This window comes from Lissotriton vulgaris, chromosome 5 (assembly GCF_964263255.1).
Source record: "Lissotriton vulgaris chromosome 5, aLisVul1.2, whole genome shotgun sequence".
Lineage (NCBI taxonomy): Eukaryota > Metazoa > Chordata > Amphibia > Caudata > Salamandridae > Lissotriton > Lissotriton vulgaris.
The window spans coordinates 434698474-435667527 of NC_141693.1; the positions used below are offsets into that span (position 1 = coordinate 434698474).

Genomic DNA, 969054 nt, shown 5'->3' on the forward strand with positions numbered 1-969054 from the left:
GAGTATATTTATTAAATTCCTGGTTACAAGGCCAGCACAGCATAGAGGGGATTCGAACTTACTCTGATCTTTTTGTACTTTTATACGATTTTGCTGGGATTGATCTACATCGATTTGTTTCTAAACTTATAATTAATCCTACTGAACTCAGATCAAGGAGTTGAGTGGATTAATGTTTAGCCACATTGGTTGCACTGTATCGGGAAGATAAAAGTGATTTGTAGCCTTTCACTGCTCACTCTACTAGAAAGACCTGTCCCCTCTAGAGAACATTTGTAAATGGGCCTAGACTTTAACAGGAGCTACAAAATAAAGAGGTACATAAAGATAGAAATGAAGTTCAGAAAAGAGTGACGGAGCAACTACTAGACTGGGACCCAGAAGGAAAAACAAGGGCAGTTCAATCCTCTCTTCAAGGGTGAAATAACAAAAGCTACACACCAATGAGGGGAACAGAGAAACAGACCTCACAACACAAGCATTAAAGCTCCACCGGTGACAGCACATGTTGAGGTCATACCTTATCTGACTTGGTCTCTCTAGTAGCATTTGATGCAATGTGTCAGCAGGATCCCATACAGCTTGCACAGCGTCCCATCTGCCTCCTGTGTGCCTGGTGCCTTGTGGTTGCACATAATATCCCCCTGAGCAAGACGATTCTACATCACCCTCCTCCAGTTAGCCATTTCCTTTTCCACCTCTTTTGATCTCTCCTTGCGTCCTCTAATGAGTCGATCTTTGACGATGGCCCGTGGGAAGAACAGGATAATTATTTGTACTTACCTGCGGATTTAACGGATGTGAATACCTACTGCGGAGCCCGAACAACCTTGGCGGATGCCCCATGGAGCTGTCCTATGCAGCTATAGAGGAGTCTGGCCCCTCGGCCGTCAATTACCAAGTCAGACATTTGACATTGTTTTCTGCGTCTCCCAGTTTGGTCTCCTTCCCTCCCCCTCCTCTCTGATGCTCTTGATGCTAACTGATGTATCTATGTATCCTGTAACTCCCTGTTTCAACTGATGTGGATACCTACAGCGGAGCCTGAACAACCTTGGACGATGCCCGGTGGAGCTGTCCTATGCAGCTATAGAGGAGTCTGGCCCCTTGGCCGTCACCTACCCAGCCTGACATCGGACATTGTTTTATTCGTCTCCACGTTCGGTACCCTTCCCCCCCTCCTCCCTCCTCTGCGATTGTTTGGATTCTAACTGATGTATCTATGTATCCTGTAACTCACTGATTCAACTGATGTAGATACCTACTGCGGAGCCTGAGCAACCTTGGCCGATGCCTGGTGGAGCTGTCCTATGCAGCTATAGAGGAGTCTGGCCCCTTGGCTGTCACCTACCCAGCCGGTCATATGGCATTGTCTTCCTCACCTCCCCGTTTGTGTCTCCTTCCCTCCCCCACCTCCTCCCTCTGTTTCTTTGATTAAAACTGTTGTAACTTTGTAACCAGTAACTCGCTGATTCAACTGATATAACTATGTAACCTGTAACTTCCTGATCTTCATGTAAAGCGCTCTGATACCTTCGGGTCTAGCCAGCGCTATATAAAACTTTGCAAATAAATAAATAAAATAAAGGTAAAGAGGGGCGAGGTAGAGAGAGACACAAGATAGACAAAAGGATGTTAGTTAGCCAGCAGGATGTCGGCAATGAGGTATAAAGAGGAACTAGTGAGGTAAGAGGGTCTAAGCCGGTGATGGATGCGATAGAGCAAGAGTTGTTTGACAGAGAAGTAGGTAGATAGAAAAGTAGAGAGTTGTGAGATATGGGTGGTTGGAAAGAGACAATCAGAGGTAGGGATAGAGATTAAAACAGAGAAATATGAGTAACAGGGAAAGAGAGAGAGAGATTTTTTACTGTCCCAAAATGCTTAAATTCGACTTACCAGTGTCTGATTAAGAATATTATTATTATTATTGTCATGGATTTTTATGAATTGTATTATTATGTGCTTTTATGAATTCTCAAGAATTCGAATAAAGATTTTTTAATTTGAATTTACTGTCCCAAGCACTGTGAGAGGAAGCACCTTGGAAGCTGGGGGTGGGGGTGAAGGGGTAACCAATTGCTCTCCTTACCAGTGCCTTTAAACGTCTTAGTTCTGCAAACTTTTACAGGTCTACATATGTTGTCAACTTTGTGTCAACCTATCCACAACTGTAATCATAAAATGTACTAAATAGCAGATGACACACGAAAAAGAACTGTTGCCCATAAGCCAAAAGAACCCTTCTATGTTTTTGCTTGTTTAAGAGAAGGATTTGTGTGTCTGAATGTCCGGGTTTGGGGAGAATTTAGTTCTCTGAATGTAGGATTTCCACAATTAGCAGTTAGCATCACACTTACCTTCAACAAAGGAGCACAAAAGATACCAGAGAGGAAAACTGAATTTGGGATTATACTCTGGTATGTGTTTGCATGAAAGTTGCTAAATTTCACAACAATAAAAGGTGCTGGAAAGGTTTATAGATTGGTTCATAGCATTTCATGGTAAAAACAGAGCTTGCTCAATAATCATATATAAATAAGAAGACGGACAGTCGAACAAAAAAAGCTCACCAAAGACTGTTTTTAGATACTCCACAGAGAACTTAGTCAAAGTGAGAGGAAAATAAAAGTGTATAAATGACTTCATTAAGAAGGATACACATTCAATAACCAGCTCCCCTTCTGGGTCCACTTCACCAGACCAAATAGTATATAAACTTTAAATTTACAATGCATCAAAAATACTTTATTAGTTTACATTTATTCGAAATGTTGACAGTATGAATGTTAATTCAAGAAAATATGCAAACCAAATAAGAAAGTAGAAATAAGCAACGAACATCAAACATTCTTACGGAACGAAAAACCTTTATTTGGATTTCAAAATGTAATTGCATTCAGAGAAAACGGTTTCTTCTTAACAGAAAATGTTAACAGCAAGAGCTGGCGATAGGTGGAGTCTGCATGGCCTATCACGCCTTGAGACATTTAATATTGAACAGGCACCTGAGGCATACATACGATTTCCCTACTTGGATGAAGCGAGCTGTACGCACGAGGCAATGAGTGTGCAGAGTAGCTGTGAACAAATATGCTCCTATGCCATTTTATGAAGCAGTTCAAAGAATTCCAACATGGCTGACAAATTTACCATCATTCCGATATTGCTGCTGATATTTGTGCACGCATGCTAGTCTGCAGATCATTATACTGACACATCATATTGTATCTCTGCTGGCTACTACAGCCCCTAACCAGAATTGCTATGCAAAATAGTCCACCTTTAGGAAATGTCACTCTCATTGGATACTAGGCTTCTATGCAGTGAGATCCCATAATTCCAGGGTGGGAAGGGCCCCGATTGGCCTTCATCCCGCCTGTCACTCACATACATATGGTTAATATTCAGACAGGCACCGGTCAGTAAGAGATTTGCATTTGGAGAGAAGGCAGCCTGACTCCTAGCCATGGTAAACACATGGCAGATAATGTTCTCTTTCTAACCAGGGAAGGACATTGTCTCTAACCTGAGAGTTCTTTTATGTTAGAAGAGCTTTATTAATATAATAAAAGGTTAGAACTGACAAAAGGAAGGGAGATACAAAATATATGGGAAAGTAAAAAAGCATAACATTCCTAATGTCAAAATTAGAGCACAAAAATAGCACTTTATGTATTTTTAAAGGGAAAGAGAGGGGGAAGAAAGAGAGAAAGAGGGAGAAAGCAAAGTGGAGAAGAAAGAAAATCATAAAGGCAATAAAGGAGGTAAAGGCAATAAAGGCAATCTGCAAAAACTGTATAACATCTCAATAAACATTGGGAGAAACCAAGAAAGATAATAAACATCTTCAAAAGATAAATACAATGAGATATAAATACAACAGAGAGTAAATCATTTAAGGGGGTTTAAAATTCTCAGAATTGATTAATAACGGTTTCAGTTTTGTAGTTAAACGATCTAAATAAACAGTGAGGGGAAGCCAATAAAGTTCAACATTACGGGGAGGTTTACAGGAGGAGGCAAAGGAAACATCTAGTCTATGAAAGTGACAAATAGAATTCCACCAATGTTGCATGGAGACATTAGCAAGGGATTTCCAATTGGAAGAGATATGTTGAAAACCTGAGAGTTCTAATCAAGTGAATTAATGGCCGTGGGTTGTTGCAGCCCAGCAAGGCAAACTCTACCTACATTTTCCAAGCGCTATGAAAAATAAGATTTGTTATTGTAGTCACTAGCATGTATTTAGGTGAATACGGGAAACAAGGATGGAAGGAGAGGCTGAACTGTTTATCCTGAACCTTCTCGTTTTCTGCTTTCTGGCCCATACACCTCCTGTATCGTGATCTGTTTAAGAGGCCCTGGATGGTTCACACAGAGATTACTTCACTATTTAGGATTTGGTTACAGTCCCCTGGCATGGACAGGTCAAACGCAGTGTGTTCTTGTGAACATATGGACGCCTCATATGTTGAGCCTGACTTTACTAAACTTAACCTTCATCAATGAAGTCCCGCAGGTAGATCCTTAACTAACACCGTATGCTGAGGGCGGGAGTTAAACCTTAGACTTTACATTAGGGGTTAAATATCATCTATGGTACGTTACTGGTGGATTAAAACCCGGTGTAATATAAATAATATACATAAATATAGCGGGATCGTAAAAGCTATCAGAGAATCGTCCAGCTCGGGCAGGGTGATAGTTGAGGTGCACCTTGTCTGATGGGCAGCGTTGCTCACATTATCAGCATACATTCACTACTTCCTGTTTGACCATTAAGAGTGAGGTCTTGTGGTTGAGCTTTTTGTTGCTTATTGCGGAGTACGCGGATAGAGAGTTTCTACTGCGGTTTCACTTTTTGCGATAACCGACTGTTTGTCTTTCGTAGTCATGACTGCCATGAAGTTCCTCCAAGCGCTGCAGCATCATGGACCGGAGAATTTGGAATCTGTAACCAGAGAAATAATGATAATCAATTATGTGATCCATGCTCTATAAGCACCTCTTCCATCCTAATTGCATGCCCAATTTGTGTGCTTCACTCCAGAAAATGCAAGATACTCATAAGGTGGAAGCTACTCAGAGCATCCCAATAAAGAAGGGAAGATCACAGTATAAAAATGGACATCCCCGGTAGTGCTGTGAAGCAGTGGCGGCTTCTACGCTACGATGGAGGAACATTGCCCTACTGCTACTGTGCAGCAGTAAAAGAAAGGAAACATAAAATGATATTAATGCAATGTATTATAATTTTATTCTTCCCTGCTGGGGCAGCATGAGTGCGGGGTTGCTGTGCTGACAGAGCAGGGGAGGAGTGGTGGGCACACTAAAGTGCGCATGATGCTTTGACCGGCCCTCTTGGCCGGGCCAAACAGTAATGCATTCTTTAGCATGTTCTCCATTCAGGCTGCATTACAGCCTGCATGGAGAACATGCCAAGGACCCAGTCCTCTTCTGAGCACCAAACCATGGCACTCAGACCAATCACAGTGCTGCATTGCAGCTTTGTGATTGATTTAGGCGAGCCAATCACAAGGCTGCATTGCAGGGTTGTGATTGGCTCAGAGGAGCCTGGCTGCTTCCTGTTTGGTGGAGGAGAGACAACATGGGAAAACATGGCGTGGAGGTAAGTGAATTTTACTTTCTTTAAGAATGATACCTCCTTACCTTCCCCCGACTCCAGATCCGTGCTGGCCACCAGTGCTATGGAGTACTCACAAGAAAAATGGTGGTTCTCAAGTAGGAGATTTAGTTGGTGTTCAGCTATAATGCTAATTTGGTCAGATAAGTCTAAATGTAAGTATGAGAAAGCGGCCAGAATGCAGAGCTTTAATGGGAAAGTGTTGAGCATTAAATATTGAATGGGTAACAAACTGGTTTCTATAAAGTGGTGGGAACGTTGTTTGTCAACTGCTCAGCCATGACGTCAAAACTGCTGAACCCACTTCTGTGCTTGCTTACTTTAGTGTCAATTTCGAGATTTCGCGCTCCTCTTCCTCCTTCAGTTTTTCCACAAAGCTGTCCAGGACAGGCATTGCCAACTTGATGTACTGTGCCACCTGCAAAATATATAAACGTATATTGACTTGGACTGAACGGCCAGAGCTTTAGTCCTTGCTTCATTGTAAGCTAGCTATGACGTTTGGCCTCTTTGAGTAGACCTGAGTATGCATTTCACACTTGTTAGCCTAAACCAGAAACTTTGTCATGTTCTTACAGAATGAAGAGATTTTCGATTACTTACCTTTAACTTTGAGTTCATGGATGGATTTGCACACAACTTGGAAATCAGTGGGGGCTCTCAGCTATGTTTGGACATGCCAAATTTTGGGAAGATTTGTCCAAGGGACAAAAAGTTATAGGCAAGTGAAAAGATAAATTGTGCATTTACCATTTTAGACCCCATGGAAAAATTTGCGCTCACCTACATCCCAAATGGCTGAAAGGATTCACTCTAAACTTGAATGAAGGCAGAACTTCACTCAGAATGCCACCAGCCGTGATGACCTTAATTAATGGTTTGACACATATGTTTACTCCCAAACCATTTGGGATGCCTCACTTGGGCCTTAACTATGGCATTCATTATGTATATACTCTGAGTATATGCACAGCTCCTCTTTAAGGCTCATGCTTTACTCTTCCTTAATGGCTTCAAGTTGGAGCACAGTGTGCGTGAGCTACAGGCATTGTAAGTAGAACCGGCAATACTATCTTCTTTCCAGACAAATTGTAATTGAGGACCCTATGATTGTGAAGTCCAACCATGTTGGCCAATTAATCACCGTCTGCATTGCTCACTCTGCCTCATCCCTTGAGAATGGAGGAGGAACTCCATCTTGTTGATCCAAAGCGGGGGTTACAGTGACTGGATGGAAAATCATTGGGTTGATGATAAACTCTTCATTGACTTCTCAATGCAAACGAGGGCAAGGCTGAGCAAAACAGGACCATGTCAAGGTGGCCAGCATTCTGCATTAAGAGATGCTATGTACTGCCCAAAAATCAGTACCCCGAAGCCCTGAGAGCCTATTCCACCAGGGGCAAGGCAGCTACAATTTTATTGGCACAAGGGTGCCTGATCTTGATATCTGCCAAGTTGCGACCTGGACATTGGTACATACGTTCACAAAGCACTACTACCTTGACTTTTTAGTCGGAATCTACTCCCCGTATCCTCAATCTCTTGTAGGTACTGCTTTGGTATCTATTCAATGGGTGAGGTAGTATAAGAACAAGTTACTTACCTTCGGTAAACCTCTGTCTGGTGGATACTCTATCTAACCACAGATTCCTCACTACTCTCCCAGCTCCCCGTTCTGTTGAGTGACCTCTTAAACATCTAAAAAGGTCCCAAATTAGAGGTCTGCACACTGTCACCAATAATTGTTCTACAGGCCTCTTCTGAGGGCTCAGAAAAGGGTGGCACTTATATGAGGCTCTGCTCTGTACCTTCCAGGGCGGTACAGAGCCAACGCAGAGCTGCATGACGCAACCTGCCGACAAGGGAACACAGCTGTTGATATTCTGGGTATCTGGGGATACTTTGAAGTTGAGGAATCTGTGGTTAGAGAGAATGCTACCAAAGGTAAGTAACTTGTACTTTTTGTTAACATTCAATCATATATTGTTGCCGTCTTGAAGAAGCACCTTCTTGAATTAGACCTCTATCAGCTCAGCCCCATTCAGCACAAAAGTACATTATGTAGAGAAGGCAGATGCAAGCAATTTTAATTTGAGTGCCCTCTTAGAAGAGGCATCAGGGAACACTTATTGGATTATGTGTCAAACTGCGGGAAGTGAGTTGCAGTAATTCTATTCTGGTCTGCCCATCGTTACTGCCCTATACTTTCACAACACGTGGAGGTGGTTTGGGTACTCCTAGGCTATTATAACAAATCAGCAGTCTAAAATTGTTTTAACATCTCCTGCTCTCCTTTGGATTTATTTTTCTTGAATGCCAACATCTACACATTTAATCCTGGTTAATTTTTGAGGTTTAGCCAGCTTCATACTGTTTCAAATTATACAGTGATTTTTTACGGATTATTTTGAAAAGCCTCTACTGCTCAAGATGTAGGCAGAGATTGGAACCTAGACAGCACACGATAAAGTAATTTGCTAGGAACACACAGCTGGGTCAAACAGGGGAGGCAGGATTAGAAGTCGGGTGTCTGGGATGCAACACTTCTTACATCATGCGTCACTTCCTCGCCCAAGTCAGTCTCCATGAGGAACATCTTAGCGATCTTTTCACACGGTCCATGCATGATCCGAGAGATGAGTGGATATTCTGATCCCTTTAACTTTGTCTTTTCTGTGAAGAAAAACACGAGACATAAGTAAGACATTCAACTTCTCAAATAGTAGTATCCTTTGCTCAAAAATCCTAGGTAAACAAACTCCAGTGCCAAATTCAATGAACGCTGGCTGAAGACTCAAAAGTTAAGTGTGGGCAAGGTAAGCATTTGTGTTTTAATTGTATTTTCAATAGCCAGACTTAGTTCAGGCTGTTAAATTCTGCAGCATCAATGTTCAATAAATTTGACTTGAAGATGGCGCTTAAAATCCTCTGCCCTCTGTTTTGCTTTGGCTTGCCACCCAAAGGTGCCGAACGCTTTAGTAAGGCAAAGAACTCTCAATACTCCAAATGGCACGTATCTTCAGCTTCCTACCTTTTATGTGGCTTTGTAGAGCATTGGCGATGGCAAACTAAGTGAGCCTGGAGGGGTGCATCTTCATATCAGTGCTAGTGTGGCACATTGATACCACCTGGGTTTTCATCAGCAGTGGCAATTCCCTGTTGTGATCCATGGCTCCTCCTCTCTCTAGACCCCCTCACACCATAAGTCACTCTGGGAACCTTCCACTTCTGCTTGCGCGTGCTCTGCCAGACATACCACGCCCCACATGCAAGCAATGTATCCGGAGAGCCCAGAGGTGGAAGTGTGGGTGGTGTACATTCTGAAGATCCAGGTCAGAAGCCCACAGGGACTATAACAAGTTCAGAACGAATGTCACAAGCTAACAATGTGTTCTGCTGCACGGCCCCCAATGTTCAGCGCAAAAATCCCAGGACGCTCACTACTGTCAAATATGTACAGCGCAAGAGATGTAAGATGCCCACAGTGGAGCATTGCTATAATGCTAATACCACCTCCACAGGCTGTAAACCTATTAGCGAAACCTGCGGTCACATTCATCCTTATGTCACATTTTTATTCCATAGACCCATTTTTCTCACTCTTACATCATATCTTTCTAATGATGTCTCAATGCTGTTCCATCCTGCCGGATTCATTTTTGCTTTTTCTCTCTCTCTCTCGATATTCCCTCCTTTGGTCAACCTCGACTTACCCATTGCCTGGTCATTACTGGCGAAACTCAGTCTCCTTGCTGGGCACCACTACCAAAAGTTGCCCAACCTTTAACATCTCTGTGAACTTCCAGCAATGCCTCCATGATTGCCATCATCTCCTTTCTACTCGCACCGCGCATTTCCAATATATTAAAAACAAACAACGCCTGTAAATTTACAAACGGGATTTTAATGCAAGTGAAGATGGGACAATCTCCCTGCTGAGACACAGCTCAGGGCTGCTGCTGACCACGTTCATCAGGCAAATGCACTGTACCAGAGACCCAGTGAGGACATCTTAATGCACACAATATCCCATTAATTACGAAGACAATACAACCGGTACTGTTTAAGCTATTTTGGTAATTACTCAGTTGCACCATGAGTAGTACTTTGATCTTCACTGTGGTCTGGATTGGCTACGGGTACAGACTTGGGGTTCCAGGGATTGGTGTTCCTATTTGGGGGTGGAAGTAAGAGCCAGGTTTTGAAATCTTTGTATGACCACGAGCTTCTGGATTTTGCGTCTGTGCCTAGTAGGAACGATTTACATTAATCAATTTTTCAATCAATGACTTCTCATATTGTCATTTTTTTAAATAAAGGGATGAATCCTCTCCAGCGTCTTGACGTAAAAGTTAGACATGGCTGCCTAAGCATTAAGTTGCTTTATCGTGGTCATTGCGGGTCAAATCTCACTTGAATAATTGGCTTACAAATCTCCACAGGGGTGACAACCGAGTCTTCGAAGTGAACCAGCTGGCTTCCTTTTTTCTCCTTTATGGACAAATCCCAGTAAATTAAGCCTTCTTCCTCTCGCTTAAGCTCAAACAATTCTACTCATCCATTTTGGATTTTTTTCCCAAAAAAGGAGTGGAGGGGCAACACGTTCTAATGTGGAGGTAGGGACTTTTCAATGTAGTTATGAAACATAACCCCAAGTTTTAAATATTAAATAGTTAAAAGGCTGCACATAAACAATTAAATGTCAATGTGAAAGGGGCCGGGTGTACGTCATCATCGCTGGGTGTGAGAACAACAGTACAACCTAGGAATACCCTAATGCAGCCACTGCTCAGGAAACAGCCAAAACAAACTTGAATATCACCTGTCTCGCCAACACCACCTCAATTCTAGCAAGGAGAAGAGAGAGGCGAAGAGAAATGAATGTCACAAAAAGGTTGAGTAGCACTGGAGTATCAACAGAATCTTATCATTAAGGTCCAATCAGGATGTTTGTACAAGTCAAGTGAAGTAGAGCAAATGGGCCAATCAAAATATAGGTTCATTCAAGAATCCCCGCAGATAAATTCTGGATGCTCCCTTCAGTATTTTGAAATGTAGTGACACCATGCACCAGATTGTTAATGTAACATATTGGCCCTGACCCCATTTGTGGTGATCTTCGTGAACTCAAACCTAGAACCTGCTGGCTAGCAGCTGAGGAGAAGAATAAAGGCTCGCCTACTCAGGAAAATAAAAACAGGGCTGCAATCTTTACACTCCATGGAGGGGATTAAATATGCTGATCCATTAGAAGCAGAGGGTTATTAACAATATGATAAGGTGAAATATAAACCCAATTACATTCACATGGGATATTTCTACTTGGAGTGTTGTCCTTTACCACTACTGTACAGCCCAAAACACATATCACCAAATGAACAGGCATGGAATAACTGAAGAGATCTGTCACACACTGCTGGACAATTTGGAGGACTTCACTCTTGTCTGCCACTGAAAGTCCCAAATGACTATAAAATATGGCTGCTTCTTTACATCTAACAAAGACACTCAGATATGGGTTGATAGTAATTATGCCCATCCCAACAGATCTCTCCACCTCTCTCTCCCTCCAACCATGCCAGACCAGGACCAGGAGCACAATTCTACACAAATTGTAGAATGGAACAAGCCAGTGCAATAACCAGCTAAGCAAAATATAATAATATGAAATACCAATAAGAGATCTCTAGATCAAAACTACACTTCTGTCTGTCACACTTCATCATCCACCACACTGCGATGCACTGCATCCCATGACATGATAACTGCACCTCAGTGGTCATCACGCATGTCATGGAAACATTCCAAACATAGGATCAAAACAAAGACAACATCCTTCTAACCATGCACCCTACTTGGAGAAGTATGCTCCCCATGTAGGCAAGTGCTTCAGCACCCCATATAGAGGTAACAAGTGCTATATAAATGCTGCAAACCAATACAATAATTTCCTGGCTGTTGCAAGGGATTAGGTGGGCAAGCACCACCCACCCTTGTAAGCATGTGTTGAACCACTAGATTGGGACAAGTTTCCGCTATCTAAATCACGTTCAGATGCTTCAACCACCATTGGCTTAAAACTTGAAACACCTTCCCTCCCTGATCAAAAGCATGTTCTCTCTTCCAGATTTCATAAGACACCTAAAGCTCACATTAGTTAACTTGAGAACCCTATTACAGGCCACCCTCAGCTGCTCTGTCTCCTGGCCACTCCTTCCTGTACCCTTCTTCAGAAAACAAGTGGCCTTGACTAAAGAAGCACTATAAATCTCTAAATCTCACAATGTTGTGTGCACTGTCCAAGTGTAACAATTCAAGCGCATCAACTTGTATATGTAATGACCTCACTTGTAATACTATGCATATGTTTTGTTTCTTTAGGCGGGTAATGCGCTTCTCTTTAAAGGACTACTTATATCAAAGCATAGAAATGCAATGATTCCCGGGGCGGTCTCAAAACCACAAAAATAAGATAACATGTATTTAAAGTCCACGTTCTTCCATAGGCATCTTGGTGCTGCATAACATATGTTTATTGTTAACCAACTCAATGGTACTCATTTTTTTAGCCTTAGGTGGATGAAAGACTTAGCGGACCCACCGGGGTTTGAACCTGTGACCATGAGGTTGAACAAAGGCCCATGAACCAAGTCTTTCTGTGAAATCCTACTAAATGTAGTAACCCTATATTGAGCATAAGACGAAAAACAGAACGTGTTCAAACTTGTTCAGATAGACTGTGTTGTGATTTGAATGTGTATGAGGTATGATTGAGTGGTTTGGTTGTGTTGGTTTTCTACCCAGGTTTGATTGAATTGTAGTGTGTATGATATTTTATATATCATAGATCTCTGGTGAAAAATATTTTTTGTACTATTTTGAAAAACATTTTCATATGGAAAATAATAATATGAAAAAAAGTATTTATGAAGAAAAAAAGGAATATAATAATAAAAAAAGAAACTGAGAAAGTAAAACATTTCTTTGGGTTTTTGATGTTGCCCATGTCGGAATTGATATCCTGTGATAAAATATAGAGGTCATGAGGGAGCTTTTATACAAATGTTGAACACAGGCCCCTGCAAGTGGACACATCAGTCCACTGAGCCACTAGACCAGACTGAAAGATCAGGGTGGGGCAGGTTAAGCAAGGTCTACAGTTTTGAGAAAGTTAACTTTCTCTGAGTAATTTGAAAGAGCATGTGGGGTTCACGAGTGCTCTGATTTCTTCTGCAGGGAAACAGTTTGCATTCATTCGCAGCACTCAAGTAGCAGCAGCACTTCTCTCTGCAATGCAATTACAATACTATACATTCTTAAATATTTATAAATAATGGTCATAGCTTGGGGGCTGTGAAAAGTCGCTACACCAAGAATTCAAGGAATGGGGAACTCAATAAAACTATGAAGGGATCGTTTACAGTCCAGTAATTAACTTGTAAATAAAATAAGTGCCAAGGTCTTCGTCAAGAGGCCATTTCCACTTGCACCATCCGCTGCCCTGGTCAGCATTGCCAATTACATCACAACTACTAACCATCACATTCCTGCAAGGTGACAGTTCTGACTAATCCAAACCCCCAAAGCTATATGATTGACTTTGTCAACAAGTATCAGTTATTTTTAATGTATATTGAATTAATAAACAACTGTAGTTGTACTCATCTCCTAATTAGACAAATAGCGCCACCATGTGGCAGACTGTCATAAGTGCAGGTGTTGATAATTAAGTACCGGTACCCTGCACTGGAAACCATTTGCTCAAATTAAGCACTGGTTCATGCTAAACAATTTACTTCCATATAGTGGGGAAGGCTGGTACTGCAGAGAGATCCAAATGTCAAATATGTTTGGATGTATTCACAGCCCAACAGGTATCTTCCTACAACAGTAATTCTCTTTTAGAAATAACATTTTAAAAGCACTGCAAGTCCTCAGCATTTTGCCATTTGAATGGTTGATCCGTCCCCAGCATCTCCTGTCTCCTCTTGTGGTTGGGGAACGGCAGGTTACATCACTCACCTCCAGATTCGTGAACCATATAAAGGGCAAATTCTGCAGGATCGTTCTCCACCTACGCAGAGAAGGAAACAAAGTTAGGATGTCACTGAGGTTGGTTGGTTGCATACAAGAGACACTCGCTCCTCAGGTGGCATCAGCATCTGACAGGAATACATACCCGGAACTTTTGCAGGAGCAGAGACAGAACCTGGGCTGTGGTCATGGTGCTGTTGACCCGAACATTTGTCACAGAACCATACGCTGGAGTAAACACGGATGTCTGAAAACAGAACGAGGGAGGGGGATTGCCGTAAAGGAAGAAGAGGGATAGAGTTAACAAGATGGGGCAGACCATTATCAACAAGCCAGACCAGATTTGCTGGACAGTCACCAATGCTTCATTGCAAGACTTCCATCAGACAGCTCTAAGACGAATGCAAGAGAACATGTTTTCTTTCACATTTTTTGTTGCATAATTATAAAGGGAAACATGCCACCTGTGGATTACCTTCAATCTGTCTGAGAGAAGCAATACGGCCTCAAATGCTAGGCACATTTTTTCGGGATGTTTACAAGGAAAGCCTTGGTGTAACGTTTAACCTCTACCCATAAGTTCTTAACCAGCAGACAATAGACCCAAAGGGCTCAGTGGCACCTAAACAGGGTGGTCCACAATGGTATAGAAAATGAAATAATTCTAGCAGACTAACAAAATGTGTTTACATAAAAGCAAAATATAAAACTGAACAGTTTAAAATGTTCTATACATGTGAAGGAATATGAAATTCAAGGATAAATATAATTTGATATCCTTAGCTTGATTCATGGGAGCAGAACAAGTACAGCACACAAAATCTAATACGGACATTTGGCGGCTTCGAATGAAGAACTGGTATGTGCCAACCAAAAAAACAGCACACATTAAGAGCAAAAAGGACATAGATATAGATATATGCTAGAGCATATTGTATTCTATTGTCTTTTAGAAAGAACACCCAACATTGGAAAGCTCTGATCTTCCCATTAAAATTAAAATTGAGATTTTGGATATAAATTGCTTAGATGTGGGTCCCCAGATCTCTAAAGGTTAAGAACCATGCATCAAAACGGTGCCTCAAAGCTTTCTTGAGGTAATGCCAAGTTTATTCCTTGTGAATTCATATATTGTGTCAGTCTGCACTGAAACTTTGGAGCAATGAATTATACATGTAGGACATTTATGGTTTGGCATTAGCCAAGATGTTTTGCTAGCTCTGCCGTCACCCAAGACCTTTTGATTTTAGTTGAATTATATCTATTGCAAGAATACTTAAAGGGGATTCCAGCCCACTCTTCACTCTCATCATCGATCAGTCAGTTTTTTCATTCACATTTTTGATCCACCAACTATAGCATTCAGCACACAGCTTGGGGTAATGGGTCAGCCTACTTCTGCCACTGGCAAGCTTGACTTAGAGTGTCTGCATTTTGCTCTTTCACAAGAAGCATATCCGCACACAACGTAGTTCCCTTCCGTCTCAGTGTTTTTGCTGTTTACTTTAGTTTTGCCGTGTGTTTAGAGCCTGATTTGATGACAGGATGCTTTCTTCCAGCTCTTAATGTTTTTGTTCTGAGGACAGGGTACATTCCAGCTGTATCAGATCCAGTCTCCCGCTAATGCAATTGTAAAAATCATTTTAGAGTGACCTTTGTTTATCAGACTGCTGCTATTTCATAGCATACCTGATTTTGCCCTTTTGAAACTGTTCTTTATAAAGTTATACACTTTTTAATATACTCTAAATGATGTGCATTCATAACTACTTTCCTGACTGTCTAGCTGGTATGTATTTTAATTGAGGCCCACAGTTATCCTTGTACACCAGTTTAGTCTGTATGTCCTGCTTGAATGGCTTTCTAATTTTCTTTCAGTGCACTTGTATGTTGTGCTTACATAGACATTTAACTAATAAATTACGAACAGAAGTTGTGTCATTTATTCCAATTTTCTGATTTATTTATCGATCTCTTTGCAACCCTATGTATCTATCTATCCATCTATTTACCAGTCTAACTACCTAATTGTTAGTCTGTCTGTGTACCTGTTTGTCTGACTATCTATTCATCTATCAACCTATAACTGCCTGTCTATCGGCCGGTCTCTCTCTCTCTATCTATCTATGCAACACTATCTTTTCAATACATTCTGGCTATACAACCTTGTCTATCGTCTTTGCAAGCCTTCCTACTCATTTATTTTCTCAACCCTCTATTTGTATTAAAGATATACAAAAACATTACAAAAAAACGTTAGCAAAGGCACGAGGCTGGCAGCCAATGCCAGACTGATTGCTTTTGTTAGGTTTTGTGTCATCCAACAGCTTTTGATTTTACTATCATTCTGTGTATCATAATTACTCACAGGGGTTTTCAGTCAGACTTTATCAATTAGTCTTTTGTTGTGTCATTCATATTTTTATTTCACCAATACCAGCACACATCATAGAGAAAAGGCTCAGCGCCTTTACCCAGTAGCTAACTTTACTGTTCGTCACAGTGTGCTGCCCTTTCACAAGAAGTTTCTTTCAGAGCCAGTTACTTTTATGGTAATGTGTTCTTTTTTTTAGATAAAAAAAATGGTTTGCCTTTGTCCATTGAGTGCCTTTGTCCATTGAGGGCCCAACATATTCGTCAACAATAACGTTTTACAAAAATCATGCCCAATTTTTTTTGTGCCAAAGTCAAAAGGTTGGTGGCCAACACCAGACGTATTGGTTTTGCCAATGCTTGTTATACCACTATGAGGCCGGCATATTGTAATGATGTTTGAATAAGGAGGGAGCGGAAGCATGCAAATGACAAGCTAAACCGCGCGTCTATTTCTTCCTGCCCACCTGCAAAAAAGCTTTGATCGCCGGCATTTCAATGCATCACACAGACGCATGTTATAGTGATATATTTTATTCAAATGTATGCACCTCCACGTTGAACAGGATGCGCTGCGCGGTTAAGGCAGAATGAGCTAATCAGGAATGCAGACTTTGAGTATCTTGAGACATAAGGAGGTCATCGGGGGACGGGGATCCAGTTCTTCTCCCCGAATGGTCATGTGTACTAGAACTGGTTGCCCTAGGATGAGAGGTTGTTGTCTTCAAAATCTTCTAGAGGCCCCAGACTCACACTGCCTCAATATGCAACTGGTCACATGTGACTAAATTACGTCTCCCAGCCTGCTCTCTCCTCACTTTCCTCCAGTCATCTGCTTTCCATTGCAGGTCCTCACCTGCTCCTCTTGCTACAAGAGCTGCTGAGAGAGCCTCGGTAGCCAGCCTAATAGCCAGCTTGTAGCCTGCTCTGCTTCCAGTGACAGCCCTTGGTTCCTGTGCCCTGGCTATTTGCTACTCACTCACTGTTTTCCTGCTAACGCTGCCCTCCTCCACAGTGCCCCTCTCCCTCCCAGTACCTACTAAATGGAGGCTGCAGTGCTACCCCATTGAGCAGGTCCTCACCAGCACCCCTTGCAGCTGGCAGTGCCTCTTCCTCCTATGTTGCTAGACTGATTCTGCCCTGCTGAGAGAGCCGATATAGCTAGCCTGACAGCCAATCCCTGCTTGATCACCATTTTCCCGGTTTCTGTCACCCGCTTCTCGCTACTTGTGTCCCACTGCTCTCCTCCTCAGGCCCCTGCCCTGGCTATTTCCCACTCACTCGCTGTTTTCCTGCTGCCGCTGCCCTTCTCCCCAGTGCCCCTCTCCCTCCCAGGACCTACTTAATGGAGTCCTCAGTGCAGTCGCGTTCCAGTCATGCCAAAGGCATGCCCGTCTGAGCCTGGACCCCATCCAGCTCCAGGAACCCTGGCCCTCCAGACACCCGCAGGCACTTCACCACAGATCTCCGAGTCTTGGACCCTGGATGCCACAACAACTGCTGCCTCACATCTCCTCACTCCACAGCCAGACCATTCTCCGGCAACTATTGTCTCTTCTCCTGCAACCTAGGACGATCCGCCCTCAGCGATACGCGCAAAACGCACACCCCACCGACCGACACCTTACCTCAACCACTCAATTGCCTCCTGATCAATGCCAGACCACTCTGAACAAGCCACCAAAGTCTGGGACACCAACACCACTCTCGCCCCTGACGCAATCATCACAGAAATTTTGATCAACACTTCCTCTGCCCCCGACATTGCCACTGCCACTCCCCACAGCTACAAGATGGCACACTGGGACCACGCCAACAAACACAGAGGTGGCCTCGCCATCATCCACAAAGAATGAAACCACTGCACCCCTACCGAGGACTACACCACTCCGATCATGAAGCGCCTGAATTTCCAACTCCATGCCGACGACAAAACTACTATAGAGGGCACCCTTGCCTACAGACGCCCTGGACCTCACACCAGCCTCTGCGAGATCATTACTCACTTCATCGCCCCACTCGCCATTGAAACCAAGCAAATAGATCTTCCTCAGAGACCTCAACTTCCACCAGGATGTCCCCACAGACATAAATGGCGCAAGCCTCTTGGAACAAATTGACAGTATTGGCCTCATCCAACTGCTCACAGACCCCACACACAGGACAGGACACACACTGGAACCTATCTTCACGTCCAAGAACAGAGTCAAATACAGCCATACCACAGAGCTCACCTGGACTGACCACTCCATCATTCACTTCACCATCAAAGGAGCACCTTGCACCAACCTGAGGGAGAATTTTAGATTACACGTGAGTGACAATCTCGGATATGTACATTAACCTCAATGTTCTTGTTTTAATATAGGTATATTGATTAAAACACATTTTATTATGTACCTTCCCACTTAGTATAGTACTCTATGTACAGACTCCATGGATAGGTGAGGAACTTTGTCTCATTTGCTCACATAATCTAGACCCTGAGGATTGGTCCAACTACCGCCCTATCTCCCTGTTGCCAGGGATGAGTAAATTTACGGAGAAGTATGTAAACCTAGCCGTATCGGCCTTCATTGAAAATGAGGCAGTGTTTCACCCTACTCAAACAGGTTTCAGAATCAAACAGGGCACTGAGACTGCCCTGGTTGCTGTAGTGGAGGAAGCTAGGAAGATTGTAGATGCAGGAGGCTGCGCGGCGGTGGTCCTTTTAGACCTCAGCGCAGCCTTCGATATGGTAAATCACTCTTTGTTGATCTGCCGTCTACGGGAGGCCGGTATCTCCGGGGTGGCCCTTAAATGGCTACAATCCTTCCTGGAAGAAAGAACATTTTCTGTTTTCGAAGGGGATGTTACATCGAGACAGCTCCCCCTACATTACGGCGTTCCCCAGGGATCATCACTAAGTCCTACCTTATTTAATATCTACATGAGGCCTTTGGCTGAGGTGGTGCTTCCCTGGGGAATTACATTGGTCACCTACGCCGATGATACTCAGTTAGTGGTATCTTTTACTAGATCTGAGGCTGGGACCTCTGGAACAAACAATCTGTCCCCCTGTCTCACAAGGGTTTGTGATTGGATGGAAGCCTTATTTCTAAAATTGAATGGAACAAAAACTGAGATCATGATCATGGGGTACAAGGCCCCCATGAACCTCGATCCATGGTGGCCAAGCTGTCTGGGTCCCCCTCCTGCCCCAAAATAACAAATCAAGAGTTTGGGAGTTTGGCTTGATCCCTCTCTTGGATTTCAGGTGCAGGCAAGGAAGGTTGCCGCAACATGTTTCGGCCTGATCAAGGTCCTAAGGAAGGTTTTGAACCTTCTCCCACCGGATGCCAGAAGGCTCCTGGTCCAGTCCTTGATTCTCTCTCGACTGGGCTACTCTAACACACTCTATCTTGGAGCCCTGATGGGCACGATTAAAACTCTGCAGTCAGTTCAGAACTGTGCTGCCCGACTATTAGTCAAGGTACCTAGATACAGCTCGGTGAAGCCTGCTCTGCGTGCCCTACACTGGCTCCGATGCAGGAGAGGATAAGATTCAAGGCCATGTGCATGACCCACAAGTCCATCACAAATAACGGTCCAGCTATTTTGTGCCCACTTTTTTGCCCCTATCGACCCTCTAGAGCCCTTAGGTCGAGTGAACTTAATCTCTTGACAGTCCCAAGGATCAAAAGATCCCGAATGGGGGCACGGTTGTTTTCCCTTCAAGCGGCCAAACTCTGGAACAATCTACCAGAGAACATCTAACTTGAACCAAACCACCTCGTGTTTCGGAAACAACTCAAGACCTTCCTTTTCCGATGAGTCGCGGTGATTTGCCCTGGGTCAAAAGCGCTGGGATGCCTTAGGGTAGCCATGCGCTATACCAAGTGTGTAATTCATTCATTCATTATTCACTCTTGGCGCTTTCTGGGGCATAGCACTGCAGATGTTAGTACTGGAGCAGGGTTCTATTATAGTTGTTGTAACACGTTTTTCACAGTTTCTTTCCTTTATGGAGTCTTGAGCTGACACCCATTTTATTTTAAACACTTGAATATTACTTTACACTCTTCTTACTCAAGTTTGATGTACTCACTTGCGGACCGGGGCAAATTCTTGGAAGACCTGTGGTTAAATTATTTCAGTTGATTATAAGATTGTTAACATTATAGCGACTGCTAGGATTCTAATTTAATGATATCATTTACAGTGTTCCCCTGACGAAGGGTCATCCTGAAATGCATTGGGACGGATAAACACGATATGAGAAACAAAACCTCATTGGGTATCTGAAATTGATGAATTTCATGACAGATGAAAATACTGCACATTAAAAGCAGCATAAGAATTTAAATAGTCTCATTTATGTTGTATACTTGAAATGTTTTGATAATACTTTGTTTAAAATAGGTTTGTAAAGACTAATTGTTGTAATGATTCTTGAACAAGGGGATCTCATAAATGCCTATACTATATATACGTAGTTGTTTAAAATTTAAGTTTTTGCCATGATGGGCTTGTGAAAAGTGCACTTTGTATAATTGCGACATTGCTGTGTCTCAATCTTCAGTGTTCTTTTAAAACTGGCAGGGACTGACCAGTAAACGAAGTGGCACCCTGATTAATATGTTATTTATGGATGTTAAAATTGTTTAAGAAACATTAGGAGTATTCAGGTGTACGGGTTATAAGCAAATCAGTTGTGTAGATGTCATGGCGACATCCGCCACTGAAACGGCGTCTGCCTGGGACCTAGCTCTAATCGCAGTTGGACGGAGGAATGGTCTGATAAACCCCTGAGTAATATATCTGCCCTGATCCGATGATTTGTGTGCTCCCTGGTGATGAAAATGAGATCAAGTCTAGAAAATGAGCCATGTACTGTTGAGAAGTACGTAAAGCCCGCTTCCATTGGGTAAAGCATACTCCCGGTGTCGCACCATCCGAACGTCTCTACGAGTGGCTCCAAGGAGGACTCTTTTCGTGCATGTTGTGTTGCTGCAGGACGGCACCTATTGAGGCCGGGGTGTATGACATCGTTCAAATCTCCCCAAATCATCGCCAGACCATCAGGTAAGGATCCCCAGGTGTCGATTATGCGTTCAGTGAATGTGTAACTGAGTGGCGGAGGGGCATATAGTCTAGTTACAGTTTTTACTCACCATAAACTAGTGTGGAAGTTTAATATGCCTGTTGCAAAGAAGGCGTACCGTGCAGATCACAGATCTGTATTTTATGTGGAAAGCTAAGTGTCACAGAGATCCTTTTGTTACCGCAGTTCATAAGATACAACTTTAATATAGAACAGGGACTGTTACGAACTGTCATCAAAGAGCTGCATACAAACTGCATAAAATAAGTGAGGACGTTCTGTTTTTACCCCCAGTCTTTCATTATCTATTCCTCATGTTACTGGTAAGGGGTTGTTTGGGTAAATATACCTTCTTATTAGTAAAGCCAGCCTTTACCTGCTCTTTATAACTAATTAAATGTATGCGAGAGAGGGGCTATGGAGAGATGAGGGGCACTTTTTCCCAGTGGTCACGGGGGAATCCAAGGAGGTGGTCATGGGGGTTGGGTGGGGAGTGCCAAAAATGATTGTCACACCATCACCAACACATCTGAAGTCGGTCCTGGGCAAGAACCAAGATTCGTTCCCCCTCATACACTATTCAGAGGACCAAGGACTGCTGGCAAAGGTCGACTGGTCATGTTTCAGTTGCTTATTGTGGTATTTGGGTGTTAACACTGTTTGGGCAATGGGTTCACCTCATGAGTACTAGTTTAAAATTGGTAAAAAAGACAAAACAATGAAGTAATACCATCACAAAAATGTACCTCACTAGGTCACATAATTTGCCTTTTCTAGCTACATAATTTAGTTAATCTTGCTTCATAATGTGTATCTGATGCAACCTGTCACTTCATTAACATAATAACAATAGTAGACAGGTAGGATTTATTCCTCCCAATTTTGGAGTTTGGTGGGTGTGCGGGGCGGGGGGCAAAAGTGAAAACAGAAGATTAAACAGTGGCAGATAGAACATGTCTCTTTGAAACCTTGCTGCTGGTCACCTAAGTTTCCTGTAAGTGCTGTATTCTGAGGAGCACAATCTATTGGTGGGGGAGTTGGGAGCTCGAAGACCTCTTAATTTTGATGATTTTTCAATTTGATCACTAAGGTGTTGAACCTCGACTAAAACCGTTGTGTTTGTCAAGCCAGCCAAGCCAGCAGAGTAAGGGAAGGGAGGAGATTCTATTTCATGGTAATGTTACTGTTGGCTCTGGCACCTTGAGAAAAAGAAAGATTTTAGGAGAAGTTCAACACAACAATTGCCACCATTATATAATTACGATTTACAAAAAGGGGGGTGGTGATGAACAGAGTGTCTAAGTTAAACAGACCACTCTTACCCAGTCCAAAGATCAGGGCTTGATCCATCACCGTTATTTATCTCACTGCCCCATCCCAGCTCAGAACCTGGCTATATGCAAATCAGTCTGTCCCTGGCCCAGTGCATCATGGGAACAGGGCAGACTAAACTACCAAGCCAATTCTTCACCAGAAAGGAGACAAGCTACCGGTTTCTGGCATTTCAGCCTTCTTCGGCCCGGCTTGCTTGAATCCTGATGGAGCAGTGAGAAAGGGACTCATGTCTGAGTATACCCTGCCACACCTATAGTGGCCAAAAACGATTTACAAAAAGGGGGGTGGTGATGAACAGAGTGTCTGAGTTAAACAGACCACTCTTACCCAGTCCAAAGATCAGGGCTTGATCCATCACCGTTATTTATCTCACTGCCCCATCCCAGCTCAGAACCTGGCTATATGCAAATCAGTCTGTCCCTGGCCCAGTGCATCATGGGAACAGGGCAGACTAAACTACCAAGCCAATTCTTCACCAGAAAGGAGACAAGCTACCGGGGACCGGTTTCTGGCATTTCAGCCTTCTTCGGCCCAGCTTGCTTGAATCCTGATGGAGCAGTGAGAAAGGGACTCATGTCTGAGTATACCCTGCCACACCTATAGTGGCCAAAAACGATTTACAAAAAGGGGGGTGGTGATGAACAGAGTGTCTGAGTTAAACAGACCACTCTTACCCAGTCCAAAGATCAGGGCTTGATCCATCACCGTTATTTATCTCACTGCCCCATCCCAGCTCAGAACCTGGCTATATGCAAATCAGTCTGTCCCTGGCCCAGTGCATCATGGGAACAGGGCAGACTAAACTACCAAGCCAATTCTTCACCAGAAAGGAGACAAGCTACCGGGGACCGGTTTCTGGCATTTCAGCCTTCTTCGGCCCGGCTTGCTTGAATCCTGATGGAGCAGTGAGAAAGGGACTCATGTCTGAGTATACCCTGCCACACCTATAGTGGCCAAAAACGATTGCACCATCAGGATTCAAGCAAACCGGGCCGAAGACGGCTGTAATGCCAGAAACCGGTCCCCGGGAGCTTGTTTCCTTCCCAGTGTAAGAATTGGCTTTTGTAGTTTGGTTTGCCCTGTTCCCATCATGCACTGGGACAGTAACAGACTAATTTGCATACAGCCAGGTTCTGAAACTGGGATGGTGCAGTGAGCTAAAAAACGGTGTTGGATCTAGCCCTGATCTCTTGACTGGGTGAGAGCTTTCTGCTTAATTCAGAGACTCTGTCCCTCACCACCCCTTGTTGTAAATATTTTTGTCCACCCTAAGCGTGGAAGGGTATTCTCAGATGTGAGACCCTTGCTCATTGCACCATCAGGATTCAAGCAAACCGGGCCGAAGACGGCTGTAATGCCAGAAACCGGTCCCCGGGAGCTTGTTTCCTTCCCAGTGTAAGAATTGGCTTTTGTAGTTTGGTTTGCCCTGTTTCCATCATGCACTGGGACAGGAACAGACTAATTTGCATACAGCCAGGTTCTGAAACTGGGATGGTGCAGTGACCTAAAAAACGGTGTTGGATCTAGCCCTGATCTCTTGACTGGGTGAGAGCTTTCTGCTTAATTCAGAGACTCTGTCCCTCACCACCCCTTGTTGTAAATATTTTTGTCCACCCTAAGCGTGGAAGGGTATTCTCAGATGTGAGACCCTTGCTCATTGCACCATCAGGATTCAAGCAAACCGGGCCGAAGACGGCTGTAATGCCAGAAACCGGTCCCCGGGAGCTTGTTTCCTTCCCAGTGTAAGAATTGGCTTTTGTAGTTTGGTTTGCCCTGTTCCCATCATGCACTGGGACAGGAACAGACTAATTTGCATACAGCCAGGTTCTGAAACTGGGATGGTGCAGTGAGCTAAAAAACGGTGTTGGATCTAGCCCTGATCTCTTGACTGGGTGAGAGCTTTCTGCTTAATTCAGAGACTCTGTCCCTCACCACCCCTTGTTGTAAATATTTTTGTCCACCCTAAGCGTGGAAGGGTATTCTCAGATGTGAGACCCTTGCTCATTGTACCATCAGGATTCAAGCAAACCGGGCCGAAGACGGCTGTAATGCCAGAAACCGGTCCCCGGGAGCTTGTTTCCTTCCCAGTGTAAGAATTGGCTTTTGTAGTTTGGTTTGCCCTGTTCCCATCATGCACTGGGACAGGAACAGACTAATTTGCATACAGCCAGGTTCTGAAACTGGGATGGTGCAGTGAGCTAAAAAACGGTGTTGGATCTAGCCCTGATCTCTTGACTGGGTGAGAGCTTTCTGCTTAATTCAGAGACTCTGTCCCTCACCACCCCTTGTTGTAAATATTTTTGTCCACCCTAAGCGTGGAAGGGTATTCTCAGATGTGAGACCCTTGCTCATTGCACCATCAGGATTCAAGCAAACCGGGCCGAAGACGGCTGTAATGCCAGAAACCGGTCCCCGGGAGCTTGTTTCCTTCCCAGTGTAAGAATTGGCTTTTGTAGTTTGGTTTGCCCTGTTTCCATCATGCACTGGGACAGGAACAGGAACAGACTAATTTGCATACAGCCAGGTTCTGAAACTGGGATGGTGCAGTGACCTAAAAAACGGTGTTGGATCTAGCCCTGATCTCTTGACTGGGTGAGAGCTTTCTGCTTAATTCAGAGACTCTGTCCCTCACCACCCCTTGTTGTAAATATTTTTGTCCACCCTAAGCGTGGAAGGGTATTCTCAGATGTGAGACCCTTGCTCATTGCACCATCAGGATTCAAGCAAACCGGGCCGAAGACGGCTGTAATGCCAGAAACCGGTCCCCGGGAGCTTGTTTCCTTCCCAGTGTAAGAATTGGCTTTTGTAGTTTGGTTTGCCCTGTTCCCATCATGCACTGGGACAGGAACAGACTAATTTGCATACAGCCAGGTTCTGAAACTGGGATGGTGCAGTGAGCTAAAAAACGGTGTTGGATCTAGCCCTGATCTCTTGACTGGGTGAGAGCTTTCTGCTTAATTCAGAGACTCTGTCCCTCACCACCCCTTGTTGTAAATATTTTTGTCCACCCTAAGCGTGGAAGGGTATTCTCAGATGTGAGACCCTTGCTCATTGTACCATCAGGATTCAAGCAAACCGGGCCGAAGACGGCTGTAATGCCAGAAACCGGTCCCCGGGAGCTTGTTTCCTTCCCAGTGTAAGAATTGGCTTTTGTAGTTTGGTTTGCCCTGTTCCCATCATGCACTGGGACAGGAACAGACTAATTTGCATACAGCCAGGTTCTGAAACTGGGATGGTGCAGTGAGCTAAAAAACGGTGTTGGATCTAGCCCTGATCTCTTGACTGGGTGAGAGCTTTCTGCTTAATTCAGAGACTCTGTCCCTCACCACCCCTTGTTGTAAATATTTTTGTCCACCCTAAGCGTGGAAGGGTATTCTCAGATGTGAGACCCTTGCTCATTGCACCATCAGGATTCAAGCAAACCGGGCCGAAGACGGCTGTAATGCCAGAAACCGGTCCCCGGGAGCTTGTTTCCTTCCCAGTGTAAGAATTGGCTTTTGTAGTTTGGTTTGCCCTGTTCCCATCATGCACTGGGACAGGAACAGACTAATTTGCATACAGCCAGGTTCTGAAACTGGGATGGTGCAGTGAGCTAAAAAACGGTGTTGGATCTAGCCCTGATCTCTTGACTGGGTGAGAGCTTTCTGCTTAATTCAGAGACTCTGTCCCTCACCACCCCTTGTTGTAAATATTTTTGTCCACCCTAAGCGTGGAAGGGTATTCTCAGATGTGAGACCCTTGCTCATTGCACCATCAGGATTCAAGCAAACCGGGCCGAAGACGGCTGTAATGCCAGAAACCGGTCCCCGGGAGCTTGTTTCCTTCCCAGTGTAAGAATTGGCTTTTGTAGTTTGGTTTGCCCTGTTCCCATCATGCACTGGGACAGGAACAGACTAATTTGCATACAGCCAGGTTCTGAAACTGGGTTGGTGCAGTGAGCTAAAAAACGGTGTTGGATCTAGCCCTGATCTCTTGACTGGGTGAGAGCTTTCTGCTTAATTCAGAGACTCTGTCCCTCACCACCCCTTGTTGTAAATACCATTATATAATTAGCACAAAATGAAAGGGTCTCAGAGCCCCCACAAAGTATGCTCCTGCAGCATGATTTCAGATGGGCACGCTCGGTCGCACTGTTTGATCTTCAGTGTTAGGGGCGGATCTTCGGTTGGAGCAGAAGATAGTCGCCCGACCTAAATGCCCCCAAAGCCCTCCCCGAGATGAAAAATAAAATGGTAATTCTTTACTATTTTATCTTTTCATTGTCCAGTCCTGAACTGAGTGACAGGATGGGGTGAGGCCTGCAGAGTGACAGCAGAAGAGAGGGGTAGGCAGATGGCTGCATAAGCACTTTTAAAACAGATTTTATTGAAGATTGTTTACAAGGTGCAGGCCTCTGTACCCCAGAGGTAACCGCAGGGCATTAGAGCCACATCAAATAAAGCACAATCTTGTTTTCAGCTGAAAGAATAAGTCAACCATTACAAAATACAAGGTTAAACATTGCCCCCTCAACCCCTCCCCCTCCCCCAAACCTCCTCCTCCCCCAGCCCCTGCCCCCCCAAGTCCCCTCCCCAGTCTGCATTTGCACTTTTTAAAGCGCACATGTCTCACTCTCTTTTTAGGTCGCGGACTGCATCGCACTGCGTAGCAGTGTGGGCAGAGCTCCGAGATTTAATGTTTCTTAGTAGGGGCTTGAACCCGCCCCTCTTCTCCATTGGCTGGCTTTCTAAACGGAGGCCAGCCATTGGAAGAGCGGGGCGTCACTCTGTTCAAGCCGCGTCTTTTTTGGATTGAGGGGTGTGTTTTTTCGTTTCTTTCTATTTACTTTCTCTCCTCTTCCCATTGGCTGGAATTTTACCTTCCAGCCATTGGGAAGAGGAGAGAACTAAAACACGCCCCTCAGTCCGAAAAATGACCCTGCTTTCTCCGAGGCATTTCTGTCTCGCTTCGAAGAAACGTGGTCGTGGTCCTGTGGGCTCGGCTCTGAGGGAATTCTGCTTTCATCGCACTCCGGATTCTCATGTTTCACTACTGTTCTTATTGTGAAGCGCTCTGACACCTTCGTATAAAGTGCGCGCTATATAAAAACGCATTAAATAAATAAATAAAAAAGTAAACAAAATAAGTGTTTATGTGAGATTCAGGTTATGGTTGTGCGCTTATTCCCCGGTATGATCGCATCTGTACACCCGGCCGCAGCCCTCTCCAGCCCACGCGATATCAATCTCATGACCGAGGCTCCTATAGGCACTGTCTGGCCTCAACGAGTTTACGGGCCGCTTCCGACCCAGCCTGGTCCAAAGATGCTCATTCGGCGGTCAGTCCCCGCCGGTGGACTTTGAGCACTTCGCTTGTTATTGTCCCCGCTCCTCGGACTCGCCCATCCTCAAGTCATGGTCTTGCAGCTGATTGGGTGTCCCAGATGCAGTCTCTGCCAATGCCAGCCTCCGTTACTGAGAAGGTGGGATAATCCACCCTACAGCCGCCGCCTTACCAACAACATCGGGCGGCTCTGTTGCGGGAACAACTGAGTTCCCGAGTCCGGCCACAGTCTGAACTCCGAGCTCCGCAGCCGCTGCCTGCCCATACCGTGCCCAGATATCCATTCCCTCTCGCCGGTAAAACCCTCAACACCATTGCCACTGGTCGGGGAACCCCTGGTGCACCCCCACGCCCGCACCCCGAGACTTCTCTGCACCTCTGGCACAGTGTACGGCAGGCACATTATGGGGCCTTCTGCAGCGCAAACACCCCTCTTCCAGCCTGAGCACCCTCATGTCCGCAGTCCACCCCGAAAGACCCCCCTCACCCCGTGTATCCTCTGCACCCCAATAGAGCCTTTGCCCCTTATCACATCCGAGTGGCCCTGAGACACCCAGAGTCTCTCGGCTGTGAGAGCCCCAGACGTAGGATAGACACGAGTCACAGTCGCTCATCCCCTCTCCATGAAAACACCACACTTTCGTTTGAGCACCCCCAATTCAGATCGAACTCTCTGGTATAGCACCTCAATTGAGCCCTATTGCATCCGAAGACCAACATTTCTCCCAGTTCCCTCCCACCTGCTGTCGCTTGATCACCACTCCTGTTCACTGAGCCACCCCTTAATCTCCCCCGCCCCCGCTGCTCTTACACCCACTCCCCCTTAAGGCTTCCCTCCCCCTGCTTGTGCCAGAGGAGAAGAGGTGCTTCTGCTGTTGAGCTATGATACATCTGCCTGGCTGAGACTGGAAGTGCCCCAGTACAGCAGGCCTATTAAAAGAGATGGCACTGTCTATTTAACAGCAGAGCAGCATGCCTGCTCAGTCCCGTTGAAAGAAAGGAAACTCCGCTGAGAGGGCAGCAAATGGTCAATTTAAAGGACATCAGTCGAGGTAAAGTCTGAAAAGTTCAGCTGCCTGCTCAGATGCGCTGGTCCTGTCCAACTGAAAGCACAGCGCCATTGAAGTACACCCACCCTGTGGAAAAGTGCTTGTACTGTCCACCTAAAAGTACAGCAGTCTTTCTGAGAAGTGCAGGCACAGTACAAATGAAAGAACAGCAGAAACATTCTGGTACTCTCCAACTGACGGCATAGACCCGCACATGAGAATTGCATGTGGTGTTCAGTTTAAGATACACGAGTCCTGCAGAGAAGGTCTATGCTGTAGAACATAAACTTTTCAAAGAGGACGAGTAAAGAAACCACAACGATGGTTCAATGCTCCAGGCGAACGCAAAACGAGGAACAATTTCTACCAGTGGTAGAGTATAGCGCAAGCATTGACTCTAATTTGCACGCCCCCGAAACCTCTCCACTAGAAATAATACCCATTTTCAACTTATCAAAGCACACATTACAGGACACAGGACACAGAACTAGAACTCCTGAAAAAAGGCTTATCTTTTGTACCTAATGTCCGTCCCAACTTCATGGAATTGCAGACAGAACTACTGAGATTCTTCAGATTGATCCGCTTGAAAGCCTTCTTTCAACTACACCCCTCACCTTCCATTAACTCAAATACACCCTTACGCCCACCGTCCACATTCCTCCCCACTGGTAGTATGATTCCATCTGAAATCATAACATTTGAAAAACTAGTTCAAAAAGACCTCTTTGATTTAGAGAAGAAAAAACTGTACATTCCATACAACATCTCCCGGCAGGAGAAGGATGCCATAAGCACGCTGAAGAGCAACTCATCACTCATAATAAAGAGTGTCGACAAAGGAGGTGGAATTGTACTCCAAGATATTGACTCTTACAAAGGCGAAGTCCTACGTCAACTTGGTAACACAGATCACCATCAAAGACTACCGGGTAATCCAACCAAAGATATCCAGGACATCATACTGAAACTCACATCGGACGCATGTGCCGAAGGCTATCTGAGTAAAAAGGAATATCTCTATCTTAATGTAAAAAGTCCCCGCCTACCGGTCATATATACTCTCCCCAAGGTTCATAAAAACATTGACAAACCCCCAGGCAGACCAATTGTCTCAGCCTGTGGTTCAATTTTGGAACCATTGGGTGCGTATCTATACTTCTTCATAAAAGATTTTGTGCCATCTATAGCCTGCTACGTAAGGGATAGTATCAGTATGGCGATGATCAATTTGGTGGAAAACTATCCCTTTGATCCAGCAGTTAACACACTTTGTACCATGGACGTAGAGCCGCTGTACACAAACATCCCCCAGACAGCGGCTCTTCTAGTCATCCAGAAAACCCTTGACTCTCGCCCCCTCCCACATAGGGTCCCTACCCTGTTTATCCTTCAGTTGCTTGAGCTATGCCTCTCCAGAAACTTTTTCACTTTTGATAATGCATATTATCAGCAAATAAAGGGCACTTCCATGGGGGCAATTTTTGCCCCCAATCTGGCTATTCTTTTTATGGATGCGCTAGAAACTGGATCAATTTTGGCGGATAGGAACCCATTTCTACCAGGAATAGTACTCTGGCGTCGTTATATAGACAACACTTTTTTGATCTGGAAGCTGGACATTGCCACACTGAACTTGTTCCTCCACTGGCTAAATAACAATTGTGCAGACTTTACCTTCACTCTTGCTCATGACAAAACACAAATTGCGTTCCTGGATTTAACTATCTTTCACAATGAAGGCGAGTTGTTAACACGCCTTTACAGAAAGCCTACAGAACGTAACACTCTCCTAAGCTAGAACAGCAACCATCCGAGGACTCTGAAAGATTCATTGCCCTATTCTCAATTTCTGAGGATAAGGCGCAATTGCTCTTCCAAAACAGACTATTTCAGGGAAGCCAATATCCTTGCAAACAAACTTAAAACTCGTGGCTACCCAAGACATCTGGTCAAAACCGCATCCAAAAGGGCTTGGTATTGCCCACGCGAGGTTCTACTAACACCAAAGACACGTGATAAGACTGAGAGGATAGCCTGTGTAACCAATTTTTCCCCTATCTCAAATAAAATCAGAAAATCTATTCTAAAGAACTGGCCAACAATAAATGCAGGTCCAATTAACCTAGAAAGACCTCTGTTCGCCTTCCGTAAGAATAGAAATATGAGATATAACTTGATTAGAGCAGCCCTACCAGCCCCCACACCTAAAACAACCATTGAATCCAATTGGGGACTACCACCACTGGTGGGCCATGTGAAATGTGGGTGTTGTAATGTTTTTGATTTCACAATTGAGGCACGCAATTTCTGTCATAATGGTGTAACAATTAGTGAAAGATTTCATTTCAACAGTAATGCCATTATGACAGAAATTGCAATGTTATTTATACAATACTCTGCCCTTGCCCGAAAAGGTATGTGGGCCAAACCACCCAAAAAGCAAAGACCCGCATCTGCCAACATAGGAGCCGCATCAGGTGTGGGACCCCCTAATGCCCCATTGGTAGAGCATTTCTCAGAACTAAACCACACTGCCGATCACATCAAGTGGACAATCCTAAAAGTTGTTAAGTTGCCACAAAGAGGCGGTAACCTGTCCCAACTCCTGAAGCAAGAGGAACTGAAGACTATAATCCAGTTCAACACCATCCAGACCAGATTAAATAGAAGTGAGGACTGGACAACCCTTCAATAGGACATGAACTGTGCACAATCACCGATAGACCTTGTTCACCATCAACTACTTTGACCAGCACGAGCCACACTATAGAATGCCTTTAACTGAGTGGCCTTGATTCCTGCTCTGCAATGCTTCAATGTATCATGTCACAATGTATCATGTCTCTTTTGTACCAAGTCACTGCGCCGTCCTTTGTATTCACTAATTTACACAAGACTGTGGCTCTCCCTTGCGCCAAGGCACATAATACCGAGCAGGTTCCTAAACGTGCCACACTCACTTGCGTCGTAATGGTTTTAATAGTCACCAATTCTAATTCCTTCTGATAGCAGATCAGCCGTTGCTCACTCGAGCCCAACCACCCATTCACGTGACGCGGGCTAAGCCGTGAAAGGCTTCACAATCAATACCCCCTGTTAATTTTGACTTCCTTCATCACTCCAAGATGGCCGCCACGGTGCCCTCAGTTTCTCAGGGCTCTGCATACACCTCTCTCACGTGCTACGGGACGCGATCACATGACCACGCAAGTTATAGCCAATATGGCTCCCGGTTAACCTCAGGCTTCCTATTCAGCGCGGAACTCACAGCGAACCCCCAACGTGGCTAGCCATCATCCAGACATTGGACTAATACCGGGTAAGTCTACTTTCCGCAGGCTTGCCGTTTTCCGCCGAACAAGCCACATACTTAACCCACGCTGTTTTTACCCCCAGCGGATCGGTTTGATCTATTTGACCGCTTTTAAAGCAAGAAGGCACCCCAGCCCGCGTAGCCAGCACGGCTGTCCATTCCGGACATACAGACAGTCCTTTTCCTCATTGAGCCCCTGGTATGTTTTGCGTAATTAGCTATACTACTCGCCAGGTCTCGACCACCGCAGTATCTGTAACCCCTTTTCCCTCCCCCTGCAGTGCAACCCGCCGCCTTTCTCCCCAGCGGATCGTTTTTATTCATTCGACCGCTTCAACGCGAGAAGGCACCTCAGCCCGCGTTGCCAGCACGGATGTCCATTCTGGACACACAGACAGCCCATTTCCTCATTGAGTACTTGGTATGTCTTGCTTAATTATCCATACTACTCGCCACGTCTCGACCACCGCAGCTTCTTTAACCTTTCCCTCCCCTTGCAGTGCCATTAGCGTTATCATACGACCTGCCTATCCAGGAGCCCTGCCACTTGAGCTCTCCCAGCCCTCCAGAACACACAGGGGCAGATTTATGAGGCTGTTGCACCTCTTTGCGCCGCAATTGCGTCACTTTATTTGACGCAACTGCGGCGCAAACAATGCGCCCTATTTACAACGTGACGCATCTAGGAGATGCGTCACGTTGTAAAGCACTGCGCCATAAGGAGGCGTTCCTGCGCAGGGGGGGTGTTCCAGCGCAGGAACGCCTCCTGAAAGTGGCTGAGTGAAATCTATGAGATTTCACTCAGTCACTTTCAGGGCAATGCTGCGTCAAAACTCTGCGCCTGCTTGAAGCAGGCGTAGGTCTTGACGCAGCATTGTGCACATGGTGTACCTCCGAGCCTTGCTGGAGCTGCGTCGCGCTTGCGACGCAACTCCAGCAATGCGCCACATTTCCGGCACAGATGCGTCACGCATCTGTGCCGTTTTTGCACCGTGGTGCGCCGCATTATAAATGCGGCGCACCATGGGTGGCGGAGCTGTGGCGCACTGTGGCGCATGTTAACTGGCGCATCCCTGGGGATGCGCCAGTTAACATAAATCTGCCCCACAGTGTTCGCGTACGCCTTGTGTCCTTACTCAAGCACTACAGAGGTAAACATTAGCTCGCTGATCACAAGCTCACTGCCAGGTTGCCGGTATTCACCACCTTCATTGTTCACAAGCTCACTGCCTTATCGCCGGGTCTTACCATCTGTGTCCGAATTGACATGCCACCATTAGCCACTCGGAAACCATTGGCACATGGTCACTGTATGGTTCCAGTATGCACCAGCCGTAGCAATCACGTGCTCGTTAATAACAAACTCACTGGCTTTTTTTCGGTATTCAGCACCTGGGGCCGACCTGATATGCCACGATGAGCTCCAATGCTTGCTGGTTGGATTTAACCATTACCATATCCAGCATATTGTCACGCTGGCTCCCTTCTCACAACCACGGAGGCCCTAGCTAGTTCTACTCAGTTCCAACCCACTCCCACACTTAACCTATTTAATCAAACAGCACGTCATGGTTGGCACCTAATCACCACTGCGAATCCGAATGTTGGAAAATGCGACATAGCTGACTTCTCGAAACTTAAATCGCATTGTATTTTTGTTCTTTTTCCCCTGTTTTCTTCCCCAACAGGCGTATATATTGTTTAACCAGGCAATTACACTGTTAAGTCCTGAAGATGATCCCTTTTTAACTTGAGCACTGGATCGAAACGTCGACTCCTTTTAGTAGACATACTGCTGACCATTGTACATTATTGTTTGTATGTGCTACTCTGGGTAACACTGATAATATTGATTCCAACAGTGGCCAGATTGCTTAATCTTTTTGCCTGAAGAACCTTTTCTTTCTATTTGCTTTCTTTTCCATTCTTACCTCTCCAGTACGGTGCAGGACTGTGCCTTTCTGCAAAAAATTGTTTGTTGCCAAATGTATTTAAACTCTTAAACACTTGAACTGATCCATAATAAAATCCTTGTCCTGCTGGGCAAAGAAAAATATATAGTAGCCTATTGTGGTCTATATAATACTAGTTTGTTATTTTTTTCAGCTTAGGATCTTTGTTTCTTTAAATAGTAGAACATAAACTTTTCTGAGGCATGCTTGTGCTCTCTATTGAAAACAGGCAATGGCAATGCCACTGTTTGACTAATAACTAAACGTGCATATTCAGTCTCTGATGAGTTTAGGCACTCATTCACTAACTCATCACACATGTGCCCTGTAGCTCTTTCTTCCACATATGCATCCTTCCATTTTCTGACTCATTATTGCATTCACCCACTCACCCGAATTCATTATTTCACTCATGATTAGTAAAACACACACTCAATGTAAGCAAACATATGCAAGATACATTTACACAAAAGCAGAAAAAAGTTTAAAAAAATGCTTTGCATTAAAGAATAAGGTAAACATAACTGTGGGTGGCCATCTTGGAATGGTATAGTGTATAGTTTATCATTGTTTGAAGATTCCAACATGGCGACTCATTTAGAAGCAATATCTCAGCCATCTTAGAATAGTGAACCAGTGATGCACCAAGGACAATACCATTGCACGAACACTGCAATAGGTCTCGCATTTGCGAGAGATTAAGCTATTGGCATTGTAAATGACAATGCCATTTATTTATCGGTTTTCAAAACCAACACATAAATAAAAAAATTGTCATTTACAATTCCAATAGCTTGGAACGTAATCGGAATAATCTCATGATGGGCAATGTCAAATGCTACTGATGAATCCAAAAATATCTTGAGCACTGACATCCAATGAGATATATGATATATGATATGTGTGGCTGTGTGTGTGTGTGTGGCCCTGTGTGGATAGCTTTTTTTGTTGGTGGCTCTATGTGTGGGTGGCTCTGTCTGTGTGAGGGTGGCTCTGTGTAGGTGGCTCTATGTGAATGACTGTGTGAGGGTGGCTCTGTGTAGGTGGCTCTATGTGAATGACTCTGTGTGGGTGGCTCTGTATGTGTGTGTGGGTGGCTTTGTGTGTGTGGATCTGTGTGGGTGTAAATGCAATAGGTCATGCATTTGCGAGCGATTAAGCTATTGGCATTGTAAATGACAATGCCATTTATTTAACGATTAAGCTATTGGCAATGTAAATGACAATGCCATTTATTTATGATTTAAAAAAATAAAATAAAAATGTCATGAGCAATGCCAATAGCTCTACCTTTAATAATGCCGAGACCATTGCATTGTAAATGCTTGTTTGTTTTTTTACAGAGTTTTATATAGCGTGAATTAGACCCGAATCGGGTATCAGAGCACTTTACATAGCACCAGTTGCATTACATGAGGACACATTCATTGTTTTCTTAGGCACGGGGAGATTAAGTGAATTGCCCAGAATCACAGGATGTTCAGCGTCATTGCCGAGACTCAAACCTGTTCCCCAGATTCGTGGTCGACCGCCCTAGCCGTTAAGCCAACTCCTTTCCCCTCCTCTCTTTGGCCATCCGTCTTGGGACGGCCAGCCAGACATGCACACTTTAAACCTCTCACTCAGCTGTCTTAAGACAGCTGGGTTTAGAGTAAGTGCAGACCTCCAGAGTGCTGTGGAGTGCCGAGTGAGGCTGCTCCCTTCAATCAGGGAGCTGCTCACATTCTGCATGTGAGCAACGCTAGAATTGGGCAAGGGAATTTTCTCGTTCCCGCAGCCCTGCACTGAAGAAAGAAGAGGTCCGGGGCGCCCACCCCTCCCCTCCTCCCCTTAGATGAAAGCTGCCACTGATGTCTGTGGAAACCTTTAAAATAAAAAAGCACACTTTTAAATCTTATGACTGCACAAATGCGTGACCTATGTCATTTTGATTTAGGGTGATTGTATTTTTTGTGCTCCATATAGCAATACTAATTGGACAACAAGAATTGAATAAAAGTACAAAGCACTGTGCTAAACAGAATAGTAAAGGAGAGAATAATGTAACACAGTCTTTTAACCCCTTCCATGCTCATGACGAGCTCAGCTCGTCATGAGGCACAGTTGAGCTGTGCTGATGACGAGCTGAGCTCGTCATGACACCAGCAAATTGGCAATTTTCAGCACAGGGGAAAAATAACCACAGCAGCGATGTTAGCATAGTGTGCAATCCCGGACTCAAATCCTGGTTTACCCACTTTACCAAACTGTGTGAACCACAGCTCATTACTCCAGTTCACTATTCATCATTTTCCTTAACCACCCAGTGTGAGAGCACATAAGTAATTCATTATTGGAACTTCACTCTACAAAAACCTAATTTATTTATGGTTGATTTAAAATTATTTTGCAATGCAGTGGTTGCCCACCCTTAAGGGTGGAGGGTCCACGCCCTGCCACGTTTTTCCGACTTAAAGAGTGTCAGTCAGACTGAGGGAAGGTCAGCCTGACAGGCTCTTTATTTTCAGTTTAAGCAGCCAGGAGCTTGACAAGTGCTGAATGAGCAGGTTCCTGGCTGCCTGAGCTGAACTTTGCCGGGCTGAAGTTGGCACAGCTTCTGTGGGCGTGACCTTTTCAGCCTGGCAAAGCACTTGGAAGACCTCGCCCTCATGATGAGGAGGGAGTGCTAGTGATTGCCTCGGACCTGGGTGTTTCAGTTTTAAGCCCTGAAGTTCCCAGGGACGAGTGTCCATCACCGACGCCTCATCCCAGAATGGGGTGGGGTCAGTAACTCTCACTGACCCAAATCCCAACCTGTGACGACGTTGGGACTGCCACCTCCTCTCATTGGATGACCTAACCTCAGGTCAGCCAATGAGAGGAGGTGGAAGGCCCACCCCTCCTGGAACCTCCAAGGCTTCCCTTCAGAAAAGCTGCGGAAGATAAGTGTTATGTGTTTATGCAAGGTTTGGTGGCATGTGTGTACGTATGAATGAATGCATATGTATATGAGAGTGTGTGTGTGTATGCATGGGCAGCGGCTGCCAGTAATTTTAAGAGGGAGGGTGTGGACGGGACACACACACACAAACTCACACATATGCATTCACACACACATCCATTCACAACACTCACTACCAAGTATTCATACATACACGCATGCACCAAACATTAATTTTAAAAAACAAAATCACACTTACCTACCTCGGAGGTCCCAGGATGGTTGGCACTGGTGCCATCTATCATTGCTGACCTAAGTCAGGCAATGAGGGGAGGCAGCAGTCTCCACTCGTAACAGAGTGGAATGGGGTCAGTGAGAGTTGGTGACTCCACCCTACTCTGTTACAAGGTGTCACTGATTGACACTCGGCCCTAGGCACTCAAGGGCTTAAATTTGAAGCACTAGGTCTGTGGCAATCAGTAATGCTCCCCCTCGAAATCAGGGGGAGGGACTCGAGAACCTTTGCTGAGCTGAGGATGTCATGCCAACAGGAGCTGCGACATCCTCAGCACAGCAAAGTTCAGCTGAGGCAGCCAGGAGCCTTCACACTTATAATTCATGTCTAGCTCCTGGTTGCCTGACCTGAAAATAAAGAACAGGCAGCAGCTGTGCATGGGTGTGTGTGTGGGGGGGGGGGGGCATGTGGGGCACTCTGCCCCTCTTTTTGCTCGAATTACTGGTTAATATTTAACAGCAATATATGCTGTATAAATAGAGAAAATGACAAACTGACACATTTTGGGTAACTTACAGCAACATCACAAGGTCATAGGGATATTCTTGAATGTTTCATGTTTAAAAAATCTTAATTTCAATAAATGTCACTTATCTCATCAGTATAAGTATACTTATTTAATTGAGACACTGAGAAATGTTGAAAAATAGATTTTTTTTTCCATTCAGTCTATCATATTTTTTCATGACATTTGTTGCCAGATTTATTCCAGCTTCCAACACCCCACCACACCAACATCCCTCTCCCACCTCTTACTGTAAATGTATTATATCCTTCGCCAATGTACTGAACAAGTATTTGCAATGCAATAGGTCTTGCATTTGCAAGAGTTTGAGATATTGGAATTGTAAATGACAAAGCCTTTTATTTATCTGTTTTGATAATTAACACATAAATAAAAGGTATTGTCATTTACAATGCCAATAGCTAAAACTCTTGTAAATGCGAGATCTATTTTGTTTCAAAGAGACGGCCGTCATTGACCCGGGCTGCTTGGAAAGTTAAAGCGCGCATTGGCCCGCTGAATGTTGCAGGAAAGCATTTTGTGCCTTCAGTAGGAGAAACTCATTAAAGAAAATAGTGCTTACAGACTAAATGAGACATACTGTGTACCAACAGAAGTAAAAGGGCCAGTCCTCATGGGAGGTTCCAAATGAAGACAAGGCGGAACTAAGGAGGTACTAACAGGACTATTAACGAATCAGAATCCAGCATTTATGAAGGACAATGACAGAAGCCAATGACAAATATGGGCAGAGAGTGGACGGGGCATCAAGCCCATATTCGAATTCTGCATGCCTCCTAAAAACATGAGACAGAAAGCGGGAAAAGGGAGCTGTAAATGACCCCACCCCCGCACATGGCAGAGGGACTAGCTGTGAAAATATCTGCACAGAGGCTGTCTATGTTGTACTGCTGCTATGCACTAGTGACCCTCATTAAAAATGAAAACTCTTGCAGCCAGACCAATTGAGATTACCACTGCATGTTTTCTTCAAAGTTCCAACAATGAACAAGCAAATTCATTCTTTTCTTCTAATTTGTGGTGCAGAGTCAGTGGAAAGGTTGTGGTCTGCAGTAAAGTAATGGTTGTGTTTGTATCCACTGAACATGTCCTATTTACCTTATGGTTATAGAAGTGGCCATTAATTGAAAATCGGTGGCGCTTCATCTTGCGGCTTTCCCCCGGGCTTCGGTATTTTGATCTCATCATCACTGTGAAACTTGCATCACTCCTCGTCCGCATCAGCCGGGGCACTCCGTCTCCACAAGAACCTGCAAGTAGATATAGTGAGGAGCTCTGCCTCTTTGCTAGGGTTTAGCTTCTTATTCATATACAGATGAGTGAGGTGACCGGTAGTGAGAACTTCATGAAATGATCAATACTATGGGCGGGGTCAATGTGACTTGCTCAGTTTTGGTAAAATGATTGGCCGACCTTGACCCTACGTGGCTCACCGAACTACTTCCTCCCAATAATAGCCCTAAACCATAATCTTAATCAAGAGCACTGCCTTATGTGTTACTTTACACAACCTCCTCTCCCACTTTGGATGTGAGGGCCCCTTCCTCCCCCCCAAACTCTCTTTTCTGCCAATGTGTCTGGATTATTCGCACAGGTTTACAGTGACAAAATTGTGTATGCGTTTCCTACAGATCTGAAAAACGATGACCACTTCTGTAAGTTAATTTAAAAACTTGGATCTGCATTACTCACATGAAGAGTGGTCCTCACACTCTGACATATTGAAGGAGTTATTGTTTGATTCATGAAATGGCTGTTTCTCTTCCTCAGAGGAGATCATGTTTCTGGAACACATAAAAACTGAATTGTTGGAAAACAAATGAATAATTTCTTGAGGCTGTAGAACACACCAAACCTTGTTTTGCCAAGATAATTTTTAACCACAGGATAAGCCCAGTGCCATCCACCGTGAGCTAGAAAACTGACAAAGACTAGTGCCATTTTTTAGCAACATTTTGAGCATAGTATTAGCAAGTGGCATCCTATTGAATGCTTAGAAATATGGATGACATGGAGCACTATGCTCAAAACTGTAATCAGTGGCGTAGCAAGGAGGGTGGACCGTCTCCCACCACCCCCTCACACATACCATTGGTGGTTGCTGGGCCTCACACCAGCACCCCCCCCCCCCCCCCCCCCCCCCCCCCAGCCATCGCGGGGATCCATCAGCAACCCCCTTGCTCTAAGGTGCTGACTAAAATGAAGGCAAGCATAACGGACGAATGAGTGGCCACGTTTGAGTCTGACTCGGTTTATAAAAGTTTTTTTTCCGTGAATATATATGTATAAATGCACACACACAAATATATATATCAATACAAAACCCTTTCAGGCATCGAGTGGGGCTTAAATTATGCAAAAAGAAGCAGAGAACTCGGGTAGTCTCAAGTTTAGATGGAAAGCAGCTCCAGTATAGAGTACTCTCAACAAAAGAGCGACTCCTAAACTTGAGAGCTACCCAGAGTTCTCTGCTTCTTTTTTTGCATAATTTATGCATCACTCTATGCCTGAAAGGGTTTTATTTTGACTTATACTGGGTGCTTCCTTGTGTCTGGACGGGGCTATGCCTCTCCGAAGAGCTCTGATGAGGGCGAGGCACGTGTCAGGGGTTGCTTTTATTAATTTCAGGTTGGTTGGGATGGTATTTTACCAATCCAAAGATGTAATACTGTGCCTGGAGTGGTGAAGGGCTTTTGCCATTTCACAGCTTGGCGTGGATAGCACTGTGCTAGTCCCATGCTTAAAGACTTTTCTGTAGTAATGGTAAAATACTTTTTCCCTTTCTATCTTGGTGCATACTGGAGGTACCTGGTGGGCTAGTTGGCCCCCAAGGACCTTCAGCATTGAGGAGGAATTAATTCTCCAACTTAAAACAAGCCACAGGGCGTGCTTGCAGACATGTCACCTCAGGCCACGCCCCCTTCCTTCACCATTGTGCGAGTTGTAAGTTGGGGAATTAATTCTCTTTCAATACTGAGGGTCCGTGAGGGCCAACTAGCCCAACAGGTATCTCCAGTATGCGCCAGGGAGCTGCATTGCAGACAGGTGTTCAAAGGCCACACCTCTTTTTGCAGCTCTCTGCAACGCAGCTCTGTGGCGCTTAATGGAGGTACCTAGTGGGCTAGTTTGATCATAGGGACCCTTAGGATTCAAGAGGACTTAATCTCTCAACTTAGAACGGCCACAGGGTGCGTTTACACAGAGGTGAAGGGAGGGGACAGGGCCTGAGGTGACGTGTGCAAACACGCCCTGTGGCACGTTTAAAGTTGTGGAAATAATTCCCCTTCAATCCTGAGGGCTCCGGGGGCCAACTAGCCCACCAGGTGCTTCCAGTAAGCACCACTGCACTGTGTTGCAGAGAGGTGGTCTAGGCCGTGCCCCTTTTTACACCTCTCTGCAACGCAGCTATGAGTGAGGTCACTGACCATGTCATGAGTGATGTAATATGTGACATCATCAGCAGTGCATTGCGGGCACGCGAGTTATAGTTAGCTGAACTAAGTATAACGGGGGAATTTCAATGGTTTTGTACGAGTGAAATGTCCAGCTAACTATAACGCCCCTGAAACCTATGTTTTTTTTAGTGAATTTCTAAGGTTTTTTAAATGCGAATTCCTAACTATAACGTGCCAGGAACCTAGGTTTTCTTCAGTGAATATATTATATATATATATATATATATATATATAATGCACACACACATTTTGAACAGTAGAGATTCAAGTAAGGAGATTCATATCCCCCCCCCCCCTCACCCCTTGCAAACGATTTATAAAACAGAAGAGGAACCAGACGGTTAAACATCAAATACAATATGTCTAATAATAGGGTGAGAAAACTAGAACAGAGTAGACAACTGGACCGGAGCTTGCCAAGTGGCAGGGCATCCAAGGGGGGGGGGTAAGGTTGTCAATCCAGTGAAAGCGAGTGCGATACTATGATTGCGTAAGGGGGCTGGAATTTTCCAAAAATGACAGCTACCTTTTTGCTGTAGTGGACAGCGAGTCCTTAAACACAACTTGGCTGCATGTTTGGTCTTGTGAGCACGTTATAGCACCTGTGCTTTGCTGTTCTTGTTATTCTTTGTCCAGGACAATGAACAGGATGTCCTACCAGTGATTAAAGGGAAGTGGGGTCGTGGGATGTTTATTTTCAAGCTTCCCACGTGTCACTTCAGATAGCTCCGCGTAGGACCTCCGTGGGTTCGTAGATTCCAGACTAGGGGAACAATGTGCCCTTGCAGTGCCACGAGCTGATACACTCGCCCCTGGAAGTTTCAGAACTTCCCTCCATCGTTAAGGTGAGGTGGGAAAGCCGCAACCAACGCTGCAGCAGCAGGACAGAGATCAAACTGTCTTTAAAGGTGACTTTGTAGATCTCACTGACTTTAGTGAGTATGATAATGCTGTTGGTTCTACTTTGCTGAATTCTTTTTAGTTCACGCATAGGTAATCTATTTTTGCTCTCTATATATATCGTCTGTGTTGCAGGAATTCGGAGTCTAAATCGTGATAAAAATTACAAGAAGTGTCATGAAGCAGCAGTGGTTGGCACAACCCTCTGAATTTAGGGGCAGATTTACAAGCCCCGTGCGCCGCCGGTGCATCACGTTGCGTGACACACCGGTGGCCCAGCCTGCTAAGGGATATTTACAAGCACAGGTAAAGTCACCCTGCGTGACTTAACCTGTGCTTGTAAATATTGCCCCTGTTTACGCAGCACTTTGTGTGTTAGGAGCGGGACATAGGCCATAGGGGTGGCGTAGCCAAGCAAAACCAGGAGAAATGTTTTCATTTCTCCTCGTTTTTTCCTCTTTCAATGCGTGCTGCATTCTACAGCACGCATTGAAAGAGGAAAATGCCTGCAGTGATTGCTTTTGTGCAGGAAGAGGCCCCTTCCTTCACAAAAGCAATGTCCCCATGGCGCAGGCATCCTTGCACCATGGTGCAAGGGTGCCGGGGCATGGCAGCTGTTTCTGCGCCAGCGCTGGGGAGAGCACAGGAATGCGACATATCCTTGTATATATGTCGCATTCCTGTGCTCTGAAAGTGCAGCAGCGTGGCGCAGCCAAAGGGCTTGCGGTGCCGCGCTGCGGCACTTTCTTGTAGATCTGCCCCTTGGAGTTGTGTATCTGGTCTCTCTCAATGGCGTCAAAGTGTTTGGAAAACAAACTTTCAGAGCTAGTTTAACGGACTTTGGGACAACCTAACAACTCCAAATTTCCCAAACATTAGGGAATTAAAGAAGAGCCAGCAACACGGCTACAAACTGGCTTTTAGAGTACATTGAAGGAGACATCTCTCGATTACTTGTGCAGCCAGGCCATTGGATTCAAGTCCATCTATTGTTTTTTCTGCCATTTCCTGGTTATCAGACCTCATTGAGGGGACTGGGGGAGCGCTGTGTAGGGATGTAGGACATCACAACGCATGCTTTTACCATGCATGCTTTTACATCACAACTTTTACAACACATGCCTTTACAAAAAAATAGTGTTGAGGGGTGCTGGATAGTGAATAGTTTAATTTACTATTCCAACTCCAGTCCCCGTGGATAGTAGGGAAGGTGTTGGATAGTAAATTAGATCTATTACCTATCCTAGAGCGCCCCCCAGAGCAATGCGTTGTAATGGTTTGCGTTGTAAAAGTTGCGATGTAAAAGCACTGTGTAGTAAAAGTTGCGTTGTAAAGGATGTTTCCCGCTGTGTAGATATGGGTTACTGGGGCTTGACCATGGTGAGTGAGGTAATTTACAACTGGCGTCCATCCTACTATACCTCTGCAAACTGGACTAAGGAAAAGCCTTTCCACGCTTGACTCTCAGGGTAGAGAGGGAAAGCAGGGCAAGGAGCTCAACAATGAACCAAAAGACGAATGTCCAGCCTAGTGCTTGTCTTTTAGTAAAAAGCAAGTGCTTTAGTTACACAACAAAAGTAAAGACTGCACAATTCAATGATTAACACAGGGTTTAATAACTAGTTCGGTTCTTCAAATATCGACATTCCCTCCTGACTAATGTCCTAACCCCATCCAGGTAACTACCAGGCGCTGTAATCCCCAATACTGGTGGCTGAGGCATGAATTAGGCATAGGTGCAGGTTATCACAGTCTCTCCCTGTCAGGGTCAGAGCGTAACCGAGTCACTCGATCTCACCCGTGATCTCTATCGGGGAGCAAGTATCAATTATAGGGTGCACCCTCGTTCAGCTGCTCCAGAGCTCTGTGCAAACCTTGAACACTCGCTTCTTCAGATTGGGTGGCAGGCCAGGCGCAGTCCTCAATTGCAGGGCTGCACTCAGGCCGCTAGTGCTTGCAGAAGACAGCAAAGGCCAGCAAAATATATGGTCTCGCTGACTGCACAGATTCTTTTTGGTGGTGTACCAGCATGACTTCCACTGCCAAGCAGACATTCAATCGTGAGCCTCTGTGGTGGTCCCCCATGTAGACCAGGCATTCAAGGGCAAGGTGCAGTTGTGGCCACGTAGGCTGATCAGACAGTCAGTGGCCCAATGCATTTGCAGATTCTCAAGCTGATCAGTTATTTAGTGGCGAAGTGCGGCTACACCATGTGAGCAAGGTCAAGGTGGACAGCGGGTAGAGCCTAGCCAGGTTGGTTACAGCCTTTGGTTCAGTTCTTGGTCAAAAACCGCATAGAGACAAAAAGGCCCCCCAGGATTTGGGTTGCTCCATGCTCTGTCAGTGTCTGCTTTCTCCTAGTGCTCCACACAGCAAGGACATGCTGCACTTCTCCTCATTCACAGTCTGTCCTCCTGCAAGGTCAGGCACACTCCTTCCCTCTCTCAGTAGGCCAGTTGATTTCTAAGCACCAGGGAGCTTCTCCAGCAGAAAGTACAGGCATCAGAGAGACTGGCTGTCAAGCAGACACCAGCCCAGCAACGCAGTAGCTCTTTGTGGACTCAGCAGAGCACTTCGTTCCTTAGTCACAAAGAGCTTGGAACTGAAACGAGAATTGGTTTGGATCTCACTTTTATACACAATTTCTAAACAGACTTTGGATCTATTGTCTCAAAATGAAGAATCAGTGTGGAGTCTATTTCAAGTGCCTTTCTCAGGCTGCTCCCCAGAAGCAGCCTTCGTATACAGTAATGCTTTTCACAGCAGGTGACACTGGGATTGTCTCTAAACTAGAGCACCCACAACACTCGCACAATGAAGAATGAGGTTTCTGCTGGCTGTCAGCATTTCTAATGCAGTTGTTTGGGACAAAGGGCAGGTTTGACCTAGACACTTCTTCGCCACGAGAAGAAACAACAGTCCCACCCTTCATCTCTACCATGTACCAAAGATCAGTGCTCAGGAAGAACTAGTTAGCAGCAATTTGGTTACAAAGTCTTAATGCAACTCCTAAAGGTAACCATGTCTCTGCCTTCCTTACTTCAGTGTCTGTATTGCCACCCTCCAGCCACAGGAGCGCAGGAAATACACTTCCACTGTCACTCAAACGCTAAATCCTACTATCACACATATATCGCTGCCTTACTATACGTGTACTTGACATATATATCATGTAAGGACAAGGTTCTGGATGACACAGTGGAGAAGTGTGGCTCACTGGTTAGAGGAGGCATACCCTGAAGCAGAGGTCAGACCCGGGACCAGGGTTCGATTCCCGACGTGGCAGGGTCTTGAGCCCAATTGTCCACGGACTCGATAATTCTCGCTTCGGTGCCCACTAAGCACGAGTTCACACTATGCAGCTCTGGGCAATAAGCTTGCTTAATCTCCACAATGGCCCCCCCGCGGCAGGATGCCTGGCTTTCACCTTGGGGATACCCAGTACGGGTTCTCACATGGAAAAGCCAGGACGGGTTCCCAATGCAAGCGCCGAGATGCCCTAGGGTAAGTCGAGCGCTATATAAGAACACACATACATACATACATACATAACATAGAATCTTTTACACGAGCGATCAGTACAGAAAGGTCACTCACTGACAGACAGAAAGGTCAGGTCAAGCTATAAATTCACAAACCATGGTATGCAGTCACCGCTGCTTTACGTGTAACACTCAAGACAAGGACAGTAGTTCTCTAGCCATTGTGGTGGCACACTTGGTGCACCCCTCCAGGTCACAAGACAGGTCTAGGCCCCTGCGTACACAGCTAGAGGAGTGCAACGCAAGGGCCAAAATGAAAGTCAGTATAACAGGAACATGCAGGCAAGCAACCAGAGAGAGGAACATGCCCATATACCCATTAAGGGGACATTCCCTTCCCAACACAGTATAGTCTGTTATTTTTTCTACCCCATTTTGGCTTTTAAGTTGACTCTGATGGCTCGAGTGTGACACCAGAAACAGCTCCAGTGTTTGGTCAACACATGAGATGATAAATGGATACCCCACTACATATCCTTGCCCATCTCTGCTCACCAACATGAGGTCAGCAGGAAGAGAGATTGTGTTTTAATAGGGTCTGAAGCATCCTCTAGTATGAAGGCAAACCGAGTTTTGAGGGAGAAGCATCAACAAGGAAGTTCACAAAGAGGAGTGGCGCTCCAAGAAATCATTTTCTCTTACCAGCTACCCACTTCCCAAACAGACTGATGTGTGTAAAGCAATAAACCTGTATCTCGCATATTATCCATTTCCTTCAATGCATACAGTCTTTCCCTGCGCATGCACTGCGCAAGGTGTCCCAACTGACACTCGGGGTTCCAGCAGACCCTGCATCTATATACTCTTTGCCCAATCTTGAAGATTCACCTGCTGCTGGCTGGAACAACGCAGTAATCACTGCCACAAACAAGACCGCCCGGATTTCACCTTGCATTCAATCAATCAATATATTCTTTATTCAGATTTAAAATGTATAAAAAACCATAAAAGCTATACCACAAATAAAAAACATAATTATACATAGTTTAGGCACCTTATCCATGAGTAACATTGGGGGTCCCTAACCATGCTAACTAATACAACATATTTCTTAGTTTCTAAAATTCATTTATTTTCACAGGGATAGGACTTTTCAAAGGTTTATTCTATGTTTAAAAATGCATTTCAAGAATTTAACAATATATTTGCAAGTCCATTCAGTCTCTAGAAACTGCAATCGCAGCATGGCTGGGCAACATCTTCTAAGACCCAATAATTTTAGCAGCGGTAACAACCAAAGCTTACGATGACTAACATAAAACTTACAAAACAGAACAGTGTGAATGGTTGTCTGCTCTGAAGTTTCATCACATGGACAAGGTGGGAGGGTTCGATCCCAACTGTTTTGCTCCGGAAAAACCACCAGTCAGTGAAAGATGTTTAACCTAAATCTTATCAGAAGGAATTGCTCAAATTGCGTCAGATCATATAATAGATATGGCTGAATAGAAAGGGTAGTCAGAACCGCTATTGAATGTTGAACGGAAGCTTTCATTAATTCCTTGGCGATTCGCAGCTCTTCTAAGTGGCCCAGGGCACTTACTTTCAGTTCCTTCCTAGATATTTCACAGATCGTATCAGGAGTGGTGTAATAATTCCTAAGTCCCAGATCTGTCAAAAGATTTTTCACATACAGGAGCCAACTGATTTTAAGTGAGCGGTCTAATGACATACAATCTGCCACTATTTGCTTAGTAAGTGAGTTTTTCCTTGATGTCCAGATTCGACGCCAAAGTAAAAGTGGTTGAATTTTTGCTAAATCCACCAAATACGTGATCCCCAATTCCGTATGACATGCAAACGTAGAGACGCATTTAGGTGCCGCTGACTGAAATCTTAAAGTGTTCTCTGCCACTTGTGGGGGACTAATGTTGGCATGCCCCCACACTCCGGCCCCGTACAGGGCTATCGCCTGGCATTGAGCTCTATAGATTTGTAACAATTCTACGGGTGGCCTTTTTCCCAGCCTCGGAGAGAAGTTTATAAGTGCAGCAATTGCTCGCATTAAATGATGCTTCCTGGCCTCAATTGCGGGTTTCCACTTCATTCTATCATCAACTATAATACCTAAATAGGGGTATTGGCCAGTAAGTTCGAGTTTTTCTTTGCTAAGAAACATGTCTTTACCCCCCCCCCTTTTCCCTGAACCTGCTGCCATGACATAAGTCTGTTTTATATTTATGCGTAGATCTGGGCTCCCCATGAGGTCAGCATACCTGTCCAGGGCCTTCTGTAGTTCGCGTGGGGTACAAGCCAGTATCACAGCGTCGTCTGCGTAGAGCAGAGCGGGGACTGGATGGTTTCTTACTTGCGGTAGGTCCTGCCCCCCCCTCAACATTGCCATCTCCAGACCATTTGTATAAAGTGAGAAAAGAAAGGGGGCCAAAACGCAACCCTGCCGGACTCCACGCTCTACTCTGAACGACGCGGACAACTCGCCTTTTACACCGAAACGTACCGTCGCAGAGGCATTCGCATATAATTCCCTCAGGAACTCAATCAGGGGAACATCAACACCCATTAATAACAGGACGGACCACAATTTTGCATGGGAGACACAATCAAAAGCAACGGACAGGTCAACATAACCCATGTATAACCTGGACTGCTTTGCACAGACGTAATTACCCAGCAACATTGAGAGATTTAGTGCTTGCTCGGTAGTCCCAAAGCCCTCCCAGAACCCGAATTGAAGGTCCAAGAGGATCCTGCCATCGTCAGCCCACTGCTGTAGACGCTCAAGCACTACTCTCCCCACCACCTTGCCTAGCGAATCCAGCAGTGAAATCGGGCGATAGCAGGATACCTCTTGCCGGTCTCCTTTTTTAAATATAGGGACCATGATGGATTTAGTCCAGGAGACCAACAGACCCTTCTCCGTTACTGCCCTAAACACCCTGGTCAATATTGGGGCCCATAGGTCCGTGTTATACTTAAATAGATCTACGGGAACCCCGTCTGGGTCCGGGGCTTTCCCATTTTTACTTGCATTTAACGCTTGAAGTACCTCACTTATCGCAAGTTCTAGCGGAATGGGATAAGACAACGCGGAGGGGCTACCACTGAAGGCTGCATCAGTCCCTGCTGGTACCGGACCTTTCTGGAATATTTTTGAGAAATGTTCCACCCAAACCGGTTCCTCAATAGCTACTTCTATGGCCGGGAGATTTTTACAATCTGCTAGAAAGGGAGATTTTACCACCCTCCAAAATGCTTCACTATTTTTGTCTATGGAGCTTTTATGCAGTTGGCCCCATAGGGCTTGTTTTAATTCGCCCTTCCTCTCCTTACGTGCGGTATTATAGTCCTTTCTTAAAATTCTTATTTCGTCTGGGTCTCTGTTTGTTTTATTCAGTGCTGTCTTCAGTTTTTTATGTGCTGCCGTACTTTTATGATTAAACCACCCAACTTTTCTAGGACAATCTCTTTGAGTCTTTACTGTTAGTAATTCATTTATTTTTTCTAGAATTACCATAAAGTTATATATGACTTCCTCCTCCGGGACTCTCAGATCTAAGCATTTAACTATAGATGGATAGGCTGCACATACCACTTTTATTTTTATTTTTAAAGACTTTATTGACATCCGTGCAAGTTACACCGCATTCGCCTACTACCCGGAGGCCGGCTGTTATTTGATCAACAGTTAGATTTATCATTACACATCATTCTTTCGGATAACTTGTAGTTCATCAGCAATATATTAACAGTTATCAGAAACATAGCAGCCTGCACCAAAAGCTTCAGTATACGTCTTATTTTTATGATTTTATAAACTCAACTCAACTTACAACTCGATAAATCAAATATGCAGTTCACATCACTGTACTTCACGTTCCTAGATTCATATGAGTAAGTCCTGTCCGATACTTCTATCCATCCCTGCGCCCAGGGTTCCCACTTTCAATCTATCCTCCCGCCACTCCCCCTGTTCCTGCCCCACCCAGACTACCACCCCCTGCTCAGGTCTCAAACTACATCTTACTCATCCTCTGAATCGTCCGTGTCCTCTTCTGACAATGGTTCACATACATCCCCACGATAGCTATTCCACGGAAGCCATATATTGTTCCATTTCCGAGGATTAGTCTTTTGTTTATACACTGTTCGCTCTATCACCATGAGCATATCTACATTTCTACACCATTGTGCTCGGGTTGGGACCTCTACCACCCCCCATTTCTGCGCTATATCACGCTTGGCCACCATCAGACCTATATAGCCCATTGTTGCCCCTGGCACGTCAGATCATTTGGCCCCCACACATTTAGCAGGCACATACGTGGATCAGGTGTAATTGAGACCTCTAGAGTTTGTGAAATCGTACGCAATACTTGCCTCCAGTATTCCGCAATTAGTGGACATTCCCAGAGTGTGTGAAATAGTGTCCCTTCCCCACCACATCCCCTGAGACAATATGGATGATCAGCCCTATTGATTTTGTGTAATGTAGTCCTCGTATAATACACCCTATGCAGTATTTTAAATTGCACAAGCCTAAATCGCGCTGAGATACCAGCTTCCCTTGGGGAGGCCACCACCTCATTCCATTCAGTCTCATCCATCTCTGCTATTTCACTCTCCCACTTTTCCTTCAGTTTTTGTAATGGGTCTGGCATATTATTCAATAATTTCCGATATGTGAGGGATGTGGCGCTCGTTTGCATGTAGTCCGTCAAGAGGCGATCTTCTAGCGGGGAGGATGCCGGGACATCCGTACCCACCTCAATCGCTGTCAGTAGTGCGTGTCGTATTTGGATGTAGCGGTATGTCTCGTTGACACCCAGTTCGTATTGCCGCTGCAGCTGGTCAAAGGGGATCATTCCATCTCTAGTCCACAAATCACCCACCATGGAAATTCCAATATTATCCCACTGTGTGAATCCTTTGCTATGCCTTAAGTTTCCCAAGGCCTTAGTGTCCCATAGAGGCGTAAGTTTAGTAATGACACCCCCCCCACTTCAGTTTTGTCTGGGCTTTGTGCCATATCGCCACCGTGTTTAGTGGGCCCCTTGAGCTGAGGCAACAGGCTCTTGTTGTATAACGGGGCCGACTTTGTGTACCTAGTTGCGCTCTGTCCGCAAGATAGGCCGGGTCGGCCTGCGATGCATGTAGCCACTGGTTAATAATCTTGAGGTGAGCCGCACAATAGTACAATTGTACATTTGGTAGGGCTATTCCACCACTATACCAGTCCCTGACCAATTTCCCGTGTGCCACTCGGGCCGGGCGGTCCCCCCACAACAGTCCAGTTATTACCGATGTCGCTCTACGAAAATACGAAGGCGGCACTAGTGCCGGTGTATTTTCTAACACATATAGAAAACGAGGAAGCGCCTTCATCTTAAATAGGGCCGCTCTTCCTAACATAACGTCAGCAGGAGCGTTTTCCAATGCCTCGTGTCTGCCTGAAGCCGCGTGAGCGGCGGCAGTAGGTTCAGGTCGTAGAAGGCTTTACTATCACGGGTGATAGCTATCCCCAGGTATTTAAATGTGTTGGTCGCCACCGTCAAGGGACAGTCGGCTGACAGTGTCGGGGCTGGGCCTCTAAGTATATAAATGACCAATTTAGTCCAGTTTATTTTATATCCGGAGGTGCGACCATGTTGTTCACACAGCGCCAGTAACATCGGGATCCCCCTCTCCGGATCCGACATGTAGATCAACATATCGTCTGCGTATAAAGAGACCGTGTCTTCCCAATTTTCCCCCCATTGTATCCCTCTCAGCAGCTGGGATGTTCTAAGGACCACTGCCAGTGGTTCTAAGGCCAGAGCAAACAGTAAGGGTGAGAGCGGGCATCCCTGCCTTGTCCCCCTAGCCAAGGCTATATCTAGGGAGATATGCCCATTCGCCGCCACATGCGCCACCGGGTCAGTATACAGCAATCGAATCCACAAGATATACCTGGGGCCGAAGCCCATATGGTTCAGGACCGCAAAAAGGGAGTGCCATTCCACCATGTCGAACGCCATCCTGGCATCCAAGGACAGAATAGCCGTTGGTTCCGTCAGAGACGGGGCCCTCACCAGTGCTCCGTGCAACCTACGGAGATTGTGCTCTGTACTCCTATGAGGCATGAATCCGACTGATCCGGATGGATCAGTTGTGTAAGGTGAGGCATCAGTCTGGTAGCCAACAGTTTGGCCAAAATTTTGGCTTCTGCGTTGAGGAGGGAGATAGGACGATAGGACGAGGTCTCATCTGGCGGTTTACCTGGTTTTGGGATTGCCACAATGGTTGCAACTCGCTGGTCAAGGGGCAGAATTCCCTTTTCTAGGCTTTCGTTATACATATCTAATAATGGTGTGCTTATCTCTTCAGACATAGTTTTATACCATTCCACTGGGATCCCATTGGGGCCCATGGCTTTACCCGCGTGCAATGCAGTAATGGCTAATTGAATTTCCTCCGTCGACAGATCTGCGTCAAGCTCTCCCCTTGCCTCCTGCGTCAGTGTCTGTGTTGGTATCCCGTGAAGCGCCACTACCGCCTCCTCCTGTGTTACTGTCACCTCGGGGGTGTATACGTTTTGTTTCCGCCTCCCCGTTAGAGCCTTTCAACTGCAGTATATGTTTGGCCCCTCCCTTTTTTGTATCTAACCAGGCCAGGAGTTTGCTGGCCTTATCCCCGATATCATAGATTCTGTGTGTCGTCGCTGTGATGTTCTCGACCGTCTTCCTACGAAGATGGTCTCCATGGAGTCGCTGTTGGGTCCGTCATGTGTGCCAAGTTCGCTTGCTCAAGTTCAAGTTCCAATTTCGTCAGTTCCTCCCTCTGAGCGCGTTTATGCCCTGTTATAGACGCTATTGCCCGTCCTCTCAGGACCGTCTTGTAGGCCTCCCACAGGACCGACGGTGATGTCACCGAGGTCGTATTTTCCGCAAAATAATATCGGGTAGCCTTTTTCAGGTCTTTACGTATGGTCGGTATCCTGAGGTAACCGGGGAAGATTGGGTATATTAGTCTTCTAGCTATTTCTGGACAGGAGAACGTTAGTGTCAGTGGCGAGTGATCCGAGATGCCCCTAGGTCTAATTTGCACGTCGCTCACGGTTAGGAGACCACCTCCCAGAGCAAGAAAGTAATCGATACGTGATAGACTGTCGTGAACAGCGGAATAATATGTGTACTGTCTGTCGTCGGGATGGAACTGTCTCCAGAGGTCCACCAGACCCTGCGCCACTAGGAAATCATTGAATCTAGAGGGACCCGGGTTCGGTGTGCGAAGTGGAAATCTGTCCTGCACGTTATGTACCACTGCATTAAAATCTCCTCCTATTATAAGGTCTCCTTCTGGGAGCTCCAGTAGGAATTTCCCTAATTCAGGAAGGGCGACCGTGTGAAGTGATGGCGGGATATATATTGACACTAGAGTCAGTGACTTCCCTTCCCATTGTTCATGTGCTGCTGCGAAGCGGCCCTGGTCATCTATTTTAGTGGATTGTAATATGAACCGGGACGACTTTTTCAGCAGTATGCCCGTACCCCGTGACCCTGAAGAAAATTCCGAGTGCGCAATCATATGGTCCCACGCCTATCCAGTGCCCGGCTAGCCGTACTCACCAAGTGTGTTTCTTGTAGTAAAACCACCGTGGGACCCAGCCTCCGGATGGCCTGCATAACTAGCCCACGCTTAACCTTGTCACCCAGTCCCCGCACATTCCAGGTCATCAGTTGTAAAGGTGGTAGTGGCCCCCGTTCAGATCCCCCTTCTACCGGACCCTCCTGAGTGTCAAGCGTCAGTGTCATCTTGTAGTGTTAAAGTCATGCGTATCCTGAACTTACTCTGCCCTATCATTCGTACAGCAGTCCATGTGTTATTGTGTATGTGCCACAGTGAACCTTCCAGTCAAACAGCGCGAACAGTTTGGTAACATTAATAACAACCCCCCCCCCAACTTCCCCCCTCCCTGCCCTCCAGCTACACGGACATGAAACCGCCCGCCTCCCCAACTAAGCGGAGTGCTCAACCCATTCCCCATACAAATTATACTTGCTCGATGGGGCGAAGGACTCTCCGGAGATGGCAGCCCCTCTCACTACCTCCAGGGGCCCTTAGCCCGGTGTCCAGTGGCAGTCCGTCAGGCACACCGCCGGGTTCGTAGAATGTTCATAAACACCGGCAGTTATTGTTCCTCGTTGGCTTCTTCGTCTGCGCTGTCTCTCATCTGCAAAAGTTCTTCCGATTCGTGCCTAGAGTCTTGGAAGCTCTGATGTCTTCCTGTTCTTTGAGTCCTGTTTGTTCTATTTTTGCGGCGTGGTTGGGTAGCCGGCCTCCATCCGTCCAGCCAATCTCGGGCAATTTCAGGATTATCAAAAAACCAGGTCCTGTTATCCGCCACTACACGCAGCCTGGCCGGGAAGAGCATCCAGTAAGGAATCTCACGCTTTCGGAGTTCTTTTTTCACATCCAGGAACGTCTTCCTACGGCGGGCCACCTCCGCCGTATAGTCTGGGAAAAAGGCTAATGTGGATTTCTGAATTTTTACTGGTGGTGACACTCGCGCCGCCTGTAGGATGGCATCCCGGTCCCGAAAGTTGAACAGTCTGGCTAGAATCGGGCGCGGGCCGCAACCGGCTTCGGTTGTCCCCCTGGGACCCGGTGCGCTCTTTCAACGGAGAAGAAAGCGGATAGGCCCTTAGGTTGGAGTTCCTTCTGAATTAGTTCCTCCACATAGAGGTCCATCGCTCTGGTGCCTTCCGACTCCGGAACCCCTAGGATCCGCACGTTATTCCTCCTAGAACGTCCCTCCTGATCGTCCAGCCTCTCACGCCAACATCTTCTCCATTGCTATTTGAAGCTCTGAGACATCCTCGACCAGCGACTTCGTAACCACCTCCATGGAGCTCACCTTCTCGGACATTTTATGGAAGTCCGCCCTTATGAGAGTGATTTCGGTGGATATCGTGCCTATCGTTGCTTGGACTTGCGTTAGGGCTTTCATGACATCATCCAGAGTTGCTTTCTTCCCGCTCATGCCATCTGCTGCCTTGCCCGCCGGCGTCTTTCCATCCGTTGGGGAAGATACGCTCTTATCACAGGCAAACTTATCAATTCTGGTCTGTGTAGTACCACCCTTTGCGCCTTTACCCGCCATGGTGGTCAGCTCTGCGCCCGCTCAGCGCCCAGGCTCTAAGCACGGTGTCGTTGATTTAGTTCAATAGGTGCGCCCGAGTGTCTTGACACAGGTCCGAAAGACAGTCCAATGCACTCCCACCGCTACACCGTCACTCACCACAGCAGGTATACCTGGCCAGGATATGTGCCACCCAGGCGTTGTGTCTCTAGTATTCCTCCATCCAAACAGAGGCGCCAGTCGATGGTGATCTCTTGTCCCCAAGACCTGAACGTCCAATTATATCCTGTTAGGTGTCTGCTGGAACTCCATATGTCTGTTGCTGGTGCGAGCTGACAGGCCACACTGTCTGGGGCTTATTACTGGACCAGCAGCGCCATCGAGAAGGGCGTCGGCGTCTCACGTCCTCGCGCTACACCCTGGTTCTCAGTGGTCCGGCCCGGTGGGGAGCTGCGTCACCCACATGGGCGTTAGTCCTGCCTTGTGTCTGGACCTGCCTCATAGTGTTCACTTTGTCGGTACCGGGCCGTCCTTCATTCGTTCATGGGGTGCCGGGCTTCTGGGCACTCATGTGCTCACTTCTGCAGAAGGATTATCGCCTAGTTCCAGCCCGGCACCTCTTGCCTCTGTGGCCTGCAGGTGCTCATCAGCAGTGGCTGCCGCCTCACCTGTGCCTTCCCCCGGGTCCAGCAGTGACTCCACTCCTTATTATCTTTGTGCAGCGTGCCTACCGCAATCGGATACCGCTGCTGTCCGTTACCAGCAGGTTGCGTCTTAGTGACTCAGGGCGAGTTGCGCTGCCCCAAGATGGCGGCCCACTGTTATCTGCCGTTGTTACCAGGTCATGAGGCAGCCCGCAGTCTGGCCCGTCACGCCGCCCGTGTCACCATTGCTTCTTCGCCGGGTCTGCCTCAGGTGCCCCGCAGCGCTCTTCTGCACAGTTTGGCCAATTTTCGCTCACCGCTGCTAGGCACGTCCAGGCCGGGCGCTACCGGTCTGCTGCGCCCAGGTCCACTGCATTTCCGGTTGGCTCCAACAACAGGAGAGGCCCCGGTCCGAAGTCCCTCCGCAGGCCAATATTGCCGCCGGTGATAACTTTACTTCACGGCGTCCGTTGCAGCCCAGCGGTAGTGCGTCAGGTACCGCCCGGTCCTGGGCGTCGGGTCCCCCCAGACCTTGTCGTGGCCGGATTAGTGTGCGGATGTTTGGAGAGGCTGCTCTATCCACGGAGCTCGCCTTTTAGGCAGCCGCCATGCTCAGCCGCTAGCCCACATACCACTTTTTTGGTTATTTCCCCGGGGTCTACCTTTTCCCATCTTAGGGAGTATCCATTTGCCTTAGCCAAGTGCAGGGTATTCTGACTTAAAGCACTGGCTATGATCTGTGAGGAAGACTGAGCGTGTTTTAGATAAAGTTCTATCTTAAGGGCACAATGATCACTTAGTGTATTAACCACTAAATCAAAGCTCATGACTATTAGCCAGAGCATTTGATACTAAAATATAATCTGTTGTTGTCTCATATCCCCTCCCCAAAAATGTTGGATCTAACCGAAGGGAGATCGCGTTTAATTTATTAACTATCGTAAGCCCCAGATCTGAGAGAACTTCATTTAGATATGACCCCGTACTAGTGTGGTTAAAATGCACAATTGGGTCTCATATTCGTCTACCAACCCACAGGTGTTGCTGTTGCTGCGTGGGCAAGGATGCTGGTTAAAATCACGCCCCCATACGATGCTTACACTAGCTCTCCCTCCTACCTCCTGTATCAACCGGGAGAATTTGTCACGTAGGGAACAGAGAGCCTTCAAAACCTGTCCTTCTGCTAAATTATTATAAAAATTGAGCAGAAGGATGATCTTTGTTATTAAACGATAGGCTAAGCAGCTGATAATTTGGATCCAGGTGTTCTACTGTTTTTAGTCCCCGTAATGTATTTGCTATGAAGATAGTCAAACCTCCCTTGGCCCGACCCGAGGCTACTGCTAATGCAGATGTAAAGTAGGTTTTGTATCCTACCAGGTGTAGTTCTGTAATTGCCCATGACTCCTGGAGACAAATTACACTATGATTCTGAAGGAAGTTCAAAAGCTTCCATCTTCAACCTTTGATCGAAGGCCCGCAATATTGCAGAAGATGACTTTAAATGATTGCTCGTTGTTTACTTGAATAGTGTCCTCCGGGGGTAGACTGAACTCCCGTCTGCACCTCAGCTATAGACGAGTCCATTGTATTTGTCCCGCCTATATTTGGGACGGCCCCTCCCATGGGATTTTCAGCTTCATTTTGGTCTGCAGTATTATCTGACTTTAGTATGGGTTGCCTTAAAGGGAGTTTGACCCTGGTAACCTCTTCCTGGATATCTGGACCTTCTACTACTGAGACTTCAGATGTTACAAGCTTGACAGGGATACATAGTTTCTCAATGACAGTAGGCTGGAGTCAATCCGCACCTTCTAGCCCGTACCGTGGTTAAAAGTTGGAATATTGAAACCGTGATGTTCTGTGTTGTGCCTATTAAGAGCCTGGTTTCCCAAAGAGAATCTTTGTGGATAATTAAAAGTTGGATGATTGTAACCATGGAATCCTGTACTATGCCTATCTATTTAAAGCCTGGTTTCCTAGAGGAAAACCTTGGGGTTGTGGGAACGACATCTGGGGGTAAAAGTGACTTAGATAATGCGTAGAGATTTCTTCACTACCTCTCACATCATACCAGTCACCGATGTGCCTCACTGCTCTATGGTCTTTAAAATTAATAATATTGGCATCCCCCTTTCTATCTTTGGGCCGAGTTCCGACCCAATTCACACGCCTTACATTTAGGATTTCTCCGTTGACATGGGCCGGCAAGGGTCTATTATTACACAGCCAGAATATTATTTATTATTTTTTAGGGCTCAATGATCCTCTTTCACTCCCTCAGACTGAGGTAATATGAATTTTTATGGCCAATTGTGTCCCCTATCGTAGACCCCAACGGCTCCATGTACCTGCTTCTAGTACATGTAAGTTCCCTCCACAACCAGCTATGAAGACGCAAATACATTTGCGTCCAACGTTAATATATCCTCTTTCAGATCCACCATGAATGGGTCCGATATTCGGTTCCTAAGTGTGCCTTGCCAACGTCTTTACATAGTGCACTTTCATGTTTTCCTGGCCCTGGCAAATTGGACCTTGTTTTCTGCCATTCAAGCTTTCTCCTGCCTTCTGCCTCTGGAAGCTGCAGCCTGAACCTGCATCTGTATCCATGACCTTTCACTCACTCCCTGCGCGGCTAGCGGTGCCTGGCTCAGCCTGCCGGCCTGCCAAGACTGTATTCAACCTTCGAGTTATCTGCTCCGCTCCTCGAAAAATACATTCCTGTCTAGTAGTTTAGGTAAACATCCTTCCCAGCTGCAGAGCAAAGGGCCTGGCCTTTCTGTCTCCATGCAAGTAATTCATAGCTTCCGTTACCATGGTAGGCCCATGGCCCCTTGCTTTACACGTAGACACGTAGTTGCATATACACGCATTAACAGTCAGTATAGAATAGCCTCTGCCCAAGAGACTTTTCCTTCTAGATAATACCGTTCCTCAAACACAAGATATCAGATATGATTTGGGATTAGGTTGTTCTGACACTCCAGACTTCTGTCTCCACATGTAGGGCTAAATGTCAAGTCCCCTTCACCCTCCAGTTACACGTCAATCATACGTCATGCTGCTGCGCGCGCATCCCTGCCACATGTTCTTGCTGACTCTGCAGGACCCTTCTAGGGATCCACCCACTTATGACACCTCTATGTGACGTTTCTAGCACACACCTCAGTGTACGCCCTAGTGCACGCCTCCTGTTACGTATTTCTGCTCTTATCTCGTTTCTCTCAGCTGTTACGCCTTCTGCATTCAATATTACTGTATGAAATGACTATATATACGATTACTTGTTAATAAATCATTGTACATGTCCATTGCAATTCCCACCCTGAACCCTCGTGGCGATGGGTCATGCTACCATTGGTTCGAACCAATTCCTTTTTAAGGAATAAAACCCCCTTTAAACCTCAGATACCACGGACTCTGCCTCTTCATTTTGACTGAGTTATTTTTATTGAACTTTACCGCATAAATTCCGTATAGGTAATTAAAATGTACCACATAATTTGGCGCCCGAATAGGAACCCCTCCCCCACCTCACGCGCCGGCGGTGCGTTGCAGGCCCGGTCCCCTGCCACAGCGCTGACGGACAACTACGCGTACCCGCAGGATTTCCTGTATCTCCCTCAGGCCAACGGAGGTGACTGAGGCTGCGATCGACACCCAGACGAGGCGGTGAGGAGTGCGGAGGATCCCGACCAGAGCCTAGCTGAGAGAGCAAAGTCCGAGGTATCCGGAGGCCCACCAGTTCCGAAGTGCTTACGTCACGAGTCGAGTCCAGTCGAGTCCAGTCCAGTGTCGAGTTTCCGAGGCCTTCTGTTCTGTGCTTCCCGGTGAGTACCGTTGCTGGGGACGCATCTAGACGAGCGCATTAATTTGTGCCGGTCAAGACGGGTTTGGGTACGCAGACCCGGTCTGCACTGTTTAGCGGTGTATCTGTACTGTTTAGCAGTATATCCAGTATGCAATTAACTCGTTTTATTCTAATCGCTATTGTTCGCTCTGAAATGTTTTAGTATGTTTTAATGTCGTGGTATGAGTGATTGTTCGATCTGCATTATTGTGTTTACTGTATTAGTTGTGTCCAAATTCGAGTAAGTATCAAGCCCAGAGTAGCACGACTTAAACATGCCGCTGTTCTCCAAACTAAGACAGATAGGAACTAAAAAAGGGATTCTAGAAGAAGCAGTGCCTGTTCCACCTAGGGACACTCCAGGGCACTTTATGTACCACAAGCACGGCCTAGACGCTGTATTATATCTCGATTTGTGGGTAGACTATACTAAAGATTTAGCAGAGAATCAAAGATGGCCCGCTGCAGGGACATGGGATGCAGAGTGCATCATGAGAGTAGAGGAAGCGTTATGGAAAAAGAAAGCCAGACAGTCACAGAAAGACGCCATTGAACTATGGCGTAAAGAATCGCACAGACGCACAGAGAAAGCACTCAGAAAAGCAGAGAAACATAAAGAGGATTCAGACAAAGCCCAAGAAAATGTATTAGTTGAGGAGGGGATACGAGTAAAAGCAGAACAAGTAGACCGACAACGAAACACTCTTATGAATGGTATGTATCCTTTACTGGCCGAGGGTTTACCTAAGGCCACTCCGGAAATACCGAAAGATCTGCCCCCTCCCTTGCTCCCGACTAAAGTACATCACAAGACCACAAAGGACATATTCCTTTCTTCCTATCTAGATGACGTAGCTCCCGCATATACAAATCCACATGCTCAACCACTACCCGCTGATGGTACTCCACCCCGAAATCATCTACTCCCACCTCCGCAACGAACTCCTTCTCCCGTTCCACCCCCTGCACCTGTTCCCCCAACCCTTCCTGCACCTATTCTTCCGATCACTAACCCATTCAATCCTTTTGGTCCTGGCACCTCGGGAGGTGCGATAGGTTTTCAAACACCGCCACCAGCACTCCGATTGACTTATAGGGATTTAGCGCAACAACGTACACCAAAATCAGCCGATTATGACATACTTAACGAACGTCTCTCGGACTGTAGATATGATCCGATACCCGGTAAAAATGACGACAGAATGATGTTGTCATCAGTACGACTAAGACGGGTTACAAACTTTTTACTGTTACTACCAGGAATGGTTAAACATCTAGACAGAATATATCATTTTGTTCAAACAGGGGAAGGCCCGAAAGTATTAGCGAGGCCATGGCTCACCAGAAAGTTGACACTCAAGCCAAGATATTACGGTTTTTCATAAACTGCCTAATAAGAGAACAAGATAGGCCGGGTGTAAACCCGGAAGAAATGAGAGCACTTAATAGATGGGGTCGGAATATAGCAGACGGGAACCATGATAAACAGAGTTGTATAAAAAACATGTATCAAAGAATCAGAAATGCAGTAATAAAAATACATGAAAGAAGACAGTCAGAACCAGACATAGAATCAGACAAGGTCGAATCCTCAGGGGAGGAGGATGCACCAGAAACGGCAACAGGACAATCACAATTACCAGTTAGAGAAATGATAGCATATGTAGGTAAAGGAAGACCCTATAATAATTCAATGCGTCCGGTACGTCCGGAAAGTAAAAGAATTTTTCAAGCTGCCATGTCAAATTCAAAGACCCCCGAACATCTATTCCAGGCTACTGATAGAATACTTCAAGAACGCATGGGGTACCATGTACTCAATTCCATGGATGAACAAGAACTGGCCAGGTCAGCCGTACAATGGACTGACGATCCTGATAAATATAGTGATGATGGTTTAGTGCAGACCTTTTTAAATCTTTCCCCTGATGAACAGAAATTAGCTGGTATATATATGGTTCAGCATCTCATTACGTTATTCAAAGGCCAACATTCTGATCCAGGTCCTTTACCTGATATATTAATAGAGCTACTCTCACCACAATGGAGAGGTCTAGGTACTGACTTGATTAAAGTAATTCTAGAACATCGACACAGGTATAATACTTTCCTGAATACACGGTTTGTTCCAGCTCCACCCATAGACAGAAAAACGTATTACATAGACAGACAGAACCCCTTGCGAGAAGTGCATCCAGTCCAGAATGCTGATAATTCCTTTAGATGCGTGTTTGTGTACACGCCCATAACGAAAATGGAACTGTTAGAAATGAAGAAATTAGTGCCCTGTCACGATAAAGACCCAGCAGGTTTCCATCGCGAAATCAAAGACATGTTACTCATGGGGGATTACACCTACCCCGACATTATGAAAATATTGAAAGTGTTAATGCCTTCCGGTATTTACGAGAAACTGAAAGAAAAGGATTGGGAGGTAGGAGACCAAAAGATAGATTGGGCTGCATTAGAAGACGAAGAAAAGACTCGAACCCCAGGAACAGGGCTTGGGGACAAATCTAAAAAATTACCAGGTTTTTTAGTGCAGGTATTGCCACGTTTATTAGCAACTAAAAAGGAGGACTGGGATGCTATCTCAGCCTGTAAACAGAAACCCGATGAAGACACTAGCGATTTTTATTCCCGATTTGAAAAATGTTTTGGTATTAATAGTGGCCTGAAAGCAAGTAGCGAGTCATATCCACATCTTTTCGTAACAAAGCTAGTCGAAAATTCCCTGCCCCAAGTTAAGAATCGTGTACAGAAAGTCGAGAGCACATGGCAAGCAAATACACCTTCACAAATGTTACAAATGTTACAGTATCACCAGAACAGAATTAGAGAGGAACATGAACACGAACAGAGACGCATGAAAGACACGAAAATGAAAATGTTAGTTGCCCAGTCAGTTCCAGCTGACGGTCAGAAAAAAGGCACGACACAGTCAAATAATTCAACAGCTCCTGTTACAGGGACATGCAACTATTGCAAACAGCCAGGTCACTATATAAACGATTGTGCAGTTTTGAAACATAATATACTTACTGGAAAAACTAAAGAGAGACCGCGTCCTCCTAGACAGGACCAGGTCCAACAACAAGTACCACAGAATATCCAGCCTATGCAAGCCTCACAACAGACAGTACATACAGTAGCTGTGCCACAACCGCAACCGATTGCTGCAACTCAACATGCATCACAGCAGATGTACCAGTATGCCCAGACTGATTATCCCGATTATCAGCGATACACATGAAACAGCCTAGAGAGGGAAGTTGGCTTGCCTCTTATTGAGGTTCCTGTAGATCAAGAGGGCCCTTATGTACATAGTCAAGTATTAGGGAAAGACAAAGTTTTTAATTGATACAGGGGCAAGCCGAACAACAATAAGTCATGACGAGGTCCCAGGGGCACCCCTCTCAGGCACCCAGAATGTTTCCCTTGGTTTTTCAGGCAAGCCTATTATTAATGAAGTATCGCAACCACTTCCCCTTGCAGTCGGTCCATTGACACGTACTACAGATTTACTGCTCACTAAGTCATGTCCAGAAAACTTGTTAGGTATCAAGACTCTGAAAGCTCTAGGAGCTGTTATTTGCTGTTCTCCGGAAGGAGTACGGTTGTTTCTACGTGACTTTAAAGGTCACTATGTGTTGAGAGATATTGATCCCCGATTACAGAATGTACCTGCACATTTATGGGCGCAAGGCCCCACTGATGTAGGTTGTATGCACATTACACCGTATCGAGTCACACTCAAGCCAGGTGTTGTTTTACCACGAATTCGACAATACAAGTTACCCCCCGATGCTGTAGTGGCTTTACTGAAAATCATTGAAGAGCTCATTGCACAAGGAGTGGTTGTAGAAACCAACTCGAATTTATGTAATTCTCCTATCATTCCAATTCTTAAACGTACAGATCCCAATGCACCACCAGTTTACCGATTAGTTATTGACTTGCGCGAATTGAATAAATGTATTGTACCGCAGTACCCTGTGGTCCCAGATATCTCATCTCTATTGACAGCAATTGATTCTGAAGCAACGTTCTTTACTGTTATTGATCTTAAGAACGCCTTCTTTAGTATCCCAATTGATCCGGAAAGCCAATACCTTTTCGGATTCTGTTTAAATGGACGAAGCTTCAAATTTGCACGCGCACCTCAAGGATTCACAGAAAGGCCCAGCATCTATAGCCAAGCACTGAAAAGACAACTCAACAGTATACACATGCCTGAAAACACTGCCCTACTACAGTATGTCGATGATCTGCTGATCACCGCCCGAAGCGAACCTGAATGTGAACTAGCGTCACTGACGGTTTTACATTTCCTGGCTGACAAGGGGCACAAGGTATCCCCTTCGAAGCTGCAATTCTGTGTTCAGCAAGTTGTTTACTTAGGCCACTTGCTGTCCAAATGGGGGAGGCAGCTAACGCCCGATCGCATCCAGTTAATTGCAGGTATGTTACCACCCAGGACACAAAAGGAGGTGTGGGCTTTTATAGGCCTCACTTCTTACTGCAGACAATGGATCCCTCAGTATGCATTTCTAGCAGAGCCACTCATTCAGTTAACAACTCAGGAGGCAGCGTCTTCGACTGTCCTCCCTTGGACTCAGGAACATACACAAGCTTTTGACGACTTAAAGAAAGCCTTATGTCAAGCACCAGTTTTAGCAACACCATGCTACAGTAAGCCTTTTACACTTTTTGTCACAGAACGTGAAGGTACTGCATTGTCGGTACTCACGCAGGATCAAGCAGGTTCACACAAACCGTGTGCTTACTTCTCTAGTACATTGGATCCAGTAGCCCAGGCTCTGCCTGCGTGCTTGAAATCAGTTGCAGCAACAGCTCTAGCAATCAGACAAAGTGATTCAATAGTGTTAGGACATCCATTGACAGTACAAGTTCCACACTCCGTGGAAGTTCTTTTAAATCGAACACAGACTCAACACTTGACTATAGCAAGATTGACAGGTTATGAATTGACATTATTTCAGCCACACATAGAAATTAGACGTTGTAATACATTGAATCCTGCTACACTTTTGCCATTAACTGAAACAGACCCATTGGCACATGATTGCATTGAAGTCATTACTATCACGACGAAACCCAGACAAGACTTGACAGACACTCCATTACCAGATCCAGACCTAACACTTTACGTGGATGGTTCATGCATGAGAACAAGTACAGGAGAATTAGTGGCCGCCTACGCAGTCACAACAGAAACTGAAGTCATAGAAACAAATTGTATTGACATCTTGTCAGCACAAGCAGCAGAGCTCATCGCTCTGACCCAAGCCTGTATTCAAGCCGAGAACAAGAGAGTTAACATATACACAGATTCCCGTTATGCATTCGGAGTTGTTCACGACTTCGGTGTCCTCTGGCGAGAGAGAGGTTTTTTGACTTCTCACGGTGCCAAAATTCAACACGGTCCCCTCATTCAAACTCTATTAGATGCAATACATCTGCCTACAGCGATATCCATCATGAAGTGTAAGGCACATACAAAAGTTACAGATACTATTTCCCAGGGTAATGACCTGGCAGATCGAACCGCAAAACATACAGCTCAGAATCAGATTCACACCACTGGCCTGACAAAGACAATAGTCGCGACACCGACACATTGCATGACAGTTAAGGATCCCGCCCTAGATGTAATTGACATACAGACACATGCTACACCAGATGAAATCAAGAAATGGATTGAACTAGGAGGGACCCAGACAGATCAAGGATGGATGACGAAGGGAAAATCCACATGGTTTCTCCCCGACTCTATGGTTCAAGTTATCATTAATACCGTACACAGTCCAGCACATTTAGGAGAAAAAGCTATGTTAGACAGTATTCAACATCTCTGGTTCAATAAACACTTACGAGCAGCAGCCAAACAGAAAGTGCGTACTTGCATGATTTGTTGTCAGTTCAACCCAGGTAAAGGCGTTCCCGTAGAGCAAGGTGGTTTTCATCCTCCCGATCACCCTTTTGAAGTCCTCCAGATGGATTATATTCAGATGGAACGTTGTCGAGGTTTTAAATATGTCCTCGTAGTTGTATGTGCACTTTCCCGTTGGACAGAAGCATATCCAGTCCCAGATTACACTGCTCCGACCACTGCCAAGCAGCTGGTTCGTGAATTCTTCCCTCGATATGGTTTGCCCCGTGTTGTATACTCAGACAACGGTCAGCCATTCTCGTCCGAGCTTATGAAGCAGGTATCTCTCCTGCTCGGCTACCAATGGAAATTCCACTGTGTCCGACATCCTGAAGCAGCAGGTCTCGTAGAGAGACACAATCAGACCCTGAAAACTTGTCTAGCAAAAATCTGTAAGGAGAAGGGTGTCGACTGGATCGTAGCTTTGCCAGTCGCCCTTTTTTATATGAGAATGGTTGCACATTCCAGAACAGGGCTATCCCCGTATGAGGTGGTCTTTGGTAGACCACCGAATATGTGGGGGACGCCTTTGCCAAGAAAAATTACTGATGTCGATTGTAATATGTTGACAGATTACCTTGCCTCCTTGATGTCTGCACTACAATCATGTCGTTCACAGGTCGCTGCAACCTTTCCCGACAACACCGAGGTGAAGCCGCATGACGTGGTTCCAGGTGATGTCGTCCTTGTAAAAAATGTTGACAGGAAAAGTCCGCTGGAGCCCAGGTGGCAGGCGCCGAAGTTGGTTCTTCTCACGACGAGGACTGCAATCAAGGTTGAGGGCCGCAAAGGGTGGCTGCACCCGAGTCACGTGAAGAAATTTCGTGCATTGCCAGAGACTGACTCACCCTCCCCCTCTAAGGACTGTCCAGATTCTAGTGACTCTAAACTTCCCCTGATAGAGAAAACTCCACAGCAGGAGTATAAAGAAAAATTGAGGTCTAGCAAGTCAGACAGTTTAATTGTTTAAGTCCTCCACTAGGTGAATCGGTTAGACGTGTTTTCTGACATGTATCCCCTAGACCCCAACAGAGAGAGAGATAGACAGAAACAGCTCAAGAAACGTGAATATTGCAAATCTCTTCGCAGCCACTGTATTGTGACTTTATTGATTATGTTTTTTCTGAGCCTCATGATTATTGCTGCAAGTGTGCTTCTCCACATATACTATCCTATATTCAAGCGTGAAAATTCTACCTTCAACGTCACTGCCGAGCATTCTTTTAGTGAACTGCCCCCACACGAACTTTCTTACAGACTTGCGCTGCGCAACAATACATTCATTAGTATGTTACATCATTCCCATCAGACCAGCAATGCTACTAATTGTTGGATATGTGGCCGACTCCCTCCCTATCAGAAATACAAAGGAGTTCTGCCTCTTTTTCCGTACCCGTTCACACATAATGGGTCCTGTGGCGCATGGTTTAGTTTAATAAATTCTCTAGATTCCGATTCCGTAGTCTACCAGGGAAACTGGGTATGGGGAAACCTGAACGTCGTTCTGCATAAAGTCTGTTTCCCTGACAAGGAGGGTCTCCCCAAAAGGACAGGAACTGATCTAGAAAATGAAGTATATGGATTAGGTAACTTTACACTTAACCTCATGATTCTCAGCGTTGAATCCGAAACCGAACCAGTCTTGCCCGCCATGTCCGTACTTCCAGTCAAAGGTGAATTGTGTGTCAGGAAAAATGGTTCAGTACACCTGGGTCATAGTAGATGTACTACTGTGATCGAATTCAGTGATAAGGGCAAGTCTACCTTTAAAGCTTCACGTCATTCCTACTTCATTTGTGGTCATACCGCATATATACGCTTACCTCTAGATTGGGATGGCACCTGTTACATTGCATTCCTTCTGCCACCTGTTTTCCTAGCTCCTCCTGATTATCATAGAAACACCCATCTAGTACATAATAGACCACAGAGAGATCTCCCGATTGTCGACTATACTGAAACGGCATGGGAACAATATACAGATTTCAATAAAGGTTTCTTTCCCTACCTAGGTGCTGTCTTTAATAGTAAACTGATACAAAAATTAACTAGAACCCTTGAAGCTGTAGTGAATGAAACTACTTCCGCCCTGGGCAACTTAACAGAGGAGCAGTCTGCTATGCGGGTTGTTGTTCTTCAAAATCGTCTCGTCCTTGACGTCATCCTGGCCGATAGGGGCGGAGCCTGTAAGGTCATCGGGTCGAGCTGCTGTGTTTTCATTCCAGAAAACGCGCCATCAGTATATAGAGCCATAACTCGTCTTCATAAGATTGCAAGTCTGATACACCAGAATCCAGGCACCTGGACTTGGTCCGGTTGGTTCTGGACAACGTTGTCAGCCTGGGGATGGAAAGTCCTATCCTTCCTAGGTATTGGCCTTCTTATAGTATTCAGTTGCTGCCTATGTCTGCAATGTGGGCCAGCGATTTGCGGCTTGTGCGCCACATCATGTATTCCTCATTCAAGTCCTCATTCAAAACGCCATAAGAAGAAAGAAGAGCAAATGATGTTACATGAACAGATTGATAGATTAATGAGGATTGATATATCATGAAGGGTCCGTAGGGGACAAGGAGGGAATGAGGTAATATGAATTTTTATGGCCAATTGTGTCCCCTATCGTAGACCCCAACGGCTCCATGTACCTGCTTCTAGTACATGTAAGTTCCCTCCACAACCAGCTATGAAGACGCAAATACATTTGCGTCCAACGTTAATATATCCTCTTTCAGATCCACCATGAATGGGTCCGATATTCGGTTCCTAAGTGTGCCTTGCCAACGTCTTTACATAGTGCACTTTCATGTTTTCCTGGCCCTGGCGAGTTGGACCTTGTTTTCTGCCATTCAAGCTTTCTCCTGCCTTCTGCCTCTGGAAGCTGCAGCCTGAACCTGCATCTGTATCCATGACCTTTCACTCACTCCCTGCACGGCTAGCGGTGCCTGGCTCAGCCTGCCGGCCTGCCAAGACTGTATTCCACCTTCGAGTTATCTGCTCCGCTCCTCGAAAAATACATTCCTGTCTAGTAGTTTAGGTAAACATCCTTCCCAGCTGCAGAGCTAAGGGCCTGGCCTTTCTGTCTCCATGCAAGTAATTCATAGCTTCCGTTACCATGGTAGGCCCATGGCCCCTTGCTTTACACGTAGACACGTAGTTGCATATACACGCATTAACAGTCAGTATAGAATAGCCTCTGCCCAAGAGACTTTTCCTTCTAGATAATACCGTTCCTCAAACACAAGATATCAGATATGATTTGGGATTAGGTTGTTCTGACACTCCAGACTTCTGTCTCCACATGTAGGGCTAAATGTCAAGTCCCCTTCACCCTCCAGTTACACGTCAATCATACGTCATGCTGCTGCGCGCGCATCCCTGCCACATGTTCTTGCTGACTCTGCAGGATCCTTCTAGGGATCCACCCACTTATGACACCTCTATGTGACGTTTCTAGCACACACCTCCGTGTACGCCCTAGTGCACGCCTCCTGTTACGTATTTCTGCTCTTATCTCGTTTCTCTCAGCTGTTACGCCTTCTGCATTCAATATTACTGTATGAAATGACTATATATACGATTACTTGTTAATAAATCATTGTACATGTCCATTGCAATTCCCACCCTGAACCCTCGTGGCGATGGGTCATGCTACCATTGGTTCGAACCAATTCCTTTTTAAGGAATAAAACCCCCTTTAAACCTCAGATACCACGGACTCTGCCTCTTCATTTTGACTGAGTTATTTTTAATGAACTTTACCGCATAAATTCCGTATAGGTAATTAAAATTTACCACAAGACAGAACCGGGACTCCTGCCATAATTACAACAAAAGGAGCAGATTCCGGTGGTAAATCTACTCTTCTGTGACTTGGTCTATTTTTATTTTGTGAGTCGATAGGCTCATTAACCGTTTTTTGGGAAAGTTCAGGTTTGTTCCCCGATTCCGTTTTATCCCCCTTTTTTTGATTGCTCGTACTTGGTTTTGGTGCCACTTTGGGGACTGATGTCTTCTGTGAAGGAGAAGGTTTTTGGCCCTTTATGGGGGATTTAAGTGGTGGCCTGTCACCTACATAATTATCTTTTATGGGGACTGTAGGACACAGAGAACATTGTTTACTTAGCAACAGCGAGTTCTTTACCACCTCCTTTTGAATAGAGCTTAGTTGTTCACCTATTCTCTTAACCCTTTCTATTAATGGGAGGATTAGTGATTTAACCATTTTTTCCATACTAGGCAATAACTCGTTTGTGAGTATTGATGGGAGCTGTTGTGCAGGGCTATTTTTAGAAGTAGTGGTTTGTGTGCTTCTCTGTTGGGCTCTGGTTACCGTCACCCGTTTCTTGTTCTTGTCGCCCTGATCATTTCTCACAAGCTTCCTCTTTTTTGACGGTGGTGCTGTGATGCTAATTATTTTGACCGGTACCTCACTTACAGTGAGTCCACTATTGGGTGACCTAATTACAGGGTCGGAAGACATGTTTAAGGAGGTATCTAATATTGAATCAGTTTCATTTGAATCATGCGTTGATAATTCCAAAAGCGGCGACTGAGATAGGTCATTTACAATTTGAGAGTCATGAATATGGGAAGGGGTGTCTTCTACATGCGGTCTATGGGGAGTAACCGCTTATTTAATTGCCCCCAGGGAAGAGCGTTTTTTATTCATAAGCTCTAGGAACAGACGTTTTTCCATTAGTACAATCTCTTTTTCCAATACGGAAGCAGCCCTGGTAATAAATGCATCTAGCGTCCCTCTCACACAGCCTCCCGCCAAAGAGGGCCTACCTAGACTACTGCGTCGGCTCATGGTTCCCTGATAAAATATCAACAGTCAAACACTGGGCAGTTAATCGTAGAATCTAACAGGTCGTTTTTCCCAAACATAAAAAGAAGAAACAGCAGACTCTACAAGCTATACCAATATAGTACTCAAGATAATGCTCCTTACTTCAAAATAATGTCCCGCTCGAGTCGTTAATGAGGTGGCCCAGCCCAGCCTTGTCCAGCCCCGGACGGCCACAGACAGCCAGCCCTTTGCCCGGGATTCGCCCGGTGCACATCCGCGCGCGTCCCACGTGCGAGGGATGGCTACCAGCTAATTAGGGGGTGATGAAGGAGGGGGCGGGAAGAGGACCAGCTGCGGCCGATCAACACCGCACTGCACGCTGGTCCTCGCAGTCCCACCGTCAGCCTGTGGGTGGGTGTCCAGGTGCAAGGTTCGGCGCTGCTACAGTTCCCAGTAGTAAACACAGCACTCCCTTAACGGTAAAGACACGAGCGGCCCCCGCGAAGCGGGGGCCGCGAGAGGTGGAAAGCGGTCAGGAAAGAAGCTCCGCCAAAAGTTCAAAATCCGGGGCTTTAACAGCACTCCCTCAGCTGCGTTCAGGCAAATGGCATCCCTTACATTCAAATTCTAGTATCTTTATTTCCTTTGAGTACTATAGATAAAAGATGAGGATGAGGGAATGCTGTATGGAGAAACCTCTGTGCTGAACAATACAATGACTGACAGAAAGGTATAGTTGCCTACATTGCCTGATTTTTCTTGGAAAAGAGAGGGATACAAGGAGGAAGGCCATTCACATTGCTGTAATGACCTCAAAATGTGTGTCACTAACGTATTGTCCTTACAGTAGGGTATGTGAGAAATGCCTCAAGGTCCCTCTTGTATATTATAGGTTATAGAGACTCTTAGTCTATCTTTGGGAGGGTACAGCTGGACAAGTCCAAAAGCAAGATTGAAAACACAACTTGCAACCGTATACAAGCGAGAAAGAGGGTCTGTCATGGGTATGGTGTTATATGCTGCATATTGTATCAGATCTGACTTTCCAATAAAGGCTTTTCCTTTTAACTCTGATCTTTAACAGCTGCTTCATTAGGCCGACTCTTCGAAGACACCAACATTGATTATGTCAGTATTTGTACTCACCCGCACCCCCTTAATTAAAGCTCAGCCATTATATATACTTACACTATGCTTAATTTAGCTGAACTCAATCCTTTTGTGCCTCTCAGGGTACCTGATCATTGTACGTTTTTACCATCCAGAGGCCTATGGCATACCTGTTTATTTTGTATGGGTTTGTATTCCAGATCCCTGGCGGGGGAAGCGTTATCCTCTCATTATCATCATGCATCTGCAATCTTATTGGCCGTCGTAGCCCCCAAGAGATGTTCAACAAGCCTTCGATGATCAGCTCTCCTTCCACCTGCCACAGAAGAGAGGAAGAGATAAGAGATCAGCCATCTTAACACACGAGAAATGTCCAGTGAGTTTACACATGCTGAAGATACATGTCCCTAAGCAGAGATAAGGGTAGCACTCCCTTGGCTCTGTGGACCAATTCCTAGGCCCAACACTGTCAGGAAGAGGACAATGTTCCCAAAGGTGAGCTGAGTAGGGACACATTCTTCAAATGCATCGTTTTTGTGAATGGTGTTCTCCATAAGAGTCTGTACACTGACCAACAGCATTCTCCATGCAACTGAAGGAAGAAAGCTTCTCTCCTAACTAACCAGGAAACCAGGCTGGCCCTGACTGAACAAAAACATCTTCTCCACGCTTTTCAAGGCCTAACTGAACATGCATGATCTGCTTAAGTTATACTATCGGTGGGTTGTTAACAAACAGCCACCTGTCATATATGTGTTGAAATTGAAAGAAAGGACATAAACAGAAGAAAATATCTAATTTGGTAAAAATCCCACGCATACACAAAACCAGATCAGATGGATGGTCGTTCTCTTACATCACTCCTAAAGTGTGGAACAGCTTCCGACTCAGCCTCTCTTCTTGAATTTCACAAGAAACTGAAGGCCAGGCTATTAGACCTGACAACCTTAGGGTGGTCTTCCCCCAATGTTTTGTCTACCTTCCTCCATTTGTCTGGCTTCCTCGATTTTGCTGTCTTTAGGACTCTGAGCACTTTACCACTGCTAACCAGAGCTAAAGTGCATGTAGGCTCTCTCTAAAACATGGTAACATTTGTTCATACACAACTGGCATATTTAATTTAGTTATAAATCCCTAGTAAAGTGCACTACCTGTGCCCAGGGCCTGTAAATTAAATGATACTAGGGGGCCTGCAGCACTGCTTGTGCCACCCACATAGGTATGCCCCCTAACATGGACTCAGCCCTGCCACAGCAGGGCCTGTGTGTGCTGTTTACTGCCACTTCGACTTGGCATTTAAAACTACTTGCCAAGCCTCAAGCTCCCCTTTTTTACTTTTACACATACGTCACCCATAAGATAGGCCCTAGGAAGCCCAAAGGGCAGGGTGCTGAGTAACTAAAAGGAAGGACATGTACATGTTTGTTTTACATATCCTAGTAGTGACAACTAGCTAAATTCAGTTTTTACTGCTGTGAGGCATACTCCTCTCATAGGCTGACATTGGGAATTCCTTAAAATACTTTCAAAGTGTAAATCCTGATTAGAAAGGAGTAGCTGCATCATGTTTCATATCTTTGGAATGGTAATGATACATCTTTACGGGTAAAGTCTGATTTAACATTATTATTTTAGAAATGCCACTTTTAGAAAGTGGAAATTGTTGCTGCTTTTACTGCTGTGTGTGCCTCACAGCCTGAATCCAATACAAGTCTGGGCTGGGTGACAGTTATACTTTGTGTATTCGCTCAAGACAGTCACAAACACTGGAAGGCGAGGTGCGGCTGAGTATCCATCTACATACAATCTGCATTTTGATGGACCTTCCCGGGCAGGAAGGGAGGGAGGGAGGGGCTCACATGTACACCTCAAGGGACAGTGGCCTGGCCCCACACAAAAGGACTGATAGCCTGGTATACAGGACTGGGTTGAAAGGGATACTGGTGCACTTCAAAGCCATTCTTTGAAGTCTCCCCAACTTCAAAGGCATATTTGGGTATAAGTACTGGGTCTCTGAACCAACCAAACCAGACATTTCTAGACCTACACCTGAACCACTGTCAGAAGAACTGCTGTGCTGCTCAAAAGATTCAACTGGACTTCAAACCTGGAAGACCTGCTTTTCTGTTTGTTGCACTGCTGCTCTGCTGAAGAAGAGCTGCACTCAGCCTTCATCCAAGTGACCAACGAAGGCGTGTTAGCTTGCTGATGTTGCCTCAGACTCAGGGATATCAAAGTCTCTACCCCCGCATCTGGCTCACTGGAAGTGGCCCAGGTACTTGCAACACAGAACCGTCACATCAACCAGGATTGCAGGAGTAAAATCTGCACATCCCTTCAGAACAAGCGTTTTGCCTCCAGAGATTGACGCATTAGACACTGTATCGCTGCCACAGCAGTTTGGTGAGATCGATGCCTCCCTTCAACTGCATGGCAGAAACCGGCGCATTGCTCGATGCCTCTCAACTCCGGCACCAGTCTTCGAATCTGTTACCTCACCCTCACTGTGTGAAGAAGATCGATGTCTCTCTCTGCTTGCAACTAGGAAAGGTACTTTGTTAACCGGGGCCTGCGCAGGTCCTGTAGCTGGCCGGTGCTCCATTTAGGTGGGCCCAAACTATGCCCCGGACCGGAACGACCTAAAGTAACCTTTTTAGCGCTACTTGCGCCTAAGCACCTTACTGCATTTATTTCTTTAAAATTCAATATCTCAACTTCTACACATTGGAAATTCGTCGTTTTGGTGTTGTTTTATTTATAAAGGTTATTTTTCTAAACTGTTGTGGAGTCTTTTTGTGGTGTTTTCACTGTGCTACTGCATGAATTATTGCACACATACTTTACACATTGTCTCCTAAGTTAAGCCTGCCTGCTATGTACCAAGCACCCAGAGGGTGAGCACAGGATAATTTAGGTTGTGTTGTGGCTTACCCTGACTTGGATTATAGTCTCTGCCTGGACAGGGTGCATACCTCTGCCAACTAGAGGCCCAATTTCTAATACTGGCTTTTCAATTAACTAACCTAACATAGGCAGGGCTAGACGCACACACCTGCTTGCCACCAGAATACCCTCACAGACGGAGTTTCACAATGTATATATAAACCATTTGGTTACATTGACACTTTACAGTGATTGGCTGCTGCATGAATCACCCAACCAGGAACTAAGACAGCTAGATTGCAGTCTCCGAACTGAAGCACTTTTTGATAGCTAACAAGGCAGAATGACCAGACAGAGAAGAATTGTTTAATTGGATATCTGTTGGGCTGTGATTTTATAAAAGTACAATAACAGTGAAATAGTTTGAAAAAAGCTTCGACCATATTGGGAACGGGTTATAACTGTGTCTGCTTGCCTATTCCCTCCATGCTGAATACCCTGTATACCTGTAAAAAATGGAAGTTAAACCAAAAGAAAAGAGGAAGGCTTACTTGAGAAGAGTACACTTGATGCGTATAAAAAAATTAACACAAATTCGTAATTTATCACAGGCAGTTTACACATCTCAGCGGTGCTTATTAGGCCTGGCCGGAGTTCGTGAAGTGACAAAAAAACTCAGCGGAGTTCTGCAAATGGCGGAGTACAGTGCGACTGCTGTTCGCGCTGATCTTGCTGCCACTTGAGTAGAAATCCTACCCGAGCTGCAGCTTGCGCTCGCCTACTTACTGTTGGTGAGTGTCATTCAGAAAAAAACTCTGCTGTACTTCGCGTACCGGAGTTTTCTGCACTCTGTAAGCTCAGTGGAGCGCAGAAAACTCTGCAAATGGAGCAGAGTTCACTGCCCAGGCCTAGTGCTTACCAAAAATATCTCCTGCCACGCCAAGTGCACTGTAATTGTGATGGGCTGGCGGCCTATGCTCATCTCACCATGCATACACAGTTTATATCCCTTTAGGGACGCAGGCGCAGTAACACGGTTACAAGCCTGGGGCATAAAATGATGTCCCTCAACCTGCAAGCAGAATGTGAATGGCAAATTGTGCATCATACTTAACGTATGAGTCACTGACCGCACAGGGCCTATAACACAGCCAATCAGCAAGGTCCTTAACTCACGGGGTTATTGACTGTGTTCCATGAAACCTGGTGGGAAGCATATTTATGATTCTTGAGGTCAACGTCTCTCTTTTTCACAACTTACAAAAACTATTTTCAAAGATCGGATAATTTTCTTTCTACATTTAACTGCATTTCATCATTTCAAAGCTGCATTCAGTACTATTTAAAACTGTGGCTCCTGCTGACCTATGAGACATTAAAACATTATACAGTGGATAACATCTTCCTCCTGAAATAAATTAATTTGGCAGCATATAATTTTAGGATGGATAAAACAAAAATCATATATTAGGACAGTTCTAGACCGCAAATCTCGACTGACTCTCCCTGAATAAGTTTGTTTACTGATCACTAGCAGTTTCAGTACAAAACAAGCATTTACAATACAATAGGTCTCGCAGCATTAAAGTTTGAGTTACTGGCATTGTAAATGAGAATGCTTTGCATGAATTTTTTTTTATTTGCAGTTGGTATATAAACATTGTTTGTGAATGGTTAGCTGTTGCTTATGATAAGCAAAGTAGGCAGTAATATAGAGTGCTAGTCTTGCTTGTTATAAGCATGCCGATTTAAAACGCTCTGATTACTGCAGGTAAAGTTTGCGCTATATAAAAGTGAAAACTAATAAATAAATAAAAAAAAGCCTACCTGTATCACGTCTGTTCTTATTCTTTGATGCCACATATCTTTGGGTCCTTGTATTTATTAACTGCACCCGGCTGTGGGACGCCTCCATGGCAGGAACAGCGTGTTGCGGGGCAGACACAGGCACTGTAGCCACTGTCCTGTGGCTGCACCGCGGGGTAACAGTGTAGGGACAGGAAGGCAGGCAGTTGGTAGTGCTGTGCCTTAGCAGTGTAGTTCTCTGTGTATGCTGGGCATGGTGGTTGCTATTGGCTGACAAGAAGTGGGTGAGGAGGTGCCTGTTCGGTATGCCTGCTTCTGGATCTTGGGCAGGCGACAGTTAAAAAACAAGACTTAGAGCTATTGGCATTGTAAATGACAATTTTCTTAATCTATGTGTTTTTGTTTGGAGTGGAGTGGACAAAGTGAGGAGGAAATACAGAGGAGAATGTTGAGAGTGCATCGCGAGATGCAGTGGCAGAGAGCTGGGAGAGTGGAACAAGCATTTGCAATGCAATAGGTCTCGCATTATGAAAGTTTGAGCTATTGGTCTTGTAAATGACAATTTTTTTATTTATGTGTTGGTTTTAAAAATAGCTAAATTAATAGCTTTGTCATTTACAATGCCAATAGTTATAACTTTCGCAAATGTGACACCTATAGCATTTGTAATGCAACATGTTTTGTATTTACGTGACTTAGATGAATTGATATTACAAATAAAAATGGCTTTTAATTGTTTTAAATAATTAATACTTGAATAAAAGTGATTGTAATTTATAATGGCAATAGCTTAAACTTTTGTAAATAACTTTTGTGAAGATTATGTTCAGTTGCATATCATGAGTGTCAATGGTAGGTGCTTTTGCCGATCACTAGTGTCAATGACGGGTGCTGTTGAACATCACGAGTGTCAGTGGCAGGTGCTGTTGCCTATCAAGAGTTTAAATGGGAGGTGCTGTTGCCTATCATGAGTGACAAGGGGAGGTACTGTTGCCTATCATGAGTGGCAATGGTAGGTGCTGTTGCCTATCACTAGTGTCAATGACGGGTGCTGTTGACCATCACGAGTGTCAATGGTAGGTGCTGTTGCCTATCATGATTTCCAATGGCAGGTGCTGTTGCACATCATGAGTTACAGCGGTGACCATGGATTGGTACCCAGTTGATGGATGGGATCTATCGCCACTGGGTTGTCAATCGTACCAAGTTCACTGTGTGGAGATGATATGGACATCAGCGCTGGCCTGTGTGAAAGTGATTTTCGTGATGGCATTGAAATGGTCGTTTTTTCAATGAAGATGAGACCACTGAAAACATTGCTCTTGTGGCATGAATAATTATGTCGTTACAACTAATTATGGTGGCACTGACATTTCTGCATAGGTCAGTGAAATTGTGCATGAGCCTAACAGAGGTGTGGTCAATGTCACCAGCAGAGCAGTTGATGGCGACCTGGCATGAATGATGGAAAAGGCCTCAGTTCTATCTAGATGCCAATGCTGCCAGTGCGGACGGTGGCAGTGACGTCGGTAGCCCTAGTCAATGATTGAAGTGTCCGTGGTGGCTGAGGCACTGGGTGAAGAAAGCACTGCTCCAGCTAGCATGATGGTGGCAACGAGGCTTGCTGCTTGAGGCATCAGCAGCACTGGCAGAGATGCTGTGACATTTTATGCAGCAGTAATGGCAGGGGGCACAGAACTGGCAGTGAGACCCTTTTCAGTGAGGTGTCTACTTGATGCTTTCGGTATCCAGGAAGGCAGTGCAGGTGTTAACACTGATGGTAAAGACACAGGAATTGATGCTGGAGGGAGCTGTGATAACACCTTAGGGTGGTGGCAGTTATGCCAGTGAGTGCTGGGAGCACTGGCTGTGATGCTGGTGGCAGCAATGCTGACGGCACCGGCGCTGCTGCTGGCGAAGCTACCACGGATGCTTGCTCCAACACTGTTGATCCTGGTAGCACTGTTTATGGTATAGCTAGTAGTGCTGGCAAAGATGCTAGGGTACTGGAGGTACGGATAGTGGCAGCACTGCTGGTGATATAGGCAGTAAGGCTGGCGGTAGGGGTGCTGGTGGCACTGACAACGATGCCGCTGATGGTAAATATGATAAGGGCAGTGATGCTGTGGAATACATAAGGATAATCCTAGAGGTATCTAAAGGGCAGATGTGCTGGCAGTGAGGCTTGCATGCTGGTGGCAGTGGTACCCATAATACTGCTGAGAGGTATCTGAAGGGCAGAGGTACTGGCAGTGAGGCTGTGGAATAAATACGGATAATACTGCTGAGTGGTATCTGAAGGGCAGATGTACTGGCAGTGAGGCTTGCATGCCGGTGGCAGTGATACCCATAATACTGCTGAGAGGTATCTGAAGGGCAGTGGTACTGGCAGTGAGGCTTGCATGCTGGTGGTCGTGGCACCGATAATACTGCTGAGAGGCGTCTGAAGAGCAGTGGTACTGGCAGCGAGGCTGTGGAATAAATACTGATAATGCTGCAGAGACATATCTGGAGGGCAGTGCTACCGGCAGTGAGGCTTTCGGCAGCGACAGTAACAGTGAGGATTGCACGCTGGAGTCAGCGGCACAGAAAATACTCCCGAGAGGCAGTGGTACTGGCCTGAATGCAAGCATGCTGACTCCTCTGATAGTAGTGGTACCGGTAATGCTCTCACGAAGGGCTCTGATGTTAATACGAGTGAGGCAAGCACAGTATTTGGTTCATATAAACCTATGCTGCAAGCCATGAATAAAAAAAGTGAAATTACGGCCGGCGCAAGCCATGAATAGCAAGGAGGGCTATATGCACAATTGGACACTTAAGATAAACCCTTATTTAATAGTCAATGGGCAAATCCCTCTGTAAAGGTAATGCCCAGATACTAAAGCTCTGTCTAATATAAAAAAGAACGATAAAAACGGCCTTTGAAAGAAAAAGTGTAACACTAGCTAGCATATTTTAATCATGAATCATATAGTCTGCCTTTAAGGGGGTAACAAAATAAACAAGGAGACACAGATGGCAGACAGAGACGGGGGGAAACAAGGCACTGGAGTAGGGGATAGATAGAGGTAGAGGGAAAGAAAGTGAGAGGCAGAGACAATGAAAGAAAGAAAGAGAGTGAGTAATCGAGAACGAGGAGGGAGAGGCCATGAGACAAGGCAGCGCTGGGAGGGGGGCTGGGCAGAAATGCGAGTCACGGCCTGGCGGCCGTGAAGTGTGAAGCAGTGGGTGGGGAGGCAGGAGAAAATGGTAAGGGGAGCCTTTGAAGAGCAAGGCAGGGGGATAGAAGCGCGTTCACGAACACGTGCACTTCTACAAATCTGCATTGTGAACTCAGCTTTCTGGTTTGACTGCAATAGGTCTCTCTGCGAGACCTAAAAAGGAGGGATATGGAAATAAATGTGAGGTGGGAGAGTGGTGGATGCAGATGGGGATTAATGTGGTAGGATTGTGTTTGGTTGTGTGAGAGATAGACCAAAGAGAGAGGGGGCCTGGGGAGAATCCTAATAGCTTTGCTGAATTAGCAGTATTTCACAAATCCGCCATTGGTGTCAATATGTATGCAGAATAAAGCTGTCTTTTGAACCTTTTTATTTCTCTCTGCGCAGAGCTTGCACGAGGTATTTGTAGTACCTCGTTACCCGTGGAAAACAATTTCGCTTAAAGGAAAGAGGAGAAAAGTCAAAGTAGCACCTAATTGTTAAACTCTGTGAAGTGGCACTAATGTGTGTGGTTGTGAGGAAAAGCAATCTGGCCCCTTTGCGATCACTGAGGAGGAGTGACAGAGTAAGAAGCAGAGGCGCAACTAGAGCCAAATTTCGGGGGGGGGCTAAGACATTTTTTTGGGGGGGCTGAACCTTTAATCAGTAGGCAGAGTGGAGCTGCAGGGGCTCTTAGAAGGAGTGAAACAACTGCAAGGCCTAAGTAACATTCAAATGAAATGGTCTTTTAAAGACCTGTGAAACGTTCAGGTGTGGCTCTGTGTGTGCCTGGGATCTGTCTCATCCCGGGCTGCCACACACGACGGGGGGGGGGGGCTGAAGACAGTGAGTTCAATGGGTGTTGCGCGCCTGGTCAGAAGGAGAGGCAATACGTTAAAGAAAGATAGAGGGGGAGGGGTAGCTGCTAGTGGCAAAGCACCAGAGAAGTGATCACTGTTGTTTAAAGAAACACAATAAAACGAATGAAGAGTTTCCCTGGAAAACTCTGTCAACGGCTAGGGCGCTCGACCTCGGAACTGGGTTAGAGTCTCGGAAATGACGCTAAACCCCTGTGATTCTGGGCAAATTACTTAATCTCCCCGTGCCTAACAAAAACAAGCTGAATTGTTTTTATATCTAATCTGATAGGGGAAAAAGTGAAGCTTTTTATTACATATTTTTGCCTCTAGAAACATTGTTATCGTATAGAATTGATTGTAGTTTTATTGAGTAAACCACACGGTTGGTTACTTTTTTGTTTTTATTTGCGCAGGTTAACTTCCTATATGTGTACTATTTACCTTTATCTTCTCATCGTTATCGGCTTCCTTGTACAGTGCTCGGATAACCCCTTACCGGTCATGTTTGCACTATATGAAAACTTTTCAAATACATGTTATTAACCAATTTCAATAAAGTTGTTAAAAAAAACTTCTCCTCTCTCCCCTATCTCCCAGCCTGTTCTCTCCTCTGCTCAGTTTTCAGTATGACTACTCTTTCGCTTCCTGTGACGACTTTGGTTTCACTCACATATTCTTTTTGGTTCCCTCTGTTTCACCGTCCTTGCTATTTTAAGTCTGACCTCTCCCTGGCCTAAGGCCTTTTCACTGCTACCACCTGTGTTCCCTCGCGGACCCGTCATTCTTCCGGTTTTCATGCGTCTACCCTTGATTTGTCCAGTCTCACTTTCGCTTCCTTTCACATCTTCGCTCAGCTGTCTCGTCTCACTAGCTGAACTTTGCAGCATGTTGTACATTGTATCTTCTTTATATGTGTTGTTCGTGTCCCCTTTAAGTCCCATTCAGAATGAGTTTAGTCTAGCATTCAGAAAACAATTTAAAACTTGGATATTCTACAAGTAATTCCCCACCCTTCCTCAAGCGCCTTGAGACCCTCTGGGTATGTAGCACGCTATATAAATCACCTGACTTGACTTGACTTGACTTGTCTGACTTTCCAGGCTGACTCGGCTGATGTGTTCCAGACGAGACAGTTGGTGTCTGGCTGGCTGGAGGTTAGGACGTTGTTCTGCTTTCTACCAAAATAAAGCCACGTTTCCTGCATAAGTAACCTGTGTCAGTCTACGATTCATCTACAACACAGCACTTTTCTACCCCCCCCTTCACAGTTTGTACCACTTTTATTTGCTTGCACGGCGGTTTAGTATTAGCAGTATAAAAATCTAATAAAAAGAAATGAAATGTCAGTTTTAGTGCAATGCTTCTATAAATGCACCCATGTCTTGCTTCCTGATACCACAAGAATATTACATTTTTCTTGCCCTTGCCTACATTAGCTGCCCCTGATCTGCTTAACCACCAGCGACCTAAGCCGTGTTAATTGCTTATGTCACTGTCGCCCCACTATGACGTCACTTTATCTTAATGACCTCTGGATCTGAGGGGGCTGTAATTAAGCCAACGTGACATCAGTGGCTTCTGGGATAAGGAAGAAGGGATGTGGGGTAAGCAGGTGCTGGAATACAACTGGGCAAGAATTGACAAATAAAGTAAGATGTAAAACCTGAAATAAAAAACAAGTGGTGAGTAAACTTGCACTTTGTACATGTAGTCCTTGCATCGCTGGCAATAAAAGAGGCGCAGTTACTGCCAGCCTTGCTTGTCGTAAGCAACGACGATAAGTACAAAGTGCGTATTTACGCACCTTGTAAAACACATAATGGGAGACCTATTGAATTGCAAATACTTGTCTAATGTGTTAGTTACTGGAAGGTTTGTTAACATGAAGAATAATGGGCTAGGTATTTGAAAACCATGCTTTTTTGGCAATATGGGTTAGAAGAACATTAGTAAAGGAATGACTAACGTTTATTTGTCAGAACTTGGAAGACAATAGTGTGTTTTGCCTCCAGGGTGAATAAACGTTATTTATTTCTGCACAAGTTCTGTGCTGCGTAAATTATCCTGCATTATGTGATTAATGGTGACCTTTGTTTATTATCCTTAGGAGACAGGATGTTTTCATTTCAACACACTTTCACTTATTTTTTAGAATGAGTGCATTACTACATAATTTAGAGACCGTATGATTATGCTGCTATTTTTATAAGTGTTGTTTATTAAGACATGAAGGGTTATTTGTAAAAACAAAAACAAAAAAGCAAAACCGGCATTAGTAAAAATACAATTGAAACCAACAAATACCAATCAAACAGACAGTGAATAATGCCTTGCAACTAACGTATCCTTGGCAAATTGAATGCGATCTAAAAGTTAGTTTTTTGTTTAAATACACACCTAAATACTCCCTGCTATTTATTTATTTTGTTTTACTTTTTGATAAGACGTACCCTTTGTGTTGCGACCAGAGGGAACTTTTCGTCATTTTGTTCAGGTACCTGCAGCACTTATTTGCTAACATAAAATAATGCGAATAACGCTCCTTTAAACAATGATTGGTAAAAAGGAAGCTTAGGGCAGGGAAAGGGCTGTCCTTATGAAGGAGACTAGTCTGGTCACTTTAAAAAGGTAGATAGAATCGAAATCCAGGGCCTGCTGAAGCTGTCGCATAACATTGGGCCATTTGCCAGTCACGCCAAATGGTACAATTTATAGGTTATTGATAAATCTGACAGCATGGGGGGATTCAACTGGCAAAACAGTCCCACCATTAGTGCAAATCAACAAAAGCAAATGGGCTACATTTCCAATTTCACCGATTGTGGAAATAAGATCTTCCCAAAGTTCCACCGGTGGAATCCAAATTCTCAAGTTGACATGCTCACTGCGTACACTTCAACATACAAAATGACCAATGTCTACGGTACTCACCCGCTCTGACCCTCTGTACTCTTATCTAAACTTATAAAATGGCTGTTGCACCAGAAGTGAAAGCAGGAAGGCCGTAGACACTCTAGGTAAAAGGAGAGAGATGCAAAAGGAGAGAGATGCAAAAGAAAAGATCTGCAGGGGTTTGTCTAAATATGTAGACAGAGACAAGAGACATAAAAATAAGCACCACGTCACGGTTCAAGCAGTGATGAGACAGGGGGTTGGTGGGACGTACAAGCCAAACCTGAAATCAAATAAAGGCGCCGCAGAAACAGAGGAGCATGGGAAACGATAAAAGCCTATTGGAAATAAATTCGAAAAGCGCATTTAAATATTTGTATTCTGGCGTTATATTTTTACAGCTCATTGACTGAGAAGTGAGTGCAATGCGCAGCTGCAGGTATGTTATAGAATCAAGAAAACAAGAGGAAGAATTCTTCAGCCCCTGCTCTACGTTATCTGATGCGCCCCTTCGCAATGTCCAGCCTGTCGACACCCACTCTGCAACACTACCATGGTACTAACCTGTGAGGGAACTGCGGTGCTACGGTTGCTTTCTTGCTTCCTCAGGGACATGCTGGGATTCCGATGTCCCCTTCTGGATCCCAACAACATCTCCTTTTACTGTGCACACGATCGCCAGGTTCAATGTAGCTCAAGCGAGAGGGCGGACTCCGGCCGTGACTATGTTGGGGCGGAGCATTGAATGAAGGAGCTGAATTCGCAGGACAATGAGGCTTTGCCTTTAACGGTAATAGGCAGGCTTGCTTTGACACTCACCGGGCTGTTGTGTGGGCAGGGGCTCCTCCTCCCGTGGTGTGGCAGTGCTTATCCTGCGGGGCTCCCCTGGGCTCCTGGGAGCCCCGCGCTGCAGTCGGCGGCCCTGGGTCCCTTCTGGGACCCAGGGCTTGCTCCCGGATGCCGGGGGTCCTCGGGGCTCTCTCCTCACTAGGAGAGCCCCCGTACACCGGCAGGGACACTTTCGGCACGGGGCTTCCCTCTCCTCACAGGAGCCCCGCACTGGCTTTGGCCGTCGTCCCCCTTCCCCGGGCCCCCTCCTGGGACCGGGGGCTTCTCTGGGTATCTCTGGTCTCCCTCCGCATTCGGGAGACCGGAAAAGCGGGCAATGGCTTCCCCCAGGCAGGGGGAAGCGGAAGTGAGTCACTCCAGGCCCTGCCCACAGTCAAGCGGGCGCGGGCCGGACTTCTGGTTTTGCCGCCGCGGCGGCGGCTTCTCGTGGCGGCAGCTTCTCATGTCGGCAAATGAGGGGTGGGCACCGTCGGTAGGTAATAAAAATGTAGAAGCGAGGTGGGCACTCGCTAAGGGTGTGTGTGCGGCGGCGGGGGGAGGGCGGTGGTGTCTTTGCGGCGGCGGGGGGAGGGGGTGGTGTGTGTGCGGCGGCGGGGGGAGGTGTGTGCACAACGGGGGGGGAGGTGTGTGCGGCGGAGGGGGTGGTGGTGGTGTGTGCCTCTCTGTATGTGTGCGTGTGTGTATGTGCGCTCGTGTGTGTGTGCGCGCAGGCGTGTGTGAAAGCAGGGGGAGGTGGTGTGGCTGTGTGTGTTGGAGCTTCCCAGGAGACAGGAGATGTGCACAAGCGCGCGTGGCCCGCTCCGATCCGATTATGCGCGTGGCCATCTCTTGTCTCCTGGGAAGCTGAGCCGGTGACAATAGGTCTCTGGCAAGACCGTGCTTTCGCGCGGTAATCGCCACAAGACCTAAAAAGGTAGTGAAAGCACAGAGCGCACGTTTAAAGAGGTTTAGTAAAGAAGCAAACACACGTTTATTTTCGTTAAAGACTGAAAGCCGTTGCATATTACGCTTTTGAATGATTTCTTGAAGCAATAAATTCTGCAGTACTTAAACGTTTTTTATGTTATGACAATTACAATTAGCTTTACCACTCTTCACACGTGCCCCAGTTCTAAACGGCTAGTTCAGACAGTCTTAATTTTGAGACTTTGAACAGTATGCTTTAAATGTATTTTATTTATTTTGTTCTCTTCAAGATGCTTTCTGCCAACTTTTCCTACTCAAAAATTAGCTTCTATTCATCATAATTCTAATGATTAGCACATACCCCCTTTCCAAACTAAAAATGTGCTTCTATTCAGTATTCTAAAGTTGAAATGTGTGCTGTTTAAGGAGAGTCGGTATGCATCAAATTTTGCATATTTAGTTCTTGCTAAAAAAAAACAACAAAAAACACACTCAGCAGACTTGATTTATTCTAAAATCTCTTTATTGGGTTTTAGAAGCGTAAAAGAAGAGAACGAGGATAGCAGCAGCAAAATAATACAACGAATTAACAAGGGGTTACAATTGAGTACCCGCCACAACATAACACATCATATTACCTTTGTGAGACTCTTGGTTAAAATAAAAAATAGATAAGTTCTCAGAATTCTGCATCTTTCAGCTGTATCTTTCGAACATACAGTGGCAAATGAGATGTTTTAACCAACATACATAACCTAACTTGAAAGCTCTTAGAAGCATTCCATTATACCATTTATCACTTGACTTCGCCATCAAAGAAAAAGATCAACCATGAAAATCAGTCCTAATTTCACTATATATGTGCAGTCCAGCCTCAACTGCTCGGCCATGTGCATACAAACTCAAACAAGTCCATGTGCATTTTACTATGCCCATTAGTGGGGTGAATTAAAACCTATAAGGACAACAAACTGGACATCTCTGAGAATATCCATCTCACTTTGGGAGACCTAGGCTGCTGCATTTAAAAGTGTCCTGGGAAAGATTTCTGCAGGTGCTAAGATATACCCAGGGAGAGGGAGCTCTAGGGGATGAGCTAGTTCCCAGGGAGAGAGAGAGAGATGTGAGATATCTGCAGGGCCGATGGGCAATCATGGAGAAACCTGCAGGCCATGAGAAGGCACCTCGGGAGAACATCTGTAGGAGTGATGTATTCTATAAAGTGTTGCAGGTAAAATTTCCTAAGGAAGAGATCTGTGGGAGACTTTATAATGGATGAAGATCGATGGGGGAAAATTTCAGTGAGAATAATGTGCCATGGTAGAGCTCAGTTGGCACTGATGTGCCATGCAGGCAATTCTCTCAGCCATGGCTCTTGTCCCCACCCCAAGCCATCCCAATGAATTCAGCAAGTCACAGGGAGGTAACACTAGTCTGCGTGAAATAGTACCACTGCAGGCACTCATTCTTTAATATGCGGGCACAACATAAAGCCTAGGAACAGACTTAAACTGTTAATGTATTATCTCGCCCCTGTTGACATACTGACAAAATAGGAAGAAATGAAATGCAACTAAACTACAACTCCTTGCGAGTGTTTGTTCACATATTTGGGAACAAAGTGGTCATATTTAAAATTACATACCTCTCGAGATAGCTTTCTAAACTAGGGGCGGGCAGAGAAGTCCGCTCAGCCAGCGGAGTGTGCGGAGATTTGCCCGCCGGATGGAGCACAAGCTATGGGCCCGGTCCCAGCTTCCGGACCCTAGGCAAGGCTGGGGAGAGCCTCCACAGGCCCCGATGGACCCCCTATCCCCAGCCACTCAGCCGGCTTGCAGGACAGGGGGGCTCCTGCATCCCAAGGCCCGCCGGACGGAGCTCAAGCTCTGGGCCCTGTCCCAGCTTCCGAACCCTAGCCAGGCCCGGGATAGCCTCCCCGGGCCCCCCGTCCCCAGTGCCCAGACCTTAAGCTGGCTTGCAGGACAGGGGGCTGCCACACCCCAGGGTATGGCGGACGGAGCTCAAGCATTGGGCCTGGTCTCAGCTTCCGAACCCTAGCCAGGCCGGAGAGAGCCTCCCCGGGCCACGGTGTGACCCCCGTCCCCAGCGCCCGGACCCTTGGCTGGCTTGCAGGATGGGGGGCTCTGGCACCCCTGGCCCACTGGACGGAGCTCAAGCCTCAGGCCTGGTCCCAGCTTCCGAACCCTAGCCAGGCTGGCGAGAGCCTCCCCGGGCCACGATGGACCCCCGTCCCCAGCACCCGGACCCTTGGCTGGCTTGCAGGACTGAGGGCTCTCATACCCCGAGGTCCGCCGGACAGAGTTCAAGCCCCGGACCCAGCTTCCAAACCCTAGCCAGGCTGGGGAGAGCCTCCCCAGGCCCTGATGGGACCCCCCCGTTCCCAGTGCCCAGACCCTCGGCTGGCTTGCAGGACGGGGGCTCCCACATACCAGGGCCTGCCGGATGGAGCTCAAGCCCTGGGCCCAGTCCCAGCTTCCAAACCCTAGCCAGGCTAGGGAGAGCATCCCCGAGCCCTGATGGAACACCCGTCCCCAGCGCCAGGACCCTCGGCTGGCTTGTAGGATGGGGGCTCCAGCATCCCACGGTCTGCCGGACAGAGCTCAAGCCCCGGGCCCGGTCCCTGTTGCCGAACCCAGCCAGGCCTGGGAGAGCCTCCCCTCATAGACCCAGGTCCCCAGCACTCGGACCCCGGCTGTCTTGCAGGAAGGGGGGCTCCCGCACCCCAGGGCCTGCCGGACGGAGCTCAAGCCCTGGGCCCGGTCCCTACTTCCGAACCCAGCCAGGCAGGGGAAGAGCCTCCTCGGGGCCTGATGGACCCCGTTACAAGCACCTGGACCCTTGGCGGGCTTGCAGGACCGGGTGGCTCCCGCACTCCAGGGCCCGCTGGAGGGAGCTCAAGCCCCGGGCCCGGTGCCTGCTACCAAACCCAGCCAGGCCGGGGAGAGCTTCCCCGGGCAACCCCCTTGGCGGCGTGGGACATCAGCAAGTCGCTGCCATCCCAGACAGGGCCCAGGCATCCCCTGCTCAGGGCTTCTCCAAGCTCTCCAGGGGTCTGGCTTGGCCCCCCTTTCACGCAGGGCTGGCCTCCTGCCGCTCCTTGCACCGGAGGCAGTGGGGAGCTAGGCAGTCCTCCCCGCTCTGTAGCTGCCCTGCCCTGGCTACTGACAGTCACCCCCCACACCCAGACCCCTGGGTGTCTGGGTGCTGACTCGGGCGGGTGTGCCTTCTACCTTCCCAGAGCCTGGGGGGGAGTGGAACCAAGAAGGGTTAACCCCAGGCCACGTCCTCTCCCGACTGTCTGCTTGGGGAGCTCATTTTCCTCGACTATTAAGCCCACATGGCCTTACAGAACCTTGGGGAAGGACAAAAGTCGGAGTCAGGCCGGCCATCTGGTCACCCAGCCTGCAGGGCCATCTGGTCGTCCGGCCCGCAGGGCCATCTGGTTGGGCAGCCAGGCAACCAGATGGCCTGGGACAACCCAGCACCCAGATTGCCTGAGACAGCCGGACCCAGTCGCCCTTGCAGTCAGACGACGGCAAGGGTGGCCAGTTGCTCCGAGGCCACTGCTCACCTCCCTGCTTGACCTGTGTGGGAACAGTGGGAAGGGGGGGGGCCCTGGCCGGCCCAGGCCATCTGGTCACCCTGCTGACCCACAAGGAATGGTGATCCCCGTCCCCGCACCCCAGTGGGGCAGAGACGGGAGGGGGAGGCACCCGTGCCGGAGGGCATGTGTTAGAGGCAGCCTCCCGGGTATGGTGGAGGAGGGCGTTCCCAGGTGCCCACACACGGAGAGACAAAAGCTTGGCTCAGAGGATGACTTTCGATAGATCGCAGTGAGGCAGCTGCTCTGCTACTTATGAAACCCAGACCCAGAATCAGGTCTACGAATGATTTAGCACCAGGTATCCCATGCACATGCGGTGCACTAAGGGCGATGGCGGTGGCCCCCTTCTGTTCACGCTCCAGTGCACAAGCGAGCGGCTCTATGCACCAGCCACCCCGAAAGAGGCAGGCTATCCCAGGCCCTCCGAGGCTCCATGGCACTGCGTTATAGTTAGGGTTTAGGGGGGAATTGTATTTGTATTTATATTGAGCAATTATCACCAACTGCTCTCTAAGTGCTGTGAGAAGAGAGAGACACGGACTAGCCTACGGGCACAGGGGAAGAGGTTAACCCGACCCCCAGGCCTCTTGGCAGAGAACCATTTTCAACTTCTTCCTGAAGGGAAGAAGGGCGTGCTCTTTATGAACTGTCTCTGGTAGTTTGTTCCACAAAGGGGTATTGCAATGGAAAAGGCTCTGCCCCCTTTGGTAACCAGCCTGAAATGCTGACACTTCAGTAGACAAGTCTCTGAGGACCGGATCACCCGATTCGGAGTGTAGAGTGCTAGGTGGTCTTTAACATACTGGGGAGCTTGACCATAGATGACCTTGTGCGCAATGCAGAGGCCCTTGAACTTGGCTCTCTGCTTTACTGGAAGCTAATGCAGGTGTTGGAGGAGAAGGGTGGCATGGGCTTCTCTGGGCAGTTTAAAAATCAACCTGGCCGCGTTGTTCATGGTAACCTGGAGTCTAGCAAGTAGCTTCTCTGGAAGTCCGATGTAAAGGGGGTTATCGTAGTCCAGGCGGGAAATTATCATCGCCGACACGATCAGTCTAAGAGTGGAGAAGCTCAGGAGGGGGGCGTGCTTGCTTAAATGTTTCATCAGGCCAGCACAGGCTCCCACTACTGCGGACACCTGCTGAGACATGGACAGGTCGACGTCTATTTTAATTCCAAGACTCTTCACGACCGAGGGTGGGACTGGGTCGGCGTCCAGTTCCTGAGGCCACAAGAGGTTACTCCACAGGTTAGAGACAGTGGTAATGGCCAAAACCTCTGTCTTATCCGGCCTAATTTTTAGAAAATTAGCCGTCATCCAGTTGGTGATAAATTTAAGGATATTCTGTGTCTTAGCATGGGCAGCTGGGGAATTATCGATCTGGATGATAAGTTGGGTATCATCCGCATAATTATAGATCTGGCAGTCCATGGAGTTTAATGCGCCTATCAAAGGTTGCAAGTAGGCATTAAAAAGAAGAGGGGACAAGGCAGATCCCTGCGGGACACCACAGGAGAGACTACCCGAGACCGACATGTGGGATGCCAACTGTACTCTCTGGGTCCGACCGCTAAGGAAAGATGTAAGCCATTTAAGTTCTGTGCCCTGGACTCCAAAATCATGTCTCCACGACAGTATAAGCTTGTGGTTAACCGTGTCGAATGCCACAGATAGATCCAGTAGAACCAGGGCACACGGCCTCTTTTTGTCAACTTGGAGCCTAAGATCATTCAGCACTGCCAGCATAACCATTTCAGTGCTGTGGTGGGCCCTGAAATCTGCCTGGTTGTGCTGTAAGAGATTATTTGTTTCAAGATGGCGAGAAAGAGATTTCAGCGCGTGTTGCTCCAACACCTTTGCCAAAAAAGGCAGTTGGGAGATAGGTCTGAGGATTCTGACTTATAGGTGTTTAGTCATAATCTCACAGATGGTACCCTCACCCCATTGGTTTCTCAGCAAAGCACATACGCCAAATGTCTGAAACTGCGGTTCCTCTCGTACTGAGCAGGATTACTATTGCAACAATACATCATCAGTAGGGTAATACTAACCTGTCTCACGACGGTCTAAACCCAGCTCCTGTTCCCTATTAGTGGGTGAACTATTCAACGCATGGTGAATTCTGCTTCACAATGACAGGAAGAGCCAACATCGAAGGATCAAAAAGCGACGTCACTATGAACGCTTGGCCGCCACAAGCCAGTTATCCCTTTGCGGCACGAGGGCCTCCTGCTTATCCCACACCTCTCATGTCTCTTCATAGTGCCAGATAGAGTCAGGCTCAACGGATATTTCTTTACCCGCTGATTCTGCCAAGCTCGTTCTCTTGGCTGTGGTTTCGCTAGATAGTAGGTGGGGACAGTGGGAATTTTGTTCATCCATTAATGCGCATCACTAATTAGATGACGAGGCATTTGGCTATTTCTGTAACATCATGTGGTGGCTCATTCTGGGTTATTATGCTGCCCATCAGCGTCAAATCGGTTTTGCTTCCAACAATACAACATTTGTTCTTTCCGGAGTACAGGCCCACTTAAAGCTATCCTCACTGGAACTGGGATCACGTATAGGCCAGAGATAGTACACCCTTCAGTACTATTACAATAATTTTTAATTGTCTACGAACAGTCCTGATGAATTAAAGTATGATTAGCAGGACATCAATAAGGTATGTAGTGATTATGTGTATGTAATTATTTGAGACCTATTCTTTATTCAAGACATTTCAATAATAATGATGTACACATTTGTATGTAAATTGTTATAAGCACACATCTATAAAAATACACATCTATAAATTGCACATCTAACTTGAAAATGCAGATCTATAAAGATTCTAGAAGGTTCACAACTATAAAATGCACATCTATACTAATTCTTATGTCAACTATAAACTATTATGTAACTGTTAAACCACATTTAAATATTAATGAATCAACATTTAAAAAAATATGTTTTATAAGAGTAACATGTGTGCTGCAAGAGAGTCCTTAAGAGAGTCATAGTTACTCCCGCTGTTTACCCACGCTTCATTGAATTGCTTCACTTTGACATTCAGAGCACTGGGCATTAATCACATTGCGTTAACTCCCACCTCGGGCCTTCGCGATCCTTTGTTTTAATTAAACAGTCGGATTCCCCTGGTCCACACCAGTTTTAAGTCAGCTGCTAGGCGCCGGCCGAGGCAGAACGCTGGCCCCGTGCCCCCAGGGAGGGGGCACGGGGAGATATGCGACCACCACAGCTGGGTCGTTCCACAGGAAGGGCCCGGCTCGCGTCCAGAGTCGCCACCCCCCTAGATGGCGGCACCTTGTCCAGCCGTGGCGCGCGCCCAGCCCCGCTTCGGGCCCCAGCCTGACCGACCCAGACCTGAGAGCCAATCCTTATCCCAAAGTTACTGATCTGACTTGCCAACTTCCCTTAACTAAATTGTTCCAACATGCCAGAGGCTTTTTACCTTGGAGACCTGCTGCGGATATGGGTATGGCCCGGCACAAGATTTACACCATCTCCCCCGGATTTTCAAGGACTAGCAAGAGCTCACAGGACGCCGACGGAACCACAATGCTTTCCAAGGCTTGGGCACCTCTCTCGGGGCGAACCCATTCCAAGGCGCCCTGCCCTTCACAAAGAAAAGAGAACTCTCCCCGAGGCTCCAGCCGGCTTCTTCGGTATCGTTTTGGTTACTGCACTGGAACACACGAGGGCGCCTGTCTCCGCCACTCTGTGTTCGGGGATCTGAACCAGACTCCCTTGCAATCGGCCGAGGGCAACGGAGGCCATCTCCCATCCCTTCCGAACAGCGCACACCCATCTATTAAGACCGACTGACCCATGTTCAACTGCTGTTCACATGGAACCCTTCTCCACTTAGATCTGCACTTGCGGCGGCTCCACCGGGCCCTCGCCCCAGGCTTCCGTGCGCATGACAGCGCCCTCCTACATCATTGTCCCCATGGCTCTCCGCGCCGGCGATGGCCGGGTGTGAGCCCGACGCTCCAGCGCCATCCATTTTCAGGGCTAGTTGATTCAGCAGGTGAGTTGTTACACACTCCTTAGCGGATTCCGACTTCCATGGCCACCACCCTGCTGTCTATATCAACCATTCAGAAAAGGGGGTGGTGATGAACAGAGTGTCTGAATTAAGCAGACCACTCTTACCCAGTCCAAAGACCACCCCTTGTTGTAAATATTTTTGTCCACCCTAAGCGTGGAAGGGTATTCTCAGATGTGAGACCCTTGCTCATTACACCATCAGGATTCAAGCAAACCGGGCCGAAGACGGCTGTAATGCCAGAAACCGGTCCCCGGGAGCTTGTTTCCTTCCCAGTGTAAGAATTGGCTTTTGTAGTTTGGTTTGCCCTGTTCCCATCATGCACTGGGACAGGAACAGACTAATTTGCATACAGCCAGGTTCTGAAACTGGGATGGTGCAGTGAGCTAAAAAACGGTGTTGGATCTAGCCCTGATCTCTTGACTGGGTGAGAGCTTTCTGCTTAATTCAGAGACTCTGTCCCTCACCACCCCTTGTTGTAAATATTTTTGTCCACCCTAAGCGTGGAAGGGTATTCTCAGATGTGAGACCCTTGCTCATTGCACCATCAGGATTCAAGCAAACCGGGCCGAAGACGGCTGTAATGCCAGAAACCGGTCCCCGGGAGCTTGTTTCCTTCCCAGTGTAAGAATTGGCTTTTGTAGTTTGGTTTGCCCTGTTCCCATCATGCACTGGGACAGGAACAGACTAATTTGCATACAGCCAGGTTCTGAAACTGGGATGGTGCAGTGAGCTAAAAAACGGTGTTGGATCTAGCCCTGATCTCTTGACTGGGTGAGAGCTTTCTGCTTAATTCAGAGACTCTGTCCCTCACCACCCCTTGTTGTAAATATTTTTGTCCACCCTAAGCGTGGAAGGGTATTCTCAGATGTGAGACCCTTGCTCATTGCACCATCAGGATTCAAGCAAACCGGGCCGAAGACGGCTGTAATGCCAGAAACCGGTCCCCGGGAGCTTGTTTCCTTCCCAGTGTAAGAATTGGCTTTTGTAGTTTGGTTTGCCCTGTTCCCATCATGCACTGGGACAGGAACAGACTAATTTGCATACAGCCAGGTTCTGAAACTGGGATGGTGCAGTGAGCTAAAAAACGGTGTTGGATCTAGCCCTGATCTCTTGACTGGGTGAGAGCTTTCTGCTTAATTCAGAGACTCTGTCCCTCACCACCCCTTGTTGTAAATATGTCTATATCAACCAACACCTTTTCTGTGGTCCGATGAGCGTCTGCATCGGGAGCCTTAACTTGGTGTTTGGTTCATCCCGCAGAGCCAGTTCTGCTTACCAATAGTGGCCCACTAGGCGCTCGCATTCCATGCCCGGCTTCTTACCCATTCAAAGTTTGAGAATAGGTTGAGATTGTTTCGGCCCCAAGACCTCTAAGTATTTGTTTTACCAGATACAACTGGGGGCTACGAGCGCCAGCTATCCTGAGGGATACATCGGAGGGAACCAGCTACTAGATGGTTCGATTAGTCTTTCGCCCCTATATCCAGGTTGGACGACCAATTTGCACGTCAGGACTGCTACGGACCTCCACCAGAGTTTCCTCGGGCTTCGCCCTGCCCAGGCATAGTTCACCATCTTTCGGGTCTTTTCACGCACGCTCATGCTCCATTTCCCTGACGGAGCGGTCAAGAAGGGCCAGTGGTGCGCCAGCCACTGGAAGTGCGGCGGGATCCCTCTTGAGCCCGGGCTCGCTGGCCCTCACCTTCATTTCGCCACAGGGTTTTGCTTGGCCCTCCGACTCGCGCACGTGTTAGACTCCTTGGTCCATGTTACAAGACGGGTCAGGTGGGTAACTGACATCGCCGCAGACCCCTGTCGCCCAGTGTGGGCCTCCTTGTCTGGCGGCGTGATGCAGCCAGGGCGCACTGAGCACAGTCCACCCAGTCGACAATTGCACTGGGAGCAGGGGGCCCCGTCCTCCCTTCGCTGTCCCGGCGCACCCCGAGGGGCGCCTGGGAGCGGATGCCCAGGGGAGGACAGGGAGGCAGTCGAATCTCCCTCGGCCCCACAGACACAGCAAATCTGCTGCCAGGGATCCTCCACCGGAAGTACTTGTTGGCTATCAGTCTCGCACCCGTATTTAGCCTTAGATGGAATTTACCACCTGCTTTGGGCTGCATTCCCAAGCAACCCAACAAAGAGAAGACCCCACCTGGCGCGCCGGGGGCTGCTACCGGTCTAAGACCGTCCACGGGATGAGCCTCGATCAGAAGGATTTGGGCCCCCTCAGCAATGCCGGGGAGTCGGTCTTCTGTATGCTACATTTCCTGCACCCACTGCCGGGTGGGGATTCGGTGCTAGGCTCTTCCCTTTTCACTCGCCGTTACTGGGGGAAATCCTGTTTTGTTTCTTTTCCTCCGCTTAGTAATATGCTTAAATTTAGCGGGACGCCAGGTCTGATCTGGGGTCGTAGTTGGAAAAACATGAAGCATTGGGGGGAGCCGGGGAACAGGGGTCTGGCATCCCAGCAGCGTGCGCCTTCTTTCCCAAAATCAGATCTGGAGGGGGTTTCCCCTCCCTGGAAGCCAGACGTGGAGGTGGGCGCCAATGCACGTGCGCGCGGACAGGTCGGTGGGACACCAAAGACAGCCACGCACGGCACGCAGCCAGGCATCCCAGGACAGGTCCAGGGGGGACGGTCACTGGCCCACCTCCCTGCCGAGGCGGGGCTAGGTGCGCTGGCGGTGTACCTCTGCGACAGGACCCGGTGAGGGACTCTGCCAATATTAATCAATCAGGGTGTCTGACCTTGTGGAGGACAAAGGGAGGCGGAGCTAACCCTGTGACGGCCCCAGCTGCATCCCGGAGAAGCCCCGGGGTGATTGACGATTGCGCGCCCCTCAGACAGGTGTAGCCCGGGGAGGAATCTGAAGTGGCAAGGTGCTTTCGAAGTGTCGATGATCAATGTGTCCTGCAATTACACTAATTCTCGCAGCTAGCTTTGTTCTTCATCGATGCGCGAGCCAAGTGATCCACCACCAGGAGTCACAGGCAACTTTTCAAAAGCGTTCGCCCACTTGCGAGCGCAGGAGAGGTGGAAGAAAGCCGATGCCATCCATCCACTGTCCGCATGGCGAGATGGCCCTGGCGACCCGGTTCAAGGCTTCCCCTCTGGGAGTCAGACTGCAACAATGGGAGAAAAAAAGCATTACCAGGCGCTCAGTCCAGGAGTTGAGCAGGCAGGGTCTCTCGTAGCAATTGGAGCAGGCAGCCCCACCACCGCAGGTCCCTTCCAGAGTAACCGGGAGGGACTGAGCGAGTCTTCAAACCACTAGGCCCGGGTGCATGGGACTGGGTCGAACAGGGTACCTGGCAACGAGGGAGGATCACCCACCTGCATGTCAGCCGTCCGTCACCGGGCAGGTCCGAGCCGTGCCAGGGGGCTGGCGAGTAGCCCACCCTTTCCCAGGTCGGTGGCTCCAGAAGGGAAGAGCTAGGCGGCTCCCCATCCTGCTTGCGTCCCACTGATAGGAGCCGGGTCCGCCCGCAGGTCCTCGGCTCCTCTTCCAGGGCCCAGGCGGCAACAGGGCCTTTCGAGGGGAGGGGTGGTACCAGCCCAGTGAGGCACTGTCATTTGGTTTCCCCCCCACCGCAGGTTTCGTGCCAGGTAAACATGGGTTCCATCTCAGGAGAGCCTACCGCTGTGCCCCTCCCAGAGAGGGACAGTGGATGGGGGCCACCCCGGTCCCTCATGCATAGGTCGGTCCTCTCCGGTGGAAGAGGCGCACTGAAGGCCCGGTCCTCACCCAAGTGCCCCCTGTGGCCACGGACTGCTCTGCCGGCCCGGGGCGCACCAGGGCAGGGCCAGGCACTGTGCCTACGGTGTGCTTGCAGAAAGCAGCAGAGGGCTTCAGGCTGGCACCGTCAGTTGCTCAGGCTGCTCCTCCATTAATGATCCTTCCACAGGTTCATCAACGGAAACCTTGTTAAGACTTTTACTTCCTCTAGATAGTCAAGTTAGATCGTCTTCTCTGCGCGCCACCAGGGCCATTGCCGACCCCGGCGGGGCCAAACCAAAGACCTCGCTAAACCATCCAATCTGTAGTAGCGATGGGCGGTGTGTACAAAGGGGAGGGACTTCATTTAATCAACGCAAGCTTATGACACACACTTACTGGGAATTCCTCATTCATGGGAAATAATTGCAAGCCCCAATCCCTATCACAAACGGGGTTCAGTGGGTTACTCGCACCTGTCGGCGAAGGGTAGACAACACGGATCCGTTCAGTGTAGCGCGCATGCAGCCCCGGACATCTAAGGGCATCACAGACCTGTTATTGCTTGATCTCGTGTGGCTGAACACCACTTGTTCCTCTAAGAAGTTGGACGCCGACCGCTGGGGGTCGCGTAACTTGCGTGTAACTAGTTAGCTTGGAGGATTCTCGTTCGTTATGAGAATTAACCAGACAAATCGCTCCACCAACTAAGAACGGCCATGCACAATCACCTACCGAATCAAGAAAGAGCTATCAATCTGTCAATCCTTTCCGTGTCCGGGCAGGGTGAGGTTTCCCGTGTTGAGTCAAATTAAGCTGCAGTCTCTACTTCTGGTGGTGCCCTTCGGTCAATTCTTTCAAGTTTCAGCTTTGCAACCATACTCCCCCGGAACCCAAAGACTTTGGTTACCCGGAAGCTGCTCAGCGGGTCATGGGAATAACGCCTCTGGATCGCTAGTCGGCATCGTTTATGGTCAGAACTATGACGTATCTGATCGTCTTTGAACCTCTGACTTTTGCTCTTGATTAATAAAAACATTCTTGGCAAATGCTTTCGCTTCGGTTTGTCTTGCGCCAGTCTAAGAATTTCACCTCTAGCAGCACAATAAGAAAGCCCCCGGCCGTCCCTCTTAATCATGGCCCCAGTTCCGAAAACCAACAAAATTGAACCAGAGTCCTATTGCATTATTCCTAGCTGAAGTATTCAGGTGACCGGCCTGCTTTGAACACTCTAATTTTTTCAAGGTAAATGCTTTGGACCCCCAAGAAGCTCAGTCAAGAGCATCAAGGGAGGCGCAGAGGTAGGGGCTGGGACAGGCGGTAGCTCGCCTCACAGTGGACCACCAGCTCGATCCCAATATCCAACTACGAGCTTTTTAACTGCAGCAACTTTAATATGTGCTATTGGAGCTGGAATTACTGCGACAGCTGACACTAGACTTGCCCTCCAATGGATCCTCGTTAAACGATTTAAAGTGTACTCATTCCAATTACAGGGTCTCAAAAGAGTCCTGTATTGGTATTTTTCGTCACTACCTCTCAGAGTCAGTAATTTGCACGCCTGTTGCCTTCCTTGTATGTGGTAGCCATTTCTAAGATTCCCTCTCCGGAATCAAACCCTGAATCACCATTACCTGTGGTCACCATGGTAGGCACAAAAAAAAACATTGAAAGTTGATAGGGCAGACATCCAAATGTATTGTAGCCTTCACATGGACGTGCGATCGGCCCAAGGTTATCTAGAGTTATCAAAGCAGCCGGGCGAGCCTGGATTGGTCTTGGTCTGATAAATGCATGCATCCCGGGAGGTCAGCACTTGTCGTCATGTATTTGCTCTAGAATTACCACAGTTATCCAAGTAACAGATGGAGCAATCAAAGGAACCATAACTGATTTAATGAGCCATTAGCAGTTTCACCTCACCGGCTGTGTGTACTTACATGTGCATGGCTTAATCTTTGAGACAAGCATATGCTACTGGAAGGATTAACCAGGTAGCCGCACCTGCTGACAGGGTGGGTTTTGGAAGCCACGTGCCCATCTCTCTGACCGACAACCTTCACACACTCCTCCCTCTCGGGAGCCTGCTAGGGGAAGGAGCCCGTCACCCTGGGCCAGAGGGCTCGTTGGAGGGGTGCGGTCGCAAGGGCACTGGCAGGCCCAGCCGTCTCCCAAAAGGAGGAGGCAATCCGAGGCGCAGCCTGAGCGAGACGCAGGGGTGCCAGAGCCTAGCGGCACCCCTCAGAATGGTCATTCCAAACTGCTACGGAAATGCGCTGGGCAGAGAGGGGTGACGATATGGCACGCGAGGCCTACGGACCTGCCGGGCGGCAGCGTCCGGGGCCTGGTGTGACCCGACCCTTTCCGCTTGGGTCGGACCACAGGGGGGGGGGGCGGCTGGAGGACGGGGCCCACGGTGGGGGCGCATCTTGGGCACCCTGCCATGCGGCAGGCCCAAGGATGGAGCCTGGGGTGGGGAGGCTGCCCTCCCCGGGGCCCTCAGGGGCCCTCAGGGGCCCCGGCCGGAGTGCCTGTATCCAGACAAGCAGGGGGAGGCTCCCAGGGCACTGTGGAACCCTGTCCCGGGCTCCTGGCAGAGCAGCAGACCGGGAGACAGAGCCCAGGGCGGGCGGAGAGGGGTAAGGGCATCACGCGCGGGCCTACGGACCTGCCGGGCTGCAGCGTCCGGGGCCTGGCATCACCCGACCCCTTCCGCTCGAGTAAGACAACAGCTGAGGCTGGCCAAGCAGTCCATCCCTAGACAGACCGAGCGTGCCCAATCGATCGAAGTATGGCAGGGGCCTCCCCCTGGCAGGACGCCCTGCAAGTGGGGATGTGGCTTCGAGTCCCTGCCCGCTCCCGGGGCAGGCAGGCTTGGAGGAAAGGTCTATCGATAAGGGCTGGGAAGCAGGTGCAGCACCGAGTCCGTGCGACTACATGGCCGAGGGGATAGGTGCGACCAGATGGCTGAGGGGAAGGGCGCGACCTGATGACCGGGCTCGAAGGGCAGCCATCTGGTCACTCTGTGCCCTAACAAAAGGGCGAGCGGGTGTCGGGCATGGCCCTCAGCCATGGGGCTGTGAGCGGGAGCAAACGGGCCGTCCGTCCCGGGGTCGGCGGTCACCTTGACAAGCAGGCGAAGCGGGGGAGGTCTGCACGGAACCGACCGACCCCCGTCCGGGGCCCTTGGAAGAGCATCAGGCCGGAGGACGGGGCCCACTGTGGAAGCGCCCAACCCGGGGCCCAGGGTGGTCCCTGGACCACATTGGGGCTTCTGGGCTCAGAGGCGCAGGAGAAGCCTCCCTGGGCCCCTAGGACCCCGTCCCAGGCACCCTGCCAAGTGGCAGGCCCGGGGACAGAGCCAGGTGTGGGGAGTCCGCCCTCCCGGGGCCCTCCAGGGCCCCAGCAGGAGCTCCTGAACCCAGCCAAGCAGGGGGGAGGCACCCCGGGCACTATGGAACCCGTCCCGGGCCCCTGGCAGAGCGGAAGACGGAGCTCAGGGCGGGAAAGCCCTCCCTAGGGCCTGGCAGGGCCCCTGGACCCCATTGGGGTTCCCGTGCCCAGAGGCACAGGGTGGGGTCATCCCGGGCCTGCAGGACTCCGTCTCGGGCGCCCTGCCATGCAGCTGGCCCAAGGACAGAGCCCAGGGTGGGGATGGCACCCTCCCCAGGGCCTTTGGGGGGCCCCTTCAGAGCTCTTGCACCCAGCCAAACAGGGGCAGGCTCACCAGGCCCTGCAGAACCCCGTCTCAGACCCAAGGAGACTGAGCCTGAGGCCCCTGGACCCCATCGGGGCTCCCGGGCACTGGTGAGGCCTCCCCGGGCCTGTGGGCCCCCATCCCGGGCACCACACCACACGTTGGGCCGGGGGACGGAGCCCTGGGCTGGGGGTGCGTCCTGGCCCATGCGGATGCAGGCTGAGGACCGCTAGGCCAAGAGGGGTTCCGGAGTACCCTATCCCTAGTAATCCGGAGGAAGAGTAACCCCTCTTTCTGCTAACCAGTGCGCACCGCAAGACTGAGTGGACGAAAGGCAATGACGCACCCGACCTCCCGTCAATCAATCAATCAGGAGTTTGTTAAAGCGCAACTACTCCCCCGTAGGGGTCTCAAGGTACTAGGGGTGGGGGGGGGTGCAGGTTCCATTCCATCAAGGAGGGGGTCTGTCAAAGAGCCAGGTTTTGAGGTTTCTTGCGAAGATGGGGAGCGATGTTGTCTGTCTGAGGTGGAGCGGAAGGGCGTTCCATGCTTTGGCCGCGAGGAAGGAGAAGGAGCGGCCTCCTGGTCTGGTCTTTCTGGTGCGGGGGACCTCGGCGTAGGAGAGCTGGGCTGATCGTAGGGTCCTTTGGGGTGCGTGGAATTTGAGCTGGCTGTTCAGGTATGCTGGTCCGGTGCCGTGGAGGGCCTTGTGTGCGTGGGTGAGCATCTTAAAGGTGATTCTCGCCTCAACAAGGAGCCAGTGGAGTGTGCGCAGGTGCTGGGAGATGTGGCAGTGTTTTGGCAGGTTGAGGACCAGTCTTGCGGCGGCGTTCTGGATGTTCAGTAGCTTGCGGATGAGGTTTTTGTTTATTCCGGCGTAGAGTGCGTTGCCGTAGTCGAGTCTGCTGGTGACCAGGGCGTGAGTGACTGTCTTTCGGTGTTCGAGGGGGATCCATTTGAAGGTCTTACGAAGGAGGCGGAGGGTGTGGAAGCAGGAAGAGGAGACAGAGTTGATTCCCAGGTTGCGTCCGTGGTCTGTGGGGGTTGGCGGGTTTCCGAGGGCGGTGGGCCACCAGGTGTCGATCCAGGCGTCGGGGTTTGGGCCCATGATGGGTACTTCTGTTTTGTTGGTGTTTAGTTGTAGGCAGCTGTTTTTCATCCATTTGGCGACGGCTTCCATGCCTTCTCTAAAGTTGCATCTGGCGGTGTTGGGCTCCTTGGATAGGGAGAGGATGAGCTGGGTGTCGTCTGCGTATGATACTATGTTGAGTCCGTAGGTTCTGACGATGGTGGTAAGTGGAGCCATGTAGACGTTGAAGAGCGTCTGGCTGAGGGAGGAGCCCTGGGGGACTCCGCAGGTGGTAGGTGTGGGGTCTGAGAGGAAAGGGGGGAGTCTGACCCGTTGCGTCCTGCCGGAGAGGAAGGAGCAGATCCAGTCGAGGGCCTTGTCCTGGATTCCTGCGTCGTAGAGTCTGCGTATTAGGGTGCGGTGGGAGACTGTGTCGAACGCCGCTGATAGATCTAGGAGGATGAGGGCTACTGTTTCTCCTTTGTCCAGTAGGGTGCGGATGTCGTCTGTTGTGGCGAGGAGGGCGGTTTCCGTACTGTGGTTTTTTCTGAAGCCGGATTGGGAGGAGTCGAGGATGTTGTGTTCTTCAATGAATGTGGCGAGTTGGCTGTTGATGGCTTTCTCGATGACTTTCGCTGGGAAAGGGAGCAGGGAGATGGGTCTGTAGTTTTTGAGGTCGGTGGGGTCCGCTGAAGGTTTCTTCAGGAGGGGGTTGACCTCTGCGTGTTTCCAGTCGGGGAACGAGGCGGTCGCCAGGGAGCGGTTGATGGTGTGGCAGAGCATGGGTGCGATGGTGTCAGCGGCTCTGTTGAAGATGTGGTGGGGGCAGGGGTCCGTGGGGGCCCGAGTGGATTGACTTCATTGTCCTCAGTGTGTCTTTGATGATGAGGGCTGTCCAGTCATCAATCGCTGGTTTCCGGGTGTTGGGGGTGGTTGGTGAGGGTTCAGTGTGTTGGTTGTCTTCGTCGAAGTTGTCGTAGATGCTCTTGATTTTGTGGTGGAAAAAGGTGCTGAGTTTGTCGCAGAGGTCTTGTGAGGGAGGGATGTCGGTAGATTTACTGGTAGGTTGGGCGAACTCCTTGATGATGCTGAAGAGTTCCTTGCTGTTGTGTGCGTGGGTGGAGATTCTGTCTTCAATCGCTTTTTTCCTTGTTTCTCTGATGAGTTGATGGTGAGCGTTGGTGGCGGCTCTGAAGTTATTGTGGGCTTCTGTGGATTTGGTGTTTCTCCAGGCCTTTTCGAGGCGGCGGCATGTACGCCTGGACTCTCGAAGTTCGGTGGTAAACCATCTGGCTTAGCGCTAGAACGTGCCTGCCTGCTTGTGATAAACCTTGCCTGCATTATTTGATTATTTAGAACTACCTTTGCTGTAACCTGCATTGGCTGACCATTTATCAGCGTTTTTCAGCTCATACCTCTGCTCCTTCCTCAAACCGGGTCAAAAATCGCACTATAGCCGCCATTTGCTTCTGTTGTTCTGCCCTCAGACCGCCCCCTCCACCACGCAACCGCCTCCCATCTTATCCTCCCTCGCCCCTCCCCCTCCACAACCTCTTATGACAGTTATTCCCGCGCGCAGCGTCCATGCGCAGCGACCGCGCCCAACCCGCGCCGAGGGTGCGCCAAAGGTAAGCCCGTCTACGCCCGTCTACGCCCGTCCGCGCCTGGACCGCGCCTAGCGCCAGACCCCCTGCCCCTCGCGCCGCCCAGCCCTCCCGCATTACCTACGATGCCACCACCCTCCTAGCCCTTAACCCCGGCCGCTCCCCCAACTGTGTCCAAGCCGCTCCTGGACACACCCATGGACCTTTCTCCTGCTACTCCTGCAAATTCAGCGGCACCTACAACTACTTCGCTACGACCACTCCACAGACTCCCGACCCCAACCACCTACAATGCATCCTTCTCAACACCCGCTCGGTCCACAGACACGCCATTGACCTATGGAATCTACTAGACACCATCTCTCCAGACGTCGCCTTCCTAACAGAAACATGGATGAACGCTTCCTCCGCCCCAGACATCACCATTGCCATCCCTGAAGACTATAAGATCACACGCAAGGACCGTACGGGCCACACAGGAGGAGGAATCGCTATCGTCCATAAGAAATCAATCCGCATCTCAACCAGCTCTGACGCCAACCTCGCCAACTCCGAACACCTTCACTTCCAAATCCACATCGACCCCAAGACCACACTCAGAGGCACCCTCCTCTACAGACCACCAGGACCCCGCGCAAAATTCAGTGAAGACATCACGGACTTCATCACTCCACACGCGCTCCCCTCCAAAGATTACATCCTTCTGGGAGACCTCAACTTTCACCTTGAAAAGATCAACGACCGCAACACCACCACCCTCTTAGACAACCTCGCCAACCTCGGACTTAAACAACTAGTCACTTCCCCCACCCACATCGCAGGTCACACACTCGACCCCATCTTCACCTCCAGCAATCATGTCTCCTTCAGCCACACTACGGATCTCCTCTGGACTGACCACAGCTGCGTTCACTTCACCTACAACAAGCCGAAACCCACCAACCACCTCCAACCTACTCTGCAAAGAAACTGGAACAAAATCACCACCGACCAGATCCCCGCATCGCTCCTTCTAACACCCCAGCCCACTCTTCTAATCCAAACCAAGCCGCCGCCAACCTCACCCTATGGTTATCCAACACCGCCGACACCTTAGCACCACTGAAAAAACGTCAAAGCAAACCTGGCAGCAAGAAGGCCTCATGGTTCAACTATGATCTTAAGAAGTCCAAGAAACTCTGCCGCTCCCTTGAAAAGGCCTGGAAAAAAGACCCAACCACTAGCACCAAGGACGCCTTCAAAAACGCCACCTGCACTCACCACCAACTAATCCGAAAGGCCAAGAAAACAGCATTCAAGGATCGACTCGACAACAACGCCCACAACAGCAAGGAACTTTTCAACATCGTCAAGGAATTTTCCAATCCCTCGGCCAACTCCAACGACGTCACCCCCTCTCAAGCCCTCTGCGACTCCCTAGCCTCATTCTTCCACAACAAGATTGCAGACATCCACAACAGCTTCAACAGCTTCGACAACCAACCCGGAGACCAACCCACCCAACCATTTGCTGAACATTCTCCCCCCGTGAACACCCTTAACGACTGGAATCCAATCTCCACTGAGGACACCATCCCTCTGATGAATTCCATCCACTCAGGATCCCCCACAGACCCATGTCCTCACCACATCTTCAACAAAGCAGACTCCGTCATAGCACCGCACCTCCGAGACGTCATCAACTGCTCCTTCAACTCCGCCACCTTCCCGGAAGACTGGAAACACGCTGAACTCACCGCCCTTCTGAAAAAACCAACAGCGGACCCCACCGAACTCAAAAATTACCGCCCCATTTCGCTCCTTCCATTCCCGGCCAAAGTCATCGAGAAAGCTGTCAACAACCAGCTCGCTGCTTTCCTCGAAGCCAACAAATCCCTCGACTCCTCACAATCTGGCTTCCGAGCAAAACACAGCACTGAGACCGCCCTCATCGCAGCAACAGACGACATTCGAACTCTACTGGACAATGGAGACACAGTCGCCCTCATCCTCCTCGACCTCTCTGCAGCATTCGACACAGTCTGCCACAGCACCCTTTTACAACGCCTCAATAACATCGGAATACAAGGAAAAGCACTTGAATGGATCACCTCGTTCCTCACCGGAAGAACCCAGAGAGTCCGCCTTCCACCATTCAAGTCCGAGGCCACTGAAGTCATCTGTGGCGTACCACAAGGATCCTCACTCAGCCCCACCCTCTTCAACGTATACATGAGCCCCCTCGCGGCCATCGCCCGCCAACACAACCTCAACATCATCTCTTACGCGGATGACACTCAACTAATCCTTTCTCTCACCAATGACCCCAGCACCGCCAAAACTAACCTACACAAAGGAATGAAAGAAGTTGCCGAATGGATGAAACAAAGCCGTCTGAAACTGAACTCAGACAAAACAGAAGTCCTCATCTTAGGTACATCCCCCTCTGCATGGGACGACTCTTGGTGGCCGGAATCCCTTGGAAAAGCACCCATCCCGACTGACCACGCACGGAACCTAGGCGTCATCCTGGATTCTTCACTCTCAATGAACAGACAAGTCAGCGCCGTATCCTCATCCTGCTTCAACATTCTTCGCATGCTCAAAAAAACATTTCGTTGGATCCCCACCGAAACCAGGAAAACAGTCACCCATGCTCTGGTCACGAGCCGACTGGACTACGGAAACACCCTCTACGCAGGTACTACCGCTAAACTCCAGAAGAAACTCCAACGAATCCAAAACGCCTCTGCCAGGATCATATTAGACATCCCGCACAACGAACACATCTCTGGTCACCTGAAAGACCTCCACTGGCTACCCGTCAATAAGAGAATCACTTTCCGACTGCTAACCCACGCACACAAATCACTCTACGACATCGGACCGGAATGCCTCAACTCACGACTGTCCTTCTACACCCCCTCCCGCCAACTACGTTCTTCCAACCAAGCCCTCGCCACTGTACCTCGCATCAACAAGACCACCATGGGAGGCAGATCCTTCTCATACCTGGCTGCTAAAACATGGAACTCACTCCCCGCTCACCTTCGCCTTACCCAGAACCACCTAGCATTCAGAAAGCAACTTAAAACGTGGATATTTGACAAGTAATCCTCCTCCCCTTCCTAAGCGCCTTGAGACCCTCTGGGTATGTAGTGCGCTATATAAATTCTCTGACTTGACTTGACTTGTATTGTTGTTTTTCTTGAGGGGGGCTATGGTGTTGGTGCTGTCCGATATCCATCTATGCAGGGTTCGGGCTGCGGTGTTGGGGTCGTCGTTTTCCGCGATGGTTGGGGTGGAGTTGTTGAGTGAGGAGGTGAGCTGGTCGTCGGTGATTTTGGTCCAGTTTCTTTGTGGAAGCAGGTGCTGGTGTCTGTGGATGGTGGGTGTTCTGAAGGTGAAGTGGACGCAACGATGGTCGGTCCATGGGAGTTCGGTGGTGTGGCTGAAGGTGATGAGGGGGTCGAGGGTGTGTCCTGCTGAGTGCGTGGGCTCGGTCACGATCTGGCAGAGTCCAATGTTGTAGAGGTTGTCCAGGAGGCATGTGGTTTTGGTGTCCAGTTGATTGTCGAGGTGGAAGTTGAGGTCTCCCAGCAGGGTGTAGATGGTGGATGCGATGGCCTGCGGGAAGATAATGTCCGTGATGGAGTTGGCGAAGGGTCCGCAGGGTCCAGGGGGTCGGTAGATGAGGGTTCCTCGGAGGGCGGCAGTGGGGCTGGCCAGTATCTTGAAGTGAAGGTGTTCCATCAGTTCTGTGGACTCGTCAGGGAGTGTGCTCAGGCGGAGGCTGGATTTGTGGACGATGGCGATTCCTCCTCCTGGGTGGGTGGGGGGGTCCTTCGTGTAGATCTTGTATCCTTGGGGGATGGCGATGGCGATGTCCGGTCCTGAGGTGGCGTTGGTCCAGGTTTCGGTGAAGAATGCTACGTACGGGGTGGTGCTGTCGTGGAGGTCCCAGATTTTTGTGGCGTGTTTGTGGAGGGATCGTACTTTGAGGAGGATGCATTGCAGGGTCTTCGGTTCGGTTGTGTTCTTGTGGGCGGGTTGTGCGGCGGCCCGGAGGATGGAACCTGGGACAAGGAGGTGGGGGGTTGCCTGGCCCTAGCACATCTGGTCACCTGCTGAGAGCCCCCAGCCCGCGAGGGGTTCCGGCGTACCCTGTCCCTAGTAACCCGTAGGATGGGCGCACCGTTTTCTGATAACCCATGCGCATTGAGTGACGGAGGGTCCCAAGATGGGGAAGCCCTTGACCTCCCGGAGCCCTGGCTGGGATCGGGGAGGCAAATGAGCCCTCATATGGACTTCCAGGGCAGCCCGGCCATCTGGCAACCTCATTGGAAAGCATTGCGAGTGACCAGATGGCTGAGGGGAAAAGCGCAACCAGATGGCCGGACCCGACGGATGCCCATCAGCCCTACCTGCGCCTTATAGGAAGGGCTCCCGCCTGGCCTTTGAGGGCTTGAGGACTCTGCTTACCAGGGGCTCATAAGAGCTCTTAGCTGGGTCTCTGGCACGGGGCTGTGAGGGGGCCCCCAATGGAACTCGACCTGGGGCCCGCAGGCACCTTGACATGCAGGCGAAGCTGGAGGCGTGCCCTGGTCCGATGGACCCCTGTGACGGGCAACCGGACCCTCGGCTGGCCGCAGGACATGGGCTCCCCCACCCCAGGGCCCGCTAGAGCCCAGGCCCGGGAACCAGCCCCAGCTTCTGAACCCAGCCAGGCCAGGGAGGGGACAAGAGCCTCCCTGGGCACCAGGGACCCCCGTCCCGGGCAGACAGACCCTCAGCAGGCCGCAGGACGGGGTTCTCACACCCCAGGCCCTGCCCAAAGCCCAGGCCCTGGGCCTGGTCCCTGCTTCTGAACCCAACCAGGCAGGGGGGATCAGAGGGCCTGCCCCGGCACGAGGGACCCCCGTCCCAGGAACACGGACCCTCAGCTGGCCGCAGGATGTGGGCTCCTACACCCCTGGCCCAACCGGAGCCCAGGCCCCGGGCCCTGCTTCTGAGGAGATGGGTGGAGTAGCGGATGTCCACTGAGTTTTTTCATAACTCCATGGAACTGTGCATGGTGGCACTACGCCAGCTCCGCCCAGGGTTATTCTAAACTCCTATGGTCAACAGACGGTGGCAACGCCCTTCCATTCCTTCCAAAATATTTTTTTTAACTTTTAAAATGTAGGTGGTAGAAAGTAAACAGCCTGAAGGCGCAATCATTGGAAGTGCATTTTGGACATTCGCTAGAAACATCCAATTAGCTAGTTTTAGCCGTTTAGTCTATTTGGTGAGCTCTCAGATAACACATGTTTTCCCTCCCATTGGTGAAATGGCATGTATAACACAGCTGGAATAAACTACCAGTTTTGCTTACTCCCAACAGCATGCTCCATCTGATATGCTGTGAATTGCCCAGCTGACACTCGAGAAGCATGGCGTCCCTACCTGCCTCACTTCTGATCAGTGATCCGTGATCAATGCTAACACTCTAGCCCCGTAGAAGCACGCTGTGCACGTAAAACGTACGCAGCGTCAGTGAGCGGCGACACGTACTGCATTCCCTGGATGGCCTGCTCGACACCAACACACACAGAGTGTTCCCTAGCAGCCACAGTGAACAATGGCATACACTGCAATCCCTTTAGGCTCTGGGAGGTGACACCTTTATTGTTCACAGGGCGCTCTGAGCCCAGACACGTACAGTGTTTCCCAAGCTGTTCAGGGTGGCCCGAATGTGGCGGTGATGAGAGGCACGTACACCGTTCGCCAGATGTGACGCTGACTAGTCACACGTACAGCACTCCCAGGTGCCGCCTTGAGCAGCAGCACACACAGCAACCCCTAAAAAGGAAGGCCTGGAAGTCTGAAGGCCTGAACTTTCACATCTAGTTCCACAATAACTCAGGAAACACCTCCAGGAAACACCTTCCGGAAGTCTCAAGGGCTGAAGTAGCGCTACTGTTCTGTTCTCACTCACGTGTCCGAAGGGAAGAAATAACCCAGATCGCCATGTGTTGGCTGAGGTCCGGATCAGCCGGAGTTCTTCCAGGGACTGAATTTTTCCAAGGCATAGGCAGCACAGAACCAAGAGGGGAGAATATTTCACCATTGGGATACAGAGGAGAGCACCCCAACACAGAACAAAGAGTGGAGAGCATACAGACAAGGATGTATGCCATTTCTGACTATAGGCAAGCCTACCATGAAACCGAGCATACATGGACACTTCCTATTCTCTCCTGTACAAAGGAGATGGTGGCAACCAGGACAAAATAGAGAGTACCCCATCATAGACTATGTAACCCTTACCCAACATCTGCTAGATAGGCAAGGCACTGAACATTAATTCAACAAAAAAAAGTTCCACCACAAAAAAAGCACTGTTAAAAAGTTATAGAAGTATATCACTTTCTGAATTAAAAGATGGATTATGAATGTGTAGAAAAACTCTCTCATTAACTGTTGCCAGTTTTTTTAAAGTTTATCCTGCAGTAAATAGCAAAAAACATACACTTCTCACATTGTAAGTATCCACTTTCATATATCAAAGAAAGCATTGGCAAAACCATTAGGTCTCACCTAAGCAAAACCTACTGGCTTTGTCAAGGTTTTTTTTTAGGTAAGTGGTGTGGCATTGTATGGCTTGCCATTGTATATTACGGTATGGTATGGCTTGTCTTTGTCTTAAGGTATATCTTTGAAAAAGGAGGCATTCCCCCTTCCTGACCAGAGGACTCTTCTCCCCCACCTTAACTGGGTCAGCAAGTCCCAGAGAAAGAACGACACAGATTCTTGACATTTTCGAAACAGTTTACAACATGGTGGGTGGAAGTGGCACTTCTGCATTGGGTTTTGTGATAAAGGCCACTATATTTTTCTGCAGGAGCAGTAGGAGCTTTACATAAAAATCGATTGCTATTTTTTATGGTTATAACAAAGAAGTATGAAAAAAGGTCATAATGGATTTTAGTCATAATTTAAATAGTTTAATACTGTTTCTACCTTGTCTTAATGTACTATGACGTACTTCAAGGCTTATGCACCACAGTAAAAAAAAATCCCCTTCTCGGATGTGGTGAATCGTCTTTAAGAGAACCCCGTTTTCTTTCATGATCGTTTTCATGAAAATTATGGCTGAAACTTGGGACCATTTTTTGTGCATTTGTAAATACCCACCTCACCAATGCATAGCAAATTCTAGAAGAACGCACCTCAAGATCTTCCCAAGGGCCCTTTATTGTGCTCCGGTGCAGTGGCCTGCTCAGTGAGATTTGTCAATCTTCTTATTTGCCTTTTAGCGTTTATCAGAAAAGAGCGTTAATAGCTTCTCGGATCAAAGCCACCTATAGGTTGTTCCTCATCAATCTCAGTAAAAACATCTAATATGCTGCGGGAAGCATATTTACCAACGCAGCAGTTTACCAGTTGATTGTATGGTATTCAATAGCAGTTTAAGATGAAATAAAGTAATAATATTCTTTACCGATAACACGTGTGGCACATGAGAGTGAGATGACGCTGGAAAGAGAGCTGTGGCATTAACAATAAGATGGCTCAGCAAGTTAAAAGCCTACCTCTGAGAAATGCAGTGATCTTTAAATCACAATTTTAAATCCTGGAAAGGCAGACTCAACCTTCCATCTTTTTGAGATTAGTAAATTGAGGACCATTAGATTGGTAAATATCAACACCTTTTATTAACAGTGCTTAGAAACAGAAGACACACTATGTAAAACACTTTATAATCAAATTTTATTAACCGCAATATTTCTAATGGAGACCTCTGCGGAAAAGGAACAAACTGTGAGGTTTAATCGTACGTTTCAGATCTCGCCTGAGACAGTGTGCATGGTTCCTTGACATCTTCTAGGTATTTGAGAGAGTTTCTATGTGCCTGCTGTATGCACCCTGACACGTTGTAGGACGCAGTGTGGCCCATAGCCTCAGCCCAGGTTCATGGCTTACAAATTCAAAAATAGAAATAGGCCTGCACCGAAGAACATACAGACTACCCAAGTTATGCAAAGTGTAAACTAAAGGTATGCATGTGATTTAGACCTTTCAGCATGTTCATGCTGATTTTCATCCAGGTGACTTGTGTACTGTATGCCCTGTGCCACTATTTAAACGCGTTCTACATAAACTGTTTTCCTACGCTAATTTTTCAAACTCTACATATGATGTAAACAATGCATCAAAAGCTAATGCAAAGGTGGGAGAATTCATCAGATCAAATTGTAACTTTCTAGTTTTCTTCCAAAGTCACTTTCATGCATCTTGTTGCTACTGTGGAGATTCATTAACTACAACTCACTGTCTGCACAATTAATGCATTGCTCTTTCTGATGGAACTCTAATTAATGTCTTAGGCAGAGCTGGAGTTCCAAAATGTTTGTGAATGCTATGAAATACAATACAATGGCAGGTCTAACCATACCATATCTTTATCATACAAACCAGTCCAATGACCAGCAATAGTATGCCATACAATACAATGACAAGCCATACCATACCATCTAACTAAAAAAAGAACTTGAAAAACCCAATAGGTCTTGCACAGGCGAGACCAACTGGCTTTGCCAATGCTTATTTTGATATTTGAACGATGATACTTAAAACGTGAGAAGTGTATGTTTTTTGCAATTTTTTGCATTATATAGCTTTTAAAGCTGACAACAGCTAATGAGATTTCATACACATTCATATTCAATCTTAATTCAGAAAGTGATATATTTCTAAAACTGTTTTGAAGAGTGCCTTTTAGTGGTGGCACTTTCGTGAGCTATGGTAGAACTCTTTGTCTTCATCTGAACTTCGGTCTTCACAAGTAGGACTTCTGGACAAAAGGCTTTGGCTGTAATTGTGCGTGTCCGGACCTGGAACTATTTGGGAACGCCAATACGAAGCCCGTTAATTCTGGGTTTGTAGACACGGGTAGTGGGCTTGAAAGAAGTAGGGGCTAAGGTGGAGGGCAGCTGGTGATCCAGGCCCCTGCCTGCAATCTTTCTGCCCCATCCAAATCTTCCTTCTAGGTCTGGCCTTTCCCCACAAGCCAAAACTTAGATCCAGCTATGAGACAGGCAAAATGCAGCATTTTAACTTTATGCACCATTCTAATTTACAATAGAGTATGTCTGCTCGCATTAGAAAGAAAAAAAGGGGTTTGCAAATCAAAGCTTGCATTAATTATGAGAACAAACCTCTTTCTGTTAATAGAATGTGAACAACTCGAATACAGTGCAAAGCTACGTATGGTGAAATGTCTTTAAGCAGAGTACATAGAATGTTCAGACACCTGAGAGCTGTGTACATGCTGTGCAGCAAACATCACTGTGGTGTGTTTCCAGAAATCACATGTGTGCATGGCGAGCAGACACCCACCTGGGCATACTGTACACAGTAAGCTCAGAGAGAAGACATATGCTATGTAGACAGTTAGGCTAGGGACACACTCAGTGGGGTCTGTTGCTTCACAGTAAACCATTATTTATTATCCTGCACTACATTTTTCTTACTACACTGATGGAAGCACATGGACTATTGTGAAGCCCAAATGATGGATCGCAGAGTCTAATGTCGCAGGTACACTATAGACAGTCCTGGATCACACAGGAAGCCTGCGGTGACTCTAGAGCCAACCCTGCCAGTTAATCCATGACTGGCACTGTCAAGGATATGCGAGGTGACGAGCGAGGCTCGAAGACTTCAGAGGGAGCGCCTCATAAGTCAGAGCTCAGGGTTGCTTCTATTTTCATGTCCAAGTTGGTTTAATCAAACTCCTATGGAGTGCAGATTACTTTTTTCCATTCTAGGCAATATTGTTTTTTCTTTCCTTTCTTAGAAGGAATGTGTCACAGCAGAGATTACACAGTACAATTAGCCTTATGTTGGTAGCACTTACTACCTTAAACAGTCAGTCCACTGTATGGATGAGCTCCATACTTACTTTGAACCAGCAGCTGAGCGAGCATTGGGCAAGAGTGGTTGCAGAGGACAGCAGCTACGACTCATGGTTCCAGGATGCAACTGGATTGCCCAACTGAGTTGCAGGACCCTAGGTGGGCTCCAGGTGAAGAAAACAAGTTACTTACCTGTAACTTTAGTTATCCAGTATTGGTATCTTTCAGATTCACATGCCATGCATGAATCATTCCCCGTTGCCGAGGCGGGGGTCCCACGGTATATGAAAAAGCAGTGCCAAAGGTAAATTATAGTAGTAGGCCTAGGAGAAAGACCTGAAGCCTAAACTGTAGTAGCCTATCTACCTCATTATGCCAAAAGGACCAAAGATTTTGTCCCAACCAATCAGCTTACAGCACCCTCTAGAACCCTTTCTGCAGAGCCAGTTCTCCTCAGATTTTCGTTAGCACAAGTGGGAAATGAGTATCCCAAAATTAGAGAACTGAATCTCCGGGTACGAGGGTGGGTGTATGTGAATCTATGAAAGATACCAATACTGGATAACTGAAGTTACAGGTAAGTAACTGGTTTTCTTATCCAGTATTGGGGTATCTTTCATAGATTCACATGCCTGAATCAGAGTAGCAAGCAGTATAACCATATACTGTTGTATGCGGATGGTGGGAGACACTGGTTCATATACTCCCAAATAGCACCCTCAGTGTTTGAAAAAACATCTTTCTCTCTTTTTTTTTTAAAAGGAGTAGACGTGAAGAAAGCAAAGCTATATCCAAGTATTATAGATATATATACATATATTTAAAATCTTGCAGACATACACATCTGTACATTTGCATGAATATTAGAGAATGGAATAATACATAAAAGGGGCAAAAACACTGGAGTCTGATCTTAATAAAAGAGATGGCGTAGAACAGCCTGTCCAACCGCTGCATCTTCTTGATGCGAAGATGGAAGACAGTAATGCTTAGTGAACGTGTGGACATTTTTTCCTGTCGCAGCACAACATATATTTTCCGGGGATACTACAGCAAACAAAGCTGTCGACGTTGGTACTGTTCTTGTCGAATGAGCTTGGACTTCCCTCTGCAAAGGGTTGTTAGCCTTGCCATGGCAGAAATGAATAATAGATGCCAGCTATCTGGCTATTGTTGCCTTTGCTAGAGCATTTCTGAGAGTTGCTTGACCATAAGCCACGAACAGCTGGTTGGATCTTCTGGTATCCTTAGTTTTCTGTAGGTAGAATTTTAAACAGCATTTAACATCCAGCACGTGTAATGCACTTTCAGCTGGAGTGGATGGATCTGGAAAGAATGTTTTTAATCTTACCGGTTCGTTCAAGTGAAATTGTGTTGGTACCCTTGGAAAGAACCTGGGATTTGTTCAAAGGGTTAGTAGACCCAGGCAAAATGTAAAAAGGGTTCTTTATAGTGAAAGCGTGGATCTCAGTAACCCTTTTTTCTGAGGTAAGAGCCAGTAAATGGGCAACCTTCAAAGTGAGGAATATGAGATCACTTTTATGTATCGGCTCAAATGGACGGTTCATTAAATGCGCTAGCACTGTGTTGAGTTCCCACTCTGGAGGGTGGGCTCGCACTGGAGGGAAGGCTCGGAAAAGTCCTTTCATAAATTGTTTGACAAGTGAAGAAGAGCAGAGAAAAGGAAATGTTGAGCATTTACTGAATCTGTAGTAAGATGTACTATGACCGATGAAAAAGTAAGCCCAGACTTGGCTAGAGAAAGCAGATAATGGAGAACTTTTTCTGCAGGAGCTTGAATTGAGTGAATAGTATTCGCCTCACACCAACAGCAAAATCGCTTCCATTTGCAGCGATAAGGCTTGATTGTGCTTTGGGCACGGGATTTGGCCAATATTTCATGACAGTCCTGTGAAATGTTGAGGTCTTTGAACTGTAAGAAATGAGGAGCCATGCGTGCAAGAGTAAAACTGTGGGTCCAGAGGAACCACTTGGCCTCGTTCCCTTGACAACATCGTAGGCATCGGCAGTAGGCGAATGGGCTTGTCTTGAGACAATAGTAGAAGTTCCTGGAACCAATATTGTCTTGGCCAACGGGGTGCAATCAGAATAAGATGGCAACCTTCCAGCTTCATCTTGCGGAGCACCTCAGAATCAATGGTATGGGGGGAAAACATACGCAAAAAACCCTGACACCAGCAGGTTCCCTCTTGAGGGAACCTGCTGGTGTATATTCCTTGTTCTCTCTCATTGCGAATAGACCCAAGCTTGAAAACTGGGTTAGCCTGTTCCTTTTCCAGCTTCCACTCATGACAGTCCGACTGAGGCGTGCTCAGCGAGCCCGCCACGGTATTGTGGAGACCCCTGACGTGTTTGGCTCTCAGGGCATCTTATGGAATGTGACCCCTTCCCAAAATTCCAGATCCTCTTGCGAGAGCGTAGCGGATTTCGTTCCTGCTTGTTTGTTGATATAATACATGCTGATGGTATTGTCGGTCCGGACTAGCACAGAGGAACCCACAATCCTTGGGAGGAATGCTTGGAGAGACAGAAAAAATGGTGCGGAGCTCCAGCCTGTTGATCTGCTGTTGTTTTGGTCTTCGAGACCATCTTCCTTGAAGCTGCAAAACCTGCAGATGACCTTCCCATCCTTCCATGGAGGCATCAGTTGTTAAAACGAAATCTGGAATGGTCTGTAGGAACGTGAGACCCTGTGTTAGATTCTCTGTCTGCGACCACTAATGCAGAGAATTTATCATGCGCAGCGTGACCTTGATGGTATCGTCCAACGAACCCATGGTTTGTTGCCATTGAAGTTGCAGTTCCTCCTGAAGAGGTCTCATTTTAAGCGGGGCCAAGGGTATGAGATGTATCGCTGAAGAGCACATCCTCAGGAACGGAGCAAACATTCGGACTGAGACTGACCTTTTTGAAATTAACCTTGACAATTTTTGAAGACGTAGCTGGCGGCCGTGTGACCAGAATGCGTTGCACTGGACCGTGTCTCACCATTGCTCCGAGAAAAAACATGACTTGGAGAGAACGTAACTGTGATTTTCTGTTGTTGAGAACCAGCCCCAGAGAAGAGAAGAGATTGGTACATTCTGCTGTGGTAATCTTGGCTTCGTGTTCTGAAGGACCTTTGTGCAGCCAATCGTCTAGATAAGGGAATACTTGTATTGCTCAAGATCTCAATGCTGCCGTCACTGGTGCCAAGCACTTCGTGAAGGTTCTTGGTGCCGATTTGAGCCCAAACTGGAGCACTTTAAACTTATAATGGGCGCCAGCCACTTGAAAGCGAAGATATTTACGCTTTTTGGGGTGGATAGGTATGTGGAAATACGCATCATCCATATCCAGAGAAGCCATAAAATCTCCTTTGTTGAAACAACTCAAAATCTTGTGAAGACGAGGGGGAAGGGGGAACCCTGGGCGGAGTAGGAGATGGCTGTTTGATGAATTCCAGGGTGTGGCCATTAGTTACTAGGACTAAAACCCATTTGTCTGATGTCATTTCCTGCCACTTGTGAACAAAAGCTGAAATCTTCGGGCCCACGGGTAAGGAAGGTAAAATGGTTGGCGACCTGCAGAGATCACTGCTTCCGGTTAGTGTCTCGGCCTTGATACTGCAATCTCTTTCGACCACCCTGATGGGAGATACTAGTCATAGACTATTGACGGGATGATGTCTGGCTCTAAGGCTGTACTGGGATTGATACTGCTTATTCTGTTGGTTTTGGTATCCTCCTCTTGATGAAAAACCACGTCCTTTCGCTCCTCTGAAAGATCCGCGCCCGTATTAAAGGGTGCCTAATGATCGTGCAGTATCCGTGTCAGTTTTTATAGCTCAGAGGGCTTCATCAATATGTTTACCAAACTAAAAGATCTCCATCATAGGCCATGTCTAGAACCTTGGTTTGTCTCTCAGGTCTGAAAGTAGTGGCTTTAAGCCATCCCTGACGTCTAAGCACTGCAGCTCCTGCTAGCTGGCGGAAGTTGGTGTTCACGATGTGCAAGGCGCAATCTATAGCTTCCGATGCGGCACGTTCCTTCCTGCCTTCGGTCCTCAGGAATGAGGTCAATGAAACTCGCCACGTCTGACCACATTTGACGGTCATAACAGCCGATTATGGCTAGAAGATTGGCAGCTCTAACAGAGGCCCCTGCCAACGTAGAGAATTTATTTATTTATTTATTTTATTTGTTTTTTGCCTATAAGGTCCAGACGACGTCCTTCCTTGTTAGACGGTGTGGTGATAGGCTTTGCAGGATTTTACGATTGTTGTTAGGGCGGCCTGTGAAATTACTAAATCTGGCTGAAGGGTGGCCTATCAGACAGGATGGGCTGTTAGCAGGTGCGCAGTATTTCTTTTCTATGTGCAAAAGCACTGCTGGAATAGACTTTACCTAATATAGGGACCACTCTTGTGATCTTCCTGGATTCTTCCTTGAAATCATGAAGGAAATATTCTGTCTGTTCGGCTGTAACTGGCAGTTGAAATCTAGCTGCTGCCTGCTTCATTAAATTATGTACAGGATGCTGCCATAGATGAGGGCATCGTAGACGATCTCATCGTAGACTTTGCTGTTGTAGACATGGTTATGTAGGCGAGGTTATTGCAGAAGGGAACGTCGTCATAGATAACCGTCATGAACAACCATCGTAGATGAGGCTGTCGTAGATGACAGTCATAGACAATGCCATCATAGATGAGGCAATCATAGGTGAGGCCATCCGTAGATGAGGGAATCATAGATGAGGCAGTCCTATGATGGCCATCCGTGGATGAGGCCATTCAGGGATGAGGCCATTCAGGGATGAGAATTGCATAAAACACAGTTGATGGACAGAATGCAGAACAATGTCTTACATTCACCCCAGTACAAAGATCTGGGCCTAAATCCATCATTTTTTTGCACTCCACACCACCCTAGGTCAGACACTGGCTATATGCATATAAGCCTTGACCCTGTGCCTCATGGGAACAGTCCAGCCCGAACTGCCAAGCCATGTCTTTCCTGGACCGGAATCAAGCATCCTAGGACTGGTTTCTGGCTATCAGATGTCTTCAGCCAGGATAGCTTGACTCCAGTGGAGTGGAGAGCATGGGACTCACGTCTGAGCATACCCATCCCACTCGAAGAAGGCTGATAGCCAGAAACCGGTCCTTGGATGCTTGATTCCGGTCTAGGAAAGACATGGCTTGGTAGTTCGGGCTGGACTGTTCCCATGAGGCACAGGGTCAAGGCTGATTTGCATATAGCCATTATCTGACCTAGGGTGGTGTGGAGTGCAAACAAACGATGGATTTAGGCCCAGATCTTTGTACTGGGGTGAATGTAAGACATTGTTCTGCATTCTGTCCATCAACTGTGTTTTTTGCAATTTTCACCCCGAGTGGGCTGGGTATGCTCAGACGTGAGTCCCAGGCTCTCCACATCATTGGAGTCAAGCTATCCAGGCTGAAGAAGGCTGATAGCCAGAAACCGGTCCTTGGATGCTTGATTCTGGTCTAGGAAAGACATGGCTTGGTAGTTCGGGCTGGACTGTTCCCATGAGACACAGGGTCAAGGCTGATTTGCATATAGCCATTATCTGACCTAGGGTGGTGTGGAGTGCAAACAAACGATGGATTTAGGCCCAGATCTTTGTACTGGGGTGAATGTAAGACATTGTTCTGCATTCTGTCCATCAACTGTGTTTTTTTCATTCTTGGATGAGGTCATTGTTGGATGAGGCCATTGGTAGATGAGGTCATACATAGATGATGAGGCTGTCATAGACGACAGTCATAGACAATACCATCATAGATGAGGCCATTCATAGATGGGGCCATATGTAGTTGAGGCCATACATAGATGAGGCCATTGTCATAGAAGACCGTTGTAGATCACCATAATAGATGAGGTTGTCGAGCTGAGGCTGTCCTAAGCAACGCCATTGTAAAAGAGAAACAAAAGGGGATGATGGTCGGAGTGTTTGAGCAAATCACTCACCCCCAGTCAACTGATCTGGGTTTAATCCATCACCATTCTTTAGCTCACTCAGCCACCCCAGTTCAGAAATGGCCATATGCAAATCAGTCTGACCCTGTGCCTCATGGGAACAATCCAGCCCGAACTGCCAAGCCATGTCTACCCTGGACCGGAAACAAGCATCCTGGGACCGGTTTCGGATTCATAATCCTCATCAGCCAGTCTATCTTGAATCCAGATCAGTTGACTGGGGGTGAGTGTTTGATTTGCTCAAACGCTCCGTCCATCACCCCCTTTTGTTTTGCTTTGTTCGCCCTAAGTTGGCAGGGTATGCTCAGACGTGAGTTCCTTGCTCACTTGGCCACGGGATTCATGATAGCCTGGCTGATGAGGATTATGAATCCGAAACCGGTCCCAGGATGCTTGTTTCCGGTCCAGGGAAGACATGGCTTTGCAGTTCAGGCTGGACTTTTCCCATGAGGCACAGGGTCAGACTGATTTGCATATGGCCATGTCTGAACTGGGGTGGCTGAGTGAGCTAAAGAATGGTGATGGATTAAACCCAGATCAGTTGACTGGGGGTGAGTGTTTGATTTGCTCAAACGCTCCGTCCATCATCCCCTTTTGTTTTGCTTTGTTCGCCCTAAGTTGGCAGGGTATGCTCAGACGTGCGTCCCTTGCTCACTTGGCCACTGGATTCAAGATAGCCTGGCTGATGAGGATTATGAATCCGAAGCCGGTCCCAGGATGCTTGTTTCCGGTCCAGGGAAGACATGGCTTTGCAGTTCGGGCTGGACTGTTCCCATGAGGCACAGGGTCAGACTGATTTGCATATGACCATGTCTGAACTGGGGGGGCTGAGTGAGCTAAAGAATGGTGATGGATTAAACCCAGATCAGTTGACTGGGGGTGAGTGTTTGATTTGCTCAAACGCTCCATCCATCATCCCCTTTTGTTTTGCTTTGTAAAAGAGACCATCATAGACAAAACCGTCATCGACTATTTTCGTAGATGGGGCCGTCGTAGATGAGGCCGTCGACGACGACCGTCGTAGATGAGGCCGTCGTCGATGTCCGTCGTAGATGAGGCCGTCGTCGTTGACGGTCGTAGATGAGGCCGTCGTCGACGACCGTCATAGATGAGGCTGTCGTATACTACCATCGTCTATGACCTCTCCTATGAGGTGAAGGAATCCTAGTTGTCCTCATCAGATTTGGCAGATAAAAGTCTCTGTAGTCCCAATATTAGCCTCATCTCTCAGATCGTGAGAGTTATTGAGGAAAAGGTTAGACATATTTTGTAGTCTATTACCTAGTTTTCTGCCAATCTGCCATATTACTGCCTTAAAAGGGTCAGAGATAGCTGAAGAAACTGAGCAGAGCTCAGGGAGACTCCCTTCACACACGACGTGTGGTGAAAATCTGAGGAGAACTGGCTCTGCAGAGGGATCTAGAGGGTGCTGTAAGCGGATTGGTTGGGACAATCTTTGGTCCTTTTGGCATAATGAGGTAGATAGGCTCCTACAGTTTAGGCCTCAGGCCTTTCTTTTAGGCCTACTACTTTAATTTACCTCTGGCACTGCTTTTTTATATACCCTGGGACTCCTGCCTCGGCGACGGGGAATGATTCAGGCATGTGAATCTATGAAAGATACTCCAATGCTGGATAACATAAAACACCTCACCTGAACCATAAGGGTGCCTTACAGGTCCTGCCGACAGTTAAGAGCGGGATCAGTCTGCTTAGTAACCAAAAGGGTTAGGCCAAGTAGCCTAGTCACGAGGCTTGTAGTACTCCGATTCACTCACTGGTACCTCGAATATAAAAAGAGCACAGAACAATACGATCAGCTCCCAGAGCAACCTTAGGGGCTTTCAGTGTGAGTAAACAAGCATTCAGGACAGATATACTGACTATCCTTCGGCAATAAGAGGTCTTGAGCTCATCGCTTCACTCAAAAACTCTGAGACAGTCATACTATTTAATGATTGGATAATGATTCAGCATTGAGCACATATACCCTGTCCTAAAATCTCTTAATTGGCTCCCCGATTTTTGGGATCGACAATCTTTGCCTCAGTACATTTTGAGTACATCCGGGACGTTCCTGATGAAGGCGCTCTTGTCGCCGAAACGCGCGTTATACTGTTCTACCACAAATTAGCAACATTTTAAACCTCTATGTTGATTTGCACTTTATTGTTTGCGATTGTAAAAACCTAATTGTTTTAATAAGTTGACAAGATGGGGATACATGATGACCCCATTTACACCTATAATAGTAGCTATCCCTATGAGTCATCATGACATGTTTTTTCGATCTGTGATTTTAAATGTATATATTGTTTGACAATAAAAAGGTAATGATGAAGATTACATATTTTGCTTGGTTTGTTGTATACTATGATACTTATTAGTTACTGCAGGCTGCCTACGATTTTTTTCTACAATACAAATACTGCACGTGAAAAGTAGGCAGAAATACTAAAAAGACGTTCACAGACATGGCTTTGTTTTTTCACAGGTGGTTTCTTGGGGGATTTTCTTTGCAAACTGGTCCCAAATGGAGTAGGAACATGTAAAGAGTGAGAGGGGCAGAGTGCAGTGGGATACAACACAAGACAGGTGATAGGATTTAAAGAGACTTCCCAAGGAGTCACAGTAAATCGAAAGCAACACAACATTTTTGGTGGGAAAGTCACTGACACGCTGGAAGTTGTGGAGTTGCTGGAGGCCTAGCAAGCTTGCATGTAATCTCCATATACCACTCGAATAAACAGATGAGGCTCCCTTGGCTCAACATTAAGTAGTGGGTGACGAACCGAAAACTAACTCCACATTAAGTGTTGGGTTGAAGAAACGTAAAGCAACGTTTGAAATAATAAGCAGGAGACCCTTAGGAACTGCACTCTGGTTCTGTAGGATCGAGTTCTCTGTCCTCTTCTGGTTTGTTTACGGATCAAATACTGAATGCACTTGATATAGTACTCAGAGGCTGAGATGCACTCGGGCGATTGTAGGAGGACACGTGCAGGCAGGGTACAGACTTCCAGAGAAGCCTGAATAACAAAGCACATAGGATATGCCATCTTGTACACTTAATTCAAACATCTGAGACTTTTAAGAGTCAGGACTCTTTATACCTAAACTTATTGAAAATGTGCAGTAATCTCATAAAAATAAAATCTACACAGACTTTTTGCACTTATTTTTTGCTTTTCAGTTTTAGAATTGGCCAAGCAAGCAAGTCAATTCATAAGTATTTCTGAGAAGCAGTAGAATACAAACGAAATTGCTAAAGGATGCACTTTTTTTATAGAAATGCATGAGGGAGGCCTCTGGATGCCAATATTTAAAAAACAAACTGATGTACACTCGTACAAGGTGTTTCAACGCAAAGGCCAGGATGGTGTGGACTAAAACAGAACATATTTTGCACTACAAATGTAGATTCACTGTAGCCTATTTAGAAGAGTTGTAGAGCAGGTGGGGTACCACTTCTTGTGTGGCATTCAAATTAAACTTCGAAGAAAGTTCTAAACAAAAGTGAGGGAAAATATTTATAACATTCAGGGTGCTTTGTTTGGTGCAACTATACCCATGAGAGAAAGCCTGCTGCTAACATAGTAAAATAATTAATAAGAAACTATTTTGGAGGTGCTGGTTTATTTGTGGATTTTGAAAATGTAAATTTTAGGCATAAGATTTAAGAAAAAAAGCAGAGCTATAGACAACATTTTTGACAGTATGTTATCTGTTTCTACTGTGATACTTATACTTCAGGGATGTACAAGAAAATTAAAGACAGTCTGTATATTCCCTTGATATAATGGTAGAGAAAATAGAAATGTAGTTTAGGGAGATTTTATAGGGCAAGATTTATAATGTTATTGCCGTGTCAGTATTAAGATAGATCTATTAGTTGGTGTTACACAGACTCTGTTTCTTGTCCATAGGACGGACCTGGCACTGTGGTGCTCTACTTTTTAATTGGCTTCTCAGCGTGTCTCTGGGACACTGGCACATGATGGGATCTGCAGAAAGGTACTCATATTTTGACTGATTAGATTTTGTCCATGGCTCCTAGAAGATTACCAGTATCAGCTCATCTTACCTATCGATATAGGAGTCCTATGGTTTTCTTATGGCTAAAAGTGAACGCCTCTTTCATGCTCCAGCTATTGCAACATAAACAGCGTATAAACTGTGCTCCTAGACACACCTCACTTTGCAATAAATAAACTGTACTCTATCAGACATCTCACACTATCTGGGATAATCGAGGCGTATTTGATCGCCAACTATACTGTACGCATACTCACCTCTCTGCAACACAAACTGGATTTGGATGGACATCTCCCCTCAGCGTGCACTGTATGCATAGGGCTGTAACATACATTCCCATTGCAGGGTATTATGGAGACACCAACAGACATATTAGCCTGCAGGATACCCAAGGGCAGGGCCACTGGATTAATGCCATTCTGCAGATGCAGTGGTTTCCGCATAAGTAACGATTTTTGACATAATCAACCATCTATTGCCTAATCTGCATATTTTAACAGAAAAAAAGGTTTTTACCTCAAACTGATAAAATATTACTGAAATCGCTGCAACACATGTTGCGGTCCAGTGGTTGTTCCTATAGAAAAGTTGACTGGTCAGCTTTCAATTTATTATTACTATATTTGGATGTTAAACTGGTACTAATGAGCTGAAACATTTGCCCTGGCAAAATTAACGTTTAAAAAATATAGAATTATGAGGTAATACTGCATAGAGTTGCACAATTTGCCTTTTCTTATAATCTAGTCCACTACACGCTTAATTTGATCTTCTGCCGTATAATTCCAGCGGCTCTTCCAAAAGGTAACATAAACTAGCCGGAAAGCATCTCAATTGTAGAGTGCAAACGAGGGCATCAACAGCCATCTCAGGCTGAATAAACTAAGCTGCTAACCATCTCACACCGCATGGAAAAATCGGACTCTGTTCGACACCGGACATTGCAGGCTGCAAAGATGAGGACACCGTTCTACATATCATCTCATGCATTTTTAAAAGTAGACATTGTACAAAATCTCGCACAAGGTATGATGTCCGTTGTCAGACATCTAGCGCCTCTTGGTGTAAGTGTGGCCCGCTAGCTCCCACAGACCGGCTGTCTCCTAGGCGACGGAGGCGGCCTCGCTTGTTGTTGTTCCATCTCCTGACAGAAGTGTCGCCGCCTCGGCTCGGTTGCCACTAGGGCCTGTGCCATGTGCAGGGACGTGTCTGGCCTCACATTGCATCGTCACGTGGCGCACGTGCTCGGGGGCTGCTCTCCGGCGCTCGCGCAGAGCTCGAGGCTGTGGAAACAGTGCCCCCTCCCTCCCGCTTCAGTTTCCCGCCGGGAGCCCGCCTCCCCTTCCTGAGGTGTGCGCGGTCCGTGGCGCAGCTATTTTTAGAAGGAGGCGGGCCTCGCGCGACGGGCGCGTGCTCTATAAGAGTCCTGGCAGCCTAGCCGAGCCAGACAGAGCCGATTCGGGCTTGCAAAGACGAAAGGGAGTTGCAAAGCGCTGCCTGAAGCCCCACACATCCCTCCTCGGAGCTACAAGCACCGGTTACCACAGCCAGGTCCACCAACAGCAGACCGCGGGCAGACACAGTGACATCAGGTATGGGACCAAGCACAGTCCAGGAGGGTGGAGGGGTGGAAACACACTGGGGTCGGTCGTCTGCAAGAAATGGGCAGACATTATCATTCCTTTCTTGCGTGGAGTTGGCATACTCTTTATTGTCTGCCTCTGTATTGAAGGAGTGGGTGAGTCTGGTGTCAGTGTGTGCGAGAAAACTGTTGACTGGTCCCTATAGTGTAATGTACACATTTATGCTGATCCAACATGTGATGGCAATTCTGTGGCAGTGATCCTGTCCAAAAGAAGTGTGTTACCTAAAAGTGAAACGTCATCAAAGTCAATGCCATTGAATGTATCGGTGTTGGAAGAATTAACGTTTCAGCCAGCCTTGCCAGAAGCTGAATGAGTGTTGTATGGATTTCGTACACGAGTGAGCCGTGTGACTGGCTCCTGTGAGTTTCTTGTGTTGTAAGATCTGCCATTGTGACCTAGTGCTCCTCACATACAACTTCATAGATGCAGGAGGCAGAGAGCGGCCGTTGTCAGCTGGATATCAGTTCTGTTCATGTTCTGTTTGTTATCTGTAGGGGGCGATTACTTAATGGTCCAGGCGGTGTCATTGTGGGCTGGCAAGCAGCCGGTGGCTGTTGCGGAATGGTTTCCAATAGTGACATGTTGTGCGCAGAAAATAAACTACAGTAGTCAGGGGCCGGGTTGTTAGGTGTACCAGACGTAACTGTGCAGTGGTAGTAAGTATCATTTCAGGTGCACAGAATGTAACCGTTACTGCTATAGACTAGTCCTATAGTGTACATCTACTACTGGTACGCACACTAGTGCTGTTCCCTTGTGTGGTCGCATCTAGGACAGATCATGCATGGAAAGTCCCTGGGTGGACGGTGATCTTTGTTAGCAGAGTTGGGTGGGGTGCACGTTGGCCAGAGAATTGCTCCAGTTGCAACTACGGCCACTATGCGTGTAGACATGGTTAGGATGTGCATTAAATGGTATAGGACATACCTCAGTGAGGCCTTTCTGTGCTCAGTGTCATGGTAAATACATTGCTGGTGGAGTGGCCGTGCACTGTGGCTATTTTGGCACCACGGAGGCAGGTAATGTTCCATACCGTGTTGGTGGATGGAGGGCAAGCACGCTTTCTAGTGCTACAGAACAGAAGGGAGATTCGCGAGAGGCAAATTGGTGGAATGTTCCACAGTTTGGGCTGAGCATCGGTAAACTCTGAAGTGCCATTTGTGATTTTGAGGCGATTCAATTCAGATCTGGGTGCTAGCAGCACAACTTCTATAGAAGGAAAATTGGTGACTGCTTGGAGAATGTACAGCGTAAGAGACCATCGAAATTTCCCTTAATTTCCCACGTGCAGGTGGTTGAGTCTCCCTTGTACGCAGCAAACAAGTGGGCTATCCAGCTATTGACTTGTTACATAGGAGCGGGGCTTGCGTACCTGCCTGATAGAACACAAGAGACGCATCTCAAGCTTGTCATAGGTTCAAAGGTTGTACCAGACACTTTTCATGATCTAGGACTGTTGTCAGTGACTGTACAATGGAGTAGAAGCGGCGAGTGATGCTTTAGGATACAAGAGATGTATTTGTTCCAAATGAACAGTCACTGTGTATGATTTAAGAGATATCCTGCACTGGTTACAGCTTTGAAGGAACTTCTGGGCTTGACTCTAATCTGTACAACAGAGACTGGTTAATAGGTGTTGATGTTTCTTTCATTGAAGAGGTTATCCGGTGTAACCATTCTCTAGAGGTTGCAAAGTGCTTCTGACTTGTTAGATGTTCTGTGCTCTGAGATATCCTCTCAGTGTAGAGCACAGGAGCAGCCCATGTGCAAAGGGCACGTGGGCAATCACAAGTATTGAGTACTTGAGATAACTTCTGGCAGGAAATGCCTTGTGATGGTGCGAAGGGACTAATACCCCGGATGGAGACTGTATAGAGATGCAACACCCTTTAAGTGCGCTCACGCAAAGCCCTGAATCAGTGTGTGTGCCAACAGGTGGGCCAAACAAACCGTGATGCCTACAGCAGCGGTTAAAAGCCACATGCGTGGGTAACTTCCATCAAAACTTGCTTTAAGAAAATATTTTTTAAAAACACATCTACAATTAGAAGTCTTGTCAGTGGTTCTCCCCATTCTCTAAAGCCCAGCTTTCTCTTGGCTGCCGCAAGGTTATAAACGCAGATTAAATGGCAAAGTAAGGTTTTAACAAGACATGCGTGCCCACTCCGGGACACGTACTATCAGCAAAGAAATGTTATAGCTTCTCTTTTCTAGTGCACTTTTCAAAAGCTGCTATGTGGCTAGGCAGAGAGGGGGTTTGTGGAGGAGGCATTTTATCAGTTCCTGACACTTTATCACTAATATTTTTCAAGAACAAGTACTGGCAGGTGAAAAGCCTACAGTGTATTGATAAGGGCACTGCAGCGGCTGCAATGTACTGGAGTTATTTGTGAGAAACAACGATTGACTAGAAAGTGCAGACAGTTGATATCTAAAAGGGGTACAAAACACAACACCTCCTATGATTTATAATCAGTGCAGTCTTACACTAGATATACACAGTAGGCCAAAGGCGTCCGATTGATACTCGATGTATGCCTCTGCATGGATAAACGGCAGAGCTGGTCTTCAAAGTTCATCACTGGATGGATGAAAAGCTGACGCATAGTTCTGGTAATGTGTTTCTGTGGGTGAAATGCTGTCGTTGTGAACAAGTATGTCTCAGGGGTGAATGAAAAGCCGCTTGGGCTTGGAAAGAGTTAGGCCATAACAGCAGTAGGTTGACTCGTGCATTGCTTGCGACAGCTCAGGCATCTTTACATCCTCTGCAGAAATTGATGGTACTCTCTTCCCTTCTCTTTACAGAGATGAGATCCAAGCTGCGCCTCTCCGTGAATCATCTGCCCACCATCCGCGAGAACATGGAGGCCACGTTCGTACCCAACGTTCGAGCAGACAGCAGCTCTGGAGTGGGTCCGTCCCACAGCATTGATGACTATGTGACTTCCATATGCCAGCTGGCACAGCCGACGTCCCTGGGGACCAGTGGCACGCGTGCCCACCACAGCAGCCTGCACAAATCACACAAGAGAGCCAAGCTGCAGCCGCCAAGCTCACTGCGCTGCCACAGCAGTCGAGCGACAGAGGTGTGCCCTGTGGACAAATCCTGCCCTCAGAGCCAAACGGCACAAGCAGGATCTAGAGACACATCCTTCCACCAGAGCAAAGTTGTGCATGAGCGTGCTGTGGGCACATGCTGCCCTCCCATCAAGGACAGTGCCAAGGACAGACTGTGTATGATTGTCTCATTACAACTGAGCATGGGCACTGACCCCTTGGACTGGCTCTATGGACAGCATGGCAAGGAGAACAGGGCAGAAAACAGCCTACTTCACAAAAGAGCTGCCAACCCAGCTGACCACAAGCAATCTGGAGTGGGTACAAGCCGCCTGAGGTGCCCACCAATAGCAGGGAACCAGCGGGGTGCCAGCAGCTCGGGGGGTGTAAGTCAACCGCAGGCCAGTGGCACTCTGAGACTGGCGAATGTCCCAGAAGCACCAGGGAAAAGAAGCCGGACACAGAGGCTTCAGCGGAGAGCAGGAAGAGTGCGCAGCACCCTCTCGCAGAGACCCCTCCTGCCTGTCATTTACGAACTCTGATTGAGAGGATCATTTGCCCTCTTGGACTTAGACTCAACTAGAGCCTCCATTATGCGCCTTTAAGACTGATTTTGCCTTCAAACTAATTGCATTGGGTTTCCAACACCAACTTCAGCCTGTTCCAGACCACCATGCAGCCTATGTTGGACACTTCTAAGCGCTCCCTAATGCGCGTACATAGTAATACCTCTCCGTGAGAGGAGGTCTTCAAAGGCTGATCGTCTGCATTTTACAGACATACGAAAAAATAAAAATCTATTATGTATGAGCAGCTTGTTGTGTTCCATTTGTATGGTATCGCCTACATTTCATGTTTAATGTTAATATGCACAGAGTGGTATGGTTCATGCACTCAGGTAGCGTTTGCTATCAGCCAGGCCTGTCGCTGCTCACACCTACTCTCCAGCCTCTGACATTTCAACACCCTGGAGTTACCAGGTGGCCCATTTCATGTGCCAGCACTTGTTTCCTGTATACAATATTACTGTGTGTGATTGGTTTAGCTAAAGGTAACCAATACGGTGTGCATTAGATTGTGACACAAAATCCCAGGACTGAAATATTCCATAGTCTGAACTTTTCCCTAGATGGGCGAGCTGCTCATCCATTCTTGGTTTATACTTGCACCCCGATACCTGTCCCTTTGTTTGGTCATTATAAATCAAGGACTGTAAATACTAGAATGAAAATAACAAACCTATGTTGTAAGTGGCATAACCTGAAAGCTCTTAATATGTAGTCCCTGGTGACAAAGAATCTGGTAGCACCACATGCCTTGACACTGTACATGGACACACAGCCCTGGGTCTGTCCTCACATTGTCCTCCATGTCACTGCCTACGGCAGTAGGTTCCTCCTCGACACTGGCCATGGTAACACTGCCCTGAATCAGTCGGTCCAGCCTGTCACCCGTCTACTTCCTACCCTGACACTGAACACCTGCGTGGCTCATGGTTCGCCCATTCCTTCTCAGTGCTGGCAGCTAACAGACCTCAAATGGTTTACTACTGGACTCCGTGAGCAAGCCTTATCCTCTTTGAGAGGCTGTATTAGCATTAATCTTTATTAAAGGGTTAATTTTTTAACTGAACAATTTTCTAAACGCATTGGTTATCGACCACTGGATTTACAGGCTGTTCTGCAAGGCTCCTGAAATACTCCAGTACTCGGGGTCTGGACCGTGCACATAAGTAATATTTCTTTTCAGGAGATATATTTATCGTGCATGCTTCAGGTTGGACATACTGAGGCACCCCCTCCCTGCCTGTCTCAACACTAAAAGCAGTCTGCTCTCCGAATCCTACTGCGAGATTTCCCTATGTTCTTAAGGCCGGTCCTGCACTGTCCGCAGGTGGGACTATGTGAATCAGTTTCCTTTGCAGTGACTGGGTTACATGGATATTTAGTTTTGTCAGTAGCTTTTTACTTAAGGCAGGGGTCATGTGGTCTTTAAATAGCATCACTTTTGCACCCCTTTCAGTTTATTGGATGCATTCTTAGGATTAGGAGACTGAAAGGGAGTTTCTTACAACCCTTGCGACCCTGTTACACACACATGATCTGCATCCCCTATTGTCAACCAAGGGATTGGTCTTACGACCAGGTACCTAGCGCTGTGGCTGCATGCATGACCATGATTTCTGGAGAGGGTCGGAGTAAAGCTTTCATAGGTTAGCCCAGTGCACAGAGGTGTTGCATACCTAGCAAATTAAAGTTATAAAAACCCGGGTCTCGGGCGCGGTCACTGGTAAGTAACAATAATAATAGGCGGCTGATGATATCCCCAGAGACTTGCTTGAAGATGGAGTGAAATATTTCATCTTTAAAGCTCATGTGGATAAATGTATTTTTTTCTGCCAATAAACTTGCGTTTAGTGCACAGTTGGTTATCAGTGGAGTTGGTACTCAAAATACATCTTCAGATACATTCCTATTCATAAAACTCGTCAAAAATAAATTTAATACATAATAATGGAGTACATTTTCCCATATACTTTTGTCTTTTTTACGAAAAGAAAATAAAAGAATTAACCCAATTATGTATTTTTAAACGGAAACATCACGGGTCTTTAAATAAAACAAACAGAAATTAGACTAACGATAGCGAAGTAAAGGGGGCATCCTCTTCTAAACAATGTTTCAATTAAATGTAAAGTAAAACAGAACTAGAGGCCCGGTGTTCTCAGCCCTGGTCGCAAGCCAACCTGCGCTAATGACACTCCGACTAGTTTCAAACGTGGGTTCATTTTGCAATGAACCTGGTGTACTGATTAGCTGCATCGCAATACGTACATTAGAGGTACGTTCAAAACTTCTCATGGATAATAATGAGCCAGGATGCATTTTGCAACCACTGTGAATTTTCGAGAGCTCCAGGGTGCAGGTTGGCAAGGGACAGCAGGCCTCAATCCCGGAGATAGCATTCCTTCCAAATGAACCTATATTAAAAAAAAGGCGCAATCCATGTCAATTACATTGATTTAAAAAAATGGAAAAAAAATGTTCATTTGGAAGTAATGGCATCGGGAGAGCATGCAGGGATCACCATGTGTGAACAGTTTGGATGTAAGGCGTGTTTACACAATGGTATTGTTCAGTACATGTGAGAGTGAATGTGTGCCCCAACTCTTGTTCCTCCCTATTGCACCCTGCACAGCGTCCAATACGACGAGCATTCTTCTGGTCACGGTATATCAGTACTTGCAGTGCTCAAACACTGTGGGTGTTCCAATGTAGTGCAATATGTTCCCGGAGCTTGATATTAGCGACAGCTCAAGTGTTCTCACAAGAGTGGTTGGTGCTTATCAGTAGTGAAAGACACCAAGGTCTTTGTGGTTTATTTCTCATCAGTGTGCTGTGAGGGCCCCAGCAGTGCAGCATGCGGATACATACAGACACAACCAAGTGTGCAGAGAAGAGAAGCTGGTAAGAGGACCCAAGCAATGCGTCTTGTCCAGATAAAAGCTTGCAAATCTCCGTTTTCTGAATTATTTGGTGTGCGGTGACACACAAACAAATGACAGCGTAGACAACATACTAATTTGGGATGAGCAAATACAAATTATAAACCTGATAGTCTAGTCTAGGGCAGTGGTCTACAAAAACTTGGTTCTCGTTCTATAGCAAAGGTTTAATCTAGTCTTTAAACAATTCCAAGCCCCATGATATTTCAAGGATTGCCACTAATGGATAGATGGAAATTAAATGCTTTATTACTCAATCACTACCATCATCTCGCCGTAGCACTACAAGGTCTGGAGGGTCACAATTCAAATACCAACTCTTTTTTTTCCATCGTTTTATGTATCCCATTCTAGAAAAGTTGTATTTCTGGGCTTACCCATACCATGTGCATCCAAGGTAAAGGAACTTGGGGGCTGATTTACAAGCCACTTGCGCCACTTTTGCGTCATTTGTAACATGGGAAAAATGACGCAAAAATGGCTCAAGGGGCTTGTAAATCTGCCCCTTGGTGCATACATTGCACTATTCTGCGGTTAGTATAAGTAGTTTTTCAGGGTACAATAGAAATTGCATAGAAAGAGCCCTGAATTTGGCATAGATTAGATTTTACTGCAAGAGTGTAGATCACTATATTCATCTCCTTCCAGGTATCAGGTAAAACAGGGGTTGCTAAATCTTCGGACTACCAGGCACGCGTTTTGGTATAATCTGGCATTATAATATTTAATAAATGTGGATGCACTCAGCTAATAAAGCCCCTCCCTGGAAGATAGCCAAAGACGGACTTTAACATCCTGTGACTTTGATTTATGATAAAGTATTACGAATTTGCGCATAATTAAGTTAGTTCCACAAATTGATAGAGAATTATTAGTGATTTTGGGAAAGACTGATCTAAAAGCGTACATGTCATGTACAACACTGGCTTTGTGTCAGCCAGCCTCTCTTGTCTTCTCATGTCCGAGTATGCACAGCATGCGATTCTCTTGGTCACCCAGCAGATGGCAGTGTAGGCCTACTCTTAACCAGAACTTCAAGTGATTTGGACAGAAACTTAAACTGTCTTTCTACCTGAGTGTATTAGTAAATAATGTTAAGGGGGTAGCTGAGATTTCGCAGCAAACTAAAACGGAAAAGGCGCGGGCTGGGGTAGCTGGCAGTAAAGAATATTGAGTGGCGTTATGGGCACTTGCTTAGAGCTGTTTGTAAAAGTTAGGGATTTTCCTGGTAGAATTAAGGGCCATAGAACCCTAAGCCACACCACAATTTACTCTGCCGAACTGAAAAATGTCTTCGAAACTACATTTAGAGCGTATCTCTGTAAAACGAACACAATTATCTCTGAATATGCAGGAACTGGTTTTAAGTGTTTAGGAATAAAGTAAGTTGCCTCTTTCTACTGAATCTGTCATCTACACAGATGCATAATGGTATGCTGTGCTTCTCCTGGAAAAACACTGCAGTAACTGGCGTCACGGGATATTTTTGGCAGGAGAAAAATTTGAAAAATGTTGCACTGGATTTAAGTATAACCTAGAGTTATGGTTAAATGTTATACATGCATATACCTAGACAACTGAACGTTTGGCAATGAACTGTAATTTATCTTCCAATCCAGAAAGCGCACAAAGGGTGGCTGGTTTGCAAAGTGGCGCTATACAAGTCTACTCTTTCTAACATATCTTCCATATCCATGAGACTGCCAAAATCATTATAAATAGTTGCCAGGCCACTGAAATTACATTTCTTCAAACATATAAGGCAGATATTGGTCCCAGCCCCATTTTAATTGACCAATTTCACAAGGTCACAGTCGCACTTCTACCCTGGTTTCCAGATTGACTCCTACTGTCACCACAGTACTTCAATCGCCACCCATAGATGATGAAAATCCGGACAGATCGCACTGCATCATTACACGAAGGCAGGGCTTTAAGTGGGATGAAAAAACCGGGAAGTCTTTCGAAGGGGCGTGTTGTATGAATTTAATGGCGTGGCTTAAAACACCTAAGCTTAAAATATGTGTTTAGCATAGTGTGCCGCCTGGCTGGTATTTTGCGGTTTCTGTCATTGCATCCAGTCCAGATATATAATACAGCAAGTAACATTACACCTAGAACAAGCCAGAATTATTAGCTTTGTCAATGGTTGGTTGCATAAAATAAATAAGCAACAACTACGGCTTCTTTGTATATAATATTGAAAATGCTTCAGTTCGGAAATGATGAGTCTATGAGAGTTCAACAACGAGTCTCTTTGAAGTTACATCAAAGGCAGTGAAGGGTGGCACTGCTACAGAGTTAAGATATTTTTTTCACCGTTAGGGTGAGGGCAAAAATGGAGAGCCCGATAGGGACCCGTCTCAGCGACTGCAGTTTAGAACTGCCGGTGCTGAGCACTGGCAGGACACGGCCCACTTAAAGCCCTTCACAAAGTGCTCAATTCAAACGCAAACATTCAAAATGTGAGTAATGTATGAATGGGCAGGGCACGCCGTGCTTCAGCGGGCATCGCTAGGAAAAGCAATTTACAAGTTAAAACTCGAAGTTAGTAGCAACACCAGCAGCGCCTGGGCGCTGTCGTCTATTATCCGCTTGTCCAATTGCAGAGTAACATTGGCATGCACACTAGGGACAAAGTGGGCAGCTTTTCAACATATGCTTAGAATGTCTGCCCTGTGAACTCGTGTGCCAGCTTCTTCTATAGCACCGGAGCTTCCTGCATAGCACCGCTACTGCTGAATGTCAAGGAGTGACCCCAGTGCAAGCATTGAAAGCGGGCCTCTTAACTGCTGGTTCGGTAATAAATTAACCAGAGGTTAATGGACCACTCAGGCCTCTAGCCCCTGATTTTACTGCGCCTCCAGCTCTACCAGTAGCTTCGTCCCTGGTCACCCATAGCGGACTCACTGCGCTGAATGTCCTCTTTTTTTGTTACAGATTCATGTAGCACAAACTCGACCCGAAGGTATTGGAGCGCTTTACATTAGCACCAGTTACGTTACATAAGGACACATTCATTTTTTGATAGGCATGGGGAGATTAAGTGATTTGCACAGAATCGGAGGATGCTGAGCCGACCGCGAGGTTCGAACCTGGTTCCCAAACCCAAAGTGGCAGCTCTGGCCGTAAAGCCACATCGTCTTCCTGCTCAAATACTATGGTGCTGTTTTTATATACCTCACCCAATAAACTCATAAGCATGAAAGCCTGAGATTCAAACCGGTCTAATAATAGAGGTTAAGCTCAGACCCGTGTAATGGGCAGATTAAGCGACAACCCATTGTCTATACTCAATTGATTGCGGAGTGTAGGCTGTAAATGAGGTCATTTTTTTGGCCAATAAAGCAACAGTGTGACTGAAGAGCCAATGTATTGATGTGCCCTTGGCTTGTTGATTCTGCAGGATCACATTTTGGCAGAATCAGCTCAGCATTTCATCCTTCGAAGGCTGCTAAAATTATAACGTTTGTTACCGGTAATAATGCCCTTCACTGCCCAAACATTGCAACCTTTGAAAGCCTGAGCTTCAAAGCTTTATGCCCTGTGGTTCTGTGCATAGAGACCATGCATGCAGAAATACAAACCATTATTTTAGTGAGTGAAACGCTTTCCAAATCATCAATGCAGAGAAAGCAGTGATGTCATTCAAGTAAGCTCACAGCCCCAGGTATATCCGGAAATGCTGTTTTACACAAAGTGTAATACAAATATAAAAATATCCCCATAGCTGTGTTTTTACAGGCAAGCTGGGAAGAGTGGGAGCAACACAGAGCAGGAGTGAAGGGTATTTGAAGCCGCAGGCAGCTCTTGAGGGAGAGAGCTAGAAAACACATGCACTCTCACGGAGTGCTGAATGAAAAAGAAACCAGCATTTGCAATGCAATGCAATAGGTCTCACGTTTATGAGATTATGAGCTGTTGGCATTGTAAATGATAATGCCTTTTATTTAGATTTTGTTTTTAAAACCGATAAAAAGCATGGTTATCTACAATACCAATAGATTGAACTCTTGCAAATGTGAGACCTATTGCATTGGTAATGCTTTCAGTGCCTGTGCTATACTAAATTTAAAAAAAGCATTAGGAGAGAGGTTGTCCTGCCTGCAACAGCAGGCAGGACAAAGCTATTTATGAAAATAGTGCTCCGAGACGTTTCCTAAAGCCTACAGAGTAACGATACACGTAACGGGGTGTCGCCATGGGAGGTTACAATATGAGACAAGGAGGTACTAAGGAGGGACTACTAAGCCTATTGAATCATGAACAGCCACAGTTACAGTGGACAGGGACACAAGCCAATGAGAAATATGGGCGGAGAGTGGGCGGAGCTTCAAGTCCCTACCTGAATACAGCATGCCTAGCAGAGCAGCACACTCGCTGCCCAGGCTCTACCTAAACAAGCATTTACAATGCAATGGTCTTGGCATCATTAAAGGCAGAGCTATTGGCATTGCTCATGACATTTCTTTTTTTTCTTTGAATCATAAATAAATGGCATTGTCATTTACATTGCCAATACACAGCACTCTGCACTCAACTGCACTCTGCACTCAACTGCACTCTGCACTCAACTGCACTCTGCACTCTGCACTCTGCACTCTGCACTCTGCACTCTGCACTCTGCACTCTGCACTCTGCACTCTGCACTCTGCACTCTGCACTCTGCACTCTGCACTCACTGTGATGGAATTGTTGGATGAGTAAAATGGTGGCTGGATGGACTGCATGAAAGGGTGGGAGGAAGAACGTAAGAATGGATGTGTTGAAGGATTGATGGATGAGTGAAGCGGCAGATGGACAGATAGATGGATTGATGGATAGAATGAATGAGTGGATGGATGGACTGAGTGAAAGGGTGGATGATTGAAAGTATCGAAGGATGGATGATTAAAAGGATTAGTGTAAAGATAGAGGAGTGAAATAATGGCTGTAAGAATGGATGTGAGAGAGTCGATGGATGAATGAAAGGGAGGATGTATGGATGAAAGGCGGGATTTATTGACAAGTGAAAGAAAGGATGGGTGAATGAAAGGATGGGTGAATGAAAGGATGGGTGAATGAAAGGATGGGTGAATGAGTGAAAGGGTGTTCGGAGGAATGGAAGAGTGAAAGGATGGAAGGCTGGGTGAAGGGTGGGTGGCTGGATGAATGAGTGAAACGGGTGATGTTTGGAGTCAAAGTTTGGATGGGTGGACTGATGGATGGATGAGTGAAAGGGTGGATAGAGGGATGAAAGTGAAAGGATGGATGGAGGGATGGAAGAAAAGATGGATGGGCTTATGGATAGGTTTGGAGATAGATGGATAGGTTTGGAGATGAATGGGCGTACAGACAGAATGGTGAGAGACTGACTGATAGATGAAAGAATGAATGGATGGCAGAATGTAAAGGTGAAATGATTGATATCAGTGGGTGAATGATGAAAGGATGAAAGGATAGATGCTTGGGTGGAAGAGACAATAGAGCTCCTATGGGGAGGATCACAGTGACCTGCTTCGTGCCTTAACCCCTTTGCTGTGGCGGCAATTCCGCCGCAGCGCTAGGGGGGTGAGGGGGGCCAAGCGGCGCTCGCATGCTCGTGACGGAGCCGCTCTGTCACGAGCCGCGGTTGAGCTGTGCTCGTGACGGAGCGGTTCCGTCATGGCCCCGCCCGCTCAATAGAACACGCCGCGCAGGCGCGGCGGCAGGGCCATGACGGAACCGCACCGTCATGAGCACAGCTCAGCCGATGCTCATGACGGAGTGGCTCCGTCATGAGCATGGGAGGGGTTAAGAGCTTTGGTTCAAAGTGAGGGATGTTTCAATTCTCTGGCTTCTCCCTTTCTCGCAAATCAATACACTTGTTAATGCAAGTTCAATTTAATTCTGAAACTATCTTCGTGAACCGTGCGGGCCCCACTGTGTTATTCCTTGCAAATCACGTGCATGCAGAGTGTCAGGCAATTATCATGAGCATGTTTAATTATCGTGCAGAAATCGCCTTTGTGTATGTGCACAGCATAGTTTTATCATTCAAAAAACTTTACTTGGCTTTACGCTTTTAAAAATATTTTCTCACACACATATTTTTGCGTGAATAAATCTTCCATAAGGCGTTCGTTGAGTGTCCTGTGGCTAGCATGTCCTGCTACGCTCATGTTTTGGGGTTTTCATAAGTGTTTTCTCAGCTCATTCTCCTTTTGGAGATTGTTACAGATTTACTTCTGGCGACAGCAGGAGTAAATCCATTTCCATAGTTTAAATGGTGAAGGAATACCTCCAAAATTGGTGAGGGTGTAGGTAATGTTAAAAAAAAAATCTACGATTGACTCATTCAAGACATTTTTGCATGCGTAGCTGTACAAGGTTTATAGATTTTCTTCCAAAACTCCCTTCGAGATTGAGGACGTTTGAATTCACAAGGCTTTTTTCAGGAGAACTCCTGGAATCATTTATGAGTTTCAAAAATGAGTAAATATAAGCCCAAACCTAGGAGTAAACCTACTACAGATGTACATTTATATATTTTTTAGAATCCATCCCATTGTTAGCTATTGTAACCGTTTAAGAACAGTATTAGGTAATATATATATGAAGCCCCGGGTGACAATGGACTGTTTCCATGACATTACGGCGTAATAATATCCGACCCATGGGGTGGCTTTGATTTTTTTGGTACCCTGCTGGCTTCTGTCCCCAATTAATAGCACACAGAGTCCTATCCTCCCTGAAACCAGAGAGGCATTCACAGCCCAAACCGGCAGGGTTGGCCCCAGAGCCCAACAGATCATATTCCCGCCCATATTTACACAACTTCGTCTGCAGGGCCTGGGATCGCACCAAAAATAGCCCCTAATTAGAAGTTAGCAATTTTCTCCCAAAGAGAGGGCGCTATTAACTCTTGCTAATGGGTATTTTAATATATTCTATAGATGCGGTACTACTCGCGTCATCTGTCATTTACAGCGCTTAGAAACTGTAGAAGTTGAAGCTGAAGCGCTATGCAGTAAAGTCACAGTCACACAGCAGCTCTGCTACCGGCACATGAACTCACTGAGCTATCTTGATGCTGTGTCCTACCTCCGTGAGCATCCGGATAAACATGATGGGAACACTGTGAATGATGCTGGAACACCGAGACAAAAACATTCAACCAAAACACTCAGGTTTTATAGGAACTTTGGTGGAAGTTCAGCCTATCGGGTTTCAAGGACCCAGGAGCAGATCAAAGGCCGCGGCTCCTCTGTTCTGTGTTTGACGAGTCTTTAAAGCGAGTGTGTCACAGGAGCCGGTGGGACAGGGGTGGGGGCGGGGGCAGATGGGGGTGGGGTGCCACCCAGGCTCTAGGCTGGTACAGTCATGGTCTGAAGACATCAGAGGGCGATGCTCTGAAAAAAGCCCCCCCACCTCAGGCAGGGTCATGAAAACAGGAGCCACCGTCGCTTCTGGAGGTAGAGGCCAGCCTTAAATTACAACCGAGGGGGACTGCCGCGGGCTGCAGTGTCCATGCAGCAAGATGATGGTAGGATAGCTCAGGGGGTTAACGTGCTTCCTGCATAGCTCTATGTGTCATCTGTAGGGCAGATTTCAAGCCCAGTAGGGACAACTTAGCTATTTGTTGTTGGAGAATTGACAATGTGACTACCATTGACTCGATAAATAAATATATGGGGCCTCATTAAACCTTTAAAGTAAATGATGTAAAAGGAAACACAGGACAATATATTCATGTCGTGGCTGACCTGAACAACGTGAAACAAGACAAGTCCACCCCGAGTCAGTCTGTTTTACCCCTTTTAGCAGGCGGGCGGAGGGAGGAGGGGGGAGCGGGACGGAGGAGAGCTGCGGGCGGAGGGAGGGGGGAGCGGGCCGGAGGAGAGCTGCGGAGGGAGGGGGGGGGAGCCGGACAGAGGAGAGCTGCGGGCGGAGGGGGCGGAGCGGGACAGAGTAGAGCTGCGGAGGGAGGGGGGACGAGCAGAGCAGCTCTGGAAACCACCACCGTCTTTCTCAGAGGCAAATCAGAAATGCCTCGGAGAAAGCATGATAATTTTCGCATTCGGGGGCGTGTGTTTTGTTGTTCTGAGTGACGGGTGACGTCACTGGCGAAAGAGCAGCAAAATGTACGCCCCCAAATCCGAAAAAGACGGAGCCTATTCGGAGGGACGGCTCTCTTCTCCAATGGCTGGCCTCCGTTTAGGAAGCCAGCCAATGGAGGGAGAGCCAAAAAGAGGGAGGGATAAAGCAGCCCTCTTACTGACAATAAATCTCGGACTTCCGCAGACCGGATATTACCTCGACCTAAAAAGGAGTTTCCTTTTATTTGAGCAGTGGAAGGATAGAAGTCAGCCAGTCAAAAGAATAGGATGGACACCCAAAAACCGGCTCCGTAGACGAAGCGGGCAAGATTCACTTTGGTGAGGCAAGTAGCCTTACCAGTCAAATCAAAATCAAATCAAATAGTCATTTATTCGGCTTTCATCTGTATGAAAAACCATAAAAGTACATTAAAAAATTTATACAAGTGGAAACATTTAAAATTTAGAATTTGTTCTTCTAGTAGAGCACATGTAAAAAATTCATTTACAACTATCGCAATTTTCACAATTTATAAAATGCGAGGATAGAGACAGTTAAAAACAGTCTAAAACATCTTAAGCTATACAGCGATTTGAAGTGAGTCTTACCAGTCACTGAAGTAAGACCAGAGGCAGTATACATAGATACATAGCAGTAGTATATTGTATATTATTTTTGTGCATTTTTTTTATTTATTGGAACAGCCAAGATCGGCATTTGCCCAGACCTAAAAAGTGAACTGTATGGTGGCTAAGAGGCAGACAAACTAAGTCACTCCCCTACAGATAAATTATTTTTTCCTGCGATTGGCCAGTGCACAATTCCGACTGCCCTCTGGCCACTGCGTTCGCAACCAGACTTGTATTGTTCTGAATCGACCATTCTATAAATATAAAGAAATTAATAAAAGCAACTACCTTTCCCTTTCAAGTAAAAAAATTTAAAACATCAAATGCAAAAAGTGAAATCACAGCAAAAGTCTAAAAAATCCTAAAATTAATATTAAGGCGAACAGAGACAGAATTGTCATGTTAAAAAGCAAACCTTTGTGTCCAAGAATCATCACTTGACCATTCCGGAACCCAGAAATATGAAACAATGGCGTCTTTTGTTTTCTGGATAGGAGGCAAGCCTTAAACCCGAGGCGCGCACAATTAAATATGGATGCCAGTGCAGACAGGTGTTGAAGATCTGCAAATTGCAGGCTTGAATCACACAGTACTCAACGCAGCATTTCATCCTTCCGAGGTGGAGCTCAATAAAATGTATCCCCCAGGCAGACTTGGGTAATAAAACCTGCTTTTCGAGCAGGCTGCGTAATGCGTGAATTAAATTACTATCATTAAAGACAACTTTGTTGCATTAGAGGAAAATTCTTCAAGTAAAGTCGGAAATTGCCTAAGAGTCCCATGTATACATTTCTTGATTAATATCATGATAAAATTGCACAGGAGGGTGCCTGAGGCCTTTCGGGGCTCCGCTTGGTACATCAGGTGTGGTTCCTCGGTTTAGGGGGTCGCTCCTAGTGTACTGAATGCAACTCCTCGTGTTTATTTGGGCTCATTTTCCTCAAGCTAGTCAACATGTGGTATTGTGGAAGCTTACACTAGGTAGATTGCAGATTCACATACTAAGCTTTGTGATGTGTGGTACCTCCTACCCGGTAGATTGTGGGTCCTCGTGCCATGCCAAGTGTCTCATGTTGGGCTTACGATGATTCCCCATGTCATGCTAGATGTTCTCCACATGAACTCACACTAGGCCACATATAGTTCCCTGTGGGGCATCTTGTGTTCCTTCACACACTAAGGCTCAGTATGACTTCACATACAGGCCTGGTGCATTTCTGCGTTTACTTCAATATAGCGGCTCCGAGGCCTAGAGGGAACTGAAAATATGGCACACATGCTCGCTGGCTTCGCAGCATGCTGGACCCTGCTCAGCAGACCCTGGAGCAAGGACCCATAGTGGACTTCTGAGTGGGATATTCAGCTACAGGTTAATAGCCTGGGAAGAAACTTAGGCTCATGGTCTGTGCTTGGCTCTGGGAGAGAAGACACCATTCGCACGTAACATAGTCAACAGTTTGTGCATAATTCTGAACGGTCCCAGTGGCATTAAGGAGGGCTCAAAGCTAGCAGTGGAAATTTATCTAACAGCACTAATTTACAATTTTTCTTTGACAAGTCTTAGCCTACAAATCCCAGCATGCCTATCACAGTTGGCTTAGGTAAGGGTTATCTGAAGGTCACGCTCATGACATGGGGCCCGATGTCCACTATCGGGCCATTTCTCTGGGCTTTGTGGTACTTAATGACAACTCGGTGATCCTTCTGCCATTGTCCCTGGACCCAGACACTACTGTTAGCTTACTCAATTGTCAAGTTCCTCCTTTTTAGGAATCCCTTTCAAACCAAATCAGATGCCTGAAAGAGCAAAGGCCAAGTGATCCCTAGGTTATCCTCTTGATAAATTTTGCGGGATTTACCAAAAGGTCTGTACCCCTGAAAGCTCCCAGGGCTTGGGCAGAGTAAGTGATAACAGTGGGAGACACTTCAAAAGTTCAGGATGATTTGGAAGCAGAAGAATCATGAAAGCAGAATTTGTCAGCCGCGGGTCAGGCCAACTTCTCATGGTGCACACAAATGTAGATCTGTTCTCTGAAAGGCCGGTAGGTGGAAAAGGACACGTCTCAGCTCAGAAATTCAGGGAGGGCTGGGAACTGAGTTAGTCACAAACCTGGAAGACTAGTGTACAGGAGTTTTAGTCACATTTGTGAAATGTATTTACTTATTTGTAAATGTCTATGTGGCCTGACATAGGCCCATAAAGAAGTTAGTGTAAAAGCACACATCCTATGACAGTCGCTACCAGAATTTATTGCATGTTCCATTTTAGAAGCAGCGGTGGTAGCAGGTCTTTCACACTGCCTTTCTTATTTAGGGTTTCACCGATAATGCAACACTGACTCAGAGGCAGCCCTCTTCAGAGCTAGGAGCAAACTATTTGTTTCACAAATCAGGATTATATCAGTACAAGGCCAATATCGAAATACAAATCAGGTCAGATCAATATGCCACTAGAATCAAGTATTGACTTTGGAAACTGGATGGTGACAACCACTCAAACTTTTGTGAGAGTTTAAGGCTGGGGACTGTTCAGTGGTTGATGAGAAGGAAAAAGTCCAACCAAGTTTGAAAAAAGTATTTTAAAATGCCACATTCCCAGAGCCCTGGAAACTTGCCTTCATCAAAGGTGGAACTGGTCAGCTTTGCGGCTACCAGCCACAACAGCCAAAATCATCTCTGATTCCCACAAGTGAAAAAGGAACGCTCCACAGGTTGTCAAATCAAATCAATAAAACATTATTTCGGTTTTGTTTGAAAACCATAAAAGTATAGGTACAGTAATACAAAATTCATTGTTCTTTAAAAATAGAACATATTAGGATACAGGAAGTACAAAATACAAAATGGACATCACAGCAAAAAGAATACATGATTTTACCTAAATATAATAAATACAAACTCAGAGAAATTTGATTGAAAAAATCATTGAAAGTCCAGGCATTTTCTATACTTAACAGTAGATTTTAAAAATTCAAGTACATGGAGAATACTGTCACTGTGTAATAGTTGTAAATACATCATAGCTGGTCTGATCTGACAATAATTGAGTTTTCTTAAAAGTGACACCAGATAGCATTTACGGGATATTCATAAAATCTACATAAAAACATAAAATGCAGCATGTCCTGCGGAGACTTTCCGTCGCAGCCGCAGGGAGCTGCTACTTTACTAAAGATAGCAGTTCTTGGCCTAACAAGTAAATGATAAAATAGATTCAGCCGAAATCTGGTAAGTAAACATTTTTCATGTGAGGTCAGAGCGCCCATTAAATAAGGCTCCATAGATGCAGATGTTTTTAACATGACATATTTTCTGACACTCGGTTTCTGAATCTCAGTGGCTTCCCTCTGAATCTTTCTTTCCATGAGGAAGGCCAGTTTTATTGCCTCTTGGTAATCCAATCAGGAGTTTCAAACAGCTCACTACGCCCTAATCTGAGGAAGCTTGTCTTTACATATTTCAACCATGGTATAGCGAGTGCATTATCCTGAGACAAACAGTCTTTTACAACTAAGTGCGTAAGAGGGATATCAGGATTTAGCCATATGTTTAACCAGCAGGTCAGTGGGCGTAAAGAGAAAATATCACTGACCTATTGTGTCCTCAGTTCTTCATGGACAGCTAAATTAGATGTGCCTGGGGGGACACACAGAAGACGTTTCAAAAACGAGTTCTCCACAATCTGGAGTTGCTCTCCCGCAATATACCCCCAAATTTCACTACCATATACTGCTGTACCCTCTGATTTGGCATTATATAATTTCAGCATAGCACCAGTAGGTTTTTTCCCCAGTTTGGATGCAAAGTTGAATATCGATGCATTCACCCCAGCAACGTCCCCTTTCTTTGTAAGAACATGCGGGCCTCAGTTTAGTTTGTTGTCGAAGAGGACGCCAAGATAGGAGAACGTGTTGGATATAGGAATTGTTGCATCACCCACTTTGAATAAAAAGTTCCTTCTGGGTTGCTGACCTACCTGCATGATAAATGATTTTGAGTTGTTAATCGTTAAATCGTATCTGTCATGAAGAACTTAAAAGCAGTTAAAAGAGCTTGGAGGCCTCTTTCAGTCCTAGATATGAGGACTGCATCATCCACCTATAATAGGACCGGAATACCCCGGCTTCCGACTCTAGGACAGTCATCCGCCACCTCCTGAAGAGCGCGGTCTAGGTCATTAATATAAAAATTGAACAGAAAAGGAGCCAAAATACATTCTTGTCGGACTCCTCTTCTAATATTAAAATTCTTTGTCACACTAAGATCTTGGGAAAATCTAACATTCGCTCTGGTATTGCTGTGTAGATCTACTAAGAAGTCTACGATACCACCATCAACCCCCTTCACCCTCATGAACTGCCACAACTTCCGTCTGTTCACACAGTCAAAGGCTGAGGACAAGTCCATGAAGGCGAGGTGGATGGTTCCCCTATGTGCCACAGTATATTTACTTAATATTAAAAAAAGATTGAGGCATTGGGTTGTCGTTGAACGACCACTGCAGAAGCCGTATTGGGAGATAGAAATAATGTTATTATCCTCAACCCAGGTTGTAAGTCTTTGCAACACTACCTTTCCTATTACTTTCACCATAGAGTTTATGAGCGAAATGGGTCTGTAACAATGTGCACCACGTGTATCCCCTTTTTTAAAAACAGGTACAATTGTGGAAACCCCCCAAGATTGAGGGCATCCACTATGTGAAAACGGACTCCAGAATTGGGGCCCAAAAAGAAGGCTCAGACTTAAATAAATCAGGGGGGATCCCGTCTGGACCAGGTGCTTTCCCGGCTGTTCGTCCTAAAATACCTTCAAGGATTTCGCCCCTTTCAATTATGATTTTGTTATCACTACAATCAGGTGCCAAGCTATCAGTTTCTTCCAGGGGGCAAGCATACAGATGCTCAAAGTGGACTTCCCAGTCCTCCTTAGGTATGTGGCATTCAAGACCGTCTCCGGTCTCCTGGACAAGAAATGGCTTTTTTATTGAACCCCAAAACTTAGAGCTATTCTTGAGGGTTTCAGGGTCCAGTAAATCATTCCATGCCTCATCCCTTCGGGACTCCTTGCGTTTGGCTAACAATGTCTTATAATCCTTCTGACATATTTTTACATTAGCCTGCACTCTTGGTTTGGAAGCTAAGGCTACCCTTAAATTCTTAGCTGCTTTTGAGCAGTGGTGATCAAACCACTTTGGGCCCTCGTTAGTCAGTTTTCTAATTGGCATAGACAACAGCTCCGTAACCTTATCTGAGATCATCTGAAATGCCACTAGCACCTTCATATGCTGATGCCCCCCCGTGTGCAGGTAACAATTTCATCTACACAAAGCGTTTTAATATCTTTATAAAATAATTCAAGAGTAACTTGGGTCCATTTAAGTCTGTGCTTTCCATCAGTTGTGCTTAATATTCCCTGTCTGGGATTTGACCCCACTTTTGCAGTCCAGGGTCCTGTTAAATACAGAGAGAGAGGATTATGATCGCTAAATTCACTCTCCTCAATTAAAAAATCTGCATAGGGGATGAGATCATCACATAATCAATGAAAGTCCCCTTCCCGTGGCCCTTAAAAATGGGCACCCCAAATCTAGTATAGGGGTCCATCAGAGCCATGGTGGGTGTCAAATCACAATCATTCAACATATCATTAACCCTTTCGATGCTGATGACTAGCTGAGCTCGTCATCACCCACGGGTGTCGTGTGCTGATGACGAGCTGAGCTCGTCATGGTGCCACTAAAATGGCATTTTCCAGCACAGGGGGGGGAAAACGCCCAGCAGCCATGTGGTTAAGCAACTTCAGATCGACCGAATGCTCCAAGTGCAAACCATGGATTCCAGGGCAACTTAGTTCAGAGATGCATGTGAGTAGGGGGTCACCACAAGGATGTATGTTAAAGTCACCCATGACCATGAGGTTGTGCAGTCTGTGACTCATAGATGTATTAATAAAAGCATTCAGAGCATATATATGACTATGATCCGAGCATGAAGACAATGAATTATAAAAATTTACCAGAGCAGCTATACAATTCTCTCCCTTTAAAATTAGAGCAAGAATACCTGGGTTAGAAGACAACACTGTGCGTACTATACAAGACAACACTACGGAAATATAAATAACCAGTCCCCCCTTTGGTCTTCCCCTATTGGAGGCAGTTGCCTGAACAAAATATGCCTTGTATCCTTCAAGGAGATGGTTACATTCAACCGACCATGTTTCTTGCAAACAAATTATCAGGTACTACTTAATATAGGTGATCCAGCTAGGATCGTGTATCTTAGCAGCTAATCCTGCAATATTCCAGGAGACAACATTATTAGAACTCCCCTTATGTGGTCTGTCCTCCATGGCTCCCAGGTCGTTCAGCTTCCCTCCTCCCTGATCATCAGGTACCTTGAGTCAATTGCAGGCTTCCAGGCCAGACAGAAGTTCAAATATGTTATGAACTGGAGGTCCGTGCCCATTCATAATTGGGTCGCTGAGGGTATTCTGTTGTAACCTGGGGAGAGAACAGTCAGCGTGAAATCTCACCCTCGACTGATCTCCCATATGCCAGTTTCCACCCTGGTTGGATCTTATTGTATCCCTCCCACTTGAAGGCCTATAAAAAAACCCTAGGGGTAATAGTTCAATTGCCGTACCCGTCATCCGCTGGTGGCATTGACCACTTGATAATAGGCGACCAGCGATGAAAGAGTTATCAAAGTTAACAATGATACAGTACCCGCTACCTGTCTTGTTTGATCTACCTATCCAGCTGACCCTGCGTACCATTATTATACTATCAATCAATCAATCATGGCATTTATATAGTGCGCTACTCACCCGGAAGGGTCTCAAGGCGCTGGGGGAGAGGGGTCCGTTACTGCTCGAAAAGCCAGGTCTTGAGTTGCTTCCTGAAGGAGAGATGGTCCTGGGTTAGCCGAAGGTGGATGCAGAGGGAGTTCCATGTCTTGGCTGCCAGGTAGGAGAAGGATCTTCCTCCGGCGGTGGCTCTGCGGATGCGTGGGACGGCAGCGAGGGCGAGGCTGGTCGATCGTAGCTGGCGGGTGGGCGTGTAGAAGGTCAGGCGGTTGTTGAGGTACTTGGGGCCCAGGTCGTGGAGGGCCTTGTGTGCGTGGGTGAGGAGTCTGAACGTGATCCTCTTGCTGACGGGGAGCCAGTGCAGGTCTCTCAGGTGGCCGGATATGTGGCTGTGTCGGGGGATGTCCAGGACGAGTCGTGCGGAGGCGTTCTGGATGCGTTGGAGTCTTTTGTGAAGTTTGGCTGTGGTTCTGGCGTAGAGGGTGTTTCCGTAGTCCAGTCGGCTGGTGACGAGTGCCTGGGTGACAGTCTTCCTAGTTTCGGTAGGGATCCATCTGAAGATTTTTCGGAGCATGCGCAGGGTGTTGAAAAGCACGATGATGAGACGGCGTTGACTTGTCTGGTCATCGAGAGGGAGGAGTCCAAGATGAAGCCCAGGTTGCTTGCGTGGTCCGTTGGCTTGGGAGTGGTGCCCAGGGCAGGGGGCCACCAGGAGTTGTCCCAGGCGGAGGGCGATGACCCCAGGATGAGGACTTCCGTCTTGTCTGAGTTCAGTTTCAGGTGGCTGTTCTTCATCCACTCGGCGACGTCTTTCATCCCTTCGTGTAGGCTGGTTCTGGCAGCGGCGGGGTCGTTGGTGAGGGAGAGGATCAGCTGGGTGTCGTCGGCGTAGGAGATGATGTTGAGGTTGTGTTGGCGTGCGATGGCTGCGAGGGGGCTCATGTAGACGTTGAAGAGGGTGGGGCTGAGCGATGACTTCGGTGGCCTCGGATCTGAACGGGGGGAGGCGGACTCTCTGGGTTCTTCCGGCGAGGAACGAGCTGATCCACTCCAGTGCCTTCTCTTGGATTCAGATGTTGCTGAGGCGCTGCACTAGGGTGCGGTGGCAGACAGTGTTGAACGCTGCGGAGAGGTCCAGGAGGATGAGGGCCTCTGTCTCCCCGTTGTCTAGCAGGGATCTGATGTCGTCGGTGGCTGCGATGAGGGCGGTCTCGGTGCTGTGGTTGGCTTGGAAACCGGACTGCGAGTGGTCGAGGGATCCGTTCGTCTCGAGGAAGGCGGAAGCTGTCTGTTGACGGTCTTCTCGATGACTTTGGCGGGAAAAGGGAGGAGCGAGATGGGGCTGAAGTTCTTGAGGTCGGTGGGGTCCGCTGTTGGTTTCTTCAGGAGGGCGCTGAGCTGGGCGTGCTTCCAGCTTTCCAGGAAGGTGGCGGTGTTGAAGGAGGCGTTGATGATGTCCCGGAGTTGGGGTGCGATGATGGAGTCGGCTTTGTTGAAGATGTGGTGGGGGCAGGGGTCGGTTGGGGATCCGGAGTGGATGGTGTTCATCGTGCGGGTGGTGTCTTCGGTGCTGACCGGGGTCCAGGTGCAGAGGGTGGTGGTGGGGGGCGTTGGTTCGGTGGTTGGGTGCGTGGTTGGTGCGCCGAAGATGTTGTGTATTTCGGCGATCTTGCGGTGGAAGAACGAGGCGAGTGAGTCGCAGAGGTCTTGCGAGGGAGTGATGTCGTTGTTTCCGGCGCTGGGGTTGGAGAGCTCTTTGACGATGCTGAAGAGTTCCTTGCTGTTGTAGGCGTTGTTGTTCAGTCGTTCTTTGAATGCGGTCTTCTTGGTGGTGCAGATCAGCTGGTGGTGTTTGCGGGTGGCGTGCTTGAGGGCAGTCATGTTGTCTGTGGTCTGGTCGTTGCGCCAGGCTTTCTCAAGGGTGCGGCAGTTCTTCTTGGAGTTCTTAAGTTCGTCAGTGAACCAAGAGGCTTTCTTGCTGCCGTGTCTGCTGGGGGGGTCTGCAGTGGTGCAAGGTCGTCTGCGCAGTTGGTGATCCACTGTGTGAGGTTGCTGGCTGCTTTGTTGGGGTCCGTTGTGCTGGTGGGAGGGTTCTGGCTGAGGGAGGTGGTGAGCTGGTCGGCGGTGATCTTGTTCCAGTTCCTGCGAGGAACCTGTTGCGGGTGGTGGTGGGTCGTGGTTCTTCTGAAGCTGAAGTGGACACAGCTGTGGTCATCCAATGAAGTCCAGTGGAGTGGCTGAAGGTGATGTACTGTCGTGGAGAAGTGTGGCTCAATGATTAGAGCGGCAGACCCTGATGCAGAGGTCTAGCCTGGGACCAGGGTTCAATTCCCGCCTCGGCTGGTCTTGGGCTCAAAATTCCATGGACCTGATAATTCTCGCCTCGGTGCCTATTCCAATCATGGAGTCCCACTCTGCAACTCTGGTCAATAGCTTGCTTAATCTCCACAACAGCCCCCACAACGCTAAGGATGCCTGGCCTCCACCTTGGGGGTGCCCAGGAGTGGACGCCTCACAGGGAAAGCCAGGATGGGTTCCACAGCGGTATTCGTACATGCGCCTTGAGACCCTTGCGGGTGAGTAGTGCGCTATACAAGTATCAATTTACATTTACTTGCTGGAGGAGAAGACTGGGTCAAGCGTGTGGCTGGCGTAGTGGGTGGGGGTGTTCACCAGTTGCTTGAGTCCGAGGTTGGCGAGGTTGTCCAGTAGGGTGATGGTGTTGCTGTCCTTGTTGTTCTCCAGGTGGAAGTTGAGGTCCCCTAGCAGGATGTAGTCAGCGGAGGGGAGGGCATGCGGGCTGATGAAGTCTGTGATGTCTTCGCTGAATTGTGTGCGTGGTCCCGGTGGGTCTGTAGATGAGCATGCCTCTGAGTGTGGTCTTGGGGTCGGTGTGTATCTGGAAGTGGAGGTGTTCGGCGGCGGTGAAGGTGTCGTCGGCGCTGGTCGTGATGCGGATGGTGTTCTTGTGTACGATGGCGATGCCTCCTCCAGTCTGGTTGACACGGTCCCTCCGGGTGATCTTGTATCCGTCCGGGATGGCGATGGCGATGTCGGGCGCTGAGGAGGCGTTCATCCAGGTTTCCGTGAGGAAGACGACGTCTGGTGATGTTGTGTCGAGCAGGTTTCAGAGTTTGACGGCGTGTTTGTGGACGGAGCGGGTGTTGAGCAGGATGCACTTGAGGTGGTTGCTGCTGGTGCTCGTCTTGGCGGGTACGGAGCAGGTCCGGAGACAAGTGAATTTGCAGGCTTGGCAGGTGAAGGGCCCGTGGGTGCGTTTCAGGGTGGCTCGGTAACAGGCGGGGGTTCAGCCGGCGTGGAGTGTGTTGAGGGTGGCGGCGTCGTAAGTCCGTCGTGTGGTCTGGCGTCGAAGAGAGCCAGGGGTCCTGGAGCTGGGCGCGGTCCAGGCGCGGATGGGCGCAGACGGGCTTGCCTTTGGCGCGCCTTCGTCGCACAATCGGCGCGCCCGCTGGGCCCGTCCGCTGCGCTCCCGTGCGGCGACCTCCATAAATAGAGATATTCATCCCACCTGAGGTATTTTGACTGAGCCAAAACGTAGTTTTATTCTGTAATTGTTTATAGCTCTCGGTCTCTCCTGGAGGGAGAGCAGGAGCATGGTCCAGTATGACCACATATGGGGTAACTTCTGGAGAGAGATTGATAACTACGGGTCTTTGTGCCACACTAGGTCCCTCTCCAGTCCTTTGTTGAGAATCAGGTATAGGTGTTTTCCTCCCTGTGCTTGGTGGATGTAATGTGGGGGCATTCCCTCTCATGCTTCACTGGAATTACTGGCACCATCTATATCCATGGGGCTTAGGCTACTTGGTGCTGGATCAGTCACCTTAGTACTATTACCGTCTGTCCTATTCTTCCTGCTTGGAGGGGGTGTGTTTTTTGCATTTATATTTGCTGTGTCTGTCACTTTAATGCAGTTCACCATTGAAGACTCCAAGAACAAAAACCTCGACTCTACCCCACTTAGTTTTAACATGATAGGTTCCAACAGGGTTTGCATCATGCCTTCTAATTTCCCCCAGAAATCTCCCCCACCATAATTGCAGTTCAATTATCCTCCATCGCACTGGACATTGGCAGTTGTGCTTCTATCATCTTTTTTTCTTGTGTCATGTATTCCCGCCATGGTTACCACCTTACAGCCTGCATCTGTGTGGTTCTGTTTAGTTACTCTACCTTTTTTGAAATAATGGTGTTTTTTTTTGAAGAGTTAGAAGCTAGCTTTTGTTTCAGTCCTCTAGCCCGTAGTCTAGACTTTACTGGGCTAGGTGCAAGCTCTGGCGACCCAGAAATCATACTGTCGCTTACTGAGGAGATGTCGTCCTCTATCTGGGCAACCGTTATTTGGCCCGGAGGGGGAGTAGTTTGTGTCTGGTTATTAATTGGGCCAGGAGTACCTGATAATCTACCAAATGTGGGGTCCATAGAGAGCCTACGTTCTGTCAAAATGATTTCCTTGTTAACGGCTGACTCAGCCCTAGTCAAATAAGCATGTAAGGTCCCAACCATCCCTGAAACACCTGCATCTTTCCGTCGTGCCATTGCGGGATGCTAGTTAGTCAGGGTATCCTAGGTAGAACAGAGGGCTAACCTAAAGTAAAGGAGTGAGCCTAAAGGATGGTATCGGTATTGTTGACACCACCTATTTAGCTCAATGCAACTTACGACCAGTAAAAATAAAGATTTATCTTTTTATACATTCAAACAGTGTAAAATTATACACTTAAAGCTGAGTAGCTACAGTTATCACTTTCCACGCAATGTCTTCAAGTCAGTACCTTACAAATGTATAAACTGTCCTAGGTACTATACAGTTACTCACAAAGTTTGTGGCAAATTTTAGGGGGGTGACCCGGCTCGGCCTCTTCTGGCCCCTGACGGCCACAGACGGCCCACCCTTTGCCCGGGCTTAGCCCGGCGCCGCCCGCGCGCATCCTGCGATGCGTGGGGGCGGGCGCGCTTTGAGGGCTGGCGCTGAGCTCACGTGGCTCCCCTGGTGGCTGCTGGGGGATGTAGGCAGCAATGCCCAAGCCGCGAAGCCATTCCTTCACGGCGCTGATCTCCTGCGAGAAGCCGTTCCCCTCACAGCACGAGGAGAAGACCCCAAGAACAGCCGTTCCCCTCACGACATTTGTTGGAAGTCGGTAAGCGCGTCCCTCCATGCGTGGGGGCGGGCGTGCTTTGAGGGCTGGCGCTGGGCTCACGTGGCTCCCCTGGTGGCTGCTGGGGGATGTAGGCGGCAATGCCCAAGCCGCGAAGCCGTTCCCCTCATGGCGCTGATCTCCTGCGAGAAGCCGTTCCCCTCACGGCACGAGGAGAAGACCCCAAGGACAGCCGTTCCACTCATGGCGTTTGTTGGAAGTCAGTAAGCGCGTCCCGCGATGCGTGGAGGCGGGCGCGCTTTGAGGGCTGGTGCTGGGCTCACGTGGCTCCCCTGGTGGCTGCTGGGCGATGTAGGCGGCAATGCCCAAGCCGCGAAGCCGTTCCCCTCATGGCGCTGATCTCCTGCGAGAAGCCTTCCCCTCACGGCACAAGGAGAAGACCCCAAGGACAGCCGTTCCCCTCACGGCGTTTGTTGAAAGTCGGTAACTGCGTCCCGCGAAGCGTGGGAGCGGGCCCACTTTGAGCGCTGGCTCTGGGCTCACGTGGCTCCCCTGGTGGCTGCTGGGGGATGTAGGCAGGAATGCCCAAGCCGCAAAGCCATTCCCCTCACAGCGCTGATGTCCTGCGAAAAGCCGTTCCCCTCACGGCACGGGGAGAAGACCCCAAGTACAGCCGTTCCCCTCACGGCATTTGTTGGAAGTCGGTAAGACACATCACCAGTCATATGATAAAACCGAACATGAGCATTTCGATTGGATAGTTCATGAGCGCCTTAAGACCCTCACGGGTGAGTAGCGTGCTCTACAAACCCACTTACTGATTGATTGATTGATGAGCCACAGCAATCACTTGGCATGGAACCACCTCAATAGTGAGACAGCCTGATGCAGTAGGATTCCTCCTATTCAAAAGAGTAGTGTGGATGGCTGTGGCTCTTTTATATGAAAATTACACTTTCAAACCTTCTAATAAAGCCAGTCTGCACACAGAAACCCTTAGCAAGAACATTTCCACACAAGCATCATCACCATCCCCAAACTAGATGGCCAGAAACGTCATTGACATTCACCTCTTCCTCTATCTCAAACAGACTTACTCCCTCCAAACAGTCAACGCAGCCCCCAGTTACTCCAAGGGAACTCGCCCATCTCCCCAACTCTTTATCCAACACACTTGCAAGCAACCAGCTTGACCCACTCTGTTCTTGATATCACACAACCAAAGCTGCTTGCATTCTCACTACAAGGTAAATCCCTCGAAAAATATTTCTAGAGGTGTAAAACCACTCCAAACAACTATCTCAGGAAGGCTTCACTTAACTTGGACACTACTTCCCGCTCAATATAGATAATCAATTTTAAGCTCAACAATTTCATTCAAGCACTCACAACATTCATAGATCTTTGTGCCCCAGCCACCATTGCAATAGTTTCCTTAACACGCAGAAGGTATGGAAAAAACAAAGAGAAATTTAGAGACTTCTGTAGATTTGAAGTAAAATCAACAAGGTACTGCAGTTTCACTACTGAAATAATTCAGGCATAACATCAAAGGACAAATCAAGACACAAGAAAATGGTATTAGAAAAGGTACAGTACTACATTTTCAAAGCAAAGTCCTCCTTATACAAGTCCCTCAGTGTAACAGTTCTATACCCCAAAATGTTTACTTGACACTTGAAAGTCAACAGCCAACTCCTTCCATGCTAATGAAGAGCTCAGCTCGTCATGAGTCACAGTAGAGCTCTGCACATGACGATCTGAGCTCGTCATAACGGCCGTGGCCCGCCCACGCGCAGTTAATCCCCCCCCTGTGCGTGAGAATTAATCAGTGGGCGGGTCTGTGACGAGCCCACCTCGTCATAAGCACAGCTCCACTGAGTCATGACGAGCTGGGCTCGTCACGAGCACAGCGGCGCCGCGGACCCCCCCCCCCACACCGTGGGGGGAATTACCCCCGCAGCGAAGGGGTTGAAGATCTGTACAAAGATAATCAAAAAAATCAAATAATCTCAATGCCAACTCAAGAGTACCCCACCCTTTCCTCTACCCACATGGAACTCATTAAATCTCCTGTCACTGGATGACATCAACACCTTAAATCCACTCAACAGCACATCCCACAGATAGGCTATTCTCCCTTCTTCAATCAATCAATCACGGCATTTGTATAGCGCACTACTCACCCGGGAGGGTCTCAAGGCACTGGGGGAGGGGTAGGTTACTGCTCGAACAGCCAGGTCTTGAGTTGCTTCCTGAAGGAGAGATGGTCTTGGGTTCGCCGAAGGTGGGTGGGGAAGGAGTTCCAAGTCTTGGCTGCCAGGTAGGAGAAGGATCTTCCTCCGGCGGTGGCTCTGCGGATGTGTGGTACGGTGGCGAGTGCGTGGCTGGTCGATCGTAGCTGGCGGGTGGGCGTGTAGAAGGACATGCGGTCTGTTATAATTTGATGTCTGCTTGCTTTAAGGAATTATCTGATGTCATTTTGTGTGAGGTCATTTTAGAATGTAAGCCTCAGGCAGAGCAGTTTGTCTTAGCCCTTGTACTGACTGGACGTTGATGCTGTTCCTGATTAAAGACAACAAGCCTACAACTTTGGAGTAATTGTCTTTTTAACAATGGCGACGAGGGAAACTATCTAACTTGATTGGGGACAAGTGAACTACAGCATCAATTCCCCTGCTGAATTTTGGAATCGGATTTTACTTGGACTATCACTCGTTTTACTTGGAAGGAATTACTGACGAGTTCTGAATCTCAGACTGACTTTCTTCTTCAGCTTTCATTCAACTTTCCTGCTCTAACGTCGTGATCAACATTTTAAGGTAATATTTTACCTTTTTCTGATTCTCCTCCGTGTTATGCCTGCAAACTGTCTGTGCATCTTTTGACTCCGGCGAAGGTTCCACTCTCGAGAGCCCTGAAGCCCCGTGAGTCAGGCATTGTTTCTGCACGTTCGTTCACTGGAACGTTTCCTGAATGCCGTGAGGAGAATGCAGAGGCTGTAAGCTGCAAGCGTCATCTCGCCCTGATTGACCCTGATGCGACGTGACCCCGCGCTTCAGCGTAAGCGCCATCTTGTGTTTACCAAAACCTTATTGAAGGTTATACAACGCAGGTTTCGGCAGTTCCTAACCGGCATCGTTTTTTCACATCATCGGCAGTCAACGCAGATCGTACCACTGCCATCGCAGATCTGCTATTGTTAACTGTTTACCGGTATTTAAAGACCTTTATTTCCATTTATGACTATATATTTTTTTTGGGGTTGTTTTACTCGTTTTTCCAGAATAACAAACTTATGATTTGATTTGATTTGATTGATTTGATTTGTGCATTTCTAAAGCGCACGAATGCCCGAAGGTGTCTTGGCGCTATGGATTGTCCAGATTCTGGGGCAGGTCTGGAGTTAGTGAATTTTATGCGGTGAATAGCCAGGTCTTGATTCTCTTTCTGAAAATCTCCAGGGTTGGGCTGTTTTTTATGTCGAGTGGTAGTGCGTTCCATGTCCGTGCTGCATGCACGAGGAAGCTTCTTCCTCCCCAATTTGATCGCTTGAACTTGGGTATCGCTATCAGTTTTTTTCCACCTGATCTGAGAGGCCTTGATGGTTCGTAGTGCTTTAGGTGGGTTTTCAGGAAAAGAGGGCCTTTGCCCTGCAGTGCCTTGTAGGTCATGCACAGTGACTTAAACTTCACTCTCTTGGCCACAGGTAGCCAGTGGAGTGTCTCTAGTTTATGACTGATAGGCTGAAACTTTGGGATTTCCAGTATCAGTCGTGCTGCTGCATTCTGGAGTCGCTGCATTTTTTCCATGATTTTTATTCTGGCTCCGGCATACAGTGCGTTACCGTAGTCCAGTCGAGACAGTGCTAGGGCTGTCACTACAGTTCTGCGTGTGTCTTGAGGCAGGTATGGGAGTATTTTTCTGATCATCTTTAGTATCAGCCAGAAAGACGACGCCAGTTTGTTTACTTGGGCTTCGTATGTTAGTTTGGTGTCTATCATGACTCCCAAGTTTTTAGCTTTCTCTGAGGGTTCTGGTCTTATTCCCAGTTCAGGGGACCACCAGTCTGGGGACCAGATATCGGCATTACCTCCTAGAAACATTACCTCACTCTTTTCTCCGTTGAGTTTGAGGCAATTTTGTTGCATCCATTGGCTAACTTTTAGCATGCATAGTTTGAAATTCTTGGCTGTTACTTTACTGTCTTTGCCTATAGAAATGACGATTTGGGTATCGTCAGCGTAGGATATTGGTGTGAATCCATTTTCTCTTATTAATTCGGCAAGGGGGGCCACATATAAATTAAAAAGTGTTGGGCTTAATGACGAGCCCTGTGGAACGCCGCATGGTACTTTAAATGAGTCTGATTTTGCTTCTCCTATTTCAACTGTGAAATTTCTTTCATGGAGGTAGGATGCGATGAGGTTGCACACGTTGTCACTGGCTCCTGTTTCCCTAATGCGTTTTATTAGTATCTCGTGGCTGACCGTATCAAAGGCCGCCGAGAGATCCAATAGCACCAAGGCGGCCTTTTCTCCTCTGTCCAGTATACTTCTAAGTTCCTCGGTGGTCGTGAGGAGGGCTGATTCCGTTCCGTGTCCTTCCCGGAATCCAAATTGAGAGTGATCAAGCCAATCGTTGTCCAGTAGGTATCGTGAGAACTGTTTGTTTAGTAGTTTTTCCAGTACTTTTGCAGCAAAAGGAATCCTGGCTATAGGCCTGTAATTACTGGGGACCTCGTTGTCTAGATGGGGTTTTTTCAGTAGTGGCCTAATTGAAATGGTTTTCCAGTCGTTTGGAAATATGCTGGTGTTTAAAATTACTTCAAACAGTTTTTGAAGTATCTGTCCTATTTGTTCAGGACATATTTGAAATATTTTCGGTGGACATGGGTCTAAAGGACTGCCTGAGTTGGTTGTCATGACTTCCTTAGTAATTTGTTCCACTGTGGGTAGTGACCAGTTAAAGGATAGGGTGCCGCTGGATTGATTGTCTAGTTTTATATTGTTTATGGGGTTTTGATTTGAATGGTCATTCTGATTGTTTTTAAAGAGTTCATACACTGATGATACTTTATTTACGAAGAAGTGGCCTAGGATGTTACAGAAGTCCGATGATATATCTACTGGATTGTTGTTTTCAATTTTAGCAAGTTTTTTGACTACTGTGAACAGGTCTTTGCTCGAGTTCTTGGAATCATTTATTTTGTTTACAAAGAATTTGCTTTTTTCTGCGACTATCATATTTTTATATGTGGCCAGTTCGTTTTTATAGTCTGCCTTTAATTTGGGGTCATAATGCGATCTCCATTTTTTCTCAGCTCTTCTGCAGGTCTGTTTTTGTGCTCTTAAGGCTTCCGAGTACCAGGGTTGTGAGGGTGACTTCCTTTTAAAGGTAGCTCTTTTTTGTGGTACGGAACTCTGAGTAGCTGTTTTTAGCCAGTCATTGAATTGCTTGCAGGCTATATTGCTGTCGCTTTCTAGCATTGGAGATGAGGAATTCATTACCTCTACTAACATTTGAGTGTCTATTTTCGACCAATCCGGATAGGTGACTCCCTTGGAAGTTTCAGTTGGTTTTCCCAGGTCCTCTATATTCTCCAATTGGAATGATACTAGTTTATGATCTGTCCATGCGATTGGATGGACTTCTACCTTTGTTAGTTTTTGGCAGGATGTAAAGATACCATCAAGTGTATGTCCTGCTACATGTGTTTCTGAATGGACTTTCTGGTCTAGATCAAAATTACCCATTGTCTCTATGAAAGTGTTGATTCGGGGGTCTGTGGTTTTCTCCAAGTGTAGATTGAAGTCTCCCAGTATTGTGTAGTCCTGGTTCATTACACATGATTCAAGGAAGGGGCTTAGTATATCAATGAGTGTTTTTTTTGCATTTGGAGGTCTATAAATGAGTATCCCATTGAATGTATACTTGTTTGTAACCATGATTTGAAATGTCATGGTTTCACAGTCAGGGTGGCTACCTTTCAAGGGACTTATCAAGCCCATGACTGCATCAAGCCCTATAAACTTACAGATATAACCTGGATTACAGATATAACAGACTTATTTGGACTTACCTGGATTACAGATATAACAGACTTACCTGGATTACAGACACCATACACCAAGTCTACAAACTGTGTTTTTCAAAGTTTAGCAATACAAGGAATTATTACTTGGAGTCCTAACTACACGCTATTTATTATTATCATTATGGCTACTTCCACCTCTATGTCTCAACCCCCCCCTTTCCTCTCAGAAAAAGGTGATCCAATACTACCTTGGAAAAGATGGAGAAATCTTTTTGATTCTTATATTTTAGCTATTGGGGGTGAAAAGTTTTCTGCTGTCAGAAAACAAGCTATACTTTTACACAATTTGGGTGTTGAGGGACGCAACATATATGACAGTATGGATTTACTTACAATTGGTAATGGGGAAGGTGAACCTTGTGACGTGTATGAAATGTCAATGATGATGTTACAAACATATTTTGGTCCTCGTATAAATATTGTTTTAGAGCGACATAGGTTTTTCACGAGAACGCAAGGTTCAACTGAACGCGTCAAAGGTTATGTAGCCTCTTTGAAGACCTTAGCACGTACATGTGAATTTGAGGAATTATCCGATTCTCTGGTCAGAGATCAATTAGTGCGTTGCACTAATAGCTCTCGTGTGCAGGAGAAACTTTTATCCAAAAACCCTTCTCTTGACCAAGCTATTAAGATTGTTGAGGGAATGGAAAACACTTCATCCTGGGTGAAAGAGATAAAAAGAGGACATGAAGAAAAGAAAGAGTTGGAAAGTGAGATACATGTTGTTCATGATGAACATTCTCCTGAACAACGTATGAGTGTGAGTAAAGTGGTAGCTAATGAAAAATTCAAAAAGTATGATAAGGACACGACGCGCAGTTTTGTCAAACCTCAAGCAAATAGTGATGAAAAAGGTAGTAAAGTTTCACTCAAACCTAAGTGCATGAGATGTGGGAGTTTGACACATTTTTCAAGTTATCCACAATGTTAGGCAAGGGATGCTGTATGCATGAAATGTGGCATCAAGGGACATTATGCTCGAGTCTGCAAGTCAACAAAAACTTCAGATAAGAAGAATACTGATGCAGTACGTATTGTTGTATCTAGCATCAGGGAAGAGGATGGTATGATTGATGCTGACAAAATTACGATGCCAGAATGTGACATCTTGGTCAACAATGTCAAGTTTGTTGTCTTGGCTGACTCAGGGTCTCCATATATCATGATAGGTAACAAAGAATGGGATGAGGTTATTGGCTTGGATGAAACTTTAATTCCACCTGACATAAATCCAGTCGGTTATGCCAAGGGCAGAATTAATGTTCTTGGTTACATAGAAACTTGTATTAAATTCAAGGACAGGAAGACATTTGGCAAAGTTTATGTAGCTATGAGGGGTGACAACTTATTGGGGTGGAGACATCAGCGTGATTTAGGGATCACACTTAATCCTTCTGCAAAGGATCCAAAAGATCAAGTTATGCTAGTTGAATGTGATAGTGATGGCAATATTGCTGACAATCTGAATGGTGTGTATTTCAGAAAATTTCCTGAGGTTTTTTCTGAAAATTTAGGATGTCTCAAAGAATTTGAGCACAAGATCATTCTGAAAAACAAAGCCATACCTTGTGTTTACAAAGTAAGGAAGGTTCCAAACATGATGATGGACCCATTGAAACAGGAGTTAGAGAGATTACTAAAATTGGATGTGATTGAGGAGATAGAAGCTTCAGAATGGTTGGCCCCCATTTTTTTGGCCCCTAAGGATGGGGGGGCCAAAATTAGGATGTGTGTGGATTTGAGGGGGTTAAATCAGTGGATTTGGGTTGACAGACAACCGTTACCTAATATTTCAGAGTCACTTAGCACTCTTAAAGGTGCACGGGTATTTAGTGTTTTGGACTTATCGTCCGCTTATCATCAAATTGTTTTGCACAAGGAATCGAGACATCTCACGTCATTTGTGACGCCTTTGGGTGCATACTGTTTCAAAAGAATGCCTTTTGGGTTAGCTTCGGCTGCGGCATGTTTTCAGAGGGTCATGAAGAAGGTCTTAGAGGGAATTGGTAACATCATGTTTTTTCAAGATGACATTCTAATTTATGGGAAAGGGGAGATTGAACATAACAGGACATTGTGTGAAGTTTTAGGAAGGTTGAAGGAGAAGGGACTAACTGTAAAGAGAGAGAAATGTCGAATTGGAGTGGAGACTGTCACGTATCTTGGTCATGTAATTTCCGGTGCAGGGATACAACCAAAGCTAGAACTTGCAGAATCTGTTAAGAAAGCCCCGGTACCGAGTGATAAGGACCAGGTGAGGTCATTTCTAGGATTAGCAGAATTTTATGCTAAGTTTGTTCAGGGTTTTGCTAGTGTGTCTCAACCTATTAGGTTATTGCTTAAAAAAGGTGTACATTTTGTGTGGACAGAAGATTGCCAAGAAGCTTTTGACAAAATCAAGGAAGAGATTGGGAAAATGCCCACTCTGGGACATTTTGATGTGAATAAAAAAACTATTTTAACAACTGATGCTAGTCTCAGAGGTTTGGGAGCGGTGCTCTCTCAAGCTGTAAATGGCGAACAGAGTACTGTTGCTTTCGCTTCAAGGGCACTCAAACAAGCAGAAGCAAACTATTCCTGCATTGAGAGAGAAGCACTTAGTGTGTTTTGGGCGGTTCAGCATTTTAAGTTTTATCTGTGGGGAATCCCATTCTTAGTAAGGACTGACCATAGACCCCTTGTTCAAATTTTTTCTTGTAGACACAGTGAACACCTAACACCTAGGATTAAGCGTTGGAGCGAGGGATTGCAGGAGTATAACTTTATTGTACAATATATTCCTGGGTCAAATAACAAATCTGCCGACTGTTTGTCGCGGTTGCCACTGGAGGAGAACATTGATGCTGATAAAGAGGATTGTGTATTTTGGGTGGCTGAAAATGCGCTGACACAAGATGAGTGGAGGGAAGGTGTAGCTAAAGATAAAGTTTTGTCTGAACTCAAAATCTGGATAAGCCAAGGTTGGCCTGATTACAAATCCTTGGATCAAGAGATGAGAACTTATTGGTCTGTCAAGGATGAAATTTCTTTTGTGGGAGACAATTTACTGAGGGGCTTAAGAGTTATTCCCCCAGTTGAATTTAGAGACAAAATTATAAACACTGCTCACGAGGGTCATCTTGGGAGGAGTCTCACCAAAGCTAGAGTGAGAGAGAGATACTGGTGGCCTACCATGGACCATATGATTGAAAATTTTGTCAAAGATTGTATGCTGTGTGCATCTAATGACAAATCTTATGCAACTAATCGTGCGCCTTTGTCACCAGTAAAAATCCCTGAAATGGTCTGGACTAAGTTAGGACTGGATATTATGGGACCATTTGATCTTTTACCACCAAGTGAGCGTTTTGTTATTTTGTTGGTGGATTACACGTCCAAATGGGTGGTGACTAAGTGCACTTCTTCCGTGAGTGCTAAAGTTGTCATTGAATTTCTCAAAGGTGTGTTCACTTTTGAGGGCCTACCTAAATGTCTTGTGACAGACAATGGGGTGCAATTTGTTTCAACTGAAATGAGAGATTTTCTGATGAATTGTGGTGTGACTCATCAGAAGACTGCATTATATTCTCCTCAGGCCAATGGCCTAGCGGAGAGAATGAATCGTTTAGTAAAATCTTGCCTTCAGCGTGCCTTACTTACGAAGGTTTCTCTTAAAGAAATCTTGAGAGATACTTTGTGGGCACATAGGACAACACCCAATGCAGTTACCTTGACATCTCCTTTTGAGGCTTTGAGAGGTAGGAAGGCTATCTCAAAGTTGAATCCTGTTTGGATGCCAATAATGGATGGAGAGGCTTTATCAGCTGATACTAAAAGAGAGAAAATTTTAAGATATCAGCGTTTGTACAAGACGAGATATGATTCCAAAATGTGTGTGAAGGGGAGGAAGTGGAATGTTGGAGATAAAGTTCTCATAAAAAATCCCAGATATATGCTTAAAGGGAGAAGTACCTTCATGGGTCCTTTCACTATTGTTTCCATCAGGAAAAATGTTGTAAAAGTTAGCAATGGCGGTGTATGGAGTATGTCTAGATTAGTCAAATGTTTGGAGAAAAATTCTAGTTTTCAAAACTCTTCTTACGATGATGTTGATGATGTTGAGTCGTTTTCTAATGGCCAACATGCTGGAACTTCTGGTACTGATTTAACTTCTTCAGATCTTAGTTCTTACCAACCTTCTGGTAGGCAACGTCGTTTACCTTCCAAATTTAAAGATTATATTATGTCTTGATCTGGTTCTCCCTAACCTCCTGTTATACTGTCTTTACTGTATTTATCCTCACCTTCTTCTTCTCTTTCTCAGTCTTTCCTTCTTCTAAGTTTCTTTGCTGTGTCCCCTTTATTGGGAAGGGGATGTGTTATAATTTGATGTCTGCTTGCTTTAAGGAATTATCTGATGTCATTTTGTGTGAGGTCATTTTAGAATGTAAGCCTCAGGCAGAGCAGTTTGTCTTAGCCCTTGTACTGACTGGACGTTGATGCTGTTCCTGATTAAAGACAACAAGCCTACAACTTTGGAGTAATTGTCTTTTTAACACGGTCGTTGAGGTACTTGGGGCCCAGGTTGTGGAGAGCCTTGTGTGCGTGGGTGAGGAGTCTGAACGTGATTCTCTTGCTGACGGGGAGTCAGAAATCCATAATTACACCCCTTATCGCACACCACTCCTCCCTGACATTGTCAACAAATTGTCCCCCTGGGAAACATGGCTCTCAAATCCAGCCGCATTCTTGCATTCCTTACCAGAACGTTTGCATCAAAGACTTCCTTTAACATTACCATGCTACTCAAAGATCTCTTTAACTAGAGATTTCCACACATGCCCACTTACTTACAAAATGTTTCTTCTCACTAGGCTCTTGAATCAGAGCATTATACTTACTGACAGCCTTCGTTACCTGACCCCTCTGAAATGAGTATTCTGCGGTTGGCCATGCCCTTCTAGGAGCCTTATCTTGAAAATGTCCCTCGATATGTTTATGTTTAGGGGTTTTATAGAGCATAGCTGCCCAGGGGCTTCCCAGCGCTGAGGAGCGGACGATGACAGGTGAAGTGAGGAGTTATCCAGGGAACAACCATGTCTTAATTTTTTTCCTGAAACTTACTTCATCCATGAGCATTCTCAGTTCTTTGGACACGGATTTCCAAAGCTTTAGCACTAGGAGCGAAAAAGATCTTCCTCCCCATCTGGATCTCTTCATCCTTGTGGTCTTGATGAGATGATCTGAGGAGGATCTTAGGGATCATTCGGGCGCATAGGGGAGATGAGTGCTCTGAGAGCGGCTAGACCCTTGCAGTTCATGGCTTTATGCACTATACATAATGATTTAAATTTGACCTTGGCCTAGATCGGCAGCCAGTGAAGTAGCCTCAGTGCCCCTTTCGCTGGTTCATGCCTGGGTATACTTCTAAGTAACCTGGCTGCTGCATTTTGTACCACTTGTAGTATGTTCACAGTGTATTTGGGGGATTCCAAAAAACTGAATTCCCGTAATCCAGTCGTGAGACCACCAGGGACTGTGTAGCTATTCTCCAGGTCTGCTCGGGAATAAGACCTAGAATTTTACGAAGCATACGTAGAATTCCAAAACAAGTGGCAGCCAATATCCTAGCTTGTGTTTCCATGGAGAGATTGTGATCCAGCCACATTCCCAGATTCTTTATGGAGTTTTTGTGGATGGGAGGACATCCCAGTTCTTTTGGCCAGCTAATGGTGACTCGTGGTAGGGAATTATTTCCTAGGAACATGAGTTCCGTTTTGTCGCCATTCAGTTTTAACCTATAACCAGTCATCCATTTTGCTACTTTTTCCATAGAAGTAACAGCTTGGTTATAGTTTGATTTAGGTCCCCAAAGTCTGTTGAGTGTAGGTGTGTTTTTTTTAGTAGAGGTCGGACTACAGCATGCTTCCATGCTTTTGGAACTGTTCTTGGAGTAAGAGATAGTGTTAACAACTCTGTGGAGATGGTTCAGAGTGGCATCCCCACCCTGTAGTAGGATGTGTGGAGGTGCTGGATCTTGAGGGGAGCCTGATTTAATGTTTTGTAGAATCATGCTTGTAGTTTCCTTGCTTAGCGCTGGAAAGTGTGTTAGTGCGGGTCTTGCGCCCTGAACCAAGGGATCAATGATACCCAGGGCTAGGTCTGGGTGGTGTGTGTTTCTTTGCATAGAGTTGTGGATGTTTTCTATTTTATTTTTGAAGAAGACTGACAGTTCATTACATCTCTCCTTTGATGAAGATTGCAGAAAGACTTCTTGCTCTATGGACGTGAGGGATCTGACCACCTTGAAGAGTTCTCTTGAAGAGTGGAAGGCAGAATTTATTTTTTCCTGGAAATGCCTGGCTTGGGCTAGTTTAATTTCATCATGGTAGAGTCGGATTGCTTTCTTATATTGGCCCTTGATGGTTGGGTCATATGATTCCCGACAGTTCCATTCAATTTTTCTGCATGCTTTTTTTAGAGAGGCGAGATGGTTGTTAAACCATGCTGCTCTTCTCTGTATGCAGTTAGTCACTATCCTCTCTTTCTGACGCCAGTTTTCTGCCGCTTCATTGAGCCATTCAGCCCAAAGCATATCTGCGTCCTCTACATCCTCTGTCAAGACCAGGATTTGCCCTTCTAGGGACTTGATCATGCTATCCGGTTTAATTCTAGGCCACCTCCTACATGGCTTTGCCCCCTATAGGTTGTATTTGTGTTTTGGCCCAAGTAAAAGGAATAAAGAAATGGTCTGACCCGGGGACTGGTATTGGTGTGGCTGTCTTTAATTTAGAATCGTTAGAAAAGATTGCATCTGTTAGGTGCCCTTTTTCATGTGTGGCCAATTGAACATGCTGTCTGAGTTGCATGGCTTCCATGTCTTTGGGTTAGTCTGTCAGTGGCTGAATTATTGTGTTAGTCTAGGTGAATATTAAGGGCGCCTAGTATAGTCACTGCATCTTTACTGGTGGTTATATCTGCTATAAGATCGGGGAAGGACACCTGGAAAGCATTACAGGGTCCTGGTGGCCGGTAGATAAGCATTCCTGAGAAGGTCTGAGTAGGGGATAACCCAATACTGAATTGTATTGTATCACAGTTGAATAGGGACTTTGGTGAAACGCTTCAGCTATAAATTTCTTTTTAAATGATGGTCACTCTCTCCTGCCCCCCCCCCCCCCAACTTTTTCCACCCTATCCTATCTTCTAGCGGCAGATCCTGGAGGGAGGGCCATGACTAAGTCAGGTGTGGAGCAGTCTTTGAGCCAGGTCTCGGTCACAAATAAAACGTCCAAGTGTTCCTCCTCAATTAATAGCCTGATCTCGGTTTTGTGTATCGGGGTGGATCTACTATTTATTATCACCATTTTTCACGTTATTTTCCCGTCTGCCCCTAAATGGAGCCAGGTTATGTGAGTAGCCACCTTATTCATCGTGACTTTACAATATGTGCAAATGGTCTTTCTTCCTGCCAGGTTTTCAGCTATGAATGTGCGTGCACACTGAGGGGTGCCGACCAGCCTCATTAGTGTCCGTTCAATTGCACTATAGCTTAGACCTCTTGAGCTTTTAGAATCATTACAAGCAGGGTTTGTGGCCACTGGCCCTGGCCGGACGCAGACAAGCGCAGACGGGCTTGCCTTTATGCAATATATGAAGCTTCTACTCACAGACTCCGTCACTGTCCTACTTTAGAAGAACATTCTATTCGAACTCCATTTAACAGAAGTATTCTGCTCACAGATTCTATTTGGTAAGAACATTTTGCTCACGGACCCACCCCTTCGATGCTCATGACGGAACGGTTCCGTCATGAGGCACAGTGGAGCTGTGCTGATGACGGAACCGTTCCGTCATGAAACAATAATGATAATGATTTTTCAGCACAGGAGGGGAATATGTGTAGCAGCGATGAGTTTAATAAGGACATATACCCCTGTATCACCAGCATCATCCTAACCAATGGTCACCCATAAGCATTAACATCCTAATCCCAGACCCACATGCTGAAGAATAATACCAATGTAATAACAGCTAACAAGTAAATAGTAAAGCCAGGGAGAAACAACATGTAGGAAGCACAGACCCCAATAAAAAGTACAAAATTGAATTTATTTGTAAATATACACATGTAGAGTAAAAACATTAAAAATTTCAAAAAAATACAAAAACATTACAACAAATTAAAAAACCAATAAATTCAATATAAAGAAATTCTTTTTGTAGCACAATTGTACAGAATTTCATAAAAGAGTGCCACTCTTTTATGAAATTCTGTACAATTGTGTTACAAAAATAATTTCTTTATATTGAATTTATTGGTTTTTTAATTTGTTGTAATGTTTTTGTATTTTTTTGAAAATTTTTAATGTTTTTACTCTACATGTGTATATTTACAAATAAATTCAATTTTGTACTTTTTATTGGGGTCTGTGCTTCCTACATGTTGTTTCTCCCTGGCTTTACTATTTACTTGTTAGCTGTTATTACATTGTTTACTTTCCCTGTATAACAAATCCAGTTGTCTAGCAGGGGGTCCTTGTTATTTACGCCGAAGAATAATACAGAGACAGACCTTTTAAACCGTTTGCTGCGGCGGCTATTCCGCCGCAGCGCTAAGGGGGAGGCGGGGCCGCGCGGCGCTCCCGTGCTCGTGACGGAACCGCTCCGTCACGGCCCGCGGGTGAGCTGTGCTTGTGACGGAAAGGTTCCATCACGGCCCGCCCGCTCCTCAGAACGTCAGCGCAGGCGCGGAATTCGCGCAGCGCAGGCAAGGCGAGCGGGCCGTGACGGAACCGTTCCGTCACCAGCACAGCCCACCCGAGGCTCGTGACGGAACGGTTCCGTCACGAGCATAGGAGGGGTTAATAAGGGGTTAATAAGCAAATTGTACCTACTAATAGAATCTTACATAATTGCATTTTCTTAAAAAACTCCAAACAAGAATTGTTTTTAAGACTCCTTCATCACTGAGACATGTAATGATAACATTTATTGTTATAGTGCTTGAAAGCGTGCGTTTAAATGCTGTGGAAAATCAAATCACGTTTTCATTACTGTAGGTATTGCGGAAACCCCTCTCATGCTTCCCATCTGCTTCTCACCTCTCGCTGCCGCAGCTGAAAACTTGTTCCCTCCTGGTAACAATTGTATGTTCTTAAAAGGCTCATCAGCTCCGACCTTGAAGAAAGAATGACGGATACTTTATTACAGGTGAAGAACATACCACAACCGATGACGCAAACAAGTACTTCATCTCACCATTAACTCAATCCATATATTCCATTTAGGGCCGGACAGGGATAGCAACCCAGCCCTGGCAATTACGTCTGACTGGCCGGGAGGGTAGGGGGTAAAACCGGCCCCCAGTAACACAAGCATTGGCATAGCCAATAGGTCTCGCCTTTGGGGTCTTATAAGTGTTTAGCCAGAGCTATTGACTTTGCCAACGTCTTCAAGCTGTGTTGTAGAGAAGTGTGACTGCTGTGCAGCATGCTGAAAAGTTATAATAAAAAAGTGTCAGAAGCATTTTTGTTACCTTATATATGACCAAGAAGGCATTATGTACAACTGAACGACCATATTAAAACAAGCATTGAAAATGCAATAGGCCTCGCCCTTGTTTAAGTTAAAGCAATTTATTTTGTAATTAGGTGGCTTTTTAGCTTTGCTTTTATTAGTGTGTTTTACACTTTCATGTACATAACATGCATTTATATAGATATGCAGATGTGTGTATATATATATATAATGAGTCAGCATGATGGGCGGAGCGCTCTACGAACATTAACAACAGCTGAACTTTCAGATCCAAGAAAGATGCTGGACCTTTCCTCACTTACCACGCTGGGCGCTGAGGAGGCTACACGCAGCCGAAATGCATACGCCCATTCTGATACCTACCTGGAAATAAAGCAGCTTTCAATTTTGATCCCCGTTGTGGCTTCTGTTCTTCTTTGGAGGATGTTGGTGATTTTATTCATGCCTGCCACTGGCATGATTCAGAGGCCCCTGCACGCAAGTGGTTTGATCAGTACTGGCAACCTGCTTCTTGTCTCGGCGAGTAGCCCTTCGTTTTTTTCATGTGAATGAAAATGATCGGACCCACCCTGGCAATTATGGACAATATGTACCGGTGTCGGAGTCCACAACTCCGCGTTGGGAGAGGCGCAGCGCGCACTTACCCCCGGCATGAAGAGTCCGGAACGTCAAGGTTGTGCAGTTGGGGACTTGAGAAAGCCTTTGCTCCGGGTGGCACGACGGAAATGAGAGACCGGGTCCAAAGTCTTGTTCGTGGAGAGAGAACTTTCAGCAGCCAATTCCCGGCAACCTGTTGTATGCTGGGACATGTAGTGTACATTGCCTTCAGGACGTTGCACTTGGAGGTAATGAGTCAGCATGAGGGGCGGAGCGCTCTACGAACATTAACAACAGCTGAACTTTCAGATCCAAGAGAGATGCTGGACCTTTCCTCACTTACCACGCTGGGCGCTGAGGAGGCTACACGCAGCCGAAATGCATACGCCCATTCTGATACCTACCTGGAAATAAAGCAGCTTTCAATTTTGATCCCCGTTGTGGCTTCTGTTCTTCTTTGGAGGATGTTGGTGAATATATATATATATATATATATATATATATATATATATATATATATATATATATATATATATATATATATGATCCTTGCAGGTACGCACAATTGAAGGAAGCAACCAGAAGTTTAAATAACACCCTTGGTTTATTACTTGTCTTGCCAGCAAGCAGATAAAAGGCTCAGTCCTCCGAAAGTCTTTCTGTGGCCATACGCGTTTCAGGACAAACCAATTCCCTTCCTCAGTGGCCGATGTGGTGGAGTCTCAGAAAGCACAATGTTTGGCGCACTAAATACAATTCAAAAACCTGCCCCAGTGGGCGTGGCCTCGCAGAGACACTTGGTTATTGTAGTGCGGTAAAAAAGGTTATTTCCCAAGTGGGCCGGCTATCAATCCCTCCAATGTCCATCTAATCCTATCCAAGTGGAATCAAGGCACTGTTCCATTCCCTGCGTGCCCCGCTTTTTAGACAAGAACTGGTGTTCGCAGGCAGCACCCACCTGCATGGCGCCGTAACTGCACTTCTCCCCGTAACTGCAAACAACGGGATGTTGCTTGCACGGGTTCGCCTACACGGCGATGGGCTTCACTTCTCGACCGTGGCCAGCCGAAAACATAAGATCCTTGCAGGTACGCACAATTGAAGGAAGCAACCAGAAGTTTAAATAACACCCTTGGTTTATTACTTGTCTTGCCAGCAAGCAGATAAAAGGCTCAGTCCTCCGAAAGTCTTTCTGTGGCCATACGCGTTTCAGGACAAACCAATTCCCTTCCTCAGTGGCCGATGTGGTGGAGTCTCAGAAAGCACAATGTTTGGCGCACTAAATACAATTCAAAAACCTGCCCCAGTGGGCGTGGCCTCGCAGAGACACTTGGTTATTGTAGTGCGGTAAAAAAGGTTATTTCCCAAGTGGGCCGGCTATCAATCCCTCCAATGTCCATCTAATCCTATCCAAGTGGAATCAAGGCACTGTTCCATTCCCTGCGTGCCCCGCTTTTTAGACAAGAACTGGTGTTCGCAGGCAGCACCCACCTGCATGGCGCCGTAACTGCACTTCTCCCCGTAACTGCAAACAACGGGATGTTGCTTGCACGGGTTCGCCTACACGGCGATGGGCTTCACTTCTCGACCGTGGCCAGCCGAAAACATAAGATCCTTGCAGGTACGCACAATTGAAGGAAGCAACCAGAAGTTTAAATAACACCCTTGGTTTATTACTTGTCTTGCCAGCAAGCAGATAAAAGGCTCAGTCCTCCGAAAGTCTTTCTGTGGCCATACGCGTTTCAGGACAAACCAATTCCCTTCCTCAGTGGCCGATGTGGTGGAGTCTCAGAAAGCTGCCTGCGAACACCAGTTCTTTTCTAAAAAGCGGGGCACGCAGGGAATGGAACAGTGCCTTGATTCCACTTGGATAGGATTAGATGGACATTGGAGGGATTGATAGCCGGCCCACTTGGGAAATAACCCTTTTTTACCGCACTACAATAACCAAGTGTCTCTGCGAGGCCACGCCCACTGGGGCAGGTTTTTGAATTGTATTTAGTGCGCCAAACATTGTGCTTTCTGAGACTCCACCACATCGGCCACTGAGGAAGGGAATTGGTTTGTCCTGAAACGCGTATGGCCACAGAAAGACTTTCGGAGGACTGAGCCTTTTATCTGCTTGCTGGCAAGACAAGTAATAAACCAAGGGTGTTATTTAAACTTCTGGTTGCTTCCTTCAATTGTGCGTACCTGCAAGGATTATATGTTTTCGGCTGGCCACGGTCGAGAAGTGAAGCCCATCGCCGTGTAGGCGAACCCGTGCAAGCAACATCCCGTTGTTTGCAGTTACGGGGAGAAGTGCAGTTACGGCGCCATGCAGGTGGGTGCTGCCTGCGAACACCAGTTCTTGTCTAAAAAGCGGGGCACGCAGGGAATGGAACAGTGCCTTGATTCCACTTGGATAGGATTAGATGGACATTGGAGGGATTGATAGCCGGCCCACTTGGGAAATAACCCTTTTTTACCGCACTACAATAACCAAGTGTCTCTGCGAGGCCACGCCCACTGGGGCAGGTTTTTGAATTGTATTTAGTGCGCCAAACATTGTGCTTTCTGAGACTCCACCACATCGGCCACTGAGGAAGGGAATTGGTTTGTCCTGAAACGCGTATGGCCACAGAAAGACTTTCGGAGGACTGAGCCTTTTATCTGCTTGCTGGCAAGACAAGTAATAAACCAAGGGTGTTATTTAAACTTCTGGTTGCTTCCTTCAATTGTGCGTACCTGCAAGGATTATATGTTTTCGGCTGGCCACGGTCGAGAAGTGAAGCCCATCGCCGTGTAGGCGAACCCGTGCAAGCAACATCCCGTTGTTTGCAGTTACGGGGAGAAGTGCAGTTACGGCGCCATGCAGGTGGGTGCTGCCTGCGAACACCAGTTCTTGTCTAAAAAGCGGGGCACGCAGGGAATGGAACAGTGCCTTGATTCCACTTGGATAGGATTAGATGGACATTGGAGGGATTGATAGCCGGCCCACTTGGGAAATAACCCTTTTTTACCGCACTACAATAACCAAGGGTCTCTGCGAGGCCACGCCCACTGGGGCAGGTTTTTGAATTGTATTTAGTGCGCCAAACATTGTGCTTTCTGAGACTCCACCACATCGGCCACTGAGGAAGGGAATTGGTTTGTCCTGAAACGCGTATGGCCACAGAAAGACTTTCGGAGGACTGAGCCTTTTATCTGCTTGCTGGCAAGACAAGTAATAAACCAAGGGTGTTATTTAAACTTCTGGTTGCTTCCTTCAATTGTGCGTACCTGCAAGGATTATATGTTTTCGGCTGGCCACGGTCGAGAAGTGAAGCCCATCGCCGTGTAGGCGAACCCGTGCAAGCAACATCCCGTTGTTTGCAGTTACGGGGAGAAGTGCAGTTACGGCGCCATGCAGGTGGGTGCTGCCTGCGAACACCAGTTCTTGTCTAAAAAGCGGGGCACGCAGGGAATGGAACAGTGCCTTGATTCCACTTGGATAGGATTAGATGGACATTGGAGGGATTGATAGCCGGCCCACTTGGGAAATAACCCTTTTTTACCGCACTACAATAACCAAGTGTCTCTGCGAGGCCACGCCCACTGGGGCAGGTTTTTGAATTGTATTTAGTGCGCCAAACATTGTGCTTTCTGAGACTCCACCACATCGGCCACTGAGGAAGGGAATTGGTTTGTCCTGAAACGCGTATGGCCACAGAAAGACTTTCGGAGGACTGAGCCTTTTATCTGCTTGCTGGCAAGACAAGTAATAAACCAAGGGTGTTATTTAAACTTCTGGTTGCTTCCTTCAATTGTGCGTACCTGCAAGGATTATATGTTTTCGGCTGGCCACGGTCGAGAAGTGAAGCCCATCGCCGTGTAGGCGAACCCGTGCAAGCAACATCCCGTTGTTTGCAGTTACGGGGAGAAGTGCAGTTACGGCGCCATGCAGGTGGGTGCTGCCTGCGAACACCAGTTCTTGTCTAAAAAGCGGGGCACGCAGGGAATGGAACAGTGCCTTGATTCCACTTGGATAGGATTAGATGGACATTGGAGGGATTGATAGCCGGCCCACTTGGGAAATAACCCTTTTTTACCGCACTACAATAACCAAGTGTCTCTGCGAGGCCACGCCCACTGGGGCAGGTTTTTGAATTGTATTTAGTGCGCCAAACATTGTGCTTTCTGAGACTCCACCACATCGGCCACTGAGGAAGGGAATTGGTTTGTCCTGAAACGCGTATGGCCACAGAAAGACTTTCGGAGGACTGAGCCTTTTATCTGCTTGCTGGCAAGACAAGTAATAAACCAAGGGTGTTATTTAAACTTCTGGTTGCTTCCTTCAATTGTGCGTACCTGCAAGGATTATATATATATATATATATATATATATATAGTTATATATGTATGTATGTCTATGTTAGACCTGGCCACGTGGCGTGGCCCTCTCTGACTTATAGCACCCAAACTTGACCCGTGCACCGCCCAAGACCTCTGGCCGTCACTTCCCCTGTCCGACCAACTTCCTCCATGACCCCACCGAAAGGACGACACTCCCCCGTACCCGCCATCTATCCTCCCGGCGCAGGACGCCCTCACACACCATCACACACGATGGCCTCCGGTAACCATTCCCCTGTACCTAAAATGGCCGACCCCGGCCCCAGCGAGACCTAGGCCCTAGACGCGCCCTGCCCTGCTGGGGGGTAGAGGGCTCCCCGTGAGCAAAATAGTGAGGAGTAGTTTCATTCACACCTCTGACCTACTCTCGGGAGATGGGTTTCGATCGCCCCTCCGGCCTCCCTGAGGGCTGGCTCCATGCATGCTGGGTGTCTGGCATCCCTCCCGATCCAACTTCAAAGGATCAAAGGGCCAGGTGGCAGGAAACCCCGACAAGCAGCCCCCAGGCTCCAAGACCCCTGCCTGCGAGGGCTCCGGACTTCAAAGAGGAACAGAACTATAACAAAGGGTGCTCTGGAACTATCAAGCAGTTGAATCCTGGACGAAGAGAACCCTGCTGACGTGATCGCAGCTCGACAACATCGAAGAAGAACGCTACCTGAACTTTGGAATCTTGGCGAGCCCTGCTGACATCGTGCCGGCTAAAGCTTGGCAGAGACGAACATCTGCCCGAACCATCCGAGCCCTGCTGACGTGGTCGCGGCTCCCTTGAACCCTGAGAACACCTGAGCCCTGCTGATTGGATTGCGGCTCCCCAAAGATCGAAAGACCTCCTGTCCATTCCTGCTCGAGCCCTGCTGACTTGGTCGCGGCTCGGAGAATATTCTGGTCCGGCTGGACCCAAGACCTTACCGTATCGAGGATTGAGAGCTGTGCGCCGGATACGCTTCGCATTGACCCTGAACATTGAGACTGTCCCGCTAACCCTACCCTTACCAAGACTTTTATGAACCCTTGTTCAGATTGTAAATTCTTGACCCTGCGGATCATAAAGATCCAGATACTTCTGCTAGATAAAAGAACCTATTCTTCAGAACTCTACGGTGTGGTGTCCCTTTGTCGAGTGGTGAGGCCTCAGCGCGTGCGATCCTAGATATGAGACTCTTCTCCTGAGGAGTCTCCCGCCAGTGCTCGGTAGTGTTCCTAGGAGAGGTGGGTCATGGGCTGGTCGGAAGCGTATTCAGTACCCCATGGGATCGCCCCTTCTAACATTGGTGGCAAGCGACGGGATCCAAGCCCACATCTAGAGATTGTACAGTGAGCAGCTGACACACTACAGAACAAAGACGGAGGGAAGAACCACCATGAGTCCCACGGGAACCAACGCGAGTCCTACGTTCCAAAAGGACCAGTTGGAAGAATACACGCACACAGACTTAAAGCAGTTTTGTAAAAACTTTAAAATCACTACCACTGGGTTAAGCACCAAAGAAGATTTTCAGAAAGCCTTGAAGGCCTGGGTGGAGTCCGGAGCCCCCCTTCCCCAAACAGAAGGAGACGGCGGAGAGGTGGAGCAGCCGTACGAAACCACAATCTTCCAGGGGAAGAGCTGCGGCACCCCGGTACGAAGTAACGCATCAGAGGGGGGCCTGTCCCCAGAAGTACTAGCGAACCAAGAAAGAAGCTGAAGCCACGAGCAAGAGCTGGCCAAACTAAAGATAGAAGGAGAACTGAAATTGGCAGAGAAAAAGTTAGCCATGGAACAGTTACGGGTGCAAGGAGAATTGGAAGAAAAGAAACTCCAACGAGAGCACGAAGGGAAGAAACTACAACTGGAGCATGAACGCAGCCTAAAGGAGATCGAGCTCAAGACGAGGAGTGAGGAAACCAGGTCCCGGGGAACCGAAAGACCCCTTCCCCGGTGGAACCAAAAGTTCACATCCCCAAGGATGTGGTGAAAGAGTACTACAAGAACGACGACATCCAGCAATGGTTTGAGGCCTATGATGTAGCTATGACCTCTCACCGGGTCCCACAAAAGGATTGGGGGGCTGGGTTGTGGGGTCGGTTCCTGAGTGAGGGGAGAGACATCCTCCTCGACCTGCCTTCCACAGTACTCAACTCCTACAGCCACATGAAAGAGGCCATACTAACTAGATATGGACTCACCCCCGAAATGTACCGGCAACGATTCCGAGACTGCAAAAAGATTCCTGGCACCACGTGGGTCAAGTACCTGAACTTTTACAGCAGGGCCTTGGAATTGTGGATCAAGGGCAGCAAAGTCACCACCTTCGAAGAACCCTTCGACCTAATCACTTGGGAGCACCTGTCCACGAATTGTTTCATGGAGTTACGCCAGCATCTCCTCGACAGCAAGCTCACGGATCCCATGAAGCTAGCCATTGAAGCTGATCGCTGGGTGAACGCTCGGGTCCCCGGGGCCCCGTAGGAGACTACCCCTGAAATGGTCAGGGACCTCCCCGCCAGAGAGGGGGGGGGAAACCAAGGAAGACAGAGGGAATTCCGGTCAGGTCCGCAGCGTGGCCCCCCAAGAAACTAACCCACACACTTTCCATCTCCTCCTCCAGCCAGCACCGCCCCACCCGGTAGGCAAGGGGCCGAGTGAACATCACCTGTTACAGATGCCAACAGTCCAGCCATTACACCAGTGACCCCCAGTGTCCCATGTACCAACGGCCCGCAACAACAGCTCCCCCGGCCCTAAAAATGGCCACAGTGGCTCTAGGAGAGGAAATAGAGGATACAGAAGAATGGAAACCTGCAACCATGCCCCTGGTTTCTCTAGGCGAACGAGAAATGATCCCTGGAGCCCCCCTGCCTACCAACACAAAGAAATACTGACAGTGGGTGACGGTCAATGGGCACAGAGTAGGGGCCCTTCGCGACACCGGGGCGAGCGTCACAGATGTCACTGTCCACTGGTCACAGAGGACCAGATCCTACCCAACGTCTTTTGTCCCGTTATTTCCTCTGACAACTCAGAGAGCCTCTGCAAAATGGCCCAAATACCCTTCGAGTGGGGGGGGAGTGACCGGCACGTTGCGAGTGGCCGTCCAAACCTCACAGCCTGTGGACTGTCTACTGGGCAACGATCTAGAAAGCTCCCTGTGGGCGCAGGTAGAACGAAAGGCCCACCTAGGAATGATGGGCCTACCCGAATGGGTGTGCGCCACCACTCGATCCATGTCTGCCCGACATTCCCCCTTGGGGGAGTCGAGCAAGAACACCCAAGCCAAACCCCGGTCGGGGAGGACAGGGGCTGGCTGCCCGAGCCCGACGATCTCCCCACGGGAGGAGAACACGTCCCCGACGACGGACCCTCATACCCTGATTCCGAACAGATCACTGAGTTAGGTGACCTGCCTGAGTTGGCCCAGGGACACCACGAGGGGGGCCCCTTCCCGGGAGGAGTTCTGCCTGGAGCAAACTACCTGCCCTTCTCTTGTCTGACTCCGGCAACAGGCCACCGCCCAAGCTACGGGCGACCAGTCCGGATCCCATTGGGTCTACTGGGTGAACGACCTCCTGTACAGTGAGCAGAAGTCTGCCGAACTAGGGTCATCCCGGGTGCTGGTGGTACCCCTACGATTCCGAGACTTTCTTCTGGGCCTGGCCCATGACGTACCCCTGGCGGGACACTTGGGCCAGGATAAAACCTATCACCGCTTGGTCACTCACTTCTATTGGCCAAAGATGCGAGCCAACGTAGAGGCCCACTGTAAGTCTTGCCCAACGTGCCAGGCTAGCTGTAGGAGTGGAGGTAAGCGCAAGGCCCCACTCCGACCCTTGCCCGTCCTCAGTACCCCCTTTGAACGAGTGGGGATCGACATTGTGGGACCTCTCGATCCCAGGACCACTCAGGGTGACAGATTCATCCTAGTCTTGGTGGACCATGACACCAGATACCCAGAGGCCATTCCCCTCCGAACGGCGACGGCCCCCATGATGGGGCGGGCCTTGATGGGGATATTTTCCCGCGTAGGTTTTCCCCGAGAGGTCGTGAGCGACCGCGGCACTAACTTCATCTCAAAGTACATGAGGTCCTTATGGAAACAATGTGGGGTGACGTACAAATTCACCACCCCGTACCACCCCCAAGGAAATGGCCTAGTTGAGCGGTTTAACCGGACTCTCAAGGGGATGATCATGGGCCTCGAAGAGCCCCTCCAACGCAAGTGGGACATCCTCCTACCCTGCCTCCTGTTCGCCTACAGGGTAGTCCATCAGAAATCCTTGGGGTTTAGCCCGTTCGAATTGCTCTACGGACACCCCATCCGGGGACCCCTTAGCCTGGTCAAGGAGGGCTGGGAGGCGGCGCCCCGAAACCCGCCCCCAGATGTGTTTCGATACATCTTGACACTCGGAAACCAGACTCAGAAGTTCCGGGAGCTTGCAGAGGCAAACCTCCAGGCGAGCCAGGAGGAGATGAGACGCTGGTATGACCAGAATGCTACTCTGGTCAAGTTCCAACCGGGACAGCAGGTCTGGGTGATGGCCCCGGTGAAACCTTGCGCTCTCCAAGACAAATGGACTGGGTCCTTCCAAGTCGTCGAGCGGAAGAGTCAAGTCACCTATTTGGTTGACGTCCAGTCCCCTCGGAACCCCCTCCGGGTCCTCCACGTGAACCGCCTCAAGCCTCACTTCGTGCGGACGGAGTTGAGTTTGCTCCTAGCCACAGACGATGGGGTGAAGAGGACACAGAGCCTCTCCCTGACCTCCTGTGCGCTAAAGAGAAAGATGGCTCCGTAGAGGGAGTGAGCCTCTCCTCCTCCCTCACTCCACAGCAACGTGAAGACTGCCGCCAACTGTTGGGGCAATTTTCAGACCTCTTCTCCCTTGTCCCCAAGGACACCGCCTGGTGTGTCCATGACGTGGACACGGGGGACAGCCTTCCGGTACGACACAGAGCCTAGCGTGTCCCTGACAGAGTCCGGACCTGCATCCAGGCCGAGGTCTCGAAAATGCTCTGTGGTCGAACCCTCCGACAGCCCTTGGGCCAGCCCGGTGGTACTGGTTCCAAAAGCAACCGCCCCGGGGTCGCCCCCGAACTAAGGTTCTGTGTGGACTACCGGGGTGCTCAATGCAGTCACCCGAGCCGACGCTTACCCTATTCCCCGCGCAGATGAGCTCATTGACCGCCTCGGGTCTGCTCACTACCTCAGCACCTTCGACTTGACCTGCGGATACTGGCAAATTGCGCTCACAGAGGAAGCCAAGGAGCGGTCCGCCTTTTCCACCCCGGATGGGCACTATCTTTTCCGGGTGATGCCCTTTGGAATGAAAAATGCCCCGGCCACCTTCCAGAGACTGGTTAACCAGGTCCTGGCTGGGCTAAAAGACTTCAGCGCCGCGTACCTGGACGATATTGCGGTGTTCTGCTCCCTATGGACCGAGCACCTCCGTAAGGTACTAATGGCCCTGCGCCAGGCAGGCCTAACCATCAAAGCCAGCAAGTGTCAAATTGGACAAGGCTCGGTGGTCTACCTGGGACACCAGGTTGGAAGCGGGCAGGTAGCCCCCCTCCAACCCAAAATCAACGCCATTCTGGCATGGGAACCCCCCACGACTCAAACCGAAGTCAGGGCCTTCTTGGGACTCACCGGTTACTACTGGAGGTTCATCAAAAGTCATGGCAGCCTAGTGGGCCCCCTTACAGAACTAACATCTAAAAAGCAGCCGAAGAAAGTACAATGGACCCCCTCCTGCCAAGAGGCGTTTGACGCCCTAAAGACTGCTATGTGCACCGCCCCAGTGCTCCAGGCCCCGACTACTCACGAGAATTTGTAGTACAAACCGACGCTTCCGAGCATGGCATTGGGGCAGTCCGATCCCAGCTCAATGAGAAAGGCCTGGATCAGCCCGTAGCCTTCATTAGCCGTAGGTTACTACCCCGAGAACAACATTGGAGCACCATTGAACGAGAAGCATTCGCAGTAGTCTGGGCTCTAAAGAAGCTGCGGCCACTTCCGAGTCCAAACCGATCATCGACCCTTACGGTGGCTGATGCAGATGAGAGGAGAGATTCCCAAACTGCTGCGGTAGTCAATTTCCCTCCAGGGGATGGACTTCACCGTAGAACATCGCCCTGGTACTGACCACGCCAACGCTGACGGCTTGTCCAGATTCTTCCGCCTCAGCGAAGAGAACCCCCAAGGGGATGGGTAGTTCTCTCTGACTTTCAGCTGGGGGGGACGCTTGTTAGACCTGGCCACGTGGCGTGGCCCTCCCTGACCTATAGCGCCCAAACTTGACCCAAGCACCGCCCAAGACCTCTGGCCGTCACAGCCCCTGTCCGACCAACTCCCTCCATGACCCCACCGAAAGGACGAAACTCCCCCGTACCCGCCATCTATCCTCCTGGTGCGGGACGCCCTCACACCCCATCACACACGTAGGCCTCCGGTAACCATTCCCCTGTACCTAAAATGCCCGGCCCCAGCGAGACCTAGGCCCTAGACGCGCCATGCCCGGCTGGGGGGGGTAGAGGGCTCCCCGTGAGCAAGATAGGGAGTAGTGGTTCCATTCACACCTCTGACCTCCTCTCGGGAGATGGGTTTCGATCGCTCCTCCAGCCTCCCTGAGGGCTGGCGCCACGCATGCTGGGTGTCTGGCATCCCTCCCGACCCAACTTAAAAGGATCAAAGGGCCGGGTGGCAGGAAACCCCGACAAGCAGCCCCCAGGCTCTATGACCCCTGCCTGCGAGGGCTCCGGACTTCAAAGAGGAACAGAACTTTAACAAAGGGTGCTCTGGAACTATAAAGCAGTTGAATCCTGGACGAAGAAAACCCTGCTGACTTGATCGCGGCTTGACGACATCGAAGAAGAACGCTACCTGAACTTTGGAATCTTGGCGAGCCCTGCTGACATAGAGAGACGAACATCTGCCTGAACCATCCGAGCCCTGCTGACGTGTTTGCGGCTCCCTTGAATCCTGAGAACACCTGAGCCCTGCTGATTGGATCGCTGCTCCCCAAAGACCGAAAGACCTCCTGTCCATTCCTGCTCGAGCCCTGCTGACTTGGTCGTGGCTCCGAGAATATTCTGGTCCGGCTGGACCCAAGACCTAACCGTATCCCCCGGCTCGAGGATTGAGAGCCGTGCGCCGGATACGCTTCGCATTGACTCTGAACATTGAGACTGTCCCGCTACCCCTACCCTTACCGAGACTTTTATGAACCCTTGTTCTGATTGTAAATTCTTGACCCTGCGGATCATAAAGATCCAGATACTTCTGCTAGATAAAAGAACCTATTCTTCAGAACTCTACGGTGTGGTGTCCCTTTGTCGAGTGGTGAGGCCTCAGCACGTGCGATCCTAGATACAAGACTCTTCTCCTGAGGAGTCTCCCGCCAGTGCCGCTAGTGTTCCTAGGAGAGGTGGGTCAGGGGGTGGTTGGAAGCGTATTCTATACCCCCTGGGATCGCCCCTTCTAACAGTATACATATATATATATATATATATATATATATATATATATATATACACATACATAAATACATATACATATATATATTTCAAACACCCAGTCCTACTCCAACGAGGAACGAAGAAGTGGCACGTACACATGGCAGGTAGGTATCAGGCTTAATTTATTGTGTTCAGGTCTCCCACGACCCCACAGCAAAGGAGAGACATGTTTCGCCTGCGCAGCAGGCTTTCTCAATCATATATATATATATATACACACACACACACATATATATATATATATATGTGTGCATATGTGTGCACGTAGAGAGGTAGAGAGAGGTAGAGAGGTAGAGTGGTAGAGAGAGAGGTAGCGCGAGAGGTAGAGAGTGAGTGGTAAAGTAGAGAGTGAGTAGTAGAGAGTGAGAGTAGAGAGTGAGTACTAGAGAGTGAGTAGTAGAGTGAGTATTTGAGAGTGAGTAGTAGAGAGTGAGTAGTAGAGAGGAGTAGAGTGAGTAGTATAGAGTGAGTAATAGAGTAGTAGTGAGTAGTAGAGAGTGAGTAGTAGTGAGTAGTAGAGAGGAGTATAGTGAGTAGTATAGTGAGTAGTAGAGAGTGAGTAGCAGAGAGTGAGTACTAGAGAGTGAGTAGAGTAGTAGAGGTTGAGTACTACAGAGTGAGTACTAGAGAGTGAGTACTAGAGAGTGAGTAGTATAGAGTGAGTAGTAGAGGGTGAGTAGTAGAGGACGAGTAGTAGAGGGCGAGTAGTATAGATTGAGTAGTAGAGTGAGTAATAGAGAGTGAGTAGTAGAGAGTAGTAGGAAGTGAGTAGTAGAGTGAGAAGTAGTGAGTAGTAGAGAGTGAGTAGCATAGAGTAGTAGAGTGATTAGTAGAGAGTGAGTAGTAGAGAGTGAGTAGTAGGGAGTAGTATAGAGTGAGTAGTATAGAGTGAGTAGTATAGAGTAGTAGAGAGTTAGTAGATAGAGTAGTAGAGAGAGTAGTAGTGTGAGTAGTAGAGAGTGAGTAGTAGAGAGTAGTGGAGAGTGAGTAGTAGAGAGTGCATAGTAGAGAGTCGTAGAGAGAGTGTAATAGAGAGTGAGTAGTAGAGAGTGAGTAGTAGAGAGTGAGTAGAGGTTGAGTAGTAGAGAGTGAGTAGTAGAGAGTGAGTAGTAGAGAGTGAGTAGTAGAGAGTGAGTAATGAGTAGAGTGAGTAGTAGAGAGTAGTAGAGAGTGAGTAGTAGAGAGTAGTGGAGAGTGAGTAGTAGAGAGTGCATAGTAGAGAGTGGTAGAGAGTGAGTAGTAGAGAGTGAGTAGAGGTTGAGTAGTAGAAAGTGAGTAGTAGAGAGTGAGTAGTAGAGAGTGAGTAATGAGTAGAGTGAGTAGTAGAGAGTGAGTAGTAGAGAGTGAGTAGTAGGGAGTAGTATAGAGTTAGTATAGAGTGAGTAGTATAGAGTAGTAGAGAGTTAGTAGATAGATTAGTAGAGAGAGTAGTAGAGCGAGTAGTAGAGAGTAGTGGAGAGTGAGTAGTAGAGAGTAGTGGAGAGTGAGTAGTAGAGAGTGCATAGTAGAGAGTCGTAGAGAGAGTGTAATAGAGAGTGAGTAGTAGAGAGTGAGTAATGAGTAGAGTGAGTGATGAGTAGAGTGAGTAGTAGAGAGTGAGTAGTAGAGAGTGAGTAGAGGGGGGGGTCAGATATTAGGGAGCAAGTTTGACCCCCACACTGGTAGGACTGCAGTAGGGAGAACTTAACTACCTTGTGATGAGAAATCAAAGCAGAAATCAGAGTATGGCGTAACTACGCAATATCTGGGGTGGGGAGCACTGCAGCCTGCAAGATGTTACATAAGGTTTTGTACAATTCACAGGCCTTCCACCTACAACACGGGCTGTGGGGCCACTGCCAGTTACACAGTATGACGCCACTTCATGTGGGCTAATGGGAAACCGGGACTTCAATGACATCAGCATTGGATACCCAGAGTGGGTGACTGGAGTCCCTCACTTCTTCCAATGTTCGCCAGCATCACCGCCGAAGTACACGGTGGCGCAACTAAAAGGAGAGACAAATGGTGGTGCCTTGTAGATCAACACCTGGAGAAACAACCTGTAGAATAGACCCTCTGGATCCCCGCACAATAGCGAGAGACCAGCTTATATGACCACAAATGACACGCTTAACCCTGCAGGAGTGGGGCAAGCTGTCTCAGCGAAGGTTTGATCGTCCCCCCCTCACCACTGCCCCCTCTCTGGTAACGAGGACTTCGCCCCAAGCCTAGATTGGTCATACTTCCTGCACTGGAAAGATGAGGGGCGCTACCAGCCCTTTATGTGAAGAATGAGAATGCAACATTTCGAAGCTACAAATGGACTTAGGGGCCCCCGGCTATTGAGCATTTCCAGAACATCCAACTTGGATATTGACAACTCAGCAAAAACAGACCTCTGTTCATCATCCGGTTTCAAAAATGTCCACCTTCTGAACACGCCCTGCACTCACACGACCACAATATGAAAGACAACAGGGACGGATTTTCACCAAATGATAAGCAATGGCATGAGGTGGTTATTAGATCAAATATTGTTGCCATAAACACTCTGCTGGGACGCAAGAGCCCGAATACTCCTCTTTGGCGCTGTATGGCAGCAGAACCAGGGCTACGGACCCCACAAGGAGTGGGGTTTACGGACGAGGTTGCCTTTTGAGGGGTTGTAAACCGATGCCCTGGAGAACCTCTGGGCCGATGATCTGATGGGGTGCAACGGTCAGTGGATTCGAACTTGATCAATATTCTCCAATAATACTTCCTGGTCAACAGTCTGTGGGCTTTACCCAGTGAACCCGTTCAGGGGAGCGGATTTCCCATATGCTGTTGCCACCAAACAAGTGACCTTATCTTATTTTCATTAACCATCTAGTTTGAGATCACGTAGAAGTAATTCAGCACATGATATACACTCAAAAACCTCCTGTATTTAGCTGATAAAATAAAGCTTCAAATGTAACAAGTCCTGCTATCTAAATGGGGTACTGACATTCTCGGTCACTTGTGGCAGTGTATGGGGGTTTTTGATAGACATATCTTTTGTTTTATATTGTTTGCATTCCATTTGTTGCCCGCTTTACAACTTTGCTCTACCCTTGAAGCCAGACGAGGGCCTGCCTGGGCCCTCAGAGGCTGTCCGTGACCCCAGAAATGCAGTTTCCATGGTCCGTGCCCAGTCCCGCGCGTGGGTTGAATACAGGAGGCTCACGGCAGGGGTTAAAGGGCCGAATGGCCATGAGGGGCGTGCACGGATAGGTTTGCATCAGCAGATCAGCATGCCCCAGGTTCCGCCGGGCCAGCTTCGCTTCACGTCCTTCGTGCAGCGAGGACGCGGTTGATTTAATAAACACCAGTTCTCGGCCTAGCACGAAACCTTAAATGACTCTCTTGCACGTCTCTCCTTTCTTTGGTCACTGTATATCCCCTTGTGCTCTCCCTGCTTGCCCACGCCATTCTGACTCGGACAGCGGCCGTCAAAGCTGGTCCCTTGCCTTCCATTTTTAGCTTCCTGTATGTCTTTCTAGATCTCGTTATTCCGATGACGTCATTTCGGGCAGGCCTGTTTTGCCACGCTCCTTATTACAAGACTAGGGTGCTCATGACTGATCGAAGCTACTCTGTGCATGATGGCTTGAAATGAATTGTGTATTTCTATAGCTGTAGAACAGTCGACTCCATGATATTTACGAGTTGGACGTGTTTTTGTATAAAATACATAGATTGAGAACAGTTTATGCTGAGCGTATTTTACATTCATGTTGTGGGATACATATGTTCCTAAGGGATTGATAAAGCCTGAAAAGGAACAGTGCAGAGCTACGGTTCAAATTAGTCAAAGAACAAGCACTCAACGTTTCTCTTTGTCTGCCATCCCACTTGGACGGGCTCGACCGGACTTCCTGCTGACGTAAAAGGTTTAAGATGATAACAAACTTTTTTACGCCAGCAGTAAGTCAGGGAAGTCCGTCTAAATGGGACGGACTACAAAGAGAAAAGTGTACGTCAGAGGATGCTCTTTTCCAATGGCTGGCAACCGTTTACTCTAAACGGTGACGCCAGCCAATGGAAAAGTGGGACGGGGCTTAAAGCCCGCCAGTGAATCTCCCTCATCTCATCAGACCTCGCAAGTAACACTGCGCATGCGCAGCCATCGCAGGCTTCAACCTAAAAAGTACTTACAATAACAAATGTCCTCAGTTTTCTTATGTTCTTACAATGCTGGCAACTTGTTTCTGCCTATTCCAATGGTTGTTTGTTAAAGCTTTTCTTTGAGGGGGCATAAACAATCCAAGGGTGAAGATTGGGAACTGGTACCTGTATTATAACACTAGCAGCGGCCAGACGCTAAGGGAGAATCAATAGATGCAAGATTCCAAGAGCAGGCTGAGGTGGTGCTGAGTGGTGAAGAGTGGTGCTGTGGTGGTGTGGTGGTGCTGAGTGGTGGTGCTGAGTGGTGGTGCTGAGTGGTGGCGCTGAGTGATGCTGTGGTCTCGCTGAGTGATATTGCTGTGGTCTCGCTGAGTGATATTGCTGTGGTGGCACTGAGGGATGCTGAGGTGGCACTGCGGGATGCTGTGGTGGCACTGAGGGATGCTGTGGTGGCACTGAGGGATGCTGTGGTGGCACTGAGGGATGCTGTGGTGGCACTGAGGGATGCTGTGGTGGCACTGAGGGATGCTGTGGTGGCACTGAGGGATGCTGTGGTGGCACTGAGGGATGCTGTGGTGGCACTGAGGGATGCTGTGGTGGCACTGAGGGATGCTGTGGTAGCACTGAGGGATGCTGTGGTAGCACTGAGGGATGCTGTGGTAGCACTGAGGGATGCTGTGGTGGCACTGAGGGATGCTGTGGTGGCGCTGAGGGATGCTGTGGTGGCGCTGAGGGATGCTGTGGTGGCGCTGAGTGATGCTGTGGTGGCGCTGAGAGATTCTGTGATGGTTCTAAGTGATGCTATGGTGATGTTGAATGATATTGTTGTGGCACTGAGTGATGCTGTGGTGGCGCAGAGTGATGCTATGGTGGCGCAGAGTGATGCTGTGGTGGCGCAGAGTGATGCTGTGGTGGCGCAGAGTGATGCTGTGGTGGCGCAGAGTGATGCTGTGGTGGCGCAGAGTGATGCTGTGGTGGCGCAGAGTGATGCTGTGGTGGCGCAGAGTGATGCTGTGGTGACGCAGAGTGATGCTGTGGTGGCGCAGAGTGATGCTGTGGTGGCGCAGAGTGATGCTGTGGTGGCGCAGAGTGATGCTGTGGTGGCGCAGAGTGATGCTGTGGTGGCGCAGAGTGATGCTGTGGTGGCGCAGAGTGATGCTGTGGTGACGCAGAGTGATGCTGTGGTGGCACAGAGAGATTCTGTGGTGGTTCTAAGTGATGCTATGGTGATGTTGAATGATATTGTTGTGGCACTGAGTGATGCTGTGGTGGTGGAGTGATGCTGTGGTGGTGCAGAGTGATGCTGTGGTGGCGCAGAGTGATGCTGTGGTGGCGCAGAGTGATGCTGTGGTGGCGCAGAGTGATGCTGTGGTGGCGCAGAGTGATGCTGTGGTGGCGCAGAGTGATGCTGTGGTGGCGCAGAGTGATGCTGTGGTGGCGCAGAGTGATGCTGTGGTGGCGCAGAGTGATGCTGTGGTGGCGCAGAGTGATGCTGTGGTGGCGCAGAGTGATGCTGTGGTGGCGCAGAGTGATGCTGTGGTGACGCAGAGTGATGCTGTGGTGGCACAGAGAGATTCTGTGGTGGTTCTAAGTGATGCTATGGTGATGTTGAATGATATTGTTGTGGCACTGAGTGATGCTGTGGTGGCGCAGAGTGATGCTGTGGTGGTGCAGAGTGATGCTGTGGTGGCGCAGAGTGATGCTGTGGTGGCGCAGAGTGATGCTGTGGTGGCGCAGAGTGATGCTGTGGTGGTGCAGAGTGATGCTGTGGTGGCGCAGAGTGATGCTGTGGTGACGCAGAGTGATGCTGTGGTGGCGCACAGTGATGCTGTGGTGACGCAGAGTGATGCTGTGGTGGTGCAGAGTGATGCCGTGGTGGTGCAGGTGCTGCAGAGTGATGCCGTGGTGGTGCAGGTGCTGCAGAGTGATGCCGTGGTGGTGCAGGTGCTGCAGAGTGATGCTGTGGTGGTGCAGGTGCTGCAGAGTGATGCTGTGGTGGTGCAGGTGCTGCAGAGTGATGCTGTGGTGGTGGAGTGATGCTGTGGTGGTGCAGAGTGATGCTGTGGTGGCGCAGAGTGATGCTGTGGTGGCGCAGAGTGATGCTGTGGTGGCGCAGAGTGATGCTGTGGTGACGCAGAGTGATGCTGTGGTGACGCAGAGTGATGCTGTGGTGGTGCAGAGTGATGCCGTGGTGGTGCAGGTGCTGCAGAGTGATGCTGTGGTGGTGCAGGTGCTGCAGAGTGATGCTGTGGTGGTGCAGGTGCTGCAGAGTGATGATGTGGTGGTGGAGTGATGCTGTGGTGGTGCAGAGTGATGCTGTGGTGGTGCAGAGTGATGCTGTGGTGGTGCAGAGTGATGATGTGGTGGTGCAGAGTGATGCTGTGGTGGCGCAGAGTGATGCTGTGGTGGCGCAGAGTGATGCTGTGGTGGCGCAGAGTGATGCTGTGGTGGCGCAGAGTGATGCTGTGGTGGCGCAGAGTGATGCTGTGGTGGCGCAGAGTGATGCTGTGGTGGCGCAGAGTGATGCTGTGGTGGCGCAGAGTGATGCTGTGGTGGCGCAGAGTGATGCTGTGGTGGCGCAGAGTGATGCTGTGGTGGCGCAGAGTGATGCTGTGGTGGCGCAGAGTGATGCTGTGGTGGCGCAGAGTGATGATGTGGTGGCACAGAGTGATGCTGTGGTGGCGCAGAGTGATGCCGTGGTGGTGCAGAGTGATGCCGTGGTGGTGCAGGTGCTGCAGAGTGATGCCGTGGTGGTGCAGGTGCTGCAGAGTGATGCTGTGGTGGTGCAGGGGCTGCAGAGTGATGCTGTGGTGGTGCAGGTGCTGCAGAGTGATGCTGTGGTGGTGGAGTGATGCTGTGGTGGTGCAGAGTGATGCTGTGGTGGTGCAGAGTGATGATGTGGTGGCGCAGAGTGATGCTGTGGTGGCGCAGAGTGATGCTGTGGTGGCGCAGAGTGATGCTGTGGTGGCGCAGAGTGATGCTGTGGTGGCGCAGAGTGATGCTGTGGTGGCGCAGAGTGATGCTGTGGTGGCGCAGAGTGATGCTGTGGTGGCGCAGAGTGATGCTGTGGTGGCGCAGAGTGATGCTGTGGTGGAGCAGAGTGATGCTGTGGTGGCGCAGAGTGATGCTGTGGTGGCGCAGAGTGATGCTGTGGTGGCGCAGTGATGCTGTGGTGGCGCAGAGTGATGCTGTGGTGGCGCAGAGTGATGATGTGGTGGCGCAGAGTGATGCTGTGGAGGCGCAGAGTGATGCTGTGGAGGCGCAGAGTGATGCTGTGGAGGCGCAGAGTGATGCTGTGGAGGCGCAGAGTGATGCTGTGGAGGCACAGAGTGATGCTGTGGTGGCGCAGAGTGATGCTGTGGTGGCGCAGAGTGATGCTGTGGTGGCGCAGAGTGATGCTGTGGTGGCGCAGAGTGATGCTGTGGTGGCGCAGAGTGATGCTGTGGTGATGCTGTGGTGGTGCAGAGGGATGCTGTGGGGGTGCAGAGGGATGCTGTGGTGGTGCAGAGGGATGCTGTGGTGGTGCAGAGGGATGCTGTGGTGGTGCAGAGGGATGCTGTGGTGGTGTAGAGGGATGCTGTGGTGGTGCAGAGGGATGCTGTGGTGGTGCAGAGGGATGCTGTGGGGTGCAGAGTGATGCTATGGTGGTGCAGAGGGATGCTGTGGTGGCGCAGAGTGATGCTGTGGTGACGCAGAGTGATGCTGTGGTGGTGCAGAGTGATGCCGTGGTGGTGCAGGTGCTGCAGAGTGATGCTGTGGTGGTGCAGGTGCTGCAGAGTGATGCTGTGGTGGTGCAGGTGCTGCAGAGTGATGCTGTGGTGGTGGAGTGATGCTGTGGTGGTGCAGAGTGATGCTGTGGTGGTGCAGAGTGATGATGTGGTGGTGCAGAGTGATGCTGTGGTGGCGCAGAGTGATGCTGTGGTGGCGCAGAGTGATGCTGTGGTGGCGCAGAGTGATGCTGTGGTGGCGCAGAGTGATGCTGTGGTGGCGCAGAGTGATGCTGTGGTGGCGCAGAGTGATGCTGTGGTGGCGCAGAGTGATGCTGTGGTGGCGCAGAGTGATGCTGTGGTGGCGCAGAGTGATGCTGTGGTGGCGCAGAGTGATGCTGTGGTGGCGCAGAGTGATGCTGTGGTGGCGCAGAGTGATGCTGTGGTGGCGCAGAGTGATGCTGTGGTGGCGCAGAGTGATGCTGTGGTGGCGCAGAGTGATGCTGTGGTGGCGCAGAGTGATGCTGTGGTGGCGCAGAGTGATGATGTGGTGGCACAGAGTGATGCTGTGGTGGCGCAGAGTGATGCCGTGGTGGTGCAGAGTGATGCCGTGGTGGTGCAGGTGCTGCAGAGTGATGCTGTGGTGGTGCAGGGGCTGCAGAGTGATGCTGTGGTGGTGCAGGTGCTGCAGAGTGATGCTGTGGTGGTGGAGTGATGCTGTGGTGGTGCAGAGTGATGCTGTGGTGGTGCAGAGTGATGATGTGGTGGCGCAGAGTGATGCTGTGGTGGCGCAGAGTGATGCTGTGGTGGCGCAGAGTGATGCTGTGGTGGCGCAGAGTGATGCTGTGGTGGCGCAGAGTGATGCTGTGGTGGCGCAGAGTGATGCTGTGGTGGCGCAGAGTGATGCTGTGGTGGCGCAGAGTGATGCTGTGGTGGCGCAGAGTGATGCTGTGGTGGCGCAGAGTGATGCTGTGGTGGCGCAGAGTGATGCTGTGGTGGCGCAGAGTGATGCTGTGGTGGCGCAGAGTGATGCTGTGGTGGCGCAGAGTGATGCTGTGGTGGCGCAGAGTGATGCTGTGGTGGCGCAGAGTGATGCTGTGGTGGCGCAGAGTGATGCTGTGGTGGCGCAGAGTGATGCTGTGGAGGCGCAGAGTGATGCTGTGGAGGCGCAGAGTGATGCTGTGGAGGCGCAGAGTGATGCTGTGGTGGCGCAGAGTGATGCTGTGGTGGCGCAGAGTGATGCTGTGGTGGCGCAGAGTGATGCTGTGGAGGCGCAGAGTGATGCTGTGGAGGCGCAGAGTGATGCTGTGGAGGCGCAGAGTGATGCTGTGGTGGCGCAGAGTGATGCTGTGGTGGCGCAGAGTGATGCTGTGGTGGCGCAGAGTGATGCTGTGGTGGCGCAGAGTGATGCTGTGGTGGCGCAGAGTGATGCTGTGGTGGCGCAGAGTGATGCTGTGGTGATGCTGTGGTGGTGCAGAGGGATGCTGTGGGGGTGCAGAGGGATGCTGTGGTGGTGCAGAGGGATGCTGTGGTGGTGCAGAGGGATGCTGTGGTGGTGCAGAGGGATGCTGTGGTGGTGCAGAGGGATGCTGTGGTGGTGCAGAGGGATGCTGTGGTGGTGCAGAGGGATGCTGTGGTGGTGCAGAGGGATGCTGTGGGGGTGCAGAGGGATGCTGTGGTGGTGCAGAGTGATGCCGTGGTGGTGCAGAGTGATGCCGTGGTGGTGCAGAGTGATGCTGTGGTGGTGCAGGTGCTGCAGAGTGATGCTGTGGTGGTGCAGGTGCTGCAGAGTGATGCTGTGGTGGTGCAGGTGCTGCAGAGTGATGCTGTGGTGGTGGAGTGATGCTGTGGTGGTGCAGAGTGATGCTGTGGTGGTGCAGAGTGATGCTGTGGTGGTGCAGAGTGATGCTATGGTGATGTTGAATGATATTGTTGTGGCACTGTGTGATGCTGTGGTGGCACTGAGTAATGCTGTGGTGGCACTGAGTAATGCTGTGGTGGTGCAGAGTAATGCTGTGGTGGTGCAGAGTAATGCTGTGGTGGCACTGAGTGATGTTATGGTGGTGCAGAGTAATGCTGTGGTGGCACTGAGTGATGCTGTGGTGGTGCAGTGTGATGCTGTGGTGGTGCAGAGTGATGCTGTGGTGGCGCAGAGTGATGCTGTGGTGGCGCAGAGTGATGCTGTGGTGGCGCAGAGTAATGCTGTGGTGGTGCAGAGTAATGCTGTGGTGGCACTGAGTGATGTTATGGTGGTGCAGAGTAATGCTGTGGTGGCACTGAGTGATGCTGTGGTGGTGCAGTGTGATGCTGTGGTGGTGCAGAGTGATGCTGTGGTGGCGCAGAGTGATGCTGTGGTGGCGCAGAGTGATGCTGTGGTGGTGCAGAGTGATGCTGTGGTGGTGCAGAGTGATGCTGTGGTGGTGCAGAGTGATGCTGTGGTGGTGCAGAGTGATGCTGTGGTAGTGCAGGTGCTGCAGAGTGATGCTGTGTTGGTGCAGAGTGATGCAGTGGTGGTGCAGAGTGATGCTGTGGTGGCGCTGAGTGATGCTGTGGTGGCGCTGAGTGATGCTGTGGTGGCGCTGAGTGATGCTGTGGTGGCGCTGAGTGATGCTGTGGTGGCGCTGAGTGATGCTGTGGTGGCGCTGAGTGATGCTGTGGTGACGCTGAGTGATGCTGTGGTGGTGCTGAGTGATGCTGTGGTGGTGCTGAGTGATGCTGTGGTAGCTCTGAGTGATGCTGTGGTGGCGCTGAGTGATGCAACAAAAGTGTAATTTTTTTAAAACTGAAGTGCACTTCCTGTTGATTACACTTCCCGAATAAATCTCCAAGGCTGTTGTTTTGAGTAAATCTCTCAACAATAGCTCGTGTTTAGTAACCTGACTTCCCCAAAACAGTTGTAAAATTAAAAGAACACGGACAACGCACGTCGTAAGTCTTTCTACAGGTTATGTGAGTGGTAAGGAAAACACTGAAAATAATAAGCTAAGCCAGCATTGTCCGGGACATCCCAGGAGCAATGATTGGAATGTGGTAGCACCCCGCCCTCTTCCCCTCCCCCGCATCCTGCCCAATGAACATAACACATCCCCTCAAAATCTACATTCGTTTACTGCGATGAAGTCCTTGGGTCAGCGAGAAGGCGCTGCTTGGCCCAAGCCGCTCTGCATTTGATGAGAGGTAGCTAAGCGAATTTTATTTTAAGGTTCCCTCGACAAATTGTGAACAGATGACTTCCATTTTACCGTGCACTACTGCTTCAGAAGCACCTCACCTCAGTGTCCGTGCACACCAGGAACCATCGTTGATCTGCAGAACACCAATTGATCAATGGGTATAAATGTTACTTTTATCAACGTTTTCCTACCAAATAAGAGGCCCTCCTCACTCTGCTTCATTTCACCTGCGCTTCAGTTAATTATATAAGGATAAGATAGAAGGCCACCTACCTCGCAAAGTAACAATTCTACTCAAAGAACAAAGCATTGGATTTGAGAGCGTTACACATCTGCAGCCACTCACAATGCCGCACCTCGAACATTATTACATTTAATCAATACATTGAACTTCTACAAGATGGCAGCCGTGGTCCTTTTTTCTTTTCCCTGCATATTTATTTTAGTGTTCCGGCAATCTAGGAGACCCACTCTGTTCTAGTTATGGAATTTAGTTTTACATGGAAATAAAACCTTATAATTTGGTTACTAGTTTAAATTAAAATGCTGTATGTTGCTAAGTGGTTAAAGCGAGCTTCCTTTTATGTTCCAGTGTTAAGGATGTTAAGCAAAGTCTCGAAAGGTGAATAATTAAATAGGGGGTGGGGGAGTGCGGCAGAGAGCAGGGACACGCAGTGTTTACCTTGCAGGAGCAAGCGCGATAAGTGCTACCATATGGCGCTGCGCGCTCCCGCAAGGGAATCGCAAAAGGTGCACGCGTCGCCATTGAAAGCAAAGCAGTGCACGTTTTTGGCCTCAAAAGCAAATCAATTACAAAAGGTCTTTTTCCTATGCAGCTCATGAGTGATGCATAGGCGAGACCTAAAAACTTCCTCCACTGATCAAAAACCGGCCCCCACCCTTCCAGCCCACTGGGGAAACGCCTGCTACGGCCAGTCCGGCCCTGATTCCACGGGTGGAGATCAAGTTAGCACTAGACCTGTAAAAGTGGGTGTGCTGATCCTAACAGCATTCCGTCAGTATGGCGAAATTCCAAAATGAAAAATACCAGCCTGGCGAAATTAGGCTGATGAAACTTAATTTGGGGAAAGCCCAGAACGCCAAAATGCCCTTCACACATAAATAGAATGATTTCATAGAATAGATAACAGCCCTGGATTTCAGTCTCCATAACCGGGATCGAATCCTGGTTTTGGTCAATTGGTTAAAAAAATAAAATACATTATTCGTTTTACATAAGGAATTGTAAGAATACATGTTAATTAGGAAAAAAGGGAAATAGGGTCGCTGTATTCTTTATCTCTATCGTGACCTGCTAGTGAAGAAAAGTAAAATGACACAGTGAACAAAGAAGAAGAGAACAACACAACAGTAGGAAGGGAAAGGTGGGTGGGAATAGAGCATTTGTGGAAGGGCCCTTGGGCACGGTCGGGGTTGCTTAAAGGGCTACAAATAATGTAGCAGTAATTTTGTGGGGGGGGGGGGTAATGGAGGGGCTTGAGAGTGTTAATAGGCCGGCGGTAGTGGAGGTAAAGAGGTATCACTATTCTCTTCCCCAGTCCTTATATTTCCAGGTATAGCATGATTTGATTTAATTTGTATTCCCTTGCTTAGTTCTCATTTTATGGTTGTTGAGTATTTCTTTCTGTCCTGGATTTTTATCTTCTATGTTTTCATAAAGAAGGGAGGTGTGTGGTATCCTCATTCCTATTCCATGCATTCTCTCCTCTGTATACGTCCCCTGCTGCTCAGCCAGTGTGAGGTAACAGAATGTTGATGTGTGCATGGTTTGAGAGAGGGTCAGTCCGAATGCATGGGCCGCGCAGCAAGGATGCTGCTCCCGGTTGGGCTTCCCTACTACCCTCTTTACCTGTATCCTGAGATCTCATCTTTAAAAATAAACCTTGTCCTGTTTCATGTTACTGCTGGCTGGCTACAATCCGTCTTCAGTTAACACACCTCATCTAGAATGAGCCTAAGAAAGGTGAGGGCGGAAATGGATAGAGGAAGAACCCTGCTCCTTATAAACCGAATCAAAAATACAACCAGAAGAACAATACCAGCAAGAAAGACATTCACTGGGTTGGATTTTTTAGTCTGGTGAAATCCATTCAATGTGTACTTCATGTAATCCACTACTCTACAGAGGTAGTGACCGCTATATAAATGCAATTACAATGTAACAATACAACCGTTCCTAAAATAGGGTTAGGAGCCAGGGGTAGAAAGTCAATGGGATTGCTTACCAAACGCCAATATCAGCGGATGGGGTCATTTGCCATGTCAAGCATTGATTAAAAATAAATTTCAAGAATTCAGATTCCATAATGATTTTTGTCAGAAAGTCTTGAACTACACTTCATAATACACAGGACTTCTGTTGTGCTAAAAGCCATTCAGCTAAGAAACATGCCCCAAAACTTCACAGGGCTATAACAGGATGGTGGAAGCTAGGCAGCTAGAAGAAGCAAATTTCAAATTTTCAGGAGGGAGGCAGAAGTAGGATCTAAATCAGTGCTATGAATCAAGGCGGGACATCCTTCGATTAGGCTGGGGACTCCTAAGATTGCAATCTGACTTCGTAAAGGGGTGTGCTCAAGGGTGCTCCTTAGATGCAAAGTGGAAATACCTATGGATTTCACGTGCTGAACTGAATACCTTGCATGCATCCTGCAAGAGTTTGATGGTCACCTTTCCTTCTTGCCGGAATGTGTAGCCATAGCTTTAGCTAACCCTATAGGTATATCTGTGATTTCCAAGGACCTCCAAAAAGCAATAATCCTACTCATACTTTGTTTTTGCGATCAAAAAGCAGGTTTTCTGTTTTGCAGAAGTAGTCGTCTTGGACATTTCTTAGCTGGGGCGGCTATTCTCTTTGTATTCAGCAGTCCGTTCTCAATTTCAGAACCTTTTTGCAAATTTCTGTATCCCCAGTTAGTTTCCTTTCTAAAATATTTTTCTATCTCATTTGTGGCTTGCGGGCTAGTTTGCATTTTCTCCCAAAACTAACTTTACTGCTTGGGGCAAGATTTCCAACCTGCTCCTGAATGACTGGGATGGAAGAGGCACCGCGACGGCTGGTCTGCCCCATTTAAACTTTGCAGCCCGGCTGCTGGAAGGGGACAATCATTTGGCCTTACAAAAATCGAATAAAATAAAACAATCACAGTGACACCATGTCTTCCATGACACATTGGTAAGGCAGACTTGTCAGCACTTTAGGTTTTTCTGAAGATGCTTCCAAAGGTGGGTTCTGGAATGGTATAAACAAAACCGATTTCATATGTATGCTGAAGGAGTTTACTCTTTGTTCATGGGAATCACTTGTGGACTGCTTTCCACTTTCATAGTTTCCCAGTGCTTAATTTGAACTGGCACTCATTTCTGGGGACCAGCACTTATTTTTCTGAATAAGACATTTACCAAAAGGAAGAGAGAGAAAAAACAAACAAATCAGAAACACAGCGGAAGAGAGAGGTGGAAAAATCATCACGAAGGGAGAAAGCAGGAACCTGCATAAGTGAGATAAAGGGACAGTGTGGGAAACTGGGTTCTTGTTGCAATATCCCCTACTTTTTGCCTGGTTTTTGATGCAATGTTGACTGAGGTGTACTGGGTCCCTGCTAGCTAGGTCCCAAGTACCAGTGTTGTTTCCCTAAAAATTGTTCCCCAATTGGCACCACTTCAGCCCCCTTGTAAGTCCACAGTAAATGGTACTCCTGGTACCTAGGGCATTGGACGAGACTAGGGTCCACTTGTGTTGCGGCATGTATTGTGCCACCCTAAGCACCCCTCACCAAGACCATGTAAACTGCCATTGCAGGCTGTGTGTCTTGGTGCAGAGGAAATTGAAGAGTCAACATGGCACACATGTGTGCCATGCCCTCACTCACTGCATGAGTTTTAGGTCGGTAACCACTACTGCAGGCCTTACAGCCCTAAGGCAGGGTGCACTATATCATGTGTGGTCCTATCTGCCGAAGCATATCTGACCCTACAACATCTAAGTCCATTCTTGGATTTTGTAAGTGCACAGGGAAGCCATAGAGAGTACATAGGCTGGACACCAGTCGTTATGAGTTCCCCAGCACCATTGTGACTTCACTGTACCCAGGCATGTTTGGTTCTCCTATTAATACATTGACTCTGACGTTGGGGTTGGATTTATTATTAAATGTACACAGAGGGCAGGCACCTTAGAGACCTCCTGAAAACCTACTAAGCACTGGTATGGTATCCGACTAGTCTTAGCCAGCCTTCCACCACCAGACATTTTTCTGACCTCATGGAGTGAGAGCCTGTGCTCTCAGAGGCCAGGAACTTCACCTGCTCTGGGCGGAGGTGCTTCACACCTCCTCCAGGCTGAAATGGCATGCCAAGGAGGGAAGATTCAAAGGTGATCCCGCCTTTGAAATGCAACTTAGGCATCTCCAGATAGTGGACGATGCCAATTCTCCTGTCCTGCTCCATATTTAGCAGGAGACAGGGGGTAAATGTGTTAGGCTAGGGGGTGTGCCGACATTCAGCCAGCACCATGCCTAAGAAGGGGCAGGTGATGTGGACCCCACTTTTCATTTCCTCCAGCTTGTCTATTTTTCCAAATTTCTAAAATTAACTGTTAGGGCCTAGGTTAATTCCCTGAAACCAGTTGTTAGAATTTAAAATCTTACTTTAGTTAGGACAAAAGAAAAGTGTTTATTACCTTTACAAAGAGGTCCTAATTCTAGTGAAATAGAAAACCCACAGGGGCAAGCCCAGGAGCTCAACCAAACAGCTTACATGGAACTGTCATACTCCCTGTTATGGGCCCTTTGGAAAGCACGCTACCAAAGATAAACTTGGAAGGCTTGTGGCAGAATATGAGTGAGATCATCCAATGGATGAGGATGATTCCCAGGAAGATTGTCAAACCGGAGTGGAGGATGCTGATGAGGTGGTGGATACTCCTGCCGCTGAAGAAGAAGCTCCAAGGACAAGCTGAGCTTGTCCTTGAAAGATTAGCCAGCTGGTTGGCTTTAGAAGCTCAACTTCTGGACACAGAGAAAAGAGATGGGCCTAGGACACATCTCTGGTGGTGTCATATGGTGACTGCGTTTCTATATATTGTGTTAAGTTAGCATGTGTTTATTAAATGTTTAAACGACATATTTTCCTTCGGCTTCAGTTTGCACACGACACATAATTGTTATTGTATCTTTCAACCTAGACGAAAGACGTGATTTATTTGAGAATAATATGTTATTGCTCTGATATCAGTTATGCTTGGTACACTTGGTACAACTGTCTGCACACTGAGAACTGCACCCTCTAAGAATAACCTAACACAAGGTTGCTAGAGGCCTGATCCTCGCACAACGTTAGACATAACACAGATAATGTTGCTGCCAACATTGGGCTCTACGCGGGTTTAAGATAGAGTTACAGGGAATGAATCAACACACTTGATGCTTCGTATGCAGAGAGCTGGTAGCTGTTGATGTGATCTGCTCCTACTGACCATTAGAGGTATGGGCCCGCCCTGCTAGAACCCAAATGAGACCTTCTTAGATATAATATAATATGCTAAATAGGGTGCGCGAAATATAGGTGATACAAACTTTATATAGATTTTGCATTATAATATGCTATCACCATTCGCTTACTATGGATTAGTGACTATGCTGATAACTCTGATTTTTATAATATGTATGTTGGTATTATATAAGATACTGCGTTTGAGAACTTTGCATTGAAAAATAAACATTTCAAACTTGCACGTGTGTTCTTTGCCTCCCAGTTTCGGTTTGTAATGATTATATAACGAAAGAGTGTTCATGTGTTCCACGATACCTGAGGTACCCTAAGTTCATGTTCTGGATTGTCTAAGTCATTGGTAAGTTATTACTACCGATGAGACACTGTAGCTAGCTTGGTAAGGGGATTTCTGATACTAAGGTGAGTTTTGGGTCACCCTAACTCACCCAGGTTCTAGATCTCTGTGCACAGTTCTGTGGGAGAACAGAAACCCTGCTACATGGCGCCCATACGTTGATTGGCCTTATATCATGACACTCGAGTAGTATATCATTCAAGCCTTAACGCCTTCATTCCCGTTTCCGGAAAACGGCAGTGTCGGAAAAACCTACCTATTTTTGAAATAGGTCTTTTCAAGCTTGAATCTATCTAAAAACGGTTTCCTTGAATTACTACCCAGTTGTGCTACAAAGTAATCTTTGTTTTTTCTCTTTCCGGTGCTGACATGGCACAATCCGTGGACATCCCGCAACATAGTCGAGTTGCGGTGCGTGACCACTTGCGGGCTTATAATGCCCCTGTAGACGGCTTGGCTGTGGTTCTGGTGGTGAGTGTGGAACATGCTTACCCGTACGAATTGTTTTATTCCTGGGTGACATTTCCGGCGGTGGACGCTAATTCTGGAGTGTTCCATTCATACACTGCTTCAGCTGTACCGGTATGCACTGGAAGTTCCTATTGATGCTTGGCAGCATGGAGTTTGGTTTGGTGGCGCCCTACCACACGCTTTAACCGCTCCGAGGTTAGGTCCTTTGTCCATTCCGGGCACACCTTGGCCCGCTTTGGCTGGATTCACTCCTCACCCTAATCGCGCCACTTGTAACGTGGCTGATCTGCGGCGGCTTCATGAAGTCGCAGTGGCAGTGATTAGAGCGCTTGTTCATTACACTAGCCGTAATGTTCAAGACGTAGCCCCTAGGGGTGCACAGCTTCGTGTATAACAGGCTGGTTTGAAAATCAATCCTGTCATGGTGAATTCTGTCATGGGCAAAAAGCCCCAGGACAAGGATGATTTTCCGTTCTGGCTTGCTGAGAAATTCGGCCAGCTGGAAGCTGTGTTTCCCAACACGAGTCCTGGTGATAAACACAGGATTCTTACACTAAGTTTACCGAAAGATTTGGCACCTGAACTTGTTGACTGTGAGACCTGGGGTAAGACTTTTGCAGCGGTCTATTCGAGGTGCTATGGCACCCCGTCTGTGACCAATCTGGGTGCGGTCCTTAAACGTGTTCAAGATGAACACGGACCGGAGTCGGCGGTTGAGTTGGGTATGCGCCTGTGTGGCACCTTTGATGTAGTTTGCGATCTGATCCTTGCGAATGTCAAGGGTGATGCAGTGAACTTTCAGGTTGCTAACGCATTGGCGTTAGTTCCCGAGGCCGAGAGACCCCGTCGGTTGGCAAGGATTATTGTGGCTGCTTATAAAACGGTTGGCCACAATGCGAAGGGGCTTAAGGCTTTTGCTGTTAAAGAGAAAAAGCAGCCCGAGGGCCAGTCTACGGATACTAGTGGTCAACCTAAGTCCAAGAAACAGAATTGGCCTAAAAAGCAGAATCAGGGAAAGCAACAACAACAACAAACACAGGTTTCTGCTCCTGCGTCTCCGTTGCCTGCGCAGTCGGATCGAGTTTATGATTTGCGCGATTGCGCGATGATTAAATCACCTGAAAGGTTTCAGGCTTCTGACCAACGCTCTCCTCGTTCCTTTCAGGACTCATCGGCTCCGTCAACCGGTAGTGGAGGGGGCGGCAGGGGCCGGGGTGGCCAGCAAGGACGTGGTCAGCCCCGCCCTCGTAACGGAGGAGAGCAGCAGGAAGGCACTACGCCCAAGAGACCACAGTTTGCCACGAAGAAAGTCGCCGCACTGACAGCGCATCGATATGCCCCAGATAGTGAGAACGCGGCTTCGGAATCTGACGTGGGCTCTGACCTTGCTGGACAGCGCAGCAGAGATTACCATAGTGAGAGAGGCCCTCCGTCCACTGTTGAAGGTGACAGCGACTGACACTTATGTTGTGATCGAAACTGCTGATACGCATGTTGCTCCCCCTGAACGTCTTTTTGAAATTGTCCTGTTAATCGAAGGTGACATGCAGCGAACTGTAGAAGGGGTATTTTGGGAAAATCTCTCGTCTACGTATGACATTTTGCTTTCGGAGGCTGACTGGCCCCCACCTTTTGTTCTCGCAGCTCCGCGAGGGGAGGAGGTGATCCTCCCCAGTTTCGCGCACACTGTATCGAGAGTGGAAGCGCTGCATTTTGCAGAAGAGTGGGCTCTGGCGCTTGCGCCGGCTGTGGACCGCAATCAGTGTGGCTGGGATAAATTGTCTCCGAGCCACGAGATTCCTTTACGGTCTCAGCCGCATCCTCAACCTCAATATCCCCTACGGCGTGAAGCCAAAGCTTCAGTCGCAGCTATCCTTGAACAATTGGAATATCAAGGTGTAATTGAAATGTGTGTGTCACCGATGAATAACCCCCTTTTTACTGTAAACAAGCCGGACGGCTCATATAGTTTGGTTTTGGATTATAGGCATTTGAACTCGCATTGCCGTAACTGCGCAGTACAGAATACTCATGGCTCTGCGTTAGTGAATAGTCTTGAGCGTAAACGGTTCAAAACCACGCTTGACATTTCCAATGGTTTTTATGCCCATAGATTAGACGGTCTAAGTTCCCAGTGGACCAGCTTTACATGCGGTGGTGTGCAAAAAATGTTTCGGCGTCTCCCAATGGGCTATAAGAATAGTCCAGGAGTATTCTCCGCCCGCATTGTCTCTCTTTTGGAGGGCATCGACCCAGTTGCTTGTTCGTATGTGGATGACATTTATCTCACAGACGACGATCTTTGGGAGCATCTGTGTCGAGTAAATAGCATAATTTGTAACTTTACGGACATTGGTTACAAGTTTAACTTTGCAAAGTCGCACATTGCAGAGTACACAGTGTTGTTTCTCGGCTACGAGCTAAACAACGAGGGAAAAGGCTTGGCCCCTCACTTTCTGGAGAAATGCGCACAGTTGCGCTCTCCGACAACACTGGAAAAGTTACAATCTTTGCTGGGTTTTTTTGAATTTCGGGAGGACTTACATTCCGGAATATGCCCAGCGTATCAAGCCTTTGTATGCTTTGATACAACCATCTTTTTCCAAATCATGCTGGCTGCCTGAGCATTCAGCTATTCTGCAGTCTTTGCAGGCTGATTTGCTCGCTTCTGAATACTTACAGACTCGTGATAACCAGACCAACCTGGTGATAAGAATTATCCCTAGGGCGGTGGGTTTCACGTACCTGACTTTTAATGAAGGAGATACAGTACCTATTGCTTACAAGTCACACCTGTACACTTCAGCTGAACTGCGTTTTTCCACTGTGGAGAAAGTTTTAACGGCTGTGCAGATGGCGATTCTTAAAGAACGTGCCCTGTCACAAGGAAAACGCATGTTGGTGGTCACCCAGTGTCCTGCCTTGGAGGCAGTTACGAAAGCCAGTGTACCAAATTCCAAAGCTTTGCACCCTCGGTGGATTCAGTGGGCTGCATCCTTGACATCCCAGGATGCCACGTTTATTTTTGACGCCACTTTACGGTCACAGGAGTTTTTACAGTATGAATTTGTTCATCCTGCTCCTTTAGCAATGCGGCCGTTGGAGGATTTCCATTGCATCATTTACACTGATGGTTCGGCGCAGGTTGCGCATGGCTCTAAACATGCCTACGTTTCCGCATGCGCCATTGCGGTCGGTGCCATGGTGAACGATGAGTTCAAGTCCAGTGTCGTGCACACGCAGACGCTTGGGGACTGCACCGCACAATTAGCAGAGCTTCGTGCTCTGATGCTTGCATTGGAGTACGCAGATCCTAGTGTGACGACTTTGATCGTAAGTGACTCTTACTACTGTGTCCAGTCTTACAATGAAAACTTGTTCTTTTGGATTCAGAATGAGTTCCGTGATTCCAAAGGTAGCACAATAAAACATAAAATGATCTGGGTCCGAGTGGCGGAACTTAAAGAGAAGTTGCCATTCGTGTTTGTGATTCATACTCTCGGCCATCAGCGCGTGGGGGTCCACGCTGTTGGTAACTCGCTTGCTGATGAAGCAGCGAAGTCAGCAGTATCAAAATACTTAGTTGCAGCAGTCACGAGATCCAAAAGCAAAATAGATGATGACATCTTGTCAGCTGTAGCTGCAACAGAGAAGGGAGGTAAATATCCTGCGGGGTTCCCTTCTAAATACACATACCACTTAAGTCCCGATAAGGTTCCTTATGTGAAAATTCCTGATGTTGGCGAACGTCTAGTTCCCAACTCGGATCGCAGGGCTGCTTTGATTACAGCGGCTCATGAAGGTGTGGCGTCTGCGAATGCGGGCGTCTCAGCCACTGTAACTCAGCTACAACAGAGGTTCTGGTGGCGGGGACTGTACAAACAGACGCGCGATTATGTCCTTCAATGTGACATTTGCCAGCAGATTAAACCTTCAACTGCTGCGCGTCCGCCTCAGACACAGTTGTACATCTCTAATAAACCGCTTGGATGCATTTATTTGGATCACTGCGGTCCTTTTTCTTCTGATACTGCATACAAATACATCTTAGTAGCAGTTGATTCATGCACACGCTTTGTGTGGGTATGGCCACATCGGAGCGCTGATTCACGGACTGTCATTAAGGATTTGCGAGTCTTTGTGGGAATTTTTGCCTGTGGTACCTTCCATTGGGATCAGGGTCTGGCTTTTGCCTCTAAGGCGTGTAAGGATGCTATGGTTTCGTTGGGGGTCCAAGTCAAGTTTTCGAGTCCCTACAGGCCCGAGGGCAATAGTGTAGTTGAACGAATGAACCGTGACTTAAAGCAATCTTTGACAGCTCGAGTTATAGGCACTGGCAGAAACTGGCTGGCCCATCTCAATGGCGTGCAACGTGCGCTTAATAATCTCCCTAGAAGGTCTCTGGGTGGGCGGACCCCGTACGAAATGCTCTTTGGTATCAAGATGTATGTCCCTGACCTCGATGGGCTAGACTGCAAGGCCCAGGCCGCGGCCTTTGACGTAGATGAACATTGCAATGTTTTACAGAATCTACAAAAGACCAGAGACAGTCTTGCAAAGAAACATTTGCCCTCCATATCGGATGATGCGCTGCAGATCCCGGTAGTTGGCTGGCTACCCCAAGTTGGAGAACTGGTTCGAGAGAAGATCGATAGCAAGAAAGAGTTTGGTCTCTCATATCGTGCACCGGTTTGAGTTCTTGGAGTGAAGGGCACAAGAACAGTCATTTTACCGCCACTTCCAGGTCGTAAGGAAAACAGATTTATTTCTATTGACAATGTCAAGACACACAGGGTGGCCGATTCTTCATGGCATGACACCGGCTGTATCCTGTCCTTCCATGGTGAGGCACTCTGTGCTAGCAATAACTTCTGGTGCAGAACAGGAGGTGTCCCTCGAGATGCCTGCCATATCCAGTCCTTTATTAAATACTGTTCCTGTTACTAACATTGATGAACTGAACTACACCTATCCTACTGATTTATCGATGCCTGATTTACAGACTCGTTTGGCCAACCAGTCCAGATTCTCTTTTGACTCTGTTTCGGAACTTTCAAAGAAACCCTCAACTATTGCGAAATAAGCCACGTTGTTTAAAAAACATTTTTTAATTCCCCCTTGGACATACATTTGATTGATCCTATTTTCATTTTACCTTTTTATGTCAATTGGTTTTGTGTTTTATTTTTTCCGCCTGATTGATGGTCTCTACGTCAAAGAAAGAACAGGAATCCGGTACCTTAATGGAACATTGGCCCCTCTTTCCTCTTCACATTCAGCACACAGACTGAAACGAAACTTGAATACAGTCAACATTACTGCTTGGCCTGTCCTTGATGGGATTGTGTGGGATGCGGTTAGATTTCAAATACATGGGCCCACTGAAGTGATTAATGTTCCGAATGTGCTTAGAGTAAACATGGGAGATGTGATTAAACAAAATATACGTTCTGATGATTGGGATATTCAGGCCGTAGAAGCATTATGCTCTGATTTAAAGTACTATGCGGCTTTTGATGCTGAAGACTTATATTTAGATTCTATTAATTATGGTGATTTGTTTTGTTTCCAACATTATGGTAATCATTTCCTCCATAAGACGAATTCCAGAAGGGTTGCTGTGAATTACACGCAGTGGGAGCACTGCCCAGCTCCTTTAATTGGAAGCTCCAATACATTTCTGAAAAAATATAGTTATTTTACAGATTTCAATCAATCAAATCATGAGTCATTTTATTTCAGGATGACGGAAAAGTCCATGTCCAAAGTTAGACTTACCGATACAAAGTTGCTGTATTCGAAGTCCTTTCTAGACAAATTGGCTGTAGATGGCTACGAGTTCTGGAAGGGAATAATTGACCTTAAATCGGTTTGGGGTACCAGAGATTGGCAGGTACAAGGCACTGAGGCTTTGCACCGTGCATGTCTCATCCCAAATCACATGTTGTTTCTAAATTCTACTATTTCCCAAACAACATGCTTTGGATTGGCTACTTCTAAAAAATTAAATACACCAACTATCCCCGAATTGGAGGAATATTCAGGTTGGGGTAATTTTTCTGAATTATCTATACGAGAGATACAGTCTCTACTATACACTTCGTCCTTTAATATATCCAGTTTGGATCCAAAGGGTTGGCTAGTGTGGCAAAAGAGTTCTGATTCTTGCCAACGTCGTTTTCTGGGGTTGGCTGAAGGGTTCACACAAGTACGACCAGATCCCCGTTTTGAAACTGATTATTCTGTCACCACTTACTCTGTGGGGAAACTGTGTCAGAATTGGTTACAACATTCCACTTTAGCTGCAGTTAAACTACATCTGTCTCAATTAACTGAAAATGTGGATTTGAACGATTTTATAAAAGGCCAAGCTAAAGGTAGATCTAAACGGTGGATTTATGCTGTTTATAATGAAATTTGGAAAGTGTCTCAAATTGAGGCTGCTAAACGCCTAAGGGCAATAGACCAGGCAAATTTGGAAAAAGTACTTGCAGTGGTCGATAACAGTATTAACACGCTTTCTTCACGAATTTACATATTGAACAATATTTTTTCTTCTGTTGTTGACATTGTACATGATGAAGTATCAGTATTGTATCATGGTCAAAATCAATTGCGTTCTGTAATGCAGTTTGCTTGGACACTACAGACTCTGAAGGCTGGTCGAGTGCCTTGGAGTTACATGAACGTCTCATCATTATTTGCCCCGTTTAATTTGACTGACAAGCAACGCATGCTTTCCATGCGAGATGCATCATTTTCTATGTTACACATTGAAAAATTAGAATCCTTGCCCTTTTCTGTGGCCGAGGCAGCTGCTGCTACATGGCTTATCCATGGTATTATTACTTTACCATTTGCTCTGTATAAATTTACAAACTGTATGCGATATATAGCTATAGGGAGATATGAACCACTAGGCAATGCTTTCCTACATGAGACCTGGTCTTTACCATACACATACAGATGTCTGAAAGAAGGAAAGGAAGTGAATCGGAATGGTGAAGAATGCACACAGTCGCCTGACCGTTCACTGATATGCAGGCACATCCAATTGCATGGTTCTTGTAACCAGGACAGGCCAAATTTGGCCTGTGTTTTAAAAGGCACACCGGTTCCTGCAATAGTTCCCACGTTCACTTTATTGTCAAACGGTAGTTATTTACTTTTGAATAACGAGATGTGTTGTGGGTTAATGGTCGGTATCGCCTATGTGGTTACTGTATCAGAACGTGTGGTGTGTTGCAAGAACGTGTTATATCCACCCACGCATGGGAATTCAGATGTCTCCGTCTGGCCACGAATACCAACTTGAGAGCAGAATTCAACGGTTTGAGCCGAATAAGAGCTCTTTTGTCTCAAAAACAAGTGGCCCTGAGCTCGGCCCGTGAAACTTATGTCCTTCACAAAGCTAACACACGCACAGAGGTGCAGGCACTTTTAAATACTGACTTGCCGTTTCATTTCTGCGAGCTGGTACATCAAATCTTTAATGCCTCCTCCACGTCCGGACTGGCACATTTTTTTTAATTGGTTAGCAGTGGTCTCGTGACTACGTTTAAAAAAGTATTTGGTATCATCCCTTCGTTTTTTCATTCTATTTTCGCAAGCTTGTTTGGCGGATTCCCTGTTTTGCTGGCTTTAGCTGCAGGCGTTTTGTTGATATTTTGCTTTATAAAACATGGATGCCCATCCTGCGCAAGGAGCCGCTCGGCCCCTTCTAACACTGTTTCGCAACCGGATGCTTGATTGCTATGGAACATTGCCGCTTGCGACTTTAAGCACGGCATTTGGATTATCATTTCGGTTTTCCTATTTCACATGTGTCCAGCCTGTGTTTCATTGCCTGAGCTGTGATTTCAACTGGGCCATTGATTTGTGTCTCTGCTTGACGACTTCTCCTGACGTCAATTTTGATCAGCTGATGAGCCCTGTAGTTGCTCACGAGTTGGTTTGTTCTGGCGAAAGGGTTATGGCTGTGGCAGCGATGCATGGACTAATGGGTCAGTGGGACGTATCCGCAGCGGCGCATGACTTTCTGGCACATAGCGTTCTCGAAGAACCCACTGAGCTGTCCTCTGATGTTGCTAGAGGATTCGGTGCTGGAGGAGCACGTATGTTCTTTCCCATTGCTTAATTGGATGGCTGAACTGTTTTCGGATGATGACAGTGATTTCATGTTGGAAGCTGTGGCTACCTATTTTGCATATTCTATCCACCCATGAGTGACTTTGGAGACTTTCAATATGCTGGCACGTGACTTTTTAGTAATTCTGAATGGTGCCTTTTCTTTTACGAACATTCGAGTTTTATATGCTCTGGGCCTATGATTTTACAATTGGCCTCAAGTTCAAGTTTTATATTTTTGTGTGGCCACTATAGGCGTTCATACATATTTTGTATTATTAATTTTTATATAGATTTACATACATTTAGCTTGGCTCAAAATCGTTGAACTCTGCTTTCATGTTTTGCCTTTCTTATAGTATTGGCTTGTTTTTTATTTCTTGACCGTCCTCGGATCATTGGGGGGGTGTCATATGGTGACTGCGTTTCTATATATTGTGTTAAGTTAGCATGTGTTTATTAAATGTTTAAACGACATATTTTCCTTCGGCTTCAGTTTGCACACGACACATAATTGTTATTGTAGCTTTCAACCTAGACGAAAGACGTGATTTATTTGAGAATAATATGTTATTGCTCTGATATCAGTTATGCTTGGTACACTTGGTACAACTGTCTGCACACTGAGAACTGCACCCTCTAAGAATAACCTAACACAAGGTTGCTGGAGGCCTGATCCTCGCACAACGTTAGACATAACACAGATAATGTTGCTGCCAACATTGGGCTCTACGCGGGTTTAAGATAGAGTTACAGGGAATGAATCAACACACTTGATGCTTCGTATGCAGAGAGCTGGTAGCTGTTGATGTGATCTGCTCCTACTGACCATTAGAGGTATGGGCCCGCCCTGCTAGAACCCAAATGAGACCTTCTTAGATATAATATAATATGCTAAATAGGGTGCGCGAAATATAGGTGATACAAACTTTATATAGATTTTGCATTATAATATGCTATCACCATTCGCTTACTATGGATTAGTGACTATGCTGATAACTCTGATTTTTATAATATGTATGTTGGTATTATAAGATACTGCGTTTGAGAACTTTGCATTGAAAAATAAACATTTCAAACTTGCACGTGTGTTCTTTGCCTCCCAGTTTCGGTTTGTAATGATTATATAACGAAAGAGTGTTCATGTGTTCCACGATACCTGAGGTACCCTAAGTTCATGTTCTGGATTGTCTAAGTCATTGGTAAGTTATTACTACCGATGAGACACTGTAGCTAGCTTGGTAAGGGGATTTCTGATACTAAGGTGAGTTTTGGGTCACCCTAACTCACCCAGGTTCTAGATCTCTGTGCACAGTTCTGTGGGAGAACGGAAACCCTGCTACAGTGGCAGCAATATAATAACTAGGGAGGGAGAGGAATCTTTTGACCCTAAAATCCCCAAAGGGATTGTCCTCAAATATACAGATGGTGACGACATCATCAAGTGGTTTACTGCTCTTCAGAGAGCAGGCATCAGTAGAAAGCCAAGAAGCACTGGGGCTTCTCTCTTTTTTGTTTAAACAGATTTTATTGGCATTTATCATTCAGCAAAATACAGGTACATCTTCATCCAGCCAGGAAATATCCACAAATCCCAACATAGCGCACTGGGGCTCTCTCTTGTGGGAACTGTGCTCAGGTGAATGCAGGGATAGACTCCTGACACTGAATGAGACAAATCCTGAGTGTTATGACCTCATGAGGGTACCCTGACTAAGGGGTTTGGACTCACCACTGAGGAATATAGAATCAAATTCAGGGAGACTTAAAAAAACCCAGTCAGTCCTAGGTTGTTTTTGTGGATTTTTCAGTAAAAACACTAGGTGGTTGATTTACAATTGACAATGGAATGTGCAGGACTATGATGGGCTTCATAATTTAATTATGAAAGAACATATTTTAAGTAATTGTGGGCATGAAAAGTTGCATCAATACCTAGCGGACCTGAGGTCAGTCTCTCCCCAATAGTTTGGGAGGAAGGCTGATCATTGGCTAAGAACCAGAGTGTCCAAAACTAGATATGGAGAGGGTGACTAAAAGAAAGAGCCCAAAAAACCCCCCAAAGAAAAAAGGGATCACTCTGAAAAAGATAAAAGTAAGAAGTCCCTCGTATTCCCCCGAAAACCTGTCTAGGAGGATGGGCCCAGAGAAACCTCACAAAACAAAGGTGGACACCAGGGTACGAACTGGGACACCAAGAAGACTTGGTGCCTTAAATATAACAAGGCAGGGCACCTAGCCAAAGACGGCAGCTATCCTAAAAACAAAAACCCTAGTGTAACTCCAAGGGTTGCCAATGTAGCCTTTTTGGGCGATTCCTCAGATGAGGATGTCCTCTTAGCCTTTTACGGGAAGTGGGCCCAAAAGGTGAGTTGAAGATTCCAGAAGGGAGTAAACGCTTCCACCACCTACTGGTGAATGGAATCCCAGCCACTGCCCTGAGAGATACCTGTGCCAGTCACTCTGTTGTGCATGACAGGCTGGTTCTTTCCAACAGTATATCCCAGGTGATACAAAAAGAGTAAGGGTTATCCCAGGGGAGGTCACTCTTTGGCCTGTGGCTACAGTGCCCCTAGAAATAGCTGGGTCCCTTAGTTTGAGAAGGATAGTAGTCAGTAAAGACCTCCCCCTTGACTATCGCCTTGGAAATGACCACCCAAAGGTTGGTCTGAGCCAAAAGGAGTACTGATCCAGTACCAGTCTTCAACTAAGGATTCTGTTGAGGGGCTGACCCTGCAGCTAGTGCAATTAAGCTCAAAAGAAAAAGAACAAGAGAAAGGATAGGAAAGGTGGGCAACTTCACCAGTAGGGGAGAACTCCAAGGTTGGCACTGGTGCAACCCCACCTGTCCCCCCAAAAGTCCTGACTAGTCAGGCAGCTGTTCAGCTTGAGATGGGGGTTCCTCTGCTGACGGAAAAGAGGGTGGAAGAAGAGTGTTTAATACAGGAGGAAGTAACCTCCCACTTAGCATTCAGGTAACCTGAACCCCAAGAAAACAGTAAGTTAGCTCATTCAGCGATCAGTGAAGAGCTCAAGGTGTGGTTCTGGGCATCAACAGCTGTCAGTGGCTTCTGCTGGGGGTTAGCCTTTATGGCTACACTGTTCTTGGCATAGTGGTCTGACCCCATGTCAAATAGCAAGATAGGTCCTCTGACCCCATTGGTCATGGTGGTGTTACTCAAGATGTGGGTAAACTCTTTGTGTAAGCTGGTGGTAGCCCTGGCTAAATTAGAATTAGCAGAGGTGGATACCTCTGAGCCTAAACAAAAAAGATTGGGTGAGGACACTAAAGAAATAGACAAAGGGCATTTTAAATTGGGTATTGAAACTGTTGAGGTAGGCCAGTTCCCCAAAGGGACTGACCTGGACAGGAGGATGAAAGACAGAGTATGACCTGCAACAATCCAGCATGTTTCCCTACTCTTCCTCGCTTGACAGATTAGGAAGACTCTCCTGGGTTTGGCTATGTATCTTGGCCTGTGGGATGGTAGGGGGCTTGTGTAGGAAACTGGATTTTTCTTGCAGTAACCCCTCACCACTAATTGCCTGGCTTTTGATGCAACTTTGACTGAGGTGCTCTAGGTCCCTGCCAAGCAGGTCCCCCAGTGCTCTTTCCCTAAAAATTGTTCCACAATTGACACCACTTCAGCCCCCTTGTAAGTCCCTAGTAAATGGTTCCCCTGGTACCTTGGGCATTGAAACTGAAAAGGGTCCACTAGGGCTGTATGTATTGTGCCACCCTAAGGAACCCCTCACAAAGATCATGCAAACTACCATCACAGGCTGCGTATCGTGGATTAAGAGAAAATTGAAGAGTCGACATGTCACACTAAGTGCCATGCCCGCAGACACTGCCTGAGATATAGATAAGTCACCCCTACCGCAGGGCTTACAGCCCTAAGGCAGGGTGCACTATATCACATGTGTGGTACTATCTACCTGAGTGTAATGCTACATATATTATTACATTGTGAGACTGAGGTGACCTTTGACTATTTGTTTTAACTGACTCCATTTTGAATACACCGCATCATGTTTGTGCTTCTTGCAGCTTCAGAGTGGGAGCACAGATTAAAACAGTCTTGCTGGAACAGAACGTGTGGGATGTGTGTTTGAAAGCATGAGGGGGGGAATGTACTTTTGTGTCTAGGAGTCAAAACATGGAGATTTGACCAACTTCTGTCTTGACCTTGGAACAGATGGGTATGGTCAGCCTTGGTTTTGCAGTAGGTGAAGGGAGAGGGAATTTCTAGAAGTCTCTCTACGTGTTAGTAAAAGGTATTAAAGACATTACATTTTGGCGCTCATACAGAAGCTCATTTGTGAGTTTTTCTGTCCCATTGAGACTTCTGGATGACTGAAAAGGGCTTCCCAGTCAAGCTGACCAGAACATTGTGTGCAACTCAAATGGTGAAGTATTGGCTATAGGTTTCATTGCTCTGTGATGTTTTCATGTTGTGTATACATGCCCTTTTTATGTGAGTCTTTCATTTGACAGTGTTCATTCTTAGCATTTGACAGTGCTCGTTTCTTGCCGTCCATTATTATTATTTGCTAATGTTTTGCTCCCTTGTATTTGACTTTTGAGTGTTCTATTATTATGTGTGTTTTACTATGATCTGCTTGTATTTTATCTCATGCATTTGATCACTTGTGAGTGTTTCATTATTACTTGCATGTGCACACACACACACGCTGTCAATTTTCAAGAACGCTGTAGTGCTGTCAACTGACCCGACTTGGTTCGAGTCCCGGCAGATCCAGCATTAATTTCGATGGCGGTGCAATTTCCTGCGGCTTGGACGTGCCGCATACATGCCTGGAGCCCACTGGAGGGCTAAAAACAGAAAAATAAAGCTGCAGAGAAATTGGAATCCCACCAATGGGGAAGTCATGCCGTGAAAAGAAACCACAAGTCCCAACATGCTTAGCGACTCACCTGGGAGAAGAAAACGCCCATTGAAGGACCACACCCACTGAGAGTTGAAATAGGAGAAGCATGCTGCCTTTGGGTTTCACAGACGGAGATGGCCGATGATGCTGCGGACAACCCTATGAGTACGCCGTTTCCTCCAATAAAATGTCTTGAACAGACTCGCTGAGTGGAGTGCGTTTCTAAGCAGTTGGACACCTTTGGTGAAATATGTATATATATGCACCACGAAGGGCAAGCTGGATTTCCGGACGAGTCCCCGCCATTTTCCTACATTGACTTCGGAGGTTTTGCGGTCCAGGGGACTTGAGGGAGCATTTTAAAGGAGCTACACGCAGGACACTTGTGTTAGCAGAGATGACAAGCCCTAGCCGCCGCAAGCATCTGATCCCCCCCGCATCACTCACCTCATTGTAGAACTGCATTCTGGGACCTGCAGTCTTCGCTGTAGCCTCAAAATCTTCAGGTGTAGTAGATCGACTATTTAGGAGGCGGGGTCAGAGGCGAACCTATCGGTGTGCGGCAGTACATTGCTTTAACTCCATCTTGTGCCCACACCCTGTTCAAAGACTCTAGGCGCTGAGGAAGGCTACAAATGCCGAAATGCATACGCCGTTGTATGAGTCAAGCTGCAATTAAAGTGTTTCCGGTCATCCCCTACGTGGCCTCTGCTTCTTTCTTGGAAGGAGTGTACTGCATATACTGCATCTATATATATATATATATATATTTACTGAAAAAAACATAGGTTTCACCGTGATGTCATTTGAGATGTCATCAGGGATGTCATGAGTGATGTGACTGGCCATGTCATGAGTGATGTAATATGTGACGTCATCAGCAGTGCATTGCACGTGCAAGTTATAGTGAGTCCAACTAACTAGAACGTGGGAATTTCAATGGTTTTATGCGAGTAAAATTTCCACCTAACTATAACTGGTGTGAAACCTATGTTTTTTTCAGTGAATTTAATAGGTTTTTTAAATGCTAATTCCTAACTATAACTGGTGTAAAACCTATGGTTTTTTCAGTGAATATATATATATATATCTAAGGTGTGGCGCCCCTCAACCAATGGGACAGTGGCAGTAATTATTTAAATGAGCAGCAAAGTCGCCAGAATATTTCTGAAGGCATCTGAGGAAGGCCTATGTCAGGCCGAAATGCATTATGCCCTAATTCAGCTCTAATAAAGTGTTTCCTCCGGTTTCCCCGCTGTGGCCTCTGCTTCTTCACAGGTGGAAGGAGTTGTTTGGATATTTTGCGCGTTCCCAGATAACGCGCTTCAGAGGCCACCGTTCCACCAAGAGGCTCTGGGTTCATCTGGATCCTGTTTCGGCAGTCTTTTTTTGGGAGCAAGGTATTGCTACAGCCTGGAGTTCGCCTCTCAATACTGATGAATCCCTGGGCGGCTGCAGCAGCGGACCGTGACTTCACGGAGGACGGGAAACAGCACTGGCTTTTCTGTCCCTGTCTGTTTGATATCGGTACCAGGGGGCTGGAACGTTCGGGGTCCGGAGGGGGCACTCTGAAAAAATTATTCACTGGACATTGACTGTTTGCTCCTCGCAACACCCTGCCACACAATGCGCATTTCCACTCGGAGACACCGACAGCAGTACTAACCTGGCTGATGCATTGTGGGGCCTGCAGTTCCAACGAACAGCAGGCAGTGTGACTTCACTCCACTTCAAGGTGTGGCGCCCCTCAACCAATGGGACAGTGGCAGTAATTATTTAAATGAGCAGCAAAGTCGCCAGAATATTTCTGAAGGCATCTGAGGATGGCCTATGTCAGGCCGAAATGCATTATGCCCTAATTCAGCTCTAATAAAGTGTTTCCTCCGGTTTCCCCGCTGTGGCCTCTGCTTCTTCACAGGTGGAAGGAGTTGTTTGGATATATATATATATATATATATATATATATTAATACCACACCAAACTTCACCATCCAAGAAGGCGCTGACTCCGTGTATCTTAGTTCAAGGGTTTTATTTCATATCAACTTCTGCTCAGACGCGTTTCGGCGGCAACCTCCGCCTTGCTCACTAACATCTGACTAAACAAAATGACGCTTTTATACATGTTTAAGCTCTCACATGAGTCATAATGGTCATTCCTAATTGGCATTCATTAGTTACCATAGTAATCATATGTTACACCCCATCAATTGTTCATGTTCATTCGTTTCTGTGGCATTTTAAAATACATTTCTTTGTTCCTTACTTTGTTTTCAGTAGGCACACATTAAATATATAATTATATTCATGAATGGTATATTTTAAACATTCTGTCTTTTAAACATCACATTAATTGGTATTTAATAGTACTGGCGGGAGAGAGCCTCTGTGTTACGTGATTTCTTGCATGTTAGCGGTGTCATGGTAACTCTGGCCTATCAATGAGGAGGTGTGTTCCCCTAAGGCCCCTGATTGGTTACCTGGACCATGTCTTGTCTCAAATGGGCTCTGCCGTTTTAGACATCGGTTTGTTTGTCTGTGTGGCAGGGGCAGAACAAGTTTGCAGGTGACAGAAGGCGCTCGTGTGCTGAGTGAGTAGCATCCTGTTTGTTGCGTGTAAGTCTGTCAGGGTTTTTATAAACCGCTACGGTGAAAACCTGTGTTTGCGCTAGTGAGCCTTTATTCTCCGTGTTTGTGACTGCTGTCTCTCGCGTGTAGAGATCACAGCGTCCCGAATATCATGCAAGACAGTGTTTTATTTTCCCGCTTCGGAAAACATGCCGTTTTGCGCTAGTGCGCGTTTGTGCTCCCACTCAAAGGTAATTTCTCTTTGGAATGGAGATGCCTGCGTGCCATATGTGCCATTTGGGAGTGTTTTCTGCCAACTAATAAAGGGTTTTAGTATGACTATGTGATGAGATAAGTGATTGGTTTCACATTATCGCGTGTGTTGTTTTCCAATGTCAAAGGGTACTTGGGAAAGAGGAATCGGACGCTGCTCTAGATATGTACATTTAAGGCTTCATCTGCATTAAGCCCTATAGGGATTTTGGAATTGAGTAAGATTATGTATCGTGATTCCAAACGACGCAATGCAAGTTTGCGATTGCCTCCCCTCAGATTTTTTGGGACATTATCCAGTACGCAGTAAGTTAAGCCTTTTGCATCTCCACCATGTACTTCGTGGATATGTCTCGCTACAGGGTATGCTGGGTCCTTATTGGTTATTGCCCTGAGATGTTGCAACACTCTGACATGTACTGGGTGAATAGTTGATCCTACGTACATTTTGCCACATATACATGTTAAAAGATATACAGCATGGTCTGTTTTGCATGTATAATGATCCCTCAGAGTGTAGGGTTGTTTACGGAAGGGTACTGTGATGCTGACAGTATTTTTGCCATGGATGCAGGCTTTGCATTTCATGCACTTCTTAAAACCTTTTTGGGATTGAAACCAGGCTTTTTGTTTAGGTATTTCTGGGGCATTGCAAACCAGTTGTTGCCGCATGGATTTTGCCTTCCTGAAGGACACTATATATATATAAAATTTCTATGGCAAAATGAAACCCCTCATTTTGTTCCTTTTCAAATTAAATGTATTAAGTGTTACCACTTTATTCCAATCAAGATGACTTCAGGTGTGCCATACTTTTGTCATAAGTAAGACTGTTAGCGTTCTAGTTGTTCTTTAGAACACTCTGGGACATTCTGTCATTGGGCTATAGTTGGGCTACATCTGGCTGATATTTGGGCTACATTTGGGCTCTTTTGGCTCTGGTGGCCATCTTGGGAGACTGCATATCAGAATTTTTTTAATGAAATGGGAGAGGATTTGAGAAGTCACTCAAAATGTGCCCTAATTTTTTTTTCTTCAGCACTAATCATAATTTCTATGGCAAAATGAACCCCCTCATTTTGTTCCTTTGCAAATTAAATGTTGTAAGTGTTATCACTTTATTCCAATCAAGATGACTTCAGGTGTGCCATACTTTTGTCATAAGTAAGACTGTTAGCGCTCTAGTTGTTCTTTAGAACACTCTGGGACATTCTGTCATTGGGCTATAGTTGGGCTACATCTGGCTGATATTTGGGCTACATTGGGCTACATTTGGGCTCTAACATATATATAGCCTAATGTAGCCCAATATATATTTTTTCAAAGTTAATTTTCGTAAAAACCACTGGAGCATATATCTTGAGACATAGCAAAGGCACATCGGGGTACCAGTCCCTACAATTTTGCCAAGTTTGGTGGAAATCCATTCAGCCGTTCGGGCTAAAAGTGAGTTCGACCGCCCTATGGAAATTAACATAGAGAAAACACGTTTTGGGATCCCCCTTTTATCTCGGCCCCTGCTTGACGAATCCCCCCCACATTTTCAGGGAAGGAGCGGAGCGGGCCACGAACTTTGAGAAATTTGCGAAGATTCGTCCACCGGCGCCAAAGTTATTCCCAATAGAATGTTGCGGATTTCCTATGGAAAGTAGATCATAACTATAACTACCTACTGGCGACCGCCAGTAGGTAATATAAATATATATATATATATATATATATATATATATATATATATATATATATATATATATATATATATATATATATATATATATATATATATTACCTACTGGCGATAGCCAGTAGGTATATATAGTTAGAATTTTTTCTCTATGGGACTTCTGAAAATTCTATGTCTAATAACTTTGGCGTTTGTGGACGGAATCGGCTGAAATTTTCAGGAAAATGGCACATTTTGATTCTGAGCAGCCCCTGAAAATTTGGTGGAGTTTCGTCAAGGGGGGGCTGAGAAAAAAGGGGGGTCCCAAAACGCGTTTTTCCCATTCATTTTTCCATAGGGCGGTTGGACTCACTTTTAGCTCGAACGGCTGAATGGATTTGCACGAAACTTGGCAAAATTGTAGGGACTGTTAGCCCGATGTGCCTTTGCTAGGTCTCAATGTATGTGCTCCAGTAGTTTTTGAGAAATTAACGTTCAAACCAAGATATATATCTGTAACAGCGCTCTGGGCAGCGATCCGGTCCGCTTACTTTTCGCTTATCGGAACTTTGCGCGCAGAAAGCTGATTGGCTCTCCGGTGTCTGTCAACATTCTAAACAGTCCGGAGCGGACGCCATCTTGTCTCTCGGTAGGATCGAGAGAGAAGAAGAGGTGGAAAACGAAAGGGGAATTTAATGAAAGGGGGCAAGGTATCCCCCTCTTGACCCCCTAGGAATGTTGTTGGGGTTATTAAAGGGTCCCGTGGGGAAAATAAATAAAAAAATGATTTTTCACGGTAGAAGCGCGGCCGCGAACTGGTAGCGAAACGGGAATTCGCCATTTTGTGCTTCGTTAATTAAATTACTAGTTATAAGGGGGTGCGGGAGACGTATCCTAATCCCCTATGTTTCCTGAGGGTGGCTGAGGAGGCTGATATATGTTGATACATCTCTTCCAGCGGCTGCGCTATCTTGCCTTTTTTCGAATGCCACAATTTTGTCGTGCACGGCAGCCATTTTAGATGCCAGGCTGGTCCCAGGCTATCACCTAACCCTGCGGATGTAGTTTATGGCCCCAGCTGTAGAGAATTCAGACATGCCAATCCTCCTGATTCAGGCGTGTGACTACTGATTTCAGTGCTAGTCTCCCGCCTCCCGATTTCTGCAAGCAAAAACCCGGGGGCATATTACGAACAACTAGCGATAATTTTTGTCTCTAACTTGTTTAGAGACAAAAATTATCGCCGCACATCGGCGATTTTTATCGCAGATAAACCTTGCTATTATCGCAGAAAAGTCAGCGATATTCATGTATTATCGACCTAATGCTCTTAGCCATGTTATCCACCTCCCATTGGATAACATGGCTAAGAACTGCTCAGGGCAGGTGTTAGATTTTGGAGATATTCGCGCTTAGCGCGAATATCTCCAAAAGTTGGTAATAGAAGGTAGCGATGTTAGGGACTGTTTCCAGTCGCTAACATCTTGGCACGCCACTTTGCATGTCATTAGTGATAAGTATCACTGACATGCAAAGCGGGGCCCAAGATGGTCGCTATCTCCTTTTAGCTGTCACTAACTGGTGTTAGCGACAGCTTGGTAATAGGGAGATAATTTTATCTCCGCTTTCATGGCTTTTAAAGCCAAAAAAGCGGAGATAAACCCCCTTGATAATATGCCCCACGATTCCTTGGGGGTTTCAGCTGACAGGGCTTGGTATTGTGTTACATGGTAATTTTTCCATGAAACGTCAGAGGGTCGATGCAGGGGTTCTAGAAGAGGTGATAAACCATTTAAGCCTCATGAACAAGCGCATGGTCTTTTAAAGATTTGTGAAGTACTCGGGGCGGCGGTGTGTGTGTGCCCTCTTTCAGGAGCGGGCGGGGGGGCACTGCCAGCAACTTGCCAGGTCAGGTAGTGTTCAACACGTGCATCACCCTTTCTCTGCCTGCTATTGCGCTCCATGCTTCGGAAAGGTAAGAAAAAGAACGTGCATTTGAGTTTGAAATGTCCGATCCTGCAGCAGCACACTTCCAAAGCCCACACATGACAATAACCCGATTCAAGGCCCCATTTACCCGTTTTTAAAAAAATAGATAACACTCCAACAAAGTAAGTTTATAAAACTTTATTAACTACTAACTTTAACGAACGGAACAAAAACTAAAAACATTTAAACATTTCTCAACACTAAAAGCAACAATGGTTAGAAGCTGTCTTTTGTGCGAATAGTCCCAAGGCAGCACAACGTGCAGAGTTCTGGACGGCACCCAGGTGATGTCGCCTGGGTGCCGCACTGGTTTAGGGATCCTACAATGCTGCTCCGAAAATTGGCGTGGGGCGTCCCGGGTGGGGCGGGGGGAGGCCTCGTCAGTAGCGGTCTGTTGTGCGAATAGTCCCAAGGCAGCACAGCGTGCAGAGTTCTGGACGGCACCCAGGTGATGTCGCCTGGGTGCCGCACTGGTTTAGGGATCCTACAATGCAGTACAGAAAAACAGCGTGGGGCGTCCCGGGTGGTGCGGGGGGAGGCCTCGTCAGTAGCGGTCTGTGTCCAGTGTCACATGGCTGACACAACATGTACGTCAGGCACCCAGGTGATGTCCAGTAAACTGCCGCACTGGTTTTGGTATCCTACAATGCTGCTCCGAAAATTGGCGTGCGGCGGCCCGGGGGGGGGGGGGGCGTGGGGGAGCCGGCGTGAACGGGCCTCCCCAGGTGGCGGCCATCTAGCTGAGTTGCGCTCGCTCTTGCGGCCACAGCGTCTCGCTCACCATGTTGTTGAGTTGCTCCCACTCTTGCAGTGCAGCGATAGGCGGCTGCCACATGGCTCTTAAAATGGCGGACAGCTCCTCGGTTTTGGGCCTGGTCCACTGAAATGGTCCTGGGACACTTTGGAACTCGGACGCTTGCCTGCTAGGGCTTGGGTTCCATTCTCGAAAAGCGTCCCCTCAGCCGTGAAGATTGTATAAAAGTCTTGGGGGCCCCCGACTCCCGCAGGCTTCCGGTGGGGAGCGGCTGCCATGATTGCTCGCGGAATGACCACGACGGAGCCACGAGATGGTGGTGCTCTCATGCTGACGCCAGCTTCAGTCTGAATGATCCAGAAACAAGGTGGGGCTTTCATCGTTTGGGAAAAAAAAATGTTCTAAACCAATGAAAAGTGTTATTTTTAGGTCATATGACCAAGCCTTCCATCTTTAGGAAACCAAAAGTAAAATGAACCAATGAAAAGTTTTATAAACAAGTCACATGACCTGTTATGCGCCATAGGGCTACAAAAAGCGTAGAAAATCCGTTGGCACGTGAGGCGGCGTCAGTAGCGGACCGATGTGCGAATAGGCCGAAGGCAGCACAACGGGCCGAGATCCGGATGGTACCGAGGTGGTGTCCAGCAAATTGCCGCACTGGTGTGGCCATCCTACAATGCTGCGCCGAAAGACGGCGTGTCCAGCTGAGTTGCGGTCACTGTTGCGGTACAGTGACTCGAACGCGCCGAGATGCGGATGGCACCGAGGTGGTGTCCAGCAAATTGCCGCACTGGTGTGGCCATCCTACAATGCTGCGCCGAAAGACGGCGTGTCCAGCTGAGTTGCGGTCACTGTTGCGGTACAGTGAGTCGAACGCGCCGAGATCTGGATGGCACCGAGGTGGTGTCCAGCAAATTGCCGCACTGGTGTGGCCATCCTACAATGCTGCGCCGAAAGTCGGCGTGGGGTGCCCCGTTGGTTTATGAGGTGATGTCAGTAGTGGACCGATGTGTGAATAGGTCGGAACCAGCACAAGGCGCCCTGCACTGTTGAGCCTTTTTCAATGCCTGTTTTTTGTTGTTTCCCCTCCATCAAAAACAAAACAAAAATACAAGGCGCCAAGATCCGAATGGCAAGTCCTGGATGTTGAGTGCCTCAGTTGAGAGTTCTGAGCAGTGCTTGTAAGACTGTCTGAAGCTTATTTGCACCTGCTGCAGCTTCACTAGGTCCGGCGGAACTTTTTGCCTTTTCCTTTCTGCTTCTTTTCCTACAATGCGTTTCATCTGAAGACACGACCAGGTCCCTGAATGTGTGCAGGGGGACGCTATTGATTGAATGAAAATGGCGGCTTGACACAAAGCTGACTCAAGCGTTACTGTTGGTGCTATACAGACAAAAATTGGTTTTCAGTTTGTACATTCTTCAGGTTTTTTTTTTCCATCCAAGTCTGATTGAGAGTTTGTAGAAAAATGGCTTCAGATTTTCCACATACTACTCTTCAACATTCTTCCTAAATGTAACAATGTGAAACTCGAGAACGGCTGTTTCTGTTTCCTTTCAAAATGCTGCCACCAATATTTTCTGAATGGAAGACACCATCTTGTAGCATAAAGGGCCGAAAGGGGTTCTGGTCTGGCCGATGGTTGGTGGAGACATTTTGACTTTATCTTGGACCTGCCCGGCCTCGCCCAAAATGGCGCCGGTATAAATGGGACTCGTAACTCCTTGCCCGCAAATGTATATCTAGAAAATGTTATTGTAAGTGGCCCTGTCGTATTTTAATTACAGAATGTACGTCCACCGATTCCGCAACTGTTAGACACCTTTGTTCTTGTCACGTAATGGCCCGCTCGTTACGTTCTTCTACAGTGTAAATGTCTCCTCATCATATACGATTTCAGTTTGCTCCGTGGCCGGCCCACGTGGTTATAGGCCCGTATTTGTATACTGACATTTTCACAATAAAGGTTTTTAAAACAAAACACGGTAGTAGTATTTACATTTGTAAAGTTTTTACTTTTAGTGACTGTTTTCGAATCAGTAAAAGGCAAGTGAAATAAAGCAATCCAATTACATGACGGATAAAAGGTATAATATGTAGGAACGCAGTAAAGATAAATGGTCAAGGGCAGTTGTGTTTTTCATGTCTGCAACATAAAGTGATCGATAAGAATCTGATAATCAGGCGTATCGGCGACTAAGACAGCAGGCCGAATCTCTTTTACTCAACGGCTCCGTCATGGAAGGAAGAAACGCCCTTTTTCTCGAAAAAGGAATATATTTTACTTGCAAGACAGTTGTAAATTTTCCGGGAAAGTACATTAGCCTGGAATATTATAACATATGTTTGAAAAAAAAATATTGTTCGAAAATAATAAAAAGCGTAATTTTTAGGTCATATGACCAAGCTTTTCATCATTAAATTAACAAAAGTAAAATGAACCAATGAAAAGTTTTATTAACAAGTCACATGACCTGTTATGCTTACGTTACGCGCTGCGCGCCGCGCCTCGGATCACTTCCGGGTGCACTAACGCGGCGTGTCATAAAACGCATTACGCGACAACGTAGGTCAAGAATATAGTCTAAATGTCTCCACCAACCAGCGTTCAGAACACAACCCCTTTCAGCAGTCCAAAAAGTTCTGTTAAATGACAACAGAGGGGACAGGCAACAAGAACCATCAGTCAAAGAGGGGAGGGCAAGTTCTTCTCTTCCGGGTCATGTTGGGGCGCTACCGGAACTGATCGAATTGGTAGTCTATAGTGTTTCTGGATGTTTCAGACTAAAGCTGGCGTCAGCATGAGACCACTACCATCTCGTAGCTCCGTCGTGGCCATTCCACGAGCAATCATGGCAGCCGCTCCCCACCAGAAGCCTGCGGGAGTCGGAGGCCCCCAAGACTTTTGTAGAATCTTCACGGCTGAGGGGACGCTTTTCGAGAATGGGACCCAAGCCCTAGCAGACAAGCGTCCGAGTTCCAAGGTGTCCCAGGGCCATTTTAGTGGACCAGGCCCAAAACCGAAGAGCCGGCCGCCATTTTGAGAGTCCTGTGGCAGCCGCCTATCGCTGCACCGCAAGAGCGGGCGCATCTCAACTACATGGTGAGCGAGACGCTGTAGTCGCAAGAGCGGGCGGTAAACAGCTGAATGGCGGAAGAGGCACAGTGTAGCAAAAGCGGGCGGAATGGTAACTAAAATGATAAAGGGGCGCCCCACTACAGCTTGTCTTCAGGTCAAACGGATTGTGGGACAAGGTCCAGAATTGAAGAGTCATCAAAAGGCAAAAAGTTCCGCCGGACCCCGGGAGCCGGCCGCCTATGTCGGGGGCGATCTCAGGCTACACCAGTGCTATAAGACTTGGGGAGGGTGTCGGAGCCAAGCGTCTTCTCCGAGTCCATGGCCATCACACCGCCCCTCAGGGGCCTCCGTCAAGCTGTTTAGGAAGGTAACATATCACATTGTTTTCTAATGCAGTCAGGTCCACAAACGACACTCACTTACTTTGAGAATAGTGAAGCTGCAGTAGGTGGAAATAAGCTTCAGACAGTGTTACAAGCACTGCTCAGAACTCTTAACTATGGCACCCAACATCCAGAACTTATGCTATTTGAGAATGGTAGTGACATCGAAGCATCTCAGGGACCAAAACCATTAACGTACTTTCACGTATGAAAATCTTACTTGGGGAGGGGGCAGGAGCGAAGCGCCCCCTCCCAGTCAGCGCCACCACACCGTATGTTGAAAATCTGAAGCCATCGTTCTACAAAGTCAACCAAACTTGGATTGAAAAATCTAGAAAAATGTACAAACTGAAAACCAGTTTTGGTCTGCATAGCATCAGTAGCAACGCTTGAGTCAGCTTTGTGTCAAGCCGCCATTTTGATTCAACAAAGCACAGGCATTGAAAAAGGCTGAAATTCAGAACTCTAAACTATGGCACCCAACATCCAGGAGCTTGTCATCCGGATCTTGGAGCCTTGTGCTGTTTTCGATCTATTCACACATCGGTCCACTACTGACATCATCTTATAAACCAACGTTATGTAAATAGTTTTTTAATAAAATGTTTTACCCTGTTTCTTTGCTGGTGTGTTGTCTATATTTTTAATATTTGCATAGGGTTTGTCGTTATTTTGTGCGGGATGGGTGATGGAGCCGAGCTGTCTTGCAGCCCTCATGGTGTGAAGCTCAGTTCATCTCACTATTTTCGTATTTCTCATGAAGGGTTGTTCCTAATATTTCTATTTTAGCGAGGTCAAAAAGAGATCCAATTAGTGGCCTACTGATTTTGCTCGATTACTTTTATTTTTTTACACGATTTTTCACTATCTGCAAAGACTAAACAGAGTATTGCGACTTTGTGCTTGTTTGTAAATAGAGAATGATCCAAAGAGAACCAATTCTAAAACAGTAAATGCTTGGACAACAATCAATCAAATGGAGAGACAAGGAGGCACGACGGATTACAACGGGGGTAAAGGCCTGCGTTAACTACCCTTCAGTATCTGCAAAGAGAGAGTACTACTAAGACAAAAGAGGGGAGGGGGGGGGGGGTGCAGCGTTCAAAGCACATCAGCGTGCATAAATACGAAAATGTTTTTATCTATCACGTACTTGACATTTTAAAGCTTTTCATATTTGCTATCAAAAAACCAATGAAATTCACAGAAAAAACCATAGGTTATAGTGGATATATAGTTAGGAATTTGCATTTAGAAAACCTTGAAAATTCAATGAAAAAACCATTGGTTTTAGGCCATATATAGTTAGGGATTTGCATTTACAAAACCTTATTTTACTCGCATAAAACCATTGAAATTCCATATATAGTTAGAAGCGCTAACTATATATCGCGCACCCGCAATCCACTGCTGATGATGTCACATATTACATCATTCATGACATGGTCAGTGACATCACTGATGACATCACTGATGACATCTGAAATGACATCACTGATGACAACTCAAATGACATCACTGATGACATCTCAAATGACATCACTGATGACATCACTGATGACAACTCAAATGACATCACTGATGACATCTCATTTGTCATCACTGATCACATCACTTATGTGATAATACAATGAACCTCTTCAGACTCTAATATAACCTTACATACACTCAGTATAAACAGACACTCACAGACTGTCACTCATCCATGGAGTTACTCACACACCTAGTCAGTCATGCAAAGAATCAATCACACCTCCATTTCCTCAACTATAAAGTTATGCACATCTTACTTATTCAAACATATAATAACACATATTTATTCTCTTATATAATCCCTGATACAAGCTCACAGTGATCGATACAGCCACTCACACATTCACTAGCTCTTATGTTCAGTTATTTATATATCTCAACTCTCACATGTATTGTGTTTTACATACGTACTTACTTGCACATGTAGCAATGAGAAATCCATTCACTCACCAACACACCCATGCATAGTCAACCGCCCATATAGCTGTTTCCACATGCACTCTTGAACTCATACTCCTAGTGAATCAACTGCTTACACATCTATGCACAGAGTCACGCACCTCCCAGCCACCCACACACACACTCAGCATCCCATTCAAATACTTGGGCAACCAATCAATAACCCATATGGCCACTCTTATAGCTACTGATCAACACATGCAGCAGCTTACACAACAACAAACATACTGATGCACAAATTAAGACAGTTTAGTCACTAACCCATGCACTCAGTGAGACACATTTATTCACTCACTCATACAGTCAGTCATGCACCTACTAAATTCTTCATCCAGACACTTATACATCCACTCATTCTTCAATATGTGAAACATATTTAAACTTTACAGACACATACAATCACTGGATGTTGTGATCAGTGATGTCATCAGTGATGTCATTTCAGATGTCATCAGTGATGTCATCAGTGATGTCACTGACCATGTCATGAATGATGTAATATGTGACATCATCAGCAGTGGATTGCGGGTGCGCGATATATAGTTAGCGCTTCTAACTATATATGGAATTTCAATGGTTTTATGCGAGTAAAATAAGGTTTTGTAAATGCAAATCCCTAACTATATATGGCCTAAAACCAATGGTTTTTTCATTGAATTTTCAAGGTTTTCTAAATGCAAATTCCTAACTATATATCCACTATAACCTATGGTTTTTTCTGTGAATATATATATATATATGACTTCACTTCGTCTCCCAAGTTTGACACGCTCTCAGAGTTCCCAAAAAACGCGTTTTTTGGGAACTCTGAGAGCGTGTCAAACTTGGGAGACGAAGTGAAGTCATTGAGATTACCGGTGCGCTCTGCCGGCATTCACGCCACTTTCCACGGGGCCTCCCGCAACCCTTTGGAGCAACTTGGAAACTTGATAGATAGATATATATATATATATATGTTAATTAGAAGCCCGCCCGACGTTGTACGGGTATGAATTGCTGCCGTCCAGTAGTATATTGTTTTGTAGGATTTCGTTTTGATAGCATTTCTTATCTGTGACAGGCTTGTGAAACGCTCCGATTTACAGTGCACTGCTGATGCTGATGCTGACTCAACCCTCTTCTCTGGGTGAAAATCTACTGGAATCCTGGCCTGCTCTTTCAATAGATAAATTGAAAGGAATTCTAAAAACTGTTAAATCCGGCTCCCCCAGGGACCCCATCCCTATTAAAATCATTAAAAAATTGGATGACCATTCTTTGGAAATCATTGCTAACCTCCTAAACTCATCCCTCGACCTCGCCACTGTCCCAGCCTTATGGAAGCATGCCATGGTGACACCCCTTCTGAAAAAGCCAAATGCTAACCCAGAAATACTGGCCAATTATAGACCCATATCTCTGCTCCCAGCTTTTTCTAAATGTCTAGAGAGACACGTACACTCTACTTTAGCCATTTTTGCAGAAGAAAATTCCCTACTCCATTCTTCGCTATCTGGTTTCAGGGCTGGTTTCTCGACTGAAACCGCCCTGTTAGGTGTCACTGAACACATTAGAAAACTTCTTGACCATGGCCAGACGGTCGCACTCGTGTTATTGGACCTAAGTGTGGCGTTCGACACCATCTCCCACGAAACGCTTATCAAAGAGCTATATACAAATGGTGTAAGAGGAAAGGCTCTGGATTGGATCAAATCTTTCCTGGCAAATAGAACCTTTCAGATCGCATCTGCACAAGCCGTGTCAGACACCCTACCCGCATCGCATGGAGTGCCTCAGGGGTCCATCCTGAGCCCTCTATTTTTCAATACCTATCTCAAACCTCTGGCCGATCTTGTTGAAAAGTTAGGTCTAACACTTATGAACTACGCCGATGACACCCAAATCATCTTTTCCCTATCTGAATCTTGTCCCCACTCCCCTTCGTTACTTAAGGAAGGACTATTAAAAATTTTGAACTGGATGACAACAAACCAGTTAAAACTTAACGGCGACAAGACGAAAATACTGATTTTGGGAAAAGATCAAGATCTCTGGAATCCCGTACATTGGCCGGATCAGATGGGCGCTTTTCCCACCCCGGTGTCCCACGCTCGTAATCTGGGCTTTATACTGGACAACGCCTTATCCATGAACAAACAAGCCAGTAAAGTAACCGGCCTTTGTCTCACCATAGCTAAATGGCTGAGAAAGATCCTGTGGATGTTGCCAGTGTCAACGCAAAAGACCGTAGTCAATGCCCTTATTACATCAAGGCTTGACTACGGCAACATTCTCTATTTGGGCGCTAACAAATCTGTGATCGGACGATTACAGGTAGCGCAAAACGCTGCGGTCAGACTCCTCTGCAATATCCCGAAGAATGCCGGAGTCTCGAACCATCGTCGGAGTCTTCATTGGCTCAGGATCGAGAGCAGAATCCGTTTCAAGGCCCTGAATTACATGTTCAGAATAAAAGCAGGAACAGCACCAAAATACCTCCAATCTCTTGCCTGCCTCTATCCGCTCAAGAGAAACCTGCGGTCACAGACAGCAGCCTGTTTCTGCATACCAAGGTTTAAACGAGCAAGAACAGGTGGCAGATCTTTTGCCTATCTGGGACCCTCCCTTTGGAACACGCTCCCCCCCTGTATCCGGAAGGAAGAAAACTACTGTAGGTTCAGAAAGCTTGTAAAGACCTGGCTGTATGAACAATAACCACTTAACAGTCACCTCCGTTTCTCTGCCCTCAATCTAGCTGTGTCTAGGCGCCGGGAAACCCTTTTTGGGTAGCTGTTGCGCCCTATAAATTGATAAAATAAATAAATAAATAAAATGCACTTAAGAGTGCGCGTTCAGTAGTGTGTGAACTTGAGTTTCCCTACTTTATTTTTCCTTGCAATATTATATAGCGCGAACTCAACAAAAATTTACATTACAGAAGAACACATTCATTTGTGGTAGGCACGGGGAGACAAAGCGATTTGCCTGGAATCACAGGATATTGAGCTGATGCCGAGATTCGAACGTAGCTCCCTAGCTCTAAAGTTCGCAATTCTAGAACTTGTGGCGGGAGGTGTGTCTAAAAGTGTATGTCGGTGCTGGCCATCAATGAGAGAGACCTGTGCATTTTTCAAATTGGTGGTGAAAAAATATGAGTATGTTGCTGAAGATGTGGGCCGCCGTGCCACCAATGTACTTACCGGGGGAGGGTAAACACCCATTATTCCGCAACTTTCTTTCCGCATACCATCACTCTGCATACTTTCATTACAAAAGTACCATGACTACGCAATGCCATTATAACGCATGGCATTACATTTTGTATGCTTTTCCACGCATACATTTACAACGAAATTCGTTGTAAATGCAAGAATGGTAAAAGCATGTTTATTTTTTAATGTTTGGATAAGGTAAGTATGGGTATAGGGGTATATGTTTTGGGGTACTGAGGTATATGTTTTGGGATGTTTGGGTATTTTAAGGGTTCAGATATAGTTTGGGTTATGGGGTACAGGGGTAGTTTTAGGGTTAGGTATGGGTTTTGGGGGACAGGGGTATTTTTAGGGTTCAGGGCTAGGTTTGGGTTTTGGGGTACAGCGATATTAAGGGTTATGGGGTAGGTTTGGGTTTTGGGGTACAGGGGTATTTTAGGGTTCAGGGGTAGGTTTGGGTTTTGGGGTATAGGGGTATTTTTAGGGTTCAGGGTTAGGTTTGGGTTTTGGGGTACAGGGGTATTTTTAGGGTTCAGGGGTAGGTTTGGGTTTTGAGTACAGGGGTATTTATAGAGTTCAGGGCTAGGTTTGGGTTTTGGGGTACAGGGTTATTTTTAGGGTTTAGGGATAGGTTTGGATTTTGGGGTACAGGGTATATTTATAGGGTTAAGATGGGTTAGTGTTTAAGGGTGTTGGGGTATTTTAAGGAGTAAGGATGGGACATGATTATGGGGTGCAGGGGTATTTAAAGGGAGCAGGGTGGACACCCGGAGCTGGAATGTACAGAACCTGGGAAGAAAAAGACAATTAAAGATTGAGCACAACGCTCGCTTTTTTTTCCTCCGTAATCCCGCGCCCGCACACGCCCACGCCCACGCCCCCAGCACACGATATGAGACATGGCAGAACGTACCACACTCCCCCAGCGTTTGTCACGCCCCCAGCACACGCCCACAGCACAACGCAGACACGCCCACAAGGGACTACTTTGCTGGCACGGTTCTTTTACCTTAAGGTGGGCGTCTGCATAGCCTATGTCCTTCTGCTGCAATTGCACTTTCCAACGCTGTATTGGGTGTTGTGATTTTATAGCACGAGCTGGACCCGAGGGCATCAGAGCGCTGTACAGCAAGTGTCATAAATGCAAATAAGCAAAGCAGAGATCATAGTAGGACATAGTGATTTGTGACGTGTGGAGTTCAAACATAAGGAGTAGCAAATAAAACGAAAAGACACATGATGAGTGCAGGTCACACAAAAGGAGTAGCTAGTAGGTTTTCTGTTTGGGGAGGAGGGAGCGCGGTGTGGGTTTGAGCGGTATATATATATATTTATATGGCGAAACTTGTCACTCTGAGCACAGCATGCCCGGATACTCAGTAACAAAGAGCCGACCCAAAAGTGCTGGTGAACGGTGATTTATTTCGTAAAAGCCAGCGCTGCCGCCATGACGCGTTTCGCCTCCGGGGAGGCTTGATCACATGACAGACAGCAAGAATCGAGCAAGACTTTTAAAGTGACAGTGCATTAGATTTTGTCATGGAAATGAAGAAAATACTTCATAATGTATTAGCTGCATATATACAAATCGGCAAAACAATAATGCTCAAGTGGGCCATCACGATATTAGTATAAGCAATTTACACATTTCGATAAAATCACATTCCAAGATTTTAAAGAGAAATAAAGCATGTAAAAATTGCAAAAAATCGATCAATGAGAAAAACACTCATGAATATGTACATAAGTAAATTCATCTATGTACATAACAGTGTGTTAAAAACCGATATTTTCTGTTGTATATAAAAAAATTATGGACAATAGTGCAAGTATTAAGTATCCAATAGCAGCAAATACATGACACAATAGATTTGTTTGACCAGAATGGAGCCCAAGTGGGCTAGTCACAATATCTGTCACAGGCATATAAAGTGCAAAGTTAGCAAAGTGCAAAACAGTAACAATCAATAATTCCAAGGTTAAAATCAGAATCAGTTATGTACTGAGGATAAAAAAGAGAAATTCATCATATTTACAACAGGAAACTATGTTACAAGGAACAAGAAATTACTGACGTATCCGGACAGGTCTTAATTGGCATAGGGAATAATCCTAAAGACAGGTATAGAGATCTTCCCTGTCATTGAGGCCATTAGGATTTTTGGTGTTCAGTTCCAGGATGTATCGGGTCTCAAGGAGACGGAGCTTGGCCTCACGGTCACCTCCCCTCCTTGAAGCCTCGACACAATCGATCAGAAAGAATAGAAGCTGATCAGGAACACCCAAATGTTTATCCTGGAAGTGCCTGGCAACCGGATAGTTCTGATCATGCCCAGAAATTGCCCTTATGTGTTGGAGTATCCGTTTGTGGGCGGGAAGCTTAGTGCTGCCCACATATTGGAGCCCACAGGGACACTCCAGCACATATATGGCATATTCTGTTTTGCATGTAAGCCACTTCGAGATGGCAGTAGGAAACTCTTGAAAAGGACTTTTAAAATGAGTCCTGTTACTGCCAAATCGGCAGGCTTTGCATTGGGGGCAAGTCCTAAAACCCTTCTTTAAAGCTGACCAGGTGTTAGAAATCTTAGGTTCCAAAGTATTGCTAACTAGAGCTTTTGACATTGAAGGAGATCTTCTGAAAGTGAGAATTGGTTTGCTATCCACTATGTGACCAATCACAGGGTCACTGCGAATCAAATTCCAATTTTTATTGATAATTTTTCGAAGTGCTCCATGTTGTCGATTAAATGTCAAAATAGCTCTAGGGGAACTAGTTTGAGCATCCTTGGTCAAAGTATTGTTCAATAACATGTTTCTTGTTTTGGGTATTAGTGCCTCCTGCCTGCTTACTGAATTGGAACGTTTGATAGCCTTAGTCAAAATTTCTGTGGAGTAGCCCCTGGCCAGGAAGCGTAACCTGCATGCCTCCTGCGCAGCCGCGCATTCGGCATCTGTGCTGCAGATTCTTCTTATTCGGAGCATTTCCCCGAAGGGAATGCTTCGAATTAAGTGTGCTGGATGTTGGCTATTGCAGTGTAGGATGGTATTGCCTGCACTAGGCTTCCTGTACAGTCTGGTATTAAGAACAGTGCCCTCCACAAATACCTCGACATCTAAGAAACAGATTGACTCAGAGCTAAAGTTTGCAGTAAAATTAAGATTAACAGTGTTCAAATTAATTCAATCAACAAACTTCCTGGCATCTTCCTCGTTACCCCTCCAAATCAAAAATATGTCATCAATGTAACGCAAATATAAAACAATGTTTGAAATAAAATCATGGTGCTGACCGACTAGGACCTGCTCCTCCCATAGCCCAACGTGAAGACACGCGTAGCTAGGTGAGAAGCAGGCCCCCATCGCCACACCTCTAAACTGATGGTAAATTGCGCCATTCAAAATGAAGAAATTCTGTTCTAGGCACATTCTGGTCATATCTACCAGCATTCTGTTATGCGCCGTTGGAAGAGGTAAATCTTTGTTCAAGTAGTAGTTCAGAGCCCTGAGTCCGTCCTCATGTCTGATCGAGGTATAAAGGGATGAAACATCCAAAGTCCTGAGTACCATGTTGTCCTCCCAGATGAAATGTTCAATCTTACTAAGAAAATCAAAGGAATCCTTAACATAAGAATGGAGATTTTTAACATGGTTTTGCAGAAAGAAGTCTATGTACTTTGAAACATGTTCCAAAGAACTGTCTATGGCCGAAATGATGGGACGGCCAGGGGGTGCATGAATGTCTTTGTGAATCTTGGGGAGTAAATAAAATGAGGGGATAACTGGATGGTCTTTCTTGAGGTATTTAAATTCCTCATGTGATAGTAGCCCCGCACTCCTCCACACCTGAAGTTTTCGGTGTTGTTCAATCCACGTGTTTTTAACAATCTGTATGTTACTCCTACGATAACATGATGAGTCGGTCAGCTGTAAGTCCGCCTGTTGCAGATACATATCTCTGGGCCACAGGACCACGTTACCGCCCTTATCGGCCTGTTTAACGATGACATTATGGTCCTTCTTTAGTTTCACTATTAGTTGTTTGTAACATTGATTCTGTTTGGAAATGTGAAACTTCTTTTTGTTGATTGTGGTGTATAGGTGTTTAATATCACGGACCACGTTCTCCTGAAATGTATCCAGATTGTCATGCACCATAATTGGTTGGAAAGTGGATTTAGGCTTAAAAGGTGTGATTCGCTGTTCAGTTGGTTCCAAAGGAACATCCCTCATGTTCCCCGAAGAGGACTGATTTTGTAGATCCCAAATTGTGTCAAAGGTAGCCTGGCTTTGACTGCTGGAGAAAGTGGGACCGGATAAAGTTTCAGGTTCAATATTCTTTTTTGGATGTTGCTCAAAGAATTTTTTGAGTTTGAGTTTCCTAGTGAACCTGTATATATCCATGCGGGTGTCAGCATAGTTCATATTGCAAGGAGGGCAGTATGAAAGTCCCAGGTTAAGTACAGCAGTCTCAGCAGAAGTAAGTTTTATGTTCGAGAGATTGACTACTGATTTTGTTGTGGCTTCCGCGTTTTCCTTTGTTTGCGTTTCCAATGCCCCGGTTTGCCTGGATTGTTGTCGTTTGAGCTTCCGGGCACGGCATTTTCGACGTTGCCAGCGTTTGTTGTTTGCCCGCTGTTTTTTGGTATGCGGGGTTTGTGTGATCTTAGGGTTTCGCGACGATCTTGACACAGACAATCGACCTCCTGTGCCAAGGTGAGCTTGGTAAACCCCAACGGTGTATCGCGGTTTGGATCAAGTTCCGGATCACTCTCCACAGCTGAGCTTAGGCTGGAAAAGGAGGTAGCGGGTAATAAGGTATCTTCCTTTGATTGTCGTGATACCATATTGGAGCGTGCTTTTGCCTTGACTGCATCATACCTCTTCGCAAAGGTAAAGACTTGTCCATTTAGGTAGTCAATACGGTCTCTCTCGAATTTTAACGCTTTTCTTTTTTTTTATTATTTCTTCTTCTTTGGCCAAACGGGTCATCATAACAGTTCTCATTTTGTTAATCGCATCAGAGACTTCTAGTTTGGATATTTCATCCTCCAAGGCATCAATTTCAGTCTGCAACTTGATGCGGTCACTTTCAGCATATTTAACTAATATGCGTAAGTAAACGCTGGAGCAATTGAGGTTCGCTTCTGCCCACTCCGCTAACATTGCCGGGTCTGGATTTTCGTAGCTGGGAGCAATTGTACTTCTAAGCCACCTGGGCACACGACCTACTTCCAAGTAGCGGGTAAGAGACCAGTGCTCCCACCACTTGGATTGCTCTGCTCTCATTGCACGTTCCAATTTTTTAAACAAATCCCTCGTAGTGGAGGTTTCCGTTTCCTGTGCAATAGATGTAGCATTCGAGGATCCCCCAGCCGGGGAATCCAAAAACATGGAATCAGCTGCCTGAGCTCGATTTCGCAGTCCGTCGGCGGCCATAGTTATGAGCGCTAAAGATGTGGCTGCTGTTGAAAACACACAAACGACAAGCTGGTAATTGGAAATGAATGTCCTACCAGTTGTCGCGCACACTTCTCCCTGCTGTTTCCAAAGTGTTCTCCGGGGTTCAAGCTCAGATCCAATCTCCGTAGCAATGAAGACAATGGAACTCCGGCTGCTGTCCCACCGGAACACATTCACGGTTAAGCAGGGGCGTTGCGGCGTTCTCCTCGCCGGAGAAAGTAGACGATCCCAGAAAAACCGGAAACAGCTTCCTGCCGCGTTGCCCTTTTGAGAAGGGGTCTTGCTCGTACCTGGAAAGCGTAGGTACCATATGTGGCGAAACTTGTCACTCTGAGCACAGCATGCCCGGATACTCAGTAACAAAGAGCCGACCCAAAAGTGCTGGTGAACGGTGATTTATTTCGTAAAAGCCAGCGCTGCCGCCATGACGCGTTTCGCCTCCGGGGAGGCTTGATCACATGACAGACAGCAAGAATCGAGCAAGACTTTTAAAGTGACAGTGCATTAGATTATGTCATGGAAATGAAGAAAATACTTCATAATGTATTAGCTGCATATATACAAATCGGCAAAACAATAATGCCCAAGTGGGCCATCACGATATTAGTATAAGCAATTTGCACATTTCGATAAAATCACATTCCAAAATTTTAAAGAGAAATAAAGCATGTAAAAATTGCAAAAAATCGATCAATGAGAAAAACACTCATGAATATGTACATGATAAGTAAATTCATCTATGTACATAACAGTGTGTTAAAAACCAATATTTTCTGTTGTATATAAAAAAATTATGGACAATAGTGCAAGTATTAAGTATCCAATAGCAGCAAATACATGACACAATAGATTTGTTTGACCAGATTTTATAGCACGAGCTGGACCCGAGGGCATCAGAGCGCTGTACAGCAAGTGTCATAAATGCAAATAAGCAAAGTAGAGATCATAATAGGACATAGCGATTTGTGACGTGTGGAGTTCAAACATAAGGAGTAGCAAATAAAACGAAAAGACACATGATGAGTGCAGGTCACACAAAAGGAGTAGCTGGTAGGTTTTCTGTTTGGGGAGGAGGGAGCGCGGTGTGGGTTTGAGCGGTATATATATATATTTATATATACATACATTTGCATGCTGTATTACCGGTTTCATTTGAGAAAGTCTTTCTGTTAAACAGTGTTGTATTAATAAAACTCCACTCTTTATTTTGAACTGCCTTTTGATTTACCTCATTTTGTAACTGGTGAGACTCCTTTCCATGTGTTTCTTCCTGTTTTCCTGAGTGACTCCACTTGGGAGTGCTGAATTTCTTTTATATGGGAGTGTAAAACAAAACACTGAGCAGATCTGATTTTACAACATGTAAGTCCATTGTTGAATATTGTAAGTGCACAGGGAGGCCATAGAGAGTACATGGGCTGTTCAACCGTCATTACAAGTTCCCAAGCACCATGATGGCTTCACTAAACCCAGGCATGTTTGGTACTAAACTTCTCCTTTTCATAAATCCACACTGATGCCAGTGTTGGATGGATTTATTAATCATTGTACACAGAGGACACCTTAGAGGGCCCTGAAAATCTATTTAGCACTGGTGTGGTCATGGAATAGCCTTAGCCAGCCATCCACCACCAGACATGTTTCTGACCTCATGGATGAGAGCCTGCACTCTCTCAGGCCTGGAACAATGCCTGCTCTGGGTGGAGGTGCTTCACACTTCCTCTAGCCGAATTGCCATTTCAAGGCGGGAAGCATCAAAGCCGGAGCCGCCTTTGATATGCAACCAGGCACATCTAGATAGTGGAGCATGCCAACCCCCTCTCCTGCTCCACATTTGGTGGGAGGAAAGGCAGGAACATTTGTTAGATTAGGAGATGGGCTCACATTCAGCCAGCCCCACCCCCAAGGTGGGGCAGGTGATGTGCAGCCCACTTTTTAGTTTCATCCATCTTGTGTGAGAGGGAATTAGCCAATTATGGTCAGGAGTACGCCCACTCCCCAAAGGAAGTGGTCACATAGAGGGTGCAGACACCCTAAAGGTAGGTAGTCTATTGGCTACTACCAGTCTCCCCTTGTAATGCCCCTCAATTTAGTATTTATGTGGCTCCCTTGGACCCTGAACTTTAGATTTGATAGCATAAGAAGTAAACGGACAAAGAAGAGCTGCTGACCCGAGAACAGAGTACCTGCTGCAGAATTTAGGAGCGAATCCCTGCCTGCTGTCCACAAGGTCTCGACCATTGTGGTGTGCTGTCTCATCCTGCTGCTGTAGGCTTTCAAGAACCCTGGAGCACCCCCAGCCCTTCACAAATCATCATAGAACTCCCTTGGAGTAGAGGAATTACTCCCCTGCAGCCTGCAGGCACCGGTCCCACAGTCTGGTTTACCGACCTCCTGCTCCTTGGCAACTCCAAAGTAGAAACAAGCAGGAAGAGGTAGACCATCTCCGAAGGGTCAGATCTGTCCCCCCATCAAGTAAGAGGACACCAGGACCTACCAGAGCCATGCAGTAGCAATACCCGAGGTACTAGACCACCTCCAACCGACACCGAGACAAAGAGTCCAATCCGGACTCCAACTGCCCAGGAAGCAAGCACTTGTCAAGGGATGTAGAGACCCTTGAGACCCCATTTATGAGAGGCCCAGCTGTCTAGAAATCATCCCTGTAAGCTGCTTGCCCCTGACCACGGAGACCATCTTGACGCACAGAGCCTGACTGATATGTCTGCTCTGCACCCAGCCCACTGGGCATGGGTACCAATGAACCAACTGTGCTCCCGTGGTCCTAAGTTCCTTTCAACTTGATCCCTCATTTGGGGTCTCTCTCTGACATCTTTGTAGTGCACTAGCTGCCAATGATCTCAACACACTGCTCCCAGCCGAATCCGGGGCGCTTCCAACGATCCGCTGGTGGAACTTTGGACCTTGGCCTGCTGCCACTCTAAATCTCAAAGGTGAACCCCTAGAACGGACTGTGCAAATTAATATACATTTATGGGTTTTTCTCCATAGAAATAATTGCATAATTGTGCACAACAGTGAGTTATTTTCTGAACTTTGAATAATCATAACTAAAAAAGTACTTACCTGTGAACGATGTTCTTGGTCTTAAAAATTATATAAAATCAATGTAATTTTTTTTTATTGGTCTCAGATTTATTCTGGAGTGTGTGTCTCATTTGTTGCCTCTGCTCTGATAAGCCTAACTGCTCGATACCATATAACACACAGAGACAGAAAGAGACAGAAAGAGGCACTGCCGGGTTAATGCCAGCCTTACAGAAACCATCTAAACTCAAAAACCGGTGTGACACCCTTTACTGATGTATCAAACAATTTTCCTAGGACCTATAGCTAATTTCAGTCTCACCGCCGACTGCTACACTCTCTCCAGGTAAAACAAGGCAATTTCAAAAATTGGACGAGGTAGGCACACTCACGTAATGGGACGTTTTTCATCATTTGCCACCTTGTCCAACCCTGGTAAGGTGGTACTACCAGGAAGGACTCAGCCTCAGGGTGGGGCTGGTGAGAGGGAGTTCTTAGAAATCACTTTTTTTCTCTGAATAAAACTTGGATCCAGTTCAAAGTGTAAAAAAAGCCGTAGGATAATCCACAAAGTATCCTTTATTTAGGTGGTATACCAGGCTTATTTAAAAACTGTAAGGTGTTGTCAGAGGACATATATGGTTATTATGACCATTAAGTGCTACTTATTTAACTTGCCAACTTGTTTCTCGGAAACTTCCCATCCTGGCAGTGTAGTTTTTTTCTTCACAATGACAGTTTCAGACATAAAAATTTAAAAGCAACAACAAACATGATACAGTGCCAGAAATGCAATTATTCAAGCAGGGAACGCATGCAATTATGAAAATACACGTGACTGCAGGGGCACCATATGTCATCCCTAAACACATTTTATTCATTACGTAATGTATAAAGCCTAATCGCCTCATGGTCTGTTCAGGGTGGATGCCTCCCAAAGTCACACTTTATGGGTGTGATCCCATTACAGAGTAAAAATAGAAATGGGGGGGGGGGGGAGGGAGAAAGATGATAACAGTCAAATGAGTAAACACATAGTTATGCCTTTTGTTAGCTCATAACAGAGGGTGAGGTGTGGTGCAGCGGTCCGATGGCTGACTCTTGAGTACGGGCCCCGCGGTTTGATCCCGGCACCAGCTCGGAATCATGTGACTTTGGGCAATAGCTCACTTAATTTCCCCGACGGGCCCAAGCGCTTTTAAACCCTTGAGGGGTGATATGTTTGTGCTTTACAAATACAAATGATCATTATTATGAATTATTATTATTATTATAATGCTATCGGATAGTATAGTATGCGTTAAAAACAGTTACGCACCTTCTCTAAATTACCTTGATTCAAAAAGTTATTTGGAATACAAGCAGAGCGTCCCCGTTGGTCCTACCATGCCCCCGTAGAACAACCAACTAGTACCAACCGAATGGACCAAACTGTTACTGCTATTTGAAGGCAAAAGTGTGACTCCCTTTTCTGTTGATTGACCATTATTTAACAGTCACCACCTGTTTATCACCAGGAGATGTGGTAAACAATTACAAGGTTCTCACAACAGACCCAACCAAAAACCGACTGCAGAAATTTAAATGTTAGTCACCAGGGCACCAACAGGAGTGGAGTTCGACGAATGAGGCAGAGTTCCTTGTAGCTGAAAATCCACGGAAGCCAAATTTATAAGTGCTGCCAAAAATTCATAAACAGCAGGACCCAGTTCCCAGACGCCCCATTGTTTCAGGAATTGGCTCAATCTTGGAACCTTTATTAACATTTGTTGATTGGTATTTAAGTTCACTAGTAGTTGAAATGCCCGCATACATAAAGGACACTAAACATCTACTGAACAAACTTCAAGGAATACAATTTTGATCCTGCGATACTGTACATGATAGGATTAGATGTGGAAGCTCTGTACATGAGTATTCCACAGGATGAAAGCTTAAAAGCTACTGACGAACTCTTACTTTAGAGCCCATAGCATTGGAAATCCCCAATTGAATTTATTATGACGCTTGCGACTCTTCCACTAAAAAGAAACTACTTTGAGGGGACAATTTATGAACAACAGCACAGCACTTCTATGGGCACTACATTTGCCCCTAGCTTGGCATGTCTTTATGTGTACCAGTTCAAGCAGGAATACATATGGACTAACAAACCGTATAATGAGCACATGATGTTATGGCACAGATACCTCAATGACATGGTTATCATATGGCGTGGATCGCAAAAAAACGCAGTGGAGTTTGTCGATTTGATTAGCAAATAAAATACCTTCTTGGGGTTTACTTTGACAATGAGTAATCAGCAATTACCTTTTCTAGACCTCAGGATTAGGAAATGGGAGAACATTGACAACAGTCGTATATACTAAACCCACAGATAAGAACAGTTTGCTTCACTTTCATAGCAGCCACCCTTGTGCACTCAGGAAATACCTACCTGTAGGTCAATTCCTGTGAATCAGGCGTAACTGTTCCAAGTTGGCTGGTTACAAAGTTGAAGCTAATCTGTTGAGCAAGAGAGGGATGGACCGGTGCAACCCCAGATGTCCAGTAATGAAAACAGAAAAGAGAACCTGGCATAGCAACAGAGATAACTTGCTAGCAGATAACAGAGGGGAATCACACCAATAATTTGTGTAAGCATGCACACCAACACTTCCAATGCAGTGAAATGACCATAACTATGAAGTGGCAGATTCTAAACAGCAACTGACTCAATTTTTAGAGCACTACGTTTTGTTTTCAGTCAAAACACTAGCATTAGAATTAGGGGCATCCGGGCAAGACCTAGACCTAAGGACAGACATGAGCGGAATGCATTATGGGGTCTACCACCAGTCGCGGTCCGTGTAGGTAACAGCAGTGGGGCGGTGGGTTCGGGTTGAGGGGTATTCCGATTGGCGATGCGGATGAAAAATTAAATAAATAATTTTCCCTCATTATTGTCCGTCGGAATCCCCCTCTACCTGGTCCCACTGCTCTTACCTGCACGGACCGCGGCTGTCTACCACAGATAAAGGGCCATTTTCTGTTTGGACAGTGCTTCGATTGTACACTTGACACACATACCACAAGCATTGATCTAGGCCTAGAGTACCCATGGTAACAAAGGGAGCCACAAAAATTGCAATTCTATCATTGTAATTTTCATGATTGTGTGCCTCGGTGGGCTAAATATGTAGGTATGACTACTAGAGAGAACAAATAGAGGATTGCTGGACATCGCAGCACTGTTAGGTATCAATGTATGGCAACTAAAATGACCTCTCACTTTGTACAGGCTGGGCGTTTTGAAAATTATTTGAGATGTTCAGTATTTTAGCGCTTAATACAAAACGGGAATATGACCAAAACCCTACTGGAACAGGAACAAAGGTGGGTCTATAGATTAGGAACCGATCAAAATGGTCTTAATGCTGAGATCCCTCGGACTTTACTAAATTCATCATGAAGAATAAAATAAGGGCCCAGTTTTGTCTCCAAGGATCTGCACTGTGTAATCATTTTATTAAATTGGCTAATTTACTACCTCATGAGGGCTGTGCTGCTGATAGCATGATTATGGATGTCATTGAAGAAAAGTGATAAAGGTGGCACTATCAGGCATGCCCTGAATCTAGTATAATATAAAAGGATTGGAGGTGGTATTAAAGATCCCTGAGGAAAAGAAAACAATGAAGTATGTTAAACATAAAAAAACAAATCAACAGAAACAGGCATTTGTCAGTATGCCACGTATATTAGCAAGTAAGAGATGGTAACCTCAGTTACTTCTACCCCAGCGGAGGAATATGTATGTGTGAAACCTATGGGGCCAGACCACAGATGCTGCTGGGGAGAGGAAGGAGAAATACATTTCCCATAATTCTAAGAGGCGCGCATGCAATCCCATGGACGCATACGGGATGACATAGCAGCATGCACAGGACCGGATATCGCGCGGAATCCTTGGAAAACATGGGTAGCTTCTCAGTGAACTATCAAAAGCGGGGAAGAGCAGAGCGAGACTAGGTGTAACGGAGGAAGTGCACCCTTGGAGTAGTAAGTGGACTACGAGATTCTTTATCGCTAACAAGCAAGATAAAGAGGAGGATCTCTTACTAGTATGTGACCCCTAACAAGTATTATTGATCTATCTGTTATAGAGTGACTACAGGGACGTGCACTCAGGCCTGTCCTTTGAAGGGGTGACATTGGATGCCCTTTTGGGCAAGCATAGCTATAAGATTGGTTCACAGCATGCTCCTCGAGTGATTTTTGTGTGTAATAATTCAATAGAGACGTTCACAATGTCTTACCAAATAACGGCATGTTATTTTGAATGTTAAGAAGCAGTGTGTCTGTCCATCAGCCATTACAAAAGTGTGAAAGAGGCTTGCGTTTTATGTTTGTAATTTTGCATGTATAAAGTATGATCCATTTGTTGATCTCTCTTCTCTCTTTGAAAAACAGGTATTCATAGAAGCTCCCATGACAAGCAAGTACGCCCGTGTGTTTTTATGTTGTTTGTCTTAAAGATCACTGACTAGTTGGACTAGGGATATGGGACATAGTGATGAATAGAGAGTGGAGCACTAGTATTAGTCCTGATGAAAGCCCCGGACCCCGAGTGGCCTGCAGATCGAGGGCTGAAACATGCCGACAGTAATTATAGAGTAGAGATATAATACCCAAGTTATAACATCCATGCAGTTTTTTACCCATTCCATGGGCACCTTAAAATATAGGGATACAGGGATGCATGCTAGATATTTTTATCTTAAAATATCTGGACCCCATCGTAGAGAAGTGCTCCCTAAAATACAGTCAAGCCCATCCTTCTTTATGGGGACCAGGATGAGACCGGTTGATGAAGCATGACACATAGGGTGTGTGAGGGTCACAAATAAAACCCACTAGGGATGCGCCACATCCAGAGCCTGGGAGCCAGGTAGGCAAAGGAGCGCCCTCCGCTTCGGACTCTTTTTATTCTTGCTATAGCCAGAAGAGATGGATTGTTTGATCGTAAGTCCCATGCGTTTTGGTAAGGAACAATGAGTTGCTTCAGAATATGTGGCCTCTGAACATGCCTTACTTTGTGGACTATACAAAAAGACTTAACCTCAATTCTCTTCCTTACAGGCAGCCAGTGAAGGCTGGCCAGTGCCGGTTGTGCTGAATGGAATTTAGGGATATTAAGCAAGACTCTGTCTGCGACATTTTGTATCACGTGTAGTTTTTTACTGACATACATAGGGCTCACAAGATAAAGAGAATTGCGATTGTCCAGAAGTGACATAATACGTTCTTGGATGACAATTCTACGGATGTCGATGGGAAATCATCTGATAGTCTTCCTGAAGGCTCTTATAAGTCCAAAGCATGAGCGGCCAATTTCTTTTTTTTTTTTTTTTTTTTAAGTTTTTGAAAACCTTTATTGTGCATAGTAAGCATACAAATACGGGCCCACAACCATACAGGCCGGCCTCGAAAGCAGTCTGTAGCACAAAAAGTAAGAATAGACCATCTCAGCGGTCCCCAAGAAAACCCAAACGATAAGTGTCCAAGACGTGAGACAAATAGAGCAGGACCGCTAGGCAGAGGAGAAGTGAGGTTAATTTTTAAAAGTTTTGTAGATAAGAAGGATCAGATGCATTCAATCCACCGAGAGCAATTGGCAGGCAACGAACCTGCGATTTAGCAGTAAAACGAGGGAAAGACATGAAAAGCGACAAAGGATAATAATCATCAGAATAGCTGCACAATAAACAGTACATATTGGCCATCGCCCGCCCACGGACTCAGTACACCCAAATCCATTAGAATGACAATATCAACAGCAGATAGAATAGGTATCGCTACCCCAAGGCACCTGAAAACCCAAAGGAAGAGAAAGAAAAAGGAAGAAAGAGGAGACGAGAAAAATAAGGCCCATAGAAACTGAAACTGAAACAAAATCCCTACCCCCAACCCCCCACCCTGCACGTATGCGGAGGCTACGGCCAACCCCCCCCCTAGCAACGTGCCTGTCGCCCACAAACCGAACCCGAAATTTAGAATAGAAAAGGGAAGAAAAGAAAAGCAAGAAAGAAGAAAAAAGAAAAACGTATTACACATAAGACCGGAGGAGGGCCAGCGGATATTCCCAAGACTACCATCACATATCACTCCGGCTGCCCGATCCCAGACCCCGCGACCAATACAATACCCATATACACTATCCCCGGCAGTCCATCAGCATCCCAGCAGTGCAAGCAAAAACAGTTCGAGCATACGAGGAGACAACCTCATCCCTGCCCCCTGCGATGCGAAGCAGCGACATAGTCCAGCCTCATGGTAGACATCTTGGAGGAGGCGAGCAAGCAAAGTGACCACATCCGAGCGGGGGGGTGTCCATCAAAGTCCATCCAACACACAGCCACGTTGATAACAATAGTACAGGAGGATGTAGCGCCCTTTAGTGAACTACCAGGTTTGGCAAGCCCAGTCAGTAGGAACCACTCCAGGATAGAAGAGCAAGTCGTGCCAGTGCCCCCGCGAGGAGTTGCCAAACATGGCGCCCAGGCATTTTTCCCCAGCCACATCGCATCTCCAGAGACTTCAAGCCTCCTCGAGGAAGTAACAGCTGGCACCCCAGCAGCAGTAGGGTCTCGAACCCCCAATGTGTCAGTAGCAACCGGAGAGGAGGGAAAGAGGGTAGAAGCTGGGTGTGGCATAGTGTCCTGCTCCCAAAGGCATCCGCGTTCAGGCAAGGGTGTCGTCGATAGAATCCCATCCAGCCGATCTCCCAATTCGCGGCCAGCGACACCAAAAGCCGCTCTTAAAGTACATAGGGCTCCCAGGATGTCGCCAAGCAGTACCGGTTTAACAGGGAGAAGGGACACAGTATTTCCACTGGGCAAACGGTCGCAGTACCGTCCCGGGATACGGCCGCCATCACCCTCCACAGGCAGCTGGTCACTACGCCGATATACACCATGGCACTGCCCAGCCGAGGGGACAGGGGAGACACACTCCATGATCACTCAGTGCCAATGCAGCGTGGGCAGACGTCCGCGTATGCAAAAGCAGCCCGGGAGCCGCCGTCACGGGAGAGAAAGGCAAGCTGTAAAATGGCGCCCGGCACTACTCGCCAAGAAACAAAGTAGCAGGTCAGCCGTCCCCGGGCTGAGGATTGGATACAATGTTGCCTCCGCAGCGGCGGCGCCCAAAGCCTGCGAAGCGGTAAGGCAAGATGCAGGGGGCAAGACGCGCTTGCCACGCGTAGTCAGTCTATTCCGATCTGCCTGGAATGGCGGCCGTCGTTGTGGACAGGGCCGGTCAGCGGGAGAACAAAGAACCAGCACAGCCGCGCAGCGCCAGGAGGAGGCGGAGGCGTCTCGGCACTCTCGCCACTCTCGCAGCCGGGATCGAGCAGAGAAGCACATCGGCAGGATCGGGTTCGCCTCCCGTTTCCGCTACCGCCACTCGTGTGCAGGATGAAGTACAGGATGAGGCGGAAAACGGGAGAAAGGCAAGAGGGTCGGCGGAGCCGAGAGATCAGGCGGCCATCATGGTTTCGAGCCAGGCTCCTCCCCCGAGCGGCCAATTTCTTGGCTTGTGCTGCCATGGTAAGGTTCTTATCAAATAATAATCTCAGGCTTTTGATCTCATCTTTTGGGGTGGGACGATGGCCCAGACAAAGGCCAAGAGAAATTATTCCAATGAGAGGGATTATTTTCCACCAGCATAACCTCGCCATTGAGTTTGAGATGGCTGTTATGGATCCGCATTTGTACCTGCTCCATACATTCCATCAACATGGTCTCGTTTTGTTGAGTATTGCAGGTGAGGGAGACTATCTGTTTTGTCCGCATATGAGACCACTGCAAATCCTGCTGGACAGAGGATGTCAGCTAGAGGACGCATTTATACATTAAAAAGAGTAGGGCTCAGGAAAGAGCCCTGGGGAACTCTGCATTTGAGCTGATGTACTTCTGACAGACAGTGTCCCTCTCGAAATTGAAAGCTTCTGTTTTCCAAGAAGGAAACCAGCCAGCTCAGTGCTTTATCCTTGTGTGGGCACATCCTCTACTTTGTATGGTTAGAGTTGTCTATGTGGAAATAACAAAAATCATCAATTGGGATAAAAATCACTTTCCCCATTACTCTGAGTGCACTGCTCACAGCACCTGATACCACTAGTTATCATTTTTGCCAATACTTCCTCCTTGGAGAACACCTAAACCCCACTTTTAAAATTGATGTAAAATCAAAATAATTTCTGACCAACGTTACAGCCCAGTTTGCTTTATAATTGACCGTTTGTCAAAACATTCCCAAAATTCCCTTAATCTAGGAGATCTCCCAGCCATGAAGTAATATTTAAATCACAGCACATTATCAATAATGTAACTGGACATATGTGCTTTAGAAACCACTATTTACCATAATAGATTCCCAAAATGATTTTGGGGCAGGACCCTGGAAGTTGACTAATGCTGCTGACCCAAAGAGTTCATCAAGCGCTATCTATGGTTAAATTCCTTGCGAAACATTATCCTCAACTCATGCAAAATGTGCTTTAAATCGTAATCCACTCTGACCAAAGGTACTTTCCTGATGATGTCCTTTAAAATGATTTCTCACAAAATGACCAATATTTTTCTCCAGGATGAACCAGTCATTTAAAAGCACAGACATTTCTAATGGGAGAGTAACAGTATTTTCCCATGATCACCTAAGCATGACTTGCTTTATAGTTGCAAAAAAATATACAAATTTAACAAGAAACGTCTGTTCATTTGCAGTACTGGGCCTTTTAAATACCTGGTCTAACCAGTGATGATGGCTCACCATAGACGGTTCTGACATACCAAAAGTAACACGAGGAAGACCCACCCAACTGCTCAGAAATTATGTTGTCATTTCCTAATCGTTTTTTGGCCAATCTTACTGGCCCTAGGTACCTTAAAATGATCAACCTATTTAAAAACCAAACGTCCAAAATAATTTGCTGGTGGTCCCCATATCCACTTTGGACCGATCTTACTGATCTGGTGTGCTCTAAACGGCTAATTGCATCCTAGAATGTGCCAATCCTTCCTAGTGAATGAACACCAACCTCCCCCAAACCCTTGTACATCAGTGTTCACAGGATAGCCACTGGTAACCAAAACTATTGGCCCAAATGACTTAGTGCAACATTTACCAGCCCCTCTCGCACCAATAAAGTGATCTCCTTATCATACCGGCTTCAACATTTTTAATTATCAATTGTGCTTTAAAGTCCGCACCGCTGTTCCAAAACGATTTCCAAGGGAGTTCCGCCTCACCCTATCCCACCCTACCCTCTAAAGGAGCTTGCAGCTTTTTACAAATAGCGCCCCCATTTTGAAAATTGACCGGTATGAGAATGCACTGTTGCACAACAAGCACCACCTTTCACTTTCATGTCCACCAAAATTTGGAATTCACATCATGCTAGACGCTTTTCACCATACAAAATGTAATTTTCCTTATGACACGCTGAGTAGGACAAACCAGACATGGACTTATGATCCGCAGATTACACCCTAATATCTGCAGTGAGCATATTTACCCCCTGAGCTATCAGACTAGAGCAGACTCATGGTTGTTTATATATCTTCATTTTCATGCTCACTTCTCTGGTTGGTGAACCTACAGGAGATATTCAATGCACCACCTCGATTACCGCCGCTTGTGCAGCTGCATTAGAGACGTGCCACACATAATGAGTGCTGTGTGGAAGTGACCCCTGAGCAGTCACAGACCCTCTTTATTTAACCCATCACCAGCGGGATCCCCGGTGCATATAACCAAAGAGACGTACAAGCCTGGTGGTTCCCTACACTTACCTCAAGATGCTTCTGGTGTTGCTGACCCTCACTGAAGGCGGGTTGGTGGGAACGTTCATCTTGAGTCAGCCCTCCTCAAACCACGATCTGTCAGGTCAAGCAGTGGATGTGACCTGTGGAAACAAGAAAGAGGTTGACTGATGAATATAGCTCTGTGTGCCGGAGACAGCATCCACTGTCATATTTTCTGACTGCACACTATGTTAACACATTGGTCATGAAATCTGCATGCAGCCACAAACATGATTGTACATTTACCTCTTGAGATGCACACACCAACAAGTGTGCCATAATTACAGTAAATGGTCAACGCACATACTGTCTGCACATGCCTACTGTTGTAGGTGATGTGATTTTGAAACGTGGCTAGGTCAGACCTTGCGCAATAGTATTATTATAGTCAGGATACCAATAGTTTCTAAAGGGTGCTCGAGGGAACAGCCAGGAGACGGCAACCCAAGTTTAAAAAAATCCTCTGTTACCAAAGGTACACAAAGAACAAATATAAAACAAAATCCCGTTCCCGAGCAAAAGGCAAATGAGTAATCAAAGGTATATCATCTGGAAATCAAGCCAAGAAAGTATCAGTCCAAATCTTGTGTGTGAATATTCTTCTTTATTTTCTCATCCTGTTCACAACCGTAGATGTATTACACATGGTTCATGACCGCAGATCAGCATAGTTGGTGTAGCCAAAATATAGCCAACACATGTTTCGTCTTGGGTATATCACCCAACGACTTCCTCAGGGCTACAATAACAATAATAAGAAGCATACACTCAGATGGTGTTAAGTGTTGCTTGTACACAGATAGTTATTGCTTAAATGACAATCAGCTAGACGTTGAAATTGTCTAGCACAAGCAGAGTCCATAGGAAGATATAGGGAAATCAGAGGAGAAGACCACCGGAAGATCCACCCAGTGAAGAAATAGGGGGATTTAGGGGAGTGAAAGAGACAAAGAGGTCACAGAGGAATTATAGGGTTGAGGGTTAAAGATAACATGCCGTTAAGTGTCAAATAATATTGTCAAGTAAACAAAATAGTGTTCGTCCATCCAAATCATTGTGCACAAACTCATACAACACAGAGTAATTATAAGTGAGCAAACAGACACCCAACATGTGCAGTATTCTGAATACACAGGATGGAGGACATCCCATCACGAAGAAAATGCTTTTAAACAAGACCCAGCCTCATCAGTGATGATGGCTCACCATAAATGCTACTGACATGCCAAAAATACCCACAGGGAGATCCACCCACCCACTCTGTAATCATGTTGAAATTTCCTGCTCCTTTTCTTTACCAATGTAACCGGCCTAGGTACCTTTTTTAGGTCTTGACTATTATATTTGAGGTTTCGTAAGATTCTCAGGTTACATTTTGACCTCGGACTCCATTTTAGATTACGGGTTCCATTTTATATGGCCGCCATTTTATGTTGCCTTCACGTAGGCTCGAGCAAGGAGCCCGGCGAACGAAGTAGTTTGACCGTGTTGGTCCACATACATATTAACTTGCCCTTTTCCTGACATGAGAAGTGAACTTTAGGAGCCTGGCCTTTCACCTGAAACTGACCTCGCAGAGCCAATTTCCCTAGCAGATCGTTGTCTTACTTTTCCAATCATCATTCAAGACATTTGTTAACTCTTAGTTCTCTTACATTTACGTTATCTTACACATCAGCTATAACTACTTTTCTTTATTGTTTCGCACCACCACAGCACCACTCAGCACAACCGCAGCATCACTCAGCGCAACCGCAGCATCACTCAGCGCAACCGCAGCATCACTCAGCGCAACCGCAGCATCACTCAGCGCAACCGCAGCATCACTCAGCGCAACCGCAGCATCACTCAGCGCAACAGCAGCATCACTCAGCGCAACAGCAGCATCACTCAGCGCAACAGCAGCATCACTCAGCGCAACAGCAGCATCACTCAGCGCAACAGCAGCATCACTCAGCGCAACCGCAGCATTACTAAGCGCAACCGCAGCATCACTAAGCGCAACCGCAGCATCACTAAGTGCAACCGCAGCATCACTAAGTGCAACTGCAGCATCACTAAGTGCAACCACAGCATCACTCAGTGTAACCACAGCATCACTCAGCGTAACCACAGCATCACTCAGCACCACCACAGCATCACTGGTTCAAATATGTTCTCTCAATGTTTCAAGCTGTATTACAAAGGTCACAAAAAGATGTTAATATTTCACTTATGGGGGGAGGAGCTTCGCGGGCGACCAAGATGGCCGCGTAAGCTCGGAGCTCCGTGAACCGTCCGACCCACCACAACTCTCCTGCCTGAAATCCTGATCCACGTTGGTGGAATTGTAATGCTGGTGGCCTGCTGAGGTGGGGGCTGCAATCGGCTTCCGAATCGGTGGATCCTGAGCAGAGTTACATCGAGCTGAACTTCGCTCCGTGACGGTGCCATTGTCCCTCTGGACTTCGTCACTTCGCATGATCGGACTGCGTAGTGCCCGCCTGCCGCCCTCGTTGGTGAAGTAACTGTGCTCCTGCTTGAGCCTTCCACACCCTGGTCTTGCCTCCTTGATCCGTCCGCCTTACGGCTGTGGACCCATACCTGTTGCCACCTCGCCTTTGTTCTCACGTACCCATCATGGCGGGCAGAGGTGATCCGGATAGGGCATCGAATAAAGGTGGTCGGGGCAAATCGCAAACGCAGAATAATCGCATGGAGCGTTATGTGAATCTCAAGTCGCCACCTACATCTGGAGCTGTCTCTAAAGGGACCCCATCGACGAGCCCACCGGATGGATCGGACCCCACCCTTGTGGACATCATGGGTGTCATCACTGGCCTCCGGGCCGACATGCAGCAGCAGCATGAGACCCTGACTCATAAAGTGGACTCCATGGCTGTTGATATCACCCTCATAAGGGCCGATTTGGGCAAGACCAACGAGCGTGTGAAGACTCTCGACATCAAGACCGCCAGCCTAACCTCGGACGTTTCCGAGTTACAGACTGAGGTCCGCAATCTGCGGATGTCCGCTGATCAATTCTCAAGGCGGCTGGAGGACTTTGAGGGGCGAGCCAGGCGGCAGAACGTCCGCATAGTAGGGGTACCGGAGGGATCCGAGAATGACGCTGCTGACCTATTCGTGGAGGACTTGGTTAAGACTCATTTGGCGCCCTCTGGACTGAGTAACTTTTTCTCTGTGGAGCGTGCCCACCGTGTACCGGGGGGCCCGCCGAAAACGGGAGCGTCGCCGCGACCGATTGTGGCGCGCCTCCTCAACTTCAGAGATCGGGACGCGATCCTCCAAGCTTCCAGATCGCATGGCCCACTTCATTATCAAAATGCGGAGGTGCACTTCTATCCGGACTTCACCAGGCTGGTGCAGCGTCAGCGCTTGAGTTACGCGGGGGTAAAGAGACGCCTTAGGGACTTGGGTCTCAAGTACTCAATGATGTTCCCTGCGAAACTCCGTATTGAACACAAGGGACGTGCCCTCTTTTTTGACTATCCTGAAAATGTCAGTGAATGGTTGGACACCGTCTCGCCTGCTCGTGACGAACAGGAGGATGAAGCTGGAGGCGCCTCGGGCGGAGCGGCAAGAATGAACTAGGAGCTGAGGCCACCCCCGCCTCGAATGACCGCCGGACTGGTTTCTTTGCTGTTTAATGTCTCTCCTTCATTTACAGGGTGGGTGGCGGGACGTTTTCACGGGGATTCCTTACTCCTCTGGGTCTTTCGTAGAGTAGTTAATGGGGCGACAGGCACACTGCTGGTTGGGGGGGCTTTTTAGTCTACTGCAGGGGTGCAGGGTGGGGGGTTTGTTGGGGACAGTTATTTTGTGTGTTGTTTTCTCCTTACTTTCTTTAGTGTGGCAATGGGACATTGGTGCTCCTGAACTGTTTTTGATGCGGGTGTCTTTGGGCATTGGGTTGGGCGAGCAGTGGGGGGATGGGGGGTAGGATGTTAAGAATTCTCAGTTGGAATGTCAACGGGTTGGGTGACCGGATTAAGAGAGGGGTGGTGATACAACTGATTAAACGGCACATGCCAGATATTGTCCTTCTTCAGGAGACGCACTTGGTGGGCACCGCTTGTAAAGCTTTGAATCTTAAAGGTTACAAAATGGTGGCGCACTCGGGGTTCTCTTCCGGCTCCCGGGGGGCGGGCATCCTCGTGCGCGCGTCCCTTCCCCTAGAGATAGAGGTCACCTTGATTGATGACAGGGGGCGGTACGCTGCCGTGGCTGGTAGATGAGAAGGGCGTTCCCAGACGTTGCTTTCTGTGTACGTCCCTCCGGGGCTCCAATCTAGCACTTTTCAGGACCTTGGTGGTGCCATCTTGTCTTTGCCGGCTGGCCGGTTGATAGTGGGGGGTGACTTTAATTCAGTTTGCTCTGGTCTGCTTGATCGCCAACCGCCCCGCGACCTACGTAACCCACAGATGTGGCTGCCCTCCTTTCTCGAGTCCATGGGTCTGATAGACGGGTGGCGACTTTTACATCCCACGCTCCGTCAATTTTCCTTTCTATCGGGTGCACACAGGAGTCTCTCTCGCATTGATTATGTCCTCACATTGGCTTCGGACGCACTGGCCGTCTCCGAAGCCCGCTTTCTGGCGCGGGGCATCTCTGATCACTCCCCGCTATGGGTCTCTTTCGACTTTGGAGTGGTCCTGTTGGAACGACCGGTCGCGGTCAACCCGTGGTATTTTCGTAACTTCAAGACCCGCTCCCTCCTGGCCAAAGCCATTGATCTTTATTTCTCCGAGAACGTGGGCTCGGTGAGGTCGGCCGTTACGCTTTGGGAGGCCTTCAAGACGGTGCTCCGTGGTGAAGCCCAGGCGCTTATCGCTGAGGCCCGCCGGACTAGGGATTCTGACATGTTGGTTGTTGAACGGGAGGTCTTGCGTCTCGAGGCCCAGCTGGGGCCCGAACCGGAACCCTCTGTCCTGCATACCCTCTCGCTGAAACAAGCGGAGTACCAGGCCTTGGCTACGAATGCCGCGCTCGCCCTAGCCAAGGAACAGCGAGGCCGCATCTATGATGTGGGCGATAAGGCCGGGAAGTTGCTGGCTTGGTTGGACAGAAGGGAGATGGCCAGCCGTGTGGTGCCCGAACTCCTCGGTGAGGGCGGTGTGGTCCTTACGGACCCCAGTGCTATCGTCGACTCATTCGCAGGCTACTTTCGGGGGGTCTATGAGTCTGCCTCGGACTTTTCGGAGGCGGACTCGTCGGCCTTCCTTTCTAATATTGACCTACCCTGCCTTTCCGAGGAAGAGAGAGCGGACTTGGATAGAGACATCACCGCTGACGAGATTGACCTTGCGATCCGCTCCCTGCGGACCGGAAAGGCCTCCGGGCCTAACGGCATACCGGTGGAACTGTACAAAATTCGCTCGGACGCGGTCTCCCCGCACCTCCGTAAAATGTTCTTGGAATCCTTTGAGAGGGGCTGTCTCCCTCTGGATCAACGCCTGGCTACCATCGTGGTCATCCACAAGGAGGGTAAGCCACGGGACGTCTGTCGATCGTACCGTCCTATCTCTCTCCTTAACGTGGAACCCAAGGTCCTCGCCAAGCTGCTTGCCAACCGACTGATTGGCGTCATTAGCGACCTCGTGCACCCCGACCAGTCGGGATTTATCCCCCACCGAAACACTGCACTCAATTTGCGACGCCTCCATGGTGTCATAGCCAGGGCCCACACTCTCGAAGAGCCGGCTGTCCTTGCGTCCCTCGACGCCACTATGGCCTTCGACTCGCTCGAATGGCCATACCTCTGGGCAGTGCTGACCAAACTCGGGTTCGGACCGGTCTTTGTGAGCTGGGTGAAGCTACTGTACGCTGACCCTATGGCTAATGTTACTGTCAACGGTCGCCTGTCGGCGCCATTCCCCCTACGTCGGGGTACTAGACAGGGTTGCCCCCTTTCACCCCTTCTGTTTGCCTTGGCCCTTGAACCGCTTGCAGCTTTACTGCGTGTGCATCCTGACTTGTGAGGCATTACATGGGCCCCTGGCTTCGAAGACAGGGTCTCCCTGTATGCTGATGATATCCTGCTCTACCTGACTTCCCCCTGCAGGTCCCTTATTGTGGCCTGCGATGTGATCAGACTTTTCGGGCGGTACTCTGGCCTGATTATCAACTGGGCCAAGTCCTCCCTATATGTCCTCAAGGGAGATACTCCACGTCTCCCCAGAGGCTGCAAGATTCAGATTGCCACGCGCGGCTTCAAGTACCTGGGCATCTATATCTCTGGTAACCCCAAGTTGAGGCATGACAACAATTTGCTCCCCCCCCTTCAGCGGTTACGGCGTGATGTGGACAGCTGGCGTAAATTGCCGCTCTCCCTGCTTGGCCGTGCCGCCCTGTTCAAGATGATGGCCCTGCCCAGGTTCCTATACGCACTCCAAAACGCCCAGGACCCGGTCCCGGCGCGCTATTTTCGTGATCTTGAAGGCCTCCTCCGGACCCTCCTCTGGGATGGCCGGCCCCGCGTTGCCATCCACAAACTCACACTCCCCTGGTACGACGGTGGCATCGCCCTCCCAGACGTGCGCCGCTACTATTGGTCTTCGCAACTAGCTGCCCTCAACCACGGCTTTTATGGTCCTGTGGGTAGCCCCGGCTATGCCATGGACAGATGGCTGATGGGCGATGGTAATTACTATCGGGCCCTATACTCGAAGTCTTTTGACCGGCGGTTGACGGGCCCCACCCGTACGGCGGTCCGCACTTGGCGAGCGGTTACTAAGGCACAGGGGTGGCAGGGCAGACTCACAAGGTTCACTCCCCTCTTTGATTCGGACATCCTGGGTAGACTATGGCACACCAAGGGATTTGATAAGTGGGACCTTATCGGCATCAGCAGGGTTGATGATATGCTCTCTAGGGGCTCAATTAAGACCTTCCCCCAGTTACAAACCGAATACCAGTTGGGCGCGACAGAGTTTTTTCGCTACGCTCAACTGAGACATGCGCTGCTTTCGGCCTCTCCGCCGGACGGCGTCATTCCTGAGAGTTCACCTTTGGAGGACAGGATACTAGATGGGCACATGCCGGACAGCGCAATCTCCCTCTCCTATAAAAAATTGATCTATGTGCGCACGGACCTCCTCCTTAGCTTGAGAGACCAGTGGGTGGCGGACGTTCTTGAATTGGACGATGAGGATTGGCAGAGCGCAGTTGCCTCCCCTAAGGAGGTTGCCATTTCCTCCCGTCTTCGCCTTGTGCAATTTAAGATCCTGCACCGGGTGTATATGACGGGACCCCGATTGATGCGCATGGGTTTCTCACCTGACGGTCTCTGTCGTAGGGGCTGCGGAGCCCTTGCCACCTTTTTACACATCCTTTGGGAATGCCCGGTGATTGCCTCCTACTGGAGGAGAGTGCATCGAGTCATGGAAGAGGTGACTGGCGTGGCTGCTCACGCGGAGGCCCGTAGATGCCTTCTGAACGTATGGGAGCCTTCTGATCACAACGTTGCGCAGACTAGATGGGTTACCCTTGAGAACATGGTGGCTAAGAGGGACATAGCTCAAAAATGGGGTGCACCTGCGGCCCCCTTGCTGGTACAGTGGAAGGCCAACATGGACTGGTGCATGTTCAGGGAGAAGACGGTTTATGTGGCCAGAGGGAGACCTCGAACTTGGACCAAAATCTGGGGAGCATGGAATAAATACAGGGGAGATGTGTGTTTACCGCCTGAATCAGACAGTCTGCATGATAATGTGTCTCCCTAGCCTGTAACGCCAACTGAGCTCTATTGTACTATACTCTCCTGTTACCTTCCCCCCCCCTCCTCCTTCCCGTTCTGGTAACTTATCCTTGGTGAACATATCCCTGCCTTCTTCCCCTACCCATCCCCGACACCCAGCGTCACACTGTCCCCACTGCCACTTTCGCGCCTGCGGGCGCCCTTTTGTTGAACTTCATCTTAATATAAAATCAACCTTCGACGATTATGTTTCAATTGTTTGACACTATTTCTCGCCTGTGAGCACTGCTGCCTTGCCTCCGGGATGTCAGGCTGAATAGCTGTGTGTTCTGTCTTCAATAAAGGTTTTCAAAAATTTTAAAAAAAAAAATTTCACTTCTGTACTTGGATTTTCTTCACAATAAAATACACTGAACATAATCTTCACAAAAGCTATTTACAAAAGTTTAAGCTATTGCCATTATAAATTACAATCACTTTTATTTAAGTATTAATTATTTAAAAAACTAAAAGCCATTGTTATTTGTAATATCAATACATCTAAGTCACGTAAATACAAAACATGTTGCATTACAAATGCTATAGGTGTCACATTTGTGAAAGTTATAACTATTGGCATTGTAAATGACAAAGCTATTAATTTAGTTATTTTCAAAAACAACACATAAATAAAAAAATTGTCATTTACAAGACCAGTAGCTCAAACTTTCCTAATGCGAGACCTATTGCAATGCAAATGCTTGTTGTCTTTTGAGAGCTTTATATAGCTTGCACTTGGTCCAAAGGTATCACGTATCAGAGTACTTTACATGCGCACCAGTTGCGTTACACAAGGACACATTCATTTTTTGTTAGGCACGGGGAGATTAAGTGATTTGCCCAGAATCACAGGAGGTTGAGCGTTGTTGCGGAGACTCAAACCCCGTTCCCCAGATTTGAGGTGAACCGCCCTAGCCGTTAGGCCACATCCTCTCCCCAAAATGATTTACCTTAAAATTATCAACTTATTAAAAAAGAAAAAACTTCCCAAGTACTTTGCTAGTGATCCCCATATCGACTTGGGACTGATCTTACCGAGCTGGTGTGCTCTAATGGGCTAAATGCATTTCAGAACGTGCAAATCCTTCCTTGTGAATGAACACCAATCTCCTCCAAACCCTTGTAAATCATTGTTCAAACGAATTCACTGGTAACCAAAACTACTGGTCCAAATGACTTGCTTTGCTTGCCGTGAGGGGAACGGCTCTTGCTGTACCTGTACCGGGTCCCGCACTCCAGCGCCAGCATCAACGCCGTGAGGGGAACAGCTTTCTGTCTCACTAGGTCCTGCACTCCAGCGCCAGCACCATCGCCGCCGCGAGGGCAGGGACTTCAATCCCCAGGTGCCCCGGCGGCTGTGGCGCACGCGTGACGACACTAGAGCGCCCGGAGGCGTGTAAAAGGAGAGGAGCGCCGAGCGCTCATTGGGAGCCTTGCTTTGCTTGCCGTGAGGGGAACGGCTCTTGCTGTACCTGTACCGGGTCCCGCACTCCAGCTCCAGCATCAACGCCGTGAGGGGAACGGCTTTCTGTCTCACTAGGTCCCGCACTCCAGTGCCAGCACCATCGCCGCCGCGAGGGCAGGGACTTCAATCCCCAGGTGCCCCGGCGGCTGTGGCGCACGAGTGACGACACCAGAGCGCCCGGAGGTGCGTAAAGGGAGAGGAGCGCAGAGCGCTCATTGGGAGCCTTGCTTTGCTTGCCGTGAGGGGAACGGCTCTTGCTGTACCTGTACGGGGTCCCGCACTCCAGCGCCAGCATCAACGCCGTGAGGGGAATGGCTTTCTGTCTCACTAGGTCCCGCACTCCAGCGCCATCGCCGCCGCGAGGGCAGGGACTTCATTCCCCAGGTGCTCCGGCTGCTGTGGCGCACGAGTGACGACACCAGAGCTCCCGGAGGCGCGTAAAGGGAGAGGAGCGCCGAGCACTCATTGGGAGCCTTGATTTTCTTGCCGTGAGGGGAACGGCTCTTGCTGTACCTGTACCGGTCCAGCACTCCAGCGCCAGCATCAACGCCATGAGGGGAACGGCTTTCTGTCTCACTAGGTCCCGCACTCCAGCGCCAGCACCATCGCCGCCGCGAGGGCAGGGACTTCAATCCCCAGGTGCCCCGGCGGCTGTGGCGCATGAGTGACAACACCAGAGCGCCCGGAGGCGTGTAAAGGGAGAGGAACGCCTCTCGCCCCGCGAGTTGCGCGTGGGAGCGCACGGGCTAAGCCCGGGCAAAGGGCGGGCCCTCTGTGGCCCTCAGAGGCCAGAAGAGGCAGGGCTGGGCCACCCCCCTTGGCAGGCCTCTTCCACCTGGACCATTTGCATTGTTATCAGGTCAGTGATAAGAGTATATTAAACTGCCTAAATATTTGTTACATAGTAAATCCCGATTAAACGTGTATTATGGGGAAAAGAACACCGGCAGTGTCTAGGCCAAAAGACGTGCATAAAATAGCAGTAACAACTTCCACCACCCCGCGGCCAAGTTTGACCGCCATTGATAAAATGCTCCAGAAGACCATTGACGTTGTTGCAACAGCCATCCAGAATACCAAAAGGCGCTTTTCGCTTCCACCAAGCCTGCCCCCTCTCTTGAATCAAGAAAACTCACTGGATTCTCTACTTGCCGCATCCTATGCAGGGCTTCCAGGCACAGACTCTAATGAGAACTGCATAATTGCGGACACGGCCCCCCTCGAACATTTTACCACGGGTAGTAGGCTATCATCAACTCCTACTATGCTCAGGTCTGATATGAACATAAGTCAAAACTCTTGTGTACCACTGGCTAATGACCCGGCACATCTAGATGGCACTGACCTATGTCCGGACCTTGATATATCAAACACTGAGAGGGACAAAAGTGACAGTATTCCTGTGCGAACCAGGGGGCAAAAAGCTAAGAGAAAATTTAAACACTTAGACACTGAGCTATCGCAAAAAAAACAGAGAAACAAGGGTGGGCGCAAGCAACGTCGGAGGATTCCTGCTTCTGTAGAGCAGAAAAGCGATAAGGGGGAAGATCAATCTAACGAAATAGATACCCACACTACAGAAGCCAGTGCAGCGATGGGGAACGAAGGATTCTAGGGGAGGATGGAGACCTTACGGACTACCCTTTTAGGGCCAATCAACCAACAAATCCTAATTATGGATAAGAGGCTGAGAGTGTTAGATGATCATGTAACAAAACTAGGCATAGGGCAAACTGTAACAAATAAATCCAATGTGAGGATATTAAGTGGAACTAGGTCCAAAAACAATGGGGTTAATACGAACACAGATGGTCACAATAAACTCATTCCCCCGATGCCAACACCAAGCACAAGCAAAAATCTACCTCCAGCCAAACATGCCCCTAATTCTAATATAACTAAGGTAGTTAGTTTGGAAGGCATGGAACAAAATGTTGATAAAAGTAAAAGGGCCCCAACTATACAAACTAAGAAGGACGCCCAAACCCGCCCAACAGTCCAACCTGAACAAAACATGGCAACCAACACGAGGAAGATACCTACCCGCATCAGCCTGCCGCCTGAATGCGGAGCGTATGTGTTGGTTTTAGTCATGTGCCCAAACTAAGGAATGACCAAGAGGAAAACCCCATCACCCTCAAAAATAGGATCCTCCATTGGCTATCCATAAATTGCAATTTCCCAATGGAAGGAGCTAGGGAGATTATCCAAACACAAAGAGTCGGGTGGGTGGGCCCGTTGAGAAAAAAGTTTGAGGGGGATTGCATAATTATAAATTTCAGGTCCCGTCAATGGGCTCAAAAAACCCTTGCTAATGCCCCACTGCCCTCACCTTGGGAATTTAACACAACTTTGCTCCCTCTGGGCTACTTTTACAGACACCTAATAGACCCAAACTTTAACCCCGGGAATAACCCGGCTGTGTGCTATCAGGATCCAAATCTTGGTACCAGGAATAAACTCCCATTGCACCAATTGAATCAAGATTATAGCTTTATGAACGGCCCTGCCCAGTGTCATCAGGCCACATTCCCAGCACACCCGATGCCACACCCATACTTTCCCATCATTCCCCTATACAACCACAATGAGAGGCCATACCTAAGGACAAATTTAAACCGGAACTTGCCTCAGAATGAGTTGAGGTCCATATATAACATCCCAACCTACAACCGGTTTGAACATGCCTTCTCAAAATTAGAAGATCAGGACTGACTGGGGAATAGGAGAGGTAACATTGGATGTCCAGAAGAAAGTAATGACAATGAGGAATATTTATTACCAACACTAGGCAACATAACCCAGGAAATAGTAGCGCACCACCACACTGCCACATCCATAGCCATACAAGAGGATGTAACTCCTACACTAACTCTAAGCGGAGCACAGTTATGAGTGTTAGGAGCAAGTCAGCTAGCCGCTCTAATCACTGTGACTTGTCAATCCTTAGCTGGAACGTGGCGGGTTAGAATCAAGATTGTCAGACCCACAATGGGTCCAGCTATTGGATGGTAAAGACATTATTATGTTTCAGGAGACATGGGCTGTTGGGAATCTACACATAGAGGGCTAACATTGTTTTAGTGTGACAGCACCTAAGCCTGATTTTGGCCGCGCAGTGGGAGGCTTGTTTATTGGGATTAAGATATTGGCCGGTGGCACAATCAGAGACTTATCAAGAGGGAACCCGAACATACAGATCTTGGAGTTCAAGCGAAAGACCCGGATTTATTTAATTAACTTTTATAATAACGATTTTTATTCTGTACCTAATAAGAACTTTGAAGCACTCTCTAAGACCTTACGAAATCTTGAACCCAATTTAGAAACTGAGGAGGAGATAGGGATCTTAATTGGGGGGGACTTTAATGCGAAAATCCCAAAGAACTGCTGGACTCAGGATAGAAATCACTTAGATCAAGCCGAACGAAGGGGTATCGAATTAGTCAACATATTAACTGAACACACCCTCAGTAATGCTATGGATACAGGTTACACTCCTAGCACATATCATGCTCCTACGTTCAGAGGCAGGGATTGCTTTTCTACTATTGACTTTATCTTTATGTCCCCCCATTTATTAGACTGCGTAACAAAATCCACAGTGACGGAAACATCGTTTGGCGATCATAACCCCCTCATAGTGACTCTGCACCTAGGCCCTAGCCAGGTATATGCAAATTTAAATGGCGCAATAGACATTACTCCCTCGGGCGATAGTCTGCAATTAAAATGGAGGGGAGTTGACAGTGGGGAAATATTGGAATGTGTAAAAGGGGAATATCCCCAGTTAATCAACTCTTGTTTATCCATGGACGGGAACTGTCACAGGATAATCGCAGACTGTGGTAAACTGTGTCTAGCCATAAAAACTTCTTTGTCAGTTCCATTGCCAAAGGAAGGGAAAGAGCCAAGGTGGTTTGATTCCGCCTGTTCACTAGCAAATAGGGAACTGCGCAGGGCATTATCCACCAAACCAAGGTGCATAACAGAGGTACAGGTAGCCAGGAAATTTTATAAACTTAAAATAGCTGAAAGAAAGGCTGCATTATTGACAGAACAGTGGGAGTCGCTGGTTGGAAGTGCAAACTTGAAAAGCAGTGGCCCCTTCTGGTCAGCTGTCAGAAAAATTTGAGAAATGGGCAAACAATTAACCCCAATTAGTTGCAACATAACCAGCAGTTCCTGGGAGGCCCATTTTTCCAAAATCTATGCCGCACCACTTGAGGAATCGACTAGCTTTGCCCCTGGACAGCTCCGTGGCTTAGAGAACGATCTCCATGAGGTGGAAATAGCTATTAAAGAGAGCCTTGGGAACAAGGCCCCAGGTATTGATGGACTGCCCATAGACATCATCAAGCATAGTCCGGATCTATAGGCACCAATCCTCCTTAATGTTTTTAATAGTCTGCCAACAGTGCCCATGCCCACTACCTGGGCAACTAGCACTATAGTCCCAATTTTTAAAAAGGGCGAGAGGTCGGACCCAGCGAACTACCGTCCGATCTCCCTCTTGGACAATACCTTAAAAATCTTGGGGCGAGTAATTTATAATAGGGTGATAGAGTGGACTGAAGATACGGCTCTATTGGACCCGTGTCAGATGGGATTCAGGAGCAAGGTGGGGACGGTTGAGCAATGCTTGAACCTAAAACTGATAATTGATCAGTATAGCGTTGCTCGATCGTCTCCTATTTACCTTGCGTTTATGGATCTTTCATCCGCCTTTGATCTAGGGAACAGATCTAAACTATGGGAAACCCTCCTGAATTATGGACTGTATGAGGCTCTTGTTAACTTTTTGGCCTACCTCCACACTGATCTCAAAGCACAAGTTAGGATTGGGATGGGTGGAGAAGTATCTGGACCTATTAACATCGGCAGGGGGGTAAGACAGGGGTGCGTTTTAGCACCCCTGTTTATGATTTATATTAATGGTCTAGCCAAAACACTAAAACAAGTGACTAGTGATGTACCAATAATCCAGGGGCAACTATTACCAGTTTTATTAAACGCAGACTATGCGGTCCTCATGGGCCGAACACCAAATGCCCTCCGTTTACGTGTTAAAAGTTTCGTCCCATACATGGAGGGCCTAGATCTGCGTGTAAATTTAAAAAAATCCTTTATTATGCCATGTGGACCCGGGAAACGGAAGCTCACCACTATACATATAGGGACAGATAAATTAGAATCTGTAACTACATTCCCATATTTAGGGCTGGTTTTCGCTGCGAATGGCTCATGTAGTGGGCACTCGGCCTACGCCATGGGCAAGTTCTCGAAAGCTGCCAATTCCATTTTGAGCTTGTCCCGTCCAAAGAAAATAGGTGCCACCAGAGCTATTTTCATTTTTTTTAGACTACAGTGCTTACCTGTGGCTACATACGGGGCTGAGGTCTGGGGATTGGGAAAAAACACAAGCATTAAGCGAGAAGGTCGATTCTGTAGAAAAATACTGGGTGCTCCAATCTCATCTTCTGAATTTATTTGTCATGAGGAACTAAACGTCCCCTATGTATGTGATTTTATTAGAACTAGACCAGCTCTATTCTGGATCAGGATCTAGAGGAATAACTCAGCCACTCTAACGCAAAATATTATAAAAGACTGTCTCAAATGGCGATCCCCTGGCTTGCGGGAGTCCTAAAAACATTGAGTGCCGTGGACAGAGGAGAACTTTTCTCCGACCCAAGTAGGATTGAGCCCAAAGATAAAATTGAGGTCAAACAAGTACTGTATGCACTTTATGATTCTGAACGAATGGAAGGGGAAACCCTCAAATCAACTGTTGTGAGTTACATGGGGAATGAATTATGTAGGAGACCACTTCCACCCTACCTCACTTTACCCATGACCAACTGGGAGAGATCACTGCTGTTTCGCCTGAGGGCGGGTTCAGTGAAATCCCTACTGGGTTTTCCTTTGGGTCACCAACACACAACACAATACAATCCATTTCGTGTGATGGTATTAGTAAACAGAATGATTTGCACTTTCTATTCTTCTGTAAATTTTATTTAAAATATATTAATTGTTTTTTAACTCCCTATTTTAGAAAACAAAGACTCCTTTCGTTGAGGGAGTCTTATACAATGTTGCTCTCCCTGGACACAGATGAACTAATTTTTCGCACTAGCACTTTTCTGAGACTTATAACACGCGTACGTAAAATGATGGAAAATCCCTAAAAATAGTCTTATGAGAGTTGTATTTGATTTTTTAACAATTATGAATTCTGTAAATTTTGATCTGTTATGTAATCGAATTGTTTTAATGTGGTACTTTTATGAAATTCGAATAAAGGTCTTTTGAACTTGACTTCAATGTGCAACAGTGCAACATTTACCAGCCCCTCTCCCACCAATAAGGTTATTTACTTAGCATATCTGCTTCTCAACATTATTAATTGTCAATTGTGCTTCAAAGTATGCACCACTGTTCCAAAATTACACTCTCACACTCGTACCCTCTACCCTTCGAAAGTGTCTGCAGCCTGCAGCTTATTACAAATAGCACCCTCATTTTGAAAATTTGATCGGAATGAGACCGGGTTAGAAAGGGAAGGTGAGCAAAGTCAAACACTACACAGCTATACTTCTGGCAGTTGTGAGGGATTCACTCTCAGATTGGGGTGCTGAAATTGGGAGAGATAGAACCCATACTCCTACATTATCTGAACCGAGGGTTCTTTTTAAGCAGCATGAGAGGTAAGGAGATAAACTCCTTCAAATGATCTAGAATTTAAATGTCCCCGCTTCCAGGTAAGAATCCAGGTTGGCAACCAAATTCAAGTTCGTTTGTTTAATTCAAATTCTGCAGCAAATTAATATAAAAAAATCAAAGCATCATGGTGTAAAAATACAAAGTAAACAAAATGAAGCTGAATCTCCGAAACATATTAAGGTGATACAGCAAAAAGAAAATGATTAACTCGATCAGTGCAACATATGCTATCAAAGGACTAAAATGCACTTTGGATTGCATCAAGTTTCCAACAAAAGTCCTACAAATCCCTAACTATCCCTACACTACCTTAAAATGGGATTTCTATTCTAGAGTAAGTTTAAGAAAGGTGGGGAAGAAAGGTGTCAGCTGCTAGAGCCTCGCTAAGACGCAACTCCAACTAGGGTCATGTAGTATGAAGCCACAAGCTTAAGATGAGGGCTATATCTCAAGGAGCCCTAAAATAGAGTATCAGCTGTCCCCAACTACCTCACTAATGTTCAAGTTGGTGCGAGATTGCACACCAAATCCAGGGGCACTGCGGAATGTCAAGTCTTCAGTAACTTTTTCCATTTATTTACCATACTGTTTTATCCAAATTCAATCCATTTACTCCAAAACTTTTGATTCCAATCCATTTTATTTTGATCTTACAACACGTGATTTGCGTTACATTTATAAACAGTAGCTGTTTATAAACGTAACGCAAACTGCGTGTGGCAAGATCAAAATGTAAATGGATTGAATTTGGATAAAACAGTATGGTAAATAAATGGAAAAAGTTACTGAAGACGTGACATTCCGCAGTGCCCCTGGATTTGGTGTGCAATCTCGCACCAACTTCAACATTGTTGATTTTCACGTGACAAAAGGGCATATCACGTTATCCAGTGAGCACGCATACACATTTAAAATTGAAAGATGCAGTTATAAGGAGAAAAAGGTCAGAAGTGGTGTGCACGGCCTACTTTCACTGTTTCCTAACTACCTCACAACATGAGCAATTGCTGAATTAAGGCATCTCCCACCGCACCACTAGTAAATTTCCATTTCCAGCACCCTCTGGCTTCCTTTCTCCGCCTCCATGTTCACAAGCGGAGATATTTGCGTCCATGGTGCCATCTCCTTCTCCCACGAGAACTCGTCCTCCATCCGTTATAGCATTGCTCCTTCTCAGGCCTATCTATCTACTAGGAACAATAATACTTTCTCTCAACTAATGAAGCCTTGTCCACCTGCAGTGGGAACACAAGACACAGGCAAGATTCCACAATACAAGCACAATACTAATTCAAACGTTAGATGGAAAATACTTTAGAAATGCCATTCAGGCCCATAGGTAGGCTAATTTAACAACGCACAGGCTACATTATGTGTGCACTTGCTATCAACAAGTAAATACTTTCAGCACATTTAAAAAGTTATAAGTGGCGATTTTTAACATACTAAGGGTTATGAGTGGAATATTAAAGTAATCAATAAACACCTGTAGTTCATTATCCCTCAACACAATACAAATTCACCCCCTTGTCAGTACATTTCTCAAGTACACATAAAAGCCTATTTAATCATGAGGATACGTAATCATCTTGTATTCCTCTTTATTCTTCTTATACATTAGTCACACAGAACATAATATGTGAGTGCAAACTAACCATGATCATAACGCACTCCTAATATTACTTCAAAGGGGCCCAAACTACTCTCCTCCAAATTCATGTTCTCTAAAGCTTGATAAAAGAAGCAAACTCTGGCATCCATGCGAGTTGAAGGGGAACTAGATGGGAGGAAAAATTGCAAATAAGACTGTTTAAGGCTTTGATTTGTAAGACAGTTTTGTGGTAAATATAATTTACCGTTCTATTTTTCCGTATAATTACTGACAAGTAAAAGAATAGCTCAATCAAATGAGAGGCAGAGTCCGTGGTATCTGAGTCATACGGGCTTTAATCGGGATGGCTCGAGCCATGGAAATCAGTTCCATCAATACAAGGGTTCGGGGATATATGCAATGATGGCAAAAAGATGTCAACGATTTATTAACAGTACATGGCATATATAGTAAAACTGTACAATGGCAATGGATACAGTAGGCGTGACAAGTGAAAAGTATATGATAAGAACACATGTGCGTAGCAAAAAGGCGTGTACAAGGGTGTGCACGGAGGCGTGTGCTGGAAACGTCACAGAAAGTGTCATAAGTGGGTGGGTGCGTAGAGGATTCTGCAGAGTCAGCTGAAACCTATGACCTGGGTGCGCGCGCAATTAGTATGACGTGTGATTGACGTGTATCTGGGGAAAGCTGAGGGTCTGACTTTTAGTACTAGTAGAGGAGACAAAAAGTCGGGCATGTCAGATCGACCTGTTCCTATAACATATCTGATATCTTGTATTTGGGGAATGTTTAATCTGAAGTAAAAGGTCTCTCGGGCAGAGGCTATTCTATACTGAATGCATATGTGTCTAAGTACAATGCACGGGGCCATGGGCCTACCATGGTAACGGGAGCAATGAATTACATGAAGGAGACAGGAAGGCTTGGCCCTTTGCTCTGCAGCCGGGAATATGTTTACCTATATCACTAGACTGGAATGTGTTTTCGAGGAGGCTGGCTGATAACTTGAAGGCAAAATACTGTTTTGGCAGGCAGGCCAGGCCGAGCCAGGCACCGCTTCGCTTGGCAGGAAGTAAGGCAGAGGTCAGGGATGCATCTTCATGCTGCAACTTTCAGAGGCAGAGACAGAAGTGGTTCGAAGGCAGAAATCAGGGCCTAGCTCGGCAGAGCCAGGAAAAAGGTGAAAGTGCACCATGTAAAGACGTTGGCAAGGCATATTTAGGAACTGAATTATCGATCCATTCAGGGTGGATCTGATAGAGGACATGTTAACGTTGGACGGAAATGTATTTGCGTCTTCAGATTTGGTTGTGGAGGGAAGTTAAATGTACTTTGAACTCGTACATGGAGACGTTGGGGTACACGTTAGGGGACATACTTGACCATAAAAATTTCAATTACCTCATTCCCTCCTTGGCCCCTACGTGCCCATCAAGATATATCTATTTTCATGAGACCATCTATCTGTTCATATAACATCATCTGTTCTTCTTTCTTTATTCGGGAATGGGAACGTGAACTTGAGCGGGGAATACAAGCTGTGGCGCACAAGCCACAAATCGATGGCCCACATTGTAAACATAGACAACAACTGAATACTATGGCCAATATAATTCCTAGGAATGACAGTAGCTTCCATCCCCAGGCTGATATTACACTCCAGAGCCAACCGGACCAAGTCCAGGAGCCTGGATTCTGGTGTATCTGATGAGCTATTTCATGAAGCCTGGTGATAGCTTTGTATACTGATGGCGCGTTATTAGGAATAAACACGCAACAACTGGATCCGATGACTCTACAAGCTCCGCCCCTATCGGCCAGGATGACGTCAAGGACAAGGCGGTTCTGAAGAACAACAAGTCTCATAGCAGACTGCTCCTCTGTTAAGTTGCCCAAAGCAGAAGTAGTCTCATTCACTACTGCTTCGAGAATTCTTGTTAATTTGCGTATCAGTTTACTATTTGAGACAGTGCCTAGATAAGGAAAGAATCCTTTATTGAAATCTGTATATTGTTCCCATGTGGTTTCAGTCTGATCAACTATTGGGAGACCTCTCTTGTGTCTAACTAGATCGAGGCGGGAATTCCTGTGATAGTCAGATGGGGCTAGAAAAACTGGTGGCAATAGGAATGCAATGAAACAGGTACCATCCCAATCTGGAGGTAGACGTACATAAGCTGTCTGACCACAAATAAAATAGGAATGTCGGGAAGCTTTGAATGTAGACTTGCCTTTATCACTGAATTCGACCACAGTAGTACAGTCACTGTGACCTAGATGAACTGAACCATTCTTTCTGACGCACAATACACCTTTTGCTGGTAGAACTGATATAGATGGTAAGTCTGGACTAGTCTCGGACTGAACATTTAGAATCATGAGGTTAAGTGTAAAATTGCCTAATCCATACACTTCATTTTCTAGATCGGTCCCTGTCATTTGTGGAAGACCTTCCTCGTTTGGGAAACATGCTTTGTTCATAACTGAGTTCAGGTTTCCCCATATCCAATTGCCTTGGGAAACTCTAGATTCAGTGTCTAAAGAGGATATTAAACTAAACCATGCACCACAGGAACCATTATGTGTAAACGGGTAAGGAAAGAGGGGCAGAGCTCCCTTGTAGTTCTGATAGGGAGGGAGTCGGCCACATATCCAACAATTAGTAGCATTGTTGATCTGGTGTGAATGGTGTAACATACGGATGAAAGTATTGTTGCGCAGCGCAAGTCGATAAGACAATTCATGTGGAGGCAGAGCACTAAACGTGTGCTCTGCAGTGTCATTAGAAAAGGAATGTGCAATAGGAAAGTACATATGTAACATCCAACTTATGATAATAATCGTAAGACTCAGAAAAAACATAATAAGTAACGTGCAGATGCAACGACTTCGGAGATTTTTACAATATTTTCGTTTCTTGATCTCCTGTCTATCTCTCTGTCTATAGGGGTCTATCTTATACATGTCAGGAACCTGTCTAACCGCTTCACCCGAGGGGGACTTAAACAATTAAACTGTCTGACTTACTAGACCTCAATTTCAATTTGTACTCCTGCTGAGGAGTTTTCTTTAACAGGGGGAGTTTAGTATCAGTGTCTGGAATGCGGCAGTCCTGGGAAACAGTCTTTGGCGGAAGTCCATAAAATTTTTTGACGTGGCTCGAATGCAGCCAGCCTTTTCTTCCTTCTAGTTTCACCGCGGTCCTTGTGGTCAACAAAACGATCTTCGGCTCTTTCCAGCGGGGCTCCAGAGGGCTTCCTCGGTCAAAATTGCGGACTACGACGACATCTCCTGGGACCAGTTCATGCGGTTTCACCTCGGTGTTGTCTGGGAAGGCTGCCGCGACCTGTGAACGACATGATAGTAGTGCAGACATCAAGGAGGCAAGGTAATCTGTCAGCATAGTACTGTCAACATCCGTTATTTTACGTGGCATAGGCGTCCCCACATATTAGGAGGCCTACCAAAGACCACCTCATACGGGGATAGCCCTGTCCTAGAATGAGCTACCATTCGCATATAAAAGAGGGCAACCGGTAAAGCTACCATCCAATCTACACCTTTCTCTTTACACACTTTGGCAAGACGGGTTTTCAGAGTCTGGTTGTGTCTCTCTACAAGACCTGCTGCCTCGGGATGTCGGACACAGTGGAACTTCCATTGATAGCCTAACAGAAGTGAAACCTGCTTCATGAGTTCGGACGAGAATGGCTGACCGTTATCTGAATACACGACACGGGGCAAACCGTACCGAGGGAAGAATTCATGAACCAACTGCTTGGCAGTGGTCGGGGCAGTGTAATCTGGGACGGGATATGCTTCTGTCCATCTGGATAGGGCACATACAACTACGAGGACATACTTGAATCCTCGGCATCTGTCCATCTGGATATAATCCATCTGGAGGACTTCGAAAGGATGGTCGGGAGGATGAAATCCACCTCGTTCCACGGGAATACCTTTTCCTGGATTGAACTGACAACAGATCATGCAGGTACGCACTTTCTGTTTTGCTGCTGCTCGTAAATGTTTGTTGAACCAAAGGTTCTGTAGACTGTCTAACATGGCTTTCTCTCCTAAATGTGCTGGACTGTGTGCTGTATTGATGATAACTTGAACCATAGAGTCAGGGAGAAACCATGTGGTCTTTCCCTTCGTCATCCATCCCTGTTCTGTCTGGATCCCTCCTTGTTCAGTCCATTTCTTGATTTCGTCTGGAGTAGCATGTGTCTGTATGTCGATTACATCTTGTGTGGGATCCCTAACTGTCATGCAATGTGTCAGTGAGGTTACGTCAGTCTTTGTCATATCAGTTGCATGAGTATGAGTCTGAGCTGTATGTTTTGCTGTTCGATCTGCCAGGTCGTTACCCTGGGAAATAGTGTCTGTGACTTTGGTATGTGCTTTACACTTCATGATGGCTATTGCTGTAGGCAAATGTATTGCTTCCAACAGAGCTTGAATGAGGGGACCATGCTGGATCTTGGCTCCGTGAGAGATCAAGAAACCTCTTTCTTGCCAGAGGACACCGAAGTCGTGTACGACTCCAAATGCATAACGTGAATCTGTGTATATGTTTACTTTAAGGTCCTTGGCTCGTATACAGGCTTGGGTCAGAGCAATGAGCTCTGCTGCTTGAGCTTACAGGGTGTCAATGCGATGTGTTTCTATGACTTCAGTTTCAGTGGTCACTGCATATGCGGCCACTAACTCTCCTGTACTTGTTCTCATACATGAACCATCCACATAAAGTGTTAGGTCTGGATTGGGTAATGCAACATCTGTCAAGTCTTGTCTGGGCTTCGTGATTGTGTTAATGACATCCACGCAGTCATGTGGAGTAGGATCTGTTGTGCTTGATGGTAAAAGTGTAGCAGGATTTAGTGTATTGCAGCGTCTGATTTCTATGTGTGGTTGGAATAATGTCAATTCATAACCTGTCAGTCGTGCTATAGTCAAGTGCTGGGTCTGTGTTCTAATTAGTAGAACTTCCACAGAGTGTGGAACCTGTACTGTCAATTGATGTCCCAATACAATGGAATCACTTTGTCTGATTGCTAGAGCTGTTGCTGCAACTGATTTTAAGCACGCAGGCAAGGCCTGGGCTACTGGATCCAATGTACTCGAAAAATAAGCACACGGTCTGTGTTTGTCTGCTTGAACCTGAGTGAGGACCGATAACGCTGTGCCATCGCGTTCTGTGACAAAAAGTGTAAAAGGTTTGCTGTAACATGGTGTTGCTAGAACAGGTGCTTGACATAAGGCATTCTTTAATTCATCAAAAGCTTGTGTATGTTCCTGAGTCCAAGGGAGAACAGTCAAAGACGCTGCCTCTAGTGTTGACAACTGTATAAGTGGTTTAGCTAGAAATGCATATTGGGGAATCCATTGTCTGCAATAAGAAGTGAGTCCAATAAAGGCTCGTACTTCCTTCTGTGTCTTGGGTTGTGGTAGATGTGCAATTAACTGGATACGATCAGGTGTCAGCTGCCTACCCCACTTGGACAGCAAGTGCCCAAGGTACACCACTTGCTGGGCACAGAATTGTAGCTTCGAAGGAGACACCTTGTGTCCCTTGTCCGCCAGGAAATACAAGACTGTCAGTGATGCATGTTCACATTCTTGTTCACTTCGGGCGGTGATCAATAGATCATCGACGTACTGGAGTAGGCCAGTGTTAGTAGGCATGTGAATACTGTCAAGTTGTCGTTTCAATGCTTGGCTGTAGATGCTGGGGCTTTCTGTGAATCCTTGAGGAGCGCGTGCAAATTTGAAGCTACGGCCATTTAAACAGAATCCGAAAAGGTACTGGCTTTCCGGATCAATGGGGACACTAAAGAAGGCGTTCTTAAGATCGATTACAGTGAAGAACGTCGCTTCCGAATCAATAGCTGTCAATAGGGACGAAATGTCTGGAACCACTGGATACTGTGGTACAATACATTTATTCAATTCTCGCAAATCAATCACCAACCGATAGACCGGAGGTGCATTCGGATCAGTGCGTTTAAGAATCGGAATGATAGGGGAATTACAAACATTTGAGTCGGTTTCTACAACCACTCCTTGTGCAATGAGCTCGTCAATTATTTTCAGTAAAGCCACTACAGCATCAGGTGGTAACTTGTATTGCCGGATTCGTGGTAGTACAACTCCTGGCTTGAGCGTGACACGGTATGGTGTAATGTGCATACAACCTACATCAGTGGGGCCTTGTGCCCATAAATGTGCAGGGACATTCTGTAACCTGGGATCAAAATCTCTCAATACATAATGACCCTTAAAATCACGAAGGAACAGCCTTACTCCTTCCGGAGAACAACAAATTACAGCTCCTAGAGCTTTCAGTGTTTTAATACCAAGCAAGTTTTCTGGACATGATTTCGTGAGCAACAAATCTGTAGTACGGGATAATGGACCAACTGCAAGGGGAACTGGTTTCGATACTTCATTAACAATAGGCTTTCCTGAAAATCCAAGGGAAACATTCTGTGAGCCTGAGAGGGGTGCCCCTGGAACCTCGTCATGACTGATTGTAGTTCTGCTTGCCCCTGTGTCAATCAAAAATTTTCTATCCTCCCCTAATACCTGACTATGTACATAAGGACCCTCTTGTTCTACAGGAACCTCAATAAGAGGCAAGCCAATCTCCCTCTCTAGGCTGTTTCATGTGTACTGCTGATAATCGGGGTAGTCAGACTGTGCATACTGGTACATCTGCTGTGTGACATGTTGTGTTGCGGCAATGGGCTGGGGCTGTGGTACCGCTACGGTCTGTTGTGGAATCTGCATAGGCTGCACGTTCTGCGGAATATGTTGTTGGACCTGGTCCTGTCTAGGTGGACGCGGTCTCTCTTTCGTTTTACCTGTAGCTATATTGTGTTTCAGAACTGCACAATCGTTTTACATAGTGACCTGGCTGTTTACAATAGTTGCATGTCCCTTTAACAGGAGCTGCCGTATTATTGGACTGTGTCGTACCCCTTTTCTGACCATCTGCTGGAACTGACTGAGCAACTAGCACTTTCATTTTGGTATCTTTCATACGTCTTTGTTCGTGATCATGTTCCTGCCTAATTCTGTTCTGGTGGTACTGTAACATTTGTAACATTTGGGAAGGCGTATTTGCTTGCCATGTGCTCTCGACTTTCAATACACGGTTCTTAACCTGGGGCAAGGAATTCTCAACTAATTTGGTCACAAATAGATGTGGGTAAGACTCGCTACTTGTTTTCAGGCCACTAATAATAATAAAACATTTCTCGAATCTAGAATAAAAATCACTAGTGTCTTCGTCGTGTTTCTGTTTGCAGGCTGAGATTGCATCCCAGTCCTCCTTTTTAGTTGTCAATAATCTTGGCAGAACCTGTACTAATAATCCTGGTAATGCTTTAGTTTTATCCCCAAGACCTAAACCTGGGGTTCGTCCGGTTTCTTCGTTTTCTAATTCAGTCCAATTAATCTTTTTATCTCCCACCTCCCATTCTTTTTCTTTGAGTTTCTCGTAAATACCGGCAGGCAATAATACTTTCAATATTTTCATAATATCGGGATATGTGTAATCTCCCATGAGTAACATGTCTTTTATTTCACGGTGAAACCCTGCTGGATCTTTATCATGACTCGGCACTATTTTCTTCATTTCCAATAATTCCATTTTAGTTATGGGCGTGTATACAAATACGCGTTGAAGCTCACCTCCTGGAGATGACTGGACTTCTCGTAAAGGGTTCTGTCTGTCTAGGTGAAAAGGATAGCTTACTGGGGGTGGAACAGGAACAAAATGTGGAGTCAAAAATGTTCTGTATCTATGACGTTGTTCGAGAATAACATTAATCAAATCAGTACCTAGGCCTCTCCATCTGTTCAGGAGTAATTCATCTAGTACATTGTATAGGGGACCTGGATCAGAATGCTGGTTTTAATATAGCATAATGATATGCTGGATCATGTACATACCAACTAAACGTTGTTCAGTCGGGGTAAGATTCAAAAATGTTTGCGCTACTGAATCATCTTTATATACGCTGTCATTATCAGCCCACTGTACTGCGGACCGTGCTAGTTCTTGTTCACGCATTGTACTAAGTTCATTGTAACCTATTCTATCTTTCAGGATTTTATCAGTGGCTTGGAATAAGTGTTCAAGAGAACATTTTTCTGGTATGGGGGGAAGAAAACGTCTTTTATTTTCTAGACGTATCGGTCTGTCAAAAGGCCTATCAGAGGAATACTGTTTAGGGAGTTGCGCTCTACCTACGTACGCTATCATGTCTTGAGTCGCTGCTGGATTCTCTGGTTCTTCCTCCTCTGAGGAGTCTTTTTCGTCTGACTCGGGTGTCCTATCAGCCGCCCGTCGGGCATGTATTGCTACTATTTCTTTACGGATCTTTCTAGACATGGCATCTATACAATTCTGTTTATCATGTTTACAATCTGCAATATTCTGACTCCATTTTGTCAATCCCTCCATCTCTTTTTGAGAAAAACCTGGCCGATCTAGTTCCCTTATCAAACAATTAATCAGAAATCGCAATATTAACCCTTGAGTCTCAGCTTTCTGATATGCCATGGCCTCACGAACACTTTCTGGACCCTCCCCCATTCGAATAAAGTGATATATTTTATCTATATGGTCTGGCATTTCTGGTAATGTCATCAAATAATCTGTAACACGTCTTAGACGTAATGATGCTAACATCCTGTCCCCTTGCTTGCCAGGTACGGGATCATATCTACAATCTCCAATTGCTTGTTTAAGTTTTTCAGATGTGCTCGCTTTAGGTGTAGGATGCATTGCTAATTCTCTGATTGTCAATCGATGTAATTGTGGCGGAGTGTGGGGAAGGCCACCTATGGCACCTCCTGAAACGGAAGCGTGAGCATAGCCTGACTGTGTGGCAGGTATATGTACTGGGATGGAACCCTGGGTTGCATCTGTCGAAAAAAGATTAAGAGGACCAGTAGTAGGGGGAACAGTAGCATGAGGGCCGGTAGGGGAAGTGACAATAGGTGCGGGAAGTTGTTGGCATGGAGGGGTCGTGGCTTGAGCATTCGGAGCAGGCTGGTGTGCATTGTTAACGGGTGGTACGGGTACGGGTACAGTATAGGCTGGAGCTATGCCATCTAAATAGGAAGAAAGGAATATGTCTGCTGCAGTCTGTTTGTGACGGATTTTAGTCGGGACCAATGGTGGCGGCAGATCACTTGGCATTTCCGGGGTCGCCTTGGGCAGGCCCTCAGCCAGAACTGGATACAGTCCTGTAATAAGGGCATTTCTCTGTCGGTCTTGTTGTTCTATTCTGACTCGTTCTCCTTCCTCTAGTAGTTCTTTTTCTCTGGCTTTTTCGGATTCTTCTCTACTTCTTTCTGCTTTCCTGATTTCTTTCTCTGTCCGTCTATGCGATTCTTTACGCCACAATTCTATGGCATCTTTCTGTGATTGTCTGGCTTTCTTTTTCCATAATGCTTCTTCTACTCTCATGATGCACTCGGCATCCCATGTCCCTGTAACGGGCCATCTCTGTTTCTCTTCCAAATCCTTCGTATAGTCCACCCATAAATCTAGGTACAATATGGCATCTAAGCCATGCTTGTGGTACATAAAATGTCCTGGAGTGTCCCTAGGTGGGACGGGAACTGCTTCTTCAAGTATCCCTTTCCTAGTTCCTATCTGACGTAATTTTGAGAACAGAGGCATGATTACCTCGATCTGGACGCAAACACGTTGAACACAGCAATGAAATACAAACAATCAATTCATACCACGACATTAAACACATTGAAACATTTCGAACAGTTACTTTCTAATATATTCTAAAACAAAAATACTGAAACACTGAATCACTGAATTACTAGATGTACTGCTAAACAGTACTGATGCACTGCTAAAACAGTACAGACCGGATCTGTGTACCCAAACCCGTCTTGACCGGATACAAATTAATGCACCCGTCTTGATGCGTCCCCAGCAACGGTACTCACCGGGAAGCATGGAAACGGAAAGCCTCGGAAACTCGACTGGACTGGACTGCTACGATGTCACTGCTGCTGCGCACTACGCATGCGCCTCGACGCTTCGGACAGGTGGGCCTCTAGACACCTCGGACACTGCTCTCTCGGCTGGGCTCTGGTCGGGATCCTCCGCACTCCTCACCGCCTCGTCTGGATGCCGTCCCGCAGTCTCCGTCTCCACCGTAGGCCTGAGGGAGATACAGGAAAACCTGCAGATGCGCATAGGAGTCCGTCACGGCTGTGGTAGGGGGCAAGGCCTGCGACGAATCGCCGGCGCGTGGGGTGGGGGAGGGGTCCCTGTTCGGGCGCCAAATTATGTGGTAAATATAATTTACCGTTCTATTTTTCCGTATAATTACTGACAAGTAAAAGAATAGCTCAATCAAATATGAGGCAGAGTCCGTGGTATCTGAGTCATACGGGCTTTAATCAGGATGGCTCGAGCCATGGAAATCAGTTCCATCAATACAAGGGTTCGGGGATATATGCAATGATGGCAAAAAGATGTCAACGATTTATTAACAGTACATGGCATATATAGTAAAACTGTACAATGGCAATGGATACAGTAGGCGTGACAAGTGAAAAGTATATGATAAGAACACATGTGCGTAGCAAAAAGGCGTGTACAAGGGTGTGCACGGAGGCGTGTGCTGGAAACGTCACAGAAAGTGTAATAAGTGGGTGGGTGCGTAGAGGATTCTGCAGAGTCAGCTGAAACCTATGACCTGGGTGCGCGCGCAATTAGTATTACGTGTGATTTACGTGTATCTGGGGAAAGCTGAGGGTCTGACTTTTAGTACTAGTAGAGGAGACAAAAAGTCGGGCATGTCAGATCGACCTGTTCCTATAACATATCTGATATCTTGTATTTGGGGAATGTTTAATCTGAAGTAAAAGGTCTCTCGGGCAGAGGCTATTCTATACTGAATGCATATGTGTCTAAGTACAATGCACGGGGCCATGGGCCTTCCATGGTAACGGGAGCAATGAATTACATGAAGGAGACAGGAAGACTTGGCCCTTTGCTCTGCAGCCGGGAATATGTTTACCTATATCACTAGACTGGAATGTGTTTGAGGAGGCTGGCTGATAACTTGAAGGCAAAATACTGTTTTGGCAGGCAGGCCAGGCCGAGCCAGGCACCGCTTCGCTTGGCAGGAAGTAAGGCAGAGGTCAGGGATGCATCTTCATGCTGCAACTTTCAGAGGCAGAGACAGAAGTGGTTCGAAGGCAGAAATCAGGGCCTAGCTCGGCAGAGCCAGGAAAAACGTGAAAGTGCACCATGTAAAGACGTTGGCAAGGCATATTTAGGAACTGAATTATCGATCCATTCAGGGTGGATCTGATAGAGGACATGTTAACGTTGGACACAAATGTATTTGCGTCTTCAGATTTGGTTGTGGAGGGAAGTTACATGTACTTTGAACTCGTACATGGAGACGTTGGGGTACACGTTAGGGGACATACTGGACCATAAAAATTTCAATTACCTCAGTTTAGTTGTTAGACATCTTGCTGCAGCGGTGTTTGAGTTTACAGTTCCTACTCAAAGTTTTATCCTTCTGAACCTCATAAATGAGTTTAAGTGTGCCACAAAATAATCTTCTGCCATCTTCCTTTCCATTATACAAAACAACCTACATACAGTGGACGCACTATCAGTCAACAAGGCAACCTAGGATGAGTACCTGAGAAATGACAACAGTGACTAATTTGTAAACAGAAATATAAGTTCAATTGCCCTAGGATCCTGCAGCCAGTGCTTCCGAAAGCAGAGGTTCCCAAATACCAAGGCTGCCTAAACTTGATTCCACCGCCTACCTCTTTTCTCCATTACCCCACGCTCCATGCCTATATCTCACCCCTGAACCTCTGCTTTCTCTGTTGCTCACTGTTTTCCCATCTTCTCTACCTCAACCATTCTTTTTTTCACAGCATATTTTTATTGTTGACAGCCAACACAGTACAAGGATCGTAAAGAGTACCCAAGGTACGTAGATAGGGTGATACATACGAGAGTCAACATTTTCAGCAAGAATATTGGATTCATTGCACAGAAAATAAATACAAGAAAAATTATAAGTAAAGGAAAGGAAATGAAAAACAACTGTCACATTGCCTTTGGTAAATAAATATAACAATCCTGAATATAGAGAGATTTTTCCCCGCTCACAGTCACACTGAGTAAGAGCACTACACAAATGCCAAATGACTAGTGTCATAGCAACTGTTTGTCAGGGTGAGAACGGGGAGGGGAAGGAGGTTCCAGATAGAATCCCCTGTAGCCAGTCCACCTTTTCTAAAATTTGTAGTGTTTGCGGGGGCATCCCCTTGCTTCACAGTCCGGGAGTTCTGGGCCCATGCAGAAGTCCAGACCCCTTTTCCACATCCCAAGAGACGGTGGAGACTCGCCTTTCCAGACCCGGGCAATAGCTCGCTTTGCCAGTGTGAGACCCAGAAATAGGAGGGGACGCTTGTATCTATTCCCCACGATGTCTTTCGTAATATGCAGCATGGCTAACCGTGGTGAGGAGGTAATGTCCCACCCCAGAACCTCTGACAGACACGTGAACACCCCTCTCCAGACAGGACCAGACAATATGCAGGAAGGTACTGAGGAAATAGAAATTTTACGTGGCCAGTGTGTCCCCTACATGCACCCTATGTATGTACCTATGCCCCATGTATGTCCATGTCGTCATGCAATTCCCTTCTCCTGCCTGTAATGATAATGCCTCTGCATTTCCGTCCAATGTTAGCATGTCAGTTATTAGGCCCTCCATGAATGAAATGTTAATTCTGCACTGAGGCCTATGTTGCCAATGCATTTACATGGTACACGTTTAAAAGTCAAGATGCACACGTTTTTGTGCCACAGCCGAGCCAGGACCCGAATTCAGGCTCCGAGCCTCCTCTGACTCTGAAAGCTGCAGTTTAGTTTAGTTATGTACCCCTGACCTCTCACACACTCCCTGCTCGGCCGAGAGGTGCCCAGCCAGCATGGCCTGCCAAGACAGTATTTTGCCTACAGTTATCTGCTCAGCTCCACAGAAAACACATTCCTAACTAATGAAAGGGATAAACATATTCCGCCTGCAGAAGATAGAGCCCAGCCTCTCTGTCTCCATCCACGTGATTTACTGAACCCGTTTCCATAGAGGGCCCACGGCCCCACGCAATGCACGAAGAAATATATGCATACACTAGCATTCAGTGATGAGCATCCTTTGCTCAAGCAACCTTTACTTCAGACAATACATCCTCCAAACCCAAGATACCAGATAATGCCAAAGGTGCAGGTCGTTCTGACATCCCAGACTCTCCTACTAGTGCTAAAGTCAGCTCCCCCCAGCTCTCCCCAGTTACACGTCAAATTTCACGTCATGACTAGTTTTGCGCGCACAAGTAGGGTAAAGGTTCCTGCTGACCATGCAGACCCCCTCTATGCATCCACCCACCTATGACACACCTATGACTCATCAAGTGAACACCCATGTGTACACCTCCTTTCAAGCCTCTTTCACGCCTATGTGCTCTTCTCTCTCTCTTTCACGTGCTCCATCTGGAGTGCTCCGCCTTCTTTATTGAATTCAATGTATGTTTTAACTATATATATTGCACTCTGTGAATAAAGATTTAGATGACGACCCTTCCTGAACCTTAGTGGTGATGGAACCCGATTCTCCAGTAGCTCGAGCTATTGTATTAAAGCCCTTTTGAATCGGACACCACGGACTCTGCCTCTCATTTTATGAGCAGTCCTAATTAATGCATAGAAACTCCGACAGGGTAATTAATTATTTACCACAGTACTCTCCATGGATTTACAGCATAAGCAATGCGGGGACACGACGAGCCCAGCCCGCCACAGCCTGTGCCTTGCAAAATAAGCTCTGGGTAAATATCTGAACTGATTAAGACACAGACTGGCTGCGATTGCTGCGCTGTGTGGGGATTTTAGAGCCTCCACCCAGTCATCTTCCTCTAATGGACCTAGGTCCTGTTGCCATGTCTCTCTAGTTTTGCGCATGGAAGTAGGGATATTATTGATAAGGGTGCAATATATTTTAGTTATTTTATGGTCCCCCAAATTGCCCATGAAAACCTTAGCCTCAATGGGATTTAATTCGGAATCTCGGTTAGGTACTTCCGCCATTCTTCATTTTCTGCCTTTCTTTTGCCTGTCTCCAACCTTTTCTGTAACAAGAGATGCTTATGTTCAGTGTAAATCATCCTAAGCTATCATTATTATTATTGTTATAATAGTGGCCAAACCAGTCACTATTACATTAGTGGCTATCATATGCAAGATTATTAGCAGTGATCAACTCAGCTTATGAGGAAAGATTGCCAACAGTAACGTAAAAAAGGCGTTTATCAATTTTGAATGTCTCAGAATGAGTATTACATATCAGTGATAGTGGAAATGCCCCTGCCACCAAGATTTATGATCTTAGTAATAAGTCTTCTCACAGCCACATGATTTATCACTCAAATATAAGCTTTAAATATATTTTTTAAATTGAGCCATTTTTCTCGAAACATCAGCTAATTTGTTCTGAAAATACACACATTTTCATCTCAAATGCACACTCAATTTTAGTACACACACAGGCCCAGCCCGTGCAGGGTGTTATACCGGGGCGGTGACGTCAGGCGGGGAGGGGCAGGGTGGGGGGTTTTAAAATGCGGGATATGGACCATTACAGGTAAGTAACGAAAAAAATTAATAACACGAATTTCGTTGCCCGCGCTGCATCGCCAAATGTGATGCAGCGTAGGCAACGAAATTAGTTTTATTTATTTTTTTCGTTGCTTACCTGTAATGGTCCATATCCCGCATTTTAAAACCCCCCACCCTGCCCCTCCCCCCCCTGACGTCACCGCCCCGGTATAACGCCCTGCACGGGCCGGGCCTGTACACACATATTAATGCAATCAAGTAAAAGCGTCTAATTTAGTAGGCTGATCTGCACACAGAAGAGATACTCACATGTTGGCAGAGAGCTACCAGTAGCTCACGAGCTACTAGTTGGAGGAGCCTGCTCCATGTCAAATTCGGTTTATGAAAAAAAAGGACTTTTGCCCACCCCCTACAGCCATCAGCACAAATTAAATGCAAACTGAAAGCTCTGCCCAGGCTGCTCTACCCAGGAGACAACTGATGCCAAGCCCCAGCATTCTCTAGAGGACTTCTTCTTGAATCCTAAAGCTTCTGTCTTCCCTGGAGCTTGTGCCATTGGGTGTTGAGGAGAAATCCACTTTCATACCTTAACTTCCTTTTTAAAGATTGTAGGGTGGGAGGAGAAGGCAATCCTCTGCCTTGCACGGACTTTCCAAGTCGGTGTTTTTCCCTATACTACCTGTGCTCTTAATTCTGCCATTTCTATATGAGCTTCGAACACTCTTTTGTTGTTGAGATCATATACATCTATGGAAGTGGAAAGATAAAGATTCAGGTAATCCAGGCCAGCCTCTGCCCTTACGATCAAAACTTCACAAAGCTAATGGCATCCAAACATGATAAGTCTTCTCCCACAGTTCCTCTTTCTCACCAATGTCAGTCCCAGATGTTCCCTTTGCATCCACTCTAATCTCCCCAGCCCCATTGCAGTGATCCTTGCCCTTCCACCTTTTTATTCTCAATCGCGCCATCACAGTGGTAGCCCCAGGACTTCAGTGCTGACTTGCATTAAAATTATGGAGTTGTAGGTTCTGACTCTACCGAACTCTGAAAGATCGCCAGGGCAGCACCCCAGTCATCCACTACTGGGAGGGTATGCAGATTCCTGCTTTCTTCGTCCCAGAGAGCTGTCTGATCAACAGTTCAACTTCCCTGTGCCACCTGCAATGCGGGGGGACTCTTAGGCGATCTGCAGTACATAGCTATCACCCATTTGGCTGGGATCAGTGCTAGAGTCAGGAACTTTTTTGTAATTCTTGCTGAACATGGGATAAGGTATAAACCTAATAGGCAGATTGCCAGCTTTAGGAGATCGGTGCAATGGAAGGTTTGCTTCAGTTCACCCATCACCGCTTGCCAGAATTCTGTTATCTGAGGGCCAGCCCAGGTCATATGAAGGAAATCTGCATCCTGATTCTTACATCTGGGGCACACACCTTATCTGTCCCATGGATCTTGTTTAGTTTGTGTGGAGTGAGGTAAGTCATGCATAAGTAGTTGAACTGGGTGTAACAGAATCTAGTATTTTGGGACACCTTGTGTATGCTCCAGAATCCTATTCCATTCCTTGTCTCGCACTTCGTGACCCAACCCATCTTCCCACATGCGCTGGAGTTGTGACTAGTCAACCTTGGCCATTCGCAATGCCAATTTGTATAAATTGGGCCATGCCCGAAGATAAAGAAGACCTGCATACTTATACCCATTCTATACATAACCTCATTCTCGATAATGGCTTCCACATGCTGGCTGCTACAAAGACGCAACTCCATAATTTTTCAGTGCAAGATATAACCAGTTTCTTCCCCCAGGCTAGAGTAAAGCTTTTGAGTTAGCACTGTTCCATCTCAATTCGCTTTTGATTCAAGATAGATCTTACAAGTCATTTGGGTATCTCGTATGCAAGGGAGAAATTGGCCCTACCACCGCATTGGCATTGCTGTAATTTATAACCCTTACAAGAGAATCCTGATCTCCTTTTATTCTGATGTCCTGGATCTTCCGGTACACATGGAAGTCATCTCTGAATATGCTCTCATTCTAGGGAATCTGGGAAGTGACTCATCTGGTATTTACAGTCAAAACATTACGGATGACATGGAATATCTTGGCTTTACCCAGTCAGACAACAAAAATACTCCTAGGGAGACCATAGGGTTGATCTTCTGTTTTCCCCATACCAAAACTCCAGCTCCAAGGGTTCGAACAGCTCCCCTTTACCAATAGCCAGTCAAATTTTACAATGATTGGGAGCGCAACAGACAATTTAGGAATGCCAATTTTCATCTCATCCTCTGACGTATGACAGTGTGAACATTTAGCCGATTTGATAGAAAAAGCATGACCGAGAAAGAGAAACAACGAGCAAAGAAGGAAAGAAAGAAGGAAAGCAAGAAAGAAGGAAAGCAAGAAAGCAAGAAAGAAGGAAAGCAAGAAAGAAGGAAAGCAAGAAAGAAGGAAAGCAAGAAAGCAAGAAAGAAGGAAAGAAGGAAAGAAGGAAAGCAACATAGATAGATAGATCTTGGAAAAAGAAAAAGAGGTGGCTAATAAAATAATGTAGAAAGAGATCAAAAGAAAAAAGTATTGAATGTCCGCTACATATGGACTGATGCTTTTATAAACAGAAATTATTGCCGATTGCAATTCAAGTTATTATTGTATCAATTTCTTGTTCATGGGTGGGCTGATCAAATCAGACGCTTACCTTTATTGTTTAATGTTATTTCTATGTGCAAAAAACAGTATGCGATTGTTTCTTAAACTTCCCTTTATAAAGCTCAATAAAAAGTTCAAAACAAAAGAAGCACAGAGAAAAGGAGAGGACAAACAGTCTTACAAAAAGAAAAAAAAAAGTACACCCACAGAAAGAGGACCTTTTAGATGAAAATCCCCACAGTGAAGGAAATGTTACAACGATACAGTACAAAGGGAGTAAAACAGACTCCGACAAAGAGAATGTGTTAATAAGAGACTTACAGAAAAGGAAAGGATAAAATAGGGACCGGTTTTGATTGAAAATTTGAGATAGAGACTCGCGGAAATAGTCTATCCTGGTGGTAAAAAAAGAAAGAATTAAGTAAAGACCACTAAAATACATTTAGATATATAGTAAAGGAGAAAAAGAAAAACAGAGAAACAAAAGAGAAACAACAGAAAGTGTAATAGCAAGACTCACTAAAGGAGAAGCTGCATATGAAAGACTGGCAAAGAAGGGGTAAATGAGCCACCCATACAAATAGTAACATAAAGACTCCAAAGAAACAAGAAAAGAGAGACCCAAAGAACCAGTTAAAAAGAGATTGGCGGAAGAGTAAGGAGAACCACTCAAGCAGAAAGAGCAATAGAGAGGCAAAGAAAAAGTGATTTTACGAGTCAATTCCCTGGAACTGTGAATTATTCAGGTGATCTCACACTCTTCCTGCTCAGGCCTGGATGCCCCCAGGGCCTCTTCTTCCAACATCAACCAATAAATCCAACTTGCCAGACCGCACCTTGATAATCTGGCGTCATCACCCTCTCACATTTCTCGATAGTAGGTGAAACTTTACTGAGTAAGGAAGCTGTGGCACAATCTTGTTACACCCTAAGGTGGAACAACAATAAGCCCTAGCTGGGATGACGTCTGCACGCACCAGGCTGTGACAAGGGCTTATCACTGGCTTTGCACTACTGACAGTAAGTGAAACATCAAAGCGCTTTAAATCTTTGTTTACACATATGTGCACAGACCAATGCATAACCGTTTCGTCTTGATTTATTAAGTTGAATTGTTATGGTTTGCTGGGTTTGTCTTTGTTTTTGGAAATATGCATCCTGTTGGACTTGGCCCTTCCTGCTGGGTCATCCCTAAACTTTTTGCCTTTTTCCTCCTATATTTCCTCTGACCTGTTTTTGTTGGTTTAGGACTCTGGGCACTTTACCACTGCTGACCAGTGCTAAAGTGCATATGCTCTCCCAGTACAAAGTGTACCTGTAATTGATGTCCATGATTGGTTTATTGGATTCACTGTCAGTCCCCAGTAAAGCGCACCAGAAGTGCCAGGGCTTGTGAATGCCAATACTGCTAGTGGGCCTGCAGCGCTGGTTGCGCCACCCACAGAAGTAGCCTTGTAAAATGCGTCTAGGGTCTGCCATTGCAGAACCTGCGTGCAGTCTGGTACTGTCATGCTGGCTGGGCAAGTGCACACACTTGCCAGCCCCTCAACCTTCCCTTAACTTCATATTAGTCACCCCTATGGTAGGCCCTAGGGCAGGGTGCATTGTAAGTGTAAGGTAGGACATGCTCTGATGTGTGTGGCATGTCCTAATAGTGAATAACTGCCAAATTCGTTTTTCACTATTGTAAGGCTACCTGCTCCCTTTAGGCCAGAATGGGCTGCTGGGATTATTACACTCTATAATCCCAGCAGGCTCAGGGAACATGGTAGAAAATAATGTTTAGTATGCCTGAACTCAGAATAATAAAATACTTCTTTTAGTAAAGTTTATTTTAATATCCCGTGTTTGTAAATACTACTTTCAGAAAGATAGTATTTACTTGCTTGAGTATTTCAGACCGCCTCTGCTGGGATGTGTATCTGACTGTCTGGGCTGTGTGAGTGACAGGGCTGAGGGATGACAGGTAGTTAAGGCTAGAATGGCACCTTAGTGGGAGGTAGGAGTGGCCCTGGACTTTTAATCAGGCTGTGCCCTGCCACCACAATGCTGGCTCCGCCCCCCTGGGGGGCGACTGATGACTCAGCCTGCACCTGGCCCAGGAAGGGCAAAGCACTGTCATCAAGGTACTCCTGGCTGCCCCTGTCCACACAATGCTGGCTCCACCTCCTGCGGAGCGTCTGACGTGCCTGCCCCTCACACTATAAGAAGACACCAGAGTACACCCAACAAGAGCTTAGAGACTGAAAGAAATTATGCAAAGGCCCCCCTGGCCTGGGAGAACAAAGAAAACTCTGTATAAAAGTAGGAGGCCTGCTCCTTGTGAATTAGATCCTGTTTGTGCTACAGAAGAAACTCTGCCCGAAGAGAAGGACCACGAAGAAGACTACAAGGAGGAGTGCTGTCTCTGGCCTGTGTCTGGTGCCTTGCTGCAGAAGGAGAGGAGAGAAAAGACTACAATAGACTTTTGCTTTTATTGAACTTTGTGCCAAACTTCTACAAAAGATCTCCAAGGGCTTGCTGTGGAACTTGCCCCCTGAACTGCGCCCCAGGAACATTGGGCGCTACCCCCCCCTGAAGGAAGCTGCTGCTGGCGTGGGCTGTCTGTCCCTGCAGCGCCGAGTGAAGGAGAGCTGAGAGCGTCGTGCTTCTACGCCGTGCTCTCTACCAATTTGAGCATCTGTGTCCCCTGAGCACCGTGACTGTGGCCTGCTTGTGGGCCAGCTACAAAGTGAAGACCAGCCCCTCGCTGGTACGAGCACCGTGACTGTCACCGTCCTGAGCCGTAGCTCACACCTTGAGGGAGGACCTGTCCGGTCCGAGCATTGCCGCCTGCTGATCCCCGTGTCGCAGGCTGCCCAGCAAAGACGGACTCTGCCTGCAAGTTGTGCCCTCCGTGACCCATGCGCTGAGACCCGCTCCCCGCAGCTGTGAAGTGCTGCGGGCCGCGCCTGGCTGGTACGTCTGGTTCTTTTATTCGTACCCCCATCAGCCCGCCTGCAGCCGCACCCCATCCAGGGTCGAAGCGTACACTGCGGGTACGTCTGTTTGCCCCACAACGCACCGTTCTTGGAGAGCCTGCACCTACGCCTGACGAGCCGTAGCCCGCCTTGCCCCCAAGGAGCACCGCGACGTGACCAGACCTGACCCCCGCTGTTGGGCCCTTCGCATCACCCTCAAGAAGGTACTGTGACTGTGTGTAAAGTGCGCGGCGCTCAGGACCCGAAGTCCGTGAGGCGCGCACTCCCTCGAGCCCCCTGAGGCCCCTCCGCTGTGTGGCCGTACCTACGAGACGTCCCCATCCTGTCTCCTGGCTTCGGTACGGCTCAAACAGCTCCCGCGCCCAGCACGCCTCGCCCCCCTTCCTCAGCGCTGTACGCTTCTCACGCGAGATGCGTGAGGTTTAGCGGGGCAGCGCTGGATTTACCGAATGAGTCGCACTGAGGCTCTGCGAAGCGTACCAGAGGCAGCGAAAGGGGCCCCCACGCAGCACACGGTGCCTGGACCATTGTAAGCCTAAAGTTAATCTTGGAAAGGTCATTTTTCAGGAACATTGGTCCATGAGTAATAACGAGCACACTAAGACCTATTTTTTTAAGCTGAATAAGAACTACAATTGCTTTTGAAACGCTGAACAAAGATTGCTTATTGCTAATAAGATCTGTGGCATATTTAAAGAATCACTGGAACCACTTTTGAGTTGTACCAAGACTGTATTTACAAGCCTACTTGAAGTATATATATAAAGAGATATATTTTTACAAGAATACAGTCTGGTGTCATTGTGTGGTGGGTTGATGGTTGTTGTGTGTGATACTGCAAATGTTTAACCCTATGTACTCCAGAGTTTAGCCTAGACTGCTTGCGCCACACTACCTAGAGGGTGAGCAGGGGTTATTTCTGGGAGTAATCCTTTGCCCTGACTTAGAGGAGAGGGTCCCTGCTTGTCGCAAGTACATACCTGCGCCAACCAGAGACCACCAATTCTAACATTGGACGCAGCGGTGAGCATCACAAATTTACATTTGCAGTGTCCATGCAGTGATTGTTGACTCTGGCACATTGATTACCGTCCAGTAACCAAGCCACATACTCTTTTTGGATTTATGTTTTACTGAGAGAATCCCCATTTGTTGTGAAGTCATGTCTGGATCAGTCAGAATGGAAATTGAACCAGCAAGAAGCATCATGGATTTTGGTAGAGGCCTGTCGCCAGAGGAGTTAACGGACAGGAAGGAGGCCAGAATACATGAAATGAAGTTGGCGGAGCTGAAATTGAATTGCCAACTGGAGCTAGAATCTAGGAAGTTAGCCCTGGAAGAAAGGAAAATGGAGCTTGCTCATGACTTAAGAATGAGGAAACTTGACTTGGAGCTCGAGGGGCGTGAGGCCAGGAGGGCTTCAGCCCAGCAACAAGAAATATGTGTAGCTCAGAGATTGAGCTTTGCTGAGGTGGAGTCCAGCTCAGCTGGTGGCAGCAACATTCAGGTATCTAGTGCTGACAGCATAGTGCGCGCACCTAGAGATAAGGCACCTGACTTGGAGGGGGTTAACATACACCAGGAGGTTCAAGGGCATGAGGTAGCTCCAGTAGTGCGCAGCGTCCCTGAAGGGAATAGGGTAGCTGGCGTAGGAGTTCATGGTCCTAGTGGTGGGAGGGATTCCCCCATGGTTGAGGTCCTGGTGGGTGAGTGTAAGGACCGCCCAGAAGAGTGTGGGTTGTGTGACAGAGACAGTCCGCTACTGTCTGGCCAGTCTCAGAAGGATGGTGTGGAGTATGTGTGTGAGGCGCTGGATGGAGAGGTGGAGGATAGTTTCGTTAACCCTGCTAGGGGGCTGTGTAATCCAATTATGGTAGAGCATACTTTAAGTCTCAGTTTTCCAGAGCTATGCCAACACCTGTTTGAGAGTGAGTTCTCTGACCCCAGGGAGCTCACATTGGAGGGAGACCTTGTGGTGGATTCCAGAGGGTCTGGAGAGGCATTGGGGTGTGATCCTGTGGGGAGTGGCTCAGGTATCTTCCAGCCCAGAGTGGTGGAAGTGGCGCAGAGTAGCCCAGCTAGGTCGTGTGGTAGTGAGAGGGGTGTAGGGCCTCACGTCCTGTCCTTAAGGGGAAGGAGTGAGAATGGGTTTTGCCCCGGTAGTGCCCAACCTCAGTCTGAGAGCCTGGATGGTTCTTTAAGGGAACACCAGGAGGGGAGCCTAGGCTGTCCGGATGGGTCACCCTCTGAGGGGGATCCCCCAGTGGCTAGAGAACGTGGAGGCTCTGTAAACAGAGCTCCAGTAGTTCTGGTGTCTGGCAGTACCACTCCAGTTGGGAGGGTGCAGAAGTCCAGAAGGAGGGGCGAGAGGGGGAAAGAGTCCCCAGTGGAAGAACCAGTGGGTCAGGGGCCAGCCAGCAGGGCTGCGTCCCCAGTGAATGACCATGGGGACACCACTTCTGTCCTGGGGGATCTTCCCGCACTGTCAGATGGACAGGGGTTGGGAGATCTGCGCCAGGCAGACTGTCGCACGGCACATGAGCTATGTGCCACCCTCAGGGGGGGCATGCGTGCTCGCCGGAAAGTCCTGGTGCGCCAGGCAAGTGTTCAACTGCAGGGTTGGGTCCCTGAGTTGGAGAGCCAGGTTCAGGTGTTGTCTGACCTGGAGGGAAGGACTACTGTAATAAGTGTCCTGGCCCATGTCGCTCCTAGGGGTACCACTCCAGTTGGGAGTGGGCAGTACTCTGGAAGGGGGTGCAGAGGGAGAAAGTCCTCACCTCTGACCCCGGTTCAACTAGAGGGTCTAGACCCTAGGTTTAAGGGCCAGGTGCAGGGTGTCCCCCCTGACCTGGTGCCCCAGTTGCAGAATAGCACCCCTGAACTGGTGGGCGAATTGTATAGGTCACCTGCCACAGGTGCCCTGACAATTCTGGAAGGGGGTACCACTCCAGGTGGGAGGGTACAGAGCCCCAAAGAGGAGGACCGGGTGGGGGAGAGCCCACCCCAGTGTGTGGTCCAGCCACCAGGTACAGGCCTGGGGCTGGTGGGTCAGTGCCAGGATGTCATACCTGACCTGACAGGAGGGAGAGTGGACAAAGGGTACCAAGCACCTGGGGCTACTGCCCCCCGCTCTTTAAGGCCACAGAGGCTTGAGAGCCCTGAGAGGCATAAGGCCTGGGTCTCATTCCTGACTACTGTCAGTGGCCACTGTGACATTTTTCTGTCTGCCTGTTGGGACACACCTGTGAGCGAATTAAGGCTAGGTGCTGCCCAGGTGGTGTCCACGGGTAAAGAGAAGGGTTCCACATGGATTGGCTGTGTGGACCCTGAGAGCATACCCAGAGGAATTGAGAAAGGTTCAGTTTGGCGTAGAACTGGAGTCTGCCCCTGCAGTTGCGGGCCAGGTCCTTGTTCTATCGCCCAAAGCAGTGAAGACCATCAAGGTAGTGATTGGTCTACCCTGCGTTTTGGCTGGAAGGGGGTTGTGTTGAACTTGGCCCTTCCTGCTGGGTCATCCCTAAACTTTTTGCCTTTTTCCTCCTATATTTCCTCTGACCTGTTTTTGTTGGTTTAGGACTCTGGGCACTTTACCATTGCTGACCAGTGCTAAAGTGTGTATGCTCTCCCTGTACAAAGTGTACCTGTAATTGATGTCCATGATTGGTTTATTGGATTCACTGTCAGTCCCCAGTAAAGCGCACCAGAAGTGCCAGGGCTTGTGAATGCCAATACTGCTAGTGGGCCTGCAGCGCTGGTTGCGCCACCCACAGAAGCAGCCTTGTAAAATGTGTCTATGGTCTGCCATTGCAGAACCTGCATGCAGTCTGGTACTGTCATGCTGGCTGGGCAAGTGCACACACTTGCCAGCCCCTCAACCTTCCCTTAACTTCATATTAGTCACCCCTATGGTAGGCCCTAGGGCAGGGTGCATTGTAAGTGTAAGGTAGGACATGCTCTGATGTGTGTGGCATGTCCTAATAGTGAATTACTGCCAAATTCGTTTTTCACTATTGTAAGGCTACCTGCTCCCTTTAGGCCAGAATGGGCTGCTGGAATTATTACACTCTATAATCCCAGCAGGCTCAGGGAACATGGTAGAAAATAATGTTTAGTATGCCTGAACTCAGAATAATAAAATACTTCTTTTAGTAAAGTTTATTTTAATATCCTGTGTTTGTAAATACTACTTTTAGAAAGATAGTATTTACTTGCTTGACTATTTCAGACCGCCTCTGCTGGGATGTGTATCTGACTGTCTGGGCTGTGTGAGTGACAGGGCTGAAGGATGACAGGTAGTTAAGGCTAGGATGGCACCTTAGTGGGAGGTGGGAGTGGCCCTGGACTTTTAATCAGGCTGTGCTCTGCCACCACAATGCTGGCTCCGCCCCCCTGGGGGGCGACTGATGACTCAGCCTGCACCTGGCCCAGGAAGGGCGAAGCACTGTCATCAAGGTACTCCTGGCTGCCCCTGTCCACACAATGCTGGCTCCACCTCCTGCGGAGCGTCTGATGTGCCTGCCCCTCACACTGAAAGAAGACACCAGAGTACACCCAACAAGAGCTTAGAGACTGAAAGAAATTATGCAAAGGCCCCCCTGGCCTGGGAGAACAAAGAATACTCTGTATAAAAGTAGGAGCCCTGCTCCTTGTAAATTAGATCCTGTTTGTGCTACAGAAGAAACTCTGCCCGAAGAGAAGGACCTGGAAGAAGATTTCAAGGAGGAGTGTTGTCTCTGGCCTGTGTCTGGTGCCTTGCTGCAGAAGGAGAGGAGAGAAAAGACTACAAGAGTCTTTTGCTTTTATTGAACTTTGTGCCAAACTTCTACAAAAGATCTCCAAGGGCTTGCTGTGGAACTTGCCCCCTGAACTGCGCCCGAGGAACATTGGGCGCTACCTCCCCCTGAAGGAAGCTGCTGCTGGCGTGGGCTGTCTGTCCCTGCAGCGCCGAGTGAAGGAGAGCTGAGAGCGTCGTGCTTCTACGCCGTGCTCTCTACCAATTTGAGCATCTGTGTCCCCTGAGCACCGTGACTGTGGCCTGCTTGTGCGCCAGCTACAAAGTGAAGACCAGCCCCTCGCTGGTACGAGCACCGTGACTGTCACCGTCCTGAGCCGTAGCTCACACCGTGAGGGAGGACCTGTCCGGTCCGAGCATTGCCGCCTGCTGATCCCCGTGTCGCAGGCTGCCCAGCAAAGACGGACTCTGCCTGCAAGTTGTGCCCTCCGTGACCCGTGCGCTGAGACCCGCTCCCCGGAGCTGTGAAATGAAGTGCTGCGGGGCCGCGCCTGGCTGGTACGTCTGGTTCTTTGAATCGTACTCCCATCAGCCCACCTGCAGCCGCTCCCCCTCCAGGGTCGAAGCGTACACTGCGGGTACGTCTGTTTGCCCCACAACGCACCGTTCTTGGAGAGCCTGCACCTACGCCTGACGAGCCGTAGCCCGCCTTGCCCCCAAGGAGCACCGCGACGTGACCAGACCTGACCCCCGCTGTTGGGCCCTTCGCATCACCCCCAAGAAGGTACTGTGACTGTGTGTAAAGTGTGCGGCGCTCAGGACCCGAAGTCCGTGAGGCGCGCACTCCCTCGAGCCCCCTGAGGCCCCTCCGCTGTGTGGCTGTACCTGCGAGACGTCCCCGTCCTGTCTCCTGGCTTCGGTAAGGCTCGCACAGCTCCCGCGCCCAGCACGCCTCGCCCCCCTTCCTCGGCACCGTACGCTTCTCACGCGAGATGCGTGAGGTTAAGCGGGGCCGCGCTGGATTTACCGAACGAGTCGCACTGAGGCTCTGCGAAGCGTACCAGAGGCAGCGAAAGGGGGCCCCACGCAGCACACGGTGCCTGGACCATTGTAAGCCTAAAGTTAATCTGGGAAAGGTCATTTTTCAGGAACATTGGTCCATGAGTAATAACGAGCACACTAAGACCTATTTTTTTAAGCTGAATAAGAACTACAACTGCTTTTGAAACGCTGAACAAAGATTGCTTATTGCTAATAAGATCTGTGGCATATTTAAAGAATCACTGGAACCACTTTTGAGTTGTACCAAGACTGTATTTACAAGCCTACTTGAAGTATATATATATAAAGAGATATATTTTTACAAGAATACCGTCTGGTGTCATTGTGTGGTTGGTTGATGGTTGTTGTGTGTGATACTGCAAATGTTTAACCCTATGTACTCCAGAGTTTAGCCTAGACTGCTTGCGCCACAGGTGAGAGGGTGAGCAGGGGTTATTTCTGGGAGTAATCCTTTGCCCTGACTTAGAGGAGAGGGCCCCTGCTTGTCGCAAGTACATACCTGCGCCAACCAGAGACCCCCAATTCTAACATCCCCCAATTCTAACACATCCGAAGGAGGTCTGTGGAAAATCAGAGCCAGGAGAAGGGGTTATCCTTGCATGGGAGCGTCTGTTAATGTTAATGTTAATGTCTGTGCAGGAGGGGATGGGTCACAAGCTCTCGGGTACCCAGGAAAGCGGCTTCCTACTCCTGTTTGGCTTCTTTTGACTTGCAGCGCGATTATTCACATTAAACAAGTCTATTAGGCTCTGTTGGCCAGGGACTTCACACAGAATAGGACCAGATGCATGGAAGAGGGTGGCACTGCCAATCTATTCCAGGCTACAAGGAGGATGAGGTCTGGTGGTGGCTTATTAGTGAGGAAACATAGACCTATTTACTGATACCCTTGGGGTTAAGGCACCCTACTGATCCCAAGCGTGTATACCTATCTAGTCTCAAAAATGACATACATATTTCACCCAGTATGTATTGTGTGGTGTGTGTGTGGCATGCTTCTTGTGCGTTTTGTGAAAGGGAGACTATGTGCCAGGGGAAAAGTGTCCACTGTGGGCTCTGTGATGTTGAACAAAATGTTTTTTCTTGAGATTGTTGCCTTTCCTTGTTGCTGACGTGACAACCTACAGAAGGCTTCTGCCACTGGGACATTAGCACTGATCACTCAGATCTCTAGGGAAAGGGGAGTGGACATCTACAGGGCATTTGTCCTGCAACAGAGCGTGTGCTCCTTTCCCTCCTGTGTCGTGCTGTGCATTGCAAAGCAATGGAGAGGCCTGGTATGAGTGGTCTGATTGGTCCGTTCCTGAACTACGGATACAAACCACCTGATGCATGCCTCCTCTTTACCCTGAAAACACCTGGGAATAGAGCCCAGGAAGCTGTGAATTTTTTTGGACCCGACTTCCTATCGGCGCCCCCAAAGTAGGATGAACTCTGGCCCTCTTGATGAAATAACCTGACTTCCTCTGAACTTTGTGAATGAGCTCGTGCACGCCCCCATAGAGACTTTTCAATTGGAAACGGACTCTACCTGCTGCTTCTTCCTCTCCAGGTCAGGACCAGGCTGGGATCTACAGAAGCCCTGATGCTACCTGGCTGGTAGGAACAGAATGCTGCCCGGTCCGCTGTTGAGTAGGCCACTGACCCAGAGGGCAAGGAACCAGGCCCAATGGACTACAGCCTGTGTGGAGGTCTTCTCGGCATTCCCACGAAGGGAGAGGACCTACAGAGAGCATTCTGGGACTGCAGGTGGAGTGAACCAACATCACTCCTGCCCACCACAGACCACCTTTGATTTTATGAAAGCCCTTTCTGCTCTATGCTAGCCTGAGCGCGACACCGGCGTTTCAACTTTGTACTATAGGTTGAGCAGTACTATCTGATTGGCTTGGCCTTCTCCAATGACCCTAGAAGTGTTTAAACAACCTTTGTAGCATTTATCATTTAAAAGCGATCACAGTTTAAATCTTCAGAGGGACAATAACCCGAAGTACTACTCATCAGTTCAGGCTGGTGAACTAAAGACCTTTGCTGTCCAGTTTTGAAAATACAGATGCCCGAGAACATCCAGACCTTTCTTCATAATATATGATTATATTGGCCATAGGGCTCGTGTTATTTTTGCTGTGGTGCCTTATAACTCAAGCACTGTAACTATGGTTTGGATAACATTTCAGGCTAAAGAATAACCAGTTTTTAGTGTTCCTTCTTATTTTAACTGCCAAATATTTCCTCATTTAATTAGAATACCTACTCCTTTAAAAGGTAAAGTTTCTGATTGGGCATTTAGTGCTTTGTGCAATCAGCTGTCTCTTACTCTACCTGACTTACAAACCCTGTACTGCCTCCTGGAGTGAACATGGACTGAGCACATTCAATAAATTTGGAGAGTCAAGTGAATAATGGGAGTAACTTGGTTATTGAACTCGATTGCAAGAATAGACTAGATCGTGGAATGTGAGTGACAAACACAAGTACCTACTACAGGAACTGCACTGCGGCACGGACTCGCCCAGAACCCAGAGGGAAGGACTTCTAGGTAGGTGGTGGGTTGAGAGTGGGGATCAGTCACAGAAGAGATCAAAGGAGATCAGAGCCTGAGGGACAAGGAAACAACAAATCAGGTGGACAGAGGTACAGCAGAGCCTCAGGAGTAGAACATCACAACTTGAGAGACACACGAATGTTAATGTTATGTTAATGTTAAATTGGTCTTCTATAGCGCACGGCTACTCCGAACACCAGAGCCTGTTAGCCAGGAGTGATTATAGGCTGTGGGACAGAAGACAAGATGGCCTGAGGGAAAGAGGCATCAACGGCTGAGAGAGAGGAGGATTCAGAGCGAAGGCTAGTGGATGGAGAAATATCAGAACCTTTCAGACAGGAGAATTTCATACCAGGAGGAGGAGGAGGAGGAGGAGGATGATGATGGAGCCATGTTAAAATCTACAGGAGGGATCGGAACCAGGTTGCCGCAATGACGTCAGATCACGAGGGAGAGAATGCCATCTCAGACTGAGAAGCAAGTGGGCATCGGATCCTGGTAGAGAGGAGCGCATCAAAATTTAGGGGCAGGAGACCAGAATTTAGGATTACGTCGCCTCCTGTCCGATCTCTGTTTCAGGTCACTTGCCTTGGTTGCGCGCCTTTCTCAATGCCAACCAGATTCCTGTGTCACCTCAGAATGTCTCCTGCATCCTCGGCTTCTGGCCACAGGGTTTTCCCATGAAGTCTATGCCTAGAGACTAAGCAGTTTGCAGTGAACCAAATAAAAGCAAACATGACCATTACATGTCATCCTCTTGTGACTGAGCTGTTCTGCACAGTATTCAGGCAGAGTAATAATGCCGCAGGCTCTTGCAAAACATTGTTTTCAAAAGAAATCAGCTCCGTCAGGAGTTAGTCATGAAGAGACTCAGCCCACGTACCGAAAACACTACATCTCAAGCCACTTTTCAGGATGTGCTCCATGATTAGGCAATTATGAAAGTTCCAAGCAGTGCACTTGGAAAGTCATTTGCATGAACTTCCCGCCAGCTAAATTAGCACTCTCATGCTACTGTGGGCGGAATCACTTAATTGGAGTCCGAGCAAAGCGTCATTTCTTAAATTGATGTTCAGAACAGTCCAGGAGAAAGGAGCACGTTCCATGACAAAATCTGTCTTCCTCATCACTTCTGCTAGATGGAGCTATTCTAAACAGCAGAAGCTGAAGAATCAGATGGGTAGAGTCCCATTCTAAGATGGCTGAACCAGGTTGGGACAATTCCCAATGATTAAGAGTTTTTCTTTCCCATACATTGTATTTTTATTGTGCTTTATTTATATAGCGCTTCTTCCCCCTAGATCAGTGGCTCTCAACCTGTGGTCCGGGAACCGCTGAGGGTCTGCGACGCCTGCTCAGGTGGAGGCCCACCGTTGCTTAGAAAATAAAATACTAACAGGTTGATAAAGTGGATATAAAGAAAGAAGAAAAATGTCAAACTGAACATTTTAAAACGTTCTGTAAAAGTGAAGGAATATGAAACTGGAGGCTAAACATTACGTTGGTGTCCAGAGACTGACTTCTGAGTGCAGTGCAAGACCATCAAACAAAATATAGTGTGGGTGAGGGGTGGCCTCAATTGAATTTAGAAATGTTCTAACCCTCCCATTTTAATTAAAACAGTGTTTTTTAAATATATTTGTGAATTAAATAAAATATTTCTTTATTTGTGCATTTATTTGATGAATGTGCCTTTCTGTAATCTTGTGCGTTTGACCCCGTACTCCGATAACTCAGTGGCGTTCCCTGGATTCCAATATTAAGTCATAGAGGGGGGGTTGTCCATAGATTCCGCTAATGATTACATTGGGTCCACAGAAGTCAGTCGGTTAAGAACTACTGCCCTAGATGGTTAGCACGATACTCTGAGGCTGCATGCCTGTTAAATAGTCTATATGGGTAGAGTAGATACCTAGTGCAACGACCTTGTTTTTGACACTGAGCCCAAGCATGAATTTGAAGCAAGAAGGAGTTAGAGATGCTGCCATGCATATTTGATAGTGCAGTCTAGGATTAGTGGTAGAACTGATCAGTAGAGAACAATGGGCTGCTCAGTTAAGCCTGTTAAAATTAATTTCAATTCTAGTGTGACTTAGAAAACAAAACATAGCAAGAGGAGTCAAAAAAGTCAAACATTTTTCAATGATTCGAATAGTGCACATACTTTAATTACATGTTAGATTTAGTTGGCCTTAGAAGAAAAGGCGTTATAAGAGCAATGCACTATTCAATAACGTTTTCCCAGGGCCACATTCATGGAGAAACGGATAGTTTTCTTTTTTTTATTTCAAAGTATTTTATTGAAAATAAATTTACAGTATAATACAAAGCAATGTCAAAAGAAATTTCTTGGCAATATTACAGATGCTGCTTGACAGTGGAGAAAGAAAGAGAGAGAGAAAGAAAGAAGGAACAAGAGAAGAGAGGGGGGGGATTAGCGTTCCAGGTGGGCGTCTAGGGCTGCCCACATTCCTCCTCTGGCGGTGTGATTCGCTGGATGGTGATTTGCGGTGATGTTGTCGGCCCCCTCAGGAAGATTACCCAGTTGAACCATCGCTTGAACGTGGCTTTGCCATTGTTTTTCCAGTTTGCTAAGACAGTTTTGCCGGCTGCTGCTTGCAAGAGGTCAACTAGGTCTCGGTCTTCTTTGGAGTCGAGTTCTGTGGCCATGAAGGCCGCGGCTAGGCCGGGGAGCCCGCGTTGTGTATTGCACCCCAAGAGTGTGTCTATGAAGTCATATACTCTGCGCCAGAATGTCCTAACCTTGGGGCACTCGTATAGGCTGTTGGACAGATCCCCTTTTGCTTTTTGGCAGTTCCAGCATGTGCCTGTGTCCCTGGCTCCTACTGCTTCCAGTTTGGCTGGCGTCCAGTGTAGTTTGTGTAGTAGCCAGTATTTTGTTTGGGGTAGCTGCGGGGTTACTTTGTTTTTGGAGGCTGACACCCATAGCCTGGACCTTTCCTCTTAATTTAGGGGTCTTTGTAGCTTCCCTTCCCAGAATGACAGCATTTTGTTGTTGAGTGTTGTAGTGCGAGGGGTGATGAGTTTGTATATGTGTGCTGTTTGGTGGCCAATCTTATTTAGATTGTGTGCGTACTGTATGACAGAGGGTGTATGTTTCGAGAGGTTGGCTCTGGTGATGTCGCTTTTATCTTGAGGAAATCATAGAACTCCTGTTCCGGTAGATCGTGTATGCGCTGTAGTGCTTTGAATGTGAGCGGGTTGTTCCCTATCTCTAGTTGGGCTGGTGTGGTGATGTTCCTCCTATACCACTCTTTGTTCGCTAGTGTTGTCCTCTTGTAGGGTATTTTGGAGTTATACCATATTGATTCCCATCTAGACCCTTTGATGGTGAGTTCCAAGTCTCTATCTACCCTAAGCAGCGTCGCTTTGGTGTTTTTGATGATTGTATTGTTCGCTTTTGGGTGTTTGTTTGCAGTCAGTGCCATTAGTGGGTCGGCTCCCCCCCATGATATCTTTTTCCAGAACCATCCAGACTGGCATATATTCTGGTGTGGGGGAGATCCAGTGCAAGCCTTGTTTGGCTAGGCAGGCTGTCTGGAAAGCCTTGTAGTTGGTTAGGTTTAGCCCCCCAGGTCTTTTTTTAGTCTGAGTTTCGAGAGGCCTATTCTGGCTTTCTTACCACTCCAGAGAAATGAGTTGATTGCCTTGTCTAGTTTTTTATGAAAGTCTATGGTCAACGTTAGCGATAGCATACTTAGCAGGTAGTTCAGCATTGGTGTGACCATCATTTTTATAGTCTCGACGCGACCCCACCAGCTGATGAATTTGGGGCTCCAGGCCTCGAGTTTGCACCTGATCTTCTTCAGCATTGCCTCTTCGTTTGTGTTCCAGAGTTGACCGTAGGTCTCTCCCAAAGAGGAGACCAAGGTACTTCAGGGGCTTCGTTTGCCACGCTAGTCCAGACGTGCCTAGCACTGTTTTGGTTGTGTGGCAGTTCATTGGCTTGCATTAGAATTTGTCTCGGTTTAGCCTGTATCCTGAGACATGGGCATATTCCTCAATTGTTTGCATCAGAGCATCAATTGAGGTTTCTGGGTCGTACGTGGTGATTAGGATGTCGTCGGCGTATGCTGCTAGTTTGAATGCGTTCCCTCCTACGCGTATTCCTGTTATCAGTGGGTTGGTCCTAATCATGTGGAGGAGTGGTTCTAGTGCTAGTAGGAACAGCCCTGGTGAGAGCGGGCAGCCTTGCCTTGTTCCCCTTTCCAGCGTGAATCCTGCCGACGTTGTTGCATTGACCACTACCCGAGCCCAGGGGTTGTGGTAGAGTGACATTACCATCCCTCGATATTTGTCCCCTAGGCCAAATTTGCGCATGCATTGGTCGAGGAAGGGCCATGAGACTCTGTCGAAGGCTTTTTCTGCGTCTAGCGCAATCATTACTGCCTTCTCCATGCTATTGGCCGTACGGTTTATGAGGTGGCAGAGTAGTCTAGTGTTGTCTTGTGAGAGTCTATTTTTTAGGTAGCCTACTTGGGATTTGTGTATGAGATGAGGCAGGTAGGTGTTTAGCCTTGCTGCCATAACCTTGGCGTATATTTTACAATCCACGTTTATTAGTGAAATCGGGCGGTAGTTTTGTGGAAACTGTGGGTCTTTCCCCCTCTTTGGGGATGACGATAATGTTCGCCTCCGCCATCAAGTTCGTCATGCTGCCTCTGTTTGCGCATGTTTTGAAGACTTTGACCATGGTGTCCCTGAGTAGGTGCTGGAACTGTTTATAGAAGGCGGCCGTGAACCCGTCCGGCCCTGGCGCCTTGCTTGGCTTTAGAGATTCTATTGCCATCCCTACCTAGGCTCCCGTTATATCCTGCTCTAGTGAGTCCCTCTGTTCGATGGTGAGTTTGAGGAGTGCGAGTTTGTCTAGCAGTTTGGTGCCACCGTCTGTCGCTAGTGATTTGTCTGCTGTGTACAACTCCTTATAAAAATCCTTGAAGGTTTCCAGGATTTGTTTGTTGGCCGTGTGCATTTTGTTCCCTTTATCTGTTATCGCTGCCACCGTGTGCTGCCTCTGTTTGGCCTTCAGTTAGCCTGCTAGTGCTTTACCTGCCTTGTTTGCTGAGCATAAGTTTATGGATTTGTACTTGTTAATCCAGGTACCTGCCCTTTCGCTCAGGATCCTGTTGAGTTCATATTTCTTTTTTGTGAGCGCGGTGAGTGTTCCCATCTGCGGTGTTCACGCTGTGGTTCTTCCCTAGTTCCTTTATCTGGTTCTCTAATTCTGTTATTTTTTTGTTTCTGTTCCTGTTCATCCTGGCTTTAATGCACAGAAACTTCCCCCTAATCGTGGCCTTTAGTGCCTCCCAGAGGGTCATGGTGTCTGTGTCTGCCGTGTCGTTGAATGTTAGATATTCTTTAATCGCGTCTTCTACTTCAGTTATGTTTGTAGGATATTCTAGTATGTCGCTGTTGAGGCGCCAGCTGTGACACAGCTTCTCGTTGTGCTTCCCCCTGATTAGGAGGGTTATGTGTGCGTGGTCTGAGATTGTTATGGGCCCTATTTCTGTTGTTTCTATGAGGTGTGTGTGGGTGTTGGACATGAGTATGTAGTCAATTCTGCTGTATGAGTTGTGTGGGTTTGAGTAGAATGTGTATTCTCTGGCGCTGGGGTGTTGTAGTCTCCATGGGTCTGACAGCTCTAGTTTGGCGCAGAAGTTCTTGAGTGTGTACTGCTCTAGGGTCGTGTGGCTTGCTCTGTGCGGGTGTCTATCCGTGGCGTTATCGATGGTCTGATTCATGCCCCCTGCTACAATCAGCAGCTCTCCCTGGGGGATGTTACTGAGTTTGCTCTCTACCTCCCTCCAGAATTCCCTGGCCATTGAGTTCGGGCCATAGATATTGGCTACGTGTATAGTCTCCTCTCCTCTCTTAAGGCATGTGGTTAGTCTTCTCCCCTCTGTGTCTGCTTGGTGGCTGTGTGTACTGCGAGTTTGGCTTTTTTGCTTATGATGGTTATTACCCCCCCTTTCCTGTTCACCGCTGGTGAGCACACTATCTCGCTTATCCATCTCGCCTTAAGGCGATCCGCATCCTCTACTGAGACCCTCGTTTCTTGGAGGACATATATGTCGCCCTTGAGTTTATTAAGATATTCTAGTATTTTCCGGCGTTTTATGGGGTGGTTAAGACCCTTGACATTGAGGGATACTATTTTGATGTCTGAGGCTGTTTGTGTTGGGGGTGTTATGGTCATGGTAGTCTGTGATCCTCGCTTGCTCGCGCTAGAGTTTGGCCTTGTTCTTGGTCCACCCCCCTTGTCCGCTATCTGAACCCTTTTGTTGTCCGTTCTCCCCCCTAGGGATTGCTTAAGGGTATGGAAAGGTTTATAGATTGAGAAGAAAGAAAAGAGAAAGTGTCTCCACAGGGTTAAGATTGTCTTCGCTGCATGACTCCCCGCCCCTGCTCCCCCCCTCCCGCCTCTCCCCCCACCCCCCTGTTAACGTACTGTAAACGTGCGACAGCAACGGTCCATCCCCCCCGCTTCCCCGCAATTGCTGCACCCTGCCCTTCCGTGGATCACTGTCTCATGTAGTAAAAGGATATTTCACTCGTGGTTGTTCGGCCTCCCCCGAGGGATATAATACTTAAAGGAGTGTTCAGTCTTGGCCCGCCCCGCCTTGGTGGCCTTAGAGGTAGCAACGTTGTTTGAGGTAGTTGAGGTAGTCTGTGGTGGTTCAGGTTGTCAGAATTACTGCTTGCGGTGTTCCTCACAATAGTGTTCGTCCTGGAAGCCCTTGTTGCCGGGTAGTACCTGTCTTTCTGTTCCGTGCCTAGGCGGCACCTGAGGTAGAAACGTTGTCTGTGGTGTTTGAGGTTTTGTTGGTCCAAAACACGTTGGCCTGACTCGTCTTTATTAGTGACAGCCTGCCGCTTCCGTTTCCGAGCCTTCTGGTGATGCTCTTCTCTTAGATGTACCTGGGCTCTGTGCCCCCATTTCCTCTGGTTCTGCCCCTTGAAGGTATGTCCTTAGGTCGGCTGGGTCGTCGAAAGTTCGCGTGCCTCTCCTATCGCTTATTCGCATGTTCGCTGGGCCTGCAAAACTGAAGGTGGTGATGGCTTTTTTTAGTTTTTCTCTGAGTGCTAGGAAGCCTTTTCTGGTTTCCACTGCTGTTTGAGGAGTCCTGAGTTATTATTATCTTATGGCCGTTCCATTTCACAGTTTGTCCTTTCCTCGCAAAGGCGAGCAGGGCGTCAGTGTGGTGTGATCTCATTGGCTTGCATATAATAGCTCTCGGGCTTTTTCCTTGCGGTTGTTTCGTTGCTGGTATTCTGTAGGCCTTGTCTATTTCGAAGGCTCTATCAAACTTGAGGCCAGTCAGTTTGGGTAGTAGTGTTTCCAGCATTGCCGCGCAGGACCCTGCAGCTGCCTCTTCGTCATCTGGTATTCCCAACAACCTGATGTTCCCTTTTCTGTTCCTGTCTTCCTGTTCAGCAAGCATGCTCTGCAGGTCACTAGTAGCCTTGGCTACGTAGTGCATGTCACGGTCTGTTCTGGCTGTGTTGTCTTCTATGTCACTTATCCTCTTTTCCGCTACTTCGACTCTGCTAGCCATTTTGTTCTGGTCTGCTCGTATGGCTGTAAGTTCAAGTTGTACGTTGTCGATGGAATTTTTTGTTGCTTTCGCTAGGTCGTTGGCTTCTGTGATTTTCTTGAGGAGTATATCCATAGCAGCGTCGTTTGAGGAGTTGTTTTTAAGCTTAATTGGCGATTCTGACAACTCCTTCCTTAGTTTTTTATTGTCGCTGACTATCTTGTCTTTGCCTGCCATTTTGTCGAAGCCTCTTCTCGCTAGGTATATAGACAGCCTGTCTTTTTTTTGCCGGTGCGTTTGTTGGCCCCCCTGGTGTGGCCCGCTTTTCCCTGCTGGGACAGTTGTTTTATCTTTCGTGGTTTCACTGAAAGAGAATCTACTGGGCCACCTTATTGTCCTTGTTCTCATTTTGCTGGACGCCAGGACTTCTTCTGTGGCTACTACCTCCGCTGACTTGTGCGATTGCCGTTTGCACTGTTGTGGCAGCTGCTCACCTAACAGCGCTACAGGGAGGGCTGCGCTTATGTTGTTTGCTCCTCGCTTTTAATGTACTCCGCTTCCTGTGGCACAGCTTGGTGCCCTCTGCCTGGCCTCCTTCTCTTGTCTGGCTCTTTGGTGGAGGGTCGGCTTGCTGCTCTGGGTTCTCTTCTTTGGGTTTGTCTGAAGTGGCGGCGTTGCGCTTGTTCTGGTCTGTTGGCTGGCCCGTTTATTGGTGCTACTGTGTCGCAGGCATCGTCTACCTCCTTTGAGTCGCCTCTGACACCATTCCAAGATGGCCGCCTACAGTTGTGGGGGTGTTCCACTTTCGGTTTCTCTTGCCTCGGCTGAGTCGAGGGTCTTGCCTAGCCCTTAAGTCTTGCTTCTTTGCAGGTGCAACGCTAGGCATTTGTTGGCTCTGCCCTCTAGCTCACCTGGCACTTGTGTCTTGGACGTTGCGTATCCACCGCTCGGTCCGCCGCCTTGCCTTCTCAGAGTGATGCACTGCCGCTCGGCTGCAGCGTGCCCTGTGCGTGCTTCCTTTGCCGCGTTGCATTGCTGGTAGTTTGTCCCTCGTGGGCTGCCCTCGCTTAGTTGCGCTGCCCTTCCGGCCGCGATCTTGTTCACTTGCAGCCCGCGGGCGTCTTCTGTGCAACCGGGCTGTGGGCTTCTTCTGGGGGATAGGGCTACCCCGCCCCTCCCAAAATGGCTGCACTGCCTGGTTGACTGCAGCTATGGCACTTGGGCCTCTTTCTGGCTGGCACCTTAGCTTCCCTTGCGTTCCTGTGTCGTTACCGCCACACGGCTGTTTCGAGTGCCCAGAGTTCCCGCTGAGTTTTCCCGCAGTTGTTTGCCTTCATGCCCAAAACCTGCTGAGCGCTCCCTGGTTCAAGATGGCCGCCCCTGGGTGTGTTGGGACTCGGTTTCGGTTTCGTTTTGCTTGCACACGTCTACTGCTACGGACTGCAGTCGCCGCCTTAAGGCCTGCCTGTGTCTCCTTCTCGCTACAGTTCGCTCGCTTTTTTGTCCTTTTTCCTTCCTAGCTTGGCTCTCCGCGCTTTGCCTTGCCTTGCCTTGCGGACTGCTTGCGGCGTGTGGGGAGATGGTCTGTGTCCTTCTACGCTTATGCCGCCATCTTAGTTTTAGCCGTGCGTCTTGCTGCTTCCCTCACCTTTTGCCGCTTTACGGTTCGGTTTCTCTGTTGTGGCTGCTCTTCTGTTGCTTCCCTTGTGCCCCCGCTGTTCCTACGATCACCACTATCTTTGGTGTGGGTATTTCCGGGCAGTTTAGCTGTTTAGCTCGCCGTTGTTGTTACGGGGTCACGGATCTCCTGGACTTAGGCGTCCGCCTGCGTTGCCATCCAAGCCACGCCCCCCGTTTAGGATACTTTTCAAGCGGCCCGGTTAATGCACACACAGACAGTATATGTTCTGAGGGGTGCACCCAAGAGCGGCAATGAGAAACCCATGGGAATCAGAATTCTAAAGCTAGCCATGGTATGTGATCAGAGTTGGAATCCACCCAGGAGCGATAGGAGCAACCAATAGGAATGGGAGTTATATAACTTTCCATGGTATGTGATTTCTGGAGTCCGGCCAGGAGCAGCAGAGAGCAATCAATTGGAATGGGCAATACAACCAACATGACATCTGCTACAAGCTGTGGTCTCCATTTACACCCAACAATGGAGCATCCTACAGGAAGGTGCAATTTCGACAGCCACGGAGTCTAATGAATTAAGAGCCATCTGACAGGGATGGGGATGCAACCTCTGTTTGGATTTGAGCGTCCTGGCTCGGTCGCGAGGATTGCCCGCCGTAGAAAGCGGATCCAGTCGCCTGGAGGTCTAGGCATCAACATGGAGCTGACGAACTATACGGGTGGTGTTTGATGTTAGCAAGATTCAGTTGTCACAGCCTTTGCATCAACCCACTGTGGACATTTTATTAAGCATGGGCGGAAAATCCGTTTCGCTCGCGGATTTTGCGGATTTTCGGTAAATTCGCAATCCGCGAGATTCGCGAATCTCCCGCAAAATCCGCAAATCCGCGAGCAGCGGATTTTGCTCGCACTGCTCGCACTGTTCGCGTGAGTTCGCGGCTTCCCAGTACAACTTCGCGCCCCGCGAATAAGTGCAAAATTGCAGAAATACGATCTTAGCAAAACTGAAACTACTTACCAGGTTCAAAAGTTCAGGCTCATCATTAGTAGCCATTTCCTGTAGTGCTTCCTGAGGGGCCCCTCCAGAGTTCAGTTGCCAGTTGCAACTATTATGTGACCCTGCTCTGAACCTCAGAATAGTTACACATATGCCACAAAGGTCCACAAAGGGCCACAAAGGTCCTGAATTACAGCTGAATTACAGCTAAGGGACACAAGCAGGAGCCAGGCTGGAAGTTCAAATCCATTAATCAGCCCCTAATTCATTATTGTCAGTTGGGGCAGGGCAGGTGTTGTAACTAATTTTGCAACAATGAAAGCACTGATCAGGAAGCACTAAGGAAGCAGGTGCCAGCTAAAAAAATATTCTGTGACACATTAATCAGCCCCAAATTAATTCAGGTCACTTGAGGCAGGGAAGGTGTGCTTGCGTTGCCACAATAATGTACACTGACTGGACAACCAGAGGGTGCTGTGATGAAACAGAGGGTGGCATGGGTGGGCCAGAGGGTGGCATGAGTAGTCAGAGAGTGGCAGTGGTGACAGAGAGTGGCAGTGATGAAGAAGAGTGTCCCAAACAGGCTGGACACTTAGAAACAACAAGTTCGCGAAACTTGCGACCCGACAGGTAAGTTCGCAATTTGCGACATTGTACAAAACCCTCGCGAACTGGCAGAAACCCGCGCAAACACAAAAAAAAATCCGCAAATTCGCGAGAATTCGCGGATTTTGCGGATTGCGAGTTCGCAAATCCGCAAAATTCGCGAACGCGAGATTCGCAAAATTCGCCCATGCTTACATTTTATCAAACTATTACTGATCACGGCAACACCCACTGGGGTAAAAAGTATGTATGGTGACAGCAAATACCAGAATGCATCTAATGGCATACGCCGTTGTGGAGCAAGTACGCGCCCAGTGGGGCGGGACATTTCAAATAAAATGCAGGTGTTCTTAAGACTTTAGACACGGCTACAGCCCGAACTGCTGAACGGTATTACACCAAATTTGGCAAAAAGGTAGCCCTTGTTTCAGAAAGAACTCTTTTTGTTAAATGGTGTAAATTTATTAAGTAGTTCCTGAGAAATTAAAAAAAGAAAAGAGGTCGAAAAATGCATTTCCCATAGGAAACTTTAGACACGGCTACAGCTCGATCTGCTGAACGGAATTACATCAACTTTGGCATAAAGGTAACCCTGGTCTCAAAAAGAACTCTTTTTCTTAAATGGCGTAAATCCGTTCAGTAGTTGCTGAGAAAATCAAAAAATAAATGTTTCGATATTTAGAGGCACCGAGGATCCGAAGACCCTCCCGACCACAAGCTTTATACTAATTGGCTGTCAACCTTCCAAACCAGTAAGTGTTGGCAGCCATCTTTTGCCTCGGTAACCGAGGCACAAGAAAACAGGGAAACAAAGTTGTAAAACAAGAAGGGGGCAGGGTAGAAACACCCTGACCTCCTAGGCCTGCTCAGGGGTCCCACAAGGACCCCCAAGGCCCAAAAGAAATTAAAAATAAATTATGCAAAATTCACGGAGGATTGGCGGATCCCGCCGTGAAAATAAAAAAAACAAAGCACGGGCTCCTGCGCTTTGCTATCATTTAGCCCCCGGGTGGGCCATGTCCCGGGGGCAGAGAAAAAAAAAGTGTGAGTGGCCCCAATCCCCCCACACTGCCGCGGGGACTGCCACTTCCCCAGTGCTTGCTTAATTAGTTGCGGGGGCACGCAGCTCCCCCCTGAGCCCCAGGGACCGCCACCACCCGGGGCTTATTTTTAATGGGTGGGGAGTCCAAGGCCCCACCCAAGCCACAGGGACTGCCACCCCCTGGGTTTAAAAAAAAATATTACACCTCTGTGGGGGGAGGGGGGGGGGAGGTTGAGTATTTAAATTTGGGGGTCTGTAACGGACAACAATAACAACAAAAGAGTGACTGTATAAATAAAGCGCACCCAAATATGTACGGAAAAACCCAAGTCACAGAAAGGTGAAAGAAAAAAGAAAGAGAAAAAAGTTTTCTTCTAAAAGAACCCTCACTCACCACCTAGTGGTGTGCTACAACGCCTGCGTTACAGTGAAGTTGTTTTTTTTTTGTTTTTCTCAAGTGAAGTGATGTGGTGAATAGTGAGAATGTAAGTGGGTTAAAAGAAACAGGCTGTGCCCAGTATAAATTTTAATAAGGGGTCAGGCTGCTCTAGTTAAAAACAAAATTTAGAGGACAAAAAAAGAGTTCTAATTTTAAAACTCGTTTGTCCTATAATTCAACAAGGTCAACATGTTTCTGCTATCATCAGTCCATTAGACTCAGCATTCGTCAGGACCGAAAAAAACGTGATCCCCGGAGGTATGCGTGTGCTAAGACGCACCCTGCCGTGAGGAATGTGTTAAAAGTTGTGAAACTCACGGATTCTCCGTGGGGGCTCTACCGGATATTCACCGGGCCCACTATCATAACTGGTGATTGGAGATGCTACATGGGCGAGCGCGGCAGTGGTGTTCTTCACGTCACGCTCCGTTTGTGCGGCGACGACTCCACGTATAGAACCTATCTTGTTGGCACTTTTGCGGCCCGAAAACGTCAGTAACAGACCCCCTAGCCCAGGGGACCACCACCCCCCTGGCTCTGCAGATGTTGGGAGGGGGGCCGCGTGGCCCCCTCCTGGAGCCAGTGATGGCCCTGGGGACAACCACCCCCCAGGGCCAGCTCCTGCAGTGTCCCAGGGTGCCCATCCCCGGGAGCCCTGTCATAGCAAACTCTGGTTTGGGTTTTGGAAGCGAGAGCAGGAAACCTGCTCTCATTTTCAAAATCCAAACCAGATTGCTTTTTCACACGGGGAACTGCATGTTAGCAGCTCCCATGTGGAAAAGCAATGCCGGCTCCCGCAGGACGCGGGGAGCCGGCAGGGACCGTGGGGGCATTAGAGGTCCCCCCACGGTCCCCAAAGGAGAAGGCCGGCCCCGGGGGATGGGGTCCCCGGGGCCAGAAGTGGCCCGGGAGGGGGACCCTCCTCCCCTGTGTATTATAAAAAAAGCGAAAAATTTGAGAGGCCAGGCTGCAGGGAATTGGGGTACCTGGGGCCAGAAGTGGCCTAGGAGGGGGCCACGCGGTCCACCTCCATCAAAAAATGAATAAATAAAAGAGGCACAGCCTATTAGAGGTCTCAGGAGGGGGCCACGCAGACCCCCTCCTAGATCTAAAAAAAAAAAAAAATTATGGCCATGCCCCGGGGATTGGGTCTCCAGGGGCCGAAATTGGCCATGCAGCCCCCTTCCCATTTATATATATATATTTTTTAAAGGGGGCAAGGCCCTGAGAGATGGGGTCCCCAGGGCCCAAAAAAGGCGAGAGGGGTCACACAGCCTGTCATTCTTGAAAAAGAAAACAAAATTCTGCTATGCCTGCCCCCTCCCTGCAGCGCCTCCTGGCGCGTTGTAACTTGGGGAATTAATGCCCCTTGAATACGGAGGGTCCCTGAGGGCCAACTAGACCACCAGGTACATCCAGTATGCGCCAGGGGGCTGCGTTGCAGAGAGGTGTTGAGGGGTCACGCCCCTTTTTACACCTCTCTGCAACGCAGCTCTGTGATACTTACTGGAGATACCTGGTGGGCTAGTTGGCCCCCCGGGACCCTCAGGATTCAAGGGGACTTAATCCCCCAACTTAAAATGAGCCACGGGACGAATTTGCACAGTGGTGAAGGGAGGGGCGGGGCCTGAGGTGACATGTGTGCAAACACACCCTGTGGCACATGATGCTATGGTGATGCGATAGAGTGAGTGCAATAGATAGCTAGAGTGAGGGCAATCGATAGATAGAGTGAGGGCGATAGATAGAGTGAGTGCAATAGATAGATAGATAAAGTGTATCTATGTTGCATTGAGTAGAGTGTAAGTATGAGGTGTGTAATTATATGGCATTATATATGGGGAGTGTATGTTGTATTCAGTAGAGTGTAGTTTTGTGGCATGCAATTATGTGGTACTGAGTGGTATTTGGAGTGTATGCTGCATCGAGTGCAGTGTAATTATGTAGCATATAATTATATGGCACTGAGTGGTATTGTTTGGAGTGTATGTTGCATTGAGTGCAGTGTAATTATGTAGCATATAATTATTGGCACTGAGTGTATGTTGCATTGAGTGCTGAGTAATTAAGTGGTGTGTAATTATGTGGCACTGAGTGGGATGTGGAGTGTATGTTGCATTGAGTGCAGTGTAATTATGTGGCACTGAGTGGTATTTGGAGTGTATGTTGCATTGATTGCAGTGTAATTATGTGGGGTGCAATTATGTGGCACTGAGTGGTATTTGGAGTGTATGTTGCATTGAGTGCAGTGTAAATATGTGGCACTGAGTGGTATTTGGAGTGTATGTTCCAGTGCAGAGTGTGAGGGTGCAGAGTGTGCGGGTGTGCAGAGTGTGAGGGTGTGCAGAGTGTGAGGGTGTGCAGAGTGTGAGGGTGTGCAGAGTGTGAGGGTGCGCAGAATGTGAGGGTGCAGTGTGTGCAGTGTGTGTGTGAGGGTGCAGTGTGTGCAGTGTGTGTGAGGGTGCAGTGTGTGCAGTGTGTGTGAGGGTGCAGTGTGTGTGAGGGTGTGGTGTGTGCAGTGTGTGTGAGGGTGCAGTGTGTGTGAGGTTGCAGTGTGTGTGAGGTTGCAGTGTGCGTGAGGGTACAGTGTGTGCAGTGTGTGTGAGGGTGCAGTGTGTGTGAGGGTGCAGTGTGTGTGAGGGTGCAGTTTGTGTGGGTGCAGTGTGTGTGAGGGTGCAGTGTGTGTGAGGATGCAGTGTGTGTGAGGATGCAGTGTGTGTGAGGATGCAGTGTGTGTGAGGATGCAGTGTGTGTGAGTGCAGTGTGTGTGAGGGTGCATTGTGTGAGGGTGCATTGTGTGAGGGTGCATTGTGTGAGGGTGCATTGTGTGTGAGGGTGCAGTGTGTGAGGGGGCAGTGTGTGAGGGTGCAGTGTGTGAGGGTGCAGTGTGTGAGGGTGCAGTGTGTGAGGGTGCAGTGTGTGAGGGTGCAGTGTGTGAGGGTGCAGTGTGTGAGGGTGCAGTGTGTGTGAGGGTATGTTGCATTGAGTGCTGTGTAATTATGTGGTGTGTAATTATGTGGCACTGAGTGGGATGTGGAGTGTATGTTGCATTGAGTGCAGTGTAATTATGTGGCACTGAGTGATATTTGGAGTGTATGTTGCATTGATTGCAGTGTAATTATGTGGGGTGCAATTATGTGGCACTGAGTGGTATTTGGAGTGTATGTTGCATTGAGTGCAGTGTAAATATGTGGCACTGAGTGGTATTTGGAGTGTATGCTCCAGTGCAGAGTGTGAGGGTTCAGAGTGTGAGGGTGTGCAGAGTGTGAGGGTGTGCAGAGTGTGAGGGTGCGCAGAGTGTGAGGGTGCGCAGAGTGTGAGGGTGCGCAGAGTGTGAGGGTGCAGTGTGTGCAGTGTGTGTGTGTGAGGGTGCAGTGTGTGCAGTGTGTGTGTGTGAGGGTGCAGTGTGTGCAGTGTGTGTGTGTGAGGGTGCAGTGTGTGCAGTGTGTGTGAGGGTGCAGTGTGTGTGAGGGTGCAGTGTCTGCAGTGTGTGTGAGGGCACAGTGTGTGTGAGGGCGCAGTGTGTACAGTGTGTGTGAGGGCGCAGTGTGTACAGTGTGTGTGGGGTGCGTGTGTGTGGGGTGCGTGTGTGTGTGCGTGTGCGTGTGCGTGTGCGTGTGCGTGTGCGTGTGTGTGTGTGAAGTGCCCACTATGAACTGAATGTATGCAAGCACAGGTGTACAGGATCTGGAAGTCCACAAGGCATGGCTCTTTGTCACAGAGAGGTCACTAGCCTAGGTAGGGGTCAGGCCTGTTTGCCAACAATTAATCATGCTTGGGCCCTAGAGAGCACACACGCCTGAACTGAAGAGTCGCGATTCAGCACATGAAGGATGATTTTCAAGGGTGGATGACTGTTCTTGTGTGGGCTAGACCTCCTGAAGTGCAAAGTGCTTTTAGAAACTCAGAAGCCTCCTACCCTCTGAATACCTGCGAGTTCTAGGAAACACAAGACTAGATAGGGGGAAGGAGAGTGGGAGATGGCATGGGATCTAAAGTTGAGAGAAGATGGCGGAGGGGATGAAAACAATGAGATATGGATGAGAGGATGGGACGGAGGCTGGAGAAGTGAAGGGCATGGAGGGCGGGAGAAGGGTGAGGGAGCGAGCATAGGAAGGAGGAGGGAAAAAGCTTCTGAGGGAATAGTGGAGGGGAGAAGAGAAAGGAGAAGCAGAGGGAAGGGAGACAAGAATGAAATTTGGATGCATAAGAAGGGTAGGAAAGAAAGTGACGGGTGAAGACTCTAGGGTGGAATATTGTAAGAAATGTGAGGCAAAGAGAAGTGATGTGCAGAAAGTGGATGAGAGAACATTATAAAAGAGTGCTGCTCTATAGGGTACACGAGGAGAGGGAGGACAGGGCATGAAAAGAGTGTACCTGAAGATGCTTACAGGTGGTGAGAGGGAGCAAAGGGAGGGCTGGGGAAGTAATGATGTGAAAAAGTGAGGCGTTGCCAGAGATTGGGGACGGGGGGGGGGTAGAGGAGTAGGTGCAATGGAATGGTATAGTGAGGAGGAGAGGCATAGCGGAAGGAGAGAAGGAGCACGAGAGACTGCGCAGAGAGGTCAAGAGAGTGACGTGTGTGGTGGTGTGCATCAGGAGGCACTGGGACAAAGGCAGTCAGAGAACGAGTGAAAAGAGACAATGGAGTAAGAGACAGCGAAGTGGAGAGGGTGGTCACAGGATTAGAAGCGGCCCAGGTAGAAATGTGGGGAAAGAAGTGAGCCGCGGAAGGACTGCATGGTGCACGCGGGAAGGAGGGGAGGAACAATGTAGGGGAAGGACACCTTCGGGTAATGTTTGCGCTATATAAAAGCGCATTAAATAAATAAGTAAAAGAAGTCCGCTTTAGAAATTGTAAAATTCCTGAAGTCCAGTTTGTTTTGCTCTCTACCGTCAAGTATTTTCAGTAGAGCAAGGAGTACGATTACAAACATGAACATTACGAACCTCCTGGAAATTAAAGATACTTGCTATGGCTGCAATAAATGTGCTGGTTTGTAGAGAGGATTCGCTCTCAGCTCTCGAGCCGAGTGGTCGCTCCCCAGCGTGTGGCATCGTTGCCTGCAATCTGCCTTCTGCCCTCGCTTGCCGCTTTGTGCTCTGTATAATTTAAATAAGCAGCTTTAGCTCTGTTTTGCTTTGTACTCTATCTGCCATTGTATGTAATCTGTTTGCGCGTCTGTTTATCCCCCAGCGCTCCGCTGCCATTTTGATTGTTGTTGTGCTCACAGTGAACCCGCCCCACCTCCCAGCTGAGCCGCCCTCCCACAAACTACTTCCAGCGCTCGTTCTCCTCTAAGCGCTGTGACTCGCTCTCAGCTCTCGAGCCGAGTGGTCGCTCCCCAGCGTGTGGTATCGTTGCCTGCAATCTGCCTTCTGCCCTCGCTTGCCGCTTTGTGCTCTGTATAATTTAAATAAGCAGCTTTAGCTCTGTTTTGCTTTGTACTCTATCTGCCATTGTATGTAATCTGTTTGCGCGTCTGTTTATCCCCCAGCGCTCCGCTGCCATTTTGATTGTTGTTGTGCTCACAGTGAACCCGCCCCGCCTCCCAGCTGAGCCGCCCTCCCACAAACTACTTCCAGCGCTCGTTCTCCTCTAAGCGCTGTGACTCGCTCTCAGCTCTCGAGCCGAGTGGTCGCTCCCCAGCGTGTGGTATCATTGCCTGCAATCTGCCTTCTGCCCTCGCTTGCCGCTTTGTGCTCTGTATAATTTAAATAAGCAGCGTTAGCTCTGTTTTGCTTTGTACTCTATCTGCCATTGTATGTAATCTGTTTGCGCGTCTGTTTATCCCCCAGCGCTCCGCTGCCATTTTGATTGTTGTTGTGCTCACAGTGAACCCGCCCCGCCTCCCAGCTGAGCCGCCCTCGCCCCTCCCCTTCCACCATCCATATATGACAGGAGTTCCCGCGCGCAGCGTTCACGCGCAGCGTCCGCGCCCAACCCGCGCCGAAGGTGCGCCAAAGGTAAGCCCGTCTACGCCCGTCCGCGCCTGGACCGCGCCCAGCGCCATACCCCCTGGCCCCCGTCCCTCCCAGCCCCCCCGCATTACCTACGATGCCGCCACCCTCCTAGCCCTCAACTCCGGTCGCGCCCCCAACTGCGTCCAAGCCGCTCCTGGACACACCCATGGACCTTTCTCCTGCTACTCCTGCAAATTCAGCGGCACCGACAACTACTCCGCCACGACCACTCCACAGACTCCCGATCCCAACCACCTACAATGCATCCTTCTCAACACCCGCTCGGTCCACAGACACGCCATCGACCTCTGGAATCTACTAGACACCATCTCTCCAGACGTCGCCTTCCTAACAGAAACATGGATGAACGCTTCCTCCGCCCCAGACATCACCATTGCCATCCCTGAAGACTATAAGATCACACGCAAGGACCGTTCCGGCCACACAGGAGGAGGAATCGCTATCGTCCATAAGAAATCAATCCGCATCTCAACCAGCTCTGACGCCAACCTCGCCAACTCCGAACACCTTCACTTCCAAATCCACATCGACCCCAAGACCACACTCCGAGGCACCCTCCTCTACAGACCACCAGGTCCCCGCGCAAAATTCAGTGAAGACATCACGGACTTCATCACTCCACACGGGCTCCCCTCCAAAGACTACATCCTTCTGGGAGACCTCAACTTTCACCTTGAAAAGATCAACGACCGCAACACCACCACCCTCTTGGACAACCTCGCCAACCTCGGTCTTAAACAACTAGTCACTTCCCCCACCCACATCGCAGGTCACACACTCGACCCCATCTTCACCTCCAGCAATCATGTCTCCTTCAGCCACACTACGGATCTCCTCTGGACTGACCACAGCTGCGTTCACTTCACCTACAACAAGCCGAAACCCACCAGCCACCTCCAACCAACTCTGCTAAGAAACTGGAACAAAATCACCACCGACCAGATCTCCGCATCGCTCCTTCTCAACACCCCAGCTCAGTCTTCTAACCCAAACCAAGCCGCCGCCAACCTCACCCTATGGTTATCCAACACCGCCGACACTTTAGCGCCACTGAAAATTCATCAAAGCAAACCTGGCAGCAAGAAGGCCTCATGGTTCAACGATGATCTTAAGAAGTCCAAGAAACTCTGCCGCTCCCTTGAAAAGGCCTGGAAAAAAGACCCTACCACTAGCACCAAGGACGCCTTCAAAAACGCCTCCCGCACTCACCACCAACTAATCCGAAAGGCCAAGAGAGCAGCGTTCAAGGATCGACTTGACAACAACGCCCACAACAGCAAGGAACTTTTCAACATCGTCAAGGAATTTTCCAATCCCTCGGCCAACTCCAACGACATCACCCCCTCTCAAGCCCTCTGCGACTCCCTAGCCTCATTCTTCCACAACAAGATTGCAGACATCCACAACAGCTTCGAAAACCAACCTGGAGACCAACCCACCCAACCATTTGCTGAACATTCTCCCCCCGTGAACACCCTCAACGACTGGAACCCAATCTCCACTGAGGACACAATCCGCCTGATGAACTCCATCCACTCAGGATCCCCCACAGACCCATGTCCTCACCACATCTTCAACAAAGCAGACTCCGTCATAGCACCGCACCTCCGAGACGTCATCAACTGCTCCTTCAACTCCGCCACCTTCCCGGAAGACTGGAAACACGCCGAACTCACCGCCCTTCTGAAAAAACCCACAGCAGACCCCACCGAACTCAAAAATTACCGCCCCATCTCGCTCCTTCCATTCCCGGCCAAAGTCATCGAGAAAGCTGTCAACAACCAACTCGCCGCTTTCCTCGAAGCCAACAAATCCCTCGACTCCTCACAATCTGGCTTCCGAGCAAAACACAGCACTGAGACCGCCCTCATCGCAGCAACAGACGACATTCGAACTCTACTGGACAATGGAGACACAGTCGCCCTCATCCTCCTCGACCTCTCTGCAGCATTCGACACAGTCTGCCACAGCACCCTCTTACAACGCCTCAATAACATCGGAATACAAGGAAAAGCACTTGAATGGATCACCTCGTTCCTCACCGGAAGAACCCAGAAAGTCCGCCTTCCACCATTTAAGTCCGAGGCCACTGAAGTCATCTGTGGAGTACCACAAGGATCCTCACTCAGCCCCACCCTCTTCAACGTATACATGAGCCCCCTCGCGGCCATCGCCCGCCAACACAACCTCAACATCATCTCTTACGCGGATGACACTCAACTAATCCTTTCTCTCACCAATGACCCCAGCACCGCCAAAACTAACCTACACGAAGGAATAAAAGAAGTTGCCGAATGGATGAAACAAAGCCGTCTGAAACTGAACTCAGACAAAACAGAAGTCCTCATCTTAGGTACATCCCCCCTCTGCATGGGACGACTCTTGGTGGCCAGAAGCCCTTGGAAAAGCACCCATCCCGACAGACCACGCACGGAACCTAGGCGTCATCCTAGACTCCTCACTCTCAATGAACAGACAAGTCAACGCCGTCTCCTCATCCTGCTTCAACGTTCTTCGCATGCTCAAAAAAACATTCCGCTGGATCCCCACCAAAACAAGGAAAACAGTCACCCACGCTCTGGTCACGAGCCGACTGGACTACGGAAACACCCTCTACGCAGGCACTACCGCTAAACTCCAGAAGAAACTCCAACGAATCCAAAACGCCTCAGCCAGGATCATATTGGACATCCCGCGCAACGAACATATCTCTGGTCACCTCAAAGACCTCCACTGGCTACCCGTCAATAAGAGAATCACTTTCCGACTGCTAACCCACGCACACAAATCACTCTACGACATCGGACCAGAATGCCTCAACTCACGAATGTCCTTCTACACACCCCCCCCCCGCCAACTACGCTCTTCCAGCCAAGCCCTCGCCACTGTACCTCGCATCAATAAGACCACCATGGGTGGCAGATCCTTCTCATACCTGGCTGCCAAAACATGGAACTCACTCCCCTCTGACCTTCGCCTTACCCAGAACCACCTAGCATTCATAAAGCAACTTAAAACGTGGATATTCGACAAATAATTCTCCTCCCCTTCCTAAGCGCCTTGAAACCCTCTGGGTATGTAGTGCGCTATATACATTTTCTGACTTGACTTGACTTGACTTGTAAACAACAAGCTCCTAGCATTGCTGTGATTAGGGGGGGGATAAATGCGGCTCGGGAGCAAATGGTAACGAGCGCGTGAATGGGAAGAGCAACGTAGGAGGTCGGAGGGGAAGTCGGAGAGTGCGAAGTGCAGGCGGGGGGCGGGGAGCGGAGCCTTTAAAGTGTGTGTGGCTTTCATGTGGTGATGCGAGGCAGGCGGATAGAAGCGCGTTCACGAGACCACATGCACTTCTGGAAATCCGCTTTTTTCAGAGCTTAGTTTAGCTCTTATTTTAGCCCCTATAGGCTCGTCCTATCCATTCTTTGCAGAATGGAATAGGACGAGACCTAAAAAGTGGGTCGGAGTTATGTTGCTTCAATGTGCAAAGCCTCCTGTGTGGTCAACAGGTTTCTAAGTGTGCTGCTTCTTCTTCAGGACAGGTTTCAGTTCCCTTCTGTTCTCACATAACTATCTTGACAGTGTCAATTCGTTATAAAAGTGGTATATGTACAGGTAGTGAATACTACGTGAATAAAAGATCAACTTGTCTCAATCAATATACAATACCAAAAGGAATTTCCTAAAAAGGCAATCTGTAAGAGAAACACACATTTAAAAAACGTCAGGTATGCGAGGCATGTCTTTGGATACAATCAGGAGGTGTTTGCAAGATCTTTGGCATTTGGTTGAGACTGAAGTTTCTGTAAATGGCAGTGACTTTGTTGCTGAAAAATTGAGAAAGATTCTTGCAGAGGTCATGTGTGTGTGTGGGGAGGGGGTGATCAAGTGAAACCTTACACAATGGCCAAGATTTATTTGCTTTTATTGGTGCTGGCATTGATGCGGTCTGCCAGAGCAGGTGAGGGTGCACTGATGGTAGCAACAATAATCTTGCTGCATGTTGGTACTCTCTGATCTGGATACTCAGCAAAGTTTATTGTTTATTAGCTTTAGTTAGAGCAACCAAGCCAGCATGTTAATGATTGACTTAGGACAATTACAGTAAGTGAAAGAGACCTGGTCTAGCAGTCAGAGCTGACATCTTTGAAACTAGGCTTGAATCCCAGTGTTAGCTCAAAATCCTGTGATTCTGGGCAAATCATGTAACCTCCCCTTAACAAAGTGTAATGTCTGCTTTAAATGCAGTCTAGATGTTTCCAGTGCTGTTATGCTAGGAGAGCAGAACTCTGATCCAGAGGTATTATGAAACCCCCGTCTTAGCAGCGTGAGCAGGGGTTGGGTGTCAGAGGGTAGTTCTGTGTAACATGAAATGTTTACCATGGTGTTTATGGCTCCCTGGACTCTGATCAGAAGCTCAAAGACCAGTTTTGGCAGTTGAAGGAAGGGAGAGATGGTGGGAAGGAGGGAGCAATTGAAATGAGGACGGGGAGAAAGAAGTGTTGGAAAGGATGCAGAGCGGATGATCGGAGATACAGTGGGGCGCCCACCACCAGCGACTAGTATTAGAGCCCAGACCCACCTTCACGTTTGCCATCTATTCTTTATCATCTGAAGTTACCTCTAAAATACAAACTTGTTGTCTAGGGTAAGGTAAATATGGGAAAATCCTTGCTTCTGGGGCATCCTTTCTGGCACGCAGCTATGCACTATTTTTCATTTCAGTTTATGCTTTTTTCAGGGAGCATTCAGTATGACCCCATTGGAAATGTCTCTGTCCCCATGGTTTCTTCTTTCCATACTGTGGGAGCACTCTAGTACTTTTTGAAACATCGCTGCTGGTTTGTCTGTTGTTTACATAATGCCTAATGGTTTTGTGGCTGCTAAGGTCGGCTCCATTCTTCTCGATTCATTGCATGTCTGTGCTCCCGTTACCTTATCAGGGAACCTAGTGCATTGGGCTTGGGGCCTTGATTTTTCCTCAAAGTCAAGCTCCCCTAACCGCAGTGCCTTTAAAGGCTCCATCTTGCTTCCTCTAATATTCCTAGATTTTGTTACACCTCCTTACATCTTGGAGGTGGTCCTCTGCTCTCCCTTCAATTCCACCCCATCAGCTCCGAGAGTAGGTACCAAAAGGGATACCCACATTGCAACACCAATTTCTATATTCATTAGAATGAAATGTTTTTAGCCACATAAATTCCATACTTTCTGGTGAACTCCTCTTGTACAGTCTTGGGTTTCATTCACATTTTCCCTACAATATGATGGCAGGAGCTTCAAAAGAGTCATCATTTAAAGAATCAAGTTTTGGGGTAGCAGAGACAAGAGTTCTTGTTTTAGGCAGCTCATCCTATGCATTCTTAGGAGCCGCCTCTAAACTCTTAATTTAGTGCCTGCTGGCTTGCACACCCTTACTGAGGAAAACATGTCCTGCAATTCATTATCTAATGTTGACGACCTTCAGAATCCAGCTTTTTTCTACTGTAGGTAGTCACTGCAAGATGCCAATCTGACACTTAAGATAAGTGCACTCTTAGAACAAGCTCTCGAGATCTTTCAACATATTTTCCTTGGCTGATAGCATGCGGCCCAAACCCACCAAGGGCACTGCTTTAGCAGCACCACACCCGGACAATATATCTACTCTTGACTCCTTTCTGGGGCTAGCTTGCTAATGCTCCAGGTACCTACCTAACTTTGCCTCCATAAGTGAGCAATTGAGGCAACTCACAAAAAGTGGTCCTTTTTTTAAAATAGACTTTGCAGTGTCTTAGCGCTTTTGAAAACTAAGTGCAAAACAGCGGCAGCCGATAAGCTTGCATATTATGATGGCGCTTTACTAACTAAACTGACAGTTGATGTGAGCCTTGTGGGACTTGGAGCTATCTGGTCATTAACAGATGCTGATCCTGCAGCACCAAGGCATGTGATTGGTAATGCCGGTCACAGTCTCTCCAAACCGGAAATGGCCTGCTTGTAGGCCAAGAAAGAATTCCTTGCTGTAGTGTGGGCATGCGAGCATTTTCATCTTATCCTCTTTTGAAAATCCTTCCCTTTTGTGACTGACCATCAAGCTTTATTGTGAATATTTGACAATCTGAAGGCCAAAATGACCCCTCGTATTGAGAGGTGGGGGTTACGTCTGCAGGACTACTAATTTAAAATAATCCACAGACTTGGAAAGAACAGAAATCATGCAGACTTCATATCTAATTTTGTATGGGAAGCTCAGCAGCCAGAACTTCCATATAGGGATGGAGCAGATCAATTTTGGCTCCATCCTTACTGTTAGAAATGGGATCTCTGGTTGGCTAAGACTGGCGCCCAAGCCAGGCAGAGACCACCACTTTAGTTAGGGCAAGGGAGTTACCCTCCAAAGATAACCTCTGCTCACCCCCTTGGCAACGTGACACGAGCAGTAAGGCTGATCCCGGAGACATCGTAAGTTATGCATTTGCGCATGCACCCACCAGCCACAACCTCCAAGGCCCCCCCACAAAAGGAACTCCACACCAGGTTATATCACAAATAGCCTTTGTATTCTCAACACACCGTAGGGTAGTAAGCACATCATGTACACGGTGCCATCTGGCACGGGGCAATATTTACAAGGGATTATGTACACAGGACAGGGCCACCTGGACCACTGTCAGGTAAAAGCACTTGGTAAAGAAATAGTACATTAGATAGATTTGCAAAAGTAAGATGGGCCATAAAACATACAACCGGTAACCACTAGTAACTCACTGTACTTTGCAATAGCCTGCGCCATGAAATCCATCATACCCAATATCACCTCAGTCTAACTACCTCAGACCCTTACCACCTACCTAAAGCCTTACACTAGGGCGTCCCTCACACAGGAAAGTATAATCTTCCTCACCCCAACCTAAACCGGTAAAACAACCTCGTAGGCATAAACCACATCTAGAGGTAGCAAAACAGGGTGCGCTACACATACAACACAGTACACTTCTTAACCCCCCCCCCCCCCCCCCAAAGCATTAGCACCTAAATCACCTTTAGCCCATAAATCACATTAGAGCCCATAAATCACATTAGGCACATAAATCACATTAGGCACATAAATCACATTAGGCACATAAATCACATTAGGCACACAAGTCACATTAGGCACACAAGTCACATTAGGCACACAAGTCACATTAGGGTCCAGGTGGTGCCACTGTGCCAGAACCTAAACGTAGCGTCTGCCCACTACTTGCTGGGCAGCTGAGGGACAAGAACAGGGCCTAAAAAGCAGCAGCTGGCACTAAGTGCTGCGCAACTGTGGGAAGGCCAAAGTAGGGGTGAAGGAGTGCGACTCACTCCTGAGTCCAAAGTACATGTCCCTAGGGAGGAAAACCTAAACGTAGCAGCTGCCCACTACTTGCTGGGCAGCTGGGAACTTAAAAATGCAACAGGGGCCCTTACTGGCCCTTAGGAATAGGGACTGCGCCAACAGGTAGAGCCATCTAGGCTCTGAGATAGAACGGCGCCCCTTGAAGCCCTCTAGGCTCCATAAATACGTATTGCACCCACTGTGGAGCCCTCTGGGCTTTCAAAGTAATGTGTCCCCCGGAGCCATCTAGGCTCTGAAACTACTGGGGGCTTCGTTGGGGCCTCGGGGCTCGGCAGGACAAAATGGTGTAGGAGTCTCGGGGCTCGGCAGGACAAAATGGTGTAGGAGCCTCGGGGCTCGGCATACAACTGCCCCAAATCAGGTGGGGCCTCGTGGCTTTAAAGAAATGGGGCCGGATGTTGGAGCGGCCCACTGAGCACCCGGGGCCGCTCTGACACTATCTCTCCCCCCCCCAGCCGTCTAAGCTTACCGGCTCTCTCGGGGGGTCACAGGGCAGCTCCTCTCCTTGCCGGGCGCCATCGCGGGGCTCTCCCTTCCGCCTGGGAGCCCCGCAGTGCACCACACGGCCGCACCTTCACCCGGTCCCCCATCTTGGAACCGGGACTTCGCCAATGGAGCCCGCAAGGCTCCGGACTCCTCATGGCAACTCGGGGAGGCGGGGTAGGCTCCCTTCCTCCTCCCCGTATGCCGCACAGCTTCCTCTAGACTCAGCCGTACTTGCTGGCGCCGGCGGGGCTCTCCCTCAGCATGGGAGCCCGCACAGGCAGTCGCCATGTCTCTCCACCCTGCTTCCTCTCTCTCCCCGGGGAGACAGGCTAGCTCCCGCCATCCTCTCTCATGACCTCACTTCCGGCCAAACTCGGGACTTCCGTCCTGCGGCCCCGCAAACAGTCAGGCGGGCCGCGGCTATTTTCAGGGGCAGAATCAGAGGGGTCGGCTCCCTCGAATCCAGACAACAATGCAAGGTGGGCTCCTGCCATTTAAAAAGATAACACGGGCCTAATGCAGGGTGGGCACCTGCGATGAAGGATCCACAGAGATCAAATGAGGGGTTGGCTCACGCGCAAGGACCAGAAATCGCTCCAAGGAGGCAACACCAAAAGGCAAAAAGGTCAGGGGGGAACCTGCCAGGAGGGCCAAGTCCAACACTTACACTTCACAAATATGCAGCATAAACTTGCACTTGACATCACTATTAAGGTGCAGTCACTGTAGGGAAAAAGGCTGGGATCTCCCGAAACGCGCCTGTACAGACATCCATACCCATATACTAATATTATAAAGAGAGAGCCCAAACCTTTGAGGTAGGTAATCTCAGGAACCACAGCACCAATCACAACACCCAATACAGCGTTGGAAAGGGCAGTTGCAGCAGAAGGACATAGGCTATGCAGACGCCCACCATATACATTTAAAAGGTAAAAGAACCGTGCCAGCAAAGTAGTCCCTTGTGGGCGTGTCTGCGCTGTGCTGTGGGCGTGTCTGTGCTGTGGGCGTGTGCTGGGGGTGTGACAAACGCTGGGGGCGTGTGGTACGTTCCACCCTTCATGCCATGTTTCATATTGCGTGCTAATCCCACCCTGCTCCCTTTAAATACCCCTGCACCGCATAATCATAACCCACCCTTACTCCTTAAAATACTCCAACACCCTTAAACACTAACCCATCTTAACCCTAAAAATACCCCTGTACCCCAAAACCTAGCCCTGAACCCTTAAAATACCCTTGTACCCCAAAACCCAAACCTAGCCCTGAACCCTAAAAATAACCCTGTACCCCAAAATCCAAACCTACCCCTGAACCCTAAAATACCCCTGTACCCAAAACCCAAACCTAGCCCTGAACCCTAAAAAACCCCTGTACCCCAAAACCCAAACCTACCCCTGAACCCTAAAAATACCCCTATACCCCAAAACCCAAATTTAGCCCTGAACCCTAAAAATATCCCTGTACCCCAAAACCCATACCTATCCCTAAAACTACCCCTGTACCCCATAACCCAAAACTATATCTGAACCCTTAAATTACACAAGTACCCCAAAACATATACCTCAGTACCCCAAAACATATACCCCTATACCCATACTTACCTTATCCAAACATTAAAAAAAAACATGCTTTTACCATTCATGCATTTACAACGAATTTCGTTGTAAATGTATGCATGGTAAAAGCATATAAAATGTCATGCCATGCGTTATAATAGCATTGCGGAGTCATGGTACTTTCATAATGAAAGTATGCGGAGTGATGGTATACGGAAAGAAAGTTGCGGAATAATGGGTGTTTACCCTCCCCCGGTAAGTACATTGGTGGCACGGCGGCCCACATCTCCAGCAACATACTCATATTTTTTCACCACCCATTTGAAAAATGCACAGGTCTCGCTCATTGATGGCCAGCACCGACATACACTTTGACACACCTCCCGCCACATGTTCTAGAATTGCGAACTTTAGAGCTGGGAACATGCGTTCGAATCTCGGCATCAGCTCAACATCCTGTGATTCCAGGCAAATCGCTTTGTCTCCCCGTGCCTACCACAAATGAATGTGTTCTTCTGTAATGTAAATTGTGCTCATGCCATGTTGTCGAGTTTCGGCTATATAATATTGCAAGGAAAAATAAAGTAGGGAAACTCGACTTCACACACTACTGATCGCGCACTCTTAAGTGCATCAGCAGTGCACTGTGAATTGGAGAGTTTCACAGGCCTGTCACAGATAAGAAATGTTATAAAACGAAATCCTACAAAACAATATACTACTGGCCGGCAGCAATTCATACCCGGACAACGTCGAGACGGGCTGCTAGTTCTGCAATAAAGTAACTGAAATCCCTTGCCTTGTCCAGAGTGCCCACTTCTTCTTTCGGTTCGCAAAGCAAAAATTGGACGGACACACACTGACACACACACACACAGACCCCCCCCCCCCCCATTTCATTAAATGACTTGGTCACACTGAACTCTGATTGTTGCTGTATTTCACAGCTCAAACAGCGGCCAGTGGGCACACTTTCTTTCCCCCACCAGAGCCCATGATACAATGGCCACACTACTGCTTCATTGCAGAAGAATACCTAAAGTATGTAATTTGTCAGTCACGCCTCTTTGTCCTGAAAACAAGCTTCTAGACAAGAGGCCAGAATGCGTGTGGTGAAGACCCTTCTCGATTTCCAAAGATGGAGTGAACTTGAGAGAGCTCACAAAGCCCAACCACAGAGCACCCTGAAAGATCTCCGGGCTTTCAAAAATGTGAAGGTAGAACTAGCCAACCACCCAAAGGGACTACTTTTATGTGGCACTCGAGTGTTCATCCCCCAATCACTGCAAAGTCAAGTAAAACAATCTTAAACATGAAGCACAGAGTGGAGTGGTCCCACAAAGAGACTTCCGAGGCAAAAGGTATGGTTTCCACATCTAGACCAACACGTTAAAAGGAAAGCAAGTTCTTCCTGTGTATGTCAGGCGCTGGGCAAGGACGGAGCTCTCGAACTGCTTCAGATGTCAGAGAATCCCAAAACATGTATCAGAGAAGTTGCTTTTGATTTCTTTGTACCTCGAATCACTGGTCAGCACCTCATAGTGATCACTGATGAGTGTTCCATGTTTCCTGAAGTAATAGCAGTGCCCAGCACTTCATCAGATTTGATAATCCTAGCATTGACCAAAATATCCTTGCTGTCTGCCATCCCGTGTAATGTCTAGTCATACAATAGCCACCCTTTGCCGGCAAAGAATTCAAGTTGTTTTAAGGAAGTTAGAAATAAACATTGGAAGAATACACCTTTGAGGCCACAAGCCAATGGTCTGGTTGAGCTTTTCATGACCCCTTAGAGGAAAATGTTGCAAGCTTCTAAACTCAGACATCAATGTTTATTTGACGTTTTGTGCCAAACAATATGTGATTACTGGGACACCCCTCACAGCACTATGTATGCGTCTCCTGTTGAGCTGATGCTTGGGTGTAAAATAAGCATGACCATTCCACATCATTCAGTGAAATCCAATTCCTGCACATTGCAGAACATTCAATAAAGGGATACCCTTGCCAAAACAAGACAACACAACATTCAGGCAGACGTTGATCAGCCGAGGTCTCCCACACACAGCAAAGAGACTTAGTACATGCCTAGTCAAGAAGTCATCAGAAAGAAGACTCCAAATGTGATCTTCAGCCATACATAATTATTGACATTTATGGCTCTGATCACCACCCGGTGAGATGGACATACAATTAATCAAAACCCTTCATACCTACAAACCCTGCAGGAGAGGAATGTGAAGAAGCCATGACTGATGAGGACCAGGGAGGAGGCAGTGACTCAGTCGGGGGAAATACTGGATGAGAAATGCCTAATATTGACTTCAGGCCAACTGCTGAGAATCTGAATGCTAAACCTTCTTGCTCCTCTAACATGCCCCCTTGCATCTTCCCATCTCCTGTTCATGTTTCTCAATTTTTGGCAGATCACCAGGGCTTTGGTGGAAGTGAGCTTGGCCATCCGTAAACATCAGGGACCTGGAAGAGTCATTCGCCCATCCGAACGCCTCATCACTGCAATGGACTAATTGTGCGCTAAGTATTTGTGTTTTGGAGAGATGTAGAGTTGTGAGCGCTCTAGCTCTGAGGCGACTCGTCTCCCAGCAGGGCGAAGAGTTTACGCGCTCTGTGCTGGGACTGCCCTGCTCGCACATGGGTTCATGACATTATTGAGAATAGGAGACTTCAACATGAAATGGGTGGATTTACATTAATATATATTCTGTGGATTTTTCAGATTTTGGAGAAGCCTGATACCCTCAACTTATTCACAATAATATACTTTTTATAGATTTTTCTCTGGGTCTGTAAATAGTGCCAAAATTAATTTTGTCATTACATTTTGAGGAATTTAAAACGCCTTAGGAAGCTTAAACGTTAACAGGAGGATTCTCAAGTCAATAGTCGTATTTCCCGACTTTTTGAGTTGTTGTAGATGCAAGAGGGTAAACCTATTTTAGACTTATTTTTTTTATTTTTTTCATAAGTATTTTTAAAAAACAGCATGACCGAGTCTACTAAGAAGAATGATTGGGAAATACTTCTGACAAAATGACGCTGTATGAACATAACCATGTAATAAAAAATTCCCGTGCACTCAAATGCATGTGATTTTGAAGGCTGTGACCTGAGGAGTGGTGACTCATGTTTCCTGCCAAGGTACGTAAACATGCGTAGGAGTGAACCAGTGCTTTACACCCATGGCTGCCGTTTAATAGGGAAGAGCTATCATTGCAAGGCATGTCCGTGAAAATGAAAGGATGTTTGTCCAATTGCAACATTTCATGTAGTGATTTAATAGTTCATGTTGCGATGGATCTTCAAACATCATCCTGACTGGATCAGGCTACTTCAGATCAATAAATACAATGTTGATTTTAATAGAACGTTTTCTAGAGTTCGTTAGATTCTTGGGAATTCCGTCAAGAAAGACTTCCCGCTCGGCAGACAGAGGATACTGCTTGTATTCCCCAGATAAACACATTTTTCTTTGTGAAGGTGGATTCCAGCCAATGAGGAGCACAATGTGTGACACTAATTTCTAGGAAACTGTCTAAGAGCAAGACACAGTGTGGGCGAAAGAGCATTTTTGCACATTTTCATCCTCTGTAATGTTGATTTGCTATGATGCTGATGTATCAATGTAAAGGAATCTCTCCCCTATATGGGATTACTTTTTAGGGAAAAAAAAATCTTCAAAGACCCATTAAAGCCTTTGAAGGTTTAAGACTCTATGTACCGAGTATACCAGATGTGATGCTTATAACTAGGAGTACCAATGGAAGTAATGACAATTTTCTTACATAATAACACACACTAAAATTGTTCCACAAATAAGCAAAACCTCGAAGGAAATACTTTACTTTATGAGGGTTAGTGATGTTACTGCTTCGCAAGAATAGAAAACACAAAACAAACTCTGGGTAGGGAATGAAGTTCTGTTAACGTCCTGAAAATTAAATGACATTTGGGCCACAGCCATTCTGTCTTTAAAAAAGATCTGATGGGAAAGTTAGAACTTCAGTGACAAACATTTATAGATGTAAAACGGTGTCAATTCAATTCAATTCAAAGGATCTTTATTCGGATATAAAAACCATCCATAAAAGTACAGGTACATCACAACAATTCATCCTAATAAAAGCAATAAAAGAATCATTAAAAAGGCTGATAAAAAGTGACATCCTTACTAACTGTTAGCTTGGTAAACTTTGGTAACAGGAAGTAGTTCAACCCACCGGCCTAACACCAATGTTCCCTCTAGTAATCTTTCTCCTTGTGCTCTAATGGAATATCTGGGAGTCCACTTTTCTGATCATTGTGCAGAACCAAGAGTGGTGGTGAGTAAGTGAGGTATTGCTTCAGATGCAGCAGGAGTCAAAGGAGATCAAAAAGGGGAGCCACAAAAAAGGTTTTAAAGTTCCAGAAGTATAATTTGTTATTTCCCGTGTTGCCTCTAATAGACTGTACAATTTGAAACATTACTTAGGGTTAGGACATTTCACAGAAGGGTTTAGTGTTGATTTTCACCTCCAAAGTAGCTGACTTCTGTGGTGACATGCCAAAGTTTCTGGATAAAAAATATGTTTTCATCATCACAAAAAGAATGCTATCCAAATGTATGAGACCATTTGTTTAGCCTTAAGTCCATCACGAGTCGGCCAGACGATTTTTCAGTTGCTCATGGTGAAATTAAGAATGATGTATCCTGAGTTTTTGATCTTAACTAAGTTAAAGTAAATGGTAGACACTGAGCAGTTCAGTTCTATCATAAAAATTCCTTTTCCCTGTAAAACTTTTTTCGTGTATTATTAACGTATCGTTTTTCACTTCTGTGTATAATACACTCAGTCACCTTCTGTCACTTGGGCACTTGATTCACTGTGAATTCATTTCACTTGCGTTGTTCCATTTTATGAATTACTAGACAGCCTGGAGTGTTTGATTAAAAGAAAAGTAAAAAGTTTTTGATACCGCCTATAAATTCTTACTGTATATGTATTCCATCTTCTATCAAAGATTCATTGATATTTCATAAATGTTTTGAACTGTAAAGAAATGTTCTTACCCGACCGAACCAATTGTTACTTATGATATATATGCCCAGGTTCTGAGGGATAATAGGTTACCCCTTTGTTTTCAAAATAGAAAATGAGTTTAGCAGGGTCAGGATGTGGCTACAGCTGTAGCATCCTTATGTAGCGGAAACTTACTCAGTGCGCAACACAAATGCCCTCATAGCTCTGTTCTGTGATGCCGACACCAGTCCATGGAGGGACTGCTTATATTTACAAATGACGGTCACTGATACCATATTACACTGAAAGAATGCTAAAGTGTAAGAGATATGTACTGTGAGTAAAGCCAGGGCAAGAAAAAGTGCCAATCTGGGGTGATGGGGCTACATAAGTTTGACCCGCAAAGCAGACCACATCAATGATGCTTTACACAACCCGATAACATGATTCACAACAAAAGTCAGGCATTTGCTTCTGTGGTGGGCCTGACTGACCTTCTTGGAAAGTAGGAAGAATTCCAGGTGTCCTCCTGTAATGATACAACTGTTGTATCTTTCCAGAAGTACTTACAATCTCACCTGTTAAGTGCATTTAGTGCAGGCCGCTACAACTTCTAGCTCATAGTTACGACACCATGCTATTAAAGATGTCGACAATGCAATGGTTAATTTAGAAAAAAAATAAGTGCCGGCACTCTCGTCAGGTGGCAGCTTCGACCATCCCATTTCTCCTGTCAGCGCTACCTAACACAGAACCAACAAACTCTAAAAGTGGGGAGAGGATGTGGTGTAATGGCCAGAGCGGACTTCAGAGCAGGGGAGCCAGGTATGAGTCTCGGCCTGGATCGACATTCTGTGATTCTGGGCAAATCACTTAATCTTCCTGTGCCTACCAAAAATGAATGTGTCCTTAACTGGTGCTCAGGCGCCGCTGTTGATGATTAACTGCCGGTGCTAAGCACCGAAACCACTGGCTCAAATTAAGCACTACCACAAAGTAGTCTCTTGAACTAAATAGCATCCGTCGCTGGTGGCTCAAGTGAAACCAAATCCTAGCACTTTTTTTTATCTCCGTGATTTTCAACAGATCCTAACATTGCCTATTGAGGAGTAACTGCTGAGGTAACGGGTCTGATGGCTTAGTGGACTAATGCGTCCACTGTAGGGGCCAGTGTTCGGCCTCGTGGTCACAGGTTCAAATTACGGCGGACCCACTCAGCCTTTCATCCTTCTGAGGTCGATAAATTGAGTCGGGTAACAATAATCATCTGTTATTTAGTGCCAAGAGGCATGCGGCTGAACGTGCTCTTTACAAATACCCATGTTCTGTTATAGAAATTCAACACTTCTTTACATCTACGTCTACAAATATTCTTTTGGTTAAACTTCAGATTAAATGCCCCCCTTTTGAAAAGCACATTTTGGATGAAGTTACTTCTTTCATATGATCTTGAATGCAATGCCAGATTAGGCTTGGCACACTTTTTTTCATTCAGAGTTTGAGAAAAAACTTAAAACTCAGGGCGTCCGCTTCTATAATGGCGTCTGTCTTTATTATAGGCCAGGAAACTATCACTTTTCACAGTGAACTTTGGAAATAGCTATTTATTTATATATAACGTTTTATCTATTAATCATCCTTATCTTTTTGTCAAGTTTGTTCATTTATAGTCAGAGCCAAGAAGCTCAATATAAAAAGCACACGTTTTTACACGTTCAAGAGTCTTACATTTCATTTTTTTAGAAGTCTTGTGTCATCTCTGTAACACACAAACCTAAGAATGCAAAATACATAAATCATTAGCCTCTGCTCTTGCTAGAGGCTGTTGTGCCTGATTCTTATCTCTTCCCACCATCCTCCTCTGTTCACTAAATGTAGAAACTGCAAAAATTACAATGAGGAGAAACATAAAATGTAAATAAAGGAATAGTAACGACTGCGCCAACACCCTCGCCCCTCTCAAGACCCCCATAACCAACCACACCAACAAGAAAGCCGCCTGGTTCACCGAGGACCTCCGGATCTCCAAGCACACCTGTCGGAAGCTGGAGAAGAAATGGCTCCACGACCTAACACCAGACAACCACACAGCCCTCAAGAGCGTCACCCGCAGACACCACCAACTCATCAGGACCACCAAGAAGACTGCCTTCAAGGACCGCCTAGACAACAACGCACACAACACCAAAGAGCTCTTCAGCATTGTGAAAGAACTCTCCAACCCCAGCTCCAACACCAACAACATCCTGCCATCACAAGACCTGTGCGACTCCCTGGCCACCTTCTTTCACCGCAAAATCACCGACATCCACGACAGCTTCAACTCCGACCCCCTCCCGCACCCACCACTGAGTCCACCACCCCTGCGACTACCACCCGCACCAGTCGCCTGACCATCTGGTCCAGCGTCGGCAACGAAGACACCATCAAAACCATGAACTCCATCCACTCCGGATCCCCATCGGACCCCTGCCTCACCACGTCTTCAACAAAGCCAGCACAGCCATCGCGCCCCACCTCCGGAAAATAATCAACTGCTCCTTCAAGACAGCAACCTTCCCAGAAAGCGGGACGCACGCCGAGATCAACGCCCTTCTAAAGAAGCCCAAGGCGGACCCCAAGGATCTCAAGAACTTCCGGCCTATCTCCCTGCTCCCATTCCCGGCAAAAGTGACTGAGAAGATCGTCAACAAACAGCTGACCCGCTACCTCGAAGAAAACAACATCCTGGACCCTTCCCACCAGCCACAGCACCGAGACCGCCCTCATCGCCGCCACTGACGACATCAGGACCCTGATGGACAAAGGAGAAACAGCCACCCTCATCCTCCTGGACCTATCAGCAGCCTTTGACATGGTCTGCCACCGCACCCTATCAGCATGCCTCCACGACGCCGGTATCCAAGAGAAGGCCCTGGCCTGGACCCGGTGAAGCCCGGTGAGTTCAATGGGTGTTGCCCGCCTGGTGCAGATGAATCTCAAGGAGTTTTTATGCAACTCTGCAGAATTCCATGGAGTGAAACTACCAGATTTCCACTCACCACCCTGAGCGGTTGCACATCCTAGAGGCAGGGCACAAGTCCTAAAAAAAATAAGTGGGGGGACGCTGTCACCGGAAGTGACGTCACAACAGGAAGTGGCATCATGAAAGGTGCCGAGCTCCTCGTCCCAGAGAGGCCAAATAGCGAAGTCCAGCTGTTTGGCAGGGGGGACGGTGTCCCCCCGGTAAAATAAGTGGGGAGACGCCATCCACCCGCGTGGTACCCCGACTCGAGCCCTGCCTAGAGGTAACAGTGCCTGCAACTACAATGTTTGATTCACCCTTACTACAGATATAAATTAGAAGTTGCCAGGGACTGAAACTCTGAGTCATGTCATTCTACAGATGAGCTGCTACTATTCCCTCCAGACTGGGAAAGAGAGGGTGGGCTTAGGAAAGAGAGGGTGGGCTTAGGAAAGAGAGGGTGGGCTTAGGAAAGAGAAGGCGGGCTTAGGAAAGAGAGTGTGGAATAAGAAACAGAGCGCAGGCTTCGGAAAGCGAGGGCTGTCTAACTGTAGAGTGGCATATGGCAGGAAGAAATTCTCAGGCAGGGAACAACCAACAAGTGTAAAGTTCAGTCACCTGTAAGCGCCAATCGTCCCTCTAATCAAGCCCAAACTACACCTACTTGCAGTGCTTAATTTGTAAAAGAATGAGGGCCTGTACCAAAGCTCCGCTCAGAAGCCAGTGGGCAGGGCTATTAAATGTCAGTGCAGCAAATGCGAATGCCAAGGCTGCGTTCTCTTGAAACCACCTCAAGGCTCTTTAATTCACTACCAGGTACCCCCCTCCCCTTTATCTCGCTATAGCAAGTTCCTGCTTTCTCCCTTTATGACGCTTTTCCATTTGCTTCTTTCGCCTTCCTGTGTTTTTCTCACTCTTGCTTGTGGGAAATGACCGATCACCAAAAATAAGTGCTAGTCGCCCGCCGGCAACCACCGGCTGAAATTAACCACTGCCTTCTTGTAAGACTAAACTCTTTCCTTGTTTACCCAGGTGCTTGGTAAGGTTTCTTCCATCTCCAATCCATAGTAGCATTGGGGTGAAAGCTGGTCTAACAGCACCTCTTCACCTACTGTCTCATAAAGAGGCCTCCACAGAGGTTCCAGAGTCGGCCTCACGAAGCAGAAAATACGCCAGTTAAGTGGCATTGTTGACATTATTAACCAGACGCTGATAATCACCCTGTGGGATTGAGAGCGAGGCAATCTGTTATGTGGCAAGAAATGAAAGGATGGCAGACGCTGACTTCTCAACATAAAAAAGTGTGCTACCATACATAGCTCACCGAATACGTGTTTGGGCATGCACATGTGTTTTAGTGGCAGGGGTGGCTAGTGACATTTGAAAGTGGTGAGGCGTAAACTAATTTGCATATTGCACCGCAGCGAGCGAGCGCAGCAAGCGAGCCGGAACCACCTTGCATCCATCCATACATCATTCATGCATCCACCCATCCATCCACCCACCCACCCATCCTGCATCCATACATCATTCATTCATGCATGCATGCATCCACCCACCCATCCATCCATCCATCCATCCATCCATCCATCCATCATCCATCCTGCATCCATTCATGCATCCTCCCATCCATCCATCCTGCATCCATCATTCATTCATGCATCCACCCATCCTGCATCCATCATTCATTCATGCATCCACCCATCCATCCATCCATCCATCCATCCTGTATCCATCATTCATTCACGCATCCACCCATCCATCCACCCATCCATCCTGCATCCATCATTCATTCATGCATCCACCCATCCATCCATACATCCACCCACCCACCCATCCTGCATCCATCATTCATTCATACACCCACCCATCCATCCACCCATCCATCCTGCATCCATTCATTCATTCATCCACCCATCCATCCACCCATCCATCCTGCATCCATCATTCATTCATGCATCCACCCACCCATCCATCCTGCATCCATCCTGCATTCATCATTCATTCATGCATCCACCCATCCATCCATCATTCCACCCATCCATCCACCAATTCTGCATCCATTCTGCATCCGTCCATTCTGGCGCTATATAAGAAATATAATAATAATAATAATAATAATAATAATAATAATAATAATAATAATTCATGCATCCACCCATCCATCCAGCATCCATCCTGCATCCATCATTCATTCATGCATCCACCCATCCATCCATCCATCCATCCACCCATCCACCCATCCTGCATCCATCATTCATTCATGCATCCACCCATCCATCCACTCATCCATCCATCCATCCATCCATCCATCCATCCATCCATCCATCCATCCACTCATCCATCCATCCACTCATCCATCCACTCATCCATCCACTCATCCATCCTGCATCCATCATTCATAAAGGGGTGGGGATCGTGGGCAATAAACAATGCATGTAACACTGACAAACACAAATGTTGCAGAAGGGCAGCAAAACTAGTTGCAGAAGGGCAGCAAAACGAGTGTAAATGAGGGCAGAAGGGCAGCAAAACTGGTTGCAGAAGGGCAGCAAAACGAGTGTAAATGAGGGCAGAAGGGCAGCAAAACGAGTTACAGAAGGGCAGCAAAACGAGTGTAAATGAGGGCAGAAGGGCAGCAAAACGAGTTACAGAAGGGCAGCAAAACGAGTGTAAATGAGGGCAGAAGGGCAGCAAAACGAGTGTAAATGAGGGCAGAAGGGCAGCAAAACAAGTCTAAATAAGGGCAGCAAAACGAGTCATTAGCAGTTAGATTGCCGACAAAGCTACACTCATTTATAGCAGCGCGCCAAAAACCGCCATTCCAAGCGCGTGCATAACGACGTTACTTCCTATAGTGTTTCTTTAATGAGTTAATCAGGTATTTACTTTTCTATCACCACATTTCATAAGCAAACCTGTGCTGCCTAACTGGCGATTGCTACTGCGGCATAATTTAATAAATAAAAATCACTCGGCATCTATATTTCTCAAGGTCGGATTTCACTTTCCGTGTACACTACACTACTACAGTGAACCCGTTTAGTAAACAATGTTCCTACATAGCACTCTGATCATACCTGAGCTGGTGTGAACGCCCGGGTCTCCCTGGCCGAGCGGTTCCTTCGGGACTTGACTGTCGCAGTGTCGCCCTCTCAAGTATTCCTTCCTGGGTCCGGTCAGGTCAGGTCTGAGGTCAAGTCTTCCATCAAACGAACCCCATAAACAAACAGAGGCCGCAGTACGAGGGAGGAAGAGAGCTCTGGCCCCCCAGACAGGGGGTTATGTACACAGGCTAGGTATTGACCAGCCAATCCTGGCGCTGTATGGTGCCCCCCCAGCCAGGATTGGCTGGGGGGGCACCATAACTGCTCGCCCAGTCGCCCTGTACAACCCCGGGGGCTGCCGCCCGCCCCCATGTCCTCTCTCTAAAGGGAAAATCAGGGGGGAAACAATCTGCGCATGCGCGGGCATGTTTGTGCCCAAAAGTCGACATGCGCAGCTTTAGCAGGCCCATCAGGCCCCTACCCCCCCTGCGCACTCTGGGAAAGTCGGGCGTCTCCCGGATTCCCGGCCGGCAGGTAGCGCGATTTAAAAAAAAAATTGTATGTGGTTTAGTGGCGACGCGGTGGGTCCATGGGGCTTAGTGGGGCTACGCCCCTACGCCCCAATGGACGCACCGCGCCTGTTTAGTGGTATGTGTATGTGTACAAGGCAGACAGCCTGAAAACACACTTGAAAACAAAGGAAAAAATGTCTCCACAGACCAGGAGCGGTGTAATGAGACATGTACTTGGTCCATGTGCTATGGGAGGGAAAAAAAACATGAAGAGAGCATGGCGCCCATATGGCATGACGAATGGCATCAAAGAAAATTAGAGCGAGGCTGAAGTTTGTCGAAGGTAGGAGATGGGCTGCCTGTAAGCCCACAGATAGAACTCAACACACAGCTCTGCAAGACAATGCATGCGTTGTCTAGCCGAAACTTATACATGGTGGGCCCCCTGCAGAGTGTGAAGAGGGGCCCATGAGTTGCCCACATCTCACTAACCAATAGCCTTGGGCTGAATGGGACCTCCCTCAAGAGTTGACGGGCCCTGAAGGGTGGGGGGCAGCCATCCTACGCCACGTGACGTGGAAAGTGTGGCCTTTCACATTGATGCGGGGCCCCCTGTATTTGGCAGAGCGCGAGGCCCTGGGCAGCTGCCCACACTGCCCATGCCTAGCGCCGGCCCTGGCCTGGGTGATACCCCTGCTTGAAGCCTCCCTGTCCCTGCAGCAATTAGTCTCCTAAGGGGCGACTCCAGGCTTTCAAAGCAAGTCCTCCGAGGGCCAAGGCTACCGGGGAAACCCCGGTGCAATAAGAGGCCTGTGCAGCCCTGCCCTCTTGGGGCGAACTGAAAGACGGTAGCCTGTCTGGCCCTGTGCCGAATAACTTCCGATTTCTTGTGAATCATATGAGTAGGGGTGTGTGCGGCGCGGGGGAGGAACGAGGAAGTTCCCACAAGTGTTCCCGCGCCTCTATAAAAGAGTGGGCTTCCGTCCGCGCGCACTCCCGAGCTCGCCATGCAGTGCAAGAGCCTGGCTCTCTGTGCGGCCGTGCTGGCGTTCCCCTTCCTGGATCTGCTTACAGGTATGTACAGGCGTGCAGCACCGACAGCTGCATACTGATGCGCGGCTCATGCACCTGTGTGCAGACGGGCAGGGACCCGTGCACACACCTGGTGACTAGGAACAGACAGATAGAGGTACCTTTGCACAGAGCGAGGAACGTGAACAGAAGATAGAGCCCATAGCACTGACAGATGCATATGCACAAAACGTAGACTGTAAACGGATAGAAAGATCCCAGAGCACTGACACAGTTACCTATGCAGAAAATGGAGACCGTGAACGGGTAGAGGCTCCTGCACTTACAGATAGGTATCTATGCACAATAGGTACTTACTTGTGTGCACAAACTAGTGGCTATTAACGGATAGGCGGAGGCTCGCCTCGCACACGGACACATAGATACCTATGCACATAACGGAAACCATGAACGGATAGAGACTCGAGCACTGACACACAGGTATCTTTGCACAATTGGTAACTGTGCACAAACCAGTGGCTATGAACGGATGGAGGCTCGTGCACGGACACATGGATACCTATGCACATAACGCAGCCTGTGAACGGATAGAGGCTCGTGCACTGGCACATAGGAATCTATGCACGATAGCTAACTGTGCACAAACCTGTGGCTATGAACGGATAGAGGCTCGTGCACTGAGAGATGCATATACACTGCTCTGCCCACCAGTGCCCCAGCAAGTAGTGTAGACACGGTCACGTGCTTTGGTTTAGAGCGTCTGTTATGGACTCCAGCGACGGACGTCTCAGTGCCATTCCTGATTTGAATAGCGCTGCCTCGAGGCAGGGCTATTTTCATATATCTCAATAATTCACAGATCCCTACAGATGTTTTTATGCGTTGTTATTTATTAGAAGTGGGAGAGACACTTCAGTCTCGTCCAGCCACATGCCTGGCTCAGCTCTCGGTCCTCTCGAGCCCAAAACGAGCCGAGCTTTAATGTGGCTTCTTCTGCCACCCACGCTCCACCACCATGCACTTAGAACTAAAAAAAACAAAGCATAAACCTGGGGCAGATTTACAAGCCCCTTGCGCCACGTTTACGCCGCCTTGTGTGACGCAACAGTGGCGTAAACGTGGCGCATCCCTGCGAGGTATTTACAACGTGACACATCTAGGGAGATGCGTCACGTTATAAAGCCCAGCGCCACAATGGGGGCGTTCCCACGCAGGGTGGGCGTTCCGGCACCTGTGCGCCTTGCAAAAGTGCCTGCGTGAAATCTACAAGATTTCACGCAGGCACTTCCGCGACGCTGCTACGTCAATTCCTTACGCCTGCTTGAAGCAGGCGTAAGGACTGACGCAGCATGTTAAGTATTGGGCGGCACCGAGCATTGCTGGAGTTCCGTCGCGCTTGCGACACGACTCCAGCGATGCGCCGCCCTTACGTCACGAGATGTGTCACGCATCTGCCTACCCTTGCGCCACGGCGCACCGCATTGTAAATGCGGCGCATCTGTCGTGACGCAAGGGTAGTTTTGCGTGACGCATTTGTTCTGGCGCATCTCTGCTGATATGCAGAGATGCACCAGAACTCGTAAATATGCCCCAGGAGACAAGGAGGTGGCTATCTAGTGGGTGAATAGCATAATGTGAAACCAGAAAACCTGGGATCAATCCAGACTTCCAGCCTTGAATTGTGTGATCCTGGGCCAATGTTTTCTTTACCGAGCTTCCGTTTTCCTCGTTATCAGATAAGAGAGCAACTTCCAATGCAGTAGTTCTTTGTGTACCATGTAAACAAATGTATTAAGGTTAAACGCTTCTGCAGGTTAAAGAAATACCCTTTTCTAGTTTTACAGGCACTATCCTATTTTTACATTATGTTTGTTGCATGATTTAGACCCCTGCGTTTTTCGGGGCTCGGCTCGTGCACGGGCTCTTAGAGCCCAGCCAGACGCTTTGGTCGGCTCTAACTCGACTCTTCTGGTTAATTTGATGTCTCGTCCGCCTCTATTACGGGTGTGCGTTGCGCCAGGTGCAGACACCAATGGCTGTCCTTCATTTTAAGCCTTGGAAAGTTAAGCGCAGGCATTTCTGTTTGCTGTTACTAATTGATATTGCAATACTGGAGTCGAAGTACTGCTGCACTGTGTGATACGTTTTGGGGTAAAATGACTAAGCATGCCGGTCATCCGATACGATTTTGTAGCGCGCTAAGAAGCAACCAAGCGCTTTGCGATTGTAGATTTGAAATCCTGGAGATTGTATTACTGAAGGAATGACTGAGTCGTGGCTTGGTTTCTGAAGGTCGGTAAGATGTGCTGTATTTGAGTAACAAGCAGATGTTCAGCAATATTGGTTTATAGTGGGCGCAGTGCTTAATTTGAGCCGGTGGTTTCCGGTGCTGACACTTAATTATCAACACCAGCGCTGTCTGGCCAATTTAGAAATGAGCACAACAGTTAATTATTAAAATAGTTCTTACCTGCAACCCAAGTTATTATTTGGAGGCCTGGAATAGTCTGAATAGTCACACTTGTTGGAGTGTGATAGTTAGTAGTTGTGTCGTTATCATTGGCAGCATGGTGCAAGCTGCAGTGGGCTCCTGACGAGAGCCCTGACACTTTTTTCACTTTTTATTTTATTTTTTTACAAATTAAGCACTGAAAGGAAGCTTATCCAAAAGACTGGTTGAGTGTTTTTATCTCTTGGGAACAGGTAGGTTTTCAGTTGTTTTCGTAAGATGGTAGGTTTGTTTGTTGGGGGAGGCTAGTCTTGACTTCTTTTCGGCAGGTTGAGAGCAGGGAGCAATGGGTTTTAGTCTGAATCTTCAGAAAACCACCCCCTACTCATCTGTCCCTTCGGCACCCAGCTTGAAGGAAGTAATTAGGTTGTGTTTACAGAACTTGTGTGTTTTGGAGTGGTTTGCAATGGCCCAGTTGTCGTGGGATCAGGAGAGTTGGGTGTTGATTTCTGAAGATTGATTGGTTCTGAGCAGTGACACTTGTGCTGTATTTTGTGTTTGTCAAGCATGTTCCTTCTCCTCTGTGGTCGACAAGTGCTGTGCAAGCCTTGTTGCCGGCTTACTTGGTGTGCAGAGGGAATGCCAGTTGCGTAACCAGGGCTTTAAGTGGGCCGGGTCCTGCCGGTGCTGAAGCAGGTGCTGAGACGGGTCCCTATCGTGCTCTCCATTCTTGCCCTCACAAAAAATAAATCTCAACTCGGCAGCAGTACCACCCTTCACTGCCTTTGATGTAACTTCAAAGAGACTTGTTATATTTCTTTCACGGTCTCATCATTACAGACAAAGAAGCCATAGTTGTTGCTTATTTATCCTTTGCAAACAAAGCTAATAGCCCTGGCTTGTTATTACGTGTATTATATATCTGGAAGCGACTACAGAAGTCGAAAACTACCAGTCGAAGGGCACACCATGCCCAACACAGATTTTCAGCTTCGGTGTTTCTAAGCCATACCCTTAATTACAACAGCCACGTCCCTTTGAGAGACAGCCAGCCACCCCCCACCCCCCCCCCCCCCAGTATTATTTATCCCACTTCAAGCCCTGTGGGAAGACTTAGTGATGTGCATGAGGACACGAGTGGTCCTCTGATCTTGTCTGAGAGCTTGGAGCCTCAGATGGAAGTGCTCATTTATTAGAGGAGTGTACGGGTGCTAGGTTGGTGCCTTTTAGTACATATCCCCATTGGTCAGTCCATGGGGGCTCAATCTTTTTCATAAATACCCTTCATACTCATGGAATTGTTGCTCCAGGGGGCAGTGATCCACCTTACCATCTATTATTTTATTGGCCTGGCGCCTCGCTGTCAGCAGTAGCGTGATGTGGTGCGTATAGTGATTGTATTTATAAAGCGCTTACTACATTTGATAAGGCATTGAAGCACGCTCAGCAGAACCCAAGGTTAGTGGTCAGACAAGTGTTACAGGGCTTACAGCCTGATTCATGAAAGGTAATTGCGCTCGCAAAGGGCCAGATTCTCAGAATCTGGCCCTTTGCGAGTGCAATTTTTGCATTTGGGATTCATCATCCCAAATGCAAAAATCGCTATTTCAGAACTCGCAAATTTGCGAGGAATAGCATTTAAGGAATCTCCATTAGAGATTCCTTAAATGCTATTCTTGAAACATTCAAAAATTGCGAATTCGCAATTTTGGGCCGCTATTTACCGCGAGGTCAAACCTCGTGGTAAATAGCGAAAACTTAGGAAAATGCTTTTAAAAGCATTTTTCTAAGTTGCATGTTACACACACACATGTCTTTTGGACATGTGTGTGTGTAATATCTGTGTAATTTGACATTTCAGGGGTGTTACAGGGTGTCCTTTGGACACCCCTGCACCCTTGAAATCGCAATCTCATTTGCGATTAGTTAATTGCTAATCGCAAATAAGGAATGACTCTCCATGCATTCCTATGGGCCTTTAGGTCCATAGGAATGAATGGGGAGTTATTCCTTATTTGCGATTAGCAATTAGCTAATCGCAAATAAGGAATCTGCAGGAATCGCAAAAAATATTGCGATTCCTACATGAATCCCGTTTTGCGAGTCTGGAATAGCGATTCCTTATGAATCGCTATTTCAGACTCGCAAAACTTCACAATGATGAATCTGGCCGTTAGTCTTGTGCGCTGAAGGAATCCATTCCATGCATTCACTCCAGTTCCTTTTTGGAAAATAGGCGAGCGGATGTAGCCTTACGGCTAGAGTGGTCGACCTCGAAGCGGGGGTACCAGGTTCAAGTCTCGGCAGGGACGCTTAACATCCTGGGATTCTGGGCACATCACTTAATCTACCCGCGCCTGACAAAAATAAAATGAATGGGTCCATCTGTAACGTAACTGGTGATCATGTAAAGCGCTACGATACAGGATATCTTCGGGTCGGGTTCGCGCTATATAAAACTCTAAAAAATAAAATAAAAATAAGTTGAAAGTGGTAGGGTTAGGTGTGCTCATTAGTGGGGAAATGGGATATGCAACTTCATGTAGATGTTTGGTGGGGGTTTTAGAGGAGATTAGGCAATGCTGGTTCCAACAAAGGACAAGTTGTGATCTTTGAAATGAGACAATTTGCAGAAATACATTAATAGAGATCAAGGCCAACATGCATGTGAAGTTGAGAAGGTTGTTAGCAGAGTGAAGAGGCATGCAGAGGATACAAAATGAAACAGCCATTTGATAGGAAAAAGGAGAGGTGACCATCAAACATGCATGCTCAAGGCTGCAAAACTGTAGAAAGAAACAATATTTGCATGTGGAAATAGTGCCTTCATTAGGTATTTTGATAGGTGCTAGATTAAGGCGAAATGTTTAGGAACTATAATGTTCCTACTAGACCACCGCTTCAGCAAGTAGAGAGGGCAGCTCAGGGGGTGGAAGCATTAGTTGATGGCTGGATACTAATATTGATAAGAGAGTCTACGAATGCTGGTATGAATGTTACTTACGTTCACCCTCAAGTCTGCCTCACAGTATTAACTAGAACGCCCAATGGGATCCATTTACGACACCTCCGACATGGCACAAGATGGAGGGCAAGGAAAACTTCCCCAGATGGTGGAATTTTATTGCCTGTATCATTGTGGGTGGTAATCAGCGGCGGATTGGCAAGTGGGGGCATTCGGGCATCGGCCGAAGGGCCGGTGTCTCAGTGCCCTCTGTGGGCCGTTTTTTTCTCCCCTTTCCCAGTCTACAGAGAGTGGACTAGGAAAGGGTAGAAAATAAAACCGGCCCACAGAGGGCACGGAGACAGACAGAAATGAAAGCAGACTTGCTGTGCGCCGTAGAGCGATTGTCCGCTGTGGCCTCTCCTTCACCCCCTGCCCTGCCAAGCAATCACGCCGAAGCTGGGCTGGGGAGGGGTGATTGCTGGCAAGAATCGGCCTCCCTGGGGGCCAGGTGTTGCTCAGGCCTTTGAGCAGGGCCGGACTGGGAACCACGACCGGCCCTGGCCAAGCGCTCGGCCGCCACCCTCCCCACTGCGGGGGTGGGGGGGGGGGGGGGGGTGCATTGAAGGTGCCGCCGAGCTCTTTGGTTTTCGACTGATTTTGGTACAGGGCCGATTTTGCAGCTACGCTGCAAAAACGGCCCTGTTACTAAAAATAGGCCCCAGGGGCCCAAAACCGGCCCCCACCCATGCGGCTCACCGGGGGATTGCCCAGTGCCCGCTATGGGCAGTCCGGCCCGGCCTTTGAGCCATTTTCACCTCGGCCTCCCTGGGGCCCACGTAGCCCAAAAACAGTGTTACTCTTAACACCTCGACCACAGCCCTTCACATTCAGGGCATAGTGGGCGAGGAAGAATGGGTCTCGCTGTGTGGGCCAGGTGATGTTTGGAACTCAGGCACCATCTTCACCTCGGTCTCCCCCTGGCTACCTTGGATGACCCAGCAGCTGTGTTTTGTGCTCCCCTGCCAGGACATTGCCCTGAGGCCTGGAGGGCTGATTAATTTACTAATTGCACGGGGCTTACCTCTGTTCATGACATGTGCTCCTAAGCTGAAGGGCTGGGGAGGGCTAAGTAGGTTAGTAATAGCAGGGGCTTTGCTGCTTTCTCAGGTGCTCCTGCCCTGAAGGGCTCGAATAATTTTGTGACAGAAAGGAGCCTTAATGTTTTTTTTAGTTGCTCAGCATGTAGGCCATTGTCATCTTGGCCCTGTGTCCTACGCAAGAACAGTATTCTCCCACTTTCATTCCTTGTCTGTACAAATGGTGTTTCATGAAAGGGCACGCCCCTTGAATGTGGGCCACGCCCCTTAAATATGGGCCACGCCTCATGAATGTGGGCCACTTTTTTCGTCAGTGCCAGGGCCAAATTGTGATCCCAATCCGACCCTGGTGGTGATCCAGACTCTGAGGTAAGGGGTCTCCTTTTAAACATTTCATGAAGCCTTTGTGGGCAAGTGGGTGCGGTTAGACTTCCTCCAGCAACCCTTTGATGGATGGTAGGGGAGAGGCATGGAACTGCAGATTCTATGGTACATGGCGTTCCTATAGACTGGAATTAGGCAATAGTGCAGCGGTCGCGATTTTCGCATACTTGTAGATTTGCCGCATTTGCCACATAAACCATCTTTTGCTGCATAATCTGCAGAATTTAACAAAAAAATATTTTTTTTGTAGCTTAACCCGGTCAAAAATTATTAAAGGCACAGTGACGTGCTGCTGCACATTGGAGGGCCTTTTGCAGAGGTTGACTGGGCACCTTTCTGCTACTTAGTGGTATATTTGGGCGTTAAAATGGCACTAATGAGGTACACCCAATTACCATAACGTGGCTGCTTCGAGTGCCTTGGCATTAGTTCACCAAACTCCTTTCCAGCCCCGGGGATCCACGTTAGCAGCTAAGTATAAGAATTTAATAGGGGAGATTAGTACATTCTTTTCTAAAAAAAATAAGGGATGTCCACTGATTAAACATACCCAAAAGGAAGGGTAACCTTTGGTATACTGTCTCTTGTAGGGAAAAAAGAAAAGCCATCTCCTTGGCCATAAAAAATAAGGATATACTAGCTGCCAAAACAGCAAGACAAGATTATCGCATTAGCATTGCGAAAGCCAAAAAAGATTGGGAAGAGGAACATTGGCAGGCATTAAAGGAAGCGGCCCATGGGAAAAACGCCACTGTATTCTGGAAATTGATAAATTTTCTTGACAGACGTGGTGCTGAGCCCATTCCAAATCATATAACTGAGTGCCAATGGCACTCTCATTTTTCTAAATTATATGGTGAAGGCAGCCTGGAAGTTGTGCCAGCCCTTCCAGCACTAGATACTGGCTGTTTGGCTCAACAAAATGGTGACACCATAGATGTGTTGTTTACGCCCCGTGAAGTTCAGGAAGCTATTCATAAAATAACACCAGGCAAGGCACCCGGCCCGGATGGAATTCCGGGGGATCTACTGTTGCATAACCCCACGGTTTGGGCGGATTTAATTGTAAACATCATGAATCTTATCCAGTCTGGCCACCAAGTACCTGACTCGTGGAAAGGCGCCGAAGTTGTCACTATTTTTAAAAAGGGTGAGAGAGAGGACCCTGCCAACTACAGACCAATTAGTTTAATTGATGTCATTCAAAAAGTAGTTGGTAGGGTCATTATAAATCGGATTGAGTACTGGCTTATGGAAGATAATATCTTGTCCTGTTGCGTGTTTATCTAGGTTCCTGATCGATACTGTGACCTTATGCCCCTATTCGGCTATAAATCCATTTATTCCCTATATTGGCATAACCGTTCAAGTGCGATTTTCTGAAAAGTCATCTCTGGCCTCACACGAACAGAGCCACATTCCAGCATAGCTCTCTGCCACTTCCTTTGCGACCAATTAGTGCAATGACAGAGCAGTAGTCACTATCTGATATTCCTAGATAACACTCCGAGTTCTTCAACAAGATAAAAACTCAGCAAACCTGGAAATCCCCGCTTGCTATGTTTTGATTAGTAATGGAACTCTAATGAGCAACTGATAACTATCACTTCCTAGTGACATCTTTAATTGACGTCTTATGTCCAGCAAACTTGCGTCAAACCTGGCACCTGTCAGGTATAAATATTACCAACGTTGCCTTAAGCAATGTGAGCTGAGCTACAAGCTACTGTTGCTGATGCTGGCTGCCTGCAAGACTCCGTGTTGGTAAATCTAGCACTCTGTCGCTGCAGCCTGCTATCCTGTGGTGGTGAAGCTGCTGATACCATTATCGCCGCTAAAGCGCGAACTATGGTGCAGTACGCTTAAGGAGCTGAACAGCCGTCCCTCTGCGAAGACATCCAGCAGATTCCAGCTGCCCGCGGACGCTGTCCCCCCTCCTTCCTCGACGCGCTGAAGAGAAGCCGCTGCCTTTCTCGTGCAGAGAAATCCAGTCTCGGCGCTTCCGGTTTACCCTCGCGGGTGACTGGGATATCGAGAGAGACCCCTGAAGGAGATACCAATCCTCCATCATTCTATTCAGAGGTATGGTGTTGACTAAACCCTTGGACGAGAATTCTTGAAACAAACCTTGGCAAAACCAACTTAACTTAAAGCTACTTACTTACTCCCCTTCCACGTGTTAGGCTTAGGTCAGGCACACTGGGGTAGGCTTAGTTAGAAGCACCAGTTGAGTATGGTAGCCTAATGTATATATGACTGTATATATGTTTTATTACTTTTAAACCATTGTATGGCTAAGAAACCATATCAATGCTTTTACAGTTCTATTTCGCAATACTTATCTTACTGTACGTACTTTTTATAATAACAATCATTGCAATTGTGGCAATACATTTCTCTTGTACGAGAAGAAAGACTGTTCAATAAATGTTAACCCTTTATTGATAAACGCCCGTCTCTCTATTCTCTACATCTCGTGAAAGTAAACTGCACTAGACTGACTGAGTGAAATACATGTCTATTGTTTCACACGACCCTAGAGATTGACTCTTGATCTGAGGAGCAAAGTTGTCATGTTGCACGGTTGTTGGAAAGCTGAATCCCTTCTTGTCTGTGCCAAGGAAGCTGATCACTTCCTATGCAGAGAAGAAAGTTTCCAGTGACCTCTGAGCTAGTTGGTAACACAACCCAATTAAGTTTAGCATAGTCAGTGGAGGCCTGGAATATCCGCAGTTCCACGTCGATACTACTGTTTATGTTATTCCAATGCGCAGGGCCTAGTGGGAAACTAGGAACTACACTACAGTCCCACTTCCAGGCAGGATTCAGAGGTAATGTAGGAGCAATCGATCAAGTTTTTAGATTTTGTGCAGTTTTTTGGAAAACAGTGTCAATAGCCAGAGGGAGTCTTTACCTGGCTTTTATAGATTTAAAAACTGCATTTGATGTAATACCCCGTGCCAAATTATGGGACGTTTTATTGGACATGGGTTTCCCATCCTATTTGCTACAATTTATTATCAAACTCCACGAGGGTACCTATGCTAGGATACGATGGGGGACGCAGGGACAACTCACAAAGCGTATCCCTGTTAACAGAGGGGTGCGGCAGGGGTGCGTGATGGCCCCCACTTTGTTCTCCCTCTTCATAAATGGGGTGGTGAAACATCTGCAAGAGATACCGGCAGATGCCCCCATTATGGCTGGGGAGAAAACACCATCGCTCCTCTTTGCCGACGATACCCTTCTGTTATCAAAAACCCCCAAGGGCCTCCAAACACTCCTTGACCAGTTTAGTGTTTTTTGTCAGGAACGGGGACTTACAATAAACACTGCAAAAACCAAACTAATGGTCATGACCGCCAAGAGAAACCACAGGAATATACACCTGACTTTGAACGGATCTCTCCTTGAGGTGGTCGAAGAGTTTGATTACCTTGGTGTTAGAATTAATAATAATATGAAATGGGAACCCCATATAAGTAAAATGATTTTAAACCTTAAAAGAGTTTCCAGTACTATTCTAAAAAACCAGCGTCTCTCAGTGAGCAGGCCAATTACCCCTGCCTTGTCAATTTATGAGGGAAAAGCAATAGCCTCAGCGGTTTATGGTTCAGAAATATGGGGCATCGAGAACATCAATAATCATGTCCTAACTGAGAATAAGTTCATGAGGGACTTGGTTTCACTACCAACTTCTACCCCATTAAAACCATTATTTGCAGATCTAGGTAGGAGGTCCATTCGGGACATTGTTCAGCTTCGTCCCTTCCTATATTGGGTACGTTTGAGGAGGACTCCCGAATTAGCTAATTATGCTTTAGTGTTGGATGAAATGTTAAAATTAAACACTTCAGGTAAAATCAAGTGGCTAAATGTCTTAAAACAACTTGTAGCTAGCGTGGGTTTATGCGATGCATGGGCCTCCCAATCCCCTCCACCAAAACAAATGGTAAAAAAACTATACTGGGACTGGATTGAGGCCAAGGCTTTACAGAACTCAAATTGGGGACAACTAACTGAGAATTTTTTGACCCATAAGTGTAATATAAAGCTAGAATTGTTTTTGGATTTTATCCAGATTCCTCGGGATAGGACACTTTATCTGAAATTTAGACATGGAACATTGCCCCTTAAAAATTTCACGTCTAGATGGAGTGGAAGGAGGGAAGAGGATACAAAGTGCCCAGGCTGTACAAACCCTGAAGAATCATTAGGCCACTTCTTTTTTGCCTGTAAAGCATATACCCTACCTAGGAACAAATGGCTAAAACCTGTATTAAAGAATCTTGGAGTCAGGGATCACAAATCAGCATTACGTATCCTCATCTCCAACACCTCTTGTATGGCTACTATTTGTGGGGTTGCAAAGTTTCTATCATGTGCCTGGATCATTAGGTTAAAGTTGTTAAATAATGTTTCTTCAGTCAACATTCCTACATGATTTGTATATGTATTCTTTTAAATGATGAAATGGTTTTTATATTTACGTGTGTATTGTATGTTTGTACTTTTTATGATACATGTGTCGAATAAAAGTATAATGACTGACTGATAACGTGGTAAAAAGTGCAAAAACGACAAAATAATTAAGTAATACTATCATGTCGCATAATTTTCCTTTTCTTGCCGCATAATATACTCAACCTTGCCGCATAATTTGTCCCTCCCTTGCCGCATAAATCCAATGGGCCTGTCGATAGGTGAGGCCCAGCCCTTTGTCTTTCTTGATCACGCTTTTAGCTTGCCTGATGAGAGAGACCTGTTGAAACCGCACACACCTTTAGGGCCTCCGCTCTGATCGCTCCAGGCCCGAGACTACACTGCAGTGTTGCGCATCATTACACAGAGGATGTGTCTGGAGAGCAGCCAGACTCAACCTAAACCGGTTTTGCAGCATACAGCCTTTAGAAACATTTGTCACCAGGGACGTCAGGCCAAATCTGCTAATGCTCTCTTACAAAAGATGCAATAAAGCAGGTAAACACCTGCAGTAAAAAAACAAAAGCTCTTAAATATTTGTAGAGCAATTACAAATTCTGCCGAAAATCTTTTCTAACCTTTATAAACGTTTTAAATCAAAGTATATAAGCGTCATCAAATGAGGGTACAAGTCTACCGGGAGTCTGTATGCTTGTACACTCGAGAAGAAACACAAACTGTAACTAAGCCATGCTGTCTCGAGAAAATCTATAATAAACGGATCTAACCTGCATCCCTTCCCCGTTCACAGACAGAGAAGGGAGTGCCTTCCAGACGCGCGTCCCTGCTTGTTGTGCGTGTAAAGAAAACAGCTACCAAGAAACTCGTTTCTATTTCGAAGTATGAAACGCCCTCTGCTGTCACACCAAAAGACCCACTGTATGTGAAATACGTGATATGTTACTCTTAAATTCCTCCACAAATTCATATTCTCTTAATACTTGATTTTAGCTACTGCGGTTACTCCTACGGCTTCTAAGCACTGTCAACTTTTACATACTTGACAAGACTTTAAAATCCACAATATTTGTTTGCACTTTTTGCAGCTTTGGAAGGGCCCGAGGACTATCATGGGTAGCCCCTCCACACCCCAGCTGAACAGAAGCACAATAAGACACATTAGTTAATTTGTACTGGTGCTGGTGACAGGGGTTGCATGGAAGTACCGCACTTTAAAGGATTCAGATGTTTTTATATAATGGTAAAAGCCTAGTAAACTAGTTCATTAGTACCGTATTTTCCGGCGTATAAGACGACCCGGCGTATAAGACGACCCCCCACTTTGCTTGATCAAATTTAGGTTTTGTGCTATACTCGCCGTATAAGACTACCCCAAGACTACCCCCACTTCCAGCACAGTCCAACGCTCTACTTGTACCTTGTACGCTTTTATAACCTGCACACTTATCACTTTTTTCTCTTGTAATGTACCGATTGCTACCTCATGTATTTTGTTATACCGGGAAATGTTTCTTCCACCTTGCTTGTATGCTGGGAATATTGCAAGCCTACCGTAATCTCTCCACCCGCTAGTCCTCCGAGTACGCTCAGCTTACCGCAGTGAAGCAGCTCCAGTGCCCGGCGGCGTCCTCCGACTCCGTGGATGCTATTGCGGATCCTCAGCGTTGTCCACCGATGCAATGCTCCGGCGGGAATCCTCCGGCATTATGGCTGCCAATTTCTGCGGGAGGCCTCGGGGTTACCCACCAGGCAGTAGGGGCGAAGTTGGAGCGAAGTTGCGGCTTGAAAGCCAATTGTGCGCGGGAGCCCCCAGGATGCAATGCTCTTCAACTCTTCACCTCTGTGGCTGGCGGGCGGATTAGAGCCACCCTCCCCCACCTCCGGCTGGATTAGAGCCACCCTCCCCCACCTCCGGCTGGGCCGGAAGCGCGAGAACCTTCAGGAGCAGTCCGCGCTGTTGAAAAAAACCATGAAAACAAACAGTCTAATTTTGTATCCGGCGTATAAGACGACCCCCAACTTTCCAGAAAATTTTAAGGGGTTAAAAGGTCGTCTTATACGCCGGAAAATACGGTACTACGTAACACTGTTGGTTGTAATAAAACTTATAGAACAAGTTTGACAACACATCTAGGTGAACGTTCAGAATTCGTTTTTTATGGGATCTTTACCAGCCAGAGTATTTTTAGTTTTCGAAGTTGGTGCTGTGATACAATAGTGAGTGCCAGGCTCCATGTGGTATAGAAACTGGCAGCTTTGGAATACTGGGTTCAAGTGTGCACTGCTAAAGCGAGGCCGATGGATGTGGCAGCGGAAGGCCAATTTATACGCCAGGGTTGACTAAATTATGCGACAAGAAAAGGCAAAGTATGTGGCATAAAGCAGCACATTTTGTGCAAGCATTACCTCATTATCTTCTCAATTTTAACGCTTGTTAATACTGTGTGAGCATATAGGTTGCATCGGATTAGTACCAGTTTCACACCCATTTATAACAATAAGCAATAGAAAGGTGCCCAGTCAACATTTGCAAAGGGCCTTCTACTGTGCAGCAAGACATGTTGCTGCGTTTCTATTATCTTTTGAACCATATGAGATGGAAACAATTCTTTTGTTGAAATCTGCAGATTATGCAGCAGATGGTGAATTATGTGGCACATGCGGCAAATCCATAATTATGAGACAAAAGCTGCAGCCGCACAATCTCATACGTCCAGTGCCCTGGATAAAGTGTTTGACTGCCCTTGCAGAGTGTACCAAGATAAGAATTGTGTAACAGTATGTGCTCTTCTTGAACAGATCACATTTAAATTAATTTACTGCAAGGTGTGCAATACTTGCAGTACTGTCCTGGAGTTTTCTAAATATTTTCCTCTTAAATCTATTGGAATCCTTTCTGGTGAATAGGACCCAAATAGTGAGCCACGGGGACTTTAGGGATAAACCTTTCCCGCTTCTCTGTGGGGCCAGCAACGGTCCTCCCACAGTCACACATTATTTAATCTTTATGTGGCCCCTCTGGCAAAACTTGCTTTCTCCTCTGGCTTTCAGGTATTGCCCTATGCGGACGATACCCTAATCATTGTTTATATAGCTGGCAATTGGGCAGGAGTAGTGGACAAGTTTAGGGTCTGCATGGTATAAGTTAGCACCTAAATGAGAGACAATTGGCTCAAGATGAATGCCTAGAAGATGGAGATTGTGGTCTTCAGGCTGGAGAACTCAGTTTGGACTGACTTCTGATGGCCAGAGACATGCGGTCCACTACCTGCTCCAGGAACGTCCGCTAAAAACTTCGAAGTGATTTTAGATAACACTCTGGCATTCGACTCATGGTTCCATAGGACGGTCAACTCCTGTCTCTAGATCATCAAGCACCTTAAGAAGATCGTCCTCTTCCTTCCTGAGGACGTAAGAGTGTCACCAAGTGCCTTAAGATCTTTCTATTCCTTCCAGATGAGTTAAGAGTGTCAGTGGTCATTGCGCTCATAACATCACGCCTTGACTACTGTAACGCTCTGTATTTGAACACTATCCAATATTTGCTTAACAAAATTCAGGCTGGAGCTGGATTGTCCAAATCATCTCTCGGTGAGGGAGGGATTGTGGACACTGCACTGGCTTCCAGTGAGGAAGAGGGAGATCTTTAAAGCCGTGTGTCAGGTGTATAAGGCCCTCAACCAGCAGGGCTCTTATTACTTTAGAACCATTTTCAACTGGTATCTTCCCAGCAGACACTGGAGATCGGCTGGGCGGAGGAAGCGGATTTTACCCAGTTTCAAGAAGGCGAGATGGGGTGACCGTGCCTTCTCTGTGGCAGCGGCCAGGATATGGAACACTCTCCCTGTACATATTGTTAGCATTAATTCGTACACCACATTTCACAAGCATGTGAAAACCTGGCTTTTTCACAACCATAATGACCTTTGCTGGTCTCCCCCGTTTATTCTTGCCAGTTATAACACTTTGCTGCCTTTTGGTTATTTACGCTTTACAAATGATAAAATTACGATTACAAATTAGATGTGTTGGGTGCTGCCAGGCTGCACAGTTCTAAAAGTTGTCAAGTGCGAATGGGGGCAGTGGGATGGTCGAGGTGTTCTAGAATGTATTGGCTGAGTGTATCCTCTGCGAACTGTTGCCGAGTGTTGACGTATAGTATACCTTTCTAATCGTGCTCTATTGTGTTCCCTTCTCGCTTGGGGAGAGGATGTAGCTTTATGTCTAGGGTGGTCGACCTTGGAGCTGGGGAACCGGGTTCGTGTCTCGGCAACGACGCTCAACATCCTGTGATTCTGGGCAAACCACTTAATCTCCCTGTGCCTAACAAAAATGAATGTGTCCATCTGAAACTAAACTGGTGCTCATGTAAAGCACTCCAATACCCTATTTCTCGGGTCTAGTTCGCGCTATATAAAACTCTAAAAAATAGTGCAAGAATGTACTGAGAGCGTGTACTAGCCATCTATAATTCTAGAGTGTGCTGGCAAGTGTTCTATTCTAGCTGCATTCTAGTGTGTTCGCACTGGCAGCAGGCTGCCCTCTCCTCGGAACATTCCAGAGAATACTGGAAAGGTTTAACGTTCCTGCTGTGTTGTAGGTGTATAGGCAGAGCGTTCCGTTAACCTAGTGCTGTCATGTGGACTGGCAGCAGGTTCTGCCCTCCTCGGGGCATTGTCGATTGCGCTAGAAGGATGTTCCCTTTGAGGAGAGCTCTAATGCAGTACTAGGATGTGCACCATGTGAACTGACCTAGGTTAGGCTGGCAGGATTTTCGCTTCTTAAATTGTTATAGGGTGGTCTGGTAGAGAATGCGCTCCAGAGAGAGTTCTAGATTAAGCTACAAGCTTAATCTAGTTGGCCAGTGGCAACTTCTTCTCCAATGTGTAGCAGATCTTAATACAGAGGACTAGCATTCCTTATCTGTACCACCTTACCCTTCTTTGCCCCAGCAAACCACACAAAGAGATGGTCCTTGGTACGATCGATGTAAAAGTTGAGGGTTCTTTTGGGGTCCAAACAAGGAAGGCTCTCCTCCTCCTCCTCCTCTTTTGAGAGGTGGAATAGAGTTAAAAATGCAGGATGGGTGTTGCATTGTCTGACAGAAAAAGGCCTCTTAGGCCGGAATGCCGCACTAGTTCACAGCATCAATTTGTCTCAGAAAAGGTTGAGTACAGCGGTTGAATGGACTCATGCGACGAGCTGAAGTTATCGCTATGAGAAAGACAGTTTTGAGAGTCAGGACAGCTGTGTGTTGGTACTAAAGGGGTACACGTAAGAAAAAAGTGAGACCCAAATGAATGTCTCACTGTGGCATTTGAAAAGGTTCGAGTGAAAACTCATGGACCACACCTTTAAGGAAAAACATCACAACCGGTAATTTAAACAAGGCTGTTGGCACGGTAAATAACAAAAAACGAAAGATCAGACAAGTAAATCTTTAACTGTGCCCCTGGCAAGACCTTGCAGGGATAAAGACAACACAAAAGCAGAATGTTCCTTAACTTTGCTTGTAATGGGCCCATATGATGGGATTTACACCAGGGCATAAACTTTTACCAGCGTAAACCGATTCTATAGATGAATGCCCACCCGCTAGGATATCAATAAGAAGCTACCCTACTGCTGTTACAGAAAATCCTCCTAAAGTGGCAGCCTAATCATAGAACAGATGCTTGTGGCTAGAACCTCAGGATACCACACTCTACAGGCCCAATCCAGAGCCACTAAGATTAATTGGATCCTTTTGTTCCTGATCGTCGTCAAAACTGGGGGCAGTAGAGGACAGAAGGTGTACAGTAGTCCCATGCTCCAGGCTAGGCAGAACGGGTATCTGTGAGAGAGCTTTCTTGGGCACTCTGAGGTATAAAAGTGTGGTCACTGCCTGTTCTTTGTGGTGGCAAAGATAATGAGCCATGGAGCTCCCCATTGCTGAAGGACACCCAGCACCACCTCCAGCTGTAACAGCCATTTGTGAACATCTAGGCGTCATTGACTGCTTTAGTCCATCCTGTGGTTTAAAGATATCGTAAGGTGGTTCACAACCAGGGAGATGCCCTTTCAATTCCCCCAGTTCCAGAGGTGTAGGGCCTCCTGGCAAAGGGCACCTGTCAGCCTAGCTTGCTACAGAACCACATGGCGGTGGTGTTGTCAGTGAACATTTGGACTGGCCACTCTTATGTACAGTAGCCAAGCAAATGAGCTGCAACTTCAACAAATTAATTTGGAGATGGGTCTCTGCCAGAGACCAAAGTCTACTGTTTTCCACCTCTCCTGGTTAACCTACCCAAACCAATAGCGAATTGTCAGTCACGACTGTCGGCTTCGAGTGGGGGCAGGAAGATGGGTATGCCGTTAGTCCAATTTTGGTCAAGCACGCACCACTGCAGATCTTTTGCAGTATCCTCTGAAATCTGGGTGCAATTTGACAGGTTCATTAGGTGTTGAGCCCACTCAAACTTTAGACCTCATTGCAAAGTCCGCATGTGCCATCTAGCAGGATGCAAGAGGCCAAGAAGTCTCAGAGCCACTCATATTGAGGGGGAGCAATGGAGGGTGGGCTCTTAACCCCTTCGATGCTTATGACAAGCTCAGCTCGTCATAAGGTACACCTCTCGTGTGCTCATGACGAGCTGAGCTCGTCATGACCACACCCATTTACATTAGGGCCCAGCACAGCAGATGAAAGTCTCCAGCAGCCATGGTGTTAAAGAAAGCTAAGTGGGATGAGAAGTGGTGGAGATGCACTGGTGAGAGCTGGAATGGGAGTAACTCACTAGAGCAAGGGGTAGAGCGCCACAAACGGGCATTTCCATGAAGTGCTAAAAGCATAATGGAGTGCTAATTCTAAAGAAAAAAGTAGTTTCCTGAATATGAACAGTGAACAAAAGTCATCCGATCAAAACCATAGGTAAATAAACTATGTTGCAGAGGCAGGATAAACATATGATGTAGAACCAATAAGAAGCAAGCAAATGAGAATGACAGGAAAGCCAACCAATGATTTGCAATGGATTGACCCAAAGTACATTGTAAGACTTTGTATTGTCCACAACACTAGGTCTTTTGACAACGTAACATAAAATGTATATTTGTAAAGCGCACGTTCTCCCATGGGCATCATGGCGCTGAATAGGGGATGTTTATTTTTACCCAGCTAAATGGTACTCCTTTTCAACAGACAGATGGAGATGTTTGTAGGTTGCATCAATAACTTAAACGAAAGCCATTTGCTAATAGTGCAGAGGCTAACATCAGAATTACACAGATCTACCCTAATCACATGCAAAAGAAAAATACCTTCCATTAACATTTGAGATTGACCCTTTTTCTCATCAAAATAACAAAATGTTGTGGGTGGAATGCATAAGTCTAAATCCTGGCAATCGCTCGGGCCACATTCCAGTCCATTTTGTTTGCCCGCTACACCTCCCCAGACAAGGAGCAATCATTTTCCAGCTTTAATCGAGCAGTCCACCCTGAACTCAATGTGCCTTTTATTTCCCATGCACATGAAAGCATTTATACCTGAACTTGACAGGGAGTGGTGATTACAAAATAACTATTAAAAAAATAAAAGTTTTCTCGTTAAGAGGTTTATCATCTTTTTGGTTTCAGAACACACAGCAGAGGCCCTGCACATCCCAACTCGATGCAGGTGTCCGAAGACCATCAGCTTGGTTCGTCGACGACACATAAAAACCTTTTCAGTGAATGAGAAGGGATCCCACTGCCCAGTCCCGGAACTCGTGTGAGTACTGAAACAGAGACCGCCAACTACGAGGCACCTGGCTATGATGATAGAGTAGGTAGAGGCCACTCAGGACTCCTGCAACCAAATAGACTGTTTCCGACATAGAAGCATACAGTGGTCGAAGTGGGCGGGATTGGAGGGGCACAACGCACCCATACTTTTTTAATGTAAGGGAAACAGTTCCCCTACTTTCTGTAAAAAGATAACCGCCTTGGACGGTTAATTCCGAGAACTGAAATGCTTCAGCTGTAGTGTAAGGCAGGGAGTCTCCTGTGCTGTGAAACTGCAGCCGAACAGACAGGTAAACAGTCCTTCTTGCCAGGGTGCCTGTTTGCATGAAAGAAGTGTAAATGTGCATAACGGGTCAATCGGCAAATGTAAAGGGAGCCTGGAAGCCTGTATTAGCTTCAGTCAGTAGCGGCTGGTAGAGGGGCAGTGACGGGAGGGGGGGGGGGGGGGATTAGGGAATTAAAATAAATGTTTTTTTAAAAAAAAAAAAAGAACGTCCCTGTTTGCCTCTGCCGCAGGAACAAGGAACAGGAACCACCCAGGCTTCCAGATGCCCCCAGCCAATCACGATGCTGCTGATATCAGTGTCGTAATTCATCTGAGCAACGTGGTTCGGAGCTGAGACAGGGGCTGGGGACCTGGGCATGTTCTCCACCCAGGCTGTAATGTAGCCTGGGTGGAGAACATGCAAAGTGCATTTCCACTGCTTCAATCAGGATTGAATTCTTCTGTGGCTCTCTGGTTGCAGGCACAGACCCCTGCAGTGCATTAACTAATAGAGGTTTCATACTGTACGATAGGGGATTTCCCATGGATTAACTTAATTTGCATTTCTTTAAAAAACATTCTCATAAGCCACATCATAGTCACTCGGTATCTCAGATAAACCCATTTATGTATCCTCTCAAACATCATACTCAGTCTCAAACACTCACAAAAGGCCAAACACAATGCACTCACACTAACAATTTGCTATATCCTCGTGCATGCTCACAAACACTTCACTACACTGTAACATCCTTGCACATATAACTTCTCATGCTCTCATACAATTGTGCACACACACTGCTACACTCTCTATTGGAGTTATTTGTGCGCTATTGCCCTAGATTTTTACATTTACTACACTATTTTTGGTTGACCAGTTTTGTTAGTATTAGGACTCTGCACACTTTACTCCTGTTAAACAGTGGTAACAGGAGGGCTTGTGCTATACTTCTCTCCCTTTCAAACATAATAACATTGATATACACCCAATTGGAATTTTTTTTTCACAACAAATTTTATTGATTGGTCAGGTAAAGGCATATACACAGCTCTCCACAGTCAGGAGATCACTGCCAAATATCAACACATGTCTCAGTATCTTGTAGACCCAATCAATAAAAAGAACAACCCCCCCTATCTCCCCCCACCTCCCACAGCCACCCAAAAACCCCTCTACCCACCCTTATCACTCCCTAACCAAGTGCACGTTATCACAGTAAGCCTCGAGTAACTGTTTGTATCATGCCAGGCACCATGCGCCTCCCTAGGCCTGAAGTCCATCGTCTAGATCCGGACCATCGTCAGGTTCTGCTGGAGGCTCCAGAGTTAAACCCCTATAGTCGGCCCACCTTTTTCAAATTTTGTAATGTTTTCGGGGGCATCCTCTGGCCTCAAACACTGGGCGCTCTAGCCCCATAAAATAGTCTAGTCCAGCCTTCCATGCGCTCAGTGGGGGGGCTCGCTCATTCTTCCATGCTCGTGCCAAGTCCCGCTTGGCCACAACCAGACCCAATAACAAAGGTGACGTTTTTAGATATTCCCTCCCACGCCCTCCAGTACATGGAGAAGTCCCAAACGATAGGTGCGGGGGAGATCCCATCCCAGTGCCTTCGACAGACAGCTCCATACACCATTCCAGAACCTAGTCAGGCCAGCACAAGACTATACAGTATGCAACAGAGTACCCCTCTCAGCTCCACATCGCAGGCACTCCGGGGACACAATCAGGCCCGCCTTCCACAGCCGCTCCCGTGTATAGTAAGCCCTATGCAAATATTTAAATTGGATTAATTGGAGTCGTACCGCGATAGCGGTCCCACGCAGGGACTCCAAGGCCTCCCTCCAATCACCCTCATCCAGAGGTCCAACATCCTTTTCCCAGGTTTCCTTTAATGGAAGTAGGGAAGAGGAACAGTGAGTGACTAGTGTTTGGTAGATACGGGATACCTTCTTATCCCCGCGGTCTCCCATGAAAACTTTCGCTTCCACTGGGCTGAATTCCGGCAGTGACTCCAAACCAACTAGACTAGGCGCGAGCGCGTGACGAAACTGCAGGTACCTGAAAAATTGGGTCTTGGGCATATGAAATTCGTTCCTAAGGTCCTGGAATGACTTGAGTTACACCGGTCATAAAGTTTCCAAGCGAAGAGATCCCGATAGAATCCCATCTGCCAAACCCCGCTAGCGAGGCCAGTGCGGGGAGTCGCCCGTTATTCCACAACGGGGTCTCCGCTGTCAATCTACCCCACCAGCCCATGCGATGCAGTGCTTGTCGCCAAATCGCAAAGACCACCTGTGTGGCACAGGGCAGCTGCCTCCGCAGTCTGGCCGAGTATAGGATTGTGTGCAGCGTATTGTCCCCCATCAGCGAGCGCTCTAGAGCGTATGCCGGGACTCCTCCATCTCCGTACCACCATTCATTCAGTACTAACAAATGGGAGGCCTGATAATACGACAGTAAGTCCGAGGTAGCAAGACCACCACAATACGTGGATAGGAAGCATGTACGCAGCGCCACCCTGGCGGCACCCCCAGCCCACAAGAAGAGGCCTAGGACAGAATTGACCTGCCGGAACCACTGAGGTGCGATCTGGTGCGGATAGTTTTGCAGCGGATATAAAAAGCGCGGAAGTGCGACCATTTTAAAGATCGCAGACCTACCAAATATGGTAAGAGGCATCCGGGACCATGTTTCAATATCCGTCTGGACCTTCTCCCACACCGGTATCACGTTGCGCTCCCATGAGATCGCCGCGGACTCGGACAGGAACACTCCAAGATACATCATGCCCCCGGCCGCCACCTGCAATGCCGACGCCCAAGAGCCCGCACCTGCCCCGTCACCCAGCACCCATAGGGTGGACTTGCGCGGGTTAAGACAGAGGCCCGACACCTCGCCAAATATGCGCATGATTTCCAGTACTCGGGGGCCCGATCTATTTAAATCCGTGAGGAAGAAGAGGACGTCGTCCGCATAGAGTGCGATCCTGTCAGTGCACCCAATTGGAATTTTAACCTACTTATAAGTCCCTAGTAAATAGTACTACATGTACTTGGGGCCTGTAAAATAAATGCTACATGTGGGCTGCAGCACTCATTGTGCCACCCACTAAAGTAGCCCTGTAAAACATGTCTCAGGCATGTCCCTGCAGCCTGTAGTGCAGTTTTAAAAGAGCCAGTTCGACCTGGCAAAATAAACCTTTTAAATCATCAAAAAAGACTCTTAGGACATTGTTCAGGTAACTTTCAAGTTACGGTTGCAGAGGGGAAACGCCGTTTTTGACTAGGTGTAAGAGACGACATGGAGTAAAAACGATGTGATGATATCGTTTTTAACTTAAAGTATATTGTGCATGTTTTAAGGTTTGTGTGATGCAATTCACTGACATATGTTTTTCCATTTATAGTGAAACGCCTGAAGAAGAGCTTTTATAAGCTCGAAATGCATTGGGTAACATATGATTCACTGTTGAAGAAGAAGTTTGTCTTTTGAAATTTCATGCCCAGAAAAAAGCTTGGATTAGCATATCTGAGGCACAAGAAGCTGTTCAAAGACTTATTTTCACACGTGCGATGTATAGACTGAATAATATATTAAGTTATAAGAAGACTTTGGAGTACTATGATCAACTAAGCTATTGAATATTTGAAAATTAGCACCAACTATCAATTTGAAGCTGTGCGCCCATGAAAGGATCGTAAATACGTTCCGATTGTTCTAAAATAAACCTTTAGCCAGGCCTAAGTCTTCCTTTCAAAAACATATGTCACCTCTAAGGTCACCTCTATAAACCTCTAAGGTAGACCATAAAGGCTCAGGGTACATGATATTTGAAAAGTAGGACATGTGTACATGTTCAGATGTCAAAAACCTCCAAATTTATTTATCACTCTGTCAAGGTTACCTTCCCATAGATCTGATCTGTGTTTCTTTATGACATGTAAAGTGATAACTTCGGTTTGGGAAAGCTAGAGAAATACTTCTTTCACTCATGTGAATTGTCATTTAAAATAATCTTGAATGGTAAATTCAGATTGTAAATAACCATTTTGCAAATGCTACTTTTAGAAAGTCAGAATTTTTTAGCCTGAACCAAACATGGCTTTCTGCCAGTACCTAGGGTCATATTACTGTTAATGACTACTGTGGTGTGATGTGTGTTCCTTCCAGACAGGGGACAAAAAGGCCTTGGGTTCAGGGAAGGGTGTTCTTCTCCTGAACAGAATGACATTTGGGGGTTGTACCCAGCACTTGCCTACCTTCAAAGGGTAGCCTGGGAGTTGTATCTATCCCCTTCCTAACTTTAGAAGACCCCTTCTCTGTCACCGGCAAATGCAGCCCACGCCTGGGCATGCCTGCCAATATTTCCCTAGACAGACTGGAATCAAGCCCAGGGAAAATGGAAGAACTGACCACAACTAATTTAGGGTTAGACAAAGGGGATGTCTTCCACACACCGGCTGGTAGGCATTATAAAAGTGGCACTCTCAGAACCTGGAATGAGAACCACTCTGGACCTGTGGAGATTCAGAAGCAGGACTGCCTTGCTGTCTGAAGCCTGAAGAAAGACTGGACCTGCTTGCCTTGAACCTAGGACCACAGAAATGACTCCAAGGTCAGATGGCTGATCTCCTGTTTGAGCTACAGAGACTCAATAAGCTTCCGATGCCCAGCCGACAACTACCAACTGAACATGCCTGAACTCTGCTGGAGTGAGTCCTAATCCCCAAGAGGTGCCCTACACGTCCTGGACCTTTGGCTGGTGTTGGAATGTACTCTTCCAACCTCAAAACTGCTAGGCCTGGACTCCAGGTGAAAAACCAGAGGCTTTGATCTCTTTGCTTCAAAAAGGACCGGCTCCTGCTGCCTCGCACAGGCCAACACTGAAGCTGCCTCTGACTGCCGAAAAGACCTGCCTGGATACAGACCCCAGACCTCTTTGCCCATAGCTCCTCGTATTGACAACAACCGCCCGTGTTTCCTGCCAACGGGAAGTTCTGATCATCGAGCAGTACTTCGGCCCGGCAGCATGGTCACTGCGGTACCCCAATGATGTGAATTTATGACTGAAGCCTGGGATTTAAGCAACCCCCTGTTAACGAGCTGCTCCCCAGATTCAGCCTTTAGCCCGACTGTGCACTACCTCATCAACGAGAGCTTTGCATGTGAAAACTGGTCTAAGTTAGAAGGTAAACTTTCCATTGAGACAAACCTAGTCCCTGTATCCGACCTGCGCTCCATCGTATTCAGCCTTAACTTTTGAAGTTGAGCCTGACCTGGTTCAGCATAATCAGATAACCGTCACTGGTGCTTTGTGCTTTTGGGAGCTTTATGTGCTTTTTTGCTTGAAACTTTAAATATTCCCATCTCTGGTTTTACATATTAGATTCTTGCAGTTTTTATGTCTTTTTTTTATTAAAATGTACTGTCTTTTGCTACATTAGTTTGGTATTCTTCCTGCGTTGTGTTTTCACTTTATTACTGTTTAAGCTGTTCATAAATACTTTACATATTGCCTCCAAGTTAAGCCTGACTGTTTTTGCGATAGGCTACCAGAGATTATTCACAGGTTTAGTCACTTTTGTTGTTATGAAAAGGACTGTACTTCTTAATTTAGTGGGGCCCACATCCCTCTTATCTAATAACCCGATTTCTTGCACCCTCACATATATCACACCCGCTTACCACCGCAACATCGGGAGAAAGCCATTACAACGCGGTCATAATCACATGACCATTACCATGCATCATTTACAATGAACCTGCCTTTACCATGCATGTCGGATACAAATGTCCACTTGCTGATCATGCCTGTAATTCTCATTTCAACCATCTGAATGTGGCATCATCTCCACACACACGACGCCACATGCAACCACCTCAACACTAATATGCAACATGTTTCACTCCACGTACATACTCTGTTAGAAAGGTTACAAGCTACCTATATCAACACTACATCCAAAAGTCTAGATAGGCTCACATGGCTCACTCACCCAGGGATCCAGTCTCATGTGAACAGTAGCAATTGGTTGTCTTTAGACATTTTCAACATTTGGTATGTCAATGAACTACAACTCCTAGAATCCTTAGGGAGTTAACAGACTTTAAATGAGAGGCCTTGTGATCCGCTCACAGAGGTAAACAGACATTGTGAACAGATTTGCATCTACTGACGAAATACCGGGTCAGAGTCAGAGAAAGAGAACCAGAGAGAGACAGAATCGAAATTGGGACATAGAGAACCAAAACCGACCCAGAACTTGAACAGAGAGGGGTTCCAAGAGAGAGCCATAAAGATTCCATCAATCAATCAGGGAATTGTGAAGCACACTACTCACCTGTGCGGGTCTCAAGGCACATGGTGCAGCTCCGAGTCAGCCGACGAGCCAGGTCTTGAGGCGCTTTCTGAAAGTGTGCAGAGTAGGGGAGAGTCTTATGTTGATAGGGAGCTTGTTCCAGGTCTTTTCAGCGATCTAGGAGAAGGCTCTTCCACCCGCCCTGGCTCTGTGGATGCACAGGGTTTCGGCGAGGGCGGCGGAGCGGAGGTTTCTCTTGGCAAAGTGGAAGGAGACTTTCATTGAGGTATTTGGGTCTGGTGTTGCGGAGGGATTTATTGGCGTGGGTGAGTAGCTTGAAGTTTACTCTCTTTTTGACGGGAAGCCAGTGGCGGTCTTGCAGGTGATGGTTGATGTGTTTGTGTCCTTGGATGCCGAGGACGAGTCTGGCTGCGGTGTTCTGGATGGGCTGGAGTTTACGTAGCAGGGATTTGTTGATTCTGGCGTAGAGGGCATTTCCGTAGTCTAGTCTGCTTGTTATGAGTGTGTGGGTTACGCTTTTTCTGGATTCGGGGGGAAACCATTTGAAGGTCTTGCGAAGGATGCAGAGGGTGTGGAAGCAGGTGGAGGTGACGGCATTGATCTGTCGGGTCATGGTGAGGGAGGAGTCTAGTATGATGCCGAGGTTCCAAGTTTGGTCCATGGGGGTGGGAGGGTTGCCAAGGGTGGTGGGCTACCAGTGGTTGTCCCATGCTGAGGGGTGGGCCCAAGGACGAGGACTTCAGTCTTCTCAGAGTTGAGCTTCAGACAGCTGCTGCTCATCCAGGATGCAACGTCTTTCATTCCTTCCTGGAAGCTGAGTCTGGTTGTGTCAGGTTCCTTCGTGAGGGAGAGGATGAGCTTGGTGTAGTTGGCGTAGGATACTCTGCTGAATCAAAGCTGTCTGACGATGGTGGCAAGGGGGCCATGTAGATGTTGAAGAGCGTGGGACTGAGCGATGATCCTTGGGGTACTCAACAGCTGAATTCTGTGGGATCAGAGAAGGGCGGGAGCCTGATTTTTTGAGTCCTGCTGGTGAGGAAGGAGTGGATCCAGTCGAGGGTGGTTCCATGTATGCCGATGTCGAGGAGTCTGGCGGTGAGAGTGTGAAGGGAGATGGTGTCAAAGGCAGTGGAGAGATCTAGATGAGGGCCATGGTGTGGCCTTGTTCGAGGAGCTTGCGAACGTCATCTGTGGCGGCGAGGAGGGCTGTCTCACTGCTGTGATTGCTACGGAATCCGGAATTGGAAGCGTTGAGGATGGAGTTCTCTACCATAGGGCAGAGGTGTGTGGAACACTGTGTGTTGCCAAGCATATGCCTTTATCTGACTGAGCCTTAAAACTGCCGGCTGCCACAGCCCCTTTTTCTGGCCCTGAGCCATAAAACTACACCCTGCCACTGCCCCCTGTCCTGGACCTGAACCCTAAAGCCGTCCCTATCCCTGGCTCTGAGCCCTAAAATCGCCCCCTGCAGCACCTCCCTGTCCAGCCCTGAACCCATAAACTGCCCCTTTTCCTGGCCCTGAGCGTAAAATTACCCCCTGCCACACCTCCCTCCCCAGCCCTGAACCCTAAAACCGCCTGTATTCCTGGCCGTAAGCCCTAGCTCCCCGGCCCCACCACCACCACCACCAGGAAAGACGAACAAATCATTTATTTACATAACGGACCAAGTAGGACATGACTTGCTTAGGCAAAGGATGTGGTGCAACTGTTGGGGTTGCCAACTTTGGAACTAGGTACTCAGGTTCGAGACTGGCTTCGGCTCATCATTCTGTGATCTGGGCACATCACATACCCTCCCTCGCTTAATAAGTGAATGAGATCTTGTGTAAAGTAATTGGTGCTCACATAAAGCACTTCAATGCTCTTGGGCCGAGGTTGTACTATACATAAACACAGAAGCACACAGCAAGATAGTAGTGGAGGGGAAGTTGGGCAGAAGCACTCTGTGCCTGAGAATGATATGGGATGGTGTAGGGGGGGGGGGGTTCTAGAGAAACCTACAAGGAAGACAGCTGTATAAAACTTGCACTCTCACGGAGTACTTGAAGAAAAAGAAAAAAAAACTTCCTGGAAAGCAAGCACTTGTGGCAGAACTGTCCTAGAGCAGATCACCAATATGTCTTTTCAAGCAGCAGCTCTGCTGTCTGGTAGGCTTCGACCTGAAAAAGGACGGTATGTCTCCATGGGTCTTACATATGCGAAATGTAGAACTATTCACCAGTGCATGTGTTCAGATAGGGCTGCGAGGTTTGAGCCGGTGAAAAAAGTTCCCTAGCAACCAAATATTTTTATAAACCGAGAATGATCGCTTCATGTGATGGGGTTTCCATAAAGCTGGTTATGGTCTGAGTCACTACAGGGAAAGTCGAATCACAAAGAGCTGCACTGTGGCTTTCTTCTGTCAGCCTTTACTTTGTAGAGCTTCCGACCTTTTTCCGTGAACTCGCTTTTTGGTGTATCCATAGGCAGTCACCAGGGGAATCTTTAAAATGTATACATTTTTGGATTTGCAGCTTCATCAGATATATGACCTATGGGTATGTGTGTCACATGCTGGCAAATCCACGACGACAGATAAGGCATATGGGAGAAAATTAACATTCCTCTGTGGGTCTGTTTTTAGGTCAAGCCTGGGCAGCGCATCCGCTGCTCTGAGAGGCATGCTGTATTCGGGCAGGGACTTTAAGCTCCGCCCATATTTTTCATTGGCTTGTGTTCTTGTCCACTGTAAACTGTGGTTGTTCATTGGTCAATAGGCTTAGTAGCCCCCCTTAGTACTTCCTTGTTTCATTTTGTAACTCCCCAAAGCGACACCCCCTGTTACGAGTGTCGTTACTTGTAGGCTTTAATTACAGTTTCCGGGCACTATTTTTTAAAATAGCAATATGTCTCACATTTGCGAGATTTAAAGCTGTAAATCCCATATAGAAATAGCCAATGGAAAAGTAAGTAGGTCTGGGATTAATGTACTAACTGACAAATGTAAACAAGGGCACCCAGAAATGCTGTTTGCATGTATTGGAAGCATAAATGTTATCACACTAAAGCCTGTCCTACAGGCTTTGCCAAAGCAGGAAAAAAGTAGGAAAATTGCTTTCAGTAGAGAATGCATAAAAGAGAAAAAGAAGCAACTGCTGAGGACAGCATAGTTTTAGTTTTTTTTCCATAACACTCTTCATGCAGGCTGATGAAAGAACTTCCTGGCAGGCGGAATGATACACTGGCAGCTGACAGCATGAGGTGATAGAGTATTGCCCATGTGGGTGGAACCAAAGCCCACTCTGTGCATATTTTAAAGAACTGCTAAAAATATGTCGCCCACACAGTTGGACTATCAAGCCAGACCTAAAAAGGGATGTTTACCTTACCTAGAGAGGTTATTATTAGGAACAACGTAGAACCGTCATGCGCTAATATTTTGTCAATTATAATATACTGCTTTGGGGGTCATTTAGAATATGTGGGAAGCTGTAAAACAACCCAGTGAAATGTGCCAAGTGTATTTTGGTGCATTAAACACTATTTTTGTATTATGAGAAAAGTATTGCATTCCATGGTTTTTATTACCAGAGCATACGTGACAAGCGGGTGCTACTTCAACAACATTAATTGTGGGAAAAGACAGAAACCATGCTTGCACATTTATCTTTAAATGTAATTGTATGATAACTGATTGTCGTACCGCTGTTATGGACTTGTTGCTTAACAGAAAAACATCCAACATTCTGCAAATGACGCCATTAGTGGGGCGGTGCTCATTTCTCCCCCTTGGAAATAAAGCAACGCTTAACTGTACTCAAACAGCAGAATGTAGCCTGTAAAGTTCTACCACTGATTCCCTAAAAAGCGTTCTTGTAGCTCTTTAGACAGGTAAACTTTCCCATCTTGCTTGATGCCACTAAGGGCCTTAAAGGATGTTACTGAAATCACAGGTAACTCCTCCCAAAATTCCTGATATTGGGGCCCTTAAGTGCGGGGAGGCAGGTGGTGTTAGAAATAACAAGGATTGTAAGCGGGAGCCCGAGGCTCCCCTTAACAATTAGATAATTTCGAGGGAGTCAGTAATATGGTTGCCAATTCTTTCTAATTTCTTAATCCACATGCTTCCCCTGCTTTCAGCAGGCAGAGTCCCTGAGCCAGCGTTAAGGGATGGTAAGGAGTTTGTAGGGTTCAAGAAAGGGTAGCGAAAGGGTAACATTAAGGGATATTAGAACATTGGAATGTTGGGAGCTCCATTGCAGACAATGGAGTGCTCCCTGCTTCTACGGGCCAGTAATGGCCCGCAGAGCAACATTCCAATGTTTTACAAAGGCCTCTCGGAGCTCGAGCGGATTTAAATCCCCTCGAGCTTCGAGAACCCTTTGTTTTATTTGTTAGACCATTATGCCCTCTAGTGGCAGAATGTTGTAATAGCCTTATAGCCCTTCGTAACAGGGCTATACTGGCTATTAAAGTCCCACTCCCTTGTTAAAGGCCCGAGCCGCAGGAGCGAGCCTTTAATAGCCGGTATAGCCTGCTACGGCTGGCCTATAAGGCTATTGTAGCACATGTTTAGGGTTCAAGGAGTTAGGGGTTTTAGGGTACAGAAAAGGGAACCATTAAGAAGTAGAACTCGATTTTTAGGGTTCAAGGAAGGGTTGCATTACGTGATAGCTAGGGGTTTTAGGGTGCAGGGATGAGTAGCATTAAGGGAAAGTAAGGGGTTTAGGGAAGAATAACATTAAGGGATTTGTAGGGCTCAGGGAAGGGTACCATTAGGGGCTTGAAAAGGGTTTTAGGGCTCAGGGAAAGGTAGCATTAAATAATAGTAAAGAGGTCTGCAGTTTAGTAAAGGCTAATATTAAGGGGTAGTACAGAGATTTTTTTTATGTTCAGGGATAGTAATGGTATTTATGGTTTAGGGATGGGTAGTGTTAAAGGGTATAGGTTTGTACGATTCGGGGAAGGGTAGGGTTATGGACTAGTAAGGGGGTTTTAGGGTTTAGGTACAGGTAGCATTAAGGGGTACTGCATTTTTTCCAGTTTATGAAATGGTAGCATTATGGAGTAGTATGCGTTTTTAGGGTTTAGGGCAGTGTAGTATTTAAGGATAGTAAGTTTTTTTTTTGAAGAGTTCAGGGAAGGGTTGTGTGAAGGGATAGCAAAGAACTCATAGGGTTCAGAAAAGGGTAGTGTTAAGGAGTAATATGGAGTTGTTAAGGTTCAGGAAAAGGTAGCATTAAGTGGTTGCAATGAGTTTTTAGGGTTCAAGGAAGGGTAGTGTTAAGGGTTCGAGATTTTTAGGGGTCAGGAATGGTAATGTTACAAGGTTTTTAGGGATCAGGGAAGGGTAGCATTAAGGGAACAGCATTTAGGGTTCAGGGAAGAGTAGGTTGGTAAAGAGTTTTCAAAGTTCAGGCAAGGAATAGTTAAGGATTCGTAGGGTTGACGGAAGGATAGGGTTAAGGGGTAGTAAGGGACTTTCAGGGTTCAGAGATGGGTAGCATTAGGAGACAGTAAGAAGTTTCTAAGGATTTTATAGGCTTCAGGGAAAAGTAGCATTAACTGGTTTGTAGGCTGTAGGTAAGGGTAGCGTTAAAAGTTTTGTAGGATTCAGGTAAGAGTAGCTTGAAAGAGTAGTAAGGGTTTTTAATGTCAGGAAATTGTGTTAGGTGTGGTGAGGATTGTTTTAGGGTTCAGGGAAGAGTAGTTTTGAGAAGGAAGGTTTTTTTTAAGAGTTCAGGGATGGTAGCTCTAAGGGGTAGTGAGTTAAAAAAATGTTTTTTACAGTTTAGTGACAGGTAGCTTTCAGGGATAGTGATGGTTTTTAAGGTTCAGGGAACGGTACCATCAAGGGATAGTAAGGATTTTTACGGTTCTGAGAAGGGATGCGTTAAGCAGTATGAAGGGCTTTTAGGGTTCTGGGAAGGGTAGCCTTAAGAGATAGTAAGGACTTTTTAGGGCTCAGGGATGGGTATTGTTAGATAGTATGAGTTTTTAGGGTTCATGTAAGGTAGTGTTAAGGGGTAGTTAGGGTTTTTCAGGGTTTAAGGATTGGTAACATTAAGGGATGGTAAGAGTTTGTAGGATTCAGGGTAGGGTAATGTAAAAATACTGCATATTAAATAAGTACTTTAATTTAATACATACAAATGTTACGTTTTAAGTAAACTAAATATATTAGTAATGCAATTTTTAAAAAATTAAACAATAAATTAAAATTAAGAATTAAATTAGATTTCGGGAGCAGAGGAGTATAAAACCTGTCTCTCCAGACCATAAACCTTGAAATTTTGAATTAGAAAGAATGACACGCTATTTTCTCAAGGAGTGCCATGGTAAGGTATCTCTTAAGCTGATGGTGGAAAGGTGCTGCTTCCAGAGAAGAAAAAAACCCGTAATTATCTAGGAGACATATAGCATTGTGGGGACATTGACCTGAAGTTCCTACTCTGTGGTAAGACAATACTGGACTTGACAAAGCACTCTGGCTCATGCAATTTAATAAAGAAATGATTACAACTCCAGGAGGGCAAGTCTCTGGAAGAACACAATGTCTGCTCAATCGAAACCTGTACTCCTGTCCACCAGCATGTAGGCGGAGCCAAAGTCCCTCTCTGTAGAACTCCTTAAAGTTAATTTTTAAGCTTATCACATTAGGTCAGTTGACAGATGCGCTCATAAGCCAGACGCAAAAAGCAACATGCAGAAAATGCCAAATGTTTGTGCACTCACACACTGCCCTATTAAGAGTCTGGTGGCTCAGTGAGCTGATGAATCCCACGAAGGAAGTCTCAATGTAACCATATAAACATAGGTTTGAATGCCAGCATGCCGAATCAGTCATTCATACTTTCACGGTTGAAGCAAGGACCGCACTGAGCTGTACAACAAACATCTGCTACTAGCACCAAAAATGCTTAGTTTTGGTGGTGAACTGCTTAGTGTGCCAATCGTTCAACACACCTTTGCACATACACTGGATCGACAAACAGCCCCAAATACACACATACTTCCACCTCACACCTCACCTACACTCCCCAGGAATGGCCGGTGTTAAACAGTCTTTGTTTTCTCTTTTAGATTGCATTTAAAAGGCAGGAACAAGCCACTCGAGCATTGCCTGGACCCTTTCAAGAAGCAAGGGAAGCAGCTGCTCGCCTGCTGGAAAAGGCAAGTCTCATCTCGTATATGGGGACAGTGTCAGGGATGGGCGAGGGGATGCCTGCCTCCCACAGGGACTGCGCTACGAATGGCTGTGCCTCCTGTTGACTGCATGGAGCTCTGATGGGCTGGGTGGGGTGGGCCTACTTCTGGTTTCGAACCCAGGGTACTGCTGGGACAATCTTATGCACAAGACTCAGCCAAGCAGAATAACGTCCCTCTGATGGTGAAACACCCCTACATCCATTTACAGGATGACCACAGTTTGCAAGGACTGAGTGTCCATGGGTCATGAGCATGGCAGCTAAGTACTCTGATTGAGGATGAGGCAAAGTGATTGGTGTAAATGTCCAGAAGGCCACATACCAGCTGACCTTTTGTCAGGCATGCATGGTATGGTATCAACACTAAGTTGGCCATACTGATCTTTCAAAGTATGGTGGGGGAGGGGCAACATGTCGAAGAAGAATGGATCGATTCCACAATTTCATGATAACCACAGATTATGTCAATGAAATCCATTTTGATTAATTTCATGCAAATGTATCTTATATTTACTCCCTGAACATCTGACCCTCCTGGACATGCCGAGAACACCCCCGTTTTAGAAGCATCAGTTTCTTGGGTAATCTCCTGATCTGCCCTCATAGGAAGCAATGACAGATTGTCCTACCTCCATCAGACCCCACTCCAGATTACTGTCACATTTAGCACACCGTAAGCCATGACAAACTCCACACCATGGCACGACAGATTATTTCATTGGTCCTACCATTCCCCTAATGGCCCACTCCCAATAGGAGGTTTACTGCCTGCTGGTAATGAACACCTCCTAACATGAGCTAGCAACAGTGAAGCTCCTGGGACCAGTGCCTCTAAATTCTCCCCCCCCCCCCTTACCAAATCCTTCTGTCCTGGCCAAGGTTTCTACTCTCAGGGCCCAATTCACAAAGCTAAATTTAGGCCTGAAGTCTAAGCGTAGAACTGAAGTCTAGATTTCGACTTTAGGTCCAGACTTAAACTTCAGGTCTAACTTTACCTTTGTGAATCGGGACCTCAGTGGTTACAGCAGAAGGCAGGATGGCCAGTGTAGACCACCCTCCTCACCTGTCCCCCAGGATTGGGGGAAACCATCTGCCAATCAGGATTTGATCCGGAGGCAATCCTATTGAGATTTTTCATCATGGGGAATTTACAATTATAGTCTCAGACCCCAGCATACATCAGAGTATCAGCACATTTAAGGAGCTTGTTGCTCATCTTCAGAGAAGAGACCTTAAAATTCAGGAACCAGCTGTGTGAGATTTGAGGATTGGGACTTCAGTGTAGCACTTTGGGATGTTAAGATCTGCAGGGTTTGTAACCCAATGTAGTCTATGAGGGTGTTAGGAAAGGCAATGGAGGAGAATGCCCTCCATAGGCGAAACCAAACTTGAACTGGGAAGTAATCTGACTTCATTTCTCTACAGGATTAAAAAGAACGAAAGTAAGAAAAATGAATGCATAAAGAGGAAAAGGCAGAGGACGAAGGAAAGCAAGAACAAAACCCTGAACAAACAGACTAAGAAGAAGCGGAAGCAGAAGAAAAACAAATAATCCCGGGTTGGGTTTCAGGATACCTGTGGCCATACTGGCTCACCAGCACATGGAGAGACTGTGGTTCTGTGGACCTCTTGGAGCTCTTGAATCCAGTATTCTTTCCACAACAAAGATGGAGAGGGTAAAATACTCAAAGTGGAAAAGGGCAACGTGGGATGACTTCTCCTGGAGAAGTATCTCCGTCCCACACCATACTCTTTTGGGATAATGCCCTTGGCTTACAATGCTTTGAACATCTGGCCGAAAGAGAGGACAGATTGACTCCAGCGCCCCTGATCTCAGCCCTTACACATAGAGAAGAGCTCTACCCAACACAGACTTAAAGATACTACCTCTAGAATGGGTCTGGAGAAAGCTGGATCAACTCTGAGCTCGGCCATCCGAGGCATCGAGGTTGGGGCAGCAGGGAACCATTTGCTGAGACTATTGCAGCTGCCTTACAGCTGACAAGTAACATTTCATAGCTCTGTTTTCATAGCTCTGTTAACGCTGTCCTAAGCTCTTAAGTACCAGACCCGAGAGGCACACTTAAAGCTGTGTCAGGACCAGTTTGTACCATAAACCAGTAATTTCAGGACATTAAAGATTGTGATACAAGTATATTGTTAATAATTCATCCTGGACACTTACAATTCAAGCAGTCAAGTAACATCACAGGCCCCAGGCCTCCACGGCATGCGCTTGGACATCGAAGCACACCATGAAAGTCCCAACACATAGGTAACCACTTTCAAATCAACCCTTTTGCATACCAACAGACCCCTGTTGTCTGAACCCGCATGATCCATGAGCACTCTATGGTAGAGCACAGATTCTTCAAGCAGATTGGACATTTCCATAAGTTCAATGATTCCGTCTCAAGTTAAAGAAATGATGGATGACAGGTATGCTACTCACCTAAATAATAGCCTTTCATGAATAGCTGATCCATCGCCAGTTAAACCCCAAGCGAGAAAGATGGAGGCTTGGCAAGGGGGTGAAACCCAGCTCTACCCAGAATCTGGTCTGGGACACGAATAGTCAGGGCATGAGCTCCTCTAGCCTGAAGTGTTATTGTCCAAGTCAAATCAAATTAGTAGTGTCTATATTAAGAACCTTGAAGAACCTGATAAGACAAGATGGCTGCCATCTCAGCTAACCCTAAGCATACTATGGGAAGCTGGATGTGTGGAATGTTGGGGACTGTGTGCTGGGCCTAGGTGGGCAACTCATATTTGGAACGAGTATGAAGCCCTGGCAGGAGTTATGATTCTGTGGTTGTAGGACAGGGGAACTTTCCTGCTCTTCGCTGGCTCCATGGTAGGAGCATTGGTCAGTATACGGGGGACCCCTGCTATTTATTCCCTCGGAAATGGAGTCGCGAGGCACATTTCCAAACTTACAAGATAAACTTATGGCTGCACTACACAGCTCATCGTCTCCGGACACTCAGATACATGATAGAAAATACAGTGCATGGGTTTATACAGCACGTTCCAGTGCACTGGTGATCGTTTATTCACCAACATTGACCCTTTCCCCAACTTGATAGGATGAGAAAGAGCAACCTTTGAATAAACTTTCTAAAGTAATAGTATGTTTCCTGTGTTCAGCTATAATAATAAAATATTTGTTTTTCTGTCAAATAAAGACCTTTGAGAATAAAGTGACTATTGAAGGATTTTAAATGTCTGTGGTCTTTCTTAGTAAAGGTAAACACAACCGAAGAGAACACTTGGCTACCTAAATGAAGCCAGATGATTCACATTATACAGAATACTTTCCTTTGTTTCTTTAGAGCCGTTCTCCGAATACGCCCGCGTACAGACCTTTCTTTGTTAGCCCACTGACCTTGTAGTGGGTACTCAGTAAAGACATAAGAGGGGTAGTAAACACAAAAGAGGGCGGCTGGAGCATGTGCGATAGCAGCTTCACTTTGCACTCCCACCTGCCTTATTTGTGTTCACTGAGACCCTTGGTGACGTCATGCGCTTGGCACTGGTGTGAAGCAAAGGTCCTTTAAACATAAGCTGTTGCGCATTCACAGCTGACTTTTGAGAGGGAGGGGTGGGTGGAGGGAGCAGACCACAAACCCAGAGCTGTGTGAAAAAGGCCGCTTTATTGAAACAGGTGCACATCACATAAGAAATTCCTTGGCAAACGCCTTATAAAACTAAACCTCACTAATGAACCATATACCTGACCCCGCCCCTTAGATTATCTTGACCCCGCCCCCACCCGCACATTACAGCATTACACATCAATGCAACAAAACACAACCCCCAAATTCCAACCTTCCGGAAACAACTTCCCCTGCCTACTTTTTTACAAGTGTCAAACCCCGAACTTGCGTAACCTGGCTAGAACATAACTTGCCTACCCCATTCCCTGCCGAGAAATCCAATCCAACAATAACCAAAAACCTCTTTCAACCCTGGCAAAACTTCAGATCACCCCCGCACTGCACCTGTTCCAAGCAACAAACAAAGCCATGTCCCTGCACACCTCTCTCAACAAAAACCGCCTATGCCCTAGCACCCATGTGCTAAAAAACCCCAATGAAACACAAAATACGAAAACCAAACTAAGAAAAAAGGGGGAGGGAGAGTAAAATGCACAAACTACGCCTAAGCTCCCAGCCACCAGGGCACCAAGCCTACAATGGTGGCTGGGAGCAGGAGCCCAACCCTTTTAGGGTTGGGCTCCTTTCGGCTACATTTGGGCTGTACAGTTTACAAGCCCAAAAACAAAATGTCTGGTTTGGGTCTGACACCCCCTCCACACCACCCAAACCAGGATGTTGTTACATTATTTATTTATTTTTTTATCTTTTTTGGCTGCACATTGCTCTTGCATAGTGCATACTTCGATCTAAATAGCATCCAGATGGTTGTTACGAGACACAATTGAGAGCTATGGAGTTGAGGCTGGAGGCACTGCCTGTCACAAAGGTGCTCAGAATAGACTACATGTCTTACAGTCTGTAGTCCTGACTTGTATTAGGTGTATGACAGTTGTGTTACATCTGGATGAACACAAAGCTCAGAAAGGGACAAAATACCAGTTGGTTAGCATTTATGGGAAGCATAGAATTTTAGTTTACATGTTTAAGCCACAAACTAATTTACATAGCCTGCTCGACTTTAGGGGGCCGCCCCCCCCCAAATTTAACCCTGGCTAGATCGTTGACCCTTAGTGCCCAGCCAGACCCCTGACTCTGGTCTCTCCTTCAATGTGAGGGTTGCCCAACTCTACAAGTAACCATGGAGCTGGCTGGGAAGGTGAAACCTGACACTAAAGAGGTCAGCGAGGAACATCTCCCGAGGGCGGGGCCTTACGAGCCGCGGAAATGCCGGCAAAAAGAGCCTATTCAGAAAAGGGGGTGGTGATGGACAGAGTATGTGAATTAAGCAGAACACTCCTACCCAGTCCAAAGATCAGGGCTTGATCCATCACCGTTTTTTAGCTCACTGCACCATCCCAGCTCAGAACCTGGCTACATGCAAATTAGTCTGTCCCTGGCCCAGTGCATCATGGGAACAGGGCAGACCAGACTACCAAGCCAATTCTTATACTGGGAAGGAAACAAGGCAAAAAGAGCCTGGCACCGAGAAGGAGGGGGCAGGCGATTGTCCGGCAGGGTTTGAACCTACCAATCAGCTAGGAGTACTGGCGAGGGCAAAAGGGGATAAGAAGGGGGCAAGTCAAAGAAGCCATATTCCTGAGAATCCCAACCAGAAAGGGGGACAATTATTGGCAAAGGGGTTCCCAGCGGGGTTCCAAATTCCTTATCAGGGCCCACTGGTCAGCAGCCTGAGCCGCAATTTGAAGTCAATTAGTTAGAACCCAGAAGACGCTAGGCAATAAGTAAAGAAGGAGCTCACCTTAGGCAGGATAGCAGGTCCATTTACAGAACTGCCGTTTGAGAATTTTATGGTCCCCCCCCCCCCCCCCCCCCGAGTCTTGTATCTAAGAAAGAGGAAGGAAATATTGTGTGATCCATCACGTGTCATACCTAGGGGGGTAAGTCAGGCAATGACTGGCTGATTCAAGGGAGCTGTTCAGTATCCTATGCCACAGTGGAAGAGGCAGTGGATATGTTCAGAACAATAGGAAAGGAGGCGCTGCCGGCAAAAACAGACATTGAAACAGAGTTCCGACTCTTACCAGTTCACCCCGACAGCGATCACCTGCTACGGGTTCCAGTTGGATAACGCATACTACTTTGACAAATGCTTGCCCATACGTTGAGTCCTTCAGCATTTACCTCGAGCAGAAGGTAGGGTTGCATCACTAGGGAGGGGGGAGGGGGGAATGCACTATCTGGACAATGTTTTGTTTATGGGGAAGCCAGGCACACCGATTGTGCAGGCCTGCCAGAAAGCTTCATTGAGTTAGTACAAGATGTAGGGGTCCCACTAGCAGAGGAGAAGGCAGAAGGGATAAGCACAAAGCTGGCCTTTCTGGGAATTGAGCTGGATACTGAAGAAGGGGTGTGGAGGCTCCCTGCAGGCAAAGTAAGGGAGATGCACGAGATCGTACAGAGACTTAAATAAAAAGAAGGCTACACTGGGAGAGATCCAGCAGTTCCTAGTTTAACTCAACTTAGCCAACTGGGTTATCCCGGCAGGATGGCCTTTTGCACAGTGCCTTGCATGGTTAGCAACAGGTTTGGCAAAAAAGCACCACATGGCGCGTCTCCCACTGGGATTGAAGGAGGACCTGGGGCAGTGGGATGTCTTCCTAGCTGAATTCAATGGTCTGTTGATATGGCACGAGCCATGGGGGACAGCCAAGCAGCTTGAACTCTTCACAGACACTGCTGGGAGCAAAGGCTTTGGAGCGATACTGTGCACTGCCTGGACGTTTGGCATAAAGAGGGGGTCAGAAAAAACATCACCCTGCTAGAACTCTTCCCCAGCATTGTGTCATTCACGATTTGCAAAACAAAACTCACCAACAAGCAGATTATGCTGTGGGTGGACAACCAAGCAATGGTAACAGGCAGTTAATTTGGGGACCACAAAATGTCCGAGAGTAGTGAGGCTGCTAAGACACCTGCTCAGTTGCCAGTGGAGTAAGAATACAGCAATAAAAGCAAGGCACGTACCGGGTTGAGAGAATGCCATAGCTGATGCTGTATCCTGTTATCAATGACCGTGATTCCCAGAGTTAGCACCACAAGTTGAGCAGGACATGACGCCTAAGCCCAAACAGATGTGGAACCTGGTGGAGCGGAGCTAATGATGTTGGTGGAGAACGCACTAGCGCCCAAGATGGAGCAAAGATATCCAGGGCCATGCGGAGGGGGGCGCAGAGTGTAGATCCTGGGACATTCGTACATTGCAAGGGCACAGAGGTGGGCCGAGGTGCGCAAAGAATATAAGGGTATATGGCTGCGAAACACGGATGGGACGTGGCTTGGGCAATAAGCAGGGCCGGCTCTAGGCTCATGGTGGCCCTGTGCAGGGAGCGTAGGTGGGGGCCCCGGAAGAGGGGGTCCAGACGGGGCGGAGCTCAGGAAGGGGTTTTAATAATACGTCCAGAAAAGTTGTTAGATGATTGACCAGTACCTGAGGCTGCTCCTACCCTTCCGAATTCGTCTCAGAACAATACAATTTAGGAGGAGGAGGGCATTATGACACACGACATGAGGGACTGAGGGACTGGGCGCATCTGTGACCTGCATGGTGCATGCTTCACTTTGCAGCTGGGACATCACATTTAACTCTGTCTCTTTATACTTTGTATGAGTGACTGAGGCCGGCCTGCAACCAATCTGCACACAAATCTCGCCAGTCACCAGCAAGTGTATTCACCACCAAAGTTATCTTACAGCTACAATGCTTTGGAATTTGTTGGGTAAACCAAGATCTAGGTGTCTACAGTCTAATCCCCTGCAATAAACTATTTTAAAGTGAAGCCTGCTCGAGAGAAAACAAAGTATAATTAGAGGAGGTATAATACAGCAATATATGACAGACACTCGAGCACAAGAACAAACGTTACGCTCGTAGGCAAAGGCAATGGTGGCACTTGTGCAAGTATCAAAGCAAACAAAATGCCATTAACACGCAGTCCCCGGCAACACTCACTCGAAAGATCTCCCAAGGTGCCCTTTTTGTCAACTGGAGAGCATCATTATATTCCCACCGAGCCAGGTAGATTTGTCCACACACGCCCACTGCATTAATCAGAAGAGGATCAAGTGCACAAAATCTGATAGTCGTCAGAGCATCACCCCCATTGGGCACACCATGCCATGCAAGGCGTAGATGGCAAGGGGTCATCTCTGAGGGGGGGACTCTATGCAGGCAGTAGAAGGCAAGGCGTCTTCTTTTCTGGGAAGTGCTGTGCCGAGAGTAGAAGGCAGACAGAGGTCATCTCTGGATGGCTGGACAATAATAGACCATGGAAAGGGTAAATAACAGGGCAATACATAAGGAAATCATACTACTTCGAACAGGGCAATAATACTGCCTCAGAGGGGGCGTTAAGAGGGCATCAGGGGGCGTAACATGGCATCAGCAAAGACAATGATAGGGCCTCAGGTGTCAATAACAGAGCATCAGTGGCAGGAATAACAGCCAACTACATAAAACAATAACAGGCGCCCGAGAGAATAAAAGTGGTGCTTCAGATTGGGTAGTAATAGCGCATGGAGAGGGCAGAGGAGCGAATCAGAGGGGCTATAGTGTCATCACAGAGGCTAATAAGGCCTAAAAGAGAACAATGGCAAGGCGTCTGTGAGGGTAACCAGACACGACAATAATATGGCACCACCAGCTAGGGCAATAAACAGTTAATGGGCATAATAGTGGGCAATAATGGAGCATAAGGGAAATGGAGCACCAGGACCAGAAATATCGACATGATACCTACTTGGGCCACTGCCTGGTCGCAGATGAGTCCTAAGGTTTGTGTGTTCGGAGGCCGCAGATGGGTGGCACTTCTAGGCAGCACCCCACTCCGGCCTGCTAGGGCTGGCTGCAGCACTGCAGGCTGCGGCAGGCTGAGCTCAGGTGAGGCTGTGATTCCAGGACTAATTGTCGCCTGGCCCATGGCCCCCACACAGTGATTGGGCTGCCGCTGTCCTGAAGTTCAGTGAGGGGCCACCCAGTGATACTCTCCTGGCGGCCCCATGGCCCTGAAATTACCGGGTCACTTCTCCGAATAGGCTGCATTCAGTACTACGCAGGAATAAAATTAATAACAGCTGACGGGGATTCAGCAGAAGGTGTTTTTTTATTATTTGTGAAAACACATCACCTGTAAAACTAAAGTAATCGGTTCCAGCAATGGCTGCAACCACTTACAAATAGAAAGAAAGAACATTAAAGAAAACATGTTTCCTACCTTAGAACTCGAACCAGCTTAACACTTTCGGAAAAGGAGGCCCCTGCACTTCGAGGGAAACAAAGCTGAGAGTGTCACACCTCTGTGCTACACCATCCTGCTGCTGTGGCTGCCCTTAAGTGTCGAGGTCACTGGGAGGACACTCAAACTTCCGCAGATCGGCAGCAGCTCCTGGGGCCCAGGAGCTGTCAATTGGCAGGAAATTAGGGGGAAAAAAGCATGTGATTGATGCCTGACGAAATTAAGATGCGTGATACTTGGCAGTCCTGGTCGTGGTGGCCCCTGGGGTTTGGTGGCCCTGTGCAGGTGCACACTTTGCACATGCCTAGGGCCGGCCCTGCAATAAGGCATGCGATAGGCACAACTGCTGCCGCCCTTCAGGAGGAATTAGGGAGGGAAGAAAGGCCTGACGCGGTCATGGTACACCTCTGGGGGAGCTGTCTGTCAACACTAGGTAGAAAAGACTTACTAGGTGCGATAATATCTGGGTTAAGTAGCTAGGTTGGTACGCCTGGCGGACGTGGTCAGAGGTCATAGCATGCTTATGATTATGATCATGTTTATGGATTTGTAGAGTGCATGGCTGCCCGTGGGCTTCCCAGGTCTAGGAGAAATGTGGCAGTCCGGGAGCAAGGGTGTTAAGGGAAGAGCCAGGTTTTAAGTTTTTTCCTGAATGCCAGTTCGATGGTCACCAGGCGCAATTCCATAGCATGGCACGCATGGCGGGCGCACATGACCACGCAGCACTGGGAAGGTCCAGAAGGAAGCTGAATATCTCTATGGCAAAAGTCTGCAGGGGTAATGGGTGGTGGTTCGTGAGGCCCGGCCTCATCATTCTGAAGACAGCTTGGAATTACGAGGCAGACGGAGTTCACCTGTCAGGGGGGATGGCTAAGGTGCACGAAGGAGGCCGAGGGCGGAGCGGGGGTCACTCGCACGTCTGGGAGGAGTTCTCACTTGGCTGTCACTGGAGAGCAGTGTATTGAGCACAACGCTTGTGCAGCTGCATCAGCCTCCGTACAAGTGAAAGCATGCCCAATGTCTGCTGGTTACAGCACTAAGGAGGATTAGAATTAGTCTGGTAAATTGAGCTGCGTTCTTGGAACTTCGAAGGATTTTTCTGCCTCAAGCAAGGAATGGATCCCTGCCCCTTCACGCCTGGACAACTCGTTCTCTGAGAAACTTGAAGCAGGGACGTCCTCTTCTCAGGTATTCGCAGCTACCTGAAATCTCAGCGCCATAGACGGGAGGGCGCACGAGACAACGTGCGTCACGGGGTAAAACGTGAGGTGACGAGACGCGTTCTCAGGACCGCTGCATATCATTATAATCAGCATTGGCCCGGAGAGGCATCGCATCTGTCCTCGCGCCACGGGTGGTAGCCCCTGCTGTACTTCCTCTCTCGGCCTCGAATTCTATTCTGGCTACATTGGTGGCAATTTTGATATTTTGCTATGTGGCGTGAAAGTGCACTATATAATTATAGAGGGCTAAAACCTTTTTGATTTCTTAATAAAATATCCAATCAATCACTTCTGTATGGCTCTGGGTAAAAATTCGTGATATTCGAACAGTTTTTAGAGTGGGGGTGCAGGCCTTCAATATAACCAGAGTTCAGCGTTTAACATTTCATTTCACCTGTACCCAAACAAGAGGTTCACATCTAAAATTTACAAGATATCCTAAACGCACAGGCAGGGAAAGGAACCTTAAACATAGCTTTCCATGTTAAAACAATTAGCAACACTCTGTCAAACTAAGTTGCCTCAATAAAATAAAGGCCTCTTTACTGTTGATTCTCCATCCGAACTCCGTCAAGGATACATTGGGGTGTTGCACACTGTGCATCCCTTTTTCAGAGTCACGGTTTTGCACTGCTCGACTGTGCCACCCATGACTAGCATTTCTTAAATCTCCAAACAAAATCCCACAAAAAAAAGACCATGGTACACAAGAAGCGTCGTGATTGGCTGGGATAGTTATTGAGAGTGTTGCCCACAACTTTTAATTTCCAATTAAATCCTGTCCTTTCTCTATTGCGCCAATGTTTAAATCCAACATGGTTGCCAAATGGTCATTTGGATTGTACACGCAATTTACTACAACAATCTTTAACTCTCAATATTACGCTCACATTTGACCGGATTGTGTATGACACAAAATGATACAAATTTCGTTCCATCCGAATCTAATGCCTTTGTGAATATTTGTTTGGATTATATATGCACATACTATACCTCCCTGTATTTCTCTACTCTTGACATAATGGTACTTGAAACCATATGACATATATTGTTTTGTTCCAAATGTTGCCTGTCACTCTCACCTTCTTTCTCTTCTCTTCTTCTCTTCTACTCTTTGACTCCCTCTACTATCACAAACTAAACATGCATGTCTGTATTCCTTCACCGGGTTCATTTCAACCATGATTCTACTATCCCTTAACCTGTATACTCACTTATTCCAACCACTTTCTGGTGTATCACTACTCCCAACTGAATGAACAAATACCCTAACTCATTGTCCATACAACTTTACATTTCTATTGTTGTGCTCCTCTATCCCCCTTTCCCTTTTCTCTCCCTCTGGTCTTGCCCCACTTTTTCAAACTCCCTAAACATCCTTAAAAAACGAACACTTACTCAACAGATCTCTTAGCAGTGGCATCTTTCCTACTTCTTTCAAGGAGGCCATCTTAGTACCCCTCCTCAAAAAACCCGGCGCCGACCCTGCGGATCCGTCGAATTATCGCCCCATTTCCCTCCTCCCCTACTTCTCCAAACTCATGGAGGCCCATGTCACCCGGTGCCTGTCAAACTTTATTGAATCCTCCTGCCATCTTGAGCCTAATCAGGCCGGCTTCAGACCCGCCCACTCTACTGAGGCCATCATCCTGGCAGTCCTTGACACACTCAGGAGCAACGCGGACGCGGGGCTTCCCCAAGCCCTCGTCCTCCTGGACTTCTTCTCCACCGTGTCGAGCAGGCAGGCATCCAGGGCACCGCTCTTGAGTGGGTCAAGTCCTTCCTCACTGGAAGAACACAGGCGGTCCGCCTGGGTTCTTACACCGCCAAAAAATCCCCCACGTCCTGCAGAGTCCCCCCGGGCTCCTCCCTTTCCCCGCTTCTATTTAACTTATACCTCCGGCCACTGATTCAATCTCTTCTGAAATGGGACATCATAGTCTATAATTACGCTGACGACTTGCAACTCATCCTCTCACTCAATTCACCACATGCCATCAATACGTTCCACGCAGCCATAATTCACATCCAACTCTGGATGAACCAGAATCAATTGAAGCTGAACCCCGGTAAAACAGAGCTCCTCCTCCCTGGACTCAGTCACGCCCACTGGGGCCCGCAGTTCTGGCCTCCGGAGCTCGGCTCTCCCCCTATCCCTGCAAAAACAGTTAAGAGTTTGGGTGTAATAATTGACGCCGAACTCTCCCTCAAAGCCCAAGTTGGTGCAGTAGTTTCATCTTGCATGTACCAACTTCGGAGGATCCGCAAAGTCCGTCACCTTCTCCCCCCGCGGCACTTACTCAAACTATTATCTCACTGGTGCTCTCCCGCTTGGACTTCTCTAACTACATTTATCACTGTCTCCCACAATCTCTGCTACATCGCCTCCAAGTCGTGCAGAATCAAGCGGCCCACTTGATCCATGGAACCCCCAGATGGCAATCAGCCAAGCCTCTGCTCCATAGCCTCCACTGGCTTCCAATAGACCAAAGGGCTGCCTTCAAGGTGGCATGCCTCACCTTTAAAGCCCTTCATTGCTCTGGCCCTGCGTTCCTCAAATCCCTCATCCATCCTCACTGTCCTGCACGCAACCTCCGATCAGCTCACCGTGACTTGCTAGTCACTCCTAAAACAAAACTAAGAAATTCGGCAGTCGCCGTTTCTCCTACCTAGCTCCTGTGCTCTGGAATCTTCTTCCTCTTTCAATCAAATCCTCTTCTTCCCTTCTTAACTTCAGAAAATTGTTAAAAACCCACCTTTTCCCCCCCTTAGCTAGGTTTCGCTCCCTGCGCTCCCTCCTCACTCACTCTGTCTATCAGCACCAGGAAGCTTCGGCGTCAGTGCGCTTTACAAATTGCACCTAAGATAAGATAAGATAAGAAATCTCACCCTTGCTCTTTCTTTCTCTCCTCTTCTTACACCATATGGGTTACCATCCCTCCTTCTTTCTTCGCGGGGATTAACACCACTTTTCGACTCTTTTGTAACAATTTTTTGTAATCTTTTGAATGTCTGTACAGCCCTGAGGAAGCACCAGGCTGAATGGCCATGTAAGGGGTGAAACGCGTGTTGGCTGTTTTTCTACTCACTATCAAGAATATACTGACACCTATATAAAAACTACAAAATGAACCAATGTGTATTTGGAATTTTTCCATAAAAAAACTACAAGAAACAAATCTTGCCCTCACAAACCCTTCGCATTGGCTGGGATAGTCTGGGAGCCTGGGTGTTTCCATTCCGGCTTGCCAGTGTTGAGAGAAGAGGAGGTAGGAGAAGTGGCGCGTTCACAGGCAAGTTTATTTTCTTTTTTTTTCCCCACCCCCCTGCCTCACCACCCCTGTTCAGAGGCAACCACCACTGTACACAACAGCCACCTACAGACTTCACAAACCCCACAAATGTTACTGCAGCGTAAATTAATAAATAAGTACCTAATGTCCACAATTGCAGGATTATCCATTGTCTGTTTTCTCTCTTCAGAATCTATACTGGTTTTCAGACCAAAACATTCCTGGACTACAATCCCGTCATGCAGCTGCTCTTCCTTGTTACTCTACAGGATCATCACGCTAATGCCAAAGCGATCTGGACTGCCAATTCATCAATAGTACTCTTAACAACTATGATATACACTGTAGAACCATTCCAGAGTTAACCTAAACATTCAACACCGTCATGTGCACAACATCACATCATAGCCATGCACTTGGCAATCAAAGCTGTATAGACATCAATCTGCGGAGTCCAGGCCATGAACCACCAACCACCCAGCTCATCGAAAAATGTCAAATCCTGCTGCACACCCATCCATACACATAAGACTGGAAATATAACCTCTGTAAAAATGATACACAACCAGAAAAACATACATAAATGATGAATGAGAATTTCAAATCGGTACAAAAGGGGAGCTCATACTAGGAAAGTGCTGGTGCAGTTTTAGTGTAGAAGGATCTACACAAATACTGAGGACTTCAAATAACAGGCATTAGGCACACTCATTGTGCTGGCTGGTGATGGTTACTCACTCCATTTTTCTGTACCAGTACCACAAAAGAACCTTGAATTGGGTGATTCCTCTCATCAGGGAAGCAGTCGACAAAACATATGAGGTGGCTTCCCTGATGTCTTTGCTGCGCAAAATGTCCTTCTGATTCCTTTTGCAGGGCGTCAGCTAATCGAAGCACATTCAATGAGAGCGAGTAGCTCAGCTTAAACTATATTGGGGGAAAGCCATCCCCACCTAACAGTCTCCCTATGAGAACAATAGCTTGGCTACCCTATGTCCAGCCAACATCACCTAGACGGATTCCCTGGGAGGTCACAGAGACAGCCAAGGTCAGGTGGGGTTAGTGACGCTCACCTGTGAGTCTATGTGGAAACATGAATACCATACAGGAGTAAGTAAAGACTACAGAGGATATCTTTTTGTGAGATCAGAGCAGAGACTAAGACAACAAGCAGTAGCAAAGTCAAATGGTCTCGCCTTTGCGAGAGGCTCTATTTCTGTTTTCTCTATTCTACAGTAGTTGTGTGGATAGCAAGTATAGATTGTTCGTGTTTGTGTTAGTAAAATAGTTTTTAATGTTTTGCTGATTAAGTGATCCATGTTGGATGTTATGTCTGCCTTGGTAGACCTATTGGCTTTGCAAATGTTTTTTGTCGATGTTAGCCAGCGGAAGCCCTGCACTACCTTAATGGAATTGGAAAACATTACTGCAGATCACATAAGCTGCCTTTGGCATGTGTTCAGTGAGCTATAGTACATGCTTTTGTTAAGCGATTTTAGCGCAGCACAAAGAGGCTTGGTTCTTTCAGTAGGAGAGGAGAGTCTTGTTTTAGCCTCCACCCAGAACAGAAGTTGTGTGTGTAAGGTATTTATATATAAACCTAATTAAAAGGCAGCGGAGCTCTGTATATTGTCAAGGCAGAGCCATCACAACATATGATAGAAGTGGTATCTGGTCTGTGGAGTATTGCTGATGCGGTTTGATATAAAAGTGTGAATCAATGTCTGTAAATCAATCACCTCTTGCAGCATAGTCTCTGCGCAACTAGTCAGCGAACTTGAGTCACTTGACGTAGCCTAAAGATTAGACTGCTTGCACAACTACTTTCCCTGCTCCTGAACGCAAAACTGTGCACTAACTTCTTTTTCTACAATACATAGCTGTAAAGTTTTGGGTTTGCATATACGGTTGCGCTACATATTGTTAATGCATTGGGCCTTTGAGTGATGATTGGCGGTCTCGTGTGTGTGTGTAACTCAATTGGAAGCAGTTGAACCGAGGGTCTGGGAAGCTAGAACAGGACTCGGAAGGGAGGAGATGGAAAGAGCGTCTGACAACAGAGGGGGCAAGCAGTGAAGAGAGAGAAGGTGGGTGGACAGAACAGGCCTGCTCGGAAAACAGCAAATGTGACGAGATAAGGACAAGATTTACAGGACTGTTTACAGGAACAGTGCTAGGAGTATCTACTCTACAAAAACAAAAAGGAACCATCCCAAAACATGGGCTGAATGAAACCCCAAAACTAGTGCGCATACATGAACTGAAATAGACAAAAGTGAAAGGATACAAGTAATATGCCACTGCTTATGGGACAGAGCAAGACACAAGGAAGAGAGACAAAAACACAGATTACCCACATAGAAGCAAGCTTTTGGGAAGGACACATGAAGAAACAAATAAAAGCAGTGGGTGGGCTGTATGCCCACAAGGTGGATGCTGCATATTTCAAAAACACAGCGCATGTGCTGCTTAGGCGAGACCTAAAAAAGACAGTCCAAGCTAGCCTGGATGATTTATTGGTAAGGGCACTAATGCCAGGAAAAACTGTGCTAGGAAATGAAATAATTCACTGTAGTAGTCTTCCACTGAGTCGAGGCCTAACTAAACCACATTGGACAAGCGGAGGTCACAAATAGTATGTGGATAGGACGATGAAGCGCAGTGAGATGCACATACCCTTCTCTTTTTCTGTTGGTGTGCTACTAGCTGCTCAGGCGTAACCTAGGGATTAGTGAGCAGCCATTTTGTTCCAGCAAGAAATCCAGCTTCTTCTGTTAGTCATCATGGGCACCAATAGAAGCCTCCGCTTAGAAGACGCCCTCAGAGAGCTTTGTTCAAACATAGTAACAGCAGCTAGGGATCTCACTCTTCTTAGAGTCCCCTCACAGATCTACAGTACATGCCCATTCCATAGTTTCATCTTGGGTCCTGCCAGTGGAGAAGTGTGGCTCAATGGTTAGAGCGGCAGACCCTGATGCAGAGGTCTAGCCCGGGCCAGGGTTCAATTCCCCGTCTCGGAGGGTCTTGAGCTCAAAAATTCCACGGACCTGATAATTCTCGCCTCGGTGCCTATTCCAATCATGGAGTCCCACTCTGCAACTCTGGGCAATAGCTTGCTTAATGTCCACAACGGCCCCTACAACGCTAAGGATGCCTGGCCTCCACCTTGGGGGTGCCCAGGAGTGAACGCCTCACAGGGAAAGCCAGGATGGGTTCCACAGCGGTATTCGTACAAGCGCCTTGAGACCCTTGCGGGTGAGTAGTGCGCTATACAAGTATCAATTTACATTTACATCAATTTACATTACCTACCATTGCTCATAGGAATCTCAGCATGTAGTCTGAAGAGAGCTTCTTCGTCCTACCCTATAAGTTTCCACACATTTTAGCATATTTCCCCCTTGTAATGATCCATTTGACAATTCATCTTAACCCAGCACAGCCACATTTATGTGTAAAACGTGATGACCCGTTTGGTCGCTGCAATTATCAGCAATAGTCTAAGAGAGAGTGTGAGCGCGCCACAGCGGTTAATAGTATACTACAGTTTCTGCACACCATTTTATTTTCCTACTCTAAATCTACTTTCTGATATATTAATTAAGCAGAGTTCTGTGATATTTATTTTTTTACTTCTCAGTAACACCAACCCATATTTATAGACCCTCGGAAATGTAACGTCTGTGAGGGTTTTTATTCAAGGTGGGGAGTTGCAAGAGAGAATGTTATTTATCTGAGCTGTGTATAAAGGTGTCCCTTTAAAAATATGGATAAGCCGGTGTGCGAAGGCCACACATCCATTTCCAGCTTTGCATCGTGATATGCAGGCACTTGAGGCCCGCTGTTGGCATCTAAACTACACAATCTATGATACTTACACGGTGTAATTCGTTTGTAAGCACTTGCTTTCAATTGGAACCAGTATTTCACCCAACAAGGCAGAGTGAACCCGCAGCCATGTTTTCCCATTTTTTAAAAAACTAAGTAGCCCATTCGTTTTATTTCCAAATCCTCAGTTTACTTGTGGACTTTACTGAGTTTCTTGCCCCTTCAAACGAGGGCACCTGAGCTGCAACACATCCGCCTTGCCATCTGAATCATTACCACAGAGAACCCTCTACACCTCAGCAAAGAGCCCCAACTCGGATGAACCAATAACATAAAAACTCGAGGGGTCACGGGGGGCCCTACTGGAACAAATACCACGCCACAACGACTAAAATGAACACTGCTCAATGTTTGCCTCCTTGTTTGTCACTTATAGCCCCCACATCCCTACAGCCTCTTTCTCTTCAGGTCACGCCTACTTCATACATTCCATACCTGTGTGTGGAAATCTTTAACATAATCCCGTGGGAGCATCACTATCACCCCTCCCACATTTCTAAATGGCGCTCTCATAATGCCGATCCCTCACTTGTTCCTATATGTCGCCAGGGAACAGGGTGTGGTGTGCTTTGCCGGAGTTTTTGTTTACCCAGTGGCAATCCTCTTTACTGTCCCTGGTATGCCTGCATGCTGCGTCACAGGAGTGTCTAGGACGGAGGGAGGCCCACCAGCCACCACTGCTCCACAAGGCGGCAGTGCTGAATCAGTCCTTCGAGAGCGGGAAGGTTAGGACTGTCTTGTAACCTGCGGAGCTGGAGGCCGCTGAGGTAGTGCTTGGTGTCAAAGTGCGAGGGAGTGCTTTCCTTTGTCAAGTGGACGCGTTCAGTGACCAAAGTGGTCTCCAGCCCAAGAAAGAGATGTGGTCAGTTTAGAATTTGCAGCCGAGGAAAACAGAATCCCATATCCTCTCCCAAGAAATGTCAATCGCCAGGGGCCACGCAACATAAGCACTCTGGGTGCTTATGCCCCACTTTGGATGACAAAATGCAAAATAAACAATTCATGGACGAAATGCTGAACAATGTCAAACACTCACCCCTAGTCACAGATCTTGGCCTAAATCCAATGTTTTTTTTGCTCACCCACTTAGGGTAACCCCAAATAGGATGGTATGCCCAGACATGGGTCCCCTGCTCACCTTGCCACTGGATTCAAGCTATCCTGGCTGATAAGTGGTGATACCTCGACCCCTCCCCCCGACCCTCACCCCTACCCTCAGGGGCCGGTCCAACAAAATTCCCAGGGCTGCTCTGGGTTCCCAGTCAGGCCCTGATGTAGATGTGCTTTCTGGTCCACCACCATCCTGGGGCTTTTCTTTTTTTTACCTGCGCTGTATCTGATAATGACTCCTTGTATGGTGGCTTTGAGCGCCTCCTACAGTGTTCCTGGGGAAGGGGCTGTGTCTTTGTTGTACGAGAGATAAGTATCAGGGGCGGCCTTAGGCATGTGCAAGCTGTGCACCTGCACAGGGCCACCAAACTCCAGCGGCCACCACGCCAATATATATCCTTAATATAATAATCCTCTGAGGATGGATGCATATTTGCATGGTGGCCCCTGGCAGGGATTTGACGGCCTCCGGCTCTGTTCCACATCCAAATACCCTGACCCCCGCCCTCCTCTCTTCACTTGCCTCCTGCTCCGCCCCGCCCAGACCCTCTCTTTCGGGCCCCCTACCTACGCTCCCTGCCCAGGGCCGCCATGAGCCTAGAGCGGCCCCTGTAAGTATCAATTTCCACCCCAAAATGGTCTCTGGCAGCAGGCTCGTTATGTAGCCGTACGTTGAAGCGCCAGGCGGTTCGGGGTGTCTGAGCTCCATGCCATAAGGTTAGTTTGACTGGCGAATGGGCAGAGAGGCCTCTAGCCACGATGTGTATTTTTACTATCCTGGCGGCCTCCGTAGTGGGGATAAGAAAATAGTCGAGGCGAGAGAATACCAGAGAAGTAAGTAGAGCGCCACGTATGGCGATACCACACCTCATTCTTGTTCACCACCGCAACAGTTTGGCAAAGCAACACAAACCTTCACATTAGAGGGTTCAGCCAAGAGTGTGGATTCTGAGCCTCCCAGGTGTGGGGTGCGCCCGCTGTTTTGGCAGTGTTCCAAACAAGAACGTTCAAAACAGTCAACTCGTTGTTCATTACCGCTACCGAATCTGGAGCCAGCCTTATGTCCGTAATTATGGCCTGGCAGGAGTAGCTGTGGGCAAGTATCGCAGGACAAGGGTGAAGGGGCCACTCCCTTTTCTGCCAGTCTCCACAGGTGAATGAAGGGTAAGTTTCAACGTTTGAAGCCAGAGAGCAGTAAGTGACAAATGTGCTCAAGCAGTGTATAGGGTTGAGAGGAGTAGGGTGACCAACTGGCATAGGTGTAAATTCAGGACAGTGAGTGTAAAAATTCAGGACAAAGGGTCAAAATACAGGACAGAAATTGGGACAAAAGGTCCGTTTTCAGACACATCAGAGGAGGTCGTACAATAGTGTATAAGTAAGTAAATAGACAACCAAAAAAGGTACATGTCAAAATAAGTTTCTATAAGTTGAGACAATCGTGCACCTCACTGTTTTGGTATGTGCACAGCTTTGAGCAACTGTGCAGGTCTTTTGTGGTATTTCATATGATATTTTGTTTACAGTTTTGGGTTCCTTTGAAGTGTTGTTCCACCGGCACTGCATGGGAGGCAGAGGCCTTCATCATTCATGATACCCCTTCACCAAAGACCTCCCTCTGCACAGATTGCTTCACTATCAACCTCCCATGGTGCCCCTCAGCTCTAAATAGACCCTCGCTTATGTGTATGTCATTTATTTTACAGTGCTGCTCAGTCCAATGTAGGGTGTTGAGAGATTTAGCTCACACACTTATTGTACAGAGACAATGACTTATAAGTATGTAAATCAATATATAGAAAATGTTACTTAAGACAAGGAGGGCTACAAGGTGTAGGAGTCACATGGCATCCATACTGTTAGGTACTATATGCAGGGCCACTGGAATTATGCAGCAGGTAGGGACAAATTATGCTGCAGGGTTGGCTAAGTTATTTAGCAAGAAAAGGTAATTTATGCAGCGTATTGCTGCAAATTTTGGCATAGTATTACCATATTATTTTCTAATGTAGGCACATTTTAACACTTTCTGGTCATAGGTTGCATCTCATTATTACCCGTATAACACCCAAATATAGTAATATGCAAAGGAAGGTGACCAGTCAACTTTTACAAGGGCCTTTGCAACACATCACTGCCTTTTTAGTTATTTTTTAACCATTTGAGGTAGAAACTGTTTTTAAATTAGAATCTTCAGATATATTCAGGTAATGATGGATTATGTGGCACATGCAGCAAATTCATAATCATGCAAAAACTGTTGAAGCCGCACAATCCCATAATTCCAGTGAACCCGAAATACAAAATGAGGATATAACACAACATAGTGGTGGGGGTTGTCTTTACAATTATTATACAAATGAATACTTTGCTCTGAATGTTACACTTTGTGCTTTACAGGAAGCGCATTATGCCTCTATGCTTCTTTATGAAGAGTCAAAACCAGGAGTAGTGAAAACTCAGATCTCTCCCAGAGATACATTAATCACTAGAGTTAAATAGACACTTTTGTTATGGCCCGAAAATTGCAGGCACGCAAAGCACTCAGAAGTCTTTGCCTTTCATCCTGTCGGATATTTCAAAATGTAGCTTAGTCCACCAGCACAGCTCCTCCACATAAGCAGCATGCTGTGCCCTAAGCCTATGCAGAGGACGGCAGGCCACATGCTGCAACTACACAAGGGTCCGTTGCAAGGGATTAGCCAGAAAAATAAAATACCCCCCACTTTATATGGCACTAAATAAAGGAGCAGAGTGAGCTATCCTGGTCTTTCCTTTTGAACTCTGCAAAAATTGTTCCCCTGATGAAAATTTGCAAAAATAATGCAAAATTATGCTTTTTACAGCAGGAAAGAAACGTGGTCAAAAACTGCATTTACCTATATTGACGTTTGTCTTTTATTCTTTCCGTCCTTTCATTTTCTTTCTTTCCTTATGTCCTTCTTTCTATCCACATTTGTTCTCTACTTTCTTCTTTACATCCTCCATTTATTTTTCTTTCCATCTTTCTGTCTGTGCATCCTTTCATTTTGTCTCTTATTCTCTCTCTATTCTTTAAATTCATATTTCATGTTCTTTTCATATTTCCATATTCCACATTAACATTAATTTTGTATTCCTTATTCTCTCTCTATTCTTTAAATTCATATTTCATGTTCTTTTCATATTTCCATATTCCACATTAACATTCATTTTGTATTCCTTTTTTCCATTTGATCATCCTCTTGTCCTTCCTTCCATTGTTGAATCTAAATCTTTCTCTTTCTGTTATTGGAGTTCTATTTTTCCTTCGCTTTCTCACTCCATTTGCCTTGTGCTTCTTTTTGATTTGCCATTATCATAAGTTCTTTCTGTCGCCGCATTTGGCTACTTTGGGACCCTTTGCAACCCCCCCCCCCCACCACACACCCACATACATACACACACCTGCATCACAGTGAATATTCTTGCTTTATTTATTTGTTTTTTATTCTGTCTTGTGCTGATCTGCGAGTCACAGACCAAAGTTAGGAAGGGCCATGAAACACTTATATGACCCGGGTGCTTCCCTACACCTTTGGCCAGTGATAATCAGCCACATCAGATTGTCACAGGGGAACAGCACAGCTTGCTGCCATCCCCAAAATTAAGGACAAAAGGGGTCCGTGAAAGAAATGCTCACCGACAACGGTCAAGGGGCCCAAATCATGGGCAGTCCGTGAAATTTACAGAGGGTTGGTCTCCCTAGTGAGGAGAGGTGGGAGCCTGCTGCTTCATCCTTTCCTATAGTCTGTGTGTCTCCACCTTTTCATAATAGTTTCTGCCGACGTCATTGGGTGACATGCAACATTATTGATAGCCAAGGTTTATTAGTGACCAAATGAAGAGCTTGTTCTAAAAAGCCTCATAAATGTCACTCGATGCCCACCCCTGGTATGAGTAGTGTGTGTACAGAGCACTAACAAAAATGTACGTTTTACATTTTTTTCTAAAGGGAATGTAATTAGTCTTTAGTGCAAATGTCAGCTAGCCCGGGTGTAGGAAGCACAGCAAAATTCAGGGGATTGGTGGGAAAAGGACAGTCTTGTGGAGTTAGCACAACATATCTCATATTGTAGGTGACCTTACTACTGAAAAAAACCACAGTTGAAGGACAGAATGCAGAACAATATCATACATTCACCCCAGTACAGCGATCTGGGCCTAAATCCATCGTTTTTTGCACTCCACACCACCCCAGTTCAGACATGGCCATATGCACATCAGTCTGACCCTGTGCCTCATGGGAACAGTCCAGCCTGAACTGCAAGCCATGCCTTTCCTGGACCGAAACAAGCTTCAGAGGACCGGTTTCTGGCATTCCAGCAGTCTTCAGCCCGGCTTGCTTGAATCCAGTGGTGTGGCGAGCATGGGACTCACATCTGAGAAACCGGTACTCGGTAGCTTGTTTCCGGTCCAGGGAAGGCATGACTTGGCAGTTCGGGCTGGACTGTTCCCACGAGGCACAGGGTCAGACTGATTTTCATATGGCCATGTCTGAACTGGGGTGGCAGAGTGGGCTAAAGAACGGTGATGGATTAAACCCAGATCAGTTGACTGGGGGTGAGTGCTTGTATTGTCAACGCTCCGTCCATCATTTCCTTTGGTTTTTCTTTGTTCGCCCTAAGTTGGCAGGGTATGCTCAGACGTGAGTCCCTTGCTCACTTTGCCACTGGATTCAAGCAAGCCGGACTGAAGAAGGCTGAAATGCCAGAAACCGGTCCTCAGTAGCTTGTTTCCGGTCCAGGGAAGGCATGACTTGGCAGTTCGGGCTGGACTGTTCCCATGAGGCACAGGGTCAGACTGATTTTCATATGGCCATGTCTGAACTGGGGTGGCAGAGTGGGCTAAAGAACGGTGATGGATTAAACCCAGATCAGTTGACTGGGGGCGAGTGCTTGTATTGTCAACGATCTGTCCATCATTTCCTTTGGTTTGACCTTACTACTGAAACCTCTAATTCCTGTAAACATGAATACAAATGAAAACAAGGATTGGCATAGGCAATAGGTCTCACTTTTGGGACCTTATAAGTAATTAGTTTTGCAGCACAATATCTATGCAACAACATCAACTGTTGCATGGCTAAACACTTATAAGGTCCCAAAGACAAGACCTTTTAGCTACGCCAATGCTTGTTGAAAATGCCTCCTTTGCTCCACCCTAAAATATGTCACGGTTGCTCTTCCAAACCATATTCCAGCTCAAGAGCTTCTTCAGCTATCTGCATGCCTGCCTTAGAAATAGTACACAATTCTCACCCTAAAGACTACAACATAGTTGATGTACTGTTTGTTCTGTCTATTCATCTTTCCAACTATCAGTTTTTATTCGCAAGAACTAAAATTATTCAATATACAGTTTGATGCAGCATTGTACCTAAATTAACAAAATAGTATTATAGTTTAGGTTGTACTGCTACTTAAAATGAAGAAACCTATTTGCAGTTTATTTCCTGGCATTGAAATAAACTGCTTGAGGCCTTTAGCTTGTTCCATTCACTGTCTTGATACCATTCAAAGCCTGTGCGTACAAACACTTTACGAGAGATTGACAGTGCAGCCAAGTTCAAAGTACTGCATTTAGGGAGCAGAAAACCAGAGAAACAGTATGTTAGAACTGGCTATTTCTGGTAGGCTAAGGCTGACGCCAAAGCCAGGCAGAAACCACCATTCTAGTCAGGGCAAGGAAGTCACACGCCAAGATAACCCCTGCTCACCCCCTTGGTAGCTTGGCACAAGCAGTAAGGCTAAACTCGGAGGCAATGTGTAAAGCATTTGCGCCAGCACACAACAGCAACAACATACTAGGCACACTACAAAAGGAACTCCACACAAGGTTATTATAAAATAACTTTTGTATTGTCAAAACACATATCAGATAAAAATCACACATGTACATTGTGCCAACTGGCACAGGCAACATTCATAAGGGATTATTTACAAGACAGGGCCACATGGGCCACTGTCAGAATCAGATATAGCACTTTTAGAATAAGGAATAATAAACATAAAATGGTAATCAAAAAGATCACAACCAGTATCCACTGGTAACAAGAACCAGGACCTTACTAGGACCACCTGTACTAAAAAGAACAACCACCTAAGAATAAAATACATTTAAGGGTATACACAAGAAGACACATGATGCCTAAAAACATTCAGAGGTGCCAGAACAACACAATAGCGCAAAAACACACAGTAGGCGATTACTATTAAAAACATAGAAATCACATTGCGCAGAACTAACATAAGCCACCACCTGTGGCAGTCCCTAGGCCAACTGGCCTTGTTGGGGCTCAGACGCCCTGTGTCCAATGTCAGGGCGCGCTGCCATGCAGCGCCAGTCCAAGAACAAGCCTAAACGTAGCAGGTGCCCACTACTTGCTGGGCACCTGTGAATATCCCAAGACCTAAACGGTGCAGCTGCCCACTAATTGCTGGGCAGCTGGGGAACTTCAAAACTGCGCCAGGGCCCTCACTGACCCTTAGGCGCAAAGTGCGCCACTGCTGGAGCCACACAGGCTCTACCACCAACTACTGTGGCCAAACATTGGAGCCACACAGGCTCTTAAACTATCTATGGCCGTTGGAGCCCTCAGGCTCTGCAAACAATGGCCCCTCGAGCCTTCTCATGGCTCTGGACAACGTTGGGGCGACCCGCTGCCAACCGGGGCCGCCCTTAAACGCACCAAAGTTAAATATGCCCCTATGAGCCTCTCGGGGCTCGCGAAACAAGATGAGGCCCCTTGAGCCTCTCTGGGCTCGCAACACACGTTGGGGCGACCCACTGCCAACCGGGGCCGCCCTTGAAGCCCTCATGGCTTCATATTGCCAATTAGCGCGTGCCCGCGCTACTGGGGGGGGGGGGGGGCGGACACCGACAATGTGTCCCGGCGCCCCTCCCTTCTCTTCTGCCCGGCCCAGCCCAGCCCAGACTCACCGGCAGCCCATCGCGGGCGGGGCGACGGCAGGTCTCTGTTCACTCGAGCCTCGCGCCGGCCTTCTCTCTCTCTCGCCGGGGCTCCCTCAGCACACGGGAGCCCCAGCAGCAGGCCACGCGTCTTCTCCTCTTCCCGGGGCTCCCTCCTCCTGAGCACCAGCCGCCTTCCTCCCTCGCTCCTCGGGCTGGCAGCATCTTCTCCAGAGCCAGCCAATCCCGCCGCGGCTCCTGTGACAAGCCCCTCTGGACGCGAGGCCCCCAACCAATGGCAGCGCGGCCTCGCCGATGACGCTACGCTCCACGGGCCAATCCCGTCGCGGCTTCACAGGGCGAGCCTCCCAGGCCCGCCAATCGCAGCGCGGCATTCCTCGTGGCTTCGGCCAATCAGGTCGTGGCCTCTTCGTGTCTCGGCGATCTCAAGCCCCGGGCAGCGGCGGTGAATGGGAATCCAATGCCGGGTGGGCTCCGGCTCCAAATAATTAAATCAAAACGGGGTGGCACCCGTAAATTAATTAAATAGACTAAATTAAAAGCGCTACTAAGCGCTTTGGGGCAAAAATAAAGCGCACTCAGCGCTATAAACGAAATGCAGCGCTCTCAGGCGCTAGAAGCAGGAAAAAGGCCTCTTGAAGGAAAATGCAGCTTCTCCATGCTGCCAATGGTCCCAGAGCGTCCAAGGGGCAAAGCAAAGTCCCCCCATCAGCCCAGCAAGGCAGAGGGGTCCCCCAGGAGTCCAGGAAAGTCCATCAGAGGTCCAGGGGCTGGGCAGGGCCCAGGGATTCCCCTGAGCCCCAGCAGCAGCATGCCCCTGGCAGATTCAAGTTAGAAACAAGAATATTTTGGAAGGGGACACAGCCCCTTCTTATACACAGAAAAGTCTTTGAAGTCTTTGTGTAGGCAGTGTGAGAACCAGCTAGAACTGGTTATAGGGAAGTCCTGTCAGTATCAGGGACAGAGGTGACAGTCGCCCATCAGGAGGTGGAGCCAGCTTTGTAGTCAGGCAGGCACAGCCCTTCACCATCAGGTGCCATCTCCTCCCACTTCCCTGGCAGCAGATGCTGCCTTTCATCCACGGGCTGACTCAGACAGCCTCCTGGGCTCTCCAGCCCCTGTCACCCTCAAACCAGACAGTCAATCCACAAGCAGGCCCAGGCACTCCTGACCCAGGCTCACCAGCTAATCACACGCCGGACACAAATTACACAAATATGCCAACCTCTAAAAGTGGCACTTCTAGACTAGACACACTCATGCCGCATATACCATTTCGCAGCATTCAGTCTCACGAGTTATCTCATACCAAACTCGCCCCTGCACTCCCCACAAATCAGGAACTACCATGGGCATACATATTCCCCATTCATTCCTATGGGAGGGCAGGTCACTCACCACACATACACAGAGAGCTCAAGCACTTTACACTGTACCACAGTGAAAAAGTGCGCAGAGGCCTAAAATCACCACCACCAGGTTCCAGAAACAGGCTAGGAAAAAGGAAAAAGTCTCGGGGTGAACCTGCCTAAAGGGACGGGTCCAACACAGTACATGAAGAGGAAGCCAACATTTGAACTACACCGTACAGAAGAGGACCCCAGCGAGTGTCCATATCCAAAACTAAAATGCTAAACAGTATGACAAAGGTCATGCTCATAACAAAGGAAATAACAAAATCAGCGATAACCTTAACCATAAGCAGAAATAAAGGGTGTCCTGATTCTGCACGTCATTGAGACCTCAGCAGTGTAGCAACTATAGACAGATTAAAGAAGGCCCAGATATGGGCTATCAATTCAATTCAAAGAGGCTTTATTCGAGTATTTCTCATAAAAGCACTGTACATATATAAAAATTTAAAACATCATTAAATGGATGCCTCAATCAGGTAAACAACATACTTTACATAAAAAGCATTAGAAATACATATACTTTAAAATGACAAAATACATCAAATAGATTCAGTAAAAAAAAATCTCTGTGTAAACAGTTACTCGGCTAGCGCTTTAAGCCTGATAGTCCAGGCCCACCACAGAAATTTCGCTACTCCATTGGCCAGTGGCAAACAAGAACTAGTGCAAATGATTCTCATAGCTACGATGCAACTGTTGGTACCTAAGTTTTTACATACTGGTTTTAACCAAATTCGCCTGGGGACGGCATAAGCTTGACAAGAAAATAGAAAGTGCCCAATCGTCTCTTTTACGGAACCACAGACAGAGCAGGAAGTATTAGATGAGCCCCTCCACCTACCAGTTAGGGACCTAAGCGGAAGGGCACCAATCCTCAATTGGAATAGAAGCTTCCTATCCCATGGCTTAGTTATATTGTCCCAATAAAGTTCATAGTTAGGAGAGATTTTGGCTTCCAAATAGCGTCCTGACATGGATCTAGCATCATTATTTCTCCAGTCCCGCTCGGCCACATAATCCCAATACAGCTCCTTTAATGCTTTCTTACTCGGAAAAAGTGCGCCTGACGGGTTATCCCAGAGGGTTTGGAGACCCAACAAACATAACAAGGATCCAAGATCTTTTAGTGATTTGATCCTATGAAATACATCTGCTTTGATCAGCGCTAGAAAGCCCTCAGCATAATGCTTGAGTTCTAGAGTATTCCAGAGTCGTCTCCAATACAAGATCGGGCGGAGCTTTGCCAAATCGTCCACAGCCTTTCTGCCCAGCTCGTATCTAAGAGGTAGAAGGGGGGTACTTTTGGGAAGACCAGTAATTGTCCTAAAGAACTTATTTTCAGACTTCTGTAATGGGTGGAGCTTCCCAAAACCCCACAGCTCAGCCCCATATAGTGCTGAGCCAAGGGCTTTCGCTTCATAGACCTGTAGGGCTGGAGTGATTGGTTTAGATTTTGATTTTCTATGTTCTGCCCCAAGGGCTCCAGCTAATTGTCTGTGCCTTAGTGATGCAAGATCAATATGCTGGGACCAATTAAGATCGTTGGTTACGTAAATACCAAGATAGGTAGAAGCTTTAACTACCTCTAAGGGACGATGGTTCATAGACAGCCTGGATCTGAAACTACGGTGGGGGTTAAAAAGCATTACCTTGGTTTTGGCCACGTTAACTTCTAGACCATGCTTCCCACAAAATTCCTCAAAGATGTGGAGGGCACGCTGCAGGCCACTCGGGGTCTTTGATAGAATAAGAGTATCGTCGGCGAACATTAATATTGGGACCTTTATGTCCGCCAACGAGGGGGCATCTAGATTGACAGACAGCATTCTGGCTACTACTCCATTGATAAACAAGGAAAAGAGCAAGGGGGCCATCGCGCACCCCTGCCGGGCACCCCGCTCGACCGGGAAGTCCGCAGTGACCTCACCTTGACTGCCCCGCTGTATCTTGGCAAAATTCGCCTCGTGCAACCTCATAACCAAGGTCAATAGATCCTCCGGTAGACCCAGGTTCCACAACACTGACCACAGCTTAGACCTGGGAACCAGGTCGAAGGCAGCCCGCAAAGTGGCTTACAGGCTGCCCCCACCCAGCACCACAGTTCGCCACCGTAGCAAGGTAAAGCGGAACACCTGGTCCACCGTACTAGTGGCCTTCCGGAACCCAGCCTGGTAAGGGGATAAAGCATTGTTCTCATCAACTCAAACCATAAGCCTGTTCACCACCATCCTCCCCACCACCTTTTGGATGGTAGCTATCAAGCTTATAGGTCTATAGTTACCAGGCAAACCCAGATCGCCTTTCTTATATACGGGGATAATAATTGCACCCTTCCAGGATGACGGGACCATTGCTCCCTGGGCAACAGCGTTAACCAAAAGAAAAATATATTTGCCCCAGCGTTCCCTGTCATTAATAAAAAGATCCGCCGGGACCCCATCCAAACCAGGAGCTCTTCCTCTAGATACTGGCCAACAACACCTCACCATGAGTAAAGAAGCTATCTTTGGAATATATAGCCTTGAACCCATCCATCTCAGAGCCAGGGTGTCTATCTGCATATTGTGGCTTAAAATAATTGACCCAGTCCTCCTCACCAACGTTACTATCGGGGCAATTGGGTAAACTGCCACTACCCCATTTAACAATACCCCAGAAGAGCCTGGAATCTTTAGTTCTACTTGCCTCCCTTAGTTCATTCCAGTGCCGCTCATCCCAAGATTTTTTTTTTGCGCTAGCTATACTGTCCTTGTAGATCTTTCTTGCACTACGGATAGCCACTTGTTCCCTACTCTTAATAGCTGTTCCCAGAGCTAACCTGGCTTTCCTACACTGTGCGTTATCCCACCTCACAGGTCTGGAAGGTGCCTTATGGTTTTCCCACCCGGTTTCTGGAAATGGGATTTAATAACACAAAAGAGATTATCATGTATAGCAGTAATTTTGTGTGACCCTGGTACGTCTATGTTAGCCTGCTCTATGGCAGTTATCGCCCTGTACACCTCCATGTCTATACTAGCCATAGACTGTTGATTGGCCAAAACACTGGGCCATTTTAGCCGACGCATGTCATTGGTGGGGACAGGCAAGGGGACACCATCCCACACTGTGACGGGTTTCCCTATTGAGGATAGCCACCATTTGTGTACTACGCACAGAGGGTCATGGTCGCTTTCAAGCCTGTGCTTTACTTCCATATAACGGACTCCCTTCCATAGTTGGAGGCCTCACAAAACGTAGTCTATCCTACTCCGTCCGTTGTCAAAGGTACAAGCCCCCCACTTGTCACTCATTGTACGCCCGTTTAGTGCCCTAAGGCCCCTTTCCAGACAAATGGCGTTTATACAGATAATGTCCTCAGACCAACGTTTAATTGGGTCTAAATTTGATCTGGGCACTCCCCATTGCAAGTCCTCTTCCGCCCCTACTAGATCGTCACAGATGTCCAGGGGTTCAAACGTACGGTTAAAATCTCCAGCAATAATGATATTGTTAGTCAGAGAGTATGTTTCAAGAATGGAGACCAGTGCCGCAAGAACTGCTGATTTCCCCCCCATTGGAACCCCTGGCATGTACATTGTATATATCAAGACCCCCTGATAAACCCATGTCCACTTTTATAAGTTGGATATCCTTACTACCAGTTGCAACCACTTTAATAGAGAAGGGCAGGCATTGACGTACCCATATAATCAGGCCACCCTTTGGACGACCCATTTGGCCTTTCGTTGCCGGGATCGAATAGTTCAGGTACCCTTGGAGAAAACAGGGCTCACACATCCAGGTCTCTTGGAACATACACACGTCAAGGCAATTTACAAAATCTACCCATTCCTGTGACTCCAGTTTGGGGCGCATGCCAGCTATGTTCCTAGATACCAAACTTCCTGAACCCTCCTAGGAGTGCCTAGCGGGGTTGCGTCAGGAACAATAGCATCACCAATGGACTCCACTAGATTAGAATTACCCTTCGTTGAAGCCACCCCGTTAGAATGGTGATCATAAGGGGGATTGGCGGCATGGACCGAATTGCGGCCAACTTGAATGGGGACAAGTCAGTCGCAATCATTAAGCCCCGAAAGGTCGTTGAATCTATTTGCAATTTCTAATCCGCTTCTGTACCTTAAGTCACCTCCTTGCCAAGGACCAGATGGTATCAAATGAGTTTTAGATCGCAACCACTCTCCTCCCATAGGGCGGGTTTGGGTGATAAAGTTCCTCGATGTAGGAATCCTATGCGTGGGTTTTCCCTGGGTGCCTGGTCTGTAGAAGAACCCGAGAGGCAGGATTTCAATACCCTGCCCCCTCGCTAATGATTGCTGTTCTGTCTCCCATAGTATTCTGGCAACTGTATTCGTGTTATTAAAATTTATGACTATGCAGTCGCCCTCTCTGGTCTTCCTTGAACGACCCACCCATCCTACTCTACGAACCATGAGTATGTTGCGTCCTGCTTCGTGGCCCTCTTCTAGATTGTTTGAAAACCAGTGGGTGACCTTTGTCTTTAGTTGGTAAAACCCCTCAGTTAGACCAGCTCGGAGAGGGGGAACATTAGTCATAAACACTAATAGGGGTGCACTTTGGGGGGGTAGATCTAGTTTGAATTGATTTCCTGTAACTATATCAGAATTGTTACAAGCTGAGTACCCAGAATCAGGGCTTTCTGGTACAGGGCATGCTTCCTGGTGAGATTGCGATCCCCCATGTGGCCCTTGGAAGACTCTGGGCATGAATTTTTATCACCTAAGTTGACTAGTCTTACATCACTATGTTCCACTGTTTTATTTCCATTCAGCAAGAGGGGTTTACAAATAGTGGGTACCTGATCACTTCTACCGACCACCTGTTCGGGGATAACAGAGGGATCTTTTCCCTTACTCTTTTCATCAGCTAAGAAGTGTAACATTTGCGAATTATCCTTTACTGCAATTTCCAGTTTATCCAAACTAGCGGTGACTAGTCTCAGTCTCTCGATGATGGGGAGTGAGAATGATCTAATCAGGTGTTCGACCTGCCCCACCAGAGACCCGTCACCATATACATCAGGAGGAAGTTGTGGAGAGGGAATAGGATGTGCTGTGTTATCAGACTCTATAGGAATCCCCACTCCCAATGGCTTATTCCCCTTTTTAGTTGGTTTAGACCTTTTAGCTCTTTTACATTGTGGACCGCCCCCTCTTCTTTTCCTTTTGCCTGTCACTCTTTTGTTTGGGGTCGGTGAGTCAACTACCAAACAAACTGGAGAGTTATTGGGTGATGATATACAAGTAGGAATTTCGACTAGGTCAGCGCTAGCTGGCTGTGTGAAAGAATTGTTTTCCTCTAGAATATTTGCAAGGGAATCCAGTTCAATGCTGGACTCCGGCAGACCCAAATCACTTAGCCTTTGGCTGATGCGATTCTCAATGCTGAATCGCCCCCAGAGAGGAACGTTTCGAAAAGATTTCCGCTGATAGTCTTTTCCTAATAGCACTTATCTGATGTTCCAATGCAACAGAGACCCATGTAAAATAATTATCCAGGGTTCCCAAAATACTTCCAGTATTAGATTTCTCACCATCCTTGCCTCCCTTGGCTGGCTGAGCCGCCATTACACCTCAGACCTAGATTATCTAGTAAACACAGTGAATGCCTTGGAACAAAAACCAAAAGGGTCACAGTTGTAATACGCCAGGTAAGTAATAGAATAATAAACTAAGGGGGGTGACCCAGCCCAGCCTCAACCGGCCTCGGACGGCCACAGACAGACGGCCCGCCCTTTGCCCGGGCTTTGCCCGGCGCGTCCCGCGCGCGTCCTCGCGGGACGAGGGACCTGTCAGATCTTTATGCGCCGCCTGGCGCGTTCCTGCACACATCTTTGCGCCCCTGAGGATCCTGGGGCATGTAGTTACAAGCTCGACCGGTGGAGCCAAGCCCGGCTGGTCGCCACTGAGCGGGAGGGGCGGAGCCAAGCCCGACCTCGGAGAAGAGTCTTAGGATGCGCCAGTAACAGCAGCCCAAGCGAGAGGAAAACAAAGCAGCCAGCAGAACTCCCACTCACGGCAGGACACCAGGGGATTCGGCCCCTGTCGGATCTTTATGCGCCGCCTGGCGCGTTCCTGCACACGTCGTTGCGCCCCTGTGGATCCTGGGGCATGTAGTTACAAGCTCGACCGGCGGAGCAAAGCCCGGCCGGTCGTCCACTGAGCGGGAGGGGCGGAGCCAAGCCCGGCCTCGGATAAGAGTCTTAGGCTGCGCCGGTAACAGCAGCCCAAGCAAGAGGAAAACAAAGCAGCCAGCAGGACTCCCACTCACGGCAGGACACATATGGGCTATCAAATTAATGCACTTTAAACATGTCAATGAGATGTGGCGATAGAGCGAAAACAGTGAAGAAGAGGAGGAATAGGGAAATCTGATGGCGATGTTAAAAATCCTAAATCAAGTAATCACTAATGCAAGTGATAGTCTGCTACCTCGGGTAAAGGCCACTTTGTGGCTGGGTAGGCTCGAAGTACCTTTAGGAAAGCAACAATTGGCAAAGACCCACTAGTTCTCCGATGACACCTCTTGTCTTTGCCAGTGCTTGCATTTCCCCCCCAGCCTGCCACTGTGTGGCCATCTTTGAATGTTGTTTCCTAAATCACAACAAAAATATTTCGGAGATGGCTGCCATCTTGAAATGCCGCATTTCTTTTGTTATACCTTATTCTTAACTTAGGAAGGAGGTTGGATGTTCATTTTGGAGGGATGAATTAAAAAATAAGGTATATGCAGAATGTCAGGCACGTGGGAACTTGTGGGAAGCTCGGAAGCAGTGGACCTCTGCCTACCTCTTCCGAAAATATTTGTAAATGTAAAAGGGGGGGGGGGGGAGTGGGAGAAATTGACTGTGTTAAAGCAAATGGCCATTAGCCAGCAACCTGGTAGGAGGGTACAGCTTAATGCTCATCACATAAGCAGTTTAAGAAACAATAAAAAACAAAAGAAAAGACAATGAGAAACAGAAGGGGTATAAAACGTGAGACGGGTCACAGACATAAAGAAGGGCACAGTGACGAAGATGGGCGCTGAGTAAAAGAAGGGCCATAGTGAAACAAAAAGTAAAGTAAACAAGTGGAAGGGGTGGGGGAGTGCATGCGCGCACGCGCCTGCAAAAACGCGTGCGGTGCGCGCGCAGCAGCGTCAAAAGTTAGAGTAATCACGCTGAAAGCTAGCAGCTGTGCACGTTCATGCTCGCGTGAACGCAAGCTTTAGGCCAGCGGTGGGTAGCACTTTGAAATCCCACTTACTAAAAGTCAAGCATGGAGCGCATGCGCTGCTCAAGGCTCGACCTAAAAAACGAGTTTCTCAATAAAATGGTGAAAAATATTGGCTTGCAAAATAGTATTAATTTACAAATATGTTTTCTGGGACTGATTAGCGCTGTTTGGTAAAGTGGATACAACCTGGGATATCCTAAATCATCGAGAAGGCACTTCTGAAGAAAGGTCGCATTGAGGATGTCCTGGAACACTGACACGTCACTGAAGAAAAACTCATGATGCAAACGTCCTCTAGTGCAGAGACTGCAGGGGGACACTGACTGGGATCACAGAACCACTGAGAGCTTGCACAACTGGCATCCTACATCATGGAGAATGACCTCCTGGCAGGGCTTCAAGTGGGATAAAAAAAACTGGTGGGGATGGGGTTTCTCAAAGGGGCATGGTCAATGTTATTAAGGGTGGGTGTGGCTTAAAAATGCCTCAGCTAAAAATCTGTGCTTGGTATAGTGTGCCGCCCTTTGCTGCTTCTGTTAGTGCACCCAGATATATAATACAACAAGTAACATTACACTTACAACAAGCTAGCATAATTGGAGTTGTCAGTGGTTGTTAGTTGCATAAGATAAATAAGCAATAGCCATGATTTTGTAGTATAGCGTATTGAAAATGCTTCAGTTCTGAAATGATGAGACTGTGAAAGAACACCAACGGTTCTCTTTGAAGTTACATCAAAGGCAGTGAAGGGTGGCACTGCTGCAGAGTTAAGATTATTTCTCCACCCTGAGGATGAGGATAAAAATGGAGAGCTTGAGAGGGACCCGTCTCAGCACCTGCTTTTTAGAACTGACGGTGCTGAGCACCAGTAGGCCCCAGGTCACTTAAAGCCCTGCAACTGGAAAAAGTTCAAACTACTCAACTCCTCAAGCGCTGAGAAGGCACTGCTGGATGAATAGAAAGCTCACACTGATGGAGTCCTCCAGAAATAAGCTCATGCAGTAGTTCTCTAGAACAGGGGCAGTTTTGCTTTCACCCTCCAAGCTGCTGGGAAGGATTGCAAGATATGTTATTTTGCCCTTATTGCGGCTGCCACTTGGTTCTGCTAACTGGCAGTGCTTTCTGATGCTGCTGGGTCTGGAAGCATAAGAGTTCATACTCCTGTCTAGACCCAGCTGAGCCTTATGCTGTTAAGTACCTTGCTCGGTGGTGGGCCGCCTAAGTCGCTATAGCCCAAGGAAGAATACTGCTACTCTGGTCACAAGTCCTGAAATCCAGGTCATCTCACTTGACTTTGGCTTGCATGGCCTCTGCACCCAGTTAGCCTTAATTGGGTGGAAAAAGAACAATTGATGGACAGAATGCAGAATAAGGTCATACATTCACCCCAGTACAATTGGGTAGACCTCGGCGTCAAGCAGCAGACCTGAGCCTCAAGGATGCTGTTTGACTACAATGACATGTGCAGATTCTGGAAGTGGGCGACTCTCCACTTCTGTGACCCGGATACGCTTTTGGTGGCCTTTCTAACTGCATCACTCTAGGGATGGGTCATAGTGGGCGCTCAGTACTGGTAGAGATGCCACAGTGGTGGAGCATTGGAGCCAAAGAGGACAGAGGGTCATAGATGTGGCCTTAGGCAGTGCTGCCCATCTTTTTCCTGCACCCTGATGTGCTTTGGGCAATGGCTCCAACTCTAGACTTCACCTGATCACTAATAACCAATGGCACATAAAGGGCGGGAGATAGCGTTTGTGGGTACTCGTGACAAAATTAATCTGATGCGGCTTTTTGCCTATATTTGTTCCCATGCTCCACTCCCCCTAAAGCAGTATTAATGCACCCTCTCCTGCTCACAAATCAATTCCCCACAAACAAAACCAGATAGCAATGGGCTGCACAATTTCTAATAAACTATTCCATTTTACCCAAGCATTCGATATCAAATATGATCTCACTTTACATCTTTTTCTTAAGGGTGCAAATTAATTTTGCGAAACACTTATCCTATGGCATATGCCTATTTTTTCCCTTTTGGTTTATTCCTTCACATTGCTGCAAGGCCATATGAATGGGATAAAGCGCTATACAAATCCTCAACAAAGCATGGTGGTCTTTGAAAGCGCCGAGTTATGAATATCAGCCTGAATTTCACTAAGTTAGGTTACCAGACTTCCTCTACGGAAAATTCTGAAATTATGGGGCTAAATATGCCCTTTTATAACAGTATTGTCACATAAATTTCATAAAAAAACGTAAATGCTGAAAGGGCACTCATGAAATATCCTATCAAGTTGTGCCAGAAAACCCCAACATTACACTTCCCACATGTGTTGCAGGTTAACCGACACCCCATAAACCTTGCCTGTTTAATAGCCCATTTTCTAGCATGAATAACTTTTTTATAGGCAGTCAGATGGATCCTATCCCTAGGGGAAGACTTAATGGCTGCTCATAGACACCCGTTAATCGCCCTGCATTCCTTGTTAAACCAACCCGGATTAGGGTTGTTGCCCACAGATCCTGGACGAGATAAGGTAATTTTTATACTAGCATTCAGATAATAAAATACTAAAACTACAGAAATAACTGGGCTGATCTGGTGATGGGACGTACTCCATTAGTAGGGAAAATTGATTTAATCATAGTATTGCAGAATTTGGAGAAATCAGTATGCCGCCACCTGATTCTTAACTCACGATCCCTCCAAAAAGATACCAGTGGCACCAAATAATATCAGCGGTTTGAGCAGTCAATGGGAGGGCAAGGGAAAGCTCAAGGGAATTTATAGTCACTGAAAGCGCTAGAGGGGATGTCTATTGAGTGGACTAACCTGCCCATAGAGAGAGAAACAAAGACGTAGTCAGTGGTAGTGCCCCGGCTTCTAACGGTGGAGGTGGGAATAGCGAGGTCAGTGGGTCCCATGTGTTCCATTGAATTCACCAAGCCCAATTCAAGGATATGCTAATAAAGCCTTTACGTCTAGGATCAGTGACCCCTGCAACAGCGTCCTCCTGGTGGACCTGGAATGGTTGAAGCACTGTCTGATTGAACCCCAATTTAGCATTAAAATCTCCTACAATGATAACATTTAAGCAATAGAAAAGCCTTCTTCGGAGGCACTGCACGATACAGAACAGGTCATCAATGTTACAAGGGCTGCGAGAGAGACCTAGGGCATTATGAAAATTGTCAACACAAAGGGTAACCCCTTCGCTGCGGCTGCTATTCTGCCGCAGCGCTAAGGGGGTGGGGCGGCAGCGCGGCGGTTCCGTGCTTGTGACGGAACCGCTAAGTCACGGCTCGCGGGTGAGCTGTGCTTGTGACGGAACGGTTCCGTCACGGCCCCGCCCGCTCTTCAGAACGCTCAGCGCAGGCGTGGAATTCGCGCCGTGCAGGCGCGGTGAGCGGGCCGTGACGGAACCGTTCCGTCACCAGCACAGCCCACCCGTGGCTCGTGACGGAACAGTTCCGTCACGAGCTTGGAAGAGGTTAAATTTGTTGGAGTGTGCCTATCAAAGAATCTGAATCCCTGCATGCTTTACCGTCAAGCTGAAGATCTTAAGACCATATGCAAGCAGAGATAGTTAAACCCGCACTAACTCTTCAGACTATCGGCTTTAAGGGCAGGAATCCAAAAACTATGATAACCATCCCACATAAGTTGGATATCAACTTATGTGCTCTGTGCTTTTATGATTGTAAACTTGTAACAGTCGAATAAAGCTTTCTTGACGATTATGATATCAACTCAAAATAAAGTGATTTGCAGATCACAATTTCCAATTACAGCAACTCCAACTCAGCCTTCCATCGTTCCCAGGTCAGGGAACTATATACAATTAAATTGGGTAATAGAAACACTTCTTATTACAGTGCTTAGAAACAGCAGTTTGTGGAGTGACTTAACAACGCCTGGAATGAAACCTGTGGAGATATATGTGGACTTTTTACAATGTACCAATGTGAAATAATATATTTTTCTTGCACATTGACATTACATTCTTTCTAGGCAGTCTACATTTGTTGTCGACTAGTAAACAGAGAAAACGTCAGATGATCATTTGCCCACGAACACAACAATTATCCAAACGACAAAGTCAAGATTTCAACCGGTGTCTTCTGGTTTCCAAAGTTAAGGTAGCAGCCTCAAGCCAACTTTCAAAGAAATACTTAACGGCAACCCACAGCTTCCAACGCCACTTGCACAACTTCTGAACATTTTGGAAATTTATAAACGAGGACTAAATGAAGTGTAGCTTATTTTTGTGTCCCTTCTTCCTTTTAATTTTAAAGCTTTGTAAAGCACATCATTTCAATGTTAGCAAAGCGTCAGCACTTGTGCAACAATATCTGCATATTCTTGAGGCAAATGTTAGGAATTGTGTAGCTGGCGAAGCACAAAATAAGGCAGTGTATCAGCTCTGTCAAGTGCAGTTTGTGTTTACACTTTATGTAGTGGCCATGATCTCCCATCTACAACATGATATCCATTCACAATTCTTTGATAAGAAAACAAAGAGTCTTTATTCATACTAGACATGATGTGAAAAGAAATGCAGAAAAAACTCCTGTTGGATTCATCAAATGAATGTTGAATGCTTTGTTGTTTCTCACACAGTGAAAATAAATATTGTTATCCTTGTTATCATGCTCTAAACACTGCATGTGCTCCTATGACAATGGATGAACAAATAAGTTACCTTACATGGCTTTTGTGTGGCCTAGAACACCTGTGAGCTGCAAGAGGCCATGCAGAGGCAGGAGACTGGATTTTCTTTCTTTTACAAAGTGAAACCTGCTCAGTGTCCTGTATGTCACACAATTCCACCGAAATATCCCCCTCTGTCCCCTACCGGCTTTCATGCCCATATCAGCTACATTGTGTTTCAATACATCTGAGGTCCTAGGACTGCTTGCGTTCATTACGTTTTCAGCTGCAGAATGGTTATGGAAGAAGACGGAAATTGGCCATACAGATATGGGGCCCCATGATTGAGCACATGAAGTAACAACATTAATTTGTACTGTATCCCTGTGTTGGTCTTGTTTGCTCTTTCTCCCACATTTTCCTTTTTTGTTCTCTCTTTTTCTCCTTTCTCCTCTCGCAGTGTTATATTATTAACTGTTGGTCATTATTGTGTGTGTAAAATTATGTCTGTAAGAGGTATATACTGATACTTGTTATGGATTTACATTTTTTCAAATAAATAAAAAAAAAAGAATGGTTATGGAACTTTGAGTAGGCTTTGAATGGGGCAACAAAGGGTATTTGGGGTTTTTTGGTCAATGCACCATGAGTGAGGATTAAGGGCGGACAGTCACAGGCGGTGTAGATATAGGGAGACTTAGTTTCAATCCTACCTTGAGCAGCGGTCATTGTGTTTGGGAGCTCATTTGTCCACAGCGCTATCAGCACCTGAACTCACCGCTGGCTGCTGGTCCCCCCCGCCGCCGCGACAGGAACACCACGCGGCGGCCGAGTGGGGAGACTACAGCCCCCAGAATCCTCTGCTTCTTCACTCCGCCCTCCTCCGCCCACTTCCGTGCCCGGAAGGCACACAAAAGACCGGTGCTCCTTCCGCATCACGGGACACGCGTGGGCGGCGCCGGGCTAAGCCCGGGCAAAGGGCGGGCCATCTGTGGCCGTCCGGGGCTAGCCAAGGTTGGGCTGGGCCGCCCCTCTAACATTTGGCACATTCTAAGGTCCTCCGATAGGTATTTGGACGATTTCCTTTGCTTCTGTCTTAATCTACGAACTTGTTTGTGCAGCTTTACTCGAGGTAAAGTGTATTGCTCATGCCCATGACAACCCGATCAGGAAAGGGTAAGCAGGTGGGGGTGGTTCTGCGAGTGGCACACTGGACCAGTTTATCACCCGAGCATTCTCGGTGCTAGAGAAGGAAATTGCCATAACAGAGCGCCGCCTTTCACTCGAACCCTTAAACCATAAGCGTTCATTCCTAGGGCCTCTGGCATTGGCGGTTTCCCCTACAAATACCGTTGAGTATACTGATGGAGCCACTCCTGGCATAGTCCTTACAAGATCAAGCTCTATAAGGGCTAGCCTGGAGAGGCTTAATGCCTTAGAACCTCGTAGATAATCAGGCACTTCATCTGTATCGGGGCCTGCCATATCCTTATCCCCTGAGGATCAAGCCCTAACCAGCATCCCCTTGATCCCCGAGGGTTCTCCTGTGCAATTAGAGTCAGTGGCTGTCACAGGAGTGAGAGTAGCACCCACTAAAAGGAAAAGAGCTATAAGTGGGCTAAGGGGTGGTTGTCCCAAAATCTCTAAGAAGTTTAAGGCAAAAGGCTCTAAGGGAAGTGTGAAATCTCTGGGGCTTGGGGGGACTGAAAACTTTATGCCAACTAGAGAAGGAGGAAGTTCCTCGTCCAGCGGTCAGTCTATGCGCACTCTAAGAGAGCTGGAGAATGTAAGCTTAAAGCCAATCTCCAACATAGGCACTTTACCCCAGATTCCCCCAATTGCCCGTATAGAGAAATTGATGAAATCCCTAATACTCCCTGTACTTGAGAGGGTGAAGGTCTTGACGGAGAGATTGGATAGATTTGAGCAAGCCACTCTCGACAACTTCTTTTCCCTCAAGTCTTTAATCAAACTTCACTCCAAGAACAGGGAGGTCAGGAAGTTTCTCGGGTGGATTGCACACCTATAGAGACGAGGGCACTAATAGCATCAGAGGTAGACTATGGACCTAAGTCGGGAGTGAACGCTGTAGTAGCAGTGGTTTCAACCTATACTGGTAACCCAACTAGCTCACCCTCTATTTCGAACATGGCCAAAGGGCAAAAAAGTCCCTGCCAAAGTGCATCCACGCAGAGTCAGGTTACTAATACCATCATGGAAGTTAGAGGGGGGTCATAGACGTTCTCCTCCTGCACTTGTACAGAAGCCTGTCCCGGCCACGAATGATCATATTAACCTTCCTCATGTTAACTTACCGCCAGAATGCCTACCCTTTGTAGTTGTGCTTACAGGGGTCCCACAGCTGAAAAACGGCAAACAAGAATTGTACAATGAGCTCAAAAACAAAACTATGTTTTGGTTAAATGAGAACAGACCTCTCCCATGCCAACTTGATGGTCAGGTCCTTTATGTCAGAAGGGTCAGCTGAGTTGGCAATAGGACTAAAGACACTTTGGGAGATTGCATTTTGGTTAATTTTAGGGATGCCAGGGTCGCAAGGTATATCTGCAACTATCAATATGGCCATAGTAGATCAGGCATTGGCACATATGATCTAAGCTACTTCCAACTGCAATCAGCACACTCCCCGAATGCACGCAATCAGCCCCGGGGTGGGAGGGAAAGAGGTTTTTATCCTAACTTCCATTATAATCACATGGCCCCTACTTTCAACGTAGGCCTAGACGAACACGGGATGGGTCGTGGCTATTGACATGGTGCACACTCCCCTTACTTAAGGTCATTATTTGGAGTACATATCTCTGGGTGTAGTGAGCTGGGTGAGTATAGCGTGCCACTTGGGCCCGCGCATATTCTTGACAGTTTATCCCTGCCATACGCTCCAATTCCCACGAGTATGCAAGCTTCTGACACTTTTCCTTCAGTGAGCAGCCGGCGGCCTTCTAAGCCTGATGGCACACCACTGGAGACCCTAACCAGGACCAGCACGCTTGATATACAGCCCTCTGTCGGGTCAGCAGTGGTGGATTCCAATGTTCGGATTCTTAGCTGGAATATAGCGGGCATCTCCAGAAAGCTAGATCTCCCTGAATGGAATACGCTTATCGAATCTTTTGCGATATGTATATTTCAAGAGACCTGGAGCATGGAGCCCTGTCATAAGGTTGGTTATACTACTTTTTTCGTACCAGCAATTCCCCCCCTACAGGGAGAGGTCGCCCTTCAGGAGGCCTCCTCATATGGGTTTCTATTTCCCAGGGCTGTCACACTAGGCAAAAAGAAATCAATTCTCCAGACTTGCTAGGGATTTCAGTTAGGGGGCCCAGGAGAGGGCGTACTTTGGAAATATTTAATATTTACGCTAGGGGTACTAAAGGTGGCTCACCTTCTCCAATAATCGCTATGATGGAAGGCGAACTTAGACAGTGTAGCGATAGTATGTATGTCTTGATCGATGGGGACTTAAATTGTACATTCAAGCCCCTTGCGGCAGAGGTCATTTTGGACATCTCCGACCAGGATGCTGGGATGGGTATACCATCTTTAACTTTCTCGCCCTTAACCCCTTGGACGCTGATGATGGAACCGCTCCGTCATCAGCTGCGGGTGCGCTGTGCTGATGACGGAGCGGTTCCGTCATGGCCCGCTCGGCGCGCCTGCGCGGCGCGAATTTCACGCCTGCGCTGGACGTTCTATTGAGCGGGGCGGGCCATGACGGAACCGCTCCGTCACAAGCACAGCTCAACCGACGCTGGTGACGGAGCGGTTCCGTCACCAGCATGCGGCCGCCCGGCCCCCTTAGCACTGCGTCGGAATAGCCGCCGCAGTGAAGGGGTTAAAGAGCTGGTCCCAACGGGCCATTCAGCTTAACACCTTAACTTTGGAATTTGGACTAAGGGCAGTAAACGGCAGAACAATCTCGGACCCTTCTGGAGCCCACACGTTCAACAGGGTAGATCACTCTTCAAGAATAGACTACATCCTCCTGGATTTCAAGCTCTGGAGCTTCTTGTATGATATGGAAGTCTTGCCCACTGTGGTCAGTGACCATAACCCGCTCTCTCTGTTTTTGCACTCTTTGTGGTCGCATATTAACAGTCCGTTGAAACCCCCCAAAATACTGTCAAGTTCAGAAGTCTCTCTGTCAAATTGTGGGAGGTGCCTCAAATGGTGTAAAGTTGTCATGGATGAGGGGAAGGTCCAAAATATAGGGGCACTTATGGCAGTGGCCGTGACCAAGCTGGACACTCTTACCCTGGATCCACCAGAACTATCTGCACTTTTTTGCGATACTATTATTGCTTTGGACAAATAATTCCCAATACATAGTAAGGGTCCTCTTGGAAGGGAGTGCCAGAGACCTAAGGGTAACTCGGGTTGGTATTCCAAAAAAAGCCGGCAGACGAAAACTGCTCTCATGAAAGCAGTCAAACTTAAGTCCCCCGAGTTGATCCGGCTGGCCAGGAAAGAATATAAGTTGTCCACCAGCGAAGCTAGGAAAGACTAGGAGGACCAGTACGGGCAAGATCTAAAAAAAGCCAGTGTGGGGAGGGATTCTGGTGACTTCTGGAAGCTAGTAAGGGCTAGGAATAGGCCCAATAGCACCCTCATCACGTGTAACATCACCGGCCAAATGTGGTTTGATCACTTTTCGCTTTTATATACCACCGATTTGGATGTCAGGCAGGGGCCGTCTTTACCAGCTTTAATGGTCCCCTTTGGGGAGAGCGAAGCCCACTCCTTCACACCCAAGGAAGTGGAAAATGTGAGAAAATCCGGCACAGGGACTATAGAGCAGGCCTTTAGATTACTGCTCTTGTATTGGAAGGTGGTCGTACTAGGCAAAGGCAGGCTTTATGTCGCTTTTATTGACCTGAAGACTGCCTTTGACCTGGTGCCCTGGGATCGTCTGTGGGGGGTACTATCCGAAATGGGGATGCCCGCATATATCTTGTCATTATTGGTGAGGTTCCATATTGGAAATTTTGCCCAGGTGAGATGGGGTACCCAGAGTCAGAAGACCAAACGAATTCCAGTGAATAGGAGTGTCCGCCGGGGTTGCGTCCTTGCCCCCACTCTGTTTTCCCTTTATGTGAACGGAGTGGTGGGGCACTTGTTGAAAAATTCATCTGACGCTCCTTCCCTGGCGGGCAAGCGGATACCAACTCTCCTATTCGCTGACGACACCCTCCTCATCTCTAAGACCCCTGTGGGCCTCCAGAGCCTTTTGGATAGTTTCCAATCTTTCTGTACCTGTAGAGGGCTCATAATCCATACTGACAAGACGAAATATCTGGTGCTGAACCCCCCCACGAAACTTGGGCGTCCTCCGGCCCTGAACCTTGTGCCCCTGGAAAAGGTGGCGGAATTTGACTATCTAGGTATCTGCATATCAGACAAAATGCAGTGGAACCCACATCTCCAGAAGATGTTGTTAAGCCAGAAAAGGGTAGTGGGGGCACTCCTAAAGGAACAGCGCTCTTCCTCAGCTAAACCTATTGCCCCGGTTATAGCCATATACAAGGCGAGAGGAGTTAGCGCGGCCCTCTATGGGGCAGAACTCTGGGGTACTTACAACATAGACCAGTTATCCAGGTCTGAAAATAAATTTCTGAAGGATCTGATGGCCCTCCCTCAGAGTACCCAGACATTACCCCTGCTACTTGATATGGGGTGCCGCTCGATTAAAGACCAGGCACAAATCCATCTGCTACTACTATGGGCCCGTCTATGGCGAGTCCCAGAACTAGTCAACTATGCGGATGGGTTGTCGGAAGTAATGTCAACGCCAGGTTGGTCCAAAATCAAGTGGCTTAAAGATTTAAAACGTTTGCTTGTAGAGCTGGGGCTTGGGGATGCTTGGGCATCTAGATATGCTCCCCCCAAAGCTGTACTCAAGATTCTCTCCTGGAGATGGGTTTCCAGCAAAAGTTGTTCCGACCCAAAACAAGGCAGAGCTACTGTTGAGTTTCTCAGGATCAAAGACTTGGCATTTCGGGAACCCTACCTCGATATCATTCTAAAGCCTTCTGATCGGGCTTTGTATTTCAGATTTAGGGTAGTAACCCTCCCAGTTGGTGAACTGACTGCACGGTGGAAGATCCCTTTTCAAACCTAACCCTTTTGCTTATTTTGCACGTCCAGAGTGGAGTCTGTTGCTCATCTTTTATTCGAATGCCCGGCATACAAATCACCGAGAAATAGTTGGCTTAAACCAATATGCAGAGAATTAGGCACCAGACATTACATTGTTGCAATGCGAATTCTGATGTCAGAAACTCGGCCTTTGTTTGTGTGTGGTCTGTCCAAACTTTTAAGATGGGCTTGGTCCATCAGATCCAAAAGGCTTAATGAAATTGTTTAAGTATGGTCATTATAGCTAGACCCTTTTAAGTGTTTTTAATTTAATACGGATATTTTCACTTACATAATTGTTTTGATTGAATACTGTGCATGTTGTGGTTATTAAGCTGATGTACTAGGTTTTGCTTTTAAAGATATGTTTTATCGAAATAAAGCCTTTTACTACTACTACTACTACTACTGATAAAGGATTATGTTGGCAATAATATTTGCTCATATGTTCAAATTACAAAAATCTGATAGAATAAAGGACCTTCAAACATTACATGTGTGATTAACATTAGGCATTAAGCACAGTGCAAGTCAGTGTAGATACATTAAAGACTCAGAAGTTACCGTTTCACAAGCACCATTACAATTTAATTCTTTTTGAAGGACAGAAACAATATTCTTTTCATGCATATTTAAGGATTGCGAACACCATAGATAACGTAAAATGTATTTTCTAGATAAGGGCATGATGTAAAGGTTTAACTCTAATCTTCCCATATACTGACATTTTTGGGGGGTTTATATTTTGGGCCTCAATAATAATGTTTACTATGCACTTTTATTCAGGATTCTACATATATGGAGTGAATTAACATGATTACAATTCAAGCAAACTTTCTATGATGTATAGAACAGTGTTGCTTGGCATGCTTTACTTAGGCCATATTTCTGTGTAGAACTCCATTTTGAACAAAATGGAACCTGTCTCCGCCACTCACTTCTGCTTACCCCCCACCCATGCTTCCTACAAGGTCCTCAGAGCACAGATAAACTGATGTCATAATAGTTTATTTCCACTGCTGTTTTTGTCTTGCTGACTTCGAATCTTCCATGGTGCAGAAGTCAAATTGCAACATATATCGATGTTTTCTGTTCCTTTATTCATTCAAAGAAAGTGTTATTGATATACGTTTGATTTTTTCCGAACATCTCCAGATATTAGCATAGAGGTTGTTGAATAATTACTCAAGAAATTAGGATAGTGCTCATGCGCCTAGGCAATTCATTTTATTTTTCTTGTGTTCCGATTTACTAAAGAAATTATACTTTTGCTCACGCCACTATGAATTTGCAGCAGTTAATTTTCTATGCAAGAATTGTGTACAAGAACCCCTTGATTTTAAGGGTGACCCTGAAGACTTTCCTATAATGCTAGGGATGCTGTCTGTTTTCTTAATAATTTTGATGACTATTGGGACTTAAGATATTTTCTGTTTTTTGGCCATGCTGTATAACTCTGCACTTGAGAGCATTTATTGTATTTCATCTGTACTTCTCATCTTTAATTTTGCAATAAAACCCTTAAACTTTTCTTTGATCTAGAACTCCGCTACTTAGGGGTTCATTCAATACTCATTACTTTTTTATTTGTTTTACTCTGTTGGTTTGATTTTCAGGGAGGTGCCTTAATGTGGGGAAACGTTGCCTCATAAAATGAAGGTTAAACACGGTCTCCGATCAAGTAATCTGTGGGAGAACCTAATTAGGTAAAATTGCGGCGTCTACATTTTGGGGTAAGATGAGCTACCCAATTGAAGAAGTAGCTAGATGGGCAAATTAAGCATGCAATAAATTTGGGGAATTGGCTGATGATTGTTGGGTTTACATCAGCAAAATAGAAATGTAGTTATTAAACGGATTTGACTTCTGATGAAATGAAAGAATTGGGTTAACAACTATATGAGCTATGAGCACATATGAAGGATTTAATTGATATAAAACAAGGGAATGTAGTGATTTGAAGATGTATAAAGAAAGGTGAAAGAGGGAGCCAGCAAGTGAAAAAGAAAGCCAAAGAGTAAGAAAGGATGGTAAAAGATCAGCTAGTTATTCAGAAACAGGAGCAATTTTGGAGTTTCTAATGAGAAGTAAATGGAGAGAACTTGGTGTATATGCCTTGGATGAGAGCTGATCTTTATCCCTTTACTGCAAACTTTCCAAAATTGTGAGAGTAACCATAGAGGTGGTACAACGAAGTTCATAGATTAACTACGATTTCACAAATGCTGTAGAGGAATTTGAACTAATTATTAAAATTGTAATTTCTAGTGACTTGTAGTTTGAATGTAAGGTGGCTGTCAGATGGCAAACTGAAGGACCGGCTGGGGTTGCTCCTAATAATGCTCCTTTTGAGAAGGAATCTAACAAATACAGACAGGTAATTGAAGACTCAAAAGAAGTTACCTGAAAAGAATATTACATGGGAAAATATTATGAAAAATTCACAAGAGCTGAAAGACTCAGTGCATGCCTATTATAGGAGAGACTCATACAGATTTTTAAGGCAGCATAGCAGAGTTGATGATCCACAGGAAAAAAGGTGTTAGTGGTTTAATTTCAGCTTCTTTTTATGGGTTTATATCCAGAGCTTAGTAATCATATACAGCAAAGTGAAATGTACTAGCAGACGAAGAGTATAGATGAAATCTGAAGCTAGACAAATGCACAAATGTAGTAGTAACTGGCTTGATGTGAAGCAGAAAAAAAGAACAAGCATTTGCAATGCAATAGGTCTCGCATTAGGAAAGTTTGAGCTATTGGTATTGTAAATGACACATTTTTTATTTATGTGCTGGTTTTGAAAATAGCAAAAATATCGCAAAATTAATAGCTTTGTCATTTACAATGCCAATAGTTATAACTTTCGCAAATGTGACACCTATAGAATTTGTAATGCAATATGTGTTTTATTTACGTGACTTAGATGTATTGAGATTACAAATAACAATGGCTTTTCATTTTTTCTAATAATTAATACTTAAATAAAAGTTATTGTAATTTATAATGGCAATAGCTTAAAGTTTTGTAAATAACTTGTGAAGATTATGTTCAGTGTATTTTATTGTGACGAAAATCCAAGAACAGAAGTGAAATATTAACATCTTTTTGTGACATTCGTAATAAAGCTTGAAACATTGATAGAACATATTTGAACCAGTTGTTGTTGAATGGTTGCACAGACTGATGCTGTGGTGGCGCTGAGTGATGTTGTGGTGGCAACACGTAATGCTGTGGGGTTCAGTGATGCTGTGGTACCGTATAGTGATGTTGTGGTGCCCCTGAGTGATGCTCTGGTAGTGCTGAGTGATGCTGTGGTGATGTGATAGATAGATAGAGTGAGTGCGCTAGATAGATAGAGTGAGTGCACTCTATAGATAGAGTGAGTTTGATAGATAGAGTGAGTGGGCTAGATAGATTGAGTGAGGGAGATAGATAGATAGATAGATAGATAGATAGATAGATAGATAGATAGATAGATAGATAGATAGATAGAGTGAGTGTGCTAGATAGAGTGAGTGCACTAGATAGATAGAGTGAGGGAGATAGATAGATAGAGTGAGGGGCGATAGATAGATGGATAAATAGAGTGAGGGCGATAGAGTAATTATGTGGCGTGTACTTATGTGGCACTGAGTGGTATTTGCAGTGTATGTTGCATTAAGTGCAGCGTAATCATGTGGCATGCAATTATGTGGCACTGAGTTGTATTATAAGTGTATGTTGTACTCAGTAATTGTGTGGCATGTAATTATGTGGCACTGAGTGTTATTGTTTGGAGTGTATGTTGTATTGTAATTATGTAGCATATAATTATGAGGCACTGAGTGGTATTGTGTGGAGTGTATTGCATTCAGTAGAGTGTAATTACGAGGTGTGTAATTATGTGGCACTGAGTGGTATTTGGAGTGTATGTTGTGTTGAGTAGTGTAATTATGTGGCATGTAATTATGGGGCACTGAGTGGTATTTGGAGTGTATGTTGCGTTGAGCGCAGTGCAATTATGTAGCATATAATTATGTGGCACTGAGTGGTATTGTGTGGAGTGTGTGTTGCATTCATTAGAGTAATTATGCGGCATGTAATTATGTGGCACTGAATGGTATTTGGAGTGTATGTTGCATTGAGTGCAGTGTAATTATGTGGCATGTAATTATATGGCACTGAGTGGTATTTGGAATGTATGTTGCGTTGAGTGCTGTGTAATTATGTAGTGTGTAATTATGTGGCACCGAGTGGTATTTGGAGTGTATGTTGCATTGAGTGCAGTGTAATTATGTGGTGTGTAATAACATGGCACTGCGTGGTATTGTCTGGAGTGTATGTTGTATTCAGTAGTGTGTAATTATGTGGTGTGAATTATGTGGTACTGAGAGGTATTTGGAGTGTATGTTGCATTGAGTGCAGTGTAATTATGTGGCGTGTAATTATGTGACACTGAGTGGTATTTGGAGTGTATGTTACATTGAGTGCAGTGTAATTATGTGGCTTGTAATGTTGCACTGACTGGTATTTGGAGTGTATGTTGCATTGAGTGCAGTGTAATTATGTGGCTTATTAGCACTAGGGGTCCACGCAGAGCCCTGCCCCTGTTAATGACAGGAAGAAAGGAGCCTGCTGGCAGTGCAATTACATGAAGGGCACCCGGCTACAAACACTCCTTCTGGAATAGTCACAGACCACAACATGTAATTGGCAAAACTAAAGAGTCTCTTTTGAAAAGTATAACTTACACTTTCCTAATGGGAGTCCTATTGGCTATGTCAATGCTTGTTGGTAGCAAGCAAGGAGAGAGCTGTTGTGGTGCTGAGTGATGCTGTTGTGGTGATGTGGCGGTGCCCCCGCGCGACGTGGCGGTGCCCCCGCGCGACGTGGCGGTGCCCCCGCGCGACGTGGCGGTGCCCCCGCGCGACGTGGCGGTGCCCCCGCGCGACGTGGCGGTGCCCTCGCGCGACGTGGCGGTGCCCTCGCGCGACGTGGCGGTGCCCTCGCGCGACGTGGCGGTGCCCTCGCGCGACGTGGCGGTGCCCTCGCGCGACGTGGCGGTGTCCTCGCGTGACGTGGCGGTGTCCTCGCGTGACGTGGCGGTGTCCTCGCGTGACGTGGCGGTGTCCTCGCGTGATGTGGCGGTGTCCTCGCGTGATGTGGTGGTGGTGTCCTCGCGTGATGTGGTGGTGGTGTCCTCGCGTGATGTGGTGGTGGTGTCCTCGCGTGATGTGGTGGTGGTGTCCTCGCGTGATGTGGTGGTGGTGTCCTCGCGTGATGTGGTGGTGCCCCAGAGTGATGTGGTGGTGCCCCAGAGTGATGTGGTGGTGCCCCAGAGTGATGTGGTGGTGTCCCAGAGTGATGTGGTGGTGCCCCAGAGTGATGTGGTGGTGCCCCAGAGTGATGTGGTGGTGCCCCAGAGTGATGTGGTGGTGTCCCAGAGTGATGTGGTGGTGTCCCAGAGTGATGTGGTGGTGTCCCAGAGTGATGTGGTGGTGCCCCTGAGTGATGTGGTGTTCCTGAGTGATGTGGTGGTGCCCCGTGCCCCTGAGTTATGTGGTGGTGCCCCTGAGTGATGTGGTGGTGTCCCTGAGTGATGTGGTGGTGTCGTGAAGTCCATAACATAATTCCCTCGAAGTTAATACAATCTAAATACATGGGTATTATGCTATATGCGGACAGACCTTGAAGAAGATACATGATGGTAACATGACAGTTGTAGCTCCGATTCTGGAACTTATTGTTTCATTATTTTGAAAAGGTGGCAGCGCCTTTATATTTACTTGACTGAATACAATCAAAACAAAGTGTAGGTAAAATAGCCTCTCTCCACCCCGTTCCATGCCTCTAAATTATCCTGAAGATATTAGTTAATAGGTTGTAAGGCCTGCGCGACTGAATGACACATTTAGAACAACTGCTGCCTAAATAGAGAATGCTGTGCAAAATATTCTCTTTATAATAGCATCCAACTCCTTAAGACACAAGTATTTTTCTTTGCAGTGGGGAGTTTAACACCAGCAGCATTCAGAGTGTTATCAGCAAGCCATATTCTTATGTTGACTTCTGCCCTTGATTTTAGTGACAGTCAGATGGAGCAGCTGATAGCTTCACATTCCCTTCACCCCCACCCCAGAGATGAAGGCTGGCTACAGTTTTATGGCAGGCTGCCCTTCCTGTCAGAGTGGGGTGTGGAGGCCATAAACGCAGCTTGGAGGCACGCCTGCCTCCGGTGGAGTTGCGGTACATTGATGTGATGTTGAAGGGAATAAAAAGCATCTTGCTGCCAGGCTTTAAATGGATCCTAAAATGCAATCTTGTGGGTGTTTATGGTCACGTTTGAATATTTGCTCCAGCATTTTGTGTTGAAGGAGTAACATTTATTGCGAGTTCACAAAGGGGCCCAATCCAGCAAACTGGATCAGGGAGGTGGGAGAAAGGACAAGAAGGGTATATCGTTGATATGTGTGAAGCCTAGGCTCCTCTAAGAGATCCCCACGAGCTGCGCGTCAAAGAAGCTCTGTCAACGGCGCATAGATGAAACAGACTGTACTTCCTGACACATCTGCGTGATAAAAAGACATTGCCAGGGTATTTAAAACGAAATTTCTCCTCCTGGTTCCTACAACTCTAGCAGGACACTCTTTTGTTTCTGGTGGGAAAGGTATTTCATCCATGCAAGGTATCACTAAAAAGTACTGTATTTATTTTGACATAGGAAAATTACACCCGTCTGACATGATTACAAAGCCACAAAAAGAGTAAAAACACACAAAAGTAAACTCAAAGCAAATAAAATAAGCAACAAGCATTTGCCACGTGTCTCAGTTAAAACATCAAAGCGGCAGCAAAAGTGAAAGTGAAAGCGATTGCGATCAAGCACGGCAAGCGATGCGCTTAATGACAATAATGGAGGCCATGGGTTGCGCAGACACACACTGTGAGGAACAGGTAGGCACTGAGGGGCCACATGGACACGAGGAGCCGGATAGCGTGAGGCGCACAGGACATATTGAAAGGCAGTGTGAGGTGCTGGGAATATATTGGCACTGTGAGGAGCCTGGGAGACAAGCGTAGACAGTACATAGCCCCTCTATAACATAACGCAAGGGCCCAAAAACGCGCTACAACCTTTGGCACTATTCATAGCTGCTCAATGCATTTGACTTAATAGTAAGCCGCAGGTACAAATAACCAATGCTGCTGCCTCCAACACGCTTTAACACGTGTGCCAGGGCACCTTTTATCGCAGCTGCAAAATGAAACAGCTGCCTCACAATTAGGGGGGAAAAGTGATACAGATCAAGTACCCGCGAAATGCCCTGTATTGCTCCAGAACCTGCCAAGCTTTAAACTAAGGAAAAAGCAACAGTTAACGAATAACCTATGCTGGTGCATCAAACACGCATTAACACGTTGGCCAGGGAAAAATCCATCGCAACTGCAAAGGAAACAGCTGCCTTACAACTATTGTGCTAAGTCATAAACAATCCAGCTACAAAGCACATGGCCAGGAATATCACAATAACACAGGTAATATGCAAACAGATTACCAGTGACTACGGCCACTTTCAAAGCATTATTGTCCTGCTGCAGGGCACTGCAACCGTCAGAATCACAAAGGTGTTCACACCACAAGGTACAAAGGCGCGCAATATTGCAGCTTTACAGACGGGGCCTCTGCAACCTCTAACGTGGCAAGGCTATGTTAATCCCTGCTACAAGGGATCAAGAATGAATAGCATTAATATTGCACGCATAAATACAGGGGCTGGGGCTACATGTGGACAAGTACATACAGCCATGCACCTTTCACTTTATAAAGGTTAAACCAATGAAGGGCAGAGTAAAAGGAAATAATGCGGGGTTGCATTTTTATGCACCCAAGAGATATACAGTCAGCCCTTATCAGACAGGGAGGGGGTGGGCAGGCTGATTAGCTGCGGAGTGGATCTCTTTGAAGTAGCTCACGGCCTTGAGGCCGTGAAAATTAAAGCAATTGGGGGGAGGTGGGAGGGAGGCTGATAGGCAGAAGGCTCGGGCAGATGTCAGATTAGAGGGAGGGGGTGGGCTGCCTGCAACTCGAGCGACCATATGGAGAGGGAGGGCGGTGGGCTGCCTGCTGGTAGAAGCTTGTGTGAGGTAGGCTGGGCTGCCTTTGATGAGAGCTTGTGCACGAGGAGCTTGTGGATTCTCGTGAACTGTTGAAAATCCGCCGCTTGAGGAGCTTTTGAGAGCCTTGGGTTAGCTTTCTGGTTTGACGGCAATAGGTCTCTCTACGAGACCTAAAAAGGGAAAATCAAGGAGAAGCTGATGGTTCCCAGACAAAGCAATCTGTTGATGGGTACAGATTTGGGTTACATGCACTGTGGAAATGCTGGGATGAATAGGAGGACTCAAATGTAAGTTGGGAGAATGGGAAACGGATCGATGCAAGGTGGTGGAAAAGGGGTAGTGAACCATTCTGAAATTAATGTTGAAGAAGAAAACTGCTTGTCACAACTGTGTAAAATTTTGCACTGTAAGCGGGAATGTAGAAAAAAACAGAAATAATCCAGAATAAATCAGTTCTCCAGATGCAAAAAAATAAATGTAATGGTTCCAACCCAACTGATTCCTGTGCAGAGTATGCATTATCAGAAACGTTTCGCATGACAATGCCTTCAGCCCCAGCGTTGCAGCAAATCCTAAAAAATAAAATGGAATATAGTCCAGGGCACCAACAGAATCCATTGGTTCGGAGTAACAATTCTTTTCTGTTTTTGTCAGGAAGTAACTCCCAAGGACGGTGTCTGAGAGAGAGGAGGATTGCTTACTAGGAGCAGTCCCAGAGGTAGACCAAAGAGGCACATAGATTGACAGTGAATTGTCACCCGCCTCTACAGTTCATTCTGTGGAAGTCCTAAACCTACCCAACTAGGTCACTCGCATTGGTTTCTCATTCTTTTGAAAGATAGAGCATCCTTTTCCTATAATAGTCCCTAGTCTATCCATGCTAGATGTCACTCTAATTCTTGAGGGGTGATAGCTTCGTCCATTTCAAACTTAAGGCTGCAGAATCCATAATGCAATGTGGTGGATGGTGAGATTTAGCCGTTTGCAGCCTCAAAATTAAATAGTCCATAATACAATGGAACACATTGCATAGGTCTTCCCCTAATCTCATGTGGAATGTAGCCATGTTCAGCTCTAGGTTTCTTTTAGATGTCTTTTAAGAGTCTTTATGGATATAACGTTTTTGCTAAATAGCCTTCTCATGATGGTGACTTGGGGAGCACATTCATCTCACTCTGCTTAATCTATCACTTTTATAAAAATCATTCCTGAACGGGAATTGCTACATTTTTCTGTTCAAAACTCAACAAATTCTAAATGGGTACGTTGTAAAAACACACCAGTTTGTACTTTGAAATTAGTTTCACACTATTCTTATAGCAGCTAAATCGATACATGACATCCCCAGTCATGAGCCGGTCGCCATAGATTGGAAGGTCTACATTGGCTCCAAGTGGCCAAAAGGATTTTATATATATATATATATTTTTTTTTAATTTTTGGAAACCTTTATTGTGCAACATAAGCTTACAGGTACGGGCCCACAACCATTCAGGCCGGCCTCGAAATCAAATGGTAGCACAATAGGCAAAATCAAAACAGCTCAGCAGTCCCAGAGACGAGAAGCAGCAATTATCCGAAACATCACATACTGGAAAAGAGGGACCACTGAGTACAGGATAAATGAGGTTAATTTTTAAAGGTTTTAGGTAAGAAGGATCAGACGCATTCACTCCACCGAAAACACATGGCGGGCAATGATCCCAGCAGATTAGCAACAAACTAAGCGGTAATCAGAGGATCATCAGAAAAACACTTGAGGATAATAACAAACATTACAATACATACTGGTCAATACCCGCCCCATGATCGTGGAACACCTTGACTAATCTTAGTGGTGAGACTAACAACAGAAACAATAAGCAGCGCTACACCTAGCCACCAAACTGACCCAAAAGAAGAAGGAAAAAGTAAGAAGAATCAAGAAAGAAAAGAGAGAAATAAGGCCCATAGAACTAAAACGAAACAGAAAACCCACCCCCAAACCCCCCACCCCGCACGCATGCAGAGGCTACGGCCTACCCCACCCCAGCAGTGTGCCTGTCGCCCAAAAACCGAGTCCCGAAATATAGACTCAGAGAAGGGAAAAAGGAAAGGAAAAAAGAAGATATAAAGAGCAGTGGAGGAGGAAGACCATCAACAAATATAGTCCCGGCCGCCCACCCCCAGACCCCGCAACCGATATGACACCAACGGTCAATTCAAACAATGTCCCGCTTATCCCACCTAGTCCCAGCAATATAAGCAGTAGCGATCCAAGAAACGCCCTTAACCTTGCCCCCTGCGATCAAGTTGGTCGATGGAGTCCAACAGTCCGGCCGGCGCCACGGATGATAGAGGCGCCCGGGATGGCCAACACAGAATGGGGGGTCGTCCACAAAAGTCTACGAAAACCACTGCTGCGTGTCCGAGAATGATACAAAAAGGATCAAAGCAAAGCAACAATCCATCGGAAGCAGCAGGCCAGAGCGAGAACACCAGCTCCAGGAAGGGGTGAAGAGTCACGCCACCAGAACACAAAGGAGATGGCAAACATGGCGTCCGAGGACGATGCACCAACCATTGCATGAAACCACGAACACCAGACCTCTTCCGAGCCACTGCGGTCAGCACTTCAGCAGAATCAGAAGCGTGATCAGCCAACGCCTCCATATGCACCTGGGTAGGTAGTTCACTAAAAGGATTATTTTTAAATCTCAATGCCTGGCCTTTAAAGTGTTAAAAGTCATCAGCCCGCAGTTTTTGAAGACACATTTGAAATGGTATACAACAGGTAGGTGCCCAAGATCTGCTCACTCTAAAATGCTACAAACACCCAAGTTCAAGCAGGTCCGATGGTCAGGAAGAAGTTTCCTAGTGGGAACAATTAAAATCTAGAACCTCCTCCCGATCCCTATCAAGAGCAGTACGTCACTAATGTCATTTAGAAGAGCTTTGAAGACCTGGTTCTTCACAAGTAGACATGGCACATAACTGGCACTATAACGATACTGTCCCACTGTCCCTAGCGCCAAGACGCCCCCGGGCATTCGTGCGCTGTATAAATTCTAAAATCAAATCAATCAAATCTTATCAGCTCATTTTTACTCTGCACCATAGGTAAACAAATGCTGTACGTTTACTGGCCAGCAGGGGCGGCTACTCCATTGGGAATAGCTCCACTTAAGTTACCCACCCCCCCCCCCCCCCCCCCCCCAAAGAATGGGGGGAAAAAACTGGTAATACATTACCATTTTATTTTTCATCCTCACGCGAGCGTCCGGACGGGGGTAAAGCAGCTGCTGAATGACAGCAGCAGGTAGGAGGGTGGACAGTTTCTGCGTGTTTTTAAAGTGCGCAAGTCTTTTTGGCCAGCTGTCTTGCAACAGACAGCCACACATGAGCACTTTGAAACCTCTAATGGGTAAGAGTAAGTGCAGGGCTCCAGTGTCCTTGGAAGCGGCAAGCAAGGCCGCTCCCTCCAATCGGGGAGCTGCTCTCACAGTGTCAGAGCAGTGCCAGGATTGGTGCCCGCAGTACAGTATCCGGTTGCGGTTGAGAAAAGGTCCGGAGCTGAAGAAGTCAGAGGACATTGGTTAAGGTAAGTTTTTTTTAATTAAAATGCTTGCACGCGCTTGTCCGCCTCCCCCCCCCCCCCCCCCTGTAGATGCCAGCCACCACTTCTCACCTGAGAGAATAAGCAAATGTCACTATGCAGAGAAGAAGAATGTTGCTATTCAAGACTGTAGTGAGATGTTTTTTTTTTTTAATCTCAAATGACTACTGGTAGTAGTCACTATTTGCTTTCATTTTTTTCCAAATACAGTCTATGACTGATGCAGTGTGCAACATGCCTGAATAAGATCCTTGTTTACTTTTAAGCAACAGAAAGGGAAAGAATTGTACACTCTGGTGTGCCCTTCACTGATGTTCTTTAGCATTAAACATATCTGACAGTAGACCTGGTTTCAGATGAATATTGCTGATGGTTGCTGTGGTGATTGAGTGTATTTTACAGAACAATTTCTCTCCACATATTTCATTGTTAGCATTATTTTTAGTTAGGAAGGAGGGTTAAGGCTGAGGTGTGGGAGGATGGAAGGATGACAGATATGTTTTTTTATTGGGGTGGGCAGGGTGTTGCGTGGGGTCAATGGGGAGGGTGGCAGGATGCCAGGAAGGGTTTTTTTTGTATGGAGTGGGTGGGACAGATTGGCAGGAGTCCTTGTTCTATAGGGCTCCCCTGTACCTCCTCTATACTGATCATCTAAGCAGGGGAGGGGGACGTGGCGTGAGACTCACAAAACACAGAAGTATAAATGTGTAAAAGTGAAATATGGGGATGTTTTTCACTTCTGGGGTCTGCGTGACATCACACAGACACAAGGTTCGCTCTTAATGTCCATCTGAAATAACTCAGAACCTAGAGGTTAAAAGCAATCCCCGTTCTAAAGTATAATTCTATATATTTAACAATAATTGAGATGAGCATTGACCAACAAAACGGTCTGCAAAAAAAGCCCTATAAGTGTTTTCAATTTCACCATTCAGGATAGGGTCATTGGAGGTAAACAGATGGCGGCCATTGTGACTAGTTGCCTATAGACGCCGAGTGCATAGCTCTTGGTGTGCTAGTGAACTCTGGTGCGTGAAGTTTATTTAACCCCTGTAACAAAACCCACCGGATTAAATGAAGGCAAACAAACGTTTGTGAGCAAGGCCACGCCAGCAGGAAGTACACCATTCATTAGTTCCAACCGTGTTATGGGCTTATGAGAGATTGCAGTTCAGCAGTGAGTAAACGAACAGCAGTCTTGCCAAACCACAAGAAACACCAGCTCTCCCTTCATTAAACATGGTTACCCGATCCTGGGGAATAACATGGTGGGAGTCACTTTTTGTACACATTTTCTTTAATTTCTCAAAACGTGTACTTTAATTATACAATCAGGCCGTCTATTTCAGAGCATTTCCTCCTTAGCCCTCTCTGTTCCAGACAAGTACATGGTTCAACACGTTTTGGGAAGTGTAGTGTTTCTGCTGCAGTGTTTTTTCCTACGTTCACGTGTACCTGTAGTGTCATGTTATCCCACCAAAAACTCGGTCTCTTATGCGAGTTTGATCTCTTATTTATTTATAAATAAAGCTCCCAGTTTTCCATGTTCACTGATTTTTACAGATAAATACAGACAGAAAACAATGTGTTTCCTGTCTGTATTTATTTTAGAAAGCGAAAAAAAACAGAAAATTGTGCTTCTTGTGACAGACATTCCATGCTGTCTTTCATGAATCCCATGGCAACAGCTGAACAGACAGCCAGCTTTGGGATTTACAAAACAGGATGAGATTTCCTTAAATACAGGCATATGTTAACATATATTTGTAGTGTAAAGCTAATTTGTACTTGGGGTGTAGCGTTAGGTTATATGTGGCTTCTTTATTTACTAAAATCCAACAGGCATCGATGTAGGAGTGCACGTGTAAGAGTTAAATAAATATGGAAATATACCATTTTGCAACCTCATTTAGTCTCAAAACAAATAAATATGGATAAATACCACTTAGGCGGCCAACAAATAAATATGGATAAATATAGACTGAAATGTTACCAAAATAAATACCATAAAGCAGAGAGCCCTATTTATAACGCACACACATAGACAAAGGTCTCATGGAGTAAAAACTGAACATAGAAAGCAAAACAACAAACCGTCACGGGAACTCTGGGAAGGTACTTAGGGAAATTAGCAGGCCTTCTAATTATTACGAAAAGTTGGTGTCTGAGGTACAGAGGGAGAGAATGCAAGAGATCTAGAGCTTGTACCCCCAAGGACATGGCCACAGGTTTGAGCAGTACATAATAGTCTAAACTGAAGTTTAGAACCACTGGACTGCAAGTTCCACATGGGACAGTAAAACAGAATCATTTAGGCAGGAAATCGGGTTCTAGATGCCAGCATTTCTCGCAGACCCACCAATAGCGCATCCGTTTTTATTATTTTTTATTTTACAGAGTTTTATATAGCGCGAACTTGACCTGAATCGGGTATCAGAGCGCTTTGCATAGCACCAGTTGCGTTACATGAGGACACATTCATTATTGTTAGGCACGGGGAGATTTAAGTGATTTGCCCAGAATCACAGGATGTTCAGCGTGATTGCCGAGACTCAAACCCAGTTCCCCATATTCGAGGTCGACCGCCCTAGTGGAAAGAAGGGAATGGGCCCCCTAGTTGCATTTGAATTATAAAATACATCAATAATCAGGATCTAGTTAGCCCCTCAAGCGCTCTGGGTGTGGTGCCACGGTACCTGCTGCACCAATGGATGCTATGCCCCCAAAACCCGTGGAGAGTCTTGAATCTCATCCATTCCTCCACACTTTGCTAGAGGAGCCTGAGTAGGTGACAACTGCTGGCCCCAGTATAGCTATGTTTTGGTTTACGGATTAAGTTGATTGTCTTAATTGCATGTATACTTGAGCAAAACTCAGCTTGGAGACATAAGCCAAAGCAGAGGTTCTCATACTTGCACCCCATGAACTGCCTCTCTCGCCGTGCCACGCTTCGTCTTTCTTGCTACAATTCTTTGGTCTCCCATAGGCTAGCCCTACTGTGTCTCTCAGCCCACACCAGTAAGCAGCAGTGTCCATGCATCAGGGTGCAACTACACCGGAAATTGGGAGGGTTTAAAAGGCTAACCTTTTAAACACACTTTCAAACAATGGGGGAGTGAGGCAGCCAAAAAGCAGCTCCTACAGGCTTCAATCCAAAGGAAAAAGCCTTCTGTGAAATGATTCGCTCAGAAAATATTTTCAATTTCATCTTCAGAAAGACACCCCTTTCTGATTGTTGAGCAAAGGTACGTTTCAGTCTACTCACCCGGACAATGCGACATATGCTTGTTTGAGGCTGCACGCATGTATGGGTCTCAGAACATTGAGCTTGGTGGTGGGGGTGTAGCTTGGTCAGTAAGATTGAGTGGGGGGGGGGGGGGGGGGTGAGCTTCATATTTCCCAACAATCATACTGATTAAAATACATTATACACGAAGCAGGGTAGGAGGGGGGCCTTAAGGAGCTGTAGGAAGGGAGAGGAGTGCGGATTGTCAGGGGTACTTATACCTCAATATTTGCTCAAATAACAATTTATTAAGACCTTTAAAACCGAGACAAGAGTGTGTGTGTGTTTTTGTCTGCATATGTATGTAAAAATCCCAAGTGAAATCATATAAACACATCACCGTACCCAACTTAAAGCACTTGTACCCAACACTTTACTATGGAATACATTTATTATGGGGGGAGTAACTCCCCAAACACCTCCCCTTAAGCTATGCCCCTGATTGGTGGGTTAACTTGATGTGTGTTTGCCAAGTCTCTGGTTTGATTCCCAATTGCTCTAACATTCCTCCAGAAAATGAATAAGAGAGTGCCAATCACTTGGCAATATTACCATGTTAATTACTCTGCCAGAAATCAGCGCTATGCTAAATCAACACAAAATAGTTGTTGTCTCGCCACGCATCGAGCAGTTCTCGTGTGGGAGGATTGAGCCACATTATTGGGAGAAGCCACCAGGATGTAAGCGCAGACAAAAAAGTACTTACCTTGAAATAAGTTTGAAACATATGAAGTTCTATCATACAAAGGACTCCTGCATATTGTCAAGCTTCAGACCCCATAGAAAGTGTGGCTGTTAAGCAATGCCCTGCAAAGAGGTCACACCAAGAGAAACATAAATACTGTTACTTAATGGCATATGTTAAAATAACAGTAGCCACGCTTTTTTTGTTTGTTCTGAAGCCCCAGCACATGCAGTGTGAAATCCACTAAAATCCCAATATTGCTTTTAAATCCTGCAGGGACAATCTGCATTATATAATGAAACATTTGTTATGAATTTCTCTAAAATTCCTTTTAAGAGAATGACCATATTTTCCATAATGGTTGTCCCTAAACCTCTATAAACATGTATACTAATTATAACACTTAGCCTCGCCTGGGTAGAGAAAAGAACTACATTGAATATGTCGCCTGGCCAGATAGAAGCCAGGCAGGCAATAAGATTAGCAGTTTTTCATTTTTACATTGGGAAAAGTAGTGCACAAAGTAATGTTTTCATTCTGTAATGCTTTTGCAATGCAAACGTATTATATCCAATATCAGGGTTATGCTACTTTTAACCTCTTCACCGCAGCGCAAATTCGGCCGCAGAGCGGATGGGGCTAGAGGGGGAGCGTGGCGCTCCCTTACTCATGACGGCGTGTGCTCATGGCGGCTTGGAGGCGTCATGACCCTGCCAACTCACTCATTCGCCCGCATACGTGCGGAATTAGTGCCGCGCAGGCGTAGCGGTAGTTGAGGACGGCTCCACGCCGTCATGAGCACACGCCGCCCGTGGCTCATGACAGAGTGGAGCCGTCATGAGCATCGAAGTGGTTAACAGATCCAGGCTTAGTTTGGCAGCAGAATATAGTTTCACAAACATTCTGTTGCCAAACTAAATTAGTTTGAAGAGGCAGTACTCAGTGACGCCAAGCCAACACACGAGGAGTACTGGTTTACTACATCTGCATAGACATCACCCTAGAGGGAAAAAAACACAATTTGACATCGGTCTTACAATGTCTCCTGATAAACTGATCATGTTTGCTTTATTTGGGAGAGGTGTGCCTCTGGTTGGACATGAATTAGATCCTGAGGCTTCCTCATTGCTGAGCTATCTCGAAGCCAACTCATAGGTCTGGCCCCGGACAACCAAGCTATCTCTCAGGTGAGAAAGTTCCATTTCTAAAGGGCAAGAGCCACCACCCGTCAATTCTGCTCGATTGGTTCTACAATTAGCAACCAGCCCTATGTTTAGTGTCAGAGAGCACCTAGTAAATGTATTGAAAACCTAAACAAGCAAGATGTGATAGAATCTTACACTCATTGTTTTTTTCTTGAAGTGTGAATAATTACACTCCTGTGTAATTGTAGATGTGTTGGGATGTGATAACTAGACCTTTAATTTTTTTTCTTCCCTGTCATTCTTGAACGCTTTGCTTTTGTAGCTGTGTCTTATTATGCCATACACACGTCAAAGATGCTCTTTTCTCTTATAAAATGGATGTTTATTGTACCACCAGATGTTATCTGCCTCCAAAAGTATTGGCTTGTACTGAGGGCAGAGGGAGCACACAAAAAAAAGAACAAATGTATTCACTTACCTTGTAGTGTGACGTCCTCCTCTCTCGGCTGTCGTCCAGGAACCCCCGATGCAGGAAACTGCACTACCCAATCCTGGCACTGCTTTCACAGCATAAAATCAGAACCAGGATTGGATAGAGCAGGCTCTTGCAGCAGTCCTAGGAGCACTGGAGACCTGCGCTTTCCTAGCTGTCCAAGACAGCTAGGTTAGAGAACTTTAAAATATACATGTCTGCTGGCCGGCCCAAGTCGGCCAGCCAAATAGACATGCGCATTCTAAAGCGCATAGAATTCCTCTCTGCTGCTGCCACTCAGAGGAGCTGGCCCTGACCCAGCCTGAAACTTAGTTCAGAATGGGTTGGTGAAAAATAAAACGGTAATAAATAAACTTTATTATCGTTTTACTTTTCAGCTCTGGGGCTTTCGGTGCTGCGCTCCTCCTCTCGAATGGAGGAGCCACCCCTGATTGTTACATATGGGGGCACTTCCTTTCATTACATGATAGCATTTTTTGCCAAATTTCATATTTTTTTCTTTTTCACACATGGGCAGATTAACTGAACAGCTCAGAATCACAGGGGTGTTGTGGGGCGAGACCTAACAAGCATTGGCAATGCCAGTAGGTCCTGCTTTTGAAGACGTTGGCTCTGCTATTTACTTCTGTTAATAATAACGGTCAAAATAAAAGGACTACGAGGCATCCAGCATTAATACACTTTACAAAAAATGTGCAGTAGCCCTGGCTGCATCATGGATCGTTCTTTAATTCGTATTAGCCGCACTCCAACACATCCACTCTGCTGTACAGCACGGCTACAAAACATTGCCAAAGTCTATGGTTCTCATAGGAGAGGGCAATTGGATTTGCCTTCTTTAGCTAGTCTGAGCCCAGACGACATTGCACTCAGGATCAGAGTTCCCAATTTAAGGGGGTTTTCATTGAGGCTCCATCTCACAGCCTGGCACAAATCAGCTAAAGATCTGTATGTGTCCTGGAAGCAGCAGCAGCCCGGGCTGAGACGCACGACAGGGCGCCTTGAAGCCCTTTCAGCTCAATGGGTGTTGAGCCCCTGTCATGCATTCGTCTGCATACCAATGAAAACGCCTGCAGTTGTTCATCTCTCGACGTGGCCTAGCGCATGCTGTTGTGAGTCTTGCCTCAAACAAGTCCTGACCAGAGATGTCAGAGACTGTTACAGCAGAGAGGAGGGGCGTTCAGACACAAAGGCACAGCTTTGCACCTGGCTACATCCATCACTGCATCTGCAACATGGGTTTATCTAGCCAAACTCAACTGCGGGGACCGACTTCCTCCAAAACTTTCTAGACCCCATTCCATCGGATACGCGACATACTGTTTACCAACGTTGAGTCCACTTTCATGACATCACATGTTCTGTTTTAATAGCTATAACATTTTAAAATATGTTTAAAAAAAGGTACCATTGCAGGAGGGGCTCAAACATTGCCCTCAGCCGTGCCGGGCACCTACAATAAGGTAGGCGCACCTTCGGCATACAGAACCCCAGGCCACTTGCCCAACACTTGTCAACACAACCCTCTCAGTCTCATCACAAAGAAACAAAAGTCATACAAACTTAAAGTCCACAATCACAGTGAAAAGGGTTCCACATGCCTACCAAAAAAGCACAGGCCCCATGTATGACATCTCAGGGAATGTGTTCTAGGGCCACCTTTCCTCAGCAGAATTATAGCTTGCCCACACCAATGCCACGCACAGAGCACTGGTGGATCAGAAAATAACCACACCATGTCCCACAAGAGAAAACAAAAGAACTCAGATTGGATGATGCAAGCTGCCCGCATCTGCAACCTGTGAAGAGGAAACCGGGGCACCCAGATACAAGAGCCAGAGGCCTGCTGCATACGGCACATGTATTTGGCCCACCCAAGCCACATGCAGCACACAAAGCACAATTAAAGTGGCTCATTTGTAGTCTGTGAAAAAAATATCTGGCACCAGCATTCCAACGCCTGCACCTCCCACCAAAAACAGACCCTCCAGTCCTATAAACAAGCCCTGGCAAAGCCAAAAGGTCTTGCCTATGCAAGAGCTATTTATCGGCTTTGGTAATGCGTTTTGGCCATTAAGTTCACCCGTACTGCTGCTGTTCGGCACGGCTAAATGTTAGTGGCCTGGAGTGGGGTGGGGTAGATTGGAGTGGGGCAGAGTGCAGTAGAGTGGAATGGGTAGATTGGGGTAGAATGGGGTAGATTGGTGTAGAGTGGGGTAGAATGGGGTAAATTGGGGAAGATTTAGTGGAAAAATTGGGTAATTAGCACAGTAGAATGGAGTGAAGTAGAATGAATTTGGGTGGAGTAGATTTAGGTACATTAGAGTGGAGTACATTGGAATAGTGTAGATTGGAGTATAATAGATTGTAGTGGGATATATGGAGGTAGATTGGAGTGGGATAGACTAGAGAAGTTGGGTAGACTGGAATGTAGTAGGGTAGGTTGGAGCTGGATAGAATGGAATGGAATAGATTGGGATAGTTTGTAGTGGGGTAGATTGGAGTTGAGTGGGGTATATTGGAGTTGAGAAGAGTGGAGATGAGTGGATTGGGATATGGTAGATTGAAGTGGTTAAGATTGAATTGGGGTAGATTGGGATGACGTGGAGTAGACTGGAATGGAGTGGGGTCGATTGAAGGGGAGTAGGGTGCACTGGAGGGGTTAGATTGGTGTGAAGTGGGGTAGATCGGGGTACAGTGGAGTGGGATATAGTGGGGTAGATTGGAATGGGTTAGATAGGGGAAGAGTGGAGTGCAGTGGATTGGGGTAGATTGGAGTGGAGTGAGGTGGAGATCAGTGGAGAGGAGTAGATTGGAGTGGGGTAGATTAGGGTAGAGTGGGATAGAGTGGAGTGGGGTAGCTAGGTTTGAGATAGATAGGAGTGGGGTAGAGTTGGGTGGAGTGGGCTAGATTAGAGTGGAGTTGGATAGAGTGGTGTGCAGTAGATTGGTTAGGGTGGTGTAGAGGAAACAGGAGTGGGGCGGATGGAATGGGATAAATTGGCTTAGGGTAGTTTGGGGTGGGGTGGGGTGGGGAAGGGTAGATTGTAGTGTGATGGAGTGGGGTGGATTGGGGTGGAGAGGGTTAGATTGGACTGGAGTGGGGTAGATACGGGGGGCATGTAGTAAATTGGAGTGAAGTGGAGTGGGATAAATTGGGTACAGTGGAATGGGATGTGGTAGATAGGGGTACATTGGAGTGGGGTAGAGTGGAGTTGAATTTGGAATGGAATGAGAGATTGGGTGAGAGTGGAGTGGTGCAGATTATGGTAAAGTAAAGGCAGGTACATTGGGTGGGTTAGAGTAGGGTAGATTGAAATGAAGTGGGGTAGAGTGGAGTGGGGAGATTGAAGAGGGATGATTGGAGAGGGGTAGTTTGCAGTGGGGCAGAGTGGGGTGGGGTAGAGTGAAGTGGGGTAGATTGGGGTAGAGTGGGGAAGATTGAGGTGGGGTAGATTGGGATGGGGTAGATTAGAGTGGGGTAGATTGGGGTAGAGTAAATTAGAGTGGGGTGGGGTAGATTTGATTGGAGTGCAGTCGATTGGAGGGGTAGATTGTTGTGAAGTGAATGGTGTAGATTTGGGTAGAGTGGAGTTTGGTAGAGTGGAATGCAGTAGATTGTGGTGACTGGAGTGTGGAAGATTAGAGTGGCATGCAATAGATTATGGTAGACTGGAGTGGGGTAGATTATGGTAAAGTGAAGTCAGGTACATTGGGTGGGATAAAGTAGGGTAGATTGGAATGAAGAGGGGTAGAGTGGACTGGGGAGACTGAAGAGGGATGATGGGAGTGGGGTAATTTGCAGTGGGGCAGAGTGGGGTGGGGTAGAGTGAAGTGGGATAGATTGGGGTAGAGTGGGGCAGATTGAGGTGGGGTAGATTGGGCTAGAGTAAAGTGGAGTGGGGGTAGAGGTGATTGGAGTGCAGTATATTGGAGGGGTAGATTGCTGTGAAGTGAGTGGTGTAGATTTGGGTAGAGAGGAGTTAGTAGAGTGGAATGAGGTAGATTGTGGTGACTGGAGTGTGGCAGATTGGAGTGGCATGCAGTAGATTGTGGTAGACTGGAGTGGGGTAGAACAGAGTGGAGAGGAGTTGGATAGATTTCAGTTGAGTTTGGAGTGGAGTGGGGTTAATTAGAATGGAGTGGGGTAACTTGGACAGGGTAGATTGGAGCACAAGGGAGTCACAGGAGGCTTGAGGTTGCACAAGTAAAACACAAAAATTAAAAAGAAAAGTACACACTTACCTTGCTGCCAGGTCCCGCTGCTGCATCTCTACTACTTGCTCCTGCTCTTCTCGCGGAACAGGAAGCCAGGAAGAATTGCCAGGCTCTCCTGACCAATCAAAACTTTGCAATGCAGCGTTGCGATCGGTTTTGAGCGTCTTGGTTTGGCGCTCAGCCTGGGCTTGTTCTCCATGCAAGGTGTAATGCAGCCTGATTGGAGAACGGGGAAAGTGCGAATGATTGGTTTGGGTGACCCGAGAGAGCTGACCAAAGAATCATTGTGCACTTAGGAGTGGGCAAACCAATCCTCCCCTGTTCTGTGAGTACAGCAACCCCGCCCACCCACAAAGGAAACATAAAATCATAATACCTCAAAGTTATTATCATGTTACATTTCCCTTCCTTTACTCTGCTCAAAAGCAGTGAGGAGATGCTCCTCCGCTACAGCTTAGGAGCCGTCACTGAGCATATGTGTCTTGATAAGAACAAGATTTAAAGACCTATTTACAGAAGGTTAGTTTGTGGAACAATACAGTAAACAAAGTCTGGGCAATACAGAGTCTTCTACTGGTGATAATGACGCAACTTATGCACATTTTGTTAAATGTCATTTTGGCCGTTCCAATGTAAAATCTTCATTGAACTTATTGAATTCAACAAATGTATCAATGGTAAATTTAAATAATGTTTGGATGGGGGGGGGACAATTCATGGCAACAATTAGCTATTTCTGTATAAAACTCTTGAACTTTGGTTTTGCACCTTTCTTCCTATAGCTATTGTATGTCAAGGCCTGTGCACTGACAAAAGGGGTGGGGTGTGTGTATGTATTCCATTTTAAATTAAAAAGGATATGATTAAAGCAAGATGTATCGATCAGGGTTGCCTTTATGTCTGTTCTAACCATTTTGTTTTAGCCATTGAACTTTTTGTGGCTCTATTTAGGGATGATGCCTGGATTAGTGAAATGGCTTACTCTGTAAAGAATACTCCAGGTACGTACCAGTCATCTGCACTATACATAATTTTTACACAAACTTGCCAAAAAGCTAAAGGGTACTTCTAGTGTATCTGAAATCCAACGCTTACCATGAATCAAACTAACTTTTTTCGAACCTTGCCATGGGTCCCCTTCCCCATATATTAAGAAATTTCTCCAGTGAGAAATCACCAGCATTTTCTCATGGGAGCTGCAAATATGCCACAGGGATGCCCTAAGGCTCACAATTATGTTGAATGTGCCAGCACCAGAATGTTGCCTTTGATATTGCTTTATGCCCTGTGTGACCCATATGTAAAACATTACCTCTAGTATGTCAGTTATAATTTGTTTTCATGGTTCCTCCCCCACCCCCAATTTCTAATCCCCAACTCAGTGTGCCATGCTTACACTCCTTGAGGCCAAGAATTCCCTCAAATATGCCAGCAACAGCATCTTGTGATAGGTGCTCTCCATTATGCCAACCAAGCATTACCTCCAATATGCCAGTACCATAATGTTGCAAACACAAGGAGATGATGGACGGAGCGCTGAAACGTATCAGACACTCACCCCCAGTCACATGACTGTATCTGGGTTAAATCCATCATCATTCTTTAGCTCACTTCGCCACCTCAGTTCCGACCCAGCTATATGCAAATCAGTCTTGACCCTGTGCCTCATGGCAACAGTCCAGCCCAAACTGCCAAGCCAGGTCTTCCCTGAACCAGAAACAAGCATCCTGGGACTGGTTTCAGGGTAACACCCCATATCAGTCAGGCTAGCTTGATACTGGTGGCAAAGTGAGCAAGGGACCCACAGCTTGGGCCTACCCTGCCAACTTGGGGTGAACAAAGCAGACACAAGGAGATGATGGACGGAGCGCTGAAACTTATCAGACACTCAAACCCAATCACAGATCTGGGTTGAATACGTCATTGTTCTTTAGCTCACTTCACCACCTCAGTTCAGACCATGCTATATGCAAATCAGTCTCAACCCTGTGCCTCATGGGAACAGTCCAGCCTGAACTGCCCTCTTCCCTGAACCGGAAACAAGCATCCTGGGACTTTCCATCATCTCTTGGTGTTAGCTTTGTTCGCTCTAAGTGCGCTGGCTATGCCCAGACGTGGGTCCAAGGCTCACTGTGCCACTGGATTCAAGCTAGCCTGGCTGATAAGGGGTGATGCCGTGAACCCTGTCCCAGGATGTTAGTTTCCGGTCCAGGGAGGACTTGGCTTGGCAGTTTGGTCTGGACTGTTCCCATGAGGCACAGGGTCACAGCTGATTTGCATATGGCTGTGTCTAAACTGGGGTGGCCTGGTGAGCAAATGTACAATGGATTTAACCCAGATCTATTGACTGGGGGTGAATGTTTGATTTGCTCTGCATCCTGTCTATCATCTGTATGTCTTTTGCTTTCTCACCTTAAGTGCGCCGGGTATGCCCAGATGTGGGTCCCGGACTCACTGTGCAACTGAATTTAAGCCAGCCTGGCTGATGAGGGGTGATGCCCTTAAACCGGTTCCAGGGTGCTTGTTGACGGTTAAGGGAGGACTTGGCTTGGCAGTTCAGTCTGGACTGTTTCCATGAGGCACAGGGTCAAGGCTGATTTGCATATGACTGGGTCTAAACTGGGGTGGCATGATGAGCACAAGAAGATGGATTTAACCCAGATCTATTGACTTGGGTGAATGTTTAATTTGCTCTGCATTTTGTCTATCATCTGTGTGTCTTTTGAGTACCATAATGTTGCCTCATGTGCCTCTAATTATATACTAATATCAAGTATACATGGCCTGCAGCAGTTCCACAACCCTAAAAAACATTGATACACTCACTCTCACTCTTTCATTCATTCTCCTTCCCTCGAACTTTCTGATTCACTCCCACTCCTCAATCACATTTCCTCAATCACGCTCACTCATTTTCATTCACTCAATAATTCATTCTCATTCCCCTTGGCTGTTCAAACTCCCTAACACTCCCCTATTCAGTCTCAAATACACACACTCACTGTTTCGAACTTACTTACTTTTGTTCAATGCTCAATACTTAGACTGGCTTAGGGGCAGCACCCGATTTCTTTTTTATTTATGTTTTTAATTTTTACTTACCTTCCTTCCTTTGCTTGCAATTCCTTTATGGCAGCTGTAAGACAGGAATCCAGTGCTGGACATAGGAGCCAGCAGGACATGATTGCTGTGCTGGAAACAAAGAGCCAGACAGAGTAGCAGGAGCAGGACTACTGAGGGCAGGCTCACCTCAAGGCCTCTAGCAGCTTCTCTTAGGACTGGAAGCACAGCCCTAGCAGAAGCTGGGTAAGGGTTTGAGGTCCCACCCCTGCTGCTCTTTCTGGCCTTTCATTGGGAACAGGGATGCATCAATGTGCACCCTTTCAGCCCCATTGTAGCAGTTATTCTGCGCTGCAAAATAAAATGGATTGTGCCTGTGTGAGGGAGGGCGTAATTGAATTACAGCCCTCAGACATGCGCAGCAAGATATCCGCCTACAGCTGGATCGTACCCTGTCCGCCACCTCTTCTTCTGGTCATCTGGAGCCTGGAGAGGCCCAGAGGGCTGGTCTGCGCACTGACAGTGTTGATGAAAACACAAAAATGTAATTTACATGAACACTACTAAATTGAATAAATAAATAATGGTGTAGAGTCTAAGCCCATGAAGTAGTGGCTCAGAGGGAGGAATGCAATGCCCAAATACCCATGTTGGCCATCCTCCACTAGAGGACATTACATCGCATTTTCAGAAACTACCTTTACAACGCAGTACATTACATCGCTTTATACCTTCACAACGCATACCATTACATTGCATTTAAGGTAAGTGTTGGATAGTATAGGGGTAAAAATTATTATTCCAACTCCAGTGAGTGCAAAAGTAGGGTAAGTGTCAGATAGTGTAAGGGTACTATGCGTTGTAATGGTATGCGTTGTAAGGTGTTGCGATGTAATGACTGCGCTGTATAGGTTGTTTTCCCTTTGAGGGCCATTAATACCGGACTTCTCACTCAGAAGTCATATTTGAAATACCCATGCACATCCACAATGATCAAAAACCGCAGAGAAGGGAGAGGGTTATCAAGTCAGGACTCTGACCACGAAGAGTAGGATTCGGTGTAATGAAGATTGCCAGTAAGTACATGGAACATTACATCATGTCCTCCTTCCTCGTCGCAGTGCTTACATTTTGATGATGTAGCAGGAAGAAACCCATTATCAACGAACACTTTCATCAGTCATCCACCAGTCATGCACTGTGCATGACCACCATAAGAGTACTGATGCTAAGCACCTCTTGGGAAGGACTGCCAGACAAGATACTAGCACTGAAAACCTTTATTTAGAGATAAGAAAGCTCTCTACCAGAATGGTGGCAGTGTTACCAGTGGGTAAAAATGTATTAAAGAGCTAGACTTTGCACACTACTGTAAGGCACAACAGTACACCAGGACATCTATGCATGGTCAACCTTCAGAAGCGATGCTCCCTAAAATTTGCTCACAAACCAGGAGGTGGGTCTTTTAAGAAAGGACACATTTTCCCAGACTATCTGAGGCTGAAGAGCCAAAGACCCATGTCATTCTCACTATGAGCAACTCTCCTTGAACACCACTCCACAGGAACCAGAAACAAAGGTGGTAGTGGCACAGCATGACAAGGATGTGCTCTAAAACATAAACACCTACAGGTGTTCCACCTTTCTGTATTCGTAACCGAATGAGAGCAACATGGGTAAGGAAAGTCTCAACCAGATTTTATTGTCCAGCATTGTAGCCCTCGAGAAGGCAGGACCAACGCCACAGTCTGCGCATAAACTATGGGATTGTCCATTTGGGGAAATCGCCACATGACTATTGTCGCTATCTTTGACAATGTGATAAGATAAAGATAAAGCACCTTTGCAGGATCAGGGGCAGCGTTATCCCCAAGAACAAATGAAGAAATGTGCCCCATGTAAATTAGATTTAGGAGCAAAACAAATAATCAATAAAATAAGCTTTCTTGAGACAAGTATAAATTAGAAAACAAAGGTTTATTAAAGACAGAAGGCAAAATATGATTAGTCTCAGTCAGTCAAAATGCATATTACATCTTGTATGGGGAATTAGCAAGATATCTACCATTAACTAAAGTCTCAGAAATAATGTACAAAATCTTTAAAGTTCTAAGCATAAGTTAGACAAATGGATGTCTGCTCAAGCAGCTCTCACATAGCATGTCTAGCCCTCCAAGACAGGCTCCCTTAGTTTGGCTAACCTCCAGAATGAGCCCCTGTTTGTAAGAAAATACTCTGTATCCCACTCAGTCAGAATAATGTAACTTACATGGGCTCAGCGAATCACTGTACAGGATATAGTGAACATTACAATTGTAAACACTATCCCCTAATAAATAATAATTAGTCCCCTTTTGAGCTAATGTCATCCTATATGACAGTAAAAATCTAGATACACACAAAACAATGACATGGTACGAATAGTCTTACTCAGGGACGTACTGGCCATAGCGGGCACCGGGCGTTTCCCCAGTAGGCCGCTAGGGTGGGGGCAGTTTTGGGCCCCTGGGGGGGCGTTTTTGTTACCGGGGGTCGGCATTATAGGCCCCCTGTAACAAGATCGGCCGAAACCGGCCCTCGCAAACTGCTCAGCTCCACTCCACCCTCACCCCAGGAGGGGCAGCTGAGCAGTTTGCCAGGGCTGGATTCTGTTCCCAGTCCAGCCCTGGTCCTACTGAGAACAGGCAGAAAGGGCCTTGAAAAGTTACATTTTGACAAAAACGCTGCCTCTAGAGGTCAACAAGAACAGCACATATACTAGGGTGACTAGAATTGTAAAGACAAAAACCGGGACATTCCACGAAAATAGAAGGACTACCGGTTTACTTCACGCAAGTGCCCAGAATGACAGCGCTCCGCAGCAGAGAATTAAAGAACAGTCAGTTAGAACATACTTAAAATGGCATTTTTGAACCCAGAAGCCTGCCTGTTAATTAAATTACTTTCTTAAAACAACGGGTAACAATCCCCTGCTTTGTACAACGTAAAAAAAAGCACCTCCTGCCGTTTTCTGTCGACCCTCTCTAACAAGCATTGGCATAGCCAATAGGTCTCGCCTTTAGGACCTTATAAGTGTTTAGTTACCCAGCAAAATAACCTTGGTGCAACAACATTAACTGTTGCATGGCTAAACACTTAAAAGGTCCCAAAGGCGAGACCTATTGGCTATGCCTATGCTTGTTTTATATTGGCGAGAAGTGCCAGCTTTCCAAACGAAAATAATGTTTTTTTAAAACTATGACAAAACAAGCATTGACAACCAACTCCGGGCATATTGGCTTTGCCAATGTTTTTTATATTTTGTAGTCAGTAACAGAAGACGGTGAAAAACAATATTGGAAACAAAAAAGCTGTATGTTTCCAAGAATTATACGCAATTCTAAATTCAGGAAGGGGTTACCATTTTAAATAACCTAAATTTTCTATACTGATACCATCATAAAAATAAAGAAGAAATTGTTCAAAGCATAGGCTTGTGCTATTGCCTCTCATCAATGTATGGTATAAGTGTAAATGCACCTGCCTCCATTCGAGACAGTTTTCATTTTAATTTTCATTGCATACCCATCGTCCCTCATTTAGTATGATTATGCGATTGACATAATTTGGTCGCGGAGACATGCAAACTATTTTGAAATTATTGGAAAATATGATGTCATATCTAGTTGAGTTGCCAACAATTCCAAAACTGGAAATACCCATAATGCAGTGCAAAAGTAAGAAGATTTTATGGAAAATTATATTTGTCACATTTACTTACAATACCACCTGTACGATCATATTGACGTAAAGTGACAACAAATAGTTTCTACATATCCAGACAAATGGGCTGGGCTATAAATGTCTCCAGATTGAAATAGTAAAACCAACACATGGTCAAGGAGGTTATATAGTGTCTGTAAGAGCAACCGTTCAGTTGCATGCATAGGAGTGACAGTTTCTGCAGGAGTAAATTTGATACACAACTTGGTGTTTCTGCGTTATTTAGTCTCTGGAACACTTCGTTACACATCAGGAGTTGTATACCCCATGTTCTTTCTCTGTTCATTCCTTTCTGGCGGTATACGTGTAGTAATTGGAAGACTGTTATAGTGCCAGCCTGAGCTGATATCATCACTGGAATGTTGGGGTGTTGTTAAAGTAAAAGTGAGTGTAGGTGAGTTGGGAGAATGACTGAAAAATTGATAGAGAAGAAGAGGAGTGAGGAGGTGACAAGAGAAAGGTGGAGATCAAGAGCTACTGTTCATGCAGGTAACCTTAACAGGAGCCTTTGTATAAATGTAGTTCTTGGGGCAACTCCTGGCTTGAGAAGCTCCCTGGGCCTACCAGACAGTTTCTGAAGAAACAATTGTTACTCAGCGAGCCAACCTCCCTTCCTCTGTAAGATGGCTGCTGTGTGAGAGGTGGGCTCTAAGGCAGTAGTGTAACATAAGCCCCCGCAGCCCATGTGGTGTGGAGGGGGGCCCGAGCTCCAGGGGGGCCCTCAGCAAGAGTGGTAGGTGGTGGACTGGGGAGAGGAGGCACCATCGATGTACTTTGCAGGGGGGCCCCCCTCAAGTTTCATTATGCCACTGCTCTAAGGTAGATAGTATCTCAGCTGAACCCACTAGGTTCTATAGATTTAGCAGCACTGATGGAACAGGGTTTCTTTCCTAACCTATCAGAAAGGTGTGAATCAATTTCAGGTGGTACGAACAGAGAGTGATCTAATCTATGAACGTGTATTGCCATCTTAGATATGAGATACGTGTTTTACAAGAGGTAGCACTGTCTAAACTAAAGAAATGGAGAGCAGGGAAGCTTAGTAGAGTCTACCTGTACTCAGCGTGTGTTCTTTTAAGGATTATTAATGTCTCACCATTAGCATTGCCTCAAACTGAACTGGGTTACACTGAATTATGCAAAAAGCATGTAAATATATCTGTGACATGCTTGAGTTTCATTTGCTTGTTTATGTTCATTAAGAGCAGCTTTTCAACATCATAAAAAGATGGTTTGAGGCATATGTTATTGTACATATGTTACTGAGCACAATTTGTGCACTACCTTATGTAGAGCAATTATGTATTTCTCCAGCTTGCGTTCTAGTAAACACTTAGGATTATTCAATATCCTCCAAAATACATTACAAAGGGATAATAGCAGAGGACACTGCAATAATGAATTCAACATATAGAAATTACAGGATAAGTTATAAAAAGAAAGAGTGTTGCTCGTAGTCGCTTTGCATTTGGAAGTCCCGATTGCCGTCCACTGGAGGATTGGAGATGCCTTTGTCCTTGCTGGGTCACGAGTGCGCCTGCACTGAACTACGGGAGACCGGGACTGCGAGGCCCACCAGGCAGTGCGTTCTGACATCTCGCACACCTGCCGCCTCTTCCCGGGTCTCCTCCCCTTCAGCCCCCTGCTTCGTACTTCAGGTGAACCCAGCGCGCGTTAGCGGGACGCGTGTGCGGGACTCATCCCGGGACAAAGCCCGGACTAAGGGCGGACCCTCTGAGACCCTCCGAGAACCGAGGAGACCGGACTGGACTTGTAATCCTGGTATTTATCCCGTGCCATTTTGTTTCTGGATTGTTGTGTTTCTGTGTACCTAGATTTTACGTAGTGATTTATTTTTCGTGGCAGATATGTCTGAAAAACAGGGAACCCTGCTAAACAAAACTCTTGATGATTATTTCTCCAAAGCTTCCTCAGACCTGCCTCTGGATATAGTCCTGGCAGAGCGTCGTGCAGAGCGTCGCCGCTCTGTGGAAAGTTTAAAAAGTCGGCCATTGTCGCCAGTATCCACACCTCTCACGATTGTTAATGTAAATTCACAGCTAGCTGACGTTATAGTCCACACAATGGACAGCCAACATGTGGTACCAATAGTTAGTACCCCCTGTACAAATAACTTTCCCCAACCAGATATGATTGGCCCTGAGGGCATTACACACACGAGTACCCCTAATGTCCCAAAAACACCCACGCCCAAACCATCAAAAATAGTGCATAGTAGAGCCAAGAAACCGTCATTAACTTTAAGGGTACATGGGCCACCCCCATGTAAAAAACGACGGAAAGGCGGGGCTCAAGTTCCATCAAAATTAAGTCACTCTGACTTTGGGAAAAAGGCTAAAGGCCCTGCTGACAGAACCATCATTGCACCCGTTATTACACCTGCTGGCAACGAGGGGCCTACTGCAATTGTCCCTCCGCCTCCTACTGTTGTAGTCATAGATACGGAGGACGTTATGGAAGTCTCGACGCAATTTAAGGCGCCCATCATAGCCTGCGATTCTGCTACTTTAGACTCCATAGAAAATCTAATCAAAACCTACTCAGCATCTATCTTGGAGAGGTTGCTCGAAGTAGAATCTAGACTAAGCTTACTTGAACAGGCACTGAGAAATAAGGGCGAATTGGCTGTAAAAACACCACATATAATAGAACACAAAACTTCTAACGTGACCAAGCCCAGTGTAGTTGCCCCAGTTCCACCAGCTAGTCTCACACCGCTGATGAACCCCCCTAATTCGGTGCCCAAAGGGAAGACTACAACAACTGTTCAATTAATTCCACCGCCAAAAAATCCACAACATACATTTGCTCCTAAGGCAGCTACCGTTACAACCAACTCATCTAATGAAGTAGCTAGCACTTCAAATGAAAATTATCGGATGGAAGTAAGGGGACAAAAGCCAGGATGGGGAAGGCCTAAATCAATTCCAAACCCAGAACTACCGCCAGAGGCAGTGCCCTTTGTGGTAGTTCTAACGGGGGTTCCTGTGCTACCAAACAACAAAAGGGAGGGCTTCGCACAACTCAAAAATAAGATCATGCATTGGCTAGGTCTATATAGGCCAATAGCACCACATATAAATGGAGAAATTGTGCATGTCCGCCGTCTCCAATGGTTGGGAAGTCAACCAAAAAATATTGAGGGAGATGTGGTGGTTGTAAATTTCAGGGATCCCAATGCAGTACAATTTGTGCTAAACTGGCCCCCGGGAATTACAAATAATTGCATAATACCCAGGCCATTGACATACTTCTACCCTAGGTCTGTGGTTTTTCCCTCCCAGCATCAACTAGCCTCTCATGCAACACCCCAAACTACATCCTGCACTTATCCACCAGTTATGCAGAGGGCTGGTAATATCCAACAATTGATGCAACCACTTATTAGACCTAATCCCATGGAGCCCTTTTTTCCCCCAAATCCTCCACCCGCACCTGGAGCATTTGGCTGGAACTATGTCCCACAAAGACAAAATAATTCCAACAGAAGAATGGACCACTTAAAGCCCTTCACCCCCTTGGAAACCTTTAACAGATTTGACATTTTCAGCGGTCTAGATGACTGTGATTGATGCCAGCAGTCCAAGGGGTCGGATGGAAATGAATTGTTGATTACTGATCTGTTGGGGGGGGGGGGGGACAGGGAGTGAACCGTGTATTCAAAGAACTGATGTCACCACCATTGAAAATATTCTTCCCGATGATGCAATCGTACTACCGGTGTTGGTCCCCATATTTGGGGACAGCTTAACAAAAAGGGGAGGTGTTTTATCACAAAATGATTTGTTTTTAGAAGTTGATGTAACTAGCCATGAATGTCACATCACTATCCCTGAGGTGGTGGGAGATGTAGTGATGCAACCAATCCAGGAACCATGGCAAATCATCAAATTGGTTTCCTGGAACATAGCCGGGATTACAAAAAACCTAAGGGACCCGGAATGGTCAAGCTTCATTGATACCTTTGATTTTTGTATGATGCAAGAGACCTGGTCAGTTGAAATTACTCACAGGCTAGGCTACAAATCCTATGGTATCAGTGCGACCCCCTCCAGAAGTGGAAGACCCTCGGGAGGATTGTTGATTTGGGCAAAGGTTAATTTAAAAGTGAATATAGAAGTTGTGGACACCAATTCCCCTGATATACTGATCTTGAAAATTAACGCTTCCAGGGGGAAAAAACTTTTTTTGGTGAATGTCTACAATAGACCAAGTTCTAAATCAAAAGAATCTCCCTTATTAACCCATTTAGACCTCCTACTGGGTAATCTAGACACTAGAGAGAATTATGTGATCATGGCTGGGGATTTTAATTGTAATTTTGAGCCTGTTGTGGGGTATAGTGACATCTTTTTAGAAGAAGACGAGGCATATGGTATCCCTGCATTAGATAATATTAAAACAGTTAAATGCAGCCCCCAGGCACTCCAACTGAACAGGCTATGTGCAGAACATTGCACTAGAGCATGTAATGGGCGGTTACCTTCAGATGCCAGGAAAAAGTCTACCTTCTTTAGAGGGAACTATAAGAGCAACATAGATTTCATCATTGCCTCTGTGCCATCTTGGGAATTTCTCCATGACATGGAGGTAATAGAAAGACTAGAAAGCGACCATTTCCCTCTAGCTCTCCAGATCAAGGACTCCCTATTAGGGGATTCAGTTCTCCCTTTGAACAGCGAGGCAACTAATCGTGACCAAATTGAGATACATATTAGCAACAATAGACGTTCCCTCAAATGGTCACTAATATTGGATAATGGTGAAGTTATTGCTGAAATCTATAAGCTCTTTGCCAACATCTTCGAAGGATATTTAAATATCAGCCCAAGGGAGGGGAGTGGTGGTCTTTTTACGAAATTACACCAAACATTTTTTGATGCCTTAAAACCCCTAGTCACCAAGATGCCCAAGAAGGGGCAACAAAAATTACAAAATTTGCCCCATAGTAAACCGTGGTACAACAGGGATTGCAGGGAGTCCAAGAGGGCACTTTTAACCGCAATAAAATCAAAGGACCGTTTAGACATCCTTTCAGCCAGGAACAACTACAAACTGGTTCAAAGAATGTCTAAAATGGCATGGGAAGAAGCAAAATGGGCAGACCTCCTGCATGCAGCAAAAACTAGAGATAACATAGCTTTCTGGAGGCTGATAGCTAATGGAAATCATCAAGGCAGAGTGGTTAAAGACGCCTATCTAGACGAACAGACATGGGTAAATCACTTTACTAACCTGTATAAGGAATATGAGGCACCCGTTTTAGATAGAACTTTAAGCAAGGCTACCACGGGGAGTTCCCTGGATTTTACTTTAGGTGAGACAGAATTGGCAATAACCCAGATTAAGTCGGGTAAAGCCCCTGGGTTAGACAAGATTCCGGGAGATCTATATAAGCATGAAGTAGAAATTTGGGCTCCATATATTAACCATCTGTGTAACGAGCTATCCCGGAGTCTAGAATTCCCAGAGAGCTGGAAGGGGGCGGAAATAGTTTTAATATATAAGAAAGGTGATAGGATGGACCCCTCAAATTATCGACCAATAAGCCTTATGGATATTTTACAAAAAGTTTACTCCAAACATATCCTATTCCGAGTTAACGTTTGGCTGGAGGAAAAGGCAATCCTGTCTAGATACCAAGCGGGATTTAGAGCCAAAGTGAGTACTATCGATCAAATCTTTCGCTTTTGCTGCCTTTATTGGAAGTATATTAAGATCAAAAAGGGACAACTATATGTCGCGTTCGTCGACTTAAGGGCGGCGTTCGATTTAGTCCCACGGAATTTATTGTGGGAAACATTAAGTCTAGTAGGGATGCCACCCACTTTGATAACACAAATAAAAGAACTCCATAGAGGCAACTTTGCCAGAGTACGATGGGGCCCCAAAGGCGAACTAACTCCAAAAATTCCAATTGAACGTGGTGTGCGCCAGGGGTGTGTACTGGCCCCCACTTTGTTCTCGCTATTTGTAAACGACATCCCTACATACTTGGAGGGATGTAAAAATGACTCCCCCAAGCTGAATGGCGAAAAAGTTACCTCCCTATTGTTTGCGGACGATACTATCTTAATCTCCCAGACAAAAAAAGGTCTCCAAGCCCTCTTAAATTCGTTTAATGACTATTGTATCCAAAAAGGATTGGAGATAAATGGGAAGAAAACGAAATGTATGGTCCTAAATCCAACTAAAACTGATAAGGGTTGCTTAACTTTGAATGGATTAAAATTGGAATCAGTCCCACACTTTGGATATTTAGGCGTAACTCTGGATTCCAATTTTACTTGGAAAGCCCAATTGGAAAAATGCAAGGTGATGTTTAACCAGAACGTAAAACTCATTCTTAGGGAGCAGGGCAAAAGTACAAGTAAGGCCGTGTCCCCTGCAGTTGAACTTTTTAAATTTAAGGTCCCACCTGCAGTGTTATACGGCTCGGAAATTTGGGGCCCAGGGTCTAGAGATACCTTTAGGGTCATGGACAATAACTTCCTGCGAAGTTTGGTCAGAGTCCCTAGAAGTACTCCACTTGTCCCACTCCAGCTCGACCTAAACTTTCGTAGAACGGACCATCATATTATTCTACGTCCTTTACTGCTATGGGTTAGGTTGTGGTGTGTACCCGAGCTAAAAGCATACAAGGATGGGTTAGTAGAAATTATGGAGCTCGACATCTTTAACGTGATACCCTGGTTTAAACATATTAAATTCTGGCTTACCATAATAGGGTTGTCACATTACTGGGAACATCCTGATTCACTTTCTTCTCAATCAAAAACTATGGTTAAAAAGAGTTTCTGGTCGTACATTATAGAGATGATCAAAAACGCTTCTACAAATGGGTCTCTCGTAACAAGGTTTCTTACCTTTAAAGACGATCCATCTTTTGAGACCTTCTTCGATGAAATAGAACCACCTTTAGCAAAGACCCTATTCATGAAGTTTAGATATGGAAATCTTCAGATTGGTGCCACACTAGCCCGTTGGTCTGGTGGTGCAAACTCGGAGAATTATGTAGAAGATAAACTGTGCACCATATGTGGTTGTAACCAAAATGAAAATGAATCACATATCCTCTTTTTCTGCCCAGCATATGCCCAGGCCAGAAAAAGATGGATTAAACCTATATGCTTATCACTAGGTGTAAGATCGTGTTCCCAGGCATTAAGGATTCTTTTGTCTAATACCAGTCAACCTATTGTATTTAGTGTAAGCAGATTTTTGCACAGTATTTTCTTTTTAAGAAGGAAGATGGGCTATAAACTGTAAAATGTGGATATGTTTAAAGTGTTGTCCAGCATTAACTGAGGGCTAACTAATGGAATCCCATCTATGATGCCCATAAATGTTCTCACCAAGTAATAGGTATGCTTTGAACATCTTGATTCTATTGTATGTAATCTTAATATTGACATGAAAATTGATTGTTTTATATGGCACGTTGTGCATTTTTAAAAAAAAATGTTTTATTGTATTGATGCTCTGTCTTTTATGGTATTCATGCCGAAATAAAGATTGAAATGAAATGAAATGAAATGAAAGAGTGTTGCACCTATTATTAATAAACACTGCCTTCGGGAAATAGAGTAGTCATATGGGAAACGGTTGTTCCTGCAATGAATAAATACCAAATTTAAATGAGTGCGCTGCAGTATAAAGAATAAATCAGTTCCCTTTACCCAGTCTTAAATCTCATACCATCAGCAACAGCCGGCATTCCAGAATTCCTTGGTTTGATGATCCCGATATGGACTTTGAGACCTCTTGTTATATCATTCACCAGATGGCCCCTTTAAGGGGTCCTTTACCGAAAAGGAGCTTTGGGAAAATGAAAAAAGGTGTGGTCACCAGATGTAACGTGGAATGGGAAACTACCAAGTTTTAATACGCATTAGGCTTTTAATATAGCATGAGGTGTTCGGTAATCTTACTAACACGAATGGTATGTTGGAATAAACTAAAGTCGAAGAAAGATGTAAAAAATGCGCACTTGTGCTTCACGCGCCTGCTTTCTTTAGGGCAGTCTCTGTAAAGGGTGGTGGTTGGTCACTGTAGAAAAAGCGGAGATTAATTTGTGGCTGCTGGAAGGAAGTATCACAAGTACTTCTGTATGAAATAATTCTGAAACGGTGTCCAGCGAGAGCTTCATGTCAAAGATTAGCTAAAAGGCGGCAGTCCGTGCAGCGCATTTCCGACGGCCAAGCTTGTTTCTTAAACCTGTAGAAGGCTAAAATAACGAAAACCATGTGAAATGTGAGTATAATGAAATCAGTGGAGTGCATGCCCCAAGGATGCATCAGGAGAACTGTTGCAGTCAGCAGTGTTTCATTTTTGTGAAATGTTGAAAGGCTCTTTCCAGCAGGAGGTGGGTCATGGTTGTCAGAGCCAGTGGAATGGCACCTGACTTTCATCTGGTACGTCACGACAGCTTCTGCGAAGCAGGATGTCATGCACTCAAACAAGTAACCCGAGACGAAAATCCTGAGATGGGAATCCTGAGACGAGAATCCTGAGAAGAGAACGCTGCTACTGCTCGCTCAATTTATTTGTTAAAAACAAGCCGGTAATGTCCTTCTGCAGTATAGAGAGGCGGGGGGAGTGGAGGTGACGTGGTCTGTGGTGGGGGAGGGGGAGGGAATTGAAGCGCGGAGAGAGGCACCCAAGGCTTAATGAGCCTTGACAGAAACTCACATGGCGGCTGTGCGCATGCACGCGCACATGCACGCAAGCTTGAGGCCAGGAAAAGCCTCTAGTAGCATGTTTAAAAGCCTGTTTACTAAATTTCTCGCAGATCAGTGCATGCGCTGGCTCAGCGAGACCAAAAAACTGGGACAGGGCTACATTTCTTGAAATCTGCCGGGACAGCTGGTGAAAACCCGAAACCGTCCGGGCAAATCTGGGACGCCTGGTCACCCTAACATAAACAAAGTTTTTCTTTTGCACATATTTTGCTATGTGTGAGGGCAGTGAGAAATGAAAACATGCACAGAGAGAAATACAAGATGGAGTCGGGCCCAGTTTCGGCCTTATTTGGCCAATGTTTGGAAAAACAAGATTGTCAGTGCAAGGTTTTGTTCTTAGTGCACAACGTTTAGGTTACTAAGCAAACATTTTTATTAATCAGAAATATCTTTTACACGACTCTTGTTGCCCTGGACTTAAACCAAACCAATGGAACTAAGGGACGTTCTGGACTGGTAGCCAGCTTCCAACAGGCACAGCTAAGAGAGCACATTCAGAGCTTACAATGCATGTCAAACAGTATCCACTTTCGGGGATGCAAGTTCACCACAAAATTAGCCTGCATGGCCAGGCTCAGCATAATAAACAAAGGATATTGCTTTCATTTCTGAATGTAAACAAGTGAGGACATCATAAGGAGAACCTTTCCAAGTCACAAACTAAGAAAAGCAAACGGAAAAACCCCCTAAGGATTAATGAAAACTTATGCAAATAGAGAGCAGTATTGTCTGCCTCTGGTTCACACAAAAACACGATTTCCGGGTGAGCGGTAAGGTGTTCATGTGCTTGTGTCAACCTGAAGTGATTAAATTGTGTACTGGGTCATTACAATAGAAAGAGGAACTTTTACAATGCAGGCGATTAACTACAAGGAAGTCCTTTCTGAAATACAGGAGGATTGTGACATAGTGATATTTGTTTTCTAACCTAAGCTGATGTCAAACAAATACTAAGATGGCAGCATTGCAAAAGCGCTTGTATATTTTTCTTTTTTCAAACTTGCCTGCACATGCTGGGAAAAAAAGAAAAAAACGGTAGAAATATTACTTGGTGATTGACTTGGCTACATCTTCAAAGCCTGCTCTTAAACTGGCTGCTTGGAAAAGGGGTTTCGATTTTGGACACTTAATTGTATTTCAGAAGCTTTTAAAAATTGTACTACTTAAATATTTGGTTGAACTCTGATCAATCTACTATTCATCTCTGCAAGTATATTAGTGAAGAGATGTTGCCATCCCCTTCTCTAAATAAATCCCTTTTTACCTCGCCCAGTTCTCCTGCATTGATACTTAAAGCCTGTGTGCATTTTCCAAGACTTCTTAGACGGCCATGCAATTCTTCACAACAAAATCGCATTGTAGGTGGGTGCTCCCCTGAAGTTAACTTGAAGGTTTTTTTTCCCCTTGGAAGTTATTTCAGCGAGGAATCTTGGTTCTAGAAAGACTCGACAGAACTTTAGGCAGAGACTTGTTTTCAACCGGATCCTCGGTCCATTTTCAAGTGTTTTCCTTCAAAGCTCCTGAGTGCTTCCAAGAGCTACAACCATCTTGTAAAATCTAAAGATGTGAAAAAATAAAGTAGGGTTTAAGGTTGCTGGGAAAGGTTAACTGCGCCTTTTGAGGTGTGGTAGATCATAGACGGAATATAGTCTACAAAAAGATTGCCCCTTAATGGTTGATCTACATCCGGTGGGCAATATTTTTGGAAACCATGTTAGGACACAATACCTATGTCAGACGATATTTTTGAGTACGATAGTCTGCCATACAATCCTGCTTGAGGATGAGGAATTGACAAACATACTGCGGAATTGTGGTTACCTCCCATGATACCTGCACTCCAGGGCTGGTGCACTTGCATGGGCTCTTGGGGCCCGATTCACAGAACTAACTTAAGACAAAATCCTGAAATACTACCATTTTGGTATTCACAGAAGGCACTTACTCATTCTGGTATTCACAGAAGGCACTTACTAATTTCGGTATTCACAGAAGTTAGAAGTCCTAACTTTAGGACTCCTTAATAACTTCTGTGAATACCGAAAGTCTTAAAAGGTAGGATTTTTCTCAGTTTAGGAGTAGTAAATTTAGGACTCCTAACTTTAAGACTCCTAAACTGAGAAAAATCCTAACTTTAAGACTTTCGGTATTCACAGAAGGCATTTAGGAGTCCTAAAGTTAGGACTTCTAACTTCTGTGAATACCAAAATGGTAGTATTTCAGGATTTTGTCTTAAGTTAGTTCTGTGAATCGGGCCCTGAGAAAGTCATTGGTGTTGGAGAAGGTTACCTAGACTATTATGTCGTGGGCAAGTGGATGTTTGAGAGCGTATGGATAAAAGGCTTTTTACAGACTGAAACGATAAGGGAGCCCCACATAGAAAATTTGTATATGTTTGCTTTCTTGGTTGTTGGTAAATCTATTCAGATCCATTATGATGGGGCTTTACATGCACACTTCAACGGCGTCCAAAACTGGAGTCTTGAGAATGTTGGAAATCTGCAATAAAGCGGAGTGATGACTGGATTCAGAGCCTACGCGTGTTGGCTACGTTGTCAATGATGTTGCAAAGGGAGAAAATGGACAACTATGACCCTAGATGGAAAGACTTCATGCACAAATATGAATCCCTGTTTGTTGCTTTTCCCGGCTGTGCCCGCCTGATGACTTGTTGTATGGATTTCTATCGGAAATGCCATAATCAGAAATCATTCTTGGGTAAAATTCCACAAATGCTCTTTCTCATCTCAATTATTCACTCCGAGTTTACCACCAACCTCCCCATGGTAATAAATAATCTCTGGAGCTTTGAATCCTTTTACATTTGTGGGCCAGGTGTCTGTAATGCGTGCAAAGTGGGGTCACTACTTTTGCACCTCTGCCATGCAAACCTGGTGTTCAAATTTGCAAGTTTACAAAAAATCGTGCATCAGTTTTGTCAATCTACGCAGGCCTCAAGCTTTTTTAATATCAGCAGATTTTCCTTCAAATTCCTATTTTAGGCCTGTTGTACCTGTCGCAATACGTTTATTTGCTACCCGATAAACCTTTCTGTGTGGTAAAATCATTAGTTTCAGATATACCATATTATGGTCATAGCGCTCACAGACAGATGCGAATACTGAAGATGACAGTTATTTCTGTATTAATACTTCCAATGAACTTGTCATCAGTTGAAATTGATGTGTATGCTTTTTATTATGCACAGCAAGAATCTGCATCCAAGAGCACAACATGACGGTGGGGGCAAGATCAAGGATGTTACTCGCAAAGATTCCTCAAGGTCATGGGGGGGGGGGGGGGGGGTACTTCAATGGTGTGGTTAATTGGGAGAGAGATCGCTGCAGCCTTCGGGGAGAACGGTCAACATGACCAACTGTATTGTCCTGGTTTATGGCCGCTTTGGGCCTCACGCATCCCTAGAGGGCACTACATCCATGGGTGCTGGGCTACACCTTCTATTCGAGTGCTCATAGGTCCTTCAAAAGGCTGCATATTTTGTTTTGGTCCCAACTCTGAAATTGATATGGTGGCTGGGGTGCGAATCCTGGCAAGGTACCTGTCAGATCACTCACCAATAGGACTAGTGTAGGGGGGACAGGCTGGGCGATTGAAAGGCTGAGCTAGCGCTTAGATACCTGCCTGTCAACAAAGCCTAAATACAGGGTTTACACGGCCTACTCAATAGACTCCAACTTCCAGACTAACTAGATTTCGCGGCCTCCCCGGTAATCCTATGGGAGGCATTTAAGGCAACACTGAGAGGGGACATAATTAGCTATCATGCTGGGTTACCCGGGTATGGCGGGGAGGATAATAGATATAAACAGCCACAGTGCTGACTTGCAGGTGACCTGCTAGCCCAAGCCATCTGAAGCTGTATATGAAGTCTGACTTATACCCAAGAGATTCTTAAATGCGCCCAATTAGATTAGGCCAAACAGGTCTGGCGTGCCTCCCAAAGCCGCATAAACCAGGGAGGTAAAAAGGTGAGTAAGACCATACACTGGCTTTGTACTAATGCTGGGCACAGAGACCCTATAGATGATCTAATTTCTGACATGTGAGGGAAAATATAGGAGGGGAAGGGAAATTTGCAACATTTTATGAACATTTATATTCCTGTGATCCCCTAAAGCAGAGGTCTTCAAACCTTTGTAGGTTGAGCCCCCCCCAGCTGAATTTTTTTAGATGTTGGGTCCCCCCATCAGCTGACACAAATTTCTGGACTCTACCGCCACACGCACATTCCAGGCATATTCAACTAATAACATTCAATACAATAGGAGTGCTTAGTAAACTGCAGGCTTGTGAGTGGGTGGGTGTGGTGAAATGACAGAGGCTCATTACACAGCTCAAAACACCACTTTCCAAGATAAAATGTGTGCAAATTGTTTTTACTAGGATGCTTTGTTTTACATATGACATGGATTGATAATAACACCACCAACATAAATGTGACAGGTGGGTCTGTTTTTCAGAGATGGTCAATCTGTGGATGGATTTTTGCTACTGCCATCCTCAGGTTGTGCTCCACATCCAGTCTTGAACAAGCTTAGTCTTTAATACCGCAAGTGCTGAGAACCCAATCTCACATAAATAGGACGAGCTGAAAGGCAAAAGAGTTTTATAGCAGTTTCTCCCAAAGCTAAATATTCTACAGACATTTTCTGCCAAGACAGGGACTGTAAGGGGAGACAGTGTTGTCAGATGTTTCGAGATCTCCCTAGCTCAGAGCTGGTACATGAGAAACAAATCTTCTCTAGAAATCATTAACAAATGTTTTAAGCAGCATTATAATGGGATAATTGTCCACCAACCAGTTATGGATCCGAAGACATTTGAAAGTCCACAGAGAAGGAGCTGAACAAACCCCTCATTGAGAATTCCTTAGTGGTACGATAAGTTGCTTGCCTGAAGTAGTGGGGGTTTGGGACACATGAGGCTTATGTTGAAAAAAATAGAACTAATAATAAATTAATGATGTGGTCTAGTTTACTTCAGAGTAATGTTGTCTGACAGACTTTGTGATGGCAGGGACATGTTAGGGATTTTGGGTGCCCTGGGCCAAAACTATTTTGGGGGCCCCTGTTCAGTACAGGTTTGAGTTTAAATTATTTATTTTCAGCTCTGCCATACCCTATTTAGCCAGGCTACTAACGGTGCACAGGCACTGTAATCAAAATTCTAAAATCGTTTACAGCTAATATTCAGAGATAGTGAAGTGTTTTCACTGTTGTAACAAAGCAGCCGCCCACTTATTTTACAGTGAAAAATATCTGTGATATCCTCCAATTTCTCATATGTGAGGACCCGCTTGGATCTAACTTTTTTATGGTTGTTGCATAAAACAAACACATTTCTCTACAAATAGTAATAGACTCCCTCACATAAATTACATTAAAAAGAAATTAAACAAAACGGTATTTACAAGAATCGGTTTAGGAATTATTCCAGTCCATCAGGGCAAAAACAGAAGTGTCTCTATCAAGGGGCCCCTGGAAGGCTGGATTGTAGTGCATTTAGATGTCTCCTTTTGTAATTTAGGACGAAAACCTTAATGGGGGACGACATGCCCATACTTGCGTGCAGGGGTGAGTTAGGCGACCATATGAATTTGTGTGCGCATGCGAGCGCAGAGTGGGACGAATGCATGTATGGTTCGTGGTGGGCTTATTGGAGTGAGATTGCAGATTGAACAGGGAGGGGGACAGGTGAGTAAAGTGTCACAAGTGCAGGCTGAGTAGTGTGCTCGTGTGACTGCAGGGTGAGGTACAGGTTAAAAGCGCAAGTGCATTGTGAGTGCAGAGTGATCACTGTGAGTGGAGGGTGAGTGGGTGAATGGTGTGAGAACATGGTGATCAGTGTGAGTGCACAGTGAGCAGGTGAATGGTGTGAGTGCATGGTGATCAGGTTGAGCGCATTGTGATCGCTGTGAGTGCAGAGTGATCACTGTAAGTGGGTGAATGGTGTGAGTGCATCGGGGTCAGTGTGAGTGTTGGGTGAGAGTGAAAGTGAAGGGCGAGAAAGAGGAGTGAGTGGTCTGAATGCAGGGTGCATTCCCAGACACTTGAAGTAACTCAGCATGTTATTGACGGCAGCGTAGGGTTTCAAATGTGATAAACTATCGATATTATGGCAGTAACCAGGGTTCAGGGTGGAGGAAATAAATAATGTGCTGATCCCTCAACAAACTTCCAGTCTTACGATTAGGGTTGCCAGCTCATTATTTTGATGTCACAGATGGTATAAAAATAAGCAGTCACCTAAAGCTGTATTTTCAGCACTTTGCTGTTCAAAGTATGCACAGACAATACAAATAGATAGAACTTTTAATTGTTTTCTAGAGCTGCCTGAATGATCAATGACTGATAATAAAAGGGAACAAAGATAAAAAAAAGTCACATTACAAATGAATCAACAAAAAGAAGGGGGGACCGGGAGCTTGTTAACATTACAAATGAATACATACTTATTTATAACCATATTTAGCAATTTGCAAGCTGTTTAAACAACACATGGCTGGCTGGCATTTTGCGCACCTGCCTGTGTAATTTTAAAAGAAACTTTCAGGGACGTTTTAAGGATTTTGTGGCATGTGGGACAAATGTATTTTTAGGGCCCCTGTTCGGACCAGCTTTGATTTTATGATCTAGTCTCAGCTCTTTCCTGCCTTCTTTGGTCAAATACTAAATGTGTGTACATCGGATATTCAGGGATAGTGATGTGTGTTTTCAGTATGTAACACAACAGCAGTTCACAATATTACTGCAAATAATCTGTCACACCCTTCTATTTCTCATATGTAAGGTCATGTATTGATCTAAAAGAAACTTTTTATATGGATGTCGCATGACGCATAAACACATTTTGTTTGCAAAATGTCTGTAATAGACATTTACACATTTAAAATGAATGATTGAAAAACGCTATTTACAACATTGTGTTTTAAAATGATTCAAGGTCATGAGGGCAAGACTCTATAGAATAGAGCTGGCTCTTTCACCCCCCCCCCCCCCACACACTCCCACCCCCTTTGAAAGTCTGGGGTCCTGGGCCAGAGCCCACTTGTTTTTTTTATTTATTTTTTTATTTTACTGAGTTTTATATAGCGCAAACTTGACCTGAATCAGGTATCAGAGCGCTTTACATAGCACCGGTTGTATTACATGAGGACATATTCATTTTTTTTTGTTAGGCACGGGGAGATTGTGATGTGCCCAGAATCACAGGATATTCAGCTTCATTGCCGAGACTCGAACTCTGGAAACTTTGTCTCTGTTCTGGGAAGAGCTAACTCTCCCAGGAGGGGGTTAATTCATAGAGCTAAAATGCTTCAGCTGCAGTGGGAGGCAAGGGGTCTCCTCTGCTAAAACCAAAAGTGTGTCTGTTTGATTTTGGTTTAAGTAGAGGAGACTCCTTGCCTCCCACTGCAGCTGAAGCTGTCAGCTCTGTGAATTAACCTCCTCCTGGGAGAGTTAATATGACAAAAGAACGGGCACCTCCTGCCCCATCGATCTCCCCTCACTCCCCCTTCCACATACCAGAATCCACCAAGAAGACTTGGAGGACGGAGGGACGCAGGGAACAAAGGTCAGATTGAAGTGGAGTGCGCGCCTTCCCTGGGAAGGTGTCGCGCGCCCCCAGGAATGTGCGCCCCACAGATTGAAGAACACTGCCCTAAAGCTATAGAGATGTCCTGGCCGACTTTGTACAAGACTTCCTTATGCCTGACTGAGCCCTGTGGAGAGGAAAATTACTTGACCAGGAGCTCAAAGAGGGGAGCTCCGTGAAGTTCTTGGACAGCTTAAATTGGGGAAGGTCTCAGGGCCAAATGGGTTCCCAGTTGAGTTTAAGGCATTCTCATTCAAAACAATAGGTCCATGCATCAGATTTTTTTTTTTTTATCGGCGCCTGCCGACGGTAAGCTCCCACTGGATCTCCAGATGGCAAAGCTGGTGGTGATCAATAAGCTGGGATATCCCCCGAACCGCTGTTCATTAAACCATCTGATCTCCCTCCTAAACGTGGATATTCAAATATTCGCAAAGGTCCATGCAAACCGGCTACTCAAAGTCCTTGGTTAGTTGGTCTCCTCTCCAGGGATCATTAAGAGTTCATGCCTGGGCAAGCAACCAGACATCATATAATGAGAGTCTTCAATGTCCTGGCACTGGTGGGGATGCTCCATGGGCCCTTGGCGATTTTTCTAGTAGATTTTTTAAAAAAAGCCTTAAACTCTATTGTGTGAGACTACCTCTTGGTCCTTTTGGATAAGCAACATTTTGGCCCCAGGTTCAAGCAGTACATGCACTTGGCAAGGGTCAGGGTTGGACGGACGACCTCTGAGACATTGGAGGTGCAGAGGGCCACCAACAGGGTTGTTCACGCTACCCAGATTGTTGACAAAAGCCTTCGAACCGTTGGCCCAATGGATATGGGTTGATGCACAGCTCAGGAGGTTCGAGTAGATGCCAGGAATTGAGGATATACCACCCTCTATTTAGGCAAGCTTCTACTCTGAGTGATCTGTAGTGGTTGGAACCCTGCCCGATTCAGATACTGTGGATTTTGGGGGCTTTTTCAGGGCTTCACCTCAAGGCTACGAAATCTACTGTTTCCCAAAGGTACTTCGTCCCCAGTAATGGAATGGGTGTGTCACCTGCGCATAGCAGAAGGGGTTTTTTAATACTTGGGCATGTTCTTATTGCCAGACCCCTGGAGGACATTGAATGAGAATATTAGGTATCAGGGTGGAACGAATGGGAGCCTTTGATCGGCACTGCCCCTCTCAGTCCTGGGCAACTCTCGATCTTGAAGTTGATTGCTTTGGAGAGACTGTTGTACCAGTTCGATAATTTTCTCTGTACACTGCATCACATCTTTTTTCAGAAAATTAATTTTACGTTTGGGAGATTCCTCTGGCAGAATGGCACAGCTAGAATTGCGCTACAAAAATGTTTCAAATCTACTAATGCGGGAGGGAGTCCTCAACGAATGGTGGTTCGACTTGAATGGAGACCCAGGGAATGCATCTGTGCAATGGGCCATGTGGGACACACAGCTGTCACACCTTCTATATGGAGACCAGACGATTTAGATCTCCCACCTGCCACCAGGACAGTCTTGAAGGTCTGGCACGATCCGCTCAGACTGTAGGGCTGCTGGGTGGATCTACCAAGGTAACCACACAGTATGCCGACAACTATCTTCCACAGGTCACTCACTTGATGGGCTTCAGACAATGGCACCTGATTGGCACTCTAGGGGTTGTGATGAGCAGGATCCCCATAAAATACTTTGCTGTGCTCCTAAACTACTTCCTACTGTACTATAGCCAATTCTTTTGGTATCTTCAGCTTAGGCATGCATTGATACAGTATATCACATCACTCGCAGAGCTCCCAATGTTCAATACCGTGGAAGCAAAAGTATTCTCCAAAAACAGGCTGGGAATCTCTTACATTTACAAATCTCTTGTGATCCACAATCCCACATCCTTCCAGCAGGTAAAAAAAGGCCTGGGAGAACGACCTGGGCGCCCTTATGGATGGATGATGACAGGTGGGAAGCCCTCACCACCCAACTGCACCTTCGATGACATCCCAATTCGGACTTATCCACTTGCAGTATCTACATTACACATATTTCACAAGAACACGGCTTATCAAGAGGGGGTTAATTCCATCTCCACATTGCCTGCCCTGCGAGGATTCAGAGGGCAAACTGTTAGACATAGTATGGGCTGCATGACCCTGGCCCCCTTCTGGGCGGGAGTTCTGTCCTTTGTGGGTGCCCTTATTCATTATTGGCTGGCAGATTACGCAAGGGCATACATTGACCCTCCTACATATTCAAACAGACGTGGACAGTAACCGACACAAACGGACATTGACGTGGCTTGCCCTGGTGATGGCAAAGAGAGATATGGCCCAGAACTGAAAGAACCTAGCGCCCCAACTGCCTCCCCCCCCCCCCCTCCCTTAAGGATTAGATGGTTAGGGGTTATATCACTGCGTGGCAATGAAAAGGGCGACATTTGCCTCCGCTTTAGCGGAAGAGCTGCCCCTGAATTATTTACAAAGGATATTGTGAACCTGTTCCGTAGTACTAAAGTCCACAGATATGCTGCAAACGGTGTCATTTGTACCACGCGAAACACCGTTAATAAGTGAACCAGTCCCGCAACTTTGCCGATGTAGAAACAAAAATTTAGCGAATTCGCCGTGCTGTTTCACTTTGCATTTTTTTTTCGCGGAATGACACGCCCTGGAGACCACTATTAGAGACTATTTCCCCCCTCACTGGCGCACATCCCCAACACCTCCCATTTATAAGAAATAAGTAAACATTACTGAAATAATAATGACAAGTTTGTTGCCATTTTACAAAATAAGCAGCAGATTGGTATACGTTGTAGTCTGGCCAACTGTACAAAGCTAATGCTTTGGCGCCGCCAAGTGGTCAAAAAGTGAAATGTTCATTGCGAAACGACTGCAGCATTAAGTAAAGTGCAATATTAATCTCACTAAATTTGACCCCTCAGCTGATTGTGAATCATTCATATTTGCGGAATTCATTCTAAAAAGGGATTCCAAACGCAGCTGGGTATACAAAGGGCGCTTCAGAACACGAACACTCATGTATAAATACCCAGAGGGTTCATCAGTACAGCAGCAACTCAGAAACACTGATGTCAACGTTGGAAGTCAGCCATAGGCTGTGCGATGCCAAATGCATGACTCAAGCTGTTGTAATAGCATTACTCTTCACACAGAGCATTCATGGGCCGTACCACAATGATACCAGGCGGGGAGAGGCTCAGCGTTTCCACTGCTAGGAGATGAGAGCCCAGGACTGTGACCTCTCCACCTCTGTAGATTTTGCTGTGCACTTTTAAAGTCCCAATAATTCGTCCATATCTAAACTGTGGCCTGACATGTAATGCTATGAGGTTTAATCTGGGTATCTTGCCATTTCTGGATGTAATGGTGCAGGGCCCTATTTATTTATTTATTTATTTGTATAGCGCCTGAATCCACCCCCGAAGGGGTATCTCTGCGCTTGGACAGGCGGCAGGAGGACGAATGTCTTCTGAAAAAAAATCAAGGACAAACGAGGGTAGTCTTGAGCTGCTTCCTCAATTGAAGATGGACAGAGCATTGTCTCAGGTGTAGAGGAAGTTCCCTCCATTAGAAAGGACCCAGATAGGAAAGGGCCTTCCTGCCCAATCTGGCCTTTCTGATTCGGGGAACTACAAGAAGGGACTTGGATCCCGAGCGAAGGGACCTCGGAAGTACACCCCCTAACCCAATCAACGTGTGTTCCAAGTGTTTGAGAATAAGTCTTCACTCGGTCTAGGTATCTTTGTTGTAGTTTTAAGTCTGGCCGGTTGGGTCCGAATTGTTTTACAATTAGTTTCTCTTTACATCTCAGTCCAATGAATGGCCTTGCAAGAAGCTGCTCTGTTCATGGTGTCTCACCAATATTAAAGTTACCTGTTATATGGGCTCTTCATAGAAATATCTAATACTAGCAGCCCGTCCCGACGTTGTCTGGGTATGAATTGCTGCCGGCCAGTAGTATATTGTTTTGTAGGATTTAGTTTAGATAGCATTTCTTATCTGTGACAGGCCTGTGAAACGCACCGATTCACAGTGCACTGATGATGCACTTAAGAGTGCGCGTTCAGTAGTGTGTTTGTGAACTCTAGTTTCCCTACTTTATTTTTCCTGACAATATTATATAGCACAAACTCGACAACATGGCATGAGCACAATTTACATTACAGAAGAACACATTCATTTGTGGTAGGCACGGGGAGACAAAGCGATTTGCCAGGATGTTGAGCTGATGCTGAGATTTGAATGTAGCTCCCCAGCTCTAAAGTTCGAAATTCTAGAACTTGTGGCGGGAGGAGTGTCTAAAAGTGTATGTTGGTGCTGGCCTTCAATGAGAGAGACCTGTGCATTTTTCAAATGGGTGGTGAAAAAATATGAGTATGTTGCTGGAGATGTGGGCCGCTGTGCCACCAATGTACTTACCGGGGGAGGGTAAACACCCATTATTCCGCAACTTTCTTTCCGCATACCATCACTCCGCATACTTTCATTACGAAAGTACCATGACTCCGCAATGCCATTATAACGCATGACATTACATTTTATATGCTTTTACCACGCATACATTTACAACGAAATTCGTTGTAAATGCATTAATGGTAAAAGCATGTTTTTTTAATGTTTGGATAAGGTAAGTATGGGTATAGGGGTATACGTTTTGGGGTACTGAGGTATATGTTTTGGGGTGTTTGGGTATTTAAGGGTTCAGATATAGTTTTGGGTTATGGGGTACAGGGGTAGGTTTAGGGATAGGTATGGGTTTTGGGGTACAGGGGTATTTTTAGGGTTCAGGGCTAGGTTTGGGTTTTGGGGTACAGGGGTATTTTAAGGGTTCAGGGATATGTTTGGGTTTTGGGGTACAGGGTTATTTTTAGGGTTCAGGGCTAGGTTTGGGTTTTGGGGTACAAGGGTAATTTTAGGTTCAGGGGTAGGTTTGGGTTTTGGGGTACAGGGGTACAGGGGTATTTATAGGGTTCAGGGCTAGGTTTGGGTTTTGGGGTACAGGGGTATTTTTAGGGTTTAGCACCACACCACACGCCCCCAGTGTTTGTCATGCCCCCCAGCACACTCCCACAGCACAACCCAGACACGCCCACAAGGGACTACTTTGCTGGCACGGTTCTTTTACCTTTTAAATGTATATGGTGGGCGTCTGCATAGCCTATGTCCTTCTGCTGCAACTTCCCTTTCCAATGCTGTATTGGGTGTTGTGATTGGTGCTGTGGTTCCTGAGATTACCCGCCTCAAAGGTTTAGGCTCTCTCTTTAGTATCCATATCCATACTAATATAATATTCCCGTCTCGTCCTTTCCGAATATTCCATGTCCATAAGGTTTCTCTCTCTATCAAGGCAAACGTTCACCCGGATGTCCACGGTTTCCTAGGCCCCATGCACTATTAGTAAACACACGGACACTGTATTTTACTGGGTAGAACTGGCCCAGGGCACGTGCACCCGGTCCCTTTTATTGTCAGGATCACATGTCCTGTGACGCCTGTGTTGGATGGGTGTGAGATGGGGTAGAGTGTAAGCCAGCCCTCTGGGAGTGGCTGGTAGATAGAAACACTAGAACAGTGACCAGCAGATCACTACACTTGAGACTATGGACACCTGGTCTGGCCTCAGAGATGCTACCACAGGAACTGCAGAATCATTTCATGATGTCACCACGGTCTGCCCCATTGTCTTTGCCAAGAGGGGGGAAGTGGACGTCTCTGTGTGAAGGGAGATCTGAAAGTCTGTGGGACACGGCAGATTAGCCTTGATTTAGTGCACAATTTTAAATCACCCAGAGACCTCTCAAAATGATTAAGGTTATACCAATTGCTCTGCAAGAAGTTAGTCGTTCAAGTGAAAGTGTCTCATGTAGCTGATAGACTATAAGTATTAAAGGTGCCAGTGTCCAATTGTATTTTGCAATATTACAATGCCTTACTCTAATACTTTTTAAAGATTGTTGTTTTGTGCGTTTTTAACTGCATACATTTATAATATACTATTATTTATAAAATTGTTAGATTTTGAAAGACACCTATTAAAAACATTCATCTTTTCTTTAGAAGTGGATACAAGTGGGGATCATTTTCAAAATCTATTATGCACCTTTTCAGTAATGCAGACGTGAAATCAAACAAAGCATCGACCTGACTAACTTTTCACTAACACAAGACCAATGGATGTCTCTGACAATAATACAGACTCTTTTTCAAGGGAGCTCTTTGAAGTTGACGGTTAACAGGCAGAGGTCCAAGAAGGCAGTGTCAGCACAAGTCGTGCCAAAGGTTCAGCCGCAGTAGGCTCCCTGACCCCCTGGTACCCTTTGAAGCGTCAAAAAAGCACCATTGAGGTACTACAAGACCTTAACTCAGCAAGGGACTAATATGTCATTTTGCAACACCTCCCTACCAGAATAAGTAATCCTTATAGATGGTATTTTAATTCACTTCACATGGTCCTGAAGAAAGCCCACATGACCAAACTGGCAATTGAGGGCTGAAACATGTCGACCTTTTCCTATCACGAAAATTGAGTGCATATGACCCATTACAATTCAATTTATGCACATCTAAATATTTTTACATAAACTGCTCGAATCCAGAAAAAATAAAATGTAAGTCTGGCTGTCCGAGTATTTTATAATATTTCACTTACCACTTATCACTACTCACTACTGCTTTTAACCAAGGGTATATACCTCCAGGTGGAGGTTGCATAACAACTAACCCAATGATTATGCAGTTACGTGTATAAATAGCGGAGAATCAAGATATACCGATACTACGCTCCTTTTTACACGTGCATGAGGGTTTTTTACTTGGGACTAACACAAACGTCGCCTGTATACCCAGGTTATGCAGGACAAGTGATCCTTCCTCTAATGATTTATGAGAGTTCAAATAAAACAAAGCATCAACCTGACTAACTTTTTTTCGAAAACAAAAAGTAAGTAACACAAGATGAATGGATGTCTCCGACAATAATACAGACTCTTCTTCAAGGGAGCTCTTTGAAGTTGACGGTATTATAGCAGAGGTCTTGGAGATGAGATTACAAGCTCAGCCTAAGACACATTTCTGTATTTCATCCACAGTCCCCAAATGTCCCTATATTTTCTGGGGCAGCCCCGCTTTAAAAAGCATATTTTTAGCAGGCATGCACCATTGCATGTTTGAACACTATATGATAAAAGTCAGTTCTTGGGGGATGCCCTAGTGTCTGGATACATCTCGCGGGCGATCATTTATACAGTATTACACAGTGCTTGGACATATTGTGTTGGGGTGCATAGTGTAATCATTCCATATCCACAATATCATAAGGCTAGACCCTACAATTTCCCAGTATGGAATTTAGGCATGCGCCAGTCTCATCCCAAAGCCCTCAGATCTGGGGTTACAGCCTTAGAGTGGAAGAAATCACCCGATTACCCCGAGCTCTCTAACAAGGATATAGATTTATCATATCCTTCGTCCTAGTGCATTACATTCTTTAGACTATCTTGACCTGCACAAGTCTAAATCCCGCACATGGCTGTCGTAAGTGGGTGTCGTACTCCCACCTGAGATTTATTTTTAAAAACAAATTAGACAATCCGAGCATGTAAGAATCTCAGAAAGGAAAAATAAAATAATGAAGCTCTTTGGAGCATGAATGCATAGCAATTAATTAATCTTATTGAATCAAAATACATTTGCATTGCTGTTAATTGTAGAATGATAGGGACCCCCAAACACTCTTCATATATGTTAAGGTCACCTGTCTCCACCGACTTAAACAACACTATTTCAGGATAGGCCCTGCACAGCGAGTGAAGGCAATGGAAAAGACTAGCAAAACGAAGAGGTCACAGGTTCCATTAGAGTTCGCTTGCAAGTCCCAGGCATACATTGGGGCAGATCTACAAAGTGCACAATTGTTCTGCTCATCACTTAAACACATTAGATGTCCCTTAGATCCCTTTGTTGCCAAAATGGGCTTCCTGAAAATATCCATTGTCCATTATAGAGTAGCCTATCCCATGAATGGTTAGGAGACTCCAACAAACAAGAACAGCCAAGTAACAGTCATGATTTAATATTCTGGGCTCTACCCTGCTTCTAAACAGAAGCCAACTGACACAGAAGGTGACCACTGGATAAGGGGATCAACCATACCAACCAAAAGAATGGGAATGTATATATTTTTGGGAAAGTTAAAATATTGTAACTCATTACTTTAAAAATGTGAGGAATTACCTCTAAACTGTGCTCCACTATATTTGTGAGCCCGAGTGTCATTCAGCCGAACACATACAAATGTAATACTGGTAATGAAAACTTCACGCAGCAGTCATGCCGGACAGTCCTTACCTTTTCTGAAATTTTCAAATATCAATGATGAGCTGTTTGGGGTGGAGCTTCTTTTGGGGCATCTGGAGGAGCACAGAAATGATTATTAGTGCATCAAATTTTTATACTAAGCAAGTTACAAATTCAGAGTCAGCAGCAGACAGAGCAAGCACAGAGATGGCTTTTGGGATGTGGTGCACAATGCACTTTTGCATGAACTGGGATAGGCAGGCAAGGCAGCCAATGACTAAAGGCTCAAATGAATGGTATGTGCACACCAGCAATGTTGTTGAACCATCGTTCAAGAACAGGATAGAAAAGAAAACAAATCCACATACATCCAGTATTTACATCCTCCATATGGGTCAGGCCCAATTGCCCAGAAACTAGGGCATACTAAATTGGCAAGCAAGAACAGAACCTACATTTTAATACTGTATTGTATTCACAGAACCAATAACTAGGGAACCGTTTCCCACTCCGTCCATGGTCCTATGTCCCTTCATGAAGGGTTTGGTGTCGGATTAGTTGATATAGATAGGGTTCTGATTGTGTGTCAGTACTAAGGTTTCTATTTAACCTTGGGCTTACGGTTTGGTTTCAGATTAGCAGGGCTATTTAACCTTAGGACTCCGAGTGTCCAGCCTGGTTGTCACGTTAAGGGTGTTGCCTGTTAGGGCCTGGAAAAGGCCTAGGGCCAGACATTTTGCATTCCCACCATAAGAATTTCAGGTTAGCATCCACTACAACATCTTTAACAACTAATAGTCCCTAAAACACAACCTATTCTACAACACACCCTCATATATAACCTCTGAGTAACTTTAAATACTAACAAATCTCTCCATCTACCTTCTAACTTTTTGCAAACAAAAACAAATCGCCACACAACCCATCACAAACAATACAACAATTAATTAACCACATCCCAATTATCCAACAAACGCAAATCCACATGCGAGTAAAAAAAAAAAAAATCAAGGGTAGAAGCGAACGTATGATCACAAGGTTCCCTGACCGTATATTTTAACAACATCCCTCCCACCCCCCACACTATACAGAAATCACCAGACAACATCATGACCCGCCACAAAAATCCTACACACATACACATCTCAAAGTCCACTTCTCTCTGCTCAAACAACCTCCCTTCCACCTCCAACAACAGCCACAAGCACAGTTCACCCACAAATCAGTAACATCAAAATATCCTCTCGGCCCCCCCCCCCATCCACCATTAATACAGGACATAAAGAAGCAAGAAACACAAGAACTAGAACGCCTACTCTCAAACTAAGGATCCATGAAAACAAAAACAAAAACAAAATAGCTTGAACATCTTTGACCTACTCTAAGAAACTCAGGACCTTGTAGTGTAGTTCCTATTTTCCCAATAGGCCCTGCGCATTGGAATAACAAACAGTAGTATGGACGTAGAAGTGCGGATCTTTCAGGTCTCCACGGACTATGCTAAACTTAATTGGGTTTGTTACCAACTAGCTCAGAGGTCACTGGAAACTTTCTTGACTGAATAGGAAGTGATCAGATTCCCTGGTACAGACAAGAAGGGATTCCGTTTTCCAGGAACCGCATAAACATGACAACTTTGCTCCTTAGAATAAGAGTCAATCTCTAGAGTCGTGTGAAACAATAGACAGTTATTTTACTCAGTCAGTTGTGCAGTTTACTTTCACCAAGATGCAGAGAAATAGCGAGACGGGCGTTTTCAATAAAAAGGTATTATTTATTGAACAGTCTTTCTTCTCATTCAAGAGAAATGAATTGCCACAATTGCAAGACTAGTTATTATAAAAAGTGCGTACAGTAAAATGAGGATTGCGAAATAATACTGTAAAAGCATTGATATGGTTTCTTAGCCATACAATGGTTAAAATGAATAAAATATATACATTCATATATACATTTAGCTAATGTACTCAACTGGTGCTTCTAACTACGCCTACCCCAGTGTACCTGACCTAAGCCCAATACTTGGGAATGAGTCAGTAGCAGTTTAAGTTAAGTTGGTTTTGCCAAGGTTTGCTTCAAGAATTCTCTCTAAGGGTTTAGTCAACACCATACCTCTGGAAGAGAACGTTGGAGGTCTTGTATCTCCTTCCAGGACTCAATATCCCAGTCACTCGCAAGAGTACAGAAACTATACAGAAATCACCAGACAACATCATGACCCGCCACAAAAATCCTACACATACATACACATCTCAAAGTCCACTTCTCTCTGCTCAAACAACCTCCCTTCCACCTCCAACAACAGCCACAAGCACAGTTCACCCACAAACCAGTAACATCAAAATATCCTCTCCGCCCCCCATCCATCATTAATACAGGACATAAAGAAGCAAGAAACACAAGAACTAGAACGCCTACTCTCAAATTAAGGATCCATGAAAACGAAAACAAAATAGCTTGAACATCTTTGACCTACTCTAAGAAACTCAGGACCTCACCTTCATTACAGAAACATGTCTCAGTGAAGATTCTGCACCCGCATGCCATGAAGCCATCACTCCTTATTTTCACATCATTAACAAAAATCACATTGGCAAAATTGGAGGAGGCCTAGCTGCTATCCATTAATAAAAACCACTACAAATAATAATTGAAAATCTCACCATAGACGGCTGTGAATCATCGAGATAAGATCTCCAAAAACTCCAACTATCACCTATAACTTTTTCTTAATATATAGACCACCATGCAGCAATGCCAACTTTAAAAGATACCTACTTGGTACTGTAACCAGCACCCATCTGGGCCAACCAACTCTAAACATTCTAGGAAACCTCAACATATAGTTTGACAAGAAACAAATCTGACTACAACCACAGATATCAGTGCCAAACATGAACTCTTCAACTTACAGACATACATTTTCTGGCCCAACTCACTTCGCAGGGCACACACTACATGCAATATCTGCACCCATGGGGCAAGCCACAGTTACAGACAACTCCCCATGAGCTATAATGTCCACAACATCATCACCTTCAAGAACCACACACCTATCAATAACAACACTTTGAAGACAACAAAACCACCAACAAAAAACACTCATACAGACAACAGAAAAAAACTAGGTACCCAGCAACTCAACACCCATCTTGAAAAAAAACCAATAAACATGGCAAAACACACTATCTCCAACTGGATCTCCACTGCACTGGACAAACCAATACCAACAAAAACCACATCCAGAGTTGAGCACAAAACGAGCACAACATGGGTTAATGACAACATCAAAAAAACGAAAATACAACTCAACATACTACAATGCAAATGGAAAAAAAAAATCAGGAGGTGAAACGGGCAAAAGCATGCTACAGCAGTATAACAGAGCATACAAACGAGTCATCAGAACCACAAAAAGCCACCACTACTCAAATTTATTTCAAACAGACTTTATTGAACGTTTTATATACATTATGTACAACATCCATCCATGAGTTGCAATAGAAATGTAGTCAGGCCTTTTAGGTGGCTTTTATATGCATATTCAATTATCGACAATATGAGTACCTAAGGTCCTGGAAGGTGTTAACCAGCATGCAACTTCTTGAGGATGGTGACACCCCCCCTCTCCAGACAACATTCGACGAGTCATGGAGAAAAGTAACCCCCTTGATCTACCAATTCCACCTCCCCCAGTCATGTCCTGGTCTGCTCTGGAATCCTTAAAAAGCAGAAGTCCCCTCCGCTCTGAACAGGTGGTGCTATGAAGTTGTGTAGTGCCACCCAAACCTTCGGGTTGTAAAATGAACTCAGGCCACCCATAAGACATCCCTCCAGGGAATTCCAGTATCCATTACTTTTACAGTCATTAGGGGGTACCCGGCACCTCGTCAGGGGAATATGGGTCCGGGTGCTGAAGTTGTTATACCAATGACTCCCAAGCCCTGGCTACTTTCATCAACCCAAGCCCTCTTCTGGCCTCTTAGAGCAGCAGCTTATTCTCATAGGCCGCCCATCTCAGCAACTCCTTTTTCCAGACCTCCTAGTCCCGCTCAGTTCCTAGTGATTTCTCGCTTTGCTATGAGAAAAGCTACCTCCTGAAACCCGCTTGTGACTTTATTCTTGGTCGTGTGTGGGAACCAGCCTAAGAGACAATGACCAGGAGTGTACGCAACTTCTTTTTCAGTGATCTCGGCCATCACTTCAACGATCTCCACCCAATAATCTCGGAACTCCGGGCATTCCGAAAACTTATGGAGGAACTCAGCCCCCCACCTCCTTGCACCTCGGGCTTTTAGCCTCATCTATTGCAAAGTGTCTGTAGATCCTCCCAGGTGTGAGGTATGCCCTATGTAGTAAATACAAATGACTAGGCTTAAACTGTGCATTTTTGGAGACTATGTGTATATGTTCAAGAATGGATACCCAATCTTTCCCCGGTATTAGAACCAACCAGAGCCGCCTCCCAACGGGATCTAGGATTATCTTGGGTGATAGTACGTCTCTCCTTGGTATTTTATAGAGACTTGTGACTGCCTTAGAGGTCCCCGAACGAGGTGACCAAGTATTTTCAAATTTTTGAGTGTAGCGGTTATACCATTCCCGTCCCCTAGTGCCCGCGAGCTACTGCGGTCACTGCACCTTGAAACAGGAAATTAACCTGTGGCAAATAAAATTGTGATTGGAACTCCTCAAATGGAAGGAGCCTCTCTGCAGATAAGAGGGTCCCCACTGTTGTTGCACCTGCCTACATCCAGGCAAAGAAAGAGAGTTCTCCCAAATGATTTTAGGTCCAGAGGGGGGAGACAAAAACAAGCAACGTATTCAAAATACCTCCAATTATGACCTATATTGCTTTTTAACAAGGAATAAATCTAAACAATCTTTACACAGGGGAGAATGTCAAAGAGGAAAGCTAACGCTTGAAAGTATTATCAAAACAGATTTTGATTTATTTTTTATATAATTTATATCGATTTGAAAATTTTTATGCAACTGCACATTTCATTTTGTTAGTTGGCATATTAGACAGCGATTCACCATATTACAAGGAACAATTTGTATAATTAGGAAAAGTGCAAAATGAAACAATATGGCTTAAGAAAAAGTGCCCCTAACAATCTATTTGATCCTAACATTCTCGCATACACACTTGCATACCATACATACCATAACAGTTATTAAAAAACATTCCTAACAAACATAGGGAGACAAACTGAACACAATGAGACAAAGAGACCCAAAAGGTGTACTTGGTAGATTACATAAAGAACCTAGATGAAGTGGTTCTGCCAGTTAGAAACTGGTCTGTGTAGATTTGACCAAACTATATCCAGATTTGTGGATGCTGGGCCATATTGTTTCATTTTGCACTTTTCCTAATTATACAAGTTGTTAGCTTTCCTCTTTGACATTCTCCCCTGTGTAAAGATTGTTTAGATTTATTCCTTGTTAAAAAGCAATATAGGTCATAATTAGAGGTATTTCGCATATGTTGCCTGCCTCCATCCAGTCCATCAAGCCTTGCCACTCTCCACTGTGTGGGAGCACATCAAGAAATCCCATCAGCATATCCGGGGAGTACTGGAATTTCACTGGTGTTCTCCACAGATCATGCACCCAAAACATATACCGGACCTGGAATTCCATGGTGCTATCCAAACGAGGAGGGCGAAGCTCGAGCAGCTCCTGGATCAAGCTAGGAAGGTGGGGCACAAAAGGGCCCAGGGCCCTCCCAGGATAGAGTCTGCCCGTCATCCAATTAAGCTGTGCCACTATATAATAGGCTTTAAAATCGGGAACGGCTAAGCCACTGTCCACCCTTGGCCTTTGAAGTGTAGTTAGAGCCACCTTTCTGCGACCAGAGCCCCGTACGAAACCAGTGAGGAGTATCAGTCGCCCCAGAAGGTCACCCTGGGAATCCATACTGGCAGCACCACAAAAAAAGTTCAGCAGGCAGGGGAGAGCCACCATCTTTAATAGTGCAACACGGCCTGCTACTGATAAGGGAAGTGGTTTTTAATACTCAATGCTAGAACGTTGTGCCTGAAGTGCCTTCCCATATTACCCTCTTGCAGGTCCGTGGGGGTAATGATTAAGCATGGGCGAATTTTGCGGATCTCGCGTTCGCGAATTTTGCGGATTTGCGAATTTGCAATCCGCAAAATCCGCGAATTCCCGCGAATTTGCGGATTTTTTTTTTGTGTTCGCCCGTGTTTCTGCCAGTTCGCGAGGGTTTTTACAATTTCGCAATTTGCGAACTTACCTGTCGGGTCGCAAGTTTCGCGAACTTGTTGTTTCTACGTGTCCAGCCTGTTTGGGACACTCTTCTTCATCACTGCCACTCTCTGTCACCACTGCCACTCTCTGACTACTCATGCCACCCTCTGGCCCACCCATGCCACCCTCTGTTTCATCACCACACCCTCTGGTTGTCCAGTGTACATTATTTTCGGCAAAGCAAAGCACACCTTCCCTGCCTCAAGTGACCTGAATTAATTTGGGGCTGATTAATGTGTCACAGAATATTTTTTTAGCTGGCGCCTGCTTCCTTAGTGCGCCCTGATTAGTGATCTTTTGCACTTGCTAAGTGCTTTCATTGTTGCAAAATTAGTTACAACACCTGCCCTGCCCCAACTGACAATAATGAATTAGGGGCTGATTAATGGATTTTAACTTCCAGCCTGGCTCCTGATTGTCTCCCTTAGCTGTAATTCAGGACCTTTGTGGCATATGTGTAACTATTCTGAGGTTCAGAGCAGGGTCACATAATAGTTGCAACTGGCAACTGAACTCTGGAGGGGCCCCTCAGGAAGCACTACAGGAAATGGCTACTAATGATGAGCCTGAACTTTTGAACCTGGCAAGTAGTTTCAGTTTTGCTAAGATCGTATTTCTGCAATTTAGCACTTATTCGCGGGGCGCGAAGTTGTACTGGGAAGCCGCGAACTCACGCGAACAGTGCGAGCAGTGCGAGCAAAATCCGCTGCTCGCGGATTTTGCGGGAGATTCGCAAATCTCACGGATTGCGGATTTCCCGAAAATCAGCAAAATCCGCGAGCGGAACGGATTTTCCGCCCATGCTTAGTAATGATGCACCTGAACTCTAAGGTCGGGCAAACATCTGGATTCCCACTGTAACCTCTCCAGTGTCGCTAGTGTCTAGTCCCCAACGTTGGGAAAATGCAATACTTTTGCCAATTAATGCAGAGTCCTGACAGGGAACTAAAGCACTCCAGTAGCCACCAAGCTCCAATCAGTGCCCTCCCCTTTGTCATGCAGACGATCAAAAGGTCATCCGCGTACAACGAGATGTGATGCATCTGGGCGCCAACCGTTATGCCCCAGAAAGCAATATTGGCCCTGGCATAACTAACCAGATGCTCCGTTGCCAGGGCAAAAGGAAACAGAGGGCAGCCTTTTCGAGTCCCACGCTCCACTCTGTAGCCACTCAAGATAACCCGACCCGTTCAAACTTTGGCCGAGGGTTCAGTATACTGTAGTTTTGTCAAGGAGATAACACCTAGACTCAGGTGTTTCATTACACCATAGAGGAAGGCCCACTCCAGGCTGTCAAATGCCTTTTCAATAGTCACTGGAAAGACCGCTGCCCATCTCATGTATGTGCCAGCTTCCAGTAGCACAAGGGACCTGTGAATATTAAGGCCTGTATTGCAATCAGGGATGAATAATGTCTGGTCTTCATGTATGAGGGTATGCATACATTGCAGGAGACGACTGGCCAGAAACCTACTGAGGATTTTGTCATTGATGTTAATCATTGATAACGGACAGTAAGCCTTTTTGTCATGAGACAATTTCCCATGCATCAGTAGGGGCACTATTAGGGCTTGCCGTATGGAGGGCAGCAGCAGCCTGTATTACTAGCAGTGTTATAGAGATCGACTATTTGGGGGCTAGTGTCTCAACATTTGCTGAGCAAAACTCAACTGGTAGCCCGGTTGTGCCGGTAGTTTTATTCCGGGCCGTATACTTTATTGCTGCTCAGATTTCTGGGAGAGAAATGTCCCCATCCAGCATCTCTGAATCATCTGTAGTAACTGTAGCGAGGGTCAGGAGTTCCAAAAATGACTCTCTATCAGCGGTTAAACAAGTAGTAGAACTGTGCTGCAATATATCCATCTGGGATAGTCTAAAACACAGTAAACAAAAATGGTATAGCTGCCTCATTACTTCTGGATTTAATCCGTTGTATTTGACACTGTCCACCACCAACACACACACAGAATGATTTAAAATGGGTTGGTGTTTATTTAACAAAGTGTAGTCTACCTACACCCTTTCTCATCAGTCATTCACAGATAACACTGTGGAGTTCCTCAGGAGTCCATCATATCCACTCTATTATCCAATATCTACCTAACCTGCTTACCAAATCGGATTAAATAATACAAACTCACCTGTGACAAATATTCAGATGACACCCATATCATTATTAAAATAGATAGCCCTGAAGACCTCTACAACTGAAAACTCTGACTGCCTTTGTGAAAAGCACATGGATGATAAATCACCATCTAAAACTCAATATTGCAAAGAGAGGAATTATGACATGCGGACAATTGCAAAACTACCAGCCTACTGCCTTATGGCTTAAGGAACTTCAACCCCCTCCGACAACTCCAAGAGAAGCTAGAAACCTAGAAGTAACCATGGATTCAGAATAATCCTCCATGCCTCATGCTAACAACATCAAAAACAATGCCTTCTACACAATAAAACACCATGTTGCATCTTCCCATACCTTGCATACCAACATAAAGAGCAAACCATCCTCAAACTTGCAATCACCAAGCTTGACTATGCCAATGGAGAGGTGCACCTGCATTCATTATATGCAAAAATGCAATTTATCTAAAATGCTGCCACAAGGATTTCCCTCCCCCTTCACCAAAGAGAACATATGACTCCAATCCTGCAGTCGCTCCACTGGCTGCCAGTAGCTAGAAGGGCAATATTCAATGCTCCCTGCATTGCCCACAGTAACTACCAAGGAAAAAAAACTTTAATACCTACCAATTAACCCCCTTCAGTACGTTGGACGGCTGGGAGCCGTCCGACGCACCAGTGCTCATTTGCGTCGGACGGTTCTTCCGAATAGCCTCGGGAGCTGGGGAAGGGCTTCTCCAGCTCCCGAGGCTGTATGTCTGGTTTCTGTGAAATAACAATCAATTCAACACAATGTCGCACTGAAGTAATTTTAAAGCAACTAAACCTGAAATCGGCTCATTTCAGTTTCACTTTCTACGTGCTCAGGGGGCTATCTCGGCCCCCTGAGCACGTAGAAAGTCAGGAGAGGTATTGTTGGAAAGGGGAGCATGCTAATGCTCCCCACCCCCGCAATATTGCACAACCTTTCTGCCCCACCTGGAGGCAAATAGGGGCAACAGGGGGTGGGGGGTAGAAAGCCCACTAGATGCCTGAGATTTTTTTTTAAATTTGATTTAGGGGTGGGGGCTTCCCAAAATGGGTATGCTAATGGCCCCACCAACAAAAATACTTTCTGCACCCCCGAAAGGCAGATTGGGGCAATAGCCCCTAATCTGCCCCACAGGGGCAAAAAGCCCACTAGGCACCAGGGACTTTTTTATATGTAGGTTGGGGGCTGCCGAGAAGAGGCAAGCTAATGCCCCTCCACCAAAAAAGACTTTCTGCACCCCCGGAAGGCAGATCGGGGCAATAGCCCCTTATCTGCCCCCTGCGGGGGGCAGAAAGCCCACTAGGCACTAGGGATTTGTTTATGGGCAGGCCAGTGAGAAGCCCCATAGGCAAGGGTTGCTCCCCCCTTTTTTTTAGGCACATATTTTGGCTGTTTCAGTGATATTGTTATTCTCATCTGCACCCAAGCAGGAGCAGAAAACCACCAGAAGCTAGGGAGAGTTTGTGTGTAAACTGGGGTTTGGCTTGCAGTCTGCATGTACTGACCTTTGCCTACCATTTTGCTCCCTGCGTTTATGGCCCTGCACTTGGCTAACGGCGTGGGTGGACTCTCGCTTCCTGACAGTGTATGTAGATTGGCGCTTGCCTGGTGTTGTGCGTGGAGTGGCGCTTGGCTGGCAGTGTGCGTGGACGTGGACTGGTGCGTGGCTAGCTGTGTGCTTGGCTGCAGGTCTAGACTGGCCGTATCAGGCACTGGACGTTTCCCTGGTGGGCTTGAGGGGTGGGGGCTGGTTTTCTGGGCATGGGGAGCGGTTTTGTCACTGGGGGCCGGTTTTGCAGCAGTGCTGCAATATCGGGCACCAGTAACAAAAGCAGAAGCAGTGCTTTTTACTAACATGCCCCCCTCCCAGGGCCGGTCGAGCAGCAATCTGCAAGGCTGGTTGTTGTTCCCAGCCCTGCTTGGCTGGCGGTGTGCGTGGATGGTGCTTGGCTGGTCGTGTACATGGATGGCACTTGGCTAGCGGTGTGTGTGGATGGCGCTTGGCCGGTGGTGTGTGTAGATGTTGGTGTGTGTGTGTACTGACTCTTGGCTGGTGGTGTAGCTTGCATGGATCCCCAGCGTTTTCTTACCCAGAACCCCCTCAAACCTCAAGTTTACTTACAAAGTCACATTTTCCTCACATTTCTCTGTGGGTTAGTTGTAGGATCACCACACAGGCACAATTTCCCTACTACTTAGCATTCCCCTTGGTCTCCCTAGAAAAAGGATACCTTACTTGTGTGTGTGCCCAAAGTAGCGTCAGCCTAAAAACGTATAAACAAACTGCCCTTTTGGACCAGTGTTGGGCCCCCCTCAATCTCTACATGGTTTTGGCCCTTCCATGTCATAGGCACTTGGCCCATCAAAAGTAAGGTGTCTGGAGACTGAGGGAAATGCTAAGTGGTAGGATATTTGGGCTGTGCGCTGAGCCCAAACTTTCCCACACAGATATTAGAAGAAAATGTGATTTTTCAGCTAAATTTGAGGATTGCAGCAGATTCTTGAAAGGAAAATGTTGGGGGATCAATGCAAGCCACACCTCCCTGGACTCCCACGGGGGTCTAGTTTTCAGAAATGTCTGTTTTTTATGTTCCCCTAGATGTCTGCAAACCCAGGACCAAAAACACAGGTGCCCACCTATCTATTACAAAATGACCTGGTTTTTCAAGAGGTCACCTGCGTTTTTGTTCCAGGGCTCTGCGGCCATCTAAGGAAACCTACCAAACCCAGACATTTCTGAAAACTACACAGAGGTTGCACCGACACAGGATGTGTGGGTGTCTCCTAGGGCACAGATATGGGCACGGTCATTCCAACAGCCAATGTTTTTCAATAAAGTTTTACAATGTTTCTCGATATATTAGAGTATTTTATTCATACTTTTCTGCAAAATCCAAACTCATAAATTATTCATAGTTATGATGTTTTCATACTCCTTCATTTATTTGAACACTTTACATTCATCCATTAGTTATTCCCATGTGTCTATTTCCAATGCATTTCGGCGTGAGCCTTCGTCAGGGAAATCTGTAAATATAAATGAAGTAATGTTGGGGTTCACCACAAACTCGCAACATCACAGCCAAGAAGAAGAAGAACCGATAGTAAACAATTCGGTAATCAATATTTCTGATATCAAACTGAACGAAATACAGATAGCCACGTTACAGAAAGGATCGTCCTTTGTTCCAACAGCTAAGACTAATTATTTGGAACTCAACATAAGTTTTTTTAAATTAATGAGAAAACTTTGACTGCGTCATTTTTTTGAAAATATCATTACTGAACCTAAAGATCAAGATGTGGATCTTCTTAAAGGGCTCACTAATGAAAGCACATACATGGCGCCAGTCAGCCATAAGACTCACGATTTTTTCGAGCAGTTAGTGAAACAAGATTTAGCTAAAATCAACTATCGCAAACAAACGAAAGCTACAAATCTCACCCAGAAAGAACTTGGAATACTTAAATCCATGGCTCAAAATAAAACCATCACATGCCAAAAGGCGGATAAAGGAGGAGCTCTAGTCATCCTTAATACGTCGTAATACATTGATCAAGTGCAGGCACATCTGCAAGATGACCATATATACATGACATTGGAAGCTAACCCAACAAGGCTAAATTCAAACCACACTGCCAGAAATCATCCAAAGTTATGGATAAAGGTGTAGTGAATGAGAAAATGAAAAAATATCTTACCACTGACCACCCTAAACCTCCACGGTTTTACATTACACCTAAAATACATAGACTCTCTAAAACCGCCGTGCCGACCTATTGTGTCCACATGTGGAAGCTTACACGAACCAGTGGGGAAACTGTTGGATAGATACCTTCAGCCCTTTGTCATTACAATAGGTTCATTTGTTAAAGACACCACAGATTTCCTGAATAAACTGGCAGCCATTGATCTAGAACAGGGAGAACAAGCAATAATGTGCAGTATTGATGTCCAAGCGTTGTATACGTCTATACCACACCAACTGGGTATAGAGGCAGTAGAAATGGCCCTACTGGAAATGGACTACGAGGAGTCCATGAAAATATTTTTATTGGAACTGTTAAACTTTACGTTAATGCATAGTTACTTTAAATGGGAGAATCATTGGTATATGCAAAAACGTGGTACATCAATGGGAAATTTGGCAGCACCAGCAGATGCAGATATCTTTATGCACCAATATGAAAATCAGCATATATTACAAAACCACAAATGGAAAGAACATCTACGTCTATATCTCAGATATATAGATGACATATTCATCTTATGGAAAGGAACTAAAGAAAAACTGATAAACAACATCATGGAATTAAACGAAGTAGATGAAAGCATACAGTTTACCTTTGAAGTTCAAGATGAGTGCATACATTATTTGGATGTTACATTAAGGAAGAAGAACAATACATTTGAAACCACCCTATTCATTAAAAAAAACATATCGGAACAACTTGTTAGCATACCAGAGCTTCCACCCACAAGCCCTTAAACATTATCTACCATACTCGCAACTATTGCGGGTTAAAAGAATTGTCTCGGACCCCATGGAATTCATGGAACAGTCAAATAAAATGATCCCACGTTTCAGAGATAGAGGATACCCAGAGTCAGCCTTGAAACAATCTATGGAGCGAGTTACCGCCCGCGACAGAAAAACATTGTTATCATCACAAAAGGTCATAAAAGACCCTAAAATCACTTGTGTAAGCAAGTTTTCTACCTCTAGTCCACAATTCAAAAATATTATCAAGAAGCATTGGCCTCTTTTGCAAGTGGAATTGGATTTTAAAGACATTTTCATTGAAATGCCTGTCTTTGCATTTTCCCAAGGGAGGAACTTGAGGGAAATTATCAAACCCACTGAAGGACCAGCTAGAAAATTCAAGGGCACCGTCCCCTGTAGAAACTGTGGTAACTGCAACATTTTACACACCCAATGAGGGGCAACAAAATCAGACTACAAGTCAATGCCACATGTGACACAATGAACATTATCTACGTGATTAAATGCCCTTGTGGTAAGGCATACATAGGCCAGACGGAAAGGAAACTAAAGGTGAGGCTTAATGAACACAAGAGTAACATCAGGACTAGAGCTCTTAAATCAGTAGTGGCTTCCCACTACATTGATGCTAGCCATCAAATTAATCAAATTAAAGCATGTATTTTGGAGGTTGTGGAAAAACATGATAGAGACAATAAGAAAACCCTATTGAAACAAGAGAACTATTGGATATTTCATTTGCAGACCCTCAAACCGAGAGGGATGAATGAAAGTACTGAATTTGGCTGTTATCTATCTATGATTAAAGTAATAACCCTATGATTTTTGGGTAACATAGGAAGCAGAGCGTAACAGATGTTGTGGGTTACTGTTTAATTGTTTCTTATGCTTTTAGGTATCACCAGGTGGCTATAGTGCCCAAATGTCACTTTATGCACCCTATGCGAACATTGATGCAATACACGCTATTCAACACTAACTCTTTTTTTAGACCGATAGTGAACACAAGCACATAATCCAGCACTATCCCTTTAATTCGTTTCAAGCGTGTAGCGTCATTAGTTAGAACCACCCCCCTTTTTATACGTCACACGCCACATACAGCACGGAGAACCATGGCGGATGCCTTGAATCGAGTCTAAGCGCACTCTACATTTTACTAGAGGTAAGTTATTATTTGCCTGAGCGCGATGTTGTGTTAAAGCGCACACTGTGCACCGTTTGAATTTCACGGCCATTAGTTTTAGTCCAACACACTCGCAACCCTGTTTAAGTTAATTTAAGTTCAAGCACACTCCATCGTACACCATGAGACTAATGCTATAAATGCCACTTCGTTCTAGATTTTAACAACAAGCTCGTTTATTTTCTTTCACCCTTGCACGATGATATTTATGGTACACTAGCACATAATTGCACCTTAGCGGGTGTTTGAGCACACATTCAAAATGGGCTACCATAGAGGCACTTTATTAGCTATGAATACTTCGAGGTAGTCATTCGGTACAGAACCCCAACATTACTTCATTTATATTTACAGATTTTCCTGACGAAGGCTCACGCCGAAATGCATTGGAAATACATTGGCTGTTGGAATGACAGCGCCCATATCTGTGCCCTAGGAGACACCCACACATCCTGTGTCAGTGCAACCTCTGTGTATTTGATTTCTAGGAGTAATCCTAAGGAGCACGAACTACAGTGAACTATACATTGATAAAAACCAGCAGTGCACAGCTATATCATAGAATTTCTGAAAACTAGACACCCAGGGGAGTCCAGCGATGTGTGGCTTGCATGGGTCTCCCAACATTTTCCCACCCAGAATCCCCTGCAAATCTTAAATTTAGCTAAAAAAAACCCACACATTTTCCTCACTTTTCTGTGCGTAAAAGTTGTGGGATCACTGGGCCGCCACACTTTTCCTACCACTCAGAATTCCCCCAGGCCTCCTGATAAAAATGGTACCTCACTCGTGTGGGTGGGCCAAGTTCCCGCGACAGGCAAGGACCTAAAATCTATTGTGGAGACATCAAAATTACCTAACACAAAATGACCCGGTTTTGCAAGGGTGGGCATGTGGGTTTTTGGCCCAGGACTCTGCGGCCATCTAGGGAAACCTACCAAATCCACACATTTCTGAAAACTAGACACCCAGGGAAGTCCAAGGAGGTATGGCTAGCGTGGATCCCCAACGTTTTCCTAGCCAGAATCTCCTGAAAAACTCCGCTATTTCCGGAGCTGTGCAAATAGCTACTGCTTCTAATCTCCATATTTTGTTCCCATTTTGGAAATACATAGGCGTCTTTGATACCTATTTTTTACTCTTTATATTATACCAAATGAATTGCTATGTACCCGGTACACAGTGAAAAACCATCGCATGATGCAGCTCAGTTATTGGCTCTGGGTTCCTCGAGTTCTTGGTGAACCTACAAGTCATATATATCCCCACAACCAGAAGGTTCCAGTGGATGTAGTGGTATATTGATTTTAAACATATGTCATACTTAGAAGTTACAGGTGAAAACATTGGCTTATTTCAACTGTTAGTTTCTATAACAAAAACTTGAAGGATCTACACAAATGACCCCTTGCTGAATTCAGAATTTCGTCTACTTTTCAGAACAGTTTCCAGGATCCATTATTGCTTTCACATCGTTTTCTACCACTAACTGGAAGAAGGTTGAAAGAACAAATATAGCACAAATAGGCTATGTCCCAGTAAAATGCCAAAACTATGTAAAAAATGCTGGTTTTCTTACAAAAGTCTGACTTTCCCTGAAAGCTGGGAAGATGGTGAGTTCAGCACTGTAAACCCCATTTAAAAATAATAAAAATTGGGTACCTTTAGAATCCTCTGGGTGTTGGAACAAAAGGACGCACATTTGGCGCGGATACTTTGTGGACAAAACGTTAAAGGGCCATAAGCGCAAACTACCCCAAATAGCCAAAAAAAGGCTTAGCACGCAGGGGGAGGGGGGGGGGGGGGCAGGCCTAGCAGCGAAAGTCTTAAATTCAAGGAATACACAGCAAACAGAACACTGCTCTCCAGGCTTGTACCATTTATATCACCTTACTGTGGTTCCGTGGTTCCGAATTAGGTTCGATAGTTCCAAACCTGATTTGTGAAGATCGTCGGAAATGGACGATTTTGGTCTTAGCAGACCGCAAATGGCGAGTGTAACGTGTCAGAGTGTTTTCGTATGAATCGATATAGGAGAACACTCTATATTCAAGGGTTCCGTTTGAACCACCAGGTTCCATTTTTTATACGGCAGCCATTTTGTATGGTTGCCCTAACATAGGCCCGATGACTGTGGCCGAGAAATCCTTGAGACACGTACGCCTTAGCTGACTTCTGGTTGACCTTGCCGAACTGACTCCTTGCCTGGGGCGAACCTCGCTGAGCCAGTTCCTTGTTCAGCAGCTGGTCTGATAAAGATCAAAGGGCAGGACGTGCCCGAGTTTATGTTACACCGTTCCCACTTCTCTATCTCCTTTCCATCTGTTTCTGCCTTTCCTTTACGACTTGATCATCGATCTGGGTTGAAGGGTTTACGATGGGTTTGTCCGGCCTGATCAAACAGGAAACCGACCATGTGCGTGATCGCATCTGGTGGGCTGGACAACGGAAAATGGGATTGCTGCCTGAGGCATGATTTTCGGCATAAAAGACCGAGCTCCGTTTATCTAAAGTGTGCAGTCTCTGACGAACTACCCGTGTGTACTTCGTAGATCTCTGTCCCTGGTTGCAACCAATAAACTTTGGTCTTTGACGTCATCAAGAAGTATCCCGTGTCTCTGTTTGCTAAGACAGGGGAATCCGGGGTCTTTGGGTGTTGCCCTGACACCGCTGGGTTACCGGATTAGTACCGGTTCTGAAAAACCCAGTACCTCATTACGGCCAAACTCTGGAACTCACTACCAGCTAGTATTAGAAGCACTCAGTGGTATAGACACTCCTGAAACTGTTGAAAACATGGCTACTTCCTAGATAATAATGGCACTACCCATACCCTTTCAGAGTCCAGAAAACAGTTGCTTCGTGAAATACAATCCTCAGCGAACAGAACATTAATTCCAAATATGTCTACCTGCAAACAACTTTCATTGTGCAGGTAAGAAAAAAAGGCCTGACCTACGATTTGCAGTGGTGTTATATAGTTATGTACTTCCACATATGGCCTACAATACTAAAATCATAATATTCAGTAGGTAGCAAAACTTTGCAAACTATACCCATTAAATTCACATAATACATATATGCTATGAGGGTTGTCCTTCACCAGTACTGTACAGCCAAAGGACAAACATCACTAAATAAACAGACATGGAATAACTGAAGAGACACATTACTGGCTGGACAATTTGTGAGGACTTTAATATATTTCATTCACTGCAGGTCCAAAATATCCATACAATCTGACTGCTTCTTTACACTCAGACATGAGATAATATAAATGGGCAGACACTCAAATATAGGATGATAATAAAAATGCCCATCCCTACAAATCTCTACAGTTCTCTCTCCCTCCAATCATGCCACCTAAGGACCACAACTTGACACAAACTCAAGATTGGACAACCCAGTGCAGTAACCAGCTAAAAAGACTATAGCACACAAAATACCACAAAGAGATCTGCAGAGCTGTTCAAAGCTAACAGCAGACTGAAAACCACCAAAATACAGGTCTAACTCTGACACTTCAGCATCTAATAAACTGCTTTGCATTGCGTCCCATAACATGAGAACCGCACCTCAGTGGTCTTCATGTATGACACGGAAACATTTTCAACATAGGATCAAAACAAAAATATAATTCGAATCACATACCCTACATGGTGCAGCATGGTTCTCATTTAGGCAAGCGCTTCCGTGCCCCACATAGGAGTAATAAGCTCTATATAAATGCTGCAATACAATACAATACAACTAATGGCACAATCCGCAATTTGCAGTGGGCGCTTTCCAAGAAAACAGCATCATGATACCTTTATGAAAAGATTGTGATACAAGATAGTAAAATGATGGTTTGAGAAGTCTGAAGAGAAACTCCTTGGATAGACGAGTACCTTCTGAAGAATACTGGCTGGTGCTGATCAGACGCCAACTTTACCTTTCATACAACATTCAGACTCACACTTATTTTTAGTGTTCTGAAGTTGCTCTGACATGAGGCAGGTGCTATATAAATGTGTATATGAGGATACTCTAGGACAAACTGCACTCACTGAAGTCAGCTGATTCTTTTACAAGCTATTCACAATGGAAGCAAAGTACCACTGAGACAGACCAAATATTTACATCAGCACTGATAGCATGTCTAGGTCTGAGTGAATGAATAAATATCCCAATGTAGCACACTGTATCCCCTGGCTCTCAAGAAGCATACCTTAAAGACTACGGGTTAAATATTCTTATTCTAGCCGAAAGGCCGGGAGGAGCGTTCCTGGTGTGTAATATGTATAGAGCTGTGCCGCGGCGCACCCTTTAACTGGGTCTGCCAGGGGCAGACCTGGTCAGTGCACCCCATTACAGATAATGTTCAACAAACTTTTACTTGACTAGGGTGCAAACCATTAACAAAAGGCAGACAAGCTGCGTTAAGAAGTTGGCCCATCTTTCACTTTGCAGGTACAAATGAAGCTTGCCTTTCAAAGGGAGACAGAGATCCTCTTGCAGGCAGATGCAGTGAGTGACTACTTCTACCTGCAGAAGGATTCTATCCCTACTTTCAGGAGGCACGCTGACGGCACACTCACTGTGTGCCACATTTTTGTGGCGCACACTCTGCATGGCTCTGAAAACTCCTTAGCCTCTGGCAGAGTGTTCCCTTATTTTTATGGGCCACACCGCCATGAAAATGAGTGAACGCACCATGGAGGAAGCGAAGGTGCACATTTGGTGCCTGAATGAGTCTGCAGCCCCTTCTGTAATATCAAAATTACTTGGGATTGCAGAAAATGGGCCCACAGACCCATGGTGCTAACATTGGCACTTTGTGTAATACACTCCCTGTGCTGAGCACAATGTAATTCCAGAACATGGTTGATTTATTTCCCAGATAATTAATAGCGCAATGTTTTGTACATCTTAAGCATTTTACCAGGTTCTACACCTAAATTTGATATTTCAAGTAAGATGTGGTAAAGTAAGTGCTTAATTTGAGCCGCTGGTTTCCGGTGCATCAGCACAGGTTTAATTGTCAACAACGGCGCCTGTGACAACCAGCCACAAGATGGTGCTGTCTACCTAATCTAGAGATGACCACAACAAAATGTAATTATTATTCTATCTATTCTATTGTATATATATATAAAAAGGAAAGTATGTCTGTTTGTCCTTTATGCATTACTACACCATTCATCCGATCGCCATGAAACTTTGGGAAGTTGTTGAGTACACTCCTGCAAATGTTTCTGGCAAAAAAAAAAATGTTGTTAAATATCCGCCCCCCGGCCCCCCAGGGCCCTCATAATCTTTCCAATACTGAACGTTTACAGTTTACGGTGAGACTCACTTTTGCAATGCCCATCAACAAAGCACAAGGACAATCGCTGCAAGTGTGTGGACTAGATTTGGAGAATCCGTGCTTCTCACATGGACAACTGTATGTGGCCAGCTCACGCGCCGGAAAACCTTCTGATTTATTCGTGTACGGACCAGACGGAAAAACAAAAAATACTGTGTATCCACAAGCATTTGAATAAATAAACAGAATTAAAACACTTTAAAATGTTTTCCATATTAAAATGAATAAGTTTCAATAAAAATTACACAATGTAATTTGAATGCTATCATGAAAAGTTTCCTTAAATTTCCTTTCTTCTGAGATCGCAGCAACGCGCCACGGGTAAGCTAGTTCAATATACATTAACCCACTACCTGCTGCTCAAACCATCGCATAGCTTCGGGGGCCTGAAATACTTTGAATTGTCACACTTGTAGGAGTGTAATGGTTAATAGCTGTGTTGTTACTATCATTGGCAGCATAGCAGCGTTAATATATGAATGCTGCAAGCTGCATGGGCCTCCTTACTAGGGTCCGGACTCTTATTTTGTATATATTTTTTTTACTAATTAAGCACTGGCTAAAGACATGCCCTTGTATGCCAAACATGCTGTTCCGAAATGAAGTGCGTTAGGGCTTGCAACCACGGTACGACTTTGCTAGCTTTTCTGATGTGGTCATTTATTTCGGCCCAGGGTGGCTGCTTTTATGCCGGTACCCTTTGATGTTAGTCTCAAGTCCTGCAAAGGGTACCTCAGTATAACAAACCATTTGCAGTTCCTCTAAGGTCTTTTTTGTGTGTCATATCTATATACATGTTTCCTGAATTTGTTATTTATCTTTGGAGAGATCATAATCGATTCTCCAAAAAGCTTTTGACAGGCTGGTCCTGCGAAAGAGAAACTAGCCCCCCTAATTATTATTTTTTATTTTCTTTTTATTGAAAAACAAAGCAATGCAACAACAAAACACAAAAGTGCATAGACTGTACGAGGGCGGAGTGACACATCAGTAGCCATTACAATAAGCAATACACTGATGGGGGAAGGGGGGAGGAGAAGAGGGTGCAGCGATAACATTAAAGCAATCAAGAACTAATAAGGGGTCAGGGGGAAAGCGGGACATCAAGGACTGCAGTCGCTGGTGGTACACATATGTCCCCTCTATATTGATTCCAGGGACCCCAAACTTTATGCCACTTCCGAGGGCGAGCCCGAGCCAAGTATACAGTTTTTGCCTGAACATGCACCAATCCATGTTTTCCATCCACACCTCAAGAGTAGGAGGCCTCCGGGACCCCCACAACTGTGCAATATTCCGTTTGGCGATCATGGCCCCTAGAGTCACCCATTGGGTCTTTGCCACATTATGATCCGTGGGCTCCCAAATATTCTCTGGCAAGAGAGTCACTCCCGTGACCTCCTGCATCACCTTGTGGATCTTACTCCAATAGTAGCCCCCTAAATTGAGGATTATCACTGTGTTTTCTGCTTTACTATGAACGAAACTCTGTTACATTGCATGCCTATTTGAAGAAAAGTCAGCAATCCGGCATATAATAACTGGCATGCAGAGGGGAAGAAGGCGGAGGAGAATAGAGTCAGCCCTGCGAAGTACCAAGCATCAGGTGTTAGAGTAACGTATTTCAATGTGGTGTTCCGCATCACCACGCTGAAATGCAAAATTACGCATTACAGCACCTCTCAAATCAATAAACTTTATTCGTTTTTTCACAGTAAAAGTCAATAAATCAGAACAAACATCAGTAAAAATCTGAGCAGGATACAAGGAATGGAGCAGAATAATCAATAAAATCACATGATTACAAAGCTAAAAGGAAAAGCCACCCCAATAAGATTAATAACAGCTGGACCGGAGCCTGAACGCAGCTCTTAGTATTGAATGCGCTTAGTTTCTTGAGTCATAGGAAAGCAATTGTAAAAAAAAAAAAGCTGGTCTAACCTGCTGAAAACAAACTTTCTTGAGAATAGGAACGATAAAAGACCTTCTAGAAACCTCATAAAAGCTACAAAACATTAAAAAGTGCACCATATCCTACGTAGATTGTCTATCGCAGCCACAGGGTATGAGACACTTTCCTCTATGTGCGACACGAGGCTAGGGAAAAAGATATTGGAAGAGGTCAAGCGGAAATCTAGTCAATAAAAAATTATTGTGGTTGCTTATGATCCATAGGAAATATGGTCAGGGCTTTAAGTGGGCCGGGTCTCACCAGGTCTGAGCATCATCGGGCTCTGTTTTGTGCCCTGGCACAAGCGGTCCATTTTTTTCCGGACTGCAGTGACAGCAGGCACATCGCTGTGCGCTGCTCCCAACCTGCTTCTTCTAAAAGTTATTTAAGGATGGTCGTGTGTCGGCCTGTGGGGTATTGTGTGGGAGCATTGTTTGGGAGGAGTGAATGGCTGCTCTCAGACCCACCCCCGGAAAGGGGGCGGAGGGCGTAAATCTTTGTTTTTGACTTGACACTGAACATGCTGATAATGGCGCTCTCATCTGCCCACTTGCCTCGGCTGGAGGATGATGGTCGGTTGGGTCTAAACATCCTGCTCTCGGATTTAACTCAAGACATCACGTCTGGGGTGTGATTTTAAAGGGTCATCTCCCGGTGCCTGCAGCTCTTGACAGATTCAGGAATGCTGATCGGGAGGGGAAAGGGAACCTCTTCTACCAGAAAATTGTTTATTTCAGATTAGAGCGGACTGATTACACTGTTCAATTTATTAGTTAGGTGATAAAATGTTCTATTTATTTATTTATTTGTCCAATCGCTGCTGGTGTGAGAGGTCTAGACACAAACAAATGCAAAACGATGGAAACAGCAAGTAAACTTAAAACAAGTAAGAACGTGGCAAAAGACACACAGAACACAAGCACTAAATCGTGCTTCTGTAATGCAGGGGAAACTGCAGCGATTAACACCGGTGCCCTGCATTACATCTCTCCAAGGGTCCCATCAAAGGCAGGAACAAAATGAAAGGAATCGAATACATTCCTTTCCTGCTGTTTCTGCCTCTGCTACTGTGTTTCGCTCCAGTCCTCGCTGCTGGCCCGGCTCCTCTCTCCAAGAAGGGATCTTCAGGTGAGTTTGTTTGGGGTGACCCCCCCAACCCAATTGTACTTTGTATTTGGCATTTATTTAGGCCAGTTCGTTGCTACAATTACATGTATGGGCAGCAGCAACTGGTATCTGGGCTAGCAGGCAGCAGCAACTGGTATCTGGGCTAGCAGGCAGGCAGGCAGGCAGCAGCAACTGGTATCTGGGCTAGCAGGCAGCAGCAACTGGTATATGGGCTAGCAGGCAGCAGCAACTGGTATCTGGGCTAGCAGGCAGGCAGCAGCAACTGGTATCTGGGCTAGCAGGCCTTTAGAAAGTCACAGACGTAGAGTTTTCCTTTTTGATGGCCCCTGGAGTGCTATACACTGTTTTGGTCTTCAGTATATTGCCGTTTTTATGGCTGTTGTCCTTTATACAACTCTCCAATTTACACCAGAAGTGGTGTTTAGATTTGTACCTAACAAGTGGTTTAGTGAATATCATGGGTTCTCACCAACATTTTTGTTTGCACAGGATCACACAATTTGGTAAAGTGGGGAAGCCAGGATTAATCACAGGTTTTCTGGTGTCACATTGTGCAGTTGACGAGAAATCAGAAAATCTGGGCTTAATCCTGGCTTTCCCACTTTAACAAATTGTGTGATCCTTTGCAATTGTTTATACTGTCCCTTCTTTTACTTCATTATCACATATAGGAGAACCTTGCAATATTACTTCAGTATACACGCTTTACAAAATCCTCCCCTGTGTTTGATTGATAAATTATAGTGATCATGTACAATAGGAACCCAGGCTGCTCAAGAGGATAAACATAAGATCAATATTGGCATTGTTGTCCGGGTGGAGGGAAGAATTAATGTTTTTAAATTCACGTTTGAAAACTATCACTTTAAACAACAAAAAATGCTTATCGGTGCACTGGTATAATCTGATGTAATAAGGATAGTCAGTTCTGCATCTTGATAAAATAACACTTTTTTTAATTGGGGAGAGACTTTATATATTGTTTACACTCTTGCTGCAAGAAGTGTTTAAAAACAAGTGTTGGTAAAGTTAAGATGTGCAAGACACCCTAGTTACTTTCTTTCTTTAACTTCACGTAACCTTTAAATAAATGCTTGCATGATTGTTTAACATATTTTTGATGTCAGTTCTTAGTCGAGTAGGGTGCAGCCTAGTGCTGCTGTTGATCTGGGGCCGCACGCCAATGTCAGTGTTGTATACCATTCTGTTAGCCCATTACCAGAAAGATAAAGCATACTAAAGATGGTGATACTGGTGGCCCTAAACATGGAATGTTTAGCCTATAGCAAACTCTTTTGTGGGGCAGTCATGTGCTGTAGGCTCTTGCCTCTCCTCACACTGTTTGAGCTGTGCAGGTAGCTGACTCTTTTCACAATGGTGTTTCTCGTGTCGAGACTCAGGAAAAGACACTGATGCAGGCAGAGATAGTCAGGGTCAAGCCAGTTAGGTTAAATGTGCTTCATAGCTACACTGATTCTCCTCTCCTACCCGCCCCCACCACCCGAATGGGCAACTGTGGCTAATAGAGCAGCACTGTTAGAAGCAAGGCAGAGCAATTAAAGCAGGACTGTCCCAGGTTTAGCTGGTACTTGGTAGATGTTCAAGAAGTATGGTGGGGGTTGGTGTTATGGTTACTCAGTGGCCTAATGCATCCACTTAAAAAATGTGTGTTTGACCTCTTGGTCTCAGCTTTAAATCATAGGAGGTTCACTCAGCCTTTCATCCTTCTGAGGTCAATAAAATGAGTAATATTGACTTGGTTAATATACATCTTTCAGAAAGCACCAAAATACCTCGAGGAATAACCCCTTTCTTTAACTCAGACCTCCTCCATTTGCTATGCTACTACGTAAGGGTCCATTTACTATAGTGCAAGGAATGGGATTTCTTGGCTTAGGATTGGCATCTTCAACCATTTCTCCACGCCCCACCCCACCCCGGTTTCATCTGTATGCCCTTTAAATTAATACCTTTGTCCACCGCCTCTCCTTTTAAGTTGGATACTCAATGGTGATTGTCGATGAATCTCTGCATAATAAATGTGATTCGTTTGCCATTTGTGCACCGTCAATTTCATATTCAACATTTGAAAGAGAATGTTAAAAGTATCTTTATTACATGCAAGGGTATCAAAAATATATTACAGATTGAAGCAATTTGTCAATATTCATTCCCCCAAAAATTCTTGCGCCCTTTAAAGTGTCATTAGCCCCGCCCATTGTCCCGCCTCCTAGCCCCGCCTTCTTGCCACACCCCCAGTTCAATTTGATGAGTACCTGCACTTCTTTTTTCCCATTTAAAGCACTGCGTTCATCTAATATGGTTTATTTACTAGAAGCCTGCATCCGAACACGCAGTATTTTAATTTTCTGACCGCTTTTCATTTCGGACGTTCTTTTTTTTTTTTTTTTACTTTATACTCAAAACAAGTATTCTCTTCAAAATCGCACCTTGCCATGTCCTTTCATCCCACACCATGGGTTCCACTGCTGATGTTTTGAGCAGCTCGTCATCACTAATTGTAATAATTACCGCTCACACACTCTTCATAAGTTAAGCTTTTTATCACATGAAAAGTCCCGGAGTAACACGGTGAGCAGCAAACAAGCAACTCTCTCCAGTTATGTTGTTATGTTATGTTACAATGATTTATAGCGTGCATGACTACACGTGAGTGCCCTGGCGCAAAAATCCAAAGCAGAAGACAGTAAGATGTTGAGAGGATTACCAGTTAGACAAACAGCAGTGTTTTTAGTCTTTTCTTGAACAGGTAGAGGTCCTGAATGCTGCGCAGTTCGAGGGGAAGCGAATTCTAGTTTTTGGCTGTTTTGAAGGCTAAAGAACTACCTCCAATTCTGTCCAGCCGAAGCCGAGGGATGGATGCTAGGCACTGTGAAGCAGAGGGCAGATATCTTTGCAAGTTATTAAAACTAAACCGTTTCCTCAGATAGAGGGGCCCTGATCCATAAAGGGCTGAATGGGCCATCGTAAGAGCCTTAAATTTGACTCTTTGAACCACTGGGAGCCAGTGCAGATCACGCAAATGATGTTTTACGCTAGACCTGCCCGAAATGCCCATCATAGCTCTGGCCGCCGCATTCTGTATTACTTTAAGTTTCTTGAGCTGGTAACCTGGTAAGCCAATATAATGTGCATTGGCATAGTCAAGGCGGCTGAGAATCAAAGCATGCGTGACCATCTCCTTGGCAGTCCTAGGTAAAAGAGGCAGACACTTCCTAAGAGACTTCAGTGTGCCAAGCATTGGCCTGCCAGTTTCTTTACTTGCGTAGAGAACCTGAGATTTTCCTCAAACCAGACACCCAAGTTCTTAACTGCCTATCCTGTAGAACTAGGGAGAGGGTATTCAGGCGGCCATAGGGCTTCCCTAAACTGTGGGGGAAAGGATCCGTACAGGAGGATTTCGGACTTGTCCTCATTGCACTTTAACTGAGCAGCCGCAAGCCATTTGAATACAGCTATTAGACAGTTTTTTTCCTTTCGTTGGAGAGTTATCTGAGTCCTTCCATGTCAAGAGGAGCTGGGTATCATCAGCATAAGCGATGATCTAGGCTCCCAGCTCCTAAGCCATATATACCAAAGGGGTGACATATAAGTTGAAAAGGAGGGGACTCCAGTGCCGTTCACACGTACCATGTCCACATTCCAACTTGACATTTGGCAAGTACAACGCGGCATAGTTAAAGAAAAGCACAAGGGACAGTGCTTTAAATGGGCCGGTACTCACCAGTACTGAGTACCGGCACTTCTTAATTTTCTCTCCTTGAGTACCGGCACTTTTTTCTAGAAGAAAGAGAGTACCGGTACTCATGGGGATCTGACTTTAACTGAGGCAGTGCGCTCCCTTTATCCCTCAAGTTATACTACGGCAGCACCTTTCAAGAACTGCATGGAATCAATCAATGGAGCTCGTCACCAGGACCCAGCGTGAGCTGCTTTGTAAGTCATCAGAGCAGGGGTGTGTCTGCTGAGTCATTTGCCTATCAAAAGATCTTTCACAGTGGGCGCTAAGAGGGGGCTGTAAAATCTAATGGGTGGCGGTGGAAGGCACTATTCAGGACATAACAAAAGCACGTTTGGGAAGGCTTTTACAGTCGCCACGCATCTGAATTGAATTGCTTTCTTGCACACTTCCACTTCCACACTCGCTGATTCCTAGTTCATCGACCTTGGACAGACCTTAAGACCAATCAAAAATGTGGAGATTGGCACCTGGTTCCCAGTACAGACGTTGTCAGCTCTGGCCCTAACTCCGGTTTACAAATGTTCCAGGAGAGACTTGTTTATTTATTTTATGCGTCTTTATATAGCGCAGACTTTACCCGAAGGTGTCAGAGGCTTCACGATAGGAACAGTAATGATACATGAGGAGAAAATTACAAGTGAACAAATTACAAAAGCAAACGTTAAGTTACATGAGGCAAAAGTGACAATTGTGAGCAAACAAAATACAAGAGGTAGCAAACGATACATTACAGGAGGAAAAAGTGATATGTGTGCAGGTTACAAAAGCGTACAAAGTACAAGTAGAGGTACTGCAATATATGGCAGACACTCAAACACAAGAACAAACGTTACATGAGGCAATGGTGGCACTTGCGCAAGTATCCGAAGCAAACAAAATGTAAGAGGTAGAAAACAGTACGTTACAAGAGAAAAGTGACGTGTGCATGTTACAAAAGAGTACCAGTACTGGACAGATGGCTCAGTGGGCTGTAGGCCACCGGTTCGATTTAAGGCAGGCTGAAGCAGCATGTAATCCTTAGGCGGTTGCAAAACTGCATGCAGATTTTGTGCATACAACTTTGGCACGGTCAAAAAGCTAACCCCGCCCCTTGTTCCCCCTTAGCCCCACCCTAAACTCCACCCACTGCTCCTTTTGGTGAGTACCTGCACTTATTTTTTTCCATTTAAAGCACTGACAAGGGACAATAAGTAAATAATAACACGTTATAATTTACATCACAATACCACACTCCCCAGCACCATGCAGCACGTGCACCCCACGCCAATGTTTTTTGCGGTGCTAAATGCGCGCAGTTTTGAATCATTTGTGCTTCACCCCCATACAGAGCCCATGACAAACGCCATAAAATCACACGCCTAGCCTGTGCATCCCCCATTTCCTCTCCCACCAGCTGCTTAAACTAATTAGCATTTAAGGACAAGGAATTGGGAACATTCCTCCCCCTTCTAAACTCTTTAAGTAGCTTGTCCACACGCTAGCAAACACGCAGCATTACTTATCTCAGCACGTGCAGCTTTTGTCTGCAGCTTTTATTTTGTTAGCACGTTAATTTTACTTTATGCTGCAGTATTCCTGACTCCCATTCCTACGCTACATTTATACATTCACACGCTCTTACTTGCAGCCCTTCCCCCAAGCAATTTTTCTCCCTTCAGCCATTATCACCTTTGTCTCCCCTCCCTCAAAACCTACTTCCCATTTTTCGGTTCTCCAGCGTCACGAGGTCCTACAAATGGCAATAACACCATGCAAATGCCATCATTCCACTCCATACAAAAAAAGTTTAAAAAGTTGCCATTTTCAACACCAAAAGCTCTAACTTTTATAAATGCGAGACTTATTGCATTGCAAATGCTTGTTTGCTATATCGGGTAAGCTCTTAAACCCCGAACCATCGAGCCGGAGACAGGTGTCTGGCATTCATGCAATCAAACATATTTATTTCAGTCATTGCCAACCCCAATTTATGGGTTGCCAGAGGTTGTTTTTCAATTTCCAGCACTGCAGGAAAGGTATCAAAATATTCTGAAACGCCCCTTTGCAAACAGAACACAGAAGAGTTACATATCAGCAACTACAGCAGCAATACAGGCCTACCTGATACTGCAAGAGGTAAACAAAGACATCAAAAGCTGGTTGAGTTTAATATAAACCACCTTCCTCAAACCACCTTCCTCATGCAAATTGAGACACGGTGTGGGATGCTTTGCCTCTGACATCAGTCCTACCTTCTTCGCTCTAAATGTACCCCACACAGTGAGCTTTCTTTTTGTTAGATATATTTTTCACACATACACTACTGTCTAGAGGTGGGCGAGCTAAAGGTCTCGGCTCGACTCTTAGCGCTCGTGCACGAGCCGAGCCGAGCCTTGAAAATGTTAACTATGTAAATCATTACAAACATCAAGTAAAATATGATCAAGTCTCTTCAAAATGTTAAAAAAACATGTTACTAACATATGGAATATTTGACATTAATATTTCACAGTATAGCATTGGACTGAGTAGTATAGTGTTTAATCATGAACCATCAGTAAACGAAGGCGGCAAGAGAGTTGTCATATAAAACCTTTTATTACAGAGCAACATTAAAGTCTATTAAATCAAACACAATAGGTTTTTGTTTAACTGGTATTCTTAACGCTCATATTTGAAAGCGCCTTCATAGGCGATAATGAAGATAGAAAAAGGAGTTTGGTGAAATAAAGTAATTGCCAAAGAAGGGCCATAATCTATCCTGGTTTTCTAATTTCAGTTTGTACAAATCAGCCAGTAAATGAGTATCAATTTGTCTTTCCTCATTGTCGCGATTGCCCAATGAAATAAATACACTGAGTCGGAGGCAATGCAGTTACGTGTTGCTTTATTCCCTGCCAGCCTCGCACTGGCTTACAGACTAATCCCTTTCCGGTTGTCCGCTTCCTGTTCCCGTTTCCTGTTCGCCTGCCCTGTCCTGAAGCAGGGTCAGGCGAGACGACGTGACATCTCCCCCCTTTTTACAAAGTCTAATTTCCGCTACATTTCTTAGACAAGACGTCGAGGTTTCCTTATCAGACGTTGTGGACGTTTCTCTCGCCTTGATGCTTGACTGTGGTGATTTGTGGTGTCCACCATTCGTGTGGGACTGTGGTGGTTCTGGTCACTGCTGTCACTCTGGTTGAGGGAGTCACTTGAGAGTTGACTAGATGGAGTCTCATGCCGGTTGCGCCGATTGCATCTTTTGAAGTGCAATATGTTTCTCGTTATCTGTTTGTGGTCAGCCTTGGCCGTGATTATGGTTCCTTTCCTCTTGATGACTTGTAGGGGAATGTCAAGGTACCGACTGTCTGCCTTGGCTCGCCGATCGCCCCGAACTATCACCCAATCTCCTTCCTGAATATTAGATTCTTTGGCATGTCTACGCTGATCAGCGTACGTCTTCATCTTGCGTTTGTTTTCATGGTCTATCTCGACTAGGGTATTATGGTCAACGGTGATGTTTCGTTGTTGAGGAACGGTGTTTACCATGAGTAGTCTGGTTCGAGGTGTCCTTCCCAGCATCACGGTGGCTGGGCACTGGTTGGTGGTGCTGTGCGGCGTGTTTCGATATGCTCTTAGCACTTCGTTTAGTGTCTGTTGGACATCCCGGTGAGTTAACTGCTGAATTGCCTTTTTGAGTGTTCCCATGAATCGTTCCACCATGCCATTCGCCTGCGGCCATAGTGGAGTGATTTTTTGATGTCTGAAGTTAAGATGGGTCGCGAAGTTAAGATGGGTCGCGAAGTTTGTGAATTCATGGCCATTGAATGGAGGCCCATTGTCTGTTTTTACTCGCAGGGGAATTCCCCAAGCTGCAAAGATTTCATCGAGCACTGGGATTACAGTTGTTGCTCGGGTGGATGTTATTAGGTGTGCAAATGGGAACCGGGAGTACTCGTCCATGCAACAATGATGTATTGTCCTGACTGCAGCGGTCCAAAGAAGTCGACTGCAACTTGTTGCCATACTCCTTCCGGTAACTCTGACATCTGTAATGGTGCCGGTGGTTCTTCCCGACTGACTACTTGGCATGTCATGCAGTCTTTCAGAGTTGTTTCCACCATTTGGTCAAGTGTGCGGAACCAAACACGTTCTCTCAGGGCTTTCTTGGTTGCGTTGATGCCTCTGTGGCCTTCGTGTGCCAAGTTGATAACTCCTTGACGTAGTTTGTGTGGAATCACGATCCTCCCCCCTCTTAAGAGGAGGCCATTGTCACTGATAGAAAGTTTGTCACGCACGCGTTGGAAGGCGGCGAGGTCTTGACGAAGTTGATCAGAGTCTTGGGGTGGATGCTTCACGTCCCTCCAGGAGTTTGTGCGGATGCGAGTCATTACGGCCTGCACAAGTGGGTCGAGCGTGGACGCCTCTTGAATGGCTTCAACTGGAACCGTGGGTGGACATGCTGTGTCGACAACGAAATGAAGGTATTCATCAGCCACGGACAGTGCAGCTCGAGCACCGGCTAGCGGGTGGCGCGACATGAAATCAGCTGGATTCTCGGCTTTCCCTGGCTTGTGGACGATGGTGAAGATGTAGTCTTGCAGGCGTAGGCCCCACCGTTCAATGCGTGGCGGCATTTTTGCATTAGGGTTCCCAAAGATTGTGATGAATGCCTGATGATCCGTGATTATCGTGAAATGTTTGCCATAGACAAAGAGGTGGAAATGTTCGCACGCCCACACCACAGCCAAGCTTTCTTTCTCTGGTTGGGAGTATGCTTTTTCAGTGTCCGTGAGGCTACGGCTTGCGTATGCGATGATGTGGCGTTGGTCAGAGTTTTCACGATATTGGGCCAAGATGGCGCCCAGGCCCACCGGGCTGGCGCCAACTGTGATTTCCGTTTTCTTCTTTGTGTCGAAATATGCCAGATTTATGGCGGATCCAACAGCTTGTTTGATCACGGTGAATGCTTGTTGGCACGCCTCAGTCCATTCAAATGGCTGGCCCTGACGAGTGAGCTCTCGTAGGGGATAGCTGATCGTGGCGTAGTCGCGAATGTAGCGTGCGCAGTAGCTTGCCATCCCGAGGAAAGAACGGAGATCGCTCACGTCTCGAGGTGTTGGGGTGTCAGCGAGTGCAGCTACCTTTTCTGGGTCTGGTCTCATCCCTTCTTTGGAAAAGATGTGTCCATAAAACTTCAAGGTGTCCTTGTGGAACTCGCATTTGCTGGCGTTGAGTGTTAAATTGGCGGTCAACAACGCGTGACAGACCCTGTCCAAGGCGGTGTCATGTTCTGTTTGATCTTTACCAAAGACTAGCAGGTCATCACTATAGTTGAAGGCGTTGGGAATGCCTTGTATGACCCGTCTGATGGCTTCCTGGAAGATCTCGGCGGCCGAGGAAATGCCAAAGTTCAGGCATTTATAACGGAACAGGCCTTGATGTGTGGTAAAGGTCGTGATGTATCTCGATTTGTCATGAAGCTCCAACTGGTGGTAACTTTTGTTGAGGTAGAGTTTGGAGAACACGGTGGCGCCATTGAGTTTCGTGATCATGTCACTGATGTGTGTTCCCGGGTGGCGTTCCCGCTCGATGGTGGTGTTGGGCGCACGCATGTCGACACAGTCTGACCTTGTTGTCCTGTCCCTTTTTGGGGACTACCACGACTGGTGACACCCATGGAGTGGGTCCTGACGTGCGTTCAATGATGTCTGTTTGAAGGAGGTCTTGGAGCTCGTCATCGACGGCTTGTTGTAGGTGGAACGGCACCTTTCTGTGGTGTTGAGCGATAGGTGTCACGTTTTCATTAATGTGTAACTTCACCTTGAAATGATTTAACTTCCCAAGGCCTTTGAAAAGATTCGGGAACTTCGCCACAATGTCGGGGGCATCTTCAGTCATGTAAAGGAGTTCCACAAGTTTGAGTCTTTCTGCTGTGGGTAGACTGAGCAGACAATCTGCCACATCTGGTCCCTCTACCACATGGATGTAGGCATCAATTTCCGATCTTTGAACGTGAGAGTGGTGTGAAAGCGGCCCAAGCAAGGTAGAGGTTTGCGTGACATCCACGTGAATATGCGGACAGCTGCGGGTTCCAATTTGGGTCTTTGCTTCATGTTATAGTATTCTAGGGCGCAGATCTAGTTTAATGAGGCTCCTGAGTCCAGAACAAATTTCGCTGGATGGTCTCCTATCAGGATGTCAAGTTTCGGATAACGTTTCAGGCGGTCCGGGTATGATACCATGCAGATGTATTCATCGCTGTCCTGTGATGCTGGAGTGTGTGATGATGAGTCGCTGGACGTGGCTCTGCGTGACCGGTAAGATTCTGTTGTTGGACACCTGGTTCGGTGAGTGCTCACGGAGCGACCTCTTGATCGATAGGAGTATGCTGACTGGACGCTGGAGTTTGATGAGCTGGATGAGCGTCCTTCTCTCCCTTTTATGGCTCGTACGTGGTGGCGCGTGTCGTAGCCCTTGGTCGACGATCTGTGGGTTGACTGCTTGGCTTGACATGCTATTTCAAAGTGATTGTCTCTCCCACAGCGGTGGCACCGCTGGCCAATTGCTGGACATTGTCCTGAGTGTGGGTAATCTTGTCCACATCTGCAGCAGGTGGGTGCTGACTTTGCGGACTTAGTGTGCCGCGAGCTTCTTTTGGAAGATGTCTTTCGGGTGTTGTTGGACTTATGAGGTTTTGACGTGGGCTTGGCAGTCTTGGTAGATCTGTGTGCCTGGACTCGCAGAGTGTGGTCCTTCCGGTCTGATTTGTGAGTTCCCATCCGTTTGGCATAGTCTTCCGCTTGATCGTTGATTCTCGTTAGTTCTTCGATTTCCTCTAGAGTATATTGTTTCTTTAGGAGTCTCCGGCGGAGAGTTTCGGACTGGCATCCGTCAATAATGCGGAGTCTCAATGCGTCTTCTGTTTTGAAATTGTCGAATTCACAGTATCGTGCCATTCTTTTGATGCGCATGATGAAGTCGCTCATGCACTCCTCCTTTTCTTGTGTAGCTAGGTTGAACGTGTATCGTTCATAGTCCACGTTGCGCTTGTGAAGGAATCGCCTATCAAGGGCACCTTTTACTTCTTCGTAGGTGGCGGTTGCTGCATTAGGTAGTTCTTTGATGATTTGCGCAATTTCTGGGCCTATTAAATTTCTTAGTGCCACTAGTTTTTACTTGGGATCCTGCACCAGGGATCCTACCATGTAGTCCTCGAAGTCTTCACTCCAACTCTTCCATGTTGGGCCCATACTATTGCCTGGCGTCAGTGGCAGTGGCTGTGGCTGTCGCATGAACGAGGCTCCAATGGGAGCGTTGGCCATTATGGGTGCGTTGACCGGAGGGGCTAGCCCCCCTGTATTTGCTTGTGAGGCTGGGCCTGCTACGCCGTTCCCTCCAGATGAGCTGTCAGGAGTTGTGTTTGACATCTGCGACTGATGACTCGAGGTGGCTGGTTATGTTTATGTGAAACTCTCTTGATTTTGTATTGTTTCTGGCTTCTAGGAGGCTTTCCTCTATCTTTTATGTGTTTTCCGCTCTTTTCTTTGCTATTGAAGTCCTTCGTGGTGAATGGCGCCTGACCTTAAAATGGCCGCCATCAAGGATTCGTAGGTTAATTAGGTGGCTGGCGCCTGACTCTAAGATGGCCACCGCGCGGGACGTCGTGTCTCTCTTCACCAATGTGGTTGGCGCTTTGCTGCCGACTATGTTCAGGTCTCGCAGGGGAGGCTGCCGGGGTATGACTCACCCTCGCTTCTCGCTGCTCATCTGTCTCTGGAGGCGGGCGGCTCTCTCCCTCACGCCACACGGAGGCCTCGCGCCTCTTCCGGCTGCTCGCGTCTGGAGACACGTGGGGATAGCGCTCTGGCATATGCGCTCCTGTTCCCGGCAGACGGCTCAATGCTCAGTGACTCGGCAGGCGTCTGGCAGGTTCGTGGGACGGCACCTCCGAAGCCGGTCTTGGCTTTCGCGCTCTTTCCGCGCTGTCGGTATTTGGGCTGCAGGACTCGGTGATTGGCCACAATAGCTGGCTGGGCGATAGCGTTGTTTGTGGGCTTTATGCACATCCCATCCTCGTCGCCATTGTCGCGATCGCCCAATGAAATAAATACACTGAGTCGGAGGCAATGCAGTTACGTGTTGCTTTATTCCCTGCCAGCCTCGCACTGGCTTACAGACTAATCCCTTTCCGGTTGTCCGCTTCCTGTTCCTGTTTCCTGTTCGCCTGCCCTGTCCTGAAGCAGGGTCAGGCGAGACGACGTGACACTCATGTTAACCTCTTCGGTGCTCATGACGAGACCAGCTTGTCATGAGCACAGCTCCACCGTGACTCATGACGAGCTGGTCTCGTCACGAGCACTGCGCGAGCCTAGCTCGAACTTTCAGTGGTTCACCCATGCTACTACATTCTGAAGGAATCAAAGCAAGGCTTGTTTCCATTATCCAGAACCGCATATGGTTCCGAAGCAGCATGCTGCCTGGGCTAAAACGCTTCAACGCCTCATCAGGGGTAGTAAGTGCTATATCAGTGCAATTACAGTACAATAGTGGAGATGTCTGCCCAGCTGGCCATACTGTGCTCCAGTCTTCCCAAGAATCCCTCCAGTCTGATTGTATGGTCTCAGATGCATGCTTTTGTGGCCAGGAGATGTTCAATTTGCAGGATTTGATGATCACAGGTTATAGCTTTGGTTCTGGTCCCAGGTTTTGTTGAGAATAAAAGGTTAATAGGTCTGTTGGGAGTCAAAGGTTTTGACATGCATCTGACTTTAGCAGGACCCCCCTCATTCAGGCAGTGGCTTTGAAGGGGTGCCATGGGCCCCTAATGCCACTAAGGAAAATATCCCCACCCCACCGGTTGGATTGCAAAGCAAGCCCACAAATGGGCTACAGTGGGTCCCTCACATGTCTGCCCCCCAATATCAATGCACCAGTGATGGCTAAGTCCTTCTGTTGTGGTACCGTTCCGGGTAAGCAAGGCTCTAGTTTGAGTAGAGTTGCTCTCTGATAAGGCTCTTGGCAGTAAAACACCTAATACTGTGCTATGGATTCACGTTCGGTGGAAACCTCAGATTCTATTCGGTTCAAGCCTTCGAAACAGCGCATGCTTTGTAAGGCCACATTTTCTTTCCGCGCATCATGCGATGTTACATTATACAGTCCTATATTAAGAGAGCTGCTGCCAGCTTATTTCCTAGAGCGAACCATAAGGTCAGAGGCGTAGAAAGGGTGCCATGCAATATTTAATTTGAGCTGGTGGTTTCCGGTGCTCGGCACCGGAACTTAATTGTCAAAACCGGTGATTGTAACAGGCTGCCACAAAGTGGCGCTGTCTGGCTAATTTAGAGATGATCACAACAACAGTCCATTGTTAATTCAATATACATTAAAATGACTATTACCTGCTGCCAAAGCCATTCTTACAGCGTTGGGGCATGGAACAGTCTGAATTGTCACAGTTATAGGAGTGGAATGTTAGTAGTTGTGTTGTTACGATCATTGGCAGCACTGCAGGGGCAATATGTGGTGCAAGCTGTAGTGGCCTCCTGATAAGTGTCCCGGCACCAGGGCTCGAGTCGGGGTACCACGCAGGTGGACGGCGTCCCCTCACTTATTTTACCGAGTTTTTACCGGCTAGATGCCGTCCCCGCTGCCCAAAAGCTGGACTTCACTCTTTGGCCTCTATGGATCGAGATCGGAGCTCATTCAGAACATCTGTCTACCTGTATTCACTGCGGGGGGATTAAACACAGGCACTGGCAGCCCCCGCGAGGCAGGGTGCAGACCACCTTTCATCTAAAGACATATGAATACCCATGAGATTCCTGTTGTGACGTCACTTCCGGTGACAGTGTGCCTCCACTTCTTTTTTAGTACTTGTGCCCTGCCTGGCACTTATGATTTTATAAATGTAAGCACTGGTGCCATGGAACCCAATGCAATCAAGGAAAATAAGCCTCCTTGTTCGGCTAGTGAAATACTGCAATAATCAGGGTTCAGTGGCCCCCCCAGGCTTCTGGATCCTGATAGCACTACACCAGCTGCACCATGGTTTGCTGTGCCACTGCTTGAGAAACCAATTGTAGAAGGAAAATAGGAGTAAACAAGCTTTGAATCTCTTTTGTAAAGTAACTATATCAGATTCGGGGTGCGAGGAAAGGCTGCTCTTACAGTGCAAGGTCTGAAGAGAAAAACATCTAAACCAAAGTCCTTGGCGTCAGCATCTTGGGACCGCAAAAAAGTATGATTCAAGGGGAGAGGCCTTCTTGGAAGCTAGAACTCCTGTTTTGTAGGCCCGTGTGAAATGTTTGAATAATTTCCAGGATTTTTTGTTATGTTCGTTACGCAAACTTCGAAATTACACAATTATGGCTAGTCGCGTAATTAAAGTCTGTTCGGGTAAAAATCCAACTGCGGGAGGGGAGCTAGGGAACAACAGTGAAAGGCCAGAACGGGAGCCGCTGTGGTTTGCAGCGCTTGGGTTTTTTGTGCCTTTTTTTTTGTTTTTTAGCAAAATGTGTCCTTGGGTCAAATATGGACGCGAGAATGCAGGTCACTCTAAAGTATATCGCCAGATAACAGATTTCCATGTTGCCTAATTTTGTGTCTGTTTCCCAAAATTTCACGTAATTACGCAAAAGGAAATTATACAAGTTCCCTTCACCTACTGTTTTCCATCTGAAAATGAGGGCTGATGTCAGATATGGCAAAATGGGCAAAAGAAAAGAAAAAACCTTTGACTCTCACAGTGGCTGTCTCTGGCATCAGCTCCAAGCAGTCTTCCCAGCAGACACTGGAAGATCCAGGTTGAGCACATGTACAACCTGCAATGAAGGAACCACCTGTTTTATGGCTTTCCATGGTGAATCATGTATAACTTGATGAAGCCAAAAGGTGTCAGAGGAGACAAAAAAAATGAAAGGTCCTTGTATAGCAGGTTCTGCTATGATTCTATGCACCGTTCGAGTCCAGAGTTGTGGCTTTTTAATACTTTATACCAAACTAGGACTCAAAATTCCACTTGCCCATCCAAGGTCTGTGAGGGCCTGTGGTTCTGCTACAGCTACTAGGCACTGGTATTGACTTGGGCACCTTAGAGTCGCAGGATCAGTTCAGGCCCTTCGTACAGCTGTGGTGCAAGGATCTGTCGGGGCATCCGGGAATGCTATGTTACCATTACATTGGCTCACTCCAGATGTTATGTACGAATAGCATGCTATGCTGAAGATGTATTGGAGCCTTTGGAGAGGGAATGTGCAGGTAACTGAGAAGCACACCTGGGAGAGAGACTGCCTGGGAGGATTCATGCTGGTAACCATGGACCCACCCGGTATCTAGGATACAGGCTGGTCACCAGGGAGGATGCACTACCAGACGGAACCTTATCTGGAGAGAGGTTTCTGGCAACCAGTAGGGTTGCTGGGAAAAGAGTAGTAATGAATTAGTTATATGTTGGTGGTCAATTTTTGCATCATGCAAGAATGTGGTGGGCTCGTTTGCCATTCATATGCAAATGAGATGAAGAGGGACCCAAACGTGGCAACCAGTAATCTCATGAACTCCAGTCAACACTGCTGGTGCTCCCAAGGGCCACCAGCAACTTCTTCAGGTGAGCCAGGCTGGGGCGGTTGCCTATTCGTAATCAAGGAATGGAGACCATACCCAGAAGCTCAAACATCAATACTTGATTCCAATAAGGAAGAATGTGAAATATAAACCATTCTATGTGGCTCTCAGATATTAAAAGAGTCATCCAGTGTAGAGGTAAAAAAATAAAATAAAAAAAAAAGCAAAAAAAAAACCCCTCTCTATGATCAGTACTTTCATTTTGACAATCGCCAATAATAGGAATTTAGAATGTTGCTTCGTTTGAAGATGCCAGCTAGGGATTTGAGATGTATAATGACAGCATTCACTACATGGCCCCTTTAGGGGTTAGTCCGAGATAGTTTTCGAACTATTTCAGTACATTTCCAAATCTGGGCTTGAAATTCAGCAGACCTCTGTCAACTGGAAATCCCTGCATTTGCTTTGCTGATGAAATAGAAAATAGGCGTCTTAGTCAAGAGTGGTCTGGTCTGACAGCCTGCCACTGAGAATGTGGCAATCATGATCAGACCGGAAAAGAAAACGAGCCCTAGCAATACATGTCAAGCCAGCTCCCCCTCCAGATAGCCACAACTAGAAGAGAGCCTTGGGGCTCTAATGGTGGAGTCAAGGCAGCACATCCTGCTCCGGAAGTAGGCTCCTGGCTTGTAGCCCACTGGACAAATGCCGGACCTCCCTGTCCTCCACCTCCTGAGCAATGAGCTATGTTCTTACCCCCTCTTTGTTGCTCTAGGTGTACAAAGACCAGCACTCCAAACAGACTGCACTGACAGGCATAAAATACCAGCTGCCACCAGTGTGGCTGAGGCAATCCACAGAGCAGTCATCTTCACTGTTGGTTTCCTCTAGTTCCTCCCACAACAAAACATGTCAGTGGCACTGACATGGTCAGTTCAGCTGGAAGTGATTGGTCAAAAGTTATAGTGGATGAAAACATGTTGAGGATGGAGACGAGGGAGACACAGAGAAAGACAAAGCCAACCAATGGTAAACATGCTGCTTATGTGAAGCTCAATGTAAGATCTTGGCAAGCTGACAAAAGGTCTTTTGCAACCAAACATCTTGCGCTATTTGGTAGGGTTGACCGAAAAAAAGCCTAACCATCCAGCCAGTGGCCAGTATAGAAACCATAAAATGATTAACATGGATCGGTGTAGACTTGCTGCGTACAAGTGGAGGCCAACTGCAAATGGAAATGGTACGGGATTGCGATAGCGACGTCCAGAGCATCGCCAACCTTGCCAGGATATACTAACGTACTGGCAACACGTTCGATTTGAATGGCGCTTCATACCAGCAAGTCCAACCCTAATCCCCCTATTCCTTACCACTCTCCCTTGTTGCATCGCTCTTAGCAGCATTTTAAATTTGCAAAATGCCCAATTTCTTCCTGAATTGCTGGAATGAGGTCTCCTGGTTTTGGGGTACAGGAGTAAAGTAGACAATTATGTTAGATCTTGGGTTACTCAAATACAAGCCCCTCAAGCCTGAAGAATTAGGTCTTAATATTTTACTGTGGGTTTTGGTGACTATTGCTGCAATTGCCACATTCAATGGTGCTTCACTTATTAGAGCCGTGTGTGACCTTGAAATTATAAACATGGGAGAAAAGGATCAGGTCTCCATTTCCTTTCTTAGCCACTGGTCCAAGGATAGCTGCGTGCCGAGACCGGCCCCTCTTCCTTAGTGTATTTATTCCAAATGTGGACCCTGCAATCCCAACTCTAATTTCGGATTCCATTGCTGGACTTCCAAGTTACGACATTTGATTTTTAAGAGAATTCACTTGAACCACAAGGCCTGATGATTCTTATTGATTTATTTTGGGCGTATTTCTATAATCCAGGCCTGCCCCTGGGGGTCTATCAGAGCGTTTTACAGAGAGATGGGTTTTAATTGGTCATTTTTGCCTCCATGACACGACGGGAGCTTGGATGGACCTTTACAGACAGAAAAGGTTCCATCACGGTTGCAATTACACTCTGTTTATGTAGAGTCACAAAATACAAATATTACATAATGTACAATATTTACATAGGATAATTTGAAGGGGGGGTTGGATGGGGCGATGCAGTGAAAAGAGTGTATCCTCGAGTTCTTTCCTGAAGATTAGAAGTGGTGGAGCTAATCCTTGAGAGGGCATTCCGAGTGGGGTGGGGTGGGAGGAGGAGGAAAACAAATCTGTTTTTTGTGCTTGTTGCTTCCTGCTTCTGAATACTTGCGGGAGTCATTGATTGGTGCTGCTAAAGGTACGGGCATAGCCAGGGAACAGGCGTTTGTATGGTCTTGTCGATGTTGAACAAGGATTTACATTTGATGTGAGGAAATATAAATTTTATGGTCAAGTTGTGTTCTCTAGCGTGTACCCCACCGTCTCCATGTACCAGCTTAAAGTGCATGTAACTTTCCTCCTGTGCCAGCTATGAAGACGCAAATACATTTGCGTCCAACGTTAACATGTCCTCTTTCAGACCCACCCTGGATGGGTTGAATGGTCCGTTCCTAAGTATGCTATGCCAACGTCTTTTTGTAGTGTACTTTACACGTTTTTCAGCTCTGGCAAAGTAGGCCCTGAATTTCTGCCATCGAGCCTTTTTTCTGGCTTCTGACTCCGAAAGCCTCAGCCCAGGCTGCCTCTGTACCCGTGAACTCTGACTTACTTCCAGCGCGGCCCACCGCGTTTAGCTCAGCCTGCTGCCTGCCAAGACTGACTACAACCTTCGAATTATCTGTTCCGCTCCTCGAAAATACATTCCTGCCTACTAGTTTAAGTAAACATTCCCCAGCTGCAGAGCCAAAGGGCCGGCCTGTCTCCATGCAAGTAATTCATAACCTCTGTTACCATGCTCCCCTGGAAGGCCCATGCCCCCACGCTTCTCATGCAGACACTCAGGCGCTTATACACGCACTTACAGTCAGTATAGAATAGCTTCTGCCCCAGAGACCTTTCCGTTCAGATAATATGGTTCCCAAACATCAGATATCAGATATGATAGAAGTACGAGTTGATCTGACATGCCAGACTTCTGTCTCTTTCCGTCAGTGTAAATGTCAAGCCCCCTGCACCCTCCAGTTTCACGTCAATCACACGTCATGCAGCTGCGCGCGCATCCAAGCTTCCGATTTCTGCTGACATTGCAACATTTCTGTTTAGTGCCACCCCCTTGTGACACCTACCTGTGACGTTTCTAACACACACCTCTAGTTCACGCCTAGTCCACGCCTTCTGATTACGTACTAGTAACACGTGGATGCTGTTATCTTGTCTTCTCTCAGCTGTTACGCCTCTTATATTGGTTTCTATGGTGTAAATTAAGTATATAAGCTATGTATTGTCAATAAAACTTGGCTCTATCCCTTCCTGGACCCTGTGTGGTGCCAGGAACCTGATATCCAGTTCCGGAACGATTCCTTTTTAAGGAATAAAACCCCTAAGAACTCTAACACCACGGACTCGGTTTCTTTCTTTCCGATTGAGTTATTATTGATTAAGTACTTACCTGCATAGAAATTAAGACGGTAAATTATATATTTACAACATTTTGGCGCCCGAACAGGGACCCCTCCCCCACCTCACGCGCCGGTAGGTGCGTTGCAAGCTCTGTCCCCTGCCATCAGTTAGAAGGAAACTACGCGTACCGGCAGGATTTCCTGCATCTCCCTCTGGCCCACGGAGGTGACGAAGACTGCGATCAGTACCCGGACGAGGCGGTGAGGAGTGCGGAGGATCCCGACCAGAGCCTAGCCGAAAGAAGCAAGGTCCGAGGTGTCAAGAGGCCCACCAGTTTTCCGAAGTTTTCCGAAGTATCCACGGGTCGAGTCGAGTCCAGTCCAGTCGAGTTTTCCGAGGCCTTCTGTTTCCGTGCTTCCCGGTGAGTACCATTGCCGGGACGTATCTAGACGGGTTTGGGTACACAAGTCCGGTCTGCACTGTTTTTAGACAGTGTATCTGTACTGTTTAGCAGTACATCCGTTACTTCAAGTTTCTGCACTGTTTTAGCAGTGTATCTGTGCTGTTTTAGCAGTACATCCGGTATAGGGGGTAGTCATATATGTCTCTAATGTCATTTCATGTGATTAATGTCGTGGTATGAGTGTGACTGTTTTTAATGTGCATTATTGTGTTTTTGTATAAATAGCTGTATTCAGTATTAAGTAGCAAGGATTGAGCATTCAGTACTAAGTAAACAAGATGCCGTTTTTCAACAAGTTAAAGCAGATAGGAACTAGGAAAGGGATACTAGAGGAAGAAATTCCTATCCCCCCTAGGGACACTCCAGGAAATTTTATGTACCACAAACATGGCATAGATGCCATATTATATCTAGACTTATGGGCCGAGTATACTAAACATCTAGACGAAAGACACAGATGGCCTGTTACCGGAACATGGGATGCCGAGTGCATCATGAAGGTAGAGGAAGCACTATGGAAAAAGAAAGCCAGACAATCTCAGAAAGACGCCATAGAGTTTTGGCGTAAGGAATCACATAAGCGTGCTGAAAAAGAATTACGTAGAGAAGACAGACTTAGAGAATCAGATAAGGCCCAAGAAAATGAATTAGTTACTGAAGGGATCCGAGTAAAATCAGAGCAAGTAGACCGTGCACGAAACAATCTCGTAAACGGTATGTATCTCGCGGCCGAGGGCTCGCCTGAGGCCATTTCAGAAATACCGAAAAATCTGCCGTCACCATTGGTTCCAACTAAAGTAACTCATAAGACCACTAAAGACATATTCCTGAACTCCTATCTAGAGGATGTAGCACCCGCTTACACCAATCTGCCTGTCCGCGCCCTGCCTAACGACAGGGACGGGGGTGGTAACCCGCCCCAAGATCATATTCCACCAGTACCACAACAGATTCCTCCTGTTCCACCACCTCCACCACTTCCCGTACCTAAAATTGATCTACCGAAACCACGTCTACCTGACCCTACTAAAAGACAAATTCAAGTTCAGATACAGACTCCACAGAGGGATAATGTCCAGGCTACCGCCTCAGGAGGTGCGATGGGGGGTCTCAGGACTCCGCCATTAACACACAGAGTACAACTTAGGGATATGCAGAGTCCTTTCACGTTCAAATCACCCCGCCTCGACATACTTAAAGAAAACCTTTCAGTTTGCAGATATGATCCAGTACCCGGTAAAAACGATAGAATGATGATGGCATCACTACGGTTAAGATCTGCTACGGATTTCCTGCTGTACTTTGCAGGAATGAAGGAGCGCCTAGATAGAATATATCAGTTTGTTCAGACTGGGAAAGACCCTGACAGTATTAAGGATGCCATGGAGCATCAGAAAGTTGACGTTCAAGCACAGATACTACGTTTTTTCATAAATTGCCTAATAAGAGAACGAGACAGGCCTGGGACAGATCAGAGTGAATTAGATCCACTGAACAAGTGGGGTCAAAATATATCTGAAGGAAAACACGACAAGGGGACTTGCATAGCCAGTATGTACAGGAAAATAAGAAAGGAAGTGATAGAAATACACAAAGAAGAGAAAGAAAAGGCTTCCTCCGAGGAGGAAGAAGAACCTGAAGAACCAGAAAGGACTACAGACACTATAGCGTATGTAGGTAAGGGAACTTACCTTAGGAAGGGCACTCGTCCAGAAAGCAAGAGAGTTTTTCTCTCTGCCTTAACAAACCCGAATTCTTCTGAACATCAGTTCCAGGAGACTGATAAAAGGCTGCGAGAGAGAATGGGGTACCATGTACTCAATTCTATGGATGAACAAGAACTAGCCCGGTCAGTCATATTATGGACTGAAAATCCGGATATATATAATGATGACACCGTAGCGCAGACATTCCTGAACCTTTCCCCAGATGAGCAGAAATTAGCAGGTGTATACATGATTCAGCACCTCCTCACGAAATACAGAAACCAACATTCTGATCCAGGTCCCTTACACGAAACATTAGAAGCACTACTCATGGATAGATGGAGAGGTCTCAGTACCAAGTTAATACAAATAATTCTAGAACAACGACATAGATATAACACTTTCATAAGCTCTGAATATGTTCCCGCTCCGAGAAAGAAAAATGTATCATATGGAACGTCTGAGTGGCATTGAAAGTCAGAACCCCTTACGAGAAGTACACCCAGTTATGGGTGAGGATCATAACTTGAAACGTGTGTATGTACACACGCCACTGACTAAGTTAGAACTGTTAGAAATGAAGAAACTAGTCCCGTGCCATGATAAAGACCCCGCAGGTTTTCACAGAGAACTTAAAGACATGTTACTGATGGGGGATTACACATATGAAGATATCATGAAAATGTTAAAGGTACTGCTGCCCACGGGCATCTACGAGAAACTAAAGGAAAAAGAATGGGAGGTGGGAGAGAAAAAGATTGTATGGGCGGAAATAGAAGACTAAGAGAACAAACGTGTCCCAGGGGTAGGCCTTGGGGACAAAACTAAAGCATTACCAGGTTTAATAGTACAGGTTCTGCCAAGATTGCTGACAACAAGAAAGGAAGACTGGGATGCAATCTCAGCATGTAAACAGAAACCCGACGAAGATACTAGTGACTTCTATTCAAGATTCGAGAAATGTTTTATTATTAATAGTGGTCTTAAACCAAGTAGCGAGTCATACCCGCATCTTTTTGTATCCAAGTTAGTTGAGAATTCCCTGTTAGCAGTCAAAAATCGTGTATACAAGGTTGAGAGTACATGGCAAGCAAATACGCCATCACAGATGTTACAAATGTTACAATACCATCAGAACAGAATTAGAGAAGAACAGGACCAGGAACAGAAACGTATGAAAGACACGAAAATGAAAATGTTAGTAGCCCAGTCGGTCCCAACCGACGGCCACAGAAAGGGTATGACCCAGACAGGTCACGCCGCAGCTCCCGTTAAAGGGACATGCAATTATTGCAAGCAGCCAGGTCACTACGTACATGAATGTCCAGTTCTGAAACATAACATATCAACAGGTAAAACTAAAGAGAGACCGCATCCACCAAGACAAGATCAGGTCCAGCAACAGACCTCACAGAATGTACAGCCCATGCAGAACACGCAGCCTATGCATGCTTCACCTCATACAGCACAGACAGTAGCGGTATCACAGCCACAGCCCATTGCCGCGACTCAACAAGTTTCTCAACAGATGTACCAGTATGCCCAAGCTGCTTACCCCGATTACCAACGATACGCATGAAACAGCCTAGAGAGGGAGATGGGTTTGCCTCTTATTGAAATTCCTGTAGATCAAGAAGGTCCTTATGTACACAGTCAAGTATTGGGAAAAGACAGAAAGTTTTTAATTGACACAGGGGCAAGCCGCACCACAATAAGCCATGACGAAGTCCCAGGGGCACCCCTCTCAGGCTCACAGAATGTTTCCCTTGGTTTTTCAGGACAGCCCATTGTAAATGAAGTATCAGAACCAGTCCCCCTGGCCGTGGGTCCATTATCACGAGTTACAGACTTATTACTTACAAAATCATGTCCAGAAAATCTGTTAGGAATAAAAACGTTGAAGGCTCTAGGAGCCATAATTTGCTGTTCCCCGGAGGGAGTTAGACTCTTTCTGCGGGATTTCAAGGGTCATTATGTTTTACGGGAGTTTGATGTCAGATTGAAAAATGTACCAGATTACTTGTGGGCAAAAGGCCCAACTGATGTAGGCTGTATGCATATCACACCATACCGTGTTACACTCAAGACAGGAGTTGTTTTACCACGAATCAGACAATACAAGTTACCACCCGATGCTGTAGTGGCTTTACTGGAAATCATTGAAGAGCTCATTGCCCAAGGAGTGGTCGTAGAGACCGACTCCAATATCTGTAATTCACCTGTCATTCCTATTCTTAAACGTACTGACCCCAATGCACCGCCAGTATATCGGCTGGTGATTGATCTGCGAGAGCTGAATAAATGCATTGTACCACAGTACCCTGTGGTCCCGGATATCTCTTCCCTATTGACTGCTATTGATTCAGAAGCAACGTTCTTCACTGTAATTGACCTTAAGAACGCTTTCTTCAGTGTACCTATTGATCCAGAGAGCCAATATCTCTTCGGATTCAGTTTAAATGGACGAAGTTTCAAATTTTCCCGCGCACCTCAAGGATTCACAGAAAGCCCCAGCATCTATAGTCAAGCACTGAAAAGACAACTAGATTGTATTCAAATGCCAGTTAACACCGCTTTACTGCAATACGTCGATGATCTGCTGATCACCGCACGAAGTGAGCCCGAATGTGAACAAGCATCACTGACAGTTTTACATTTCCTGGCCGACAAGGGACACAAGGTGTCTCCTTCGAAGCTACAATTCTGTGTTCAGCAAGTTGTGTACTTGGGTCACTTGCTGTCCAAAGTGGGGAGACAGCTCACTCCCGATCGCATTCAGTTAATTGTAAATATGCCACAACCCCAGACACAAAAGGAAGTGCGGGCCTTTATAGGCCTCACCTCGTACTGCAGACAATGGATTCCTCAATATGCATTTCTAGCTAAACCGCTCATCCAGTTAACGACACAGGAGGCAGCAACTTCGACTGTCCTCCCTTGGACTCAGGAACACACACAAGCCTTTGAGGAATTAAAGAGCATTATGTCGAGCACCAGTTTTAGCGACACCATGTTACAGCAAACCGTTTACACTTTTTGTTACAGAACGTGATGGCACAGCATTGTCTGTCCTCACCCAAGATCAAGCAGGTTCACATAAGCCTTGTGCTTATTTTTCAAGTACATTGGATTCAGTAGCCCAGGCACTCCCTGCGTGCTTAGTCAGTAGCAGCAACAGCACTAGCAATCAGACAGAGCGATTCAATTGTTTTAGGCCATCAGTTAACAGTACAAGTTCCACATTCTGTAGAGGTTCTTTTAAACAGAACCCAGACTCAGCACTTGACTATAGCACGACTGACAGGTTACGAATTAACGCTATTCCAGCCACACATAGAAATCAGACGCTGCAGCATTCTGAACCCCGCAACGCTGTTACCTTCAAATATGACAGATCCAGCCCCGCATGATTGTATAGAGATCATTAATGCAGTAACAAAGCCCCGACGAGACTTAACAGATGTTCCACTGACAAATCCGGACCTGACACTTTATGTGGATGGTTCATGTATGAGAACAAGTACAGGAGAATTAGTGGCCGCGTATGCAGTGACCACTGAAACCGAAATAAAAGAAACACATCGTATTGACACACTGTCCGCTCAAGCGGCAGAGCTTATTGCTCTGACCCGAGCCTGTATTCTAGCCAAAAACAGAAATGTCAACATATACACTGATTCCCGTTATGCGTTCGGAGTTGTACACAACTTCGGAATGTTATGGCAAGAACGAGGTTTTCTGACCTCTCATGGTGCCAAAATCCAACATGGCCCCCTCATTCAAGCACTGTTAGAAGCAATACATCTGCCTTCAGGCATATCCGTCATGAAGTGTAAAGCACATACTAAAGTTACAGATTCTGTTTCCCAGGGTAACGACCTGGCAGACCAGACAGCAAAACATACAGCATTGACTCACACTCAGACAACTGACATGACAAAGACAATAGGACCGACAAATTGTATGACAGTCAGAGATCCCACACTAGATGTTATCGATATTCAGACACATGCTACCCCAGATGAAATAAAGAAATTGATTGAACTAGGAGGGATCCAGACAGATCAAGGGTGGATGACGAAGGGAAAATCTACATGGTTTCTCCCTGATTCTATGGTTCAAGTCATGATCAATACAGCACATAGTCCAGCAATGTTAGACAGTTTACAAAATCTTTGGAGCAATAAACACTTACGAGCAGCAGCAAAACAGAAAGTGCATACTTGCATGATCTGTTGTCAGTTCAATCCAGGTAAAAGCGTCCCTGTAGAGCAAGGTGGATTTCATCCTCCCGATCACCCTTTTGAAGTCCTCCAGATGGATTATATCCAGATGGACCGTTGTCGAGGATTCAAATATGTCCTCGTAATTGTTTGTGCACTGTCCCGTTGGACCGAAGCATATCCAGTCCCAGATTACACTGCTCCGACCACTGCCAGGCAGCTGGTTCGTGAATTCTTCCCACGGTACGGCATGTCTCGTGTCGTGTACTCAGATAACGGTCAGCCATTCTCATCCGAATTAATGAAGCAGGTTTCCTTGCTGCTAGGATATCAATGGAAATTCCATTGTGTCCGACATCCCGAAGCCGCAGGCCTTGTAGAGAGGCATAATCAGACATTAAAGACCCGCCTTGGAAAAATATGTCAAGAGAAAGGGGTCGACTGGATAGTCGCCCTGCCAGTGGCACTGTTCTATATGAGAATGGTTGCCCACTCGAGATCAGGACTATCCCCGTACGAAGTGGTTTTTGGTAGACCACCGAATATGTGGGGGACGCCCATTCCTAAGAAAATTACTGATGTTGATTGCAATATGTTGACAGATTACCTTGCCTCCTTGATGTCTGCACTCCAATCATGTCGTTCACAGGTTGCCGCAGCCTTCCCTGACAACACTGATGTAAAGCCGCATGATGTCCGTCCAGGCGACCTGATTTTAATAAGGAACTTTGACAGGAAAAGTCCGCTGGAGCCCCGCTGGAAAGCACCGAAGACCGTTCTACTTACTACGAGGACAGCGGTGAAAGTGGAGGGCAGAAAGGGGTGGATCCACACAAGCCATATCAAACTATGCAATGAACTGAAACCAGACCCAGGCTCGTCCACCCCTTCCAAAGACTGTATCGAGCCCAGTGACTTTAAAGTTTCCGACCGAGAGAAAACTCCCCAAGAAGAGTACAGATCAAAGCTCCGATCTAGCAAGTCAGACAGTTTAATTGTTTAAGTCCTCCCCTAGGTGAATCGGTTAAATAGTTTCTGACATGTATCCCCTAGATCGAGATAGAGAGAGAGAGAGACAATTCAAGAAACGTACATACTGCAAATCACTGCGTAGTCACTGTATAGTGACATTGTTAATAATGTTTTTTCTAAGTATTCTGATTATTGTTGCAAGCATATTACTTCCTATCTACTGTCCTATTTTCAAGCGTGAACAATCTGCTTACAATGTTTCTGCTGAACATTCTTTTAGCGAGTTACCTCCACATGAACTCTTACAGACTTGCGCTGCGCAACAACACATTCATTAGTATGCTACACCATTCCCATCAGACTAATAACGCTACCAACTGCTGGATATGTGGCCGACTCCCTCCCTACCAGAATTACAAGGGAGCTCTGCCCCTCTTTCCGTATCCGTTCACTCACAACGGCTCCTGTGGTGCATGGTTTAAAATAATTAATTCCTTAGATCCTGATATTGCTGTTTCCGACGGGAGCTGGGTTTGGGGAAACTTGAACTTAGTTCTGCTCAACGTCTGTTACCCTGATAAGGAGGGACTCCCCACTAGAATAGGAACTGATCTAGAAAATGAAGTATATGGTTTAAGTAATTACACAATTAACCTTATGATTCTTACAGTTGAATTCGAAGCTGCACCAGTTCTGCCCGCTATGTCAGTATTACCAGTCACTGGTGAATTATGTGTCAGGAAGAAAGGTTCAGTACACTTAGGTCATAGTAAATGTACTACTGTGGTCGAATTCAGTGATCATGGTAAATCGTCCTTTAAAGCTACCCGTCATTCTTATTTTGTTTGAGGTCATACCGCATACATACGTCTACCTCCAGATTGGGATGGTACCTGTTATATTGCATTCCTTCTGCCACCTGTTTTTCTAGCTCCTCCTGATTATCACAGAAATACAAATCTAGTAAAGAATAGACTCAGAAGAGATATTCCGCTTGTCGACTACACCGAAACGGCATGGGAACAGTACACCGATTTTAATAAAGGATTCTTTTTCTTTTTAGGCCCTGTCCAAAATAGTAAACTAATACGCAGATTAACTAGAACACTTGAAGCAGTAGTGAATGAAACTGCCTCCGCCCTAGGTAACTTAACCGAAGAACAGTCCGCCATGCGGGTTGTTGTCCTTCAGAATCGTCTTGTTATTGACGTCATCTTGGCAGATAGAGGTGGAGCCTGTAAGGTCATCGGGTCAAGTTGCTGTGTTTTCATTCCAGAAAACGCGCCATCTGTATACAAAGCTATTACACGTCTTCATAAAATTGCTAATCTGATACATCAGAATCCAGGCACCTGGACTTGGTCCGGTTGGTTCTGGACAACGTTAACAGCTTGGGGATGGAAGATCCTATCCTTCCTAGGCATTGGCCTAGTCCTAGTATTCAGTTGCTGCCTGTGCTTACAGTGTGGGCCAGCGATTTGTGGACTGTGCGCCACTTCATGCATTGAACATTCCAGTTTTCTTTCAAGACGTGAAAGAAAGAAAGAAGAGCAAATGATGTTACAAGAACAAACTGATCGATTCATGAGGATCGATATATCATGAAGGGTCCGTAGGGAACAAGGAGGGAATGAGGAAATATAAATGTTATGGTCAAGTTGTGTTCCCTAGCGTGTACCCCACCGTCTCCATGTACCAGCTTAAAGTGCATGTAACTTCCCTCCTGTGCCAGCTATGAAGACGCAAATACATTTGCGTCCAACGTTAACATGTCCTCTTTCAGACCCACCCTGGATGGGTTGAATGGTCCGTTCCTAAGTATGCTATGCCAACGTCTTTTTGTAGTGTACTTTACACGTTTTTCAGCTCTGGCAAAGTAGGCCCTGAATTTCTGCCATCGAGCCTTTTTTCTGGCTTCTGACTCCGAAAGCCTCAGCCCAGGCTGCCTCTGTACCCGTGAACTCTGACTTACTTCCAGCGCGGCCCACCGCGTTTAGCTCAGCCTGCTGCCTGCCAAGACTGACTACAACCTTCGAATTATCTGTTCCGCTCCTCGAAAATACATTCCTGCCTACTAGTTTAAGTAAACATTCCCCAGCTGCAGAGCCAAAGGGCCGGCCTGTCTCCATGCAAGTAATTCATAACCTCTGTTACCATGCTCCCCTGGAAGGCCCATGCCCCCACGCTTCTCATGCAGACACTCAGGCGCTTATACACGCACTTACAGTCAGTATAGAATAGCTTCTGCCCCAGAGACCTTTCCGTTCAGATAATATGGTTCCCAAACATCAGATATCAGATATGATAGAAGTACGAGTTGATCTGACATGCCAGACTTCTGTCTCTTTCCGTCAGTGTAAATGTCAAGCCCCCTGCACCCTCCAGTTTCACGTCAATCACACGTCATGCAGCTGCGCGCGCATCCAAGCTTCCGATTTCTGCTGACATTGCAACATTTCTGTTTAGTGCCACCCCCTTGTGACACCTACCTGTGACGTTTCTAACACACACCTCTAGTTCACGCCTAGTCCACGCCTTCTGATTACGTACTAGTAACACGTGGATGCTGTTATCTTGTCTTCTCTCAGCTGTTACGCCTCCTATATTGGTTTCTATGGTGTAAATTAAGTATATAAGCTATGTATTGTCAATAAAACTTGGCTCTATCCCTTCCTGGACCCTGTGTGGTGCCAGGAACCTGATATCCAGTTCCGGAACGATTCCTTTTTAAGGAATAAAACCCCTAAGAACTCTAACACCACGGACTCGGTTTCTTTCTTTCCGATTGAGTTATTATTGATTAAGTACTTACCTGCATAGAAATTAAGATGGTAAATTATATATTTACAACAGATGTACTCTAAAATTGAGACTCAATGGAGGTTTCGGAGTTTGGAGTGATATGGTGAGTTATTGCGCTCTATTGATTCCTCAAAGTGCCACAAGGAAGGCAGCTTTGAGTTGAGTGGGAAGAAGGCAGAGTCATGCAGACCAGCTAGCAGGGGTAGGTCTCCATCAAGTAGGGATAGGCAAGGATCTCTGAAAGTCATGCAGAGAAAGAGTGATCTTTCCTAGGAGGATGATCGGGTACTAGGATGGCAAAGCTTTCCTGTTGATATGTTTTAAAAAGAAAGGCCAGGAGTTAGTGTAGAAGCTAAGGGCGTCAAAGGCGGAAAGGAGAGACTGCAATGTCTAGTTGCATTTTGTTAAATCACCTCAACGCCTGCTGCAGTAGACTACCAGCATTGAACAGCAAAAAGGATATTTTTGCGGGATTTGGCTCTAGGTAAGTGATGGACAGCAGATAGTACACAATATGAAAGTTGATTGCCAAGTGCAAACTGTTGCCAACACTTATTTTGATTGCCTAAAGTACAGGAAGGATTTGCACGTCCAGACTGAACAGCACAAGGTCTAGGACATAACCTTTGCCAGAACCACGTTCAAAGGGCCACGGGGCCCAACCACTGGAGTGGAGGCGTTTTACTCCTGAAACACAGGGGCCCAGTCTACATTGGATTCTGAGGAGTTGGGCCAAGTACCCCCTCAGCAATTCACTTTTAGTGGTTGTGTGGGTCGAGGTGTCCAAGGCTTCTTGAGGGGACAAAGTAGAATATAACACTCACAAACCAGACACACAGTCCCCTGAGGACAGGTTTTTATAGTGTTTTATAGGCGTGTTCCTGAGTCCCTCTCCTATCTGAAGTGATTATTTCCCATTAACTCTAGGAGACATTCAGGTTAGGCCCCACCAGCAGTCTAAATCTCAGGAGTCCAATTAACCAGCTTTATTAAAGTAAAAAATGTTCCAGTGCCAAACGCTATCTGACAACATCATCAGCAATTTTTCAGAAAAAAAGACGTATCCATATCTAGACAAAGATTTTTTCAAGCAGCCTCAAAACACAGAAGTGTTACGCACATACGGAGGAAGAAGCAGACGACAATTCCTGACCTTCTCCGACGCATCATCTCTGTCAGACAACTCAAGTGATACGGATCCATCGACAAGTGCAGCTACGAACCAGCAGAGGCAACTCTACCAGCCAGCACCTTTTTTAGACAGAGAAAATCGCCGACCCAGGAGAAGAGCGCGAGCCTCAAGATGGTACAACCCACAATCCAATCATTTTCAGGGAGAAATAACCACGAGAAGGAATGTCTATCGGTGGTAAGAAGAGAAGAAAATCTCATATATAATCTATCCAACCATGAGCTGACGTCAGAAGAAATAAGTGTTACAGAAAGGGCTTTCATTCATTCCAACAGTTAAACCAGACCTAGGACTCACCAAACTAGAAATTATACAACTGTTCAGAAAAATGAGACTCAAAATTTTCTTTGAGGATAGACAAGACTATACGGAGAGAAACTACTCTGGACTAAAGAATCAGTCTACTTTCTTCCCAAACAACACTAATATGCCGATCGAACTTTTGACATTTGAGAAAAACGTACTGCGAGATCTGTCAAATTTAGAGAACAAGAAGATCTACACGAAATGGAATATGCCAAAACAAGAAAAGTTGGCACTAGACAATTTAAGAAAGAATGACCAAATTATCGTGAAGCCTGCCGACAAAGGCGGTGGAGTAGTGATACTCCAATGTGAACACTATGAAGCTGAAGTGATACGACAATTAAGTGATGAGCAATATTATCGGAAGACAGATGAAGACTGGAATAACAAAATCAAGTCCGAATTAGAGACATTAAAAAACAAAGGAGAAGAAGAAGGATGGTTATCTAAAAAGGAAGCTAAATTCCTGATCAATGAAAACCCAAGGACACCATTAATGTATATCTTACCCAAGATACATAATCCCAAAAGAATCCCCCAGGAAGACCCATAATATCAGGTGTGAACTCTATATTGGAGCGCCCAGCTAAATACGTTGATACATTCTTAAAACCCTTAGTTGCAGAGACAACAAGCTTTATTAAAGACACCATGCAGGCAATCGTACTCTTGGAAGACCATCCATTTGAACAAGAACAAGAAATTCTAGTCACACTAGACATTGTGAGTCTCTACTCAAATATCCCACAAGAAGCTGGACTAGAAGTAATGAACGTTTTTCTAGAAAAAAGAGAACGGCCCCATAATGTACCAACCGACTTTCTCCTACAACTGGCAGAGATATGCTTGAAAAACAATTTCTTTACATTTAATGGCATCCAGTATATCCAAGTGAAGGGCACCGCGATGGGGTGTCCTTTTGCTCTGGAAATGGCCATAATGTTTATGGCAATGTTCGAGAAAAGATGGATCTTCAACAACAATCCATATGACGGCCACATTAAAATGTAGTACCGTTATATAGACAACGTCTTTAAGCTCTGGCGTGGCAGTGAAGAACAACTACTAAGCTTCACAACATGGCTAAATGATAGAAATCGTGATATACAATTCACTGTAAATAAGAGCAAAACAGAGATTAATTTTTTGGACCTTCTAATCAAACATGAGGAAGGCCATATATACGCACGACACTTTACACCAAAGAAACGGATAGAAACACATTCCTCCATTTCTGAAGTTTTCATCAGAGAAATTAATAGAAAACTTGCCTTTGAGCCAATTCATGAGAATACGCCGCAATTGCAAGAAAAAGGAAGATTACTTTGCCAACGCTACATTGCTCCTTGAAAAATTGCTGGAAAGAAGTTATCCAAGAAAACTTCTAAAAAAAGCCATGAAGAGGGCGTAGTATACTCCAAGAGAGGCCCTTTTGTCTCAAAAAAGTAAGGATGAAAACATACTGCTGGTATGCGTTACCACTTTCTCCGGTGCGACCAATGAAATACAAAAAATAATAAGAAAAAATTGGAACACAGTAAAAAGTTTAAAACAGTTTAGAAATGTGCCCATTTTTGCTTTAAAAAGGAACTCAAGCATCAAAGATAAACTTGTGAGGGCAAATACAGCTGTTAAAAAACAAGAAATATCACTGAGGTCCATGTTGTCTCTACCCCCCGTCAAGGGACACAAGAAATGCAGTAATTGCGTCTCGTGCGCCAACACAATAGAGGGGACAAAATTCCAATATGGGAAAAAATGCATATATCACGAAGAATTCACAAATTGCAACACGCAAAATGTAATATACTGTGTAATATGCCCATGTTCTAAGGCATACATAGGAAAAACAAGTCAACAAGTGAAAAAAAGAATTACACAACACAGGTCGCGGATAAAATGTAAAACACCAAACGCACCAATGGTCGCTCACTGTATTGAGATAGGTCATTCAGAGAAAGATATAAAATGGACAGTCCTGAAACATATTGTGGGTAACAATGTGGAGAACATCATTGTAGAGAGCCACTCGGGCTCTCCACTACAATGTATCCTTTCCCCCACGCACGCACGCACAACCCCGGGGCGGGCTCGCGCCGGGGTATAAATAAACATGCGGAAGACCGCTCGGGGTCTTTCCGGCTAACCCTCAACTGGTGTCAGTGTCCCCTCATTGCCGGCATCCTAGTGCCACGTGGTAGGCCTCACCTGCCACTCTACACTGGCGACGAAGGCGGTCGTTTGCCACGCGTGCCCGCCGCCTCCTGCACGTCCTGCTGCGTGTGCTCCCGCAGCGGTGCTCAACCGCTCCTGTACGCTGTGCCTCCGTGGCCCGAGACCCGCCCACGCGTCACCCGTGAGGGTGCGCCTTCAGCTGGCGGGACTCGCGGTGCTGAAGAACGTCTTCCACCTCCTGCGGTTGAGTGTCCCTTCTGCCCCGCCTGCGCGCTCACCGCGCTCCCCTCGTCTCGCCGGCCGGCGAGAAGAAAGTGCACCCGCAGGACCACGTGACTGCAGCCCGGAGCAGGCCCGTCTCTCTCCAGTCAGCCTTCGAGCGACGCCTCTGCAGCGTGTGTGCGTGGGGCTCCGCGCTGCACTCTGCTCTCGTTCCTCTGGCCCGCGCCGCACGCTCGGCTCCAACAAGCATTGGCAAATGTAATTCGGGCCCCGCTCTTGCCTGTGAGAATTAACATTTAAGGGGCCAGGAAACCTGCAGTCAAGGCGAAACACTAAACAAGGGGGAAACACAGGAGACACACACAGCAGCACGGGGTACCAGCAGACAACAAACCCCCCTGGCGCCCTACTTTAAGCACAGCCGCGACCCCGGAAAGCGCCCATCCTCCTCACACAGAGCCTCACCATGAGTCTAGACGCAGGTGCGGCTCAAGACGGAGTTGCTCAGCCACCGCCACCTGCAATCCTCCCACAGGCCAACGCCCAGGCAGGTAACCAAGCCCCTGCTGAGCCTACTACTCCTGCACAGCCTGCCCACCTGCATGCCGGCGCAGCGCCCATCCCGCCGTTCAGCGAAACGTCGGACCCAGCAACGGCCGCGCTCCGATGGAGGGCGTGGGTCGGATGCCTCAATCTGTACTTCAAGGGAACCAGAGAAACTGATGGGACGGTAAAGAGATCACTGCTCATCCTCTATGGGGGACAAGAAATCTACGACCTGTTCGAATCGCTCCCTAATACCGGATCCGAAGACGACTACGATGCCGCTGTCGCGGCCCTAAACGCCCATTTCGATCCACAGCTGAACAATGACTTCGAAAAATTCAAGTTCAAGCGTGCCTGGCAAACTGAATCCGAATCCGTCGACATGTACTATGCTCGACTCCGTCGACTCACGAGCACGTGCCCGTTCACCGACCCCAGGGAAGAAATCAGGGATCAAATAATTGTCGGATGCAAGTCGAAGCTGCTAAGAAAATTAGTCCTCAGACAGCCAGGAATATCGCTCGATGAGATACTCGTCCTGGCCAGATCACATGAACTGTCCGATGCCAGAGCTGAAGAGATGGAGGTGGCGTTGCGCACTCCAGTCATTACTCCGACGACGGCGCGAACCCCGACCATCAAGGAAGAGCGGGTGGACGCCATTCACAGACGATTCCCGCCGGTGAGGCAGCGACAAGGCCCTCCACGGACCAACCGCTGTGGGTACTGCGGAGAAGATCACCCGGCCGCCGCCACGTGCAGCGCCAGAGGCAAGACATGCCTCAAGTGCGGGCGCCTCAACCATTTTGCCGCCGTTTGCCGGGGAGGCAAATTCAAATCAGCAGGCCCACGTGCCCGTGCGGTGACGCAGCGGATCCACCAGCTATCACTCGATCAGGAGCGACCCCCGCCGGACACAGAAGCACAGGACCGACGACCCAGGTACGAGGTCGATGAAGATGACGAAGTATACATCGTCTCCTATGTCAGCCGAGCATCTACGAAACGAAGGCCACCGCCCATGTGCTCCGTCACCGTTGACGGGACGAACGTCAACGCGCTGATAGATACCGGAGCGTCCGTCAACGTCATGGACTCAGAACAATATGACAGCATGTCCCCGAAGCCGATACTGGCACCGTCTACGGCAAGAATATACACTTATGGAAGTACGGAACCGCTCCCTCTCCGAGGAGTAATCCAAACCACAGTAGTCAACGGGGAATACTCCACAGAGACCAAATTCCATATCACAGAAGGCAAGAAAGGCACCCTCCTGAGTTGTCACACCGCGGAGGATCTCGGCCTGGTATTCTTCGCCAACCAGGTGCACCAAGCACATGCGGATTTCATGCTAAAAGACTTCCCCGAGCTGTTCAAAGGCCTCGGCAAACTCAAGGGGCGGAAGTTCAAACTCCACATAGACCCTACCGTGAGGCCCGTCGCACTCAGGCATAGGCGGGTACCCTTCAATCTCCGGCCACAAGTAGAAGAGGAGCTACGGAAGCTCGAAGAACTGGGGGTGATCGAGAAAGTGTCGGGACCGACACCCTGGGTCTCCCCGTTGGTCGTCGCCCCCAAGCCGAAGCAGCCAGGAGCCATTCGCCTATGTGTGGATATGAGACTCCCGAACACCGCCGTCAAGCGCGAGAGGCATATCACCCCCACCATGGAGGATATCATAGCTGACCTCAATGGAGCGAAGTGGTTTTCGAAGCTGGACCTCAATTCAGGTTACCACCAGCTAGAGTTGGAGCCAGCCAGCAGATACATTACCACCTTTTCGACGCACGTAGGGCTGCGTCGCTACACCCGGCTCAGCTTAGGCGTGTCATCGGCAGGCGAGGTTTTTCAAAACGCCATTCGTGAGGTGCTGTCAGGACTGACGGGTGTCATCAATCTGAGCGATGACATCCTAGTATATTCTTCAACCCTCGAGGAACATCACACCAACCTGAGGGCGACCCTGCAGAGGCTTGCCGACAGCGGGCTGACCTTACATCGGGCCAAATGTGCTTTCTACCAAGAAGCAGTGGACTTCTTCGGATACACATTCACCAGGGAAGGCCTCCAAGTGGACCCGAAGAAAGCGGAGGCGTTTAAAGCAGCCAGCACACCTCGAAACCCAACTGAAGTGCGCAGTTTCTTGGGCATGGCCACGTACTGCGGCCGGTTCATCCCGAACTTGGCTGCCATCGCGGAACCCCTCCGAGCTCTCACCCGAGCTGATCAGAAATGGGACTGGACCGCGGCCGCAAACAAAGCGTTCCAGAACGTCAAGGCCGGTCTTCTGGACAACACCACTATGGCCTATTTTCAGCCAAGGAGAAGAACCGAACTGATTGTGGATGCCAGTCCCGTGGGACTAGGAGCCGTTCTCTTGCAAGAGTATGGTCCGGAAGAGTGGAGACCAGTCGCCTACGCCAGCAAGGCACTGACTGACACAGAAACCAGATACGCACAGATAGAGAGGGAGGCCCTAGCAATCAAATGGGCCTGCCAGCATTTTCATCTCTACCTCTGTGGACAGGAATTCACCGTGGTCACGGACCACAAGCCTCTCATACCCCTCTTCGCTGGGACCTCAAGATTGGCTCCCCCACGGATCGAACGGTGGGCCGTCCAGCTACAAGGCTATCGCTTCAAAGTGGTGTTCCGGCCTGGGGCTCACAACCCCGCCGACTACCTGTCACGGCACCCGGATGTCACCTCACAACCGCCACCCACCGAGGACGGAGAGGAAGTGGAGGAGATCGTGCACATGGTCACGCAGGCCGCGTGTCCCGACAACATGACCCTCAAGGAGATTGGGGACGCCACGGCGGAAGATGAGACCCTCACGAAAGTCCGCCGAGCCCTCGAGGAAAATCAATGGGCCCGCTTCCTCGATGGCGCCGCTAGCCTCCGTCCAGAAGTCAGCCATGCGAGACAGCAGCTATGGCACATTCACAGTGAACTCAGTGTGGGAGAAGAGGGAGTGATCCTGCGAGGACACCTCCTCGTCATGCCAGAAAGCCTTCAACAACGAGCGTTAAGCCTGGCACACGTGGGACACCAAGGCATGGCTAAGACGAAAGCGCGTCTACGGAGCAAGGTGTGGTTTCCAGCGATGGACAGCCAGGTGGAGGCAATGATACGGTCCTGCCATGCATGCACGATCACCGGGGGCAAACCCCTTCCAGCACCGGTAATCACGGAAGATGCGCCTCGGGCTCCCTGGACCCAACTCAGTATTGACTTTGGCAGCTTCCCGGACGGAAGGCATATGTTGGTGCTGGTGGATTCCTTCTCGAAATTCCCCATAGTGGAAATCGTCGCATCCACCGCTTTCCCACACGTTAGAAAGGTGCTCAACCGAGTGTTCGCCACCATGGGACTTCCCGAGGAAATTAAGTCCGATAACGGACCCCCCTTTCAAGGGCGAGAATTCCAATCATACCTGGAATCCCTCCGAATCAAGCACAGAAAGATCACCCCGCTGTGGCCTCAAGCCAACGGAGAAGTGGAGAGGCTGATGCGGACAATAAACAGAGCCCTTCGGATAGCGGTGGACAATGGGGAAGATCTGGAGATAGCCCTGGATCAGTTTCTAGGAGCCTATCGGCAAACGCCGCACTCGACGACAAAGTGCGCCCCGGCTCACGTGCTGTTCAAGCTGGCCCCCAGAGACAGCATACCCACTGTGAGTGCGTGGGTACCGGCAGAGAGAGATGCCGAGGCCACCCAGGCAAGGAGACTGGCCACCAACGCCAAAGCAAGCCTACATCGCCACGCCAAAGAATCGGGCATCATGGAAGGGGATGCAGTGGTCGTCAAGGATCGCTATCCAGGATGGAAGTTTCGAACACCGTTTGAGCCCGAAGTGTGGAGAGTAGAAAAGGTTCAAGGGACAATGGTCACGGCCATGAGAAACGGGCAAACCGTGACACGCAACATATCATGCTTCAGGAAGGCCACTGAAGCAGCCGTTGGGCACCAGCGAGCGGAGGAAATGGAAGAGGAAGAGCTGGTGCTGGAAGATGCAAGCTGCCCTAGGTCCCCGTGTCCTCTGCCAGGACCGACACGCGGAGAGAGTCAACCGAGGCCAGTGCCACCCGGCCTCGGCGCCGAGCGGAGTCAGCCAAGGGCATCAGAATCGAGCGAAGATCCGAGGGCAACCCCGGCCGGGGCTGTCGAACCATCAGGGATCCGGAGTCGTCGCTACAGCCTGAGGCCCAATCCGGTGCCCAGCCAACGGCTGAGAGACTTTGCATGGACATCTCCGTGAACTGTTGTTTGAATGTCCGGGAGCAGAAAGAACTAAAACAAAGGAGGGATGTAGAGAGCCACTCGGGCTCTCCACTACAATGTATCCTTTCCCCCACGCACGCACGCACAACCCCGGGGCGGGCTCGCGCCGGGTATAAATAAACATGCGGAAGACCGCTCGGGGTCTTTCCGGCTAACCCTCAACTGGTGTCAGTGTCCCCTCATTGCCGGCATCCCAGTGCCACGTGGTAGGCCTCACCTGCCACTCTACAATCATGACGAAAATTGAAGCTAAATTCATTTTGTCCCTGGGCACAATGGAAAATGGTCTGAATGAAATGTCTGAACTAACGAACTGCACCTAAATAGAAGTTTCGAAGATGAGCCTTTTCATTAGGCAATCACGAATGATCAAATAGGGGACAGCTACCGAAACCAGCACTACAAATCCTTTTCAACTAACAGCAACTGCAGAAAACACAATATGCGGACCTAATGCAGCTGAGAGAGCGCAAACTGACCTAAATGTATGAGTACACCACACTTACACGTAGTAAGCACAAGTCATGAAGAGAAATGCCATGAGTGCTGATAGTATCTACATCTATATTCTGAAATGTGTAGTTAATATAGAGATTTAAGTAGAAGTGGAACTAATGAAAAAATGTGTGAACTATATGACTTTAGTAGACGTGATTATTCCTGAATCCATGTTGTGTAGCTGCTAAATTGTAAGATGGCATACGGTTAAACGTAGAACGAGGTAGGCCTCAGGGCCAGAGCTAGAAGGGAGGGGGAAGGTGGTTCATTTCATAACATGGATTGCACTAATGTTTTAGTAATAACGTTAATAGGCCATGATTTATAGATGTGTTTACCGAATAATAGAATAAGAGTACTAACATGCTATTAATTAAAGAAGAAGTTGAATGCTATAATCATTATGAGAAATGTTGTAGGCCTGAAATGTTTTAAACATTGATTTACACATACTGGTCTGGGCCGGGAAATGTTGCAAACTTTTGTTAGAAGTCTATGAGAATTGGGATCTTGGCTGCAGATGTCTGTCTGCAAGAGAAAAGGGGGTATCCAATTATAAATGACATGAATAGAGGTTTGTTCGGGAGACGGCCCAGACATGGAGGAGGGTTCCGGAATGTTTTAAGGGGTATCAGCGGGCCGGAGAAGAGTCTGAGAAGCAAGGTCGACTCTAACCACGAGGCCTCATCATGGAAAAAGCCAGAAGCTACACCACGTGAGGGGCGTCTCACGAGGGGCGTCCCAAATGTTGTTGTCTTCTTTGTATTAGGGACAGCACCCCTGGGTGGAGTTAGAGCAGAAGCCTGAGGACCCTTTAGAGAGTGGATGGGTAGGCAGAGAGGGGTCATGACTGGAGAACTATAGGTTTTCACCAAGAGACTGAGAGTGGGTGACTTCCTTTGGGGGTCATTCACTGCTGACACCTGTGGTTAGGTTGAGACCTGGTTAAGTAGGGATACCATCCAGAGCAGGGTAGGGACAGCCTAACTTGTGTTTTCCCTCCAACTTAAATGACGGAGAGATCACAGTATGTGTCAATGCTGATAGCTTTGTTATTCTTAGAACTTGTGCTTGTAGTTTCCGTTGCTCGTCTGAGGGCTTTCAGAGAGCATATGTATGTAGTTGGGCCTGTGTATTTTGTGAATCTCATCTTGAGATGCCTGTACCTACAACTTATCTTAACCTTATAATAAACCTTTGAAAGCTAGAAGTTGTTTGTGATCTTTTGGAGCGGAGTCCTTTATTGGGTGAACTAACTTGGTAAGAGATGCACTTTCTTCCCTCAATGACAGGCAATAAAGGTTCAGTCGACCAGATCGGGGTTTTAGATCAATAGAGATAAGGTATCGATCAAAATCTCGCCCTTCCAGTTGGTAGCTATAGAGGATGGTTGCCTTCTTGAGGAAGGTGATCTAGGCCAGGTTAGATTACCCCAAGGCCCCTAGAGATCGATGATCGGAAGAACCGCCCGCCGAAGAAGGACCGGATGACGTGAGACAGAAAAAGCAGCAGTATCGGTCGAGAGTGAGTATAAAGGGTCATGCGTGCTAGATTGCGGTGTTTTTGTGTTGTATCTATGTTGTAATGTCTGGCGGAGTTGAATGCCTGTAGAGAGACTGTGGAACAGGTTGTGAGCGCGCACAACCGGTGGAAATCTTAAGTTCAAGGAGAGCTTAAGTGGTTCGGGTGTGCCGGACACCCAGAGTAATTGTCAACTAGTGTGAAGGGGGGTCATGAGGTACCATTGATCACCCGAAGGACCGAGATAGGGGGAACGTAAGAGTGAGTGCGTGAGTAACGGACGCTGGTCGGAAGTTACTGTGTGTGTAAAGAACCTATCAGAGGGACGATAGACATCTCGTCAGTTGTGTTGACAATTACAGATAGACTGTGGACGTACAGTCGAGGGAAGTGACCGCTTGGTCGGAAGTAGTCATTTTTCGGAGTATGAATGGGACGCATGCATGACCGCGAGGAGAGCTGAGAAAGGAGGGGTGCTGCTGCGAAGCGGAGACTAGTGACGTCAGAAAGTGCCGCGCTGGGATTGGCTGGCCGGAGAAAGACCGCGCTGCGATAGGCCAGCTAGCAAAGCCGCGCTAGGATTGGTGGATTGTCACCAGGAAGTAAACAAAGTATTCAAGCTGGAAATTGTGCGTGTAATTATGAAGTGTTTTAAATGGTTAAGAGCGCTGTTTAAAAGAGAGAGGCGGAGATCTTATGACGGGGAAGAAGCCCCGCCGGAGGGTACGCCGGCTTATTATATGGCGGCAAATGTTGGGCTGCACACCATTCTGTGGATCTCAGAGTGGAGTAAGATTACAGACGGAAATGAGGAACTGACGTTCCCAAAGTACGGGACGTTCAGATTAGAGGTGTTACACCGATTAAAAGCAATTATGACCGCAACGAGACCCTTGCCTAGACCGACCCAGTTTGAAGCCCTTAATGCATGGATTAGGGCAGCGCACGAAAAGAACATGAACAGACGACAAGAAAGGGTGAAACGTTCGGTAAGGGCAGTACAGGATGCCAAGTGGGATGCGGATGCTAAAAGATGGAGGGTGCATAACATGGAAGTAAATAAATTGTATCCAGTGTTAGAGATGCCCGGGAACAAAAGCCCCCTAGAAGAAGATGACGAGAGCGAGACAGAGGACAGCCTGATAAACAGATTATTGACAGACAGGCCACCCCCGTATAACAGAGCAGGGGGAGATGTCGAGAATAGTGAGAAAGGGGGGGGCAATGCAGGAGAGCATGGGCCGCTTCCCAGTCCCGATTGGGATCCCGCTGCAAAGAAAGAACTGTCCCAGCCTAGCCAGGTGCAGCAGGTAGTCGGGAGGTTTGTGGTGCAAAGGGCACCAGAGACGGAGTGTGCCACATCCTACGCATTACCCGATGCACTACAGGTACCTATAGTATCGATATATGACCCGGAGAGGGCTAGAGGGGAGGAACGGGTACGGAGGGACAGAGAAAGAGCAGAGATGGCAAGGAGGAATGATACGATCAACTCCCCAAGCCAGTTGCCGATACCAAGAGAGTGGAGCACCCCAGTACACACAGCAGGAGATCTGGGGGGCCATAGATGGCCAGAGGACATGAGGGGATCAGGACGGAAATCCTTTCAGGAGTTAAACGAGTACATGAAGAAGTGGGATGAGGCAGTTGAGGCTCACAAGAGCATCATAGCTGCGGAAGCTGGAAGAGAAAGTCAAGATAGCAGAGCCCGGACTCACTGCGGGGCTGAGGAGAGTAGCCCGGAGTGGGACGGAAGGGAAAGGGATAGGAGGGGAGTCACCCATTGGGCCCGGAGTGGAGGTAGATCAGACCTGGAAAACGGGGGCCCAGAAAGCGGGGGGGTGTCTCGCCCAATACGTAGTGAAGAAGACAGGAGGACTCGGGAGTACAGAGACAGCTTTAAGTGTATCCACTGTGTGCCCGGCAACAGAGAACAGAATGAGAGTTGCGAGAGGTCGCACCATAGTCCCTGTGATGACGGACATGAGCGCAGTCCAGGGAATATGGGGAACCAGGAAGGATCGTATCAGATACTGAGTGATACTAGGCCGAGAGTGAATGGAGACCGAAGGGAGAATAGCAGAGAGTCCTACTGTGAAAAGAGAGGAGAGAGAGAGAATGGACAGAGTAAGATAGGGGGTAACAGGCCCGTGTTCCATCACCTTCCAAGATCGGATGGCCGAGCATGGGACCTGGAGAGATGGGAGCAAGAGAGAACACTCCCTAACTCTCCCGAACCCAAACGTAGGGCTCGGAGTTGGGATGGGAGAGAAACCTGTGAACCTCCCTCGAAGGAGTTATTGCGAGCAGAGATAAAAGCCAAAAGACTCGATGTCTCCAGCTTAAGGTCAGATCTGGATGACATGGTAGATGGTACCCTGCCCTTAGAAAGAATGGAAATGTATGAGCAGGATGAAATTCTGTTCATGGCAAAAGACGTAACTCGGAAGGCGAGAGCAATCCATGAGAAATTAGTAGAACTAGCAGGCAAATATATGGTGGACCTGTCAAGGACCAAAGCATTACAGGGTAACCACAGGCTACATTACTCAGATCGAGACCTAGATGAGAGGAGAACCATCGGATTGAAAACGCACATAAGGGAGCTGATCACTGGAATAAGGACATGGAGGGCCCTAGATAAGTGGAAAGAGAGGTGGTCCAAGAAAGGGGCCGTCAGGAGGAGCACACTTGGTATGACACCAGGAAGACAGCAGGGAGTAGAGGCATACCCTTTGAGGGAAGTCGCAAATGGGACCTATGTCCACGTCCCTTGGAGTAGGGGAGATTTAGCTGCTTTTACCACCTCCTTCCCCAAACTGCGGGAAAACCCAGTGGAGTGGTACAAGCAAGTTGAGAGATTCGTAAAAATCTCAAAGGTCCTATGGATAGATTTGAACACGCTGTTTGACATTGTAGTGCCAGGAGATTTGTGTACCGCATGCAAGGTTAGCGCTGAGTGGCCCACCACAGAGCCAGAGAGAGATGCTAAGACCAATGGGCCGTCCGAGAGTGTGATGGAAAAATTCGAGAGAGTAATGACTTGGCTGAAAGATAAAGTGCCAATGCAAGACATAGATTGGGTCAAAATTGACCGAACAAGACAGGAACCCAAAGAGACGGTTCACGAATACTATGAGAGGTTGCTGAAGGCGTTTAAACAGTATAGCGGTCTGGATGTAATGGATCCAAAGGACATAGGGCAATTTGTGTCCAAGTTCTTCTTGGGCCTGAGACCGGATATTAGTTTAATGATACAGCAACACTTGATTTGTTGGCAAAATAAACCCCTAGACGAAATACTGAGGTATGCCAGGTACTGCTGTGATGAGATAGACTCCAAGGCAAAGAAACTAAAGGAGAAACTGATGGTGGTACAGATGCAGGCAGCAGGGAAGGGGGGACAGCAGCAACAGCAACCAGGAACAGGTACTGGAGGAAAGAAACAGTACAGTCAGAACAAGGGCAATGAGGAGAACTCCACCTTTAGACCCAGGATAGATATAGCTGCCTTAAAGAAAACAACTAGGTGCCACCAGTGTAACGAGGTGGGGCATTGGAAACGCGAGTGTCCCTATAATGTTGAGATAGGAGACCAAGAGGTAGAAGAGGAAGGGACCCAGAGTGCGCCTACAAGAGGGGTAACGCAATACCAGGGAAAGGTGCTCAAAGGGGGGGGGCCCCCTCCCCGAGCCCAGTTCCCGCAGCCACCCAGAGTAGGGACAATGGGTAAGTCCTATAGACAGATGCCACTGTTTGTAGGAGGAGAGGAGTGCTATTATGTGGACCCACTAACTGGACAGAGAGTGGAAAGGGAAGACTGCACCCTCGGGGCAGCTTTAGAAGTAGACCAAAGAGGACCCTATGTTGAGGCCGAAGTGGCAGGGTTCCCCACGACATTTTTGGTGGACACAGGAGCCACTCGATCCACGATCAGATCAGCCGCAGTTCCAGGCCTGCCCATGTCTGGAGAGACCATACAAGTGGTGGGGGTCGCTAACAGGAGAATGACCAGTCCTCTGACTGAACCCGTGCATGTGAAAATAGGGAAGTACAGTGATGAGCACCAGTTTGTGGTTTGCGATTCTAGTCCTGTATGTCTGCTGGGAAGAGACCTTTTGTGCAAACTAAATTGCACCATATACTGCACACCACAGGGAGTGGAGGTATTGACTAATGACGATGATGCTGACTTTAAAGTCGCAAATTCCAGGATCTGTGTGGAGTTGTATCCCACTCTGACAGTAGATGAGCTCCCCTGGGATCTGAGAGAGACAGTAGCTCCAGAAGTGTGGGATTTCACTGGGGAAGAGATTGGGTTGGTGAAAGGGGTGGACCCCGTGAAAATTGTAGTGAAACCGCATGCTGAGTTTCCAAGAACACCTCAATATAAATTGACTCCAGAAACGATTGCAGGCATAAAACCCGTGATCGAGTCCATGATTAAGCAGGGAATATTGAAGGAAATCGTGGGTAGTCCATGTAACTCCCCGATTATGGGTTTGCAGAAACCAAATGGGAAATTCCGGATAGTGCAGGACCTCAGAAAGATTAATAACAGTCGTTTCGTGTTGTCCAGTGGTACCGAATCCATCAGTGATACTGTTTCAGATACCGTTCCAAGCAGAATGGTTCACTGTAATTGATCTTTGCCAGGCTTTCTTTTCGATCCTTTTGGACGAAGAGAGCCATTTTCTTTTCGCATTTAAGCTGGAAGGTCGCGTCCCAACATGGTGTCGTATTCCTCAGGGGTACACAGAGAGCCCATCGATCTTCAACCAGCTTCTAAAGAAAAATCTTGAAAGTCTAGTGCTGCCCCAGAGGTCAGTTCTGGTCCAGTACATAGACGACCTCCTTGTGGCGTCAGAAACAGAGGAAGCTTGCAGGGAAGACTCTATTGCTTTGTTAAATCACCTAGCTGAGAATGGGCATAAGGTATCCCCGGGAAAATTGCAGTACTGCCTGACAGAGGTGCAGTACTTGGGACATAGAATTGAGAAAGGTAAACGAAAAGTGTCACCAGACAGGATAGAGGCCATTATGAAGATGAATGCGCCTAAAACACGGAGAGAAGTCAGGATGTTCCTAGGGATGGTGGGATATTGCCGACAGTGGATTGCAAACTTTTCACTGAAAGCAAAGCCCTTGCAAAAACTGACACACAAGGAGGTGAGTGATCCGGTACCATGGGACAAGGACTGTTTGATGGCGTTCCTACAGCTGAGAGAGGACCTATGTCGTGCTCCGGCTTTGGGAATGCCAGATTACGATAAACCATTCTTGCTTTATTGTTGTGAGAGAGAGGGTTGCGCGCTGTCTGTGTTGGTCCAAATTCATGGGAATGCCCGTAGACCAGTCGCTTACTTCTCGGCTACTTTAGATCCAGTAGCCGCAGCGTTGCCCGGATGTCTCAAATCCGTTGCCGCAACAGGTGTCAGCATTGAAAGGTGTGAGAACATTGTCATGGGGCACCCGTTAGAGGTGCATGTGCCCCACTCTGTTGAATTGTTAATGACCAGGACCAAAACACAGCATCTGACCAACAGCAGGCTCACGCGCTATGAGCAAGTTATTCTTGCTGCAGAGAACGTGACCCTCAGGAGATGCTCTGTTTTAAATCCTGCCACCTTGATGCCACTCCCAAACGATATTGAGGATGATGATGAATGTACAGACCATGACTGCCTCGATGTGACTGAACTATGCACCAAACCAAGACCCGACATCGTAGATGAGCCACTGACTGACCCAGACGAAATTTTCTTTGTCGATGGCTCATGTGTAAGAGACGAAGTTGGGCAGTTGAGAGCAGCTTACGCTGTTTGTACAATTACTGGAGTTGTGGAAGCTAGATGCCTGGAAGGAGTACACTCCGCACAGGTAGCCGAGATCATTGCCCTGACGCGTGCCTGCCTGGCAAGCAATCAAATCCGAGTCACCATATACACCGACAGCCAATATGGTTACGGGGTAGTTCATGATTACGGGCAGTTGTGGTCTCAAAGAGGTTTCATGACCTCTTCAGGCTCTCCTATTCGCAATGGAGAGTTTGTGCGCCTGTTGTTAGAGGCGTTGCAATGTCCAGCAGGTATCGCAGTTGTGAAATGCACCGCACATACCAGAAATATGGACTTCGTGTCACAAGGCAACAGATATGCCGACGAAGTCGCGCGGTATTGCGCGGAACAGGGGTACTCTTTCACAGAGGTGGAAGTGGGTGGAATAAATGTAAGGACTGAATTAGCCATGATATTGGAAACTGTTGATACTTGGGACGAACTGAAAAACATGCAAGAAAATGCTCCTGATTTTGAAAAAGAAACGTGGGAAAAGGCAGGATGTGTGGTGGGTGAGGCCCATTTCTGGGTCTCACCAGATGGCAGAGCAGTGTTGCCCAATGAGATGGTGAGCCCAATGGCCAGACAAATACATGGTCCCGTCCACTTAGGAAGAGATGCTATGCTGAGAGTGTTTAGACAGACCTGGTACAACCCTAAGTTCAGAGTAGCAGCCGAAGCAGTGTGCCAGCGTTGTGTGACTTGTCAGCAGTTGAATGTAGGGAAAAAGACACCAGTTGCACTGAGCCACATTGGGAGGTCAGGAGGTCCATTCAATCGAATGCAGATAGATTTTATTGAAATGCCAAGGTGCAACCGCCTCCGCTATGTCTTGGTGGTTGTTTGCGTATTCTCCAGATGGGTTGAGGCATACCCTACACGTAGGTGCGACACCCTCACAGTAGCCAAGTTACTGCTTAGGGAGCTTATTCCGCGCTTCGGGGTGCCGGCCTCTTTGGAATCAGATAGGGGAACGCATTTCAACAGCTCGCTTGTGAAAATGATTTGTGCGGCTTTGAACATAGATCAGAAATTGCATTGCAGTTATCGACGAGAGGCCTCAGGAATTGTGGAGCAGATAAATGGCACCATTAAGGCCAGAATTGCAAAAGTGTGTTCATCAACATCCTTGAGTTGGCCTGACGCTTTGCCATTGGTCCTTATGAGCCTCCGTAGTACCCCAGATAGGAGAACGGGGCTGTCTCCACATGAGGTGTTGATGGGGAGAGCAATGAGGTTGCCTTCTGTCCCAACTGCTGCACTGATTAACATCACAGATGATATGATCCTGGACTATTGTAAGGGGCTGTCTGACGCCATTCATTCTGTGTCCCTTCAGGTGCAGGCTGCAGAGGTTCCATCGTGCCAGGGCCCGTGTCATGAACTGTTTCCTGGGGACTGGGTCCTGGTGAAAAAACACGTGAGAAGAAGCTGCCTGGATGTTCGTTGGCGTGGGCCCTTCCAGATCATCCTGATCACGAACACGGCTGTGAAAGTGGGAGGCCTGCCCAACTGGATCCACGCGTCGCATACGCGGAGGGTTCCAGCACCTCTGGAAGAAACAGCTCCTCTCTCGGATAGACGTCCAGCTGCGGACCGAGAAGCCATAGAGGGGGCTAGCCAAGCTGTAGAGGTGCCAGCGGAAGCAGGGAACGAGTCTGACCAAGCTGAGGACGGTCAGTACAACAGCGAAACAGACGACGCTACGGAAGGAGAAAGTAGCTGGGAGTACGAGTCAGACACCGACAGGTCTGACAGAGAGCGTGAACCGGCAAGAAGGAGAAGGAGTAGAAGGGTACGTGGAGAAGCTGATTGGCCGCAAAGAAGAAGCTCTAGTCTGAGGTCATCTCCAGAGAGAACCCTTCCTCCGATATCAGAGGACTCAGACCCGGAAGAAGGTGCTCAGGGCGCTGAAGCACCGGACTTGAGGAGGTCAAGAAGAGTGCGTGTGCCTAGCAGAAGATATTCCACCCCTGAGTGGACATATCTGGCGACAAATGTCTTTGAAACCGGAGACAGGGAGGATCCGAGCGGTGGTGGTGTCCAGTTCTGAGCCCATCGTCACAGTGGAAATACGACTGTTAGTACCCGGTGTCGAACAAGAAGGGTCACTAACTTTCATGCTCCCCAGACCTCCCCGCCTCAGCAAGTTAAAGCACATGTTTCTCACAGAATTGCAATTCCCCGATTTTGGTACAAAGATAACAGACCAAGAAGAGCACAATCTTCGTATGGAAATATTGAACTTTGCTGTCGAAGCTGCAGGCAACCGCCTGATAGTAGATGCTTAAAAGACTTTGTAAATAAGCGTGAAGAAAAGAAGATTACCTAGCGCCCAGGAAGCAGAGAATCGTAGGGACTTTCCCTTGAGTTGATGGAGAAGGGCTAGGGTTGTCTGTATTGAACTATAAAGAACTTTTTGCGAAGAAGGTTGTCAGCTTCCAGTTGTGTGGTTCTAAAGACAAAAGGAGTAAAAGAGACTGTAAAGGAACGAAAGAAAAGAACTTTGTGCTGAGTTACGAGAGAGCCATACTGTCTGACGAAATGGAAGTCGGCACCCAGAACCGCAGAGCGAAATGTATAATAGGCACACTAATAGTAGGAGTGATCATATTAATAGCTTTAGTGGTAACAGTTTCGTATGTAGAGGGACGTGAGGAAGAGGCAAAGGTAACCGATGTGAAATCTGTAGAGGCGCTTACACCCACCGTTGCTGGTGAGAGAGGGGAAAACACTCAAGAAAAAGCGTTATTAGCTGCAGAAGCCCGCAGGTTACATGTAGATGAGTCCCAAGGTGATTTTAGGTCAAATGCTTATGCTAAACTTTTATATGAATACGTGGATGCCATGGAGGTTAAGGACTGCTATGTCTGCATGCAGTTGCCGGCGTCTGTAGATGAAGGCATTCGATATCATCACCTCCCGCTGACATATGGCATTACATGTAGCTTGTTGCTTAGTATATTTTATGGGAGAGATAGTTTTGAATACTATTTCTCCAATTACGATGCAGTGTTACCAGAAGTCCCAAATTATAAAAAAATGAACAAATGGGACTACTGGAAGAGTGAAGACAGGTTGGCAAAGTTTTTCATTCCTTGGATTACCTTAGATACTTCACATGCCCGTAGAAATAACCTGACATGCAAGGTGTCAGAAGTCGAGAAGAAGTTCATAGGGCAGGTGGATGATCGAAATAGGAGACAAAAGATTTTGAAAAAATCAGGACAATGGAAAACAGATTGGACCGAGGAAGAGAAGGCACACAAGAGAAAGGGTAGTAGTGGTCCAATAGCTTTAGATAGAACGCAGAGAGGGAAGTTATGTCTTCATAGAGCCAAAACGTATTATGAAAATGTATACGTGGGAGAAGTTAGCTGTGAGCATGCTTTCAATCTAGAGTACTATACCAAGGACTTCCTGAAGGGAATGCAAGTGATTCCAAATGTATATTTTGTGTGTGGAAGAAATGCCTACGTGAAACTACCTGACAACTGGTATGGATCATGTTACTTGGCAATTATCTTCCCCAAAATATATCATGCCCAAGACTTAGAGATCATCGAGGGCAAGACATCATCGAGGGGAAGGAGAGATGTAGGAGATGCAGAAATGGTTGGAGATGTCTTTGGAGCTGTGTTCCCTCTTTTGGGACTAATCCTTAATGATGTTAAAATTAGACGAATGGCAACAGTCGTAGACAGGTTGTCTGCCAGCACTGCTCAGTCCTTAATGCTGGTAGAAGGAGAGATGCAATCGATAAGGGCTATGGTTCTCCAGAACCGTCTTGCATTAGACATCCTATTAGCAAAAGAGGGCGGAGTCTGTAAGGCTTTGAAGGTCCAAGAATGTTGCACTTACATTCCAGACAATTCAAAGCCCCTTGAGAAAGTTATTAGGAACATAACTAATATTCACAAGGAGATCGAAGACCTGAGTAGAGAAAATGTTTGGGAAAAGGTGGGCCATGGAATGAGTGAAGCTGGAAGTTGGCTCACCACCTTAGGCAAAAGCTTTGTGTGGTCTATCCTAAAACCTATCATCATAATATTGATCTGTGGGATCGTGTTGTGGGGATTGGTGAGGGTATTCAAATGGTACAGAGCAAGAAGGTCAGAGAGGGCCCAGAGAGAACAGCTGCAGAGATTGGCTGCCATACAAGATAGTCAGTACAGGAGTCTGAGGGCTCTGGAAACGCAGAAACGAGTTATGCTAGCAATCACTGCAGTTTAAATGTTAATGATGACCCCGAGAGGTCATCAAAGGGGGGAACTGAGAGAGCGCAAACTGACCTAAATGTATGAGTACACCACACTTACACGTAGTAAGCACAAGTCATGAAGAGAAATGCCATGAGTGCTGATAGTATCTACATCTATATTCTGAAATGTGTAGTTAATATAGAGATTTAAGTAGAAGTGGAACTAATGAAAAAATGTGTGAACTATATGACTTTAGTAGACGTGATTATTCCTGAATCCATGTTGTGTAGCTGCTAAATTGTAAGATGGCATACGGTTAAACGTAGAACGAGGTAGGCCTCAGGGCCAGAGCTAGAAGGGAGGGGGAAGGTGGTTCATTTCATAACATGGATTGCACTAATGTTTTAGTAATAACGTTAATAGGCCATGATTTATAGATGTGTTTACCGAATAATAGAATAAGAGTACTAACATGCTATTAATTAAAGAAGAAGTTGAATGCTATAATCATTATGAGAAATGTTGTAGGCCTGAAATGTTTTAAACATTGATTTACACATACTGGTCTGGGCCGGGAAATGTTGCAAACTTTTGTTGGAAGTCTATGAGAATTGGGATCTTGGCTGCAGATGTCTGTCTGCAAGAGAAAAGGGGGTATCCAATTATAAATGACATGAATAGAGGTTTGTTCGGGAGACGGCCCAGACATGGAGGAGGGTTCCGGAATGTTTTAAGGGGTATCAGCGGGCCGGAGAAGAGTCTGAGAAGCAAGGTCGACTCTAACCACGAGGCCTCATCATGGAAAAAGCCAGAAGCTACACCACGTGAGGGGCGTGAGGTTCCGTGACAATTGTAAGTGGTGTTTTCGACTCGCACGAATATAGTCGAGTCTGGTATCTATGAACCGCAAATGACGAGTTTAGTAAGTGTGCGCAGTTTCGCTGTGCTAACTTAAACTGTTCGTTTGTTATGTGGGTTTTTCATCTGTACCCACGGGTTCCATCTTAGATACGGCATCCATTTTGTCTCTTGCCCTCAAGTAGCCAGCGAACGGACGTTGTCCGCTTCGCGACCCTGGGACTCCGAAGATATTTGCGGAAGACACATGTTCTTTGTGAGTGTCTTTATGACGAGGGGGTTGCTACTGTAAGGCAGATGGCGCCGCTCGAGGCTCATCTTGCCGCACGGACTTATTGTCTCAGCCGTGCATCTCATTAGGCACGTCCCTTTGATGCCTGTATCTCGTGTTTCCCGATACCTCCCCTTTTACACCCTTTCCGATCTCCCCACTGTCTCCGTCTTCCTCTGCACCTGTCTTTGTTCCTATTTCGATCTGTTTTACTGCTGATTGGAATTTGCTAATGGTGGGAAGATGGTTTTTACAGTCGGGAACCGCCAAATGTTTCCGCACTTATGTTCCGGACCTCGTGTGTTTCAAAGTGACCAAAGTGACCCCTCTGGGGGATAATTGTGGGAACCGGGTTGTAAACTTTTGTGTTCAATGTTATCCTATGGGTAAAAACTGTATAAAAGGAGTGATCCACAGAACCAATTTGAAGCAGTCTCCCCAAGTTGCACGCTGTGTACTTGTCGTGATCTCTGTGTTCCCTGCAGCAAATAAACCTTGAATCTTTGACGTCGAAGGAAGTGTCCCGTGTCTCTGTGATTCGTACGCCGGAGCAGGTTACCCACGAAGGTTTCAGGTGTTGTGCCCTGGCACCGCTGGGTCTCAAAGAACCCAGTCCTTCAGGCGTCTCACGAGGGGCGTCCCAAATGTTGTTGTCTTCTTTGTATTAGGGACAGCACCCCTGGGTGGAGTTAGAGCAGAAGCCTGAGGACCCTTTAGAGAGTGGATGGGTAGGCAGAGAGGGGTCATGACTGGAGAACTATAGGTTTTCACCAAGAGACTGAGAGTGGGTGACTTCCTTTGGGGGTCATTCACTGCTGACACCTGTGGTTAGGTTGAGACTAAGCATGGGCGGAAAATCCGTTTCGCTCGCGGATTTTGCGGATTTTCGGGAAATTCGCAATCCGCGAGATTCGCGAATCTCCCGCAAAATCCGCAAATCCGCGAGCAGCGGATTTTGCTCGCACTGCTCGCACTGTTCGCGTGAGTTCGCGTGAGTTCGCGCCCCGCGAATAAGTGCAAAATTGCAGAAATACGATTTTAGCAAACTGAAAGTAACTACTTACCAGGTTCAAAAGTTCAGGCTCATCATTAGTAGCCATTTCCTGTAGTGCTTGCTGAGGGGCCCCTCCAGAGTTCAGTTGCCAGTTGCAACTATTATGTGACCCTGCTCTGAACCTCAGAATAGTTACACATATGCCACAAAGGTCCTGAATTACAGCTAAGGGAGACAAGCAGGAGCCAGGCTGGCAGTTCAAATCCATTAATCAGCCCCTAATTCATTATTGTCAGTTGGGGCAGGGCAGGTGTTGTAACTAATTTTGCAACAATGAAAGCACTTAGCAAGTGCAAAAGTTCACTAATCAGGAAGCACTAAGGAAGCAGGTGCCAGCTAAAAAAATATTCTGTGACACATTAATCAGCCCCAAATTAATTCAGGTCACTTGAGGCAGGGAAGGTGTGCTTGCGTTGCCACAATAATGTACACTGACTGGACAACCAGAGGGTGCTGTGATGAAACAGAGGGTGGCATGGGTGGGCCAGAGGGTGGCATGAGTAGTCGGAGAGTGGCAGTGGTGACAGAGAGTGGCAGTGATGAAGAAGAGTGTCCCAAACAGGCTGGACACGTAGAAACAACAAGTTCGCGAAACTTGCGACCCGACAGGTAAGTTCGCAATTTGCGACATTGTACAAAACCCTCGCAAACTGGCAGAAACCCGCGCAAACACACAAAAAAAAAAAATCCGCAAATTCGCGGATTTTGCGGATTGCGAGTTCGCAAATCCGCAAAATTCGCGAACGCGAGATTCGCAAAATTCGCCCATGCTTAGTTGAGACCTGGTTAAGTAGGGATACCATCCAGAGCAGGGTAGGGACAGCCTAACTTGTGTTTTCCCTCCAACTTAAATGACGGAGAGATCACAGTATGTGTCAATGCTGATAGCTTTGTTATTCTTAGAACTTGTGCTTGTAGTTTCCGTTGCTCGTCTGAGGGCTTTCAGAGAGCATATGTATGTAGTTGGGCCTGTGTATTTTGTGAATCTCATCTTGAGATGCCTGTACCTACAACTTATCTTAACCTTATACTAAACCTTTGAAAGCTAGAAGTTGTTTGTGATCTTTTGGAGCGGAGTCCTTTATTGGGTGAACTAACTTGGTAAGAGATGCACTTTCTTCCCTCAATGACAGGCAATAAAGGTTCAGTCGACCAGATCGGGGTTTTAGATCAATAGAGATAAGGTATCGATCAAAATCTCGCCCTTCCACAGCCAATGATCAGTGCCCTCCAGTAAAAAATATGAAAATCAATAGGCGATACGTATCGCACAACACACGAAAGTTAATCAAGTGCAACAAAATGAGCAAGCAAGATACACAGACTTATTTTATTAAAACATTAATGCGCGAAGGAAACCGCTCCGGCAGAACACAAACCGGCAAAACCATTTAAATGTGCAGTAAATAGTTAGGATACGGAAAAAAAAGCTCGGAACTACAACCCCCAGGCATCCGGACAATCATGTGACACCCATATGGAACAAGGAAGATGTATACGTCACACGCGCAATCAAGACGCCAAACCTGAAAGCTAGCGGTGACAAGGACGCTATGAACGAGAAGGCGAAGAGATGTAAAGCGAACTAAGATCAAGCAGCGAGAAGACGAAACAAGGTAGGAAATGGCGTGTATATTAATCAAGCTGCCCTGAAACTGCTAATAGTGAATATCCAGGCACAGACATTAGCAGCGCGAAACACCACGACAGAGACCACCTCACAGATAAACGAAATGAAAAACTCGAGTTCGAGCTAGGAGGTTCAAAACATTCGACATAAGGAAAGACATACATCGAAATACAGGCATAAAATTAAACAAGAAACAAGCACAGAAGAGAAACACCAGAAACGCAGAAATAGGTTTATCAAACACATGGAAATAGAGCTAAAGGAGCTTTTTCGAAGCTACATACAGCCTAGAAAAAGACAGGATATGTGAAAGACGCAGTAAAAAGATAGAAATCGAGTCCTATATCACAGAAACATATTAAGCAGTAATGTCACATTGCTTTGCCCTACAGAAACTCTAAAGGGACATCCAGCCAATGTGTCCTCCACATACGACGGTGGCTCCCCTCTGATCCCCTCGATGCAAGCAGTGAAGAGGAACCGAGGGTATGTACCCAAGGCAGGGCCGGACTGGAAACCAGAACCGGCCCTGGCAAAGTGCTCGGCCGGCCCCCCTCCCCCCTTCCGGTGGAGGGGGGGGGGCGGGGTGCGACCACGTTCTGTGCCAGGGCCGGTTTTCGGTCGTTTTTGTTACAGGGCCGTTTTTGCAGCATAGCTGCAAAAACGGCCCTGTAACATAAAACGGCCCCCAGGGGCCCAAAACCGGCCCCCGACCATGCGGCCCACCGGGGGATTTCCCGGTGCCCGCAACGGCCAGTCCGGGCCTGACCCAAGGCCAACATGTGCTGTACCTAGAATGCTAAACTTATTTTAAAAAAGTTTTCAAACATTAAATGAACATTCTTGCAACACAGGTGACAAGGAAAGAGTACCCACCATCACCAACAAGGAGGGTACGTATACAACGAAAATTTAAATGGTGATGACACATAGTAATGTAGTTCAGTATCCCTTGACTTAGATGCCCCTTACTAAAAAATGTCAATTCATTTTTATAGATAGAGAAGTCTGTCCTACAGCAATGTAAACACAGCCCTGAAGACCTTGATATAAACAAGTGTGCAGGTCCCACAACGACAAGGTCGAAACGCGTCGGCGAGATAATGGTCATAAAGTATAGATGAAAGTTGGATATTGTTATTAGCAGTCGGTGGAAAAAGACACGTCTTCCTCTACAAATACCAATAGTTAAATTAAAAACATACTGCTTTTGACCACATGAATCAGGACAACCATTCATGAATGTGGATAAGATCAAGAGGCTGTTAGATCTTGACACTCCTAAGTTAAGTAGGACACTGTGTATAGAAAAGAGTTGTGTTCTTCCAAATTTACAATAAGAGACAACAATCTCATGTATATAAATGTATATTATGCTAAAAATTTTGTAAATATTGGTAATGTATCATATGTAAGGTGAAAGGAAAACTGGAATGTGATAAAAGAATAGAAAAAGAAAAAGAAACAAATATATTTGAATATATACAGAGTCAATCTGTAAGAAAAATTGTGTAATCCATGGTGTCAGGGGCAATGTGTTTTGAGATAAATGTACTTTTGATTCAAGCCCCTGTTCTCCTAAAGGAATCATCCCCATTTATATAGAACCACGGATCCTGTAGTCTTAGCACTTACCCCTTCCGACCGCGTTACCAACAGCGGCAGCAGGGGTGTGCAGCAGCAGCGGCAGCGGGAATGTGCAGCAGCGTCCGCAGGTCCCCTGACAGCAGGTAGGCGATGGTGTGTTCGGAAATTGCCCCAAAAGATGCTTGGGCATTTCCCATCTAGAGCATGGGCAGGGATGAAAAATGATGGAACCCATATATTACTTAATAATGCCAGGTTCTGGCATTACATTATGCACTAGTGTGCCTGTTGACAGTTGTGGGAGATTACAACGTTTGCTCACAGTAGTGGGAAGCTGTGTCATTTGAACCTGTGAATCCTAACTACTGATTCAACTTTCACTCCCCAGCACCAATTGAGCTGCCAATAGGCAGTAGTCTTCCGTAGTTTCACAACAGGCAGCGTAGCTTCACAATTTCGACTGAATTTCCCTCACTTAAATTCTTCACGGACTCCCTGCCTACCAACTTCGTGGGCACTGGAGCCTGATTTGAGATACCTAAACTGAAAGTGATGCTTCTTTAATTCATTAAGCTGTGCCTCAATCAGTTTCTTAGACAGTTTCACAGGTGGGAGAAAGGTAACCGAGCCCAAGTAACTACATGTCAGCTCATTACCTGTCGCCTGAGCCATTCTTATAGCTTAGGGAGTGTTGAACAATCTAAATTGTCACACTGGTAGCAGTGTGATGGTTAGTACCCCTGTGGGTACCGCAATCTACCCCGCTGGCAGTGGCAATTGGTGGTGCAAGCTGCAGTGGCCTCCTGACGTGGCCCCTGGCACTTTTCCCTTCATACCAGAGTAGGGTGGCAGAGCACTTTATACTATATCACACCCCAACCTTACACCAATAGAATCAATTCTCTGTGTTTAAAGCAGTGTACAGGCAATGTTACATAAGACAGCTACAAGTACTTGGTATGGAGAAATAACAATTCAGAATTTAAACCTAGCACCACGGTTTCTTCCCAAATGAGCACTTTTTTTCAGCGTTCGGATAACGCTGGGGAAATCGTAATGCTTGCTCTATGCTACGCACTTGCATGCAGCTCCCTGCTAACCGGCAATGAATCACTGTTCTAATTAAGCTTTTAATCCATAACTGCAAGTAACACCAGGATCTTGACAAAAGCACTAGCCCACTGACCTATTTTCTGCAATAAACTTTGTGATCTGCCAGGTACACACAGTCTTTGCAGCAGGCCTATTAACCTTCCGCCCTGCCTCGCCATCAGTCAAGAACTTTCAGACAAAAACTCCGCCCCCTCTCAGAACATTAATCACCAAAGTTATCTCGACTTTTCTTGTTGCCTGAAATTGTGGAGCCTGAAATTGTGGAGGCTGAGAGCGGGACACCGGTCGGGCAGGTAATGTGTAAGGTTCTAAAGAACTGCAAAAAGAAAGCCTGTTGCGAGTGTGGTTTTATCCTTGTGGGGCCTGCATTCCTTAATGTACTAATTAAGTTTATCTCGCTTGCCATTGGAGAAGTCCCCGGCCCCAACAACCGCCAAGACTGCTTGATAAACCATACTTGCCTGGATTATCACCTGTTCAAACTTCTGTCCACCTGTCTTAATGACAGCCGGTCAACGCGTGGCCATCCCACAGAGCTTTAGTAATGAGAACATAATAACCAATGCTTTAAATGGAAAAAAAATAAGTGCAGGTACTCACCAAATTGATTTGTGGACTAGGGGTGGTTTCAGGGGCGGGGCTATGGGCGGTGCTAAGGGGCGTGTCCAGGAGCACATATTTAATTTTATTGAGATTTTCTTGGTGCACAAATGTGCATAATTATACAGAAGCCTTCCTTTTTTCTTCATTATCACATATGATCGTATATTCAAATACACAAGTTGAGGATGTATGCTGTACAGTCAAATCTTGTGTTAGATTTAATGCACTATAATGTTGCTTCATTCATAAAACAAAAATAGGCTATATATGATGTACACATGAGAACTGACTTGCTTCTTAGGTCACTAGTGGCATTGTGGTCATGGTGGGAGTTCGAAAGTTTCTAACTTCACTATCACTTTTAATAAACTCCTCTCAATGCTATGATATAATCTTATGTACCAAGGTAAAATGCTTCCACATGTTAGAGAATACACTTTTTATTTCAATTTTAATGTTTTCACGGCTCGATTTATGTAAGGGCTCTGCAAGCCAAGCCGGACTCTTGATTAGACTCAGACATGCTATCCTTGTTTATTTGTTGGTTTGCTCACTTCTGCCTCACAGGGAACTGGCATCACCAAGATTCATGAGGATTCTAACCTGTTGTGAGCAACCCACCAGCTAACCCAGAGGCATCCGCCACCAGATAGGGTTTCCCCCTCACACTAAGGCACGTACGAGGCCTTTGTTAGCTAGTGCCTGCCACCATTGACCTAAATGCAGAGTGTTGCTGGAAACAAGGAAGCGTTTTTACTTGGGCGCTCTCACTTGTTCCATTCAACAAAATAACCCAAACCTCTACCAACGCCTCTCACCTTTAGCTAGCCAACGCATCTCCCGGACGCCTCTGTTATGCCAAACTGCTTAGGGGGGCTGCATAGCCCAATTTTGAGGTGAGAGTATTGGTCTGACAGGGCAGCTTTCTCCTGGGCACTGCTGTCCTGGCCGTAGGTGCAGGTATGGCGAGGCAGGGCCAGGATGTTCCTTGCCGTCCATTGTGGCCTTCCAGGGACACCGATTGGCTGGAATGCGCAGTGGCCGACTGCTTGGAGTTGGCCAAGGTCCCCTCTTCTTGAGCCGCCAGAGCACCGCCTCCTCCTCCTCGCCGACCATGCGGTTCCCAGCCTGGCTCTGCATCTTCTTCCCGTTCAGCGCTTCTTCAGGGGCATGCAGTCCGGCCCACTCAGCACATCAATTTCCTCAGGCAATAAAGCTTGGGACTGATTGTCCCCTTCACCTTTTTGGCCATGCTTGGGAACACGCCCCTCTTTCTTGATTGGGTCCTTTGAACCCAAACTCCCTATGTCATTTGCGGACCCTTTGGTTCCGTGCTTGAGCCCTGCTGCCGCCGTACCCTTTGCCTGCTGCCCACAGGGGTAGGGGGGAGAAGCGGCTGTCCCTCTAGGGTCAGCTGTGCCTCCTGGTCAGCGGTGATAACATACAACGTTTACAAGCAAATACGCTGTAAAAGCATGCATGGTAAAGGTTATGCATGGTAAAGGGATTCGCGTTGTAACGCATGGTTGGTAAAGGCATGCATTGCAATGGAATGTGTTCCATCATACACCCAATATGAGGCATTGAGGGTAAGGGGATCCAGGTGGGTAAGGAGTGGTAAGAAACAATGGCTGATCTAAAAGACAGTGAAGTGTGAGGCTATGCAGATAGATGAGAGCTGGTAAGGCAGCAGTGGTGAGGTGAGCAGAAATTTCTGGAGGCAGATCCCTCACAGCATATAAGGCAGCAATGGGGAGGAGAGCAGATAGAGAGGTGCAGGAACATGAGCACAAGGAGGCAGTGATGTTTTTTGACTTGTTTCCCATGTTTTTATACACACTTGTGCTTCAAAATGCTATATTTGGATCCACTTTTTTTCAACAATTTGTAGTAAATATGTGCTGTAAAATCCACCATTTTAAACAATGTTTTAAATTTTTCTTGCAGGGAAAGGGTAGACCTCCCACCCCTGCCCTGCCCCCTCCTATTACACTTCAGGCTCGCTTGCTTCAATCTTGCTTATTATACTAGGTATACAATTTATGCCCCATCACTTTGAAAATCCACCAGCTACCATTGCTGGTCAGGGGCGTACCACAGGCCCCTGCAGGTAAGGGGGGGAGGGGTGGGGGGCAGGGGGCAACACTTCAGCACCCCCCCTCCCCCACACACACACTTCAGCCCAAGGCAATTCTGAGATATGGGCGCTCTAGAGCCTCTCTTCAGATTTTTGCAAGAGGTGGGTGTATCCCTGTGCTATACCACTGACGCTTCAACCACCTCCCACATTCATGAGGTCTCACAGACGGAGATACACTACTGGACAGAAAGACCCACAGGGACGTGCATTTCTGTCAGTTGTCTCTCGCTCCATCTCTCGTCTATCCCGCTCTTTTCATACTCACTCGCTTTCCATTCACTCTCTTTTAAATACTGCTCCCGCTCTTGTACTCATGGTCTCATTGTCTCGATTTCTCTCGCTCTCTTTCTCTCCCTCTTTCTCAGGGCCGGACTGAGAACAGAAACCGGCCCTGGCAAACTGCTCAGCTGGACCCCCCTGGGGTCAGGGGAGGGTGCATGTGAGCAGTTTGCGACGGCCGGTTTCGGCCGATTTTGTTACCGGGGGCCGACATTGCCGATCCCGGTAACAAAAACAGCCCCCCAATGGCCCAAAACCGGCCCCCAATCTAGCGGCCTACCGGAGAAACGCCCGGTGCCCGCTATGGTCAGTCCGGCCCTGCTCTTTCTTTCCTTCGTGCCTTGCACCTCGTCACTCTTCGAGTTTGCTTTTTCCCCTCTCGCCCGTCTTTCCACTTAGGAGTCTTCCTGCTGCAAAGGGCTTCTCCATTCGCAACAAATAAAGCAACAACGAAACACTTTACGTTTCACTTTAACTTTGGGGAACTGCAGAGGCTTCCCCAAGCTGACACTTAAGTCATGACATTGCACGCCCTCATAATGCAGAGGTATTCACGGGCCATTCGGGGTGGGGGGCTCTTACACCCATGGCTCATTCGAAAGTATCTGGGAGAGAACACCTGCCTTAAAGAGAGTTTATGCTGGGCTCAAGTCTATATAAATGTGCTTTCTATTGAGGACTCTGGTGGGGAGAAATGTTCCTATTAGTGATTACTGTGGGCGATTGTGGCTATGCTTATAAAGCCAAAAAGGAAACCACGGTAGGAGGATACTGGAATTCCTTTACCCTTATTAGTGCATGGCTCGTGTCTGGCTTATGAATTATTTAACCATGTTTAAGTTGAATTCACTGGTGTAGCGAGTGTGGTCAGGTAAGCAAGTGATAGTTTGCGATTTACTCTTTAATTTGTAGGGGTGCATTATGATCATGGGTAGTTCGCACCCACATATAATCCTTTGTCGTGTTCACATTTGGTCATTAGATTGTGTTTTTATTTTATTTAATGCATTTTTATAAAGCGCGGACTTAACTCGAAGGTGTCAGAGTACTGTACAATAGAACCAATTACGTTACATGAGAGAACTGTTGCAGGAATAGAACAAACAAAAATAGCATGCCATAGAGTCGGAGCAACGCAGGGAAAAGGCACACAATCTCAAGCACAGCATGAACAGACTGTACAAGCAAAAGTAAGAATAAATATGACAAATTTTACAATGACTAAAGAACTTCCTGGCGAACAATAGCAGGCCATAGAATCAAAACAACGCAGGCAAAAGGAACACAATTTCAAACGCAGCAAGCACAGGATGTACAAGCAAAAATATAAACATATGTGACACATTTACAATGACTAAAGAACTTTCTGGCGGGGACTGAGAAGGAGGGAATTAGTTCTGAAAGTCTCTTTGGAATAAAAGAGATTTGAGGTCCGCTTTGAAGATCTGGATGGAGGTGATGGCACGGAGCGAAGGAAGAAGCGAGTTCCAGGTTCTCACCGCATTACCTGAGAACGATTGTGCCAACAATTTTTCTCTTTTGAAGGAGGGGGGTTCAAGAAGGAAATTTTCCGCATTCCGAGAAGGTCTTGAGCCTCCAGACAGTTTGAGTTTATTCGCCAGATAGCGAGGGGAGGAAGGAGTGCAAAGCTTTGTGGGTGATGCACGCTGTTTTGTAGATAGCTCTAGCCTCGATGGGAAGCCATCGGAGAGAAGACAGGATAGGAGTGATGTGGTCACTTAGTTTGGACCCTGAAATGAAGCGAGCTGCTGAATGGAGGACGGATTTGAGGGGGGAGAGGCGAGGTTTGGGAAGGCCAGTCAGAAGAGAATTACAATAGTCAAGTCTAGAGAGAACTAGCGATTGGACCAAGGTTTTTAGGTCATTCTCCGGGAAGAACCGACCAATCCCCCATAAAAGTCGCAGTTGATAACGTGCGCTCTTGGCCATGGAGTTGATGTGTGAGATTAGGTTGAGTCTTTTGTCAAGTATGACACCTAAGGATTTAGCGCAGTCCACATTGATGAGTTTACTGTCGAGTAGATTTGATTGATCCATCCAGGCTTGAACAGGAGGCAGAGAGAGAGAGCTAGATATGAGGAGGAATTCCGTTTTGGAGGGATTGAGAATGAGTTGGTGAACTAGCATCCAGTTGTGAATAGTGTTGAGAGTAGAGCTGAGTAGTGAGAGACCATGAGGGGGAAGACACCTTGAGGTACATTTGGGTGCCATCCTCATAGATATGGTAGAGGATTCCAGATTTGCTTGGAAGGTTCCCTAATGGTTCCAGATAGACATTGAACAAAGTGGGAGCAAGGATAGAACCTTGAGGGACGCCTTGACCAACCACCAGTGGAGACGAGAGACTATTTGCAATCTTGATCATTTGGGATCTGTCTAAGAGGAAAGAGGCAAACCATTTGAGTACTGTGCCTTCCACGCCCATTCTCTGTTGAAGAATGTTAAGGAGGGTGTTGTGATTAACAGTGTCAAAAGCTGCAGAGAGGTCAAGAAGAATCAGAAGGCACGATTCCCCCGAATCGAGAATATGCAGCGCATCATCAATCACTTGCAGCAGGGTTGTTTCAGTATTGTGCTGTTTCGCCACACTTGCCCCGCAGTGACTTTGACCTGCGCAACGCTACGAGAGAGGAAGATTCTGCCACTTCACCGGGTCCCTGTGCTGTTGAGACCCCCCACCGCCTCCCTCCCGCCGTCCTGCTGTCTGCTTCCATCTGACAGCGGGGCCGCCGAGTGGAGCGAGGCGAGGGGCTGCCTACAACTCCCGGCAGCCCTCGAGGTCTCCAGACACACCCCCTTCACGACGCGCCAGGAGGCGCATAAAGGGCGTCCCCGTTCCCTCTCGCGGGACGCTGGGCGAAGCCTGGGCCAAGGGTGGGCCCGTCCTAGCCCGTCACAGACGGGAGGAAACCGGGCCGGGCGCAGGTCCCTAACTCCCAAGTCAAGGTAAAAAGTTTAATAATAGTTTGCTACGAAGACTTATATCCCTCACATTAATTAGGAAATCACTACACAATGCCTACAAGAGGCTCAAGAAGTAAAACTTCAAAACAAAACATGACCACCACTGTTGGCCCCATTGAACAATTTCTTCATAAAGTAAACGAAACCATTGATCAAACAGTATTGATGATCGATCGCCGCGTCTCATATGAGTTAGACCAAGCACGGCGTTCATCCATGGGTATGTTGGCGCAGGCCCAAACCCCAAATGCCGCACCTCCAAACAAGTAGACCGTGGCAACAAATGCGGAAATACACGCTTTACCAAATACGGTCGACTTATCAGTAAATACGCAACTGTCTAACTCACTTTCCTCCCAGGATCTTGAACAGACTCCGGACATTTTTGTAAGTTTACAACCAACAAACAATGACTTAACACAGTCAGAATCCAGAAGAATAAGGGAAGGAGCTATTCCTAAAAAACAGATTCACACAGAATCACGACCTGATAGTTCAACACATGTAACTGTTTCAAACTCAGTGTCTGATTTACTCCCTAGCCATCAAGTTCAACAGAACATAGTTACTGTAGGATCCTCTAATGACATTATTTCCGATGTGCTCATAGTTGAAGACCATGCAAATAGACCTAGCACGAAACAGAACCGACAAGATAGGTTGGTTCCTCACATAGCTAAAAGCATAAGTCACCCCAAGGTAGACATACCCTTGTTAAATGAAATCTTGGAAATAGTACAGCATCAACTACAACCGTTACAAAAAAGCCTAGAAATAATAGAAAAACAAATGGCCATATTAATCGCCTCTGCCAAAACAACTGTTAACCCAAGGAAAAACGACCTTTCTGTTTCTCTAGGCATTTCCACCAATACTGGAAAAACTAACGCGACTAACTCATTGAAACAACCAGTGAATAAATCGACAACCATCAACACTAAAAATATCTCAACGAAAAACACAAGAGAATCAGAAAATAAATCAACAAATCAGAATAACCCTGAGAAAACAAAGCCCGAGCAATACAATATCAAAACCACTTCAGGTTCTCAAAACCAACCAACTAAAAACCCTACCTCTACTAAAGCCAACCAGGTCATAACTCCTTCCATTCCACCTCCATCAAATACCCCCAGACCTGAACAATCACAGAGCCATACCAGTAATCCTGCACGACCCAATAAAAGATGGCCAACAGTTGTCAACCTTCCCCCGGAAGCAACTCCATTTGTAGCCATATTAACGGGCGTGCCTGAACTAAGTAGAGACACAGATGAACCCACCTGGTCTCTGCTAAACAATGCGCGATATTGGTTAAATATCAACAGGCCCAACCACCCTAACAATGTCACCAGAATTAACACGGTAAGAAGGGTCTCCTGGATAGGCCACCAGCCAAAAACAATTCCTGGAGACTGCATAATAGTCAATTTCGAAAACCCACAAGCAGTCGACTATATCTGTTCTTGGGACACTCCAGAAAACAACGAAGGAATAAACGTTAAACGTTTATCCTTTTATTACCCACGACAAAATCACCACTTCGAGGACCCTAGCTGGTCAACAAACTGGTCCTGGAGTCAACCCGAGCACGGACCAAGAAACTGGCATCAGGGTAACAGGGGTCAGGGTAACAGGGGACAGGGCTTCATTCAAAGGTACCACCCTCAAGAGGATTGGGGATACGAACACAGAGAACGAGGTAATTGGAATAATTTTGCTAAGAGACCGTACCAACAACCGTACAACGAACCCTGGACTGGAATTCCGACCTTTAACCATTACAGCTGTCTAGACATGGTCGACTGACCACCATCACAGTCTTATTTTCCAAATCATCTGCCTAAAACTACCGTACAGCTACTTGCACCAGCCAGTACTCCTAAATCAAAGCCACCTGGAAAGACTCAAAGTCTACTACAATTAAGAATACAAGACGTCACTCTAAAACCTGCAATTCAAAATAGAGAAAGTAAGACTAAATCCGGGCTTTACAACTCCAAATTCACCTCAGATCTACAGGAAATCCCACAATCTCCTCTAAACAACCGACAGTCGGAAGCAGCCTTGATTATAGATCAATCAAAATTAATGATAAATGAAGTACCCCCCCCGCCGACCCGACCGGTTATCAATATAACAAATATCGAAAGGAACCTGTTATTCTGGAACGTGGCGGGTCTTGCAAACAAGCACCAGGAGAAAGCATTCCTGGACCTGGTATACACAAACGATCTAATCTGTCTTCAGGAAACATGGCTGAATGACCCAGTACATTTGGTAGGTTACAGAACGTACTTCTCCCAAGCAACAAAATCATACTCAGGGAGAAGCAAAGGGGGACTAATAACATACATCTCGAACCTTTGGTCCTCTCATGAAACAACGACCATAGCACTCCATCAGAATTATCAAGTGATCAATATTAAGATATCCAATCTCATCATCTACACCATAATAAATTTCTATAATAATATGAGCCAGATGGATTTACTTAAAGCACTACGCGACATCAGCGAAGTAACAAACATGCAAAAAATCAAATATGCTAAAGCCAAACACACAATAATTTGGGGCGGAGATTTCAACTTACATATATGCAGCCAAAGCAACGCACTCACATGCGGGATCACGGATGAACAGGACAACCCTCTAACCCATTTTGTTCAAACGGAGGAAGGAATTAACACGCAAGCTGTCATGTTTGAGTTAGACTTAGGGTTGCGAATATGATAATGACTCCAACAACCCAATTTACATCAACCTTTCACGGAAGAGGTGCGCAAACATTAATTGACTACATCTTAATTTCTACCGTTAACGCAAAATGCATAAAGCACTTCGAAGTGAACAATAACGTATTAAGTGACCACTACCCACTTAAACTTACCTACCTCGAGCCTGCTCACAACAAGAATCAAACAACGGACCATTTGGCATTACTGCATCAAGACACACTCACACTAAACAGACTGAACGGCTTCACCTTAAAATGGGGTATCCTAGACCAAGAAAGGACCAGCAAAAGAATAATTGACAAATGCAGGACCCACATCGATAACTGCTTAAACCCTTTTGCCAATGCAGCAGAAATTCTAAACGAGTATAGCAAAATAGTGAAAATCATAGGAAACGAATTAACCAAACCAAGAAAACAAAATCACACACTAAGAAAAGGATGGTTTAACACCCGATGTACAAAAGCTTACTCGAACTTAAAGAAAGCTCTGGCAAAGAAAGATCGTAACAGAGAAGAGATAGTGCAATTAAGGATATCTTATACGCAAGAGATTAAACAAAGGAAAAAAGAGATACAATGCAACCTCTGGACCCAGCTTATAGACAGCAGTATACAAAAAGACAACCTAGCCTTTTGGAGAATAGTCAAGACACCTTTCTTAACCGGGAATAGCGAGGGTCCCTCCGTAGATGTTGCTATAAAGGCGGAGGACTGGGTGCAGCATTTTTCAGGGGTTTTCGGAGAGGCAAAATCTGGAGAATCAGCCCCCCAAACTGTTCTTCCATTGGTGAAATATCCACTAGAAATACATTTTACCATCAATGAGACAAGGAAAGCCATTACGACAGCAAAAAATGGGAAAGCGCCAGGTCCCGACTCCGTCCCCATGGACCTTTATAAATCTCTTCCTGATCTCTGGTCCCCGCTCTTAACCAAGGTACTGAACGCAGCCAAGGAAATTAATCTTCCTAACTCCTGGTCAACATCAATCCTGGTGCCTATTTTCAAGAAAGGTAATAGAGATCGTCCCTCCTGCTATCGACCCATTTCGCTTCTGGACTCAGTGGGAAATATGGCAGGGAGGATACTTCTTGATCGACTCCAGGAGTGGTCCAAAGAACACGGGGTACTTTCGGACCTCCAATACGGGTTCAGGGCGGGCCTAAGTACTGTGGACCAAGTTCTGAATTTAACCCTACTGGCCGCAAAATATACAACAGTAAAAAAAGCTAGTCTACACATGGTCTACGTTGACCTTACGGCAGCGTTCGACTGTGTAGAACACTCTAAACTCTGGCTAATAATGTTAGAAATGATCGAGACTGCAATAGTGGATTTTTTACGAGAACTATACTCAGGGGCCACGGGAAAGGTAAGATATGGTCTGGAAGGCCAACTCACAGAAAGCTTTTCAATACAGAAGGGGGTCAGGCAGGGATGCGTGCTGGCCCCCTTCTTATTCACACTTTATACCAATGGACTAGAGGCAGCAATGCTACAGGGAGTAAAAGATTTTCCAGCAGCAGGTAGGCGACCAATTCCAGCATTGCTATACGCCGACGATGCGGTGATTATTGCCCGAACTCCGCTTCAACTACAGCGAGCTTTGAATAACTACTGTACTTTTATGACAAACTTGAACTTAAAAGTCAACATTAAAAAAACCTTTGTGATGCACGCTGGCATCAAGGGAAAAAAGGCTAAAACAATCTTTGTGGACAATTTGCACCTTGAAAGAACTAAAACCTATACATATCTCGGCATCACTATCGACGAGGAGTTCAAATGGAAAGAAGCAATCATCTCCCGCAAGCTATCGCTTATAAGAACAGTCGGCGCCCTAAAAGCTTTCTCTCTCCGCCTCAGAAAAAAACCCCTGGTAGAGATGATAAAGATCTATAATGCCAAATGCATCAGCACGGCCATCTTCGGAGCAGGAATTTGGGGAATAGCTAACGTAGAACAAATTCAGACAATTGAAAATTCTTTCCTCAAATTCCTATTAGCTGTCCCAAAGAGTACAACAACTTACGGATGCCACCTAGAACTTGGTATGGACCACATCTCAGATCTTATCAAGATCCAACCCATAATGTTATGGCGCAGAATATGGGCTACGGATGAGTGCCAACTCACAAGAGCAATTATAGAGGACTGTATGAACCTAGAGCATATGGAAAAGATAAAATGTTTAAGTTATGTAAAATCTTTTTTTGCAGATATTGGTCTTTCGAGGTTCTTTGATGACCCGCAGTCAATAACTGACATAGCGAAAAAAGAACTAAAAAAGACATGCCTATCTCATTTAACTGAATTACGGATGATGGCAGAAATAGGCAAACCATCAGTACAACATTGCCTTATGATACAAACAGCTCCATCTATGCAACAATATCTGCACCAAGACCTGACCCAATTTGAAAAACTACTTCTCACCCGTTTCAGGTTTAATCTTTTCCACATCATGGTTTCATTCCCCACACAGAACAATTGGACGTATAAAACCACAGCGTGCCCTTGTGACCTTATTTCTCCTCAGTCCACAATCCATGTCCTTTTCTTTTGTACCTTCTACACGTCACTCCGTAAAAGATGGATTTTACCCATCCTAAAAGTAATGAAGGTCAGAAGATGCCGCCCAGCATACTTGGCATTGCAGTATCTAGAAAACACCTTGGTGTCAAAATCTGTGGCACATTATCTCAGATTGTGTCTTAAACACCGCACGAACTTATGAGAAACATAGTAACTGCCTTAAATACGGACTTTAACAAATGTATTGTCTAGTAATGGAAGATTAATTTTTAAACATATCATGAATTTTTTAACATTCTTTTAATGGTTTTTTACTGTGTACAATTGTACTTTTATGGCTTTCATCCAGAAAACCGAATAAAGTTGATTTTGGTTTGGCTTTCATGTAAAATGAAGAATTAACGTTGTAGTTATTCATGTTTAGATTAAATCTCAATGTGTAAAGTGCATTTCCAACTAATGAACGCTTTCGATATTAATGGGTTTATGTAATGTGTCGAATTTAATGACATACCTATGTGTGTGCTTTACAAAGCATTGTTTACTGTTCTTATGTTAGCCAAATTAGGTAGGCATAACCTGCCTTTCTCCCTACTCGCTCTCATGTTAAAGGTTGCTATTAGAATTCATGTGCATGTGGAATTTGTCTTTCTCACATTTCTGTTGCAGGTGGAGAAATTCATCACTGTTAGTCACAATAACGCCTTTGTTTTAGGAATTAGGCTTAGGGAGGAGAAGATAAATTTGAACAGCGATGCTGTTAGGGTAGGATGGTGTTCTTTTTCACCGGAGAAGGTCTGGGAATCTAGGTCATCGAGCAAGAGCATTGGAGCACCGTTGCTGCATGGAAAGTTACCTACGAGGAGGTGTCTAGCTGGATGGGGTGATCTTGTGATGTGTTGAGGGGTGAGACCTACGATTTTGTGTTGGAGTTAGGGACAGAGTCCGGGGGACTTCTGCTGTGCCTTGAGAGGAAAGAGCATCTTAGAACAAGCTCTGTAGCTTTATGCTACTTGACCCATTTAACACGAGTGTACTTCTTAGGAAGCCGTCACGTGCTGACACCTTTTCTGGAACTTGCCTGGAAAATGCTAAGTAGGGATGTCACGTTAGTGGTAGTGAAGGGACAGACTAAGGGGAGTGGTGAATTCTTCCATGCTGCTTCGCTCTCTGCGCAAGAAAGTCCTACAATTCTTGCCCTCGGAAGGGGGGCCCATTGTCAGACTTCACCTCCACTGGCAGATTGAGCAATGCAAAGGTCTTATCCAAAGAGGGCTGAACTTGGACAAATACGGTGGATGGTACCATCTTGACCACAGGGAACTTTGAGGATGAATCCATAACTACCAAAGTGTTTCGCCCATCAGAAAAGCTTCCAAAGTCGATGCTTAATTTTGCCCATGGAGTGAGGCAGGGCTCTTCCATCAGCACAGGTGCAGGAGCAGTGTTTATGCCTGTGATGGCAAAGAGGTGACAATGCCAGAGTTCCTCATCCACTAGCTCATTCATGCCTGGAAACCAGATCTTTGCCCTGAGCCTCGCTTTGGTCTTTGCGGCCCCTTGGTGCCCTTGATGGGTAAGGGTGACCATCTGACCCTGGAGAACTTTGGGGATGACAAGTCTCTGCTCTCACGGTGTCAGGCCAGAGCCACTCACGCTCAGCTCATGTTGTACCTTCCAGATCTGGTGATGCAGGTCCTGCTCTTCCAACACCATTGACCTGGATCCGTCAAGGAGCTGGTGCCATTGCCCCCAAGCCGGGACCTCCTTTACCTTCAGGAGAGTCTCGTTCACATGCTAGTGGCCTCCCATATTTCTTCTCGGGTAACTGAAATCGGGCAGGCACTGGCTTCAATCAAATACACTAAGCACTCTGTGCATTCTTAATCCAGGGCTTGCCCACTGGGGATGCTTTGTGATGGGGGCGTGACAGGAAGTCAGTGGTGTTCTTGGCAACAGGTTTATAGACCAGTTGGAAACCATACCCTTTCAGCTGCATGATCCACCTCTCTATCCGCGAAGGTCAGGCGGGACGACCCGTTGAACAGTGGCAGGTGTGGCTTGTGATCCATCACCAGACCGGTGGCCCCACAACTAGAGGTGGAAATGTTGACGCGCCAATCTGATAGCGGGAGCCGTGCATTTCATTTGGGCTTAGCGAGTCTCCATCAGTGATATGGCCACAGTTGCGTAGGCTACTGTGACGCATTCCCCTCTGGCATCTTCCTGCAGGAGGACGGCTCCAAGCCCAACTGGGCTGGCATCCACGACTAGCTCAGTCCTGTGCTGTGGGTGGAAGGAAGCCTGGTGCGAGATTGCGCTCTCATGCCACAGTGGGAGAAGTAGACAGATATACCCCCAAATATTTCAAACTGCCATGCACCACCTGTACCGCCAAAGCCCACGAGCCAAGCTCACCCCTGCCACCCAGGACCCATAGAGTAGATTTCCGAGGGTTCATATAGAGACCTGAGGTTTCCCCAAAGATCTGCATAATACACAGCAGATAGGGGCCCGTCCTGTCCAGATTGGTGAGGAAAAATAACACATCATCGGCGTATAAGGCGATACGATCGGACAATCTGTGTGCCCATTCAAAACCGGACACCTGAGTGTCCATACGCACCCAGGCGGCCAGGGGTTCCATCGCCAACGCAAAAAGATAGGGGGGACAATGGACACCCCTGCCTGGTGCCCCGTCCAATGGGAAAGGTAGAGGAAACGAAACATGCAACTCGCACCAATACCGTTATATCAGTATAAAGCAGGGTTAAATAGGACAGGAAACGAGGTCCGAAATTCAGCCGCTTTAGGAGTGCAAATAAGTATACCCAGCTCATAGAATCAAATGTCCTGTCCATATCCTTCAGCAGGAGCGCCACTCGCTCCCCCTTACCCTGGACAGTAGCGACTGCTACGTGTAGCAGACGAATATTGTGACGGTCGCGCGTTGGGGCATGAACCCCGGCCTGGTACAGATGTACAAGTGAGTCTATAGGGGGTCGAAGATGGTTCACCAACGTTTTGGCCAATATCTTAGCCTCAACATTCAGGAGAGAAATAGGGCGGTACGAGGCATGGTGTTTGGGTGGTCTACCGGGCTTATGAAAGACTACTACCTCTGCAGGTCTCAATCACTGGGCTGACTCCCCCGGTCTTTAGCCTCCTTCAACACCCTGTGATAATGGGGCCCCAGCTGCAGAAAGTATTTTTTATAGAATTCGCAGGGGAAGCCATTCGGGGCGGGTGCCTTACCTGGATTCAGATCCCCAGGGCCACCCCAAATTCTTCCTCTGTAAGAGGACCATTCAGTTCCTCCTGTGCTGCATCAGAGAGCGCCTTAGGCGTAAGGTCGTCTAGGAAGCGATCAATGAACTCCGCTGACAAGCATTCCATGGGGGCGTATAGCGTGGCAAAATACTCAGCAAAACTACTAGCGATGGCGGAGGCGTCTGACAAGGGTAACCCATCCGGCCCCACAACGCCCGTAAGAGTCTGGGTGCGGAGTGAACCCTGACACAGTTTATGCAGCAATTTACCAGATTTGTCGCCCCACTGATAGATTCTGCTACGAGTAGCTAACCATGCCTGGCGAGCTTCATCCAAGAGAATATGAGAATAGTCCTGCTGCGCAAGCAGCAATTGGCGGCAAACCTGCTCCCCCCGCCTTACCACTGCACGCCGCCAACCCAAGGATACAGGCTCCGCGCACACCAAAGTTTCTCTGCGCGATTTTCTAGCTGCTGCACAAAAGGAGATATCTACCCCACAACCGTGGGCTTCATGGCCTCCCAAAGAGTCGTGGCCCCCCGAACCGAACCCACGTTGTGAGTCAAATATTGATCAATGCCATCCTCCATCTGTTCCCTGTAGTCCTCCTTCTGGAGGTTCCAGGCCGAGTGGCGGCACCGGAACGGCCCATGAGCCCCTCCGGCCCGTATAGTGAGGGCCACAGGTGAATGATCAGAAAGACCCTGCAGGAGAATGTCTGCTGCCACCACCCTGCTATCAAAAGCCCGTGTGATAAATAAATAGTCAAGGCGGGAGAAGGAGCCATGAACTGCCGAAAGGTAGGTATAACCCTGTGCAGTACTGTGCAACCTGCGCCAGGGGCAGGGCCGGCTCTAGGCATGTGCAAGCTGTGCACCTGCACAGGGCCACTAAACCCCAGGGGCCACCACGCCAATATATATCCTTAATATATTAATCCTCTGAGGATGGATACATATTTGCGTGGTGGCCCCTGGCAGGGATTTGGCGGCCTCCGGCTCTGTTCCACTTCTAAACACCCTGACCCTCTCCCCTCTTTACTGGCCTGCGCGCTCCGCCCCGCCCGGACCCCCTCTTCCGGGCCCCCTTCCTATGCTCCTTGCCCAGGGCCACCATGAGCCTAGAGCCGGCCCTGCCAGGGGTCAGGTGCCGGACCTCCAATGGATCTTCCTACCTCCAGCGATCCCTGTCCATATCCATAACAGCATTCCAGTTGCCTTCAACAATCGCTAGGCATTCAGGCATATCTGCCCACAGGGTCATTACCTTTTCGGCCAACCCCAAGGAAAAGGGCAGGGGCATAAACGCTCCCTAAAACTAAGTTATCCCCACCCACCGTGCCCTGTATAAACAGATATCTGCCTTGTATATCCCCCCCCCATGTCTTGATATGCGTGTATGCAACTCTGTGATGTATTAAGATGTCAACCCCCGGGACCCCCTCACGAACCCAGAGTGGAAGACCTGGGCAAATCCGTTGAATCGTTGAAAGCACAACGCCTTAGTCCCCATAAGGTGTGTCTCCGCCAGCAACAAAACGTCGGCATGGGCATGCTTGGCCTACTTCAGAATAGCTCCTCGTTTAATCTTGTCATGAGCACCCCTGACTTTCCAGCTAAGGACCCGGAGGTGCCCAAGGGCCTCCTGGGCACTATCAGACATTCCTATCCTGTACCGGACCTATACCGGTCAATGGCAGTGTCAGTAATCCCAATTAATCAAAAAGGGACTAGCTTGGAATGAGGTTTGTATGATATTATATTATAATCATCATGGTGACTCAGTATTGTTTTGTCAAATGGTGGTGGCACCTGCTGGGTGTCTTTTGAAAGCCCTCACCCACCAACCTAGTTGGTGGCATGCTTCATCATCGGGCCCACCCAGTGACACCTAGCTTGTCCCGGGTGTGCTACGACGCCTGATTACAGCGGAGCAGGTATGTCACTGTGTGTGCGGTGAAGGGTGTTAAGTAAGTGAGTTTAAAACGGCTTGGCGGGGGTCCCAGCACCCAAAGGGTAAGGACACTTTATTAGATGGGCCTCCGCCAGCGGTTAAAAATAAGGCTGTGGGACGTTAGAGGCGAGTTACGACCTCCTACGTCCTTTGATGTGTCAACATGTTTCAGCCAGTGCCTTATCAGTAATCTGGCTTTCTTCAGGACAGATAAACGTGTGTGTAATTAAAATTAGGGGTTGTGTAGTGCAGGCTATGTGTCTACACGCCCTAAAGTGTATCTAACTGTGAGAGGGGGGATTCCCTTCTCAAGATCACGCTAGTTTTAGGTTGATTTAGCTTCAAGGTTATTGAAGTGGCAAAGGGTTGACCAGGATTTCTGGTCAGCGCCGGCGTGGGACCTGTTGTGCCTCCTTCGCAGAACCGGGCTAATTTTAATTACACACACTTTTATCTGTCCTGAAGAAAGCCAGATTACTGATAAGGCACTGGCTGAAACATGTTGACACATCAAAGGACGTAGGAGGTCGTAACTCGCCTCTAACGTCCCACAGCCTTATTTTTAACCGCTGGCGGAGGCCCATCTAATAAAGTGTCCTTACCCTTTGGGTGCTGGGACCCCCGCCAAGCCGTTTAAACTCACTTACTTAACACCCTTCACCGCACACACAGTGACATACCTGCTCCGCTGTAATCAGGCGTCGTAGCACACCCGGGACACGCTAGGTGTCACTGGGTGGGCCCGATTAAGCATGCCACCAACTAGGTTGGTGGGTGAGGGCTTTCAAAAGACACCCAGCAGGTGCCACCACCATTTGACAAAACAATACTGAGTCACCATGATGATTATAATATAATATCATACAAACCTCATTCCAAGCTAGTCCCTTTTTGATTAATTGACATATAAACCGGGGATCTGGACTAGCTATCTGGTCCTCTCTCTCCCTCTTGATACACGCACAGTGTCAGTAATCCTCCATACAGTTTACTAGATTCAAGAACCCCAGTGGACAGTGCAACAACCCAACAAAACCTTCCCCTCAAATATAACCCAACAAATCCCCCCTCCCCCTCCCTCAAGAACAGTGAAGTACCAGTCGTGGCAGGCAGAGCAGGCTGAACCCAACAAGAGGTCCCACCCTTCACCCGCCCATCCGTCGGCCCGGGTTGGTCCCACCCCTCACCGGCCCATCCGCCGGCCCGGGTTGGGCCGGAGGACAACCCATTGTCCGCCGGCACTCTCTCTTTCTGGTAATTGTGTTTTAGTGTGACATTAAATCTTATACGCGTTTTCAAGATTTCAAAAAAGGAAATTAACAATTTAGTGCATAGGTATTCATCTGAGGTGCGAGAGTGGACGTGCCATTTCTTTTACCAACTAACAACGTTCATTCAACCAAAGCCATGTGACCTCGGCAGGTAGCGCAGTGCATTTAATGTCACCAAGGGGCAGTTGTGACTGGTTTGAACATGTCATGCAGTTGAAGCGCAGGATGTGTTGTATCTGGGTTTACTTTATGTACTTAGAGGTTTATGCTATGCAGTCATGCGAAACGTCAAGACTAGTGAGCTTGTGTTACTTTTGGTACGTTGATATCCAGTTTATAATTAGGGCTCCCTGTTTTTAGGTATTTTTTTAACATTTCCATCTGTATTTATTCATATTTACTTTTTTCCCATCTGGTCAGTATTTTCCATATTTATTTTGTGTTGACTAATTAAATGAAGTTGTAATATGGTATATTTCCATATTTATTTAGCTTATAAATATGTGCTTATACTTTGATGCCCGTTGTATATTAGGAAACTAAGGAGCCAAAAACAAACATAACAATATACTCACAGGTAAATATGGAAGATATACTACAAATGGATGTTGACCTTCAGTTATTTAGTTAAACCTCATCCCATTTTTAACTCCCCATGCCATCTATCTGCACAGCTGTTCTTCTGGAATTGATGAAAGACAGTATGGAAAGGCACTCAAAAGAAGCCCAATTTTCTGTATTTTTCCATTTAAAAAAATAAATGTAAATAGGAAGTACATTGTATTTATCTGTAAAAATCAGTAAAAACGGGACACTAGGAGCCCCATTTTTTATTTACTTTGTTCGGACATGGAATGGGAAGTCGTGTTTAAGTAGCTGGTCGGTTAACTGAGGTGCTTCTGACATACCCCTGTTGCAGCAGGAGCCTCCTGTTGGTGCCTAGTATAACTTGATTTGAGTGTCAATGAAGAAGCACACAACAAGAAGGGAAGTGGAAGGGCACTCAAAGCTGTTGCTCTGTCAGTTCCCAGAAGAAGCCTTCCTACTCTGAAGATCCCATGGTAGTTCTTGCCTAAGGTACAACTGCAGATCCTTTTAATGCTCCATAGTCAAGAACACAACTCCTGTGCTCATGACCTGAGACGTGACAGCCACTCCTTCTGCAAGCTGGAGCACAGTGGTGAAAGGTAACCTCAAGGATGATAGGATTGTTGACGAGGTACCAGGACCAATAGAAGTTGCCCTGGCTGGATGCAATCTTGCATGCTAACAGAAGACTAGCAGCTGGCGGAAGGATGAAGACCAGTCTGTAAGGGGAAGGGGAGTGATCCTGGGGGCGAGGATCATGGATTAGGATGCATGATGACAGACAGAGCCTCAACATGCACTCACAGAAATCCTCCATTAGGACAGGGTATTCTCGGAAGAGAAGGGGGTCTTCAGGTATCACACGATTGTATAGACTCTGGTTCACCTGTTGGGAGACTCCACCTGAAGAGAAAATAACCGATTAGGTTATGGGATTGATCTTTACAGTGTTTACCCAGTGCCTAATTTGTAAACAAGGAAACTGGTGGTGCTCAAGATTTTTCTAACAAGGCTGCCGCCATCCACATCCATTTCTGTGTGGTCTACTGCTTGCATGGCTGAGCTGGGCTAATCATTCGGTCACCGGCATTTCCATGATGGGCTTCAAGCTTGGGGGCAGCTTTCGGAGCAGGGAGGCTGTTGTGAGCTAATCACATCCATGCCATTACCCGCCTTCTACTATGAGGACTAGCTTGAAAACCTTTTCCTGGTCTGATTTTGGTTTCCAGTCTGGCTTTGTGCTTGGACTTACAAAGACCCTGAGGGTCCAGTTGTAAGGGGCCCATTATATTTGTACTTGCTGTGCATTTGTGGAATGTCGTCCAGTGATGTGGTCATCTGCATCTTTCATTCTTCTACCAGCTGTACATTGTCATTTCACACTGCGGAACTTGTATGCTCTGGTCTCTAGTTTTAACTTCTCTTTTCTACATACCTCTTCCTTCTTTGTACCGAATTGCTCTGCCATATTTCTAGGTCTACCACACATCTTTTCATGGTATCCTTTACCATAATTTCTCTCACATGTACGCCCCTCTCCTCTAGGCCTTGTGTCTCTGCCCATTCCCATTTCCTACCCTCTTCCGCTCTCCTTCACACCAACTAGATCCTCTCAACTTGCCAAATCTTATTTCCTCTCCCTTCCAGTCCCATTCCCTTTATTCTAAAGCATATTATCTACCACCAGCTTCTGTGATAGCAAGTTGTGGGAGATTAGAACATCCCTAAGGTCAACAAAAAGTACTGCGCATAGAACAGATTTCACGGACCCACTTGGCCATACAGGCTGGACTATTGTCAAAATTTGTTCAAAACGTCAAAATAAAAATGAGGAACACCAAACAAAAGTAAAATGTGGCTGAAGAAAAGACTACCCATGAGGGGCCATGGAAAACCACTTATAAAGTAGTTAAAAGAAACATGCACTAGCATCACTGACATATCAATATGGGCCATATGTATCGAGTTAAATTGCGTTCGCAAATGCTGAAATGCAGTGTTTGCGATCTCAATTTAGCTTTGTGCTATGTAGGCAAGTTTAAACCTACTAGCAAAATAAGGAATCGCAAACATTGTGATTGCTTAATTTCCGCAAGAATTTATAGAATTGCAATTTGCGATTCTCTAAAAATGCTAGAAGGCATCGCAAATTGCGATATTGCCTTAAGGAATCGCAAATTACCATCAACTTCAAGTTAGTGGTAATATGCGATTTCCTTTAAAAAAAAGCACTTTTTTGATTTTTTCAAAGTGGCATGTGGCGCACATACATGCCCCTAGACACACATGCACATTTCAGGGGTGCAACAGGGTGTCCTTTTAGGACCTTTGCAACCTTGAAATTGCATTCTCAATTTGCGATTCTCTAATTGGTAATCACAAATTGAGAATGCCTTCCCATTCATCCCTATGGACCTCCTAGCCAATAGGAATGAATGGGGAGGTATTCCTTATTTGCGAAACGTAATTTGCGATTACAAATAAGAAATATGTAGGATTCGCAATTTTTTTAGCAAATCCTACATATTGCATTTTGCAATTCTCAAATAGCGATTCTCTAAAAATCGCTATTTGAGAATCTCAAATGTATCCTTTGGTACATATGCCCCTTTGTCTTTGGGTGTAGACCATCCATGGACCTACCTTTTTTAACCTCTTCTTACTCCCATCTTTCCATCAACCCTCCTTCGGACCTATGCAGATATCCAGACCCTCCATGAAACATCACAAAAAACATTAACAACAAAGAAAAGCGGGCAGTGTAGGAATACCCTGACCCCCTAGGATTGATGGTGAGGTCCCAAAGGTACCCTGGTGGGGGTTAACATTTTTTTTTTCCAATTTTAGTGCAAAATTGTGGGTGGATCCATGTATTCACAGCAAAAGTGAAGAAGGTGGTCTCCTGTGCTTGTTTTTAATTAAGACCCATCCCGGAGGCCTGCCTGCTTTATTAAATTAAAGGAAGGGGTGCATGTGCCCCCATGGGTATTTTTTTATTTAATGTCCCAGTGACCACTATTTCCCTGGGGCTTATGTTTGATCATATGGGGCCTTGCCGACTTTCCAGGGCCCCAGGGACCACCACCTCCCTGGGGCTTTAATTATAAAAATGGTGTGAGGCACATGGACCCCCGAGCCCAGAGACCACCACCTCCTGAGGCGAAATAGAAAGAAATCGGGGGCCTCGTGGATATCCACCATGCCCTACGGACCACCAACTTCCCAGGGCTATATAGTCAGCAATGGGGGGCCTCGTGGACCAATCCCCCCAGGGCCCACCCCCTCCCAGGACCAAAATAAATATTTTTATGTGTGAGTGGGGGCGTGCTGCTTTCTCTGGAGCAGTATATGGCTCGGGGACCGCCTCCTCCTGGGGCTGACCAGCGATCAACAAAGATTGGGGGTGCGTGTGGCCCCCCCTCCAGGAGCCATATATGGCCATGGGGACCGCCACTCCCCAGGGCCGGCTCCTGCAATGTTCTGGGGTGCCCTTCCCCAGGACATAGCTGTTTGTTCTGACTTGGTAGGGGCTTTCACTGCTCCCGTCAAGGGGGAGCAAACACAAACTCCACTCCTAGCAAGTGAGAGCTGTAAAACCGCTCGCACTTGCTAAGAACAGAGTTTTTGTCTGCTTCCCTGCCAGCTGTGAAGCGGGCAATGAAACAGGCGAAAGGATTGCTCTCACAGACCGGGAGCTGCATGTTTAGCAGCTCCCTGTGTGTAAGAACAATGGTGGCTCCCGCCAGAGGCAGGGTGCCAGCAGGGAGTTTGGGCGCATTCAGGCTCCCCTCATCCAACCATCGCAACTGTGTGCTCTCGGTGGGCTCCAAGGCACGCAGCATTTGAAGGCTGGGCCCTGGGGATTGGGTCAGTAGGGCTGAAATTGGCCAAGTGAGGAGGTCTGAATGGCCTGGGGTGGGTGACTGCGCGGCCCCCTTCCCTCATTGAATATTGGATAAAGACCAGGGCCACTGGAATTATGCAATTGTGCGACTGCAGTGATTTTTGCATAGTTATATATTTGCCACATAATTCGCTGTCTGCCGCATAATCTTCATATTTTAACAAAACAAATGTGGTTTCTAGCTCAAATGGTTAAGAAAAAGTTACTATACATGCAATTAAATGTTAAACTTGGCATCTTTTGGCGTGTTTATACTGTCTTTTTGCTTTCTGTCCTCCTGTTTTAGATGGTATGCTGGACTTCGTTTTTGTTGGTTTAGTGTGTCTGCGCACTTTCTCACTGCTATTCAGTGTTAAAGTGCAAGTGATCCTACTGTAAATTGTATTATGATTGGCATATTTTATTTACTGGTAAGTCCCCATTACAGTGCACAGTGTGTGCCCGGGCTGTAAGTCAGATGATACTAGTGGACCTGAGGCACTGATTGTGCCACACACACAAGTAGCCTTTCAAAGGTGTCTCAGAACTGCCACTGCAGGCAGTGTCTGTGCATAGTCTTAACTGTCATGTCTATCTGGCAAGTGCACCCATTTGCCTACGCCAACACTGGAGTTGTCTTGTAACATTTTACAAGTGTAACTTTCAGTTGGGAACAGCTAGAGACTTGGAGTTTAGGCTCTCTAAACTCAGAAGTTCAGAACACACCTTTTAGTAAAGGTGGGTTTTAAATTATGTGAACATGCCACTTTTAGGAAGTGGGCATTTTCTTACTTAACCATCCTGAGTGGCTTTGCCCGTTTGTGGATTCACCGTCTGGTTTTAGACTGACAGGGGCTGGTGTATGCATTAACTCCAGACACACGCACAAAGGGAGCAGAGGTGTGTCCTGCATATGCTAATGAGTCATCCTGGCCTATAGTGGTGGAAGGAGTTGTCAATAGCACCTGAATAGGCTGTCTTCCACAATGCAGTCTCTACCTTCGTACGGTAAGCTGGACCAGGGCGGACATAACTGTTTCTTACTGAGCCAAGTGACTTTCTGCCAAAAGACTTCAAAAGGGAAAAGTCGTATAAATACTAGGGCCCTGAACCCAGCACTTTAGAAGTTGTTTGGACTAAAGGACCTGCCAGGAAGAAGAGCTGGAAGAGCTGCCAGGAGGTGTACTACCCCTTTGCTGTCTGTTGTTTTGTTGGGTTGGCCTGCAGTTGCTGCTTCCGTCGTGGGCAGTGAAAGGGCTGGACTGAATTTCTACAAGGCATTGCCCGAGTTTCTCCAAAGGCTTGAAATAAAGCTTGCCTTCTGTTGGAAGTCTCAGGAGCATCAAAGACTTCAAGTTCATCTGCCAACAGCACTAGGAAGTGCATGTTTTGTGGTGGAACAGAAGAAAAACCACTTTGCAGCTGTCACCAATGATGCTGCTGGCTCCTTGACCTGAAGGCACCATAGAGAGCATTGCCCCACTTCGCATTGCAAACCTGGTCTCACCGACATCGTCGTCCAATGCCATTACTGAGCCGCTGCTTGCACCATGAACTGCGGACACCGTACTTCGCATTGCCTCACATTGCCACCCTTGTATCACTGACGCCGCCACTCCACACTGACATGGATGCGCTCTGTGCACCTTGACCTGTGGACACCACTTGTGAGGTAAAGGAAGCATCGCCCCGTACCACACTACAACCCCCAGTCCACCGATGCTGGTTCTAATCAACTCCTGCCTTATCAACTGATGCTATTGGTTGCACCACGACCTGGGAGCACTGCACGAAGCATCGCCCCGCTACGCATCACAGCCTTGGGTCAATCAACAACAGCACTTCAGCAATGATGACGATCCTGCTGCACTGTGACCTGTGGACACCGCAAGTCGCATCACCCCACTTAACACCGCAGCCCTGGTCTCACCGACAACACCGGATGCAGTCACCAAGCTGCTGCCTACACCATGACTTGTGGGTACCACATGTTGCATCGTCCCACTTCGCATCGCAGCTCCAATGACATCCACGCCAGAGCGCCAGACTTCAACTTCACAGAGTACGATCTGCAATGCGTGTGAATTCAAGGGCCCGACGACTCCGGCATCCGACCTCTGGAACAGACGCCTGCTGTTTGGAGCTCATCGCAAGGTCCACAACACCCTGCATTTCCAAGGTGCTGTTTGCGGATCTTGCCGACACAGTAGCTGGCCCACGACCTTGTGGTCAGACTGAACTGTTGCATTGGTTTGTTCACGATGCCATGATTGTGGATGGAGCTAATGACTTCAAGTACTGTCTTAAGTTTATTCCAGAAAAATTCATAACTTTATTACTGTATGTTGAATTTGTATTGTTTTGGTCTTGTTTTACAAAGATTAATATTGTCTATTTTTCTAAAACTGGTGTGGTGTCCTTTTATAGTGTTTTCACTGTATTTCTATGCGTTATGTGCAAATGCTTCACACATTGCTTCAGAGATAAGACTGACTGCTCATGTCAAGCTACCAAAGGAGTGAGCAGGGGACATTTTAGACATGCAACTCCCTTATCCTGACTAGAAAGAAAGATGCCTACTTGGACGAGGTGCATACTTCTGCCAACTAGAGACTAACACTGACTAGTTACATTTTTGTTGCTTATTGCTATATTTGTGTTTTAAACTGGTACTAATGAAGTGCACCCAATGCACAATATTGTCAAGTTTGAAAATGAAAAAAATAATGAAGTAATACTATTACAAAATGTGCTGCATTATGGTGCATGATTTGCCTTTTCTTGCCACATGATTTAATCTACAGTGCAGCTTAATTTGGCCCTCCACTGCCGCATAATTCAAGTGGCCCTGATAAAGACGCACAAGGACAATCCCCTTGCCAAAACACACACAAGGTCACTGGTGACAGTTCCTCTTGCTCCATTAAGCAGGTGTAATGCAAAATACGCACTGGCCATTTACCCAAGAAGGTAACACTTAGTAATTAACCAGTAGAAAGTACTCCACTTGGTTAGATATTTTGTGCAAAACTGTAAACTTTTTTTAGATAAAGGGGCAGGTGTAGTTGTGCTGTGGCCCAGCTACTGACACACCCACACAGACACCCAGACCCCCACTCACACACAGATGCTCACACACCGCAGACCCATTCACACACCCAGTCACAGACCTACTGAGACACTCTTACATGCACTAACAGACCCACTCAGACACTCATGCACCTACTTACAGACCCACTCATACTCTCTCACAACCACTCACAGACCTATTCAGACACTCATGCACAAACTCACAGACTGAGTCACACACACATAGAGGCACTTGCAAAACCACTCAGACACTGTCACACACACTCACTCACAGACCCACTCAGACACTAATCCACCCAGTGAGACACTTATGCAGACACTCTCAGGCCCGCTCAGACACTCACACACCGATTGAGACACTCATGCATTCACTCACACACACACCCACTGAGACAGTTATGCACTCACTCACACACCCACTGAGACAGTCATGCACTCACTGACAAAGGTTACAGTTAGGAAATAAACTTTAAAAATTAGAAAAAGAAATCAAGCATTAAGGGAACCCTCAAAGAAATTAAGGGTGTTTTCCCCATGTGGGAAATGTAAAGCTTGTACTAGCAGTAAGAGAACATGGTCTTATGAAATACCAGGTTTAAAAAAACGTAAAAACAAACAAATTCCTTACCTGCAACACCACCCATGCAGTTTATTGCCTGTTATGTACCTGTGGACTCAGGTATACAGGAAGCACGATTCACCCAACCAAAGTTCAGATACTGGAACACATACGTGCTATGGTAAAAAAAAAATTGCTGCATACCCAGTTGCCAGACATTTTGCTGATAAACACCAGAGCAATGGGGATCTGCTGCAATACTTTGGCATAGATTTCGTACCACCAAATGTAAGAGAGGGAGATAGGATTACCAAACTCCGGAGGTTAGAATCAAGATATATCATTGACCTCTAAACGAAAACTTCAAAAAGGGATGAATAGTGGGGAAAAGCTTGCAATACACCGAGAAAACTGAACATGGATGACTATGAACAATGTGGTATCTTTAGTTAATATTGATATAAAATGGCTACATTTATGAGGCAAGCTGGATAGTCATCACAAACAAGCATAACAAATTGTAAATATGTGCATGCAGATTTTTCTGTTTGATGAATTAAGTAATTACATTGGACAGGTACGCAATATAGGTTAAATGTTAAGCCGATACACGGCAGGATTGGACAACAAATGAATAAAGTTCTAAATGCGTATTTCAATGGACAGAGGCAGTAAAATCATTCAAGACAATAATTGTACCATATTACAGTGACGGTTGTGATTGCCACGGATGTCAGTCCTTAGTAGGCACCATTTAGTGTGATTTACTGTTTATAATAATGCCACGCCGATCCACGGCAAGATATTGATTATGAATTTAAATATGTATTTATGGCAAGGTTAAACATTATGATTTTATATAAAGGTTGGCATAAAGGTATACATGTAACATCGTTGGAACTATAAAGTGCGATTGTGTGTCTGTAATGTTGCAATGCTGATACACGGGTGGATAATGTATATGAATTTAAATTTGAATTTATGGCAAGGATGAACACAATGCTTTAAATGCAAATAACTGCCAGAATTAACTGGTGTATGAAGCTTTAAATGAAAATAAGTTATAAATATGTTGGACAGGACTCGTTTGTTCCAACCAGTGACTTATGGGGCTTAATGCAATAAAGGAACTGACCCCCCTCTCTCCCCAGGTGTTTGAATTATGAAGTACAGCAATAATCAGGGATCAGTGGGCCACTCAAGCCTCTGTGCCCCGGTGCCACTGTACCTGCTGCACCAATGGATGCACTACGCTGCTGTTTTCTCCATGAGCTGAACTAAGTTTCCCATTTAGTCTTATTTTCTGAAGCTTACATACACTGCTGCTACCCGACATGGGGAGGAAAGCTCACTCGAACTTGGGAACAGCTTTGCTCGCTGTAAATGTCAACCGATTGGCTTTGTCAATCTCTGCAATGCGGAAACAGGGTCCTGGAATTAAGGTTTGAGGGCAAATGAACCACTGCATTCCATGGTGTTTTCCCATCAGAAAGGAGCACAGAAAGACATTGTTTAGGGCGTTTTTTTTCTGGTTTCATAATTACTGTTTAGAGTATTACGTATTCCCTTGGAAAGCTGTGTGCGGTACTGTGCTTTTGCATATGAATATGTGGCGCCTCTTCAAAATGCACGGAACCTTTACATTTCAGGTTAGGACCCGGGCTCTCAGATTACATGGAGGAATAGCTCATCAAGTCCAGGTATTTTCCGTTGCATGATGGGAGAAATTGTAGTCCTGACGAACCCATACTACCAGAACTCCAGATCCCAGAATACGAAGAAAATGTCTGCATTGGATGAACTACACACTCATGGAAGTAAGAAACGCAGGGCTCTGGTGTCGCTCTGCGCCTCAAACCCCTCCCGGCCGGGGATCTGGCAAGGCCACCCCCTTGTCTGCTTTTCACCTATCGATCCTGTCTGTGTGTTCAGAGTCCTCGTAATTAAATCGCCTTTCAAAATTAGGTTCATTACTTGGAGGAAGGGGGGGTGGGGGGGAACAAGACATAGGTTAATAAAATGACATGAAATGTAAAATTAAATATGCCACAAACCGTAAAAAGGATTAAAAAAAATAAGAATTTAAAAAACGCAACTTGCGATGTGCCGCGTTTTAATGATGGTTTTAGGCCCCAAGACATCATAACGGGGCGAGAGGCGCAGCTCCTGCATAATGAGGCGCTCTAAACTCAAAGGGGGTGGGGGAGGGGCGGGAATCTGACAGGCCGGGACCTGCCAATGGAAGGTAGGAGAAGGAGGGGGCGGACGAGAGTCAGATCTGTCCAATTAATTGAGGTTAGCCCCACAGGGCCCGTTAAAGGCAGTATCTGCGCACGTGACAACCCCTGGAAAACACATTTCGACCCATTGTTCTAACCGCATTCACAGCTGTTTGGGATAAATTAAACGTACAGCTTTCGTGGGGTACTCTGTTCACCTCGCCACAGAGGGAATCAGATACCTCCCAGGGAGACTGCATCGTGTCTGTTTCTAAGTTATCAAGCCAGAGTCGAGATGTCATTATCTTGTCAGTGTCATCAGCCCTGTGCTGCCGACCCGCCACCGAAAGCAAGGTTTGTATTTAGTGCGATTCATTCATCATACGCTACAGTGATTGGGCTGCATAGGATGTTGTACGCAGAAAACCGGAAGCACCGTATTTATTCTAGGTAGAGATACAAATAACTCGATACTGTTGTGTAGCAGATGTGGACACTGTAATGGACTGCACTGATCGGGTGGAGACTGACCTTGGCACTGTTGTCGTCCTAAAAAAAAACATAACAGTGGCTTCTAAAGTTCAGTGCATGGTTAATGTTAGCACCGCACCACTGAAAAATATCTGATCTTAATAAGAAACGGGGATATAAATACCTTTTAAAATGAACCTACAGAAAAGAAACACTTCCTGTTTGTCTCCTTTACAATGTTTCACTGTTGTTTATTGTAATTATACTTCCATTTATATAGCGCTTCCTACCCCTGACCAGGCGTCGAAACGCATTTCGGCGAGTAGCGCGCTACTCCAGAGCCCCAAAAGGATTAGTGGTGAGTTAGTATAGGGAAATATGAAATTCATGTGAGTGGTGGACCTGTGAGTCTGTTATTTGGATTGAAAATGGATAGTGGAGTGATGGTTTTGCATTTATATAGCTCTTGGTATATATCACTAATTTATGGAAAGTTAGTGGATTTCATGTTTGCCCTCCGGGGAAGTGTGCAGAAGTTGTGGAAGTACCGATTCGGCGATTCTGGCTGGTAAGAACAACCATGCAGCCTGGTTGATAAGACAGGGCCGCTGGAATGGAGCATAACAACACAGATCCAATAATACAAGGCCCTTTTCTGATTGGTTATCCATGTTCCAGGGACTTTTCAGCTTTCCTCTTCCAGCAGTTGAGAGCCTTCTATTGGTCTTTCTTGTTGAAGGATGGCGGTGGGTGCCTGGGCGGTGCCCGTACTCTCAGGCCATTACTAAGGGTATGGGAATATTGTATACCGTGCAGAAACCCATTCAGAAATATCAGGCCAGTGTTCCTGCATCTGGAAATTTCAGCTGCGAAACAACTGGCCCATGGAACTGGCCCTTATACCCAAAGGTTTATACATAAGAGGAGCTCAGCCTTTTGTGAAGCTACACATGGAAAAAGACATACAGATGCAATGAAAGAAGCAAGGACTACATTTACCAGAGTGCTACGGGGCCTTCCCGAAAGAGAACACCTGTAAAAAGCTCTGTGCTGCATTACCCTAATACTACTACATCCTGTGTTTATAAGGAAATGTTTACGCCGACAAGGGGCAACCATGAGGCATTTATACGTAACATATTTCGGTCGCTAAATTTTGGGAGGGCTAGATTTGTAGGACATGCCAATACCACCACAGGCCACTTTAAGGTTTTCAGGAGTAGGGTTAGCAAATACAAGCAGGACATTGTAAATGGGAAAACAAAACCATGATGTAGTTTAGGTGGCATCAGCATTTCATTTGGAGATGGGAGAACCATTGAAAGCACGAGCCAGATATATGGCTCTGGCTCAGCTCGAGGTCCTCATGAAACCTCGAGCCAAAAACGAGCCAAGCCTTCGTGTGCTAAGTGGCTTCTGCCTCATACACTTGTCTCACTCGCTAAGCCCCCCCTACGCTCTATCTCCAGGGTGACTTGCATAACAGTAGACAAGGAAGCCTGTGTTAAGTTCCGGCTTCCCCGCATGAACAAATGTGTGAGCATAGGCACTTATGTCACTGTACTTCCTTTATCATCACAATCGAGAGCACCTAAAAACACACCTGTTTAAGATGACCACTGTACAAAATCCGCTCGTATTTGTCAATTACCTTTAATGTTGCTCCTTCTATAGAAACAACCTAAGCGACATGTACAGGACATATGACAGACTTTCCTTTTGGTTCACTAATAGCACCGTTGTCAGGCCAGGGGGCTGGTAGAGTATGAAAGTTTCCAAATTGATGCTTAGAAACCAACATTTCTGATAAATGCCACGCGATGAAGTAAAGCAAATTATTTAAATAAAGTAAACAGTTTTCAATATGTTAAAGAAATGCACTTTTAGAATGTTTGAGAGTCTCATTACATTTAAGTGACAATTTTGAAGCAAAAAACAAAAATTATGTCGAGGGCTCAGCTGTTATGGCGTTTAGAGAAGCCAGGCAGGCCGTAGCAGGACTCTCCCTCTTTATGACTCTCCCACCTCTGACTTCATTGTCAATGTCACCCCCAGAAACCAAGACAAAGGGCTGGAAGTACGCAAACCAACACCATGTGTAGCCTTGCAACTAAAACTGCAACATGAAAAAAAAAGTGGACACAAAATAACGTGAATGCACACGCATTTCAAAGTTCTGAATGGCAAAGACGATAACAGGCAAGAGAGAGTTTCACTCACACAGAGCTCTAAAGTGTTCCCTGATCCATAAGTAAGTATTTAATCCTTTCGGGATATTTATGGTGGACTATGGGGCGTGTAGTTGTTCTCTTTCTCCCATGATAAACTCAAAGCTACGAACAAGAGGATATACACATATTAAACTTGACTGGCATTGACTCAAGAGTTCTGCTAATATGCCGATTGCCCATGGTTGAAACGTGCCTTCTCCTCAGGACTTGTGACACCGACTCGCCTCACATATCGGTCGGAGAGGCCATCGGAACAGCCCCGTGTATTGGTCAGTTTCGTTCCCCTGAAACCCCTCTTGCCCAGTGAGAAGCGTCGTCTGCTCTCGTGAAAGGCTCGCGCAGAGTGGCGCCGCGAACTTACTAGAAACTTCAATTATTCTGAACTTGATTCGGTCAGGGTGAGTGGGGGTCGCCAAGGGAGAGTCAACACGAACCTGGGCAACTAAGCGTCGGAATGCACCCACTAGTCTCCACTGAAAGAGCTCTGTCCGAGCAGTGTGCAGATCTTGGAGAGGTCACCATCTGAGGCGGGGAGGGGGCGTCACTATCCGGACAGGGGGCTATCTGATGCTGGGCCAGATGCTGAAACAGCCACTCTCTGATGAAGGCGCAGTATCCGGAAGCGTGTTCCAGACTCGGGAGGAAGGGATGCCATGTCTCCCTGGGGGTGTGAAAGTGTGTACCCTTTCAGTAGTGTGCATGTTTGGGGGTGAGGGGCAGGTGTAATCGTACAGAAGGGCAGCTCGGTAGAGCATATCCGCAGGGGCGGTCTAAGGGTGCGCAACTCTCCTCACCTGTCTTTCCAGTCCCATCACCGTTTTCTCGCCTCCCCTTCAGGTGTCTCGCTGGTGCTTCTGCCCCTCCTCATCCAGTGTCTCTGAGCCTCCCAAGAGATCGCTTCTCTCTCGATGTCACTTCTTTCCTGTCTCCTCCCCCCCTCGTCCCTCTTTTCTCTCCCAGCTTCTCTTGTCTCCCGAGTCCCCGGACGCTGCCTTCCTCCCCTTTCCTCTCACTGACACCGGCTGTGACCGACACTCCGCCCGGCCTATCAGCGAGTCGGCTTTGATGCGGGCGGCCTCCGCAGTTTCCATGGCAACGAAAGCGAGTCGTGTGGGACCAGCTGTCTCCAGCGAAGCTGAACAATGTCAGCATCTCCGAGTACAGGTGGGGGAAGCCCCACTGGTGCAGGGTAACTGATACACGTAGGACAACATCGAGGAGGTATGAGCCACTTTCATCGTGTAACGCAGACGTAGAAACAAGGAAACGGGAACACAGAAAGATAAACTATTGAATAGAGAAATTGTTTTAAAGCGGGCATAGTCAGTGAGAACAGGACTTGACTCCTGAATGTAAAAGTGTCCATGTTCCATGGTTTATTGTGCTTTAATAAATGCCGTAGAAAGATACAAAATACTACATAAAACAGAAAACTAAACCCAAATAGACAACACCTGATACAACAAGACCGCACCAGCATCATTAATTGACAAACAATTAAGTGCAAAGCATTCCCAAAATTCGCCTGCTATTTAACGACCAAAGAGCAAGAAATTCTTAATTGTCAGCCACCGTATAGAAAATTAAAGACTGAACGAATCCAAATCTGATGCTGGCAAAAAAGAAAGTTCTCTAAAACATGGACACTAATTTGAAAGTAACTGGGGTATATACACAAAATACGTGCGACTGCTTCTAAAGCAGCATAGGAAATGTATCGTATCCACGGTATGTCCTGGCACCTAGAACACCAACAAAAGAGACATTTATCAACCAGGTATCAGTACACATACAATTTTGAGTATTGTTCATTCCTGGTTGGCAACAAAGTTGCTCGGTTTCACCTACAGCGTGCATGTGCTGTCTGCGAAAGCTATTGTTCTGAAAAAAAAACCTTAAAAGGGACTTAGAGCTCATTCCTTACTTACCATTGGTTGACTCCCATGTTACTCACGTTTCTTTACTTACCATTGGTCAGCACCTCCTCACCGCCTCAGCTTCCTCCTGGGTAAGTAAGTAAGTAAGTAATACTTTATTGTACAGTTAATAAAAACCATTACAAAAACCATCAGCAGTAAAAAAGGACAGTATTAAAAATATTTGTATCAGCATAGATGATGGAGTTATTCGATTTAAGCTATGTTACAAATTGCAGTTTTTAAAAAAAGTTAAAAAGAGCGGAGTGTCCGTCTGCCGTTAGGTGCTCGTGTCCTTCTACGGAGAGGGTTTCTTTTGTCAGTCCTGGCCCTCATTCCTATACAAAGTTAGGTATTGCAGTGCCTATTCCTTTTTGGAAGACTGGCTGGCATTTACCCTGAATGTTCGTAACTTTTAGTTATAGTATGCCAGTGTTTTAATTCAGTTTAAGTCTCTGAGCTGTCTTGATGTTTTGGCACTCACAGTATTGAGGGTGTGCTGTCCTTGTCCGTTTGTTCTTTCTTTGTGTTGATTCTGCTTTCTACAGCTCCGAGGTATTTTACCAGTCGGCAATCCATTTGCACTTCGTCGCCTCTGAAGCAAGCCAGAGTTGCTTGTCTGCACGTCCTGATTCCTTTTTTTATGAATAGGGGTCTCAGTAGGTTCCTGCGGCTTCTCTGGGTGTCCATGTTGGGGAGCATGGACCAAGTACAACTTCCTGTGGCCAGTGTCCTTCCACTGGCCGCAGGCTCCTGTAGGTACTCTTTTGTTACTTTTGAACATCTACTCTTATTGACTGTATGTCCTAAGTAACTCTCCTTCATCCCGCCCAGGTTTCCCCACCACCCCCACCCTTCATTGCTTTTCCCCTCCCACCCTCCTCCCTCTCTCCGACCTCACTCCCCTATCCCCCTACTGTTTTTGTACATGTTGCACAGCAGGCTGCTTTGCAACATTACTTAAAGGGAAATAAAAGTGCAATGACACAGTCAGTAAAAATTCTAGCGAACAATAATTCTGCTGTAGTGAGGTCCAATTTGAACAAGAAAAGTTAGGCATTTTTATTTGCGAAGACTCCACACTCGAAAACATTATACTCTTAAATCCATTTGTGAACAGCAAACAATCGTAAACTTACACAAAGCGTAAGTTTACCTTTGTGAATCAGGCGCCAAGTGTTTCGTGTTGTGTAAAGTTTTATACTGAGCTTCACAAAATGGTAGCGGTACAACCTGCACAGCAGTAGCTCAACTGTCCCTATTACAAAGAATAAGTAGAGGATTTGTGGGAATAACGGAGCGAACTTTGCATGATTCTTTCCCACATGTAGGACAGGTACCACACATGCAGCTAACACACTAAAGAGGGAGTGAGAGGAGTTAAAGAGCTTTTGTATGCATTCTGTAACCAGACGTAAACATATAATAAATACAAAACTCCCGGACGAAACAGCGAAACCCCTTATGGAATTAGCATAAATTCATGTAGGATGATGAGCCCTCACCAATCTTTGTGGTATGCTTTATCGCTGGGTTCCAAATTTAGAACTGGGAAACATTCAAGGGTACTATTTGTCACTGGCTGTAGAGTCGCCTAGTTATAGGTTCATTAGTTTAGATGAGGTTATGTCCCTTATGTTGGCATTTAAGTTCTCTCTTTGTCAGACCGATATTAAAATTGTGTGCAGGTAAGCTAAAATGTTTTTTTACTAGTGTCTCCAGGAAAGACCCTGCATCGCTTTTCTATCAACATGTTTAGTCGCTCAAAGATTGCCCTAAGGGACCAGGTACCTTACCCAGGACTCTGTGTGTTTCACACCAAATACTGTGAGACAGTCCCTCATTCACAAGGCATGTTATTCAAGTGAATCCAAAATTGTTTTTGTTTTTTTTCATAACATTGGGCAACAACAATGGAAACCCTGGCTATTCTTCAAAGAACAGGTTCACCTAATACACAAATAGTACAAACTTTCCTCCTCCAGAGAACAGGTGCAGCTGGAGCAACAGCAGTGCAAGCTTACCCTGTCACAGGACGGGTACAAATGGGGCAGCAGCAGCACAACGTTTTCTTCCACTTGGAAAGGTCAGCATGGCAGTAGCAAACCAAGCTCCCCTGCCTCACATAAGGCAGCAAGTGGTAGGGGGAGAGGTGTGTCGCCGCGGCCAGGGCAACTGACGCTGGAATCTGGGGATCACAGTTCGATCCCCGGCACCGGCGGCAGGTTAGCCCAGCACCATGTGACTCTGGGCAATAGCTTGCTTAATCTTCCCGACGGCCCCCAGCGCCTAGAGACCCTTACATGTGAGTGTTCGCGCTTTACAAATGTGGATTATTATTATTATGGAATCTTTCACACTCCAAGAAACAGATGCAGCAGGGTAAACTACACAGTTGGTCAAAGAAAATATACAGTTCAGGCAAGAGTGGCATGTAGAATATGGACATCTCTGGATCTGGTGCTTACGTCACTGATAGGAATGTGTAAATGAATGAATAAATTATATACAAGTTCTGACACCATCCTTAAAAAAAAGTCTGTTTATCGAAAAATAGAACAAAGAGAATTGCGTTGACATTAAACAGCCCAGATCATAATGTAAGGATGCAGACACAAGATTATAAATTCCCAGCAGTTTGGGGAATCTTTGACCCTCAATAGTTCGAACAACAGAACACAGATCAGGGGCAAAATCCGGACGAACATTGTTACAAAGCATCATTATTTGTAACCACAATAGGCGTACATAGCTCTCTCCGATATGCATTTCACTTCCCCCATACTTTAGTCCCTTTTTTCGGACAACGCCATTCTTCATAAGGCACCCTTTTGGACAGCATGCACCAAGCCATGTGCCTCTTCCAGTTCCTCAAGGTTGGGCTGAATTTGGACCTCCACTTGGCCACCATCAAATCCAACGTGAGCCAAAGTCTATCCATACGGGTTAAGTCGATTTCGGCCATACATTTAGGAGGCTTCATGTGTCTGACAGTCCCAAGTCAGTTCCACAACCATTATAAAGACAGGCAAACACCCTTTCCCATATTGTGTGGAAACACGTGCCCTCCCGTCCACATTTTCTTGGACACATTGCGCTCTCTGCCTTACCCATTTTAACCAGTGTTGTACATGCGCAGTAACTTTGGTGGAGGTTTTTAAGTTATACTAGTTGAAATCGTGAACATATGGCCACCTCCCTAGAGGATGGTAGAGCCTGCGACCATTCATCGTCCTCCAGATCCTCTAGGTCTCCATCCCAACTCTTTCGCAAAACAGGTCAAAGAATCAGGAGTGTTATTCAGCAATTAACTATATGTAAGCAAGATCACCTTTTTTGGCATATAATCATCTAGCAATCTATCCTCAAGTGGGGAGGATTCAGTGAGGTCTTCACCCCTTGGCACCACACTTTGTAGAGTAAGAGAGAATTGCAAACCGCAATAGGTCTCAGAGGGTGCCAGTTGGTACTCTCTTTGCAGCTCTGTAAATGAAAGTATATCCCCCTGCTTCCACATATCACCCACCCTGGATCGGCCAATTAAGTTCCATTTATCAAAGCCTCTCTGTGTAGCCAGGATGACCAATTTCGCTGTATCTCACATTGAAGTGGGCTGTGTAAACATGTCCTTCCAACCCATAGCATGTAAAGCAGTGTGCCAAAGGGCTAGTGTAATCGCCGTAGGGCTGGGGAGGGGTGCAGTATGTGGTCTTTCCTAGATGGCTCTAAGATAACTCCCAGGTTGCATGTTATCCCTATACATCCTGCATGCGGAGTTGCCTCCGGGAGCTGGCCCAATGATTAATAGCAATAAGTTGTGTTGCCCAGTAATACTTTCTTATGTCGGGTAGAGCGATCTCACCATCATACCATCCTTGTGTAAGTTTCTGCAGAGCTATTCGAGCGGGCCCCCATCACAGTGAAAGGTACGTATTGTGCTATCAATTGCCTGGAATTAGGATAACGGGACAGGATAAGGGGTGTTGTGAAGGGCATACAAAAAACAGAGCAGGGCCATCATTTTGAAGAGGACAGCCTTGCCTAGGAGAGATAAAGGCTATATCCTCCAGTGTTGAACATCCGCCTACAACCTTGTGATTGGCGGTTCCAAGTTGCATGTGTAAAAGAACAGTGTGTCCCAGGTAATGAAGATTCCCAAAATCGGAAACCCTCCGTGACTACCTGAGACTTGGCAGGCATATTTGGTGCTGCCAGTTCTGTATATAGATCAGAGATTTGTTCCAATTAATAGTGTAAACGCAATATTTACTTTACAGCGTAAATATGTGCATAATTATGTTATGAGTGGTGGCTGGGTCAGCAACATAAAGCAAAACATAATCCGCATAGAAGGAGATTCTATCTTCCCACACTGTGGTCCATCCCATCCCTCTAATCAGAGAGCCACTTCTTATGGAAGCCGCCAGCGGCTCCAGTACAAAAGTGAAAATTAAGGGGGAGAGAGGAGAGTCCTGTCTCGTGCCACGCAGGAGCAGAAGCAATGCGGACATGCCTTGCATTCACCATTACTTGGGCAAGTGGATCAGAGTATAGAAGTCGGATCCAGGAAAGGAAACAGAGGTCAAAACCTGTCTCTCCAATACTGTATAAATAAAGAGCCATTCCATGGTGTCAAAGGCTATACGCGCATCCAGGGAAAATATAAGGGTATCTTCCCGGAGCTGCCCAGCTCAGCCTAGACCGCCCTAAAGTCGACGCAAGTGAAGCGCTGTGCTTCTACCCGGCATAAAACTGAAGTGGTTTGGATGGTCTAGTGTCCGAATGACCTGAACCATCGTGTGGCCAGGAGTTTTGCTAATATTTTGACTTCTGCATTCACTAAGGAAATGGGCCTATACAAAGCACAGTATTCTGGTGGTTTACCTTACTTGCGAATTACAACTATATTAGCTGCTCTTTGTTCTTTGAGGAGCACTCCAACCTCCCTGCTTTCTAAAAATATGCGTAAGAGGGAAGGGGCGATTTTGGGTGCTGCAAGTTTGTTGAGCTCTATAGGCAGGTCGTTAGAGCCAACTACTTTACCTGAGTTTAAATCTCTGATGGCCTCTGTAGGAAGGTAGGATCCTTTTGCATGTGTACCCCTACTTTTTGTCTGGTGCTAAGCTGGTTTTTGACTAGTCTGACTGGTATCCTGCTAATCAGGACCCCAGACTATCTGCTTTCTCCGTAAAACTGTTATGTTATGTACTTAGGTACACTTCAGATTAGCTACTGGGGTACTCTTGTCAGTCTTTAGTATATGGTACACATGCATCAAGGGCATAGGTATCAGAGAGGCCTCCCATGGGCTGCAGCATGCATCATGCCACCCATGAGAGGCCATGCAAAATGATGGAACTTCAGGCCTGCCATTGCAGCCTCTGGTAGTCGGTGCATGCACCATGTAAGTAGTAAGGGAATGATAGCTTTCATCACCATTCATTTTTTGACAGGTGGGAACGCCCCTCGGAAGTGACGTAGGAGCCGGATATCCCGCCCCGGATGTCCCTCCCCCGGATATCCCTCCCCCCGGAAGCCCCTGGCAGGAAGTCTGGGGCCGGAAGGCCATGCCCGGAAGCCCCCCGGCCGGATTTCCTGGGGTGGAAGGTCAGGGCCGGAAGGCCAGGGCCTGAGGACGCCCCACAGAGGGACCGTGGTGAAAGCGGGGCCCTGTGTAGGCAGTGAGTGTCCTTCACATGTGAATTAATGGCTGTGTGTAAGGGCTGTAATAGAGGGCTGGTGTGGGGTGGCTAGGGTTAGCGCCAAGTCAGCCAGTAGGGCCTACAGGGGTGTTTAGGGCTATGGGGTGGCTGAGCAGAGACCTAGCTGGGGCTCCGTGTTTGTTGGGGCAGCAGGGCGATGTCTGGGCATGCCTGGACATGTCTGGGCATGTCCACTGACTAGTAGAGGCTGTAGGTGGATGTTGGTGGAGTGGCGTCGTGGTCCATCTGCGGAATGGGAGCCCTAGAGTGTTGCAGGGTGTTTTTGGGGCAACAGGCCAGCCCCCAGGAGGCGTGCCTGTGGCCTTTGGAGTTGCTGAGTGGTGGTGTGCCATAGGCATCAGGGTCCCGGAAAGCCCAGGGTCCTAAAAGAGGTGGGTGGTAATTTTGCCGCCTAATTTCAAAAAGTCTTGGACGAAAATGACAGCGTTTATGAAAATAAAAACATGTGTTATGCATTTTGTCATTTCTTTTACATATATGGTACTGTATTTGGGGTGATAAACATGGTCATCTTGTAAAACAGCAGCAGGGGATTGGCAGCATGTCCAGGCAGTGTTCTGTAACAGGCTGGACCGTGCTACATAAGGCACGGCCAAAAGTTGAAATGCACAATGTGAGTGACAATTACTCAAAGAAAATAAAAGAAACGTTTTAAAATCACTGATGTAGAATGATAATGCAAAATAAAATACATAGGGATGACAATTTTGTGTATTGTGTTTTCTTTCTAAGGGTGCGTAATGTGTTGGAGTATATTAATATGGGTCAGTATGTAAGGGATGGCTGAGGGCTGTGAAGCAGGGTGATGCCTGCTTCTTTTAATTTTACCTCCTAATTTTAAAAAAGTCTCAGGTCGAAAATGACAACGTTTATGAAAATAAAAACAAGTGTTATGCATTTGTCATTTCTTTTACATATATGGTCAGCTTGTAAGCAACAGCAGGGGCTTGACAACATGGCCAGGCAGTGTTCTGTAACATGCTGGACTGTGCTACATAAGGCACAGCCAAAAGTTGAAATGCACAATGTGAGTGACAATTACTAAAAGAAAATAAAAGAAACGTTTTTAAAATCACTGATGTAGAATGATAATGCAAAATAAAATACATAGGGATGACAATTTTGTGTATTGTTTTTTCTTTCTAAGGGTGCGTAATGTGTTGGAGTATATTAATATGGGTCAGTATGTAAGGGATGGCCCACCTATGAGTGTGTGGCCGGCCTGATAAATATGGTGTTCTTGTACAACAGGTACAATCTTCAACAATATGGTTAGGTATATTTTTTATAACAGTAATACAGGCTGATCCCCAAACCAGAAAGGCGGCAAAACGATGGTAAATGTAAGTTTTTTCCGCGCTTAAAGACACGGAGAGACTTCTGCGTCAGGAGGCATCTGGCCTGGGCTGATAAGCACAGTTCAACAGTGAATGTGTGGCGCGAAATATTCACATGGGCCTCATAGAAGCCCGGTTAGTGAAAACATGACATTTTAAAAACGCTTACTATTACATTTGAATGGGCCAGAGAAAAAATTGAAGGGTATTACCTAAACTATCTCACAACCTTTTTTAGACACTTAAAATAGGCCCTATCATCAGAGTGCAACAGATACTAGGGTACAGCTTTTCAAAGGCTACTCATACATGCAAACTTTCTGCTACATGTTCCCGCCAGTACGGAGGACGACCCGCCTAGGCCTTTATCAGATCCTAGCAGGTATAAAATGAGGACCCAACTTAAGACGCACACTGGCACCCTGACAAGTCTTTTGGACCACCTACCAGCATTTGGCGAGTGAACAAGCAGCGACAGAAGATTCCCGAGGAGAACATGGCACACCCTGGCAGAAGTTCTGCTGAGAACACCAGCTCTATACTTAATGTAAGTAGTAATGTATATTTATAACAGTGTATAAACTATCTTATGCATTACTTAACTCTAAACCAGGAATAAAATGTGAAAAACTATACACAAATGGCAACATATTACTATGTCAGAGAGGCTTAGCAGTTTAAGGAGGGAAAACATTTTAAAAGCAGTGACTATTACACTTACCTTAAATGTAGATTGTCTTCAGGATGTGTACTCTTGTACTTGATGTAAGGCCTGGTAAAAGGGATCCTTTAAGGCTGTGTTAGTAGATGTAATTTGAGGCAGGACTATGGATGGCCTGGAGTAGGGGTGTGTTATTAAAAAATATAAGCCTTTAGGCTGCTCCTGACCCCTCCGGAACGGCTGCATGTCAGAGGGGCTGGGACCATCCGAGTCTACCATGTGGCCTCAGCCCTGCCCCGAGGCATCTGCCAGGCTATGGGGACAGCTGGAAATGAGCGCGAGGCTCAGAGCGTCTGCAAAGCACTCTGAGCCCCAGCGAACCGCCGCCACATGGCCTTCCATGCTGCTGGCCAGAAGGGGTCCTTTTCTTTCAAAAAATAAATTTTGCCGGATCAGGGGCGGCGGAGGCTGTCCCCTCAAGGCCTCCGCCGCCGCTCGTACCGCCATAGTGGTGTTGCTACCGTTTGCGCCCCAGAATCCCTTCCAACAGGGAGATCGCTGTGCATGGCGGCTGTCCATGCGGGGCCACAGCTGTGACAACGAGCGTGAGGCTCAGAGCGTCGGCAAAGCGCTCTGAGCCCCAGCGAACCGCCGCCACATGGCCAGCCATGCTGATGGCCAGAAGGTGTCCTTTTCTTTTAAAAATAAATTTTGCCGGATCAGGGGCGGCGGAGGCTGTCCCCTTAAGGCCTCCGCCGCCGCTCGTACCGCCATAGGGGTGTTGCTGCCGTTTGCGCCCCAGAATCCCAACGGCGCCACATGGTCAGCCACGCTGCAGGCCAGACGTGGTCCTTTTCTTTTAAAAAGTAAATTTTGCCGGATCAGGGGCGGCGGAGGCTGTCCCCTTAAGGCCTCCGCCGCCGCTCGTACCGCCATAGTGGTGTTGCTGCCGTTTGCGCCCCAGAATCCCCACGGCAGCGAGAGCGCGGTGCATGGCGGCTGGCCACAGCGGTGAAAATGAGCGCGAGGCTCAGAGCGTCTTCAAATCGCTCTGAGCCCCGCCCGCTGGCCCCAACGTCATGATGGGGGCGGAAGTGTTTTAAGTGCTGCTTCCGCCCCTATCATGGCGGCGCTGTATGCGCCGAGGGCACCCTTTTTTTATTTTTTTATTATTATGCATTTTATATAGCAAGGACTTTACCCGAAGGCGCCAGAGCGTTGCACATTAGGAACAGAAAAGAAACATAATGAGAAACATTACAAAAGAGCAGATTACAAAAACACACGTTACTTACAAGAGGAAAGTGACAATTGTGAGCAAACAAAATACATGGGGTACTAAAAATTGTGATCAACCAAAAATACATGATCCTATAAGTCCCAGCCAAAATACCCTGAGCCTATAAGCCCCAGCAACATATGTTATTAAACGCAGGGGGGTCCGCTCAAAGAGCGAAGTGGTCCCCAAGCACTTAATAACATTTTTTGCTGGTGTGAATGCTGCAGCAAGCCCAATAGTTTTAAAAGGTATATCAGGATATATTTTAACATGTACCTTTATTAGTATTTTAATATTGTATTATTTATTTATTTATTTATGTATACATATATATATATATTTTTTTTTTCCCCATTGCGCAGGATTTTCAAGAGCTCACCCTGGCTGATGTGGAAAATGCTGCTTTTGCCCAAGGTGGGTGTATAGAGTCAGGCTTTTCTAGAAATAGTAGTAATACACTCTTTTTGCATTTTTGTAAATGTCTTTTCTATATGTTTTTCTTTTTCAGACGAGGACATGGATATGCTATTATCCTTTGACATAATTCAGCAACAACTGGATGCTGAGGAGCGGGAGAAGCAACAAGCTTATAATGCGCCTATTGTCGGTAAGTACATGGGTACAGGATATGTGTGTGTGTGTGTGTGTGTGTGTGTGTGTGTGTGTGTGTGTGTGTGTGTGTGTGTGTGTGTGTGTGTGTGTGTGTGTGTGTGTGTGTGTGTGTGTGTGTGTGTGTGTGTGTGTGTGTGTGTGTGTGTGTGTGTGTGTGTGTGTGTGTGTGTGTGTGTGTGTGTGTGTGTGTGTGTGTGTGTGTGTGTGTGTGTGTGTGTGTGTGTGTGTGTGTGTGTGTGTGTGTGTGTGTGTGTGTGTGTGAGATATATATATATATATATATATTTACATATATATTTTTTCTTTTTAGGGGCTGCGGCCTATGCTGTGAATCAGTGTACCCCGGAAATTCCTGTGAAAGGAAGAGCCTTGAAAAGGTCAGCAACAGTTGTTAAAAAAGGGCCACCTACTGAGAAGAGGGTACGGCAAACAGCACCTGTCATTAAAGGCGGATCAGCTACGGGGGAAAAAAAAGATCGGCAACCAACACCTATCCTTAAAAAGATGTCGCCTATGAAGAATCGGCCCCCACAAAAGCGGCAAGCAGGTGAGCTTTAGCAGTAGTGACTTCTTTTTAAAAGCATGTTATACCCTGATATAGTGTAAAGTAGAATAGTCCACCACAGATGTATGTAAGAAACTCCACTGTAATTATTGTTACATTTATAATATTATAGTTTTTTGATATATATTATTGTTTACTCCTGTAGAAGCAGTGAACCCTTTTGCGGAAAGAAGAGATCCAGGCAATGGTGGTCATTTATCAATACAGCTAAAGGACATCACAAATGTGGGACAAAATAAAGACAAGGAAACAGCTGTTGAGCCCGCTGAGGCCCAGAGGGACAACATATACCAAGGTATACATTTATCCAAACGTAGTTGGCATCAAATTTCTGCTAAACCTGTTGGAGAGACTGTTGAAGATGTTAAAAGATCTAAAGTAAAGCCTTCATGTGCGAAAAAGTTAAAGCTGGATCTACCATCTACGCCGGTTATTCAAAATGACCCCAGAGGTTTAGCTAAAAGAAAATCATCTACACAGTTGTCTAGGACTGCCTCTTTCTCACAGATTCCTAGTGTTCTAGCGGATGGGCAGGGACACATGGACATTCCTACCGCAGAAAGCTCCATACAACCTGTGACCGGGCATAAACAGAGAGTTAAAGGAGTGAGGTCTAGACAGGGCAAAAATGCCGAAACAAACAGAGTCTCTGATAATCTACAGACTGATCTTGAGAGTAATAGGGCCCCTACAGCAAATAATGACACTGTTATCAACGTGGAGGCTGCTGAAAGTAATGACCCAGAACAGGCTTTGCAAGCCTGTCTTATAAAGATTCTTCAGGATATGTCTAGATTAACAGAGAGTTCTGAATTAGCACCCACAGAGGCGTCCGAACTGCTCTCAAAAGGGAGTTATGAGGAATATAGAGTCCCACCACCCAGCCCCGCCTCCCCGCAGACCTCTAAAACCCAATATCATCATGATGAAATTTCAAATTTCTTTGAGCCATGGTCGCCGACAGCCCCCACTGCGACATTTGAGCCCACTAGCCCTCCCTCTAGCGTAATAATATTGTCCTCGCCCAGTCCAGACCATAGTATAGCTTTGGAGGGAGTTAAAAAGATGTATTATAAATCAGCATTTAGCCCTATTGAGCCCACTAGCCCTCCCTCTAGCGTAATAATATTGTCCTCGCCCAGTCCAGACCATAGTATAGCTTTGGAGGGGGTTAAAAAGATGTATTATAAATCAGCATTTAGCCCCAAGGACTCCGCTCCAGGCTGTTCGCATTGGGATACTGCTTCTTTAGAGCCCCGAGGCAATAATAGCCCTAAGCAATCCGCTCCAGGCTGCTCGCATTGGGACACTGCTTCTTTAGAGCCCAGCAGCAATAATCTTGATAAACCACAAAGCACCACAAGCCACTTAACAGGTGTTAATACCCCGGGGTGTCTGCATCAGGACCCAATTTTAACAGATACCGGCGCTAGTATCAATAATAAAACTGCTAATAGTGATGAGGGAACGATCCAAAGAAGGACCTGTAGTGATGTAAACCCAGCATTAGTAGATACAATTGCCTACAGCGACAATTCAGCAATAGTTTATAAAACTATTTTACTAACCAATACCAGTGAAATGCAAAAGGCTGTCAAGCAGGTAAAAGCTGAGGTAAGCTCTATAATCTCAAAACATGGGAAAGCAAAAAACAAGAGCAGGCCTATAAGCGAAGTGTTGGAGGAGATGAATCATGCTGTGAATATATGCGCAAGTTGTGTTGTGACAGCCTGTGAATCAACAGCTAAGCACCTAGCGCTCATACCATTATGACTAGACTCTGAGATAGCCCAAAGCATTTCTAATGAGGTCTTTAATCCGAAAGCTGAATGTGTATCAAAATATAAAAAAGCGATCTGCAAAATACTTAATAACACACAACTAATCTTACGCACAGTGAAGAAGTCAAAGCAGTCGGAAAAGAACAAGGGCTGTTTAGAGCCCTCACAGGTACCAATAAGGACGTGTAAAAAAGATCCTATCGATCCCCAATTTACAATTTTCCATAATCAATCAGGCTGTGGGAGGATACCCCGAGACACAAGGGTTAAGAACAAACAGAAATGGATTAATAGGGCCATCGTTCAACGCCGCTTAACAAAGAGCCTAAAGAAAGCGCGAATACATGTCAGAAGAAGACTTAAAAAACTAGCAGCTCAGGCATCCAGACAGACCACCCAAGAGTCCCTTCCTGTAATATTGCCATGGAGCAATAGCCCTCAGCCTGAAGACTTAGAGCCTGTGTATTTAGAGAGCGTCAGAAGGTACAGTCGTCAGGCCAGGAAATTTAATGCTACAGAATACTATGAGGAGTTTAGGTTTGTCAATCTTGACCGCATAGCCTCATTCACACAAGCCCTTCTAGCTATTCATCAAGCTATACAAACACTCCTAGAGCGTATGTTACAGGAGACAGGACCTAATGATTTTTTGCAGCTGAGGTTTCAAGGACAAGATCTCAATAGTCCTTTATTCACAACTAGAGCAGCCCGTGATGTCTTTGATGCTGTAGTTTTTTTAGAGAACCTCACTAAGCTTTTGCAAAGCAAAAGTGAGCTAATAGCTCAAGGATCCTTTAGAGTCATAGCTCTAGTTGTCCGTTTTCGTGCAGGAGGTGGTACTTCTAGACCATTAAAGACTATTCTGTTCAGCAAAATCATAGGTAAGAAACAAAGATGGCTGATTGATTTTAACAACCCTGAAGCTAATACATGTCTAGCTGCCAGCATAGCAGGACTTTTGGCTAGCCGTGAGACTAGCGATGCTGTTATCTTGTCTAGAGCTAATGCAGCCCACACAGCTCTCAAAGTACCTACAAATCAGCCTGTTGGTTTTGGATGTCTAGGTCTTTTTGAGAACTATTTTAAAGTAACAGTAAAAATTCTGTACAACAGCGGCGGCACCTGGCGATACTTCACATCTGGCCAGCCTCTGAAAAACAAGACCATTTATGTTCTTCACCATGACAACCATTTTTATGGTATCCTGAATTTAAAAGGATTTTTAGGAGCTAGGTATGTGTGTGCCCACTGTGATCACATTTACTCCAATCAGATAACTCATGCCTGTGAAATGCATTGTAAAATGTGTCAGTCAGACGGATGCAGAGTTATTGCGGAGCAGCGGGTGCGATGCAACATCTGTAACCTATTCTGCCGCTCACAAAAATGTCTGACCACGCATAACACGTTTGTCAGATGCAAACTTAAAAAAGATTGTGCTCGATGTGGGCATTACGTCGCAGAAGACCACAACTGCCCTGGGATGCAATGTCCCCGCTGTAAAGAGTCTTTTCAGGCTGGTGCAGACCATCTGTGCTACATGCGTAAGGCACGTCAGCCACCTAAAACTGAAGATTACATCATTTTTGATATAGAGTGCACCCAAGAAACATCCGTCCACGAACCCAATTATATCTACGCTCATCATCTAACATCTGATGAGAACTGGGAGTTTGAAGGGCGATCCTGTGTGAGTGATTTCCTAGTCACATTCACCAAGCCCAGATATAAGGGGTATACCATGATGGCTCACAACTCAAAGGGGTATGACTCCTTTTTTATTTTACAGAAGTTGATTAGTGAAAACATGCCTGTAAAGCTCATCACCCAGGGTTCTAAGTTAATGTGTGTAACTGTTGTAACCTTACAAATACGTTTTATAGACACCTTGAATTTTCTACCCATGAAATTAAGTAAGCTGCCAAAAGCTTTTGGCTTTCCTGGATGTAAAGGTTATTTCCCCCATTTTTTTAACACATGGGCTAATCAAAATTACGAGGGTCCTATGCCTCCTACACACAGCTACGGAGTTGAGTACATGATGCCTGATGAGAAAATTAACTTTTTACAATGGTATAGTGAAAGCAGTGGCAAAACCTTTAATTTTCAGAGCGAGTTAAAAGCCTACTGTAAGGCGGATGTTATGATCCTACGCCAGGCTTGTAACCTTTTCAGAGATGCAGTTGTTGACATGACTAAAAAGGTGGTGGTGACCAACCCCAACACGCCTAGGGAGAGCGAATCTATTGAGTACATTGACCCCTTTCAAAGTATCACGCTAGCTTCTATGTGCATGTCTATCTATAAGCACATGTTTTTACAGCCTCAAAGCATAGCCTTAATACCACCCGATCTCTATAATGGTAAACAAAAGCGTTACTCCACACCATCAATACAATGGCTTATGTACATCTCTAACAAAGAAAACATCTACATTCAGCACGCCTTACAGGGCGGTGAACATCGCCTGGGCTCCTACTACTTGGATGGGTACGCAGTAGTCAATGGGAGACCAACAGCCTTTGAATACAATGGCTGCTTTTATCATGGATGCCCCAGATGTTACAAGCCCCATGAGTTTAATAAGATGATGGGCACAAAGTTTGAGCACCTTTATAGGCGTACTCTGATGAAAGCTCAATATATTGAAAATCAGGGCTTCATTATGAGAACCATTTGGGAACACGAGTGGATTGACATGTTGGCGTCAGACGCTGAGTTAGATCTTTTTCTCAAGAGGGAGCAGTTACCTGAACCTCTGGATCCCCGACAGGCCTTATTTGGGGGTCGTACAAATGCGATACAATTGTACAGAGCTGCGGGTCCTGGGGAGAAAATACACTACTATGATTTCACAAGCTTGTATCCATTTGTCAACAAAGTGAAGTTATACCCCGAAGGACACCCCACTATTATATACCGCGACTTTAAATCTTTGGACACATACTTTGGCCTAGTTAAGTGTGAAATATATCCACCCAGAGGCCTTTACTTTCCAGTGTTACCCTACAGAGTGGCTAGTAAGCTCATGTTCCCCCTGTGCCGAACATGCGCTGAAAGTAAAGAGACCGACTCATGTCCCCACACTGAAGCACAGAGGATGTTGACAGGTACCTGGTGTAGCATAGAGGTTCAAGAGGCCCTAAAGAAAGGATACAGGCTAGGTAAAATATTTGAAATTTGGCACTTTGAAAGGACTACAACGCAGCTTTTTTCTGAGTATATTAATTTATTTCTCAGAGACAAGCAGGAGGCCTCTGGGTATCCAGAATGGTGCACTGATGAGGCCTCCAGGCAGCAGTACATCTCTGAATACTATGCTCATGAAGGCATAAACCTGAGACCCGATTTTATTCAAGTCAACCCCGCCAAGCGTCAGCTGGCAAAGTTATGCCTCAATTCTTTATGGGGTAAATTTGCACAACGTACCAACCTTCCAAACACAACCATCATCACCGATCCTGACGAGTTGTTTAATTACCTTTTTGCCCCTTGTTATGACATATCCACCTGTGAGTTTATTAACGATGATACAGCCATGTTGGGTTGGAAACATGCTAAAGAGTATCCCACAGCCAGTAACAATATAAACATCTTTATAGCCTGTTTTACAACAGCGCACGCTCGTTTGGAGCTTTACAAGTTGCTAGATAAACTACAGGAGAGGTGCTTGTATCATGACACAGACTCTGTTATTTTTGTGAGCAAAGCTGGGGATGAAGACCCACCTCTGGGAGACTATCTAGGGGATTTAACTAGTGAACTAGATAAGGATGAATTCATAGTGCAGTTCGCCTCAGCTGGGCCCAAGTCTTACAGTTACATCAGTTCTAACAATAAAGTCTGTATGAAAGTTAAAGGTATAAACTTAAATGTTCAGAATACCATAAAAATAAATTTCGACAGTCTAAAGAATCTAGTGCATGAGTATGCCCAAAAGACCAATCACCCCGGTGACAAAACCATTGTTGTAAGTCAACCTTCTATAGTGCGGAACAAAAAGAGATGGGAAATCACAACCCAACTTTTGCATAAAACACTGCGGGTGGTGTTCGATAAGCGGGTCTTAAAGTCAGACTACAAAACTGTCCCTTACGGTTACTAAAGATACATTACTGCTGTGAACTTCTACCAGCATGGATACCAGGTTGCAACACCCCTTTTCGTGTGTTATAGCAGGCCCATCAAATTGCGGCAAAAGCTATTTCATAAAAAAACTATTAGAAAATGCTCGGGGCGTTTTATCCCAACCGCCTGATAATATTGTCTGGCTTTATTCCTGCTGGCAAGATTTTTATAGGGAACTCACCCGCCAGTTTCCTTACATTAAATTTATAGAAGGGATACCGACTAGTCTTAACGACGATGACTTGTTACCCAAAGATCGTGTGAATATGGTAATTGTAGACGATCTTATGCGAGAAGGCGGGGACCATCCTGAAATAGAGCGAGCTTTTACTCAATATTCCCACCACCGTAATCTGAGTATATTTTACATCGTTCAAAACTTGTTTTACAAGGGTAAGAGCAGCAGGTCTATAGCCCTCAATGCTTCCTACCTAGTTTTATTTAAAAATCCCAGGGATAAACAACAAATAACAGTCATAGCTAAACAAATGTATCCGGGGAACACTCAGTTTTTTATGGAAGCCTTTAACGATGCAACCACTAAACCCCACGGCTACTTATTGGTGGACTTAAAACCCAGGACTCTAGAAGACTACAGACTGAGGGCTGATATCTTCCCGCCTGAGCTACCGGTAGCCTACATCCCTAAACCTAGACCCAAAGGTTATAAAAAGATGCACTAAAATGCCTAGATACCATTTATCCACAAAGCGCGCCACCATAAGGTGTTAAAAAATGTCTGCCCGACTACGCCGTAATATGGCCCTCCTAAAAATGCTTGTTACAGCCAGCCCCCCTCAGAGAAAAGCCATACTATGTGCTGCTTCGGATGACTTAGTTGGTGCCATTTCAGAAATTGCTCTAAACACCCTAAAAGGTAATGTACCTATTTCAACTAGCCAGTACAAGGTGCTGAAGAAGAGGCGGCAGCTCATCAAGAAGCTTAGTAATAAAAGGGTCTCCCTTACTTCAAAGAAGAAACTAGTAAAGCAGTCAGGGGGCTTTATAGGGGCTCTGTTGGGTATAGCTATACCTCTAATTACAAGCCTACTGACCCGAACCTGATGGATTACACTCAGAAAATGTATCTAGTGCCACAACAGCAGCTGGAGCAGTTGACACCCTCTACAAATGATACATGGGACATAAGGAGATCTGAAACGCTTCGGCTGGATGCTGAAATTAAAGATATTTTGGCCCGCACAGACTTAAAGCCTGAAGCTAAAGCGGGGCTCTACTCCCGAGCTCTCCAGAATTTCTTGCAATATTACAAACAGCTGCAGACTGAAAAAAACAAACTGACTTTATATACTGCTGATGATGAGCAACCCCAGGTATCAGCCCCAACCCAGCCATCGCCAGCACCAATAGCTCAGCCACAGGGCTCCCCTGACTCTATGATTGAGAGCTTGCTACAGAACGTGAGTCAAAGGTACAGAGGGGCTACGCAGATGCTGTTAAGTAAAATGTCTGATTCCAAAGACCTAACATCCTGGAATGATCGCGGTGAGTTCGTCTACAAGGGGCAGTCTGTTGTTGGGTCACATATGTATGATCTGATCAAAAGTTTCACGCATCCTAAAGCCCTCACACGACAGACAGCCCCAAGAGGATGGGAACAGTTTCTAAGAGCTGCTGCGGAGCTCAACATTCCATCATCGCTCGTGGGTAACCCCGGGCATCGCCGTCAACTTGAACTTTTGAAACAACCTATGAGTTCCGGTGCGGCATCCCCGCCGCCGCTATCATCGGCCTTTCACACCCCTTCAAATTCACCCACATCTTCAATCTTACCTCAGCTAATCCCTGCAAATAACCCTGGGGATATGTCTCTGGAGGCTAAAAAGTCTCTATTTAAAACAAAGCGATGGGTCCCATATTAGTATTTGCTTATGTCCTGTTACTGCATGCTTGTATATTTTGTATAAAGAGGATGTACTGCACCAACTTTTACATGTATGATTCCTGAATATTTCATAACGCTTGTAATAAACATTTATAACTTTTCAACACTCTACTGTCTTTGTTTTTTTTCTTATTGCAGAGTAAAAACACTGAGTCTGAGTAGTTTCTTAAATACAAACGTTTATTAATTTAATTATTTTTTATTTTTGAACATGAGCATTACACAAACATGCATTATAAAACTTTACACTTTTGGCAAATAGCGTATTCATTTGTAACAATGCTGGGAATAGGTTTCAAGCCTTCTTTCATATAGCTGGTAACAAGCCTATCATTGCTGGCTTTATCACTTGAATATAAATTTAAAAAATTTCTAAAGGTTAGACCCTCTGACATTTTACAGATAAAATATATACAATGTTCTCCACACGTTATAGATAATGAATCCTGTACAGGCAACTTGTTATATTCTACTCTAGAAGCCACTTTTTTTAAATACTTGAATATAGGTTTTGTATAGATGCTGTGCTCCGGAAACTCTGCAAGACTATCAAACACAGTTACTCTGTCATTGTCCAAAAACATAGCAGCCCAGTGAGTTCCTGGTTTATGATGAGGATCTGTGTTAAAGACCAGAGATCGTGGCCTTTCATAACTTATCTCCTTAGGCAATCCATCGCTGGGATAAACATTCAAAAAGTATTTCTTAGCGGCCCTATGTCGGCTTAAGAAGGCTCTTATCTGAACAGTGTCCATTTTGTATTATTTTCAGAGATAGTCAAACAGAATCTGCCGGGCGTGATTAACCTGTATGACACTATCAAATACAGCAAAAACGACCATGTTCACATTTGTAGTTAGGGCTGCACTGAAGCGAAATTCAGCTTTTAGATTTCCATTTTTAATCAGGCTGTAATGGTCCCCATCTTCCATGTCCGGGGTCAGATCAAAGGCAAATAGCGTGTAGCCTGCTCCATATCCTTCACGTGATACGACAACCCCTGAATCACGCAGGTGTTTCCCAGTTATCGACACTAATCCAAGATATTCTCTAATAAAATTTCCAGTTCCAAAATTAGGCGTGTATGGCTTTGCAGGTATGACAGCTCCCTCGTGAACTAGGGCCGCATAGTTGACGCCATAGTGCTTGAAATTAAAAGGGTTGGAGTTATATGCCCCACTAAAGGCTGTATTGTCAACAAACCCAATAATGACAAGTTTTGGCAGCTGCCCCAGAAACAAATTTTGCTGCTGTGTTAATCTGGTCCCCGCAGGTATGCTGTAGACTTTCATAGAGACTCTTTCAATGGCATATTTAGCATTAGATAGTTGTAGAGCCTCCGCGTGAGCCAATCTGACTGTTGGTGATACATTCACTCTCTTTACATACAGACTTGCAGATTGTATGAGCAGTTTATAGTGTTCGGCATCCCCAGTAATGAGGCAGAAGGCATCTTTGTTACGATTGAGTTTGATCTTGAGGTCTATGCCATTAACGATTAGTTTATCTTGGAAGAAGAGGTCTGAATGTATTCGTCCCAGGAGGTCAAACTCTTTACTCTCTGCAGCAAACCCTGCTCTTTTTACAAAGCCTGTGTTGGGGCCATCCAGGGCAGTGTTTTCAAATTTATCGTAAGTATCTTTGTAGAAAAGACCGGCTGAAAGTTGTGTGTCCAAGGCATCGCTGCTGTAGTTCAGGATACTCTCCATGTAAGCCCTGTAGGCGTACATATTGTCATTTTGCGTGATGAGTCTGTCACCCAGGGTAATATCCACCTGATTAAACATGGTCGCTATGGGGTAAGCAATGGTAGCCACTTTAGCGGTTGCAGCAATATCTGATCCATCTGCTTTCACAATTTTACACACCACATGTAGCAGAGTATTGTTGAGATCCAGATACATATCAGTGGATCCTGATACGTAAAACTCTATAGGCGCCAGTGGCGTCAGGGCCGCTAAAGGTGATACCTCCATGAAAAAACTGTTTTCGATACTGGTCTGTGTTGGTTTTAGAGAGAACAGATCTAACTCTGACTTGGCGCATTCGCCCGAAGCACAGTGTACAAAAGCCATCTTTTAGCGTGTCACTCCTTTTAGAAAATGTTAAGGCTAGAGGCTGCTCTCTTCTTCGTAGCTCTCTTCCGCCTTGGGGATCTTCTTTTGTGAGCTCTTTTTGAAGAGCGTTTCCTTTTTTTATAGGGTGCAGGGGGCCCACGGCGCATGGATGTCCTCCTCTTCCTTTTAATACTGAGGCGGGGCTTGTACAGCAGGCCTGACCCTTCTTGAGGTTGTCTGTTCATACGTTCAACTACAGCAGACTTCACAGACCCCACCACATCCTGGGCTATATTCTGGGCAGCTGACTTTACATGCGGTTTTGCAATTTCATAACCTTTTCTCAAAAAAGGCATGGCCCTTCGGAACAAACTCCGGAAAAAACCTCCTAGACCAGCCCCATACATAACAGGCGCTCCTTGAAAGTATGGGGGCCCTCCATACCCCGCCTGGTGTTTGTAATACTCTCTATACATAGAAGGGTTGCCGTAGGCTTTCATGGGCCCCATGCTGAGCTCTTAATAGTCACCACCGCTGCGGGGTCTGAAATGAAGCTTAACAATAACTTTCCCGTATTTAAAGGACACCGGCTGGGACTGATCATCAAAGATCATAATTGTTATAGTGTCAAAATGATTTTTAGAAATTGTGACATAGTCAGGTTTAATATATTGAATATTAGCTATTGTGTTGTTTTCACCCCTTACCTGAACCCATCTCAGTAGGGGAGCGTAACTATCTCCAACCCTCTGGGGTTCTATTATATCTGTATAAACATAGAGTGTGTAAAAACCCCCATCAATATCTGGACATGTCAGATCTAGCTCCTGTTTGCTTTTTATATGTTGGACCGTTCCTAAAACTCTGCTCAGCTTTCCACTGGTGGTAAAGACCGTGTCCTGGCTGGGTGCTTTAATAAAAACTTTCCTTCTGACGTTATCTAGCACCAGTTGAACGTCGGAAAGCCCCGAAGTACTGGCCATTGTCTTGTTAATGGCCTCCACCACAGCATTAACTGTAGGGTAGTACCCGTGAGGAAAATTTATGATGTAAATCGACTCAGATTTTGACTTCTCTATAGTGAATCTAGCTTCAGACCTCTTAAATGTATTCCAGGTACGCGGGTATTGTATTTCTGTCAGGGCAACTTCCCATTCCCCTTTCAAATCCACTGCCTTAGCCAGTTTGACAGTGTAATTTGATATTTTATTATCAGGGAACATATTCAACGATGCGTTAGAGGGCAATGTAATATAAAAGGAGGCTGTCTCCATTTTGCTTCCACCTTCTTTTTGAGCTATAGGCGTTCACACGTCCTGCAGAGAGCTGGCCGACACCCAACTGTTAAATTTCTCAGGCCATCCTCGCCATTTAACAAAGGCCTGTTTTTTTGCACCCCTCCCTTTCCACTCTAGAATCTTTTCAACCCTGTAAATTCTATTTACATCAGCTGGGATCTTTTGTAACTCTTCACTGTAAAAAACACCTGTCACCGGCTCACTGTCGTAGTCCTTCAACCTGTAAATGTACATGCCTTCTTTAAGCTCAACACTATCAACTATGAATATCTCATCGCTGAATGTCTGTTGATAACCTTTAGTAAAGAGCCCTTTCAATTTTGAAACCCTGACGTGATCCCCTTTTTTAAAAACAGGCTTCTTTACTTCACCTTTGAAGTAACGGCCGTATACCCTTCTCCACACATTCAGAGAATTGTCGGCTGTTACCTCTACAGGAGCCATTCTGATAGTTCTGTGATAGCTGGCATTATAAACAGCTAAAAAATCCTGTAAAACAGGTAAATATCGATATGTGTTGTATGCCGTGAAGTATCTCCACAATTTAGATTTTAAGGTTCTGTTAAAGCGCTCTATAACAGCCGCTTTTACCTCCGTGTTAGTTACAAAATGCTGTACCCCATGTTCTTTTAATAATTTCTGGAAGGTTTTGTTTAAAAATTCTTTTCCCGCATCTGTTTGTAGTTTTTGAGGGGTTCGGCCCTTCCTAAAGATTACTTTAAATGCCTTGGTGACACTTGCTCCACTTTTATCATTTAGAGCTTCTGCAAAGGCGTATTTAGACAGTACATCTATAACTGTTAAGATGTAACTGGATCCATTATTATGTTTTGCCAGATCTTGTAGACTTATTATGTCGGCCTGCCATTGATAGTCTAATTGAGCATTAACAATAGTGGGTCTCCTCTTAAAGCGTCTCCGCGCTGGCTTGTGTAGTGAATAGGCTTCTTCACCGGATAGCCACTCCTGCACTTGGGCTCTGCTGATGGGCTCCTTTTCTGCTTTAGCCCTTTTGAACAAGGCTTCGCCACTGCCAAAGCTCGAGACATCCTTTGTATCATAATAAAACTTCTTTAACACACCCCCCGACATGTTAACACTTCTGAACCACAAAATGAAAGACGCTTGTTTTGTGTATAGACAGTTTATTATAAGTAAATAAGATAACAAGAAATCATCACTCCAGAGTTTACAAGTTTACATTGACTGCGGTCCCAACATTAAAAAGGAGTACAGGCTTGTGGCGCTTGTCTCAGCTGTCGTCGTAGAATCACACATCTTGATATTTTTAAAGCTATATAGTCCATAGCACTGTATAGGTTAACCCTATCACCCCTCCAATAACTCTGCACTGCAAGGATACTAGCTGCTGTCAATAGTTCATACAATTCTCTCTCGCATAGCAGAAAACCTTTGCTTTTAAAATAATCATCAGTTAGGAGCTCAAAGGCTAAATTTAAGCTGGCCCTCCGGGGCAGTATTAAGCCTCTCATATAGTATATATAGTTGCTCCAAAATACATCCTTCACAGGCGCCCACATACTTGCACCGCATCCGCATAAACATCTGGGGCTAGCGTGGCTGTGGACCTCTAGCAAGCGCACCATTTTTGAACAGCCTAAGCTTGCTGGATGTAATTCAGCAATTCTTTCTTTAAGCAAATCATATAACACCTTGGCGATACATAGGTATTCAGGCGATGACTCATAAGAATCCTGGATAGACATCTCCACTTCCATATCCTGAAAATAAGTATTAAACAGTCAAAGAGTAGCTTATACATCAGCTTTTTTTTTTTTTCAACATGTCTTAACATTCGGGCTATAATGCTATGATCCTTTGTACAACACCGGAATATAGGTTCTCTCTTTATTAAATTTTAAAATAAAACTTTTTGGACCTGTATACACCCCATCTGGCTTCTATTTTTATAATATACATCTACAGCATGTTTCTCTATAGATCGCTCCACCCTCTTTCTAATAATTGATCTGCAAAGACTCCTCATGTCAGAAAGTTTTGCGCGAATATGATATGCATTTTGGATTTCTTTGATGGCCTGCGACAAGATCCTAATGACAGCCGGTCTGCCGCTTTTTAGGGCGGCCGTCCTGTACACAGACTTAAACAGTTTATATAACTTACAGGGGTCTATCAAATGACATATATAGCGGGCTGTTTCAGCCGTGTAAGATGGATACAGGCAGTCATGAGCAGTCTGTTGTGGATCCTTAATTTTATGACCATAACATCTAGAATAAAAGTCTCTCTTGAGACAGGCATGCACAACACTGGCTGCAAAGGCCTTCACATGTTCTCTATCCATACATGTTGCACATATGGTCTCTTTTTCAAGATCTATCAAGTCCAATGCTTTTTTATAGGTCTTACACAGTTCATTGTTTTGGCTGGTGGAACTTTCAATCTGTTTTGAACAGCACAAGCAGTTCATAATGAAGGTCTTAGCAGCCCCTGAAGTCTCCTCCACCTCAGTGCAATTTTCTCCTGCATTCTGCTGTTCAAAAAAGAAAGAAAAGGGGATTAGTTAACAAGAAATAAAAAATAAATAAGGCATCACAACTGTTTAAACTAACTACCTTGAGATAATACCCACCTCCACATCTGAAGTGGCTTCGGCTGCCGCTCTGAAATCTTGGGATATGTCAATGTCCATCGGCTCCTGATCGTCGCTGATTTCAGCATTGTGCTGACCACCGGCGGCACGGGCCCTTGATTCCTCCTCCAGAGATCTCATATCTTCATACACCTGGTACTGGGGTGAGATTATAGTTTCTCCCGAAACTTCCATTTCTGTGACCCTATTTTCAGAGTTTTCCTCTTGACTTGCGGTTTCGCTGGCACTTGATGACCCCTTAATAGGCGATATTAGCTGCGGCCGATCCTCAAGGCTCAGGGAGGCCATCCGCCGGCACAGGTCCTCATGATAACCTGAAACTTGGCCACTCTCCTCTTTAGGGGTCTCTTGCAGCGTTTGCTCATCTATTACCGGAGGGTTCAAGTGCCGAAAATATTTATCCATCGGGCTCACCCCTTGTTGGCGGGGATCCCTCGGGGCTATGTAGTTGTACCGCTTCATGATGCTCGGGGTCTCGCGTGCCGAATGGTATAGCCCTAGGCGTTAAGGGCCTCCTTATATACAATGTTAGCTCATAATGGGTGTGTCCTTCTACGTCACCCTAATGGACTTTGCACTTGATTTTCATTTTAATTTTAATTTTATTTTCATAAACGCTGTCATTTTCGTCCAAGACTTTTTGAAATTAGGCGGCAAAATTACCACCCACCTCTTTTAGGACCCTGGGCTTTCCGGGACCCTGATGCCTATGGCACACCACCACTCAGCAACTCCAAAGGCCACAGGCACGCCTCCTGGGGGCTGGCCTGTTGCCCCAAAAACACCCTGCAACACTCTAGGGCTCCCATTCCGCAGATGGACCACGACGCCACTCCACCAACATCCACCTACAGCCTCTACTAGTCAGTGGACATGCCCAGACATGTCCAGGCATGCCCAGACATCGCCCTGCTGCCCCAACAAACACGGAGCCCCAGCTAGGTCTCTGCTCAGCCACCCCATAGCCCTAAACACCCCTGTAGGCCCTACTGGCTGACTTGGCGCTAACCCTAGCCACCCCACACCAGCCCTCTATTACAGCCCTTACACACAGCCATTAATTCACATGTGAAGGACACTCACTGCCTACACAGGGCCCCGCTTTCACCACGGTCCCTCTGTGGGGCGTCCTCAGGCCCTGGCCTTCCGGCCCTGACCTTCCACCCCAGGAAATCCGGCCGGGGGGCTTCCGGGCATGGCCTTCCGGCCCCAGACTTCCTGCCAGGGGCTTCCGGGGGGAGGGATATCCGGGGGAGGGACATCCGGGGCGGGATATCCGGCTCCTACGTCACTTCCGAGGGGCGTTCCCACCTGTCAAAAAATGAATGGTGATGAAAGCTATCATTCCCTTACTACTCATGTACTTAAGATATAGGTTTACTATATCAAAGGGTCACCTCTATAGAAGGCCTTCACAAACCTGAAGGCATGGTGCTTGGTTGTAAGTGAGAGGGTGCCCCTTCATGAGCAGGACACCCCTGGAGCCTGCGGAGTCCATTCTCCCGGGTTGTCAGTGAAGCAGGCATATACAATGTAGAGGGGTATTATGCGACAGCGTGATGACCAACTCTAAAATGGCTGAAACAAACCCTATCATGTTTGGTGTCAAACATGTTGGAATCATACCCCCACACCGGTAACCAGTGTGGGAAGTATGATTCCACCCCTCGGAAGTGAGCTTTTTGGGGTCCATGGAGTTCCCGGTACCAGCCTTCTAGTCCCGCACAGCACAAAATGGTTGCTGCTGACCAGAGACACATTTCTGCCCTCCTAATACTGAGCCAAACTCGATAAGGAGAAGGCAGAACAATAGGCATCCTGTCACAGGGAGGTGTGACCACCTCCTAGACAGGATTTAGTATATTTGGGGTGGGTGCGCTTGCCAGCGACTGAAAGTCTGAATGAGGGGCACATTTGGTGTTCCTGTGCATAGTCCACTTTAAACCGGTCCTTGGAGCCGTTGGCTCCCGCTTTGGTGCAAAACTGGACAAAGGACATGGGAGTAACCTCTCCAATTTCTAGACCCTCCCCTGGGAGGGTCCCCTGAATCTTACCAACCCTCTTCCGTGGGTACTTAAGGACTTACCTGGCTGTGGGACCTTAGTTTCGATGTGGACAAGATTCTGAACAAGGAACCACTGCAATCGTCTGGACTTCGCTGGACTTTGTTTGGGCCCGACTTCATCTCCCTCTCAGTCTGAAGCATCGTTCTGTGGCCTTGCATCATACAGTATCCGTGCAGGACCTGTGGAGCATCAAGGACCACTGAAGATGATCTCCCTTGGGGTGAAGGAATCACTCCACTGCATTCGCAGGCACCTCAACACTGCTGACCAGTCTGCTAATCCCCAAGCTCCTACAGACTCTGAAAGGTCCAGCAGCACAGGAGGTGGGTTTCTATGTCTCTTGAGGCCCTAGCTGCGCTCTTACTGAGTTTGATTCCAAAATACATTGTAGGGGCTGCAATACTTGAACTCCTATGCACCTCGTTCATTTGCAAGTGCATGTGCTTGTTGGCATTTCTTTAACAAGTGCATTGGGCTCCGTGTAGCCCAAACTTCTGGCACCATTTCCTACCAAGAGCTTTGACCTCCTAGCACCAATTGCTCTGTGGCCTGTTGTTTGGTGAAACTGCTCAAGGTCCTCTTGCAACTCCTGTGCCTCTGGCCCGTGGGTCAACGTTGCTTTTCTTGGGCTCCCCTGGTTGTTCCAGGTCTAACCTGACTCCCCTTGCTGTGGTGAGTCTCCTGGACCTTGCTGGTCCAAATCGTTCATTATCTTGACTTTCTACATGGGTTGCTGTTGCCAAGGCTTGTTGGTGCTCCCGCCAGACGCCGACCCCTCAGCACTCGACATCCTTTGTGGGACAGCTCGCATCCTGCTCCTGGTCATTTTCAACATCACCTGATCCCCGCAGCTGCAGAGTCAAGAGCACCATCAACTAACCTGAAGCACATAACATCTGTAGTCATTCGTCTACCGAGCCCCTAGTCACTCCTAAGTGACCCAGACTCTGTCCCTTTTGTTTTCAGGTACTCTCCGATGAAAATCCATGTTTGGATTCCAGCGGACATTCTTCTTCCTTCCAGCAGAGGCACTTTCCTGAAGTCCTCCATTCGGTTCGCTGTAGGTTTCCGACACCACTTCATCCCTATGCAACCGGCTTCCCTGGGATAGGTAACTTGGGTACTTTGGTATCCACAGGTGGGGCGGCTCTCCAACCTTCTGTCTTCCATTGGATTTCTTTGAAGTCCACTGGGAAGGGTCCTTAATCTCTAAAACTTCAACCACGACTTTCCCATAGGATTGTACAGAGCACGCAGTCGTGTTCCCATACTGCACCCGTTCTCAGTGGGGACCCTACTCACTCACCGTGGTTCCTTGGGGTCCCAGTGATTCTATGTCCTCTCGACATAGTCCTGACTCAAGTTGTGGTTCTTATACCGCTTCCTGAGTATATGGTTTGGTCCCTCCCTGGGGCTCACTGTGTATTAGGGCTATTTACTGTCATTTCTGTGCTTAAGTATTGTGTGCTTTGTGATTATCTCCATGTAGGAGATACTATGTCGTACTAGATTGTGTTATAATAATACATACATGTTTTTATAACTACTGTGTGGTCCTCCTTTCATTTAACTAATACTATAAGGTTGCCTTCTGATAAAACAAGCTGCTTAACATTCCTTCAAGACTAAGCCTGAAGGCTGCTCTCCACAGCTACCACTTGGATAGCTTTCAAAGGTTATCTGGGACCTCTTAAATCACTGGAGTTGCCCACTTTAATTAGTGGACAGCATATACCACGCCAACTTCTCACAGCCTCAGTCACTTCGCCGTCTGTCAACTCCTGTTCCATGAGGTCACTGTCTGTCTGCCCAAGACCAGGCATCCAAATGTTGGCCAGTAATTCATGAGATAATTCAGTCAAGGCTGTATTCGCTGGTGAGTAGATGCAAGTATAATAGGCCAAAAAGACCTCGACCACGCCCTGTCAGTCCCTAACGGAGTCGCCCACATCGTTCAATATTTCAAGAACACACTGGGACTTTGTCTCTCTCCTATTTAGCCAGGCTAGAAGCTTTCCCGCTCTGTTGTTCACCTTGTAGAGGTTATGTTGAGTTGTGCTATGGCTGTTATTGGCTGTATTCATCACCACATCTCTGTACTCCTTCTGTTTCAAGGACAAATTATGTTTGAGGTCACCCTGGTCACTCGTGGCAAGCTGGGATTCCAAATATTTGATATCCCTTTCAATCTTCTCTACTCTCGCTCTCTTCTCTTTTTTATGTCCTGCTATCAAAGCTACACTATGACACCTTATGAAGGTTTTAAATTCTTCCCAAAGTGTCTGTGCTGTGGTCTCTTAACCTCCATTTTCATCAAAATATTGGTCCGTGGCCTCGCGAAGGCTCTTGCAGATTCAGGGTATTTTGAGATGCTAGGGGTTAATGACCATTTTGGGTTGGCATCCACAGAGTGGTCAGAGATACCTCTGACAAGGTGCTGAATCTCTCAAAAGTGGGGTAGCTGGTGAGCCAGGGTGAGTATATAATCAATGCGCAAAAGACTTCCATGGGCTACCGAGTGGAATGCATATTGTTGTGCATTTGAGTGGAATGCTCGCCATGTGTCAACGTGTCCATTCACTGACATAAAGTTGGTCAGAGGCCTACATGCCACTTTCAGACTGATTTGGAGGCCATCTGTCAGTTTCCGCACAATGAACTGCATTTAAATCGCTATCTAGTAAGAACCCGCCCTCAGGAAGCTGGAGCAGAAGTGCATTATTGTTATTGTCAGACAAGGCCACTTTGTCGGTTGGGGGGGTATATAGAGGGAAACAATATGAAGCGTGTTGCCTTCCCATTGTCCCGTTAGTTCAAAGTATCTCCCATGAGAGTCAGGCCAAATATGCTGTGTGGTGAGTGGGAATGTTTTACGCACAAGGATGCCAACCTCTCCCAATCCTGTTGTGTATCCTGCATGTATGTCCATTTTATAACCCCATCTATCCAAAGGGCGATAGGGATTTCCTTGAAGGTGTGTTTCCTAGAGGAGAACTATGTCAGGTGAGTGTCTTTTGAGGTACTGCAGTACTCCCCTTTTGATTTTTTTTTCTCCCAACCCATTTATGTTCCAGGAAAAATTCTTAAAATTAGGGCTTACCAGTGTATCGGCCATGGAACATAGATACCAGGGGAGCGCTAACCGTATGAGCGGCCAGCAGCTCCACCGTGTCTTGGGCTGCTTGGCAAGATGCTGTACCTTCAGGAAGACCATCCTATGCTCCATTGGACATGCATGGTGGGGATGAAATTAAGTCCGGAGCAACAATCAGGGCCACCAGTGATTACATTTGGGTAACGTCAGGCATAGACCCCCTGTGTCAAAGAAAGGATGTCACCAATACATTGATATAACAAAAAGTTAAAAAACAGTTTAACGAAAATCCCTACACAAAGATCCATCCCTGCATGGCAGACTCAGAACTACCCCCCCAAACAGTGCAAAGGGCCTGTTGCCCCCAAAAAATGAACAAACTTAGGGAGACCATGGTTTCTTTCCACCGGTCACCAGACTAGCCCCCCACAAACAACAAAAAGCAATGTTACTGCAGCATAGTAAACATTCAGAATATTCTGCTCCCAACTCCCAACAGATGCCCTCTGGATGTAAGAGGAATTCGTAACTCCACAACCATGACATCTGCTTCGATCATCCAACAAGTAAGGAAGGGAAAGGATAGAAAGGAGGGTGTCAGCACTGACCGAGCAGCACTGCAGCAATCAGTGATCACTAGGAAAACTAAACAGAACGCCACAAAGTTCCTTTGGTATTACCCATTGTCACTAGTTTCCCTGTTCCCCCGTCTGATCTGGAGTCTCAGAATTGTTCCGCTGCCCTCCAGTCCTTGCATGGGGTCTTGATCCACCAACCACTCTCCAACAATCCAACCAGTCCCAAGCTGTATCAGGAATATTGAAATGCCAGGTCTTCCCATCAGCCATCACTCACAATTTTACCGGGAAGATCATGGAGTACTTTAGTTCCTTCTCTATCAATGCCATCTTGACTCAAAGAAGGATCACCGTTGATTGTGGATCTTGAGAGTGAAATCTGTGATAGTTTTATTGTCGTATTTGACTGGTGGTGCACTGCAGGCGGTCCGTAGAATGACGTCTCTGTCACGATAATTAAAAATGCATGCTAATATTGGGAGCATCGATTCACCCATTTGTGGTGGGGTACCTGAAACTCTGTGGGCAAGCTCAACTGAGAAATACTTTGAGAGGCCTGAGGCTGAAGTTGCTTGATTATGAGATCTTCTACGAACAAGTCAACTGTTGGTACTTCAGAGCGTTCAGGGTCCTCTATTATGCAGACATTGTTTCTTCTCGATCTCCCCGCAAACTCTTCCAGCCTGACTTCCAGAATACTGGTTGTGGCACACAGTTCTTTAGCCTGAGCCTTTACTTTGAGGGAGATGATCAAATCCTCCACCTCTTTAACTTGTGCTCCCTTATTGAAGAGATCTTCCCGTATCTGGGTGACTTCAGTGAAGAGTGAGTCAATTTTGCTTTCTAAGGGGGTGTACAACCCTTGTATCACCCCCATGATGTCCATTAGAGTGGGCGCCTCTCCTGTCACAGGGGACTGCGCCATGAGAATCTGCTGTCCTTAAGTCGATTACAAAGTAGTGGACTCTTTTGGCTACGTAAATTTATCCAGCTTGTTCTGGTGAACAGTTCAGGACCCATTACCACCATTCATCGTTAGGGGTGCACTCTGTTTCTTCAATGGGTGCCACCAACTGTGTGAGAGAAGGGAGGAGGGTACATCAGTACTCACCGCTGTCAGCCACGAAGCACCAAATGAGCTCCAAGCGGACTGTCGGGTTTTGCTACACCACCCCCAGCCTCCCAGCACATCACTCTTTAGTAGCCGTTCGCTCTGATGTTCAGCACCCTCTCGTCCATGATAGGCTCATGGAGACTTCCTCCCTCCCCCAGTGCTGAGTGTTAGCAAGACGGGGCAACCAAGTATATTGGAGCTGCTGTGAGGCGATTTTTGTTGGTAAGTGAATTAAGTTTAGAAACGCAGTGGGCACGGCCACTCAGTCCCAGCCACAGGGCCCAGGTTTATATCTGTCAGCCAGCAGAGGGCTGGTTGCATAAATATTTGGTCTTGTGGTGTCTGTGCGGAACACTGCTCTGTCCAGCTAGTACAGGTGCTCTCTGGAGGGTACAGAAGCGGAGTGAGTCAATTTTACTGTTTGTGATTAACCAGGTAACTGATTAGGCACTATAGGGCAGTAAGCGCCACATACCATCACTGTAAATATCTCAGGAGACCTATTCCTCCCATAATGCTGCTGATGTTTTATTTAGATCACTGGGTTAAATAGGTTGGCAGGGGTCGTCCCACTACAGGCTTTTTCTGGATAAGGGTCTTTGTGTAGTGCGGCCGCGATCGAGCCGATGCCGGGAGCTGGTGTAGGGCGAACAGGCTGTCTGTTGCCTCACTGTGGTATGCAGGTCGGCAGGCACGGGGCAATAACTTATTGCCTGTGTGGTGATTTGTGAGGGGATGGTGCCACTGGGGGAATCATGCCTATCAGGCCACTGTGGGGGGCCTACTTCCTACCGGGCCGTGGCGTGAGAGGGTGAGCCCCAGCAGGTCCCGGCGTGGCATGCCTCACCTGTGGGATCTGGGTGTCCCTGTTAATGCCGTCAGTGGTCCGCACTGGTGCCGAATGTCGGGGTCGTGACTAGCTCACCAGGGCCTCCAGTGTGGTCGATAGTGCAGCTCTCTCCCCTGTTGTTCTGCTTTAGACTTGAACCAATAGGACACACTTAAACGCAGCACTCTCAAAATGAGGCCAATGTATGCATTGCAGCACTTTTAAATGACACACGTAGAAAAGGAACTCAGCACTCTCAAAATGAGGCAAAACGACTGATTTAGGTGCTTTAAAAAAACGTATTTATTAATGCAGCCCTTTTAGAAGGAAGACAAACCATACTGTGCAATGCACCTTCCTAGATGTCAAATGAACAAAGTCAAATATTGAGAGCATGTATACAAAGCAGAAATATATACACAGAGCAGTGAAACTTATAACATATATACACAAAGTAAGTGATAGAACTACATCACCGAAAGAGTGTCTTTAAACATTCTGGCCAGCACAACTGGGGAGCCCCTACAGTCAGTCAGAAGTCTCCATCAGGACCACCAAGGTTCCCTGTGGCAACACATCTGTTCCACAGCGAGCTCCTGTCTGAGAGCCAAGATTCCCCGTCTTTAACACCTTTTACTCAACCCAAGGAGAGCTTTATAGAAACCTCTCCCCTTCCTTCTGTTGCAAAAACAAGGCTGGCCATATTGCTCTGCGGCAAGGTCACTTACAGAAGCTGGCCAGGCCCCCATGTTTGCTTCGAGGCAGAGCTGTACATTCCACACAATTCTGCGTAGAATGTTATGCTGATGCCCTGGGTTCTGACAATGTTGGACAGTGGCATCAAATAGGTGTTGAATAGGGTGAAGCTGAGGGAAGAACCTTGAGGGATGCCACAGATGATGCTATTGGGTTCTAAAGTGAAGGGTGGAAGGTGAATGCTCTGAGTTCATCCTGTGAGGAAGGATCCTGATGTGGTGGAGTCTCTTGATAAGTTTGTGGTGGGAGACGGTATCGAACTCTGCTGAGAGCTCAAGAAGGATCAGGGCTCCTGTTTCTCCTCGGCCGAGGAGGGTGTTATTGTTGTTGGTGGCAGCGATCAGGGTGGTCTCTGTGCTTTGGTTGGCGTGGAACCTGGACTGAGAGGTGTCCAGCAGGTTGTTTCTATCCACGTGTTCTACGGGTTGGTAGTTGATGGCCTTCTCTAAGACTTTAGTGGGAAAGGGAAGCAAATAGATGGGGCAGCGGTTCTTAAGTTCCCTGAAGTTGGTGAAGGGTTTCTTGAGGAGGGGTATGACCTCGCATGTTTCCATTAGTCTAGTAAGGCGGCTGTGGTGATGGATGGATTGAGAATGGGGGTGAGTTTGCCGCTGATTTCCATGCTCCATAGGTTGAAGAGGTGCTGGAGGCAGGAATCTGTGGGTGCTCCAGAGTGGATGGAGCTCATGATGGCTGTGGTATTCTGTGTGGTGAGCGGTTCCCATGTGGTGAGCGGGTGGTTGTGGGTGGCATCTGTTGGTGTGAGGAGGTTGCAGTGGTCTGTGGGTTTAAGTTTGAAGTCTCTGTAGATGGTGGATATTTTGTTGTAGAAATAGAGTGCGAGAGGGTGGCAGAGTTCTGGGAGGGGGCGATTCTGTTCTTGGTGGCTGACAAGCAGGAAAACCCTCTAACGATGCTGAAGAGTTCTTTGCTGTGCTTGGAGCTTGCTTTGAGGCGGTCTGCGAGAGCGCCTCTTAATGTTTTTTAATCAGTGGTGGTATTTGTTGAGGGCTGTCTTGAAAGTGGCTCAGTCTGTGGGATCTTTGCTGGTGCGGCATCTTCTTTCTAGCCGTTTGGAGTATTGTTCCACCTTGCTTGCATTATAATGCATGACAGACTTCTTTTGACATCTCAAAGATAAACTGAATCGTCACACAATTCTTTGTCATACATACATCATGTAGAGAAATATTTATTTACATTTTTTCTGGGGAAGACTTTTTTTATGTTTCAGTCGGAACTCACATTTTGCATCCTGAAACACTCCATGTGCATTGACAAACAAGCAGTGGCAAAGCCAAATGGTCTGGCTTTATTATGCCAACAGATTCAAATGCTTGTACATAGTTTCAGACGTTAAAGCCAGACCTAGTAGCTTTGCCAATGCCTACGTGATATGTCTTCCTAAAAGGGACTTCTGACTCTGACATTAGCTCTGTGGGGAGCCTGTGTAAATGTTTTGAAAAACAGGCGCATTGAACAGGAGATCAAAGGAGCCCAACAGAAATGAGTTGATAGTGCAGTATGGGAAGTAGGATCTGAAATTACAAATGGTGAATTCTCCTTGGATTTTCTCACACCGTTCTGCAGTGAATGGTGGCTGGCTGTCGGAGCAGAGAAATTCAGGATTTAGGGTCTTGAAATCCCCACCAAACGAAAGTTAGAAATGTCCTATCTCACTAGTGTGCCAGTCCACCACCACCACCATGAACCATCACAATATGGTGATAACACTCAAACTGAATCTGAACTCAATTGCTGTCTTGCTTGTCTATGTTATCTCTGGAATAGGCATTGCTAGAGGACTGGTGTGCTCTTCCTTAGGAATAGTGCTTTTTTTCCTGCACATCACTGGAGACATGGAATTGCGGTGCTTTGGGAAGAAAGTATCTGTTCGGTTTCTAAGTTGTTCAGTGAGAAGCTCCTTCCCTTTATGCAACTCTGCCTCACTGGCCCACCTATCAGTCTGGTTATTTGTTTTCAGTCTATTCTAGTAAAGGTTATTTTTCAGATTGATTCCTCTTATCCCAAGATCATGTTTTTAAATTGTGTTTTTTATATTGTACACCATATCTCTGGCATCTCTTCCTCTTTTATCTCCACCTTTAAGCTGAGGACAACCAAACTTGCTTTACAGTGCCCTCTTTCTACCAGCTTTTCAGTTCATAAATATTGAATGGTGAAACACTTCCTTCACATTATACCTTCAGAAATATGTGCAGATTCGATAATTTTGTATTCTCTTGATTTTCCTCATATCTGTTTCTATTTACTCTTCCTACTAAGGCTGAGGAAAATGTTGGTATCATTTTTAATTTCTGATTAAATATAGTTTACATTTTTACGAGTACATTTCATCAGTTAAACTTTGACACTTTTAGCTTTTAATGCCAAACAAATCAGAACTTTCAGAACTTTTTTTTTTACCATTCTCACCTAACTAACTTCTTCTCAAATTGTATTTTTTTATATCGAATTTGTAATATTGTTGTACATTATGTTTTGGCTACCCAATAGTGTCTTCTGCCATTTCATGTGTCCCTTAGGGATCAGTGTGCCTTCACATTTGTATTCCCATCTATTCGGTTTATATTACTCTGTTACCACATTTCTGTCTTTTTGTCTTTCACTTCTTGCCTCTTATCGGTTTCAGTTTCATTGTGTTCAAATGTTTAAATTACTTACACTTCCATATCTCTTGGATTAAATTACCACATTCAATCTGCTACCTCTGGTCTGTTCCACTTGATCTTCTTCAATTTGTTCGCCCCACCCGTTCTCCCTCTAGGTTTCGATCTTTCTCACTGGTAACCCCTAAACGTAGGTAATCCCTTCGTACAGTATTTCATGTGCTACTACCATAATTTACTATAAAGAGTTTCTACTAACCATGTTTCCATTACGTTTAAATTGTAATTACCTCACCAAGGCCCGGACTACAACTAGTTTGTTAAATTGCCATCCCTGCACGTGCACCGGTTTGCTCAGTAATTGCAATCACAAGTAGAGCGATGTTTATCACACCCGGTAAACACCAGTTTCGATAAAGATCGCACCCTTAAATTTCAACATGCTAAACCTGAACGAATTTACCGAGGAGAAAAGGCCCAGTATTTACTGGGACATGTGAATTTTGTTATGTTAAGCAGGTAATTGCCAAAAAACTCAGAATATGTTGTCATCATTACAGCTGATACATTCAGAACACCTTGATGTCAGATCTTTTAACAGATGCAATATTTATATTGCATCTGAATGCAAAGCGGTGAAAAGCTTTTTTTGCGCCAAGAAAACACATTTGGAGCTGGCTAGTTCATTGTACCTGCCACTTTCCATCAGGTTGCGTTACACTAGCGTTGGCGTAAAGCCTTCATAAATTTGGGCCAAGGAGTTATTCCTTTTTAAAATAATAACGAACACTATGTAGAAATTGTCATACTGCATCCGGACAAAGGCCTGCAGACCCTCACATATTAAGTGCCAACTGGTCCCCAAACTATTGTTGGGGGGGGGTGGGGGGGGGGGGGTCATTTATACACAGGTTTCTTGGCTAACACTTTACAGTGTAATAAGTTACTGTCTGCAGACATAAAGAGTATTACTGTTCCTACAAATTTAGGGTCAGTGCTACATTAAGCTTACTATAAGCACCCCCACAAGAGGCCACAGAAGGTACCACATTTTACTTTAATGGCATCAAGAATGAACTTATTGTTCTGGAAGGGGGATCACAGAAATGGGAAAATATAATTTTCACCAAAGATGAGTGGATTTGATATTGTGATTTTTGTTTGCTTTGTGGAATAATTTTGTTTACACAGTACATAAAAATGTAATATAGACTTAATAAAATAAATACATAAGATAACACACGTCAGTGATACAGCCCCTCACTCACTAGGTGTTACAGGATCTGATGAAAAGGCTCGACAACAGGCCTGTAGTGGTAAGTGTACTTCGCGCGGACACCCCCGCGATGTCTAAATGTTCCTAATGTCTTTATTCCTCTCGCGCATGCCGCTCACATTTTTTATTTACTAAGTTGTAATGATTCAAAGGTGTGGCTCATGCAGGGAGGGTCTGTTCGGTGAGGGTTCTAGCGATGACTAGTAGTCACCGTTGGGCTTTCTGCTGGAAGGACGCTCCGTGTACTGGGTGGAGTACTTTCTTGAATAAACTACTACTTCAACTCTCAAGGATTTCCTGGATATTTCTATTAATCATTTGGCGACGATCGGGAAACTCCACCCACACCCACGCTGAGGATTTAAAATTTCTTTTTCCAAATCCTTCGTCTATGGATAAAGACTTACCGTTTCCATAAATCCGGTCGATCTCAACATTTCAACGAGAGTACTCCGGTAGGATTTGGTTGTTCCTTTCGTCTGAGATTCAACTCGAATAAGGTACGTGGAAATCCGATTTCAAAGCCCTCATTGGCGCGTCCTAATAAGCCTATTTACTGGTTCCCACCTCTTAATACTTATAAAAGACGCTCTGTTTTTGGCCAGTGGGGATTAAGACTTTAATTTTCTGCCTGTGACCGTCTTCACCAATTTTGAAGAGCCAATCATTTTATTTAAAACTTTGCTGCACCGGCTAAGACGCGGATTGGCCCAGCGCTTCCTTACATTAGTTGGAGAGATACTTTGTTACACAAGATTTCTTGATTGACAGCGCGTTGGTTGTTTTTTCAGCGACACGCACGCTTGTTATTTTGATCCTTAAATTGACCTCGCACGCAGAAAGTATCTTAGCAACGTGCACACATTATATGCCTCATTGCACTTAAACAGCTCACAAGGGGGGGAGGAGCTACGCTAGCAAACAAGATGGCTGCTTAGGCTCCCGGCTCCGCCGACCTCTGTATCCTGCCAGATGATCCTGTCGATAATCCTATTTTTATGCCTGACCTCCGTGTAGATGAACCGATGCACACTCCGATGGTGCAATCACAAAAACTTAATCGGCTTGGTTGACGGAGTTGTATTGAGTTGAAGTTTGCGGCCTAGTCCAGCAGGAGAGCTGGGGCCTCGAGTTTTGACCCAGCTGGGTTGCATTTGAATAACATCGGCCATGAGAATCAAGCAGGGTCCGGTCTACCGCAGTGGAGGTCTTTTTTCCCGATTTTGACGGCGATCATTCTGATTGACTAACATCGAGGGAGGAGTGACGTGGCACGACAGTGGCTGTGGGGGGAGGTCCCTGTCCCGCGGACCCGGTTTGCCGCCGCCGGGGTTCGGTGTGTCGGGGTCTTCGCTCGCGGCAGCGGAGTGCAGTTTGCTGCCGCAGAAACCGATCAGTCACCCTCCGACGCCATCCGTTCCGCTCTTATCTGTTCCCCCGGAGAAACCGGGCTTTCTGGGGGAAGTGAATATGATCGGTACTGAGCGAGGAGAAATGGACCGGACGGAGCGTGAGCCATCGCTAAAGACAGTATTGGCAGCCATCGGGGCATATCATTCACATATGGATGCCCTGATTCACAAAATGATTACGGGCTTATCTGAGAAGGAGTGTGTGGAACCGGACCCTGCTCCACTGCCGGAACTGCTGCCAGCTGCAATTTACATGACGACCATTTTGATTCTGGACGAGGACCCCTTGCGACAAGAGGCGCCAAAGCCCTCATTTGGTACTCTGGAGAATCATGAACCCGGTGTTTTGAACGTATTACGACACCTACCATCATTGCTGACTTTGGGAGAATCGATTGGCGTTCCCTTCCCGGAGACTCCTGTTGGTGATTGTTCTTGGACTTCTGTTTCATCCTTTCCCTCTTTGGTGACGGTACGATCGTGGAGAAAACCACATTGGGACTATCCGTCCATGAGGGAGCATTTCTGTGCTGATGGAGTTCTTGAGGAATTACTGACTTTGATTTGTTTTGGACTGACGTTTTTCAGATTCTTTTTGCACTTTGATTCTCCTGTAGAAGTAGTGGTCCTACCGGGAGGGGTTCGCATGATGGTTCTGAAGGGCCAAGGCTGAGATCGATTGACTGGGGTTGGTACTATGGCCTTAATGGATGTGGGATTTGTAACTGTTGGTCTCACGAGAGGCTGGGTGGTGTATCACGGCTCCCCCTAATTTACCTTTTCTGTGATCACAGATAAAATTGTATTTTCATCATAGGGGATGCTTGTCTCTGGCGGGGGGAAGGGGACCGGGAGCCCATACGGAAATACCCTCCCCCATGTTTTCTCTTTTCTATTTTTAGAACCTAGTTAGTCGGGGCGACAGGCACACTGATAGTTGGGGTTAGGCGATAGCCATATGCAGGGGTGCAGGGTGGGGGGATGGGTTTATTGTTTTCTTTCTGTTCTCGTTCTTATGGTTTTCTTTTCTTCAATCTTCTCTTTTGTCTCTCCCTTATTAGTAATATTAGCGAAATATCCTGATTTTGTTTAAATTCCAGTGTCTGGTTGCCATGCTCTTTCTACTATTCTGATTTTACGGGTGGGCAGGCTCTGAGGGCCTGCGCTTAAATTGTTTGTCGATTGTAATGCCACAAATCCTGCTTCCTACTCACTAGCGCAGGCGTTTCAGCGATTCTTCTGCTGCTTCATGTCTATCCTGTCATTGTACCTGTACACCCTATTATTATGTATGAATGTATGGCACCGGATATGTCTATTCCTTTTTCCTTGTTTTTAAAATAATAAAAAGATTTATAAAAAACAAAGAAAAAAAACCAGCTCACAAGGCGTCTCGCTATTCAGCAGCGATGCGCACGCTTGATTTACAATTTTAAAGTTCATTGTTCAATTGTCTCGAATATTTCAGCCACTGTGTGTCAAATTCTTTAACAGCGACACACACGCTTTAATATACACGTTTGACTTTCAACTTGCCAGTTTATTCCTCATCAATCCCAATATTATTTAATCACGTGTGTCAAACACCGACACACGCTTTATGTATATGTAATTACATACATTTATTCACTTGTATTTGTATATAACATTTTACTTTTGCAGGTTTTATTGAACTATTGTACGGAGTTTGTGTGATTTTTTCATCAATAATGTCTAATGTTCAGTTGCAACAAGTTACTCAATCACCTCCTTTTCTAAGCAAGCCTGGAAGTCCTGAGATTATATGGTCAGAATGGTTTAGACTCTTTGAAAACCACCTAGTAGCTATTGACACTGTTGCTTATTCCCCTGCACGTAAATTTGCAATTCTTTTTGGATGCCTTGGCCAAGCTGCACAAAGAATCTTTCATAGTGTCGTGCCTATTCCTCCTCCGGCATCTCATGCTGGTGATGGTCAATGGAATGTTTATCTTGAAGCTGTCGCTCGCCTAAAAAAAGTTTTCAGAAGAATCAAACATTATGTTAGAGCATCATAACTTTTATTCAAGGAAACAAAAAGAAGAGGAAAAAGTTGAAGAGTACATTTCTGCTCTCAGAGTGTTGTCAACCACATGTGACTTAGGCCCAATTTCTGATTATTATATCAGAGATCAGTTCGTTTTTAATTGTGCTTCCCGTAAGATTAAGGAGAAGATTTTAGGATGCAAAAACCCTTCTCTGAATGAAGTGATTGACCTTGCACTAAGTATTGAACGCTCCACTCTCTCTAGTAAAGTAATGCTTGATACATCTAAAAGCGGGATTAATATGATCAATTCATCTGAATTTGACCAAGACAATGCTATATGTCAATGTCAATGTCAATGGTACTTGTAAAGCGCAAACAATCATCCTAGATAGGATATCACGGCGCTATCATGACAGAAGTGAGCGGTTGACTGATAACAGGGTCATAATTATAATTTAATCAGATTTAGGGAAAATAAATGTTTTTAATTGCTTCCTAAAGGACAAATAACAGTCAGTTAATCTAAGTTCCGTAGGCAACTCATTCCAGCTGTTTGCCGCGGTGGGAGAACGCCCTTCCACCCATCCTGGCTGTTTTCACACGAGTATTTCTTGCTCTAGCTGCCGTACGGGAGCGCAAGTTCCTGGAAGGAGCGTAAAATCTGATTTTGCTTTTTAGGATACGAGGGCGAGTATTGTGCAGAGCTCTATGCGTTATGCACAGTAGCTTAAACGTGGCTCTCTGCCTCATTGGTAGCCAATGAAGCTCTCGCAGGCAGCTTTTGGCTGGGTCGTACTTTTTTTTATTACAGATTGCCTTCGCTGCAGCGTTCTGTACGACTTGTAGTTTGGAAAAAAGATAGTCAGCCATTCCACGAACGGAGATTTTCCATAATCCAGCCTGCTCATTAATAAGGATTGGACCAGTATTTTTCTACACTCAATAGGGATCCATGGGAAAACTCGCCGAAGCATCTTAAGTAGCGCAAAGCCTTTGCCACAGATTGTTGATACATGAGTTTTCATGCTCAAGGTGTTATCTAAAGTCACGCCTAGATTCTTGGCCGTTTTTGCTGGACTGGGAGCGGTGCCCAGAGTTGTGGGTGCAGTGAATGCCAAGAACAAAAATTATAAATTTACTCAAAAGATGCAGTCAGTGTTTTGTTATAGATGCGGGTCCAAAAATCACATTGGAAACTCCCCAAGTTGCCCTGCCATCAACAAGCATTGTGTATTTTTTTGTGAAAAAATTGGACATTTTCAAGGGGTATACAGAAATGCAAGAAAGTAATTTCAAGTGAACTGTATTGACTCTGATATTGATTATTGTAGTAATTCTCTCAACAACATAGTTGTTACTTTAGATTGTGATGGTGAAATTGATTTCATAAAAAGGTCCTTTATGTTCTGCAATATCGATAATGTTCCTTTACAGGTGATGGCTGATCAGGGTCCTCATTTACTATCTTGAGGGATACAACCTTTTATGATTTATGGAATAAAAAAGTAAATTTTTTATAGTCTGATGTAAACCCCAAAGCATTTGGGGAAAAAGACATTAACATGATTGGGTATTTCACCAGTTTGGTTCAATGTCTTGGAAGGGAAACTATGACTAAAATGTATGTTGCAGAGAAAGGAAAGAATATAGTGGGCTGGAAGGATCTTGCCCACATGGGTTTGTATTTAGTCCCTGGGGACGATAATCCAATCAAGGTTGGAGAACTACCAGTGTGTAGCATTGATTGTAGCATGTCTGAGTCAGATTCTAATGTTCTAAAACAGATAATTTCTGAATTCAAGATAGTGTTCAGTGACACATTAGGCAGTGTAAAGGGCTTCGAACATCAGAACAGATTAATTCCTGGGGCCCAACCTGTTTCACATAAAGTACGCTCTGTCCCTCTAAGTGTGAGGAGTGAATTAAAAGGAACTTTAAAGAACTTGTACGACCAAGGTATTATAGAACCTATTGATTCTTCACAGTGGGTGGCCCCCATCGTTGTCACGCGCAAAAAGTCTGGCGAGATTAGACTTTGCTCTGACTTGCGCGCCTAAAACAAAAATATCATCATAGACTGCCACCCCCTGCCTAAGATCCATGAGTTACTTGCAAATCTCGGCAGCGCTAAATTGTTTTTGCTGATTGATTTAAAGTCAGCGTACCATCAAGTTGCCTTATCGAAAGAGTCCCAAGAGTTAACAACCTTCATCACTCCGTTTAGGGCATACAAGTTTTTACAACTTCCGTTTGGCCTGGCATCGGCCGGAAGCGTCTTCCAAAAAATTATGGATTCTCTCTTTCGTGAAGTCAAGGGCGTACAGGCATATCTTGACAACATATTTACATTTGAAGAACATAATATGATTTTAAGACGTGTGCTTTCAATTTTAATGTAAAAAAACATGACAGTTCGTAGCGGTAAATGTAAGTTCGCAGGTCAAGAGCTTGAATATTTGAGACACCCAATTTCCAAGCAAGGGATCAAACCAACATTTTCAGTTATTAGGGCCATTGAGGATGCCAAACACCCCACTGACAAAGACTCCTTACAATCCTTCCCAGGATTGGCCGAGTATTATGCAAGGTTTGTTCCATCTTATTCAGAAATAGTTGAACCTTTCCGCATATTATTAAGGAAAGGAAATAGTTTTAATTGGTCTCCTGACCTCGACAAAGTTTTCAGTGAGGTCAAAAAAATGATTGTGTCTGCACAAGCCCTACATGTTTTTAGGGACAATTGTACATCTATCATAACAGTTGATGCCTGCATGTCAGGTCTTGGGGCTGTGCTTACACAAAGAGTGAAAGGTCATGAACAAACTGTAGCATTCGCATCAAGGTCTCTCAAATCCTTTGAGCGACAGTACAGTACAATCGAAAGAGAGGCCTTAGCATGTGTCTGGGCGGTGCAAAAGTTTAGAATGTACATTTGGGGTCGGAGATTCAAATTAGTTACAGATCACAAACCCCTGATTTATATTTTTGACAAAGTAAATTCTTCTTGTATGTCTGCCAGGTTAATGAGACTGGTGTCCAAGCTACAAGAATTTCATTTTGAGGTGAAGCATATCCAGGGTGGAAATAATTTTCGGGCAGACTACTACCTTTCTAGGTTGTCAATATTGAAAAATTATGATAAGGACATTTCAACTGAGGATATCGAATGTGTTACGGTTGTGGATGCTGTGTGTCAATTGAGTTCAGTTCTAGCTGAATAATATTGGAAGTCTGCTTATGACAAAGATGTTATTCTCCAGAAAGGCATTGACTATTCCACACACCGCTGGCCTGAACCTAGGTGCTTAGATGGTGATTTACGTAGATTTGTTAAAATTTCAAAAGAACGCTCAGTTGAAAATGGAATTGTACGGAGAGGTGACAAGTTTGTTCCCCATTTAATTTACGATCCTCAATTGTGAATGAAGCTTATCAGGGCCATTTAGGGGTCACTAAGACTGTTATGAAAATAAAACAACACTACTGGTGGCCTTCATTAGACAATCAGGTAAGAAAAGTAATTGATGCTTGCCCAGAGGGCCTTTTGTCTGACAAACACTGGCAAACTTTGAAAGTTCCTTTACACCCAACCATATTTCCACATGCTTCCTGGGAGAAGGTTGGCCTCGATTTTTCTGGCCCCTATTCGCTTTTAAATCAAGAAAATAGATATGTTATTTTATTGGTTGATTATTATTAAAAGTGGATGTATCACAATTTTGTAGCTGACACTGATTCAACAATTTCCTTCTTAAGGAAGATTTTTAATTTGGAAGGTGCCCCTAAAGTAATCATTAGTGATAATAGTACACATTTCATGTCAGAAAAAATGTGCACGTTTCTGAGTGAGTTAGACATTAAACAACTAAAAGTCGCATTATACTCACCTTCATCGAACGGTTTGGTGGAGAGAGGAAATAAAGTGATCAAAGAGGGGATTCAAGCAGCATTAGCGTGCAATCTTAATGTTGAAGATTTCATTAAGCAAAAAGTATGGAGTTACAACACCGTACCTCACTGTACCACAGGTTTATCATCATTTACTCTATTGAGGGGCAGAGAAGCTCATTCTGTGTTATTCCCAAAATGGCTACAAAATATGTCTGGTGAAAAGAAGATTGATTTGGGAGCAGTTCGTAAGAATGTGAATGACAAACAAAATCAGATGAAAGTCAATTTCAATGAAAAATTAAACTCCTCCAATGTGGACATATTGGTTGGCGACTGGGTATTAATTAAAAAAACCAAACAAGATTAGAAATGGGGAATCGAAATTCCTTGAACCAGTCCAAGTTCTTAAAGTCAGCAAAGGGGCTGCATTTATCAATAGAAAAGGTTGATGGAACAAACGTCAGCTGGTAAAAGTTTCTCCTCGCCAAGTGGAGATTATGCAAAATAGACAAAGTGGTATGACAGAGGATTTAGATTGGAGTCATTGGTTAGATGTATCCGGTAAAAGTGAAACTCCAACTGTTACATCCTCAAGTAATTCAAATGTTCAAAATGTTGTTGCATTTTCTTCTCGTGGCTGGACAATTAAGGCTCCTAAAAGGTTTGATGGTTTTGTCAGATTTTAAGGAATCATTTATTTTCCACTTTCTCCCATTTTTTTGTTTTTTGTTATTGTAAGGGGAAAGGTGGTGTAGTGGTAAGTGTACATCGCGCGGACACCTGCGCGATATCTAAATGTTCTTAATGTCTTTATTCCTCTCGTGCATGCCACACGCATTGTTTATTTACTAAGTTGTAATGGTTCAAATGTGTGGCTCATGCATGGAGGGTCCGTTCAGTGAGGGTTCTAGCGATGACTGGTAGTCACCGTTTGGCTTTCTGGTAGAAGAACGCTCGGGGTACTGGGTGGAGTACTTTCTTGAATAAACTACTACTTCAACTCTCATGGATTTCCTGGATATTTATATTTAACAAGGCTAGAGTCAGACAAACAAGCATAAAACACAGTAAGATATCATTTATTATTTAAAGACACTAGTCCACGTTTTCTTTCCATTGTAGAAATTATTTCAGGTTTTCTTTTTCTTTTACTTTATGATCCAAGTTCCGGTGCTCAATGACTTTAGGAAATTAAAACTCAACAAACAAATGCTTGTCCCTCGCTCTCTGTGTTATCGTAAGCCTGTTCCTTCACTTCCCTCTGCTTTAGATAGGCTCCTGGCTCTGCTGCTGGACCTATGTGTAATCTTAGACGAGCCACTCAGCTTTCCCGTGTTTTATTCCCACGCTGCCTAGTTGCTGACTAGAAACGCGACCTCAGAACAGTCATCGGAGTACTTCCCTGTGTCTTAATCCCATGCAGACCATGGTGCTGACCTAGAGGGTGACAGAAGAAAATTCACTGTCTATGCAGTACATTGATAGTGCTGATGCTAACACTGATCTTGGGTGTGTGAAGAACATTGTCCACAGATGTATGTTACCATATCGAGTGAATATAATTTTGTATCCAGAATATTGACTGTCACAATATTGCGAAGGCAAGTATACCTAGGTAAGAAATGTTTTATTATTCCGAACTCCACATCTATGAACCTTGAAAATAGATATTTAGCAACATATACAATAATATGGCAGGATAACATTTCTAAGAGACAACAGGATCAAGTGACTGAGATACAAAGAATGCCCCGTGCTGGCCTACTGCTCATAATACAACAAACAAACACAAAACAAACTTTTCCTTCTTGCAGTAGAGGTCAGCACGCGTCCCATTTGACCCCTCCTGACAATCTGCTCCTACAATTTAGGGTCTGATTTGACCGACTTCCAGAGTCCACGGTGCAAATTGATTTCACAAAGGCATCTTTGATCTCAATCTCATTGGTGTAACAGATGAAAAGGAGTGATTGTTCTTCCCAAAGTACGGCAGATATCCAGGGAGAAATCGGTGGTGGTCCCTTGAATCCCACCTGCTCCATGATCCTTCTGCTTTTTGCATCCTGAAAATGTCAACAACGATCCATGATCCTTCTGATTTTTGCATCCTCAAAATGTCAACAACGATAACACAGTTGAATGTAAAGAGCCCGCAGCTGAGTCAGAGGTTTCTAGTCCTGGAGTTGGAGACCCCCAGAGTTAGGGCAGAAGACTCACGCCTTTTCCATGGTCCATCTCAGGACCTGGCAATGAAATGAGAACGGCTCAGTCAGGGAAAATCTATAGTCTGAGACCAGAGGGTCCAACAACTACATCAAATTTTACACAAGAGATCCAATATCCCAAGAAGTGATCTAATTTCTTAAAGAAACAGCAAGACACATGTACATTCAGTGTAGTGGTGTTGTAATTTGGGGATCCATATTTATTCTTAAGAAAAAGTTTGTCATGAGGTATAACCCCAAAAATATAAGTTATGGCTGAGGATGCCAGACTCCATTGAGAAGGAGTTCCCATTTTTACATTTGGCCCCAAAATTTAGAAGTCCACATTAGGTCCCGCACTGCCTCCTCTCATGCAGGTTCTTGACTGTCACTGTAGCTATTTCTGAAATTAGGTGGCATCCATTCTTAATAGGAATCGCTGATAGACTGCAGGGGTCAAGGTCACTTATGAGATATGTGCGGAAGATAAAAGGTTTCAAAGAGGCCTTGGTCCTTTGAGAAGAGCCTGCTGTGTAAGGCACAACCTTCAGTCATGAAACTGTACAGCAAACCCAGGGAAGTTCAGAAGATGCCGATGGTGAGTTGTGAGGAGGCTGCACTGTTCCCGTCTCTTGGGGGGATGATGGGGGCAGTATCAGAGGTCGTCTCCTCCTCGCCCTCGCTTTCAGCCGCTTCCAGGCTCCCAGCCACGGACGGGACAATCTGGACCACCTTCTCCTCAAAGTGCACCTGCTTCCGCTTGTTGAGGGTGTCGGCTACCCCACTTGCCTGGCCTGCTGCTCCTTCAGGGGCTTTCGGGGGCGCCTTGTCCCTGTTGACCTTCAGGATGCTTTTCACCTGTGTCAGAAGGGATGCTTTGCGTTCCTTGAAGGTGCTGTTGAAGGTGTAGGTCTGCTCCGTGTCCCCGGCCTGGGTCATCGACACTGCGGTGGCCGTGGGGTCTCGGTACTCCCTGCCCTGCTCAAAACTTTCTTTTTCCGCTGGCGTCAGCTTCTTCTTCTTGCTGAGTAGGAAGTATGCTGCCCCGGTGATGATGAGCATGGTGCCTGTGGAGGAAACAACAAAGGCAATTGTTACAAACAGCCCATTATTGAGACATATCTTTAATGCACAGAGATGGTACACAGGGCTGAAGTGCTGCTGTTTCTATTAATGTCATACATTCTTTTACAGACCATTTGGAAGTGTGACAGGCAATACAGGACCAGTGTGCAGGAAGTGCTCATGAACTGGCAACTAAGAAGAGGAGACTGATGGGCTTGCTAGTTTAAGAAAGCCTGTCCTTTTCTTGGGTACTGCTTGCAAAGGAGACTGCAGTCAGCAAACACGCACATTTAAGTTATTCACCCCAGACAGGCGTCCCCATCGGACTAATGAAAGCCTCTACCACAGTGCTAAATTTGTAAAAAACAAAACTAAGTCAGGAGGCCACCGCAGTTTTCACCACACATTGCCACTGCACTTAATCAACTACTAACCATCACTCTGCTACAAGTGTGACAATTCAGACTATTCTCGGCTGTCAAAGTTTTAAGAACGGCCTGGGTGGCAGGTATTAGTTGTTTTGAATGTATATTGTTGAGGAAATATAAAATTCTATGGTCAAGTTGTGTTCCCTAGCGTGTACCCCACCGACTCCATGTACCAGCTTAAAGTGCATGTAACTTCCCTCCTGTGCCAGCTATGAAGACGCAAATACATTTGCGTCCAACGTTAACTTGTCCTCTTTCAGACCCACCCTGAATAGGTTAAATAGTCCGTTCCTAAGTATGCTATGCCAACGTCTTTTTGTAGTGTACTTTACATGTTTTTCCTGCTCTGGCAAAGTAGGCCCTGAATTTCTGCCATCGAGCCTCTTTTTCTGGCTTCTGACTATGACAGCCTCAGCCCAGGCTGCCTCTGTGCCCGTGAACTCTGACTTACTTCCAGCGCGGCCCCTCGCGCTCAGCTCAGCCTGCTTTCTGCCAAAGCTGACTATAACCTTCGAGTTATCTGTTCCGCTCCTCGAAAATGCATTCCTGCCTACTAGCTTCAGTAAACATCCTCCCCAGCAGCAGAGCCAAAGGGCCGACCCGTCCCAGTGCAAGTAATTCATAGCCTCTGTTACCATGCTTCCATGGAAGGCCCCGTGCCCCCTACGCTTCTCATGCAGACACTTAGGCGCCTATACACGCATCCACAGCTAGCATAGAATAGCTTCTGCCCTAGAGACCTTTCCGCCCAGATAAGATGGTTCCTAAACATCAGATATCAGATATGATAGAAGTACAAGTTGATCTGACATGCCAGACTTCTGTCTCTTTCCGTCAGTGTAAATGTCAAGTCCCCTGCACCCCTCCAATCACACGTCATGCAGCTGCGCGCGCATTCAAGCTTCCGATTTCTGCTGACATTGCAACTTTTCTGTTAACGCCACCCCTTGGTGCCACCCACTTGCGTCACCTATCATTGACGTTTCTAGCACACACCTCCAGTTCACGCCTCTTGATTACGTACTAGTACCACGTGTATACTGTTATCTTATCTTCTCTCAACTGTTACGCCTCCTGCACTGTTGCTTATGATGTGAATTAAGTATATAAGCTATGTATTGTCAATAAAATGGAGCGCTCTATCCCTTCTGACACCCCTGTGGTGGTCAGAATCCGATATCCTGGTCATGACCATTCCTTTTTGAGGAATAAAACCCTTAGAAACTCTAACACCACGGACTCTGGTTTTTTCTTGCCGATCTGAGTTATTATTGATTAAGTACTTACCTGCATAGAAATTAAGAGAGTAAATTAATTATTTACGTCATTTTGGCGCCCGAATAGGGACCCCTCCCCCACCTCACGCGCCGGTTGGCGCATTGCAAGCTCTGTCCCCTGCCATCAGTTAGATGGAACCAACGCGTACCGGCAGGATTTCCTGCATCTCCCTCTGACCCACGGAGGTGACGAAGACTGCGATCAGTGCCCAGACGAGGCGGTGAGGAGTGCGGAGGATCCCGACCAGAGCCTAGCCGAAAGAAGCAAGGTCCGAGGTGTCAAGAGGCCCACCAGTTTTCCGAAGTTTTCCGAAGTTTCCCGAAGTCGAGCCGAGTCGAGTCCAGTCCAGTCGAGTTTTCCGAGGCCTTCTGTTTCCGTGCTTCCCGGTGAGTACCATTGCTGGGACGTATCTAGACGGGTTTGGGTACACAAGTCCGGTCTGCACTGTTTTTAGGCAGTGTATCTGTACTGTTTAGCAGTATATCTAGTATTCTGAATTTTTAGCCTTTTCGCCACGGCGCGAATTCCGCTGCGGCGCGGTTGGGGCTAGAGGGTGGCGCTCCGGTACTTATGACGGCTCCACGCCGTCATGAGTCACGGGTGGCGTGTGATCATGATGGCGTGGAGCCGTCATGACCCCGCCCATTCACTAATTCGCCCGCACAGGCGGGGAATCAGTGCCGCGTGGGCGGAGCTGTAGTTGCATGACGGCTTCACGCCGTCATGAGCACACGCCGCCCGTGACTCATGATGGCGTTGAGCTGTCATGAGCATGCAAGCGGTTAACAGACCACAGTTTTTTTCTGCTCATCTTCAAATTACACAAACCACCGGCACAAATTAAGCACTGCTCTACTGAAATTAAAGGCAATAGTCAGAAGTGATATATGACAACACAACGTGGTCCTATCACAATTTGGCCATTACACCAGATGCCCCTAAGGCTATAATTTAAACTGGCCTGGGAAATGAGCCGGATTTTTCCCACCCCAAGAGCTACGCACACAGGGGGAGCAGTTACTCCAGGGGGGGGGGGAGGGGGGAATATCCAGCACATTATGAGTTGGACCCCGATGATCCACTTAGAATTGAAGATTTATTGCGGAATCAGTAACTTACGTGCTGATTCCCTAGTAATTCCTCATTTTGGCCAGGACTTTCACAGGAATGTTCAGATTCTCGTGGTCACTTGTTATGAGGGCCTTTTTTACCATTTTAATATATCATTGAAAATAACCCGACATATATGGTATTTATTTGAAGCATCGAGCCCTCTGCCCGTCGTATGCTATCATTTCATTAATGCAATTTAATGGGATTCGATAATAGTTATACTTGGTTGGGATTTTTATTATAATTAAATTATATAGGGCTACATTGGATTTATTGTGATTATATCGCCTTGAAGCGTGCAAATTTAAATTTCTGTCCTGTCACCATCAAAATAAAAATCAAGGTATGAAGAGCAGGGGGTTGTTGAAAACAGCAGTCTGGACTTGGGGAACAACGTGTTACAGGTAGCTATTGATAAGAGCAGAACTCTCGATCAAGGGTCATATTTCCAAACTGTTCATGCAACGCAGTGCAGCAGTTGAAGTTGCTGCAATGTGTTGCGTTAATGGCAAAGAGCAGGGCTGTGTCAAATCTTGGAAGAAATGGTGCAGTTCTGCTCTCTCCCCATGTTCTGATGCACTTGTAGCTGCCTTGCACTAACACAGACACTCTTGCACCATAGTGCAAAAGTCTGCTTTAAGGTCAGGATAGTTTTTGTGCAGGAAGGTGTACCTTGTAGCACTAACACTATCAGTTGAGGCGTGTTTGTGTGCTGCAGAATACAGTCAGAGGTAGCTATAGGCAGAGAGAGGGGTAGAGGTTGAGGTGACATATAGATGATGTAGAGACAAATCATCTTACCCAGTGGGGTATTGAAAGGTGAGCCCATGGGCAGTTGCCCACTTTGCCCTTGCCTTACAACGTCTCTGGGTTTGATCCATGTTTGAGCATTTCTATATGTAGCCAGATCTCTGCAATTAGGCTGGCAGGTCTCCTGAGATCATGGAACACTTGTGCATCGAATATGTGCAATCTGCCTACAGTGTTAGGTGGCGAAGGGTTCAGCCACAACTTGCAGAGGCATAACTTCAGCAGGGGTGTTTGGGGTGTGACACTCCCCAAATAAGTGAGAGAGAGAGAGACACGTGGTGGCTGAATTCCAAAATGTGAAACCAGGTAACAAGAATCAATACTGGCATCCTTGCTTTTCCAAACTGTGTGATCCTAGGCAAACATATTATTTCACAAAGCCTCCTTTTTCTTTATTATCACATATGAGCCCTTTTTAAAATACTTGAGTTTTGTATGTGCATAGTACAAGTACTTCTTATGTCTGATTTAATAGATTGTAATGTTTCTCTATCTATAATAGGATTACAGGTCATGCCATATTGTTTGCTGGGTCTGTGAGGCCTAGAGTACGGATAGCTCAACTATCACCTAATCCCTGTGGAATCTAGCCTTCCCTGCTTTCAACTTCCACTTGGCCGCAGCTTCCTTATTTTTTCCCTGATCTGTGCTGGGCTGGAAACCTTTATTTAAACTATTCCTAAAGCACTTCAGGGATTTCAAAAGTCAGGGATTGTCCTTCCGTGGTAGTCTCCTTCTTTTATGTGGATCGAAGCTTTGTCTTGAGGAAGTGCTCATAATGAACACATGGTCTTCAAGAAACTGTATGAAGCCTACTCGCGATCAGGATTTGGTAGTATTATCTGGGAAGAAGGCATGTCCAAGGCATCTCCAAGGTTGCCCAAATGGACCATTAACTGATACTGCAGGGTAGGGTAAACGTCGAAGGAAACAAGGGTATATCTTTAAAATCCATAAAACCAGGTAAAAAACCTGGTACAAGGCAACAATCAATCCAAGAATGTCTAGAGAAGAGAGACAGAACTTCAGACAACGCATTGCTGCCTGTTCCAATTTCAGGACACTCCAGTGGGTATATGGGGGTGACTTCCATGGTGCCTGAATGTGATCCAGAAGTTATTAACAAAAATCAACACTGTAGCAGAAATAGCTATACTTCCTTCTAATATAACCACAGGAGATTTTATCACCCCTGATGCCCTTGACTCCCAAGGAAATTCCCCTGGAGACTTAGGGAATTTCAATTCAGACTCTATCTATGACGTGACAATTTAGGAGATGGAGATACTCTGGGATCAGAATTCACTCAGGACCACATTGAAATTTTGGCTAATTTTTTCGATGGCTCATTACCCTTGGATCAATTATAGACAAGAACACTTGGTGGATATGGATCAACCCATTTCATCGCCAACTAATGTGGATGCATATGATAAATCTACATTCATAAACAGAACAAACACCAAATCTAAAAATTTGCCCGATGAGTGTACTCTCCCCACTTATCCAGTATTAGCAGCAACGGGGGCTATTAGTAATATCCTGACACAAATGTCAGAATTACTATCCAGTCAATCATCCTTATTATCAGAACAGCTGTTACTACTAAATCAAATCAATAAGGAATTGACTTCACTTAAAACCGATGCAATTCAGATATCTGCACTTAAACAAGGCCTTAACGACCTGGTATCTATTTCAATCAACTTCCATTGGTTAGATGATATAGTGGACCTACAGGAGTTACTTCCAATGAAGATCCATACTATAGTAACAAAAACTGACCACTCGATTAAATATCCAACACAAGAACTAAATCGCCTCCTTTTTGCCTAAACCATCTACAGACATTTTTAATGATACATTACTAGGGATTGAATGCAACAGTGACAGTTAAGTTCCACATATCAGCAAGCGTCCAATGAAAACATTAACCCCTTTGGTGCTCGTGTGACCACACCCGTTTCTATTATGGTCCAGCACAGCAGGGGAATATCTTAAGCAGACAAGGTGTTAAAATTTCTTAAGAAGAACGCATATATGAATTTAGAATCTGCAAAACAAAACTGTCAAACAACTTTAGATAATTACCCTATTTTCATGAACACAACTTCTATTACTACATCACATTCTTCTACAGCACCCACCTCACCTCCGCTCTTATTTACTTTATATATAGCCGACTGCCTGAATTTCTCAATCAAGATCACAGCGTTTATGTTGGGAAATTTGAGATTAACTCCCCCTCCCCGCTGACTAAACTACGCCCCTGACAACCTGCATGACTCACCTGGGATAGTAACATGCCAAACCAAAACGGGGTGCAGGAAGCAGGCGACGGAGAGCAGCGTGTACCCCAGAAACTTCTGGAAGCCCCCCATTCGAGCCGTTTTCTCCCAGCACACAGCCATAGTGGATTCCGAAGTACACCTACAAAAGAGAAAGAGTCTCCTCTTCAGAATAAGGGGAGCAGCTTCTAGCACCCCAACATTGCTTCCTGCCACAGATGCACCAGAGAGGTAGAAGGTGTGACCCAAGCAGCAGGCTGTGCTGTGCTGGCCTATGTAACGCCCATATCCAATGGCGGAGTTTCTTCTTGTGAGCTGTGCCTCACCCACCCTATCATATTGGACCCTCTTGTGATCAGTGGTTCATTTACTCTGTGGCTGAGTGCCCTCGTGCGAGCTGGGGATTTCTTACTGTTATTTAGAGTGACCTCATATGAATATTGGATCTTTTACTTTGTGTTTGAGAAGCTTTATTGCGAGAAGTGCATATCTACCCCTATGGCGGAATGGCCTCCTGTGGGCAGCCGGACCCTTCCTTTAAGATAGAGTGTTCTCACATGAGGAGTGGCTGGTTTAATTTGAGTTAGTGGAGCCTTATGTGAGAAGTGCATTCTTCCCTGCTGTGGGCTATCCTCACACGAACAGTGGATTTCTTCAGGGCTTTAAGTGGGATGAAAAACTTGGGGGTCTCTCAAAGGGGTTTGGCCAAGGCAATCAAGGGCTTAGCTTAAAAACAGGTAAGCTAAAAATCTGTGCTTAGCATAGTGTGCCTCCCGCAGGCCCGGCCCCAGGATTTTTTATTTGGGTGGGCCAAGGGTGCATTTGGGTGGGCCACTGCGGGCTCAATTTGTCGCATATATGTCTGGGCAAGCCTGCTTCAGGGCCCTCCTTTATCTTTTCTTAGTCTTATAAGGCTCAGTAAAACACACTCTTTTCCAAATCCATTTCTAAATATTATCACTCTCAAAAAGTGTTTTTTCCATGTAATGTTCTTTTGATGGGAAGAGGAGGTATCTGAGGTGGGAGTATCAGGCAAGTGACACTTCTCGGGCTCCCTCTGTGTGAGCCTTCAGGGAGAATCCCTCTTCATTACTACCTCCACCTGACCCGGACTCTGCAACGCTCTCCCTTACAGGCATGATTATCCACTTTTCAACCCCCCTTCTCCAGTGCATCTTATCTCAAAGCTGACCTTGGGCCCCAGCCCCATATCAGGCACCATCGGGCTCCACTTTCATTTTCCCCAGTAAAAACATTAGTAAAATCACCTTCAAACTTAAAACATTGAATATAGCAGTAAATATAATTAGCACACACTTTAAAGTATGTTCCACAGAAGCCCTTGTGACCCGACTGCTAATGAAATAAACAAAAACAGAAAAGCCATGCCAGGCTGTAGCGCTGGTGCGAAAGTCCTTTTTGGCACCCCACCACTGACTACTTTCTCTGTAAATACCTTTACTACCAGCCCCTCATCCCTCAATGGGCCCCCTATTGACCTCCTCCTCTTATTCCCTCACTGCCACCCTTTACCAGTGCCCCTTATCTCTCTGTAGCTCTTCCCCCTCATGACCTCCTCCTCAGACTCCCTCACTACCACCCGCCACCAGTGCCCCTCATCTCTCCCTAGCTCCCCCTCCACCCTATGACACCTTCCTCTGATTCCCTCACTGCCACCCTCCAACAGTGCCCCTCATCTTTACATAGCCCTTCTCTCATATGCATTTCCTTTGTTGTACAGCACTACTCATATCAGTGTAGTGTGTGTCAGTAGTTTACACCACACACATTATACAGAGACAATGAATCATACAAGTATGTAAATCAGTCTACAGGGAATGTCTCATAAACATAGAACACATCACCTTTTGAGGAGCTACAGGTAATTAATGAAGGCCATACTTGTCCCACAGTGTGGATAAGAATTAAATGTGTCACCTGCTCCAGTTCTACATGTCAACATGAAACACCTCCCCTCTGGCCAGTGCAACAGGTATGCGTTGCATACCTCGCCTGTGTCAGAACTGCAGGTAACTCAGGAAACACTGCAGGTAATCATGAAACACTTGCCAAAAGAACAGAAGATGGACGGAATGATGAATTAATCAAACGTTCACCACCAGTCACAGATCTGGGTTAAATCCATAATTTTTTTGCATGCTGCGCAAATCTAGTTTAGACCTAGCCAAATGCAAATCAGCCTTGACCCTGTTTCCCATGGAAACAGTCCAACCCGAACTGCCAGGCCCGGTCCTCCCTGGACCAGAAACAAGCACTGCGGGACCTGTTTCCGGGTAGCACCCCTCAATAGCTAGGCTAGCTTGCATCTGGTGGCATAGCGAGCATGGGACCAACATCTGGGCATACCCTTCCTGCTTAGAGCTATAAAGAACATATGATTGGTGGAATGATGAATTAATCAAACATTCACCCACAGTCAAAGATCTGGGTTATATCCATCATTTTTTTGCGCACCACGCCATTCAAGTTTAGATCCAGCCATATACAAATCGGTCTTGACCCTGTTCCCCTTGGGAACAGCCCAGCCCGAACTGTTAGGCAGGTTCTCCCTGGACCAGAAACAAGCATCGCGGGAACGGTTTCAGGGTAACACCGCTCAACAGCCAGGCTAGCTTGCATCTGGTGGTGTAGCGAGCACAGGACCTACGTCTGGGCAAACCACTCCCACTTAGGGTGACAAAATGCAAAAAGAACAGATGATGGACAGAGTGATGATCGAACATTCGCCCCCAGTCACAGATCTGAAACACCGGACCATAACTGCAGTTAATCATGAAAATCCTCACCTGTGTCATAACTGGAGGTAATCAAGAAACACCTTACCTGTGTCATAACATCTGGTAATAACAAAACAGCTCAACTGTGTCATAGCTGTAGGTAATCGCCAAACACCTCACCTGTGCCATAACTGCAGGTATTTATGAAACACCTCACCTGTTCCATACTGCAGGTAATCATGAAAATCCTCACCTGTGTTATAACTGGAGATAATTAAGAAACACCTCACCTGTGTCATAACTGCAGATCATCACGAAACCCCTCACCTGTGCCATAACTGCAGGTAATCACGAAACACCTCACCTGTTTCATAACTGCAGGTAATCACGAAACACCTCACCTGTGCCATAACTGCAGGTAATCACGAACCACCTCACCTGTGTCATAACTGCAGATAATCACGAAGAACCTCACCTGTTGCAGAGCTTCATGTATAGTGGAATATTTCACCAGTGAAAAATTGCAGATAAACCGTGCCGAAAGTGTAACTGAGACCAATGGTTTCCCAAAAGCCAGCACAAGCTGTGGAACATTCAAAGAACGAAAGATACTAACATAAATCAACCCCCCAACAGATAAAGGTACCCACTATCATAATATACAATTTAGAACCACCTGTGGGACTAATGAAGTGCACAAAATAGGTGTACTCACGAAAGTATCAAGAAGCATTATCAGACAGCCTGAGACCAGTGGACACGATCAAACACCGAATTAGAAGCAGGCCCATTAGAATTAAGCAGGAGGAGGGGACCAAATAATGCAGCAGGACTTACTAAATTATACGGTAAGAAAAGATACATTATTTTGGTAAAATCTGCGGATTATGCAGCAGACCATGGATTATGTGCCAAATGTGGCAAATCAATAATTATACGGGAAATGCAGTTTCCACAAAATCAGAAAGAAGAAATATTGTGAAACACCAAGGAGCAGCAGTACCTGCTAGACATCCATGAATTAAGGACTACTAACAGACACCCTGGCACAACAGTAGTTGTTAGACAAAATCATGAGACACGCAGATAGATGCGAATATCTATGACCAGACACTTAATCAACCTGACAGTGAGATTCATAGATCAAACAAATTCGAAAACACCCAATACACAAAAATTGCACTTTGAGACATCCAGTGACCAGCATAGACGAATAGGCACCGATAATAAACCCTATCAGACACTGAAACACTAACAGACACCTAATGACCAATAAAAAACATCCTGGAGAAGACATCAAAAGACAGGAAGGGCACCCTGCTGCCAACAAGGACAATCAGATACCCAGAGGTCACATACACTGGATGGTCCCTGAAGAGCACCAGGCACTTCTGGTAACCAGGTGTAAATAGCCAAAGTGATACAACCAACGAGTGAGAGAGTGACAGAGCGAGATCGAGAGAGACTAAGAGAAAGAGAGAGAGGGTTTTTCTAGGCGTAGTGTTGACTTTATGCAGAAACAATGTGCCAAACTGAAACTCCATTGTGTTTCCTTGCTTCCAGGTTACTTTCTTAATCAACAGATGGGCTCTTGAAATGTTGGGAGTGCCGCAGCCTTGACCCACGTGTGCCAACACTTTTGACTATACGGCAAAAACTCAGAACGTGAATTATGATTACCTACTTCAGATTTTTGGGAAATATTTTGTAAATTATCAGAAAGTATCTTTAAACCCACATTTCATTTAATGCCGGGGTTGGTTTGTGCTGCAGATAATCGAATACTCCTCAATAAGCTTAAAGCGCCGTCGAGCAAGTGTGTTTGATTCATTCGTGGGATAGGAGCGCTCTCTGCTGCCCTTGTGTTTTACTACATGGTGTAGCCTTATGCTGCAAACTTCGTTAAGACTTAAAATAGATCACCCACCAGGGAGCTCAAGAAGCTGGAGTCCATCCACATCCACCACAAACACAGACCGCCTCGCCCGCCTCCTCCCTCTCTATCTTCCAGAGTCAAATCTTGGATTTTTGTGCCGAAGGGGAAGTGACACCTCATTCCACTCTTGCAATGGGGATATATGTGATGCGTCTATGCGCAGTGTGCATGACTTCACGGTAAATGGCGTACCTGGCTGCTAAACACTCTTGATCACCTCTAAGCATCTCTTACCTCACGCTCCCCTCTTCATTACTCTCTCTCTCACCTCCCTCCCTTCCCATTGTCATTCCTCTGCATTCCTTACTCTAAATTCCTGTCTCTTTCTCTCGACCTTTCCTACCCTCTTATGTTATTGTGGCGAGCGGCTGGTCACGTTCTAGTGTTTCCTGATAATGTGTTTCCGCTAGCCACTCCTAGAGGGCTGGCTTCCACACTCACTACACACCCATCTATCTCATGTGTCCCAGGACATGTGACCCTGCCAATAAAAGGGGCCGGGCACACGTGCCCTGGGCCAGTTCCAGATACTAACTCCTTGTGTCTGTGTCTTATTATTAAAAGTGTATGGGGGCCTAGGGCTCCGACACTTTACAGTTATGTAAATGTGTTTGTAGTTATATAGCGCCTTCTACCCAGAGGTCTCGTAGCGCTGTATTCATACCGCTGTGGAACCCTTCCTGGCTTTCCTGTGAGATGTCCACTCCTAGGCACCCCCAAGGTGAAGCTAGGCATCCAAGCGCTGCTGGGGCCGTTGTGGAGATTAATCAAGCTATTGCCCAGAGTCACAGAGTGGGACCCATGATTAGACTAGGCACTGAGGCGAGAATTATCAGGTCTGGGGAAATTGAGTCCAAGAGCCACCGAGGCGGGAATTGAACCCTGGTCTTGGGCAAGACCTCTGCATCAGGGTCTGCTGCTCTAACCATTGAGCCACGCTATCTTTGTCCCTCATCGGGACTTACCCGGAGCGGCCAAGCATCGGGGAGACGCGCACAGCGACCCGGAAGCAACCGGGAGGTGGCGCACCAGCCACAAAGGGTCGGTAAAAATCCGGAACACCGGCCAGGAAGAAGCCATGCCGCCCAGCAAGCCCTGCAGGCCGGGAGGCAGACCCACCAGAAAATAACACCTCTGCCCGCGAAGCCAGGCAGCCGGACAGGGGGAGCAGAGAACAACAGCATCCATCAGACCATTCTGTCGTAGACAGAAAAAAAGAACAGGAGGAATGCTGGGTAAGTGCCCCTTATGTACTCCCAGTGGGTGGGGCGGGGTTAGTGTCCCAGCATTCTTCTGCTCTTTTTTTCTGTGGGGAGATGGCTATCTCCACGTATTTATGAATGGGACGAGGACATAAGGGATCTGGGGGTAAGGGAATCTATCTCACAAGTTCACGAGGGGCTCATAAAGCACACTGCTCCTTTATCCACCTACTCCCAGTACTACCAGCTTGGATTTTAATATTTTATTTTCTACAGTCTTGTGGCTGAGAATTCTGCATTAGTTAAACTACTGTCTGACATGAATTATTCTACATAAATTCGTAACAAGTATTGATGAAACAATCCCCCCATCCCCCGCCCGTAAGCTTATCTTTAGGGACAAAAATGACATTATGAATCGACCATACACTGTACAAACCTTAGCACTTCCGCGGAAAAGCAAGCTACCTTGCTCTAAATGCGCTTCAACCCCTCTCCGGGGTGTGAAGCGCGATATGAATGAATTTACAATACATTTTACTAGTCTCTTCATTCCCTCCCATTCCCTCTGCATTATCTTCATTTACACTCCTTCCCTCCCGCCCTTTCACTGTCCTTAGGTTTCCTCCCCATCTCCTTACTGACGCTCCCTAATATTAACCCATAAGTTGTATTTCAAAAGCAGACATTGTCCTGACCATGGCGGTTGTGCCGATGCGCGTGCACAGCCTTGACAGCTGATTGGCTGCGCGTGCACCCTGCCCCTCCTGGCCTTTCTGAGGCATAGACTGCGCACAAATACAGCCACAGTACTTACGAGCAACACCGGGACAGGAGCAGGTGCAGGAAGAAAGTCAGTTCACATATGGAGACCGCGGCAGCGGAGAACCTGGGGGAGAAGGAGGGAGAGTTAAAGCGATTACTGATGGAGAGAGAGAGTAGCCTGTGAGAGCAAGACTGGTTAATACTGGTTATACATAAGCAGGAGAAAACGGGACGGGATCGTGAGAAAGGTTACTTGCAGCAGGGCAGAGTAGCAGAGACAGCGAGAGTGGTTACTGTAACAGTGCTTAATTTGTAAATCAATAAGTGCCAGGCCTGGTAATGGAGGCTACAGCAGCTCGCAATACCAATTTACCCTGCCAATAGGGCTTTAAGTGGGATGAAAAAACTGGGGGTCTCTCAAAGGGGCATAGCCAATATAATTAAGGGCGTGGCTCAAAAACACGTAAGCTAAAAATCTGTGCTTAGCATAGTGGGCCACCCGACTTGTATTTTGCTGTTTCTGTAATTGAATCCAGATATATGATACAACAAGTAACATCATACCTACAACAAATCAGGATTATTGGCTTTGTCAATGGTTGTTAGTTGCATAAGATAAATAAGCAGCAACTATGGCTTGTATATAATATTGAAAAAGCTTCCACTTAAAGCCCTGGACTGACACCACAACAATGTTGCGGCTCCTGATTTTCAAAAAGAGAAGATAAATCCAGAGAGAAAATGACTCTCTAGGATTTCCCTTCCCTTACAACAGCTCACTTGGCATGGCGTCATGCCGTAACTTCTTCACTAGCGAGAAGTGAGCAGTGTGAGCAGCGCACATGATGTGCCTGCTGTCACTTCATTCCCGAAAGAACAGACCGGCTGCGACAGGGCACAAAACAGAGCCTGATAGAGACCCGTTTCGAGGCCTCCTTTAAAAAACTGCCAGTGCTCAGCACCAGTGAGACCCGGACCACTTAAAGCCCTGCCTGCCAATGCTTCCAACGACAGTACCAACACAACTTAAAAATCACACTCCTACAAATGTGACAAAACGGACTCTCCTAGGCCCCAAAGCTATACGGATAGCTTGGACGCAATGTATTAGTCATTTGTAATGTATTTTGAATTATACAATTGTTGTTGTACTCGACTCCAAATTAGACAAATAGTGCCACCATGTGGCAGACAGCCATAGGTGCAGCTGTTGACAATTAAGTGCGGGTGTCGAGCCCTGAAAACCACTGGCACAAATTAAGCACTGGCGGGGAGGGAGTGAAAAGGAGTGGTAGAGACTCTACTGCAAGGACAAAGGGTGTTTGGAGTAGTTACTGCAAGGAGAAGGGAAGGAGAGTCGGTAGTATTACTGTAGCAGGAGTGGTATGAGAGTTGAAGTGATTACTGCAGCAAGAGAGAAGGGAGAGAGGGTTAAAGTAGTTACTGGAGGAGGAGAACGTTGGAGGGGAAGTTAGAGTGGTTACCGCCGGGGAGAGAGAGAGAAGAGGCAGGCAAGGGGTTACTGCAGGATATAAGAGGAGGGAGTTATCATAGCAGGAGTTGAAGGAGGACACTTGACTGCAGAAGAGAAGGAGAAAGAGAGGGGGTTCAACAGGAGCTAGTGCTGAAGAGGTAAATAATAGAGGGGAGAGAGTGGAGAAGAAGTAGAGAGGCCAGTAGTGAAGGAAGTAGGGAGCAAGAATGGCCCCCCAAGGACAGCAGTGAATTGGTAATCAAAGTGGTCCCTGCAGAAAAGATAAAACTAGACAGAGGTATCGTGTCTTGTAGAAAGAAAGGGGAATTGGCGAAGTTAGTCTGGTTCCTGTATGAGGGAGTGGGTGATAGCAGTCTCTGCTGGGCAGATATACTCACAGTAGGTAGTAGGCCAAGCTTAGGAACTGTCCGAGCTGGAGAGTCTCGACTCCCACTCCTGTCAGCACTGATGTCAGAGGGCACATGCAAAGAGAAGAAAAAGCATTCAGTGACCACAAACACTCATAAAGCGCTACATACCAAGACGTGATATATTACAACATATAGACCTATCGAAGCTAAGTCCAAGTGCCTCTAAGGCAGCCTGTCACGCAGTCAACACTGCTTTCCATCTTCCTGCAAATCGAATGCATACTATGCAACCACTGACAGACTCATAACACGCAGAGCAGATCATGTACCCATATTCTCTACTTGTAGGGCAGCTTGTATATATGCTGTTGCCCTGTGACATAGTTGTCATATACGTAACAGACCATGACCATGTTGCAAATACTGCTGGAGCTAATTTGTTTTTCATGGGCCTTGTGTGAGTCACATGCCAGGGGCGGCTCTAGGCTCATGGTGGCCCTGGGCAGGGAGCGTAGGTCGGGGGCCCCGGAAGAGGGGGTCCGGGCGGGGCAGAGCGTGGAGGCCAGTGAAGAGGGGGGGTCAGGGTGTTTGGAAGTGGATCAGAGCCGGAGGCCGCCAAATCCCTGCCAGGGGCTGCCACGAAAATATGTATCCATCCTCAGAGGATTATTATATGAAGGATATATATTAGTGTGGTGGCCCCTGGGGTTTGGTGGCCCTGTGCAGGTGCACAGCTTGCACATGCCTAAGGCCGCCCCTGCACATGCGGTGATGCCCACAGAATAGAGATAAACCAAGTGAAATCAAACTTCCACCAGAAAAGGTTCTAAGTCAAGCCATGAGGTTTTATTGAAATTCAGAATCATCACAGAAGGAATTGGATTAGTCAATGTACATCAAAATGTCTAAAATTCTCAAAATGCAAAATAATGGGAATTATTATTGGGCTCAGTTTCGATTCTAGTTAAATAGCCAGCAGCAGATACGGTGTAGCACCAGGCAAAATTGTGCACCAGCAAGAGGTTTGACAATGTTTGTTTCTGAAGACAGCAAATAAGATTTTCCAAAAATCTTTAAGTTTAGCACCAAAAAGCAAACTAATGTAGAGACTGTTCTGCAAAGTAAAGGGAAAGTTGCTGACAGCATGTTATATTGTTTTTTCGAAAGGGAAACAGCACTGCCAACATGGTGTGAAGCAAATATTACATCACATGATCCAATAGTAAAACCGAAAACATATCATTTGGAAAATGACTTTTGCTCTATCACCAATGAATAATACATTATTAAGATTCACAAGAGAAACTAAGACACATTAAAAATTATATACACAACCTCCGCTAACCATAGGAAGTGGCCTTGTTGATTTATTTAGTGTTTTATAGAGCGCAAACTTGACCCGTTAGGGTATCGGAGCACTTTACAGGGATAACAAGTTGTATACAAAGTTCAGAATGGGCGATATAATAAACAATTACATAGGTAGGGATAAACAAATGTGCATATACTTGGGGGAATAATAAGTCAATTACAATATTCGGAACAGGCGATACAGAAGTTGGAATGGGCGAAAAGAGTACATAGCAGGAGATAGGACAAGTGACGGTGACAAACAAAAAGATACACAATGATAAGCAAACGACCATGAAACCAGAATGCAGGGTTAAGGCACAGATATCAAAACAGGTTAACACAGGTGGAGTTAAAATATGGAGCAAAAGCATATCGCTAGGCCGCTGGGCTGTATGGGAACTGAGAGAGTTTTATGGGAGGAATTTATCCATCAGGAAGGTTTTAGCTTCCTTTTTGAATCTTGACAAAGAGGGTATTCTTCTGATGTTAGGCGGCAACAAGTTCCAGATTCTTGATCCGGGCCCAGAGAAAGCTTGTAAAGGTATAATCTCCTCCTTGATCCAGGACATCAGTAGCATAAAGAAGAATACTGTCCCCCTTTCAGATGGCCAAAGGGCAAGCAGGAGCTACTGGGCCCAACCATGGGGTTTGAATACTTTTTCTCCTGACGTCTCTGGGCCTGAGCTTAAGCAACTGGGCAAAGTACCACTTCAGCACTTGGTTCTTAGCGGTAGCATGGATCAAGCAGCCCAAGAGTACAGGTAGGTAAAAGGTGTACACAGACTCACAACTAATAACATGCCCAGCAACCCTAATACATGATTCTCCAGCCACATACTTGCATTTATGAAAAAAGTAGCAGGTATACATGAACACAAAGATAAATATGGGACACAACAAATAATACACACAATCTTCGTAGGCCTGCACTCTAGCATCATTTAGGTAAATTTCTGCGTTCCACTTCCCAGTGTAAGGATTGTGGTTATTCCCCATTCATGCGAGGTGACATTCAGGTTAGGGCCCACTAGCAAGTACAAGTGTTAGAAGTTTCACAATGGTTTATTAAAAGTCAGAGTTTCTCAGCACCAGAGCACATTTAGTCAGAGCAAGTTCTACCAAGAGGCCCAGTGGCTCAGCAATCAGTCTTACCCGCTCTCTATGGAGCTGTGGCTCTGAATGCCTGGGTGCATGTCAGTAGCTTGGTGTTGAGCAAAATTATGGATCGTAGGGGTGAGGCAGCAGGAGTACACAATGCTCCTCCATCATGCGGTAAGTGTTCCCGAGTCTAGCGACAGGTCTCTCGTGTGTCTGGGTTCAGCTGATTGAATCATTGATTTGCTTCCTCGGGTCACAACCCGCTACACTTTCCCAGCTGCATGCTGCTTCAAGGTGTCTGCCCTCTCTCTTCTTGCCCCTCACTGTGCATACAGAGGGGAAACAGCCTTTCTGGGTCACAACACTGCACCGGGCCACGGCCCTTGATCTTCACTGCAGTCCATTGGGGCGTAGGGGCGTAGCCCCCCTAAGCCCTGGAAGCACCGTGGCACTGCAGCTGAGCTAAGCTTAAAGCTAATAAACATGATAATTCTTCACAAAATAATAAGCGCCACAGCACAGCGCGGGAGTGAGTGTGACACGGATCATGTCGATAATGGTGCGGTCCGACTCGAGTGCGCAGGGGGTGGGGGGGGGGCGGGGCTGCTGGTCTGCTACAGCTGCTTGAGTGACAGTCTGCAGCAGACCAGCACTGTGCGCATGAGAACTACCGGGCTGAAACTTGCCCGCGCATGCGCCGATGCCCGCAAAACACTTTAGGCATAGAGAAGGGTCCGGGGGTGCGGCTTCAGCCGGGCGGGGCTTACAAAGGCTGCCCAGGGCGAGTACACAGTGTGCCCCCCCTAGCAGCGCCAGGATTGGCTGGTCCACCGCGCAACATCCATTATTGGATGCCGCGCGTGGGTGGGTGGGGGCAGAGTGGCGCGACTCCGGGCAGGAGGAGAAGCAGACCCCGGCGAGAGCCCCGAAGCAGCGGGTTAGGAGAGAGGGGACTGTCTGGAACCGAGGAACCAGGATCTGAAGAGCAACCGGAGCCATGGAAGGGTAGGAGAACAACCACCCGCCACCCTGCACACCTGTGCACTGCTCTCACCTAAATGCACCCCCCCAGTTCTCCCTCGAAAGATTCTCCCCCACCCCCCTCCTCCAGGAGTTTAGAAAAAAATGCCATCAGGGGAGTCATCCCGCGTGGTTAAATATGGACCATATGTATCCCACATGTCTTCTGTGGCTCCATTGAAAGGTGAGATGCATCTATAAAACATAACATCTAACTTGCATGACTCTATGCCTCGATAAACGGAAATAGTAATTATCTCAAAAATAACCTGACCTCCGGGGCTCCTATTGGCGAACAGTAAAGTTTGCTATCCTCCGCTTTTAGGGCTTTCTCAGGCTTTGCACCCAAGTCCCGACATGCTCTAGTTGCCCCCCTGAGACTGACGTCACCAGTACCTTAAGTGTTTGCTGAAATGCTACCTCCTTGAAAAATACCAACATTACCATTCCAGTACATCTTCCGGTTGATCTTGTTATTTAAATGGTAGAAGAGAAAGTCTGTTACTGGATTTTGGTTTATGAAATATTGCTTAATCTGTCAGCTGGCTGGTCGTGTTTCTTTGATTAAAGTGTAAAATCTACAGCTTTGTTGAGGCAGTTACATTGCGTGGCGCAAGGGTAAATACAATTCAGTATCTGCTCTTGAGTTTAGGTAATGTTTAAACCTCCCCTCTTTCCCCAGTGAGACTTCCAAATGCTTTTATTTACTATATCAAACATTTTAAACCCCACGGCTTCCCTCCTATAACCACACCACTGTAATATGTTCTACTGATTATAACTCCTACTGCTATTTACATCAGATGGGTCTGAAATTCTTGTGAGGTACCATAATGTCCTCTGGGTCCTTGTTTCAACTAATATAACACTGCCCTAATAAACTGAGGGAAGGGTTGAGATCATGGGAAGGGGTGACTGGGAAGGAGGAAGCTTGTGTCTGGCAATGGAAACTGAGCCTGTTTAGGAGGAATTATGGATTTGTGCAGGAAGGGGTGTGGTTGAGGAAAAAGGCATTTGACAATGGAAAGTGTCTCTTTAACAAATGAGTGGTTTGCTAATTGGTAGTACTTTAGTTGTGAGAATGGGAGGCAATCAGTTTGGGTGAAACCTGGGAAGATGTGTGTGGTTTGAGACTGAAAATTGGAGCTGGTCTCCTTGATAAGATATGCAGGGCAGGTGTAGGTGTGAATGGAAATTGTAGCCCCCACTAGCCTGTTCACTACCAGGCCGGTGTGTGACCCCCCCACCCCACAGCCTCCCGGTGCCAGTCGTCCCTGGAGGGGCTGCGAGAGGAGCAGCAGGAACCGCTGGCAGAAATTGTGGAAAGATTCGAAGATGCCGAAGACGGTGAGTGACCTCTGGTGCGTGGGAATGTCAGGGAGTCTTTCAAACATACCAAAGTGACAACGACTGACAATGGATGTTGTTTTATGAGGCACGCAGGTTATAAAAGCTCTGACTGCAAAAGCCACGGGTGTAATTTTGCGCATCTCAAAACAAAATAAGTGAATTGGGCCCTAGAATGTATTTAATTTGTTTTTTTTGTTTTAATTTCATACATCGGTGGGTGCTGAAATGTGAATCATAGTCGAGGTATTCTTTGCAATACCTTTATTGTCTAGAATTTTGGGGAATGCTCATGAGGCTCTACTGCAACAAAATAAAATGGACCCCCCAAGAATGCTTTGCATTTTCATGGTAATGTTTATTTACTTACAGCACATTCAGGTGTCAAGTAATGCATCGCTACATTGACAGGTCTTGCACTGAGAGAAAACAGATTCACTCATATATAGCTGTGTAACTATGTGGAATCAACATAGACATAGACACAACTATTCACAGAAAAAAAGGCTTTGCAATTTGCACCCTTCTTGTGAAAACTTGTGTACAGGAATGAGGAGCAGAGTCTGATATTTCTCTCTCACACACAAAAATATTCTTCCCAAAAAGTTGTGTGTGCCCGGTGGTCTCAGAAGATGTGCACTGGGAGGCTGCCATAGTTTTTACATCTTGTTGTGTAGAAGGCTTGTGGCTCTTGTTCTAGGTTGTGATTTCACAACAGGCTCTTTGTGGTTGCCATAGACAAACCTATTCCATTGTTCCTTTAGATCTTTGTCCACAAAGACAGATGGGCACAGAAAGCTAAATAGGGAGTGGAGTCATACATATCACTGCTCAAAAATAAGTGGTTTTGATGCTTGGTCAAGGGAAAATAAAAAATGCCACCTGTGTTTTCTGGAAGTATGTCTTAGAAACCTAAGGTAGCATCCCACGCCCTTTGAATTGACCCATCATTGTCTGGGGAACAAGAGTTGCTCCTAAGCGATATTCCTTCAACAGATTGGAAGTGTCTTGGAATGCTTGACACTTTATGAGCTGTATAAAATCTCCATGGAGTGTTGGAAGTTATGTTTAATATTGCACTCTAATTTCCACGTGTATGTGCTTTATACCATAAGTAGCAGTATTCTTGGTTCTTTGATGTTCACATTATTATTGCTCTGCATTTGACTTGAGGGTGTATTTTAATGCTTTACTTCTGCTACTAAGGATTTTCATGAAAGTCTTATAGTCTGAATTCAGCACCTGAGCGTAATAGGACCGGAATGTATGAAGCTCTGTGGTTATACTGAATAAGCAGCTACCTATGTTATGACATCTATTAATGTAATAACTTCACTTTCACAATTGCTTTATTAACCTTCCTGCTTTCTCAAATTTGCTTGAAAATGCTTGATTTTTCTTCTTTTTTTCAAAATTTTCTTGGGGGGTGGAATCCCCCCAAACCCCCCTTTTGGGGTTTGGACTCGCTCGCTCGCTGCGCTCGCTCGCTACGGTGCTGTATGCAAATCACTTTGCGCCCCACCACTTTCAAATGTCACCCACCGCCTCCATCTGGCATATGGGGGTCGCTGCCAGCAACACTCAGACACACAGCCCAATTGGTGCAACGGTAACCCTATCTTCACCAGCTGCCCTCATATGGCAGAGAGGAGTTGCGAACAGCAGAACTCGGATAGACGGCCTGATCAGTGCAACAGTCCTCAGTGTCCGTTCAATGCCTCAGGGGTCCACTCAACAGGATCCCCTGTAGACCATGCTCTCTTCAGGCACCCTCCTCCTTCTCGCAGGGTCCTAAGGTTGTGGCAGGCAGATGCTGATGCTCCAGGTTGTAGGGTGAGTGGCCTTCATTCTTCTGGGTAATGTCCTGTGGAAGACTAGCAGACCTCAGTCTCCTCCTCGGTCACAACAGGCAGAAGTCATGCTCGGCTTCTCCACGCCAATATACAGCTCCACTGTGACAATTTTGGAAGGCTCAAGGTCCTCCATTTTTTATAATCCCGTTCCAGACACAGGTGTTATTTAGTGTCTCAGTCTGCGAAGTTCATGCTGTGGAGGGCCTCCTTTAAAGGGCCCACTCCTCCATTCTGTTCTTTGTTCAGGAAACAGTTTGTCACAACCGGCGTGCCTCCAATCATGATAGCCCCACACACAGGTCATGGAAGAGACTAGAGGATCATACCTGGCTATCATCAAAATGTTACAAAGGCTTCAAGCCCTCCTGTTTATGGTTCCCTCAGCAACCCAACCTCTTTCCTGAAATGTGCCCAGGCCCCACTGACCAGCAACCTTTCTAAAATCAAAAAGCCCCTTTGCAGTGTCCCACCCATCCCTCAGGAAGGGAGTATTCTACAAATCTGCTGGAAGGACTCCTCCACCTCCACCTCCACATGCCTTCCTTAAGAACCAGGGCTTCCAATATGGAACCCACAGGCCTCCACAGATTGTGCCACACAGTGAAACCTTACATGAGTGGGCCAGTAGGTCTCACTACAGTGACATAGGAGAAAAAGATTGATCACACTACTGATCTTCATTACTAAACACAGTATGCTGCCATCACAGTGCTTGAGATGCTTCACTCTGTGGTAATGGCAGTAGCCCCTTACCACTTAAGAGGGTAGCTCTTTGGACACCCCTTGCGATCCAACAAGACCATAATCCACGGGCACATACATGATCTGTGTTCGCCAATGACTACAAATCAGCAGCATGGCTCTATATATCGGTGCAATGGGGGCATCTAGGGCAGGGGTGCACGTAAGTCGCCATGCTAGGAACATTTCAGGCCCAACAAATACATTTTAAAGATACAACAAAACGAGACCTTAAGACTACTCAAATTTGGAGTATTTTACAAAGTGCTGAAGTACACATTTTAATTAGAGCTGCACAGAAAAGAAACAAGGAACCATGTTCCTTTTTAAATGTGCAAAGTACAACAAATGAAAGTGAATTTGAGGCCTGGTCATGTCAACGTAAAAAAAGCTTTGTTATGTTACATACAGTTCCATTATATTATTTATGACCTACCCATGTTAATTAAACATACCTTATTTATTTATTCTAAATTCACTTTCACAACACAAGTAAAACATTTAACATATTTCATCACTGCTGTCACACAATAGTAACACATATGGGGGGATATCTATAATTTAAGTGGTGGAGTGAGGCGCTAGCTATCATGGCTTAATGACTCACTCCGCCACTTCAGAAACGCAAGGCTGCACCATATTTACGAGAGTATGGTGCAGCCTTTTGTTTCCCCTTGGTCTGGCACCTTTGCACCAAAGTGCAAGGTTGTCTGCTTGTAGTGGAAAGATTATTTATGTACGGGAAGGTCCCCCTTTTTTGGAGTCACAGGTTGCATGATATGATAGACACAGACAACATACTCGCAGATTATAATTCATACAATATCATATACTTTGCAAGCAAATGCTTCACAAAAAGTGCCTTTCCCTTAAAACATTCTTAATTATATTTCATTTGAACATAAATAATAAAATTGACTTTTTTCGGGGAATTCACTTAAAAGTTTCTTTTGTACAATGTTTTCTGTTTTATTTGGCTGCTTCGCTGTTTCTTATTTTGACATGTTTAATTTTTCTATTTTTCTCATTTTTACTCATGCCACGAAAATAATTTCATTTAAATTGAGTTGGAGTAAAACAGTGCTGTGCCCACTGCTCATCCATGTGTGTGGCTCCATGTCATTTCAGCTATTCCCTGACATTAACCCTTGCCCCCTCTCTTTGTTGGACATAAATCATTCATATGCGTGAACAAGGGCTTTCTGCTCGAAACGCATCGCTGGTTCTGTTGAAAGGATAATAAAAACATCTTTTGCTGACTTTGATGGTCCGATCCTCATTTCTGCTGGCGTGGAGGTGTTGTCTGCGAGCGCAGAGCGAAGCTGGGGAGGAATCTTTTTTCATATATATATATATATATATATATATATATATATATATATATATATATATATATATATATATATATATATATATATATATATATATATATATATATATATATATATATATATATATATATATATATATATATATTGGAAAACAAAGGAGGCGGCACAATCAGGATGTCTTGGTTAAGCCTTTATTTCAAGACTATTCACCCCACCAACGCGTTTCAGCCGGATCCGACCCCTAGGCAGAGCACACACTGCTGAGCGCGTCCAAAGGGCTGAAGGATCACTTTGTGTACATATATATATATATATATATATATATATATATATATATATATATATATATATATATATATATATATAATATATATATATATTATATATATATATATACACACACACACACACACACGCATATGTATATTTTCATGGAAAGTGATGTTATTGTTAGGTGAACATTTAAGTGAAAACATGAGATTTTAAATTAAATAATAACATTGAAATTCACTAGTTATAGTTAGGTTCAAGTAACTATAACTTATGCCCTAAGGTAACCATCAATTACGCTCTACCGTGCACAGTCTTGTCATGAGTGACGTCATTTCAAATGTTGCAGTGATGTTATCAGTGGTGTCATAGAACATGTCATGTGTGATGTAATATTTGGGATAATTAGCTGTGCGTGGCAAGGGCATCACTTATTGTTACCTTAGGGCATGAGTTGGTGACATGAGAAGGCAAACTGATACGTCCTGTTCCATTACCTGTGACAAAATATCGTTAGTGCCAAGCTTAATGCTCTAAAAATTGTTCTTTTGAGAGATAGCGCTGGAGTTGCCTCTTTTATGTAGAACAGTTGCAATTATTCCCTTATGAATGGTTTGACAAGCGGGAATTTAAAATGTTGCATTCATTTTTACATCTATGCTAAAGACATTGTTAATATGTTAAAATGGCCGCTGTAGTTGCATCAACAGTGTGTCTTGTTGTGAGTCCCTTTGCTGTTTTTAGCACCTTGTACATGCTTGAAAGGGAGGGCTCTGACAAACGCAAAAACATCGTGATCAAGGGAGCCTGACTCCCGAAACGCGTTGATGGTATTGCTTAATAAATAAGCTTATAAAACTATGTTCGTGAGTGCCTGGATGTTTACAGCGGAAGACTAATGGGACTGGATTCTCATCTCTAATAGAGAGCGACGTGGTCGATCGTCGCAGAACCAGGCACCGCCGGCATTTTGGAAGCACGCCAGGTTAAATCGCCAACTTCAGAAAGCAAAACGAAGACAGGTGCGCCCCCCGTAACGACTCAGTGGGCCGGTGAACAGTGCGTGAGTGGTGGAGCTGAGGAAGGCGGCTTTCTGCAACCCGGGGATCGGAGGGTCTCGCGGTTTGGTAAGTTAGCCCGACTCGCTTTCACACACACACGCGTTTCTTAAAGGGTCCGTTTCTGAGTTAACGGGAGCCGGTTTCTGGTTCTTTATTTCCCCTGATTGGGCTTCAACGGAGGAACCCTTTTCCCTTTGAGAAATCGAAGGAGCAATTTATCCAGGGATAATTACCAGACGAGTATTATATGGCAAACAAAATGAGTGAAGAGGAATATGCAGCGAGGGAGCTCGAGGCGGTGAAGCTGTTCGAAGACTCTGTGCAATCAAGACCGGATAAAGCAGGTGCGGCTGCACCTGCAGGCAACCCGGATCTAAGTTCTAACAAAGAATTTACAATCTCTAGAGAAATTGAAGAAGAGAGAAATATCCCGTTGGTGGGAGGTGGCATCATTAAGACGTTATCTAGAGGTGAATCGGATTCCTCGGGGACTCCGTGTAATGATTTCCCCCTCCTCTGAAAACCCAGATATTGGAATGCTTGAGGAGTGGGCTGAAAATAGTGCTGGGAGCTCAAAGAACATGATGCAAATACTTCTGAAATATGCAGAAAAAGAACGATTGGAAGTAATAGACAAAATAAAGGATCTGACTGAAATATTGGATAAACATGAAGACAAAACGAGAATTGAAAAGTTCAAAACTGATCTGAAGCCTAAACTTGAAAAATATGAGAAACGCATCAAAGATAGGAAGGCCACAAAATTTATAAGAGATCGCATAGACTATGAAACGAGGCGAATTTATACATTTGCGAAGAAATTCGACATAGTGAGGCGGCAGAAGATTTTCAGTGGTCAAAACACTCAACAAACGCCAATGCAGAGTGATGCGAGCTCTGGAACAGGCTCAGAGCAGGAGTCAGATGATGGCAGCCGAAGAGGACCAAATGATGTACGGCTGCCAGTAGCGGACGAGGTCCGTTTTATGATCATGGAGCAACAGTCAGACCATCGTATGGGGAGAGGAAGAGGATGGGGAAGGGGCCGCGGAAAAGAAGACAAAGACGAGGGGGCGAAGGTTACAGGAGGAGTACAAGGATGGCAAACAAAAAGATCTCTACGTTCGAACAGCAAGAAGTAGTGAATGTTGCCAACAAAGACACCACAATTATTAATCTGAGCTCAGTTCAATTGACAAGTGATGATGAGACAATCCTAAAGTTGGGGCTCTCCTACTGTGACACTAATGAATTTAATTACCCAAACAGTAGGATGGACCTCTACAGGTATATTAGGAAACTTAAACTCAGTAAAATGCATGCAACTAAAAATAGTAATTCTGAACTGAGTCCAGCAACAGAACTAAATACCACACAGCCATTCCTCACTGTCAACGAATTACTGGCTCTAACAGATATGATAACGCTAATGGATGACACATTTGAGGAAGACAATAATGACAACTCTGACCATGGAAATAGTTTGTTAGTTGAAGATCATACGCCATTCAGGGCTACGTCTAAATTTCTACCACAAACAATAAAAGATAATGTAGATCTGTTTGGGGAAAATGTAACTAGAGACCTCAAGAGCCTATATTTTCAAGAAAATCAAAAGAAATGCAAGATGAATCTAAAGAAAGCCAATTTTCATAAAACAGTAAGAAAACTACAAATGGAGGATGGGCTCCTGGTGAAACCCTCCGATAAAGGAGGGAATGTGGTTCTCTGGGGAAAAGAACAATATAAGAAGGAAGCTATGGGCCAGCTATCTGACCACAGTTGCTATAAACGAATAAGCCCCAGAGAATATGAGAACGTCATTGGAGAATTTCATGGAAGACTGGATCACTGGAAGGAGACTGGTTTATTAAGCTGGGACGAACATAAATACATGAAACAAGATAATCCAGTGATTCCGGTCTTCTATATGTTGCCAAAAATCCATAAAAACTCCACTAGTCCACCAGGGAGGCCCATCATTTCATCATGTGGCAGTCTTTTTGAGAATGCATCAAGATATATAGACTATTTTTTGAATCCTATTGTCAGAACACTTCCATCGTACATAAAAGACTCTACCGATTTTTTAAAATGTATTTTTGATATTTGTTGGGACCCTACAACTATGGTTCTATTGACATTGGACATTTCTACTCTGTATACGAGTATAAGACACATCGATGGTCTGAAAGCCTGTGAGCACTATTTGAATAGAAGACCAATACGCCTTGCATCCCAAAATAGGATGATTCTTGAGATCATGGAATGGTGTTTATCTAAGATTATTTTTCTCTTTGGCAATGATCTCTATATTCAGGAGCGGGGTACCGCGATGGGCACCTGCTTTGCCCCCAGTTATGCCAATCTACATCTCGGCTACTGGGAGGAGCAGGTGCTCAGAGGGGGCCACTTGATCATTGGTCGGAACACATCCTTTTGTGGGTACGTTATATTGATGATGTCTTCGTGCTGTGGCAGGGCACGGAGACATCAATCAGTATGTTTATCGAGGAGATTAATCAGAATTCTCTAAATTTTGAATTTGTGGGGAATTTTAGCAAAGTCTCGATTGACTTCCTCGATATTAGAATTACCCCTTTGGATAACAAATTAGAAACAACAGTGTTCCGTAAACAGACTGCGGGTAATTCAATATTGCACACCGAAAGTGCCCACCCAACTGCATTAATAAGGAGTATTCCGTTTGGGGAGTACTATAGGGCCAGGCGTACAGGTAGCAGTGATGAACAATTTAACACCATTGAAAAATAAATGACTCAGAGATTCCTAGAAAGGGGGTACAGCAAGACAATCCTTAAAGGTGCTTCTAGTAAAGCTAAGAAATTAACTAGACACTCCCTGCTCTTTGAGCCCTCTAGATCTCGCAAATCGAATATAAATCAACAAGATCAAGGCAGCTCAAGATTTATCACTACGTACATTACTAAACACAAGGAAGTTAGATCAATACTTAGAAAACACTGGTACCTAATCAGAAATGATCCAGTCTTGGGTTCCAAGGTGAAAAAGAATCCTGAGATCACCTATAGAAAATCTAAGTCGCTAAAAGATCTAATTGTCCGTAGTGATTTTGTAGATAAACGAAAGAGTAGTGCTGACTGGTTGAAGCCAAAACCCGGTTTTAAAAAGTGTTTTAAATGTAAAGCGTGCCAGCATGGAATGAATCGCACGGATTTTAAAACAACTTTTAATAAAACCGTTAAAATAAAACGTACCATCACATGTAAAAGTGAATATGCTGTGTATCTATTACAATGTCCATGCCCTAAGATCTACATCGGTAGTACGATTCTACCCATACACCAACGGATATTGCAGCACAGAAGAGCAATAGTCAACCAGGATAGGTCTTACCCTGTGGCCCGTCACTTTGAACTCCATCATCAAAGTAACCCCGAAGGCCTGCGGTACTCTTGTATTGCAGAAGTCCCAAAAAAGAAGAGAGGGGGGGGATAGAAAGAGTGAGTTGAGGAGATTGGAGACTTACTTTATATTAGAATTTAACTGTAAGGAGCCACAGGGTCTAAATGTGGATGAAGACCTATATACCTGTTTGAGTTGATTGACTATGAATTTAATGAACTGTTTTCTAACCCTCGATTACTCCTGAACTGCATTTTAAGATTTTTTTGTCAATGATTTTTCTTTGATGAAAATCTCTTTTTGATTTTAATGGTCTTATTCTGAGCTCCTTCGTTCTACAATTGCGTGTACAGAGGTGGTTTTGTTTTTAAAGAAATTGGCTCAGGGACAGTTATATTGCAATGAAGAATGCTGTTTTTGTTCTGTGATATGCACTGACACTTTGAAATAGTATTTGCGGAGGTGCAATTTGAGTGAAATGTTTACATCTATGGAGTACTGTATTTGTGGTTGAAGCACTAGCACTTTTTACTGAGATTAAGACATTCCTCAATTGACTTATAGAAATATATTGTGTAGAGAATGTTTACAGTTATTAAGTACTGTGAAAAGCATAGAAATATTAGCACTTTATTTGAAATGATAAGCACTGTTTAAGCACTAGCACTTTTTATCCCCTTAGTGCAATATCCAGTCAAATTGTTTACAGTATAAAAATATACTTGTTGACTAAAGCACTTGCACTTTAGGATTTTACAATAAGGTTGGTTTGATTGACAGCATTTTCATTGGCAATAGACTCATAAGTTCGTGTGACATAACATGATCGTTAGAGCCAGGGAAAATCCACATGAGACTTTACTGTGCCAAGTGAAATACACCGTGATGTTTTAACAACATGAGATGTTAATAATGAATTATTCCCGTTTTACAAATAGGGTTCAATTCCTTTGAAATAGGCACTTGCCTTAGTTTAATTATGAAATATTGTGTTAACGTTTTTCAAATAGAAAAATGCACTTGCACTTTAAAATATGAAAATTGTTCTTTTGAGAGATAGCGCTGGAGTTGCCTCTTTTATGTAGAACAGTTGCAATTATTCCCTTATGAATGGTTTGACAAGCGGGGATTTAAAATGTTGCATTCATTTTTACATCTATTGCTAAAGACATTGTTAATATGTTAAAATGGCCGCTGTAGTTGCATCAACAGTGTGTCTTGTTGTGAGTCCCTTTGCTGTTTTTACCACCTTGTACATGCTTGAAAGGGAGGGCTCTGACAAACGCAAAAACATCGTGATCAAGGGAGCCTGACTCCCGAAACGCGTTGATGGTATTGCTTAATAAATAAGCTTATAAAACTATGCTTGTGAGTGCCTGGATGTTTACAGCGGAAGACTAATGGGACTGGATTCTCATCTCTAATATATATATATATATATATATATATATATATTACCTACTGGCGTCTCGCCAGTAGGTATATATAGTTAGGATTTTTTGTCTATGGGACTTTTGAAAATTCTATGTCTAATAACTTTGGCGTTTGTGGACGGAATCGGCTGAAATTTTCAGGAAAATGGCACATTTTGTTTCTGAGCAGCTCCTTGAAATTTGGGGGGGGGTTCGTTAAGGGGGGGCCGAGAAAAAAGGGGGGTCCCAAAACGCGTTTTTCCCATTCATTTTTCCATAGGGCGGTTGGACTCACTTTTAGCTCGAACGGCTGAATGGATTTGCACGAAACTTGGCAAAATTGTAGGGACTGTTAGCCCGATGTGCCTTTGCTAGGTCTCAATATATGTGCTTCAGTGGATTTTGAGAAATTAACGTTTAAATCAAGATATATATCTGTAACAGCGCTCCGGGCAGCGATCCGGTCCGCTTACTTTTCGCTTATCGGAACTTTGCGCGCAGAAAGCTGATTGGCTCTCCGGTGTCTGTCAACATTCTAAACAGTCCGGAGCGGCCACCATCTTGTCTCTCGGTAGGATCGAGAGAGAAGAAGAGGTGAAAAACGAAAGGGGAATTTAATGAAAGGGGGCAAGGTATCCCCCTCTTGACCCCCTAGGAATGTTGTTGGGGTTATTAAAGGGTCCCGTGGGGAAAATAAAAAAAAAATGATTTTTCACGGTAGAAGCGCTTCACGGGCCGCGAACTGGGCCGCAAACTGGTAGCGAAACGGGAATTCGCCATTTTGTGCTTCGTTAATTAAATTACTAGGTATAAGGGGGTGCGGGAGACGTATCCTAATCCCCTATGTTTCCTGAGGGTGGCTGAGGAGGCTGATATATGTTGATACATCTCTTCCAGCGGCTGCGCCATCTTGCCTTTTTTCCAATGCCACAATTTTGTCGTGCACGGCAGCCATTTTAGATGCCAGGCTGGTCCCATGCTATCACCTAACCCTGCGGATGTAGTTTATGGCCCCAGCTGTAGAGAATTCAGACATGCCAACCCTCCCGATTCAGGCGTGTGACTACTGATTTCAGTGCTAGTCTCCCGCCTCCCGATTTCTGCAAGCAAAAACCCGGGGGCATATTACGAACAACTAGCGATAATTTTTGTCTCTAACTTGTTTAGAGACAAAAATTATCGCCGTACATCGGCGATTTTTATCGCAGATAAACCTTGCTATTATCGCAGAAAAGTCAGCGATATTCATGTATTATCGAGCAAATGCTCTTAGCCATGTTATCCACCTCCCATTGGATAACATGGCTAAGAACTGCTCAGGGCAGGTGTTAGATTTTGGAGATATCTCCAAAAGTTGGTAATAGAAGGTAGCGATGTTAGGGACTGTTTCCAGTCGCTAACATCTTGGCACGCCACTTTGCATGTCATTAGTGATAAGTATCACTGACATGCAAAGCGGGGCCCAAGATGGTCGCTATCTCCTTTTAGCTGTCACTAACTGGTGTTAGCGACAGCTTGGTAATAGGGAGATAATTTTATCTCCGCTTTCAAGGCTTTTAAAGCCAAAAAAGCGGAGATAAACCCCCTTGATAATATGCCCCACGATTCCTTGGGGGTTTCAGCTGACAGGGCTTGGTATTGTGTTACATGGTAATTTTTCCAGGAAACGTCAGAGGGTCGATGCAGGGGTTCTAGAAGAGGTGATAAACCATTTAAGCCTCATGAACAAGCGCATGGTCTTTTAAAGATTTGTGAAGTACTCGGAGCGGCGGTGTGTGTGTTTCCTCTTTCAGGAGCGGGCGGGGGGGCACTGCCAGCAACTTGCCAGGTCAGGTAGTGTTCAACACGTGCATCACCCTTTCTCTGCTTGCTATTGCGCTCCATGCTTCGGAAAGGTAAGAAAAAGAACGCGCATTTGAGTTTGAAATGTCCGATCCTGCAGCAGCACACTTCCAAAGCCCACACATGACAATAACCCGATTCAAGGCCCCATTCACCCGTTTTTAAAAAAATAGATAACACTCCAACAAAGTAAGGTTATAAAACTTTATTAACTATTAACTTTAACGAACGGAACAAAAACTAAAAACATTTAAACATTTCTCAACACAAAAAGCAACAATGGTTAGAAGCTGTCTTTTGTGCGAATAGTCCCAAGGCAGCACAACGTGCAGAGTTCTGGACGGCACCCAGGTGATGTCGCCTGGGTGCCGCACTGGTTTAGGGATCCTACAATGCTGCTCCGAAAATTGGCGTGGGGCGTCCCGGGTGGGGCGGGGGGAGGCCTCGTCAGTAGCGGTCTGTTGTGCGAATAGTCCCAAGGCAGCACAACGTGCAGAGTTCTGGACGGCACCCAGGTGATGTCGCCTGGGTGCCGCACTGGTTTAGGGATCCTACAATGCAGCACAGAAAAACAGCGTGGGGCGTCCCGGGTGGTGCGGGGGGAGGCCTCGTCAGTAGTGGTCTGTGTCCAGTGTCACATGGCTGACACAACATGTACGACAGGCACCCAGGTGATGTCCAGTAAACTGCCGCACTGGTTTTGGTATCCTACAATGCTGCTCCGAAAATTGGCGTGCGGCGACCCGGGGGGGGGGCGTGGGGGAGGCGGCGTGAACGGGCCTCCCCAGGTGGCGGCCATCTAGCTGAGTTGCGCCCGCTCTTGCGGTTACAGCGTCTCGCTCACCATGTTGTTGAGTTGCTCCCACTCTTGCAGTGCAGCGATAGGCGGCTGCCACATGGCTCTTAAAATGGCGGACGGCTCCTCGGTTTTGGGCCTGGTCCACTGAAATGGCCCTGGGACACTTTGGAACTCGGACGCTTGCCTGCTAGGGCTTGGGCTCCATTCTCGAAAAGCGTCCCCTCAGCCGTGAAGATTGTACAAAAGTCTTGGGGGCCCCCGACTCCCGCAGGCTTCCGGTGGGGAGCGGCTGCCATGATTGCTCGCGGAATGACCACGACGGAGCCACGAGATGGTGGTGCTCTCATGCTGACGCCAGCTTCAGTCTGAATGATCCAGAAACAAGGTGGGGCTTTCATCGTTTGGGAAAAAAAAATGTTCTAAACCAATGAAAAGTGTTATTTTTAGGTCATATGACCAAGCCTTCCATCTTTAGGAAACCAAAAGTAAAATGAACCAATGAAAAGTTTGATAAACAAGTCACATGACCTGTTATGCGGCATAGGGCTACAAAAAGCGTAGAAAATCCGTTGGCACGTGAGGCGGCGTCAGTAGCGGACCGATGTGCGAATAGGCCGAAGGCAGCACAACGGGCCGAGATCCGGATGGTACCGAGGTGGTGTCCAGCAAATTGCCGCACTGGTGTGGCCATCCTACAATGCTGCGCCGAAAGACGGCGTGTCCAGCTGAGTTGCGGTCACTGTTGCGGTACAGTGACTCGAACGCGCCGAGATCCGGATGGCACCGAGGTGGTGTCCAGCAAATTGCCGCACTGGTGTGGCCATCCTACAATGCTGCGCCGAAAGACGGCGTGTCCAGCTGAGTTGCGGTCACTGTTGCGGTACAGTGACTCGAACGCGCCGAGATCCGGATGGCACCGAGGTGGTGTCCAGCAAATTGCCGCACTGGTGTGGCCATCCTACAATGCTGCGCCGAAAGACGGCGTGTCCAGCTGAATTGCGGTCACTGTTGCGGTACAGTGACTCGAACGCGCCGAGATCCGGATGGCACCGAGGTGGTGTCCAGCAAATTGCCGCACTGGTGTGGCCATCCTACAATGCTGCGCCGAAAGACGGCGTGTCCAGCTGAGTTGCGGTCACTGTTGCGGTACAGTGAGTCGAACGCGCCGAGATCTGGATGGCCCGATGTTGTGTCCAGCAAGTTGCCGCACTGGTGTGGCCATCCTACAATGCTGCGCCGAAAGTCGGCGTGGGGTGCCCCGTTGGCTTATGAGGTGATGTCAGTAGTGGACCGATGTGTGAATAGGTCGGAACCAGCACAAGGCGCCAAGATCCGAATGGCAAGTCCTGGATGTTGAGTGCCTCAGTTGAGAGTTCTGAGCAGTGCTTGTAAGACTGTCTGAAGCTTATTTGCACCTGCTGCAGCTTCACTAGGTCCGGCGGAACTTTTTTCCTTTTCCTTTCTGCTTCTTTTCCTACAATCCGTTTCATCTGAAGACACGATCAGGTCCCTGAATGTGTGCAGGGGGACGCTATTGATTGAATGAAAATGGCGGCTTGACACAAAGCTGACTCAAGCGTTACTGTTGGTGCTATACAGACAAAAATTGGTTTTCAGTTTGTACATTCTTCAGGTTTTTTTTTTCCATCCAAGTCTGATTGAGAGTTTGTAGAAAAATGGCTTCAGATTTTCCACATACTACTCTTCAACATTCTTCCTAAATGTAACAATGTGAAACTCACTAGGAGAACGGCTGTTTCTGTTTCCTTTCAAAATGCTGCCAACAATATTTTCTGAATGGAAGACACCATCTTGTAGCATAAAGGGCCGAAAGGGGTTCTGGTCTGGCCGATGGTTGGTGGAGACATTTTGACTATATCTTGGACCTGCCCGGCCTCGCCCAAAATGGCGCCGGTATAAATGGGACTCGTAACTCCTTGCCCGCAAATGTATATCTAGAAAATGTTATTGTAAGTGGCCCTGTTCTATTTTAATTACAAAATGTATGTCCACCGATTCCGCAACTGTTAGACACCTTAGTTCTTGCAACCTAATGGCCCGCTCGTTACGTTCCTCTACAGTGTAAATGTCTCCTCATCATATACGATTTCAGTTTGCTCCGTGGCCGGCCCACGTGGTTATAGGCCCGTATTTGTATACTGACATTTTCACAATAAAGGTTTTTAAAACAAAACACGGTAGTAGTATTTACATTGGTAAAGTTTTTACTTTTAGTCACTGTTTTCGAATCAGTAAAAGGCAAGTGAAATAAAGCAGTCCAATTACATGACGGATAAAAGGTTTTATATGTAGGAACGCAGTAAAGATAAATGGTCAAGGGCAGTTGTGTTTTTCATGTCTGCAACATAAAGTGATCGATAAGAATCTGATAATCAGGCGTATCGGCGACTAAGACAGCAGGCCGAATCTCTTTTACTCAACGGCTCCGTCATGGAAGGAAGAAACGCCCTTTTTCTCGAAAAAGGAATATATTTTACTTGCAAGACAGTTGTAAATTTTCCGGGAAAGTACATTAGCCTGGAATATTATAACATATGTTTGAAAAAAAAATATTGTTCGAAAATAATAAAAAGCGTAATTTTTAGGTCATATGACCAAGCTTTTCATCATTAAATTAACAAAAGTAAAATGAACCAATGAAAAGTTTTATTAACAAGTCACATGACCTGTTATGCTTACGTTACGCGCTGCGCGCCGCGCCTCGGATCACTTCCGGGTGCGCTAACGCGGCGTGTCATAAAACGCATTACGCGACAACGTAGGTCAAGAATATAGTCTAAATGTCTCCACCAACCAGCGTTCAGAACACAACCCCTTTCAGCAGTCCAAAAAGTTCTGTTAAATGAGAACAGAGGGGACAGGCAACAAGAACCATCAGTCAAAGAGGGGAGGGCAAGTTCTTCTCTTCCGGGTCATGTTGGGGCGCTACGGGAACTGATCGAATTGGTAGTCTATAGTGTTTCTGGATGTTTCAGACTTAAGCAGGCGTCAGCATGAGACCACTACCATCTCGTAGCTCCGTCGTGGCCATTCCACGAGCAATCATGGCAGCCGCTCCCCACCAGAAGCCTGCGGGAGTCGGAGTCCCCCAAGACTTTTGTAGAATCTTCACGGCTGAGGGGACGCTTTTCGAGAATGGGACCCAAGCCCTATCAGGGAAGCGTCCGAGTTCCAAGGTGTCCCAGGGCCATTTTAGTGGACCAGGCCCAAAACCGAAGAGCCGGCCGCCATTTTGAGAGTCCTGTGGCAGCCGCCTATCGCTGCACCGCAAGAGCGGGCGCAACTCAACTACATGGTGAGCGAGACGCTGTAGTCGCAAGAGCGGGCGGTAAACAGCTAAATGGCGGAAGAGGCACAGTGTAGCAAAAGCGGGCGGAATGGCAACTAAAACGATAAAGGGGCGCCCCACTACAGCTTGTCTTCAGGTCAAACGGATTGTGGGACAAGGTCCAGAATTGAAGAGTCATCAAAAGGCAAAAAGTTCCGCCGGACCCCGGGAGCCGGCCGCCTATGTCGGGGGCGATCTCAGGCTACACCAATGCTATAAGACTTGGGGAGGGTGTCGGAGCCATGCGTCTTCTCCGAGTCCATGGCCATCACACCGCCCCTCAGGGGCCTCCGTCAAGCTGTTTAGGAAGGTAACATATCACATTGTTTTCTAATGCAGTCAGGTCTACAAACGACACTCACTTTGAGAATAGTGAAGCTGCAGTAGGTGGAAATAAGCTTTAGACAGTGTTACAAGCACTGCTCAGAACTCTTAACTATGGCACCCAACATCCAGAACTTATGCTATTTGAGAATGGCAGTGACATCGAAGCATCTCAGGGACCAAAACCATTAACGTACTTTCACGTATGAAAATCTTACTTGGGGAGGGGGCAGGAGCGAAGCGCCCCCTCTTAGTCAGCGCCACCACACCGTATGTTGAAAATCTGAAGCCATCGTTCTACAAAGTCAACCAAACTTGGATTGAAAAATCTAGAAAAATGTACAAACTGAAAACCAGTTTTGGTCTGCATAGCATCAGTAGCAACGCTTGAGTCAGCTTTGTGTCAAGCCGCCATTTTGATTCAACAAAGCACAGGCATTGAAAAAGGCTGAAATTCAGAACTCTAAACTATGGCACCCAACATCCAGGAGCTTGCCATCCGGATCTTGGAGCCTTGTGCTGCTTTCGATCTATTCACACATCGGTCCACTACTGACATCATCTTATAAACCAACGTTATGTAAATAGTTTTTTAATAAAATGTTTTACCCTGTTTCTTTGCTGGTGTGTTGTCTATATTTTTAATATTTGCATAGGGTTTGTCGTTATTTTGTGCGGGATGGGTGATGGAGCCGAGCTGTCTTGCAGCCCTCATGGTGTGGAGCTCAGTTCATCTCACTATTTTCGTATTTCTCATGAAGGGTTGTTCCTAATATTTCTATTTTAGCGAGGTCAAAAAGAGATCCAATTAGTGGCCTACTGATTTTGCTCGATTACTTTTATTTTTTTACACGATTTTTCACTATCTGCAAAGACTAAACAGAGTATTGCGACTTTGTGCTTGTTTGTAAATAGAGAATGATTCCAAGAGAACCAATTCTAAAACAGTAAATGCTTGGACAACAATCAATCAAATGGAGAGACAAGGAGGCACGACGGATTACAACGGGGGTAAAGGCCTGCGTTAACTACCCTTCAGTATCTGCAAAGAGAGAGTACTACTAAGACAAAAGAGGGGAGGGGGGGGGGTGCAGCGTTCAAAGCACATCAGCGTGCATAAATACGAAAATGTTTTTATCTATCACGTACTTGACATTTTAAAGCTTTTCATATTTGCTATTAAAAAACCAATGAAATTCACAGAAAAAACCATAGGTTATAGTGGATATATAGTTAGGAATTTGCATTTACAAAACCTTGAAAATTCAATGAAAAAACCATTGGTTTTAGGCCATATATAGTTAGGGATTTGCATTTACAAAACCTTATTTTACTCGCATAAAACCATTGAAATTCCATATATAGTTAGAAGCGCTAACTATATATCGCGCACCCGCAATCCACTGCTGATGATGTCACATATTACATCATTCATGACATGGTCAGTGACATCACTGATGACATCACTGATGACATCTCAAATGACATCACTGATGACATCACTGATGACAACATCCAGTGATTGTATGTGTCTGTAAAGTTTAAATATGTTTTACATATTGAAGAATGAGTGGATGTATAAGTGTCTGGATGAAGAATTTAGTAGGTGCATGACTGACTGTATGAAAGAGTGATTAAATGTGTCTCACTGAGTGCATGGGTTAGTGACTAAACTGTCTTAATTTGTGCATCAGTATGTTTGTTGTTGTGTAAGCTGCTGCATGTGTTGATCAGTAGCTATAAGAGTGGCCATATGGGTTATTGATTGGTTGCCCAAGTATTTGAATGGGAGGCTGAGTGTGTGTGTGGGTGGCTGGGAGGTGCGTGACTCTGTGCATAGATGTGTAAGCAGTTGATTCACTAGGAGTATGAGTTCAAGAGTGCATGTGGAAACAGCTATATGGGCGGTTGACTGTGCATGGGTCTGTTGGTGAGTGAATGGATTTCTCATTGCTACATGTGCAAGTAAGTACGTATGTAAAACACAATACATGTGAGAGTTGAGATATATAAATAACTGAACATAAGAGCCAGTGAATGTGTGAGTGGCTGTATCGATCACTGTGAGCTTGTATCAGGGATTATATAAGAGAGTAAATATGTGTTATTATATGTTTGAATAAGTAAGATGTGTATAACTGTATAGTTGAGGAAATGGAGGTGTGATTGATTCTTTGCATGACTGACTAGGTGTGTGAGTAACTCCATGGATGAGTGACAGTCTGTGAGTGTCTGTTTATACTGAGTGTATGTAAGGTTATATTAGAGTCTGAAGAGGTTCATTGTATTATCACATGAGTGATGTGATCAGTGATGACAAATGAGATGTCATCAGTGATGTCATTTGAGTTGTCATCAGTGATGTCATTTGAGATGTCATCAGTGATGTCATTTGAGTTGTCATCAGTGATGTCATTTGAGATGTCATCAGTGATGTCATCAGTGATGTCACTGACCATGTCATGAATGATGTAATATGTGACATCATCAGCAGTGGATTGCGGGTGCGCGATATATAGTTAGCGCTTCTAACTATATATGGAATTTCAATGGTTTTATGCAAGTAAAATAAGGTTTTGTAAATGCAAATCCCTAACTATATATGGCCTAAAACCAATGGTTTTTTCATTGAATTTTCAAGGTTTTGTAAATGCAAATTCCTAACTATATATCCACTATAACCTATGGTTTTTTCTGTGAATATATATATATATATATATATATACACACACACACACACACACACATATGTATATTTTCATGGAAAGTGATGTTATTGTTAGGTGAACATTTAAGTGAAAACATGAGATTTTAAATTAAATAATAACATTGAAATTCACTAGTTATAGTTAGCTCTAACTATAACTTATGCCCTAAGGTAACCATCAATTACGCTCTACCGTGCACAGTCTTGTCATGAGTGACGTCATTTCAAATGTTGCAGTGATGTTATCAGTGGTGTCATAGAACATGTCATGTGTGATGTAATATGTGGGATAATTAGCTGTGCGTGGCAAGGGCATCACTTATTGTTACCTTAGGGCATGAGTTGGTGACATGAGGAGGCAAACTGATACGTCTTGTTCCATTACCTGTGACAAAATATCATTAGTGCCAAGCTTAATGCTCTCAGAGTTGAGATGTGGCTGCACAATATCCGGACAATTGTAAATTGGAGGCTGGCACTTGTGCACATATACCTCACATATGTCAATCCTATCATAATGTGCGGTACCGTGTTGCAATTGGCACCATCATGGGATGGGTGCGTAGATGACACAATAGGCTTACCTCCAGGGGCATTCTCCATGGGAGCCATGCAGCCATATTTTTGAACAAGGAGATGCACAGGAAATGCCTGAAACCCAAGGAAGCCTCCAAACAATAATCAGTGATCACTGTAATCTAGCCTCGATATAGATAAAAATCCCCTACATGTTCCCCTAAGGCCCAACGTTAGCCTATCAGCATGCCACAGTTTTTGTGATTCCCTGGTCTTCACCTGGACCATTGAAAGTTCAGCAATGTTACGTTATGTTATATTTAATTTGTACAGCGCGCAGCTACTCGAAAGTTCCCCGGCGCTAACTAGAGGAAAGGACCAAAAGAAGCACATAACAGCAGATAGAAAAGCAACGTTTTCAATTTTTTCTTAAAGAGCAGTGGATCCTGGATACACCGAAGAGCAAAGGCAACGTGTTCCAAGCCAAACTAGCTTTTCGCACAAACGAGTTGCCACCCAGTCTTTGGCAGTTGAACCTAGGGGTCTGTAGCAGCCGCTGGGTGGGACGATAGCAGCTGTCTCCCTGGTGTGTAAAAAGCAAACCTCCTTTGCAAGTAAATGGGGCCAGGCCCATGGAGGGCCCTATGAGCGATAGTCAACATCTTAAATTTCAACCGTGAATCAACTGGAAGCCAGTGCAAGGCACGCAAATGAAGGCACACACTGAGCCTAGATAACAAAACAAAAAGCAATCTGACTGACGAGTTTTGAACAACCTGCAATTTCTTAATAAGGAAGCCCGAGCTGCCAACCAATAGAGCATTGGCATAGTCCAAATGGGACAAGATGAGAGCCCGGACCACAGTTTCTCTGGCTCTGCCTGGCAAAAAGGGAAGGAACTTCCTCAAAGTTTTTAGGTTGCCAAAGCATGTGCCAGCCAACTTCTTTATTTGAGTAGAGAAATTCAGGTTTTTGTCGAACCAAACGCCCAGATGTTTTTGCGGCACTGTTGTCTGCTAGAGGACACGGGAAGCCATGCGTCAGAGCCTTTCTTTAAAATCCAGAGTGAACGAGCCATAGAGGAGTACCTCCGATTTCCCTTAGTTACATTTCAGCTGAGCATTAGCCAGCCACTGGAAAACCGAAGACAAACAATGTTGGGCCGCCCCAATCGAGTCGTCCTCCTTGCTCCATGAAAACAAGAGCTGGGTATCGTCCGCGTAGGCCATCACTTTAGCCCCAAGTGACTCCGCAAGGTAAACCAGCGGAGTCACATAGATGTTAAAGAGTAGGGGGCTAAGTGACGACCACTTGGGCACCCCAGTGATTACCTGCAACGGCTCAGAGGCACAGGGAGGGAGCCAGACCCGCTGCGTCCGACCTTCCAAAAAGCAGACATACTAATTGTAGATTGTGCTCTACTTAAGGGTCATATAAGAATACCGATTGGCATCAGTGTAAAAAATATTGTCACCAATTGCACATTAGTATTTTATGGACTTTTAGCACCATATCCAGGTTCTAGATCCATCAATGGTGCTAAAGCTCTTTACAAGAGATGGTGGCAATCAGACTCCTATGGTTTTGATAGGGTTGCAACCTTTGCAGTCCAATTTTTCATGCCCTGGGTTTCTTGTTTCCTTGACACTGCCTCTTTAAGAATAGAAAAATAGGACTACATCTGTAAATATACCCAATTTTTTTTTAATTACTTTAATATCTAGTGTTCCCAGGATTGCTAAATCTTTGCCATTTCATGCTTAAGGCAAGCAGGAAGTACAACAGTCCCGTGTCTTGGTACCTGAAGTTTGCAGACCAAATTTGTGGTGCCCCTAGGATCTTTGTAAGACTTTGCACCTTGCAGTTAGTGGTAAGGTCCACAAGCTCAACCAAACTGTACGCACTCCGTTCCAGTCACTCATAGCCAGGATTTTCCAGTTTCCAAGAAACGCCCTTGGCAGCCTGTAGCTCTTTGGTCCGGCTTCATGCATTTGAACTTTTCTTGCACCTGGTAGTCCTAGTGCCTCTGCTGCTTCATAGTTGGGGCCAGAGACCACAGTGGGAGCTCTTGTGTCCAGTAGTGCAAGTGTAATGGAGCTCTGGGGCTTGAGGGCAATGCCGCCGAGCAGAGTTCAGGATACTAACTAAACAAATTCACAAAGTCACAGAAATCTCAGCTGAGGAAGAGAATAGTTATGTAATTTTACCTCTCAACACAGCATGGGTGTTCTGAGAAGATTACATTGAAGGCAATTACAAACAATTTATTAAGAGAAAGCTGTTTTATTCTTTTTTCACCTTGGGGCAGCTTTTACAAAAGCTCCAACCTCATGGAATAAATAAAATCACAAACATATACCTATATATCATTGGTGGCTAGAAGGGAATGGGGGTGGCGAGGCGGTTTGAAAAATATTTTTCAAAAACACTTACCTCTTCCGCCATCCCTCTTCGTCATCTCTTCCCTTCTCTCCCTGACTCCGAGTCCGGAAGAAGAAGGAAGCACACATACTCCCCATAGCCTATCACAACGCCGCAATGCAGTGTTGTGATTGTTCTGAGAATCGTGGTTCGGCGCCTAGACAATGACAGGAAGCCTGTGCTTGGTCTCCACCAAGGCTATGTATTACAGCCCGGTGGAGAACATGCGAAGTGTGCATGACGTTGGACGGCCGGCCAAGCAGTCCTCCGCACTTAAGTGCATGAACCTCTCCTCCTCCCTGTGCCACCAGTCCTGCCCCACCCCAGCCCCGAAGCAACGAAAAATAAAATGATACTAACATTGTTATTATCAGTTTATTTTTCCCTTTTCGACGCTCCTCCACCTTAGCGGAGGAGCCGCCCCTGCAATATATAATAATTGAGGGAGTTTAGGTGAGCCTTTTTCACCCATTGGTGTGTTCTAATGTCATGCATATTTTGCTTCCTTCCACTACAAGCCCATGCGTGGGGCAATGTTTCGGCTTACTTCAGCCATTGCCTTTCTTACTCTGAGAGTCATGGCTTTTCACTACTTTACTCTGCAAGTGTTTTTTTTCGTTCCATTAATTGTCGTTGAAGTAATTAAAAACAACTTTTCTTCGTGACAACACGAATGATATGTTCCTGCAACTTGCATTAAAACTAAAACGAGTTTCTATTCCTGTTCTAAGTACACCTGACTGCTAGGAAAATAAAAACTATAACCAATGACCAGTTTTTTCTACTTGTTATTTTTTTTTTTTTTTAAAGCGAATGGCAACCACATTTAGGCAGCAGGGTGTTTATTTCTACTTTTTACGCCATATGCTTGCACAAAATATAATTAACCATTACACAAACATTTCAAGGCCAGATGTATTGGCTTTGCAAGTACTTATGTGAAAGGATGGTATGATAGGGATGTTGTAAGGACTGGGGGGATTCCTGCCCATATACTAAGTATACTTGCCTTAGTGTTTGTTTTGTTAAAGTTCTACATTTTCAGCTTGAGGTTCTCTTTGCCTTTGGAGTCTCTTTACAGCCCAACATTGTGATTTCTGAGAAACATATTTTGGAGTGTTGTGATGTATAACTTTGTCGGCGACAGCGTTCTCTTTGCTTCTGTGAATGGCCACCCCACCCAATTTTGGGTCTTAGTAAAAGTCTCAATGTTTTCGCAAAGCTGTTCAGAAATTCCAACTATGTTTAGGAAAAGCTGTAACCATGACACTGCCACATCTAAATGGAACAGGCTCAGGGGCTCACACTGGGCTGCTAGACTCACAGCAAAGAGGACCATTATAATATTACATGACAGGCCAGGGTTGCTGAATGGCCAGGAGGGCTGGGAAAGAGTCAATCACATGTCGGTCAAGCTGGCTGTAAGAATGTTTTTTTATCAGACCCACTGACCCTTCATATGTGCTTCTGACATGTAACTAACTTTTTCTAATCCCTGTTGACATGTCCAAATCAGACCTGACATGTGACCCATTCTACCATGTAGGCCTTTCTGAGGTGATCCTGACAAATGATTGACTGTGCGTCAGCCCTCCAGAATTTAAATTAGGAACTGCGGTGCATATTTATTATAGGTTTTGCATGACCCTGTGCCACGCAAGGCGACGCAGGGCGGCACAAAACATATAATGAGATTTATCAAACCACACAAGGCCACCCCGTGCGGCTTGGTAAATCTAATGTAATGCAAGGCAGCGCAAGTCACTGCCTTGTGTTACATTGCGTGGTGAGGGCATTACATGGGTGGAGTGTGGGTGTTCCCAGGCATCCACCCATGTATTTTGATGAATTCCAGATTTACCAGGAGTAGTAGACCTGGGAATGCATCAGAATTGTACGCCTCCCCACCAGAGGTGCAATGAGGAGAAATATATTTATTTCCCCTAGTTGTTTCCTCTTTCTAAGTATGCTGCAATCTGCAAGGGGGAAATGCTGTTGAGAATTGTTTTTGTGCAGGAAGGTGCCCCTTCCTGCACAAAAACAATACATGGTGCAAGGGTGCCTGAATTGACGCTAGGCAGCACAAGGCAGATTAGGAACGCGCAGTATAATGTTAAATACGGTGCATTCCTGCCCTCTCCCTTTCACGGAGCGCAGCACTGCAAGGTGGCTTGCTGCACTGCATAAAAGTTTGTTAAATATGCCCCAAAATGTGTGACAGATTCATCCTTACCTCTAATTGTCTTTCAGTGACAAGCCACTCATGTGACCGACTTCTCATCAACATTCCCGTCTGTGACAGACACTGGTGGCCTGATTTCAAAGTCAATTTCTGCTGGAAAGTACATTTACAGTTGAAAATAGCTCTATTTACACAAGTCAGGAATTAAAAGAAGGACTCCCGACAGGCAAAATGGTTTTACTATTGTGGAATTCACCACTGAGGGCCAACTTACAAGTTTTGGTGATGCAGGCAGTACGCCACTGTTGAGCACCCGCAACGCCAAGACTCGCTGCCGCCACTGCTAAATTATGATTTTAAAGTGGTCTGGCGGCTGTGCGGCGTGGCGGTCCCGGGAAGTTGCCTCATTCAAAGGCAGCAGTGCTTTGAAAAAGACACCACAATGGGAACACATCACAAGGGTCTGTCATGCAGGAGCTGTTGTGCATGCACACACGGGGAACATGTTATGCCCGCTGTGTGCATCCAGAAGCATAGGAGGCAGAGGTGGACCTGTATGGCCCCCTTTATTTCCTCTCCTCCAGGGTTTACATGGAGTAAGAACCTCCATGTAAACCCTGGTGGAGAGGAAATTTGTAATATGCCTCCGGACCATCACGTCACCTCCAGGGAACAGCGGTTCCCTGGCGGCCGCCCCAGGGTGGTCCGACCACCCAACTCGTAATGGGGTGGTCAGACTGCAGGTGTCATGACCGCCACCGATGCGCTTGTGACTCTGGCAGTCCTCGGACCACCAGGCCCGTAATTAAGGTCTAAGTTTGCCTCGAATTAACCAGGGCTTAGTGGTTAATGACACCATATCAAGGACAATAACATAGACCTATATTTATTCAACATGATAATCGTATATTATAATTTTTTTCACATTTACTTTGTTATTCTAATCTCATAAATTATTTGACTGTTATACTTACCTATACTTATCTTGCATTGGAAAATGTATTGAAAGCAGTAATATTGTCATGCAATATAGCCCATGTGATACAGTTGAGCAAATCCATCAATCAATCAATCAATCAATCAAGGAACTAAGTCAATTCCAAAGTGCACATTTGCTTGCAAAGGCCTTTTGGGGCGGAGTTTAACAGTCAACCAATTTTCCACTAGACACCAGGGGGCAGATGTATCATCCATTTTTTTTTGTCGCAAACGCTGCGATTCGGAAAATAGCAGCGTTTGCGACAAAAAAACGGGATTTGGAATGTATCATGCAAAAAGCCTCGCAATATTAAGGAATCGCTAATTTAGCGATTCCTTAATATTGCGAGGCTTTTAAGAAATAGCAAATTGCGATTTCAGATTTGAAATGTATCAAGCATTTCAGTGTTGCGATTTTTGACTAAGAATTCGCAAATTACCATCAACTTGTAGTTGGTGGTAACTTGTGAATTCCTTTCAAAAAGCACTTTTTTTAAATTCTAAAGGTGCCATATGACGCTCATACATGCCCTTAGGGCATGTATGTGCGCCATATGCGTACACATATCAAATTCAGGGGTGCAGCAGGGTGTCCTTAAGACACCCTTGCACCCTTGAAATTATTCTCAATTTGCGATTAGCTAATTGCTAATCGCAAATTGAGTATAATTTTACATTCATTCCTATGGGCCTCCTGGCCCATAGAAATGAATGGGAAATTATTCCTTAATTGCGATTAGCAATTTGCTAATCACAATTAAGGAATTCTAAGGATTCGCTAATAAATAGCGAAATTCTACATACATACCATTTTGCACTTCTCAAATAGCGATTCCTTAACAATCGCTATTTGAGAAGTGCAAAATGGTATCTTGATACATCTGCCCCCAGGTTACAAAGTAAACAGCCAGGTTTTGAGCAGCTTCCTGAATTGACTGAGGTCTGTGGTCCTTCTAAGAGAAATTGCTTGGCATTTGCATAGGCGAGATGCCGGTACCAAAAAGACTCTGCCACCATGATGAGAGAGTGTAACTTTCGGTTGTAGCAAAAGACTATCCTCGACAGAATGGAAATAGCGACCTGGGCAATACCCAATGAACTTGTCCCACAGGCACACGGATCCAACCTTATAGAAAGCCCTGAAACAATACACAGAAATTTAAAGAGAAGCCTTTCAGGTGCCGATAGCCAATGTAGTTTTTTTTAGCACAGAAGTAACCAATCATGCTCATGGAAGCAAAATGGACAGGGTGACGGCAGCATTTTGTATACAAGAGAGGCACTTGATCAGATAACCTGGAGAACCAAGGCACAAAGACTTCCCATAGTCTAACCGACTGAGAATGGTGGCTTGTAGAATTAGTGATCTGTGTTCACTTCCAAAGGACTTTAATTAGTGACAAACAAGTGGATTCCAGCCTGTTCAAGGCTAAATCATTATCAAAAAATGAACCCGAAGTTCCTGACCGCAGATGATCCTGCTGCTGGCCAATCCGATTAAAGAGGCCAGAAATCAGAGCAGAGTATACAAGGGATCTTATTAACGGTGAAACTCAGTACTTTAGTTTTATCCTCATTAGCACTGAGGGACTTGAGGTTAGCCAATTAGTGATTTTCCGCATACACTGATGGAAGCGCCATACCAAGCAGATGCCCTCGAATCCACACATATTACAAGTTGTGTATCATCTGCATAATTCATTAAGACTTCCCCCTGATTACGATGAAGCAGAGTAAGCGGCCTCAAGTAGATATTAAATAAAGTGAGACTCAACACAGAACCCTGAGGAATGCCCTGTTTGGTACAATGGAACTCAGAATGGAACTGCGGAAGTTGTATACTAGGCACACCAAACTGTAGTAGTAAACGCCACGGAAATGGCGTGAAGTGAGTGGATCACAGTGTGGTTTGTCTTGAAAATTTGTCAATGCCCACAAGCCCATGAATCTGTGGCATTTCACACACTTCAATCTAACCCTTTCCCACCCGGGAAACAGTCAAACCTTTACTCCTGCAAAAGGCTCGGGTACGTCCCCTCGAGGATGGGATGAGGAACGGATCATCCTCAAACTTGAATTGGGATGAGGAGGAAGGAACTTTTCTTAGGGAAAAATGTTTTCCCCATGGAGAAAAGAGAATACAAAATGTGCATTTGCACATACAGCTACACTTCCCCAGTGAGGAAGATACATTATGTACAATTCTGTGTTGGGGAAATTGGAGCATGGGGAATATGTCCCATGACATTCACAGTAGAACTTCTGGAATTGTACAGCTCCCCCAGATGGTGTTCCGCTGCATGAGACAGAAGACAATATCCAGCCTTGGGGAAATGGAAGTCTTCTTGCCGAGAATCCAAAGTGCCCATCAAGACCATCTCTAGCAACCAGTGCCCATATATTAGACATCCTCATGTGAAACTGTAAAGCCTCAACCTGATTCCTCCCCTGACGGTGTACCATCACACCTTTTCTGCATCAGAGTCTGATTGTGAGCCCTGCGGGATGCGACAGACAGGGGTATCCAGTCTGCGGCACCACTGTTGAATTCCAGACAACTCTAGCTCTTTTGAAGACCACTAGAAGTGTCTGATGTTGAGTCAGTTCCAAGGATGGACTCATACTACTGGTCTCTCCCTTGTGCCTTGTCTGTGAGTACTGAGAATGCAGAAGTCACCTTCAGAAGGTGCCTTGATGGTTGGGTTCATGGACAAGCAGTCAAGAACTACCCAGAAGATTCTGTTTTATATCACTGCAAGCCCTGGGTGTTGGAGCCACCTGGCGCTCCATTGCTCTTCAATGATGAGTTGAGCAAGGTGATATTTCCTAAAGCAAGAAGTAGCTGTCCCCCAGTTTGGCAATTAGTCAACAACAAGCTGTGCGGATGTCATTTTCTGCAACGGCAGATTGACTCGAAGTCTTGTAATTGTCCTATAAAAGTCTTAGTACCTGATTTAGACCTCAGCGGACGGGTTACTCTGTCACAACAGTGACAGAATCCCGTCTACCAAAATACAAATCCCATAGGATATAATGTGATTTATATTTCGGTGGACTGGATATCCATCAGCATTGGGACGGAGTAACCATCCACTGAGATCTAAATCAAGCCCTTAGTATACTTTGGTGTTGGATTTGGAATCTGCAACCAGAGAATTTTCACGTTAGCAGGGAAAATACACAGTGAGTATCAGATGTGGATGAGGTAGCGAAGGCCCAAGGATTTCAAGGCTTTAGACAACACTTGAATAAGCGTAGTTGTTCGGTGGATGGAGACACACTCGAAGCTCTGGACCTCTTGGGCTTCAGGGTTAGGGAAACAGTTTTGAGAAGTTGTGAGTGTGATCTCCACATAAGTGAGTATCAGACATTACTAGCCTACTCCAACTTACCTCCTGTGGCTGACCCAGTACCCAATATTCTCAGTTTGAGCCTAAAGCTCAGTTTTGCTAAAGATTTTACCTTCAGTCTGACACACTTATTTAAAATCATTTTACAGAACAGCATTGCTCTATTTTTTTCTTTAGAAGCATCTCTTGATTCCCTTCGGCTGAAAAGCATGTCTGTATCCTGCTAAGCATGCTTTTGTCTATTTTGCCTACATGCAATCTTTTAAATCATTTCTGTTTAAGGTATGGAGTGTTTAACCATGCGTGTGCCCCTTTAATCCTTTGAACTCTAAACGTGGATGATTGTTGACCAATCAAATGTTCATTTAGAGACAGATACATTCCTGCTGGAAATGTTACTTTATCTGAAACTCTACTGCATTAGGTTTCACTGTCTTGCCTCCACCACTGCTGCTTCAGCAGAGCACCTCCTGTTAGATCAGATTATCATAGGCCAACCAGGACCCCTGTGAATCTCTGTTTGACTCTACCTGTGAGCACAGCAGAGACTAGCTTGTAAGGGAGACTGAAGGAACTTTCTAGATGTCCCTTACAGTGCCTGCTGACCAGCCCATGACACGAAAGATAAATCACTAGCCCGTTTATCTCCTCAACACCAGCTCACAATTTTTCAGAGTGGTGGTTTACAATTTTGTGTTGCGTCATGCTCCTTGGGTTGGTTGACAGTCATAGAAAAAGTGTTCTTACCGCTGCGTGGGAGCTTGGGGGCTCGTTTACCCTTCAGGGAATTGGGGGCCAGTTCCTCAGGTTTTTTTTTTAGGAATTTGGTGTCTTGTGAGACTTTAGAGATGTGCTGTTTCATTGCTGGAGGAATATATACAATTTGGTAGGGTGGTGGTGGGATAGCATCTTTGGTGTCCGTCAACCTAGAGCACTTTCCATTTTGCTATGTTGGAGCAAAAAAGGTATCGAAAAGGCATTGTAATGTAGTGGAAAGCTCTGAGTTTTCTGGCTCTGGTCATTCTTAGAGGGTGCTATGGTGTAGGATACTCCTACATCTATCACTCTCTTCCAGGGAATTACTTGAAAGGCAGTGGCTGCTGCCTTACAAAACAGAGAGGTTCCACCAGAAAATGTCCCTGAGGCGAAAAGAAGGAGAAGAGGGAGCGGCAGGAAGATGAGGACATAAAAGATCCATTTATTTAAGGTGCTTTTCTAGCGGAAATTGTACAGCACTTACATACATATCTAGCCTTTCCAGAACCAGATCAGAAAGAAGTGGAGGATTTTATCCTCACAACCAAGGAAAGGAGCCTGAAAGTCTTCCATTGCATGTGGCAGGACGGAAAGTGCTGTCCATTAAATCCAAAGCTTCAGTACGTCCAGGTTTCATAGGGGCCTGATGAAGTGTTACCTCCTCAAATGTTTGCTGAAAAGCTCCTGCCTGTAGAAACAATGACCCCACTGATGTCTGGCCTCCATTCACAAGGAACATTTATTTCAAAGGAAGCCTCCTCCCCTATTTTGGTCGACAAAAGTGTGGGTGTGGTTATCAAAGGGGTATTGACCTCTTCTAACTACCTATGCAACATATACAGTTCAATACATATTGAAAGATTTCCATACTTTGGCTGAGGATATATAGCAAGGGATCAACTGTACTCCAATCCTATCAATCATGGAACAACAGGTCTGCTTTCTTTCGGATATCTCATTTGATAGCCTTTGTATGATGGCCGCATCTGCAGGGTTGGCTATTGCTGCCAGAAGGCACATCCGGATCCGGATGTGGAAAGCAGACAGTGCTCAAAACATCCTTTTGATACATCTGTCATTTACCAGATGCAGTTGGAAGAGTTTGCGTGAATCTGGGGAATGGCATTGGTGTATCCAACGTCTTGACGTCAGTCTGCCCTTTTAGCTGTATGCATGTCATTGGCACAACTCTGAGACCTTGGATCCCTCTAGAGTGTTAAAGACAGGCACGTGAGCATACAAATGTTCTAAAAGGAGTGGCTGACCATTCAAGATTTAAAGGGACTGAATGCTCTTCAGATGAGGGCCTTGCCTTCTTGGCTGCTTAAAAAATTATCCAGTCATTCATTTTCCAGTTCCTTCTTGGGACTTACAATTACTATTGCAATGTTTGCACTTTTATCCCTTTGAAGCCCGAGAGTCAGAAGACTTGACATTTACTTCTGTTAAAGTTTTGTTTTGGTTGCTATTTCTGCTGATGTGACATTGGAAAGTTAGGGGCTTTATGGTGCTCTTTTTCTTTGCGATTATTCAAAGATAAGGTATTTATTTATCAGTCTTTCATTTTTACCTAAGGCTCCATCTTCTTTGCATTGCTCCACGGTCTGATATTATCAGCGATTTTTCTTCTCCTTCTTCTGAGCAGAATCTTAACCCCTTCGCCGCGGGGCTAATTCCCCCGCGGCGCTGGAGGGAGAGAAGGCACGCGCAGCCCCACCATGCTTGTGATGAGCTGAGCTCGTCACGCTGCACGGTGGCGCTGTGCTCATGACGAGCTGAGCTCGTCATGACAACACCCATTTGCGTGGAATGCTCAGCACAGGAGGGGAATTATCCCCGCGTGTGAGCACCGCGCTCGTCATGAGCACAGCGCAACTGTGCCTCATGACGAGCTGAGCTCATCATGAGCACGGGAGGGGTTAAGCATTCTTTAGATGTCCACCGAGTTCTGTCGTTTTATGTAAAATACATAGCTTCTTTTTGAAAAGTGGACAATTTATTCGTCAATTTGTTTTTTCCAACCAAGGTTTACAGCTGACTAACATAACTCTCAACTATTGATTTTGGCTTTCAATATTATTGACTTGCCAGAAAAGGGCATAACATCTTCCAAGCCCATTCAACTACAGGGAAGTCCGCATCCATGGCAACTTTTAAGGGGGCCTCCATCAGGAATAAATATAATGCAACTACATGGGCATTCCCTCAGCATTTTACATCCTGCTGCTGAATGCATGTGGCTGGTAGTTATTCCCACATCTCCCTATGCCAGCCCCATTTCCTCCACGCCAGCTGCCACATCGCCTCCACACCAGTCCATGCATCCTCAGCATCAAACAACAATCCCTCTATCCTTTTTCATCTCCCCCACAGTCCTACAGACTGTCCATGTTTGCGGCACAAAACCTAAACCTCTTTCAAATCAGCAAATATTCCTTTTCTACCAACTCACATATCCCCCACACAGTTTACAACCATCCTTACACCAGCATACACCTTTTTTTTTTTACAACAGGAGCATACACACAACATACATTTCAGCACACCTTACCCACCCATTACTTCTCCTCTTCACCCATACGCATTTCCTCAGCATGAGCGCAAATCACTTCCAGAGCACACTCTCCGCAAATACTGAAGTCTACACACATAAACCATGCGACCATCTTCTGAACAATACACAGTGAATGTAAAGAGCAATCCCTCTTTCACCAGCATACACCTCAAACACACACCTCCTCAAAACCACCACCTACTGTCTCATTTTGTAACCTCCCATGGCGACACCCCCTGTTAAATGTGCTTGTACTCTGTAGGCTTTAATTACAGCCTCTGGGCACTATTTTCTCAAATAGTTTTGTCCTGCCTGCTGTTGCATGCAGGTCACGCTCTCTCCTAACGCTTTTTAATTTTTTTATAGCAGGGTCACCAAACACATATGCAGTGCAATAGGTCTCGCATGACAATGACATATTTATCTGTTTTAAAAACAGCACATAAATAAAAGGCATTGTCATTTACAATGCCAATAGCTCAAACTCTCATAAATGTGAAACCTATTGCATTGTAAATGCTTGTTTGAAAGGCCAGTAGAGCCTGGGCCAGTTAGTATCAGTCATATTGGACCTGGCTTGGTGGGCCAGCGCCATGGTAGCCTTATTGCAGGTATAGCACAGACTCTGCAACAGCCATGTCGTCTTTTCAAAGATACAAGAATGTCTGGGACCCTTTAATGTCCCTATAGGCCATCAGACACCAGAAAGAACGTGGGTGGTGCACCATCAAGAGTATTTATCGTGGACACAATTTCGTCGTAAATAAAAAACCATGGCAATCCAGTAGGCAGAGGCTTGCAGCCCAGTTAATAGTCTTGAAGATGAGCGCCATGTTGTGAAGGGTGTGAGGATGTGATGTAAACACTCCTAGGGGTGCAGTGCCTGTGAGGTGAGGCTTTACACAGACCTTTGGATTGATTGTAAGCAGACGAGCATTTGAGGTCATACACTGTCAATCTGACCCCCAAGCACAGAGCATGTAACCTCACTCACCCCTATTTCATATGAGTTATTTGATTAGATGGTTATGGGTTCCTGTACTAGTCATCTAGCACAATATGTAAATATTTTCATAACCATTGTGTAGTGCCTCACTATTGAAATATTGAGGAAAAGATAAAACTATAAACAAATAGAAAAAAACAATCATAAAAACCCTATAAATTAGCTTCAAGTACAGCAACACTTGAAAGTTTGAGTATGTACAATATGACTTCAAATCTCAAAATATTATCTTTCTTATATATTTCTATGGAGTAATGTATCAATAAATGTTTTACTTTACTCCTACTGTAGAAGAAAAAGAAACAAAATCACCTTTGGCTCTCTCCAATGCACTACTGGCGCACTCTATACCTCTCTCAATATATATCCTTTATCTCCACTCTCTGACTCATCTCAAACCTAATCTACTACTATGATCCACAAAATAACCCTTTCTAGTCTCTTTCCCCCTCTATTCCTCTTTGGCTCATCCAAAACCTAATTTTACTACGACATCACATCCAACCCTTTCTAAAACTCTTCCCTCATGTAGCTCAAACCTCATTTTACTAGTACCTAACCCCTTTCTAGAGACTCTTTCCTCCTCCGTCTCTCCTTTTACTCATCCCAAACCTCATTTTACCCATATGATCTCCCAAATGACTTTCTAGACCCTTCCTTCTTCTATCACTCAGTCATTTAATTGAATCCTACTGAGAGACTCACATGGCCACCGCTCAAATGAACACATATTTCCCTATACTAATCCACCACTAATCCTCTTTGGGTCCTGGAGTAGCGTGCTACTCGCCAAAAAGCGCTTCAACGCCTCGTCAGTGGTTAGTAAGCGCAATGTAAATACAATTACAATGCGAGATAGACTCATCCTAGTGCCTTATCCGCCAGTGATCAAAGTCGTATACGCCCATGGCGAGGCACCTCTGCCTTCGAATGTGCTTCTTCTGGTCACTGGTATAAAAGGCGGTCCCCAAAGGCGGTCCGGCTGGCATGTTGCCACACAGTGGTCGAAAACAATTGCACTGGAAAAAATAGACACATTCTTTGTTTCCTTTCAGGCTCCAAATGTTTCTTTGTTTACTCTCTAAACATTTGCTAGAGGCTGTGTTATCAGTAAAGAAAAAGAAACGAACATGCTAGACTTTCATTCTATTGCTGGGTGACGAAAATGTCGTGGGCAGCAACAGATTACGGATGGTAATCCATACCTGCCACATCACCCCCTTTATGTGATGGTTCAGATGGAGTTTTTAAACACTTCAGAAAAGAAGTTATGATTACATGACAGTATCGAGTAACAAAGCCAACAGACAGGGCACAAGTCCTATAAAAAGAAGTGGGGGTACTGACAATATGCAAATGACCTCATAACGTCAACTTTTACAGATCCTAGCGGTGGCAGGCTGCTCACGCGCTCCCACGCTATTTGAACCCTGATTTTATGCATTTTACTTCGCTCAGCTCGCTGACTGATAGCGGTGCTGTGTGCTTGGCATATTTTAAATAACTTGAATGAGACTATAGCGCTGCGCGCTCACGTGTGCATTTATGCAGGCTAATTCGAACCTTCATTGATATTTTGCAGTTGAGGAACCTACCTCCATCTTCTCGCTCTTGACCCCGGTCCGCCCCGGCTGTGTGCCGTTTGAGCGGAGGGTCAGCCCACGAGCGACACTTCCTGCCTGGTCCTGCTCCACTTCCGCCCTGCCTCTCCACCGTGCAGGTCAGCGGTCTAGTGGCTGCAGTATCCCAGGTATTTGTTTGTTCCTGCTTCCCCCCGCGCTCAGACAACTTTTACAGATCCTAGCGGTGGCAGGCTGCTCACGCGCTCCCACGCTATTTGAACCCTGATTTTATGCATTTTACTTCGCTCAGCTCGCTGACTGATAGCGGTGCTGTGTACTTGGCATATTTTAAATAACTTGAATGAGACTATAGCGCTGCGCGCTCGCGTGTGCATTTATGCAGGCTAATTCGAACCTTCATTGATATTTTGCAGTTGAGGAACCTACCTCCATCTTCTCGCTCTTGACCCCGGTCCGCCCCGGCTGTGTGCCGTTTGAGCGGAGGGTCAGCCCACGAGCGACACTTCCTGCCTGGTCCTGCTCCACTTCCGCCCTGCCTCTCCACCGTGCAGGTCAGCGGTCTAGTGGCTCACGGCAACCAGTTATATATGGCAACCTGGAGCAAGCGCAGCGGACGAGCGCAGCGGGAGCGCCGACTTCGTGCCGAAGTCGCGCATAAGTCAAGCCCGTCTGCGCCCGTCCGCGGCCGGCCGGGGCTAGGGGCACGTCATTCTGCCCTTTCGCTCACCTACTCCCCAGTAGACCTTTGTAGTCTACAGGGCCCTTGGCCTCTACCCGCCTCCATCAGTTCCCTTATATCCTCACTTGGCTTGTCCCCGTCACATGCTTCCTCTCCCCCCTACCATACCCCTATTAATCCTCCGATGGTTACTACCAACTTGGTACCCACCAAAACTCTCAAAGCATTTTATCTTAATACCCGATCCGCTGTAGCACACTCGCATGAGTTATCAGTGCTGCTGGACCTTCATGCCCCAGACTTGCTGTTTCTCACAGAAACTTGGTTTCGTGATGATTCCCTCCCCGCCCTCTTAGCCACCCTGCCTGCTTCATATTACGCCCTACGCTCGGACCGTCTTAACGGCAGGGCTGGGGGAGGAGTAGCGCTTATTGCCCGAGCTGACCTTCCCTTTCAAATTCTCCCTCTGCCTGATATTGCTACGACCGAGTACCTGGCCATTCGGACCACCTCTATTTCTCCTCCTCTTACTTGTTTACTTATTTACCGTCCCCCCCAATCACCTTCATTGTTCCTTCCGTCCTTTCTGGAAGTACTAGCTACAGTTGCTATTAACAACTCTTCCATCCTGCTCCTGGGCGATTTTAATTTTTGGCCGTCGGATCCGGCTGAGTGTACTTCCTCTAAGGAATTTTCTGAAACCCTCTGTTCTTTTAACTTTACACCTCACATCCACTCCCCCACCCATGTTAAAGGACATGTGCTTGACCAGATCTGGTCTTTGAACTGCCCTGTAAATTCTGTTTCTATTTTACCCTGCTCCTGGTCGGACCATCACTCGATTTCTTTTACCCTTTCTATATATCCCCCGGTCAAACCTCCACTTCCTAAAAACGTGTGGGTCCGGGCTTGGGGACGAGTAGATCTAGACAACCTCTCCGACTCACTTATGACCTCCTACCCCTCACTACAGGGGTTATCCACCTTCTCCCAAGCCGCTTCTATCAACCAGTGGCTCACTTCTGGGTGTGACTCTATTGCCCCACTCAAGCGGGTCACATCTAAGCGGGAGAAGGATGCCAACCTGTGGTTCAATGAGGATCTTAAGACTGCCAAATTAGCGGTACGCAGAGCTGAGCGTGCCTGGAGGAGAAATTACTGTCCCCTATTAAGACTGGAGTTTATCAACATCTTAGCCCAGTATAAGCAGGCCATCTTAGGGGCTAAAACAGCTTATTTCTCCGCCAAAATCCTCGCCTCAGAGAATCAATCGAAAGTAATTTTTTCGATTGTGAACAACTTGGCATTCTCTGACAGAGCTACATTGAAACCCACTCCCTCACCTGAACTCTGTCACTCCCTCAATAATTTTTTTATTCAGAAAATTTCTATTATCAAGGCCAACATTCCCCCTCCCTCTCCTACGTTCGTGGACCCTCGATGTCCTCCCCCTAAGGGTCATCTTGACGCTTTTCCTCCGCTGACTAAGGAATGTTTCATTTCAATAATTCCCTTGGTCAAATCTGGCTCCCCTCTTGATCCCTGTCCCTCCCACATCCTCCGTCACATTTTTTCTTCATGTTCTGATCCCCCTCTTCACTTCCTCAACAGTTCACTCTCCGAGGGTGTGGTGCCCACCCCTCTGAAAACTGCTATCATCGTTCCCATTCTCAAGAAACCTGGTGCGGACCCCTCGGTCCCAGCCAACTACCGCCCCATCTCCCTTTTGCCATTCTTAGCAAAGGTGCTCGAGCGCCACGTTACTCGCACCCTGAGCACTTTTGTGGAGATGCATGGGGTCTTAGCCCCCCGCCAGGCCGGTTTCCGCCCCGCACACTCTACGGAGTCCGTGGTACTCTCGGTCCTTGACAACCTCAGGGAGGGAATGGATACCAATAAGACCCAGGCCTTGGTACTGCTCGATCTCTCAGCCGCCTTTGACACGGTTGATCATGCCATCTTACTCTCCCGTGTCAGGGCGGCGGGGATCGGAGGTACTGCACTGGTCTGGTTATCCTCCTTCCTGAGGGACCGCACCCAGGCTGTTCGCCTGGGTGATTTTACCGCGGATTTCCGGAAAGTTCAGTGCGGGGTCCCCCAGGGCTCTTCTCTTTCTCCCCTCCTATTCAATCTTTACATTGCCCCGCTCATCTTCTCTCTTCAGCAGATGGAGGTCGCAGTATATAACTATGCTGACGACCTCCAACTTGTTTTTGATCTTTCTTCCTCTCTGTCTTCTATTTCTAATTTCCAATCTACTATGACCCATATTCGTGACTGGATGAACCACAACCATCTAAAACTTAACCCAGATAAGACCGAACTGGTGTTAACAGGTGGTTCATCCAGCCCCTGGTCTTCTTTGTTCTGGCCCCCTTCTCTCGGTTCCCCACCTGTCCCTTCTTCCTCAGTAAAAACTCTAGGTATTAAGCTCAATTCACAACTCACTCTTCACTCCCAGGTCAGTTCCGTGGTGTCCTCTTCCTTTCTCTCACTGCGTACTATACGCAAGGTGTCCCGTTTCTTTTCTTTTCAAGCCCTTAAACTGATCACCTTGGCGATGGTCATCTCCCGCCTGGATTACGGCAACGCCCTGTATGCCAGTATACCTGCATATAGTCTTAGGCGGTTGCAACAGATCCAAAACCAGGCGGCCCGCCTGGTGTTCAAATTACCCAAATTTCACCATGTCACCCCCCTCCTTAAATCTTTACACTGGCTCCCCGTTCGCGAGCGTGTCCAGTTCAAGCTAGCTTCCATCACTTTTCAAGCGAGACTGGGCACGGCTCCAGCCTTTATCTCTTCTGAGATTACCCCCTACGTCCCCACTAGAGACCTCCGTTCATCCACCCAGTCCCTTCTTACGGTCCCGCGTTTTCGGAGGAAGAAATGGGGCGGTTCGAAATTTGCGACCCTTGCCCCTCTCCTCTGGAATTCCCTCCCCCCTGAGCTTAGGACCCTGACTCTTTACCCCCAGTTCAGAAAGCAACTCAAGACCCTTTTGTTTTCTAAAGCCTTTAATTAAACTATTCCCCCCATAATCTGAATTATTTATCCTGTATGGGCTAGCCCACCCTGTTTCTGTTTGTTGTAGCGCCATGAAGCCGCTGGCGAACGTGCGCTTTAAAAGTAATTTTAAATTCAAATTAAATTCAAATTCAACGTCACATGCTGAACGTATCCCGGTGTCTGAAAATTACACCGGGACACGTTCAGTTTATTTCTGTGTGTCTCAGCTTCTTCTCGCCATGTACCTGCGTGTACCCCCGACTCGAGCCCTGCCAACAGACCACGCCTTTGAAAGTCGTTAGCTGACCTTTTGGCTTTGTCAATGGTTGTTGCTGATGTTGAACAACATCGCCCAAAAAATCCCCCAAAACAAATTCTGTCCTCAGAGTGATGACAGAGCATGTAGCAAGCGAATGAGATTAGCACGAAAGCCATCCAATGAAAAGCAATGGGGTGATTTAAAGCCCACTGTAAGAATTGATATTGTACAAAAGCTGTTTTTTAGGCAACAGACAGCGATGGCTTCAGGTGGGACCTAAAAATAGAAAAAAATTGTAAAAGCCTCCCGTCTCTAGCCCTAACCCGTCCAGGGCTAGTCAAAGAAATAGTTTTATGGTTCTGAGATTGTTCTACAGTTGTCAAACCAGTTCTGGGGCCTCCTCTGTGGTTCACACCCCAGCCCCAGGCCAGGCTTGGTTCTGACTTGTATCAGAGACAGTGGCTGGTAAAGTTGTGTTTCTGCAGCGCTGTCACAGTGTCAGGAGTGTCGAGGAAGACTCCTTATGAAGTATTTGTTATCGAAGGACCAAAAGATATACCATGAGGAACGAACAACGTCAGTGAGACCCCTGCACCCCTATTTCTTGCTACCCACCTTCAGACTTGGGGAAACAATTTTCAGATTTGCACCCTTGCGACGTCACTGAACACGATCAACTTCTCTTGGTCAGGTCCTTGTTAGAATGGATGAAAATTTGAAGGAAAATGTAACCGTAGACTCCTTTAAAGAGGAGATTTAAAGGTAGACTTAAATGACCTCGCAAGCTCTTGATTTATGTAAATATTCAAATTATATAGTGCGTTCTTATACAGATAAGTCAAAATGAAGCAGGCGCGTAGCATTCCCTACCTTTTGCCACCGCACGCCGCGTTTAAGAGCGCAGGGGAGGGTGCTGCCGCCCCCCAAAACTCGTGCCGCTCCCACTTGCTATGCCACTGAAATGAAGCATACCTATTACATCCTCTGCAACAACATATAAGATTTCACAAAATGGAATGCAGCAAGCCACACTGTAGTGTGAAAGGGAGAGGGCAGGAATGTTCAGTATTTAACATTATATGGCACATTCCTGCGCTGGCACACAAACTGCCCTAGTGCCAACGCAGGCACCCCTGCACCATGTTGCAGAAAAGAGCTCCTTCCTGCACAAAAACAATCCTCAGAGGCATTTTTCTCTTTCTAAGTGTGCAGAAGAATGCAGCACACTTAGAAAAGAGAAGTAAAGGAGAAATAAAGATAATTCTCCTCGTTGTGGGGGGGGAGTACAATTTTGATGCATTCCCAGGTCTACCAAAGTAGGCAAATTTGGGAATGTGCCCAAATGCTGGGGTGGATGTGTGAGAACACCCACGCTCCACCCATAACATGCCTCTCTGCCATAGAGTAACGTAACACAAGGCAGTGGTTTGCGCTCCCTTGCATTACTCTAGACTTATCAAGCAATGCAGGGCCATGCAAGGTGGCCTTCTATGGCTTGATAAATCTCATTTTGGCTTTACATTGCCCTTGCATCCCCTTGCATGGCTCAAGAGAAACACAAAACCTTGATAAATTATGGGCCTATGTTTATTAAAGAATAAATCAATTTTTATCATATTGTGTATCTGTAAACCACTTTTACCAGAAATATATAGTGCTACATCAGGTATTTCTGCAGGGTAGGCTTAATGCTCGTAAAGACATTGTACTCTTTTCTGTTTTCAAAGTGTTCATTTTCGGATTTTATGTAAAGTAGTTACATTTTTGTTTGTGGTTTTAAGAGAATGATAGTTACTGAACTGTACAACAATCTGTGACATTGGTGTTCAAGCATCCCATGAATGGCCTGTTTTTTTTTATTACACTTATTGAGTTTAATTTTCTCTATTGTCTATTTTGTGTATCAATTGTGCGTTTTTATGGGTGATTTAGGTTTTTGATTTCGTACTTATTTTCTATTGATACGGTCTTAATGAATTGATGTAAGAAAGATCATCCTGTCCCATGGCTCGTTTCAACTGAACAACACTTATGGGATGAGAAGATCAGTGTCAGAATGTATGTCAGCATTCAGCACCTTGGATAGCTCTGGGGCTGTCGAGGGTGTTGAAAATGTTTACATTGAAGTCTGCTGGGTGCCTGGCTCACAGCTTTTACTTCCTGGAGTAACGAAAACCACTTTGAAACCAGTGTCCTCATGGCTCCGGTGTTGACCCTATAGACCAGCTTCTGTAGAGTTTGAATGGATCCCATAAAATCCCACCCCATTGGCTTATCAATGCCTGTGGTGTGGTACAAAGGAATCTGTTGATCCTGGGTGAACCTCCTCTGTAGTGTAGCTCCTGTGTCTCTCCTTGGGTGTTCTCCATAAAATATTCCCTCGTGTTTTAGCAGAGCCTCCGGCAAGTGTGTCCTCTTTCGCTCTAGTATGACTCCAATACTCACTGATAGCTTGACAGAGACTAATTGAGGGATGTCCTTTTAGTGAAAGCCAAGCACCGCTCCCTGGTAGCGTCACAGAGTCTCCAATAGGTTGGGCCTTTTTAAGCTACTCAGTGACCTCTATATCCCCTTATCGACCCCACTGATGCTCCTAATGACAGTTTCTACACATATGACACAGTTCATCCAAAAGAGGGTGAGTGTCAATTCTCACCTCTCTCCAAAACCCTATGCCTGTGCACAATAGCATTCAACAGACATGGCTTATACAACGCAACCAACCCCCATGCACCGCTCCCAGCATGTGCCATCCAGGCCAAAGTGCAAACAACATTTACATGGTCAGAGGCAATCTGAAAAATCAGGCATGGTTCTGGACCTACGTTTGAGCACCCCAGGACTGAATAGTCCTGGATAGAACTCAGTTTTGTCAATGAGCAATAGAACCTCAAGTGCATAGTGACTTCTACTTTTAATCATGGTTTTATCTGATTTCCACCCCTGCACTGTTATTTCAAGATGGAAAATTGCAACGTAAGAAAACATGTTAGATTCATCCCCGGTCAATTACAATACTTGCTAATATTTATTTGGAACGTGCTATTTGCTAATGGTTTACCCAGTGACGCCATTTGCCATTGGTTTACCCAATAACTTAATTTGCGTTCATTTTCCCAATTATGATGTTTGCTATTGTTCCCCCAATTATACTATTTGACATTGGCTTAACCAATTATGATATTTGCTATTGTTTCACCCAATTACTTTATTTGACATTGGTTTACCAAATTACGATACTTACTGTTGGTTTACCTAATTCCGCTATCTGACGTGTTTTTCCAAATGCCACTATTTGCCACTAGTTTACCAAATTACAAAATGTGCCATTTCTAACATGCCATTTCTTTACACGATGGCCTTTTTAGTCTTGGTGCAGCCATGTAAGCTATCTGCCTTTGGTTTATGCAAAGACACTTTTTAGCCATTGCCTCAAATTCCAATTAGTTTACCCAATGCCACTATTGGCCCTTGGCTTTCCCAATCCCGTTGTTTGCATCGGTTTCCCATTGCTGCTATTTGCCGTTGGTTTACCCAATGATGGTGTTTATTGTTGGGATATCGAAATTATGCGATTTGCCATTGGTTTACCCATAGCAGCTATTTTCCATTGGATTAGCTATTGAAGTAATTTTCTGTTGATTGATACAGTGATGCTATTCGCTATTGGTTTACCCTCGAATTTTAGCACCCTCAGTAGAGTCTTTTTACATATTTTTGAATTTTGCGAATTGGAGGGGAGAAAGAGGCCTATCAGAGCAAGCGATCATGTGAACAAATAACTTTGTGTCCTGGCCACAAAGAGCCACATGTCTGCTACAGTCCATTGGTGGCAGCTGAATGAGGGAGGGATTCTGCCATTTCCTTATTCCCTTGCACCCAGTTAGCACCAAACTGAAAGCTTATCAACATGCAGAGGTTTGTATATTATTTGTATAACTGGCATGTGAGAACACTCAAACGTTCGCAACTACGAGTTTCTCCTTAACTAATCGTGCATTGAAAAAAATAAATCAAATTTTTGCCTAAACCAAAAAAGGCACCTTAAGTAAAATAAACTGAAACTCCACAGAAGAGCTGATATTTTGCCTATTCTTGCAAGGTAGAATGGCCGATGTAGATACATGTCAAGTGTATTTAGCAAATATATTGTCACAGCACAAACCTAGGGTGCAAATTCTATTGTGTTGTGAAACCTACTGGGACACGATTCACTCTGTGACCCTTTTAAGGACATCACAAGGCCAGGCTGACATTCTACTGTGTTCTGAGCCTTTTGAGACATCTATCACTTGATGGTCCCTTTGAGTATATCTCAAGGGCAGGTGCCATTCTATTGTGTTAAGAACAATGTTAAGAACAGCCCAAGGCCAGGGTGCAAGAAGGTTAGTTTGTGATGCTCCTACTTAAAATGTAGCAGAAAGGTCAGGGTACAATACTGTTATTTTAATTAGGAGCTGGGTGCAATTCTACTGCTTTTAAGCTAGCGTGTGGCGACGTCCCAGTTTTACGATTTTAAATACTGCATGCTGACTAAAGCACAGTGGTTCTCTTTAGCCGAGCAACGCCCATTGGATTGAAACCACTTTAGCCCCACCCCCTTCTCCTTCCCAGTCGTCTGAAGTAGCCCGGGCTGCGAAGTGCACAGGCTCTCTTCAGCAGGGCCGGACTGGCCATAGCGGGCACCGGGTGTTTTCCGTTGGGCCGGAAGGGTGGGGGCCGGATTTGGACCAGTTGGGGCAGTTTTTAGGTCTTGGCCCGCTTAGGCTGCGCTTGCGCAGTCTCACCGGCGAGTTCTTATGTTTCTTAGTGTGGGGCTTTAACCCGCCCCTCTTCTCCATTGGCTGGCCTCCTAAATGCTGGCCAGCCATTGGAGAAGAGGTTTGTCCTTTAATTTAAGCCCCATCTTTTCGGGATTGAGGGGTGTGTCTTTTAGTTTCTTTCTCTCCTCTTCCCATTGGCTGGAATTTTACATTCCAGCCAATGGGAAGAGGAGAGAAAGAAAAACACGCCCCCAGTCCGAAAATGACAGGCGTTTCTCCGAGGCATTTCTGCATGACCTCGGAGAAACATGGTGGTGTCATGGCGTGCACTGCTTTTTTTGTCACATATTTGCCTGCATATGCACACGTGCACACCCACACAAAGTCGCTTTTCCACCCCTTGCTCTATTTCCTGTGCCGTTCCTCTCCCACCCCACCGCCTCCACAGATGCTTTATGGTATCGTCTGTAGAAACGGGGTGGCGAAGATGGAATGATCCGCCTAATTGGATTCACAGTGCTATGACTATTATGCTGGTCTTTCTCCTCTTACATTATATAAAACCTGTGTAAATTTGTACTTTGCTATTCCATATGAAATGCGTGTAAAAATCAATTTCCGTATGTAAAGTTTCAATCTTTATGTAAAGCAGCCTTCAGGTACTACCTTTTGCTCTATAGATAATTAAAAACTCATGCCTTTTCTATCACGCTTTTCTCCCCACGCCCAATGGACTTTCTTTCCCATGATCTCCACTTACACTCCCCACGCCCTGTCACCAGTCCTCTCCGGCATGCTCATTCTGATAGGTTTCATTTTCGATGCCCCGCCCATTGACATTTACATATGCAAGTTAGCATCATGTGTCTAACTGATGAAGTATACACTTATGCTCTTACGTTATTTTTATTACTCATGTGATCATTCATTTATACGTGTGGTGATATTTTTATTTCCTTAGCTTAGCTTGTGTGCCTCCATTTTGAGTATTCTTCTGTGTCTGCGAGTCACACTCGCTCATCCACCCCTCCCGTAGGAATAGGAAAATCACTAATGCAGCAGTTTTCATTTCTCAGCTAACTGAGGCCGAAACTAACAAGTTCCTTATCAGTAGTGTTCTCATGCACCAGAGACGCTGAGGCTCGGCTCTGCGGCCTTGGGCGAAAGATAGCTAATGTTGCCTTTGCAGGTGCAGATGCCTCTTGTATGATGCCATTGTTCCTCTCTCTGGGGCTCAGTAATTTTCCAGAAGGGGCGCGTTTTACTATACTGTACCATGTTATAATGTATTGCTGTGATGATATGAGTTAGTCCTCTCGGCGCACTCTTAGGGGTGAAGTCGGACAGGGCCCTCTCATATGGGAGTTTGTGGCCTAATAAAATTATCTTGTTTATTCTTCTCCACTGTCCGGCTGACTTTTTACTGAGTAACTATAGGTGAGTGTGGTAAGTCACTCGGGTGGATTTGAGCCACGCTTATCAATACTTAGTTCTCAATTATTACTTATCAATCATGGTCATCTTCCTCTCCATGTTGCCTGCGCCCTCTCTGCTGTGGCCAGGTTCCTCCCTCTAATCCTCTACCCCGCATCCTCCAGTAGTGATATTCTCCCTTGCACCTGGACAGGTTTATCTCAGCCTTTCCCAGGCCACCTTCTCACCGCGCCACCAGGCCTCTCTCTATCTACCCTTAGGCCGGTAGCTCCTCACCTCTCCCTGAACTGTGACGCTCGCCCCCTGGGCTTCGCTGCCGATGCCCGGGTGCTGTCATGGCTTCAAAGCCCCACGTGCCCCGCGCAATAAGCCAACTTTATGGGGAGGAAGATCAGCTCCCAGGGCAAGGAAAGGCAGGGAGGCTAAGCAGGAACGGGGGGTGGGAGGAAAGTGTTGAAGGGGCGGGCAAGAGACATGGCAGTTGGAGGGCTGGGCTAGAGGGAGGAAAAGCGACAAAGACAGAAACAGGGCTGGTGTCAAAGACACAAGATGACAAAAGATTGGGACTGAAGGGGAAGGCGAGGTGAGGAGCAGAGGTAGCGACCATTGCAGTGAAACAAAACCATTTGAGTGCGCCCGAACTGAAAGTGGGAGATGTTCGTGGCGAGTGGCGGAGAAAGGGTGGTCAAAATAAATGAGGGACAACTTTACGACTGAGAGCAGTACACTGTATGATGAGGGGAATAAAGCAAAACACGGGTTAAGGGCCAGTTTTAGAGATAGCGTAGAGTTGGAAGAGCTGGCAAAGGGGAGGAGAGAAAGGATGAGGGGCCAGCCTAGAGGAGGGGTTATAGGAGGCGACATAGAGAAACAGAAAGGCTGGTGTGCGAGAGCTTTATTAGCACTCTGGAGTCGATATTTCAGCTTTGGGTGGAAAGTAGACTATAGGCCTGCTGGACCTGTGTCTCGTGCACGGACAGGGGTGGACTCGGTTTTATGGGGGTGCTTTGAACTTTTGTTTCGACATTTCCCTGTTGTAGATAGTTCTGCTTCTAAGCAGGATGTTTGCCTGTTGTAAACCCAGCAGGGCTGGGTTAGCCTTTAATCCTTCAGCAAAAAAATACTGTGTAACCTGGTTCCTATGCTTCAAGCCTTTGCTGGCTATTGGAATTATGCTCTGGGGCTCTGTGGCTCTGTGTGTGTATGTGTGGCTCTGTGTGTGTGGCTCTGTGTGTGGCTGTGTGTGTGTGTGTGTGTGTGACTCTGTGTGTGTGACTCTGTGTGTGTGGCTCTGAGTGTGTGGCTCTGTGTGTGTGTGGCTCTGTGTGTGTGTGGCTCTGTGTGTGGCTCTGTGTGTGTGGCTCTGTGTGTGGCTCTGTGTGTGGCTCTGTGTGTGTGGCTCTGTGTGTGGGTGGCTCTGTGTGTGGGTGGCTCTGTGTGTGGCTGTGTGTGTGTGAGTCTGTGTGTGGCTCTGTGTGTCGGTGGCTCTGTGTGTGTGGCTCTGTGTGTGGGTGGCTCTGTGTGTGGGTGGCTCTCTGTGTGGGTGGCTCCGTGTGTGGGTAGCTGTGTGTGTGGGTGGCTGTGTGTGTGTCTCTGTGTGTTTGTCTCTGTGTGTGGGGGGCTCTGTGTGTGGCTCTGTGTGGGTGGCTCTGTGTGTGGGGGGCTCTGTGTGTGTGGGTGCAAATGTAATAGGTCTCGTATTTGCGAGAGATTAAGCTATTGGCATTGTAAAGGACAATGCCATTTATTTATATGTTTTAAAAACAAAAATACATAAACAAAAATAATGTCATGAGCATTGCCAATAGCTCTAACTTTAACAAAGACGAGACCATTGCATTGTAAAGGCTTGTTGTTACTGGGGCTGGTTTTGCATCTATGCTTCAAAACAGGAACTGAGCCCTCTGTGCAATATATAATTTGTTATGTAAAAATTGTGAAAGAGTCACATTTTAAAAAGTTTATTTCTTTAACATGGACGTGTTTCATTTCAGCACACTAGAATGCATTTCTGAGTTGATTTACATTTATCAGAAGTCATAGTTTCTAAGCACAAACTCTGAAACATTCATGCTTGCGATGATGATATATTAGCAGGGCCACTGGAATTTTGCGATTCTGAGGCTGCAGTATTTTTTCGCATTGTAAGGGATTAGCAGAATTTGCAACCTAATCCATGGTCTACTGAAATTTTTTTTGTAGATTTTAACATTAAAAAATCTTTTCTTGCTCACTCAAATCAAAATTTACATAAAACATTGTGATACTTGTTCCTGCACAGTGGTAGACCCTTCACAAAGGTTAACTGGTCATATTTCAGTTGCTCATTGCTGTATTTAGGTTTTAAACTGTTACTAATATTAGTGTGAAGTCTTTTTAGAGACAGTGTTATGTGTGAAAATGAAAAAAGAATTACTTAATTCTCTCACAAAATGTGGCGCATTATGCTACATAATTTGGCTTTTCTTTGTTGCATAATTTAGTCACCTCTATTGCATATTTTGATCTTCCTCTACCACATAATTCCAGTGGCCCTGGCGATTAGTCAACCAAGAGGCAAGCCAACTGTCACGTTTATGACATATTTAGCAACATTAAAGTCTATTAAAGCATAAAAGTGAAGTTTTTGAAGAAGGCACATGCTTAATGCGCTCTTAAAATGAACGATAAAAGAAAAGGAAGCACAATGTAATAAGGTAATTACCTCGGGTAAGAAAGATTTTGTCAAGCAGGTAAATCATGTTTGAAACCAGGTTTCCTGGTTTTACAGTGCACAAGTTAGTTGAAGGGGTGGGGGCTTGGTGAGTGACATAAGGGCATGGGTGGCAGAAGCCACATGAAGACTTGGCTCAAATGTTCCAAAAGGATTTCTTCCCGAACCAGAGCTCAAAATCTGGCTCTGGCCTTCAATGGCTCTCCCATCTCTAGAAAAGTGACTTTCAGCATGTTCAGAAGGCTGACCTTTTGTTGCAAGATCAGCTTTGATAATCAAAGTACAAATTACACGAAACTCCCAAATGCCAACCATCAGTTACATGGTGAATTTGTTAGTGCCTAGGGATAAATCATCCTACATTCACACAACTCACACTACACTCATACAGGTTCACAAATCACCCGGCGTTCTTGTGGACAATCTACTCACCCTGCAGTCACACTTCTAACCTTGCATTTGCATGGGCATTCTTTTCACCTTGCGCTCACACGGCTAACTCAGCACTTATACCACTCACAGACTTCAGGGCTTAATTTGTCCCCAAAAAAATATATGTGCCACCAGGGCCCTTGTCAGGAAACTACTGCAGCTTGCGCCACACAGTGCTCCTACATGTGTGATAGTTCAGACTATTCCAGGCCCCCAAAGCTATTAGAATGCTTTAGTCTGCCGGTAGGAGTCCTTTTCGATCTACATTGAATTAATAAACAACTGATTTTGAGCTCATCTCTAATTTAGACTAACAGCACCACCATGTGGCAGACTGCCACATGTGCCGGTGTTGATATTTAAGTGCCCGTGCCGAGCAACGAAAACCACCAGCTCAAATTAAGCACTGCTCACTGTCTCCCAGCACTTACAAACCACACCTCTAACACGCCACTCGTTAAATTGCCCAAAACTAGTGACTATAAACATGTCACAGAATATCTGCTCTTCAAGCAGTACAAGATGTCTATTCAGTTCCATCCATAACTACAGGTCCAGTGCAAGAAGCTGTACTGAGGCTGTGGTATGTACGGGAAAGATGGTTGAGCTGAGGTTGTGGGGCCTGGTGTGAGAGAGCGGGGTCAGTATTAGGCTGTGGGGATCAGCCCAGAGGAAGCGGTAAAAGCAGGTGAAGCCTGCCAAAGGGGGAGCATCACAACAGGCTACGGGTGAAGCACTTCAACTGACGCTGATGTGGGAATTGAGTGGGGACTGCAGCTAAGTGTGTGGTGTGTCGTGCCCTGTACAAGGGCACTAGGACCCTGGGCAAAGGGCAGAGGCCAAGGGACACTGGACACCAAGTCCGGTGTAGGGGAGGGGCTACTAGGGGACTGGGCAGTCGAAGGAGGACCTCGGGCAGGAGGTCGCAATACAATGCAGCTGACTAAATAAAGAGTTGCCTGAGATCACTCTCGTGTCCAGCGTATCTGTGAGCAGGGAGAACACGACAACTGGCGACAAAGGCTGTGTGATCGGAGGACCGAAATCGAAGAAAAGAAGAGCTGCGGTCCGTCGCGGGAAAGACGAAAACAAAATCGAGACCAGAAGCCCACCCTGTCTCGTGGATAGAGAAGAAAGCGGCGTGGGAGCCCACCCCAACCGCCGTCGAAGGAAACAGCACCGTCTGCATTGCCCGGTAAGCAGACCAAAAGCAAGTGAAAGAGCGTGCGCTCTAAAACAAAGAAAACGCGAGATATCGTGAGAGCAGAGCGCTGATTGGCTGGGAAGTCTCGCAAGACCACCGGCGGCCATCTTTAGGTCAGGCGAATCAGCCAATCACAAGAGAGAACAGCGCGGCGGCCATTTTGAGGCCAGGCAAACGGAAGGAAAGGCCAAAAAGTGCCGATTTGGGCAGCAAAGACGAAAAAAAGCACAGGCAAAGGCAACAAAGGCACAGCAAAGAAACTAAAAGAAAGGAAATAAGAAAAGAGGCCATAGGAAAAGGATATAAAGAAAAATAACAAAAGAGTGCCAGGAAGAGCACAAGAAAGATGAAATGGCAGACCCGAAGCCAGAAAGACAAAGTGCACAATACAGACGACCACTACCATTCAACTTGTCTGAGCCGCAAGTAGGAATTAGATGGGAAAAGTGGATCAGACGCTTCGAGAGATACATGGAAGCGACAGATGTATTAGACACAAAGCGACTAGGACTGTTCCTAAATTTAGTAGGGGATGACATTGAAGACCTTTTAGTGACATTGCCAAGCGAGGAAACTGCCACATAAGACAAATTAAAAAAGTGTCTAACAGCGAAATTTGACCCGCAGAGAAATGTCGATTTTGAACGATACACCTTCGCAATCGCGTTTTAACAACTCGATGAGACGCTAGATGACTTTGCGACAAGACTAAGAAAGCTAGTGACTCACTGTGAATTTGATAAATTCGACAACGAGCAAGCAATCAGGCTGCACATAATTGAGGGCTGCCGCAACACAGAGTTCCGTGCAAGGATCCTGAAAGAACCAACATCATTAGAGAACATCCTGTCACAAGCAAGAACGGAGGCAAGAGCAACAGCACAAGCAAAGGGAATGGAGCGAGGAAAAGAGAAACAACCTGAGGGAACCTGCTTCAGATGCGGGCTCGAATTTCCACATCGAGGCCCATGCCCAGCGTTTGGTCAGACATGCAGAAAATGCAACAGGAGGAATCACTATGCCAGTGTATGTCAAGGAGTGCAGTTCAGGAATGACAGGGGAAGGACAGGAAGACCACGAATGTCGACAACCAGGCATGTCAGACATGTCGAAACAGGAACAAGAAGCTCATCACTAGAATCAGGTGAAGAAGAGGAGGAAGAAAAGACTGAACAACTATATCTTATGTCAGATGTTATCACCAAAAATACTGATGAAGATGACAAAGAAGAAAGAATATGCCTGATAGACAAAAGCAAAATGAAGAAAATAGAGTCCCTAACCATAGGAGTAGGACCACACCAAACAAAGTTTGTCCTGGACAGCGGTGCAACATGTAACATCATGTGTGCATCGGAGTATGAAAAGATGAAGACAAAGCCGACATTGAGACCGTTCAGAGTTGAAGTATTCACGTGGGGATCGCGGAAACCTGTGATAAATATGGGGAAATTTACAGAAGAACTGACGTACAAAGACCAAAAGATCAAGGAAGACATTCACGTGCTGAGGGGAGACATCCCAGCGCCATGCTTACTAAGCAACATCACGGCTCAGATAATGGGTCTCATGGCAATGACATACAACATGTCAGAGAAAAGGAGCATCCTGAAGGAATACCCTAAGCTGTTACAAGGAATAGGGAAACTAAAAGGGTGACAAATAATGCTGCACATTGACGAAACAGTCAGACCAGTAGCGCAACACCATCAGAGAGTACCGATACATCTGCAGACACAGGTAGAGGAAGAACTGAAAGCACTCCTCAGGCAAGACATCATAGAGCCAGCAGAAGGACCAACACCATGGGTGTCACCAATAGTGGCTGTACCAAAGAAAGACACAACTAAGATAAGAATATGTGTCGACATGAGGATACCGAACAAGGCAATTGAACGCGAAAGACATCCCGGACCACACCTCAATGATATGATCAGCTGCCTAACAGGCACAAGACAATTTTCAAAACTAGATCTATGCAAGGGATATCACCATCTAGAACTAGATCCTCAGTCACGATACATCACAATATTTTCCACACACCTAGGTCTCTTCAGGTATAAACGGTTGAGTAAAAAGCAACAGCAACTGCGAAGAGGGAGTCCTGAAGGAAGAACTGTTAGCGTTTAAAAAGATCAGTGAGGAACTGTCAGAAAGTGAGAATGGAATAGTGATGAGAGGCACCCGAATAGTAATGCCCAGAGCACTAAGAAGAAGGACAGTAGACAGTAGAACTAGCACATAAATCACATCGAGGAATTGTAGCAACAAAAAAAAGCTGCGAGAAAAAGTATGGTTTCCGGGACTAGATAACATGGTAGAGGAAATTGTGATGCACTGTCACATCTGCCAAATAACAGGGCCACCATCAAAGCAGGAGCCACTAAAATGCCCACCCTTCCAAAAGAGGTGTGGACAGAATTGGCAGCAGATTTCTATGGGCCTTTGGAAGCAGGAAATTATCTAATGGTAATAATAGATGAATTCTCAAGGTTCCCAATAGTGAGACAAGTAGCGTCAACATCAGCAAACGCAAAGCTAGCCGTCCTGGATGACATTTTCGCAGCAGGGGGCTCGCCACAGACACTGAAGACCGACAATGGCCCGCCATTTTCTGGAGAAGAATTTAAAAGGTTCATGGAATACCTTGGAATACATCATCGAAGGATAACGCCTCTGTGGCCACAAGCGAACGGAATGGCAGAACGGTTCATGGGGACTATCAAAAAAGCAATACAGAGAGCAAAGCTAACACAGATCTCAATTGGGCAAGCACTATGCCAAGTGCTGAGGGATTATCGGAACACACCTCACAGTTCCACAGGAAAGTGCCCCGCAGAACTAGTGTTGGGGCGATCAAGCAGAACAGCATCAGCAGGACAATATCGAATCACCAGAAACAGCTCACACTTTAGGGAACTAAAGACTAAACAGGAAGAGCTGCCGACCAATGGGCTGAAGGAAGACGCACAAGAGGAAGGAACACAAGAGGAGGTCAGAGAACAACGACCAAGAAGAGAATGCAAAAAGCCCAAAAGACTGATCGAAGAGATGTAAAGAGTAAGAGGCCATGGAAAAACTCTCTCTCTCTCTTCTCTCTCTCTCTCTCTCTCTCTCTCTCTCTCTCTCTCTCTCGCTTGGCAGACTCCCATTCTCAGCAGGCAGGCTGGCATCCAGGCGCTTCTGATCAGGATTACAGCCCTTCCCCCAAGTAAAGACTCCAGGTGATATACCCTCTCCTCAGGGAAGCTGGCTGTCACACAGACTGTCTGTGGCTGTACAGCAGTGCTCAGAGTACGCTGCAGAATACTTCCTTCCTTGGTGAAAGGATTTAGAACTGGAGCTGCACGGGTAAGTAGCTCGCACTTTTATACAGTCAAAGCAGATAGGCAATGTCCCTGTCTGCAATCTCAGAACAGGTTTGGGGCATTCTTCTGTCATCTCTAGGCTGTTCTCCAGAAGCATCCTTTGTGTAGAGTGATACTCATCACAGCAGGGTAGTCTCTACCCTGTAGTACCCACAACAGAAGCACTAAGAATCATGAACTTTCTGTAATTGGCTTTTCACCAACCACACTGAAAAGTGATCTGGATGAAGACAATGGGATGACCTTGCTTAAAAGACCCTTCCCACCCTGGACACCATAAATAAGAGTCCCACCACCACCACCATCTACTAAAATACGGTACCACAGGAAGACTGATCAGTAGCTCTTCTCAGTAGGAGCACTTAAGTGAATGTCTAAAGGAGCCTTCAATCCTCCCTCCAGCTTCAAGAATGTCAGCGATACATTCCAATGTTTGGGAAAACAATCTCATCTACATCTTGTGCATAGAAGCAGGCTGGGGGCTTTTAAAATCTTATTCGCTTGCCTCCATTACGCTAGCTCACTCATGTACATACTATACTGCATGTACTAAACAAGCCACAAACACACAAAATCCACTTGGGATGTTAGCACTGGGATATAGCTTATTTTTTGGTCTTTTCACTACGTATACATTAAGTTGACTCCTGTAAATATGCTATGTTGTGGATGCAACACAAGTGCATATGTGTGTCTCAATGTATAATCACTGGTCTAAATATACATTATTTCTGATCATTGCCCATGTCTAAACAGTACACACATACATTAACAGCCACTCGTCTCCCTGTAAATGGTGAGCAGCTTGGATATTTCATTTTCTTTTCTTCTCAAGACCCATGGGGTGGTAACTAGAAGAGATGACTGGAGATAAAAAAGCTAACAATCCTTGAGACCTGATGTCTGCCTTGCTCAAGGTAGACCCGCCCTATGACCTGGAGAGATTAACTACAGCCTGAAGAGCTGAGAGTGGACAAGAGCCCTTAACACCTTCAGCGCGGCGCGAATTCACGCGCTGTGCTGAAGGTTCTAAGAAACAGGCGTGGCCGTGACGGAACGGTTCCGTCATAAGCACAGCCCAACCGGCGCTCGTGACGGAACCGTTCCGTCACAAGCATCGAATGGGTTAACATGAGACAAAGGATTTGAATAGCGAGAGTTATGAATGGACCTGCAGTCCTGATGAGAAGGATTAAGGTCACAAACAAGAGCCACACTAGAGGATTTTAGAGAAAAAAGGGTCCGTCAGCCACAATAACGGAAGTGGTAGTTGTTATATCTTCTTTTGCTTTTACATTTACATTTGCTTGTTTATGAAACATGTAGAACTTTGTAGTTGCCTAGCAAGTCTTTTCAAAAGTAGTACCATAGGAAATCCTGATCTCTAGGCAGAACAGCAGAAGGTCTCCTCGTCACCGGTCCTTGCTGTTTGGAGTGCACACCTGTATTACTTCCCACCCAATGATTTCTCTCTTCCTGCATCCCTTCCCACTGCTCAACCACAAGTTCAGCAGCGTAGCACAGCTCACCAGATAACAAAACACAATAATATCTGCAATCACTTCCCTTTAAACTAATCAACTCTTCACCAATGCCACAAATGCTTGTGGGCCAGCAGAATCACTAGCAAACCCATGTCCTCATGAATAGCTATGCATCCAAAACAGTCATCAACTTCCCAAAGGAACTCTAAATGTCTTACATAAAACCCTCTCTAATCCAAATAGGCCAAGAGATCCTTCTCATTTCTGGCAATAACAGGTTGCTTTAGTCAAAAGATATAATGATTGAAAGCTCAATCTCAAAACATATAACTACATTCATCAAAGAAAATGACCTGCTTTCAGATTATAAAAACAAATTCTGGTGTGGCTGTGGAACAGACGCAGCAGTGATTTACACATGGGAGGGTTTCAAAACTATAGTGAATTACCGGCACATCTATTACTGAACTTCCTTTGCCTTTGATACTGTTCATCAGTTTGAGGATTTGGGTGTACTATACGGTATGGCTGTGCTGCCTTACCATGTAATATACTCACAAAAACTGTCTTGGGTCCAGTCAGGCTTGTTTATAAAACCTTAAGCTTAACCCTGGGCAGCTATGACTTCGAGCAGCAAGGCTTAAACAAAGGAACTAGTGAAAAGCAATTAAAATTACCAAACAACTGTATAAGAAAGCCACATGACACGAAAGAAATCTGGCCCCACTTTATAAAAGTAGATTATATTTTTATGATTTTTAAGAGACCAAGATGAGCAAAATCAACTGGAGGGTTCTAGAAATACAGATTTTTGAAGAAAACGTAAATCTTAATTTAACTGCAAAAAGGCATTAGTGACTGTAAGTTTGTAAACTTTTGAAAAGTTTGTAAGAGTGTGACTTCAACTATTCCGACCTGCCTTCAGTGACCAAATCTGACAGGGAGAGAGTCTGGGGGGGGGCAATAAGGAGTATCTGAACAGTTACCTGGCCACTAAAGTGTTTTTCCAGTCCAGTTCTAACCTTTCCAGCACAACCTCCATAGGTTTTAATGGACTGGTCCTGTTGTTGCAGATGGAAGATGCTCAAGGATGCTCCGGGTGATGTGCGGTTGACGGGGTTGCCTTTGCGGTTATTCCTTGGTCCACAGGTCAGATTGGGTGACTTTGGCTAAAGAGGTCAGGGGTCGCTCAAAGTCCTCTTTGAGACAGTAGAAAGTAAGCTGCAGCTGGGCTACAGTTCTCTGACCCTAGCAGTCCCAGTGCTATCCTTAGATGGAGGCTGGTGTCCCTCTTGTGTGACCAATCTGGAGACAGATGACAATTCCAGGTCCAGCTTTCTTAGGTGCAACTTTTGGCCATCGAGGATCAGTCTCTGTGGGTGCCCAACGACAGTCAGCGGTGATTCTTCTGGAGTGGCTGCTGACTTACTGAGTTGGGCTATTTCGGCTTTGTTGTCCCTCGTGCTGGTCGCAGGAGGTCAGACGACTGACCCTTGAAGTCACTTCTTTGTTCTAGGGCACGACTTTTTTCCAAGTCATGAGCCACAGGCACAGTCCTCTCTTCGCTAACCCAGGGTGCAGGTGCAGTCCAGAGATGGTGCAGCCTTTCTTTGCCAAGTCCAGGGGTCAGCAGAAGTTCAGTTCTTAATCAGTTATCTTTCCAATTCTGGCATGATCTGAGGTTCAGGGTGCTTGGGGTGTCATATTTATGCTCAGAAAGTGCCCTGGGGGGTATTGTGGTCACTAGTCAATGGGTTCCCTCCCTCTTGGTGACTACTTTCCGGCTATGTGTGGCATCTAGCAATACCAGAGTGCACTGTCCTGCCCAGTTTCAAGATGTCTGGCCTTTTCTCGGATGATAGGAGCTTGGAAGCCCACCCTAAAGGTGTGGCCAAAAGAGGGCGTTATACCCACGGGAAAACTGGTTTGGCACTGGTCTCCCCTCTCTGTTCCTGTTCCACCTGAACAAAGAGCAACTCCTCAAGAGTGTGATCACCATTTGCCCACCAGAGGCGGCTTCACCATTGAAAAATTACTTTTGGGCTTACACAGGGAGTGGCTTCCTGCAAAGGGAAGGTATCACCTCACCCTGTAGCAGGCTGCCATTGTTCCTAAGCCGAAGAGTCATTCACCCTACTCCCCAGTTGGGCAGAAATCTGTCTGGTGGGCAGTGACCGCGTGATGCCACTGTTCAAACAGGGTAACATGTAACAACTTTTTTTAAATTTAATTTTCAAACTAGCAGCATTACATTTAACTTGGGCGTCAAGTTGGGCTTAATGCCACGATTAATTTGATATCTTACAGTACCTATCTCAGTAGTCCCATTCAAACGTTAGCCAGGTTGAGTGGTCAGCCGGTAACTCTGTACTACCCAATGGGGCTACTAACTGTTATGCAGCAATACAGCCATTTGGAAGTGTTGCTGCCAGGACAGATATGTAAAATACATGTCTTACTTTGTAATATATAGCTCCCTGTTGTAGGGCTCAGTGGGCCTTTCTTAGGGGAGACATACATACATTGATAATGGAAGTGGGAGCTTAGCCATTGGTTTGAATGGCAAAGTCGAACTAACAGTGTTATCGCTGCCCTTCTAGTCTGCAATGGCAGGATGGGGGGCATTTTGTACTTTGCAGTATTTGCAGTGTGCAGTTTAATTAAAATTACTAGGAGATTCGCAGGGTCTCCCATCTGCCTTAACACTTCCCAAGGTTTGCCCTGGGGATAGAGTCAAATATTTGACCTACGGTCAACAAAGAGTCTATAAAAGTGGCCCCGGTCCAGCAATGCCATTTTCCAGTACAGACAACAGAAGTGTAAAATTTGATCTATGATGCTTTCATTTTTTCTTAATCCCTCCAGGTAATCTGAAAGTATGCCATTTGCCTGTACCGACTCCGACAGTTCCCCAAGTACAGGACATGAGGCATCTATAAGACTATTTGGTCTATAATTACTGGGGTCATCGTTCATGCCCTATTTGCAGTAAGCTCCAATAGGTATAAGTCGCCTGGCACTGAGTTGGGGCTTTGCTTGGCTAATAGTCTTAATACCCTACATGATGTCATTACGGGTGAAATCTAACTGATCATCAGTGTTTCTTGAAGGAACAAGGTTGTCTGGGATAGTTATTGAGTCAAAGTATCTCTCGTTGCAGAAACTTTTTTGAAGTGATGGGCCCAAACCTGCGGCTTCAAATGAAAATGAGTAGGGGTTGTGTTGTAACGGCAGCGATGAGCCAACTTGCCCCAAAATAACTTATTGGCTCCTTCCATGACTGCCTTGACCAGTCTCTCAGACCTCCAGTTCCCAAGATTTTCGTGATACGGACAATGTATCTTTATAGCCCTTCCTAGCGGCTGAGTTTTGTTCTCTACTATCAACTTTTAATGGCCTATTCAGATTAAGCCTAGCTACCCTGCACTGGCTATTAAATGAAGCGCCACGAGTTTGTGACTTACTATTCTTGCCTAGCTCCTTAGTTAGTAGTCCATAAAGGTCGCTGTATAACTAATCATGGATGTTATGAACAAATAGTTCAAGGCAATTAGGGGAGATGTTATTTTGAATGTTCTCAATGGTATTGGCAACCAGCTCAAAGATGTTTGCTAAGGCACTATTGTTCTGAACTACGTAGGATCATTTACGAGCACGCCTATTATTAGAGAGGCTAAGTTTTCCTGACATTTTTCGAGGTGGGGTGGAAATTATTTTGGGATTCCATACTAATAATTAGATTGCCAGATTGCTTACACTATAACTAAATTAAATAAGTATAACACAGTTTACATAGTTGATAACCAACTACATTATTAATTAACAATTCAAATGTTTTTATTAATTGATTATTACTTAATTAACTTCCCATCCTACACCCCTACAAACCTAGCAGCCAGCAACTAAAATATAACTAAAAAACATCAGCACTGCATAATGTACATAATTAATTATCAATTGAATAACTAATAATAAATAATTCATTATTAACTAATTATTACTTAAATTCCCATGATATATATCCCTACAAACCCAACATTCCACACCTAAAATATAATTAGAATATAAAGTTATTGCACAATTTACATAATTAATAATCAAATACATAATTAATACAAGTCAAGTCAAGTCAAAACCACTTTATTCGATTAGTTAAAATCATAAAAGTATTCTAGACATTTATAAAACTGTTAAAACATTTTTTTTAAATCAATTAATACAGTATTAAACATGACAATAGTTAAAACCCAGTTTAAAAGGGTAATTACACAATTTAATTTCCGTTTGAGCCCAACAGTCCATTAATCAAGTACATAATACAGAAATGATTATCTTTCAACATTAAAAATCCAATCTTAATCTCAATCTCCTACTTCTTACAGATGCAGCAAGGAAACTGGCGGTACAATACATAGTTACAGGAGAATCCATCATTTGTAAATATAACAATGCGGGCTTATACTGCGTAAATCTCATCTCCTTCAATATTGGTTTTAAATATCGATTCCGGCGTTCACAATAAAAGGAGCAGAAGAACAGGAAATGCACAGTGTCCTGGGTGGAATGATCATCACATTTGCATGGGGTTGACTCCTCAAGCCTACACCACTCTTTCTCGTCCCAAAGGACCATATAGATTTGATTGAAACGGAACTTGGTCAGTAGCCATCTATGGAAGAAATTTGTCACCACTGACAAATAAGGAGCCAGCTAAAGGGATGTAGTTATCATTACATGCACCCTCACAGATGGTTAGCATAGCTCGACCGTTTCACGCTCGGCAACACAAAGCCTAATAAAGTTAGTCTTCGCCCACACTAGATCTGCTTTACACAGGGATTCTGGACTATCAAAAATCTCGGGGCATCCTAGCTTCACAGCCAGGGACTCTACATAGGACAGCCACTGGATAGCCCTCCTGTGGTCTAATTTAAGGCAATCTTTTCTGATCCTGTGGTTAAGGCTAAGGTTCGGATTTAGCCAGAGCTTGATCCACATCAGGAGCGGGGCTAGATTTATCGTGTCTATAATATAACCAAGACCTAGCTCAAGGTGTAGGGAATAAGTTGCAGTTGACTGAGGTAGGCCCAGCAATGACCGCAGGAATTTGTTTTCCTCTGTTTGGATGCGGTCAGATTTTGCAAAGCCCCAAATTGCAGCCCCATATTTTGTGATAGCGGCTGTCTTGGATTTATAAATGGCCAAGATAGCCTCTGTGGGTTTCCCCCCTAATCTTTTGGCGAACCCCAAAACTGCGGAGGCTGAACTTCTCACCGCGTTCACTTTAGATGTTAACTGTGGTGTCCAAGTACCCCTATGATCGAAAATTACACCCAAGTAGGTAAAAACCTTAACGCTAGAGATAACCTCGCCGTCACAGAAGCAGGTTTTTTCTTTATTTTTAGAACAGCCTACTGACATTGTGTGGGATTTACTGCTATTGATCACCAGGTCTAGATTGGACATGAAATTTCCAAAAGAATCAAGCAGCTTTTGCAGGGCAATTGGTGTCCTGGCTATCAACACCGCATCATTGGCATAGAGGAGCACCGGGATTGGTGCATCCCCATGCACGGAATATCCTGAGTGACAGCTGTTAGGTCATCCTGCAATGATACATTAATAATACATTGCTAATGAATTATAACTTAGTTACCATCCCACCCTATACCCCTACAAACAAAGCAGCGCACACTTAAAATATAACAAAAAATTAAATTATTACACTGTGTATATAATTAACAATCAATCAAATAATTAATAATAAATACGAATTCATTGTTAATTAATTATTACTGAATTAACTTCCCCCCTATACCTCCACAAACACAGTAGCCCTCACTAAAATAATGTTCATAATGAATAATCAATTAACTATTATCACAATAATAATTAATTATTACTTAATTAACTTCCAACTCCATACCTCTACAACCAGCTATGGCACTATACATTACTATTAGCAATTGCATAAAAAATAAAAAATTACTTACAATTACAAACTATATTAAGAAATATTGTATACAATAATACAAACAATATTAACACATGCAATTAATATACAAACTAAAACACATTAAGATAATTACAAATATATATTTTTTACAACTGTATTATTGAAAACGATATTAACAACAAAGACATTCTTAATAATATTACTTAGGTGAAAAACACTATATTTTTGACAACGATATATCTGCATCTTGATATTTTTGTTTCACAATGTTTTTTTTCCTGATATTTCGCTCTCTCAATATTTACAACTCGAAATTTTGTCCATATAAAGTACCTTCGGAATAAGTTATAGCTGCTAGCTAATAGGCATACAGACTTGTAGCAGCCAGCTGATATATCTTCAGAGAGACTTGTAGCAGCCAACTGATATACCTTCAGAGAGACTTGTAGCAGCCAGCTGATATACCTTCAGAAAGACCTGTAGCAGTCAACTGATATACCTTCAGAGAGACTTGTAGCAGCCAGCTGATATACCTTCAGAAAGACTTGTAGCAGCCAACTGATATACCTTCAGAGAGACTTGTAGCAGCCAGCTGATATACCTTCAGAAAGACCTGTAGCAGCCAACCGATATACCTTCAGAGAGACTTGTAGCAGCCAGCTGATATACCTTCAGAAAGACCTGTAGCAGCCAACCGATATACCTTCAGAGAGACTTGTAGCAGCCAGCTGATATACCTTCAGAAAGACTTGTAGCAGCCAACTGATATACCTTCAGAGAGACTTGTAGCAGCCAGCTGATATACCTTCAGAAAGACCTGTAGCAGCCAACTGATATACCTTCAGAAAGACCTGTAGCAGTCAACTGATATACCTTCAGAGAGACTTGTAGCAGCCTGCTGATATACCTTCAGAAAGACTTGTAGCAGCCAACTGATATACCTTCAGAGAGACTTGTAGCAGCCAGCCGATATACCTTCAGAAAGACCTGTAGCAGCCAACTGATATACCTTCAGAGAGACTTGTAGCAGCCAGCTGATATACCTTCAGAAAGACCTGTAGCAGCCAACTGATATACCTTCAGAGAGACCTGTAGCAGCCAGCTGATATACCTTCAGAAAGACCTGTAGCAGCCAGCTGATATACCTTCAGAGAGACTTGTAGCAGCCAGCTGATATACCTTCAGAAAGACCTGTAGCAGCCAACTGATATACCTTCAGAGAGACTTGTAGCAGCCAGCTGATATACCTTCAGAAAGACTTGTAGCAGCCAACTGATATACCTTCAGAGAGACTTGTAGCAGCCAGCTGATATACCTTCAGAAAGACCTGTAGCAGCCAACTGATATACCTTCAGAGAGACTTGCAGCAGCCAGCTGATATACCTTCAGAAAGACCTGTAGCAGCCAACTGATATACCTTCAGAGAGACTTGTAGCAGCCAGCTGATATACCTTCAGAGAGACTTGTAGCAGCCAGCTGATATTCCTTCAGAAAGACCTGTAGCAGCCAGCTGATATACCTTCAGAGAGACTTGTAGCAGCCAGCTGATATACCTTCAGAGAGACTTGTAGCAGCCAGCTGATGTGTCCTCTGAGTAACCTTTAGATTATATACCTTCTGAGTAGCTTGTAGCAGCCAGCTGATGCACATTTAGAGTAACTTGTATCAGCCAGTTGATATACCATCAGTGTAACATGTAGCAGCCAGCTGATGTACCCTCAATGCAACTTGTAGCGGTTGGCTGATGTACTTTCAGAGTAACTTCTAGCAGCCAGCTGATGTACATTCAGAGTAACTTCTGGCAGCCAGCTGTTGTACCGCCAGAGTAACTTGTGGCTGATGAACCTCAAGAGTAACTTGTGGGCGACATACCTGCAGAGTAACTTCTAGCAGCCAGCTGATGTACATTCAGAGTAACTTCTAGCAGACAGCTGGTGTACTTTCAGAGTAACTTGTAGCTGATGTACCTGCAGAGTAACTTATAGCAGCCTGCTGATGTACATTCAAAGTAACTTCTAGCAGACTGCTGATGTACTTTCAGAGGAACTTGTGGCGGATGTACCTCCAGAGTAACTTTTAGCTGATGTACCTGCAGAGTAACTTATAGCAGCCGGCTGATGTACCTCCAGAGTAACTTGTGGGCGACATACCTGCAGAGTAACTTCTAGCAGCCAGCTGATGTACATTCAGAGTAACTTCTAGCAGCCAGCTGATGTACATTCAGAGTAACTACTAGCAGCCGGCTGATGTACCTCCAGAGTAACTTGTGGGCGACATACCTGCAGAGTAACTTCTAGCAGCCAGCTGATGTACATTCAGAGTAACTTCTAGCAGCCAGCTGATGTACATTCAGAGTAACTTCTAGCAGCCAGCTGATGTACATTCAGAGTAACTTCTAGCAGCTAGCTGATGTACATTCAGAGTAACTACTAGCAGCCGGCTGATGTACCTCCAGAGTAACTTGTGGGCGACATACCTGCAGAGTAACTTCTAGCAGCTAGCTGATGTACATTCAGAGTAACTTGTAGAAGCCAGCTGATGTACCTTCAGAGTAACTTCTAGCAGCTAGCTGATGTACATTCAGAGTAACTTCTAGCAGCCAGCTGATGTACCTCCAGAGTAACTTGTGGGCGACATACCTGCAGAGTAACTTCTAGCAGCCAGCTGATGTACATTCAGAGTAACTTCTAGCAGCCAGCTGATGTACCTCCAGAGTAACTTGTGGGCGACATACTTGCAGAGTAACTTGTAGCGGCCAGCTGATGTACCTCCAGAGTAACTTGTGGGCGACATACCTGCAGAGTAACTTGTAGCGGCCAGCTGATGTACCTCCAGAGTAATCTGTAGCGGCCAGCTGATGTACCTTCAGAGTAACTTGTAGCAGCTAGTGCATGTAATCTGAGTGCGCCCTGTCTCTCACCCATCCCTCCATCATCACACACAGTAAATGCACCGCAGCTGGTCGCTCACACACACCTTCAAAAGATTTTCCACATAGGTCCACAGCAAATATAATTCACTCCCGTGGCTTTAGCACGCCATCCGACCGATATGTGCTTCGACAGCTCGCAGTGGAGTAAGAAGGGCAATCCAAATGCAATTCTGATGCAACACAAAACAGCACATGACGAATGTTCCTGTCTACTCTTTTAGATAACACAGAGATAAGGGTAGCGTGTAAATCAGGGCATGTATTTAACAATTGATAGCGAAGTGGTCTGCAAAGGCCAGTGGTCATCATCGTGCGATTCAGAAACGACGCCGGTCGGACAGTGTGCTTCCAATGAGGCCAAACATTAAATGGGCAGAAACTATGGGGCTTATTTACAAGGCCCATGTGCTGCCAGTGTGTCACTTTTAACATGGGAAAAAAATAGATGTACAGGCGGCGCAAGGGGCTTGTAAATAAGTCCCTATATTTTTACGGCTCAGAGTGGTAACTCCGCAGGAGAAGAGGAGGTGTGTGAACAGACATTGAGGGTTTGTTATGTCCTTAGGGAGAGATCAACAGCCGAACGCGACAGGCCCTAGCTACCAGAGGTGCAACAAGTGCAGTGGCACTGGGGCACATGGGTGTGAGGGGTTCTCTGCACCCCCCATTACAGCTATCATCTAGCAGCCAATCTGTGGCCAGGGCCCATCTCCCTTCCTTGCATTGAACCCCATGACTCCCACTCTACCTCTCTCCGGCAATCAGAGGGGCCAAGGAATGGATGGGTAGGTGTGGTGTGCAGCACCACATACACGTAGCGAGGACCGCACCAGCAACAGAGGCCAGCAATGAAATGGGCTCGGAGATTGGAATCCATTTCTAGGTGGGTGTGGCACCTTCAGGGCCTCAGTTGTTTGTACTCATGACCCAGAGGATAACGTGATGAAAGAGTGACAGTGTTCAGTGTAGGTTTAATCCTGGCGTGTTTGGCCTTTACCTGCCATTGCAGGTAGCCTTTGCTCTTCTCTCTGTATGCGGTCCGAGCTGGGCGGAAAGTAAACGCCGGGTGGGGCAGGAGGGGCTAGGGTGCGCTCAACTGATAACACAAACCTGACCCCATTGTGCATATGGGGCCGGCTTTAGCGCTGGTGGCGCCCAGTCTCACAATGTTTGTTGGCGCCCCCCTCTGTCACGGATTCCCTCACTAGCTCCCCTTAGCAGTGCCCCTCAAGTCTCCATAATCATTCTCTCTCAAGTGCATTTAATCTGTTTTATAGCGCCACCGCCACTCATACCAGTGTAGGGTGTCAGAGCACTTTACACCACACACACTACACAGAGACAATCAATCATAGGTGTGTAAATCAGTGTATAGGAAATGTTACATAAGACAGAGGACTACAAGGTGTAGGAGTCACGTCATCCATACAGTTAGGCAGGATAGCTCAAGAGTGCTTGGAATGGAGAAGCACCAAGTAAGAATTTAAAATATAACACAATGGTTGGGGGTTCTCTTTAATAATCAGAATTGATTTCTACCAAAATGGTCAGTTTTCCTACATTAGTATTACGAAAGACTGGGGGAACAAAATCCTAACCCTTTAATCTATACCTTCCAATTTGCATGCAGCTCTTTGTAGTTAATAGCTCACTGTTCTATGTTAAGATTATAATTTATTAACTGCAAGTTACAAAGGATCCCTCGCACAAAAGCAGTAACCCACTGACCTATTTACATTATATGCACTTTGTGATCTGAATGGTACACTGTCTTTGCAGCAGGCATATTAACCCTCTGTGCTACCTTACCATGAGTCAAAACTTCCACCAGACAACCCTCCGATCTCTCTCACTAAGAAGAACACTAATCACCAGAGATATCTTGACATTTCTATTGTTTCCTGAAAATTACTGGAGGCCAGGAACACAGCAGCAAGTGCTTTTAAAACCATAATATACTTCAAGCAGGAGGCCTCCACTGAAGTGTGCACCTGGTGCAGTCGCACCGGTCGCACGCCCTAGAGCCGGCCCTGCCATTGCATGCTGTTGATTCGGGGGGTCTGCTCACTGCATATTGTGGTGGACCAACCCCCATTGGGCCAGGTCAACGGAGGACAGCACGTCATCTCGCCCCCTCCACCGCCACAGATGTTTCGCTGCCATGGCGCAATCTGGGTGTACCTACCTGCCTTGAAACTTGAAACCCCCCCTCCTGTAGCTTTACCTAACCTCTTACTCCAATGCCTTCCTCATCTCTCCAGTCCAGCCACCTGTTAACTCCTACAAGATTTTATTTAGCGCTGACAGCTGGGCATCAAAACACTTTGTTGTTTGTTATTGGCTGCAAGTTAAAGCATGGCACATTTGACCCGCGCTTTATAAGGAAGCAAGTAAAAAAACACCAAGGGAACGTTTGAACACGTTACTGCAAGTTCCTCTCTCAGAAGGGGCTCACTGGCTAGAACCTGCTCAAGTGAGCCTAGGGCTGTAAAATACCTTTCATTGGCTCCTGTCACACCATCACTTCCTCAGCCAGAAGCCGCTTAGAGCAGAATCGCTTTGTGTCAGCACTATTTTGGTGTCTCTGTGAGTCTTCTGTTTTTGCCACCGACATATTCCACAGTAATGGACATATTCCTTAAACAAACTAGACCTATTGGCTTTGACAACACTTGCTGGCAGAATCAAACAAATGAGTAAGAACAATATTTGTAAACACTGCATTTCTTTTTCTCTGGCGCTGTTAGTATTTGGACAGCTCTGTTCCCTGTACACCCACTTTCCTGAGAAACACAGTTACAAATGGTAGATAGCTGACCATCACTCAGTGTGCTCTGCAGAGAGGCCAAGGACTGGATGTGCATGTAGCCTGAATACGTTTAAGACCCACAGGCAGGCCTTGTGAGAAACAAGCATTGCCTTCAGTTTCAGCTCCTGCACTCTCAATCACGGCCCATCATAAACATCTACCCACAACCTGAACTCACCCCGACTGCAAGGGGTGATTCATGTCATCCTGTGTGTTATTAAAGAGTTGTATGATGCTAATTATTTTATGTTATGCATATTTGTAGAGAGCACTGTCACCTGGGCAGGAGGTTTTCATAAAACACCACTTCTGGATAAAACAAATACACTCAGGGAATGCATGATGAAGAAATGTTAAATGTAAACAGGGATTTTATAAGTAACATGCATTACATTAGGGTTGTTTTAGGTAATTATGAGAAATTGACCAATCTTTTTGCCTATGAACCAATGGTCATGCATGTCAACCCCGATAAGGACCCGTTTCAAAGTCAGTTTTAAACCACTATCGGATCAGAGACCCAGCAGTACCCACTCTGGCTGCGTCGATTCACTATCTTCCTACCTGTGGGCCTGTAATGACGGGGAGTCTTGTTAGGGGCTCTTATAGGAGTATTTATATAGGCAATGCCTCTCCTGATCTCTCCTTCCTTACCCTGACTGGTTCTCCAAGTATATTCTGTGATAGTCGCTCTGGTTCCTGCTCTGATACTCCGGTATGCTGGTGGTACTCCGGGGTGTCTTTGCTGCTAGTCTGAGTACGGTAATGATGGATGGAACTGAGTGTAGGCTCCATTCTTGCTGGCCGCAATACCGGTCCATCCTACACTCGTGCATGGCCAGACAAGGCAGGTCTAGCCTGCGAGTGCATTGCCAGACAAGGCCTGATGGGTCTTGCACTCACACATGGCCAGACAAGGCCTATCCATTCTACACTCGCGCATGGCCAGATAAGGCCTGATGGGTCTTGCACTCACACATGGCCAGACAAGGCCTATCCATTCTACACTTGCGCATGGCCAGACAAGGCCTATCCATTCTACACTCGCGCATGGCCAGACAAGGCTTGTCCATCCTGCACTCACGCATGGCCAAACAAGGCCCGATGGGTCCTGCACTCACACATGGCCAGGCAAGGCCTGTCCATCCTACACTCGCACATGGCCAGACAAGGCCTGTCCATCCGGCATTCTCGCATGGCCAGACAAGGCCTGTCCATCCGGCATTCTCGCATGGCCAGACAAGGCCTGTCCATTGTCACCTTTCTGTGGACCTCTGTTGTCTCATGTGCAAATTCTCTAATGTTCCTAATATTTCTTTTATCTTCGGCATCCCTTCTCTCTCTCCTTCCATTGGGCCGTCTCCTCTGCTCATGAGGGATCCTTCTCCCATGATCTCCCACGTTGTGCCCCCCAGATCATTAGTGGATGCCGATCCACTGCCTTCGAGTCACTCAAGATCTACTCTAATCACACCACCCTAGGCACCCATTCCTTCCTACTCTAATCAAAGCCACCCCCTTTCCTCTCAGGTCATTGGTGGCACCCCTTCACCTCTCCCCAAACTGCTCTCCCAGTGGATCCACTCTCCGTCCATCCCCATGGATCCACTCTCTCTCCATCCCCAGTGGATCCACTCTCCTTCCATCCACATGGATCCACTCTTCCTCCATCTCATCCTTCCTCTCCCCTTACATCATCAGAGGATCTCCCTTCATCTCTCTCCAGGAGCCTCTGGTGGTTGCTCCGTGGATTACTTAGATCACTCCCTTCCACAAACGTTCAAGCAATAGACTGAGCCCAACGTTCCGCATTCACTCGCCGTTCCCTCATCTATTGATCCCTCAGTCCCCCAAGTGGTCTTGTGGTCCCTCTTCTAAAGCAAGGGGTGTAGCTTGGTCAGTTAGACTGGGGGTATGGGGGTGTTTAAGTTTTCCAGACAATCACGCTGGCAAGGCACCATAACATGCATTATAATGAGAAGAAGAGCATTGGGGGTTGAGGGGCAGTGGAGACAAGTGTTGAGTGTTAGGGGTACTTGAAACAGCATTCTATACAATAACCAACATTATTTTAAGACCTTAAAAACAGAGACAAGAGTGTGTGAGTCTTTCTGTATGTAAGAATCTCAGGTGAAATCCGACAGGCACCTCACCATACCCGAGTGAAAGTACCTGTGCCCAACTATTAACCAGACATTGCATTTATTAGGGTGTGTAACACCCCAAACATCCCTCACCCCTTCAAGATACGCCCTTGTCTAAAGTCCCTCGCTCTTAGATATACCCATGTCATAGTTTATCCCAAATCATTGTTCCTGTTAAACCCTGTCCTTCATAAAGCACGACCACCCAGATACTTAGCACCAATGGCCCTTACCTGCTACCGTGGACACACCCAGGAACCTGCAGACTCCTTCCAGAACCTTCCAGTACAGCTGGGACTTCATGGTCGCGCGCCGCCCCCGCCAGGCCTGTCCTCAGTGGCTCGCGAGACCGGGCCAGCGCACCCACTGCCCACCAGTGATGCTCAGGAGACGGGCCTCACCACAGACCTCAGCATGCCCACCGCCACAACGGTGACCTGTTCAGTCAAGACTGCGAGCAGGCACAGGGCTCGCTTGGTCACTCCGGGTGCAAGGGAGGCGTGACCCTCGCGAGATGGAACGCACCTGCGACCTCAGCACACCTACGGTCATCCGAGTGACCTTCATTGAGGGCGTCCAGTTCAGACTCAGTGTGTGACGTGCCGAGGCCCTGATGAGTTCAGTCTGTGCATTCACAACCCCCAGCGCGCAGCGCGAGAGATTCGCGGCGCACCCGCGGCCTCACCGGTGACCTTCAGCGAGAGCTGTAGGTGCTGACTGAGGGCGGGCGGGCGCTGGCTGGGACAGCTGTAGGGTGCTGTTGTGCAAACACTAACCCTCAGGAGATGGAGAGCACGCGGCAGGTTCCATCCGAGTGTAACCAGTCAGGGCTGGTCCAGCACCCCCCGGCACTGATGGAATTCTACTGCGCTCCGCTTCCCTCGCGCACTTTCACCACTGATGGAGTTTAATCATTAGCTGGACCCACACGCTGGGCCCAGGAGCGGGCACTGCTGGCCCGGGTGGGGGTAGGGTCCGTGTGGGGGAAACGTCCGGTCCAAGAGGAGTCGAGGATGCAGAGGCAGGAGTTGGGCTGGGACCGTGTCCAGGTGAACCAGCCAAGGGGGTGTTGTTGTTTCGTCGATGCTATGCCGGAGCCGTCTGATTTCTGCACATAAAGCCCCTTAATACCTCGAGGCTTTGGTTTGAGATTAACCCCATGCGGCGCGTGGGCGGGGTGGCACTGCAGCCAGAACAAGACGCCATTGTATTTTATCGCGGGGGCAGGGATAGGCCTGAGATGTAGCGCTTTAAGGCGCTGCATGCAGCGCTCCCATTCCTAGCATAGAGCTGTTAACAGCACCCTGCAGTATCAATGGAGATTCTGCATGGCTGGTGGTCTGCTTTACTTACAGAAAACAGTTGTGAGGTTGGGATTAACACGTCATCCCCAGCCTTCGAGCACACTGTCCACCCTCAAACATCTCAACACTTTACTAACAGGTCACACTTCATGCAGCATTTTCGGCCATCAAATTACACAGCACTTCACTGCCAGGTTACACACAGTGCAGCACTTTCTGCCCGCAAACCTCATCAACACTCTACTGACTGGGTTTGATACCATACGACCACTGCTTGATTTGTTAAAAACAAAATAAGTGCCAAGGTCCTCATCAGGATGCCACCGCAGCTTGCACCACACATTGCCATTGTCAGCAGGGCCAGTGACAGTACTTAACATCACACTGGTACAAGTGTGACAATTCACACTGTTCGAGGTCACCCAAAGCTATAATAATGGCCTGGGTGGCAGGTATTAGTTATTTTTTATTTATATTGAATGAATAAACAACTGTTGTTCTACTTATCTTTACATTTCACAAACAGCGCCACCATGTGGCAGCTGTCATAAGGGCCGGTGTTGGCAATTAAGTGTAGGTGCCGAGCACCAGAAACAACAACCTTAAATTAAGCACTGCATACAACAACACTGCCTGCCATCACACTTTATAGCACATTACTGGGAGGCAACACAGCATACAGCACTTTCTGCAATCATCAGATCATATTGACATTCTGCTGTACCGTCTGTTCCCAAACCCTGCAGTGCTTTAGGTTACACGAGATATATATTTATATATATATATATATATATATATATATATATATATATATATATATATATATATATATATATATATATATATATATATATATATATATATATATATATATATATATATATATATATATATATATATATAGTATGGCGCCCTTAACCCTGCCCTTTTCTTGCTTAGATGAGTTGTGGGTGGATGATTGAACCCACCTCCACCCCGTGCTTAGGATTCCCCTTTCACACCATGGCTTTGGGCAGCCTTGCCTCTCCTCCCTTGGCCACGGAACAAGCTAGAACAGTGATTGCTGACCCTTTGCCTTCCGTGGACCCCCACGTAATCATAACTGGAATCTGGGGACCCCACATAATAATTATTGGAATCTGGGGACTCCATGGAGCCATTACTAGAAGCCGGGGATCCCTGCTTAAGGGATTTTGATGATTTGAACCTCAAAAAAATATAGAAACAAGCATTCATCAAACAAACACACACACAATAAAATATTTTATTTAATTCACAAACAAATATGAAACAAAAACATTCTAATGGGAAGTTTAGTGCTTTTCTAAGTTCAACTGCCGCCGCCCACTGTCCATACTATTGTCTGGTTGAAGCATTTACACAGCTCCCAAGAATCAAACGGAGGGCACCAACTTAATTTTTAGCGTTCATTTTTTAACACCTTCATGTTAAAATAATATTTAAAAATGTTCAATGTAATATTTTGCTGCTCTATGTATATACACTTTATTAATCAGTTATTATTATTTAATTTTCCAAGCTGCCGAAGACCCCTTGGTTAGGTATCACAGACCCCTAGGGGTCCCCGGACCACAGGTTAAGACTCGCTGGCCTAGCAGAACCCTTTTGTCTGTCTCTGGTCTCCCGAGAAGCACACAGGAGAACCGGCAGGCCTAGGGCACAGTAGAGCCCATTGCACACCACCTCCTGCTTGTCCCAACCAAAGATTCTTTTAATGCCTCTTACATGGTCTCCTCTCAGCCTGAATCACCCAGTGGCCTACTGGGGAGGACGTGTGCAGGGATTTCACCAACATGGGTGGATGGATGAGTCTCTCATTGTCCGCTTCGTAGCTAGTCAGACAGTGGACGACAGTGGAGGGAACTGCAGGATCCTAGTGAGAAAGTTATACCGTGTATTTCTATACACACACACACACACACACCTGCACGCACGCACGCACACACACACACACACACACACACACTGGGCATATCCTACAGCCAAAGTCCTTATTGCACATCCACCCATCCATCCCACTCACACAACCCAACCACCCACCCACCCGTCCCTCCCTCCCTAAGGTAAGCTTAGCTGCAAGCATCCCAGATACCAGACCACCGATATGGGATCTGTGTGATTTCATCCTCAACACAGAACCGCAGGTCGCACCCGCACCTTCCAGTCGTGATAGACAAATACGTTAGGGACCCCGTTATGGGAAGTCATTAACTTGCTCTGAAGGCTTCTAAAAGCGCTGGCCTCTGTCTAGGACCCCCGGATTGTACCAACGACCCTTTCAAGCGGCCTAGAATGCCAAAGAGCTGTGATGTGATTAACCATATGCGATAGCAAATAAATGCATGGTAGCAATAAACAGCCTGAAAGTTAACTGATTCGCTCGGGGAGGGAGACAGACGCATTGTCTCCAGTCTGTACACCAAGGGCTTTCCGCCGCCAGCCCCGCCTCTATTGTGAGGACGTGCCCAGAGGAGATAAGCTGCTTGTGCTTGTTTGTTGAGGATTGGGCTGTTCTGTCACCCTAGACAAAGAAACCTACAAAGCCCACCTCCACAAAAACATGGAGAAGCTGAGAACAAGAGCTTGTTATGTTAAGAATGAGTCCATAGATCACAGCATGAACTTTATTTTGTCTCCTTGGAAATTATTTTAAGTAGGGTCATAACGGTCTTGCAATCAACCACGAAAAGCCTCGGAGGCCTATTAGTCAATGAAATATAAACGAATCAATGTGGCCCAGTTCATTCGACTTTCTAGAGGGTAATTTATCAAAAATGTAGTCTCCCCTTTGATAGTGGAGACTAGGATGGGTTCAGAATTCAGGGGCTTAATTGTCCCTCGGTGGCTGTATTCCATTCTTCCACGCCAGCGGATGGATGTACTCGGTGCTTTAAATGGGAAAGCAATGATTGCAGTTACGCATCAAATTGAGCTGGGGGTGGAGTTTGTGGTGGGTTGGGGCTATGGGCGTGGCCACCTTGCAGGTATTTTATTGGACTCAATATTTCATTAGTCTGCTATTGCATGCTGCAAAAGTATACATTCACGCCCTTTGTATTGTGTCAGAGTGTACAGGCATATCTGCCACAGGTGTCTCCTCGCCCTTGGTGCTCTTCTCTGTTCCTGGAATTCCTTCCTCTTCTGCAGTTTCTCTCATTTCCAGATATTCTCTTTCTCTCTATTTCCTGAGTCTTTTTTCGCTGTTTATATCCCTGACTCTTTTCCTTCTATCCTTTGTCTGATTTCTCTTTCATGCCCACTCTTGCACTCTTTTCTCTCCCATGTCTCAATATTCCCAAGCCCACTCCCCTTTCTCTCTGATGCTTCTGTGGTCTCTATTCCTCCACAGTCTTCTATCAACCAATGTCCATCTCAGTATCATCTTAAAGATTTTTGGGGAATTGGGCAGGGCATATTTTAGAAACCCTTCATCATAAAAACTTTGGATTTTATTATCAACTTTTGTGCTAATGGTAGCCTGTATGAAGCCAAAGCAAGTTTAGAAATTGGGTTCACACAAAAACAGTGGAAATATGTCTTATCAGGGATCCAAATACCCTTAAGATGATACCGGGCAAAGAGAGACAGATGTTGATATAGGCACAGAGAATGAAAAAAGGCTCAGATATAGAAACAGAGAGAGGTGGGCTAAAGAGAGATAACGTTTACTTTTCCAAGGGACCCAGTGGAAAGTAGGGGCCCTGGACAACTGCCCACGTTGCCCCTGCTTTAAACATATCTATCCCATCATTCTATTCTGCAATCTCTCTTTCTTTCGCCATTCCTGTCACTCCCTCTCCTCTTCGGCCCTCTGACCCTCAGCAGGCGAACTAAAGAAAAGTGGAGATTAAGCAAGCTATTGCCCAGAGTGGGACTCTATGATTAGCCTGAGTCCCGTATAAGTCAACGGCTAAGTGATTTGGGTTTGCCCGAGACCAGCATTGAATTAGATTCTCTTGCAAACATCCTAGAGGAAAATAACTCCCTTATAGTGCCAGGTAGTGGTGATCCAGTAGAAATTCCCACTTGCATATCATCTCCCAATGGCTCTCCAGTTTGTCTGGTAGTTGACTCACCGCCTTTAAATAAAAGAGCTACTGGCAAAAGGAAAAGAAGGGGGGGCGGTACGCAAAATAAAAGAGCTAAAAGGTCAAAACCGACCAAAAAGGGGAATAAGCCCGTGGGTGAGGGGATTTGTATAGAGACTGATAACACACTTCCCTCTCCATTACTCCCCCCAGTTGCACATGACGATGGGTCTTTGGTTGGGCAGGATGAACACCTGCTTCGTTCCTTTTTACTCCCTATTATCGAGAGGCTGAAACGAGTAACTGCGACTCTAGATAAACTAGAAATCTCAGTTAAGGATAATTCTCAAATGTTACTCTTCCTGACTGATGGAAAAAGCAAGGGCAAACTTCCGGTTGCTAACCCAGATAAGGTGGTCACCAGAAGTAGTCAAGCACCTTCTACCTGTAAATCTCTGCATAATGGAAACAAACCAGTGGCAAATAGAGATGTTGCCCTAGGCAGGTCAGGCGTTAAAGAATCATGCCCAGATATATCTAGTGCACCGAAGGGTGCATCGCAATCTCAGCAGGAAGTTCGGGCAGAACCTGATAGAATCGCTTCTGGGTATTTGGTTTCTAACAATTCTGATTTAGTTGTGTGTAATCAATTCACACTTAACTTACCTCCCCAAAGTACCCCCTTAGTGGTGATTATGACTAATGTCCCCCCTCTTCGAGCTGGTTTGACCGAGGGATTCTACCAATTGAAGTCAAAGGTCTCCCACTGGTTCACAAAGAATCTAGAACAGGGCCATGAAATTGGACGAGATATACTCATGGTCCGTAGAGTAGGATGGGTGGGTCGCTCAAGGAAGACCAGAGAGGGTGACTGTATAGTTATTAATTTTAACAACCCGAGTACAGTTGGTAGAATAGTAGGGGAGATAGAACAGCATTCATTAGAGAGGGGACAGGGTAATGAAGTCATGCCCCTTGGGTTCTTCTATAGACCAGGTACTCAGGGAAAACCCCTCCATAGGCTCCCCCAACAGATGAATTTCCCTAATCAAACTCATCCTATGGGAAGACATGGGGTGTGACCTCCACCTCATGTGTTTCCATCTGGCCGTTGGTATGGGGGAGATTCCAGATATAGAGGGGGAGTTGAAATAACTAATAGATTCAACGTCCTCTCGGGGCTTAACGAATGCGACTGACTTGGTCATAACCAAGTCGACAGCATCCCAGAGCACATCACCAACCGCCCACAAGATCATTATTACAAGTGGGTGGTACCAACTCAGGGGAATTCCAGGACAGTTGAGTATACTGTTAATAATACAGTCCCTGATGTAACCCCGCAAGGAACTCACATGGAACCGTCAACAAATGACATGGAGGGTGTAGGAAGCCTGGTTTCCTGGAATATAGCTGGTATCCGCCCTAAGCTGAAGTCCCAGGAATGGGTAGATTTTGTAAATTGCTATGATGTATGTATGTTCCAGGAGACTTGGATGTGTGAGCCATGTTTTCTCCCAGGATATCTGAATTATTCAATCCCGGCAACTAAAGGTCAAAAGGGTCGTCCGAAGGTTGGCCTGATTATATGGGTACGTCAATGTCTACCCTTTTCTATTAATGTGGTTGAGACTGGTAGTAACGATATCCAACTTATAAAAGTGAGCATGGGCCTATCTGGGAGTCTGGATATATACAATGTATATGCCAGGGGGTCCAACAGGGGAAAATCAGTAGTTCTTGCGGCTCTGGTCTCCCTACTTGAGACATACTCCATGAATAATAATATAATTATTGCCGGAGATTTTAATCGTACATTTGAACCCCTGGACATATGTGTTAATCTAGCCGGGATGGACGAGGATACGATATGGGGTGTTCCTAAACTAAATCTGAACCCTATCAAACGCAGGCCTGAGGATATCTTATGTTTGAATGCCATTTGCCTGGAAAGGGGCCTTAGGGCTCTAAATGGGCAAACAACGAGTGACAAAGAGGGGGCATGCACTTTCGATAATGGTAGAAACAGGAGTAGGATAGATTATGTTTTGTGCAGTCTTCAACTATGGAAGGGAGTTAACGATATGGAAGTAAAGCACAGGTTGGAAAGTGACCACGACCCATTGTGTGTAACCCACAAATGGTGGTGGCCCGCAACAGGGAAGCCCTCTAAAGAGTGGATTGGTGTTCCCCTGCCCACATCCTCTAATGACATGCGACGGCTAAAATGGCCCACGGTTTTGGCTAACCACCAGTCTATGGCTAGTATAGACACGGAGGTGGATAAGGCAATAATTGCCCTTGATCAAATAAAAACAGTTGTTCCTGGGTCTCAAGAAGTCACTGCTATACATGATAATCTTTTTAGTGCTATCAAATCTCATTTTCAGAAACAAGGTAGGAAAATCAATAACGTACCTCTCAGTTCTGCGAGGTGGTACAACGCTCAGTGTAGGAAAGCCAGGTTAGCTTTGGGAACAGCTATTAGAAATAGAGATCTATTGGCTATCCGTTGTGCAAGAAGGTCTTACAAAGATTGTATAGCCTCTGCTAAAAGAGCATGGGACGAGAAGCATTGGAATGAATTAAGGGAGGCTAGTAAGACCAAAGATTCTAAACTCTTCTGGAGCATTGTTAAATGGGGTAGTGGTGGTCTATCCAATTGCCCAGATAATAACGTTAGTGAGGAGGACTGGGTCAACTACTTTAACACTCAATATGCTGATAGCCTCCCCGGTTCTGAGATGGAAGATTTTATGGCTGTTTACCCTAATGGTAACTTTTTTAGTTATGGCGAAGTAGTGTTGGCCCTAAGTGCAATATCAAGAGGAAGAGCTCCCGGCTTGGATGGGATCCCGGCGGACCTTTTTTTATCAATGACCAGGAACGCTGGGGCAAATACATCCTGCTTTTGATTAATGCTGTTGCTAAGGGTGCAATTGTCCCGTCATCTTGGAAGGGTGCAATCATTATCCCTGTACATAAGAAAGGCGACAGGGGTTTGCCGGCGAATTACAGACCCATAAGCTTGATAGCTACCATTCAAAAGGTGGTGGGGAGGATGGTGGTGAACAGGCTCATGGTCTGGGTGGATGAAAAAAATGCATTATCCCCTTACCAGGCTGGGTTCCGGAAGGCCACTAGTACGGTGGACCAGGTCTTCCGCTTCACTCTGCTACGGTGGCGAACAGTGGTGCTGGGCGGGGCAGCCTGTACGCCGCTTTTGTGGACTTGCGGGCTGCCTTCGACCTGGTTCCAAGGTCAAAGCTGTGGTCAGTATTGTGGAAAATGGGTCTTCCGGAGGATTTATTGACCCTGGTTATGAGGTTGCATGAGGCGAATTTTGCCAGGATACAGTGGGGCAGTCAAGGGGAGGTCACTGCGGACTTCCCAGTTGAGCGGGGAGTTAGGCAGGGCTGTGCCATGGCCCCCCTGCTATTCTCCTTGTTTATTAATGGAGTAGTAGATAGAATGTTGTCTGCTAACTTAGACGCCCCTTCGTTGGCGGACATTAAGGTTCCAATATTATTGTTCGCCGACGATACTCTCATTATATCAAAGACCCCGAGTGGCTTGCAGAGTGCCCTTAATATTTTTGAGGAATTCTGTGGGGAGCATGGCCTTGAAGTCAACGTGACCAAAACCAAGTTAATGGTTTTTAATCCTCACTGTAATTTCCGATCTAGGCTAACTATGAATCAGCGCCCACTAGAGGTAGTCAAAGCTTTTACCTACCTTGGTATCTATATAAACAATGATCTTAAATGGTCCCAGCACATTGATCTAGCAGCATTAAGGCATAGACAATTAGCTGGAGCTTTAGGGGCTAAGCATAGAAAGTCAGAAACTAAACCAATTATGCCAGCCCTACAGGTTTACGAGGCAAAAGCCCTTGGCTCAGCACTCTATGGGGCTGAGTTGTGGGGATTTGGAAAACTTGATTCACTACAAAGGTCCGAAAATAAGTTTTTTTAGGACAATTACGGGTCTTCCCAAAAGCATCCCCCTTCTCCCTCTTAGATATGAGCTGGGCAGAAAGGCTGTGGTCGATTTGGCAAAGCTTTGTCCGATATTGTATTGGAGACGACTCTGGACCACTCCAGAACTTAAGCACTATGCCGAAGGTTTTTTGGCGATAATTAAAGGGGATCTTTTTCATAAAATTAAATGGCTAAAAGACCTCAGATCTTTGCTGTGTTTGTTGGGTCTCCAAACTCTTTGGGATAACCCGTCAGGAACTCTATTTCCTAGTAAAATTACTGTAAAGGAGTTGTACTGGAATGATGTGACTGAGCGGGACTGGAGAAATACTGATTCTAGATCTATGGCAGGATGTTATCTGGAATCTAAAATTTCTCCCAATTACGAACCTTACTGGGGCATAATAACAAAGCCACGGGATAGGAAGCTCCTATGCCAATTGAGGATAGGTACTCTTCCACTAAGGTCACTCACTGGCAGGTGGCGGGGTTCACTAAACATTTCTTGCCCCGCGTGTGGATCTGAAAAGGAGACTGTTGGCCATTTTTTATTCGCCTGTCAAGCCTATGCTATCCCTAGACATATTTGGTTAAAACCTGCATGTAAAAATCTAGGCACCGAAAGTAGTATTGTAGCTATGAGAATTATTTGTACTAGCTCATACTTGCCATTGGCTATAGCAGTAGCGAAATTCCTGGGGTGGGCATGGTCTATTAGGAATAAATTGATAGTCGAGTAACTGTATATAGAGGGTGAGTTTTACTACTATAAGATACTTGATGTCGCTTTTATTTTAAATTGTATACATATATGTACATGATTCTTTCCCAAAAATTCTTGTTTTTATTTGTCTGAGGCAATCGTTTAATACTGTTTTAATATTTTGTATGTATTGTGCTTTTATGAGAAATGCTCGAATAAAGCCTCTTTGATTAGAATAGGCACTGAGGCAAGAATTATCAGGTCTGTGGAATTTTTTGAGCCCAAGACCCGCCGAGGCGGGGAATTGAACCCTGGTCCTGGGCTAGACCTCTGCATCAGGGTCTGCCGCTCTAACCATTGAGCCACACTTCTCCACTCTTAAACCACCTACAACATCGGAAGACTAAGGCCTATGTAACCGGTCCAAGTTCAACCCACCCTCTGCCATGATGCTAACCTTTGAAAAAGCAGTCCTCAATGAAGTGGGTGGAACTACCCCTTGTCCACCTTATAGCAACCTTTCCAACCAAGAGAAGGAAATTATACGAGGAATCACATAGGACCACTGTTGTATTACAAGACATGTCGATCTATGATGAAGAATGCCGTCGACAGCTAGGGAATGCCCCAAACTATGTTATGTTATGTTAATAAGTTTTATAAAGCACACAAATTCCCAAAGGTGTCTTGGCACTAGCTTAGTGTAACGGAGGGAAATATAATTAGATATGTCTTGGTTAGCATGTGCTGAAGAGCCAAGTTTTCAGCTGTTTTCTATAGTTCAGCAGGTTGGGAGCATTTTTAATTTCTGATGGTAGAGCGTGCCCAGCTTTAGATGTACCTAAAAAGAATCTCCTCCCACCCCATGTAGGTCGTCTAAATTTGGGTACAAGAGTGAGTTTTACAGAAGCCGATCATAGGGTTGTGGCTGGGATGTACCACTTGATGCTATGCGCAGATAGGTCGGGCCTAACCCGTGAAGTGCCTTATAAGCAATACAGTGTGCCTTGAAAGTGCACCAATGTCTGATAGGAAGCCAGTGCAGGTTTTTAATAGCTGAGGTTACAGATTGGTGTCTTGGTATCTTTAACAAGAGCCTTGCTGCATAATTCTGTAGAATTTGTATCCCAGTAAGAGTGTATTGCTGAGCAGTGAGAAACAGACCATTACAATAATCTAATTTAGACAAAACTAGTGGTGCAATAAGGCTTTTTTGCAAATGTGTAGGAATGAAAGGAAGAATCTTTTTTAGCATCCTTAAAGAAAAGAAAGTCGAAGATGAGAGAACATTGACATGATTAGTATAGGTTAGTTTGTGGTCAAGGAGAACTGGCAAATTCTGAGCTTTGGTAATGGGAGCGGGCAGGTTGCCCATATTTGTTGGCCAGCATGAAGGTGTCTAAAAGGAAGTTTGTGCTTCAAAGAGTATAATTTCGGTTTTATCCGCATTTAATTTAAGACAGTTCTTACTGATCCATGTGTGTACAGTCTGCATTACAGTCTGCATACAGTCATGAAACCTGTTGCTGACACCTGGATCTTTTTTGGCAAGTGCTACGACAATCTGGGTGTCTTCTGTATAAGATGTTAAGGAGAAGTCAAAGCTTTTAAGGAGGTTGGCAAGGTGTGTGATATAAATATTAAATAAGATAGGGCTGAGTGAAGAGCCCTGAGGGACTCCACAAGGAAATAAGAATGGTTCAGAGGTATACTCGCCAAGTCTGACGGACTGTTCTCTTTCAGAGAGAAACGATTTTAGTAGATTCCATGCAGTGTCGCTGATGTTGATTTCTGACAGGCGGTTTAACATCCACCGTATCAAAAGCATCCAAGAGATCAAGCAGTACAAGTGCTATTGCCCGATTGATACGAATCCAATCTCAAGACTTACCACGAAGATCCAACTGCTCGTAACCTCGGCCGAACAGAAGGGTGGGTCACGAAAGTGAGGCGAATTTCCTGGTAAGTACGCAACTGAGGGTCCCATACTGCTACACCCTTCCGAAGATCCACAAGGCCACCACCTCTACACCAAGCAGACCCATTGTCTCTGGTATTGACTCACTACTAGAACTTCTGAGTAAATTCTGTAATCACTTCCTAAAACCCATAGTGATGAAGACTCCAACCTACTTGAAAGACATAACAGAGGTATTGAATCTCACACAGAACCTTACGGAGCCGGCAGACATTGAGCTCTTCGTCACCCTCGACGTAGAAGCCCTGTAGAATACGACTCGTTATTTTGCATACTATTACGTCGCAGCTTTTTAGTACAAAGATTTTACTTAGCAATTACCATTACAACGCAAGTTTTTAGTTTGCATACCTTTACATTGCAGGTATAAATGTATGCAAACTAAAAACTTGCCTAGTAATGAAAACAGATATTTACCCCAACACTACACTAAATTCTAAATACAAATACACTACCCTACATATATCAAACTCTAAAACACTACCCAAACCCCCAAACACTACACTACACTACACTACACTACACTACACTACACTACACTACACTACACTACACAAACACAACAACACTACCCTAAACCCTAAATCACTACCCCCTGCAAGACCCTCCCCCTTCCTCCAGCTCGCTCCCTACACTCAATCACTACCCTGCACGACCCCTCAACACTACCCTAAGCCTAAAACACTACCCTACACTACACAACACAACAACACATCCCTAAACCCTAAACCCTAAACCCTAAAACACTACCCCCTGCACAAGTCTCTCCGACCCCCAGTCCTGTCCCTACACCCAAACACTATCCTGCACGACACCCCAACACTACCCTAAACCCTAAAACACTACCCTACACTACACTAACACCACAACACTACCCTGCCTCTACCCCTAGTCCAGTCCCTACACTGAAACACTACCCTTCACGCCCCTCTGACACTACACTAAACCAAAACACACTACTCTATACTACACAAACACAACTATACTATCATAAAACCTAAAACACTACCTCCAGCACGACCCTGCCCTTATTGCAAGTCCTGCTCCTACTCCCAAACACTACCTTCACGACCCCTGACACTACCCTAAACCCAAATACACTACTCTACACTACACAAACACAAATACAGTACCCTAAAACCTAAAACACTACCCCCAGCAGGACCCTGGCCCTATCCCCATTCCTGTCCCTCCTTCCAAACACTACACTTCACGACCTCCAACATTACCCTGAACCCAAATACACTACTCTACACTACACAAACACAACTACACTACCCTAAAACCTAAAACACTACACCCAGCATGGCCCTGCCCCTACCCCCAGTCCTGTCCCTACTCCCAAACACTACCCTTCACGACCCCTGACACGAACTTAAACCCAAATACACTACTCCACACTACACTACACAAACACAACTACACTACCCTAAACCCTAAAAAACTACCTCCTGCATGTCCCTCCCCCTAGAACAACGCCCCCAGCTTACCTCTCCTAACGTCCTCCTCATAGGTGAGGAACCCTATGAGGGACTCCGTTGCGCCCATGGCCCCCTCACTCCATGACAACAGGGGGCTGCTCTCTCTATCCCTGAGCACGGGAGTCGGATGTTGCGTCGGAGCAGGCAGAACAGGAGGAGGTATGGGGATGATTAAGATAGTGCTCTTACCTTCGCCTAGATGCTCCCTATGTTTCTCAAAGTTCCAGCATGTCCCATCCAGCGTAGTCAGCATTCAAGACTGATGAGGCCTGTCTGCCGCCCTGAAGGGGTCCGCAAGCGTGCAGTTCTCGTTTTAGACCCTGAGCCCGGGAGTAGGATGTTGCGTCGGAGCTGGTAGAAAAGGCCTTGAATCGAAGGTGGGATCCTGTGTGCACTCATCCGGATCAACCTTTACAGCGTCGCTTCCTGTGCGCCATTGTTTATCCATTACAACGCATGCGTACTGACAACGCATGCGATGTATCAACTTGCGTAGTAAAGGCAATGCTTTGTTACATTGCATGCGTTGTAAAGCTTGCGAAGTAATGGTATGCGGAGTAAAGCTTCTGAAGTAATGGGTGATTACCAGCCCTGTATACTAATATCCCACAAGATGCCACAATAGAAATGCTGGAAACCATCCTGACGACAGAGACACCATGGCAGCTCAAACTCCACACAGCTTCAGCTTGGATTGTGCCTCCCTAGCCCTTATAAAGAATTTCTTTCAATTTAAATAACAGCTATGCCATCAGATACAGGGCACTTCCATGGAAAGCACTTTTGCCCTGAGTCTGTCTTGTCTTACATGTCAGCTTTTGAAGGAAACCACATCCTCAACCACAACCCATACAAAGGAAATATACTCACCTGGCGAAGATACATAGATGACATACTGATACTCTCGCAAGGGTGTGCTAGCATCTGCATTGCTTTCTGCGGGTGGATCAACACACTAATCCCTTTTCTTAAATTTATGAGTGCCTTGTCAGCAAAATCCATACCTTTTTTGGATCTATTGATCTCAAGAGAAGGAGGCAGGATACTCACCACCAACTACAAGAAGCAGACTGAGAGGAACAGCTTGTTACTTTATGATAGTCACCTCCTTAAAGCCCTCTGTGACAATCTGCCAGTGGGACACTTCCTGCACCTCAGCCACAACTGTAATACCATGAAGGAGTATGAATTACAAGCTTCGACTCTGAGATCCAACTTGGTCACCCGTCACTATCCCCAGGAGATTATTTACCAAGAATACAAATGAGCTAAAAAGAATGATCAGGACCCTTTCCTGGAGTCCATAGTGAAGTCTCCCATGGACACGCTGACATGTGGTACCACCTCCACCCCGTCATCCAATAAAATCCAGAAGATCATTAAAAACATTGGTCCATCCTAAACACAGGAACCTTGGAGGTGGGCAACCCACCCCTTTTTGCGTATAAACACAAGACAACCTAATAGACATGCTTATCCATACACAACCTACCTTTCCCAAGGACCCCAAAACCACCTTCTGGGGTTTGCCTTATGTCCAGGGACATTTCTCTTGTGGGTCAGGCACAGTGTGACCCCTCACCAAAACCACCAAAGAAATTGACGTTGGCCTAACCCACCCATGGCAACAGAGGCACCACACCAATTACAACACACAGAATTGCATATTTCTCATTATGTGCTCCTGTGGACTTAGGTATGTAGGTATGACCACTAGAATGGTAAATATGCTTATTTAGCATATTACGGAATGCTGAAGTACCATATGCTGCAAAAGGGCCAGTACAAAAATGTCTTTCTGCTTCTTGGAACTGAATCATACAGCAGATAATCTGAGGTGGACTATAATTGAGGCTAACAATAAATGGAATATAAATTCCCTTTTCTCCAGAGAGCAGCAATGGGCCTTTCACCTCAAGACACACATCCTTGGTCTGAAGGACGATATTCCCCGGGCCGAATGCACCATCTAACGTATATGCCACCAATAAGATCTAGCACACATACATACCCGTAGAATATACCTCTGGGGTACCCTTTCCTTATCATGTACACTACCATTCTGATGTTTCTATCTGTTACATCTTTATACACCTGCACTTTATCCTTACTTCGCCTTTCTCTACTTAAACACTATTTCAGTGCATTCACAGTAGGATTTACTACACCCTATAAACATCTCGTTGACACCTCCTGATAGCATTGTAATGGGTCCATTACCCATGCATAACTACAGGAATACTAAAGCCACACCTTTTTACCGTAGTACATTCTCTCTTTCCGCTGTGCATTTTCTGTCACTTTTTTATGGGCCAAACACCTGTCTAAAAAAATCTGTATGCTGTTTACACCTGTACCACTATTCCCTGCCTGCTTTGTCGTGTCCTGTATATTCCACTTCCTTCCTCTTCTTGAGGAAGCCCTATCGATAGAGCACAAATATAGATTCCTGGGCAGCCACTCTCATCGTTTTAAGATGGCTGCCACGGGATCAGGCAAGTAGTCCTGACTTCTCGCCACCACGCCCCCCACCGCCCGCATCAAGCCCAGATTTCCGGATCACGTGGTACGCGACCTGACGGCTCCCAGGCTGGTAGTGTCGGGAATACCATATAAGCAGCCTGTTTTGAGGAGCTGATCCTTCTGGGTGACAGGGTGAGGGGGTAGGTGATTATACTGACCACTACAGAGATAACTGTGAGTATGTGACATCGAGCGGCCAGGTTTTTCCTCATCCACCCAGGTTCCCTTTTTTAACTATGACCCTCTTTCTGTTACCTTATCCTGCAGGTCTCTTACAGCGAGCTCCTGCTCTGATCTTAGGGACTATTTCCTTTACAAAAGAGGATAAGCAACAAATCCCTCTTAAATCATGGGTGCTTATCAATACACACAATCTACTTATGATTCTGTGTGTGTGTTAAGTTTGTTGTGTACTTGTGGTCCTGCTAATGACACAGTGTTGTTCTAAAAAGTATGTCACTCACTCTAGTTTTGGAATGAGTGACACCTAGCAATGATATACATTTCCTATTGCACCTCTAGCATGTCTTTTACATGAAGTGCCAACACTTTTTAGCCACTGCACATTATTTCCGGTGGCTGTACTCTTACCCCATTTTTCTCCCTTCTTTTAAAGGTTGGATATATATTTTTAGGTGACTGACATTCAACACTTTTTCTTGCAACAAATTTACCACTCGCACTCAGATGAGTCTACAGGTGGGTAATCAATAGATACCAATTTCTTGACTTTCCAATTCCTGAATCTGGGTGGGGACAGATATTCATTTCTACTTTTTTTACACCATTACTTGGTCCTGATGAAACACCATGGATCCCTCCTGGACCAAGAGGGTGTGAAATATGTCAACTCGACTCACTTCACATGCACTCATGACTAAACTGTGTTTCCTTATTGACGGGAAGTAACAGTTTTGCTTCTGTTTGTAACCCTCCCAGGTGGATCCAGGAATAGATATCTCCGTTTGGGAAAGACTGTGGTAATTTTAATCCACAGTCTCACCTGCTCCACACACTTGCACTCACCATTCCGGCGTTATTTCAACTTTAAAATATCTCCCCCTAAGAGCCCTCTTGCGGCCATGTGGGGCAATGCAGCACCAGCACCTTGAGGAGCAAAAGCACCCAACGATAAAGCATGACACCCTCATGGGTGAGTGAGGGCAACACTTCCAAATAAGGAAGCCCCGTTCTCCCCTTGATTCTACCATCCTTCCTGTATTCTCCCCTCACATTGCTCTGTTTTCTTAGGAACAGCTACCCACTTGTGTATTACATACATGTTCTTGGGAGCTGGGTTACTGGACCTCTTTTAAGCTCTCCATCCCTATCTCTAGTGATTTGTGTATGGTCTTGACATAACCAGCATATTTAATATGTTGTTACATAACTGGCCCACCAATAGTAACATTCAATTCAGTGAGAAAATTTGTTTTTTTTCTGAGAAATATGCTCCTCTCTCTAACATCCATCCGATGTTTCGCAAACACAAATAACTCACCCACTCCATATTAGACCTGGGCACCTTAGGACTCGTGAGATCATTGGCCACCCAGAGAATACTGTGCAAGGAAAAGGAGTCTGAATTAAATCCTGTAGTATTTGCCAATGTTCCCTAACCAGGAAATTGTAATACTCACATATCTCTTTGATAGTCACTGCTGTGATCCTATCCATCTTCTTGGTACCAGAAATAAACAGGGGATATGCGTGCCATTTTTTAAACCAAGTTCTAGAGTATAGTGAGCCATCATGTGATTGCATCAGTTTCGCGGTCACATGATCAGCGTGACGAGTATGTCATCTGCAGAACCAGACGCATATTCAATGACAAAGTGTACTGCCTGCCGCCATCTTAGGAGTATGGGTTTTTTATTATTCCTGAGGCGATTGGTAAGCTCTTCTCCCCTAAGAAATATATTCAACAAGATACTTACAGTTCTCCATCTATTCTTGGCAAGATAATCAAGTTCACAGTGGCAGCAAGCACACGTGGAATATTGTGGATGTCACAGAAAATCATCCACAAATCGTAAGTAAAATAGGTATAGGGTTATGACAGATGAATATCACCATGTGTTTTTGGATGCCTCCCCAGAGGCATCCAAAAACACCATAACCGGTTTTAGACATATGGCTGTTTAGCTATCACTTGAGATATTATATTTGATCCATATACCCAGGTAGTTTTACATTGCTCATAATAGCCTCATATAGTCAATTTCAAGAGTTCTGAAGGGTCTCAATGTGCCTCATTAAGGTCAGAATCATAAAGATATGTGGACTCTTTGTTATCTAAATCACAAAAGTGGAAAAGATCCTTTTTGATTTACCCAAGGCAGCCATTGCTTACCACATTATGGGTAGTTATTTATCATTCCACCTGAAAATAAGATGTCCTTCTTCCCACCAGATGTGATGTGTTCCTAAAGTTACAGGGTTTACTTCCCCACCCATCACTTCTCTAGTACGATTGGTTGTAGGTTTTCTCTATTGGTCACAGTTTCCAGAATAGCCCAAAGAATGTCAACTGGGATGTGCTTTTTTCAAGGAAACGAGCGCTAATTGTTGCTGCAATTCTCCTACATTTAATACTGCTTCTATGTTCATTTATGTGCATTTTCAGAGCTAGGGTTCTCATCCCTACATACTGTAACTGACAGGGACACATGACTAGAGAATTTTTTTTTTCGTGTCACAGTTTGTGTTTTCTAAGGCACCATTTCCTTCCTTTACTCAGATCAATCTCCTTCACTGGTTTAATACATTTACAGACATTACATTGCATGCACGAAAAGTGCCCAGTTTCTGGGGATAGGCCTCATCCTTTCAGAGTGCTTTCAGATGAATATGTTATTGTAGGTCATGTATGACCAGCTTGTCTTTCAAGTTTGTTGATCATCTGAACTTGAAAAGTAGGCATTCCAAATTCAGTGTTCTACTGTTCACAATATTCTCCTGTTTAATGATGATCTTCTTGATTTTGTTTGAACAGGGAGTGAACGTGGTGACACATGTTGGAAGGGTTGACTCTTTTGTTAGCTTGGGTTCCAGGAGTGAATCTCCATTATTATACTTCGTTCTTTTGCATGTAGATCGTACCTCTTGTGGATAGTTCCTCTGTTATAATGTTTCTTCAAGGGCATCAGTTTTTTTCCGGAATGTCCCACTACCATCTGGTTGTTGACACAATTCTTTATGGTTCCATCTCATCGGTTTTGTATCTTTTCCTTTTTAATGGTTTTTCTCTGTTCTTGGATCCACACTTTTCAATCAAATGCCAAGAATATTTAAATAATAGAAACAGAATAATTGCACGTGTCTTTATAAATATTATAGGTATTAATATGATAAAATGTTCCCAAATAATCCATCCATTCACCAACCTTACTAAAACCCATTCATATCTAAAAAATCCATGAATCTACACCTTTCCCTAAACCATGTTTTTTAAAAGAATGATGCTCCAGAGAAATGCTAGTCAGATTTGAGATATAAGGCTTAATAATAGGACTGTTATCAGGTAGGAAGGTACAACATCTATTTACTTTCAGTACTTTACAATCACCAGCTTCCTTTGCAAGAAGAATATCTAGTGCTAGGTGGATCTGGATTACAATAGCCTTAATCGCTATTAGTTCAGAATTTAACTGAGTTAGTGCTCCTGATGTACTCACAGCAAGTTCATCCTTCAAAATGGATTAGCGTCTAATTTTCACATAATTCACTGCACAGCTATAGAAGGAATAACAGTCCCTAATATATATAAGATCACATATTAAAATCCTTGTTTCACTCTCTTCAAACAAACTTTATCCTTAATTTCATTCATGTGATAAACTCTAGTAAAAACGAATGCAAGATATCAAGATCCAACCCAATTTCTTGGCAGATTGAAATAAGCATTCTTACTACACATACAATAAATAGATTATTTTAGAATTGTCTCCTCACCAATCAAATAAGCACCTCTCACAACACTTCTTTCACACTCACTCTCTCTAACAAATTCAGCCGTGCCTACTTACAAATGTCCTGGGTTCACCATAGACATTTCTTCTCCCCTTCCCTGGTCAAGTCTCAATCTAGGATGTAGATTTAAAAATCTACATTCCTCATCTTCCTACATTTGCTCTTTTATAACTTCTACATTTTTCCAGTCTGTCACAATTTCCAATCTTCTTTTATTATACTCATAAACTAATTCTTTTCCCTCCTTGCTCAAACTACACACATGCCCCCATCCATAGTTTCAGTTTCATGTTTAATTTGTGCAATTATCTTTAGATATCTACGATGCTGAATATTATTATTAGGGGTGGGCATCAAATTCGGTTCCGTTTGCGGAAATTGCGATATTTTGAAATTTTCGCGTTCCGCGGAGAGCGCGAAAATGCCAAAATTTCCGCGATCTGCAGCGAAACTGAGATTTTTTTCATGCTTGCGCTTTGAAAATTTGCTCTCGCGAGCGCGATTGCCTTACTTGGATCCCCGCGTTCGCCGACAAGTTTTCCCGATCCGGTCGCGTGCTCCAAGAGATGTTAGTAGCCGTTTGCGGTATCTCGCGAGAGTTCAAGACGGCGATCACGTCATTCGTCTCGTGATCATGCACCGCAAGAGTATGAGATCTCGAACACGTCATTCTCCACCTCGAGCGAGAGCGTGAGGACGCGAACACGCCATATCGAACGCGACAAGGAGCGAGAGAACCCAAACACGTCATTCTCCAACTCGAGCGAGAGCGTGAGGATGCAAACACGTCATATCCAACGCAACAAGGAGCAAGAGAACCTGAACACGTCATATCCAACGCCACAGGTAGCAAGAGAACGCAAACACGTCATTTTGGACGCGCTATCGACATCCTGAAGAAGTAAGGTGAAGCTCGAGAACTCGAACATGTAAAATTTTCAATCTGGAGAAGAATATCATCTCTAGCAGCATAAAACCTTCTGCAAATGATGATTTGGATGAAAACAACTCCTCAGATTGACATTTGGCTGTTCTTTTTTGTGCAATGAGTCCTTTTTTAATGGGGGGAGAGGGAGGAAGTGCCACAGAATCTCCAACTTCCTGTTCCTGTCCAGCAGGCTCCTCCCAGTGCTCTGTCCATCTCCTGCTCATTCTGCCTTTGGATTTTGAGCTGGAAAGATCACTCTTTTTGTCTGCTGCATCATTATCATTGGATTTGAGGATTTTTGAATTGGATATTTTACAAGTAAGTGGTTGTTGTGTCTATTTGATTGGGGGCATTGCAGTTGTTGCAACTACAATTTAATGTTGGTACTTATCATTCCTTTTTTTTAAATTGTTGTGGGTAGTAGTAGTCAGTAGGCCCAGAGCTAGTCATGGGTGGGTGCATGATGAAGTAACTGTTCCTTTGGTGTCTTTTGAATGTATTTCCTTTTCAAGCATCATTTAGGGCATGGATGGCATTGGATTGAGTTGGGAAATGTGTTTTGTTGGGGTGGGGTTTCTGTTGCTGGGCCTGGCCATGTGGCTGGTGGCCATTTTGAAGCCTAGGCCTGCAAGCTTGTCTGGCCTTGTCTGCCAACAGGCCTGCTTTCATCCAGTAGGCTCAGAGCAGGTAGACACAGCTGCATTAAATAAGTGTTTCTGTGTGGTCTATTGAGTTTTAGACATCAATTAGGGCACAAATGGCATTGGATTGAGTTGGGGGTGGGGTTTCTGTTGTTGGGCCTGGCCATGTAGCTGGTGGTCACTTTGAAGCTTAGGCCTGCAAGCTTGTCTGGCCTTGTCTGCCAACAGGCCTGCTTTCATCCAGTAGGCTCAGAGCAGGTAGCCATAGCTGCATTAAACAAATGTTTCTGTGTGGTCTGTTGAATTTAGACATCATTTAGGGCATCAATGACATTGGATTGAGTTGGGAAATGTGTTTTTTTGGGGGTGAGGTTTCTGATGTTGGGTGTCTTAAAGACATGCCTTTGTTGTGTGTGTCTGTTGTGTGTAGGTGTGCAATGCATGCACCCTGCAGACCTTTTGTGGGCCTGTGTAATTTAGTTTTTGCATTTACTGCATGAAAAAGGCAGAACAGTGTGCTTTAGCATGCATCCTTTGCCTGGCTTTTATAGACCTTTGTCAGCTCCTGGTGTTTCCCAGGCCTCCTGCTTCCTTGTTGCTTGTGATTTGTGAGTGTCCATGTGGCTGGTGGCCTTTTTTTGTGGTGGGAGTTATCAGTGTCCTGCGTTTGCCATATAGGCCTGCATGGTTTTCCTATTGTTCTTACTGCTTCCATCCATCCATCCCCTTGGCAGCAGCAGCTCCATGAATGATGTGATGCTCAAATAATTTAATGGCAAATAGGGTCCACCCCACTTCCATTACAGTTTTGTTTGGGTCGTTCTTATTCTCTTTCCTATCCTTCCTGAGAGTGTAGTGTGTACACCGTTGTATAACATAGCCCTTGTTGACAAAGTCTCAGAAATGGCTAGACTATATCTTTTGTTTGTTTGTACTAGTACAGTAGTAACTGAACCACAACAACAAATGCAACATTTCACTGATGTTCTTCTCCTGGCTTATTTGCATTTAGGTGCACAAAAGGCCAGAAGAGGAGGTGTCATCATCATCACCCGTTGTATTGCTAGCCAGACAGAAGTCCTGCTGCGCATCACGTCCATGTGTGACCCCAACCTGTGCACCTGCGCCCTGCCTGACATCTGAAGAAGATGGCCCCAAAGAAAGTACCAGGTCCAGTACCAAGAAAGTTGCCGGTGAGAAGAAGGAACAGAAAAAGAAAGTGCCACTAACCACGACTGGTGTGCCGGCCAATGGTTTTTTTGGAACCAAAAAAATGACACCTGCAGCAGCGCTGTCCGGGAACCAAGCTGGGAGCAGCACCTCCGCACCAGCGGCCCAACCCCACCAACCTAGGCCCAAGCCCTTGAGTGTCGCAGAGGTAGCCAGTCTACTAACGAGCAGCGATGTTGAAATGTCATTATCGCACAGTAGTACACAATCAACGCAGGTGGAAACTCAGCAGATAAGTGTGCAGCAGCAGCCGCAAGAACAGCAGCAGCTGCAAGAACAGCAGCAGCCGCAAGAACAGCAGCAGCCGCAAGAACAGCCCACGATAGTTGTTGCTTCTGAAGTAGGGGCATTTCAGGAAATTGAGCTTCCTGCAGAAAAAGTGGAGCAAACCACTGTTTCGGAAGATCTATTGTCTTCCAGACCACCAGCAAGGAAAAGGAGGCTTAGTCCATCATCTTCTTCTTCAAGCCCAGCTTCTGATGATCGTGATGCCACTTGGCAGCCACCAGCTCAGTCTGAGAGTGATGCACGTCACAAGACAATGCTTCTGAAAAGGAAGGTTCCAGAAAAACTTAGAATTACGGAGGTAGATGTAGAAGAGGGGGATGATGTTGATCAAGACAAGCCAGTCAGTACACACATCACTCCCGCCCCAAAGGGGATGGAGAACAACATTATCACCCTATCCAGAAAAGCTGTTGTTGAGCGGGATGTAGCACGGATACCACCAACACAGGTTACACCACCACGACCTCCAGCTGCCATATTTTCAAAGGCCCAGCAGGGACCTACATCCAGCTCAACCATCTCAGTAGGTAGTGGTAGTAGAAGTCACAGTGTAGCTGCACAGAGTCACATTCCAATCACACCCTCCAGTTCATCTGGTATTGAAAGTGGCACATCTAGCAGTGCCAGAAAGTTCTCCTCCCCAGTTTCGGACTTCTTTTTAATTAGCAAAAAGGAGGAGAACATTGCTATATACTCAATTTGTCGACAAGATGTACAGCAGGGTAAGCTTGGTACAAACTATGGTACCGGAGGCCAAGCAAGTCACCTCAGAATACACCACACTATCGTGTGGGAAAATCACCTACATCACTTACAAAAAAGTAAAAAACCTCAATCCATTGATGTTGGGCATGAAAAATCAGGGGACGATATTATTGCGGTGGAAGGTGAAGAAGAGGGAGGCATTTCTAGCCCTGTCCCCAGTAGTGTAGTGGTACCGCTCACATCCTCCTCAGCAACATCTCAGTGGCACCGCAGTAAGAGCCATACTCAGAGTCAGGCTGAGACACCAAGGTGACCGAGTACTGCAATGAGACAAAGTGCGTTGTTGAGCCTAAGTGAGTTAATGAAAACAACAGGACCACAAAGGAAAGTAATCCAGCCTACCATTGAGAGCATGCTTAGGCTGGAGGGGCAGTTCCAACGCAACCACCCAATGGCACGGCTGTACCATGCGAAGCTGGCTAAAATGTTAGCGCTAGACCTTCTCCCTTTTTCATTTGTGGAAGGGGTGGGTTTCCTTGAATTTGTGTCCGCCATGTGCCCTCAATGGAAGGTACCCAGCCAGTCCTAATGCTCAAGAATTTCTGTTCCGGCACTACATCATGATGTGCTGGAATTGGTTGGACAAGCTTTGCAGCAGAGTGCTGTTCACAATATCCACCTGACAACAGCCATGTGGACCAGTTGCTAAGCCACAGATTACATGTGCATCAATGCACACTGGGTCTCTTTTTTGGGGGTTATAGATAAGCTATCTGAAGCAGGTGCTGTTGACACAGCTGAGATTTTTAAAGCTACTCAGAAACATGCAACTGTAGCCATGTTCGTAATGGAGACATCTCATACTGCTGTAAACATTTTGGAAGAGTTTCACAGCAAGGTTTTTGAATGGCTGTGCCCTAGAGGGCTTAGCATTGGTTTTGTTGCCACAGATAATGACAGTTGTGTACTTAAGGCCATGGAGCTTGGTTCCAATTTCAGGGTTCCGTGTTTGGCGTACTATATAAAACATTATAGTTCAAGACTTTCTGAAAAAAGAACCCATAGTCAGCAACTTACTGACCACCTACCGAAGAATATGCACTCATTTCAGACATTCTTTTAAAGCTCTCAAGCAGCTGAGGATCATTCAACGTGACTATAACAGGCCCCTCAAAGCATTCATCCAGGAGGTGCCAACACGTTGGACCTCAACGTATTACATGCTTGATCGTCTGTTTGAGCAGTACAGGCCACTCAATGAATATGTCATGCGAAGAGGGGATGCTACTGTGAAAGGCATGACCCTTCAGATGGACCAATGGTGCCTAGTTAAATGCCTGACTGACATGCTTCGTCCTTTTGAAGTCTTCGCACGTGAAGTCAGCAAGGAGGACTGTACAACGGGCCAAGCTCCCAATATTGCAAATGCTAGAGCATCAGCTGAAGGCAGTGTCTGAATCATACAAAGGTGTAGAGGGAAAAAAAGATACCTATGACTTAGTAGAGAGCTTAGCCTGTTGTTTAGCTGACAATACAAGGGTGCGAAATAAGATTTTGTCACAAGAACATTACATTTCTGCCACAATTCTGGATCCACGGGCAAAATTGGCATTGAAGGCATTAATTCCTTTTTCAGAGATGGAAGTTGCCCGCTACAAAACTTGGATAGCGGCGGTAGCGAGTAAGTTGGAAAATGAACGGCTGCTAATTAAAAGCCCGCTAGATCAACCCACACGAAGTACTGCAGCAGGGAATCCGGCATCAAGTGCAACTTCTGAGGCTGAAGGCAGTGCATTTGGCTCAGAACACTCACCATCACTATCGACAACCGCAACAATAACTGGATCATTAGGCCCAGTAGAATTGTTACAGGATTGGTATTTACATTTAGGCATTGGTAAGCACAGTGCTGATGCACAGAGAAAAGAACCCGAAAAAAGGTTAGCAGCACCCCTGAATATTGAGCGGATGGTCCAGGCCTATCTGGATGACCCAACAGAGGTGTACATTGATCAAAACCCATTGCTGTATTGGTATAGCAAAAGGGCCCAATGGCCACTGCTCAGCAGGCTGGCGATAAGCTATCTGGCTTGCCCTGTCACAACTGTCTCTTCCGAACGTGTTTTCAGTGCTGCAGGTTCCATTGTAACAGTGAGAAGGACCAGTCTCTTGCCCAAAAACGTGGAGAGGTTAACAATGATCAAAATGAATCAGCACTTCATACCACCGAATTACACAATACATGAATCAAGGGAGGAAGATGAGGACAGCGGCTCAGGTGACGGAAGTAGTGTGTTACATGATGAATACCTACTACCGGTTGAACCCCCAGAGTTTGAGGATGAGCTATACTTCCCTGACAATTAGGCTTGCACTTACTGTCTTCCTCTCTTATTTTTCTTTATTTGTGTGTCTGTCTTTCCAGTTACAAACTTTGAATCACAACAAATCCATCACCACCATCTTCTACTCTTTTTATTTCAATATACGAGTTTCAGCTGTCTGCATTTCACAGTACAGTCCTCCAAATCCAGCTCCTCCGCTCCATCCTCCTGAATCTCCCTAAATCCATTGCCCTCAAGACAGATGATGATTGGATGATGCAAAATAGAAGAAAAAATAAAATCTTTCCTAGTCCCTCCAAAAGAAGTTGAGCATGATGACTACTATAGGGAACCCTTGGACATCTGTTGCCTGCAGATTGTTGTTGTAGCCTCTCGCCTGTTTCTTCACTGCCTCGCTGGTCTGACCATCTCGCCAGCACGTCTGTCAGCCTCCCGCCCGCCGTCCCGCTGGTTTTGCCTATTCTGCCAGTGCGACCGCTGAGTGGAGCGTGGGCTGTGAACTACACCTCCCAGCAGTCCCGGTGGCGCACAAGCCAACAAACCGCGCCAGGAGGCGCATAAGAGCCGTGCAAGCCCTGACGAGTAGAGAACCCTTGGACACCTGTTGCCTGCAGATTGTTGTTGGAGCCTCTCACCTGTTTCTTCACTGCCTCGCTGGTCTGACCATCTCGCCAGCACGTCTGTCAGCCTCCCGCCCGACTTCCCGCCGTCCCGCTGGTTTTGCTATTCTGCCAGCACGACCGCCGAGTGGAGCGTGGGCTGGGAACTACACCTCCCAGCAGTCCCGGCGGCGCACACGCCAACAAACCACGCCAGGAGGCGCATAAGAGCGGTGCAAGCCCTGACGAGTGGGGAACCCTTGGACACCTGTTGCCTGCAGATTGTTGCTAGATCCTCTCGCCTGTTTCTTCACTGCCTCGCTGGTCTGACCATCTCGCCAGCACATCTGTCAGCCTCCCGCCCGCCTCCCGCCGTCCTGCTGGTTTTGCTATTCTGCCAGCGCGACCACCGAGTAGAGCGTGGGCTGGGAACTACACCTCCCAGCAGTCCCGGCGGCGCACACGCCAACAAACCGCGCCAGGAGGCGCATAAGAGCCGTGCAAGCCCTGCCTCGTGGGACGCCGGGCTAAGCCCGGGCAAAGGGCGGGCCCTCTGTGGCCCTCGGAGGCCGGAGGAGACTGGGCTGGGCCGCGTCCCTTGGTTGTACAAATTAACATCGTATCAAGGTATTTAACCCTGTATTAACTATAGAACTGGCTGAGGTAACAAGTAGAACCATGGTTAAAAAGACTCCCATATCCACACGATCGACTACCAGGAAATTAACGCTGGGCCAAACCCCGCTCCCGACCCTAACTGCTATTGACAGAATGCTGCAACAAACAATTGGGGTTGTAGTGACTGCTATAGAAAGCACTGAAAGACGCCTCTCATTGCCCCCAAGCTTGTGTCTGAGAACCTCGCCCACACAAGGAGCCGATTTACCTGTAAACATTTCTATTACAACAGCTATTTCACAGGACTCAATTTTGCTAGACTCCTATGCACATTTGTCAGGCAATGAGCTAAACCTAGAAGAGGGTTCACTACAGTCACCATCTACTGTGTTTGCTGCCCGGGGGAGTAGGCTGTCACTAACTCCTAATTTAAAACCTAGTGAGATTCATCACTCGCCTATAGGGACTGATGTACCTAGTGTTAGAGTAGAGTCGGGTGGCTGCGGTACTAATGATACCAACTTAATAGTGGAGTCAGTCGACACCAGCTTAGTGAGTTGTATGAGTGATCACGGAACTGGCCGGTTCAAACATAAATCTGCCCACAGTACGAAATTGATAGTTGTAAATAGACAAGGGAAGAGATACAGGAGTAAAAAGAGGAGACTAATTCAAACCACATTGAAACTGGGGAGGGAGGGAGAAACATCGCAGCAGAGTACAAATCCACAGTTGAATGAAAGTCATGCTACTGACCAGCAAAACTCACCACCTATTAATATGGAAGGTCTTATACACCAATTAGAGCAAATGGTAAAATCCTACACCTCACCGTTGGCCGATAGACTGAAGGTCCTAACGGACAAGGTGGAGAATCTTGAGAAGTTGGGCATAGCTAACTTAGACTTGTTAGAACATCTTAATACACAAACCAAGCCACCCTTAACTAATGTGCCAAAGGGTAATCCCGGTAACAATTTGATTAGTGGCGAAACTAGAACATCTAGCCTCCCGCCTCTGGTTATAGTAGCTACTACCCGTGAAAAATTGCCTACCAATACTACTGTTACAACAACGGGACAGAAACCTGATGTGGGGCATAGAGAGAAAGGGGGTTCTACATTTAACAACACAGATAGGATAGTGCCAGCACGTTACATTAGTAACATAATCCCGGCAACAATTAACCTCCCGCCAGAATGTAGCCCGTACGTAGCTATTCTTGCAAATGTACCAAAGCTCAAGCCCACCCATTTTGAAAACCAGCAAACCCTTAAAAATAAAACTTTACATTGGCTTGCTCAAAATTGTGGGTTCCCAATGCGTGGGGCTAACCAAATTATCTCTACACAGAGAGTAGGCTGGTTGGGACCCAGCAGAAAGGAGATAAATGGGGATTGTATAGTTATACATTTTAGGATTTCAGAATGGGCCAGAGATTCCATCTTAAATGCACCCATACCCTCTAAACATGAGTATAATACAACCCTGCTCCCCCTAGACTATTTCTATAGGAGTCAGTCAGGGAAACAAGCTACAACAAGATTTATTGACTACCATAGAGCTGCCAATTCCAACCACTTTAATATAGCTCATGAACCAGCACCTTTGTACAATCCATGGAATAATAATACAATTCCGGTTTACAACAGATTTCAGGTGTTTGGTTCATTAGAAGAGAATGATTGACTGAGGGAACAAACCATAGAACCACAACCTGAAGCAACTGTATCTGGGGGAACGGTTCCAACTGACCAAGGGATGTTGTATTCAAATAGGGTGGAAGGGGGCATTGTTGTGAGTTCAGTAAGTAGTGCCCAGTATGAAATTGATGACATAGCCCAGTCCGATGTTATCCGTAATATGGACATAACTATGAATGTGGGGCCCATGAGTCCAGAAGTGCCCGCACACCATGATTTAGTAGCTGATAACTCTGCTGAATGCTTAAAGGTTATTACCTGGAATATAGCGGGAATTACTGCTAAACTAACTACGCCATTCTGGGATATCTTTATTAAGCAAGGCTATGATATTATTTGTCTACAGGAGACGTGGCATAGAACTCAAATTCAAATTGAAGGGTATACAACATATAGTGTGGATGCAATAGCCCCTTCAGTAGGAAGAGCAGGAAGAGCAAAAGGCGGTCTATTGACTACGGTATCTACTACTCCTACTGAGTTTAGCTCTGGTGGTTATGTGGAGGTGGCCCAGTATGCATCAATTCTGCGCCTAGTGCATGGCAAAGGTAGGGATTTAGTTATAATAAACTTTTATAATAATATTGTTGGACACAATAGGGGCACGATTGTACTTAATATAGAGCAGGCAATAGAGGAAGTTCTTGCCCTATCAAGTGATCCCCCAGTAATACTCTGGATGGGTGATTTTAACATTCAAGCATGTAGTCACGCACAGAAGGGGATCTGTGGACACCGTGAGGAATATTTTAATGGAGATAGAATTGTTTTTAACCATTTCCCACACACTAATTATGGAAGTGTGCTGAACAACTTGGTAGCCAAATTAAACTTGGAACTATTAGACTGCACAAAGATAATGAAGAGTGCCCATCATTCAGAGGGAGAGACGCCCATTCTAACATCGATCACATTTTGGTATCCAATAGATCCGCCTACTCCAACGTCTGGGTAATAGAGCAGCCAGTTAGCGACCATAATAGTATATCATTGGAACTAACAGGCTGGGGGCAAAACACCCATGTATATGGAAGACCGGTCCAAGGGATTACGGCTGAACGATCTAATGGACTGAGAATTAGTGGAACAGAATTAATCCTACCCAATTTATGGAGGACTTATTCCTAAAATGCAAAAGGGAAATAGACTACTGCCTAGAATCAAAAGTGATCCCTGCCACCTTACTTGCTAGCTTTTTTAATATAACTTAAGTAATTGATAACTTACTTACAGCAAAGAGTCGTAAGCCGAGGAGAATTAAAGTGGTGTGGTTCGATAAGCACTGTGCCCAGTCATTAAATAAACTTAAAATTGCACTTGATACCAAGCCCAGGGACACAGATAAAATTAGAGAGGAGCGTCTTAATTATAAGAATGCCCTAGCAGTGAGAACAAAAGACCTGCAAAATGAGGCCTGGTCGAATTTGGATATGGCTGCTGAATTAAAAAATCACAAATTATTCTGGGAAATTGTAAATAGTCCATTCTTAAAGAATGATAACATCCCCGAAATTACCTCCTATGTCAGTTGCCACGCATGGATAGCCCATTTCACTGGGATTTTTAATTCTGATTTTAACCCTGATGGATTAATTTTAATTACAGATATAGGGTCTAACTCTAACTCTAAATGGGAAAAAATGCCTCTATCTGTGACCCTAACCGAGGTTATTGAAGCAATAAAAAACAGTAAAGGTGGTAAAGCCCCGGGGCCTGATGGGGTGCCAATGGATTTTTATAAATCAGAAATGACTCTATGGGCCCCAATATTGACACGATATTTCAACGCAGCTTTGGAAGATAGGCTCCCACTAACATGGGGCCAGTCCATTATTGTGCCCCTTTTTAAGAAAGGCTCTAGGTCGGAGGCGCAAAACTACCACCCCATCTCACTTCTGGACTCGTCAATTAAAATCCTCAGTCGTGTCTTACTAGAAAGACTGGAAGCCTGAGTAGAGGAAAATAACATCTTATCCCCAGTGCAGTACGGGTTCAGAAAGGGGATGGGAACAATGGAGCAGTGTGTGAACCTGGAACTTATAGTCAGCAAGTACCCAAAAGCCAAAGAGGGCAATATTTTTCTGTGCTTTGCTGACTTGAGTTCAGCATTCGATCTGGTAGAGCACTCGCTCCTTTGGCCGGTTTTGCTAGAAATGGGTGCCCCAATTGAAATCATTCACTTTCTGGCCAGATTATATGAGAACCTGTCTAGTAAAGTTAGATTCGGACCTGACGGAGAATGCACACCCTTTTTTAGAATTAACAGAGGAATCTGACAAGGATGTGTGCTTGCCCCACACTTATTTTCGCTTTTTATAAATCAGATATCCTCAATTTTAAGAAGGATCCAAGCAGATGCCCCTACTATTAATGGTAACTCAATTCCAATTCTTTTATACGCGGATGACGCGGTTCTCCTCTCACGGACCCAAAATGGCCTGCAATGTCTGATTGATAAATTTCATACTTTCATTGAGAGCAGAACGTTGATAATCAACAAAGGAAAGACCTTTACAATGTCCTGTGGTAGGAAGGCAAGAAAAAGCGTTTTTAGATTTGCAGCGAAATTAGGGGGCCGTAGAATTCAAGAAATTGTGTCAATATATAACTCTAGGTGCATGTCATCAGCCCTGTATGGGGCTGGAATATGGGGATATCACTCCCAGAGTGCTAACCTAATTCAGCATGAGGAGAATGCCTTCCTGAAACGTTTGCTTTGTGCCCCGGCTTCAGCTTCAAATGAGCTAATACATAGGGAAGTCGGATTAAATCATGTCAACGATTTAATCGTCCTCCGACTGTTGTCCCTATGGCGATCCATCTGGTCAAAAGAAGAGACAAAATTTACCCAGGATGTGATCAATGACTGTTTAAAGCTCGACCACTGTTCAAATATCCCCTGGTTATGTCACATCTAATCCTGGTACAAGACCCTGTATGGTTGTGACATTTTTGAAGAATCATCACCGGGGACAGGGTTGTCAAAGAAGGAGTTTAAAGTCACTTTTCTGAAACACACTAATAGTATCAGGGTGAATAAATGTGCAAAACAGAGCACGTTTAATTCTTATTTAGAATATAACATTAAAGAAGGCTTACAATCATACCTCACTGTTGTTAGCAAAAGCTCACACCGCTTTGTATTATCGCGCCTTCGTCTGGGGATTGTGCACCACCTAGTAGCATTTCCAATAATTAAGAAACCTGGCTCAGGCTTTTGCCCCTGTGATGGTGTATCTAAGCAGAGTGGATGTCATTTTATGCTGTTCTGTAAATTTTATATTTCCTATAGAAAATTTTACTTGAAACACATCTTTTTAAAATATAATATTCTTAGTACAAAGAAAGCGATGCAACTGATGTTTAACTTAGAGAGTCCAGATATATGTTTTTTATGTGGCTACTTATATTCTGAAATGCATTTTTTTGCGTAAATCAATCGTTGTATAAATCCAATACACAACCCTGATTTTTTAACTTAATTATTGCCAGTTTTTCTAGCACCTTTTGCACTTTATTGCTAGCTTGTGTATGAATATCGATTGATTGTATGTACTTATACGCACTTTAACTTTGCCAAATTTGCACATATGCCAGAAGATGAGTACTTCCAGCATTTATTGCACTTTACTGCTAATTTGCACATGTATTATTAGGCGAGAGTATCAATATGCACTTTAGATTGCTCATTTGCACACGTGTTGTTATATGTATATCGTACATAGTACTGATGGTGTTTGGTAAATCAAGGTCGATGCAAATTACGATGTATTGTAATTCATTTGTAGTTTGCTATGTATTGTAATTTATTTTTGACTTTTGCTACATGGTTGTATTTTTACAAACCGAATAAAGCATTTCGAAACGACTACTATAGCTATCCTCCTTTCTGAGCTGAGAGAGACTGCCCATTAACTGAAAATGAGATGTAACAGGTAATGAATGATGCCATGCATTGGACGCAGACTGAGTGATTTTGTTGTTGTTTGTTGTGCATGAAGTTATTTCATTGTGCACTAATCATCATTCTTTACACTAAAAGTAACTCAAGGCAATTTTCCCCTTCTTGCAACTATTTTTAATAAGAAATTTGAACTTCTACTGCAGCTAGTTGATACATTGCTTTTGATTGAATACAGGAAGGGGACTCAATCTGTACACTGCACACTGAGTATGACAACAGCACCGTCCATGATGATGATGGCAAAAAAGACGGACCGTTAACTTAAGATGAGAAGGAACAGGTAATGAAAATGAATAGCATGCATTGGACACCTGACTCTGAGTGATTGGTGTCTGTGTTTTTGTTGTTTTTTGTGCATGAAGTGAAGTCAAAGTTTACTAGTAGTCTTACTGTACACACTAAAGAGTGACTCAAGTCAATAATATTTCTACTCTTGTTGTGTAATAACAAAATTGTACTTCTACTGCAGGCCGATCTTCACAGTCAGTCAGTACAAGTATCGGAGATGATTGATGAAATTATAACAAGTCAGGAGGATGTTTGATGAGTGGCATAAAAGGTAAACAAGTCAACAACAACCGCAGCAGACCTAAATGTCTGTGCAGAAGTGGAGTCGAGTGTAGCGGTGGGATGACTGCGGTGCATTGAATTAGTCACTTAAATTGTAAAATGCTATGTTGCTGGCTATGTGCTGCTTTGTACAACTCTTTAAAAAAAATGACTCTAAATGGAGGATGTGCTAAGCGACGTGCCGTCACTGTGGGCCTGCTCTGTCCTGTTGTTGTAGTAGGCCCATGCTGGGAACAGACTACAGTAGAGATGAGGCATACATGCAGCCTCGGAAAGTGTTCTTGTTGCACTACACCATAACTCAAGCACTTTTTTTCAACTTTGTTTCTCAATATCCCTTTTGTTTTTCCATCTGCAATTACAGGCCGGGCCCTGTGCTATACTTGGCAAAACAATGCACACTTACTTTACCAATATATCTACATTTGCCAGGCAGGCAGTGGCGACTGGCGACACCCAAGATTGATGGACAAGAGGACCAAGAGGAATGCCGAGATTCAATCCACATTTTTGACCAGGATAAAACCGTGACAGTATCAACTTTCATCATCTTTTAAATAATTTGATTCATTTTTTTGTCTACAATCTTTACAACAGTGTGTTCTTCTTGTTGTTATTATTATCATTAGGTTTGCTCTCTGTTTATGATTCATCCCTACCAATATTTAAAACATTTATTTGCTATCTGTAAAAGTAAGCCCCGAACAAGTGAACAAGAACTGTATGTAATCCGGGTCTCCTTATCAATCATCATCATGCATGCATTTCCTTTTTCTCCCTTAACATATTGATATGGATATGGTAGTCTACAGAGTTTGTCGTTTGTTTTTTATCCATGCATACTGTCTGTTTTTCATTTTCAAACCTTTCCCCAAACCCCCCCTTCCCATCCATACAACAAACCCTAACCCTCTTCCCCCGGGCTGTGTGACTTATTGAGGTGTGACCAAATTAAATGTACACCAAGAATTTATCACACGCTTGCTGGGGCGGATGTGGCGAAAGCAACAGTACTTCAATTTCAAGGCTGAGCGAGGATCTTCTTCTGCTTGCCCACCCATGGGCAGTATATTTTAGAGGTGATTTTTATTTACCAAAGGAACATATACCTCCGAATTAATTGCCGGCATTGATTGGATTTGCTGTCATCCTCATACACAGCACTAACTGTTACGCTTGTGTGGAGTATACTATACTGTAGGCCTAGTCAAGTGACTTGACACAACTATAGTTTGTAACTCTGTCTAGTAGGCTATCCCCACCACCATTATGTTTTGTTGTAAAATATTTTTGCATAATATTGTTGCTCTGTAAGTTCTGCATTGTACTTCATTCTCCTCGAACAGTCTCTCTCAGGTGACTGACTGTCTCATTTTCTTTTTTTTGCAAATGCTGCTGCCCTGCCATTGTCTACTACTACTACCACCACCACAACCATGGCATGTTAGGAAAGAAAACTGCTGGACCCGGCCCTTTAGGCAGGTTCACCCCAAGACTTTTTCCTTTTTCCTAGCCTGTTTCTGAAACCTGGTGGTGGTGATTTTAGGCCTCTGCGCACTTTTTCACTGTGGTACAGTGTAAAGTGCTTGAGCTCTCTGTGTGTGTGTGGTGAGTGACCTGCCCTCCCATAGGAATGAATGGGGAATATGTGTGCCCATGGTAGTTCCTGATGTGTGGGGAGTGCAGGGACGAGTTTGGTATGAGAGAACTTGTGAGACTGAATGCTGCGAAATGGTATATGCGGCATGATTGCGTCTAGTCTAGAAGTGCCACTTTTAGAAGTTGGCATATTTGTGTAATTTGTGTCTGGCGTGTGATTGGCTGGTGAGCCTGGTCCAGGAGTGCCTGGGCCTGCTTGTGGATTGACTGTCTGGTTTAAGTGTGACAGGGGCTGGAGAGCCCAGGAGGTTGTCTGAGTCAGCCCATGGATGAAAGGCAGCATCTGCTGCCAGGGAAGTGGGAGGAGATGGCACCTGATAGTGAAGGGCTGTGCCTGCCTGACCACAATGCTGGTTCCACCCCCCGCTGGGCGACTGCCACCTCTGTCCCTGATACTGACAGGACTTCCCTATAACCAGTTCTAGCTGGTTTTCACACTGCCTACACAAAGACTTCAAAGACTTTTCTGTGTATAAGAAGGGGCTGTGTCCCCTTCCAAAAAGTTTTCTTGTTTCTGACTTGAATCTACCAGGGGCGGGCGCTGCCTAGCCCCTGGATGCCTGGAGAACTTCTGGGAGACCCCTCTGCCTTGCCTGGGCTGATGGGGGGACTTGGCTTTGCCCTGGATTCCTGCTGTTTTTCTGGACTCTGGAGACCCTTGTGCTGGGTCCCCTTTGCTTCGCCTTCCTGAAGGACTTTGTGGAGGACTTTTGGGGCACTAGCGCCTGAGGAGCGCTTTGATTGTACTTGTTGGTGGACTGGTGACCTTTGGCTGCCTTTTAGCGCTAGGAGCGCTTTATTTTTCTGTTGTAGCGCTTGGAAGCGCTTGACTTGCTATTTTTAGTGCATGGAGCGCTTTAAATTTCCTTTGGCGCCTGGGAGCACTCTAGCTGTGTTCTAAGCGCTTTGGAGTGCTTTGTTTCCCCCAGCGCTTGAGCGCTTTTTATTTGTTGAAATTAACAACGGGAGTCCACCCCGTGCTTCGGCGAAGAAATCGCCGCCGTGGCTTCGACAGCGTGACCAGAGCCAGTGGGCTCGTCAGGAGGGCCGCGCTGCCATTGGGTGGCCCAGGTAGAGTTGCCGCGCAGCCATTGGCTGTTCACCGGAAGCAGAGGTCCGGCCCGCTGCCTGGTTGTGGGCGGGGCCAGGAGGACGTGTTGTTCCGCTTCCCCCTGCCTGGGTGAAGCTTTTGCATGAGTTGCCGGTCTCCCGTGCCCAGAGGGAGACTGGGGAAGAAGTCTGGCGCGAGGCTCCCCGAATGGAGGGAGAGAAGCGCTGCCGCGTCCAAGGGAGAGGAGCCCCTGCCCCCGCAACAGCCCGGTGAGTGTTAGAGGGCTGAGGGGGGGGCTCCGGGTGGCCAAGTGGTGCTGCCGTTGACGGCCGGGATGCCCCTGATAGTTAGGGCGGCCCCGAATGGCAGTGGGTCGCCCCACCATTCTTCCCGAGCCCTGATGGCTCCAACGTGGGATTTACAAAAAGGGGGTGGTGATGAACAGAGTGTCTGAGTTAAACAGACCACTCTTACCCAGTCCAAAGGTCAGGGCTTGATCCATCACCGTTATTTATCTCACTGCCCCATCCCAGCTCAGAACCTGGCTATATGCAAATCAGTCTGTCCCTGGCCCAGTGCATCATGGGAACAGGGCAGACTAAACTACCAAGCCAATTCTTCACCAGAAAGGAGACAAGCTACCAGGGACCGGTTTCTGGCATTTCAGCCTTCTTCGGCCCGGTTTGCTTGAATCCTGATGGAGCAGTGAGAAAGGGACTCATGTCTGAGTATACCCTGCCACACCTATAGTGGCCAAAAACGATTTACAAAAAGGGGGTGGTGATGAACAGAGTGTCTGAGTTAAACAGACCACTCTTACCCAGTCCAAAGATCAGGGCTTGATCCATCACCGTTATTTATCTCACTGCCCAATCCCAGCTCAGAACCTGGCTATATGCAAATCAGTCTGTCCCTGGCCCAGTGCATCATGGGAACAGGGCAGACTAAACTACCAAGCCAATTCTTCACCAGAAAGGAGACAGGCTACCGGGGACCGGTTTCTGGCATTTCAGCCTTCTTCGGCCCGGTTTGCTTGAATCCTGATGGAGCAGTGAGAAAGGGACTCATGTCTGAGTATACCCTGCCACACCTATAGTGGCCAAAAACGATTTACAAAAAGGGGGTGGTGATGAACAGAGTGTCTGAGTTAAACAGAACACTTTTACCCAGTCCAAAGATCAGGGCTTGATCCATCACCGTTATTTATCTCACTGCCCCATCCCAGCTCAGAACCTGGCTATATGCAAATCAGTCTGTCCCTGGCCCAGTGCATCATGGGAACAGGGCAGACTAAACTACCAAGCCAATTCTTCACCAGAAAGGAGACAAGCTACCGGGGACCGGTTTCTGGCATTTCAACCTTCTTCGGCCCGGTTTGCTTGAATCCTGATGGAGCAGTGAGAAAGGGACTCATGTCTGAGTATACCCTGCCACACCTATAGTGGCCAAAAACGATTTACAAAAAGGGGGTGGTGATGAACAGAGTGTCTGAGTTAAACAGACCACTCTTACCCAGTCCAAAGATCAGGGCTTGATCCATCACCGTTATTTATCTCACTGCCCCATCCCAGCTCAGAACCTGGCTATATGCAAATCAGTCTGTCCCTGGCCCAGTGCATCATGGGAACAGGGCAGACTAAACTACCAAGCCAATTCTTCACCAGAAAGGAGACAAGCTACCGGGGACCGGTTTCTGGCATTTCAGCCTTCTTCGGCCCGGTTTGCTTGAATCCTGATGGAGCAGTGAGAAAGGGACTTATGTCTGAGTATACCCTGCCACACCTATAGTGGCCAAAAACGATTTACATGCGTGGAAGGGTATTCTCAGATGTGAGACCCTTGCTCATTGCACCATCAGGATTCAAGCAAATCGGGCCGAAGACGGCTGTAATGCCAGAAACCGGTCCCCGGGAGCTTGTTTCCTTCCCAGTGTAAGAACTGGCTTTTGTAGTTTGGTTTGCCCTGTTCCCATCATGCACTGGGACAGGAACAGACTAATTTGCATACAGCCAGGTTCTGAAACTGGGATGGTGCAGTGAGCTAAAAAACGGTGTTGGATCTAGCCCTGATCTCTTGACTGGGTGAGAGCTTTCTGCTTAATTCAGAGACTCTGTCCCTCACCACCCCTTGTTGTAAATATTTTTGTCCACCCTAAGCGTGGAAGGGTATTCTCAGATGTGAGACCCTTGCTCATTGCACCATCAGGATTCAAGCAAACCGGGCCGAAGACGGCTGTAATGCCAGAAACCGGTCCCCGGGAGCTTGTTTCCTTCCCAGTGTAAGAATTGGCTTTTGTAGTTTGGTTTGCCCTGTTCCCATCATGCACTGGGACAGGAACAGACTAATTTGCATACAGCCAGGTTCTGAAACTGGGATGGTGCAGTGAGCTAAAAAACGGTGTTGGAGCTAGCCCTGATCTCTTGACTGGGTGAGAGCTTTCTGCTTAATTCAGAGACTCTGTCCCTCACCACCCCTTGTTGTAAATATTTTTGTCCACCCTAAGCGTGGAAGGGTATTCTCAGATGTGAGACCCTTGCTCATTGCACCATCAGGATTCAAGCAAACCGGGCCGAAGACGGCTGTAATGCCAGAAACCGGTCCCCGGGAGCTTGTTTCCTTCCCAGTGTAAGAACTGGCTTTTGAAGTTTGGTTTGCCCTGTTCCCATCATGCACTGGGACAGGAACAGACTAATTTGCATACAGCCAGGTTCTGAAACTGGGATGGTGCAGTGAGCTAAAAAACGGCGTTGGATCTAGCCCTGATCTCTTGACTGGGTGAGAGCTTTCTGCTTAATTCAGAGACTCTGTCCCTCACCACCCCTTGTTGTAAATATTTTTGGCTCCAACGTGGGGGCAGATTTGTGTTGAGAGCCCTGTGGGGCACAGTGTTGGCGGTGCGAGAAGGGCAGCCCCGGTTGGCAGCGGGTCACCCCAACGTTGTCTAGAGCCCCGAGAGGCTCCCTGGGGGGCATGTTTGTTATGAGCCCAGCGTGGCTCAGAGGCCCATTTTTGTGTTTAGAGCCACGGAGGCTCTAGGGGACATACATGATTTACGAGCCCAGCGAGGTTCGAGGGCCATATTAGATAGAGGGGGCGTCGGGGCACATTGCTGGTACCCGCCCTCTCCTGCCTGGGAGGAATGTGTTTTTAGAGCCTGTGTGGCTCCCACAGTGGGTGCAGTTTGCGCCCAAGGGTCAGTGAGGACGCTGTCGCAGTTTCTTTGATGATTCCCAGCTGCCCAGCAATTAGTGGGCAGCTGCACCGTTTAGGTCTTGGGATTTCTCAGGTGCCCAGCAAGTAGTGGGCACCTGCAACGTTTAGGTTTTGCGCCAGTGGCGCACCCCTTGACTGGCGCTGCCTGGCAGCGCGCCCTGACATTATGGACACAGGGCGTCTTAGCCCCAACAAGGCCAGTTGGCCTAGGGACTGCCACAGAGGGTGGCTTATGTGAGTTTTTGCGCAATTGTATGGTTATTGCACCTCTGAATGTGTTCTCTTGCATCATGTGTTATTCCTGCACCTCTGAATGTTTTTAGACATCATGTGATTTTTGCGCTATTGTATTGCTCTGGCACCTCGGAATGTTTTTATGCATTATGTGTCTTCCTTTTCCCTGCGCTGCACCTCTGAATGTCTTAGGCATCATGTGTCTTCTTGCGCTGCACCTCTGAATGTATTTTATTGCATCATGTGCTTTGTTCTGAACACTGCTGAATGTATTTTTATGCATCATGTGTCTTTCTTTCCTGCGCTGCACCTCTGAATGTTTTAGGCATCATGTGTCTTCTTGCGCTGCACCTCTGAATGTATTTTTATTGCATCATGTGCTTTGTTCTTAACACCGCTGAATGTGTAGGTTTATGCATTATGTGTTTCCCTTTACTACACCGCTGAATGTGTTTTCATGCATCATGTGTAATGTGTTGTGCTTATACCCCTAAATGCTGTGTGATACTTAGGTGGTTGTTCTTTTTAGTACAGGTGGTCCTAGTGAGGTCCTGGTTCCCTGCGTGACATTCTCCTAAGGTGTTTAGGGTTGCGTAGGGGTACTTACCTGTTCGCAGTAGTTACTGGATGTGATTTCTAACTGTTACTTTGTGCTACAGTGATTTTATATCCTTTTATTCTAATTTCTGACAGTAATTCTATTACTAAAAAGTGTAGATTATGACAGTGGCCCATGTGGCCCTGTCTTGTAAATAATCCTTGTGAATATTGCCCGTGCCAGTTGGCACCATGTATATTGTGTGATCCTATCTGATGTGTTTTTACAATACAAAAGTTATTTTATAATAACCTTGTGTGGAGTTCCTTTTGTGGTGTGCCTAGTATGTTGTTGCAGTTGTGTGCTGGCGCAAATGCTTTACACATTGCCTCCAAGTTTAGCCTTACTGCTCGTGCCAAGCTACCAGGGGGTGAGCAGGGGTTATCTTGGCGTGTGACTCCCTTGCCCTGACTAGAATGGTGGTTTCTGCCTGGCTTTGGCATCAGCCTTAGCCTACCAGAAATAGCCAGTTCGAACATTGTTGGTCAGCGGTGCGGATTTGGACTTGTGTTTGCGCAGTGCCACAGCGACAACTGGCTACATTACAAAACTCTGCGATTTTTTTCAGATAGTCACATGTTTGGGATTATTGTTTTTTATTTTTGTTTTTCCTCAAGAGTGTCATTTTCAAATGTGTTTCTGCGCTTTATGTTTAGTGGCAGATGAGAGAAATTGACAGGGCGGGTCGCCAGTAGAGGGGGAGGCTCCCATAGATTAGGAATCTCTTGCTGGGTCCAGTGCCCAATCCCTGGTCCTGTCCCTGTGTGGGTAGATGGAAGAGAGGGAGTGTGGAGGAGAAATGGCTAGCTTGGGAGGGTGGTTATCCCCTGAGTGTAGTGTGTGTGTCTGGATTCCCCAGTATGGTAGGATTCAGTGGTGGCAGCTTAAATGTGTTCAGTGCATGTGAAGTCCCATTCCCAGTTCCCAGAGTATGGTGCCTGGTGCTCAGTAAGAGGGTGACAGGTTGAGAGTCAGGGGCAGTGAGGAACTGTCTCACCAGTCTGGAGGGGGAGTGTGTGGATGAGTGGTGTCTTGAACTGGAGGAGTTGGTGTGAGCTTTTTTTGAAGGAGCTTGCACGTGAGGTGTACCTCTGGTGGTGTGCAGGAGGTCCTGCAGAGGCACTGGACAAGAAGGTGGTTGTCTGGCGGTGTGCTAGATGTCTTGCAGAGGCATTAGGGAGTGATTCTAAAAGGAGTGGCTTGTGTATCTGATGATCCTGTGAAGGGGAAGAGGTTCATGTGTAACCCAGCTAGGTCCCAGTAGTATGGTAGGGGTGTAGGGGCTCACGCCCTGTCTCAGTGGAACAAAAAGGGGGTGGTGATGGACGGAGCATCTGAATCAATCAAACACTCACACCCAGTCAAAAGATCTGGGTTTAATCCATCACCGTTCTTTAGCCCGCTCCGCCACCCCAGTTCAGACATGGCTATATGCAAATCAGTCTGACCCTGTGCCTCATGGGAACAGTCCAGCCCGAACTGCCAAGCCATGTCTTCCCTGGACCGGAAACAAGCTTCCGAGGACCGGTTTCTGGCATTCCAGCCGTCTTCAGCCCGGCTTGCTTGAATCCAGTGGCAAAGTGAGCAAGGGACTCACGTCTGAGCATACCCTGCCACACTTATGGCGGCCAAAAGCGGTACAAAAAGGGGGTGGTGATGGACGGAGCATCTGAATCAATCAAACACTCACACCCAGTCAAAAGATCTGGGTTTAATCCATCACCGTTCTTTAGCCCACTCCGCCACCCCAGTTCAGACATGGCTATATGCAAATCAGTCTGACCCTGTGCCTCATGGGAACAGTCCAGCCCGAACTGCCAAGCCATGTCTTCCCTGGACCGGAAACAAGCTTCCGAGGACCGGTTTCTGGCATTCCAGCCGTCTTCAGACCGGCTTGCTTGAATCCAGTGGCAAAGTGAGCAAGGGACTCACGTCTGAGCAAACCCTGCCACACTTATGGCGGCCAAAAGCGGTACAAAAAGGGGGTGGTGATGGACGGAGCATCTGAATCAATCAAACACTCACACCCAGTCAAAAGATCTGTGTTTAATCCATCACCGTTCTTTAGCCCACTCCGCCACCCCAGTTCAGACATAGCTATATGCAAATCAGTCTGACCCTGTGTCTCATGGGAACAGTCCAGCCCGAACTGCCAAGCCATGTCTTCCCTGGACCGGAAACAAGCTTCCGAGGACCAGTTTCTGGCATTCCAGCCGTCTTCAGCCCGGCTTGCTTGAATCCAGTGGCAAAGTGAGCAAGGGACTCACGTCTGAGCATACCCTGCCACACTTATGGCGGCCAAAAGCGGTACAAAAAGGGGGTGGTGATGGACGGAGCATCTGAATCAATCAAACACTCACACCCAGTCAAAAGATCTGGGTTTAATCCATCACCGTTCTTTAGCCCACTCCGCCACCCCAGTTCAGACATGGCTATATGCAAATCAGTCTGACCCTGTGCCTCATGGGAACAGTCCAGCCCGAACTGCCACGCCATGTCTTTCCTGGACCGGAAACAAGCTTCCGAGGACCGGTTTCTGGCATTCCAGCCGTCTTCAGCCCGGCTTGCTTGAATCCAGTGGCAAAGTGAGCAAGGGACTCACGTCTGAGCATACCCTGCCACACTTATGGCGGCCAAAAGCGGTACGAAAAGGGGGTGGTGATGGACGGAGCATCTGAATCAATCAAACACTCACACCCAGTCAAAAGATCTGGGTTTAATCCATCACCGTTCTTTAGCCCACTCCGCCACCCCAGTTCAGACATGGCTATATGCAAATCAGTCTGACCCTGTGCCTCATGGGAACAGTCCAGCCCGAACTGCCAAGCCATGTCTTCCCTGGACCGGAAACAAGCTTCCGAGGACCGGTTTCTGGCATTCCAGCCGTCTTCAGCCCGGCTTGCTTGAATCCAGTGGCAAAGTGAGCAAGGGACTCACGTCTGAGCATACCCTGCCACACTTATGGCGGCCAAAAGCGGTACAAAAAGGGGGTGGTGATGGACGGAGCATCTGAATCAATCAAACACTCACACCCAGTCAAAAGATCTGGGTTTAATCCATCACCGTTCTTTAGCCCACTCCGCCACCCCAGTTCAGACATGGCTATATGCAAATCAGTCTGACCCTGTGCCTCATGGGAACAGTCCAGCCCGAACTGCCAAGCCATGTCTTCCCTGGACCGGAAACAAGCTTCCGAGGACCGGTTTCTGGCATTCCAGCCGTCTTCAGCCCGGCTTGCTTGAATCCAGTGGCAAAGTGAGCAAGGGACTCACGTCTGAGCATACCCTGCCACACTTATGGCGGCCAAAAGCGGTACAAAAAGGGGGTGGTGATGGACGGAGCATCTGAATCAATCAAACACTCACACCCAGTCAAAAGATCTGGGTTTAATCCATCACCGTTCTTTAGCCCACTCCGCCACCCCAGTTCAGACATGGCTATATGCAAATCAGTCTGACCCTGTGCCTCATGGGAACAGTCCAGCCCGAACTGCCAAGCCATGTCTTCCCTGGACCGGAAACAAGCTTCCGAGGACCGGTTTCTGGCATTCCAGCCGTCTTCAGCCCGGCTTGCTTGAATCCAGTGGCAAAGTGAGCAAGGGACTCACGTCTGAGCATACCCTGCCACACTTATGGCGGCCAAAAGCGGTACAAAAAGGGGGTGGTGATGGACGGAGCATCTGAATCAATCAAACACTCACACCCAGTCAAAAGATCTGGGTTTAATCCATCACCGTTCTTTAGCCCACTCCGCCACCCCAGTTCAGACATGGCTATATGCAAATCAGTCTGACCCTGTGCCTCATGGGAACAGTCCAGCCCGAACTGCCAAGCCATGTCTTCCCTGGACCGGAAACAAGCTTCCGAGGACCGGTTTCTGGCATTCCAGCCGTCTTCAGCCCGGCTTGCTTCAATCCAGTGGCAAAGTGAGCAAGGGACTCACGTCTGAGCATACCCTGCCACACTTATGGCGGCCAAAAGCGGTACAAAAAGGGGGTGGTGATGGACGGAGCATCTGAATCAATCAAACACTCACACCCAGTCAAAAGATCTGGGTTTAATCCATCACCGTTCTTTAGCCCACTCCGCCACCCCAGTTCAGACATGGCTATATGCAAATCAGTCTGACCCTGTGCCTCATGGGAACAGTCCAGCCCGAACTGCCAAGCCATGTCTTCCCTGGACCGGAAACAAGCTTCCGAGGACCGGTTTCTGGCATTCCAGCCGTCTTCAGCTCGGCTTGCTTGAATCCAGTGGCAAAGTGAGCAAGGGACTCACGTCTGAGCATACCCTGCCACACTTATGGCGGCCAAAAGCGGTACAAAAAGGGGGTGGTGATGGACGGAGCATCTGAATCAATCAAACACTCACACCCAGTCAAAAGATCTGGGTATAATCCATCACCGTTCTTTAGCCCACTCCGCCACCCCAGTTCAGACATGGCTATATGCAAATCAGTCTGACCCTGTGCCTCATGGGAACAGTCCAGCCCGAACTGCCAAGCCATGTCTTCCCTGGACCGGAAACAAGCTTCCGAGGACCGGTTTCTGGCATTCCAGCCGTCTTCAGCCCGGCTTGCTTGAATCCAGTGGCAAAGTGAGCAAGGGACTCACGTCTGAGCATACCCTGCCACACTTATGGCGGCCAAAAGCGGTACAAAAAGGGGGTGGTGATGGACGGAGCATCTAAATCAATCAAACACTCACACCCAGTCAAAAGATCTGGGTTTAATCCATCACCGCTCTTTAGCCCACTTCGCCACCCCAGTTCAGACATGGCTATATGCAAATCAGTCTGACCCTGTGCCTCATGGGAACAGTCCAGCCCGAACTGCCAAGCCATGTCTTCCCTGGACCGGAAACAAGCTTCCGAGGACCGGTTTCTGGCATTCCAGCCGTCTTCAGCCCGGCTTGCTTGAATCCAGTGGCAAAGTGAGCAAGGGACTCACGTCTGAGCATACCCTGCCACACTTATGGCGGCCAAAAGGGGTACAAAAAGGGGGTGGTGATGGACGGAGCATCTGAATCAATCAAACACTCACACCCAGTCAAAAGATCTGGGTTTAATCCATCACCGTTCTTTAGCCCACTTCGCCACCCCAGTTCAGACATGGCTATATGCAAATCAGTCTGACCCTGTGCCTCATGGGAACAGTCCAGCCCGAACTGCCAAGCCATGTCTTCCCTGGACCGGAAACAAGCTTCCGAGGACCGGTTTCTGGCATTCCAGCCATCTTCAGCCCGGCTTGCTTGAATCCAGTGGCAAAGTGAGCAAGGGACTCACGTCTGAGCATACCCTGCCACACTTATGGCGGCCAAAAGCGGTACAAAAAGGGGGTGGTGATGGACGGAGCATCTGAATCAATCAAACACTCACACCCAGTCAAAAGATCTTGGTTTAATCCATCACCGTTCTTTAGCCCACTCCGCCACCCCAGTTCAGACATGGCTATATGCAAATCAGTCTGACCCTGTGCCTCATGGGAACAGTCCAGCCCGAACTGCCAAGCCATGTCTTCCCTGGACCGGAAACAAGCTTCCGAGGACCGGTTTCTGGCATTCCAGCCGTCTTCAGCCCGGCTTGCTTGAATCCAGTGGCAAAGTGAGCAAGGGACTCACGTCTGAGCATACCCTGCCACACTTATGGCGGCCAAAAGCGGTACAAAAAGGGGGTGGTGATGGACGGAGCATCTGAATCAATCAAACACTCACACCCAGTCAAAAGATCTGGGTTTAATCCATCACCGTTCTTTAGCCCACTTCGCCACCCCAGTTCAGACATGGCTATATGCAAATCAGTCTGACCCTGTGCCTCATGGGAACAGTCCAGCCCGAACTGCCAAGCCATGTCTTCCCTGGACCGGAAACAAGCTTCCGAGGACCGGTTTCTGGCATTCCAGCCGTCTTCAACCCGGCTTGCTTGAATCCAGTGGCAAAGTGAGCAAGGGACTCACGTCTGAGCATACCCTGCCACACTTATGGCGGCCAAAAGCGGTACAAAAAGGGGGTGGTGATGGACGGAGCATCTGAATCAATCAAACACTCACACCCAGTCAAAAGATCTGGGTTTAATCCATCACCGTTCTTTAGCCCACTCCGCCACCCCAGTTCAGACATGGCTATATGCAAATCAGTCTGACCCTGTGCCTCATGGGAACAGTCCAGCCCGAACTGCCAAGCCATGTCTTCCCTGGACCGGAAACAAGCTTCCGAGGACCGGTTTCTGGCATTCCAGCCATCTTCAGCCCGGCTTGCTTGAATCCAGTGGCAAAGTGAGCAAGGGACTCACGTCTGAGCATACCCTGCCACACTTATGGCGGCCAAAAGCGGTACAAAAAGGGGGTGGTGATGGACGGAGCATCTGAATCAATCAAACACTCACACCCAGTCAAAAGATCTTGGTTTAATCCATCACCGTTCTTTAGCCCACTCCGCCACCCCAGTTCAGACATGGCTATATGCAAATCAGTCTGACCCTGTGCCTCATGGGAACAGTCCAGCCTGAACTGCCAAGCCATGTCTTCCCTGGACCGGAAACAAGCTTCCGAGGACCGGTTTCTGGCATTCCAGCCGTCTTCAGCCCGGCTTGCTTGAATCCAGTGGCAAAGTGAGCAAGGGACTCACGTCTGAGCATACCCTGCCACACTTATGGCGGCCAAAAGCGGTACAAAAAGGGGGTGGTGATGGACGGAGCATCTGAATCAATCAAACACTCACACCCAGTCAAAAGATCTGGGTTTAATCCATCACCGTTCTTTAGCCCACTCCGCAACCCCAGTTCAGACATGACTATATGCAAATAGGTCTGACCCTGTGCCTCATGGGAACAGTCCAGCCCGAACTTCCAAGCCATGTCTTTCCTGGACCGGAAACAAGCTTCCGAGGACCGGTTTCTGGCATTCCAGCCGTCTTCAACCCGGCTTGCTTGAATCCAGTGGCAAAGTGAGCAAGGGACTCACGTCTGAGCATACCCTGCCACACTTATGGCGGCCAAAAGCGGTACAAAAAGGGGGTGGTGATGGACGGAGCATCTGAATCAATCAAACACTCACACCCAGTCAAAAGATCTGGGTTTAATCCATCACCGTTCTTTAGCCCACTCCGCCACCCCAGTTCAGACATGGCTATATGCAAATCAGTCTGACCCTGTGCCTCATGGGAACAGTCCAGCCCGAACTGCCAAGCCATGTCTTCCCTGGACCGGAAACAAGCTTCCGAGGACCGGTTTCTGGCATTCCAGCCGTCTTCAGCCCTGCTTGCTTGAATCCAGTGGCAAAGTGAGCAAGGGACTCACGTCTGAGCATACCCTGCCACACTTATGGCGGCCAAAAGCGGTACAAAAAGGGGGTGGTGATGGACGGAGCATCTGAATCAATCAAACACTCACACCCAGTCAAAAGATCTGGGTTTAATCCATCACCGTTCTTTAGCCCACTTCGCCACCCCAGTTCAGACATGGCTATATGCAAATCAGTCTGACCCTGTGCCTCATGGGAACAGTCCAGCCCGAACTGCCAAGCCATGTCTTCCCTGGACCGGAAACAAGCTTCCGAGGACCGGTTTCTGGCATTCCAGCCGTCTTCAACCCGGCTTGCTTGAATCCAGTGGCAAAGTGAGCAAGGGACTCACGTCTGAGCATACCCTGCCACACTTATGGCGGCCAAAAGCGGTACAAAAAGGGGGTGGTGATGGACGGAGCATCTGAATCAATCAAACACTCACACCCAGTCAAAAGATCTGGGTTTAATCCATCACCGTTCTTTAGCCCACTCCGCCACCCCAGTTCAGACATGGCTATATGCAAATCAGTCTGACCCTGTGCCTCATGGGAACAGTCCAGCCCGAACTGCCAAGCCATGTCTTCCCTGGACTGGAAACAAGCTTCCGAGGACCGGTTTCTGGCATTCCAGCCATCTTCAGCCCGGCTTGCTTGAATCCAGTGGCAAAGTGAGCAAGGGACTCACGTCTGAGCATACCCTGCCACACTTATGGCGGCCAAAAGCGGTACAAAAAGGGGGTGGTGATGGACGGAGCATCTGAATCAATCAAACACTCACACCCAGTCAAAAGATCTTGGTTTAATCCATCACCGTTCTTTAGCCCACTCCGCCACCCCAGTTCAGACATGGCTATATGCAAATCAGTCTGACCCTGTGCCTCATGGGAACAGTCCAGCCTGAACTGCCAAGCCATGTCTTCCCTGGACCGGAAACAAGCTTCCTAGGACCGGTTTCTGGCATTCCAGCCGTCTTCAGCCCGGCTTGCTTGAATCCAGTGGCAAAGTGAGCAAGGGACTCACGTCTGAGCATACCCTGCCACACTTATGGCGGCCAAAAGCAGTACAAAAAGGGGGTGGTGATGGACGGAGCATCTGAATCAATCAAACACTCACACCCAGTCAAAAGATCTGGGTTTAATCCATCACCGTTCTTTAGCCCACTCCGCAACCCCAGTTCAGACATGACTATATGCAAATAGGTCTGACCCTGTGCCTCATGGGAACAGTCCAGCCCGAACTTCCAAGCCATGTCTTTCCTGGACCGGAAACAAGCTTCCGAGGACCGGTTTCTGGCATTCCAGCCGTCTTCAACCCGGCTTGCTTGAATCCAGTGGCAAAGTGAGCAAGGGACTCACGTCTGAGCATACCCTGCCACACTTATGGCGGCCAAAAGCGGTACAAAAAGGGGGTGGTGATGGACGGAGCATCTGAATCAATCAAACACTCACACCCAGTCAAAAGATCTGGGTTTAATCCATCACCGTTCTTTAGCCCACTCCGCCACCCCAGTTCAGACATGGCTATATGCAAATCAGTCTGACCCTGTGCCTCATGGGAACAGTCCAGCCCGAACTGCCAAGCCATGTCTTCCCTGGACCGGAAACAAGCTTCCGAGGACCGGTTTCTGGCATTCCAGCCGTCTTCAGCCCTGCTTGCTTGAATCCAGTGGCAAAGTGAGCAAGGGACTCACGTCTGAGCATACCCTGCCACACTTATGGCGGCCAAAAGTGGTACAAAAAGGGGGTGGTGATGGACAGAGCATCTGAATCAATCAAACACTCACACCCAGTCAAAAGATCTGGGATTAATCCATCACCGTTCTTTAGCCGACTCCGCCACCCCAGTTCAGACATGGCTATATGCAAATCAGTCTGACCCTGTGCCTCATGGGAACAGTCCAGCCCGAACTGCCAAGCCATGTCTTCCCTGGACCGGAAACAAGCTTCCGAGGACCGGTTTCTGGCATTCCAGCCGTCTTCAGCCCGGCTTGCTTGAATCCAGTGGCAAAGTGAGCAAGGGACTCATGTCTGAGCATACCCTGCCACACTCATGGCGGCCAAAAGCGGTACAAAAAGGGGGTGGTGATGGACGGAGCATCTGAATCAATCAAACACTCACACCCAGTCAAAAGATCTGGGTTTAATCCATCACCGTTCTTTAGCCCACTCCGCCACCCCAGTTCAGACATGGCTATATGCAAATCAGTCTGACCCTGTGCCTCATGGGAACAGTCCAGCCCGAACTGCCAAGCCATGTCTTCCCTGGACCGGAAACAAGCTTCCGAGGACCGGTTTCTGGCATTCCAGCCGTCTTCAGCCCGGCTTGCTTGAATCCAGTGGCAAAGTGAGCAAAGGACTCACGTCTGAGCATACCCTGCCACACTTATGGCGGCCAAAAGCGGTACAAAAAGGGGGTGGTGATGGACGGAGCATCTGAATCAATCAAACACTCACACCCAGTCAAAAGATCTGGGTTTAATCCATCACCGTTCTTTAGCCCACTCCGCCACCCCAGTTCAGACATGGCTATATGCAAATCAGTCTGACCCCGTCCCTCATGAATCAGTGGAGGCGGAGTGAGTGTGGGACGGTGTGTCCCACGTTGGCCCGAAACCCTATCTCAGGGCCTGGAGGGTTCCCTAAGGGAGCGCCAGGTCAGGGGCCTAAGCTGTATATAGGTCATTTGAGGAGGATCTTCCTGTGTCTAGAGGACGGGGAGTATCTGTAACCAGAACTCCGGCGGTCCTAGTGTTGGGCAGTACCGCTCCTAAGTGGAGGGTACAGAAGTCCTGGCTCGCTGAGCATTTGACCGTCTAGAGTGCTTGACCATTTGTGGGTCCTCTGGAGGTCGTTCCCCGAGGAGGGGGGAAAGCCAGGTTGGGGTTGTGGCCTGACCTGGAAGGAGTACTGAAGGACAGTGTGTCACTGATACGCCGCTAGCGTGTGCTCTGTCTAGCCTGGGACATACTGAGAATTACCCTGTGATAGGGAGTACTGGAGGAGAGTGTGTCGCTGATACGCCGCTGGCGTGTGCTCTGTCTAGCCTGAGACATACTGGGCCTGTAGTCATGGAACTGGAAGGGGGTGCAGAGGGACGGTGTCCTTACTTCTGACCCCGGTGCAACCTGAGGGTTTCGATCTTAGGTTGGGAGATTAGGAAACTTCCCGGTCAAGAGGAATCTCTGCCAAATTGGATCAGCTGAAGAGACTGAGGGGGCTGCCCTTGCTGTGTGTTCTGGGGCTCACCTGCAGTTTGTTGTTTCCACTAAGGTAGAGGAAAGGGGACTTTGCTGTGTGCTGTGTCCCCCCCACCTGCTTGAAGAGGAACTGTGCTGTGTGCTTTGTACCTCAGAAGTGAAATAGTTTCCAGGTGGTAGACCAGTGATGGAGTGAGGTCCTGAGCTGGTAGGAGAATTGTGTTCTGGTGAGTGCTTCTCTGTGAGGGTGTGGAAACCCAGAAGTAGAGGTAGGGTGGGGCATTCTTGCCCGTGACCTCTGGTCAGCCTGGGGGTGTGGACCCTAGGTTGTTGGATCAGTGGTAGTTGAAGCTACACTGAGAGAGAGAGTGTGGAGAATGGCTATTGTGTGCCAGGGGTTACTACCCCCCGCTCTGTGGATTGGTTAGGACCTGTGATATTTGGATGGCCTATGGCCTGGTCCTGGCCGTGGATGACTAGGGAGTACCAGTGGGGTATCCTAGTTGTGACAGAGAGTTATTGTTTGGAGGTAACCAGGTGGGTTCAGAGTGGCGTAGAACCGGATGGTGTTGCTCCTGTACGGGCCCGTGTCCGTGTTTTGTCGCCCAAAGCAAGGAAGCCCATCAGTGTAGTGATTGGTCTACCCTGCGTTTTAGCTGGAAGGGGGTTGTGTTGGACCCGGCCCTTTAGGCAGGTTCACCCCAAGACTTTTTGCTTTTTCCTAGCCTGTTTCTGAAACCTGGTGGTGGTGATTTTAGGCCTCTGCGCACTTTTTCACTGTGGTACAGTGTAAAGTGCTTGAGCTCTCTGTGTATGTGTGGTGAGTGACCTGCCCTCCCATAGGAATGAATGTGGAATATGTGTGCCCATGGTAGTTCCTGATGTGTGGGGAGTGCAGGGGCGAGTTTGGTATGAGAGAACTTGTGAGACTGAATGCTGCGAAATGGTATATGCGGCATGATTGTGTCTAGTCTAGAAGTGCCACTTTTAGAAGTTGGCATATTTGTGTAATTTGTGTCTGGTGTGTGATTGGCTGGTGAGCCTGGTCCAGGAGTGCCTGGGCCTGCTTGTGGATTGACTATCTGGTTTGAGGGTGACAGGGGCTGGAGAGCCCAGGAGGTTGTCTGAGTCAGCCCATGGATGAAAGGCAGCATCTGCTGCCAGGGAAGTGGGAGGAGATGGCACCTGTGCCTGCCTGACCACAATGCTGGCTCCACCCCCGCTGGGCGACTGTCACCTCTGTCCCTGATACTGACAGGACTTCCCTATAACCAGTTCTAGCTGGTTCTCACACTGCCTACACAAAGACTTCAAAGACTTTTCTGTGTATAAGAAGGGGCTGTGTCCCCTTCCTAAAAGTTTTATTGTTTCTGACTTGAATCTACCAAGGGCCGGCGCTGCCCAGCCCCTGGATGCCTGGAGGACTTCTGGGGGACCCCTCTGCCTTGCCTGGGCTGATGGGGGGACTTGGCTTTGCCCTGGATTCCTGCTGTTTTTCTGGACTCTGGAGACCCTTGTGCTGGGTCCCCTTTGCTTCGCCTTCCTGAAGGACTTTGTGGAGGACTTTTGGGGCACTAGCGCCTGAGGAGCACTTTGATTGTACTTGCTGCTGGACTGGTGACCTTTGGCTGCCTTTTAGCGCTAGGAGTGCTTTATTTTTCTGTTGTAGCACTTGGAAGCGCTTGACTTGCTATTTTTAGCGCATGGAGCGCTTTAAATTTCCTTTGGCGCCTGGGAGCGCTCTAGCTGTGTTCTAAGCGCTTTGGAGCGCTTTGTTTCCCCCAGCGCTTGAGCGCTTTTTATTTGTTGAAATTAACAACGGGAGTCAGTCCACCCCGTGCTTCGGCAAAGAAATCGCCGCCGTGGCGCTGCCATTGGGTGGCCCAGGGAGAGTTGCCGTGCAGCCATTGGCTGTTCACCGGAAGCAGAGGTCCGGCCCGCCGCCTGGTTGTGGGCGGGGCCAGGAGGACGTGTTGTTCCGCTTCCCCCTGCCTGGGGGAAGCTTTTGCGTGAGTTGCCGGTCTCCCGTGCCCAGAGGGAGACCGGGGAAGAAGTCTGGCGCGAGGCTCCCTGAATGGAGGGAGAGAAGTGCTGCCGCGTCCAAGGGAGAGGAGCCCCTGCCCCCGCAACAGCCCGGTGAGTGTTAGAGGGCTGAGGGGGGGGGGCTCCGGGTGGCCAAGTGGTGCTGCCGTTGATGGCCGGGATGCCCCTGATAGTTAGGGCGGCCCCGAATGGCAGTGGGTCGCCCCACCGTTCTTCCCGAGCCCTGATGGCTCCAACGTGGGGGCAGATTTGTTTTGAGAGCCCCGTGGGGCACAGTGTTGGCGGTGCAAGAAGTGCGGTCCCAGTTGGCAGCGGGTCGCCCCAAAGTTGTCTAGAGCCCCAAGAGGCTCCCTGGGGGGCATGTTTGTTATGAGCCCAGCGTGGCTCAGAGGGCCATTTTTGTGTTTAGAGCCACGGAGGCTCTAGGGGACATACATGATTTACGAGCCCAGCGAGGTTCGAGAGCCATATTAGATAGAGGGGGCGTTGGGGCACATTGCCGGTGCCCGCCCTCTCCTGCCTGCGAGGAATGTGTTTTTAGAGCCTGTGTGGCTCCCACAGTGGGTGCAGTTTGCGCCCAAGGGTCAGTGAGGACCCTGTCGCAGTTTCTTTGATGATTCCCAGCTGCCCAGCAATTAGTGGGCAGCTGCACCGTTTAGGTATTGGGATTTCTCAGGTGCCCAGCAAGTAGTGGGCACCTACAACATTTAGGTTTTGCGCCAGTGGCGCAGCCTTTGACTGGCGCTGCCTGGCAGCGCGCCCTGACATTCTGGACACAGGGCGTCTTAGCCCCAACAAGGCCAGTTGGCCTAGGGACTGCCACAGAGGGTGGCTTATGTGAGTTTTTGCGCAATTGTATGGTTATTGCACCTCTGAATGTATTTTCTTGCATCATGTGTTATTCCTGCACCTCTGAATGTTTTTAGACATCATGTGATTTTTGCGCTATTGTATTGCTCTGGCACCTCGGAATGTTTTTATGCATTATGTGTCTTCCTTTTCCCTGCGCTGCACCTCTGAATGTCTTAGGCATCATGTGTCTTCTTGCGCTGCACCTCTGAATGTATTTTATTGCATCATGTGCTTTGTTCTGAACACCGCTGAATGTATTGTTATGCATCATGTGTCTTTCTTTCTTGCGCTGCACCTCTGAATGTTTTAGGCATCATGTGTCTTCTTGCGCTGCACCTCTGAATGTATTTTTATTGCATCATGTGCTTTGTTCTGAACACCGCTGAATGTGTAGGTTTATGCATCATGTGTTTCCCTTTACTACACCGCTGAATGTGTTTTCATGCATCATGTGTAATGGTTTGTGCTTATACCCCTAAATGCTGTGTGATACTTAGGTGGTTGTTCTTTTTAGTACAGGTGGTCCTAGTGAGGTCCTGGTTCCCTGTGTGACATTCTCCTAAGGTGTTTAGGGTTGCGTAGGGGGTACTTACCTGTTCCCAGTAGTTACTGGATGTGATTTCTAACTGTTACTTTGTGCTACAGTGATTTTATATCATTTTATTCTAATTACTGACAGTATTTCTATTACTAAAAAGTGTTGATTATGACAGTGGCCCATGTGGCCCTGTCTTGTAAATAATCCCTTGTGAATATTGCCCGTGCCAGTTGGCACAATGTATATTGTGTGATCCTATCTGATGTGTTTTTACAATACAAAAGTTATTTTATAATAACCTTGTGTGGAGTTCCTTTTGTGGTGTGCCTAGTATGTTGTTGCTGTTGTGTGCTGGCGCAAATGCTTTACACATTGCCTCCGAGTTTAGCCTTACTGCTCGTGCCAAGCTACCAGGGGGTGAGCAGGGGTTATCTTGGCGTGTGACTCCCTTGCCCTGACTAGAATGGTGGTTTCTGCCTGGCTTTGGTGTCAGCCTTAGCCTACCAGAAATAGCCAGTTCTAACAGAAATCATCATCACCATGTAGCCATCGCTGTGTCTAAGTTAACATCGAGCAAAGGAAAGAGAAGTTTGGGAGAGGCATAATTAATAATAGACATGTTTTCAATCAATTCACACAACCCTTTGAGTCCAGTTAAAGAATGCATAAACTAGAAGAGAGAGACTGACAGTACTAGTAGGACAACTCAATCAGTGAGGGGTGCTGTATCTATCTTTTTGTGTCTTACAAAGTCAGCAGATTATTTAAATCAAACATTGGCAATGGGCGGCCCTGCACCAGCTAGGAAACAGTGACATGTAAAACAGTAACCCCACCCACAAAACATTAACAACATTGTATGTAAATTAGAAGTATTGATTTATAACCCTAACAAAAATAAACTATGTAAAAATAACACAAAACCTGACCCACCCCTCTTCCTAACCCCAACCAATGTCCGTAAAGAAAAAGTCCAACAAATGTCAAATTGTCCAAAACCCCAAAGGTCAATTCTCACCCACCAAAACAATAAATAAAAAAGGGGCAATCAACAGGGTCTCCTAGGTTCGGCGGGATTGTCTTTGGAGGACACGCACTGCCTCCTCAAGTAGGGCGACGCAGCGCTTTAGAGCGCGGCAGTTGCAGCCACAGGGGTGGGGGGCACCAGTGATGGAAAGGCGGCGGCGGGCGGCCACCAGATGGTGGCGCCGTACCTCTGGAGGGCGGTGGCTGGGGCCCGGGGCATTGGAGGAGGCTTCTGCTGCTGCCGCCTCCTCCTCCTCCTCTTCCAGGACCACCAGCCGACAGTATTCTAAATGTATGGCCTCCAGCTTGCAGCGCCGTGCCTTGCCGGCCAACTCTTTCCGATCCGGTTTGGAAGGTGTAGCTGTATATCAAAAAGAAAAAACAAGACTATTGTAAAATATACTCTTGGAAAAACAGTAAGATAAGTTAATTAAACACATAGTGGCATGGTTGGTAGCACTATAAAGCACAGTACATAACATTTGTGGTATGTATCTATCCTCCCACTTGCTTGGGCTTTAACATTTGCGGGATTTTTTCTGGCATGCAACCAACCATGCATCTGATTCCTATCAGCCACCTTTGCAATTTGCAGGCTTGCATCACACGTATCCTTCTCTCTGTCAGTCATAAATATTAAATCTCACCCGTCCTTCTTCCTTTCACCCATCTTTCCCTTTTTAGTTCAACACCAGGTGATCTGATCTGACTTTTAGTCTTCTGCATAAAACTTTCAAAGCAGAGTTGAAATCAGCTAGAAGAGACCATTGGTTACTCAATACTCCCACCCCTAATGCCTTTACTAATGCCAATTAAAGGGTGTCTTCACTCTTCAAACGTTCACAACAACTTCTTGCTTACTAAGTCTCAACAGTACAGTATCCATACATACAGTATACCCTTGCAGTGAGTGTAATGTCAATAGTTAAGGATTATGAATCTAACTTACCACCGCCCGCCACTGGTGCTGGCTCGCCCCCTGCAGCTCCATCCGCAACTGCCGCATCCTCGCCAGCCATGTCGCCTTCGCCGCTGGCCCTGGCACTGGTGGTCGGTAGTGCGCCTAGAAAAAACATTACACATTTTTTAGGTGTCATATACACCTCCCCCTATTGGTCATTAGAAAGATTAAAAAATGTATTAATAGTAATACATACATATATATATAGTGTATACATCACTAATACAAATCAGGTAGTAGTAGAGTAGACACTAGTAGTTATATGGTCCCTAGGGTCATTCTAGTCTTTGCTTAGTTAGCCCGAGCCATGAAACCATTTTACCTTTGTGTCTTTCATTTATGCACACGTGACGTTATCTCGCAGCTTGTTGTATAAGACACCTTTGAGCACACATGACCTCATACTGCTACTGTCTAAGCGCTGCGTACCAGGTCAACCAAAACATCAACAAGCCAGATTATGGAGTTCTGGTGTTAGTCCATATTGCTTGGCCATAAAAATGCTACACTTTTTGGCACGGCTGAGAAATGCTTGCAATATAGTAACACGCACCATTTTTCTCATTACAGACAGAAGATGCCCTTCTACAAAACAGAGCTTTGCAGAGCTTACAATGTAACAATTACCAGTACTAGGTTCTTCTAAGGTGAGGGGTCCCCAGAATTAGCTCAGAGATCTTCATTTATAATTTTATATAATCTATATTCCTACCAAGAGGATGGTGGTGCTTCCACCACTGTTCAGGTATAATGATTTCCCATTTTTTTCTATGCACCTGTACTTGTTGTAACTGTAACTAAGTGTAAGAATGTTTATTGTTTTAATGGTATGCATTTTCATGCTGGTGCTGCATTATAGAACAATGTACAGAGCTTGTCAATTGAAAATAAAACTTTTGAACTTACATAGACTCGGTGGTATTTGGTGTGGCCTTACACGAGTGAGCGAGCAAAAGGAATGGTGTGTGTGTGTGCATTGTTTCCACGACTGAGAGGTCGGAAGTGTTATGTCCTGGGTTGTCTATTTGTTGGGTATCTTGGCTGGGGTACGGAGAGCTAATAGTTATGACGAGACACTACTAACTAGGTGAGCAGTGGATTGTGGTGGGTTCTGGACTTCTGATTGAGGTGCGAGGAAGGTTTAACCTACCATCACCAACATCCTATTTTCTTGTGCAAAGTTCTATATGTGCAAAATCCCTACAACAGTAGTAGTATGTCCTATCCTATCAAAATAGTAAAATCTGGTTGTGCATTTGTTGTGGGAATTGTCGAAAAGCCTCAAGATTCACAAAGACTCAAGATCAATAAGAATAGAAGAGGTACAAGAGGACAACCTAAAGGACTGCACCCAATGGGGAATCTGAGTTTTATTTAAAATATTTTAACTAAAGAGTGGCCAACTGGGCAAGCTAAGCTACAGACAGACTAATAGTAGTACTACAGAGAGTCATCATAGCAGAGGCAGTTAGAGGCAGGGATAACAAGAATTTAGAACCAGATAGTCCAGATCGAAGGATAATTGTTGGTAAAAAAATAGCATTAGGAAACAGAAACAATAGTTCGGAAAAAATATGGTGCACTAAAAGTTCGGGAATAAGAATTATTAATATTAAAAACAAGAAGACTTACTAGGGCCAGCAGAAGAGCCCTCATTGGTGTCCTCCTGTTGCTGCTGTTGTGATCCTCCCGCCGACTGCGACCCTGTCTTCCTGCTCCTGGGTGCTGAACAGGAAAGATATAAGAAAGAGACAATCATTGATGATTGGTGTGAAACAAATAACATATTTTTAAAGGACAGTCAAAAAAACATTTATGTAAACAACCATTGCAATAACTAAATTGACCGATCTCATCTGGTCAACAAGTAGTATCAGGGGATTCGCGGATCGACTACTTACTATTTATCAACACTAATCCAGTCTTCCAGTCTGATTCCAGAATACTAACTAAGCCTAAGTAGTAAGTACCACCTGACCTAGCCCACCTATTCCATGCTTGCCAATTGTACACTAAGTATGCATTTCCACTTCTGTTAGTCCTCTACAATGCATATGGTCAAATGAAGGACACATGACTACTTTTTGTATACAACAAATTTTTGGTTGATTGATTGATGCTGATGTTCTGCTAGTGCTAAGCCTATTACCACTCATTGCACAAACTAGAAATGGTTCTGCTAAAGACTGGGGTACTAGCAGCACGTGACGTAATAGAGGGGGCATCATGCATACCACTAAAAAATTACAAACTCATACAAAGTAACTAAACCTAAGTATCAATCCGCCCCTATCTCTTAGTGACAGGACAAAGTAAGGACTAGAGTCACTATAGCATTACGTAACTTCATTTCTCTAAAATAAACGCGTACATAATCACGCTAAGCGAGCGCAAACGCAAAGTTGCAAACAAGTAAGATTAGTAGCACAATCACAGAAGACTTTTAAACGTAATTTACCTGTAATGTAAGCAGCAGCATTCTAACTGGTTAGAAAAAAAAGACATTCGCAATATATAACACAGAGCAGAATAACAGACACAAAGTAATAATAATTAAATAGTTACTCACCAAGACCCGGGACCTCCACTCCTAGCAGGTCCAGCAGGTCCTGCTCCTGGTCCAGGATATCGGACCACCCGTGCCTCAGTTGGTCCTGGGTGCGCAGGACCCCAGAGCAGCAAAACACTGCCCGGCGTACCTTTCCCCACTGCTGCCGAAGCTCCCATAACCCGTACCCATACCCAGGCCTGCCACCTGCTGCCAGGGTTAAGGGGAGGTGGCGCTGCACAAAGAAAACGATTGCAGCCAACTCCACCTCCCCAAATAAGGCCTGTGCCTGCACCCTTTGTGGGCGCCGCCTTGCGGCTCCTGCGCGAACCCTACCCGTAGACATGTTTCTGGGGTAGACGGACGGGAAAGAAAAGGTAAAAAAAATTAAAAAGTAAGTAAAAGAAATGAAAAGAGCAGGCAATAGAAAAAGAGTGAAAAGGTAGTTAAAACACACAAAAAGTAGACAAAAACCAAAGATATAGAAGCAGGAAAATAGTCAGAGAGATAATAAATAAAAAAGATGAAAAAAATGTCTAGAAACAAAGGATTGAAAAGATAGAGGGAGGATTCAAAAGCAGGCCCCAGAACCATAGTAATAGAGTGAAAAACAAGATGGCCGCGCCCATTGCGACTGCGTGGGCAAGTTTGCGCAATATTTTCTCCCCGAGCACGCAAAAAGCGTTGCGAACACGTAAATGCGCTCCCGAACAGGAAATACTTATTGCGAACGGGCGAGAGCATGCATTGCACGACCTGGAACAGGAAAAAAGCATCGCGAGCTGGCGGGACAAATGAAAACAAGATGGCCGCGCCCATAGGAACCGCATGGGCGAGTTTGCGAGACATTTTAAACCCGATCACGCAGAAAATATCGCAAACAGGCGGGAAAAAAACGTCTGCGCCTTCGCAATATTTCCGCGTGTTTGCAGAGATTTGTGACATTTTCGCGATAGTTTGCGAAAGTGAATTTTGCAAATTCTGCCCACCCCTGAATTTATTATGACCTCCATTCTCTGAAGTGTCCAAATTCTCCATTGACATGTTGAAACCTGACAGGTAAGGGTACAAGAGTTCATCATTATTAAATACACTAAGAAATAGGAAGTTGGAAGTAAGTAACTCCTTCACGTGCAGAAGAAGGAAGGGAAAGGGCTTATGTAACAATTCTTAATCTTAATTATCTCTGAGTCTTCCCTTATCATTCTAGTATGAATATTATCTTTGAATTCACCAACCAAATTCTTTCTATGTATCAGTGTATTATAATTCAGCTAATTGTACTCTATAATTAATTCAACCTTTGTGGAAGCATGCGCCACTGGAGATAGTATGCACCACAACAAGTTAACTAAGACCAATAATATTGTTAATAACACAACAAAACCACTAATTTGACCGCATCTGATGTACTCCATTTTTCTATTGAGAGTGAAAATTTCAATTGATAGGCTCACAATAAAAAATGAACAAAACACATCTTTAAAACAATAATAGGTTTTCTTCTTATTTCATTAAAACACTAATCAGAATACACATTTTGAAATAGTCTTTATTTTTTTTTAAAAAGTTCCTTTATATCAGTTAATTATCTTTATGTACTCTTCTTCATTAACGTCATCTAGAAATATTTTTTCTCCATAGTCTTGTAAACTCTTCAAGGTGGCTCTTCTTCTGATTCACTCTCAAACACACTCTCCAAACTGTATTGACAACGATTTATTGGACTGTTTGACTCTGATTCTGAATTTTCTTCTGATACTGTAGCTAGATATACCCATTCAGGAGATGCATATTTTTATTCAATGTTCTCTTTCTGACTAGTCTTTTAGCAACAGGTGATTCACTCACATTATTTTCAGAGTTTAATTCAAATACTACAGAACTCTCTTTGAATGGCTTTAGTCTGTCTTGTCTCTTTTATTGGCAATGTTTTCTTTTGCAAATTCTTTTGAATTACTTGCTTTCTTCTGTTCTTTCCACTCACTGATGAACTTGAACCTTGATTATTTTCAGTTGCATAACTCACTGTAAACTGCTTTTTCCTCTAGGGGTTCTTGTGACTCGAATTTTCAACTGCAGTTTTTCATTGTTTGAATTAGAGGCTACTTCATCTTGCTGTCACTCTTGCCTATGATTTTGACAGTGCAACAATTATTCACTTTGATGCCTACTTTGAACCTGGACTGAGTCACCACTAGTAGAGGCTGCAGGCTCTTCACAAGAACTCTCACTTTCACTTATCTGGACTTTTATGACTTCAACAACTTCCCCTGTTTCAAAATGTTCACTGGCCCCTTGGGATACACGCTGTGAACTTGAGCTTGACTCTGTGAATTAGTGGTTGTTTTCACCACTTCTTCATCTGCTGTCTTTACTCTTATTGTGTTAGTGGCGTGGATCCATTGCAGAATTCCAGCAGATTTCACAGCAGTGTTTGTCGTTAGTATGACTTGGAAGGGGCCCCAGTAGCACGCCTCCAAATAATCATGCTGACATACTTTGGGATCAGTATCAGGTCCCCTGGATTTAGTTCATATCAAGAGATGTCTTTTATTGCTTCATGTTCACCTGATGAGAGACAAATTTCACCATATCAGCCAGACCTTTGTAGTAATCGAGAACAATGTCATCAGTTATTGAGACCAATGCAACTGACGGAGTGTAAGCCAATCTCCTTGCTCTACCTATGATCACTTCATGGCGAGATAAACTAGTCTTTTTGATCAGGAATACATCTGGTGCTCATCAAAACCATAGGAAGTGTGTCAGTTCACTTTAAAGTAGTGGAAGCCCATATTTCTGTTAATTGATCTTGAGAAACCCATTTTTCCTCTCAAGCACTCCAGAAGACTAAAGATGATATCTAAAATGGAACCTCTGATTTACTTGAAAAGCAGTACAAATTATTTGAAAAACATTAGTTTTAAAGTGAGATTCACAATCTATCTCTGTAGAAGTCGGTAGACGGAACCTAGAATTAACTCCCTCAACAAAAGCTTATCAACTGTATGATCATGTGACCTCCAGGTAGAGCAGGCTTTAACCCATTAATTAAAGAGCAGACAATTACCAAGATATAGTTCAAACCAATACAAACTGGCATCTCGACAAAGTCTGCTTGGAGTCTAGTAAAAGGGGTTTTCCGATTTGCCAATATGATTCATTACAGTCAATGTTCTTTTCCCCTGATTATTCCTCTGACATACAAGGCATTTAGTACATATCTTTTAGGCAACGTTTCAAAAATTTACATTTTCTTAATATTTCTGAATGTGCAAACCATTGCATCCCTCCCTGAGTGTGATTGACCATGAGAATACCTAGCAATGGGATGCAACATAGCATCAGGGAGAACATACTTATTTTCTGTATTCACATACAAATCTTGATGATTTTTCGTGTAACCCAATTTTTCTCATTTCTTCTTCTCATCTTCTGTAACATTTTCCTGAAGGTCTCTCAACTCACTCAAAGAAGTTTGAATTGAATTACAAAAGAAACAGTTTACGTTTTCTGCAGTTTACATGGGGCTTATCCTTGATTCATTATTCTAATTTTCTTGATTCACTGTTTCATCATCAAGTGCTTAATATGTGGCTACTTGATCAGCATTGTTATTTTTAAAAGTGACCAAATCTTTTCCAGCCTTATGGGCAGCACACTTGACTTCAGCATTCTCCAATGGTTGCTGAATTGCTCTCAGGAGGTCAAGTATGTAAAGCTTGTTCTTGATAGGAGATCCAAAAGATGTCATGAAACCTCTTTGTGACCACTGTTGCCCAAAATCATGCTGAACACCAAAACCATACTGGCTGTCTGTATAAATTGTCACACTTAAATTATCTGACATGCAGCAAGATCTTGCCAGTGTAACCAATTGTGCCACATGAACTGAAGGTACATTTGGCAGTTAGGATGCTTCAAGGGGTTCGGAAGTGTAACATACAGAATAGGCAGCCTTCAATGCTCCATATTAATCTCTTAAACAAGAACCATCAACAAATAGAGTCAGATCCGCCATCTCCAAAGGATTTTCTTTTATATCTGGTATTGGTTTGTTGCATAATTCAGTAACTACAATGCAGTCATACTCACTTTCATTGTCCTCATCTCACTCTCTTCAGTGTCTCAGTCTTCAAACATTTCTCAGGAATCAGAAGCAGCGTAGCTGGATTCAACGAATGACAACTTTTAATTGAAATATTCTCTGCTGCAAAAATAACCTGTTCATAGCTTGTTAGTCTACTGTTTGTTATGTGTTAAGTCCTTGAACTCAACAGATTGTGACACATATACAAATAAAGGATGACCCATCACAATTCCTTCACTTTGTTCAATAGTAATAAAAACAGCTGCAACCGATATCTGACAACCAAGAAGATTTAAGCTACTGGATTCAATGTAGCTGAAAGGTAATCTATCACTCTCATCAAACCACCATGCTTCTGCCTGAGAATCGATAATGCACATCCACCTTTCTCATGACAAAACATGAAAAATGTCAGATTGCAATCCAGCATTCCAAGAGAAATTGCATGATACACATTTTCACTCAATATTTTGAATGCATCTAAACAAATTCATGAAATGGCAATGGATCTTTCATATCACTATGAGACAATCTTATTAAAGGCTTTGCAATTAAGAAAAAGTTTGGAAACCACTGTTGAAAGTAGCTAACAACTCCCAGGAACATCCTCATCTCCGTCTGGGTGGTTGGCGAATTCATTTTCTGGATTACAGAAACATGTCACCTTTTTCAATTTAGTGACCAAGATAAGTTAGCTCCTTTTCACAACACTGCATCTTTGTTGGAGAAACTTTATGACAACTGTAAGCTAGATAATTTAATACAGCAATTGTATCCAATTTACAGCCCTCTTTTGTCTTTGTTGCGATTAGCAAATCATCCACATACTGCCCTAAAATTGAATTACAGGGCAGATTCACATTTTCTAGGTCTTTTTTTCAGAATTTGACTAAAGATTGAAGGGCTTCCAGTATACCCTTGTGGAATCTTATACCACACAATAGCTTCATTTTGGGACTTCCACATAATGAACTGTAAAACGGGTACCTCCCAAATCAATTAAAAATGAAACACTGTGGCTATTGAGTTCACCATCAATGTATGAGCTACTTTGTTCTACCTCCAGGACTGTGCAAATTAAGCAACCCCCCCTCCCCGGCAACGTCATTGTGAATTATTTCCCTTAAGAAAACTACGCTGAGAAAAATAATTACTTAGAATAAATCGATTCTGTTTCTACCCGGGACTAGATGCCATTTCATTTTTAATATTTTCCTACCATATTGTGGCTGTAGGAAGTCAGAGTATTATGTGGTGATGCTGGTTAGGCCATGCAATACTCTCACAGAACCCAAAGATGATCCTTGGATTCACAATAATAAATCCATAGCTCAGTTCTGGTAGTATGATGAAGAGCAGTCTGGCTTTACTGGAGGAACATGTGTTAAGCATTTCAAAGTACCAACATGGACAGCAAATAATTAACACGACTCAAAAGAACTCCAACACCAATTTATAAGAAGAAAGCAGATTTTGAAATACATTTAGACACCAAAATGAACATGATCAGATACATATAACCTGTGTTATGGATTTTAGAGGAAAACATAAATCACAGCAGTTCAATTCTGCAGAACTTTTGCATTGTGGTCAATAGGAAGGAGTGGTAGCTACAATCTGGCACTTGCAGGTCGAGTTGAACCCAGAGAGGATAAAGGTGATGCAGGTCCAAGGACCAAGCCACTGCGGTTAGTTCAGATTTACTTGGCCCATGGAGCTCGGGTGAAGAGCTGTCCTGGGTGTTCCTGGTGCTGAACGGGAGCCGCAGGAGAGCTGCTTTTACCACTTACATGGTACAGCATAGTAACAGGGTGCAAAATTTCAACAAAGGGACCACTGCTGCCATCAAATGAGTTGTATGGAGTTCCCTCTAGATGCAGCGTTGAGTGAAGGGGTCAGTTGCTGGATTGACAGCCAACAAGCCTTGGCAGCGGTAAGTACAGCAGATGGGTGCTTTGATGTCCGGAGGCCCTGTGGAACATGAAACGTCATGGAGGACAGGACTACAGTTCCCACAATGCACTAGACCATCTGGATTTGGGCGATGGTTCGGGATGGCCAGCAATTCCCCTTATTCGGAGCAGTTAGCAGGGGCCTAGTGCCACAAGTCCATTGGAGTTAGAGGGTGCTTCTGGTTTTCACAGGGGTCCCTCTGAGGGAGCTGAGCTTTTGCCTAGGTCGAGTCTCAGTTTTGCAGTTTTATGTGTGTTCCCACATGTGCAGAGTATCCATCTTTTGATTTGCGGAAGGCCTGTTGTTGCAGACTCACGTGTCTTCTTTTTCCTCTTTGATGCAGTTTGGTTCAGAACTGAGGTTCTGGTGTCAGGGGTAGCCCTTAAATCTTAGATTTAGGGGTGTTAAGGGTGTGGATGCAAGTGGCGAATGGGCTACTGACCCCAGGGGCTAATCCACCCCTGAGGTGACCCCATCCGAGGTTGTAAACCACTTTTTCGACCCAGAATCGTCTATTCTACCACTTTTAAAAATGGCAGAAGTCTACCCAAGCTACACACACCAGGTAGCCTTCCAGAATACCTAACAATCCCACCTGCCCAGCTGCAAAAATGCCTGGGGGCAGGGGAAGGGTAGTTTCCTCCTTTGAGAGGCATCCTGTTTGCATATCACAGGCAGTGTAGTTTTTTAGCTCACCGCCTTAATGAGCTACTTCACTACCCAGCCAGTCAGGGAGGGAGGTGGGGCCTCCTTCCCATCCAGGCCATTGTTTCTGTCTCGTGGAGGAGTTCAAACCTCCTGGTAGGGGGTCAGATTCCTGTCTTGGCATCAGCAAGCACGGCTGTCAGCCAGAGCACAGGAAAGGCTGGAGCAATCAGATGGGCAACCTCTACTGTAGCCATCTGGGTACGTCACGTCCTCCTTGACAAAAAATTCATGCCAGAGTTGATGACACACATTATTTGATACCAAACACAACGTATTTAAGTGGTACCGTAATGGAGCTGCCAACCTCAGGTTTGCCCTGGTGCCAGGTCATGTTATCCTATAGAGCTTCTATCACTTAGAGTTTCCTTAATCGGTAAAGGCCACTATAGTGACATATAAGTTTGCGCAAACATGTCCACACCTTTAATATAATGCACCCTGCCTCCTGGTATTGGGATTGTACACAATCCCATTTGTCATCGCCACAGGCGTATCAAGTGGAGGATGTACCCCAGTTTATAAATAGTTTACTGCTAGACAAGGCCCCTGGGCCTGATGGCCTGTCTACGTCCTTTTATAAAACCTATGTAGAGGAGCTAGCACCTAGGCTGTTGGCAGTATATGAAGAAGCACTGGAGGATGGAGTGCAACCTCAGTCCATGAGGGAAACGATCATCATCACGCTCCTAAAACCTGGGAAGCCAGGGGTTCAGATTGTCGCAGGCAGTTGGCGGCTCAATATATCTCCACGTCGTACAGCCTCAGTGCATCCGCGGGTCCCAGAAATGGCAACTCCAGGATCTACTAGTGTTCTGCAGTCTGCAGGCACCGGTTACAAACATAACATTTCTCCATATGTAAGGAGTATAACGGGATCACTCTAATAGCGGCCATTCCGCTACTGGCAGACCACGCCCCTCCTTGGCCCACAACTTTAATAACAGGTGTATCGCTTTAAATTTATTCCTTGGACCACAGCGGTAATAACAGGTGGATTGCTTTTTACTAACCACTGCTGTCATCACAACCTAAATCGGAGCACCAGCTACCACTACTGTAGATGACACCTGAATCCGCATCGCTACATAATCTCCTGATGCAGCCTTGCCTGGCACCCTACCAGAATCAGGACCAGTTCCTTGTTCTCATACTCTATCTGTGTAAGTTTGAGGTCTGGAATTCACAAGATTAGTAATAAAATTAGCATCATCAGTATTTTTCCTCTTTGGGCTTCTTGTCATCATTTTCCTTTAATTATCAAATGAAAAACTCTCACACCTTCCATTGTATCCTCCCTTCAGATCTTCTCCTGTTGATCAAACATGCTCTCTAACAACTGTCTAAAAGACCCATCACTTGTTTTTTACATTTTCATTTTTTGCTTCTCTGTAGCCATTCAATCCCATTTATTCATTGCCTTAAACTGTGTAGGTCTGGGACACTGCTTCCTCTCATTCATTGTCTGTCTCAAAAAATGTCGGAGCACGGTTCTGCGCCAAATTTTGGCAGCGCTGAACTCTGACATTTCCAAAACGCAGGGATGCACCATTTTAACAACAACGCGCACCCCTTTGTTTTCCCTTCCTGCACGTAAACAATCAATAATGGTGATTTGTTAATTCTATGTGTGCTGCAGAAGTAGCAAATTGTCATTATTTAATGGTTGTTTATGTGCAGGAAGAGACACTTCCTGCACATAAACAATCATTTAGGGTGCTTTGCTCTTTCTACGTGGGCTGCACAATGCATCACAAATAAAAAAAAGCCAAAACAAGGAGAAATAAAGGTATTTATCCTTGTTTCACCATTCTAACACCTGCTCTTGCATGGCGTTTACTTTTTGGCACTGCATCAGATTTACAGATTCTTGTAAATTTGGGGCATGGTCAAAAAGCGATGGGTGTTGCGGTGGACACCCACAGCAACACCCATTGCATGCCCCTTTCACGCTGATACCTGTGTGAAAAGGTTACCATATTTACCAAGCGGTGTAAGTATGCCCCCTAGTTTTCTAATGCTAAAGGTACCCTCTATAGGAAACTGCAAAGTTTTTTCAGAAGCGGTATTGTCATTCCATTCAGAAATCCAGCTAAATGTATAGAACTCAATGTCCACTCTCATTTCATATACAGGTGTTTCTTCTGCATGTAATTTCCGATCCTCAGTAGAAGGTTCTACAGAAGCTTTAGGCTTTTTCAATATCACTCCCATTATTTTCACTCAAATGGATCCCAAAAAATCACACAAAACAACTTAGCGAGCAACACCCAATCCTAGCTCAGCTCTGTCAAAGGTCAACTTTTCACAGCTTTTCTCTGTTAGCAACCAACCAATTACAGCACAGCTCTGTGGTGATGATGCACCAATCCCACCGTGACTGCCTGGCTGACTAACCTATTACAGCAAGGCTTCTCCTCGAATGAGGAAAACAATTGCAAAACCTTTCTATTTCCATTTAAGCTAATTAAAACCATGTCTGCTCAACCTAAATAAATGAAAATCCACAATTTAAAACAAGACAAGTCTTGCTATCAGTAGAAATAAGAACAACAAGAAAAGCACCCTCTGCAGTACTGATTTAAAACCCATAATTCGCACTATGCTCGTACATCAGCAATCCACCCTCACTAATGCGCTCAGGATTGTAGTATACCAACACTTATTAAGCACACAACCTCAAACAGGAAAAATTGTTCACTCAAAAAGCCCTATCAGTATGTATGAGGTGTGCTTGCAGTACACAATGGGGGATATTCTCAAGAATGTGTGATAATCATCGCCAAAATCGGTTAACTCAATGTTTCATATCGCCGTCTATCGCAGTAAAATAATTCCGTGTTAACGTTCTATTCACAACACGACAGTAACATGCAATAGTGTCCCCATAACGCGTCAAAAGTCTGCGATAACATTACGGGGACGGCGATACAAATCCAAACCCAAGCGCAAAAAAGTCTGCGATAAGCAGCACCAGAACTGCAAGTCCCAAGATCCAGGCTGCAAAAATCAGAATAAAAGCGGCAACAAAAACCACAAACAGAACACAAACAACTGCGATGCACCATGGGGGCGTGGCTTGGCCGTCTAGCGGAATGGCTGCCTAACTTCGCAGCTCCGCCGACCGAGAAATAAATCCAACATTTATCCGACATTCTGATTAAGTGACTCGGACCTGCCGAGGCCAAAAGATCGACAAACACATCCAGTCTGCACTCCCGCTGGCTTGGAGGTACGGAGACCAAGGGTGAGCTGTTACCATGGATCGTCTGATGCAGAGGCGCGGCCCGGTGCCATTCACGAAACCGGGGACTAAAGTAGCGGATCGCCCGCGGGTGGTGTGCATGGAAGGTCAGTGGCGGCATGTGGCTGGCCCGCTCTGACTACGAGCAGCGAAGAGGAGGCCCGACACCGACCTCAGGTCACATGAGGAGGGACAGCCCATGAAGCTCAGATGGTAGAGGGGACCTAGAAGTCGGAACTTTGACCACCGGCGATCGCCCGTAGGGATATACCAGGGACATTGAGGTTACCGCGAAATACGGGCACGCACTGGCATTGGACAGTAAGTGGCCCCCGTGGGCGGTGTGTCCCTTGCTGAGATCCTGCAAAACTGCGATTATTACAGGAGTGTAATTAAAGGAATAGAGAATACAGGCGCGCTTCCACGTCGGGTAGCATTTGGGAAGCGGAACATGAACGCGAGAGCCGCCATTTTGAGACAGGCTATCAGGATCGTGAACGGCAAGCCTCCACAGCTAAACATGCCCCGATCCTTTGAGGTGGACGGTTGGTGATCAGAGAAAACAGTTAGCAAAAATATGTGCCCATGTGTGTGAATGATGAGGCGGGGGATATGTCATGGATAGCTCATAACTACTGCTGGAGATCTGACATTGCAGATGAAATAGGGCGAGTCGGACCGCAAACCATTCTGATGGAAGGTGGGCAATAATTGTACATATCGGGAGACTGCGGGGCTTCCAGTGAGGCACGAACACCTGGGTCTTGAAGGGCGCGAGCATGTAGGGCGCCCAACTGCACACTGGTGTGGCGATACGGACGGCGGAGGCCGGAGTAGGCGTGAATGGACTGGAGGTAACGGAAGAGGTGACTTTCCATTGCAAAAACTAGCTATCTGCAGACGGGGTTCCCTCCCGGGCGAGACACTGCTGGACAGCCCTGCTGTGTGATAGGCTTCGCTGAAGCCGCAGAGTGTGGAATATTGTGATTTACACCACTGAAAGAGTGAGAGGACGTGTTCCACCATGGGAAAACCAGACACACGCCAACCCAAAATGACGTTTGACAAAACTAAGCAAAAGCAGCCCGGCCCAGAGCAATCAGGTCAGGAGACGGACGGCGAGGGACCGAGACAGATATCGACCGAAGACATTAAATCCATGTTTCTAGACTTGAAAACGAGTCTGCAGGGAATAGACGCCAAAATGGACACCCTAGCTGCCCGGATGGACGGCATCACGCGACGGATGGATAAACAAGAAGGCAGAGTGGGAGTGTTGGAAACGCGGGTGACCGAAACGGAAGAGAGCCAGACAGAGCTCGAAAAGAAAGTGAGAGGTATGGACAAGGTACTGGCTGTAATCCAACAAAAGAACGAGGATTTGGAAGCGAGATCGAGAAGGAACAATGTCCGCATTACGGGAGTGGCAGAATCTACAGACATATCAAACATGGAGCGCTTTATAGAAACAATGATGAGAGACCTGTTTGGAGAAGGACTATCCCCGATGTTCTTAATCGAGTGGGTGCACAGAACTTTAGGGCCCAGACCAAAGCCAGAAGCCCCGCTAAGGCCAATTTTGGCCAGAATCCTGAATTACAGAGATCGGGACACAATACTACGCATGGCTAGAGACATGGATAAAATACAATATAAGGGAAATGACATAGCTATGTACTCGGATTTCACCCTACAGGTACAAGCAGCTCGCAGAGAATTTATACCAGCGAAGAAGATATTCCAACAAACAGGCACGAAATGCGCACTAATATACCCAGCGAAGCTGAGAGTGCAGGGGCCTGACAAACCCACCTTTTTTGTATACGCGAAGGCGGCGCTACAATACGCCAAACAACTGGCCAAAGAACAGAAGCAACAGGCGACTTCGGAGGAGCGGGAATCGGCTGACAGGCTAAGTGACATTGAATAAACTGTATATCGTGGTAAAATGGTACAGCCTGAAAATGTGGGGTGGATACTGTGGTTTGCGTGGCGCTGTAAGACATGCCGGGGCTGGATGTCCTCTTGTAGCCGGAGAGGGTGTACACATTAACTCCATAGATGTTCAGGCCGAAAAGGTCCTCGAGGCACTGTAGTCAGGTCGGCACTCGGTCACCCTGTCACAAGCACAGGGGAGGTTGGTGGCAATCCTGCGTACCCTATGGGATGATTCCCACTAGTTGGATGATTCGATTGTTAATGATGTTGGTTAAAGTGGGGAGGAGGGTGGTGGGGGGTTGATTACACAACCTGATTGGGGGGTTGGAGTGGGGGCGTGGGGAGGGAGGGGAAGACTGGGATGTTACATGGTACAGCTAGGTACAGGAACAGTACACGAACAGAAGAAGTTGCTCTACAGTTCCACCCTTTGTTTGGCGTTCAAAATCCTTAAAACTGCCTCTCCCCCCATGCTAAGGTCCCTCCTCACATTGTACGTTCCCCGACATACGCTGCGTTCAGAAGGACAGAACCTGGCAGTAGTACCCCGCTTCAAACTGGCAAGAATGGGCGGTAGGTCATTTAGACACCTCGCCGCAAGACTTTGGAATGGACTCCCTATCCATATTCGAAAAATTGAAGAACTTCTACCTTTCAGGAAAGCGCTAAAAACCCACCTTTTCTGCTAATGTACAACCACCTCACTGTGACAGAACTAACACTCTTTACTGACACACTTCTTAGAGCAAGCGCCAGGACGCCCCTTGGCTGGGGCAGCTGTGTGCGGTACAAGTTCATTTAACATTAACATTAACATTAACATTAACATTAACATTAACATTAACATTACTGAGCCGGGAATATTTACCTAGGTTAAGTTGGGAGATTGATGGAAAGCCTAAGTTTATACGAGAAGTTCAGAACCTGTCCTATACGCGATCAAAATTATCACTACCTGCATTCTGGTTGTCAAGTAAACCACCTAGAGCATATTGCACGATGAGCGAATGTATGGCATGTGTGCGGTACACTTTGTGTGGTGATGTTTGAATCGAGTGTGAGAGGTTATACACATGCACTAGAGCTGCTGTGAAGACCATAACATGTCTATCTTGGAATATACGAGGTATAAATGATCGCAGAAAGGCGAGGCTGATACATTCCTACTTATTGAGAAAAGAGGTAGATATTTGCCTATTGCAAGAGACAAACTTGGCAAATGTGGGAACTCCAGTGTTCAGACACAATAGATGGGGTGAAATAGCGGAAGTCCCTTACTCAAGTTATGCAAGAGGGGTGGCGGTCTAAATCCGTAGGGGACTCCAGTGGAAAACCCGTAGGAAAATTGTAGATCTGGAAGGCAGGTACATACTGCTCCTGGGAACTCTCTGCGGAATGCAGATATTGATTCCGATACCACCGAAACCAGGAAGACGGTCACCCAGGCCCTCGTCACCATCCATCTGGACTACGGAAACACCCTCTACGCTGGAACCACAGCCAAACTCCAGAAAAGACGCCAGCGCACCCAGAACGCCTCAGCACGACTAATCCTGGACATCCCGCACCGCAGCCACATCTCTGCCCACCTGAAAGACCTGCACTGGCTCCCCGCCAACAAGAGGATCACGTTCAGACTCCTCACCCACGCACACAAGGCTCTCCACGACTTGGGCCCGAAGTACCTCAACAGCCGCCTCACTTTCTACAAACCCACCCGCCAGCTCGGATCCGCCAGCCTCGCCCTCGCCTCCATCCCAAGAATTAGGAAATCCACCGTTGGAGGTAGATCCTTTTCCTACCTAGCAGCCAAGACATGGAACTCCCTCCCCACCCATCTATGGCTGACCCAGGACCACCTCTCCTTCAGGAAACAACTCAAGACCTGGCTGTTCGAGCAGTAACGACCCCCACCCTCTCAGCGCCTTGAGACCCTCCGGGTGAGTAGCACGCTGTACAAATTTTTGTGATTGATTGATTGATTGATTGTAAATGTATATGGTCCTAATACAGACTGCCCTGAGTTTTTCCGGGATTTGTGGCACAAGATACAGACATGTGACTCAGCAGCGGTTCTCTGGGGAGGGGACTTCAATGTGGTACTATCAGCTATGCTTGACAGACAAGGGATTACTCGAGAACACCACCCTAGGGCAGTGGGGGTACTGGGTGAAATCGTGTCGGATGCCGAGCTGGTAGATTCCTGGAGGACCCTGCATCCCGGTGTCCGAGCAGGCACGTGCATGACTGCTTCCAGAAATGCATGGTCGCGACTGGACTATTGGCTATTGTCCAGAGATCTCCATGCAAGTATGCTGGAAGCTATACACCTCCCGAGGTCACTATCTGACCATGCTCCTGTAGGAGTCAAAATTGCTACACCATCGCAATATGTGCAGCCCTTTAGCTGGCGATTTCCCTCCAGGGCTCTGCTAGATCTAGTATTTCGCGAGGAACTGCGGGGCAAGTTATTAGAATACTTCGAGCTTAATGAAGGCTCAGTGGAGTCGCCTGGTACATTGTGGGAAGTTTGTAAGGTGGTAACGAGAGGGAACTGTCTGGCGCTCAAAACAGGGGTGTTACGATCCATTAGAGACACATTGGACAGACTAGAACGGGAATTAGCTAATCTAGAAGCTGCTCTAGTAGAGACACCCTCGGATGACGTACGAACGGAACTCAGAGTGAAGCTTACACAATTTCAGGAAGAGGCAGAGAGAGAGGCAAACTTTCTCAATAAATATGCACAGGCTAGACGGTATGGGGAGGGGGACCGGGCAGGTAAAACCCTAGCAGCACTGCTGCGTGCACCTAGGGGAGCGGAATACATTACGGAATTGCGAGATGCGGAAGACAGACTGGTTAGGACACCGCCGGAAATACTGCACACGATGACTGAGCATTATAAATCACTCTATACCTCCCAGACGACTCCAGATGACTTGGTTATCATGGACTACTTAGACACGATTGCTCTGGCATGGGTTAATGACGGGGCAAGGCAATATATGGAGCTCCCGATTACATCCGATGATATACGGGAAGTCATTGCAAGCATGCCCGCAGGCAAGGCCCCTGGTCCGGATGGCCTGACTGCAGCATTTTATAAAGAGTATGTAGACATTCTGGCCCCCAGGCTGCACAGGGTATACATGGAGGCAATTGAGACAGGGATGTTGCCACCGACACTAAGGGAAGCAATGATCATAACACTCTTGAAGCCCAATAAAGACCCGACGAATCCGGATTCATACCGCCCACTCTCGCTAATTAACCTGGACGCCAAAATTTACGCAAAATTACTAGCGGAAAGATTGAAGCCTATGGTGCCCCAAATAGCGTTATCAGATCAATCGGGTTTTGTGCCAGGAAGGTCCACCTCTCACAATCTACGGGTATTGTTTGGGCTGCTACACTATCTAGACCCGAAAGTACAAGCTACTGCGGCATTATTAGACGCCACCAAGGCGTTTGACTCCCTTGAGTGGAAATTCCTATTCGCCTTATTCACACAAATGGGATTCAGCCCGCTTTTTGCCCAACAAATACGTATCCTATACAATGCCCCAACAGCTCGGGTGAGAGTGAACGGTCAGAACTCCGACCCTATAAATATCACAAGGGGGACTAGGCAGGGATGCCCTTTATCGCTGTTGTTGTTTGCCACTGCAACGGAGCCCTTAGCGGCGCGCTTAAAACAACATCACACGCACCGTAGCATTGGTTTCACCTCAAGAGGTTTCTCATCTCCTTATACGCTGAAGACATGACCATTTATATGATGAATCCAGCTGAGAACTTTGATCCACTGATGAGAGAATTAGTGCGGTACGGCGTGCTAACAGGCATCCATATTAACTGGTCTAAGTCGGTGATGCTACCACTAACTGATGACACTAAACAATTTCAGTCTGAGTTTCCGATAGAGTGGGCAACAGAAGAGGTAAAATACCTGGGCATCAGGATTAGCCGTTCAATACAGGAAATATGGCTGTCCAACTACGGAGTGGCAATGGAATGGTTGGAAGTAAGGTAAAACGGTGGAAAACTCTACCGTTGTCCCTGACGGGGCGCATAGCGATAGCAAAGATGGTGGTCTTGCCGAAATTTTTGTATCTGTTCGTTAACATTCCTCTGCCACTTACTGTATCCTTCTTTAAACGTTTGAGGACTGGCATTCTGGACCTGGTCTGGGTGGGTAAACAACCTAGAGTATCATGGAAACTACTCACACTTCCGTTCAATCAAGGGGGACTCTCAGCCCCGGACTTTGAGTTATACGCATACAGTGCGCAGGCACAGTACCTGCATTATTGGCACCACCCTATCCCACATTAGCCACATGTGGTGATCGAAGGGGGTGTGGCAACACCCACCCCGCTACGGGTAACTCTATATCATTCATATAAGAGATCCCCGACAGATGTTAACACTGTCGAAGTGGTGAGATGGGCCAGGTTAAACATAGCCAAACATCCAGGACTAGCAGAGTTATATGCACCGTCTATGCCGATTCGAGGGAATCCGTTGCTGGGACCATTGACAGATAGAGCAGTTATGGAAAGAGCTCACAAATGTGGCCTTGATAAAGCAGGAGACTTATATCCGGAAGGCACTTTTATATCTCTGCAAAAGATGTGCGAACCGGAGGCTCCCACCGCTTCCGATATGTTGCTCTACTATCAACTAAGGGCGGCATGTAGGTCTAGGTATTCTGAGTATCCTGCAGCGCCGCCGATGCTGTCGGCGCTGGAGAACGTTCTCGCCAATAGTTTACCTCGCAAATTGATCACACGTATTTATAGCATTACTCAAGAAACTGCACCTATAATACAAAATGAGTCGAAAAGGCACTGGGAAGCAGAAGCAAATATAAGTATAACTGAGAAACAATGGCTTTTTTGTTGCTCACAACTTGAGAATCTATCACCTTACTAAAGATTAAGGCTCATCCATTTTAATTATTTACATAGGACATATTGCACACCGAAACATCTAGTCGGGATGGGCCTTCAAAATGACGCAAAATGTTGGAGGTGTGGAGAGCACGAGGCCACTTTTTTCCATTTAACATGGGAATGTACGCCAGTGGGCAAATACTGGATGAGGTACTGCAGTGTATAGGACGGATTGCAGACCTGGAGTTGCAGGCTGATCCTCTTATGGCACTTTTGGGGTTTGTGCTGCACGTACCGCGCGACTCTCGGAAGTTGGTAGCTCTCTTGCTCTTATTGGCCAAAAGACAAATCGTGCTACATTGGAAACAAACGGCTCCACCCACGTTGGCAGGTTGGATAAAATCGGCCATATATTGTAAAGATCAACTGACGACATATTGGGAACTTATGCTCCAGCGCTCCAGACCTGCAGACATATGGCAGCCATTGGTGAGCTGGCTGGAGGGTGCGGGTTTGAGCTACTATGGTTGAACCCAAATGTGGCGGATGAACTAGGATGCAAATGCAGTGTGATAGGATGCCATAGGATGGTTGGGTGATGTGTCTCAGGTGCTATGAATGTCATGGGAGAGACAGATTGAGTGACTGTTGGAATGAATGAAGTGGGATTGGCTGAATTGGGTGGGTTATAAAAGATTTTCTGATGCAGGGAGGTGGGGTGACTGGATAAGAAGGTATTGTTGCTATTGTGAACATTTCTATGTGACCTTCTATCTGTTCGGACTTCTTTGCATCAAGAATATTACTGCTCTTTTTGATGGTAGACGGAACTGTAAAACAACATGTGCCGTAAGGCGTAATGTAAATTTTAAAACAAGTAGCTGCCTGCCTCCTTGTTGGCTGAAGAGCAGTGTTATGTTCGTGAAGATAAATAAAGGTTTTTGAAAACTCCCAAAAAAAAAACTGCGATGCACCATTGAGATAGCTGGAGCAAGTACAGAGGACAACCAGAACCCCACAAGCCCCAGGGAGGACCAGCCTGGGACCTCGGGGTCAGGGAAGGGCAAGGAGAAGAAGAAGAAGAGGATGACGCGGTTCAGTCCACAGGAAAACAGGAACTCGATAACGGAGGTGACACTGCCACCATCTAATTGCCATTGGTGAAATTGTCAGCACTAAATGTTACACTTACACTTGTCAGAGTGATGTGCTAATGCAGAGGAGTGACATGCACGCAGGGAATGTGTCTTGGAATTAATTTTATTGCATATGCTGTGTCTGTGGTAATTTTGTCCTGTCCCATGATTGCTAAGGACAGTCCCAATGTGACATGCTCATGTGAAGAAATTGTTAATGATAGTGTCTCTTCAGGCTATTTATGCTGCTGCTGCACTAGGGTGTGGTCCACTTGCCTCATCCTCATCATCATCATCCGGGGAATCTGGCACATGGATCCATGGGGCATTGGTGTATACACATATGTTGTGCAACACACAACATGCAATGATCATCTTGCACACTATTTGCGGGCTGTAAAGGAGTCTTCCACCTGTGATGTCCAGGCACCTGAAACATGATTTCAACATGCCAAATGGGCGCTCCACAATGTCCCTGGTGTGTTTGTGGGCGCATTGTACTGCCTCTGGGCCTGGGTGTTCGGGGCTCGGAGTGGTGTCATCATCCATGGGTGGAGTGCATATCCTTGATCACCTGTGGCAGGGGAGAGAGATGTGTCAATGGGTGGTTCTGCATTCTGTTTGGCAGGCTAATTAGTATATTGGTGTGTGATGTGTGGGACTTTGGGATTCATGTTTGACATGTCTTGCATGTGGCAAATGAGCAGCATCCATGTGTATTACATTGCCTCACAACTGCTCCTCACTCCCGAGTCTATTTATTTGTGTGCGCTGCGCTGTTGCATCACTTGCACTCCTAAGACACACGATTGTCATGACTGTCTGCCCATGTCCACAAGCTTGACAATGACACTGTGATATTGGCCGTTGAAGGTGGTCTGCCACGTGTGTGTATGCCTATAGTGAGGATATAGCGGACACAGAGACACGTGCATTAGTTGCTTTGGTGGCCATCCTGGAAGTGAACCACGCCCTGAGCCCCGGGTTAATAATTTCCACTCCTACGCTGACCCAGCCCCCTCGGCTTAAGCTTACAGGGGGGACGACATAGCTACATGTCCAAGGTCTACCCCACTGCCTGAGGTAACATGGTTGCATCCACTGTCTACGACACCACAAACATCAGCAGTATATGTCCACATGGACATGTCTGTGCTCTGCATACTTGAGTTTGTCCAGCACATGACCGCCTCACTTGGCATTGTGTTCATTCTGATTCATGGGTCACTTGCCTCCTTCCCACCTCTCACCACACCCCGCTATTGTGTGGCAGAGGTGCCATGACGTGGATATTTTGTCTATAACAAAACAATTCCCAATACTGCTCGAACGTTTTTGTCAAAGAATCAATAAGTTGAGTTCATCATTCTCAACTTGATAGACCACTCTTTCAGTCCTGAAATATATCTCAAAAAATATAAATGTATTTCTTTTCAACAACATTTTTTTGGTTTTTTCTTTTGCTGTTAGACATCAAGCGTTCATGGATCACAATTTAAAGTAATTCTACTTGTTTTTGAATAGACGCAAAAAAGGAAATCTAATAATTGGAGGAAAATAGTGAATATATATAGTTTGGTGTTGAAAGGATTGTGTAAACAAAGACAAAAAAGGGGACAAACTACATATATTTCAAACACTTATTCATCAAACTTTCAAAGCATCACTCATACCACAGATATTCAAAACAATTTATAACACATACAAAGTGGTGGGGGAAGGAAAAGTATGTACAAGTGATTAGAAGTAAAAGACCTGAATCAATTCTTTTAACAATCCAGGATCATAAAGGAAATATAGGATGTTATTACCATACTACCCTCAATAATTTGGCCCTCTCAATTATTTACAACTAGGATGGGCCTAGGAGAACTCGGAACATGAATTTCTCTTTTGAAAAACACTTAGTAGCTGGGTTTTAAATACAATCAAATTAATCCAATACAAATCATGAAGTCATAAAGTCAATATAAACAGGTCTGTCAATACAAGTAGGTCGACGCGTTTCGAATCCCGTTAGTTCATGGGATTCTCTTCAGGACCAAAACAGATAAAATCTGGAAAACATAAAATTAACAAAAAACACTCAGTCAATATCAGCAGACAAAAGAGACTCTCAACTTAACATTCAGAACAACACTCACTCACGTAGTACCTGTGGGGGTTTCTTCTAAATTTCTTTGATGAAAACTGTGGGCATAAAATTGTGTATTTCTGTCAGTTACTGAACCTTGGATGTGTGAAGCTCTTGACATTAGTTATCGATTTTACTCACTGGAATCAAGGCGCATGTATCTCCTTTTTAAATAATCATCTGTTAATCAACCTCGGTTCGATGAGAGGAAGTTATATTCTTCATTCTCGAAATTCCGTATACGTATCCTGGTGGAAGGGGAAGGCAAATAAAGGAAAATTAGGGAAGCGATTTGAATCCCAACTGACTCACAACAAATTCGCATTGATGTACCAACGGGCGGGGGGTTGTTTGGCTACCCATAAGTTTTTTGCTAGAAAATGAACGTATTTGTTGTATATTGCCACTCGTGCGAATGGTGAATAACCTGGCGGTATTGATACGTGTCTACTTATCACGCTTAGGGCCGATGTGTAGATTGCTGAAAAAGCTGTATATCGTAGAGACTGAGGGCATGTTAGTGGACTTTGGGACGCAGCGTGTCTAGTATGCGTGGAAATATCTCTAAATTGAATCTCACGATTCGTGTGTAACAGATCCTTTACACGAAGAGGCACAGAGGTTTTTTGAGAGCTCTTACCTTCGGTCTGCTGTGACTTCCGTAGACTCGTTCGGCAATTGACTTTGGCGCCACTACTGCACGTCATGTTCTCGGCGCCTAATAGCGGGGTTTCGATTCTCGCATAGTGCAATGGGATTTGTAGTTTTCCGAAGGATGAAACATATCCCAAGTATTTTTTATCCTAAAATACAGAGTGTAGTAGTAATTCTAAGCATATAAGAGGACCGAGGTGGGCAAGAAAAATCGAAGCCGCGTGTGCGGGACAAAATCAAAACACATATCACTTTCCGTATGTGCCAGGTACTGTGAACGAAGAGGCGTAGGCATTCTTCCCGTCATTATTATGTCTATTCCATAAACCCGTCCGGCAATTGACTTAGGCGTTAGTAATCCAAGTGACGTTTGCGGCGTTTAATAGCGAAATACCGATGTTTGTATGGTGAATTTCTGATTTGTAGTATTTGAAGTGTAATAAAATGGAACATCACAAAAGTATTTAAACTGTCTCATTTTCTTTCAGAAGATGTTAGCCTCATGGTTATCAATGTATGCGATGTAGAATTTTTGATGTTGCCTGAGTCCACTTACTTCCATTTATATAGTTCAGGCTTTTCAATAGGTCTTATAAATTGTAGAGTTCCGACATTTCATTAAGCCCACTAGTCGCAGTATTGAATTTGAGTATGAGCATGGCTTCCCTCTGTCTTAGTTTTGCTTCTTAGTCGCCACCTCTTGCATCTGGGTCGATTTTAGAGATGACTGTCCATCTCAAATCGTTGTCTTTGTGTCCCTTGTCTATCCAATGTTGTACTAATGGTGCAGTGAGCACCTTCTTTTTCAGTCTCGATTTATGTTGTGAGATCCTCTGTCGTACCTCTTGATTTGTTTTTCCGATGTACAATTTGTCACATGGACACACAATTCCATACACCACATTTCGGGTCTTACAGTTTGTGAAACTTTCATGTTTCCAAAAAATCCTGTCATGTTGAAACAGCATTCCTTCCATTGTTGATGCACAGTTTACACACGTGCCGCATTTGTGGTGGCCTTTAATGGGTGGTAAGCCCACATAGTCTCTCAACGTAGGGTTGCATGCTTTTGGTACTGTTGCCCGTACTATCTGATTGGCAATGCTCTTGTCCTTTTTGGAAGCAAAAAGGGGTTCTTTGTTGAATTGAGGATCTAACTCTTTTAATAGATGCCAATTTTGGTGAATGGTCTTTTTTAGCCAATTTGATGAAGGACAATAGGTGGAAACACAAACAATTCTGGGTTGTCTCTCTCGTTTTCTCTTTCTCAGCAGTTCTTCCTGTGGCATCCACCAAGCTCTTTTCTGTGCTTGTTTCAAAAGTTTGGAAGGGTATCCTCTTTGGAGTAGTCTTTCTCTGAGCGAGTTGGCGTGTTCCATATATTCCTCTTTAAATGTGCAATTTCTTCTTATACGGAGGAATTGGCCCATCGGTAAATTTTGTTTGAGGCTTCTCGGATGGTTACTCGAGAAATGGAGCGCTTTATTTCTGTCAGATTTTTTTCGATACAAAGTTGTCACCAACTCCCCATTTGAACAGTAGACTTCTACATCCAAGAAAGTAAGTCTGGTTTTTGAGAACTGAATGCTGAATTGTTTGTCTCTTGTCCGGCCGTTTAGCCACCCGTGGAAGTTTCCGAGTTCATCATCACTCCCTGTCCAGGTGAAAAAGATGTCGTCTATAAACCGGACCCAACCTCCAATCCATTGTTTGTAGGGGTTATTGTTGTAAACAAAGGTCTCTTCATACTGGCTCATAAATAGTACGGCTAGCTCGGGGGCAAAGGGGCAGCCCATCGCAACTCCTTTAATTTGGAAGAAAAAGTCATCTATGAACTTAAAATAATTCCTCGTGAGGGGCATTTTTGCTAGCTCTAAGATGAATTGAGTGGGAATCTTGGTTGGTCGATCTCTCCGATCTAGGTATAGTTCCAAAACCTCTAGGGCCTGATCTTGAGGGATTTGTGTGTATAAAGACACAATGTCCATACTGACAAGTAGATCTTGGTTTTCAGTAAACAGTAAGCTGTTAAGCTTGTTGATGAAGTCTGTTGTGTCTTGTAGATATGATTTAACTTGTGACATGAATGGTTTCAGAAAGAAATCTATGAATTTGGATATGGGTTCGAATAGCGATTCCCAACCGGAAATGATCGGTCTCCCTGGTGACGATCTTTCGTCTTTATGTACTTTGGGCAGTACATAGAACAGTGGTGTTCGAGGGTGTCTATTTTGCAGATATTCAAATTCGTTTTTTCCAAGAAACCCCTCCGCAAACCCTTTATTTAATATAGAGAATAGATCTTTTTGGAGTTGTTGAGTTGGGTCATGATAAATTTTGCGATAGCATTCCTGGTCTATCAGTTGGCGGGTGGCCTCAGCTATGTATTCATTCGTTCCCCAGACAACAATAGATCCGCCTTTATCAGCTTGTTTTATTGTAATGTTATCGTAATTTTTTAGATTACATAACGCATCTCTTTGAGCTTTTGAGAGGTTGGGTTTGATGTAATTCCGCTTCTTTTTTTCTTCAAATGAAATGGCAGAGAGTACTGTTTTTTCAAAGGTTATTACTTATTTGGGGACTTTATATGCAGATGGAAAAAAGTTGGATTTTTTCCTTAGTCCAGTTGTTTCTGTGCTTGGAGTTATTTCCTTTCCAGAAAAAAGGTTGTTAGTCTAATTTTTCTACAGAATTCAATGAATTCTGTTTTTAATCTAACAAAATCCATAGTTTTTGTGGGCACAAAAGTTAATCCTTTTTCCAAGACGCTTCTTTCAATTTCTGTGAGGGACTTAGTGGAAAGATTGTAAATTGGTGATTCTTCTAATTTTTGTAGTTTTGTCTCCTCGTGGACATTTCCCATGGCTGTTGATATCTCGTTTTGCCTCTGGGCTTTGTTTGGCCCCGTGATAAAAAAGGCTGTTGTTGTTGTTGGGGAATGTTTTGTTGGTAATTTGGTTGAAAGTTCTGTGGATAATTTGATTGATATCCACCGCGTCGTGAGAAAGGTTGTCGGTAATTGCCACTATCTGAGTCACTTCCACCTGAAGAATATGTATCTGAAAAAGTTATATATTTGTTCCGCGATCTGCCTTGATTGTCCGGGAGAAATCTTTTTGCTTCCAGTCGCGAATAAAAATCTAGTTGGAGATACGGATATGCTTTGTCTATTGAAAACATTTTTTTGTCTCTCTCAAAGTTGTTTTGTTTTTGGGTGACAGTGTAGTCTTTAAAGTCCAATATTTCCTTGTCTATTTTTTCTAATAAGGATTTTGAATCAGTGATCAGTTGGTTATTTTTTATGGCTACTTCCAATAATTCAATCTCTTTCAGTTGTTCTTTAGAAAGTCGTTGGGCAGTTTCTATGGTTAATACCATGAGGTCGCGGCTACATTTGGTTTCTATGAAGCTGTAGCCTTTTTTGTATATCGCGTCCTCTGTGAAAATCACCAGAATGTTTTTGACTATCAATCCTGATGGAATAGTGCCTGCCCTCAAGTGCTGAATCAAATATTGGCCATGGAGGTCAGTCCGTATTTGTTTTTTCTTTAAACAAATTAGTTTTTCTGATTCGTTATTGGTTTGTGCGGTACTGCTGAGTGTGGCTGAACCAAACAAAGGAGGGTCACTCAGTAGTTTTTTAATATGGTCTTCGCTATATGCGAAAGTTTGTTCTTCACTCATCCTACACACAACAAAGTATACAACAGTTATAAAACAAACAATTCCCTTTCATACACCGCCAACTCGCTCAGAGAAAGACTACTCCAAAGAGGATACCCTTCCAAACTTTTGAAACAAGCAAAGAAAAGAGCTTGGTGGACGCCACGGGAAGAACTGCTGAGAAAGAGAGAACGAGAGAGAAAACCCAGAATTGTTTGTGTTTCCACCTATTGTCCTTCATCAAATTGGCTAAAAAAGACCATTCACCAAAATTGGCATCTATTAAAAGAGTTAGATCCTCTATTCAACAAAGAACCCCTTTTTGCTTTCAAAAAGGACAAGAGCATTGCCAATCAGATAGTACGGGCAACAGTACCAAAAGCACGCAACCCTACGTTGAGAGACTATGTGGGCTTACCACCCATTAAAGGCCACCACAAATGCGGCACGTGTGTAAACTGTGCATCAACAATGGAAGGAATGCTGTTTCAACATGACAGGATTTTTTGGAAACATGAAAGTTTCACAAACTGTAGGACCCGAAATGTGGTGTATGGAATTGTGTGTCCATGTGACAAATTGTACATCGGAAAAACAAATCAAGAGGTACGACAGAGGATCTCACAACATAAATCGAGACTGAAAAAGAAGGTGCTCACTGCACCATTAGTACAACATTGGATAGACAAGGGACACAAAGACAACGATTTGAGATGGACAGTCATCTCTAAAATCGACCCAGATGCAAGAGGTGGCGACCAAGAAGCAAAACTAAGACGGAGGGAAGCCATGCTCATACTCAAATTCAATACTGCGACTAGTGGGCTTAATGAAATGTCGGAACTCTACAATTTATAAGACCTATTGAAAAGCCTGAACTATATAAATGGAAGTAAGTGGACTCAGGCAACATCAAAAATTCTACATCGCATACATTGATAACCATGAGGCTAACATCTTCTGAAAGAAAATGAGACAGTTTAAATACTTTTGTGATGTTCCATTTTATTACACTTCAAATACTACAAATCAGAAATTCACCATACAAACATCGGTATTTCGCTATTAAACGCCGCAAACGTCACTTGGATTACTAACGCCTAAGTCAATTGCCGGACGGGTTTATGGAATAGACATAATAATGACGGGAAGAATGCCTACGCCTCTTCGTTCACAGTACCTGGCACATACGGAAAGTGATATGTGTTTTGATTTTGTCCCGCACACGCGGCTTCGATTTTTCTTGCCCACCTCGGTCCTCTTATATGCTTAGAATTACTACTACACTCCGTATTTTAGGATAAAAAATACTTGGGATACGTTTCATCCTTCGGAAAACTACAAATCCCGTTGCACTATGCGAGAATCGAAACCCCGCTATTAAGCGCCGAAAACATGATGTACAGTAGTGGCGCCAAAGTCAATTGCCGAATGAGTCTACGGAAGTCACAGTAGACCAAAGGTAAGAGCTCTCAAAAAACCTCTGTGCCTCTTCGTGTATAGGATCTGTCACACACGAATCGTGAGATTCAATTTAGAGATATTTCCACGCATACTAGACGCGCTGCGTCCCAAAGTCCACTAACATGCCCTCAGTCTCTACGATATACAGCTTTTTCAGCAATCTACACATCCGGCCCTAAGCGTGATAAGTAGACACGTATCAATACCGCCAGGTTATTCACCATTTGCACGAGTGGCAATATACAACAAATACGTTCATTTTCCAGCAAAAAACTTACGGGTAGCCAAACAACCCCCTGCCCGTTGGTACATCAATGCGAATTTGTTGTGAGTCAGTTGGGATTCAAATCGCTCCCCTAATTTTCCTTTATTTGCCTTCCCCTTCCACCAGGATACGTATACGGAATTTCGAGAATTAAGAATATAACTTCCTCTCATCGAACTGAGGTTGATTAACAGATGATTATTTAAAAAGGAGATACATGCGCCTTGATTCCAGTGAGTAAAATCGATAACTAATGTCAAGAGCTCCACACATCCAAGGTTCAGTAACTGACAGAAATACACAATTTTATGCCCACAGTTTTCATCAAAGAAATTTAGAAGAAACCCCCACAGGTACTACGTGAGTGAGTGTTGTTCTGAATGTTAAGTTGAGAGTCTCTTTTGTCTGCTGATATTGACCGAGTGTTTTTTGTTAATTTTATGTTTTCCAGATTTTATCTGTTTTGGTCCTGAAGAGAATCCCATGAACTAACGGGATTCGAAACGCGTCAACCTACTTGTATTGACAGACCTGTTTATATTGACTTTATGACTTCATGATTTGTATTGGATTCATTTGATTGCATTTAAAACCCAGCTACTAAGTGTTTTTCAAAAGAGAAATTCATGTTCCGAGTTCTCCTAGGCCCATCCTAGTTGTAAATAATTGAGAGGGCCAAATTATTGAGGGTAGTATGGTAATAACATCCTATATTTTCCTTATGATCCTGGATTGTTAAAAGAATTGATTCAGGTCTTTTACTTCTAATCACTTGTACATACTTTTCCTTCCCCCACCACTTTGTATGTCTTATAAATTGTTTTGAATATCTGTGGTATGAGTGATGCTTTGAAAGTTTGATGAATAAGTGTTTGAAATATATGTAGTTTGTCCCCTTTTTTGTCTTTGTTTACACAATCCTTTCAACACCAAACTGTATATATTCACTATTTTCCTCCAATTATTAGATTTCCTTTTTTGCGTCTATTTAAAAACAAGTAGAATTACTTTAAATTGTGATCCATGAACGCTTGATGTCTAAAAGCAAAAGAAAAAAACCAAAAACATTTTGTTGAAAAGAAATAAATCTATATTTTTTGAGATATAGTTCAGGACTGAAAGAGTGGTCTATCAAGTTGAGAATGATGAACTCAACTTATTGATTCTTTGACAAAAACGTTCGAGCAGTATTGGTAATTGTTTTGTTATATATGAATATGGCGCAGCCTTACTGCACTTAAGCCAAACCCTTCCTTGTTCCTAGGTGGATATTTTGCCTACATGGCTGGTCCCTATTACCACAGTTCCTTGTGTTGTCGTGTCTGGTAGGTGGGTATGTTGTTTGGCATGTTGTAATGTTATGTAATGTAATGTAAATATACTTTTATAGAGCGCAGCTTTCACTCCAGGGAGCATCTTGGCGCTGTAGCCCGTAGCCTAGATGGAAAGGCCGGAAAAAGTTACTCACACATCAGTCTCGTCTACGCTAATCTCCCTGTGTCTATACCAGAGTCATGCATACTGTATCTGGGAGGTTAAAGACCCAAGTTTTCAAGGGCTTTCTGAGACTGCTCTCAGAAGGGATGAGACGCAGATTGGGTGGAAGCTTGTTCCAGGCTCTAGCACCCAGTGCTCCAAGGGATTTTCCTCCCTTCGTGGACAGCCTGAATTTGGGGATCAGAAGCAGGTTCATGTTGGAGGATCTGAGGGTACGGGTGGGTATATACCGTCTGAACCAAGGGAGAAAATACTTGGGACCTTGCTGGTGGTATGCTCTAAAAGTGATCACCAAGATTTTGAACAGTATACATTTGTGAATGGGCAGCCAGTGCAAGGCCCTAAGCGCAGCCGAGGCAGATGACCTCCTCGGCCAGTTTAGGACTAGGCGGGCGGCAGCATTCTGGACCTACTGCAGCCTACGCAGGACTGATCTATTTAATCCTGCATATAGGCTATTGCATTTGTCTAGACGGGATGTTATGAGTGCTACCGCCACCGTCTTCCTGGCTGCCAGTGGAAGAAAGTCGAAGAACTTTCTAAGTCCCCTGATGATACTGAAACAGGACCCTGCCACAGCCCCTGCATGTTGTTTGAATGATAGTGCTGCATCAAACCTAATCCCTAGGTTACGGGCCATGTCGAGGGTGTTAGGGGGGCTCTCTGCATCTTGTGGCCACCATAGTTTAGGGGGAAAAGGGTTTTAGGGCCCGAACGGTAAAATTTTGGTTTTCCCAGTGTTGCATTAGAGATGATTTTTGCTCATCCAGGCAAAGGTTGCGGCGAGGCAATCTCTAAGATTTTCCTCTGCCTTCCTCGTATCCCCGTCTAATACAAGGATGAGCTGCGTATCATCAGCATACGATATAGTGCTGATGTGAAAAGATGTAATCAGCTCAATCAGGGGGGTCATGTACAGATTGAACAGTACCGGGCTCAAACTTGAGCCCTGCGGCACCCGCACCCCTGTTGGCATAGCTTTTTCTTCAGAGCAGTATTCCCCCAGCACCGTGACTTGCCTCCTATGGCTGAGAAAGTTCTTTAGCCAGTCCAGCACAGTCCCTGCTACTCCTGCTGCTACTAGGCGGCCAATCAGTACGGAGTGTGACACCGTATCGAAGGCCGCCGATAGATCAAGTAGAATAAGGACAGCCTTCTTCCCTTGATCCATGGCAGTCTTCAAAGTCTCTACGGTATACAAGAGCGCAAATTCTGTGGAGTGCGACGCCCTAAACCCAGATTGATTAGGGTGCAGATTATCTTCATCCTCCAAAAACTTGGTCAGTTGTTTATTCACAGCTGTTTCCGTGAGTTTAAAAAGTAACAGAAGCAGCGAGATAGGGCGAAGATTGGAGAGTGTTGAGGGGTCTGCTAAGGTCTTTTTTTGCAGGGGGTTCACCGCCGCCAGTTTCCATTCCGGCGGGATCCCAGCAGAAGACAGGGAGGAATTGATGATGTTGTTAATGATCGGGTTTACCGTATCTACCAAAGCATGCAGCAGCATGGGGGGACAGGGGTCGAAAGGAGAGCCAGATTTGCTGGATAATATCAATTGACGAGAGTCTTCTAGGCTAATAGGCAGGAAATTACTGAAATGCGCCGTCCCAGTGCCCATTTCAGCTTCCTCTTCCCAGATGGCATTCGATTGTTCAGGGAAATCTTTGGTGAGACCTAATATTTTCTGCTCAAAAAAGTTGGCAATCGAGTTACATAGGGTGAGGGAGGGAGTGATCTCTAGTTGGGGAAACCTTGGGTTCATAAAGTCATTGACTATTTTAAATATCTCCTTCTGTTTGTTATTGGAAGAATTGATTGCTTTTAGATAGTATTCTTTTTTGGCATTTTTGATCTGTGCATGGTACTGCCTCCTAGCTTCTTTGTAGTGGCTGAGTTCCTCTGCTATGTATAGGCGGCGCCATTTCCTCTCCAGTATTCTAACCTCAGTATGTTTCTCCTTTAGGGAGAGGGAGAACCAGGGTGCAGACTTTTTTTATTATGTAATTTTCTGGAGTTAATCACCTTAGGTGGTCCGCAAATTTCAGCGATCCAATGATTAAAATTTTTATTGTCTATCTCCGTGACACCAGTCGGTATGGGTTTCCCTTCCACTGCTGTCCGCTGTAGGTCTGGGTTGTTACTTATTTTTTTCCAGTCCTGTTTCATGCGAACACCGACTTTAGGAGGGCCCTTCCTAGACACTTTTTCTTCTACCAGGAGATCGGAAGGGATGAACATGTGATCAGTCCAGGTCAGGGTGCAAGGTTTTTTAACCTTCAAGGATGTTAAGTTTGTACATGTGCAGTCCAAGGTATGGCCTGCCTTAGGGGTGGGGTCCAGTGTCAATAGAGTCAGCCCCAGCACGTCCATTAAATCTCTAAAGCAGGACGCGTTTGAGTCCGTAGCCGAATCAAGATGGAGATTTAGATCGCCTAACAATGTGAAACTGGCGAATTTAAGAGTGAGATCACTAATCACTTCCGCCAGGCTATCAAGAAAGTCTTTCTGTTGCCCTGGTGGACGATAGATTAAAGCTCCAGAAAAAGTAGTGGAGTTGTGTATTTGTAGACTGAAACCCAGACTTTCAGCCCCCTTAATGTCTGGAAGTTCGAAAGAATTACATTTTACAGAGTCTCAATGGATAATGGCAAGTCCCATGTATGTGATGTTGTAACATGTGCATTCCCACAGTTGTGAGTTGCATGTTTGTGGAGTTGAGGTGTGTTCATTTGGTACTTACCAACGAGCAGTGCATTTCCGTAGGTGCCATCCTCGAAGTGCTGGTTGATGATGGCCTGTCGGAAGATGTAGGAATCATGCACACTGCCTGGGTAGTTGGCAACGACGTTGGTGAAGAGTCCCTGTTGGTCCACTATTGCCTGCACATTGATGGAATGCGTGTGCTTTCTGTTGCAGTAATTGTGTGCAGTGTCGGCAGGGGGCACAAGTAGGACATGTGTGCAGTCAAGGCCAGCTATGGCGTAGCACCCTTGCTTGGTCTCCAGCTGTTCCTGCGCAGCATGGGAGAAGTGAAGGTGCTGGGGTACCAAGCTGATGATGGCATCCAAGACAGTTGTGATTAACTTTGATAGGGCTGGCTGTGAGACTCCTCTGACTCTGGTGGTTGTTGGCTGGAAGGTACCAGAGGCCAACAGGTGCAGCACAGCCAGCAGCTTTGTCTGTTGAGGGATGTTGGTTGTCCGCTGTATTGGTACCGTCAGCCTGTGGACAATGTGGGTCAGGATGCGGAGGATGGTTGTCCTTTTGAGCCTGTAGTGGGCAATGACTTCCTCTGACATTAAGTCTGTGAGGCTGGTGCGTTTTCAGAAGGACCGCTGTCTTATTCTGCGCTGCCTCTGTGGTAGTCCGCAGGAGGGATCGGGGGGTGGTCTAGGGGGAAGAAGCGGAGGGGTCTGGGGGTGGTGGCTGTGGGTGTTGTGGGCCTCTTGGGTGTCAGAGCTGCATGATCAGTAGCTCCATGCCTTGTGTTGGTCTGCCAATGTGGCTCTGGGCTGGGCTCCCTTTCATACTGCAGGTTGTCGTCCTAACTAACACCCGTAAAAGGGAGGTGTGCATTCCCTGCTGCTAACGCGCCTCATCGCCTGTCTTTGTATCGCTTCGCTGATCTGGCTGATCGTTGAGAATATTGCGAAATGGTGTTTTGGTGTGTTTTTGCACTGGAACGCCTACTCTGCATATCATTAGCGTTAGTTGTCGCTCTCATCTGTGGCGAAGTTTTTTGCGGAAGCTAAGGCTGGATAACTTGTGATATCGGCAGTTTGCACCGGCTTGAGAATGGGGGGATAATTCTCTCGCCACTTTTGCTGCGCTAAAGAGCCAATAACTCGGCGATAAGTCATTGAGAATATTCCCCAATATGTTATGCAGACAAGTAAAACAACAATACCTTGAGATCTTGAAGTCTGCCAAATTTAATACCAAACCAGCAACATTAAAAATATTCTATTTACAACAAAATTCCCAAATACCAGTATTATTGCAGCAGAACAGTGATCAAAATACCATTTGAACCCAGAATCAGCATTGCATAGCCAAACACTTCCCATGCAGCATAGCAATCCATCTCTAACATTTAAAACTTCAACAGCATATCGCAAACACCTCAGAACTCCCACAATTCACAGAAAAATTGTGCCCTATTCATACATACACTGTAAATCATTTGGAACAGAACTGTATGTCAGACTTCTCAGAAAAATATACAACACTGGGAACTTTACTAGAAAATGTACAATGCCCCTGGGACTAGGCAGGAGTTAAAAATAACCTATTTATGTCTCTTGATAGAAGGAGGTGCAATTTAACATGCAACTCTGCTACCATGATTTGTGGGAGCAAAACTGCACCCCAAAATCTGAACACTCTGAAAATTGACCTCATATGGGTCTATCACAGATTGATCATGCACGCTGGGGTACCCTCCTAAACATCAATTAGAAGAGTAAAAACAATTCAGAAATTAATGGGGCCAACTGAATAATTGAGTTCTAGGGGACGCGAAACCGTACCAATCCAGCCCGGGGCAGCAGCAAAAGGGGGCAACATCACTGCGCTGCTGCCGTGAGCTAAACGGCCAGCATTGAAGGACATTGCTGATACTAGCCGTGAGGGGAATGGCCCACACAAACCACATCTCCCAGCCACCCCTGCTCCATCGACCGCTGTGACGCGGTACAGCGCCTGGAGACGCAATAAAACCACCCCAGCCTCCCGCAGAGGAGGACGCAAAAATGTACCAATCCAGCACGGGGCAGCAGCAAAAGGGGGCAACATCACCGCGCCACCGCCGTGAGGTAAACAGCCAGCATTGAAGGACATTGCCGATACTAGCCATGAGGGGAACAGCCCAGCAAACTACATCTCCCAGCCACCCCAACTCCATCGACCGCTGTGACGCGGTACAGCGCGCATGGAGACGTAAAAAAAATACCCCCAGCCTCCAGCAGCATGGGCCGCGCCTGGGCAAAACCCGGGCCAAGGGCGGACCCGTCCTTGCCCGTCATTGCCAGAAAGAGGCAGGGCAGGGCCACCTCCCTGTCACCCGAGGTCGTGGGCTCTTGTTTAGCATTTGGAGTTTGCTAGCAGGTACTGCTTGTTTCCTGTTGTTACCATCATTTGAACCTGCTGGCAGAATTGATGTTCCACTGTCATCAGCATAACCCCCATGTACTATGCTCTAACGGACTAGGTGTGACTAAACCCTCTATATTGAACTAGGCTCAATTGGATACATGGGCCTAGACTTTGTCCTTTGAACCAGGGCCCTGTACCGCACGCTGCACTTTAGTGTTATTATATTGTCTAAACGTTTTTTTCATCATTGGTGCTGCTAACAACAAATATGTACTCTGCACTTTTAATGTACATATAAGGTCTTTTCGAGTTTTAACATATGGCATTTTATTGGTTTGTGATTTAGTACTGTATTGCATGTTCCACATCGTATATTGCACATTACACCTTGTCTTAAAAATGGTTTAGCACTTTAATAGGGATTTGATAAAAAAAATTGAGTGTGAACACAGATGGTCAACATGAATAAGCGGAAGCCAAATTTGGGAAAAAGTGTGGCTGGAACTTTAGATGCCTTCATATTGAGGGCAGAATCAGCCCTCATTAATGAAATAAAACTCACTGAACGTAGACTATCTCTTTAGCCCCACCCTTTGCAAGGTAGACTTTCTTTAACCCCCGCAATCTCTGACTCTATGGTGGTATCCAACCAGGATGTATCTCCATCCTGGCTGAGTCAGCCCCCACTTGTTGCCCCAGATTCAGTGACAAACCCTGTTTCCTGCTCATCCTTTGAGCAAGAACCAGGCCCTGTCAAACTTAAAGCCACAACGAGAGGGCAGAAAGCAAAACTGAAGCCAACCCATACTACCAAATTCCACTCTATAAAAGGAAGACCCAGGGATTACCGAAACCAAGTAAACCTGCTCATAGTACATCTGGAAAGAAAATATTACCTGTCCTCACTATAAATGATCCCAAAGAGGTTCCCCCCACTCCCATGAATCAGACAATGTTAGGGCAGTTCGCTGATAGCACACAGGAGGGGAATATTTGGGGCAGGTTTGAAACTATGATGTCCACCTTATTTGAGCCTATTTTAAAAAAAAATAAGCTCAGTAGAAGCTAGATTATTGAAACTAGAGGGTTTGGTTAGTTGCAAACCGCCGGCTACACCAGCAGTTAGCACAAATACTAGCAGAGACCATACAACTATTGGCGGTATAGGAGTAGGGGTAGGTAAATCTGTGAGGTCGGCAGTAAATAGTGAGGTGGCAGATAAGAACAGTTCCAATAACATCATGCCCAGTAGTACAGATATCCCAGCATGCTCCCGTCAGTCCCCTACAAGAGTGGGGTCCTCTGTACCTCAAAGGGTAAGGAGGCCAGAAGGAAGGGAGTTACAGCCAAGAAGTTTCCCAGTTATTGACCTCCCACCTGAATCCACCCCATATGTAGTGGCTTTGGGGAGTGTTCCTCCCTGCCCGAAGGGGCTAATGAAGCCTACGGGCAGCTGATAAAGTAACGCACTGGTTCACATACAACACCACTCTGGGTGCCCGCGTGGCTAAAAACATCCTATGGCACACAGGGTCAGCTGGATTGGGAGCTCATGCAAAATGGGCTCGGGTGACTGTGTGATTGTAAACTTTGATAACCCCTACACTGCCGGCAGTATATTATCTAGGGATATCGGCCTCACTCCCTTAGTGGGATCTATTATTAGGGCTTTACCTTTGGGCTATTTCTACAAGCCAGCCCCATATAGGGATAGGTCTGACAATGACCCCAGAGCACCTCCCCGAGGTGGGTGGTCTAATAGATTAGCACCTAGACAACAGCCTATTCCGATGGTCCACTCATCTCTTGAATTAGATGGGCATTTGGCGCCGAACCCTCACTGGTGCTAAACAATAGATTTTCTGCTCTAACAGGGTTGGAGTATTGTGCTTTACTAAGGGTCCTCACACTCTCCGAGCTGGAGCCTGTTGTTCTTAACCAATCCCCAGCTGAGGTAGCTGTGAGGCCCCCAGGTGAGAGACCTAATAATTTCTTATCTTGGAATATTGCTGGACTGGCTAATAAGCTTCAAGATCCACTGTGGGTGTGATTTGTGAAGCAATTCTCTGTAATTAGCTTCCAAGAAACATGGACAGTGGATTGCGATTTATTTCTGGAAGGTTACAAGGCTTTTTTTGTCCCAGCCACTCCGTCGGTGAGTGGAAAACCAAAGAGTGGTCTAGTTGTATACATATCTATGGCTGTCGATTGTCAGATTCAGGTTATGCCAACTACAAACCCTGGAATTCTGGCAATGTCAGCCAAAAGGGGGGACATCAGGTGGGTAATTATTAATTTTTACAATTCAGTGGCTAGTCCACACGATGCTTGTAATATTACCACTATGGGAGCAATCATAAGACAATCTTTTGGGCCCATCATACATAATCTTTTGGTTTCTGGGGATTTTAACATACACCCCTGTGGTAATCCAACAATATCCTGTATCTCTGAGTTGGCTTGCCCCAGCATGAGGGGTTTTCACTTTGAACATCATGCCCAGGGGAAACTGTTGAACAATATGATAAATGAGCTGGATATGGTTGCTTTGATGTCTTTAACTGCCCCGCAAACTACATTTTCTGTGCCAACTTTTAAAGGGCGTGGTAGGGGGTCGTTTATTGATTTTATCTTAGTTTCTTCTTCTTTGCAATAATTGTTTCATGGTTTCAACATTGTGGAGAGTGAATTTAGTGACCATAATCCATTAACAGTTCATATGACGGGCCCATTAACAGTAAGAATTGGCGACGTTTCAACCAGGGGTACACTGAGACCGACTGACGGCAATCGTAGATTAAAATGGTCCCAGGTGTCCCCAGATAAATTTTACAATGAAGTAAAAGTATCCTGTGCCCTCGAGTTAACATTATGTACAACTGTGGGTTCCCCCCCTAATGAGATTCTTGGCGCATATGAATCGATAGCGTGAAAAGTGGGTGAAATCTTAAGTGTTTCGACTAGTAGAAATGCCTTACATGACCCCAGATGGTTGACTCCCATTGCTCCAAGGCAGCAAAGAGGTTGAGGTAAGCTCTGTCTGCCAAACCAAGAACTCAATCTGAGGTATATGCTTGTCGAAAGGACTATAAGTCAGCTCTGGCCAGATGGAAGAGTGCCCTGAAGGAGGAGGCGTGGATGGAGCTGATTGATTCAAGCACTCTTAGAAACAGCTCGAGGTTCTGGAGTGTTGTGAATCAGCCCCTTTTTGATCAGGAAGGGGGGGGGCTTAGATTCACACATCACAGAGGAGGAGTGGGTGCTTCACTTCAAATCTATGTTTCATTACCCTCTGGAGCTTAATCGCCAAGAAAGTCGGGATACAAAGAACCCTGTAATAACTTTTGAAAGGGGTGAGGTCATGGCTTGTATTACAGGGCTATCCATTAATAAAGCATTGGGCCCAGATGGGATTCCTCCAGACTTATTCAAGTTGGACCCCCCATTCTGGCAGTATTTAATGCAGTGGCAAAGAAAGGCTGTCCCCAGTCTTGGGCCTCTTCCACCATAGTCCCTGTCTTCAAGAAGGGCAATAGAAACAGTACCCACTGTTACAGACCGATCTCGACCATTGATTCAGTGGTTAAAGTGGTAGGACGTCTTCTATTACAAAGACTATCAACATGAGCAGAGGAGCATGAGATTATGTCGTATGTCCAGTATGGATTCCGGCAGGGACGTTCTACTGTTGCTCAGTGTCTTAATTTATCTATGATACTGAGCAAATATACTGTTGCTCGCCCTGGAACTATCCATCTTGCCTTCATGGATTTGTCATCCGAGTTTGACTGTGTCAATAGGGTCAAACTGTGGCAGTCCATGAGGGCAATGGGGGTGGAGAACAGTATTGTTAATTTTCTCGAGGACCTGCATAAAACAACTGAAGCTAACATCAGGTTCTCACAGGATTTGCAGGTCACTAGAGACCTTGAGATTAAGAGGGGAGTCCGACAAGGATGCATTCTGGTGCCTTTTTTATTTAATTTTTAAATAAATGATTGAGATAGTGTATTAAGAGCAACTGGAGTTGATTACCCCTGTATAGGGCGGCGTGGCATCCCCATCCTGCTATATGCGGACAACGCCGTCCTCATATCCAGGACTGAATTGGGTCTGCAATCATAAAATTTTAACTACATTCTCTAGATTCATGAGTGATCGAGACTTGGCAATTAACAATTCCAAGTCCTACGTCATGAAAATGGGGCAACAATCGAAAAAGAGTTTTCAATTTAGTTTTGGCCCTGCTAAGATTCCCCGTACAAATGTATTTTCCTACTTTGGGGTTCTTTTTGACGATGAACTTAAATGGGGTCCTCTAATTTTGAGGAAAAAGGGGGGATCTGGCTCAGGTAAACACAGCAATTTTAAATGTTGCCTCTAAAATAGGGAAGAAACCAACAGGAGCTTTGTTGCAAGTTTATCAAGCCAAAAGCTTGGCCATAGCTACCTACGGTAGTGAAACTTTGGGATATACTGCCGCAGATTCCCTTCAGGTAGTGGAAATTGATTTTCTGAAATGTCTACTATGTGTTCCCCGTGAAACCTCTAACCTAGCGGTCCACGAGGAACTGGGGGTCCCCTATCTAAGTGATGATATTGCTCTGCGACCCCTGATTTTTTGGCTAAAGTGCTGGCTGAATACAGATTTAACTCTCAATCATCTGAATCTAAGAGAGTGTATGTCCCTCAACAATTCATCCCGTATTCCCTGGCTTTGGTGTATTAAAAGTGGGTTTGAAGGGATAGGGCGTGGTGATCTGTTTTATAAACCTGATGTTATTGTCAAGAAGGATGTGGAATTAACTAAGATAGACTTCCTGACCTTAAGGAAAGTGGACGGGGAAGCCGAGGAAGGGCTGAAACCTAGTGTTCGTATGTTTTTAATGCTTAAAAATACTCCGATAACGGACCCTTATCTTATGGGGTCCTTGTCAACACACAAGAAGTTTTTATTAAACAGGTTTTGGATGAATCTCTTCCACCTTTTGCTAGCCAGACCTAAGGGTTATAGTAGAGGTCAAGTGCTAGCTCCCTGCAGCTGCAACGAACAGTCTCCGCAGGATCTGCTGCACTTCTTGTTTTTATGCAAACTGTATGAAACCCCCCCATAGGCACTTTCTGGTCCCAATTTTAAAAAGAATGACTTTTAGACAGTCTCGACCTGCCCTTATGTATTTTCAACTGTTGAAAGAGGACTGCATTTTTTTTATAGTAGGGTTTTTTAAAGCTTCTGTGAAATCTAGGACCTGTATGGATGTGTAGAGTCTGTTGATCTAGGCATGTTTATTCGTTTAGCTGATGTAGCTTGTGGCATAGGATAACTTTTAAATCATGTTTTAACATATAACTGTTTTTATGTACTTGTATTTGTGCAACTTTTATGGTTTTCTGACCAAAAACCGAATAAAGTTTATTTGAATTGAATTGAGTGCTATGTCAATGAAAAGCGTATTGTAAAATTCAAAAATAAGCGTTCCAGAGACAGGGCCATTAAGGCTATCAAATGCAGAGCAGTACAGAGAATGTGCAATCAGGAAGTTATTTTAAGTCCCAAATGAGCAGCAAAATCAGGAAAAGGGTAGACAGCATCTCTAGTAGCATTAAGGAAAACTCAAATATCTCTGGCTCACCCCCAAATCAAGGGGTTCTTATACACAATTCTTGCACACAAAATTTAACAAACTACAAAATCTTCATGGTATGATCAAAAGTGTTTATTTAGCAAATCGAAATATAACTAAAATGCATGTCATTACCTTTAGCGCATAAGCACCATCCCAATTCTGCATATTATTATTCAACACATCCTATGCTAATGCCATCCGGCGATATACTAACAAATATGAAACATTTAACAATAGGACTTTCAATTGCTGAATAAACTAGTGAAGTCACAATGGTAGGGCTTTCAGAGTGATACATGTACTAAGGAACAAGAAGAGTTCATCGAAAGCAATGTAAGCGTAATAGTGGAAATAACCCATGTCACCTTGACTTGCCTGTGCTCTGTGAAGCCTGTGGGTAGAAAATGCATGAGTGAGTGACATGAATAGTATCCATCTTATCCAAGATGGCGTTTCACATAGAAATTTGTCATAATTACAACATATTAATAGATCTGTTTATACCCATCTTAGGGAATGTATTTCAATTGCAACATTATCAAATCAGTATTTGTAGGTAAATTCATAAGTAGTAAACACATTAGTCAATATATTTAATGCACAAAAAACAGAATATCCCAAAACAATCTTACACTACTACCACAGGACTAAACATGTCTTGAGGGAACCACTCCGGGATCAGAACAAACACAGGAAAGTCCCGCTCCTGGCTGCATGGATTGCAAAATCTAACTAGCTGGAAAGACCTTGCCGGGGTCAAAAGAGGCGTTGTCTCCCAGTCTCAACCAGTGACGTAGCCTGTGTGTCATGGGCCCTAGTGAAAGGAAGGAAGATGGCCCCCAGGAAGCAGTCTGGATTATACAGCTATAATCAGGGTTCACTTCAGTGTTCCCCCAAGACCTCTACCAGAGCCACTGTACCTGCTTTACAAATGGAAGCTACGCCCCCTGTTAACAACCTCACACCTCTCTTAGCACTACTTTTCTGGTGCACCGCCTCTTGCAATAACTGGCCAAAACAAGACTACCTTTGTAGTCTGTGTTCTGCTGATGCAGGACTTGAGGGGCAAAATATTTAGCAGGTGTGCATTGGAGAGGTGTACAACCTCAGGCATGCAGGCACATGCAGACACCGGCTCAGCAATCAATATAATTCATTTGTTTCTTCAGATTTTTACTCGCTGTGAACTTCAAGGTATTACCCTGTGCAAATCACACAATGTACAATAAAAGTGTGTCTGACCCAGTGTTCAATGCTCATGCACAGCATGGAAGAGATTAAGCGATTTGGCCAGAATCACAGGGTGTCTGTTGAACCGTTGCTGGGTTCTGGCCGTTTTTTCATCAGTCGGCAGTCCTTTGAAGATATATGTCTGTCTATGTCATTGTCACTGAACACCACCTTTTCTGCGTGTTACAGATCATCCCTAACCCCCGACAGCCCTGGAGTAATTAGTTCTGGGCGGTTCACGCACAGCAAGCAATTCTGTTACTACACCGGCCAGAAATATTACACAAATCATAAGGTCCTCATTTATGAAAAGTATTGCATTGCTGCGATAAAACAGCGATGCAACACTTTTCTCTGTAGCCTCCTTGTGATACCGTATTTACTGTGTGGTGCTCCATTTACAAGGATTGACAGAGGCTTCGGAAATTCCGAAGTGTTTGTTGGCGCAAAACTCCTGCATTGCTGGAGTTGTGTCAGAAGCATGACGCAACTCCAGCAATACAATGGGGAAGCCTATACCCTTCCAGAGCTTTCCATACTCTGTGTTGCGACACAGTACTGTGTCGCCTGCCATGTGTGAGTGTGTCGCGCAATCATGAAGTCTGCGGGCAGATTAGGTCGAATACTCTTGGGGCCTCATTTATGAAAAGTGACGCATCGCTGGGTGAAAACAACGATGCGTCACTTTTCATTGCGCCCTCCTTGTGACACCAATGATGCGTCATATTTACAGTATGACGCATCATGTCGCAAGGAGTTAGAGACGTCTGTATTTCTGACGTGTCTGTAGGCGCAAAAGTGGCGCATTGCTGAAGTGTGTCACAAAAGTGATGCAACTCCAGCAGTGTGTCCTTTCACATGGGGCAAGGCATGATAGCCAGAAACCGGTCCTAGGATGCTGGATCCCTGTCCAGGGAAGACATGGCTTGGCAGTTCGGGCTGGACTGTTCCCATGAGGCACAGGGTCAAGGCTGATTTGCATATGGCCATGTCTAAAGTGGGGTGGTGTGGTGAGCAGAAAAACGATGGATTTAGGCCCAGATCTCTGTACTGGGGTGAATGTATGACATTGTTCTGCATTTTGTCCATCAACTGTTGTTTTTACATTCATCATTGGGCAAGGACATCGTCAGGCCGACACTGCAATACCCGTCAGGCACCCGCGAGGTGGCTCTTTGCTGGAGGTCTTTTTGCATAGGCAGTATGATTAATGGGGGTGAGAGGATGGTGATTTTTTTAGAGTGTGAAAGAGTTTTAACAGCAGTGATTTAAAATAGGTATAGTGCTGCTCATTGTTAATTAACTTTATTGATTGAATTCACTACCCTAGTTAAAAATTTGGTGCTTATGCAGTCAGATCCAGCGGCGATTCTTAAGGACCAAGAACAGCTAACTACACTACAAAAGGACTCGATTACTTTTTCTATATGTAGTGTCATAGTAATCGCTCACATTTCAGGTCAGAATAAATCATTAATTGGACCTTAACCTGGATCGTAATCTGGAACTCAAAGGGCAACCATAACTTAGTCAAACAGGCTTTAGGATACATATATCAGTTAATCCTCTGAAAAATGTTTGCATGCCCATACAAAGTGCTTATATTGCATGTCCCATGGTAATTCAACACACATACCCATATTAATTTTCATACAGAGAATTGTAAAATAAGTTTTCATATTAAAATATCAACAGCATCTATTGATTAAAATCGGGTATCACCGTGATGTTTGTGTATAGCATGTAACAAGCAGACTATCACTTACCCGAAAGTGTGTAACTAATGGCTCCTTCAGGTTTAGGGCAGAGTAGAATGCATAATAGCGTCCTACAAATGAATAAGAGTATCAAGAGGAAAATCAGTAGAGTCGGAGTCAGCCTACCAATTGGTAGAACACGATTGACGTTCGGTTGTCGGTTCTACTTACTTGCACAAGGATGAGCTTCCTCCTTTAGACCTACCCCGACTCTGCTCGCCTCGGTGGAAGGCGGTCATGGAAGGAGGGCGGTCTATAATGGAGATGTGGCGTGCCTTTGTTCAAGCGCCGTGCCATGTGGAAACTAAAGTGCTGACCTAACCCGCCATATTAAAGTAAAAACTGGCTCCCGGCAGGTGATGAAAAATCAGTTCCCGGTGCAGGTATTGAGCTATTCTGTGGGTATTTTATTCTAAAGGTTGTCCCTAATAATGTCAGTCGTAATATTCCGGAGGTGACCACGGCCACTATATTATGTTTACGATCAGATGGAAACCGACACAGTCCATTATCTGACCTTGTGGTTAGTGGATACGGGCAAGTATACTCAGCTAGATATGTAAAGATCAATGGTTCATATTCAATCATTGGAAAGAGCCATGTGGCTTCTGATGGTTATTTAGATAGTCGGGATCATATAAATACATGGTATATTAAGTTACTAAGCTTGTTTTCTGAAGTATAATATTATAAGGCCTCATTTGTGCGAGGCATTAGTCCCGTCCCCGTGTATGTTCGCTCTCTGTGACATAGTCGAACTATAAATGTTCGCATGTTCCGTCAAGCCTCTATTAGTTGTTCTTAGAATCATAACATTGATAATCTTTGTTAACCCCTTTGTCTAAATGTGTAATTATTTGTTAAATTCACCCCATGGATTGTCGACTTTCATTCCCTCCTTATGTGTGGATAAATGGAAAACCCACTGTTGTTCCTTCCTAAAGAGGCCATCTTGCCTCATAGAGTAATATATTTCCAGAACCGTCCATTTGAGTTCCTCTGGGTTATGTCCAGCTGTGAGGCAATGCGTAGTCATTTTAGTGTTAGATTTTTTGCATCTACTGCTACTTTGGTGTTCTGTCATTCTTACTTTGACTGCTCTTGTTGTCATTCCTATGTACCGCATACGGCACAGACAGGTGATCATGTAAATGCAATTGCGTGAGTTGCAGTTGGTGTTCTTCTTTTGTGTCCATGTCAGGGTGCTACTTAACTGAATAGCTTTGTGACCTCAATAGAGGCACATACATTGCAGTGTCGGCATGGGTAGTGTCCCGTGACAGATGGTAAGTCCCATAGTGGTTTCTGTGTGCAAACTTGTCCCCTCCTTGGTCTTGTGTGTACAAGAATGTCTTTCAGGTTGGCAAAGCTTTTGTATGCAAACCTAAGGGGCGGCAAAGAAAGATTCCCTGTTTATAGTATCTTCCAATGCTTTTTAATCATATTTTTGTATGGTATTGGATTCTGGAGGGAAAGTGGTGGCACAGGTCTGAACATCCGATTTGGGTCTCCTATGTGGTTCTAGAAGAGCTTCTCTATTGTTATTGCTCACTCATTTTTGTGCTGTTCTTATGCACTTGCTCAGCTATTGACTATTTGTCAGATAACCTCCCAACTTGTTTGCTTGTTCCTTATAGTCTCCAACTTCACTACAGATACGACGTAGTGTGAGGACACTTGCTCCTATTGGAGCACTCTACCCGTAGAGGAACCTTAGCATCTCTTCTTCTACACCCTCTTTTTCTTTTTCTCTACAGGAACAGCTCAACCCCCATTTTTTGATATAGATTATCAATAACCTGCAATGACTGGTCACAACCCTCACTACACCACAGAAAAATACGTCATGTGACATGTCAGTCCAGATGAAGCTGCTGTAGGCACTACAATAGTATGCCAATGGCTACATCCGGAGGGTCACCAAACAGGCAGCTTCCCATCCAAATCACCCATGTGCAGCGTCATGGGCTCTCAAAGGGGTTGTGTGATATAATATCAATGTAAAAAACATTGATGGACAAAATTTCAAAAACAATACAGAATACCAAAATATTGACTGCCATACCTACACAGGTAAGTACAAAAAGATTGAATAAAAATATTAATGTTAAAAATATAGATGTACAAAATATTGATTTTAAAATATATATAAAATAAAATAATATATATTACATATTAATATTAATTTTTACAAAGAAATTACATGAATATACAGTTTTACAAAATATTACAAATAAACTTAATTAAAAAAGAAACATACAAACATAATAACTTATACATATATATATAAAATTTATTTTAAAACTTCAAAATTATATAAAAATAATATATATATAGATCAAAAAAAAAAAAAATATATATATATATATATATACTTGCACTTCGTGCCGGTAATCCAGAGCTCCAGTGGCGCGGCCGTCCCTTCCACAAAACCGGCGTTTTTTGACAATATGGCAGCAAACTTCCTGTCTACCCTCCAGGGTTCAGAAAGGGTCGGGACGCTCCAGGATGCTCAAAGTTACTTTATTTCAACAACAGTTACAAAGGCCGACGCGTTTCGCCGTAAGGCTTGATCACGGTAACGTTTTCACTAAACAAATCCCTTTACATACACCCAGTGGTTACAATAGACATAGGACTGGTCAGTTCAGCAACACAGATTACGCCGCCATCTTGTAATGGCTATGAAGTCACAGTAATACTTATTGCGCTATTTTTGTCATTTGGCGTGGAGACTGCAAAAGTGCTAGTGAATTTATTCAAGCGTTAAATGTAAATGATCTGAATATCGAACTAACTTCCCAGATAAGCGCTGAGTCCATAATATTCTTGGATGTTGAAGTACAGGTGCAGGGTGATCAGCTGAAAACTAAACTTCATAGCAAAGCAACGGCAGGGAACAGTTTGCTATGTGCTGCAAGCTCACCCCCTTTTAGCCTTGTTCAAAGTATCCCTTATGGAGAACTGATTCGTGCTAAAAGAAATTGTAGCACAAATGAAGAATTTGATAGGGAGAAAAAGACTATGTGTGAGAGATTCAGACAAAGAGGATATGCCCAAAAAATAATCAAGAGAGCAGTAAATAAGGTAGATGAGTTGGACAGAGCAGCGCTATTAAATCCCAAAATAAGAGATGAGAAGAATGAAGACAAAATCAGGTTCATCACAACATATTCCAGTCAAGCTTTTCAGGTACGCAAAATCTTAAAAGATAATTGGCACATATTAAAAACTGATGCCACACTGGACAAATGCCTGCACAAAACCCCCCAAATAACATTCAGAAGAGGGGTGTCACTGAAAGATGAACTGAGTCGTAATCTGACGATTAAGTCTACCAAGGAACCTAGCAGGGCTATGGCAGGGTTTTCTTGCTGCATGCATTGCAAAGCTTGTGCATACAGCAAAAATTGTTCTAAGATCAAAATTCCCAACAGGATAGGGATTTTGAGATAAGAGGAAACTTTGACTGTAACACTGAGATGTGTGTTTACTGTTTAATCTGCCCGTGCAACAAATTATACATTGGTAGTACTAAGAAAAAGGCAGAATTGAGAGTTTTGGAGCATAAACGAGCAATTAGGAACAACAATGAATTGTATCCAGTAGCTCGCCACTTCAAGAGTTGCCATAATCAGAATGACAAACTCCTGGCATTTGTAGTTCTGGATGCAATCAAACCTCAATTAAGGGGAGGTGACAGAGAACATCAGCTATGAGTATTAGAGTCTAAATACATTATAGATTTCGAAACTCTGATACCTGTAGGCCTGAACTCCAGTGAAGAATTGGCAGTCCATCTGTGATAAGTACTGTGGCGTAGAGTAACAGACTTCTTGTATATAAAATGTGGAGAACAGATTGTTTTTAAGTGTACATAAATTTGTGTACTTTTAATCTTTTGCAATTATATGTGAGCACTATTTTCATTTTTTGTATTGTTTATTAGGACTATGCAGTTTGTCGAATGACTATGAATTGATTACAACCGCCTATCAAGACTGTCAATGAATTGCCCACTGGGGCGGGATCATGAGCACAAATATGAAAAGTTGTGTATATAAACTGTTATTTTGCCCACTGGGGCGAGAATGCAGAGCGCTATAAGTATTACTGTGACTTCATAGCCATTACAAGATGGCGGCGTAATCTGTGTTGCTGAACTGACCAGTCCTATGTCTATTGTAACCACTGGGTGTATGTAAAGGGATTTGTTTAGTGCAAACGTTACCGTGATCAAGCCTTACGGCGAAACGCATCGGCCTTTGTAACTGTTGTTGAAATAAAGTAACTTTCTGAACCCTGGAGGATAGACAGGAAGTTTGCTGCCATATATATATGTATATATATATATATATATATATATATATATTATATATATATATATATATATATATATATATATATATATATATATATATATTACCTACTGGCTATCGCCAGTAGGTATATATAGTTAGGATTAATTCCCTATGGGATTTCTGAAAATTCTATGTCTAATAACTTTGGCGTTTGTGGACGGAATCGCCTGAAATTTTCAGGAAAATGGCACACTTTGTTTCTGAGCAGCCCCTGAAAATTTGGTGGGGTTTCGTCAAGGGGGGGCTGAGAAAAAAGGGGGGTCCCAAAACGCGTTTTTTACATTGAGTTTTTCATAGGGCGGTTGGACTCACTTTTAGCTTGAACGGCTGAATGGATTTGCACGAAACTTGGCAAAATTGTAGGGACTGTTAGCCCGATGTGCCTTTGCTAGGTCTCAATATATGTGCTTCAGTGGATTTTGAGAAATTAACGTTTAAATCAAGATATATATCTGTAACAGCGCTCCGGGCAGCGATCCGGTCCGCTTACTTTTCGCGTTTCGGAACTTTGCGCGCAGAAAGCTGATTGGCTCTCCGGTGTCTGTCAACATTCTAAACAGTCCGGAGCGGCCGCCATCTTGTCTCTCGGTAGGATCGAGAGAGAAGAAGAGGTGAAAAACGAAAGGGGAATTTAATGAAAGGGGGCAAGGTATCCCCCTCTTGACCCCCTAGGAATGTTGTTGGGGTTATTAAAGGGTCCCGTGGGGAAAAGAAAAAAAAAAATAATTTTTCACGGTAGAAGCGCTTCACGGGCCGCGAACTGGGCCGCAAACTGGTAGCGAAACGGGTATTCGCCATTTTGTGCTTCGTTAATTAAATTACTAGGTATAAGGGGGTGCGGGAGACGTATCCTAATCCCCTATGTTTCCTGAGGGTGGCTGAGGAGGCTGATATATGTTGATACATCTCTTCCAGCGGCTGTGCGTGAGCTTTTTTTTTTTTTGCTGCGTGACAGTCCGGAGCGGCCGCCATCTTGTCTCTCGGTAGGATCGAGAGAGAAGAAGAGGTGAAAAACGAAAGGGGAATTTAATGAAAGGGGGCAAGGTATCCCCCTCTTGACCCCCTAGGAATGTTGTTGGGGTTATTAAAGGGTCCCGTGGGGAAAAGAAAAAAAAAATGATTTTTCACGGTAGAAGCGCTTCACGGGCCGCGAACTGGGCCGCAAACTGGTAGCGAAACGGGAATTCGCCATTTTGTGCTTCGTTAATTAAATTACTAGGTATAAGGGGGTGCGGGAGACGTATCCTAACCCCCTATGTTTCCTGAGGGTGGCTGAGGAGGCTGATATATGTTGATACATCTCTTCCAGCGGCTGCGCCATCTTGCCTTTTTTCCAATGCCACAATTTTGTCGTGCACGGCAGCCATTTTAGATGCCAGGCTGGTCCCAGGCTATCACCTACCCCTGCGGATGTAGTTTATGGCCCCAGCTGTAGAGAATTCAGACATGCCAACCCTCCCGATTCAGGCGTGTGACTACTGATTTCAGTGCTAGTCTCCCGCCTCCCGATTTCTGCAAGCAAAAACCCGGGGGCATATTACGAACAACTAGCGATAATTTTTGTCTCTAACTTGTTTAGAGACAAAAATTATCGCCGCACATCGGCGATTTTTATCGCAGATAAACCTTGCTATTATCGCAGAAAAGTCAGCGATATTCATGTATTATCGAGCAAATGCTCTTAGCCATGTTATCCACCTCCCATTAGATAACATGGCTAAGAACTGCTCAGGGCAGGTGTTAGATTTTGGAGATATTCGCGCTTAGCGCGAATATCTCCAAAAGTTGGTAATAGAAGATAGCGATGTTAGGGACTGTTTCCAGTCGCTAACATCTTGGCACGCCACTTTGCATGTCATTAGTGATAAGTATCACTGACATGCAAAGCGGGGCCCAAGATGGTCGCTATCTCCTTTTAGCTGTCACTAACTGGTGTTAGCGACAGCTTGGTAATAGGGAGATAATTTTATCTCCGCTTTCATGGCTTTTAAAGCCAAAAAAAGCGGAGATAAACCCCCTTGATAATATGCCCCACGATTCCTTGGGGGTTTCAGCTGACAGGGCTTGGTATTGTGTTACATGGTAATTTTTCCAGGAAACGTCAGAGGGTCGATGCAGGGGTTCTAGAAGAGGTGATAAACCATTTAAGCCTCATGAACAAGCGCATGGTCTTTTAAAGATTTGTGAAGTACTCGGGGCGGCGGTGTGTGTGTGCCCTCTTTCAGGAGCGGGCGGGGGGGCACTGCCAGCAACTTGCCAGGTCAGGTAGTGTTCAACACGTGCATCACCCTTTCTCTGCCTGCTATTGCGCTCCATGCTTCGGAAAGGTAAGAAAAAGAACGTGCATTTGAGTTTGAAATGTCCGATCCTGCAGCAGCACACTTCCAAAGCCCACACATGACAATAACCCGATTCAAGGCCCCATTCACCCGTTTTAAAAAAAATAGATAACACTCCAACAAAGTAAGATTATAAAACTTTATTAACTATTAACTTTAACGAACGGAACAAAAACTAAAAACATTTAAACATTTTTCAACACAAAAAGCAACAATGGTTAGAAGCTGTCTTTTGTGCGAATAGTCCCAAGGCAGCACAACGTGCAGAGTTCTGGACGGCACCCAGGTGATGTCGCCTGGGTGCCGCACTGGTTTAGGGATCCTACAATGCAGCACAGAAAAACAGCGTGGGGCGTCCCGGGTGGTGCGGGGGGAGGCCTCGTCAGTAGCGGTCTGTTGTGCGAATAGTCCCAAGGCAGCAGAACGCGTTGAGATGTTGATGGGACTGTGTCCAGTGTCACATGGCTGACACAACATGTACGACAGGCACCCAGGTGATGTCCAGTACACTGCCGCACTGGTTTTGGTATCCTACAATGCTGCTCCGAAAATTGGCGTGCGGCGGCCCGGGGGTGGGGGAGGCGGCGTGAACGGGCCTCCCCAGGTGGCGGCCATCTAGCTGAGTTGCGCCCGCTCTTGCGGCTACAGCGTCTCGCTCACCATGTTGTTGAGTTGCTCCCACTCTTGCAGTGCAGCGATAGGCGGCTGCCACATGGCTGTCAAAATGGCGGACGGCTCCTCGGTTTTGGGCCTGGTCCACTGAAATGGCCCTGGGACACCTTGGAACTCGGACGCTTGCCTGCTAGGGCTTGGGCTGCATTCTCGAAAAGCGTCCCTTCAGCCGTGAAGATTCTACAAAAGTCTTGGGGGCCCCCGACTCCCGTAGGCTTCCGGTGTGGAGCGGCTGCCATGATTGCTCGCGGAATGACCACGACGGAGCCACGAGATGGTGGTGCTCTCATGCTGACGCCAGCTTCAGTCTGAATGATCCAGAAACAAGGTGGGGCTTTCATCGTTTGGGAAAAAAAATGTTCTAAACCAATGAAAAGTGTTAGTTTTAGGTCATATGACCAAGCCTTCCATCTTTAGGAAACCAAAAGTAAAATGAACCAATGAAAAGTTTTATAAACAAGTCACATGACCTGTTATGCGGCATAGGGCTACAAAAAGCGTAGAAAATCCGTTGGCACGTGAGGCGGCGTCAGTAGCGGACCGATGTGCGAATAGGCCGAAGGCAGCACAACGGGCCGAGATCCGGATGGTACCGAGGTGGTGTCCAGCAAATTGCCGCACTGGTGTGGCCATCCTACAATGCTGCGCCGAAAGACGGCGTGTCCAGCTGAGTTGCGGTCACTGTTGCGGTACAGTGACTCGAACGCGCCGAGATCCAGATGGCACCGAGGTGGTGTCCAGCAAATTGCCGCACTGGTGTGGCCATCCTACAATGCTGCGCCGAAAGACGGCGTGTCCAGCTGAGTTGCGGTCACTGTTGCGGTACAGTGAGTCGAACGCGCTGAGATCTGGATGGCCCCGATGTTGTGTCCAGCAAGTTGCCGCACTGGTGTGGCCATCCTACAATGCTGCGCCGAAAGTCGGCGTGGGGTGCCCCGTTGGCTTATGAGGTGATGTCAGTAGCGGACCGATGTGTGAATAGGTCGGAACCAGCACAAGGCGCCAAGATCCGAATGGCAAGTCCTGGATGTTGAGTGCCTCAGTTGAGAGTTCTGAGCAGTGCTTGTAAGACTGTCTGAAGCTTATTTGCACCTGCTGCAGCTTCACTATTGCCCTGGTGTGGCCAAAGGTCGCATATGACATAGGCGGCCGGCTCCCGAGGTCCGGCGGAACTTTTTGCCTTTTCCTTTCTGCTTCTTGTCCTACAATCCGTTTCATCTGTAGACACGACCAGGTCCCTAAATGTGTGCAGGGGGACGCTATTGATTGAATGAAAATGTCGGCTTGACACAAAGCTGACTCAAGCGTTACTGTTGATGCTATACAGACAAAAATTGATTTTCAGTTTGTACATTCTTCAGGTTTTTTTTTTCCATCCAAGTCTGATTGAGAGTTTGTAGATTTTCCACATACTACTCTTCAACATTCTTCCTAAATGTAACAATGTGAAACTCACTAGGAGAACGGCTGTTTCTGTTTCCTTTCAAAATGCTGCCAACAATATTTTCTGAATGGAAGACACCATCTTGTAGCATAAAGGGCCGAAAGGGGTTCTGGTCTGGCCGATGGTTGGTGGAGACATTTTGACTATATCTTGGACCTGCCCGGCCTCGCCCAAAATGGCGCCGGTATAAATGGGACTCGTAACTCCTTGCCCGCAAATGTATATCTAGAAAATGTTATTGTAAGTGGCCCTGTCGTATTTTAATTACAAAATGTATGTCTACCGATTCCGCAACTGTTAGACACCTTAGTTCTTGCAACCTAATGGCCCGCTCGTTACGTTCCTCTACAGTGTAAATGTCTCCTCATCATATACGATTTCAGTTTGCTCCGTGGCCGGCCCACGTGGTTATAGGCCCGTATTTGTATACTGACATTTTCACAATAAAGGTTTTTAAAACAAAACACGGTAGTAGTATTTACATTGGTAAAGTTTTTACTTTTAGTCACTGTTTTCGAATCAGTAAAAGGCAAGTGAAATAAAGCAGTCCAATTACATGACGGATAAAAGGTATAATATGTAGGAACGCAGTAAAGATAAATGGTCAAGGGCAGTTGTGTTTTTCATGTCTGCAACATAAAGTGATCGATAAGAATCTGATAATCAGGCGTATCGGCGACTAAGACAGCAGGCCGAATCTCTTTTACTCAACGGCTCCGTCATGGAAGGAAGAAACGCCCTTTTTCTCGAAAAAGGAATATATTTTACTTGCAAGACAGTTGTAAATTTTCCGGGAAAGTACATTAGCCTGGAATATTATAACATATGTTTGAAAAAAAAATATTGTTCGAAAACAATAAAAAGCGTAATTTTTAGGTCATATGACCAAGCTTTTCATCATTAAATTAACAAAAGTAAAATGAACCAATGAAAAGTTTTATTAACAAGTCACATGACCTGTTATGCTTACGTTACGCGCTGCGCGCCGCGCCTCGGATCACTTCCGGGTGCGCTAACGCGGCGTGTCATATAACGCATTACGCGACAACGTAGGTCAAGAATATAGTCAAAATGTCTCCACCAACCAGCGTTCAGAACACAACCCCTTTCAGCAGTCCAAAAAGTTCTGTTAAATGACAACAGAGGGGACAGGCAACAAGAACCATCAGTCAAAGAGGGGAGGGCAAGTTCTTCTCTTCCGGGTCATGTTGGGGCGCTACCGGAACTGATCGAATTGGTAGTCTACAGTGTTTCTGGATGTTTCAGACTAAAGCTGGCGTCAGCATGAGACCACTACCATCTCGTAGCTCCGTCGTGGCCATTCCACGAGCAATCATGGCAGCCGCTCCCCACCAGAAGCCTGCGGGAGTCGGAGGCCCCCAAGACTTTTGTAGAATCTTCACGGCTGAGGGGACGCTTTTCGAGAATGGGACCCAAGCCCTATCAGGGAAGCGTCCGAGTTCCAAGGTGTCCCAGGGCCATTTTAGTGGACCAGGCCCAAAACTGAAGAGCCGGCCGCCATTTTGAGAGTCCTGTGGCAGCCGCCTATCGCTGCACCGCAAGAGTGGGCGCAACTCAACTACATGATGAGCGAGACGCTGTAGTCGCAAGAGCGGGCGGTAAACAGCTGAATGGCGGAAGAGGCACAGTGTAGCAAAAGCGGGCGGAATGGCAACTGAAACGGTAAAGGGGCGCCCCACTACAGCGTGTCTTCAGGTCAAACGGATAGTGGGACAAGCCATCGTTCTACAAAGTCAACCAAACTTGGATTGAAAAATCTAGAAAAGTGTACAAACTGAAAACCAGTTTTGGTCTGCATAGCATCAGTAGCAACGCTTGAGTCAGCTTTGTGTCAAGCCGCCATTTTGATTCAACAAAGCACAGGCATTGAAAAAGGCTCAAAGTCAGAACTCTGAACTATGGCACCCAACATCCAGGAGCTTGCCATCCGGATCTTGGAGCCTTGTGCTGCTTTCGATCTATTCACACATCGGTCCACTACTGACATCATCTTATAAACCAACGTTATGTAAATAGTTTTTTAATAAAATGTTTTACCCTGTTTCTTTGCTGGTGTGTTGTCTATATTTTTAATATTTGCATAAGGGTTTGTCGTTATTTTGGGCGGGATGGGTGATGGATCCGAGCTGTCTTGCAGCCCTCATGGTGTGGAGCTCAGTTCATCTCACTATTTTCGTATTTCTCATGAAGGGTTGTTCCTAATATTTCTATTTTAGCGAAGTCAAAAAGAGATCCAATTAGTGGCCTACTGATTTTGCTCGATTACTTTTATTTTTTTACACGATTTTTCACTATCTGCAAAGACTAAACAGAGTATTGCGACTTTGTGCTTGTTTGTAAATAGAGAATGATCCAAAGAGAACCAATTCTAAAACAGTAAATGCTTGGATAACAATCAATCAAACGGAGAGACAAGCAGGCACGACGGATTAGAACGGGGGTAAAGCCCTGCGTTAACTACCCTTCAGTATCTGCAAAGAGAGAGTACTACTAAGACAAAAGAGGGGAGGGGGGGGGTGCAGCGTTCAAAGCACATCAGCGTGCATAAATACGAAAATGTTTTTATCTATCACGTACTTGACATTTTAAAGCTTTTCATATTTGCTATTAAAAAACCAATGAAATTCACAGAAAAAACCATAGGTTATAGTGGATATATAGTTAGGAATTTGCATTTACAAAACCTTGAAAATTCAATGAAAAAACCATTGGTTTTAGGCCATATATAGTTAGGGATTTGCATTTACAAAACCTTATTTTACTCGCATAAAACCATTGAAATTCCATATATAGTTATAAGCGCTAACTATATATCGCGCACCCGCAATCCACTGCTGATGATGTCACATATTACATCATTCATGACATGGTTAGTGACATCACTGATGACATCACTGATGACATCTCAAATGACATCACTGATGACATCACTGATGACATCATCCAGTGACTGTATGTTTCTGTAAAGTTAAAATATCTCTTACATATTGAAGAATGAGTGGATATATAAGTGTCTGGATGAAGGATTTAGTAGGTGCATGACTGACTGTATGAGTGAGTGATTAAATGTGTCTCACTGAGTGCATGGGTTAGTGACTAAACTGTCTTAATTTGTGCATCATTATGTCTGTTGTTCTATAAACTGTTGCATGTGTTGATAAGTAGCTATATGAGTAACTATATGTCAAAATTTCACCATCAGTCACAACCCTACTATTCTTCCAAAAACAACACCTTTCTAATCACGTCTCCTCATATCCTAGTTTAATTAGTCAAACTAACCATCTGACAAGCTACCAGAAAAGTGATGTAGCGGAAAGCTGGGCAAGATTTATTTTCACACTACCAATTTACAATCCTAATCATTTTCAATCACTGGTCCTTCAATTAATCTTTTATGTGAACTAATAGGGACTTGGACATTCAGACGTGAGGCAATTCGTTATGAGGACATGGAATAAGAAATGCCAAAAACCATGCTAATTTCCATCACCAATTCACCATTATTATCAACATTTATAATACAATAAAACATGGAAATCCACTCCACAAATTACTCAAATACGATAAAGTTTGCTCATGTAAATCATTTATCTAAAACCTCAATTTGAATGGTCAGGAATCATGAAATCGCATTTCGAATTAAATCTGATTTAATAACAGTCGATTGGTATATTAGCCGCACAATGCCATACAGATTCAAATAAAGAAAAAACATTGCTGGTTGCCTAGGGTAAGAAAGAGAGAGAGAGAACTATTGGAAAAATCGAGATTCAGCATTTAGATTATACAAACCAAGTAAATGCAGAGTAGAAGCACAACGTGCCACAGGAAAGAGTCAGTAAACCCTTCAGACAAAAGGTTATCACCTGCACAATTTACCAGTCAGCAAATTGCAGGTTCAAGTCAGTTCAGGATAATTCAGTTCAAACAGGTTTGGCATAAAAGAGAAATCAGAGTTCAGTCCGACAGCATGCCTGGCAGGAAAATAGAAAATTACAGCCAACCCAACTCCTCCTCCAAGGGGAAATTATACTTCCATATGTTTTAGTTTACGGCCACAAAGTATCCGTTTTGGTCATCCCATATGATTTCCATTGGTCATCCACAGTATGCTGTTCATGGTGTGATCAATACCCCACTAAAAAATCTGGACGCATTAAGTAATCCTTTTGGAAAATCATGAAATTAAATAATGTAATATTTCCATCCTTTTCTTGAAAGTAAGAAGATTCACTCTCTTCACTGTCTGTCCGTTCCCAGATGCTCTCTCTGGGTTTGCAATTTTATTGATACATTTCTGTCAAAAGTGTTGCTGAATAAAAAGAGAGTTCTTAGTTTTAGCGTACAAAAATGAAACTTCACAAAAAGTTCTCACAGTGTCCAAAATGACTATTTCAGCTTGATTCTGACTTACTAACAAGAAAAGAAAATATTTGTGGCCAACATGAACATTCGCTGAATCAGTACCACGCTATGATTAACATAAAACACATATTAATATAAGTCTTTACATTGTTTAGTTAAATCAATCATTCTTCTTCTTCTATAAGTTACAAGTCAATATTAGGCGCTTGCCCAAAAATTATTTGCATGTTTAATCTTTTTTCAAAACAAAACGTTATACGGGTCACTCTGAATTGCACGTTTTTATCACACAGATGAAAAAGGAAAACTGTGAATCTTCATATTATTAATCATCTCTTGTACTAAGCATTTTTCCATTTTGAGTGTTTCATTATGTAGACATTAATTTCTTTTGACACATTTTAGACGTTATCGTCAGCGCATTTTCTGTTCTAATTAAGTATTAGTTTCTCAAACCACGTCATTACATGCATAAGTAAATATTATCTGTTTCTCCCCTTGTTTACTTTGTCACATTTTCATGTTTCAAAACACTCCTGCATACTTTTACGATGCAGTATGGAACCTCAAATTTTTTGTTTCAACCAATTTACACAATTTCACCCAGAATTTATTATCATAAATCTCTTTTAATGGTGAGAATTGATAGAGGCAACCGTCATTTAACTTTTACGCTCCATCAGTGGTCATCCATAAGGCTGGAAATAAGAGAAATTGGTTTATAAGAAAAGGATTTGTATGTTAATGCTGGAAAAAAATCTACTCTTCAAGAATTAATATTGTATTTAAAGGGTAAATACCTACATGGATATTCAATGGGTAAATACCTACACGGACAGTCACATATAGGGAGAGACAGTAAGATATGTACCTTCAGAAAATATTCAGAAAATTTAGGATTCAGAAATGTTGCTGAGGACGTGCATGTCAGGCGTTTAACATGTCAAATAAAAAATTGGAGTAAAAAGACTTTGAATGTGATGAATCATAGTGGCAAATCAGAAGGTTTATTTTCCAGACTCCAAGCAGACTTTGTTGAAATGCCAGTTTGCAATTGTTTGAAATATATCTTAGTCATTGTCTGTTTATTTTCATTGCTAAAAGATTGTGATAAATCCATGTTAACCTGACTCTTAGAGTCAGAGAGCAAGTTGAGCACCTTAAAAAGTTCATTTGCCAGAATTCAGGCGTTTTCGGTTTTAGAGGTAAAAATTTTAGACTTTTCCTCAAAAATAGGATGTTTATATTTGTGGATTAAGGAACTGTAAATAGTTTTTTCCTGTAGATCACATGCAGGATGCCATTTATGTTCTTGCTGGCAGTAAGATTGTCTCAGCAATCTAAGACTGTCAGAGAATCAAGGGGCCGATGGTTTAGGCCATCATTTAATCATAGTTATAAATGGAGCAACTATATCAGAGGAATGAGTCAGTTCTGTTAATTTACTGAAGCTGCATTGGGATCAGATGAGTCAAAGAGGAAGTGGACTGTAGGACTTGATCAAACCTATTAATGCCCATGTTTTTCAAATCCTAAAACTAAACCTTTAGGGGAGGGGCTTTGGGAGAGTTATTCGTCGGAAGCCGAATAAGAGAAAAAAACAATAGCACTGTGATCAGACCAAATAAGAGCCTTAAGTAAAGGACTATTGGTGAAAATGCCATCCAGAGTGTGACCAGTCACATGAGTGAGAGAGTTTATCAATTGCGAAAAACCAAAGCAGGACATAATTTAAATAAGTAGTCGAGTATCTGAATAGGATGACCTTTCCATATGAAAATTAAACTCCCGCCAAGTAGTAAAAGTTTATTTATGGACAAAAGGTTCTAATGGTATGCCAGTGAGAGAGATAAGTGAGAGAGATAAAGTCCACCTTGGGCCCAGGAGGATGATAAATAAGAAGTCTTGAGAAGGTAAAATAGTCAAGAATTTCAGATCAAAAGAGATAGATTCGTATGCAAGGGTGGTGAGAGGCAAAATAATGCAATGAAATTTGCAACGAAAAATGACTGTCAATCCTCCCCCTGCTTATGTCTGCGTTCCTGATGTAAGATACTATAGACTGCTTGTACAGCATCTGATATATTTGGATCCAAAAAAAGACACTGAGCCCAAGTCGCAATTGCAAAAATACAATCAGGATTATGAGACTGAATAAAGTCAGGGAATTTAAACTGTGTCGATAAGAAAGCAAAGCAGTTTATTAGTAAATAACTCCACACTCTGTCCTGTGTAGGCCCCAACCAATGGAAGTAAAAGACTTGTGGCTTTGGGAAGATCTAGACAAGTATAAAGTCGACACCCTGCACAACTAACTTCACTATTTGAAACGAAAGCCTCCTGCTTAAAAGGGGGGGTATGATCGACCAATACCACTCACCCCATAGCATAAGATCCTCACACCTGCAGCCTGCAGAGGCCTCCGGTGGCCTAGCAGGTTGAGCGTTCTCGCGGCTGGCGGTGAGCTGGCTACAGGGACAAGTCCCTGTAAAGCCCCTGAATATGCGGAGGCCTGTGCCTGAGTGGCCCTGCAGATTTGCTGATGTCGATGACATGACACTTGGGGCTACAGCGGTTTGGCTATCGTGACAGAAAGGACCCCGCCCCTATCCACCTTGCTTCCCTCAGGGATTCTAAGTGAGTGGATGCCGTTAGAGCAGGCAGGAGTTACCAGTGGGAGGCCGCTGGTGTAAGTGGGACCTCTGGACTGTATATGCTCCTGGAGCTAAGCCCATTAACATGATGTTGGAGAAGGGGGCCTGCTGAGGAGCTGCTCCTTTCATACAGAGATTGAGTGGGGCCAGAGTTGGACTCATGTTGGGACTGACGTATGCTGAGGATCGTGTGCACCCTTGTTGAACCCCATCGGTCAAACGCAGTGATGGAGAGCGGCAGGGCTGATCCATTGTTGCACCTTATCTCCACTCCCCTGAGGCCCAGTTGACAACATGACCAGTCTGGACTGACTTTGACGTCCAGGTACTCTGGAGGTGAGGGGGTACCTTGCTGACCAGCAACAGCATGAGCTTTGCATTGTGGGCCTACGTTTCAACTTTGTGCAGTGGTGTGATTTTGTTGAGTGTACTAGGCCCCTTTCTATGACTGTGGTGAAGCCTAGGCTGCCTAAGTCATCCTCCTTGCCAGATGAGGACCCTGCACCCAGGACGGAGGGCCAGGATAGTGCGATAGTGTTTTACCACACATGGAAGCCACCATTGACAGACATTAGGGCCAGTTGAAAAAGATACTGCAGGCAATCCTAGATACTATATGTACCCTGCATATCGATGCAGTTTCCCTGGGCCTGCTCATGGTGGACCACGAGAAACTGGTAGAGAGGGTGGACAACACAGAGTCATATCTGACCTTGATGCACTCCATTGTGCAGAAGATACCGTCTCAAATACAGGAGATGCAAGCAGACATTACTGCCATGTAAATAAGGGTGGAGGATGATGAGGGCTGCTTACGTCGGAATAATGTGCATTTATTGGGCTTCCTGGAGCATGCGGAAGGCCCCAGTGTGGAACTCTTTCTGGAGAAGTGGCTAGTATCCACGGTGCTCTGCATCAGTGTGCCTAACAATTCTCGATTGGACGAGCGCATCACCTACTGGGCCATCCTCCCTCACTGTGTGGTTCCACTTTGCCCAATGATAGCACATCTCCAGAGACCGGACCTTAATCCTCCAGCTTTTCAGGTCCAAGGCCCCAGGCAATTTGAGGGTACTACTGTCAACACCTACCCGGACTTTACTAAGAAGGTGCAGCAGTGTCGCAACACCTATGCATTGGTCATGCAAGTTACGGAACTTCGTCCTGCAGCATGCCCGCCTCTTCCCGGCGAGGCTTGTGGTTATCAAGGGGGAAGATAGTCGCTTCTTTTCATCTCCAGACAACGTCTGGACATGGTTATGTGCCAAGGGGCTGGTGACACCACCAACATTAGCCCCTCAGACTGAGGTCTGACTGACCCCAAGATCAAACTGCCCTAGTTCTAGGAGACAGCAGGAAATAGTGAAATCACTCAGGAGACCACAAAATCACCCTTCCACCAACCAGGCAGCCAGGAAATGAGCACATGTAGTGGCAGTGGTGTTGCACCAGAACTGCAACCTGTTTTGGGTGCTTCAACTGGGCCATGCCTCCATAACTGGATTGGAAACTAATGATATGCTAGACTCACCTTTGGGGAGAATCATGGTCTGGAGCTCACACCACGCTTGGCAGATGACCTGCTATATGGGACTCTCACCTGATTGATAAAGTCTGCACCCGGGTTGGAGGGCTGGGAAGACAATCAATTGGACAGTACTATGGAGGTGGAGGGGGGACAGATGGTGGCTGGCTGAACTGATGGTTGCAGAGGGTCTGGAGGGCCAGGAGTAATGGAACAGTGCTTGCCAAAAACATACTAGTTTACTATATTGGGCTGGATTTTGAACTTTGATTTCTAAATATTTGCAGTGTTTACAATGTTTGTACAATGGCTGGCCACCGTGTAGTGTCCAGACAGATTAGGTAGGAAGGGGGGTGTTTAATTGGTTTATATGTTGTTGGATTACACACATGTACAAAGTTGCTCAACACCGACACCTCTATGCCTACAATGAATCAGATGGTGGTGTGTGGGAGGGATGTCGATACACACTTCATGGCTACATCTCAATGTGAACTGATACTGCAATATAATATGCTGACATGGAATGTGAGGGGCATGGCTATTTCCACCAAGAGATGAGGTGTTCACTCTTACCAAAAGCGACACCACGCACATCTACAGGTCATACAGGAAACATACATGCCGGTGGCAGAACTACACAAACACTGCATGAAATGGAGGGGCCATGTGTATGGGATGACTTTGTCGGCTTACACATGGGCAGTATTGATTTAGATCGCCCTGGTTGTCCAGTTTGAGGTGGTTATGTACAAGGTGGATCTGGAAGGCTGTTACATTGCATTGGAGGGTCACTTAGACTTCATGTCCCTTAGGCTGCTAGCTTTTTTTGCCCCAAATGCAGGCCACTTCACGTTCCTGGATAGCCTTACCCTGGCCCTTCTCCAAGACCTGCACGATCCTATTTGGGGAGGCGATTTTAACTGAGTTTCGGACATCGCTCATGATCTCTCCTTCCAACCTTGGTGGGGACTGGCTGTCATAAAATGACCCAGCACTTTCAGAGATGAATTATTTATGGCAGAATGCTTGACATCTGGCACCTACAGCACCTGGAGGACAGTGAGTTTTCTTTGTATTCCCCGGCGCATCGCCTGCATAAAATTCTAGATCTTTTTCTGTGTTGTGCAGCGCTCAGCCCAATGATCCTTCAAACTGAATATTTGGCGCGAACACTTTATGATCACTGTCCACTCATGCTGACGCTGTGTTAAGGGAGGGCCTGGAGGGCCCGGCCCTGTATTCCCATGTGGAGGTTGCAGACAGAGGCACTCCGGGATGTCCCTTTCATGACACACTGATAACATATATATATCACACAATACTTTGTCTGGAACGCTGGTTCCGCTTTCCATAGAGCAGTGGAGTTGGCTACCCACAAAGCAGTTGTGGGGAGTCACTTCATTGCCATGTTTGGGATGTCAGGGGATTGGGGTTGGATAGACACTGAGGAGAGAGCTTATCAAGAAGAAGAGGGAACTGAGGCAGCTAAAATTGACACTGCTGGTACAAGTCACAGAGGCCAACATGCTGCACAGGTTTAAAGGGGAACACCAGGATCTTGAAGCAAGGTTAGGGAAGCTGGATTAAAAACATTGCCTGGCCCTCCTGCACAGTGAGGGAGATAGAGCGGCATGGCTGCGGGCATGACCGACCTGGGAGGATCACTTGTGCTCTCGGATTGGATTGCTATGATTAGATGAAGAGCATATTGTCAACACCCAGGTGACCATCAACAATGCCTTTGTCGCTTAATATCCAGCCTTGTACACAGAGACTGTCAATCCTTTCGCAGATGCCCTAGGGGACTTTTTCCATGAGGTCCCCTTCCCCCATTTATATCTGCTCAGGTGGGTGGAGCTTGATGCTCTCTTGCATATGGAGATCAGCTGGCTACAGAGCAGATTGCTCGCTCTAAAGCCCCCTGTATGAATAAGCTAGAGAGGTCGGCTCCTGACTTCCTCTGGGAGTCTCTCATAGTGGTACTTCCCAAGCCGTTCCGGAACCTGCTTGACAGTTGGTATTACCGACCGTTGTCGCTCTTGAACCTTGACTACAAAGTTCTAGGGAAGGTTCTGACGAATTGGCTGCTGCCTATCATGGTATTTCATGTGCATGTGAATCAGAATGGGTTTATACCAGGCTGTAACACCTTCCTCAACATCTGTCGCCTTCTTGGGCTGCTGGGGAGCCTTCGGCCGGTGCTGGGATTCCAGTGGCATCTCGCTCGATACTGAGAAGGCTTTTGACAACCTACGTTGGGGATACCTATTTGCAACCTTAGAAACAATGCTCTTTGGTTCTGGAAATCTGAGGTGGCTATGTGTTTTATATGGGTAACTGGTGGCACTAAACAGGAATGCCCTTTATCGCTGATGATCTTTTCGCTGGCCAGAATCCATTGCAAACCTCAAACTTTGTAAAACAAAAAAACACATTTTCCTCATATTTCTGTGATGTAAAGTTCTGGAATCTGCGAGGAGCCACAAACTTCCACCCGCATAGCATTTCCCCAAGTCTGCTGATAAAAATGGTATCTCACTTATTTGGGTAGGCCTAGTGCCTGCTTCAGGAAATGGTTCAAAACTTATTGTGGAGGCATCAAAATTATTCAAAATGTAACAACCTGGTTTTGCAAAGGAGTCACCCACATTTTTGGACCTGGGCTCGACGGCCATCTAGGGAAACCTATCAAACACAGACATTTCTGAAAACTAGACACCCGGGGGCGTCTAAGGAGGTGTTTTCTTACCCAGAATCCTCTGCAAACCTTACATTTAGGTAAAAAAACGAAATCTTTCTTACATTTCTGCCTGGGATGTCTCCAAAATACTATTTGGACCCTTCCCTGATGCGGGTACTTGGCCCACCAACACAAATGAGGTACCATTTTTATCGGGATACCTGGGGGAATGCTGGGTGGGTGAAAATTTGTGTCTGCCTGGTAATCTCACAACTTTCCCACACAGACATGTGCGGAAAATTTGATGTTTTCAGGGGATTCGGGGTAAAAATCATTGGGGTGTCCATGCAGGCTGCACCTCCCTGGACTCCTCCGGGTGTGTAGTTTTTCAGAAATGTCTGGGTTTGGTAGGTATCCCTAGACGGTGGCCTTGCCTGGGACCAAAAATGCAGGTGTCCCCCTTGCAAAAAAAAAGATTGGTTTGTGATATATAATTTTGACGTCTCCACAATACATTTTGGGCCCTTTACTGTTGAGGGTACTTGGCCCACCCACACAAGTGAGGTACCATTTTATTTGGAGACCTAGGGGAACACTGGGTGGTAGGAAATTTGTCCGTCTGGTGATCCCACAACTTTCCCACTGAGAACTGTGAGAAAAAACATGATTTGTTTTAGCTAGGTTTGCAGGGGATTCTGGATAATGAAACATTGGTGGGATCCATGCAAGCCACACCTCTGTGGACTCCTCTGGATGTCCACTTTTCATTAATGTCTGGGTTTGGTGGGTTTTCTTAGATGGCCGTTAAGTCTGGGACCAAAAACGCAGGTGCCTCCCTTGCAAAAACAGGTTGTTTTGTCATAGATACGGGGTACGTGTGTTTTTGGTCCAGGTCTCAGCGGCCATCTAGGGAAACTTACCGAACCCAGACATTTCTGAATACTAGACACCCAGGGGAGTCCAGGGATGTGTGACTTGTGTGGATCCCTCAACGTTTTCTTACCAATAATCCCCTGCAAACCTCAAATGTAGTTAAAAAGTCACAGTTTCCCCACATTTCTCTGTGGGTAGGTTGTGGTATCACCAAGCTGGCTTAAATTTTCCACCACCTAGCATTCCCCTCAGTCTCTTGATAAAAATGATATCCCATTTATGTGGGCTCCCAAAGCAGTGTCTGCCCGCAAAATGTACAAAAAAAGCTGCCCTTCTGGACCCACTTTGGCTCCCCCTCAGTTTTTCATTTAATGTTTGCAGGGGATTCTGGGTAATAAAATGCTGGAGGATCCATGCAAGCCACACCTTCAGCCAAGCACCATTCATGCATACCACCAGCCAAGCGCCATCGACGCACACTGCCAGCCAAGCAGCATCCAAGCACATCACCAGCCAAGCGGCTGTCCACGCACACCATCAGACATGTGCCATCCATGCAGACCACTAGCCAAGTGTCAGTCCACTCACACTGCTAGCCAAGCATCAGTCCACACATACTGCCAGGTAAGCATAAGCCCACACACACCGCCAACAAAATGCAGGTTCACACACAGCCAGCAAAATGCCAGTAAACACAGACCGTCAGCCGAACTCCAGTTCACACACACAGAAACGTTCGCTAGTGTCTTGTTGGTTCCTGCCCTACCTTGGAAGCAGCTGTGCCTAAAAATATCACTGTTCTGCCCCCCAAGGGGGCAGAAGCAGCCAAAATATGCTCACAAAAAAGGGGATCAACCCTTGCCTAAGGGGCCAGTCTCTGACATGCCCATAAACATATCTCTGGTGCCTAGTGGGCTTTCTGCCTCCCGGAGGCACATCAGGGCTATTGCACCCATCTGCCCTCCAGGGGGCAGAAAGACTATGCCAATTTTTGGGAAGGATGGGGCATTATAATGCCAATTCAGGGCAGCACTCACCGCTAAGTTTTCACTAAAACAATCCCTGGTGTCTACTGGGCTTTATGCTCCCCCGGGGAGGCAGACTGGGGGTCATAACCCCCACCTGCCTCCCGGGGCCAGAATGACTGTCTCTTTTGTTTTGGGGTGGGGGCATTGGCATGCCCATTGTGGGCAGCCCCCACCCCCCTTTTATAAAATAAATAAATAATTCTCCCTGGTGGCTAGTGGGCTTCTGGCCCACCCAGAGGGGGCAGATCTGGGACTATTGCCTCCATCTGCACCCCAGGGGGGCTAAAAGACTTGCAATTTTTGGGAGGGGTGGGGGCATTATATTGCCTATTTAGGGCATCCCCAAACCCTACGTTTTCACACAAAAAGAATCCCTGATGTCTAGAGGGCTTTCTGTCCCCCCGTTGGGTAGATTGTGGATAATAATCTGAATCCTGGGGGGGCAGAAAGAGTGCCCCTTTTGTGTTGGGGGTGGGGGCATTGCATGCCCATTTTGGGCAGCCCCCACCTCTGAGCATTAAAAAAAGAATCACTGGTGTCTAGTGTGCTTTCTGACCCCAATATGAGGCAGATTGGGAGCTACCACTCCCAAATGTCTCCCAAGGGAGGCAGAAAGACGGACTATGCCCAAACTATTATGGGGGGGGGGGGGGGGGTAAAGGCCCTTGCCCAAGGGGCTGCTTCCCTCTCCCTGGTGTCCAGTGGGTGGATCCCTGCTTGTAGATCGCACTCCTGCAGCAATCCCCATGCATGTATCCACTAGAGAGGGGTACTATTGGAAAGGGGAGATTTGCCCCTTTCCAACAATACCTCTACTGTGTTATTTGGTGCTTGGGGGCTGAGATGGCCCCACAAGCACTGAAGCACTGAAACTGAAACAAGCCAATCCGATCATATCAGTGCCATATGTAATGACGTCAGTGCGCCATGCGTGCGATCGTCATTACATAGGGGAAAAATGCCTCAGGGGGTTGGGCAAGCTCTTCTCCACCTTCTGAGGCCAAAAGAAAAAAGGAAATCCCTCTGCTGAAAACAGCAGAGGGTTTATGCAGTGGTGTGCCAAGGACGTAACGGTTATGTCCATGGTACACCAGCGCTGCAGCCATGGACCTAACCGTTATGTCCATGGCACCGAACCGGTTAAGGGGTGCTATGTTTACACTTTCATTCATACTTCTGTTGGTGCAAGATCAACTTATGTTCAATTTCCTACTTCTTATGCTTTGTCATCTGATGTATATGTGGCTATATTTAACAACGCCAATTTTCTTTCTCCTTGTCTAATGCATTTCAATGTGTCTTCAGAGGTAAATATTTGAGCGTAGTTGTACAAATTGAGCATGAAACTAAAACTACTAATAGGGTTACGTGTGTGGTTTGAGTAAATAAGAAAATACATTTATCAGAGATTGTGATGAGAGAAGAGTGAAGGTTGTGAGGGACTGGAAAGAGTGAAAATCTATAATGGAACAGATAAAGGAAGAGGAAAAATGTAAATGGTCAAATTTACATTCTAGGTGAAGTGTGTATGGTGCACAAAAAGAGACTTGAAAAATATATTACCTGAATGTATAAATACAATGAAGATTAAAAGTTGCTACACCTGTACTTTTCTTCTACTTCTGTTAATGCCTATGTCCAGCCTCCTATCTCATATGCCATATCATGTCATGTGTATGTTGCTATAGGTAATAACGATGATTTGATTTGATTTTTCCTCATCTAAGACATTTCAACATTTCTTTAGAGGACTTACCCACAGATAATAAAGCGATTAAAAATGGTAAATGTTTGAGGGTGATTGCACAAACTAAGTACGAAAATAAAACTATTGTACAGATTATGGGGCTCATTAGGATCGCGGACGGACTTGCGTCCGTCCGCGACCCCAGAGCAGGAGGGAACCTCCGCATGGCATGCGGAGTTCCCTCCTGTGCAATTAGGATGTGACCGCCACCCTGGCGGTCACATCCTCTATTTGTAACATTGCGGCGGGTGCAGCTTCAAGCTGCACCCGCGGCAATGTTAGCAGTGCCTGCCGCTTTCTGTATGCAAATGCAGGGGGGTACCATAGGTACCCCCCATGTGCTCCCCCCAGCCCCCCTTCACCTAGGGGGCCCGCAACGGGCCCCCGCAGTGAAGTTCCATATGCTTTTCCACGGTGGAAAACCCGCCGCGGAAAAGCATAATTTACTGGCCATCTTAATATGGTGGACGGTGTCTGGAAGACACCATCACCATATTAGAGCTTTTCCGCCACGGTTGTAAGCTGACCGCGGCGGAAAAGCTGCGGACGGAAACCAGGACCCACCAGCCATCCTAATGTGGCGGTGGGTCTTTGGTCAGTCCGCTGCGGTTTTTCCGCATCCTCGGGGCCGGCGGTGGCCTCCGCAGGCCCCGAGGATGCGGAAAACCCGCAATCCTAATGACCCCCTAAGTGTGTTATTTTGAGTAAAGACGAAAATGAGTTAGCAAGGGACATAAAGAGAGAGGAGTGAGGGTTATGAGAGATTGGAAAGAAGTTAAAGCACAGGTCAATGAAGAGGAAGAATTTAGACTGTCAAATATAAATCCTAGTTTAAGGTTGGAGCAATAAAGAAGGGGTCAATTTTGTATGGTGTGTCAAACACCCTTGAACGATGGTAAAGTTAAATATGTGGTAGTAAGTGTATGTGAAAGAAGTTATACAGGAATAATTTTTTGGGTGGAGAGCCAATTTTGAGGGGAATTTATTATGCTTGTGCGAAGACACGCGCCAAATAATTTGTTTGGATCTTGTTATTTTGCTTTAGTGATCCCTAGGGAGTTATTACATGATTTAACTCCTGTAGCAATTATAGTGGTTTGTGCAATTGTCTTGTTTCTTTTGCTAAATATGTCTGAGTGTATGTTTAAGAAGTGTGGACACAGAGGTAATAGGATTTATTTAAAGAGAAAACGATCCTCCGAGCATGAGATGGAGTATATCAAGGATGTGTCTTAAACCAACTGTAGATGGCAGAGGAAAATTCTAGAAAGAAGAAGAAAGTGATGCATACGGAAGGATTTCCTAAATAATAAAGTTATTTATGTATTTTGTGATTATAGAGTAATCAGAGCGGGGAACTGTGAAAGTGTTTTTTAAATCTATATTTTGAAAGTGCCATGTTGGATAAAAAGAATGCTGTTTCTGTCATTCACTGTTCTGTTCTACCCTCCCATCTTGTCACCCTGTCCATTTTCTCTACCCATTAGCTCTGCGGAGTAAAGTCAAGCTGCTGTAATGGTTTTTCCACCTTTGCGAATACGACGCTTTGTATTCACTTTTTATTGTTTCTAACTCGTTGGAACTTCATGGCCCTCCTGATGTAATTCTGCTGTGTACATGTGTGTTTTTCATTAGTTTGAAATGATATTGCTGAAATGTTTCATATTTTGTTCAAACATCTCTGGATGTGAGTAGCATGGAAGATGCTGGACGTTTTCTTAAAATGGGATAGTACTTATGTGTTATGATAATGACTTTGAAATTTCAGATTTTCTAAAGGGTTGTTACTTTTGATCATTCCACAATGAATCTGCTGTCTTACTAATTTGTTATGCAAGAATTGTATACAAGAAACCCATGATTGCTACCAAAGTTCGTTATGATTTTGCTGCTCATTTTGAGACTTAGAATGATTTCTAATTTTAATTACTCTATACAACTCTAAATTTGAGCCCTTATGGCATTTATTCTGTACTTCTTGATTTTTTAGATTTTGCTGCACTGCTAAATTGATGGCTGGAGGACACCTTTTCATGTAATTTAATATTTGGGAGAACCATATAAGGTAAATTTGGGGTATTTTGAATTTTAGAGGTCCCTGGAATTTGGGGTATGGTTTTTGTTGCCAGTGTCATTAAACATGTACTGTGGGCATTTTGAACTGCGTATTTTCGTGAACATGTTCAGATTTCTATAATCTAAAACTATTTTATACGATCCGTCTGGATTTAAAATGGGAAAAGGAGGAGTGTTCATTTGTGAAAGACAAGGGGCTATAATGCCATGATATTGTAATTGATTCAGTGTTGTTATATTGTGTGCTTTGCTTCTGGCATCTGGCTTCTGTGTAGTCAGTACTTGGGGCTGACTGCGTAAAGGAATGACATGTGGAACAGAGTGCTTATCCCACCCTACTTGCTCTCTGTATAGAGCTGGAGCTTGTTTTTCAGATCACTCTTTTACACAACATTTGCTGATATCCTCATGTAGTATACAGGAAAAGGCAACTTGGATTGCCTCCTGTCCTTGGGGTGCTTCCCTAATGAAGAACAGGTGCAGTCATCTTCTGCTAAAACTATGTCAATTTGCAGATAGATGACAGACTGCTTTAATTGTGTGAGGTCTAGCCCTTTCAACCCAAACCAAATCATAACCTCTATTTGGTGAATTTAAATGTTTATTCGGAGTCACAATCTATATAAAGTTGTGAGTTGGACTCACCACCCGAAATTCCTGGGAGGTCTAATGCACTATTGTTACTTTTTCTGCATTGTCTAGAAGCGCCCTCACTCAAATTTCGTTCTGCAAAAATATCCGTAGCTGATAAAGTATGTTTCTTAGATAGTCCTTCCACCGTCTTCTTTTTAAATAGTTTTTCAGCCTGAGCTTCTCTTGTCTCTCTGTACACTAGCCTCAGTTTTTTTCTGATTATTTCTGCTTGCTATTTCTTCTCTTCTTTTGTACATGGTCTGACTTCCTCTCTCTGTTTATTTACCATCAGACTCTTGAAAAGAATGGGAAGAGTGGCTATCAGAATACTGATGCTGTTCTGGCTTTCTAATTTTACCATAGTGACTAAAACCTGGCTCAATGATACCTCCTCCCCAGTTCTTGACATCTTAATCCCCCCTGACTACGCCATTCTCAGAAGCGACCGATTGTTAAGACTGGGGGGGGTGGGATTGCTTGCATTCATCGCTCCAACCTCACAGTTAAACAATGTCTCTGTTCTGTGTTATCCTCCTGTGAACAGCTAGTCATTGAAATCTGGAAAAAAGGCAAGAAGATCTGTGTGTTGCACTAGATCTATCATCCTCTGGGTGACAATCTGGTTTTCATAGAGCAAATCATGGAGGTCATTAGCTTGAGCTTGAATCAACTCTGCCACATCTTCCTCTGAGACTTTAACCTTCATTGGAATGACGCAAATTATCCTATTGTCTGTTCCTTTAAGACTTTCCTTCTGACCTTAACCTCTCACAGCTCTGTAAAGGTCCTACACACAATAAAGGCGTCACTCTCAACCTTATTATTGCCAAAAAAAACTGCATACAAATGGGCAACATCTTACCCTGTGACTGGTCCGAACATGTTCAAATTCCCTTCCTCATCTTGGATTAGAGCTTGGGTAGACAGGGACAACCCCTTAAAACGAAACAACTGACACGCAATATGAGAGACCTCAACATCAAAATGCTAACTTCAATCACCAAAAATAGGCTACAGCCCCCCCAACATGACCAACCTTTTCGATCTCTCTGATCACTATATTAACACAGTGTCTAACATTCTTGATTCTTTTGCACTGAAGTAACTCAAAAGGATTCCCGTCAAAGCATCCAAACCTTGGTTTAATGGTTCCCTAAATGATGAACTCTTAGACACTCTGGAGAAACATGCCTCCACCATAAATCTCTCTCAACTTAGAAAAGCGAGAAGAACCTACAACAAACATGTAAGCCTTGCTAAAACAGACCACTTCAGAACTCAGCTGGATGGAGCCAAAAATAGACACAAAAACCTCTTTGAAAATCATCAAGGAACATTCTAACCAGTCTAGTTGTGATGATTTCATAGCTCAAGGAAAATCGAGCTGGAGCTACTCCCTGTCACCCCAACTCTTATGCCTAAGAAACTTTCTGCAGGATCAGCTAAGCTGGCAGAATCCTTTACATTGTCCTCGCCCTTGAGCGGCTCTCTCAAAAACAATTCCTCTTAGAATTCCGTTCTCCTCCCAGACGTCACGGAGCTCCTTCACAACACGGCATCACTTAAACCCCCCAACCATTTCTGTGATCCCTTACCCGCTAAGCTTTATAAAGATCTAAATTCAGCCATTATCCCTCTTTGGTCCAGGATCATTCAAGAATCCCTTTTACAGGGAAAGATTCCGGACTGCCTAAAGGTTGGGCAAGTTACTCCCAATTCCCAATTCCTAAGAAGCCCAATGTGGACCTATCAGATCCGAACAACTTCCGACCTATAACCAGCATTATGACTCTAGCAAAATTGCTTGAAAAATGCGTCCAGTCGCAGCTCTGCAACCACAATGAGAAAAATTAACTCCTTGACCCCCATCAGTCAGGTTTCAGATCGGGGCTCAGAACTGAAACAGCACTAACACACATTGTTGATGACGCCTTGAGAGCCCTTGACCAAAATGTCCCTTGTCTCCTGATCTTTCTGGACCTGTCCCCAGCCTTTGACACCATCAAACATGAAAACCTGATTGATCTTCTTCAACACAGGATGGGTCTCTCAGGCCCGGTCCTAAATTAGTTTGCCTCCTTCCTGCATAACCGCACACAAAGGATCAAAGTTAAACATTGCCTTGCATCCAATACCCCTGTCAGGATTGGAGAGCCCCAAGGATCCGCGCTCTCGCCCACTCTCTTCATCCTTTTTATGGAACAACTTTCTGTCATTCGGAACCTTGCGAACATTCAGTACCACATGTCTGAGGATGACACACAACTGTACTTGAAGATCTCCTCTCAAGAGGACATAAAAAACATTAAATGCTGCACTTGCACACACCCAACAATGGTTAGCTCAGAACCATCTGCTACTAAATACTCTCAAAACAGAATTTCTTTTGATCTCCCCACCCAATCACTCGGCTCCTACACTTAACTGGATCAAACAGCTCACTGCTCTTAACTGCACCCAGCATTTTGTAGACTCTGCCAAATCTTTATGTATCACTTTGGATAACCACTTAAACATGCAAGCACACATCAGTGCTACTACTAGGGGAGTCAACTTCCAACTTAACACACTTAAGAAAATCAAACCTTTCCTCCCCCTGAAGATCTCAGGCCGGCGGTTCAATACCTGGTTATCTAATGGAGTCAACTTCCAACTTAACACACTTAAGAAAATCAAACCTTTCCTCCCCCCTGAAGATCTCAGGCCGGCGGTTCAATACCTGGTTATCTCTAGATTAGAATATGGTCTTGTGACACTTTCTGGACTTCCCAAAGTTAGCTTGGCCCGCTCAGAGCAGAATGCATCGGCTAGACTCATCACGGGCTCTAGAAAGTATGAACACATTTCACCTGACATATTGCAACTAAATTGGCTATCTATCGAAGTCAGAATCCGACTCAAGATAGCTTGCCTGACTCATAAAGCCATACACTACAACACCCCAGTCTACCTGGTAAATAAACTTGAACTATCCGGCTCCAGCCGGAACCTTAGAAGTACGTCCATCCTTCTCTTGAGACATCCAAGATTCCAAAAGAAAAGATCTTACAATCGTGCTTTCACTGGTTTTGCTCAAAGAATCTGGAATTCCCTGCCCTCCGAGATCAGATCCAATCCTTCCACTGCATCCTTTAAAAAACATGTAAAACAGCTACTCTTGAACAAACTTTAACAGCATCAACCTGTGATCATGCTTTCTTCTTTGCTCTAATGCTCTAGGGCACCTTAACTGCATTAACTTGTGATCTTGCTCTTGTTTTGTTAATACACTGATTCTTCTTGCACTTCACTTGGGCGTTTTATTTAATTCTGTTATGCTCTTCCTGCCCTAGGGCACCGCTGATACCCCCAACTCTTAACCTGATCGATTTCCACTTTGTTGTAACGTCACTTACTGTCCCATTGTGTTTGTACCCTTGCTTTTGATAATTCTGTACAGCTCTCTGATACCCGTATGGGTCTTGTTCACGCTTTATAAAACTATTCAAATAAATAGTCCCTCAAATTATAACCACCCCGGTCTAACTCCTGAGGTACTGGTGATTCAGTGCACCTGCCCCCCTCACCCCCCATTTCTTTATAAACTCAATGACAAGTTTATCCTTAGTGGAGCTTTCAATGTCGATCTTCGGTATGAGATGTGGTTTAATGGCCCGTGTACCTAAAGCAAGGGAGTAGCCAGACAATTAAAATGCAACTTTGAACTAAAACTCTGATGGCACCAGGTGAGTGAAGCAAGTCATCTCAACCCTCCCTAGAAGACCTTCCTTGTCTCTTCAGTCCAAACATATCCTTCAACCCTTCCATCCACCCACTGATATTCACCAGTCACCTTCACATTCTGTAACCCATTCATTCTTTCATCCATTGGTCAGTTTTTCCGCATCCCATCCATCTATCCACTCTGCCTTCCATCCATCCATCTATCATGAACATCAATTCACCAAAAGGCCTGAGGTAGCAGAAGAGACATCACGCGCCACTTGACCTTTACTTCACTCACTCACACACACATGCATACACATACATGTACATTAGCGCATACAGACACTGTCTCTCACATAAACACACTCTCGCCTGGACACATGCACACAACTAGCATTTAAAAGCATTTGTTTACTTGCGTTTGCTTCCAGGGAAGGATCATAATTGTACTCCATTTTTTATTAGACTAGTAGTAAATAATACTTTTTCTTGGAATGCCGCCTCCCGCTGGAACTCCTTGCCCCTCACCCTACGTAGTGAACCAGATCTACACAAGTTCCGCAAACGGCTGAAGACCCTTCTTTTCCAGTAACGTGCACATTCTGACAGTTGCTTTCACCCACCCGTCCTCAGCGCTACGAGGCCTCAGGGTAGAAGTGCGTTCTATAAAACCCCATTACATTACATTACATTACATTGCATATGGTATTATTCACTATAAGTGTAATAAACAAATTGACAAAAAACAAGGGTATTCCAGCCACTACCGATGTCCATAAGGACGAGCTACCCCTGATTTACTGGCACTGAGTTTGCTACCTCTGAGGCCAGGGGTTGCAAAATAAATTGCCAGTGATTGTATGGGGCAACCCAGGGGTCACAGCTGCGACCCCTAAATGACATCCATGCTATCTATCCATTCTTCCATCATTCCTACTATTATCCATGTACTCTGCCATCCATCCACTCTGTCATCCAACCACCACACCATTCATCCATCTGCTCTGAGATCCACCCATTCATCCACTCAGCCATGCATCTATTCATCCGCTCTGTCATCCATCTGTTCTACCATCCATCCGCTCTGCCAACCATCTATCCATCAATTCATCCAGACTGCGATCCACCCATCCATCCATTCTGCCTTCCATCCATCCACTCTGCCCTCCATCCATAAATACATCCATTCATCCGGTCTGCCATTCATCAACCATACATCCACTCTGTCATTCATTCACTCATCTTTTCACCCACTCAACTGTCCATCCTTTATTTTGCCTTCTTTTCACCTGCCCATCCATCTATTCATGCACACACCCTTTCACCTACTCTCCAATCTACCCACTCATTCATTCATTCATCCATTCATCCATCCAACTTTCCTTCCTTTCACCCTTCCTCTCTTTCGGTATTCCTCCCCTATTCCCCTTGTCTATTTACCCACTTTTTGTTCTTCCTTGCTCCTGCTTGCTCTTCAATTGGTGCAGAATTCATTCACAGCAATAGTTCTGATCTTTTGTCTGAGAGTTGCATACAGGAGAGGCCTTTAAAGAATCCCACCCCTGCTGCAGCTGCTAAAGCAGGGGAGTTCACGGCACCCCTGACCTAAAGTGTCACGGTCCAAAGAAGTATAAACATCAGATATTATTTTTGATAATTCATGTTTGTGAATCTGAAACGAAACTGCCTCAAGCCTCTGGTGCATAGCCAAAGCTGAAGCTTTCCCACGAATGGTGCCTAGGATGATTGACGAAACTAGATACATTTCCCATTAATATCATGTCTAAGGCTAGAGCTGATATGGCCTTTTGCTCATGTAGTACTTGTTTCAAAAGTTCTGGGAGCACTGCTAATTAGAGTATGCAATTGCGTGTTAATGTGGATGCATGCAAATATACTTCCCCAGGTGTTGCACTCTTCTTCAGATGGAACCATTCCAAGGGGGAGACACATAGTCAGTAATCTATGTCTTGAGGTGTTGCATGAGGGAAAACCGCTTCCAACTGGTTGGTCTTGCGAGCAATCCAGAAGGCAATTTCATCATGCTTTGTGGGCATCTTTCCCAATACAGCATTTATTGCCTGTGGACTGATTACCTGTACAACAACCTGTCCCAGCCCTACTCCTCCTGCTAGAGCTGGTCTAGCATTCATAGTTCGTAGCACATATTTAAGAGTTTCTTGTATAAGGAGATAGTGCAATTTAAGATTCCTACAAAATCAACCATTGGTAGGTTCAAAGAATGTGGAAATGGTGCATACCCAGCGAATACAGGCCATGTTACCCCTTCGTTACTCAATGGACCCAATCTAACATTCCTGTGACTGTGAATGGTAACTCACTAGCAAAGCAATTCTGGAGTTTTTGGTAAGTCAAAGGGATTCCCAAGTACTGGTATGCCCTATCTGTAGCAGGACATCTGGTTTAAAAGTAGGAAACTGCCCTGAGGCAGCATCTGTGCCCTCAAGTTCCATCCGTGAGTAAAATGTTTCAAAGTTATATGCTGTGTCTGCAGCTATTCAAATCTAACTGCCTCCCACCCTGCATCTGGGTCACCCCTGATGTTGAGATGATGTGAAACTGCCTCCTGGTAATTCAGTCCTATCACAACAGGAGGGGCCACCTTTAAATTAAACAGATTCAATAAAACATGAGATTCAAAAACCATAGAAAAAAACCACAGATGTGGAATAACCATTTAACAATAAAGCTTGACCAACCCACAGTAAATGGGTGCTTTCCTTATTCTGTCTGCGGGAGGAGAACCATGATTACTACTGACGTCTCTGTGTACGTGTAATGATGGCTATTTTGAGGGTGCATATTTAAAGACTACTCAAAGATCCATAAAACCTGAATGCTGATGATTGGGTGCCATGTTGCCTATCCTGGAACTTTGGACCAGGTCTACATAGTTTGGCTTCCCTACCCACGGCTGCACTCAGTACAGTGATCCACCCCTTGAGCAGGGAAACCTAGGTTATTGTAGACCCATACCACTCATGGAGCATACCTGCTGGTGTGGTATTTGTACTTTCTGTATTACTAATAGCCCTGTGAAGGGTTCAAAGATGCAGTGGTAATTCAAACCATTTCATTCTTTAGAATAGAACAGGAGACTAGTGGGATTGGGCATAGGGAAGGCGCTGCTGGAAATATTCGAACTCGAGGACGCTGGCGTGTGTGGGAGAGGTGAATGAGAGAAATTTACACAATTACGTTTGGGAAACAAGACGCATCGGGACATTTCACCCCCTAGAGAAAATTAACCCACGCCGGATGATCGTGTGGGTCGAAAAAATCACCACACGCTAACAGTCACAAAGAAAAGCCAATTGAGCCTTGAAAAACGTGCATGTATATTTAACAAGACGAAACACGTGTTGGCTTTGGACTACCGACCAGTCACAGTATTGACATGATAAGAAGAAACAACATGAGAATTAAAGACTGAAGATTCTAAGAAACTTGCTTTGTGGTTTTGGTCACATGGTCGTCCTGATTTACTTTGCTACTGTGGTTGCTTTTGTTATTAACTTGATATTGACGTGTGCTAGGGAATTTTTGTAAATAGCTTAGAATAGCACACTCAAGCACTGCCTAAGAAAATACACTATATACATTTAAAAGTGTTTTATTTTAACAGTCTCATCCTATTGCTTAGTACATGAGTAATAATCACACAGAATATAATTAAAACTGCACTTGTGTGTATTGTTAGGAGCGAGAATAAAATGAACAGTTCTAATATAATTAGAATGTCCGGGAAGCCTACTATCCTAACTACTACTTCTATGCACTACACTATGAGATCATGGAGTAGTTAACTTGCCTATAGAATTTTTCGGGGCCCAGCACACTGGGTAACTGTTCACACCAGATGAGCTGTAGTTATCAGCGTTCAGCAGGGAGAGAGTGTTCCCTCGAAAGGAAAACACATGATCAACTGGGCTCAGCTCCTCCTCACTGGACTCTCTGCATAAGAGTGCATGCCGCGGTAGTCTGGCAGGACTTCTTGTGATAACATGGTATAAAGGCCTTTTTAATTCAGTTGTCAATTCATTGGCTTTATTTAAGACTGACCACTGACTTTTAGCCTACATTAGGGGCTTTCCACTAATCCGAGACATAACTGGGCTAAACCAGAATGATGAAAAATACGCCAACTCGGACTATATGCTTATGTTGCACATCTACTGTAACACATTGAAACATAGATATCATGAAGCTTCTGGCAGATTTGTGTCGCCTAATGCATTAGCAAAGTCATTGTTTAGATGAAGTGACACTTCCGAAAGTTCTTTGAAAGATAATGACATGCTGAATGTGGACCAAAAGCAGACAGAAAACAACAAATAGAACTGTGAGTATCGCAGTAAAAACTAAAAGGTTAAGAGGGCTGACGGAAAGATCCTATAAGTAAATATATTATAAAAACACTTTTAGAAAAATAAAATCAAAATGGCTTGGTTACAGCCAAACCTAAAACAAGCATTTACAATGCAACGGTTTCGCCTTTGCAAAAGTTAGAGCTATGGGCATTGTAAATGACAAATTATTTATTTATGTGTTGGATTTGAAAACAGACAAATAAATGGTATTGTCGTTTACATTGCCAACAGCGTAATCTCTCGCAAATGTAAGACCTATTGTACCCTACTGGACGTGCTCAGCAGACAGCAATTACTACCACACACACACACACCCAGAGCCAGCCACACACACACACCCAGAGCCACACACACACACCCAGAGCCAAACACACCCACACACCCAGAGCCACACTCACACACCCAGAGCCACACACACACCCCTTCAGAACATTAACTCTATTGAAGATTGTGAGGAGGTGGAGTCAGTGGTGGCTACTGTGGAAGATACTTTAAGCTCCTCTAGTCTGGTCTTTCGTGAAGAATGGCTGTCTTCTGTGACAGATGATAATGTATTATCCCTGGTAATAGAATTTGTCAACAATAGTTAGCCAAAGGAAAGGTAATTAGCTGCTCCACTTAGACCTCTCTAGTATATAGCAAATGGACTCTATTGTTGATGGAATTCTCTTGAGTAACAACTTCACAGGTCCCCAAGCTGCAGTCAGACGCAAACTCTTTAAAGCTGCTCAGCAGGGTAATCTAGGAGCTGGAGTTACTTGCAAAAACTTGAAGCAATATTTTTGGTGTCCTTCAGATTCCCAAGTGGCTAACTGGATTTTTACTTGCAATACTGGTTTACTTTCAGATAAACACTGGCTTGCCCACATAACTCTGTTACACATGTTTTCTTTTTCTGAGGAACTCTGGTCAAAAGTTGCATTAGACTTTGCAGGGCCATTTGATTTACTACCCTCAGAAAATACATGTTTTACTAGTAGATTACTTCTCAAAATGAGTGTTTTGATTTTGTTCCAGCTGCCAGTACCTCATTTGTTATAACATCTTCAAGCAAGATTTTTGAAAATGAAGGGCCACCTAAAGACCAGTGAAATGTAGAAAATCCCAGAGGGTAAACTTCAAAAGTACACTAGGTGTTAGGCATCAATATGCCTCCACTTACACTCAACTCAACCAACTCACTTATCATACATCCCAGTAGAATGTGCCATATATATTAGAAAGATTACCATAAAATATAAAAATATTAAACAAGTTTTTTGTTACACATAGTTAAAGGTATTTCATATGCAAATACAAGTACCCAACACATCAAGTCTGTTGTCAAAAGTTAAAAACAAAAGGGGAGGAGGGGGCATCATACAATGCACATAGATCAGGTAAGTTATACAGCACATTTCTTATTATGTCACCATTACCCAAGTCAAATCTGTATGGGGAAATACAGCAAACAAAAAGTGAGCTGCCTCTTCGGGACAAAAAAAAGGCCCAATGCATTGCAACGTGTAGTATCGTTTTATGAAACTTTTGATCCGTTTGAGCAACAAACAACTTTTTGTTAAGATCTGCAAGCTATATAGATGGCTAGTTTATGCTGCAAATCTATAATCGTTCAGAAAACGTGTAATCATTGCATAACTCCAATGGCGCTGGAATTAAGCTGCCCAGTAACTCGAATTATAACATATGTCTGACAGCTCGGGCGACGACCATAATCAGGTGCAGTAAAGTGCAAGATAGGAGAGTCAAAAATAAATAAATCAGGTAGTACTAAAAGCAGAGTTACTAGAAAATATTAAAGTAAGCAAACAATGGAAATGTGAAGAGAGTGTGAAGGGCTTTTCAATTAGATCACCAGGCTGGCCACCCGATTGACACTTGGTTCAATGTGGGGAGTTTAAACAAAAAAAATACTGAAGCAAAGTGTGCTGCAGGAGAGAAAACACTGGGTAACTCAAACATTAAAGTACCGCAAGAAACCACATAAGCCAAAAGTGATTTGGATAGGACTGTGCCGTAATCTGATCATTAGATTCTTTGAACAAGGCTTAGGACAGGTCAACATCTTAGGTTATCGTTGCTATGGAAGCAGGAGCAATTCACGAAAGCCACATACATGTGCCCGCTTTAAAGCCCTCCTCAGGGTTACACTGCAGATGGCCCGAGGAGAGAAGACAACTAGATGCTGACCGCGCTCAACCCTTCCCAAGGGGAGCCTGGTCCATCGAACTGAGGTAAATAAATGTGTTTCGAGCACGGGGTGCCACAAAGCCTGGCGGTTACTTGGCTACTACAGGGAAGTAGTCCTTTTAAACTCCAGGATCGCCAGTAGCCATAACGATGGCCGGTCACTCCTCGTGAGAAAATATAAAGCGGTCTCTCTTGTTGAAGAGGGTTTTTGAAAAGTCCGGTAAGAGACATACCAAGAAGATATAAAGTTGGACCCTTCAGTCTGCATATCCCAAGTAAAATTTTGAAAAAATGAACGGCAAAAGGGGAAAACAGATTGGCGACGGGAGCCCTGAGAACCGCGTGTGAGAAGCCTAGCCGTCCGGAAACCGCAGAGGTTGTAAATAACCCGAGGGCGTTAGGATACCCCACTCAACGGGGGGGGATGCTGGTCGACCAGAAGCAGCGTTGCGGCCTTCCCACCACTCCTCAGTCTCAGAGATGCCCAATTCAACCGCCACGGGCTGTCTACATTTATATAGGCAAGCGCGTGGCGACTTCCATCCCAGCACTTTAAAAAATCACTGAGTTCCAACCGCCGGTAACAACCACCAATCGGAGTGCCGGTTTAATGCGCATGCATATATATGCACACACGCACCTACTGCTTTTCCAGCGCGCTCGTTAGCCTATCATGCACAGAAGAACCAGCGCGAGGTTCGAACTTCCCCCCCGCCAATCAGCACTAAAGAAGAGGAGCCCGCGCCGTTCACTTGCACGCGCAACCATAGCTGTGGCTGAACAGCTGCCACCGGGAATGTCACCCTCCAGCTTCCAATCGAGCGCGGCTCGGATCGGACTCTCCGATCGACGAGTAGGGAACGAGGCTGGCTTCAACTTCCTCACAACAACGGCCTGAGTTTGGGCCGTTCCAGAAACAGCTTGTTGCGACTGTCCAACTGACCCCACACGCTGTGCCGCATATATTCTTTTATTATACTTCGTGACAGTTGAGCTCCCCATGCTGCTCCGCTTACCTTTTAAATTTTTCGCCATCTTCTAACAAGCGCCAAATTAAGAACAAGTCAGGCCCCGGGCCGGCAGCCAATCACAGCGGCCCGGGGAATGACGTCACGGGGGGTGTCCCGGGCCGGCAGCCAATCACAGCGCGGCCCAGGCAACAAGGGGCGGGACTTAAAAAAAGACACAGAAACGCCCGCGAATCGCGTTTTCACGGGGAAGCGTGATTGACAGCCAATCTCTTCCAATGGCTAGCCTCCATTTATGGAGCTAGCCAATGGAAGACAGAGGCGGGACTAAGCCCCATACTGTAGGATCATAAGATTTCGCCCTGGGCAGAGCACCGGCCAGGGCGAAACCTAAAAAAATGCTTCCTGTTTCAGAATGCAAACACTGGGGCCGTGGTCCAATGTACCTTTTATGACACCATTTCTATGTTCGTAGCCATTAAAACAGTGGACTGCAAATAGTGAACCACCTAGTTAATTTTCATGAGACAAGGAGTTTCAACTTTCTGCAAATTGGAAATTTGTGTTAGTACATAGGTTGCATCTCTGTTGTCAAACTAGTTGGGATGCAACTGCAGATTTGTGTTTGGCGAAAGGTCATAGTGCATTAGGCCCCTAGTTCCTTTTTGCTCACTGCCTGACATCATTGGTATGCAAACTGAATTCAATGAACAATTGCTTCAAGTAGAGTTGTCTTCCCCCTAATTTGACAGTGCAAATATAACAAGCATTGGTAAATGCATTAGGGTCCGCCTATGTGATAGATAATAGACTGTTTTTTGTTGTATGTTGTAGCCTTTTGAGTAGTTGTACAATATAAGTTGCAGAAAGTCTTTTAAAGTGGTATGACTAGTTTATGTACAAAAAGGCAATATACTGTGCTGCTACTAGTGGTATAGTGCGGGCAAGTAATAGCAACATTTTGACAAATTAAATGAAAAGAGAGAATTTGGGAGGGAATGTGGCCCAACGGCTAGGGCAGTCGACCTCAAAGCTGGAGAACGGTGGGAGCTCAACATTTTGTGATTCTGGGCAAGTCACTTAATCTCCCTGTGCCTAACAAAAATAAATGTGTCCATCTGTAATGTAACTGGTGCTCATGTAAAGCACTCTGATACCTTCGGGTCTAGTTCACGCTATATAAAACTCCACAAAAAAGGGAAAACTTATTAATTGATCTAAAAGCAATATTATGTGTTTAGAGGTGTTCTGACAACGTTTGGGCCCGATGCCACTGCACCTGCTGCACGATTCAAATCATGCACCAGTGTCTGTAAGATAACTTGCATTTGTGACTGCCTGTTTAGTAGTACAAGTTTTCAGTATTTGGTGTTTAGAGAGGTTTGTAGAGCTTTGGGCCCCAGTGTCACTGCACCTCCTGCACTATTGAAATCATGACCTTAGTGCCTGCAATGTGACTGCACTTGTGACTGCTTATTTTGTAGTTATATATAGCAACTAGCAGCCCGTCCCGACGTTGTCCGGGTATGAATTGCTGCCGGCCAGTAGTATATTGTTTTGTAGGATTTCGTTTATTTAGTATTTCTTATCTGTGACAGGCCTGTGAAACGCTCCGATTCACAGTGCACTGCTGATGCACTTAAGAGTGCGCATCCAGTAGTGTGTGAACTCGAGTTTCCCTACTTTATTTTTCCTTGCAATATTATATAGCGCAAACTCGACAACATGGCATGAGCACAATTTACATTACAGAAGGACACATTCATTTGTGGTAGGCACAGGGAAGCAAAGCGAATTGCCTGGAATCACAGGATGTTGAGCTGATGCCGAGATTTGAAACGTACCTCCCCAGCTCTACAGTTCGCAATTCTAGAACTTGTGGCGGGAGGTGTGTCTAAAAGTGTATGTCGGTGCTGGCCATCAATGAGAGAGACCTGTGCATTTTTCAAATGGGTGGTGAAAAAATATGAGTATGTTGCTGGAGATGTGGGCCGCCGTGCCACCAATGTACTTACCGGGGGAGGGTAAACACCCATTATTCCGCAACTTTCATTCCGCATACCATCACTCCACATACTTTCATCACGAAAGTACCATGACTCCGCAATGCCATTATAACGCATGGCATTACATTTTATATGCATTTACCACGCATACATTTACAACGAAATTCGTTGTAAATGCATGAATGGTAAAAGCATGTTTTTTTTAATGTTTGAATAAGGTAAGTATAGGTATAGGGGTATATGTTTTTGTGGTACTGAGGTATATGTTTTGGGGTGTTTGGGTATTTTAAGGGTTCAGATATAGTTTTGGGTTATGGGGTACAGGGGTAGGTTTAGGGATAGGTATGGGTTTTGGGGTACAGGGGTATTTTTAGGGTTCAGGGCTAGGTTTGGGTTTTGGGGTACAGGGGTATTTTTAGGGTTCCGGCTAGGTTTGGGTTTTGGGGTACCGGGGTATTTTAGGGTTCAGGGGTAAGTTTGGGTTTTGGGGTACAAGGTTATTTTTAGGGTTCAGGGGTAGGCTTGGGTTTTGGGGTACAGGGGTACTTTTAGGGTTCAGGGGTAGGTTTGTGTTTTGGGATACAGGGGTATTTTAAGGGTTCAGGGCTAGGTTTGGGTTTTGGGGTACAGGGGTATTTTAGGGTTCAGGGGTAGGTTTGGGTTTTGGGGTACATTGTTATATTTAGGGTTCAGGGCTAGGTATGGGTTTTGGGGTACAGGGGTATTTTTAGGGTTCAGGGGTAGGTTTGGGTTTTGAGGTACAAGGGTATTTATAGGGTTCGGGGCTAGGTTTGGGTTTTGGGGTACAGGGGTATTTTTAGGGTTTAGGGATAGGTTTGGGTTTTGGGGTACAGGGTATATTTATAGGGTTAAGATGGGTCAGTGTTTAAGGGTGTTGGGGTATTTTAAGGAGTAAGGGTGGGTTATGATTATGGGGTGCAGGGGTATTTAAAGGGAGCAGGGTGGGAATAGCACACAATATGAGACATGGCATGAAGGGCAGAACGTACCACACGCCCCCAGCGTTTGTCACGCCCCCAGCACACGCCCACAGCACAACGCAGACACGCCCACAAGGGACTACTTTGCTGGCATGGTTCTTTTACCTTTTAAATGTATATGGTGGGCGTCTGCATAGCCTATGTCCTTCTGCTGCAACTTCCCTTTCCAACGCTGTATTGGGTGTTGTGATTGGTGCTGTTGTTCCTGAGATTACCCGCCTCAAAGGTTTGGGCTCTCTCTTTATTATATTAGTATAGATATATTGTGTTTAGAGGAGGTCTGACAACTTTTGGCTCCGGTGCCACTGAACCTGCAGCACCATCGAAATAATGACCCTAGATAACTGCACTTGTGACTGCCTGTTAAGAAGTAACATTTAGCAATATTCTATGTTTAGTGGGGTCTCTATAGTTGTTGGCCCTGGTGCCACTGCACCTTCTGCACCATGCAAATCGAGCCCCTTTTCCTTGCAAGGTAACTGCAATGGTGACTGCCTGATAAGTAGTAAAATATAGCAGTATTAGATGTTTCGAAGAGTTCTGACAACTTTTGGGCCTGTTGCTACTGTACCTGCTGCACCATTCAAATCAATACCCTGTTGTCTGCAAGGTAATTGCACTTTTGGCTGCCTGTTAAGTAGTAAAATATAGCATAGATCTTGTATATTAACTTTATTTTTAACTTGCAATGTTTATTACACACTTAGAATTTGATCATAATGACCAAATTGATTAAGTTAAAAAAATCAATCCGATAATGCCTTTCCAAGTGCAAAGAAAGATACTGAGGCATGAAAGGTACTGAGGAATGTCACAAACTTTCTAAGGCTAAAGCATCCATTTTACACAACTAAGTAATAAAAAGCAAGCATTCCAGCATACTGTTAGAAACGTTCTGCCTTTCTGTGGAAGAGATTTTATCTTGACTGGGGCTTAAACAGTGTGAGCAGCTTTAGCAAAAGTATTGTAAACGTATAACGTTTAGGAAAGATGAACTTGGTCGTAATGCAGTAACATCTCAGGCACCAAATAACCTTAAGAAAAAGTAAACGGGATTTGCATGTTGCATGCGTTGCAAGGCCTGTGTGGGCAACAGCAATTGTGTAAATATAAGAGCACCAAATAGCACTAGAATATTTGAGATCAAGGGGACCTTTGATTGCAATACGGAATACTGTGTGTACTGCCTAATTTGCCCCAGTAAGTTTTTTTACATAGGCAGTACAATACATAGAGCAAGAAAAAGAGTCTTAGAACACAAAAGAGCAATTCGCCACAATAATTAGCAGTACTCTGTGGCTCACCATTTTAAAGCTTCCCATGACCAGAATGACGAACTTTTGTCATTTGTAGTCTTTGATGCGGTAGTAGCACAGGAAACGGGAGGTGACAGAGAGCGCCAATTAAGAATTTTAGAATCTGAATACTTCATAGATTTTTAAACCTCATATCCTGTGAGTTTGAACTCAAGTGAAGAGTTAGCTGTGCACTTGGGCTAATCTGATATTCCCTATATTGAATTGGGGTAGGTAATGACACCAGGTGTGAGATCCGCAAATACATTAATTTCTTCTTGAGTGAATTAAATTTGTTTTTAATTGTAAAAAATATTTTTAGATGGTTTGGATATTTCTTTAAACATGTTATTATTTTGTCTTTGTTTGTAAATAGGACCATGTACTTATTGGAGACACTGTAGCAAGAAAGGAGTAAGGCACAAGATATAAATGTTTTCCTGCGGAGATAATTTCCATGCACTTTAGGCTTTGATATGGTTTATGCTGATATACCCACTTGGGCTGGACTGCAATGCAGACATTAATATTTGTAATGACATAGAACATGCCCACTTGGGCGAGACTCAACATGTTATATGAATGAAATTATGAAATGATTCCTGAAATATGCCAAAGGAACATTTAATTGTAGACTTGTTAATCGAAATTGAGGTCACAGCAATAGAAGGGTGATGTACAGATGTATTCACTATTAACAAGTTGTCGGGGTTAAGTGCATTTGGAATATTTATAAAATGCATATGATTAGCGCATTTATTCAACTTTGCACAAATTTGGTCGTATGAAATGAAATTGCAATGGATTCGTATCTACATTTCGGCTGCTTTCATTATAACGGGAAGCAGCAGTAATGCAATGATGATTCACAGATGTACTGTGGGCTTTGGTATTAATTATGAAGCATGACAAAAAAAAATATATTTTATTATCTTTTGTACATAGAAATGTTTTTATCAAATCCTTATATTGCAAGCTTTGGATATATATTGACTAATGTGATGAGACACCATTACAAGATGGCGCCCACAAACGTGTTACAATCACTGACCTCTTTCTAAGTTTATTACACAAGTATGTAAACAGAAGTAGAACAATGCTTGCGTCACGGTGACCAAGCTGTAATTGGCGAAACGCGTTGGTCGGAAGCTTTCGTACTTGCATTAAATAAGAATTAAGCATCTTGGAGTGTCCTGCGCTGTTATTTCTTGAAGGAGAAATTTCGCTGTTTGAATATACATATTAGTGTGTGTGTAGATATATATATATATGATATATATATAATATATAAAATATATATAAATATATATATATATATATATATATATATATATATATATATATATATATATATATATATATATATATATATATATATATATATATATATATATATATGCTCAAAGGCATCCAAACACAAAGTTTATAACCCACGCTCTCAGGATACAACGAGGAGACACCAATTACAACCAGTGCTGTTTAATTCACAACACGTTTCGCCGACAAACGGCTTGATCACGTGAATTCCTGCTCATGAATCATTGGTATATGTTACAACGTATACATGGACATCGACAGAGGACTGGAGACATGATTAGCAATAAATCATTACATTTACACAAATTGTGAAGATATATTTGCTTTTTCGTTTTCTCTGTATTTACAATGACACCATTTCAATTACTGATGGCAAAATGAAATTATACGGAAAATATGCAGAGAACCTCAAATGGAGTATTCCATTTGGGGAACTGCTGAGGGCCAAACGTAACTGCAACACATGTGTTGCCTATACTGAAGAAAGCGACATAATCTTAAACAGATTCAAAGAGAGGGGTTACCCGAATTGGGTTCTCAAGAGGGTCAAGGATAGAGCCAACTCAATTCAAAGATCAGATACCCTCGCAGATAAGAGTGAAGTGAATAAGGAGGATGAGGATGTCACCAGGCTCATCCTTACTTATAGTACTGATTCCCAAAACATCAAGAGAATTGTCACTAAAAATTAGGATATTCTTAAAACCGACAATGTCATAGGCAAGGAATTACCTGCTAGACCCAGTATAACATACAGACGGGGTAGGAGCATCCGTGACATGTTGGTCCGGAGTGACATTACAGTGTACCCTCCCATCAACATACAGGGAATGGATGGCTTTTTCCCATGAGGGCACTGTAAAGCCTGTGCCAACAGTAAATCTGTTAAGGAGGTTAGTTACAATGGTGTCTGCAAAAAGATTGTGCCTTTCCTCACGTGCAGTTCGACTTTTGTTGTGTATGCGATTGTTTGCACATGCAACAAATGGAACATTGGCAGCACTACATGTATGGCTAAGAAAAGAATATTAGAGCACACAAGAGCCATCACCAATTTTGACCCCAAATATTCGGTGGCACAACATTTTAGAGAAAAACATTTCTCCAATGTCAAAGACTTAAGTTTTATTGTTCTGGAACAGATAGTGAAAAGTCCGAGAGGGGGGAACAGAGTTCTTAAACTACGTCAGAGAGAGTCTAAATTAATTATTGACTTCCAGACTAAAGCCCCTGGGGGTCTTAACCAGGATGAAGAGTTAGCCGTACACCTTAAAAACGAGTTTTCATGCGTTCTCATTAATCTTCCAATTGTCCTAGATATGTTTTTGGTCCTATGTTAACATTATTCAAAATGTAACTGTGATTTTAATTTTACTGTATTTTCTTCTGTTTCAGAACCGCAATAAGGGGCCTAGCGCACCGTCACTTCACTTCACGGGACTTCTCCCCTTTTTCTGGTTCCTTTTCACATGGGCACTTTTCGCTATGAATCTCTATTGAAATATGGACACGTAACGGACCGTCTTATAAGGACACAGTGTATGTAATCTGGCACTTGCCAATACCTGTCACCTTTATGGGGGCATCTGACACTTGTCAACACTTTTTCCTTTCTTCACCTTTGGCGAGATTATTATAGACTCGCCAATATATCCCATCACCTTCTTTTCACCTGAAGGTCTTAACTTAAGAACTATGACATTCATGTCTCCTGTTCTGAACGGACCATGCTTGTCCTGATAACGTTTCCTCACGCATTTTGCGTTAACAGGGGTGGAGTTACGTCTTATTCGGGGATGGATTTACCTTCGAGAGTTTATTTAAATTTATTTAAGCTGATGGGTAAACCTCTCTTGCTACAAAAATGGACATGTACATTTATAAATATGAATTATATCGTTCATTTTCCACCGCGTATGAATTTGCATATTTTCCGTATAATTTCATTTGGACATCAGTAATTGAAATGGTGTCATTGTAAATACAGAAAAAACGAAAAAGCAAATATATCTTCACAATTTGTGTAAATGTAATGATTTATTGACAATCATGTCTCCAGTCCTCTGTCGATGCCCATGTATACGTTGTAACATATACCAATGATTCATGAGCAGGAATTCACGTGATCAAGCCGTTTGTCGGCGAAGCGCGTAGTGAATTAAACAGCACTGGTTGTAATTGGTGTCTCCTCGTTGTATCCTGAGAGCGTGAACGTGAACAAGCCGTGAGGTGAAACGCGTTGTTTGTTTTTGCTGCCAATAAACCTTCTTGCACAGCAACTCCTGGTGTGTCGTTTCACGTATTTTCCTGATGAGAGAATCTTTGGAGATATATATATATATATATATATATATATATATATATATATATATATATATATATATATATATATATATATATATATATATATATATATATATATATATATATATATATATATATATATATATATATATATATATATATATATATATATATATATATATATATATATATATATATATATATATATATATATATATATACATACTTCACGTAAACAGTGAAGTAGTGTGGCTCACTGGTTAGAGGCGGCAGACCCGAGAGCATAGGACGGCCCGGGACCAGGGTTCGATTCCCGGCGCGGCAGGTTTCTGGACCAGGGTCAGCGGACTCGATAATTCTCTCGCCTCGGTGCCCACTCTGATCAGCGATCACACTCGGCAACTCTGGGCATTAGCTTGCCTCATCTTCACTAACGGCCCCACCAGACCGCCGGGGATGCCTGGTCTCACCCTGGAGATACCCATTAAGGGACCATCTCTCAGGGAAGCCAGGAAGGGTTTCGCAGCGGTCGAAGCGCCTTGGGACCCTCCGGGTAAGTAGTGCGCTATATAAATGCCTATACATTACATTACAAACATTATTATTTCTGTTCCACGCATTAAGTCAAGGGGAAAACACGGTAATCACAACTTCAATTATGCTCATGAGAAATAGAGTATAATAAGGATAGTTTGGGCACTGGCCCTTCATTTTTTACATTGTTTTATGGTTCCTACATATATCCGTGATAATTTGATGCATATATGATAAAGAGGCACTGGCCCATGATTTTATGCATAATATCAGACGTATAATTCATTATATGATTATATATATGTTTTTACATAATCTTTGTATAATGTAGTAGAACGTGAATAGCGAAGTCTGTTTTCCATACCCATGAGAGAGGGGGAGGAGTAAACTATGTTGTGGAATGGTATTTAAGCACTTTGGGGGTCACGACATATCATGTGATCAAGTCCGGGAGTACCGACCGAAACGCGTTATGTCTGCATAGAGAAATAAAAAGAAGCACTTTATTCCTACCTGCCGTGTGGTCCGCGTCCTGATTTCTGGTCGTCCTGGTGGCGGTTGAGTCGGGAGTTCGTGAGGCATATATATATATATATATATATATATATATATATATATATATATATCCAACACCCCCTCTCGGTCCGGAGTGACATGTGAAGCCAGCAACTTTTGGACTTTAGTATGTTTGTACAATGTGTCACCCCCCCAAGCGGAGATATTACCACTGTGTCTCACCTTCTGCACGGGGAGAGAGGCAGTAGATTGCACTACTGGGGAATCAACTGGTCTCAAGTTTTATCTGTTCTCCTTGGATTCGAGGCTGGAGGTGAGAGAAGTTGTGCTGCCAACCGATTTTGGGACGCCACCTGGTGTATGGTGAGACCCCTCACTGAACCGGCCACCACATCGCACTACAATTACCAGCATGCAACGAGCGTCAGGCCAGCGTGAGGATTAATGCAGTGCACCTGCTAACATTCTGATCTTGGGAGTGGCAACCACCTTGTGTTTTTAAACAGCCCTTGATGTAAGAACTGCCGTAGAAACGAGGTACTGAGGAAAGCATATGCTGAAATGCGTCTGCCACGTTGCTGAAACAAATTTCTGAAATAAAATCAGTTGTTAAAATCCTGACGTGTCGGACTCATTTGGATGTGAGTGAGTATTGGTTATATATATTCACTGAAAAAACCATAGGTTACACATACGTTATAGTTAACTGATGTCATCAGTGATGTCATTTGAGATGTCATCAGTGATGTCATGAGTGATGTCACTGACCATGTCATGAGTGATGTAATATGTGATGTCATCAACAGTGCATTGCGGGCACGCGAGTTATAGTTAGCTGAACTAACTATAACGGGGGAATTTCAATGGTTTTGTATGAGAGAAATGTCCAGCTAACTATAACATATGTGTAACCTATGGTTTTTTCAGTGAATTTCTAAGGTTTTTTTAAATGCTAATTCCTAACTATAACGTATGTGAAACCTATGTTTTTCTCAGTGAATTTGCAAGGTTTTTTAAATGCAAATTCCTAACTATAACGTGTGTGTAACCTATGGTCTTTTTTCTGTGAAGTTGCAAGGTTTTTTAAATGCATATTCCGAAATATAACGTGTGTGTAACCTATGGTTTTTTCAGTGAATTTGCAAGGTTTTTTAAATGCAAATTCGTAACTATAACGTGTGTGAAACATATGCTTTTTTCAGTGAATTTGCAAGGTTTTCTAAATGCTAATTCCTAACTATGACGTATATGAAACCTATGGTTTTTTCATTGAATTTCAAAGTTTTTTAAAATGCTAATTCGTAACTATGACGTATGAGAAACCTATGGTTTTTTCATCGAATTTCAAAGTTTTTTAAAATGCTAATTTCTGTTTCAATTAATATATTTTTTATTAAAAAAAATTTAAACAAACTGCCTATCTATATTGTAATACATTGATTGCATCCTAAAATATTCAATGGGTCACCTTTATTTAATGATTTGGATAACGTTGAACAAAATAGTCGACATCTTCAATCAAAAAATGAACAGTCAAATTTGTTAATTTTTTTTCTGTTTTGTTTTAGACGTGCGCGCAACATGCGCGCACCTCGTGATTTTTTATTTAAAAACATTTTTTTTTGCCCTTCGGGGTCCTTCAGGGACCCTCTGAGAAGGCCTAGGGGGGTCAAGGAGTCTCTACCCTGCCCCCTTTTCATGTTCTCCACTTTTATTTTTGGCTCTCTTCTACCTCGGAGTGACAAAATGGTGGCCAAAGGGTGCGAGCACCTCGCGATTTAAAAAAATAAATAAAAGTTTGTTTGCCCTTTGGGGTCCTTCTGGGACCCCCTGAGAAGACCTAAGGGATCAGGAAATCACTAACCTACCCCCTTTTCAGGTTCTCCACTTTTGTTTTGAGCTCTTTTCTGCGTCGAGGGTGCGTGAACCGTGCGCACACCTCGCGATTTAAAAAAAAAAAAAAGATTTTTTGGGGGGCCTTCGGGGGTCCTTCAGGGACCCCCTGAGAAGGCCTAGGGGGTCAGGAAGTCTCTACCCTGCCCCTTTTCACGTTTTCTACTTTTGTTTTTGGCTCTCTTCTGCCTTCGACACAAAATGGCGGCCAACACTTTCTGGTTTCCTCTGATTAGAATGTTGACAGACATCTAACAACAAATCAGAATTCAGCTCGCGAACACCCGATTTGCGCACCGTGCGCGCACGGGTGTGCGCACGGTGCACGCTTATAGATAAATATTTTTCTTTTCTTTTAACTTTCTCAGTAACTACTGGAAGGATTTACACCATTTAAGCAAAAAGGTGATCTGCGAATCAGACTCTACCATTTTGCCAAATTTGGTGTAATTCCATTCAGCGGTTCGGGCTGTATCCGTGTCTAAAGGTCCTATGGAAATTAACATTGGGAAAACACGTTTTGGGACCCCCCTTTTTTTCGGCCCCCGCTTCACGAATCTACCCGAGACTTTCAGGGAAGAAGCGGAGCGGAACGGGCCATCTTCTTTGAGAAATTCACAAAGATTCGTCCACCGGCGCCACAGTTATTCCCAATAGAATGTTGCGGATTTCCTATGGAAACTAGGTCCTAACTACACCAGTAGGTAATATATATATATATATATATATATATATATATATATATATATATATATATATATATATATATATATATATATATATATATATATATATATATATATATATATATATTCACTGAAAAAACCGTAGGTTTCACACCAGTTATAGTTAGGAATTAGCATTTAAAAAACCTATTAAATTCACTGAAAAAAACATAGGTTTCACACCAGTTATAGTTAGCTGGAAATTTTACTGACATAAAACCATTGAAATTCCCACGTTATTGTTAGTTGGACTCACTATAACTTGCGCGTGTAATGCACTGCTGATGACATCACATATTACATCACTCATGACATGGTCAGTGAATGTAATAGGTTTTTTAAATGCTAATTCCTAACTATAACTGGTGTGAAACCTATGGTTTTTTCAGTGAATTTCATAGGTTTTTTAACTGCTAATTCCTAACTTTTTATAGGGCCTCATACCTATGTGTTATTTAGTGAATTTCTAAGGTTATTTATTAGCAAATGTCTATAGCTTAGAAAGGTATGTTTTTCTAAAAATTAATCCTATATTGAATATTAATATAAATTTTGTTTTTAAAGTATATATATATTTTTTTTATATTTCACTCTGGAGCGCTCCCGGTGCGCGTACCGGTGAGCGCCCAGGCGCGCGTACCGGGGCGCGTCCCGTCAGCGCACCCAAAAAAAAAAAGAAAAAAAAATAATGAAGGAGTGAGCATGAGGAATGGGGACAAAAAAAGTGGTGTAAAGAGAAAGAGAGCTAGAGGGAGAAACACAGAAGGACTGCGTAATAGATAGTAAAACAGAGAAAAGGTATAGGAGGAAGAAACTGAGAAAAGGAAAATGAATAAGGGAGCAAAAGAAGAGAAGAAAGAGGAAGAAGACTAAAGCAGAGGTTCTAGGCCTTGCGCCACCAGTGCGTCATTTTTTTCCCCATGTTAAAAGTGACGCACCAAAGGCACAAGGCAATCAATAAATAAGGCCCAAATGTAAATACCATTCATTTGCCCCCAAAATCGTTTTTTGAATAACATTTTACAAACACTGCGCAGGTCTTATGTACAAGCATTCAATTTCACTACTGAAACTTCACTCTTTCACAAAAAACAATTCCTCTAGCTTACATATGTAAATATCAAACATTTCCCAAAAACATGCCATAAACCAACAAGAAAAAATCTCAATCTGCTTCCAAATCTGAGGTAATGCAACTGACATCATTATAAAAGGTTCAAATATATTTATTTATTGAGGCAAACACTATTTATTCCTTCTCAAAAATGTAAAAGCCAATAATTTCCCTAAAATCGTTTTTTAATTAACATTTTAGGAACAGAGCACAGGTCCTTTTTACAAGCATTCTTTTTTACTACTGAAACCCATTGATTTGCCCTAAAATCATTTTTTAATTAACATTTTAGAAACAGAGCACAGCTCCTATGTACAAGCATTCATTTTCACTACTGAAACCCATTGATTTTCCCTAAAATCGTTTTTAATTAACATTTTAGGAACAGAGCACAGGTCCTATGTACAAGCATTCACTTTGACTACTCAAACCCATTCATTTGCCCTAAAATCGTTTTTTCATTAACATTTTGGAAACAGAGCGCAGGTCCTATGTACAACCATTCAACTACACTACTAAACCTCACTATTTTTCAAAATACATATCCTCTATCTTGCAAATTTTGAAACCATGCTTTTTCAAAAAGCATCACACAAACCAACAGCAAAGAAAAGCAATGTGCTTCTTAATCTGAACTCTCTATCTATATCAAATGAATCATAACTCACCTTTACAAATGCTTTTGGAGATTGAGAACAGTGTCAGATACGCACACCAATATTTCTTTAGGAGAGCAAAAGGTATGTTCTCCAGGCACTGCAACCATTAATGGCACTGATAACCTCTAATTCTACACAGATATGCCTCATTTCAACCAATCAAAACTCTTCCCTCACTATTTTCAAACCAACACCTTTCCCCCTCTCAGATCTTTCTACCTGTTACCATAGCAACTCCCTCCTAACTGACCTCTCAGGTTCGAAAGTTTATTCTACAATGTTGCAAATTAAGTCAGCAAGGATGTTTGACCAGCTTATCCAGGGCATTATTGCTTTTAGTGACTTTTTCTTAACCATTCAAATTGCTTCTTTCAAACAACACAACCATGCACCCTAACTTTCAGTTTTCAACTATCTGAATCCTCCCATCATTGCTAGTGATTCAAGAGCAGGGAAACTCCACAATTATTTTTTTGTAAACTCCTACTGTTCCAACTGCCATTTCATTCCCACACTTCATCTGACTGCACCAAAACCTTCTCTCATCATGTATTCTGTGTGGATTATTGGACATAGCTACATCCACTGGGCTCAAAGGTATGCAGCTAGCAGACATTTTCACAACCTTGATTTATCAAATGTGGACATCAAGTGGATTGGCCAGAGAGGATTGAGATGTCACCAATTGATACCATTGGTGAAAACCTTTTTGCATCTGCCAAACCCTGACCTCTTAATAGTGCAATGTGGTGGAAATGACGGGCACTATGACTGGGGTTGGTCTGGAAATGCTTTTAAGGACACCTTTGATCAATTGATGACACTTTTTCCACAAACTGCCTTGGTATATTCCAATATATGCCAAAGACAGAAATGGAACTGGTCCAACCAATTTTGTCCACAATTTGAGAAAGCACGGAAACATGTGAATAAATCTGTTTCTGCTTACATGAGAGACTATGGAATGGGTTCAATATACAACAATAACTTGCGTTACAACATGCAAGACAACTACAGAGGAGATGGTGTGCACTTCTCAGATGAGGGGAATAGAATATTCCTCCTGAATTTAAGACTGTGCATTGGAACCTACTTGTAGGTACTTAAATCAGCCACAGAACCCAAAAGCTCTTTTCAGGGCTACCCTACCTCTGATCACTCATAATGATTTTCTTTTTCTAACTTTTTTCACTATTTTTCACTAAAGTACACTCCCCGGTACGCTCCCCGGTGCGCGTACCGGGCGCTCACCCCGTGAACAACTTAAAAATATTTTTGGGGGGAGGGACATAAATGGACCTTCTAAACCCCCCTCAGAAAACCTAGAGGGTCAGGAAGTGTCTACCGTGCCCCCTTCTACCCATTCCCAACGTTGTTTGTCCTCCATCTTGTGTCTCAATTCTACCGAAACACAAAATGGAGGACTCCCGTAACGCTGCCGGTGCGCGTACCGGGGCACGCACCGGTAAGCGCTCCCAAAAAAAAGGTGGGAAAGTAATTTACAGAAAAACCACTGGAGACACTTACACCAAATATAGAATAGGCCCTACTACATAGCAGTCCCTACAATTTACCCAAATATGGTGGTATTCCATTGAGCCATTTGGGCTGTAGCCCTGTCTAAATATCCTGAGGTAAATTACATGACAAAAACACATATGAAGCTGTTTGAATTTACAACCAATTAAAATGTTACTTACATTTTGAACTTTTATGTGCTGACATTTGATTGGTTAAGTACATGAATATATATGAAAAATGAGAAGGAAACACAGCCATTTTGACTAACACTACCTAAGGTACATTTGGAAAGAATTTTGACTGAAAACATCAACTACTTTGAAATAGGTAAGTTGTTAATTTGAAAGGAGAACTATGTTATGCACTTTAAGTTAATTTGAGAAAACGTTTTCTGATAGTTATATACTGTCCCTCTGTAAGAGTTAGAGATTGAGATAGACTTCTCTGTTATAATTATGGATTGAGTTAGGCTTCTCTGGTATAATTATGCATTTACTTAGGCTTCATCACAGGCACTTTTTAATAGTTCTACTTCCTGCCTGAAACCATACACTGCCCAAAGATAACTTCACTGTTAAAAACTCACAAGTACCTGTCTGAACTTAAACCCAACAGTGCCCTATCTCTACTGATATATTTATTTTTTATGCAATTTACAGCAACAAAATGGAAGGAGAACAGAATATTTCTTTCGAAATTGTTTTGGACAACAACCCAGAAGAAAAAATTACTGAGAATGATAACTTTGATTTTATGGATGACTCTTTGGACCATCAATTAGTTCAGTGTGTGGAATCAATAGAATCACAGAATGAAAATGAGGACATTCCAGATGATCTAATGTTAGAAGGTCTTTTAAATTTTGAAAAATCAGAACAATAAATTTATATTTAATATTTAAAAATTGTTTGAGACATTATTCATTTTTATATGTAATTCATCAAGTAGTTCCAAAATGTTTATAATATAAAGTAAGACTTATAGAATACTGTGCAACTTTTTTGTGTTACATAGTAAGTTTGCCATTATTTACTTCCTTTCTCCCACTATATTATCTCCAATGTGTATTGAACATCTCTTTATCATCTCCTGCCTCCATGTTGTTTCTGCTTTCCTGACAGACTATGGTATGAATTCCATATACCACAATAACTTCTGTAACAACATGCAAGATATCTACAAAGGAGACGGTGTATATTAAATTTTAGACTCTGCATTGTTACCTACATGTTGGCACTTAATAAAAAAAAAACAACAAAAAGAAAAATTAATAAACATACAATTTTTGAAAAGTCTGTCATTCTTTTTTTCCCCATGGTACGCTCCCTGGTGCACTCCCCGGTGCGCGTACCGGGCGCTCCCCCCGCAAAAATCGAAAGAAAAATATTTTTTTTGCCCCGCGGGGCCCCTTTATGGCCCCCACATCAAACCTAGGGGGTCAGGGGGGGTCTACCCTGCCCCCTTATGGTCAATTCCCCCCTTTGTTTTTGCCACCTCTTGTGTCTCGATTTTACCGAGAGACAAGATGGCGGCCGCTCCGGACTGTTTCGAATGTTTACAGACACCCGAGAGCCGATCAGCTTTCCGTGCGCAAGTCGCGTGGCACGCCGGTGCGCGTACCGGGGCGCTGCCATAGATATATATATTTTTTTGAACCTAAAGTACTCAAAATCCACTGGAGCACATATCTTGAGACATAGCAAAGGCACATCGGGCTACCAGTCCCTACAATTTTGCCAAGTTTGGTGGAAATCCATTCAGCCGTTCGGGCTAAAAGTGAAGTCGACCGCCCTATGGAAATTAACATGGGGAAAACATGTTTTGGGACACCCCTTTTATCTCGGCCCCCGCTTGACGAATCTCCCCCAAACTTTCAGGGAAGGAGTGGGCCATTTTCTTGGAGAAATTCGCGAAGATTCGTCCACCGGCGCCAAAGTTATTCCCAATAGAATGTTGCGGATTTCCTATGGAAAGTAGATCCTAACTATAACTACCTACTGGCGACCGCCAGTAGGTAATACATATATATATATATATATATATATATATATATATATATATATATATATATATATATATATATATATATATATATATATATGGTGTCCACCCACATGAAACCGCACACAAATACAGGCGGATCCGGCAGTTTCCCACAGGTTCCTTTATTCAAAACAGCAAGCAAGCAGCATTTCAGGATATTTACACAGCCCAATGCGTTTCGGGGTTCTTTCCCCCTGGTCACGGGCATGCTGAGTGGCGGATTGCAACCACGAGTCAAGTCTCGTGAGGTTTTAAAATCCTACCCCCAGATGGGCCTCCTGGGACTTGTAGTGCAACACATTGTTCCACATATGGATTCCGATCACTTTCGCACATTTTAAAACTCTGAATGAGCATTCAATCATACTGCCAGCAGTTTAAGCCTTGATCACATGACACGCTCCGTCAGGTGAGCAGTTTTTTTATACTGTTTTTTTCTCTTTTTTCTGTTACTCAACCAGTGTTTTTAAAGTGACAAGTGCTTAATTTTAAGAACCATGGAAACAGAAGAACAATTCAAATTCAAACAGAATTGGGGAAATAATAGCAAACCACTTCTTTTTCATAAAAAGTAGATGTTCCAGTAAAATACCTTAACTCAATTAATTATGCTTACAATTCCCAACAGTTGATAATCTGTTTTATATCAAACAATTTAATTCCGTTTGTAGTGCACATATGCTAAAAATGTCTAAATTTCTTTAAACTTATCGTTAAAAGGCCCAATTCTTGTGTTACATAAAATCATTATTGTAAAACATTTCTGTATAAATACCGTATGAACAGTCCTTTAACAAAGTGCAAATTTTGCAAATACAGTACAGTTCTCTTTTAGTTCCATGTAAAGTTTGTAAATTTAAAGTGCAAGTGCTGTGCAAATGTATCAATTTGTGATAAAAAAAACTTGTTAAAAACCCTATGAAAAACTACTTATTCACCCTATGTGTTAAAAACTTGTGTAAAATGCGGCAAGCAGAGTGTGTTAATTCATTTCTAGAATATAAGACATTTCGTAAACACAAATGACAGTTTATAGATGGCCTATTGAAAGTGTGACTTTAAAATATTGATCTCTCGCAGGAAATTTATAAACAAGTATACAGTTCTTCTGTGGCATTTCGACCCCTTCGGTATTTTGTATCAAGAATAATGATGTAATCAGCCTCTAGTAGTCTGAGCGCTCTTTCCCTGTCACCCCCTCTTTTATTGGGAGTGACCGCATCTATCATAAAGTAACTCAGGCCTTTGGGGTCCGCTTTATGTGATTCACTGAAATGCCTGATCTTGATTTTTTATAACCTTTAAGTGCTGGAGTACCTTTCTGTGTGCTTGTAGTATCGTGCTACCAACATAGTGCAGCCCTCAAGGGCAGTCCAGCACATAGACGGCATAGTCTGTTTTGCAATCGAGGGACTTGGTTATGAGATTTTCCTTCACACTGAAAGGGGTTTTGTATGTAGTCTGGTTGCTGCAGTGCTGGCACGCCTTACATACTTTACATTTAAAAAAACCCCTTTTTTTGTGTCAGCCACAAGCTTTTACTGGGACCTGTTGGATCATTCTGGACCAGAATATCCTTCATGGACACTAAGCATGGGCGAATTTTGCGAATTTTGCGAATTTGCGGTTCGCGAATTTGCGTATTCACGAATTCGCAATCCGCAAAATCCGCGAACTCTCGCGAATTTGCGGATTTTTTCTTTTTTTTTTGTGTTCGCAAGGGTTTCTGGCAGTTCGCAAGGGTTTTGTACTAGTTCGCAATTGCGAACTTACTTGTCGGCTCGCAACGTTCGCGACTATGTTGTTTCTACGTCTGGTTCATCATCACAGGTTCACAGCACCCTCTGTTTTACCACTGCCACCCTCTGGTTTACCCATGTCACCCTCTGGTACATCACTGCCACCCTCTGGTTCATCACTGTAGATTATGGGGGGGGAAAGCAAGCATACCTGCCCTGCTTCAACTGACATGAATTAATTATGTGTAACTGAATTTAAACTTCCAGTCTGGCACCTGCTTCCTTATCTGTAATTTGCTTTCTGTTACAGTGCAATTTTTTTTCAGAGGACCTTTGTGGCCTACTTGTAGCTATTCTATGAGCCTGCTGTGAGGGTCAGAGCAGGGTCATGGAATAGTTCCAAGTAGGCAACTGACCTCTGGAGGGGCCCCTCAGGAAGCACTACAGGGAATGGTTACTAATGATGAGTTTGAACTTTTGCACCTGCTGAGTGCTTTCAGTTTTGAAAAACTCGTTTTTCTGCAATTTCGCGGGATTCGCGGGGCGCGAATTTGCACGAGATTAAATTCGGACGCCGCGAATTCGTGCGAATATGCGATTTGTTTTTTTGTGGCGTGTTAGTTCACAAGGTTTTGTGCGTTTTAGCGAGCCGCTTGTAGCGCAACGGCGCAAAGTTACCCTCACGGTCGTTCACGGGCGCGGCCATCTTGTTTGCATGACGTATTTCCATTTCCGGGCGCTATGTGTTATCTCGCAAAGTGTGCGGCTCGCTAGTACAAGTTCGCGTGTGATCGTGAGGGAAATCTCGCACGAACTTACCCTCGCGGTCGTGAACGGGCGCGGCCATCTTGTTTCTCATTCATTGCTATGGTTCTGGGCATGCTTTCTGTATCCTCTCTGAATCTCTGCCATCCTTTGCTTGTTTGAAGTTTTTTTATCTATTTTACTTATTATCTATCCCTCTATTTTTCTAGCTCTATATTTTTGTGTTTTCTGCTACTTGTGGTTCATTTTAAACTACATTTTAAAACTCTTTTCTTTTCTTCTTCCCTATTCTATTTCTTATTTCTTATTTACCTTCCTTTCTGCCCAGACCATGGTAAAGGGAGCCGGGAAGTATCCTGAGAAGGGGAAGGGTCCAGCACCCCGTGCCCGGCTCCCGTGCGGGCGTTTGAGGGGGGAGACAGTCACAGCCCGGGAGATCTTCAGCGCGGAGGAGGTGGCCACACTAGTTTTTTATGTTCAGCGCCGCCTCCCCAGGACCATCATGGCAGGCGGCAAGATCGCTAGCGGGTATGGGATCCGGGAGCGCCGGAAGCGGTGGGAGAAGGTGTGCCGGGCCATGTACCAACACTCTCGCGTCCGGCGCACCTACAACCAGGCCACCCACCATTGGACGGATCTCCTGGACCGGGAACGCGACTTGATTGACCTGCTCGGCCTCGAGATCCCCGGGCTAGGTGAGTAGTAGTAGCTATTTCTGCACTACTCTGTTTTCTCCTCCTCTGTGTGTTATTATATTGCAAATTTTTGTTTTTTACCAAGAGCAATACTGCTGCTGATTACATTGTAGGTAAATTATATTTCAAAATCTTCGGTGCATTTCAGGTGCACTGCTCTCTTTCTCAGTAGCATTGCTACTATGCATATTTGTTTTCGATTTTGTGTTCATTTCATTGGCCTGAGAAATTATGTATGAGTGTAGTTTAAAGAACTGCGTATTGCTAGACACTAAGGGTCAGATTTTTAATTACCGGCGCATCCCTGCAAAGTAGCAGGGATGCGCCAGTAATTGTGCGCCACACCACCACCACCCATGGTGCGCCGTATTTACAATGTGGCGCACCATGGGCCCAAAACATCACTGAAGCGTTACGCATCTGTGCCGTAAAGGCGGTGCATTGCTGCAGTTGCGTCGCAACGATGGCACAGCTCCAGCAATGCTCTGGGGTGCCCCAATGCTGCATCAAGCCGTACGTCTGCTTCAAGCAGGCGCAGGGTTTGAGTCACGCATCATTGTCCTAAAAGTGACTGATTGAAATCTTGTAGATTTCCCTCAGCCACTTTTAGTATGCGTTCCTGCGCAGGAACGCCCTCCCTTGCGCCGGAACGCCCCCTGATGGCGCAGGGCTTTACAATGTGATGCATCTCCCATATGCGTCACGTTGCTAATATACGCCGCACCATGGCGCCTCTTTTGTTCTGCCGCTGCGTCACAAAAGTCACGCAACAATGGAGCAAAAGAGCCGCAAGGGGCTTCTAAATCTGCCCCTACAGACTACAGTCCAGTCCTTCCTTTGTACATCTGGCTTTAAGAAGAAATAGTGGTGGAGGATTGATAGTTTGAGTATTTTAATGACTGGTTAATGTAGTAGGAAACTTTTTAGTGTTGTCGCTGATCTGCAATCACGATGGACTTAGTCTGTCACTTCGCGTGCTGCGGACTGCTGCCTGCCAGTCCTAGGCGAACCTTTTTAGTAGTTTGTTTAGTGAGTTACATAATTTTCCAAGTCGACGGTCCGCAAATCAAGCAATACTAATATCGTAGTAGACCACATGAGATAGGTCAATATATCCCGTGATATAGTTGTCTATTTGCTATTTCGCCAAAATATTTTGTTATTGTTCTTTTGAAATGTTTGATTTGGTTGACAAATATCATCCATGTTTTCTGGTCTTTCTTTCTTTCATGTTGTACATCAGCTCCCCCCAGGGGCAAGAGGATATTGGAGGAGGCTGCTGCTGCTGCTGAACAAGGCCAGGATCGGTCAGGCGAGGGCTCCTTTGCTGGCCCCGGTAAGTTTTAATTTTAATAAAGAGTACCTATTTTTTCTTGGCGTTCCTCATTCGCTTTTCTCTAAATCGTCTTTGATCTTCTTGTAGACTGTATCTAAATTCTTATCCTGCCTCGACTATGACTCCCTGTGGTATTACTAGATTATTCTTTTTAGTCTGTCTGTGTAGCTAACTAAGATTGCCCATTTGGCAAAAGGTGTAAAACGAAACTCCCATTCTAGTCAGCAATAGCTCTATGCACTGAGTGCAGTCCTCTGGGATTGTCCATAATGTCTTTTCAAGTCTTCTAAATGTTTATCCTTCTTTGACAATTACCAACAATAAAAAGGTGAATGACCACCAAGAAAGAATAAGATAGTAGTACTTTACTTTTGGTTTGGATAGGAGGACAATCCATACTACTACTGTTGCAGGGACAAATCTGCACAAACAGAACTATGGACACTAAATAGTGCATTGTTTATCAATTATAATAGGCGCAGGTAGACTTTCCACATACCTCAGTGATTTCAGTCTTTGAAGAACCCCCAATCTCCTTACTGACTAGATAGTGTGGCAGAGTCATTTAGCTCCCGAATTCATCGATGATTGATCCCCAATGATGATTATCCAACGCAGGACAAGAGTACGGAGTCAGAGTCCAGAAGTGTCAGAGGCACAGACTCATGCTTGCAAATTGCAAAACCTTTTGCTCATTCACTCTTGACCAAAAACCACAGAGTCTATTTAAGTGTTAAAGCTTTATTAAAAGTAAAAATATTTATTAAAATCAAGCTTGTCATAAAACATAAAGTACGGTTGATTAAAAATGGAAAAGTGCTTATAGTGATTATTTCACACATTTATTGTGGGCGAGCCGAGCCCTCACCTGGTTTGAACTTCTTTTTGGTGCTAAATCGTTGGTCCCTCTGTTCTAGTGGTGATGATGATGATGATTTCTTCTTAGAAGTGAATCTTCTGTCTGTTATGAGAAAAATGGTGCGTGTTAAAAAGCAAGCATTCATCAGTTGTGCCAAAAAGGGCAGCAAGACAACACCCTTCCCTGGAAAAAGGGTCATTTTTACTTTAGAGTAGACAGTCACAAATTATTAGATTTGTTTCTGTATTCACATTTCTTCATTCCTAGACAAAATACTAGTGAGTGGTGTATGTCTATGACATCTAACATTCTTAAATGTACTTTGTAGGTGGAACATCTGGTGCTGCGGCCCAGCGCGGAGGTGGAGGAGGAAAGCTCTGGGGAGGAGCGGTGCAAGTGCCGTACCAAACTGCTGTGCGGGTTGCCACGGTAGTGGCGGGCAGTGGTAAGCTCTTATATTCCTTACTTATTGAGATTGCAGACTGCATAGTGTGCTCCCCTTGGGAAAACGTAAGGATGAACTAAGAGTTACTTTGAAGAGCATGTAACACCGCACCCGCACGTCCGTCCCAGTGTAGGAAAGGCAAGGAAAAGAAGTTGTAATACTAATTTTGTCCGAATACTACCATGAATAGTAGCAGTAGTTTGTATTGCAAGCACAGCATATATCCGGCTATTACGATGGCCACTCACTACCTCTGTTAATAAGTTTAGTAGAACTCGGTCATTCATGTGTGGATGTATCACTGTTCACTCAATAAAAAGCTAAGCACCTAAAGTCATCCCATATGTAAGCAAATACATACCATGTGCAGTGATAGATAATCAGATTATTTATCTTCTTCATTTTCTTTTTCTAGTATTCATTGGCACTGTAGGGTGAAAGTTACATTAATTAAGCAGTAGCCCTTGTAACAGAGTATTCTCAGTGCCACCCATAATAGAAAAGTAAGAGCATCACCCCCTGCATGTACTGGTCTGGTACAGTAACGCAAGTCTGTCTCACTCATCATGGCGGGCGTCTGTTTTTCTCAGGTGCAAGTTGACTGCGCTGGCATTATGCCGGCTTGCAGAAGTTAACGTACCAATTTTGCTAAACAAGAGAGAAGAAGAAGAATAAGACTGGTGTACTGTCATAGTCGACTCTAAAGGAGTGAGTCCATAGTGCTCGTAGAATTGATTCCTTAAACTCCCACTAAGAAGTGGGAGGTTAGATAGATACTGGCCACAATAGTTATGTACTGCGCTTGCAAGTTGCTAGTTCTACTGTGACACAACTTTCTGCTGAATCATTTTGTGTTAATCTTAAAGAGCATTGGTTACAGACTATGTCTTTTTCTTTCTTCATATAGATGCTCCTTCCAAACCAACACGGAAGGAGCTGGCTAGACGGGCCCGGCAACGGAGGCTGGAGGCCACTGTCACCGAATATCGGCGGCTGGTGGCCCAGGAGGAGGAGGACATGCAGAGTACGTCTACAACATCTACGGCAACACCTGCATCCTCCTCTGCGCTCCCTGGGTCAGCCTGTCAGCGCAGCAGGTCTCCAGCGGTACGGAGACGGGGTACCGCAGCCACCCGCCACTGCCGAGCAGCAAAGAAATCAGCTGCCCCCCACAGCAGTTACAAAAAAGTATGCATCGCCTTTCCCTGAGGGTCTCCTACCTCGAGCAGGAGCTCCTCAACCCCAAAACCCTGCTCGAGACCCTCCGCAAGGAGCATGCCGACCTGGCCCGGAAAGTCAACAGCAGCAGCCAGCAGTAGGAGGAGACTGTCCCTTGCCCCTTTTTTACTTCTGGGGGGTGGGAATTGGGAGTTGGGTTTTTTGGACTTTTCAAGGACATTCGTTGGGGTTAGGGAGTGGAGGTGGGTTGGGCCTTGCGGGAGATTATTTTTGTTAGGGATATAAATATACTTTAAACTTTATCTTAGAATACGTGTTTTTTTTTACTGCTTTTGAGGCTGGTGGGTGGGGGTTTAACAGTAAGTTTGTTTTCCTGAAACTTAAGTGGCATCTTGATTCAAGTTGTGTAATTAATTGCCCAAATGTTTTCAAAACTAAGTGCCTCTCACAGAGTAAGTGAATACAATCAATAGTCCTAGGTCATTTTCAGCCCAATTTCCAAAATCACTCCGCGTGCGCTCTGCAGCTAGGCCCTAACTCCCCTCTGCCACCATGGATTTAGTTCAACCCTCTTGAAATCAAAAGTATCCATATCTAGCAGTGCTCCCAGACCCCGAAACCCACTCACAAACACCAGGAAGCCCCCCAAACAGGCCCCCGAAAACACTAAGTTGAGCAAAATATCAGAAAATGCAAAAACTTTTTCCGCATGGATTTTGTCCAAACCACTTTTATCCGGTATTAGACCTTCCCAGCAATGCCTCAAGACTCACCCACCCACCCGCAAAAAAGCACAACACCCCCAAACAGGCAAAAAGCAAAAATGGAAAATCTCATACTTACAATATTTTTCAGCCTTCTGTCCAAACGCGCTGGAAGGGCGAGATTTTGATCGATACCTTATCACTATTGATCTAAAACCCCGATCTGGTCGACTGAACCTTTATTGCCTGTCGTTGAGGGAAGAAAGTGCATCTCTTACCAAGTTAGTTTACCCAATAAAGGACTCCGCTCCAAAAGATCACAAACAACTTCTAGCTTTCAAAGATTTATTATAAAGTCAAGATAAGTTGCAGGTACAAGCATCTCAAAATGAGATTCACCAGATACACGGGCCCAACTACATACATGTGCTCTCTGAAAGCCCTCAGACGAGCAACGGAAACTACAAGAACCAGTTCTAAAAATAATAGGGCTATTAGCATAGACACATATTGAGATCTCTCAGTCATTTACAGCCGGAGGGAAAATACAGGTTAGGCTGTCCCTACCCTGATCTAGATGGTATCCCTACTTAACCAGGTCCCTACCTAACAAAAGGTGTCAGCAGTGAATGACCCCCAAGGGAAGTCACCCACTCTCAGTCTCTTGGTGAAAACCTATAGTTCTCCAATCATGACCCCTCTCTGCCTACCCATCCGCTCTCTTAAGGGTCCTCAGGCTTCTGCTCTCCCTCCACCCAGGGGTGCTGTCCCTAATACAAAAATACAACAACATTTAGGACGCCCCTCGTGAGACGCCCCTCACGTGGTGTAGCTTCTGGCTTTTTCCATGATGAGGCCTTGTGGTTAGAGTCGACCTTGCTTCTCAGACTCTTCTCCGGCCCGCTGATACCCCTTAAACATTCCGGAACCCTCCTCCATGTCTGGTCCGTCTCTTGAACAAACTTCTATTCATATTATTTATAATTGAATACCCCCTTTTCTCTTACAGACAGACATCTGCAGCCAAATCCCAATTCTCATAGTCTTCCAACCGCGTTGCAACATTCTCCGGCCCAGACTAATATGTGTAAATCAACGTTAAAGCATTCCAGCCTTACAACATTTCTCATAATGATTATAGTATTCAACTTCTTCCATTATTACTAAACATTAGTGCAATCCATGTTGTGAAATTGAACCACCTTCCCCCTCCCTTCTAGCTCTGGCCCTGAGGCCTACCACGTTCGACGTTTCCGTATGCCATCTTACATTTTAGCAGCTACACAACATGGATTCAGGAATAATCACGTCTAATAAAATCATATAGTTTCACACATTTCTGTATTAGTTCCACTTCTCCTTAAATCTCTATATTAACTACACATTTCAGAATATAGATGCAGGTACTATCAGCACTCATGGCATTTCTCTTCATGACTTGTGCTTACTACGTGTAAGTGTGACGCACTTCTACATTTAGGTCAGTTTGCGCTCTCTCAGTTCCCCCCTTTGATGACCTCTCGGGGTCATCATTAACCTTTAAACTGCAGTGATTGCTAGCATAACTCGTTTCTGTGTTTCCAGAGCCCTCAGGCTCCGGTACTGACTATCTTGTATGGCAGCCAATCTCTGCAGCTGTTTTCTCTGAGCCCTCTCTGACCTTCTTGCTCTGTACCATTTGAATACCCTCACCAATCCCCACAACACGATCCCACAGATCAATATTATGATGATAGGTTTTAGTATTTTCCACACAAAGCTTTTGCCTAAGGTGGTGAGCCAACCTCCAGCTTCACTTATTCCATGGCCCACCTTTTCCCAGACATTTTCTCGGCTCAGGTCTTCGATCTCTTTGTGAATATCAGTTATGTTCCTAATAACTTTCTCAAGGGGCTTCGAATTGTCTGGAATGTAAGTACAACATTCCTGGACCTTCAAAGCCTTACAGACTCCGCCCTCTTTTGCTAATAGGACGTCTAATGCAAGCCGGTTCTGGAGAACCATAGCCCTTATCGATTGCATCTCTCCTTCTACCAGCATTAAGGACTGAGCAGTGCTGGCAGACAACCTGTCTACGACTGTTGCCAGTCGTCTAATTTTAACATCATTAAGGATTAATCCCAGAAGAGGGAACACAGCTCCAAAGACATCTCCTACCATTTCTGCATCTCCTACATCTCTCCTTCCCCTCGATGATGTCTTGCCCTCAATGATCTCTAAGTCTTGGGCATGATATATTTTAGGGAAGATAATTGCCAAGTAACATGATCCATACCAGTTGTCAGGTAGTCTCACGTAGGCATTTCTCCCACATACAAAATACACATTTGGAATCGCTTGCATTCCCTTCAGGAAGTCCTTAGTATAGTACTCTAAATTGAAAGCATGTTCACAGCTAACTTCTCCCACGTATACATTTTCATAATACGTTTTGGCTCTATGAAGACATAACTTTCCTCTCTGCGTTCTATCTAAAGCTATTGGACCACTACTACCCTTTCTCTTGTGTGCCTTTTCTTCCTCGGTCCAATCTGTTTTCCATTGTCCTGATTTTTTCAAAATCTTTTGTCTCCTATTTCGATCATCCACCTGCCCTATAAACTTCTTCTCGACTTCTGACACCTTGCATGTCAGGTTATTTCTACGGGCATGTGAAGTATCTAAGGTAATCCAAGGAATGAAAAACTTTGCCAACCTGTCTTCACTCTTCCAGTAGTCCCATTTATTCATTTGTTTATAATTTGGGACTTCTGGTACGACTGCATCGTAATTGGAGAAATAGTATTCAAAACTATCTCTCCCATAAAATATACTAAGCAATAAGCTACATGTAATGCCATATGTCAGCGGGAGGTGATGATATCGAATGCCTTCATCTACAGATGCCGGCAACTGCATGCAGACGTAACAGTCCTTGACCTCCATGGCATCCACGTATTCATATAATAGTTTAGCATAAGCATTTGACCTAAAGTCACCTTGGGACTCATCTACGTGTAACCTGCGGGCTTCTGCAGCTAATAACGCTTTTTCTTGTGTGTTTTCCCCTTTCTCACCAGCAACGGTGGGTGTAAGCGCCTCTACAGATTTCACATCAGTTACCTTTGCCTCTTCCTCACGTCCCTTTACATAAGAGACTGTTACTACTAAAGCTATTAATATTATCACTCCTACTATTAGTGTACCTATTATACATTTCGCTCTGCGGTTCTGGGTGCCGGCCTCCATTTCGTCAGACTGTATGGCTCTCTCGTATCTTGGCACAAAGTTCTTTCCTTTTCGTTCCTTTACAGTCTCTTTTACTCCTTTTTTGTCCTTAGAACCACACAACTGGAAGCTGACAACCTTCTTCGCAAAAGTTCTTTATGGTTCAATACAGACAACCCTAACCCTTCTCCAGTAACTCATGGGAAGGTCCCTAAGATTCTCTGCTTCCTGGGCGCTAGGTAATCTTCTTTTCTTCTCGCTTATTTACAAAGTCTTTTAAGCATCTACTATCAGGCGGTCGCCTGCAGCTTCGACAGCAAAGTTCAATATTTCCATACGAAGATTGTGCTCTTCTTGGGCTGATATCTTTGTACCAAAATCGGGGAATTGCAATTCTGTGAGAAACATGTGCTTTAACTTGCTGAGGCGGGGAGGTCGGGGAACCATGAATGTCAGTGACCCTTCTTGTTCGACTCCGGGTACTAACAGTCGTATTTCCACTGTGACGATTGGCTCACCACCGCTCGGATCCTCCCTGTCACTGGTTTCGAAGCCATCTGTCGCCAGATATGTCCACTCAGGGGTGGAGTATCTTCTGCTAGGTACACGCACTCTTCTTGACCTCCTCAAGACCGGTGCTTCAGCGCCCTGAGCACCTTCTTCCGGGTCTGAATCTTCTGATATCGGAGGAAGGGTTCTCTCTGGAGTTGACCTCAGACTAGAGCTTCTTCTCTGCGGCCAATCCGCTTCTCCACGTACCCTTCTACTCCTTCTCCTTCTTGTCTGTTCCCGCTCTCTGTCAGACCTGTCAGTGTCTGACTCGTACTCCCAGCTACTTTCACCTTCAGTAGCGTCGTCTGTTTCGCTGCTGTACTGACCGTCCTCAGTTTGGTCAGACTCGTTCCTCGCTTCCGCTGGCACCTCTACAGCTTGGCTGGCCCCCTCTATGGCTTCTCGGTCCGCAGCTGTACGTCTATCCGAGAGAGGAGCTGTGTCTTCCAGAGGTGCTGGAACCCTCCGCGTGTGCGACGCGTGGATCCAGTTGGGCAGGCCTCCCACCTTCACTGCCGTGTTCGTGATCAGGATGATCTGGAAGGGCCCACGCCAACGAACATCCAAGCAGCTTCTTCTCACGTGTTTTTTCACCAGGACCCAGTCCCCAGGAAGCAAGTCATGACACGGGTCCTGGCACGATGGTACCTCGGCAGCCTGCACCTGAAGGGACACAGAATGAATGGCGTCAGACAGCCCCTTACAATAGTCCAGGATCATATCATCTGTGATGCTAATCAGTGCAGCAGTTGGGACAGAAGGTAGCCTCATTGCTCTTCCCATCAATACCTCATGAGGAGACAAACCAGTTCTCCTATCCGGGGTACTACGGAGGCTCATAAGGACCAATGGCAACGCATCAGGCCAACTCAAGGATGTTGATGAACACACCTTTGCAATTCTGGCCTTGATGGTGCCATTTATTTGCTCCACAATTCCTGAAGCCTCTGGTCGATAACTGCAATGTAATTTCTGATCTATGTTCAAGGCTGCACAAATCATTTTCACAAGCGAGCTGTTGAAATGCGTTCCCCTATCTGATTCCAAAGAGGCCGGCACCCCGAAGCGCGGGATAAGCTCCCTAAGCAGTAACTTGGCCACTGTGAGGGTGTCGCACCTACGTGTAGGGTATGCCTCAACCCATCTGGAGAAAACGCAAACAACCACCAGGATATAACGGAGGCGGCTGCACCTTGGCATTTCAATAAAATCTACCTGCATTCGATTGAATGGACCTCCTGACCTCCCAATGTGGCTCAGTGCAACTGGTGTCTTTTTCCCTACATTCAACTGCTGACACGTCACACAACGTTGGCACACTGCTTCGGCTGCTACTCTGAACTTAGGGTTATACCAGGTCTGTCTAAACACTCTCAGCATAGCATCTCTTCCTAAGTGGACAGGACCATGTATGTGTCTGGCCATTGGGCTCACCATCTCATTGGGCAACACTGCTCTGCCATCTGCTGAGACCCAGAAATGGGCCTCACCCATCACACATCCTGCCTTTTGCCATGTTTCTTTTTCACAATCAGGAGCATTTTCTTGCATGTCTTTTAGTTCGTCCCAAGTATCAACAGTTTCTAATATCATGGCTAATTCAGTCCTTACATTTATTCCACCCACTTCCACCTTCGTGAAAGAGTACCCTGTTTCCGCGCAATACCGCGCGACTTCGTCGGCATATCTATTGCCTTGTGACACGAAGTCCATATTTCTGGTATGTGCGGTGCACTTCACAACTGCGATACCTGCTGGACATTGCAACGCCTCTAACAACAGGCGCACAAACTCTCCATTGCGAATGGGAGAGCCTGAAGAGGTCATGAAACCTCTTTGAGACCACAACTGCCCGTAATCATGAACTACCCCGTAACCATATTGACTGTCAGTGTATATGGTGACTCGGATTTGATTGCTTGCCAGGCAGGCACGTGTCAGGGCAATAATCTCGGCTACCTGAGCGGAGTGTACTCCTTCCAGGCATCCAGCTTCCACCACTCCAGTAATTGTACAAACAGCGTAAGCTGCTCTCAACTGCCCAACTTCGTCTCTTACACATGAGCCATCGACAAAGAAAATTTCATCTGGGTCAGTCAGTGGCTCATCTACGATGTCGGGTCTTGGTTTGGTGCATAGTTCAGTCACATCGAGGCAGTCATGGTCTGTACATTCATCATCATCCTCAATATCGTTTGGAAGTGGCATCAAGGTAGCAGGATTTAAAACAGAGCATCTCCTGAGGGTCACGTTCTCTGCAGCAAGAATGACTTGCTCATAGCGCGTGAGCCTGCTGTTCGTCAGATGCTGTGTTTTGGTCCTGGTCATCAATAATTCAACAGAGTGGGGCACATGCACCTCTAACGGGTGCCCCATGACTATATTTTCACACCTCTCAATGCTGACACCTGTTGCGGCAACGGATTTGAGACATCCGGGCAACGCTGCGGCTACTGGATCTAAAGTAGCCGAGAAATAAGCGACTGGTCTACGGGCATTCCCATGAATTTGGGCTAACACAGACAGCGCGCAACCCTCTCTCTCACAGCAGTAGAGCAAGAATGGTTTATCGTAATCTGGCATTCCCAGAGCCGGAGCACGACACAAGTCCTCTCTCAGCTGTAGGAACGCCATCAAACAGTCTTTGTCCCATGGTACCGGATCGCTCACCTCCTTGTGCGTCAGTTTTTGCAAGGGCTTTGCCTTCAGTGAAAAGTTTGCAATCCACTGTCGGCAATATCCCACCATTCCGAGGAACATCCTGACTTCTCTCTGTGTTTTAGGCGCATTCATCTTCATGATGGCCTCTATCCTGTCTGGTGACACTTTTCGTTTACCTTTCTCAATTCTGTGTCCCAAGTTCTGCACCTCTGTCAGGCAGTACTGCAATTTTCCCGGGGACACCTTATGCCCATTCTCAGCTAGGTGATTTAACAAAGCAATAGAGTCTTCCCTGCAAGCTTCCTCTGTTTCTGACGCCACAAGGAGGTCGTCTATGTACTGGACCAGAACTGACCTCTGGGGCAGCACTAGACTTTCAAGATTTTTCTTTAGAAGCTGGTTGAAGATCGATGGGCTCTCTGTATACCCCTGAGGAATACGACACCATGTTAGGACACGACCTTCCAGCTTAAATGCGAAAAGAAAATGGCTTTCTTCGTCCAGAGGGATCGAGAAGAAAGCCTGACAAAGATCAATTACAGTGAACCATTCTGCTTGGAACGGTATCTGAAACAGTATCACTGATGGATTCGGTACCACTGGACAACACGAAACGACTATGTTATTAATCTTTCTAAGGTCCTGCACTATCCGGAATTTCCCATTTGGTTTCTGCAAACCCATAATCGGGGAGTTACATGGACTACCCACGATTTCCTTCAGTATTCCCTGCTTAATCATGGATTCGATCACGGGTTTGATGCCTGCAATCGTTTCTGGAGTCAATTTATATTGAGGTGTTCTTGGAAACTCAGCATGTAGTTTCACTACAATTTTCACTGGGTCCACCCCTTTCACCAACCCAATCTCTTCCCCAGTGAAATCCCACACTTCTGGAGCTACTGTCTCTCTCAGATCCCAGGGGAGCTCGTCTACTGTCAGAGTAGGATACAATTCCACACATATTCTGGAATTTGCGACTTTAAAGTCAGCATCATCGTCATTAGTCAATACCTCCACTCCCTGTGGTGTGCAGTATATGGTGCAATTCAACTTGCACAAAAGGTCTCTTCCTAGCAGACATACAGGACTAGAATCGCAAACCACAAACTGATGCTCATCACTGTACTTCCCTATTTTCACCTGCACGGGTTCAGTCAGAGGACTGGTCATTCTCCTGTTAGCGACCCCCACCACTTGTATGGTCTCTCCAGACATGGGCAGGCCTGGAACTGCGGCTGATCTGATCGTGGATCGGGTGGCTCCTGTGTCCACTAGAAATGTCGTGGGGAACCCTGCCACTTCGGCCTCAACATAGGGTCCCCTCTGGTCTACCTCCAGGGCTGCCCCGAGGGTGCAGTCTTCCCTTTCCACTCTCTGTCCAGTTAGTGGGTCCACATAATAGCACTCCTCTCCTCCTACGAACAAGGGCATCTGTCTATACGTCTTACCCATGGTCCCTACTCTGGGTGGCTGCGGGAACTGAGCTCGGGGAGGTGGGCCCCCCCCTTTGAGCACCTTTCCCTGGTATTGCGTTACCCCTCTTGCAGGCGCACTCTGGGTCCCTTCCTCTTCTACCTCTTGGTCTCCTATCTCAACATTATAGGGACACTCGCGTTTCCAATGCCCCACCTCGTTACACTGGTGGCACCTAGTTGTTTTCTTTAAGGCAGCTATATCTATCCTGGGTCTAAAGGTGGAGTTCTCCTCATTGCCCTTGTTCTGACTGTACTGTTTCTTTCCTCCAGTACCTGTTCCTGGTTGCTGTTGCTGCTGTCCCCCCTTCCCAGCTGCCTGCATCTGTACCACCATCAGTTTCTCCTTTAGTTTCTTAGCCTTGGAGTCTATCTCGTCACAGCAGTACCTGGCATACCTCAGTATTTCGTCTAGGGGTTTATTTTGCCAACAAATCAAGTGTTGCTGTATCATTAAACTAATATCCGGTCTCAGGCCCAAGACGAACTTGGACACAAATTGCCCTATGTCCTTTGGATCCATTACATCCAGACCGCTATACTGTTTAAACGCCTTCAGCAATCTCTCATAGTATTCGTGAACTGTCTCTTTGGGTTCCTGTCTTGTTCGGTCAATTTTTACCCAATCTATGTCTTGCATTGGCACTTTATCTTTCAGCCAAGTCATTACTCTCTCGAATTTTGCCATCACACTCTCGGACGGCCCATTAGTCTTAGCATCTCTCTCGGGCTCTGTAGTGGGCCACTCAGCGCTAACCTTGCATGCGGTCCACAAATCTCCTGGCACTACTATGTCAAACAGCGTGTTCATATCTATCCATAGGACCTTTGAGATTTTTACGAATCTCTCAACTTGCTTATACCACTCCACTGGGTTTTCCCGCAGTTTGGGAAAGGAGGTGGTAAAAGCAGCTAAATCTCCCCTACTCCAAGGGACGTGGACATAGGTCCCATTTGCGACTTCTCTCAAAGGGTATGTCTCTACTCCCTGCTGTCCTCCTGGTGTCATACTAAGTGTGCTTCTCCTGACGGTCCCTTTCTTGGACCACCTCTCTTCCCACTTATCTAGGGCCCTCCATGTCCTTATTCCAGTGATCAGCTCCCTTATGTGTGTTTTCAATCCGATGGTTCTCCTCTCATCTAAATCTCGGTCTGAGTAATGTAGTCTGTGGTTGCCCTGTAATGCTTTGGTTCTTGACAGGTCCACCATATATTTGCCTGCTAGTTCTACCAATTTCTCATGGATTGTCCTCGCCTTTGGAGTTACGTCCTTTGCCATGAACAGAATTTCATCCTGCTCATACATGTCCATTCTTTCCAAGGGCAGGGTACCGTCTACCATGTCATCCAAATCTGACTTTAAGCTGGAGACATCGAGTCTTTTGGCTTTTATTTCTGCTCGCAATAACTCCTTCGAGGGAGGTTCACAGGTTTCTCTCCCATCCCAACTCCGGGCCCTACGTTTGGGTTCGGGAGAGTTGGGGAGTGCTCTCTCTTGCTCCCATCTCTCCAGGTCCCATGCTCGGCCATCCGATCTTGGAAGGTGATGGAATACGGGCCTGTTACCCCCTATCTTACTTTGTCCATTCTCTCCTCTCTTTTCACAGTAGGACTCTCTGCTATTCTCCCTTCGGTCTCCATTCTCTCTTGGCCTCGTATCACTCAGTATCTGATACGATCCTTCCTGGTTTCCCATATTCCCTGGGCTGCGCTCATGTCCGTCATCACAGGGACTATGGTGCGACCTCTCGCAACTGTCATTCTGTTCTCTGTTGCCGGGCACACAGTGAATACACTTAAAGCTGTCTCTGTACTCCCGAGCCCTCCTGTCTTCATCACTACGTATTGGGCGAGACACCCCCCCGTTCTCTGGGCCCCCGTTTTCCAGGTCTGATCTACCTCCACTCCGGGCCCAATGGGTGCCTCTCCTACTGTCCTTCTCCCTCCCGTCCCACTCTGGACTGCTCTCTTCAGCCCCGCAGTGAGTCCGGGCTCTGCTGTCCTGTCTTTCCCTTTCAGCTTCCGCAGTTATGATGTTCTTGTGAGCCTCAACTGCCTCATCCCACTTCTTCATGTACTCGTTTAACTCCTGAAAGGATTTCCGTCCTGATCCCCTCATATCCTCTGGCCATCTATGGCCCCCCGGATCTCCTGTTGTGTGTACTGGGGTGCTCCACTCTCTTGGTATCGGCAACTGGCTTGGGGAGTTGATCGTATCATTCCTCCTTGCCATCTCTGCTCTTTCTCTGTCCCTCCGTACCCGTTCTTCCCCTCTAGCTCTCTCTGGGTCATATATCGATACTATAGGACCTATGGTAACAGGTACCTGTAGTGCATCAGGTAATGCGTAGGATGTGGCACACTCCGTCTCTGGCGGCCTTTGCACCACAAACCTCCCGACCACCTGTTGCACCTGGCTAGGCTGGGACAGTTCTTTCTTTGCAGCGGGATCCCAATCAGGACTGGGAAGCGGCCTATGCTCTCCTGCATTGCCCCCCCCCTTCTCACTATTCTCATCATCTCCCCCTGCTCTGTTATACGGGGGTGGCCTGTCTGTCAATAATCTGTTTATCAGGCTGTCCTCTGTCTCGCTCTCGTCATCTTCTTCTAGGGGGCTTTTGTTCCCGGGCATCTCGAACACTGGATACAATTTATTTACTTCCATGTTATGTACCCTCCATCTTTTAGCATCCGCATCCCACTTGGCATCCTGTACTGCCCTTACCGAACGTTTCACTCTTTCTTGCCGTCTGTTCATGTTCTTTTCATGCGCTGCCCTAATCCATGCATTAAGGGCTTCAAACTGGGTTGGTCTAGGCAAGGGTCTCGTTGAGGTCATAATTGCTTTTAATCTGTGTAGCACCTCTAATCTGAACGTCCCGTACTTCGGGAACGTGAGTTCCTCATTTCCGTCTGTAATCTTACTCCACTCTGTGATCCACAGAATCGTATGCAGCCCAACATTTGTCCCCATATAACGAGCTGGTGTACCCTCCGGCGGGGCTTCTTCCCCTTCATACGATCCCCTGCGCTCTCTTTTAAACAGCGCTCTTAACCATTTAAAACACTTCATAATTATGCGCAAAATTTCCAGCTTGAATACTCTGTTTACTTCCTGATGACAATCCACCAATCCTAGCGCGGCTTTGCTAGCTGGCCTATCGCAGCGCGGTCTTTCACCGGCCGGCCAATCCCAGCGCGGCTTTGCTAGCTGGCCTATCGCAGCGCGGTCTTTCACCGGCCGGCCAATCCCAGCGCGGCACTTTCTGACGTCACTAGTCTCCGCTTCGCAGCAGCACCCCTCCTTTCTCAGCTCTCCTCGCGGTCATGCATGCGTCCCATTCATACTCTGAAAAATGACTACTTCCGACCAAGCGGTCACTTCCCTCGACTGTACGTCCACAGTCTATCTGTAATTGTCAACACAACTGACGAGATGTCTATCGTCTCTCTGATAGGTTCTTTACACACACACAGTAACTTCCGACCAGCGTCCGTTACTCACGCACTCACTCTTACGTTCCCCCTATCTCGGTCTTCCGGGTGATCAATGGTACCTCATGACCCCCTTCACTCTAGTTAACAATTACTCTGGGTGTCCGATACACCCGAACCACTTAAGCTCTCCTTGAACTTAAGATTTCCACCGGTTGTGCGCGCTCACAACCTGTCTCACAGTCTCTCTACAGGCATTCAACTCCGCCAGACATTACAACATAGATACAACACAAAAACACCGCAATCTAGCACGCATGACCCTTTATACTCACTCTCGACCGATACTGCTGCTTTTCTGTCTCACGTCATCCGGTCCTTCTTCGCCGGGCGGTTCTTCCGATCATCGATCTCTAGGGGCCTTGGGGTAATCTAACCTGGCCTAGATCACCTTCCTCAAGAAGGCAACCATTCTCTATAGCTACCAACTGGAAGGGCGAGATTTTGATCGATACCTTATCACTATTGATCTAAAACCCCGATCTGGTCGACTGAACCTTTATTGCCTGTCGTTGAGGGAAGAAAGTGCATCTCTTACCAAGTTAGTTTACCCAATAAAGGACTCCGCTCCAAAAGATCACAAACAACTTCTAGCTTTCAAAGATTTATTATAAAGTCAAGATAAGTTGCAGGTACAAGCATCTCAAAATGAGATTCACCAGATACACGGGCCCAACTACATACATGTGCTCTCTGAAAGCCCTCAGACGAGCAACGGAAACTACAAGAACCATTTCTAAAAATAATAGGGCTATTAGCATAGACACATATTGAGATCTCTCAGTCATTTACAGCCGGAGGGAAAATACAGGTTAGGCTGTCCCTACCCTGATCTAGATGGTATCCCTACTTAACCAGGACCCAAAAGGTGTCAGCAGTGAATGACCCCCAAGGGAAGTCACCCACTCTCAGTCTCTTGGTGAAAACCTATAGTTCTCCAATCATGACCCCTCTCTGCCTACCCATCCGCTCTCTTAAGGGTCCTCAGGCTTCTGCTCTCCCTCCACCCAGGGGTGCTGTCCCTAATACAAAAATACAACAACATTTAGGACGCCCCTCGTGAGACGCCCCTCACGTGGTGTAGCTTCTGGCTTTTTCCATGATGAGGCCTTGTGGTTAGAGTCGACCTTGCTTCTCAGACTCTTCTCCGGCCCGCTGATACCCCTTAAACATTCCGGAACCCTCCTCCATGTGTGGTCCGTCTCTTGAACAAACTTCTATTCATATTATTTATAATTGAATACCCCCTTTTCTCTTACAGACAGACATCTGCAGCCAAATCCCAATTCTCATAGTCTTCCAACCGCGTTGCAACATTCTCCGGCCCAGACTAATATGTGTAAATCAACGTTAAAGCATTCCAGCCTTACAACATTTCTCATAATGATTATAGTATTCAACTTCTTCTTTAATTATTAGCATGTTAATACTCTTATTCTATTTATTCGGTAAACACATCTATAAATCATGGCCTATTCATTATTACTAAACATTAGTGCAATCCATGTTGTGAAATTGAACCACCTTCCCCCTCCCTTCTAGCTCTGGCCCTGAGGCCTACCACGTTCGACGTTTCCGTATGCCATCTTACATTTTAGCAGCTACACAACATGGATTCAGGAATAATCACGTCTAATAAAATCATATAGTTTCACACATTTCTGTATTAGTTCCACTTCTCCTTAAATCTCTATATTAACTACACATTTCAGAATATAGATGCAGGTACTATCAGCACTCATGGCATTTCTCTTCATGACTTGTGCTTACTACGTGTAAGTGTGACGCACTTCTACATTTAGGTCAGTTTGCGCTCTCTCAGCGCTGTGCAGCTAGGTCATGACTCCACTTTTCCACCATGGATGTCCTAGAAAACAAATGCAATCATCATTAGACTGTGCCAGCAGTGCTCCCAGACCCCGAAACCCACCCACAAACACCAGGAAGCCCCCCCCAAACAGGCCCCCGAAAACATGATAGTGAGCAAAAAGGCAAAAACTTTTTCAAGTCTGATTTTTGCCAAACCACTTTTATCCGGTATTAGACCTTCCCAGCAATGGCCCCAGAGTTGTCAACTCACCCGCAAAGAAGTAGAACACCCCCACAAGTGCAGAGTCTTTCTTCATTGGGCGTAATCCAGCCCTCTGCTTTGAGGGAAATAGGAGTCTGGAGGAGGAGGATAGAGGAGCATGTTCTTGTGAACTTGTGAACCTGAGGAATGCAGACTGCGACACCTTCAAATCAATAAGCAAATAATTGAAGACAGTTCTGCTGATGGGCTTGTTCTGGTGATTAGGTGATTGAAGTTTTTATTTATATTGACTTTGCAAAACAAAGAAAGACATGCACACAGGAATAAAAGTGTACAAGGACGAAAAAGAAAGTTATTGACTCATTGGCTCATTTTCAGGGCTCGGTGTCAGGGAAGCAGAGTTTGTCCTCATACTCTGCGAATTCAGGCGGGTGTAGGTCACCTAACAGAGAAGAAATTCCCTCATCTAAGTTGATGTTCTCCTCGTCTTCTTCCGGCGTGTATTCTCGTACTTTGTAATCTGGTGGTATGAGGTGCTGAATTATCTTGATCATTGTTAACCTCTCCACATTTTTGGGCGAGAGGCGGGTCCTTTTGCAAGTTACAATGCCACCAGCAGCACTGAAAACACGTTCAGAAGACACGCTTATGAGTGGCAATACAAGTAGTTTATAGCCAGGTTGTTGGAGATCTCTGGCCACAATTCTTTTTTCCTATGCCAATACGACAATTGGTCATCATGAACATAGACCTCTGTTGAGTCATTCAGATAGTCCTGCACCATCGACTCATGGTTCTCCACAGTTCCTCCACTTTGCTTACTTTTTGCTGGGACCTTTTGAGAAGCAAACCCAAGCTGAGTTAGCCAATCCTCTTCTTCACACAATGTTACTGTTGTGTCTGGTGCAGATGATCCGGTTGCTGGTGTCTTTAACGGCTGAGAGGTCACTTCTGCCACAGCCACAGGTGCAGAAGTGGATTCTTTTGACTCCGGATGGCCTGCTGATGCTGATGTACTGCCTTTTCCTTCAATTTCCTGCCATTCTCTTTCAAACCTCATGGCTGACACAGCTAGCCAACGTTTGTACTTTAAAACTTCTGCGTCACCAAAAGGAAAGAATGCTCTGCCTGCCAGTGCCTTTTTGTAGCGTGGATCCAGAATAGTAGCACAAATGTAATGCTGTTCTGTGTGGATCTTTTGAAGACGTTCATCGCAAAGTAGGCGCTGTAATAATTTCTCCGCCAAATCAAAAGCTTCTTGCTTTTTTCATCTTTTTGAAACTTAGAAGACACCGCCTTCAGTTGGTGCTCTAGCATGCGCAACAATGGGATAGCTTTCCCCAAATTACAGTCCTCCCTGCTGACTGCACTCGTGAAGACCTCAAAAGGACGAAGCATGTCTGTCAGGCTTTTAACTAGCTCCCATTGCTCCGCATGTAACCTCAGGTCCTTCACAGCTGCACCCAGTGTAAGGAAATACTGATCGACTACCGTAAGCTGCTCATACAGACGCTCAAGCATGTAGAAGGTTGAGTTCCAACGTGTTGCCACCTCCTGGATGAGTGCTTTCACTGGCAGTCGACGTTCATGTAGCAGGCCCCTCAGATGCTTCCGGGCCTTAAAAGAATGGCTGAAATGTGTGCACATTCTTCGGCAGGTGGTCAGTAACTCGCACGCTGGACGTTCTTCACTCAAGAATTTTTTAACAACCAGGTTTATACTGTGCGCCAAACACGGCACTCTGAAATAGTGACCCAGATCCATGGCCTTAATTACATTGGCGCCATTATCCGTGGAAACATAACCAATCTTGCGTTTTATTGGGGACAGCCATTGAAAAACCTTTGTGTTAAACTGCTGCAAAATGTTTTCTGCTGTATGACTTGAGTTTGAGTTTGAGTTTGAGTTTAAAATATTTCTTAAGCGCGCGTACACCGAACGGTTTCATGGCGCTGTAAAGTACTTAGACCCTGAGGGACAGAAAGATCGGGGCACAAAAGAGACTTTATAGTGAGAAGGCTTGTGCAAAAAGGAAGGTTTTGAGGGCCTTACGAAAGAGTGTGTACTGGGGGCAGGCTCTCAAGTGCGCCGGGAGGGATTTCCAGAATGCAGGAGCGAGTGTGGAGAATTTGGAGCCTCCCCATTTTTTGCGTTTAAAGCGGGGAACTGCGAGCCGTTGTTGGGTGGATGAGCGTAGCTCCCTGGGAGGAACATAAGAATGAATATCGGACGTGATGAAGGCAGGGGCTGAGCCGGACCGGGCATTAAAGATGATGATGCCCAACTTGAACTGGGCTCGTTCCTGTATGGGGAGCCAGTGAAGGGACTTGAGGAGGGGCGTGACGTGGTGTGATTTGGACAAATCGAATACCAGGCGAGCCGCCTGGTTCTGGACCAGCTGGAGACGTCTCACGTTGTACGCGGGCAAGCCACAGTAGAGGGCATTGCCGTAATGTAGGTCACCTAACAGAGAAGAAATTCCCTCATCTAAGTTGATGTTCTCCTCGTCTTCTTCCGGCGTGTATTCTCGTACTTTGTAATCTGGTGGTATGAGGTGCTGAATTATCTTGATCATTGTTAACCTCTCCACATTTTTGGGCGAGAGGCGGGTCCTTTTGCAAGTTACAATGCCACCAGCAGCACTGAAAACACGTTCAGAAGACACACTTATGAGTGGCAATACAAGTAGTTTATAGCCAGGTTGTTGGAGATCTCTGGCCACAATTCTTTTTTCCTATGCCAATACGACAATTGGTCATCATGAACATAGACCTCTGTTGAGTCATTCAGATAGTCCTGCACCATCGACTCATGGTTCTCCACAGTTCCTCCACTTTGCTTACTTTTTGCTGGGACCTTTTGAGAAGCAAACCCAAGCTGAGTTAGCCAATCCTCTTCTTCACACAATGTTACTGTTGTGTCTGGTGCAGATGATCCGGTTGCTGGTGTCTTTAACGGCTGAGAGGTCACTTCTGCCACAGCCACAGGTGCAGAAGTGGATTCTTTTGACTCCGGATGGCCTGCTGATGCTGATGTACTGCCTTTTCCTTCAATTTCCTGCCATTCTCTTTCAAACCTCATGGCTGACACAGCTAGCCAACGTTTGTACTTTAAAACTTCTGCGTCACCAAAAGGAAAGAATGCTCTGCCTGCCAGTGCCTTTTTGTAGCGTGGATCCAGAATAGTAGCACAAATGTAATGCTGTTCTGTGTGGATCTTTTGAAGACGTTCATCGCAAAGTAGGCGCTGTAATAATTTCTCCGCCAAATCAAAAGCTTCTTGCTTTTTTCATCTTTTTGAAACTTAGAAGACACCGCCTTCAGTTGGTGCTCTAGCATGCGCAACAATGGGATAGCTTTCCCCAAATTACAGTCCTCCCTGCTGACTGCACGCGTGAAGACCTCAAAAGGACGAAGCATGTCTGTCAGGCTTTTAACTAGCTCCCATTGCTCCGCATGTAACCTCAGGTCCTTCACAGCTGCACCCAGTGTAAGGAAATACTGATCGACTACCGTAAGCTGCTCATACAGACGCTCAAGCATGTAGAAGGTTGCGTTCCAACGTGTTGCCACCTCCTGGATGAGTGCTTTCACTGGCAGTCGACGCTCATGTAGCAGGCCCCTCAGATGCTTCCGGGCCTTAAAAGAATGGCTGAAATGTGTGCACATTCTTCGGCAGGTGGTCAGTAACTCGCACGCTGGACGTTCTTCACTCAAGAATTTTTTAACAACCAGGTTTATACTGTGCGCCAAACACGGCACTCTGAAATAGTGACCCAGATCCATGGCCTTAATTACATTGGCGCCATTATCCGTGGAAACATAACCAATCTTGCGTTTTATTGGGGACAGCCATTGAAAAACCTTTGTGTTAAACTGCTGCAAAATGTTTTCTGCTGTATGACTTGAGTTTGAGTTTGAGTTTGAGTTTAAAATATTTCTTAAGCGCGCGTACACCGAACGGTTTCATGGCGCTGTAAAGTACTTAGACCCTGAGGGACAGAAAGATCGGGGCACAAAAGAGACTTTATAGTGAGAAGGCTTGTGCAAAAAGGAAGGTTTTGAGGGCCTTACGAAAGAGTGTGTACTGGGGGCAGGCTCTCAAGTGCGCCGGGAGGGATTTCCAGAATGCAGGAGCGAGTGTGGAGAATTTGGAGCCTCCCCATTTTTTGCGTTTAAAGCGGGGAACTGCGAGCCGTTGTTGGGTGGATGAGCGCAGCTCCCTGGGAGGAACATAAGAATGAATATCGGACGTGATGAAGGCAGGGGCTGAGCCGGACCGGGCATTAAAGATGATGATGCCCAACTTGAACTGGGCTCGTTCCTGTATGGGGAGCCAGTGAAGGGACTTGAGGAGGGGCGTGACGTGGTGTGATTTGGACAAATCGAATACCAGGCGAGCCGCCTGGTTCTGGACCAGCTGGAGACGTCTCACGTTGTACGCGGGCAAGCCACAGTAGAGGGCATTGCCGTAATCCAGGCGGGAAATAACCATCGACAGGACTATAAGTTTAAGTGCGGAGGGGGAAAAAAAAAGGGAGACTTTGCGAATAGTACGGAGGGAAAGAAAGGATGAGGACACAACAGAGCTGACTTGGGAATGAAGGGAGAGTTGATCATTAAGTTTGAATCCAAGGGTTTTTACAGAGGAAGAAGGAGTCGGGGGAGGACCTAAAGAGGGGGGCCAGAAGAGAGAAGACCAAGGACTGGAACAACCACCTGTCAGCAGCAACTCCGTTTTATCGGGGTTTAGCTTCAGGTGGTTGTGATTCATCCAGTCCTGGATGAAGGTCATGACAGAGTGAAAATTGGAAATTGACTCAGAGGAAGAAGATAAGGAAAAGATAAGCTGGAGGTCATCCGCATAGTTATAGACGAGAACTCCCGCTGTTGAAGAGCAAAAATGAGAGGGGCGATATACAAATTAAATAGCAGAGGGGAAAGGGAGGAACCCTGGGGAACCCCGCATTGAACCGCATGGAAGTCCGCAGAAAAGTCACCCAAACCCACTGCTTGGGTGCGGTCACGGAGGAAGGAGGACAGCCAGACCAAGGCCGAACCTTCGATTCCCGCCGCTTTGACACGGTTGTGGTAAATAAATATTACCCTTTCATAATTTCTATACTTAAAGGAAAGCTCATGCATTAAATGAGAGGCAGAGTCCGTGGTGTCCTGATTCAAAGGGACTTTATTTACAATAACCCGGGTTAGCGGAGAATCTGTTCCATCACCACTAAGGTTCAGGAAGGGTCTTCTAACGTTTATTCACAGAGTCCTTTATTTATACATTATTCTCGTACATAGAGAAAAGAGGAGGACTCCATGACTTGAGATGTCATGGAGGTGTCATAAGTGGGTGGATACATGGAGGGGGTTGCATGGCCAGCTGGAACTTTGCCCTACTTGTGTGCAACTTGGTCATGACGTGTAATTGACGTGTGACTAGGGGAAGCTGGGGGGGCTGACTTTCGGTCTAGTAGAGAAATCTTCAGTGTCAGGACGACTTGTACATCTAGTAATATCTGATATCTTGGGTCCGGGGATGTTTTATCTGAAATAAAGGTCACTCAAGCAAAGGTTGCTCATCACTAAGAGCCAGTGCGGGCATACATTTCTTGGTTCATTACATGGGGGCCATGGGCTTTCTATGGATGCGAGCTCTGTAAATCACTTAAATGGAGACAGAAAGGCTAGGCCCTATCTTCTGCAGGCGGAATATGTTTATCCTTTTCATTAGGCAGGAATGTGTTTCTGTGGAGCAGAACAGATAACTGTAGGCATAACACTGTCTTTGCAGGCCAGGCCAGGCTGCGCCGGGCACCTCTCGGCTGAGCAGGAAATAAGTGAAAGGTCAGGGATGCAGGCGGGGCTGCAGCTTTCAGAGTGTTTCAGGTGGCTTTAGACCTGGATTCGTGTCCTGGCCCTGCGGAGCCTCAAAAATGGGTGCTTCTCGATATTTTAACATGTGCCATGTAAAGTCGTTGGCAACATAGGCCTAAAAGCAGAATAATCATTTCTTTCAAGGAGGGCCTGGTAACTGACATGTTAACGTTGGACGCAAATGTAAACACAGAGGCGTCATCATTTCGGCCATAGAGGGAAAATGCATGGATGTCATGCACATACATTAAACGTTGGGGTACACGATAGGGGACATTCTTGGCCATATAAATTTTTTTTTCCTCATTCCCTCCTTGTCCCCTACGTTCCCTTCAAGTCACATCTATTTGCATAAGACCTTGTATATGGTCAGACTGCATCATTTGCTCTTCTTGTCTCTTCTGGATACGTGGATGGGGAATACAGGCAGTGGCACACAAGCTGCAAATCGCTAGGTCACACTGCAGACAGAGACGGTCTCATGGCAGACTGCTCCTGGGTCAAGTTAGCCAGGGCAGATGCAGTCTGATTTACCACTGCTTCCAGAGTTCTTGTTAACCTGCGTATGAGTTTACTGTTTTGGACGGAACCTATGAAGAAAAAGAATCCTTTGTTGAAATCTGTATATTGCTCCCAAGCTGTCTCAGTCTGATCAACAACTGGGGAATTTATCTCCCTCTTGTGTCTGACATGTACTAGTCGTGAATCTCAATGATAATGGGATGGGGCTAGAAAGATAGGGGGCAGAAGGAAAACTATATAACATGTTCCACCCCAGTCTGAGGGCAGATGTACATAGGCTGTCTGACCGCAAATGAAATAGGTATGGCGTGATGCTTTGAAAATGGACTTTCCTTGGTCATTAAACTCTACTACAGTATTACATTCACTGTGTCCCATATGTACTGATCCTTTCTTTCTAACACACAAATCACCTTTTGCTGGTAGGACTGAAATAGATTGTGGTCCTGTATTTTGCTTGGGCTGAACATTCAGTATTATAAAATTGAGGGAAGCATTTCCTTGCTTGTACTCTTCATTTTCTAGGTCGGTCCCCTTCCTTTGAGGGAGCCCGTCTTTGTCTGGGAAACATACTTCATTCATTACTTTATTCAAGTTTCCATGTATCCAGTCACTCTGGGAAACTACGGATGTTCTGTCTAGTGATGTCATTAAAGCAAACCATGCTCCGCACGAACCATTGTAGGAGAACGGAAAAGGGAAGAAGGGCAGAACTCCCTTCGTTTTCTGATAAGGCGGGAGTTGGCCACATACCCAGCAATTTGTTGCATTGCTGGTCTGATGAGAATGGTGCAACATACGAATGAAAGAATTGTTGCGCAGTGCTTCATGGGGTGGCAGATCACTAAATGTGTGCTCTGCAGTGTCGTTAAAAGAAAAGTGTACATGTGAGGTAATAGGAGGAAAGAAAACATGGAATCAAAGGAACATAATAATCAGAGTTATTATAAATCGACTGCGAAGGGATTTGCAGTACGTCTCTCTCTTATCTCTCTGTCTACTGCTATTTGGGTCTATGGTCTAATACATGTCAGGAACCTGTCTAACCGATTCACCCGAGAGGGACTTAAACAATTAAACTGTCTGACTTACTAGACCGTAACTTGGATTAATACTCCTGATGCAGAGTTTTTCTAGAAAAGGGTGTTTTGAGTCACTGGGGTCATTGTCATTTTTATTGTCATTGTTAAAGTTCCAAATTGTCCATAGAATTGCCATCCTTTACGTCCTTGATAGCAGTCCTCGTGGTGAGTAGCACAAGCTTCGGTGTCCTCCAATGCGGCTCAAGGGGGCTTGATCGGTCAAAAGTTCCGCTCATAGATAACATCTCCAGGGACTATGGCAGGCTCCTGGACTTGGGTGTTGTCAGGGAAGGTGGCGGCAACCTGTGAATGAAGAGAGAGTAGTGCAGACATCAAGGAAGCCAGGTAATCTGTCAGCATGTTATTGTCAACATCAGATATTATCTTAGGCATAGGAGATAGGCCTGTTCTGGAATGGGCTACCATACGCATATAAAAGAGGGCAACCGGCAAGGCTACCATCCAATCCACGCCTTTTTCGGCACAGACTTTCGCTAACTTTGGTCTTAAGTGTCTGATTATGGCTTTCTACAAGGCCTGCTGCAGTATAATCTGGGACTGGGTACGCTTCTGTCCATCTAGTTAGTGCACACACTACTACTAGGACATACTTATAACCTTTACATCTGTCCATTTGGATATAATCCATCTGAAGGAACTCAAAAGGGTGGTCAGGAGGATGAAATCCACCTTGTTCCACCGGAATGCCTTTACCTGGATTGAACTGGCAACAGATCATACAGGTACGTACTTTCTGTTTCGCTGCTGCACGCAGGTGCTTGTTAAACCAGATATTCTGTAAACTGTCTAGCATAGCCTTCTCTCCCAAGTGTGCTGGACTATGTGTTTGTGTTTATGATTACTTGTACCATGAAATCTGGACGGAACCATGTAGCTTTGCCTTTAGTCATCCAACCTTAGTCAGTCTGGACCCCTCCTTGTTCAGTCCATTTCTTTATTTCATCTGAAGTGGCATATGTCTGTATGTCGAGTACATCTTGTGAAGGATCCCTGACTGTCATGCTATTCGTCAGTAATGGTACCTCTGTCTTTGTCGTGTCTGTTAGTGTCTGGACTGTAAGTCTAGAATTCGGTCTGCCAGGTCATTACCCTGGAAAATGGTGTCTGTGACTTTGGTATATGCCTTGCATTTCAGGATAGCTATGGCTGAGGCAGATGTATTGCTTCTAACAGGGCTTGAATAAGTGGGCCATGCTGAATTTTGGCCCCATGAGAGGTCAAGTAACCTCTCTCCCTCCAGAGAACTTCGAAGTCATGGACTACGCCAAAAGCGTACTGTGAGTCTGTATAAATGTTCACTTTCAAGTTCTTGGCTCTTATGCAGGCTTGTGTCAGAGCGAGGAGCTCTGCTGCTTGTGCTGACAGTGTGTCTGTTCTGTGTGTCTCTATGACTACAGTAACAGTGGTCACGGCATATGCGGCCACTAACTCTCCTGTGCTTGTTCTCATGCATGAACCATCAACATAAAGTGTCAGGTCAGGGTCTGGAAGTGCCATATCTGTCAGGTCTTGTCTTGGTTTCGTCACTGTATTTATTACTTCCACACAGTCATGTGGTGCGGTGTCTACTGTACTTACGGGCAAAAGTGTGGCAGGGTTAAGAATGTTACATTGTCTGATCTCTATGTGTGGCTGAAATAACGTCAGTTCATATCCTGTCAGTCTAGCTACAGTCAAGTGTTGTGTCTGTGTCCTGTTAAAGAGAACCTCTACTGCATGTGGTACCTGGACTATCAGGGAAGGTCCTAACACTATGGAGTCTGGCCACTTTGTCTAATAGCTAGAGCTGTTGCTACAACTGCTTTCAGACACACAGGCAGAGCCTGGGCCACTGGATCTAATGTACTAGAAAAATAAGCACAAGGCTTGTGTTTTCCTGCTTGATCTTATGTAAGGACAGATAATGCTGTCCCTTCCTGTTCAGTGACAAAAAGCATAAAAGGTTTGCTGTAACTAGGAGTCGCTAAAACTGGCGCTTGACATAAGGCTCTTTTTAATTCTTCAAATGCCAAGGTGTGTTCTTGTGTTCAAAGAAGGACAGTCGAAGACACTGCTTCCTGTGTTGTCAATTGTATCAGTGGTTTGGCTAGAAGGGCATACTGGGGAATCCTTTTCCTACAGTATGAAGTGAGGCCACATGAAGGTCCTTTTGTGTCTTGGGCTGTGGAAGGCTAGAAATTAACTGAATGCTTTCAGGTGTCAGCTGCCCACCCCTCTTGGACAGCAAGTGTACAAGGTAAACCACTTGCTGGGCATAGAATTGTAACTTCGAAGCGGACACTTTGTGCCCCTTGTCTGTCAGAAAGTGTAAAACTGTCAGTGATGCATGTTCGCAGTCTGTCTCTGACCATGCTATGATCAGGATACTGATCAGTACTGTATCGGTAGGCATGTTAATACTGTCCAGCTGTCTTTTTAATGCTTGACTGTAAATGCTAGGGCTCTCTGTAAAACCTTTAAATATTTAAAGCTACGTCCACTTAAACTGAATCAGAAGAGATACTGGCTGTCTGGATGAATTGGAACACTGAAAAAGACATTTTTCAGGTCAGTTACTGTAAAGAATGATGCTTCAGAATCAATAGCAGTCAGTAATGAAGAAATGTCTGGGACCACTGGGTATTGTGGTACTACATATTTGTTCAACTACTAGTCTGTAAACTGGTGGTGCATTAGGGTCTGATCGTTTAGGGATAGGAAGGACAGGTGAGTTACATACATTTGAGTCAGTCTCTACCACCCCCCATGTGCAATGAGTTCGTCAACAATCTTTAATAAGGCCACTATGGCATCAGGTGGTATCTTGTATTGTCGTATACGTGGGAGTACTACTCCTGCTTTGAAAGTGACACGGTGTGGTGTTATGTTCATGTGACCTACGTCAGTTGGACCTTGTGCCCATAGGTGCTGTGGTACATTCTGGAGTCAGGGGTCAAAATCTTTCAGAACATAATGTCCCTTAAAATCACATAAGAACAGTTGCACTCCTTCTGGAGAACAACAAATAACTGCTCCTAGTTCTTTTAAAGTCTTTATACCTAGCAAGTTTTCTGGACATGATTTAGTAAGCACCAAGTCTGTGGTACGTGACAGTGGACCAACTCCAAGGGAAACTGGCTTTGACACTTCATTAACAATAGGCTTTCCTGAAAATCCCAAGGAAATATTTTGTGAGCCTGAGAGAGGTGCCCCTGGAACCTCGTCATGGCTGATGGTAGTTCTGCTCGCCCCTGTGTCAATCAGAAACTTACTGTCCTGTCCTAGTACACGACCTTGTACATAGGGACCCCTTTAATGCACAGGAACCTCAATAAGGGACAAGCCATCTACCCTCTCTAGGCTGTTTCATGAGAAAGATTGGTATTCCCGGGTAGTCTGGACTGCGTGTACTGCCTCACTCCTCTGAGAAGCAGCCCCCACCTCCAGAAAGATGTTCGCGCTCAGAGCTTGAATCTGATCCAAGCAGGAGCCAAGCTACACTATGATGTAAAATTGAACCACTGCCAACACTGAGCTCATTGCAGGAGCAAAGCTTCCTGCCAAGCACTCGGTTCAAGCATCTCTAGCCTCTAATCAGGGAAGCACACCCAGGCCTACTGTATCTAACTAACTCCAAGGGCCAACTATTCTGCATGTACAAGGATCCCTTATCTGAAGGCAGTGAAGCTTTTAGTACTGACTGTGAGGAAGAGCAACTTGACCCCCCCTTATATAAACATTTCTCTGCGGCTCATCAAGTTTTTTCTCTAGAGCTGAGAACAGCTGCCAAGTTACTGAAGAGAGTGTTTGCAAGCATCCTTTATCTTCATGCGAAGGGAGCCTGAGTCAGTTGGAGGATTGTAGCCCTCCCTTTACATAAACAATGGGTGCGCGGAAAAGAATTGGATAACGGCCAATGATAACAAGACAGGCACTGCTCGGTGCACAAAAAATCTTTCCCAGGGAACCAGGCTAAATCCAAGGTCGAAAAACACATTGCAAAACACTTGTAACTCAAAACAAAATCTGTTCCCAGGCCAGACCACTATTCTCAAACTAACTGAAGGAAATTTAAAACGTGATGTAAAGCATCCTAAATCAGTAATTAATAAGGACATATTTTTTGCTTTGTAATTCAGACACATGCTGGCATTTTTAAAATAATTCTGTTACAATGTACTGTTACTTAAAAGTTCCACTTTCTAAAAAAAACACTTTTGTCTAACTAATGCAGCTAGAAGGCAAGACATTTGAAACATGGGCATTTATTTAGTATGCAGATTAACACACAAAAAGGGGGCAATTTGATTCTGAAAAAACGAATTATCATGGACTGTTGGGTTTAATATTTCTCTGCACATATCAGTTGAAATTTCTCCACTAAATGTTTTATCTGAAACCTCCTGTGTGAGCATTACAGTCTAACTGACCTCTGAATCAGACATAATAAATCCTATTTACAAAGGCTGGTGGACATATATCAGGCAGCATGTTTTAAAAAAGTTTGCATCGTCTAACAAAGAAGTCAAAATTTAGTGTGCAAGCCTTTCTATTCTACCTATTAAAAGGGCCTGGTTCATTAATTTTCAAACAGCCATTTTTACTAACTAAGTGAGTGTGATAACTGTCACACACTGGTCTGCTGCATGTCAGAAACATTTACATTTTGAAAAGAATTCAGCTTGCAGTAGGAAAATATCCATATATATCTTCTATAATATTATTTTCTATAAAAGCACACGGTTGCATTTCACTAATTTAAAAGCACATTCCATGATGGGTCTGTTTTATATTTTCTTCTCCACAACCAAACACACTAATTCTAAAACACTGGCTTGTGTGCCATCCACAGCTGGAAACCCTTATCACAATCCGACTGGTTGATTTATAACATTCCGACCTCCGGAAAAACACATTAAATCATGTGTTCCAAGGCAAACCCACACAAATTCGTGGACGCATTTCAAATAAAAAGTTAAATGAACACTGCTTTCTGTTCTCCATGCAAGATGTTACCATGCTGTCAAAGCACATAGGCAGAACCAGTAACCAATGAAAAAGTGAAATCAAACCATCATACATTTAAACAATCACTGACTTTTAGTGTCAGCTCACATAACCATGCATGTTAAACAGCATGTAAAAATAAATACTGCCTTCTCAATTCAAGAAATTAACCCTTAGGCGGCTCAAACACAATCATTCCCCAATGACTGTAGATACATGGGAAAGTCAAGAACTTATCACTCCACGTTTTCAAATAACACGTACGCACATCTTCAAAACATTTTCTCCAAGCAGTTGAAAGAGATCCAGCTCTCTCCTGCCTGACGTAATGATAACATGCTCTGTACAAGCCATATCCACATGGCGCTATTCACAAGCCATATTTACAAGAAAGCCAACAAGTCCAAAAATGACACGCTATTCAACAGGCATATTTACAAGGCGCAATGCACAAGGAACACAACAAGTCTAAATGAGAATATACTCCTCACAAGCCATATTTACAAGGAGCTATGTACAAGAAACTCCACAAATCTTCCTAGTCTTAGTGAAATCACGAGCATTGAGCCCTTTCCTGGTTCTGGATCGTATATACAGTGGGAAATTGCTTTTTTCTACAATAGGCCTCCCTCCCCCTACTGCCCCTGGCCCTACGTCGTCTTTCACGACCTGCTGAAGCTGTTGGAGCTGGTCTGCTGATGGGGGCGGAGGGAAATCTGCCTTTACGTAGTCCGGTGCGGGCTCTTCTAGATAGGAGGAAATAAAAGCCTCTGATGCTGTCGGCTTCTTTCTACATACTCTAAAGGGTACAGGTGGTGGCGCTCGTGACCTACGGGGTGTTTCTGAGGGGGTCACTTTAGCTAGTTCTTCTGAGAGGACCAGTAACAACGGTATTTCTTTCTCTATCAGCCTGTTCTGCCTTGACCTTGTCTAGTTCTCTCTGCTTGATGAATTTCTTTCTCTGTTCTCCTATGTGACTCTTTGCGCCATAACTCAATGGCATCTTTCTGTGAGGGTCTTGATTTCTTTTTTCATAGAGCTTCCTCTACTCTCATAATGCATTCAGAATCCCATGTTCCCGAGATGGGCCATCTGTACTTCTCCTCTAAATCCTTCGTGTAATCTAAAGTCTAAAAATAATATGGCATCTAGCCCATGCTTGTTGTACATATAATGACCAGGTGTGTCTCTAGGTGGGATGTTAACTGACTCTTCTAATATTCCTTTCCTGGTCCCTATCTGACGTAACTTTAAAAACAGTGGCATATTTGTACTTACTAGAACGTGAACACAATAAACACAGTAAACACAGTAATAGATGTCAAACCATCATTCATACCACAACATTAAGATACATTAAAACATTTTGAACAGATACTATCTAGTACATAGTACAACACAATACTGGAAACCTTGAAAGACTATACTAGAATACTGAATCACTGAATTACTGGATGCACTGCTAAACAGTACAGATGCACTGCTAAAACAGTACAGACCGGATCTGTGTACCCAGACCCGTCTTGACCGGACACAAATTAATGCACCCGTCTAGATGCGTCCCCAGCAACGGTACTCACCGGGAAGCAAAACTGAAGGCCTCGGAAACTCGACACTGGACTGGACTGGACTGCTACGATGTCTGGTTACTGCTAAGCACTACGCATGCGCTTCGGAACAGGTGGGCCTCCGGATAACTCGGACCTTGCTCTCTCACGGCTTGGGCTCTGGTTGGGATGATCCGCATTCCTCACCGCCTCGTGTGGATGCCTGGTCACAGTCCGTCCTCCTCGTGGGCCTGAGGGAGTAAGCGGGAAGTCCCGCGGCGTGCACTCTGAAGTCCGTCACGGCTGTAGAAGGGGGGGCAAAAGCTGGACTTACATCACCGGCGAGTGGGGAAAGGGACCAGTCCCTGTTCGGGCGCCAAATTACTGTGGTAAATAAATATTACCCTTTCATAATTTCTATACTTAAAGGAAAGCTCATGCATTAAATGAGAGGCAGAGTCCGGGGTGTCCTGATTCAAAGGGACTTTATTTACAATAACCCGGGTTAGCGGAGAATCTGTTCCATCACCACTAAGGTTCAGGAAGGGTCTTCTAACGTTTATTCACAGAGTCCTTTATTTATACATTATTCTCGTACATAGAGAAAAGAGGAGGACTCCAGGCGGAGCAGGAGAAAGAGATAAGAGCATGTGGGCGTGCATGAGGGCGTACACTTGAGATGTCATGGAGGTGTCATAAGTGGGTGGATACATGGAGGGGGTTGCATGGCCAGCTGGAACTTTGCCCTACTTGTGTGCAACTTGGTCATGACGTGTAATTGACGTGTGACTAGGGGAAGCTGGGGGGGCTGACTTTCGGTCTAGTAGAGAAATCTTCAGTGTCAGGACGACTTGTACATCTAGTAATATCTGATATCTTGGGTCCGGGGATGTTTTATCTGAAATAAAGGTCACTCAAGCAAAGGTTGCTCATCACTAAGAGCCAGTGCGGGCATACATTTCTTGGTTCATTACATGGGGGCCATGGGCTTTCTATGGATGCGAGCTCTGTAAATCACTTGCACGAGTTGCAGAGTTGTCTTGTCTGTGGCCACACGTGACGTCACGTGACGTTATGCTGCACACACCGCTGCAGGACTTCTTCCTGGCACTGGTGTTTCTCTTGTGCACCTAAAAGCAATGGAAGACAGAGGAACATCAGTTATGCAGCCAAAAAAAATGAAAAACACACAAAACTGAGCACAATCCCATGCCATCCATGCCCTCCATGATGTTTCAATTAAAGACACCCCACAGAAAGACTAGGCCCATGCACCACTCACTACCCCTGGGCATAAAGGATGAAAGCTAGGCAAAATGGGTGCAGGCCTGGGAACACTGCCTGCATTCAAAATGGCGCTTTGCCCCCCAGCACATGGGCAGGGCCTGCCTGTACCAGCACTCAAAATGGCCCCCACCCACATGGCCAGTCCCCATCAACACCCCAAAAAATCGAAAAACACACAAGAATCAGCACAATCCCATGCCATCCATGCCCTCCATGATGTTTACATTCAAGAGACCCCACAGAAAGACTAGGCCCATGCACCACTCACTACCCCTGGGCAAAAGGCCCCAATAGCAGCCCAAAAAATCGAAAAACACACAAAAATCAGCACAATCCCATGCCATCTATGCCCTCCATGATGTTTAAATTCAAGACACCCCACAGAAAGACTAAGCCCATGCACCACTCACTACCCCTGGGCATAATGGATGAAAGCTAGGCAAAATGGGTGCAGGCCTGAGAACACTGACTGCATTCAAAATGGCCCCCACCCACATGGCCAGTTCCCATTAACACCCCAAAAAATCAAAAAACACACAACAATCAGCACAATCTCATGCCATTCATGCCCTCCATGATGTTTACATTCAAGAGACCCCACTGAAAGACTAGGCCCATGCACCACTCACTACCCCTGGGCAAAAGGCCCCAATAGCAGCCAAAAAAATCGAAACACACACAAAAATCAGCACAATCCCATGCCATCCATGCCCTCCATGATGTTTAAATTCAAGACACCCCACAGAAAGACTAGGCCCATGCACCACTCACTACCCCTGGGCATAATGGATGAAAGCTAGGCAAAATGGGTGCAGGCCTGAGAACACTGCCTGCATTCAAAATGGCCCCCACTCACATGGCCAGTCCACATCAACACCCCAAAAAATCGAAAAACACACAAAAATCAGCACAATCCCATGCCATCCATGCCCTCCATGATGTTTACATTCAAGAGACCCCACAGAAAGACTAGGTCCATGCACCACTCACTACCCCTGGGCAAAAGGCCCCAATAGCAGCCCAAAAAATCGAAAAACACACAAAAATCAGCACAATCCCATTCCCTCCATGATGTTTACATTCAAGAGACCCCACAGAAAGACTAGGCCCATGCACCACTCACTACACCTGGGCAAAAGGCCCCAATAGCAGCCAAAAAAATCAAAAAACACACAAAAATCAGCACAATCCCATGCCATCCATGCCCTCCATGATGTTTAAATTCAAGACACCCCACAGAAAGACTAGGCCCATGCACCACTCACTACCCCCGGGCATAATGGATGAAAGCTAGGCAAAATGGGTGCAGGCCTGAGAACACTGCCTGCATTCAAAATGGCCCCCACTCACATGGCCAGTCCCCATCAACACGTTAAAAAATCGAGAAACACACGAAAATCTGTACAATCCCATGCCATCCATGCCCTCCATGATGTTTACATTCAAGAGACCCCACAGAAAGACTAGGCCCATGCACCACTCACTACCCCTGGGCATAATAGATGAAAGCTAGGCAAAATGGGTGCAGGCCTGAGAACACTGCCTGCATTCAAAATGGCCCCTTGTCCCCCAGCACATGGGCAGGGCCTGCCTGTACCAGCACTAAAATGTCCCCCACCCACATGGCCAGTCCCCATCAACACCCCAAAAAATCGAAAAACACACAAAAATCACCACAATCCAATGCCATCCATGCCCTTCATGATGTTTACATTCAAGAGACCCCACAGAAAGACTCAGTCCATGCACCACTCACTACCCCTGGGCAAAAGGCCCCAACAGTAGCCAAAAAAATCGAAAAACACACAAAAATCAGCACAATCCCATGCCATCCATGCCCTCCATGATGTTTACATTAAAAAGACCCCACAGGAAGACTCAGTCCATCCACCACTGAGTACCCCTGGGCAAAAGGCCCCAACAGTAGCCAAACAAATCAAAAAACACACGAAAATCAGCACAATACCATGCCATCCATGCCCTCCATGATGTTTACATTAAAGAGACCCCACAGATAGACTCAGTCCATCCACCACTGAGTACCCCTGGGCAAAAGGCCCCAACAACAGCCAAAAAATTGAAAATTCCCAAATTGTAGTTGCAGCAACTGTAATGCCCCAAACAAACTTACTTGTGAAATTTCTAATCCAAAAGTGATCCAAATAAAGTCAAAAAGGCCTCAAATCCAAATATCCAGCAGCATCCACAAAAAGTAATCCTTCCAGGGTCAAGATCCAAATGAAAGTGACCAGCACATGAAGAAAGCACTGGGAGGAGCCTGCTGGACAGGAACAGGAAGTTGGAGACTGTGGGGCACTTCCTCCCCCCCCCCCCCCCCCCCAAAATGGACTCCTTGCAAAAAAAAGTGCAGGCAAATGTCAACCTGAGGAGTTATTCTGATAAAAATCATCATTTTCAGAAGGTCTATGCTGCTTGCTGGTGAATTTCTTGTGCAGAATTGCAAATTTAGCAATTTCGCGAGTGCGAGATTGTTGCTGCCCGCCGCATCTACCTGTTCGCAATTGCGAGCTCTCGCGATGCGGGCTGTGGAAGGTGGCAAGCCGCGATGACGTAATTGCGGTCGCCAAACTCCCACGGGATTCCGCAGCAAGATCTAAAGTGGCGCAGCACACGCAAAATATGGAGAAAAACAACTCTGCAAACGCCGAATGACGGTAAGTGAATGCCGCGCGCCGCAATATTGTATCACCAAGCAAAAAAATCCGCTGCGTGCGAATTTTCGGCAAATTCGCAAGAGTTCGCAGATTGCGAATTTGCCGAAAATCCGCAAATTCCGCGAGCGGAACGGATTTTACGCCCATGCTTAATGGACACTGCTCTGCTATAAGTGATAGCTGGTTTTCTGGGAAGCAGATGCCCAATCGTATAGTAAATTAAGACCAAGGGCCAATTTTTGATTATGAGCTTTCTGACTTGTTTCTCTTGTTTATGGTACTTTAAAATGAATCTAAAAGTGTTTCATTGTGTCTTTTGCGGTTTGTATCTTTTTAGAGGAGGGTCTCTCTAGGTTGGTCCCTCCTTTTGAGGATGGCTGCGTCAGTGCAGTGTTTATTATACCCCCCTTCTAGGAATCTCTGCATGCTGTTCATTTGCTCTGGGATCAGATCTTTTTCATGGCTGCAAATGGATCTTAGCCTAAGCATCTTACCATACGGAATGCTTCGGATGAGATGCTTGGGGTGTGAACTACCAGCGTGCAGCACTGCATTGCCAGCTGTCCGCTTTCTATGTAGTTTTGTTTCCAGATTGCCATCCTCAACAAAGACCTGCACATCTAGGAAATTAACACTCTTGGCACTAATGGAGGCTGTGAAGTGTAGGTTCAATGAGTTGTTATTCAGTCCCTCTATGAATCTCTCTGGACTTCACTGATAGATCCATCCCAGATTAAAAAGAGGTCATCAATGTACCTCCACCAGGCCTTTAAGTTGTTATTTATGAAGGATGTGTGTTCTTTAGATAGGACCAGCTCCTCCCACCAGCCCATATGAAGACTGGCATCGCTGGGAGAAAAGCTGGGCCCCATCGCTACCCCTCACAACTGCTGGTATATGGTGTTCTGAAACATAAAATAAATATTATGTAAACAAAATTCTACCATGTTTAAAAGCATGGAACTGTGTTGTGCATAATCTGGTCCTCTCCTGACCAGATAAAATTCCTTAGACCATCCCTGTGGTATATAGACGTATATAGGGATGTCATGTCTAGTGTGATTATTAGGTATTCATTTCGCCACGGATAGTCAATCAATTTTACTAAAAAGTCACTTGTGTCGTGAATATAAGATGCCAAACTCTGGACATTATCCTGTAAACAATACTCAATATATCTGGAGGTGTTCTCAAGCAAACTTTTGTGCGCAGATATAATCGGTCTGCCTGGTGGTACTTGGGCATTCTTGTGAATCTTTGGGATAAAATACAGGATGGGGACAGCTGGATTGTCGTTTTTCATGTATTTGAATTCATCCGAAGATAACAGTCCTGTATTTTTCCACCCTATTAACTTCATTTAAAAATCATTGCTTACTTTGCGCCAGGTTGGATAATCACTGCGCCAGTAGCATTCTGTGTCCTTGAGTTGTTTCATTGCCTCTGTAATGTAGTCAACTTTTTTCCACAAGATTACATTGCCGCTCTTATCGGCATAGCGGATGACAATATCCGGATTCCTTTTGAGTTTGGACATCAGTGCATTAAATTAGATCTCCCGTCTATTGACCTTTTGTTTGGTGGGATTTAGTATTTTATAATTTAAGTCTTTTAGACCTCCCCCACATTGTCATGAAATCTGTCCATTGAATCCTTAATCATCAATGGATTAAATGTAGAGCAGGGCTTGAACGGAATTTTTGGTTTAATTTATATCTCCGACCTTCTCATTTTCATCTCCCGCTGTGTTAGACCTGGAGATCTTCCATTAGTTCTTGCATATCAGTTATTAGTCCCATATATGATGGAGTAAGATTATATTGATTGTCTTCTTAGTCATCTAGAATAGCTTGCTGCCTTACTGTTTCTATTTTCAGCTTGTCTTGCTGTTGATTATGATGTAAAAAGTGTTTTTTCAATTTTAACTTACGTATGCCTTTGTATATATCAAATCTTGTGGTGGCATAGCTGAAGGAGCTGACATGGCAGTAAGAGAGTCCTAAAGGTAGGAGTTGTTGTTCCGCTTTGTTGAGCACAACATCTGTGAGGTTCAAGAAAGTGGGATTAGTATCAGATTTGCACTGTTCTAGCGTCTCCAATTCCTCTTTTGTTGTTTAATTTGTTGTGTTTTGCTGCTTGTCGCATATATATATATATATACATATATATTACCTACTGGCGGTCGCCAGTAGGTAGTTATAGTTAGGATTATTTCCTATAGGGAAACCGCAACATTCTATTGGGAATAACTTTTGCGTCGATTGAGGGATCTGCCTGTAATTTTCCTGACATTTGCCTCGCTGCGCTCCACTCCTTCCCTGAATGTTTGGGGGGGATTCGTCAAGTGGGGGCCGAGATAAAAGGGGAGTCCCAAAACGTGTTTTCCCCATGTTAATTTCCATAGGGCGGTTGGACTCACTTTTAGCCCAAACGGCTGAATGGATTCCCACCAAACTTGGCAAAATTGTAGGGACTGGTGGCCCGATGTGCCTTTGCTATGTCTCAAGATAGGTGCTCCAGTGGATTTTGAGTGATTTAGGTTAAAAAAATGTATATATCTATAAGTGCGCCCCGGTACGCGCACCGGGACGCACTCCAGCGCGCTACGCGAGTTTGCGAGCGGAAAGCTGATTGGCTCTCGGGTGTCTATCAACATTCCAAACAGTCCGGAGCGGCCGCCATCTTGTGTCTCAGTAGGATCGAGACACAAGAGGTGGCAAAAACAAAGGGGTAAATGACCAAAAGGGGGCAGGGTAGACCCCCCTGACTCCCTAGGTTTGATGTGGGGGCCATAAAAGGGCCCCGCGGGGCAAATTACATTTTTTTTTCGATTTGCGCGGGGGGAGCGCCCGGTACGCGCACCGGGGAGCGTACCGGGGAGCGTACCATGGGGAAAAAAGAATGACATATTTTTTAAAAAATATAGCATTTTTTTTGTAAATTAGAGGTAGTTCTAAAAAGAACAGTTTATTTTATTCTTTTTGTTGTTTTATATTTTTTTATTGTTTTTTGGAACATTTTGTACTTTTTTGGGCTTTTATGAACAGTTTTATATATTTTTTGGAATTTTTATGGGGACAAACAAAAAACAGGGAATTGTAAACGGCTCAACTGGAGCAAAAAAAATCAGGAAAAAATTAAGGTTTCTTTGGGCACTTGTGGTTGTCACCAGCACAGTTGATGAGTTTAACATTTTGCTCACCATATCAAATTGTACGCCCACAAAATATGCAAACTATTTTGACATTTCCAAACTGGGTTTGGATGTTTGCGACCATCTCCCTTGTCTCTGGTCCTGATGGAGTGGGTTGGGTACTTTGGGAGGTGCTGGGAGAAGATTGGGGAGGGTTTCTGGTCAGTTCTCTGACCTCTGCCGCACTATAGTTGTGAGGGTGCCGGCGTTGCATGTGGCGAATCATGGTGTTGTTGCCAAAAGAATACTTTTTGGCAGGGTTCTCCCTGGAAAGTACAGTGCCACAGATCAGACAAGTTACCTTTGGCGCATTATTTTTCTTGAGGCCCCTTGGGATTTTAAAAAACTCCCAGACAATGTGCTCCTTTGGCTTGTAGGGGGTAGTATCTTCTGGCAGGTAGCGACTCTCCTCCTCCTCCTCCTCTTCCTCCTCCTCTTCTTCATCTCCACCACTGTGGTGTTGTGGTGGTGGTGGTGGTGGCTAAGATGCTCCTGCTGCTGCTGCTACTGTAGCCATTTCTCAGTACAAATAGGTACAAATAGGTCTGGAAACAGGTCTTCCTCACTCAAAGGACAAAGTGAGAATGAGGAAAAAAGGTGGGGGCTTTCATCATAAGGAAAACAAAACTGTCCTGAACCAATGAAAAGTGTTATTTTCAGGTCACATGACCAGGGCTTTCATCATTTGGAAACCAAAACTGTCCTGAACCAATAAAAAGTGTTATTTTTAGGTCACATGACCCGACGCGCTTACGCTACGCGCCCCGGGGCGCTTACGTAGCGCGATCGTATGCGCTCGGGTGCTTCCGAGTGCGCTTACGCCGTGCGTATCACGCGGACGCGGCTTCGCGATACATCACGATGATGTTTTCGTTCGCGGCAATAGCGCTAACGGGACGCTCACCGGTACGCGCACCGGGTTGCGCCGCAAGACTGCGCTTACTGGTGCGCTCACCAGCGCTCAAGGGCAAAAAAACCCCCCAAAAAATATACATATAAAAAATAGTATTACATAAATATACAGTATAGGATTCATTATAAAAAATATTATATTTGATAGCAATAGAAATTTGCTATTAAAAAAACTTTGAAATTCACTGAAAAAAACATAGGTTTGAGGCCCTATATATAGTTAGGAATTAGCATTTTCAAAACCTATGAAATTCACTGAAAAAACCATAGGTTTCACACCAGTTATAGTTAGGAATTAGCATTTAAAAAACCTATTAAATTCACTGAAAAAACCATAGGTTTCACACCAGTTATAGTTAGTTGGAAATTTTACTGACATAAAACCATTGAAATTCCCACGTTATAGTTAGTTGGACTCACTATAACTTGCGCGCCTGCAATGCACTGCTGATGACGTCACATATTACATCACTCATGACATGGTCAGTGACATCACTCATGACATCACTGATGACACCATCCTTGTAACAGAGTGACAGACCTCCTTTCAGTGTAATGTAACCCTTGAAACACATATTCAAAAATAGAAACTAACATTTTCAAAAAAATGGAGATACCCATACCAGTTACAACAACCAATTCAGTAATTCCACCATCTATATACACATCCACTCATTCAGCAACAGTTCTATATAGTCACGCATACATATACCCACTTATCATATGTAGTGATACACATATACATCCTGTTACACACTGACAGTCATCCAAAAGTTACTCACACACATACTCACACATGCAAATAAACTATTGAACATCCATTTATTTGCATATACAACTATACACACACTAGCACATTACTTCTAAGGAAACTTACACATACTTACTCTCTTAAACAATCACTTATAGAAACACATACTTATTTAAACAGGAACTCTTTCAATCTCTCACTCTCACATATACTCACTTATATACATCAATACTCACATATACTAGATTAAAACAAGTGTAGTTACCCATAAAGACCCTAGTGAGACAGTCATTCACTCACTAACACACACATATACACACTCATCCACCCATACAGTCCTGAACATATGCTGTTTTCAAAACACATACAAACAGTGAGTCAGTCATTGATGCATCTATGTGCTAAGTAATACCCCCACCAAACCATACAGACACTCATACTGATAATAAAAAAACATCTAATAACCCATACACACACACATGTAGCTACTCACCAACCCATGCAGCCACTTATACACAAAGTGAAACACTGATACATATATTTAAATATTTAAACATTACTCGCTAATATATGTATTCACTAAGATACACTTAATAAGCCAGTTAACCAATCAATTTTTTTTTAAAACATCCATTTAGACACTTATTTAAAAATGTATTCTTCCATCGACCTTTACAAATACATATATAAAACATATTTATTTTTCAGAAAGACACACATTCACTGGATGGTGTCATCAGTGATGTCATGAGTGATGTCACTGACCATGTCATGAGTGATGTAATATGTGACGTCATCAGCAGTGCATTGCAGGCGCGCAAGTTATAGTGAGTCCAACTAACTATAACGTGGGAATTTCAATGGTTTTATATCAGTAAAATTTCCAGCTAACTATAACTGGTGTGAAACCTATGGTTTTTCAGTGACTATATATATATGCCAAAGAGATCCTTTTACTTGAAAGAACCAGAGGGACACCATGGGGTACTTCAAACAGGGGATTTATTTCAAAGAGCATGGGCATGACTCGTTTAGGACATTGCCTTTCTCAAATGCCCGCTCCTCCCCCGATCAACCACAGTTCTGTTTAAATTCCTCCAGGATGTCGTGACCTAAGCGTGGGGCACTAGGACCCCGTGGGTCGAGTAGCTGGGGACAGGTCACCAGACCAGACATCCGGTCATCTGGGGGCGGGGAGAACAGCAGAATATGGGATGACCAAGAGAAGCGAGGACGCCATCCCTGGGGTCTACAGCAACTAGGATAGTAACTGCAACTATGACAATAAAGGAACCTAAGCAACCTACCTGAGTGATGTGTCATGTATGTATAACTCCAGCACGAAGACACTACAACTGGCGACGAAGGTGGGATAACGGATCGACGCAGATTCCAGCAATTGCCATCTCGACGAGGGAACAAGCGTGGACAAAGGCGGAAAGCAACAGGAGCGACGCAGGAACAATTGCCATCTCGACGAGGGAACAAGCGTGGACAAAGGCGGAAAGCAACAGGAGCGACGCGGGAACACACCACATCTAAGATCTGCAAGAACGCGGTAAGCGCTCGAATTAAGCGCCTGTATTGAGATAGCTAGCGCGAGATCTCGCGAGAGGCGGCCATATTAAAATCAGGCAATTGGGACGAATGAACACCGAGAACTGCATTGGCGGCCATCTTAAGGACAGGAAATGAGATTTTGACCGCGAAATATCGCGATAACAGCGGCGGCCATCTTAAGACAGGAAAGGAAGAGAAAATACATAGGAAAAAGCGGAGCGGACATTTTAAGGCCGAACAAGACTGAAAGGAAGCAAATTAAAAAGGAAAAAGCAAGAAATAAGGCTAAACAGAGGACAGAGGCTGAAAAAGACAAATGGAAATGGGAAACAAAGAAGGAAAATAAGAAAGAAACAAATAGAGTGGAAGAAGTCAGAGACAAGGCCAAACAAAGGAAAGAAAAGTGAAATAACAAGGAAAGAGCAAAGAAGAGAAGACAAAGAAATAAAACAAAGAGACAAAGAAATATTACAAGTGCACACAAGGAAAAAGAAGAGAATAAAAAGAAAAAGGACTAAGAAAGCCCAGAAGAGGCGAAATAAAGTAAAACAAAGGAAGGAAAAGGGACAAAAAGATCACAAAAAGAAAAGAAAGGACATAAAGAAAAAAAAAAGTAGAAAAGAAGAAAGAAGATAAAGAGAAAAGAAGAAAATAAAGAGGAAGAAAGAAGATAAAGAGTAAAGTCCCAGTAGTAAAGTGCAAGTCCCAGCATGCACTCTCACCGCATGCTAGGCAAGTGACTTCAACCGGCAATGTCTGTAAAACAAAACCATCAGGATACTATTAAGAACGCTGTTCAGGGCTGTGGTAATCGAGGCAGATTAAAACAAATACTCCTCCCTAGTACTCAAAACGCCTCAAACCACACTGGTCCGCTCCTCCGGTGGCCTGGAAAACACGGATACAGTTACCCGGATTCATCCAATTTTTTTATAGCAGAATATTTTAAACTCAGTGTTGTGGTACCATGCCACTCTGGCTCAGACTGCCAAAGTTTTACTTCGTGCAATACATGGTACACATTCTTACATTCTGAGCAGAGCAAGTAAGACGTCTTGGATAAAACGGAGAAACCCTGTCCAGTCCTAGAGAACATACCAGAAACAACAAAGGCAGGAAAAGTATCTAAGATACGCCCATCACAGCAGACATAAGATTCAGCCCTGAAATGCAAATAGTCTGGAATGCAATTATAATTTCAGTATTATTTAATGTACTTTATGTAGTTACTTTGGCAGGACATGTTTGACTTAGCATGCCAAGAAAGTACTTTTCATTGTATTGTATTGCTTTTCTCTTATACAATTGTGTTTACGTTTAACTATCAGGTTACAAATTGCAAACATGATCAAAACAGAAACAGATGAAAAACGATTACTGGCAGCGCAGCCAGCGCTAGGAAAAATATTATATTTAAACATAATTTAACCAAGACAGGGAGGTCTGGATGAAGTAATGAGCTAGGGAAAACGTGCATCCACAGCTAAGGACCTCATATCAGAAAAAAAGTGAAGACATAAATATCTGCTCAACATTTCGCAATGTTTATTCGCAGGTTGTCCCAGAACCACTGGTGCTTAATTGGAGCCTGTGGTTTCCTGGTTTCCGGTGCTCAGCACCAACACTTAGTCATCAACATTGGCACTTTCCATGAGGACCAGTTAAGGACACGTTCATTTATAGTAGGCACATGAGATTAAGTGATTTGAGCAGAATAACAGGATGTTGAGCTGACGCCGAGGCTCGAACCCGGCAGATCTTGCTATTATGCCACATCCTCTCCCCACTTTCATATCTCTGTTTTAAGTGGGGCTAACAGGAAAATGGGCTGGTGCAAGCTGCCTCCTGACGAGAGCCCCAGCATTTTTTTTTTTTTTTTTTTTTTTTTTTTTTTACAAATTAACCACTGCACCTGCCTCATGAAGATGAATGAGGCAGGAGACATTTTATGATCTTCTGTGAATGGATGTGGACCGAAATGGAGGCCTTCCCAGGACATCAGACCTCCATACATGCGTTCACTTTTCTCTGCATTAAAGCATTTTTCAAAGTACAGCGTGTGCCTAGTGCTTAATTTGTGAAACAATAAGGGCCAGGGCTCTCCTCAGGGGGACATTGCAGCATGCACCACACATTGCCCCTAACATGCTGCCAACAGCAGTAACAAAATGACTACTAACCATTACACTCCTACAAGAGTGACAATTTGCAATATTCCATGCCCACACAGTTATTGGGTGGCAGGTAATATTAATTTTTAATGTATTATGAATGAATAATTAACTGTTGTTGTGGTCATCTGTAATTTAGACAGTCAGCGCCACCTTGTGGCAGACTGTCACAAGCACTGGTGTTGACAATTAAGTGAGGGTGCCGAGGACCGGAAACCACTGGCTCACATTAAGCACTGTGTGTACTTCAGAGGGACTAGACAATGGTCTCAGTGACATTAGTCTGCTCTCCCCGAGGCCGTCCAGGATAATTTCCCAAATAGCAATCTGTCCCTGCGAATCAGTTATCAGCCCAACAATGGGGTCGGCAACAGGTCAATGGTTTATGACTTCAATGGAGGTGTATCCTTTTGTAAAATACCTTTGTGACTTGCAGGGAGGAGGGAATGGCTCATCCATGCACCTCCTAATTGGACTATGGAACGCATCATAAAAGATTTTAAGTCAGAAACAGCTTTTGTATATCGTAAAAAGGTATTTTGTGGCCACAAAGCATGTGATTTTGTAAACTGCAGACTTTGCAACAGACTTTGCAACATCAAACTACTTTGCCTTAACAAGCATAATATTATTTGCCTTCATTCGGGCTTTTATTACTCATATTGTTGGCAGTATGTCAGACCTGGACTGCTTTCCTCCCCATCCACAGCACAGTCCTTGTTTGTTACCACTGGGAACCGCACCTGACCCACACGCATGGATGCCGCATCCTCAATGTGTGCTGAGGATCCCATGATAAGGTGATGATTTCTCACCACCAATCACTCATTTGAGGGGTTGACCAGGAGATGTATGTGCATCCCGTAAATATTTCTAGTAAAAGAGTGACTTCGGATTACTTTTGCTTATTTTATGCACTGTCCATTCCTCATGTCTTTCCCGTCTTGCAGCAGCAACCTATGGGAAGGTCTGGTCCAATGATGTTAGATTAATGTTCAGTAGCAATCTCAGGTATAGTGAGCCCTTGTGGACCTGTTGGGGAAATGGGGAGCACACTTTTATCTGGTTAATGGGTTCCCAAATGGAATGATACAAATAATTTACAGAAAGTATATGAAGTTTTCCGAGAAAATCCTTTTTGCATCTATTACATACCTACATTTGTGTATAAAATTCGTCAAAGCTTGTGTAAACGTGTGTCATACATGTTGTATTTTACAGTTTTTAAAAAGTAAGATCTACACTTCTTGTGTCTTTAACACAGAGTAATCAGGGGGAAAAGTGGATTTTTGTGAAAATTTTTTGTTTTTGCACGCACTTTTCACAAATACTGTATCTCAGTTAGGGTGCAATCAATGTTACAAATTACATCTTATTTCATTGTTTTTTTTTATTGTTTTCAGCTGCTTTGACAGGAAGCACCACATGTTTTTATAGTGTTCTTTCTATTTCGATCCCATGAGGCTATGTGTAGAATAAAACGATTTTTCATCGAATTGATAATTTTGATTTTGTTGATCTGTTCCTCGAGGCTGTCTCTTGAATGCTGTTGACACATGTTAACGCCTGGTATAAGCGGGCCTTCCAAGGCACTAATAAATAGTGGCTAGTATTTTTTTTTAAAAAGGTACATTAACTCACTATTATCACTCTATTGAACAGGTGCATTTATCAAAGGAATGGGACATTCAGGAGTCAGTCTTCAAGAATATATCTGTGCTCTACGCTTCTGGTCGCTTTTTCAATTTTTTAAAATTAATTTTCATCCACTCTTTTTGAAAAACATGTCTCCGCAATGTAATAGGATAAATGAGCAAACATACCTGATTTTAAATAATAGGTCCTACTTATCCATCATGAGGAAGTCCAGTTTAATTACAAAGAGGGCAAAACGTGTCAACAACATTCAGGAAGCTCTCTTCAAAGGTGAGATTTACAAATACGAGCTCTATCAATAAGTTAGTAGTTCTGGTTTCAAAGTCATACATGTCTCCACCCTAAACTACTTCACCTCAGTCCTGTGCAAGAATGACCCAATTCATATCCTACACTAACCAACCTTAACAGCCTGGCTCCCCCAAACCTCCACAGTGGCTTTGAGATTTCTGTCCTTCTTCCTGGGATCCCTGGATTAAACTCTCTCCCATGTGAAATGCATTCCACCTCTCTTCTCACTTCCTTCAAGCCTCTCCTCTAGGATTACTTCATGCAAATGGAATTCACATTATCAGCAAATGACTAATCTCGCAATCTCATTCATTCTCACACTGCAAATATATATGAGACATGTATTTATAATGGCATGTTTTTGTGAAACCCCCACCACACATCAATTTCATTACCTCCCTCATATTTTCACATCAAATCTAATAAATGCTTATGTACTAGCTTGCTGTTGCTATAGGAGGCGTTTTTAATCGAAATTCTCTTTTTGCTGCAATAAATAAATACATTTGAAACGGCTCCGTAAAGCAGGCAGGATGTACTATCTTTTCTACAGTTTATGGTTGCTGTAAAGGTTAGGAAGTGACAGACTTTCAACATAAACGATCTGGTGACTACATTGGAGGGCAAGGCTTTGCCTGTGAATTTGAAGTTGTGCCTGGCCTTCTCATATTATGGTTGTGCCCAAGCATTTTACATTGTAATTTGGATTTTAAGGGTTTGTCGAGCCATTTAAGGATGTAGCAGAGAACTGAGGCGGTATCTAGGCACATGTGTGTGCGTCATAGGACTGTGACAGTTAATCAATTTGCTTCATTCGGTTTTTACATAAAACCATAAAAGTCAAATAAAACAGAATATACAAAAAAGTATATCATAAAACGAGTCTGTCAAATAACATCAAATGCTGTATATAAAAATAAGATATAAATAAAGTGAGTACATAATTTATGTTTAAATGGAATAAAAAGACCATTTAACCATTGTGTGACATTTGAAGCAATGCCTGCATATATGTTGGCTTCGCTTAGGCATTTATGCTGTTAGTGTGTGAGGTTGGGTCTTGGGATCTGGGGCTGTGAATGAGCCATGAAACCATGCCTGAGAATTTGAGGCCTTAAAGTGGCATTTGGGATTGTTCCTGGTCATTTAAAGTTGTAAATGTAAAGCTGAGAATGTGGCTAAATATCATGGTTGTGCCTAGGTATTGGAGGATGTTGTTTGGGCCTGTAGGTGGTCCTTGGATTCTGCATGGATGAAATTCTCAGCTGAATTCAAAAGACAAGAACACCTGTAGATGAATTTCAGTGCAAAATGTATTTTGTGTGTTTTCCAAGAACCTGTTCCACCTGGAAGGATTTTTGAAATGTTGCAGTTTCACTATTTCAGGGAGTTTCATCTGTAATATGAGCTTTCTGTTACATTCTGAGGGTTCGCAAACTATAGGGCATATGTACAAGCCTCTATCGCCACAGGAACACCACTTTTTGTGACGTTTCTGTGACGATAGTGGCTTCGTCTTATTTACAAGGCAGCATTAAGTCACTTAACGTGACTTAATGCTGCCTTGTAAATAAGGCCCCCTTTCAGGCTATACTTAGCGTGAAAGGGGTGGGCAGTGTGTATTGCAGTGGGCGTTCCACCACAACACCCCTTGATTTTGACCCTGCTCAATATTTACAAGGGCAGCGTAAATAGGAGGCAGCGCCAAAATTAAGACCAGGGAAATCCTGGTCTTAAGTTGGCGAAACGAGAAGAAAGGCTATATTTCTCCTTGTTTTTGCTTTTTTCATGTGCGCTGCCTTGTGCATCACACATGGAAAACGTAAAAAGCCTTTTATTGTTTACATATAGGAAGGTCCTCCTTCCTGCACATAAAAAATCTTTTTTTTTAAATTACAAGTTGTGACTTCCATGTGTGTTGCATTAAGCAGCACCCATGGAAGTGACAAAATGGCATTTAAAGATTGTTTATGTGCACGAAGGGAGACCTTCCTGCTCTTAAACAATCTTTCCCCTGCACACAGACATCATGATCCTTGTACTATGTTGCAAGGGTGCCTGCGTTGGCGCTACACTTAGCGCAGGGGGAAACACAAGGCTGCACCATATTGTTGTAAACATGGTGCAGCCTTGCGTTTCTGAAGTGGGGGAATGAGGCGTTAAGTCATGAAAGCTAACGCCTCACTCCACCACTTCAGTTGTACATATCCCCTTATGTGGAACACCATTACACGACAAATCAAACACAAACTTCTGTGCATGGTGTTTTTTGTTATGACTTTCCCTCCTTCTTTCGTAAAACACAGTTATGAAATTTCGAGAACCACATTTTTTTAGCACCAGTGTTCCGCGAAACAAAGAAAACTTGCAGATGCCTAACTTTGACATACAATAACTTTGTGAAGCATATGATGGCTCTGCCTGCGTCTATGATTATTGCAGCCCTTTTACACAATAGCAGCATCCTAGTCAATAAAAGCGGGCGTTTGGCAAAGAAACTGGAATCTGCTTTAGTTACAATTAAGCTGATTAATATGGCACTTTTAAAGATTTTTTTTTATCTATGTCAAAAATTTTCTCCAACCCTTCTGCCACTGCAGAGGTAAAGCCGATTGTCACCTTAACGGATGACATTTGACTTGCTTGGCTTTGAGCATAAAAAAAACAAGTGGAAAAGTGTGAATCCTGAATATCGAGTGAACAGTACCATGGGACACTAGTATCAAGGACAAAATATAGAAAAGCGTGAATACATTTTCTGTACTTAGCCTGCACCTATCTACCCTGACAACATTTATAGCACCAAGGTACTTAGATATAGATTTAATATTAGTACATCTATATGTATGCACTTACCTTTCCATTTTTGGTTCCTCAATATGTGGGCTAAGATATTAATGCACCACGTTATTCTTGTATTCGATAATCCACAGCACAATCAGATGAAAATACTTAGTGAGAAGGGATTATATGACACATGGCATCAATGTAATATAGTTTGTATAGTAAGTTGTTTAATATCTCTTTCTGATGTGAATGTGTCAATGCACCAACTTCTAGCTGTACTTTGGATTATCACAGTCTTCTTCAATCACTTAGTCTTATTTTATTGTGATTTCTTTTTTTTAGAATGAGTGTTTATGGTTCATCTCTTGCTTGTGGGATGTCTTCGCCATCAAGATGGGATAAATATTGCTTTGGATGGGTATGGGCGAGTTAACACAGACTTTTTAAGGACAGAGTCAAATAAATGAGAGTAATAAACGGTGAAGGAAATCGTTATCTTGTTTCTGCACACCCTGTTTTGTTGAATATATTCAACTCATGGACTTATTTTCAAAAGACATTACCTAAAAGTAATAGGGCCTGCTTTTTTCACTCACAGGAAGTCAACCCAACTTGCTACTTACAGCACAGCTCCCTCTTGGACTGGGCTAAGGTGTGAGAATCTTTATTATAGGCTATTACAGGAAATAGGATTCTTGATCTGAAGAGTTCCTCACCTTGGTCATGGGGCTATCTAAAGAGGAGCTACCAGACTCATCTTACTCTAGTAATTTGTAGATTGTGTACCCCGTTAAACATTTCTTTGCAATGCTCTTAATAGAGTGTTTTAGACAGAAAACAGCACATGCATTCTGCACAGCTCATTTAAGGCAACCTGTGTGGCCCTGTAACTCCATCTATTGGAGACACTGGGGTGGATATGTACAATGAAGTGGCGGAGCGTGTCGTTAGCCTCCTGGTCTTAGCGACACGCTCCGCCACTTCGGAAATGCAAGGCTGCACCATATTTACAATAATGTGGTGCAGCTTGCGTTTCCCCTGCAATAGGGCTAAATGAAGCAACTTAGAGCCAACGTAGGCACCCTTGAACCAGAGTGCAGGGGTGTCTGCATGCAGAGGAGGATTGTTTATGCGTAGTAAGGTTTCCCTTCCTCCACATAAACAATCCTAAAATGCAATTCTGTCACTTTCATGTGTGCTGCTTTATGCAGCACACATGAAAGTGGCTGAATTGCATTTTTTTTAAAGGTTTGTTTATGTACAGGAAGGAAAACCTTCCTGTACATAAACAAACCATGGCATTTTGCTTTTTCCATGTGTGCTGAGGCAGCACACATGGAAAAAGCAAAAACGAGGAGAAATAATGCATTTCTCCTTATTTTGCCAACTTAAGACCAGGGTTTTCCTGGTCTTAATTTTAGCGTTGCCTCCTATGTACGCCACCCTTGTACCTAGGGGGCAGCGTCAAATACATAGGATGTTGCGGTGGAACGCCCACCGCAATACCCACTGCCCGCCCCGTTCACGCTAACCATAGTGTGAAAGGGTGCTTTATGTAGAAGGCAGCGTTAAGCTACGCTAAGTTGCTTAATACTACCTTGTACATAAGGCAAGGCCCCTATCGCCACGGCAACAAAAAGTGGCGTTCTCGTGGTATTTGGGGCTTGTACATATGCCTCTCAGTGTGTTGCAACTGATACAGTAACACAATTTTGGATGTACACCAAGAACAGCCAAACTATGCAATTACCTACAATCATACCTGCCAACTTAAAGAACAATCTCACTATGTGAAGAGGTGGCAGGCCTTGGAGGAGCCGGCCTAGTGCCGAGAAGTACTTACCAGGCACTTTTGAACCCCACCCCGCCCCCAAATCCCCCCTACCAAAAAAAGCTTGCTGAAGCTGTTACTGATGTCCTGGGGTGTTTTCACACCCCTTGATGGATGTCAGCAGTTCAACGCCTTTGAAAACGAGTTGGAAAACCACTTTTTACAGTGGTTTTCAGCTCGTTTTCCCTGCCACAGTGTGATATTGGCTCCTCACTTGGAGAACGTGTGATGGGATCTGATATTGTGTGTCACACATTGGTACCATGTGAGTTGGCAGGTATGCTATAATTCAAGCACCAGCAGGCAGCACTTTAGTCCATCTGTTAACTAATATCCATTTACATAAGCCAGGCAAAGTCCATGTATATCAACCAAGAACATTCATGCAACATTTTCGTACTGCCCTCTTGCCGCACAAATGAATCTCGCGAACCATATTTTCTGACACAAGTGGCGGCTGCTACCTAATGCAGTGGGTGGGCAGTCCCGGGGGGAGGGGGGAATGAAAAAAAACACAATTACCCGCCAGTCAGCTGCTGCCTCTCGGCTTCTTTGCCCACTTCCAGGACTCCAGGGGCAGGAACAAGAAGCACCAAGGCTTCCAGACTACCCTAGACAATCACAATTCTGCTGGTAGCTGTGTAGTGATTGGTCTGAGAGCCGTGGTTTGGAGCTCAGATTGGGACTGGGAGACTGGGCATGTTCTCCATCCAGGTTGTGCAACACAAGTGCGCATGACTGTTTAGCTGGCCCAAGACGGCCGGACAAACTGTCATGCGCACTTACAGAGCGCCACCACTCTTTCCCCATCTCCTCCGGTACAGCCCAGCCCGCCCCACTTCTAACCAGCTGAGCAACAATGGAAAAATAAAATGATAATAACAATGCTTTATTATTGAAAAAAATCCTTTCTTACCTCTTCACAGAGCAATGAGGTGACACTCCCTGCTTTAGCGGAGGAGCCGTCACTGTCTGGCACATCCACCTAATAGATGTGCTCCATCTTTCACCCTATGTACCATCCGCACAAACCGAATGGACTTTGCCTGGGTTGTAATGCAAACATCAGAAAAATCTGTGAAAGTCACCCAGAACTTTACAGTGCCATGGCATTGCCTCATGAGGGCACGCCGATTAATTTCCAGAATGGCAATGCAGCGCAGCAAACAAAGTTACTGAGTTGCACTAGGGTGTGAAAGCATCAAAGAGCCATACCTACACAGATATGGCACTGCTGCTTTGTGACACAGTGCTGGCACACAATCATGCTGCCTAGTGCCACCCAAATGTTTGTGCATGATGTCCTGCATTACTGGAAGGGTATCCTTTCAGAACAAAATACTGTGCCTAGGCAAAGTTTAAAACTTTTCCCACTTTGCATGTGCTCTGTGCAGTGCACATGAAAAGTGCAAAATTTTTTGAGAAGTTAAAAGATTTGTCCAACTTAACACCTGCCTTGAGCAGGGATGTTTTGGCACAATGGCTGTGTTTCTACGGTTTATAGATAGGACTTAACATAAACAAAATGTGTGGTTGTGTGGAAAGGGCCATGTACCATTCATGGACGCCTCTCCATTGCAAAGTAGTGTAAAACAGGCCAAAACACTGTTTACATTCCTTTACAGGCTGCTTTCCAGAGCGAATAACATTTGTGCACTGAAAGTAAATAGATTATCAACAGTTGCAGTGGTTTGTGTCACTTTTTGTGACTTCGCATCGGTGCTCCATCTGCTCCACTGTGTACCCTACAAATGTTAACTAACAAAGCCAACGCCAATAACAACAATCCCAGGTCAAGGGATACAGTCAGTCCTTTGTTACTAAAGGCTGATGTTCCATGCCACAAAATTATAGATAAGCTAGCCCAGGCCTACTTATGTTTCAGAGGCACAGGGATACTGGGAAATCTCTCCGGTCCTCATTTACAAGCCCCTTGCAACTTTCATTGACGCATCGGCGGCGCAGTGTGCCTGTCCATACTTACAAGACCAGCTAAAGTTACCAAGCATGCCTTTTCATGGCCTTGTAAATATGGGCCCCTTTCATGCATTACTTTATGTGAAATGGGCGTTCCATGGGTGTTGCTGTGGGTGTTCCCACACATTCATGGAACCTGACACACTCCTATATTTACAAAGTTTTGAAAGCGGGGAATACATCCAAATCCATCACCTCCCCAGGGGAGGCGTGGGAGTGACGCAAGGTGGAGAAATACTTTAATTCCTCTTCATTTTTTCCTCTTTCTAACAATTATTGTTTATGTGCAGGAAGGTCTCCCTTCCTGCACAAAAACAATCATCTCCACAACGCAGGTACCCTTGCAACATGACCCAAGGGGGCCTGCGCTGGCTCATGGCAGCCCACTGTACGCCAGCGCAGGGGAAAGCACACGGATGCCTCGGATTGTTGTTAATATGACACATCCATGTGCTTTTAAAATGATGCAGCATGGCGCAGCAAAATGCCTTGCGGCGCTGTGCTGTGTAATTTTTCATGAATTAAGCCCTCAGTTTTAAAAGTAAACCTTATCGATCTCAGGCATAAAGTCGTTTTGACTGTGAGGAAACATCACCCAAAGAAGTAAACACTAAAACAATATGTGGCCAGCTGCCCCCTGAAGTGCTCGGCTGGTGCTTGGCTGGTTTAACACGTGAAATATGTTGAGCAGGATGATGTGTGTGAGACATTAAGGATGACACCCTGCTAGACACTCCCCTTTTCCTCCAAGAGCCCCCTGAGTCGACTTGAAGGTACCAAGGATTATAAATTAGCAAAACTGGCGCCAAGCATAGAATTCTCGTTTTGATCTATTGCTGAGTTTTTCTGAAGAGTCTGCAGCCTGCAAAACCTCAACCAAGACCCTTTGTTCCAGATTTAATGTAAATAGCTGAACTGTTTATACATATATTTTATTTGAGACGAAGAAGGGAGGTGAGGGAAAAGGAAACACTGCCCAGATTTCATTTTCACACTGCTCTGACAGAAAGGCTTAGGGAACAAGGAGGGAGGGAGCAGTGCTTCATTTGTGAAAGAATAAGTGTGGGGCCCAAGGTTTTGCTCAGCAGACCGCAGATGGTGCTATTGAAGGGCAGGGTGCCCAATACAAATGCTGTGTTGTCTTGATTCCACCTGATGTCTCTTTAATCTCCCATCAGTCACTCCCTGCCTCTCTCTTGTAGGTTATTTTTCATCACTACTTTCTTCCTTTGTCACTGCCAACTTTCTCTTCCTCCTTCTTTACCCCTTTTGTGATTCTCTTTTTCTTGATCTGAGTCAAGGGCGGATGAAGAAAAGTCCTGGTCCCCAACAAGAGCCGGTGGCCCCCACCTGCAACCACCGGCTCAAATTAAGCGCTGAGGACTTCTCCATCATGGGTGGGGCTGAAAGGGTGGTATTATCTCACTGAATATGGTGGCAAATAAAATATGCTGTTTTGAAACAAGGGAAGAGACTGAGTCCTAGATTTACTAAAGCTTTGAGCTGGTACGTCGCAAAATAGTGCATGCTATTTAATATCCAGAGCAAAAAGTATTTTTTTTCCGGAAAAGAGAATTTTCATAGTGTAAATAACACATTGCACTGCTTTGTGTCAAGAGGACATTACAGTGGTGTATCAATGTAAACACCTATAGATTTTTATGCAAGGTCGATCTATTGAGTGCCAGACTGGCATTTGTATCAAAAACAAATTCAGACTTCAAATAGGTACAAACAATGGGAAATATATTTATTTCTCAAAGGAACCAACATATTGCATGTGTGCTGAAGTGCACACCAAGGGCCTTATTTATTAGAAGCGACGCATCGCTGCGTGAAAAGAGCGATGCGTCACTTCTCAGTGAGTCCTCCTTGTGACACGATGGATGCGTCATATTTACTGTTTAATGCATCATGACGCAAGGAGTTACAGATACAGTTTTTCTGAAGCATCTGTAGGCGCAAAAGTGACGCATGCTTGGGTGTGTCTGAAAACAGACGCAACTCCAGCAATGTGTCCCTTCACATGGAGCAAGCCCCGTGTGAAAGGGCCTATCAGTCTTACGCCTGCTGTGAGGCAGGCCTAAGATATTTACCCAATGGTGTCCTAGAAGTGGTGCACTGAAATCTCATACATTTCAATGTGCCACTTCTACAATCCTTTTTGCGGTTGAACGCCCACCCTGCATATATTATACCTGGGCCAGTTATTATGTGGTGCATAGGTTTACAAAGTGTAGCATCTGCCTAGATGCATCACCTTATAAAGAGGGCGCAACGTGGTGCATTTTGAATGCCGCCTGTGCGTCACAAAAAGTGATGCACCGGCAGTGTAAAAGTGACACAAGGCCTCATAAATAAGGCCCCAAATATCCAATCCATCAGTTCCAGTAGTATCCTGCAATGCCTTTCTTCTGTAATATTGTGTAAAAGAGAAAGATTTGTGGTATTCTGCCATGCTGTTCTTTCATGACAATTTGGAGCCTTGAATGATGGGGGTTCTGCAAAGTGAGCCCTTTGTTTTCTACTTGGGATGAGGTGTTTACAGCATATGCTCCTAGTGGGGTCCTATCTTTGTTCCTGTACTATAGACTGCTTCCTCAATAAACCATCCTGCCAACTTACACACCGTGAGCCTGTGTTCCTGTTCACTTTACCAACAATCTTTTATTACCATAGAATCCTATGAAGTTACTCTATGCACATCAATTTGTTCTGGAGGGTATGCCTCAAGTACAAATCCTTTGTTTAACAGCACACACTAACCTCTGCCCCGTGGTACGAGGCTGCGTGCTGTGCAAGGAAGACTGTTTGCACATCAGAGAAGGAGATGGGACCAGCAGAAGGCCAAACTTTGTAGATATGGTGCTGTGCCAGCTTTTCCGAATGCACAATGTAGTTCAGCAAATTTGGATGCTGCACTGCATTGCATATAAAATGATAAAATCTGGGTAATAGTGCTTGGATACAGGCACAATATCGGGTGAAGTGAGTGACGTGACAAGAGAATGAAAATGTCCTGGCCTAGCTGAAGGCAGGTGGAGCATCAGGTAGTATGCAGAGAGAATGAGAGGTGGAGAATCGAGTGAGCGGCCAGAAATAGATGTGTGTGTGTGGACATGGGGTTGAGGAGAGTGTTCAGGGAGTGCGGAACACCATGGCATATACTTTGAAGCTCTCAGGTGAGTATGATGTGACTGTTGAAGGACACACAGGCATAAACGACGGTTATCACTTTTTAAACTACCTCCTTTGTTCAAAATGGCTGGGGCCATAAAACTGTAGCAATAAATCCCCTCCGGTACCTCTGATGTCCACGAGGTTCCTCAGCTTAACTCCTCCACCCAGAGATAAGAATCCCTCCCAGCTAGCTTTGAGCATTGCTTGCTCAAATAGAAAGTGAAATTCCTTCCCCTATGCTCAAAGTAATAGCAGCAGACAGAGGACTAATATCTCTATCTCCCCTGCTAAGTAATAGCAGCAGACAGAGGACTAAAATCTCTATCTCCTCTATCGGCTCGGCCATCTTAGAATGTCTATTTTTGGCGAACATCATGGACTGTCATCTCTCACCATCTGACTTAAGGCCTTTTTAGACTACGCCTATTGACTGCACAATTTACACATCCTGTGTCTACACGTCGGATTATGATAAAGTGTCTGCCTTTTACAGTGGTATTTTATTTATATATTCCTAGTTGTATCTAGCACACCTCACTTTTTATTCACCTGTAATGCACCGATTGCTACCTCATATATTTTTGCCTTTACAGTGGTATTATATTTCCATATTCCTAATTGTACTGTGCACATCCTACTTTTTCTTCACATGTAATGCACCGATTGTTATCTCATATATTTTAGGCTGCTCACTACCGACACTTTCTGTCTTATATAACTTTTGTTTGCAATTGTTTTTTGCTACTGACTCATGTACCTCATTTATTTTTCTTACATTTTTTATATCTCATAATTTTTTACATACGGTATTTATGTCACCCCACCCGCCTGCTCACATTTCTAAACTATCTCCTTTGTTCTTCACCTGTATGCACCGATTGCTACCTCATATATTTTGGCTGCTCACTAGTGTCACTTTTGGTCTCATATAATTTTTGGTTGCAACTGTATTTTGCTACTGATTCATGTACCCCATTTATTTTTGACTACTCACTATTGTTATATAACATATAACTTTTGTTGCAACCCCATTTTGCTACTGATTCATGTACTTCATGTATTTTGACTTCTCATTTTTGACTACTCAGCATTGTCACTTTTGATTCAGGTATTTTACTGTCTGCATCGGTATTTCATTCTAGTATATCGTCAGTATTATACCTACATTTTATTCTGTACATGTTTGTAACCCACACCGACCTCACTTTTTATTCCTGTAATGCACCGACTAATTGCTCATATAGACATGTTACATTTATGCAACCTGTTACCTAATCATCATGACTGAAACCTGGATAACTGAATCTTCTACACCTATAATGGACATTCTAGTTCCCCCCAACTACCACATCACTAAACTAGACAGGGTTGGTCAAAAAGGTGGTGGAATCGCATGTATACACAGGAGTAACCTCTCTGTCCTGAAAGTAACCTCCCCTTCCCTACCCTCCCCAACCTCCTATGAATACATCTGCCTCGATATTATCAGTGAGGGCAAATCGATATGCACTCTTCACGACATTTACCACCCACCAGGGGACAACCATACCTTCTCGCAGCAAATCATGGATTTGATCTGAACCAATTCCGGTCGACAACTCACACAAATATACCTTGGTGACTTCAACCTCCACTGGAACGATCATAATGACGGAGTGGTAAATAGTCTTAAAAATTTCCTCAACGCCCTTGACCTCACCCAAATATGCAACAGCCCGACCCACGAGAAAGGCTCTATCATTGACCTTATCATCTCCAAAGAGGACTCTATCCAACTCGAATCTATCCAACCCTGTGACTGGTCAGATCATCATATTGTCACATTCTTCATCAAGGAAAAAGTCAAATTTAACCCGGTTCAATCCTTCAAGCCCAAAGACTGGAAAAGAGACCTGAAAAAACTCAACCCAAACTCTCTACCCCCCAACAGCTGCAACCTCCTACTTCCTCCTACCGGCGTTACGGATGTCCAATCCTTGACTGATCACTATCTCAACACTATGACCTCAATAGGTAATGAAGCTGCACCTATGCAGCTAAAAAGAGCCTCCACAAAAATGTCCAATCCCTGGTACGACGGGAGTCTCAATGACGATAGACGGGCCATGCGAATGGCAGAGCGCACCTGGAGATCAGCTCCCTCTGCACTGCACCTAAAAACGCTGAAGAAAAAGAGAAATGCCTACTTCAGGAAAATAAAACGCTCAAAATCAGATTTCTTCAGCCGTCAGCTCGACCAAGCCAAAAATCGTCCGAGAAAGCTGTTTGAGCTAATAAGAACACAATCCAAGGAACAACCCCAACCACTCAGCAATTTGGGCAAAGCACCCTCCTGTGAAGACTTCGCCTCTTTCTTCATCCAAAAAACCGATAACATAAAGAACGATCTCCTCATTGACGTAAGTCTTTACCCCAAACCCCACTGCACAGCACCCACTGAACCAAAAAACAATGCTACATGGTCATCCTTTGTCACCTATTCGGAAGAAGAAACTGCTCAGCACTGTGAAACCAGCCAATCACCTCACGGACCCCCTTCCTGTTAACGCTGTCAAAGACCTTACCCCGTCGCTCCTCCCACTCTGGACTAAAATTATTAACAGTTCACTTCAACAAGGGACCATCCCCGACGCCCTCAAAGTTGGACAAGTCACACCTCTACTAAAGAAACCTACAGCCGACCCCTCTGATCTAAATAATTACCGCCCCATTACCAATATTCCGACTCTTGCCAAACTGTTGGAAAAATGCGCACAAATACAATTGACCAAACACATTAATCAGTTTGATTTACTCAACCCTCATCAATCAGGCTTCAGAGCAGATTACAGTACAGAAACTGCTATGACTCACATAATTGACGACGCCCTTCAAATCCTAGATCAAAACGATACCTGCCTCCTCATCCTTCTTGATCTCTCTTCTGCATTCGACACTGTCAAACATGAGAATTTACTCGAACTATTAAACACAAGAATGGGTCTATCTGGAACTGTGCTCAAGTGGTTCACGTCCTTTCTACACAACAGGTCGCAGAAATTCAAGAGTAACAACTTGATGTCTTCGCCAATACCTGTATCGCTAGGCGTCCCACAAGGATCCTCCCTATCCCCAACTTTGTTTAACCTGGTTATGGAACCTCTCACCACCTTGCTAGAAGCATCCAATGTTCACTTCCACATGTACGCCGATGACACCCAACTTTATCTCAAATTACAATCACCCAAAGACATTATGCTCTTGAATTCAACGATCAGAAACACCCAATCCTGGCTGGCCGCTAATCATCTCAAACTCAATGCTCTTAAAACAGAGTTCCTCTTGATCTCACCTCCTGCGAAGATCACTACCGCTCAAACTTGGCTTAAACACCTAACGGCACTCAATGTTCAGCCCACCATCGTGGACTCAGCAAAATCTTTAGGCATAACACTTGACACCAACCTCAACATGCAGGAACACATCAACAAAGCAACTAAGGGTGCGAACTACCAGATCAATACCTTAAGGAAACTCAAACCCTTCCTTCCAGCAAAGATTTCCAAACTGCGGTACAAGCACTAGTCATCCCTCGAATAGATTACGGCAGCATCGCCCTCTGCGGTCTCCCCCTAACTACTACGGCACCCATAAGAGCTTCTCTAAACGCGGCAGCGAGACTCATCACTGGATCAAAGAAACACTCACACATTTCCCCTGACCTGAAATCCCTGAACTGGCTGCCTTTTGAAGCCAGAATACATCTGAAAATCGCTTGCATGACACACAAGGCTGTCCACCTGATCTCACCCGGATACCTCGCTAAGAAGCTGACGATTTCTGGAGGCTCCAGAAACACTAGAGGCACAAACAATCTTTTGCTAAAGCCCCAAAGATTCCGCAAGGAAAAAACCTATAAACGCTCCTTCTCAGGAATGGCACCCAGGATCTGGAATTCACTCCCCCTGAAACCAGGCTCATCTCCTCTACCATACTTTTTAAGAAAGAAGTAAAAGCTATCCTCATGGCTAAATACACTTGAATTATTATTGGGGATGATTTTTACAGACGCTGTACCATCCAGTTCTACTGATCTTTCTGCATTTTTGTATGACTCGTGTTATTGACTTACCTGATTGTTTACGCTACCACTTATTTTTACTTGTATCATTATTGATGTATCTGTCTGACTATGCTCCCGCATGTACCTTCCCCACCTCAATTGTTACTTACTCACATGTTGTACCCTTAGTCTGTAAAGCGCTCTGATATCTGCAAAGATCTTGTTCGCGCTATATAAAACTTTCAAAATTAAATAAATAAATAAATAAATAAATAAAGAGTTTTGCAGCAGAAATGGGGAACTGAACATGCCACTTGATTTTTTATACAGTAGAGAGTAAGGGGACTGTTTTTGTTTATTGTCTGCTGTGCTTACACTGGCACACATACTGAAATTGTAGATCAAACTTCTATATGAAATGATTTACACTACTTAGTTGTAAGCCGTGAAGTCGCGAAAGAGGCATTCATGTTTTAGCGGAGAGAAGCATGGACAGAAACTCTCTGTGCAGCTCTTGTTGGCCTGACAGGCCCAGCCCCTGTACTTCCAATGCACGCTCTTCAGACTGGTGGCACCACAACCTACATTAGCAATGACATACTAGAGACGCATGGTCAGGGGCAACACAACATCTTCCCATTGGCTAAATAACAGCTGTGTTGTATTTTTAGTCCAAAACATTCATGAGTTATTCAGGGGTTTTGCTAATGAGACAATGACATGTTAGGTTTCCAGGTGAAGAAGTATGAGACTAAATAGTAAGGAGTGGACTTCAGGTATTTCTTTAAAGTCTTTAGTTAAAGAAAAGGATAGTCACTAGCACACCTGTTTATAAAGTGCTTATCTAACTTTTGCTAAAGTGAAGCAGATGGTATTCTATCTATGGCGTGCTGCTTGGTGTCATAGGGCTGCCTATCCCTAAGATATCTGATTCAAAGAATGTGGGTGCGAGACACACTGTCACGACCTAGACCAAGCGCACAGCTAGGGTGAATGTATTTCAAACTTTTTGCATGAATGTTTTACCACAAATTCAACTTCTTACATGCAAAATAATTACATATTACAAATCATCTTGAGTTTATCAATGCTTGTATAATTTCAGCATTCATTGATAATAGGTATATCTTGCTTTTCAAGGCCCAGATGTAGGTAAATCACATTTACCGATTTTGAAATATCGAATTTTACTGATTCGGTATTTCAAAATCGGTAAATTGGATGTAGGTACCAACATCTGGATTTGTTACCGATTCCTTAAAAATTCGGTATTTACCGATTCGGTAAATACCGAATCGGTATTTGCTATTGAATCCTATGGGCCTTGAAGCCCATAGGATTCAATTCACAGTAAATACCGAATTTGTCAAGGGTGCAGGGGGTGTCACTTTGACACCCTCTAGCACCCCCAAAACGGGCATGTGTGCAATGTGGCACACAGACATGCCCTAAGGGCACGTCTGTCTGTCACATGGCACATGTGTACATGCACAGATGTGCATGTACACAGGAATCGGTATTTTACCATGGATTTGTATTCCATGGTAAAATACTGATTCTGAAAGCCATGTGCCAATGGAAAATTGGCTACCCACATATCAATCTAGCATTTTCGGTAATTTTACCGAATCGGTAAATATTACCGATTCGGTACAATTACCGATTCGGTAATAATACCGAATCGGTAAAATTACCGAATATGTGCACCTACATCTCCATAGCCCTTTACAGATCGGAAACGGCCGAAAATCGGTATTTTCGGCCGATTCCGATTGGCAAAGGGCTACCTACATCTGGCCCCAAATCTTTTGTATTTACATACTATTCAATGAAAAAGTCATTCCTTCATGACTGAATTCATTACTGATTTCATACTTCATAAGCTTTTTATAATGATTACATCAATTTTGTTAACATGAATATACTGATGACAGCGGTTGATGGTTGTTGGACCGATGCATTTCGGGACATGCAGTCCCTTCTTCAGGGGCCACTGTGGATAAAACAATATATCATTAAATGTGCAATTATATCGTTTCTCTGTATTGTTTTATCCACAGTGGCCCCTGAGTATATCATCAGTATATTCATGTTAACAAAATTGATGTAATCATTATAAAAAGTTTATGCGCACTACCGCAAGTCTGGTTCAGTTAATACTTTACTGTTAGCCAGACGCAGTAGAAGTCCCCAGTTGGAATCATACCGGGTATAGAAGGCCTAGGGGAAAAGGGGGGAGACAATAAAAGAGAGAAGGCACCAAGGACTAGTTAAAAAAAATGTGTGATGTCGAGGCACTCAAATGTTGGTCAAGCCAGAGTACAACAGTGGTGATTGGGTGAGACAAAGGTCGCTCCGCTGTAGCATATAGTGAGGGCTACTGGGTGACTGGGAGTTGTTAATGGGCACCTGTAGGCTACTCCGGGGCTGGTGCAGTATGTGGTTAAAGAGATCTAGGCGCTACCAATCGTGGTGCCAGTGCCGTGGTTTAGGATTGCGATGGCTCTGCTGGTGAGTGCCCGGGGGTGGGGATAGCTATGCACGTAAAGGTGGAGGCATGAGCAAGTTCCCAAGTTATTGCTCACGCTCGGAAAGGAAGGCAAAGATCGACTATTGGCAATTAATGGCTGAGTGGTGGGGGTGAGCGTTATGCGGCAGCTTGGAGTGCCTCTAGTTGCAAAGAGGGGTAATTACCGTATATGTGATGCATGTGTACAACCGTTCCAGGCTAATTGTAGAGCATGGTAGTTGTTACGGAGATCGTGCGCACAGCGCTGTTGTTAGGTACAAATTACAGATGTGGCCTGGTGCTCGAGAAAGCTCGTAGTGCTGTTACTCAGTTGCTCAGTACAAAATACAGAAACAACATGGTGCCGAATGCAAATTACAAAGCCAATGTAATGCCCCCCCTTGGTGACCTCTGGGGTGGGTATATGACCGTGTATGACCCCCGTGCCTAACAGGGCCCTAGAGAGAACAGAAGGGTCAATGGCAGTTAGTAGGGCAGGGTTCACTGCGTCCAATCACATGGTCGGTAGGCGACGGCGGGGTTGGGAATGGGTTGTTTTACCAAGGAGCATTAAAAGTCGCTCTTGGTGTGGCGAGGCCTGTGTGTCTTGGGCAGTCCAACGTGGGGTTGGAACTAGAGGGACCACTAGTCATAGGGATATATGCGGATAATGCTCTAGATAGAGGAGGAGCAGGAGAACATTTTAGACTGGTCACAGGCGGTTGAGTTCAGCTCAGGGAATGTCACCTCATGTGTGAGAAGACAGTCTGAAAACCCAGTTCTGCTCCTTTCTCAAGAGGGCCTCCTTAGTAATCTGTGGGAATGCTTCCAAGATAGTCCACGAGAGATCATTAGCGGCATGGTTATGGTCTGCAAAGTGTGTGTACAGTTTTGTGTTGTTTTTTGCATCTGATGTTGCTTCTATGTTCTGTCATTCTGGTTTTTACTAGGCGGATGGTCATGCCTATGTATTGTAGCTGGCAGGGACAGATGATGAGGTAGATGCAATTGCGTGTATTGCAGTTAGTATGCCTGTTTTGGTGCCATATCAGAGTGTCGGTAAGCATGATGCTTTTGGAAGCTTTTGTCAAGGGGCACACTGCACAATGGCCGCATGGGAAGTGGCCTGTCACTGGCGGTAAGTTCCATAAGGTGTTGACGGGTGTGGGTTCTCCTTTTACTTCTGGTGTTAATAAGTAGATCTTTGAGGTTTTCGGTTCGTTTAAAGGCAAATCTGGGTTTGTTAAGGGTCTGATCCCCTACTTGGAGGATATTCCGGTGCTTATTGATTGTCATTTTATCATGTTGGACTCTAAAGTAAAGGAGGTAGCAAGGTCACTTGGACAATATTGGTTTCGGGTTGTCCCCATCAGTAGTGACTCTCTCTTTGTATTGCGTGCTTCTTTTCTGGCATTATTGATTTGTCTGAAGGGGTATTGTCTTTTGGACCAATCAATGGCAAGTTCAGATGCCTCTGTCTTGAAGTCCCCCACGTTTCTACAGTTGCGCCTTATGCACAAAAACTGTCCATATGGGAGGTTCTCCCTTAGTGCCTTGGGGTGGAAGCTGGTGTATAGCAAAAGACTATGACTATCTGTGTTTTTTTAAAGTAATAGTCTCTAGCCTACCTTGTTTACGTTGAATCATGAGGTCTAATAAGGGTAGCTCAGTGTTACTTTAAGTAAGGGTTGAGGCTGTTAACCCAGATGAGGAAACTGGGGAGCAGGTGGGCATCGCCTTTCCAGAACACCAAGATGCCGTCAATAAAGCAATGGCATAGTGAGATGTTCTCGGTGTAGGGATTAGAGGTGTTAAAGACATACCTTGATTCAAAGTCCCTTCTGTGCTCTCTAGGGCCCTGTCAGGCACGGTGGTCGTACACTGTCGTATACCCACCCAAGAGGTCACCATGGGGGATACAACTAATTTGTAGGGCCCTACCTATCATAAGGACACTGAGATCCGTACAATAACCACAGCCAACTTGGTCTCCTCTTGTAAAAACATTGGCCCCTCACCTTTATACATGGGAGACTTAGAGTAACAAATCAGTTCTCTTTCTTCAGAGGCCTTATCACGGTGACACTTTTACAGCAGGTCTTTGCTTATTACTATTATCAATTTTTTCGAACGCTCCGGCCATTAACCAATTAATACTCATCCAGCATGGCTGCAACAAGTTACGCGCAAGCTCTCGACCATGAATTGATCTTGAGGCCGCTTTAAAAGGCTTAACTCCGGAAGTAACCACCACTGAGCCCAGAGCCAGGGTAGGAAAGAAGCAATTTGCTAGACCGCCCGGCATGAGTATGACTATTGCACTGGTGTACTCTATTTCCTTCACCCCCACCACCGTAAGACTGTTATATGCAGCTCATATGCTACTATTTGTCTTGTCCACAGTAACGCAAGCAACTCTGTGCTCTGCTTCCCCCATCAGTACTTGACCAACTTCTACCTGGTGAGTCCTATGCGCTTTCTCGAGCAATGTTCGGCATTACACCGACTTTGTAATTTGTATTCAGCACCAAGTCGTTTCCGTATTTTGTACTGAGCAACTGTGTAACAGGACTACGCACTTTCTCGAGCACTGTCCGGCATCATGCCATTTTTGTATTCTGCACCAAGCCACATCTGTAATTTGTACTTAACAGCAGCGCTGTGCCCATGGTCTCCGTCACCGATACCATGCTCTACAATTAGCCTGGAACGTTGTACACAGGCATCACTTATATGGTAATTACCCCTCTTTGCCATGACAGGCACTCCAAGTTGCCACATAATGCTCACCCCACCATGCTGCCTTTAATTGCTGGTGGACGATCTTTGCCTTCCTCTCCGAAAGTGAGCAATAACTTGGGAACCTGCTCTTGCCTCCACCTTGACGTGCATAGCTATCCTCACCCTGGACACTCACCAGCAGAGCCTTTACAAACCTAGACCACGGCACTGGCACCACGATCGGTAGTGCCTAGATCTCTTTAACCACATACTGCACCAGCCCCGGAGTAGCCTACAGGTGCCCATTAACAACTTCCAGTCACCCAGTAGCCCTCACTATATGCTACAGTAGAGCGTCCTTTGTCTCACCCAATCACCACTGTTGTACTCTGGCTTGACCAGCCTTTGAGTGCCTCAACATCACGCATTGTTTTTAACTAGTCCTTGGTGCCTTCTCTCTTTTATTGTCTCCCCCTTTTCCCCTAGGTCTTCTATACCCCGGTATGATTCCAACTAGGGACTTCTAGTACGTCTGGTTAACAGTAAAGTATTAACCTAACCAGACTTGCGGTAGAGCACACAAATTTCACTGTTCTTTTAAACTTCACATATAGTCCTGATGAAGTGGTGCCACGAGACCCGTTAGGGGCTTAACAGGCACGAAACATGTCGACCCACTACATCACTTTAGCCCTATAGGAACATTACACCCATATAGGGGGTTACCAATTTTTAAAATAGGCTAGAGCTACCATACGCATAAATACAACAGTTGACCTTCCCTAGACTCATTTTACCCCACCTACTCAGTGCACTACCCAGCACGCTCGCCCGCACTCACCCTATGGCTTCTTCAAAAGATCTCCGCCAAAGAGCCCCGTTCACGGGTGCTCGTTGGGCATTGCAGCGCCGGCCCGACAAGGAGCAGGCCCAATGATGAACCATGACATCCTCTGGGGTAAGGGAATCACAAAGAAAGACTTCCCTTTCCCCTCCGTCCCCTAGGAACTGCACACCCCTTCGTGACACATTATCCCCTTGGAGCTTGTGTGCAGGACCTGCCTAAACATAACTCCTTGTTTCTTTTGTTTACGATACTGTCAAGACCACCCCATAAAAGGTCCCACTAACAATATTGGGGGTGTATACATTTATTAGGCAGAAGTTGTGTGTATCCAAGGTACCATGCAAGAAGATGTATTGCCTGTCAGGGTCCACACACACACACACACACACACACAGAGCTTTTTGGAAAGTAACCCCTGGAACCACCCACATAGGGGTCCGTCTAGCAAAGCTAGAATACAAGGTCGCATATACTTGACTCTTCTGGTTTCAGTGCAGCAAAACAGTCTACCTACAGGTGGATCTCCTGCAGGAAGGCAATTGATATCCTATAATGCTTAAGGTACACCAGAATCTTATGGCATTTTGCTGGGCTGTTCATCCCCCTAATGTTCCACATGAGGAACTTCTAGTCACCTTACATGCTCAGCTTGACACATCGAGCAAGTCCACATGGCCCTCCCGCTTGACCTTAATGGCACTAACAGTAGTGGACATGGTATATGAGCGTCAAGAGCAATCTTCCCCAAATAAATGAAGACATCGAAAACGGAACTCAACAACATACCAGTCATCCCCCTCCACTCCCGCAACCCATTGGCACAATATACAGTATTTCCCCCAGAAAACTAATGGCCAGAAGAGTGTGCATAACCGCCCCACAACATCTCCCTCCACCCTTCCTTTACTCCACTAAGGCAAGTAGTAGATAGTAAGTGTTTTATAGGCCGTGTGGCTGTGGCACCTCTAAACCGCAAGCCCCAAGCAGACGCTCGAGTTACAAAACAATTAATTTACAGGATTTATTCTGTATTACCTCATACAGACAAACACCACATGTTCATTTCAATAAGTTTAAAAAAACGATTCTGTGGAAGAAATATACAGTGTTCAAGTTTGAAAAAAAAATTGCATTTATTTATGCACTCATTTACTTCTGTTCTTTGTTCAACATATTGTGTATCATATATTCAACAACGTTATTTCAATGTAATTGTGAAGTCATTACATTTAAGGTGCTCTCGGTGGGGAAGGGAAGGGAAGTGCAAAAGTTGTGAGGGACTGGGTAAAGGTGGTGTGACATTAAGAACATCGCGTTGAAAATTAGAAACGCCTTTACAATCAAGCTAGTATGAAAGTTCCCAAATAGCATCACACATAGGGTAAATGCATTTTTTCTTTATGTCCTATGCTGTGTTTAGGTTGGCGTAGTCTACGTTTCGACCCCCGTGTGGTTAAGGGTTAATCCTGCCTCATGTTTGGGTCTTCATCAGGACCGTAGAAAGAGAGCCTGTGGGATAATGCGAACGCTAAAATTAGATTTTGTGTGGTGATATGTCTCAAAAAATGCGAAAGGGAGTGCAGGGGTTACCTACATCAAATGACGGTCAGCATCTGTACCGTCGTATGGTGGGCCTTGGCGAGCTCCTTGAAATTCTACAATACACAAATTAAAGGAAAGGTCTCAAAGGACTGTCGTTGGCTGTAGAGCCAAGGTCAACATAAATGAGTAAAACGAGGAAGACTTACTAGGACAATATTCCTCATAGATATGTCAGCAACACCATATCAGGTGTGGTATCCGTGATCATTCTTTGTGTTCAGTGCGGAGTGCGCACCGTTCTGGGGAGTTAAAACAGGGGGGGGGGCAGTCAATCAGAAAGCTCGTAAACAAAACATCTTCGGACTAAACCGGTTAGGCCGGATTTCGAATCGGATATACCGATAGGCGAGATGTCTGAGCTCTCGTGGGGTTCATACCTGTGCTGCCGCCATCAGCACACGTCGATACCTCGATGCATCTGAGGATGCTCGCGGTGCCGCCGCTGGATGCTAAGTATCCAAGGGCTCGTCTGCTCGGGACGAATCACCGGTGAGTAGCAAACAACGCCCTGTCAGCGCGGGACGCGCGGTTGGGGGAGCGTCTAGAAAGAGGCCAGGGAGGGCTCAATGGTCTGTAACTGTAAGGGGTTCGGTAAAAATGACCTTAAAAGGGAGGTGGAATCCTCTACGGAAAATGCCTGAACTTGCACTTAACAGTAATGGTGCGGAAAACTGGAATAGGAAGGGCATGATAGTGAGCAATGATGCATATACATACACAGAACTGAGTCTTATATATGTAACAAAAACGTTTGCAGATTGTGAGGAATATTCAGCATTACGATAATAGTCTAACAGTCGGTATCAAGCAACATTATGCATGTATGGCAGCATGTCATGATATGGGACTCCTGTAGACATATTATACACCAAATGAGGTTAAATACAACATGACAATGGGACTAATATGGCCACAATTCACAACGAATGAGGTTAAGTACAAGATGACACCTGTGAGGTACATAAAGCGAGCATAACCCTTTTAATATGGCTCGGGAAGTAACGGAATGGAACCCCCCGGGCTACTTGTGCACACTGGATTTCCAGTTTGTATAGAGTCGTGTTCACTGGGCAGAATGCTTACTCTGGGTCTAAACCTGCCATTTAGGCAAAATTGGCATTTAGTTCATTGAGCCCTCTACTGATAGTCTTGGAAAGGGGCGACCATTCGGTCCCCCCGAACGTATGGACGGGTGCCCCGATCCCCCCGGGAAACCATTTTGGGCGGGAGGCGTGGCTCGGCTGGTATGCCCAAAGTGGCGTAGCCGGGGCGCGCCCTTTCCCGCCCAAAGGGGGTTGTCCTAGACACCCGCACGGAAGACCGCGCCCAGTGGGCGTACCTGAGGAGGGTCCCCGCCCTCCCACAGACGGATAAATAGAGCGGGAATCCGAAGAAGCGTCCTCTTGTTCCGGTGCTCTGAAGGCTGCACCACTCGATTGCTCGTGAGCCCTCGACGGAACAAGCGGCAATTTTGAGAACTTGTAATCTTGTTGTTTCTCTTTCAGTTATCCGGAGGACGAAGGATCTGGGACCTCGTTGACCGACTAGAGCGGGATAATTGAAGTTATGGCCGGCAAAAAAGCGGGAAAGAGCTCCGAGCTGGAGAAGGTACTGCGCTCCTTGTTCGAACCGAATGGCGATTATGGACCGAAAAATCGGTAAAGTTGATTCGATCAGTCGAGGTCTGGCCGAAGTCAAAAAGCAGTTAGCGGCCCAGAACAACCCCTCAGGCTGTCCTAAGAAGGTTATAGGCCCGGCCTTGCCGGGAGTCGTCCCTGAGGGTAGGGGGAAGCGTGTTAAGAGGAGGGCGGATTCCGGGGAGGATCCGGTTCCCGAGGTGCCCCCAGTCGCCCCCATCGCACCAGCAGGCACCCTGGTACCAAACCCGGATATAGGCCTACCAATCCCGGTTGTGATCCCGCCTGCTAATGAGGAGGAGATGCCCCCGGAACTAGCCATCCAGTTAGCGGCAGTGTTACCCTGGCTCAAGAAGAAAGCGGGGGGGCAGTGGCCGCGGGGGACCCGGCCGAGGAGGCTAGGCTTATAATCGAGCAGTTACGGCAGATGCCGGGACGGCGAATGTTCCTTTTGTTCCCCCACAGGTGGCGCCAGGAGTACCTACGGTTAGCCGGGAAAAGGCAGCAGACACGAAGATTGAACCCGGTAAGCAACCATTGCCAATGGCAGGAGAGGGTTCGTTACCTTCAAGGCGCGAAAGGGTGGCCCAGCACATCCCTGCGGCCACAAAAGAAAAGATATGGGGGGAAAAATATGTGAATATGTTTTCGTTGTTGACTGACCATCGCGAGATGGAATATGCAAAATCCCAGAAAGATCTATGGCACCCCAGTGTATGGCGGGCCAAGATGGCCGAATTTAGGGTCGATGAGACCGTTGCGAACTGGGTGAAAGCCTTTTCGATATTTACGGCAGTCATGGGTGAACGAAAGCCGGAAGTGATGACCGAGTTGTCCTGTTATCAGAATAGGATTATGGATTTTTATACCATGTATGGGGGGGACGAGTGGAAAGGATATGACATGAAATTCCGAAAAGTGAAAGAGTTTGATGCAACTTTGACTTGGGATTGCCTCGACTCGGTGTCATGGCACAAGCAGCTCTTGCCTGGTGCAGCGGGTATGTCCTCGCAGGGCGGGAGCGGGCCGGGGTCAGTTCGCCAAAAGCCTGCGTTGCCCTTTCGAGCAAGCGCCGCTGGGGACTTTCAGCCCAAGACCGGCGGAAATGGCGGCAAGAGGGGCGTTTGTTGGGGCTTCAGTAGAGGCAACTGTAACAGGCCCCAGGGAACATGTAGGTTCAGGCATGCGTGTGCGGGCTGTGGGAACTCCTCGCACCCGGAGAGTAGCTGTAAATCAAAGAACAGCGGAACGGGAGGAAAAGGGGGGTCTAAGCCAGAGTGAGGGGATGCTTGGGAATCGATTGCCTACACCTGTAGATATCATGGCTCTGACTCCTTGGCTGAACAAATACCCTGATCATGTATCCGCCGGGGTTTTGAGGAATGGATTCCTATATGGCTTCAACATCCCGGCGGGGGATTTTCGGGGGGACTCCTTTTGTAGAAATCAGTTATCTGTCCAACATAACCCAAGCGTAGCAGCAAAGAAAATCTCCAAAGAAGTCAGCTTGGGGCGGGTGGCGGGGCCTTTTCAATACCCGCCGGTGGCGGATTTCGTGTGTTCACCACTAGGAGTGGTCCCAAAGAAAGACCCAGGGGAGTTTAGACTCATTCACAACTTGTCTGCCCCAAGGGGTTCTTCGGTGAACGATTCCATTGACCCGGATATTTGTTCGGTTCGGTACGCATCGTTCGACAATGCTGTTGCCATATTAAATCATCTGGGCCCCGGAGCGCTGATGGCGAAATCGGACATCGAATCGGCATTCAGGTTGCTCCCGGTACACCCACGGGACCAGCGCTTCCTAGGTTTTGCGTTTCAAGGGAGTTATTACATGGATAAATGCATGCCTATGGGTTGCTCCATTTCTTGTGCTTATTTTGAAATGTTCAGCTGTTTTTTAGAGTGGACATTCACCGAAACCACAGGGCATGGGCACGTTATGCACTATCTAGATGACTTCCTGTTCTTGGGAGCGGCCGGCACTACGAAATGTGCACAGGCGCTGCAGGACTTCTGCATCCTCATGCGTGAGTTCGGAGTCCCATTGGCACCAGGTAAGACGGTCGGACCATCTACTTCACTGGAGTTTCTGGGAATTGAGCTCGATTCGGTGGAAGGATGTTTCTGTTTACCAATGGAAAAGGTGGCCAAGTTTAGGGCTTCCTTGGCGCAATGCCTGGGCAAGGAGAAAGTGTCCCTGTACCAGTTACAGCAAACAGTGGGTCAGCTTAATTTTGCCTTAAGAGTGATACCGATGGCCCGCCCCTTCTCACGCTCTATTGCGCAAGCTATGGTTGGCCTCAAGGAGGGACACCACCGTACGAGACTGTCGGCAGAGGTTCGCCAGGATATGCGCATTTGGTTGGCATTTCTGGAGGACTTCAACAGTCGAGTTGTGTGGAACAAACCACCAGCATCATCGAATGAACTAGGTTTGTGGACCGATTCAGCTGGGAGCGTGGGATTTGGCGCCATCTTTGGTAACCGATGGTCGGCGCAAGTATGGCTGACGTGGTGGCACTCCAGCGGTCTGACAGGTAACATAGGGTTCTTGGAGCTGTTTCCCATTTGGGTTGCTCTGATGGCATGGCCAGACGACTTTAGGGACCGCTCGGTGGTGTTTTGGTCTGACAATATGACAGTGGTTGAGTGCATTAATCAGCAGGCAGCCCGCTGCAAGTGGATCTTGAGATTGTTAAAAGAAATTGTTTTACGTTGCATGAAATTGAATGTACAGTTCAGGGCAAAACATGTGCCAGGTGTACTGAACAATGCAGCTGATGCACTCTCTCGTTCACACATGCAGGCTTTCAGGGGCTATCTACCCACAGCGGACCTAGTAGCAGCACCGTTCCCCTAAACGCTATGGCTAATCGGTGCCCCAGATTACAAGACCTCGTGGCAGCCAGCTTAGCGCCCAGGACGAGGAAGGCTTACGAAGGAGCGTTTCGTTCCTACTGCACTTTTTTGGGTCCGACAGGGAGACAGAGCTGGGGTCAGGAGGAATCCTTCCTGGGGTTCTTGGTAGCACTGCACAGAGAAGGCCGATCAGCGGCAACGGCCAATAGACATAGGGCGGCCATTTCGTTCATGGCACAGCTGCAAGGCATAAGTGACCCGACGGGTTCCTTTTTGGTTAGGAAGGTACTCCGCGGCTGGCAACGCCTCGAGGGTCGCAAGCAGGATACGAGGCGCCCGATTGGCGTAGACAGATTGTCTCTGCTTTTAGCAAAGCTGGATGAGACGTGCTCCTCCCCTTTTGAAGCAGTTCTGTTCCGGGCAGCTTTCGCCTTGGCATTCCATGGGGCTATGCGGGTAAGCGAACTCGTGGCGAGGAACAAGAAGGATATGGAGGGAGGCTTGTGCAGGGATCACGTACAAATAAGGGGTGATTCGATGGTAATCTCAATAGCCAGGTCCAAGACAGACCAGGATGCTATGGGAGATAGTGTTGTCGTACAGCGCGCACGAGGGTCCCCCGCCTGTCCGATAAAGTGTGTAGAGGAATACTTGACACAGAGGAAGGCCACATGGGGGGGGAACCTGCTTAGGCACAATGATGGCACCCCACTGACGAGATTTCAGTTTCAGAGAGTGCTGGCACTGACAATCGCTGCCGCGGGCATGAACCCGTGCGATTTTGGGACCCATTCATTTAGGATAGGGGCTGCTACTGAAGCTACGGCCCGGGGTCAGAGTGCGGAGGAAGTGAAACAGCTGGGCCGTTGGTCCTCGAACTGCTTCAAAAGGTATGTGCGATTGCACATGTTGTAAAAGTCAATTGACATGCACTCACGCTTCTTGTCTTTTCTTTGGATTACAGTTTCGCAAGCCTGTCACGCGGGGCGGAATGGGAAGTCGACCCAGCACCAGGAGACCAGCGGTCGAGGATCGCCGACTGGAGAGAGAGTGGTATGGGTCGTGGGCCACTCCTATGTGAGGCGCGCTGGGGACGTATTCAAGGCAGGTGACGCGATTCACGCATCTGGGGAATACGGGTACAGAGTGACCTTCCATGGGAAGGGCGGCCTCTGTTTTGACCAATTTCAATCGTTTTTGGAGGGTCTTTTAGGGCGGCAAAGGTCACCGCCATCTGTAGTCATAGTACACCTGGGGGGCAATGACTTAGTGAAGCTGGGAAGGCGAGTGTTATTAGAATGCATCCTGTCGGCAGTTAGCTGGTTGGCTAAGAAACTCCCGGGGTGCACGATTGCCTGGTCCCACATGATCCCCAGGAAGATTTGGAGGGGGGGTCTTTCAGTGCCAGCGTTGAACCACTCGGTGAAGAGGGTTAACAATAAAATTGGGAAATTGTTTTGCTCCGCGCAGTTGCATAGCATTCCTCATGGGTGTATTCGGGGTGATCACATGTATCTGAATGATGGGGTTCACCTGTCCAGGGAGGGGAATGATTTACTCATAGGAGACTTCATAGCATGGTTTAGGGGTTTGAGAAAGCATGACCTATAGGAGGAGGGGGGTCCGGATAGTCCGTCAACTATCCGGCCTGCGGCGGTAAGGTCATGATCGGTGAGCAGTAATTTCAAGGTCCCTAGAGGGGGGCGCCACCCAGAATGGATGGGAGCGCCCGGGGGGAGGCGGCCATTGGCCCCTTCCACGGGGAGGCGGCACCCACTAAAGATGGGTCGCCTAGGGGGAGACGGCCATAGGCCCCTCCCAGGGGGGAGGCGGCTAGATGCCCCTCCTACGAATTTCCCGGGGGCCGGATATCCGCTCCGGCGGAAGAGAGTGTGGGGATGGGGGGGAGTCCACGCTGTCCTTCCTACAGATACCTCACACGGGAACTCGGACGACCTTTAAGATGGCGTCGAGTGAAAGGGGGCCCCCACGACAAGGGAAGTTGCAGTTGGCAATGAGGGTAAAGTCCTCTGCGCATGCGCCACTCACACCGTGAGGGCGGGATTTTGGTAGTAGGGATCTGACACCGGTTAAGACCTTGCCGTTTGCCCTTAATGCTAGGATGTACAATTTTAATTTAGAATGTATGCATTTTCAGGATGCTAGACTCGGCTAGGAAACCTTTGTATTAGAGATCTGTTAAGGTTAGCCAAAGAACATGTCTTCATCAAAATGTATAAAAGTAAAATTGTACATAAGTCATGAAACTTTTATTTAATGTTTTAAATTTTGTTTCATATTTTAATAAATACGGCCGGGGGGGTAACTCCCCCCCCCGCCTTCCAAAAATTCAAACCTGTGTCTGTCTCCTCCCATTGGGAATTGGTGTTGGGAGGGGGTGGCGGGCATCCCGGCCATATGAATTTGTGCATCCATTTGCACTCCCTGATGTTAAGGATAGAGTTCAAGTTGCCACCTCGTGGGCCCAGGGTGATCTTTTCAAGTACAACCCATCTCATGGATTCTGGGGTGTGGTTCTTATCCCTGAAATGGTCGACAAGTGGTGCCCCTGCCGTCATGCAGCGAATCCTGCTTCAATGTTGGAATATTCGGTTTTTCACCTTCTGTTTGGTTTGTCCAACGTACATTAGGTCTAGGTATATCCGATTCGAAATCCGGCCTAACCGGTTTAGTCCGAAGATGTTTTGTTTACGAGCTTTCTGATTGACTGCCCCACCCCCCTGTTTTAACTCCCCAGAACGGTGCGCACTACGCACTGAACAAAAAGAATGATCACGCATACCGCACCTGATATGGTGTTGCTGACATTTCTATGAGGAATATTGTCCAAGTAAGTCTTCCCCATTTTACTCATTTATGTTGACCTTGGCTCCACAGCCAACGACAGTCCTTTGAGACCTTTCCTTTAATTTGTGTATTGTAGAATTTCAAGGAGCTCGCCAAGGCCCACCATACGACGGTACAGATGCCGACAGTCATTTGATGTAGGTAACCCCTGCACTCCCTTTCGCATTTTTTGAGACATATCACCACACAAAATCTAATTTTAGCGTTCGCATTATCCCACAGGCTCTCTTTCTACGGTCCTGATGAAGACCCCACCATGAGGCAGGATTAACCCTTAACTACACCGGGTCGAAACATAGACTACGCCAACCTAAACACACCATAGGATATAAATAAAAAATACATTTACCCTATGTGTGATGCTATTTGGGAACTTTCATACTAGCTTGATTGTAAAGGCGTTTCTAATTTTCAACGCAATGTTCTTAATGTCACACCACCTTTACCCAGTCCCTCACAACTTTTGCACTTCCCTTCCCTTCCCCACCGAGAGCACCTTAAATGTAATGACTTCACAATTACATTGAAATAACGTTGTTGAATATATGATACACAATATGTTGAACAAAGAACAGAAGTAAATGAGTGCTTAAATAAATTCAATTCAAACTTGAACACTGTATATTTCTTCCACAGAATCGTTTATTTAAATTTATTGAAATGAACATGTGGTGTTTGTTTGTATGATGCAATACAGAATACATCCTGTAAATTAATTGTTTTGTAACTCGGACCACCTCCTTTTTGTACTGATTTGCGGACCCAGGTCCTCGAGTTCTAAGGGCCCACCCCTTTATTACTCACACCAAGCAGACGCTCAGCAGGCCGAATGATGACGGGCCCTAAGTCGCCTCCTGCCACCGAACTGTCAAACCCACAGATCTCATTCAATCCCCGCCACTACCCCACAGCGGCCCCCACCCCCTATAGAGCAATTTCTGGTGTTGCTCATAACTATCAAATATAAAAAGTCAACATTACAGTTTAGTATTTGTAGCTCCATCTGCAGTATGTCACCTCTGGTCTCTGAGGCGCCGTAGACACCAGGACAACAGTAAAATTAAACCATATAGGGGATTACCCCCCGGCTCAATGAGGGGGTCAAGATATATTCCTCCCAAAGGTATCACACCAGGTGTACCCCGGCAACCCAGCAGTATAGCCTGCAACAGTGCTGTCGCTCAGTGTGTCAGGTATCAGCCGAATCAGTGAGAAGGTGCCACAATCCAGTGATTGATCTGAAGGTGCCCTCTGGACAAACAAGAATGTGTTCCATAATTGTATCCCCTTCTTTTCCAAGGTCTCCGATGCTGTCCGTCTGGTACGGGCCGAACGCCAAACCTCGCCCACTCCGTTTCTCTTCTCATTATCAGCTGGATTATTCCCCCTCAGCGTGCCCAACCAGTCTGTCACCTCTCCTGGGGACTCATAAATGTGTACTTGGCCAATGTGTTGGATGAGCAGTTTAGCGGGGAATAGATGATGATCTATCAGCGCAAAGCTGATGATGGTCACACTGCCGCGCTGATATTACTGGACCTGAGTGCGGCATTTGACACTGTGTCGCACTCGGGGCTCCTTGTACGCTTGAGTGAGATGGGAATAGCTGGCCAAGCCTATGAATGGATGAGTACTTTTTTAGCTGACAGGAAATTTCAAGTTCACTGCCCCCCATATAAATCCAATCCTAGATCTCTTAGACAAGGGGTTCCGCAGGGCTCCATATTGAGCCCCACGTTGTTCAATCTATATATGGAACCCCTTGCAAGGTTGGTGGAATCCTATGGGGTGGATATTGTCTCGTATGCGGATGATACCCAACTGATGATTACTCTATCTCATAACCCAGTTGGGGCAGCAGAGAACTTCTCCTCCTGTCTTGTGGCACTTGCTGGCTGGATGAAGAATAACTGTCTGCGCCTCAATGGCAATAAGACGGAACTCTTGGTTATTGGTCTGTCTCCCTCCGTCTGGACCTCAGCCTGTTGGCCAGCTGATTTGGGTACTATGCCCATTCCATCAGTTACTGTGAAAAATCTGGGGGTCCTTTTAGATTCTAATCTCTCTTATTCCCAACATGTGGGGATTGTAGCCGGGAAATGCTACGGCACACTAAAGGTCCTCCGTAAGATCTTAGATCTTCTTCCTCTTAAAGCTAGGAAAACTCTAGTGCATGCCTTAGTCACCCCACACCTCGATTATGGGAACTCATTGCTCTGTGGGCTTAGTAAAAAGGGCCTGAACCAACTCCAATGTGTCCAGAATGCGGCGGCCAGGTTAGTTTTAATACTACCTAGGAAGTCATCTGGAAAGCGTGCTCTTCAAATCTTGCACTGGCTTCCCATGCAGGAACGCATTCGGTTTAAAACCTTGTGCATTACCCACCACATCGCTCATGGCCGTGGCCCTACATACCTCCAGAAGATGATGACCATATATCGCCCTAGACGGTTGTTGAGATCTCTGGGTAGTATGCAGATGATGGTCCCTCGTATCCGTAGAGCACGGATGAGAGGGCGGTCCTTTAGGTTCCTTGCCAGCAAATACTGGAATGAACTTCCACTCGAACTTCGGATGGAGCCTTCGGAATTGCGCTTTAGGCTGAAATTGAAAACACACTTGTTCCCCAAGGTCTAGTTGTATCTGGTGCCTTTTGCTCTTTCCTCCCTGTGTTGCTGGGCCTGCTCTGGAGTTCTGTCGGTATGCATGCACAGCGCGGAGACGCACTGTTTTCCTGTGTAACCAGGCGCTTAATAAATGTTTTTATTATTATTAGAAGTCTGTACTTGATGTTAAGATCTCTCAGTCTACTTTTCACTGACATAAAGGTATTGAGCATAGTCTGAACCATGGGGGCGTAGTCAGGCTAAGTGAAGATTTCCTTGTCCTTATATCTGGGGGGACTGCATCTGTGCACATGTTGTAGGATAGCGTCACAGTCACAGTAGTTGAAAAGACGAGCAATCAGGGCTCACGGTGGTGTTCCTGGGAGCGGTGCCAGCGCCAGTGAATTATGGGCCCTCTCCATTGTGAAGAACTTAGACAGTTTTGGGGGTCGAAGATTCTAATTTATCCATTGTTCTAGACAGAGTTCTGATAAGGGGCCTTATGCTCATTCTAGAAGGCCCAATAAGCAGTTATTATTTCGCCGGGAACGGCCCTCCGCGTCTTCAGGGTGCTCTCCACGTGTGTGGTGCTGCACTTCGGTCTCTCCACCACAGCTCTCAGTGACTTGACCTCCCTTTTAATACCATCCACATCGCCTTCCACTGCCGTGGTTCAGTCCGCAACCTTCCTCAGATCCAGACGTAGATGGGTTATTTCTATAGCCATTGTGTCCATTTTTTAAATGTTATTTTATTTATTTAATGCGATTTTATATAGCGCAAACTTTACCCAAAGGTGTCAGAGCGCTTTACATAAGAACCAGTTGCAAAACATAAGGACTAAGGATTACATGCGTTACATAAAAGATACAAACAGAAAAAAATGCAAATGTACAAGATGTAAAGTCACACAAGGAAGAGATACACACAGAAAGAAAAATTGCAAATGTACAAGATGTAAAGTCACTCAAGGAAGAGATACGAATGGATATACTCTAAGAGTCACATAGGAATGGTAGAGAGTACAAAGGTCTACTGCATATACTAATGATTAGAGTTATCTCTATATACATAGGGAAGGGATACGAATGGATATACTCTAAGAGTCACATAGGAATGGTAGAGAGTACAAAGGTCTACTGCATATACTAGTGATTAGAGTTATCTCTATATACATAGGGAAGAGATACGAATGGCTATACTCTAAGAGTCACATGGGAATGGTAGAGCGTACAAAGGTCTACTGCATATACTAGTGATTAGAGTTATCTCTATATACATAGGGAAGGGATACGAAAGGATATACTCTAAGAGTCACATAGGAATGGTAGAGAGCACAACGGTCTACTGCATATACTAGTGATTAGAGTTATCTCCATATATATAGGGAAGGGATATGACTGGATATACTCTAAGAGTCACATAGGAATGGTAGAGAGTACAAAGGTCTACTGCATATACTAGTGATTAGAGTTACCTCTATATACATAGGGAAGGGATACGAATGGCTATATTCTAAGAGTCACATGGGAATGGTAGAGAGTACAAAGGTCTACTGCATATACTAGTGATTAGAGTTATCTCTATATACATAGGGAAGAGATACGAAAGGATATACTCTAAGAGTCACATAGGAATGGTAGAGAGTACTGCATATATTAGTGATTAGAGTGTGCATGATGTCTTAGATTTTGACACCTTATAATGGTCAATTCTTTTGGTTGGAGCCGGTTTCTCCCACTTGTCTTTTCTCATGATCGACGGTGTAGAGGGGTTTTAGACAGTAGCCAGTCCCCCATGCCTAAGCTCCCACTCTCAACCAGTTTATTCCTTTCTTGGACACTGTGGTGACGCCCAGGAGGATCCTAAGTCGCACCACAGCTAGGAGCACACACAGGCGGGCATGGGGTGCATCCTCCCATGCAGTCTCACCAGTCCATATCTACACAGATCCGTTTACATGTGAACCTGCATCAGTTGGCGCTGTCCCATTTCATCATGTGATGATGCCTTCTAGTCACCCACACTATTTAAGGGTACACAGGAGAATCTGATAGTCAGGGTCACCCATGCAAGCCCCCTACTTCCAGAGCTACATCCTGATTGTCCAGGCGACAGGACGTCCTCCAGGATCCGAGGGTCCCCACGTGGTCTGTGCATAGGCCACACAGCAGCCGAAGGGTAGACACAGCAGAGCGTACTCAAAGTTCAACAATTAGGGAGTACCGTAGGAGCGACTCTAGCAGTGGCACCAGCACATCCACTGTTTTCTCGCTGCAAGTAGTGTCAGGTCCCCTATGCCACCATTGTCATACTGTTGCAAAATCGGCAAGTTAGCCAGCCCAATCCACTGGGCCAGCGCCACACTCGTTGTACAACAAAAGTCCCCTATGTAGGCCGTGGGGGAGGGGGGAGGGGGGTCATTCATTCGTGGTGTTCGGACCTTTATTTATTCTCCATGCAACCTTTTGTTAACAGCGGGTGCAGGGCGTGCTCCTGTCACATCCTCTCGCTCCCACTTGTAGGCATTAACTGTCCCCAGGCGAAGTCCACTCAGGGTCCTCAGTCGCTCGGCCCTCAGTGAGTCCCAGGTCACCCTGTGGCAGTGTTCAGGCTCGTGGTCCGCGCTGCTGGCAGCATAAGGGCGCAGCCCAGTTGGAGTCATGGCCCAACTCACCGGACACCGACTGCAGTAACAATGAGGTCATCAGAGGGAGTCAGCCGATACAGAGCCCGAGCGCTGGGAGCGGCAACCTCCCCCACGCCCCCCACAACTCCTTCCGTTGTGTGCCCCTGCCGTTTCGGGTGATCCCGGCATCTTGCTACTTGTGTCATCCCAGGGCAGGACTACACCAAGCTCCGGCACCCGTGCCTGCTAGACAGCAGAGCAATCCCTGATGTTACAAGGGTCTTGGAGTCTCAAAACTCAGATTTTGGAACAATCCCTTAGATGACATGACTATCAAAGGTTTAATCAGCAGAGCTATCCCTCTGGTCCGAGAGATCTTGTTTATCACAGGCCACATACAGCAGAGCTATCATTTGGGGTACATAACTCAGGCGTTTAGACATTTTAAAAAGGGTGCATTTACTTAAAAGAAGTGACTTGTGTAATCACTTTGAGGATTTCAAATTTTGTTGAGACCACTGTCAATTCAGATGTATACCACAGGCACAGCCACCACTAGGCCCCATGTCAAGTATGAGGCATTCTGTCTGTCCATGCTTTTTTAGCAAACATACGTTGCACCACAGGTCGTTTCCGTTTTCTCTTCAGCTATAAAAATGAAACAAGCCCCAGAACAGAAAGGAATGCTGGGTAAAAGCCACAACTATCTTAATGTGTCATACACTAAATGGGCTGATCTGGAAAAGGTTGTATCATAACGTGAATCAAATGCTTCAGTGAAAATGACTGCGAACCAATGCATTTGTTTCTCAGCTGTGCTGGTGAAAACATTAGTTATGACAACTTCATGATAATACATTTTTATGGCTTAGCATAAGGACATTTTTGCGTTCTAAGAGCTGGCTGGTACTATACACCACTGTGGAGTCCCTGTTGAGGGAGCTAGGATCCTCAAAATGGTGAGAAGTGAGGGCACACATCACAAGCTCTCACCTGAGGCTTTGCCCAGGCGGCCGGCTCTCCCAAACAAAATTTGGTGCCCTTTCTTCAATTACAGAATTGTTCCTATTCCTAGGTACAATTGTAGCTAGCTCATTTAACCCAATTTTTTCTTTGCATTCCAGGACTTGTAGTCCTGGTTTTATATTGAGAGCAACATATCTACAAGATTCCACAGAAGGGGATTGCGGCATGATTTCGTGGCGTGATTGTTGAACTTTCCAGGGAAAGAAAAGAAATGCCAACCGAAAAGTCCACTGTGAATTAAAAGTTGCTCTCTTCTTGGTCAGTTACTTTGGTTTGTGCTGTTCATGGATCTCCCTGGAGTACCTCCGCCAGCCCTAGAGAAGCACAAAAACCACACAACCAGGCCAAAATTCGCCCATTTCGCTGTAGCAACAGAAGAGTGGATTTTTCTCTTTTTTTCTGGACCCAAATTTACTCTGCATCAAATGGGGAAATATGATACATTTTAACTGTTTGCAAGTCGCCATATTTGTTTGCCTTGTCTTAATCATGCTGTTGTTCATCATCAGGATTTGCACACTTTTCTGCATTTGTAGCATTTGCCCGCCACTATTTCTAATTGATGATGTCGGGTGATCTTTATTTAGAAGGAACTCTGTCAGATAAATTATTGAACTGAGCACCTTCCTTCCCAACTCAAACACCAGCGGCCTTATAAAGGTATTTAACTTTTTCTATGACAGATTTGCCTGTTAGTGTGTCGCGTCTGCTTACTATTTTTATAAGGATACTGGATCTAAAATTCTCCAATGTGTTGAGATATGACATATTATTAAAAAAGTAGGACTTATCTTTTAAATCAGTTGCCATTTTTGGCTCCAGAGGTCTCTCAGCTCTTTGTTTATGTTTCTGAAAGCATTATTTCTCAACAGGAATGAGATATAATTCCGGAAAACTAAGCATATGTCAGTATTTTAATTTATTGTCTTCAGCCGCCCCATTGCCGCACAAGCGTTGGCAACACTTCTAGCGCTAGGAGATTCTGTTATTAATGTGTGACAAAACTCCGATCCAGCAGGAAATAAAAGACGTTTTTTTTACCCTCAATAACTTATTTTAGCATCTGAACTACTTGGAGCTCATAAAATTCCGCATGTTTCCAGATCACAGGAGCAGAATGACCTCATCATGATTGGCCACCTTCAGCCCTATAGCAGCACTGTTGCAGTCTTTGTTTATAACAAATCATGGATGGAGGCTACTGAGAGGGTCACTCAGAATGCTCTTTTCACAGCTCCAGAGCACTCCCATATCTCACAGCAGGAAAAGGGAGGCGCCCTCTGGTTCCTATTGCATGTGAAGTCGGCCTTCCATCATTCACATAAAGCAATGTATACACACATAATGTGGGGGAGAACTCCTACCAAAAATGGTAATGCAGACCTGGGGTGGGGGGTGCATCTGAGATCCACAGCAAAGGAGCTGGGGTCGTTAAGCGGCCATATTAGGATATGGAACAGCCGGGCGGTGTTGGGCCTCCTCGCCCTACCCCGCCTTCGCGTGGAGCCATCAGCGAGTTGGCACCACCCGAGCCTCTGGTGGGGAGAAAAATTGCCTTTTAATGCTACAGCCTGGGGGGTCTCCTTTCGTATTTGATTACCATGTCAAATATGCATATTTGCCCAAAAAACATAATTCATGCCCTAACAACTGACCGACTCCTAGCATAGACATGAACGAGTGACTACTCTCAACCTGAAGGGGGTGCACATTTTACTTAGGATTTTTATTCCATGTGACCAGCTAATCAGTGCGGTACACTGTGTTACCCATGCAAATGTACACATTAGACAGAACACCCCTCTCACATTCAACACTGTGCACTTATGATATATAATTATGTATCAACATGCTCAATGCAGCACTCCGCAATTCGAAACACCATGGGCCTCCTCGCCCTACCCCGCCTTCGCGTGGAGCCATCAGCGAGTTGGCACCACCCGAGCCTCTGGTGGGGAGAAAAATTGCCTTTTAATGCTACAGCCTGGGGGGTCTCCTTTCGTATTTGATTACCATGTCAAATATGCATATTTGCCCAAAAAACATAATTCATGCCCTAACAACTGACCGACTCCTAGCATAGACATGAACGAGTGACTACTCTCAACCTGAAGGGGGTGCACATTTTACTTAGGATTTTTATTCCATGTGACCAGCTAATCAGTGCGGTACACTGTGTTACCCATGCAAATGTACACATTAGACAGAACACCCCTCTCACATTCAACACTGTGCACTTATGATATATAATTATGTATCAACATGCTCAATGCAGCACTCCGCAATTCGAAACACCAAACACAAAACATTCAACAAACGAAATTGGACGGTACTCTATACTCCTATCCAACATAGCAGACATACATACACTTTAATAAGGTATTATGTGTTAACAACAGGCACATCATGAAGAACCAACGCCCACAAAACACCCAACAAAAGACTTTAGAGAGAACATTGCACATACACCCAGAACACCAGATATACTACATATTGTTGTATTACTGCTCACTAACACTAAATAAAGAATGCACACAACATCCAAGAGGGGTACAAAAGGGGGTGGTGATGGACGAAGCATCTGAATCAATCAAACACTCACACCCAGTCAAAAGATCTGGGCTTAATCCATCACAGTTCTTTAGCCCACGCTGCCACCCCAGTTCAGACATGGCCATGTGCAAATCAGTCTGACCCCGTGCCTCATGGGAACAGTCCAGCCTGAACTGCCAAGCCATGTCTTCCCTGGACTGGAAACAAGCTTCCGAGGCCCGGTTTCTGGCATTCCAGCCGTCTTCAGCCCGGCTTGCTTGAATCCAGTGGCAAAGTGAGCAAGGGATTCAGGCAAGCCGGGCTGAAGACGGCTGGAATGCCAGAAACCGGTCCTCGGAAGCTTGTTTTCGGTCCAGGGAAGACATGGCTTGGCAGTTCGGGCTGGACTGTTCCCATGAGGCACAGGGTCAGACTGATTTGCATATAGCCAAGTCTGAACTGGGGTGGCAGAGTTGGCTAAAGAACGGTGACAGATTAAACCCAGATCTTTTGACTGGGTGTGAGTGTTTGATTGATTCAGATGCTCCGTCCATCACCACCCCCTTTTGTACTGCTTTTGGCCGCCATAAGTGTGGCAGGGTATGCTCAGACGTGAGTCCCTTGCTCACTTTGCCACTGGATTCAGGCAAGCCGGGCTGAAGACGGCTGGAATGCCAGAAAACGGTCCTCGGAAGCTTGTTTACGGTCCAGGGAAGACTTGGCTTGGCAGTTTGGGCTGGACTGTTCCCATGAGGCACAGGGTCAGGCTGATTTGCATATAGCCATGTCTGAACTGGGGTGACAGAGTGGGCTAAAGAATGGTGATGGATTAAACCCAGATCTTTTGACTGGGTGTGAGTGTTTGATTGATTCAGATGCTCCGTCCATCACCACCCCCTTTTTTACCGCTTTTGGCCGCCATAAGTGTGGCAGGGTATGCTCAGACGTGAGTCCCTTGCTCACTTTGCCACTGGATTCAGGCAAGCCAGGCTGAAGACGGCTGGAATGCCAGAAACCGGTCCTCGGAAGCTTGTTTCCGGTCCAGGGAAGACATGGCTTGGAAGTTCGGGCTGGACTGTTCCCATGAGGCACAGGGTCGGTCTGATTTGCATATAGCCATGTCTGAACTGGGGTGGCAGAGTGGGCTAAAGAACGGTGATGGATTAAACCCAGATCTTTTGACTGGGTGTGAGTGTTTGATTGATTCAGATGCTCCGTCCATCACCACCCCCTTTTGTACCACAACATCCAAGAGGACACATTTAACAGAAAACAGTACATACACCCAACAGAAAATAGAAAGGCCTTATAAGTGAGTATTAACCTGCTCATAACTGCATGGATCACCAAGAACACAGATGCACATCTATCAGAATCCATTCGACAGAACACTGCTCATACATTCAACGCAGCTCAGATGTACTGTATGGTTGGACATTCCCTTTGTCATAGCAGCACTCTCATTCGGTTGCATGATAGAGAAACGCATGGCTAAACCAGGCGTGCCTTTACTACGCAGCCTAAACCACAAATGCGTCTGAACAACTCATTCCTTTAACACACATGCCTTTACCACGCATGCCTTCACCAAGCAATTTCATGGTAAAGGCATGACTGGCATAGGGATGTGTGTTAAAGATCACACCCTATATTACCTGCCCTTAGCTCTAACAGCTACCCGGCCCCCTGAACCCTAAAAAGTACCCAACCCCACGTGAGCCCTTAAAACGAACCCGACCCCCGTGCCCTAAAAACTTCTTTGATCTTCCCCCGAGCCCTAAAAACTACTGACCCCCAAGCCCTAACAACTACCCCGACCCCCAAGCCCTAACAACTACCCTGACCCCCTGAGCCCTAAATAGTACCTGACCCCATCCTGGACCCTAAAAACGACCCCAACCCCCCTGAGCCCTAAAAAGTACAACGACCACACCATGTGCCCTAAAAACTACCCCAGCTCCCCATTATCCCCAAAAAATTACTGTGACCACCCAAAGCCCTAAAACTACCCATACCCCATCAAGCCCATAAAATCTACTCCAACCCCTCCCTGAGCCCTAAAAAGTACCCTGACCGCTCCCTGAGCCCTAAAAGCTACCCTGACCCTGAGCCCTAAACACTACTCCAACCCTTAAAAGCTTTTGCATACTCTCCTGGTCCTTCCTGTTCCTGGGCCCACCCATTTCAGCATCTAGACGGCGCATTTCCTGAAGCACACATATGCGTGGTTAAGGATTGGTTAAGGCAAGCATGGTTGCACTTGTGTTGGAATGGGACGCGTGGCTCTGCTCACTTTGTTCAGGCCGTTTCATCTCTCATTCTGACAAGCCACACAGCTTTCCACAACACGCCATATTACACTGAAGCCTAAACCCCTAACCACAGATCACAGTTAGAAATATCACTGATCAAAAGCATTAGGGGAGAGGAGTTGGCCTAACGGCTAGGGCGGTCGGCCTCGAATATGGGGAACTGTGTTCGAGTCTCGGCAATGATGCTGAACATCCTGTGATTCTGGGCAAATCACTTAATCTCCCTGTGCCTATCAAAAATGAATGTGTCCTCATGTAATGCAACTTGTGCTATGTAAGGCGTTCTGATACCTGATACCTTCGGGTCAAGTTCGCGCTATATAAAACTCTGTAAAAAAATAATAATAATGTACTTTCAGAGACATACTACATGCCAGGCTGAATGTATATAGATTTATTAGGTGGCATAAATTAAATAGATAACATAATGCTTAATTTGTGATAAAAAAGGACAGGGTCCCAAAGTATTTGTTAGGAGCCCACCCCACTTTCTGCCAAACGCCAGGGCTGCCATCAATTAGGGCTGTCTAGTCTTGATTGCACATAATCATCATCTTTCTTCCACCACTCTACAATTTCTGTATCTTTCTTTCAATCTTGCAGGTTGAATTTCATCCCTGCTTTCCCACTAAGTCCCTGTTTTCCTATCTATGTCTTCCTCTTTCTTTGTCACTTTTCTGCCTTTCTCTTGCTCTGTGCCAAAATCGATAATAAAAATCAGATCAACGTCTCCAAAAACGAGTGCTGCTGTTGGCCACCTGAAACCACTGGCGCAAATTAAGCATTAAAGATGATGACCCTGATTTTTACTTTTGTCAGAGGTAGGCAGCAAAACTTCATGCACCCGGTAAATGCCACCTGGTACCTAGCTTCTAATCACATGGTGGTGGTAGGGGTAATGATAGCACTAATCATGTGGCTGTATCCCCACTTTTCCCATCGCCTCACTTACTCCATGCTGTTCACAATTTTAAATAGCCTTTCAGGGTGGGCGATGGTGGTGGGTTTGAGAGGTAACCAACTGGCTCAGAGCTAGTGATGTCCCCATTTTTGATTCCGTCTACTGGTGCATGCGCTGTCTGTTTTGAGCCATATTTTAGACTCACCAAGAACATACAGAAGCTAGAGGTTACCATTGCCTACAATTGGTTGGCTTTCCCATCACTCTTATGTGCCTGCTTCTCATTCGTGTTCCATCCTGTCAATCTAGTATTTGCCTCTTTACAATCACTTTTGTATTTTAAGGACTACTTTTTTTTCACGGTTAAGCACTCCGCATAATTTGCATTTTTGCTGTGCAATTTGGATAACCTGGCTGCATAATTTAGTCAACCATGCTGCATAGTCATGTAATCCTGACAATGGTAAAACCCTACAGGGTGGTTTGGGACTGTCATTAGAATGATACAATCCTTATTTCAATGGGAACTGTGAAATATTTTGCATATTTCATAGTTCTCCATGGAACAGGAGTTTAATTCCGCTTTATTGTGCTCAATCACAGCACCAAACACAGAATGTATGTACATACGCTGCATGTGTGGGGACTTTTATTGTACTAAGGCAGCTTTAACTCCCACCATGTTATTACCTGAGTTGCTTTGAAAAGAGATGGGTTTGAGAGAATTATTTATTATGCTTATATGTTTGCAAAAGTTTGAATGATGATATGACAATCCTTTTGAAATGGCAATTGAGACCATTACTTAAATGGTGGCCATGTGGGTGAATGTTGGGTAGTGTTGTGGCATATGATTGCAGGCGCGTGTGTGTATGACACTGGATGAGTGTGCATAAAATGGTGGAAATGTTGGTGTACAATGGTGGCTATTTGGACACCCAGTGGTGAATGTATGTTGGTGGGTGCATATGTATTATTGTAGCAGTGTGTTAGTCTGTTAGGGCTGTCTGAGCACATACTGGGGGATGTGTGGACCTATATTTTTGTGTATGCAGTGAAACATGAAGCTGTGGGGTGGCACTATTATGGTGAGGGTGCTGCCATATGATGGTAGGTGGACACAAATAGGATGTGGGTGTGTTGGCATATGATGTAGTAAATTACATTTATATTGTGTAGAGTAGTAGTTTTGCATGTAAACATTTGGATGTTGCAAAGAATATCTGCTGGGTGTTGGAGTGCATTGACCTATAATATTGGTTTTGAGACACAAGGGAGGTAAATCTATGCTTCCCTGATCTGCTCTAGTAAGAGCCAAACACGTGTCAGGAGCTGTTTTTATTAATTCTCGGTTGGCTTTTGTTGGCATTTTTCCGATCCAACGCTGAAATACTGTGCTTAGAATGGTAAGGGCTTTTGTCTTTGTCAGCTCAGTGTAGATAGCTATGCTTAAAGAATTTGCTTCAAAATTGGCAAAAGACATCCCTTTTCTAGCTCACCGGATGGTATAGTGCTAACCCTAGGCCTAAAACTCTGCTGTCAGATATTTAAGGTGAGCAGAGTTAGTATGTCTGTGGTGTTATAGAGTGCTCCGTATAAAAGAGCTTCTTTCCACCTAAAACTTGGAAACTCCTTATTTTCTTCATAATTTATGAGGTACTCTAAGCCTGAAAGGGCATTGTTTGGACTTATACTGGGTGGTCCCGTGCGTTGGGTGAAGCTATGCTCTTCTGACAAGCTCTAATAAGAGCAAAACACGTGTCAGGAGCTGCTTTTATTTGTGCCAGGTTGGCTTGGGTACAGCCGCGGCCCGTGGAGGGAGTTGCCGTGGGGCAGAAAGGCGGGGCGGGGGCTGCTAAAAACCGGAATATGGATATTTGGAGTTAAGTAAACAATTTAAACAATAAAACGAATTTCGTAGCACGGGCTGCTTCGCATTTTGCGATGCAGGGCGCGCTACGAAATTCGTTTTATTTATTAAATTGTTTACTTACCTCCAAATATCCATATTCTGGTTTTTAGAGCACCCCACCCTGCCCCTCCTCCCCCCTGCCTTTCTGCCCCACTGCAACTCCCTCCACGGGTCGTGGCTGCTTGGATAGTATTTTTATCAACCCAAAGCTGTGATACTGTGCCTAGAATGGTTAAAAGGCTTTTGTCATTTTTCAACTTGCCGCCAGTAGCATTAGCTAAGCTAACCCTGTGCGTAAGTATTTGCTGCAAAAATGGGAAAATACTTTCTCGCTTTTCTAGCTTGGTGTGGTGCCACTGTGGTAATCCAATGCCTGACATGCAGCTAAAAATAAACATTTGAGGTGAGCAGATTTAGAGTGTCAGTGTGCTGTGGAGTGATCCATTTAAAGGATCTACTCTCCACTTAAAATTTGGAAGCAACCCGAGTTCCCTACTTCATTTTTCATAATGTATGCAGCACTTAAGCCCGAAAGGCGATTGTTTGTGTGCGTGTGTGTATATTAAATATAAAATGCAAAATAAATAAATGAATTACGGTTTAGCTTCACTTCCATTGGAATACATTTGAATTTGCTTATATCGTTTTGATAGATTTCCACAAATTTGGCAATCACCTGGCTAAGGTCGTGCACCCTAATTTTTCTGCGGATCCATGTAGAGAAAAAAAAACTTAAAAGTGGAGAGGATGCATTACTCATTGGAAATTTTCCTCCAGCCCAAACTACTAAACGAACATGGAAGTTGAGCTTTACTGAGAAAGCATACCTTATTGATTTTGTTTAAACCTAGTCAGTGGTTTTTGAGATATACGCCTCTAAAAAAGTTTCCCAAGAAAACTTTGATGGGTGAACCCTTTTGTATATCTCTGATATTTGGGTTTCAAGGATTTTTTGCAATCCAGAAATTCAAAAAAGCAATCTGATGGGACAAGGGAGCCTTTTCATCATTCCTTTTGGATCTGCGGTTCTAAAGGTGAAAGAGCAATTCCCAGTGATTTAAAGCTTCAGCAATGGAACAATTCCTCTTGGAGCGGCCATTTCAAGGTGTGGAGTACAGGTCCTGTGTCTTGAAGAAAAAGTGTAAGAGCCATAAAGGGGGAGGGTGGGGAACCCTTCGTTCCAAATCTTCCCCCACATTCCCTGCCTTGAAGGACTATCTTGAAATTGAGAAAACACAGAGTATGCTAAACATGCTATATATCTGCAAAACCATGTGCCAATCCGTCATATGATGCAAAAGTTATTGGCAAATTAAAAATGCTTTGACCTCCAACAGGAAAGGATTGATTGCTATTAACCTCACCCAAACATTGGGAAAATAAAACCAGGGTTGTGCATGGGGGCTTGGCACATAACCCCTGCCTTGTCAGGGGGTGAGATTAGAGGCTTTAGCCCCATCACCTTGCTCAAGGGCTGTGATTACAATATTGAATATTGAGGAACAATTCTGTACCTTGCTCAAGGGCAGCAATGACCCCTGGCTTCCCCAAGAGTAAGTGGTTGCAAAATGTGCTCCTTCCTCCATTATCTTGCTCATGGGTGAGGGGAGCTTGTTCATTGTTTTTACTATCTCCCACTCAGTGCTTAATTTGTAAAAAAAAAAAAATACGTTCCTTGGCCCTCCGCAAACTACTGACCCTCACACACTTTCAAGTATACAATTTAGGCTATTCCCTTCCCCAAAAGCTATCAGAATGGCCTGGGTGGTAGGTATGAGTCCTTTTTAATGTATATTGAAATAATAAAGAACTGTTGTTTCAATCATTTCTAAATTAAACAAACAGCGCCACCATGCGTCAGACTATCATAAGAGCCGGTGTTGACAAGTGCAGCACCGAAAACAACTGGCTCAAATTAAGCACTGCTCCCTGTGTTCATGAATATGGGAAGAAATTATTTTTAAAAATTGGACGATGGGGATTTCTTATGTATCTCCCCTTGCCCATGAGCTGGGGCATCATAGACCTTACACGCCCGAATTGCCCAAGGTTGGTACAATATTGTGGAAACAATCCCCCTTTTGCCCAAGAGCATGGGCACACCTGTCAGAAGGCGGGTAAAGAGGTCATCTTTCCCCAGGCTCTGCTCTGTTTCATGGCCCTGTACTTGTGCTACATATATTTATCAATGTTATAGAAAAACATTACTTATTAACGATGATGCAGCAATCGTAGCGAAAGTCATCGGGTGGCCCCAGATGCTGGAACAGCTGTGTTTTATTTTTTCCTGCAGGACATGTCTTCTTAAAGATTTCAAATCCCTACTTGAGTTTGTTTCCCCAGGATAAACCAAAACTGAAGGCATGCACTGGTGTTGTGTAGTGGTGCAAATTGTTTACCATAAGTGTTGCATGACCGCCTCCTTACCCCAGGGATGATCAATACAACCCCCTTACCACGCCCAAGTGTGATGGGCTAAAAGAATAGGCATAGCAAGTGTCCACTCGGCTCTGGGCCTATACCCTGTTGGCAGGGCTCGAGTCGGAGTACCACGCAGGTGGACGGCGTCCCCCCACTTATTTTACCGGGAGCTTGATAACTGGAGCAAATGGAGCCACACATTCACTCTTTGGCCTCCCTGGGGCGAGATCGGAGCTCATGCAGAACGCTGCTCACGCGCTGGCTTCTCGGATGCAATCGCATCTAAGGGGTGAGCGAGGGGAGGCAATGAGTCTGATGGTGCAAGCCACCTTTCGTGACGTCACTTCCTGCCTTGACGTCAGCGTCTCCCCACTTCTTGTTGCTTGTTGGACACTGGCTGCACACTTCAGGAAATTAAGATCAGAGGGACTGCATTTCCGGCGCTTAAACACAGCCGCTTCACCTGGTACATAGTATTTCATGGCCTGGGGAAGGCTGGCGCTGGGCAATAAGCCAGTCTCACCAGTGTGTGCGTGAACGGAGAAAGGGTTTGCACAATCCTACCGCCTGTTTCACCTTGTGTCCATAAATGCTCGGTCAATTTTAAAATATTGTTGCCTTGCAAAAGGGGGCTTTGGGAACACCAAAGAAAAATATGCATTAATTTTTTGTAAAAAGAGCGGGGGCTCATTCCTGCTAGGTAAGGGCTCGAGGATCTCTGGACCCGGATCGGAATCATTTGAGCATCTTGAATTGGTGGAGAAGTCAGCGTGAGACCTTGGACGTCTATGGGGATTGGCTGCTTCAGGAACAACAGCACCCCCAGGATTCTTCAGAGCCTTAATCAGCTTTCCTTTCCTAGCAACAACACAATCCTCCCAGAGTTGGAAAACGGCCAGGCTTTAATGGATTAGCTCCCAAATTCAATGCAAGCTTTAATCCGAGCGGAGTTAGAAGGATTTGATTTTACAGACCATATTCTTCAGAAGCATCCAGTGTACATGCCAACATTTCCAAACAGGAAAGAGGGAGCCAGTGAAAAAAATCGAGGGAGTTTATTTTCTCCATTGACTAACATTGAAACAGGGGCAATTTTAGACGGGAGACAGCTAAAATAAAGCCATTTTGGATTTAAAAATCAGGAGTCGCAAGCCTAAATCGATTTATTGGCATTTATGATCCCAACAAACTTTGGTAGCATTTTGTGGTGTGACGCAAAATGGTAAATCTGCCCCAGTAAAATGTGCAGTTAATCTGACTGCCTCGCAGATAAAGTGTTGAGAAAAACAAAAGGACGGATCTTTGTATAGAGAATTCACATAAAGGTTCACAACATAGGGGCATGAAGCAGGCACACATGCACATGGCTCAATACAAAAAAATGGCCTCAACGTCCAACAGACAAACATGCACCCACGTGTGATCACCAAAAAGCATGCAGCCACAGAGGCACAAGACCAGGGCTGGACTGGGAGCAGCAACCAGCCCTGGCAGTTTGCTGCTTGGATCGGTCCCGGTAGCAGGGGAGGTGGGAGAGGGGGGAAGCATGTTACAGGGGGCCAATATTGCAACACTGCTGCAAAACTGCCCCCCAGTTACAAAACTGGCCCCCACAGGTGCAAAACTGCCCCCCAACCCTCCGGCCCACTGGGAAAACACCCGGTGCCCGCTATGGCCAGTCCGGCCCTGCACAAGACCAAACATCATATGTAACCTAGTGCAGCTGGCAGCACAGATTATTGGCCATCAGCAGAGACAGGATAATGTGCGGCTGTCACAAGGTGATATGCATCACCGTGAGTACTAGGTGATGTAGCGGAGGAAAGCACAGAGTGAAGTGCACTTGGAGAGCTGTGCACCATGGGAGCATTAGTCACTTGTGAAGAACCTCAGAAGAACACTGTGGGTTGTAAATAAAGGTAGCACATGCTGATGTCCCTCCTGCAAGACCTGGATGATGTGCCTCGTGAGATCCTATGGTATCTAAAGCAAGTAGACTAGGTGTTGTGCATGAAGTGAGTTTATTGTATTTTATGTGGCCCTTTTTGAGTTACAAATCATGATAAATAAAATCTATGTAAATCTATTAATGAGGTGAGCGTAGTATGGTGGTTCTGTGCATTCCTGGGACAAAGAGTGGCGTTTTTTAGGAGACCACCGATTAATGCACAATATGTGGGTACAAGGGTTGTACAATGGGATGCGTGGTGATGTGCACTATATTACAAATACTAATGTGCAGTAGGTGGGCAGATGGTGATGTAAGAGAGGTCGCAGATTGTCCAATGTCAGGCACAAGCAGGTCACCCAGTCTATATGTTTGTCAGCATTCTGGGACTGGTACTATTTTTCCATAGAAAAAGCAGGACTACAGGTACCAGAATATAAAGAAAAGGCGTCAAACTATCTCATCCAGTGGAGGCCGGCACGGATCGGTGATGGTGAGGTAGGGGGGGTCGAACGGACTGGGACACTCGTAAATAAAAAGAAAAAAAACGAACAACTTACCTCCTCGCTGCGTCTCTCCTCTACTGGCCTGAACAAGGCACCGGTAGCACCCAGGCCGAAGCTCCCCTGAGCCAATCACAATGCTGCATGGAAGCCTCGTGATTTGTCGGAGCACCAAACAATGGCACTCAGCCGGGGTTAGGAAGCCTGGGCATGTTGTCCAGGGTGGAGAACATGCTAAGTGCGCATCAATGTTTGGCAGTCCCCAGAGGGCCGATCTAACATTCATGCGCACTCTAGGGAGTGCAAACCACTCCTCCCCTCCCCTGCTCTGTCAGCAGAGCAGCCCCAGCCCTCCTGGCAAAGATGACATGCCTGCAATTGGAAAAAATAACATGATAACAACTTTCAGTTATCATTTTATTTTTTCATTCACTGCTGAAAAGAAATAGTTCGACGCTCCTCCGCTTTAGCGAAGGAGCTGCCACTGATCTCATCCATATAATGATAAACGCAAACACAAATAAGGATCCCAGTGTGGATACGTCGTTTGATTTAGAAAATGGGCTAGGAAGTTGCATATTACCGTCGCTATTAAAACAGAACTCCTTTTTATAGTGTTGACAAAGTTACTTTCTTTTTATGCTACTGTCATGTCTTGTGTTTTCTTTGTGTACTGCATACTGAACAAATTAATGTGCCTAAAGTAATCATTTCAATTATTTTCATTTGCATATCTCAACTCACAGATTTTCATCACCGATGTTTACATTTCAACCAAGCACAAATCGTCTCATGAAATAGAATGTGGTGAAGGGACATGAGAAATATAAGATATTGCTGAACCTTGGTACCAGCAGGCAATACCATGACTGACTCCAATGACTTCTGTGATAAATGGTTGTTTTGTCTAACAATGCACTAATGAAAACACTCAGGGCCAGATGTAGGTAGCCCTTTACCGATCGGAATCGGCTGAAAATACCGATTTTCGGCCGTTTCCAATCGGTAAAGGGCTATGGAGATGTAGGGGCACATATTCGGTAATTTTACCGAATCGTTATTATTACCGAATCGATAAATTTACCGATTCGGTAATATTTACCGATTCGGTAAAATTACCGAAAATGCAATGTGGGTAGCCAATTTTCCATTGGCACATGGCTTTCAGAATCGGTATTTTACCATGGAATACAAATCCATGGTAAAATACCGATTCCTGTGTACATGCACATCTGGGCATGTACACATGTGCCATGTGACAGACAGACGTGCCCTTAGGGCATGTCTGTGTGCCACATTGCACACATGCCCGTTTTGGAGGTGCTAGAGGGTGTCAAAGTGGCACCCCCTGCACCCTTGACAAATTCGGTATTTACGGATTCGGTAAATACCGAATCGGTATTTGAATTAAATCCTATGGGCTTCAAGGCGCATAGGATTCAATAGCAAATACCGATTCGGTATTTACCGAATCGGTAAATACCGAATTTCAAGGTATCGGTAAAAAATCCAGATGTTGGTACCTACATCCCATTTACCGATTTTGAAATACCGAATCGGTAAAACTCGGTATTTCAAAATCGGTAAATGGGATTTACCTACATCTGCCCCTCAATGCGCTATCAACATGGCAAAATAACTAAACTACCTTCCTGTGGCATGGCAGTTGCATTTCCATGGATCACCCAGCAATTTAGCCAGCAATTCCACATTTATTTACTGATTGCACTATTTTATCGTGCTGCACATCACCATGACCACTTTGCAGTGGTAAGAAAAAACATTCAAAAGTAACAGAAGGATTGCCGGTTACAGGAAGTGGTCCTAGATCCAGCATCGCCATTTCCCTTCAGGAGTTTGCAAAATCTATTGGGTTTGTCAATGTTTTATTACATGCTGCACAGCAGATGGTATACTATGCAACATGGTTTAATGTAAAAAAGAAAGTGCTATGACGCGGTCAATGCTGGCTGCGCAGAGTGGTATTTCTCTTTTACTGTGTCATAGTGTGTTTTTTCCTGTCAGACATTCCTAAAGTCATATCAGAAATTTCAATCGCTGTTAGACATGGAACCCGAGGGGTGATTCCCCCTGACTTTTTGCCTCTGCCTCCTGTATTTTTGACGCTGTGCTGGATTTTGTTTTTGCTGGTTTAGATGCTTTGGGCAGTTTGCCACTGCTGATCAGTGTCAAAGTGCAAGTGCTCACAGTGTCAATAGTTTTTATGATTGGTTATCCATAATTGCCATTTTTCATTTACTACTAAGTCCCTAGTAAAGTGCATGGTGTGTTAAAGTGCCTGTAAATCACATGCTACTTGTGGGTTTGTAGCACTGGTTGTGCCACCCACATGAGTAGCCCAGTAAATGAATCTCAGACCTGCACCTGCATTGTCTGAGAGCACAGCTGTAAACTGCCATGTTGCCCTGCACCCACTTGCCAGGCCCAACCTTCCCTTTCCTTACATGTAAGGCACCCCTGTGGTAGGCCCAAGGTACCCCTATGGGCAGGGTGCAGTGTATGTGAAGGGTAGGACATTTACTGGTGTGTGTGAGACGTGTCGTGATAGTGAAATACTGTGTATTTCTTTTTTCACTATTGAAAGGCTATCTGTCCCATAGGTTAATCATTAGGGTTGTAATGTAAAACGTTTGCACATGTAACTTTCCATAAGGACAAGATAGAAAAATTTGGTTTAGATTCTCTGATCTCCGATATTATCAACACACCTTTTGGTGAAGGTGTTTTTTAAAGTCTGTGTTTGAAAATGCCACTTTCAAAAAGTATTCAAACAAAGAGCGCACCATTTGTGCTCCAACTGCTGCACTGCGAATTTGGGACTCACTCCCATCAATAAGTATCTTTGAACCAGGTATTCCATTGTAAACACTTGTACCATGTCAATTTTGTCATCTAATTTTTAATCCTTGTATTCATAATTATCATCACAGCGGAGACAGTGTAATTAGCTCTTTTAAACGTTATTAATCCTTCCAATACCACATGTTCGCCAATCCAGCCTTCAAACAAAGGTATGTGCGAGTTAATCACAGTCAGAAGTCGGCAAATTTTGTGAAATACCCAATGCATTTCGAGCTATTTAAGCTCTTTGTCGGGGGTTGCTGAAATAAATGCAAACAATAAGTCACATATTTCATTGTAAGCAATGTTATACATGGTCAAACAACATAATATCCACTGTACACATAACCTTCTCCGTATGCCCAACAATCCTAAATTAAATGTGCAATGCTGAAAATACCGTAACCTTCACCTGCGTGTCCCTCCCCTACTCTGCCCAAGAAATTTCTGAGCTCCAATATACTAAAAGGCTCCTGAACGCTTACGTGTCCACAACCCTGTGATGACGATATTTTTTCTGTTTAAAGCTTAGCCTAATCCAACCGTCCTAATGCACCCCTACCTTCCCCCAATGCATTGCATTCTACCTAACTGCCTTTATTAAAACTGTGCAACCTCCGTTCACTCTCCCTTTTCCATCACCACTCTCATTCTCATACCCCAATCCCTTCCTTCTCCCTAACCCTGTGACTTTACGTTGTAACATTACTTGGCTCCACCACTCTGCTGCCTCATGATGTTCTCCGTGGGTGCACACCTCCCTCCCTCATCCTGGCTGTTAATCCACCTAATCAGCTGCGCTCACTCTCTTTCCTAAACTCTCGCTGTGCGCGCTGTCAAACCACGTGACTTCTCTCCCCTGCAGTTTAGGGCATCACACACTCCAACAGCTCTCACTCCCATAATACATCTCCCTCATCACATTACATCCCCCAACGTGATTAAACCCTGTATACCGGACCTCTTTAAACTAACCTGACATCACCCCTCACTACAATCTGCAACACAAAAACTTTAACTCGATTTGCGTGAATACATAAATGACCTGAGCAAAAACACCAAGTTTAGAAAGTACATTCAATCAAAATATTATGGTGCCTAAAAACTGCGTGCTCAGAATTTGGTGGTATAAAAAGTAGACATTTTCTTGTTTATATCATTCTGTGTACCTCTGTTGGCTTATGTATTGACTGCCTGGTTTTGGAGTGACAGGGGCTGGGGATGTGCAGTCACTCTAGACAGCCACTGTGGGTTGGGGGTTGAGGTGTGTCCTGGCTTTCCTGGACGACTGGTCTCTGGACTGAATAGCCCTGATCTGCATTTAGAGTGGTGTGAGTAGTTTCACTTGCACCTGAATAGGCTGTGTCTCCTTTTCTAGGTATCGCCTAGCGACGTAGCGCATGCGCTGAATGCCTTGGCGAGATCTATTGTCGTCGGTTTTGCTAGCGACGGGGTACAGGAGAAGTGCACGTGCCCGGACAGGCGTGCACGCATGCGCCCGGACAGGCGATGTGCATGCGTATGGCTCGCACGACAACGCGCACATGCCGCGCTTGTGCTTTCACTTTCCCACTTTTACTTTTATTCAATGCCGCTCCTATTTGCTTTCCCGGCCCACGCTGGAACAGGACAGGCCCAGTGTAGAATCAGATATTTGCTCCAAAGGTAACAGACGGTCAATGAGGGTAACCTTCCAACCAGTGAACTGGGGGGTTGCCAATCAGAACCATACTTAGAACAAGGGCGTGAGGCAAGTCCCTGTAGTGCAACCCTCCCCCTTCTGGGGATTCAATTTTCAGCCCAAGGCTGCTGCATTTCCGCATGGTTATTGTTTTGTTTCATTTGTCACATAATTCACCATTAGCTTCATAACCTGCAGATGTGAACATAAACTATTACTGTTTCTAGCTCAAACGGATCAAATATTACTAAAATGCAGTGTCACATGTTGCTGCGCAGCGGGAAGCCCATTGCAAACAGGGACTGGTCACCTTTGTTGCTTATTGCTTTATTGGTTAGTTACACCAGTACTGATGATGTGAAACCTATGGCCTGGCGTTATAGCAAGTTTAATATTTATAAAAGAATGGAGTGTTACTATCACAAAACATGCGGCATTACACCGTCTAATTTTCCTTGCTTGCCACGTGATTTACTCAACACTGCCTCATAAGTTGGTCTCTCTCTACCACATAGTTCCAGTCAGTGGCCCTGCCTCGAGCCTATTCATATGGGATTCTAGAGGGCCCCAGACCCTCTTATGTGGGGGTGCGGCAGCCCTGTTCACTATGCCACTGACTAAAGACTGGAACAGTGTGTGTGGAGTCCAGTTCACCCCAAATCTAATCCCTCCATCCCCTTTTGAGTATACTCTGCCCCAGGGTAAAACTTGCTCATTTCCTGGGCCTAACTATCCTTATCTGCCCAGCATAGAAAGCACTTAGAAGCAGCATACATCTGACTTTAAACGCTGCACATACAGAAAAATATCGAACTTCCCTGGCAGGATGTGGAGGGCAACCAAGGACGTAATCCGGTTACCCATCGTGCCACACAATATTGAGAAGCTTCTCTCTGCCCCGCCCTTTACTTAGGAATTACAAGGGAGCATTTGAAGGGAGTGAGGTGAATTGTAGGCACGAAGTGTGAGATCTGGAGACCGTTGTGAAGTGAAGTGAAGGGTGTGCACGTGTGACTGCTGAAACGCTGGTGACTCCCCGGGGTATATTCCATGCCTGTTTCTGTGAAGGGAATAGGGTGAATTGTAGGCACGAAGTGTGAGTTCTGAAGACAGCTGTGAAGTGAAGTGAAGGGTGTGCAAGTGTGACTGACTGAAGCGCTGGTGACTCCCCGGGATATATTCCAGGCCTGTTACCATACCTTGGCTCTGCCGGTAGAGAAGGGCAACAGACGAGTGAGGTCTCCACACCAGGCAGTGTGTTCAGGATTTCAGCTGTACGCCTGGGTCTGTAAACACAAAAACACCTGCCGGAAGAAGAGGCACACCACCAAATAAGGCACTTTTTACCAGTCACACTTAAATAGCATATCAGCAATCTAAAGCACACGCTGCTTACGTACTCTCAATCAACTTCTGTGCAAATGATTCAGACACCAGAGAGCAGACACCACAATAACAACAAACATGTGACAATCAGCCCGAAGCTTTTATATCTACAGTACACTGAATATAACAAGCATTTGCAATGCAATAGGTTTCACATTTGCGAGAGTTTGAGCTATTGTCATTGTAAATGACAATGCCTTTTATTTATGTGTTTTGAAAACCTGCAATCAGTGCATAATCACACACTTTGTACTTATAGTAGTAGATGCTTATGAGAAGCAAGGCTGTCAGTAACTGTGCCTGTTTTACTGCCAGCTGTGCATTTCGTAAGCAAGGACTATAAGTACAAAGTGCCTATTTACCCGCACTTGCAGGCTTTCAAAATACATAAATAAAAGGGCTTGTCATTTACAATGCCAATAGCTCAAACTCTCACAAATGCAAGACCTATTGCATTGGAAATGTTTGTTTAAAATACTCTCTCCGCACCCTGTAGTATGCTGGACCACAGAGGCCCCAGGACTGGTTTGGACTGGATTAAGAGACACTTGCAACAAAGCAAACAATGACAAAATGGGGTATAAGTACTGGAACAGAAGCCCCAAGCTGGTAGATCACTTAAAGAAACTAGAGGACCCTGCCAAACTGAAGAGCGGAAGGACTTGTGAAGGGTGCTGCCTTTTATTTGTGAGGAGTGGGTTGGCCTGCAGTTGCTGCTTCTGTCTGTGATGGAGGAAATGGACTGACTCTTTTCGCCCTGCTGTGGTATCCTGCTTGGGAAGAAATCTCCAAGGGCATGTGTCTGCTGGCCTCCTGTTCTAGGAAACTCAGGGACATCTAAGTTTCCCTCCTTCCTTTTTCTGGACTGAAGTATTACAGGAGGCTTTATGATCTGAAAGCCTCCCTGTGCTTCATAGGTGGCGAAGTCTCCGGTGCGCATTTACTGGCCTGAAATAACTGATTGAGGCCTTAATCGCTGAAAGCCCCTTGCTCTTCTTTTTGATCACCGAGAACTGCTCTGGGCTGAGTCCCACTCACTTTTTAAACACTACGAGAGATCACTGTGCAGTGTTTCCCATTTTGCCTAAGAAACTCTAGATGCAAGTTATGCTTCTCCATGCTCTCTTATTATAGCACATAGAAGTCGGTGTTAGGGTATTAGATGACATTTTAACTATGGTAGAAATGTTGCTTTTAATCTCATTGTCAGCATGCATTTGTGCTGTTTTAATGAAATTATGTGTGGTTATTTGAGCTGTGCTGAGCAACAGGATGGGACTGCTAGAATAAATGCATTTTAGTTAAAGTGTTTTTTCTTAGCCCAGTTTGTATGTGTGATATTACAGGAAACAAAATTGGTCTACGCAGATTACCACAGCGTCTGAGGATCCCTGTTTAAGAACTGTTAGTAACCTAAAAGCATTGATGCTGCTTCAAATATGTATTGGGAGGGGTTCTGTAGAGCTACAATAACCTGTCTTTCACATTCAATCGTTGCTTCATTAAACTAAGTTTGCTTGTGTCACCCGTGGGTAAGAAAACAAACCTTGTAGAGCTAAGCCAGAGTCTTAGTTTATGAAACATCCTTGAACAAAAAACCAAAAGCAGACACAGGACACCAATATCAACTAAACATCCTGCACTGAATGAGAAAACTAGGTTCTCTCAAAGGGGCCTTGAGGGTCTGCCCCCTAGAAAGGATGGCAGGAATTTGCCAAAATGGTGCACTTTACAGCGAATTCTATCAAATGTATTTGCTAAAGTCATACATTACACAAGTAGTTTTGAAAAGTAACTAATAAAATATTCCAATACTTCAGAGTCTGTAACAGTACCCAGGAGCACCATTTCTGCATAGCAGCAAATTATGCATGTGCCAGTGAGAAAATATAACCCATATAAAATATTTGGTGCACTGTAGGAAAACACAGGGGCCTATTTATGAGCCCCAGTGTCAATTTTACACCAATGTTGCGTCACTTTTAGTGATGTAGCAGCGTAAATAATGCCCCATGTTGCACCATATTTAGGAAGTGACACATCTAGGCGGAAAACAGAGTTTACATTGCATGCGATACAACACATGCCTTTACAACACAGTCGTTACAACGACTGTGTTGTTACATCGCAAACCATTACATCGCAAGTCGTTACAACTCGCTGTAGGAGGTAGAAGATGTTGGATTTACAATGCAACACCTTCCCTGCTGTTGCATAAACTGGAGTAGGAATAGTAAATTATACTATTCTTAAGTCCAGCATGCCCCTACAGCAAGTCGTTGTAACGACATGGGATGTAATGGTTCGTGATGTAACAACGTAGTTGTTGTAGCGACGCGTTGTAATGGCATGTGATGTATCGTATGCGTCGTAAAGACATATATTCCATCTAGGCAGATGCGTCACTTTGTAAACCCCGGCATTATATTAAACCTGCATCAGGTATAATGTATGTAGGTGGGCGTTCCCCTGCAAAAAAGCTTTCACGTAGCGATGCGCCACTTCTCATAAATGAGGCCCACAGTGTGCAATTGGGTAGACAATTCCTAAGTAAAAGAAAGGGCTGCATTACACTAAGGGGCCCATTAGGATGTCGGGCGGATTGCCACCACCTGCATGGCAAGCCACCAATTTCCCCCCACCATATTACAATGGCGGGGGGACCACGGCGGATGGAAACATCGTCCGCCGCTTTTCTGCCCCGGTCGCCTTGCGGCCGGGGCGGAAAAGGGTTCATATGGCTGGCGGTGTCTTCCAGACACTTCCAGCCATATTAGGATGGCTTCATGCAGATGCCTTTCCGTGGCGGCAATGCCACCACGGAAAGGCATGCGGTCTTTACTTTGGGGGCCCCCTGCGGTGCCCCATGGTGAAGGCGAGAGGGGGGGTGCACATGGGGGGTACCACCATTTGCATACACAAAGTGGCAGGCACCGCGCGGTGCCTGCCGCTTTGTGTATGCATATGCATGCCTGCATTTTTAACATTGCAGTGGGTGGTGTTTCCTTTTGCCCGGATCGAAAAGGCCACCAGAATCGGTCTTTGGGGCCCCCCTTCACCCAGGGCCCTCCGAATCATGCCTGTGGGGGTATCCATGGGTCCCCCCTTTCAGACCATGCACAGTGTGGTAGGCACCAAGGGTGCCAGCCATAGGGTGCACAATGTTTCCCAACCACCCCTTTTGTCAATGGGAGCCTGTGTACGCGTTCGGTACACAGGCTCCCATTGAAGTCCATTGGAGCCCAACCAAATCGTATCCAGATGCATTCAAATGCATCGTACTTGTTTGGTCGGACTTCCCTGACACGAGTCGTATGGAAAGCATTCCGGGCATGAGTTGTTTGGTTTACTTTCCGAACAAGATCAGAATCGGGCCCTTTGTATATATTCAACTTCAGCATCCTGGATGTCTTGCTGTTGATACTCAGAGACAGTGGCGTAGCAAAGGGGGGTGGGGAGGGGGCAGTCTGCCCCTGGCGGCACGAGTTTTGTGAACAGTGTACCCCCCCCCCCCCCGATTTTACCTGTGGTGGCCATCGCGGGGGCAGATGCAGGAATCACCAGCACCCCTTGCCTTAAATGGGCCCGCCGCAGAAACGCAGGGACGGTCACAGACAGCAAAAGGTATCACCTGCTGGTTGTGTTACTACTTTGGTTTTCTACGTATAGAGAAGTATCCCTTACCTAGTAGGTCATGGTTATTTAGAGCAACCCAGTCACAGCCAAAGTATATATGCTCAAAACAGGCACATATGGGGCAAGCACTTTGAAGACGTTTTGAATGTGTTCACCTAAGGCAGTGCAATCCCAGCCCGATGATGTACCTGTTCAAGATTTTGAGGGCCACCACTTCAACGCCGCTTGATCAAATTGGGTGACCACTTTTACTTCTCAGAGCCTCCTTTTTCTTGGTTATTACATATGAGAAATAGTCTATAGTGTTGCTCTAGGACTCATATAGAGGACACATGACAGCTGACGTGCCTGCTAGTGCTAGTCCACTGTGGCATTGTCCTCAGGAGGGGGACAGGAATGCTTCTAAGTCCATCTCCAAACCTACCTATTTTAGTAAATGCCTTTCAATGCTGTGATATCACCTGATTTAGTACTGTGAAACGCTTCTAGGGGAGAGACACTTTTTACATTTCGATGAGACTTTCCCGCACTTTTTTACACAATCTTTGTTTCATGTGCACGAGCTCTTAGATTCAAATCAGACCCATGGGTCTGAGGCTCTCTTAGTTAATTTTTCCCGCCTCTACCCTCAGACATTCACCCCGCCCACGTAGCAAACGTCCATGCCAGGTGGGCCCGGAGGTTTGTTTGGGTTTAAAGAATTCAGCAACCCGGACTGGCGCTGCCCTTCTTTCGCTGCCACTTCGTGTTTAAGCGTTCCATTCTTAATTAAAACCGCCTTGTTGAAAGGAGCTCGCTTTAACGCAACACGGCGTTGGGCTGGCTGCCCTGCCTGCTGCTTCCCCTGCCATCTCGAGGTAGAACGCGCTGTGCTTCCGGCCTCGGCCTCTTGCAGTCACGAGCCCCTGTTGGCAAAACAACACTGTGCCCCAGGGCACCTGCTCCGACCGCTGGTTGTATATAATAAACACCTCGCTCTCCTAGCACCCCCGTAATCCTACACCAGGTCAGAGGCCTCTGGGTGAACTTCCATGTTGGCATAAATAGTGTTAACGTTTCAACAGGATTTAGGTTTCACATGAACCACAGAAAATCAGGCGTGCGGTTTGAGTGATGAAAACAAGG

The 969054-nt window shown here is 45.8% G+C and overlaps 4 protein-coding genes and 3 pseudogenes across 5 annotated transcripts; 2 read left to right on the plus strand and 5 right to left on the minus strand.

Moving 5' to 3' along the window:
- Window positions 1–2853: 2853 nt before the first annotated feature.
- Window positions 2854–571669, minus strand: RASSF4 (Ras association domain family member 4). The gene is made up of 12 exons (XM_086921856.1): window positions 571444–571669; window positions 461071–461132; window positions 243782–243894; window positions 166270–166345; window positions 71348–71493; window positions 39545–39636; window positions 38951–39102; window positions 13827–13928; window positions 13670–13721; window positions 8199–8320; window positions 5965–6062; window positions 2854–4951 (listed from the first exon to the last, which is right to left on the minus strand). The coding sequence occupies exons 3-12, from the start codon at window positions 243838–243840 to the stop codon at window positions 4855–4857; spliced, it is 996 nt and encodes a 331-aa protein (XP_086777982.1). The 5' UTR covers window positions 243841–243894; window positions 461071–461132; window positions 571444–571669; the 3' UTR covers window positions 2854–4854.
- Window positions 89798–94666, minus strand: LOC147711037 (28S ribosomal RNA; annotated as a pseudogene).
- LOC147711038 (5.8S ribosomal RNA) lies at window positions 95091–95243 on the minus strand (annotated as a pseudogene).
- Window positions 96146–97969, minus strand: LOC147711039 (18S ribosomal RNA; annotated as a pseudogene).
- On the plus strand, window positions 123719–127774 carry DEPP1 (DEPP autophagy regulator 1). The gene is made up of 2 exons (XM_086921857.1): window positions 123719–123853; window positions 126713–127774. The coding sequence occupies exon 2, from the start codon at window positions 126715–126717 to the stop codon at window positions 127504–127506; it is 792 nt and encodes a 263-aa protein (XP_086777983.1). The 5' UTR covers window positions 123719–123853; window positions 126713–126714; the 3' UTR covers window positions 127507–127774.
- On the plus strand, window positions 330149–366379 carry LOC147711041 (uncharacterized). 2 transcript variants are annotated; one of them, XM_086921854.1, is made up of 4 exons: window positions 330195–330339; window positions 349235–349367; window positions 363033–363122; window positions 364583–366379. In XM_086921854.1, exons 1-4 carry the CDS (start codon window positions 330273–330275, stop codon window positions 364707–364709), a joined length of 417 nt encoding a protein of 138 aa, XP_086777980.1. In that variant the 5' UTR covers window positions 330195–330272; the 3' UTR covers window positions 364710–366379. The 2 variants fall into 2 exon arrangements, with proteins under 2 accessions (XP_086777981.1, XP_086777980.1); XM_086921855.1 differs by lacking the exon at window positions 349235–349367 and having other exon boundaries at window positions 330149–330339.
- A 45595-nt stretch (window positions 571670–617264) lies between the features above and the next one.
- TMEM72 (transmembrane protein 72) lies at window positions 617265–707215 on the minus strand. The gene is made up of 5 exons (XM_086920103.1): window positions 706533–707215; window positions 633901–633967; window positions 632081–632152; window positions 625390–625529; window positions 617265–619472 (listed from the first exon to the last, which is right to left on the minus strand). The coding sequence occupies exons 1-5, from the start codon at window positions 706600–706602 to the stop codon at window positions 618988–618990; spliced, it is 834 nt and encodes a 277-aa protein (XP_086776229.1). The 5' UTR covers window positions 706603–707215; the 3' UTR covers window positions 617265–618987.
- Between the last annotated feature and the right edge of the window lie 261839 nt (window positions 707216–969054).

What these genes read in the sequence shown, in the direction of transcription:
- DEPP1 (XM_086921857.1), top strand. Translation starts at nt 126,715, where the DNA reads ATGAGATCCAAGCTGCGCCTCTCCGTGAATCATCTGCCCACCATCCGC.
- RASSF4 (XM_086921856.1), bottom strand. Translation starts at nt 243,840, where the DNA reads ATGAACGTTCCCACCAACCCGCCTTCAGTGAGGGTCAGCAACACCAGA. An exon ending in AACCCATACAAAATAAACAG is followed by an intron (nt 39,637 to 71,347) that starts GTATGCCATAGG and finishes TATGTGTTCCAG; the next exon opens with AAACATGATCTCCTCTGAGG. An exon ending in GTGTGAGGACCACTCTTCAT is followed by an intron (nt 39,103 to 39,544) that starts GTGAGTAATGCA and finishes ATCTACTTGCAG; the next exon opens with GTTCTTGTGGAGACGGAGTG.
- LOC147711041 (XM_086921854.1), top strand. Translation starts at nt 330,273, where the DNA reads ATGCAGTGCAAGAGCCTGGCTCTCTGTGCGGCCGTGCTGGCGTTCCCC. An exon ending in CTTCCTGGATCTGCTTACAG is followed by an intron (nt 330,340 to 349,234) that starts GTATGTACAGGC and finishes TTTTGGTTTCAG; the next exon opens with AACACACAGCAGAGGCCCTG. An exon ending in CTGCTCGCCTGCTGGAAAAG is followed by an intron (nt 363,123 to 364,582) that starts GCAAGTCTCATC and finishes ATTTCTCTACAG; the next exon opens with GATTAAAAAGAACGAAAGTA.
- TMEM72 (XM_086920103.1), bottom strand. Translation starts at nt 706,602, where the DNA reads ATGAAGTCCCAGCTGTACTGGAAGGTTCTGGAAGGAGTCTGCAGGTTC. An exon ending in GGGTGTGTCCACGGTAGCAG is followed by an intron (nt 633,968 to 706,532) that starts GTAAGGGCCATT and finishes CTCTGACATCAG; the next exon opens with TGCTGACAGGAGTGGGAGTC. An exon ending in TTGGCATGTTACTATCCCAG is followed by an intron (nt 619,473 to 625,389) that starts GTGAGTCATGCA and finishes TTTCCTCCACAG; the next exon opens with GCACCATGCTCATCATCACC.